Consider the following 984395-nt stretch of genomic DNA (forward strand, 5'->3'; position numbering starts at 1 on the left):
GAATAGAAACAGACACAGGAATTTCATAATTTGAGATTCCATGTAATGTAACCACAAAGCACCAAAGTATCATGATGGGAAGCAGATCAGTGGTTATTTGTGGCTCACAATAAGGGGGCAATTGACTGAAAAGGTAAATAAAAATAATTTATTGGAATAATGAACATTTTTATCTTGATTTGTACTGGTGATTATAAAGGTTTATGCCTTTATATAGAAAAAAGACATCAACATGTAAATTTCATATGGATGTTTTCATATGTATATAAGTTACCTCTCAAAAAGGTTTTTCTAAAACAAAACAGACATATGTATAAAGACCTCAACTAGAACATTGAAGACATACAATTAGAGTATGATTTTCTGCTTTGCCATTAAGTTTTGGTAAGTTAATTATTCTCTGACCTTCAGTTTCTTCATATGCAAGGCAGAGAATATGATGGGCCCTGACTCTTAGAATTAATGGGAGGTATAAATGAAACTGCATGTAAAATGCATAGCACAATGACTGATATTCAATATATAATAGCTTATACTTTGGAAGGAGTGAGACTTATCCCTAAGCTAACTTCCAACAAATTTATAGTAAGTTTAACATATCAAATTCATGGTTGGATAAAATTTGACTGTACTCTAGAGTTTTATTTGTGTGCATTTTGAGACATTTAATATTATTCAAGGGAAGTATCTGAGACATTTTAGTGAGACCCTCTCAGCAGATCCATAGAACTGCAAATTACTTTTGTGCACAAATAGGAACATGGCTGTGATGAGATGGGAAAAGTTTTCCCAATCGTAGTGAGGTAAGCCACAGAGGTTAATAACTTTGTCTGCTAGGAAGCTATAGTTCTAGGATAGAGGAAACCTCTAGTAAGTGTAATGAAAGAGATTGCCCAGAAAAATTAAGGCACTGATATAAATGGATGGGCTGTTGTGAATTCAAAATCCAGAAATAAGCTAATACATTCTTACTGACTCTGATAGAATAAACAAATGACACAACCTCTAATATGCGTAATATGCACACAGAGAAACTTGTGGAAAAAAAGTGTAGTGAATATTATCCATTTTGCTGCTTTTCTGAATGTTGAATTTTGTTTTCACATATTTTAAAACATTTCTATTAACTATGCAAAAGAATGAACTAACTGATTGTGGAATGACACTCAGAGTTCACGTTTAAGTTGGAATGGTCTCTTATTTACATACATTTGTCATTTGTTTCAAATATTCCCTGGAATTTGTGATTAAGAAGCAATCAGTCTTCTCCATACTTTAATGCCACTTCGGGTTATTAATTATTTAATCTACTTTTGTTTTTATTTAAAGTAAAAATCATATAAAAATATATTTCTGAATAAAAATAGTAAAATTTGATTCAATTTTGACATGCAAAAATTTGGTAGCCACTTAAGTTTTCAAAGAAAAACCAGAAGGAGGTCTTTTCCTCTGATGTAAGGGCAATAGTATAATTTGGAGACATTTTTACTTTTTACATTGTCAATCACATTGTAAATGTTGGGACAGATAATTCTGGCGCTACCTTATGTGGAATGGTTGAATTCTATCTATTCAATGATTAAAAGATTTGGGATTCTCCATGTTTCAGCTAATGGGCATACTAACATTTCCTTAAATTATAGGCTTCTAGAGAGATGAGAATGTATTGTGAGACTGATTATTTTTTAAACTCGATACAACATGATAGTTTAATCAATAAAAATCTGTTGCTGGTATAAAATCAGTATTGCAGTTATGTCTTACTCTAATGAAAGGTACACAGGGAAAAAACTTTCTAAGTAATTCATCCATTTGCTTGCTTTGAAACAACTTTTATGTGTATTATTTGTTTCCTGATAAAATATTATTTTAAATTATAGTAATATAATTGTACCTAAATGTAAAATGAAAATAAAACATTTTTGTTTTCTAATTCTAAAACAATAGTAATTAATAATAGAATACTAATTACAAAAATAGAATATGCCTTTTAATGTCAGAGTTATGTGCATGAAAATATATTAGTGAGATGTAAAAAGTAGTTAGAAAATAAAAGGAAAACTGCTTTAAGAAAAATGAGTGTCATTGATCAAGGAAATTGGGAAAAGTAAAGACATGCTGAAATGAATCTGTCTGATACCCAAGAATAATTAGGCTCTAGTTTATGACTTTCATTAGATTTAACATAGGATGTTTGGTTCATTTTTTTCTGTTTCTTGGGACTCTGACATCACTTATATAATTCATTATCCAATTCATTTGTCTGATTCTTTCTGCAAACTATAAAGACCGATGTCTCTTGCATTAAATGCACAATTTAGTGCCCCGCCTCACCCAAAAAATTATCCTGTAGTTTTTTAAAATTATTTTAGAATTTCTATGATGTTGTTTTTCCTTAGGTTTAAATAAAATATTGGAAGTATATGAGTATTCCTTTATATGAACCTGAACCTTTAAGAAATTTACATTTAAAAAAATTTTAAGAATACTGAGATATTGCTTAGTTTCAAGATAGTAGTCACTTATTCACTCATCAAATAGCCATAAATGTGTAATAGGTACTGTGCTAGGTACCAAGAATACTATTTTGAGAGCCAAAGACTCAATTATGTGGCAGATCTTATTAGGAGTGGCTTTCAGAAAAAAAATAAATAAATAAGTGTGTTAAAGGAAACCAACGTAAGATTTTTATCTCTGAAAAATTTCTATATCATTACTACGAATAATAATTTTATAGAGCTTTGATTTGATTTGGATCAAATAGTTTATAGAAATGCTAAAATACTATGATTATGAATAAAATAATTCACAAAAAATCTAAATAACATTATACTAATTTCACAATAAGTGATACTAAAATTGTATAAATATTTGCAGTTATAAACGATGTACACAAACATTTGTTTTTATTCCACAATAGCTGCAATTATTATAGCTTCCTTTCTAATTCCTAATAATTAGAAAAATATCATTACAACTGAAAATACATGAGACATTGGGTTTTAGACTCTTTTAAGAAGGTGATGCTTCTTATAGATGACTATATTGTTTTCCTCCTTCTTACATTGATTCTTTTTTTTCTGAGAAATCTTGGATGCTTTCATCACAGCTCTTAGTCTTGCAAGCCTTTTCAGACATATAAAATAAGAGAACACACTTGGGGAAAAAAGGAATTCCTCAAAACTCCCTAATGTTTCACATATTGGGTTACAGTGTATGTATATGTGCTCTTTAACTTCCTTTTCTGGAAAACAAGGTATGAAGTGAGCAGGATGATTTTACTCTAAATTTATGTTACAAGAATCTAATCATCATGGTAAATTCTTAATGACTAATAGCTCTCTAACCTGTCTTATGTCAATATAGCCACCGGATCAGGTTAAGTTCATTGAAAATTTCATGGTTTTAGCATTTAATATTAAAGTTGGCAGTGAATTATGAATATTTCTAATGCCATTTTTTGACTGAAGAAAACACACATCATAAGAAGTCTCCTTTCTTATATTGCGAATTCATTCCACATCACCAGAACATACTCATTTTTAATGTTTCTCAAAGTTTTTCTATTGAGAGAAGAAATATTGAGGTTTAAAATTAATGTAAATATCTTTTCTAGTGAACCAGTGTGCTCAAAGGAAATCATGAGAGATTAGCTAGATGATTTTGACTCATGACAAAGGGTGATCTTGACAGGAATATGATGATCTACTCTCCCATAACTTCTTTAATAAGAAAAATGTGTGCTTGATCTCTAGGGAGAAAATGGAGCGTTGGAACAGGAGATATAAATTCAAGCAACTCTGCTAACTCTTTTCCTCCTTGGGACCAACTAAGACATCTTAACCACCATAATTTTTGAAGCACCCTAGCATCAGATACACATATATTGAAACTGGCAAAAACTCTAAATATAAAATTGCATTCTATAGTGATTCTAACAATATATTTTATTGTAAATTTTTGTTCCTTGATCTCTGTAGAATTCATCTGCTTGCATTTTTGTTTGTTATTCAAACTTAGAGGGTCTGATTTATGCAGATAAAGGATTTTAGGGGACGGAATATCTGTTGAGGGAGAGCAGCATCACTCAATAAGCTAAGAATCAGAAGTAGTGACTACCAATCCCATGGTAATTTGATTTATACTAAAGTCCAGTGCAGGAAAGAGCATATACATTTCTTATTAATGTTTAGAAAACATGTTAGCTTATTATAGAGTTTTCCACAAAGCTGATTGATTGTTCCATAAAACGTAAAATTCCCTATCATTTTATAATTTTTATTATGCTAGAAATTTTCAATAACGATTTGACCATTCAATTAATGAAAAGTTTTATATCTTTACAAGTCCACATTTCCTTTCTGTTTAAAAAATTCCTAAAGACATGTCATTTGTATATTATATCTTTTGTAATTAACAACGTGGCTGTTTCTTTAAATGTCATTGTTCAGATAGATTCCTTTGCTAGTCTTCTATTTTTGTTTGAATACTGAATCACATTACAGCATATCTGTATAAATAAATAGTAGTGCAGTAGGTTGAATGTAATTCAGTTTGTAGATTGACTACAAAGATGCTGTTGCCTTAAATCAGAAGAATTTTAAAAGCGGCAATTATTTTCGGACTTCTTTTTGATTCATTAAAGCTTTTGTGAATCCAATCAAATGTTTCTTACCCAAAAGGACAATCAGTACTTAACATAAGATAACAGAAGGTGACTGGGTGAAGTAATTGCTTTGGGAAAACTCTGAAGTAGTTTTGCATCCTTTCAGTTGGGTCCAGTCAAGCTATAACCCACTTTTTCCTAACAATCAATACCCATTGTTCAAAATAATCAAATTCACATTTTTTATACAGGAGTCAGATGATTGTATACTATTTATTTTTCTTCAAAATATTTGTTAGATTACAACTTTGAAAAAAATAGTTATGGTTACTATTCATTAAAATAAAGTATAAATTTGGTTATCTACTTGTTTATCAAATCAGTGCATAAAGAATTTCTTAAAATAATCAAAATTACTTAAGAAAAAAATTGCTAGCAATTATTATAGAAAGAACACTGCATTCTTGTTTTCTCATTAGACTTTTGGAAAATTTATTATAAATCTCAAGAGACTACATGTAATAAATGCAGTAATTATTCTAATTACTGTTTGTCTCTACCAGAGCAATAAAACAGCAGTCAGAAGTAAAATAATTGGGATTGTTAATTATGGAACTAGTCTCACAAGTAAAATTTCATAGTATACAAAATATATAATATTAAGTGATTAAAAGACAGAAAGTCTTAAAGGACTTCATTAGTATTGTATACCAAACATCCATAAGCAACTCCCTCCCCAGAAGATACATATATAACATATATATTGTATATAACTATGTATGTCTGTATATGCATATGTAACCCTCTATGTAATGTACTGGCCAATCAGTAGTATAGAAAGCTTAGTTTGAGAAAAAATACATTTATCTTAGTCTATAAAATTAAAAATATCGAAAGAATAATGTTCATTACTATTTTCATGTAACATTGATGCTGTTGTCTCTTGATAACGAGGACATATTCTGAACTTGTTTTTTAATACAAGTGATGAATCCCTTCGCAAAAGAAACATATTTTCTGGCTGGAGTAGGGCATCATTGGACAAGAAATAGCTAACATGTTTTCAACAACTGAATTTACTAAATAACAGAAACAATACATGTACTAGATTTTTTACTTAAAAGTTAAAGCTATGCTAGCACTGATGAATGGAGAGGGGGGACTACTTATTGCAATTAAGATTTACATTTAGGTGTCTTAGCCAACAATAATTTTATTAGTCCCTAGTGTTGAGAGTTCCTGCCTTTTTCTGTACCAAGCTGTGATGTTTCCAGTAATGCCAGTTGTTATTAAATTTTCAAAACCAAAAATATTTAACTATGAGAATGTAAACTTTCATATATCTCTGTGAGAATTAGGTAGAGAAATTAAGAATAAAACAATCAAATACGTGACAACAAGTAGTCATAGTAGAAAATCACTTATCTACAAGATATATACCATAGTATCAGTTATAGTCTCACCACCCAAGACATTAAAATCTATTTGGGGAAGAAAGCGAAACACACATAAAAACACAAGAAAAATATGTTAGAACTCTAGAGATGTTACAAGTAAAAATGGAAAGGAACTAACAAATTAAAGAAATATTTTTAAATAAGCTACTCATTTAGTCATTTCTTCATCCATCACTGGCTCTAACAATTCATCATTAATCCATTCATTATTTCATTAAATATTTACTGAGTTCTGGATTTGTGCCAGGAAAGTGTGGATATCTAGGATACCTAGGTTGACAAAACACAATCCCTTACCACGAGAAGTACACAGTCAAAAAAGCGAGATAGACAAGTAAACTCATAAAGTTACAGTGGAGAGTGAACAATACAACTATAGAAGCATATACAAAGTAGATACACAGTGTAGAAAAAGGAGATATTCAATCTACTGGATGAGTCAGGAAAGGGTTTGTATGGTTATATATTGGCAGAACAAATATGTACATGACGGAAGTTGTAGGTTGAATATCAATAATTTACTAGGACTCATTGATATTAGAAAGAATTCTTAAAATTAAATCTATCTAAACTCAAAGAGAATTTTCATAGTGAAAGAAATTTTTTTTCGTTTTAAAAATATGTATAAATATTAATGAAAGTGACTGTGGTAAGTCAAAAAAAAAAGGGTGGTAGATGAAGTACCTTGATCATTTGTGTATTAGTTATCTGTAACTTTGTGGCACACTATCCCAATCTATAGTGACTTAAAAGAATAATAAATATATTATTCCTCATAATTCTGTGGATTGGTTGTTCAGGGATTTCTTCTGCTTATGTCATCTAGGATTGCTCATGGAGCTGCAGTTATCTGAAGGCTTGACTGGGTTGGAGGCTCTAACATGGCCTCACATGTTAGCAGTTGGTGTTGGCTGTGAGCTGAGTTATCCTAGGTCGCACCCACATGACCCCTTATCCTCCAGTCTGTATTTTTTCACAGTGTTCCAAAGGAACAAGAGTGGAATCTGTAACACCTCTTAAGTCTTAGCATCTGAAATTTGAAAATGTTAATTCTGTCATATTCTATGTGACAAATCACAAAGACAGCTTCAATTCAGGGGAAGGGGGGCGCAGATAAGCCATGTGATTTCACAAGGTTGCTGGCCTACATCATATAGAGACATTCGCCAATAACTCAGAATTTAAAAGTTAAGAAGGAAGACTCAGTAGGTCTAGTAGAATTAAGGACAGATTTAGAGATGCTAACACTAGCAGACAAAGGAACCAAAATATACCCAGAAGGTGGTTGCCAGAATGAATGAAATGAAAGACGACAAAAAAAGTCAAAGATGTAGTTTGATCAAAGATGAGGATTAACATACACGAAAGAGTTGAAGAGAGTTCAGAAGCAAGGGGCTGGGGCTTGAAACTGAGTTACATGAAATGGGAAATCCCTATTCTTTGTCTCACCAGCTCTCTGATGGCAGTAGTTTTGGACTAATAATGAGCGTGCTGTGAAATTCTCCAGAGGTATTTAAACTGGTGTTGGAAGTTTGTTTCCCCTTGTTGTCACCATACTGCATTATAATTAAAAGCATAAGGTAATCTCTTCTTTATCAGCAAATAGTTCAAGTAGCATATCTAGTCTACAATTTATGTTAGAAACATACGGACATTCAAAGAAAAACATTTGAGTAATCTTTTCAGAAGCTATTTAGGACAACAAAAAATTAGTAAACCAAGTCCACAACATGTAAAAATTTATATACTATGACTTCATGGGACGTATCCTAAGAATATAAAGTGCTTTAACACACACACACACACACACACACACACACACACACACACACACACGTATGTGTATATATGTAGATGTTTTGTGTGTATATATATGGATGTTTATATCAAAATAATCATCTCAATATGTAGAAAAAGAATTGATGAAAACCAACACCCATGTATAATAAAAACTCTCAGTATATTTAACCTAGTAAAGGCCACATAATAAACACCCTATAGCTAACATTATAATTAGTAATAAAATTAAGCTTTCCTTCTAAGATCTGAACAGTTTCAAGGATGTCTACTGTCATCACATCATTTAACATTGTTCCAGATATTCTGGGGAATAAAACCAAATAAGAAATAAAAGGTATCTAGACTAGAAAAAAATAAGTAAAACTGTCTTTACGAATCATGATATGATCCTGTATACAAAAAGAAAATCCCTAAGGAATCATCTTCAAATGTATTAGAAAAAATAAACAACTTAAGCAAGATTATGTGATACAAGATTGATATATCTAAAATGAATTGCATTTTAATATATAAGCAATGAACAACCCAAAAATAAAATCAAGAAGAAAATTTTATTCACATTGTTATGAAAAAGAATGAAATACTTAGGCTTGGTACTGTGCCTCAGACTTATAGCCCCAGAGGTTTGGGAGGCCGAGGTGGAAGGATGACTTGAGGCCAGGAGTTCAAAACCAGCCTGAGCAACATAGAAAGATCCCATCGCCACAAAAAGAGTAAAAAACAAAAAAAAAAAAAAAAAAAGAGAGGAAGAGGAAGAAGAAGAAAGAGGAGGAGGAGAAGGAAAAGGAGAAGGAGAAGAAGAAAAGAAAAACAATGAAAAATTTAAAAAATTGATAAAAAATAGCTGGGTGTGGTGGCATGTCCCTGTATTCTTAGCTACTCAGGAGGTTGTGAGGTTGTGGTGGGAAGATTGTTTGGGCCCAGAACTTCAAGGTTATAGTGATATATGATTGCTCCACTGCACTCCAGCCTGGGCAACACAGTGAGACTCTGTCTCTAAAGAAAATATAAATAAAATAAAATAAAATAAAATATCATATTCAGAAATAAATTTAACAAAAGAAGTCCGAGAATAGTACACTGAAATTTATAAAACGTTGTTGAAAGACATTAAAAGTGAGCCAAATAAGTGGAAATATATTCTCTGTTCATGAATTGGAAAACTTAATATTGCTAAGATGATAATTCTCCCCAGAGTAATTAATAGATTTGATATAAATCTTAACAAATTTCCAGCAGTTTTTTTTTTTTTGGCAGAAACTGATGTTGATTCTAAATTGTAGAAAATCTAAAAGACCTAAAATCGCCAAAACAAGTTTGAAAAAGAACAAAGTCAAAGGACTTTCATTTTCCAATTTCAAAACTTATTAAAAGTTATATTTATCAGATCTGTGTGGTATTGGCATAAGAATAAACAGGTAGATTAATAGACTAAAACTAAGAGTTCAGAAATAAATTCTAACATTTATGGTCAATTGTTTTTCAAAAAAGGTACCAAAGCAATTCACAAAAAAGATTAACTTAGACCCTTGCCTCATACCACACACAAAAAGTAGACTGTAAATATTTCATAAAGCTATATCTAAGAATGAAAAAGATAAACTTTTTTAGATGACAACAGGAAAAAATCTTGGAGACTTTGAATTAGGCAAATATTTGAATAGGCAGCTCACCAAAGAGAATACACACAAACTGATACACACACACACACATACATATATTTAATGCACGTGTGTATACGTATATGTACATATGTGTAGGTATATTTATGTGTAAGAATGTAAGATGTTCAACATCCTTAGTCATTAGGGAAGTGCAGATTAAAATCACAGTAAGAAAACACTTACATCCACTATTTTAGCTATAATAAAAACAGATAATAGCAAATGTTGAGGATCAGAGAAACAGGAAACCTCCTATAATGCTGATAGGCAAGTAAAATTGTACAGCCACTTTGCAAAGCTGTTGGCAGTTTCTTAAAAGTTAAATGTAAATATACTATAAACCCTATTATATTCTGTTATTATGTATCTAAAACGTATTTTTAGTGGAATCTAGAAGAACAGGTAAAATTAAAATATGTGAAAAATGTGAGGAAAGTATATCCAGTGGGGAGAAGTATGTGAAAAGATATATAAATTTAGAGGAAACATTATTATGGCTATACCCTATGAATGAAAAACTGAAGGAAAGAGACATAAAGGTGGATGGTAAGGTGGATGTCCACACAAAAGATCTGTGCATAAATTATTCATGGAAGTATTATTCAAATAGCCAAAATTAGAAACAAACTAAATGCTTATCAACTGATGAAGAAATAGACAAAGTGTTATATATCCATACAACAGAATACTAGTCAGCATTAAAAATGAACAAGCTACTGATAAATGTTACAATATCAATGAAACTCAAAAATATTATGGTAAGTAAAATAAGTCTGTCACAAGAGACCACATAATGTATAATTTCATTCATTATTCAATAAATTTACTGAAAATTTATTGAGTTGTATAAATTATAATATGTAAAATATATCTCAAAGTTGAAAAGAAATCAACAGAAGTCATTTCATTAAACACCCAACTCTAGGTTGGACCACACAGCAAATTAAGGCTGACAAATAGTGGAAAGTTTACTAGACTGCCTGTCACAAAGTAAGATTCCAGGTTCTAGCTTCTTCTTGCCAATAAAAATGTTGTTTGCAAGTTCCTTAACATTTCTAAACCTCAGAAGCTTCATCAGTTACAAGAGGAAGTTGGAATACGTGATTCCTAAAATCTCTAATTAGCCGTAAAATTCCATCAGTCTACTCATTTCTTAAAAATTATAGGAGACATTCATAAAATCATAGAATGGAGTGTTAGAATCTGAAGTAATATTACCACACCTTTGCCAATTTTATCAGTCTTGTAATTTTAGAAATACTTAAAAGAGTAATTTTTACTTAATTGGGCCAATTACATTTCATCGAGTATCCCCTCTATATAAACTCGGATGCTATGGAGACAGGAAAAAATGCATAATTCCACTTCAAAAAATCTTAAATTCTTAAAATATGTAGAAGTCATAAATGGATTCTATAACTTGCAGATAAATGTAAAAAGCACTGACTCATAAGAGATGCAAATAAAACTCTAGAGGATTTCAACGTCAGGAGAGATTGCTTATGACAGGAAGACAATAAAAGCCTACATTTTATGGAAAAATATATTTTTAGTGGAATCTAGAAGAACAGGTGAGATTAAAATATGTGAAAATGTAAGGAAAGTATATCCAGTGGGGAAAGATAGGAAGGTTTAGAGAAAATATTATTATGGCTGTACCCTATGAATGAAAAAGTGAAGTAAAGAGACAAAAAGGTGGATAGTGAGTTTGAGCCAGATTGTGGAGGATGTTGAATGTCAGGCAGCCTCTCACTGATTGTTGATGAGGAATTGCCACCAACTTTTGAGCAGCAGCACAAGTGTATCAGAGGTTTGCTTTAAGAAAATTAATCTGGCCAGCCGGGTGGCTCACACCTGTAATCCCAGCTCTTTGGGAGGTTGAGGAGGTGGATCACCTGAGGTCAGGGGTTCGAGACCAGCCTGGCCAACATGGTGAATCCCCGTCTCTACTAAAGTTAGCTGGGCGTGGTGGCAGGTGCCTATAATCCCAGGTACTCAGGAGGCTGAGGGAGAAGAATTGCTTGAACCCGGGAGGTGGAGGTTGCAGTGAGCTGAAATCATGCCATTACACTCCAGCCTGGGCAAAAGAGCGACAGAGAGAGAGACTCTGTCTCAAAAAAAAAAAAAAAAAAAAATTAAATTAAATTTAAAAAGGGGAAATTGGAAGTTGTGAGACTGGTTGGAATGCAAGATAATAAAGAAGTGATTATGATTAATTATAGTGAGAACAAAGAGTTTGAAATGCATGTAATTAATACAGAGGTAGAAATAATAGGCCAATATATGACCAAAATAGAATGGGTAATAATGGACAATGTTTTAAATTCTTAACATTGCCGTCTCATTAAATTCTCCAAATCGTCCAATTAGACAAAAAATTATTGCCCCCATTTTATGGATTAGAAAACAGCACAAAAGATAATCCAAGTTTCTAAATATCCGTGGATGAGTTGGATTCAACTCTAGCAGGTGCAACACATTCCATTTGGATACAGTCCTCTTCACAGGTTCTGACTTAAGTCGTGGTAGCTGAAAATATTGTGGTTTCAATGGGTACACATTATGAGAGAAGATAATTTGGGAAGCAATAAAAACTTCGGTTATGATAACGTGTTTTGTTTTCCTTTACTATGTGTATGTATATGTCTCTGTGTGTGTGTGTGTGTGTGTGTGTGTGTGTGTCTGTTTTGAAAGTCTATAGTTCATAAATAATATTGGAAAAACCAAAACAATAGAGAATCTATGAATTTTTAAATGAAAATCCCTATGAAATTCTTGCATTATAATCTCACTAAGTCACTTAGTTCATGATTATGATCTTCTTTACAACAGAACTTTATAATAAGCAATTATATCCTCCTATAAAGGAGCAATATATCTTGTTACTTTCAGATTGCCTATACTGTTAACATTAAAATAATACAAAATAATAATGTAGAAGGTTTTTAAATTTATTTTTTAATGAAGGTAAAATAGGTAAAGAATTATATTTATAAACTGTGTATACTTGTAAATATAATACATAACTAAAAAATGTACATATTAGTAAAAATCTTAACGTTGGTCCTTGCATTGATGTTATGATTATATTAAATATTTTTCCTTTCTGTTTGGAGCTTTCTTGGATTTTCTGAGGGTTTGACATGCATTACATCAGTCATTTTTTTTTTTTTGGTAAACAGAATTAAAATAAGAACTTTAATTATTATATCAAGTTCAGGTTCTGATTAAGTTCTGAACTGCTTCCTGAGTTACTTTTTTTTTCAACGAGCATTGAAACTTGTGATCTCCAAGAGTTATGCCTCTTTCCTTCTTTCCTTCTTGTGATTTCCCATGTTATAGAACTGATGTTTGCCTTAATCACATTTTGTTAACTATTGTGTACTCTACTGTGACAAGGAGTGATTGTTATCTATCTAATATTTAGTTTATCCTTCTTCCTTGAAAACAGGACTTCAGTTTCATTGGGAGTGGCACACCACCCAGTGAAAAATAAACAAAACAATAACAACAACAATAACAACAAAAACTGCATCTTGGTCTTCCTTAAAGATTAAGTGCATGTGTGACACAGTTCAGTTGTCATGTGCACAAAGATTACGCAGTGTCATGTGCACATACCATTTGCTATGTGGGAGTAGGTGGTAGAAACTTACCAAGTAAGAGTCTTAAAGATGCCCTGAAGTATGCCTTTGTATTTCCTCCTTATTTCTACATGAAACAGACATGTTGACTGAAGATGCAGTATACATCTTAAAAATTAGTATTAGAAATGAATGCCTCTACTTTTATTATGCATTCTGATTAATTTAATATTACCTATAGAGGTCTTATTTCTATTAGGCCATAATAATCTGCCTCCTGTTGATACATCAGAATAAATTAAGCACAAAATATGCCCCCATGTGGCAGAATGGATTGAACACTTAGATGAAGTTCCCATTCTTTCCATTAAACAGTTACAGAGTGACAACAAATATTTCTTTTGGCCATAATTGATAATTGATGTTGAGTGAGAATTTATTTTCAATGAGAATTAAGCATCTGTTTTGTTCGTTTACAGGACATTTTTTCTCAGAATGATAACTCCACGTAATTATCAGAGAGAATAAAAATAATAGTGTAATAATAATAGACAATATAATAATAATTAAGACTTATTGAACTTGGTATGCATGAACTTTATACAGGAACATGAAGTACATGATATTTAATTCTCACAATTATTACCAAGTAGTCATCTCTATTTCCACATTTCATGAAGAAACAGAGACAAAAATAGGCTATTTAACTTGCTGAAGATCACATAGCTAGGTAATGGCAAAGTCATAACTTAAGCATTCTTCTATTTGACTTCAAAGATTCATGAAAGCAACAAATCCCTACACTGTTTTTGTTTTACCATGTTTTTATTTCCTTTGGCCAGGAGATATCTCCTACTTTATCTAAAGTGATGCCTACTTATGTGCATATAATGTACAAAGAGTTTAGCAACAAAATTCTGACTTTGACTTATTCCCATGACAGTTTGAAGGGATCAGTCATTACTGCTTTAGGTCTAGCTGAGCATTAGTACAGAGAGAATACGTTTTTGTCTTCCTTTCAATAAGATTTGCACAACGATAGTATTTATGACCTAAATAAGCACAGAATTCTATTTATCATTAGAATTGTACATATGTAAAATAAAATCGCCAGCAATATATCACTGAAACTATTTTTGAACTGCGATCTTTTATTGATTTCTGAAATTTACCGGTAGCTAATTGTTCATTCTGTCATTATCTTTTCGTAGCCTTTCTTATCAATAGTTAAAGAAAATGAAGGCTGGATTAGCAATAAACACTGTAAATCCTCTCAGCAGACATACATTCCATAAAAATTAGATAATAAAGCAGGAATAAAGAAGAGTATATACAGTTTATTTGGGGATAAGTATATGATTATCTTTCTAATCAGTGTTTGATTTGCATTAGTTCCACCTTGATTGGTTATTAGACACTAGGCGTACTATGACTTACTTGCCTGAACTTCAGAGAAAACAGAAAATTCTGATGTAATCAATAATAATGAAATTAAGTTTCTTAAACATACAATGCAACTACAGAAAACATATGCCATTACAGCTGCAACAATAAAAAATCAAATAAAATTATGAAACTTGCTGAATTATATTCGTACAGTTTTAGCACTTTTTTGCTACCTAAATTTAATACTAAAAAGTTGCTTTTCATAAGTGCTGTTTTGGAAGAATTTCATGGTCAGCAGTCTAGTGTTCCACATCTGTTAGAAAAGCCTACCCAGGGAGTTGCTTTAGCACTAGACACATGATTAGGCACTGATAGATGCATGGCATTTAGTAATACCATTAAAATATTCTACACTGTACAATGGCAACAGATGTCTTACGTTCTAACAACTAATCAAAAAGTAAATCAACCAACATAAAAAACACATCTGGAATCCTAGAGATGGAAGAATTTAGTCATATATCATTTCGTGTTATATCAAATTTGTGTTAATTTGTAAAATGCTGTGCTGGATGTTTTTATGTAAATGAAGTCAAATACACATTTTACTCTTTGATCTCCAAAGTCATTTACTACAGAAACTCCTTTGTCAGGTTCTGAAGTGCTTCTTCCAGGGCCTGAGATAACTCAAGCTTTCTGAAATAATTCTCCTTATTAAAGCAATATGTTCAAAGTGAGCAATGCAAGTCCGCAGGGAACACTGCTGAGCAAGTAATGGTCTGATGGTGAGTTGATGGACTGTAATAATGGTCCCAGCCAATCCGGAAGGAGAACTGACAGCAGTTCAATTTGTAATGTATTTCATATGTAGAACGTATTCAGAAAAGAGTCCTAAATATTATTATTTTACATCAGTCAATTAAACTATGCAAATCATGGTATTACAGCTTTGAATTAAACTTCAGCCATCAGCCTCTAATCATTGGGAATGTTCCTATCTACATATGAATTATAATCATAAGGAAAGATAGATTTACATAGAATACATTTTCAGTTTGTCTTTACTTAACAATATTAATTTAATTTGACTTTCCAGAAATGTATTTCTTGGGAAGAGGGAGTCTTTAGTATATTTTTAAATACTAAAAAAGTGTTAAGTATTTATAAGTATTTAAAGTCTTTCCAAATGTCCTGCAATTTCTTTATAACACCATCGGGAATGAATAAAATACTATATTTTAATAAAATCATAACTAAATTATTCTAAGTGTATGATTATAATAACACAATACAGATTTAGAAAAGCTTGCAGTCCTAATGAACTCTAGTATTTAAACTGACTTATTTTTTCATCTACTTGTCAATTCTACCTGAAAATATTGTTCAGGCATATTTGTTTATCCATTGTGAATAAAAGAGTAAATAAAGATGAGTGTTATTGCTCTATGTAATTTTCTTTTGTAAATACAATGAATATTTATTCAAGCATCTTAAATTGCTTATCTGGTGATATAATTCACTAACAGAACAAAAATGAGGAGAAAATTATAGTTATTATCAAACAATTTGCAAGTTATTTTTAATCCTGGGTATTCTTAACGTGCACTTTAAACTTTGAACTCAAATTTAACCCTGAATTGTTGCTGTGATTTTTATCTTGTGAATTTAAATGCAGCATAAAAGAACTTTCAGGATATCCCTAACAAAACATACCAGAAAGCTCTTATGTTCTTTGTGATGTTCAGAATTTCTCTTCATAGTGTTATTTAACTTTACTTAGACAGGAAAGGTAGATAATTAGCCCTTCCCCATTAGCATGCCATTTTCATTTTTTCTATTTTATTCCACTTCTCTCCTCTGGAACATCTAGCCATAAGAGTACTAGAAGTACCACAAAATGCTCTGTAGCATCAAGTTTTAAATGTGCTGAAACATAAGTATTAACAAACTGACATTGTTTGAAACACAAAAATTAACTTATAAAGTCAATTTCCATGAAATTCTTAAATTGAATAAAAGCTTTACTTTTTCCTAAATAATAAACAATTAAATTTTGTCTAAATACAGTTTACATAAGAGAAAGAAATAATGCATTTTCAGTGGATATATATACAACTAGTATTCTAAATGGTCATCTTTTGGGGAGCACATTTTTAGAAGAAAAAAAAGAAAGCAAGAAACTGAGATAATCTCTATTAGGCACGGGAACTTTATAGTCTTTGTACAATCATAGAGACCTTAATGATCCCTTGATACTATTAATCCCTCATAATTTTCATAAGCTTGTCAAGTCCTGCACTTTGCCTCTTTTACAGAAGTGACCTTGAACCTGAATGATGCCCAGATTTTTATTTCACAGCAGTAATAAAAAGCAATGTCACAAAGGTACTTAATAAAAATGAATGTGAGATTTTACTAGAGATAGGGGACCTGCCAGATCAAAGCGTAGCCATTTATGAATGTTATAAACTCTTGACAAAATGAGTTGTCATGTGATGGCATGTTTATTTCAGGAGTAGGGATGAAAAGATAATTTTTTAATTAAAAATAATAAAAACTTTCTGCCAGCAGGTGGGTAATAGTGGTGGGGGAATCTGGCTACCAGCTGGACATTATTAAATATGTATTAACTTGAGCACCTCATTGGTGATTCTTTAATAAAGTTATCTGGGTTTTTTCCCCTTTTATTGCTAGTCTGGAAGGATCATACATTTACACTCACATGGACAATAAAGATGTACAGTTTAAAAACTGTATTTTTTATAATTGTTCTAATTTTTCTCATAAACCTCCCACATTTTATTAGAAATCCATAAACTTACCAATAGGAATAACTTAGTCCATCTCGGTTAAGCTTTCAGTCAATGTAAAGTTCCAGTCCGTAAGCGACTGTTTTCCCCTCCTCTCCTTCTGAAATGCATGTTTGTGAGGGGAAGAGTTCTAGTTCTAATGGCCCTGGGGAAGGTAAGGCTTGTCCATGGCTGATTCTCTGCTCATCTCTGCTGTTTGTTCTCACTCTGAATGTCAAAGCTGACTGTAGACTCTTATTTTCTTTCTATTCCTGCTATAATAACAGCAATGTTCTACAAAGCAAATTATGCAACTGAAACAGTATTATTATCCCCATCATATTTGATTATTCTGAGCTTTATGTGATTGTTCCCAAGTAACTTTTTCCCTTTTTTCAAACCATGCTAGATAAATGGCATGATTTTTTGGTCATGATTTTCCTGACATGATTTTTCTTCCTGGTTAGCTCCTTCTTACCTTTCATTTCTAAACTAAAATACCATCTTAGATAAGCTCAATATCGATTTGAAAGAGACCACTTCCAGCCAATTTAATTATCATATGAGTCAGCACAATATTGTTTCAAAAGGGTGAAACTAAAAATGGTTTAAACAAACAAAAAGATGAAAAGATGAAGTTGCTAGCTCACATGGGTAAACTTCGAGAAGGCCAGAGGTCTAATTGATGACTGTCCGCAAAGACTTGAAAATCCTAACAACTCTCTTCATCTCCTGTCTGTCTGTGCTGCTCTCAGTGTTAATTTCATTCCTCTGAAAAGCTTCTCCATGAGGCAGGCAATTATTCCCTTGGTTATCCCCGAAGATGTGGTATACTTAATGAAAAATAGCAGGGAAGCACTTCAATGTGTTCACTTTGGGCCAGTCACCCGCCTTCTGGCAGGTAGGCAGTTTCCAGTGTAGGTCATACCAGATTCATATACTTTGAAAAACTTTTTCACAGAGAAGAACTAGGGGAAGGTGTTGAAATACACATCAGAAAAATTCATATTCCAAAGTAATAGTAATTGTTACATTGTCAATTCTTTTAATAGAACATATGCATTTTTCCTAGTTTATTACAAAATCTTTGAGTCTTAACGGATTTCTACCTCAGCATAAGTACTCTTCTTAATTTTTTTAGGAAAATGTCCCAAGTTGATGTGTCTCCAAGCTTCAAACAAACATGACTTGGATGTGCTTACTCCTCCCACCTCATCACTTCAACTGTGTGGGTTCTATGCATGTTTCTGAAAACACGCCATCCTCTTTCCTGTCTGAAACCTTTTAACCACACTTTTTCCTCCTCCTGGCATGATTTTTCTTCCTGGTTAGCTCCTTCTTATCCTAGCTCATCATTTCTAAGCTAAAATACTAATTCAAATAAACTCAATATCAACTCGAAAGAGACCATCTCTTGCCACTTAAATCATAATCTTTGTCTGTTGATTTTTTCATTATTTGTCTATGTCATTGGACAGTAACACCCACAAATATAAGGACTTGGCCTCTGAGCTACCATTCTGTCTGCAGAGGTTTGCATCAATCGAGTCAGCCAGTAGGAAGCTCTAAAAAGCCATTTGTCAATGTATTTAATTAATTATTAAATCTGTTTGACACTTTTATATCTTTAATCAGTTGCAGGCCTTCCTCTTCTTTAGCCCTCAACTTCTTTGACCATCGTGTCAATAATCTTCGGCTTTCTATTGTTAGGCTGGTTCTAACTCCTTTTGTTTTCTTCCCCCTTGGAAAATACTAGTTTTCTGGCAATCCTTATTTTCATCTCAAACTATGTGCTCTGATAAAATTTTATTCTTGTTTATGGTTTTGACTATTGCTTGTATGCTTTTGATTCACAAATGTCTTTGGCTCTCTTGATCTTCAGAATTATTCTTTTATATATGTATTATACCTCTTGAATATTCATAGAAGGAATATAGCATAAACTGACCCTAGTTTCTATCTCATTGAAAGCAATGTCATGAGGCCAGTCACCCAAGACAGAAGCCTTGGAGTTTCATCCAGCAGTCTTACCCCATCCATCATTTGCTAATTATGTTTATACTCACAAATTTAGTCACCAATACTAAGTTGTATTAATTTTGCCTTCTATATGACCCTAAAACTTATCCTTTCTTTTATAAACAGTTCCCAACTTGTCTCCTTACCCCATAGTATCTATTGTCCAGATGATAAATACTGCATACTCCCACCAAAGTGGATTTTCTCATCATAAACTTGCCTTTGACAGGATTTAAATATATCCATTTAATTTTTTTTCCATTTGCCTTCAGAATCTTCCTTATTTAAGCTACATAAAATCAATTAGAAACAAACACAGTTGGTGTTCAATCGAAACCAAATCATTTAATATCTTATATTAAGTTATTATGTAATACATAAAAATACTTATATCTTAAATATTTTAAGTTCTTTTATATCTCTGTGCCATTTACTCATTTTTCACAGTCAGTTGTCTAATCTTAAAATTACCAATCCAGATTTAATTATGGATTCCCTTTCCTGTAACATTTCTGAACTACTGCATCTCATAAATACTTGATTGTGTCTTCTCTTTACTGTTGTAATGTTGCATGCTTCTACTATTATGGCATTTATCACACTGTGTCATAATTATTAATCTGAATTCCTCATGTATCCTTTGCACTTGAGATCATCTGGTTAAAATCAGAGCTAACACTTGTTACAATTCCAGGTGACTACTCAAGTTCTTCAATGAAGTGGACTTGTCTGGTTTAAAAGAACAGAGCTCAGTCAAAAAACATTTCAGTTAAAAGGAGGCTTAATATTAATGCAACCCAGATATAAACTCAAAAACTCTACTTTTTCAAATTCAGGAAAAGTTACATCAAACTCCTCACTTGTAGGATCTGAAGATGTCTAAACTGTTCCTTCCCCCAAAGTTTCCAAGAATTTCTTGGATGGAGAGGTGGGGGAAGGAAACAATAACACTCTCAGGGCTCCAACTGACTCTGATTCCTTTAAGGAAGTTACCATATTAATATGAACCTGAAATCTCACCTCTTTTTCATTGCCTTCCCTCAGACACACACACAAACAAATACATAATCTCTCTCTCACACACACAAAAGATAATTAGCTTAATAGATAGTGATGAAGTACTAGGGGAGAGAGGGGATATTATATTGCACTACAAAACAAATTTACAATTTCTTTTTGAAATTTCTTTGATTGAAAATTTCTTTAAACTGCACCTCCATCGACAATATCTTTCTTGGCTCTTTTAATTTTTCTGCAGTCTTTAACCTTTACCTATTTGTTCCTCTTTGACAACCCTTTTTCATTGGATTTTTCCCTGGAGCTCCAAATTCCTCTTTTTCTATTAACAAGAATTGTGAGTTCAATACAGCCTATGTTTTTAAACTTTTACCTCCCAAGCCCAGTTTATGGCACTTTGGTATAGCAGCCCAAATGGACTACGACAAACAGAATGCAGAAACCAAAGCATTTTTTTTTCTTTCTAGTTTTTCAATGGCTTTCATCTCTGCTTCTCTTTTAAATATGTTTTATTAATCATTTTACACATGATAAATGACACACACATAATGATCACCCGCAAATGGTGATCTAGAGTCCCAAATACACGGGTTGCGCCCATTCATTTTAAATTTCTAGGAGAGAAAATGAAGTTAACCCATCTTGGTCAAGGGTCCACCCAAAGGGCAATAACCTATATTTGAGATGAATAGGTTCTCTAAACAAAAAGAAAATTACTGACCTCTTTAAAAACTGTCCTTTTTATTCTCGTGCACTTGGCCTCTGACAAATGCTACTTGTTTATCTTTTGTCTAACATTCAGCACAGTCTTGTAGTATTCTAGGGTTTATGTTACTTATTTACTGCACTATTCTTGCACATTTAAATGGTTTTATGATGATTTAATAAAAAATATTTCTTGAGGAAAATACTGAAAAAGCAATCAAAGATGAAACTGTTAGTTAAACAGGACTAGAGAATGAGAGTACAATAAGGGGAAAGATAGAATATGCCAATAGAAATATACAGAAAATGAGTAACATTCCCATTAGTCCTTCTTTATCTGAAGGATAATGAGAATGAGCATTACGAACATTTCTTTCTATATGTACAACTTAGTCTTGGAAGTAGTATTTAGATACTTCTCCAAAAGTCCTCAAAACATGTCTGTCTCCTAACCTATGTCAAACTTTTAAGAGAATGTTTCATTTATTAATTTTTCTAAAGCTTTTTAGTAATTTTAGTTTTGATTTAATTTTGAAGCAATCTATTCAATGCAATCAGTATAAATTTGGGAAAATCTGTTTGTAAAGATGGCACACTGAAACACATTTTGTTGCGACTCAAGATATTTAATTTTACAATTTCCTGAAGAACAGTGAATAGAAGAATAACCAGAAGAAACAGTAAGAAGAAATTATTTAAGTATAGATATACATAATTTTTTAATCTTGATTCTCAGTCATTCTTGTTGCCAACCAAAAGTCTAGCCAGATCTTAATAATTTGAATGCATTGGTAAAGAAAAAATTAGACCAACCACACTTGAATGTGAGAAAAGTGATTGGCAGATTTTAGGAGAACTAAACCTTCACTACAGGAAATGAATGTCATTCCATTTTGATTTTACAAACAAATAGCTTAATTGAAAAGATTCTTAGTGTGTTGAAGAAACTAAGCTCCATTATATATTTCTTATTCCATAGACAATTCCTAAACGAAGACTTGATCATGAAAACTCTAGCTAATAATCCTGAAATTAATCTGCATTCAAAATGTTTACAGGTTTTCAGAAATTGGTTAGAATGTTAATTTTTAAGTGCATGAATATGTGTGTGTGCACACATTTGTTATACATATGACATCATTTTTCTTCAACTAAAAGTAATTTGTATTCTTTACTTATTTTATATATATTATAAATATATTAACATATTACTGATATAAGATATATGTAGGAATGGGTATGTGTTCATAAATATTTGTCTATTCATATATTTTATTTATTTTTCATATATTTATTTTTATTTTACGTTTTATAAATATAAGGTCTTGCTATGTTGGCCAGGCTGATCTTGAACTCCTGGCCTCATGCAATTCTCCTGCCACATCCTCCCAAAGTACTGGCATTACAGGTGTGAGCCACTGCACCTGGCTATTCATGTATTTTACATAACTGTTTTTCTAAATATTTCTAGGTTTTTGGAAACCCTACTCTATTGTTTCTCACAATCTACTCTCAGAAACCTACTCTTAAGTGATGAATATTAAAATGAACAAATATTCTTCCACAGTTTTCTTTTCCAAAACGACTCCCAGAAATTTCCTAAGGAAATTATTATGCTTTCCATTTAAAACAGTGTGAAAACCAAAGAACCAGTTAATATTTGTTTAATAAACTTTAGTTAAAATTTAAATTTTAAACACATTATTTGACATGACACTAAAACTGTTTATAGATAAGCATTGTTATAGGTAAGTTTGCCAAATGAGTTGCATTTGACTTGTATCAGTTGTAACACTGGCTGTTTGTTCTTCTGTCTCTGTGTGACAATTCCAAATTTCCTACAGACCACATGGAGGACTTTCTGGAATTGCCCTGTACTTGACATCTTATCCCTAACACATCTCCTCATCAAAATGTATCTTACCAATGCTTCCCAGTTTATTGATGCCAAGCTCTTTGCACTCCAAGTTTATTTTCTTATTAAACATTTTGGTTTCACATGTCTAGACAAACAGATTAAAATGACTTACCATAGAGTGGTATACATTCTAGAATCACTGTTTGGTCAAAAAGAAATACAAAGCATTTCCATTCTTTGTTTAGGGTATTTGAAAGACATGTCAAATACAACATAATTTACAGTCCCCTACTATTATTATATTTTTTTCCTACTCTGTGGGTTGTCTGTTTATTGATTATTTCTTTTGCTGTGCAGTAGCTTTTTAGTTTAATTAGGTCCCATTTATTATTTTTGTTTTTGTTGCATTTGCTTTGGGGGTCTTAGTCATGAATTACTTACCTAAGCCAATATCTAGAAGAGTTTTTCTGATATTATTGTCTAGACATTTTATGATTTCAGGTCTTAGATTTAAGTCTTTGATCTATCTTGCATTGATTTTTGTATAAGGTGAGAGATGAGCATCCAGTTTCATTCTTCTACACGCGGTTTGTCAGTTTTGCCAGCACAATTTATTGAATAGGGTATCCTTTTCCCAATTTATGTTTTTGTATGTTTTGTTGAAGATCAGTTGGCTTATGTACTGTTTTATCTGGTATTAAAAAAAGTCTATATGTGTCTTCATGGGTAAGGTGAGTTTCTTGTAGGCAGCGGATAGTTTGATCATGGCTGTATCCATTCTACCCATCTGTATCTTTTAAGTAGAACATTTAATCTGTTTATATTTAAAGTTAATATTGATATGTAAGGTTTTGTTCCTGTCATATTGTTGTTTTCAAGTTTTTAAAATAAATTCATTGTTTTATTCTTTTTGTCTGTCTTTTTGTCTTTGTGATTTCATGAGATTCTGTTGTGTTGTCAATTTGATTCCTTTCTCTTTTGCCTTTGTGTAATTGGTTTAATAAGAGCTGTGAGTTTTATATTACCATGTGTTTTTACGATGGTGAATGTCTACCTTTAATTTCCATGTTTAAGATCCTTTCCAGAACTTCCTGTAGGACTGCACTTGTGGTGATAGATTCCCTTATTATTAGCTTCTTTAGGAAAAAACTTTTTTTCTCCTTCATTTATTAAGCTTCTTTGGCCGGATATAAAACTTCTGGCTGACAGGTTTTTTGTTTGTTTGCTTGCTTGCTTGCTTGCTTTCAGCACTTTAAAAATGTCTCTTCTAACCTGTAATGTTTCTGCTGAAAAATCTGTTAGCCTGATGGTGTTTCCTTTATAGGTATTTAGATGCTTTTCTCTTGCTAATTTTAAAATTATTTCTTTCACTTTGACTTTAGGCATTCTGAACATAATATGCCTTAGTGAAGTTCTTTTTGCAACGTCTTTTCCCAGGGATTTCCGGGCCTCCTGTGTCTGAATGTCTGACTCTTTTGCTAGATGTAGGAAGTTTTCATTGATTATTCCCTTTAACATGTTTTCTAAACCTCTCAATCTCTCTTCCTCCTTGGGAATACCAATAATCTTAAGGTCAGTTGCTTTATGTAGTCCGAGACATCTTGAAGGCCTTGTTTATTCTTTTACATTCTTTTTTTTCTTCTTATTTTTGTCTGACTGTATTATTTCAAAATACCTGGTCAAGTTTTACATTTTTTTCTCTTTTTTTTTTTTTTTTGCGGGGGTAGGGGGAGGGTGTGTGTGTGTGTGTGTATGTGTTTGGTATAGTCAATTATTGAAGCATTTGAATGTGCCTTGTATTTCCTTCAGTGAATTTTTTAGCTCCAGAATTTCTGCTTGGTTATGATAGCCTGGTTCCCTGCCACTCCTTGTCCAGGTGGCAGCTACAGCTACATCAGCGTTAACTTGGCCAGGAGGCTGTGGAGTGCAATGCCGCTTTAAACTCTCAAAATGGCCTCAAACCAGAGAGGACAGGGTCACTTCAAGGCAAGTAGCATAGGCAAGAAACTCTGGGGAGTGCACTTCACTCACATCTCAATCTTAATATCAGTCCACAGTAGGGTGGTAGGGACCTTCCTGCAGTGCATGGGAGCACCTGGTTTCCGCCTCTCCCTCCGCAGTACAGTGGCAGCGGCCAATGTTTGTAGATCCCCTGTATCTATACTCTCAAAATGGCAGCCAGCTGAGGCTAAACTAGGCTCAGATGCCTGTAAGATTCTACTTTGGGTACCTCTTCTGGAGTAAAGTCTCTCTGCAATCTTTAGGCAGCTCTGTATGTCAGGCTGAAGTCCTCAGTGGATCAAAATTTTCTCTCATAGCCGTGATTATAAAATCTGAGCCTAGAGGGTTTCTCTCTTACTGTTTTCCCATGTGCAGGAGCCTCTCATGGCAGCCAGGCAACCTGCCTTGGATCCTCTACTTACTCCCTGGTGCTTCCTGTTTCTTCTCTAGTGAATCCAGGCATTTTCTCCTAAACTATCTGAAATGTGAATATATACTTACCATTCTGGTTCCTCTCTGTGGAAGAGGCACATACTAACTGCATCTAGTCAAGCATCTTTCATATTTTCAAGTTTATATTATTAAACACAATACTAGCCCACTCTAAGCAGATTTCTAAAAATAGAAGAAGGATGTATTTGTACACAATAATCCAATAAATTTGAATAATACCAGATTCTCTTCAGAATGTCATTCACTATTCCAATGCCAATAACCTCTGTTCTGTCAAACTGGCGTACTTATTATGCCAGGACATGCTCACACTCTGAATTTGGCTTTCTTTATAATATTGACATCATCTAGAATACTCTCTCCATCTTTGTCTTCTAAAATCCTATTCATTCGTATAAAACTGTCAGAAATAGAACTTACATTATAGAGCTTTTTTTGAACTTTAACCATACAGACATAAGCTTGTTCTTTCTCTTCCTAAATTTCAAAAGCACATTTCCCAAAATCATATTCACGATTTTATTTTTACTTTGTGTAGTGCTTGTTGAACTTTATTTCAGAATTACATGTATACAATCTTGAAAAGAAATAATTCCATTAACAATGTATGTCTCATTTGGCTTACTATTTTTCCCTTTATTCTCTCTAAACAGATGAATGAAAGAAAGGATGTTTAGAATTAAACTGATGAGAGATAATCAAATAGTAGTTTCTACACCTTTAAAATTCTGTTGTACACAATGTTAACATACTTTAAATAAAAATAATGCCTAAAAACCCTTATTTATTCATTTTCTTATTGTAAAACTAAGTAGTTTCATAACTTTGGACATATTTCCACAGTTCTTATATTGCACATCATATATCTGGTAATATAATAATAAAAGCAATAATAGAATCTAGAAAATATTTTTCCAAGGTTGTATTTTAGCTGAAAACATCATTTCTCAGTATTGTGTCTGCAATCTCTAAGAAGCCATAGCTTGTAAAATGAGGAAGAAACAATATTTATTATATTACTTGGTAGGATCAAAGTATTATACTTTGCATTTACAGAGGTTATTTCATTAATTTTGCACAACTTTGGAATGTAGATATCTTCATTTTTGTACTATCTGTGAAAAATAATGAATAACTTATTCAACATAACACAGCTTCTAAGAGCTCTATATGAAATTTGGATACAACTCTGTGATTTTTACTATATATTTGTCTTATCTAGAGGAACATCCTATTCATTTTGAAGATGAACACCTAAAAATAATGATGGATTTGGGTAGCAAAAATATCAGAAAATATTTCCATTTATTTACATGGTTGTTAGCTACTTTGTGAATATTTTCATATCAATGAAATAAATTGTTATTCCTTTCTTGTTTGATTCTATTGTGGTCAGAAAAGAAACTTTGTATGATTTTCGTTCTTTAAATTGTTGAGATTTGTCTTATGTCCCAGGCTATGGTCTATATCGTTATATATTCTGTGGATGCATGAAAAGAATGGGTATTCTGATGTTGACAGGTGAATTTCCCATTAAGGTCTATTTGATACTGTCGGATAATGACATTATTGTTGAATTCTTCTGTATCGTTGTTGATCTTCTTTTTTGTTGTTCTGTCAATTGTTGAGAGGAGGGTATTGACTTCTCCAACTATCTTTGTGGATTTGTCTGTTTCTCCTCTCATTTCTATCAGTTTTTGCTTCACATAATTTTCAGCTTTGTTATATGTTATGTACACACAGGATTACTATGATTTCTTTATGGGTTGTCACTTTTATAATTATGTAATATCTCTCTTAGTCTCTGGTAGAGTTCCTTATCCTTAAATTTATTTCATTTGGTATTAATATAGCCACTTTGCTTTTTAAAAATTGTACTATATAATGGTGTTTAATATAGTTACAGGGATGCATAATCATAACTGTAATCATAATTAGTTATCAATAAAATATTACAATAGTATATTATAATATAGTGCTACTAATAATTGTTACATTATGTTTTACTATTATACATAGTGTATGTTATAATATATTAGAATAATCATAATAATACAATTAATAATTTAAATGGCATAATGATCTTGAGGTCAGTGTTGCTCAAGTGGGGGTAGCTGACTTGCTGGCCTTCTTTGTTGCTTCATACGCTGCTGCTGACACCAGAAAACTTCACATTTCCCAAACCCCCAGGGATATTGTAGATTCAACCATGGAGGCTAGTGTTTAATTCAAAGGTGTAAGGGAATACATACTTTATTCCCGGGGCCTGCAAAACACCAGCCAAAGTGACTCAATTACTAAGTGTCAAACACTCAGCTAGTGTACTTGGGTCTTATTAAATTCTGCTTCATATCAACATGAGAAGGGACTAAATTTGGACCAGGGAGTTACCTGTCCCAACGATAGGCTGCTAGAGCTCTCTGAAATACAAACCCAGATGGCCCAAGAGGGACTTACTGAGAAATTTTGAAAAAAGAGATGACCACTGTATTAAGCCATTCTTGCATTGCTATAAAGAAATATCCAACGCTGGATAATTTATTAAGAAAATAGGTTAAATTGGCTAACAGTTCTGCAGGCTGCACGGGAAGCATGGCATCAGTATCTGCTCAGCTACTGCTGAGGCTTCAGGGAGCTTTCACTCATGGTGGAAGGCAAAGCAGGACCAGGAATGTCACATGGTGAGAGCAGGAGCAAGAGAGAGAGTGGGAGGTCCCACACACTTTTAAACAAGTAGATTTCACATGATCTCACTGAGTGAGAACTAACTTGTCACCAAGAGGATGGTGTTAAACCATTCATGAGGGATGAACCCATGATCGATTCACCTCCCACCAGGTCCTACCTCCAACGCTGGGAATTACATTTCAACATGAGATTTGAAGGGGACAAGTATCCAGGCCATATCAGCCCCCAAAAGGCAAGTCACCAAGACTCCTGTCCTCTTCTGTAAACACCCAAAGGCCCACATTATAAATCACCGAAAGATGACAAAAACAGAATGATAGCTTCACACAGGTAGAAACCCAAAAGAAGGGAAATAAGTGGGGAAGGGATTAGGAATAGAGTGGACAGTGTGAAAAGAAAAGCAGAGCCATATGTGATGGTTAATACTGAGCCTCAACTTGATTGAATTGAAGGATGAAAAGTATGGATCCAGGGTGTGTCTGTGAGGGTGTTGCCAAAGGAGATTAACATTTGAGTCAGTGGGCTGGGGAAGGCAGACCCACCCTTAATCTGGTGTGCACAATCTAATCAGCTGGCAGCAAATATAAACAGGCAGAAAAAAGTGAAAGGTAAGGCTGGTCTAGCCTACCAGCCTACGTCTTTCTCCTGTGCTAGATGCTTCCTGCCCTCAAACATTAGACTCCAAGTTCTTCACTTTTGAGACTCAGAATGGCTCTCCGTGCTCCTCAAGCTTGAAGACAGCCTATTGTGTGACCTTGTGATCATGTAAGCTAATACTTAATAAACTCCCCTTTGTGTATATGTATCTATCCTTTTAGTTCAGTCCCTCTAGGGAACCCTGACTAATATACCATATCAAAGAGAAAATTCAGAGTACATTACAGGGTGGTTTCAATCCAACCGTCTCTGGGCTCTGAGACCTAGTGCTTTTCTGTTATACAACTATCCTACTTATGGCTGTGTTGAAATTGTAGCCTAATTATCAGGGTTGCAAGGGAAAACACTCCTGTACCTTTTGCCACAACAAAAGGATTAGTTCAATCAAAACGTAAGCCAGGCCCAGGGTCTTTAAAACATACAACCCTTACTGTGGAGGAGATTCCTAACCCTGACAATACTAAGTGGAAATTCTCTAGAGAAAAAAAATTATATATATATAATATATACACATATTTTATATATAAATTATATATTATATATTTTATATATTTTATATTTATTATATATAAATATATGATAGTATATAATTTTATATAATATTTTATATTTATATATAATAGTATATAATATATGTAATATATAAATTATATATAATTTATATACATAAAATATAATTTATATTATGTATAATATATTTGTTATGACTACTGCAAAGAGATGACATCAAAGTATATCCAGTTCAACAAATCAACAACAATAACACCAAAGAAAGAAGGAAACCTAAATACAAGGAGGAAAGGGATATGTGATGTGTGTGTTTATGTGTGTGTGTATGTGTGTGTTAGAGAGACAGAGCGATTTATTATCAAAGTGAAACAATGTTCTACAATTTGGCCCATTTGGAAATACAAAGTTTAGAAAAAATAATTTATATAAGAAACATATTTAAAAGGGTGCTGATTGGCTTTTATTTTTCTGTAACATCAGTTCTTAATTAACTTAACTTTTACTGTAATACACCAATTGGCAAAGATTTGTGGACTTAATTCTGGAGCTCAAATTACAGTTATATCTGGGGTCCCACTGAATATAAACATGTTAACTTCTAAAATCTTAGGAAAATAACTAAATATATAATGGAGGAAATGTAGGTATACCTCACTTTAATTGTAGCCGTGCCTAAATTTCCCAAGATGATAGTACCCAATGTCCTAAAATATCTCACAGTGGGCATAGAATCACTGATACAATGACTAATAAATTAAAATTGAATTAAATCTTTGGAATTTTTACAAATTGGCATGACAAAATATTACTTACGGATTCCAGTTAAAATAGTTAATATGACCTAATGTAAGTAAAATAGGAATTTAAAGAATCAGAACTTACTATATAAGTCTTAATTAGCTTTTCCATTTGACAGTTTTGCCTGTTGTTTATTCTTTATTCATTTATTTATTTATCAACTTTTATTTTAGATTCACAGGGTACACATGCAGGTTACTTAAATGGGTATATTGTCTGATGCTGAGGTTTGGGGTAGAAAGTATCCTGTCACCCAGATACTAAGCATAGTACCCAAACGTTTTTCAAGACTTACCTCCCTCCCTCCCTACCTCAACTCTTTAATAGTCCCTAGTTTCTATTGTTGTTGTCTTTATATCCCTGAGTACCCAGTGTTTACCCCCCGCTTTTAAGAGATAACATGCAGTATTTGGTTTTCTATTCCTGCATTAATTCACTTTGGACAATGGCCTCCAGCTGCATCCACATTGCTGCAAAGGACATAATTTCATTCTTTATGGCTATATAACACCCCATGGTGTACATGTACCATATTTTCTTTACCCAGTCCACTGGCGATGGGCATCTAGGTTGATTCCATGCTTTTGCTATTGTGAATAGTGCTACAGTGAATATGTGAATGCATATGTCTTTTGGTAGAATGATTTGTTTTCTTTGGGATATAAATCCAATAATGGGATTGCTGGGTAGAATGGTGGTTCTTTTTTAAGTTCTTTGAGAAATCATCAACTGCTTTTCACAATAGCCAAATTAATTTCTATTCCTACCGTGTGGGAATAAAATGTTCCCTTTCACCTGTAGCCTCACCAATGTTTGTGTTTTTTGATGCTTTAATAATATCCATTCTGACTGAGTGAGATGATATTTCATTGTGAATTTGATTTTCATTTCTCTGATGAATAGTGATGTTGAGCATTTTTTCATGTCTGTTAGTTGCTTATATGTCTTCAGACATATGTCCGTTCATGTCTTTTGCCAACTTTTAAATGTTATTTGATTTTTCCTTATTCAGTTGCTTAAGTTCTTTATAGAGTCTGAATATTAGACCTTTGTCAGATATGTAGTTTGTGAATATTTTCTCCCTATTTGTAGGTTATATGTTTACTCTGTTGATCGTTTCTTTCACCATGCAGAAGCTCTTTAGTTTAATTAGTTTCTACTTGTCACTTTTTCTTTTCATTGCAATTGCTTTTAAAGACTTAATCATAAATTCTTTCTTAGGGCTGATGTCCAGAATGGTGTTTCCTGGGTTTTTGTCTAGGATTCTTATAGTTTGAAATTTTACATTTAACTCTTTAATCCGTCTTGAGTTAATTTTGTATATAATGGAAAGTTCGGGTCCAGTTTCATTTTTTTAAAATATGGTTAGCCAGCTTTCTCAGTACCATTTATTGAATAGGGAGTTCTTTCTGCATTGCTTATTTTTGTCAAATTTATCGAAGGTCAGATGGCTTTGGGAATAATGTCTTGTTTTTGGATTCTCTATTCGGTTCCATTGGTCTGTGTGTCTGTTTTTGTACCAGTACCATTCTGTTTTGATTGCTGTAGCCTTGTAGTACACTTTGAAGTTAGATAACATGATGCCTCCAGCTTTATTCTTTTTGCTTAGAATTGTTTTGGATATTTAGGCTATGTTTACATTCCATAAAATTTTAGAATAGTTTTTTTTTCTATTTCTGTAAAAATTGACATTTGTAGTTTGCCAGGAATAGCATTGAGTCTGTAGATGCCTCTGGACAATATGGCCATTTTAATGATATTGATTTTTCCAATCCATGAGCATGGAAAGTTTCTTCCATTTATTTGTGTCCTCTATGATATCTTTCAGTAGTGTTTTATAGTTTTCCTTATAAAGATCATTTGCCACCTTGGTTAGATGTATTCTTAGGTATTTACTTTTTTTTGTGTCTGTTGTAAATGGGATAGCATTCTTGATGTGAGTCTTAGCTTGAACATTATTGGCATATAGAAATGCCACTGATATTTGTACATTGATTTTGTACCCTGAAACTTTCCCAAAGTGCTTTATCTGTTCCAAGGGCCTTGAGGCAGTCTCTTTAGGGATTTTTAGTTATTGAATTATATCATCAGTGAAGAGAAATAATTTGACTTATTCTTTTTCTATTTGGGTGCCTTTTACTTTTTTCTCTTGCCTTACTTCTCTTGTTAAAACTTTCACTACTATGTTGAACTTTTTCCAGTTCTCAAGGGGAAGGCTTGAGATTTTGCCTATTCAGTGTGATGTTAGCTTTGGGATTGTCATAAATAGCTCTTACTATTTTGAGGTGTGTTCCTTTGATGTCTAATTTGTTGAGGGTTTTTATTGTCAAGGTGCATTAGTCTGTTCTCACATAGCTATGAAGAAATATCTGAGACTGAATAATTTATGAAGAAGACAAGTTTAATTGGTTCATGGTTTTGCAGGCTGTGCAGGAAGCATGGCAGCATCTATTTGGCTTCAATCATGGCAGAAGGTGAAGGGGAAGCTGCCACTTCACGTGGCCAAAGCAGGAGGAAGAGAGATAGAGCTGGGAGGTGCCACACACTTTTAAACAGCCAGATCTCATGAGAACTGTATCACAAGACTGCACTAGGGGGATGGTGCTAAACCATTAGAAACCACCCCCACGATCCAATCACCTCTCACCAGACCCCATTTCCAACAATGAAGAATACAATTTGACGTGAGCTTTGGGCAGGGACACAAATCCAAACCATATGAAAAGGATGTTGGATTTTACTGAAAGCTTTTTTTGCATCTATTAAGATGATAATATGGCTTTTGTTTTAATTGTTTGTATGGTCAATCACATTTATTGATTTGCATATGTTGAAACAACCTTGCATCCCAGGAATGAAGTGTGTTTGATCATGATGATTGAAATTTTTGTTGTACTGTTAGATTCTGCTCGCTAGAACTTTGTGGAGGATTTTTGCATTTATGTCCATCAGGGTTATTGGCCTATAGTTTTCTTTCTTCGTTGTGTCTTTGCCAGGTTTTAGTATCAGGATGATGTTGACTTCACAGAATGAATTAGGAAGGAGTCCCTCCTCCTTGATTTTTTGGAATAGTTTCTGTAGAATTAGTACCATGTCTTCTTTGTATGTCTGGCAGAATTCAGCTGTGAATCCATCTGGCCGAGAACTTTTTTTTAGTTGGTAGGGTGTTTATACTTATTCAATTTTAGAAAGTGAAATTGGTTTGTTCAGGGTTTCTATTTTTCCCTGATTTAACCTTGGGAAATTCTATTTCCAGGAATTTATCCATTTTCTCTATATTTTCTAGTTTGTATGGGCAAAGGTGTTCGTAACAGACTTAGAGGACCTTTTGTTTTTTTGTGTGGTCAGTGGTAATGTGCTCTTTGTCATTTCTGATTGTGCTTATTTCAATCTTTTCTCTTTTTCTGTTTGTAAATGAATATAGCAGTGTATATCCTTTTAGAGGATATACACTGATATACAAGATAAAATATATAAAAGATAAAATATCTTGATATACAAGATAAAAATCTTGTTTATCCTTTCAAAGTACCAACTTTTGGTTTTGTCGATTCTTGTATGGATTTTTGGGTCTGATTTCATTCAGTTCTGTGTTAATTTCAGTTATTCCTTTTTTTTCTGGTAGCTTTTTTTTTTCTTTTCCTCTTTCTTGTTTTTCTAGTTCCTCTGGGAGTGGTGTTAGATTGTTAATCAGAGGTCTTCCTAACTTTTTGGGTAGATATAAAATGCTATGAACTTTTCTCTCAACATTGCTTTTGCTGCAACCCAGATATTTTAGTATCTTGTGTCTCCATTTTCATTTATTTCAAATAACTTTTTGATTTCTGCCTTATTATTCTTGTTTACTCAAAAGTCATTCAAAGGCGAGTTGATCAATGCCATGTAATTCTGTGATTTGGGGAGATCTTCTGGCTATTTCTATATTTGTTCCTCTGTGGCCCAAGGGTGTGGTTGGCATAATTTTATTTTTTTGAATGTATTGAGACTTGTTTTATAGTCAAGGATATGGTTGAATCAATCATGGAGCATGTTCCATTTTCAGAGAAGAAAAATACCTATTATGCCATTGGTCATTGCAGTTTTTGATAGATATCTATTAGGTCTAATTGGTCAAGTGTCGAGTTTAAGTCCAGAATTGCTTTTTCAGTTTTCTGCCTAGATTATCAGTCTAAGGCTGACATTGGAGTTTCAAAGTTCCTCACTATTATTGTTTGTCTGTCAAAGTATTTTCATAGATCTAGCAGTACTTGTTTTCTTTTTTTTAATAGTTCTTTTTTTTATTATTATACTTTAAGTTCTGGGATACATGTGCAGAACCTGCAGGTTTGTTACATACATATACACGTGCCATGGTGGTTTGGTGTACCCATCAACCCGTCATCTACATTAGGTTTTTCTCCTAATGCTATCCTTCCCCTAGCCCCCCCCCACCAATACGCCCCAGTGTGTGATGTTCCTCTCCCTGTGTCCATGTGTTCTCCTTGTTCAACTCCCACTTATGAGTGAGAACATGTGGTAATTGATTTTCTGTTCCTGTGTTAGTTTCCTGAGAATGATAGTTTCCACCTTCACCCATGTTCCTGCAAAGGACATGAACTAATTCTTTATTATGGCTGCATGGTATTCCGTGGTGTATATGTGCCATATTTTCCTTATCCAGTCTATCATTGATGGGCATTTGGGTTGGTTCCAAGTCTTTGCTATTGTGAATAGTGCTGCAATAAACATACGTGTGCATGTGTTTTTATCATAGAATGATTTATAATCCTTTGGGTATATACCCAGTAATGGGATTGCTGGGTCAAATGGTATTTCTGATTCTAGATCCTTGAGGAATCACCACACTGTCTTCCATAATGGTTGAATTAATTTACACTCCCACCAACAGTGTAAAAGCATTCTTATTTCTCCACATCCTCTCCAGCATCTGTTGTTTCCTGACTTTTTTTAATAATAGCTATTCTAACTGGAGTGAGATGGTATCTCATTGTGGTTGTAATATGCATTTATTTTAATGACCAGTGATGATGAGCTTTTTTTTCATATGTTTACTGGCCACATAAATGTCTTCTTTTGAAAAGTGTCTGTTCATATCTTTGCCCACTTTTTGATGGAGTTGTTTGTTTTTCTTTTGTAAATTTGTTTAAGTTTCTTGTAGATTTTGGATATTAGCCCTTTTTTGATGGATAGATTGCAAAAATTGTCTCTCATTTTGTAGGTTGCCTGTTCACTCTGATGATAGTTTCTTTTGCTGTGCAGAAACACTTTAGTTTAATTAGATCTATTTTTTAATTTTGGCTCTGCCCCAAATCAACAGGATGTACATTCTTCTCAGCACCCCATAGCCACTTATTCTAAACTTGACCACATAATTGGAAGTAAAACACTCCTTAGCAAATGTAAAAGAATGGAAATCATAACAAACAGTCTCTCAGACCACAGTGCAATCAAATTAGAACTCAGGGTTAAGAAACTCACTGAAAACCATACAATTACATGGAAACTGAACAGCCTGCTCCTGAATGACTACTGGGTAAATAATGAAATTCAGGCAGAAATAAATAAGTTCTTTGAAACCAATGAAAACAAAGACACAATGTACCAGAATCACTGGAACACAGCTAAAGCACTGTTTAGAGGGAAATTTATAGCACTAAATGCCCACGGGAGAAAGCGGGAAAGATCTAAAATCGACACCCTAACATCTCAATTAAAAGAACTAGAGAAGCAAGAGCAAACACACCCAAAAGCTATCACAAGACAAGAAATAACTAAAATCAGAGCAGAACTAAAGGAGATAGAGAAATGAGAAGCCCTTCAAAAAAATCAATGAACCCAGGAACTGGTTTTTCGAAAAGATTAACAAAATAGATAGTACTTTTTAAAAGAATCTGGGTGCTCCAATTTTGGATGCATATATATTTACTTGAATTTAACACTTTATCATTTTTTAATGCTATTCTTTGTTCTTTTTTACTTTTGATTTAAAGTTTTCTTTTATCTAAGTATAGTCACCCCTACTTTTTGTTTATTTGTTTGTTTCCCATTTTCGTGGTAAAACTTTCTTCAATCCTTTACTTAGTGCCTATGAGTTTCATTATGTGTGAGATGGGTCTCTTGAAGACAGCAGATTGATGGGTCTTTTTAAAATTTTTTTTAATTTAACTTGCCACTCTATGCCCTTTAAGTGGGGCATTTAGACCACTTTTATTCAAAGTTAATATTGTTATGAGAGGATTTGATTCTATCATGTAGTTGTTAGCTGTTCACTTTATAATTTCCATTGTGTGGTTGCTTTACAGGGTCTGTGGGCTATGTGCTTAAGTTTGTTTTTGTTGTAGTGGGTATCATTATTTCATTTGCATGTTTAAAACTTCCTTAAGGATCTTGCATAAGGCTGATCCATTGGTAATACATTATCTTAGTAATTTGGAATTTATTTCTCCTTTGCTTACGAATCTCATTTTTGTTATATGAAATTACAGGTTGCAATTTCTTTGCTTCAAGGATGCTGAAAATAGGCCCATGATCTCTCCTGGCTTGTAATGTTTCTTGTGAGAAATCTGCTGTTAGCCTGACAGGATTCCCTTTGTATATGATCCTAACTTTTTATCTAGCTGCCTTTAAGATTTTTTCTTTATTGTTGACCTTGGACAGTCTGGTGACTATATGCCTTTGTGATGTTAGTTTGTATAGTATCTTGCAGGTATTCTCTGGATTTCTAGTCTCTGGATTTATAGTATCTGGATGTTTACCACCCTAACAAGATTAGAGAAATTTTATTAAATTATTTCCTCAAATTTTTTTTAATTTTCTTTTTCTTCCTCTCTCTCAAGAATGTCAATAATTTGTAGGTTTGATTGCTCTACATAATCTCATATTTGTTGAAGACTTTGTTCACTTTTTAAAATTATTTGTACTTTATTTTTATATGACTGAGTTAGTTCAAAAATCAGTCTTCAAGGTCTCAAATTATTTATTCTGCATGGTCCAGTCTATTAACAAAGCTTTCAATTGTATTTTGAAGTTCCTTAAGTAAGCTTGCAATTTTAGAAGTTCTGAATAATTTCTTTTTAAGATGTTTATCTGTTCCTTCATTTAATGGATTGCTTTAGAAGTTTCTTTGTGTTGACCATGAAAAAATGCTTATCATCACTGGCCATCAGAGAAATGCAAATCAAAACCACAATGAGATACCATCTCACACCAGTTAGAATGGCGAGCATTAAAACGTCAGGAAACAACAGGTGCTGGAGAGGATGTGGAGAAATAGGAACACTTTTACACTGTTGGTGGGACTGTAAACGAGTTCAACCATTGTGGAAGACAGTGTGGTGATTCCTCAGGGATCTAGAGCTAGAAATACCATTTGACTCAGCCATCCCATTACTGGCTATATACCCAAAGGATTATAAATCATGCTGCTATAAAGACACATGCACACATATGTTTATTGTGGCACTATTCACAATAGCAAAGACTCGGAACCAACCCAAATGTCCATCAATGATAGACTGGATTAAGAAAATGTGGCACATATGCACCGTGGAATACTATGCAGACATAAAAAAGGATGAGTTCATGTCCTTTGTAGGGACATGGATGAAGCTGGAAACCATCATTCTCAGCAAACTACTGCAAGGCCAAAAAACCAAACACTGCATGTTCTCACTCATAGGTGGGAACTGAACAATGAGAACACATGGACACAGGAAGGGGAACATCACACACCGGGGCCTGTCGTGGGGTAGGGGAAGGGGGAGGGACAGCATTAGGAGATATACCTAATGTAAGTGACGAGTTAATGGGTGCAGCACATAACATGACACATGTATACGTATGTAACAAACCTGCACATTGTGCACATGTACCCTAGAACTTAAAGTATAATAACAATAAAAAAAGAAGTTTCTCTGTGGTGACTTTCAACTTTGTTTTGTATCTCCTTGAACTTCCTTGCAAATCATGCTTTGAATTATTTCTCTGTCATTTCTGAATTTCTGTTTTGCTTAGGAACCATTGCTGGAGAGCTACTATGACCCTTTTGTGGTATCACACCATTCAGATTTTTCATGGTGCCAGAAGTTTTGCACTAGTTCCTTGTCAGCTGGAAATGCTGACACACTTCTAATTTATTAAATTGCTTTTTGTGCAGGTAGATTTTTTTTTCCTTTTTCTCCCTTTTCCTGTAATATTTTTTTTCTTTCCCACTCCCTAGAGGGTGCAACTCTAGAGAATGCTAAGTAGGGTCTTTTGGTTTTGCTTCTATAGCACTATGCAATTCTTTTAGCAGATATTATATTGGGCTGGGAAGTTCAATGCATGAGCCAATAAAAAGCATGTACAGAAAATAGCTGGCTGCAGCTTATATGGTTGAGTGTACACTTGATCCCTGCTTACTGGAATAAGCTCTCTGTTGTCTCAGAGAATGGGCTTATTCATATAATGCACAGTGGTCTGAGCCGTCTGCTCAGCTCTGAGGGTGTGGGGGCCATGATGGGTAGAGCCAGATCTGGCAGGTCCTCCTAAAGGTCTCCCATGGCAGGCACAAATACCTGTACAGAAGGAAAAGCCAGTGGATGGCCACCAAGCACCCAGAAGTATGTCTATGCATGGAGCTGGGAAACCTCCTTGGGCTCAAGTTCTCTGCAAGAGGATGAGGATATATTAAATTTCTAATCCTGGAGAGTGGGCATTCCAGATGCCTGGAGATCTCCCTGGGCATGGAGCATAGAGGGACCTACTGCACCAAGATGTCTACACAGGACTGGTGGGGCAACTCAGGCTGTTGAACCAGGCCAGGAGGTTTTCTGAATGCCTGGAGATCTGCCTGGGTGTGGAGCAGATAGGACCTTGCCGTACCACAATCAATGTTCAGGAGGAGTGGAGTGGCTTAGACTGCTGAACCAGATGAGTGGGTGCTCTGAATGTCTGGAGATCTGCCGGGGTATTAAGCAGAGAATGCCTTTCTGCATCAGGATTTCTGCATGAGAAAGTTGGGACAGGTCAGCTTGCTGAACCAGGTGAGTGGGTGCTCTAAATGCTTGAAGACCTGCCTGGGTGTGGAGTGAAGAGGGTTCCCCTGCAGCAAGATCTCTGCACAGGAGTGGAGGTGACTTAGGTTGGTGAACCAGGCAGACAGGTGTTCTGAATGCATGGAGATCTGCCTGGGCATGTAGCAGAGAGCCCGCTCCCCCACCATGCCACACCACGCCCTGCACCAGCATCTCTTCACAGGAACGGTAGGACAGCTTAGGCTGCTGATCCAGGTGAGCTTATGCTCTGAATACCTGGAGATCTGCCTGGGTGTGGAGTGTAGAGGGTCTCACTGCCTCACGATTTATGTCCAGGAAGTGTGGGGTTCAGTTTTGCCTCTTCTTAAACCTAGAAAAAATGAATAGTACATTGCAATGTCTTACTGCAATCTTAATGCTCAGGTCCCATCCATTAAGGCCCCCCTAGCCAAAATTCAGTATTACTGAAATTAATAACTTTGTCAAATTAGCAGCTGGTAAATATTTTTCTATTTTACATTTGATGAATATGTTCTGTTTGGTCCTTATTTCAACAGTCTCTCAGCTGTAGTCTGCCTTCACCTTTGAAGGTATTACAATATCCCCTAGCCTATGCATGGGGTATCTCAACAGATTTGTCTTTGCATGCCATCTTTGCAAGTAAGATCTTAGTTGCATCCAACTTTCTCCAGGAACACAGGTATGACACTTTCTCTTGAGTAGATTTGTTTGACACACATTTATTGGAAATATGAGTACATCTTTTTGTCTAAATTAAAATCAACAGACATTCCTGTTAGTATCCTCAAAGGCTTCCTCACTGTGGAAGCTTTAATAGTGTTCTCTCATGCCTCATGGTGTCTCTGAACCAGCTATGATGGACATAAATTGCCCATGGGCTTCCAATGTAAGAAACTTTTCTTCTCAGACATCCACCATTAGAATGGCAATTTCTGGCCACATACTGGAATCTGTTGGAAATTGAAGCTCTTGAAGGCCCTAAGCCTGTAGCCCTGCATACCATCCTGCCCATTATGACCTAGATCATGGAAGTAACATCCTACGAGTTCAGCATGGCTAGTGAGTAGTCCTTGGTACAGGATGTATCTGAACCTGAGCCCTCTAGCATATTCCTCTTACAGGAGAGAATGGCCTTGTCTGTCTTCAGTTCCTTGCCAGATGTCATGTTGGTGGATGCCTAGCTCCTTGGCTACCTATAAATTAAGTGAGATTAACTGAGTGAATAGCTGTGGGATTGCATAGACTGAACATATGGCATTACAACCATTGTAAGTGGTGAAGCTCAGTAGAATGTTGCTGCTTTCCATAGTTAACCAAGAATTCCTTAATAATGGGCAGGACAATTGGCCAAACTTTAGAAAGTCATTTTAGCACTGAATGCCCTAGCCAACAAATGACCGCATCTGCACATTTTTACAAATTCTTGGGCTGTTTCCTGAGCTGTTCTCTTCAGGATAAAGAGTTCTGAGATATTTCGCCTCACAGAAATCCAAACTACAAATGAAGTCCTCGTGTATCTTCACATATACTAAGACAACAACATAAAGCCTCACCAGGACGTTTTTTATTCCCTTCAAAGTTCCAGACATTACTAATGCATACATCTCACATCTCAGAATACCCAATAATGGCTCTTAGAAAAGGCATTCAATGGAACTTTCATCTTCACTATAGGCCTCAGATCGAGGGTTTAATTGAGAGGCCTAATGGGCTCCTCAGAGAACTTATATTTAAGTTGTGAAATGACAAATAGACTTATAAATGGGTCCATGTCATGCCCCAGGCTTTCATCTATCTTAATTGAAGGCCCATTGGCCTACTTTACACCTTATACAACTTTTAAAATCCTACCTTTTGCCCATTCCTATATATAATGAGTGATATGTTTCACCTCCGTATATATGAAGACTCTTTATTTATGAGTTCCCTCAATAATGTCTGCTCTTTCGTTTATAAATTTTCAGTTGTAACTCTGGCTCATAAGGCCTGGAAGCCATATGGACAACACATACTCTCCTGAGACCCATTAGCTATAGATTGTCTCACAGACCAGACACCTGCCTATGTAGTATAGGACCCAATTAAACTTGAATTGCCACCACACTAAATACTTTCCTAAATATTTGGATTATAAGGGGTGGATAATTAATCTGGGTTCTCTTTCTCATCCCTCCATAAAATTAAAATTAGTGCTCCAGGGCCAATCCTACAGACAGTGTAGACTACACAGAAGGAAAACAAAAAACTCAACTTAGTAAATTAAAATTATCTTCAGAGATAATAATGGAATTAACACCATATTTCATAATGATAAAACCAGACCAACCCTCCTCGCTAATAACATACGACAGAGGAAAAGCGACATCAAGCAGCAAAACTCTGTCAAATCTAACTGCACATCATTCCGTAGGCTATTAGTCTGGTCACTCTCAGTTTGGGTACTTTCATTGACTTGTGATACACAGACTTAAACTTTCCAGGTCATTGTTTTAACCAAATATGGCAAATATTGAATTTGGCTAATGAAGCCCAAAGGCCTCACCAGCTTGTCCTTCACCAAACAAACCAACAACTGATGCAGAAGGAAGAAAAAGTGATTAAAAAAAAAAAACTAACAAGAAAAAAGCATAAACATTTATTTAATATGCTTTATGTTACATGAAAGTGTTCAGAAAATAAAGGCTAAGAAAAATGAGGTAAACTCTGTACATATTATGATAAGTCTGAAGAAGAAGTAGATAGTTGTGGATGAAGTAGATAATTGGATGAAAAGGGGTATGAAGTAATGGTAATAAATTTGGGAGGAAATTCATCAAGGCCTGGTGTTCAGATTCTTCTCTGTGTCTTTGTGTCTTCAGGGTTAAGGACGTTTTTCCCCTCTCCGGGTAGAAGGAAGACCCCTCTGGAATGAGAGTATTATAATCTATTTTAAGGGAAAGACAAGCTGGGTTTTATGGCCTGCTTCAGGATAGCTAGGGGGATTCTTTCTAGTTTCTAGGGCCTGCTTCTGCTCTTTTGTCAAATGCCAAGGTGCCATATTTTACAATAGCATTTTCCAAACCCTGTCTGATGCAAAGGATCCATAGTAATTGGTGAAATTGGAGGGCCTGCCTACAGGCTAATGTTGCAGCTCTACTCATAGCCACAGGTATTTTAATTGGCAAGCAACTTCACACCATATTAACCACATGAACCAAAATCAGGCCATATGATTTAAAACATATTTGTATCAAAACCCTCTCCTCATCTATCTGGGAAAAACATGGAGCATTAGGGGCCTTTAGATTCAGTCACCAATAATTGGCACTTTAATAATGCCAGACATTTGGCACTGTGCTCCAATTACTACCGTATCTGAGATGCTGGCATCATCTGTACCCAAAGGCTCCTTGACTTAAAAGATATTTTCAAGTCAAACTCCCAGGTCAAAAATTTCCTTCAAGTTTCGTAGGTAGTTCATACTCGTTATACTATAGAACCACAAAATGTGATCCACAAGGCCTGAATGGTTATCAGTTTGAGAAAGATACCCCAGTTCCACAGCCTAGATAACATCTTCTCGGCCCAGGAGCTTGCTGCCGGAGGAGACTGCATCCTGTACACTGAGAACACTGCCTCAGCAATTCCCATGGACTGCCCCTCCTAAGATGCAGACAAATTAGAGACGGGGCATTTATTGCTTTTCTTCCTCTGCTATTTCAGATTCTATTGTATTCTCTGAGCTCACTGTTTCCTTAGCCCTTAATCCCTGCACTCTGCCAAAATATGCATTCCTACACTCTCAAGCCTAAAGGGAAATCTTGTAGCGATTACTACTATCTGTGCCATTCTAAAAGTTGATCAAGATTACTACTTTCTCCAGGAACTAACTGCCTCATATCAGTCCACTCCTCGGCCCCGTGAAGAGAGAATTTCCCACTCCACAGCTCCTTCTCTTAACCACACTCCAGCTTTCCACCATAACCTCCCATAGTACTTCTCAGACCATGAGCACCACAACTGTCCCTTTCACCTTGATTACTCCTAACTTTGCAGGTACCTTACTGAATATTAGTCCATGCCCTTTACACCATAACTACTGGACTTGTCGCCGTGACTCAGGAATACACCAAGATATTATTGGCATACAAATTAATTCATACTTTTAACATACTTTATAACACCACAAAGATACTCTTAGACACCCCAGATATTTCAGGTTTGTTTTCCTAGGTAATACTATATACATGAGAAACTTCCTTCAAGGGAAACCTATAAAGATTCCTTGTACTTCTATTTGTTTTCTTCCTTTTTACTGTCATAATAAAATATTTTCTACACAGAGTTTGGAGAAATGTATGGAGTACCTACTGGGAGATTCTACTATTTAGACCATTCAGATAGCCCAAATAATTTATGTCAAAACTGATGTCAAGACACAAAGAGGTCAACTGTAACATAGCCTGGTTTTTGTTTTAAATGCTGTCTTTACCCAGTTTTGAGGCCTTAAGTAGAGGCTGACAGTTTCTTTTCTTGAGCAGCTAAGTCCACACCTCCAACACTTCTTTTTTAAGAATTCTCAGACTCCATGACCATATACACCTACCTTAATTTCCTAAGGCACAGGCACCAGCTAGCTGGGACAGCACCTGTGCTCAGAGGCCATGAAGTTAGTCAAATTAATCAGTCCACAGAGAGATCCTGACATCTAGCTAGTGTCACCCCACTTGCCCCACATAAATTACCCTCTAAACTTCAGCTTGCTGTCACGCTGGCCCTAGGTACAACTCGTTGTCTGGCCTTGAGTGTCAGCCTTCTCTTGTTTGGAGCTATAAATAACAAAGAACTCTGCCTTTAATCTACCTGAATGCGATTGTGTTCTGTTCTGCCATCAAAAGAATCAAATCTTATAAAACAACTGTATACACCTCAAGTCTCCTAATATCTTAATACTATGCTATCCCATTAGCATAGTAAATGAATTCAAGAGTGAAAATGAATTAATAAATGCTGAATTGGAAACACTGAAAAATTAATGCCTTTGTTTCTCACACAGTTATTATTCTTGTCACAAAAATTATGCTTTCAGATTGCTTTGGTAAGAGCAGTTTACATATTTTTGCATGCTTACTGCAAAGATTATCAATGGTATCTTGATTTTCATAAGAATTAGGATGTGGTAGCTGAAAAAAGAAAATTATATTTCAGAAATCTTTCTCTAATAACCATTTATAGATTATACATTTTTCTATACTCTTTCTACTCTATCCACTATAGATTTAGCCTAGAAAAAAATTATTTAAGTGAAATTACCACCCAATTAACAATATAACAAATTACAAAAGATTATAGGAGTCCATATATCAGAATTTAACTTACAGACATTAGTAAAGTACATAAAAATTTGTATTGATTTTATTTCTAATTATTTGTTTGAAAATTACACAGAATAATGAACAAAATTACTATATCTCTATATGTAGTATATATGTATGTGAAATAGAATGAAATAGAATAAGCAAGAGAGAAAATATATAAGATGAAAAATACAAAGCTACAGAATTATGTCATCATTCATTTCGAATCTTAAACATTCTGGTAAATTAAACTTTTAAAAATGTTAAATTCAGCACTTAAAATGGGGTTTGCATCTATTTTTTGAGAGATGAGATAAAACAGTTCAAACTCAGGAAAAAAAAATCTGAGTTTGTAGAGATACATCATTAAAACACTGCGAAGCCCTGAAAATTTTAGAGCTTCGGAGGGGCTCAGTGTTCCGTGTAGTGGAGTTTTAATAGATACCCGTGAGGCATTCTGGCAGAATGACAATTCCATTGGAGTAGTGGGTAAATAGCTCTCCACTTGCAGTAACGTTAGTATTTGTAAACTCCTGTCTTTAAGAGTTAGACAGATGACTCTTTGTTTAAATTTGACAATAATAAACCAAAATTGAAATACAAAGATGTGGATTTTAACATGTACTCTGTTACTTACTGGAAACTTTAAAAAAAATGTATTTGACCAATACAGAATGTGTTTAAAAGCAACATTGGAGAGTTTAGAGGGAAAGTTTAGTAGAAGAAAACAGAAAGAAAGCATCAACTATTGTGTTTATATCTTATCTTAAGGTTACATACAAAAACGATTTTTCTTATGTCAATACAATTTATCTTATTATGTCAGTATTTTATTAATCTTTTTCTTGGAAAATCTCTTCTACTTCATTAGTGGCATATGCCAGATATTTACTAATAATACATAACTTTGAGTAAATGGATTTTATTTATATAGAAGTGATCCAATCCAGGAGTAAGCAAACTACGGCCAGGTACCGTATCTGGCTTGCGCTTTGTTCTTGTAAATAAAGTTTTATTGAAGCACAGTCACAGCTATTCATTTACAAATTATCTATGGCTGCCTTCACACTACAACAACAGAGCTGAATACTTGAGTACTTGATGCAGAGATCATTTGATCTGTAAATCCTAAAATGTTTGCTCCCCAGTCCTTCTTCTTCAAGGTAAGTTGGTCATAAAGAGGGTAGTTCTTTGTAAATGATCAAATTAGTCTAAAAGTTATCTGTGCCATTGATGCATATTAACTTGCCTGAAAGATACTATTAAATAAGATTATAGTGGCTGAATGCTTTCAATTGATATTTTATATATATATATATTTGTTTTTTTTATATATATACTTTAAGTGCTAGGGTACATGTGCACAACATGCAGGCTTGTTACATATGTATACATGTGCCTTGTTGGAGTGCTGCACCCATTAACTTGTCATTTACATTAGGTCTATCTCCTAATGCTATCCCTCTCCCCTCTCCCCATCCCATGGCAGGCCCCAGTGTGTGATGTTCCCCTTCCTGTGTCTAAGTGTTCTCAATGTTCAATTCCCACCTATGAGGGAGAACATGTGGTGTTTGGTTTTTTGTCCTTGAGATAGTTTGCTGAGAATGATGGTTTCCAGCTTCATCCATGTCCCTACAAAGGACATGAACTCATCCTTTTTATGGCTGCATAGTATTCCATGGTGTATATGTGCCATATTTTCTTAATCCAGTCTATCATTGATGGACATTTGGGTTGGTTCCAAGTCTTTGCTATTGTGAATAGTGCCGCAGTAAACATACGTGTGCATGTGTCTTTACAGCAGCATGATTTATAGTCCTTTGGATATATACCCAGTAATGGGATGGCTGGGTCAAATGGTATTTCTAGTTCTAGAACCTTGAGGAATCGGCACACTGTCTTCCACAATGGTTGAACTCGTTTACAGTCCCACTAACAGTGTAAAAGTGTTCCTATTTCTCCACATCCTTTCCAGCACCTGTTGTTTCCTGACTTTTTAATGATCGCCATTCTAACTGGTGTGAGATGGTATCTCATTGTGGTTTTGATTTGCATTTCTCTGATGGCCAGTGATGATGAGCATTTTTTCATGTGTCTGTTGGCTGCATAAATATCTTCTTTTGAGAAGTGTCTGTTCATATCTTTTGCCCACTTTTTGATGGGGTTGTTTGTTTTTTCTTGTAAATTTGTTTGAGTTCATTGTAGATTCTGGATATTAGCCCTTTGTCAGATGAGTAGGTTGCAAAAATTTTCTCCCATTCTGTAGGTTGTCTGTTCACTCTGATGGTAGTTTCTTTTGCTGTGCAGAAGCTGTTTAGTTTAATTAGATCCCATTTGTCATTCACTTGACATTTTTATCCCCCAAATTATCATTCCAACAAGCATTGAAAAATAAATTTATATATTTCTAGTTCACTTGAATTGCTTAAACTAAATAATCTGGAGATGAGTGTTTGAAGCACTCTGTATTAATAGCTTAATAATAAAATTGATGCCAAATATGGAATAGTCAGAACAGAGTTTCCATTTCAGGAATTTCTTTAAGATTATATCTGAGACTAGGAATTCAAATCACTCCTGGAAACTGAAGAAAGATACTAATATTCAGCTGGATCCAATCCTTTCTTGTTAATACAATGCAAAATAATCCCTTCTATAAATAACAACACCTTGAATACTTTCTCCATATAGATATGTATTAGGAAATAATGAAGACTAAAACCTTAACCAATTCTACTTTAAAAATTACTCCCAGGAAATAAAATAACAGGAAATAACTAAATTTAAGAGCACATACTTGGAAAAACTACTATGTGATATACTATTATTTATATCTCTCTGAAACTTAAAGTTGCTTTAGAAAATATATTCCATCTTATTCCAGAGATTTTATATTGAAGTACCTCTCACAATTGCAAGAACTGTACAACAACTTGTATTTGCAAGAAACATGTTCAATAGTATTTCAAACCTCTTTGATTCAATGGCTGAACGCTGTTAAGTATATTACTAGATCCTTGTACTTATAATGGTTATTTTTAACATGACCGAATTTTCCTAAATCAAGACTTCTTTTTAAATGAATATTAATTATGATAGACAATATTTTACTAAGTTTATGAGCCTATATATAAAATGGTCTCGTGAGCCAAGTCCAATTAGGTGCTCCCTGGTAAAATGCTTCTGTAAGATTCTGTATCATCCTTTAAGGAATCTGCAATTGCACAAGCATCTTCAAGGCTCAGGTAAATTTAGCCTCCTCATGTCCACCCTTTTTAAAAATGTTCAGCTAATTGCCCCTGGAAACTTTAGATCATTCTGGTCTCGCAGCATAACCTTGTAGATACAAATAAATTTCAGCTATATTGCTGAAATGATTATTGCTATTGAAATGATGAAAGCTGTAGTAATTGTAACTGCTTATGATTGCTAGATTTCCGTATTGAATTTTCTTCATTTCTTTTTCTGAAGACTACTGTACAGTTTTCCTTTTTCTCAAGTCTCCAAATTTCTCCTTTCCTCCATCGTATTTAAGCTTCTAATCTCGTCTTTCAATTCATTAAGACAACAAAAGGATGGAAATATCATTATCTTCCCACCAACAATTCTATAAGCCAACTTTCTCCAGCACTGAAATATTTATCTTCCCTCTTGTTTCACTTTATATTGTTCCATACAGCTCATTCATTCATTTTTATTTCTCCAGAACACTCTAACTTATAACAATAACACAATGTACTGTCCCATTTTCCTACCAATATACATTTATTTTTATTGTAATCAGCTGTGTATGTTAATGAAGCTGACAAGAGTCTCTCTAAGATATATTCCCACATAAATTTGGGCACCTTCAACTTTACTTGATATTGACAAAGTGATCTGAAAGTGATTGGGTATAACTATGTTTCTACCAGCAGGGAATGTAATCCTTGTGAGACTTTATATTATGGTATTTTAATTTTTAGCAAACTTCAAAATATAAAATGGTATTTTATGATTTTTGTAATTTGCATTTCCTTATTTACCAGTGGAGATTAAATGGTTTTATATCTATTTGTCTATAGCTCTTTTTTTTCAGCATATTACAAATTGCAAAACTTTCTACCAACAAACTCCTATCAAGTCAAAAACATATTCCCTAACCTACGACGTAGACTATGCCCTGCAGCCGACGTAGACTATGCCCTGCAGCCCAGTATCAGTTGTTTACTTGATAGGATCAGGATCATGCCCTGTGGTTGCTGTCTAAACCTATCATGTACCATCACACTGATTCTCCCAGCACGTTCTCTGATAGTGTAACCCTTCATGGGCTCCAGCATTGCTCTTCCAGTCTCCTGGACTACTTTGCACCTTTTCCTCTCTCTTCATATTGTCAACAACTTTCTCCAACCCTGGGTCTCACTAATGCTCTTGCTTATTGTATCCCTGATGGGAAGGAAGAAAATCTACAAAACCACTTGTGTCTGTATTTGTACATAAGATCTTCCTTCCTGAACTTATGGATGAAATGTCACTTCTTGTATTGAAGACTAATTCCTCCACAGCTTTGCTAGATACAATTCATTAAACTTCTCAAGGCTTTGTTCCCTAAAATATCCATCTTATTTCCCTATATAATCAGTTTTTCACTCTCTGCTGTATAATTCCCATCATAATACGATCCATATTTTAAAAGCTTTGTCTCATTCTCTAGTTGCCACCCTATTATTCTGCTTCTCTTTATAGCAACAGTCTTTGAAGCAATTATTACTTCTCCCTTTATATATTTCCTCAACTTAATTTTTTCTGTATTTCAACAACCGCATTGAAACTTGTCCTATTGAAGTTACTAATAATCACCATCTTGCCAAGTTCTCAGTCCTCACCTTTTTGACTTCTTAGCAACTGTTAACTCAATTGCGTCTATCTTGAAATCCTTTCTTTATTTGGCCCTGTATTCCTACATCACTTTCTTTATCTTTGTAGCTGACTCCTGCATTTTTCCACAGCTCTAAATTATCAAGCACCTCAAGGATATCATTGGCCCTTTCTTCTCTAATTTTTTCTCTCCCTACAGAATCTCATTTTGTCTGATGGCCTTGGTTAACATCTCTCTATTTTTTACTTCCAAATGTTTGTCTCCAGGCCGAACTTCTTTCTCGAACAGAAACCTCTGTATCCAATTGTCTAATTCATGCTTTCATTTGGCGCTATAATAGGCATGTTAAACTATGTCCAAAACATAACTGCCCTCCCCCCACATATCATCCCAATCTGCTTTTCCTCCCCATCTCACTGAATAGAATCACTATTCACACAACGTGTTAGGGCCAAAGGCCTGGAAGTCATTCTCAATTTTTTTTCTCCTTATATCTTATACCCAAATCATAATTGTTTAAACTCTTAATTTTGCAAAGTCTAAAGGTAGGTACTTTTCTCTATCTTCAAAATTGAGAACAGTGATTGGCATGCCACAGGTGCTATCAAATAGCTGTTGAATGATTAATGAATGCAGCAGCAAAATTTATTTTTGTGTAAAATACGTAAATCTTTTCTTAAACCATAGATGAGAAGCTTTCAGAAAAAAATGCAATTTAGCATTGCTTTCATATGCGTATGTAAAAATGCTTTAGAAATAGTCAATCAAGATTATAATTATTTATGTTTTAAATTGATATTCCATTGGCATAATTGTTATACTCTTTACTTTTTCAGGTGTGTTATTTTTGGCTTTCCTTCCTGGGTGGATTTCCTGATATTTTATGCTATTTCCACATCTTTCAATCTAAATGTATAATTTTTTAAAATTAATCATTCATGGAGAAAAGATAGTCTCTAGTGACATTTAAGGGTATCAAGCAAAAGAAAAAGACACATACAATTATCTAAGATAGATTTATAGTGCTTCTGACAGCACAAGTTAAACAAATAGTTAACAAATCCAAAACAGAGCAATTCAAATCCTTCATTAGAAGTATTCATTTCTATGTATGTCTGCTGAAGAAACATTATAATAATAGTTAATTATTTTGATTTGGACTATGAACTATTCTCAGTCATAGTAAGGAGTGAAAGAACACTATGTTTCCTTATATGGAAAAAAATACATACTTTGATAGATCACAATATCTTTCAAATACTGACTCTTGATCCTTTTACCTATAACATGCCTAGGTAGTGCAGTTGATATTTGTTGTTTTTATCTTCCTGGCATCCTTTTCTTTGCATCTTTTTCCTTAAGGAGGACAGCTCTTTCTTTCACTTGGTAGAGTCTATATCACCTGGCTTCACTTCCTGAATTTTATGGTGCATATGAAAGAAAAAGCTTCAGTGACTTTATCTTCCGAAGAGTGATATAAATCTTGGGAAGGGGATGCTATGCACTTTTCTCTGGCATTGCTAGTTGTTAAGCACAATCCAAACTATATCTGATGATGGCCAGGAGACAAACTTCTTGAGTGTGAAACCATTAGAAAGTAAAATTGAGCAGAGACAGAGCATAAAAAGAGACAGGTTATCTGATATTTGATTATTTTATTGAGTTCCTGGATCCAGCTACACCTAAATGACCCTGAATTTTTATGTTTCTGAGCCAACATATTCTACTATTTATTGAGTTTTTGTGACTTGTAACCAAAAGGTGTTCTTGTAAATACAACCAATGATAGAGCTTTTAAGTAAATATTTACATAATTGTTTTTACTAATTTATAATTAAAATGTGTCAATATGCTTTTCAGAGTACTCAAGTACTACTATAAGGAAAATATTAGCAGTTAGAGCATTTGAATTTTACTTGGAATGACCAAATAACAATTTGTGTCAAAGCATTAACTAAAAGTGCCTGACTTAAATAGAATCTGACATTGTTGATTTATTGTCTAGGAACTGCAGGATTATATAATTGATTGAATTATTGAATACATGTGATTTGCCTTATCCTTCTATTTTATTTGTGAGTCCCTTTCTCCAAGTTAAATTTCTCTTTTGCTCTTTATATTCTCTCTCTTATTTCATCTACTTTTATGATTTCACCCCAACTCGTATGCTGATGATTTCCAAAGTTTACCTTGATTTTCAGATTTCTGTATTCAGCTGCCACTGGATATCTTTTATTAGAATAAAAGCATAATATTATCCCATTATTTCTTAGTCTCATGTGAAATCATAATTATCATCATTGAGTAAATACCAAGAGAGAGGAAATACAAGGAAGTAACAGCTTCAAAACCTATTAGTATATAAAATGATGTACACTAGGGGTTAGGAACCCCTACTATGTGTTTTTCTAATAACCTAAATAGCTACTCAGAGGAGATGGGGCATATAAATTAACTCTTCTCCCCTTGGTCCCTTATTGATCTAGTTATGCCAGGTAATTAAGTTCAGCATTAATAGAATAGGCCTTGGGTGGTATGCTTAACTGATTTCCCATCTCCTCCTCTCTATGTTGTCCTAGTCTTGTAGGGCCCATCTAAATTAGTAGCTCTACATTCAAATTTTGGGAGTCATGATTGATTTGTCCATTTCCTTAAGTCTTGCTAGCTAATCAAAAAATTTCCCACCTGGATATTTCTCCAGTCGTTTCTTTTGTTCATTCCTAATTCTGTTGTGCTACTTATATTTTGCCTGAAAACTGCAGCAACACACCATTGATCAAATAACACTTAATCACTGATGGCTTCACTGAACGTTCTCTGGGGTGAATTAGAAACCCCTGTTCTGTGGTTTTCTAGTAACATGTAATGATTGGTATCATTGCATCAAGTACATATTAATGTCATTTTATTTTAGTTGTATGTCTATTTTTCTAGGACAGGAGCAATTTGGTTTATTATTATTTTTCAACATGGAAGAGGTTGAGGGATATTGAGTCCCTTCAAAATATGACAAAGAACATTAATCCTGTTTCATTTCTTTTTTTTTATTTAAATGTACCATTGCTAATTACCTAAAAAAGGAAAATCTAGGAAACTAAGTTATCAGTTGATTTTTTGTGCATTTCAGCATTGTTTCTAGGGTTAATAATTTGCTTCACAATCTTCAGCCTTTTATAAATGATAGCAACATCATATTATTCCTCTCATTCTGTGCCTTTGTAACATGTTCAAAGTAATGTTTATTCCTGGATGATGAGATCTGTAATAAACCTAAGCGCAATTCTTTTAGAGCCTTATCTGTCTTCAAATTTCAGAACCTGGGTGCAAGTTGAGACATTTCCTTTGGAACATTTTTCTCCAAGAATCTTGTTGTCACAATTTTGCTCTGGTCCAATATAACATCTTCAGAAAGGCATTCTCAGACTGTAACTGCAAAACAGTTGCCACTTTCTGTAAACCACTCTGTGCCCTGCCCTTCCACCTTCTGTAATTGCCTGCCATTTTACCTTCTGTAAATCATTCTGTGTCTCCTTATGCTATTTTATTTTCCTCACCATACTAATAATTAACGGACAGCACTTAATTTTATATTTGTTTATTTTTTATTGCTTGTATCACTCCTAAAATATAAACTCTTGAAGTCACAGACTTTATCTTATACACTCCTTTATTTCCAGAGTCTAGAATACAACTTGGAATATAGTAGGCCTACCATATCTATTTTTAAAATAAAGAACTGGTGCATAACATTACATTACTTTCCTGTCCCCTTCTATGTTGTTCATGAATATGTATTGTTTAGCCATTAAAGTTATTCACCTCCTCCCCCTTTTTAACTATATTATTGGCTTCATTCTTTTCCCACCTAGTAAAAATATAATATGAATATAATCATTTCGCCTTTTCCCCTTCCATTTTGCTTTCCTTGCTATTATCTGAAACTTCAAGCACCTTTGGTGGTTTACTTCTTCCCTAGTTCATTAACTAAGTATTCTTCCTTTACTTACTTATCTTATTTTTGATATATCTAATTTTCAGATGTTCTATTACATTATTTATTTTCTTATTTTATTTCTTAGGATTTCAGATGATGTGAAATAATATTTCTTTTTATTTATAAGAATATTATGATACATAATATTCCAATACAATATTACATTTGCATTAAGAGAGCTGTGCACTCTTAGGCTCATCTCCTAAGATTAGCCTTAAGGGAAAAAAGTTAAAAAGAACTACAAACTTCCTATCTTAAGTTATACTCTCTAAGAATGACAACTAAAAATAGTGGCTGTGAATGACACCAATAATTTATTCATTTCTATACAAATGGAAACTGTGCAGTAACAAGAATTGAGCATGGTACTTTCAAATTATTAGGTAGCCACAATAAAGATAATGAACTGGAAAATGGTAGTTACAAACATAACGTAGTTTATACGGCATGGACATCTTATATAACCGCTGGAGGTTAGCTATGCCCTGGGACACTCAGGATAAATAATTCATTTTCCATGTAACACGATTCTGACCAATGACCTATAAGTAGAAGTGCCTTGTGGAATATCCGGGAAGTGTCTTAAAGGAGGAATCTGTTACTACCATGTTTTTTCTTACTTCAGGCATTTACTTGAGGAGCTGCCTTAGAAAATGATGTAGAAACTGTATATTGTGATCAACAGATCATAAAAGGAGAAAGAGCTGGCATTCTTGATAATGTGGGGCTTCAGACCAGTGTTAGACTGCTTACAATTAATTCAGAATGTTATAAACTTTTCTATTGCTTAAGCCACACTTATTTTGGATTTTCTGTTAATTACAGATTAATTTATCTTCCAAAGCAAAAGTCAGTTGGCAGAGTTGAAATTGTGTTTCAAGTTAGTTATATTGATAAACAATGTGCCATTGAAGGAATAAAATAAATAGGAAATAATGACTATCATAAGAATCTCTTGTCTCAAAAATTCGGCTGAGACATTTTGTTGGTATTTATGAACTTTCTCATTCCACATATGCAAACCTTTTTCTGATTGCACGGTTAGAGAAGGCTTTGCATTAGACAGCTTAGCACTGTGCAGAGATGAAAATGGAAGGGGAGGAAGAATGTAAAACAAAGCCAAAGTGATTGTAATTCCTTCTTGTTTAGAAATTTCAACCATTCGTCATCTGAGTGAATTTTAAATATTTCTTAACCAGTATTACTTTGAACAAAGGAGATGATCTAAGTTTTGTGGAGCCTGAAGCTTAAAAAATGTTTTTATCCTCTTTAAGATAAAACGAGGATAAAATTATAAATACAACTTTGGGTGTTAAAGGATTTTTTGAAGAGAAAAAAATGCCAAACATACAAATATTTAACAGCTGCAAAACCTATAAAGGTCACCTTTATCATCTTAGTAGAAGAGAATGATCACAATTGATCATAGTTGATTATAAGTTGTTTTTAATTTTAAAATTTAAGTATTTCAACTTATATTTTTATTAAATCATGAAATACTTATGGTTGTCCTTCTTTTGAGGTGTATTCTGATTTGTATAGTCTCTTTACCAATGCATTTTTTATCAAATTGCCATTTAAATTTTTTTAAAAATGTGTTCATATTTCATTACTGTTATTAAATAGATTGTCAAAAATCCAAGAGCCTATTTAATATTTTTTTGAAATTTATATCCCTGTAATTAATTACTTCATTTAGTATCATCTGAAAAAGAAACAAATGTTACAAATACTGTTATCTTTCATCTTTATCACTTTTATGTCACATTCCATTAATATTTATCTAAACTTTTCTGTTATTTAATAAATAAATTTTAAAATCACAAGAGAAAGCAACATACAATAATAAAAATGTGACTAAAAATTAAAAAAAATTTTTTTTTTAAAGTGACTAAGTTCATAAAGTTAAGCTGGAGCCATTAAGCCCATCACAGAATCATCTATTTTGGTAAGATAATCTAAAAACACTAATAATATGTGAAGTATGAAACCTGTAATATAGTTATAAATTTATCCTCACTTTTTGGAATCGAAGTTCAAAAGGTTATCCATATATGAAAGTTTAGAAGACATATTTATCTTATATTTATATTGGTTAAAAGAAATAGTCATTTTATTAAACTACTTAATACTAAATATTTTCTTAATTTTACAAATAAGCATGATAAAAATATAATAACACTCAGGTCAAAAATTAACACTGCAGCATTGAGATGAATATTTAACCAGTGAGTAAATTTTAAATGCAAATTCCAAAAGAACATAACAAAAATATTGTTCATTTACCATTAAAAAAAAATTTCCCTCACCAAATCTTAAATTATGGTCTCACTTCAAAATCTAATAATGAAGTGCATTAAAAAAGCACTAGGTCCTCTGTAGTTCTCTTTATCAACACCTAGATAAACATTAAAAGATTGATTCTAATCTGAAAAGGGAAGTGTTACTGTGAAATGAAGGTGAACATGTTGATAATTTCATTAAATTCTAATGATATAATTAACTTAAATTCAGAAAATTCAAAAGGCTGGTTAGCCCAGGAGAATTTCTTCTTTTTTTTTTAAATCCAACCTTTCACCTCTGTTTTACCATTTTGAATCCAAACCAGATTAAAAGCGACCGAAAATTGTTAACACATGATGTTGCTTGATGGTTTATAGGAAATTGGTTGGTGGTCTCAATCACGCAGACAGGTATTCACATAATAAAAAAGACCATTAGCGTTTGTAGCAATTTATCTCCTTACATTTAGGCCTAAATGAAACCAAAACATTATTTCAAAACAACAACAACAAATTTTTTCAAGGACAAAAATTGTTTAGATTCTGAAAAAAATATATTTCAAAAGAAAACTCTCTTGAAGTATATGTAAATATAAATGTAAATAAATATAAATGAAATAAATGTAAATGATGTTTGAATCACTATAGAAACTCTAAGATTAATAGTGTAATTTCTTTGATAAATAATCTATTCATTTCAAAGAAAATATAATGTTCTGAATTTTTCAGTATTTGGGAACAATGAGAAAAGTAGAGCAATAGATAGTTGTACAGAATTATCACAAACTCTGTTGTGTATGTACATGCGTATAGATTCCCCAGGAAATGTATTAAAATTTTCTCAACCACTAAAGAATTAAACATAATATTGGCTCATACATCCCTAAATCCAAGTACAAATTCTACACAAATTAAGTTTGAAAGTTATTTTATAGTATATATCCATTTGATAAAGAAGTTTTACATTTAGTACACTTTGTTTCTATAAACGAATATAGTCCTGAAATTCAAGTATAAAATATACTTGAATGAGAATTTAATTTAAGCCAATTCAATTAAACTAAAACTAGAGAATTTGAAAGTCTCAGATTGGAAACATCTTTTGCTGCTTCCTTATGCAACCTCCCTTCTTTCTCATCTGATACATGCATTTCTTTCTTTAACTCGTAGTCACATTTTCTCTACTAAAATACATTTAAGGATGAAGAAATTGTGTTTCATAAAACATTAAATTTCATTTTGAAGTTGCCTCAATGAAGATTCTTCAGTGTATTACATTGAAAATATATACTCCTATCATATCTATCAAGAAGTCCTAGTTTTGCCTTCTGTGGTGACACGTAAAACCTATATACCTCTTTCCCCTAAAGTAATGTTTTTAATACCTGCCTTTCAAACATAGTCAGCTACTTTCTGTGACCATGTAGCTAACAATGGAGAGCATCAGTATAAACCCTGGCTTGTCACCTTCCCCAAGTCTTGTGTTCTTATGACCATCACATGCTGACTTCACAATGCTGTGAAAAAGAAGACAGTGGTTTTATGAAAAAGAAAGAAATAGTTAAGCACATGTTGCAGAAGTACCAGTTTGAAAATACTGTCACAGATTTCTAAGGGGATAGGCCTTGGGCAAAGAGTTTGTTACAAAACCTCAACAGGTTGGCTAGGGGATGGATATAAATAATGCACAAATTACATGACTAGTTGGGTGTTGCAGGATCAGGGAGGGATAGGAAGTTAAACTCACTCAAAGATTTCTGGTTTATCATGTTGGGATGATGTAGCACAATCAGCCACAGGAGGGAGGGCATTTGGCCCATCTTCATGGAGACAGCTCTTCTTTTCACACTTCTAATACTCAGGGGAGAGGTAGAGCCTATTTTCAAGATGAAACAGAAAGTGGGGAGGTGTCAGAGAGTTGAACTGCAATTTAATACATTCAAAACCTTTGGCAGTTAGAATAGATTCGAGGGTGAAATTCCATCTGAAATTTAACATACTGTGATGAAAATATGAAGTTTTTTTAAAAAAAAAACACTCAATATACTACCCATAGACCAACGAGTTCAGCAACTTTAGGTTAATTTGCAAAATGGTTTTACTGTGAAACGTTTGAGTTGTGGCCATGAATTTCTAATGTGCTAATTAGAATGATAACTTTCAAAATGCAGTGGAGTCTTATTGAAGTTTTCTAAGGAATTCAGTGGGTTTTTAGAGATCATATTTGGAATCTTAGAAATAATGATAAGAACTTGAGAACACAAATAAGGGAACAACAGACACTGGGATCTACTTGAGGTGGGAGGATGGGAGGAGGGAGAGGAGCAGAAAAGATAACTATTGGGTACTGAGCTTAATACCTGGGTGATGTAATAATATGTACAACAACCCCCAAGACATGTGTTTATGTATGTAACAAGCCTTCACATGTACCCCCAAACCTAAAATAAAATTTTTTAAAAGTACATGAAAAAAGAAATAATGTGACAAATTTAAAAATTCAGGCTCAGGAAGATTGGCATTTTTCCACAAATACATACCTAGTGAGTAGAAAAGCTAGAAATCAAATCCAGAAAGGTGAGGTGGATCAGATCTGAAGCATTTTATACCCATGGTTTTATGCCAGTCAGTCACAGATGCTTGAGGTTTTCATATAAAGCCTCATGGCCTCATGTGTGTCAGAGGGTTCTCACCCTGTTTTCCTTTGTAATAAATACCCTTAAAAAAGATCAAAGCATTTTTGGTACCAAACAACATAACGTAATTGATGGTTTTCCTTATTGAACAAAAAGCTTATATACACAAGGTCAAAGTTCTGCTAAGAAAGGCTAACACTTGGGACATATGTATCTGTACTGAGTGGGTCAGTTTATGGGCAAGTTACACCCAACAAAAAACACAATTCTATTGAAAAACATTTTTTTCAGTAAGATGTAGAATTCATCCTACTGAAATCATCTGCATAAAACATCAACATCTTGGGCAATTTACAGGTTATTTAAATTAATACAGGAGCCAGCAGCTATCTCTCATGAATGAAGTAAGTTTGGTAGGGATAAGAGGGAGAGGTGGGGATTCTGGCAAACTAAACATACCATATTATAGTCAATTTCAGTCATGTGGAAATGTAAGTATTATGTTGCCAGATCTTTCATTTTTTTTTCAACATCAGTTGGAGATTCAGAATTTAGTTTTGTTTTTGTTTTACATGAAGGGAAGTGGGTGGAAATATACTGCCTTTAAATCTTGTTGACAAATAAACCTTAAAAACATTTTATCAGCCCAACAGACAACTTTAAGCTTCATTGAATCTGGGGTCTTTCAACTTTCAATTTCCATTGTAGTAGTATCAAATATTTTTAAATCTCCAATGTATTTATATCAAATGTTTTTGAGATGGAATATAATGACAGTGAGAGAAAACTTACAACTTTTTCTCAGTAACTTAAATCTCATGGAAGATTGTTGAAAATCAATGAGAATCTACAATAAATAGTTTCAGTACAAAGCAAACTTAATCAGCAATACTGTATAAATATACCCAATATGTTTTGAACTAATGAGATTCAGAAATAGTGTTTGTAAATGCTTTATTTCTTCCCCTTTCATTAAAATACAGGAGCCCACCAATAGTAGCTCTTGTTCATAGCAGTTACCTGGGGAACACATCTTTCAAGATCAAATGCAGGACCACTTCACATACATCTGGGGACAGAGATCAGAAATCTATGCTTCCACACTTGTGATTAACTGCTATGTCTTGGATATTTCTTAATGGGTTAAGACACGGAGTCAGAAAAAATAAAACTGAATTATCTATCAGGAACAGAAATCAGATTTCCAGGCTATGCTTGGAAACACAATTATCTGGGTTATGCAGTGAAACAGATGCAGCAAAATGAAAGTGAGACAAAACCATGGTAGCTTGTGTCAGACTGTACAATGCAGATGAGACACAGCGGAGGTCAGAGGGAGGAGGAGGAGAAGAAATATTGGGCTCAGTCTCCGAGACCGAAAGAATTTATAGGCAGATCATCAAAAGATGCAGAATATCTGGAAGGCTTGAATACCTGGCAAGATACAGTGGTGAATCCCCCACCAAGTCTGGTTCACATTAAGATGTGTGTTTCAGCTCGCATACTTCCATCCCTGGCCTAACAGGACAAGCTGGGTCTATAATAGAGGTTAGCACATGGCAATATTTTTATGCCTTCTCTTAATGCTAAGTTCTGAGAAACAGACAACAACTACGAATCTACAAATAGAAATCTAGTTCAGAGGCCAGGGACTGCTTTCTGTCTCTTCACTCTTACTTTTCAGTCCACTGTATCATCAGTAAATTTGGTCTTCTAAAACCCTTTTAAAAAACAATATATCTCATTTGTAGTAATCATGTTGAAAAAAGATATGGTGAGAGTCCAGTCTGGAACTGTTTTGTATGTCTCGTTTATTACTATTTTGAGTAAAAATCTTACTTAAATAACAATCTAGCTAAAATTCTAAATATGATGGCAAAGAGAGTCTCATCGTTTTTTAAAGACATTTAATGAACATGTACTATGTGTCATGTACCATTATAGGATTCTGAGGTGAAGAAGCTACAGGTGGTCCCAGGCTTCTTTGATTTCGAGATAATGACAGAGACAGACCTGAAGATAAATGATCATAACTGTGTGAAAAGCACTGTTAGCATACATATGAAACAAGTGCTATGCGGGTTCTGAAGAGCAAGCTGATAATTAAACAGCAATTATAGAAAAAATTTACACTTCAAGATTATATAAAATAACAATCCTTCAAAACTGTATTAATTTCCCTTTTCTCTGCCCATCATTCATTATTTGCCTGATTCATTATTTGATATTGATTAACGATACTGAATTTTGTTGCATTATTTTGCTAAAAAGTCCATAACAAAATATCACAAACTGGGTGGCTTAAACAAATGAAATGGAATTGTTTCACAGTTCTGGAGGCCAAAAGTCTGAGATCAAGTTTTTGACAGGGCTGTATTCCCTGTAAGGATATGGGAAGATCAGTTCCAATGCTTTTTCCTAGCTTCTGGTTGTTCATTGGCTTGTAGCATTTTAACACCAATATTCACATAGAATTCTCCGTGTGTGTGTGTTTCTCTGTCCAAATATTTCCTTTTTATAAGGATACCTGTCATATGGTTTTGGGGCCTACCCTACTGTAGTATAACCTCAATTTAACTAGTTACATCTGTAATGACCCTATTTCCAAATAAGACCACATTTCAAGGTACTTTTGGGGTTAGGACTTCAATATGTGAATCTGGGAGATATACAATCCATCCATAACATTTGTCTGAAGCCTGTTTATCTTGTGAAAGGCCTGAGTTCCTTCCAAGGATAGGATACTCTGAATCTGAATTTAACTGCAAATATTACCAGTTGGATACAGAGCCAGGTGTGTTTTCTGTAAACTGTGGGCACTTGGGAAATATTGACAATGAGGTCTGTAAGTGATCTGGTAATCTGAATAATCCATATAAGAGAAATAGATGATCATAAAATAGTCTAAGATTTAAGTTCAGAACAAATGTCCCTAGTAACAGCAAAGTATATACTGGGTTTATGATTTTTTACAAAGTCACTTTAAGATTTTGCTGAAATATTTGTATGTTTTTCAGTTAATCCAGGAATTTGGCAGTTCTTTCATCGTTTCTTCCAAAAGAGAATCTGTGGTGATACAAAACTATTTGATTAGATTTATTCAATCTGGAAGAAGTAAGAATAGGTTCACCACTGCTTAGTTTGGTTTCTCTGACACTAGGCATTACATTGAAATGGTTAGAAAAGTGAGAGAGACACATTGTTTTATTTATACAAAGAAAGATAAACTATGGTTACTATACATAGTGCTGGTGGAGTACCAAAGAGTGATTGACATGTGTTAATAAGAAACCTATGTTTCATTGTGATTGATTTATCATATTAAAATACAAGACATAAACTTTGCATTACAACAAAGGCATGTTATATAGAGCATGGGACAGCAGTGGCAAGTCTTGGGACAGGGTTGGTAGATGGGGAAACTTGTTCTGGCTGTTTTGAGATGACTGGCACATTTTAAAAGGTGGCATAAAAATAACAAGATTTGTACATTGTACTTAAGTCATGAAACTTGTATCACTGTGGGATAAATACTTTTTTTACAAGCACATCATTTAGGAAATTAGAGTGTTGGTATAGCTTCTGTGACTTTTGACTCATTGGTCTAAGGTAAAAGATGATAAATTTAAAAATTAGCAGTAGTGATGACATAATCACATTTGACATTTTCATAGAAAACTTTACATCAAAGGGACACATATAGATACTCAAATTTTGATAAGTTTAAGAAAAACAACAACAAGGAGATTAGTTAGAAAGGTCCAAAAGGAAAAAGGTAGGAAACTTAAATACATAGAAATACCATATACCCTGTCTAAGGATACATTATCAGAGATTTGTGAACACCGACAAAAGTAAATATGAAGGTTGAATGTTTGAGTTTGGAAAAGATGGAGGAGAAGTGATCAGAGACCACAATACTGATCTTTAGGGATAATGTCAAAAAAAATCAAAAGTCACTCCCAAGTGCATAATAAAAGAATTCCCTTCAGACAAGTGACAATTATATCAGACATGCAAAATCCACTGAAGATTATATTGACCTATTAGACGATGTTGGGAATGAAACATTCCAAAGAGATAGCAAAAAATACAAAGAGACTGAATGGATGCTTTGTGCTTGGCTTGCTTTCCAGGATGATGAAGAAGTATCTACTCTGGAATTACTTCGTACAAAGAAAGAAGGTGGAGAACTGTCAGAGAAATCAAAACAAAGACCTGATTGAAAAAATATGAGAAATTAAGTGGCCATAAATCACTATGTTCAAATGGTCTTCATCTAAAACTTCTGAAAGAGTTAAAGAAGGATGTAGCTAAGCTACCACCAAAAATGTGTCAACACCTTCCATCAAAGAGGAGGGTGATGAATGCCCATCAATCTTTAAGAACAGTTCAGTGTTACTTGTAAGGTTAGGTTTTAATAAAAAACATGGTGTTGTCTAGAATTATTCAAGTCTTTAAAAAGGAGTGTATTTGTCCCCTTGTGGAAACTGTGTACTTTTATAATTAGTTGTTTCTGGAAAAGTTTCTCCACACATAGCCTTTCTTTCTTGTTTTGTTTGTTTTGTTGTTGTTTTTATTGTAATTTCTAAGTGTTTCTACGTGAGTTTACTACCCTGAGCATTATTGAACACTGCTTATTAGACACACACTGATGGGTTACCAAGGAGAGGATTGTAATCCAGCCTACAACAACTCATAGCAGCATTTGTTGGTTGTCATCTTGGTCTGATTGATAAGCAATAGCTTTATTGTTACAGCATGTGGTGGCACTTTAGATACTAAGAACCATGCTGAGAAGAGCACAACAAAACCTGCCTGGTAAACTTGATTTTCCAAAGCAATGCATGGAACTATTTTGCCTGAGAATTTTTGCATATCTTGGGAGGGTGGTTGTTTTCAAGTTAGGGCAATTCTATGCTGCCCAAACTAACACAAATTAATAAATGGCTTATTAGCTTGTTAGAGTTTCAGGTGATAAATTCAGCACTGCCCATTAAACACCAGGCATTGACTGTGCAAGCTCTCTGTTGAACTCTTAGCAGGTGAGCACAAGCCAGGCTTTCCCATCTTGCATTGCTGGTGAACCTCAAACGTGACCTCTCCAAAGGAAGGAGGAGAAATCATTTGCCATGTTTACTTTATATTGAAACTCTTTTTAGATGGAGACTCCTAACTGAGCCGAATGTTCTTAGTTAAGAGTGTGAGATGTGCTGCATGATTGATGTTTTTGACAGTCTCATGAACAATTATTTCATTTGTATCTTTCAGCCATCACCATACCTAAAGAATAAGTTAATGTGAAATACCTGTGAAGTCAAATGTGTTTCATGATCCATTTTCCTAAACGGTGTGATATTTAAAAACCAGTTCACTTTTTTTTTTTTTTTTGCTAAAAGCTAAGAAGGGAGCTTATTCAAGGAACATTTCTCTTATGCCTCTTTCTCAGGATTACACGTATGTTCTATGACGGCAATGAATACTCACACTGCTGCCTTCTCATTGCAACTATTTCATCCAAGCCATTCACATTTTGTGTTTTTTTTTATTTGTTTTACTGTTTTACTTAATGGGGCAATTGTCCCAGAGCAATTATGGACATCCTTTTTTCCTTTTATCTGGATTATGTCTCAGTTTCCAAATTATGGCAGAAAAAAAAAATAAGAGCAAATAATTGTGAATGAAGTGGTGAGGAAAAAATGTTTCAGCAGATAATCAGGACATTTGAAGTGGGCACTTCTCTCAATGTTTTTCAATTATTCAATACTTTGAATATCTAAAAAAACTATGTACTCATTCCTCAGAAGAATGTACGATTACATGTAAATATTTTGCTATGCAATTTCAGTGGTTTATAAACCTACAAATAACCATCTCCAGACTAGAAACTTTTGCCTGGCTGATACATTGAGTACAATAAACTACTATTATTTTCAAATAATATTATATTTACTATCAAATAATAGACACCTTGGCCGAGCATGATGGCTCATGTCTATAATCTAAGTGTTTTGGGAAACTGTGGAAAGAGGATCACTGAGGCCAGGAGTTTGAGCCCAGCCTAGGTAACATAGCAAGATCCCATCTCTATAAATAAAAATAAATAAATAATTAATTAATTAAAGCGAATAATAGACACCATGAAACCCTCAACCTGTACAGGGATATTTAGCCTGTAAATATCTTAAGCAGATTGCCTACTTTTCCATCAAATGTAGGCAGAAGATTCTTTTCATACATGAGACGTAGTGAAACTGTTACTAGATTTACAATTAGAACTAGATCTAAATACAATTCGAACTGTAATTAAGTTGCTACAACATGTAGTTCTTCTAATTCTCTAATAGTTTTTTTATTGATAAATTAAACAGATTGAATTAGGTTTTCTCTAAGTCCAGTCCAGACTGGAAATTATATGACCATCTATATTTTACAGGAAAAAGTTCCTGCTGTCATTGACTGCTGACTTAATAATAGGAGAAGTAATACATCAGTTGAAAACATACATGAATGGTAGAGTTATATGAATTGGATGTCTGTCTATTTAAAAGTAATTTAAAAAGTTGTTATTTAATTTATATTTTCAGAAGTTTATGTTTTTATATGCTGTTGAGATTTCAGCTTTTTCTAACTTAAATTCATGAACATGATTCCTAGAACATGTATATCTAAAATGTATTATTTTCAGATAGCTTTGTTTTTTGAAACATATTGCAGTTTGCATGCCTGGTGAAAAGGACAGAAAAATATATTTTGAAAACTCAATGAATTTATTAATTTTGTCTTCATGATTTCAGAAAAAAAAAATCAATTGTTTTGTTTTTCTTAGTTTGTATCTAGTTAGGGAAGGCAGAATATGCAAGACAGGAAGAGCCAGACACTCGATTTCAACTGCCTGGTTCAAATCCTGATTGGTGTCTTCACTACCTCTTTGACCTTGAGCCTTCACTGCTGTAAATTGGAGCAGCTAATAATAAGGCCTACCTCAAGGGATGCTGAGAGACTTAGATGAGATACATATACCTAGGTAAAGTGTTAGGCCACCAGAGGTGATCTAGAAATGTTAACTGTTATTCTACTTAACTTTGTCATTCATTTACAAAATATTTTTAAATGAGGGTTGTAAGAATAAAACTGTATTCATTATGATCATTTGGCCCTGAGTAATAGAAAACTCTGATATGCATATTTGTTTCTCTCTCCAATTAAAAAAAAAAAGAGCCCAGGATAGCTAATCCATGGGTGGGAGTGGGATGCTGGTCCATGGGGCCAGCAGGGACTTGGGCTCCTGTGTGTTTTTCTCTGCCATCTTCAACTTGCAATTATTACAGCATTGTCCAAAAAGATTGTTCACCTTCAGCCAACATGTCTGTATTCTCACCACCTGTAAGGAGGAAGGGATAGAGAAGGATATGTTACTGTTTTTTAAGGACATTGCTCCTGTTTATATCCTATGGACCAGAATTTAATCATTAATTATAGACCAATCTTAGCTGCAAGCTTTATACTAGGCCTAGCTCCCTTACTGATAAAAAAGATAATGTATATTGGGGGACAATGAGCAGCTTTGCCACAAAAATTAAATAGATCACTTTTTAATGATCAAAATTTATAAAATTCTTTTAAAATATAATTACTTTATGACTTAGACTTAGTGATATATTAAAGCACAGTTTTTTTCTCCCTCAATGGTTATTAATCCCCCTACTTAATAGCTTTATGAACTTTTATATTATATCTTTCTCATTATTCTCTTCATTTTTTATGTATAACTGAAATAGTTCATCTCTTCAAAATTTTTTTTAATCCCTCACCTTATTTAGATACCCCTTCTATGTAATTCCATACCACCCATTCCATACTCTAATCATAGGCACTTATAACACTATAATTATGAATTACATGCCTATATCCCTTATTCAAATATTCCTTGTGGGCAAGCACTACATCTAACATGTTTTTGTAACCTCAGACTATTTCTGAGGTTTTGTAACCTCAGCGTATTTCTGGAACATAGTACATTCAATCATTACTCGTCGAAAAAAAAATAAATCAATGGACTGTGTGAGGAAATTTATGTGCAGTGGAATGTAGAACACTTTGACAATTATTTGATGCATGTAAAAACTAGAAATCAACTATCATGCATACAACACATACTTGTCTAAGCTCTCTAGTTATATAACAGGTCTTTGAATTATTGCTCTACTCTAATATACCCAAAGGAATACTACTCCCGATTTCCCACATATTGAGGAAGGTGAGAGCTTTGAGCCATGATTACAATTTAACCTGTATTAATAGTAATCTCAAAATTCTGCGACTCTGTTCTTTTCATAGAGAGTGGACAACGAATCTCTACATTTTCAGCTACTTTCATATTCCAGACAGGCTGAAAGTATTTACTCTGAACTCATTGATAAAGGAATGGAACTGACACTCTCTGACCTGACTGACAAAATGAAGTATTGTCCCAGAGAGAGGATCCTTGCACATTGTAAGACAGTTAGAAAATAGTTCTCCTACTCTTATTTATTTATTTATTTATTTATAGTTTTTTATAGTTGTGAGAACACTTAACATGAAATCTACCCTCATAAAAAATGTTTAAGTGTCCAATAACAGTATTGTTAACTACAGGCACAGTATATTGCAATAGATCTCTAAAACTGACATATTTGCATTCCTGAAACTTCATGCCAATGGGTTAGCAACTTCCCATGTCACTCTATCTCCCCAGACACTGGCAACAATTATGCTATTTTCTGTTTCTAATAATTTGGCTATTTCAGATACTGCATATTAGTGGAATGTGCCTCTCTGTGTCTGGCTTATTTTACTTAGCATAAGGTACTCAAGGTTCATCCGCATTGTCACATATGGCAAAAATTCTTTCTTAAGGCTGAAAATATTCCACTGTATTTATATATCACATTTTCTTCATCCACCCATCCTGCTGATAGACATTAAAGTTGTTTCCACACCGTGACTATTGTGAATAATGGTGCAATGAACATGAGAATGCATTATTTTGTTGAGATCCTAACTTAAGTTCTTTTGGATAAATACCTAGAAGTAGAATTTGTAGATCATATTTTAGTTCTTTTTTAAAATTTTTTGAAAAAAATCCAATGTTGTTTTCCATAAGAGCTGCACCATTTTACATGTTACCAACAGTTCACAGGAGTTCAATTTCTTAACTGCCAAGATTTGTTACTATTATTATTATTATTTAATATTAACCATATCAACATGTGTGGAGTGATAACTTGTATTGTGGTTTTTATTTGCATTTCCCTGATGATTAGTGATGTTAAGCATCTTTTCATAGGCCTGCTGGCCATTCGTATGACTACTTTGGAGAAATGTCTATTCAAATCCTTAGCCAGTTTTTAAAATAGGATTAGTAGGTTTGTTTTTGTTGATATGATTTTACTTTGAGTTGCAGAAATCCCTTTTTTATTTTGTTAATTAATCTCATTGGATATCTGGTTTGCAAATATTTTCTCCCATTTGATAGGTTGCCTTTTCATTTTGTTGCTTATTATCTTTGCTGCACACAAGCTTTTAGTTAGATGTAATCCCACTTGTTCACTTTTGTTTTTGCTGTCTGTGCCTTTGGTATCATATTTATGAAATCATTGCCAAGCCCAATGTCATGAAGCTTATTCTCCATGTTTTCTTCTGTTACCATTACAGTTTCAGGTCTTAAATTTAAGGCCTTAATTTATTTTGAGTTTGTGTTTTTGCGTATGATGTAAGATAAGGGTTCAAATTAATTGTTTTTACATTTGGATGTTGTTTTCCCAATACTATTTTTTAAAGAAATTATCATTTCCCATTTCATATTTTTGTCACCCTTGTCAAAGATCTGTTGACCATAAGTGTATGGATATATTTCTGGGCTCTGTATTCTGCTCTGTTGATCTATATATGTCTATCTTTATGCTAGTACCATACTGTTTCAATTAGTGTAGACTTGTGCTATACTTTGGAATCAACAAGTGTGATGCCTCTAGCTTTATTCTTTCTCAAAATTGTTTTGGCTATTTGGGGTCTTTGGGGCTTCCATATAAACTTTAAGCTATTTTTCTACTTCTGTGAAGACAACAATTGCAATTTGTATGGGGATTGCATTGAATCTGTAGATTATTTTGGTTATGGATATTTTTAAAACATTATGCTTGACAATTGATAAGTGCAGGATGTATTTCAACTTCTGTCTTCTTTGTTTCATTGATGTTTTGTACTTTTCATTACACAGGATTGTTCACCTCCTTAGTTAAGGTTATTCCTAAGTATTTTTAAATGCTTTTTTAGGTGGGATTGTTTTGGTAATCTCCTTTTCAGATATTTCATTGCTAATGCATAGAAACACAAAAACTTACTCTAAAAAACTTATTTTTGTAACTTGATTTTGTATCCTTCAATTTTATTGTTTTATTTGTTCATTCTAAAAGATTTTTTTCATTTTTGGTTTTTGGTGGAGTCTTTGGGATTTTCAATATGTGAGATCAGGTCATCCACAAACAGGGACAATTTTACTTCTTTTTTCTCTTTCTAAGGACTTTTATTTCCTTCTCTTGTCTAATTGCTCTTGCTAGGACATTTATTATTATAGTAGAAGTGACAAGAATAGGCATATTTGCCTCATTCTTGAATTTAGAGGGAAGGTTTTCAGTTTTTCACCATAGAATGTGATGTTAGCCATGGACTTTTCATGTATGTTCTTTATTATGTTAAAGTAATTTCTTTGTATACCTAATTTGCTGAGATTTTATCGTGAAAGTGTGTTGAATTTTTCAAATGCTTTCTGTGCATCTATTAAGACGATCATGTAATGTATATTCTTCATTCTTTTAATGTGATATATTGTATTGATATTTATATGTTGAGTCATCTTTGCATCCTAGAAATAACACCTACATTGTCGTGGTGTATGAACATTTTAGTGTGCTGTTGGATGCAGTTCGCTAGTATTTTGTTATGGATTTTAAATTCTATATCCATCAGAGATATTGACCTGCAGTTTTCTTTTCTTGTTGTGTCATTGTCTTGCTGTGTTATCAGGGTAATACTGGCCTCATAAAATGAGTTTGGGAGTGTTCCCTCTTCTTCAATATTTTGGAAGAGTTTGGGAAGACCCAGCATTAATTTTTCTTTAAATCTAGTTGTATTTCATCAGTGAAGTTATCTATTTCTTCTTGACTTAATCTTGGTAAGCTATATCTTTCTAGGGTTTGATTCATTTTTTTCTAGGTTATTCAGAAAGCATACAATGGTAATATTCTCTCATTATCCTTTTTATTCTCATGGCATCAGTTTCAATGTCTCCTTTTTTATTTCTGATTATTTATTTATATCTTCTCTTTTTTTCTTAGTCTAGCTACAGGTTTTGTTTAGCTTTGAAAAGATAACTACTTCATTTAAAAAAATCTCAGTTTTGTTTATTGTTTCCTATCGTTTTTCTATTCTTTATATATTTTGCACTAATCTTTATTATTTCCTTTTTATGCTAAATTTGGGCTTCGGCTGTTTTTTTCCAGTTCCTTGAGATTTAAAGTTAATTTGTTCACTTGTGTTCTTCTTTTTTAATGTTAATGTTTTATCACTGTAAACTTTCCTTAGTACACACAGCCTTTGCTGCATCCCATAAGTTTTCTATGTTGTGTTTTTATTTTCATTTGTCTCAAGATATTTTCTATTTTCCGTTTTGATTACTTCTTTGACTCATTGGTTGTTTAAATTGTGTTATTTAATTTCCACGTTTGTGTATTTTCCATTTGTCCTACTGCTGTAGATTTCTAGTTTTCTTCCATTCTGACTGGAAAACATAACTGGTAGGATTTCAATCTTCTTCTGTTTGTTAAGATTCTTTTGTGATGTAAAATGTGATCTGCCCTGAGAAATGTTTTATGTACACTTGAGAAGAATGTATACTCTACTCAATATATATGCTACTGTTGGGTGGAGTGCTCTCTACGTGTTTGGTAGATCTATCGATTGATACTTTTGTTCATGTTTGCTGTTTCTGGTCTCCTATTATTATATTGCAGTCAATTTCTTCCTTCATGTCTGTCAATGATTGCTTTATATATTTATATGTTCTGATGTTGAATACACACACACACATACATATGCAACATTGTAATTATATATATATATATATATATAATGTCTTTCAGACAATTTTACTCTTGTATCCTTATATAATGTGCTTCTTTATCTCTTGTGAAGGTCTTCTACTTAAAGTGTATTTTGCCTGATCTAAGTCTAGCCACTTCTGCTATCTTTTGGCAACCATTTGCATGGAGTATCTTCCATTTCTTCACTTCAGGATCATTAAACATAAAGTGAATTTCTTGTAGATAGTATATGGATTGATCATATTTATTTCTGATTAATTCAACCCCTCAATGCTTCTTGCTTGAGTACTTTAATCCATTTACATTTAAAGTAATTATTTATTAGAAAATAATTTGCTCTGGCCATCTTGTTAATTTCTTTCTATGAGGTTTTGTTTTTTGTTCTGTCACTCTTCCACTTATGTGGTGTTCCTTTGTCTTTAGTAGATTTTTTTTATTGATATGCTTTGTTTACTTTCTCTTTTGTGTTGTGTAATTTATATATATATATTTTTCTTTGTGGTTACAATGAGATTTAAATAAAATTTCTTATAGTTATATGAGTCATTTTAAGCTGATAACAGCTTAACTTCAATTGCATACAAAAACTCTACATATTTATTTCTCCCTTTCCCACACTTTATGTTATTTTTGTCACAATTTCAAGCTATTTATATTGTGTATCTATTAACATATTTTTACTTACAGTCATTTTTAACACTTTTTGCTTTTAGATTTTATACTAGAATAAAAAGTTATTTATCCACTGCTATTACAGCATTTTATATATGTCTATATATTTACCTTTACCGATTAGTTTTATACTTTCATATACTGTTATGTTATGGTTTAGCATCCTTTCATTTCAACTTGAAAAAAAATCCCTTTAGTACTTCTTCTAAGGCAGATATAGTGGTAATAAAATTATTCAGATTTTGTTTGCCTGGGAAAATCTTTGTTTCTTTCAATTTTGAAAGATAGTTTTAATGAGTATAATATTCTTGGTTGTCAGTTTTTTCGTTTCTTTCAGCACTTTGAATATATCATCCTTCTAACTACTGGCCTGAAAGGTAAAAATCTGCTGTTAGTCTTACAGAGATTCTTTGTATGTGAAAGTTTCCTTTCTCTTTCTGATTTTGGAATTTTCTTTGAATTTGACAATTTGATTTTAATGTGTCTTGGCGTGTTTTTCTTTCTTTTTCTTTTTTGGTGCATCTTATTTAGAATACTTTGAGCTTTCTGCATTTGGATTTCCAGTTTCTTCCCCAGATTTTGGAAGTTTTCAACCATTATTTCTTTGAGTAAACTTTATGGTTCTTTCTCTCTCTCTCTTGTCTTTTGAAATTTCCATAATGCATATATTGATCTGCTTAGTGTTTTCCCATAAGCCCCTTAAGCTTTTTTTCACTATTTTTCATTTCTTTTTCTTTTTGCAACTCTCTCTATAATTTCAAATGACCTGCATTTGAGTTTGTTGATTATTTCTTCTGATTGCTCTAGTCTGCTGCTGAAACTTTTCTATTACATTTTTATTTCAGTTATTATATTCTTCAGCTTCAAGGTTTCAGTTTTGTTCTTCTAAAAATTTTCTATCTGCTTGTTTAACTTCTTCTATTGTTCTTGTATTGTTTACCTGAACTCATTAAACATTTTATAATGGTGATTGCATGTTTTCTGTCAGTTAATTTATATTTATCTGTTTTATTAGGTTTGGTTTCTGGAGTTTCATCTTGTTGCTTTATTGGATTGTGTTTTCTTGTTTCTTCATTTCCTTTACTTTGTACATTGGTATGATCTACACATTGGGGAAAAAAAACACTTCACTCAGTCTTCACATATTTGCTTTGTGCAGAAAAAGACCTTCTTTAATCAGTTTGGCCAGATTATCTGTTGATCTCCCAAACCTTTGTGGTAGTCCATACTGCTATTGTAGTTCCCAGCCACCCTCAGGTGTCTAGAGTACAACAGATCCTGCCATTGCTCCAAGATAGCAGAGATAGAAGCCATTTCTCATATAGAACCCAGAGAGTTAGATCATTGGGTTCATGGTCCAACTCTTTACCTCCCCAGGGAGAAGATAGAATATAAAGTTTTTTCACTCATTCACTCTTCCCTAGGCAGGGGAGGGAGTTGATGGAGGTTGCTTTTGTGCTTGTTTAAACTCCATAAATAGGTACAATTATGTGTCAATTAAAAAGTAAACATAATCTATAAAAAGGTAAAAATAAAAATATTTCCAACAATGAAGAGAGGTTTCAGAGGTGACATCATGTTAAAAGTAAAATAATTTTTAATTTTTTAATAAAAACGCATAGACATTATTTAGCATAGATTATTCAAAAATACAGGGATGAACATATAATTTAAATTCATGAAAGAAACAGTCAGAAGAACTAAAAACAAAACAGTAAAAAGTAGTTGCTATTAAGAAATAGAACCCACGAGTAAGAGGCTGGAGATGGTTGGAAGGGAAATTTTCTGTCTGTATTTTGTAATTTTATACATTGATTTTTATCTCTATTTCAATATAAATGGAATTTTTAACAATAAAATATTCAAATGAAAGAAAAATGAAATTTTAAAAAATAATATTTATTTTCAGTGACCATCAGGCTTCTAGACTGTGATCAGTTCTGTCAGCAGTCCGAGAAAAGCACCAGCATGGCACATGTATACATATGTAACTAACCTGCACATTGTGCACATGTACCCTAAAACTTAAAGTATAATAATAATAAAAAAGAAAAAAAAGAAAAGAAAAGAAAAGCAAGACAGAAGCCAGACTCTTGAGCAGCTCCTGAAAAATTTGGAACCTTGGATTTGTGGTTCAACTATTTTCTTTCCAGTGAAAAGCTATGAGCTGAGGCTCTTCTTTAACCACTTACTATATGCAGAGTTAGTGAAATGATTTGTGGTGAATGTCCACATACTAGGTCAAACCACTGCCTTTGTTCACAGTAGCCCATAGATGTTTGGTGTATGCTGGGTTCTGTCAGTGCTCCTAGACAGGTGATACAAAAAAGCCAGTTCCTCAACAAATAGCTGAAAAAGGTGGAATGTTTAATTCACAGTCCAGCTTCCTCCCTAGGGAGAAGCTGGGAACTGAGGGGTTTTCTCACAATTGAGTGGAACTGTGCCATGAGTGGGGAATTATAGCGAAAGCATGTATGATCTATGGTGTGCAAAATAACTGAGGCATGACAGGGACTTCATTCATATCTAGGTCATACTCACCAGACATTGACTGGATGCACGACATTGATCATCCAGTCTTGAGAAAACAGCAAGCACAGAATGATCTATTGGGATTCATATTGCATACACACTTTTCTCTGCCCATTTTCCTTTTTCTCTTCACTCATTTGGGGGCCTTGAGCTCATATTAAAAACATTTTTCTCAAACCTGTCTCCAGTTCTTAGCTTTGGGTTAGCCCTGAAAAATCATCACTTAATCCTTCTAGCACTATCTCTTAGATCTCAATACCCACCCTATACTCTTTTCATACTCCTTCCCTAAACTACTGCAATGCTAATAAAGTTGCAGCCTTAGAACTCCACAGGTTGCTACATTCTCTCAGGTTGTGCCTCTTTTCTTCCTCTTTGAGCTTCTCCTTCCTCTCAGTCCCATGGGTCCTTCCTGTGTTGCAGCCTCACGTTCCCCACAGTGCCGCATCTTCATATTTGAATTTCAGATTTAGAAGTCCTAAGGGCAATTTTTCATTCCTTTCTACCCCTAAGTGTGACCCAATCCTTCTTTGTAATGTTTAAATTCCATAATTAAAAAATGATAATTTTATTACACTACAATGAACTGTCCCTGTGTAACTAAAGACGCTGTAAAACAAAAAAGTAAATCGAATTAAATACACATACACTAGGAGCAAATATTTGCAACATATATTATAAACAAATGATAAGATGCTGAACATATAAAAATCTCCCAGAACCTGATAATGGTGGTGTGAGAGGGTGGTACAACTCAAGAAGAAAATAGACAAATATTATGAAGGCAAGTCACAAAAGAAGAGTAAGGATATTAAAGCAGTAAACAGGGGGAAAGTTCCCTAAGAAAATAGCAATCAGTAAACAATTTAAAACGAGGAGACTTCATTTACTTCTCATGAAAGTTGCTAGTGTTAACAAGGATTAGGACAATATAACAGCTCCATACATTGCCAGAAAGGGTGAAAACAAACATGCCCTCTAGAAATGCTGATGTTGGTAACTTTTTATTGCAATGTATTTAAGAAAATTGGGCAGTGTATATATAAGATTAAATCTCAGTGGCAGGAACACTATTGTGTATTCTTAATGGCCTGTACTTTTCTGTTTGATCAATTTCATAGGAAAACAAATAGAAAAAATAGTAAATAGGTCCTAAGAAAAAATAAATACATTGCATCTACCAGGCAAAATAACAGTGAGTCTGTAAAGCAGAGTAACAGAAATAATATAACTTACATTGTCCGATTAGGACAGTTCTCTCAAACACTTTAACTTTTAAAACTCGGACTTTTTATTTAGACAGATATTTCCTGAGGCACAGTTGGGAAAATAGCATTTGAGGCAAAGAAAGGGCAGATATTAAAGCTCTGATAACAAAAAGAGTTTGGATATTTCTAGAAATAGGAAGAAAGCCACTTTGGCTTGAGTACAGTGAAAGATGATATGGGCCTGAGAGAAGGTCACCATAGCAAGGAATATTCAATTTATTCACACACAATAAGAAACCAATCAAATGATTTTAAGAAGGGAAATGCAGAAAACAAGTTTATATTTTAAGATTGCATTAGATTATGGGAGGACTAGATTAAAGGAAGTAAAAAGAGTCTAGGAGACACTAAGTTGAAGGTGGTTGTTGTTCTTCAGGAAAGAAACGATGGTAGTGTAGGCAGAAGAATGTGGACCAATCTAAGATATAGTTTGAAATGGAATCATTGAAATGGGAAAGGTTCCCTTATCCCCCTCGCAGGGCATGTGATGGGGATGTGTGGCTTGCTTCTTCAGTGCCCTGCTGCTGAAACCTTTAGGGGAGCATACAGACGGCAAACTGTGGGGATCGGAAGTCACAGCAGTGTCTAGAGGTGAATGTTTACATCTCCTGAAGCCCCAGTGGGTGTGTGTAACAGGGTGCTCTCTTAGTTGCCATCTATAGGCAGCTTGTGTTAACCAGCTCAATTAGACTCCCTTCCTTATCACAAGGACAGAGGGATTCCTGTATACAGGGGTTTCTTGCCTTAGTGTACTGGCAGAATCGGATCACATGTTGGCTTAGAGAATGAATGCAACGTTTTATTGAGTAGAAGTAGCTCTCAGCAGATCCAGGAGCCAGAAGGGGGATGGTTTTCCCCTGAAGTCAAACCTGACTCTTCTCCAACCACTCTAGCCGAACTCTGTGTCGTTCCACTGGTGAATGGCCTGCCTGAGTTCTGGCATCTATTGGTGTGCTCCTCCCTTGGCATGCTCCTCCCCTGGTGTGCTCCTCTCCACAACCAGCCGCTTGCGTCTTCTTCAGCTGATGTGCTTCTCTCGACATCTTGCCACCTCTGTGCATGCTAGGGTCTCGGGTTTTTATAGGCCCAGGATGGGGGCATGGCAGGGTCTTGGGAAATGCAACATTTGAGCAGGAAATACCTGTCCTCACCCAAGCCCGTGGGGGTGGAACCCTAGCCAAGAACCCGCCTTTCTCTATCCAGCACTTCTCTTCCCACCTTCCGTATCATTTAAAGGAACTATGCTCTTTCCTTCCCAGCACTCCCATATCTTTGTGACAGACTGCATACGGAAAGTGAAGAGGAGGCTTTTGAAGGGTGACACTAAGCCTCCTCACTTAGGCAAATGTAGAGAGACAAAGAAAACTGAAAAGGAAAAGGTTCAAGTAAGGGGTAGAAGAATGAAGAAAGTCAAGTCACCTACATAGAGAGAGATATGTGTAAACACCAGAAACAGATACAAAAACCAAGAAATGATCAAAATATATGTAGCAGTACAATGTAATGTATAGCTTACTTCCTCTTTCAGTATTCTTTAACATAAAAATGTTTACTTGTTCATTCATTTATAAAATTTGAGTGCTTTCTTTGTGTTGTTTCAATTAATTTTGATTCTTTCAAATATCTATTAATTCATTTATCAGAATTTTTAAAATGTGCATATTATAGTAGAGATTGGATAGGCTGTTAGCTACTGTAAGCATTTATTGATTCTTTTGAAGAATATTAATGATATTTTACTTGTAATATCTACATCTACATGGTAGAGATTTGAATTTTTTTTTTTTTTTGAGACAGAGTCTTGCTCTGTTGCCCAGGCTGCAGTATGCAGGGGCTTGATCTCAGCTCACTGCAACCTCTGCCTCCTGGAGTTAAGCAATTCTCCTGCCTCAGCCTCCTGAGTAGCTGAGACTACAGGCACACACCACCACACCTGGCTAATTTTTGTGTTTTTAGTAGAGATGGGGTTTCACCATGTTGGCAAAGATGGTCTCGAACTCCTGACCTCAGGTGATCCACCCACCTCGGCCTCCCAAAGTGCTGGGATTACAGGAGTGAGCCACCGTGCCTGGCTGAGATTTGAAATTTTTATGTTATTTTTTTTTTAATTGAGAAAAGAGAAAGACTTGCAATTAGGTGATATCCAAGAAGATAAATATCATTCAAGACTTTTTTAATCAACATATTTTTCATAACCTGTCCACAGAAGATTCATTGATTTTTAAATCAATCATTTGCTCTTTTAATGATGTGACAAAGACTCTGTGCTCTGAAAGTAGGTAAAAACAATTACGATTATAAAATTAGCTAAGTTTTTGAGCACTTACCATATGTCAGACAGTGCGCAAAGCAATTTAGGAGCCTCATAACAACTCATGTGCTAAGTATTGTTATCCTCCATTAACAGATATAGAAATACAAGCAAAGTGGAAAAAAATGGCGTACTTTGGAAAATAAGCCAAATGAGAATGCAATTGTCTACTTGTAGTTCTACATGCCAGACAGCCAGACCTTTCATAAACCCAAAATTTGGAGGAAGACTGTCCACTAAGGCAATCTTTCAGACATGGAGTAGGAAGTGATTCTTATTTGGCTCCATATTATTGTAAAGAAAGTCATCTCTCTCACCTACGCAGGTTATTTAATAGTAATTTTGGATCCAGGGAATCGAACAGAGACTATATTTTTTTGGTGTCATCATGGCAATTGTATGATAATCATATTTTCATTTCCAAAAGCCAGATTATTGATCTTAACTGAAGAGGGTAGCAAACACGTTAAAACAGACTAAAGTTGTTTCAGAAATCTTATAAGAGGCAATGCGAGGGAAAATACTTAGTATATGGATTTGTTCAAAAGTAAGGCAGGTTTGTATTTACACAAGATGCCTATATTTGAAAAACAACATAAAATGATAAAACTATGCATTTTTAACTATTGTGCTAATATGTTTTGCATTGTTATAATGAATACCTGAGCCTGGGTAATTTATAAATGTAAGAGATATGGCTCATGATTCTACAGTCTGTACTAACATGACACCAGCATTTGCTCAGCTTCTGGTGAGCCCTCAGGAAACTTTTCCTCATGGTAGAAGGTGAAGGGGGAGCAGACCTGCCACATGGTGAGAGATAGAGCAAGAGAACAGGGAAAGAGGTGCCAGACTCTTTTAAACAACTAGCTCTTGCATGAACTAATAGAGTGAGAACTCACTTGTTACCACAAGTATGGCACCAAGTCATTTATGAGAAATCCACTTTCATGATCCAAACACATCCTACCAGGTCTACCTCCAACATTGGAGGTCACATTTCAACATGAGATTTTGAGGGTACAAACATCCAAACCATATCAGTTTTCATACTTTAGTCAACCTAAATATGTTATGTTTAATACATCAGTTTCTACTTTATACTTATAGATAATCATGAAAATAACCAGAGGAAAAATGATTCTAATATTCATGCAGTTAAAAACAAAACAAAAATTAAATGATATATTAGTACTTTGACAAATTATCAAATCTATAGACTTTTTATAAGGAGTAATGTATCTCACTTTACCACAGTAAAAGATTGTAAGTTTGCATTTGTCTTAGGACATCAAAAGCTTTTACTTTTTTAAAATTGAACTCATAGGTTACTATTTACTTCCAATTTTTGAAAATCTCAGAGCACAGAACACTCCACACACACAAAAAAGTTAGTATTTTTATCTTTTCTCTGTAAGATCCTCTTCAGAATCTAAGTAAGGTTCTTTTCTGCCAAAGGAAGATAGGCTTTACCTATAAAAATGTTTAAGTTGATTTTTCTTATAATATCAGGATCTATGAGATACTAAATTTGCCATAGTTCCTGTCCCTTTTGCTATTCCAAGCAGTGTTTTCAAACTAACAAACTATGGATTTAGCTTATGCTCAGCAATGTCCAAATAGTATGAACAATCTTTTTATCTTATTGTTTGACAGCATTCATTGACCCATATGCCTAGTCAGTTTAAATGCACTATTGCATCATAATATGTAAGATATAACTGTTCCCCTAAGACTACACTGCTAGAAATAAAAGCAGCACATTTCCAAATACAAAAATTATTTTTAAACCTACCTTATTAATAGCATCATTTGAAAGGTATTTGTTATCTTTAAATGAAACTTTTGAATTCTTTATAATGGTATGAAGTCTCTACTATTCTTAAAGGGATCTTTCAGCATTCAGATGACCTTTGTTCAAATCCTAAAAAGTTTGGCTTTTTTTGGTTTTGTCTTTTGTTAGTTTGTACATCTAAACAATTTTTCATTTGCACAAGAAGGGACTAGAGACCACACAGGCCTAGCATATTTTTAGACATTGGTATTCCTTTTAATCTTTACCTTGTAGCTCATATCAAAGCTGTAATTGTTTGCTAGCCAGCAAAATCTAATGGCTCCCTCTGGTCAAAAGCTGTCAACAGCAATCTATCCAGCAGTGGGGGCATTGCCTGAAACAGAAAAAGCATCACATATGGTCGTATTCCTTGGTGAACTACAAACAAGGTAAGGCTTAACATTTTCAAACACAAAACCATTACTAACTCCACATAATAAGACTGGGGCACTAACATATCATTGCTAGAGAATTTTGCTTTTTGGTTCATTACTGTCCTATATGTCAAAGAACATAACAAGATAGTTCAAGTATTTACACTGTTTTTTTTTTCTTCCCTTGATTTCACAATATAGCAATAAGTCTCTCTTAGATGTTAGATCATGATTTATTAGGTGTCCAAAAGCAAACCCGTACTCCAAAATGTATAAAGAAAACAGGCCTCAAATGATCAGTCCAGATTTCCTGCTAAGTGTAAAGACTGCTAAATTCATTAGGGAATCTAACAAAGAAAAATACTAAGATTTTTTTTATTTGCTCCAAAAACTGTAAAGTTCTGTTTAGAAATTTCTGAGGTAGGTGGTTTATTTAACATTTGTATTATCACAATAGTATTGTATAATCCTACCAACACAGTTCAGTGTAATGACTCTAAACATCAAACCAGCTATCGAACGTCATGCTGAGTTTCCCATCCAGACTAATTAGAATTCTTGTCTTCTTAAAACATTTGCACTCTTGGCATTCCAGTGGTTTTTCCACTTGTGGCTGAGCCTTTTGGATATTTCTAAATGAGAATGAGCTGCATGCTGCTAGCTTTACATGCCTCTTGGTTCCTTCTGCCCTCTCACCTGAATGTCAGAAATCTTTTAGTAAATCTTCATAATGAAATCAAAGAAAGTTCCTCTTAGCTCAGTTTAGAGGAATCCAAATGGAAGCAGCAAACTAAAAATAGAATATTCACCCAGTAGTTTTCATATATTCTAGAATCCCCTCTTTGTTAACCCACTTCATATAATGTATAATGTAGGATGGATTGTGGATTGTTCTCTTATTAGAAGCAAAATAATTCACATATAAATAAGCTATGCTGGACTTGATGTACTGCATAAATATGTGTTCAATTTCAATTCATATAAAAGAATGATAACATAGAAGTAGACTTCAGGTAATAAAAGGAAGAAGAAAATAGTCTTGGATCAGTAGAAGAGGAACTCATTTTGTACACATTTGACATGAAGAATAGACAGCGTACAAGGTAAAAATAAGAATTTGTACTGCTCTGTGTCTATTATGAGACATAATAAGGCTCTCAAAGTTCCTGCAACAGGAGCATATGGTGTGTGTTTTTGCTAACATTTTTCTAATGCAAAAACTTCCATGTACCACTGGTAGGAAATTCATTCCCCAATATAAAGTTTAGACAACTCATTAAATGCTCTTGTGTCCTTTTGTGAAAGTCTTCAAAGCATATATGCCCAATTCCATTTCAGAGATTATTATAAGCCATTGATGAAAAGTTTTATTGGAATCTGCCATGGGTTTAATTAACACACTAATTCACGTCAGAGCTGAACTAAAAATTGGATAAGTCTTTAGTAAAATTCAAATGCAAAAGGATGGCTTTGGTTAAGTGAAAGCATGATAACATATTTGGTATTTTGTCTGCTTTCCTGACACATATCGCCAAGGTTCAGTGGACTGGTAGTATGTTTTGTTCATTATAACATCTTCAAGCATTTCTAAGATGTCTGGGGTTTGGCAAGTTCCAAAGATACCTTGCCAAGCGCATTTTCCACTATTATTTACACCTGTATATATTTTCAAGGAAACAGTTTGAGTGTTTCTGATTAAATAGAGCTATTGAATGTACAAATGGCCCCATTTAATACACTATAAGTAACTTAATTCAGTTTTTTGGGGAAAACTAAAAAATAATTTACATTTGCTAATCTAAAATTTCAGAGATTTGGATTGTATCTAACCTTAAATCAAAATATCATTAAATCATAGAATTGAATAAGACACATTATTATCATGCTTAGCCTCCATGCCATTTTCCATTCATTTTGTCATCTCTGTCCAATTTACCATATCTCATCCTATACAAGATTTTAAGTACTTGAACATGTGTATGTCATTTTACTACCAATGCTTTCCTGATTACCTTTTAAGTAATCTAAGTTGGTAATAATAGTAATTGTTCACAGAGAAGGCTACAATTCCTCTTGCCAAAAACCATACCAAATATTAGGTGGAATTTTTTATGTACTTTCCTTAGGCACTAATGTATAAAATGTTAAATAGTATATTAAATATAATGTGTAACTGTGTGTAAGTATACATCACATGATACTGCAGGTGGGCAGGGAAGTGCTGGGTAGAGAAGGGTGGGTGCCTGGCTAGAGCTCCACCCTCGAGTCTGTGCCCATGGACCTAGGTGAGGACAGGCACTCCTATTTTCATGCCCAAATGTTGGATTTTCCAAGACCACCCTGGCCCGCCACTTCCCCATCCTGTGCCTATAAAAACCCCAGGATCCTAGTGGGCACAGACACAAGCAGCTACATGTCGAGAGGAACACACTGGCAGAACACATCGTCAGATCCTGGAAGGCCATCCATAGCAGAACGATGCGGACGCCGAGGGGAATCTGCAAAAGGACAGTCTGGCCGCTGGGAGGTTCAATTCCAACTTCCCACTCCATCCCCTGCTGTCCTCCCCATTCAACTCAATGAGAGCTGCTGAGAGCAACTTCCAGTCAACAGAACTTTGCCCTCATTCTCCAAGCTCCTGTGTGATCCGATTTTTCCAGTACACTAAGGCAAGAACCCAGGATACAGAAAGCCCTCTGTCTTTGCGAATAGGCAGAGGTTCTAACTGAGCTGATTAACACAAGCTGATTAATGCAAAGGAGAAACAGATTCCAGTTGACCATTTTTAGAGTCTTCTAAGGAAAGAGACAACACAGGCTTCCAGAATATATATATATATATTTAAACCCACGATGATCTAAACAAATTTGAAGTGCTGGCTCCTGAATTAGTTTATTGAAACTTATCAGCATCTCCTCTATCAACATTTCTTTTCTTTTGAAAGGCACCGCACGTTACTTTGTGGGAACCTATGGACAGTGTTCTTCAAACTGAGAGACATGTGTACCCTGGAATACATACTTACCAAGGGTGGAGCTGATATGGACAATTTTTAGGCAGTCACTTTCCAGATCATATTCTCACTTTCATAGATACTATTTGCAAAATCTGTTTGCCTGAGAAGACACTTGCTGTAAAGATGTTCTGTCAGTTCCCACACTTTCTGACCAACTCCCAGCCATCATTCATTCTCACTTACTTTGTACTACTAAACAAAAAAACAATGAAATTCACTGTTGCCTAAGAAGCATCCTTTAACTTCTAACACGTGTATGAAAACTAAGACATTGGACAGATCTTGGTCATGTCAATTTTTAGACTTCCCCAAAATTGAGGATGTGCGTGACTTTGCTGATTGGGCAACAAATGCTTTTACAATTCAAGTGCTTTCCAATATTTGCTTTCAACTAAATTGAAAGATGGTCAGATAAGGTTGTCAGTTAATCATTAAAAGCAATGTTTGGTAAATGATCACAATACAGTTTTTGCATACAATACAGAAGGGATTTAGATAATTAAGTGATACATCTATGGTAGAACTCCTTGAATTCCCATCTATTTATTTATTTGAAATATGAAAAATGTTAGTAACTGCTGACATTTCTGAAAATAAAAAAGGGAAAACAATTAAGGCTGCATCTTCCATGATTTTAGAAACAAGTCATATTAACCCATGCATGCATAAAATAATTAGAGGGGAAATATCCATGCTCTCATTAAAAGGTGAAAAAAATTGTTAAAAATTATTTATAAAAATATGTACAATATATACTCAATTATTCTAGTAAAATTGAATACAAAAATATTTTTGAAACTCATAGTTTACAATTATCAATTTAAAAAATTGTTCACATATTTTTGTTGAATGTGATCTTTTTTTTTTGCAATTTGCTTTGTCTGCCTAGAATAAGGGAACAAGTAAAAAGAAAAATTATTTAAATCATTCATTTGTCATTAAAATGTCTACTGATTATATGATGATTTGATATGATTTGATATAAGTATTAATACTTGTATCATTATTAAGGCAAGTTTAGACCCTTACCTTAATAACAATATAAGTATTAACACAGTTTTAAAAATAAAAGTAGATGAAAACAGAAAGCTACAGATAATTTTTTTAAATTAGGCAACTATAATTCTAGTTGCCGTAACATATTTTCAATTTTTTATCTTATACTTTGAGTATTATTTTTATAAAATATGTCAATCTATATTAAATAATTCATTGATAAATTTTATTTTTTAATTATAAATAAAGTTTAATTAATTAAAATTAACTAATTAAATTTGGATGTATTATAAATTTTATTTCTACAAATTTCAAGGAAAAATGTATGACAGAGAGATGATCTGTGTTAACTTGTTTAGTGACAAATTATAGTACCATTAATGGTGGGTCAAACCGATATTACATAAATTCTGCTATGATGTACTGTGATGGATATAATTTTATCAGTTTTTATTCTAGTCAAAAATGCTTCATTTGATTTTATAAAGCTTTTTGTATTTAACTTCTAGCAAAATGAGAAATAAAGTAAAATATCTCAAAAGGAAGCAAGCAGACAAACCCAAGAGGCAGGACATTCTTCTGGACAGCTGCTTCATTAACTTCAGCAAGTTCATATGATTAAAACTGGTACCCTATAATAGATATTCCAGAAATAGCCCAAATTGTGAATATAAATTTGGTATAAGACAAAGACGAGACTTCAAGTCAGTGAGTAAAGTATACTAGTTTTTGATAATTAAGATCTTGTGATGAAATAGCCATGTAAGAAAAATAAATAAATTTTGTTCCAGTTCTTACCTATTATGCCAGAATAAATTTTAAATGGATTAAAATCTAAAATTAAAAAACTATATACCAGTGCTAGGTAAAAACATAGGTTAATTTCACTGTACATCTAGAGTGGAGAAAATTGTTCAAACTATGACAATTTATAGACAAAACAGTAGACAATATTGATAAATTTGTTCATATAAAATTTGTAAATGCAAAAAAAACAAAGTGTAAAAGGCAAATGAGAAATTGGAAATATGTAATGCACACAACAAAAAAGGTAGTATATGAAACATATTAATATCTTCTAAAAATAAAAAAAGCCTTAACACTATAGAAAATAGGCAAAATATACAGATAGGTCAAAAAGAATGAAAATATAAATGCCTTTAAAGATATGAAAAAATGTTCTGCTTTGTTCATAATAAGAAAATTGCAAATTAAAATACTCTGTGATCCAATTTCTTACATATTGAATTGGCTATAATCCAGAAGTTTGACAGCGTCCTCTGTGGGTAAGGATGAATAAAACAGTCTCATACATTGATGATGAAAATGCAAAATGTTCAAAACCACTTTGAAGGGAAATTTAATAAAGTCTAGCAACATTTATGGCTTTGTCTTGTGACCCAGCAATCCCACTTTGAAGAACATGTCCCAAAGGTATACTGACAAAAATATGAAAAAGAGAGCAATATGTACAATGCCACTTATGCTACAATATCTGAATTGTAAAAACTGGGAAAAAACAAATGCACATTACTATGATACGGGAGTTGCTTGAATAAACACAGTATAGTAACACAATAGAAATCTAGATAATACTAAAATGACAAAAGGAATACCTCAATAAACTACTAAGAAGTTTTCTCCAATATATATTGTTAGATATAGAAAGCAAGTTCAAGAAAAATGGGTATAATATGTGATTGTTTAAGAAAGAGACAACATATGCAGGATATTATATGTAAATAGCAAAATGTTAGGATATAGGCAACATGTATTGACTACGTTAATATATGCGTATGTATATAGGTATGTTAAAAGCTGGAAAATAATTTTTAATTTAGAAAATATACAGATAACGACCGGGCATGGTGGCTCACACCTGTAATCCCAGCGCTTTGGGAGGCTGAGACAGGTGGATCACCTGAGGTCAGGAGTTCGAAACAAGCCTGCCCAATATGGTGAAACCCCGTCTCTATTAAAAATGCAAAAATTAGCTGGGTGTGTTGGCGTGTGCCTATAATCCCAGCTACTCGGGAGGCTGAGGCAGGAGAATCGCTTGAGCCCGGGAGGCAGAGGTTGCAGTGAGGCCAGATCGCGCTGCTGCATACCAGCCTGGGTGACAGAGCGAGACTCCATTAAAAAAAAAAAAATATATATATATATATATATATATACACACACACACGTATATAAATATATATATATACACACGCATATATATATACAAATATATATATATAGATACACACACACACACACACACAGATACCTATGGCACAAGGAGAGACAAAGATTAGAGGGAAAGAAATAAGAGTTGGACTTCTCCGACTATACTTTGTTTTGTAGATTTTTATTCTATATCCATGTAAATGTTTTGCATAATTCTAAAAAATATTTTAAGTGGGGAAAAAATAGCAATTCTTAAAACCTGAAACAAAGTGAAGCAAATTAAACTATGTATTGAATTGATGATAAAACCACACATAGTGAAATTATTCCAAATGCCTTTAAAACATGATAATTTGACTGTACACCCCTATACATACAGCACAAGTACAAAAACAATTTTAAAAATATTGATATACTGTATTCAATAGATATTTTTAGTCTACTATATGTTATTCATTATATTAATACTTTTATTCTGACACATGTAATTACACATACAAACACATGTACAGGAAATGTGTGTGTACATGTACATGTCTTTTTAGATACTTAAAAAACCCATATCCACATGTTTACATATACATAGTATGTATATTGATGTTATTATGTTATATTTTTAAAAGAGCACCTTTTTGCTTTATTGTTGTTTATAAATTTTTTAATTTTCATTTTCATGAATAAATAATTGTACATATTTATGGCATACATGTGATAATTTGATATTAGGATACAAGGTGTAGATCAAATCAAGGTAACTGGAGTATTGATCTCCTCAAGCATTTGCCGTTTCTTTGTGTTAGGAACATTTTAATTCCACTGTTTTAGTTATTTTGAAATATACATACATTATTTCTAACTATAGTCATCCTACTGTGATACCAAACACTATTTCTTATTCCTTCTATCTAAGTACATTTTGTTTCCACTAACCATATGCCTTCATCCCTCAACCCCCTGCAGTACCTGTCCCAGCCTCTAGTGACCATCATTCTATTCCCTAAAAGAGCACCTGTCTTACAGAGATATAACTGGAGTTTTACAGATAAAGTGATAGGAGGCCAGGTGCGGAGGCTCACGCCTGTAATCCCTGAACTTTGGGAGGCCAAGGCAGGCGGATCACCTGAGGTCAGGAGTTTGAGACCACCCTGACCTACATGGAGAAATCTTGTCTCTATTAAAAATACAAAATTAGCTGGGCGTGGCAGCACATGCCTGTAATCCACCTACTCAGGAGGCTGAGGCAGGAGAATTGCTTGAACCCGGGAGGTGGAGGTTGTGGTGAGCCAAGATTGCGCCATTGCACTCCAGCCTGGGCAACGAGCAAAACTCCATCTCAAAAAAAAAAAAAAAAAAAAAAAAGAAAATGATATGATGATATTAAGACTAGGATTTACTGCAAATAATTTAGTTTTGTTTTATTCAGGGACAGGAAGTATGTCTTTGGGTTAACATGTTGAAATTAGTTGATGAGTGCACAGGGAGTCATCCTATTCTATTTTATAAATGTTAGAAATTCTCAGTGATAAAACATTTCTAAGAAGAGACAGTAGAAAAACATCCTAAATTAAGAGGTTTAAGAAATGTCTAATAAAGAGGAAAGAAGATTAAGAAACATTGAAAGCAGAAACAATATTTTGTCTGGAACTAGCCACTGATTTGAACATTTTGGAGTCCATTAAGATAATTTAAATGTAAATTATGTATTAAAAAGTTATAATTTTACAGAAATAGAGAAATGAAAATAGATGCTGGTGAAAAAAAAACAGGTCACAAGAGAATGTAAGATAAGATCAGAAAAAGAATAAAATATAAATATATATAAAAATATCTGAAATTCAATATACTAGTTATGCTTTTGATTGGAAAAATATTAATTTTGTTGCTGAATTTATTTTCTACAATGTATATTTATTATATCAATAATAGTAGAAATTTATTTTATTTAAAAAAACATAAATTCAGTTTTTCTCAATTTTTTCTATACTAGAGTCAGTGACATTTCTCTTTTACATAAATGTAAAACATTATTATAATCATAAAATTATACCCATTTTATTTCATTATATTTGAGAATATAAATTCTTTGTATTAAACAAAAAGAACATTTAAGGGAAATAGTATCAATCAAATTGAGTCAAAACTGAAGTCTTAGTTATTATTTTATAATTCTAAATATGTAAAATTTCTCAAACTACTCTTTGTTGAAAGGCTGTGATTTTCTTGAAGTTAGTTTATCTTCTACCAAATGCCACTTAATTCTATACTTATTTTTAGTCATGCAAATAATATTTTCTATGAGGCATAACTGGTGATGCACATGGAATTTTATATCTGCTTGTACTTTTCTGTGTAAAGTAGAAAATACATTTTGCATTTTTATGTAAATGGTGAAAAGAACTTCATCATTGCTAAGTGATTTTTAAAAGTACTTTTTATATACTTGTTACTATAAAGACATACTCAGCGATCCAGCTCACACATTACCTTATTAGACCAACACAATTTATTACCATAGTATATCCTGTATATTTTAAGCTAAATTGCAAAGTATGAGGATAGTTGACAGGAATTTTACACGGTCTAGTGACATACATGCTAAGAAAAAAATGACATATTCTGGAAGATGGAGATGTGCTTCCCTATCTAACAATTTCCTTCTTTCAATACATTTTTCTTTATTAAAATTACTCATTAATTTGTGTTATGCCTATCATGTCTTGCCCTTCAGTTTCATGGCCTGCTTCTTGCATATCACTTTCAAATTAAAATTGGAATTAGAAATGTAGAAAGGGTGTGTGTGTGTGTGTGTGTGTGTGTGTGTGTTATCTGTAATAGTTACTAATATCACCATAGTTGTAAGTCTAAAATGAATTTTAAGTACCAGTCCTTTGGCAGACTGACTGACAATGTCTTTTCAGTCAAAAAGAGTAGTAAGGTCTTTTTCATCTTGTTTTTCACCCTGGTAAACAATATCTCTTGGTTCTTTTAGGATTGGCTGCATTCTTTGTCATCAGTTGTAGCATATGTTATTGGAATTTCATTCTGCTTAAGGCTTCTGCATGTTTGAAAAATTATTAGGTTTCTGTATTGTGATTTAGATGAAGGTCATTTTGGCCATAAGTTTTTTATACAGACTTTGAGGCCCCAGGTTTACTACTTATTAAACAGTTCTAAATAAAGTATCGTTTATACAAATTACATCTTAGAGAAAAGTGTGAACCTTATAAAAATGCTGCAAGTGATTTTAATAAAGGGGGCTACAAAAAAGGGAAGCTATAACCTGCCCCTCTTTTCACTCTGACCCCATCTGTTGTAAATGAATAAAAGCACAAATTGGGTTTTATGCTGAACACTTTAAAGTCAGTAGTGGTTTAAAGTTATAAACAAATGAAAACCAGAAGAAGACTTAGAAGTTATGTGAACCTGTGCGCTTGAAGATGCAAGTTTCTACCAGGTAATTATAGTGAGAAAAGTGGTGACAAAAAAATAAAATAAAATAAAATAAAATAAAAGAACTATTCCAGTATTCCCAATCACTTGCTTGCACTTTGGAGTCAGTCTGTGAATAATTCATCTTGGGTCTGGGCCAAATGAAAGCTAGAACATAATATTTAAAAGTTTTTACAAAGCTACACTTATTTTATTTAAGGACTTTTTAATTATTTGTCTAAGAAGCTTTTCTACCCTTTCTGGTGTTAAAATACCCTTTCTTTTGCTTTTGTGAAATGATTATATGTAGAGGTCCTTTTGTTGTTATTTTTTAACCTTTCACTTATCCAAGTTACAAAACTTAGTAACTATAATGAATTAATATTTATTTTTGAAATGTACTAAGTGAAATTTAAAAGTCAGAGAACCACAGAATTGGTCTTTTTACTGATATATAAGTCTTGTACCCAATGTTAAACTTGTGTCTAACCTCTCTAACGTTCCCAGTTGAGGTTATTAGACTAACATGTGAAATATAAGGCATGGAGGATTGAGTAGCTCTACCACTGAGAAACTCAAGAACAGAAAAGGAAATGCATTTAAGGGTATGGTTTCCTTCACTTGGAAAACCACCCTATAAATTCCCATATTTTTAAAAGGCCCTACTTATTTGATATTTGTATTGTTAACTCTTCCAGGCCAACCCTCTTTAAGCTAAGATTCACCTCTCTGTACCACCCAGATATATATATATCCTTTTTTTTTTTTTTCTGAGACAGAGCTTGGCTCTGTCGCCCAGGCTGGAGTGCAGTGGCAAGATCTCAGCTCACTGCAAACTTTGCCTCCCGCCCGCCAGATATTTTCATAAGGAATATATGCTCTTTAAAAACAGCTTGGCTTGAAGTGGACATTTATCAATTCAACTGTTGCTGAGCCAAAGTGTGTTTATCTTACTCACTGCCCAATTTGGTTCTTGATTCCAGTTACTATAGAGTTTTCCTATGTCTCAGCTCAATGGGAAAGAAGAAACTATTCCAGAGCGGTCACACCGGGCTCTGTTTGTTGGCCTTGTTTTCTGCCAAAGTGTATAAACAGGGCCTCTAGATTTTAAATGTTAACTACGATCTGGTTACTAAATTCAGACCTAATCCTTTTTCCTACTAATTTAGGATAATGGAAAAAAACACCTTGGTTTATATTATGAAGACTCATGTAGCATTACAGCTCTTACAAGATCTACTATCAAATATATTAAATAATTACGAATCTTAGAGACAGGGCAGGAAAAGTTTAATTTTTAAGAACTGATTGGAGGATTACCTTGATGGGTCTTCAATTTGTGAAAAAGCAGTTTTATGTAAGTGCCTAGACTAGAGAAGCTGGCTGAAAATGAAAATGTAAAGAGGAGGCCTGGCATGGTGGCTCACGCCTGTAATCCCAGCATTTTGGGAGGCCGAGGCAGGCGGATCACCTGAGGTCAGGAGTTCGAGACCAGTCTGACCAACATGGAGAAGCCCCATCTCTACTAAAAATACAAAATTAGCTGGGCATGATGGTGCATGCCTGTAATCCCAGCTACTCAAGAGGCTAAGGCAGGAGAATCGCTTGAACCCAGGAGGCAGAGGTTGCGGTGAGCCCAGATCGTGCCATCGCATTCCAGCCTGGGCAACAAGAACAAATAATAATAATAATAATAATAAAGAAATGTAAAGAAATGTGTAATTTGTAATTTTCTATGAAGAAATATACAGGTGCCTGGGATATTGTGAATTCAGAGATGGCCCCAGAAGTGAAAAGAATATTTTTTCAGTTGTGGAACTGACCTCACATTTTTAAGGGTAAAGAAGGCTGTATAATGTACCAATTTAAATTACGTGCTGCTCATTGATGCAGCACTATTTCTTGTACACCCACTGTGTTTCTGTTACTCCTCAATCTTTAGTAGAAGTCTCCTACTCAACAGCTGGGTGGAAGAGGGACTGATTTGGGTGACATGAGAGGAAAGACAGAAACAGCCATATGTAGAAAGACTTGAGGGAGATGAAGAGTTTGCTGTGAAGCAATAAATAGGGACCACATATGATCAGGCACAAAAGTTCAAGCCTCTTACTAGACCCAAGGCATGTTGACGGGAGCTGGGATGTGAAATGGTGTTTCAACCTAATTGATACTTAGAACAAAAAGGACAAGGTAACTTTAACATCCTGGGCAACCTAAAAGAATCTCTGGCACTAATATATATGTTTCTGGCATTACATACAGAAAAAATAAATGCCACTTATAACTTGTTTTAAACTGTGTTTTGTTTTTGTTTTTGTTTTTGCTTATATTTTTGTTTTGCTTGTTTTAAAATTTCCTGTATGTTTTCCTTTATCAAATGGGGTTTACTGACTCTTCTGTTTGGTTTCATCAACCTCAAACCAATAAAATTATTTATTTTTATTTATAAAAATTCACTGTTAATGCCAACAACAATATTCAAAGACTATATAAATTGTAGCAGGCACTGTACCATTATTGCAATTTTTGTTAAATATGATGATAACTTCCAGCTGGTTTACCAAAAGTCCAGGAATTTGTGGAGTGCTGTGATCTGAAAGTGTGTATCGCCACCAAATTGATACATTAAAATCCTATCCACTAAGGAGATGATATCGGTAGGTGGGGCCTTTGGGAGGTATTTGGGTCATGAAGACAGAGCCCTCATAAATGTGGCAAGATCCCTCAGCTTGTTTGCAAGCTGAATTTATGTGAGGACTAAGTAAGAAGGCACCATCAATGAACCAGTAAACAAACCCTCACCAGACACCAGACCTGCTGGCTCTTTGATCTTAGATTTAGAAAAGTGAGAAATCTATTTCTGTTGTTTATAAGCTATCTGGTCCATGATATTCTGTTTCAGCAACACGAATGGACCGAGACAAGGGTCAGGAGAGCACTGGAGCATGTCTTCTGTACCAGGAAAGGCATAGGTATTTATGAAGGGCACAGCAAGGATTTAGTCGTGTCTGTGCAGTACTTCTCAACATTCCTTAAATGTCATGGCAACTCAGAAAATGATTCATTTGTTGTTTACCTTGCATACTTGGGTAAACACAAGAGGATTGTCATGACACCCTCCTGAGACATCCTAGATCTCAAACAACAGACTCCAAAACTAAAAGATAAATATTTGGGCATCCTAAAACCCATTTTTGATGTACCAGTTAAATCCTTTGAACAATTTCAGCAGACTCTCAATATTGACACACCTTAGGATTTGATATTCTAAAGAAACCACATATATACTTGCAGTGTGGCCTTGTGCCTAAGTTTGTCCTTAAGAAATGCCTTAGCCCAGCAGTATAGACAGACTAATGAGTTAGTGTTTAAAACCAAGACAGAAAGAATTCTCTTCTTAAAAGCAAATTTGCAAGTGAAACTATTCTCATCCCTATAAACAGAGCAGTAACTGTTTTGTGGTGCTTACTAACTATAAGCAAGTGAATAAATAAGATCAATTCTTAGGATGATGATTCCCTGGAAAAAAATAAAGCAGAGCAAGGCATTCACAAGTGACTGGGGTTCAGAGCCTGCTTTAGATTGGACTGACATGGCAGGGCTGTCTCAAGATCAGCTGAGACTTGCATGATTCCAAACAGTGGTGTATTTTATGGGGGAATTAATTACCTTCCAGCCCAGGACACAGCAAGCTCTGGAAGTGGAGATAAGCTCAGCACAGTTAATGATGAACAGAAGGAAGGCTAATGTGGCTAGTGAGAGGGGGAAGGAGTGGTAGGAGATGAGGCGAGCTGGGGGCACATCATCCAGCATCACAGTACAACTTTGGATTAAATCCCAAAATTAGAGGGCTTGCAATTGGTAAACTGAAATAATCTGATTTACATGTTTAAATGATCACTGTGTGGGAAATGAATTGCAGAGAAGCAAGAGTAGAATAAAGGAGACAGGTTAAAAGACTATTAGAGCAATTGAGGCAAAAGGCGATAGCTTAGACCAGAGTGGTAGTAGCAGAAATGAAGTAAATTGAATAAATTTTAGATGTATTTTGAATAATGTATCTTCCAGAATCAGAAAGTCAAAATTGTTAGAGTCCTAGAGTAAAAAACAAACTGAATCAAAGCACAGCGCAACACACACACACACACACACACACATACACACACACACAATTGAGAAGTGTTATTTGGGTTGAGTGAAAGGCAGATCAGTTTTAGGATTGACTCTCCCACCATCGGACTTTAATTTTTTTTTTTTTTTTCTTAATGGTTTAAAGACTCCCAAATACATCTTGGTGGATGTAAAACCTACAATCTTGTCACATTGGTCATCTGTTCATTCTTTCTCTCTAAGGAACAACTGTTTCTCTCCCATTTATCATGTTTGTCATTATGACACATCTATAGGCAATTCTCAGAAAACAACATTCTCATTACAGGCGTGCCCCACAGAATATATTCCTGGTTTATACTCTCCTAGTAGAGTATAAACACACACACACAAACAATAAAACTCCATTTTAATAACTATATTCGTAAGATAATGGTCAGGAAGTAGCATTTTAAGTACATATTTTATATATTTACATGGTAGTATATTTCTTACACGAAAGTGTTTCACTATGTTTTAGTCATATGGTATCGCCTGAGAATCTTGGTTTAACATGTAGCCTATTATCATTTTTCCAACTTAACAGAAAATACATCCTGTATTAGGCTGAATAATATTCTCTAGATACTATAATAAATCCTAATTTCTGTAACTTTTAAATGTTTCGCTATTTGGAAAAAAGGTCTCTGTAGATATGATTAAGTTAATGGTCTGGAGATGAGGAGGTTATTCTGAATTATCTGAGTGGACCCTAAAGGCAATTACATGTATCTTTATAAAAGTGAGGCAGAGGTAAATTAGATGTGCACAGAGAGGAGAAGGCTGCGTACAGGGAGACAGAGGTTGGATTATATGGTCACAAGCCAAGGAATGCTGATAGCAACCAGAAACTGGAAAAGACAATAAATGGATTATCCTGTAGAGACTCTGGAGAGTGCAACGATGCTAACACCTTGTTTTAGGTCCAGCGATACCGATTTCAGATTTCTGGCCTGCAGAACTGTGGGAGAATAAATTTCTGTTTTAAGCCACCCAGTTTGTGGTAATTTGTTACAGCAGCCACATGAAACTAATATAGGCCCCCAGTTAGTATTTTCATGCAGAACCTCTGAATTTTCAAAAATGGATTCCTAATGTTCAGGAAATGGTGTGATGTATATATTTCTGTTTCTTGGATGAAAGTCTACTTTTATAATGTATATGTTTTTATGGACCCTCTAGTTGATAAACTTCAACCACAACTTCTTACTCTGCATTCAAAAATGAACCCGTATTACTAGGTTCTGTTGTGAACATAAATCTTTGATCCAGAATTTTTTGAGACTTTGCTTCTGTCTATCCCATTATCATCTATTACCTGAAACTACCTGGCTGAAGGTGGAGAGTGTTTTATATTGAAGGTGAGAGTTTTGGGCTATTTTTCAATAGAAAACCAAACTCTAATTGAATCAGATAACCCGTAGAGGGTCAATTAAGCGTCACACCACACTTCATGGAAAGAACACCCAGTAATCTCTTTGGAGAATAGTCTTAAGCAGAATTGATTTATTGTATTGCCTCCTCTCATTAAATATTGAATCTTGGTATTACTGCTCACTCCTCTTGCCCACTCCTGGTCTATTTGTTTCTCGCTAGTTATGCTGGCTCACTCCATTATCGGCAGAGATCCAGAACTCTACATACCTCAGAGTGTAGGCTCAGCCTCCCATTGCATTTAGAGTATATTCCTCCTCACCTCAAGTCAGATACTTACAGTACTCCTGGCTGTAATTTATGACTTCCCAGGGAAAATCTCACTCCCATGCATGATGGTATGGTCTTTCTCCGTGAACCTGACAAAGTAGTCAACAACAGCACAGTATTCTGAAGTAGAAGCAGCAGTAGTAGCACTATGTAAAGGCAGTACACTCTGGGGACAGGCAGCATGTGATGCATTCATTGTAGAATGCTCCATTATCAAGCAAGCCCTGCTGAGTTCCAGCTCCATTAGCAAGTGGCAAAAGAAGTAGAAGTTGATATTCTGGATGACAGGAAAGCAGCGTTAAACTCCCCTCTTGTGTAGTACTATAAAATTGTCATAGGCAAAAAAAAAAAAAAAAAAAGATGATTTTGTGTCATAGTCATGATCTAATGAAGGCCAGGGCCTATGAATAACAACTAAATATAAAATATTCAAAAACAGTTTTCAAGACACTGTTTTTTTTTTCAATAGAGGAAATAATTATCTTAACTAAATTATAAGCTTAATAAGAGAAAAAATAGTTTATATATCTTAACAGGTAAAAGTATTAATATCCAATCTGACTTTGCCACTTACTTGCTAGCTGACATTGGGCAAATTACATAAGGTTTTAAAACATCTGTTATTTCATCTTTAAAATGGTCATTTACTCAGGATTAGATGATACATATGGAGTACATAGAACAAAATCTGGAATTTGAAAACAAATAATGTTAGTCACTGACGCTATTACTCCTCCTGCTCCCACTCCTACTACTGTAACAAATATTATTTGATATTCTCATGGTGTTTAGTATTAATCATGCATATTTAAGTCATGGAATTATTTGCAAACTAAACCAAATTAAGACAAGCCAAGAAATTAAAGCATATTTGTTTTATCAGAAATAAGGTGTCAGAGCTGTTAAAAAGTACCAAGACTTTGTTTTACCATAAACAAGTAATGAAATAACAAAATTCTTACCAGGAAATTTAGATTACAATATTGGAGCTATCAAATCCATGCTTTGGAGGCACAGGCACAACCAGTAATATTAAGAAGTGTGTTGACAACTATACTTGATGTTCTTCTACTATAAACATTTAAAAAGAAAGTACTCCTCTTGCTTGAGGCACTGTAAATAAGAGATAGCTGTTAATGAGTTATCTGAATTCCTAGAATACCACAGAAGGAGGGATTACTAAATAACAAGACGGTTATTTTGTTTGGTGTTAATTTCCATCCCCCACCCCCACCATGCCTTCAATCTGTGTCCGGGGACTATCACGCAGGGCAGGAAAAATGTAGCAAGAGAAAAAAAATACATATAAACATACTAAAGGAATTAAACCTTTTCATAGTTTAAATGCACAATTATGTTGCATTTGGACTCTTCATCGTCTGGTTCCCAACCCAATAGTAATGACCTAGCTTTGTTATTCTCCCTTGTTCTTCTGTTTTATTCATTTTTTTCACACATGGGCTTACGCTTATAACACTGGCAAATTACCTTCTTCTCCTGTGTTTCATGCCACCCATGTGGAAAATTTTCCTGAATTTGAAAACTGGTATTTGCCATGTCTTGACAGTAAGTACAATGTCTTACCATTTAACTTTTTTAAGATTTCCTTTTTTTGTTAGTCTTATTTAACTTTTTTGACTCCCTCAACTGCCTCTGATTTGCACGTTTAAATTTGTCATTGATGCTGTTATACTAGATTCAGAATTTTAACTTTAATCTAATGCATTGGAAGAGGAAAAAACGAATGAAAACGCAAATATGATGTTTTTATATTGATTTATCCTTTTCGCATTTACTTTTTATTGAATTTCAGTTTTAGTAACTATTTTGCTATTTAAAATTATTTGGACTCACTTTTTTTTTAACCAGTTACCAGGGATAAGTAATATTGTGTGCACCATGACAAAATTATACCCATTCAGAGCCCAAAGACGATTGGCGATGATTGTTTTCTAGGAGATATTTTACTGGTAGCTTACCTAATGAGGGAGTCTAATTTATAATATTCATATTGGTAGCTCCTTTATATTCATTATTTCTGTATTTTTCAAAGTAATTACCCAAGTAATACAATTATTCTTATTTTAGAAATGAGGCAACTTATTGCTGTTGCTAAATCTGACTTCAGAGCTTGTTTTCCGTCTCCCAAGATACTCTCTGTCATGGAGTCTGTCATGGAGTAATAAGGAACTGCAAATGGAACAAATAGATCATGTATCTGAAGCCACAAAAAAGATAAGAAATATGTGGGCGCAGCACATGCCTAAAAAATAATGACCAGCATTACCTATCGGGTAGTAATGATCCAGAAGCTTCAATAAAGTATAAACTTAAATGGAATTATAAATTCCAAATCCCAACAATGATTCCTCCCAAGCCAATAGGCCAACAGAACAATTCAAGAACAAAAACCTTACTTAAATCAGAACTACATAGTAATGGTTCAGTATAGCTAATTAACAAATGCATTACCTCCTATGGATTTATACATGTGAAAACATCATGTTGTATATGGTAAATGCATGACATTGTATCTGTCCATTTAAAAAATAAAAATAAAAGAAATACTTTATGGTAGAAAACGACTACTTAGGAAATAGTTGTATGTTTATTGTTTTTTCTTTTGTTTGGAGGCTTTCATAAGCTCATTCATCAGTCATTCAATTGATATATATTTTTTGTGTCCTTACTATGTGTAAGTTATTGATTATTCTAGGTGCTAGGCAAAGTGTTAGTTTACATATAAAATGTATTTATCTTATTCAAAATAGGAATGGGTTTCTTTAAAAGATGTTATACTCTAAATGTAAAATCACCTTTATCAAAAACAGTAGAAGAGGACCAGAGCCCATATCTTAACTGCAGTCATATAAAAAGAAAGCTGCCAGACAAAAAAACTTTGGATTGCATCATTAGATAATGTCTGAGTGTGCAGGGGCAAATATAAAATAAACAGTAGTAATCACATATTCAAGCAAGCATCATTGAAAGGTAGAAATGACAGACCTGGAAAAGTGCATAAGGGTAAGATCAATATAGTAGTATATATTAGTTTACATCAAGGGGTGGAAATGTTTATACACAGTTGTGTGTGTGTGTGTGTGTGTTAATTTGTGTAGCGTCCTTAGAAAAGTCTGTCAACAGATTCCATGGGTGAAGTTTCCTTAATGATGTTCAGGAGGGTATTTTCTGAATTTTCAAAGAATATGATTTAAATAATTTGGCCAAATAGCAAGAAAGTTACAGCATCTGGTTTAAACTCATCTATCACGCACAGTAACATGAATAAATGGAGACATTCAGCACTATACACACAACAGAAATTGTGTTCTCCTATTGATATAATTAAATACTCATAGAAGCCTAAATGCATAATAGCTTCCAGACCCTTTGCTTAATGCCAAAAAGCAATGGCTCCACTTCCAATGAACTTGATAGTCATATGTTCCTAGTCAGGACCATTGTGAGCCCTCTCCAGTTTCTAAACATTTATTGCTGGTACTGTAATAATAAACATCTTGCATTTATAAGATGTAATGTTGCCTAGAATTTTTCATTTTTCAAGAATGCAGAGCACACGCTCTAATGGCTCTCATATGTCCAGTGTGCCCACAAACAATTTGTCTTCTGAGTGGAGTGTTAATCTGACACCTCAAGGACAGACCTGTTTTCAGAAGGACTTAAAGAAAAGCTACACACATTCATAGGCCTCAATAACTACTGAAAATCCTAGTAAACTGTGGCTGGGATTACTCAGAGTTCTGGATCACATCACTTCATGCCACATTTTGCTTACATAAGAGTTATTAAAGATGATAGTAGAATATTTTTCGACTCATTGTCAAATATGTACATACCAAACACACATTTAATATATGTACATATATATGAAATCAAGCTAATGATGACATTTATGGTCCTGTTCTTTTGTTTTATCTGGACTCAGAGGTGGGTGTGTGATAGGAATGTATTTTTCATTTGTTTAACCCAGTTGCACATGATAACCTCACAGCAGTGACGAAGGAAGCAAATATGTGCTTTGGTCATAAACACCCTGGGGCATAGCAAAATCCCTCCTCTAAAGACAAATCCAAGATTTTCTTCTCAGGTCAAGGGCAGCACATTAAACCTGTGGCTTAAAAAAAATCTATATCTCAAAAAAAGAAAAGAAAGTTAAGTTTCCTTAATGGTGCTATTCTGCATGGAGTGAAAGATTAGAAACACATCTCACCAATGGAATAAAAGATTACTTCCTGTAAAAAAAAAAAAATTAATTGGCAGAGAGAGAAAAAAATACTCAGGAAGGCTAGAAACAAGACAAATAACATTTACACCTGGATCCGTAATGTTTGCTGTTCTTATTTGACATGCATTATTAATCTTAACATTCTGGGGTGGCTTGATTGGGACTTGAATATTCACACCAATACCTTGAACTAGAACAATATTTTATACAGGTGTGAGAAAAACATAAAATGAAAGTTGTATCCATCTGGCTCACCTACATCTTTTGCTCATTTCTTTAACTCACACTTTATATTTAAGAAAAAGATGCTTGCCCACAAACAATTGTCAACTTTTTGCCTTGTCAGTGAATTTTCAGGCCCTCTCTGTATTTCTTACCACCATGGAAATACTTAATTCAATGCTTTGAAAAAATGACAACTTCTTAAAGGGAAAAAGCAACCACTCTTTTCTGGCTGGAATCAAGAAGGATATCAAAGGGAAAAGAAGGTTCCTGCTGTGCCAGAAACCCTTAAGAAAAAGTGAAGGAATTTTGCAGACCTGAAGATCAAATGCCTGAGAAAGAAGTTTAACCCAAAAGATGCTTCTGAAGGCAAGGAGGAAACTTATCTATGAAAAAGTGAAGCATTGTTCCAAAGAATATAGGCAAATGTATAGAACTGATATTTGATTGGATAGGATGGCAAGAAAAACTGACAACTTCTAGGTACCTGCTGAACCCAAATTGACATTTGTCATCAGGATCAGAAGTATTAACGGTATGAGTCCAAAGGTCCAAAAGGTATTCCAGCTTCTTTGCCTTCATAAGGTCTTGAAAGGAAATTTTTAACCTCAACGAGGCTTCAATTAACATGCTGAGAATTGTAGAACCCTATTTTGCATGGGAGTACCCGAACCTGAAGTCAGTAAATGAACTAATCTATAAGCATGATTATGGCAAAATCGGTAAGAAGTGAATTGCCTTGACAGTTAACACTTTGGTTGATCTCTTGGTAAATATGACATCATCAGCATGTAGTACCTCATTCATGAGATCTGTACTGTTAGAAAATGCTTCAAAGAAACAGATAACTCCCTGTGGCCCTTCAAATCATCCTCTCCAGGATGTTCAATAAAGAAAAAGACCACTCATTTTGTAGAAGGCGGAGATGCTGACAACAGGGAAGACCAGATCAAAAGCCTTAGAAGGGTGAACTAAGGTGTTTGCTGTGATTATTTTTGTAACCTGGAATAAACAGTGTCTGCTTTCAAAAAGAAAAAGCAACTATACCCATCATAAATGTTGATCACAATTATAGTTTGCAGTGCTGACATCGTTGGTTATTTTTTTTAATCTACAAGTATATAGGCAACAGATATGACCTGTATTCGATGTACAAAAAGCCAAAAAATATGTTTAAAATGAAAACAAATTTTCATGTGAGTTTAGTATTTCAGACAACTTATTATTTTTACTAAGATTTCAGCTACTGACATTTCCACGTTGGCTGAAATGATTCACTGAACTTCCAAAGTTTATCTGTTCAAACTCTAAGAGTTCCCAAACTTCACTGCTCACACACTGTGGGCTAGACGTACCTCTGGAGCAGGTCTGCAGAGTTTGGCATAAGCTGTGTGGTATTATCAGGAGGATAACACGCAGTGCATGAAGAGGAGACTCTTTAAGGTTTTATTTCCATTTATTTTAGTATTTCAAAACATTTTCCTCCTAAACTCAATTTGATTGACATGACACAATTTAAGGCAACTCCAAGCACAACTTCCTATGCTTAATAAGGAAATTATGATCAATGGAGCAAAACCAAGAAAGAGGTATTCTTTGAGCTACATTTAGTTTCAAAATTCTTTTCATTGTGGTGTACAAAGTTGATTTTAAAAAGTAATGATCAGACATCTAATACTAGAAATAACTCTCTGTTATAAAACTTAGTTGTAACATATTGCACATTTACTTCACTCTTTTTCTAAATTATTATTATTATTATTATTATTATTAGCTGGGAAAGAGAAATGCTTGATAATTAAATGCAAAATACTTTAACATCTACTGAGTGTTAAGGTAGAATTAACAAAACATTTATATGGGTTCATGAGCTACAGCCTTTATCACATCACTGATATTTTTTATCTTTTTGATTGCCTGATGCCAGTAGAAAGACTGCAAATAAATTTGGCTTTACGTAAGCAGTAAATGTTTTGTTAATTCTACCTTAACACTCAGTAGATGTTAAAGCATTTTGCATTTAATTATCAAGCATTTTTCGCTCCCAGCAAAAAATAATAATAATAATTCAGAAAAGGAGTGAAGTAAATGTGCAATATGTTACAACTAAGTTTTATAACAGAGAGTTATTTCTAGCATTAGGTGTCTGATCATTACTTGTTAAAATCAACAGATTGTATATCTTCCCAGAAATTTTTATATCCATGTTTATTTTATAAAATGTAAGCTGATATTCCACACATTATTTTTAAGCTTAAATTTGCCTGATACTATGTGACTATCTTTCCACATACATAATGAAATATGTACAATATCATTTTAGTGACCAAATAATACTCTACTCATTATTTAACTTATTTACTTTTAGGCTATTATCAACCTTTTCATATCATAAATAATACTGTGATGAAATCCTTATTGCTAATTCCTTAAATCCCGATCACTTACTTCATTCACTAAGTTCCTTTATATTCATTCTTAGGTATAAAAATTGGGGGCCAACCAAAAATACATATTTTGCCAATGTTGGAAACCACTGTTCTTTGTAAACAGCCTACCAAGTAACATGCATACAAGCAGTGTGACTCATTTTTGGGGTGTTCGTAGTGTTATAAAAAAGGAAGAAGAGTATGTAAAAATCTATAAGTTAAATAATCATATTAATAACTGCTAGCTGTGTATTGAATTGTGTATGATTACTTTTTATAATAAATGTTTAAATATTACTCTCTGTTTAGATTTTCTTAACCATGCTTATAATTAGTTTATAGACTTTTATACTTAGAAAAGGATGGAATAACTTACAGGATTTGAAACACATTAAACATGGTGGAGATGCAGTCGTTTGAGGAGAGGTTGTCTGCCCTATTTTCAGCCTTCCTTATGAAAGTGACAAGTCAGTGACTCTAACAACTTAGACTTAATTTCCAGAAAGACTGTAAAGTCTACCCTAATTTTGTATTGTTTGAGAAATTATGATGCTTGTTTCCCAGACTTAATATATAACTTACACCATTAACTACAGGGATTTTAATAATTCTAATATAAGGCAATACCTCAAATATAATGGGAAAAAATCCCAATCTGTTTTTATAGCAGACTACATTGTCGATAAAAAAATAAAAAAAAAATTGTCACATCAATCAATGTTTTTTTCTTGGCCCTCATTGTGTGTATTTTTTTTTTTAACCTGAGCAAATTTAAGGTGAAAACTTGTTATCTTTCTCCCTACCCGAATCATACTTGCAAATTGTGTTAGGGTAAACCTGAGGGCAATGTAAATTTCTTTATGGATAAGAAAGAATCTGTAAGATGAAAGCTCTAAATATAAGGTCCTAGAATATTTTCATATATTGTAGAAACTGGAAAGTAAAAGGCATAAAAGTAGTAAAGTAATATGCATAGCAAATTAAAGTATACATTATTATTCATGACTTTTGGGAAGAAATAGGAAAAAAAAGAATAAATGACAAATTTTCATATTTACTAGTTCTCTGGTAACATAGGCTTTGCTTGCATTACCTACACGAAGAATTACCATCTCAAATTCCACAAAACTTCTCCAAAGAGCGTGCCAGCCAGTACGGCAGCCCTATTGGCCTGAGAGTGGGATCCAAGAACAGCATATCTGTGATAGTGCCTAGGGTCTGTAACAGATTTTTCATTAACTTTAACAAAAATGGCTAGCATAACTACATGTGGTGAAAAGTATTTCAAAAGACTAATGTCCCTACTCCTGCATATTTTATTCTAGTAAAAGAGCTGGATTGCTGTACAGAATTCTTGGCATCTGAATGTTTGGCAAACTGTCTAGCTGTTTCTGGTCTTTTCTTTGTAAGTTTTGTTGATTTGTTTTTAAGACATCACTGTGCATGTTCTTCCATTTGACTCAACAGGATGCCAGCACTGACGTTGAAAATGACACAGCAAAAGAGCAAGTTTGTATAAACGATGATGCTAAGTTATTAATATTATTAATAATCAAATGCAGTGTGTGATGACATAAGGAAAGAACTAAGAATTGTTTATTTATAGTTACACAATACACTAGGCAGTGTTTGATTATATAAGCATGTTTCTAATTGTAGCCTTAAAACAAGTAAAAAAAAATTAAAAAAAGATGATGTTAACCACGAATGAAATAAGAACTCTGAGGAAAAAGGCACATGATTCAGTTTGTATTTCACAATGTGTTGATTCAATTGGTTATTTAACCACATAAAAAGTAATAAACAATATGGATCCTGTTTTGTCCAGGTAGTAATTATTATTAACACTGGTAAAGTAGTTTATGAAAAATAAAATAAATTCAGAATATTAAAATGTTTTACTGCAGTTTCAGTTCTTGATGATAGATCACTATTTTCAATATTGTGATTAGGCTGGGTTATTTAAAAGTAAGTATTTCATTTTCATCTATATTCATTCAAAGCCTGTGCTTGCATGTTTATACTATTTATGGTTAGAATGAAAAGTTGCCTAAATGGAAATTATTTGAAACCTATTCAATTTATTTGTATCTGCTTTATTCTCAAAGTAGTTTATTTTTGAAATATTGTGCTGAAAAAATTAGAATTTAATGTTATTATACTAATATAATGTTGTTCACATTCATTTTGTTTTAATTCTATAGTGATGACCTGTTATAAAGTAATTTATAATAACACAATGTGTGAGATCACTGAGATTCACACTTGTTTCTTTTGTAAGTTTTGTGTTAACTATCAGAGGGGAAAAATATTAAATATCTCAAAGCAACTACCAAGATAAACTAGTGTTGTAACTAATTTTAAAATATATATTAGTATCTTCATTTACAATGTAAAGAATATATGAAAATTGTGAATTTTTGCTTTAATGCCTGAGATAAATATCATTATCCTTTTTCATAGAATTACCTTATGGGCAAAGACTGGTATATATGAGAGGAAATAATGATAAAAAACACCAAAGTTCTCAATTTTATTTATCGCATCTGCTGTGAAACTACCATGTAACTAGTATATACTAGGTGGGATGGACCATCTATAAAACATACATGATATGACCCTGAAGAGTTTTATACTTTCTGTGAGGGAAACTATAAACACAAAAAAAGTATAAAATAAAATTTAAAGTGATAGAAAATGTAATCACCATACCACATAGCTAATATTCCTAGCCAAGTAGCCAAAATAAGAATATAAAGAGTTAGCATATTTAGAGGTTATAACAAACTTAGAACTCTACGTGCTTAATGTTTTTAATGACTGAATTTTTAAATTCTTACTTTCTTAATGAAAAAGCAAAATATTTACAAATTGTTGATGTTTTTGCACAAAAATTTCAATGTGTTAAATTACTTCTGTATTAGTAACGGTAAGCTAAACTGCAGTAACAACCAGAACCCAAAATGCTTAATGACATAAACACAGCAGGAATTTATTTATTGTTCAGTAATGACACAAAATAGACATTCCTGGTTGGTAGGCAGCTGTCTTTCATATGGTAATACAAGGAATTTTGGGCTTCACCCTTTTCTGTGACATTGTCAGCTGTCACTTCCAGAGAGATAAAGAGGAAAGTCAGAGTGGAATGGGCACATATGCCCTTATCAGAAGCCTCAACTTTCGTAACTTTGGAGAAACTTAGTAGTGTGGCCATATTCACCTTCAGGGAGGATGGGGAATGGAGTCCAGTCATGTGCTTGGCTCTAATTCTATTCCACAGAAAGAAAAAAAAAGGGAATTTGGTGGACAGGTAGTGGTATTTACCACAGTTTCTGTTAAAGTACTTGATTGACAAAAAGAAGAAACGTACTCTGATTTTTTTGACTTTCAGTCTCTGATATTACTGGCACAATTAGGTGCATTTATACATATGTTTTCCTTCTATGTATAATAAAGGATGTGTCTTTTCAATAATTTATATATATATATTTTTATTATACTTTAAGTTCTAGGGTACATGTGCACAACGTTCAGGTTTGTTACATAAGTATACATGTGCCATGTTAGTATTTTTTGTGTCCTTACTATGTGTAAGTTATTATTCTAGGTGCTAGGCAAAGTGTTGGTTTACATATAAAATGTATTTATCTTATTCAAAATAGGAATGGGTTTCTTTAAAAGATGTTATACTCTAAATGTAAAATCACCTTTATCAAAAACAGTAGAAGAGGACCAGAGCCCATACCTTAACTGCAGTCATATAAAAAGAAAGCTGCCAGACAAAAAACTTTGGATTGCATCATTAGATAATGTCTGAGTGTGCAGTGGCAAATATAAAATAAACAGTAGTAATCACATATTCAAGCAAGCATCATTGAAAGGTAGAAAAGACAGACCTGGAAAAGTGCACAAGGATAAGATCAATATAGAAGTATATATTAGTTTACATCAAGGGGTGGAAATGTTTACACACAGTTGTGTGTGTGTGTGTGTGCATGTGTGTTAATTTGTATAGCGTCCTTAGAAAAGTCTGTCAACAGATTCCATGGCTGAAGTTTCCTTAATGATGTTCAGGAAGGTATTTTCTGAATTTTCAAAGAATATGATTTAAATAATTTGGCCAAATAGCAAGAAAGTTACAGCATCTGGTTTAAACTCATATATCACGCACAGTAACATGAATAAATGAGACCTTCAGCACTATACACACAACAGAAATTCTGTTCTCCTATTGATATAATTAAATACTCATAGTATTAACTCGTCATTTATGTTAAGTATATCCCCTAATGCTATCCCTCCCCGCTACCCCCACCCCACAACAGGCCCCAGTGGGTGATGTTCCCCTTCCTGTGTCCAAGTGTTGTCATTGTTCAATTCCCACCTATGAGTGAGAACATGCAGTGTTTGGTTTTTTGTCCTTGCGATAGTTTGCTGAGAATGATGGTTTCCAGCTTCATCCAGGTCCCTACAAAGGACATGAACTCATCCCTTTTTATGGCTGCATAGTATTCCATGGTGTATATGTGCCACATTTTCTTAATCCAGTCTATCATTGATGGACATTTGGGTTGGTTAAGAGTCTTTGCTATTGTGAGTAGTGCCGCAATAACCATATGTGTGCATGTGTCTTTATGGCAGCATGATTTATACTCCTTTGGATATATGCCCAGTAATGGGATGGCTGGGTCAAATGGTATTTCTAGCTCTAGATCCCTGAGGAATCACCACACTGTGTTCCACAATGGTTGAACTCGTTTACAGTCCCACCAACAGTGTAAAAGTGTTCCTATTTCTCCACATCCTCTCCAGCACCTGTTGTTTCCTGACTTTTTAATGCTCGCCATTCTAACTGGTGTGAGATGGTATCTCATTGTGGTTTTGATTTGCATTTCTCTGATGGCCAGTGATGATGAGCATTTTTTCATGTGTCTTTTGGCTGCATAAATGTCTTCTTTTGAGAAGTGTCTGTTCATATCCTTCTCCCACTTTTTGATGGGGTTGTTTTTTATTGTAAATTTGTTGGAGTTCTTTGTAGATTCTGGATATTAGCCCTTTGTCAGATGGGTAGATGGCAAAAATTTTCTCCCATTCTGTGTGTTGCCTGTTCACTCTGATGGTAGTTTCTTTTGCTGTGCAGAAGCTCTTTAGTTTAATTAGATCCCATTTGTCAATTTTGGCTTTTGTTGCCATTGCTTTTGGTGTTTTAGACGTGAAGTCCTTGCCCGTGCCTATGTCCTGAATGGTATTGCCTAGGTTTTCTTCTAGGGTTTTTATGGTTTTAGGTCTAGCATTTAAGTCTAATCCATCTTGAATTAATTTTTGTATAAGGTGTAAGGAAGGGATCCAATTTCAGCTTTCTACATATGGCTAGCCAGTTTACCCAGCACCATTTGTTAAATAGGGAATCCTTTCCCCATTTCTTGTTTTTGTCAGGTTTGTCAAAGATCAAGTAGTTGTAGATGTGTGGTGCTGTTTCTGAGGGCTCTGTTCTGTTCCATTGGTCTATATCTCTGTTTTGGTACGAGTACCATGCTGTTTTGGTTACTGTAGCCTTGTAGTATAGTTTGAAGTCAGGTAGTGTGATGCCTCCAACTTTGTTCTTTTGGCTAAGGATTGACTTGGGAATGCAGGCTCTTTTTTGGTTCCATATGAACTTTAAAGTAGTTTTTTCTAATTCTGTGAAGAAAGTCATTGGTAGCTTGATGGGGATGGCATTGAATCTATAAATTACCTTGGGCAGTATGGCCATTTTCACAATATTGATTCTTCCTACCCATGAGCCTGGAATGTTCTTCGATTTGTTTGTATCCTCTTTTATTTCCTTGAGCAGCGGTTTGTAGTTCTTGAAGAGGTCCTTCACATCCCTTGTAAATTGGATTCCTAGGTATTTTACTCTCTTTGAAGCAATTGTGAATGGGAGTTCACTCATAATTTGGCTCTCTATTTGTCTGTTATTGGTGTATAAGAATGCTTTTGATTTTTGCGCATTGATTTTGTATCCTGAGACTTTGCTGAAGTTGCTTATCAGCTTAAGGAGATTTGGGGCTGAGACGATGGGGTTTTCTAGATATACAATCATGTCATCTGCAAGTAGGGACAATTTGACTTCCTCTTTTCCTAATTGAATACCCTTTATTTCTTTCTCCTGCCTGATTGCCCTGACCAGAACTTCCAACACTATGTTGAATAGGAGTGGTGAGAGAGGGCATCCCTGTCTTGTGCCAGTTTTCAAAGGGAATGCTTCTAGTTTTTGCCCATTCAGGATGATATTGGCTGTGGGTTTGTCACAAATAGCTCTTATTATTTTGAGATACATCCCATCAATACCTAATTAATTGACAGTTTTTAGCATGAAGGGCTGTTGAATTTTGTTGAAGGCCTTTTCTGCATCTATTGAGATAATCATGTGTTTTTTGTCTTTGGTTCTGTTTATATGCTGGATTATGTTTATTGATTTGCATATATTGAACCAGCCTTGCATCCCAGGGGTGAAGCCCACTTGATCATGGTGGATAAGCTATTTGATGTGCTGCTGGATTCGGTTTGCCAGTATTTTATTGAGGATTTTTGCATCAATGTTCATCAGGGATATTGGTCTACAGTTCTGTTTTTTTGTTGTGTCTCTCAGACTTTGGTATCAGGATGACGCTGGCCTCTTAAAATGAGTTAGGGAGGATTCCCTCTTTTTCTATTGATTGGAATAGTTTCAGAAGGAATGGTACCAGCTCCTCTTTGTACCTCTGGCAGAATTAGGCTGTGAATCCATCTGGTCCTGGACTTTTTTTGGTTGGTAAGCTATTAATTATTGCCTCAATTTCAGAGCCTGTTACTGGTCTATTAAAAGATTCAACTTCTTCCTGTTTTAGTCTTGGGAATTTTAGTGTCGAGGAATTTATCCGTTTCTTCTAGATTTTCTAGTTTATATGCGTAGAGGTGTTTATAGTATTCTCTGATGGTAGTTTGTATTTCTGTGGGATTGGTGGTGATAATCCCCTTTATCATTTTTTATTGCATCTATTTGATTCTTCTGTCTTTTCTTTTTTATTAGTCTTGCTAGTGGTCTATCAATCTTGTCGATCTTTTCAAAAAACCAGCTCCTGGATTCACTGATTTTTTGAAGGGTTTTTTGTGTCTCTATTTCCTTCAGTTCTGCTCTGATCTTAGTTATTTCTTGCCTTCTGCTAGCTTTTGAATGTGTTTGCTCTTGCTTCTCTAATTCTTTTAATTGTGTTGTTAGGATGTCAGTTTTAGATCTTTCCTGCTTTCTCTTGTGGGCATTTAGTGCTATAAATTTCCCTCTACACACTGCTTTAAATGTGTCCCAGAGATTCTGGTATGTTGTGTCTTTGTTCTCGTTGGTTTCAAAGAACATCTTTATTTCTGCCTTCATTTCGTTCTTTACCCAGTAGTCATTCAGGAGCAGGTTGTTCAGTTTCCATGTAGTTGAGCGGTTTTGGGTGAGTTTCTTAATCCTGAGTTCTACTTTGATTGCACTGTGGTCTGAGAGACAGTTTGTTATAATTTCTGTTCTTTTATATTTGCTGAGGAGTGCTTTACTTCCAACTATGTGGTCAATTCTGGAATAGGTGCAGTGTGTTGCTGAGAAGAATGTATATTCTGTTGATTTGGGGTGGAGAATTCTGTAGATGTCTATTAGGTCCGCTTGGTGCAGAGCTGAATTCAATTCCTGGATATCCTTGTTAATTTTCTGTCTCATTGATCTGTCTAATGTTGACAGTGGGTGTTAAAGTCTCCCATTATTACTGTGTGGGAGTCTAAGTCCCTTTGTAGGTCTCTAAGGACTTGCTTTATGAATCTGGGTGCTCCTGTATTGGGTGCATATATATTTAGGATAGTTAGCTCTTCTTGTTGAGTTGATCCCTTTACCGTTATGTAATGGCCTTCTTTGTCTCTTTTGATCTTTGTTGGTTTAAAGTCTGTTTTATCAGAGACTAGGATTGCAACCCCTGCCTTTTTTTGTTTTCCATTTGCTTGGTAGATCTTCCTCCATCCCTTTATTTTGAGCCTATGTGTGTCTCTGCACGTGAGATGGTTTTCCTGAATACAGCACACTGATGGGTCTTGACTCTTTATCCAATTTGCCGGACTGTGTCTTTTAATTGGAGCATTTAACCCATTTACATTTAAAGTTAATACTGTTATGTGTGAATTTGATCCTGTCATTATGATGTTAGCTGGTTATTTTGCTCGTTAGTTGATGCAGTTTCTTCCTAGCCTTGATGGTCTTTACAATTTGGCATGTTTTTGCAGTGGCTGGTACCGGTTGTTCCTTTCCATGCTTAGTGCTTCCTTCAGGAGCTCTTTTAGGGCAGGCCTGGTGGTGACAAAATCTCTCAGCATTTGCTTGTCTGTAAAGGATTTTATTTCTCCTTCACTTATGAAGCTTAGTTTGGCTGGATATGAAATTCTGGGTTGAAAATTCTTTTCTTTAAGAATGTTGAATATTGGCCCCCACTCTCTTCTGGCTTGTAGGGTTTCTGCCGAGAGATCAGCTGTTAGTCTGATGGGCTTCCCTTTGAGGGTAACCCGACCTTTCTCTCTGGCTGCCCTTAACATTTTTTCCTTCATTTCAACTTTGGTGAATCTGACAATTATGTGTCTTGGAGTTGCTCTTCTCGAGGAGTATCTTTGTGGCATTCTCTGTATTTCCTGAATTTGAATGTTGGCCTGCCTTGCTAGGTTGAGGAAGTTCTCCTGGATAATATCCTGCAGAGTGTTTTCCAACTTGGTTCCATTCTCTCCGTCACTTTGAGGTACACCAATCAGATGTTGATTTGGTCTTTTCACATAATCCCATATTTCTTGGAGGTTTTGTTTGTTTCTTTTTATTCTTTTTTCTCTAAACTTCTCTTCGCACTTCATTTCATTCATTTCATCTTCAATCACTGGTACCCTTTCTTCCAGTTGATCAAATATAAATTTCCAAACTGAAATATTTTTACAAAATTATGTGGAAGTAATGTCTCATGTTACATTTGAAATCTAACAGTAAAATAGCAAAATCACTTGATATTTTAAAAGGTATTTTGAGTGCTAATAAAAGGGACGTGAATATCAAATATTTCTAGCACCAAGAGGGTCATCACAGGATCACACTTAGTGTAACTATTTTTCCTCAGCTATACGATGTCCTAAACTTATTTTTACAATGTATACTTATATGTAGGCTTTATTTTTGTCTCATGTTATAAAATATCTTCATAAATTTGAAAAAGTTTAAAAAAAACATGAAAAAGTTAGAAAAGAGTATGAAGAGTATGAGGGATGATTACAATAGAAGAGAAAATGAAGTTAATAGTGTTTTGACAACGGACAGCCAGCCCACCAAAGACATCATGTGCATCTGCACTATTTAATCATCACCTTGTGTGCTATCATAATAAGCAGTGAAAAAAAAAAATGAAAGCCATAAAGCACTTTGGTAGCAACACGTGCAGTGGAGGAAATAATACACTGTTCTATGTTAGGAAAGCTTAGAATAAACCTGGAAAAGTAGATGTTAAACCAAAGTGATTAAGACACTTTTTTCTGTACTGTGTTGATCTGGGAGACTGCGAACATGTTTGAGAAGCTTAAGGGGAAGAATGTCATAGAGAAGGATAATTAATAAAGCAGGAAGCCCTGAGTTTTGCTGTATATTTAAGCCATATTCCATAACATCAAGACAACAGGGGAGGCAGCTATAGCTGACAGTGAGGTGAACATCACCTTACCATCTAATTTTTAAAAAGTATTGATGAAATAGTCTATACAAGTGAGCAATCATTCAATGTAAAAAAATTATAGGCAAAACAAATTTGAGTTTTGAAAGTATATGTCTTTCTCACCATTTATGTTACTATAGGAGAAGAAAGCATTGGATCACAAAGTATCCAGAAGAGATCACCTTCATTGCTGGGAGTTAAGTTTCAACCTTTTCTAATGATCATTTTGTAAATCTCCATGCCCTCAAAAAATGTTCAAAAAAATTATCATTTGTCTGGAGTTTCAATATCAACTCTAGTTAATGAGAAGGTTTTTGTAAATTACATACGATGCTAATAACTCTGCTTCCTGAAGGAGAAACAGCCAAATAAAACCTCACAAAGGCTTTACACATTATTGACAATATTCCTAGACAACCACACAGTGTGGTAATATGTAGTGACAACATTCATGTGGCTTTCCTTCTCTCAAACAGGACCTCTCTAATGCATCCTGTGAACTAGTACGGTATTGCCTCCTTTGTAGCTTCTTGTGCTTATTTCCCTATGCAAACAATATGTGGTCTACAGTGTGACTGCCAATCAAGAAGATTCACTGAAAGGCCTTTGGAAATGCTTTTACATAAAAAGGTTTTAGAAATCATTGATAAGGCATGGCAAAGAGTTTCTCCACAAATGATGAACAGTATATCGAAGAAACAGATCCTGCAATTGTGGTTAATTTCAAAAGCTTTGAAAAGATAGTCAATGCCAAAACGAAAAGTTTTGCTCTTGCAATAGTAACTAGCTTAGAAGAGATCAAAGAAATAACTAAAAGGCTTCTAGGTTTCACCTAGTCTGAAGAAGACCATGGTGTAAAAAACCTAAAAGAGTAGTCAATCAAAATGCAAGACACCATTAGCTTGAAGAAATGTGGATTATGCAACAATAAGCATTGTCTTTGAATGTATCATGAGTGTCCTTTCTTTTTTTTTTTATTATACTTTAAGTTTTAGGGTACATGTGCACATTGTGCAGGTTAGTTACATATGTATACATGAGCCATGCTGGTGCGCTGCACCCACTAACTCGTCATCTAGCATTAGGTATATCTCCCGATGCTATCCCTCCCCCCTCCCCCCACCCCACAACAGTCCCCAGAGTGTGATATTCCCCTTCCTGTGTCCATGTGATCTCATTGTTCAATTCCCACCTATGAGTGAGAATATGTGGTGTTTGGTTTTTTGTTCTTGCGATAGTTTACTGAGAATGATGATTTCCAATTTCATCCATGTCCCTAGAAAGGACATGAACTCATCATTTTTTATGGCTGCATAGTATTCCATGGTGTATATGTGCCACATTTTCTTAATCCAGTCTATCATTGTTGGACATTTGGGTTGGTTCCAAGTCTTTGCTATTGTGAATAATGCCGCAATAAACATATGTGTGCATGTGTCTTTATAGCAGCATGATTCATAGTCCTTTGGGTATATACCCAGTAATGGGATGGCTGGGTCAAATGGTATTTCCAGTTCTAGATCCCTGAGGAATCGCCACACTGACTTCCACAATGGTTGAACTAGTTTACAGTCCCACCAACAGTGTAAAAGTGTTCCTATTTCTCCACATCCTCTCCAGCACCTGTTGTTTCCTGACTTTTTAATGATTGCCATTCTAACTGGTGTGAGATGGTATCTCATTGTGGTTTTGATTTGCATTTCTCTGATGGCCAGTGATGACGAGCATTTTTTTCATGTGTTTTTTGGCTGCATAAATGTCTTCTTCTGAGAAGTGTCTGTTCATGTCCTTCGCCCACTTTTTGATGTGGTTGTTTGTTTTTTTCTTGTAAATTTGTTGGAGTTCTTTGTAGATTCTGGATATTAGCCCTTTGTCAGATGAGTAGGGTTCGAAAATTTTCTCCCATTTTGTAGGTTGCCTGTTCACTCTGATGGTAGTTTCTTTTGCTGTGCAGAAGCTCTTTAGTTTAATTAGATCCCATTTGTCAATTTTGTCTTTTGTTGCCATTGCTTTTGGTGTTTTAGACATGAAGTCCTTGCCCGTGCCTATGTCCTGAATGGTAATGCCTAGGTTTTCTTCTAGGGTTTTTATGGTTTTAGGTCTAACGTTTAAGTCTTTAATCCATCTTGAATTGATTTTTGTATAAGGTGTAAGGAAGGGATCCAGTTTCAGCTTTCTACATATGGCTAGCCAGTTTTCCCAGCACCATTTATTAAATAGGGAATCCTTTCCCCATTGCTTGTTTTTCTCAGGTTTGTCAAAGATCAGATAGTTGTAGATATGTGGCATTATTTCTGAGGGCTCTGTTCTGTTCCATTGATCTCTATCTCTGTTTTGGTACCAGTACCATGTTGTTTTGGTTACTGTAGCCTTGTAGTATAGTTTGAAGTCAGGTAGCGTGATGCCTCCAGCTTTGTTATTTTGGCTTAGGATTGACTTGGCGATGCGGGCTCTTTTTTGGTTCCATATGAACTTTAAAGTAGTTTTTTCCAATTCTGTGAAGAAAGTGATTGGTAGCTTGATGGGGATGGCTTTGAATCTGTAAATTACCTTGGGCAGTATGGCCATTTTCACGATATTGATTCTTCCTACCCATGAGCATGGAATGTTCTTCCATTTGTTTCTATCCTCTTTTATTTCCTTGAGCAGTGGTTTGTAGTTCTCCTTGAAGAGGTCCTTCACATCCCTTGTAAGTTGGATTCCTAGGTATTTTATTCTCTTTGAAGCAATTGTGAATGGGAGTTCACTCATGATTTGGCTCTTTGTTTGTCTGTTGTTGAAGTATAAGAATGCTTGTGATTTTTGTACATTGATTTCATATCCTGAGACTTTGCTGAAGTTGCTTATCAGCTTAAGGAGATTTTGGGCTGAGACAATGGGGTTTTCTAGATATACAATCATGTCGTCTGCAAACAGGGACAATTTAACTTCCTCTTTTCCTAATTGAATACCCTTTATTTCCTTCTCCTGCCTAATTGCCCGGGCCAGAACTTCCAACACTATGTTGAATAGGAGTGGTGAGAGAGGGCATCCCTGTGTTGTGCCAGTTTTCAAAGGGAATGCTTCCAGTTTTTGCCCATTCAGTATGATATTGGCTGCAAGGCTGGTTCAATATACGCAAATCAATAAATGTAATCCAGCATATAAACAGAGCCAAAGACAAAAACCACATGATTATCTCAATAGATGCAGAAAAAGCCTTTGACAAAATTCAACAACCCTTCATGCTAAAAACTCTCAGTAAATTAGGTATTGATGGGACGTATTTCAAAATAATAAGAGCTATCTATGACAAACACACAGCCAATATCATACTGAGTGTCCTTTCTTTTAAAATGGTCTGATGTCCTTTATAACACCATTCACATAATTCCAAACACACACACATGCACACACAAATAAGAACATAGGTAAAGCTGCATTTTGTATTGGTTTTAAAATTCAAAAGACTTTGCTAAATCCACTAAAAGTATTTCAAGATCTTTTTGCTTTGGAATGTGAATAGGAACACCAAAATAATGAAAAATCTAAGGTAGAGCCTCTGAGTCTTAATAGTTTACCTAAAATTCTCCCCTTTTCACCTGGCTCATCCACACCATCATCTTTCACACCCAGTGACACTGATCTACTTCTCTTTCCCACCTTATTTCTGAACTTTTCTTAAAGCTTCAAGTCTCTACCTCAGCTAATAACCGTTTGTTCCAGAAAATTGTTGTTAAAGAAGGGTTCAGCAACCTTTGTCTAATAGTACCTTAGACTTTGTGGGACATATGTTTTCTGTCACAATTACTCAACTCTGCCCTTATATAGTGAACACAGACATAGACAATATGTAAACTAATGAGTGTGGCACTGTTACGATAAAGCTGTATTTAAAAACCCAGGTGGTAAGACAGATTTTGCCTGCAAGTTGTTGTTTGCTAATTTCTGTGGTGGACAATCTTCAAATATGCTCACTATAAATTATTTTCCTTCCTTATATGCACGTGCTTATGCTGCATCTGACACCAAGAGGTAGAATCTAAATCTCCTTCTCTTTAAATCTGAGCTGATCTTAAAATAAACTTGTCACTAAGAGAATGCAACAGAAATAATGTTCTGGGACTTCTGAAGCTAAATAAGAAGACTTGCAGATTCTGCTTGGACGTCTTGAAATGCTTGCTCTTGATATGTTTCCTATATGAAGTTAGTCACCATACCATGAGAAGATCAGGTATAGGTGCTCTGCTAGATGGCTCCAGGTCCTGGGCAACAGCTAGTATCAACTGCCAGCTGTGTACATGAACAATCTTGGACATCCAATCCAGCTGCACCTTTAGATAAGTACAATGCCAGCTTCCATCTGACTGTCACCACGTGAAAAACCCTAAGCTAGAAGGATACTGCAGAGTCCAGTCAACCCACAGAACTGTAAGTGTTGATAATCTTAGTCATTAAGAGATAACCAGAACAATCCCCTAGTTTTCATTTGTCATTCTATATTTTTAGATAATTTCATTATATTTTGTATAACTGCGTCTTTTTCTAAATACGTTTATTATATTGCATTTGACATGCCTTTTCAAAAATAAATGCTTATGGTAAGGAGTGCAAACCACACGGTGTACTGCACTTACTGCTTCTTTTAAATGGCACATATTATTCTTTTGGTCATCAGGAACTCATGTTTTAAAACGTTTAACATTCTAACGTGGTAGTTTGTTACTTCTACATAGTCATATTAAATAATTGGTTGAAGATTGGAGATTGACATGCAATGCATTATAATTTCTCCCATTGATACAATATGAAATGGACTTCCAGTAGTTATTCTCACACAGAACTTCTGATTTTCAGAAATGAATTACTGATATTAATGGGGAGTGCCTAGATAACCTGTTTTAGTCTGTAACTATAAAGCAAAGAATATTGAATTTGCCGTTACTCAGTCTACAGATGTGACTTTGTTTAAATACTGTCTTATTTGATCTATATGAATAGTTTAGTTTGCAATAAAATTACATCCAATATATTTGAATTAAAATGTTTCAATACTATTAGATTTAGACTGAGAAGCTAAATGTTTTGTAAGTAAAAACAATCTTTATTTCATCTGGCTTATTTAGGCTTTTAATAAGAAGTGACAAGTTTGGGGAATATGATTTTAAGTGATGGTTTACCTAGTTTAAGCCCAGAAATAAACTAAAGGCATTACGGGAAAAAATACTGCAAAGCCATTTATAGTGGTTTTGCTGTCCTTCCTTTTGATTACATGGCAGTGAGAAGAAAAAAAAACAAACCCTGTACATAGTTTGCATTTTAATGGGAGCTATGTTAACCTAGGCTGCTTCTCTGTTCACAATCATTCAAGGTTTAAAGACAAATATGTGATATACTTGTAGTGATAATTAACATTCTAATCTAGAAAACAACACAGAATAAAGCCTTGACACAGAGGCCAGAGCATTAAGTGTAATACAGACTTAGTGAGCACACTTGTTCTTCCCCAAGGCACTGTTGTGACCTAAATATGAGCAATTTTCTTTACTCCATTCTAGAGTTCTGTAAAAAACATATGTCAGGCTTGGCTTGTAAAATCAGTGGACACCTTTCTATGCTTGGACCAAAAACCCTGAAACAGATCCAGAAAAAGCAACAGTTCTGATGGGACATTACAATGTGTTTGGATATTCCATATTTCACTTTGTAAAATAAGCATTTGAGTTACAAAAAAAAAAATTGTGTACCTGTGTCTGAAAAAGTTCAAACACCTAACAGATGTCACATGTATTTGGTTGCACTGTAAACAAAAGAAAAATACACCAAAATAGTAAAGACATAATTCTATTAATAAAAGTAAACAGACATTGACTTACCACAACAGAGTTCAGGCTTAAGCATAAAATAAAGTCACAAATACTATTTACGTATGTTTTACTATGCATATGTATAAAATGTGTAGAAAAATTAAGCCATCTATAAGCTGGAAAGCTTGGAAGTGTGCTGTCCTCAGACTCTATTATCACTGAACTTAGAAGAGTATATTTTGGCAGCATTATTGGATTGAAGTCCCAAGGGCCGAATTAAAATAAGACTTGCACCATATGTAGACATACAAAATGTTGCTTGTTGGATACTGCCATAAACAATATGTTACAGGCCATCCCAACCTTGTGCTTCTTTCTCTGGGGCTCCCAAGGGTAGAAGAAAAGTATTTTTCATAAAATATGTTTTCTTCCTAAGTGGCAAGGCATACAGAAGAAATAAATAGAACTATGACAGAAGCAGATACCAGATCCCGGATATCAGAAGCTATAAAAATACTGGTATGCCCACAGCACTGATAGAATATTTAATTGGGGGAAACTTTGTAGGCAACAAAGAAAGGCTCTGCAGGGCTACAACGACGTCTCCAGAAATTTCTTTGAACTATATGTTTCCAGGAGAATTCCTACTGTAGTATGCTTCATTTATTCTGACTAATTTTTAAACAGGAAAAATAAACTCCAAAAGTCTGAAATGGCCACTTTATAAACTTTAAAATAAACCTAAAAGTGTGTTCAGAGAAAATATACATTTAATTTGAAATACACAATTAACTATCTGAATGTTTGCCATAAAATGATAAATATCTAGATTAGTTTAATTATTAGTTCAATTTATAGTTAGTTGAATTACCAAAATTGACTAGCTGGTATATTACAGAGCTTCAGTGTGTTACGGGGGAAAATAAGGTTTGCTAAAATGAAATTTGCATTATCAGGGTCTTATTTACAGCTTCTAATATGTTCTTGAGCAGAAGATAAAGAAGAGAAATTATAAACAATTCTTACTGCATATTATTCCCCTGAAGCTTGTATCTGACTGGTAACCAATGTTCTAAATTAAAGAAACATCATAATAAAATCTTGTGTGCCTTGCTCACAAGGCAGACTGTATCATATAGGTTAATTTCTTAGTTTGAGGTTAGCTTGTATTTGTGGTAGTTTCAAGACTCTGAAGAAGAAATCTTTGATGTTAGTAGAAAGCATTTCTTTCCACCATTCCTACTATTTTCCTCCTTCAAAGCACATGTTTGAAACATAGGAACGCATGAATATTCTGGATAAGACTGTATCATTTTTATGAGGTTCAAGATTCAAAGAGTAAATTTCCTGGAATTCATGTTATCACATCTTCCCATTTTTCCATTTAAAAGACTGCTCAATTGATGTTTTGCTTTAGACAGATAAATGTATTATTGAAAGATTTTGTGTTTAAAAATTACTTTTAAAAAACAGATTAATTTAGCCTAGTTTGGAATGACATTTTTTTAAGATAGAAAAAAAAATCTCAGAATTTTGAGCATCATTGGTGAAATACATTCACCATTTTTTTTCTTTTAATGGGAAAGATATACTAATGATGGATTGTCCATCGAGGTTCACTTTTGAAGACTCTCAGACAGCTTATATATACTTACATGTGGAAAGCTATAGCAACGGAGCAGTAAAATGTTACTGCAGATCACTTGAGATTTAGCAAAAGCCTTTTATGATATTAGGTAACCTCCTGGAAATGTGATTCTATTCTACCTTCGCTGAGTCCAAGATATACTGTAAAGATTCAAATCCCTAGAGATCTTCATGCTGCCATAAACAAAAACCACAGTTGTTTTTGAAATGTATTCCATCATTGTGGAAGGAAGAGGGAAGATTGCTTTTTTTTTCCCTTGTCTTCCTTATATATGTAGTTCATATAATGGACTAACACTCCATGAATAATATTGGGAAATGCAATGTTAAATTATAATAAGAAGTGTGAATCTTTCTAGTTGAAATGTGGCAATCAAAAAGTTACTTGAATTTTAATGTGTTCCATTAATTTATAACTCAAGTATTGATTACAATATTTATAGAAAAATATATAAAATATTAACAGAGTATTGCATTTATTTAAAACATTTGACTTTGGAATTGAAAAAAAAAATTCGATTCCCATTATCCCACTTTCCTGGGCAATCTAACTTCCCAGAAACGCCGTTTCCCCATTTCTAAGGTGGAAATCATGCATCATAGGATTGTTTAATGTTTTCAACAGCAATTATTTATTCAGTACCTACTATGTGTCCAAAAACTCAGGCTCATCACCTGTTGGGAAAAGAGATATTGTCAACAAAACTTTGTTCTGGTCCTCATGGTGCGTATATTTCAATGGATGAGAGACATGATGCTAAATAAATGAATATAAAATTGAATACATAATAATGCACTTTATGGGGGGTGAAAAGTGCTCCTTTAGACTACTTTTACTCTGCCTCAATAGAGTCTCAACCCAGCTGCCAGAGTAATGTGGTTCAAATGTAATACAGAACATGTCACTCTGCTTAATCTGTCCATGGCTTCTCATCTCAATCAGTGTTAGAGCCTAAGGTCATCCCAGCCTGGTACCCAGTTGCCTGCCTGGCCTCATCTTCTGCTGCACATGCCCTTGCTCAGCAGGCTCCAGCTATTTGCATTTCCTAGCTTTTTCCTCCTCAGTCCCTTTGGACTTCACATTTCTTCAGCCTGCCATACTCTTATGCATATTTCCATGTGGTACAAGCCTTCACATTCTTGAGTGTTTAGTAAAGAACTAATTTTTCACAGAGGCCTTCCCTGAAGAACATTTTGAAACGTACAACCCCCAAACACACCGGTCTTTCTCATTCCCTTTCCTTCTTCATTTTTCCTGTGACTCAGACCATCTGTCATAACAGGATTTTACTTCTTGCTTTCTTGTCTGTCTTCCCACTACCTTTTAAACTCCATGAGGGCAGAGGTTTTTGTCTGTTTTACTCACTGCTGTATTCCCATTGTCTAGGACAAATTCTGCTGTGTAGTTCGTAATTGTATTAGCCAGGGTTCTCTAGAGGGACATAACTAATAGTATAGGTGTATATATAAAGGGGAGTTTAGTAAAGAGTATTGACTCACACAATCACAAGGTGAAATCTCACAGTAGGCTGTCTGCAAGCTGAAAAACAAGGAAGCCAGTCCGAGTCCCAAAATCTCAAAAGCAGGGAAGCCGACAGTCCAGCCTTCAGTATGTGGTTGAAGGTCTGAGGGCCCCTGGCAAACCAATGGTATAAGTCCAAGAGTCCAAAATCTGAAAAACTTGGAGTTTGATGTCCAAAGGCAGGAAGCATCCACCAGCATGGGAGAAAGATGAATGCAGAAGACTCAGGCCAGTCTAGCCCATCCACTTTCCTCTGCCTGATTTTATCCTAGCTGTGCTGGCAACTGGTGCCCACCCAGATTGAGAGTGGGTCTGCCTCTCCCAGTCCACTGATTCAAGTGTTAATCTTCTTTGGCAACACCCTCACAGACACACACAAGAACAATATTTTGTATCCAATCAGGTTGACACTCAATATTAATGATCACAGTAATCAGTGAATATCTATTGATTGGTCTGGTCAGGGCAGACCTATTTGAGGAAGTGACATTTAAACTAAGAAACTGCTAGGAGTAGTGAAGACTAGGAAAAGCTATCCAAAGAGGAGGAAATTGTGAATTGACAACCCTTGAAATTAGCAAGAGCTTGCTCTAGGGAGAAACTGAAACAAGGCTCTGGATTGGGTACAGGTTAGTAAATAGTAGCTTTAGATGCAGCAGGAGAGTTGGACAGTAGTCAGAACACACACACAGCAAGACTTCTTAGTAAAGAATAATATTGTAGTAAACTTTATTTTTTAAAGAAAATAAACAATTCACTTAAAATTTGGAACATAAGAAAAAAGAAGAAACATTAAAATTATACTTTATTTGACCAATTGAAACAAAGAAAAAGGAAAGAAAAAAACAGGGAAAGAAAAAGAAAACTAACATAGATGAGAACAGAGAATAAGAGTTGACTGAGAGTGAAAACAGGATTACAGAATGAAAAAGAGATTAGCACAATATTCAACAGATAGATATAAAGATGAAAGAGAAAACTAAAACAAATTTTTAGAAAATCTTTAATTTACTTTTTAAAAAATGTCTATAAGTCATGACTTTAGAGGTATCAGCGATGAGGCAAATAATTGAGGGTGGCTGACATAGTTCAGGCAAGAGTGTGAGCAGGAGGGATTGAGGAAAAATAAGACATTGAGGAGGAAGAACTTAGGTGAGCAAAGGGACTAGATGTGTGATGCAAGGAGAATGGAAGAGATCACTGTGAACTTAGGTATTAAACAATGGGTTTCTGAAATAAAATTTAGGTCATGAGGGAAAACTAGAGAATGGCAGGAAAAAAAAGAGAATTGAAGAAATAAAGTCAAGAATAAAATCAACATTTTATGTTTACATTTATGTAATCCTTTCTGTTTAAGTTATATGACTGTTTTTTCACATTTTTAAAAATTTGCTTTTTACATTTTGTGATTTGATAACTCTCTCCAAATTCAACTTTCTACAGCATTCCTGTTACTTCCTTTTCCCCATGGTGCTGCTGTAAACATATTTTCTGCTCTATCGCTGCCAAAATCCTTCTCTGAAAACTTCCTGCTCTTGTGGCTTTTAGCTCCAACATCTCTCTTTGACCCTAAGACAGCCACCTCCTATTCTGTTCCTGATTAGAACACACTGGCCTAGAACACTCCCCAGTCCCTAGCCCCTTGACTAACTGATTCTGAGGCTAAATGGCAGCTGCTCCACCACTAAATCCATATTTCATATTTTTATATTTGAAACATCTCTGCATAGCATGAGCAAATAATTTTTTTGTACTAAAAAAGGGACCACCAACAGAATGGGATACTGGCTGAAACAACAGGCATGAGCAGAGACTGTCGTGGTCATAACTACCTTTAGGGAACATATCTTGGTTAATCTGCTGGGGTTGCCACTTTGTCCCTCAGGAATGCTATCTCAGGGTAGAAATAGGGCATCCCTGTATAGGGCATTGGAAACAGCAGCAGCAGCAGCAGCTAACACAGGAGGAAAGAGTATTCATCATTCACTGTGCTAAGCCCTTGGCTTTAGTTTCACACATTTATATAATTGTATTTGTTGATTTCAAGGCCAGGGCAGGAAAAGCCAAGTAAAACTGCACTTTACATTTTACTTAATGACAGATAAAATAACCCATGTAATTCAGTGTAGTCTTTTTGAGATATTCAGTCAATCCTCTTTATTAAAGGTAGTTATGTTTTAGGAAGTTGCTGCAAACATTACTGCAAACACTGAATTAGTGAATATGGAATCATTGCTTCTTGGGGAAACACAAGGTTAGGTTCCTGCAAATTTTCTGGCTGCAAAATTTTTATCAACCAGTTAATACATAATCTTGTTTTAAGTGTGTTTCTGTTAAAGACTCTTTATTTAATATATAGCATTGATTCATTAACTTTGAACCTCAGGACCAACAGCACCATAATTCATGGTTGTATAAAGCTTATCTAACACAGGTATCTGTCCCTTAAGGCACATCACAGACATCTTGCACTTAGGAACACTAGACAGCATGTCAGCGCTATGGCTGGAGACCATTTTAAATCACAAAATCAGCAACAAAAAGCATAAGCATGAGGGAAATGTGGCGCTAAATAGACCACAAAAAGAAAACTTACATAGTATGAGAACTGAAACAAGAAAGCAGAACATCACCTTGTTCAGCCTCAGCTGGGCACATGGGCATCTGGAGACTCAAATTTTTGCTACCTGTGTATGTTGGCGAGTGACCATACAAATGCTGTGAGTATAGATTTTTCTGGGTATGGGTTGACAAATTCACAAATAAGGAATCCACAATAACGACAGCCTCTTTTAAACTGAATCACGTCACTCCCCTGTTTAAAAGTCATGCAATTTCTTCTCAGTACTTTTGGAGGAAAATATAACCTGGTTAACATATGGCATGCAAGGCCCTACATGATATGACTCTGCTTACCTGTCTAATTTCTTATGCCAGAGTCTTCATAACTCACTACACCCAAAGACATTGACATCTTCCCAAATTTATACTTCCAGCCCTAGCTGTTTTCTTGCTCTGGGCCCTGGGCTCATGTATCCAACTGCATATTGAAGATCTTGGTTTAGATGGTTATGAAGCCATGAAAACTTGACAAAACCCAAACAGAATTTATGATATTTCTTTCTAGTTCTGCTCCTCCCTCAATCTTATACATCACAGTAAATGTTACCACTTCCAAAAGATGTTGTGTCCACCTCAGCCTTTTTTCTGACCCTATATCATACTAAGCTTACTTTCATCTTTGAGCCTTGTCATTTACTGTCTCCTCAGGCTGGAACTCCCTCCATTCAGGTGTTTTCAAAGCTGTATTCTTCTTTATTTTCAGGTCAAATGTGTCATGCTCATATATCCCTTGCTACCAAATCATACTATCATATGAACTTGTTTCATCTTCTCTGCAGCACTTTTCATGATCTGAAATTCTCTGCCTCATTTATGTGTGTACAGTTATTTTTTAAACTGCCTCATTCCATTGGAACATAATATTCTGTCTGGATGGTAGCTACCTTTTCTTTTTTACCATCTCCTTCCCCTTACTTAGAACAGGCCCTGTATCTGTTGCTGTCTGGCGTTTTTTAGGGTATCACCTGCACAAATGTCATTCTGCTCCAGAGCCTTTGTCGCAGTGTGGATTGACAAACCATGAACATTCTTCATGTCTCATCTGAAATGTCACTTCCTCAGTAAAACCTTTCCAAACCACACACTCTAAAATAGTCTTCTTGACCATCTCTCAGTATTTTATCACATGACACTCTATTTGTGTTTATATCAAGTTTTTACTTGTTTAATGCGTATCTTATCCCCTGGAACAGGGGTTGGCAAACTAAGACCCATGGGCCAAATTTGCCCTACTGCCTATTTTTTATAAAGAAATGTCTATGGGAACACAGCCATACCTCTTTATTTGTGTATTGTATGTGGCTGGTTTTGTGCTACAACAGCAGAGTTGACTCGTTGCAACAGATACCATATGGCCAACAAAAGTCTAAGGTATTTACTATCTGGCCTTTTACAGTTTGCTGACTCCTGCCCTAGATATGGGCTCAGTGAGGTCAGAGATTCTATTGCTTATTCCACAGCAGCATACCAGTACTTAACTGAGTACCACACATGGTTATTACTTAACTATTATTTCTTGACTGGTTGTTGAATGACTTAATATTGTAAACAATGTGATTAAGAAAAATATTCAAAATACACAAAATATTTTTTTACGAGCATAAGTTATTCTTTAACTACTTGATCCTAATTTTTTGAACTATACTTATTTATACTTATTAGCTACATTAAATATAGTTTTAATGCTACATAACAAATGTATGTAGCAAATGTTTGTGATGTAACATTAAAACAACAAAAACAACACAGATAAATCCATCTAGTAAATATCTATTGCTGAACTGTTACATAGAAAATCTTTGTGAGGATTTGAGCCCCTAGGTAATTTCCAAAGAAAGTTTTAGAATGTGGTGAGTTTGTTTTTTCTGTGCCAGGCTGCCATTACATGTACAATTCCCCACTCTTTTTTTGGCATGGCATCACTAAAGAGAATATTTCAAACACTATTCTAAATCACCTTTCCCCCATTAGAACAAATATATTGTTGTGTATCTTTTGACATTGGATCTTTGTCTGTGTTGCACTAACTTGAATCTGACCTCTTTGAACTTCGTTCAGTTCATCTCTCACTGCCTTTCCAATTTGCCAAGTTCATTTTGAATACTGAATCCATCTTCCATGAGTCGTTCTGTCCTTATTCTCTTCAGGAGATTGAACTCATCTACAAATTTGATGAGCCTATTCTCTATTTCATTTTCCAGGTCATTGAAGAAACACTTAAGCAGCCCTCAATGTAAAGGTGACCCCTTCAAAACATCACTTGTTATCTCTCCCCGGGCTGACACTAATTCATCAGTAACATTTCTCTGGGTATGGATGGCCATTCAATCTACTGACTATTGTTGGCATAAAATAACAGAGCAGAAAAAAAAAAAGAGTTTACTTAAAATTTTCAGGAAAAGCACTTTGTCTTCTGCCAAAAATATGCAGAACAGTGGATCATGCTGTTTAGAAATTAAATATCTTTTGTATATGGAGAATTATATTCTTGGTTTGTGTAGTCAACTTTGCAATGTGGCCTTTCGTAAACATTGTGATTAGAAAGATAGTTGATCACTCTTGTTTTGTCACAGAATACTCTGTATTTGTTTTCAAGTCTCATTTGTATCTGTTATTCTCTTTCCCCTGTGTTTGAGTAATTACCAAATGCAGCTCATCATGCTGTTTTCTGGAATTATTCTTTGCTCTGTTATTACAGTTAGAGCCTCAGTTTAAGTCATCACTACCTGTAGCCAAACTACTGAAAAAGAATTTTTGTTTCAAATGATGGCATTCTTGTCTCCAAACTCTTGTGAAGCTCTCAGAGGGAAATATTTTGTCAAATATAATGTTTCATGATTCCCAATCTGAGGATCCACAAGTGCCTTTCAGTTGACACTCAAAATAAAATAAAATGCTCAATGTGGTATTCAGGGCCTTCTCCTTGTTAACATTTTATCTCCAGTGCTTAAAGCTCAGTTCACACATGTATTCTGATGAGCAAGCACGGTTACCAACACAGTGTCTCCATAATCACTAACATAATTTAAAACAACATTTGCTGGCAACTTAGATATGCTTTTATTAGCAGGATTATTATCATTATTATTTTATCAATTTGCTTATCTTTACCAATCCACAAGTCACTAGTAGTTTGAAGCATTCCCATGTAGAGTAGTTCTGACCACAATTTATATTTGTAGATGGGCTTTACTGACTGAAAAAAGAAATTAAAAAAGGAGATTGCTCTTGGCATCATTGATAATCAACGCCACTATAGGAGAATACAAAAGAGCCTTTAAAAACATTACCTAACATGTTTTTGTAATTTCAAAAAGCCAAAGGGCAATATTTTAAAACTTTTACTAATAATTTAACTGCAGTTTGTCTAATCTAAACAATATTAATAATGTAATATTTACCCACTGCATCTAGTATAATACCTTGTATATAGTAGATTCTCAATGAAAAACTGTTGAAGAATTATTTGTTTGTCAGCATAGGCACATAGATATATACATTTCTAACTTCATTTTCCTGTATTACAAATGTGTACAGGGAAATGAAAAATGAGAGAGAATAAGAAAAACTTACAGAAATGCTAGGTTTACATAGCGCCTGTTAAGCACTGTGCTTTCGGGGCATAATAGGCAATTTTTGATAGTGATTAAAGATTAATTAATGAGGGGAAGTAGAAAGATATATAAAATTACATGAGGCTATTTCTAAATTTAAAGAATTCCTTTTTGGATGAAATTACTTTCCTTCATTAAGCAACGACAAGGTACAAAATAAATTTTACAATTCCATAAACCCTAATTATATTTAACACATATTAAATAGTCAATGTTTAAAAGTCTAAAAGATTGTAAAAACTCTAATTATCAAGAAAGAACTTATGCAATCGAAAATTTAAAAGAAAAATATAATTAAAAAAGAGAAAATTTAAAAGATGAAAAATAAAAAGAGGCTGGGCACGGTGGCTCGTGCCTATAATTTTAGCACTGTGGGAGGCTGAAGAGGGCGGATCATGAGGTCAGGAGTTCGAGACCAGCCTGACCAACATGGTGAAACCCCATCTCTACTAAAAATACAAAAATTAGCCAGGAGTGGTGGTGCACACCTATAATCCCAGCTACTGGGGAGGCTGAGGCAGGAGAATTGCTTGAACCTGGGAGGCAGAGGTTGCAGTGAGCCAAGATCATGCCACTGCATTCCAGCATAGGCGACAAAGCGAGATTTCATGAAAAAAAAAAAAAACCCAGATAGAAAAAAAACTCATACATATATGGCTAAAGTATCGACATGTGATTCTTTTTTTAAAATATAAACATAGTATTGCTAAAATAAAGATTTGAGAAAACTTAGATGAGTTTAGATTGGTTAGAAAGATAAGAAGAGTTAGTTGTGTTTAAATGAGTTAGAAAAATTTCCTAATTTATGATTGGACATACTATAATAAGATTTTATTCTTGATTATTGCTCTACCAAAATCTGGATTTACTAAATAAGTTGTACTTCCTTGTACTTTCCCATCACATAAATAAAATGACACATGTAACATGCCACTGTGAAATGCTGAAGTATTGTAGAATGATTATTTGAACAATGAAAACCAGCTTTCACTCCTCTGATACTTCCTGCCTAAAGGATTTTTAACATTTGCTTTAGTTTTTCAGATTCCTTTAGTGCTCTTTAAAAAGCAATGTCCAAATAAGTATAATCAAAATGTGCTATGGTAAACTTCTACTAAATCATGGTGACAAGTTTTAAATCTTGGTGGTAGAAAATGTTTTTATATAGAAACTTATAGAAATATTCTTGATATATGGAAATACAGTTAACCATCCTTTTCTAACACATACAAGGTAGAAAGTAAAGATTTAGTAATCATTCTGATGGTCAGTGCTAGCAAGTCAAGCTAGCTATATGCATTTGAATGCTCATAATTACTAAATTAGCCCACATTAAGAGGTAATGTGGCATGTTTCTAGTAATTTGTATCTTACCATCTGTCTCCACCACTTCCCAGCTGTGTAACTTTTGGTAAATTATTTAGTATATTGTAGCTTTATTTCCTCATCTATAAAATTGGATAAGAGTAGGAAATAATTCATACAGCTATTATGAGAGATAAATGAATTAACACTTGTAAAGTAATGCATTAGTTTCCTAGGGCTGGTATAACAAATTACAGCAAACTTCATCACTAAAAGCAACAAAAATTTATTCTCTCACATTCTGGAGACCAGAAGTCCAAAATTAAGGAGTTGGCAGAGTTGGTTACTTCTGGAGGCTCTGAGCGAGAATCTGTTCCATAATTCTTCATTTCTGGTTGTTGCCAGGAATACTGCCTGTTCCTTGGCATAGAGCAATCTTTGCCTTCATCATCACATGGCACATTCCTCTGTGTGTCTCTGCAGCTTTTTCTCCTGTAAGAATACCAGTCATTAAATCTAGAGGAAATCCTAAATAGAGAATAATCTCTTTTCACAGTCCTTAACTAAATTGTATCTGCAAAAACCCTATTTCCAAATAAATTTACATTCTGAGTTCTGAGATTTTATCAAACTGAAATGCTTCTGCTAAGTAAACAATTAACTAAGTAAAGAGACAACCCATAGAATGAAAGAAAATGTTTGCATTTTCTTAACATATCTGTTAAGGTGTTAATATCCAAAACATATAAGAAACTCAAACAACTCAATAGTTTATAGTTTGAAAGGAGACAACCCATTTAAAAGAATGGGCAAAGGACCCAAATGTCTTTATTTCTCAAAAGAAGACATAAAAATGGTCAACAGGTATATGAAAAAATGTTCAAAATCACTAATCATCAGAGAAATGCAAATTAAAACCACAATGAGATATTACTTCACATCTGCTACAATGACTGTTATTAACAAGGTGAAAGATAAGTAATGCTGGTGAGGATGTGGAGAAAAGAAAATCATTGCACACTATAGGGGGAGTATAAATTAGCATAATTATTAGGTAAACAGTGTGAAAGTTTCTTTAAAAAACAAAAATAGAACTACCATATTCCAGTAATCCCACCACTAGATATATATTTAAAGGAAATAAAATCAGTGTGTTGAAGAGATATCTACACTCCCAGGTTTATTACAATATTACTAAAAATAGCTAAGATATAAAATAAATCTATGTGTTCATTAATGAATGAACAAAAAAACATGGTATGTATACATAATGGAATACTATTTGGCTTCAAAAAAGAAGGAAATGCTGTCATTTTACAAAAATATGGATAATCCTGGAGGACATTATGCTAAATGTAAGAAGCCAGGCACAGAAACACAAATATACCATGATCTCACTTATATGTAAAATCTAAAGAGTTGACCTTATAAAAGTACAGAATAAAATGATGGTTAACAAGTGCTAGGGGTGGGGTGGAGTGAGGTTGAAGAGATGTTGAGCAAAGGATACAAATTTAAGTTAGGAGGAATAAGTTCAAGAGATCTGTTTTACAACATGGTGACTATAGTTAATAACAATGTATTGTCTTTAAAATTGATAACAGAGATTTTAAGTGTTCTCATTACAAAAAAAGATAAGTGTATGAAATAATGCATGTGTTAATTAGCTTAATTTAGCCATTTTATGATGTGTACATATTTCAAAACATCATGTTGTATATAATAAATATATATAATTTGTGTTGATTTGAAAAAGTAAATAAATAGTGTTTAGAAAATTTATCAAGAAAGAAATATTATACAAAAAACAGCCATGTAACAAACCTGTGCATGTAATCCCTGAATCTAGAAAAAAAAAATGTAAATAAATAAATAAAGCAAAAACAACCAAAAGAAGATAGATTATAACTCTTTACTGACTAAAAATATTGTATGAGTCACATGATAAACTTTGTTACCATTGTTAAAATAATTAACTCTATTTATATTAACATGAATAAATCTGTCTGTAATGTTGGGTTTTAAAAACTAAACTTTAAAACCCAGGAAATACTGTTAATGCAAATTAATACTATTACCTTTTAAAATTATAAAAACCAAATTTATGGAGAGATAGAAGGGGTATCAAGCTTGGGAGAACAGAGAATATCAGATACCTCAAACCTTCTGTAATAATTACTCTTAGAAATACTAAACAGTTTTTCAATTTAATTTACAACAGTGATATGGTTCAGCTTTGTATCCACCCAAATCTCATCTTGAATTTTAGCTCTTATAATTCCCATGTGTTTTGGGAGGGACCCAGTGGGAAATAATTGAATGATGGGGGCGGTTTCCTCCCTACCATTCTCATGGTAGTGAATATGTCTCGTGAGATCAGAAGGTTTTATAAGGGGAAACCCCCTTCTCTTGGTTCTCATTCTCTCTTGCCTGCTGCCATGTAAGATGTCCCTTTCACGTTTCATCATGATTGTGAGGCCTCTCCAGCCACGTGGAACTGTGAATCCATTAAACCTCATTTTCTTGATAAATTACCCAGTCTCAGGTATGTCTTTATCAGCAATGTGAAAGCATAATATTACAAACAGTATCAAAAAGAGTAAAATACTTAGGAATAAATCTAACCCAGGAGGCAAAATGTGTGTACACTGCAAACTTTAAAAAGTTGCTGAAAGATACTAAAGACACATAAAAAATAAAAAGATATCCCATGTTTATGGGCTGGAAGACTTCATATTGTTGAGTTCAATATTACCCAATGTGATCTATAGATTCAGTGTAATCTCTGTCAAAATTTCAATTATGATTTTGCAAAGATAGAAAAATCTTTCCAAAAATTTATATGCAGTCTCAAAAAACCACAAATTAGCAAAACAATCTTGAAAAAAAAATCACAAAACACAAAGTTAAAAGTCTCACACTTTCTGATTTTAAAACTTACTGCAACGCTACTGTAATCAGAAGACTGTATGGTGGCTTAAAAATGGACGTACACACCAATGGAGCAGAATACAGAGCCCAAAAATAAACCCTCACATATGTGGTGAAGTGATTTTTAACAAGGTTGACAAGACCATTCAATGAGGAAAAGGCTGTTTTTTCCACAAATGGTGTTGGTAAAACTGTATATCCACATTCAAAAGAATGATTTGAACTATTACCTTATGCCATATACCAAAATTAATAAAAAAGGGATTAAAACACAAATGTAAGAGCTACAATAAAACTCTTGGAAGAAAACAGAGGAAAATCCTCATATTATTGGATCTGGCAATGATTTTTTGGCTATGACACCCAAAGCATAGGCAACAAAAGAAAAAAAGAGGTAAACTGGACTACATCAAAATTTAAAACATTTGTGCATCAAAAGACACAATCAGTAGTCATCTCAGCTCACTGCAACCTCTGCCTCTGGGACTCAAGTGATCCTCCTGCCTCAACTCCCTGGAGTAGTTGGGGCTATAGCCACATGCCACCATGTCCAACCAATTTTTGTATTTTTTTTGGAGAAATGGGGTTTCACCATGTTGCCCAGGCTGATCTTGAACTCCTGGGCTCAAATGATCTGCCCTCCTTGGCCTCCCAAAATGCTAGGATTACAGGATCCACTCATATTTAAAGTCAATAAATTCCAACTTAAAATAGTTCCTCCTCCAAATATTTCTACTTCCCCCAAATACTGATCTTCATTTTAATTGGTAAAGGAGAGACTTTTAGTTTCTCTCTAAAGTATTTAGCTGTACTTCTCAGTAATATATTTCTGATTTATATTTCAGGCAGTTAACACAACTACATTATCAACCTTCCTTACCGCTAGTGAAGCCAACATTATATAAACAAAAGTTTACATGTGGAGCATTTTGGATTGGCCCTTTAACACCTGGTATGGGCTTGTTTTTATCCTCTCTACCAAACTTTTGTTCACCACAAAAGCAATGACCAGAATTCCAGCAGCTATTTTTTTTTCTTACCTTGAAAATTACATCCATTAGATGGAAATGCCAGGGCAGAAACAAAGGAGATGGTGGATCTCTTATGTTTTGAGAAATGATGCCCTACAAGACTTGGAATGCTACTGGTGGACTTCTCTTACTTGAACAAGAAAGAAACATTGAATAAACAGTGGTCTTGTTTAATCCACTGTAATTTTCTGTTATTTGTGAAATCAATTTTGACTCAGCCTCCTTCATCTCTAACTCGTTATCAAGTATTGTTGCTTTTAGCTTTGAAATTTCTCTTGAATATAAGACTTTTTTTGTTTGTTTCTAATATCATTATCATTAACCAAGTCCATTTGGTAATTCTACGACATTAAACTTGGTAAGTTTTTTTTTTTTGCATTTTTGAGAAATACTATGAAAAATATTATGATACACAAACATTTGAAAAAATATTTTGGACATCTATACTAGAATCTAGTCATCATATTAGAAATTGGAGATATAAAAACATTAATTAACTACCTCAAGTTTCTATTTAATTCATTTTATAAAGTTCCAGTTTAGAGAACTCATCACAGCTCAACTTCAAAAGTAGGTGTTGCAATTCCATTTATTGAATAGGATTAGGGAAGTTAAATTACTATTAAGTGGTGGAATCAGGATTTGGGTCAAAGACTGTTTTTAAATCCTATCCTTTCCAGTGAACTACAAGCATGTGGCATAAACATGGGAGTAGAAATGAGAATGGAATGCTACAAGGACTAGAGTGTATCAGTCTGCAGGGATACTTTTATGCTGAGGGAAAAGTGACGATCAAATCAGGAAAGTAGGTCAGTGCCTGAGTTATTGCAGCAGCCTCAAAAGCAGTCTTGCATTTTGCTAATCCCTTCCAATTAATCTTTCCCAAACATGATATTTATCATGCCAGACACTTACCAGAAAACTTCTAACAGTGTTTCTTTGTTCTACACAATCTTGCCCTTCCCACATTTATTCATGATTCCCCAAATTAAACCTTCTATATGACAGAGACAACTTTTGTCATCATTTCTGAACCAAAGTCCTTGAGTACTTATGAATTCATGCAATCCATATTGAACTCACATTTTCTGACTTTTTATTAAATATGCTGTATATATCATTCTTGAAATGAAATATTATTTAATTTGTTTTATGTGTATATTTTCATCCCCAATAGTTTGTAAAATGTTGAGGTCAGACATTAGGCCTTGTTATGTATCAGTGATAGCTCAATTAAAAATTGTCTGGCAAATCTTGAAAACATGGTAAAATAATTTTTATGCAAGAGTTTTAGTGTTTTGATTAACTGGCTCACAAATAGTCTCCAGTTATTTTACATATTATCTTACATATTTCCCAGTGTTGGCCAAGGCAAAATTGTAAAGTTGGCAGAACTTTTTTGAGACCTCTTTCCTTTAAATTTTCCTCTATCCCTCTGTCCCCCACCCCCAAAAGTTGCCTAATTTTGAACTCACCCAAATGTATCTTTTTTTAAATAATAACTTTCCTTGGCTTGGTCACCTCATGGGGATTTATGGTTTTAAGGACTTCAACCTGGAGCCTTTTTGATCACACCACCTGTACCACTTTTGACAACCCATACTATTCATATTCCCCAAAGAAATTATTCCCTGATGCAGCTTGTCCTTTGAAAAGTATACTACACCAGACTACCATTAGCTAATGTCCTAAACTAATACAGAGAATAAATAATAAGTTTTAAAATTATTTAATTTGGTGCATTTTATCCTCCTCCTAGATCACTAGCATTTTTATTGTAATAAAATTTTTGGAGAGAATGTTCTTACCTTGGCCGGATTATTTTTTAGGATGATATTTAAGATCTAATATTAGATTGTAAAAAACTTCTTACTTTTTAATAACAAAAACCGTGATTACTCTTGCACCAACCTAATAGGAGAAGAGAACCAATATTGGAAATATTTTCATATCATAAAATTATATAAATCATGCCTAGTCTCATAAAAGTAGTTACTTTTATCAGAATATTTGTTGAATTCTTGATTATTCATACCCAACTGGCAAATCTCTGTACAGTTTTATCAGATCTGCTCATAGAAATATGTATTTTTCTACAATCCTATCCAATCTTTTTCTATTGATAGCTTATCCTATTAATGTAATATAATATTAATATAATATTAATGGTCTGGTACCTAAATTTTTACTTTCTCTGCCCATTGCATGATATATTTTAGAGTTGGTGAATCAACAACAACATAAAGTAACATTTCAGTCCCATTTTCTAAAGCTGGTGAATCAGCAAAAACACAAAACTCTGTTTTATCTTCACCTTACATACAATCTCACTCCAATAAACCACACTGGGAAGAAGATATATCTGTAAAAGAGACAGTGAACCCTGTGCTTTAAGGAACTCCATATGTTTTATATCCTTGGATTAATGAGGCAGAAAATTGAAACTGTGGAGTGAAAAAGTATAAAAATATGGAAATATATATATATATTTTTTGAGACGGAGTTTCTCTCTTGTTGCCCAGGCTAGAGTGCAATGGCGTGATCTCGGCTCACCATAACCTCTGCCTCCTGGGTTCAAGTGATTCTCCTGCCTCAGCCTCTCGAGTAGCTGGGATTACAGGCATGCACCCCCATGCCCGGCTAATTTTGTATCTTTAGTAGAGATGGGGTTTCTCCATGTTGGTCAGTCTGGTCTCGAACTCCTGACCTAAGGTGATCCACCTGCCTTGCCCTCCCAAAGTGTTGGGATTACAGGTGTGAGCCACCACGCCCAGCAGAAACTTTTTTTTAAAGGAATTTATATCAAGTGTGTTTACATTTAGGAGCTGAAGCATTGTTTTCAGAAATGCCAGTTTGATACTAGGGATCATCATGCTGTTTTTCCATTACCTTAAATTCAGAAATAAGTGACTTGGAACTAAAATTATTTACCATTTGGACTTCAAAAGCTTGATCAAAGCAAGACACATGTTTAAAAGAGAATCAAGTCTTAAACCAGATTATTAAAAGAGCCCTAAATTTTTGTTTCAATGACACATCATAAATAGTTGAACATATTTATTAAGGAGAAATATTTGTACATCATTTCAGCAGACTACTTTGATATTTAATTGGAAATGACAGACCATATTGAAGTTTGTTAAAATAATCTTATTAATAACAACTTCACAAACACCACAACCACTGCCATACTCTCCATTAGTAAAACTAAAGGGGAATTTGTGAGTTAATAGAATGGGAATAAACATATGCAATTGAAGGCAGGTCCAAATCAGGAATGATGTGGCCAGCTAGGCGTGTGTTGGGGAAATTTTGATTTTTGCCTTCCTACAGGTAAAAGAAAAACTAGCAAGCATTGAATCATTAGTTCATAAGAATTGAATCATTAGTTCATAAATTAGACAGCATTTGTTAAAGAGGACCCCCTTGTGAATAGGCTTGTATGATGGGTTGGGAAAAAAACCTAGATATAAATCAAAACAAAGAAACTGTATGCTTCTCTAAATCTTATCCAAACTTTGGTATAAAAGTTAGACTGGAAACTCCCCAGGATATTTTTTTCTTGTGATGTTTCCAATATGTTTCATTTTCAACTAAGACAGAAAAGAAATCTCACAATGAAAGTCTTCATAGCAAATTATGTGAAACCATGAAAATGAAGAAGTTTTGTTTGTTTTTCCAATGAAAATTTTTGAAATCTGAAAATGCTAAATTTCCTAACAGAGAGTTCAGATAGCCAGAAACTTCAACCTAATTTACTTAAATCCAATTAAAGAAAGTTATGATAAATTGCTCTCCTATATAATATTTCTACAGGTAATTTTGTGCTCATCCAGTGGTATGATTTCTGAAACTTGAATATCAACACATGATTGTAATGTCTTTAGGATATGAAATTACATGCACTTATACACAAACACTCTCTAAAATAACCAGACATTGTTAAAGAGACCCTCTTCTCATACCATAGCTATATACGAATGATATTTATGAACCATTTAGATCTCTTCAAATTGCATTGGCCCCTTGGGGTACACTGAAATCACAATCTGTTTATTTATTTTTTTCTTGGGTTCTGTTATCTCTGTTCTTTGCTTCCATCTGTCTTTTCTTTCATATCTTATCCCCATTTTTCCCACACATTAATATTCTCCTTTATAACCTTTTAATATTTCCCTTAAAAATGATTTTGCATTCTGAAGCTTGTTTGTTCTTATTCCTTTTTTTAGATGGAATGACCAGAGAGAACACTTCTCTAATTGTTTAGTGTGATTATTATAAATATCCAAAATCAGAGGGCAAAAGATATGTATGCTAGTGTGATCTGCCATACATAATAAGACAATGCAATTATTTAAAAATCAGACTTTTATATTGTTGTTTAACTTTTATAATTTTCAATAAATGTTAGTCTCATAATTTAAATACAGTTTTTATTGAAGTTTAACATAGTTTTTAAAATAATTATTTTCTTGTCTTTTTTGTTTCCAGGAGTGAAATGGGGTTTTTTCTTTTTAGTCTGCTGGATTATATTATTTTACTGATGAGTAAAATAAGCTTCTGTTAGAATAAAGTAATTATTTACAGAGAAATGGTAAAATCTGAAAAGGATAATACAAATTTTTAATCAAACAATGAATTAATTTTGGACAACTTATGGAAACATGGAAAATTGATTGATAATTTTTAATGTTTAATCCTGTACTTATTTCTTCAAGTTTGCTACAAAGGAATTAGGGATATTAAAGAAACATTTGCTCAAGAGATTTTCATTATAAAAAAGTTCTAATAAACTATTTTAAAAATATAAGTGCTTAGGTACTTCTTAACTTGATGGGTCCCTCTATCATGGGTCTACACTTTTATCAGTAGACTAGACTATATTTCTACTACCAGTTTGGGCACATGAAGTTAGAGTATCTACTTCTAAATTATAATTATCCATATAAATAGGAGTTTATTTTTTATTTTCTTATAAAATAAATCAATGATAATCATTTGATTCTGTGCTGGATAAAAATTATTCTTCATGGAGACTGTCTGACATGGGGAAGGGTGAGAATTCTAGAGGCAAATCAAATTGAATCCTGCTTCCAACCATAACAAAACCATAACCTTGGGTACAGTAACCTCTCAGAGACTCCCTCATTTGTTAAAAAGAAAAAAAAGTGATGATAATAATAGTAGTATTGACCTTACAGTGTCCTTGTAGGACTCAAAAGAGATGATGTGTGTAACGCTCATTACATAGTTTGTCATGTAGCAACTGTTCAATTACCATCATCATCATGATTAACAATAGTAGTGGCACACTGTTTAACACAGGAAAATAGCTCTCAGCAACAAAGGAAAATAGATCCAATGGCCTGATTTTTGGAAGTTAATTATACTCATTCTGATTACTTATGCATTTGTTTTCTTGTGAAAAAGAGTGGTGACACAGAAAACCCTGAAGTTTTCTCGGGTTAAGGTGCCTGAGATAATAAGTAATATACAGAAATACCTAGATGATGACATTTTCCATAAAAATTGGCTTCAAGAACATTAAAATAAATGTCCAATTGCAGAATGTCAATCTGCCTGACAGTGTAAATCTCCTTAAAGCAATTTAATTCAGATTAAAAAGATAACTTGGCTTATGCAGCAGAATGAAGGATCTGTTTCAAATCCATCACGTTAACACTATCAATAACCCACTATGACCCATGATTGAGTAGTTTTAATTAAGTTCAGTTAGGGTATTGGGGGAAGGGTGCATTATTTAGCCCCTCATTAATAGTTAAAGTGATTATTAGAAATATCTCTATAACTATTGTAGTTTGAGAATCTTTCTTTTTTATTGAATTTATTGTTTTCTTTGCTACAGAGCAATGCCATTCGGGAAACTCTGTCTCCTAGGAGTTTTAATGCTACCCCACTTCCAGCACTATAAAACAGAGGCCTGCTGTTTTAATCACGCCTCTCTCTCTCTCAATGTTGTTTGCGCCCTGGTACAACCCATCTGCCTTGAATCTAGTGCTCCACTGGGGCTGCACACATCTGCCAGCCAGACTACCTTCGTACACAATTACTCAATCCACCGTAAGGCTCTTTAATAGGAAACAAGTGTGACAACGGCAAGCCTCCTTTTTTTTTTTTTCCTCCTCCCTTTTAAACCACAGAGTCAAATAGCTCTAATAGAGATGAAGCCTGATAGATCTGCCCAGGTGTAGGTGAAATGGTAGAGCCTCAGGGGTAATAGATTCTGTGCTCTCATGCTGAAGTTTAGTGCTGTGTCTTGACTGGCTCTCTAGCATCAGTGTGATGGGCTGCTCCTGGTACAGTTACAAAGTGAACGTGCTTCTTGCCGCTCACATTTATCCCTAATCTGGAGGGCAACCTGGAGCTAGGTAAGAACAGAACAGCCCTTTGACTTCAACGCATGGACAAAGGACAACAAAGGCAGTAAGTGGAAAAAATTTTGTTTCTTTCTTTTACTTGGGAATTAATTACGGGTGTTTACTCCCAGGGAATCCTCTAAAGACTGTGCAAAAGTGAACTAGGACAAAGCTTATGTTCATAACCCCATTAATTTCTCCAGTTTCATTTTGCACAATGCCCTGGCACTGTCATTAATACTTAAATGCTCCTGAAGTGACTCCTCATTCAGAAGGTCTCGGAACTGAAATGTGGTGCTAATAATACTGTTAATTCAATCCTGTATTTTGGCGTATTAACTGCTACTTCTGGGTGAAATGTCCTTTATTACTGTCAAAAATGATGGTTGCAAGTATTTTGTCAGTTTCGAGAACACACACAAAAAAATCTTTAAAGCACATGCCCTTCTTGAAAATGGATTTCAGTTTTATGCATAACTATACTGCTACGTTACTCTTCATACATTAATGTGAGGAATTTGCTTATAATTTTTGCCTAACAAATCTGTTCTATAGCTTGATCTCTTACTAGAGAAGTGACACTAAAAACTCTAAAAGAGTATTAGGTTGTAGCAGCAATGACAATGATAGTGAGTATTTAAAACAAACAAAACAAAACAAAAGGTCATTTGTCTAATAACATAAGAAGATATATTAAAACCAGATGTACAAAATCTCAACTTTGACTTTTTAGTCTTTCATGCTTGGTTTAAAGCAGTCTTCACATTGCGTTTATTTTGCATTTACAACTTTGGATTCACCATTAAACTATGTTTGAACTTGAAGTTCAGATTTGATCTAAGTACAACCTTGTTCCTTGAGCCCCCTACTCTGATTTTTACTTGGCTATGGGGAATCTTTTTACTACTCTACCATATATTCTGAATTGTGTTAACAGGCTAACTGTGGTGGACTTTCAGGTGGAATGTCAGCCAATGTAAAAGGATGTGTTTGCTGCTCAAATGTATGATGCTTCATGTAAGAAATAAACACATAGAACATATGCCCTACCAAAGATTCCAGTTATTAATGATTTCTGAATTAATCCATCAAACACTGCACAAAGCTGATCAGATTAAAGAGAATGCAAGAAAACCTTTCTGCATTTCTTATCTATTAATAGTCATTTGAGTTGATCATTTTAAATTTAACCATTATTAATTTGAAAAATTAGTCTGGAAGACATTGTCATCTCAAAAGGCAATGCACATATGTAGAGTAGTTAGGCAAAATTAGACAAAACAGTATTGCACTGTTTAAATAATTCTCCATTGGCCAATGTTTTGTTTTTATTTTCTAACTATTATAGATGGACATCATTGAAAATGATGATTTAAAAGCCATGACGGTAGAATCCTGATGACTCCTTTGTGTATATTCAGAAATGATTTAGCTTGGATAGAGTTGCTGCTATGAGAGGTTTAATTAATTACTTCTAGTTAAATATATTTCTTTAAGAATTGCATTTGACATTACTGATGGTGGAATAAACGGAGTTTCACAGTCATTCTTCATGAAATACTTTAACCGACAATCGTTGGCATTGAATAGCGGTCAATGTCTACCCCCTACAGGGAGAGATTCTAATTTCACTATGCCTTCCCCAGCACATGAATGCCATAGAGTACAGTTCACACATATGAATGCCGTAACCGTGTCAATGACTTCAACAAGTGCCCCTTAATGAAAAGGTCAGCACTGTGATTAATAGGAAGCTGATTTCAAAGGCTGGACCTCACTTCAGCATGGCATTTAGATTTGTTTCTTCTTGATTTACTCCATTTGCTTTTCAAAGTGTAATAAAAATCAAGTAGTATTATATTGCACATTTTTAATGCATTGTGGTTGCTTTTATATGATAGCAACACAACAGTATATTTGGTTTAGTAAAGAAAAAATAACAACTAAGTGAAAAAATCAATCAAGCTAATAATTGGTGAATGAAAATTTTACTCTTTATCCAAATGGAATATATAGCCTTTGCCTAAGTTTCATTTAATTTAATGAACTTTTAAAAGGCACTGTATGGATAAAGGTAGACTGGAAAAAAGGTCTGATTTTTTAACCTAGGCTTATTATGCTTAAATGCTAGCTATGTGCTAGCAAGTGAATATACACACGTAACTCATAAAGATAATGATTTTTCACTAATGGCGAAAAATCATTGAAGAATATAGCTGAGTGAGGATGAATACAGTAATTTTAATCCTAGTGACAACCTCAAAGAAGATTTGTAATGGTGGTGGTGTTATAGTCTTTCCAGTTAATTTTTTTTTTTTTGCTGGAAAAGCGTTGTGGTTATATCCAACTTACATTTTTTAAATGGTTCTTTTTACTGGAATTATTATTTGTTAATAAATATCCTATAAAATTAAGGTAATGAATAAATTATGTGGTCTTAAATATGTTTACAATTTTTTCATGTATTATGCATTTTGTGTCCCTGTGGCTTTATCTATACATGTTTTCAAATAAGATTGCAATATAAGTAATTAAAGAATACAAACAATATAAGTATATATACTGTATTTATTACATATGAAAATTGCTATATGCTTAGAGGAAAATTTTTAGAAGACCCAGGATATATCAACTTATTCTAAGGGATATTCTCTTTCTAATAAATTTTCTTTTTTAACCACATATCAACACTTACATAACTTAATAACTTCATGTTCACTTATAGTGAAGGAATTATATTAGACATCAAGATAGAAAGTGTAGAAAAAAGTAGTTCAATTTTGAACGCCAACATCGTACAAGAGGAGCTTTCAACAGCCACTCAAGGAAGAGAAAAATCTAGTAACTCTGTAAAATGGGCACAGTGCTTCCTAGATGTGTCACATTTTGTCAATGGCCACAGCTACGTCTTCCCGTTATTCCATTATTCAAGATTCCATTTTTTTGCTCTGAGTTGGAAGCCAACTACTTCCAGAGTTCTAATGAATAACATTAGTGGGCTCTCACAAAATAAATTCCTGGAAACTGCTCTAAACATGCCATGATTTATTTAATCCTTACAGTCCAATGAAGTAGATAGTGTTCCTATTCCCATTTACGAATGTGAAAACGGAGTGGTTAAGGGACTTGCTTAGTGACATGCAGATAGTGATATGGTTTGGCTCTCCATGAATTGTAATAAGCCCCCGGTGTCAAGGGCGGTACCAGGTGGAGATAATTGAATCATGGGGGCGGTTTCCCCCGTGCTGCTCTCCTGATAGTGAATGAGTTCTCACGAGATCTGATGGTTTGACGAGAGGCTTCCTTCTTTGCTCAGCACTCATTCTGTCTCCTGCTACCCTGTGAAAAGGTGCCTTCTGCCATTATTGTAAGCTTCCTGAGGCCTCCTCAGCCATGTGGAACTGTGAGTCAATTAAACCTCTTTTCTTTTAAAATTATCCTGTCTCCAGTATCTCTTCATAGCAGTGTGAGAACAAACTCATACAGGTAGTAAATAGTGTAACTTGGGTTCAAATTAACTTTGCTTGAGGGAAGGTGCTACCCCAACCACCGGACTGTACTACCTCTCTAATAGGTGACTTCGTTATTAGTGGAAAGTTAGCTTTATCTCTGACCATCTTATCGGGACTGCTTGAATTTAGACAGAAATTCCAAAATGAATTTGATGGAATGCCCAATCAAATAAAGCATAAATAGTTGGTTGTCAATCAAGGAATATGATCTCACTTCAGGTTACATCACTCAATACTTTACCCCAGTATTTTCAGAGGTTTGACTATAGGTAAAGAAGGAGTTGCAGTTATATTTCTGACATGTGAGGAAGAGCTGACCCTTCAACTCTCACTCATTTCACATGTCCACACCTGTTAATAGTGGGCCTCTGGAAAGTTTGTCTCCTCAGGGTATTTCCAACCCAGCGATGTCTGGCTGACTGACAAACAGAGATCACTCTAATCACAATAGTCTTTCAATGAGAATCACCTAAACACATTCCCGCCTGCAAAGCAGTGAAAAAAAAAATGAGCTGTCAACCACTTTCAAAGACTTTTAGGCCTCAGTTATTCAATAGGACTATCTGGGTATTTGTTTTTTGAAAGATAGAATGGCAATTGAATTTTCTCCTTATCTGTGGGGAGTACATATATATGTATGTATGTGTGTGTGTGTGTGTGTGTGTGTATGTATATATATATGTGTGTGTGTGTGTGTATATATATATATATATATATATATGAAGAAACATAGCCTGGAAAACACCTCTTTGTAATATTTCATTTAAAATATAATTTCCTAGAACCTACATATGTGGTATGTCTCTCTAGTGAAAAACATTCTTCTCAAGACAGACATCACTATGATGGAGATTCTTTGTGAAGAAAATAAAAACAAAATATTTATGACAAAAAAACTTATATCTTATATTTTTAATATTATAGGTTTATCCTTTCCCATATAAACACAGGATATTCATTTTAAAGAGAGATTTCATTTTATTTTTAACAGTCCATATTATTATAATTATTAAACCAACACATAGTTTACTTTTACAAACACAAGCAGACTTATGCAAGACAAATTGAATGAACATGAGGAAATTCCTTCAAACCTGAGCAACCCCAACTCATTTTCTACAAAAGAGTAGGTAGAAATGTTCCTTTAAATCTCATTTTTCCTTTGGTTTGTATAAAAGATATTTAAATATGATCAGCATTTATAAAGTCATAGACTATTCTTGTTTTTTTTAAAGAGAAAAAAACGATTTTTAAAAAGTAATCTCAAGATCCTGGAAAAATTAATCTGTGGTGACAGGATCTGAAAGCTCTAAATACCTTGAGGATTGATGATTACTTAAAAACAGTGGACTTCCTCTATCACTATCATTAGTCAAAGAGATCCACAGGTTAACTTCTTGAAGTTAATCTTATCCTCATAAATCCTTTTTGAATTATCTAGTAACTACTTTATTTTTATTTGTAAGTTCATCTTAAGTGGAAAAATGTTTCTCTCCCTCTCTCTGTTCTTACTTGACATTACAAGTCTTTCACGAGGGAACCAGTCTAGAATTAATTCTTATGCTAATTGCTTCTGGCTCATGTTCCAGGGAAATATTGGGAACACTGCAGACCTAGACATTGCTGGTGGACACTTCTACCCAGATCTGGGTAGTCTGGGTAGAAGTCTCTGCTTACTTCCACGGTTTCAAACAACCTGAAGTCCCAGCCAGCAGTCACAACAATCAACCGAACTCACAGTCTTCCCTTTGCATGGGGGGCTCTTGGTCCCAGTTTCCCTACATGAGTTAGACTCCTGGCCACCTGGGTCTGGATTTGCAGGCAGCCAAAATCTAATATTTTTTCATTTCTAGCCCTGCTTAATATTAAATATTTCTTTTCATTTGAGGCCCATTAAAATACCCATTTTTTTAAGCATGGGTATAAATTCTTAATATTATCATTGCTATATGTTCACAGTAGAAGTTGGCTGCAGGTATGTCTAAAGCAAGAAATCAAAGAGGCATCTAATTAGTAGTAACTTCACTTTTTTATTACTTAATACTGTGCATTTCAAATTTGTATGAGAGAGACAGAGAGGAATCGTTAGTATTCTATCTGTACTTCTATTAAAAGCTTGAGGATTTAATCTTTTTTTTCTGGTGAGATGCACTAATATGCTTGAATTTTACATGCTAAATAATCATGTCTTTCTGACGAATAATATTTTTGGTCACTCTCAAACTTATTTTCCTGAAATAAATGTTATTAACTATGCGATGCATTTCTGTGTTTATATTTGGCTAACTCACAAATCCAAAATTCTCTATAAAGAGAAGAGTGAGCATTAAGTAAAAACACTGGGGCTCAGGTCCTCTTTGTGACAATCACTGCCTTGTTTTCAAAATGTACAGAGTATCCATCATGCAACATTTGTGTGAATACTTGTGAATAAACTTTGCAAAACTATTTGTAAAGTACTATAAGGAATTCTGAGAAGTTACTATAAGATAGAAAAGAATATAGGAGCATGCACAAGCCATATATATGATGTTTCACGTAATATGCTTGGTAGACTTGTAAAATATTTTAGATGTGGTGTAGGAATAAATCTTTGATGTAATTTGTTTTTTTGTATTTGTTTTTGTTTTTGTATTTTGAGACAGAATCTCGCCCTGTCGCCAGGCTGGAATGCAATGGCACGATCTTGGCTCACTGCAACCTGCAACTCCCTGGTTCAAGTGATTCTCCTTCCTCGGCCTCCGAAGTAGCTGAGATTACAGGCACGTGCCATCATGCCCAGCTCATTTTTGTATTTTTAATAGAGACAGGGTTTCACCATGTTGGCCAGGATGGTCTTGATCTTCTGACCTCATGATCTTCCTGCCTCAGCCTCCCAAAGTGCTGGGATTACAGGCGTGAGCCACCGCGCCTGGCCTGTAATTTGTTTTATATCACGTAAACCATAATGCCTATTTTCCCCTTTAGATTAAAATATGTTTAATGATATTTAATCATTAAACATTTTTCTGAGTCTAATTTCCATTTCACCAAAAAATCAAAATTTCTTTCTCTGGCCAAGAAAACACTTATCAAAAATTTTCCCAATTTGTAAACTTGATGAAGGACTCATATTTGATTAATACTATTTCTAAATGAGACTTTTCTGTACCTCAGTTTTCAACAATTTCAGAAATGAAACAAAGTTAACAATCGGAGCCCCAAATCTTTATTACTTGAAAGTAAGCCCTACAATACTAAACCTTTGAATTAAGTTTGGTTTACCCATTCAATCACAGCTAATATTGGTTTGAAGCATGGTAAAGTAGAGAAAATTGTTAGTACTGGTAAGGATGTCTGAAATTCACATAAAGCGGGAGCAGTAAATCACAATTGCAGTCACAGCACATTTGGAGGCCTAGATAGGAGGATTGCTAGAGCCCAGGTGTTCATGACTAGCCTGGGCAACATGGTGAAACCCCACCTCTACAAAAAGCAGATATAAATATTAGGAGTGGTGTGTGGGCCTGTAGTCCCAGCTACTCAGGAGGCTGAGGCAGGAGAATTGCTTGACCCCAGGAGGTTGAGGCTGTGATCAACTATGATCGCCCCACTGCACTCCAGCCTGGGTGACAGAGTAAGACCCTTTTCTTCAAAAAGAAAAAAAAAAGTACATAAAATATTAACATGTATTTTCATGTGTGCTCTCAGCTACCCCATGAAATAGTACCAAAAAACTTTGATTTTTTTTACTTCTTAAATAATGGTGGAAGTATATTTTATCACATCCAATACTGTGGCCAAATATCTACTTTATACATGAAAATTTGAGTACTGTTAGTTTATGTGCAAACATTTACATTTTATTTAAAATATTAAAAATATATGTTAATATGGAAAAGGAACATTACTGCAGTAACTACTATGGTCATGTGGCTTACATTATCTTATGTAACCTCTATATTAACAAATAAAGGTAGATTTGTCATTTCCATTTTACAAATGAGCAATGTGTTCTATTTTCTTGACTTTCTAAAGAAGATTAAGCATACAGAAATCTATTCAGATGACTAATCCAATTATAAAAGCAGTAAATGTGTACAAACATGCCAAGATGCCCACATGCAGTGCAGGTTGCAATAAAAACTGTTTGTATTATAGTTCCATTCCTTTGGACTGGAATTTAGAGATTGTACTACTTCAATATATTATGATCCTTAAGGATGAGCATTCATACTTTATTTATATGAGTCATAAGTGTCTTAAGAGCATCAGTATTGCCATCATATTTTGATTCAAGAAACAAGTAATGCCGTTCTTTGGAATATATTCTACTTTGGCACTTTTATGAGGATATAATGCTAAAGATGATGTCACCAGTCGGAAATGCTATATTTTTATATAAAATCTTTACATCCTATGTTAAGGTACATTTATTAATTTCAGTGTTACAATGTGATAAAAACTTGCTCTGTGTGTGTGTGTGTGTGTGTGTGTGAAAGTGAACAAGTGAATGTGTGCATGCGTAAGTAAAACCCTCTACTTGACAGGATTCCTATTAGATATTCCACAGTGATAGGTTTGTTAAATTAAAAAGAAGAATTTTTATTTTGTTTAAATAACTATACTCTATAATTTAAAAAAAAGCTCTTATCACAAATTTTTATATGCACTAACAAGAAAAATGTATGCATTTAAAATATTTGTTTTCTGTTTTATTCAGTCTTTTAATGTTTTGAACATTTAGGTTAACCACTTGCTATTCTCTGCTACTATAAGAACACTACATTTTAAAAATTATTTAATGTGTAACTTTAAACTGTGTTAAAGCTACCCACAGCCTTACACAGTGATCTTCTAGGTAGATTATAATATTTTTAGCACTATATTATTATCAACACTTTTTTTTAACTAGTCCATTTTGGAAATTATGAACTTTCCTTTTTGACTGTGACAAAACCCAGATTTTTTCTTTTTTCTATTTTTTTTTTTTTTTTGAGACAGAATTTCACTCTTGTTGCCCAAGCTGGAGTGCAGTGGCACAATCTCAGCTCACTGCAACCTCCGCCTCCTGGGTTTAAGTGGTTCTCCTGCCTCAGCCTCCCGAGTAGTTGGGATTACAGGCGTGCACCACCACACCTGGCTGATTTTTTGTATTTTTAGTAGAAACGAGGTTTCACCATGTTATCCAGGTGGTCTCGAACTCGTGACCTCAGGTGATCTGCCCACCTCAGCCTCCCAAAGTGCTGGGATTACAGGTGTGAGCCATTGTGCCTGACCCAGATTTTTTTTTAATTAGTATGATATGGGTTGTCTATTCCCCACTCAAAGTCTTTGAAAACTTCCCTTAACAACTAGACTCAAAATACTACCATTGGCTGCATCTGACACTACCCTACTCAGAAGCTAGAACAAGAAAGAACATGGACCACTAGCAAAGCACTGTTGGGGCACCAATTCAGGCAGTCCTTAAGTAGTCCAACAACTCAGGTGCTAGCAGGCAAGGTCAAAATGTGGCAAGTGAGGGAAATTCCTGGCTTGAAAGCCTCCTTCTCTATAAAAAATGATATCTTTTATAACAAGAGAGACACAGCTTCTAGGATTCTTGCAAGGGGCCTGCCCAGTGAAAATCATCACCATATTCAGGGATACCCAACATTAGGGTTACTATCAGGTATTTACAATTGTCTTAGTCCTGATTCATTGTAGCAGTTAAGGGTCATTTTTCCTATAGGTAAATTTTCCCAGTAATGTGGTTGACATTCTAATTTTTATAATTTTCGAGGGGAATGGAACTAGATAGTTAACAAAAGGTCAAATTACCATGAAGTGAAAATGTTGTTAGCTTTTTATCCACGGGTAGTTAACATGGAGTTTGAGAAAATTAATTTTAAGGACTAGCATGGCCTATTCCCATTATGTCTACAAATGCAATCCTGTGCTTTAGTTTATGGTTATAGTTATTGCACATAGAGCTCTCATTATTTATAGTTTTGATTTGCTTCCAAAACATTTTATGTATTTCTGCCCTTTCTGCAAACTTTAAAAACTACACCTACAAGTAAACATTTCAAAGGGCTGAAAGAGATTAGATTTGTTAATTAAACATTCCAAGGGTACTTTCAGATGAGACTAGACTAAGAAAGTTTGAGACTACACTCCAAAAAAAAAAAAACTAGAATTTTGAGTCTATCATGTAACTTTTTGAAATAAATAAGGTTTCACATAAGAAAAGCAGGGATTTTCTACCAAAACTCAGGATACTAGTTATGCAGCACCATCTTTAACAGTGGGAAGAGGCTATAAGAGGATGCAGGCATCTAACCGCAGTTGTGACCACAACAATAATGCCATATATAGGCCACACAGGAGGTTAGCATGCCTTAAGGGAAAAATGTCAATGTGGTGGGTACTTGGGCTGTTCTATAGGGAGGCAGTGTAATGGACAAATAACACCTTGTAAATTCCTACAACTATGATCATCAGTGTTTAAAGACTGACTCCAACTGTTTTTTTAGGAAGGGCCCTGGGTTGAACAGTCTCAGAATATTTTAGCTGCATTTACTATGTTATTGTCAGTGCTATTGATTAGAATTTAAAAGCACCACTAAAAATTCAAAAGAATAATATTTCATTAATGAACACTAAATATATGTTGAATGAAATTGAGTCTACTAATTTACCGTTTAGGAATAGATATTTGGTATACAATAATTATAAAATACATACGCATTTATATGTGCATTGTTTTATGATAAATAGAGAATTATCCAAAAGTTCAGAGATTCTACTGTAGTAAAGTCAAAATAAACATGAGCTTGGACAAGTAACATTAATAGCACTTACACACTTCTTACATTAATAACATTAATAACACTATACCTCAATATTTTAACTTATAAAATGAGAAGTTTGAAATAGATGAATTTGATTTTATGCCTAATTTTTCAAATGCCTATATATATAATTTCATTTATGATAAGTTAACATCAATCAACATTAAGACATAAAACAAGCTTTTAAAAATAAACTTTAGGTAGAAGCTATATTACTCTTAAAAAGATATGTACTAATTTAAACAAGTCTTACGATGCTTTTTAATGACTTACAGTCAATCATGACTAAATTGATAAACTACTCTTGAGTAATTAAATATCCTCATTACTTGAATATTGAAAAATGAGGGCATTGATTATTTTAGTTAACTTTGCTGTCTTCTTTTGAGTGCTTATCACAAATTAAATAATTAAAATTCATTTCTTCCACTTTAAATAGATAATAATTTGCGTTTTCTATTAAAGGTAACATTTTATTCTGTCAAGTTATAGACACTGTAATAAAATGAAGATGGTGCAATATAATTAGCTGAAAAGAGTGAACTTAATTTATCTTGAATTATGTGTAATAAGAAAAAACATAAGAAACCATATTTAGCATTACTTAATTTAAAAAGTATTGCAATTATTTCATATTCCTTTTGAAATCAAAGATATAAATTTTGGGGAAATATCAGAGATATATAAAGTTTATGCTAGATCTTTTTTCTATTAAACACTGCATTTCTTATTTAACAGATAGTGGATTTCAACATCAGTTGTAGCTGGTTCTTTCAATTTGGATGAATAATATACTTAAAGCATTTTTGGGTTTATTTCCTTTAGGAAAACATCTCAGAGTTACTCTAAAAGAGCTTTGAAATAACGTTCATTTTTAATTAGGTTTAGTCCCACCCTTTGCAGCAGAAGCCATTAATAATGAGACACATGCAAAAGGTGAGGGTAGTAAATATTTAAAAGACCAGTGGATCCCTGAAGATTTAGATTTGCCCTCATATCTTTTCATTGGTCAGCCCCACCATTAGGTTGTATCTTTCTTTACTTAGAAGGCTTTGGAGCTAGAAAATACAAAGAACAGGATTGCTCCTTAGCAAATTTCAAGTGTCATGAGCTTTATCTTTGACACTCTCTCCTCACACTTTTCCAAAATCAGGGTAACTTCTCTACCCTTCTTTCAAAAACAGTCACCCTCATGCCATAGGCTTCTTACTAACTTTAGATTTTTCCCAATACTGAACTTCTGCCAATATCAGTGTTTCCAATTCATAAAGCTCCATGCTATTAAAGTCTTTATTTATTTAATTTTATTTTATTTTTGGTATGCTACCCTCTTTCCCACTAATTCCTAAGTCAAAACACTCATCCTATTTAATACTCACTGCTACATTATGGGAGCAAAGATGATTAAACATAGACACAGTATGTTGAAAATACAGTTTGATAGGACATCCTTAAATTGATAAAGTTCTAACACTTCGGGGGTAGTTACGTTTTAAAAAGAGGACACTTCCAATTCAAAAACAGATAATTATTCAGTTTCAGAAAAATTCAAAAAGAGATGAATTTCAGGTCAAGGAGCTAAGGGGCCCTTCAATCTTGCCTTAGAGCTGTAATCTTCTGCTTAGGCCAACCCTGACCCTGGGCACTGCTACCTGGACAGCATTCTGGCTGTCAGAAGATCAGGATGTATTAAAATTCACTATGAATTTCCGGTACTCATTTATCTTTGTCTGTTTTATGCTCATGCTCTAAACATTTTGAAATTAGCTAATGGAAGAAAATTACTGAATGGAAAGATTCCCTACGAGCAGTTTTAAAATTTACTTTTAATGTTTTTGTGTTACTATTTTTCACTTCTGCTCCATTCCAGGTGTTTCTCTTCAGTCCCTTACCTTCCATTCTCCATTCCTAGTATACCTTCCTTCTGCAATCAAAATCCCATCTTGCAGTTGGAAATTCAGGGAGAGTGAAAAAAGTTAAAACAAAAAAACAAACAAGCAAACAAAAAACCCCAGAGCCCTGCCTGAATGTTGCTAATTGAGCGAAAGTGAGGCCATTCCATCTATGAAGCACTGTTCTCAGTGTTTTTTTTTTGTAGAGATGAACATTAATCTTGTTTTAGTAAACTTCTTTATCTAATTAATCATGTTGTCATTTAAGGGTTAGTGATGCAGTATGCCTTAAATAACTGCTGGATACTTTAGACCCTTATATTAACTTAAACTTTTCTGGTTTGCCTTGCTTAAGAAAGTTTGCATTGGATTCAGAGTTAATGCACTAACCTAGCTTTGCTTTGGCTGTGTTGTTGTTGTCGCTGCTGCTTTAAATTGATCTTGAGATTTTGTGTGTAAAAAAGAGGAACATATGCATATTCCTAACTATTGAGCTTCTTATTTATTAGTATTGTTGTTAAATTGTTGAAGTCATCTTAATGCAGAGCAGTATGTATGGTACATCGTGTCATTGACGTATATTCACGGTATTTGGGATTGTATTTTTTAAGAATAAAATATAGCTCTTTGACAAATATTAATTTTAAGGTTTATTTTAAATATCCTTCCCGATTTTCTGAAATATTGAGCTACATAGTATCTTTACCTCCTCTGAATTCTATAGCATGTCTCATCTGTGTCATTTATTTGATAGCTGCCCATACTGACGTATTTCCATATCTAGTTCTATTCTCTGCTAGATACTAAGCATTTTTAACACAGGGGCCATGATGTCTACATTTTTGTGTGCAACACAGCCGTGACAAAATAGGTGTTCAATAAGTACTTCTTGATTGAAAGTTGACCATTCCACCCTATAAATGCAGATTAAAGGGTCTTTACCTATGTCTATATCCCCCATTTGCTGTTTAATTGGCTATTAGCTAGAACTGATTGATAGACATAAAGACTTTTTTTAAGGAATTGACAGCTATGTAAATAGAGCACTTAACCTTAAGCACTTAGCCATTAACCTTAATCACTGTCCATTAACCTTAAGGCACCCCAGGTTTCTCCCCTTACAATCCCCCAAAGCAGACCCTACTCGATGCATTTTTTACCATGAAAAATAATCTTAGTAGAATGTCTTTATTGTTCTGTGGATAGCTGTAAAAATTATATTTTGAAAAAGAACACTTGACCTAATTGTTTTATAGTTACTAATGTATTTTCCAGATGTCCAAAGAAAGATAAGAAATTGGGAAATTGTTTTGAGGAGCACATTAGTATATATTTGACAAGAGAAGGACTAGAGGATGCTTTTATAACTATGATTTTGTATAAGGTTGATAATCACAAGCATGTCATATCACCTTCTATTTAACTTAGAAAATTTATAAAAAATAAATAATATTTTCTATAGCTATTGCTAAAAAGATTTAATTATTGTTAATTCCAGACATGTGGAAGTAACTAATAATTTTAAGAATAGAGACTGCTTGATATTTTCTAACTAATGTCAAATTATAACAGAGAAAAAGAATAAATGAAATTCCTTCCTTTAAACATAACACTTTAGATTTGTTTTTTTTAATATTCTTGTCCCATAAATCTAACTAATTATATTGAAATATTACCTTTTAAAATAATCCTTTGTAGTCTATAAAATCTATATTTTCTCTTTTGGGTGTTTCACAAAGACCATATAAAATAATAATTATACATTATTGGAAAGAAACAAAATTTCATGTTAATATATTCCATTTCATTGTATTTTTTATATCATGGTTTTATTTTCACCAAGATCTATATTTACTAAGTATGAATTGAGTAAAATAACATTACAAAGTTGCAAAAAGTTTTGTGTGTAATTTTATATGCAATTATGTTTTATGACTAATCCTTGGGGTGAAAACAGTAAGTCAGGGAAGTTCCCATTGTATTCTGAACATAATACATCTTAGGGTGAGGTCAGGTAGAGTGTGGGAGGATGGCTGGGGATGGGGAGGTAGAAAGAACACCTTGCTATATTCAGGAAAGCAACTTGATACTAATGGACTGATTATTTTTAGCTTTGCCAGAGTCTCAGTTTTGCTCCATGTCCCGCAGGGAACTGACACTAGAAGGTGTGAGCAACTGAGGGCAGGAGAGGGTCTCTCTTACCACTAAATTTCAAAGTATATTTTAACGAATGTGAAATCTCACTGGAATAACAAACCAGTGTAACATGATGACTTCAACTCTAAAAAGATGTTACCTCAACACCAGGCTGCTTAGCTGTTCATTTGGAATTTTACAGTTACCTAACATAGGAGGAAGGTGATAATGAGGGTGACTTGGCAAAAGAAAGTCCAGGCAGAATGAGCTCCACAAAGGCAAATCAAATGCCAACATTGACCATGTGTTTTGAAAATCAACAAATCAATAACTTTCACGGAAATTGCATGCAGGTCGTATGTTTATTTCACTCACTGAACATTTTTACCATGCAGTCATTCATGACCAAGAGGATGCTCTCAGAGATAGACATATGCTAAGAGGATATTAATTTACTGTTTCATTCTTTATTTTGTAGATCTCACACCCCAACACCTCTATAGATATGGAAATATATCTTAGTTATATCACTATACATAGGCCTTCTTTTCACACAAGATGATGAAAAAACAAGCAAATTTAGCTGAGAATCTGAGCAAATAAGTGGGAGTAAATTTCTATCTTTTCAGAATGTCTTCTCCAATATACACATTTTATTTATTTAAACAACATTGCTTGAGGAACCGTTTTATGCAAAGAATATTTTAAGTCTTTTTTTTTTTTTTTTGAGACAGAGTCTCGCTCTGTAGCCGAGGCTGGAGTGCAGCGTTGTGATCTCGGCTCACTGCAACTTCTGCCTCCCAGGTTCAGGTGATTCTCCTGCCTCAGCCTCCCGAGTAGCTGGGAGTACAGGTGCCCTCCACCATGCCTGGCTAATTTTTTTGTATTTTTAGTAGAGACGGAGTTTCACCATATTGGACAGGCAGGTCTTGAACTCCTGACCTTGTGATCCGCCCACCTCGGCCCCCCAAAGTGCTGGGATTACAGGTGTGAGCCACAGCACCCTGCCTATTTTAAGTCATTTTAATTGTTGAAATAGTGATGTAAACATATAAAGGATGTGTTTTTGAAATATATATATATATTTTTTTAACAAACACATGGCATATGCTCTACCATACTGCTTTTTACTTTACAGAGGAACAACTAGAAGTAAGATAAGTCTCTTTCCTTTAGCACAAGTGTTAAGTGTTATAAAAGAGGTTAATTAAATACTGGAAAACTGATCAAAATGTTATTATTTTTTTCTTCAGAACATGGCTAAGAATTATTAATAATCGTAGTTATGTCTCTAAGTTACAAGAAATAGTCAACTTAATGTCAGCACAGTGAAGAGCAAAGTATTGATATTGTGCAAGTTTGTTTCTTGCGTTAGATTTTCAGCTACAATGTAAGAATCTGGAATCAATAATTTGTGCGTTGTTTTCTAACTCTATTTTTTTCTACTTTATCACTTTTTGGTTAATTTATCCGTTTTAATTATTACATCTAAGGAATACAAGATTTTAATATCTTATTTTTCTAGTTAATAGCAACACAATACATTCAGTATTTATAAATGATAGAATTTTACATATTTTTAGGCACTTGAATGCCTACAATGTTGTAGGCATTCATGCTATTTGTTGGATGTTGTTTCAATTAAGCACTGTCAGTCTAATTTAATGAAACTAACTTCAAGTGTTACTACTCTACTGTATTATTTTGCAGACTCTACATGGGTGTTTGGCTCTACATTTAGACGACAACTAAGACACATTGAAAAACATATTTTTTCTTTTCTTTTTTTTTTTGAGATGGAGTCTTGCTCTGTCACCTGGGCTGGAGTGCAGTGGTGCGATCTCGGCTCACTGCAACCTCCGCCTCCCGGGTTGAAGCGATTCTCCTGCCTCAGCCCTCCTGAGTAGCTGGGATGACAGGTGCACGCCACCACGCCTGACTAATTTTGTTTGTATTTTTAGTAGAGACGGGGTTTCACCACATTGGTCAGGCTGGTCTCAAACTCCTGACCTCATGATCCACCCGCCTTGGCCTCCCAAAGTGCTGGGACTACAGGCATGAGCCACTGCGCCTGGCCAAAAAAAATTTTTAAACAACTTTCTTTACCTTATCTCTAAGTTCTAAGGAAATATAAAACTTTTATGGAAACTGAAAACTATCATCATGCATATTGTATCTTTTCTGCAAAACTGGCTTTATTTGTATGTTTTACTAAGATGTATCTTAATCTAGATTCATGTGAAAACTAAAGATTAAGTCTACCATGACAACAAAACCAGTCCAAAAAATAATGCTGAAACATTTTAGGGAGAACTTTAAAGGTTGAGACTATTCTATAGGGAATAATTTGCTTTGATCCAAGTGTCTAGGGATGAAAGCAGAAACAAGTGCCACAGGTAGTCTGGAGTTCTGTAAGTAAACCCATATTTCTGTACTCATCATCTGTAAGTTAACAAATTATTTGCTTAGCACTAGTTACTAATGCTATACTGGAAAAAAAAAAGTGAAGCAAATAGGGGCACCTCCGACTTTCCAACTAAACCACCAGGTTGCATGTTATGTGAATTTTCTTTTTAAAAGTCTGCCCTTGAAATTCATTTTGTGATCATATTTTTATATAATAGATTTAGGTGAGCGTGTAAAACCTACCCCAATAAAGCCTGCTCTAACATCTGTATGGCTGCTTTTCTCACTTGAGATTTTCTCAAATGCTAAAAATTTAAGGAAATTCCTATGAATTTTTTAACCTTAAAACAGCAACCAAACAAACCACCACCACACCAAAAGCAATGACAAGGAACAGCACAAGCACTCATCCCATTCACAGACACCCTGACACAGAATGAACAAACAAACATATAAGCAGACAGAAAAAACAAACCAACTACAAAAACAGACTCTCTCTCTGTAACAATCCATTATTGCTAGGAAATTTCAGGTTGAATATGTATAGTTAAAAAAAAAACAAAACACACATTCACCAGGGAGTATGAGATGGGCTGTACCACTCCCCTCTTTCCCAGCCCCTGCACTCCTGGGACCCGGCACTCTTGGGGGTCGGGGGAGAAGGGGGAGCAAGAACTCTGGCACCTCCAGCCCATCTGAGGCCTTAGGTAAGAAGAATGATGTCACAGATGTTTCACTGTTTTTTCTTCATCCTATTTCCTTCTCTTTTCTTAGGCCTTTAAATAGTTTTCTCTCTTTATAGTTTCTCTTCACTTTTTTTTTAAACCTCTAACATTTCTCCAAAGCGCTCTGATCCCCTAAAATAGAGAGACAATTCTTCTGACTAAATATAAACATTTATTCCTTCTGGTCCTTTGTATCTTCTCTCCATTTTTACTGTGGATGGGGCTTATTTTTTCTCAGGGTAGAAGCAAGGGTGTTAGGATCATCATCAGCAGTTCTGATCTCTAGGGATGTATTGAAGAATACCGGCTATTAATTAACAGCTTATGATGTGCCTCACACTCTGCAGAGGAAGCACTGTATATAACTGTCAAGTAATAATAACTCAGCTCCCTTCTTTGGGCTCTGGACCCATCAGCTCTTACACTCCTGATGGGGAAAAAGAGTCATCTTCCTCATTACACCTACCTAGATGATACAGTGTCAAGTGTAAAAGCTGCTACAAAGAGGAGTAGTCATAAGTATTTCAAAATGATTTCAAATGTTACTCTGGGAGAGAGAGAGAAAAAAAAGGAGCAGTCCTCAACATACTGTCAAAGGAGGGAACTACACAATCTGTGTAGGGGAACAGAATTTCTCTTACAGTCATTTTCCTATCTGGGAAACAACCTGTCTTAGGAACAAGCCTCAGATTCACTTTTTTCAAAGTCTGTCTTCACTATACAAGAAGGCTTGTCCTAGGTGAAGTTTCTATGTAATGCTGTTTTTGAAATACAATTTGCATCTTTTTATTCGTTTTCTCATTTCAAATAATAGACTGTTTTCTCTAGCAAAGTTCAGGTTTAGCTCTTTTCTTTTCTCTAATCATATAATTTTGTAATATTATGTTATAGTCAGATAAAACAGAAAGAAACTTATTTCCAAGGCTGAGAGATAAGAACATTGAAAGAGTTAGGATTCTCCCACTTCTTAGTAGATGAGACCGAAAGCCATTGTTGCAGTGATGGAAAACACACAGCCATGGAGGGTTTGGAACTGATTCAGATCTTCAACAAGATCCTGACTTATGTGCGGCTCAGGGATCTGGTCTTTTGCTCAATAAAGATATGGAAAATAGAACTATAACTCATTCCTGACTCAGCACAGTGTTGTTAATATTTGTCTTTTTAATGTTCTTAATTTAAAATTTTACTCTTAGAACCAATGTTTAGTATTATTTCTATAATTTTGAGGCTCCTAGTCATTATTTAACATGTTTTTGTTAGTTTCTGTGCAGTCTGATTAATCAGATATTTATATTTAACTATTCCATAGAAATTAAAATATTTAGGCCAGGAGCAGTGGCTCATGCCTGTAAACCCAGCACTTTGGGAGGCCGAGGAGGGTGGCTAACTAGAGGTCAGGAGTTGGAGTCCAGCCTGGCTAGTATGTTGAAACCCTGTCTCTACTAAAAATACAAAAATTAGCCAGGTGTGGTGGTGCACACCTGTAATCCTAGCTACTCAGGAGGCAAGAGAATCTCTTAAACCAGGGAGGCAGAGGTTGCAATGAGCCGAGAATGTGCCACTGCACTCCAGCCTGGGCAACAGAGTGAGATTCAATCGCAAATAATAATAATAATAATAATAATAATAATAATACAAAAATATAAAGTATATAAGATTTATCTATAGATGACATTTTAATATTTCCCAATTCTTTGTTCCTGTGAATAATTTTAAAGTTATAGAGAATAAAAAAGTGACCAAACACAAAAATTTGTAATAAAACCTTCAGAGGAAATAACAAAGAAGGAAACTAATACTTAAGAAGTATGTAGGTTTCACACACGCACACACACACACCATTTCTTTTTTTCCCATTAAGCCCAAACAATACTTCTCTGAAGCAATTTTATATATGGTATCCCAAATGGATTAAGTAAATTATAGAGTTTCTTATCTAGATTTAGTGGCAGAGCTGTAATTTAGACCTAGACCTAATTCCAAAATCGAGTTTTGGAACACCGAATATACAGTACCGTTTTTACTGCCACTAATGCTGTCACATGACGATCTTTCTAAACTAATAGCAGTATTAAAAGCTGTTGTTAATTATATCATCTGCCACTTTGGGAGGTAATACTACTTCTTAAATGTCAATGTTTCCTTTTGTTTGAATTTTATTTTTCCTTAACATAAGCTATTGATATGATTATATGGATCGATTTGGTTTAGTGGGATTATGTTCTTCTGAAATAATATGGTTAATTATGTAATGCTAACAGTTTAAGAGCAGGATATTATTTTCTGATTGAGTTCCTCTAATATGATCCTGTGCGACATAATAAGTTTACTTTTAACAGAAGATTTTATTTAGCTCTAAAATATTTAAAAGTGTTTTGAAATTTGACAAACATTGAACATTGTATCTGATAGAAATGTGGTGACATGTTTTAGCTGAAAAACAGAAAACAAGACACAGAAAATACAGATTGAAAAATGGAACAAACATTGGGAGCTTCACGATACAAATACAATACACATAATACAATACGAAGCACGAAGCACTAATGTGTTTTAGCCTATTTGTCTAATAATGAAGATGTTAGTTAAGCTCTCCTTGCAATTTAAGATCTACATCTTTACCTCAGCTCCTCCTTGTCCCAACCCACATCCCATGAAAGACGAAAGTCTTCCTCAAAATTTCTGCATATTTCTGAAGCATGTGTTCGAGTGGGGAAGTGGGAAAATATAACTCATGTTTGTCATTGTATCTCTTGACTCTAACCTAACTTTTCCTCAGTTCATGAACAATATTATCATTTTTCTCTTTTACTTATATGGACATGTAATCACATACACTCACACATGCCTTCTTTTTCTATTATAGCCATATATATTAATATTTTATTATAGACTGGACACTCATTTTAGGTTAAGTAATCCTCAGAGATATGTACTATTTATTCATTGAGTTAGTCTCTTAAAACTGTATTAAATTTGGTTAGCGATCAGTGTCAGGTCAATGCAATTAATAATAATCATGGGCATTAACCTAAGATACCAAAAGAAAAAAAAAACCTGAAAGTCAGATGATTTGAAGATCCACTAATCCTAATGTGCTTTTTACAATTAGAAGCAGCAAATTTGTATTGGAATAAGGGATCTAAAAAAAGATTTCCCCAGCCAGCCTTATGTATAAAAGTATGTTTCCCTAGAAACCAAGAAAAATATGCATAGAAATATGGATGGTTTAGACTGTTTCTTTTTGGTTGGGGGAATTGGGGATTTTGTTGCACTCTAGCAATTCCAGGTCTAGATTTCATAAAGCTTTCATTCTCTCTTTCTCTCATGAGGATATAAAGCCATTGGGATAGGTTGCTAACACAATTTCTATTTTTATCCCTCAAAAACCTGGTATTATTGTCTCACAAATCTAAGGTTTGCTTTTTTAACATCACTGTAAATTTCAAGGTCTTTTGATTCTTCCCGCATAGACATGTTTATTTATGCCATAGAAAGACAAGATGTATTACATTAAACAACATTTCCAACATTTCATTAAAAATCTTGCACTGAAAAAAGATACTTAAATATCTCCTTTAGGGATGTCCTTACGTCCTTTTAAAGCTTTAAGTGTCTGTTTAATAAGTGAAATATAAATATGATGAATCAGAAAAATTGTCAGCCTTTTAAGATGATATTGAGTTAAGCAGTCACTCTGATTGCTAACAAGAAAAACTGTTGGGGGTGTGGGAACCAACAACATAGTTTATATCAGTTTACCTGCAAGGCCACTCATAAGCATTAATGCTTATGATCAAGGACAGAAAAGAAACATTACAGAAGTTGGGGGGAAATGACTTAGTCTGTGTTTAATAGGCTTCAAAAAGCAGTCTATTTGTGTATTGCTGGTTATGAACCTCAAAGTTTTTGCTGAAATACGTAATTAAAATATCCTAATTCCCCATTTCAGTGTATTTGCTTTTTGGAAAGCCTGTTAAGATAGGCCCATCTCTCTTTTATTCCTGTCTACTCTCAGTGTTCCCATCTTTACTGGTTGCAAGCCAGTAGAGAATCATAATCTATTTTTCCCTCTGACCCAAATAACTTTACATGTGAAATCCAATTATTTAAAAAAAGATGTCAAGTACAGTCTATAAGGAGAAAGAATCAAAATCTTAGGCAGCCTAATGGGTGAATGGGGACGAGGTTGAGCTGGGCCAGCTTTTATTCTTTTAGAGTATTCTTCTAGAGCTAATGCTAAGGACTATTGCTAAAAGAGAAGTGTTAAAAAAAAAAAAGATAATTGGAGAAGAGTTCTGGGATTTGTGTGTATAAACCTTGCTATATACCGTAAGTAAGTAAGTATTAGCCATGATCTGTATATGAGCCTTACTTTTTTAGCATCAACTGACAGTCACAGTCTTACATTCATTACGCTTTAAGTTAAACCACTAGGGCACGGCAAAGGTAAGACCCATGCACAAAGGCACAGTCTGTATTCTCCCATCTTCTCCCTTTCCAGAATTTGTTTTATCAATTTGTTTGTTTTAGCAATGCTTTACAACTGTTACTGTCTTCTTCTGTTCACAGAATCATTTATGTCTCCAGAAATGCTTCATCATATAGCTTAGTTCAAATCTAGAATAAAATATATTTTTGATTAGGAAGATAAATTTGGCCAAATTAATAGAAAATAAAAATGAGGTTTGTTAAGAATATTGTTTTGAAGGAAAACACTTCTCCTTATTTAATTCTGACCTTGAAACTTCTGATAATGGAAACAAAAGAGGGTTTACAAATTCTTTAAAATTATAAGTATAGTAGAATCCCAAGCACTTAAGAAATCTCCTAACAAGTTTTCTCTCCTTTTCATTCTTTGTTAGATTATCTACCAATAAATTTAGTAATTGGTGAATACATATTCCCTGTACTAATGATAGAACTGATAAAAGCATTTCCAAATTAATTTTATTTAGAATATTTAATGATTTTGTTTCATTTTATCCTTTTTATTTCATTAACAATTAAAAAATCTAATAACACATAACCATCATTTCATATTTTATTAAATGTTTACACTTTTCTAACATTTATATTCTTCATGAATAGAACAAACTATCAACATGATTTGGAACTAAAGTTCATTACTCTTATTATATGTAAGAACTCCTTACCTCTTGGAAATTACAATAGATTTATCACGAAGACATCTCATTTTACATTAGTAATTAAACCATTTTGTAAACTAAAGTAAATTGTATGTGAGAAATAATAGAAATTGATCCATGTCACTCTTAATATTCATTAGAAGAATGATTTTACCTTCTTCAAAAGCGTTTTTTACATATACTTCATTAAGCACATGTGGACAATGATTTAGATTAACAAAAAAAATCTTAATGATCTTAAGTCACCATGGAAAAAGCACAGAAATATTCCTTATGTTTTGGAACACAAAAGAAGGAAGTAACTCAACCTGCACTTTATTATTTTGTATCAGATGCAAAGCTTTCTCTAAACTTTAAATCCAAGTGAAAGCAGCTGCTGAAGAAATATCATTACACTATACCTTAAGCTACAAAAACCAATTTAATGGTGACATTTTATTTTGTTCAGATGGTCTACTCTTTTCTTCTGTTTAAACCAGTAAAACTTATGGAAACTATATCTGGATGAAATCACTGGAAGGTGAAGGTCCATGACTAAAAACATTCTTTAAAGCTTATACAGGGTTACAGTTGAATGAGATAGCAGTACTAACAAGAGCGAAGGTCTCCCAAAGACAGGAAGTAATATTACATCATTTAGCTATTCATATGCATAAGCACACATTCTCTTTCCTAGAAAGGAATAGACAGTTTATTATTCAAAAATATCAAAACATAAAACATGGACAGTACTTTTAAAACACGTGGCATGCTTTTCAGTTCAGCCTATTCTTATTTTATAAATGAAATCAATTTTCTATCCTCAGCAGATCAAAAATTTTCTTTACATTTTCACCATTTTATTTGCTTTTCCTGAAATAAAATAAAAAAAGAGAAAATCACCTATGCTTTTACTATATATAGTTAACTATATAACCACAAGCAATACTTGAAAACTAAAATTTAACACTAAGATTGACCTAGCTGTTATGAAATAAGAGTATTTTACTAAAGATAATCATTTTTCTAAAAAAAAAAGAAAATAAAAACTATTCTTGATATAAATCTAATACTTATAAATCTTTATTAGAAAAACCTGGAAATCAGATCTTTAGCACCAATTTATACTGAACATGAAGGTAAGAAATCTCTTTGTCTCACACCTATTTTTAATTCATTCTTCTTGACTGATATTAACATGAGTTCCTTAGTTTACTCATTCAGAATTTATACATTAGCTCTAAAGAGGACTCGTGGTAAAAGTTACAGATATCAAAAACCATTGACTTTAATAGTTGATAACAACAAGGAGAAGGAGCATTCCAAGTTAACGTTGTTGGTGTGACTAGTATGACAGAAATATTTTAAAAAAAGATCAAAACTTTATGGCATCTAAAAACCTCACAAAGTGGTTTTGTAATGACCTTAAATGCAGTAAACTAGGCACCTGCTATGGATTGTAGTTATAACCATTACATAAATAAGACCGTCTTACCACTTAGGAATGAGTCCCAGGTGGTCCTGGCACAGCCTGGTCACATCTGCTAGGTCTTAGGAAGATGGGGAAAAGGGCTCTGCATACTGGCATTGTGCCACATGATTTTGCACAATGAAAACTGCACAAATAAGAAATTCAAAATATCCCAAAGTGTGGGGGGAAGAGAGTGTTCCAACTTAAAAATACAGTATTGGATGCTACCAACAAGTAACTTTTCCTCCCTGGTTTTAAATTTTCCAGACTCTTCAATGAGTTCGTTGGACTAGATTATTTCCAAGGATTTACTCTCTAGAATTTTTAGCAGCATTTAATCTCATTAGTGGGAGCCTACATACAGTCTATCACTTATTCATTCAACAAACATTTTGCTTGGTAGGGCTTGATAAATAAAAACAGTCTCTGCCTTGGGCCCAGAGTTAAAGCAGGCAAGACAGAAATGTAAACAGAATATTAGAAAATATAAAAATACTATAATAATGTTATACACAGGCATGTTGAAGGAAATGCTTTAAGTCTTTTGGTGAGGTTAAGAAACTTGTCTTGAACAAGAATTCATTAGGTACTTTCTATCAAAGGAAAAAAAAAGGAAGGCTGTTTCTGGTAAAGAAAATGCTCTGTGTGAAGGCAGGAGGTGAGGAAAGGTTGGTAAATGAAGAGTTCTCAGAAAGTTAATGATGTTGGGATGCATTGAAAACGGGAAAATAGCTTTAAAAGTAGACAGGCAAGATCATAAAGAAATTGGATAGGAAGTCGTAGTTCAGTGTTTAGGGTCGTGGACTCAGAGTCCAGTGCTTGGAATTGAATTTTTTTTTTTTTTTTAAGACGGAGTCTCGCTCTGTCGCCCAGGCTGGAATGCAGTGCAGTGGCGCATCCTCAGCTGTCTGCAATCTCCATCTCCCAGGTTCAAGCAATTCTCCTGCCTCAGCCTCCAATGTAGCTGAGACTACAGGTGTGCACCAACATACTCAGCTAATTTTTTTGTATTTTTAGTAGAGATGGGGTTTTACTGTGTTAGCCAGGATGGTCTCGATCTCCTGACCTCGTGATCCACTCGCCTCAGCCTTCCAAAGTGCTGGGATTACGGGCATGAGGCACTGCTCTCGGCCCTGGAATTGATTTCTACTTTAATCATTTATGAAGTCTACAACTTAGGAAAATATATTTAATTCATCTTAACCTCAGTTTCCACAAGTGCATAAAGATGATTAGGTTTTTTTTCTCTTATGGGGTTGTGCTAAAGAGTAAATCAGATCATGCATACTGATATTGAAACTTCAACTAAATACCAAAATCCCCAAAAAGTTAAATTTAAAACTGACATACTGAATCATCACATGCAGATGTATGAGGGAAATTTCTGAACACTAATAATCCAGTTTGAAACTATTTATGGGCTGAGAGAGAAGACTGAGGAGGAAAGTTTATGAAGAACTTTCTTTGAAAAGAGTAGTTGCCAACCTGTAGGCATCTATTCCTATTAAAGTGAGGGATAAAGTGGTGCTACCTCTATCACCTCAAGCTCACAAAGGGGAACTACAGGTAGGAGAGGATCCCAGCTAGGGACTCACTCACAAAGTCACCCCAGTAGAAACAATCGACTTCTAGCTTCTTCCAAGTCCAGGGTACCATCTAATCTTCCAGCCTGAGGTTGGCCTGTGCAGGCATATGGGAGAAGATCTGATGGTAAGTCAGGTTCATCTTGGATGGAGATTTATATGCTAATACAAAATTGAGGCTGTGTTTTTGGCTTTTAGTGATCATAGAACTATCTCTTACTTAAGAAAGAGCAGAGAATTCATAGGCCTGCTAGAATTTGCTTCCATGGATAAGGAAATATAATCTTCATTTAAAAACATTTTTCAAAATTAGTTGGAGGCTGGGTGCGGCGGCTCACACCTGTAATCCCAGCACTTTGTGAGGCTGAGGCGGGTGGATCACCTGAGGTCAGGAGTTCGAGACCAGCCTGGCCAACGTAGTGAAACCCTGTCTCTACTAAAAATACAAAAATTAGCCGGGTGTGGTGGCGGGCGCCTGTAATCCCAGCTACTCAGGAGGCTAAGGCAGGAGAATCGCTTGAACCAGGGAGGCGGAGGTTGCAGTGAGCTGAGATCCGCCGCTGCACTCCAGCCTGGGCGACAAGAGCAAAACTCCGTCTCAAAAGCAAACAAACAAACAAAAAACCCAACAACAACAAAAAAGAAAAGTAGTTGGAGACAAAAACTAAGTTGCATTTTGATTATGTCACAGACTAACTTGTTGCAAATACTAGATTTGCATTAAAACAATCACATTAAAAAATGTGATTGGCATGGAGTGAGTGATGAATACCTGAGGTGTCAGCTATGTCAAGGTATGAAGTGTGTCCTGGATAAACTGTGAAGCCATTATAAGGAAATAAAAATGAGCAGCTTCATACAGAAGATAGTTTTGGGATAAAGTTGGGATAAACGTATTGGGGAAGAGGAGGAAATTAGAGGCAAGAAGTTCTTCAGGAAGCTATTTAATACCCTCCAAAGAAATGTTGATGCTTGTAATGAAGGCAATAACTAGTCAAAATGAGTAGAGTAGATTTGGTAGATATTTAGGAGGTAGAATATAGGGCCCAAGGATGTATACTGAAATGAGGCAAATGAAAAATATATAATTACTTTTCTGGATCTCCGGCTTATGTAATAAAAATTAAATAAAGAGAAATCAAGTATTTTATTTGTTGTATGTTTGAGTTTGGGATATTTTTGAAAGTTTCAGATAAACATTTGCAGTTAGAAATAATCATCCACATTTAGAAAGCAAGACTATATTAGAAATACAAAATGGAAATTTTCTTTATGTATGTGGTAATAGCATACAGAAGAACACATATGGATAAATATAAAAAATCAGAAAAGAAAGTCAATAATAGATCTACATAACATTTTATCTAAAAGTAACCTCAGAGATAATTTAGCAGTTGGTTTTCAATGTTCTTTAGCCTCATTCAAATGAGGTATTATATGTCTAACATACACAAGAGAAAAAAATGAGTTATTTGTTTGGGGTATGGATGAGGATCTTTGCCAATATAGTCAATCCTTATCCAGTTTGAAGATCCTGCTATTCCCACAGAATATTTAGGACTCCCAGAATCAATTAGAAAACACTGGTTGTATATAATCTTCCTAATTAATATACATGAAACTGATACTAGAAAAATTTAGGTTATTTGCTTAATGTTGCATGAAATCCAGACACATTTATATATAATTATAGAATTCAATAATGGTAGAGTAAAATCTTCAGGACTTTTTATCCTTAACTCTTTTTATCTTTTGGGGCCATACAGAAGATGGCTTTTTTGTGACACTCTCTGGGTCTTTATGTTTACTCCTCACATAGGTCCCTGTTTCCAGAGAAAACTTCTGTATAGTCACGTGGCCTTGAAACAATTCTTCCTACTTTAAACATATCTTTCTTTATTACACTGATAGGAATACATGCTCCTGATTCAGAAAATTAAAAAGATACCGACTATATTATGAAAAGTTTATTTTCTCATACCTCTGTCTTCCAAAACCAACTAAATATGACTTTCATATATTTCTTAGTTATTCCTAACTTTCCCTGTCTTTGATATCTGTTCTCTCTAAGCTAATTTCTATGCATCAATTACAATGATCTTTTGAAAACAAAATACAGATCATATTACTATTTAGCTTAAAACGTTTTTATGGATTTCTATGGCAATTGGAGGAAAACGTAAATTTGTACCATGAAATTTGAAGTTCCAAGTGATGTATTTCTTGCCTACCTCTGTCATTATTTCACTCAAGGAGTTCTTTCATTCTTTCATTTACTTCTTCATTCTTAAACCTATTAAACATGCTATTTTAATTTAGGTCGTTGTATTGGTTCTGTTTTCTGCCTAGAACGTTCTTTCTCCATATCTTCCCAGGCATGCTCTTCATTCTTCAGAGCTCAGCTTAAATGTCAGCTCCTCAAAGCAACCTTCTCTTACATCTTCACTTCATTATAACTTAATGCACAATTTTGGGATGAAATATTTGAGTTCCACTTTGTGTTCTGCAAGTCGCTTGTGATGCAAACTCAGGCATATGACATTTTTAACATTGCTTAGGCTGAAAAAATATGGCTAGCATTACTTTATTGTCAGGATTGTTGTAAAATTAAGAGTTCAATAAAGGAAAACTGTTATTTGTGTTAATTTCTGTTTTCTGTCTCTCCTGAGCTTAAAAGGAATTCTAGTTACATTTTTTTGAGTTTAAAGATGAGGAAAACTAGGAATATGAGTATTTGAATTGAAAATTATGTCAAAGTATGAGTAACATTTTTAGATCATCAGCCATGCCCAGGACCTACCATTAATTAATTAATCCATTCATTCTTTATTCATTAATGCTGAGTGTTCACTGTATATCAGGTACTGACCTTGTCCCTGGAAGAATAACAGTGGCATACAAAATATATAGAGGAAAAAGTATATAATTGTATTGTAATATATGTTAGGAATAAAGTTATATGTTTTATGCGAAAAGGAAGGAAGGGAAAGAGGGAGGAAAAGTGGGAGGGATGGAGGGAGGAACGGCAGGATAGTTTTATATAGGTTCAATTTTAGTTGATTCTCAGAAGTTGAACAGGTGTTTAACAGGGAGAAGAAAAGTCATTCCAAACAGAAATCCAAGGATGAAACCTCAGCAAATTCTAACACTGACAAGAATGCAATAAGAAGCTTCAGAAGCGAGTTTTAAGGAATAAGGGTCAATGGAGCCTAAGCTTTCAAAGCTAAATAGTTACAAAAAAACGCCAGGCGCGGTGGCTCACGCCTGTAATCCCAGCACTTTGGGAGGCCAAGGCGGGCGGATCACGAGGTTAGGAGATCGGGACTATCCTGGCTAACACGGTGAAACCCCGTCTCTACTAAAAATACAAAAAATTAGCCGGGCGTGGTGGCAGGTGCCTGTAGTTCCAGCTACTCGGGAGGCTGAGGCAGGAGAATGGCCTGAACCCGGGAGGCGGAGGTTGCAGTGAGCCGAGATCACTGCACTCCAGCCTGGGTGACAGAGCAAGACTCCCTCCTAAAAAAAAAAAAAAGAATAGTTACAAAATACTAAAGTAATTATAAGCAGGTGTCTGGTAAATCTTTGAACAATTACTGCCTTGGAATAATGCACGCAGAATGTAGATTCTGAGTGCTGAGGAAAGAGAGATATTAAAAAATGAAAAAGTTGAACTGCTGATTCAGTACTTTGGTGGTTATTCAAAAGAAGTAAAACATTAAGTGAAAATGTGTAGAGACTACGGTAATGAGAAGAAATTTATTAAGATGGAAGAAATTTCTAACTATAAGAGGAAGGGCTAGTAAACAGAGGACATTTGAAAATATAAGTAATCAAGGCCTTGGCGGAAGGACTCAGACATGTTTCTCCCTGGAAAGAGATGAGGATTTCCATCATAGATATTTTGAGACCTTGTGAGATGAACAACTGCTATCTATCTATCTATCTGTCTGTCTGTCTGTCTGTCTGTCTGTCTGTCTGTCTGTCTATCTATCTATAGCTATAGCTATGTATATATTCTTTCTCGACAATTGTTCACTAAACCCCTCTTATCTCCTTTACTGTGGGTCCAGTTTGGTTACATGCTAAAAAGGTGAACTTTTCTACTAGAGTAGGCATTCACACATGATGCCTACTTTCTTCTTTAGAACAGGCCTTTATTATTACAGATCCACTCAAAATAAAGCTCTAAGGAACATGACTAATTAAGAGTGCCAGACTGTGAGGAAGAATAAATGTGATTTAAGGGAAACCAGCCAGACCAAAGCACAGACCATAGCTATTCTAATTTCAAAAATAAGAGTCTGTAATGATCCTGTGGAGCTAGTGTCAGTATCAGTGATCATGGAAAATTAGTTCCTCACATTCTTAGAGGAACATGTTGGCTTCTTTACATAAAATTCCTTGGGAAGACTCCAGAAGTCACAGTTGTTATATGTAAAATTTTGTCATTTCTTGTTACTTGATTAATTTCAGCCCCCTAGATTATATGCTATACTATAAAATATTGCAGTAATGGTATCCTGAAAATGTAATATTTGCTGAGAATCAGGCCATATATCTTTTTTTAATTCCTCAGAATGCTTCACTAATAAGGTGTATTTTTATGAGAAAAAAATCATCCAATAAATAACATGTCAATGCTTAATGCTGTATGGGAAAATGCTTTATAAATGTTAAGGTGGTAGTCTTGTATGAGACATTATATATTCACGAAGAGAGAGAAATTATTAATATATATTGGCTATCACCAATGTTTAAAAATATCAAAAAGAGACTTTGAGATAGTTCAATATCAAAAGAGATGTTCAAAAGACTGAATATCACATCATTTTAACAATATGGCTAGGCAGTAGAATCTTCCTAAAACCTCCAAATCCTACTACTGAAACACTAGTCTTTATGCCCATGATGGTTAACATAAATTGTAAAAGAACTGAGCAATGTAGAATTAAATGAGAAATAAGATTCAGAGAAGAATAGAATAAATCTTAAATTTGTTGTACATAAGCATGAAACAAATCCACTTTCTCAATGTCCTTTAGTTTTTTTCTGTATGAATCAAATATATGCTAATAGTATATGAATTAGCTGAACAGTAATAGATTATGTATTCTAAAGTAGATTTAACCCTTGTCTGAATGTCATTGTTTAGGTCCCAAAAGGTTTGTACATAATTTAAAGGAAGGTGGGAATGGCAGACATCTCCATTGTTTGTTCATGGCCTTTGCTTGATTATAATGCACAAAATATTATCTCTTCATGCATAAGTCTCCTAAATTATGCATTGAAGTTTGTCTTACTTAAAAAAGGGGAAGACAGCTGTAAAAAAAAAAAAAAAAGCTTTCCAAGTATTTATGCATCAAAAATACATATTCATGATGGAAAATTACCCACCAAAAGTGTGTTCTTTTCAAGGGGCAACATTATAATTTTGAAAAAGTTACAACCTGTCTTTATACTGTGGTATTGTGTCCTTCCTGGAGGGACACAGCAGGACGTTCATTGGATATCACTGAATTTTCACTCTGTTTGAATTAAGGATGTAAATGACTGAAACATAAGGCAGCTGCAGACTGCTTACTAAGAACATTTATCAACATATTTAATCGACAATTCATTTTACATCCCATGTATAGAGGATCCTGTCTATTACATGACATTTAGGATGAAGTTTATTTGAAGCACATCACCCTTTTTTTCATAAGTAACATTCCTTATACCCTATGAATTTTAAGCTTCTCTTTGGACTGATAAATAATTTTAAAGAAAGGAAAGTATTTTAAAAGTATTGGAATAAATAACCCTGCTGTTCAACTGCATGTTTTGGGAATTATCTTGGTTTAAAATGTAAGGCAATCTCTGTGTATGAGTATAGGCATTTTAGTGAAGCTATGTGACTCAATTTTGCACTTTGGAGTATTTAGGTGCCAGTTGCAGGTAGTCACAAAATAACACCTGAACCCAGGAAGCTGAAGCCCTGGCTCCTTTGACTTGCTTTTTGAGCCTCAGCTTCCTTGTTTTTGAATAGGGACAAATCTCTGTCTATCCATAAAGCTTTGTGTATCTTAAACTGCAAAGCATATAATAAAGTTTTGGTTAAAATGTAAAACACTGATCAAATAGGAAAGTACATTATAATTCAAATTGCTGGTTTCCAGGTTATGGACAATCAGTGGACTGGGAACTGTGCAAAGGCTATTATACCTTTAAATTGTGAATAATCATTTAACTTGATTTTATCAAGTGGTAAGATTTAAGGAGTAAACAAGTTTATATTATTTTCTTCATGACTAAATGGTAGAAAAATAGATACATAATAACCTTTAAGTTGCATGAAAATCATCTAAAATGATTATTAATATTATTCTTCCTTCTCACTGTTTTTTTCTGAGAATTGATTTGCAAATTATAGCTCCACATGATTCATTATATTTTTGGAAAAATGCCCAAAAACATAAGTCCTGACACAAAGATGGGCACTATATGACTAGTTCCTGAATATGTTAGGAAAACAGAGTCAAACTTTTATCCCATTGATTTATTTGCCTTTCTATTTGCAGGATTAGACAATCTATCAGAAAGATGCATCCAGGATTATAATAATTTCTTTACATTGGTTTAAAACATTATACACGAAGAATTCTTAACATTTTGAAAAGTAGAAATAATAACATTATTGACTGAGTTGATGAAATCCTGCCTAATGTCTCTGAAAAGTTATATGTAATAAGAATTAGGTTTTTTTGTTTGTTTGTTTGCTTGTTTTGAGACAACATCTCACTGTATCTCCTGGGCTGCAGTGCAGTGATGCTATCTCAGCTAACTGCAGCCTTGACCTCCCAGACTCAAGCGATCTTCCCATCTCAGATTTCTGAGTAGCTAGAGCTACAGGCATGGGCCACCATGTCTGGCTAATTATTGTATTTTTGTATTGACAGGGTTTTGCCATGTTGCCCAGGCTCTTCTCAAACTCCTGAACTCAAGTCACCCACCCGCTTTGGCCTCCCAGAGTTCTGGGATTACAGGTGTGAGCCATCAAGCTCTGCCAAGATTAAATATTTTATTAATTAAATCAAAATTAATCTGGAGAAAAATTTATTCCTTAAGATTATTAAAGTTATCTGAGGAAATCATAAAACCTTTATTGAATGCAAAAATCGCTTTTTAGGCAGTCAAGGAAATCTTTAGGAAATTTGTGATTTAGATCCTGTATTTCTTTCAATTCCTCTGTTATTGATTTTCTTCACACTATTGATTTGAATATCTAGTTTATTTCATCTCTACTAACATTAATAGCATTTACTGTTTACCTGCTACAAAGATTACAAGTTATTGTTTGGAAAATATCATAAGTTTTTTAGAGGGAATTGTAAAGAGGTGCAACTCATCGTTACTACTTTTGGTGTATTATAGGAAATCAAACACAAAGTGTAATAATCAGCATTCTGTGGAGAATTTATTTTGTATCAAAAGATCTAGTGTGAATCCTTCTTACTTTTAATATTTCAGTAGCTACATTCCATCCTTTTCAAACTTTGAGAAAGTGTTTAGAAATATGAGTATGTGTTTTTAACTGCAACTCATTTATCATCTTACATGGGCTTTTTTTCCTAATACCACATGGGCTCTCTGCAACATGACAGTAAGTCACATGTTGGAAAAGTAATGGGTCCTTAGGGGATATTTATAGAGTAAGAACAAAATTATACATATATAAAATTTAAAAGCAGGTGCTGGGAGGGTGATGATATTAGTGCCACAGACACAAATGAATTTTATTAAGATCTGGGAGATAGTGAGTCAAAAAATAATTTTCAGAGGCTGAGACGGGTAGCAGGAGAGGAGAATGAAGAGGAGTTGGCTAATGAGTACAAAAATATGGTTAAATAAAAGGAATAAGTTCTAGTATTCAATAGTAAAGTAGGAAAGCTATAGTTAACAATAACTCATTATATATTTGAAAGTACTGGAAGAATCAGAATGTTCTCAAAACAAAGAAAAAATAAATATTTGAAGTGATGGATATCCCATTACCCTGATTTAATCCTTAAACATTGTATATATGTATCAAAATATCACATATACCACCGAAATATGATCAACTATGATATATCAATAAGCAATAATGATTTCTGGTGATGACGAGGCAGAGAGGTGGGAGGATTCTAGTAACAAACCTGACAGCCTAGAGGATCTTTCTTCAAAGAAAGGGAAGGCAAAAAGTCAGAAATCTAACTTTCAGGTGCACAAAGTATGCAAGGTGAAAAATAAATAATTCCACTGGAGTACATTAGAAAATGAAATCAAAATTCAAAAATAAAATATAACTCCTCTATCAAATTGTTTTTTTATGATTTAAATAGCCACAATAGTTAAAATTGACATAATTTTTTTCTCTGAATTAATATGGCAATAATATGTTGAAAAATACTGAAGTTAAATGAAGATGTTTTTGAACATGAATTTCCTTTGTTTAAAGAGAGATACAAATAAAAGCTGGTGTACATGTTAAATTAACAGATAAGATGTATTCTTTTTACAAAAAAACTACAGAAGGAAACTCACTCCCTTGATATGAACGTGAAGCATTGCCTGTAAACATGAGGCATGCCATATCACAAACTCAGAATCTTCTTGTGCATATAATGCTTCTGTGATTACAGTAACTATTCATAAAATTTGAATTATGTCATCCTCAAACAGAGCTTAATGTAACATCAACACAATTGAAGAAACAGGTTGTAAACATAAAGTCTTACCTAAGACTGCATAATGGGTCAGTGGAAGTACTAAGACTAAAAGTCAGGTATACTTAGACCCTGGTCACTTACCAAGGTGGCTTTCTTCATTTCATTTACATCAGTTAATACATTTATTTGTTTATCTGTTTGTTAATTTCCCATACATCAGTTAACGTATGATGTATATACTTGTTTCCATAGCTACATAACAAAAGTGAATTGTTTTGTCTAATAATTATCTATCTCTAAAGATTGGTTGACCAATATATTTGAGAAGAAATTAAGAATAGTTAGAAATGTATTTTCCCTTATTTATAACTAGGTATATTTGTATTTTCAAGTCAGAACACTTCAAATGGATAATCAGAGGTTAATTACATCATGTTACATTCAGTAAATGTAACAGTTGATTAAACAGCAACATTTGATATTATGTTTTTTAATCTGGCAGAAATGCCACATCTAAACAAAATATTTTCTAGTTCCATTTTCAAAGGATTCATTGGGCCAAAACATCAATTCAATTAAAAGTTATTTAAAATTAAATTACTTTAATTTTATAACATAAGCACTGTTTTTGAATTTTCACAGTTGCTAAAAAAAATGTAAAAGGCAAATCATCCTCTTCTAAATATCAAATCTTTCACCATTGACTGCAGCCCCTTACCTAATATTAACAACTTCCAAGGAGTTTGCTCTGCATGTAGATTTTGATTACTCATGAGAGAGCACAGGAGCTCCAAAACTGAAATTTGTAAAATTGACTTGGATAGTGATGAAATATAGAATGTATTGGTATATATGAATAAGAGTATATTTGTGCTTGTGGAATAACTGACTCAGGAAAGCTAGAAAATTGCCATTTTTCCTATTCATCCACTCATCCTAACACTTCATTCCACACTAGCAGCAATCTTACCAGATTTTTTTTTAATGGTACCAGTTATGTCATTGGGAAATTTGAGACTGGGGTCTACTTATTTTTGATACCAAAATGCAAGTATATTTATATAAGCAGTATATTTACTGCTTATATAAATATACTGCTTTGCTTACCCAAAGCAGTATGCTTGCTATCTGAAAACCTGAATTGGAGTATCCTGGCTTTATCGCTTATTAGCTGACATTAGCAAGTAACTTAGGGTCCATTAGTCTCAGTTATTTTATTTATCATCATAGTGGATATAAGAAAATTTAACTAACAAAATTGCTCAAAGGTTAAAAGGGTCTTTTTAACATATTCTACAAATGGATATATATTTGCTTTGTGTTTATGTACCCCTACAAAGCACTGAAGTAGCATTTTAGATATTAAATGTAAATAAAGCCAAATATAACATGGTTCTTTGTTTTATTTTTAAAAATGACAACTTTGTTTTTCAATTGAACAATTTACCAATGAAATTATTTTCTAAAGACTTTACTGTATGTTATAGTTACCTAAATCCAGGTATGCAGTTACCTAAATCAATATATTAATGATTATTAAACAATAAATATTTACAAAATGTAAATCTTTCTATTTGATTAATGTCAGACATCTAGTTTTACATGGTGCAATGATTACTATTTGATATCTGGCCCATTCAAAGTTAAATGGTTAAAAGATGGTGCTTTTAAAATCTCTTACTTAATCAGGGTGTCTGATATATAAATGCTAAAAAATTGATGAATGACTCCTTTATTGATTTAGAATTCCAAGAGTACTATGAATTAGATTACTCTTTGGGCTTTCAACACAAAATAACAGATTTTACCATATTAGGACTTTATCCACCACCTACTCCCCAAATCGACTTGATTTGAAGCATCCTATATGTTGGAATATCTAATTTATTTTTATAAGCATACCTTTATAAGCACAGAGGATTTAAAAAAGGAGGATATTTTCTTTTTTTAATTTTTTTTCTCATAGGAGATCTTAAGTTGTGAAGTGCATGAAATAATTTAGAATATCATCTCAGACATCCTTACTTTTAGTCATCTCATTTGCAAGTGTTAAATCTACTTTAAGGCCTGAATTGCCAAGGATCACATAAATTGGGTAGCTGCCAAATTTCCATTTCAGTTTATGCTGTGTAGACAGAATATGTATCCATATGACCTTCATGAATCAGCTATTCAGCTGTCTCACAAGCTATTTCAGCTATTGCCTATTGCCAACTAGATACGAAGAGATATTCATTAGCATGAAATTTAGAGTATTTTTTGGTTACTACACTGGTTAAATCTTTTTCTAATTTTTTCCCTCTCCCATATATAAAATGAAACAGATGTTTACTTCCTGAAATTTGGAAACATTTGTAACTTTTAAAGTGGTTTACAGTTATGAATTTAAGAAAATTCTTATCACTTGGTTCTAAACTTAAGAATACTCTTAATTATATTCTTAAGTTTAGAACTAAGTGATAAGAATTTTCTTAAATTCATAACTGTAAACCACTTTAAAAGTTACAAATTCATAGGTGGGAATTGAACAATGAGATCACATGGACACAGGAAGGGGAATATCACACTCTGGGAACTGTTGTGGGGTGGGGGGAGGGGGGAGGGATAGCATTGGGAGATATACCTAATGCTAGATGACGAGTTAGTGGGTACAGCGCACCAGAATGGCACATGTATACATATGTAACTAACCTGCACAATGTGCACATGTACCCTAAAACTTAAAGTATAATAATAAAAAAAGAATACTCTTAATTGTACGCAACTGTATTTCTAATAAGCTTCAGACCAAACTATAAGAATTATTCACATTGAAATTATAGAAATTGTCACTCTGAAAAACAGTCTTCAAATGAAGAAGTGAGTTTGCCAACTGTTGATATCACTAACTCAGCTTGCCTTTCTGAAATTAACATGTAATATATGTTACTATCGCATACCTTCTAAGCTATTGTAAAGAGGTTATAAAATATTTTTATTAAACATATATTGAACATTTAGAAATATTAGTTTAACATACAGCCTTTTAAATATTATTGTTCAATGGGATGGAAAATATTAAACAAAGTAGTTTTTAAATGCACTTTGTAAAATAAACATTGAAGTCATATTTGAGAAGAATGCATTGAAAGTATTTAACTTATACAATGTTTATGTGAAACTATATGTATTTTAATCTTAAACTACCTGTTTTATTTTTAACCTTTTTTAGACAGAGCTATTCCTCCCCATCCCTCAACTTCATAAAAAATTAAAAATAAGAGTATTCATATTTCTGTCATATTCTTGTTGAAAAACTATCTTTCAGATTTTAACCAGATTTCACTTTCTGATAGAAAGAATTAATATATTACAATACTATCTACTTAATTTGTAATAATTATTCAGTGTCATAAAATGAGAACTATTGACCTACCAATGTGACCTAGCTACACATTCAGGTTCATTTGAGAGAGTTTCATTTTTATTGTATTTATCATATAGTTTTAAAGGTTACATTAAACCTTGAAGTGCTACTTGTTAATATAATTAAAATAACTATTATATTTAGATTGTACATGAAATTACTAGGCTTATTCAGTCTCTTACTGAGTTCATATAAAATTAATTTTAATGTACTTTGACAGTTGTAAAAAGATTTAATATGATTAAATATATATTGTCTAAGTTTTGATCTTGCCACCAGATGGCAGGAAAAATCAGAGTCAAATAGTTTTTGTTGAACAATATGAATGAGGGTTTTTGTTTTTGTTTTCATTTTGGGTGTTTTTCTATCAATATTTTGTACATAGCCCAAGACATCATTTGTGTTACATGAATATACAATATCTCACTGAAAATGTTTTGTATTTTTCACTGTAATTGTACTATACCATTTACCACATTCATGCTATTGTTGTCATGAATTTTAAAATGATATTTAAAGTTACTGTTTTAGTAACATTCAAATTACTATAATAATTGGTACTGTGAATGCTCAGACTTGCCAGTGTCAAATAACTGGTACTCAGCTCTTCTATACACAGGTGGAAAGAAAGTGCATGGAAAAAGTAACTAAGCTGTTACCTTAATGTTAGTAACTCTTTGGACAAGGCCAAGAAATGACTTATCTGTGTCTGATGTATGTCTTACTGTTTCACAGAATAAACACATTAAAGTCTTAGTATTACACAGCTTGACATCTTCCGTAGGTAATTTTAAAAAAGCCATTACAAAATAAGAATAAAAAATGGCAAAAGAGAGAAAATATTCCCCAAATTGCAGCAAGACTCCACAGTTCTTTTACATTTTTACATTTTAAAGAAAAGAGTTCAGATGCCTTAACACTTTGAATATATGCAAGCTAGAGAATTGAGGCAAATATTTTAACAAATTACATCTCCATGTACTGTAAATAATTGTAGCACAGCAGCACATGTATTGTGGATACATTTTTATTGCTCTGTTAAGAATAATTTATAAGTCCACCTACTTCATTTTTTGATGCAGTAGTTTTCTTTATCTTGCAATAATATATCACTGTATTATCAATAAGTTTAGGTATTACTTTCTTTTCTAGAAAAAAAGTGTAACTAGAATTAAATCATCTAATCAAGTCAATTTTTATTTATTGAAGTGAAATTTGAACAACAGCTGTCCTCTGCAAATTAGCAAACAATTTTACACAAGTTTTTTTTGCAAAGAAAGGCGGACAGCTATTCTTAATAAGTTACAGAGTACTTATTACTGAGATAATGTACACGATAGAATATTTAATACAGACAATGTAGACTTCAAGTAGAGACAGGGAATTTGTCTCTCTGGTGACTCCATTATATACCATTTCTTGACTTTACTCAGAAGAAAGTAGCATTTCACTGTGTGAATCAGGATGCATTCTCACTATCACTCAATAGAAACAAAGTCTCATGAACCATAATACTCCCTGAAATTAGATTCATCTCTCTTTCCACGTTTGTCACTGTTGAATTTGCTTAGCAGTAGGTATTCAATATGTATAAGGATACGACTATTTTTTTTCCTCCAGATTCCTTTGTGTTTGATAAAGTTGAGACAAAACACTGGAAGGTTTTGGATTAGGTTAACCTAGAAAATTTTAAAGCTATTACTAGTAAAAATGACCTGCTACAAATCTGTAGGATGTTACCATGCAAACTTCCAATGTTAAAAAGAAGGGGAAAGACTCTGACAGTGTATAAAGATTTACTTCCCCCCAAAAAAGACCCTTGTTTGCTTGCACAAATGGTCACACAGAGTAACAAGTGACCCAGTGCATCAAGTTCAGACAAGTTGCAAAACAAAAAGAAAAATGACACCTCTGGTCAATGACAGATGAACTTTGCATCCATCATAGGCTTGCTAGAAGGAAAACAGCTAGGTGAATTGTTGTTGCCATGTGCAGTCTTTCATCAGCAACACCCTATGGAGGTGTGCCTGTGGCAAAATACATAGTTGTCCTGTGAGTGTCTAACTACATATTCTGGCTTTTAAACTCTTTTAAAACTATTTTTTATACATAGTAACATAACAGTATTAAAATTTCATGCTGAGAGCCAATTAAAAAGGAACATGTAGGTTTGGAAAAGAAGCATACCATATTTGTATTATCAATCATGCCACCATATATTATCTTGGTGAATGTTTCTGGGAATAACAAAATTCTCTCAAATGGCCATATCATACTCACAAAGTGTATGATACCTATCTGTTTTGCTGGCCATGTCAACTCTCAAACAATAGGATTCATTCTCCACTAAGGTGCCCATGGCCTTGCTGTTGTTCATAAAGGAAGCCTTATGGCATGTCACTCATCCAAAATAACATCTAAGTAGGTTCATATTTAAATTCAATTACTTTAGTACTGGCTATTTTTAAAAAATATATTGCCTTAGAATAATAACTTTTGAGTATATTTATTAAGTGATAATTCTGTTTTGCCAAACACTGAACTTTGAAGCCTTAAAAAGTAATAGGACAAATGTGTAATCCTTCTTTGAATGTTCTTATTCGGGCTGTTGTCAGGTGTGTAAAAAAATGGAGGTTAAAGCTATATTTAAATAAGTAACAAGTAAAGAGAGAAATATAATTTTAAAAATATATTTGAAAAACAACCAATTAAATATTTGCTACTAAATTCACTTATAGATTAAGAGTAGGAGAAGAAAGATTGCAAATTTAACCCATGTAATTGTTCCTTTATTTGTGGAAAGTATAATGATACTAAAAAAGGTTATGTAGACTACAGAGTTAAAAACAAAAATACTGGATTCCAACTTCATCAAACTAACTTAGAAGAGGGGAATTTAGAGGGATAACATACCTTTAAAAATGGGAACTATGTTCCTATTTGCAATGAAGTGTCCAATGAAACACGAACTCAACATAAAACTGAGTCATTGATGATTTTCCAACAGAAGTTTTGTCAAGGCGTATTTTCTGTGATAAATTTGCTGTAACTTTTCAAACCGTGTCAATTTGTAAAGTAGTTCTGGATTTCAAAGTTTGTAGAGGCTTTATAAACAAGAGAGCTTAGTTCCTTCTCCACTGAATATTCATGCATCTATGAGGCAAATTTCTATCTATTGTCATACTCTATAAAAGTCATCACTATCATAGGTAAGAGTAATCAAAATCTCAGGTTAACCATTTAGTTTTGCTTTTCAACAATATTTTAGGGCTATAAACATCTTTAATCAATTTAGGAGTTATTTGTGATAGCTGGGCAAAATTTGTTCCAGAATGATTCAAAACTGACAACAGAGACTTTTCCCTATGACCTTGAATACTGGTGGAAATGACTTTAAATATGACCCAAGGGGGAAGGAAAAAAGTATGTATATAGGGTTAGAAGAAATTTTATGTGTACACATTTTTTTTCTTAAGAGTTGGTGCTGAGAAAACTGGATATCCACGTGAAAAATAATGAAATAGAACCTATCTTATATCACACACAAAACTCAACTCAGAATGGACTAAAAACTTAAATCTAATAAATGAAATTTTAAAACTCCTGGAGGAAAACATAAGGGAAAGTTTTATGACATGGGTATGGGCAGTGATTTCTTGGCTATGATACTGAAAGCACAAGCAACAAAAGCAAACACAGACTTGGAATTACATCAAATTAAAAAGCTTCTACAAAGCAAAGCAAACAATTAACAGAGTGAAAAGGCAACCTAAAGAAAAGGAGAAAATACTTGGCAGACTATATATTTGCTAAGGGGTTAATATGAAAACATAGAAGGAACTCTAACAACTCAGTAGCAGTAAACAAATAATCTAATTTAAGAAACTGACAGAGGAATTCAATAGATATTCCTACAAAGAGGACAAATAAATAGTCCAGTTTATGAAAAGATGTTCAACATCACGAATTAGGGAAATGCAAATCAAAAGCACAATGAGATATTTTACACCTGTTAGGATGTTGTAAATTTTTTAGGTCTAGTACAATGAGACAGAACCCTCCCACAATTCAGACAAAGTAAATTTACTACTTACAAATAGGCAGCAAGAATAAATGAATTCTATAATCAATGGCAAGCTAGTACTCCACAGTTTAGGAAAGCTTTCCAGAATGGATGGAGTCTTGTCTACATGTGCCATACATTGCATCACAGATGAGTGTTCCTCAGAGCACTAAGCTCTGGATTTTATAGCCTGAACACATTCATGTCACTGAGGTCAAGAGTTGCAGAATGTCCTCTTCTGGGAGGAATAAGGACACAGCCCAGGTTTTTCCAGAAAGTTCCTCTTCATCTCAGAATGTGGCATTCTTGGTATATTCTGCCCAAGAATTGCATGCAGGAGTGGAAGAGCTTGGTCATCCAAGACCATCTGGGGCCCTATACTCCTGCAGATGTCTGTTATCAAAAGAGAGAGAGAGAAAGAGAGAAGTGTTGGAGAGAATGTAGAGAAATTGGACCCTTGCACTCTGTTAGTGGGAATATGAAAGGTGCTGCTATGGAATTATGGAGGTTTCTCAAAAAAATTAAATATAAAACTACCTTATGACCCTGCAATCCAACTTTTGGATATTTATCCAAAAGAATTGAAGTCAGAATCTGGAAGAGATATTTGCACTTCCATGTTCATTGCAACATTATTCACAATAGACAAGATGTGGAAACAACCCAAATGTATGTGGATGGATGAATGGATAAAGGAAATGTTGTAATAGATGCAATGAAATATTAATTAGCTTTTAAAAACAAGGAAATCCTGCCATTTCAACAACGTGGATGGACTTTGAGGATATTATGCTAAGTGAAATAATTCAGCCACAAAATGACAAATATTGCATGGTTCCACTTAACATGAGATGTCTAAAATAGTCAAACTCACAGAAGCAGACAGTGGAATGATGATTGCCAGAGGACGTGGGGAGGGGGAAATGGGGAGTTGCTATTTAATGAAAAAGTTTCTATAAGGTATATTTGAGTATATTTATTAATATACTCAACGTATATTTGAGTATATTATTTTCTCCCTCATTGTGTGAGACAATTTACTGGTATAGCCATCTAGGCTGGGAGTTTTCTGTGTGGGAAAGATTTTATAATAAATTCAATTACTTTAATTGAATAACAGTGTTCACTATATCCTCTTATTAATCTTTTTATATGTGTATGATCTGTAGTGGTGTCTCTTTCAGTCCTGTTGTTTGCAATTTGTGTTTTCTCTTTGTTTTTTTCTTCTTGGTTAAATTAGAGGTTTAACAATTTGTTGATTGTTCTCTATGTTTGTCAGTTTTCATTTTATTGATTTGTACTTAGTTTGTGGGTAATTTTCTCTTCTTTTTTATAGCTTCCTAAAGATGGCTGCTTGGATAAGTGATTTCATACTTTTTCTTTACATCTATACATTTCATTCAAAGTCCTGCTTTAGCTATAATTCACAAATAAATGTTGTGACACTTTTGCCCTATGTTTTCTCCAAGTATTTTATAGTTTTAGGTCTTACCTTTAGACCATGAATCCATTTTAAAGTAATTTTGGTATATGGTGTTAGGTAAAGGTCCAAGTTTATTCTTTTGCATATGCAGTTTTCCTGGCACCATTTGTTGAAAATACTGTCTTTTCTCCCTTGAATGGTCTTGGCAATTTTGTTGAAATACTTTTGGCCATATATGTGAGAGTATATTTCATGAGTATTTATTTTATTCTATTTGTTTATATATATTTACACTAGAACCGGATTGTTGTGGTTATTGTAGTTTTGTACTACATTTTGTAATCAGGAAGTGTGATGCCCCCAGATTTGCCATTCTTCTTCAAGATTGTTTTGGGTATTGGAGCTTTTTTGTGCTTTCATGCACATGTTAGATTTTTTTTTCTTTTCTATAGAAATGGAATTTTCAAACAAATTGCACAGAATTTGTAAATCACTTAGTGTAGTACTGACATATTAACATTATTAAGTCTTCCAAACATGAAAATTAAATTTTTCCATTTCTTTACTTTTTTTAATGTTCATTGTAGAAATGTTTTGTAGTTTTTCTTGTATAATTCTTTGACTTTCTTGTTAAATTAATTCCTAAGATTTTAATTTTGTTTTTGTTTTTGATGCTATTGCACATGAAATTGCTTTCTTCATCTCCTTTTCAGATTAGTCACTGTTAGTGTATAGAAATACAAGTAATTTTTAAAGTGTTGTCTTTGTATCCTGCTACTTTAATGAATTCATTTATTAGTTCTAATAATTTTTTGTGAAATTTTTAGCATTTTCTATATATATAAGCTGCAAACAGAGATGATTTTAACAACTTCTTTTTCAACTTGGATTTTATTTCTTTCTTTTTGCCCAATTGCTCTTACTACACTTTCTAATACTGTGTGAAACAGAAGTAGTTTCACGGGATAATTGGGGTGTCACTTCGCCAGCCAGAAACCTCTGTGGCTGGTGGCGTCTTTGCCTGAGTTTTGCTCATGCCTGCTGGGCTCCTTCCTCCAACTCGACGTGGCAGGCTGTGCACGGCTCACAGTACTGGCCCAGAACCCACACCTGCCAAGGGCGAGCCAGGCAGGGAGCGACAAAGGGTGTATGGCCAAGTGAATGCGGGGTCTGGCACACCACAGCCAGGCACACTGGGCACACCAGCTGCTGCAGCAGGGTGGGCAAATCCAGGTGCCAGCTTTGTGTGAGGCTGTGTAGCTGGACCAGATGCACCACATGCAGATTCTGCTGTGGGCAACTGTGTCTGAGCTAGGGGAATGCGGTGGCACCTGGAAACTTGGAGATGGCGGGAACTGCAGAGCCCCAAAAAGGGTAACCCTAGGTCTGGGCTCCCTGAAGGCCTGCAGCACTTCTATTCTCATAGCCCGCAACGTGGCAAGCAGGCGTTGGGGGAGACGTTTCAAACCTGTTTGTGTTATAGCTCTTTCAATCCCATGTCCAGGAAGAATGAGGTATGCGGACAGCTGGAGGGTGAGCAAGGTGGAGAGAAGCTTTATTGAGCGACAGAACAGCTCTTAGGAGACCCGAAGTGGGTAGCTCCTTTCCACAGGCAGGTCATTCCAATGAGTCCAGGAAACCCAAAGTGGGTATCTCCTAACTGAAGCTGGTAGTTCTGACGTCTGTTTGAGTCTAGCTGAGTTCGGGGAGTTTTATGGGCCCAGAAGGGAGGAGGTGTGTGTTGATTGGTCCATGGGCAAGGCCAGGAAAAAGCACAAGTTCTCACTCTGTGTGGGGGAATCCACCAGGAACTGACAGCCTGGCCCCAAGACTTCAGGCCAACCCTGGCTTGAAGGTGGGGCTTCACCAGGACCATCTCTCCACCCAGGAGCCTATCTGCCTCCTGTTACCAATCAATCATGTTGTCCACAGTGCCTGGGCTATTTGTCCCAAAGGGTGCCTGCAGGCCCATGCCAAGCTGCCCTCAGCCTCCCGTTGGTCCCCCCTCCCATACTCGTCAGCACTCAAAGACCAGAGGGCATCGAAGCGCCAGGGGGCTGGCATGTCAGCACCACCCCACATGTGTGCACACCTGGCCAGGTCGTGATGGCACCCGGGCTCGCTTCAACTTTGCTTTGAAATCAGAGCAGGCACCGGGAGCCGAGCGAGGCCATGTAGTGGGAGCAAGCACTTCCAAGCCTGCAGGAGCAGGGGTTTTCCCAGGCCTTGAGAGTGCGGGGATGCCTGGGTCTCCAGCTGTGGCTGGGCAGCTGCAGCTGCAGCCAAGAGTGCGGGGCTCCTGCCCCACCCACTTGGAAGCAGGTGGGGCTCCCACCTGTTCCTGACCTCCACCAGCTCCACGGAGCACATAAGCCTGGCTGTGCCTCCCCCACTGCAACTGGCATCCTTGCAGCAGCTGCTCCAAATGGGCCACCACTACCATCAGTGGTGCAAGCAGATATCTTAGCCTTATTCTGATATTAGGAGAAAAGCTTTCAGTCTTTCACCAACTATGATATTCCTTGAGTGCTTTCATATATGGCCTCTATATTGAGGTAATTTCCTCATATTCTTAGTTTGCTGAGTGTTTTTATCATGAAGTAATGTTAAATTTTGTCAAATGCTTTTTGTACATCTTAAGATGACTTTTTATTCCTTTACTCTGTCTACGTGTATTACAAGATTATTTTTTCTTATGTTGAACCATTTTCTTATTCCAAGAATAAATTCCTCTTAGTTGTGGTGTATAAACCTTTTAATATATTGCTGAATTCAGTTTGCTAGTATTTTGTTGAGAATGTTTGCATCAGTATTCATCAGGGAGATTAGTTTTTAGTTTTCTTGTAGTGTCTTTGGCTGGCTTTGGTATCAAGATAACACTGGCCTCATAGAATGCTATTTAATTTTTTGGAAAATTTGAGAAAGATTTGTGTTCTTTAAATATTTGGTAGAATTCATTGCTGAAGATATCAGAGCTGATGCTTTTCTTTATCAAGAGATGTTTGAATACTGATTTAATCTCCATATTATTGTTGTATTCAAATTTCTGTTTCTTCAAGATTTAGTCTTGTTAGATATTTGTTTCTAGGAGTATGTCCAATTCATCTAAGTTACTCAATTTATCAGCATGCAGTTGCTTATAGTGACCTCTTCTCATCAATTTTGTTTCTATAGAATTAGTAATAATATTCCCACACTCCTTTCTGATTTTAGTAATTTGAGTCTTCTCTCATTTTTTCCTAGTACATATAGTTAAAGGTGTGTCCATTTTGTTGATATTTTAAAAGGATAAACTTTTGGTTTTATTGCTTTTCTTCATTTTTTTTATCTTTTCTATTTTGTTTTCCTCTTCTCTAATCTTTATTATTTTCTTCCTTTTGCTATATTTTTTCCTAGATCTACAAGTTGTGAATTTAGGTGTTGCTTTGAGATCTTTCTTGATTTTTATGGTAAGCATTTATAACTATAAATTTCCTCTTTAGCACTGTTATCACTATGCACCATGAGTTTCAGCTTATAGTATTTTTGGTTTAATCTCTAAGTATTTTCCAGTTTCCTTTGTGATTTCTTCTTTGATCCATTGGTTGTTTAAGAGTGTATTATTTAATTTCCATAAGTTTGTGAATTTTCCAGTTTTCCTTTCATTATTGATTTCTTTCTTTTTTTTTTTTTTTTTTTTTTTTTTTTTTGAGATGGAGTCTTGCTCTGTCGCCCGGGCTGGAGTACAGTGGCGTGCTCTCGGTTCACTAGAAGCTCTACCTCCTGGGTTCATGCCATTCTTCTGCCTCAACCTCCCCAATAGCTGGGACTACAGGTGCACACCACCACGCCCAGCTAATTTTTGTTGTATTTTTTAGTAGAGACAGGGTTTCACCATGTTAGCCAGGATGGTCTTGATCTCCTGAACTCGTGATCCGCCCACCTCAGCCTCCCAAAATGCTGGTATTACAGGAGTGAGCCACCACACCCGGCCTCATTATTGATTTCTAATACCATCCCAGTGTGGTCAGAGAAGATATATGCGACTTCAGAATGTTCATGGAAAATGCATATTATTTAGAAACTAAATGTGGATTTCAAAATTTATTTGCATCAGAAGAAAATTATATTAATTTGTTATGTCAAAACGGGATCTAGTTTGAGGCACTCAGAAGAAGATATCAGTTTTAAAAGAGCCTCTATCAGAGCAACATGAATCCTCCTAAAATTGAAGCAAGAGCAAACATCTAATTTATGGAGAAGCTTGGGTGAAGAAAGATGAAATCACTGATGTTTTATGAAAAGTTTATGAACAATGCCCCAGGAAATGAGCAGTTTACAAATAAGAAAATCACTGTACTCACACCTGTAATCCCAGCACTTTGGGAGGCTGAGGCAGGCGGATCACGAGGTCAGGAGATCAAGACCATCCTGGCTAACACGGTGAACCCCGTCTCTACTAAAAATACAAAAAATTAGCCAGGTGTGGTAGCAGGCACCTGTAGTCCCAGCTACTCGGGAAGCTGAGGCAGGAGAATGGCGTGAAGCCGGGACGGGGAGCTTGCAGTGAGCCGAGATCGCGTCACTGTACTCCAGCCTGGGAGACAGAGCCAGACTCCGTCTCAAAAAAAAAAAAAAAAGAAAAGAAAAGAAAAGAAAATCACTGTAAGCATGTACAAGACTATGTTGAAGATGAAGCCCACAGCAATGGCTCATCTAATTTAATTTGTAAAGAAAAAAATTAATTCGTTTGTGCTCTAATTGAAGAAAATGATTAACAGTAGAAATATGACCAATACCAACGACTTCTCACTTGTTTTTGACTGAAAAATTAAATTTGAGCACTTTTCACTCAATGGGTGACACATTTTTTTGCACCTAGATAAACTGCAGAGACAAGAAGAGCTTTTAATAAAAAATTTGAACAAGTGGGATTAAGATCCTGTATGATTTATTCAAAGAATTTTAACAGAAAATAAAACATATCTTTACTAGTATGATTCTGAAGAAAAGCACAATCAGGCCGGGTGTGGTGGCTCACACCTGTAATTCTAGCAATTTTGGAGGCCAAGCTGGGCAGATCACTTAAGGTCAGGAGTTTGAGCCCAGCCTGGCCAACATGGTGAAACCCCATTTCTACTAAAATACAAAAATTAGCTAGGTATGGTGGCAGGTGCCTGTAATTCCATCTACTCAGGAGTCTGAGGCAGGAGAATCGTTTGAACCCAGGAGGTGGAGGTTGAAGGGAGCCAAGATCACACCACTGCATTCCAGCTTGGGCAACAGAGTGAGACTCTGTCTCAAAAAAAAAAAAAAAAAAAAAAAAAAAAAGGACAAAGCACAATGAAAATGACTACCAAGAGGTGGGTCCAGTCAAAGCAAAAGTAGACTGGTCTAGAGCAAAGATCATGGTAAGAATTTTTTGGAATGCTCAAGGAATTTTGCTTGTTGACTTTCTGGAAGGCCAGAGAACATCTGTAACACCTGCTGATTATGAGAGTGTTTTGAGAAAGTTAGCCAAAGTTTTTAGCAGGAAAACAACCATGAAAGCTTCACCTGAGAGTCTTTCTTCACTATGACAATGTTCCTGCTTATTCCTCTTAACAAAGAAGAGCAATTTCATGAGAGTTTCAAGGGGAAATCATGAGTCATTCACCTTACAGTCTTGATTTGCTCCTTCTGACACTTTTTGTTTCCTACTCTCAAAAACTCTGTAAAGGGCATTGATCTTTTTTCCATTAATAACGTAAAAAAAATGTCAATTTAACCATTGACATGGTTAGATTCACAGGACCTTCAGTTCTTTAGGAATGGACAAAATGGCTAATATTTACATTAAAAAGTGTCTTGACCTTGATGGAATTTATTTGAGAAATAAAGTGTATATTTTTAATTCTTATCTTTTAATTCCATGTTATGAAATTTTTGAAGTTCCCTTGTACTTTGTGTGGTCTATCTTTTAAAATATTCTGAGGTGTAATTTGTTGCCTAATGTATGATATATCCTGGAATTATTCCATGTGCACTTAAGAAGAATGTATATGCTGCTATTGTTGGATAGTGTTGAATAGCGTGTTCTACATAAGTCTGTTAGATCTAATTCATTTGTTGTGTTGTTTAAATCCTCTATTTGCATACTTCTGTCTGATTGCTCTATTCATTATTGGTAGCGGTGTACTGAAGTCTTCAACAATTATCATATAATTGTCTATTTTTCCCTTCAATTTTTTCAATTTTTGCTTCATATATTTTGATGGCCTCCTATTGGTTGTATACATGTTTATAATTGTTATAGCTTTATGTTTTATTGAAACTTTCATCAACATAATATTCTTCATTATGTCTTGTGAGCTTTTTGTCTTAGTTCATTTTGTCTGATATTATTAAATCCAACTACTGCTGACTTTTTATTAGTATTTTCAAGGAATATCCTTTTATAATCTTTCTCTTTGACCCATTTTCATCTTTGGATCCAAAATGATTCTCTTATAGACAATATATAGTTGGCTCATGTTCATTTGCTTGTTTAATCCATTCTGCTATCTTTTAATTTTGACTGGAGTGTTTAGTCCACTTAAATTTAAGGTAATTACCGGTAAGGAAAGATTTCTGCTATTTTACTATTTGTTTTTTATATGACATACCTTTCTTTGTTCTCACTTCCTACATTTTCTTTGGTGTTTAGTTGATTTTTTTTGTAGTAGAAGTTTCAGATTTTTTTCCTCATTGCTTATTGTGTTTATTCTTTAGCTAACTTCTGTATTGTTATAATGGGAATCATCTTTAATCTTATAAAGTTATAGCACTTCAATTTGAATTTACACCAGCATAACTTCAATAAAATACAAACTCTCTGCTTATTTAAGAGGCTTGTCCCCATCCCATTTAGTTTTGGATGTTAAAAATTAACATCTTTATACATTGTGTGTTCAAAACTGAAACTAATAATTTTATAATATACTAGTCTCTTCGGTAGAAAACAAAATTTGGATTTACAAACCAAAGTTACAATGACATTAGTTTTAGGCAAATACACAATGTTGTAATTTATTACTCTTCTACAACTTGTCGAAAACTAAAAGTGGAGTTACACACCATCACTACAATACTATATTTTATAATTCCCCATGTGTTTATCTTTACTGAGATCTCTCTTTCTTCATATGTCTTTGAGTTACTATCGAGTGTTCTTTCATTTCAACCTGTAAGTCTCTTCAGCATTTCTTGCAGAGCACGTCTGTTGGTAGCAAACTCCATCAACTTTTGTTTATCTGGGAATGTTTTAATTTCTCCCTGAGATTTGTTTTGTTTTGTTTTGTTTTGTTTGTTTTTTGCATTTTGAATTTAGCCCATTGCCTCTGGTGTCCAAAGCTTTTAAAAAGAAATTTGCTGATGATCTAACTGAGGATGTCTTGTGTAGGACCAGTCACATCTATTTTACTTATTTTAAAATTCTCTCTTTTATTTGGTTTTCAACAGTTTAACTATAATATATCTCCATGTGTGTCTCTTTAAATTCATCACATTTGAAGTTCATTGACGTTTCTTTAATGTGTATATTTTTCTTTCACTAAATTTGGGAAGTTTTTGCCATCTTTTCTTGAAACATTTTCTATGATGCTTTCTTTCTCTTTTCTTTTCTGTATGTTGGTCTGCCTGATGGTGTTCTATAGGTCTCTAAGGCATTGTTCAGTTTTTAATTTTTTTTTCTGTCAGCACCTTATACCAAAAAATTTCTGATGTCTTATTCTCAAGTTCACTAATTCTTTATTTTGCCTGCTAAAATCACACTTTTAATCTCTCTAGTTTTTTTTTCATTTCTGTTATTATATTTTGAAACTCCAGAATTTCTTTTTGGTTTTGTTTTACAGTTTCTATCTCTTTATTGATGTTTCCATTTTGCTCATACATCATTTCTTGACTTTCCTATTATCTTCTTTTAGTTTTTTGAGCATACTTAAGATAGATCTGTTGTAAAGTGTCTAGTAGGTCTGTTGTAAGATATTTTCAGGGTCAGTTTCTGTTTATTTTTTTATTTTTATTTTTATTATTTTTTTTTTTGAGATGGAGTTTTCCTCTTGTTGCTCAGGCTGGAGTGCAATAGAGCAATCTCGGCTCACCACAACCTCCACCTCCCGGGTTCAAGTGATTCTCCTGCCTCAGCCTCTCCAGTAGCTGGGATTACAGGCATGCACCCCGACGCCCAGATCATTTTGTATTTTTAGTAGAGATGGGGTTTCTCCATGTTGGTCAGGCTGGTCTCGAACTGCCGACCTCAGGTGATCTGCCCACCTCGGCCTCCCAAAGTGCTGAGATTACAGGCGTGAGCCACCACACCTGGCCTATTTATTTTTAAGTCGGCCATACTTTCCTGTTTCTTTGTGTAGGTTGTGAATTTTTGTTGAAAACTGGACATTTGAATCTAACAACATAACTAGAAAAGAGATTCCCTGCCTTTCCAGGATTTGCTGCCCTTTTTTGTTGTTTGTTTCTTTCTTTGATTGTTGTAAGCTGTCTCTGTGCTGAGGACCAAACTGAGGTATAAACTTATGGTCTTCTCAAGACTTCTCTGCTGGTGCCTTCCCATGGGCATGCATGGTGGCATTCCATTATCCCATGAATATGCGGTTGCTTTTTGATGTTCTAGTCTTCAATGTCTGGTGTTCAAAACAAAAAGAAAAAAAGAAAGGTGGAGGATTCATTGGCCCTTTAAGTCCCCTAAAAGTCACTTCAGCCAGAGCTCACAACAATGTCTGTACCTCTATAATCAGAAGAAACAATCAGAGATCAGAGCACAAATTATGACATTTGGAAAGCAAGACCCATTTTACCTACCCTGGCTTCCACAAGCTGTGTTCAAGCTGCACCAGGAACATATGGACAGCTGCTTGATATGGTGCTGAGGGGTGGAAGATTGGTAGCTACTTTTGTGCTAAAAGCTGAAAATAATCAAAATTAATCACAGTTTCCCATCCAAGTCTTCCCCTGAAAGATGTAAGCCATCAACGGACTCCAGATTTCCAAAAATAGTTACATTAGACAGATTGTGCCATTGTAATTGTTGTCTAGGTAAGGAGACAGATTCCTAGTGCTTTACATGCTGCCATTTTTCTAGAATCTTCTGTTGATGTATTGCTTTTTAACAAAGTACCTTCTCACTTACTTGTTTCTTTCCTCTGTTCCAAATGTAATTGTCATGCATATTTGTTTACTTCTATATCACCTTATCAAGTATAGTGCCTAATACATGGTAGGTACTCATAAATATTTGAATATATGAATTAAATCCATCTTGCATATCCTGGGTTTATTAATTAAATTTTTAACCTGATTTTATTCATCTTTAAATTTTCATCATTTAAAAATACATATATTCTTGGTTTAATAATTCATTATGTATTCCATTTGCCTTGTTTCTATTTTATTATTCTTAGAACATTGATAACATTGTCATAAATTCTCACATGTACTATACATGTACTATCATTTCACCCATTTCTTTTGTGTTTACAGATTTAATTTCTTTTCCACTTTCTAACAGTGAATAATTCCTTAAGCAAGCTTTTTATAGCCTTAATCTAAATCTTCTTAGTGGGTGGCTAACCTTTGACAGTCACTGTTTGAAAAGTCTCATCAGAAATATCTATTTATATGGCTTTGTTTTAATATCAGACATAATCCAGAAATTTACATAGCACACATATTTGTTCTGTCAAAATAAAATAATCAGAACTGCTGCCTTGCTTATGCTTAATGGAAACACTGTAAATAAAACTAGCATTGCAGTCAGTAATCTAAAATAACACAGTAGTTTTACTTTTTGAAATACAACCAAGATTTAAGGCAGGCAGGAAAGTAAAATTTATCCATGTCGACACATGAAATTTCACTTGTCCTAACCCTTTCATGCTTCCTTGTACATTCTACATCCTGTCATAGAAAATTCTTCCTGGGCTTAAAGTGGGAGGCTATGTGCATATTCTCCCTCTCTAAATTCTTACCTATGTTCTAATAGATACAAATCAGAAAGAAGAAAAGCTATTTGCCGGTGTCTTATTTGTAAGTCCTTAAATCACAACACCCCAAGAAGTACAGGTAGTTAATGTGTATTATTCTAATTCCATACTAGATTTAGCAGAGTAGTCAATGTATGTAGAAGTTGATACTCTTTTAATTTTGCTACTGCTGTATCAACCTGCCCAGGCCCCTCTGACACAACAGTCCATGAAGTAAATGCCCTTTCCTTTAGTTTCTTTTGCACAGTTGAGACACACTGATACTTACAGGTTGTTGCCTTATTACATGTTTAAAAGTAATTAACTGAAATAAAGAAGTAACATTAATTAAATCTGTTATAAGCTGAAATAAGAAAATTAAAATATATATTTTTTATTATAATATATAGACTATGGGCTTCCAAGGACTGTGAAACCTCAAAATTCAAGTCATTTCCCTGATGATATTATTTGATCTCTCAAACTCTTGGTTGTTTCTATGTGGTGGGTACCATCTTATTACTTACCAGACAGAAGTCTTTAACATATCAAGTCCTTGTCCTTACTCAGATCATGGGGAAAATGTTCTTGCTTTTCAAGTTTTATTGTGAAAGGCATGACTTCCCGATGGTTTTCTGGCAATCTTTGATAATTCACATAATGAAGTAGCTCATGCTTCATGTTAACCCCAACATCCTGCCTAGAGAAATGTTATCTAGCTCATTACGGTTCACAGATGAGTGAAATTTAGCTATGTAACTACCATACTTACTGTAGCACACATACTATAATTATTGTATTGGTCTTCTATGAATTCCATTGTAACACATTAGTCTGGTTCCTTGAAGTGGTAGGAAAAGTTAACTGAATTGATGGAGGCTAATACAAAATGTCATAGGGCCATCTTCCTCTGGCTATTTTTATTTTATAATTTATGCCTGCACACATACATAAATACATATAAAATCATTTTTAAAGCACTGTAAACTTCTTGAGTATGGTATTTGTATCCAAGTCATTCTGGTCTTTCTATTTTGTGCCAATAGTAGACAGACAGCAAATACATCATTGTTGACTGCTGAGAGAATAGTATTTAACCTCCTTGTAATTAATAAAGCATACCCCCTAGTCTAAAGTCTTAGGAAATTTTTGAAAATATATATTTCTTACAAATTTTTCTCTAGCTCTTTTCTGGATAGATTGCTTGGTTCACAAAGACTTTCTTTCATTCTTTATCTTTTTAGCCAGCAACTTTCATGTTCTGTAAAAATAAAACTTGTTTTAGGTTTTTTAAAAAATCAGCTGAGGCTTGTAGGGGAGTAATTAGTGCCATATTGGCCTGAGGAAACAATAAAACTGACTGCATTATAGTTTATATGAATGGTTTCTGAAAAACAGCATCTATATACTACTGATTATGGCAAATATTTTGAAAGATTTACATATTACAGTTTTCTGATGTTCTATTAAATATTTGCATTCATTCTGTCAATCTGATTACTGCACCTTTCAAGATAATTTCTTATTGGCCTTCCCAGCTTGAAATTTTCTCCGGAATACTCTGTTCTCATGTATCAGGATGGATATCCAGATTTTCAAAATCTTTCCTTAAATGTTTTTCTTTAAAGCAGCTTTTTCCTCTTTTACTTAAAAAAAAAAAAAGCCAGCATTAGAAAGTCAATGTTATGAAGGCATGAGATTATGTTTTAAATTAAATTTATAATGTTTTTAAATAAAATATGCTCTAATAAGACAAAAAAGGGGAAATGTATTCAATCTTATGAGCTATTAAGACTATCTTAATAACAATATCAGTTTAAGTAATTGATGTTCATGTCGGACTATTAACTGGAAATAAACATTCAAGGGAGAGTGGCCAAAGCAGGGAGTGACTTTAAATACTAGCAATAAAACTAATTACTAGCTCACATGACACCAAATTCCACCTTCCATTTCTGTCTACTTCAGTTCATCCCATTATTCCTTTTTTTATTGTAACTGATCTCTAGGAACCTTTAGCCATTAAAATATACTTTCCTTTGAATTACCATAGATCATTCATTGTTTAACCCTTTAAGAATCACCTCAACAATCCAGAGCACTTATTATAAAAATGCTTGTGATCTTTTATTCAGAAGGATGATACATCAAAAATACATACAGTTGAGAAGCTGTTTTAGGTGGCAGTCCCTGCAGTTCTGTTTTGTCTGTGTTCCTGTCATGGAATTGAATTATTGGTATTTAACATAAATGGCAGTTTAAGACTGTTTGAGGAAGGTGAATGAAAACACTTTTCACGAAAAAAGTAATTTTTCATTGTTTTCACATGCACTTAAAATTTAATGTTTACACCTTCAAGAAACATAGGATAAGTAATTTATGAAGGAAACTGTGGCTTAAATCTAGTCTCTATAAATTGTAAATGTATTTACTTTTTGTACATTTGCATAAGAGAAGCATTCTACAAGAAATCTATGTTCAGACTTACCACCAAAACATGATCTTATAGATTGTTTTATGAGAAAATAACACAAACACAAATTTACTGTCAGTATCAAAGCAAACATAAATATAATTTTAAAAATCATATTATAACACAAAGAAATCCAAACTTATATCTGAGAAGCCCAAAATAAGTTTAAACATCAATCTTGTAAAGTTTCAGTGTTTTACAAAGAATAAAAGAAAGACTTTGGCCCAGTAAAATGTTATGCATATTGCATTAGCTTAGAAAATACTTTTCCTTATTGAATTGCTTAAGTTCCTTATAGATTGTGGATATTAGATCTTTGTTGGATGAATAGTTTGAAAATATTTTCTTCCATTGTGTAGGTTGTCTGTTTGCACTGTTGACAGTTTATTCTGCTGTGCAGAATCTCTTTAGTTTAATTAGGTACCACTCATCAATTTTTGTTTTGGTTAGAATTACTTTTGAGGACTTAGTCATAAATTCTTTACCAAGGGCAAAGTTCAGAATGGTGTTTCCTAGGTTTTCTTCTAGGATGCTTATAGTTTAATGTCTTACATTTAAATTTTTAATCCAGGTTGAGTTAATATTTGTATATGGTAAAAAGTAGGGGTCCAGTTTCAATATTCTGCATATAGCTAGCCAGTTATCCCAACACCATTTATTGAATAGGAAGTTCTTTCCCTATTGCTTATTTTTGTTGACTTTTTTGAACATCAGATAGTTTTAGGTGTGCAGTTCTGTTTCTGAGTTCCCTATTCGGTTCCATTAATCTATGTGTCTGTTTTTATACCAGTACCATGCTGTTTTGGGTACTGTAGCCTTACAGCACAGTTTAAAGTAGGGTAATGTGATGCCTCCAGCTTTGTTTTGTTTTGTTTTGCTTAGGATTGCTTTGGCTATTCTGGCTCTTTTTTGATTCCATGTGAATTTTACAATAGTGCTTTCTAATTCTGTGAAAAAAATGACATTGGTAGTTTGATAGATATAGTGTTGCATCTGTAGATTGCTTTGGGTGGTATGGACATTTCAATGGTATTAATTCTTCCAGTCTGTGAGCATGGAATGTTTTCGCATTTGTTTGTGTCATCTATTGTTTCTTTCATCAGTATTTTGTAGTTCTCCTTGTAGAGGTTTGTTTGTTTGTTTGTTTGTTTGTTTTGACAGAATTTCTCTCTGTCGCCAGGCTGGAGGGCATTGGCCCGATCTTGGCTCACTGCAACTTCCACCTCCCAGGTTCAAGCGAATCTCCTGCCTCAACCACCTGAGTAGCTGGGACTATAGGCACGCACCATTACGCCCAGCTAATTTTTGTATTTTTAGTAGAGACGGGGTTTCACCATGTTGGCCAGGATTGTCTTGATCTCCTGACCTTGTGATCCGCACACCTCGGCCTCCCAAAGTGCTGGGATTACAGGCATGAGCCATTGCACCCGGCCTCCTCGTAGAGATCTTTCACCTCTTTGGACAGATGTGTTCCCAGGTAGTGTGTGTGTGTGTGTGTGTAGCTGTTGTACATGGGATCACACTCTTTAGCTGTCAGCTTGAATATTATTGGTGTATAAAAATGCTACTGATTTTTGTACGTTAATTTTGTATCCTGAAACTTTACTGAAGTTGTTTATTAGTCACCAGCCTTTTGGCAGAGTGTTTAGGGATTTCTAGGTATACAATGATGTAGTCAGCAAGGAGATATAGTTTGACTACTTGTTTTATTTGGATGCCTTTTATTTATTTGTCTTGCCTGATTGCTCTAGCTAGAACTTTCAGTACTATGTTAAATAGCAGTGGTGGGAGTGAGCATCCTTGTCTTGTTCTACTTCTCAAGGGGAATGTTTCCAGTTTTTGCCTGTTCATGATGTTGGCTATGCATTAATCATAAATGGCTCTTAATATTTTGACATATATTCCTTCAATTCTTAGCTTGTTGAGGACTTTTATCATGTTGGGATGTTGGATTTTATTGAAGGCTTTTCTGCATTTATTGAGATGATCATATAGCATTTTATCATTAATTACGTTTATGTGATGAATTGCATTCATTTATTTGAGTAATTTGAATCAACCTTACATCCCAGGAATGAAACCTACTTGATCATGGTAAAATAACTCTTTGACATGCTGCTGGATTTGATTTGCTACTATTTTGTTTAGGATTTTTATGTCTGTCCTCATTAGGGATATTGGCCTGTAGTTTTCTTTTTGTTGTGTCTTTGCCAGGTTTTGGTATCAGGGTGGTTCTGGCTTACTAGAATGAGTTAGGGAGGAGTCCCTCCTTCTCAATTTTTAGGAATCATTTCAGTAGAATTGGTGCCAGCTCTTTTTATATGTCTAGTAGAATTTTGCTGTGAATCCATTTTGTCCAGGGCTTTTTCTGGTTGGTAGATTTTTTTACTACTGATTCAATTTTGGAACTCAATATTGGTCTATTTAGGGTTTCAGTTTCTTCCTGATTTACTCTTAGGAGTTCGTGTGTTTCCAGGAAGTTAGCCATTTCCTCTATATTTTCTAGTTTGTGTGCATAGATGAACAGACACTTCTCAAAAGAAGACAAACAGCCAATAAACAAGAAAAAAATGATCCACATCACTAATTATCTGAGAAATGTAAATCAAATCCACAAGATACCACCTTACAGGAGTCAGAATGACTACTATTGAAAAGTCAAGACAAATGGCATCTGATTAAACTAAAGATCTTCTGCACAGCAAAAGAAACTATCATCATAGTGAACAGGCAACCTACAGAAAGGGAGAAAGTTTTTACAATCTGTCTATCCAACAAAGGGCTAATATCCAGAATCTACAAAGAACTTAAACAAATTTACAAAAAAAACACAAACCCATCAAAAAGTGTGTGAAGAATATGAACAGACACTTCTCAAAAGAAGACATTTATGCAGCCAACAAACGTGAAAGAAAGCTGATAATCACTGCTCATTAGAGAAATGCAAATCAAACTCACAGTGAGATACCATCTCATGCCAGTTAGAATGGTGATCATTAAAAAGTCAGAAAACAACAGATGCTGGAGAGGATGTGGAGAAATATGAACACTTTTACACTGTTGATGGGAGTGTAAATTAGTTCAACCATTGTGGAAGACAGTATGGCAATTCTTCAAGGATCTAGAACTAGAAATACCATTTGACCCAGCAATACCATTACTGGGTATATACCCAAAAGCATTATAAATCATTCTACTATAAAGACATAGGCACACATATGTTTATTCCAGCACTGTTCACAATAGCAAAGACTTGGAACCAACCCAAATGCCCATCAATAATAAACTGGATTAAGAAAATATGGCACATATACACCATGGAATACTAAGCAGCCAGAAAAAAAGGATGAGTTCCTGTCTTTTGCAGGGACATGGATGATGCTGGAAACCATCATTCTCAGCAAACTAACACAAGAACAGAAAACCAAACACTGCATGTTCTCACTCATAAGTGAGAGTTGATCAGTGAGAACACATGGACACAGGGAGGGGAACATCACACACTGGGGCCTGTCGGGGGGTGGGAGGCTAGGGGAGGGATAGCATTAGGTGGAATACCTAATGTAAATGATGGGTTGATGGGTGCAACAAACCACCATGGCACATGTATACCTATGTAACAAACCTGCACATTCTGCACATTTACCCCAGAACTTAAAGTATAATAATAATAATAATAAAGTCAAATAACAGGTGATAAAGAGGCTATGGAGAGGAAGGAAACCATTATACACTGTGGTAGGAAATGTAAATTAGTTCAGCCATTGTGGAAAACAGTTTGATAATTTTTCAAATAACTTAAAGCAGAACTACCATTCAACCCAGCAATCCTGTTACTAGGTATATGCCCTAAAGAAAATAAATTGTTCTACAAAAAAAAAAAAAAAGAATTCACATTTGTATGTTCATTGCAGCATTATCCATAATAGCAAAGATATGGAATAAACCTAGATGTCTATCAATGGTGGATTGGATAAAGTAAATATGGCACATATGCACCATGAAATACTATGCAGCCACAAAAAAATGAAATTATGTCTTTTTGCAGCAACATGGATGAAGCTGGAGACAATTATCCTAAGTGAATTAATGCAGGAACAGAAAACAAAATACTGTATGTTCTAGCTTATAAGTGGGTGCTAAATACTGGCTACTCATGGAAATAAAGATGGCAATGATAGCCACTGGAGACTGCCAGAAAGAGGAGGGAGGGAGATGTCAAGGGTTGAAAAACTATTGAGTATTACACTCACTACTTGGGTGATGGGATCATTCCTATTTCAAACCTCAGCATCTTGGAATATACCAATGTACCAAACATGCACATGTACCCTCTGATTCTAAAATAAATGTTGAAATAATAAAAATAATTGTAGTACTAAAGAGAAACAGGAGAATAAAGAGAAAAATAGATTAGTGAAGCAGAAAAAAAACTAAATGATTTATAGCACATTGGTGGCACTACTGGAAATGGAATATTTATCTACATATGTTGATTCTGTTTTTCTCTCTGCAACACATATCTTGTCCTGTCACTTCTACATTAAAACACTCAATGGCTTTTGTAATTTTTAGGCTTTGTACAAGGTTTTATAAATGACAGATTGGGTGGATTTTTCTTATCTATTATTATTAGAGTGAAGAGAAATCACTCTGCCTCACTTACCATTGGAAAAAATATACTTCTGATGGTATTTTGGGGGTCAATAATCCACAGTCTCCCTTCTTTGCCTATGTGTAAACTTCCATTATCATTAGTAGTCAACTACAAATATATTTCATTTTATATAACCTGCCCTGAACTCACCAGAGGGAGAAAGTCGTTTTTGCTTCTGTGTTCAGTGTGGGTAGTTCTGTTAATTCACTTATTATAATGTATAGTAATTATTTCTTTACATATAGTCCTTTACTACTCAACTGTAAACTCTTTGAAGGCAGGGTACCCTTAAGTCTTTGAATCTTTGTAATGTAAATGTTGATATATGCTTGTTAAATTAATTGAATCTCACAACTCACCTTTTTGTTACTAATTATTGAAGCTGGCTTTATCTATTATTCAATAATTCTTAGATCAAATTTTTTTTTAAATATTATCAATTCTAGGTAGCCTTGTTAAAAAAAACTCTGATTTTTAATTTTCTGTAACTTCTTTAGAACATACTCTATTTTCTTCTCATATTATCCTGAGGAGATGACAAAAAATGTTTTAGTCATTGAGTGCAATTCAAATCTAGTAATATCTGACTCTTAAGAGTGAGCATATGCTTTTTGGAAAACTAGTTATATTCTAAGCTTGGCAAAGCATAGCTTCCTGGTTCAAAGAAGAAGAGCTTTAAAAGGGTAATAGACTCATGAGATCCCTTAAACATTAAATAGCACTCATAAAGCCTTATTTGATGAATTAGATATCAATGAATCACAGTCATGGAAACGAAATTGTCCTTTCAATATTCATGGGCAGAAAAGGCAAGTTTAAATGCACTTAGCTTTTCTCAGACTTGAAATATAATTGTTTGAAAATCCTAAAATGTTTTCATTAGGGCTGCCCTTTGTGTAAAATATTTACAGCAGCCAGATTATTAGGAGAAATCAATTCTCTAAATAGCTGCGCATAGTAGCAATCAATGTTAAATTTCATTATATCAAGTGACTCTTGGGAAAACAATATTGCAGGACTATATTTGAATATCTAATGCTTTTAGAGCTTTACGCTTCATAAACTTCTAGAAAATGTTATACAGCTTCTATTATATCTGAGTGTACATGGAAAATCTGTGTACCTTCCTCTCAATTTTGCTATCAACCTGAAAGTGCTCTAAAAAATAAAATATGTGCTACTGTTACACAGTTTAGTTGTTTATTTCTTTGCCAAAACTAAATGCTGGTCTAAATACAGTAAAAATACACAATATAATCTAAATACACACACACACACACACACAAATTTTATGTTGTGTAGGTATAGAAGAAAGATGGAAGGCCTTGAGACAAATCGTCTTCACCTTGAACTTATATTATATGCCTGGCACTCTCAGCCAACCTGTTTCCCAAATATTCATCCCACGAACCCTACTTTTTTGCTAAATTATCAAACATGGAGTCAGATTACTATGTTACATACAAAGAGTTACAATTTTTACCTATTTTTTCACACTGATGTGATTGAATAATCTAATTTGAAAAGTACATGTCTAAACTGACCATGTTAGATCCTTATGAGTTTGCAATAATTTTTATTTTTGCCCATTCTACATGAAATTTTACCTATCTTTATTCTTTAACAACCATGTTTGTCAACAAAGGTTTACTATTGGTTTTTTAAGTGTTATGAGAATTTAATAGTTCTTATGCATAATGTCTCCCTGCTTAGAAAGTGTGTTATTTAGTTAAATATATTTGGTTAATAAGTATGTCTCAATTTTTAAAACTTACTTTTGCTTGCCGTAAATTATGTACATTTCATTTTAATTATTCTCTCAATAACTAAAGGCTGTTGAAATATGTATGTTTTATTCTGAACATGTGTCATAATTAGTACACTGAGAGAATATTATTATTAAAAAATGGAAGACAAATGAAAGAAAATTGTACTATATTTTAATGAAATATAAAGATTGTCAAAGACATAGCTTCCCCGATTGGGTTTACATTTCATTTAGATTGACAAAGAAACAAACCCACTCTACTCAACATTTTGAGTGAGATATTTACTTAGTTTGAAGATAAATGTGTATTTTCTCTTTCTGTTTCTCCAACTTGAAAGTCACTTTTGCAACAGCGTAAAGCTCCTAGGTAGCATATTATAGTGCCTGTGGAATTTTTATGATGATTAACATGTTGGTATTCTTGTTAAAGATGCCATCAGAAGGAAAGGCTTCATGTCCATTTTCCTGCCTCATTTTCTTCCTCCCAACATTTTTCCTTACAGTAAATAAAACTAAGATTATGTAAGTATTTACACTGTGTGCTCTTTCTTTACCATGTCTTTCTTTTGTGCGTCTTACCTGACAGAACACCCTTGGATAAGAAATCTGCCCTCTATCCTCTCCTACCCCCACCTAAAATGCTGAGATTCTATCTTTCTATTTTTAGGAGAAGGGTGTAGGATGACCAGGGCAGGAAAAAGTCGAATGATAACATGTAATCAGATACACTAGATACGATTTTAACCTCTGTCTCTCTCTCTCTCTCTATATATATATATAACAAACTCTATATTTTACTAATGCAAAAGTCAATATTTAACCATGTTACATAATATATTGCACAGTTTTTTTGTGTTAATTTGATATATTTACCTTCAACTTTTATATCTAAAATAGTTGAAACTATCAAACAACTTAGTGATCCCTTGTTCACACTATGGTTACAAACGAACAAAACTGTTGTTAGGAAAATTGGAGATGTCATACTAGTTCAATTTTGAAGTATCTGTATAGGTAAGAAAGTTGGTGGAAAAGTACAGAAATGTTTTGTAGTATCAAGCAGATATATTAGTAGGTAAAATGTAAATTAATGTGACGTTATTTGATGTAGGCATAAATAGAGATTCTCAACTAGTAACTAAATTATGCTAATTGATCTCAGCCTGAATTATCTTCAAATTGGTTTAAACCACTGTCTCCCTCCTCTTGGATTCCTCATGACTTCCTTTTGTGTTGGAACATGAACCTCCCAATAAACAGCTCTGGTTTTCCACTTCACCCTTGAACTTCATCATAGGTCCCTTCTTGCTTTGAGCCTCCTAAAATTTGGTGAAAATGAAAAGTAGCTTCTTATAGAGATTTTTGATTCCCATGGAATAAAGATGAGAACACTTATTCTGCTCCTTTCTCCCTCTCATTAAATAACTTACATTCTATTAGTCAAAGAATTTAATCCCAGATAAGTTACTTACATTTGATAGTCATTGTTTTGCATTTATTAAATTGTTTATAGGGACAGTATCTGACTTGATCAAGTTTTATTATGTTTTTCTTTTTACTGATAAATTATACAGTTTTGGTGGAAAGTACTTAAAGAAAATTGCATTGTCAAACTCAAAAATATGAATGCAAATTTTTATACTAATGGAATTCACAGATAATTCTAAATTATAAAGTGCTTGAGATATAAGCAATAATAGAGAAGAAATATTTTCAAAATTCTCAAATAGGGCAATATTCAAAGGAATTTTTAAAATATACAAAAAAAAGCTTGTTTATGAACAACTAGAGTAGAAAGAATGTAGTACCAATATTTTTTAAGAGGTAAACTATATGTGATGGATAGCTGTTATGTTTGAAATCATGTACAAATATGAAATTTGATGTGATTATGAAATATTACTTTATTAGCAATATAAAATATACTTGTTTTTTTACTATCTTTAAGGAGAAAAAATTATATTTATGTCATACTTTTATTTTACATTTATAATAATTGCTAAAGAGATATTCCCAAAGCTTCCACACAAATAAGACAAGCATATCAAATTCACTTCAAAGCAGGAACTTGACTTCCATGCAAAATAAGTTGCTTTATTATCTATGAGCATACAGATTTCTATAGGAAAGCGTTATTGAATCTGATATTGTAATGAAAGTTCTCTAATTTGCATTGGTAGCATATGCTCTGGAGACTAAAATATTCTCATTATTGAGTTTTTAAAGTAATAGAAATTAACTATTTGTTGAACATTTTTCATATCAGGATTTTTAAAGAAGACATTAAAGAAGCTAAATACAATATTCATTACTTTAAAATTTATAAATTCTGAATCACTCTACATTGATTCTTGGATATAGACCTACTATATCAATGCTATATAGACTTATTATACAATGGGAAGTAGTAATATACTGCAATTATCACCTATATATTTTTCTCATAATTTTTTATGTACTTGCTATCAAAGATAGTTTATCTGTGGTTTATCAGCACAAATGACCAGGTTTATTTGTATTTATTATTCCCCATTCAGTATGAATGGACCATGTAGCTCTTATTCACAGCATCTAAAAAGGTAATACATAAAAAACTATTAATTGTTACATATGAGTGAATACTTTTTTTTTTTTTTTTTTTTGAGACAGAATCTCACTCTGTCTCCCAGGCTGGAGTGCAGTGGCGCTGGGGCCATCTTGGCTCACTGCAACCTCCGCCTCCCTGGTTCAAGCAGTTCTGCCTCAGCCTCCCGAGTAGCTGAGACTACAGGCTCCTGCCACCATGCCCAGCTAATTTTTGTATTTTTAGTAGAAACAGGGTTTCACCATATTGGCCAGGCTGGTCTCAAACTCCTGACATTGTGATCTACCCGCCTCAGCCTCCCAAAGTGCTGGGATTACATCAAAATGTTTTTCATGTCGAATCTTCACTACAATTATATAAAGTTTTAACAACCAAGCATTTGTTTCAAGCCTTTGTAATTCCTAGTCATGGTCATTTTTTAAATTTTTTATTTTGAAGTGATGGTATAGGCAAAAAATAATTCATAGATATCTCTCTTCATTGTGGGGGATGGTTAGAGGGTTCAGTCAGGTGAGCATAGTGAATCTCAGAGAATTTCTCCAGGTTCTGTTTAACTGCCTCTAGGAAATATAGAGAAAAGGGATGGTATTTATTATAATAGTTGAATAACTTAACATCCCAGAATTGCGCTAACATTATTTTCTTCTTTACTCAATAATTATAATCCTCACTGTGGAATCTCTGTGCGTTCATTATGCATGTCCCAACATCAAGGGTCAGTCTTCTGGCTCTTGATTAGAGAGAATGTACATAAATACTGTAATACGTTAATTTGCTAACATTTTACTTTACTGTGTTACAAAATATTTTGAAATGGAGAATAGCATATGTACCAACACTGAAGTTATCACCTTCCAAAGGAGATTAAGAAAAAATTTATAAGTCTGATTATGAAACATAGAAATAAAGCTAAAACATTTATTCTGAAAAGGTAAAGATTAGTGGTAGAAGTTATAACGTTCTTATGTCTCAAAAGCTATTACAATGGATATACTTACAAGATTTTCTCAGCTAATAGTGAAAAAGGAAAAAAGATTAAACCTCATTAAGAGATATTTAAGATAAATTTGTAAGAATCCTATGATTTCATGAATTAATGATAGGAGTAGAGAAATGTGATGCTAGAACATTTTCTTCTTAAAAGTTATAAAACAAACTACTTTACCTTAAGGCAGAAGAACAGATTCAGGGAATATTGAAATCTCTCTTAATCTTATCACTACATAATTTGTGCAGTGTTAGTTTCATTCTGTTACATTCTCTGTGAAATATAAATTATATAATATTGATTGTGGTTCATCGACCATATCAATCAACAAATACTTAGAACCTGACATTTTTCTAGGAATTACAGATATATTTTTATTTCTTTCAAGGCATTTGCTTTATCTATCTATCTATCTATCTATCTATCTATCTATCTATCTATATCTATCTATCTATCATCTATCTATGTATCTATACTTCAACAGCTTTTTAGGGTACAAGTGTTTCTTGATTACATGGATGAATTGTATAGTGATGAAGTCTGGAATTTTAGTGCTCCCATCACATGAGCAGTGTGCATTTTACCCAATTGTAGTTTTTTATTCCTCACGCCCCTCCGACCCTTCCCTTCCTGAGTCTAAGTGTGTTATACCACTCTGTATGCCTTTGTATACCCGTAGCTTAGCTGCCACATATAAGTGAGAATTTACAGTATTTAGTTTTCCATTCCTGAGTTACTTCACTTAGAATACTGGTCTCTCACTCCATCCAAGTTGCTGCAAAAGACATTATTCTGTCGTTTTTAAGACTGAGTAGTGTGTGTGTGTGTGTGTGTGTGTGTGTGTGTGTGTGTGTGTGTTATATAAACATTATATATTATATATACATGATATATTGTATTTTTAGCAGAGACGGGGTTTCACCATATTGGCCAGGCTTGTCTCAAACTCCTGACCTTGTGATCTGCGAACCTCAGCCTCCCAAAGTGCTGGGATTACATCAAAATGTTTTTTCATATCGAATCTTCATTACAATTGTATGAAGTTTTAACAACCAGGCATATATATATTTATACGTTTATGTTTACTTAAATATATGCTAATATTTATATCAATATGTTTACATTTATATCAATGTTTATACTCATATAAATATGTTTATATTCATATAAATATACGTTTATGTTTATATATGTTATATTCATATAAATATATTATATTCATATAATTATATTTTTATATAAATATGTCTATATTTATATTCATATAAATGTATGCATATATTTATGTGAATATATTATATGCATATATTTATATATTAAATATAGTATATGTATATATTTATATCAATATATTATATATTTATATTTATATCATTATATTATATATTGATATAAATATAAATATATAAATACATATTTAAAATTATATTTATATATTTATATTTATATCAATATATATTCATATGTATATATAAATACGTAAATATATTTATATGTAAATATATGCGTATAATATATTTCATATAATAAATATATATTTATATTTTAAATATAAATATATATTTATTATATGAAATATATTATACGCATATATTTACATATAAATATATATATACACATATATAAATATATATATAAATATAAATATGTATTTATATTTATATAAATATAAATATGTATTTATATTTATATAAATATAAATATGTATTTATATTTTTATAAATATGTAAATATGTATTTATATTTTTATAAATATGTAAATATGTATTTATATTTTTATAAATATGTAAATATGTATTTATATTTATATATTTATATTTATATATTTATATTTATATAATTATAAATATATTATATATTTATATTTATATAATTATAAATATATAATATATTTATAATTATATAATTATAAATATATAATATATTTATATTTATATAAATTATTTATATATAGATATTATATACTTATATTTATAACTCAATATATGATATATTTATATTTATATAAATTATTTATATACAAATATATATTTAGATATCATTATATTATATATGTGTATTTGTATAAATTATTTATATATAAATATCTATTTATATCGAAATATATAATATATTGATATCTAAATATATAATATATATAAATAATTTATATATATTATATATTGATATCATTATATTATATATTTAGATATAATATACTATATATTATATATAATATATTTATATATTTATATATATTTTATATATTATATATATTATATATTATATATATCAATATATTATATATTATATATTTATATTTATATCTATATATAGTATATTAAATTGTATTATTATATTATGTATTATGTATCTATATTTATATCAATATATTATATTTTATATTGTAATATTATATTATATATTATATTATTATTATTTTATATATTATATATAATATTTATTGTATATTATATTATATATAATAAATTTATATCAATATATTATACATTTATATATATTTAACATTTTCTTTATCCAGTCATTGGTCAGTGGGTCTATAGGGTCGTCCTGTGTCTTTGCAATTGTGAATTGTGCTGCAATAAATATACGTGTGCAGGTGTCTTTTTGATATACTGACATCTTTTCCTTTTTGTACATACCCAGTAGTGGGATTGCTGGATGGAATGGTAGGTCTACTTTTAGTTCTTTAAGAAACTTTCATACTGTTTTCCATAGGGGTTTTACTAATTTACATTCCCACCTGCGGTGTATAAGCTTTCCCTTTCACCACATTCATGCCAACATCTATTGTTTCTGATTTTTTAATAATGGCCATTCTTGCTGGGGTAAGTTGTTATCTCATTGTGGTTTTAGTTTGCATTCCCCTGATAATTAGTGATGTTGAATATTTTTAAAATATATTTGTATATCTTCATTTGAGAAATGTCTATGTCATTTGCCCACTTTTTGTTGAAATTATTATTTTTTTCTTGCTGATTTGTTTGAGTTTCTTGTAGATTCTGGATGTTATTCCTTCGTTGGATGTATAGTTGGCAAATATTTTTAGAAATACATTTTCTGCTAACTAGGGAACAAAACAGGTAAAATGTTTTCTCTCCTAAAGCTTATATTCATTTGGGGAAACAAAGAAAATGAACAAATGAACATATAGATAGATATAGGTTTAAATATAGATATAGATGATATAACTATCTATTTCGACAAAAAAATAATTACAGAGATAGGAAATAAATTACAATAGGAAGTGTCTGGGAAGGAATGCAATTCATTTGTTCAGGATGGCCACAGAAGACCTCTTTGGTTAAGTGAAATACGTGAGGGAGGAGCCTCCAGGTTATGTGCAGTGACTGAGTTTTTGCTGAAAGAATAGCAAATCAAAGGTCTCAAGGCAGAAATATGCCCAGTATTTTTAAGAAATGGCAAGGATATCAGTGGGACTGCAGTGGAAGAAGGACAGGAATTGAAGTAAAAGAGGTGGAGAGACCACTTGAAACTTACAAACATTAACCTAGTAACAAATTCATATTAGAGTCTAATACTTGCAAATCTTTTCATAGTATTCTAATGGTACGAGAACTACAAACATGTCTTCTTTTACATTGTACTTATTTGATAGAAAATGTTTTGATTTGTGTACATTTTTCTATTGTTACAATAAATATTATACAATGGTAAAACTATTATCTATTGGAAGCTATGTTTAATATTTTATTCAGCATTATAATGCCAGAACCTATTACAGTATTAATCACTGGATGGTCAAAATACATATTTGCTCAATGAATGTGTGGATGATTCAAATCTCCTTTTACAGTAAGAAGGAGCATAACATGGTTAAAAGGATAGACTGAGGAATTAAACTGAGTTTGCATGCTGGTACTTTAGAGATACATTTCTTTGGTCCCTATAGGGATTACAATTGACATTCTAAATTTGTAACTTTCTACTTTTTACTGATACCAATTCATGGAAACTGAACAACCTGCTCCTGAGTGACTACTGGGTACATAACAAAATGAAGGCAGAAATAAATAAGTTCTTTGAAACCAATGAGAACAAAGACATAATATACCAGAATCTCTGGGACACAGCTAAAGCAGTGTGTAGAAGGTAATTTATAGCACTAAATACCCACAGGAGAAAGCGGGAAAGATCTAAAACCGAAACCCTAACATCACAATTAAAAGAACTGGAGAAGCAAGAGCAAACAAATTCAAAATCTAGCAGAGAAGAAATAACTAAGATCAGAGCAGAACTGAAGGAGATAGAGACACGAAAAATCCTTTAAAAAATCAATGAATCTAGGAGCTGGTTTTTTGAAAAGATTAACAAAATAGATAGATGGATAGCCAGACCAATAAAGAATAAAAGAGAGAAGAATCAAATAGGCACAATAAAAAATGATAAAAGGAATATCACCACTGATCCCACAGAAATACAAACTACCATCCAAGAATACTATAAACACCTCTAGGCAAATAAAAAGAAGAAATGGATAAATTCCTGGACACATACACCCTTCCAAGACTAAACCAGGAAGAAGTCTAATCCCTGAATAGACCAGCAACAAGTTCTGAAATTGAGGCAGTAATTAATAGCCTACCAACCAAAAAAAAGCCCAGGACTAGACGGATTCACAGCCGAATTCTACCAGAGGTACGAAGAGGAGCTGGTACCATTCATTGTGAAAGTATCACAATCAATAAAAAAGAAAGATTCTTCTCTAACTCATTTTATGAGGCCAGCATCATCCTGATGCCAAAACCTGGCAGAGACACAACAAAAAAAGAAAATGTCAGGCCAATATCCCTGAAGAACATTGATGCAAAAATCCTCAATAAAATACTGGCAAACTGAATCCAGCAGCACATCAAAAAGCTTATCCACCACAATCAAGTTGGCTTCATCCCTGGGATGCAAGTTTGGTTCAACATATGCAAATCAGTAAATGTAATCCATCACATAAACAGAACCAACAAAAAAAACCACATGATTATCTGAATAGATGCAGAAAAGGCCTTCGATAAAATTCAACATCCCTTCATGCTAAAAACTCTCTATAAACTAGGTATTGATGGAACGTATCTCAAAATAATAAGAGCTATTTATGACAAACCAGCAGCCAATATCATACTGAATGAGCAAATGCTGGAAGCGTTCCCTTTGAAAACCAGCACAAGACAACGATGCCCTCTCTCACCACTCCTGTTCAACATAGTGTTGGAAGTTCTGGCCAGGGCAATCAAGCAAGAGAAACAAATAAAGAGTATTCAAATAGGAAGAGATGAAGTCAAATTATATTTACTTCTACAGTTACCATTACTGGAGGTCTATTTTCTTGTATCTCTTCAAGTTATTGTCTAGTGTCCCTTTGCTTAAACTTGAAGAACTCCCATTAGCATTTCTTCTGAACACATCTAGTGACGGCAAACTCTCACAACTTTTATGTGGAAATGTCTTAATTTCTCCTTGATTTTTTGAAGGATACTTTTGCTGGATATAAAATTTTTGTTTGACTTTCTTCTTTCAGCACTATAAAATATGTCACCCCACTAAATATGGCCTCCAGGGTTTTATATAAAAAATCAGGTTAATGATTTTTTTGTAAATGATGAGTTTCTTTCTCTTGCTGCTTTCAAAATTCTCATCTTCTCATAGACTTTAAATGATATGCTTGTAATGTTTCTCAGAATGGATCTTTTTGAGGTTATGCTAGTTAGAATTTGTTGAACCTCTTGAATCAGGAGATTTACGTTTTTTATCAAATAAGAAAAGTTTTTGCCATTATTCTTCATATATTTTTTCATCCCACAGGTCACTTGGTTCACTTTATTATTCTTTCTGTTTTTCAGACTGGATAATTTTAATTGACCTATCTTCAAGTCTGCTGTTATTTTCTTCTGACTTTTCAAATCTCCTATTGAGCACTGTAGTGAATTTTTTATTTCAGTTATTGTAATTTTAAGTTCCATAATGTCTAATTGTTTCTTTTTAAAATATTTTTTGTGTCTACTTGTACATCCATCATTTTCCTGGTTTCCCTCAGTTCTTGGTGTGTAGTTTTTAATAGTTCTTTGAGAATATTTAAGACTGTTTATTTAAACTATTTATATTATAAACACAATGTCAGGGATTCCTCAGGGATGGTATCTGTCACTTTTTTTTTTTCCTATGAATGAGACATAGTTTCCTGTTTCTTTGTATGTCATGTGACTATTTTATCCAAATCTGAATATTTGAATCCTATGAAAATTCTGGGAATAAGATTCTCCTTCTTCCCCAGAACTCACTATCTTTGACTGTAAAAATATATTTAGTAACTTTTCTTGTTTTTGCAAAGATTGTATTCAGTGTCACGTATGGTCATTTAACTGTCAGTTCCTTTAGCGTGTGTTCAGCTAGTATCTTGGCAGAAATTTCCTTGAATGCTGGAGGCAACACATCAATAAACAAACAAAAAAGCAGTTTTTGTAGATTGTGTCTATTCTGGAGCATTCCTTCAATACTTAATCAGGCTGTTAACAATGCTGCCTTAGCCTTTATTTCCTGATTAGACTGCCCAAATCTGCTGTTGAATACCCTAGCAAAATTTTCAATTTAGTTATTGCACTTCTCAGATAGAGATCACCCAGATGTGAAAGCTTATGATCTTCTCAAGCTTTTGCTGAGCATACATTCCACTCTGAACCTGTATGTGGCTTTCTAAATCCTCCAGTGTACATTGGCACTTTTGAATGTCAAACCTTCCCAAGGAAACTGTCCCCCAAGCTTTTCCTCCTAGGCTTTAGGCAGTCTATTTTAGGTCTCAACTATTTTTTTTTTTTGATCTCATGCAGCTGTGAGATTATGTTTGCCTTACAATGTTTTGAAGTATACCCATTGCTTTTCCACCCTGAAAGAGTTCTAATTTTGCTGAAAGCTCTGCTTTTTTGGGCAAGCCAGTTAGCCTTCCTGTCCCTTATGTATACAATGGAGATAATAACAATACATAGCTGTATCATTTAAGATATACTACATTGTGCTTCTATAACAAAAACTTCCCAAATCTCAGTAGCCTAAAACAAATTTGCTTCTTTCATGTTCTTGACATATTTGTATTGATTGTCACAAAGGGGCCCTACTTAGTCACTTAGGGATAGAGACTACATCTAAATAATTTCATCTTCAAATAGTCGAGAGAAAATTTCACACTGGTTATTTAGAATTGAGGGTGACACACATCATTTCCACCTTAACTGACCAACTAATCTCATATAGCCATACATAAATTCAGTTCATGGAGAAGTTGAATCCTACTATAGAACATGAAAGAGAAACCAATTGTATTAGTCAGTGTTCTCCAGAAGGAAAGAATCAATAAGATATGTATGTATGTATATATATGTATGTGTGTGTGTGTATATATATATGTGTAGATATATGTATATATATGTGTATATATGTGTGTATATATATATGAGATTTTATTAGAGAGAATTGACTCACAGTTACAAGGCTATGTCCCAGGATAGTCCATCTTCAAATTGGGAAAGAGAGAAACCAGCAGCATGGCTCAGTCCAAGTCCCAAAGCCTGAAAACCAGGGAAGTTGACAGTGCAGCCCTCAGTCTGAGGCTAGAGGCTCAAGAGCCCCCCGGAGGCTACTGGTACAAGTGCCAGAGTACTAAAGCTTAAGAACCCAGAGTATGATGTCCAAGGGCAGGAGGAGAGGAAGCCATGGGAAGACAGAAAAATAGAGGACTCAGCAACCTGCTTATCCCTCTTCTTCAGCCTCCTTTGTTTTAGTCAAACTGGCAGCAAATTGGAGGATGCCCACCCACATTGAGGGTGGGTGATATGGTTAGGAAGTGTCCCCACTCAAATCTCATCTTGAATTGTAGCTCCCATAATTCCCACATGTTGTGGGTGGGACCTGGTGGGAGGTAATGGAATCATGGGAGTGGGTCTTTCCCTTTCTGTTCTCATAGTAGTGAATAAGTCTCATGAGATCTGTGGTTTTATAAAGTGGAGTTCCCCTGCACATGCTCTCTTTTTGTCTGCCAGCATGTCAGATGTGACTTTGCTCCTCATTCATCTGTCATCATTGTGAAGCCTTCCAGTCAGGTGGAACTATGAGTCAATTAAACCTCTTTCCTTTATAAATTGCCCAGTCTTGGGTATGTCTTTATTACCAGCATGAAAACAGTTTAGAACAGTGGGTCTTCCTCTCCCAGTCCACTGACTCAAATGTCATTCTTCTCTGGCAACACCCTCACAGACACACTCAGAAACAAAACTTTACCAGCCACCTAGGCATCCCTCAATCCAGTCAAGTCGACGCCTAATATTAACAATCACATCAATTATATGTGAAAATCCCTAAACACTGTCATTCTTCCTCGAAGGGTTGGTATGAGAAATAAGTATTTAATATTAGCTTAATAATTAGACTAGCGTTTGGTACTTAGTAATTGCTATCTATATAATGTTAAATACATACATTCAGCATTCAGTCATAATTCTGAACCATTACACCTGCAATTTAAATTTATGAAGAGTCCTCTATCCACTCATCCAACCCCCATGAAAAAAATAACTACTTCAGCATTTTGTTTATGAACTAATTTGGATTAGGTTACTATATCCTTCATGTCTAAGGTGATGTTAAGGAATAACTGAGTATTAACAGCAATATATAATAAAATAAATAAGAAAAAGTCATTTCTAAAATTAGTAATTTGTTATAATTTGCATAATTCAAGCAATAAATATGTTTTCCATAGTATTAGGTAAAGTCACTAAAAAATTTAAAACTTTAAACAGAAATTTTTTGTGAGAATAAGTTTGTCATTGATGTTATATGGAAACAAACGCGTCATAAATTTTTGGTGAAGAAATATATTTACATTTATACATGTTTATCAGTTTATTTTTTCAGAACCTTTAAAGTGAATGTCTCTGCCTTCTATCATGTAAATACACATTTTACACTATACTATTCATCAATCAAATTAATTTAATAGTATACATTGATTTAAATGCTAAAGGAAGGTTTTCATCAAGTTAACAGTTCTGGACCAAACAACACTGTAGCTCTCTATATTTACTTTACATTTACATTTTGTAGTGAGTCTTGTAATATGCACAGAATATCTGAAATAATTTTGTACTATTGTAATTAAGTATTAAATCACAATATAGTAATGTACCCTTTGTTCATGGTTGGAGCAAGATTGCTCTGAACTGGAATTAAGTATTTATTGTAAATGCAGCCAAATCAAACTGTTTAGTACAGAACCTAAATTTAAAAAACACTATGGTCAGTTACACTAATCAAATAAATTAAAGTTTAAAAAAAGTTTTTAAAATTTCAAGTACCATGGGATTCTTAATGAACAAGCAAAGAATTGAGTTTTTAATTCTCTCTGGAAGTCTGCTATATTATAGCTGCAACTCCATCTGGATTAAAAAATAGTGTCTGGATCATTTTATTCTTCTGAAAGTTTGTCTTTTGCTCCAAGTTTTTCTCCAAATACTGTAAATCATATCTGTCCAATTTCAAAGAAAAGTGAGAACACTTGAGAACAACAATTTTTTGAAATCTGAAGTTTCTGTAACTTTAACTTTTCCAATCTGGTTTCCAACTAAAAATTAAGATAGCTCCTACCTTTATTCACTTAAGTCAATATGAAACCCAAGACTCATGTTTGAAAGAGTTTTTTCAACTTCAAACCTTTGCGTTTTTAAGCTAAATGTTTGTGAATACAACTGCATTTTATGGATGCTGATCAGCAAGGGATAATCAGCAGCAATAAAATGAGCTCGTAAATGCCCAGCCAATACCAAAAGATATTGTATGTTTTGGTAAGTGAGTGCAGTACAAGCAAGTCGACATTACATGTATATACTTGTATTAGTCCATTTTCACACTGCTCATAAACACATACCTGAGACTAGGAAGAAAAAGAGGTTCAATTGGACTTACAGTTCCACATGGCTGGGGAGGCCTCAGAATCATGGTGGGAGGTGAAAGGCACTTCTTACATGGTGGTGGCAAGAGAAAATGAGGAAGAAGCAAAAGTGGAAATCCTTGATACACCCATCAGATCTCATGAGACTTATTCATTATCACGAGAATAGCACTGGAAAGACTGGCTCCCATGATTCAATTACCTCCCCCTGTGTTCCTCTGACAACACATGGGGATTCTGGGAGATACAATTCAAGTTGAGATTTGGGTGGGGACATAGCCAAACCATATCAATACTTTTAGAGGCTTTTAAAATTAGTCCCACATTATACTTTATAAGAATCTTTGGAGTCTATTTAACTAAATGGAGATTACTGGTCTACTTACTAAGGAAATAAAATGTAATACTATTAACATAATTTATTGAGTATTAAATATATGATTGATAATTTTGGTGCCGTCTCCCTAATATAACACAGAGTGTAATTAAGTTTCCCAATGATACACAGCTTGCAAGTAGCAATTATGATATTTGAAAATTGCTATAAAAAAATACAAAAACCCTGTCACTGCAAAGCTATGTCCTAAGGGCTATGGTTTTTCTATGACTGGAGAATCAAGACACATATAGAAGCAAATTGATATCACCTTAAAATATATATAAGAAAAAATGCCAAAACATGCTACATATTTCATTATTGATGTCCTCAAATGATTAATTTAAAAAATTCCAAACCTGAAGAGGAGTTGGAAGATTAGCAAATTAACACCTCCATACCCATTATCTAGATTCATCAGGTATAAATAGTTTTGCCAAATTTACTTTCTGCCTTCCCCAAGTGGTATCGTTATCAGATCCATTTGAAAGCAATATGAAAATAATTGTGAAATACAATCTCACAATTTTTCTGCATATAATTTTTAAAAGCTAGGACAGTGTTCTACAAAAGTGGAAGTTCTGTTACTTCACACAAGAACTTTAACTTTGATATATTAATATTAAGCAAAAAACAAATTCTGATACTTGTTAATAAGTGAAAGAGATTACTAGACATCCTTTGGTATACCCATTAGTTCTAGGCTTACAATTTTGGTAAATTTTCTATTGACTGATGTATTTTATAACAGATTTATGAAATTTATGAAACAGATTTTTTAACACAGATTTATGAAATAACAGAGGTCACCTGGTAGATTTCTGTTTATACAGATGTGAATGATTTCTATCTGTTTGAAACAACAACTCTACAGCTACAGTTTATTGCTCTAGTTTTATATCTAATCCAGCAATACTATCTTAATATCCCTTTATTAATTTGCCTTATAGAAACCTAACTCTTCATATAATCTTTGGATTGGTTAATATCTTACTGGTTCCCTTATTAAGTGATGTGAGCTAGATAAATATTTTAGATGTATTTATTTTTTATTTGTTCCTTATGGTTTTTAAGTTTCTGTAAATCAAACTTTAACAATAATGTTATCTAACATATAGTGTTTATTTGAATTTCCCCATTGTCTCAATAGTTCTTTGCTGATTCGTTTATTTATTTGATTATTTTGATCCAGGATTCAAACAATGATTCTGCATTTTAATTGGTTACCTGCCTTTTTAGTTTAATGTGAAATTACACTTTGTTCATTTCGCCTTTTTTTTGTTTTTCATGATATTGACATTTTTTCTTTTAATAATAGAGCCAAATTTTCTGATAGAATGTCCCACCATCTGAGTGTTTTTGAACGTTTATTCATGATTACACTAAGGTTAAACAACTTTGACAAGAATACTACACGTGATGTTGTGTACTTCCTATTATACTAGAATCACATAATGACCATTTGTGTCTTTTTAGAAGATGCCAAATTCAGCCTGTTGGTGAAGGTGATTTCTGTGGGAATTTCCATTGTAAAGTTTCATTTCATTGCACGTATTTATCAAGCCATCTGTGGGGTGTTGCTTTGAGGCTACATAACGATACTGTTTTTTTTTTTTTTTTTTACTTTTAGCCAATTATTTATCATGTGCTGATTACTTTTGTTGAGTTAATTATTACATTAATGTTTACACAACCAAATTTTTCACTCTAAAATGTTAATGTTTATGGGCAATGGAAATGGTTAGGGGAGTTTAAGAGTGGGATCAAAAGATATATGCATAGATGTTCATACACAGGTGCATAGCTTCCAGATTTCAAACAAAAATGGTGAACATTAATTAGAAAACTATTTTTAATATAAAACAAGAAAACAAATATATAATTTACTTTTTTTATTGTTTATTTTTTTAATTTTTTTATTGATCATTCTTGGGTGTTTCTTGCAGAGGGGGATTTGGCAGGGTCACAGGACAATAGTGGAGGGAAGGTCAGCAGATAAACAAGTGAACAAAGTTCTCTGGTTTTCCTAGGCAGAGGACCCTGCGGCCTTCCGCAGTGTTTGTGTCCCTGGGTACTTGAGATTAGGGAGTGGTGATGACTCTTAACGAGCATGCTGCCTTCAAGCATCTGTTTAACAAAGCACATCTTGCACTGCCCTTAATCCATTCAACCCTGAGTGGATACAGCACATGTTTCAGAGAGCACAGGGTTGGGGGTAAGGTCACAGATCATCAGGATCCCAAGGCAGAAGAACCTCTCTTAGTACAGAACAAAATGAAAAGTCTCCCATGTCCACCTCCCTCCACACAGACACGGCAACCATCCGATCTCTCAATCTTTTCCCCACCCTTCCCCCCACTCTACTCCACAAAACCGCCACTGTCTTCATGGCCTGTTCTCAATGAGCTGTTGGGTACACCTCCCAGATGGGGTGGTGGCGGGGCAGAGGGGCTCCTCACTTCCCAGTAGGGGCGGCCGGGCAGAGGCGCCCCTCACCTCCCGGACGGCGCGGCTGGCCGGGCGGGGGGCTGACCCCCCCACCTCCCTCCCTGACGGGGCGGCTGGCCGGGTGGGGGGCTGACCCCCCCACCTCCCTTCCTGACGGGGCGGCTGGCCGGGCAGAGGGGCTCCTCACTTCCCAGTAGGGGCAGCTGGGCAGAGGCGCCCCTCACCCCCCGGACAGGGCGGCTGGTCGGGCGGGGGGCTGATCCTCCCACCTCCCTCCTGGACGGGGCGGCTGGCCGGGCGGGGGGCTGACCCCCCCCACCTCTCTCCCGGACAAGGTGGCTGCCGGGTGGAGACGCTCCTCACTTCCCAGACGGGGTGGCTGCTGGGCAGAGGGGCTCCTCACTTCTCAGACGGGGCGGTTGCCAGGCAGAGGGTCTCCTCACTTCTCAGACGGGGCGGCCGGGCAGAGACGCTCCTCACTTCCCAGATGTGATGGCGGCCGGGAAGAGGCGCTCCTCACTTCCTAGATGGGATGGCGGCCGGGCAGAGACGCTCCTCACTTTCCAGACTGGGCAGCCAGGCAGAGGGGCTCCTCACATCCCAGACGATGGGCGGCCAGGCGGAGACGCTCCTCACTTCCCAGACGGGGTGGCGGCAGGGCGGAGGCTGCAATCTCGGCACTTTGGGAGGCCAAGGCAGGCAGCTGGGAGGTGGTTGTAGCCAGCCGAGGTCACGCCACTGCACTCCAGCCTGGGCGCCATTGAGCACTGAGTTAACGAGACTCCGTCTGCAATCCCGGCACCTCGGGAGGCCGAGGCTGGCAGATCACTCGCGGTTAGGAGCTGGAGACCAGCCCGGCTGACACCGCGAAACCCCGTCTCCACCAAAAAAATACGAAAACCAGTCAGGCGTGGTGGCGCGCGCCTGCAATCGCAGGCACTCCGCAGGCTGAGGCAGGAGAATCAGGCAGGGAGGTTGCAGTGAACCGAGATGGCAGCAGTACAGTCCAGCTTCGGCTCGGCATCAGAGGGAGACCGTGGAAAGAGAGGGAGAGGGAGAGGGAGAGGGAGAGTATATAATTTACTTTTTAAACTGGAATCAAATTGCTCAAGTTGGTGCAGGGGTTAAGCCACAAATATTATTATAAGATTAATAAAGTATCAGTTGATAGAATAATCAGAAATTTACGGTGAAGCAGTATATGTGACCTTGGACCTAACTTTTCTGTCTTCTAAATTTGGAATAATAATACATACTTCATAAGGCTTTAGAGAGGCAAATGATGCATAGGACTGTTTTGAGGATTAAATGAGATACTACATCTAAATTGCAGATTATATGTCCTGGCATGTAAAAATGATTTGTAAATCTTAGTTATTTTCACTACGTTATATTTTTCCTACACATCCCATTATTTATTGTTTCTTTTTAAAAAATGACTAGTATAAAACAAAGAAATAGAATAAAGTCTAGACTGCTTTCAAGTTTTTTCTCTCTACATATGCAATTTCAATTGATTGATTTTTACTTTTACTACTACTACTAAGTTTTGTGTTTTTTTGTTTGTTTGTTTGTTTGTTTTGGACACAGGGTCTCACTCTGACACCCTGTCACCCAGGCTAGCGTGCAATGGCATGATCACAGCTCACCACAGCCTCGATTTCCCAGAATCAGGTGGTCTTCCCACCTCAGCCCCCTGAGTAGCTGGGACTACAGGCACATGCCATCACACCTAGCTAACTTTTGTGTTTTTTGTAGAGACAGGGTTTTGCCATGTTTCCTTGGCTGGTCTCAAACTTCTGGGCTCAAGCAATCCTCCTGACTCAGCCTCCTAAAGTGCTGAGATTACAGGTATGAGGCACCACACTCGGCCTGCTTTCTACAGTATGTTCTACTTCTTATTTTAAATCTTTGTTTATTGATTTAAAATGGACCCTATAAAATCTTTAAGAATGTGACTTTCATTGTTAAAAAACCTTCACTTTGAGAGGCTATGGCAATAGAACCATTATTCTACACATATAATACATCCTGTGATGTCATAACTGCATCAGTTATGAAGGGTAAGTTCCTACATAGAAGTCAGTAGATGAAGAAAGAAATGTATAATAGTAATCATTCCAGAAGCATGTATAGAAAAATTAAAACTACTAAAATGTTGCATTTGTTGATGAAAGGTGGTAGTTCCTTCCAAAAATAAAAAAGTAATTTTTGTTGAATTCCTTAAATTTGTCTTGAAAAAGAAATTTGTGTATGAATGTGTGTGTGTGAGAGTGTGTGTGTGTGTGTGTGTATGTTTTGGAAGGAAGTTGTGAAACATCTTTATGCAGGACTCTTTTCAAATTTATACCAGCTTTGTAAACTTGAGTCATTCCTATCTAAAAAACTATAGCTGGGAGAAGTGTCGTTGCAGTGACTCAACCATAGTGTTTGCTTCTGTTTATATTTTCAGTTAAAATGGAAGAAATCATGGAAATAGTTTAGAAGCTTTAACAATCCCTCATTGACAAATAAAAAGGCTTGCTTTCAAAATAACCCATCCAGTATAATCTTTATACCACTTAGAGCTCAACTACAAAGATTGCTCATCAGGAAGGGATAAAGGGAATGTGGTGATCCTTCTTTGTAAATGATCTAGCTCTTGTTTTATTTGCCTATTACTTTGAACCATTTCTGTATCAAAGTCATGGCTAGTAATGAAAGAGCTTTAGGGGGATTTTTGACTGACATGTACCATTACTAATAAATTGCCTCAGAATGTAAAAATGTGACCCCTCAGGTGGTTCAACCACATTGTTTGCAAACTGTGACTAAGTATCAAATTCCAGCTTTTTTGCTAAGCACTCACCATGGAACAATACAGTTCCACTTTTTAATGCTTCATCGCTGATTGTGTAGGTCATAATTAGAGATGCAGCTGGGGATGAATGGAGAAGAATGTGCTGTGCAATTGGCTGTAACCAATCTGACCCTGCTTGATCCATGCTCCTTAAAAACCTGTGACCTCCTGTAGCCTCATGCATGATCCTTGTATGTGGTTAGCACAGCCTCCCTGCCAGCCTTTCATCAATAGGCTTTTCAAACCACCACTTTGCTTTGTAGCCTTATCAAGGCATTCGTTTTGAGCTGTCATAAATGTCATCTAGGAGTTCGAAGTTTTCCCAGCACAATAAGAAGAGTCACTATAGGTGTCTTAGGAAAGAAAGCAAGAAGTGTTGTAGAATTTGTAGAAGTTACATATGTTAAAATAAGTGCACATTTGAATCAAGGAAGAACCACAAAAGAATGGAATAATGGAGAGAGATACAAGGTGTCTATTTTATAGAATCTACTTTATTACCAGGATTCAATTTTACAAGTTTTATTTAATCCATCAAGATACAGTTTACAGGTGGTCCATGACCTCTACTTGAAAGAAAAAGAAAGAAAACAAACCTGAATCTAAACTGTTGTTTTAACCCAGCTGTTTCATGTTGCCAGGAGAAAATAAAAAATGCCAAAAAATTTCTCAACATACGTAAGGAAAAGCCTAAAAATTTTTAACTAAAATGTTTACACAGATTTTGAAATGTAGATAGTTAATATATTTGAGGCCACTGCATTTTTTTCAGTTATTTTTCTATAATACTAGAATATGAAAATATATATATATAATTATACCCAAATGTCAATATTTTAAGAAACTGATGCAATTATATTAGTAGTCTATTATTTTTGAAATAGGTTTAATACAAAAGACTGGTTAGGCTGATATTTTGGAAACACCATAATGGAAGCAACAGGACATAGAATCAATAATTCATGGTAAGCAAAGGAAACCCAGCATTCTAGCATCCCTGAGAGAGAAATCCCTGCTGACAATAAAATGTCTTATTATTCCTGTTCAAGTTTATGCTCCAATGACTGTGCTTTCTACTTTATCCCTTAATGTGGTTATTTGTTAAAACATAAATTAATAATCATAGCCATTTTGCAATATTATAAAAAAATCCCAAGTGGACCGCTACCAATTTTTTTCCTAGTCCAGAAATCAAGTATTACAGGGTGGGAGAAGAATGCTATGTCTCTACCTCTCCATTGATGTTTCTAAGATACAATTAGCTGGATTTTCTCTCCCTCTGTCTCATAAACATATACCCACACTTAGATACACAAACACACAGACAATATAAACATCTGCTAATACACTGACCTACTGAAAGTTTATATTCCTCTATCTTAAACCTTCAGATTTGGAGTGGAATAAAAAGTTACAATCCCCCGACAACGACAACAAGAAAAACCTGAAGTTCTATCTAATAGTTGTCACTGTGTCAGTATAAAGCTAGTTAGTCTCTTAGGTGCAGATACCCTGGGAAAATAGTCAAATAGCTTTTAAGATTCTAAGTGTACAGAAACACAAATACTTTGGAATGCTCTAGAGGTACAGGGTTAAATGCTCCCCCAAGCAATTTGACATTTCCGTGTTAATTCAGCTTGTAGAAACATATAATTAGAATCTCTAATACCTGCATTTTTCTTTTCTTTATGCGAAAAACATGTGGTGGTGCACGCAGCAATAAATACACTGGGAAAGGAACTCTTTGTGGGGTGGCTTGACATATTCTGCTGAAAGGCCACAACTACTACACTTCCAACAGAAAACAAAGAAAAATACACTCTATTCCTTTATTGGAAACTAGCAGCTCTCCTTAAAACTAAAATAGGTGCTTTCATGTAATATAAGTAATTTTCTTCTTTACAGGTGTTGAACCAAGTAGTCTGGGGAGTGTGCAATCTGGGTTGGGAATTAAATCCAGGTTGCTTGCTTAATAGTATAAAACATAGCCATGTAGGCATGAGGCTGACATTAAAAGAATGTCTTTTATCTTGAAAATTATAGAAGAAAATGACCCCCTGATGAAAAACTGCAGTCAATTCTTAACAAATGAAAAATATATTGTGTATGTTTATAAATATAAAGGTAAATATATAAAATACATGTATATTATTCTATAGAAAGTATAAAGGATTGTGTGAATTTGTGTTTTTCTTTAAGAGCAGACAGTTACATAACATAAGATGAAACAATTACTTTACTTTTGTTGATTCTTATACAGGAACAAAACAATTAACAGTCTTGTATTTTCAACTCAATTTTGTCTTTCTCCATGGAAAAATTTTCTTTAAAATCAGTTATAGTATAACCAATGCTACTCCCTACGTGATCCTTATGAATCATTTTTCCAAATAACAAAAATGAAAGCTATTAAGAAAAGATTAAGTAAAATTTACATTTATTTCAGTAAAATTCATATTTCTGTACTTTATACCTCACAATAGGAGAAACGTGGAAATCAATGCATAATTATCTAATAAATAAAATTTGTACATACGTTTTATAACTTCTTTCTCAATTAATTTGTTTCAACAATAACTGTTTCCAGAAATCATATGCCGTAGCTTCGTTTTTCTTATCTAACTTATTTGGTCCAAGAAAGTCAGTGACTGAGAAAACACATTTGCTTGATTATTCTCATTTGGGAACTACTAAATCAAACACAAATTAGTTTTTTTCTTTTAATACAAGAAGAATTTACACAATAGCTATTTTGTATCTATGGATGGTTAAATATGTTTCAGAGAAGTAAGTATACTTCAGCTATGAATCACAAGTAAATACTAAGTTAAATGTAATAATGTAAAAGTTTCTTTCCCCCTTATGTCTTGATCTAAAAACATTAGGGCAGTTGTAAAATGCCAAGGAAGTAACACAAAAAGGGCTAATGTGAAAGATGCAATTGGGATTTGTATGTATAATGTGGCAGTATGACAGATTTTAGAGGAATACAGAAGCAAAATAGAACACTAGATAATTATATAACTATAATTTTTTTATTTTAAAAAATTGATTCATAATAGTTGTATATATTTATGGGATACATGTGGTATTTTGATACAAGCATCCAAGGTATAATAATCAAATTAAGGTAATTAAAATATCCATCACCTCAAAGATGTATCATTTGTTTTTGTTGGGAACATTCCAATTCTTCTAGATATTTTGAAATGTACAGTAAATTATTTTTAATGATAGTGTCGTATTGTGCTGTCAAACAATAGAACCTATCCTTCTAACTGTATTTTTTTACATTTGAATATATATATATATATATACACATATATATATTTTTATTATTATTATACTTTAAGTTTTAGGGTACATGTGCACAAGGTGCAGGTTTGTTACATATGTATACATGTGTCATGTTGGTGTGCTGCACCCATTAACTCGTCATTTAGCATTAGGGATATCTCCTAATGCTATCCCTCCCCTCTCCCCCCACCCCACAACAGTCCCCTGTGTGTGATGTTCCCCTTCCTCTGTCCATGTGTTCTCATTGTTCAATTCCGACCTATGAGTGAGAACATGCGGTGTTTGGTTTTTTGTCCTTGCGATAGTTTGCTGAGAATGATGGTTTCCAGCTTCATCCATGTCCCTACAAAGGACATGAACTCATCATTTTTTATGGCTGCATAGTATTCCATGGTGTATATGTGCCACATTTTCTTAATCCAGTCTATCATTGTTGGACATTTGGGTTGGTTCCAAGTCTTTGCTGTTGTGAATAGTGCCACAATAAACATATGTGTGCATGTGTCTTTATAGCAGCATGATTTATAATCCTTTGGGTATATAGCCAGTAATGAGATGGCTGGGTCAAATGGTATTTCTAGTTCTAGATCCCTGAGGAATTGCCACACCGACTTCCACAATGGTTGAACTAGTTTACAGTCCTACCAACAGTGTAAAAGTGTTCCTATTTCTCCACATCCTCTCCAGCACCTGTTGTTTCCTGACTTTTTAATGATCGCCATTCTAACTGGTGTGAGATGGCATCTCATTGTGGTTTTGATTTGCATTTCTCTGATGGCCAGTGATGGCGAGCATTTTTTCATGTGGTTTTTGGCTGCATAAATGTCTTCTTTTGAGAAGCGTCTGTTCATATCCTTCACCCACTTTTTGATGGGGTTGTTTGTTTTTTTCTTGTAAATTTGTTTGAGTTCATTGTAGATTCTGGATATTAGCCCTTTGTCAGATGACTAGGTTGCAAAACTTTTCTCCCATTCTGTAGGTTGCCTATTCACTCTGATGGTGGTTTTCTTTGCTGTGCAGAAGCTCTTTAGTTTAATTAGATCCCATTTGTCAATTTTGGCTTTTGTTGCCATTGCTTTTGGTGCTTTAGACATGAAGTCCTTGCCCATGCCTATGTCCTGAATGGTAATGCCTAGGTTTTCTTCTAGGGTTTTTACGGTTTTAGGTCTAACATGTAAGTCTTTAATCCATCTTGAATTAATTTTTGTATAAGGTGTAAGGAAAGGATCCAGTTTCAGCTTTCTACATATGACTAGCCAGTTTTCCTAGCACCATTTATTAAATAGGGAATCCCTTCCCCATTGCTCGTTTTTGTCAGGTTTGTCAAAGATCAGATAGTTGTAGATATGTGGCATTATTTCTGAGGGCTCTGTTCTGTTCCATTGGTCTATATCTCTGTTTTGGTACCAGTACCATGCTGTTTTGGTTACTTTAGCCTTGTAGTATAGTTTGAAGTCAGGTAGGGTGATGCCTCCAGCTTTGTTCTTTTGGCTTAGGATTGACTTGGCAATGTGGGCTCTTTTTTGGTTCCATATGAACTTTAAAGTAGTTTTTTCCAATTCTGTGAAGAAAGTCATTGGTAGCTTGATGGGGATGGCATTGAATCTATAAATTACCTTGGGCAGTATGGCCATTTTCATGATATTGATTCTTCCTATCCATGAGCATGGAATGTTCTTCCATTTGTTTGTATCCTCTTTTATTTCCTTGAGCAGTGGTTTGTAGTTCTCCTTGAAGAGGTCCTTCATATCCCTTGTAAGTTGGATTCCTAGGTATTTTATTCTCTTTGAAGCAATTGTGAATGGGAGTTCACTCATGATTTGGCTCTCTGTTATTGGTGTATAAGAATGCTTGTGATTTTTGTACATTGATTTTGTATCCTGAGACTTTGCTGAAGTTGCTTATCAGCTTAAGGAGATTTGGGGCTGAGACGATGGGGTTTTCTAGATATACAATCATGTCATCTGCAAACAGGGACAATTTGAATTCCTCTTTTCCTAATTGAATGCCCTTTATTTCCTTCTCCTGCCTGATTGCCCTGGCCAGAACTTCCAACACTATGTTGAATGGGAGTGGTGAGAGAGGGCATCCCTGTCTTGTGCCAGTTTTCCAAGGGAATGCTTCCAGTTTTTGTCCATTCAGTATGATATTGGCGTGGTATTGTCATAGATAGCTCTTATTATTTTGAGATACGTCCCATCAATACCTATTTATTGAGAGTTTTTATCATGAAGCATTGTTGAATTTTTTCAAAGGCCTTTTCTGCATCTATTGAGATAATCATGTGGTTTTTGTCTTTGGTTCTGTTTATATGCTGGATTATGTTTATTGATTTGCATATGTTGAACCAGCCTTGCATCCCAGGGATGAAGCCCACTTGATCATGATGGATAAGCTTTTTGATGTGCTGCTGGATTCAGTTTGCCAGTATTTTATTGAGGATTTTTGCATCAATGTTCATGAAGGATATTGGTCTAAAATTCTCTTTTTTTTTTTGTTGTGTCTCTGCCAGGCTTTGGTATCAGGATGATGCTGTCCTCATAAAATGAGTTAGGGAGGATTCCCTCTTTTCCTATTGATTGGAATAGTTTCAGAAGGAATGCTACCAGCTCCTCTTTGTACCTCTGGTAGAATTCAGCTGTGAATCCATCTGGTCCTGGACTTTTTTTGGTTGGTAAGCTATTAATTATTGCCTCAATTTCAGCTCCTGTTATTGGTCTATTCAGAGATTCAGCTTCTTCCTGGTTTAGTCTTGGGAGGGTGTATGTGTCAAGGAATTTATCCATTTCTTCTAGATTTTCTAGTTTATTTGCCTAGAGGTGTTTATAGTATTCTCTGATGGTAGTTTGTATTTCTGTGGGATTGGTGGTGATATCCCCTTTGTCATTTTTTATTGTGTCTATTTGATACTTCTCTCTATTCTTCTTTATTAGTGTTGCTAGTGGTCTATCAATTTTGTTGATCTTTTCAAAAAACCAGCTCCTGGCTTCATTGATTTTTTGAAGGGTTTTTTGGGTCTCTATTTCCTTCAGTTCTGCTCTGATCTTAGTTATTTCTTGCCTTCTGCTAGCTTTTGAATGTGTTTGCTTTTGCTTCTCTAGTTCTTTTAATTGGGATGTTAGGGTGTCAATTTTAGATCTTTCCTGCTTTCTCTTGTGGGCATTTAGTGCTATAAATTTCCCTCTACACACTGCTTTGAATGTGTCCCAGAGATTCTGGTATGTTGTGTCTTTGTTCTCGTTGGTTTCAAAGAACATCTTTAATCCTGCCTTTATTTTGTTATGTACCCAGTAGTCATTCACGAGCAGGTTGTTGTTCAGTTTCCATGTAGTTGAGCAGTTTTGAGTGAGTTTCTTAATCCTGAGTTCTAGTTTGATTGCACTGTGGTCTGAGAGACAGTTTGTTATAATTTCTGTTCTTTTACATTTGCTGAGGAGTGCTTTACTTCCAACTATGTGGTCATTTTTGGAATAGGTGTGGTGTGGTGCTGCAAAGAATGCATATTCTGTTGATTTGGGGTGGAGAGTTCTGTAGATGTCTATTACGTCTACTTGGTGCGGAGCTGAGTTCAATTCCTGGATATCCTTGTTGACTTTCTGTCTCGTTGATCTGTCTAATGTTGACAGTGGGGTGTTAAAGTCTCCCATTATTGTTGTGTGGGAGTCTAAGTCTCTTTGTAGGTCACTAAGGACTTGCTTTATGAATCTAGGTGTTAATGTATTGGGTGCATATATATTTAGGATAGTTAGTTCTTCTTGTTGAATTGATCCCTTGACCATTATGTAATGGCCTTCTTTGTCTCTTTTGATCTTTGTTGGTTTAAAGTCTGTTTTATCTGAGACTAGGATTGTAAACCCTGCCTTTTTTTGTTTTCCATTTGCTTGGTAGATCTTCCTCCATCCCTTTATTTTGAGCCTATGTGTGTCTCTGCACCTGAGATGGGTTTCCAGAATACAGCACACTGATGGGTCTTGACCCTTTATCCAATTTGCCAGTCTGTGCCTTTTAATTGGAGCATTTAGCCCATTTACATTTAAGGTTAGTATTGTTATGTGTGAATTTGATCCTGTCATTATGATGTTAGCTGGTTATTTTGCTCGTTAGTTGATGCAGTTTCTTCCTAGCCTGGATGGTCTTTACAATTTGGCATGTTTTTGCAGTGGCTGGTACCGGTTGTTCCTTTCCATGTTTAGTGCTTCCTTCAGGAGCTCTTGTAGGGCAGGCCTGGTGGTGACAAAATCTCTCATCATTTGCTTGTCTGTAAAGTATTTTATTACTCCTTCACTTATGAAGCTTAGTTTGGCTGGATATGAAATTCTGGGTTGAAAATTCTTCTCTTTAAGGATGTTGAATACTGGCCCCCACTCTCTTCTGGCTTGTAGAGTTTCTGCCAAGAGATCAGCTGTTAGTCTGATGGGCTTCCCTTTGTGGGTAACCCGACCTTTCTCACTGGCTGCCCTTAACATTTTTTCCTTCATTTCAACTTTGGTGAATCTGACAATTATGTGTCTTGGAGTTGCTCTTCTCGAGGAGTATCTCTGTGGCATTCTCTGTATTTCCTGAATTTGAATGTTGGCCTGCCTTGCTAGGTTGAGGAAGTTCTCCTGGATAATATCCTGCAGAGTGTTTTCCAACTGGGTTCCATTCTCCCCGTCACTTTCAGGTACACCAGTTAGACGTATATTTGGTCTTTTCACATAGTCCCATATTTCTTGGAGGCTTTGTTCGTTTCTTTTTATTCTTTTTTCTCTAAACTTCTCTTCATGCTTCATTTCATTCATTTTGTCTTCCATCGCTGATACCCTTTCTTCCAGTTGATTGCATTGGTTACTGAGGCTTGTGCATTCGTCACGTAGTTCTCGTGCTGTGGTTTTCAGCTCCATCGGGTCCTTGAAGGACTTCTCTGCATTGTTTATTCCAGTTATCCATTCGTCCAATTTTTTTTCAAAGTTTTTAACTTCTTTGCCATTGTTTCGAACTTCCTCCTTTAGCTTGGAGTAGTTTGATCTTCTGAAGCCTTCTTCTCTCAACTCTTCAAAGTCATTCTCCGTCCAGCTTTGTTCCCTTGCTGGTGAGGAGCTGTGTTCTGTTGGAGGAGGAGAGGCGCTCTGATTTTTAGAGTTTCCGGTTTTTCTGCTTTGTTTTTTCCCCATCTTTGTGGTTTTATCTACCTTTGGTCTTTGATGATGGTGACCTACAGATGGGTTTTTGGTGTGGATGTCCTTTCTGTTTGTTAGTTTTCCTTCTAACAGTCAGGACCCTCAGCTGCAGGTCTATTGCAGTTTACTGGAGGTCCACTCCAGTCCCTGTTTGCCTGGGTATCAGCAGCGGTGGCTGCACAACAGCAGATATTGGTGAACCACAAATGTTGCTGCCTGATCTTTCCTCTGGAAGTTTTGTCTCAGAGGAGTACCCGGCTGTGTGAGGTATCAGTCTGCCCCTACTGGGGCTGCCTCCCCGTTAGGCTGCTCGGGGGTCAGGGAACCACTTCACGAGGTAGTCTGCCCGTTCTCAGATCTCTAGCTGCGTGCTGGGAGAACCACTACTCTCTTCAAAGCTGTCAGACAGGGACATTTAAGTCTGCAGAGGTTATTGCTGTCTTTTGTTCGTCCGTGCCCTGCCCCCAGAGGTGGAGCCTACAGAGGCAGCAGGCCTCCTTGAGCTGTGGTGGGCTCCACCCAGTTCGAGCTTCCCAGCCGCTTTGTTTACCTACTCAAGCCTGGGCAATGGTGGGCGCCCCTCCCCCAGCCTCGCTGCCACCTTGCAGTTTGATCTCAGACTGCTGTGCTAGCAATGAGCGAGGCTCTGAGGGTGTAGGACCCTCTCAGCCATGTGCGGGATATAATCTCCTGGTGTGCCGTTTGTTAAGCCTGTTGGAAAAGCACAGTATTAGGGTGGGAGTGACCTGATTTTCCAGGTGCCGTCTGTCACTCCTTTCTTTGATTAGGAAAGGGAATTCCCTGACCCCTTGCGCTTCCCAGGTGAGGCGATGCGTCGCCCTGCTTCGGCTCACGCACCGCGCACTGCACCCACTGTCCTGCACCCACTCTCTGGTACTCCCCAGTGAGATGAACCCGTTACCTCAGTTGGAAATGCAGAAATCATCTGTCTTCTGTGTCGCTCACACTCCTAACTGTATTTTTGTAAACCAATCTGTCTTCAACTCTCTACCCCACTACCCTTCCTGGCCTCACCAACATTCTAGTCACTATCTCCATAAAGTCAATTGTTTCAGCCCCCAAACATGAATGAGAACGTGTGATATTTGTCTTTCTATACCTTGTCTATTTCACTTAACATAATGCCCTCTACTTCGATCTATGTTACTGGAAGTAATAGAATATTATTCTTTTTGTGGCTGGATAATATTCCATCATGTATATACACCACTTTATCTTTATTTATTCATCCATTAATAATAATATTCTTTTTATGGCTGAAAATATTCCATCATGTACATACACCACATTATCTTCATACATCCATTGATGGACACTTAGGTTGATTCGTTATCTTGGTTATAAATAGTGCTCCAATAAACATGAGAGTGAAGATATCTCTTTGATATACTGATTTCCTTTCTTTGGGGTACATACCCAGCTGGGGGATTCATGAATTATATGGTAGTTCTAATTATAGTTTTTTGAGGAATGTCCATATTATTTTCCATAATGGCTGTACTAATTTATATTCTCACCAACAGTGTACAAGTGTTCCCCACTTTCTCCACACTGTTGCCAACAGTTGTTATGTTTTGTATTTTTGTTAATAGCATTCTAACTAGGATGAGATGATATTTGATTTGCATTTTCCTGATAATTAGGTATGAATGATGTTGAGCTTTTTTCCATATACCCAGCCATGGTGTCGATTTTAAGAAATGTCTATCCAGGCCTTTTTTATTTTTAAATTAGATTTTGTTTTGTTTTGTTTTGTTTGTTTGCTATGCAATGGTTTGACTTCCTTATATATTCTGGCAATTATCTCTTTGTCGGGTGGATAGTTTACAAATATTTTCTCCCAAGAGGTTGTCTTTTCACTTTCTTCATTGTTTCCTTTGCTGTGCAGAAGCTTTTAGTTCGATGTAATCCCATTTGCCAATTTTTGCTTTGATTGTATGTGATTGTGAGGTGCTCAAACAATCTTTGCCCAGAACAGCATCCTGAAGCATTTCCCTGTTTTCTTCTAATAGTTTCATAGTTTCAGGTCTTTGGTTTGTCTTTAACCCAGAGTTGATTTTTTATATGATGACAGATAAAGGGGTCTAGTTTCATTTGTCTGCATATGGATATCCAGTTTTATTAGCACCATTTATTACAGACACTCTCCATTATCCAACATATGTTCTTGGTGCATTTCTGAAAAATCATTTGGCTTTAAGTGTGTGTATTTATTTCTTGGTCCCCTATTCTGTTCCATTGGTCTATGTGTCTGCTTTTATGCTGGTATCATGCTGTTTTTATTACTATAGCTTTGCAGTATATTCTGAAGTCAGGTGAAGTGATGGCCCCAGCTTTATTCTCTTTGACAAGAATTGCTGTGGCTATGTCAGGATCTTCTGTAGTTCCATGCGAATTTTAGTGTTTTTTTTTTTCTATTTCTGTGAACAAGATCATTGGTATTTTGGTAGAGATTTCATTGAATCTATAGACTGCATTCGGTATCATCAACATTTTAACACAATTCTTTCAATCCATGAAAATGGAATATTTTTCCATTGTTTGTGTCATCTTCAATTTCTTTCTTTAGCATTTTATAATTTTCACTGTAGAGATCTCTCACTTTTCGGTTAAATTTATTCCTAGGTATTTTTTGTAGCTATTTTAAATGGAATTGTTTTCTTGATTTCTTTTTCAAATTGTTCACTAGCGGCATATAGAAATGCTGCTGGTTTTTGTATTTTGATTTTGTAACCCGCAATCTTACTGAATTTGTCAGCTGTAACAGTCTTTTTGCAGAATTCTTAGGTTTCTATAAGTATAAGGTAATGTCATCTGCAAGGACAATTTGACTTCTTCCTTCCTAATTTCTAATGCCCTTTATTTCTTTCTCTTGTCCAATTGCTCTTGCTAGGACTTCTAGTACTATATTTATTAAAAGTGGTGAAAATAGGAAACCTTTTCTTGTTCCAGTTCTTACAGGAAAAGCTTTCAGTTTTTCCCAATTCAGTGTGATGCTAACCATGGGTTTTTCACATATGAACTATATTGATTTGAGGTATTTCTTCTAAACCCAGTTTGTTGAGAGCTTTGGTCATGAAAGGATGTTGAATGTTATTGAATGCTTTTGTGGCATTTATTAAAATGATCACATGACTTCAAAGAATATGTCTTCATCTAGGTTTGGAAAGATCTCAGTTGTCATTTCTTTGAATAAACTTTCTACCCCTATTTCTACCTTTACTTCTTCTTTAAGGCCGATAAATCTTAGATTTGCCCCTTTGAGGCTCTTTTCTAGATCTTGGAAACGTTCTTCACTCTTTCATCTTTTTTCTCCTCTATGTAACTTTCAAGTATCCTGACTTTGAGCTCACTAATTCTTTCCTCCGTTTGATCAGTTCTGCTGTTGAGACAGTCTAATGCATTTTTCAGTTTTGTTCATTATTTTGTGGCTCCAAAATTTGTTTGATTTTTAAAATTATTTTAATTTCTTTGTTAAATTTATCTGATAAATTTATGGATTCTTTCCATCTGTTTTCTTGAAATTCATTGAGCTTCCTCAAAACAGCTATTTTATATTCTCTGGGTAAGGGATCACATGTCTCTGTCCTTCAGGGTTAGTCACTGGTGCCTTATTTATTCCATTTGGTATGATCGTATCTTCCTGGACGTCCTTGATGCTTGTGGACATCCATTGATGTCTGGGCATTGAAGACTATTTATTCTAGTCTTCACAGTCTGGTCTTGTTTGTAACTGTCCCTCTTCAGAGGCCTTCCAAGAATTCAGAGGGGACTGAGTTTTGAGTTCCGTTAGCCTGTGGTCACTGCAGCCATTTTCACACTACGTGGCACACTAAGCTCAATATGCTGCAACTCTTGCAGACTCCTAAATACCCAGCCCTGATGGGCATAAGGAAGATGAGGGAGATTTCCCTAGGTTCCCAGGGAAAGTCCCTTGCTCTCTTCCTTCTCTTTATTCTAGTAGAAAGAGCCTCTCTCTATGCTAAGATGCCTGGAGTTGGGGGAGGGGTGATGTTAGCAATTCCATGGCTGTCATTACACCAGCTTGTAGGTGAAGCCCAGAGTCTCCCAGACCAGCACATTACTGTAGCTTGCCAAAGGCCCATGGCTGCTATTGTGTGACTGCCACCAATGTTTATTCAAGGCTAGAGGCCATTTTAACCAGCACCTACTGGTGAGTCCTGCTAGACTTGGTCCATCCTACCAGGGAAGTATATTTCTTTCTGGCTCACAATGGGTCTAGAAACAATGACCTAGTAATAATGACCTGGAACTGGGGGCTTTGGGATTCTCCCTGGTGCTTTATTTTAACGTGGTTGGGCTGATATTCAGTTGGAAGACAAAGTCCTCTGTATTCTTCACTCTTTCATCTAAATTGAAGGAGTCTCTGTCTACAGTGCACTGTCTGGCATTGGGGGAGGGGTGGCATAGGCTCTCCCATGGCCACTGCAGCTAGTGTCATGCTGGGTTGTACCCTGAGCCCACAGTCTCTGAGAGCAGTGTGGCACCAGGGCTCATTCAAGGACTGCAGTCAGGATGGTCTGGTTGTCACTGAAATTTATTCAAGGCTCAAGGTGACTTTAGTCAGCCAGTGGTAAAGAAGGTTGGGACTCACATTCCTTCTGCCAGGACAATGGATTCCCCTCAGGTCCAGGGCTATTCTAAATGCTCCCTCTGTGGGCACTGGCAGAATTTTTTCCTGTGTTGTGTTGCATAGTGACAGGGTGGCACTGAGTTCCAATGCATAATCCCACACTCACCGTGCTTTTCCTCCCCAAGCACACAGATTCTCTTTTCAGACTGTGCTCCCTGGGGTTGGAGGAGGTGTGGTATAGGCTGTTCAAGACTGTTCTTCCAATCCTATTCAATGCATGTTTTCTTGTCATTATGCTAAGACCAGGTACTGTGTTCTCTCAAATGATGTTTTATTTCTTACAAAGGTGCTTTCTTTTTGCATGCATTGTTGTTCAAGTTGATGTTTCTGCAAGGGGGGTACAATTGCTGGAGGGTTCTACTAGGCCGTCTTGTTCCGTAGCCTCAATATAACTGTGATTTTAATTTTAATTTAGTTATTTTATTTTATTTTTTTTAAGAAACAGTCTCACTCTGTTGCCCAGGCTGGAGTTCAGTGGCATAATCATACATCTTTGCAGCCTTAAACTCCTGGGCTCTAGTGATCCTCCTTCCTCAGCCTCCTGAGTAGCTAGGACTACAGGCACATGCAACCAGGTTTGGCTAATTAAAACAAAAAAAATTCTATAGAGACAGAGTTTTGCTATGTTGCAAAAAAAAAAGAAAAAAAATTGTAGAGACGGAGTCTTGCTATACTGCCCAGACTAGTGTCAAATTCCTGGCCTCAAGCAGTCCTTCTGCCTCAGCTTCCCAAGTACTAGGATTACTAGACCTTAAGTTTGATTTTTAACGGCTTCAATCAGGAACTGAGAAAGGAGGGTGATGTGTTTGAAGTGTGCAATACCTCTGAATCAGGAAAAACACTATTCTAAGACACAAATTGTCATGAATGTCACATGCTACAATAATATTAATCAGGACAAAAACTAAGAAAAAGGCACCAGACATTTATGTTAAATTAAATGGTATAAAGCTCCTCATATAGGTTCTGAGAAATTGCATACACACAATAAATGGTAGCTACTGTTAGTTTCAATAATGAGAGGTGGAATGAAAATTAGTTCTGGTGTCTTAAAAGACCTGTTGGATAGGAGAATGAGGAAGCAGTTAGAAGATTTATATTTGAAAGTTGAGGAAATTGCATTGAAAAAGGCATGTCAATCAAAATGTGTTTTGGTTGTTTGGTTAGTTTGCTTATCTTGACTCTTTAAAATCAGACTTCTCTGGTCATTAGAAAAAGCGAATCAAATAAGAAATAAATCATCTAGCACAATGCATGGCATACAGGTGCAAAGAGGAAGTCATATTTTGGTTTACTATGTGTCATGCCCATTTTTACACACTTTGCATGATTTATCTTATTTAATTATCATAAAAACCCATGGCCTATTTGTCACTCTCCCAGAAATGGCATATCATTCTATTATGTCAAAACATATAAGGAAACTAAAGTCCATATAGGTAGACTAAACTTTTCAAAACTACTTACCTAGAAGGTTTTGTCTGACTCCTCTTCATGGTGCCACATTAAGTGTTCAAAGTTACCTGTCCCTATGTATCTGTAAAAAGGGAAGAAACTCGTGGAGATTACGTTGGCAAAGTTCACAACGTATTTTCACAGAAATGCTAGGAATTGTAAAAACTCCCACGATACAAGTTTACCGATGTTAACAAACCTGCACTTGTACTTCTGAGCTTAAAATAAAAGTTAAAAAAAATATACTATGCACACTATGTGTATATACGTTATATGTAATATATGTAATATATATAACATGTATTGTATACATGCTTATTACATATATATTTTGGTTTTTGTTTTGCTTTGTTTTGGCAATGCATAGATTTGAGAAACATTAAATGTTCACAATTATCCACCAAAAGATAATTTTAAGTAAAATAAATTTTTAGTAAGTGTTTATTGAGCAGTTGACAGCTACTTTTCACATACTTTTCTCTAGAGATCACAATTTTAATCAAAACCAGACAATTAAAGTCATAGACATGATAAAGTAGATTATTATTTGATATCATAAGCATACACAATAGCCTTAGGTTTTTGAAATTCCGAATTTTCAACATTGTGATTTTGTATGCCTTTCACAACTTTCATTATAAACATGGAAATGTAAATCAAGATTTTATTTTTGTACTTTCTTTGCCATAAATTGTCATGTTGCCATTTATGTTCTGATTGGTACAGAACAAAAATAAACACATACCTTTGTTAGCTTACATTGGATATTGATACAAAGACATCATCAGAATTATGTGTAACATATGCCAATTGTTTATTATCTACTATTTTTCTTGCTAAGAATTTATCCATATTATAAACCTAATGAAGTAAATACTGCCTTGATAAGGAAACTGAGGATGAGAGTATGGGTCCTAGGTGATTTTTTTGAGATAAGAAAGTAAAATAAATATTATACAGTTAGAAAAAAACATTATTTTTCTTATCTACTTATATGTTAAAGCTTCAAGCAGAAATCGTTTTCCAACTACAGCTATTACTATCTTTGGAGGTTTGTTCAATGGGTCAGTTGGAAGTCAGTTTCTTTATGTTTTTGTTCTTTTGCCTGAAAACAAATATTTTCTTTCAACTTGGTTATTGAAAGATAGCAGTTCTTACATGAAATTATAAATTTATAAGGTATTTTCTTTCAATATATTGAACTTATTGTTACAGTGCCTTCTATCTTCCGTTGTTGCTGCTGAGATACCAGCCTATTGTCATTTCATTACAAAAGATCTATCTTTTCTTGCCACTTCTAAAACATTCTCTTTGTCACTGAGGCTTTATTACCTTTTTATATTACTATACAACTATAGTTACTATTATAGTACTATTATTATATTGCATATTATAATATTATAATATATTTTGTTCAGAATTTATTTGTATTGACCCTGTTGCTGATTTCTTGATCTTTTTCCAGGATAAAATGTTGACTATTTTACGTTTATTCTGTATATTATATTCACAGTTTCATAATTCATAATTATATCTCAAAATTCATAAGTATATTTAGTTTTCAATTATTGCCTTTTACCTATTCCTGCTAGTCTTTCTTTTTAAAATTTTAATTACACTTAATTCAGCCTTCCTTAATTCACTTTCTATGTCTTATAACCAGTATTTGATATTTTTAACTATTTGTGAATTATCTCATGAATATTTTCTTTAGTGTGTCTTCCAGTTCTTGATTCAGCTTTAATGCAATGAATTGTTTCCTTCAGGTACTAATTCCATTCCTAAAACTTCCACTAGATTTCTTTCTAAATCTGTACATACATTTTTTACCTTTCTTGGTCCTTGTATTAGTCTGTTCTCATGCTGCTATGAAGAAATATCAAGACTGAGTAACATATAAAGAAAAGAGGTTTAATTGACTCACAGTACTGCATGGCTGGGAAGGCCTCAGGAAACTTACAATCATGACAGAAGGTGAAAGGGAAGAAAGGCACCTTCTTCAAAGGGCAACAGGAAGAAGTGCCGAGCAAACAGGGAAAAAGGCCCTCTATAAAACCATCAGAACTCATTAGAACTCACACACTATCTTGAGAAGAGCATGGGGGAAACCACCCCCATGATTCAGTTATCTCCACCTGGTCCTGCCCTTGACATGTGGGGATTATTTCAATTCAAGGTGAGATTTGGTTGGGGACACAGAACCAAACCATATCAATCCTCATTCAGATGTTTAAACTAAACTTTCCTGAAATATATACAACATGTTTATTTAAATTATTTTCTAAGATAGTTAATATATGATGTCTCTGAAAGTATACTTCTGCTAATTTTCACTCATGGTACTTTTTTTTTTTCCTATGGGTTTCTTGATTTGTATCTATGCATAAGAATTCTGAATTGCAGTTAACATTTTTTAATGTAGATTTTGCATTTAGTTATTTGGTTAGTTTAGTTAGTTGCCTGGGGGCTCCCACCAAATGAGTTCTATAAAGCTGAGGATCAAGTCTACGTGAAAACTATGTAATAAATTCTCAAAGGATAATTTTTTCCTCCTCATACAATACTAGGGACATAAGAAATTTTATTTACCATTCCTTCTGCTGTGGGTTTATTTTAGGTGTAATCTTTTGGAAACTCAGCTTTATAGACCAATCTCCTATCTTATCCCTTACTTTAAGCATGCCCAAGGCTTTATCTTATGTCTTCTATACTCCGAATAGCCAGCACAATGGAAACTTAAGATCCCATGGGCTTGGTGCCTTAACAAAGGGTAAAAGTTAACTTTTGAGTACACCTCATTCCTAGATTGCACTTTCACTGTTTCTAACCTTTGTGAATGCTTTAATTTATTTCCACTTCAGAAAGGCATTTAAAAATACATTTGTTGCATTTTATGTAGCTCTTTTATTAGTATTTCATCAGAAGATCCATTGCAGTTTTTTCTACTAATTGCTGGCAATGAAAATTCTATTCGTATCATTTTCAAAACTTCAATAACATATGCTTTCTTATGTTCTTGTATATGAATATTGCTTTTCATCTATTAAATCTGTAGGTTTTAGTTTTAAAACATTTATTTGTTGTTCCAATCAGCCATCAACTATGACTCTCATACTGATACTGGGCCCTTTGCTAGAACTGATGCAGAAGGCAACTTAATGTTTAGATATATGAAATGAGCCTCCATCTTCTATAGACAGCTGGGATTCTAGAAATTGTACTTTACAAATCACATCCCAGTTTTACCTGAGCTATTCTTTAAAGACTAGCAAACAATGCACAGAATGCTATGACTCATTGATTCTACATAAAAATCTCTCCCAACATGACAGTCAGCAAGTTCTTAGTTTCTAAATCATATGGTGTGCACTGAGGTAAAGTTTATTAATTAATGGTCAATCAACACATAGAAGTTAAAATACTTTAAACTGCAAGTAACAAATTTTCACTATAATGTTGTTTATTGTTTATCTTAAAAGGCAGCAAAAGGATGATTGTTTTATGGATAATCCAGCAATTAAAACTACAAGCATACCTATTTTATTTCTAATTCTTTATCTGCTAATTTTCCTAATCCTTCTTGCATATTGTGATAGTTTCCATAGCTGTAGAAATCACATTTTTAAGACAGAAACCCAAGAGAAAAAGTGACACCAGCCAGCTCTTTTCTTGTGCTTATTTCTTCTCAGCAAATTATATTTGAACAAGTCCTCAGCAAAATTCTTCTTTGATTACTTTGGCCAGAATTGGGCAACATGACAATTTCTAGCTTCAAGAGAGACTACAAAATGAGCTGTTCTGTAAATTGTCTTGGGGCAAGAAAGTTAGGAATGAATTGTGGAAAACTAACTAATGGTACCTACAGTAGTTCCACCATTGGTTCTTCAAAAACCTTACTCATTTTTCATGGAAGATACACACCTCTTTACCAAGGGGGACCACCCCAAGGGCTCATCTGTTTATCAAATATGGCACCCTTTCTAAGATTATCTAAATAGCATGTATTACTCTCTGATAAAACAGGCATGACAACTCATGTTTTAGAGATTTATGGTTAAAACAGAAGACATTTGCCTTGAACAGCACAACTAATACAATCATGGAGAAGAAACACCATAACTTAATTTGTAATTTTAAAAGTGAATGATTGATCATAGATGCATGGGTTCATTTCTGTGCTCTCTATTCTGTTCCATTACCCAATGTGTCTACTTTTATGCTAGTACCATGCTATTGTAATTACTATTGCTTTGCACTATAGTTTGAAATCAGGTAGTGTGATGCCTCCGGCTTTGTTCTTTTTGCTCATGATTGCTTTGGCTATTACAGATTTTTGGGATTCCACACATTTATAGTCAATTGATTTTCAACAAAGTTCCCAAGAATAAACAATGGAAAAAAGACTCTTCAATAAATGGTATTGGGCAAACTGGATATCCTTATGCAAAGGAATGAAATTGGACCCTTATCTCACACCATATACAGAAATCCACTCAAAATTGATTAAATACTTAAACATAAAACATGAAACTTAAAAATGTCTAGAAGAAAACATAGGGGCAAAAACTATACAATAATGCTCTGAGCAATGAGTTTTTAGATTTGACCCCCACAGCATAGGCAACAAAAGCAAAAATAGACAAATGGGATTATATCCAAATAAAATGATTCTGCATAGCAAAGGAAACAACTAACAATGTTGAAGAGACAACCTAAGGATTGGTAGAAAATATTGGCAAGTCATACATCTGATAAGGAATAAGTATCCAAAATATATAAGGAGCTCAAACAACTCTAAGGACTGAAAACGAATAACCTGATTAAGAAATGAATAAAGGACCTACATAGACATTTCTCAAAAGAAGACATGCAAATGGCTAACAGATTCAAGAAAAGATGTTTGACATACCTAATCATTAAGAAGATGCAAATTGAAACCACAAAGATTTAACACCTCACATCTGTGAAAATGGTTATTATTAAAAAGATGAATGTTAATAAGTGTCAGCAGGATGTGGATGCTGTTGATGAGAAAGTAAATTAGGAAAAGCATTATGGAAAATTGTATGAAGGTTGCCAAAAAGCACTAAAAATTCAATTACCGGCAATGCCACTTCTGCGTTTTCACCCAAAAGATGTAAAATCAGTATGTCTAATAGATGTTTGCACATCCATGTTTATTGCAGCACTATTCACAATGGCCAAGGTATGGAATCAATCTAGATGACCATCACTAGGTGAAGAGATAAAGAAAATGTGGTATATATCCCCAATGGAATACTGTTCAGCCTAAAACAAGGAAGATACCTTATCATTTGCAACAACATGAATAGAATTGCAGAACATTATACTAAGTGAAGTAAGCCAAACAAGAAGACAAATATCACAAGTTTCTCACTTATATGTGGAATCCAAATAATTAAATTCATGAAAGGAGAGATTGGTGGGGTGGAAATAATAGGGAGATGATAATCAAAGGTGTAAAACATCAATTAGAATAAATTTGTTTGTTTTAGGTCTATTACACAGCATGACGAATACCTCTAATAATTTAATATTGTACATTTCAATATCACTAAAAGAGTAAGTTTCAAATGTTCTCATCACAAAAACATCAAATATTTGGGGTGATGGAAAGGTTAGCTTGATTTAATAATGCCACATTGTATTCAAAAATTATAAGATTACTTTATACTCGATAAATATATAAAACTAAAATTTTTCAGTAGATTTTTTTTTTTTTGAGACAGGGTCTCACTCTGTTTCTCAGGCTGGAGTATATTGGCACTATCATGGCTACCTCCCAGGCTCAGGTGATCCTCCCACCTCAGCCTCCCAAGTAGCTGGGACTACAGGCATACACCATCACACCCAGCTAATGTTTGTATTTTTTTGTAGAGAAGGCAGTTTTGCCATGTTGCTCAAGCTGGTCTTGAACTCCTGGACTCAGCAATCTTCCCACCTTGACCTCCCAAAGTGCTAAGATCGCAGGTGTGAGCCACCATGCCTGGCCTGTCAACGGATAATTTTTTAAAACGTTTTTCAAGTGAATCATTGCAAACACACAATAAATGCTATTAAGAGCACATATCTTACCCTGCTAGATAATAACAGCAGAAAATCCTGTCCTGGAAGTGAAGTACATTTCCAGAGTAGGCAGTCTGTCTGTTCCTGCTGTTCCAAAATATTTACTTCTATCACTGAGGGAGGTATTTTTCTATCTGTTTTCCTTCCCATCCACATCTAAACTGGTTGCTGGGGAAGAGACTTCTTCCATAGGATCCACCGTGTTAGCATCCCTCTTCACACTGATGCAAGCATGGAGGCTCAGGGATTTCCACATATGTTTCCTAGCCAGATTTAGCATTTTGTTGCTAGTGTATTTCCCTCAGATTTTACTAGATTCTTGTCTATTTGCCTTTAATCAATTTTGTACTCTTGTATCTATAGCCAACATCAATTGCTGACACATATTTAAGCTAGGATATGTAGGCATGGCTTATAATTGAGTCTTTGCTAGAAGGTTTGTCCTATGAAAGGTGCTGAGGAGTTCACGTCACTTGAATCCTCCTAATAAGACTGATGTTTCCATGCCAGCATTTATACAAGCTTCAACTTCACAAACAAACAGTTGACTTTTCTAACCCTGCCAAGCTCTAAGTTTTGAAGGTGGACCCTTAGTAACCCTGCATTGCAAACTACAGGTAGAGAGGGCCTGTGTTAACAAAACCATATGTACTTTTCTCTTTGTTTTCAAACTGACCATTTCGGGTCTAACTTTATGATTCTCTTTTAACTATTGCCCCTGAAAGCCTCAAAAAGTAACCAAACACAGGCCACCATTCTGATTTTTAACTCCTCATTCACCGGCAGTTCAGCCTCTATTTTTAGCACATTATCTATATCCCAAAATGATTCAGTTAACAGTTCGAGAAAATATTTTACTAAATCTTAATAAGAGTCTCTGGAAGGCAAGAATAGTTGGTTTCTTGCCTCTTTTTATCCTGTTATCAGCACTACTACATTTAGAGGTACGTGTATCAATCCAATTCAGTTGTTCAGTTCACAGTACTTATTGTCACTTATTGAGGGCTTGAGAATCTTACGCATGATTTTATGACTGTATTAGACTGACAAGTGTGACATTAAAATTACCATATACACTGAATCAAGTAGCACAGTAGCACTTCAGGGAAAAAACAGAAAACAAAAAAAAAATCTAGATAATGTTCTCACAAATTATATTTATGACCAGAAATGATATTTTTTATTTATCATAGTAAAGGGGTTAATATTCTAAAAGACATTGAAATTGACCCAGCAATGGTTCCCAGCTGCTATAATAATAATAATAATAATAATAATAATAATAATAATTCTTGAATATCACAAGCTTTTTCAATAAAAAAAAAATGTTGCACTGCCAGATGTGCAGGAGGGTTCCTACCATAACAGCATTGGGATTGGAAAGAAATTTTACAAGTCTCAATGGAACATTCAAGGCAACCAGTGGTTGCACTTGGTTTATGAATATGAAGTATCCCAAAACACAATCATGTATTTATTGTATATTTATTTAGTTTTTACTTTACGCAGAGCATACTTGTGGCTGTTATTTTGGTAAAAAATAATCATAACAAACTGAGTTTAATATGTCACCATGTGGAAACAAGACTGTCAAAAGTGTTAAGAAATTAGATAGCTTTCTTTTCAACTCAGCTTGCATAGGCAATGTCCAAATATATAAAGTTTTGAGTGTCCTTGAATATATTTTAAATATTTTGCAGGCTATCACTTATCTGTCTCTTTCTCTCTAATTTTGGTTTAAAAAAAGTTTTAGATGATTACAATTTTATCTGTTCAGTTTAAAACGTAAACACTCCTTCATTCTAGTCCTGTAAAATTTTATAAACTTTTTAAAGAAAATTGTTGTTGGTGTATGGCAGCTGGAATATAAGTGAAATACATTTTCATTCAAGTACATAATTAATGTCTTTCCCTACAACAATGGCTACTTTAAAGCTTCTAACTATAATTACTTAATTAAAACAATGAATCCTATATTGTATATAGGAAGGATATCTCCAATCTGTATTTAGCAGGTATGTTTAGGATCTCTGTACAGGTTTTTTAAATTTGACATATTAATGTTACCAAGACTTTAGAAATTTGTGAATTGTTTCCCTACCAGCGTGGACTACACTACTCAGAAACCAGGTGTATACTGTTGAGTTACACAATTACATACTTGAAAATCAAAAAGGGGAAATGAAACCATAAAAGCCGTATAGATAGGAAAGCCAAATGCACTCTCAGGGTGCATCATTACATACTTCAGACTCACAAAATAATCTTCCTTCCTGTAAATAGTTGATAGAGAAATCAGAGATCACATCACGTTGACATGGGGAGAAGCATAGAAAGAGTAGGTTCACTTTAGCAATTTTTCATGAGTGGGATGACTCCAATATATCTAGAAGGTCAAAGCTTAAATAAACTTTGACTCCATTTTTATCTAATCCAGAAAATTCCCACCATGCTTTTCTTCATTTGATTTTGTGTCTGACAGAAAAAGCTTTCCTTGCAAAGAACTCTCCTACAAGCATTTCAAATTTTTACAACCTGAGGCATAGAAATAAGGCCCTTTTACTTATTTTCCCCCCTCATAAGGTCTCCTTTTTGTAATTTGCTTATTGTAATTTGTTCCTTTATAATAATCAAGGACAGCTTTTGATTTCGATACTCTAGATTGCTACATGTAATCATTACAGTAAGCCAGTATTCCAATTAAATGTCACACTTTTGTTTATAATCACTTAGAATCATACTAACGAAGCTTTGTTTCTACACAGCTCTTGAGAACAGCTAAGGAAATCAGGAATTTTTCCTAGAATCATACAACATTTCAGGAGAAATGCTGCTGGGCTTGTTTTAAGAAACTGAAGGTCCCTTAAATACCATATCTCCTCTAATAATCTACAAACTACTAAAAACATATTTGTGCTTCTATTATTTATAATTCTGTTCCTAGGGCTAAGTATAATTTCCGGCACATAGAAAACATGTAAAAAAGTATAATCAGTTTTCCTTTGTATTCCACATTCATATATAATTGAATAAAATATCACTACAAATTCTGGTAGTAGCAGCCTTGTTGTCTGGAAATATAGAAAGTATATGCAAGTCAATAGAGTGAAAATTGAAAATTTTTTTTAAGAATTTATTCAATAATGGTATTAAGTATAATGAACAGAATACTCATATAATCCCTAGGCTAAAAAATGACAGAACATGTGCTTTAAAACGGTATGCATTCAGGAGGAATTAACCTATAATTCTTTGAGTCTTCAAAAAGCATACAGCGATTTCCACCCCTCTTTAAAGAGAAGTATAAAAGGTTATGGTTATGGTTAGTTAGCTACCAACTTCCCTGAGAATATCAGAATCCAAAACGGCTTAAGAACCAGGTAAATGTCTTGCAAAAGCTTAAGCTCATGTTTCTTATATGAGCTAAGTACTCACCTGTCAACTAAGAAACTTTTCCAGAGGCATTGAAGTTCAAATGTTTTGTGATTAGGAAAAGTCTGTTTATTGTGTGTGTGTATTTATATAGGTTTAGAGGACAGGTATTTCTCTGCCTTAGGCATCTTTTTTAAAGGCAATATTTTAACATAGGAAATGAGTTGACTTCTATCCTATATCTGTGTTTAGAATGGTTCATCTGAATAGGTCATTTCCATTGTGCACAGGTGGTAAACTTATCTCACATGGTTTTTATATAACAGCCTGGACTAGCAAGCCCCGAAGAGCAACATCTAATGGTATCATTAAAATGATTGTAAACATGCGTGTTGTGGCAGCTGTGAGCTTTCTTTCTGTTGATATAAACTCAAATTGTTTAGTAAGATCAAACAAATGTAGAGTTTTAATATGTCAACCATGTCTACATTCTAACAGTTTCTGTTTTTAAAGAGATCTGTTTCTTTAGAAGTCAGGATGGCTATAAAAGAGCCAGACTACGGATCAGATTCAAAGTCAAAACCCATTTTCTGATTAGAGCAGAATTATCTGTGTCTGTATTATTTAACCAGTTTCCAATGAAAAGAAATCAAGCAGGAAACCTTATTGCCAAGTATTAAAATAAGATGTTGAAGACATCTGTGTCTATTAATTAACCATAATTACCGTTAGGTTTTTGTCCAAAACAAAATTAAATATTGTGAGCCATTAAATTTAATCTGTGCTTCTTCTAACCTTTTCACCTCTCCTTCACCATCCCTTTTCCGCTAATTTAATAGTTTTCTTAGAATGGTGTCACACCATGTGTTTCAATTTTCAGAGCATTTAAAATAATTCTAGGAAACCCAATTACATTTGAAGTTTTCAAACAAGTGTGGCTTTATTATTTATTTATTTATTTATTGCAGTGGTAAAAGAAGTAGATTTCTCTGGCAAGGTTCTACTAAAATGTATTCTTAATACAGCAGAAAACTGTGGATTAAATATCAATAATATTTATGTAAAAGAAGAGAAAATGCAAATAGTGTGCATTTCCGAATTAAAGCTAATATCCACCAAATGCAGAATAGATGTCTGGTAGTTTATACAAATTATCTCGTTTAACCTCTCTGGGCCCCAAATCACACAGCTAATAAGCTATAATTGACTGTATTATTATTATTATTTTCTTTTTTTGAGACGGAGCATTGCTCTGTCCCCCAGGCTGGAGTGCAGTGGTGCGATCTCAGCTCACTGCAACCTCTGCCTCCTGGGTTCAAGTGTTTCTCCTGTCTCAGCCTCCCTAATAGCTGGGATTACAGGCAAATGCCGCTGTGCCTGGCTAATTTTTATATTTTTAGTAGAGACAGGGTTTCGCCATGTTGGCCAGGCTGATGTAGAACTCCTGACCTCAAGTGATCCACTCACCTCAGCCTCCCAAAGTGCTGGGATTAGAGGCCCATAATTGACTTTATAAAAGAACCTGCACTCTTAAGTATTGGAATATACTGCCTGTTTTTTATTTGATAGTGTTATTTACTATCTTAAAATAGGTAAATACATTACAGGACTACTCTTACAAAGATTTAGGCAAAATTATATATGGGAGGGTGTTCTCTCTTGTGGCACAGAATAAAACTGAATATTCCATTTTTCTCCCCTACATTCTTAGATACCCTTACAATTATTTTAAACCATATGACTATTTTGGAGAATAAAGTGTGGGAGGAAGCATCATGTGTCTCTTTGCAGGCCTAAAATAGTGAAATCTCAGGCACCATTTTTCAGTCTGTCTCCCTCCCTGCTGTGGTTACTAGGAGGCCTTGTGTTGTGGATCCAAAACATCGAAACAGCATGGATTATGGATTACAGAGTTGCTGCAAGAACAGTGCCCAAAGAGGTGCCCAAATATGTAGCAGATTTGGAATGAATCAGAAATAAGCCTTTGTTGCATTGAGCACTGAGATATGGGCATTTTTTATTTCTAACTAACCCAGCTTACCTTGGTTTTTGTAGAAATTAGTACCAGAAGTGAGATGTTATTTTAATAAACACAATATATTTGGTATCAGTTGAGTGATCCCACAGTGAGCAAACAGAGAGAGAACTGATACTAGTGACTTTGGAAAAATGGAGACACATTTCATACAATAAAAAATCTTAGAATAATGTGAGCAGCAGATCATGTACTTGACAAATATGTGACTTTGGTTTAAAAGCAGAATGTTCATGTTTGTGAGCTGCTATTAACTGTATTTGGCAATATATAATAAGAAAGAAATGGGCTCAGAATAGATTTGGCTAGTTTGCAAGTAGAATTGTAAAAGGTGAGAAGAGTCCAATGCAGAGCTTTTCAGTGTTGGAAAAATAATTGTTTTATAGTCCTAAAAAATGGTAAGAGTGAAAAGGTCTTTACAGATAAGTGTCTGGTAATGTATTTCCAATTGATTAAACCGCATCAAAGCAAAAAATAGGTTACGGACATGGTACTCAATAATTTGGTATAACAACTCAGAGCAAAGATCAGATTAAGAGTGTGGCTCTTCTGGGAAATTCAAACAACTTTCTAGTAACCCTGTTATATTGAGAGAATGAATAATGGAATAAAAGAATAGAGATGGAGAAGATACAGCTGGGTATGTTCCAGGTTCATAATGAAGATTTAAATTAAAGCTTACTGAGGTTTGAAAGTTGTACTAGCAATGAAACGATGAGTTTGGATCACACATTAACACAAGATTGTTACAGATTTAAAAGTTTCCATGAGCAGGAAGTTAACTGGGAAAACTCCTTGGACTCCAAGTAGAGGACATTCCCCAAAACCCAGTTCTGATGGGTACAACAAGTATAATGGGCAAGGAAATGCATCCTTAAAGTTGGAGCTAGGAGACACAGACAACCATGGACTCAAGGCTTCCCAAAAGACAAATCTAGGCTCAGTGGAGGAGCACTCCTCATCAGCTGAGCACCCCTCACAATGCCTCCTTGCTAGAACCAAAACGTCTATGGACTAGTGACTTCTACATGCCTCTCACTCTTCCCCTTTTCTAATGGTATCTGTTCTGTGTCTGTTCCCCCATTTTAATTGAGTGTGTGTGTGTGTGTGTGTATGTGTGTTTTGTGGATGTTCCCTTCACTTGACTTTTTAGTTTATATGTCTTAATCAAAAGTAGTGACATCTGAACCTGATATAGAAGCTCTCACATCTCAGCCAATGTTCTGGGTGATCTTGGAGATGGGACTGGATTAATGCTTTGAATTGTCTCATGTAAATAGTAGTTAAGAGTGTTTCTTTGTAGATGAATTGCAGACTGTTTCATCTGCAATTTTCAACTGCAAATAATGCTCTCTAAATATTACATTATTCCTCTACATTTCCTTGCTCCAGAGGTTAGGAAGGGCAAAGAACTAGTCGTACTCAAGAATGGTGAACATGAGTGTAAATTTCAAGGGAGGAAAGTTGGGCCCATTTTTGTTTCTTCAATATCTCTCTTGTTCTAAGTTGTTGCCAAGTTAGGACAAGAGATGACACAGTCACATGATTGAAGCTGCCTGGATCACTGTGTACTGCACACAGGATACTGGCCTGGGGATGTCATGGGAATCCACAGTGTACAGTGCACTTGTAGGAATGAGAAATAAACCTTTGTTGTATTCAGTCTCTGACATTTTTTAGATTACTGTATAAAAAAACCTTTCCTGACTAACATACTCTGTTACCATATTTAATGGAATTATGGTTCGACAATTCTGCTTTCTGTCAGAATGAAAAATTTGTTTGACTAATATTTTTAACAGATTTATATGTTTATTTCTGTTCTTACATATGATAATATTTAGAAATCTGACTCTTTCCTACTCTTCAGAAGCCACAATAGTAGAATTAGTTTCTATGTTTATGACGCTGTAATACACAGACCTAAAATAAAATGTAACACATTTAACAAAATCAAAATAATATGACAACTACAGATGATTATTATTTTTAATTTCCCAATGTCATAAAAAAGTGATCCCTGCTCTAATATCTTCGCAAAAATAAATGGAACAAGGAACCAATGAGTTATTTAAAGGACTCATTAACTTTCATGTGTCCCTCTTTGTAATTGAGACAGTCGTGTCCTAGAAGTACCATCCAACAAATGATTAATGAGGTTTCCAAATATTCTAAATTGACTGACATGGAAGGCAGTGAACTTGTGTTTAGCCAAATCTCTGTGAGGCTCAGGAAAAAGGAGATACCTGTCTCTTAAATAATTCATGATCGTGTCTAATAGTAAATGCTTACAAATGTATTTTTTAAGTGTAAAGAGCTTAATACTTAAGGTAAGTAAGGAGGTAATTTCTGAAAATTTTCTCTCCAAATTTCTCATTATGACTGGTTTAGATATAGAGATCTTTTAATCTTGTTCATGGTAGCAACAAACTTCTACAAACGCATTGAATAATACAGAAGAAATAACTTATTGGATATTTTTCCACCTTCTTGTTCTATGAACTGTTAAAATACCTTTTACACCATAGAAATTTGGATGGCAATCTGTTCTATTTGATCACAGTAATAGCTCCTTTGAATAAATTATAATTAGATGCCTTCTTAGGTTAGTGAAGGGCTGGAATTATCTGCATCAGTGATTAAATTCTTACTTTCACTTGTGTAAATTTGCTATAGCTGTAATTTTGAAGTAAAATGTTGAAAGTGAATTTAAGAAAAAGTTAATATTGCAGTATCCTGTTGCAAGTAAACTAGAATTTTTTTTCAAATTTACTGTACTTTGGAAGTTCCTTTGTATTTAAAGATAACAGTTTTTATACTTTGTTTTCATAATCAATACCTCCATTTTTTAATATTCTATCTGATAAAGTTAGTTATTAGTTAGAATATTCCATTATACTTATCCAAATTATGTAATATTCTTTAGTACAGAAGTTCATTGGCTTAGTACACTCTATCATTCATTATTTTTCAATTTCTTAAATATATATTACAAAGTAACTTGGTTTTCTCCAGCTCATTATTAAAATTAATAGCTTGCAATGTAGAAGAAGGTTTCTTTGTTGTTTCTTTTTTATTCATATCTTCTTAGGCTAAAACTTTAGATAGAATTTTTTAAAAATGAATAATGACATAAATGTTTGAGAGTTATTCCAGTAAGTGATTCCAGTTACCTTTACACGTACCTATTATAAGGAAAAGAATCCAGTATTATGTTTATTGTAATCTAGAATCCATTTTCTAAACACAAGTTAGCTTTTATGATATGGGAAATCCATACACAAGTTTTGTTTTGTTTTGTTTTGATTTGGAGACGGAGTCTCGCTCTGTCACCCAGGCTGGAGTGCAGTGGCATGATCTCGGCTCACTACAAGCTCAGCCACCCGGGTTCAAGCAATTCTCCTGCCTCAGCCTCCCGAGTAGCTGGAACTACAGGCACCCACCACCATGCCTGGCTAATTTTTTTTTTTTTTTTGGATTTTTAGTAGAGACAGGGTTTCACAGTGTTAGCAAGGAGGGTCTCGATCTCCTGACCTCATGATCCGCCCACCTTGGCCTCCCAAAGCACTGGGATTACAGGCGTGAGCCACTGTGCCAGGCCAATTCATACACAACTTTAAAAACTGATTGTGATTTGAATTTCAAACAGGATCTAAAATGGTAAAATTATCACTCATTCAATCTCTGATTTTTTTTCATGTAGGCACCCACAGAGACATACATAAAAAACTAGTATCTAAAATATGTCGTTTACATAAAAATAGCGTATGAGGCCTGGCACAGTGGCTCACGCCTGTAACCCCAGTAGTTTGGGAGGCCGAGGTAGGTGGATTGCTTGAGAGCAGGAGTTTCAGACCATCTTGGCCAACATGGTGAAACCCCATCTCTACTAAAATACAAAAATTAGCTGGCGGTGGCGGCAGGCACCTGTAATCCCAGCTACTAGGGAGGCTGAGGCAGGAGAATTGTTTGAACCCAGGAGGCAGAGTTTGCAATGAACCGAGGTCATGCCACTGCACTCTAGTCTGGGCGACAGAGCGAGACTCCATCTCAAAAAGAAAAGAAAAAATGGCATATGTATTTTGAAAGGAGAAGTGCCACTTGAAAAATTTTTACAACTTTCTGAATGAAGCCAGTCCTTCTTGAAATTGTCATAATCTTGATTGCCTCAACTACTACACAAACCTCACACCTGGGCTCTTACCCTCAACTACCCAATTCTTGTTCTTTTACATGCATACTTAAGTAAATGTTTAAAAATATCAAGTAAGTCCTCAAACTTTCTTATTCTTGATGAATTACTTCATCAAGGCAAAATTCTCTGCCCCAAATTTAAGACTCTTCATAGAATGGCCTCAAAATATCCAATCAACTATATTTGCTACTGAGGTTCAAGACAAAACTATTGCGTGTTAGGAATGTGTTCTTAGTCTCTTCTATCAAGATTTGGGCTTGGACAAAAAAGACTAGGCCATATTGGACAGGACTGGCTTTACATACCGTAGCATATAGAAGGATGAGCCCTAATGTAGCCCAAATAGAAGATCAAATAGTGGAATTCTGTGTGGAGGTGTGACCAAAGGGATAGGAGAGAGGGTGATGGGCGGAAATCGAGTACTTTAGTAATTTGTTAAACATTTAGGTTTCTGTATGTTTTGATGTATGAAGGCCAGAGATTTTGAGTTAGACTGCTTTGCAGAAGACATTAGTCCTCATTGTTGAAGTAATTTGGATGACTGGGGACAAAACAAGAGCAGTCCACCTGTTTTCCCATCTGTAAACCATGACCAACAAGGTCAATGTGTATTATTATATGGATGAGGTTGGAATTTCAAGTTAGAATACTTTTATGAAAATGGGCTTAAATTTTTTAGGCTAACACCATGACTGACCTGCTACAAATCAGAAAACAATTAAAAGCAAGGTCTTTATTTTTCTCCCCACCATGACCATTCCTCCAATCTCCACACCCAAATTAGAATCACCCTCTCTTTATTGAGTAGAGTTTAGCTTAATATAAAGTGTAAAGGGCAATATTTTAAAATATGGAAAACTCCAAGAACGAAAGAAAGGAAAATTATTCCATCCTATATGTAGGATCTGGTAGGCAATAACGATGGTTCCCAGAGATGTCCATGTTCTAATTTCAGAAGCTGTAAATATGTTGCCTTACATGGCAAAAGGAGTTTTGCTGGTTTGATTAAGGTAAAGTCCTTTGAGATGGAGAGATTATGCTGCATTATCCAGGTAAAGCCTGTCTAATCGCATGAGTTCCTTAAGCAGAGAACCTTTCCCAGCAGTGGTCAAAGGGAGATGACTGCATGAGAAACATTCAACTCCCTGTTGCTGACTCTGAAAGTTAAGGGTTTTTGTGCATGGACCAGAGAGAGGCCTTTGGAAACTGGAAATAGAAGTGAAACGGATTCTCCACTAGGGTTTCCAGTGAGGAACTCAGCCCTGCTGACTCCTTGATTTTAGTTAAAGTTGCAGACTTCTGACCTATAGAACTGTAATATAATAAATTTATGTTGCTTTCAGCCACTAACTTTTTAACTTTCTGTTAATTTTTCATCACATCAATAGAAACCTAATACCTATGCTAACTCCATTCACTTTTCTTGAATTTATTCATAATCTCCATCAGTGTCCTCACCCTTCCACTGCCTACCCAAGATGTGCTCATAAATTCCATTTCAGAAAACCATCACCTCCTCTGAATAGTACTCAGAGTTTTCCTGTAACCCATATCACACAAAAGAACTTCTGTGATAGTTCTACTGAATTGCTGTGCATGAAGATTTTGTTCATTTTAATTATGCTATCAAACTAGATTGTGAACATATCATAGGAATTATTCATGTTTATCCTTCTTTTGAGTTTTCCAGTACACCTGGGACAATGTACATTTTTATTGATCTAAAAGCATTTAAAGCAACAGCATTAATCATTCAAATCTCTTTTCTTGAATCCAGGAAAATAGCTCTTTATTTTCATTTACTGGGCCATCTTTATGATACTTTGTTATGATGTAAATAATTAAAATATATTGCAGAAAATAAGTCTCATTTATTTGGGAACATATGCTGAACTCTTTTTGAATGCACACAAAACCTGCCACGGAATTTCTCATATTGCCATGTAGTTCATAGAAATAAGATTTCCAAAGTCCAATATGCTAAACTCAATCTCACTCCAAAACATAACTTTCATTTACGTTTTTAATATTTGAATTAAAATAGCCCCAAATTAGATGCCAAACAAATCTAATTATATTTTTAGCCATTGTATATGAGTCATACTGCCAGTGTTTTTGCCTTGCTTGTAACAAATTGTCCCTAATTGAAAAATACTGTAAGCAGTAACATATGAAGGAAAAAGCCACCAATACTTTGAAGTTTATTGGTTACAAAAATGACATGGGTTTACCATATTAATTTCGATGAACATAGAGCTTTAGTTTTGTTGTTTTTCTTTTTTTTTCCCCAGCTTCCGTCTTGTCATTTCATTCTAGTTATGCAATAAGGGGGTGATTTAGGGGATATTTTTCAAAACCTGATCACTTCCTCAAATTGAAGCTTTGTTCTTATAAATAGATACAATTATGTTCATATGTTTTATAGATGAATTCAGTAATGTGCCTGTTAAACAGAGTCTCTCATGGGTAGTTTCCTCAATTCTTTGGAATTTTACTCTTGAATTTGGTCAATGGGGACAATTCAGTCTGAGGAACGTTTATCCTTGATGTCAATACTTTTTCCTTATAAACATATACTTCACCTTGTATATATGTGCTCACTTGTGTTAGATAAGCTTTGGAGATATTAACCATAGAGCTATAAATTAACTCCATGAATTACAAACTAACTTATAAAGTTGTGAAAAAACTTAAGGCTTCCTCTGTTTCATTAAAACTTAGAATAAATAATTAAAAATATTGTCATGGCTGGGCGCGGTGGCTCACACCTGTAATCCCAGCACTTTGGGAGGCCAAGGCAGGCGGATCATGAGGTCAGGAGATCGAGACTATCCTGGCTAACACGGTGAAACCCTGTCTCTACTAAAAATACAAAAAATTAGCCAGGTGTGGTGGCGGGCGCCTGTAGTCCCAGCTACTCAGGAGGCTGAGGCAGGAGAACGGCATGAATCTGGGAGGCGGAGCTTGCAAGTGAGCCGAGATTGTGCCACTGCACTCCAGCCTGGGCGACAGAGCAAGATTCCATCTCAAAAAAAAAACAAAACAAAACAACAACAACAACAACAACAAATATATATATATATAGAGAGAGAGAGAGTCATGGATCTTAATTTTCCTATTGATCAGAAAAAAACAAATAATAAATGTAGATCCACATAAAATCTTCCAATTTACATTTTGAGTTTTTAAATGAGTATAGTCTAAGTTATATAAAAAGTATTCTCATGTCTAAATTCACTGTATATATATATATTCATTTTTTAACATTATACTTTAAGTTCTGGGATACATGTGCAGAATGTGCAGGTTTGTTACATGGGTATACATGTGCCATGGTGGTTTGCTGCACCCATCAGCCCATCATCTACATTAGGTATTTATCCTAATGCTATCCGTCCCCTTGCCCCCAACACCCCGAAAGGCCCCAGTGTGTGATGTTCCCTCCCTGTGTCCATGTGTTCTCCTTGTTCAGCTCCCACTTATGAGTGAGAACATGCGGTGTTTGGTTTTCTGTTCCTGTGTTAGTTTGCAGAAAATGATGGTTTCCAGCTTCGCCCATGTCCCTGCAAAGGACATTAACTCATTCTTTTTTATGACTGCATAGTATTCCATGGTGTATATGTGCCACATTTTCTTTATCCAGTCTATCATTGATGGGCATTTGGGTTGGTTCCAAGTCTTTGCTATTGTAAATAGTGCCACTGTATATATAGTCTTTATTTATAAACTGAAGAAATTTTAGATTTCTTTTGAATATTAATATAATTATATTGATCATAGAATGACATTATGGATAACTTCATTTACCCAGAAATATTGGAAAATTAGATTTTATCTATTATTGCCTAAGATAATCTGTTCTCACCACTGTGTGAGATTGAAATGACCATTACTGGAAAGTTTTTAAAGAGAGGAACCCTCTTCTGGCCAAGGTGAAAGGCTTTGAGATAGGTGATCAGATGAACCCGAGGGGACAAGTATAAATTGTATCCCTTAAGATAGCACCACACGTTACTGGAGACATGGCTATATTCAGGTAAATAGATTTTGATCAGCAGTAACTGAATGATTCACCATCAATAACATGGAGGTCCTCCAGAATAAATTAGACCATCTGTTGAGTCACAGCTGAAGTTCAATTGGTTTTCCACTTTGAACCAATGATGGACACCTCTCCCTGGGGCACCTCCATATAAAAAATTATTTCTCTGATGATGAGTAGCAGAGATCAGTGAATAAAAATCTAAGCTTATTATCTATCAAACTGTAAAGATTCAAATTCCAGCAATGCCACTTAATATTGTACAACCTCAGGCAAGTTACTTAGCTTCAAACAGGGTCCCTTATTCCTTATTTACAAAATAAGAATATCACAAAAGACATTGACATAACCAAAGCAATTCTGAGCAAAAAGAACAAAGCTGGAGGCACCACACTACCTGACTTCAAAATTTACTACAAAGCTACAGTAACCCAAACAGCATAGTGCTGGCATAAAAACAGACACATAGACCAATGGAACAGAATAGAGAACCCAGAAATAAAACCATATATTTACAGCCAACTGATTATCAACATTAGCAAGCTTGTAAGTAATTGATTTCTGTGCTTATTTGAGAAATTATTCTATCCAATGTGTGTTGAAGAGCTATTATTAACAAAGACACTAAGAGCATTAATTGAGGAAAGGACAGTGTCCTTAATAAGTCGCACTAGGAAAAATAGATATCCACAAGCAGAAAGATGAAACTAGACCCCTATCTCTGACCTTTTGCCAAGATCAGCTTTAAATGAATTAAAGACTTAAATATAAGATCTGAAACTACGAAACTATTAGAAGAAAACATAGGGGAAACGCTTCAGATTATTGATCTGCACAGAGATTTTATGGAGAAAATCTCAAAAATACAAGCAACCAAAGCAGAAATACTCATGTAAGATGATATCAAACTGAAAAGCTTCTGCACATCAAAGGAAACAATAAAGTTAAGCAACAGCCTAAAGAATAAATGAAAGTATTTCCAAGCTATTCATCTGATAAGGGATTATCACCCATAATATACAAAAATCTCAAACAACTCAAGAGCAACATACATACATACATACATACATACATAAAAATAAATCTGATTAAAATATGCAAATAATCTGAATTGACATTTCTCAAAAGAAGACACACAAACATCATAAAAATATATGAACAAATGCTTAACATTGCTAATCATCAGGGAAATGCAAATCAAAACCAGAATGAGAAGTCATCTTAAACCTGTTAAAATGTATATTATTAAAAAGAGAAAGAGTAACAAATACTGGTGAAGATGTGAACACTTCTTATACACTGTTGATAGAATGTAAATTAGCACAACCATAAAAAACAGTGTGAAAGTTCCTCAACAAAACCAAAATAGAATTACCTTATGATCCAGCAATCCCACTGCTGGGTATATATCCAAAGGAAATCAGTATGTCAAAAAGATGTCTGCATCCCTATTTATTACCGCACTATTCACAATAGCCTAGATATGGAATTAGCCCAAGTGTTCATCAGTGGATGAATGAATAAAAAACTGGTCTATTAATATATATCCAGTGGAATATTATTCAGCCATAAAAAGAATGAAATACTATCATTCATGTAAGGACATGGATGGAACTGGAGGTCATTATGTTCAGTGAAATAAGTCAGGCACAGAAAGGTAAATACTACATGTTTTATCTCACCTATGGGAGCTAAAAAGTTGATCTCATAAAAGAAGAGGGTAGAATAGTGGTTCCTAGAGGCTGGGAAGTGTAGAGCAGATTAAGGATAGGAAGAGACAGGTTAGCAGGTACGAAACTGGAACTAAATATGAGAAATAATTTCTAGTGTTCAGTAGTTAACAACACTACAGTGACTACAGTTAACTTTTTTTGGTATATTTTCAAATAGCTAGAAGATAGAATTTTGAATATTCCCAACACTAAGATGATAAATGTTTGAGGTGATGAATATGCTAATTAACCTGATTTGATTATTACACATGGTATCTTTGCATTAAAATATCATACAGTACCCCAAAAATAAGTACAATTATAATGTGTCAAATAAAAATAAGAATAAATTTTAATAAAAGAAAGAATACCTACCACATTGGATTGGCGTATAGAACAAATGAAATAATTCCCCAAAGCACTCTGTTCAACCCTGATACTGAAGAAGATTTTAGTGAATGGCAGCAGTCATCACATAGGGTTATTAGAAAGACAAATAAGGTGGCATACATGAACAATGAATGGAGCTTGGTACTTTGCACACTCAATGCCCTCAATAATATTACTTTTTCTGGCCAGGCGCAGTGGCTCATGCCTGTAATCCCAGCACTTTTGGAGGCCAAGGTGGGTGGATCACATGAGGTCAGGAGTTCGAGATCAGCCTAGCCAACATGGTGAAACCTCATCTCTACTAAAAATGCAAAAATCAGCTGGGTGTGTTGGCAGGTGCCTGTAATCCCAGCTACTCAGGAGGCTGAGGCAGGAGAATAGCTTGAACCAAGGAGGCAGAGGTTGCAGTGAGCTGAGATGGCACCACTATACTCTAGCCTGGGTGACAGAGTGAGACTCGGTCTCAAAAAAATAAAAAATAAAATAAAATATTATTCCCTGAAACAGTCTCTTTGAAGTACCAATTTATGCTTCAAACATACAGGTCTCCTCCCTAGGACTGCAGATAACGAGTCATAGTGCACAGGGTTCTGTCACATGCAGAGGCTATGGCAGAGTGGCTGATCCAGTTACATACATCTCACAAGCACAGTTAAGCCTCTGATTCCCTATATACTGTCAATCATATACTTTAAAAACAATTACTTCCACCAAATATACCTATCATCAACCTTACAAAGTTACCAATCCACTAGGCCAATTATATTATTAGAAGCTTGCTTTTCCATTTTTACATCTAAGTCTAACTCTTCTCTCTTAAAAGAATACTTTTAGAAATACCTTAAATGGTTTACTGTTATATTTTTGTGATCAGAACAATTTTAGGTTATTATTTTAGCTTAACTATAGATGCAGATCACTATAAAGATGATAATATAAGCACAACACCTATAAACCAGAAACAGTTTTAAACTAAGTGGTCATTGTCCTTTTAAACATTTCATTGTACTTGCGTATGCACATACACACACACATCAATTCATAAAATGTAAGTGTATGAAATATACGTGTTTAATATATATATCTTAATGGGTACAGTGTTCATATTCAATAATTGACTTAAATATATTTTTCGATGGACATACAAGTTTTCTACTTCCACTATTATCAGCAGTGCATCAGTGAACATCTTTGGGTATAAATATCTTTGCACACATATTTATTGCTGTTATTTTAAAGAATTCTTTGAATGGAATTGTTGGGTAAAGGATACACACATTCACATTTTTGATACATACTGTCTTTCACAAATCAATTACCAATTTTTGTTCTCACTGACATGCAGTGTCTTAAAGTTTGCATGAGTTTCATTCTCTATTTACATTGTTTTCTCCTCTGGGCTTCTGCCCATGAGATGCTGCCTGAAATCCATTCCTCTCCCGTGATCTCATGACCAGGCCTTGTTGACCATGCTTTTTCAATGACTCTTTTAGCTTGGCCCTTTCTTCAAACTTGAGGACTTCCTTGCTAATCTTCTTGTCACCTAAAGCCAAACTCATCTCATGCCATATTTTCAACAACTACTTGTTAAAAAATATAATACAAAATAGTAAATACTAATGTTAATGAATGTAACTTAAACTTTCTTGGAAAATGTTAGTACTCACTTTTATTTTCCAGACACTAGACAAAGTACTATGTATGCATTATATGAAAATTGAATGTTATTATTATTAACTTCCTCTGCAATAAAAATCTGAAGCTCAGAAAATCTTAGTTATTTTCCAAGGACAAATATATGTAGCACATTTGGGCTTATATCCTTGATTGTATTATTGCAATTCTGTTCTTAACCACCATGATGTACTGTCTGCATTTGGAAATTCAGGAACAAATTTAGAGCTTTGCCAACGTTTCAAAGGCATGATTTTATAAATTACTTTTATTCATAAATTACTGTGTGATCAAAAATATAAATTTACTTTGGGGTAAGTCAGGCTGATCTCATATTATTTCAGAAAATATCTGTTATTTTAGTCCATAATAAAAAGTTACTGACCCTATTTGCTTTTTGTTAATAACGATTGCGGACATTTCCTAAGAGATGCCTAGTTGAAAATATGTCCATGTAACGCTGATGAAGTAGGAATTTGGGCAAGCTTGTAGGTAACTGATTTCTGTGCTTATTTCAAAAATGATTCTATTCAACATGTATTGAAGAGCTATTATGGAATACCAAACTACAGGAAAGTTGGTGGCCTTAAAGAAACCATCAGCTTGGTCCACTGGAGTTATCCGATGTGTGAGCTCACTCTAGTTTCTACAGGTTGACTGGGGACACTTATTTAGTCTGGGCTTGGCTGGGGCAACTTAGCAAGGGCTTCTCCATTCCATATATTTTTCATCATTCTTTTGAAACCAGTGGGTTAGCCCAGGTATGTACATTTTATGGTGACGGCAAAAGGACAAGAGAGCGAATGGAAACATACAACATATCTTGAGGACTCAGCTTTTGGAGCTGGCACGTTGTCACTTTTACATCATCCTATTTGCAAAAGCAAGTCTCATGATGAAACTCATAGCCAGAGTGGGGAAATATGCTGTTCCCCTTTGAGGGAAGAATGGCAAACTCATATGGCAAAAAGCATGGAGATAAGACGGAAGTGAGAAGTAGTGCCAGTAATACAAGCTAGCACCAAAGCAACTGAGTTTTTACTTGAAAAGATATTCTGGTTCTAAACTTAAAAACTAACCTATATTTTTAATTATTTGGTCACGGGGCACTCTGAAGTTTTTCGATTTCCTGAGACAGAGAGGGCATGCTGCAGATGTTTTAATTTCAGGTCAGGTGATTTCTACCTATGAAATGATTTTGCCTATGTCCTTTAAGAACCACTTGTGTGTTTCTCTGAATGCAGTTTTCAGCACTAAAACTCTCAATGAGTGACTCATTAAACTAGTCACCATTGTATCCACCCACTCAACCTCTTGCCATGGCCTCCAAATCTGAGGCTGCTGTGTCACATAAGCATGATAACTGTAGAATCCAGAATTCCTATTCAACTTGTGCCAAAACACTAAGCCTTTAAGTTTAAGAGCATTTGAGGATAATTGTAAGAAAAATAGCTTGGTTGCTCTGTAACCAGATGCTAAGCTGACTAATACTCACTCACAGTGAGTTAACCGGAAATTAAAGGAGGGAGTCACAGCCCCAGAGTGTGAAAGAAGATAGCCGGAAATGTCCAAAGCAGTTAAGAGGGCGAACAGATTTTGTCTAAAAAGATAAGGCAGCTAAACAGAGGGTGAGAAGACATGAGCCAAATTTACACCCACAAATAGTGGAAATAATCTCTGAGAATCCAATTTGGGAAGAAGTGAGGGAGATAATAGTGCTCTGAGTGCCTGGTGATGAGAGAACAAAGAGGTTAACGATGCCTGAGAGACGGGATCAGTAATGTTTCCAAGGTGTCATGGAAGAGTCTGCTGGCAATAGGACAGAAGTGTGCTTTTTTTGTTTATTAAACCAGTTTACTAAGAAGGTTCAAGTTTGCGTCAAAGTTCAAACTTTATAAATTATTTGTTTGCTTTGCTTTCCAGAATATTTTAAAAAAACCATCCATGGGACAGTCTAACATAACAGAGGGAATTATTCGTCAAGAAGAGGCCCTTTAGCAGGTAAGTGTGAGGAAACCCTTCATCTTTAAAAGGCATATGACTCTTTGCTTGGTGTTTGACTTTAAGTGGAACCGAAAAAGTTTTAAGGAGATTAACATCTTTATATTCTTAAAGCCAACGTCTTCAAAATAACAACCTAAAAGCAAAGTGAAAAATCCAATCAGGTGTTTATTGATTTTTTCAAATTCAAATATATATTACAATATTGTTTCTCAACTTCTATGAGATATAGGGCTTGTCTTGATATAAGTAATGAGATGGATATAATTATGTTCCATGATTTAATAGTTTATTTTCTTATATCTTAATTATGAGTTGATGCTATAGTCTGAACAATTAAGACCTAAATGCTTTTCCAAATTTATATAAAAATTCAAAATTTTGTGTTAGAAAATTACTTTTTAAAAAACTCAAGTATTCTGCATCTGGGTGGAAACTAAAGATAGTTGCCAATTCTAGATGTTATTATGATTACTGTTCCAATTTTATTGTCTTAAATTCCTCAACTGTCTACTTCCCCCATACTATATGACATAAATTAAAGTCTCTGAGCCATGTTATATGTTGTTCACTAGTAAACATCAACGTGCTGGTACAGAAAGGCATATCTGATTCTGTAAAAAGTTTCTGAAGGAACAAGATAATAAAAAAACAATGTAAATCTATTTGCACAAACCTAATATTACTGGAAGGAGTTTCTGTCAATAAGTACTGATGTGACCTAGTGCTTCTAACCTATATGTATGTACATCCATGTATATATGTTAGATAGGGTAGATATACATATTACCTATCTATATACCTACCTATTTACCTCCTTCCTCTCCCTCCATCATCCATTCTCATGTTCTGTATGGTTATATGTTCTATATGGTATACTAGATACTCAACTAATCTATTTCAAATAAACGAATTAGTAGTTTCATCCATAGCTGTTGTTAGCATGGAAAAACTTAGGGGAACTGAGAATCTTTTTTTCTGCCTTAGAACATGCTATATTAACTTGTGGTTTATGTAATTACCATTGTATGTCTCCTTATTTTTGTCCCTAAAGAAACTTTACATCTTACAACTTCATCCCTATGAATTTTATTTCCTTCCCTATAAAATGAGAATAAAAATATACATTATAAAGGTATATTTGAGTTCTAAAGAAAATAATGTGTGTTAAATGTAATGCCTTGAAAAGGTAAATATTTATAAATTGGCATGGCTTTGAGACAATAAGAAAAACTAGAATTGGCACGTGGTTAAAGTGGGAATTCAACAGAGCAACCAAGATGTTTCTAACCTTTTATTTTTAATTGTATTTGAGGCCTATCAAATCTAACTTTTTACACAAAATTATAAATTATTCATGATTTCCATAGATATTTTATATTTTATCTTAAGAGGTGTCTGCTAAACTATATAAATCTGGAAGGAAACTTATGCTAAAATATAAGGTATTGGCCTATGTGTACACACATTGCTCATTCTCTAATGAGGCTCTGGAGCTATGAAACATGCGTGGTGCAGTGTGGAAACAAAGTTTATGGATTGTGACTCACATATATTATCACATTAAATCCCTATAAATTATTAAACACAACTTTTATCAGTTTATGCCTATACTCAAAACCAGCAATTACTTCCTTTGCCTGCAGAATAAGTTACTAGTTCCTAAGATTGCTATTCCAAGTTCTCAAGAATCTGGTCCCATTCTACCTCTTTAAGGTTTTTTTCTACTTATGCCGATTAAAATTTTGCGCTTCAATCAGATTAACCTATTCATTCAATCCACAATTCCAAAAGCAGTCTACATCCTTACCTTTGTTTTTGCAGCTTCCTTTCCTATTTGGTATGACTTTCCATCTTGACAAAAGCTTATATGTCCTTTAAATAACAGGTCCAGCCTCTACCTAGCTGCATCTCTGAATCATCTCAGTTGATAATTATCTCACTATTATCTGAAAAAAATTAGTAATATTTATATTACTAATTTTCATTCATATAAAAGTATTAATTTACTAATTACTAATACAATTTGATGTTATCTTATTATATATATAAAATATATATATTTAATACCTGTCACCTCTTTCTAAAATGGCATACCTGTGAGTCTTTGTTTTGTTCACCATTTTATAAACAGTACCTAGATTTTCACCTGAAATATACTAGATGCTCAACTAATCTATTTCGAATTAATGAATTAACATTTACAAACAACTAGATTAGGAATATGTTGTCTTTTCTGGTCTGCAGAATTTGGGGGTTGAATATATTTCTTAAAAAGACTGTTCAATATAATCATCTGAAGACTAGATTCTTCTTTTGTACCAAGTCTGTCACTTCATGGCAACTCTCTTAAACAAGCTACATTTCAGTTTCTATTTATGAAATAGTGATAAACATTATCGCCTTTGTTCTTGTCACTTGAAGTTACAAAACTGATGGAAAAAAAAGTACGTTGAATTCCAAGTCACTTTCAACAGCTCATTATTAACTTTGGAATGACTAAAAATGATTCTTCTGCTTGGTTCCAAAGAAAGATAATAATGCACTTTGGTGTATTAGGGATAAGTCCATACAGAACACAGGATATTAAAATACATATTTATAAGAAAGATTCCAGACATCCCAAATTCATAAAATGTCTGGCTCTAAGTTGGTTTGAAGTTTTGCCTGGACTCCAGATATAGATTTGTGTATTTTATCTGTCCATCTCTATATTTTTGATTCCCACTGGGATTCAGTTTTGGCAACATGAGTTTATTGTTTCCAGTGAAAACATCAATATACTAATTCCCAATGAGATGAATTAACATTGTGCTCTAGTGATATCTGCAGTTTTTGGGCTGGATGTATATTTGATGGAAAATCTATACTGAAGATTCATGATTGATATAAAATCCAGTGACTTGTGCATACACAAATGTATACAAGTTATATATAACTTTATCTTACACTTGTTATTATATAGCCTATATATGTGTTTTTGCATATATATTTATGCTAGATATATATAGTGAATATGTATGTCTGTATATTGTATATGTGTTTGTATGTGTATCTGTATACATACACACTTGCTATATAATAATCAAGGTGAGATAAATTGTATATATTACTTATATAGAATTAACATGCATTTTATATGTTAATTATAATAATAATTGTTAGAAACTATTAGTCATTTAGGTAAGATGCTTATTTTTGTTCCTCTTTTGCTTTAAATTTATCTTACTTTGGTCATTATATGGCCAGTATGTTTATATGTATATACTATATTTTTACTGTATAAATACATTATACAGTACATTAAAACAATAACATAAAACTATAAAGCCAAACCAAAATTCTGACCTACTGATATAATTTTTAAGTGATGCATAAAATAACTACCTTGCTTTTAAAATTATCTTTATCCTTGTAAACCTCATTACAAAGATAAATAACATGTTTTAATTGCAACTCATCAAAGATGACAATGATTTATATCCATAAGTGGTTGTGACATGCGGGTCACTTTCTATTGGATTGCATACAAAATAAAGGATTAAATTTCATTAAAAAAACTGAGTTCTTTTCAGAAGCTCACTGTTTTGTTAAGCAAGATTTACTAACATTATGGTGAATGAATCTGCAGACCATTTTTAAAGTTGTAAAGAAAAATAGAATTTTTGAAGCTTATAACCTATTTTTAGAAATACCATGGGTTATCTATAAGTGAGCTTAAATATTTTATGTTATAAATTTAATTTCTATAGCACCTATAACATTACATTGTGCTCACTTATGTACTCAAGTTACAACGTCCTTGAAAGCATTACTTCTACTTTTGTGATGTTTCTATATTTAGTAATTAGCATAGAATATTTATAAAATTATTATGTATTTACTGAATGTGTCCATCAGAAGGTCCAATATTTTATGAAGCTAAGATTTCTTCAAGATTCTTTTAAATAAACAGAGTTGTAGATTTGACTAAGGGAAATTTTTTGACACTCCAAAGAATTCAATGCAGTTTCTTTGGCTTACTTTTTGAGATTTTTTTTCATAGTTTCATTTCCATCTTTATTTTCAACCGGATCTGCCTCTACCTATGTATATAGGTCTACTCATTATTCCAAATGCAAGTCTTGCTTTCTCACCTATCTGCCTTTTTCATTCCATTATTCCTGTCTGAAATGTTTTCTCTCTGCAAGTCCTATCAAAATCTTAGGCTCTTGTTAAGCCTCAACTCACATCCAGTCTTCTTTCTCTGAAGTAACTGGAAGAGCTGTGTGGAGCTATACTAGATCACCATCTTTTCTGATCATCTGTGGCAAATCTGTCCTTTGAATATCAAGATAAATATTTGGCAAAACTATTGTTTGGCGATTTTTTTCTTAAGAAGGGGTATTTTAATTATGCACATACATTAGCTCTTTAAGTATATTTAGGATTCTTAAAGACATAAAAAATTTATGTAGATTATTTTTGAGGATCCACTGGCCTACTTTAATAATACTTCCTTTTAAGGCAATGGGATATAACCTGAATTAAATCAAGTAGCATTTGTTTGCCTCTTTCTTTAAGATGAAAAATTAAGAAATTAAACTACATTGTGGACATATATTCATAATTGGTAATTCCACCTATACGTTTATTTTTTATTAGAAAATGTCTTTCTTACTTCTACTCTAGCCCCAATTCCTAGAGGGGCCTTCCTGACCCTTACTTGAGGACATTAATTGAACTGTCTGTGAATCAGATTCATAGACATATGTCATATATAAATGGTCAAGCCCCTGAACATGTTGCTTAAATTCTCTGCACCTCAATTTATTCAAAAATTAAGTTTTTTTTTAAGATTAAAGGCATTTTAGTGTATGCAGATTCTTTAGAACATTGAATTGCTGGAAGAAACTCTCAGATATCTGCCTATAGAATCAAGTGAGAGCACAAGAAAAAAAATCCTGCATAACCAAGTAGCTAGATTTGAATATCTTTTTTATATGGTTAGTGTTGGAATAGCAATTTACCGCTAGTATGCCTATCACTTTAAAACACCTCAGAAAATGACATGTGGATTTTTATTGCACAGAAAGGCCTTTTCTCAGTTGTTGTTTATGGATGAACCAAGTGAATCTCTTGGGGAGACTTAAGTAATTCTCCCTTGGAGGGCTCACCTATTAAGGCAGAAAGAGTATGTGTTCCATGTTCTTCCTTGATTGAGTGTAAAGTATGGTTGTAGTATGCTTGAGTGTAGCACGGAATCACAGAGGATGAAGTGAGAATTAGTTAGCAAGAATCCATTTTCCACTACAGTGGTTTGCTTAGAAATTTGATTATAGCAGATTGATAAAAAGGAGTAATTTACTGTTTTAGTAAATGAATACTGATCATGTCATCATCATTTACAATTTTAATATTATATTACTGTACCACTTATTACAATTGTAATTATTTGTTTAATGCTTAAGTTTCTCCATTATGCTGTCACCTTTATAATGGGATGATATATTTCTGCTTTAGTTGAAAATGTATTTCGTGGGCCTGCTTCAGGTCTGTGGAACCTACTACTAGGTTCACAGTAAATATATGATGTTGTAAGTTTTCATTTCTGAAGCAAGTGTACTATGTTGGCTAACATAAAATTAAATCAGAGGGGGTAAAGTGAAGTAAAAAAATTAATAGAGAAGGAGGTCTTTGACATATAGACAGGTCAAGAGTCTTTTATAAAAATAGTAATGTGTCTGTCTCTGACAGGTTCAATGAAAGCTTTTCAGAGATGGTACAAACGCCTTTGTTTTTCCTTATTGACAAATGTGATATTTAAATCATTTAGTTAAAGAGTAGTGTCTCCACTTTTTTAGTTTATGTTTTCATAACCATGTTATAATTACTCAAATGTAAATTATGATATAATTTAAATGTTATAGTTTAACTTACTCAAGATAACATATTTAAATATTAGTTAAACTCATGTTATTTATTGTAGATGAGTTATCTATTCACAATCTCTTAGAATAATTATCTTGTGATATTCATGCAGTTCTCAATATCAGATTGTGTCTAGATTTGCTTGTAAATAGAAATATGTTAAACGTAAAAATTCACTTAAGACTAACATCAGAGTGATTTTGAAGTTGTTGCAGCAAAAAAAAGTAAGAATACAAAAGTGTTAATATGATGAATAATAAATAACTAGAAGTCAGCATATTAAAAATGTGGTTACCAGTTTAAACAAGCAGATCAGTGGAAAAAATAATAATACAGTATGAGATACAGTCATATTTACTTTGAGAAAGAAGTCTTCGCAAAAGTGAAGAACTCATTTAGGGAGTTAATTTTGGAGACAGAGAGATGAGGGTTTGAATCCTGCATTCAATACCTATGAGCTCTCTGACACTGAACAAGTAATACACTTTCAGCCTCTATTTCAAGTATAGAGTGGGCATTATAAAATAAATGCAGAGAAAGAGCTCAAACAAAGCACTTATACCTAGACTATTCTGAACCATAAAGGCACCAAAAGAACATCTTTTATTGGTTCCAAACTTTTAATATATATGATAGTTCTTTCCAAACATGAGTACTTGAGTAAACTGGGTAAGATAATGTTCTCTCTGGCACGTAGGCTTTTGTACCTATTTCCCCTTGTCACAACATCATTTATTTTCCTGTGGCATAAACCCCACCCAAACACCCCTCAATTCTCCCTACAGGATTGAATTGACTCTATCTCCTATATTACTATTCCTAATGATTATTATTTCATTGTCATATTTTTTTTTATTCCCTTTGTAGTGCCATAACCACAAGGTAATGGTAAGGCAGGGTCCTATTGCTGGGCAGCTGGGAATAGAGTTAATGCACCATGCAGCTTTGATCAAGAATTGTAGCTTTATTTGGTCAGATGCATTCTGTGTTTTTAACTGCTCTCATTCTTGTGGTTACAAGAATGCAAACAATTCTACAGTTCCACCTCTTTTTTTTTTTTTCTCTTGTTCTTTTTTCTCTCACTTCTCAGTCTCTCTACAGCCTCAGGGCCTGCCTGACCTGCACAGTTTATTCTGAATTTACTAACTTCTTTTAGTTCCAAATGTTACTTTTGGTTACTTTTCCCCTTTTCTTATAAAATAAATTTTGCCTCTAATCTATAATTAATTGAAATAAAGTGACAGCATGGTAATGCAAGTAGAAAATTGTTTTTTGCTATTTGGAAGTACAATAAATGCTTAGGTTCCCACGTCACATAACAAAATACATTCTGGGTAATAAATATTTAGTTTATTGTGCAATATAACAATATACTTTTTGTGGCTGAAATAATTAAATGTAAAAATTCAAATGATTTTTTAAATTCTAAAAAAATAAATAAATACAGCTGTAATCCAAAAGGGTGGTGGATTTCTAAGCTTGAATGATGAAATGGAATTAAGAAGTAAATACTTAATAACACAGAATTAAAAGTTTTATTTGAAAAAATCGTTTTATATATTTGTGTCTCTGTATTTTGTTTCTTTAAGGCCAATGTACAAGGTGTTTTCAGGGAATGTTTTAAGGGAATATGACTAAGGATTATGTCAGTATATGAAACTTATTGGTTTCAGAATCTAGTTACATTCTTAAAAAATCACTGAGGATCCTAAAAGGTTTTGTTTATGTTTATCAGTATTTACTGTACTGGAAATTAAAACAGATATTTTATAATATATATTTATTATGTCATTTAACAACTATAATAAATAAATCATATGTTAACCAATACATATTTTAATGAAGATATATTTTCAAAACAAAATGAATTAGTGAGCAAGTACCATTGTTTCATTATTTTTGAACATCTCCGTAACATCTGGCTAAATAGATGGGTTCTCATACCTGCATCTGCTTTCAATCTGTGGTGATGGCACTCATCTGCAGCCTCTGGAAAACTGCACAGTACACTCACCAGAGAATGAAAGGGGAAGAAACAGCTTATGTCCTAATATTATTTTAAAAGTAATGTTGACCTTGCAGAGCCCCTGAAAAGTTCTTAAGGAAGCTTAGAGTTCCCTAGATCACACTATGAGAAAGATTGGCCTAGACCAATCAGGACTATACAGGGAGCTGGAATTAATAACAATATCACAAAAACAGCACTATAGAAGAGGAGCTGCTATAGAAGAGGAGCAGAATAGTTGTGAAAGTTGCAATCACAATTTGTCTAAACCATAAAGTTTATTGTACTGAAGCCATTCACAGTAGGCCAATTCCACATAATTAAGTGGAAACATGTTTGTGTTATAAAATTGAAGGCAAAAAATACAAAATTAAAAATCTTAGGTCAATTAAATCTGTATAGATATTTTATAGATAGATATAGATCTAAAGAAAGCTGTTAAAACTTTTGTTTTTAAAGAACTGGGGTGAAAAATTGAAAGAACATGCACCAAAAATAATCAGCACTTGCCTTTAAGGCAGGGGCACCTGGGTATATATTTTCGAATGTCCGAGAGTGAAAAAGCAGTGACAATCTAGTCTCTATCTCCTGAACTGTCATGAAACTTTAGATCACTGAACTGTTTTCTCTCAGGATTTCTATTTCTCTCACTTAATGAATCAGTTCTTTGTTGGTTTGGAATTAGGTCCAGAATAGCTGTTCTCCAAATAATTCATTTCCTTTATCTTTGATGGATGGAATTTTCAATAAGGTGTGTCAGGAATTTGTCAGATGATGTGATTTTGCTGAAAGAGAATTTCAGCAGATGTCCGTAGACTAACTCTTCCCTTGCTACTTTAGCTTCTGAGGCAGGATGGTGATCTGGATCAGGGCATATCATCTATTTCCTGCTCTAGCTAGTTGTACAGTAATATACTCCCATACCGCTGTTTACTTTCTAACTTCCCCATTTTTTCTTCATCCATTAGATCTGTAGCATATTTCCAAACTTGGATCAATGAATGAGCACTGCTTTTTGCAGACATAGAGCAGGGCTCTAGATAGAGTCTACTCAGTCCTACTCTGGAGTAGCCCATAGTCCTATATATTATGACAATTACTTTGTGTTTATTATTTGAATTACATTTTTATCTTTATTCTGCCTTCCCATACTCTTACATACATCCTTAACAGTAGAAAATGGATGTTACCATAAAATTATCAGTAAAAATGCTGGAGTTCCATGTAATTATGTAAACACAAAGAGTTAACAATAGTTATTCTACTATAAATATAGAAAGGGATTTCATATGTTCTGAACCATATCAAACTTAAAGTTGTAAAGTTTTACAAGAAGCCATAATTGAAGGATAAGATTACAAAGTACAATAATGATTTTACAGTGACATATTTGCCTTTGCTCACCGTCATTCATTGTTATTCAACTTTAGCAAAAAGTGTGCTGAATCTCTCTGATGTTTTTAGAACAAGTTTCCAAAAATGTCTTCCAATATTGACGATGAAACTATAAAAACCCTGAATAATGATAATAAAATTAACAATCGTTGAACATTTATTGTATGGTTGAAATTGAGAATTATTACCTTTAGTTATCTCAACACCACTGTGATGTTGTTACTGTTATTTTTGCTACTTTATAAATATGGTAACTGAATCTGGGAGAAATTAAGAATTTATTCAAGGTTATTTATTTGTTTATTTATTTAGCATGGGGGTCTCAGTACATTGCCCGGGTTGGTCTCAAACTCCTGTTCTCAAGTTTACAACGGTTCTGAGCCACCACGACTGGCCAAGGTCAGCCAATTATTTAGTCATGAAGGAAGACTGCTTATCTTAGAGAGATTGTCTTCAGACCTTTCTTTCTTAACCACTAAATATACCATACAAAACTATATGAGCAACATTAATATCTATACTTAGAGTAATTTTAAAAACCAAAGAAAAACAACTGAAAGATATGATCTGTTTTCAAGAATTCATAAAACTATCATAGAAATAGAATAAGAGAGAGCCTAGAGCCGAGTTCACCCTGCAGTTCTCTCTTCTAGGATCCTTTACACAGGAAGTAATGAAAATGAAGGACACCGTCTCCTCTGCAGAGTCCTTCAGTTAACTTCCCTGGACTACCCATAAAGATGCTTCTCTGACCCTTTTGATTATGTCATTAGTATTTATATAAATTAGCAATAGACTTTTTAAAATTCCCCTAGTTCAATGTACTTTTCCAGAAGGCTTAAGTTGCTTGTCTATGTCATAAGATTCATTGTAATTAGGGTATCATTAGTAATTAAGAGTCTTCCCTTGACTCTTATTTTATATTACTCGTTCTCCCTAATGGTGTCCATCTATCCATTTTCTTTCAATAGAATATTGCTTCATATTTAGAAAATCTAACTCCCATGCTCGATAAGGATAGATATATTTATTTGCATTATAAACATTGCTCCATAACTGAGTAGTAGAATTTCCTCTACCTTGCAATAGCTTTCCGTTTTCCATTTTTATTTCAGTTTTCTTATTTTTCCTTTATTTATTTCTTTCCCTTGTTCAGGAATATTATAATAACTGGTTTCTGTTTTGCATCATTTCTTCCATTCAATAAAAGTCTTACAAATCTTAAAATTTATTGAAGTTTATTAGCTGTACTTCTTAGAAACATTCTCAGCACTTCATGAGAACATGTTCCTGGTTTGTCTCTCTCGTCTTTGGATCAGAATCTCCAGTGAAACTCAGCCATTGTTCCCTTCTGGAAGTTGTGAAAACTAGCTTATTTTTCCCAAAGTCAGTGAAGTCTGTTAAAATCTTATCTCTCACAATAAAATTTATAGTAAGCATTTGAAGTTGTAAAACATTTTCAAGTATTCAACAGAAAAAAATGGAAAATCAAATATTAAACTAATTTTGAATTCTTGATAACATAGTTTTTAAAATAACATTTTTAGCTGTATATTTTAAATTTTAAGTTAAATTTTAATTCCTGAAAGTAGATTTGTAGAGTGTTGTTTAAATTTGTAGACTTTGCACTTGAACCCGGCATGGCAGAGGTTGCAGTGAGCCAAGATCATGCCATTGCACTCCAGCCTGGGTGACACAGCAAGACACTCTCAAAAAAAAAAATAAATAAATAAAAAATGTAGGTTTTAAAAAATTGCTGTTAGTAGGGATAGCTGGCCAAAATGTATGGTTTACTCTATTCCCTTTTGACACTGAGCTAATTTAAGAATACTCTGCACATCAGCAGCATCTTGTATAATAGATTGTATTCTACACTCATCTTGACATGCTGCAAGGCTTTGGGTAAGTAAAAAATGTGCTAATAGTTTTAAAACTATAATCTGCTTAAATGTAACACCTTCCAGATCTAGCAAAGCAAGGATTTTGTTTGTCTGTTTAGAAATTAGTTAACAAACTGTCTCTCAGACCACATTGCAATCAAACTAGAACTCAGGATTAAGAAACTCACTCAAAACTGCTCAACTACAGGGAAACTAAACACCTGCTGCTGAATGACTACTGGGTACATAACGAAATGAAGGCCGAAATAAAGATGTTCATTGAAACCAAGGAGAACAAAGACACAACATACCAGAATCTCTGGGACACATTTGAAGCAGTGTGTATGTAGAGGGAAATTTATAGCACTAAATGTCCACAAGAGAAAGCAGGAATGATCTAAAATTGACACCCTAACATCACAATTAAAAGAACTAGAGAAGCAAGAGCAAATACATTCAAAAGCTAGCAGAAGGCAGAAAATAACTAAGATCAGAGCAGAGCTGAAGGAGATAGAGACACAAAAAACCCTTCAAAAAATCAATGAAGCCAGGAGCTGGTTTTTTGAAAAGATCAACAAAATTGATAGACCACTAGCAAGACTAATAAAGAAGAAAAGAGAGAAGAATCAAATAGACGCAATAAAAAATGATAAAGGGGATATCACCACTGATCCCACAGAAATACGAACTACCATCAGAGAATACTATAAACACCTCTAGGCAAATAAACTAGAAAATCTAGAAGAAATGGATAAATTCCTCGACACATACACCCTCCCAAGACTAAACCAGAAAGAAGTTGAATCTCTGAATAGACCAATAACAGGCTCTGAAATTGAGGCAATAATTAATAGCTTACCAACCAAAAAATGTCCAGGACCAGATGGATTCACAGCCGAATTCTACCAGTGGTACAAGGAGGAGCTCCTCCCATTCCTTCTGAAACTATTCCAATCAATAGAAAAAGAGGGAATCCTCCCTAACTCATTTTATGAGGCCAGCATCATCCTAATACCAAAGCCTGGCAGAGACACCACAAAAAAGAGAATTGTAGACCAATATCCCTGATAACATTGATGCAAAAATCCTCAATAAAATACTGGCAAACCGAATCCAGCAGCACATCAAAAAGCTTATCCACCATGATCAAGTGGGCTTCATCCCTGGGATGCAAGGCTGGTTCAACATATGCAAATCAATAAACATAATCCAGCATATAAACAGAACCAAGGACAAAAACCACATGATTATCTCAATAGATGCAGAAAAGGCCTTTGACAAAATTCAACAACCTTCATGCTAAAAACTCTCAATAAATTAGGTATTGATGGGACGTATCTCAAAATAATAAGAGCTATTTATGACAAACTCACAGCAAATATCATACTGAATGGGCAAAAACTGGAAGCATTCCCTTTGAAAACTGGCACAAGACAGGGATGCCCTCTCTCACCACTCCTATTCATCATAGTGTTGGAAGTTCTGGCCAGGGCAATCAGGCAGGAGAAAGAAATAAAGGGTATTCAATTAGGAAAAGAGGAATTCAAATTGTCCCTGTTTGCAGATGACATGGTTGTATATCTAGAAAACCCCATTGTCTCAGCCCAAAATCTCCTTAAGCTGCTTTCAGCAGCTTAAGCAAACTTCAGCAGTCTCAGGATCAATGTGCAAAAATCACAAGCATTCTTATACACCAATAACAGACAAACAGCCAAATCATGAGTGAACTCCCATTCACAATTGCTTCAAAGAGAATACAGTACCTAGGAATACAACTTACAAGGGATATGAAGGACCTCTTCAAAGAGAACTACAAACCACTGCTCAACGAAATAAAAGAGGACACAAACAAATGGAAGAACATTCCATGCTCATGGATAGGAAGAATCAATATCGTGAAAATGGTCATACTGCCCAAGGTAATTTATAGATTCAATGCCATCCCCATCAAGCTACCAATGACTTTCTTCACAGAATTGGAAAAAACTACTTTAAAGTTCATATGGAACCAAAAAAGAGCCCACATTGCCAAGTCAATCCTAAGCCAAAAGAACAAAGCTGGAGGCGTCATGCTACCTGACTTCAAACTATACTGCAAGGCTACAGTAACCAAAACAGCATGGTACTGGTACCAAAACAGAGACAGAGACCAATGGAACAGAATGGAGCCCTCAGAAATAATACCACACGTTGACAACTATCTGATCTTTGACAAACCTGACAAAAACAAGCAATGGGGAAAGGATTCCCTATTTAACAAATGGTGCTGGGAAAACTGGCTAGCCATATGTAGAAAGCTGACACTGGATCCCTTCCTTACACCTTATACAAAAATTAATTCAAGATGGATTAAAGACTTAAATGTTAGACCTAAAACCATAAAAACCCTAGAAGAAAACCTAGGCAATACCGTTCAGGACATAGGCATGGGCAAGGACTTCATGTATAAAGCACCAAAAGCAATGGCAACAAAAGCCAAAATTGACAAATGGGATCAAATTAAACTAAAGAGCTTCTGCATAGCAAAATAAACTACCGTCAGTGTGAACAGGCAACCTACAGAATGGGAGAAAAGTTTTGCAATCTACTAATCTGACAAAGGGCTAATATCCAGTATCTACAAAGAACTCAAACAAATTTACAAGAAAAAAACAAACAACCCCATCAAAAAGTGGGTGAAGGATATGAACAGACACTTCTCAAAAGAAGACATTTATGCAGCCAACAGACACATGAAAAAATGCTCATCATCCCTGGCCATCAGATAAATGCAAATCAAAACCACAATGAGATACCATCTCATACCAGTTAGAATGGTGATCATTAAAAAGTCAGGAAACAACAGGTGCTGGAGAGGATGTGGGGAAATAGGATCACTTTTACACTGTTGGTGGGACTGTAAACTAGTTCAACCATTGTGGAAGACAGTGTGGCGATTCCTCAGGGATCTAGAACTAGAAATACCATCTGACCCAGCCATCCCATTACTGGCTATATACCCAAAGGATTATAAATCATGCTGCTATAAAGACACATGCACACATATGTTTATTGCGGCACTATTCACAATAGCAAACACTTGGGACCAATCCAAATGTCCAACAATGATAGACTGGATTAAGAAAATGTGGCACATATACACAATGGAATACTATGCAGCCATGAAAAATGATGAGTTCATGTCCTTTGTAGGGACATGGATGAAGCTGGAAACCATCATTCTCAGCAAACTATCGCAAGGACAGAAAACCAAACACCGCATGTTCTCACTCGTAAGTGGGAACTGAACAATGAAAACACTTGGAAACAGGAAAGGGAACATCACATGCCAGGGCCTGTTGTGGGTGGGGGGTGGGGGGGGCGCCCCCCCTAAGGCATAGCATATCTCCTAAGGCATAGCATTAGGAGATATACCTAATGTAAATGACAAGTTAATGGGTGCATCACACCAACATGGCACATGTATACATATGTAACAAGCCTGAATGTTGTGCACATGTACCCTAGAACTTAAATTATAATAAAAAATATATGTAAAAAAAGAAAAAATAGAAAAAAAGAAATTAGTTTATCACCATAAATTAGAGAAAAAGGTGCCAAATTATTTAGTGTGTGTGGTGCTCAGATGGACTTAATCAATATTGATACTATAGCTGCTTTGTGTGGTCATTAAAGGTTGCCTAGCAACTTTTTTTAAACTTGCAGCACATCACGTATAAGTGGAATTTTAGAACCTAGCATATTTTCAAAATAGTAAAAACTTAAATATCATTGTACAGGCTTATCAAAACTAAATTATTTTATCATTTTTAAACCACGATTCATAATGTTGTAATTTTTTTCTGTATTTATAGTCATATTTACTTAAATGGAGGTATATTTATATTTACTTAAATGGAGAACAATTCAAAATTAATTGTCAAAACTTAATGACCTAATTGAAATCCTTTTATAGACTTCCTAGTATGCACCAAGTTTACTTTATATCAAAAAAACAAAAATATCACAGGCTTTTCAAACTGCATATTTTCTTACTAAAATGCATATTGTAAAGCTTTGGATTTCATAATGATTTGGTTTTACTTTATGGAATTCAATTTCTATTTATTTGATAGGCTGCTACTAAATCACTGCTTATAATTAGAGAACAAATTTCAGAATCTTTTATACTTAAATGTGTAGGTAAATTTCACTTGTAAGGTCCACACCATTTTCTTATAATATACAAAATGTTAAAAAATAGAGTGCTATTTATACTCTTGAAATTAGAATGAGTTAATGAAGTGTAATTTTGGATTTCATTATTGGATATACTTTTAAAAAAGTAAAATTAATTTGCATTTAGTTATAATAAATAATTAGCTGTCATAACCGCTAAATTACCTTTTAATAAGGGAAAATTAAAATCAGTGTGTTGCATATACTATAATATTAATATAATCCAAATCCCTACCCATTAAAGTAATTTTCCAAAAAATTTCAAAATAATTTTCAAAATAAAACACTAAAATAATTTTCAGAAGGAAAACAATACTTTTAATATTCAAATATCTGTACTATTTATTGTGCACGATGGATAAATGAAGTCTGTAAAATACAATTCATGAGTTAGACATGTAGCAAAGATTAGTATAATGTTTCTATTTCTTGTTAAAGCAGTTTCTGGAGAATTTTTCCAAGATATTTCCTTTCAGTATATGATATTTCCATTTATTTCCAAAAATAGCATTATGAAGGCCACGGGCTCATCAGATCAACATGTTCTTCACATTTTATTGGCCAAGGAATATGTGTTAAGAAATTACATTCTCAAGCACTTACAAATAGATCTTTTCTTCTCTGTCTTTTATTACAACATTAACTCAGGCTTATATATTTTTTAATTTCCTTCAGTTTTCTCCTTAGGTTTGATTGTCTGAATTGAGCAAACATAATTTTTTCCAAGTGGGAACAATATGATGTGGGCCCTTGATCAGATTATAAAAATAGATTAGACTGAGAAATTACTGATGAGAGTAATATAGAAGTTAGTTGTTGAGTTGATAAATTAGGGGATTTTTGTGAAAGAGTTATGTAGGTTCTGATTATCCCATTATTACAGTATCAACCTCTTCTCACTCTAGTGAATGTTAGTTACGTAAATTTAGACCTTAAGAAATGCACTCTTCTTTCTCTGTGCAGTTGATGTTTTACTAAAGGATACAATTATGTGTTTGTGTATTTCCTGTGTTGATGATGAATTTTTCCTACATAACTGAAGACTCAGTGGGTCTATAATATGTTATAGATGTATTATTGTAAGCAATACAAAATCACAGTGATAGTCCAAGGCTTAGAGGAGGAACATGTATTTTGGTCAGAGAAAAGTTATATCTGTACTTTAATATGGCCTTCATCTCTAGTTTATTGAATGAATGAAATCATAGTATGCTACAAAACAGCTGAGAAATTGAGCAGAGCTCAGGATTTCAAAAGCAGCTTTGTTTTTGTTAAACTAAACTTGTGAAACACAAGAGACTTGGTTTCTGGTCAAAGCAGTTTTTACTCTCATGTTATGAACATTCTGATTTAGAGAATTCCATTCTGTATACTTAATTTCCCAGAGAATCCTAACTGGAAATAATCTGTGTTCTCATCTAGTCATGAAGGTCTGGTATGCAGATGCTGTATTCCATTCTGAAGAAGTTGAAATAGGAGAAAAACTGATTTTATGACTTAGTTGGGTGAATAAAATCTATTATAATATGAAGAATGATACCATATTTTCATATCATTTTTGTAGAAATGACCCGAATTTAGTGACTTAAGTATACTTATCTCTTCCATGTTCTTAAAAACACCAATTATACAACTATTTGTTCTGCGTGTGGGGCATACATAACACATGGACTCAGAAAATATGACATTTGTAATTCACATCTAAAAAAGCATTAAATTCTTCTTTCTTGGACCATAATGAAAAAAAATGAAATAATTGACAGAATAGGTACTTTCCTCCACCCCAAAGGCAGAAAAATTTCTGCAGTGCTATTTTTTTCTCTATCCGTGTTTGGCAGAATAAAACCCATTGTGCATATGACTTAACATAAAGTAGAGCACTTATTTACTGCTATTTAATGACATATTTTTTTCTTTTGAAAATTCTCCTAAAATAAGCTATTCAAAATGCTTGCAACTTAAGGGAATGGGGGTATAGGAAAAGAAATGGAAGGGGAAGTAAAAATTGAATGGGTAAAAATAATACAGATTCATACCATCTTACAATTACTAGTAAAATTTATTTGAAAACACCATATCTGTTGTATAAAAAAGAAAATAAGACTTTTTTTGTTAAGAGTAAATGCAGAGCCATTTTACCACTTTAAACACTAACATCACTTGAGTTGAACAGAAATTTGGTCTGACTTGTCTTAACTGTGTAGATCAAGCAGATAATAAGCAGAGATTTCATACTGAGGGAAATACATTGTCAATTCTTTTTAGTATATCTCTTAATGTCCAAGAAATCTGTAGATGTGTTATTAGGTCATTATATTTTTTGCTTTAATTTTAAATGTTTATAATATCATTTTGATGAAACTTTACTTTCAGCTAAAATATGATGACATTTTTATTTCTTTCTTTTTTCAGTACATTAAGCTTACAGTATATGACTTCAGAGTAAGCATTAATGTGTAGAGATAACATCTGTTCTCAATAGGTAACTGACATATAAAAGAAGAAAAAATGTGATTTAATGATGCAATTTCAGTATTTGTAATGTAACATACAGTTTAAAAAGAAGATAAAATTGACAAAAAATGTAAACCTAAAAGCTCATGGACAAAATTACTTTTTATGTTAGATTCCATGTTTTACCATATTTTAACATTGTGATTATCCAATGCTTCCTTATCCTCCCCCCAAAATATGCTATGGAATAAAAGGAAAATTTGAGAATTTGATTTCAGATTCTGTAAATAGCATGGCATGTCTGTGCCTATTTTAATATGACAAAGAAAATGAAACACTTTTTCTTCATATTTTGTATTAATTTACTCATAGACATTGAACTATGCTTTACCCATCTGAACCTTTATATCTGCTATATAAAATATGGTATTTATGATCACAAAAATAGATTATGCATCTGGAAAGTATACCCCAAAATACTTTATTTCATAGAGCAGAGTCCCTTATGTTAAAATTTGTTATTTCTGGGTCACATTCTTTTTTTATTTCAGGATATTCTGAGAAACATTAAAATTAATAACCCAATTTCAAAAACACCCCTATTATAATAAAAGAGAAAGGAAGATGTGTGTGTATGGGTATACATATTTATGTATGTATGAATATATAAAATATATAAAGAGAGTACAGTAGCCCTCCATATCCATGGGTTCTGCATCCACGGATTCAACCAATCCTGAATCAAAAATACTTCGGGACCAAAAAATTGGATGGTTGTGTCTGCACTGAACTTGCACAGACATTTTTCTTGTCATTATTTTCTAAACAATATGATATAAAAACTATTTACGTAACATTTGCATTATATTGGGTATTATAAGTAGTGATTATTTAAAATATATGGGAGAATGTGCGTAAGTTGTATGCAAATGTTATGCCATTTTATATCTGTGACTTGAGCTTCTGTGGACTTTGTTATCCTTGGAAGTCCTGAACCAATCCCTCATGGATACTAAGGGATGACTGTAAATAGTTAGTATAGATTAATTTGATACTTATCTTTACCAATCCAAAGATTCTTATTCATACCTTTTCGTACATGACAGATCAGTTTCTTTATTTGATCTCAATAAATAGTTGTCAATGTAATGAATGATTAATAACTGATGTGGCCATCTAACTCCAATCTACTTACTTTCTGATAGTCTTGGGATTTTTTAGAATACAACAGTATATTGTTAAGAAACTGTATCTTTCTTTTCCCCTACACTATATCCATGTTACATAATCAAGTACCTGAGACATTCTACGGCCCTTAAGATGCCTCACAGCTCATGTTCAGTCTTGGCCCTCACTATACTGACTATATGGGCAAATAGTTTATTGCTTCGTTTTAGAAATAGTTCTACTTTAAAAATTTGGCCAAATTTTCATTTTTATTTTTTTTTTTTATTTTTATGGGTACATAGTAGGTGCATATATTTATGGGGTACATGAGATATTTTGATACCAACATACAATGTTTAATAGTCACATCAAGGTAAATGGGGTATCTATGACCTCAAGCATTTATCCTTTCTTTGTGATATGAACATTCCAATTATACTTCATGTTATTTTTAAAAGTATCATAAACTATATTTGACCATAATCACCCTGTTGTGCTATTAAATACAAGATCTTATTCATTTCATCTAACTATATTTGTGTACCAATTAACCATCCCCACTTCTCCCACTTTCCACTAACCTTTCCAGCCTCTGGTAACTGTCATTCAGCTCTTTAACTCTTTATCTCAGTTGTTTTAATTTTTAGCTCCTACAAGTGAGTAAAAACATGCAAAGTTTGTCTTTCTGTGCCTGGCTTATTTCACTTAACAAAAGGTCCTCCAGTTCCATCCATGTTGTTGCAAATGACAGGATCTCACCTTTTTTTTTTTTTTCTTATGGCTGCATAATACATTGTGTATCTATACTACATTTTCTTTATCCATTCATCTGCTGATGAGCAATTAGGTTGATTCCAAACCTCAGCTATTATGAGGTGCTGCAATAAACATGGGAATGCAGATATCCCTTTGATATACTGATTTCCTTTCTTTCAGGTATATACCTCGCAGTGGGATTGTTGGATCATACAGTAGTTCTATTTTCAGCTTTTTGAGGAACCTCCATAATGTTGTACTCCGTAGTGGCTGTACTAATTTACATTCCCACCAACAGTGTACAAGGGTTCCCTTTACTCCACATCCTTGCTGACATTTTTTATTATCTGCTTTTTAGATAGCCATTTTAACTAGAGTGAGATGATATCCTATTTTAGTTTTGATTTTCATTTCTCTGATGATCAGTAATGTTGAGTACTTTTTCATATACACGTTTACCATTTTTATATCTTCTTTTGAAAAATATCTATTCAGATATTTATCCATTTTTGAATTTGATTATTTGATTTTTTTTCCTATTGAATGCTTTAAGCTCCTTATATATTCTGGTTATGAATCCTTTGCCATATGGATGGTCAAATTTTCAAAATACTGTTTACATTTTCTGGAATATGGAGGTAAAAGTTATCATGATGAGTTAAAGATCAAAAAGCCCTCAAATTCTAATGTAATATTTGGTAAAGACAAATTGTTGTCAATGTTTCTCAAAGGCTTACGTAAGGTGTGACATCTTTGGAGGAAACCAAGCAAACCATCAAGTCCACCTGTAAATGAGGAAAAGGGTGTTATGATGGGAAAGACGGGAAGGAGTACTGAGAGCCACCTGAATCATTAGAAATGTTGGCATTGACTTTATATAAGCACGATGAATGAATTTTTGCCCTCTACAAGCTTCCGATGCGTATCTCAAAAATATGTTCTAGTGTGTTATTTTAGGGAGCGTGTGTGTGTGTGTATGCATGTATACATCTGCATGCATGTGTGTTTCCCTAAGTTTATATAACTTTGTATTTATACTATTAATAGTCTGTCTTGAAAATAATCTAATCTTCAAGGAGAATCACAAAATATACACAACTCACCTTACTTTTACACTTCGCAATCACAAGCAACTCTTCAAGGACACCAAGTGTCAGGACCAATCATGTTAACTATGTTTCAAAGGTTACATGAAGAACCTTTGGAAATAATAAATGAGAGATAAAGACAATTGAGAAATACAAGTTATGAAAATAAAATAGCAACCATATAGTATTTAAGGATTTAGATGTTTGTTGAGACAGTTGTGCTCTGATCATTCTTTGGTTTAAGCAGCATTAATGATGCTTGCTAAGAATTATAAATTTAGAAGTTAATGTGGTATATAGCAGACATTATATTTTTAAACAAGGTAAATGAGAAACAAAGATGAATATATCCATTTTTACTAGTAAACACATCTTCACATACAAGAAAATATGGAATGCAATTACCCCAGTAACAATATCTGTGCAGATGTAATTTGGGTCATTGGCCTATCATTTCCACAGAATGCATGTCAAATTGTATAAATAAATCAGTTTTAATAAAAATGAACTTACTAAACATATAAAACTTTTATCCAATTAGAAATATTATAAATGTACTATGTTTTCAGTGAAAATTTTCTGCTTTATATATGATTAAAAGGAAACGACTATCCCATTCCCTAGCCCCTGCAAAGTACCTAGCCAGGCCCTATCATGTATCAGGCACCACGAGAAGTTATTGGGAAGTGTGTTGGGGCACAGTAAAGGAAGAGATGTAGAATGAACAAAGATAATGAAAATTAAAATAAGAAATATGAATTGGTATGAGAAACATTTAATCAATCTAAACAATAGAGGTTATCTGAAAGGTCATGGAAATATATTGATGTGGAACATAAAGAATAAAGAGATGTCCAGGTTAAATTTTAGTTTTCTGGCTTTGTGTCAGAACAGATGTGATACCAAAATAGGGAACACTAGTAATTAGGTCAATTTGGGGGGATTTGGGGCAGAGAGGATGTTTTTTTCCAATTTGGATATATTTATATACCCTGGAGACATCAAGAAGGCAGATAGATTTATAAATCTGGAGCTCAAAGGGAAAATCTGGGCTGGGGTTAGAATTAGGACAAATCTTTGAAGACTTATTCATTGAAGTCATAGATATATATGAGAAAGTCTAGAGATTATACTGAAAAAGTGGAAAAAAAAGACCTATAACTTATTCTAAGACAAGCTAACAATAAGGTTTAACACTCTTATCAATTAAGATCAGGTTTGAAAAATATACCGGTGGAATAATTTATATGGAGGCCATAGATAAACAGAGAGCATACTGTTTTGGTGAAGCCAGTTGCAGTAGGGGGAACATTATTCTTTTATATTGATGTTTTCCTCTGGTCACAGTGTCTGTCCACATATATGCTATGCAGCCAGTGTCTTCCTCCCCTCTTCATTCACCTATGCTCACTTATTCAGGAAAACCATCTGTGAACTCACTGCCTTGCTCACAACCCCACATTACCTTTAGCACAATTTATCATTTCTCAATTTATTTGAGTTTTCTGAAAACTATTAAGTCTCTTTTCCTAGAATTTAATCTCCATGAGAGCAGGACAATACCCATTTCAGCAATTCATTTGAATCCCTAGTACCTACCATATTTGAGGATATTGCAGGTTTTCCAAAATATTTGTTAAGGACAAAATAGGAGAGAGGAAAGAAAGATGAAAGGAGTGGAGGGAGGAAAAAAGATGGCAGAGTTGAACCCATAACGTACATGGAAGTGTGTTACCAAGGGACGAAATGAAGAACAAGAAGCCAGGGGCAATTAATAGATTTTCAGACAAAAAATGAGTAGATCATGTAACTCCCATACAGAAAAAAGTGCTTCAAAAATTAAGTACAAAATACATGGACTAAGTGAACAATTCTTATACAACTTGATGAATTACACAACTTGAAACTCACACATGTACACACACACATATCCAAGTAACCACTACTGAAATAAAAATATAGAACTTTTTTTTTTGAGATGGAGTCTCACTCCCTTGCCCGGGCTGGAGTGCAGTGAGGCAGTGTTGGCTTACTTCAACCTCCGCCGCCCGGGTTCAAGCGATTCTCCTGCCTCAGTCTCCTGAGTAGCTGGGATCACAGGCATCTGCCACCATGCTCAGCTAATTTGTTGTATTTTTAGTAGAGACGGGGTTTCACCATGTTGGCCAGGCTGGTCTCAAACTCCTGACCTCATGATCAGCCTGCCTTGGCCTCCCAAAGTGCTGGGATTACAGGCATGAGCCACTGCACCTGGCCAAAATACAGAACATTTATGGAAACTCCAGCGATTCTTTCATGCCAGTCTCCAGACACTAGCCCCACAAATAGAACCGAGATTCTGACTTTTATCACTATATTTAGTCCTTTTCTTGAAATTCATGTAACTGGAAACATGCAGTATGTACTTTAGGGGTCTGGCTTTTACCCAACACTGTAACTACTATATTCCTTCTTATGTTTTAATGATTGTTTCTCTTCTGAAAAAAATAATTATAAATTTTAGAACATACCTTCAGAAATACTAAATAATTTTTACAAAAATAATTTCTTAAACCAAAAAGGTAAACAGAAATGTTAGCTAATGCTAAGAGAGTTTACATTTTGTAATCTACTGAGGGAAAACTAATCTTAACTTTGGCTACATATTAACAAATATTTAGTATTTTCTCATATATATTATTTCTACTTAATGCTTAATTAATTAGAAATCCTATAAGTGTTATTTATTTCCTTTGTAATATTAAGGTATTAAGAGTCTAGCAAAGCCACATTAATTTTTTTGATAAGTGAAATTTAATATTCAGCAGCATTTTTTATTGACTTTTTAAAAAGAGACATTTTTTGGAGTAGTTTTAAGTTCACAGTGAAATTGAGCAGAAAATGCAGAGTCCCCATACATTCCCTGGCCCCCCACACACCCACCTCTACTAATCAACACTCTCAGTGTTTTAAACATACAATAAAATTTACCAATTTCAAATGTACGATTTAGTGAGTTTTGATGGGTTTAGATGATCATCTATGCGCCAATACAATCATGTCCTGAAACATGTCCATCACTCTGAAAGTTGCCTTATACCTTTTGCAGTCGCTTTCCTCATCTCATCTCTGGCTACTGCTCGCCACTCATCTGCTGTATGAATCTCAAACTTTGCATTTTCAAGAACGTCATAAGAAAGGGATCATAGAGAATATATTCTGTTGTGGCTGTCTTCTTTTACTAAAAAGAAGCTTTGAAGAGCTGGGCACGGTGGCTCATGCCTGTAATTCCAGCACTTTGGGAGGCTGAGGTGGGCGGATCACGAGGTCAAGAGATCGAGACCATCCAGGCCAACGTGGTGAAATCCCATCTCTACTAAAAATACAAAAATTAGCCGGGCGTGGTGGCACACGCCTGTAGTTCCAGCTGCTCAAGAGGCTGAGGCAGGAGAATTACTTGAACCCGGGAGGCAGAGGTTGCAATGAGCTGAGATCGCGCCATTGCGCTCCAGCCCGGCAACAGACCAGACTCTGTCTCGTCACAAAAAAAAAAAAAAAAGGTTTGAAGAATCATTCTTGTTGCATGTAAGCTGTTTTTATTATTGCTAAGTAGTGCCTCATTTTATGAATATATCACAATTTATTTATTCATCAGTTGATGGAAATTTGTTTTGTTTTTTAGTTATTCCCTACTAAGAATAAAGCTGCCTTTTTTGTTTATTAAGAATAAAGTTGAATACAAGTCTTTATGGAAATGCATGTTTTCATTTCTTTTGGATAAATATCTAGCACTGAGATCCCCTGGGTATGAGGCAATCTGTGTTTACCTTCATGGGAAACTGCTGACTTGTTTTCCAAAGCAGTTATACAATTTTGTATTTTCACAAATAATACAGGTAAATTTCACATCTTTATAAACACTTGGTGTTATTAGCATTTTAGTGTTATCCGTAGTGTATTAGTAGCTCATTTTGTTTTCATTTTTATTTCTCTCATGAGTAATGATGGTGACCGTCTTTTCATATGCTCATTTGCCATTGCTATATGGGAATTATTCCTTTTATTGTTCTTTATGCAAGTGGCAGATAATTGCCTTTTCTACAAACCAGCGGTTTCTGGCAACCCTGCGTTAAGCAATGTTTGGCACCATTTTCCCAACACCATGTTCTCACTTCGTGTCTCTGTGTCACACTTTGGTAATTCTTGAATTATTTTAAAGTTTTTCCCTATTATTATAGTTGTTATGTTGATCTGTGATCAGTAATCTTTGATGTTACTATTGTAGTTGTTTTGGGACATCACAAACTATGCCCATATAAGACAGCAAAGTTAATAGATAAATGTTGGTGTGTTCTGACTGCTCCACCGACCAGCCATTTATCGATGTCTGTCCCTTTCCTCAGACCTCCTTATTCCCTGAGACACAACAGTATTGATATTAGGCCAATTATAATAGCCTGACGATGGCCTCTAAGTGTTCAAGTGGAAGAAGAGTCACACATCTTTCACTTTAAATAAAAAACTATAAATAATTTAAAAAGCCAAGGTAGGCCAAAAGCAAGGCCTCTTGCACCAAGCAGTTAACCAAGTTGTGAATGCAAATTAAAAGTTCTGGAAGGAAATTAAAAGTGCTACTCTAGAGAATACACAAATGATAAGAAAGCAAAACAGACTAATTGCTAATAAAGAGACATTTTTAGTGGTCTGGATAGAAGATCAAACCAGCCACAACATTCCTTAAACCAAATCCTAATCCAGAGCAAGGCCCTAACTCTCTTCAATTCTATAAAGGCTGAGAGAGATGAGGAGGCTGAAGAAGAAATGTTTAAAGCTAGTAGAGGTTGGTTTACAAGGTTTCAGAAAAGATGCCATCTCCATAACTTACAAGTGTAAGGTGAAGCAGCAAGTGCTGATGTAAAAGCTGCAGTAAGTTATCCATGTCTAGCTAAGATCACTGACAAAGGTAACTAGACTAAACAACAGATTTTCAATGCACATGAAAAAACTGTCTAGTGGAAGAAGATGCCTAGGACTTTAATAGCTGGAGAAATGTCGATGCCTGGCGTAGAAAGGATTCACCATTTTACCTGTCATTAAGAACATTTGTAGTTCATGGGAGGAGGTTAAAATATCATTAGCTGGAGTTTGGAAGAAATTGATGCCAACCCTCATGGATCACTTTGAAGTGTTGAAGACTTCCGTGGAGCAAGTCATGGCATATGTGGTACAAATAACAAGAGAAGTAGAATTAGAAGTAGAGCCTGAAGTTGTGTCTAAATTATTGCAATCTCATGTTAAAACTCCAATGGATAAGGAGTTGCTTCTTATGGGTGTATAAGAAAGTGGTTTCTTGAGTATAAATCTACTCCTGGTGACAATGCTGTGATCATTGTAAAAATGACAAAGGATTTAGAATATTACATATACTTAGTTGTAAATCAGTGGCAGGATTTGAAAGGATTGACTCCAATTTTGAAAGAAGTTCTACTGTGTGTAAAGTGCTATCAAACAGCTTTGCATGGTACAGAGAAATTTTTTGTGAATGAAAGAGCCAATCAATGTGGCAAATTTTATTGTTTTCTTATTTTCAGTAACTTCTCCAGCCATCTCAACCTTTAGCAACCACCACCTTAATGAGTCAGCAGCTATCAACATGGAGGCAAGACCTCCTACCAACAGAAAGATTATGACTCACTTAAGGCTCAAATGATTGCTAGCATTTTTAAATAATACAATATTTTTAAATTAAAGTATGTTCATTTTTTTGGACATAATGCTGTGGCACACTTAATAGACTACAGTATAGTGTAAACATAACTTTTATATGCACTGGGAAAACAAAAAGCTCCTGTGACTTGCTCTATTGAGATATTTGCTCTATTGCAGTGGTTTGGAACTGAACTCTCAATATTTCTGAGGTATACCTGTATATTCTTTGGTATAGTGTCTATTTAAATATTTTAGACACTGTTTAAATAGTATTATTATTAATGTGTTGTAGATGTTCTTTACGTATTCTGGATAAAGTGTTTTTCCAGAATGTGTTTTCAAAATATTTTATTTCAGTGTAGCCTTGCCTTATTGTTTCCCTAACACTGTTTCTCAAAGTGATGTTTTGAATTTTGAGTAAATCTAAGGATTCTACTTAATGCTGCGTGTGCTAAGAAGGCTTCCCACTCTAGATAATGGAAACATGAGCTGTAATCCTTGAGCTCCAGATATTTTTCTGCCTATTCTTTTTTAAAATAGTTCTTTCTCCTTCGTTTTGTAGTCTACTCTCAACGCCTGAGTAGATCAGTGGTCAGCCAAAGACTTGAGGACAGAGCACACTGCAAACAGACAGAGGCCCCTCTCTTGCCCTGTGCATCTCTCTCTTTTCCGTGACTCTAACCAGCAAAAGTGCATCTCTGTCTTTTTCGTGACTCTAACCAGCAAAGTCTAGCTGCATTGGCCTTTTGGAACTTAGTCCTATATCCTCAACTCAGTAAAAATTTTGTTCAATTTTTGGGTCTTCTCCCCTTCTCTGCACTGCACTCTGGATACCGCTCCCAAGCAACACCTTGGTGCACTTGTAGGGCTCACCTTATTAATTGCTCTTCTCTGAGAGATCACAGTTCTGCTCTACCTTTTGTTTAATGCCTGTCAACCATTTTGTGTGTGTGTATTTTGTGTTTGTTTTTCTGTTTGTTTAAGTGGAAGGGTAAATCTGGCCCTTACTTGTTATGCAACATTAGCTGGAAACACTAATGTTTATCTTCATAATATTGAAAGTATTGTCAAAAATCCATACTGAGTATACGGACAAACATTTCTATTTGAACAAATTGCAGTGCCAGGAATAACCATATTCTGATATAATAAATATTTTGCATAAGTATTAATATATTTTTTGTAAAGTCAGATTACTTCTTTCTTTAAATAATGTGTATATGAATATTACAAATTTTCTTTTTTTTTTTTTTTCCCTGAGACAAGGTGTCACTCAATTGCCCAGACTGGAGTGCAGTGGTGTGATAATAGCTCACTGCAAAGCCTCAGTCTCCTGGGATCAGGTGATCCTCCCATCTCAGCCTCCTAAGTAGCTAGGAATACAGGTGCATGCCACCACACGTGACTGTTTTGTCTGTTTGTTTTGTTTTGTTTTTCGTAGAAATGAAGTCTTATTATGTTCCTCAGGCTTGTTTTACACTCCTGAGCTCGAGTGATCCTCTCCTCTCCCCTCGGCCTTCCAAGGTGCTGAGATTACAGGAGTAAGCCCCTGTGCCCAGTCACAATTTTTCTATTTGTATCATGAGTTAGCCCTCCTCTCCCCATCCATACTGCTAATTTTATATTGACATCTCCACTTGGCTGTCTCATAGCACCTCAGCTATTTCTCAAAGCCAGTTTATCCTCACCAGACACATTTCCGTTAGAGAGTCAGCATTTGGCAGAATTTGAAGTAGGATTCCATAATCACTCAGTATTTAGTTTTAGAAAGTGGCTGAATTAAATTACCTTTAAGTTTTCTAGCTGCCTAGCTCAGTTATATGCAATTTAATGCAGTCATAGGCAATTTAATCAATTTGCATTCATTAATTTTCCATATGGTCCACCCTACAAATCTTTCTAAAAATTATATTGGATTATAATCATCCTATGAGTAGACCTTCCAGTGTTTTCAGTTGCCAACAGGACAAAGTTTAAACTCCTATACATGGAATCCAATACACTCACAATTCAACTACCATTTATAATTCCATTTTCACCACTTTCTGCCTCTATTCCTCAAGAGTAATTATAATCTGATGGTCAAGTTTGTGGGCGTCTGAGTTCAGATATATGTATTCCTTTGCTATTCGTTCATGCAAAATTTACTAAAATGCTCTAATTCTTAGTTTGAGCATTTGGAACACTCTGGTCTATGAATGTTAGTGGTAACAGTAGTGCCTACATGGTATGCTTGTGAGAATTAAATGAAAGTGTACATTTCAAAGCATACTTGGTAAATGCTCATTAAATACTCATTATTTGTATTATTCACTCATAACTAGCTCTTAAAATTTCAAAAATACACTAAGCACAATCAGGAGGCCATAATTTTGCTCACATAGTTTGCACAGCCTATAGTGTTCTTTGCCATTCATGTGCTTGCTGAAACTTTTGTCACCATTCAAGGCCTGGCACAAAATCCCTCATCCCTATAATTCCTTACCCACTGTCTACAGGTAGAATTATTATTTTCTTCCTTTGCATTCTCATAACTCAATGTGTATTCCTCAATTTTAAGAATACTATTAGCAACTAATCGTTTATACACGTAATTGCCAACCATAGCAAATAGTGTGTTTGTTCAAGAGATGTGGAAAATTTACAACTGAAGCAAGTCTATTGAAAAATTTGTACACACAAACACGCATGCGCACACGAGTATAAGGTTCTCTTTATTCCTGCATTTGTAGATCTCTTATTTTCCCTGAAATGTTCATTTACTTGAAAAATATAATTAGAAGGCGTATATTCCTTCTGAATTATTTTTAATTTCTTCAATTTTCATTTCATTTGAACATAGAGTTTCTTGTGTTCATGGCCTTCATCGTGTAGATGTTAAATAAACAATCACAAAAATATGATTGTAACCTTTAATAGTAAAGTAAAAAAATTCTATAGTGGCAAGTGTGGTGGCTCACACCTGTAAACCCAGCACTTTGGGAGCCCAAGGCAGCCAGATCACCTGAGGTCAGGAGTTCGAGACCAACCTGACCAACATGGAGAAACCCCATCTCTACTAAAAATACCAAATTAGCCAGGCATGGTGCTGCATGACTGTAATCCCAGTTACTCGGGAGGCTGAGGCAGGAGAATCACTTGAATCCAGGAGGCGAAGGTTGCGGTGAGCCAAGATCGTGCCATTGCACTCCAGCCTGGGCAACAAGGGCAAAACTCCGTCAAAAAAGAAAAAAATTAGTGACAAGGAACAAATGAATCTGACTTGATAATTTAGGAAAGGCTTCACTGAGTTGAGATGACATGTGAAGAATGAGTAGAAAGTAATTGGTTTGGAGGTGAGAAGGCAGGGTGGGTAAAGATTCTAAAGCGTGAGGGGCATAAACTCCTAAAAGCAGCACCAGAAGATTTTAGTTAAAAAAAGGTGGTCAGCAGTCATAGTGCTGATTTCAAAGTCTGAAAGGTGGAACATCCTGGGGTATGTAGCTAACACGACTGGATTTGTAGCTTTAAAAATCACTTTAACAGAAAGCAGTGTGGAGACTACACTAAAGGACAACTACAGTGAATGTGACAATAAAGAGGCTATTTCAGTCATCCAGGTTTGAGATGACGAAGGCTGAAGGCTTAGATAGATACTGTTCGGGCAGAAATAGAGACAAAGAGGGAATCAAGAACTATTGAGAAAGTATTATCCACAGGACCTGCTGATGGAATGAATGTGGGATGGAAAAGAATAAAGGGGAAATAACGCCTCCTAGGTTTCAGGCAATTAGATTTATGAACTAGTGTAAGAATCAGAATGTTGACAACTTGCTTGTGATTTATTTTTTAATTTAGAAAAAAATTATCTTAATGACTTGGAGTTTAATGGTATTTTCTAAAAGGTGGAAAACCTAATCTTACTCTGAAATATTCTTTGAAGGTTGATAAAACAAACATACAGAGAACAACATGGAAACAATATTTAAATCTCCAATATTTCACACATAAGAAATGCTTAATAAGTGGTACTAGGTGAATTTCTTAGTTGGATACACTCTCATGCTAACAGCCAGAACAAGGGAGAGTACAGAGTATGTGCATACCATATGGTTGATGTTGTGGCAAATCATGTCTACATGAAGTGTAGCAGAAACTTTACTTGTTAAATTATTCCACTGATATGCTTGAAAAGCTAATTTTGAGGAATCCATTTATCTGTTTTTCTTTGTTTTGCTTTGTACATGGAAATATAACCATCACCAAGATTAAGCCTATCAGAAGAATTGTAATTTCCCTTTCACATACCAAATATTTTTATGGAGGATTATTTCTAATTACTATTTTGTTTTTTTTTTTTTTGAGACGGAGTCTCGCTCAGTCGCCCAGGCTGGAGTGCAGTGGCGCGATCTCGGCTCACTGCAAGCTCCGCCTCCCGGGTTCACGCCATTCTCCTGCCTCAGCCTCCCGCGTAGCTGGGACTACAGGCGCCCGCCACCACGCCCGGCTAATTTTTTGTATTTTTTAGCAGAGACGGGGTTTCACTGTGTTAGCCAGGATGGTCTCGATCTCCTGACCTCGTGATCCGCCCGCCTCGGCCTCCCAAAGTGCTGGGATTACAGGCGTGAGCCACCGCGCCCGGCCTACTATTTTGTTTTTATGCATCATTATATTTTCAGTGAGAAATGTAAATATTTTCTCCAAAAATATAAATCTATCAAATATGTAAATAAATGCCTCAGAGTATATATATTAAAAGGTTTATATGTGTACTTTGATGTATTTGATGTACATATAGTTATTTTGATTTTTTTTTTTTTTTCTGAGATGGAGTTTCGCTCTTATTGCCCAGGCTGGAGTGCAATGGTGCGATCTCGGCTCACTCCCGCCTCCGCCTCCTGGGTTCAAGCCATTCTCCTGCCCCAGCCTCCTGAGTAGCTGGGATTACAGGCGTATACCACCACCCCCAGCTAATTTTTTGTATTTTTGGTAGAGATGGGGTTTCATGATGTTGGCCAGGCTGGTCTCAAACTCCTGACCTCAGGTGATCCACCTGCCTCGACCTCCCAAAGTGCTGGGATTACAGGCGTGAGCCACCGTGCCAAGGCTTTTGATGCATTTTCATCAGAAATGTTGAAACAATTACAAATTTATTAATAGCATAGTTAACCTGACACAAATATTTCCAAAGTATTTATATCTATATCCATCTAGATAAATTTATTCTGAATTTAGTATGATTCTATGGCTAAACTAAATTCAAAATTACTAGAGTTGAAAAATATCTTTTAATTACGTGCTATAATCAATCAAGAAATAGAGATATCTTTGAATTATTAATCTATTCTAACATATTATTTTAAAATCTACCCAGGAAAATGTCACCTTCTCAAATTTCCTCTTAAGAGCATTGAGATTCATAGTTTATAATAATCTCATGTTCAGAAATTGTAAAAGTATATTAACTATTTCTTTTTCTTTATAGGAGTTAAATAATCTCATCATAAATGTCACTATATCACAGTATGGTAATTTTACAAAATATCCTTTTGGGGCAAAGCTAAAATTCATTAAATTTTCTTTCTAAAGTGATGTTTTTTAATCCTCCCTGACTGTTTTTTTTCTAAAGTGACTTCAAATCTTCTATGTGATGATTTGAGGATTATAATTTTTCCCCAAATTAATGTTTTGAATAAAATGGTTTTATGAGCTTGAAATTTTTTTTAGGATTACTCATCATTAATATGTTCCTTAAAGATGCTATATGTATGAATGATCATGTTAAAGCTTTGAAAACTGTTTTTGGAATTGAGAAAATGAAACACCGTTTAGCTCTACTTCACAGAATTCTTCTTACTGTACTTATCAAGGAAAAAACGAAATTTAAGCAGAATCTCAGAATGTTTTACCCTTATAGTTAATTGTATAAATGGAACCCAAATGCCCCAATCAAAATAACCACCCTTATATTCTTCAACTCCATACTTCATGTGCTCAGAACCACAATGATGGGGGAAAGTTTTGCAAACATTCTTTAAGTCACCATACCCTTTCCACAGTTCTTGCCAAACTTCTACACAGTAGGAACTATGAAAATGAGTGCCAAACCCTCACGTTCCTGATATAGCTTCCAACAGCTGCAAACCCTTAAGCTTCAAGTGCAGCTGCCTTGAACAGAAATATTGAAAGGACCCACAAAGGCAGATACACAGATTACATATGTTCAATAACTTTCTAGCAATAATAAGAATATGTGGTCATATTAAGGCCATTAGACAGGAGGGAAATTGCACAAGCAGTCTCTAATTGACCCTGCAAAGAGAGTCTGATCTCCCTTATTGTGCCTCTATTAGTCCCCAATTCATCTACTTTTGTTAGGATTATACATCTTTTCAACACACAAACCCACACCAAATAGAGGACAATTACATTGATTCAGTTAGGGCCCATGCTCTGATTTGTAATTTTCCAAGGGCACACCATTTGAACAGTTAATTCCTGAAAAGCCTAAAGCAATTCCTGGCACTAAATTATTACTACAGATGCAATATATGGGATATATATACCAAATTGGAGAATGGAACCTACCACAGACATCTGAGCTATAACATATAAAAACAAAGAGCAAATTCAAGTAAAACCTCACATCTGATGAAAATAACCTAAAACATGTTTTTGTTCCAATTTTTCAAAACTAGATTTGGCCATGCAGTTCTCTTGTTCCCATCGGTGATTAAAACAAGTTCACTTAATACTTAAAACTTTGTCCCTCTTCTTTTAAGGAGTGTTAGAAAACTACATTGGCAAATTGGTCTTTTATTCTTCAAGCTTCTAAATTTTTTCAGTTGAATGAACAATGTTAAGAAGGTCCATGTGAAGATAGAACTGGAATTTAAAGATTTGTGTTCTTGTATGGTTGCAGCTTTTCTAAATCCACATCTCTGTCATTTTAGTACCATTATATTCATTTATGCCTAATCTCTGTGCCAAACTTCCTATTTCTTCAAATATTTATTCTTAGCTGCAAAGGAATAATCCTGGAGTATTCTAAGTAAAGTCTTAGGGTAACTTTAACATTTCTTTAAGCTCTTGGGCATCATAAATTTCAATCTATAAAACATTAAGAGTATTACCATTTTAATAAGCAACTCTTATTGTCTATCCTAATGCAAGAGTGGGGTGATGCAAAAATTTGGGAGGAATGTAATTCTAAACAATTAATTAATTTATGGTTTAACTTCCTCCTCAACCTACACTTTGGTTATAGTTAAAATGATATGGAAGCACACAGATTTGCATTACTCTAGTTATCTTAATGGGTTTCTTTTTCTCTTCTGTATTACATAAGAACATAATTTGTATTCATTTCATGTGTACTGACCCATTATTGGGATATATGGAACATTTTCCACTATTTTATTTATATATATATGCATATATATACACATATTTTATTATATATATACATATACTCAGTATATGCACATACTTATACAGGTATATGTGTATAGAGATATGTGTGTATATATATGTATAAGTGTGTATAACATTATGATAAAAATATTTATGTGTAGGCTTTTGTTAAACTGTGGATAACATAAAGCTTTTGTCAAACCTTTGATAAGACTTTCTGTCCCTGACCAGTGGGGTTTATCATTCAACTTGTATTTGAAATGTTCTCCTCCTAGATATAGCACTGCTCTCTGAAATTTATTGTTGAGAAACATTTCTTGCAAGGCAATTATGTATGCTTTTGTTCTTTCTTTGAGAATGCTTTGGGGCTACATGTAGATCAAGACGAACATGTGCCAACTCTCTTTCCCACACCAAGTGGAGTGAAAAGTATGACCTCAAACCCCAGCTGCACAAAGCATTTAAGGATCTAGGGAGATTCTTTATCAAGGAGTTTCCAATAATCAAGAATGCAAGCTTGCTTCATTGAGATCTCAACACAATGATCCCTCCCTCCAAAGCCTTTTTATGTTAAATTGAATTTGAATCCATTCCTTGGTGAACTTTAATCTTGAGCTAATTATGACTCAATGCTCCTCTGGCTCAGTAGTCTTCTGCGGCTTGGGATATGTTTTGAAACACTGCCAGATGAATGCAATGATGGATTGTTAGCCAAATAGCACACTGGAAGATGAGAACTACCTGTCTTCTTTGAGTATGACTTTATTTTCTCATAAGATGCCTGCTTTAAGGGATGGAAAATATAGAAGTATATGTGGACATGGATCTCTGTGCATTTTTTGTGCATTTATGTATATATTACACATGCATCAACAAAAATGTGCTAGGCACAGTAAAACATAGTTTCAACATTTTTCTTGCCAGGTCTTTGGGAATTTATTGGCATATGGCATAAAAATAACAATGAATTATTGTTAAAAATAAATAAAATTTATTAATGCTGTGTGCCAGACGCTCCTAATTTCTTCATGTTAATCCTCATATCAATGCTATGAATTGACACTATTTAATTCTGTTTTGCAGGTGAGTTAACTGAGTCTTAAGGAGTTTAAGTTACTTGTCCAAAGTCATCTGGTAAGCTAGGATTCAAACCCAGGCAATCTGCATAATATTCCTTCCTAACCACAACACTGATCTAGTTCTGCAGCAAAAATAGCTTCAAGTCTAGGGAAGGTGTTGGCATGATATAGATAACCATGTTATTCTTAGAAAAATTATATTTAAGTTAGACTTCCTGAAGGAAATTGAGAAATAGTACATAATTTTTTCATACTTCAACCTAGACAGACTATTTTACAAGATTACAAGACATGCTACTTTACTTAGTAAAGTGTACGTGTATGCATGAAGATATATATGTAATTGGAATATGTATCAATCTCTCATAGCCCTACTTGAGGATGTTTCTTTCTGATGAATTCTTCTGTTGGAACCTAGGTTTGTGTGCCTGTACTGATAACAAGGCATTCCTGGCATTCTGGTTCCTCCTCCTTCAGCACATTTCTCCCACAGGCTCATAGAACACTGTCCTACTGTATGTAGATAAAATGGAGGTTGTGAAATGCAGTTCATGTTTTCATTCTTGCTTTGACTGAACATCTGCTCACCCAAGACCAGCTTTTTTTAGTTCCATCTACTCATTACTATGGTTACCATAGTATATACTCTATTTTAGGCCTGTATCTATTGGCGTGTGGCCATTCTCTCTGGGGGGAAAAAAGAAGAAGTTTTCCAGAGCCAAACTGGCCTTCTATTCAGTAAATATGGTAATTTTTGCCTATGCTAAGTTTCCGCCCCTCCCCTCTCCTTTTATGTTTGGTGTTCTTCTGTTTAGAAAAGGATCTTTCCGTCCAACATTTTTTGTGTGGATTTAACCACACATTTTCTACTTAATTACCTCCTCTGTTTTGAAAAGTTTCCTCTTAATTGCACTCATAGAAGGTTTGTTTCTATAGTCATTGTAATATTTAAATGTGACAGTTGCCTGCTTATATTCTTCTAAATATGGTGTCTAGGAAGAAGGTGCTCTGATATTTTTTAAAGAAGATCATGCTGTTACTGGATTTTAGCTACACTCTAGACCTGTGTTATCCAATATTATAAATACCAAGTAGCCACATGTGGCATCTGAATTCTTAAACTGGGCTAATCTGAGTTGAAATGGATAGATTTTGAAGACACAATAAGAAAAAAACACGTAAAATAGCTCAATAAATTTTAAATTATTACACACTGAAATAATACTTTAATATATTAAGTAAAACAAAACCTACTATTAAAGTTCCTTTCACCTTTTAATTTATTTATTTTAATGTGACTGCTAGGAAATTTAAAATTAAATATGTAGCCCACATTATATTTCAAATAGGCAGGGATTCCTTAGACCACTTCTGAAATTTGAGATAATGTCAGTAAACAAAATTAGTTAGTATATTCACTCTCTAAGGTCATACGTTCATTCTTATTATTAATTATAATTTATTTGCTTAGATGCCTGTTCCATAATTCATAAATGTCTGTCATTTAAAAATAACATGATCAAATTCCCAAAGAAAATGTGAATTGCATAATCTTCACTTTTCAGCGAAAACTAAACGTATTGTGTGTGTATGTAATAGATATTAAGATAGATCTCTCTCTTGCTCCCACTTTCTCACACACCCATCACAATTTCTTAGTTGGACTAATAAATTATTATCTTCCACAACTATAACCTATATTTGCTAATGTAAAAATATATTTTTTATCAGGGAATAACCCTTCATACTCAAAATATAAATACAAAATATCTGAAGAATAAAGGTGCAAAATTTGTAAAACTCATGTTTTTTGTTATAAAAGTAGTGTAGTCCATTATTATACCAAGACCAATTGAAATTATGTACAATTATATCTAATTTATAAGCCTATTTGCAACCAACATTCATAATAAATTAATAGTAGAGAAAAATACAAAAATCAATAGGAAATTCTAGTAATTTAGAGAATTTATCCTCCCTATCTTACAGAATAGATTCAAAGTATTTCAAAAAATTGAAAATTTTAAGGTTGAATTTTTATCAGTAAGGAAATATTAAAGCATTTATAGTAGAAAATATATACAGCATGTTAGAAATTGTACCACATTTTAGAAAGATTTTCACAAAAAATGTCAAGATAAAATCATTATTGTTTTTTTGAGGGCATGAGTCTAAGTAGAAAATGAGGGGGCAGTCTAAGTAGACAATGAGGCGTGGGACTTAGGGGGAAATTGAGGAGGCAGGGCCAGGGGAAGAGCCAGGGAGAGGACCAGGAGGGGAGGGTGGGAGTGGTGGGAGGGCAGGGGTTGTGAGTGAGAGGAAAACAAGAGAGAAGATGGAGGGATGAAAAGTGGATCAAGACAGGAGGGAAGAAGCAGGGGGGCAAGTGGAAGGGGAGGTAGTAAAAGGGAGGATTGAGGTTGGGGAAAAGAAGATGGGGGTGACCAGGAGGCAGCAGGTTGGGGGAGAAATAGGGAAGTAAGACAGAGGTGGTGAGAAGCGAGGGCCAGGACCAAGGAAGAGCAAAACAGGAAGCAAGGAGGAAAAGTGAGGGAACAGGTGGAGGAAGAGTGCAGGAAATAAGGGGAAGGATGGAGGGCTTAAATTATTTTATTACAAGCCATTAGTTTAATAAAATATTTTTCTTATTTATGTAATTATACATTGTAAGTAGCCTAGTTTTCTGGAAACTTTTCTAATCCATAAAATCTCATCTCAGGTTACATGAAATTAGATTGAAATTCATGAGGTAAATTATAGATTATGAACATAGAGATTAACTTTAGAAGTTAATTATAAAAATATTTTCATTACTCTGAAATCTTCATTACATAAAATTTATCAATATATTTATGAAAACAAAATTTGTAGAATAGCAAATATATAAATGGAAAATAAACTTTTAATCCAAAATATTTACTCTTAAAAAGATCAATTCGGAGATTTGGAATTATGTAGACAGAACTTAAACTAGCAGTGATCAAAGTTTAGTTTGTGATGACTTATTGCATTTTAGATGATTAACTTTTAAGAAAAAAACTATTGTTTTTAGTATTTAGTCAATTGTAAGAAAATGAAACATGGATATATACTATTACTTTTCAGTACATTTGGTGGACGTTAAGTATATGACAAAATCTGTTAAATATAGGATATAGCACAATCCAGAGAGTGAAAACTACATCTCTTCTTTTCATTGCATTCAGATTAAATTTCTGGCAATGGAACACAACATACTATGGCAAATTCAAAAGTAATTTCCCTTTAAAATTTAAAAATAACTTCCCTGATGCCCCAAGGCTTAGAATCCATTTAAATTATAACAGATACTTAGTCACTTTGTATGTATAGCATATGTCTTGGATAAAAGTCACAAGCTGAAAACAAAAGAGAAATGTGTCAGTGCTCATAGGCATTACACCTTTGAAAATGTCCTTCCTTAAAATATTTCAAAATTAGCACATTTACCAGATTATGTTCTTACTTTCTTGTCTTAGAACTGTATTTTTCTGCATTTCAATTTTTCTTTGGAAAGTAGAGTATATCCTGGCAAGCTAGAACAGTTTGAAATTTTGAAATAATAATTAAGTATTCCTTCGTATCATTCTATTAACTAAAGTCACTCTCCTCACCTCATCGTGTTGTTTCTTTGCTTGTTTTAGTTACTTCTATGTGTGCTAAGCATTATGGTAAAGAAGTAAATGATGAGGCTAAAGACTCTAGAGTCATGTTGTAGAAAATCTTTGATATCATCATGGTCAAGTTAGAGTGTTACTGAGTTGGAATACTAGCCAATGGAGGATACTTTCTTCCTTGTGTTGCATTTTGTAAAATCTAGCAGAGGTGAAAACACCAACTTAGGGAGCATCAAGGGAGATCTCAAAGTTTTTTGTGATGAAAATCTTGATAGGTGCTTCAGCTGAGGATTTTGGAAGACAGCAAGTTTTAAAAGCTATTTCTAATTTGACACAAAAAGTACAAAGTTACAATTGTCATTTTTCACATCTTATGTAAGACATGCTCCATCATGACCAGCAATTACACAAAAATAGTATCAATGGAGGTAACTAAAGAACTAATGAATTGACTCCCTAAATCAAGTCCTGATATATTATTAAAGATACCAGTCTTAGCTGGAATCATGACTTTTTATAGAATGAGATTGCGTTATTTCTCTTTCTTATCCTAAATGATAAAATGATTCATAACTCTGAAATGTTAAGTCATTACCTTGATAATATGTATGTAGGGAGTCTAGACATGTAAATAATAACATATTTCAGTATAGTAAACTTAATAAAGGTATTCAATGTTTTAATATAGTCAAGAACTGTAAATATTTACTCTGGGGTAAGAACTAAAAAATAAATTATTTTTTCTCCTATGCTTTTTAAATAAAGCACAGATTTATACATACGTGTGTGTGTGTATGTGTGTGTGTGTGTATACACACACATATATTTCAATTCATCAGTGCCTCGGATTGATGTCACAGCCACATGTTAAAGCTATGTTCTTTTAACTACCACACTAAATTGCCACTGAAAGAAAACAAGGATTAGTTTCTTCAGATTAGGATGATTTTAAATTGTCTTTTCTCAATTTTATCCTGTAAGTGTAGACTTATAGTAAAGAATTAACAGATGTTAACTTGTCTTGCCATTTAGATTTCTGCAGACTACTGTCCAAGACTTGGTAGAATTAAGAACATCTCTTTTCATTGGTGGTGTATCCAGTGATGGGCACTGTGAAAAATAAAAAGAGGTAGATTACATATACATGAAAAATAATTCATAATAATTTACAATCACATTAATAACATTTTAATATTAAGCAAATATAATGTTATTTTTTTCTGGAAATGAGTCATTGGGACTTAGAATTTTGGGTTTATTTGTAATATTCTGATAGGAACATCTGCTATGAGCCACTTGATATTAACATATCACATGATTCAGTGACCTATGTAGTCTCCAGATCCTTTGTTGGAACTCTCTCTGAAGGGTATATATGGCTGAATAATGGTAAAAAATAAGTAACTTAACTAAAGAGGAAGACAACTGAATCCTGCTTATGAGAATTTTGTGAATAAGCTGAAAGAAATGACCAGGAGTCAGGACTTTTACTTTTTTAGATTGATGTGCTCATTCATGCAAATTATATTTTTCCACTGTGCCAGAACATTTCATTAATAAAAGGGAAATACCTCATTGCCAGTGGGGTTGAACAGGCTCTCATCCACATTTCTATTTTACTCCAGCAGATTGGACTTTCCTGCCTTCCATTTCCCCCTTTTCTGCCACAAAAGGAGCATGCACGCACGCATGCACGCACACAGACTTCATTCTCTCTCTCTTATTACTTGCCAGCTGTAATGCTGAAATGCCAAGGTCTAAAATGTGTTATTTTTTTTTTTCCCAAACAGCAGCAGCAGCCACATCTGGATCTGTGAAACTTTAGTCTTGGCTGGTTTCCTTCTTTTTCTTTATGGCTTTCCAGGCACCTGTGGACATCCTGTATATACACAATGACATCAAACCATAGTTGGAAATCTGATTCTCTTGGTATAATGAACAATGATTAGTTAGAAGCATATAAAACCACAAACTGCTAGTAATAAAGAACAATTTCAATGCATTGTAGATAAAGGGCAATGAAAACTTAACTTAAAAATTAAGTGAATTTGAAACAGTTAAAGTAACTAGAATCACCTGAATCTTTCATTTTGAAACTTTATTATAAAATTATGGGTTGGGATTAAAAGCAGAAACTCAACAGACTTTGTTTAAGGTAGAAGGCTCTTGTCATAAAATATTAAGCCTTGATTTCAAGCTAAAAAATCTTTGGAAGAAAGCCAAAAATTCTTCCAAATACCTCTGGCAAATTCCTTAGTCATCTTAGATACTTCTGTTTTTTTGATACCCTAAAGTTCTTGACGTATTTTTGTGATCCAGATTGGATGGCTTCAAAGTAGGATTTGGAGATTACTCAGAAAAGCAATCAATAGTTCAAAAAAGAAAACCGTATCTGTCACAGGTATTGACTATTTGAAACTTCATTCAGTACATTTCTACATAGGTCATGACATTCAAATATAAAACCTAGGATACTGACTTTGATCTATAAAACCTAACAGTGTATGATTCTTTTCTTTCTTTCCATGGCATGGAATCGTTGGTTTATGTCTTGAATGCCTTGGCTAGCCACCCTCAGATATGCTTATCAAACAGATAGATAAAGAACATAATCCATTTCTATACTTTTCATCCTCTTTGATTGAATAAAATCCAAACCATTCTTATCTCAGAATATGAGGGAAGGACCATTGCAGTCATTAGCATATGCTTCATGGAGGAGTTGAATTATTTTTTTAAAAAAGTGCTTGTAGTATTCTAAAATACCTAGTCATTTAAGCATGCAAAAAAATAAATAAAAAACAACTACCATATCCCATGTACCACAGGGGGAAAAAAAGTGATAGAAAGTCAATTGTAGATGACTATTTTGGGTGGTAAAGGAAAAATAAACTAGGTAATACCCTTCCAGTGATAAGAGATGAAAATGTACATGTGCCTTCCTACTTTATGTCCTCACCATCTCTGCCACTGATATCTTCCAGATGTTTACTATGATATTCATCTAAACACATGAACTTCATTGGAAACATTTAAGTCAGTAGATCTTATTAATTAAATGCATATGATAATTTGTTACTTTTTAAAATTGTTTCAAAGTTTGATATTAGAATTCCTAATTGTTCAGGAGGTACATTTAAAAAGTCATTTTTCTCACCCATACTTTATTTTTGAGATAATTATCAACTTCACTTTTGAAATGTACTATGAAAACACTTAATAATGAGATCTATTTTTTAAAGTTAACTTTTAAGTTCAGGAGTACATGTGCAGGTTTGTTATATAGGTTAAAATGAGCAACGAGACATATATCCAGGATATAATATATTTATTTCTGCTAAGTATAAGCCAGTGATGCCTTAAAATAAATTGCACATAACTGGCCTTGCTTTTATTTTACTTATGTTATTGGTTATGAGAATCTGTGTTTTCTAGATTATGCTTCATTTTTGCTTATTAGGTAAAAGTGTGGGGAATCTGATATGGATTATTATGATTGGCCCAAAATCACTATTATTGAATTAATCAAATAGTGAAACACATCAATTAAACCAGCAGTTACAAGCCCTAAGTTGGCCAGAAAAATAATACCATAAAATTTTGCAGTGTGGGACTGTAATTTATTTCAAGGCCAGAGAGACCCCATGTGAAAGCACAAAGAGAAGTGCAAGTATGTGATATAAAATAACACAGCTTTTGAAATTATACACTGTGTTCCCTCTTATTTTGCACTAAGTGTTTATTTTAATTTTCAATTAGAAAATATAATGTAGCACTGTATTTTATAAGGGTATGGTAAACAAAACTACGGCCTCCATCTTATTTTAGAATCTCATTGTTGTTCACTTGCATATTGTAATAGTCACATGATCTAATTGTTCAGTCTTTCTTCTAGGTCTCTGGGAGAGTGTCCTTCCTAAAATTTTGATATGTGCATGTTTCTTCTTTGATTACAATCTTCCTCAAATCTTTTGCCATGACCACACATGTCCAGCCTTTTGGCTTCCGTGGGCCACATTGGGAGAAGTATTGTCTTGGATCACATATAAAATATATTAACACTAACGATAGCTGATGAGCTGAAAAACATAAAATAAAATAAATAAACCGGCATAATGTGGTGATATTCACCACCACATTTAAGCAAAAAGGTTCTCACATTCAAAGGGTTGGACATGGCTGCATGACATCTCAAAACTCATCTTTTACCTGCTTGTTTCATTATAATGTCTGGTTTGAAACAGAAAATTACGTGTAATGTCTTGAACACTCAATGTTTTACTGCCTTCATGCCTTTATACATAATGTTACCTCTGCCAAAATGTCATTGATTTCTCTTATCCCCTTCACAACATCCCCATTTGCTTGATGCAATGGGGTTTTTTTTTCTTAAAAGTTCCAGGTTTTAATGTAGATGATGGGTTGATGGGTGCAGCAAACCACCACGGCACATGTATACCTATGTTTAACAAACCTGCACATTCTGCACATGTCTCCCAGAACTTAAAGTATAACAATAATAAATGAATAAAAAGTTCCAGGTTGAAAATGACCTCCGTTAGGAAATTATATGTGAGAGGAAGTTGAAATTATTTCCCAGAGACTTTGTATAACTCTGTGTGTGATTCATTTAAATTTTTGCATTTCTTTCCATCATGTATTTGTATGCCTTTCCCTTCTATGGGAATTTGAACTCCTTTTCTGCTGAGACTGCATTTCATTCACAACTGTGTTTCTGGTAGTATCTTGTAGAGGCCCCAAATCCTTAGAAAATATTTGTTGAATGAACAAAGGAAGGAAATCAGTCAAAATGAATAAAAGTCAATACAATAAAAGACATTTTCATTCTGTATAAATTTACCATAGGTTGTTGAAATAGATCAGTTATAATCAACTGATTCAATGTACATAAGAGTCTATCTCATCAAAAGAGAAACTTTCAAATATTTTATGCATTACAAGCAACATTGCGTTTTTCAAAGATATTTTTCTCATATAAGAAGCTTCTTATTCTAAAAGTTACTGTCTATTTTGTCTCTCTTCCCCTCTATCTCCTGCTCTTTCATTTTCTTTCTCTTTGACTGTTTCTTTCTTTCAAGAACTGAACATTTATGTTATGTCAGAACTTTCTCTAGGACATGGTGTTAAAGAGGTCATTCATGTTTACGTATGTTTATCAAATGGTATTGTGGAAATGCAAATGAGTATTATGAAATGTAAAGATGAGAACACTAAAAGGGTTTTTCCCAAATAGGTCTGCCATAAATAATTACTGACTTCTCCAATTTCCAGTCCTCATTCATTTTGGGTTTTCTGAGTAATATTCCTAAAGATTACACTGGCTTTTAAAAAATAATTTACAAACAAACTTATTTGTACAAAAGAAATTATATGCAATCCAACAAAATTGATTATTGAAAGGTAAATGGAAGCACTTATAAAGATTTAATTCATAAACTCAAAATCGTAATCTAACCATTATCCGAATAAGTTAGAACTACTATAAATTATCTTTCTGTTTGATTAATTGTGTGGAGAATATATGCAAATATTACATTATATTGTTGCCATTAATCATAGTTTACATTTTAACTCTGGCTAAAAAATCTAGCAAAAAGGAAAACAGCCTTATGATTATCCATTTATCAAAGAGACCATGTTCCATAGCTGCTTTTCTACAATGATGCTTGCATCATTTGCATGCTTTTATGCTTGAAATCTCTGATGAAATGCCACATTACTTGCATTAGCTAGCAGTGGTGAAAGTTATAAAATTGGAGCTAGTTTAAAATAATGCTACTTTGAAAAATTAAACATTCTGTAAAAAAAAGATGGTTAAAATATACAATTCATAATTTTATAGATTTTTTTAAAGATCTCATATACAATACCCTGAGAGATCTTATAAAAATCAAGAATAATTTTTCATGCTCTCATGCATTCTCTGTTAGAAATTACACATGCTCTTTGATAGTACCTTGCTATATGTGAAAAAAATCCTAGTATAATTCTTGGCGTGTATCAATGGTTCATTATTTCCCACTACCTTTGCCTACCTGCTTTTCTTTCTCCCACTACCTCCCTTTCTCTCTTTCTCCTTTCCTTCCTAGCATTTTTTTCACCCTTTCCCCCATCATGACTACTTTATTTTACATGAAGTGCCCCCTGATTATTCCAATGAAAACTGACTACCTGCTTTCTGACTGTCATTGAACATACCTAATGGCCTAGAATTAAGTTATTTTCTGTAAATTATTTCGAAAGATCTTTTGGAATTCTCTCATAGGCAAATGTTCACCTCTCTGAAAATATTGTCAATCTATTAAGAGTAGCAATAAACTCTTCAACAGATTTTGCATATTTCAGATAACCTATTATTTTCTTCTATAAATTTAAGTTCCTTATAGATGCTGGATATTAGACTTTTGTTAAGTGCATAGTTTGCAAGTATTTTGTAGGTTGTCTGTTTATTCTGTTAGTTTCTTTTGCTATGCAGAAGCTCTTAAGTTTAATTAGATCCCATTTTCAATTCTTGCTTTTGTTGTGATTGCTTTTGGTTTCTTTGCCATGAAATCTTTGCTCATGCCTATGTTCATGATGATATTGCTTAGGTTGTCTTCCAGGATTTTTATAGTCTTGCATTTTACATTTAAGTCTTTAATCCATCTCGAGTTAATTTTTGTATAAGATGTAAGGAAGAGGTCCAGCTTCAGTCTACTGCATATGGCTAGTCAGCTATCCCAGCACCATTATTGAATAGGGAGTCTTTTCCCTATTGTTTGTTTTTGTCAGACAAGCTATCATTTTAAAAACAGGTCTATGATATTGTGCCTGTAACAGCCTTCTAGACTATTTTCAACACAAGGATAAATTTTTATGCCACATAAATTTTCACAAAACTGAATAAAAATAATCATCAAATGAATATACATAAAATATTTATTAAATACATATCACTTATAAATTCAATTTTTTACAAGGAAATTTTCCAAAATAAAGTTAATCATTCTGTATCTTTTCTGTAACTCCACAGTGAAACTCTGATTTACCCATAGGTTTTAGTTATATGTCCAAAAACCCAAATCAGTCAAAAGCAAATAATTCAAGAAAATATTTATTGTTTATGCTTCATAGAACACTTAACTTTGGTTTATATTTGTCTCTTTATACTATAGAATTAATCAATTTAGAATTTGATCAGAAATACTTATTTAATGATTATCACTATGAATGCCCTTGCATAAGCAACCAACATGCGTCTTTCCTCTAAACTATTGTAAAAGCTCTCTAAATTGTCTCCATGCTTGCACAGGCAGCTCTATAGTCCATACTCCACCATGTTGCCACAGTGGTTCTTTTGAAGTACGCCAGATCACAGAGGGATATTATTTAGCCAGAAAAAAGAAGAGCATCTTGCCAATTTTTATAACATGGATGAACCTGAAAGACATTATGATAAGTGAAATAAGCCTGACAGAGAAAGACAAATACTGTATGATCTCAGTTACATGTGGAATCTGAAAAGGTAAACTTACAGAAGCTGAGAGCAGAACAGTGAATACTAGTGTTGGGGGTGGGGAAATGGGGAGATGTTAGCCAGAGGATACAAATGTTCTCTTACAAGATGAACAAGTTCTGGTGATTTAAATTACAGCACGAGTGGTGATGGATGTGTTAATTTGTGATAATCATTAAACAATGTATATGTATATTGAATAACATCATTGTATTCCTTGAATATATTCAACCTTTACTGGCTAATTAAATATTTTATTATCTAAAATAAAATAAAATGGGGCAAATCATATCACTCCTCTGCTCAAAACCTTGCAAATACAAGGTTCCTCCTGGCCTGCCTATTCCTTGATGGTCTACAAGACTCTTGGTGGTTATACTCCCTCATATATCGCTGATCTCCTTTGCCACCTGTCCCCTAGCTTGGACCACTGCAGCCACATGGCCTTCCTTGCTACTCCTAGAAGAATACTTCCCCCTGTATACTTTGAGTCTCTTCTGTCTCACATTCAGATATCCTGTGGCAAATCTTCTGTCTTTATTCAGATCTTTGTGCAAATGTGACCTTTCCAGAGAAGTTCTCCCTGACCTTCTGATCTAAAACAGCACCACTCATCACTCTCTTTTTTGCCTCACTTCGGTAGTATTTTTTAAAATCATAATTTGATTGTTTGATTAGTTGATTGTCTATTTCTTCTCACTTGAATGTTAGTTTTATAGGAGCAGGAACTTCATGTATCCATTGCCTTAACTTCAGAGTTCAGAACTCTGCTCCATACTTCACCCAACTAAATAATTGTTTAAAAATAGATAAATAGATAGATAGATAGATAGATAGATAGATAGATAGATAGATAGAGATATATACATTCTCCATTGTGACAGGTCTGTAGGTCTATTATTTAAAAAGACAAACATAAGTTATGGTATATATAGCATTTATTCTGTTAGGTATACCACTTGTTTTCATGCTTCATATTTTATAAAGTATCTTTTTGTCTTTCCTTTTGAATGTAAGGTCTTTGATGGATGGAGTGGATTGCATCTACCGAATTATAGTGTTTTCTACAATGTCACACATGCCTTATACATTTTATCAATCAATAAGTATTTGTTGAATATTGAAAGAATGAAGTTATTTTTATGATTAATGATTATACTGTAGTCTGGTCTTTTTTTTCCATTTTCACCTATATATTATAGTCTATTCAGCTAAGCATATTTTGGTATGTATTTTTCACAAGAATAGAAAATGATTTTTAAGACCATGTGCTTCATAATACATTGAAGTCTCTTTGAAAAATAAATTCAGAAATTATTTTGAATTTTCTTGTTAAAGTTAAAAAAATTACATATTTTGTTATCTAGAGTTCTAGTTTAATAAAATATGATTGCCAATGTATATATAATTACCATTTTGCTATCTATGAGCCAAAACAGCATTTGTTTTGTTTCAGCCATATGTTCTTTTCTTTTTGCTTTATGACAATCTTGTTTTTGTTCATTCATTGGAGCTGGCAGATAACTATGAGATGGAATTCTGAAGCCAATTCAGCATTAACTTTATATCCATGACCAATGTCAAATCTGGACTCTATCTAATAGAAATGTTGAGTAATCTCATGTTAATCTTCTCTGTATAACAGTTCTGACTTGCACTAGTGAACAAGATTTGAATGGAAGCTCCAATAGGTTACTCTGGTCCTATAGAGTTTGCTTTTGAAGGAAACCATCCTATGGATTTATCCCACCCACCTAAGTCAGGCTGCTGTAGCTCAACAATATTTGAAAGGTCTTCACACACACTGTAATTTTTTAAAATCCTTGACTTTGTGCCAAAAATTTAAATTGGCTCTGCCATCACGCTGATAAACACTAGTTCTTCAGATAATTTTATTTATTTACACGTTTTGACATGGTGTTGATTTACCATTTATTTTAACAGCTAGGAAAGGTAATACATAATTACAAACTTTCAAACACTTTATTGTAAACCACATTTAAAAACTAAAATATGCTACTCTCTAGAAGAGAATAAACAGATTTATATATGATTTTAAAGTCACAAAGAAAGATGTTTGATGTAAATATTTCTATTGTGCAGATGTACTACAGCAAAGAAAATTCATGGGATATTACTGTCTGTTATAATATCAGAAAATTAAATTCTAAATTAAAAAATAAAATTCTTAGCCTGTGTTGCATAAACCTTGAATGATGGTAATCAACCATGATGCATGACTAAGGCGCACATCTGTCCATATGATTTATGACAGAATATAATCAGAGAATAAGCTTTCCATTTTTAAAGAACTATAGTTCATTGTAAGAAGGGGTCATATTTAGCATGGAAGCATTTTTTTTTAATTTTATACTATTTCTTCAGGGTTTTCCCTATGTTTCCACTCAAAATTTACTCGTTTTCACTCTTTGTACATTGCAAGTACCCCCTTGTGGACTTCACTCAGGAAATGACATGATTTCTCTTCATCAGAGAAGTGTTTTATTTATAAGAAAGGAATTGTACTTACGTTCCGCTTTAGCTGAAGGTGGTCTGTCTATCATATGTGGCACACTTGATTTTGTAGTGATTAGTGACAAAAAACATGTAGATTAAGAGCTTTGCTAACATGAATATTAGCAAACTTTAGCAACCCTACCACAGTGAATTGCATCTTTTGAAGAGGAAATCAAGTACTCTTGAGTATTGATACTTTTGATTGACGTAAATATTACACTATAGAACAAAATGCACAATTAGTTTAATTAAAGTCAATCTATTGGTAGCTAATCTTCAGAGAACGTTAAAGAAAACATTGTCATTAATACTTATAGAGCATTTATTATGCTTTTAATCATAGTATTTGATCATGTTCATTTAAATAGCGATTTAATCTTCATTATCAACTGACAAGGGGTATACTATAACTTTCCTCACTTTACAGGTTAAAAAATGAAGGCCACAGTTGTGGTTGTTTGCCAAATTTTGTCCAGTGAATGCAGTGGTAGAATCAAGTTTCCAATCTTGGCAGTGTGGCTCTACTGAATACACACATACCTGCCATGCTATTCTCCCTCAGTATTAGAAATGGAAGCCCCTCTTCTCAAATGCAAAGTCCTTCAGGAAGCCTGTATGGACTTTAAACATGACTGATATGATTTCACATTTTTAAAATCCTCAAATAATATTTTTGTATCTTTCTAAAAAGTTATGTTTTCTTTAAAATAATTGTATTAGTCTGTTCTCATGCTGCTAATGAAGACACACCTGAGACTTATAATTTATAAAGGAAGGAAGTTTAGATGCCTTGCAGTTCCACATGGCCAGGGAGGCCTCACAATCATGGCAGAAGATGAAGGAGGAGCAAAGGGACATCTTACATGGCAGCAAGCAAGAGAGAGAGCTTGTGCAGGGAACTCCCATTTATAAAGCCATCAGATCTTGTGAAACTTATTCATTACTACCAGAGAACAGCATAGGGGAAACTGCCCCCATGATTCAATTATCTCCACCTGGCCCTGCCCTTGACACATGGGGATTATTACAATTCAAGGTGAGATTTGGCTGGGGACATAGCCAAGCCATATCCATAATTAAAATATGAATGATGATAACAGTGAGAAAATAAGTGTATTTTATTGTGAGATGCTTGTGACAGACATTTGTTCTACAAATATTAATTCATTTAATTCTCACAACACTATGGAGTAAGTAGTATGATATGGTTTGGCTCTGTGTCCCCACCCAAATCTCACTTTGAATTGTAACTCTCATAATCTCCATGTGTCAAGGGCAGAACCTGGTGGGAGGTAATGGAATCATGGGGGGAGTTTCCCCCATGCTGTTCTCATGCTGGTGAGTGAGTTCTCATGAGATCTGATGGTTTTATAAGTGTTTGACATTTCCCGTACTTGCATTCATTCTCCATCCTGCCACCCTGTGATGAGGTGATTTCCACCATGATAAGTTTTCCGAGTCCTCCCCAGCCATGCGGAACTGTGAGTCTGTGAGTCAATTAAACCTCTTTTCTTTATAAATTATGCAGTCTCAGGTATTTCCTTCTTCTTCTTCTTTTTTTTTTTTTTTTTTTTTTTCCGTAGTCTCGCTCTGTCGGCCAGGCTGGAGTGCAGTGGCACTATCTTGGCTCACTGCAACCCCCACCTCCCGGGTTCACACGATTCACCTGCCTCAGCCTATCAAGTAGCTGAGACTAGAGGCGTGCGCCACCACACCCGGCTAATTTTTTGTATTTTTAGTAGAGACGGGATTTCACTGTGTTAGCCAGGATGGTTTCGATCTCCTGACCCCATGATCTGCCTGCTTTGGCCTCCCAAAGTGCTGTGATGACAGGCGTGAGCCACTGGTATTTCTTCATAGCAATATGAGAATGGACTAGTACATAGTATTGCTATGTATTAGTATCATTTTACATACAATTAAACTAAGGTCACATAACTGGTTAGTTGCAGAGCAATTATATCTACCCAGGCAGTCTGGTCTTAGATCATGTGTATTTTACTTTCTTATTCTTATTGCTGATTTTACTGTGCAGAGAGATTGTGTTATATTGAGTCTCTGTTGCACTTGCATAAACTAGTATCCTAACATTTTAATTTTAGTGATAATTATAATTCATTTTGTTTCACAAATCATGTAAATGTAACTGGGAAAAACATACAATAAAGAGCAATTTTCATGAATAAATATTTGTTGAGTTAAATCTGTAATGATACAGTTAGAGTTAACCAAAAGAGAACTAATGATTATGACATGGGATTAGAATTATCAACTGGATTTAGGTTTACAAACTATGTGTTCTCCTCCATACATTGTGTCCAAATCACTTGATTTTTTCAAGGTAAACTAAAATTTCAAAAACTGTGATTGTAATCAAACTTGTTATTATCAAATAAGAACTCTTTCCTAAAGTCAACAAGGAAGAATGAAATTCAGCTAAATACATATTGGACTAATATGAGGTAATTCACCAATATTGATGGCCAGTATATGTTTAACACACCAGTGAGTCAAACATTTCTATATACCTCATCATTTCATCTTAACAATAATTCTACATGAAAATCACAACGATACTCATTTTACTAAAGAAAGAAGGAAGGCACAGAGAGATTAGACAACCTGCACTAGTGTAACACAGCAAGTAATTTGGAGAAATTTCATGTGATTTCAAATCTCATGCTCTCTCACTACATCATGACACTCCACATTGTATAATAAGTGCAATTCAACAATTGTACATAGTTTATATTTTTACTGTGAAATAAACCCATGTGCAGAAAAAAAAATACTTAATTTATTTCTCAAGTACACTAAAACTTCCCTTCTGTGAACAAAATGACCTAACAAAGATACCTTGAACTGTTTGTTTATTTTTGCAAATGAAATTGTATTTCACTTTTCCTTTTTATAAATAATTTTACATTTCCAACTACATGCATTCAATAATATTATTAGTTGATGCTAGCAATATAAAATATATGATTAGCCTAGCATAGGAAACAACTACTTAGATTTTTTTAATAAACTTTTAGAAATTCTTTGGAGGAATTCCTGCTGAAACTTAACTTTTTCATTGTACTGGAAGAAACATATTATTTTAACTATATCCTAACAGAGTAAGCAAAAAGCCTATACATAGATTATTAATTTAAGATGGACAAAAATAATAAATTATAATACCCAGAGACAAAAAATTATTTTCTTATGGAAGGAAGGAGATTATAATATATATATACCCTGTAAGGTATTATTAAGACTAACCATATTAAATTTATTACCAAATTATCTTGATGTGTGGTCAAGGGAATCAGTGCTTCCATTATCATAATCATAGTGTGGGCCCAGAAAATAAGAAACAGAAGTGTGACGGTGTCAGATATGGTAACAGAGAAGTGATTCAACTGAAGTCCTTGCTATCAGTTGGGCTCCTACTTTGGGTTATCAAAAAGAAATCATTTATTTTCTTGTCTTTGGCAGTGTAGTGAATTCTCTGAACCACTTCTTAGAATGGTGATTTTTAAATGCATAATATAAAACATATAGTGTTAACAAGGAAAATCCATTATATTGTGAAAATTATAAAAATATTGAAAAATACAAATTTGTGATTTAGCAATACATGTGCTTTTCATTTAAATCGTTAAATAAGAGGATCTAGTGAAAGACCTGTTAATAACACAACTTTTAAAAAGTTATGAGTATAAATGAGATTTTAAGATTTACAAAAGAAGTATATTGTGATATGAAAATATCTACAATATATTTTGGTGATAATGTCACAGATATTGCTAATACCACTGTGGTTTGTTATCTATTTTTATAAATGAAGGAAATGCCAATCTTTAGTTAAATGTTATTTAAGAAAATTTCCAATGCAAGTTCATCTAGCAGGTGAATTTTACATGGAATTCTTGGTGGTCTGTGAATCTCCTGGCTAATAAACCTTGGGATTCTTAGTAACTTTTACTGATGAAGTTAAGGAAATTATTATGCCACTGAAGTAAATCCTGGATATAATCTACCTCTTTACCCCCTTCCCCCTTCCTGTTTGGTGCACCAGACTTACTCAACAAAAATGCATTTGCATTTTTTACAAAAATTGCGCTTTCTTAGAGCCTAGCACCAATGAGCTGAGCACTCTGGTCTATTGACTCTTCCAGCTTTCCTTTTCCCTCTAAATATTCCTGATCACATTGATGCAAAGGCCGCAGAACCTCCTAATTAAGATCTGAATCTTTTCAATCAGGTCGAATAATTTTCTAATATTGTCACTGGTTATCCAAATTCATTGAGCTTTCTCTCCCTCCATTTTCTTACCTGTACAGTGAATTTAAAATAACAAACTCACTGAAATGTTCTAAGTATTAAAATAACCAATAGGTATTAGGTGTTTTGAACAGTCCTTGAATTATAATAAATGTCCAGTAATAGTAGCTGCTGTTATTCTTACCTCTGCGCCTTGGTGATTGATACATGACAAATGGCTAAACTAATCAACATCTATGTAGTATATTAGGAGACAATAAGTCCCTTGAAATTAAGGTTACTGTTTCATTAGCCTTGTTTATTTGCATTATCTGGTGACTTTATATCATTTGTGATAGCCATTTACATAAATACATTGAGCAATGCATTCCCAAGATGATACCTAAATGTATAATGTGTGTATGATGGGATTGCATATTATCACCCAAGTCACAAGATAAGAGGGGCTGTTGAAAAATATTATTGAGCAATATAAGTGTACAGGAAAGGCTTTTTATGCCTACTGATCCATCAGCTCTGTTCTATCAATCTCATTGAGTATAAAACCAAGAAATCATTTATTCACACAAGTTGCAAATACAGAACGTTTAATGGTTTCCTTATTTAAACTGTGTTTCAAAATTGTCATCACAAATCATCACTATTAACAGTTAGTTGGTGATTATCAATTTGGTATTAACATGTAATAGCTAAAGCAATCATGGTACTAAATATAAAAATGTATATTTTTATTTTTAAATGCATGTTTTTCTTTTATTTTAAATGTTAAAAAAGAACAATATTGTACTAGCTGCCTAAGAATTTGTTATTGTTTATTCATTTTAATGGATAAAAAATGGAGGCCTAGATATGACCTAAAAACATTTTATGGACAACTCTCTTTTTTGGTTTGTTTCTTTTGCTTATTTTATTATTCATGCTATTTTTGTGGCATAACAATACACCAGTTGTCTCTAGATAAACTGAATTTTAAGAAACAAATATACCTTAAATCATATTTTTTTCAAAGCTTACTCAGAAATCAGATATTTTTAATACTGTTTTGCATTTTCAAGACTTCCTAAAGTAGTTTCATTTTCATGGAGTTTTTCCTAAGAAATGCTGTCCACCAGAGAACAGTTATTTCAGTTAAATAATTTATTGGCAACTCAACAACCACAATAGCTGATGAAATATGTTGAGACAAGGAATAGTCAAGTATGGTGAATGTGAAATAAACCACAAATTTTAGAATAGGAAAAGCAGATGCCTGGAAAAATGAAGAATAATATCAACAAAATCATGTTATATTTGTTTTTAATATTTTAAGCTGAGAAATAGTGATATTTAGGTAAGAAAAGATTTTGTAAAAATATAAGTTAAAATATAAAAAGAAGGGAGCTATCTTATGATAAAGCTCTATTCCACACACATATAAAAAGCCTTAGACTTACTTCAACACCTAGATAGGGTGACGGACAGAAATAAATGAATTTTTATAGAGTATGCTGTCACTGATACATAGCATCAAGTGTGACTATCATATAGTCCATATTTTATTCTCTACACACAGTACTTCTATCTCTAGAAAATCAGAGAGTGAAACAGAAAATAAAATGTAGGAGAAAAAGTAAAGGAGTGTTCTCAGTTTTACTGTACTAACAATCACCATTAGTGACCCAGTTTTGTTTTATATTTTTTCCCTTCGAAGGAAAGAATCTGTATACTCCCATAAGTTTTGTATAAAAGTCCCTCAAGGCTACATTGTGACTATGCTTCTTTGGGACAAATTTAGCCTGAGGGATAGAAAGAATTTTTAGGGTCCATAAGCCAAATCTCACATTAATATGGAGAAGTGCCCTATTATGATGATGGGTACCAGCTAATAGTAGAATTTCCTAATGTGCGAAAAAAAAATGTTTTTGCTGTTATCACAAGCTTTGTGCTGGGCGTACTGGTTTATTTGGAGCCTGCTACTTGTGAAAGCTTCACCTTTTCCATTTTTAGAAAATGTGAAGCAGCAAAAAGGTTTTTGACAAACCGCAGATCCTGCAGTTTAATCGGGTTGATTGTGGGCGCCCCGCAACCTCTCCTTGTCCTTTATTTTCTATGACCACTAACAGTTTTGGAAAAAAAAAATCTGCTTCTGGATTATAGCTTTAAAATAAAGTAATAGAATGTGATTATGGAAGATAAAAAAATCCACTTTATAAAAATATCATCAAGTAACAGGAGAGAAGATTCACAGGAGCTCTTAAACGGTAAATCTCTCTTTCTCTTTCTATCTCTATCTACTCTCTTAATGCTTCCAAACATAATTTTAATATATAGACTTATAGCACCTCTTTTATCTTGTTAATGGTGGACTTCATAGGGTGGTAATATACTATGTATGATCCAAAAACTAAGGAGTTTTTTTTTATGTTTGTAAGTGAATTTTTACTTTGTGTACATTTGTTCTGTACATTGTGAAATAACTCTTTTTTTTTCATTTTAAGGATTTTAAAGTATCGTTACTTGAAAATATTAACTAATTTATTTCCAAGTAACTCTTTATATTGGTGCTTACTTTGGACTTAATTTGGTTACAATAATTATACTGCAACTTAAAAATTATACATAATAAATTAACCAGTGGTCTTTCTAATTTGAGAAATTTTATCACAGTTAACTTCTCTCAAATTAAAAAGAAAAAAGACGATAAATGAAGTTTAGTTTGAAAACAGGGAGCACTTTTTTTTTTTTTTTTTTTTTTTTTTTGAGATAGAGTCTTCCTATATCGTGCAGGCAGGCCTTCAAGTGAACTTCTGGGCACCAGAAATCCTCCTGCCTCAACTTCATGAGTAGCTGGGACTACAGATGTGCACCACTGCTCCCATTCTTTTTCTAAATAACAAAAGAGAAAAGAAAATAAAATTAGAGGAAGAAAGACAGAATTTTAAAAGAAAAATATATATTAGTAATACAAAAAATACCTAAAATCGTAAAATGTGAAAAAGAGTAATCCCTACAATTGTATCCAATGCATATATTTAGATTAATAATCAGATTATTGAGTGAATTTGTAGTTAAAATTAAATAGCATCAAAACATCTTAATATAAAACCTAGTTATCACAGTAATCTATTTGAATGTAATTGAAATAAGTTTTTACATAAAATTTTATGAAGAATTTATTGCTGCCCCTCCTCATAAATTCTTAACCATATGTCTACTGAAACATTTGCTAGATTTAGTTATTTAGAACAAGAATATGTAGTTTATTGCATTTATCAGTTTCATCTTTTTTTTTAAGAGAGGATGAAATCTGAGAAAGATTTAAGTCACCAAAGATTTCTTACATAATTAGTTTAGAAAGAGATAAACTATTTGAAGTCTGTTTTTAACCAGAGACCATCTAGATGATTTTTTTATTTGTTTCTATACAATGATTATATGACTTAATAATCATACCTGCTATTTTAAAAATAGAGGTCAAAATCCTGCGTATTGTTATTGTGTCGATCATCCAAGAAGAAATACAAAATGTGTAGACTCTTATATATTGTGGTCTTTCCTTCATGGGGTTTGTGCCTGCAGTTGTAGTGTCATTAATGAAACTAAGATTTTCAAAAGTTAAAAAAATCTGCAGGAGAGTATTTCATGTCCTCTCCAGCCTAATCGTCTGCTATTTCATATCATACCTGTTCAGTGATCTGACAAATTTGCTGATTACATTTATAATCTTTAAATTTCTACTTGATACAATGTTTAATCTTTTGGAGTTTGATATTGGTAAGGTTAATTACCCTTCTGAAAATGATTGACTTGTTGATCTCATTCCACCAGCTAGAACAGTGAGTAGAAAATTATTCGTAGCAAACCAAAAGCTTCTCCAGATAATATTTTCAGTTAATGTGTTATTTATTCTTCATGATTTTATAGTACTATGTTGGATTTATTATGAGATTAAAACAAATCAAATTACTTTCCTCATTAGTTTTTCATTGTTTTCCTCCCATTTATATTTAAAGAAAACCAGCTTTTACTTGAAAAAATGACTTTCTAATCAAGTCTCAGCTGGCAATTTCCTCAAATTCTTGCTGTATTAAGGCAGACACAGTATAAAATCAATCTTGTCTAAAACAAGCATTGCTTGATTGAGCAAAAGTGACTATTGTCTCTGATATGCTATCTTCTATACGCCTTTTGCATCTGTGCACTTTCTATTGCATAGTTCAGTGAGTCTAGAATAAGTCGTACTATGGTAACAAATGATCTCAACATCTATCTATATAGCTTATTACAACAAAGTTTATATATTGCACACATTATATGTCTATCATGGACAGCTTTGGCTCTGCACCATCATTCTAAAATGAAGAACCAACCCCAGTCTGAGACATACTAGTCTTATGGCAGAAAGAAAAGAGCAAGAGCAGAACAATGAGCTGGATCTTAAAGCTTCTGCTCAGATGTGGCACAGGTTACTTGCAGTCATGTCCCATTACACTACATGTCGTATGACTAAGTATAAAATCATTGGTGTGGCAAGTGTAATCCTATTGCACGGATGTCTGTTTGTAATGTTTATGTCTCTGATATTACCAAAGAACTAAATCATTGATTATGACAATCTCTGCCTTAATTAAAATGTTATGTCTTTATCTAATTGCAAAACTAGATAGACTCACTGACTGAATTCTGAGAGGATTTTATAGACATCAGACTATTAAAGTGTCTAGGATATAGACCAATTTTAGAATGAATTTGAGAAGCTATCATACACACATAGAAAGGGTAAAAATGTTGAGTATTATATTTGTAAAATGATAATCCATTTTCACTCACCATAAGTCACATTTGGGCATACACTTCAAGACCTTGCTATCATAAACTCATTCAACGAGCACAGTTTTATCTATTACTTTAAGTGTAAAACTGTATATGGTGCCATCCAACTGAAGAAGAAAAAAAAACCAGTTTCTTATCAGATAATGTAAAGAATGAAAGCCTATTGTTAAAATGATTAAGACCACAGAGGAGGAAACTAAGTAATTAACTTGATTTATTCCCAAAGAACTATGAGTCAATATTTTTGTTTTCACAGAATTACAAAACAAATAGCTTACGTGAGAGGGCTTATAGAAGTACAATTTTACTCTTCCTATGATTTTAGCTGTTTTACTTTCAAAATTGGATTCTGTGGCTTAGGATGACAACAGAACTTCAGAAAAAAATAAGTATTTAAAATCATCAAGCTGATATTCTCAAAAAGTAATGACAAATACCAATGCATGATGTAATTAGAGTCAAGTGTATAGTGTGATTAAAGAGAAATATTTTATACATAATATTTCAAAGAGAAGAATAATAAAACTATAATGCAAATAATTTTAGAATAGGAGACAGCGCAAACATTAGGAAGGTTCCAAAATAGTGATTGTACCAAGGTTCATAACTGTAGCCAAGAAAGACTCTCTTATCAGGAGTCACGTATAGTTTTATATATATATATATACGTATATATGCACACATATATATACATATATATATATATACATCAAATATGTATATACATATACATCTTCCCAGCCTCTCATGAGAGAAAAATGGAAGGCGAGATGGATGGAGAGAAGAGAAAGAGAGGGAAATATTTTAAATTTGGAACTTTTCTAGCAATATCAATGACAGCTTTATGTCTTTCCAATAATTTCACTATGTTATTTTAAAAGAAAATGACCAGTGTAAGTTGCAGTTCTAACTGCTAGTAAATCATGGCTTAATGAAAACATTTATATTATATAGAATATATATTATACATATATACACTTATATATGTGTATATATACCTACATATATAATATACATACACATCTATATACACATGTATAATGTATATTATATACAATATGTAACATATATGTGTGTACGTGTGTGTGTGTGTGTGTGTATATATATATATATATATATATATATATATATATAACAACATCAAAATATCTTCTGAAAGAAATAGGGACTCCAGAAACGTTGGTCGTACTGAACACTTGGGCACTTGGGTGATTTAGATTCAAAGATTGCCTAATTAAAATGATAGCAAAGCATATACAAATCAACTAATAAGGATTCTCCAAAGAGTGTTTGTGTACATGCGTGTGTGTACAAGCACACAAATGTGTACATATGCATATATGTTGTGAATATGTATTTTGTATTTAATACTGTATGTTTCATAAGGTATATATACATGTAAATAATGTGTATATATTATAAAATACATGTATATGAAAGTTTACAAGATCTTAATATATGAATAAACTCAAACATTTAAGCTCCAGGTTATTTTAGTTGTATGATAGTTTATAGAATTTCTGTTTATTTTCTAAGGGAAATGTTGTTTCAGTGTAATTTTTTTAAAAGCCTTCAGGGATGATCTTTTACCACTGGGCCTTTCTTCATGACCTTTTCATGAACCAAAACTGTCCCAAGAAATTTGTCCAGGCTGATGTAAAGTCTGCTGAAAAAGGCACTAAGAACTTTATTTAAGGCAGCAATTTTCCTAAAGAATCTTAAATGAAGGACACATATGTTAATTTTCTATTTGTATATTCTTTATGATCTCACTGAAAAATAAAAATGATAAAATTTTGAGTTTCAGGTTTCTACTCTAGTGACCATCAACAAAAAATTAGTTTTAGAAGTTGCTTACTTAAAAGATAGATGCCATACACATTCATGACCAATTACGTTTATTTTCAGCCTGTGTTAGAGGCAGTATAAGACGAGATGATACAGAGGTATTGTAGGTCCTCTGATGTCCTAGGTGTCATTTCTTTGTTTTGGTGGCGTCACCCCATAATATTTTAAATACATGAAAATTTACCTTTGCCCAATATTAAGCATTATGGGTTTTCATATTTGCAAAATTGGAAAGCACTTTATAAACGTGTGTTTTCACTTCATTACAATTGTCTGTAATCTTAAAAAATAATTATTATGCATATTGGGAGATACTTGCAAAGGGAGAAAATCTTAACTATGAAAAGGTTTCAATTGAACAACTGATAAGTTTGAGAGGTAAATTAATAGACATTTAGTTAAAATTTCTTAGGTTTTAATTTGCGTATCTTTTTTCATAGAAACTAAAACATTTTTTTCACAATTTAAATATTTTTCTGGTTGCTGGAAAAGTGTACTTGCCTTCCTTGAGCAATGTTCTATGGTGCCTAATGTATATATCAACCCCTGAAGGGTGTACTATAAATCTTTACCATTCATCTTTAGTCTTCTCTTCATAGACTTGGGAGCACAAAAAACCCTGTAATCTGGTTTAGATTATTACTTCTACATTTGCTAAGCATTCAGTATATATGGCCATCATTATACTCATCACATACTACAGTGTACTAACTTATTTGTGTGACTCCCTCTGTAAAACAGAGGAAAGGAGATGGGAACACATTCCTTCATTTACTCAAATACATACATTTATTCTAATAGAGACATTCACATAAAGTGTATATTTGTTAGATATTTTTGAATGTAAGTCCCTGAAGGGCACTGTTCTATTCACTGAGGATATGGAAGCAACTTAAAAACAAGTCCCAGCTGGCCAGAAGGTTACATTTTGGTTGTATGTCTAATTTAATTTTGCACCTAAAATCTTGCCTGATGTAGTATGTTTAACAAGTATTTTCAGATTATTAATAAAATATTGAAATCGCATGTTTAAAGATAAGATTGTTTGAAATTACTTAAATTTGCATAATTTTAGTGTACATTCAATATTCAGTGTAACAACTTCAAGCCATTGGAAATATATATATATATATATATATCATTTACTAATTCTAATAAAAATCACTTGGAAATCTGCATGTAAATGAAATTAAACCTTAATTTATTTGTTTTTAATTTATTTATATCTATTGCCCAAATTACCTCATCTTCCCACCCTCTCATGAGAGACAAATGGAAGGCGAGATGGATGGAGAGAAGAGAAAGTGAGGGAAATATTTTAAATTTGAAATGAAATTTTCTAGCAATATTAATGACAGCTTTAAATCTTTCCAATAATTTCACTATGTTATTTTAAAAGAAAATGACCAGTGTAAGTTGCAGTTCTAACTGCTAGTAAATCATGGCTTAATGAAAACAATTACAGCAGAAAGTATAATGTTTTATTTGTTCTTAGTACAGCCCCGTAAGAACTAGCAGACATCAGATTTGTCAAAGTCACAACTCCTTTAGAATTTCCAGGAGAACACCAGGATCAAAGAAAAGAAATAGATAAGATAAAGAATTATCATCTATTTGTAATAGGAGTTTCCCATTTAAGTTTTACTTGTTACTATCATTTTAGAACAAGTGAAAAGTGTGCTTGTTAGGAATCTTTACCTGACACTAATGGAACCTCTTTTGACAGATTTTTTTAAACAAAAATTATATGGTGTGAATAAAAAAAAAAAAAAACTGTCAGGTTGGATCAGTTATTTTGTATCTGCCGGTACCTGCTTGGCTCACCTAATTTCCCCAAAGATAGGTGAAAAACTCATTTGTGCAAGCAGATTCTCTACATTATTAGAGAAGATGTATATTTTTTCTTGTCAGACATGTATATTCTAATTATCATTATACTACTGAATTCAACAATATTCTGTGTGTTAGAGTGATATTTTCAACCAGCATGATGACTGCATTGAGTCAATGTGGAATAGAGATACCTGAAATAGTTAAAACCTCCATTGTGTAATTAGGCTATTTTAGTTATACTTAACATAGCTTATGTATGTTTTCTACAATATTTTGATTTGATCAATGCACTTTTCAAAAATAGGAATTGTATTTTATAGATCTTGCCAATGTTTGTAGTTTATTGTCTTATCATTTAAATTTGGTTTATAGTTATAAGCATATTTTATTTTACATCTTCATATTTCTCTCATCACCTTCTCTCACTCATTGCTTGCTGACTTTATTGCTGTTTCTGGGATAGTCAATGCATGATCTTGCCTCAGGGTCTTTGTATTTATTGCTCCGTCGATTTAGAAAACACTTTATCAAAATATTAGCATAGTCTTCCTTCAGGTCTCAGATAAAATATTACCAATACAGAATACTGCCTTGACCATCCCAAGCAAATGAATACTAGGATTCCTTCTATCCTATTATTTCATAACACTGTGTATGTCAGAAAGAAGCCCACACGTGGTATATGTTCTACAGACCACTGCTGGTTAGGGTCAAGGGAGAAAGGCTGACCCATTGCTAGCCTAGAAGGGTCCATCAGTAGAAGTCAAGAGGAATTTACACACCCTTTGCTGGGTCAGAGAGGTCCATCATCAAGAGTTAAGTGGACACCTGAATCTGAACACTCCTGACATGACTTTACAACCATCTCTCTGCTCCCACTGACCTTCATAGCCTCATCACTATTGTCTGCTTAGGAAAAATTAGGACTTAACTCATCATGTTCATTTTCTCATTTTATGTCAGTCACCAGAAGGAACTCAGAACTTCCAAGTCCTTCCTGATCCCTAAGACTCTAATCCTCATCCTTTAATTTTCTCTGTCTCTGGTTACTCTTTCACTATCCTCTCCGGAACTCAACAACAAAGCCCTTTTATCTTTCACTTTTGTATATTTCCCCCTTATCATCACCCCAAATGAAGCCTGATGACTCTGCATCACACACCGGCTTTTAAAAGGTGGATATTTTGGCCGGGCGTGGTAGCTCATGCCTGTAATCCCAGCACTTTTGAAAGCCGAGGCAGGCGGATCACCTGAGGTTAGGAGTTCAAGACCAGCATGGCCAACATGGTGAAACCCCGTCTATACTAAAAATACAAAAGTTAGCTGGGTGTGGTGGCAGGCACCTATAATCCCAGCTACTTGGGAGACTGAGGCAGGAGAATTGCTTGAACCCGGGAGGCGGAGGTTGCAGTGAGCTGAGATGGCGCCATTGCACTCCAGCCTGGGTGACAAGGGCGAAACTCCATCTCAAAAAAAAAAAAAAAGAAAAAAAAGTGATATTTCTCTCATACTCCACTTAAGTCACTGAGATTGGGATTGGGATAATGTTCTTTGCTCCTCAATGCCGCTTCCTGATCAGTACCATTTCTCCTCCCTAAAATCTCCTAGCTATGTTCTCCAGACATCAGTACATATTCTCTGCTACTCTGCTACTACCCCTTAGAGAAGTCTTCCACCAACCTCTGGCCCTTTCCCGACTTCTGTTAAGATTTTAGCTGTAGCTCACTGTCACTCTCTTCAACTCCATTCTTGTCATATATTATGGCAATTCCAATATCCACCCAGATGAGCCTTCAAAAATTCTAGTTTCTCAATTGATTGACTCCTCTCCCACAAAGAACTTGTTTTCCATCTAATCACTAACTTCAGATAATTTCACCATCTCATGATGCATGTATCCAAGGGATGTTTGGTATGGTATTGACATTTGAGTTTTAAATGCTTGTATATACATTTGGGGTACCATTTTCTGATAACTTACCTATATACCTAGCATAAATTCTTTGCTTAAAATAATTCACTAAATTTTATCTAATCCTATCACACAGTAAGGGATCTAATAAATGTCTGCCAAAAAATGCATATAGGATAATATATTCTATTTTTTAAATATATGGTAATATAGAAATATTCTATAGTTCCCAAAATAGTACAGTAAGAAAAAACAAAGATTGGAAAGAAATACTACTTTAGAACCTGTATCTTTTTTTCTTTACTTTAATAAGATTAAAATGTTTAATAAGGTTAATAACTTAGCTAATGAATCTCCATTGCATACTTTTTTTGTTTTCACCAAATTTTACTTTTCTTTCAAATATATTAAATCCTCGGCCCAGCTTTGAATTGTCTTTATTTTCTTTTCTAAGTTATTTACATTATTTATTCAACTATGAAATGTGTACAATTAGTGTTACAAAGCGTCTATTTTAGTATAATGAAATTTTCCAAAGCACATTTTAAATTTCATGTTTGAAAAATTCTGTTGTTTAAAATTTCTATTTACTTTAAATATTTGATATATTTCCTTCATCCAGAAAAAAAGGAAAAGCTTTTGTTAAAGTGAAATCCGGTTACTTACTAACAGTGTCATGAAATTACTGCTTAGCTGGGTTGTCAGTGTGAGCCTTTCATCACCAGTGGTGAAAAATGTTAATGACATCATAGTATTATGGGCAAATCAATAGAGCATGTTAGTGTTTTACCTAATTCTCAAATAAATCAGTTATTCTTTAGTAGAGCCAGAGCCTAAATACTGAATTTTTTCAAACTACATCAAATCCGATTCGTGATTACAAATTGTCATTTTTTTGGATAAGCCAGAGTAAAATGTTTGCCAAATTCAGTACCTGCCTTCCATAATTCCTTTACCTTCATACATTACATTATCCCACACAAGATAGAGGGGTTGTTTGAAGAAATTTAAACTGACTTTTAATTAAGTGGAGCATATATTAATTGATTGGTAATTGTTTGATTTATATTAAATTTTAAGAATAAACGTGTTTATTTTTATAGGGTATTTAAAGTGCCCAGGTACTTACAATAACAAGTTGGACTGAATACATTGTATCTCAGGAATTAAGAATTTTTCGTAAAAGAAGGTAAGATAATTAAACTTATACACATTGGCATGTTAATAAGTTTAGTGAAAATTTAGAGATACTACTGCACTTCTGTGGCATATAATTTATAAGATAATTTTTAAAAATTAAGAGCATTTTCTTTTTTTGTTTATATAGTCTTCTGTAGAATTATTTGGGTAGTTGAGAGGGCTCCAACATTTCAAATAAAAATCAGTTTGTAGGAATTGCCATTTGAAATGTCAAGAGGTGGATTGCTACCATTTTGGTTTAAAAAAAAAAAAAAAATGTCCAGACTTGGGAATTTCACTGGGTTTGTGATGTTCCCTAGGAGCCACAGAGCAGAGATAGCTGGAATGTGAGCATATTGCTATCCACAAAAATCTTTTGGCTAACCTGCTCCTTCTACATTTATTGGCCCACATATGGTTACTATCATCCAGAATCCACTCAAAGGCTGAGTGCCACACTCAGGGTGAAGTCAGTTTATAATGTGTTACACCATCTTAATTTTGACCTCACATGTGAGATTGAAATATCACCTGTAAAGTAAAATACAGTCAGGAAATCTGAATGTATACATACTGTATTACTTATTTTAATGCTTTTCAACCATAAAGGTTTCTCAGGATTCATTTCATTGTATAAAGTAGGAAGAAAATTTGGCAACATTAAGGTTACCATTCCATCCGGTTACATATGTTGCTATTAAAAGGAATGGCTACAATGAACAAAGAAATGAAAACATATTCTTGAAGATCTATATTGTATGGGACTGTTAAGAGAAAATAACACTGAATTTAAATATGCTTCTTTTTTTCTTACGGACCTTTGAGTAGAATAAAATTTATTTGTCAATTTTGTTTTGATTTTTATTTTAGTAAATCTGAAGAATTCACAATTTGATTGGGTTCGTTTTGATTTAACTGGATGATTATCCCCATTTAATGTGAACTGATACATTTTTCCTAGGTTATTCATATTAGTACCAATAAAAGTAAAAAATTTATGAAAAAATATATAATACTACATGGAAATATCATTTACATACACAAAAACATTTATCACATCACATAAGGCAAAAATTTACTGACTTAAGAAGTATGTTGAAATTGTTAGAGTTCATATCAAATTGGTATGGATATTTGATTCTTTTATGGGAAATATACCTCATATCATTAGAATTGGTAGAGCACTAAAAACTTCAAAAATGACTTGTAGTGACACTTCTCTAATACATACATGTACATTTATACATACATATATACACACATGTATATATAAATTAATATGTGTATATATACATATATGAATTAATATATATGTGTATATATTCATTATTTGGCTAGAATAATTTTCAGACTTCCACAATACTAATTTCCTGGATGTTATTTTTCATGAGTGCATCATACACACAAAGACTAAACACTTGCTTCCTTTTTCAGTAAATAATAAACCTCTCCTCCTTCAGTTACAATTGCTTCCCAGTTCACCAGTAAAGGAGGCAAGATTCATGAGACAAATTTCCTGGGTACTAATTAAAATCTGTTTCAAATGTATAAAGGCCAAAGTGATACATAGAGCTGGTGTCGCTGTCATTGCCACCATTGTCTTTTAATGTTTATTTGGGATCTAGCCAGTTCTTAAAAATTCATTTATAAAAACATCAAGAGCTCATATGGATGAGTCTTAAATCACTGAATGCAATTGACAATATACACAATGAATTGAAACAGGATAGTGGATAGAAGTCAACCAATGAATATTCATACGATATTTAGCAAATGTGACTAAAATCTGATGAAATTTTACTTCCAGATATTGCATCTAATTGAACTATTTGTGGAACTTAATTTATGATTCTAAGTTTTGGGTAACACACATATAAGCTAGGATACATAAATATCAATTGGTTGGAAAATATCTGGTCATCTCAAATTGGGGGCTATCAGACCTTCATTTTATCTATTATTTTTGCTTTTTTTTTTTTTTTTTTTTTTTTTTACTGGAAGTAACCTGAAAAAGAATTGTTAACATATCAAATGAGTTTTGAAATAGCTTATATAAATAATTATTTAAAAGCGTAGACAATATATTTTTCTTGTCTAATTCTGTCAGTAAATAACTTATTTGCTTAAGCAATGCCTACATAGCAGGATCCATGATACATTTATTTCCTCTCCCGAATCTGAGAATAGTTCTGCCATTGTTGACTATTCCCTCAACATGGCTCCATATATGTTTGATTCTAAACAAGTTTTAGATTAAATATATACAAATGCCTTACTAGCAATCTCATAATAAAGATTTCAATCATTTATTTAAAAAGTGGAAAGTAAATAAAATTCCACATTAGCTAAAAGTGAAATTGAAAATATGTGGATAACAAGGAAATAGATAAAAACCAGAATGCTAAGATCAACAGTAGTATATAATTTGCTATTTTAAGTTTAAATGCATTTATTTTTATATGATCATTTAACAAGTTTGATCTGGTTTGTAGGGATATGATCGCTTGTGAAATTGCACTATAGACTCAGATAGCACTGGAATTCCAAGCTGTATCACTATTTGACTTTGAGAAAATTATTCTACCTAATGTCATTTTCTCATTTATACATTAGTGCCAGCAGTACTTAATTTTATTTGCTTAACTTATCTAAATATTTTGAAATATTTTATAAATTGAATTTTGAAATAGTTTTTCTTTTCTGTGATTAGTTTTGAAAGTATATTCATCTTATTTGTAAAACCATTCTACTTTTTTAATGATTGAGTATAAGTCTTATTTTTCTTTTCAAGATTGTAAGCTTTTTGAAGTGAAAAATATTTTTCTTCTTTTTTTGAAAAGCATTCTTTATTTGGCAAGTAATTATTTATTATAACACTTCTCAAAAATTGTATTATTGATTGATCCTCATAATCTGGTGAAGTACTTGGAGCAGATAGAAAATTACCCATGTATTTTGGATGAGGAAACAGGTTCAGAGGGAGTAAGTGACTTGGATGAGGCTAATGAAGCAGAGCCAGGATTAGAAACTAGAACATAACTTCTGATTCTGTGCCTTCTCCCACTATACTTCAGAGCTTTCTGCTTCAATGTATTATATGATTGAATATTTACTTCACACATTTTTCAGAAATACATCTATTTTGTAAATTAAAGCATTTCTGCCCATGTTTCTGGTTTTTAAACACCTTCATCCATGAGAAGCTTCTTTTGAATGCTTTATGAACCCCTATTTTTTTCTTCCTTATGCCTGCCTCCACACACCAGTTTAAAGGGACAGGCAATATTACTTCAGTGAGTGAGTGAAAGAAAGAATAAGAACCTTTGGTATAGAAATATGTCCAGTGAATTGAGTTAAAACAAAGCCATTAAGAGCATTTAAAATTCTCTAGAAAATTTTAGGATGGATACTCCCAAACTTACAATGGGGTTACATTCTGATAAACCCACACATAATTGAAAATATAGTAAGTTGAAAACGCATTTAATACAACTAACCTACCAAACATGGCAGCACAGCCTAAACTACATTAAGTATGCTCAGACACTTATATTAGCCTAAAGTCAGACAAAATTATCTAACACAAAGCTATTTTATAATACAATGTTGAATATCTCATGTAATTTATTGAATATTTTACTGAAAGTGACAAACAGAATGGTTGTATGGGTATTCCAAGTACAGTTTCTATTGAATGTCTATCACTTTTGCATCATTGTGAAGTTGAAAAATTTCTAAATTGAACCAGTGCCAGGTCGGGGACTATCTGTATTTAACAAACTAATACCTTTTTTTTTTTCAAATGAATAATAGTCAATGTGTTCGCCTATTATTTTAGCTGTTACTAATTGTTACTTAATTTTGATTTTCAGATAAGTTGTCTTAGCTTATACCATATTTATATCTCAGTCTGTTTTCTAACCACTTACAAGATGTTTGAAGGAACTAGAACATGTTTTCCCTATTTAAAAATTCCTAGACAGTTTTTTTTTAAAAAGAGACGGCTTGGGCATACTAAGAAAATTATGCTGCAATTGAGTTCACATTCAGTTTTAGTAACAAGCAACCTTAGTGACCCGGTCAAGTAGCAAGCTCTTACCTCACCGCCTTGACTCAAATGTTAGTGCCCACAGGGTCAGAAAGAGTGCTTAGAGGCTTGGTTTTGCCCCGAGAGAATCTAGCATACATGCCTAACCTCCTCTGCACCCAGTGAGGGTGGGGATTGGAATGGCTTTGAGTAGGTGTGGAATGTCACCTACCTCTTTGAAAAAATTCATTGCATGTTTGCACAAGTCCAACTTCAAATTCAGATGGAGTAGTTATTTATTTATTTATTTTGCTGGCTAATTAGTTCTTCTTTCCTCAAACTGTTCTTTTCTTTTTCTTTTTCTTTGCTAATCTGTACTAAATGTTTTTAGGTCTACAGAATTTCTGAGCCAGAAGGAACTTAGAAAAATCATCTCAGTGTTTACATTAAGAAATTGGGGCAAAGATGCATACAAATTACAGAAACCAAGATCCCCAAACACCAACTCTAATTCTACATTTGTTTCCCTTATGTAGTAAGATCTGGCTCCCAAGATATCCCTTTTACTAAACTTTCTTTTTCATTTATTTTGGGACTCTTTTGATAGTTTCCATTATTTCCATTATTCATTATCATTGTCATAAGCAGCAATTTTTGTTTTTGTGAACAAAACAAATGTGTGACCCCCGTTCTACCAATAAAAGTCTGTCAATGAGTAAAATTAAAGGAGCAAGAAAGATTGAGTAATTTTTAAAATACACATCTAATATAGGACTTCAGAGAACCACTCTGTTTGGGGAAGGGGATTTTATGGCTGGCTAAATATTTGTTGATACATGTATGAAAGGCAAAATACTCTGCATAAAAAGTCCTTGAGGTATGTAAAAACGTTTTGGCGGAGTCCTCTCTACACATTTATTTTTCTTCATTAACTTTACTGAGGAATAATTTAGATGAAACAAACATCATCTATTTTAATGGGCTCAGGTTTCTTGAGTTTTAATGAAGTGTATATCCTTTAAACCACTATCACAAGCAAAATCTAGAATATTTTTATCACACAGGAAAAATTATTCCTAACTCTTTCCTTTTTTGATACTATGCATTAATTTGTATTTCATATAAATAAGTATATAAATGTAAGTGTATACTTTTTCACTTAGCAAATAATTTATACATTTATCTATGACTTATGTGTATTAGTAGTTGATTTTTTTATTACTGAATGGTAGTCCATTGAATGGATATTGTATATGGGTATACTACATTTGGTTATTCATTCACTTGATGGATATATAGTTGTTTCCATCTTTTGTCCTTTGTGAATTGCTTTCCTATGAGTATTTGTATACAAGTCTTTGTATGAATATGTGTTTTCATTTAGTTTGAAAAAGACATGGATTGGAAAATCAGGGACATTTGGTAGGTGTATGTTTAACTTTGAAGAAATGACAGTTTTCCAAAACGGTTGTACCATTTGACATTCCCCTGAGCAGTGTGTGAGAGTTCCTGTCATTCCGCATCAGGGCTCTGCAAACTATAGTACTTAAGCCAAATTCGGGTTTATTTGTGAATAGAAGTATATGGGAACATAGGCACATTCGTTTATGAACAAGCTGCTTTCATATTACAAAGGCAGAATTGAGTAATTGTGAAAGAGACCTTATGGCCTTCAAAGCATCAGATATTTACTATTCAGCCCTTAAAACAAAAAAATTGCTGACCCCTGCTCTATATCCTAGCAAAACTTCATGTTATGAATCTTTAATGTGTATGTGGTGGTATCCAAATAGGTCTTTAATTTGCATATGTCTGATAACTGATGATATTGAGCATATTTTTATTTGTGTATTTACCATCTACATGTCTTCTTTCCTTAAGTACCTATTCAAAACTTTTACTTATCTTTTTCATTGGCTTTCTGGCCTTATTATTATTGAATTATAGGAGCACTTTATGCATTCTGAAGACAAATTCTTTGATATATGCATGTGTGTGTGTGTTTTGTGAATATTTTCTACCATTCTGTGATTTTCTTTTTCAGCTTCTTTTGAAAAGCAAAAATTTTATTATTGATGAGGTACAATATGTTTTTCTTCTTATTTTTTCACTTGTGCTATTGAGTACTATCTAGGAAGCCTTTGCTTACCCCAAGGTTAAAAAGTTTTCTCTGATGTTTTCTTCTAAGAGTTTTATTCTTGTAGTTTTCAAAGTTTATAATCTGTTTTTGATCCATTTAACTCCCTTCCCCTGCAGGAAAAACATCTCCTGAAATTTTTATTGAATTTTTTTAATCCATAAAATAATTAATGTTTCTCTGGATATCTTTTTACTATTAATTTCTAAATCTATGGTCAGAGAACATACTCTGATAGAAATAATTTAAATCTATTCAGAGTTGTTTTAAGGCCCAGAATGTGTCGAACTAAGTGACTGGTCCACTCACATTGTGTACTTTTCAGTTAATGACTATATCCTCTAAAAATATCAATTAGGTCAAGATGCTTCAAGGCATTATCTAGATGCACCAAGATTTCATTAATATTTTTGGTTCTTTTTTTTAAATAAAATCTCTTTTAATAACTATGCAATGTTCTTTCTCTTCCTTCAATTCAGTCAAGTATCTTTGTACTTTGTAATTATTTTTTAGACTTATAAATTGACTATTTTGTTATCTGCTTTTTACTTTTATATTTGATAATGTTTTTGCTTTTATGTCTATTTTAGCTGGCATTCATATAGTCATTCCAGCATTCTCATGCTTATTATTTGTGTCTTCATTTTAAGCCATATGTGTAGTACTGCTGTTGAACATTTAATATATTCTGATTTCTGTTTCTGTGTAACATGTAGTCCCTACCAAAATAAAAAGCTTTTAGAATTTTATTTTTATCACTGATATTTTCAAGTGTAATTATGTTATGCCTTTTGGGATTTGCTTTATTTTGTTTTCATTATACTACAGATTAAGTACATGCTTTCCACCTGAAAACTCATTCCCTTCAGTTATGGGAAATTTTCTGTGTATTTATATCAAGATGTGTATATGTATATGAAATGTATATATATGAAATATATGCATATATATTCTTCCCTCTAGTCTGTTAGTCCTAAAAATATGATATTTGACTTCTTTAATTGATCCACTAATTTTGTTTTATTTTTTTTCTATTTTATTTTCTCCTTTATGAAAAATTTTCTTGACTTTATCTTCCAACACTTCTACTAAAGCTCTTATTTCAGTTATCATAGTTTTAATTCCTAAGTTTCTTTTTCTTTCTTTTTTTTTTTTTTTTTTTTTGTGACTGAGTCTCGCTCTTGTCACCCAGGCTGGAGTGCAATGTCATGATCTCGGCTCACCACAACCTCCGCCTCGCCTCCCTGGTTCAAGCAATTCTCCTGCCTCAGCCTGCCAAGCAGCTGGGATTACAGGCATCTGCCACCATGCCTGGTTAATTTTTTTGTATTTTTAGTAGAGACGAGGTTTCACCACGTTGGCCAGGCTGGTCTCAAACTCCTGACCTCAGGTGATCCACCCCCCTCAGCCTCCCAAAGTGCTGGGATTACAGTTGTGAGCCACTGCTCCCAGCTGTAAGTTTTTTATAGTCTTATTCATTTGTTTACTTGTTTGTTTTTAATAGATTAAATGTATTTTCTTACTGCTAGAGAATGTCATTTATAGTTTGGATTTGACATGGTCTTCACGTTCCTCATTATTTCCTCCAAGTTCTCTTTATATTAGAGATTTTGGAGGGTTTTGTTCATTATTTACATTATCAGCTTTCCTCATGGTCAAGTAATTCTAAGCTGTCCATTGGTATTTATAAGTGAGAACTCAAGCCATTTTTGAAAGTACTCTGTTGGGTGGGAGTTAGACTGGGTATGGAAGAGGTTAGAGGGTGTTTTGTGGATTATTAGACTGCTGTTTATATTGACCAATAAGTGCATCCGTCTTTTTACTCTGGACTACCAAATGATTAGTCGGGGCTCTCTAGAGGGACAGAACTAGTAGGAGATGTATATACATATATATATATATATATATATATATATATATATACCCACTGTTTTGTATCTTTATGAAAGGGAGTTTATTAAAAAGAATTGACTCACAGGATCACAAGGTAAAGCCCCACAATAGGCTGTCTGCAAGTTCTGCAAGTTAAGAAGCAAGGAAGCCAGTGGTGGATCAGTTTGAGTTCCAAAACCTCAAAAGTAGGGAAGCCGACAGTGCAGCCTCCAGTCTGTAGCTGAAGGCCCAAGAGCCCCTGGCAAACCACCGAGTAAGTCCAAGAGTCCAAAAGCTGAAGAACTTGGAGTCTGATGTTCAAGGGCAGGAAGCATCTAGCCCATTAGAAAGATCAAGGCCGGAAGACTCACCAAGTCTCCTCTTCCATCGTCTCCTGCCTGCTTTATTCTAGTTTTGCTGGCAGCTTATTGGATGGTGCCCACCCAGGTTGAGGATGAGTCTGCTTTTCCCAGTCCACTGACTCAAATGTTAATCTCCTTTGGCAACACCCTCACAGAAACACCCAGGAACAATACTTTGCATTCTTTAAGCCAATCAAGTTAACCCTCAATATTAACCATCACAGATAATATGTAGAAAGTTCTTCAGTGCTTTTTAGTTTCTTCAATAGTTGGCAAAGGAGAAATATCTGCTGATTACTGATATTTTTGGAACAAGGTGTAGGGAACTGTTGCCTCCTCATCTCTTCTTCTGGTAGAGTATGCCGTTAGTGCTGATTATCTCCCAGTTTCCTTAGAGTGAATGGGCTTGCTTATCCTGAGAGGTCTCTAACTCCCATTTGCTAAATTAATAAATTTTATGTGAATCCATTATTCCCCCAGTTCCTTGAAATCTTATGTTGAGGTGGTCACTTTTATCTTTCCTCCTTGTCTTAATGGGTGAATATATTTGTTTGTTTATTTGTTTTAATTCTCTGCTATGCCTTTCCTGGGGTTAAGAATGGGAGAGGAGATTGACTTTTGTGCTTAATCTGTCTGGTTTCATTAGAATTCATATTATGTTCTTAATAAATAATTACATAATTTTCATAGGTTTATTTAACTCATATGTTATTATGAATGATGGCAATATGTTTCTGTAGGTTTGATAGGCAGAAGAAATAATTTCCTGAGTTTCTCAAAAATAAATATCTACAGTACCAGTGATGAATCAGTTCTCCCTCCTTTATGGCCATATTTCTAGGATCATTTTATAACTTATTGACATCTTTACCACAGGAAGAGACAAAGATTCACATCTGTCCATTTTAATACATGCTAAGAAGTTTTAGTAAGAGGTTTAATACAGGAGAGATTGGGAATTATTGGCTAAAATGATGCCTTGGGATTATCTGCAAATTTCATTACTCATGTTATTTCTGTCCTCCTATTACCATAGGTAATTGACTAGAGCTGAAGTGGGAGTATAGACTGAAATACAGTTGCAGCTCATCTGGGTTTCATTAAAACTATATCCCTGTTGAGCTACAACTGGACTTTGCAACAATTTATGTCTAGGAGTGCTACCCACAGTCACTGGGAATTTGCCTGAGGTCTGAGACAGTTGCTATGAAAACTGTCCTACTCCCTCTTTCTTAGTGGAAATGTAACCAACAGTTAGCCAGAACTTATAATAACAAAGGTAAAGAAATAATTATAGAGCAGCAGGGTATTTACAAAATTGAGACTTGTAGATCATTGCACAAAGACCTATGTAGATTAGTTATTTTGATTGGTATTCTGGAACAATTTATTTTCATCTATACTATGAAAGTTGAAAAGTAGACCCTCAAAGTTTTAGGGAATTTTATCTCATTTTATTCTAAATATGTGTTTGCAAGTGCCCTTGAGCTTTCTTTGTTAAGGACAATTCTGTTTGGTTTCTAAAATTGTGAAGTCAAAAAAATTAAGATCAAATTATGGAATTATTTTTCAATCAGAAGGGCAGAGAAGTTCAGATAAAATTCTGAACTGTCTGTATTTTAAGTACTGCTTTACCAAGTGTGATTAAAAACTCGGCTGGGCACGGTGGCTCACACCTGTAATCCCAGAACTTTGGGAGGCCGAGGCCGGCAGATCACCTGAGGTCAGAAGTTCGAGACCAGCCTGACCAACATAGTGAAACTCCGTCTCTACTAAAAATACAAAGTTAGCCGGGCATGGTGGCGCATGCCTGTAATCCCAGCTACTCAGCAGGCTGAGGCAGGAGAATCACTTGAACCTGGGAGGCGGATGTTGCAGTGAGCTGAGATTGTGCCATTATACTCCAGCCTGGGCAACAAGATCGAAACTCCATCCCAAAAATAAAAATAAAAATAAATCTCAGAAAAGAATATCAAACTGTTTTTAGAAAGCCATCTTACTGAATACTATGACAAAATTGACATAATTTGAAGTGGTTTTCAACCTTTAAATATCATTTCATCAATGTGTGACATTTTGATTGGAATTTTGCCATAAAAACATTTTTTTATAAAATAATAATGACATTTAAAAAGATTGTTCCCTTAACATCTTGTAGAATTTGCTACTCACAATATGAAATTTCCCTTGGATATTGATTTAAAAGCTATCACAAAGAGTATGGAGGTACAAAGATGAGTAAAATAAAAGCATATGCAATCGTAAAAATGCTTCAGGACATCTAGATTCTAGTTGTTTATACCATTGAAAAAATTCAATTGCAGTTTTATAATAAATTTAAATAACATCCCATATTTCTTTTTTAAGTGGTAAAGAAGCCCCTCTAAAGCAACACTACTCTGACTTGCTACATAGGCTCGCCACTCTGCTATAGATTCATTCAAGAAAGCAATGAGACCTGATGGAATGAGGAATTTAAATTTTTATTACTGGATAATATGTAAAACAAATATCCTTCCACCTCTAACCATGAATCTCATGTAATTTCTAAACTAGTAGATAAGCGTGTTGCTCAAATTTATGATTACAAAGAGGGTACACATGTGAAGCGGCCATTTTGATATAATTACATCATATGATTGGTTTGTCAAAATGCCTAATTTTAATCTCATCCTCTAATCTAGCTAATGCTATACAAACCTTCATATCTTAGCTAAATAGCACCACCACAAAAAAACATACTTTCATATTTTACACTAATCCCAGCTACTCGGGTAACTGAAGTGGGAATATACTTGTTTCTTAAGACAGGTCTTCTATATATTACATTTTTCTCTTAAGTCAGGAATTTTAATTCTCTATGTACTGTTTTATCTCTTGTAGTTGCTCAATTAGTAACTTGATTGTGTGATTAAATAAGCTTACATCTAAATATGATGTATTTTGCTGAATCATTTTCACGATTTCTTGCTGCTTCTAACACAATATGAGTAGTGTATTGTAAAAGTGGCTTTGAATTGTGGATGTATAGATATAACTTGAGTTACCAAATCCAGACATGGTAATATGTTATCAAAAGCTTTTACAATCATTACCCTCAATATATTGGTTTATTTATTTTCTGAATCATAATGAAAGTATTTTATTATAACTGAGAGTAAAATGCCACCAAGAAGAGGTACAAAATGTAGTTGAAAAACAATCATTTTTTAAACTTTGGCTTGAATATTAGAGGGCATAGTTACAAATTTGTTAACTTATTAGTTGCTTCTTTTTTAAACCAAAGACAACAAAATTAGACTTGGAATAGATTTTATAGGTTGTTCTGCATAATTTATTTAAGTATAAGGACGAAAGAATTGAGAAAAGAAAGGCAGGCTGATTTGTCCCAAATCACACAGTCGATAGAAAGCCTAGTTATGGAAACCTAATTTTGAGACCTGCGAAGACAGTTTTCCAACTGCAAACATGTGGATTTCATTTCAGATATTTTCCAGACTTAAAAATGTATTCTTTTGAAAAATTTTGCCCCAAGCAAAAGATAAATTGCAACATTCACATTTTGTGAATGACGGAAATCTTTACCTCTACAGCCTGGTTGGCTTAATGCAAGGATATAAAAAAAAATAATGAATCTAATGTCACTCATTTAACAACAAAATGATACTGTCAGCATTTTGATTAATGTCTATTTTGAACCAAGAGACCATTGTCTTATAGAAATATTCTAGACCAATTGCTAGTCTAGACTACAAAGTTGGACAGAGGTACCTTCTAAATCAAATCCTTTCATATCCCACAGGCTGAGATCATGCACATCTGAGATGTGTTAGTTGAAATTCCACACAGTCTTCAATTGCCAAGTTTGGATGGAATGAACATAATACTAAAAGTAAGGAAACTAACAAAAATTAACATTAAAAACTTTTTGCTATATAAGGGTTCTACAGAGAGCAGCAGGAAAGAAGGGCCCCCAGCATTCTCCACTCACAGATTTAAACTTGAAGCTGACCTATTGTTACCTCCAGGGAGGAATTGGGAAGGTTAGGAAAAAGATTTCAAGATTGAGCAACCAATTACAATTAACTCAGAAGTATTTTCTGAACAACTTTCTGTGGGGGGGCACGTATATATGAGATGTGATTCCTTTACTCACAGCTTGATCAAAGTATCTGACAGTTTGATTGAAGATGTATTCTCACCATTTTACCAGTTCAACCTTTATTTTCTGAATATTTAGAGGATTACAAGTATTATTATAAATTATTGGAGTAAAAGAGGAGTAAAAATAAATGTCCTACAATCAAAATATGCCATCATGAGAGCAATATTATAAAATTTTCAATGAAATATGTTAAGTGCTAAAATGGCAGAGCGCCCACTTCTCAGTCTTCATTTAGCCTTCATGTAACTCCCATGAGAAGAATATAGGAATTTAATTTATTTTATTATGGTGATAAATATGGACAAATAACCTAATATAAAACTGGGCAAATCATATAAATAAGGGATTATTGCAAACCAGGCTAAAATATGCAGCAAACATATGAAAGGTTCTAAAGCTTACTAGTAGGAAACTGCCAACTACCGAGATACAGTTTTCCTTCCTTCAGGTCAGTGAAAATTAAAAGTGGGGAAGCCAATCAGTGTTTCCTATGGTGCCAGGAAGTAGGCACGCTCATGGCTTGTAAAAATCCAAAATTGCTATTAATTCATGAAAAGGAATATCTACTAAAATAAACATGTATAATCTTAATAAAATAATAACCAACTAGCAAGACAAATAGACAAGGAGAGGAGTAAAAAACCCTCCAAAAATATCCAAAATGTTCATCACTGGGGAAAAGTTCAGTATTGTGGTTTTGATCCATATTATTGAATATTTTACCTTGATTGAAAGTGTTTGTCAGATCCATACATTTGACTGGAGGCTTTCTTTTGACATGTTTTGTGAAAAAGCCATTTTTGCTAAACAGTGTTTTTATTGTGACACTGAAATACTGTTTTTTAAACAAATAAAAAATTCATTGTGTATGATATATAAGTATACATCTTTTCATCTGTGTGAAGAAGGATATGGAAAAGGCTGTTGTTAACCTTGGAAACCTGTAGCATAAGAAATGAAGTTCATATATGGATTGTTTTTAATTTTTCCCCTTACACAGATTCTTATATTTTGACTAATTTAGGTAAACCTATTAAGATTTTGCTTGAAAATATTAATTGTAACAAAAACATAAAGAAATGCTGTAAAATAATGAGAGAAATGAACTTGAAATATTTTTGTATTACTAGTATTTATAATTTATGGAACTGTGACTTCTCCCCATCCACTTGTATAGATAGTTAAGAATTTAATGTTGTTTTTAAAATTAAGATTTTTAACAAAATATATAATTGTTATATTTTTTGCTTCTGAAAATTAATTTGATACTTTTCTCATGTCTATTAGTAGGTAGGTTGGAGTAGATAATATTGTCTTGCTTTACAAATGGCTTGCCCTAGTCTACATGCCAAATACAAAAAAAAAATTACTGATTCATGTTCAGAAAGAAACTCTGACATAGTTATATCAATCAAAAGGCAAATATGAGAAAGCAATTCCAACTCCATTGAGAAGCTATTCTTTCAACAAAACAAAGTGTTCCTAACTGGCTCTGAATAGGTAATTATGTCAGTCCATGGCATAGGGTACGGATAAAACAACTAGGCTGATGCGTCACAGCAATGGTTGGTACAGATCTTTGAATTTTAATTATGTTCAAGTTAGAAACATTTTTTAAAATGTGCTTTAGGTATAGACATAGAAATAATTATTTTTCTTCCTTATCCATCACCCTGCAAAAACTGAGTTTTTATAACTAGTGCTTTGTCCAATGAATCTGTAAACAGAAATTCTACAATTTTGCTAGAACTGTTTTTAAATTTCTACTTCTATATAATGTAATGCAACAAACATGTAAATTAATTTCTTATACATACATTAATATATTTACCATTTAGGCCTCATCTACATGGTCAACATGAAAAACTTTCAGAGAATAGGGCAATATGTTTTTCACAACATAAATAACCTATAAAATATATGTTAAAATATTGATTTAAAATATGTCCTAAGGCCTTTGAAATGTAAAATAAAATATAATTTCTAATAGAAATACAAGTCAGCGTCACTTTACTACATTCTTTCTTTACACATTCTTGAAGCTATCAAGTTTTGTGGACCATAACGTCACTAATGTTATCCTCTGTGGTAAAGTTTGTTGGGGAGAGTTTAGGAATAGATTTTGCCCAACCCCAATTTGTGCATTTTCTACCTCCTACAGATTTTTACATAGTATTGGCTTCAATTAACTAAAGTATTGAGGATTGCTTCTATTTTCAGAATAAAGGCTCTTCTCTTACATGTTTTGAGTTTTATCTACTCAGGTGATTAAACTAGACCCAGAGTTTACACCAAGAAATGGTTGCATAATGTGGTAATCGTTTTTTTTTTTTAGTCAAGTATTCAATATCACTCAATTCTGAATAAATTATTTTTAATAAATACATGAAATTAATAATAATGCTTAGCAGAAATTTTTCAACTTAATCTTAATAAAACCATGTACCATAGTAAGTAGATATTCTACCTTCTCATTTTCCTTACAAATAAGCACTGACAATTAGGCAGCATTTAACATTTAACATGCTTATCTTCACAGCTGCAGTGGCATTGAAGGTGATTAAGAATGGCAAGAGGAGTTTTCTTTTGTAAAGATTTGAAAATAGAGGGAAATAATGATTTATTCTCCCTTGCTTGTTGAGTGGTTAGAGGTAGATAAGCAGATTTGTAGTGAGGTCATCAGTCACAATTGGTTGGTAATTTGAAAATGGATTAGCTTAGAAGTAGCAATTTCTGCTCCATGGGTTTCAGTGAAAAAGTCTGCCTAATTCGGTAAGAGACCTCATAAACTGGCAGAGATCAATGCCTACCTAATGTGCCATTATGCACTGGGCACACTTCAATGATTACAGCACAGCTGTGGCTGGGTTTTGCTTGATATTTCTTTAGCACTTGCACCACAGGTGCTCCACATGACTATTTTGCCCAAAGGAATAAACTCTTTAGGGAATTAAAATGGAGGAGCGGTTTTGCTTTCTAAGAAGCTTTTCACTTTTGAACTGAGGAATGGCCAGTGTCAGATGTCAGTAATGTTAGCCTAGTAATAAATAAAGACTAAACAACTTATGGGGATAAAATCATCTTCTATTATATTTCTGGATGGCCCTTTCTTATTTTAAAAATTTTATGGGGTAATACTACCTGCCTTTGCAACTTGAAAGAACATGGTAACACAAATTTCCAAATGGAAATGTTCAATGTTTTATGAAATAAATTATTTTTTAATGGAAGAGAGAGCATTACGTAATTTTTTACATTTTTCTGATAGGTCATGAAAATTAGTTGGCGATGCAGAAGGAAAAGGAATTCAGTAAAATAAATTTAAAATAAAAATTGAATGTAAGATACACCACTGATAATCCTTAGTCTTATGATCCCAAGATTTCTGTACTGGCTACGTGCAAATATTATATGTTGGAATAATGGGTAAAATATATTAAGAACAGATAAATAATTTGAAATGCAAATCTATATCATGCAAATAATAAATTCTGTTTTATGCTTTACACAAAGAAATACTAAGTAATATTACCTAAAAAATTATTTATGTATCTAAAAATTTATTATCTAAAATTTTTATCTTATAGCTCATTGAATATAATACGATAAATAATGAGATGCTACAAAAATCATTCCAAGGTAATATAACACACAGAAAGGAGTTTATTGAGAATAATTTATGATTGATTCCTTGGTACCAGCAGGAACAATATGTGGTATACAATCTAACTCTTACAGTCCAGTTTTTAATGGAACATCAACATAGGTTTATAGTTAATCAGCAATCTTATCAGAAATGTTAGCTCTCATTTAGGTACCTGACCTTTTCAAAGTAAAAGAAATACAATACAATGATTAGACAAATAATGCTTTAAGATTTTAGTGGCAAAGAAAAGGGTTTTCTGTTCCAAATTATTTCTCAATCTGCTCATGTAAAATCTTTTCAAGAGGGTACAGTCATCTAATCCACAGTTAAATGTTCATCTCTGAATGAAGTGGTCCAGTAGAGGTAACATATTTACTTGAAGTTTAGTACATGAAACAACAGTAGCAATAGACCCATTTAATACTTCCATAAAAGTATGTTCAGATTTCAAATGAATAGTTAATTTTTAAAAGGGCTTACTTCAGAAGAGAACTGCTATTCTGGTGAGAGGACTTACCATGCCATGGGAGTTGTGGGGGTTGCTGTAGAAATTTGGGAAAGGAGACAATTTGAAGGCTGTCACGTGAAAGGAAGGTGAAGCTTCAGCTGTGTGAATCCCCTGGCTAGTACTCAGAATATTATGGCTCCTTAGACACAGTTAAGATAAATAGGAAAAAAAACAACTTTTAAATGTGTAAAATCTAAAAATGGAAAGAGTATAACATGGAAAGCAATATAAAAGATAACCCTTTTCAAGGGTATTTAAGATCAAAGAAGAGGTCCTCAGATTCTAGATGAGCCAAGGACACAGACAGTTTTTTTGTTTGGTTGGTTTGGTTTGGTTTTTGGTTGTAAAAACAGCTTTATTGATGTATAATTTACATACCATAAAATTCACCAATTTTAAGTATACAATGCCATGTACATTTACAAGGTGGTATAATTATCATCACAATCTAATAATGGAATTTTTTCATCTTCCCTAAAAAGAAACCACTAGCTGTTACACCCCATTCTCTCCCACTTCTCACCCTAAGCAAGCACTAATCAAATTCTTGCCTGTATCGATTTGCCTATCGACATATCAATGAAATTATATAATTTCTGTTCTTCTGTGACTTTTCACTTAGCAAGTTTTCAAAGTTCATTCAATTTTAGCATGTATCATTACTTCACTCCTCTTTATTGCCAAATAATATCCCATTGAATGGATATGCCACAATTTATACACCATTTATCAATCAATGGCCATTTAGATTTTTTCTACTTTTTGGTTATTGTGAGTAGTACTATGAATATTCATGTATAAGTTTTTACATGGGCATGTTTTCATTTGTCGTTGGTACATATCTACAAGTGGAATTGCTAGATCACATGGTAACACTATGTATAACTTTTTGAGGAATAGCCTCACTGTTTTCCACAGCAGCTAAAATCATTTTACATTCTCACCAGCAACATGCGTGGGTTCCAAGTTCTCAATATCCTTACTAACATTTGTCATTATATATTTTTTATCATTGCCATCCTAGTTTTTGTGAAGTAGTTTCTCATTGTGGTTTTCATTGCATTTATTTTGTGTTTGTGCATCTATCTTTATTATTTTTAATTTTTTATTGATAATAATTGTACATATTTATGGGGTATAGTATGGTATTTTTATACTTGTATATAGTGTGCAGTGATCAAATGAAGATAATTGGCATATTCTTCACCTCAAACAGTTATCATTTCTTTATGTTGGGAACAGTCAAAATCCTCTTTCCTAGCTATTTTGAAATATACAGTAAATTATTGTTAACTGTGGTCACCGTGCTGTGCTATAGAACACAAGAACCTGTTGCTCCTATCTAACTGTAGTTTTGTACCCATTAATGAACCACTCCCTATCCTGTCCTCCCGCCTACCCTTTCCAGTTTGGCAATTACTATTCTACTCTGTAATTCCATGAGATCACCTCTTTAAGCTCCCACATACGAGTGAAAATGTAGTGTTTGTCATTCTGTGCCTGGCTTACTTCATTTAACATAATGTCCTCCAGGCTCATCCAAGTTGCTGCAAATGAGAAGATTACATTTTGTTTTAACAGCTGAATAGTACTTCACTGGATGTATATATACCACATTTTCTTTATCCATTCATTTATGGAAGGACACATAGGTTTTTCCATTTCTTGGCTATTGCAAATAGTGCTCCAATAAACATGGGAGGAGTGTGTAAGCTCTTTAGCTTACTGATTTCCTTTCTTTTGGATATATACCCAGTAGTGGGATTGCTGGATTATACAGTTTTTTTGTGGAACCTCATACTCTTTTCTAAAATGGCTGTAATAATTCACATTCCCACCAAACAATATATAAGCCAAGTTCAGAGAACACACAGGCATGGTTTTTCTTGTTTTTGTTTTGTTTTGTTTTGTTTTGTTTTTTTGATGGAGTCTTGCTCTGTTGCCCAGGCTAGAGTGCAGTGGTGCAATCTCGGCTCACTGCAAACTCCACCTCCCGGGTTCAAGCTGTTCTCCTTCCTCAGCCTCCCAAGTAGCTGGGACTACAGGCATGCACCTCCAGGTCTGGCTAATTTCTGTGTTTTTAGTAGAGACGGGATTTCGCCATGTTGGCCAGGCTGGTCTTGAACTCCTGACCTCAAGTGATCCATCCGCCTTGGCCCCCCAAATGGTCTTTGAACTTCTGTGACCTCATTGTGTTCATTTATAAAATGCATTGATTAGATTAAATATCTTATGTCCTGACTATTTTAAAATGATGTAAATTACTTTATGGGTGTCACTTATTTGTGTAATTGGGTAGCATAAATTTAATTCATTTAAAAATTCAATATTTTTTAGAAAAACTTACTTAAAATTTGTTTAAAGATTAGCTGGGCATGGTGGGCCACACCTGTAGCCCCAGCTACTAGGGAAGCTGAGATAGAAAGATCTTCTGAGCCCAGGAGTTCAAATCCAGCCTTGGCAATATAATGAGACACTGCCTTAAAAAAAAAATATATATATATATATAAAAGATTAAGTATATAACCATTTTAAGATTCATTAAATTTTTAAGCAATAAAGATGGAAGTATCTATTTCCTGAAGCATGGGAAAATTGGACTACACATTGCATCTGCATGTGGTGCAGTGATGATTCTCAGAGAGATACTGGAATACAAAAGTAAAATTTCTCTTTTGTTACCATTTTTCTAAACCCAGCATTGAAACCTGTTATTATTATTTTTGTATATTTTTATGAGTTTAAAAATTAACTAGTCAAATTAAATAGTCCTTCTCATTGTCTTATAGGAACTTTCTAATGCAAACCACAAAAGTACATGCTGAGTTTTCAGATACTATGGTAAATCAGTTGTAAACGAACAACATTTGAGTGCTTGGCGTGGCTGGTCTACACAATGGTACACTGAACAGAATACTGGTGGTGCTAATTTCACTTCATATACATTTTCCTCCAAGTAATACACATAATCATAAATCTGAAAATGTAGTTTGACCACTTTTCAAGGTAAACGAATATATAGATAGGGAAAAAAATTAAACAAATTGAATGAAGTGATATGGAAATTTAGTAAAGTGAAAATTTGTATTATTTGAGAAGTAAGATCATCTGTTAGACTGGTGACTGAGGTATACAGTTTATCACAATCCATTCTTCCAATTAGAGAGACTTCTGAAATACATGCTCTTTTGGAATTACTGAAAAACAGAAATACTTTACATTCAAAGCAAATGGAATATACTAAAAATTTTTTTAATTGCCTTAAGAGTAAGGAAAAATTAACAAAAAAAATGGGAGTGATGTTTTTTGGTGAGTTGAAGAATGTGTTAATTACCTTGATTGAGGTAATTATTTCATAATTACATTGTACATCTTCAATATATACATCTTTTGTTTGTCAGTTATACCTCAATAAAGCTTGAAAAATTCATATTGAAACAACCAAAATGCTATGATTCTAGGCTTTGGATGATTTGGAATGAAAAATTAAGAGAACGTGACAAGTTTAGTTAATGATAAACTAAGGTAATGCAAACTTTATTTTTTACTTTCATCAAGAGATAAAAATAGCCTGACTATGATATGAAGCAGAACCTAGTATGGTCCTTGGTATGTAGCTGGAGTTAGTCATTCTTAAAAATGGAATTATTTAATTAATGTGAGTATGTAGTGAGTCAAACACATAAAGTAATTCCTTGTTCTGTGTGCATGTTATAAAAAATAAATATAGTTTTTAAACATTACATATTATTCTATGCAGCACAAATTATTTATTTTAAATATTAAATGTAGATTGATGGTGATATAAATCACATCAAATATTTAGATCCTTGGAAATACATGATTATGGCATTTTTAAATGATGCAAATATAGTTCCTTGCAATTAAAAAGTTGAAACATCAAAACCTCGCTAAGGTCCTAAAACAGTACAACATATTCTTGAAGAATAAGAGCTCTGAGTTAGGGTGTGGATGGAAAGGGGTTTTTTTTGGTGGGGAAAGTGGACTACCTTTGAATTCTAGCTGCCTTGTCTTCTATTTCTCTGAACTTTTACTCATATTCTGAGCCCTGTATCTTTAAAGAGCCATTCTGAGGATGAATCAGATAAAGTATTAACATAATTTTTGTCAAAAAATAATTAGCTATCATTATCTAATAAAATATGAATCCATCAAACTATAGGTAATAAATCAGAGAGCTTTAAATACTGTTTTCTTTCCTAGAGACTCATATTTATATTTGTTGTTTATCAAAGTCTACTATTTTAGATACAACATTGTCAGCAATTCTTGAAATAATTTTTAAAGGATGGCATCATATTTCACAATGAAATTCTATGCCCACTCCTTCCTTTATCGACATTACTCTTGATCTGTTCTACATTCCTTCACTGTCTGCCACTGAATTCAGTGTGAACTCAATATGTGAATGAAAGAATTTAGTTTGGATGAATATCAAATCAAAGTCATTACAGCTACATTGAGGTGCCTCATATCTATTTAATTTTTCTTCCTTTAGATTAAAAAGTCCACTAATATGTATTTTTTAAAGTTGAGATAGAAAGAGAAGGTGAATTTTAAAATTTTTTAACAAAATTGAACCTGTCAAGACTTCAGTGGAATTTTAATCCTTACAGTTTATACATTGAATTTGAGGGCTATGCTTTTGTTACCAAAGGAAAGGAAATATCTCTTATTTCTTTCTTCTTTTTTTTTTTTTTTTTTTTGAGATGGAGTCTGATTCTGTTATGCAGGCTCTACAGTGCAGTTGATCATGTCTCACTCACAGTCAATCATGTCTCACAATCATGTCTCACTGCAGCCTGGACATCCCCAACTCAGGTGATCTTCCTGCCTCAGCCTCCCCAGTAGCTGGGTTACAGGTCCACACCACCATGCCCACTAATGTTTGTGTTTTTTCTAGAGACTAGGTTTCACTATGTTGCCCAGGCTGGTCTCCTGAGCTCAACTGATCCACCCACTTAGGTCTTCCAAAGTGCTGGGAATAGAGGCATGAGCCACCATGCCTTGCCAACTATTTCTTTATATTCAGCTTCCCTTATGAGAACCAAAGGTAAAACAAACAAAACATTAAATGAAACTCTGAGAAAATTTAAAAGTAATAAAGATTTATTATGCTTGAATTTATATTAGTCACTTACAATTGTTGGCATCACCAGCCTTTACATTGTAATATTTAGTTGAAAAAGAAATATAATAAGTTTTCTATTAAATAAATAGAGATTTATTAATTCCTACTGCCATAACTGCATGTTTTAAAAATTAAATTTCACATGGATGCTTGCATGTATATGTGCACATATTTTTTTCTTATATACTTTTGTTATGCCTGTGTTGCTTTCATTTCCTGGAAAAACCTTTGGTGGAGCATAAAGTCAAAAATTCTTTATATTTGCCTTTTGTTTAATGTCTTCCCACAGGTTTTCAGGCACCTGCTATATTGTCTTCTGTATTTAAACAGTAAGGGAAGTAGACTTATTACAGAGAGAAGTTTGATTTTCTTTTCTGAAGCCACCTGGGAATTGTAGATAAACAATATAGGTAAAATGGGAGAAAAATGTTTAAGACCACCACCACCACCACCACAACACAAATAATAAAATAAAATAAAGCTTTGGTTACATTGTCGAAAAAAATAAAAGAGTACAAGAGAAGTGGAGAATGTGCACTGCCAAACACACATTGAGACCTGCTGTTTTCCCTGTTGGTGTCCACATGGCTTTGATTTTCATCTAATTGCAAGAAAACACAAACATTGGCAAAGGCCTTACTAGATGTTTGGTGACCCCACTGTGTTAAACAGAACTTGAATTTGTGTGCCTAAAGCAAACCTCTGTATGATGTGTGTGTTTGGCTTTTATTCCCAGAAATATAATAGGTCCATCAATCAAAAAAAGGAACATAATCTAGAAAATGGGGAAGAGATTTGACAGTGAGTTGAAAAAATAAGCACATTCTCCTCCTTCATGACCCTTGTTATCAATACCTTTGAAAAGAAAAATCATTCAGTTCATAAGACACAATTCCTAACTGGAATTCAGTATGCTATTTAAAATGCTAATACTCTTTACAGAAAGGGACACTGAAACTGAAGGTCAAGTTTTCTTTTCATTTTGATGAGTTCTAGGAGACAAAGCATTTTACCATTCTACATTTGGCCATCTCCCTAGCCTTGTCTGATCTCACCCCAAAATTCGGGGAGGAGATTCTGATGATGGTAATACTGTTAACTAGGACAGATTTAGGGCTGTGTTTCCTATTTTGTCTTTGTTTCAGTATTTCAAAGTCAACTTTGAAGATTGTTCCTGAATCATAGTGATTGAACAAAAAGAATATGATACTTAGAAAATGATAATCAAATCCTTTGACTGTCAGGAGAACTAGATTGAACATTCCTTTAGTAGGTAGTCCCTTTACTGTTTTTACCAACTAGTGTCAGCCGAAAGTTTGAAGCAAAGACCTGCTCAGAGACAGATACACATAGCATTTACTTTAAAAGAGAATGTAAATGCTCAAATTTCCTTTAAATATAAAATTAAATATAAATTAGTCATCTCATTTCCTTGTATCATACAACTATCTAAATTTAAAAACAAATCAAAAAGGTCATTTTCAGACATGATGTTGATAACCATAACAGCTTCATTCAAATCTTTTGTATGCGACTTAGCATTTATTGCCTCCCCAATCTAGCATTGTCAGCAATTCTGGAACCAACACATCCAAAGCACGTAAATCTTAAATAATTGATTATCCAGTATCCAGGAAAAAAATTTAAGGAATAAATTTAATTTATTTTATTCTTAAAAAATGCAAGGTATGTTTACACAATGAAAGAAAGTGGCATTTTTAAAATTCTGACAATCTTCGTAACTGGAATTTAAGAAGTTGTGTTTCCATATGCAAAATTAAACTAAGATCAATGAATCAGTGGCATATATAGCATTTACTTTTAAACTAGTCAATTCCAAGTCTCTTATTATTTTATTTATTATTATGTTTAACAACACTTTTACTATGTGAATTATGTGGAAAAACCCCTACATATATATCTAATAAGCAGCTAGTTTGATACTTTGTTTCTATTATGCCATTTTTGTTAATATCCTCTTTTTTTTTTTTGCCACATGCAATCAGTTGCCAACTTCTATACATTCTTCTGTAAAATATATCTACTTTTTGGTCCTCTTTATGTTTCACTTAGTAAATGAGAGCACTGGAAAAGAATCAAATATTATTTTGAGTGTTTTTCTTGGATTTTAAGCCTAATGATGTGTAACATTAACAGTAATAGTTGAACAGAAATATTGAGGAGAAAAATGAATGTAGGTTTGATGAGATTTGACTTGATACGTTACTTTAGAAGTTCCAACCCGTAGTTTTACACATGCGTGTATTGATGTATCTGCTTTCCATGCATTCTAGAAATGGTTAGTATGTGTTCATTGGTATACTGCTTCTAGAATGGTATGATGTTGGGTGTGCTGAGAAGATTTAAGTGTTCCAGTAAGTTTGGAAGCCAAGCTTCCTCTTACTGTTCGTAACCTTTAAACTCCAAAAACACACACACACAATTCTTAAAGATTAACAACTTATATTAACCTGTTAAAATGCTTATTTTTCTGTAAATAAAATTTACATAATTTTATTCATTACTTAAAAAAAAAAATGCTTTTTTTTTAGATGGAGTCTCACTCTATTGCCCAGGCTAGAGTGCAGTGGTGTGATCTCTGTTCACTGCAACCTCCACCTTCCAGGTTCAAGCGATTCTCCTGCCTCAGCCTCCCAAGTAGCTGGGATTACAGGTGCCCGCCAACACACCTGGCTAATTTTTTTATTTTTAGTAGAGACTGGATTTCACCATGTTGGCCACGCTGGTTTCAAACTCCTGACCTCAAGTCATCCGCCTGCCTTGGCCTCCCAAAGTGCTGGGATTACAGGCATGAGCCACTGCACCTGGCCCCAAAATTTATTTTATCATGGAAGTTTTTGTTTAGTTTTGGTGGGGTTTTCTTGGAGAAAGTGTGAGAGAGAGCACAGCTGTTAATAGATACTATACAGAAATGAAAATATATTTTCTTTAGAAATCACTGGCTTAACGTTATCTACTGACTTAGAGAAGGTTGTTAGAATGAGAGAAGCTTACAAACTTCACAAATAGAAGATGTTTTAGGATAGGAAAGACAATTATGTTTGTTAATAAATGGGGGAAACAGTAAAGATAATAACATTTTAATAAATTATGATGTTGCTAAAAAATATGAGGATGTTTAGAATACATATTAATTTAATTGCTAACATAAAAAATGGATTTATTTACAAAGCTTTTGGAGGTTAGCTGTTCTGGAAGTTGAATAAATAATTGGCAAGGTCAAGGAGAATGAAATTATTTTATAGCAGCCACAAAAGGAAATGCAAAAAGGAGTCAACTAAGAAGCTAGGAATAATGTTTTTTTTAACTGTAAACCAGCTTTGAGGATCCAGCAGTGACTAAAAATCATGAATTTACTGTGGAGCTAATTAATAGTGGCGGATTTATTCCAAAAAGGATGATGTTGTGACATATGCACAGATGGTGGAATTTCTATATACATCATCTTTGTCAGTGCAAGGTTGGTGCAGTTAAGGGCTCAGGTGATTCTGAATATTATAGAAAATATCATTTAAAATGGACAATCAAGAAATTCCATTTCAGTGTGGCTTCTGGGTAGCAGATAAATGGCAATTTCTGTGTTCTTTTAGATATCCATGAAGATACAGAAGAAAAAGAAAACATCTCAGCGCTATCAAAACGCACTTTAATAATGATGAACATTTGTTGAATTCTAGCTATGCCAACCAAGTATTGCCATAATATTGACTCAGTTTCTCTTTTAAAATATTTTATGCCTATCCACATTTTCCCCCATTTTATAGCTGTAGACATCGAGATAAGAAAGCTAAGTAAAACACTCAAGATTGCACAGCTAATGAGCAACAGAGATGGAATTTGAACCTACTGAATGTAGCTACAGAGTCTGTTCTTTCGAACACCACACTATACTATCTAATATCAAAATCTGTAAGAAATTGATAATGATTTCAAATTGGAATAAACTGAGAAAAATACAGTTTTAATAAAAGAAACCCAGGCTATCATTAACTAAACTGCTTATCCCTTTTTTTGTGGAAAGTAGTCTGGGTCATCCCTATCTAATCCTATCCAAGTATAATCCCTGAGTGATGCTCACATGATTGTCAACACACTAACTCCACATGTTGATTAACTTCCACCCAGTTTCCATGTAAGTCCTTGAATCTACCATGGCTCATGTGGGCAGTATCCCCAGGCTGCTGTTTCTTGTCTTCAAGTGGTTATCATAAGGCTGGCCTTTCGTTTCAGCACCGCAGACCTCCTCTATGGATAATCTCTATTCTGCTCCCAGCCTCCTCAATCCAACCCTCATTATGATAGTAACTGAGGAGTAAGGAGGCCGAATCTTCTGTCAGAAATGGGTTATCCTAGAGATCAACCTTCACTCACAACTAGAAAAAAATACTAATGGCTTTAAAACTGCTTTTCAAAATTCAGGAGCAATGGCTGGCAGATCTAATTGTGGCATCCAGTTTCTAACATACCAGTGAATTCAAAATGAAATTATACATAATCCATATAACAAAAGTAAAGGAGGTGGCAAGGAGCCATGGCATTAAAGAAAAGGACAAAGCAGTATATCGTTTATAACAGTAAGTGGGAACATTCCATATTAAAAGATTCATTCTGTCATTTAGGGCAAAAATAAATAAATACAACTAAATTCAATGATATACTATGTGAAAGATCAAATGCTTAAAATTTGCTATTGTGAAAAATGCCAATGCAATTTTTATATTATTATTTCTATACAGCCTATTTATTTATTATTTATTTATTTTTTTTTTGACACCGAGTCTCACTTTGTCACCCAGGCTGGAGTGCAGTGGCAATCTCAGCTCACTGCAACCTCCGCCTCCCAGGTTCAAGGAATTCTGCCTCAGCCTCCCCTGTACCTGGGATTACAGGCATGCACCACTATGCCCAGCTAATTTTTGTATTTTTAGTAGAGGTGTGGTTTCACCATGTTGGCCAGGCTGGTCTCGAACTCCTGAACTTAGGTGACATGCCCACCTCTACCTCCGAAAGTGCTGGGATTTCAGGCATGAGCCACCATGCCCGGCCACTATACAGACATTTTAAAGAATAAAGAGATGTAATGGAACAAAGGATTTCTTACATATTGATAAGTGATACATAATTCACAATATGAGCATGGTGTAACTTTAATTCTGAAATAAATTGCCGTGGTACAGTGGTCTTTTACAACAAGCTTCCTGCCATCACAGATCTTATAGTTTAGCTTAGGAGACACTGTGATTTGTGCTAATAAAGGTATATAAAGCATGCTGTGGACATATAGAAAGAGTAACATCTAAATTGACCGGGAGGCCGAACTATGACTGAAATAACTTTTATTCAAAATAAGAGGCTTGGTGCGGTGTCTCACATCTGTAATCCCAGGACTTTGGAAGGCCAGTGTGGAGGATCGCTTGAGCCCAGGAGTTTGAGACAAGCCAAGGCAACATATGAAACCTCCTCTCTCCAAAAAAATACAAAAATCAGCCAGACATGGTGGCATGTGCCTTTGGTCCTAGATACTCAGGAAGCTGAGGTGGGTGGATCACATAAGCCCTGGAGTTCGAAGCTGCAGTGAGATGTGGTCACACCACTGCACTCTAGCTTGAGCAACAGAGTGAGACCTTAGGTCAAAAATAAATAAATAAGTAAAAATAAAAATATATGAATATGTCATTACTGGTCAAGAGACAAAAAAAAAAAATGTAACAATGGAGACCATGGATCCAGCCAATATCACACATTCCTAGTGAGTACACTGGCTTCCAACTATTAGGTATTTGACTAACTTCAAGAAGTTTTCACATATAGTCTACTATTTCATATTAGAAAACCTTTTGTTGGCTTTATTTATGTCTTCTTATGAAAACTAATTTTATGTGGAAAGCATTCAAACTTATTGAAAAATTGCAGTAGTAAAACAAACTCCCACATAACCTTTGCCCCAAATTCAATTTTGCCCATTGTCCCAGGCAATTACTCCAACTGAATCCAATCCAGGATGGTCACTTGAAATCAGTAGCCATGTCTCTCTCATGTCCTTCAATAAGAGCATTTCCTTAGTCTTTCCTTAACTTCTACAATCTTGACATTTTTTTTTTAAGATTATAGGATATTGATTTTGTAGAATGTTCCTCAATGTGGAATTTTCCAGTATTTCTCCAAGGTTGTATCTACTTTACACATTTTGGGTAGGAAAGTACAAGAGTGATGCTGTGTCCTTCTTATTACATCCTATTAGTTAGTATATAATATTGATGTGTTCCATTTTTGGTGATATTAGGTTATCTTAATCAAGTTATCTTAAGTGACCAAGTAACCTGGTCACTGCCAGGTTTCTCCACTAGAAAGTTACATTTCTTTTTTCCTTTGCAATCAGTAAGTACTTTGAAGAGAGATACTTTGAAACTAAATACATATCCCATTCTTAATCACATTGTATCCATTTATTTTATAAACAGTTGATAATTTTGCCTAACTGTGACTATGATGACTGTCAAATTGTTATTTTCACATTTATTTTAATGCATTTATTAGTTGGCATTCTATGTAAAAGATTCACCTTCTCATTCATTTATTCATTTGTTGATGTCAGTGTGAACTAATGAACACCTATTTTATTTAGAGTATTATAATAATTACTATTATCATCTCAGATTTGATCAGTGGAAGTCCCTTATGCTAGATCCTTAGTCATTTTGACATGTGATATGGTTTGGATATGTGTCCCACCCAAATCTCATGTTGAAATGTAATCCCCAATGATGATGGTGAAGTTTGCTGTGAGGTGATTGCATACTGGGGATGGATTTCTCATGAATGGTTTGGCACCATCCCTTTGTTGTTGTGCTCATGATAGCAAGTAAGTTTTCATAAGATCTGATTGTTTAAAAGTGAGGCACCTCCTCAACATTCTCATTTTATCCTGTTTTCACCATGTGCTCTGCCTGCCCTTCCTTTGCTCTCCACCATCATTGTAAGTTTCCTGAGACCTCCCCAGAAGCTGAGCAGATATTTTTATGCTTCTTGTACAGCCTGCAGAACCATGAGCCAATTAAACATCTTTTCTTTATAAATTACCCACATCAGATATTTCTTTATAGCAATAAGAAAGGTCTAATACAGAAAATTGGTACCAAGGAATGGAGTGTTGCTTTAAAGATACCTGAAAATGTGAAAGCAGCTTTGGAATTGGATAACAGGCAGAGGTTGAAAGAGGGTAGAGGGCTCAGAAGAAGACAGGGAAGAGAAGGGAAAGTTTGGAACTTCTAAGAGACTCATTAAATTGTTGTAACCCAGATGCTGATAGTGATATGAAGAGTGAAGTCTAGGCTGAGGAGGTCTCAGACAGAAATGAGAAACTTATTGAGAGCTGGAGCAAAGGTCACTTTTGTTATGCTTCAGCAAAAAACTTGGCTGTATTGTACCCCTGCCCTAGGGATCTGTGGAACTTTGAACTTGAGACTGATTATTTAGGATATCTGTTGGAAGAAATTTCTAAGCCACAAAGCACTTAGGATGTCACTTGGCTGCTCCTAACAACCAATACTCATATGCAGGAGGAAATAAATGACTTTAAGTTGAAACTTACATTTATAAAAGAAGCAGAGTATAAAAATTTGAAGAATTTGCAGCCTAACCATTTGGCAGAGAAAGAAAAAGCTTTTAGGGGAGAGGAATTCATGCAGGCTGTGTAGCTACCACTTGCTAGAGCAATTTGCATAACAAAAAGGAAGTCAAGTACTAACATCCAAGACAATGGGAAAAAGGCCTCCAAGGCATTTCAGAGACCTGTGCAGCAGCCAGTCTCATCAGAGGTCTTGAAGCCTAGAAGGAAAGAATGCTTTTGTGAGCCAGGCCTAGGACCCCATTGCCCTGCTTACATAATTGTAAGTTTCCTGAGGCCTCCCCTGAAGCAGATGTCTGCGTTCTGCTTCCTGGACAGCCTGTAGAACCATGAGCCAATTAAACCTCTTTTCTTTATAAATTGCCCTGTCTCAGGTATTTCTTTATAGCAATGCAAGAATGGACTAACACAACATCATTCTTTGAGTATTTCATTACTATCTGGCACAACACAATATTTCAGGTTCTTCTCAGTCACACCCCATTTTTTAAGAAGCGCTGATTTCTTTCAGTCGAAAGTATGTAGCAACCAAAAGTTCAGTAGTGGATGTGCTCACTATTTTGTGGATTTTACTATTCACGGGCCCTTTAGGTGGACAGAACTGGAAGTATATGTATTCACACACACACCCACACAACTTTACGTCTCTATCTATATCTATCATTACATCTATATCTATATATTAAACCATGATTTCATACCAATACTCCCAATTTTAACCTGCTATCACTCATGCATGCCTAATAATGTTTGCAACTGGAGAGAAAAAGAAAGGAGGGAAGGAAAAGATTAAAAGGCCTTTGTTATTGCTGATTTTCAAAAAAGACTTCATCATCAACTTCAAAGACTCATACAGCTGTAGACATGAGAGGGATGCCATTTTGTCCAATCTTATCTTACATGTAAAATAATTGATATAGAGGGAAATGAAACTACTTGGCAAAGCAGCACATTTAGGTACATGTAAAGGCATAAATTTGACTTGGAACTCGTAAGTGGCCTAATGCTTTACCCACAAAACATTATTTTACATTTAGTTAATAAAAACGAAATAAAATGACTAAGTCTGAACTATTTAAGTTTTGTATTTATTGAGGGACTGCCATGATCTAGGAACAATTTCATAAATTGAATCTTTCAATCTTTTCAACAAAACATGTAGCAGGAATTAAAAATCCATTTTGTTAATGAGATCAGTATTCAGAAAGACTAAATGAAATGCTTAAAGTATAATAAGAGCACTAGGCAGGCATAGATCAAATTGTGTTAAATTGATTTTAAACCAGCTGAGCTTGATAGTATATTACTATATAAAATATTCGTAATAACAAAAGAAGGGCTGGAATGAACCATGTCAAATGGAAATCAAATTAAAATAATCAGTGCTTTTTGAAATTAAATTGTTTTAAAATTGTACCATCTTATTTGTGAAATAATCCATTCAAAAATTGGTTTATTAAGTACCTACTATGTGCTGGAAATTGTACTAGAATGAAAGATATAATTAAATAATGCCATCAAAGACTTAATTAACAACCTATTTGAAGAAAAACATATGCTATATATATCAATTATAAGGCAATGTTTTTTGTGAAACAGACAAAACACTATAGAAGTACAGATTAAGGAGCCAGTGAGTGACTTCAAGAAAAAGAGACATAAGGGTTAAAAGGAATTTTTCCTTTTATGAAATGAGAAGAATTAGAGCTCGTATGTTCAATGAGACTTTGTTCATGTTCATCTTTTTTTCAGTGTTATACCCCAGTGCATACAGTGCCTACTAGTTTTGCCTGGTTCAGTATAGGCACTCAATAAATATTTATTGAATAAACAAAAGAATTAAAGAATAGATGTTGGGTGAATATCAAGTAACATATAGCTGGAACTTAGGGCATGGGACAGATAGTGGAAAAAGGCAAGTCTGAGAAGATCAATTGAGGCACATAGTGAGTTATTTCACTACCACTTTACATGACCAGGACAATATTTTGTAGTTTTAAGCAGCAACGTCCGATAAAAATGTAATATGAGCCATGTAAATAATTTTAAATTTCTAGGAGTCATATTTAAATTAATGTATCTATATGCTACACTAAACATTTGTATGTCATAAAAATAAAATTATTTCAACATGTAATCAAAAATTACAATTATTAATGAAATATTTTACATTCCTTTTTTGCCCTAAGTCTTTGAAATTTGGTATGCATTTTACATTTACAGTAATTCTCAACTTAGACTAGCAACATTTCAAATGTTCAGCAGGCACATGTGGCTAATGGTTATTATATTAAAGAGCACAGGGCTAGGATTCTTGGTACTCAAAATGTGATCCCTAGACCAGCAACCCCTGAGAACTTTCTAGGAATGCAGAATCCTGGCTGCACCCTAGATCAACAAAATTAGATCTGTATTTTTTCAAGTTCTCCAGGTGACTATGTGTACATATCAGAGAAGCACAGGTCCAGGTGACTCAGCTGTAATGTCAGGTGTGTGCATCCCAGGTGGTACACAATATAAATGCTATTCATCTTCAAGAAGATTGGATTAGAACAATAAAGTATATTAATTTTGTCTTAAAAGCACAAAGTGAATTAGAGTTTACAAATATTTGATATTGTATTGACATTGATGCTTTTATTTGGTCCAAGTATCAGATTGTCTCATGTCATTAATATCTAGTAGCCCAAGGTAAGACTTAAAGTTCCACAAAAGTGAGAGAGTATATATCATCTCTTATCTATGTCTGGTAAGTGGATGTATGGATGTCATTATTATATTTCCTAGCATTGATTAAACTAATTCTCACAAAATGGAGACTATAAAATATTTTTGCAAATATGTAAGAAAACAAATGCAGAGCTAATGCTTTCAATCCTTACAGAAAGTCATTCTCAGTCTGAATTATATGTAAAAAATAATAATAGTATGATCAGACTTATTAAGTGGCAGAGGGAAACTTGTAGTAAAATTATCAAAATATCTACTGGAAATGTGGATTAACACCCCTATAGTTCATGGTGGATTTGGCTCCAAGTAAGAATCATACCTACAGATATAATCTAATGATAATATAAAGCCATTATAATTAGTAAAATATTTTTAATATTTTAAATTTAATCTGTGCTAGGCACTTTTATGTCCAGGTTTGCCTAGGGAGTTCCAATTGCTTTCAGTTGTCACAACATAAGTATTAAAACACCTCCTTTTGCTTTCAAAAGAAGGCCAGCCCTGTTTGGAAAATAAATCTTTTGATCACCCTGCTTATCACATGCACAAAAAATGTATCTTTTGGGTATTTTATAATACATATAATTTATAAGTACAGTAGAGTACATTTACATAATTTTAGAATGAATGAACATGCATTCTAGTAGAGATCTATTTATTTATTTTCTGTTATTTTGAAGATCACACAATGAAGACTTGACTTCTGAGAAGCTGGAATGTTTCCCAGTTTCACTCTTAGCCCATGCTTAATTGTTCCGGGCAACCTCTTTCAGCCTGGGAATGTGTTCCCTCTCAGACTGATGCAAAGTGACAGTCTAAGCAGGGCTGTGTACTTTTCTCTACTCTCTTTCTTCTCTCTACTCCCTTAATTGTGGGAAGAGGGAGAAATAATTGTTAGGAATTTCAGGGGCCTTTCCTGCACGGTGGATTGTTTACTGACCAAAGGAAAGACAGAAGAACAGGAAGCAGCAACTTCACCAAGTCAAGTTAGAGTGGCCTGTGAGACCTTAGAGGCCCCTTTGCAAACCACAAAGTGGATCATGCACTTTCGGTTCACCTGGGACAAGTTACATGTATGCTGGAAATAGAAATTTTATGTTTAAGGAGAAACAGCAAAAGATAAATTTTAAATGGTTAAAAATGGGCCAAACTCTAAATAAATGGATTCTTATGTAATTTCTGAAAATATTTTGAAACTCCAAAATTCTATGTCAAGAAAATAAAGCTTATATAGATGTACTTTTCCATTCCATGTAAATATAATTTTATTTTTTATTTAAACTGAAAAGAATAAGATTAACAAATTTTGGAGAATGCACTATGAAATTTGAATGACCCATAATGAGACAGACAAATCATTTGAAGAGGGATATACTGAATCAGCAATTAAATAACCCTGTAATATGGAAATAAAAGAAACGTAGGATTGTTTGTTATACGTGACTCTAATAGTAAAGAAAAAAATAGAGCAGGACAAAGAGCCTACAAAAATATAACAAGCATTTGACAAGGAATGTCAAAAGTTTACATTGCATGTATATATATTAAACTACAGAATGTCTAATCACCATGCAATTGCTCCCTCAGCACCCTCCACGCTGCCTACAACAGATGTTAGTATTTTTCACATAACGATGGTTTGGGTGGGACATTTCTCAAAGTTTGTTCCTTGGAACACTAGCTTTTCTAATATGCTTTGGGGAAAATGTGCCACATTCAAGTAAACGTAGGAAAACGTGTGTGCTCTATTACTGTCCTAAGTAAAATTCACTTTATGCATTCATGCGCTAAAATGTCTTAGATTTCCTGGCAGTAGCTAGTCTAGTTGTTTACCTTTGTTTATTCCATCATTAATTATGGTTCTTAAACTAAAGAACTTTTAGTTTGAATACAATCTATTAATATTCTAGGAGACTAGTGTCCCACAGAAAACATTATGGAAATTCGGGGCTAGAGGAATGTTGCTGATATATTTCTATTCCTAGCATGTGGTTGGCCTTGACGTGAATACCTAACTTTAAAGAATATCAAAGATAGTATAGTACAATTTTTTCAAAATATTTTAGATAAATTTGTATTTTCATTGCTTAGTTATTTGGGCACTCCTCTACATCTGAAAGAGCAGTGTTATTTTCATGCTTACGTTAATGTATCAGCAAAAGACCTGCTTTAGTAGGAACCTGACAAATAATATTGAAACATTCCTGAGTATTAAACCTCTGATTTGATAAAGGTTAGTATGCACAAATCTATATTTATTTTAAGCAAGATGCACATTTTTAAAAGAAGATAGATATATTCTCAAAAGTATAATGTAGGAAATCATCATTGTTGCTATTAGGATGATAAAATATACCACTGTAAATAATTGCGTTTACATTTCAAGTCATGATTATTATTTATTTCTTAAGGTGGAAAAAAGCTGAGCTGGAAAAATAGAAAAGTCCCTAAAGATTTGCTTGGCGATGCCTAGGGACCAAATAGTACAGTTTTCCAGATGCTCAGAGATAATGACGTAACCTGACCTGCCTATACTAAGGTTGACTTGGTGGAAGTGTGGGAAAATCTCTTTTTGCACTGGACTTTGTAATCTAGTCTCATTTACAATCAATAAAAGCTTGAAGAATAAAATAGAGCCAATAGAATTTGTGGAATAAAATAGTATTTAAGAAGGTCCTAGATGCTATTACCAATATAATCTTATTTTGTTGCCTAGTTCCTCAGAACTAGGTTCCTTTGGCCATAATCATTTAATATATTTGAATAGAAAAACAAATTTTTTTCTATTACTTCATTGCTGTTAATACTCAGTTAAATCTGGTATTAATTATTGATCAGAATGGATATGAATAGTCCATTATGTAACAATAAATAAATAATTATTGGGTTAATAACCTATTAGAGAGGCAAGCATCTGAAGGTTTTATGTCCTTGTTGTCACTGAAACAGATTCCAAAGTCTACAAAATCAGCAGCAGGTGCACATGAAATTACCCCAGTTCCCAATATATCTTGCTCTTTTTTCATAGATTCTAAATTTTATTTGTTTTTCAATCTTTTCCTGCAATTAATTATAATGACCCTATTGATATAATCTATGATATTACTTTTATAAAGCTCATATTTCATTTTAGTTATTTTTTCCATTGATTACATCAAGTATGCAAGCTGTGCCAGGCAAGGCGCTAGACACTCTGAGTATATCTATCAGCAGGACACACATAGTATCTGCTATAAGGAGCTTATAGCATGGTGAGAAAAACAGACGGTGGCAAGTAAACAGACTCAGTGCTTGCATTTAGTAATTGAGAGAAATCCTATGAAGTATAAAGTATTATTTTATATCAAAGACAAAGATTGAACTAGGAGAAGCTTTTTATTACAATTGTTATATTTACATGGTTGATACTGTGCTTTCTGGAATTTCCGAGGATGACTTTTCTGACTAGATTTCAGTGGAGCATGACCTTTGAAAAGTGCTGACAGATCTGTGCCCACTCCATTGCCTCATCTTGCATCTTTGGTTGCTAAGGTTAAAAAGGGAGTCATGGTTGCAACATAAAAGGGAGTTGGTGGTTTACGTAAGATTGCTTAGGATTGTCTTGTTAGTATTCTCCTCAAGTGTCAGAATTACATAGACACTCGATACAACGGGTTTATAACAGTTGTCAGAAACCAGATAACATGGCTCTATAAGGCTGATAATTTCATTTTCTCTTTATTTACATTTGTGTTTCTATTAAAGATTTAGTGAATGTGGTTGTCCAGATAATGTAATAGTAACCTGAGGGAGGCTATTCTGAAGTTGAAAACTACAGAGCCACTTTCATTTTGTTGGTCCATTATCTTAGTCTTTTTAAATGTGTGTACTTGTGCCTTTAAAATTAGCACACTTCAAGTTGGATGTAGTGGAATACACCTGTAGTCCCAGCTACATGGAAAGCTGAGGTGGAAGGATTGCGTGAGCCCAGGAGTTTGAACCTGCAGTGAGCTATGATTGTGCATCTTCACTCTGGCCTGGGTGACAGAGTGAGACTTTGTCTCAAAAAATATGAACATTAAAATGAGTACACATCAGAGGAGGTAGCTAAAAATAAATAGAAAAAAGAGAGAGGAAAGAAGAAAACAGATGGTGATTAGAAAGATGATATTGTCCACAATATATAGTCCTTATATATTTCTTACAAAATTTAATTATTCTTAAATTTGTCCCATAATAGCAAATTGATTCCGGATATAAATCAATAATAGAAACAGTAAAACTGAGTACTACTAATCTGAAAAAATGTCAACCTATTCAATAGGTGAACCAGGTAGAATCACAGGATTGAAAGAAGTAATCTACCTGAAAGTTCCATTTTATAGAAATTGCCCTACTGTTAGAACTTGAGAAGCACAATTGCTGCCTATAAATTGTGCTTCTATTTTTAGAAATGTTGTTAAATTGTTTTAAAATCTAATACTTGCAAGTGCTTTTATTCTTAAAACCAATAACACTTATTCCTAATGTATTCCTGAGATTTACTAAACAAGAAAGCTAAGCAAATAATAAAAGATGCATATATATGTATATATATTCATATATACATGAATAGAATATAGATGCATATATATGAATAGAATATATATATGCATATATATGAATAATATATATATGCATATATATGAATAATATATATGCATATATATATATAGAAAGAAAAAGATATTATTGCCAAAGGCTGATAAGCAACAGAACTAACAGTCAGAGGTACTTGCTGAGAGTAACTAAGGAGATGGATTTATTTATTCATCTTGTCATTTTCAACTTCATTCACTCCCTTCACTTGTATTCTCTTGCACAGTAGGTAAATAAAGGTCTGAGATGTAGTGTTTCACAGATATTCGGCAAACTATACAGATGTGTGTACTTGACACACAGATGTTTCAGTTTTTATTTTCCATTATTCCAAGCACAAATTTCTCTACCTTATTCCCAAAATTAAGCCCACCCAGGCTGAGAAATAAAGCAAAACGTAGTGCCACTCCGGCTCTCATGGCCTACCAGATTAGCAGGTAAATCATTTGAGAAAATTCCCAAGCTTAATCCTTTGAAAACTGATCTTACCTCAGGGGATACCAAATCATATTCTCCATTTAAATATTCCTGCTTTAAACCACACTTGCTCAACAAGTTTTGTAGAGGAGAAAAGCATTTTTTGTTTTGAGAAAATGTGACTTCATTATAAAGAAATTGCTTTCTTTATTTTCATCTTCAGAAGTTAAATTAAGCTTCTTTTAAATAATTACTTTTTGTTCTAAAATGATTACTTAATGTGTTTATATATTTTATGCAAGTTGGTTAAAAAAAATACATATGCCAAAAACACTAAATTAAATATTTTACCTAAAAGTAATCTATGTCGCAGAGGTAAATGTTAATGGAATATGAAACAACCAACATTATTTAGAAAATGAAGCTCTAAGTGGAGAGTTGCTTTTGCAAACCTAAATAATAACAATACAGTATAATAATACAGTAATGTTTATTTCCTTAACATTAGACTAACATAGATCATGTTGCAGAAGCAAGATGTTTGACTTGTGAGATAGGTGACCCCAATTTTCATCTGTGCTCTGCCATCAATTAGCTGTTTTATCTTATACAATTCCCCTACCCTTTCGTGATTTAAATTTAATTATCCTTAAAATTGGAGAGTTTGACTGCATTATCTCCTAGGTCCCTATAAGCTCTAAAATTTCTGTGATGCTAGAAGGCTAACCTCACGTAATTCCCATCTCCATCAGTTCACATGGCCCAGTTTTTGTCAGGGTTCATAAAGATTACTGACATGGGTAGTGTGTCCAAGAATAAGCTACTTCAAAGCCATGTTTCACATTTTTATAGGTTTTGTTAAAATATATTTAAATTTCATTTATCAAATAATTAGCACTTTAACTCCGATAAGTTAAACCAAATCAGATAAACTATGGAAGGAACAGAGTGCTCCAGTTGTATAGGATGATGAAAATTACTAAACAATACAGTATACATATGAGATATAAACAGAACAAAAATTCTACTCATAACAAATTCAGGCTATTTATTGATCCACAGTGATGGGAGAAAGGAGAAATAATTTCTGAGAGAGAAAGAATGATTAAAAAGAAGAAAGAATGAAGAAAGGAAAGAAGCAAGGAGTAGTAAGAGTAATGAAAGCCTTCTTCTAGTTGTACAGTAAAGTCCATTTTGCTAGCAGGAGGAGGAGTCACTGTGAAATTGCTCATTGATCAGGCTCATGTATGAGAAGCAAATTAAAACCATTCATTTTCCTTGAGCTGGAGTTGCAATTCTCAAGAGAGGCGTGGAGACACTGATGGGTCATGATTAGTTGGGAGGTGAATTTCAAGTAATTTGATATTTGTTAAAGGAGCAAAGTTTGCAAATGATTTTCTTTAAAGTAAATCAGAACACATTTAGGTTAAGCCTGTAATAATAACCTCCTTGCTTCCATTCTGACATTCTATCTAGAGAGGAAAGGAAGGGTGGTGTAACAGAGGACTGTAAATTGTTCATAACCCTGAGGGTGGGTCCCTCTCTTGCTAGGAACATCAAGGAAATACTGTGGATTGAAGTTACACCCAATTTATCCTAAAGAAAAAGGGAAAATACTAGGAAGGACAGGAACAGGGTTTGCTTCAGGCTCTACTGAAGTAGGCACTCAGATATTTCACAGAGCCTTCCCCTCTCATTTTCACCTGGGCCCAAGTGAACTTTACTCTTCTCTACTGCAGACCATGTGTTTTACCAAGCTGGAGGTGAGAAGGAAAGTGTCACAACTAGCCTCATCCTACCTTGGGACTCCAAAGGAAAAAGCAGGAAAGTCAGAGTTCTCTCTCTCAGAGCACCTGCACACACACACACACACACACACACACACACACACACACACACACGCTTATGTCTCTCAGGAAAAATCTTTCTTTGCTCAGTTTGGTGCCCCTTCCGTCTTACAGGAAAATCACTATGGCCGTAAGGAAAAGGTACCATATCCATTGTTTAATGACATGCAGCCCCCACCAGAAGCAAATTGGGTGCTATGTCTACTTGATCCAATTAGTCCCTTCAATATATATAGATAATAGGAATAAAGTAATGTAGTTATACAGCTATGAGTTCCATTTTCATAGCTACCCTAATGTAATTCAGATAAACTTTGCATATTTATTTCTATAAGAAAATCAGACAGGTTACAAACAAAAGTAGAAATTAACACACCAAGCTGGGTGTTAATCATAAGAAATACAAGCAAGCATTTATAAATATTTAGAAAAGAATAAAGTTTTGCTGCCTTAAAATTACAACTTGAACTTTATAGCTATATGTAAAATATAATGTTGATTTAATTTGGTTAAGTAGTCTATGTGTATGTGTTTGCATATGTGTGTGTTAAAGAATGGTTGGTGATTTTATTAAATATTTTAGACATGTAAATGACCATGAAATCACTTTTATTTTAGCTATCTTTCAGTCTACTTTTTGCAGACACAGCCACAAAATCATCTTGTTAATTGTGACACACGTCTTCATTTTTATCAAAACTTGCAAATAAAACTGTATATATTTTCAAGTATAGGCCTACATGTGCACAGATATTTATAGAAAAAAATTACATTTTTAAAGACCCATGAAATATTGTTTACAAATCATATTTATACTTTGCTGGTATGGTAAGGGACATAGTTTAATACTATTTACTAACAAATTTACTTATTGTCAGGCAAAACTAATACGTTCTGGGAATTTTTAACATGTTTTAACAGTTCCTCCATTGAGAAGTTGTTAATTGTGCTCGTGTGTACATGCATGTGTAAGAAAGATGGATAAGGGTAAGAGAGTCATGAAAACATATTATTTTGGTAATTCAGGTTGAGTATTCCTTATCTGAAATACTTGGGACCAGAAGTGTTTTGGATTTTAGACTTTTTAAAATTTTGAAATATTTGTATTATACTGGTTTAGCATCTCAAATCAAAAAATATGAAATGCTCCAATAAACATTTCCTTTGAGATCATTTTGTCACTTAAGTTTTGAATTTTAGAGAATTTTGGATTTGGGATTTTTAGATTTGGGATGTTCAACCTGTGTACTTAGTAATGTGCACGTATTTCAAAGGATGGCAACATATTATTTTGGTAATTCAGGTTGAGTATTCCTTCTCTGAAATGCTTGGGACTAGAAGTGTTTTGGATTTTAGACTTTTTTAAATTTTGGAATATTTGTATTATACTGGTTTAGCATCTCAAATCAAAAAATGTGAAATGCTCCAATAAACATTTCCTTTGAGTTCATTTTGTCACTTAAGTTTTGAATTTTGGAGAATTTTGGATTTGGGATTTTTGGATTTGAGATGTTCAACCTGTGTACTTAGTAACGTGTATGTTTTTCAAAGGATGGTATCATATATGTACCCTTGCTAAAATAAGTGAAATTGATTTTATACATTTTAATGCAAAGTATTAAAAAATAAAGCTAGAGAATATAAAACGATTTCCATAAATTTGACTATTATTTCACTTATAATCTCTATTGTGTCTATAATAATGATAAATAATCTGTGACACCAATGATTAGGTAATGCTTATATTATACTTAAGGTTGTAAATATTCTCAATAAGCTCTTGTGCATAATATTCATAACATTCTTGAAACATACTAGCAAGTCCTGTGGTGTCCAAACCTCAGCTAATTCATCATTTCTATTTTCTCACTCACCAGCTAAAGCAATTTCCTTCCATTTATGTGCCAGTTGGCACCTTACGTTTCTTTTCAATTATGTTTTTAATTTTTTTGAGTTATATTTGGCCTTCCATTTCATTGCAGTTTTAAGTAGTACACCTTTCTCTCTGGATGACTCATGAGTCTTTTATTTATACTTTTGTTAACTCAAAATCTGGCTTCTCCAAATTTGCCCAAGAATAATGATTTTGTATTGGATAGTTAGAGACCCACAAAAAAGCCTCTCAATTTGCAGTCACTCTCTTACAGCCATTCTCACCTATACTCTGTATTGCTAAAATGGCCTCTTGTTTATTCTGCTACTGTGATACAATTAGAAACATTTTTCTTTTTCTTTTTCTTTTTCTTTTTTTTTTTTTTTTTTGAGACCGAATCTCACTCCAGGCTAGAGTGCAGTGGCATGATCTTGACTCACTGCAACCTCCACCTCCTGAGTTCCAGCAATTCTCCTGCCTCAGCCTCCTGAGTAGCTGGGATTACAGGAGTGCAACACTATGCCTGGCTAATTTTTTTGTATTTTTAGTAGAGACAGGGTTTTGCCATGTGGGCCAGGCTGGTCTCGAACTCCTGACCTCAGGTAATCCACTCACCTTGGCCTCCCAAAGTGTTGGGATTACAGATGTGAGCTACCATGCCCAGCTAGAAAAATTGTTTGAAAATGTTACTCTGACCTATCCAAATAGTCCGTGGAATCTTATTTATTACTAAATTATATTCAAATTCTTTAGGATTTAAGAAGTCATTCATGCCATAATCCTAAAAATTTTCTAGCATTGTTTCTCAGTAATTATAACAAGTAGCCAATATATCAGTTACATTTTCTGTGCTTTCACCCATAGTTTGGCTTCATCTAAGAAAAACTGATTGCTCACAGAAGGCAAAGTGTTCAGAATTGTGGGGGACAGTGGGAGAGGTGGCAGGGATGAAACCTGTTACTAGATTAGTCTACTAGGCTGGGCCTAGGAGTGTAGACAGAACTACTGTGAAAGGAGATTTTCAAATTTTCAGGCAGGCGTGGTAGACAAATAGGAATGAAATACTTAGTTCCAGTTCATTCAAAATATTGGTTAATGGGGTATTATAGCTCTCAAATATATATATGTCTTAAATAGATATATAATACATATAAAACATATAAAAATATATAAAATATATTATATGATATATATGATATATAATATATTTTATATATAAGATATATTCATCTTGTATAATATATTTAAAATATATAATATATATCTCATACATATTATATTTACAGAAAGAAGAACGCAGTTACAGTGGATTCAGGTTAAATACTACTTCAAGATCAGGCATCCAACAGCATTTAAGGAGCAGTTCCAGGGGTTGCTGTGCTCCATTCTGGAATTGGGTGCAGAGATCATGCCACTGCACTCTTTATATTCATGGGGATAAAAAGACAAAAGCTAAATCAAAAGTAATAGCTTAGAAGTTCACAGGCTTTGGAATGAAATGAATATGATTACGTGTAATAGTATACTCAGCTTTGCCATTTATTAGTCCTCATTCCTGGGGAGTTCCTTAACTTTCTAAGTTCCACATAACATTTTGAAAATTCTAAACAAAACTCAAGTGAAGCCTTCATCTTCGAAGTGGGGTACTCTGGTTTGGGAAGTGGGTGCTATTGGTAGTGCTATTGGTAGAGCCTTAGTGTACTAGGGAAATGGATAAGCAGACTGATGACTGGGAGAGAAATTCAAAGTGGAGACCACACAAGAAACCTGGTTCAGAAAATAGGGACACAAGTTTAGACAACTTCAAATCTTATTAGAATCTGGAAACAAACTAGTCAACATTGAGATGCTATGACCCAGGATTACTTACAGGAGACAGTGTCTTGGTACCTAAAGTTTCACTGCAGAACACAGAAAAGATAGAAGACTGAGTCTGCCCTGGCTCAAGTCAGCTCTAAGCAGTCTAATTAAAGACCTTCCAAACCCTCACCCTACTCACCCAAATTACAAACTGGATTTTGTTTTTCTAGGCATGAATGTGGCTCATTCTCATGATAATAATGCTCCAGGGCATTGATTTCAGTTTGGTTATGATGAGCATTTCAGATCTGCATACATGAATGCATTTCATCTGAACCACATGGATCCACAATTGGGTTAGAAAGCTAATGAAAATATGTTATCTTAATATATCTGGTATCCCTGAATTTATTGCTGTTACAGCAGCCAGAAAAAAACCGCAGAAGTAGTTTTTGTTATAGACTCTTGGCTATTCTGCTGCCATCCTTAGCCAGAAGCCCAATGCATAAATATTTAGGAAAATTAAAAAGAACAAGGAAAAGAATTATCCACATTGTTGTTATAGGCCCCCCAAGTAGTTTGTTTTAGGTTACTATTTATTTTTGTCAAATATTTACATTCTTTCCTAACACATTCTGGAATCATCGGGTTAAATTTTCTAAAGTATTCCATCTATGCAAATAGCTGAGAAAGATTTCTAAACTTGTATTAGAAGGAAGGCAGACTTATAAGCATTTAAAATATTCATTATTTGATTAAAATAAAAAAGACTGGATTCAAAAAAATAAAAATATATATACTATCATAAACAGTAGTGGAGGGTCAATTATTAATGTCTGTTTGTGGTTGCAGTAGTGATAATGCTGACTGTTTCATAATTTATTTACAACTTACATTTAAAAATAAGTTAGTATATGTTATATTTTACATATAACAGTTTGAAATATGCCAGAATACATTGTGTTGCCGCTATTCAAATCTCAGTTGTAACTCTATAAAGAAAAGTTTTACTAGCAGTTATTATAATTTAGGTTGGAATGCATTATTTCCTTTTAAGACCAAGAGTCACAGCTATGATTATATGATTATCATGTATACCTAACATGTACTCCATCTTTACTAAGCACTGCAACGATATAGAACAGATCTCCATTCAAATACTCCAAAAACTGATACAGGAAGTAACGAGCATGGAACATCATTTTCAGAGATAACTATTAAATGTAATAGGCAGAGGTGTCAGTGAGAAGAAAGAGAGAGGGAATAATAATAGCAAATGCTTATATGGCATTGACTATGTGCCAGACATGTTGCTAATGATTTATGTATATAAACTGAGTTAATCTTTACAACAACACTGTGCATTAGGTACTTTTATTAAACCCATTTCTTAGACACAGAGTTATATACAGTGTAAAATATCTCAATGGGGAAACTAAAAGTAATGCAAAGACAAGCTAAGAAAAAATACCATAGCTCTTGTTGCCAATATTAAAGTTACACACTTTAAAGACAGATTTTTTTGCTCTGAGGCAATGATGTCTGACCTTGTGTTCTGCACTACCTACACAATTTTCCAAGTGGGAGTTACTGGGACTTCCAGACCTCAAGTATTCCCACCTACACATGCCGGCTCTTTGTCCGCAAGACTGAATAAGAGCACAAATTCCATCACATATCCATATGATGCAATGTATTTTAGAATTTTGGGATACATTTAAAAAATTAAGGAAGTGGGAAAATATTTTGCCCAAAAAATAGTATAGAGGGAAGATCCTATAAGTAAATGAAAAAGTCCCATTTGGGAAAATATATAAATGTCATAATTTATTTTTAAAATTATGTCACATTTAAGAAGACTTACAAATTTATATGTTATACCCAACATTACAGCTTCTTAAAGCCAAACCTTTCACTTCTTCCAAAAACAAACCACATGTTTTCCTCTTCCATGGGTCATCCATGAAATATCTGTTCTTTTGCTGAGCTTGATCCTGATACTCTGAATAAAGCCAGGCAGAGGCTATACAAGTTCTTAGTCTACTCTTCCTGAAATATTCATCTGACATGTAAGACTGATAGACTATGAACAGGAAAATGTTTTTAGGTATTTGCCAAACATTAGACTAGTCTACCCAGAATTGGTTAATAAAAACTAGTTTAAGTTTAAGTGCTTCTACTGATTATATTTCTAAGAAAGCTTTTTTGTCACTCATATCTATAAGTTTACAGATATAGAAGTAGATATGAATATGGATATAGATTTCCTTAGCTCTTCTTCTCATAGAAAGTAATTTAAGGCAAAAAGAGTTTCCATCTTTTTTAAATGTTGAATAAGCTTCATTGAATAAATATATTAGTATGATTGAAAATACATTGGCCAGGCATGGTGGCTTACACCTGTAATCCCAGCCTTTGGGAGGCCAAGACGGTTAGATCACCTGAGGTCAGGAGTTCAAGACCAGCCTGACCAATATTACAAAACCCTGTCTCTAGTAAAAGTACAAAAATCAGCTGGGCATGGTGGCAGGCACCTGTAATCCCAGCTACTTGGGAGGCTGATGCAGGAGAATCGCTTGAACCTGGGAGGTGGAGGTTACAATGAGCCGGGCTCGTACCATTGCACTCCATCCTGGGCAAAAAGAGCAAAACTCTATCTCAAAAAAAAAATAAAAAATAAAAAAAAACCTTGAAAATAGAGGCAAGTCTAAAAAGTATGCTGGCCTCCAGTTAAAAGTATACCTGCTATGGTTTCTCCATTGATATAAAGCAGTAATATGATAAAAAAAAAAAGTGTCATTAAACTTAGGGATAATCTTCAATGTAAGCATACAAAGTCTTCACAAAGTCACAATATATAATCTTGCTTTTGCACATGCTTTTGATTCAAAAGGGTCCTGCAGATCTGCTAAAAGAGGATTTCCTCTCTAAGAAAAAAGATAACAATATTCACTTTAAAGAATGACTGTAAGTGTTATAAATATTAGTAGTGTCACAAGATCCTTATGGTGTCACTTTTCCAGCTGAAACCTCTGTGACTGGTGGCACCTTTGCCTGGGTTTTGCTCGGGCCCACTGGGCTTGTTCCACCCACTTGGCATTGCAGGCTGTGCTCAGCTTGCACAGCCAGCCTGGATGCCGTGCCTGCCAAGGGCGAGCCAGGCGGAGAGCAGCAAGGTGTGCATGAGTGAGTGAGCATTGGATCTGGTCTCTGTGCACAGTCAAGCATGCCAGCTGGTGTGGTAAGGTGGGCAGCTCCAGGCACTGGCACAGGTGCTGGCTCTGTGCAAGCCTGCAGCTGGATCAGATGCACCTCAAATGGCTTCTGCTGTGGGCACCCATGTCTGGATGAGGGGAATGTGGTGGCTCCTGGAAGCACGGAGATGCCAAAAATCACAGAGCCGCAAATAACATATTACAGCCCTGGCTCAGGGAGCCCCTAGATCTGGGATCCTTAAAGGGCCACAGCTTTTTTTTCCTTCTCATCACCCACAATGTGGTCAGCAAGGGGGTTTTTCAGCCTATTTGTATTATAGCTCTTTCAGTCCTGCCATTCAGTGAGTCCTGAGTTCTCGTTCAGTGTCCAGGAAGAATGAGGTATGCAGACAGCTGGAGGGTGAGCCAGGTAGAGAGGAGTGTTATTGAGTGACAGGACAGGTCTCCACAGACTCAAAGTGGGTAGCTCCTATCCACAGACAGGTAGTCCTGATGGGTCTCCAGCTCTCATCAGAAAGAATACCCTGAGTGGGGAGCTCCTTTCCACAGCCAGGTCATCCCAATGAGTTGAAGAGACCCAGATTGGGTATCTCCTTCTCACAGTTGGTAATCCTGATGTCTGTGTGAGTTGGGCTGAATCTGGGGGGTTTATGGGCTTCATAAGGGAGGAAATGCATGTTGATTAGTCCATGGACAGCCATGGGGGGCCCAGACAAAGCACCATAAGTTCTCATTCCTGGCCACAGACTCCACCTGGAATGGACAGTCTGGGCCTCAGGCTTCAGGAATTCCCTGGCTTGAAGGTGGGATATCACCAAGGATACGCCCCTTTCTTCCCCTAAGCCTGTCTGCCTTCTGCTGCCATCAACATATCATCCATGACACACAGGCTGTTCATGCCGAGGGTTGCCTGAAGGCCTATGCCAAGCCTCCCTCAGTCCCCCGCTTGGCCTCCTTCCCATGCTCATTTGTGCCCAAAGTCCAGAGGGAGCCAAGGCAGCAGGGGCTAGCATGTCAGAGCCACCCCTGAGAGCACTTACATCCAACTGGGTTGCAACAGCACCTGGGGTTGGCTACAACTCTGGTCCAAAATTGGAGTAGGTGCCGGGAGTGGGGAGATGCCAGACAGTGGGAACAGGCACTTTCGAGCCTTCAGGGGTGAAAGGCTTTCTGGTCCCTGGAGAGTGCAGGGATACTGGGGTCTGGAGCTGTGGCTGGGCATCTGTGACTGAGCTTGGGAGTGTGGGCTCCTGCCCCACCAACTTGGTGGCGGGTGGGGCTCTCGCCTGTTCCTGGCTCCCACTGGACCTATGTAGTAAATAGCTGCACCTCTCCTCCTGCAGCTGGCATCCTTGCAATGGCAGCTCCAGATGGGTTGTCACTGCCATCAGTAGTATACCTATTATGGTGCCTAGTACACATTATTTATTTGACATAAAGTGACCTAGTATTATGGAGAGAGTAATGTTTTACTTATTTTGTTCTATGAAGCTCTTAAAGATATACCATGCTTAAATGATTCAGTTATTCTCATATTTTATTAATTCCCTCATTTATTCATTTACTTGTTCACTCAACAAGTATTTATTTACTACCAACTAAATGCTAAGCATCGTTCTGTTTGTTGTAGATGCAACAAAGTATATGAGAAAATGTCTTTGAAAACAACTGTAGGCAGTAGGCACCTGACACGAAGCATCAAAAGTTTTGCTGTGTATTGGCGTCTACAATGAGCTGTGCTCTAGACCACTCCCTTTCTCCAGAGAACAGCCAGGGGCTTGCCTTCATTTTATGCCATTTTATGCCAAGTACTCTACTTGCTTGCTCTTTTTTTTTTCTTTCTTTTCTTTTTTTTTTTTTTTTTGTGCGTCTTTGTTGTTTTTTGTTTTGTTTGTTTGGTTTTTTAACTGCACTAATCACTTAGATCTTCACTTGCAGCTTGCTTTAATTTTTCTCCTACCCAAGGTTTTCATTAATGACATCTATATCTCCTCCTGGGCAACGTTTAATCTTAGCAAGGGAAGATTCCCATTTTTTTCCCAGTACCATAAATATTCCTTTATTTTCTTCTAAAATAAGTACCTAGGATTTATTGCAGGAAAATTACATAATAATTATTTATTTTCATGTTTTCCTTTTTTTCTCAGTTGTATATTCAAGTAACCCTTTCTCCAAACCCCTCCTTCATTTCACCCCCAATTCCCCACACCTCATGGACAAATATATGTATCTTACATAACTTCCACCTGAGAAGTTAATCTTGCATAGCTTTAGGGAACCAATTTCTGTTCTCAGAATGAAGTGGGTGGAGATATGAAAGAGGGAAAAAACATACTCGTCTCTTTGGTCATACTTTATCCTGGAGGTGGCATACTATTCAGAACAAGTATAGAAGAAACAAAACTCTCTTCATAAATTGTGTGTTGCATAGAATTAATTGAAAAATAGTATCCCATAAAACCTATCATCTATAGTGTAAACTAAGTGAAAAGTTGCTGGAAATTATTATTGATTAGTTTAAAATACATGTGGATTTTTTAATGCTCAAATGCTTTATTTTATTCTTTGAAAAACTAAATAATATGAAAATATGTAAAATACAGGTATCTCAACATTGAGGTTGTTGAAACATACTGTTCTCTAAACTTAAAAGACCAGCATAAGATATCCTATTTCTTTGCTGGAACTTAAGTTTCTTGGTCACAGAAACCAGTTTTGTGAAACAAGGGAAATATAGCAGATGGCAAGGCCACAGCTCAGAAAAGGAAAAAAAAAAAAATCATCCCTTCTGGTTTAGATAATCCCTAGAGTGTTGGCTTTGGAATAAGACAAGTTTCCTACAGCAGTACCTTAAAAAGAAGAATGAGGTTTTGTGGTTGGAATTTATGACTAGAAGTGAGGAATCTTGGGCTATAATTTTGATTGCACCATTTTCTCATTGTCTCGTGGAGCAGTAAAGCAGCACTGATTAATAAATAAAAATTGACCAGCTGTTTCTAGGATTCTGTGAAAAGCACACTACGCAAATATGCATTGTGACCTGAAGCATTTAAAATATTATTCAATTCTCAGATATCAAAAAATGAAACATAGGGGATATTTTTGCTAGTCTGAAAATGTGTAAAATCCTGCAAAAACCAAAGTGACTGTCCCCATTTTTTTCCCACAAGGATGAGAGCATAATATTGAATTGGGTAGAATTATCTTCTCAAAATACAGCATATAAATCTTTCTTTGGATTACTATGTCACATTTTCTCTTTCCCTTGAACTTTTATATGGTGGGAAAGAATTCCCCAAGAGTTCAGTAGAAACATTACAATATTAAACATCCATCCATGAATACCTATTATACATAGGAAGTGAGGTCAAGGTAATAACAGTTACAAACTAAGCAATAGCAGCATCTGACCTTTGGAAATATGAGCTTATATCAGAAGGATTGCTTGAAAGCCACATATCTCCTCTACCTGTTGACCCCCAAAAAGAAACACCCTAAGTCAATGAAATGCTGGATGTGAATCCATATGATGAAGAAAGGGTAACCAGTAATGTGCTGACCCTGTGTGAGGCAGTGTTGCTAGAAGAAAGGGGAGAACGAGTCTTTGAACACGAAGACAATGACCTGAATCTCAGAGCTTTAAATGAGACATTGTTCTGTCTTGTCTTAGATATGTCACATGAGTATTTGCAATAACATTTGACTTGTCACAGAAAAAGAAACACAAGAAATGAAATACCATTCTGTTTATATGTCTAATATAGAAATAAAATGTTAATCATATTATATGATTTTGGTCCACATGTTTTGTCTCACTAGTTTAAGTTGTTTGTGTCATGATATTCATTCCATCTAAACCATTTTCTTTACATTTTATGAATAAAAACACATATACTTTTTGCCACAATTAAGCACTAGGAAAAAAGTAGTGTCTTTATGAAATTTCATTCTGGGTCTTTATTGCTTTTCAGTTTCATTTAAAGAGAGCCAATACACACATAGTTGATGAATCAGATGAGAGAAAATCACAGCAGGCACTGTTTAATTTCTACTGGGAGGCCCTGGCCATCCTCTGTGGGGATTAATGTTTCAGAGCAGGTACACATTCTTGTCCTAAAACAAATGACTTCAGTGTTATAGCTAGTACCCACATGTTTATGCATCTTAATACTTTAAATGTTACCTGATTACAGTGTATGGGATTCTAAATATATACCAAAGAAAATTAAAGGGAATAGATGCGTATATTTAATAATGTATTATGGTCCCGGTTTCCTAATCTCCTGGGGAAAAAAACGTAAGTTTTAAAACAGGTAGCATGGTAAACCAGCTTTACAGTAGATCTGAACTGCAGATGGGTTACTTTTTACAAGTTCAAAGAACTCCAGTGAAGACTAAAATAAAAAAAAAATTAAAGTGCCCAGCCTGTTTTTGATGAGAGTTTGACATTTATTACTTCCTTTGGCTTTTCTTTTCTTTAAAAAAAATCTTGTGTGATTTAGGAGGACCAAACCTTTAGCTGCTATAGAGTCAGAAATTAAGTTAGTCAGAAAATAATATTCCCTTGTTACCATTTGATTCATGGAACATTGTGGAGACACTCTCTTTCTCCAAATGATTTTTGGCAGTTCTCTAAATCCCCTTTTCAACCATCGAAGCTGTCTATGTCTGGAATACCTATGCCGTGAGAAAACTCAAAAGAGAAAAAAAAAGAAGAGCAACAATATAATATATTAGCCTTTTAGATTCTGGTTTCTCCAGCATCCATTATTGCTTCACCAGTGAAGAGAAAATTCATCAGATAGTCAAACTGCAAGAAGTAATGCTTGGCGATCACAATCAAGTTTCCACTCAGAGAGAAAAGTCATTATAGGGTTTAGAATACTTTGTATTTATGTCTCATAAACAAGTTTAAAAATAACACCAAAAAAGGATGTTAACCATATGTCGTCTCACAGTTTGTGACTAAAGGGGATAAAGTTACCAAAGTTTCTTCAAGCCCTTTGAACTTGAAAGCCAGTATGCATTTTCCATCCCGTTGTACATTATGATAAACAGTAACCCCTTCATTGCTACCCTGGAGTGTGTTGTAAGCTCCCTTTGTTCAGCAAACTCAGTATATCACATCATTTTTATTATAGTGGTTTACTAGACTACTTTCAGACAGATGCTAAAATTCACTAGGCTTTTGTTTTCCTTATTTGCCTTTTTTTAAAACAATATTTTTAGATAAAATAATGATTGAAATAATGGCTTTAAAAATGTCCAAAGGATCTCTAAGTCTCAGAGCAGTTGTAATGCACTTCAATAGAGCTTTAAGAATATATTTCCCTTGTTCAAAGATAAATGAGTTAGAGACAAATCATTACTTTTAAATAATGATGTAACTTTAAGTATCATAGGATATATATACATCTATAGGTACTACATTCACTTCACAAATTCACATGCCACTTATTGACTACTAAGTATGTTAAAGCACCACTTTTCCACCTACTGTAACATGTCATTTCTTGTGGAAGATAGTAATGTTCGTATTCTTCTCTGCATTATGTATGTATTTAAGCAGGTATGGGACTGTAAATGCACACAATCAAACATACAGAGACTTAAGTGCTATTGACACCTTTACATCATCTCTGTCACCTCCGTCAATCACATCGTCTTCAAAAAACTCCAGATGCTAATTATATATTATATTTTATTCTTGTGCTTGGGGAAAGGATTATAAATCTCTAGATATTCAATAAATCTGAATTAAAAAGTGACAGACGCAGGATTGTTTTATCTGCCATCATGATAAAGAGGACATTAACATTTTAAAAGTCTTGCCTATTTTTTCAGTTGGCAATTGTTTAAAGGATCAGAAAAAAAAATCAGTGCTGAGTGTTTCTGTTTTTATTTTTGGAAATGATTTTGGTATGCCTACTAATCTATATGCCATTTTTCTCTTTACCAATCAGCTCTCATAATGAGGCTGATAATGAATGTGACCTTAGCATAAAACCATAAGACTTTTGCAATCAACAGAAATATGACAAGAACACAGAGAGATCCGCCCCTGAAGTTTTCTAGGTTAGACCAAAGAAAAGGGAGAATGTAGACTCCAGAAATACTCACCAAAGACTATCCATTTGAGTAATTCTTCAGGTTTCAGATTTCAACAGAGTTGCTGTGGGGTAACAGATGTGTTCCTGTCCATTTCCAGTTGGAATTCTACAATCTTTGTGAAGGGGTCAAGGTTTGGTTTGAAAGGAGTCTGGCTATGAAAGAGTGTTGCCTTTGGGGGAGATAGTCTGGATGGAAATCCTGGATGAAAACAATCTCAATTATTTATGTTTCAGTTTAGAGAGATATAAAATGGAAGTAGGAGAACAGCAAATTTACAGAATAGCTGTGAAGATAACAGAAATAATATATACGCAGCTATCAAAAGAATGCCTGTATTGTGATCAGTGCTCAATAAAAAATTAACTGATATTTCTGTTTGCTATGGTGTTTTTGACAAATTCACCTTTGAACCAAGGCCTGCCCATGGACAAGGACTCATACATATAGCCAGGTATGTAATGTCCCCAAGTGCTTCACTCCATGACGACAATCTACTTTCTACTTCCAAAGCTTTGGAGCCTCATCTTACTTCTGTCTGCTTTTCACTTGAACCTTTTCCCCAGCAGTCAAAAACTAGAACTTGAAAAGACTCACATTCTTCTTAAATGAAGTACATGCCAAATTTTATTTCATTAAAATTTGAGGAAGTCAATTGCAAATAATACTTCATTAACTTCATATAAATGTCTTTTGGTTCATATGTGTAGGCCATCAAATAGGTCAAGCAGTTTATAAAAGCAGACAAAAATAGACAAAACCAATCCATGATTATAAAAGTCAGAGTATGGATAATGATTAGGTGTACAAAGCAAGGGTTATAGGTAATTCCATATCTTGACTGGGTGGTGATTACATAGAAAGTCCATTTTGTAAATATGTGCCAATTAGCAGTTAAAATATGTGTACTTTATAATCATTATACTATAGTAAAACTGCTTAAATTTTTAAAGAAGAGGTGTCAGGAACTAAGGATTTTCATGAAATGTACAATATTTAGAATTCCCATTGGAATATTATGCGTCATTGTCCTCTGATTTTAATTCTCAGGGAATTTGCTAAGCCACCGCAGATCAACTCGGGTACAAACACATATACTTTTAGATCATAGCACTCAGCACTATCTCTTCATTCTGCTTCCTAGTGAGTTTCACTCACATTCAAATCATTTCCTGTAATTTGCTGAAAACTTTAGCAACCCAACTCAAGTTTTTGTTTTGTTTTGTTTTCCCCATGCAAAACCTAACAGCTATCTTAAGGAAATGCAATGTCTTTATTTTTGCTCAGATGACAACCTGCCCTTTCAGTTCCTTGACCTCATCTCCACTTGATTCAACCTCAGTAACCAAATCCCAATAGTCACATCTGGCCCTTGTTGTCATCATGAGAAGTTTAGAATAAAAGACTGAGATGATTAAATCTCTCACAGCCTCCTTCTTTCCAGTTCTCTCTTTCAGATGTTTGAGGAGAGCAGTTCAAGATTTTGTCTCATTCACACATTTGATAGCTTGATCTCTCTGTTTTCTCAATTGTTATCATTTTTGTCATTTCCTTTCTATCCTCCTTGTAATTCACTATCATGTTAATATTTTATTTATCTAAGTTAATCAAGCTCTTGCATCTTTCTGCCAAACCCCAATTTGGGATCATTTGTACTAGTCTAGCATCTCCGTGCTTCCACCAGAACTACTGGAGAAAATCACAGAACAATGAAAGTTGGTAATGGTACACATTCATGATGACCAGCAGCAACCAGGTCCTAATGCTGCCCAGAGATTCTTAGTTGTGTCAACTTCCTCTCTGCAATTCTCCACAGAAGTCATTTCCAGGTATCTTTATCTTTCTCTCTTACAGCATTTGCCCTCCTCTATCCCTCCTTCCAAGATATAATTTAACTTCTTACTGAAATGGAGAAAGTATTAACCATCAGATGAGAAGAACCATCCCAACTTTGCACCCCCTGTATTAAATATAAAGCACGTATATTATATGCATATATATGGAATACATACATTATGCATCCTTATCTAACATAATGGATACTATATATACATAAATATATAACATAAAATATATATCCATATCTTGTACACATTTTATCTCTACAAAACTGACCTCATTAAAGTTGCAAATAGCAAGTAACTGGGCCACTTAATCTAATAGACACATTGTGACCCTTAGCACAATTTTTTTTTTTTTGGACTCTCCATCAGGCTAGAGAATCCATATAAGCTGAGGCTAGATCTGTCTTGCTACTCATATATTTCCAAACCCTTCAAGGTAGATGCCCAGGAAATGCTTACTGTGTGATTTAATTAATGTTATAAAAAAGTTACATAGCTCTTAACCAGGCCTTTGTAGAAAGCATGATTCTAAGTAACTTCAGGACTGGGCTCCTTGGCTCATGCCTGTAATCTCTGCGCTTTGGGAGGCTGAGGCAGGTGGATCACTTGAGATCAGGAGTTTGAGACCAGCCTAGCCAACATGGTGAAACCCTGTCTCTACTAAAAATACAAAAATTGGCCAATGTGGTGGCACACGCCTGTAGTCCCAGCTACTCGGCAGGCTGAGGCAGGAGAATCGCTTGAACCCAGGAGGTGGTAGTTGCAGTGAGCTGATATCTTGCCACTGCACTCCAGCCTGGGCAACAGAGTGAGACTCTGTCTCAAAAAAAAATAAAATAAAATAAAAATAAAGATAAGTAACTTCAGCACAAAAGTATACATCCACAAAGCCTTTAGATCCAAGTTCTTAGAAACTTTATTAAAATTTACACTTCGCATTTTAAAATAAATTGATAATTTTATATATACAATTTCTGTAAATAGAGAGTGAAATAACATGTTTTATATCATCCATATATTTTTATTCTTCACTATATAGCAGAAGCTCTTAATATTCATGTCATCCTGAATGACTGTATAGGTAATAATTTGTTTTCCTGATTTATATATGGGGAAATTTGGTTTTCAATAAATGATAAATGTCTTTCAAGCATTGGGAAAATATCTTAGGTAAGCAGTAATTTTTATGACAGGTTCATAACTGATGAAGGAGACTTCACTTTCAACAATGGCTCTGTTACATATAGCCCATTTTGCTGTGTGTGCTGTAGCAGACTCAATACCACATCTGGAAAAATTCTTTCTTTCTGTGTTATTGCATGGTTTGCCTTTATATGGAGGTCAGTACCCTTCTATTTGACTATGAATTGTTTTCTCATCTTTCTTCTTTCAGAAGTGACTGTCAATTCTATTTCCCCATGACTGACTATTAAATTATGTGATGCTACACTTCAGCAATACCATAGAATGATGCCCACCAGGTAACAATTAAGTGGTCTGACACTGATCTTACTCCTCCTGAACGCTTACCAAAGTCTCTGCAGGGACCAAAGTATCTGCAGGGAACAATGACATTCAGGGAAGAGGATTGCTGGGAGGATGTACTTTCTATCCACTCTAGCAGTTACTCAGAAGAGTCCATTGCTGGATTCGGATGAGTATTCAAATTTACATCATTTTGACCTCAGGTAGAATTACTTTTTTGGAATTACAGGACATTTTAAAAGCCATATTATTCTTGTGGTTTTATTTATTATAAGAATAATTCCCCCTCCAAATTCTCTAGTCTCAATAAGTGTATATTCTCCACAATTGTTTTCTTTTTATTTTGTGAACGCTGAATCACATTAGTGATTATATTAATCCTCATTCTTTAATCAGTAGCTCACATGAGTAGGAAAAGAAGGTCTAGGTTCTCTTGTTCTTGGTTAATCAGAAAAGAGCTTCTAAATTTTGTAAGAATTCTACAGATTCAGTGACCCAGGAAATCCTACCAGTCACTCTCAGGATAAAACAAACTGCTTTTGCTGCTTAGGAGAAGCTCAGTATGTGGTGAGGCTGGATGAGTCACATAATAATAAGTTTTATGTAAAGAGTGCTAGGGCGGTCACTAACTGTGTAGCTTGGTTTCTGTGGGACACCCACTCCATGAATAGCCTTTCAAGATATAAAGGAATATAGTTTTCTTGAGTCAGCCTTCTGGCTCAAAGACAATCTCTCTGTCTTCACTTTAGCATAGATGTCCTCACTTAAGAATAAATGAGAACCTGCTGCTTATGCTGGAGTTAGTTCTTCTGACCATGTGTACTGGCTTCAAGTCCTCCTGTCCACTTGGAAGCACACTCTTGGCTAACAATCATGTAAATCAGCTCTCCTGGCTCCTAACCTCCTGGAATTCCTCAATCGGAAATTCCAGCCCAGCTGCTCTCTTGATCACTTCCAAAACATAGTACCTTGGATCAACAAATGACATTTTTCATTTTAACCAATGCTTCTGAAAACACGATATTGAACCAGAATGTTGATATCATTAAAGTTAGTCAGTCGCATAGAACAAAGAAATTAATGGTGTCATTAAACCATAGATATGTTGAAATTTGACATACCTTTCTTTTGTTACATAAATGGCAAAAATGCAATGGTTATATTTGAACCTATTTATACTTTGAAATTTTAAAGATAAGAGAAACCCTTAGTAAGAGTAAGCTCTATGAATTTCATCGCTACTGTCTCATCTCCATTTAATAAGAAAAAATTGACTCGAGGAGATTATCTGCGTGCTGGACATATGCATACTTTGTCAAATTGAATAGAAAACAAAAGCAAGAAACTGGTATTTAATAATTGACAAGTAAGAGTTGAGGCCTAATAGATTTTTTTAAGGAAATGATGAAATCAGAATAAAATTCCATAACTGTATTTTAAAAATAACCTACTGATAGAGGTAACCTCTTGAAGAAACTTTCCATTACATAGAAATAGTGATGTGTCAATTTATATTGAATTACGAAAACAGATTAAAGTTAAAATGTAAAGTGCCAAGCTTGTCTTAGCATTAAAAAAAATTACATTGGCTTGTGGCCAAAATATTTGCCTCCCAAATGTCATCCTTAGAACAATTTTTTAAACACACTGTGATTGCCTCTCCCTCCTCTCAACTCCCAGCAGGCTAAAGCAGACCTCACATGGTCCCACACAGATGTAGACAGAGAAACTGCTCATTATCAATCAATGAACACAAACAAGTTGAAGACTGCTCAGCTCCCCCTGCTAAAGGTAAAGAGGTTTAAAGCCCCCAGTGAGTTTATTATTCTGGGACTGAGATCGTCAAAGTCATTTGATTTTGACTTGCACGGTAGCCAAAAAGGTTAAATTGAGGTTAAGTTTCCCAAACAAAATGGAAGCAATTAAAGAGTTAAATGTTACTTTTTTTTTTCTTTTTTTGGTTTGGTTTTAAACCACAGATGAAAAAAAAAATTATTAATGTAACCAAAATGTAAATTTTTATATATCTCTAAGTAATAAAGTGATACATAAGAAATTGTGTTTTATGCCTAATTATATGTTTCTATACATTAATTTTTCAAAAGAAATCACACACCAGTATAGTTTATATATCCCCAGCAAGTAACTGATTATAAGATTTTCTCTTTGCAATATGATGTCTGAAGACTTCGGAAGTCTATAATTTTGGATTAGAGAGGAAAGAAATCAGGCTTGTTGAAATGTGGTAATAATATTTCATACGTTTGAGCATAGTCAATTAGAAAGAATACCAGTCTCGGAGTAAAAAAAAAAAAAACAGGATGCAACTGCTTCCCCTTCCTTAGAGCATTATGCAAGCACAGCCTATTTTATTTTATGTAAATAATTTTCATATTTTTTACCTCACTTGACTTCTGAAATAATTGTATAAGACAGAGAGGTACTTGACAATTTTTTTTTTTTTTAGAAAGGAATCTCAGGAAGATGATGTAACTTGCCCAAGATGACATATTTACTGTTTTAAGAGTTGGAACCAGACTCAAATGCACTGCTAATTCCACATATTACATGACATAAGACCTGGAATCATGGTTCTTTTCAGTATCATATAGTATTTGGTTTTATCTCTTTAAAAACAGGTGGCATTCCTAATGAATACATTTTTAGCACTATAAACAATAGTTGACATACTATTTACTGAAACATGTGTATATGAAAAATATATCTTAACCCATCATCATGGGGAACAGGAAAGCCAGATGTGTTTATTTTACCTGCAAGTATTGGCAAAAAGAAGTTAAATATGTATATATCTATATATATGTAGATGATAGATAGATAGATAGATAGATAGATAGATAGATAGATAGATAGATAGATGATAGACAGAGAGAGAGAGAGAGAGAGAGACTGTGACCAGCACGAATCTCCTCCTTACTAATTTCCTTTCCATCTTGGTCTTAATTGCTATTCTCAGAACAAATTCTATCTACTGGAAGTTAATCTAAAAGTGTTTCAGTGTGGGTAAATACAAGTAGAGGGGCGGGTTTGAAAAATGACCCTTTAGAGATACTTTAGATTCTGGGCAATCTCCAGATACAGTAGCTAAGGCAGGAACATGGCTCACTTGAGGAGCCAGAGGACTGGCAATCCAGCAGAGTTCAGAGAAGCACTTTATTCTTCTGAAACAGGGAAGCGAAAAGTTGAACTGCATGAAATATTGCATATGATTTGCCAAGCCTAGATACACCCATGACTCTCATTCCTCATGAGGTTAGAACTTGTTCATAGACATCTAGTCAAATGTAGCCTTCCATTGACCCAGATCATGCCATGAGGGAAGATGCAGTCTCTGAGGAGCAGTAAGTTTCCTGTTCCTTGAAGCCTCACACTCCCTCATAGTGGGAACGCTGGGCTATTATGTCTTAAGGAACGTTTTTGTAGTCTCTCCTAGGTACAGACCCTCCTAAAACTTACTGCGTAATTTTAAAAAGAGAGAGAGGGAGGGAGGGAGGGAGGATCAGAGAGAGAGAGATCAAAGAGTGGAGTTGTTTTAGGTGATATGCTTAGAGAAAACCTTTTAACACTATAGACAATCACTGACGTGCTGTTTATTGAAACGTGTCTGAAAAAAATATTTTAACTCATAGATAATAGAGCTAAAAAAAAAAAGCAGTGTTTATCACTAGGCAGAATAGAGACGTATTGTAGAGGAACATAAATGTGTATCTGCTGACTCTCACAAAAAGACATGTGAATGCTCAGTTTATGATGAAATTATTTGCTTGACCACATGCCACAGTCTCCAAGCAAAAGGTTTTTTCCCAGTTCCCTTTTGCTGTGAAGTATTTGCATGCCGGGCATACAGCACATGCACAGGAGGGCTGCAGAAAGTACTTGTGCTTAATTTGTCAGAGTGGCATGGTCAAGAATTTGAAGTACCTTAAAAAAATCCATTTTAATAATTTTCCCTCAAATAAATTATTAACAGCCACTTTAAAGGACAAGCTAAAAGTTATTTGAAGAGAAAGCAGAGAATTGAGGGAGAATATCAACATGGGAAAACTATCTTTAAATATATATTTTAAGCATTCATTATGTTTGTCATTTACTGGAAAGGAGACCACATATGCTGGTTTTTATATTGAAGCAATAAAGGTAGATAGTATGAATGATTATTTGTTTATGTATGCATTTATTTATCGGATGGTGACAAGGGAATGACTTCTTTATACTGCCCAACACAAAGCAGAATTATTCATGTTGAAAATATAAACATAAAATATAAACTATAAAAGAGCCTAGGTAGTCAATTCATGCAGATGTAATCCAGAAGGTAAATCATGCTTAAAGGACCTTGAAGAAATAATTTAAACTTATCACATATTTTACCTTCTAAACACTGAGTCATCGCTGTCTGTAGTTTTTTAAGTTCTTCTAAGACTCATACTTTCAGGGCAGTAGTGCTCTCGCACTCCCTTCTGGACAACTACCAACAGTTACCAGGCGGTGAGTGTTCACTGGGGTAAGGGGAGTTACTATGGTTTACGCACTCTCCAGTGGATCACTGAGTTTATTAAATGAATTTTAGAAGCAAAAACAGCTATTTATTCTACATCTTGCAGATAATTTCCTTTTCTTCTTGTTCCTTTGTCTGCCTGGCCAGTCAAAATGTTTTGCTGTAAATATTGGGAAGTTGTGTTACTCTTTATTGGCTTAACCCTTCTTAACCAAAGGTTTTATTTTCTTTAAAATTTTAATATCATTTTTCCCAATTACATATGTTATCCATACCAACTTTATGATAACTGTTAACTAGAAACAGACAGAGGGAGCCTACTTTTTATATTGTCATTTTTTCAATTTTTCTAAAAACTAGAAAATATGATAGACTAGAACCAAATATGACAATATGTTAATCTTGATGTTGAATACATGGATGTGTGCTATACATATTCTGTGAAGTGGAAGTAGTTATGTTTTAAAAATTTGTAAAGCTAATAAAACTTCATTATAAAACCACTGGAGATTAAAAATAAGAAAACTAATTCACCTACATAACTGCCATGCAGAATTAGCTATTACAAAAATTGGATAAGTCTTTCTGTGCTTGCTTTTTAAATGTACCTTCTCATAATTCTTCTTGGTTTGTTTTACTGCCACAAATTTTTATATACTGATATCAAATATCAATCTGATATTTTACTTTTTTCTTAGGCTTTTAGATTTCACAACTAAAAACATTTTTGATGGCATTAATGACACTTAAAAACCATGATTTATAATCATGTCATCCCTTTGTATTACATTATATCATTTTGTAATAATTATAAATATATTCTCATATTGTTAAGCTGTTGCTTTTATTTCAATCATTTTCTACTATAAATAGCTTTGTGAAAAATAACCTTGCATAAATCATTCTGATGACTCCCTTAAGACTAATTTTTAAAAGTTAAATTACAGAGCCAAAAACACACACTTATAGTTCCTTGTACATGTATACATATCAAGCTATTTTCTAGGATGATATAGTTTGTCCTCCCATGAGAAGAGGATGCTAGTATTCAAATTTTATACCCCCATCTATGCTGAAAAAAAAAGAGAGTTTGAGAATTTTGACAAGTTAGTAGCAATTATTAGTTCATTTGCATTTATATGATTGCTTTTCATTTTGGATATATAATATACATGTATATTTTATCTGTTGAATTTCTTATTTCAGAGATTGTGTCACTATATATAACCTCTGTCTTATTTTAATTTGGGGGTGTTAGTCATTTTTTGTATATTGAAATTATTAATCCTTTTTAATGTTTTTAGCAAAACCATATGAACAGTTTGTATTTCATTTTATTTTTGACATACGTAAGTTTAAGATTTTATGTTGTCAAGTGCATTTTTAAACCACTTTTCCATTGGTTTTATGCTTGGAAAGTCCTTGTTTTAATTTTTTGGCGCAGCTGTAACAAATTACTACAAACTTAATGACTTAAAACAACGAAATTGTATTCCTGGGCAGGATGGCCTAATAGGAACAGCTCCCATCAGCAGCTCCCAGCAAGACCAACACAGAAGGCGGGTGATTTCTGCATTTCCAACTTAGTGTAAACAAAGCCACCAGGAAGTTCAGACTGGGCGGAGCCCACTGCAATGCTGCAAATCCCAGCTGTAGCCAGACTGCCTCTCTGGATTCCTCCTCCCCGGGCAGGGCATTTCTGAAAGAAAGGCAGCAGCCCCAGTCAGGGGTTTACAGATAAAACTCCCATCTCCCTGGGACAGAGCACCTGGGGAAAGGGGCGGCTATGGGCACAGGTGTAGCTGACTTAAACATTCCTGCCTGCCGGCTCTGAAGAAAGCAGCGGATCTCCCAGCACAGTGCTTGAGATCTGCTAAGGGACGGACTGACTCCTCAAGTCAGTCCCTGACCCCCATGCCTCCTGACTGAGAGATACCTCCCAGCAGGGGTCAACAGACACCTCATGTGGTAGAACTCCAGCTGGCATCTTGTGGGTGTCCCTCTGGGACAAAGCTTCCAGAGGAAGGAACAAGCAGCAATCTTTGCTGTTCTGCAGCCTGCACTGGTGCTACCCAGGCAAACAGGGTCTGGAGTGGACCTCCAGCAAATTCTAGCAGACCTGCAGCAGAGGGGCCTGACTATTAGAAGAAAAACTAACAAGCAGAAGGTGGGTAATAACGAACTCCTCCGAGCTAAAGAAGCATGTTCTAACCCAATGCAAGGAAGCTAAGAAACTTGAAAAAAGGTTAGAGGAATTGCTAACTAGAATAACCAGTTTAGAGAAGAACATAAATGACCTGATGGAGCCGAAAAACACAGCACGAGAACTTCATGAAGCATACACAAGTATCAATAGCCAAATTGATCAAGTAGAAGAAAGGATATCAGAGACTGAAGATCAACTTAATGAAATAAAGTGTGAAGACAAGATTAGAGAAAAAAGAATGAAAAGGAACGAACAAAGCCTCCAAGAAATATGGGATTATGTGAAAAGATCAAAGCTATATTTGATTGGTGTACCTGAAACTGATGGGGAGAATGGAACCAAGTTGGAAAACACTCTTCAGGATATTATCCAGGAGAACTTCCCCATCCTAGCAATACAGGCCAACATTCAAATTCAAGAAATACAGCGAGCACCACAAAGATATTCCTCGAGAAGAGCAACCTCAAGACAAATAATCGTCAGATTCACCAAGGATGAAATGAAGGAAAAAAATGGTAAGGGCAGCCAGAGAGAAAGGTTGGGTTACCTACAAAGGGAAGCCCATCAGACTAACAGTGGATTTCTCTGCAGAAACCCTAGGATCCAGAAGAAAGTGAGGGCCAATATTCAACATTCTTAAAGCAAAGAATTTTCAACCCAGAATTTCATATCCAACCAAACTAAGCTTCATAAACAAAGGAGAAATACAATCCTTTACAGACTAGCAAATGCTGAAAGAAGAAAACCACCATCAGGCCTGTCTTACAAGAGCTCCTAAAGGAAGCACTAAATATGGAAAGGAAAAACTGGTAACAGCCACTAAAAAAACACAAAATTGTAAAGACTATCAAGGCTATGAAGGAACTGCATCAACTAATGGGCAAAATAACCACTTAGCATAATGATGACAGGATTAAATTCACACGTAACAATATTAACTTTAAATGTAAACGTGCTAAATGCCCCAATTAAAAGACACAGACTGGAAATTGGATAAGGAGTTAAGTCCCATCCGTGTGCTGTATTTAAGAGACCCATCTTATGTGCACAGACACACATAGACTCAAAATAAAGGGATGGAGGAATATTTACCAAGCAAATGGAAAGCAAAAACAGCAGGGGTTGCAATCTTAGTCTCTGATAAAACAGACTTTAAACCAACAAAGAACAAAAAAGACAAAGATGGGCATTATATAGTGGTAAAGGGATCATGCAACAAGAAGAGCTAACTATCCTAAATATATATGCACCCAATACAGGAGCACCCAGACTCATAAAGCAAGTTCTTAGAGACCTACAAAGAGACTTAGACTCCTACACAATAATAGTGGGAGACTTTAACACCCTACTGTCAATATTAGATCAATGAGACAGAAAATTAACAAGGATATTCAGGACTTGAACTCAGCTCTGGACCAAGGGGACCTATAGACAGCTACAGAACTCTCCACCCCAAATCAACAGAATATACATTCTTCTCAGCACCACATCACATTTATTCTAAAATTGACTACATTATTGGAAGTAAAACACTCCTCAGCAAACGCAAAAGAATGGAAATCATAACAGTCTCTGAGACCGCAGTGTCAACAAATTAGAACTCAGGATTAAGAAACTCACTCAGAACCACACAACTACATGGAAACTGAACAACCTGCTCCTGAATGGCTACTGGGTAAATAAAGAAATTAAGGCAGAAATAAATAAGTTCTTTGAAACCAATGACAACAAAGACACAAGGTGCCAGAATCTCTGGGACACAGCTAAAGCAGTGTTTAGAGGGAAATTTATAGCACTAAATGCCCACAGGAGAATGGAGGAAAGATCTAAAACCAAAACCCTAACATCACAATTAAAAGAACTAGAGAAGCAAGAACAAAAATTCAAAAGCTAGCAGAAGACAAGAAATAACTACAATCAGAGCAGAACTGAAGGAGATAGAGACACGAAAACCCCTTCACAAAAAAATCAATGAATCCAGGAGCTGGTTTTTTGCAAAGATTAACAAAATAGACAGACCACTAGGCAGACTAATAAAGAAGAAGAGAGAGAAGAATCAAATAGACACAATAAAAAATGATAAAGGGGAGATCACCACTGATCCCACAGAAATACAAACTATCATCAGAGAATACTGTAAACACCTCTACGCAAATAAACTAGAAAGTCTAGAAGAAATGGATAAATTCCTGGGCAAATACACCCACCCAAGACTAAACCAGGAAGAAGTCGAATCCCTGAATGGACCAATAACAAGTTCTGAAACTCAGGCAGTAATTAATAGCCTACCAACAAAAATTCCCGGGACCAGACAGATTCACAGCCGAATTCTACCAGAGTTACAAAGAGCAGCTGGTACCATTCATTGTGAAACTACTCCAAACAATAGAAAAAGAGGAACTCCTCCTTAACTCATTTTATGAGGCCAGCATCATCCTGATACCAAAACCTGGCAGAGACACAACAAAAAAAGAAAATTTCAGGCCAATATCCCTGATGAACATCGATATGAAAATCTTCAATAAAATACTAACCGAATCCAGTAGCACATCAAAAAGCTTATTCACCACGATCAAGTTGGCTTCATCCCTGGGATGCAAGCCTGGTTCAACATACACAAATCAATAAACATAATCCAATCAATAAACATAATCCATCACATAAACAGAACCAATGACAAAAACCACACAATTATCTCAATAGATGCAGAAAAGGCCTTGAATAAAATTCAACACCCCTTCAGGCTAAAAACTCTCAATAAACTAGGTATTGATAGAACATATCTCAAAATAATGAGAGCTATTTATGACAAACCCACAGCCCATATCATTCTGAATGGGCAAAAGCTAGAAGCATTCCCTTTGAATATTGGCTCAAGACAAGGATGCCCTCTCTTACCACTCCTATTCAACATAGTATTGGAAGTTCTGGCCAGGGCAATCAGGCAAGTGAAGGAAACATAGGGTATTCAAGGGGTATTCAAGTAGGAAGAGAGGAAGTCAAATTGTCTGTGTTTGCAGATGACATAATTGTATATTTAGAAAACCCCATTGTCTCAGTCCAAAATCACCTTAAGCAGGTAAGCAACTTCAGCAAAGTCTCAGGATACAAAATCAGTGTGCAAAAATCACAAGCATTCCTATACCAATAATAGATGAAGAGCCAAATCATGAGTGAACTCCCATTCACAATTGCTACAAAGATAATTAAATACCTAGGAATATAAGTCACAAGGGATGTGAAGGACCTTTTCAAGGAGAATTACAAACCTCTGCTCAAGGAAATAAGAGAGGACACAAACAAATGGAAAAACATTCCATGCTCAGAGACAGAAAGAATCAGTATCGTGAAAATGGCCATACTGCCCAAACGAATTTATAGATTCAATACTATCCCCATCAAACTACCATTGACTTTCTTAACAGAATTAGAAAAAAAACTACTTTAAGTTTCATCTGAAACCAAAAAAGAGCCCGTATAGCCAAGACAATCCTAAGCAAAAAGAACAAAGCTGGAGGCATCATGCTACCTGACTTGAAACTATACTACAAGGCCACAGTGACCAAAACAGCATGGTGTTGGTACCAAAACAGATATATAGACCAATGGAACAGGACAGAGGCCTCAGAAATAATGCCACAGATCTACAACTGTCTGATCTTTGACAAACCTGACAAAAACAAGTAATGGAGAAAAGACTCTCTATTTAATAAATGCTTTTGGGAAAACTGGCTAGCCACATGCAGAAAACTGAAAATGAACCCCTACCTTACACCTTATACAAAAATTAACTCAAGATGGATTAAAGACTAAAACGTAAGACCTGAAACCATAAAAACCCTAGAAGAAAACCTAGGCAATACCATTCAGGGCATTGGCATGGGCAAAGACTTCATGACTAAAATACTAAAAGCAATGGCAACAATAGCCCAAATGGACAAATGGGATCTAATTAAACTAAAGAGCTTCTGCACAGCAAACAAACAAACAAAACACAAACAAAAAACTATCATCAGAGTGAGCAGGCAACCTACAGAATGGGAGAAAATTTTTGCGATCTATCCATCTGACAAAGCCTTAATATCCAGAATCTACAAGGAACTTAAACAAATTTACAAGAAACAAATAAACAACTCCATCAAAAAGTGAGCCAAGGATATGAGCAGACACTTCTCAAAAGAAGACATTTATGCGGTCAATAAACATATGAAAAAAAGCTCATCATCACTGGTCATTAGAGAAATGCAAATCAAAACCGTAATGAGATACTATCTCATGCCGTTAGAATGGTGATTATTAAAAAGTCAGGAAACAACAGATGCTGGAGAAGATGTAGAGAAATAGGAATGCTTTTAAACTGTTGGTGGGAGTGTAAATTAGTTCAACCATTTTGGAAGACAGTATGGTGATTCCTCAAGGATGTAGAACCAGAAATACCATTTGACCCAGCAACCCCATTACTGGGTATATACCCAAAAGATTATAAATCATTCTACTATAAAGGCACAAGCACATGTATGTTTATTGCAGCACTGTTCACAATAGCAAAGACTTGGAACCAACCCAAACACCCTTCAACGATATATTGGATAAAGAAAATGTGGCACACATACACCATGGAATATTATGCAGCCATAAAAAAGGATGAATTCATGTTCTTTGAAGGGACGTGGATGAAGCTGGAAACCATCATTCTCAGCAAACTAACACAGGAACAGAAAACCAAACACAGCATGTTCTCACTCTTAAGTGGGAGTTGAACAATGAGAACACATGGACCCAGGGAGGGGGACATCACACACAGGGGCCTGTCAGGCGGTGGTGGGCTAGAGGGGGCTAGCATTAGGAGAAACACCTAATGTAGATGATGGGTTGATGAGTGCAGCAAACCACCATGGCACGTGTATACCTATGTAACAAACCTGCCCACTCTGCACATGTTCAGCATTAGTACCACTGGATCCAATCAATGTGTTAGCCGTCCCATGCTTCTTTGCGAGGCTCTAAGGGATAATCTCTTCCTTGCCTCTTCCAATTTCTGAATTTATCCTCCCTCTCTCGTGGCCCTTTCCTCAAGTCAGCAATGTAACATCTTCAAATCTTTCTTTCTACTTCCATCTTCCATGGCCTTGGCCTTCTGGGTATATGCCCAATCCCCCTGCCCTCTCTCTTATAAGGACATTCGTGATGACATTTAGGGACCAAACAGGGATAACAAGAAATTTCTTTATCTCAAGATCCTTAACTTAATCATATCTGCAAAACTTCGCCACTCAAAGTAACATTCACAGTTTCCAGGCATTAAAGATCTTTGAGTGGCCATTATTCAACCTACTAAAATCTTTTTTTAAAAATTATGCATAACAAGTTAAATATTTGCTTATGTATTTTTAAGACTTCTTATAAATCTCTCTCCCATCTTTACTCTCCATTTGAATATACTATAGACTAGTTTTGGTGTTAGTTTTAAAATATTTACAAGCAGTATTGTTTCTTTTGGGATCCTACAGACCAACCTACCACTTGGGTATAAATTGGTAATTTGAAACACTTAAAAATTTATAGGATACTGTGGCATTATAGTTATATATATTGCTTTTAATTAAAACATTCTTCTAACATTAGTCTGACCAATGAAATAATAGAAAATATTAATCTACCATACTGCATCACACCTTAATATTTATTTGGGACAGGTAAATTTTTTATGACCTCTTTATTTCAAATTAGAATATTCTTTGACTAGACTCACAGTGACAGTAATAAATGTGTATGCATCTATAACATTCACAAAATCAGTTTCATTAAGATGGCCTCCAAAGATGGTAAAAATTAGTATGTGGTTTATCTTTAAGTCCTAAGTCCTCTAATTTAGTGTATCAGATCATTTTATTCTTAAAAATATGTTAGAAAAATTACAGTTGTTTTTTTACGATCCAATTTCTAAACTATAAAAAGAAATTGCTACCTATAAAATATAATTGGCACTGCATTTTTAGTCAGAAAGATAACCAGATGCTTTAAAAATGAATTCATTATACAAGACTCTCAAAAATTGTTCTGTAATTATTCCCTCAAGTAACAGTTCCAGTATTTCTAAAATATTATTTATTACCCATGTCTTCCATTTCTCTTTCATATTTGGGTGTAAAATGAGTATGCCACTTGGCCACAAAAAGTGGATTACTTACAGAGTATTTAGTGAGTACAATTGCCCATGGGCAAAATATTAAATTTATTTTCAACAAAAGCCTTTGCTTGATTGTTTTAGATAAAACACCTAATGTTTTACAAATCAAAAAATAATTTCCTTATGAGAATTAAACTTTTGAATAAGTAGATAATTAAAAAACTATTAATTTTTTAAATGCTTGGTTTTACCTAAAGCAAATATTCACAGTTGCACAATCATGAAATCTTGCAGACTATTCTGAAATATGTTAATGTATTATTTTTATTTTTAAAAACTTATTTTAATATTAGCATTATGATATAATTATTTTTGGTCTACATTCTTTAAGTTTTTAGGTTTGCTACATGGCTTTAAATCATTGTAGTTTTTGGCCAGGCATGGTGGCTCACGCCTGTCATCCCAGTACTTTGAAAGGCCGAGGCGGGAGGATTGCCTGAGGTCAGGAGTTCGAGACCAGTCTGGCTAACATGGTAAAACCCTGCCTCTACTAAAACTGCAAAAAAATTAGCCAGGTGTGATGGCGTGCTCCTGTAGTCCCAGCTACTCGGGAGGCTGAGTCAGGGGAATTGCTTGAACCAGGGAAGTGGAGGTTGTGGTGAGCTGAGATCATGCCACCGTACTCCAGCCTGAGCAACAGAGCATGACTCCATCTCAAAAAAAAAAAAAAATTATTGTAGTTTTCATGATACAGTTAAAAGAGAGAGATGCCTACATGTGCACTTTTGCAAACAGTTTTGTATATGGAATGAATTATTTAAAATTGTTTTAGAAAACAGAACTATTGCAGAAAGGTTTTCCATCTCTATATTTACTTGTAAAAATTAAGTTAATATTATGTATTAGTGATTATCAGTAATTTATTCATAAGATATTATTTCTCCTCACTCCATTCTTTAAACCACAAGTTTGGAGGAAGCCGATTTAAATACATGAATAAAAATTAAGTGGTGTAGACTTCCACTGTGCCTACTATAGATTATTCACTGTCCTGTACTCAAGTTCAGTTGAAAATTGGTTATTCCACCAGGCACGGTGGCTCACACCTGTAATCCCAGCACTTTGGGAGACTGAGGCAGGCGGATCACCTGAGGTCAGGAGTTCAAGGCCAGCCTGGCCAACTTGGTGAAATCTTGTCTCTACTAAAAATACAAAAATTAGCCGGGTGTGGTGGTGGGCATCTGTAATCCCAGATACTTGGGAGGCTCAGGCAGGAGGATCCCTTGAACCTGGGAGGCAGAGGTTGCTGTGAGCTAAGATCACACTGCACTCCAGTCTGGGTGACAGAGTGAGACTCCATTTAAAGAAAAAAAAAAAATTGAATATCCTCTGGGGCACTCTCATCTACTGTTCCCCAAAACACCCATACTCCACCAAATCTGGCTTCCTTAGTACTTCCAATACAGCCTTGCTATTACTCCATAGAGATGGTGGCTTATGATAGTGCTGTCTTCTTTTTATGGTTAAGTTTTCTGTTAGGACTTCAGTCAACAGGAATTCCCACACTAATCTGCATTCTCACAGAATTTTTTAAAGGCATTCCTGAAGTATGTCTCTATTAATTGGTTGCATCTGGGTCTCAGTACAGTATGTTAACTATAGTAAACCATAGTGACTAAAGGCATAAACTACAGAGCAGGATGTATGTTCTGTGATTGAAACTCAGCTCAGATTTCATGAATCACTCATGAAACTCAGTGATTTCATGAATCACCCTTTGCTGGGTGATTCATGTTAAGAAGTTATTTGGTCACATCATGCGTCAGTTCCCTTATCTATATAATAAAGACAATAATAGTATCTATCTTGTCACAGTATAAGAGATGATAATGTAAACCACTTAGAAAAATGGGTGGTATGTTGTAAGCATTTAATATTACTTTTGTCTGTCCCTCCCATACCTCTCATCTCCTTCCTCTTCCCCCTTCTTCTCTTCGTTCTTCTTCTCTTTTCTTGAATATGAACTTCTTAAAGACATTTTCCCTAATACTGTGTCTTGTATGTTGTATTAACTCAATGAGTAGTAAGTTTGAGTAAGATAATGAGTGGCTAGTTGCTTAATAATGAAATTTACCTGTTGATATAAACTATCTCAAATCTTAATCTTAAATTTGGTAAGTTAGACTGTGGTTGCTAAGAAATTGGTGCTCAGAAATTCACTTACCTACATATGTTTGTCTTTTCCTTAACTCTGGGATAAATTAAACACATTTTGTTTTCAGCATCATCAGTCTCTTCCTACACTTAGTTGCTAATTATGATTCAGGTGTTAATTATTTTAAAAATATGTTTTCACTATTAATGTTGGGCATTGCTTTTCCCGATTTATTTATTTGGTCGTTTTAAATTTTAGAATGTAAGTTTAACTTCCTTCCCTTCCTTTCCAACACAGTTAAATTTATTTTAAATAGAATATATATGATATTGCTTTAAGTATATCAGTTACTGCCATTTTTTTTCCAGGTAATTAACACAGTCTATCCTTTTTAAGACCTCTGCTTTGAGGGTATTCACAATCATGAAGGTGACTCACATATAGAATTAACTGAAATATTTTCTACCTCAGATGTACACTCCATAAACGACAGGGGAAGAGAGATTTGTTCAAGGTATTGGAAGATAACACACTTGAATTGGTTTTGATAGACTGAGGCAAAACGATCAAGAGGGTAGGGCAAAATCAATAATTACCTGTATTCCAAGTGAATTTCAAACTCTTTTTCTATATCAAATTAATATCATAGATGGAAAAGTCTTGCTCTTAGGAGAATGGGATTAGTCATTAGTGACTAATAGAGTATTTGCGAGATAAAGATAAACTATGCATGGAAAAGGAAGTTAAACAGGAAGATTGCAATAACATCTTGGAGGAAGGGCCTGAAATGCCAAACTAATGTTTTAGTAATGTTCATTTTCTCTTGCAAAGAGAGGCAATCATATTCAGAATTTTAGCGAATTAATACTGATGACTGTGTAACTGAAGGGAGAGTTAGAAACTTCTGTTAGGAGGTTATATTGGATATCTAGGATAGAAGTGATTAATGTCCAAATTAGTCTAGTATAACTGGGAGCATAAAGGAAATAACACCTCATCTGAAACTTTACTTCATTCGCCCACTGACAAATGTGTGATAGGCACATAATCAATACAGATGTGGTGACTAGCTAAAAGACAGGAGGAAGAGGAAGTTCAAGAAAACTGAAATTTTTAACCCAAGCAAAGGAGAGTGGCCAGTGGTGCACTTATAATTGAAGGCATAGGGGAAAGTTTGGAAGAGAAACAAATGAATTCTAATTTGCACCTGTGCAATTTGAGGTGACATCAGGCTTGTTTTGTGCAGTAAACAGTAGCCAATTAGGCATGTGCCTTTGATGTTTTGATAATGATTTGAGAATCATCCAGTGAGGTTGATACTTGAAGTTGTGGGAGGAAAATAGATGAGTTGAAAGTGTGTAGGGTGAAAATGAATGCACCCTAAACATGGGGCCTTAGGAAACATCTGTTCTTAGGGGCCAAGTGAAGGAAAATAAACTGGTGAAAGAGCTTGAGATGCAATGGCATAAAGTATGGTCTAAAGTAGCTGTGTTTTCATGAAGACAGTATACTCGACCATGTTAGAGTTCTCTTTGTTGCCCAAGAGTAGAGGGTACTTGGGTTGGATAATAAGCTCATTGATAATTGGTCTTTATGAGAACCACTTTAGTAGAATAGTTGGAGTGAGGAAAGTAGATTCTAGTTTGTTGGGACACAAAATGGAGAAGAGGAATTAAGAATTAAAACAATTATACCCAAACTACTTTTTAAAAAAATTAATAGCGTTTACTGTATCATTTTTCTTATTCCAATAATATTTATTCATGCAGATATTTCAAGTAATATTGAAAATATGGAGAAGAAAATAAAGAAATAAAGAAGAAACAATAATATCAAAAGTAATCAAAATTTCAGTACCAGAAATCAATAATTATTGATAATCCAGCTAACATTTTTCCAAACTACAAAATACATACAATTATTCACATACAAGACACTTATAAATGATTGCATATATTAAATATAAAGTCGTGTATATAATCATATGCGTCACACCAGTTTATCTTTCATTTCACTCAGTAATACAGAAAAATATCTTGTCATTATTAATATAATATGCAATTAATGAATGCATACTAGTCTACTATACTTACATAGTTTATTTAACAAGTCCATTATGAACAATTGAAAAAATACATATTTGTACACATATCTGATATTTGTCTTTGGATAATTTGCTAATAATGGCCTTCCTGTTTTAAAGAATTTATTTTTAAATCATTTTTCTATATATTACCAAATGCCCCTTCAGAATGTTTCCATGAAGTTGCGGTCTAGACAAGTTGATGTAAAAGTTTCCCCTTATGCCACATGCAGAGTAAAAACGCAGGAAAACAGCATTGGGATATTAACTGATATTAGTTGAATTCATCTGTAATAGAATTACCTTTGTAATTTGACCTTCTCCAACGATGCTCAGTACTCAGTAATGAAACTGCAAAAGATTACCCTAGATTTGAAAATTGAAATGGCACACACACGGCAGGCAGAAGGTCAGAATGAGTAATTAGTAAATCTACAGATATATAAAATAAATAATGAAACTGCCTGCTATTAAATGTAAAAGGAATAAGCCTACAGTGAGTGTTGGGGCTGGAATGGAGGGGATAAAACTTATAAGAATAGAAAAAGTCAAGAGAAACATATGGGTAAAATAAAAATCGAGGTCTTTGGAGTTGAAGACACCGAAGCGCAACAAGGGTATGGTTCAAAGACTCCTCAATTTGAATGTTAAGAACCAGAGCAGGAAGGGTAATCAAAGAATATTGTGATCACAGCAGATTTAGATCAATGAGCAAAAGAGAAGAACCCCATGTAGTAGAGAGATAAAGACAAATCAATGTAAAGAAGGCAGCATAACTGAATAGCATGTGGGTCAAAAGTAGAAAAGTTACTGATAAATGATACCAGGGCAATGGTCTCAATGTGGCAGCGAGGATTAAGAGAACACTAGCCTCTTCATGAGCATGAGTGTGGAAGGGTTTTAGGGTAAATAGCACCACCAGAGTAAGGTCAGGTTTTGGTTCAGGTGAGAAAGTGGGGACTTTATTTTAGGAAAAGATTAGGTTGTAGGATTTTTAAAGTCTTTAAAAGATCCAGAATTTAGCTAGAAGCAATTCCAGTTTAGAAGTAGAGAATGAGAACAAATGATATAATGGCCATCACTAACACCCCCCATCCCCCGTAAAACAATGTATTTACTTTTTATGCAGGTTCCTATTGACGTCTTTTATTGTATTATGGTTTTGAGGTTATCATTATAATAAACAAATGAACAAATAGGACTAATTGTGGTTCTAAAATACTTTATTAAAATGAGGCTTTTTTTTTTTAGTATAGAGCATCGGTTAGATTCACATGGTAGTCAAAATATTGTACATTTATTATTAATTCCATTTATCTCAGGCATTTGAAGAGCCAGTTAATGTTGCATTTCTACCAGGGCTCTACGCTTCACCAAAAGCATTGCTACGTCTTTGCATGGCAAAATTTGCCAGACATAGTTTGGCCTCTCAGTAAATACAGTAAAGGTGTTGCTTTCAAAGTATTTTTTCTTTTGATTTAGTCAAACTGAATTGAAAACAGTAGGAAGAATCTACTCAGTTAACAAAAAGTGTTCAGGGAATGGGACGGCACTATGGTATTATCGAATATATCATTACATGGTTGAAATCTTTCTCAAGGCTTTTTAAAAATGTTGACTCACTTTTCTATTATCTTTAAATTAAAATTCCTTTATTAATGTAAATTATATTCATTGACAATAAACAATTTTCATTTCTCATTATGTGTAAAAATTGCATAGTTGTGAATTTTCCCGTGAAATTTTATTATATGACACAGAATATCCTGTAGCAGATAGTCTACATTCATTTAATCCTCACAACAACTTTATTAAGTAAATGCTATTTACCTTGCTTCTTTTTAAGGGGAGTATAAAAGAAAACAAAGAACAGTGAGGTTATATAAGTAGCCAAATCATGCAACTATTATAAAGGGGAATTGGGGGTTTAAAATGTTTATCAGTTTCTGCTCTGCTAGAGCATTCAACAGAACATAAATTTTACCCAAGACAATACATATATGCAAGAAAAGGTTTGGTCTTAACCAAAGAATGTATTAACTACATAAAAGGGGCAAAAATAAATTAAAATGAAGAAAATATTGCATGATTGAGAAGTTACAAGTTAATTCATTAAGTCAGGCAATGGGTAATGGAAAGTCTACGAATAGTTGAAATACCTCAAAAAGTAGAATAACTCCAAAGACCAATTCCACCTTAAAGACTTGTCATTCTCCCAGGGGTAAAGCAATGTTCTTTATTAAATTAATCCTTCACTGCTTAATGCATCCTAAGAAGGGACTTGTTGACATCAAACACTATGTAAGCTATCCACTAGGGGATGAGCTGACACTTGGCTCAGACTCATGGGAAGAATCTTTGAGGTGATGCTGAGAAGGGAAAGCACCTAGAAGAGCAAAGATGACAAAATGTTTGTGAAATAGCAGTCTGTGTTTGTGTAAAGCATTCTTTTGGATTTGAAGAGAACTTGGAGGCATTTCAAGAAAATGAATGAAAATAGAAACACCAAGTTAGTTTTGTAAGAAAATTAGAAGGAAAACGTCTTAAACTTGTCTCAGACAAGTTATGTGATATTGAATACAGTGTTTTCTTATATGCTGTGGTTAAAATGAAGAAAAGAATATGTGAAAAGAAATATAATTAAAACCAAAAGGATAATATGGCTCTTATTTACAAAGGGATAGTTATATTCTTCAGTTGTTGGGTACAAGCTTGTTAGTTTTGTTGTTTAAATCTTTTGTATCTTTGCTGATGTGTGTGTGTGTGTGACAGAGAGGGAGGGAGAGAGAGAGAGAGAGAGAGATATTAAACAATCTATCACAGACATATATTAAAATCTGTTATTCTAGTCATGAGCCTGTCAATTTCTGTTTGGAAAACTGGACATTTTTCCTTATATATTTTCAAAATATGACCTTAGTTGCAAGAAAATTAAATATATATATTTATATAATAAAATATAATATAATAAATATACATATAAATATATATATAATTTGTGGAATTAAATGCTTTGTCATATTTAGTGAACCTCTTTCTCATAAGTGATACCTTATAACTTAAAGAGAATTTTGACAGATATTAATAAGGCTGTACTGGCTTTCTTTGAATTATTATTTAAACATTGATACATCTTGGGTGTGTGTATGTATGTGTGTGTATGTATATATGAACACACACACATGCATACATATACAAACATATATTTACATATATACACACACACACATACACATACCTTTGTTTTTATTTACTCTATCTGTCTCTCCTTCTACTCTAAGAACCAAGTTTAAGAACCAAGGCTAAGCATTCCATGTATCCTCTCTGGGGAAGTTATTTTTCTGTTTCCCAAAGTGGAAGAGCTATTTTTCTGGCTTCGAAGTGGCTTCCTACCCAACCTGACATTGGCCTTGGCTTTGTCTGCTGTCTTTTCACACTCAGCTTACTAAAACACACTCTTGCTTAGTAAAGATCAGCCAAAGGATGTCCTCAGGGTGCTAATTTATTTTACAGGATTAGTTTTTCCGTTCCCTTCTGGCCTCAAAAGTTTTCTCAAACTTCCCAAGACTCTTTCTGTCACTGTACCACATCAGCAGCTTTCCCATGGTTATCTGGTGCTCTATGTTAACTGGCTTTTAAGTAGTGTAATAGGTCTCTCCTTAAAAATTAAATGAGGAACATACAGTCTCATTTTATTTTAGTTGTAGAATGCTGTTACCACCTTGTTTATACTTTCCACTCCCAGAAAAATTATGTTCAAAGAACTTCTTTTCCTTCTGATCTTCCACTGGATGGTGACTCACAGTCTCTCTCCATCTAACCTCATGGATTCTTATTCCTGGCCTACGTGATAGACAACTATGAGACTGTCATGTACTCCTTCTCCCTCCTACACTTATTCCCTGTGGGCAGACACATATTTATTGACTGCTTACTATGATCCAGTCACTGTGCTAGGAACTGAGGAATTAAAGTAACAGGCACACACTCTACAGTCAGAAGGCCACAGGATAACTTTAAACCCATGTGTAAATGAAACATTTCAGTATAGTGAGATATGTGCAGACAAATATATGTAGATACTCCAAAGTTGGTGTGATTAATTCTGTTTATGAGATTCAGGAATCACCCCAGGGAAGAAGCATCAGATGAGGAAATTTTTTGAAGTATAACAAGGATATTCCAATCAGAAACATAGTAGTATAGCGTTATAGCCCAAATGATTGTGCATACAGACCTTACTGTGATACTCTTAAGATTGGGGGTAAACTATAAATGCTGTTGGAATAACTGGGACAGACTGCTAACAGGGAAGTGCTAGAAGATAAAGTTAGAAATAACAACAGGAGCTTCATTATGAAAATATAAAAAACATTTTTTAAAATAATGACAAAGAAAGAGAAGGCATTAAAAACATTGTGTAATAGAGTAATATAAACAATTTTCATTTAAATTAAATAACTGTGTAATCAAGATTACAAGCTTGAGGACATTATTGCAAAACTGTAATCAAGAGAAGTTGAGACATCAGACCAAGCTGATGGCAACAAACATAAGAGCCGAACCAGACAAGACATGGTTAGACAGTAGAATCAAAAGAGATATGGTGATTAGGTTAACAGCAAAATAAAACCTAGGAGACGCATGAGCTAAGATAACTGAAAGGACATTACTGACTTGGGATTTCAAAGTTATGTACATAGGAGAAAGTACCAATAAAAGAGGAGTGCTTTCTTTAGCATAATATTAAATTGAACTTGTCCCTGTTAAAGTTGAGTTCAACTGAGGCTGTTTATGTGGACCTCACTCCAAAGTAGTTAGAAATATCAGTTTTGAAGTCTGAAAGAGAGTTATAGGCAACAGACATTGATTTAAAAAATATCAGAATATACCCCATAGTTGAAGTCATGATAATGAGGTAAAATATAATTTTTAAAAGTTGTTAGACTGAAAAGAAAAAAGAGCAGGGATAAAACCTCGATAAAAAGTGAGTATAGGAAGAGAGAGAGTGACTCAATTAACAAAGCTCATGATGGGGGTTATAGATCTGTGAAGTAAGAGTTGAGTGAAGGCCATATCATAAAAAAGGAAGGAGGTGGCATTTTAGGAATTTCAATTGGTTAAGAATGTCAAATGCCAGAGATTTAAAATAAGATGAAAACTAGATAATTAGAAGATCATTAATGACTTACTTAGGGCATTCTGTTGACTGAAGAGAACTGAGTAGAGTAAAGGGGGGTAAGATCAGAGCCAGTCCCAGTTAATTTGTCGTCTGAGAAGGTTGGCGGTAAAGGGAAGTAGAGACTGATACAAAGCAAAAGGGGGACATATGAGGACAAAGAAGTTGTTCTTTACTACAGTTGTTTTTATTTTTCTTTCCATAAGGTCAGGAAATTGGGCACGCTTGTTGACTGGAAAGAAAAGAACCAAGGAAAGATGAAAGTGGGGAGGTATACCAGAGATAATAGAGAAAGGGATTAATATAACTGTTCTCTGGATAGAGAGTCCAGAAATTAATAGTGTTCCCTTATAAAAATCAAAATTAAATTTTATTATTTTGTTTCTACTCTACAGAAAACCTTTCATTATGAACTAACATTGATATAGAAATATAAGACTTGAAGACACTGAAAAACTATAGAGGCCATAAGATTTCATTATGGTAGTCCCCAGAAACTAAGAAATATTTTTAAAAGAATTTGTCTGGAAAAGCAAATTCTGCCAGATGGCATGTTGTGCTTAATCAGCGATCCAAGGTTAAATAATAATCCAAGGTTAAATAGATTGATAATGAAACTCAAAGGAAAAAGTGTATGTTTATCTATGAGATTCTAGTAAATGCTGTGTCACTCACTCTATGTATGAAATAAAATTTACTACTAAGAGGGCCTAATGAATTTAATTTGCAATTTTGAGTTATACTAAACTTTTAAAAATGCTTTTTAATTGTTCGTGGTGAATGAATGTCTGAATTATTTGGTTTTATTATCGAGGGAAAATATTACTGCTCAAAAAGAGACTTGAGAAAAACATAACAAAAAAAACTTTTTATTTTGCCAAATTTAGTCCACAATTTTAAAGCAACCTTGTAAAACTATATCCATGTTTAATCAGCCACTTTTAGTGTGAGTGCCTCTGCTGGTAGTTACAAGTGACAAAAAACCAAAAAGGAGATATGAAAGACAATCTCAAATTAGTATAAAAGTAAGAAAAATAAGTCAGATTTCTGGAAGAAAACAGCTGGCACACTAAAAATGGTGAATTTGAGGAAAGTTTAATAAAGGGACAATTTAGAAAGATATTGGTGGGGTTTAGGGAAATTTCAAGGGATAATGAGGTATTACAGGTCTTCAGTAGAAGGCACCATGATCAACCATAGGACTTAAAGGAGTGGAAGGGAAGAAGTGTTTACAGGATTTGGAAAAACAGACAGGAAGGTTGCAGTCAGCCCATGAAATCCTGCAGGGAGGAATCCCGGCAAATGAACATGGTACTTAACTTGCTTTCATTCCCTTTCTCATTCACTCTGATCTCCTGCTGTTAATCCCCATTGGCAAACCCCAAATAGAACCCAGAAAACATCAGACTCAATTGATGTTTTTTTCTTTTCTAAATGTATTCGTTTAAATTGACAGATAAATGTTTATGTATTTACCATATATAACATGATAGTTTGAAGTATATATACATGAATTTTTACCTTTGCTGTTAATCATTTTGTGGACACAGAAGATAAACAAGATAGAGAGAGGTTTTGGATGGGCAAGTAGAAAATACTCAGCATATATATAGTCTATTTTTAATGTTTATAATGAGGTAACATTTCATTAAAAGAAAATCAGTTTCTTAGTAGCCCCAATCAATGAATGCTAAATAAGTACAGAATATTTGTGTGATGGGGTACGGTATTTGTAGCCTCCTTAAGGTCCCACTAATTTTGATTCAATCTTGGTTAAGATTATTTCTATTTTCTCATTAGTGAAATGTTTCCTTTACTTCATAGTTCCCAATTTGCCCATTGCTTAATCCTCCATTTATTCCAGGCCCAACCATCTCATCCTAGCTCATTGTACTCTGGCTTCATCACCCATTTTTAGAGTACGTCTATGTTGCCACATCTCTGCACCCAGCCAACCCAACCCATATCTTGCCCTCCATATTAATAGAACAGAAGAATTTATCAAAGTATTAAAGGCACATTTCATGTTTTAATCATTTTTTAAATCTCATTATCTGTTTCCTTTTCTTACCATTCCCATGCAACTACTACCTGCCCCCGCCCCCCACTCCTTGACACACACACGCACGCACACACAGACACACACAGACTTACATCATTTACATCATCTACCAGCTTTCAGTAGCTAGGGAAAGAGGAGAAAATTACTTGGCAATGAGAATTTCAAACTGGCAAAGAAGGGTTAGTTTCTGTGATAGTCTGGTGGGGGAGTTATTTTGCATAAGCCGGGTATTTCAGTTCCATTCAAATCACATCACATAGGTGGTCCTACATAGTAAAGAAATAATACACCTCCAATCTCACCACACCCCAGGCATCAGGACTAATACCTTGAAGTAGAATGCCTGTAAGGATGCCTACTCAGAATTATTGGGAAAACACTCATGGCTGTAGAACTCCTATTTTAAAGAGAAATAATATAATAAGAAAGTGGCTTTGATTTACCAGAGTTCAATTGAATAAATTGAGAAGATGGATAGAATGACTTTTCCAGGCAGCTATTTCATTGAAATGCATTTTGTTTTTTCAACTGTCACATGAGTCACACTTATTTAAAGCAAAAAAAAAAATGTATTTTTAGTTTTGCTGTTGTTTCAAGAAATGACGTAGCGAATGAATGCTTGCTGGTTTGAAGTTAGGATCACAAATCTTGGCTGCTTTGAGATTGAAAAATATCTTGATAAACTCTTTAATCTGTCTCAAGAAAGACTTCCTACATTAGTCAGTTACATTTCTCCTGTGCTGTTGGCTGTTGAATCTTCTTCATATCTATCTATCTATCTATAGATATCTATATAGATATAGATATATAGATATCTATATAGATATCTATATAGATATAAATAGATAGATATCGCCACTAGAGAAAACTGGTTTTCTGCCAAAACCTGTTTAAACTGTAACCTATGCAGTTCATTTTAAACCACTCATTTATCATTCACAAATTAACCTTGTACAGCATAGCTGCTCTCGTTTCTATTGTCTCTCTATCCTACAAAGAAAAATCCTCAAGCATTAAATAATGAGGGTTGAATCAGTGAGGCATATTTAATGCACAGAGGGTTTTTAATGGCATCTCTATAATTATAGGCAATGATAACTGACTATAAATCTTCATTTCCAAAATGCCACAGCCATTAGGAATAGAATAATATGTCATTTCTACTAGATGTTTTTGAAAACTGTATACCAAAATTATCTTGCTTTTTGAACTTCAGATATTGGTTACTGTGGAGTGAGTATTGGATATTTATTATAGAACATAGCTATGTGAATAGAAAATACAGAAAGATTGTAAATATTTGGCTCTTTGGCTTTTAATTGGAATATGATATTTTGACTACAATATTGGCTATACATTTTTGCCCAACTACAATGTGGCACTTTAAAAATCACACTTATTTTAAAGAGTGATAATATATTTTAACCTCTTGGTTACTCTCGTGGGTAACAAACTACATTGAAAAAGTTATAGATATGATTTTTACTTCATGAACACTTATTCTTGTTTGCTATGCCTTATAATTTTATTGTAGAAAAATTTTCAAAGTGCTTCAGAATTTCTCCATAACACTTGAAAGTCTGGGTTCTCTAAGCCTCTGTTTTTTTAGTTTTTGTAAAGCTTTATGGGTTCTACTTGTACATTTCAAGACATTTTATTTTAAGACTTTCTTATAGGGGAGTCCATGGCAAAATGTGTGATTTCTGACACCTTTTCTGTTCCCAACAACACCATTCTGAATTTATGTTCCCTGTCCCGAATCTTGTTCTCTAGGCACAGAATGTCTTGTTTAATGGTTAATTTCTGATTCCTCACCCCTGGAATACTGATCATGCTTACATATTTGGAAAAATATAATTTTTCTCTTAGACTTACTTCAAGATGATATACTATCTTTCCAAACGCTCTTACACAATTAAAATCTACCATATATGCAATATGCATATTGAAATTGAATAAGAAGATACATTTTTATATGGCTTTCACTTGTGGTCTCAGGGGAAATTTACCACATAGCCAACTAATAAATAATAATGTTTAAACTTGGCATCCACAACTGTTTAAGTGCTTCTCTGAAATTAGCCCATTAATCTTCGTGCAACTGCTTGTAAAGTAGACAGCACGTTATCTTATTCTTTTCACTTTCTTTCCACTTCCTACTATCCCACTCTAGCTGCCTAGAATTCTTTTATACCATTATGTCCACATCCTACACGCAGCTTTCTTGCATGCTTCTCCACAAGGTAGAGCACATACTGTGTGAGTGTCTTTGTGTTGCCTCCATGAGATGACCTAGGAATTTACATTTGGCCCTCGGGGTGATTGATGCAGACAAACACATTGAATATGTTGCACAAGATTTAAGATATTAAAAACAACTTCTTTAGTTTATAAACAGAGCCTCCTCACTTTTCAAAGAGGGCCAGACACCTCTTCTGCATTCATTCTTTGTTGCTTGTGAAAGAGATATTCCACTAAAGGCAGATCAACAAACCTCCAAGACCTACTTCGTTACTTTCGTATGGGTCACGCAAAAGCAATAATCTTGCTTTCTCTAAATAGATAAACTGGTTTGGGGATTTTTAATTTCTTACCACAACTTTGGATGTGTCATCTTTTCCCCATAAGAAACAATTTCTGGCACATCAAGGTCAAGCACAATGTGTGCAATATGATAAAATGTTTAATTATTGAATTACATTCTGTTCATGTTCTACAGAGCAGTGACCACAAACTTAGATCTCTTTATCATGGTTTATCTCTCTTTACACTATGTGCAATACTTTTCTAAAATTGTATTAAATCTGAGAATCATGAGACATAGAATTAGAAGTCACTGATGTGTAACCAATTAGAAAAATAAATTTAACTTTTCTGTGAAGCACAAAAATACTATTTTAAAGTATTTCCTATTAGGCCTACAAGAAACTTATTCTCATTCTATACTTTGTAATTCATTTCTTCCTCAACTTTGCTCCTTCTAATGACATAGAGTTCCATTACATATACTAGAGGGGGCTATAAAGCAGGATCATCTTATTTTCATAGCAGGGGTTGGACCTAATAATATGCAGTGTTGATGGCTTGCTATCCCAAGGATCCACAGATTCTAGGGAAAAACCAATGAATCAATTAACTTCTATGTAGAGTTACCAGCTATGGGAAAAAGGTCTGTCTATGAAAGAACCGTTATTCAACTGGAGAGTGACAAATGAAAAAGCATGAAGTCACACCTACTTCCCAGTGGGTGATGTGACAACAAATACTATTTATTTCATTAGTGGCACTCAAAAGGGTGCTCAAGGTTCTTAAATCTCTCTCTTTCCTCACACTGCCTAGAAAGAAACTAAAATGGAATGGACTTTGTCTTGTTTAATGGATTGTGTATAGTTTATAATGTATATTTTCCTGGGAATGTTTTAGCTCTGGGTCAATACTCATTCATCATGATGTTGTCTGTTTTTTTTAAAACATAAATAGAGCAAAAAATTAAGTGACCTCTTACCCTTTGGTGTGTTTACCAGACAATTTCTTATAAATAATTAAATCCAGAAAATTTGAGTTGTGAAGATCATCTCTAAAATTCGTTTCTGTCACACAGAGAACACAATTAACACTGTATTATTTGAATTTTTCTGTAATTTACAAAGTAAAAAACTTTAATTTTATGCAAAGCCAATATCTTTTGAGTTAGACCTTCAGATAAAAAATGAAACACCACTAATTGATTTATGAGTGTCATCTCTTACATAGGTCACTTTAATGCTCTCCTCTATCCTTTGGTATAAATTAGTCGCCTTTAAATTAGTATGAAATAGGACATGTAGAATACAGGGCAAATGAATGATTAAATTAAAGATAGGGGAAATGTGTGAGAAAATTATAATTCATTTTGTTTATTCTTAACATCTAGTAATGTACAATTTCAATAAATTATCCTATTAACCCCTTTTTAAATATACATTTCTATAGAAGCTTTTTAAAGAAATTCCTTGGCCATGCACTTTTATTTCCATATTGGTCCTTGCTTTTGGCAAGATTTTATTCTTGTAATTATCCTTATGTATGCCTGGACATTTATTTCAATAGAAGTATGTAATATAAGCCGTAAGGTTTTCTCCTGGTGAACTCTGCAACTGGGTTCAGTTAAGATTTCCATTTTATTTCTAAACTATGATATCATCTTATCTTTCCTAAAGTTCATGATATCTGGAATTCTCTACATGTCATGTTAATTTTATTATCTTTATTCCCTATATTGGTTTCATATGTTAAAGCCTTAGTTTTTCAAATACATATAAAGTATTCCTCCTCAGAGCCTGTTTTCTATGGTTTTTAGAATCCCCATTTTAACTGGTTAACTCTTACATACAGAAGCACACTGTATATTGAGTTGAATTTTGAAACATAAGTAGCTTAAATTTTTGCTTTTTGTGTATGTAATTATATGCAATCTCATCAAGTAAGTTTGTTATTTTCTAAAACATTAAAGAATCATGATATTAAAAAGAGATTCTATCAGTAAGATTTGAACTTTGTCAGTGGCTTAACCTCTCCCTTGATCACAAAGACAATATTACAGATAATGTAACGTGTTGGGCAAATATGTGTGTATATATATGTATATACATGCACACACACACATTTACATGCATACACACATGCAAACATACATACACACCTCTATATGGAGAGAGGTAACAAAGCAGCTTTACTTACTACTCTGATGGTTTTTCTTCCTACCCTATTTCGTCTTCGTGAAACATTAACTAAAGTTCGGTGAGACTCTGGCACTTTTCTTATTGTTAGCATTATTTTTATCAAAGATCTTCCCTTGCCTGTCTTTAGTCCTCAAAGTTTTAATGAAGGTGCAAATATTTTCTTAGTCCACATCTGTTTTGTAAGTTGCCATGCCAAAGGAACCTGCTATACAATGTTTGTTGTACCTATATAATGTGTCCAGAAATAATTCTAAGATTTTATATTGAGAAGCATTTTAATTTGTTTAATCTGTTTCTGGTGTAGAAATCATCTGAAGAACTTATTAAGAACAGATGATTATGTTCTACATCTTTGGATCCTGAATGAGCAAGTTTCTATGTATTTGTATTTTGCAAAAGCTTCCCTAGTGATACCAACATAGCAAAATTTGAGAACCGTTGCCCTTGAACAGCTTGGCAACATTATTGGCATTATGTGCTTGAATAATGATTTAATGGGTAAATGAATAAGGCTGACAATATTTACTTAGGATCAATAAACATTTCTATATTAAAACCAAGTTTATTGCCATTAAAAAATAATTGTTGTTTATGTAAAATATATGCATTTTTCTTAGGGAAAATCTACCATATGTTTACAATTAATATTAAGCTTTAGAACAAAAGTAAAACTAATTCTTCATAGGCTGCTTTGTTAGGAAGTGTCATTTCCAAGCAAACAGTTATGCCAATTGCTAAGGAAATATGAAATTTTAAATGTTGTAATTGTTTTTTATCTTATCTGCTTACAATATTACAAATGATGGATTAGCCTGCTTATAGTTATTCCTGCTTGTCCTATACTCCTTATTATTATTTTAATGTGTTTGAGAAAAGTCATGGTAACCTGTCTTGCATCTAGGTATTTATCATTGGTGACTATGCACTTCTGCTTTATTTATAAGTGTAAGAATACTTGAAGATAGGACATGATATTTATAATTTAGAGGTTATATTCAGTGTCACAGATATAAAACTTGAAATTTAATTCCCTTTATATTTTAATTCAAATATTGTTAGATCATTTTTTCATTTAATAGCATAGGGTGCAAGATGATAATCAATGAAAAAGTTTTTTTCCCTTGGCATATATCTTGCTATCTTGAGAAGTCTCTCAGAGGTATAAAAATGAATCTCGGAAGCAATGACTAGATTATATTCGTAATACTGTAGAGAATCATATGACAGAGCATTAGGTATTGATATACGGGCGTATCTTGTTTTATTATGCTTCACTTAACTGCACTTCCCAGATATTGTGTTTTTTTTTTACAAATTGAAGGTTTTGGCAAACCTGCATAGAGAAAGTCTATTGATGCCGCTTTTTCAACAGCATGTGCTCTCTTCATGTCTGTATCACATTTTGGTAATTCTTGCAATATTTCAAACTTTTAGATTATTATATTTGTTATGGTGATCTGTGATTACTGACCCTTGATGTTACTATTATAATTGTTTTGGGATGCCATAAACTATGCCTATGTAAGACAGAAAACTTAATCAATAAATGCTATGTGTGTTCTCATGGCTCTACTCACTGGCCATTTCCTCATCTCTCACCCTCTCCTAGGGTCTTCCTAATACTTTGTTTTAGAACAATAATTTCAGTATTTAAATTAGGCCAATTGATAATTCTACATTGGCCTCTAAGAGTTCAAATGAAGGGAATAGTTGCACTTCTTTCACTTTATATCAAAAGGTAGAAAATGATTTTGCTTAGTGACAAAGGCAGGTTGAAAGCTGAGATAGGCCCAAAGCTAGGCCTTTTGTACCAAAAAGCTAGCCAAGTTATGAATGCAAAGAAGTTCTTGAAGCAAATTCAAAAGTGCTACTCCTGTGAACACACAAATGATAAGAAGGTAAAACAGCTTTATTGCTGATATGGAGCAAATGTTAGTGGTCTGGATGGAAGATCAAATCAGATACATTTTCTTAAGCCAAAGTCTAATCCAAAGCAAGGTCCTAACTCTCCAATTCTATGAAGGCTGAGAGAGGTGCAGAAGCTACAGAAGAAAAGTTTGAAGCCAGCAGAGTTTGGTTCATGAGGTCTTGAAAAGAAGCCATCTCCATAAAATAAAAGTGCAAGGTGAAGCAGGAAGTGCTGATGCAGAAGTTGCAACAAGTTATTCAGAAGATGTAGCTAAGTAATTGATGAAGGTGACTACACTAAACAGATTTTCATAGTAGGTGAAACAGCTTTCTGTTGGAAGAAGATGCCATCCAAGATTTTGATAGCTAGGGAGAAGTCAATACCTGGTTTCAACATTTGAAAGCACAGACCAACTCTCTTGTTAGAAGCTAATATAGCTGGTGATTTCAGCTTGAGGGTAATGTTCACTTACCATTCTGAAGATCCTAGGACCCTTAAGAATCATGCTCAATCTACTCTGCCTGTGCGCTGCATATGGGACAATGAAGTCTGTGTGACAGCACATCTGATTAGAGCATGGGTTACCGAATATTTTAAGCTCTTTGTTGAGACCTACTGCTCAGGAAAACAAGATTCCTTTCAGTGTATTATTGCTCACTGACAATGCACTTCATTACCCAACAGCTTTGATGGAGATGTGCAAGGAGATTAATGTTGTTTTCATGCCTCATAATATGACATTTATTCTGTAGCTCAGGGATCAAGGAGTAATTTTGAATTTCAAGTCTTATTAGTTAAGAAATACATTTCATAAGGCTATAACTCCCATTGATAGTGACTCCTCTGATGGATCTGGTCAAAGTAAATCCAAAACCTGGAAATGATTCATTCTAGTTGCCATGAAGAACATTCACAATTCATGGGGTGAGGTCAAAATATCCACATTAACACAAGTTTGGAAGAAGTTGATTCCAATCCTCATGGATAACTTTGAGGATTTTAAGACTTCAGTGGAGGAAATAATTGCAGGGGTGGTGAAATTATCAAGAGAACTGGAATTAAAAATGGAGCCTAAAGATGTAACTGAATTACTGCAATCTCATAATGAAACTTTTATGGATGAGGATTTCCTTCCTATGAAGAAAGAAAGTGGTTTCTTAAAATAGATTCTACTCCTGCTGAAGATGCTGTGAACATTATTGAAATAACAAAATATTTAGAATATTACACAAACTTAGTTGATAATGCAGGGGCAGGGTTTGAGACATTTTGAAAGAAATTCCACTGGGCTAAAATGCTCTCAAGCAGCATCACATACTATTGAGAAATTATTCATGAAAGGGAGAGACAATGGATGTGGTGAACTTCATTGTTGTCTTAGTTTAAGAAATTGCTACAGCCACCCCAAAATTCAGCAACTGCCACCCTGATCAGTCAGCAGCCATCAACATTAAGTCAAGACCCTTCACCAGAAAAAAGCTAGCAGGGGTTGGTTCATGCGGTTTAGAAAAGAAGCCATTTTCATAACATAAAAGTGCAAGTTGAAGCAGCAAGTGCTGATGGAGAAGCTGCAACAAGTCATCGAGAAGATACAGCTAAGATAATTAGTGAAGGTAACTACACTAAACAACAGATTTTAGTTGCTGAAGGCTGAGATGATTCTTAGCAATTTTTAGCAATAAAGTATTTTAAAATTAAGGTGTGGACATTTTTTGTTTAGACATAATGCTTTCAAACTTAATAGACCGCAGTATAGTTGACACATCACTTTTATATATGCTGGGAAACAAACAAAAATTGTATGACTCACTTTATTGTGATATTCACTTTATTGGGGTGGTCTGGAATCTAACCTGCAATATCTCTGAGTTATGACTATATACGATGAGGCCAGACTTCCTCAGAAAGTTCTATAGCTAGTTCTTTAACTATTTTTGTGTGTACTTAGTTATACTTAAAGCCTTAATAAGATCTCTGTAGATCTACATCCACTTAGATATGTTCTCCCACCTTATATCATACTAAGGAGTAGTTCTGAAGATCTTCTGTCAGACATCTGAAAAGACTTCCAGTCCTTTGACAGGCTGCACATATTCATTTTATTTGCAAGTGAGGTGAGAATATAAAATTATTAGATATAAGAATAAATAATTAAGTATCTTTTGTAAAGGTCCTTTTAATTTTTATTGAAGATGATTTTTTTGTCACTGGTTAATTTTATTTTCACTGGTTTATCAGTCTTTTGTTGGTGATGTGGAGCTGTTACTAGAAGTCAGAGGGAAAGGATTATGTAGAGTCAGTCTCCTTGAGAGGAGTAGTGAGTGCTTTGTAGATCCTCCATACCAATATTTTTTGAAATATTTCCTTTGTAAATAAATAAACCTTATTCAAAGTTTCCTATTTTGAGTAAGATTGAGTCGTCAATTTCCTGTTGGGATCCTGCCAAAGACAGGTAGGCATGATTTCAACATAACTGAAGATAGGAAGGCATAGAGTAATATGATGGGGAGGTTAAATATAGAATATTGTATGTCTTCACCACCGAGAGTAGAGTCGTCTCCTCTAAGTTAGGAAAAATTAAAGGGACAAGCTATAGGAAGATAAGGTCATGCTAAATGTGTCATTTATATTACCATACACAGTTGAAATCCCTACCTATCACCAATGCATTATTTATTTTTAAGAAAAAATGTCATTCATCTCCATTATTTAATGAAGGCCAACTGAATAGCAAAAATTCAAATTGAATATCAAATTGAATTGAGGCCAAAAAATAATGAGCAGATTTGGGGTTTTTGATATTCAGTTTGATGTTTCTAAGCAATTTTGCCTAAATTGTTTTTATGTCTTTTATACATAATTTTCTATTAGGAAGCAAGAAAACTAGGGATTATGAAACAATAATCCTTAATCTATCCGAATGCAGAAGATAAGATCATGTAATTCATGGGAAGTCTAAGAATTCTAATTTTCTTTATTTAGCTTTCCAGATTGAAGTACTATATGCACCTTAGTTGTTGGGGCGAAACTCTTTTTATATAATAAAACATCTTAAATTTTTAAATCATTATTAGTATTAAAAAATCCCATCAACAAGGACCAAAGATCTGCAATATGCAGATCAAGGAATCATACCAAAAATATTTCAAATTTTAGGATTTTGAATATAAACAATTTAGAAACAAAATATACCGTTTATCTGAAATTCTACTATACAAATGTAACATTTAAGATTTTTTCTCAAGTAAGAATTATATTAAATTATACAAAAAATATCACCAAGACATTTTGAAATAAAGATAAAAGTCAATTAACCTTGTATGAGAGAATTTTTTTTTTTCCTAACCTGAGGCCTTAGCTTCCCAAGTAGCTGGGACTACAGGTGCATACCAACACACTAGCTAATATGTTTTTTAAATTTTTTGTAGAGATGGTGTCTTACTTTGTTACCCACCCAAGCTGATTTTAAACTGCTGGCCTCAAGTGATTTTCCTGCCTCTGCCTCCCAAAGTGCTGGGTTACAGGTATAAGCGATGGTACCCAGCCTGAGCAGTCTGAGGATATTTTTTTTTTTTTTTTTTAAGAGACAGAGTCTCACTCTGCCACTCAGGCTAGCGTGCCCTGGCAGGATCATAGCTCAATGAAGTCTTGAACTATTGAACTCTTGCCTCAAGAGATCTGAGAAAGATACTTTAAAGTTTTTAAACCTTGAGTTGTTTTACTTCTTTCTTATTTCTGCCCTCCTATTCTTCTGTGCTTCCCTCCTCATACCCCATCTTTTCCCTTCATCTTTTCAAAATGTAGCACATTTAAACACCACAGCACATGGTAGATTTAGTAAGCCATATTATAACGTAATGTTTAGAATGGAAACAGATTTTTTATATAGGGTCAAGTGTGTTTATTAGCATAAAAATAGACAGGGCTGCAATTTAGAAATAATGACTTTGTTTCCTTTGAACCATAGGAGACAAAGCACCTGTCAATGCATCATCAACATATCTTTGAGGGTTCACTTTTTATTGCTGATTTCTTCTATCCTGGAAATATTTTGATATTTTTACTTTTTTAGAGAGGAGGAAATTATAGTACAGATGAATTAATTAATTTTTGCTTGAAACACTTATGAATGAAATTTAAATTCCCATCTAAGTCTATCAAAGAGAGGCATTCCTTTCTGCATTAACCATTGGTTTCAGGAGGATATAAAATACACACTGAAAACACATTACAGCTGTGCCAATCTTTTTGCAATTATTTTGAATAGTTGGCTATTTGCTCCATGTGACAGTTTGTGAACATGGTGAATAATTTAACGTTCATGCTGCTGCTGTTTTGGCACAATTAACATGAATCGCATATCTGCTGCTATTCAAATTGATTGCAATATGGGGGGAAAGTGAATCAATGTCTTAATATTCAGCTCTTTTGACTCAATTTTTCCAAAATGGCTTGCAAGGCGCAATGCTAAGTAAAGCATAATGAAGACCCCTTTGTGTGATGACCTAAAAGCCTCTGAGGACATTCCTTTTTATTAAATTCTTGAGACCAATTTAGATCTAGTATCTAATTTTAGAATTTTCTTGGAGAGTCTGTCAACTGGACGTCCATGTATTCCAAGCATGTGCAAAATATTTATGGACCTCTGTACAAAGCCAGAGACTCCTATGTCATTATGTGTATCATTGTCCATTTGTCATTCTGCCTAACATGACTCAGAGGCATGACTGTTACACAGTTTCTTTCTTATTTTCAGTGGCATAACTTGAGGTTACTCTTCTGTTGTGCTGTTTTAATCTATCTAAAAAATATCAGTAAAATTCAAGCTGGAGAAAGGATCAGGTTTGAAAAAATGCTTTAAAAAATATTCACCATAGATTCTTAATATCCTAATGCAATGAGCTACTCTTCCAACTGCTCTTATCTATAAGAAAATCTGAGGCCAGGTGAGATACCTCACGCCTGTAATCCCAGCACTTTGGGAGGCCAAGGCAGGCGGGTCATGAGGTCAGGAGATCGAGACCATCCTGGCCAACATGGTAAAACCCCGTCTCTACTAAAAATACAAAAATTAGCCGGGTGTGGTGGCGAGCGCCTATAGTCCCAGCTACTTGGGAGGCTGAGGCAGGAGAATCGCTTGAACCCAGGAAGTAGAGGTGGCAGTGAGCTGAGATCGTGCCACTGCACTCCAACCTGGCTACAGAGCGAGGCTCCGTCAATAAAAAAATTCTGAAGGATAGATTATTTTTTACTACCAGAGGAATCACTTTTCAATAAAAGACAAAAAGATCATCCTTAATAGCTATTTGTTCAATAAATGAATATTAATGTTTAACAGTTCATTTCTCATTTTGAGGTAATTATGTGTGTGTGTGTGTGTGTATATGTACACATATACATTTTTAACTGACACTACAATCTTGTCTTTGCCCTTTTATAAAAGACTACATATTTTCCACATGACCTAGAAAAATAATATTTGTTTCAGAGTGAATGAAAAATGAGTTCATTAATTTTCCCCAGTTATACTAGGTATGCTATGAATTTATTCATCCAATAACTATTTAGTGATACCTACTATTTCCCAGGCACAATTCCAAATGCTAGGAATATGGAATAAAACAGATGTGGCATAGAGAGTTATTTCTAATAGAGGAGGTTAATAGAATCCACATAAACAAGTAAGGCATATAATATGGCAGATGGCAATAAGGGCTGTGGGTTAAAATAGAGCTAGGGGACAGGAAAAGAGTTACTGGTTTAAACTGAGTTGTCAGGGAGAGCACAATCTTATTCAAAATGAGTAAGATTTGGGTTGGGTGCAGAGGCTCACGCCTATAATCGCAGCACTTTGGGAGGCCAAGGGGGGGGCGGATCATCTAAGGTCAGGAGTTCAAGACCAGCCTGGCCAACATGGTGAAACCCCATCTCTATGAAAAATACAAAAAAATTAGCTGGGTATGGTAGCAGGTGCCTATAATTCCAGCTAATCAGGAGGCTGAGGCAGGAGAATTGCTTGAACCCAGGAGGGGGAGGTTGCAGTGAGCTAAGATCACGCCATTGCACTCCAGCCTGGGCAACAAGAGTAAAACTCCCCGTCCAAAAAATAAATAAATTAATTAAATAAATAAGGGCCAGGCGCGGTGGCTCACACCTGTAATCTCAACACTTTCGGAGTCCGAGGCAGACAAATCACGAGGTCAGGAGTTCAAAACTAGCCTGGCCAACATGGTGAAACCCTGTCTCTACTAAAAATACAAAAAATTAGCCTGGTGTGGTGGCATGTGCCTGGAATCCCAGCTACTCAGGAGGCTGGGGCAGGAGAATTGCTTGAACCCGGGTGGCAGAGGTTGCAGTGAGCCCAAATCACATCACTGCACTCCAGCCTGGGCAACAGTGCAAGACTCTGTCTCAAAAAAAAAAAAAAAAAAAATTGTAAGCTCTAAGTAGATACAGGAAAGAGCTGTAGCAATTAGAGAGTATGTCAGGGGGAACAGCAGCTTTTGGCCTTTGATTACTTATGTGTAAGAATGCAGAGCTTAGGGCTTCTATCCTAGGAACTCTTCTGAGGTGAGAAGATAGACACTGTATATAATTCAACTGTTCCCTGTGTACAGGAAGTTGGAATAATATGTTTCCTCATCATGTTTTGTGAGTATAAGAATCTATATCATTCTAATAAATGTAATTTAAAGAATAACAGTGCTGGTAGAATATTTGTCCCAATTTCACAGGGCAGATGAATGTGAAAAAATATAATCCTTTATATAGATAATGTTGGTATTATATTATCTAATGAGACATACAATGTAAGTCCAACTGAGTTGCAACTGTATAGAGGAAATGTTAACAAAAAATGCAATAGGAGCTTTACTGTCAGACATAAAATTACTTAATTTGCCCAGGCTTAGTTTGGTCATTGGTAATATGGGGATAATTTTTTTTAATATATTGCAGCATACTGTTGTGAGATTAAACTTATTGTACAAAAAAGTATCTATTCATAGTCCAATGTCTGGCTTATTGTGGGCATTGAAAACTGATGCATGTTATTATCATGAAATCAATTGCAATGTTTATTCTTAAGGTACAATAAGAAACATAAATGTCACAAAACCACAATGTTCATATTTTCATAACTATCATATTCTCTTCTTATAAGCAGACTACTTGGAGCAAATAAAAGGTAAGTTAGTAACACACTTGGATGTCGTGTTGAGGGCCATAGCCCAATGCCTCTATTTCCATGATAGTGCTGGGACAACCTCCCTTTTTAGAAATGAAAGTACTGTTTGGTACTAGGCTCAAAATTATGTAATTAAAAATTAAGACAAGCATAATAAATTAATAAATAATGCTTTTTAAGCCAGTATTAAATTCTTTTGCATCTATTTTCTTGTAATTAAATATATGAAAAAGGAAGAAAATAACTGATAAGAAAACTCAAATAGAGAAAGATTTATCTTTAATTAAAGTGGTACTACACAAATTATTATTATGCCAGTGTTTGCATGGGAGGGAAATAGGAGCTTCAAAAATAAAGAGAAGGTCAGGTACAGTGGCTTATGCCTATAATCCCAGCACTTTAAGAAACCAAGGATGGAGGATCACTTGGGAGCCAGGAGTTCAAGACCAATCTGGGCAGCAAAGTGAGATCTCATCTACACAAAACATTTAAAAATAAAAATTAGCTGAGTGTGGTTGTACATGCCTGTAGTCCAAGATACTTAGGAAGCTGAGGCAGGAGGATCCATTGAGCCCAGGAGTCTGAGGCTGCAGTGAGCTATTATTGCACTCCACTACATTCCATCCTGGATGACAGAGCAAGACTTGTCTTTAAAAAAAATTAAGAAACAGGCTGGGCACCATGGCTCACGCCTGTAATCCCAGCACTTTGGGAGGCTGAGGTGGGTGGATCACCTGAGGTCAGGAGTTCAAGACCAGCCTGACCAACATGGAGAAACACCGTCTCTACTAAAAATACAATATTAGCCAGGCATGGTGGCACATGCCTGTAATCCCAGCTACTAGGGAGGCTGAGGCAGGAGAATCGCTTGAACCCTGAACCCTAAATCCTGTAGGCGGAGGTTGCGATGAGCCAAGATAGAGCCATTGCACTCCAGCCTGGGCAACAAGAGTGAAACTCCGTCTCAAAAAAAAAAAAAATTAAGAAATAAGGAAGAGGGACTGAAATAAAATGTGAACCAAATAATATATTACTAATATTTTTATTGCTGTTATGTACTACTTATTTTTAATAAAACTTGATGATGACTTTGATAAACACACATATGCAGATATGTATAAACAATTAAACTATTACAGAACAAGAAAAGTCATAAAAGAAAGGAAAATATATACTCCAGCTACCAACTAGGAAATGTGAAAAAGCTGGTTTCCACACCACATTGTTTCATTTTAAACTTCCTATCCACCAAGGTTAAAAAGGAAATACATTTTAATTTACTGATAAAAATAAGTATATCAGTTCTCCAACAGAGGAAACACTTTCTAGCACTAAATTCTGGGAGAAATTTATCATGTGTGTCATTATTTGAGATGTTGACTAGTATAATGAATAGTGGTTTTGCAGATATCGTAAGAGTATTCTTCATAAGATCATTTGTTATAGCAACCTAAAACAAAGCTAAGGGCATAATATTACATTGTGATCAGTGAATCAATTTCTATTAGAGGACTGTGAAAACACTTGTTGGGGAAATGGAGAAGTAGATGAAATTGAATCATTTAAAAGAAAAGAGAATTAATTTTCCCAATATGGTGATGATAAATGAAAAACTGTGTGTTCTAAATAGTTTTTGTTTTTAGAGTAAATATTTTCACTTTCATTGTGAATTCAAACTTCTAGGACAGAAAATAATTCTTAAATCTTTTTACATTTGAGAAGGAGAGAGCACTGATTAGTCAAAATCAGAGAATTATTAGTTAATTATTTCTCTTGTAGTTTGGTCTCCCAAACCAACTGCAATGTGGTTTCTTTTTCCACTACCACCTCTGTTCTTCATGAGGTACCTATGTTTTCCACCTAACTCCTTCAAATAGTACATGCAATGCTCAGCTCCCGAATATTCGTCTTCCATATTTGGCTGACTGTTGCAACAGTTTCTACGTGGATGTGCATGACATTACTTTCCCCAGTTCTTCCCAGGTTGGTTGTTTCATTATTCTAGCTAAAGTTATGCTCTTTTACCTGTTCCTCACCACAATGCAGAGTTCCGTCCTCAGCCTACTTTTTATCTTTACATTGATCTTGAATCCCACATATAGACCAATTTTTGTTTCTGGCATGTGAGCTTCAAATGAATTCCCAAATGCTTATGGGTACCTAAAATACAAACTTGTTACTCTTCTCAAAATCAGCAAGTTCAAAATTCAACTGCTTTCTGTCTCCTCAGGCATATTCACACCTTTTCTTTTCTTGCTGGTCTCAGTTAATGTCTCCATTTATCTGTGCCAAATAACAGGAATTATGATAATTTTTTTTTTTTTTTAGATGGAGTTTCATTCTTGTTGCCCAGGTTGCAGTGCAATGGTGCAGTCCCAGCTCAATGCAACCTCCACCTTCTGGGTTCCAAGCAGTTCCCCTGCCTGAGCCTCCTGAGTAGCTGGGATTACAGGCATGCACCAGCATGCCCGACTAATTTTTTTTTTTTTTTTTTGTATTTTTAGTAGAGACGGGGTTTCACCATGTTGGCCAGGCTGGTCTCGAACTCCTGACCTCAGATGATCCACCCGCCTTGGCTTCCCAAAGTGCTGGGATTGCAGGTGTAAGTCACCACACCCGGCCGAGAAATGTTTTAAAATCCCACTTCTTTATCCTCCTCTTTACGCAACCTTTCACCAAGCCTAGCATATTTGCCTCCTTTATACAAACCTAATGTGCCTTCTCTCTTCATATTCAGTTGCTATGATTTGGGGTTTAGTCATCTCTGGTATAGACCATTCCATTAAAAACCTACACAGACTGAAGAATAAAAACTAAAGAACGAGAATGAGTCTCTTTTTGGTGGCTAAGTAGAATCTGCCTAAAACCATTGTCATAAAAGCAATTAAAGGCAACAAATTTTTAAAAGGGACATATCACTGATTCATTCATAAAAAACATGAACAAAAAGTTTTTGTTCTGTTCCAGATATATCTTGTCTAAGTGCTAACACTGTTTCAGTAAAAATATCTAGCCATAACATTAAAAAATATATATTATTTGCAATGCTTAAGCCTGCAGATATGTAATGTTACCACTGTTTTGTGTTGACAATATTCCTTTATGAAGTTCTTGTATTTGAAAGGAATTAATCATTTTAAAGAAACATGGTGTATATTGTTCTTACAGGACTAGTTTCAGTGGTGTAGATAATAAATACCTTTTCTAAAAAAAGAAAAAAGAAAAAACCTGCATAGCCTTCCTAGTTCCATGTTTGTTCCTAGTAAATACATTACTCCACACTGCAACCATATTCCGTTTTCTAAAAAGAAAATCTGCCCATGGCATTATCTTCCTTAAAATCCTTTCATGGCTTTCATCACCTACATCACAGTTACAAGCATGACTATAGCAATGCTTTTTGATTAGGCCCCTGCTGATTTCTCTTTTCTCTCCTATTTATTTGCAATTTATACCCTGTTAATGACAAAATTGTTCCCATTTCCTGCACTCACACACGCTCTCCTATTTTATGGCTTTTTTTACTTTGGCTGAGCCTTGAAATGACCTCTTCCATTTTTCTTCACCTGCTCTTACTCATCATTTAAGACCCAAGTCAGACACCCTCTCCCACAGGAAGCCTCCTGTAAAACCAGTTGGGCTCAGCGCCTATCATCTGTGTTATCTGAGCAATTACCATGCTGTATTTGTTTTTTATTTTTATGTAACTCTTTCCCTCATTAGATTGGGACCTCCTCAAGGGCAGGAATCACATCTTATTCATTTTCTTCTTCCCCACAAAAAAAAAACTTTAGTGTATGGAAATGATTCCAGGGCTGAAAATGATAACTATTCATTGAAATAAGTTGGATAAAATTATTATCAATAATATTGGTTTTCTTTCACTATGTGAATATCTCGATGTAATTGAGTAAAAGAATGTAAATCGAACATGTACATTATTGTCTCTAATGATCCCCTTAGGAAAAAAAAGTAAACTTTCTTCCCAAAATAATAAGAATGGTAGACACCCTCCAGAAACTTTAACTTCAGCCAAATTCTTCTGCAGCATACCAATTATTTTTAATGTCAGAAGCATGTAAATGACTTTATCCCAGGTTCTTACTTCAGAGTCTAGTGTGGGAAGTATATTACAAATATTTTTATTTAATAAATTTATATGTTGTTATTGGGGCTATCATAGTTATTATTGAATAGTTTGAATGGCAGAGTATTATATAACAGCCATTACATTTTATTCTCCAACTAAAATTACAGTTTTACATGGAGAAATATGAACCATTAAATTCTTACTCCTAACCCAAATAATTAAATATTGCCAGTAATTTAAGTGATACATTTTATACTATGGTTTTGAAATACACTTTTGGATATACTGTTTTCAGCACAAGAAGGAACAGAAGGTGGAATTTATCTAATCCATCTCATTCATGTATAGAAAAGGACACTGAGCCCCCAAGAAATTCATTAACTCAACACATAATTGGTTAGTGCCCAAACTGGAAACAGGACTCAGGTTGGGTTTCCCTCATCATACTGTACTGCCTCTTTATTTGTTATTTAATAATATAATCTATGCATTTGGCCTAAACCTGAGCCTGCACTCACACAAATACATGCACAAACATACACACATACACAGCCTACTACATGGAGTGATTAAATAATAGAATCGTTTTGTTGTCATTCCTACTTGGATCACTGAGTAATATAAAAGGCTAAACTCTAAAATTAACTGAATCACTAAGAAATGGTTACACAATGTTCTTCTCTACTTTGTAGTTTCATTCCAGATTCTATGCAGGTATATGTAACAAAATGAAAGTATGAAAAGTGATGTTTCTTCCATAGCATACATGAAATAAAACTCTTGGAGGAACAATAAGATTCTAAAATGCAAGTATTAGTCACAAATATTTAAAATTGAATTAAGGTGTAAATAGGCCACTAGTCCATTTGTTATAAAATAACATTCTATTTAGATGTTGAATGTAATTTCTAGAGCATTACATATACACAGTATCCAATGCTGGTAATGAGACTCAGGTGATAGTGTTTACCTTTAGATCCATGTATAATGCAGTAATAAGAAACCTGTAGTTTTATGTATTCTGAATCTGATTTCTGAAACTAGTCTTTATCACTTTTTGCAAGACTGAAATCTGAGAGTAATTCTTTGGAATAAGGAAATGGGTCAAAGCCAACTGTTCCACTTATACTTAAGATGCCAGAAATCGCTCATGAGTTTGTATCATTCAGTAGAGAAGAGAATTACTTTATGACACATTATTGGAAACTACCTCAGCTTAACTAAATACTTTTTAAAAGATAAGAGTAATTATCTTTTATCCATGTTTTAAAGTTTATAGTTGAATGACATGTAGATGGTTGCTGTATATTTCTAAAAGGCTAGTCTTACATTGCCTCCCTCATTTAATTGCAAATTTTTGATGGCAGAGAATGTATTCATTTGTCTTTCCGTTCTTTTTTTTTTTTTTTTTGAGATGGAGTCTCTGTCACCCAGGCTGGAGTGCAGTGGCAGGGTCTCGGCTCACTGCAAGCTCCGCCTCCCGGGTTCATGCCATTCTCCTGCCTCAGCCTCCCCAGTAGCTGGGATTACAGGCGCCCCCCACCACACCCAGCTAATTTTTTGTATTTTTAGTAGAGGCGGGGTTTCACCATGTTAGCCAGGATGGTCTCGATCTCCTGACCTCACGATCTGCACCCCTCAGCCTCCCAAAGTGCTGAGATTACAGGCATGAGCCACAGTGCCAGGCTTGTCTTTCCATTCTTAACATTTTAGTATATAACCTGGTACAAAAGTTTAATAACTACTTTGAATTATATTAAATATGGATGTGTGTGTATATAATGTAGGCATGCATGTATATATAAGTGTATACACATATACATTTATACATAAATATGCATACATATGTGTGTAGGTATGTATACATGTGCATGTGTGCATATACACATATATAAAATACACAAGACTAAAATGCCTTATAATCTTAGGAAGAAAAACATCCACATAACTGCAGTCTCCTCACTGTCTCACTGTTTTAGGGTCTTCATTCCACACACAGCCTTATTCTCTCACAGCAGTCTTTCTTTATTGCAGCGCGATTGCAGGGAAACCCGCCTCCCATAGCAACAGCCCCCCCAACCTACTAGGAAAAGGAAGACACATTTTTCCTACACCTATGTCCACAGGAAGATGACTTGACCTCTTAAATTTTATCATGCCTGAGTTTTAGCTTATAGGTCAGAGAACTTGGCAAAATGAAAGCCATTTTTGTCAAACCTATACGTAATGAAATTCTATTATTTAAGCATATTTCATTACCCTAAAACAAACTACTCTTCCACACATCCCAAAAGGGAACACAGTAATTTCTTCGGTTAAACAGAGTTTCTTAACATAGCCCTTTTAAGCAATTATATTTTAAGTAAGAAAATGGTCTTTAACCAGTTTTCTGATTCTGGTTTGTTTTTCAAATTGATCTTAGTGGGTTATGGAATACATAGAATCATTTGAATCAGGATTTGATAGAATGGGCAGAGTTCTGAAAACCTTCAGAATTTGTTTTAAATCCTACTTTGACTGTTCATCTAAATAACAGTTTTGACAGCCAGCTTTGTCTCTTGCTGTCAGCCCCACCCTGCATCTCCCAGGAACCATGACAATAGTCAGGAAGTAATTCACTTACATTTATTGAGGACCCATTGTGTGAAAGGAATGTTACTAGGAACCTCACAGGAAATAGGCCATAAGAGCCTCACCACTGAAGAGGTCTCTCGATTAAAGCAGTGCTACAAGACGAATATATTCATGAAATATGCACTTTACTGACAGGATGAATATGTGTAAACATGCCCAAACACCTGTATGTATAGAGATTTAACTAATAGTGATAATCATTGTTTGGGTGCCTATAATTAGGATAAATAATTTTGGAAGACTTTGTAAATAATTGAATATTTAAAGGTGGGTAATCAAAGTAGAGATAGAATGAGTTACAGAAAGGGATATTTACTATAATATGTAATTGCTATGATACAAAACATAGAAAAATATCTTACTCATTTTTTTTTTACCATATCCTGTCACTTATTTATGCAGTTGAACGAGAAAGAACTATAGAAAATACCCATTTAATAGAAAGTACCCATTTAATAGTATCCACTTTGGGAGGCTTGGCTGGTTGGATCACCTGAGGTCAGGAGTTCGAGACTATTTAATAGATAAGTAACAGCAATCAGAGCAATCAATAAATCTAAATTTTACTTAGACTAAAATGCCATCTTGGAAGGCCAGACGCGGTGGCTCACGCCTGTAATCCCAGCACTTTGGGAGGCCGAGGTGGGCGGATCACGAGGTCAGGAGATCGCGACCATCCTGGCTAACATGTTGAAACCCTGTCTCTACTAAAAAAATAGAAAAAATTAGCCAGGCGTGGTGGCAGCGCCTGTAGTCCCAGCTACTCGGGAGGCTGAGGCAGGAGAATGCCATGAACCCTAGAGGCGGAGCTTGCAGTGAGCCAAGATCATGCCACTGCACTCCAGCCTGGGCGACAGAGCCAGATTCTGTCTCAAAAAAAAAAAAAAAAAATGCCATCTTGGTTTCTACAATAAACTAAGATTTTAAAAATTCACCGAGTAAAATTGGCTTATTTTACTTTCTTTCTTAATGCTTTTAAAGTATATATTTATTATGGAGGTATTAACATTTAAATAAATCAGAATGGGAAGAATGCCATAGTGTCAATCATGTAATTTTTATGAAATTATTCTGAAATTGTATGAGGGAAAGGAAATATGATCTAGCTGCTGGGGTTGCAAACAGCCCGTCACTGTTAGATAGCTGAAGTGCCACATCCTGCATCTTGTTAAATGTAACTCAATCATCTCTATTTCTAAAAGAAGGGTCTTTATTTTCATCCTGGCACTCTAGTTTTAAAGTAGACTGAAGCCTAAGTTTGTTTAAAGCTACAACATGCTTATTCCTATAAAATAATTAGTGACATTCGAACCACTTTCTGATAGACTCAGTTTAGTAAGAGACTAAATGGCTTTCCACAGTTATTGAATTCACATTTGAAAGTACTGTTGAATACATTTGAAACAGTATTTTTGAGGGACTACAATAGGAATGAACTTTCAAAATTCTGGATAGTGTTATAAAACATGATTCTTTAAAGTCTACTGAATGTATCACACTACTTATAGCTAATAAATCTAGGAATTTTGCCATGGATTGACACTTATGCATAGGAATTGTAATTCTATTCAGATTGTGGCAATTATATTTTCATGCTTAACTTTATACTGTTTCTAGACTTCTGGAAATTATTATGAAAAAATAAATATGGACATGAATTGTTTTATAAATTTAGATATCTGTAAGAATTCATCTTATGAATTTAAATGATATTTTTGTGGGTGTCTATTTGCAGATCTGAGAAACTGTTAAAAGATAGTTGCATAACTGTAATCATTGTCATGTTTTGCCAAGGTATTTTAACAATGATACCAAAAGTAAAGAGAGAATGTTCCTGTTGAAACTATTATAGTAAAAATTCCACCAGAATGGAAAATTAACTTATTTACCAGCCAATCAGGATTCCCTAGTGTTCTGAAAACAGCATGAAACAAAACTTGTTGAGTAGTTAAAATAGTAAAGAGTGCTATTGACCTATGAGATGTAATGACTTGAAATATAAATAGTAGCAGGAGATATTCCCATAATAATTGTACAGGTGTTTCACCTGTTGACCTTAACTTCTCTGCTTCCTAAAGTTAACTATGACACTTATCTGGGAAAATAATTTGCTCTGAAATGTAAATACTCACTAACTCATGCAGTTTGTAACTTAGGTTATTAAAACTGACTCACATGTTGAGGATTTAGTACTAGTAATGGGTCTTCTAATAATTTAAGGCTTGATTTACCATAAAAGATACGATTCTTTCTGTGCAAGCCACAAAAGATGGAGGATCTCAAATGCACATCTGGCCAAGTGAGTCACCAGCAATTTGTGAAGTGGTGAAACGTTGCTCTCTTTCAATTTGCAGCTGCCTACAGTTGCAGGGCTGATTAGCAAAGGCAACCTCATACTTGTTAGTCTAAGTCATGGTTTCTCTGCTTACTACTGCCCTCTCCAATCTTCACATTTTAATACACATGATCTGATTCTTCATGGTTAAACCTACTGCATTTGATATATAAATTTAGCACATTTAAAATGTATCATGTAATACTTAAAGGGCAACTTTTCAAACCATAAAATTAATAAGAGCCTAGATCCTCCTCTCTTTCATTTAGCCTTTGTGGTACCTATGGCAAGTGATTCTCAAGAAGTTGCCTCCTGTTTCTCCTAAAGGGCATTTCGGAGTCACTAATTTTTCTCCCCAGTATCTACATGATATTCTCATGCCCCATGTTCAATTCTGATGCCCAGAAGCTTACCCAAACTCTGTGACTGCAAAATCCGACTCCACAGTGTCAGGGAATGTGGGATCCTCGATGTCCTTGTATTTGGCAATAAAAAATATATCCCATTTGACAGCCATGATGGGAAAAGGGGGTGATCAACTGCTTTCTAGACAAAGAAACTGACATTTATATTATATTGCTACAAATTATGATCTTATGACTTAATTCCAGATGTTCTGTCTTATATAATACATGAATTTTCACAATTGTGGTGCTTTATTTCTTGAAAGTTTCACAGCCATCGTTCTTAATTTTTAAATTAAAAAAATAGAATATTACCATTGGGAGACACTACACATTTAGAAACACTGTAGAATACTCATTTTGATTATTATCTATATGAGTAACATACTGTGATAGTCCGCCAGCTATAGTAAATCTGAAGAGGAGTCTTTAATCTCAAAAGAGATATATAATTGTATAAAAGTTAATAACAATGAAATTTGCTATGTTTTGAAGGAGAAACTAAACATATTTTGTTTTGTGAACTATAATGTAGTTATTTTAGCAGCATTTTAGAATTCTCTCTAATGCCATGGCCTACACTCCAATACATGCTTAACATAAAAGCATGAACAACTAGTGCAATTATATCTACAAAGAGGCCAGGTGTTGTAGCTCACTCCTGTAATCCCAGCACTTTGGGAGGCTGGGGCGGTTGGATCACCTGCAGTCAGGAGTTCGAGACCAGACTGACTAACATAGTGAAACCCCTCCCAACTAAAATTAAAAAAATTAGTTAAGTGTGGTGGCACACACCTGTAATCCCTGCTACTTGGGAGGCTGAGGCAGGAGAATTGCCTAAACCTGGGAGACAGAGGTTGCAGTGAGCCGAGATTGTGCCATTGCACTCCAGCCTGGGCAACAAGAGTGAAACTCTGTCTCAGGAAAAAAAAAAAAAAATGTATATATATATATATATATATATATATATATATATATATGTATACACACAAAGAAATACTTTCTACAAAACTGTTAAAACTAGGAGATTTCTGAACATAATATTTTAATTAGCATACATTTCCCTTGACTATTTAATTAATTAATCCATTAATTAATAGGATAGGCTTTATTCTGTGCCAAATTCTATGCTAAGCATTAAAAATAAAATAAGAAAAAAAAAGGCTTCTCTTCCCTTTGAATTTGGAGTCCACTGAGGAAATGTGATACAAAGCAATAGGAACTATAATAGATAAATGCACTCAACACCGTAGAAACATAGGAAGAAGGAGCTCCTAGAATACTTGCAAAATATTGTGATGTATTATGCAAGGCTTTTTCAAAAATATATAAAGTAATCCTATATACTGAGTCCCTAATGCAAAATCTTATGTCCTGAGTCCCTAATGCAAACTGTAGGCAGATTAGCTTTAGGGGAATACAATAGCCCTTAATCATGAGTAATCCAACAAAATATGTAGACAATCTATCATCAGCTAGAGTCTTCTAGAAGAATAGAGAAGATATTACTAGAAGGGATGAAAAACAACACAGGAATTAATGAAATGAGTACAACAGTATAGATATATTAAAAAATTAAGCACATTATGCCAAAATAGATACAGAAAGATTTATAGATGGTTTATATAACTTGGGGCAGGGAAAAAAGAGATAAATTGGCATTAGGACATTCATGACTAGGAATATACATCTGTATCCTAAAAAAATAACCTGTGATTAGTTTTGTAAGGCCCAAAGACTGGCACCTAAACATATCTCAAAATTTTGTTGAATGAATGGATAAATAGAAAGGAAACAATGCAAGATATGTGATAAGTAAAATGTTTTCAATGGTTACCAGTTTTGAGAGTAGAGAAAGAGTATATTTGAAATTATTTCTCTGGAAACAAATTAAGTGCGCTGGATTGCACACTGTGGCAAGCACCTACCAAGTCATGTCAACAGCCCAAGAAAAAGACTACCACATTAACTCGGTTTGTTCAATTTCAGTTTTCCTATTTCCATAAGTGATTGCAATTTTGATTTAACAGAATAGAAAGAGCCTTCACAGCATCAATAAATGTGCAGTGAATATTTAATAGATGAAATTAGACCACTAAAATATCAGATTATTATTTATTATTTTTAAAATTGACAATAAAATTGGATGTATTAACTGTGTAGGACATATTGTTTTAAAGCATGTATGCAATGTGGAATGACTTAATATAGCTAATTAGCATATGCATTTCCTCCCATAGTTGTCACTTTTGTGGTGAGAACACTTTACATTCACTCTCTTAGCATTTTTCTAGAATGCAATATATTGCAAACTATAGTTGCCATGTTGTACGATTCTATCAAAAATATCAAATATCATTTCAACAAAGTTACACAATGAGAACTACACTCATTGTTTTAAATCATAGGTTAAAAAAATAAATTTGTTTTCCTCATGTATAATCAGCACATTGTGACAGTTCACTGATAAAGCTTTAGTTGAGATGGCAAAGTGTATGTGAGAACACAATTGCGTTGGGCGAACATCGTTTTTGTCTCAAAAAGAAGATTATAAAGTTTAATTAGATGTTTGGAGATCTTTAAAGTGCTTTAAGTCACCAAAGTTATGTATCAACTTTAAAAAATCAACCAAGGGAATACTCACATTGTCACTTAAGTCCTCAAGTCAAACTTTTTCAACTTGAATCTGTAATTTAAGAAGATTCAAAGTTAAACATATTGGATGTTATTTCTGTTCTCTTTGACACAACAGGAAAAGGAAAATGAATTTATGTTGATTGATTTTCAAAGAGATTAGTTCTATGGATATGCTCTAAGAAAAAAATGGGATTTTTAAAAACACATTATTGTCAATAATAAAAACATTGTTAACTAATAAACAAGGCATTTTCTAATCTCCTCCATAAGGTGACAGCTGCTTTTGTAGCCAAGGCAGTGAAATTAAACCTGGAATATAATGCTACTCTACACATTGGGGGGTGGGGAAAGAAGCATAAACTGGATCAAATGATGTTTTACACTTGAGACAATATGGAATAAAAATAATTGAAGTCATTTTTTTCTAACTATTGCAACTTACAGAAATCTGTGCCCTTAAAAAGCAGAATGCACTGTAGATTTTGAATCACCATTTACCAAACAGTTGATTTTGCCATTATAATAAACCCTTTTAAGGAGCTTTAATTCTAGGTTTCAGCATTCCTGTTCTTTATTCTTACCAGCTTCAAGCTCATTAAAAACATTTAAGACAAAGAAAAAAGTCCTCTTCCTAGGCCATAGAGATTGTAATAAACTTACATCTGAGGTGCAACATTCTTTTTCAGTGGATAACAAAGGGGAACTCTATGCATCTGCTTTGCGTGAGTCAGATGTAAAGTAATCCTTTAAACCATATTGCTTAGTCTCTTCACTTTGTTTATTTAGTGTAGACCTACTTATTTATTTATTCAGTGAAAATGTGTGTGATATGCCTTTACTGAAAGCAAATAGCTAATAACTTAATATCCTGAAACACCCGATAGCCAACCTGCTCATTTCATTTGTATTCCACAGATGCCTCATTTTTTCCTCCTCACTGCCTAGCCTGTACTGATCAGTATTAACAATGGGATTTTTGTCTCACTTGAAAACTTTCTTGTTCCATTTGAGTTGAGGTGGAGACTCTCACTTAAAAAAAAAAAAAAAAGGAAAAAAAACAGGTATTTTCAGTGTTTCACTGCTTTTAATATATTAATATTCAGGAACACTGCATTCATTCTTCAGATAATCTCACAAAGTAGCTGTAGTGATGACAAGACCCTTAAGCAGATAGAAATGGCAAAGAGAAAATGCCACTTTGAAACATTCTGAAATGTTAAAAATGTGTTGAATTTAGGAAGACAAAAGAAAAGAGAGACCATAGAAATGATAAATCATTTCTATAACCGGATTTTAGCTACATTTGGCAAGTGGGATACTAACCATAACTTATGAAATTTTATGCATCCCTTCTCTTGTCACTCTCTTTCATCCCCCACTCAAACTTACCAACCTAATAAAATTCACCTACTGGCTCCATTACTCAAACTCTCAGGGAAAAGACAGTTTACCACTAGAAGACTTTCCCTGTAATTTCTGATAACCTAAATTGTCTAGGATTTTCTTCAGCTCTACCGCCATCATTGATGACTATTTGAACAGTTTCTGGTCTCCTTCTGTATTGTTTTAATATTAAGACTTATCACATCAATTCATTTGAAAAACAAGGAATATTTTTATGTTCTGAGTCCCTATTTACCTTAAAGTATCATAAACATTAATATTGCAAAAGAAAACAGGAAAACACAAAACTTTTTTTTTTCCCCAAACTGTTACAAATTCAGTCCAGGGGAAGGAAGAGCCTCTTTTACTGAAATCACTATTCATGATGAGGGTGGGTCAGGGCATGGCGGGGTGGGAGAGTCAAAAGGAGAGGGAAGAGTTAATGCTTCCCTACAGATTGAATTCTCTTTGCATTTTATCAATTCCTTCTCTCAGCTCATGCTTTCACATGTTGCTTATACTGAAAGCATTCATAAGGGTCAGATTCTAAAAAGTTTAACTTAATTTCTTAATCATTGCTTTTAACCTGCCACCCCCAGTTTCCAGCAACAACTACAGTAGTTCCTAAATCACTATCATTTTTGGCTAGAATGAATAATACATCAACTATTTAGTTTCTCCAATTAATAGAGTGTCTTCTGATCGTCTAAAGAATTTTTTCACCCACAGAATTCTTTTTTAGAAAAAAGAAAGGTTCAAATTTCTTGTATAGAAAAACCTTCAATAAAAATGAATTTCCAACATCAGAAGTCAGAGCAAGGCAAATGTTTGAGTATGACATTTGCTGAAATTCTGTTGATTGTAAGCCTTTCTCAAATACTAATGAAGCATTCCTTGAAGAAAAAAAAAAACAAATAACAGATGTTGATTGAAAAACAATATGTTTTTTACATGTCTCAATTGAAAAACACCTTGCCAAGAATACTAAAATTTGTGTTTTTAGTACTGGTTTCCTCTTTGGTGTTGTTTCTTAGAAGAACAGATTAACTAACTCATTTAAAAATTCCTAACTTAGTAATTTCCTTTAAAGAGGTCATCTGCTTCTGACGGTGGCACACTTTTGGGGATTTCCTGTATCTGATCACAATAAAATGGGTATGGAAGGTGAATTGCAGAAAGAGGTGAGATTATTTAATCAAGTGCATCCTAACTTCAGGTAAATTTTGTCCACTAAATCTTTGAAATACATCTAAAACACAATTTCCCCTTATATTCTTTTCTGGACAAATACAGCTAGTATTTCTACCTAACCATTCACAGAGAGATTCAGGGTATGTATAACCAATGAAAGTACTTAGACGGCTATCTCACAAATTAGGAAACAGTGCTGCTCTTAAATTACAGTGTTTATTATTATCCAAATTTGTTTCAATAATAGCAAAATATAGAGAGTGAACATTTTAAAATTAGACACATTGGTTTCATCCAATACATGAAAATATAAAAAATACATAACCAATGTGTAAATACTTTAATATGTATCTTCTATGACTACAGAGGTCTTTACTGAAAAACAAGTTAACTGACCTGTTGTGAAATGGGAAGTGTTGATCCTCTAGAAAATCAAGCACACCATCCAGAAAGTTGCCACTGTCAAAAATTTTAGCACTCTTTCCCAGTACAGAGGGAGGTGAGGTTAAAAACTACTGATTTATTTGACAGAAAAGTATACAACAGCATGATCATCCTATTAAGCACCTGCTGAAATTTAACTCCACGGCAGGAGTTAATCATATTTGAAAGTTCTAATTGTTAGAACATATTAGACACTCAGTTAGAAATACAGTTACATATAGTACACGATGTAAATTGTGGGTTAGAAAATAATTGAAAATAGGCTACTTAGGGGAAGAAATAAATAAGAATATTTCACTTATACCTTAAATAAAATTCAATGTTAAAAGGCCAATATAAGGCCGGGCACAGTGGCTCATGTCTGTAATCCCAGCACTTTGGGAGGCTGAGGTGGGTGGATCATTTGAGTTCAGGAGTTTGAGACCAACCTGGCCAGCCTGACCAACATGGTGAAACCCTGTCTCTACTAAAAAATACAATTAGCGGGCTGTGGTGGCAGGTGCCTGTAATCCCAGCTACTCGGGAGGCTGAGGCAGGAGAATCACTTGAAACCGGGAGGTGGAGGTTGCGGTGAGTCGAGATCGTGCCACTGCACTCCAGCCTGGGCAACAAGAGCAAAACTCCGTCTCCAAAAAAAATAAAATAAAAAAAATTAAAAAAGGCCAATATAATATTTGTGACTTTTAAAAAGTAATAAGTGATACAGTAAAATAAAATCAATGGTTATGGTGTATGGTGTCAAATACAGCAAGTTTTCTAATTTCAGAATTTAGGCCACAGATTCTCAGAGTAAGGAGTGATCTGGCCAGGCTCAGGGGCTCACGCCTGTAATCCTACCACTATGGGAGGCCGAGGCCGGCGGATTGCCTGAGTTCAGGAGTTTGAGAACAGCCTGGGCAACACGGTGAAACTCCATCTCTACTAAAATACAAAAAATTAGCTGGGCGTGGCGGCGTGTGCCTGTAGTCCCAGCTACTCGGGAGGCTGAGACGGGAGAATTACTTGAACCCGGGAGGCGGAGGTTGCAGTAAGCCGAGATCGCGCCACTGCACTCCAGCCTGGGGGACGGAGCGAGACTCCGCCTCAAAAAAAAAAAAAAAAAAAAAAAAAAAAAAAGAGTGATCTTTGGAGGAGTGGATTAAAATCTGCATTGTACACATGCAGCCAGATTCCGATAGATTCTGACACCGCCCATCCAGGTCCACCCATACCTTGCTTCTACTTTAGTTGAGAAATAAGTTGAAGTTTGATTATCCTCAGGTATTTGGGGATATTAAAAAAAAAAGTTAAACACAATTTTATTCAACTCTGAGCAAAGTCGAATGAGAAGGCAGTAGAAATATAATATTCCAAATGTTTTTGTGAGTATTTTTCAGGCATTTACTTTCTTCTTTCATTTTTTATTTAACATTTGAATTATCTGTGTGTGGCCGGACATTTCTAGTATTTTATAATTTAATCAGTCTAGGACAGTTAGTTTGCCTGAAGAATATACTATTTTTACATTTCTTAAATAAAAAATCTGCAGAAAAGCAAATATAAATGCAAACCTATGAAACTTTTAAACATCTGGAAAAACAGGAAGATCATAAATAATTTGGAGGATAAGAAAAATATCAAATATAAATAATCATATCATAGTTTATAAAAAAAAGTGTGTATGTGGAGGTGTCTGTGCTACCAACTTCCATGTGTCAACATTAATTTAAATTATTAATTTTATGAAATGAAATAACTTTGTCCTGGTTTTGTGGTTCAAAATCCAGATTTTATGTTTTTCTTCCCCCATGGAGCCATTGTTGACCCTCTTTTATCTAAATTTACTTACAGCCTTTTGTTTTATCTGGAGCATATACAAATGTTTTAGGATTAGACATTACACAGGTGAAATGGATACACTTATAAATTTTATTATCCTGTTTAGTGTTGACAAAAACTTGCTCTTCTATTCTAGGAAACAAGAGTAAAAATATAAATATATTTTAAGACATATAAAATATATACTAATGAAAATGGTAAAACTACTTAAAGCATTTAAACTAATTATATGTGAGATTTCAATAGGATAATTCATTAGTCCAATCCTTGAAATAATCCCAAAGCGACATGAATTCCTCTGCAGAATGAATGTCTATAGAGAGTAATCCATGGAAGACAGACAAGCCTCTTGTCATTTGTAGCCTTAATCCATTGCCTAGAGCGTGAAAAGTGCCTAGGATAACAAGTGTGGGAATCAGTAAAATCAACATTATTTTTGGATTTTATTTTCTTAACAATAATGGCTGATCAATAGGCTTGCGGAAACTGACAAATACAATAAGATCTGTTTGATGAGTCAATCTAGTGAAGTAGAGAGAGAATTCCTCCTCCCTTTTCCCCATTCTCCCCCTCTTTAAATCCTCCTCTTCCTCCTTCTCCACCTACATTCACACAAGCCACACATCCAAAGGCAGAGAGGGAGAGACAGAGAGAGACAGAGAGAGAGAGAGAGAGAGAGAGAGAGAGAGAGCGAGCGCTGTGCTTTCTCTATTGGTCTGCGGACATTAAGTAATGAAAGCTGTAGTGACAATGCTTAGATCATTTTCTTAAGAATACTAAGCCACTTTCAGTAGGTGTTTATGTTTTTAATTGTGAGACTCACTCTCTCCCTTCAGCCAAGAAGTTTCCATACTATTGAAGTTCAGTCTCTGGATTCCAAGTGCTGTTCTGGAGGTGGGGGGTGGGGAGTGGTGGTAGGAGGGGGTAGGGCAGAATAATTTGGGGAATAAAGGAGAGAAAGTTCTGTCCTGTTAACTTTTTTATACATCCCCTAAAGATTCTTGTAAAAATATCAGCTTTGAGGAAAACTGAATGAAAAATAAGAGAGAAAATTGAGAGGCCACAGCCAACTACTTGTTTCAGAAGGAACTAATGGTGTTCATATGACTGCCTGAATACATGCCTATACGTCCCACAGAAAATTTAGTAACCCTTCAGCAGGTCATGAAGACACAGAGATATTCTTTTCATGTTACTCCTTGACACTCAGCAGGGACTTTTGTGAACTTTGTCATCTTCCGCTGCCCTTTAAACCAAAACTAGGGAAGTGTCTTTAATTAATGAGATGTGATGCATTGAAAATGTTAGCCAGAGCATTCCAGAAGCTGGAAAACCATAGACGTTTTTAAATTCTGAGTATCCTTTTGAGAATCCCCCGTTGTAATTTATAATTCTCAAAGGACCTATATTTGTCTTGAACTGACTGTTGGAATGGGCTTTAGTAGGAATTTCTTCCCTGAAATTGCAGTGGGACAGAGGAAGGGGGTGGTTGAGCCCAGGGGGTTTGTTGGGAGGAGGGAATGATCTCTAACAAGGCTTTAAAACCTTCAGTGGTTAAAGTTGTATTGATGAGGATATATAGACACACACACACACACACATACAGTGCACAAGTTCAGCAGGATTGTATAATGAGCATGAATTGTAAATTTTGTAGGTAGCAGAATTCAGATTTTTAAAATCAAAATTGCACCCAAAAATGGCTATAAAACAACGCTTGCCTTGGGAAGTAAATTTATAGCTACATGCCTTTCACAGGCACGCCGGAGGGTTCTGCTCCCGGCTCTAATCTCTACGAGATGTTTTTTGCATGTGTTGTGTGACAGGAGGGAAGGGGAGTGGGTTGAGCTCGCCTGTTCTCCCATTGTCAGCCAGTCTAGTGAGTGTTGGGGAAACCTGTCTGTGGGATCTTGTGTCATCTCCCCCTACATGCGTACAGGAAAAGTCCGCGCTGCTCACGGTTTCTCTCTCTCTCTCTCTCTCTCTCTCTCTCTCTCTCTCTCTCTCTCTCTCTCTCTCTGTTTCCCTTTCATTCTGCTTCCCCGGAGCCGAATGAAGCAGGGAGCAGGATTAGAGACTGCCACCGGCTATCAGAGGAGCTTAGATAAAAGGAACTGCTTCTTAAGCACCACTGCAGCAGACCTTGTTAATTTTTTTTTTTTTCTTTCCACACAACAGTTGTGCCTCATTATCCGGTGCCTGGCTCGGAATTTTTTTTTTTTTTTTTTTTTTCTTTTTGGAGGGTTTGAAGTTTCTGTGCTTCAGTGACTGTTACAGAAGAAGAGGTGTTAGTGTTGCCATGAGGTCTTGATTGTCTGCATTTATGAATGAAACTGACCTAAATCACCTGTTACCTCCAGTTTCCAGATTGTTTGAACTTCTCTGGCCGCACAATACAGGAAGGAAGACTAAAGCAGCAAAGGGACCTACAGCGTCTGCAGCATGGGCTGGTTAACTAGGATTGTCTGTCTTTTCTGGGGAGTATTACTTACAGCAAGAGCAAACTATCAGAATGGGAAGAACAATGTGCCAAGGCTGAAATTATCCTACAAAGGTAAATCTTATTTTTCTTTTATTTGGTTAGCTTTGTAATAACCGCCCCCCCCTTAATTCCTTGAACTCCCTCCCAACCCCAAATAATCAAACCTTTAGTTTAACCTGGTAAACCGACGTGATTATGTGTATCTTTCTGAGATGCTTTAAACGCTTTTTGTAAAAAGCATGTCTTCTGTTTGATATATGACAATTTAAATGCAAACAAAGAACATTTAATCACATTTGCTGAAAAGAGCTGTATGCCTGGTACACGCTGATCTGTATATCTTATTATCCGATCTTATGCGTGTTAATTTTTCCGACTTTAATTCTATTAAAATATTTTCTTAAAAATAGAAATGCAAAAATGGTCTCTTTGTAGATGTGCATGCCTTACCTATAATTACTATGATGAATTGCATTTTCTTAGTTTTAGACATGAAATGGTTAATCGTCATCATGAATATTCAGTTTGTTCAAATCTGACAATCAGATGCTTAACATAAGCAGTAGATCATGGTTTGCCAAGAGAACATAAACTGGATGGAGCAGACTAGTTTTTCCACAGTGCCTTATGATTGTACAAAAGACTGTATTTGGCTAATTGTGTAAAGCTAAAGTCTTTGAAATATTATGTTATTTAATTCTATATGTACTTCAGTGAGAACTGCAGACAAATTACTGTCTACTTGCATAGGTAGTTGTGTAAACTTCTCTTTTGAAAAGTATACATTTAAGAGACAAAAAAGAGCTTTATCACCAGTGCTTTATTTGGTTACAATTTAATGTATGTGCTTATTTTTATTGAGGATTTTTTATGTTTGTTCTACATTTGCTTAGATAGGTCTTATAGATAGATGATGTGTAAAGTAATGCTGAAGTAGATCCCAAAATGATATACATACATTTAGTGGCAGTAAATCTTTCTATACCTCAGGTATTATTAAAATGGAGTTGAAGATTAAACTGCTTTAACTCAAGTAGTTTTACTCCCTAGGTGTTGATTTCTTATGATTCTCGGATTTCTAAAATTGGGGGTGGAGCAGTGAGAAGCTCTAATTAAGCTTATTTTTTAGCCTATAAGTTAAAATAAAAATTATTGAATGTATTTGTAGAGATGTCTGTCTACTGTACCTTGCTCTTATGCCACAAAACATATTCTTTAATTCTCATATGATGGGGAACATCTTTTTCTGAATGCCCTAGTGTGAATGAGGATCTCAAATCAGAAGAGAGATGTAATTTTCACACTTTGAATTAGAAAATTAAACACCTAGTAATGTGTTTCTTTGGACTTACTGCTCGTTAAATAAAATGCATTGAATTAGAATATCTATTTACTTTTTGGTGTAATGTTTTCCTGAGTATCAAGTTGGGAATAGAGACTTAAACATCAACAAACAGAAGTGCAATTGTACTTATGTAAGTTTTTAAAAATCATATAGCATTATTTAATTAATTTAGTAACTGTCTTTAAATTATTTCCATAGTATATGATATTATGGTGTCTGTGTTTTTATCAGTTTTGCTTTCTGTTTTCACTCCTTGACAAGGTGACATCAAATAAGTCTAAGTTGATGGTCCACTTTGTCCAAGTTTATGTTCCCTATTCCCTATAAGTTTTACATGCAACTTTAGTTCTCAAAGATGTGACTGGCTATTTGTAATACTTTTAGTTTAACAAGTTTAAAATCATGAAATATATTTTAAAAATCTGCTAGGTTTGAATATATCTAAGTGCGAAATTCATTTTAAAATAAAATAAAAATAGGGAATTAAACTTTTTTATTTTGCAATAATTTTATTTCCATGATAATAGGTTACTCTCCATGATAGAGGAGGCACTTGTTCTTTCAGTACATTAAAAAGATCACATTTAATTTGAATATCCTTTGTTGTACAGATATGCCTTAAACCTATCTGATGAAGCAAGCAGTATATATTAGCAAGGTGTATATATTTGATATTGTCTTTATAAGCCTTGTTTTAGTGGTGGCATCCATTAGAATTATTCTGCTTTCCTTTAAGTAAAAAACTGCTTTACAGCTACATAACAATTCCATTGATACACCTAGAGCTTAATAATTTGGTAAAATAAACTGTGAAATTAACAACAGGAAGAAGAATAAAAGGAATGGCCTGAGGAAATTTTTTTCTGTTATTTTATTAATCTGTCATTACCTTTTTGTCTCTACATGTACGTTTGTTTGGCCAAAGCAAGTATGTGGTAGCCAATTGCCAGTACTTTGTTTCTAAAGTACAATAGAGATTTTTTTAAAGCTACTTCTTGTTTCTCCTTAATTAGATGTCAAACACAGTTAAAACATCCACTGCATTGCCCTTAAAAATATTCCAGCATGATTCATGAAGAGTTAAATCCCTGCCAACCTTAATTTCCCATGGTCACTTGTTTTCAAAGATCCACCATTAAGTCTCTCATTGCTCAGGTTGCCAAGATGAAGTTTCAGGCAATCACTGTGCTTACTTTCTACTTATCATTTTTGCCTGGTAGGAGATGAAAGAGACTTGATATGTTAAAAAGAAGTAAAAACAGGAAAGTGGCCTTTGTAGCGGGTGTACATATCTAATAAGATACCTCTTTACTTTCTAGGAAAAAGGAATTGAATAGATGTGTTCACGACCATCTGGAGAAGTGATAATATTAGAAAAATGGGGTATGCTGGCTTTTCCTCTGAACCAATTTGATTTAGAATCCTTATGGGGGAAGAAAATGTGAGAACTCTGTAAATCTCAGCAGTTACATAGAAATTATCCTTAAGAAACATTTACTCAGAAATACTTTTGTCTTCTTTAAATATATGTAATATAGCTAAATGGTAAAATCCTTCTTTTAAAAAGTGGTCTATGCATAAATGTTTATTTCTTCTACAAAACTAGTCAAATTTCACTTTTCTCATGAAATACAGGAAAATCATATAATCTTCCATTTGGGATATGTGATACAATGAAGTCTTCAGAAAAACCTGCATGAATCACAAGAAAATAATTAGGGTTTGGGTTTTAAACAAATGACAAATGTTCCATCATCCAATGTAAGGGGCTATTCCAGGACACTATGTGCTTCAGTTTTGGTAGAAATCAAAGACACATGCAAGTCTCAATGTGATGGTGATCCTGTGAATCCAAAGGTTAAATCAATGATTTTAACCTTAACTTCATAGGAAGGACTTAGTAAATAGCACTTTAAAAAGTGGTAGGCATTCTGAAAGCTTTCTTTTTTCTATTTTCCAAAGTTGTTTTTTTTTTTCAGAGTCAAGGTGTTATTATAAGAATGAGGTTATCAATTAAATAAAAATTCTCATATGTATATGTGTGACAAGAGAAGATCATTTTAATTAGTTAAAATTTCTGAGGTAAAATTTGCAAAAGTTCTTTACCTTTTGTTCAATAAATTACAATTAGTTCAAAAATTAATTAATATGAATGATTTTCTAATTAAACTTTTTGTCTTTCCTTTAAGATTTTCTTTACTTTCACCAGAGCAGTATTTGTGTGTGTGTGTGTGTGTGTGTGTGTGTGTGTCTATATATACCAATACATTTATGTGTACACATAGGTATACATATACATATATTTCAATACATAGGAAATATAACTTCATTTTATAATTTTATAATTCAGAAAATAACTTCATTTTATAATTGTGAAAATAACCTCAGCAATCTACAAGTTCTGAATCAGAATACAATTCTTCATAAATTGTTGGTTTAAAATGACATTGATATTTTAAATTATATATATATGTGTGTGTATATATATACATATATATATATATAAATAATAGAGTGGGTGTTGTCTTTTGTGTCCCATGAAAAGTTTTCGTGGATGTCTTGAACATTCACATAATAGTATAAGATAGGGCTAGTCTTACCCTAAAAATCTGCTCACAGCTAAAATGGAATGTTTTTAGGAAACATATGTGGGAGTTGTGGGGGGAAGACACACCCACACACTCACACACATACATACACACATGCATAGAGCAAAGAAGTTATCAATTATTTGCAATGACTTTTCTCAAATACTCACTGTATATTTGTCACCAGGACTTTGGATGACCTTTCCTTCTCAAATTCTATTAACCTTATAAATCATGTTTTGATGCTGAAATCTTGAATTTAAACACACTGAAAACTAGAACTTTTTATTCATCTATTCAACAAGTATACCTTGGCAAAATAATGTAAAATGAACATAAAATAAAACACTCAGTCACACATCTTGTGATTCAATGCTGGTCAGATCAGATGAGGGCTTGAAAAAATCTCCAATTTGTGGATTCTCTGCTTAAAGCTGCCAACCAGATGGACCTTTGAAAGAATTTATACAGTGTAGACTTTAGCAATCAAGAAAATAACTGAGACTGCAAAACAAATTCATGTAAGCCTCTAACTCACCAGCTTTAATAATGATATTCAGTCACTAACAAATAAATATGAATACTGAATAGATAATTTTCCCAATTCTAACTTTTTAGGGTTTTTTTCTCCTCATGTGAATGATTTCTAGAGTTCTACTATTGTCAGTGACATGAAATACATAGTTTACTAAAATATTAGCAAACTAAACAGATATATTGATCTGTGATATCTAATTTTCCTTTATTTTCTGATTTTAATTATTATATAAATCATATATTATAATTTGGGGTCAATTATACTTAAATTCTATAGTAAAGATTTAATGTATTTCATGGATCTTTCAGGAATATGTTTAATTAGAGTTAATTAATATGATTGCATATGTTCCTAGTAATAAAAATTAATGTTAAATTGTTGTTATGGAGGCTATTATGCTTAATGTGAATACATAATTGTATAGGGCATTAAATTTTCTATCGTGTTTTCAGGTTTGCATTTTAAGAAACTTGCATTTTAAAGTTATCATGAATTTTAAGTTGCCTGTAAGAAGTTGTGTATTTTAAATTATCCCAATTTTTCTCATTTTAACTCCAGTGACACACCTTTGTATCATAGCTCCAAAAGTCAAAATACCACACCTTCACAACTTTTGAAGAATTTCAAAATCTAAAGTCAGGATTATTTTGAATAATGTTTAATCTGATTTTTACAAAATCTTCCAAAATGACTAATAGTGATATAAATTTTGAATTGATCATTATCCAACAACTTCTATTTACAAAGTCATGATATTACAGAGTTACATATTAATCAACTAAGACGTTGCTCTTGTCAAACCTTTATGAAAAAGTAATATGTGATAAATAATTCATTACTACAAAGTTATAGAGGTAAAATCTCCAAAACTCATGACAGTATTGAAATAAGTTTTGCACATGTAGTGAAGGTTTATTTTAAAAAGACCAACAGTTGTAAACATACATTAGAACAAGTGTTTCTCATAGATAGCTCTTATTATTTTGAAATACGTCCCATCAATACCTAATTTATTGAGAGTTTTTAGCATGAAGGGTTGTTGAATTTTGTCAAAGGCTTTTTCTGCATCTATTGAGATAATCATGTGGTTTTTGTCTTTGGCTCTGTTTATATGCTGGATTACATTTATTGATTTGCGTATATTGAACCAGCCTTGCATCCCAGGGATGAAGCCCACTTGATCATGGTGGATAAGCTTTTTGATGTGCTGCTGGATTCGGTTTGCCAGTATTTTATTGAGGATTTTTGCATCAATGTTCATCAAGGATATTGGTCTAAAATTCTCTTTTTTGGTTGTGTCTCTGCCCGGCTTTGGTATCAGAATGATGCTGGCCTCATAAAATGAGTTAGGGAGGATTCCCTCTTTTTCTATTGATTGGAATAGTTTCAGAAGCAATGGGACCAGTTCCTCCTTGAACCTCTGGTAGAATTCGGCTGTGAATCCATCTGGTCCTGGACTCTTTTTGGTTGGTAAACTATTGATTATTGCCACAATTTCAGCTCCTGTTATTGGTCTATTCAGAGATTCAACTTCTTCCTGGTTTAGTCTTGGGAGAGTGTATGTGTCGAGGAATGTATCCATTTCTTCTAGATTTTCTAGTTTATTTGCGTAGAGGTGTTTGTAGTATTCTCTGATGGTAGTTTGTATTTCTGTGGGATCGGTGGTGATATCCCCTTTATCATTTTTTATTGTGTCTATTTGATTCTTCTCTCTTTTTTTCTTTATTAGTCTTGCTAGCGGTCTATCAATTTTGTTGATCCTTTCAAAAAACCAGCTTCTGGATTCATTGATTTTTTGAAGGGTTTTTTGTGTCTCTATTTCCTTCAGTTCTGCTCTGATTTTAGTTATTTCTTGCCTTCTGCTAGCTTTTGAGTGTGTTTGCTCTTGCTTTTCTAGTTCTTTTAATTGTGATGTTAGGGTGTCAATTTTGGATCTTTCCTGCTTTCTCTTGTGGGCATTTAGTGCTATAAATTTCCCTCTACACACTGCTTTGAATGCATCCCAGAGATTCTGGTATGTTGTGTCTGTGTTCTCGTTGGTTTCAAAGAACATCTTTATTTCTGCCTTCATTTCGTTATGTACCCAGTAGTCATTCAGGAGCAGGTTGTTCAGTTTCCATGTAGTTGAGCGGCTTTGAGTGAGATTTTTAATCCTGAGTTCTAGATTGATTGCACTGTGGTCTGAGAGATAGTTTGTTATAATTTCTGTTCTTTTACATTTGCTGAGGAGAGCTTTATTTCCAACTATGTGGTCAATTTTGGAATAGGTGTGGTGTGGTGCTGAAAAAAATGTATATTCTGTTGATTTGGGGTGGAGAGTTCTGTAGATGTCTATTAGGTCCGCTTGGTGCAGAGCTGAGTTCAATTCCTGGGTATCCTTGTTGACTTTCTGTCTCGTTGATCTGTCTAATGTTGACAGTGGGGTGTTAAAGTCTCCCATTATTAATGTGTGGGAGTCTAAGTCTCTTTGTAGGTCACTCAGGACTTGCTTTATGAATCTGGGTGCTCCTGTATTGGGTGCATATATATTTAGGATAGTTAGCTCCTCTTGTTGAATTGATCCCTTTACCATTATGTAATGGCCTTCTTTGTCTCTTTTGATCTTTGTTGGTTTAAAGTCTGTTTTATCAGAGACTAGGATTGCAACCCCTGCCTTTTTTTGTTTTCCATTTGCTTGGTAGATCTTCCTCCATCCTTTTATTTTGAGCCTATGTGTGTCTCTGCACGTGAGATGGGTTTCCTGAATACAGCACACTGATGGGTCTTGACTCTTTATCCAACTTGCCAGTCTGTGTCTTTTAATTGGAGAATTTAGTCCATTTACATTTAAAGTCAATATTGTTATGTGTGAATTTGATCCTGTCATTATGATGTTAGCTGGTGATTTTGCTCATTAGTTGATGCAGTTTCTTCCTAGTCTCGATGGTCTTTAGATTTTGGCATGATTTTGCAGCGGCTGGTACCGGTTGTTCCTTTCCATGTTTAGCACTTCCTTCAGGAGCTCTTTTAGGGCAGGCCTGGTGGTGACAAAATCTCTCAGCATTTGCTTGTCTGTAAAGTATTTTATTCCTCCTTCACTTATGAAGCTTAGTTTGGCTGGATATGAAATTCTGGGTTGAAAATTCTTTTCTTTAAGAATGTTGAATATTGGCCCCCACTCTCTTCTGGCTTGTAGAGTTTCTGCCGAGAAATCCGCTGTTAGTCTGATGAGCTTCCCTTTGAGGGTAACCTGACCTTTCTCTCTGGCTGCCCTTAACATTTTTTCCTTCATTTCAACTTTGGTGAATCTGACAATTATGTGTCTTGGAGTTGCTCTTCTCGAGGAGTATCTTTGTGGCGTTCTCTGTATTTCCTGAATCTGAATGTTGGCCAGCCTTGCTAGATTGGGGAAGTTCTCCTGGATAATATCCTGCAGAGTGTTTTCCAACTTGGTTCCATTCTCCGCATCACTTTCAGGTACACCAATCAGACGTAGATTTGGTCTTTTCACATAGTCCCATATTTCTTGGAGGCTTTGCTCATTTGTTTTTATTCTTTTTTCTCTAGACTTCCCTTCTCGCTTCATTTCATTCATTTCATCTTCCATTGCTGATACCCTTTCTTCCAGTTGATCGCATCGGCTCCTGAGGCTTCTGCATTCTTCACGTAGTTCTCGAGCCTTGGTTTTCAGCTCCATCAGCTCCTTTAAGCACTTCTCTGTATTGGTTATTCTAGTTATACATTCGTCTAAACTTTTTTCAAAGTTTTCAACTTCTTTGCCTTTGGTTTGAATGTCCTCCCGTAGCTCGGAGTAATTTGATCGTCTGAAGCCTTCTTCTCTCAGCTCGTCACAATCATTCTCCATCCAGCTTTGTTCCGTTGCTGGTGAGGAACTGCGTTCCTTTGGAGGAGGAGAGGTGCTCTGCGTTTTAGAGTTTCCAGTTTTTCTGTTCTGTTTTTTCCCCATCTTTGTGGTTTTATCTACTTTTGGTCTTTGATGATGGTGATGTACAGATGGGTTTTCGGTGTGGATGTCCTTTCTGTTTGTTAGTTTTCCTTCTAACAGACAGGACCCTCAGCTGCAGGTCTGTTGGAATACCCTGCCGTGGGAGGTGTCAGTGTGCCCCTGCTGGGGGGTGCCCCCCAGTTAGGCTGCTCAGGGGTCAGGGGTCAGGGACCCACTTGAGGAGGCAGTCTGCCCGTTCTCAGATCTCCAGCTGCGTGCTGGGAGAACCACTGCTCTCTTCAAAGCTGTCAGACAGGGACATTTAAGTCTGCAGAGGTTACTGCTGTCTTTTTGTTTGTCTGTGCCCTGCCCCCAGAGGTGGAGCCTACAGAGGCCGGCAAGCCTCCTTGCGCTGTGGTGGGCTCCACCCAGTTCGAGCTTCCCGGCTGCTTTGTTTACCTAATCAAGCCTGGGCAATGGCGGGCGCCCCTCCCCCAGCCTCGCTGCCGCCTTGCAGTTTGATCTCAGACTGCTGCGCTAGCAATCAGCGAGATTCCGTGGGCGTAGGACCCTCCAAGTCAGGTGTGGGATATAGTCTCGTGGTGCACCGTTTTTTAAGCCGGTCTGAAAAGCGCAATATTCGGGTGGGAGTGACCCGATTTTCCAGGTGCGTCCGTCACCCCTTTCTTTGACTCGGAAAGGGAACTCCCTGACCCCTTGCGCTTCCCAGGTGAGGCAATGCCTCGCCCTGCTTCGGCTCGCGCACGGTGCGCGCACCCACTGGCCTGCGCCCACTGTCTGGCACTCCCTAGTGAGATGAACCCGGTACCTCAGATGGAAATGCAGAGATCACCCGTCTTCTGCGTCGCTCACGCTGGGAGCTGTAGACCGGAGCTGTTCCTATTCGGCCATCTTGGCTCCTGCCCTATTCGGCCATCTTGGCTCCTGCTATCTATGAGAAACCCACAGCCAATATCATACTGAATGGGCAAAAACTGGAAGCATTCCCTTTGAAAACGGGCACAAGACAGGGATGCCCTCTCTCACCGCTCCTATTCGACATAGTGTTGGAAGTTCTGGCCAGGGCAATCAGGCAGGAGAAGGAAATAAAGGGTATTCAATTAGGAAAAGAGGAAGTCAAATTGTCCCTGTTTGCAGACGACATGATTGTTTATCTAGAAAACCCCATTGTCTCAGCCCAAAATCTCCTTAAGCTGATAAGCAACTTCAGCAAAGTCTCAGGATACAAAATCAATGTACAAAAATCACAAGCATTCTTATACACCAACAACAGACAAACAGAGAGCCAAATCATGAGTGAACTCCCATTCACAATTGCTTCAAAGAGAATAAAATACCTAGGAATCCAACTTACAAGGGATGTGAAGGACCTCTTCAAGGAGAACTACAAACCACTGCTCAAGGAAATAAAAGAGGACACAAACAAATGGAAGAACATTCCATGCTCATGGGTAGGAAGAATCAATATCGTGAAAATGGCCATACTGCCCAAGGTCATTTACAGATTCAATGCCATCCCCATCAAGCTACCAATGACTTTCTTCACAGAATTGGAAAAAACTACTTTAAAGTTCATATGGAACCAAAAAAGAGCCCGCATTGCCAAGTCAATCCTAAGCCAAAAGAACAAAGCTGGAGGCATCACACTACCTGACTTCAAACTATACTACAAGGCTACAGTAACCAAAACAGCATGGTACTGGTACCAAAACAGAGATATAGATCAATGGAACAGAACAGAGCCCTCAGAAATAACGCCGCATACCTACAACTATCTGATCTTTGACAAACCTGAGAAAAACAAGCAATGGGGAAAGGATTCCCTATTTAATAAATGGTGCTGGGAAAACTGGCTAGCCATATGTAGAAAGCTGAAACTGGATCCCTTCCTTACACCTTATACAAAAATCAATTCAAGATGGATTAAAGATTTAAACGTTAGACCTAAAACCATAAAAACCCTAGAAGAAAACCTAGGCATTACCATTCAGGACATAGGCGTGGGCAAGGACTTCATGTCCAAAACACCAAAAGCAATGGCAACAAAAGACAAAATTGACAAATGGGATCTAATTAAACTAAAGAGCTTCTGCACAGCAAAAGAAACTACCATCAGAGTGAACAGGCAACCTACAACATGGGAGAAAATTTTCGCAACCTACTCATCTGACAAAGGTCTAATATCCAGAATCTACAATGAACTCAAACAAATTTACAAGAAAAAAACAAACAACCCCATCAAAAAGTGGGCGAAGGATATGAACAGACACTTCTCAAAAGAAGACATTTATGCAGCCAAAAAACACATGAAAAAATGCTCATCATCACTGGCCATCAGAGAAATGCAAATCAAAACCACTATGAGATATCATCTCACACCAGTTAGAATGGCAATCATTAAAAAGTCAGGAAACAACAGGTGCTGGAGAGGATGTGGAGAAATAGGAACACTTTTACACTGTTGGTGGGACTGTAAACTAGTTCAACCATTGTGGAAGTCAGTGTGGCGATTCCTCAGGGATCTAGAACTAGAAATACCATTTGACCCAGCCATCCCATTACTGGGTATATACCCAAAGGACTATAAATCATGCTGCTATAAAGACACATGCACACGTATGTTTATTGCGGCATTATTCACAATAGCAAAGACTTGGAACCAACCCAAATGTCCAACAGTGATAGACTGGATTAAGAAAATGTGGCACATATACACCATGGAATACTATGCAGCCATAAAAAATGATGAGTTCATGTCCTTTGTAGGGACATGGATGAAATTGGAAACCATCATTCTCAGTAAACTATCGCAAGAACAAAAAACCAAACACCGCATATTCTCACTCATAGGTGGGAATTGAACAATGAGAACACATGGACACAGGAAGGGGAATATCACACTCTGGGGACTGTTGTGGGGTGGGGGGAGGGGGGAGGGATAGCATTGGGAGATATACCTAATGCTAGATGACGAGTTAGTGGGTGCAGCGCAACAGCATGGCACATGTATACATATGTAACTAACCTGCACAATGAGCACATGTACCCTAAAACTTAAAGTATAATAAAAAAATAAATAAATAAATAAATAAAAAAAAAATAAAAAAAAAAATAAAAGGTGATCCTGATGTGCAATAAAGTAAGAACTACTGGACTGGAAAAAAAAAAAAAAAAAAAAAAAAAAAAAAAAAAAAAAAAAAAAAAAAAAAAAAAAAAAGAACAAGTGTGATTCTTGGGATGACTTTTACCCCTCATGATTTCTGATGCACTATATAAAGGAATTATCATGATTTGCAGTTCTATGCTTCCACTAATAGGTGGCACTAGCAATTTGTGACAGCTCTTCCATTAATTTGGAAATGGGCAGGCTACTAGGGTAAATATGCACAGAATAAGGTGTGCAGACCAAGTTTGGAAAAATTGGCATAATAGTCATGAAATTTAACATTCACAAAACAGAAGAATTACTTAAAATGAAATTTGCTAAAGATATTGATGTGCTCTTTGCATGCATTTATTGGTACATTTTGATCCTGAAAAACTAAATATTTCTAAGTAAAAAGCAAATACATACATTTCAACTTAAATAAGGATTGATATGTGAAATTAATCTGTAAAATGTAAAACAAAATAGTGAATGAAACAATGGTACTAAACAATTAGAATGATGGAAGCAGACATTCATGTGCCTGTATATATTAAATATCACATATTATATGATGTGTGCTTACCAAGAATGAAGTAGCCTGCCTGTGGCACATTATTACAACCATTTATAGTTGGAGAGTAGGTAGTTGAAAAGGTAAAATAATGTTAAGAAAATGGCATTTGGTATATTTTTAAAAGACTGACTCCTTTTAATCTGTAGGTTCTTTAACATTGTTACCTTAATTAAACATATAGAAGAATCAATAAATTCTATCTGACACAAATAAGTATGAATGTCCCCAGCTACTATCTCCCACTACTGCCAAGACATAAACATCAGTATAAATAGGCAATCCACACACTATTTCCAAACAGTAACAAAGCTGGAGTCTGTCAAACCCAGGATAAGAAAATATACAATTTATACTTGAATTGGAGAATGAAGATAAGCAAAAATAAAATTCTGTTGATAAATATGAAGAATAGTTTGGTCTTGGTAGTTTTTACAAGCTTAGGGTAAAATTTAAAGGAACCACACATTTTAAGGAATCTTGTCATCTCCTGAATGAGTCATTAAACCTGCATTTCTAGGTTTCCCTTGCTTGGAGAAATGTGGCGTGGGAAACTGTGTTGACCAAAACTTAGAGTAACTTAAAGCGTTGCAGCAATCATAAACATGTCTTTAGATAAAATATAACATGACCCACTGGAGTCTTCATCAGCAAGCCAAATGAAGTTTCATTCTATTGAATATGTCAGTTGACTCATTTAGTCTGTGAAACTGCTTATGTGAATCATCTTGTGCCAGATTCTGAGTTTCTTAAGGCTGGGTATGTAGTATTTTTCATCTTTATATTCTCAATGGCTAGCACAGAATTATTCATTGTTGAATGATTTTGTGCTTTATTTGGCACACCTTTTAAAAATTAACAAATAATATGCCTGTTAATAAAACAAAATTATTTTTGGAAATAATAAGAATGAAAATTTACAATAAATCAATTCATTATAAATGAATTGTGCATTATAATATATAGTAGAGAAAGTGAGTTTAGTGTTAGGTGCTAGGGCAGGAAGATATCAGTCAAGGCATTTAAGAGTGCACAAAGGATTGTGAGAGTAATACTATCTCCATAAACAGTATCTCCTTCTGAACCACGCCTATTCCAGAACTGAATCAGAAAATATCCAGGTCATATTTGTTAGTCTGCAGCTAAGAGATAGGAAACATACAATAAATATGTTGGAAGGCTCTAGGAATCAGGAACCAGGCTGAGGAATTATTGCATTCCTTTGGACAAAAACCCAGATTTTCCTTGTCCTCTTATCAGGTCACAGTATATACAGCCAGAAAAGTGAGGTTTCTACTCTAAAACCAAGTAGTAGCTAAAGATAAGTGAAAGTATCCCATTATCAGTCTTATTGTATCTGAATGTTTGTGAAGATCAAATCAGTTCAGATCAAATGAAGTTGTAAGTGTAATCCTTGAGTAATTTCAATTGGTTCTTTTTCATTGTCCATACTTTTAGGAGAATCCAGACTTGGCTCTCTGACAGCTTGCTGAGATTTAGCAGTTCAGAGCCTTGCTTGCTTCCCCTCCTACACTTGTCAAGAGCAACACTTGCTCATTGCTCCCTAAGCTACATCTCCAAGTCATCCTTTTTCTTCCCTTGCCCTTGAGTTCCACAGCCTCAGAGTATGATCCACTTCCATCCTCAGACTTACTCAAGAGAGTAGATGTGATAGGAAATACCATGGGAATTTTTGCTAAAGTGTGAACATGAAAAATATATGTTGAATTCTTTGTTTAAGATACTGATTGAGAGGGTGGGAGAGGATAGTAGGCTAATTTCCTTAGGCCACTTATATATAGATCTATAGACTGGTATTTAGAATAAAATGAACTTACAATGTTCGTTGGAAAATTCTTTTTTTTTTAAATATGTAGTTATTGTGACATGGTAGAAATATTGCCAGGAAAGGACAATGGGACAACTACTAGCAGCACTGTTATTATGTACAAATCATAGTTATTAAGTGGTATTGAAAAATGATTGTGTAATCCAAACTCTTAGAAATGTATTTGGGCATAGCTAAAACAAAGTTGTTTACACCTGAGGTCAAATCAAGCTGTCAAAGTGCTTATGAATCTTCATAATATGGGTCAGAAATTTTGTTTTGTTTTAACCTTCAAATTTGAATTTCAAGAGAATAAATGCTGTTCTGCTGTTATTATCCCTTAAGAACTAGCTTAAATGAAAGTACATTTTCATAAGTTCTGCAAACTTTATTTACAAAAGCACCATTATTAACTATTTCTTACTTGCGTTCTATGTATAAAATAGACACATAAAGCCACATAACTCATCTGTCAGATTTCTTTATGAATAGATTCTTGGATAAATAAAGTGAATATTGTAGAATTTTTGAGAAAGGTGATATCACATCTACCTAAAGATTTTAGGGTGGCTTTTAAAAATAGGACACAAAGAAGGTGGGCCTTGAATGATAGGACAAATATGAGAAGGTAAAAGTAGAGAAGAGTGGTAACTACTGTATCAGAAACTATTTCTTTGGATTTGATTTTCTTTTTAGGAAAACAGCAATATATTTAGAATAATTTATATGACTTAGAGCTGCAGCATAGCAGGCTAGGAACTTCATAGAGTAGAGTTGATACGTGGTTGTCTATATTTGACTGACAGTGAGATCAGGAGGGACAAGTGACACATACTTGTGAGGACCTTCTAGAGTGGTCAGTCAGTTGGGCTTCTCTATTTCTTTTTTGGAATTTATCTACAAAATACAGAAGCAGGGTTTTTTCTTACCAAAGGAAAAAAGAAAAGAACGTTGATTTTGGTTATCTGATGTAGAAAACACTTTTATTATCAGTTTTTAAAACTATAACATAAAATGATTTATAATGATGGTTTCTTCATGTTTTTCAAATTAACTCATTATTTCTTTCCTTTTTTTTTTTTTTTTTCCTGCCAGGGTTTCTCTCTTTTCACCCAGGCTGGAGTGCAATGGCGTGATCTCTGCTCACTGTAACCTCCACCTCCCAGGTTTAAGTGATTCTCTTGCCTCAGACTCCTGAGTAGCTGGGATTATGGGCATGTATCACCATGCCTGGCTAATTTTTTATTTTTTTTATTTTTTTAGTAGAGACAGTGTTTCACCATGCCGTCCAGGCTGGTCTCGAACTCCTGACCTCAGATGATCTGCCCACCTTGGCCTCCCAAAGTGCTGGGATTACACGCATGAGTCACCACACCCAGCCCCTTATTATTTCTTTAATTCAACAGCAAGTTGTGAATAAAGTCTTCACAACAAGTCTGGGAATATTTGATAATATATATTAGACAACGTTGTAGGTTCATGGTACCCGGCAACACAGAAAAAAGTCACTTCTGGAATTTTGTTCAAAATGGTATAATTCCTTGTACTTTGAAGAATTGTATATAGATAAAGAAATACATAAATTCATGGGTTTATATTTAGTATGTGTGTGTTGTGTATATCCACAATACTCAAGTACAAGAAAAGTCATATACCGTTATTTTTCTAATTTTTTTACATTTAATTGGGAATTACTGAAATTAAAACACCAGTTATTAGAGCACAAGAATAAAGGATTTGGACACAGGTCTTGAGAGACAGTCTCTCCCTTTGCTTTGTGTCAGGTCTTAAGCAGTTCATGATTGGCTGTGATCTGTCATTTGTGGTTGACCTTCCCAGGGCACGTTCCATTGTTCAATGTTGCTGTCTAACCAAGTTCTCTGCTCTCTTCTGGGCACTGGTACTTTAAAAAGTTACCAAGAGTCTCCTTTCTGCCACCCTTCCACTAAGCCTCCTCATTATATTGGCTCTGGACCTTAGTACTTGTCTTGCCTCTAAAGGCATGCACGTAATGTTTCTATGCTGTTTCTTCAAGCTCCAGAGTGAAAGTTATGCTGGGTGCAGGGTCTGATCAGCACACAGATTCCCCCAATATAATTGCCTTCTATCTTTCCAGGTTTGAAATATATTGCAAAAAAAAAAAAAAGGGTTTCTCCCCCTACCCACACCCCCACCTTTTTACCTGGTAGTACTTCAGTCTATATCTTTTGACTTCTCCAAATAAATCTCAAATAAGGCTATCCTTTCAAAAACAAAATCCTGTTAATTCTCGTTTTGGGATATGGGAAAACTTTCCAACCCTCAAAAATGAAACCTTTTGTTTTTAGCAGATCAATCTCAAGCTAGGCTCTCCCGCACTGGCCCAGAGCTACAGAGTTTCTTACTTTCACCACATGATCCCCGTGTTCAATAGAGTCTCAGACTTCTTTTACTTCCCAAGGTGCCTAGTCAGTACAGGATTACGGTTTCCTTTGCACATTCTAATATACAGACATCTTTTCTGTCATTTAAGCCCTTCTTCCAGACAACTATTTAAGATCTAACATAACAAAATGAGACTAAATGATTTTTTTAAAAAAACGTTCTGACGCCTGTGAAATTACTTAGCAAGGCAGATCAATGTCTGCTTTGCCCATTTGTGGTTCATCAGACCTAAATTAATACTTATCTGATTGGCCTTTCTCTTTAGCTGTCAAGTAGGGAAAAACTATCTCCTCTGTGACAATACTTCTGTTCACAACTATATAAACATCAGCACATTGATACTGAGAGTATCTGTTTAGTCTATTTTAAGCAGATTCCATGTAAGGAAGTGAAATTAGTAATGGTATAGTAACTTATTTCTTTCATACAAATCTCAGTCTATAATACTGAGCTGTATCACACATAACACACACTATGGACACTTTCACAGAAATGAATGCTCTTTTGTTCATATCATACCATATATTTTATACCATTTAGTGTTCTTTATAGAAGGAGATCATGGCTGAATGTCTCTATTGTGCCAGAGTTATTGCGTTTTTATATTTCCAAAAAGGTAAAATTTTACCTTCTTGGAATGTGCAAAATGATAGCATGTATTAAATTTAAAAATATATTTGATAATATGCATTATTATTACTTATTATTGAATGATAGGTCATACTCTGCTCACAGTATCCAAGTACCTACTTGTTGGCCTATTGAAAATTCATTTAGGTCTGATGAAGCACGAGTGGGCAAAGCAGACACTGATCTGCCTTGCTAAGTAATTTCAGAGGCGTCAGAAAGTATTTTTTCATATATTCAATTTAAAATTTCATATATTCAAATTAAAAATATATTTGATAATATACATTGTTATTACTTATTATTGAATGATAGGTCGTACTCTGCTTATAGTATCCAAGTACCTACTTGTTGGCCTGTTGAAAATTAATGGAGTTTTCATACATATCTACTCATAGCTACTGAAAAAAAAATTTCACAAGGACAAGAGGAACATTCTAGTGACAAAAACACTGAATAGGCTCTGACGCTTTCTAGGTGTGAGGACTGCAGCATGGTATTTTATTTTTCAGCTTCAGTTTCCTCTTCCTTAATATGGGTAGAATAGCTACCACTCAGAAGCTGTTATAGAGACAATGTAAATACAGGTGTAAAGTGCCCAACCAGTTCTTGATACATAGAAGATATTCAATAACTATTAATTCCTTGAGGCAGATTAGTAATGCCTAGGTTTTGGATTACAGTGCTTTGCTCCCTCGTAGTGGTTTACTTGTGTGTATTCTCTAGCTGTTACTTGCTTTGGAGATTATATTAAAAGTAATAATGAAAACTAAATGACAACTATTTTATGTGTAGTGTGTGTCTTTCAAAGAAATGTATTGTAATAGCATGAATGTCTTAAAACATGAAATTTGTCAATATCTGCTAGTCAATGAAGATATGAGGAGGCTTTGTAAAACGGTAATGTTTCAAGTAAACAACTGATGAAAAAAATGAATCTAACTTTAGGTTTTTCAGTCTTTCACCTACATTTAGGTGAAGCTAAATGTCTTAACTGTAGACCTGTTGCTTAACACAGTTTTAAGTGTGTTAAGCATAAATTCAAGGTAATTTGTGTAATTGTTTTAAGTGTAATTTCATTGGAATCACATGAGTGTGTACATGAAGTTAATGATAAGGATGAAAGGAGACCTGATTATTAGTTCTTCTGGATCTGAATACTTACCGAGACAGGCTGAGCAAGGAAGCACCTGTTTCTTCAGGAAAGGATTGGCTGCATCTCAGACTGTAAGTTCCAATTTATGTTCTCAACATGAACTAAAGTCAGTCATTTAATATTCAGTAAAAATAACCAGGAAATGACTAGTTTTATTTGCTTCTGTACTTACAACATATCCTCTAAAATGGCGTAATGGTTGCCTTGAATATTATTTTGTTATGACTTGGTCCATGAAGACACAACATCCTTCATGACAACTTAAGGAGTATTGAATCCACATAGGGATTAACACAATATTTCTATTTAATATGTCTCTGAGTCTGAATGAAACCTCGTAGATATAAAGTCTGAGTCTAGCTGACTAATTCCGTGAACCACCTGTGATCGCAAATAACCCATTTGCAGGAAAGAGGATATTCAGTCACTCAAGAAAATAAACCTGCAGTCTGAATCTAGTAAATAGAATGAAGAACATGTTGAGAGCAACTTAAAGGGGCTTTTGTCTAACAGAAGACACTTGGAAGCCAGACTGAGAAATCTAGACGTCATTAGAAAAGGAGGTGACACTAACCACAGTCAGATTTTATAGAGTTTTTCTGGAAGACAGAATTCTTTTGGAAACACTTATGCACCAACCTGACTAAGTTTCTGAGGTACTCTAGACCAAGAAGAATTTTATTTCATTGTGGCTTTAGCTGTACTACAATGCTCATAAACTATTTTACCTTATGCCAGACATGTGGAAGCAATCAGTATATGTAAATGATATGTGAAGGAGAGGTATAGTTTTAGCTTAAAAACTGAGACTGTCTGTGATTATAAATTATAACCACATCACAAAGAACAACTTTTTAAAAATAGCAACTTAAATGTAAAAATAATCAGTGATGAATTTGTAAAACTACTAGTGTTTTCTTAGTAAAGTCCAATAAATGTAAATTACAGTTCTACAACGTCAGCCTTTGTGCTGTTACATTATTTTTAGGATACAATATTCAAAGGCAAATTTTTTTCCTTAAGTAATTGTTAAAATGTAAGTAGCTGTAGTTAGACATAATTACGTCAGTCTGTCTCTGAAAAACTACTTTTGCCAAGAGTAGCATTTTAGACTTACTACAGTTAACTTTTATTTTTTAAAAAAATCCCCTTCTTTGTCTTTTAGCATGATATCAATTTTTTCCTGTTATATAGTCTTTCTACTCATGTATATGTGTGTTATATATATATATATATATATTTGTAACATTATATAAATTTTGACCATGTAAACCTGAATCAAATCTCCTTGAAAAGGAAATAGATATAATAAAAATAAATGATAAAATATTTTTATCATATGCTATATGTAAACCCAGATATTAAAACAACGCAAATTCAAAGTACTGTTACTAGACAACATACACACATATACAAAATTTGAGGAGGGAAAGAAAAGGGGGCAAAAGAAAGAAATCACAGGCAGATATGTAACCATAACCTTACCAACTTTTCAATGGAAGAAAAAGCATAAGTTCATATTTTGTTAGACTGAAATCAAGTGTATTGTACTCCCAATTTTTTTATAAAAACTAGAAATAAAATTTTGCTTATTTTAATGTATTTACTTAAGGGAACCAATAAGTGAATCATTATAATGAATATCTAAATAAAACTGACAATATTTCAAAAAAGGAAATAGCCTCCACATCTTGAATCAACATGCATCCTTCATTTAGTAAGCCAGGACCTGTAAGAAACTGGGACAAAAATAAAAGACAGTCTTTGTGCAGACAGACCTTCAATCTTCAATATAGCTTGGATTACTTAGGATTTAGTGTATCATCAGGTTAATTTATTTTTCTTTATTTTTATTTTTATTTTTTATTTTTTGAGATGACGTCTCGCTCTGTTGCCCAGGCTGGAGTGCAGTGGCACAATCTCGGCTCACTGCAACTTCAGCCTCCCGGGTTCAAGTGATTCTCCTGCCTCAGCCTCCCAAGTAGCTGGGATTATTGGCATGTGCCACCGCACCCAGCTAATTTTTGTATTTTTAGTAGAGATGGAGTTTCACCATGTTGGCCAGGTTGGTCTCAAACTTCTGACCTCAGTTGATCCACCTGCCTCGGCCTCCCAAAGTGCTGGGATTACTGGCATGAGCCTCCACACCCAGCCTCGTCAGGTTAATTTTTTAAAAAATACAAAATTTTCAAAAATAGAATTAATTCTATGGTCTACTAGATAAATGCCAATTGCCATTTGGAGTTCATTTCATGCAGCAATGGTAGAGGGAAGGAAGGTGAAAGAGAATGACCAGGAATAGAACAGCTAAGCAGGCCGGGCACGGTGGCTCATGCCTGTAATCCCAGGACTTTGGGAGGCCGAGGTGGGCGGATCACCTGAGGTCGGGAGTTAGAGACCAGCCTGACCAATATGGAGAAACCCCGTCTCTACTAAAAATACAAAATCAGCCGGGCATGGTGGCACATGCCTGTAATCCCAGCTACTAGGGAGGCTGAGGCAGGAGTATCGCTTGAACCCGGGAGGTGGAGGTTGTGGTAAGCCGAGATTGCGCCACAACAAGAGCGAAATTCAGTCTCAAAAAAAAAAAAAAAAAAAAAAAGAACAGTTAAGCAGAGATGCATTGACTAAACATACTAGATATGAACGTTGCCAGAAGAGAGAAAACTCAAATATGTGAGTGTTTGTATGTTGTTGTTGTTACAATTTGGTATAGGGGTCCGGGGTAACTCTGATTACTCTTGATGTTTGTCTTCATAATATTACACTCTTGCTTCTATACTTATTGTTATCTTTCTCATCTAGAAAATGTTCTTTTAAAACTTTTAAATCAATTTCAAATGAACAGAGATGTTTTAAGTATGATTGTGCAGCAATCATTGTAATAATTACTAGGAGTAGAAAGACACATAGGATTAGCCTCTGTTCTCAAGACCTCACAACATAGTGCTGGAGAAAATACACCACACAATGACAAAGCAAATTGGTCTATCATTCAGATGTAAAACAAATGCTGTAAAGTTCAGAGGTGACAATGACTTGTTAATTATTCTATGATATGCTATTGAGTATGAGGAAAATATGTTTTACAGGTAGAGAACATTAAACTGAACCTATATAGATGAGAAAAGTTTTGCAAGAAAAAAATGGAGAATGGCTTTCTAGTAGAAGCACACTGTTTGGAGACTTGAGGCATTAATGTATGCTGTGTATCTGAGAAACAACAAATTAATTTAACCTCATACGGAATGGAGTGGCAGATAATAAGACAATGGAAGCCAATTTTGAAAATCCAAGTATGTCAGTGATCAGAGACTCTGTATAATCTTTGATCGTTCTTCTAATAAGTACTAATAGTCAAGGTAGTGCAATATTAATTATGGGATATGTATAGGTAAGTATGATATGCTCTGCACCAAAGAGCTTATGTTCAATGGGAAAGGTAGGCAAGTATGTCAAAACACACTTTATGGGGAAAATGTGTGATATATACCAATAAAGAACTGTGAGTGTTGAGAAAATTTTATATCACAGTGGGTCAAGAAGTCAGGAAAGTCTTTATGTGAAAAGAAATATTTGAAGTAGGAATCAAAGAACCGTTTGGCAGGCATGGAGGAGTGGGAAAGAATGGAGAACATTCTAGCTGAAGGAAGTAGAATGAATGAAAAGCAAGAGAGAAAGTGTCACCAGCATCTGATTAAATGTTCAGTATTTTAGTTTGCCAAGACATTTGTAAGAAAATTGTATCAGATAAGTTCAGGGACTAATTGAATAACCATGGGCAAGTAACTTCCATGAGCAAACAAAGGACGTCACAAAAGAGGTAGTCAGTAATTGTCTGTTCCCTCTGTCACTTAGTTTCCAATGGACATAATTAAATAATTTATAAAATTGCAATAATTATTATATTTAATTTATATATTTGGGTACATTAGCAAGGCACTAAGAACTACAGTTTAGTTGTAATCAGTATAGTAATTAACGGCTTGGTTTTAGGAATCAGAGAGATTTGAGCTCAAGTCTGACACTAATTTTCTGTGTGACCTTGGACAATATAACCCACTAAAACTTAATATTTATTTGTAAGATAGGGATAATAATAAAAGACCTACCTCTTTTGGATTGTTGTGTAGATTACATGAGACTTGGACAGTGCCTGTTAAAAATGTGTATGGATGAGACACAGGGAGCACTCAGCAAAGGGCTTGGCATGGTAAAGGCTCAGTGAATATTATACATTGATAGAAAATGTAAGAATGACTCACAATATGAAGTATCAGGTCAAGTGATCAAAGTGCTGAATAGACAATAAGTGTTATAAAAAAGCAAAAGAGGCCTTATTTACAAAGGAATTAGATAAGAGCTGTGGATCGAAGGAACAAGATAAGTAAGATAACTCAACAGTTGAGATAATGGTGTGGGCAATTAGGTAAATACACAAGCTATGTTTGGAGAGGAAAAGATAATTTGTTTGCTTTTTCCCTGCATTGTATTAACCATTCAGTTGAATAAATAATTTCATTCAGTGTGGCTACATTTGATGAATTACATAGTAATTGTTGTGTGTGACTTTCTATTATTCTCTTTGTCTTCTGAAAGGATTGATGAAGAGTGACTAAGCCAAGATGTATACATTAGGAGAGAGTTGAAAGAGCAAGATGACAAGATATTCCGGTAGTTGCAGTTAACAATTGTTTAATACAATGTTATATCCAGAAGTTTATCATGACATTTAAAGGGGTGGAAGTAAATCAAATCAGAAGAGTGGAATCCAGAGAAAACAAAAGATGTTGTGAGGTGGAATTCAGGAAGAGAAACTTTCCTTAAAATTAAATCAGTTAATACTTCTGTTTCTTCTTACATCTCTCATTCATTTTAGAGAGGAAACAACTCCAACTTACAAAATTATTTATACTTTTGTAGAGGATATTTAATTGTTGGATAAAAATTACTAGGGTTTTTTTCTCAATATACTTTATAAAAAGTGAGCATAATACATACGCATGGAACAAAACCTATAAAAAATAATTTATCATTATTACTGAATAACATGTTCCCATAATTTCATTAAGTTTCATTTATTATTGAAGTTGTGCTCAAGCATATGTAGTCTCTTTTAGCCCAGGAAAACAGAGTGTTTTACCTTGTTTAACAATAATGGACAGAGGCTGTAGGTAAAGAACAGAGGTGATAACTTTATTTTATAAACACATAGGAGAATGAATGCATGGCCTACTGAGGTAAACCAAATACAAGTAACCTATGTTTATGTTGGTTTATTATAATGTGCCTTCTGATATTTGATAAATCAAAATAAACTTCATGAGCCATACCAGCTACATACAGTAAATGCTGTATCTTTTTCTCATTCTGTCTTCTGATGTAACAGTTCTAAAGGCATTCCACTGGATTATGGGTTTATTCTTTCAACTATTTTTACTTAAGTGATTCATGTAGATGCATGAGCTTTATTTGAATGAACATGCTTCATCATGTCCTTTTTGAAGGCATTTTCTCAACATTTTCCCTAGGTGTTACTAATAATAGAACACTATTCCAAAAATACTGCCAAGCAACTTGACAGCACCACTAAAGTAGTCTAATTTTATGGCTCGGGGCTAGACATTGTTATGCAACAGTGGAAGAAGGCTTAGATGGTGACATTCTTCCAGTTTCCATAGTCAGTTATCTTCACTACTGAAATTGCATGTTGCACACCCTAAACTTTCGCGCATTCTATTAGGAAAGATGACTAGACTGAATTGTTGGAAGTATTTACTTTTGTCAAAGTCATTGCTTCCACTTCACAAACTAACATTGTCAGAGTGGCTTGGAAATGTGATTGAATAGGGAATGTCAGGAATTGCTCCCTGTCGGGTCCAAAAGTTGGATTAAATGCTTAAAAAATGTGTTTACATTCTTAAACACCACTCTTAAGTTTTAGATGTTAAACTATTCACTTGGTTTACAAATACTGATCCTTTAAACTATTATCCTTGGGATTTTTAAGCCACTGTTACAGACTCATAGGCATTAATCTGGCACCCTATTGATGTTCCATACCATCTTTCATAAATAAATATGCTCATACATCTTAGAAGATAATGAATAATTTCTGATAGGTTTTACATCCAACTCGTGGTATGTTTTCCATTAAATACAAGGAAAATGAACCATTTGTGGGAGAAATCCCAATAGTAAACATATTTACACCCCTCTGATCTTCATTCCAGTCTGGATACTATTTTTTTTGACTTGCTGGTCCTTTTCTTCAAAGTTCTTACTATTTATACTAATTGGGACCTTCACTTAAATTGCTTTGGCAATTTACAACATACCACCGAATAGCCTCGTAATGTATATTTTGTACCATGATTTCTGTCAACTGAAATGGGAGAACTGCATCCTAAACAATTTATAAACCCCAGGAAACAAGATTATTATATTATTAAAAAGGGAAACCACTAAATAGACATAATTGTTCTTAAGGAAGATAAGCATTGAACATTTTAATTCAGAATTTGCATATTTAGGCCATAGTATACTAATAATTTCCCATGCCAAATAAAGTGATAGGAGTGCTGAGAAAATTTAATGCTTGTTAGTGTTGGTGGATCACTGTGATCATAAATAAAAAGTGCTATAAAACTTCAGAGCATTCTTTTGTGGGGCAAGGAAGGTTCACAGAGAGTCTGCTCCTGTACCTACTTCTAGACATTTAGGATTCACGTACCCAGCTTTTAATAGTACATATCTACAACTGATGTACTATTTATCAGTTTGTTTTATTCAAAATAATGGATGTGATAACAGACAGAGAAAAAAAAAGGTTGCTGTAGGTTTCCAACCATAACATTCATCATTTGTCATTTAGATAACAAAAACCATTTGTCTGTTTCATACTCTACCTTCCAGACATCCAGATGACTCTGAAAGAAGGAAATGGAACTTGTTTACAAGAAAATTCCCCTTTCCAACCCTAGAACCAGTGTCTTAAATGATACAGACTACTGATTACTACTTGCTGTATACCTCCTGGTGGTGAACCCTACAAGGGAAGCTGACACTCAGGATGCCCCATGGGACTACGTAACACAGTCAGGTGCCAGCTTGAGATCAGTCTTTCCTAATGTTCATGCATACTGCATTTTGAAATAAGGTTAGCTTTAAAACAATTGTTTTTAATGTTAATTAAAAATATAATTCGTATGTTTGTGTTACAGTAAATAATGGTGATGTTAAAATAATATTAATAATTCCCATTTAATGAATATTCATTATTGGCCAGAAATGATTCTATGGATTTATGTAAACTATCCCATGTAATCATCATGGCAAACCCAGACAGTAGGCATTTTCTATCATTTTACAGATAAGGAAACCAAGGCTCAAAGTAGAACAAGCAGTAGGAAAAAAGCTAGAATCTCCATGTCTGTTGGACACCAAACCCCTTACTTACTTTTAATCACTGGTCTGGCTGAAGATATATGATTCCAGACAGGTGGAAGAGGCTCTCATTCAAAGGCTGCAAGAGTTCAATTACGCATACTCATTACAGTAAAAAAGAAAAAACGATTAAAAAATTAACAGTCAAATCACGGAGTCCTAAAAATTCTTGCTATAAATGACTGCTATTAGATTTGAGATGCTAAACATTTTAGAGAATATTATGTTTCCAAGAATTTAACAAGAATTTTTTTTCTTTTCCTCACTTAAAACACAGAACAACATCTAAAATCTTCAGAAAAAGTGAAAGCTTTCTTCTAAGCGTATTGACTACATATAAAGATGAACAATTAGAACTACAAGAATACTAATTATAATTTATATCTTCATTTATTCTATCTCTTTATTTAATACATGATTTGGATAAAAACTTTCATTGTTTTTGAGGTGAATGATAATGTATAGCTCTCCAGTAGTACATAATCATATACCATTACATAATTAAGTTTACTGAAATAGCAAACATAGTAAATAGTAACTGTTGCAAAAGTAAATAGTTCTAGCTTCTGATTTTTGTGGATGTGTAAGTTGTTTCAGTATATAAACCATTATATTATAGACTTAATGAAAATTTTATGCAAAGCTCCAGCGAAACTTCTAAATGATTGCTGGTTGAGACTGAAATAAGGAAAAACGTCTACGCTTCACACATTTCACTATTTAAACCCTAAGTTCCTTCCTTAAATCCAAATATTACTCCAGCATTGCTGGCAACTTGGACCTGGTTCATGTAAAATTTCCAAAGTTTTTTCTTGTCCTGTACCACAGTGGTCCCCAACCTTTTTGGCACCAGGGACCCATTTCATGGAAGATAATTTGTCCACAGACTGGGATTGGCTGGTGGAGGGGAACGGTTTTGGGATGATTCAAATACATTACATTTAATGTGCACCTTTTTTTTTTTCAACTCACTTGCCACTATAAAGCCTGCCACCAGATGCAGCTTATTTGTCACTTGCTACTGACTGATAGGGTTTCCATATGAGCCTGCAAGCAATTGATTTATTATGGTCTCTGTGCAGTCACACCTCAGTGCTAATGTTAATCTTTATTAGCAACTGCTCTCCAGCGCTAGCATCACCGGCTCAGCTCCACCTCAGATCATCATGCATTAGATTCTGGTAAGGAGCATGCAACCTAGGTCCCTCACATGTGCAGTTCACAATAGGGTTCTCGCTCCTGTGAGAATCTAATGCCCCCGTTGATCTGACAGGAGGCAGAGCTCAGGCAGTAATACTTGCTCTCCAGCTGCTCACTTCCTGCCGTGCGGCCCAATTCCCAATCGGCCATGGGCTGGTACCCATCTGTGGCAGGGGGATTGGGAAGCCCTTGCTCTACCACTTGGTGTATGGCACTATGGGGTAGCTGAGTAGAAAGCTTGAGTCATGCTGGGTTTCTCCATTATGTAGAAACGTATTCGGTTTCTAATCAAATACATCTTTCTAAAAAGTAAAACAACAATTTTTGTAAATTTTTTTTTTTTTTTTTTTTTTTTTTTTTTGAGACAGAGTTTGACTCTTATTGCCCAGGCTGGAGTGCAACGGCGCGATCTCGGCTCACCGCAACCTCCGCCTCCCGGGTTCAACCGATTCTCCTGTCTCAGCTTCCTGAGTAGCTGAGATTAAAGGCATGCGCTACCACGCCTGGCTAATTTTTTGTATCTTTTTAGTAGAGATGGGATTTCACCATGTGGGCCGGGCTGGTCTTGAAATCCTGACCTCAGGTGATTCACCCGCCTCGGCCTCCCAAAGTGCTGGGATTACAGACGTGAGCCACCGCGCCTGGCCAAAACTTTTAAAGATAATTCAGAGGGTTCAATAGAAGATTCTCACTATTTTTAATGATTAGGAAGGATACTTTAAAAATAATATGACAAAAGACAGGCCCACAAGAGAGAAACTTGGAGCATACATAATAAGTAAAATATTAAATAATAACTATGCTTTTGCTTCAAAAAGTTATCGCTTCCTACTGTACTTTTCCTCTGAAAATATGGTCATAAAGTGTTGGCAGAAACAAAAACTTACCCTTTACCTTGTGGACAGGAACACAAGATAATGTAGAATTCTGTCATTGAATGGATTAATATTTTCCCAAAACTTTCCCAGGTACATATCTCAGAAACAAAAATCTAAGGTTAAGTTACCTGTAATAAGTCAGGAAAAGAAATTTATGTTTTTTCTAGAACTTCAATATTTTCCAAAACAAAAATAAAACAATAGATTCACTGAGAGGTTGGTAAATCATAGTCTGTGGGCTAAATCCAGCCTGCTGCCTGTTTTCAGACAGCATGCAAGCTAAGAAGAGTTTTTACACTTTTAAGTGGCTGAAAGCAGGCTGGGTGCGGTGGCCCACGCCTGTAATCCCAGCACTTTGGGAGGCCAAGGCAGGCAGATCACTAGGTCAGGAGATCGAGACCATCCTGGCTAACAGAGTGAAACCCCGTCTCTACTAAAAAAAAATACAAAAAATGAGCCGGACATGGTGGCGGATGCCTGTAGTCCCAGCTACTGGGGAGGCTGAGGCAGGAGAATGGCGTGAACCCAGGAGGCGGAGCTTGAAGTGAACCTAGATAGCCCACTGCACTCCAGCCTGGGTGACAGAGCGAGACTCTGTCTCAAAAAAAGAAAAAAAGAAAAGAAAAAGTGGCTGAAAGCAAAATCAAAAGAAGAATAATTTGTGACATGAAAATTATATGAAATTCAAACTTCAGTTCCATAAATAAAGCTTCAAATTTTGTCAATAAAAGATGTAGGGCAATGTGTTCCCTCTTGTTATATATATGTACACAATATTTTCAATGTTGCCTCTTGACCTAGAGTGTCAAAAATATTTATTATATATATGTGGCACATAGAGTGTGCATATGGCTAACTAAATGACACTTGAAAATGACTGAGCTTTTCATTTTGCTCTTTTAGAGAGCAAAGGTCTATTTAATACTAATGACTAAAAACAGATGTGTAAAATGAATATATCAGTTAACTCACAAATTATAGACAAATTCTGATACAAAACTTAAAAAGAATGTGGGATTTGCAAAAAGTAGAGTGAATTCTTACTTTTGATTTTGAGGAAGCTTTCTTCTGCTACCACTTGAACATATAAGTTAATGGTTGTCTCCTTTTTTGACCCTTGTTTGAAGCAGCCTGATATGGTTTGAATTGTTATTCTCATGACATAGCAAATGCAAAAGATGTAAAATAATTATGTTTCAATTTAAGCAGAATAAAATATAATTTTTAGTAAAAAAAGTTTAAAATATTTAGCATTAAAATAATTTGGTCCTCCCTTAATATTTTTTTAATCAAAGCAGTTCAAGTATGAGAATTGTAATTTCTTGATTAATATTTTTACATTTGCATCATCTTAGGTTTTACAAATCTTACATGAAACTACAGCTAAGCTGTTTAAGATATTATTTGTTGAAACTTATATGAAAAAACATTTGAATTCATACCAATGTCTATAGAAACTTAATTTGCATATTATTCTAAATAGAGACCTTTATGTTATTATTTTGAAATTAAATTTTTAGTGATTTTTGTTTATTTGAAGGTAGAACACTCTCCAATCTTTGTCAGGGCAAAGTGTTAATCCACATATTTACAGGTAATTAACATATATACAGAAGCTTCACCTATTTCTAAGTGTTGTAAGTCCCTCAGTTTGAACAATGAAATTGCCAGTGAAGAAGTGCAAATCTTTCTCCACTCTCCAACCGAAAGAGGGAAATACAATTTATTGTTTTCATTAATCTAAGTGCACAAAGCCACCTTCCTACTTTGTATGATGTCATATTTTAACACTGGTTCATCACAACATGAAACTTAAATGTATGTTCATTTTGTTTAAAATATTATGTTGCTTCAGAAATAAGCAGTATGTGTTAATTTTGTACTCTAATTGAAATAACTATTCAGGGGATTAGAGCACCATTCTTTATAATTCAGTGTGATAGTGTATTCCATCACCGGCAGCTCAATTTCTTTCTTTCACCATCTGTTCTTTCCTTCTTTTCTCTCTGCCAAAAATCGATAGAACTCAATGAGCAAAATTGAGCTGTTCCATAACCCAACCATATTGGGATTATTTTGTTCATAATACATTGACCTAGTTCTTACACGGTCCAGTTTAATTAGGTAAGCCCTCTGTTTATAAAAATGCACATTTACTAAACTGTAAACATTAAATGAGTGTTATAAAAGCAGCCAAAATGTTATTGTTTCAACAGTCAAGATTTTAAGATGGCAACACTTGGCAAACATAAAGCCACACACTATTTCCAACTTGGAAATCCCTTTATGCAGCAAGAGCTTTTCATGAGGATCAATTGTACACATCCAATAATTAAAATTTTAAATGCAAGAAAAATCTGAAAACATTCTCAGAGATTTTAATATATAATTATCTATATAAAACAAGTTAACTACTTTATTCAAAATACCCTAAAATAATTTTCAGTTGTTTTATTCCATTTGAAAACTCTCTCCATATGAAGTTTTATGCACACATATAAACTTTATCTCATATGATTGTTACAAATGTAAATATAGTAAATAACAGATAAAATTTGCAATAGCATTTTCTAAATAAACCAAATAAAGTATTTGCTAAAGTGTAGAGTTATTAGCATAAAAAGCACCACTGAAAAAGCCTCAAATCTCATTTACGAAGTCACTGCCATGTGGAATCAAGCACCTTGAGAAATTGCAGTAGTTGCACATCACATACATTTTAATTTTGTGTATTACAAAAGTAACTTTTACTTTCTAAATGAAATGTTAAGGCTTTTATAAATAAAAAGATGGGAAAATATAAAGCAATGCATGTTTAAAATTTTTTGTCGTTACAAGATAATGAGTCATTGTAACTGAGAGCGCCAGGCTGTGTTCATCTTCCATAACTTACATCAGGACTGTACTAACAAAGCTATTTTCACCTGAAGTATCATTCATCTTTGCAAACTGAAAACTGACATTGCAGTGTGCTTGGTGACACTTAATATTTGTCATTTCCTTTCTTTTCATTTTTCTTATTAAAATTTTTACTTTTCTTGCTAGAATTCTCAGTTAATGAGGGCATGTTATTTTTAAATAAATATAGACTAGAGGAGGAGCTTTGGGTTTTAATATTTGTTAAGTATGAAGCTATTTAATGAGGAGAGTAATATCCTTTCTGCTAAACAACCTTGAAGATTAATGCAAAGGAATTGTTACCAGTTATGGTCATTTGTAACAAATAGTGTCTTATTTTTTAAATTGACTTTATCATGTGCCTTAATAAGTTAATCTCATTGCAATTTGTAATTGCATTACTTAATCTTACTTCCAAACAAGGCATCATTCTTTTTGAGATTGATTAATTGTAGACTATCTATGGTGATCTAACAACAAAGAAATGGTATTTGGTTTTTTAAACCCAAGAAGAAACTTCTGGAAAAATTATTCCATCTAATATTATGAATCTAAGTTTCAATATCTGAACAATAGAAATGATATAATTATTATTATATATAGTATTATATAATAATGTATATGGAAATACAGTGAACTTATTGTAAATAATTAAAAAATCCTTCACTACTACTTATATATTGCTTCAGTAAACAAAACTTATAGTGAAGAGCATTTATTTAATACATAAATGATTATCTACAATATTCAAATTTTACAATAGTATGTCATATTACATTAGACATCCTATAAGTGAATATATTAATTTTATTAATTATGAAATTTTAACTTAGGCTTTCAGTCTTGAATACTTGTGGGAGAGATAGGTTTATGGCCCATTCATTTTAGGTTTTTAAAACATTTGATCATATTTCATTATTTTCATAAATAATAAAGAAGCTCTTTTTTGGGAAATGTTTTTATTAAATAGAAATAGAAATATTTATAATTTACAATAGACATGTTATTTTCATCACAGTGATTGATATATTTGGGGACAATATAGAATTTGAAACACTTGGTATGCATTAAAATCACCTGGTGAGATTGTTAAAAAATAAAATACTGGCTCCTGACCTCAACTCAGCATCAATTATATTAGCCTCAACATTTTTTAAGCATGTCAGGTGACATTAATGTATGTTCACTGTTCTAGTATTATATAATTCAATACAAATTTGAACCCTCAAGAACATAAAGTTATATGAGAGACAAGTAGAAAAGAAATTTAAACTATTATCTGATAAATTTAGATAATGAAGATAATTGTAAAAGTTTACATTAAAATATTAATGCAAATGAAAAAACCTCATATGTTCTGAACTGGTAGGTATTATGTGAGATGTCAGTTAGTTCTCATCAGATTCTGAAATAATATGCCTTTCTAGTAATCATCTAATTTGCTTATAAAATGGCATAAACTGATTAAAATAAAGTATAATTTTCATAACTAGATAGGCATCATTTATTTCTCTCTAGGTTGAATAAAATATGCTATTTTAATTTGGAAAATACATCGGTTTCTGCTGCCAGTTATATTTGTAGAAGTTATCTTCCTTTTAGTAATTCTGTGTGTATTTGTAATATTACTGCTATTTTTATTTAATGAAACAACCAACATTACAGAAACCTAGCTGTTTTTCATGTAAAGAGACCTATATACATTTATCTTTTGGCAAATCCAAATATTAAAGTGTTAGAAGTTAAAACAATAGAAAGTAAATTGTTATCTCAGCATGTGGGCTGCAAACAGAACAAAAGAGTTTATAAACGCATCATAAATTTAAAAAGTTTAAAGAGGGAGACTATACCCATTAATTTAGTTTGATTTTTGCAGAAATCATGAGAATATAGGAAATAACAACCCAAGAGGAACATTATTTTGTCTTGCTACCTCTTCGTTTATTTTTCATTGTCCTTTTTCAGAAGCAGTGTTTTGTAATTGAGTATCAGCCTGAAACGTGGAATTCCAGAATATTATTGCACTTGCATATAAATTATCTTTGACCTTAAAATATGGTGCCTTATTTCTTCATAGGTAATACCTCACTTACTGAGTGAGATATGGTTTTATAATCTACAGGAATGAAAATAGTAAATATGATTAAACAAAACAGAGGAACTCTAAACACTAATTTCTTCTAATAACTTAATTGTTGGTTTTATCTATGATCCACTTCGATACTGCCATTCATTTTTAGCTTCAAAAGATGGACATGATCATGAATCCTTTATAAAATTAAGCTATTACATCAAATTAGTCTCAATATTATGGCTCTTGTTTCTTACATTTGTATTTTAGAAGAAATATTATGCTAACTTTTATCCTATTCTCTTGGAGTGACATTAAGCTGAACTAGAAAAATGAAGAAATTGGGAATTCTCAAACTGTGTATCTGTCTAACATAGAAAAGCCTGTATCAGATAATTATCATTTCCCTCTGTCTTATTCTATTAACACCACTTACCAATTCTTCTGCACTCTACCCCACCTCATAGTTTCTGCTTTTTGTGACGTTTATTGTCATGAGTTCTTACAATCATCTCTCTATGTGTCTGGATGTTTGCCATACTCAACTCTCTGTGTCTCTAGTATTCAAACTCCCTAAGAGATTCAATTTAATCGTTTCAGATAGGATTCAATAACAAAATGTTTCTACTACTGAAAAGAGTTATGATACCAGGCCATGTCAGAGGTATATAGAATAGAGACTGTGGCTTAGCCAGAGATAGCTAATCCATTAAATTGTGGTTGCATGATATAAAACATGGCCAGGAACTACTGTTTCCATTATTCAGAGGATGGCTGTGGCTGTGATATATCGTAAGAATTTGTATGACTTCAAGCTTTATTCAACTGCCACCTAGACATATCAACCACATGCCCCAAAGGCAGCTTGAGAACCACATGTGACCTTTCTAGGGTTCAATCCTGAAATCCTGATTCGGTCCCTTCTATTTATTTTTTCCTCTGCAATGATTCCTCTTCATCTTCTGGAAAAATGTATATTTTTGCCATGTCCTACAAGATGCACTATACTTTGGGGATATGCCTGTGTTTTTATTATTACATAATTCTGGTCTGTCATTTGCATGTGTGATCAAGCAAATCTGAACTGTTTTTGCAGTATTTGTTCATTCATTCAGCAAGTATTCAACACTCACTATATGATAGACACTCTTCTAGCAAAATAGGCACAAATTTATATAGAATACATTATTAATTCAACATTGCTGCTACCCACCTCATCTTCTTTTTTTTTTTTTTTTTTTTGAGACAGAGGACAGAGTCTCACTCTGTTGCCCAGGCAGGAGTGCAGTTGTGCAATCTCGGCTCACTGCAGCCTCTGCCCTCCGAGTTCAAGCGATTCTCCTGCCTCAGCCTCCCAAGTAGCTGGGATTACAGGTGCCTGCCACCGCGCCCAGCTAATTTTTTTTTTGTATTTTTAGTAGAGACGGGGTTTCACCATCTTGGCCAGGCTGATCTTGAACTCCTGACCTCGTGATCCACCCACCTTGGCCTCCCAAAGGGCTGGGATTACAGGCGTGAGCCACCGCGCCACCCGGCAATTTTTTTTTTTTTTTTTTTTTGACGGAGTTTTGCTCTTGTTGCCCAGGCTGGAGTGAGATGGCACAATCTCGGCTCACTGCAACCTCCGCCTCCTGGGTTGAAGCAATTCTCCTGCCTTAGGCTCCCGAGTAGCTGGGATTAGAGGCATGCACCACCACGCCTGGCTAAGTTTGTATTTTTAGTAGAGACGGGGTTTCACCATGTTGGCCAGGATGGTCTCGATCTCTTGACCTCCTGATCTGCCTGCCTCAGCCTCCCAAAGTGCTGGGATTACAGGTGTGAGCCACTGCGCCCGGCCTCTTTTTTTTTTTTTTTTTTTTTTTTTTAAACAGGGTCCCACTCTGTCACCTAGGCTGGAGTGCAGCAGTGCAATCACTGCTAACATTATACCCTGGACTTCCTGGGCCCAAGTGATCCTCCCACCTCAGCCTCCCCAGAAGCTGAGACTACAGGAGTTCGCCACCATACCCAGCTAATATTTATTTTACTTTTTCAAGAGAGAGTGTCTCCGTATGTTGTCCAATCTGGTTTCAAACTCCTGTGCTCAAGTGATACTCCTGCCTTGACCTCCCAAAGTGCTGGGATTATAGGCATGAACCACCTCACCTGGCTCTATCTCATCTTTCTTATCTTACCACTTCACACCCTCCACATTTTATATTTTCACATATTAGATGTACATACTCATGTTTAGTGTAAATACAAGCTGAATTGTAAGTTGACAAGGATCTTATTAAGAAGGTATTTGTAGGCCAGGAGCGGTGGGTTACTCCTGTAATTCCAGCACTTTGGGAGCCAGAGGTGGGCAGATCACTTGAGGTCAGGAGTTCCAGACCAGGTCCATCAGCATGGTGAAACCCTGTCTCTACTAAAAATACAAAAATTAGCCGGGTATGGTGGCCCACACCTGTAATCTCAGCTACTCGGGAGGCTGAGTCAGGAGACTCACTTGTACCTAGGAGGCAGAGGTTGCAGTGAGCTGAGATCGTGACACTGCACTGCAGCCTGGGTGACAGAGTAAGACTCCGTCTCAAAAAAAGAAGGTACTGGTATATATAACCAGCTATGCTACAAGTGAACTCATGTGCCCACCATATGTAATATTTTTTTTCACTAGAACAGAAAAAGATTTTCTCTTCCAACATATTAAGTACTCAATAAATCTTTGCTTTTTAACTCATTGGCGTCAGGTGTTACCTAAATGCCCCATATAATTACATAATTATAATGATTTTTAATTTAGCTATTTCTAAAAATATATATTGTTGCCCAAATTTCTTTCAAAATATTAGTCTACTTTTAAGAGAGGATGAGAGAAGAGCAGCATTTCTTGATGAGATCTTGATGAGTTCTTGTCACAGCAGAGATATTTTATTTATTAATTAATTTATTTATTTATTTTGAGACGAGGACTCACTCTGACACCCAGGCCAGAGTGCAATGGTGCAATCACGGCTCACTCAACCTCCAACTCCCAGGCTCAAGCTGTTCTGCCACTTCAGCCTCCCAAGTAGCTGAGACTACAGGCACATGCCACTATGCCTGGCTAATTTTTGTATTTTTTGTAGTGACGGGGTTTCGCCATGTTGCTCAGGATTGTCTTGAACGCCTGAGCTCAAGGGATCCACCCACTTCGACCTCCCAAAGTGCTGGGTTTACAGTACTTTGAGATTTTTCTGAGGTAGCGCTAGAGCATATTCTAAAATACACATGTTAATAATTTTCCTTGGTGAGCTTTATATGATTATATTAAAATGCAGATTCTTTGTCACCTGGGACTAATACATTGGTAATAAGGAATGTGTTAAGAGTTAAGAACTATTTTCTGATTCATTGTTTCAGGGCATATAGACAGTGTGGTACCACAGACAAGAGTATTCTTAAGCCAAGCTGTCCATGTTCTGTTCTCAAGTGATTTACTACATGCAAATTATACATAACATACATTTTCTCACTGTAAACTGGAAATAATAACAATATCTACCTCATAGGGTATTGCAAGGACTAAATGTGTTTCTATGGGTCTGCGTGGCCTGTATAAACATTCCATAAGTCAAAGCAGTTTTTGCTGTTATCAGAGTATTGTCATCACAAATATACAAGATTATCCAAATATACAATCTTATCCAATGGGATAAGATAATCCCATTATCATCCAGGGAATGATAAAGAAACATGATAAAGAAATGTTTACTCAGCCACTGAGTAGTATTTAACTACAAATCTAATTTTTCATAATTATATAAAAAAGTTTGGAGACTAAAAATATTAAATTTATTCCAAAATTTGTATTGGAAACATCTTTCTATTTTAGTAACAATTTAGGATAAGTCATGGCAATGCATTTAGTGATAAATTAGTAGAGTTACAGAAAATGGTTCCCAAGATTTATTCAAGTAATTTAAAAATAATTATTTACCTTTGGTTTTATGATGAAACATATCTGGTAAAAATAGTATTGTGTTGCTGGGTGCGGTGGCCCATGTCTGTAATCCCAGAACTTTCAGAGGCCGAGGTGGGCAGATCACCTGAGGTCGGGAGTTCCAGACCAGCCTGATCAACATGGAGAAACCCTGTCTCTACTAAAAATACAAAATTAGCTGGGCGTGGTGGCACATGCCTGTAATCCCAGCTACTCGGGAGGCTTAGGCAGGAGAATCACTTGAACCCAGGAGGCGGAGGTTGCAGTGAGCCGAGATTGATCCATTGCACTCCAGCCTGGGCAGCAAGAGCAAAACTCCATCTTAAAAAAAAAAAAATAGTACTGTGTGAAATCAATTGCCATTTTCTCATGTGAATATGATTTATCTGAAAAGCCTAAATATTGGCCAATGGAAAAAAAATGATTTAATTCGAAGGGGATTGCGAATTTACATATAAGATTTCTCCCAAATATTGGTCAACCTGAATTCATAAAATGTAGGGATATAGAAAAAATATTTATTTATACCATTTATTTTATTGTTTAACATGTAAAAATACATATAAAACAATATGTTGAGGGATACTGCTTTCTTCCAATCTCATATTTTATTGTATCATTTTGTTCAAGGTATTTCTATGCATCGTTGATATCAGAATGTGCACATTATTTAAGCTGAATTTTGAGTCATCAGAGTTTATCATTTTGACTTTGCCCTTTTTGAAAATTATAGGCAGATCTACAAATATTCATATAACATAAGGACAGTTGATTTCTTTTTTTTGGCCTCTTACTATATATTTGCTGTTACCATCTACCTTCGCTCACTATGCTGCTTTTTAAAAGTGTGTTTTAAAAAGTACACATACCTGTGTACACCCATTCACACACACATATATATCGCTTAAAATGATACATTTATACCTTTAAGTATAATTTATTGGAACTATAATATTATACAAAACATATGAATACTGGAAAGAGCTTGGATTTTAGAATCAACAATTTTAAATCAAATTTTAGCTCTAGCAATTTATTATGTGGATTTTGACAAATTATTTTACCACTAATAGCCTACTTTTGGTTACCTATAAAATAAAAGTTAGTGGTATTTATCTTGCAGAGTACCCAGAATTTGAGTTTCTTGACTTACCAGCAATTACACTGATTAATCACTTGTGTTTTCTTGACTTTGGTATACAATTCCTAATGCAAGATCCTAACCTCCATGTAGTAGCTCTCTCCCTAGGTACTTATCGAAGTTTCTAGAGTCTATTTCATGAAACAAATCTAATGCAGCTAGCATGAACTATTGCACAGATAATACTGTTGCTTAATTGTGCCTCTCTACTCTCCTTGGGCCTAGTAGTACTGGGTGGACATAGCTACAGCTTTGCTAAGTTTTACAGAGCTTCTCAGCAAGGTATTGCTTCTAAGAACCTGAGGTGCCCAAGCTCTCTGGTTGTTTATGGGTAAGTTAACAGTAATGACTCCTTCCCAGCCTGTTCAACATTCTACAATAAAGGGAGTTGAGCTGCTACTTGTGTTTTGAAAAGTGTTTTAAGCAAATCATATCTATTTTTTTCTAAAAAAAAAAATTGAGGATATGAGCCAAAAGAAAAATTAATACCATTTCTATACTTAGAGTCATCCTTCAGTTTTTATTCCTGAGAGTTGTTATGAAGTTTCTCTCTCTTGTCTCTCCCTTCCCAGGCCCTAAAGCAAATGAGGGGTCCCCAGGTCCAATTCCTGAAATTTAGCCAAGCCTGGATCCCAGGTTTGACTCTAGCTGGTCATGCTGCTTTTCTCTTCTCTCCCCACCCTTCCTCACCCTTTGCACATTTACATTTGTAAAATCCTACTGTTGTGTACACACAGGATCAACTCTGCTAGCCACTCACAGAGCATAATAACATCCAATTGTTTCTGTAGTGACTCTTTTTTTATTAGAGAAAAAATAGGCCTAATAAATGGCATTTTGGAACAAATTCCAAACATACAAGAGCTTCTTCTGCACACTGATATAAAAATAAATTATCAAAACATATGCTTATCCTATTCAGGCACTATATGAAGCTAAATATTGTCCAGTAACATTAAACTCAAAATATAAACATTTTATTTTTAGTAAATCCAATAAGACCATATGTTAAATATTGTACACTTAAGCAGGATTGGGAATTAGGGTCAGGATTAAAATTATTGCAGAGCCAAGCAGTTTTCTGATATATTGTCAGTATTGTTTTTAATAATAACCTCATATCAAGGTGCTAGAAAAATGAATCATTAATAGTATTAAATGAACTTAAATATTAGTTTTTCTAGAATATTTTAAAAATAGAATATACTCATATCATCTCTTCTTACAGTCAGCCTCTCACATTTTAAACATATATTTGCTTTTGTTCTTTAGTAAATACTACATGCAAATATTTTTATATATGAATGAACCCCTCCTGTGTCTGCTCTGTACCAGTTCCAAAATTAGACCATAAAGATCTAGCAGTTCTCTCCATAAATCAAGACATTCCTACAATGTCCAAAAGCAGGGAAAGACACACTGTACAATGAAATCATTTCACACATCACTTCTAGCCACCTATTTCATGAGCTTGCCAACTACTTTTATAGTTTGGTAGTGTGAAACCCTTCTAACACCAATTTTTCTAATGTAGAAGAGCCAGGACTCCTGATGTCCCATGAGGGTGTCAGGGATGATTTGTGCTGTAGACAGTGCTTTGTAGTCTAAGGATTGTGTTTTTACATGTTAATTTCTAGATTAAATTTTAAAATTCTTTTTTTTTTGAGACGGAGTTTTGCTCTTGTTGCCCAAGCTGGAGTGCAATGGCGTGATCCTGGCTAACTGCAACCTCCACCTCCCGGGTTCAAGTGATTCTCCTGCCTCAGCCTCCTGAGTAGCTGGGATTACAGGAGCCCGCCACAACGCCTGGCTAATTTTTGCATTATTAGTAGAGACAGGGTTTCACCGTGTTAGCCAGCATGGTCTCCATCTCCTGACCTCGTGATCCGCCCACCTCGGCCTCCCAAAGCGCTGGGATTACAGGCATGAGACACTACGCCCAGCCTAAATTTTAAAATTCTTAAATAAAAAGTATTATCCTCTTCTACCCATGCAACAACAACCTTTCATCCTAATTCTGGTGACCGTGTCTGTTGAGGCTCACAGAAAGTGCAGTTGTGATAAGGGTCCTGTCTTCCTATCAATAAAGTAGAAATAATACTACCTACCCTATGGAATTATTTTATTTTATTTATTTATTTATTTTTTGAGATGGAGTTTCACTCTTGTTGCCCAGGCTGGAGTGCAATGGCGGGATCTCGGCTCACTGCAACCTCCTCCTCCCGGGTTCAGGCCATTCTCCTGCCTCAGCCTCCCAAGTAGCTGGGATTACAGGCACATGCCACCACCCCCAAGTAATTTTTTTGTATTATTAGTAGAGACAGGGTTTCACCATGTTGGCCAGGCTGATCTCAAACTCCTACCTCAAGTGATCCACCTGCTTCGGCCTCCCAAAGTGCTGGGATTACAGGCATGAGCCACCGCACCTGACCCCCTATGGAATTTTGTTTGTTTGTTTGTTTTTATTTATTTATTTATCTTGAGATAGAGTCTCACTCTGTCACCCAGGCTGGAGTGCAGTGGTGCGATCTCGGCTCACTGCAACTTCCGCTTCTTGGGTTCAAGTGGTTCTCCTGCCCCAGCCTCCTGAGTAGCCGGGACTACAGGCATGTGCCACTGCATCCAGCTAATTTTTGTATTTTTTTTAGAGACGGGGTTTCACCATGTTGGTCAGGCTGACTATGGAGTTATTTTAAGGTTAATATATATAAAGGGTATAATAGAACACTTGGCATAGTTTAGAACGAACTAACAGATAGATAGATAGATAGATAGATAGATAGATAGATAGATAGATAGATAGATGGATAGATAGTTTTTTTTTGATCTCACTAAATAGTCTATAGTAAACATTTAATTACCAATATTTGGTGCAATTCTGTCAATGAGGATAAATGTGGAATCATTATAATTCTTAAGAATATATATTCACTCTGAGTTTTTGATACCTCAGATTTTAAGACCTCACAATTATCTCATAAGGCTTAAAATCAATCATATTTTGAGGATCAACTTATGGTCTTTTTGCCTGTTTTTATTCCTTCTGGTGTGAAAACTGATGCCTTCCATTGTGTAACTCTTGTTCACACTGGTTTCAGTATTTTGTTTTGTTTTGTTTTCTGGCTTTTTAACAGCAAAATGCACAAATTATGAAACTCATATTAAGCTCATTAGAACACAATTGTTCACATCCAGTTAGCATATAAGTCATTTTCTAAAACTAATGGCAAAATTGGATCTTTCCAGTCCTCAAATTGTAAGAAGCATTAATCCTGAGACTGCATCAAGAGCTAAGGGTCTAACTATTTTTTTTATGGTTTATTCTGTGATTGAATTATAGTATCATTAAGTAGCATGCTTCACCAACTGCAAATTGCCTTAATGTTGGAAAGCTTTTCTCTACTGGTATGAAGAGGTGGTGTTCTAATTTTATTTCCCCCACAATTACTATGTTAGCTCTCTTGGAAGTAAGGCAAGGGTAGAATGACAGAGCTTTATGTAGGAGTTTTGCATCTAACTTGTTTAGCTATTTGACAGGATTTATCTGTAATATTTCCTGGAGAGAAATACATTTGTAAAGATCAGTGCTTCCAAAAACATCACTCTACTTCTTTTAAATTACTTAAAAATAAAAAGGTACGGAAAAAGATTTTTTTTTAAATTGCTGTTCTTGCAAGATGTAACAGTTAGAATGAAATGCCTCTGTAGATGTAGAAACAATCTTTTAGTATCACCGTAATTGTATTAAGCACTAAAATGTTAATTATAATTTTATGAATATTTTACCTTTAAGACCTTGGTAAACAATTTAAAGTGGCTGTTCACTATGTACTATGTACAGTGGCAGATAGTTCTGAGTTTCTACAAAGAGGGGAAGGTGGACAGAATATGCAGTCCCTTTCTTTAAAAAAAAATGAAAAACGTTAAACCTTCTGAGTTAATGATAATGTGAAGTCATGAATTTATCAGGTCCAGCAAGTAACATGAAGGTCTTTTTTTATTATTATTAATTGCCTACTTTCATAGATGCCAGCTTTAAAACATGGTCTGTAAAATTTAATTTAGGGCTGAGCTGTGACCTATTATATAAATTCAGGAAATGCTTGTCATCTACAGAAACTAATATGCATTATTTTTTAAAGAAAATCTACAAATTTTCTTTGCTATTATCTTTGGATATTTTAATGATAAAAATTCTAGAAAGAAATTAAAATTCAAGGCATCACAACAATTTGCAAGTGTCAATGTAAGAATTATTAGCAATAAAAATTTTCTCAATAATTTTTAATCCAAATTTCATTTAATTAATTTCTTCTGAGCACTGACAGTATGCTAGGCACTGTGTTAGGTACAGGCTCTGCAAGGAAGCACAAACATACATGGCACTACCCAAATGACACTTATCATCTAGGTGGGAAGAGGGGCAGTGCACAAAATAATGGGAAAAGTACGTATATAGAGTTTCATCCTATGATAAATGCTCTGAAGCAAATAAGCCCTCATAAGAAAATCTAACAGGGAGGTTTATTTTTTGTTGTCACATCAAGTAAGGCATCAATAAAGAAGTAACTGTTGGCCAGGTGCGCTGGCTCACGCCTATAATCCCAGCACTTTGGGAGGCCGAGGCAGGTGGATCACGAGGTCAGGAGTTCAAGACCAGCCTGACCAATATGGTGAAACCCATCTCTATTAACAGTACAAAAACTAGCCAGGTTGGTGGTGTGCGCCTGTAGTCACAGATACTCAGGAGGCTGAGGTGGGAGAATCACTTGAACCTGGGAGGCGGAGGTTGCAGTGAGCCGAGATCACGCCACTGCACTCCAGCCTGGGCAACAGAGTGAGACTCCATCTCAAAAAAAAAAAAAAAAAAAAAAGAATTAGCTGTTAAATTAAGCATAAGGTTCAATGCAGTAAAGGGAAGAAAAGGTACAGAGGATTGGAAGATTCCAGACCCAAGTTACAGCATCAGCTAAAGACCTACGACAGAAAAGAACCTTATCTCTAAGTGTAAGGAAAGATGGAGGAATTAATTAGATACTGGCTCTATTATCGCAGGGACTTGAGGAACATTTAAATGTTGTGATTTCTATCCCACATGTAAAGGGAAACATGGTAGGAAGTTTGCGCAAGTGAATTGTATGATATGACCTATGTATACGCCTGATAGTTCTGAGTGGAATACATTGAGTGCTGTAGTCAAATCACGAAGCCCATTTAGAATTCTGTTGCATGAGTCCAAGGAGAAGAGTGTCTTCAACTAGGGCAGTAGTGGTGGCAAGTGAAAGATGTTGTAAGATTGAGATGTATTCTAAGGATGGCGTTAACAATGACTTTCCAAATTTGGATAATTACAACGACTGGTTTTCTATCAATTCCCTCATAGTTAAAATGTTGAAGATACCTTAGTCAGAATATTAAAATCGCTTGAACTAGCCGTATGCTCCAGCACTATTCTCATATACACACAAAGTAGATAAGAACACAACACCCACCTTTTAATGTTTTCCCAGCAGATCTGCTCTCCAGCGTCCCCTTAACATTAATAGATTTTAAACAGTGTTGTGGTCATCAACGATAACAACAAAACCGTGCGTGTGAATTCTCAAATTAGTACTCAAAAGACTGTGAACTCAAGGCTTTTGAGATGCCTACAGATGTTATTCATCTCTCAACAATGAAGTACGGTATTTCAAAGGATGTAGTCATTTTACAGCATGGAAAAATGGTTTAAAGCTAGTAGTTATACCTGCATTGTTGCATGTAAACACACACATTGTATTGTTATGAGAAGTTTGGAAAAGCAGAAGTACCAGTGTGAAGGAAAATTAGCAGACTTTAATACTCAAAGGCATGTTAATAATCAGCATTTCATCTACTGCCATTTAAAAGAGTGCATTTTTACTCGTGCATATATTCCAGATAATGTGAAAATTGCATAGAGCATTTAATCACTTGATCAAAATGTACCAAGGTTGAAAATTACATTGCTGATTGCCAATTTTTCAGGAATTTAAAGACAAAACAAATTCTATACATGTATTTTAAATCAGTGCTGGCATGAATAATAGACATTTCAAGCATGGCCATGATATTGCAGGTGAAACAGTTAGTCACAAGTAAGAATTTGATAATAATACATTGTAAAACCAGCTCTGGGATTGATAATGTTATACAGAGTTCCTTTAACAAAAGAAATTGAAATGTTCTTGAAAGGATTAACATTTTATGGGTCAGGCTAGAGGACTTTGACTTTCGTTCAAATAAATATATAGAGAAAAAAATCGTATGGCTAAAACACACAGCTGGTAAAAAAACATAGTCTTCCCACATACATTTCATGTCTTTTTGACATGTGTATCTTCACTGTATACAGACTCGCATGCATACAAACTTTCCCACAGAAACATGCCACATACGTAGAATCAGAATGTATATTTTACAAATAATTTCTTCATACAGAATCCAGTCAGTGAATATTAAAGGAAGTGATAAAACAATCATTTCTGGGGCCTACTCAATTATGAAACAATAATCTAAATCATTTTTTCTAATAGATTATATTGGAAATGCTAGCAAGTTGAGAATGCTATCATAGCTCTAACAATAACATTTACAAAATGTCACACTTTCAGAGGTTCATGATTAACTGTCATGGATAATATTTGAAAGATTACTTTTGTCATATAAGGTACACCAGTGGAGACTTCAAATTTGACTGAGTCTAAATAACCAAGTTGTTGTCATAGCCATAAGCAAAAAATGCTATACTTTAGTCAGATACACACCCTAAGAAGTAAGAAAGTATAAACACCATAATTTCTTTCTTTTTTTCTGATGTGTCACGTAAACACCAGTAACCTTTGATTTTAAAGGATGATATGAAAAAGGCAAAAACAAAATATGACTTGTTATAATTTACAAAATCCTAATTATAAAAAGCTGTATAGAAACTTTAAAAAATTGGAATCATTTTAACTCAGAAAAAGGGCTTTAAAGATATTCAGACATTACATCATACTTTATAAAGTTTGCTTGAAAAATATTTAGAGACAGGTATTTTATATGGGGTCAAACAGAGTCAGAGAAAGACACAGTATCTTGCCATTAGTTCTGTCATAGATCTATCATAGGGTTAAATAAAATATTCTGAGCAAAAACTGAGCTTTCTGAATCTTCTTTTACCCTACAGTTAAACTAAATATGTTTGAATCTGAAAATTATATTACTTTGATATAAATACAAGGAAAAAATTATTAACATAACTTTAAAAAAAATCTCAGCAGCTCTTACCAGCAAATGGAATACATACTTTAAATTCTGTTTTACTGGAAAAGTTAGAGTAAGAAAACATTTTGACTTTAATCTTCCTTATCCTCTCCTACATGATTAGATTAAGATAATGAGTGTAAAGCAGAAACAAGTAATGCAAGCCAAGAACACTGCATTTGGTAACCACTTAAGGCAATGTTTGGCAAAAGTTGACACAATTTATAATCCAACGAAGAGAAATTCCTAAAGTGGAAAAGATGGCCTATCTGAGGTCAAATGATTTTGCCAAGTTGTTTGGGAAGAAGGAAGCATACCTGCCCAAAGCACACTGACATCTCAAAATGTGGAAGCGGTGGACTAGTAAAGTATAAAGTTTGATGAAAGCTAAAATAGACCACAACTCTCCCAGAGAGTTGGAGTAAATTTTAAAAATATGAAAATTCAATGTGAGGTGTGCACATTTGAGCCTAATTAAAAGAGACACTATTTTATGTGGTCCTGGATATGCTGATTCAATCATAGGCAGAATCCTGCGTCATGAAAATCTTCACGGGAAAGAGTGCTGATAGATAGGTCTTGAGTTGGAAGTATAAGGTCACTGGTTCATATCCTGAGGAGAAAACCTCGACTTAGTCCATGAAAAACAGCTGCTTTTGTAAAATGCAATATCTTGCACACAAATGGAATTAAATTAGCTACTGTCATTTTAAGGATTCCACAGCTGTCAAAGAGAGGTGGACATTTGGACCCAAGCACTTTAGACATGCCGCTTCAGCATGAAAATATAATTGGCCTCGAAATAAACCAATAACAGAAAGGCTTGACCAAAAATATATTGATATAAATATATTTTCTAAAAATATTGTCTCTTAAAACTTATAGCAAATATAAAGTGACATGTTCTATTTTTTTTTCAATTCTAGGCATATGACTGAAATTCTAGGAAACCATCCAGATTTCTTATTTAGACAATATGAATTAATAAATTCATCTGAAATAGATCTAAATATTTGTTGCACTAATGTCATCATCTGTCTTTTTTGTTTGTTTGTTTTGTTTTTTCCCTGAGACTAAGTCTTGCTCTGTTGCCCAGGCTGGAGTGCAGTGGCACGATCTTGGCTCACTGCAACCTCCACCTCCCAGGTTCAAGCGATTCTTCTGCCTCACCCTTCTGAGTAGCTGGGATTACAGGCGCCCACGACCATGCCCGGCTAATTTTTGTATTTTTAGTAGAGACGGGGTTTCAACATGTTAGTTAGGCTGCTCTCGAACTCCTGACCTTGTGATCCACCTGCCTGGGCCTTCCAAATTGCTGGGATTACAGGCGTGAGCCATCGTGCCCGGCGTCATCACCTGTCTTTATGTTCTATTTACCTTAAAGAAAGAAACTTATCTGCATTGACTTTTCAAAATAATTAGCCTAAGAAATGTCTATTATTTTTAACGAATTTCCACCAAACTATTTTCCCCCAAATATTTTGGCATCCCAGCTTTACTCATAAGTTGTATTGTATTTTTAATAATCAAGGTTTATTATTAATATTACAGTATCTTTCTAAATATTCCTTGAAAATTAAGTTGCACTATATATAAAAAATGGTTCTATCTCGTACAAAGTTGAGAGACATTTGGTTTAATAAGATTTCCATAAGAAAATGTCTTGACAGCTAGACCTTCCAAAATATTTAATATATTTATTTGAAATTAATATAACAAAATATGTAGTGTTCTCCTGAATTCATTTTCTCATGGAACCCTTTATTCCATTGAATATCAAAAGGAACTAGTGTTTTATGCAATGTCTCCATAAAGGATTCATTCATTAATATGTAAGTTTGCTTTCTTCAAGCAAAGAAACGGGTGAATTGTTTTTAATATGTAAATAGTGTTATGTAAATAGGAAATATTTTTAACTTTTATTTGAACTATTCAAGATTTTATATCAACATGCTTTTCTTGTTTAATATTATGCTTAACTGTAGAGAAGTGTAATAGAAGCAAGAGTGGTAATAAAAGTCTTTGTAATTAAAAGTAAATTTTATTAAAGTAACATTTTTGACCTCAAATGGTATATCTATATTAAAGGGGAAATTCACGGCAGAGTTGTTTAAATAACAAAAATACATTTAAGGAAAGAGTCACCATAAAATAGTGTAAGGCTAAATTTAAGAAACTACTTAAACATAGAGATTAAAACATGCATCTTTTCATATTTTATGCTGTTTCCTTTGGGGGAAAAAAATTCACCTTTTATTCTCATTTACTTGCCATCACATGATCATAAGGTAAGATTTCTAAGGTCAGTAATAACTCTGCTGCAGTGTATATTAAATCAGTGTGCGTCCTTTCCTCTGAATGTTATAAGTGAACTACTGATAGTTCAAATGCTCCCTCTTTCTTTGATGTCTACAAAGATGATAACCAACTGTATGTATGTGGATGACAGGCCTCTCCTGATAGACCCTCTTTTAACTTCAAGTCTGTTGATAATTGGTACTTTTGCAACAAGAGCATTTTCAACTACCTGAATCAAGACTTTCATAGCAATATCACTTACTGGTTCTTGACAGCTAATGAAGTGGCAAAGCAGGGCTGATAAACTCCAGAGCTTATCAAAAGGAGGGCGTAGCATTTTTTAGATTCTGATTTACTAAATGAGGTGAAAGTCATTAAGATCATCAAACAAATTCAGCTATGAACTTTTAAACTAATTTCTTGATTTTTTAGGTAGAAGTATTTTTAAGTGGGAGTCATTTTTCCACCTTGAGTACTTAGAAATGATAAAATAACAGTTATAATTGGGAAAAGCTAGAATTTTTTCTCAATTTTATAATTCTGCTAGTTTTTACAACTTTTTTACATTTAAATGCAATAGCATTTAAGCTAATAAAAACAAATGCCTGCTTTACATAATTCTCTTATAGGAAATATAAAAATAAAATACATTTTTAAAATCTTGGAAATTTTATGAAAATATATTGCCACTTAGAGACACAGCCAAGTACATAATCTCAGCTTCTTTTTATTTATTTATTTATTTATTATTATACTTTAAGTTTTAGGGTACATGTGCACATTGTGCAGGTTAGTTACATACATATACATGTGCCATGCTGGTGTGCTGCACCCACTACCTCGTCATTTAGCATTAGGTATATCTCCCAATGCTATCCCTCCCCCCTCCCCCCACCCCACAGTAGTCCCCAGAGTGTGATGTTCCCTTTCCTGTGTCCATGTGATCTCATTGTTCAATTCCCACCTATGAGTGAGAATATGCGGTGTTTGGTTTTTTGTTCTTGCGATAGTTTACTGAGAATGATGATTTCCAATTTCATCCACGTCCCTACAAAGGACATGAACTCATCATTTTTTATGGCTGCATAGTGTTCCATGGTGTATATGTGCCACATTTTCTTAATCCAGTCTATCATTGTTGGACATTTGGGTTGGTTCCAAGTCTTTGCTATTGTGAATAATGCCGCAATAAACATACGTGTGCATGTGTCTTTATAGCAGCATGATTTATAGTCCTTTGGGTATATACCCAGTAATGGGATGCCTGTGTCAAATGGTATTTCTAGTTCTAGATCCCTGAGGAATCGCCACACTGACTTCCACAATGGTTGAACTAGTTTACAGTCCCACCAACAGTGTAAAAGTGTTCCTATTTCTCCACATCCTCTCCAGCACCTGTTGTTTCCTGACTTTTTAATGACTGCCATTCTAACTGGTGTGAGATGGTATCTCATTGTGGTTTTGATTTGCATTTCTCTGATGGCCAGTGATGATGAGCATTTTTTCATGTGTTTTTTGGCTGCATAAATGTCTTCTTTTGAGAAGTGTCAGTTCATGTCCTTTGCCCACTTTTTGATGGGGTTGTTTGTTTTCTTCTTGTAAATTTGTTTGAGTTCATTCTAGATTCTGGATATTAGCCCTTCGTCAGATGAGTAGGTTGCGAAAATTTTCTCCCATTTTGTAGGTTGCCTGTTCACTCTGATGGTAGTTTCTTTTGCTGTGCAGAAGCTCTTTAGTTTAATTAGATCCCATTTGTCAATTTTGGCTTTTGTTGCCATTGCTTTTGGTGTTTTAGACATGAAGTCCTTGCCAATGCCTATGTCCTGAATGGTAATGCCTAGGTTTTCTTCTAGGGTTTTTATGGTTTTAGGTCTAACGTTTAAGTCTTTAATCCATCTTGAATTGATTTTTGTATAAGGTGTAAGGAAGGGATCCAGTTTCAGCTTTCTACATATGGCTAGCCAGTTTTCCCAGCACCATTTATTAAATAGGGAATCCTTTCCCCATTGCTTGTTTTTCTCAGGTTTGTCAAAGATCAGATAGCTGTAGATATGCGGTGTTATTTCTGAGGGCTCTGTTCTGTTCCATTGGTCTATATCTCTGTTTTGGTACCAGTACCATGCTGTTTTGGTTACTGTAGCCTTGTAGTATAGTTTGAAGTCAGGTAGTGTGATGCCTCCAGCTTTGTTCTTTTGGCTTAGGATTGACTTGGTGATGCGGGCTCTTTTTTGGTTGCATATGAACTTTAAAGTAGTTTTTTCCAATTCTGTGAAGAAAGTCATTGGTAGCTTGATGGGGATGGCATTGAATCTGTAAATTACCTTGGGCAGTATGGCCATTTTCACGATATTGATTCTTCCTACCCATGAGCATGGAATGTTCTTCCATTTGTTTGTATCCTCTTTTATTTCCTTGAGCAGTGGTTTGTAGTTCTCCTTGAAGAGGTCCTTCACATCTCTTGTAAGTTGAATTCCTAGGTATTTTATTCTCTTTGAAGCAATTGTGAATGGGAGTTCACTCATGATTTGGCTCTCCGTTTGTCTGTTGTTGGTGTATAGGAATGCTTGTGATTTTTGCACATTGATTTTGTATCCTGAGACTTTGCTGAAGTTGCTTATCAGCTTAAGGAGATTTTGGGTTGAGACAATGAGGTTGTCTAGATATACAATCGTGTCATCTGCAAACAGGGACAATTTGACTTCCTCTTTTCCTAATTGAATACCCTTTATTTCCTTCTCCTGCCTAATTGCCCTGGCCAGAACTTCCAACACTATGTTGAATAGGAGTGGTGAGAGAGGGCATCCCTGTCTTGTGCCAGTTTTCAAAGGGAATGCTTCCAGTTTTTGCCCATTCAGTATGATATTGACTGTGGGTTTGTCATAGATAGCTCTTATTATTTTGAAATATGTCCCATCAATACCTAATTTATTGATTTTTTTTAGCATGAAGGGTTGTTGAATTTTGTCACAGGCCTTTTCTGCATCTATTGAGATAATCATGTGGTTTTTGTCTTTGGCTCTGTTTATATGCTGGATTACATTTATTGATTTGCGTATATTGAACCAGCCTTGCATCCCAGGGATGAAGCCCACTTTATCATGGTGGATAAACTTTTTGATGTGCTGCTGGATTCGGTTTGCCAGTATTTTATTGAGGATTTTTGCATCAATGTTCATCAAGGATATTGGTCTAAAATTCTCGTTTTTTGTTGTGTCTCTGCCCGGCTTTGGTATCAGAATGATGCTGGCCTCATAAAATGAGTTAGGGAGGATTCCCTCTTTTTCTATTGATTGGAATAGTTTCAGAAGGAATGCTACCAGTTCCTCCTTGTACCTCTGGTAGAATTCGGCTGTGAATCCATCTGGTCCTGGACTCTTTTTGGTTGGTAAGCTATTGATTATTGCCACAATTTCAGATCCTGTTATTGGTCTATTCAGAGATTCAACTTCTTCCTGGTTTAGTCTTGGGAGAGTGTATGTGTCAAGGAATTTATCCATTTCTTCTAGATTTTCTAGTTTATTTGCGTAGAGGTGTTTGTAGTATTCTCTGATGGTAGTTTGTATTTCTGTGGGATCGGTGGTGATATCCCCTTTGTCATTTTTTATTGCGTCTATTTGATTCTTCTCTCTTTTTTTCTTTATTAGTCTTGCTAGCGGTCTATCAATTTTGTTGATCCTTTCAAAAAACCAGCTCCTGGATTCATTAATTTTTTGAAGGGTTTTTTGTGTCTCTATTTCCTTCAGTTCTGCTCTGATTTTAGTTATTTCTTGCCTTCTGCTAGCTTTTGAATGTGTTTGCTCTTGCTTTTCTAGTTCTTTTAGTTGTGATGTTAGGGTGTCAATTTTGGATCTTTCCTGCTTTCTCTTGTGGGCATTTAGTGCTATAAATTTCCCTCTACACACTGCTTTGAATGCGTCCCAGAGATTCTGGTATGTTGTGTCTTTGTTCTTGTTGGTTTCAAAGAACATCTTTATTTCTGCCTTCATTTTGTTATGTACCCAGTAGTCATTCAGGAGCAGGTTGTTCAGTTTCCATGTAGTTAAGCGGTTTTGAGTGAGAATCTTAATCCTGAGTTCTAGTTTGATTGCACTGTGGTCTGAGAGATAGTTTGTTATAATTTCTGTTCTTTTACATTTGCTGAGGAGAGCTTTACTTCCAAGTATGTGGTCAATTTTGGAATAGGTGTGGTGTGGTGCTGAAAAGAATGTATATTCTGTTGATTTGGGGTGGAGAGTTCTGTAGATGTCTATTAGGTCTGCTTGGTGCAGAGCTGAGTTCAATTCCTGGGTATCCTTGTTGACTTTCTGTCTCGTTGATCTGTCTAATGTTGACAGTGGGGTGTTAAAGTCTCCCATTATTAATGTGTGGGAGTCTAAGTCTCTTTGTAGGTCACTCAGGACTTGGTTTATGAATCTTGGTGCTCCTGTATTGGGTGCATATATATTTAGGATAGTTAGCACTTCTTGTTGAATTGATCCCTTTACCATTATGTAATGGCCTTCTTTGTCTCTTTTGATCTTTGTTGGTTTAAAGTCTGTTTTATCAGAGACTAGGATTGCAACCCCTGCCTTTTTTTGTTTTCCATTTGCTTGGTAGATCTTCCTCCATCCTTTTATTTTGAGCCTATGTGTGTCTCTGCATGTGAGATGGGTTTCCTGAATACAGGACACTGATGGGTCTTGACTCTTTATCCAATTTGCCAGTCTGTGTCTGTTAATTGGAGCATTTAGTCCATATACATTTAAAGCTAATACTGTTATGTGTGAATTTGATCCTGTCATTATGATGTTAGCTGGTTATTTTGCTCGTTAGTTGATGCAGTTTCTTCCTAGTCTCGATGGTCGTCACATTTTGGCATGATTTTGCAGTGGCTGGTACCGGTTGTTCCTTTCCATGTTTAGCGCTTCCTTCAGGAGCTCTTTTAGGGCAGGCCTGGTGGTGACAAAATCTCTCAGCATTTGCTTGTCTGTGAAATATTTTATTTCTCCTTCACTTATGAAGCTTAGTTTGGCTGGATATGAAATTCTGGGTTGAAAATTCTTTTCTTTAAGAATGTTGAATATTGGCCCCCACTCTCTTCTGGCTTGTAGGGTTTATGCCGAGAGATCCGCTGTTAGTCTGATGGGCTTCCCTTTGAGGGTAACCCGACCTTTCTCTCTGGCTGCCCTTAACATTTTTTCCTTCATTTCAACTTTGGTGAATCTGACAATTATGTGTCTTGGAGTTGCTCTTCTCGAGGAGTATCTTTGTGGCGTTCTCTGTATTTCCTGAATCTGAACGTTGGCCTGCCTTGCTAGATTGGGGAAATTCTCCTGGAGAATATCCTGCAGAGTGTTTTCCAACTTGGTTCCATTCTCCCCATCACTTTCAGGTACACCAATCAGATGTAGATTTGGTCTTTTCACATAGTCCCATATTTCTTGGAGGCTTTGCTCGTTTCTTTTTATTCTTTTTTCTCTAAACTTTCCTTCTTGCTTCATTTCATTCATTTCATCTTCCATCGCTGATACCCTTTCTTCCAGTTGATCGCATCGGCTCCTGAGGCTTCTGCATTCTTCACGTAGTTCTCGAGCCTTGGTTTTCAGCTCCATCAGCTCCTTTAAGCACTTCTGTGTATTGGTTATTCTAGTTATACATTCTTCTAAATTTTTTTCCAAGTTTTCAACTTCTTTGCCTTTGGTTTGAATGTCCTCCCGTAGCTCAGAGGAATTTGATCGTCTGAAGCCTTCTTCTCTCAGCTCGCCAAAGTCATTCTCCATCCAGCTTTGTTCCGTTGCTGGTGAGGAGCTGCGTTCCTTTGGAGGAGGAGAGGCACTCAGATTTTTAGAGTTTCCAGTTTTTCTGTTCTGTTTTTTCCCCATCTTTGTGGTTTTATCTAGTTTTGGTCTTTGATGATGGTGATGTACAGATAGATTTTTGGTGTGGATGTCCTTTCTGTTTGTTAGTTTTCCTTCTAACAGAAAGGACCCTCAGCTGCAGGTCTGTTGGAGTACCCTGCAGTGTGAGGTGTCAGTGTGCCCCTGCTGGAGGGTGCCTCCCAGTTAGGCTGCTCGGGGGTCAGGGGTCAGGGACCCACTTGAGGAGGCAGTCTGCCCGTTCTCAGATCTCCAGCTGCGTGCTGGGAGAACCACTGCTCTCTTCAAAGCTGTCAGACAGGGACATTTAAGTCTGCAGAGGTTACTGCTGTCTTTTTGTTTGTCTGTGCCCTGCCCTCAGAGGTGGAGCCTACAGAGGCAGGCAGGCCTCCTTGAGCTGTGGTGGGCTCCACCCAGTTCGAGCTTCCCAGCTGTTTTGTTTACCTAATCAAGCCTGGGCAATGGCGGGCGCCCCTCCCCCAGCCTCGCTGCTGCCTTGCAGTTTGATCTGAGACTGCTGTGCTAGCAATCAGCGAGATTCCGTGGGGTAGGACCCTCTGAGCCAGGTGCGGGATATAATCTCGTAGTGCGCCGTTTTTTAAGCCCGCCAGAAAAGCGCAGTATTCGGGTGGGAGTGACCTGATTTTCCAGGTGCCGTCCATCACCCCTTTCTTTGATTAGGAAAGGGAACTCCCTGACCCCTTGCGCTTCCCGAGTGGGGCAATGCCTCGCCCTGCTTCGGCTCAGGCACGGTGCGCTCACCCACTGACCTGCGCCCACTGTCTGGCACTCCCTAGTGAGATGAACCCGGTACCTCAGATGGAAATGCAGAAATCACCCGTCTCCTGCATCGCTCAGGCTGGGAGCTGTAGACCGGAGCTGTTCCTGTTCGCCATAATCTCAGCTTCTAAAGCAATTTCATGAGGCAGATGTACATAGGTAATTATTTTCATAACAATTTATTAATTTGAGGGTAAAGTTAAAAAATAATTCCTACCAGTTATCCTCAAATAATGTTTCAATTTTAAATACATAACACTACTTTCAACTATTCAGTCCAAAACTGATTAATGACAATATTGTTATAAAGATGTGATTGACAAAGATACTCATTTTTAAACTCTTTACATGCGAAATAAATATCAGGAAAATGAAAGAATTAAGAAATCAGCAAGCTTAGTAATGTTACATGACTCTTCTGGTTGCTCACATTGAACTGCCATGAAGGTTTATTAAAATTTAATAGCAATAACACTTCCCTTTCTTTCATGTGGAAAGGCAAATTTTACCCTTGTTATTCTCTGCCTTCAAACTGATGCTAGTGTCTCATTTTCAATGAATGTTGTGGCCAGCAGGGATTAAATAGGGATCATATTTAACTCTAAACAATGTTTATGACTTGTAATTTTAACATTGTTAGTAGTGTTTTGTTTTTGTTTTCCCTTTGTCAGTGGTACACAATCACGTTTTGTGATGAAGTAGAGAAGTAAGTTTAATGAGAAATTAGCTTATGCTATATTTTTGCCCAGTCTTTAAGAGGTAAATCTTGTTCTGAATTTGACGTTTGACATTGTGAGGATTAATGTTGTGTGTCCTGCATTGGTCTGGAAAATCTTTAGTCTATTGTCCTTTCCAACCCAGAGGTGTGCTTGATTTAATGGGTCCTGGGAGAGCAGGGATTTTCAACAAACAAGCTGGAATTTTAGCTTCATTCAAGGGAATCATGAGTTGTCCTTAAGGGTCTTAAACCAAACCTGGCTCACATAATATTTAACTTCAATCTTAGAACATTTCTAAATATGACCCAATTGTAGACAATTACATTAATAGCAAGAAAGTATTTGGAAACAAAATGGAAGAATTTAATCTTTTCTCATTTGCCAATTAAGATAAAATCCTTAAGTTGCTATTTATTTTTTCTGTGCCATCAAAATAAATTCTAGAATTAATACTTTCAGATAGTTTTTGCTAAATAATTACTTGGCAAGAGCTGGATATAGGAGAACTTAATCTTGTCCAACTTATCTACATGATAATCCAATTTTTCCTTGTTTTTATTTGTATATACAGTTAACTCTTGAACAAGGTGGGGGTTAGAAGAATCAACCCTTTGTGTAGTCAAAAATCCACATATAACTTTTGACTATCCAAAAACTTAACTACTAACAGCCTTCTGTTGACCAGAAACCTTACCATAACACAGTCAATTAACACATATTTTGTATGTTCTATGTACTGTATACACTATATTCTTCTAATGAAGTAAGCTAGAGAAAGGAAAACTTAATAACTATTAAGAAAGTTATTAGGAAGGAAAAATATTTACTCTTCAAGTGGAAGTGGATCATCACAAAGATCTTTCATCCTTAGCAGCTTCTTGTCGAGTAGCTGGAGGAGGATCAGGAAGAGGAGGGATTCATCTTGCTGTGTTAGGGGTGGCAGAGGTAGAAGAAAATACAAATATAAGTGGAGGCACACAGTTTAAACCCATGTTGTTCAAGGATCAACTTAGAAAAGTTATATCAATGAATTGTTATGTACAAATGTCATTAGGGTATCTGACTTCATAAACTCCAAAATGTGTCCACTCCAAAATTAAAGCACACTATTGGGGAAGACAGATTTATAGTGTGCTACCATAAATAGGACATTATCGTGACTAAGATTACAATGTACCCGGGCTACGTTGTATGCTGTTCATTAGAAATTCTTTGAATTCGTTGGTTTTCAACATATTGCTCTCCCATCTCCTTCCATCCTTCTGCACGGAGCTCTGATTCAAACAAAATCCTTTTATGGGGAAGCCTTTATAATCAAAATGTATTTATTCTAGATAAAGGTGCAGGACATAGCTAGGAATGCCATATCAATGTTCTCTACAAGCCTCTTTAAAAAAAAAAAAGAAAAAGAAAAGAAAAGAAAAAAGGAGCCAGGGCATGGTGGCTCATGCCTGTAATCCCAGCACTTTGGGAGGCCAAGGTGAGTGGATAACCTGAGGTCAGGGGTTCGGGACTAGCCTGGCCAACATGGCAAAACCCCGTCACTACTAAAAAAAATACAAAAATTAACCAGGCATGGTGGCTCATGCCTGTAATACCAGCTACTCAGGAGGCCGAGGCATGAGAATCCCTTGAACCCAGGAGGCGGAGGTTGCAGTGAGCCAAGATCATGCTACTGCACTCCGGCTTGGGTGACAGAGTGAGACACTGTCTCAAAAACAAAAAGGAAGGAAGGAAAAAAGAGAGAGAGTGAGAGTAAGAAAAAGAGAGAGAAAAAATAACCTCTGAGGTAAACAACTATTTTTTAAAATGACAAATTTAAATTGCATTTGCTTATAGCACCAGGCATGTTGTAAAGAATGAAGAGAGTAAAGCTAGTAAGAGTAGCATGATAAATTATGAGCTATCTAACCCATATGCAGTATTGTACATTCATAAACATATCTACTTTATCCAACTATTCAGTAATCCATTTACTCATTCATTCAATAAGTATTTACTGAGCACCGTTGTCAGACAAATCTAGGGTTTAGGTAATTCCTACCACCAGCCACACAAGCCTGTCTCTCTGATCTGCTTACTTGATTGATCCTTGAGTATGTCTAAGTGATCTCCTGAGCTCTCTTTCTTCTCACTCTGGGAATGAAATATATGCTTGCCTCACATATAAAAGGGACACCCATGAACATTGATAGGAATATGTTCTCTAGTATGTTTGCACTCATACAGATCAGTTTTTGTCAATGAATAAGGAAGACTTTTTTCCTCCCCAAAATGTATCTTGGGATGGAAGTGATAGAAATATCCTGGATAAAATACTACTTTTCTTTCTCCAAAAGCACTCATTTTGCTCAGCATTAGAACAATTTAAATAAATCATTCTTAAGTAGTTTTAAAAATGCCTTATAGTAGACATATGCAACAGGTAATGGGTGACAAAGTGGTTTATCACTATTTATTTCTCCATATGTGAATATTTTCCACTGTTTTGTTACTGGAAAATGTAGTATATATAATTTGTAAATGTCAGAAAACATGTGCTTTCTTTTCTTAAAAAACACGTGCTTTCTTGTAGCCATGTGAAATATGGTTATTTGAAGAACACTCTGAAACATGTGCTGTGTTACAGTAAATAATTGAGCAAGACTGCCTGAAAGATTAGTATTTCAACTGTATGAAACAGAGAAGCCTCCTCTTTTTCACTTTGCTAATGATAATACAATGCTTACCACTCATAGGTATTAATGAGCACTTATCAGTGGACTGACTGATAACAGAGACCTACCTATAGAGGAGTCTCATAAATAATTAAAACATAAGGCAGAATCGAAAACAAAGTTTTAATTTCTAGATTACTAGCACATCACTCAAAGCATTAAATAAAACCAATGGGAATTTTAAAAGAAGAATTTACACTTTAATTCTAAATTTTTACTGACTAATCATCTCACACAAAAACGAGTGACCGATAGTGATGCACGTTTGAATTATCCATTTTTGTCCACATTATGACATTTACTTGTTTTATGCAGTCATTACATTTAAACTCTAGTTATTCCCTCAAGAAGTAAAAATTAATATTGCTCATTAGTTATTTTGTAAATTGTTTGCAACTTTTATTTTTTGCCTATATTCTTGTGCAAAAGGCTACTATCAATATCAGGGACCAGAGAGCAAAAAAATGTGGAGAAATATTAAAGTCACAATTTTTCCAGAAAGTTATTTAGAAAGAGCATCGAATGTGGAGCCAGGAGACCTATATTTAAATCTGACCTCTGCAACTGTTAATGGCGAAGTCATGTATGCTCTTTTCTAAATGCAAGTAGTCAGACTTCAGACAGTCTAAAGATCCCTCTAGATCTTTAATTTAATGATTGATTATCTAGTTAACCATTTCCTCCACGTATAATTTGACCCATATGGCATTGTGCTAACCTTTACATCTAAGAGAACTAATGTGTGTACTCTAATACTCATGCAGAAAAGTGGCATGCAATTAATTTATGACTGTGTGTTATAATGAAAGCACAGTGAGGCATCCATCGAAGGATAGATGTCTGCTAATTCTCAAGTCTTTGATGGGAGAGATAGCTTCTAACTGTAGCTTGAAGCACAAGAAAAGGGAAAATCAACTAGAAGCAGGAGGCAGCAAGCCAGGTTTAGAAAAGAGTAAATTGTGGAAACTTACAGAAACAGGCATAAAATGAGATAGCAAAACAAGATTAGGGACTGCAAACTGCTGTTAGTGAGACAGTACTAAGGTAAAGGTGGTGGGTGTAGGTCTGTGCTTTGTTTTAATAAAAGCATTACATTTTTGAAAGGTCTTCTCATTAATTTATATGTCAGTGACTTGAAGGGTATACCAAAATTGAGAGAAATTAAATATAAAGAACAAGTTACTTCGCTGTTTCAGTAGATTTTGTGTTTAATGCTGCTGGCAAAACAGAACTCTCAAGAAATTTATTCATGTGATTATTGTATGTAAAACAACCATAACAGTGCCGAGCACATAGAATGAAAAAATATTAGCCATTTAATTGTTATTTGATAGCCAGTTTATAAATAATTTAAGGTTTAAATGGTATAATTTTAATAGTCATTTGAACATAATTTATAACTTAATTAGCAAAGCTAATGTATATCCTGACATAAAATTTATATTGCTACATTTGCTTTTTCTTAGATATTTTTATATTTACTTTTTCTAAATTTTTGTTGCATTAAAAAAATAATGTGGTTCAAATTACATTTGAGTCACTTGCTTCTGTGTGTCAGTACTAGGTATACACCAGGAGTAGGTTCTAGGGCTAGACATACAAAAATAAGTAAAGGCAGCACATTTTAACTCTAGAAGTGGAGCTAAGGAGATAAAGCAGTGATTAATCTATGTATGTACAGGGCACTATGCTTCATAAAAGAAAGCATGATGCATTGTCCCTTAGAAGGTCAAGAATTCACAAGAGAAGGCTGACTTGGGTCTTGAAAGGTGAATAAATTTACCTAAGCAGGTGAGGGTGGAAGATGGAAAGCATTGGGGAGATAAAGAGCATTCTAATCTGTGAGACTATAGATGGCATGTCATCGAGCTAATTGGAAATATTCTTGTGTGTGTATGTAAATAAAATACATGTTTATATATTGCTATATTTAGGGGTAAACACACATGCGTATACACTTATGCACACTCTATTGGTGAAGGAGAAAACAAATGAGTGTGTAAAATATAAAGAGCCCAAATCTCATAGATAATGAAAATCTCTAGCCAGGTTTTAAGGAGGCAAGTGATGTAATATCTGTTCTCTTTTGATTTTGATTCACGCCTTGTTTGAATGAATTTCATTATTAAGAAGTTGTTGTTGTTATAGTTTCTTGAATGTCTGCTCTATTTCCTTAAAATTCACTTGTTTGGGAATGACTGGAGATGCCTCTCTCATTTGAAAAACAAATTGCTGAGTCACAGATGTTTTCACTTGGTTATTTGTGCAAATTGCTTCTCTGTTTGGGGGCAAATAATGCTGTTTTGAACAAGTATGAGGCCCACGTCATATCTTCCCTTATACGTGACTCAATTTTCCACATAAATTCCAAATGTATTCTTTATTTAATAAGTTCTATTAATTATTACTTCTGTAAGAGACTTTTCGATCTGTAGATTCAATCTATTTTTATGTTTTATTTCCTTATCTTTCATTTCTATTATCATATTAATGAATTCATCTCTTTCAAAAACTTAGATTTTATTATTACTTAGTTTGTAACTTTTGCAACCAGAATTAAGCCTCTATTTCTTGTGCCAACTCCTCTTCTTTCCTATGCTCTTCATTTACATTTTAGTGAACTTATTTCCTCCTTCTGACAATGAGGAAATGAGCTGGAGGGATTTGCAGCCTATGATTTTTGTTGTTTTGACTTTAAGCACACTCTGTGATCTTTAATATATTTTCTTCTGTGAACACACCTCACTTTATTTATTGTTATTATTATTTTTTTTCATATCTTGACTGGTGTGATTGGTGTGTTTCTCATGAAGCCCCATCAGAAACACCCTATGGGATAGTCTGGTATTCATACCTTTCACTTCTGCCCTCATACTAATTTACCTACAGTGATATCCTTTAGAAGAAGGATAATGCATACACAATAAATTGTGTGTGTGTGTGTGTGTGTGTGTGTTAGAGAGAGAGAGAGATTAGGACAGTACCTAGCTTGGCTTGCCCATGTTAGTTGAAATGATGATAATAATGATGATGACCATGGCTTTATGCTTTACCTATACCTCTACTTTTTCTTTTTCTTTTCTTTTTTTTTAGACAGGGTCTCACACTGTAATCATAGCTCACAGCAAACTTGAATTCCTGAGCTCAAACCATCCTCCCTGCTCAGCCTGAAGCATGCACAGCAACTTTTTTTTAAGTAGAGATGGGATCTTGCTATGTTGCAGAGGCTGGTCTGGAACTCCTGGTCTCAAGCGATCCTCCTACCTTGGCCTCCAAAAGTGCTGGGATTACAGGCTTGAGCCACTGTGTTCAGTCTGCACCTCCACTCTTTATGGACATGTTCCAATAATCTTATAGTCGTGTAGACTCCTAGAGCTTGTTTCTGTAATAAAAGCATCTATGGATGCAATCTCTATGATTTGTTAACCCTTTGCTTATTAATTCTATCCTACTTGAAATATATGGAGAGACATGCCAGATCTCAGCATTTTATATCAAAATGTTTCAAGTTTCACTATAATTGAAATATTTCCTTAATAATTTGATATCACTTTGGTGTTATTTCTTCATTTAATATGTATATTTTCCTCTTATACTTTTCATCTTTTTTTCTTTCCATGAAAATCAAAGGAAGGGGATAGAGTACACATGGTTTTACTCTGTCATCTTTCACCAGTAGAAAGTGCATGTGTTTTGTAGAAAGTTTACTCTGGGGGCAGTATATAACATGGTTTGTTGGTGTAAACCTGGAAAGGAAGTTCTGTAAGAAGATGCTTACTGTAATCCAGGGAAGACATTATGGGGAGGGAAGACATTATGGGGAGTTAAATTAGGACAGTGGCAGTGAGTATGTAAGCAAAAGAAAATACAGGGCAAGTTATTGTGTTAAGCAAAACTGTAGCGATGGATCAGATTAGTGAATGATGAAGAAGGGTCTGGCTTGCATGGGTCTGTAATGATTGATACTTACAACAAACTTAAAACACACAGAAAGGTGATGACGTCAGTAATGGAAAGAAGAAAAAGGAGTGAATTCTGTTTAAGTCATGCAGACTCTGAGATGTTTGTACAATATGTAAATAGAGGTTTCTAGTAAGTCTTTGTTTGGACTTTGGAGGGAAATATCTCTTGGAAGATATATATTTGAGACATGTCAAAATACTGCTAGTGGTGAAAGCCATAGTTGTAGATAAGATTAGCCACCAAGTTATTACTGTGTAAAAAGACCAAGTACAGAGCAAATAAAATAATATAAATATGCAAGAGCTGTTAGCTAAAGCAAATTATATGAGAGTGAGAGGTAACAAACTTTTCCAAAATCAGTTCTTAGTATTTTCCAAAATATACCCTCCTTAGAATGGTTTACGGAGAAAAGCAGAAAGACCCAGACCTTTGTTGTCAGATGGAAATAGTTATCTTAACTCTACATCATACTAGCTCTGTGACCTAGGATATTCCTGATAGCCTATCTGAGTCAATTTCCTCATGAGAAAAAAATGGGAATGAACTCCTATTAACTTCCTTAACTATAGTTAGCCTTTTTTTGTTGTTGCTGTTACAGATTTAGGTTTTGCTTCTCTAAAGGTATTTGTCTACTTTTCCATGAAGGTTTTTATTATTCTTAATACTCCACATAGTTTTTAGCCAAGGTCTACGTGTTATACATAATATGGACTAAATGTGTTTTTGTTGACTTAGTAGGTGAATGACCGTTAAGCGATAACAATCTGAATCATAAAATTAGATTATGAACAACTTACTTTACATAAATACTTTTCACATTGCACAAGATGAAAAATAAATTCATATAACAGATAGTTCTGCCTTTGGAGCTTTATAAGCATATTTGAGGAAAAATATAGTGTCTCTCCCTGATAACATGGCCTAGGACACTTGTGTCTTGTGTGGGGTCTAGAAGTATGGGAGCTGGGCTTGGGCTGAGAATGAACCTTTACGAGTTGTCCAAAGCTCAAGTACATGCATCTTGTTCTTTGATTCAGTACATATACATCATGGAATACTATGCAGCCATAAAAATTGAGACCATGTCCTTTGCAGGGACATGGATGGAGTTGGAGGGCATTATCCTCAGCAAACTAATGCAGGAACAGAAAACCAAATACTGCATGTTCTCAGTTATAAGTGCGAGCTAAATGATGAGAACACATGGACACATAGAGGGGAACAATACATAGAGGGGAACAACAACCACACACGGAGAGGCTTATTGGAGGGTGGAGGGTGGGAGGAAGGGGAGAAGCAAGATATGTAACTAATAGGTACTAGGTTTAATACCTGGGTGATGAAATAATCTGTACAACCAACCCCCATGACATACGTTTACCTATGTAACAAACCTGCACACGCTACACATGTAGCCTGAACTTAAAATACAAGTTAAAAAAAAGAAAGTCTATACAAGTAAAAACAATTATTCATATTAACTAAAAATAAGCATCTGGTAGGGGAGAATCCTGGCATAAATTCATGGATAGAGACATTAGAGTACAGAACATCAACAAATACAAAGGGACAAGTTGGAAGAAGAGCTTGGAAACATGTCCTAGGAAAAGGTGGTAGAGCTGTGTTTCATCGACTGCTGTGGCCTCTGGCACAGGCTGGAGAGACTAGTCAAGGTAAAAGTTAGTAACAGATCAGGATGTGTAAGCTTGATGCATATTTTAAGCAAACATTGTAGAATAAGAGAATATACTCAGCATCACCAAATAAATAAAAGCATATAGATGCCCATTGGTATTGGCCCCATCTACGCAATGACAAGATGCACTGACCAGAAATAGTAGGAGTAGAATTCATCCCCCACACAGTTACCTTAGAGCAGTACTTGCCAAACATCAGTCTGTGGAAAGGTCCTAATCTTGCGTGTAATAAAGTGTTAAAAACTAGTCCTTGGTGAAATAAAGAAAATAAATTGAATTTTTCCATTATGCAAATTTATTTATTTCTGAAGATTATTCGTTGTTCATGTTTTTGCTCATTTTGATCATTTTGTTCATAAAATAAAATGGCTCCCACCCCCTTTTTTGTAATGAAATGACAATGATAGCAAATAGTCCTTGCTTTTGTTTTTTTGTTCTTATAATGCAAGAAAAAGTTGTGAACTTTCATTTCAGCCTCTATTCTGGAACTTTTGTGGTTCATGAAATTGAAAATAAAATCCAGGAAGTACTAAAATATAGGATCTAAAACTGTTGGACCTTACTGAACTTTCCAATATTTACAAATATCTAGATGTGGTCATCATTTAGCCAAAATGTTTTGGCATCATATAGACCCAGCCTTTGACTACTTCAATGGGTTCTTTGACTGTTCTATGAAAAGGACAAAGTTCAAGTCATGGAAAAAGGACATAAGCCTAAAGCCATCAATGAATACAGGCAATTCATTTGAGTCCAGCAACTGGTGGGGTCCTATTACCTTTCATGTTACAAAACTTAGAAGGGAAAAAGAGAGACAGAGAAATATAACAGAAGTCAGAAATATAAAGAACAGGGTGGATATTGTCTGGATTTGAAGGTCAAATATACAGGAGTTCTTCCTCCCACTATAAAAAGTCTAGTTCTGGGCACTCTTGCAAACCAGAAATCTGTATTAATTTCATTGCCTTTTTGAGAATCTGACCCAGTCATTATAATGTAACCATCTTTGTAAATCTGGGTTCATCCTAAAGAAAATCAGAACACAACAGGAAACATACAGTCTTGGTATGTAGGGGTGAATCATCATTTATTATTTTTGTGTAAGTGTTCCCAATCATCATGCATGATTTTGGTGTAAGTGTCTTTTTTCTTTCCATTTAACAAAACACATGCATAAGAAGAACACTAGTTTATAAAATAACCATTAATATCTCAAATATGGGACTGATAGTGATTGCTATCAATTTCTCCCTTCAAATGCTTCTTTTTAAAAGTAAATATACATTAGAGATTTTGATTACTCTTGGGGGAAAAGTAAATATGAACATTTATAGATAAATAAATAGAATAAAAATTAAAATTGACTCATTATAAAATATGGTTTTTCTCCCACGATTAACTGGTAGCATATTATAGATCAATTGTAATTTATAATTTATTCTGTTGTAACATACTCTTAAATAGAAATCTATCAAATGGACTTTACATATGAGAGTCTTGAATTTCATGAGACTCCTCTACTTTGTGAAACTACATCACAAGAGAGTACAATTTATTTATAATTGACAACACTGCTACTTGAAATTATTTAAGTTGATTTTTTCTGCCTCGCAAGCTATGCACTAAAGCTTGTCGTCTTCATTGTCTTATATAATAGTAAGAATGGTGACGATAATTAGCACTTATTGAGCACAAACTGTATGTCTCTGTCTGGTTTTACAGTCAGTATGTTTTCCATTTTGTCATTAAGCAACTCATAAACACACTAAATCCTTTGGTGAATCTGGAGTGAACAGAATGCTTCTTTAGTCACCTTCCAAATTTAAGAATACATACTTTATTAAAGAGTGTTCTGAAATGGCATCTTTAATTACAATCCTACATTTACTTCTCTTATAGCTCGACACAGCATGTAGAAGTTGAAGTAATCTCTCAACCAGAGAAAAACAATTACACTCAAAGAGAATTAATGCCTTTAAAAGCTTTGGCCTATTCAGATTCACCATAGTCAAATTAATTTTATAGAAACTTAGCTTGTTTTTTAAAAACAACAATTGCTGTTTAACTGAATATGAGCATAGGCAAGATGTAAGAAGGTGGAAGAATAACACACATTTCACATTACTGAATTTTACTATAGTTCCCATAGCAGTTTATGTCATTGTAAGATACATAACTGAAACGAAAGAAAGCCTTAAAATTCTGAAGGAGTACATTCAAAGTTATTTAATATCAGAGGCAGCTAATTGTCTCTACATCTAGGAAAATCAAAGTCATGCATTTAACTAAGGAAAACAGAATACTGAAGAATCTGAGAACTAGATTTGGAAAAAAAATGTGTCTGATTTTAACCCACGTTTCTATTTAATCTATTGAATAAAATTTCACCCAATTTCTATTTAATCTCACACTGGAAAGTGGTGATATAACCTAAGCAATCCAGAATTTGTATTGTTCACTGACATTAGTTTTTAAGACTCTTCTCTAAGTTATAAAGCAATATAAAAAGCTCGTGTTGGAGAAGAACATCTAAAGGATTTGGAGTGAAAGGAATAATGAGACAAAATTAAGCACATTTGAAAGCAGTGGAAGACAGCTGCTAACACATATGCCAGGAAAGTATTGTCTTTTTAAAAAAATCAAACTGTTGAGAAGTAACAGTTTAAAACTGTGGTTTGTTTTCATGATGATTTCATACATAAGCCACCAAAAACTTCCATAAGTTGTCTGTATGTAGGAAACAGTAATTCTGTCCAAACTAATTTACAGAATTCACCCTGGAACATATTTTTCAATTGGGAAAATAGTTTCATTGTTTGGAACTGTGATATAGAAAGTCATTCCTCTTATTATTTAGAATTGAGAATACATAAACTGGAAAACAAGAAGGAATACTTCATTGTTCTTAAAATGCCATTACATTTAATATTAGTGTAAATCAAAGAACATATTGCTATTCTTATTTTCCCTCCACCATACAAAATTACTGATGTTTACAAGTTAGGGCACTTAGTAAGATAGGTTAAAAAAAAAAAGAAAATATATATATATAGTTTTCAGTCTACTCCATCTGGACTGTAATTTGCCACATCTGGTCAAGAAGATCAACCTACAAATATTTAACCTCTACTTATACAAACAGGAAATATTTAATTGAGTGCTTACTAGGAAATGCTTGTTCTAGTCTTTTTACAGGCATTACCTAATTTCACCTCAGTAACTCTTAAAAGATACATTAACTCTTAAAAGATACATTATTCATCCCATCTTCTATAAAACTTGGGGCCAGGGAGTTTAAGGAACTTGTCCTAATTTGCACATCTGAAAAATAAGTACTGTGGTGATGGCTTGTGTTCTTACTTATAACTGTATAACTCCAAAATCTATAGCTATAGTATTTATTTTCCTACAACTTCTTCCAATTGATGCTTAGAGATCCCTTATGCAGTTTCTATGCATTTGCAATTAAAATCCATTCTTGTATCTCTTACATGGCCCTTTCATTGCTTAATATCTCTATGTAATTTTTTTGGTTTAGGCTGAGGTGGCTTTTTTTTTTTTTTTTTTTTTTTTTTTAAGTTTGGCCTCTCTGAAACTAAGGTAGAATTACAGATCTTAGAATTGGAAGTAAGGATGAAGGGCATCCATTTGATAAACAGATCTCTTTGAATGACCATTCAATCAGGGCCTGAACATATCCAGTGACACAGCCCGTGCCTCTGGCAGCAGCCCGTTTCCATCCTCACACAACTCAGAGTGCCTGAAATTTCAGACTTTTATTGACTCTGGGTAGCATAGCATTGATCATTTGTAATCTTTTGGATGCCAATGAAATGAATGCCATTCTTTTTTTTTTTTTTTTTTTTTTTTTGAGACTGATTGTTGCTCTGTCACCCAGGCTGGAGTGCAGTGGTGCAATCTCGGCTCACTGCAACCTCTACCTCCCGGGTTCAAGTAATTCTCCTGCCTCAGTCTCCTGAGTAGCTGGGATTACAGGCACCCGCCATCAAGCCCGGCTTATTTTTTTTTGTATTTTTAGTAGAGACAGGGTTTCACCATGTTGGCCAGGTTGGTCTTGAACTCCTGACCTCGTGATCCGCCCGCCTTGGACTACCAAAGTGCTGAGATTACAGGCGTGAGCCACCGTGTCCAGCCAATAAATGCCATTTCAATTTAGATATTGTGTAGTGGATTTTCTGTCCCTCCTCTCTGGAGACTAACAGCTCTCATTTATTTCAGCTGTGATTCACATGAATAAAAACTCTTTTCCTTCCTTCCTTCCTTCCTTCCTTCCTTCCTTCCTTCCTTCCTTCTTCCCTTCCTCCTTCCCTCCCTCCCTTCCTTCCTCCCCTTCTTTTTTTTTGTGTGTGTGGAGAGTGGGGTGGGGTAGGGAATAAGGCCAGCCTAGTATTATACTATTTCTCATGAAGAAATGAGAAAAATATCTTTTAACAATTTGTTAACAATTTTTGTCTATAGGATAGGTAAATATATAAAAAGATAGATATTCCATTTTACATTGTTGACCAGGTAATATGAAAAAAAATGTGAGTTAGGCATGATGAGCTATTAATTATATATTTCCTGAGGGAATGTTCATTCTGGTAGATAAGATTGCAATAATTGACAGTGGGATGCAGGTTATAAGAGTAATTCAAGCAAAATGTAACAGGAAGCTCTCTCAGAATTTCTTGGCAGTTGCATCTGAACTAGCTTTAAGCGTGGCTCTATTCTGTAGCTGTTGGAGTCAGGAAAAATAGCAACAAAGGCCAAGGAGTGAATGAGCACAGTGCATGGTTTCCCGCATGATAGAGGACATGAGAAGTACTGGGATAGGGTCTAGACTTAAATGATAGTGACCTGACCTTTAGTGCTAAGTTAAAGAGTATGAATTTTATCCTCTGTTGAAATCATATTTTTGATGATAAAATGATGAAATGAAGAGGTCAGTAGGACAAATAGATAAAGCAAGGCAATCGATCACATGGCTAATATATGTTTCCTGATGTTAACAGCTGGAACAGAGGACAGGTCTACATTGCAGCTTTCTCTCTTCGGAAGGCACATCGCATTCGACATTTTTTTGGATGCTGATGAAAATTTCCTGCTAAGTGTGCACCCGAAAAATCTAAAGCACTGATTCAGGACATACAGTTTTGGAGAATCCTCAAAAATTCTATCCCATGGGGGTGGGGTGTGTGTGTGTACATGTGTGTGTGCATTGAGCAAAACATATTTTTAAGAAGCCAATAATTAATTAGCTTCCAAACACAAAAATTGACTTATATTTAATGTTATTTTTAATCTGAAAGTGTTCCTGTCACTAAAGTATAGGTATATTGTTTAGTATTTACCTATTCACAGCAGAAGCAAATTGGAGAGCAAAAACAAATGAAAAATTGAAGTCAGATGGTAAAATTAATTTAATTCATGTTTTCATGAAAGCCTCATCTCAGTTTCTCTCTATATATCAGCTCCAAAATGCTTGAAAGAATTTAGGCAGTACAGTGAATGATTTAATGATCAAAAAGACATATTAAAATATTTCAAATAAAAGAGGTCTCAAGGAACCTAAGAGGTTAAACCGGATGTTTCCCCCACCCACATTCCTATTCTGTTAGCTTCTGTGCTTATCCTTCTATCTAATGGCTTGGAACAAATGAAACCACTTTTAAAAAGTTTTTGTAAAATTAAATACATTTATACACAATATTGATCATTCTAATCCATTACTACATGCAAGTAAATTCTGCCAGATCAGTTTGTATAGACAAGTTATTTCACTTCCTCTCTTCTTTAGGACTGCACCATATTAAGTATGAAACCAGCAAATAGGAATATAACTCCCATTTTAATAAAATGCAGGCCGGGCACACTGGCTCACGCCTGTAATCCCAGCACCTTGGGAGGCCGAGGCGGGAGGATCACTTGAGGTCAGGAGTTCGAAGCCAGCCTGACCAACATGGAGAAACCCCATCTCTACTAAAAACACAAAAATTAGCCGGGCATGGTGGTGCATGTCTGTAATCCCAGCTACTCGGGAGGCTGAGGTGGGAGAATCGCTTGAACTCGGGAGGTGGAGGTTGTGGTGAACCGAGATCCCGCCATTGTACTCCAACCTGGGCAACAAGAGCAAAACTCCATCTCAAAAAAAAAAAAAAAAAAAAGTAAAATGCACACGTTTTGGTTCCAATATATTTCTTAGTACCCTGAAGAATAAGCACTGATTGATAACTACAGCAGTCAATATAGTCAGGTTACCATGTACCAACAGTCTATGCTTATATAGTGCTTCACATTAATACCCAATGTTTTGCTTTGTTACCTTGCAGAAATGTTGGAATCCAACAATGTGATCACTTTCAATGGCTTGGCCAACAGCTCCAGTTATCATACCTTCCTTTTGGATGAGGAACGGAGTAGGCTGTATGTTGGAGCAAAGGATCACATATTTTCATTCGACCTGGTTAATATCAAGGATTTTCAAAAGGTATCAGTATTCTAATATATGCACTATAGTTATTTTGAAGCATCTCAAGTTATAGATAATTCTCTAGCTATTTAAAAGCACTATTACTGACAGAAAATTGTTTTGAATTAATATTTTGTCTTTTCTGATGCAAATAAAAACGACAATAATGAATCAATGGATGCAATAAATCAAAAAATATCAAGAATGAAACCACAGTATTTGCAGTAATCATTATAAGAAATATGAACTTCAGCTTATCCTTTCATATCTATTTTTCCTACGTAAAAGTAAATACTTGAACCATCGTAGCAATACATCATAATTGACTTCATGAACTATTTATATGTGTGTAGGTATAAATTTATATTTCTCTGTATTTCCAGAAAATGAAGAGTTCATCTATCCATTACCCACATGCCTAATTTGGCATGCTATCAGTGTTTGTAAATAAAGTTTTATTGAAACACAAGCACTCCTATTCATTTACATATTGCCTATGTCTGTTTTTGTGCTACAACAGCAGAATTCAATAGTTACAAAGAGTATCAACTGGTCTACAAAAATGATTTACTATCTGGCCTTTTAAACAAAAAGTTTGCCAAACCCTGATCTAGGAGATCAAAGTATCAGATTTTTAAAAATGTGGTCATGCAGACATCAGCAGGATATAAGTTCTATCTTTATTCTTCATAGTATTTCTGGCTCATTTCATTAATAAGCTATATTTTTGTTGTTGTTGTTGTTGTTGTTGTTTGAGATGGAGTCTCTCTCTGTCGCCCAGGCTGGAGTGCAGTGGTGCGATCTTGGCTCACTGCAAGCTCTGCCTCCCGGGTTCACGTCATTCTCCTGTCTCAGCCTCCCGAGTAGCTGGGACTACAGGTGCCTGCCACCACGCCCGGCTAATTTTTTCTATTTTTTTTTTTTTTTTTTTTTTTAGTAGAGACGAGGTTTTACCGTGTTAGCCAGGATGGTCTCAATCTCCTGATCTAGTGATCCGCCCTCATTGGCCTCCGATTACAGGTGTGAGCCACCGCACCCGGCCTTTTATAAGCTATACAGTTTAACAGATATAAACATAGATTGACAAATTAGTGAAAATTGTGCTACTAAGTATATATGTGTTGTGTCTAAGTGAACCATTTTATCACAGTCAATATTTCTGATAATAATTATCTGAAGAATAAAGGTCTTTGTGCAGTAGCCTTCATAAAGGTAATAGTAGAATTTCATTTTGGAATACATCCCTGTCTGTTTCTATTTGTATTAGTTTTACTTCTTAACATTGAGGGCTTTGAACTGGTGTGCCCCAACTACTCACAACCAATAACAGATTTGATGATAATTTTTAAGAAGTGGCAGAATTTTTAAAAGCTTTTATTCTGGTTGGAGAGGGTTGCTTTTGGGATAAAATGCAGTTTTAAATTCAAAGCTGATTTACATTTTTAATAGAGTATAGCATAAACCTAAGACATTTTCTTTTCTTCCATTACCTGAACACTAAAAATCTGACCACAGCATAAAGAAATTTGATTCATTATATATAGAGTCATATAAAATGGTAATACACTTATAATGTATTTTAGAATTGTGATATGCCAACTTTAAAAATCACTTCGGGTATTTCTATTTTGATTTTTCAATTCGATTGATTTCAAAGCCCCCTCAGATGATAGGAATAAATGCCTGTTATCTATTATCTAAAAATACTGATTATTCATTTGTTTTTCTGAAATGATAAGTATTTATCTTAGTCTTTTGAAAATATCATAAAATTAGCATATTTTTGTTTTTGTTTTACCAAAAGAAAACCATTCTTTTAAAATGAGCACAAAATAGGTCTGGTGCGGTGGCTCATGTCTGTAATCCCAGCATTTCAGGAGGCCAAGGCGGGTGGATCACCTGAGGTCAGGAGTTCAAGACCAGCCTGGCCAAAATGGTGAAACCTGTCTCTACTAAAAATACAAAAATTAGCTGGGTGTGGTAATGGGTGCTTGTAATCCCAGCTACTTGGGAGGCTGAGGCAAGAGACTGGCTTGAACCTCGGAGGCAGAGGTTGCAGTGAGCTGAGATCATGCCATTGCACTCCAGTGTGGGTGATAAGAGCAAAACTCAGTCTCAAAAAAAAAAAAAAAAAAAAAAACTAAGTAGACGAAGAAAAATTAGATATATTGATTTTAGGAAATTTTATCAGTTAAAATTGTAGGTATTTATAATAATTTATCATTTTGTGATATTCATATATGTATATATCTACAGATAGATAGCTTTATGAGCATAGAATACCTAAGATTATATATTTAACTTATTTAATATTTTTCTGTGACTATATATTCTGAATGTGGTTAAACTATTCAATTATTTCTAAAACTGAAAATAATCAAATTATAAAATAAAAATCTTACAGCTAAGAAAAATTCTACAGCCATTTGTACACTCAGAATATATCACAGTATCTTTTACCAAATATACTTAAAATGAACTATTTTAAAGTAATGAATTACAAGGTAAATGATTTGTCCAAAATCGTGATCTTCTTGTTATAGCACTTGCCTTTGAGTTTAAAATCATTCTACTAATAATAAAGGGTATATTTCTAATTTTAAAAACATCCTATTACAAACAGATTATTTATTTTAATTATATCACATTGTTTATACAAATGAACCCAATTTACTTAAGAATTTATATCAGCTGGGTATGGTGGCTCACACCTGTAATCCCAGCAGGTTGGGAGGCCAAGGCCTGCAGATTGCTGGAGTCTAGGAGTTTGAGACCAGCCTGTGCAACACAGTGAAACCCTATCGCTACAAAATAAATACATAAATAAATAAATAAAATACACAAATAAGCTGGGCATGGTGGCACATGCCTGTAGTCACAGCTAGCCTAAAGGCTGAGGCAGGACAATCATTGCCCTGGAGGTCAAGGCTGCAATGAGCCGTGATCATACCACTGCATTCCAGCCTGGGCAATAGAGTGAGACCCTGTCGCAAAATAAATAAATAAATAAATGAATAAATAATCTGTTTATACATATATTTGGGGTGTTTTAATATTCCTTTTAACCTATGTATATGTAATGTTCAAATAGCTTTCTTCTAAGCACCTATTGTGATGAACACTACGGGAGATTTATGGTTTGTTATTAATAATTCTTGATGACCTTACAAGGTTAACAGTAAAGATAAAATAGTAATCTTATGGGCAAATACTAGGCAAATCCCTCTTAGAGGCAAAAACACATGTTCAGGTTTGGAAGAACTGTGGAAAGATTCTTGGCTTTGATAAAAGGGTACAATCTCTTTAAAGTAAATGCTTATTACATAACATGTGTAAGTGGGCCTGCCGTGAGTGGAAGTGTAGAGGCATAAGGATGAAAAAGTACAAAATAGATTATGAAGCACTTTGAAAATGAGAATAAGAAATTTAGATAGTTAACTGAGAAATTTGTGAGCAAAGAATAAAAAGAGAATTCCAACCACCAACAGTTAAACAAATCCATCCAAAACATTAGTAATTACTCTTTATGGAAATGAATACTTAAAAGACTATTAAACATACATTTACTTTTGTTCCACTTTCTTATACGTATCCTCATTAAATTGCTCTCCAAAAGAACATTTCTACATCAAAATTTATTTTACTCATGTCAGATTTCTAAACTTTTATTTGCTATTATTATTATTATTAATATTATTAACCCTGGAACTCTGGAAACTTAAAAGTCCCTTTTAAGTCTAAGAATGTTTAGCATGAATATTATACAAATTATTGTTTATAAATATTTTACTTAGATAAAAGAATCACAGAGAATCATAAAATGAGGTCTATACTGTCTCAACAATTAAGCAACAAGAGCTAGAAAACTATGAGAAAACAACTTGTCTTTTTAAGTATATGTATTTTTATATTGTAACTTTTGTTTTTAAACATATATATGTTTTAACAATCAGTGATTTCAGCACAATTTAGCTGGAAAGCTGAATATGAAAGTCAGTAAATCTTAAGTTATATATTATTATTGTTATGCCCTAGAGAAAAGTTATGTTTTACCCTCTTACATTATAAACTTTAAATAAAAATAGATCCCCTTGCCTTTCCATCTCCAATGTGAAGACTCAACTGCTGGGATTGCCCAGCAATCATTCTAGAAATTCAGTAGTCAGAGTAATGTTAATTATCAGAATGATACATTTACTGATCTTGAATTCTTGAATGTTTTTATGTGACTACTTTGTAAAAGCCTGTGGAACAACTCAACTATAATTTTAATTTACATATGCAGGCAAATGTGAAAAGGAAAGCACATAATATATAAAGAATACTCAAATTTAGAACTTAATGTTAAAAATGAATGCCTATCCAATAATTTTTAGGGCATATTGTTTTGACATGGACCTGAAATGCATTTATCAAGTCATCGTACACTACTTCAATATGTGCCAAATCCTTGTTTGTAAATGTGTTTTGTTTTGCTTTGTAATTCTCCAGATTGAATATCATAGCCTTTGTCCAAGTTGATGATCATTTATATTGAATTATCTAGAGGTTCCCAAATGAATGACAGTCATTTTAGACTAAAAGCTTTCCAGCAGACATGAATGATTAAGTGCCATCATTTCTGTTTTTTTATGTATGACTTTTTTCCCACTGAAATTAACTATTCATAATATTACTAGAAAGGAAAAATGAATTAAAAAACCCAAACTGTTCTGCCCCTATACAGATAGGAGTCATTGGAATTGCTCAGGGGATTTTATATTAAAATCAAGTGAGAGTATTTGGATTAATATTGTTGGGGGGATGAATCCACTGTCCTCCAAGCCACCATTAACATCATAGTTCATCTACTACTGTCACTGTATTCACACAATATGGGACGTTTTGGAAGGATGAAGACTAAATATGAGGGATAAAAACACAAATAATTGTTTCTCAACTAGTCTTTTAGCCCACATTAGAGAGGGTGATTGTCTTTTAGAGCTATTTGTTTGTTTCTTCAATCTACCTTTATTTCTCTAACATATACCATGCTACTTTTAAATATTTTCCCTTTCCAAAAAAAAAAAAAAAGTAAAGAGGAGAAAAAAGAGAAGTTTCCATTCTAAGTATTTTTTTAATCCTTTCAGTTACTTATTCTAAAATGTCATGCTGAGATTTGTTTCAGGGAAATGTATCCAAAGCACCCAAATGTTAAAACTGCAAAATCACTATTTCATGATAAAGACTAATTTAGAAGAATCTGAGCCATATTCTATGCCAGTTTCTACTTCTCTTCACTAAATTCTCACGTCCTCTCAAGATCTCCCTCTCCCAATCTGTGTGCTAGTTCTTGCCATACTACACTGCTTAGATCTATTGTCTACACCAGTTTCTTTCTTGCTCAACTTTGATATATAGCAAAGGCTATTGGGTAGATGGAGAATCAATGACTTATGTTCACACCAATTAACTGGTGCCACTGGAAGGTCTAAAGTGAAAGTTTCCTGAAACAGTCTTTATTGGAACTTTCTTTACTTCAGTTGCCCCAATGTCATCTAAAAGACTATATGGTGTTGGATCTCTTAGACAACTTAGTTGACATAAAACAATGTTTATTCTCTGTCCTTAGATTGTGTGGCCAGTATCTTACACCAGAAGAGATGAATGCAAGTGGGCTGGAAAAGACATCCTGGTAAGCATTAACCTACTAAATTATTGTACAGGTTGAGTATCCTTCATTCAAAATGCTTGGGACAAAAGTGTTTCAAATTTCTGATTTTTTTGTGTGTGTGTGGAAGGGGTTAGAATCTTTTCATATATATAATAAGATATCTTTAGGATAGAACCCAAGACTAAAAGCAAAATTTATTTATGTTTCATATACATAGTATAACCATAGCCTAAAGGTAATTTTGTTTTTCCCTCGGGGATGCTGAAAAAAACTGTGCTGTGTGTCTGCATTTTGAATGTGACTAATCACATGAGGTCAGGTGCGGAATTTTCCACTTGTGGGTCATGTGGGTGCTCAAAAAATTTCAGATTTTGGAGGATTGCAGATTTCAGGATTTTGAATTAGGGATGCTCGACCTGCAGTAATTACATAAGTAATTTATTACTCTATCATCTATTTTTGTTTAGTGTTCTGTGAAGCACCACATTTTACTTTTAAACTTAATCACCCTTGAGAAATAAAATGATAGTATTCAATTTTGGAACACTGACAGATTTATGTATAGAATGTATGTAAAAATAAGAATATTCCTTAAAGCAAAAATATGGTCTCTTTGGTTATTTATATATGGAAAAACTAATTAACAAAATGTGACTTTGTAGCATACATACTTATATTCAATAAGTCAACTTCTTTCCACAGGTTGATTTTCATGTTAATTCCCCTGGAATTCTTCTTGAAATGATATGAAATGTTTCCATTTCTGAGTCATAATTAAATTACGTATCTTTTCTTCTTCCCATTTTTTTCCTTTCATCTCCTCTTTCCTTTTCTTTTTCCTTCTCCATCTTTTTTCTTTCCTTTCATCCTTTCTTTCTTCCTCTCTCCTTTCCTTCCATGTACTCATCCTTTAAATAAATATGGGTTGAAAAAGGACCATGCAATAGGAATTGTCCTAGGCACTCTGGAGTGAAAGATGAATAGTAAGCAATCCCTACAATGGTTTTAGCATTGTAAAAAGATAGAGGCCATTTTTTGTAAAGTAAACTGTCAAGAAAATTAAGTGGGTGACTGGTTTGAGGAATAGCCCAGTATTTGCACAGACCATGAAAAGTAGTTTTATAATCATTTAAATAAATTAATTCAAATGAATTACAGAATTTTAAAAATATATAATTTTATATAATTTTATGTTTAACTGATATTTGGGGATGTTTAAAATACAAAGCAATATGTTTAAAAGTTTTATCTGTATTTAAAAGTCTTAGGATTTAGAGTAAATGTATTCTGTGTGTTGCCTAAAGGCATAAATCAAACTGTACATGTGTATATAGATACATAGATATTTTCAAGGGACAACTTGATTGATTTGTTACAGCTGCCTACAATGATGTATATGTTTAGAAGGATTTAGAGTTGGAATCTGAGTTCCTGGGAAAAGACTGACTCAATCTAGCAGCAATGTTGCCTATAGGTGAAGGAAGTTAGATAAAGGATCACAAAGCACAGGTATCCCCCATCCTTAATACCTGTACATTAGCAAACATGGGAAATTCATCCTTGAAAATTATATATTAAATATATAGTTATTATGTTAAAATATTCATGACACATATCAAAGACGGTAAGGCAGACTTTATTCAGGGGTACTGCTACAATGAAGTTTTGTAATGGGGGTAAGAGATTGAGCTTAATACAGGGTATGCTGAATACAAGGATAAGTGGAAATTTATAGCTAAGAAGCAAAGTGGGAGTCAGTGGGTGGAAAATTGCCCAGAGGAAACATCGGAGTAATGGGAATTGTGGATAAATTGATTAGGCAGGATTATTACTGAAGGCAGGCCAGGGTGATAAGATATTGACAGTGAGGCAGGGCAGTGGGGCAGGAATTTGATCACACATATCAATGGTGGGAGAATTTCTGTAAACTGACTCAACAGGATTCTTGTGAAAACTGGACCAAGCAGAGATGAACATGGAAATCGGAAAGTCAGGGCCTTCTTGTGAAGAGAGTTCAGGAGAGTCTGACTAGAGTTAGGTAAGGAGAGACTCTGTCAACTGAAAGTCCCTTTACACCTTCGTAGTAGAGCAAATGTTTTTCTGGTTATGTAACAGTGGATCAAAAAAAAAAAAGTGTGTTCTTCTATCAAATTTTATACAATCCCTAAATGATGCATAATTTGAAACTTCTGGAAAGGAGTAAATAGAAAGCACAATGAAGTAAGAACCCAGAGAGGTTGAGAATTTTGTGCTGATACCCCTACTGACTCATGAATATACTGAGCAAGAATGCTAACTTTCTTTGGGCTTTAGCTTCTCATCTATTAAGTGAGACAACACATATATATCACTGTGAGAAACAACTCTAATAGTTTTTGTGAAAATTATTTGAAAAGTAGAAAAAACTTCAATAATACAAGGCTAAAAGTATAATTGAACAAACAAAAATCTATTAACGTCAAAAAGCTACATTTTATCATTAACAAATTACATTAAAATATTCAGTGAGATAATACCTGAGGATGAATAGAAATGGCTAATTTACCTATTTATAGCTTTTAACACACAGATGATAAGTAATAGATTTGAACAAATATATTACCTTTTCTGGCTCATCAACAGTGTAAGTAAGATGATAATCAACTCATCCGGGCACGGTAGCCCATGCCTGTAATCCCAACACTTTGGGAGGCTGAAGAGGATGGATCACTTGAGGTCATAAGTTCGAGGCCAGCCTGGCCAACATGGTGAAGCCCCATCTTTACTAAAAATACAAAAATTAGTCAGGCGTGTTGGCACATGCCCGTGATCTCAGTTACTGGGGAGGTTGAGGCAGGAGAATCGCTTGAACCCGGGAGGTGCAGGTTTCAGTGAGCCATGATCATGCCACTGAACTCCAGCCTGGGCGACAGAGTGAGACTCTGTTTAAAAAAAAAGTAAACTAAAATAAATAACTCACACAATTCCTGTAAGGCTCAAAGGAACCCATGCAAAATATTACGTAACTGAGATATTATTAACTAACAATATAAATATAATGTTAGTCATTGTTGCTATTATTAGTATATGTAATAGAGTAGTATGGACAATTTCTAAGTGAAAACATTGTTAATGAAATTAATTCAACACTCCTTAATGGTTATGACCACTGCAGTGTTTCATTGTTCTGAATTTGATTTTGTGTGAAAATTGAAGGTAATAACCATGCTTATCTAGTTATCTTACAAATTATCTGCATATTCTAATACAAACTGAAGCTTTATTTGATTTCACGACTGAATCAACCCAGTCAAGCATATTTGATTTCATAATTGGATCAATTCATTCAATGGCTGAGATAGCAGATTTAATTTGTGTTTGTGATTTCTAAAATTATTCACCTCAAGGCATTTCCCACATCTTTTATGGAACTTTCTCCTCTCTCTCCCTCTCTATCTTTGCCTCTCTCTCCCTGTTATTAATACAAAAAACTAAGGGATTCTTGCGGTTAGCCCAGATGTAGTTAGTTCAGCAGCCTCAATAAACTAATGATCCACAAGGCCCTGTGGAGGATAATTTAATCACTTAATCATGACTTTAGAGATTCACCTGCATCATCCACCTTAGTAGCTGGGATTACAGGTGCCCACCATCACACCCAGCTAATTTGTGTATTTTTAGTAGAGACAGGGTTTCGCCATGTTGGCCAGGCTGGTCAAGAATACTTTCAAAGAAGAAAGGCAACTTCATTGCATTTTCCACACTTACTAAAAATATTTATGAATTTTATGGAACTTAATTAAAAGGATCTAAGACATGGAGTTTGCTGAATCTGATAGAGTGACACCAGATCATTTCACAGCACCTTGTAATAAAGAGTCTGAAAAAATATAAATCATTATGATAGAAGTGCATAGAGAGACACACATTTTTAAAAGTGCAATGGTGTGATAACATTGCCTTAATAATGTTTTCAAAAATCAGTTAATTAATTGTAACATTATAAAATATTTGTGCTTTGGTATTTCTTCATATTCTGCATTAAATCAATTCAAGATTTTGAATTTTCTCCATTAAGATTTATATAGTGAAAGGAAAACAGAAGTTTTTATATATTTTATTTCAAGGAAAAATATATTTTTCTTCCAGCTCTACTCAACGTTAAAATGTATTTCATACTATTTTGCTGATAACCCTTATAGATACTTTAATATTGCTTTTCATACATTTTTTATGCAAGATATATTTTATTCATTTATAATTTTATTAAAATTTATTTTAATTTTCAGTTAACCTCATTTAAGTAATGCCTCAGTTTACATATTTTGTGCACTTCAAGGTGATTCATGGCATTCATTTGTTATTTTTGGATTTTAATTTACTGATGCAATTTTTGCATTTCTTTCTTAATATATGATTTTAGAAATAGCTATTGGATGGATCCCTGGGATTTGTAACATCCCTTCCTTAATAAACATAACAAAATAAATAGCATTATTATTTTTAACAATGATTTAAATAAGCAATAAGAAATAAATATTAAGAAGAAAGAGGCTTTTTCTTTCATTTGACACCTGATTTGCAAAGTGACACAAAGGACAGTTTGATGGAAATTCTGCACTGTATCTTGGGTAAATAATAGTCAGCTGTGACTTACGGACAATAATTCTTTTCAAAGGGCTCGTGTAATACTGAAAACCACAAGAATGGATGTGAGTGGCTGTGGCAGCCATCAGGGCTCCAAGACAGAATTGTAACCAAAATAGGAACTGACCTGAACATTTATAGTAAAGTAAACAAACAACCTCCTTATTTGTTATCCCTGATTTCCGGAGCCTGCACTTACCATTTCCTACTGATTTCCTCGAAAAGTCCACTGGAAATGAAGTGCCTTTAAACAAGTCACACTGGGTAAAATGCTATCTCTGCAGCATCAGATTCAGATAGAAGGCTACAATAGGAAAAGAGGGGTCAAGACACTGGCTAATCTTACGCACTTTTAGAGTGGGCCATTCTTATGCCTAGTTAAGGAAAAGCTCATTCCTATGGCTATGACAACACAGTAAACCAGAAACCAGGACATGCCACTGGATTGAACCTACATAGTTTCTGTGTCACTGAGTATGGTATCATACAGAAAAGTGAAACCTCTCCGCATTCTCTCATGCAGCTGGGATAATATAACTCATCATTACTCTCTGCCCAGTTTTGCACCAAACACATATATTAAATCAGCAGCTGTAATTCAAGCAACTATTCCACAAAGAATAGACTTTGTTGTTAAAGAGGAAACCTGTAGCCTCAGGCACATAATTATACTCTCTTGCTCTCTCTCTCTGTCATATATATATATCAGGTTATCAGATAAATATATATATATAAGGTTATCAGATAATATATATTAAACAATAAGAAATAAATTGTGTATTTTAAATATATATATTTTATCCGATATATATAAAATATATGTTTATCTGATAACACTTATTGTTCTTTTAATATTGCTTTTCTATATATTTATATATTTTTTCTATATAGAGTGAGTGTGTGTGCCTGTGCATGCATGTACATGCATGTGCTGGTGATGACATTTCTGATATTCATCTACATTTAATTTTGTCTTGTAGAACTGAATGTACAGGATATAAAACAAATCATCATATTAATATGTCTTTTTTGGTATTGTAGATTCTAAACCTTCAAATTGCTATGGCATTTTTAGCATTAGAGTAGTGAAATGCTCATGAATTTTTCCATTGCTGTTACTTGAGAGCTGTTATTTGAAAAATATATATATAATGCAGTATATAATACTATTGGACAGAGACCCTGGATAGGGAAATAAATACAGTCGAGATACCTGTATTCTGGCTGCTGTTATTCACCTTTACTCCCATTTTCGGTATTTTTCTAGTGCTTAAAATTCAGTTTGTTATACACAGTAACATTTCTATTGATGGATTAACTTCACTGACCCTGTTTTGCAAATGAAAGCTGAATGCATTCTAAGCTGGTAAAAGAATCTGTTTTGAATCAATAGCTCTCTGAATCTTCTTTGTTTATCCTACTAAACCATCTCTCTTTGCACTAAATTTCAGTAAAACCAAATGGCAACCGTATGACTGTTAGAAATATTTTGAACATCATTGGAAATCAAAATTTCAACCATCTGAGAGGAACAAAAAAGCAGACTCTCATAACATTCTGATTCTTGGATACATTTCAAAGTGTTGTATCATGCACCTGAACTTTGAGACTTTTTAAAATTCTTGAGGGATTTATTTTTATATATTTGTCCTTAGTTGTTACTCCTCTTAATGATATGATATATTATAATGTCTATCATGTTTACTGTGGCTCAAATTGCAGGACCTCAATAGCACTAATTTTTGCCAAGTGAATGCAATTGAGGATTTAAAGCTGCACATGCATCTAAAGTTACAGTGCATTCCAAAATGCCTATGTCAACCCTTAAATTTCATTACTTTTTCAAAGGTCAAATTTGACATGAACTTTCAATTTTTTAAATTTTATTTTAGGCATATCGAGACATAATAAAACTGTATTAAGTGGATAATTAGAATTACCTTCTAATTTGGGAGTCTATCAAATAATAAAATTACATTACATTTCAAAATCCTCATGTATAATTGTTGGAATATAGTTTTTCATGGGTCTTCACATTTCTCACATCTTATGAGCAGAGGCCCTGACTAGCTTTTTGCACGCTTTTCTAAAAAAGATCTCTATGACTTTTTAATGATTGCCATTCTAACTGGTGTGAGATGGCATCTCATGGTGGTTTTGATTTGCAATTCTCTAATGGCCAGTGATGATGAGCGTTTTTTCATGTGTCTGTTGGCTACATAAACGTCTTCTTTTGAGAAGTGTCTGTTCATATCCTTCACCCACTTTTTGATAGGGTTGTTTGACTTTTTTCTTGTAAATTTGTTTTAGTTCTTTGTAGATTCTGGATATTAGCCCTTCGTCAGATGGGTAGGTGTGGAGAAATAGGAACAGTTTTACACTGTTGGTGGGACTGTAAACTAGTTCAACCATTGTGGAAGTCAGTGTGGCGATTCTTCAAGGATCTAGAACTAGAAATACCATTTGACCCAGCCATCTCATTACTGGGTATATACCCAAAGGATTATAAATCATGCTGCTATAAAGACACATGCAATTGTATGTTTATTGAGGCACTATTCACAATATCAAAGACTTGGAACCAACCCAAATATCCATCAATGATAGACTGGATTAAGAAAATGTGGCACATATACACCATGGAATACTATGCAGCCATAAAAAAGGATGAGTTCATGTCCTTTGTAGGGACATGGATGAAGCTGGAAACCATCATTCTGAGCAAACTATCGCAAGGACAGAAAACCAAACACTGCATGTTCTCACTCATAGGTGGGAATTGAACAATGAGAACACTTGGACACAGGGTGGGGAAACATCACACACTGGGGCCTGTCGTGGGGTGGAGGGAGGGGGGAGGGATACCATTAGGAGATATACCTAATTGTAAATGACCAGTTAATGGTGCAGCACAACAACATGGCACATGTATACATATGTAACAAACCTGCACGTTGTGCACATATACCCTAGAACTTAAAGTATCATAAAAAATTGTTTTATTAAGTTTAAAGTAAGAAAAAGCTGTTTATACAGTTACGATAGTGTTTTCCTCTGAAGTAAAAGGCTGGTTTGCAAATGGTCTTGGGAAACAGAGAGTGTCTCCCTCTGGAGCAAAGGGCAGATATGCGCACTGTCCGGTGCAATAAACATAACATCTCCATCAATATCTAAAGGTCAGAATGCTATACCTATTATAAAATATTTAGGTTTTTTCATCCAGAGTTCCTCTCCTATAATGCAACTCACCACGTGTATAGGTATTACCTGACCCTCTTCCCAATGCCCAGTGGAAATAGCACAAGAAATTCTAATACTCTGGCTAGCACTATTTTTCTGAGTAATAAAGTCCTTTACCTCTGAACCCTGAGTCACAATCTTTTGTTAGTATTCATGAAAGCCTGGTAGGCTAACTTGCTATCTTACAAATAGGGTAAAACCCCAGACTCTTTATAATTTTTGAAAATATCGATTACAATTTTATGTGGACACTCTGCATAATCTTACAAATGAAAGAATATGGTCAGTTTATCCATTTTAAATATGACTTTCATCAAGAGTTTTGATGGCACTTCAGTTGTACAGATAACTGATTTTTGATGAATGACAGTAAATGCCTTATCTTATGAGCATAGATTTTCATATGTATGTACCTGTGTATGTCTGTATCTGTTTGTGGGTAAATATCTGGTACGCTGAACTGAATAATTACAGTTTAACTGTAGCCTTCAGAAGCAGTATAATAATATCCAACACTTATGGAGAGCTTGCTTTATACCTGGTATTGATCTAAATGCATTTTGTATATTAACTCGTTTAAGTGACTCATATTTGGTTTTAAGTCCATATTTCTTTTCAGGTAATTAAACAAGCAAATTTTGCATATAAGGTAAAAGATACATGGCAAATAAAACTTTGTCATTAAGTTTATTTCAGAAATTAGGTAGTATTCATATTTTGAATTAATACATTTTACTAATACAGCCAAATAGGTTGCTATTAATTATGTTTGAATTGCCATGAACCAAGTCTCATACAGATAAACTTACATTTTTGGAAATCTTTTAGGGTCAGGATTAAAATTTAAATGCATTTTAATTTTTTTTTTTTTTTGGTAAAGTAAGGCTAGCATTTGAAATACAGACATTTTATAAACATCTTTCAGAAGATTTGGAGATTTTGATTTGTGTTCCTTTTTTGCTGGAAATTTCAATTGCATCCTTAAGTGGCTGAAATGAAGATAAAATATTTGGCATTGGTTAACAAATTATTATTTAGATTTGACTGGACACCATAATTCATCCATGCATCAGTGTACATACTTTTAGAGTACAGTAAGTATTTTATACTCTGGAAGGTTTATTATCATGATTTGACCAGTTCCTTCAGGAAAAAAGATTTTGGCCAATATCTTCTTACCTCATATTTAGCAAGTTGGTCCAAGTCCCACTGACACATAGTTTCTAATACTTGTGTTTAGTATTCTTCTATATGTGTCTGATAATCTTCATAAGTGGATTTCTACTCATTTCTGAGAGTACACTGTCCATCATATCTTGTATTTAACATGGACTCTGATAATATTTTACTTAGACGTGTTATGTCTCAAGACAAATATGCCATCACCAACTTTTGACTATTTTCCTTTTACTTGACTTAGAAACATAAAAATCATTTGTGCAATAACAATAAAAATCATCAGCTTCTTATGTCCACAGGACATCATGAAACTTTCCCAAAATTCTGCCATTTAATTTTAATATACGTCTACTTACTTTTAGACTTTTTAGTTGGTAGCATGGAAAACAGACTGCAAAATTATGGTAGCTCTGAAAACTTGACACTATTTCTAGAGGTGCAGAATCTTGACTTTTGGCTTTAAGAGCAGAAAATTCCTGAAGCTTCTCACTATTCCATTCAAATTAGGTGCAAAATATACTGTACTACCCATGCTATACATGGTGTTAAATGTAACTATTATGTATGCCTACATGTGTGCATGTGTTTATTCCCTATGTATTCAATGCTAAAAGATAGGTTTTTTAGTATTGTGCTTGAAATGATACCAAAATTAATATAACTTATTGATTATAGAATTTAATATGCACTTAAAAAGCAGAAATCATTCATATTTAGAAGTAAATAAAATTATTAACTAATGACCTTTAGTCATTAGTTCTTACAACAAGCATGTGTGTATTTTTAAATAGGCCAAATTTATGTTCCCTTTATATTACATATCACAATGAGCTAGTCTATGGCTGTAAGATATATCTTTTCATCATGGTTTTACCAGAGACCAACTGTGTGATTGATATGGAAAAAGTTTTATTATGGGAATTAGACCTTATACAATCATGAGAGCTGGTGAAGAACTCTATGGAAGGCTACTGCCTGAGACAGGTAGTGGGCGTGAAGTTGTTGTAGGTAACTACAGTTGTTCATGTTTATAGAAGAAAAGCCGAACATGAAGTAGGAAGAGCAAGGACAACTGAGACCCACAATCACAAACTAGGACCATAGTGTCTTTTACTACCTCTAACTTTCTTTGGGTCGATTTGGGTGACTTAAAGAAGAAACTGATGTCTTTTGTCATGGAGCTATACAAGTATCAGGACTCAGTCTTGTAGAAACTAACAAATGAGATTTGGTGGAAGCCAGAGGACCTGGAGGCCCAGGTACTGCCCCACGCTAACAACGTGGCCAGCAGATCAGAACAACCTGGGGAGTGTAATGGTTGCAGCTTAATTTATACCTCCCAAATCTCATGCAGATTTTGTTGATAGCCAGCCTAAACCAACCTATAGAAAAGGGAATTTGAGGAAATATTTTTCCAGCTTATTTCATTTGGCACAGTACAATTCTGCCACAGCTATTGACTAACGCACGCTGTATTTGCTGTTGTATTGAGAAAATGAATTCTGGCATTTTTACTGCTTTGATAACAAGAGTGATTATAATTTATAAGTCTTCACTGCCAGAGGACTAGGATTTCATAGAAATTCTATTAAACAAAATGCAATTGCCCTTGGTAGCAGAAATGGGCACAGAGTAATACTCAAAACCAATTTTGTTAAATCTATCTCTGTTTAGCACCAAGTATAGGCTTAAACTCTATTAACTACATCCTTATAAAGAATGAACTATTCATAATGGAGCTCTTGTCGTAATTAGTGAAATGGCATAATATGTAGAAGAGTGTGAGAGTTAAGCAGTCATAGAAATATCCAAACAATAGTGAAGTTTAATTATTTTAAGAATTGGATAACCAGTTACCTATCAATTAATAAGTGCTAGTCATCATGTTAAGTAATTTACATGAATATATCATTAATCTCATTTTTACTTGAGGAGACTCAGGCTCAGAGATTCTAAGTAACTTTGTTATAGTCACACAGCAAATGGAAAATGCCTGAATAATTTTAACCCATGTCTAACTGACTTTAAAGCAGTGGTTCCCCAATCTTTTTGGCACCGGGGACTGGTTTCATGGAAGACAATTTTTTCACAGGCCAAAAAGGGGATGGTTTTGGGGTGAAACTGTTCCACCAAAGATCATCATATATTAATTAGATTCTCACAAGGAGACCTCAACCTAGATCCCTTGTATGCGCAGTTCATAAAGTGTTCACGCTCCTACGAGAATCTAATGCGGCAGCTGATCAGACAGAAGGCGGAGCTCAGGCAGTAGTGCTGGCCGGCCTGCTGCTCACCTCCTGCTGTGCAGCCTGTTCTTAACAGGCCGCTGACTGGTACCAGTCTGCCTGGGGGTTGGGGACCCCTGCTCTAAATTGTAAGACTGAGATACAAGTAACTACCCTAATTTCTGTTTTACCATTATGAAATTGTTCGTTTTGTCCTACATGTTTTTTCTTAAAGTTTTTGAGAATGCCTTTTCAAATGCAAATATCCTTCAATAAGTAACATCTTTACTACATATCACTAAACATAAATAAATTTAAAAATTCCAAATTTCTGAAATTTAAATGTGTGCATAAGTTATTTCTACAAGTTGATATATACATACGGTTTGCATACAAATATCCACATATATGTGCATATTTGGGAAGATTATGATGTATGGACGATATTTGAAGAAATAGTAAAATTGTGCCAGAAAAAAATGAAATTTGTAAAATTTCCTTTTTAATATCTAATTCTGTACAAAGCAGAAGATCCAAAGTTGGCTGACAGGTGACAAAATTCTGTTACCATATATGTTCTGATGGTGAAAATATTTTAAGCAACGGTAAATTTAAGTATCTTGTAACCAAGCATCAGGTTGCCTCCAATTACCCACTTTCTTTTTAATGTTTGTATTACTCCATTAGGGCTACCACAATAAAGTGGCACAGACTGGGTTGCCAAAACAGCAGAAATTTATGTTCTAGTTCTGGAGGCTAGAAGTCCAAGTTCAAGGTGTAAGCAGGGTTGAGTTCCTCTGAGCCTCCTCTCTTTGGCTTGCAGATGACTGTCCTCTTGCTGCCTCTTCACATGGTCCTTCCTCTGTGCACTCATGCCCCTGATGTCTCCTTATGTATCCAAGTTTCTTCTTCTTATAAAGACACCAGCCAGTTTGGATTAGGGTCTAGACTAAGGGCCTCATTTTAACTTAGTCACCTCCTTAAAGACCCTAATCCCCAAATAGAGTCATATTCCCAGATGGTAGAGATTAGAGCTTCAAGATATAAATTTTGAGAAAATGGAGTTCAGCTTATAACAGAGTCTCACAACTCTGGTTTGATAATTCATTTACCCTATGGGCATTTGACTTCTTTTCAAACCTTTTTATATTGTAAAAGTTCTTTCTTTCCGAATGTTCTACTTTTTAATCTCCTTTTAAAGCAACTAAACTTGGTCATGAAAAAAAGAAAGAAAATGAAAAGAGTGTACATGTGAAATATGCCACAGGCACTTGGATTTGAATAAGTGATACATCAGTGTCTATGTCACAAACACTAAACTTGATTAGGGTCTTCAATTATTATAAGATGTATTAAGATAATATTTTATATAATAACTATAAAACAGACTTCAGTACTTTGGACATTAAAGACTCCAACAAAAATTAATTTTTGATATTAGGCAAGACGGGGTAGAAAGGAGGTAGATGTGAATGAAATCAAGCATTCCTCTAAAATATGGGCTCAGTTTTTCTGTGTTTCCCTAAGGCTACATCTCACGTGCAATTAAAGATGCAGTTCATCTCTCTTTTATGTGTAATGATTTCTGTTATGGTAAAGGCATGTATGTTAGAATTAAATATGCCAAATAATTTTGTCCACAATAAATTCCTTTACATTGGTTACATGTAAACCAATGACTTAGTTGCATTAAGGCATGAACACTAAATATTCAGCACCTTGCATAAAATTGGAAACCACAGAATATCATTTTTGAAATCAGGGTGAGGATTGTGAGTACTTCATAATTTTCCTGGTTCAGTAGGAAACATATTTATGTAGATTTCCCAGAATATTTTTAATTGTCTGCATTTATTGCAATATGAGGTGAAGAAAGGTTATGCTAGGTACATATAATGGACCACAATCAAATCATGCAAATGAATGGCACACATCCTGATGAATCAGAGTGATAGTATAATATAAAAGAAAACATAAGCCTAAAAATAGATATCATAAGCTTCTATGGTCCACACAGAATTTCAAAGTGAATTTTTTGAACTCCTTTAAATAAAAGAAAATCACAGCGGTCAGCTTTTGCTAATAGCATGGTCTATAGTGCCTATGTGTATAATCATTTTGAACATGTTTGAAGGTTTCAAGTAATTTGAAAGAAAAATGTTTATAGAATCTTGAACAATATTTCTAGGACTTCAAAACAAATAGTCAATCTGGAGGGGAAAGAGCAGTCAAATTGGGCACTTAACTGAAATGAGCATTTAAGTAAAATAATTTGGGAGCCTTGTACAGAGAGTCTTCATTTAGTTTAATCATATAATTCAAGCCACTTTAAAAGTTGTTTTTCAGTTATCATAGGTTTAATGGGGATATAGTTCAATTATTATGAATATGCCTACATACCAAAATAACTGGCTATATATAATGGTAACTTTGTTGTGTTAGTTGAGTCAGTATTATTTCAAATCTCTAAAAATTATAAAAGCATTGATGTGGAAAGTTCAGTTCATTTTATTATGGCATATTCTAAATACTGAAGGTAAAAATGCCTCCCAAAATGGACAGAACTGCCTATTCATCACTTAAAAAGATGAATGTTAAAAAATTCCAAGCCACAAATTCAACATTAGAAGGCGAATATTATAATTATAACATGGTTTATATTTTAGTTTTATTAGATAAGCCTCTTTGGAGAAGAGATTTCTAACCTTTAGTGAATAGTGAAGTATTAAACACAATTATGGATGATCGGATTACAGCTGTAATAGCACAATGTTAAAAGAAAAAAAAAAAGACTAAACATTATTGCCAGATAAGTGTGGAAAAGCTTAAATAGAGGAAGGGATAAAGTGAGTGACAGGAACAATCTCACGGATTACTGCTTTGGCACGAAGATTCCGGTATTCAGCTAGCTTGCCAAATAAATTGACCAGAGAAAAAGAAAGTCAACAGATTAACTTCAGGAATTAAGCTTATTAATGGGTTTTCAGGCAGAAATGTATCCACCCATCGTGATAGGAAAAGGTTTCCTTTGCTTTCCCAGCTGCTAGATTATGCACCAAAATATTTCTACATAAACTATCGATGGGATAGAAGCATTTTTTTCTTCTTTTTGCATGAATTCTCACTGACCTGAGTCAATGTTATATGCTACCCATTCATTTTGGACTGATTTATAGTTGAGCCAGAACAAGTTGTTTGATTTAATCATGAACTGAATATATTTGAATAGAGATTGTTCACGTTCACAAGTCTTCTCTCCTTTTCTCTTCGCTTACTTAGAGTAAAATTTAACTGCTCCATCCAGAATTTAAGAACATGCAAGGAGGTAATTGGAATTGGAGGTAAATCATATTCTTTTGTAGAAAGTATAATTATCGGAAGTTAGTTAAAAACACCTCAATTCTGTTTAATTTTCATGCATGGAGCAGTTGTTTTGACAGATGGATGGACTTTATTTTTGTAACCGTCCAGGAAAAGTCTGCGTAACACAGTCTAATCAGTGCTTCATATCTGCAATGTTTGTTTTTGAATCACTGTGCTTTTGGCTCCTGTATCTTTTTCTAGGGGTAGACATTTTCTTCTAAATTTATTTCTCCAGGTAATATCTTTATACATAATTCCTCTATCCATTTGATCTGAAAAGACAAGAGGCCCTTAAAAAAATAAGGGTAAGTGGTTTGTCACTAAGGGTGATGAATCATTACTCCTCAGGTGTGGCCTTGGATTTTACTGGTTTATAACTGCCCTTACTTTTATTTCTAGCTAACAATCTATAACACTGTGGCTCTGGGGAACATTTCAGTAAAATAAGAGGTCAATATGGTTGCCTGACTCTTGGGAAGCCAACTGCCAACTTGTTGCTAAACTTGTCTGTGTTCATCAACTTAAATTCCAAAAAGGATCAAGGTTTGAAAAATGAATTCATTTTGAACTGATTCCACTCTCTTTATTACATTGTAAATCCTCCAGTGCTGAGCAAAGCAGTGCAGTAGTTTAAGGCCAAAAAGTACATTACATTCTGAGTTTTAAGAATCGTCATGGTTCAAGAAAAGGTCAGAAACACTCTTCTTCTGTCTCCCTAGAGCAGAAATGTGTGAAGTGTGTTTCCTTTTTCTGCCACGCTTCCTTCTTTTTTAGAGGAATGTCCAAGCTGCTTCCAAATAAAATGAATATCCTGTTTTGGAACACTCGAAAACCTTGGCAGCAACAAGATAGAGAATGAAGGCAAATGAATGACAGGATTGATACTCTTTTATGTAGGTTTTCTGTTAAGAACAAATCCTTACTAACAATGTCTCTGTCAAGTTTTTGCTTCTTCTCTGTCCAGTTCTTTTAATGCACTTTCCTCCTCCATTGTTTTCGATGAGTCTCCTCTCAATTATTTTTAACCAAATTTGAAAGTATTTCCTTCCATTCCTTTGTTTCATTTCAAGCATCTTTATATCCTCTAAGCCCAAGAAATTTCTCTCCCTTCTATTTGCATCAACCTTCACTTCCAAAATAATATTGAGCTTGCCCCCAGGGCATGGTAACGGTACAACCTGCTGCCAACTGGGAGAGTTCAGTGGGGAAATGAAGGGAATCATTCCAGGCCTTAGGCCAATAGGGTGGGTCTAGTTGCTTTGTAACACAGACAGATTCCCGTTATCAGCACTCTAGGTAGAATCCTTTGCCAGGTTTCACAGCTTTGGTCCTGTGATTGATTTTGTTCCAACAGCTCTGTAGGGGAATTATTGTCATATTATAGTGGTTCCTCTTTAGTAGTTAATAGAGAACAAATTAAAATTATGATATTCAGTGGAGCCCAATTTCATAGTTAGCAAGAACCTTGAGAGTTTTTCAGTCATTAATTACAATCTGCTAGTTTCCTTGGAAGGACAGATGTAGTCACTATAAATTGCTAGTCAGTTATTCAATCTATAAGAGATAAAGAGCCCACAAATTATGGGACATTATGATTCATAACAGTTGCAGAGGTGACATGAACCTTTGTTTTGTTCACAAGTCTTCTTACTGGTAAAATATGTTTTTCCTTTTTTATTATGGAGAAGTAAGTTCACTGTCATATTTCTAAGGAGGCACTTAGGTGATACTGATAGGACTGAAAAATTGGGGTTTGTGGAAAAGATTGCATGCATGTCTTTAAAGGCATGGCATGCAAACTGAAATCTTGTTCTTTTCTAGAATGAAAAAGACATCCATCTGGGTCTGCCACTATTATTTATTAGAATATCTGTTTGCTTACCAATATGTACACAGCCAATTTCTTGGTTTCAGCATATGGTGCTGGAACTGGTTATTTCTAATCTTGAATACTATAATATTGAGCCCACAATCAGAGATGATAATCTTTATATAAAAGTAGAGTATGTGGCCACCTACGTGTTTCAAAGTAAACATTTTCCTGAAAATGGCTTCTTTGCAAATGACTGAATTTTTTTTAAGAATACAGATAAATCCTTTGGGAAAGGCCCATGAATGCCTGGTTTGTAAATGAGTTTATCAGATGTTTCCCTTTCTACAGCCTCTTTCCTCTGCCCAAGCCTTCATGCCCTATTCTCTTGGGGAAGGAGGAGAGACTCTTACAGAATGGAGAGCTTGTTGCTAAGAGTAGTGGAAGTTAAGTTATATCTGTTTCATAGTTTTACCCCTAAGAGGTACCCTATTTAAGTGAAACATGGATGAGATCTACATACCTTTTAAGCTAGGAAATTTTTCCTCATAACAACTTGCAAGATCAATTTATTTCAGAGAGTAATTTTATACATTGTAATGCCTTACCAGACAAAAGAAAGACTTAGGATCTGTGTAGCAAAACAGTGGAAGAAATTATGTTTATTTTAGTTACCCCCAAAGTACTCAGCATATGTTAGGAAAGCATGAGAGAGGAGTCATAACTAGAAACTTTCGCATTTTACTTTAAATAGGCCACATTCATTTTTAGGGCAATGTATTTTAGGGTCATCATCAGGTTTCATCCTAGAAAAATAAGTGATAATAGACAGCAATTATTTGAATTTAAATATCAATTAATCTGCTTAAATTTGGTTGCCTGATCCTTCTTTTCTGGGGGCAATGGAATTAAGATAAAAATAATCAGCTGCAAATATAGAATACAGATGTCATTTGGAAATGTACTCAAATAATTTTACCACCTCAGTTGTAAGCTCCAACTGACTACATAAAGCACTCTGAACTTTCACTTGAAAAGTGGCAAGTCATAGAGAATGACTTTGGGAGTGTGGAAACACACTTAGAAGTGCCAGTAACAACCCAGTCCTGTCATGTGTGCCCACCTTGCTTGTACTGTTGTCCACGCTTGATCCTTAACTGCATTTATAGTTACATATTTGGTTCTTAATTCCAAATGTTTATAGAAAAAAGAAAGTAGATAAGAAAGTCTATAGCCTTTAACAAAATCATTTGAATGCAGTTTTTATTATTTACCATGTGAATACTCATTTGGATATTTCCAAAATGGGTTACTAATGATGTTTAAACTTTATGTTTATTAGAGGGTCATATTATATTATATTTTTGTTTTCTTTTCCTAAAATGGAACTGAAAACTGATTTTTGCAAGTAAATTTTCCCCATCATTTTGTTTGATTAATTCATTAGTTAATCAAGTAATTTGGTGCTCTCCTCATTTCTGGAAAAATCACCTGTGATTATTGATTGTCTAAATTTCTTTTCCACTTTTGTATAAATAAATTAAAAATAGTTTTAATGGAAGACTGATGGAAGGGCATAAAATAATTGTTCTCACCAGAGTAAGAAACTCTATATTTTAATGCATATTATAATATAAGCAAAACAATAGAATAATAAATAAGTCCTTAAAATGTTGTGAAAGGGATGCCAAAAAAAATAAGAAAGAAAACAAAAGACAAATCTGTTCCAGCATGCCTAGCACCCTAGAGGATACCTCAGTCATGCTGATTGCTGAAACTCTTTGGTTTTCCTTTTGTCTTACAGAAAGAATGTGCTAATTTCATCAAGGTACTTAAGACATATAATCAGACTCACTTGTACGCCTGTGGAACGGGGGCTTTTCATCCAATTTGCACCTACATTGAAATTGGACATCATCCTGAGGTAACGCTGGCTTTTAAAAAATTGTATTTGTCCATGACCCCTTTCTATTCAAAATGCTTCATTACTAATTTCTTCAGTTCATTTTGCTTGTGGTTCACTATTCAGTGGGACCTACTTCAAACTCAGATGCTGTTATTAATTTTAATCTGTGAATGCAAAAAGAATGAGAACATTACTCAACAAAAACTAGGGAGCAGGAGGAAGGAAGGAAGAAAGCATTTGTTTTCACCCTGGATTACAGAGTCCAATCCATTTTGCATGTGCAGCAGATGTCAGCAGGCTGAATGTGTGGTGTTTTGTCCTTCATTTGTATGTTGCCAGCCTTCTCCTCCTTTTCCATCCTCAGCCAGAAGTGTCTGCCACCCAGTTGTTTTCTTCTGCCTAGGGATTAAGATAGGATGCCATATATTTGCACAATGATCTGATCTCAAGTTTGACTCACATTATTCACATTTGTATTCTTGCTTGGCTAAGCTTTGATTGTATATTTTTGGTTATTAATTTGGTGGTATGGAAAAGAAAAAAATATGTTTTTTTAAAAAATCTGTCTATTCCTTGTAAAGATGTTTTAGTGAGGAAATTATGTACATTTAAGCAAAAATCAAGATAAAGAAAAAGTTGCTAATGTTGAAAGCAGTTTGGTGAATTTGGCTTATCAATAGCCTTCAATTATAAACCCTCTTGTAATTTTTGGCACAAAATCCTAAGAGGAACAAAAGTGTTCACGTGGTGAGAAAATCATTGGTGACAGAATTTTCTTCAAAACTGGAATTCAAAAATACTCAACAAATAAAGGACTTGTTCTGGAAATATTTCTGATATCCTAAAGATAAGATAAAATTGACCTGGTAGTTACTTCTTTATAACTTAAACTTTAGACTCTCTCCCTAAATTTCATGAAGTGTCCCAAAGTGATACAAATATGTCTTTTGACCCAAATGAATTAGAAATCAAAACAGTTTGTGTTATATCTTCTTTGTGTAAGAAAGCACCTTAGAGATTATATGGTTTCTAGACTAAACACACTTGTTTTTTCTTCTTGATGAACCAGGGAAGACACATTCCCAAGATCTCACCAGTTGCCAGTGGCTCCTCATCATCCTATTTCCCCAACCACATTCTTCCTTCTTCTCTTTTTTATAAGTCCATATGTATAGTATTTATGCTGACAGACTGAAGAATTTTAAGTAAAAAGTAACTTTAGGACAGGCAATTCTAGTGAAGTTGCTTGTTTTACATTGATTAAATTAGGGATAAATTTATGCACATTGTCCTGGAGACCTTGTACACATAATTTGTTTTAGCACCTGATTTAGTCACTCTCTCTTTGCTGTCTTCTCAACCAATTCCTATTGTAATACATCAGTTGTCCTAAAACTTGGGCCCAAGGTGATTGTCTCACTTTTCTATATTCTGAAGATAGCTCTAGAGAACTCCCTCCGCATGATATTGCACTTTTTATATGAGTCATGATATTGCACTTTTTACATGCGTCAGGAATTATGCTCTACATGATTAGCAGTGGAATCAGAAATGCTGACCTTTTTTTTTTTTTTTTTTTTTTTTGTGAGTATGGAGTCTCGCCCTGTTGCCCAGGCTGGAGTGCAGTGGCACAATCTCGGCTCACTGCAACCTCTGCCTCCCAGGTACAAGCAGTTCTCCTGTCTCAGCCTCCCAAGTAGCTGGGATTACAGGTGCAAGCCGACATGCCCGGCTAATTTTTTGTATTTTAGTAGAGACAGGGTTTCACCATGTCGGTCAGGCTGGTCTCGAACTCCTAGCTCAGGCAATCCACCCACCTCAGCCTCCCAAAGTGCTCGGATTACAGGCGTGAGCCACTGCTCCCAGCAGGAATGCTGAACCTTTAGCACAAATTAGCAGAAAGAACCTGGACTTTGGTGTCACATCTAGCTTCAGATCTTGCCCTACAACTTACTAGCTGTGGAGCACTGGAAATATTATTTAACTTCTCTGAGACTCTGTCTCATAACATGCAAGACAAACTAAAAACAATCTTTTGATTCTCAGTGTCTGTATATTTTAAATGCAAGGTTGACTTATTACCTCTAACTGCCTTCCACTGCTCCTAGCACAGTATGACCCATTGCCTTTTTTCTTTTTTTTTTTTTCCTGTAGAAACTCAAGGAGTTTTAATCCCATCATTGTTGAAAGCATATCCTCTAGCCTCAGACTGCAGGACTTGCATTCAACCTCAGCTTGGTACTAGCTGCTTAATCTGGTGCAAATTATTTACCTCCTCTGTATCTAAGTTTCTAAGCTAGAAATTTGTAAGGAAAATGGTCTGTACCTCATACAGTTGTGAAAGTTAAACATTGTCTAATGGATAATGGTGGCTGAAAAAAGTCAATTAATATTAGAAACTATAAATATTTTAAAATGCAAGTCTATACCTTGCATTTTGTATTTTTACATTTTGTATTTAATACAAAATATAAATCTGCATCACAGCCTAAAAGCTGTGTTGCTGTTTTGCTTGCTAGCAATTGTCACTTTGCCCTCTTAAATGTTTCTCACTTCATCAGAGATTGTAAATTATGGCACTGGGTTCTCATGGCTGCCGGGTGATTCTGCACCTCTCCTAACTTCCCCTTTTTAAATGTGAGGCTTACATGATGTTGATGGCCATTTAAATTAAAATGCCGTATGCTATTCTTGCATTTTTATCATTTTCCTGAAATGTTGATTTTTGAAGTTGAGATTTTAATAGAGTTAACAGTCTAGTTCCTCTTCCACTCATCAACTACTCATTGCTGCTGTATGGGTGGGCAGCTGGGGAAATGAAGAGGTACAGGTTCTGGAGCCAGGCCATTTACCAGGATTTCCTCTACCCAAATAGCCAATATACAAAGCTTCCCGTCCGAGCATTCTGAGGTGGGAGATTGAAATGCAAGTATTTTCCTGAGACTCTGAAACTCACAGCCTTTGAGAGAGGTCCTCCTTCAGAAGCTCAGTGATTTTGATTTGCATGATAACTATAGATTGTGAAATACTGTTCCAGACTATTTAGGGGATCAGAAGTAAGATGATTATGCAATTACCTGGGGAATTTGAAGCAGTCTAGACAGTCAATCTATGAAATTCTGGAAAAGATATTATCAATACAGGTTGTCTAGACTACATCAAATTTAATTTTCAATGCTTAAGCTGCCTTAAGAGAGAATCTGCTTTAAATTCATCTTTATTATACTTAAAACACTACCCTTGGATTTAAACTGTTATGCTGTTGGTGAAGTTGAAAAAAAGAGACAGTGTATACTTCTACTATTGGGAGAAGACAGTAATAGAAAGATCGGGAGAGTGAGAAATAAAATAGCAATCGAAACAGAGGCCAGGATTATTGGCTTAGAGTTCATAAACTGTCATAGAGTTTGAATATATCAACTTTTGTTCTCAAGGACAACTTTTCAGATAAAGGACTTATTTTTCTCCTAAATTCTAGTTTAGACATTGTGTGTGTACTTTGCTGTATTACCTGCCCCATGCAATGTGAAATAATGAAAGACGAATCTCCTTTTAAAATTTTGTCTAGACATATTACAAATAATTTTATCATAGAAAAAAAGACATCATTTGTTGTTTTTATTAAGACTTTCATGGACATTTAAACATGCAGTTTTTTCTTTGCAGTGTTCTTCCTTTAAAACAACTTATCATCTTACATTCTGTTTTCAAGAATGTTGAAACTCCATTGTCAGAAAATGACATTATAGACTTATCATCATATATGGCAGAATGTCCCAGAAGTAAAACCCATCACTTTGAAGGAAATCAGGGCTTACTTTCTTATTTAATAGGTTTGGATCTTATAGGAAGAAATTAATGGTTCCTTTAAAGTTATAATACAACCGTTTGCAAAATAACCTTCAGTTTCGTCTTCTAGTTACGAAAACAGACGTCTTTTACTCTTCAGGCATTTTAATAGCAATACAGTCATGCATCGTTTAACAACAGAGATAGAATCTGAGAAATATGTCCTTAGGCTATTTTACTGTTGTGCAAAAATCATAGAGTGTACTTACACCAATCTAGATGGGATAGCCTACTATATACCTAGGCTATATGGTGGAGCCTATTGCTCCTAAGGCTATAAACCTGTACAGCATGTTACTGTACTGAATATTGTAGGCAATGTGTAGCATAATAATAAGTATTTGTTCATCTAAACATATGTAAAGAGAGACAAGGCTTTCCAATGGTATGAGGTCACTATGCAATAAGAATTTTTTAGATCCATTATAATCCTAGGGGCCTACCATCCTACATGCCGTTCATCATTAACCAAAATGTTATGTGTCACCTGACTGTATTTACACTCCTGAATAGCGTATTCCAAAATCTACTTTAGCTGTATCATGAATGCCTCCTGACCACACACAGTATGTCATTGATTGCTGTCTTAAACAGATTTTCTCTTTCCTGTGGTACATTTGGGAATTGGTAGACCTATTAATTAACTCCAGTTCTGTAAGATATGTGTCAATCAATTCTTGGGTATCTTCCAATAACACTTGACACTGCAGAAAACTGCCAGTGAGGTCACATACGTCATACACATGTGTGTGTTTATCATAAAATGCTTGCAGAGTTCATGGAAAAATTGATTTAGAGTTAGAGTACACATGAGTTTGGAGTTTAAGCTCTCAGCATCCATGCCATTGAAATGAAAAGTGTGAGTCATCCTTGAGAGGCAAAATATTCCCAAATGGCTTACAGGATATGGTATTTCCCCTTCAAATTTACATCTGTTAATAAAACAAAGTATGAATTTAGGAGAAGTACAGATTTTCGAAGATGTCTCAGGATGTTTTCTCAAATTCCAAATGGGTCTTTTCTACTTACTGGCAGGAAATCTAAAATAAAAAAAAATAATAAAAAAAAAAGGCAGGCCCAGATGAGAACTGAATTGTATTAACTCTATAAATACTCTCATAATATCATGATTGAGATTTATGATAGAACCAAAGGGACATTAAGAAATGCAATGAGGCTTAATGGCTATCTCTAAGGTCATTTCCACAATGACAACCAATATATCTATATATGAAATAAAATGTTTTGTCTGGTTCTTCCCTTCCACTAGAAATAGGAGTGTGCTCTGATGCAAAACTTTGAATCAATCCTCTTAGTAACAGTGCCCCAGGCCAAAATGTTATTTAAGTACTAGGTAATGCTCTGTCGACTAATTTATACTTCTAATCTAACCCATTCTAGTTGAGTTACTTCTTTCAATTTATTATACTATTTAGTCCAATGAAGAGCAAGTTTATTTCTACGAATTGGTACTGGAACTGAGAAATTCAGATATCTTGGGAAAACAATAAGGAGTTGCTTTTGGGTAGGTGGATTGTCTTTCTGAGATCTTACATTGGAGTCTGTATTTATTTTGTAGCATGCTAGCCTCAGTGAGAAAAGTCGAGATTCATTGGCAACTCAACTGTTCATTGTCTCCGTCAGATGCAGCGTATCCCTCATTTGCACTATGGACCTGAGCCAAATGTGATTAAAGTCCATATATGGTTTCTAGGTTTTTCTATCTTAATCTTTCAATACTTGAATCATGTTGGAAGATAGACTTGTACAAGTTACTATGCTTAATAAAGTACCATCATTTATATTCAAAATTAAATTTTAAAATGATCTGCTGTTTGTACTTGAGGAGAAGCTTTGCAGTTAATAAATTCTGAGATAACAACTCACTAGTGTACTTTTGCTTGGACTGTTAAAGTTCTAAATTCTAAATATTATCAGTAAGACTATTTCTCAAAATTAATAGAACTAGTGCTTAAGTGAGGGAGTAAAGTGACCTAAGTCATACTTTGAAACAATAAAAAAATTTCAAAATGCTAAAAAAAAGATACCAAAATCCAAATGAACATCCTTCACACCCTTAATTAAAACATTTCAATTGAGCGTTTTATATTTTGACTTGATTTCCCTGAATATTTGATATATAAGCACAATAGTTATGAGATTAACATTCATTTATCCTGTACCTCTTGTATGTTCAATTGTAAAGTTTTCTACTGATAATACTTGACAGCTTTTTTTCCCCTAAAAACAGTGACAGATAGAAATAGAAATGTTAGCATTAAATTCTTACCTTGAAGGATATTTAGTTTTGTGTTTTAGCACATATAGCATACCTATTGCCAGGTAAAGTATTTGGACAAATTTAAACAGTTTTTATAAGGCCATATTGGTACAATAATGCCATTCCCAATCACCTATTAAAATAATATATTATCTATAGTACTTTGTTTTTTAGTGTATGTGCTGCCAAAGTGAGCACTATAGTATCTGATTTTTGAATGACTTCTTTATTCACCAGAAATCAATGCAGGTAAGGACTACATCGTATACAGTTAATATTAACCATAAACATGTTTTCCTATTCCTTGTAGACTAATACCTAGTTTGGATCAAAGCTCTTACATTTACTGGGGTGAGACAGTCACTGGAGTTATTTATCTCCTACTTACTCTTTCTCATATATGGGTCCTCTTTTGATTGATTCCCTTACACATATTTCCCATATAATCTACTTTAAGAGGAAATTTCTAGTCATAAAAGCTTCCATTAATTTGTTATAAATATTAAATTTACAAAAACATGAAAAATAACACTAAATCCCATTGCCTGTTCACCTGTTTGGTACTTTTTCATCTTCCCTTTCATTCTCCAGCCTTCATAATCCTTCTTTTACCTCTCGACTCTAGTTCTATGTTTTATTTTTATTTTCATTTTTTACCTCTTTGTCTCCTTGTGTAAATAACTTCATTTTAAAACCAAAGTTTAAGAGTGGAAACACAACTTGAATCTGCAGATGAGAAAGAAGGAGTAAGTTTGTTATTTTTTTAAAGTATAAGAAAAGTAGCATAACAAACTTAGACTGAATTTCCTGAAATCAGAATACCTTCATCTCCTCCTGCAATGTGTTTCTAATAAATGGACATCGGTAAGTTATCTCTCAGTCTTGTTTTTAACTGTGATGATTTATTCTGATATTAATGTGAAGAAATGAAATAAGCACATTCTAATTATTTGGATGGCTATCCCACAGTCATAATTTATTTTTTTAATTTAAAATTTTAGTGCCCTCATTTGCTTGAAGCTTATGATTATTTAAATGCCAAAAATGCTCTTTTAATTGTATTGGGCTAATGAGAAAGAAACAAAGCCTGACTCGATATGCAAATGCTATATTCTGCCAACTAAGGGCCAAAGTAAGGCCAGAGTACATGGTATGAAGGAAGATTTTGCTGTGGTTGAGATAGAGAAAAATGGTGAGAGAATTAAATCATCCCAGAGCGCATGAAAGTGTATTTGCCCACCGCAATGACTGTAGCTTCTGGGTACTAGGACTATGTTCACACTGCAAAATTGTATTTACTTTTCAGTATACATAGCAATGTCATTGTCGTGTTTCATTGCTATAACTAATTTTAATTGGATTTCTTTTCCAATTTTGCTGGTACTTAATTTTAAATATAAAGAGCATATACTTAGTTACTGTCAAAAAAAAAAAAAACCCATAAAATATGTGGTAACTCTGACAGCATGCTAGAAGACACCTTACAAGTGTTTTTAAAAAGATAGTGTAAAAGGCCGGGCACAGTGACTCACCCCTGTAATCCCAGCACTTTGGGAGGCTGAGGTGGGCGGATCATTTGAGGTCAGGAGTTCGAGACTAGCCTGGCCAACATGGTGAAATCCCATCTCTACTAAAAATACAAAAAATAGCCAGATGTGGTGGCGGGCATCTGTAATCCCAGCTACTCTGGTGGCTGAGGCAGGAGAATTGCTTGAACCCGGGAGGCAGAGGTTGCAGTGAGCCAAGATCACACCACTGGGCAACAAGAGTGAGACTCTGTTAAAAAAAAAAAAAAAAAGAAAGAAAGAAAAAGCGATAATGCAATCTCCTTCTCTGTGTTCACACCAGAGGATACTCTCCTTGCCCTAATTTTATAGCCCTGGTCTATGGGTCCCAATGGCTCTCTGCTGCTCCAGACTTAGCACATTTTTTCTGCATAGCTTTAATACTGCTCTTTTCCTTACTGGATTAATGTCTCATCCAGTTCGTACTTGTAGATCATTGTCTTCCACAGCCAAAGCCAGATAGCTTGTGGTTTAAAAAATGACTAAAACTCATATTTCATAATAGAAACATTACCATGATTTGTAAAAAATAAGTCAAGAAACTCTCTTAAGGCAGATAAGTAGAAAAGCACACTTTAATAGTCACACTTTTATCCTAAATTAGCATCTTGAAATAAGTCATATGAGTTGATATCACTAACACAAATTCACACAGTTTATTGGTGATAGGACTTAGACTAGCACCCTTGTTTAAAACTTCATTTTTGTAATTTCCATTAGAGTCTATCAAAGTTAGGGTTTTCTAGAACACCTCTGTTCAAAGGCAGTATAATGCTAGCTGCATATGTAATTTAGTTTTTCTAGTAGCTATATTAAAAGGAATAAAAATAACCACAGGTGAAATAATTTTTAATATATTTATTTTAACTAAATATATCCAAAATATTATTTAAATATGTAATCAATATAAAATTATTAATAACATTGACATTATTTTTTGTACTGCCTTTGAAATTTAGAGTTTTTGTGAGACTTAGAACTCAACTAAATTTAGACTAGTCTCATTTCACATGTTCAATAGTTTCATTTGACTAGTAGCTCCCGTATAGGACAGCTCAGTCCTACAAAGTAAAGCAAAGATAGAATGCAGAATGACAGGTGATCATCATACCTACATGAGCATTTGTGTAAAAATTAATATCTGATAGTTGAAATGCAGTATTGTTGCTTATGATAATATTATTTAAACTGTTTTACATTTACCCCCTTAAAAACATCATTGTCACCAAAACTGAATGATCTAGCGGTTAGAACTAACTGGAGTATAACCCAGCAAACCTGACATGTTGCACAATTGAACTTCAAGAGAGTGGGGGGAGAAAACCATTGTGTTATAGTTGCACAGTGGTTTTAACATAACGGTAAATTTTCAGATCATTTTATGGTGAAAGCTTCAAATTTTGCATAATGTCAGTTGACATTCACCAAATATGTAGAAACAGTCCTTATTTCCAAGAGAAGATAAAATAAATAACTATTACTCTGGAATAGTGAAAAGGAGGATAATGATGTCATAGCTTTGTTTGCATCCAAAGTTATGGAACCCCTCTTGTTATCCATGACATTTCATGAAAGCTTTTTATATGGAAAGGACCTAACCTTATGGATCTAACAGTCTTGCTGTAAAAGCATACACATGCAATTATAACAAGCCAGAAGATATATCATAATCTAAATTGCTAAGATGTGTTTGTACTGATACAAATGCAATTGCAGTGTAAAGAAAAAAAATGACATCATAGGGTTCCATGGGGAAGCAGTCTGATTAGTCAGCTGTATTCTTGTGTTCAGTCTCAGCATTGCACCATGATTCTCCTACAGGATGAGAGATGGGGAAGTAGAAATAGCAGGGACATGGATGAGAATCAGCATGAGGTAATGAGAACAGCACTGAGGTGAAAAAGAAAAGGGTCATGAGCAAACCTTCTGCAATAAAGGTTTTATTAGATATATCTGAGAGAGTACTAGAGAATAATGGAGGCTTAACATTCATATCTATGTTTCTTCAGATTTGAGGCTACAATACTGCTCAACTGCAATGAACAATGCCCAGATGACCTTGGAAGCAATTTGTATTCATATGAATGATTCAGTAGTGATAAGAATGGCTTTAATAAAAACCTAGGAATAATTTTTCTTAATTTTCTAATATTAATTGTAAGGAATACGAACACAAATATCATCCCTCAAAGGGCTCACATAGAAACAAAAATCTAACTTCGGTGTTGGTAAAGACATCTGCAATAATACAAATCATACTCCCAATAACTAATATTGATTGAACGGTGAATATATATCCTGTACTTTAAAAGTATTACTTTACTTACTTATCACAAAATCTGATGAGGTAGCTACTCTCAGTATCTTCATTTTACTAATGAGAAAAGTAAGGTTTTTCGTAATTGTTTTGTAATAGACCTGAGGCAAACATGCTATTCAGTAGTTCATGTCTGAATCCAGAACCTGCACCTTTAAAAGGACATTCCAGCACCTTACAATAGGAGAAGAAAAGTAAAATGATTAGTTCTGGTTTAGAGGACTATGTCGGAGTGATTTTTTTCTCCTGGATTTACACTTCAGAAATACTTAGTGCACGCCTCGTTTGTACAAAGTGATGAGTGTAAATAAGGGAACACTCAATGAGGTAAACAAAGGCCATCTTATTCGAACTGGAATTTGGAAATGGATGAGATATTGATAGATTTAGAAGATAGACAGGCTATGGAAACAGTGAATGGAAGGAGAAGAACATAAATGATTATAGTCCAGCAGGGAAATGGCAAATAGCCCAGTGTGCATAGAGTTTACTGCTTTTCAAAAAAAGGAGACGAGAAAGTTAAGATCAAATTTAGTTTAGGCAAGCTAGTTAAGAACCATGCAAGTTTTCAGCCAAACAAAACCACTATTGCCATGATTCACTTTGAAACATATTTCTGGCATAAATATGGGAGAAAAATTAATAGACATATACATAACATCCTCTTTTGAGGCTATAGCAAAAGTTCAGTAATGACATGATAAGACCCTATTCTGATATTGAGTGAAAGATGCTGCGTAAAATTACAGTTCTCAAATGAAAACATCAAGATATCTAAATAATAGCCAGATCTCATAAGCCATTAGATGAAATATAACTGAGGTGATGACACTGTTTAAACTCCTCATTAAAAAAAGGGTTTATGATTCTTTTGTGAATTAGTCAAACTTGTTTTATAGCATATTGTGGTTCATGCACATTTAATTTTAACTCCTGAGCTTACAAATCAGCTGCGTTAAGCTGCATTTATGTTGTGCATAAAACATTAAGCTACTATAGGCAAAGTTATGTGAATTTTGCATTGATAGCATATCACAAAGGAGAGTTTCTCCATTACTCGTAAATAAAGAAAATGCTATTTTGGGGAATGTATATGTGAAAGTAATTCAAATGCACTTTTCTTTTAAAAATAATTCAAAAAACAAAAAGCAACTGAACAGAAAGAAACAAGATTTAATATATAACACTTAGAAACAGTAAATTTTAACATCAAGAATCACTAAGCCATGCTTTATTTATACTTCTTTACTACATTATAGCTTATAATAATTATGCAAATTTTTAATGAAAATGCAATTCTAATTAATCTCTGGTTATTCTATCCAATTTATCTTCTGCTATAACTATTGTCCACGATTGTTGTTATTACTTTATTACTATTAGAGGCTATTATTGTTGGCATGGTTGATAGCTTTATCAAAATTATATAATTTGATTTTAATAATTCTGTGAAAGAAGCATTATCTCTGTTTCTCAGTTGAGGAAACTAAGGCTCAGGGAAGTTCAACGTGTTACATAACATCACACAGCCAGTATATCATCTGTCCTCATGCCCATCATAACAAATGGCCTTTCTAATGGCATCAATATTATACCCCATTGAGATTATGCTATATGATGTGCTTATTAATACTTAGTTCTAAACACTCAAAACTTTGAATTTCAAGTTAAATCCATTACAACTTGCATTATCAAGAACCTTCTTGAAAGTAACATTAGATTCTTCATGCTGAAATAGTGTATGTCACCTTGGTAAAATTCCTTGGCAGTGGCAAACTCACAGAGTCCTTTAAAAGATTATAGTAATAACATAAACTGGGAGTTGTGTTTTAATAAAACTAGTGCTAGAATACCCCACAAAACAGTTATTCTGTTACTACTAATTCTCTCTGTAGAAATTCTAGGGATTGAGCAAAGATAAATAAAACCCACCTACCTTACTTCTACCTGGACAAGAAGAAGAGCAGTAACATGTTTTACAATCAACGAAAAATATAACTATATTTTTTACCAAAAGGAAAAAGTTAGGATTTGTAGCATTAATACAAATATTTTGAAATAGATTACTTAAAATAAAAATAAAATGTTTTCTAACTCTCATTCAAAGTAAGTTTAGCAATGAAGCATGTCTTTTTACTTTTTCCTAATATTTTGATCATGTAATATTTTAAATACACAGAAAAGTATGAATACCAGTATATTATCAACCAATTATACTCTAAGAATCAGCAAATACTTAATTTTATATAGCATAAATTATTATTAAATATCAGAAGATGGTCATACTCTTTATTCTATTATTTCTAATGTAAATGGGCCTTTTCAAGCTATCCCTAGCTGTAAGAATATTTAAATATTACATTTTTTTCCAAAGGCTACGTTTTACTCTAATTTTGTACTTATGAATCTTTGGAAATTCCAGCAGGAACAAATGTATTTGGAGAAATATATCTTTATGTGAAGGGTCGTCCTTTAATCATTGCTTTAAAAAATCGAATGCCATAGTTATTCAACTTTCATTGAATGCAATTATTTTTATCCTTGCATATTTTGCTATTATTCTTTAGTAATTTAAAATCTACTTCTGTAAAAATGATAGAATATTTGGTAATACTACCCAAATACAGCTTTAAGATTTATACATTTATAGGTGAAAAAGAGTATTATTTCAAATTATCAGAAATCAAACCACATCCATTGACTACTTTCTATTTTTATTTTATCTTTATTTTCCAGTCTGCCATTTTATCCATTGTGTATCTTTGGTCCCTGAAAGCAATCCCAGGAACTGCTGAGCAGTTAAAAAGCGAGTCTAATGGGATCTAAAATCAATTCGAAAGTCTGCCACTGATTCATTGTATGCCTTTTGCTGCCACTGAAATGACATTAAACCAGTCTCTTAAACCAGCATTTTTATACCCCTGTATTTTTGTTGTGATTAAAAAATACTTATCTATTCACTATGCATGTACACTAAAGAACATAGATTACTGATTAATAAATATTAGACTACTTTCTGTTTCAATCAGTTACCTCACTTGAGATTAGCACAAAGCTTTATACAGAGGCTTAAAAGTCTGTATTTTTCTTGTGTTGCAAATGCGGTTTTGTATACGTGCCAGGGTTCAAGATCCTTTTAAGTGCTTTTCTCCTGGCAAATGTGGCTTCTTCTGATTTATCTTTTGTTGGCATTTAATAACTGTCTTACCTCATATTTAAATTGCTTCACCTGGAACAGATGGATGCTTGGCGTCCCACATTTACTTGCCCTTTGCTGGCCTCAATCTTGGGGACAATTGTAACCTTTGCCCTTAAGAATCCTTATTCTTGTCATGCTAGATAGCATTTCTAGGTACTACCTTGACACCAGATCATAACTTTTCTAACTGCAATATGGAAACATTTTAAAATTCATGTTAAAATTGCACAGTATCTTAGACATATGTAAACATTTTATTTTCTAGAAATGTATAATTATCTAACAGAATGGGAAAAACGTATGTGACTGGTAAGCAAAATATCTCAATATTTATCATATGAAAATCCAGAAAAATAGAAGTGACTTGTGTACCTGCTTTATAAGGTGCATCAGAGGCAATCAGCAATTTCCTGTCTGTGAATTAAAATCAACTTGAGGTGAAATGAAAAGACAAAATGAAATGATGTGTTTGACACATAAATGACAAAAAATTTCATCCTATTCACTTTTCTACCTTGTATTTAGAGAAGTCTAAAAAATTTGATAATATCCTAAGACAAAAATGAAGTTATTTTCAACTAATGCTTCCAAGAAAATAATTTTCATCTGGAATATTTTAGTGCAAAAAAATTCATTTGGAAATGTTTGTATACTCATAACTACTTATGCTTAATGCTATACTGAACACAAAGCTCAACAATATATGGTATTTTACTTTGAGAAAAACACATGTCCAAAGAAAAGCTGTGGCCAAAATTTCCATAAAATTCTTGCTAAAAAATAAGTTTATAAAATACTATAGCTTTCAGTTACTGTACAGCTTCTCTAGTTCCTATCCTTCACTTTATAATGTAGAAAATTTAAACTCGAATTAGTTAAAAAGTATCTTTAAATCTCTTGGCTACTTAGTGGTAAGAGCTGAAGTTAAGCTCAATTCTCTTGACAGCTAATTCAGAGTCTTTTCCATTATGTTACATTGCCTTCACTCTCACTGCCAAATGTTTAAAAGGGAATGAAAGCCACAATTTTCCATGTACCTCAAGATGTTTATAACATTTTGTATTCAAAAATTAAAATAAATTGAATGCTTATTAGTAACATTCAATAATTATTGTTAAAATATAGTTGTCTTTGACCTCTTCGTGCATAAATTGTCTGATTATAAACTATATTATGTAATTTCAGGGGAAATGTTTATGATATCTTTTATAAAAATAGTATTACTTATTGAAAATGAATCAACTGCCTCATCAAAGTAGACAAAATTTGAATATTGTTTCAATACTTTAGGAACTTTTATTCTCATAAAAGTAGTTGGATTTAAGATGATTTCTATCAGTTGAAGCAGTCAACACATATCAAATATTATCAAATAAAGTAATTGGAAACATTAGAGAAGCAACCTGAACACAGGAATCATGCAAAATTTCACACTCACACCTCTGCATTCAGTGGACCAGAATGACTAAATGCTTTGATCTCCCCTGGATAACATGAAAGAGGAAAAGAAAAAAAAAAGCAACATCTGTTAGAATAAAGGTTTAGTGAACAGAATGGAGACTAGTTGACATAAGACATAGGGCATGAAAAAAAAAAGATAAAATGCATAAGCCAAGTTATTTATAGCCTCAGACCTTACTAGTCCAAAGAGATAAAGTCTGACATAGAGAAAAATATTGAAATAAATTCAGTTATATTTATGTTTAAAGTAGGTAAAAATCCGGAAGGGAGTTTCCTACAAATGTTTTCAATGGGAATATATATATATATATATATATTATATATATATATATATATAAAATATATATAAAAATATATATAGAATATATATATTATATATAATATATATATAATATATATAACATATAATGCAATATATAAATGCATTATATACATCTAATGCCATGTATATGCTATACAATAATGGTATATAATAATATATATAAACATATTTATATATAATGTAATATATAAATGCATTTTATACATATAATGCTATATATAGCAATATATAGATATATGCAATATATATACAATATATATAATACGCAATATATGTAATGCAATATATAGAGAGATCCACAGTATATTTATTTATATAAATTATAAATAAATTACCTATATACAGTATATATTTTGTGTGTGTGTGTGTGTGTGTATGTTTACTCATGGTGGGTGACAATATCTTAGACAAAACTATGAAGGTGTTATATAAACAATATAATTAATGTTAGACTGCTTGGATATATATCTGTAAATGTAGGCTTATATCAGTTTTCCACTTAAGGAAACAAATGTCTGCTGTGGGAAAGGTGATTCCTTTGAAGTGGATCAGTTCTATATACAGATGTATTTACCTGGGCATTGTCCATCTCTCAACTACAGCAAATACTCAAAGCAAAAATATTTCATTGGGCAATTAATAAATTTGATGTACTTTCAGGTTTGTGAGTTTTTGTTTTGCAAAGTGTGTTTTAGTTGTTAGCGGTGGTGGGTTTTTTTTATTTTAGAATCGGTGTCATACTATGATGTTAGAAACATAGATTCCACTATCACGTAACATAGTATTTTCTAAGATTTTGAATGCCATAGCTGCAGTTCCCAATCTTATATCTAGCAGATGACATGCACATATGTGACATTCTTTCATAAGAACACCCATCGTTATATGCATATGAATGCTCTAGAATACAACTAGATATAATAATGCCAGCGGAGCCTTAACCTTGAATTGGCCTTAATTTCTTTAAAATAATAACGTAAAAAGAACGCTATTGAAAATATATGTACTTTAAGTTCAGGAAAACAGAGCCTGTTTAAGATCAGTGAAAGTATAACATGGAAAAAAAAAAAGGCAAAAACTTAAGATTTTAGACGTAGGGAGAAAGTAATTTAAAAATATGGAAAGAAGGACATTTGCCTCAAAGATGGTGCCTGTATGTAATGAACTAAGTGGACTTTTCTCCTGGGCAGCAGACCAGAAGTGTAAACGTCACCAAGGCATATGGTTCCTTTTCGTGAAATAACAATCTTAATTGACATCCCACTCTCTCCACCTCTCCCCTCTCTGGCCTGACTTACCCTATCCAGTCAGACTTCCACATCAAAGCCAGAACAAACTTCAAAAAAGGCAAATGGTAGCCTGGTAGCCTCTGTGTACAGACATTCCTTTGCCTACCTTTTTTACTAGCAATTGTAGAAATTGGCCTTTGGTTCCTGGTGCCTCCCACCTCGGCATCCTTTCTTTTCTTTTTTTTTTTAAGTTCTAGGATGCATGTGCAGGTTTGTTACATGGTAAACATGTGCCATGGTGGTTTGCTGCACCTATCACCTAAGTATTAAGCCCAGCATGCCTTCGCTATTTTTCCTGATGCTCTCCTTCCAACTCCCCAAAGGCACCAATGAGTGTTGTTCCCCTCCCTGTGTCCATGTATTCTCATTGTTCAACTCCCACTTATAAATGAGAACATGCAGTGTCTGGTTTTCTGTTCCTGTGTTAGTTTGCTGAGGATTATGGCTTCCAGCTCCAGTCATGTCCCTGCAAAGAACATGATCTCATTCCTTTTTATGGCTGCATAGTATTTTATAATGTATATATATACTACATTGTATGTCTTGTTCTTTCGGTTCCTTTTCATTCCTCATCTCTCTTCTCCTAGGACATTGCATTTATTGTTTTTGTTGCGTGGATAGATCTTCTCTTGGATATTTGCTTTAATAAATCCATCTCATCCTTCTGATCTCAATTCATGCATTACTTCTTCAGAACAAGTTCCACTGACTTGTATTGTAGTCTACCATTATATATGCTCTCATGGCAACACAGCAAAAAGTCAGATGAGTAAATAAATACACATATTGTGGTAAGTGCTGTAATGGTACTTAGAGACTTTGTCTGAAGTAGGATATATATCTGCATGTAGGAGTCACATCACATAAACACTCTGAACTGTTGAAGACCATTTGTTCATCTCTCAAATGTTCGTTATTTTTGTGTTTATCTTGTGCAAAAAGTTACATGGTGCAAATTAGAATTAGAACATGAAATAAATGTCCCCAGCCAGTTTGAATTCTTAAATAACACCAAAGGAGTCTCTCAAAAATAAAACGTAGTATCTCCATATTTCAATATGAGTCATTTTCTATATTTGACATATATCAAATATATGTCAGGAATAATCTATATTGATTAACAAATATTATCCTGTAATTTTAACACATTTGATTTTTTTTTTGGTTGGTATTACACAATTGTCTTATCCCTTGTATACATATGACCTAACAGAAAATAAATTTAAATGAATTCTTCATAATAACATTTACACAGAAGTGCAAGTAAAAGTTATTTTCTGTTACAGTCCTTATGTAGTAAGTTAGCAAAGAAATAGTTGGAGGTTATGCACATCCACAATTAAAGGAGGGAAGAAGGAGGCATGGAGGGAAGGAGGAAATAAGAAATATACCTCAAGATCTATTTGGGTAAAACCAATCTGGCTAATACTGGAATTTGCTAGATAATAATATCTGTTAACTTTTATTTCATGCCCTTTGCTTAAAATAGAATAGAAATTCTTTGTCTGCAAACTTCGATATTCTGAATTAGGTATGACACAAAAATTTTGTGGAGATCTTTTCACTCATTTATCACATTGAAAAAAGTAGCATGTTTATGTTAAAGTTTATATTTTATTCCTGGAAACTGACACACAGGAAGCAATAAATATGAAAAGTGTTGTGATGTTCAGCGGCAGTTTTCTTCCCCACACTGGAAGGAAGTGGGAGTTTTAAAGTGAGAGTGCAAAGGAGACAAGTAGAAACAAAGGCATTCGTATGTACACGCGGACATGCAAAAGATAATCACTGAAAGTGGCACTACAAGAAAACTATGCTCCACCGTTTGAGTTTCAAATTAAAGCTCTCTGAGGATAATGGTAAATTTTATTTGGGTAAAAAAATTGCTTTTTATCTTCCTCCATCAAGATTTCAATTGGCAGGAGATGACACAACCTGCTTAACAATCAGGTATTTCAAAGGTTGAGAAGGTTTAGAGGGAGCATTTAAAAAAATGCCTTTTAAAAAATCTATGTGAACAGCACGTATTCATTTGGCACATGTATAACATTAATTCATTAATACTCAAGAGTATTCTGATACTCTGATACTGATAGAGTATTCTTAGGGTACTCTGCCTAGAATTCAGAATTTAGTGTAGTGTGTAGACTTATATAAAAATGCAACCTGCATATCTGTCAGGAAAAAATATAACATTTTAATATTATGGAATTTCATTTGTTCATAACTTACTGATGTAGATTCTAAATAAAGCATCTCAGAATTCTGTGCTTTGCAGGTTAGAAAAAGAACATTATCATCAAACTGGCTCTATTTAAACTCTTCACTCACGGTTATTAATACATCATTAAGTTTCTGGATATTCATCTTGAGAAAAGTATGAAGATATTCCCTAAAAATTGGAGCCAAATTAAAGCAGTTTTCTCTAACCCTGACTGAATTTTTAGAAACCACTTTGGATTATCCACAGTGTTAGACTGAAGTTTAATTATATTGTTTTACCTCAAAGGAATACTGTGATCAAATGTAGATAACCTAGTAAAGCACTCGGCTGAATAGCTTCTGATTGTGACAGTAAATATTTATCATTCTAAATCTCCACCCACATTCTTAACCCTGCATGCCCTGATAAGGTGTGTGCTATTTTAGTTTGGCGTTTACTCTTTATGTTAGATGTGAAATATAAAATATTTTGTGTAAAAGAATATTATTTATATTAACCTACACAATTTCCTTCCTTCCTTCCTTCCTTCCTTCCTTCATTCCCTCCTCTCTTTCTCTCTCTCTCTCTCTTCCTTCCTTCCTTTCTTTCTTTTTCTTTCTTTTTCTTTCTTTCTTTTCTTTCTTTCTTTCTTTTTCTTTCTTTCTTTCTTTCTCTTTCCTTCTTTCCTTCCTTCCTTCCTTCCTTCTTTTCTTTCTTTCTTTCTTTCTTTTCTTTCTTTCTTTCTCTTTCTTTCATTTTGAGTTGGAGTCTCACTCTGTTCCCCAGGCTACAGTGCAATGGCATGATCTCGTGATCTCAGCTCACTGCAAACTCTGCCTCCTGGGTTCAAGTGATTCTCTGGCCTCAGCCTCCTGAGTAGTTGGGATTATAAGCATGAGCCACCACGCCCAGCTAATTTTTGTATTTTTAGCAGAGATGGAATTTCACCATGTTGGCTAGGCTGGTCTTGAACCCCTGGCCTCAAGAGATCCACCTGCCTCGGTCTCTCAAAGTGCTAGGATTACAGGCGTGAGCCACCACGCCCGGCTAACCTACACAATTTTCTACAGTGTAGTATCTGGAATATTTTACATACTTGATAATATTTATTAATTTCAATAAATAAATATAGATACCATTGTCGACATCATTATGACTTTAAAATTATCAATATTAAATAATATTCTTGTTTTTTAAAGAAAGAAAATTGCTTAGTTAAAAGCATACATTTGGTTCCCCTTTTATTTATTTTCATTTCTTCCACACATAAGCTTTAATGCTTGTTTGCATTAGTTGTTCAACGTGGGTCTTGTGTTTCATTTTTTTTGCATTTAGGTTGACTCTTTCCTCCTTGCAGAGAGAACATGCTATTCCCGTGTAGTAGGCTATTCTTGCACAGTTTTAGACAAATCGTCTGCAAACATTGTATTGCCTGTCCATTATTTTAGGATCAATACATAAAGAAGTTTCAGAAATAGAAAGGAGGGAGTGTATCTAGCAGTCATTAGTTCTCTGATTGAAAATTTCTCATCTTTTTATTAAATACACATGCTGATTTTTCCTATGTAATATTAAAACTCACTTACCTAGTACCTAAACCCACATAGTTTTACTTAAAAGTTCTTACCAACTTCTTTCCAAATCAAACTTTAAATCTGGGGACTGCATAAAATTACTCCTCCACTGCAACATAAAAAATGAAAACTATCTTGTATAATATTTTGTCTTATTTTATTACTCAGAGAATATATGGGATTAAACTTCAAAATCTTTAAAATTTTCATGAGCATAATTTTTCAAATTTATTTTCTATAACAAAATAGATCTAACTTCAAATCATCCATCATATAATAATAGTATTTTAAAATATATTTTTCTAAGAATGAATTTTATAAATGTCCTACTTTAGTCTCTATATAGTTATTAAATGTATCAAGTTTACAAATCAATATTGCATCTTCAGCACAGTTCATAACCTTTAAAATTTAGTCTGATAGCACAAAAGGCTTCCTTTTCAGTTAATAATAAATCTAGGTATATAAAGTGATACACAGTACATGTCTATAAGTTGTTTATCTGTATACATATATTTACCAAATGTGTATATAGATAAAAATCCTTTAGAATTATATAATTATAAAAAGCAATCAATTTATAAAAGAAGCCCTATAATGATTTACTATCCAAATACTAATAATTGCTTTGAAGGAATGACTATATTTTTTATTAGATGTTTAGACAATTTGCAATTATAGCATAAGTTTATGTAATTTAGATGTGTATGATTTCAGTCAAATAACTGAAGGTTACAGACTGTTATATGGTTGACTCCAAACCCATAATTACATTAAAATCAATAATTTTAACACTCCTTGTTTTTTATCTATGAAATAACATTTACCATACGGTATTTATTCATATGGTAATAATTGACAAATTTTGTAGATTGTTACCTATGTAGTTGAAAATTCTTACTCTTGTTGACGTATTTGCATTTGCATAGGACTTCATTCATTTTGAAAATGGCAAAATTAGTACCAGTTATACTAGTTGCATTATATGTGCGTATACAACAGCATATATTCTCCTGCAAACAGACTACTAAACAGAACGGTTATGACTAAACTAAGTGAGATTTTGAGATTTCTATTCTTCTTTAAAGGGAAGTATTTTGCACTGCTCCTCTGACAATATGCTGCAAAGTGGTGCTCAAGATGAGTGTTTACATATACGTTTTCACCAAATGGCATTCTTCTTCCTAACAGCTCTAAATTGACTCATTATTGTGTCTTAGGAGAATTATTACTTCAATGCCTTTTTTTTTTACTCTTACTGTAAGCTCTGAAAAGTTAAGAAAATAACTTTGCTTTTTTGAACAAATAAAACCCCCTCCCTCACTGTTTAAAATCCTGAAAAAAAAAAACATTAACATGAAAGAACATTCTGAGCAACAAGGGAGGCTTCTCACTCACAAAGGAATACTTTCCTGTATTAATCATTGCTGCAAGTAACTTAAACATCAACTAGATCAAATTGCACCCTATGCATTTTTAAATTCTCCAACTACTATTTCATATTCTTGTAGTTTTAATGTTAGGCAGAAAGGTGGAAAAATAAATAGAATCATGCATTTCATATTGTTTTCTGAATATGTCAAATTTTATTGTCAAATGTTAATTAATGATTCTATCATATTTAAATAGATGTCAAAAATGTATTCCCAATCAACCAGCATATAGACACACACATACCATTTTTACAATGTTATGATAATGATAAATAAAATTGAATTAAGACAGGAATCTTCCCCTTAAGTAACTTTTAGAATTTACTTAGAGACATAAAACTAGCATAGTTGTCAAGCATACTTTCTTTTTTTTTTTTTGGAAACGGAATCTCCCTGTGTAGCCCAGGCTGGAGTGCAATGGTGCGATCTTGGCTCACTGCAACCTCTGCCTCTCGGGTTCAAGCGATTCTCCTGCCTCAGCTTCCCGAGTAGTTGGGACTACAGGCACCCGCCACCATGCCCAGCTAATTTTTGTATTTTTAGTAGAGACGGGGTTTCACCATGTTAGCCAGGATGGTCTCGATCTCCCGACCTTGTGATCCACCCGCCTCGGCCTCCCAAAGTGCTGGGATTACAGGCATGAGCCACTGCGCCCGGCAAGCATACTTTTAATAAACACTTTTTTGTTCTCATTTTGTGATGACAACATGTGGATTTATAATGAAAAGATAAATTTAACATGTTTCCCGCCCTCAGAACTACATATATGGGGGAAAAATAAATGTAACATAGAGCAATGACTGGTATAATACAGTTACTTACAAAGTGCTACAAGATCCCTAAAACAGGGATATTTAATTATGCCTAAGAGTATTTGAGCTAGTTCCAAAAAGAGTCAAAACAAGAATAGGATCATTTCAGCAAATGAGAAGAACACTGCAAGGCAAAGTGGAATAAGAGTAAAACAAAATGCAAAAACATAGAGGAAGGCCAACAATAGTAAAAGAATAAAATGCTGTGCAATAGGTTTTCAGAGAACAGAAGTTCATGGGAATGAAGTGTTCAGAAAAGGATTCAAGAAGGTAGTAGTAACAACAATGCCAATATAACGATAATCAACTACTGCACATTGAGTTACACCAAAACACATTCTGGCGTAACCTATTTACTCCCCCACATCTCTACTTAGATGTCCTCTAGGGAAGCCATCTCTATTTCATTTCCAGTCCCCAAGTTCAATCAGCATCATATATTTTCATATGATAGTATCCTTGTAGGAATATTCATTAAAATTACATGAATATTGTGAAAGTTTATGTTGAATGCCGATCTTCCCTACAATACTGTAAGCACCAGAGGACTAATGCTGGATCTGTCTTATCCAGCTGTAGAACACTAGCCCCTGGCATGAAGTAGGATCACAAAAAATACTGTAGAAATGAATGACTCCATGTCTACACACTATGCCAATTAAGTTATTTTGTGTAATTCCTGTAACATTCTAAACAGGCAGATGGGACTTTTTGCATTTTATAGATGAGAAAAATGAGAATTAAAATGTTAAATAACACAAAATCACACTTCTAATGAATCACAGAGCCATGATTTGAACTCAGATCCTTATGAGTACTAACCTCTTACTACAGTAACTATGATAAGCTACTGATAATGGCCTGGAATTTGTATAAATGGATGCAACAATGTAAATATTTTCATTAAGAATAATACAACAAAAAAGACATAAAATTAATAGCAAATGTACCATCTTTGTTGCATAATAAAGAGAATGTTCTTTACAAATGATTTCAAATATTACAAAATAGTAGAAAGACAAATTTGATGACTGGGATTAAGCCAAATTATGAAGACTCTTGAAAGAAAATCATGTATATGAAAAGAGAGAGCTGCTGAGAATTACTGAGTAGCTACTTAACATGATGAAAGCATGCATTATAAAGTTTAGTGGAGTATGTGATGAAGTAATTGGGTAAAGAAGGATAGAGCACCAAAGAAGTCTATCAGAAAGCTGGGCAAAAACCTAGCTGATGTAATCACAGCCAATACTTGAAAGGTGAGTGTGGAAAAAAAAATATATATATACACACATATATATGTATACATATATATGTTCCATATATATACATATATATGAGTTGTGCCCTCTGGAGCACAAGTTATTTTCTTTATTTTTGTGAGAATTGTGAGGATTATAAATATAATGTATTATTATATTATATGTAAATATAATATAATAATATATATTATATATAAATATAATAATATATATTATATATAAATATAATATAATATGAAATATTAAAAATAATAATAGCAAAGAGTGTATATGTTATCATTGCATAGGAACAAACAGCCTTAAGGAGATTAAGGTCATGATTACACAACTACAGAGCAGCAGATTCTGGACTCAAAGCCAGGTATGCTAATTCTAGAGACCATTGTAGGAACGAGCACAGGACTCAGCATCCTCCTGTGTTCTCAATTTGTGCTGCTGTAGTTTAATGCATGTACCAGGGAGAGTGCTGGCAAAGGTTGACATCAGTAGTAGTGATTGTAGTAGCCACATCAGCAGCAGGCTTTGACATATATGCTCTGGCTCTGTGACTTTATCACACAGAGCACTCGTAGAGAAGTTATAATAGCAACAGGGGTAGAAGAGCAGGAAAAATACCATTATTCTGGCCCTTTCCCTGATTCTGTGTGGCTACGTATCTTTGGAAGCTGAAACTCTTACAATGTGTCCAACAATGGCAAAAAGAAAATTGTGGGAGCCAAACAGTCTGGGTTGACAATATATTTAAGGTTCAGTTGTACATCCCTCTTCCAAAAAAGAGGGTATGTCAGAGCTTCTGACTAACAACAAGACTTTTCTTTCTGACAACCCATGCATATGCATCTTTTCCATTTTGCTTCATTTATTTTTAAAAGGAAAAGGAAGATAGAAAAGTTTAGAGGAGAATGCTGGCTTCATTTACTTTAAAAGGTTAAGAAAGATATCAAAAAATTAGGATAAAATAAAGGGTGTTTTAGAGGAAATTAACTTTATGATATAAATAGTTCAACAAATTAATTCCATGTTTCTAATCATTTTTCCCTGTTAAATGTTAATAGACATTTTTATTTGCAAAAAAATAAACATTTTAAAATTTACAGTTGTGCTACAGTTTATAGCTTTAGTGTATGATTCAGGATATTCCTCAGTTCAGTTCCTATCATTATTTCTCTTCTCCTGGTCTTACTACAGTTTTTCACTTCCATATGTGTTCACTCATTGCCCTCATCCAGCCCACTAGTTTACTTTTTTTTTTCTCCCAGAATAGTGTCTACGATTTTATGGTCAGTTTCAAATCCCTGTGTAATATGATATCCTCCTACATCTATGTTCTCGTTTCCTATGACACCCCCACTCATCCTCCCTTTGCTCCTCCTAAACTTCAATGCAGTCCATTGATGCAGTTAGAAAAAAAAAAATCTCATTCCAAATGAAGCATCCACCCTCACTAATATTGACACATGTTCATGTTTGACCCTTATTCTTAACATTCCTTGAGAAATCCACTTTGGTAGGTATTACTTTACATAGATATCCTCTTTATTTGAAAGAGATCCCTTTCTAAATGTATGTATAAAGAAAAAAAATAATTCTCTTACCATTGTGATTAGATCCCTACCTTATTTTGTTCAAGGTCAGAGATTTTGACTTAAGCAACAGGATATTTTAGGCAAACAGGTATTGTGGCTCTTTAGTAATCAACTGTAAAGCTAAGTTTTCCATTTTTCCCTACACATACTATCTTGGAATCAGCAATATTTCAGTGTCTTCAAATAAACAAGAGCTAGCTTTCCAATACATATCATATCAGGGAACATACATTTAAATGATGGGAAATTAAGGTCAAATTCCAGGAATGCTGATTTTTTAAAACCACAAAATAAGAAGCTCTATAAAAAAGTGCTCTGCTTTTTTAAAAAGAACTTTTTATGTCACATAGAACAACCACATTTATTTTGCTAACCATTTAATATACTATATTCATTTTCCCCCCAAATACTTGCAAGTTCAAATTAGCCATTAGGCATTCTAAACAAAATAGAATAGGAATTATTTTATGGTTTATGTTATGGAACATTGGAGTGACCAGATTACATTGTAAATGATTTTACCTATTTTTTTTTCATTTATTCTCAATTTACAGTCTCTGTCGAACAAACTGACAGGTCTCCTTTATATTTTCAGATGTTTCTGAATGTAAATTTGTAATACTCCTTGAATAGAATTACAATTCACTAGTTAGACATATTTTTCCTACTGTGTAATTTTTATCACCCGTGCTATATTTCGTAATTATTTTCAAACAAAATATAAATATGATTTTTTGTTATAACTATTTGACCATTCAAAATAATTTCAAAGACTAAGTAAAAACAATAGCCAGGTAGTCATTGGCCTTTATAATCAGTTTTTTGAAAGCATTATTAGGAAAATAAGTAAATAAATAATTCTTAGCAACTTGAATAGAGAACTGAAGAAAAATTATAAATGGTTCTTCCATATTAAACTCAAAAATCAAAAGGCATTAAACACATATGGCCAGCTGAAATTGCATTGAAATGATTAGTGCTTTTAGACCTGCTTTTGGCCACTGCTTGTATGATCGGTGATGCCCAGCCAAGAAGAAATTTGGACTTGAAACAGGTCAGCAAAAAGAAACATAATATAATTAGTAGTGACACTTGAGATTTAGCTGTTATTGTGAATGGAATCATGCTTTTTGTATCGTTAACTATGAGCTTGTAATAAATGTAACAGTAACCCACAGAGGTTATCACGGAAAGAGCCAAATTATTTAATGGGAAAGATTTGAAAACTTTGAATCTTGATATTGAATAGTCAATTTCTCTGAACTTTAGTGTTTTTATATATTTGGATGGATTATATAAAATGTTAAGATAAAAAGTCTTTATTACTTAAAAGTCATGGTTATTACTTATCTGAGTCAGTCATTATTTTGGTATTATTTGAATTGATATACAATTATATAGCAAATTTTAAAAGAAATCTGGTGATGGTTACCAGAGGCTAGGAAGAATAGTCGGGAGGTAGATATGAAGAGGGAATGGTTAATGGGAACAAAAATACAATTAAATAAAAGGAAGAAGATTTAGTGATTGATAGAGCAATAGGAGGACTTTAGTTAACAGTAATTTATTGTGTATTTCAAAACAACTGATAGGGTAGAATTGGAGTGTTCCTAACACACACACACGAAAAATGATGAATGCCTAAGGTTGACAGATATCCCAATTACCCTGATTTATCATTACACATTGTGTACTTGCATCAAAACATCACATTTACTCCACAATGTGTACAACTATTATGTATCCATAATAATTAAAAATAAAAAATAAAAAAATATGGTTTCAAATTAGTATTCGATATAATAATAGTATATAGTAAAGTACAAATATGTGTGTGTGTGTATATATATGTACAAATAAACCATCTCATAACAGATGCCCATCATTTAATGCCCTTTAATATAAATTTAAAGATAGGAAATCTTATCATACATTGGTTTATTTACCAAAAAATTTTAATTAATTTGGTTTTCAATCAAATTTGGGCCTGGTTTACATTTTGACAATCTAAGTTTTTAAAATGTTGTTATATATTACTGTGAAGACAAATGTCCAATGACTCAAATTCTGACATAAAATTTAAAGAATGAAACTTCTATTTTTATTATAATTATTATAATACAGGTAAGAATATCACTATCAATTGTCATCATACATTATTTAAGTGACCCTGTAAAAAGGAGACAAGATTTGAATATGTGCATTTTTAGGTGTATATGATGGCTCTGAGATGATGACATCTGCAATATTTTAATTTTGCCAAAGCCAAAATGTAGTTTTTCTACTTTTTTTGAGTTTGAATAATAGCAGTAATTTATAGAAATTATTTGAACTCAAAAGCTAATAGCATCTTTGACTTTGCTTGTAGATATTCCATATTCCACATGCTCCTAAGTTTTTCTTAATCAACCCTTTAAAAGGACCTTGGGACTAAATTATTTCAAGTTTAACAAAATATAACCTTTTCTTTTTAAAGTAAGGAATAGTGTCTTTATACATGATCATAAATAAAGATGACTTAAAATATATTTCTTTACCAAGTAGCTTTTGTTTTATTTATCAATAAAGAATTTCTGGAGTTATGATTATAATATTAGAAGTTACCTTAACTTCTCAGGAGTGACGACTTCACAATGTATCAAATGCCTTTTTTATTTTCTTTTGTACTCCTTTCTTATGGCCTGTTAATAGCAAATTAAGTTCTTTCGACTTTCCACTTCCCACTTCCTGCTGCTCATTCTTGCCGTGTAGCTCTGTAGCTAGAACATAGCTCAGATAAATAGCTTACAATTGGAAATGAATGAAACACGTATAATATGGTCTCTTTCAAAATCATATACCTCTTGCTTCTGTGTACTCAAGGACATGTCAATATCACTAGGATGATACAACTTAGAAGAGAATGACATTAAAGCAAAACCATGAGTCAGACAGAGAAGGTACTCAAAGGTAAAATTCATTTTTAAGTCCTTTTCTTCTACCACTTTGGGGCAAACCACCCTTAACCTTGTTCCCTGTAGTGTTATAAAAAATAAAAATAAAAGTAAGGAGGAGAGCAGAAATTAAAATTAAAACAGGGAAACTTTTAGTTAATCTGATAATTAAATGTTTCTTTATTCTTCAAAAATATACATTGTAGTTTTGTGTGTATCTAGATGTTTAAATATTTGTAAACAAAAGAGCATAGGTAAGAGATTATAAATATCACATGTAACATTAAGTCATATGCATATTTATGTTACTTAAAATATATGAGATAAAATATATATAGAATTTATTTATACATTTGTATGTACATATGCATATATGGATATAATAAGTAGTCCAAAGTAATGTTTTAATGTCTGCATATTTCCATTCAGTTTATTTATTTGCTTGCATAGTTTTTAGAGGCTGACTATGATTGTTTGTATTACTCATCGACATTGATAACACATAAGCTTGGGAAATCTTTTTTTTTCTTTTTTTAAGAGACGGAGTCTCGCTCTGTCGCCCAGGCTACAGTGCAGTGGTGTGATCTTGGCTCACTGCAAGCTCCGCCTCCCGGGTTCACGCCATTCTCCTGCCTCAGTCTCCCAGGTAGCTGGGACTATAAGCACCCACCAACACGCCCAGATAATTTTTTTGTATTTTTAGTAGAGACGGGGTTTCACCGTGTTAGCCAGGGTGGTCTTGATCTCCTGACCTCGTGATCCGCCCTCCTTGGCCTCCCAAAGTGCTGGGATTACAGGCATGAGCCACTGCGCCCGGCCCTACAAGCTTGGGAAATTTTTACCAGTTTTTTAAATTCAATAGTGCCTAGACAGCTAGAAAAAATAAATTTGCCCAATTTTTCTTGCCTATCATGCCCCCATCAGTCCATTCTTCAGGTTGGGTCATTCTTCTAAATATGGATCTATATCTAGATCTAGCTACATAGATAATAAACATATATTACATATATATGCAATGATCTCATATATAGATATGAATCATGTGCATTCTTTCTTCAACTTATTTAAACCTCTTGCATTGTTTTAATTTGAACAAATGTAACACAAATTATGTTGGAATCTATGTCATAGCTTATAGTAATTAATTATTTTTACTATTTTCATATTTTTGTATGTGTTAATATTGTCCCCACATGTAAACTTTAAAAGTTCTTAATCACAGAGATTAAAGTATATTTTTTAAAGAATTATAAGCTGCAAATTATAAACTGAGTAAGATATTAATCAAAATTTCAACTACTCAAAATAATTTATAATAAAGATTTAATATGTTTTCTCCAAATGAAAATATAATTTGGAATGATAAATGTCCAATAAATATGAATGGTAATTTTAAGCCTACAGTATAATTTTTTTTTTAGGTAGTCTCTTTTTTTTTGTTATTATTATACTTTAAGTTTTAGGGTACATGTGCACAATGTGCAGGTTTGTTACATATGTATACATGTGCCATGTTGGTGTGCTGCACCCATTAACTCGTCATTCAGCATTAGGGATATCTCCTAATGCTATCCCTCCCGCCTCCCCCCACCCCACAACAGTCCCCAGAGTGTGATGTTCCCCTTCCTGTGTCCATGTGTTCTCATTGTTCAATTCCCATCTATGAGTGAGAACATGCAGTGTTTGGTTTTTTGTCCTTGTGATAGTTTACTGAGAATGATGATTTCCAATTTCATCCATGTCCCTACAAAGGACATGAACTCATCATTTTTTATGGCTGCATAGTATTCCATGGTGTATATGTGCCACATTTTCTTAATCCAGTCTGTCATTGTTGGACAATTGGGTTGGATCCAAGTCTTTGCTATTGTGAATAGTGCCCCAATAAACATACGTGCGCAAGTGTCTTTATAGCAGCATGATTTATAGTCCTTTGGGTATATACCCAGTAATGGGATGACTGGGTCAAATGGTATTTCTAGTTCTAGATCCCTGAGGAATCGCCACACTGACTTCCACAATGGTTGAACTAGTTTACAGTCCCACCAACAGTGTAAAAGTGTTCCTATTTCTCCACATCCTCTCCAGCACCTGTTGTTTCCTGACTTTTTAATGGTTGCCATTCTAACTGGTGTGAGATGGTATCTCATTGTGGTTTTGATTTGCATTTCTCTGATGGCCAGTGATGATGAGCATTTTTTCATGTGTCTGTTGGCTGCCTAAATGTCTTCTTTTGAGAAGTGTCTGCTCATATCCTTGGCCCACTTTTTGATGGGGTTGTTTGTTTTTTTCTTGTAAATTCGTTTGAGTTCATTGTAGATTCTGGATATTAGCCCTTTGTCAGATGAGTAGGTTGCGAAAATTTTCTCCCATTTTGTAGGTTTCCTGTTCACTCTGATGATAGTTTCTTTTGCTGTGCAGAAGCTCTTTAGTTTAATTAGATCCCATTTGTCAATTTTGGCTTTTGTTGCCGTTGCTTTTGGTGTTTTAGACATGAAGTCCTTGCCCATGCCTATGTCCTGAATGGTAATGCCTAGGTTTTCTTCTAGAGTTTTTATGGTTTTAGGTCGAACGTTTAAGTCTTTAATCCATCTTGAATTAATTTTGCCTACAGTATAATTTTTAACATCCAACATTGTAGTTAAAAAAACAAATTAAATGCCTGATTCATTCTAGATAATGTAATTATAATTGTTTATTTGATGCAAAGATGTCTTGATCTCTAGACAAAAATTTTTACCAGTGAGAGAAATTATTTATAAATAATTCAAGTATTAATTATAGTGGATTATAAATAATGACCTAAAAGTCAATTCAACTGGTAATACAGAGTACCTCTATGGTGATTAAGCTGATAGCAAAAGAAGTCACTTAATATCTACGTAACTAAGAATCGCCCTGCCTGTATTTTGCAATCATTAAATATATATCCCTACAGTTCAACACTTAATTTAGACATAAATATTTGAAACAGTCAGGGTTTTCTTTTTCTAAATAAAACAGAGACATACTGTTAAATAGCAGTATGTGTGTATATATATGTATATATATAACATACATATTACATAATTACATGTATAATAATAAAGCAATGAGTGAAAAGCTGTGGAGATTTATGATACTGTGACAATTAAACTAGCGTTTCAAATCACTTTGAAGTTTCCATTAACTTCCTTGTCCAACCATGATTAATTGCTAAACTATATAGTACCTCCACCATGAGATAGGAGAGCAAGACCACAACCCTCTGAAAACTTTGCTATTTGAAGTAAAGCTAAAGAATGGCAAGTATTTAGAAGATAAATGCAGGATAGTTTTGGAGATCAAATGAGTTACAATAGTTTAGAGGGGTTGCAAACTCAAATGTCTACAGTGCTCATGCAGGTGATATAAAAATATAGAAACATAGTAATAGATTTTTTAAAAATGCAAAATAATAGGGAGTAATTGAAACATTAAATTCTCCCTTGAAAACCCCTTAGGTTTCATGAAAAGGCCTTCAAATTCAAGATTTCACAACTCTGTGTCAAGTAAATAAAGCATGTCTCTGGGCTCGATTCACTCCATGCACTGTCAGTTTAAGGACTTTCATAATGGGATACAGGGACCCTGCTTATTGTAATACATATCTTGTATGGTCATTGTAAAAAGTATTTAAAATAGAGAAAAACATTTATAAAATAGAATAAATTCCCAAATTCCATATGTTAAAGACCTAATATTTTAATGCATTTTCTTCAAAGTGTTTCTCCACACATCTTAAATAGTTGTCACAATATTTCATGTTGCTTCCACAATGAAATAGTAGAGTTATTAAACATCTATTTTTAACACCTATCTCATAATCAATTGCATAGTTAGGCAATACTTTGCCATTCCCCCCAACTGGCATTAAAATTTTTCAGTATTTTAAATACTGAGTTCACCATGATGAACTTCTTGCTTTGATTTTTTTTCTTTTCTTTTCGTAAAGATATATTCACAGTAAAATAATCAAGTTAAATTTTATGGACATTTTTAAGGATCCTCCAAATTCCCAAATTATTCTCTAAAATGTGCATTATCGCTAAGAATTGACAGAATTGTCTCTTTCCCAGAATAACTTTGTCAAAATAACAATTATTTTTGAAGTCTTCACTAATTTGCTAAAAGAAAATCATATAGTTACATCATACCATTATGACAGCGCTTGAATGACAAGGCTTTGCTGAAACAAAGTTTGGTATAAATAAAATGTTAATCCTTTTGGCCTCGTCACTTCCCAGATGGCGTCTCTGAAAAAAATCTTGAAATGTAAAGAAACCATATGACTAGATTCCAATTCTTTTTACAGGACATATGCTCCTTTCTGTTGACATATTTACATTTAGGTTGATAAAATTTCCCAGTGATGTCTAATCATGGATTTGACAAACACGTTTATAAAAAGAAGTGGTAAAAAAATAATAGCTTTTCTTTCACAATTTGGAACTAAAAACATTGATGCTTTAAGAAATTATAAGATCACAAATAAAAATAATGGTGTTTTGAATATAGAAGACTTAAAATGCACATATGGAGAGATCAAGTCAATTGTTCTATTACTTTACTTTTTGGAGACCATTGATTTGCTTTCTGACTCAGCTTACTTTACCAGGTCTCACTGGGGCAAAATGTTGTAGAGTAAATTGTTCATGTTCTGGACTTTCTCATTCTAGCCAAGATAGAATTCTCCCTTTCATTGTTATATATCTTGGGAGTTAACAGGCATTCATAGCTGAATAATTATACCATGGCAGGCATATGATATCTGCATAAACTCAAATTAAGCTCCTATTAAAAAGATAATCTACATGAAGTTTGAACACACATGCTTTCTGTTTTCCTTGGTTTCTATCATTAATTTTAATGATGACAAAAAGCAGATGAATTATGGCCCCAATGTTTTTTGGGGGAACCCAGGCAAATTCAGGTCCCTTAAATTTAAGAGGGCAAATCCTATTTAATCCAACTCTAAGGGCTCTGTGCATGTACATATTGTTATTAGAATGGGAATGGGTAACATGATACTAACTTTTCACAAACTTAGAAACAAAGTGACTTTATATATTTTTGCAAATGAAGTAGAAAATACGTTAATTCATTCTATTTACCTTTACTATGTTAATAGTGTAACATGAAGACCATGTTAAATACACCATTATCTGTCATGGTAAACTCAGTTCAGGTGAATTTGGGATCTAATATATGCTTGAACTACAGGAACTGCAAAGGCATATTAAGAGACAGTATATATGGTATAACAGCTCTTTATGTCTGAAGTGTATCAATAAAGTAGCATAGCTGAGTAAATCAAGTACAAAAAAAATCAGGTTTTTATGATCTCTCCACTAACTACTGTTTCTGGAAATAGGTTATGTGGTTTTTCTACAAACCAGCTGTGTGAAATTAATCATTACTTTACTTGGTTTCTGTCTCTTTGCTACTTTATCTACAAAAGTGGAACAATCACACCATGTATTTCAAGGAGCATTATGAGCATAAAAAAGTAAATACCTACAAAGCACTTGAAAGATTGTTCTTGGCTAATAGCTGCTTAACAGTTATTAGCAATAATTATCCTAGAAAATGAATTATTCATATGCTATCTATCATAACAAAGATATACCATAAGTGTACCATAAGTGTATCTGTGGTAACAAATTATAATTAACTAAATTTCTATAGGTTTTACATATGCTTCCTTATGTTAATACACATTTTTATTTCATTTAATCCTGGAATCGGTAGAGGATTTCCATTACATAGATAAGAATATTGACACTTCAAAGATATTTTTAAAACTTGTTTTAGAATATGCAATCAATAATTTTACAATGAGGCACAGAATCTGGATTTCATAATCGATAAACCATAATATTTTTACTACATGCACCTTAAAGGTTAAGTAATGGGGAAATTCTTAGTCACAGAAAAGCCATATAATGCCTGGAGACCAATATCAAAGGTAAGATTTCTGCTACAATAGAGAAGTGCTTGAATGGATACTATAGAAGTCAAAGTCAATGGCCAGGCACAGTGGCTCCTTCCTGTAATCCCAGCACTTTGAGAGACTGAGGTGGGCAGATCACTTGAGGCCAGGAGTTCGAGACCAGCCTGGCCAATATGGTAAAACACCTTCTCTACTGAAACTACAAAAATTAGTGGGGCAGTGGCACATGCCTGTAATCCCAGCTACTTGGGAGGCTGAGGTAGCAGAATCACTTGAATCTAGGAGGCAAAGTTTGCAGTGAGCCAAGACTGCACCATTGCACTCCAGTCTTGGTGACAGAGCTGGACTCTGTCTCAAAAAAAAAAAAAAAAAAAGACCAGGCGCAGTGGCTCATGCCTGTAATCCCAGCACTTTGGGATGCCGAGGCGGGTGGATCACCTGAGGTCAGGAGTTCAAGACCAGCCTGGCCATCTCTACTAAAAACACAAAAAATTAGCCTGGCATGGTGGCAGGTGCCTGTAATCCCAGCTACTCGGGAGGCTGAGGCAGGAGAATCACTTGAACCCGGGAGGTGGAGGTTACAGTGAGCCGAGATCACACCATTGCACTCCAGCCTGGGCAACAGCAAAACTCTGTCTCAAAAAAAAAAAAAAAAGTTGAAGTCAATGAGGGCAGAGGCAAAGCATTCCTACTTAGATTCAGTCTGTAGATAAACTTTCTGGGAATGTTGTCTAGCTCAATAATAAATATTATCTTTCCTTCTATTTTAGATTCTAGTAGAGATTCTCTAGAAACAGAGGTTTTAATCAGTAAAAAAAATTCTAGCCTAGATATAACTAAAGATCAATCATACAGATTATACATGAATATTAAACTGGATTATATTTATATAACTGGAATAATTTTACCATTAAATAGGTAGAATGCATTTTTATCAAAACAATTATTAAACAATTATAGTTGCTTTGTAGTTGTAGTTGCTGAGATTTTTTTCCTAAAGTGTAGAGTTTTTGAAAAAATAGTGGTTGTTATTTGAGTAAGCATAATAACAATAATTAGTGATTCAAAATATTTTAGTTAACAACTACATTTTAGATTTAAAACTAAATATTATAATTATTATACATCTAACACTACTCAAAACTATTAATTAATATAAAGAAGTTAATATACTCAGACCTAAATTTCCTTATAGGTACACATCTTCCTTAAACTTTTATCTTTCACTGAGGTTCTTCTTTCAATTAATAGTAGTACCTTATTTGCAGGAATTTATTGTTTGCTTTGTTGAAGGGAAAGGTGAAATTCTAATGGAATATGGCTGTAAATCATAGTTAAATCTAAGGTAGGGTTAATACATTATAAACAAGGCAGAAAATTATACTTTCTTTATTCATGTGAGTTTATATTTTAAATTCCTCAGCACTTAGTGACAGAGATCAGGGTTACATTTCTTTGCATCTTCCCACAATGTATATTGTTAAATAACTACTTCTGACAGGCTAATTTTATGAAGCTTATAATTAGTAATTGCTTTCATATTCTTTTGAAGATCCAAGGACTCTTAATAGCTTGCAATTTTGAAATAACTGTGGAAAGTAAGGAAATTTCATACAGGCCAGGAAACCAAGTTTAAGTAGTTTGATTAGCAGAAGAATGAGGGCTGAGGTTCAATAATTTAATTTATAAAAATAATTGAATTCCATATAATAGTATGTAGACAGTGCAAAGGAAAAGAGATTTTAAAAATCAGGATAATCTCTGTATTTATTTAGAATGATGGAGACAAAGAATAAAAGCAGATGTAAATGTAGATGTTCAGAGTGATACGACCTTAAAATTACACCGTGTTAGAAATGGAAAGACCTTTGCCTTACCATGACTACATAAAGTCTATAAATTTTTAAGATTGCTGATAAAACATATGTATGATTTGCTTCATTTTTTTAGCTTTTTTTTCTTTTAGCTTTTTTTAAGCCATAGCTTTGTTGGAACATCAAAGAGGATTCTGATGCAACAGATGTTGAGAAACATGAGTTAAAGAAGCTAAGTGACTTGACCAAGTTGCAGCATACAACACTTAAAATTCCTGTAAACGGCCATAATGCATGAAAAGACCTAATTCTTCCCTTCCCAAGCTACGGCAAATCGTTCTTTGCCTGCTGCCAGGCTTGTGTGTCTCTAAATCATCCCTGTCAGATTCATCATCATATTGCACCTCTTTGATGCTATTGTTCTGCAACTAAAATTATCACTGTGTCACTGGCACCTTCTGAATACAGACTAAATTGCTTATTTTGGCATAGAAAACTCTCCACGGTTTGGCCCCCACATTTATTTTCCAGCTTCATCTGTTAATATATGTATATATTCCTCATTGTCCAAACTCAACTTTATGTTATTCTTCAAGTATGAATCATATTTATTTTCTTTGGAAATTTTGCTGGTGCTATTTTCTCTAGATAGAATAATCTGTCTCCCTGCTTTCCTCTGCCCTCTCTCTGTGGATTCTACTGGCCTCCTACACTCACATCCAGTCCACACAGACACACACACCCCCACACCCATACACACACGTCTTTCTACAAAATATATTTTGAAGGACTCAATCAAATAAAGCTATTATTTATATACTAAAACAGAACATTCACTGTACTCACATTGAACTCCGATGGTTTCCAGTTTCTAGTATTTTAGTGTGTTATGAATACTCTAAAATAAAATAGTTTTAGTGTATTATAAATACACTAAAATAAAATTGTTTCTACTACTTTAGTGTGTTATTTAGTGTAAATAATATTATGTTTGTGAATCTTGCATTTTTATATAGTGGTTAAAACCATGTTTTTGGAAAAAGATGTTATCGAATTCTTATTCCCTCCATTATTAGCTTTGTGATTTGATGTTATAGGCAAAATGTCTCAATTTTCTCATCTGCAAAGCAGGTATTGTAATAATACTAGGGTTGTCATGAAGATTAAGTGAAATAATATATACATGAAGTTTTAAGGCAATGTTAACACTTAAATGTTAAATGAAAATAGCTAACAAATAATTGATAAACTCTGTAATAGTGTCTGTAATGTATTATTGTTATATAATTTTTGTTGTATTTTGTGGTATACTCCTTGAGAGTCACAACTAGATCTTTCACCTCCATATTCCAAATACCTATATAAACCTTACATAGTAACAGCTTAATATGTATCTACTGAATCATTAACATTTATATTAGTGCTTCAAAGACTTACATAAATTAGTAAAGTCTCAAAAATAAATACAAGGTGAACATATCAAAAATAAATTATATATTTCTGTAAACAGAAAATTATATTTCACAAACCCAAGCAGCTTCTCCAGTTTCCTCCTCTGCTTGCCTACATCCCAGAGCTGCCTGCAGTAATTCCTATTGAGCAAAAACAGTCAGGAAAAAAACTACTGGAATGATGGGATACACAGGAGAGACATTACATTAATCAGAAATAAGTTTATGTTCCACAAAGAAATAAGTTGATAATTTTGCCTATCAGTGAGGCTGACCCTTTTCAGAGGGGTAATATTTATTGATAAGCTTAACATAAAAATCAGGTGAAGAATTACAAGGCCCAGTGAAAATTAAGGAGGAATAAGATTATGAAGATAAAGGGACTTTGAACTATAGGTTTTATTTTTTAATCTTTTATAACAAGAGTAGACTAATATTTGAAGTCTGTAAGCATCAATAATATATTAATAATAACACACATACCACCAAGACGTTAAAGAGTATCATGTTTCCCAAAACTCACTTTAAAACTTGGTAATATTTGAATTTTGTAGGCTAACATCTCCTACACAATTGTGTTCACATCTGTGTCAGATCCTTAACTTATTAGCTCCTGAAGGCGAAATTATTAGTTCCTGGGATGTGTCTTTGCTACTCCCTGTATGTAGTTTTTCCACAGTCTCCTCCAACCAGTTACTAATTTTTTCACTCATTCATTGATTCTTTTATGAGCTTTAACTCAGTGCAAAGCTCTATATTTATATTTGAAAGAAATGTAGTTAGATTTGTCCCTCACCTTTAAAAAAATCTAATAAAAAAAAGGAATACATGCATCACCGAATATCAAGTTTGAAGTTTAAAGAAAACAACAGAAGAAAGGTATGGATAGATTGCTATGCAAGTTCCAGAGAGAAAACATTTTTCTCTGCTGGGGAAAATAAATGGACATTTAATGTACTGTGCATCATGGCCTAATCTTTACATAATAGGTAAAATTTGTACCTGCTTAGATTAGGGAAAAGTGACTCCGAGTACATGAAGAATGACATACAGGAAAAATAGAGTATTTTTTCATCTGTCCTGCCATTAAATACCACTTCGCATAACTCCTGGCCTAAAAAAGAATTAACCCAAAAACTAAACTAATGTTTTCAGTGTGATCCCTCCTTCTAGATCTCATGGACTTTTTCTAGTACGATTGTGATCTGATGTCAAAATTTCTCTTCCTGGAGGTCCTCTGACTGCTGACTCTATATTGTGTGCTGTTAAGGGCATAGGATTCAGAATTTGGACACGTGTTGTTCAATGGAAATATTCTATATTTGCCTTTATCCATTATGGAAGCCACTAGCCATATGTGACTATTGACATCTTGAAATGTGACTCATGAAGCTGACGAATGGAATTTTTCCTTTTGATTAGTTTAAATTAAATAACCACATGCAACGTGTGACTGTAGTATTGCACAGTGTATATCTAAAGTTGCCTTTTAAGGAAAAGTAAATTATGGATAAATTTGATCCGCAGAAGGATCTCTTTTGGTCAAAGTGCAATATGTCACAATATTTCCTTTGAGATCTTATTACACTCTTTATTTGCTGAAGCCAGTAGTTTCACTACTATACAGTAGTTATTGCCTGTATACTATTGTTAATTCAAGTATGTGCAAAGGAAGACTAACTAATTATATCAGCAGGAATCTCTGAAGACTTCCAGGAAGTGACTTTTGAATTTAATCTCAAAGGAAAAGAAGGTCACCCTCAGGCTGGGGGCTGAGGATGAGTGAGGGCAGAAGGAAGGGGTCTCAGGCAGAGATGAGAAAAGGATGGCATGACCAGGGGAATATTCAATAATTTAGTATAACTGGCATACAAAGTGTCTTTTGTGAGAAACAGAAAGGCAGAAAATGCCATTTGAAAAAAATATATGATAACATACATTCTTTCGATACCGTCCAACTATTAGTTTTCACATAATTTTATGCAATTTCCCACCTAAAATATTCATCCTATCACATATATAAAGGTTTCCTTTCTTTTCTTTTTCTTTTACAAACATCATTTACGTTTTAATCATTAAACACAACAACTAAAATTACAACTTTGTTACCTAAATTTATGACTTGGACAAGATTGAGATTTAGGAAATTTATTGCCATGAAGTCACCAATGGTTTATAATTTATAAGACTTTGGATTAGACATTAGCACAGTTATTATTTCCTCTAATGCCTTACCTCACCACAGTCTAATAACATTCAGGAAATCCAAAAGACAAAGGGGAGAGAGTGGTCTTGAAAGCTAAAAACAGTCGTTGAAAACTGATGCAATCATGTAATAAAATATAGCACAATAACTTATATGATATGCTCATAGCATCTGCTAAAGCAATTAGAATCCGTGTAGCTAAAGTTTTATTCATGTATTTCTACAGTGAAAACTCTTTCAGCCCATGTAAGACATTTAAGTTATGCAGTTTAATTGTGTACATTGGTCTTAGGATTTTCAGTCTTATTACTTGCATATGCAATCTATTTCACACTCTTCCAAAACAGAAATCCACTGGGTAGCAATCAGATTTTGAAAGTCCTTCCAAGTAAAGCCAGATAGTGGTCTATGTGATATTTTTCATATGATAACATAGGGTGTTAATGCGCAATTGTATTAACACTGTTCGTTCATGATAATTCAGTACCTTCACACATCTAAATTAAGGTCTTGCTCATTAGATAACAGAAACAGCAATATTAGTGTCTCTTCATATCAATGACTTTAAATTTATCAGATATATTAAAGAGGATGCTGTTTTATTTGATGATTTTCACACGCATTCTATGTAATAATGTAACTTTTAGAGATTCTCAACAAAATATTTTAATGAATTGGCAGTTATATTCCTTGTGAAAGAATGTCTCATATTAGAAAAATAATGTACTTTTTCTAATTTAAATTATTTTTTCATGAAACCTTTTCAATTATCTTCTCATCTACCTATAAGAAAGAATTTTCAATGCATTGTGAAAGGTCAAAATATTTACGGATATTTCAAACATGCCTTATAATTTTGCCTGATAAAAATATAGGCTGGCATTTCTACTGTGACGTAAGATATTTTGATCATAGTAGAACAGAATAAGTTTACTGTGACAACTATAAACAATGGTTAAGGGAAATTAATAAATCTCTTTCAAGGGCATACTAAGTATTTTGTAGACATTATAACAAGAATTCTTCACTTCAACTATGAGATTTTCTTATCTGCTTATTACAGGAGTCTGAATTTCAGAAGGGTGTAGGAACTTGCCTGAGGCACAGAGCCAATAAAAGGCACAGCCAGAGTAACACCCAGTTCTGCCCGATTTCAACATCCTTAAAGCCCATTATTACATGTAATGGGCATGAATTTTACACTACAAACATGTGTAAGAAATGTCATTTTATCTCTCTATCCAAAAATCAAATTATATTTATTTCAGATCCTCATCTCACTAGACTGGAAAGGAAATTCAATTTCCTATGGAATTGTGTAAGAATATAGAAGATTTACATGGTAGATTCCCAGAAATTTTGGTAGGAATTACATTAAAAGGAAACATATTATGTATCAGTAAAAGAGGTGACTAACTTAGTATTTATTTACGGGGTTGAACAAAAAGGAGGAAAGGAAAGGGATGCCAGCTTTGAACACATTACCTGACACCATGACGAAGGATAGTTTTTCATCTTCTCTTGAACCATAACTGATATGCTTAACCTCTCTTCCTATGAGTTCTAATCCTTTACCTTGTAAATCAAATACTGCATGAAATTGGAAGCACTTCTCATCTACCTTGGCACTGTCTGATTAACTCGGACATATGATCCCAGACATAAAGTATCTTATGCTTTGAGGAGATAGCGCATCTGTCTGTGTCAGTAGTGTAAAATGTCTTATTGAGTACAGGAAAATATAACAATATTCATAACAATAATTTCTACCACACTACCACTTCGTTCTGCTGCTTTTTTTAGTCTGTGATATATAGTCACATATACAAATTTTAATATTTTGTATGAATTGTGACAATAGAGTATAGGTCTTTTATTATGTTTCCTTTTTACTATTTCCTAATTTTTCTTTTTTTTTCCAGTTTTTTTTTATTATACTTTAAGTTTTAGGGTACATGTGCACATTGTGCAGGTTAGTTACATATGTATACGTGTGCCATGCTGGTGCATTGCACCCACTAACTCGTCATCTAGCATTAGGTATATCTCCCAATGCTATCCCTCCCCCCTCCCCCCACCCCACAACAGTCCCGAGAGTGTGATATTCCCCTTCCTGTGTCCATGTGATCTCATTGTTCAATTCCCACCTATGAGTGAGAATATGCGGTGTTTGGTTTTTTGTTCTTGCGATAGTTTACTGAGAATGATGTTTTCCAATTTCATCCATGTCCCTACAAAGGACGTGAACTCATCATTTTTTATGGCTGCATAGTATTCCATGGTGTATATGTGCCACACTTTCTTAATCCAGTCTGTCATTGTTGGACAATTGGGTTGGTTCCAAGTCTTTGCTATTGTGAATAATGCCGCAATAAACATACGCGTGCATGTGTCTTTATAGCAGCATGATTTATAGTCCTTTGGGTATATACCCAGTAATGGGATGGCTGGGTGAAATGGTATTTCCAGTTCTAGATCCCTGAGGAATAGCCACACTGACTTCCACAATGGTTGAACTAGTTTACAGTCCCACCAACAGTGTAAAAGTGTTCCTATTTCTCCACATCCTCTCCAGCACCTGTTGTTTCCTGACTTTTGAATGATTGCCATTCTAACTGGTGTGAGATGGTATCTTATTGTGGTTTTGATTTGCATTTCTCTGATGACCAGTGATGATGAGCATTTTTTCATCTGTCTGTTGGCTGCATAAATGTCTTCTTTTGAGAAGTGTCTGTTCATGTCCTTTGCCCACCTTTTGATGGGGTTGTTTGCTTTTTTCTTGTAAATTTGTTTTAGTTCATTGTAGATTCTGGATATTAGCCCTTTGTCAGATGAGTAGGTTGCGAAAATTTTCTCCCGTTTTGTAGGTTGCCTGTTCACTCTGATGGTAGTTTCTTTTGCTGTGCAGAAGCTCTTTAGTTTAATTAGATCCCATTTGTCAATTTTGGCTTTTGTTGCCATGGCTTTTGGTGTTTTAGACATGAAGTCCTTGCCTGTGCCTATGTCCTGAATGATAATGCCTAGGTTTTCTTCTAGGGTTTTTATGGTTTTAGGTCTAACGTTTAAGTCTTTAATCCATCTTGAATTGATTTTTGTATAAGGTGTAAGGAAGGGATCCAGTTTCAGCTTTCTACATATGGCTAGCCAGTTTTCCCAGCACCATTTATTAAATAGGGAATCCTTTTCCCATTGCTTGTTTTTCTCAGGTTTGTCAAAGATCAGATAGTTGTAGATATGTGGCATTATTTCTGAGGGCTCTGTTCTGTTCCATTGATCTATATCTCTGTTTTGGTACCAGTACCATGCGGTTTTGGTTACTGTAGCCTTGTAGTATAGTTTGAAGTCAGGTAGTGTGATGCCTCCAGCTTTGTTCTTTTGGCTTAGGATTCACTTGGTGATGCGGGCTCTTTTTTGGTTCCATATGAACTTTAAAGTAGTTTTTTCCAATTCTGTGAAGAAAGTGATTGGTACCTTGACGGGGATGGCACTGAATCTGTAAATTACCTTGGGCAGTATGGCCATTTTCATGATATTGATTCTTCCTACCCATGAGCATGGAATGTTCTTCCATCTGTTTGTATCCTCTTTTATTTCCTTGAGCAGTGGTTTGTAGTTCTCCTTGAAGAGGTCCTTCACATCCCTTTTAGTTGGATTCCCAGGTATTTTATTCTCTTTGAAGCAATTGTGAATGGGAGTTCCCTCATGATTTGGCTCTCTGTTTGTCTGTTGCTGGTGTATAAGAATGCTTGTGATTTTTGTACATTGATTTTGTATCCTGAGACTTTGCTGAAGTTGCTTATCAGCTTAAGGAGATTTTGGGCTGAGACAATGGGGTTTTCTAGATATAAGATCATATTGTCTGCAAACAGGGACAATTTGACTTCCTCTTTTCCTAATTGAATACCCTTTATTTCTTTCTCCTGCCTAATTGCCCTGGCCAGAACTTCCAACACTATGTTGAATAGGAGTGGTGAGAGAGGGCATCCCTGTCTTGTGCCAGTTTTCAAAGGGAATGCTTCCAGCTTTTGCCCATTCAGTATGATATTGGCTGTGGGTTTGTCATGGATAGCTCTTATTATTTTGAAATACGTCCCATCAATACCTAATTTATTGAGAGTTTTTAGCATGAAGTGTTGTTGAATTTTGTCAAAGGCTTTTTCTGTATCTATTGCGATAATCATGTGGTTTTTTTCTTTGGCTCTGTTTATATGCTGGATTACATTTATTGATTTGCATATATTGAACCAGCCTTGCATCCCAGGGATGAAGCCCACTTGATCATGGTGGATAAGCTTTTTGATGTGCTGCTGGATTCGGTTTGCCAGTATTTTATTGAGGATTTTTGCATCAATGTTCATCAAGGATATTGGTGTAAAATTCTCTTTTTTGGTTGTGTCTCTGCCTGGCTTTGGTATCAGAATGATGCTGGCCTCATAAAATGAGTTAGGGAAGATTCCCTCTTTTTCTATTGATCGGAATAGTTTCAGAAGGAATGCTACCAGTTCCTCCTTGTACCTCTGGTAGAATTCAGCTGTGAATCCATCTGGTCCTGGACTCTTTTTGGTTGGTAAGCTATTGATTATTGCCACAATTACAGATCCTGTTATTGGTCTATTCAGAGATTCATCTTCTTCCTGGTTTAGTCTTGGGAGAGTGTATGTGTCGAGGAATTTATCCATTTCTTCTAGATTTTCTAGTTAATTTGTGTAGAGGTGTTTGTAGTATTCTCTGATGGTAGTTTGTATTTCTGTGGGATCGGTGGTGATATCCCCTTTATCATTTTTTATTGCGTCTATTAGATTCTTCTTTTTTTCTTTATTAGTGTTGTTAGAGGTCTATCAATTTTGTTGATCCTTTCAAAAAACCAGCTCCTGGATTCATTAATTTTTTGAAGGGTTTTTTGTGTCTCTATTTCCTTCAGTTCTGCTCTGATTTTAGTTATTTCTTGCCTTCTGCTAGCTTTTGAATGTGTTTGCTCTTGCTTTTCTAGTTCTTTTAGTTGTGATGTTAGGGTGTCAATTTTGGATCTTTCCTGCTTTCTCTTGTGGGCATTTAGTGCTATAAATTTCCCTCTACACACTGCTTTGAATGCGTCCCAGAGATTCTGGTATGTTGTGTCTTTGTTCTCGTTGGTTTCAAAGAACATCTTTATTTCTGCCTTCATTTCATTATGTACCCAGTAGTCATTCAGGAGCAAGTTGTTCAGTTTCCATGTAGTTGAGCGGTTTTGAGTGAGATTCTTAATCCTGAGTTCTAGTTTGATTACAGTGTGGTCTGAGAGATAGTTTGTTATAATTTCTGTTCTTTTACATTTGCTGAGGAGAGCTTTACTTCCCAGTATGTGGTCAATTTTGGAATAGGTGTGGTGTGGTGCCGAAAAAAATGTATATTCTGTTGATTTGGGGTGGAGAGTTCTGTAGATGTCTATTAGGTCTGCTTGGTGCAGAGCTGAGTTCAATTCCTGGGTATCCTTGTTGACTTTCTGTCTCGTTGATCTGTCTAATGTTGACAGTGGGGTGTTAAAGTCTCCCATTATTAATGTGTGGAGTCTAAGTCTCTTTGTAGGTCACTGAGGACTTGCGTTACGAATCTGGGTGCTCCTGTATTGGGTGCATATATATTTAGGATAGTTAGCTCTTCTTGTTGAATTGATCCCTTTACCATTATGTAATGGCCTTCTTTGTCTCTTTTGATCTTTGTTGGTTTAAAGTCTGTTTTATCAGAGACTAGGACGGCAACCCCTGCCTTTTTTTGTTTTCCATTTGCTTGGTAGATCTTTCTCCATCCTTTTATTTTGAGCCTATGTGTGTCTCTGCATGTGAGATGGGTTTCCTTAATACAGCACACTGATGGGTCTTGACTCTTTATCCAATTTGCCAGTCTGTGTCTTTTAATTGGAGCATTTAGTCCATTTACCTTTAAAGTTAATATTGTTATGTGTGAATTTGATCCTGTCATTATGATGTTAGCTGGTTATTTTGCTCGTTAGTTGAGGCAGTTTCTTTCTAGTCTTGATGGTCTTTACAATTTGGCATGATTTTGCAGTGGCTGGTACCGGTTTTTCCTTTCCTTGTTTAGCGCTTCCTTCAGGAGCTCTTTTAGGGCAGGCCTGGTGGTGACAAAATCTCTCAGCATTTGCTTGTCTGTAAAGTATTTTATTTCTCCTTCGCTTATGAAACTTAGTTTGGCTGGATATGAAATTCTGGGTTGAAAATTCTTTTCTTTAAGAATGTTGAATATTGGCCCTCACTCTCTTCTGGCTTGTAGGGTTTCTGCCGAGAGATCGGCTGTTAGTCTGATGGGCTTCCCTTTGAGGGTAACCCGACCTTTCTCTCTGGCTGCCCTTAACATTTTTTCCTTCATTTCAACTTTGGTGAATCTGACAATTATGTGTCTTGGAGTTGCTCTTCTCGAGGAGTTTCTTTGTGGCATTCTCTGTATTTCCTGAATCTGAACGTTGGCCTGCCTTGCTAGATTGGGGAAGTTCTCCTGGAGAATATCCCGCAGAGTGTTTTCCAACTTGGTTCCATTCTCCCCATCACTTTCAGGTACACCAATCAGATGTAGATTTGGTCTTTTCACATAGTCCCATATTTCTTGGAGGCTTTGCTCATTTCTTTTTATTCTTTTTTCTCTAAACTTCCCTTCTCGCTTCATTTCATTCATTTCATCTTCCATTGCTGATACCCTTTCTTCCAGTTGATTGCATCGGCCCCTGAGGCTTCTGCATTCTTCACGTAGTTCTCAAGCCTTGGTTTTCAGCTCCATCAGCTCCTTTAAGCACTTCTCTGTATTGGTTATTCTAGTTATACATTCTTCTAAATTTTTTTCAAAGTTTTCAACTTCTTTGCCTTTGGTTTGAATGTCCTCCCTTAGCTCAGAGTATTTTGATCGTCTGAAGCCTTCTTCCCTCAGCTCGTCAAAGTCGTTCTCCATCCAGCTTTGTTCCGTTGCTGGTGAGGAACTGCGTTCCTTTGGAGGAGGAGAGGCGCCCTGCTTTTTAGAGTTTCCAGTTTTTCTTTTCTGTTTTTTCCTCATGTTTGTGGTTTTATCTACTTTTGGTCTTTGATGATGGTGATGTACAGATGGGTTTTTGGTGTGGATGTCCTTTCTGTTTGTTAGTTTTCCTTCTAACAGACAGGACCCTCAGCTGCAGGTCTGTTGGAATACCCTGCTGTGTGAGGTGTCAGTGTGCCCCTGCTGGGGGGTGCCTCCCAGTTAGGTTGCTTAGGGGTCAGGGGTCAGGGACCCACTTGAGGAGGCAGTCTGCCCATTCTCAGATCTCCAGCTGCGTGCTGGGAGAACCACTGCCCTCTTCAAAGCTGTCAGACAGGGACATTTAAGTCTGCAGAGGTTACTGCTGTCTTTTTGTTTGTCTGTGCCCTGCCCCCAGAGGTGGAGCCTACAGAGGCAGGCAGGCCTCCTTGAGCTGTGGTGGGCTCCACCCAGTTCGAGCTTCCCAGCTGCTTTGTTTACCTAATCAAGCCTGGGCAATGGCGGGCGCCCCTCCCCCAGCCTCGCTGCCGCCTTGCAGTTTGATCTCAGACTGCTGTGCTAGCAGTCAGAGAGACTCCGTGGGCGCACGACCCTGCAAGCCAGGTGCGGGATATAATCTCGTGATGCACCGTTTTTTAAGCCCGCCAGAAAAGCGCAGTATTCGGGTGGGAGTGACCGGATTTTCCAGGTGCCGTCTGTCACCCCTTTCTTTGACTAGGAAAGGGAACTGCCTGACCCCTTGCGCTTCCCAAGTGAGACAATGCCTCGTCCTGCTTCGGCTCGCGCACGGTGCGCGCACCCACTGACCTGTGCCCACTGTCTCGCACTCCGTACTGAGGTGAACCCGGTACCTGAGATGGAAATGCAGAAATCACCATCTTCTGCGTCGCTCACGCTGGGAGCTGTAGACTAGAGCTGTTCCTATTCGGCCATCGTGGCTCCTCCTATTTCCTAATTTTTCATCAAAATACACATATATCTGGGTATTTCTTTAATGATTCTTCTAAGTTTTTGAATAGAATATGTCATTTCATATAATTTTAATAGTTAAATGCCTATGATAAATTCGTATTTGTGAAAAAGTTTGTAATTTAGTGATTTATATAAACGTCTCAATGTAATATTTCTTTGACACTATGTTAGGAAAGTTAAAAATAATGGCAACAACCTGTGTTAATTTCCATATTATTTTGCTATACTGGTAATACTAACGTAATTAATAGAATATAAATAAATAGCATTTTTAAAATTTTGCTGCTTTTAAAATGTTTTAAATAAATTATTTAACCCTCCAAATTAACTTGTGAGGTTAAATATCCTTACATGTGCTGACATTTTAGGACCAGAGGCTCAGAGATATGAAACAGTGACCAGAAAACCAGAGCTAAGCCTGGTGCCTGGCTCATTGCGTTTTCCACTATAACTTAGTACAATTCTGTGAAAGCCCATAAATTATTTTACAGTATAGATTTTAGAACTAACCTAAAGAAATATCATTGGTACAGGACAGCTAATTGCCAAATACAGAATAAATGCAAAGAAAGAAGAATAGAATTGGTAATTCTCATTCACAGTAATAAAAACAGAACACTTGGAATTTCTTCCTTTTTTTTAACTTTCGTCCCTAATTCAAATGAGTTTTAAGAGTAATAATTTGAAACCCTGCCATTAGTTCCATCAGAAATATTAAATGTTAAACAAAATGATCCTTACTGATCATAAAATGGACACCATTTACTATACCAAGATGGTAGAAAATACTTTTATGTGAATAGTAGAGAAATTGCCAAAAAATAAAAAGCTATTTTATTTCAGTCTGTGGACAACTTAATGTACTACTGGAAAAAGCATACATATTCTTATCTAATTAATTCCCAGGGCACTTGGTTCTTAAAAGAATGCTCAGAAATGTCCCCAGATTTACTCCACTGTCACATATAGAGTGCAGTAGGTAGACATATTCTGACAACAGGGTCTCAAGCGTGAATTAGTTATCTCCTTATCAAGATTTTTGATGTCATGCTTTCCTGCACATATTCTACCTTTAGAGATGTGTATATTTTTTTATAGGTAGTCAAAAGTTCATTCCTGTTTCTGAGTACTTAGGGACCCAACAGAGCAGGCTTTCCCGTGGTAATAATGTGCTTGTTATTCCAGTGACACCACCTCCAGGCACACTGCTCTCCTAACCTGGGATATTTCCCTCTTAGAGAAGTGAATGAGGCATTTCAGGCACTTCACCTGCTGCTGTAACTTAAAAATACACAAGAAGCACGTAGCCACCAAAGATGTGCAAAGGACATAGTGGGGAAAATAAATTTGATGGCTATTTAACATGTCTTCTGGAAAGTACATACTGACAAGATTGTGTAATTTATTCTAGACAACTAACGTAGTGAATTGCTATTTTTCTTTTCTACAAAGGAAGGAAATGAGTCATTTTATTTAAGTTTAACATTCTTTCCTCAAAAGCCATTATGATAGATTTTAACATACCTGTGTGATAAAATAATCACTCTCTTCTTACCATGACACATCCTGTTCTTTATAGTTCATTTACACATTATTGTTTGCAACGTGCTAACTGCTACTAAATATCATTAAGCTAAGTAGATATTTGGCTAGTATTACCTATTTTCAATACACTTGATTTATTTTGCCATCTCAAAAATTTGAACAAATAAAAATAACTCTTGTGTTGGACATGAATACTTGACATCTCTCTGATTAACTGATGTGTTGAAAACACTCATTTTTATATATAAAGGAAACCCTTTTCTCTTTCTTTTTTAAATCCACAGGACAATATTTTTAAGCTGGAGAACTCACATTTTGAAAATGGCCGTGGGAAGAGTCCATATGACCCTAAGCTGCTGACAGCATCCCTTTTAATAGGTGCGTAGTCAACAATCAAATAGTGAGTTTTCTATAGATAACAAACAAGTTGCATGTTCCTTTTTATCTATCAAGATTTTCCATTATGAAATAATAATTGTTTTAGAAGGACATTAGTTGTGATATATTCAAATGCTTGAAAATGAAGAAGAAACACTAAATGCTATTTTGCTTATTGCACCAACTAGTCTGATTCTTTTTAATGGAAATGGAATAGGATCTTAAAATAGCCTCTCAATTACTATGCAGCCCCACTTGGTACAGTTGGCAGAGACCCATTGTGTTACCTTGTGCTGGCTCATCCTAATATCATATTACATATACAGGCTAAGGGAAGTTACATTCTGTATTCACCTTTTATGAAATTAGCTCTTCTTTTTTGGAAAATCTAACAAAATATTTGATGTGACGTCCTCTACCTTTTTCTGTAACCATCGGCTTTTCTAGCTTTCTCCTCTTTTCATTTAGCATTGCTGATAAGTGGGGAATGCTTATAGTTCAAAATAATAGAAGTAGATACAAATAAGATAAAACTTTAGTCTGTATTGAAAAATAAAGATTTTTTTCCAGACTCTTAACTACCTCTGGACTGGAGTTAACTAAATACACAAACAAAAAGTGGCAAATCATGAAGCAATTTTTAAATTTTTTATTTTCTCTTTCTTTTATCATTTTTTCCTTTCTTTTTTATTTTTTAAATTTTGAGCATACCAACAACCTAAAACATAAAAAAATTCTGGGTCATGATTCTGTTCTTGAACATATTTTTCTACATAATTGTGTAGAAATTATGTACCTTTTTGTTTTCCTTTTCTATACAATATGCAAAAGAATTATTTAGTAGCACAACAAAATGAAACTTTTCAAATCTAAAATTTCTAATTAAATTTTAAATAATACATCTTGATTAAAAAATTAAATTTAGGTTATCTGATGTGTCATAAGTTTATAAAGTTTTCCATGTTTCTCTTCTTATAATTTTTTCCTACTCAGAAAAATAAACTCTAGTCATATTGACTGCCATATTAACCATGAAGATATATATTTTTTCTGTATTTTCTAGTGTTTTCTTTTATCACCATGTTTCACTGATCCTTATTCTATTAAGAAGAAATCCATTGTGGCATGAATTATCTCCTCTGTTGCTTTTCAAATGTGGACACTTTTAGTCCATTTCATGCATTTATGCAGCATTTTAACAAAAGTTTAAGTCCTGAAGGAAGGCAGCATACATGGCACACTTACAATTTTCCTATTTACGGTTGGTCTAGTGATTATTTGTGGATGGCTTCCTCAAAAATACATGCTGAAATTTGAACGTTGTTTTAAACAAAGGGTAGGAGTCATATTTTGTATGAACTTACAGCTTATAGTTATTTAAATTGCACACTGAAAAAAGGATAGGTATTCCTTAAAAAGCAGTATGCTAAAGTGTGCCCAAAGCAGCTTTACTTCATGGTATGTTTCTCAGTAGGGACTTGCTTGATTATTTATTTTAATATTCCGCTGAGAAAGAATGATGACAAGTAGGTATTACCTAGTTCATATGGTATGCAACCACCCAAAGTCCACAAAGAAAACAAAACTCCACAGTTTTAGTTTTATATTTGAATATCTTTGAAAAAGCTATATAGGTTTATGAAAAGGCAGAGAGAATGAGCAAAGTTCAGTGAGTCAGGAAGAGGACGTGGCTAGAAAGAACAATAGGTGTTTCAGAAAAAGAACTTTCAGATGGAAGTGCAGACCTAACCTATCCAATATGGTAAAATAATTTAGTGATTTTCAGAGGTATGTAGCGCTTATTGACAAGACCAAATAAATTAACTTCTGAATTCATTGAATAGCAAGATACAGAAAAAGAAACAGGCCATATTATACCTGGCAAAATCCTTCAAAATACCTGAAACGCCATTTTAATTCAAGAGCTGAAGCTCTGTGTGTTGAAGTTATTTGCTTTCTTTATAACTGTGCTATAAATTCTTCCTCTTATGGTACATTTAGTTCCCCTTGTTGGGTTTTCGTTGGCATTTTCTCTCATACTGCTCTAAAAAGAATGTTCACTAGTTTAATGGAGCTTTTTAACATAAATATTTTCTGCAGCACTTCCCAAACTCTTTTACATACAAGGGTAACAGCTGTCTCAGAAATATACAGGTTGTACTTTGTATATCAGAAAATGGCCATTGGGAAAACCTATGTTCCCAAAAGCTTTTGGATACACCTTCCTCATTGGTACAAATAAGATAGAAATTTTAAGGTGGTTCTAGGCTTCTTCCTTCCCCAATACTGGGAAATAAAATTTCAGGTTGGGCTCAAACCATCTGTAAACTGGCTAGATGGATCTTGGCAGCAAATATTTTTTATACCACCAATCCCAGTAGGAAAGAAGTAGTTCCAAACAGTAGTAAACTTTAAAACCAGATGACAGCTTAAAATTTTTAGTTTACAAAAACTAGCAAGGTTTAATATGACTTCTTCCCAAAATGCCATGGGTTTTTAAGCTGAGGACTTGAGAATATGGATTCTCTCTTGAGCAATGCAAAGCTACTGAATGAAGTCCCCAAATCCAAGAACATGTCCTAAGTTTTTCAAACCAAAATAGTAAAGTTAATTTTGCAATCTCCTTTAAAAGTGATCATTTTGTCAAGATGAATTTGCTCTAGTCTTATTTATTTATTTATTTATTTATTTATTTATTTTTCTTGCTCTGTTGCCCAGGCTGGAGTGCAGTGGCATCTCAGCTAACTGCAACCTCTGTCTCCCGGGTTCAAGCAATTCTCCTGCCTCAGCCTCCTGAGTAGCTTAGACTACAGGCATGTGCCACCAGGCCCGGCTAAGTTTTGTATTTTTAGGAGAGAGAAGGTTTCACCATGTTGGTCAGGCTGGTCTCGAACGCCTGACCTCGTGATCCACCCACCTCAGCCTCCCAAAGTGCTGGGATTACAGGTGTGAGCCACAGCGCCTGGCCTTATTTTTTTTACTCTTTCTTATTTCATCCACCTGCAAATTTTTTTATGAATTTGTTTTAAAAAATCTTTTATTAAAGATAGCAATTACTCACCTGCTAATAATAAATGCCAGGTGTGAACATAGCACAAGGATAAGCCTCAGTATTTTCCAACACTAATTAAGTACTATCTCACATTTTCATGATGTGAAAGAACAGTCAACTTGAGAGCAATTTTATTTTTTCATTGAAATCTTTTCCAGGCAATGCAGCACTAATAATTTAGAAATATTCCATCCCTAAGAGGTATTATTGAGACCTATTTCAAAGGTCTGAGACTTTTAGCTAAGGTTATATCCTCAAGTCAAAATGCTGTCTTGTCTCAGGAAAGAGCATAATTTGACGTTACAAAATGCTCTCACTCGATACTAGAGCAAATAAGGAACTCTCTAAGTTAATTAGATACAATTGAAAAAATTATTTGAAGCTCTCTGAGCCTCAGTTTCCTTGTACCTGAAATGGTATGGCAGTATTACTTTCACTAGTGTGTTGTGAGAAATAAGACAATGTAATAGCATACTATTATTTTCGGTGCTTGTGTAATTCTGGAATATATGCAAAGATAAAATAAGCAAACTTGCAGCAGTAGTTGCCTGTAGAAAGGCTGGGAGGGAGATTTGGTACCTTATAAATTTTACATTTTCAATTTTATACCATGTAGACATATAAACTGTTGAAAAATTTTAATTTTAAAAGAACAACATAAGTAACGAAGCCAAAATATTTATTGATATAGAGAAGGTGCTCAATAAATATAATAGTGTAAAATTTTTCTTACATCCATGGATTTCATCCGTGCTCTGTGTGTGTGTATGTGTGTGTGTGTGTTTCTGTGTGTGTGATAGAGGGGGTATTTTCTTTTTTTTTCCCCCCTTCTGTTTCTAATTTCTTTGGTACTCTGTGAGTGGAATTTACTTAAGGTGTTAACAACATAATGGCTTGGTGTTTAAGTTTGTTTGATATTTTGCTCACATCCATGTCACACTTTTCACCTGTGTTAGTAATGCTGCAATTTCATCAGGAAATGTGGTTTTGTTTCCACCTTCTGTTTCTCCTCACCACACCCTTCTTAGGAATTGTAATCCAATACATTCACTGATCTAAGCCACATTTTTACTTCATTTTGAGTTTTGAGCAGAAAGTCTAGAGTATATATGAACTTTTGTTTTTAACACATACTTCTCAGGCAACTAAGCCATAATAGAAATGCAGTTCACAAAACTGTTTTTGTTCATCTCAGTAAAGTATGCTCTCCTGTGAGAGAGTTAAGAAAGCTTCCAGTTAAGAAAGAATGGTCGTATCCTCAAATAGTAACTTTTGTATTTGACAGTTTCTGGATGATAGTTTACATTTGTCAGCACAAATTTGTCTTAGTTCAATATATTATTTTTGAAACGTTAAACTGCCCATGTGGTATTTTTTTAGAGAGGCTTAAAGATCTTGTAGGGTATAGTATTCAAAACCACCTTTTAATGTAGACAATAATTTCTAGATATATGATTCTACCATCAATTTAATAAAATTGGACAAATGTTTATTTCTTTCACAATTGGCTTAGTATATGTGAACAGCTCTAAAGTATGTATCTCAATTATAATGTCATTTGAATAATTGCAGAATAACATTTAACTAATATACTACTTCAGATTTTCAAAAAGACTTATATTAGGATCAGAAAATTGTCAAATTAACACTATGCTTAAGAATCAACATATAATTTGGAGAGGAGCCAAGATGGGCGAATAGGAACAGCTCTGATCTACAGCCCCGAGCGTGAGCGACGCAGAAGACGGATGATTTCTGCATTTCCATCTGAGGTACCGGGTTCATCTCACTAGGGAGTGCCAGACAGTGGGCGCAGGCCAGTGGGTGCGCGCACCGTGCGCGAGCCGAAGCAGGGCGAGGCATTGCCTCACTCGGGAAGCGCAAGGGGTCAGGGAGTTTCCTTTCCTAGTCAAAGAAAGGGGTGACAGACGGCACCTGGAAAATCCAGTCACTCCCACCCGAATAGTGCGCTTTTCTGACGGGCTTAAAAAACGGCGCACCAGGAGACTATATCCCACACCTGGCTTGGAGGGTCCTACGCCCACGGAGTCTCTCTGATTGCTAGCACAGCAGTCTGAGATCAAACTGCAAGGCGGCAGCCAGGCTGGGGGAGGGGCGCCCGCCATTGCCCAGGCTTGATTAGGTAAACAAAGCAGCCAGGAAGCTCGAACTGGGTGGAGCCCACCACAGCTCAAGGAGGCTTGCCTGCCTCTGTAGGCTCCACCTCTGGGGGCAGGGCACAGACAAACAAAAAGCAGTAACCTCTGCAGACTTAAATATCCCTGTCTGACAGCTTTGAAGAGGGCAGTGGTTCTCCCAGCACGCAGCTGGAGATCTGAGAATGGGCAGACTGCCTCCTCAAGTGGGTCCCTGACCCCTGACCCCCGAGCAGCCTAACTGGGAGGCACCCCCCAGCAGGGGCACACTGACACCTCACACGGCAGGGTATTCCAACAGACCTGCAGCTGAGGGTCCTGTCTGTTAGAAGGAAAACTAACAAAAAGAAAGGGCATCCACACCAAAAACCCATCTGTACATCACCATCATCAAAGACCAAAAGTAGATAAAACCACAAAGATGAGGAAAAAACAGAACAGAAAAACTGGAAACTCTAAAAAGCAGAGTGCCTCTCCTCCTCCAAAGGAACGCAGTTCCTCACCAGCAACGGAACAAAGCTGGGTGGAGAATGACTTCGACGAGCTGAGAGAAGAAGGCTTCAGACGATCAAATTACTCTGAGCTACGGGAGGACATTCAAACCAAAGGCAAAGAAGTTGAAAACTTTGAAAAAAATTTAGAAGAATGTATAACTAGAATAACCAATACAGAGAAGTGCTTAAAGGGGCTGATGGAGCTGAAAACCAAGGCTTGAGAACTACGTGAAGAATGGAGAAGCCTCAGGAGCCGATGCAATCAACTGGAAGAAAGGGTATCAGTGATGGAAGATGAAATGAAGCGAGAAGGGAAGTTTAGAGAAAAAAGAATAAAAAGAAATGAGCAAAGCCTCCAAGAAATATGGGACTATGTGAAAAGACCAAATCTACGTCTGATTGGTGTACCTGAAAGTGATGGGGAGAATGGAACCAAGTTGGAAAACACTCTGCAGGATATTCTCCGGGAGAACTTCCCCAATCTACCAAGGCAGGCCAACATTCAGATTCAGGAAATACAGAGAACGCCACAAAGATACTCCTCGAGAAGAGCAACTCCAAGACACATAATTGTCAGATTCACCAAAGTTGAAATGAAGGAAAAAATGTTAAGGGCAGCCAGAGAGAAAGGTCGGGTTACTCTCAAAGGTAAGCCCATCAGACTAACAGCTGATCTCTTGGCAGAAACTACAAGCCAGAAGAGAGTGGGGGCCAATATTCAACATTCTTAAAGACAAGAATTTTCAACCCAGAATTTCATATCCAGCCAAACTAAGCTTCATAAGCAAAGGAGAAATAAAATACTTTACAGACAAGCAAATGCTGAGAGATTTTGTCACCACCAGGCCTGCCCTAAAAGAGCTCCTGAAGGAAGTGCTAAACATGGAAAGGAACAACCGGTACCAGCCGCTGCAAAATCATGCCAAAATGTAAAGACCATCGAGACTAGGAAGAAACTGCATCAATTAACGAGCAAAATAACCAGCTAACATCATAATGACAGGATCAAATTCACACATAACAATATTAACTTTAAAGGTAAATGGACTAAATGCTCCAATTAAAAGACACAGACTGGCAAATTGGATAAAGAGTCAAGACCCATCAGTGTGCTGTATTCAGGAAACCCATCTCACATGCAGAGACACACATAGGCTCAAAATAAAAGGATGGAGGAAGATCTACCAAGCAAATGGAAAACAAAAAAAGGCAGGGGTTGCCGTCCTAGTCTCTGATAAAACAGACTTTAAACCAACAAAGATCAAAAGAGACAAAGAAGGCCATTACATAATGGTAAAGGGATCAATTCAACAAGAAGAGCTAACTATCCTAAATATATATGCATCCAATACAGGAGCACCCAGATTCATAAAGCAAGTCCTCAGTGACCTACAAAGAGACTTAGACTCCACACATTAATAATGGGAGACTTTAACACCCCACTGTCAACATTAGACAGATCAACGAGACAGAAAGTCAACAAGGATACCCAGGAATTGAACTCAGCTCTGCACCAAGCAGACCTAATAGACATCTACAGAACTCTCCACCCCAAATCAACAGAATATACATTTTTTTCGGCACCACACCACACCTATTCCAAAATTGACCACATACTGGGAAGTAAAGCTCTCCTCAGCAAATGTAAAAGAACAGAAATTATAACAAACTATCTCTCAGACCACACTGTAATCAAACTAGAACTCAGGATTAAGAATCTCACTCAAAACCGCTCAACTACATGGAAACTGAACAACCTGCTCCTGAATGACTACTGGGTACATAACGAAATGAAGGCAGAAATAAAGATGTTCTTTGAAACCAGTGAGAACAAAGACACAACATACCAGAATCTCTGGGACACATTCAAAGCAGTGTGTAGAGGGAAATTTATAGCACTAAATGCCCACAAGAGAAAGCAGGAAAGATCCAAAATTGACACACTAACATCACAACTAAAAGAACTAGAAAAGCAAGAGCAAACACATTCAAAAGCTAGCAGAAGGCAAGAAATAACTAAAATCAGAGCAGAACTGAAGGAAATAGAGACACAAAAAACCCTTCAAAAAATTAATGAATCCAGGAGCTGGTTTTTTGAAAGGATCAACAAAATTGATAGACCACTAGCAAGACTAATAAAGAAAAAAAGAGAGAAGAATCAAATAGACGCAATAAAAAATGACAAAGGGGATATCACCACCGATCCCACAAAAATACAAACTACCATCAGAGAATACTACAAACACCTCTACACAAATAAACTAGAAAATCCAGAAGAAATGGATAAATTCCTCGACACATACACTCTCCCAAGACTAAACTGGGAAGAAGCTGAATCTCTGAATAGACCAATAACAGGAGCTGAAATTGTGGCAATAATCAATAGCTTACCAACCAAAAAGAGTCCAGGACCAGATGGATTCACAGCCGAATTCTACCAGAGCTACAAGGAGGAACTGGTAGCATTCCTTCTGAAACTATTCCGATCAATAGAAAAAGAGGGAATCCTCCCTAACTCATTTTATGAGGCCAGCATCATTCTGATAGAAAGCCAGGCAGAGACACAACCAAAAAAGAGAACTTTACACCAATATCCTTGATGAACATTGATGCAAAAATCCTCAATAAAATACTGGCAAACCAAATCCAGCAGCACATCAAAAAGCTTATCCACCATGATCAAGTGGGCTTCATCCCTGGGATGCAAGGCTGGTTCAATATACGCAAATCAATAAATGTAATCTAGCATATAAACAGAGCCAAAGACAAAAACCACATGATTATCTCAATAGATGCAGAAGAGGCCTCGGACAAAATTCAACAACCCTTCATGCTAAAAACTCTCAATAAATTAGGTATTGATGGGACGTATTTCAAAATAATAAGAGCTATCCATGACAAACCCACAGCCAATATCATACTGAATGGGCAAAAACTGGAAGCATTCCCTTTGAAGACTGGCACAAGACAGGGATGCCCTCTCTCACCACTCCTATTCAACATAGTGTTGGAAGTTCTGGCCAGGGCAATTAGGCAGGAGAAAGAAATAAAGGATATTCAGTTAGGAAAAGAGGAAGTCAAATTGTCCCTGTTTGCAGAAGACATGATTGTATATCTAGAAAACCCCATTGTCTCAACCCAAAATCTCCTTAAGCTGGTAAGCAACTTCAGCAAAGTCTCAGGATACAAAATCAATGTACAAAAATCACAAGCATTCTTATACACCAGCAACAGACAAACAGAGAGCCAAATCATGAGGGAACTCCCATTCACAATTGCTTCAAAGAGAATAAAATACCTGGGAATCCAACTTACAAGGGATGTGAAGGACGTCTTCAAGGAGAACTACAAACCACTGCTCAAGGAAATAAAAGAGGATACAAACAGATGGAAGAACATTCCATGCTCATGGGTAGGAAGAATCAATATCGTGAAAATGGCCATACTGCCCAAGGTAATTTACAGATTCAGTGCCATCCCCGTCAAGGTACCAATCACTTTCTTCACAGAATTGGAAAAAACTACTTTAAAGTTCATATGGAACCAAAAAAGAGCCCGCATCGCCAAGTCAATCCTAAGCCAAAAGAACAAAGCTGGAGGCATCACACTACCTGACTTCAAACTATACTACAAGGCTACAGTAACCAAAACCGCATGGTACTGGTACCAAAACAGAGATATAGATCAATGGAACAGAACAGAACCCTCAGAAATAACGCCGCATATCTACAACTATCTGATCTTTGACAAACCTGAGAAAAACAAGCAATGGGGAAAGGATTCCCTATTTAATAAATGGTGCTGGGAAAACTGGCTAGCCATATGTAGAAAGCTGAAACTGGATCCCTTCCTTATACCCTATACAAAAATCAATTCAAGATGGATTAAAGACTTAAACTTTCGACCTAAAACCATAAAAACCCTAGAAGAAAACCTAGGCATTACCATTCAGGACATAAGCATGGGCAAGGACTTCATGTCTAAAACACCAAAAGCAATGGCAACAAAAGCCAAAATTGACAAATGGGATCTAATTAAACTAAAGAGCTTCTGCACAGCAAAAGAAACTACCATCAGAGTGAACAGGCAACCTACAAAACGGGAGAAAATTTTCGCAACCTACTCATCTGACAAAGGGCTAATATCCAGAATCTACAATGAACCCAAACAAATTTACAAGAAAAAAAACAAACAACCCCATCAAAAAGTGGGCAAAGGACATGAACAGACACTTCTCAAAAGAAGACATTTATGCAGCCAAAAAACACATGTAAAAATGCTCACCATCACTGGTCATCAGAGAAATGCAAATCAAAACCACAATGAGATACCATCTCACACCACTTAGAATGGCAATCATTAAAAAGTCAGGAAACAACAGGTGCTGGAGAGGATGTGGAGAAATAGGAACACTTTTACACTGTTGGTGGGACTGTAAAGTAGTTCAACCATTGTGGAAGTCAGTGTGGCAATTCCTCAGGGATCTAGAACTGGAAATACAATTTGACCCAGCCATCCCATTACTGGGTATATACCCAAAGGACTATAAATCATGCTGCTATAAAGACACATGCACACGTATGTTTATTGCGGCATTATTCACTATAGCAAAGACTTGGAACCAACCCAAATGTCCAACAATGATAGACTGGATTAAGAAAATGTGGCACATATACACCATGGAATACTATGCAGCCATAAAAAATGATGAATTCACGTCCTTTGTAGGGACATGGATGAAATTGGAAAACATCATTCTCAGTAAACTATCACAAGAACAAAACACCAAATACCGCATATTCTCACTCATAGATGGGAATTGAACAATGAGATCACATGGACACAGGAAGGGGAACATCACACTCTGGGGACTGTTGTGGGGTGGGGGAAGGGGGGAGGGATAGCATTGGGAGATATACCTAATGCTAGATGACGAGTTAGTGGGTGCAGTGCACCAGCATGTCACATGTATACATATGTAACCTGCACATTGTGCACATGTACCCTAAAACTTAAGGTATAATAATAATAAAAAAATGAAAAAAAAAGAATCAACATATAATTTGATAACTTCATAAGTGGCCTAGAAACCACAAAAGAAGTTTGCTGAATAGGCATTTTTAAAAAATATATCCATTCTCCAAATAAGCCAACTGAGGTACTGTAAATTTCTTATAGTCAGATATCTTTAGTTTATTTCACAAAGCCACAGAATGTAAATGTTTAAGTTTATTAAATGGCATATACTCTGGGTTGAGATTACATTTCTACTTAATGAGAAATAAGAGAAGGTAGAATATACTACTGCCTGTGTTTTTGGGCAAAACAACAAAAATGTCATACCTTATCTAGAGCAATCATCATTGATAAGACTCCCCATAGAACTCTCACCAGGAAATCTGATCTAAGGCCCAGTGCTACTAAATAGTTACTGACATTGAGCATGGACAAGGTGGGAATGTGCCCTTCATGGCCACTTAATCATCTGGTACCCTCCAGTTCAATAAAATCATCTAGCTCTTGCCAAAAATAATATTCATGTGGGAGGTAATTTCCTATAGCTGGAGGCAACTGGTGCCTAAACTGCATACTTATTTTGGTTTATAAGTCACATGTTTAATTCTCCTTTAGTCATAAATGGAGTAGCTCTTTTACTGAATACCTCTTCTACTTTCTCTGAAGGACCTTCTTACCTTTTGTGAAAAGAGAAATAAAATATTATTTCTGCCTTTACATTAATTTGCATTGATTTTTGTCTTTCTAATATGTGGTTGGATAAAAAATGTTATAAAACAACCAAATGCAAGAGAGAGACAAACACCTTTTCTATCCAAGTAATAGTTTTTAGTTGTTGATTTTACTATTTCAACTGCCTCTTGAATAGACTTTAAATATAATAAACATCATAATTATGGATTTTCTTACCCTAAAGAAAGCTAAATGACAACAATGATTGATTAATTACATTATTTACTCTAATATTTCATATTAAACCTCCTGTTGACATGGTCTGACTAAATCCTGATATTAAATTTTTCAGTTTTCATTTTTTAAATTATTCTATTTTTAGTTTTTAACTGTGGTTTAGAGGCAAAGAGGTTCAACCAGTAATTTAATTTTTTCGATTTTTTTAAGGAAAGAAGACACAAGGTATCTTCTCACAGGTGTTCCATCATGAAAATGTTTGAAATTTGCATGATGTTTTGACAATACACTTTTAACTGAGACCCTCTTATTCACTCAGACCAGTAACAAACTCTTCACCTGATGTTTAAAAATACATCATCTATTTGATAATATTTTGGGAAAAAATTAGATATTACCCTTAATAAAAATGTCATGCTGCTTGAATATTGGTTAATATTAAGGAGACAATAGGCATTTATGTATTTCAAAGTGGCTTTGAAATTTATACATAGATTATCATAACATTTTTGCATTTTCAGAAAAGGGCTATTTCTAAAAATAAAGGCATATTTTAGTGAGAGCAAGTCAGATTTACACTTGATATTTAAGTAAGTGAAGAAAGTATAAAGTGCTTTTGAATCCCAAAGACACCATGCTGTGACAATTTAGGATGACATACGAGAACAATTCACTTACTAATAATTTATACTCAATATATTATCTAAGCATCTTTTTTATTTATCTTGAATCACAACAATCCAAAATGAAAGATCAAATTTTTAAACTCAGTTTTCAAGATAAGATTCATATCTATGGATGTTTAGAGTAATAACATGTTTATGTTGCTCAGTGATTTTCTCTGTGTCGCTATTCTCCACTGTTGCGGAGGGTCTCCAAAGTCAAGTCTATTCAGACATATAAGCGAGACAAAGGTTCTACCAAAGGAATTGCTTTGGTGTGGGCCACTATGAATATAAATTTTACATTGCAAAGCCCTTATTTGCAAGTAAGAATTAGGTACGTGAACATATGGTAATGTTACACAAATGCTTGTTATAATTTATGTTTGCCCTCTTTATTATCTGCATATTTTCCAAATCAACAAATAAACATTAACCTATTCGATCAACAAGATAATATTAAGATATACTGTAGTTGTCATGGATTATTTGAAGGAAAATGTATAACCTTTGTTGTTTTGTTTTCAAATAATTCACTGTATGTAGAAAGGCAATTACATGTTTTCTGGAAGAGATAATACAAGGTCCTTTCTGTTTCCAAGAAAGAAAGAGTAATTTTTACAAACTTTAGTTTGTTGAAAGGTGGTATGGTTTAGTGTAAAAGGCTTGGGATTAAACAGACCTGAGTTTGAACCTTCACCTTGACTTGCCATTAGCTGAGCAACCTTGGATTTCTTGAACTGTAAAATAAGGATAACATTATTTACATTATGAGATTGTTAATAGAACTAAATGAGATAACTTGAAAGTGTCAAGCCAGTGCCGACTGCCTAACAAACACAGAGTGAAATTCAGTAAATATTAACTTCTCTTTTACCCCCTTCTTGTCTTTTCCCTTCTATTCTTTACCGTCTGGATATGATTCCTCCATTATTAAACTCTGACCTAGAGTTAATTCAATTTAAGTAGCAATGAGTCAAAAAGTGATGGAATCTTGCATTGGAGTGATTATGATCTGGGTTTGTCAAAATTCCTTCCTCTTAAAACACATTTCTGCTATATATGAGGCCATGTGGTTGACTTATTTTTGGACTGGTTGATAGTTTATAACAAATAAAAACACTTCTCCCACTAGATATATTAAAAAATAAAAAGCAAGAAAAAAATTCTGGCAAGAAAAATATTAGTTATTTCTAAATCATAGCAAAATCTCATTAATTCAGATCCTACTGAGAAAGAAGTGTATAAAAGATTTAATTGCCATTAGAATAAAAGCTATGAATAAGATTTTATAATGATACCTTACCCTATGTTATAAGGATATTAGAACCATAGTAACTTTACACATATGAAAGCAAGTGATATGATAAATGTAGTTTCCATTTTGTGAGTTTGTCAGTGGTCATAGTAGAAAATAATAAAATGTTATGTTTTAGCAAGATTCACTGAATCAGACTTTATTCAGATTTTCTAAGTTAGTACTAGATAAGTAGTCATACAGTAAATCAGTGAATAAGTATTTGATAAAATACTTCCTTCAATAAGGACATACCCTTCAATAAGGATAAAAAATAAGTAACTGCATAATGATGCAGAGAGCATTTCAGTTTTCCTCTTAGCATGGTCATAACATGAAACTTGCATTTTGTTTGTTTTGTCTTGTTTTGTTTTTGCCTTAATTAAAGAATGTGTATGTGGTTTTGTCACAACACAGATGGAGAATTATACTCTGGAACTGCAGCTGATTTTATGGGGCGAGACTTTGCTATCTTCCGAACTCTTGGGCACCACCACCCAATCAGGACAGAGCAGCATGATTCCAGGTGGCTCAATGGTAGGTGGTTTATGACAGAACATAGACATGTAACATGTGTAACTGTATTAAGTTACTAGAGAACTCTTTTACAGTACATGCAATATGACTTGAAATTTATTGTGCAGTTAAGCTAATGGTGGTGACTTCATGATGGTGGGTGTGAGAAAGTTCGGCAAAGAAAGAAAAGAGAGATTAAATATTCAGGAAAGATTCATTTAGTGCCAAAGTTGAAGTTTCTCAGTAGTTAGCTATGGAAAGAAAGATCTGGACCGGAGCTATGGAAGGGAGGAAATGGAAAAAGATAAGATGACTTACCAATTCTGTCTTATGGGGACACCACAACAAATCTTACAGTGTAGTTTTTTTTTTTTCCTTTACATCTCTTATTGTTTCCTTGAAAACATCATCTTATATACTAGTGAATGTCAAAAATTGAATGTTATTGCAGTGTGAATAACATATTAATAGTCTTTTCACAATTTCAAATGTCTTTTAAATCATGATTTCATTTGATTCATATTTAATCTTAATCATCCTAAAACCCCTCTCCCAATTTATAGGTTAGGATTATTATCTAATCTAGTAGAAGATTGTTTAGAACAGAAACCCAGTTTTCTGAACTTCAGGCACTGGCTTAACTACTTGATCAAGTAGATGCTTATTATTATTTATTACTATTACTCTCTTTTTAGTATAGAAAATAATTTTGGCATAGCAGAAAATGTACAAAATGTAATATCTAAAATAAATACTACTCTTATTCAAAATTTTAACTAAGCAATCCTTTTATATCCTTCTACCTAGAGTTCTTTTTTTTTTTTTAGTCATTTACACATTTACCAAAAATTTTTATAAAGGTCCCTACTATATTAATCATGGTTGTTTTTATCGTTACTTAATTATCTATATTTATACCTACCTTCAATCTTAAAAAATAAAGCCACCCAATCTCCAATTATCCCTCCATGAATTTTTTCCTGCTTGTATATAACTCATTCCTAAGAATGAAGCATGAAATTTTTCCTGGTTTTACATAATTCATTAATAAGAAAGAGGCTTATGGTTTATAGTCATGTTCTCAGTAAGATGCCTGAATATCTCATTCTATGAACTTCTGCCACACTTGGTTTTCCTGCCTTATTCCAGGAACCCCAAAATTTAGTTCATCCCTTCTGTCTTCCATTAGTTATTAGAGAAAAATCACAGGTCTACCTCTAGACCTCATTGAAATTCCAGGAGACCATGAGTTGTGTGACAACCTTTGTTCTGATCGATCCTGTACTTCAAAGTGACTACTCAAAACATAAAACATACCTCAAATTACCTCAATCAGCATCTCTTCCCTCCTATGACAGCATTTCTGAATGTTCTATAATTTTCCATGTAGTAGTGACAAAGGCATGCTCCCTGCCTCCACATTTGACCCTTCAGCCTTGGCTTTTAATGGCATTGATGTTCTTTGGTTAATTTAGCCAATTTACATTTCCTTTGCTATCTTTATCTCTTTTTCAGCACTAATTTCTTCCCCCAAGCTGAAATCTTACTTATCCCGTGCAAAACTGTTCTCTCATGGTATGCCACAAAGTCCCAATATATCTGAGTTCATAGCCTGGTTAGGACTTGTTTCCTCAATGTTTCACTACCTTTACTTTAAACCTGGCATTCATCCAATAATTACTTCCATGAAATTATTCCTCCAAAGGACACTAATGATTTTCTATTACTTTTTATTAATCTCTACTTTGACAATGTCTCTTGCAGTATTTATCATTAACTAGCCCATTCTTTTTAAATCTCTTCTCTTAGCTTCCCTTATTTCTTGCTCTCCCAAGTTTTCTCTAAATTTGGCATCACTTCTTTATTGTTTAAAATGCTAATGATGCCTAACATAATTGATGATTGCATACAAACACTGTGGTAATCAAAGGGGATTAGACGTGTAGTCAAATGTTCCTCTGCCACCAGGGATAGACGGGGTCTCATGGTACCTGGGTGACCATGTGAGAAATGTGATGCCTCACCAGGGAAATGAAAAGGTGCTGAGATGAAGAGAAGAGCATGTGCAGAACTCCAAAAACCCAGGGGAATATTCTAGAATATCCAATATAAATTATTAGACCTAGGATGTGCGCAGAGGCAAAATTAGTAGGAAAAAAAAAAACTCTCTTAACATTTCTATCTGGTTTGTTCTCAAACTGAAATATTTGTGTGGGAGGGAAAATGTTTGTTTTTCTATTTAGAAAGAAGACTTTGATCTACTAAGTACCCTAAAGGGCATAAAGGCTTTCTCTGTCCATGAGAAACAAAATCTCATTAGAAGATGGAATAACATAAAGGAGAGTATAGTATCCATTTCATTTTTATGGTCTTGGAGAAAAAAACCCATCAAGTTAAAGCTGCTTTTATGCTGCACACTCACATGTTGACAGCTGAGTCTGAAGAATTTACACTGTGGGAAAACACAGGCATTGTCCACAGCTCTGTACTTCATCTCTGAAAATGTGTAGTTCATTTGAGAATTCAGTTATCAGTCTCTCAGCACTAAACGTGAGAACTGATTTTTCCAAATTAGCACAAAGGTTACATCTGACAGGGTGCAAAAAACAGAACTGCTGCAAGATGGAAGATACAGATATGTTTGGGATAGAACCAAGGGACTCTGAATCACAAGCCTTGCGAAATTAAATACCATTACAGAATAAAATTGAAAACAATGTTTACACATTCATGCATAAAATAAATGAGTTTTGAGGCATCAGCATAGACTACACAATCATACGTGTTCCAGAATTAATACATTGCTTTGCAAAGTATTTTTTAAAGGTCTTCAGGAATATTAAAATTAATTTCAGCATAGGACTTTATTTTTCTCAAATCAGTTCAACTCTTTTGGAAGAATCAGTTCACCTATTTTAGATGACTTTTAATTTTTGTTCCTGGTAAGGAAAAGCAAACAACAAAACAGTTCTCTAAAATTGGAACTTGAAATATCTTGATTTTTTAAAATGGAGCTTCACCACTTTCATAATTAGAAAATTTATATAATGCCAATAAATGTTTAAATTCAGTTTTAGCAGGAAAATTTAGGAATGAATAACACTTTCAGATTAAGAAACTTCAGACAATGGAGTCTGTTGTGTATTTTACATTTTAACATGTAATAACGTTCTTAAAACATCTTCATTAGTTACGATAAACCCTAATTTAGGGTTTCTAAATGTTATAACAATGTTTTATTTCAGAAAATATACTGCTAGGAGTTTGGCATGATGTACCAAAATCCAGTATTTTTTTCTTGTACTACATAAATTCTCTCAGTATTATATGATTTCAAATTTCAATTCCAATTTCAGCTTAATGTGGAAATACAGTAAAATTGTTCTGTGTATATTTATAGTAAGGAAACAAATAAGTTTATGCTGCTGTTATCATAATGATATCTTAACATTTAGTATGAAAATACTACTACCTAGTTATTGTCCATAATAACCATTCATTAGAGCAGTTTATTTTTCTAACCCACATTTATTTTTCTTATTTGATGGAGACTGTTTTCCAATATTGTTTATGTCTTGGAGTAATAGTGGGATGATACATGATTTGGAAGAAAGACTATCTTTAGAATGAGGCAGGGTTTCACTTTACTTTGGCCCTTACATTAATAAAATGAACAGAGGTACTACCTATCTCCTATAGTTGTTGTGGAAAAATGACCACATATTAATGTATAAAAAACGCTGAGCAAGTTCTTGGTATGTAGTAAGCACTTAATAAATGCTAATTATCTGGGTATCCTTTATCCCACTTCTGTTGGGTGGAGCACGCTTAGGAAGCTTGGCCTGACTCACTCTGTGAGTGATTATATTTGAGTCAGGGTGAAAGGGCAGCCAGAGTCGGGTTTAATATATGAAACCACATGGATCCCAAGGCCTGGGGAGCACAAACAGACCTAATTACAATGCCTGGAGTGTGACGCCTTCCCACTCATTTCAGGAAGACCTGTTTTCTTTTAGTGGAATTTCCTAAAAGGATCGTGCCTGTAGATAGACTAACTCACTTGCTCTTTTTCTGTAATTGAAATGGTATGCAAGTCATCACTTCACTTCCTCTCACTTGTAATATTCATACCCTGATGGCCTGCCCTTATTGGAATCAGCATAGCTTCCTCTGTGGTTATGTACTAGGATATTTCGTACTCTCTTAAGATTCACATTTCTCCACAACATGCGCTTTTAGAAAACTAGACCCAGTGACGAAACATATGACTGCAAATAAACTATGAATACGCAAGTTAACATTACACGTTACCAGATACCCAATCTCAAATCACTTGTACAGCTCTTTTAATACACTATTTCGATCTTACTATCTTTGGAGACATAAAAAACGTCAGAGTATCCAATTGCATTTTCTTTAATGACTAAAACAGATCATCTAGTTTTGCATAATGTCAGACTTACGATGATGTCATTTTTGATTATTTCTTTGGCTTAAGCAAGTTAGTAGTATTTTGCTGACCTTTGGGGAAAAAGCCCTGTATAAGCCTGTTTTATGGTTATTTGAGCAGATGAGTGTTAGAGAAGCTGAGTGATCATTCAGTTAAAACAACAGCAACAACAAAGGTCCTCTTAGTTTTTATAGTCAATGAAAGAAGAAAACAAGAATGCAGTATTTTAAAACGTTTGAATTATGTATTCTTTGAGTAAGTAGTGTATGCATTAGCTAGCAATTCTGGAGTATCAATGTATAAAGTCACAGAAATAAAATGAGAATACTTAAGGTTATTTTCTTGAAATTATGCTGAAAATTCAAATATGCAAACTTTAGAATAATAGTTATGTCTATACCTAAATACAACTTAGGAGTTTTGTTTTCTCAAGAATCTATTACTCAGAAACATTTTCATCCTAACAAATAATGCACAGCCATTATAAATGTATCTTTTTAAACAATAAATATACACCATGAAATTATTCTACTCTCTAAATAATAATACATTTAATCAAATCACTAAATACATCTTTTTTTCATAAAGAGCTAAAAGTTACCAAAATATACCATCACTTGATATCCTTTATCAAGGACATACTTTCTCTGTCACTTTTTGTCTAAGGAACATAATGACTTTTAGCGAGTTTTTTGAAATTACTAATAAGGAAATATGAATAAAGCTTTGGAATAAAAATTAACTCATTAATGGCAATATATTTGAAAACTGGTTTTATTTTTTCCAGGCTTCTAAGAAAAGTGACCTGAATAAAATGGTTCAAATTTGCCATTTGAATTTTTTTAATGTTGGGCTAAAACATACAACTCTCAGATGTGGCATATAGGCAGAAAATTTTGAATTTCTTACTTTGAAATTAGCAGTTGATGAGAGTAGAAATCTAAGATTTAGAAGTATTATTATATTTTCTCAAGGTAGTCCTGCTTTTTAAATGAAAGTTGATCAAAACATGAGACAATATATTGGACAATTCTTTATATCAAAGGCAGCTTCCTTTTTCCTCTTGTTTTTTACATTTTTTTCTCTCTTGTCTCACCATCAGTTTAATGAATACACAGCCTGTCTATACCAATTTCCTCTTCTAGAGTCACTACATTCAAAGCTTGGTGGGTCTCAATAGGGATTTACTGCTGACTGGGTAATCTGGGTTCCTGTGTGCAGTGACATCAAGCAAGAGATTTACCAAGAGAAGTGGATGCCATGACAATGCATGTAACCATGGTGTGACCGGCCTCCCTGACATGGCTCTCAAAAGCTTTCCCTCTGTGAAAACAGAAGCCTGTTTGCAAATTAATTAGTTTCTGGCGGCAGCTTGATTGTTGACCCAGAGTTTGTAGAGTGGAAAAACAATCAGATTAGTGTGCTCAGGGTAAAAGACCAGTGTGCACTTGCGTGTGGCTTGCTCAACTATTGAAGCTATGAATGGGGTGAAACAAATTCTATTCTGAGAAGCCCAGGCAGAGGTTAAGTGTGATGAGCCTAGAGCTCCCCAACAGCAGGGGCTGGGGAATTAAAGGATTTTACCCAGATCAAGCTGAATGACGGGAAGCAATGCCATTGAATTTTAATGGAATGGAGAGTTTTGACCAGGAAAAAAAAAAAAAAAAAAAAAAGCCACTTGTTATACCCTAATCACTCTGAGTGAAAGGAATGGGTTTACAATATTATGAAATATTCAATGCAGGTTTGATGGAAATACTTTCAGAATAGAAGACTTCAGGAACTTTCACGGTGGAAGATATTAATGACAATATCTCAAAAGGTCATATAATATTTAAATTTTTTAAAGTTCCAAAATAACCTGCCTTTCCATGTTGATAAAATATGTGTTCATATATCTACTCTACTATTATATAAGATATAATTCTCAGATGCCCTATAAAATGAATACTGAGACAGAGGGAAATGTTGACTTATGAGAATATATTTTCCCATATTTATTTTTACAAATATCAATTTAGATAATTATACCTAGAAATTGTGTCTGCAGGCTTAGCACAAATTCTGGATGCAATTTTTTTATTAATTAAAATTTATTTTAATAAAGTTATTGATTATGCTTAATTTTATAAGTTGCATAACACTTTAAGCCATATGTACATTTATTTTTAGATATAACTGATAGATTTCTCCCTAAATACAGCACTGATTACTATCACAATACTCTCCCGTTCAAAAATCATTTATGTCTCTCAATTTACAAGCAAATTGAATCCAGATTCTGCTGCCTGTCAAGTCCTTTATCATCTAATCCTAAGTGACCTCTCCAATATTAAACTCTACCATACTCAAATCAAATAGAGCTGGTGGCCCTCAAATTTGCTGTCTTTTTCATATAGCCTTACCATTTGTCCATGGGATTTTAAGTGTTTCCACCTTTGAACCCCAAGACCAGATAGATGTATGTTTGTAGTTATCACAGGGCCTAACATCCAGCCTCTTACCCTACGATATATGAAATAAGAAACTAATGAATCTCTTCATGGGCCCTAAAGTTAATCTGCCTCAGTTTATATCCCAGGTCCTCCATTTATTACTTATGTGACTTTGGGAGTCATTTAAGTTATTTATATTTGCCACACATTTATGGTTTGTAAGAAAGGGTTAATAGTAATATCTCATACTGTTTTTCTGAGAATGCATGAGACAGTGTATATAGGGTAATTAGAACAGTATCTGATAATATAGTAAATGCTCATGTTAACTGTGATTGCTGCTGCTGTTACCTATATACACCTCTATGCAAAGTAGACAATACATATTTAGTAAATTGATACAACAAACAACTCTGGAATTTATGCTTGTCTTCCTTAAAATGTTGTCAAGCTATTTGGTTATGTTTTAATTGATAGCTACTATCATTATGTGGGGAAATTAGTACATCAGGAATATGTAATATGTTTCTAGTAGTAGTTTTAGCTTTAGTATTAAAATCATAAAACACATTGTGTTTTACAAAATTAGAAGATGAAACAATGAAATTATAAACAATAGCCAAGGCTAAATTGTAATGAAATGTGTTTCTGTACGTGTTAATTTATCTCTAGTAAGTACAATACTTATAACTTAATAAACTTAAATAAATAAACAATTAGGTTAATTCTCCACTAAATTTTTTTCAATAAATTGGTTAAGAAGACATTAACTGCATTTATGACTCTCCTGCTACATCACAGTTTAACATTTAAATTTTTCATGAGGGGTCATCAACTATAATCTTTGGGATGATTGTTAACAGCATGGAGACCTACTGTCTGACTTCGGCAACTGTAAAGAGATCTCTTTGTGTTCTAGTGTAAGCTCTCTGTGATCAGTTTCTCCTTTTCAAATGAGAATAACTGCAGTTTCTCTCTCATTTGGTTGTTACGAGAATCACATATGAATTAATTTATGTAATGCATTTGGAAAAATAACTACTACAAAAATCAAAAAATTCAGTTGATGTTGTCTTAATATTGTGTAAGAATTTTAATGAATGGAACAATTAAAATACATAAATATACCGAGTTGCTAAAAATGTAGTAAAATGCACAGTCTCATTAAACTGTGCAGTCACATATTTCTAGGAAAGCAATCAATGTGGCGTAGGGAAAACAAGACCAGATGAAGTGATAGTGATCTATGTCCTTTCCTTAGACTGAATCTATACATACAGGAATTCTTGCTTAATGGTGTCTGCTCATTTTGATGAAAGTAAATCGACTCTGCTTCCATAAAAAGAAAAAGCATTTTTCTAAGCTTAGTGACATACCTATTGCTAAGTTACTTACACATGACAAAAAAAGTATTAAAAATGTTCTAAGCTTCATATATCAACTAAAAATGTTATTCAGGTAAAGGGTCTTTAAAAATGTTTCCCCAATAATACTGGTAAAGAAGATGTGTATCTAGATGCCCTTAAAATAAACATTTTCAAGGTAGAAATATATGGGTTACTACATGACTAAAGAAATTAGACAAGAGAATATCAAAGTCCTTGTTCTCAGCCATATATCAGTTTCCTATGGTATTTTCTTATTATCACATACATTTTGCATTTTAAATTGTATACCATTATATATTTGTTATTATTATTACTTTAAAAATCTATTCAAAAATAGTTATACTTTTTAAATAAATCATAATTTGTTTCTAGTAGTAATTTTATAAATTAATATGGGTTCAGTTTTGTCATTAGAAGTGTGGTTTTTATTACTTTACTTGAAGATTTGCTAAATTTTAATTATTGTTAGATTTAACATAGGCTAATAGCATAAGACACTCATCAAAAATGTAACTTTTCAACGTGTTTACAGATTTCTCTGAATTATTTTAAATCCAAATAATAATCTCTACAAATAATTTAAAAATTAGGCAGGTATGGTGGCATGCCCCTGTAGTCCCAGTTACTTGGGAGACTGAGATGGGAGGATCACCTGAGCCTGGGAGGTCAAGGCTGCAGTGAGCCATGATCATGCCACTGCACTCCAGCCTAGGTGACAGAGCCAGACCGTGTCTCAAACAACAACAACAACAACAAATAAACAAAAGATGCCAGGGCTTTGATATCACAGAGAGCTTTCCCATACATTTATAAGGGTATTTATGGAAAACTGGTGTTGCTATTCTCATTGATTAATTGGAATTATTACATATTCTGTAGGGTAGGAAAACAGGTAATCCTTAAGAGAAAACAAAATTGAAAAAAAGAAAAAAATCTTGCTGTTTGGAAGGAATCTGCAAAGAATGTTGAAGGAGAGGAAGGAAGAAAGGGAAAAAAGAAAATAATTCCTAATGGTTAATAATAATTTCCTGATGAGATTTTTGTCATTACTTGATTATATTAAACATGTATCATCTTAATAAAATCAATGACATCAACAAACTGAAATAAATATCCCCAAACTATACCATATAGTCTCCTATCCAAAGGTTTAACTCTCAATTTTATAATGCAAGTTACAGGTGATACATACTTAAGGACTTTTTTATAAGCTCAAAACATTAAAAAAATGTTACTGGAGCATATATTAATTCCTAAGAATACTCAAATTACCATTTTATATCTGACCATATGGTTGTCTGTAAAAACAATTAAGATACTATGTAATATAATATGATAGAGGTAAAATAGCTACATTATTAATGAGAAGTTAAGACTAGGTATTTTTCTACAGAGATTAAACTATTCATTTCAGTTACTGTTTATCAATTTGTTTCTTTTTAAATTTTTGATTTTCAGTAAGTATTTTTATATTCTCAAGTCTAGTCTCTTCTCCTCTCATTCAACAATGTTTCTATTTACCTGTAGAAAATTTAGGTTTCTAAATCACCCCAGTTACACAGAATGTTATTTTCTTCTCATTTCCCTACTGCTGATATAAGTCCTCCCAGAATCACTGATAATAGCACAGTGTATGAACTACATTTGGTAGCTACCAATATATACTCTGGCAACTTCCATTTTTTTAAATGCAAATAGCATCCACTAGGTTCAAGGAACTGTTATAAGAAACAAAATTAAGTGAAAACCCTGCCTTCCAGGATAAAACCATAGTACTTTTTATCTAATGAAGAACCCTAGAAGTCTTAATACATCTATAGGATCATATTCATATATTTCCAAAATGTCTTTATATCTCAAAACCATTGTTTAACTCATAGAGTAAGGGAGGAGTTACTATCCATCTCCCTTTAGATTAAACAAATTTTTGGATCCCATTGATTTTCAGGCTCTCAATCTAGTATCACAACTACAGAGTGGGGATTTCACTATAAAATGAAAGCAGGACATGACAACTTATGAGGCAGCTTTCCTTTGTCTAAATACACCCAGTCTTCTCTTAGAAAGTGTGTGTACAAGAGAGTTCAAAACAAGAAATTGGAAATTATTGTTTTAAGTTTTGAAGAAAAGGATGGGAATCAGTTGGAACCAGAAAAACTGTATATTATTTCTAGATTATATGATTGTAGATTTTTAAATTGTGTTATCTCAGTGACAAATGTCCCTAACTATAAGTAAATTGTAAACAGGAATCATAGAAAAAATAATGAGATGAAAAGTAGATTGGTGTTTAGAAAGAAGTAATCAGAGAGTGGGGAGAAACCAGAAACAGTATTCTTTTCTATTCAGTAGAAGCTTGATAACTGACACCCTGGACTATCATCACAGTAAAATAAGGTCTCTTCAGCTGGTCTCTGCACTTTAAAAGCCACATAAAAAATGATAATAAATTAAATAATAGGAATAATCATGGTTCTTGATCCAGACATTTTTCTCAGAGTTAAGGGGTTTTATTTTGCTTTAAGATTTTAATTTTTTCTTTGATTATTTAAAGGAATGAATAAATAAGAACTTAAAAAATACATGTTCTAAAAAATTTTCTTAAGTAATTTTTTTCATCTTAATGAATGATAAACACGATAATACTCTTACAATATGGACAATAAATATTTAACATGTTATTTGCTAGAGAATTTTTACATGCCAGTAATTTTACTGCCTTCCTATTTTATGATTAAAGAAATAAAACGCATAGTCATTTCCCAATTTCTTTGGTTTTTACTATGTAAATGTGTAAATTGTGTTTGTTGGCATATTTTTTAAATTGCCTTTCTATTTACATAAAATCTATAAGCATTTACATTGGTCTCAGTAAGATCTGGAGGCATATTATTTCAAAAGATAGGGAAATATATTTTCTTTGTTGTTTTTAACTAATAAATATATGTATAACATGTCTTATAGATGGTCTAATAATTTTATTCTAATTAATATCTAATTATAGAAAACTCAGCATTGTCCAGGAATAATGATTCTAGGTATTTTCTGATAGTTATTTTACGGGAAAAGGTAGAAAATGGTAGTTCCACTAGAAAGTAAACCTAACTTAAATTTAATTTATAAAGATAGTGGAAACCGTTTCTTTGTGCTAATAAAATAAAATGAGAGGAAACGTGCTTATTCAAAAGAAAGTTGGAAGTATCAGATTAGTTTAGAAAAACCTTTATTAGTCTTGATGAGGTACCTACGCAAACAACTCCATATGAGCAGTCAAATAAGGGAAAAAAAAAAGACAAAAAACCAGGAAATAGGATTAATGGACTGCCTGCACTGAACAAAGACCAATAATACTTCATTATAGTCATAAGCAGCAATTTAGAAATGTACCCACCAAATTGCCTAGGTGTCGTGACATTGGTGTTATTACACTGAGTATTTGAAAGTTTATCATTAAAAGCAATATTTGAAAAATTGGCAGTCTTACAGAAGTAAATATTTGAAATAATCATGAACAACAGAGAGCACGTATTTGTATTGTATTTTATTATCTTCAAAGTGCTATCTACAAGATCACTTCCAAACTGTAGATAATCAAATTAAGTAATCTGCAAAAAGTTAGTTGTAAACTGATATTTAGTGATAACTGAGATTAAATTAATTTTACCATTAATTTTATGAAATTAATTTTATCATGTTAAAAATTTGCATATTTCTGCAATTTGCAAAATATTTACATGTAAGGAATGTTTGTCGAGTCAGATATATACTGTTCCAAGATAAGATAAAAGAGCATACCAGGCCAGGCGCAGTGGCTCATGCCTGTAATCTCAGTAATTTGGGAGGCCGAGGCAGGCGGATCCCTTGAGATCAGTAGTTCGAGACCAGCCTAGCCAACATGATGAGACCCTGTCTCTATTAAAAATATGAAAATCAGCCAGGTGTGGTGGTATGTGCCTATGGTCCCAGCTACTTGGGAGGCTGAGGCAGGAGAATCAGTTGAACCTGGGAAGCGAAAGTGACAGTGAGCTGAGATCACGCCAGGGAACTCCAGCCTGGATGACAGAGTAAAACTCTGCCTAGGAAAAAAAAAAAAAAAATTAAAAACAAAAAATTGCCAAAGTTGAAGGATTCTATCATGCCATAGTTCACAAACCAAAGATCTGTGTTATTTATATATAGTAAAATCGCTGAAATCTTAGCTTGTATAGACCCCTGCTACTACGTGTGTGGCCCTTGAACTAAAAGGATGTGCATCCATGGGATCTTGTTCAAAATGTGGACTCTCAGGGCCCACCCAGTTCTATTGAATGAGAATCTGTACCTATCAAGAGCCCACATTAAAATCTGAGAAGGACTCAGCTAAACTACCAAAGTATATTATACTTTTGATTATTAAAAGCGACATAAAAGTGGTTTTTGTTCCCTTCTACCTGAATAGATTATTTTATATCCCTATTTTTAGCACAAAATAATGTGTATGACAGGGCAGATGTGTTATTATTTAGATTCAATTTACTGCTCATTTGTGATCTAATTCAAATTTTGCAATTTAAGAGGGCTAAACTCTTTGTCCATCTCAAGTTAGTGGCTTATTCCATTTAAGCTGGGAAGATAAAAACATAGGCTAAGTGTGTTCTTTGAACAGCTAAGTTGGATTTTCAAGCAACAATCAATGAAAGCCCATCTAACACTGCTCGAACCATTTCACTGAGACAGTGTCAGATTAATACAGCTGCTAGCACTGTTAGAAATTTTTGCTTTTAAATTTTTCTTTTTAGAAAAAAATGCTCTTTATGACAGCCTAAAAATTTTCCCTAACTACATATTAAGAATTTTAAAAATATGTAGTAGAGGTTGTGACTTTTGGGTTTCAAGAAAAGTCTCAAAGTACAGTGGTTTAAAACAGTTGTTTTCAGAAGAGGTTATTATGAATTAACTGTCTTTAACTGGAACCACACAAAGACTAATGGTGTATTTTAAATAATAAATAGTTATAAAACAGCCAATAGTATTTACAATATGTAGTAATTTGCAATTTTTTTCCCTGTAAACATCTTTTTTTTCAGAAGCTCTCAGTAAAGAAAAACAAGGAAGATTTTTAGTGCAAAACAACAACTTAAAGCTCAAATATGAAACCACAAATTATACATCTTATGTTACAACTTTAAATTTTGTCATAACCTTAAACTTTATAGCTATGTAATATGATTTATATAAATAAAATATCACTTCCCCAATATAAAAAGAACTCTTCAAATTCATGTAAATATAGCAACTTTTGTACTATTTAGTTCAGCAAGATAGGATACTAAATAAATAAATAAATATTTATTTTCAATATATTACAATTAGAAAAGTTCAAAAAACATGGTAGTTAATGTTAAATTTGAATTCTTATTTCTTAAAGGATAATAAGATCTTTCAGATTAAACAGAATGTGTGATAAGAATTGTTTTGCACGAATTCTAATTACTTAGAAAATTATGCTATAAATTATCTGCTTTTCTGCCTTGAATTTCCTTCTTCATATAATTAGGCATTTTCAAGAATCAAAACTATTATTGTCTCTTATGAACAAAAGCCATAGAAACTGCTAATTATATTGCAGTTAAACATGTTATTCTTCTTTGTAAAGATCCTGAATTTCTGGTGTTTTTGAGAACATTTTTTGACCATCGAATAATAGAAGTGCTGAAGCTCCTCTTGTGTAGCAATCAGTATAATTAGGTTCTATCTATAATCGCATTCATGTTATTAAAAAGTTGCCATGGTCTGTGTCAAATAAAAATTGACCTAAATCTTTCCTGGTCCCTAACTCATTATTTTATTTTAAGAATCAGGCCACATTCTTATAGATATCTCCCTTTCACTAGACCCCTAGGGACTAATCAGGGGCAACTCGGAGGACAAGCCGCACTGCCAGTGCATCCTCTAATGAGCACTTGAACTCCTAGCATGCCCTAGGAAACAGGTGGCCATCAAAACAAACCTCCACTTTGCATAAAATTAACTTTTTATTTCACTGTGTAAATGTTTTGTGAGACTATGTATTCAACAATTTTTGACAAAGTAAGTTTTATGATTATTTGACAATTTTTTTTATTTTGAATAAAACAGTTACTGGAATTCACAAATACCAATGTTTTTATCTGTAGATTCTGACCTATTTTTCAGAGGAAAGAAAGTAAGCATAAATTTAATATCTGCTTATATTTTAGGACACTTTATTTTTTATTTTTTATTTTTTGAGATGGAGTTTCACTCTTGTTGCCCAGGCTGGAGTGCAATGGCGCAATCTCGGCTCACCACAACCTCCGCCTCCTAGGTTCAAGCAATTCTCCTGCCTCAGCCTCCCGAGTAGCTGAGATTACAGGCATGCACCACCACACCCAGCTGATTTTTTTGTATTTTTAGTAGAGACGGGGTTTCTCCATGTTGGTCAGGCTAGTCTCGAACTCCCAACCTCAGGTGATCCACCCACCTCAGCCTCCCAAAGTGCTGGGATTACAGGCGTGAGCCACCACACCCAGCCAGGACACTTTAATACAAAAAACAATAAGTTATTATTACGTATTTGCTTTTGTTTTTCCATTGCTTAGTGGTTTTGTTTGTTTGGTTTTTGACCATGTTTATTGTCAATCAGTTTATCTTTGACTCATGTATGGAATATGTGGGCAAGAAAATTATATGAAACCTTTAAGAAGCGTTTTAGAGCATAGACAAAGATGAAAAAGATTTTCAAGTCATCCAACTTACATGAGGTTGTAATATCACCAATAAAAATACTGGACAGGGACAGGTACGGTGGCTCACACCTGTAATCCCAGCAATTTGGGAGGCCGAGGCAGGTGGATCACAAGGTCAGGAGGTCGAGACTATCCTGGCCAATATGGTGAAACCCTGTCTCTACTAGAATACAAAAAACTAGCGAGGCGTGGTGGCACACACCTGTAGTCCCAGCTACTCAGGAGGCTCAGGCATGGGAATCGCTTGCATCCGTGAGGTGGAGGTTGTAGTGAGCTGAGATGGCACCACTGCACTCCAGCCTGGCGACAGAGCAAGACTCTGTCTCAAAAAAAAAAAAAAAAGAAAACTTGACAAAAAGTAACACTAGAAGCAAATATATTTATGAATATCCAAATATTCCAAATAAAATTATACAATCCTATTAAAGAATTTTCTTAGCTCGGTTCATTAACTTAATATTTAAAATGAAATATGTGCTTTTCCCAGTACAGTGTTAAAAATTAGATAAAATCATTGTTTTTCTGATCAATTTAAATATGTTAGCTAGGAGAAGAAGAAAATGTTCTTAACATAGTGAAGAAAGGGTTGAATCCCAATTAAAGTTCTTAATTGATAAAAATACGTTATTAATTCAAGGAATCTGTTATTATAATTGTTCTTTGAAAAACATATATGTGTATATGAGATGCATCTTAAACTTATCTAGACTCCTTATTTTAAACATAACCAATGAGTGAGATATGACTGTGGATTGCAGAAAGAGTTGAAAGGAAGAATTGGTATATTTTCTTTCTTCTCAGAGAGATTTAAATCATGCCTGTACTATATCTTTTTGGTGTGTTCAATTTTTTTTTAGCTCCTGCTGAAGCACTGAAACTTTTAAAAAAATAAATCACACACACTTAAATGTACTTATTTCATCTCATTTCATAAAGCAGAGTAAGCATACTGTCTAAAAATTTGATGAACTTCCTGGCAAAGGGAAGAAAAACGTGCTCTAATTTAAAAATGAGGTAGGTTAGGAAATACCATGTTTCTTGAATCACTACCAATTTTCCCTTTAAAGAGAAGGTTTTAGTGTGAAGTCATTGATTAAGTAAAATCATATAAATTACTTGCTATCACAGAGCAAAGGCTTTCTAAATAGAAAGTTCTATATTATTTAGCTGTAGGATATGAAGGTTTTCTGCCTTGGTTTACTTCATCCAAGTTCAAAAGTTATTTTTAATTGCATTGTAGGAAAATGTTTTAATTACTTCTTGAACATGAGCCACACTGAGAGGATAATTTTGTTTTTAAAGAGAAGTGTGTTTTTATTTATATTCCACTTAATTTTCTTTTATATTGACATGTCTTGCGTTGACAATGTAAAAAGACGGTCATCTTTTCCTTCAAATCTTTTCAATTTTATAGAAACTCATTAAAAACATCTGTTTTGTCTTCGTGTCTTTAAATGTAATCAAGGTCAATATCCAAATTACTACTTTCTAAAATATGTGTGTGTGTGTGCGTGTGTGTATGTGGAAGGGATGTGTGTGCAAATGTGTAACCTTATGAGATAATAAAAAAATTGTTCCTAGAGATTCTTTTCTGAATGAAATTATATCAGATATTCTCAAATGACAAGAGCATATAATCTAATCACACACTAGGTTTATAGCTAATGTAATTCAAAAGCATAATAATGTAAATTATGAAAGAACAGTTGATGATGATGGATGAATACATTTACAATATGAATTTATTTATTGAAGGCCTAATGCAAAGAAGCATCTGTAAATATGGCAGCTTCCTGCAGTTAAGAAGGAATAAATAACCAAATATTATAGAAATGCCTATAAACATTATAGTTAAAGTAGCTAGATTAATCAAAACACATTGAAATCCTTCGAATCCATATTTAACATTATAAAATACAAATCTCTAAATCATTATTTGTAGTGAACTTGTAAATAACAAGATATTATATGCAACTTTCGCAATCTGCAATGGACAAAAATCACTGTAAAAATCCTTTTTTAAAGGCACATAATTATGTCATTCCACGTTGAAATATTGAAGAATTGTCTCTTAAACAGTCATTAGAAAACACCACATACTTACAAGATAAAAGAGTTTAAGCATAGGTCACGATTTAGTAGATAATAATTATCAAATCATGATGTAAAATAACAAAAAAAGTTATATAAATTTTGATATATCCATTTAGTCTAAATTAGGTTAATATGCCCAGCACTTTCCTTGAAACATGTTTTGTGCTCAGCACTATATTCCTGCAATTCAGTTTGAGGCATTCATTCACCATGGTAGAAAAGTTATTCTGAGATATCAGGATGGGAATCAATCAATCAATAATATAGAAATACAAAGTTGAAATGTGACAGAATTAATTGTCTTAAAAAATAAACCTTATGGTCAGGCATGGTGGCTCACGCCTGTAATCCCAGCACTTTGGGAGGCCGAGGCGGGCAGATCGTGAGGTCAGGAGATTGAGACCATCCTGGCTGACATGGTGAAACCCCGTCTCTACTAAAAATACAAAAAAAAAATAAAAATAAAAATTAGCAGGGGGTGGTGGCACACGCCTGTAGTCCCAGCTACTCGGGAGGCTGAGGCAGGAGAATCACGTGAACCCAGGTGGCAGAGGTTTCAGTCAGCCGAGATCGTGCCACTGCACTCCAGCCTGGTCAACAGAGTGAGACTCCATCTCAAAATAAATAAATAAATTAAACAAACAAACAAACTTTATTTATTATACATTTAATTTTCAAAAGTAATTCTATAGCATATAGCCAGTTACATTATAAAAAGTTTTCTATTGAATTATAAAATGTTAAAGACCATAATATTTAAGTAAAAAGAACATACTTTGTTGATTTTGTTCCAGTTTATGGATAAGTGTGAACCATTAGGATAATGACAGTACTAGTAAAAGAAACTAAATGATATCATTTATCACCCATTATAATTATTATATTTACATATTGTAATTTCTTAGTTTTGCCTTAGTCCTCATATTCACCTAAGTTCACCTTTCCTGAATGTTAAAAACAAATGCTACTTTTTTATTTTTGGGAAGCATAAAAGTATTTTTCTAATATTTTGATATGAAAAATTTCAAATACAGGAAAGTTAAAATAATTTTACAGCTATAAACCTTTGTCTTCCACCTAGATTCTATAAATTTACAATTTACTACAATGTATCGTGTGTCTCTCCAATCCTCTCTCCATTCATCAATCATCTTTCTTTTTATTAAGGCAAAGTAGCTTCGGACATTGGTACACCCTTCTTAAACGTGATTAATAATGATATGTCTTCCACTTCAATTTTCAGAAAGAATACTTGTATTTTGATGACGTCAATAACACACTTTTAGAAAAAGATTTTTGGTGGTAAACACATTTCTTAATAATGAAGCAGAAGTAATCAATCATGGGATAACAATAAAGATAGATATTTCACAAGAGTATGTTGTTCTAAGTCCAGGTGTATCAGCTCTATTATCTTTATAATGTCTCCAAATTCTCACTTTATGAGTGACAACTCAAGACAGAGATGTTAACTTGCTCATGGTCACACAGTAACTAAATGGTGGAGCTAAACTGGATACTGTGACAGCTTCTTAACACTGCCATCATCTCCATGAAGGCAGTTTATAAACCATAAGCCAATTATGTAAGTATATACAATAGCGTCTGTTTGAGTTCAAGTAACCAAGTATCCTACAGGGTAATATATTGTTAGGAACTAGAGAGGATTCAAAGATGAATGGCAAACTCTAACTAAAAACAAACAAACAAACAAAAAACTTAGTGTAATAGAAATAGAAACCCAGATTTGTATTGCTCTAAAGAATAAACTAGTGCTGGTTGGCTGGTAACTCATTGAAAATGCAACAAAATACTGTATTCTAAAAATGCAGAAGATAAATTTCTACCTGACAAATTTAGAGAAAGGACTCGTGAAATATATTTGAAAATGGTCTTGAAAAATTGTCATGATTCTTGGTAAAGGAATTTTCATAAATAAAGTAATTTAAGAATAAAAGTTGTGGGAATCCCAAGTGGTAAGATAGGAGGATACAAGGAAATTCGACTGGGAACAAGCCTAGAATTAGGTATATCCAGGGACTAGGTAGCAGAGACATTGCATGTCTTTTAAAGGCATCTGAATTTGCTTAGTCAATGAAAAACCATTAAAAAATTGTGTATATTTAGAGATATACCTTGTAAATATTGTAAAATATTGATTTGGAAGAAAATCATTTAAAGCAGTGGTCCTTTTTTTATAGGTACACACACACATAATTTTGCTTGCAGTTTTTTTTTTTTTTAACTTTTAGGTTTGGGGGTACACGTGAAGGTTTGCTTTATAGGTAAACTCGTGTCACAGGGGTTTGTTGTACAGGTTATTTCATCACTCAGGTATTGAGCCTAGTACCCAATAGTTATTTTTTTCTGCTTCTCTCCCTTTTCCCACCCTCCACCCTCAAGTAGAGTCCAGTGTCTGTTCCCTTCTTTGTGTTCATAAGTGGTTATCATTTAGCTGCCTCTTATAAGCGAGAACATGCAGTATTTGGTTTTCTGTTCCTGTGTTAGTTTGCTAAGGATAAGAGCCTCCGGCCCCATCCATGTTCCTACAGGACATGATCTCATTCCTTTTTATGGCTGCATAGTGTTCCATGGTGTACATGTACTAATTACATTTTTAAATTCAGTCTGTCATTGATGGGCATTTAGGTTGATTCCATGTCTTTGCTATTGTGAACAGTGCTACAAAAAACATTCATGTGCATGTGTCTTTATGGTACAATGATTTATATTCTTCTTGGTATATACCTAGTAATGGGTTCACTGGGTTGCATGGTAGTTCAAAGCAGGGGACTCGTTCTAGAGGTCACATCAATACTTTAGGAGAGAGATGAGAAGACTTTTAATAGAAAACAAATAAATAAGTGAAAAATATTCTAAAAATTATTAGTAGAGAATTGGTAGTAATTGCCAGTTAAATAGATATGGGAGATGAAACTGAAAAGATGAGAGTGGAAAAACATTTTCTCCTCAAAGTCAGGGTTGAATAAGAGATACGAGGTACTTAATTTGATTTAAGGTACAGAGTTGAGGGCACTCCACACCACAGTGATGTTCGTGATGACTTTATGTATTTATGCTTGTAAGTCCAATATCCCAAAGCCTTTCACTTGTTCTTCCGTCATTTGCCTTTTTGAGGAAAACTACGAACCGTTGCTTTTGGTGATGACCATTTAGTTCAAATAGACTTTTTTTGTAGTGCTAGAAGGTAGCAATCTTTCCCACTATTCTCTTGATTAATGATTAAAAAGTATATTAAAATAGTAAATCAAATAACCAAATAGTGTAGAAGTACATGCAACTTAGAGACATATTGCAAATTACATAGGTGCAAACACTCCATGTAGCTTGAGGCAGTAGAAGGAACTCGGCTCTTGTTATGCCCTGGCTCTGCCAGTTACTAGTTTGTACCTTGAACATTCGCTGGGTCTTAATCCCAGGATTTCTTTCTGGGGTATGTGTGGATTAGATAATGCAGATAGTACAGAAGGAAAGGGTGCAATAAACAGTATCTATTATTTTCACTTGCCTTCTGTGTTTATCTTTCATTCTAATCAGCCCTTCTCTCTCTCCTGATGTGACTCATCTTGAACTTTCCTTGGGGTTAAACTATCCCAAAGGCTATTCACAGTTTCCCAGACAGCTAGCATCAGAAGTTTTTCCAGGCCCGTTCCTTGGCAGCCAGAGGTTATTCTATTCCACAGCCAAAAATGATATATCTCCTCTGCTTAGGCTGTTAGCTAAGAATGTGAGATGACCTTATGTTGCATTCCCTGCATTCTTAATGTGCTGAAAGTTCCCATTCATGGTCTATTGATTCTTTGGGGCTTTTGTTTTCTGTATGTTGTGGCATAGCTGAAAAGGGAAGAAACCAGTCACTGTGGCTGCCATCCTGGTGTGCTGGCAGTCATCTAGTGATAATTATTCCCCATTACCAATTTCCCAGCTAGTTTCTTTGTAAATATTTTGAAGCCTGAGGCTGTGATATTGGAAATATTAATATAGTTTTATAATTTACATAATTTATAATTAGTCTTTGTTCATCTTAGTTGTCTTTAGCAGGTATTTAGAATCCTTATCAGCTACCAACTTGCTTCCACTGGTAATCTAAGTTTATATTACCATTACTTATTTTTATTTATTTATTTATTCATTTAAAGACAGGGTCTCGCTTTGTCACCCAGGCTGGAGTGCAGTGGCACCATCTCGGCTCACTGCAACCTCCACCTCCTGAGTTCAAGAGATTCTCCTGCCTCAGCCTCCCAAGTAACTGGGTCCACAGGCGCCCACCACCAGGCCCGGCTACTTTTTGTGTTTTGGTAGAGATGGGGTTTCACCATATTGGCCAGGCTGGTCTCGAACTCCTCACCTCAAGTGATTCACCTGCCTCAGCCTCCCAAAGTTCTGGGATTACAGGCATGAGCCACCGCACCTGATCTTATGTTACCATTAACTTTAAAACATATATTTGTATACAATATTTCACAAAGTTTTAAAAACAATGTTATAAAATAATAACAGCTAGCAATTTTGAAGACCAATAATATGCTTGGCATTGGCAGACAGATAGATGTATGTGTATTCCCTAATTAATTCTCCCAACACTCCTCAAAGATATGTATTTCTGATAGTCAAGTAACTGAGGCTAGTTGATTTTTTTTCTTTTTTCTTTTTTCTTTTATTGTGGGGGGGCGTTGGGTGTGCAGGGACAGAGTCTCCTCTCTTGCCCAGGCTGGAGTGCAGTGGTGAGGTCTCAGCACACTGCAACCTCCGCCTCCTGGGTTCAAGCAATTCTCGTGTCTCAGCCTCCCGAGTAGCTGGGATTATAGGTGTGTGCCACCATACCCGTCTAATTTTTTTTTGTATTTTTAGTAGAGATGAGGTTTCATCATGTTGGCCAGGCTGGTCTCAACCTCCTGGCCTCAAGTGATTCACCCGCTTCGGCCTCCCCATGGTGCTGGGATTACAGGCGTGAGCCACCGTGCCCAGCCAAGTTGATATTTTTGAGGTAACAAATCTAGTGACTGGGAGAAGCCTAATTTCTACCCATTTTCTCTGAATCCTATCACAGAACAGTTTTTATATAAGTACAGTGAAGGAAAAACTTGCTTCTTTTTCTGTTGCTTTCTGAAAGAGTTTTCCTTCATAGTTATAATGTCAGTGGGACCTCCTTTAAAGTGTGAAGAAAAGAATGTGTATGTATATTTCTGTGAACTAATTTTTTTTTTTTTTTTTTTTTGAGACGGAGTCTCGCTCTGTTGCCCAGGCTGGAGTGCAGTGGCGCGATCTCGGCTCACTGCAAGCTCCGCCTCCCGGGTTCACGCCGTTCTCCTGCCTCAGCCTCCCCAGTAGCTGGGACTACCGGCGCCTGCCACCACGCCCGGCTAACTTTTTTGTATTTTTTAGTAGAGACGGGGTTTCACCGTGTTAGCCAGGATGGTCTCGATCTCCTGACCTCGTGATCCACCCGCCTCGGCCTCCCAAAGTGCTGGGATTACAGGCGTGAGCCACAGCGCCCGGCACTATCTACATTTTAAAGCCTTGTTTTTTCATTTCATAGGTGGTGTTCCTATTGATTCAGAGAGAGAGGGGATTTCTGCCATTTTTCTGCAGTGGGGTTATATGTTCCTCCTTCCCTGCTCTGCAACCTCTGACATGTTTTACAAGAGGATTGGCTGAGTGGTTCATGTTGTGAAATTAACTAGGCCTCGCAGCACTTGTGCAAGAGAGTTTATAATTATTAATTCCACCCTTTTTACAAATGAAATTTATGTAATTTGTGTCCTAGAAAACCAATATGTATCCCAACTTTTAAATTTACAGATACCCCAAATGCCTTAATTAATCATTCTGTACGTTTGATTCATTCTCAGAAAAAATATTTTTGTTCTTGTCCTTTGGGGGGCTTGTTGGTGGAAGGGATAGGTCCAGCCAAATGCTGGTCAAAATGTTGCTGTACTAGACATTCAGTCTGATTCTAATGCTGAGAGCAGCAAAATGCATTCATTATTTAAATAAGCTCAAGCTGCCAAATGAATCATAAGTGCAGCCGCGTGTCCTGTGCCAAGGTGTCATTTTCATTAAGTGTAAGATTGCACCTGAAGGACAGTTTAATTTGCAGCTGCTAAAAATATTTCAACAGAGTGGTACTGTTACAAGTGGCAGGTGGTGCCCAAACGTGAATTTTGCAAGAAATGCCATCTGTGGGATGAGGTATGGAAGAATGTCAAGGGGGTGGTAAAGGCATAAAGGGGAAAGAGAGAAGAGTGGTGTATTTACTCAGCGTTTATTGCTGTTATCATGACTAAAGATTCCATGCTTCACATGATAGCATTGGCCCAAGATTAGTAAATGTGATTGTTTGTTCAGCTTCCACTATGTGCTGAGGACATTGCAAAATTGCCGTGGTATCTGTAAATACAAAGTTTCTTCCCCAAAGGCATACCACTTAAGCTATGCAGATGCAAGAATCCTTCTCAATTCTATTTACCTTTCATAGTGTTTACATTGCAGTTTTATGGCAGTGAGATTAGTGCACTTTGATCTTGCTAAAATGGATATTGCCACTTCCTTTTGATGTTCAGCTTTTAATATACATTCACAATGACTTTCTGCTTCACAAAGCAAGAAATCTTTTCAAATTAATTTCAAAAATATTTTCTTACACTATTGTTAGATGGCATTTTGTGAACAGAGAAGATAACATTTTCATGTGGAAAGATATCCAGGGTCGCTGTATACATTATTAAAGATCTGTATTTGTGTCAATTAGTTTCAGTGGCCACAATGAAATCAATAATTTCTATCTGCAGGCTGAAAATAGGTATTCTCTACTTTAATGGGCCACAGGACACAGGTTTAAAAAGAAAACCTAATTATTAGATTTGAGTTTTTCATTTCTGCTTGCCATTTAATGGGAGTGACTGGACATAGAATAGCTTCCTTTGTGAATATCATGAACTTTCTTAGGTTACCAAGGGGAATTAATAAAGTAGGTCAATCTGAATAGATATTGGTAAACCTTTTCCGTAGGGAGTTTTTGATGACAAGGCAAGTTATTGAATTTCTTGTAGTTTCACAGGACAATGGGAATGTCTGATCTCCAACATATGCATTGTTCTTAGCTACATAAAATTGAGAGACATGTTTTCTATTATTTTAATCCTATTGACAAAATCTAATTCTGAAGAATTGCAAATAGATAATTTTAATGCATTAATTATCTAATGCAAAGAAAAGAACAGCTTCTTCTACATGAAAAGAACATTCATAAAATTTCAAAAAAGCATTTTGAAAACCTGCCATTGTATAATATCTTGCAGAAATAGTAGCAAATTTAAAGAAGCATGCATAAGCATTTCTTTAACTGACAACCTAAACATTTTCAAGTCTATGATAAGCTCGACTCATCCAAAAAACTTGTAAACCATGCCAAAAAACAAGAAAATGTCATTCCTTCTTTCAAAAGAACCTACCAATTTTTAGTTCAGGAGATTCATTTATGTATTCATTCATTCATTGAGTCATTTGGGAACTATGCACTGTTTCAGGATTTATGCTTAGCAAGAAAAAAAAAGAAAAAAATAGGGATATTAGTTTACAAGATGATGGAGGGAAACAAGTGATTAAGATAGAGTTTTATAGATTCTAATTGTGGAATATGCACCAGATGCCAGGGAAAGGTTTGTGTGTTAAAAGGCAATAGACCATACAACATGGTTTGGAGATGGTAAGGCCGGAGGCAGGGAAAAAACAGAGTGAATGTGACTGCCAGGAGAGAAAAGATAAGGGCCTACATGCGGATAGTTGCAGTGGGAAAGATTAAAAATAAGCTTACTGGAAAACATTGTTATATATAGAAGCTGAAGGCGAGAGAGGGAGAAATATAGGGCAAATGCCTGTCATAAGACAAATATGAAAATGCAGATATTTTAAAAAGAATTAAATGTTATAAAATAAGTAGAAGCAAATATTCTTTCTATGTCACATGAACAACAAGCTTATAAAGACAGTAGATAAGGTGTTGTAGAATGATAAACAGTTTAATTAAAGGATTCCTAATGAGAGTCTGTGGTCAGTTCTGGTGGAAAGATATATCAAGGTTAGTTAATGCATATTAGGAACACTGTGAATAATGTAACTGACAAGGTTTCCCATTTCCCTATCGTGCTAAAAAACTTGGGAGCCAAAATCCTGACCCACCTCAAGTATATATATTGATCCATGTGGTAGATACTTTTAGCCTTTGTCCTGACAGAGTAATGTCAGTATATCAGTTTTGTCTTTTTGGTTTGTATGTCTTAAATTGCGTTAATTTCTCAAATCTATGAAACCTGAAATCTGTTCTGGAAAATGTATTGTATAAATGCATTCATAATTATTTTTGTACACTGTATGGGGGGCTTAGAGGAAATAGATAATGCAGGGGGAAGACCAGTTATATTATTCCAAAATATTACTGCAAAATAATAAGGACACAAATTATACTGGCAACATTAAGATTATAAAACAAGAAAACAAAATGAAAACCATATAAATACTTTTGGTATTAAATTTAGAGCAGTGAAAAGGAAGTCCTGCAAGAGATGGAAAGTTTTAAGGTAAAATAACATTTTATTTTGATGAGATTTACCAAAATGAAAAAGGTAGGAGCAGAAGCAGTTTCAAGAGGAAAGTTTATAAGTGAGAAACTTATAAACTTAAGAAATTACTTAAGATATTTCTTATAAAATTAAGAAACAGATATGATAAATTAAAGTTGTAGTGAGTTATCTAGATAGAAATTTTTATCCAGAATTTTGAAATGCAGCATTGGGTCTAAAAAAAAAAAATAGGAAAGTTGACATAGCTTGAAGAAATTGAAGCTATAGAAATATATGTTCTCAAAGAGAAATAAGTAAATATAAGATCATTAACAGCTGGGCACAGTGGCTCACACCTGTAATCCAGCACTTTGGGAAGCCAAGGTAGGTGGATCACCTGAGGTCAGGAGTTCAAGACCAGCCTTGTCAATATGGTGAAACCCTATCTCTACTAAAAATACAACAGTCAGCTAGGTGTGATGGCATCGCCTGTAATCCCAACTACTTGGGAGGCTGAGGCAGGAAAATCACTTGAACCCGGGTGGTGGAGGTTGCAGTGGGCCGAGATCATGCCAGTGCACTCCAGCCTGGGCAACAGAGTGAGACTCCATCTCAAAAAAAAAAAAAAAAAGAAAGAAAGAAAAAAATCATTAACAATATTGAAATAGTGAAAGAAACACTAGGTGATTACTTCATTTATAGAAGTAAAAGAAAATAAAGGACACCTAAAGAAAAATTTAAGAATATATACAGAAGTTTAGAAAAAGGGAAAGAGAAGTCATGAATGAAATAGTGAAGTTTAGATAGCTTACAATTCAGGTTCAGAGTCAGAAAAGCCACAAGAAGCCAGAAAAAGCAATGGAAATATTAAAAATGTGAAATTGTATTGTGCCAACATCTGAAGACAACGCAGGATAAGTATACAAATCTATTTTTTTATTTGATAGTTCTGGTTGATTATCAATACAATAGTAGTGAAGGATGCAAAACCGCAGGATATATACATGTACCCATTGAAAAAGTCCTCTGGTTTAAAGAATGAATGCAAGGAATCATGAGACTCTAGAGCATACAGTGTCTGTGGAAGTTTATTTTCAGGACAAAGAAATTTTAAAGTACATATTTGTATTTAAAGACAGTCATTAAAAAGGGAAAGAATAAAAATCTAAGGAAGAACTAGATCTCCTTCCTTCCTTTCTGCTACTCCCCACTTGTGAGAATCCTTTCTACTTTTCCTCACCTTTCTCCAGGTCTCAGTTTCTCTTCTCTTTTTTTTTTTTTTCTTTTTACTCTGTACACTCCTAATCACTCCACTGGCTCAGTTTCAAATAACTTCAACTCTAGTTCACATTTCCTTCCTAAGCTTTTTTATTCATGTCCTTTGGGTCTTCACAAGGCTCTCACTCTAAAGACGCACTAAACAGAGCTTGTCTTCCTTCCATCTCTCAAATCTTCCCTTGCTCACATGCTCTCTTAGTAACTCCTCTACAAGCAATTATTCAAATCAGAAGTTTCTTTTTTATGATTTTTCTCGCTATTTCTTACATTCGACATATTATCAATGAGCATAATTCATCAATTCTGTTTTCAATTGATCTCTGCATGTCTCCTTTCTCTATCTTCACTACCCCATCCATATCCAGGTCACTGTCCTTTCTCATTTGAGTTTCTATGACAGCCACCAAACTGATCTTCCTGCCTTCATTTTGGCCTCACTGCAATTGTTTTTTATTGTTGTTTTTGTTTTGTTTTTGTTTGCTTTGTTTTTCTCTGCAGCAGCCAGAGTGATCTTCTGAAAATATACTCCTGACAATGTCATTACTAGGTCTAGAACGCTTCAGTGGCTTTGTCCAGAGCCAGTAGGCCAGATATATTTCTGAACATGACTTCCTGCATATTCCGGTCTCTGCTTAACTTACTGTCGTCATTCCTGACCACCTCCCTTTTTCTTGACTACTCTCTGTGTGTACAACTTTCTCCATTGTTTCTGTGATTTTGCAAATGCATTCCTTCACCTGAGATGTTTCTGGTTATTCTTCAGATCTTGAAGTATATGTCATATCTTCTGACTAAGACTTATGCAAATTCTTTCTGGTGTAGTCCTTCAATGCCCTATCTCCCATGGCATTTTTTTCTAAGCTCTTATTTTTGTTCTTTCTGTGAAGTTTAACAGTTTTTCAGTTTAATTATCAGAATTCCCTTGAAGATAATAACTACAATGTAGACAAAAAAATTTTACCTTAATATGCCCTAATCGTCCACAATCCAGAGTATACAGTAGGTGCTTAACACTTATTTTATAAATGAAAATATAAATGGTAAGTGATTACACAAAGAATAAATTTATTTGAGCACTAGTTTGTAGAATATTGGATTGAGACCACATAGTGAGAGACCTTAGACTTAAAAATGAGAAAAGATCATTCTTCCCTGAAAGGAAGAGAAATTCGGAGGTGAAGGAAGGAAAAGGAGGGAGTTATTGCTAAATGGCTTTGGTCCTATCAGTACAGCAGGTAACAACACCATCTTTACAGAATACATTAAAGATGTATATTTGTTGATTTGAGGAAGAGCAGGGTGCTTTAAAACAGTTGTTGATAATAAATCTATAGTGATCTTATAAGAAAATAAAACAATTTCTTAGCAACACTAGGGTTCTTGTTTAGGAAAAATAGCTTCAATTTATAGCAGATATATTTACTATGAGTACATGGGGTTTTAAACCCTTGCTTAAGTGTAAGGACAAAGGGAAAAAAATCTGGGGATTTATAAAGCTGGTACAGTGGAGATTCCAGCAGCCAAGAAATCCTAGATAATAGGGAAGACAGTTGGAATGACTGATTTGAAGGTTCGGATTGAATAAAGAGGTGATTCATCAGTGAGGGGATGAATACACTTAGAGAATAAGAAAGAGGGCTAAGAGGACAAAACATAACAAGGAAGGGGAAGGCAACGTTTGTGGGACTGAAGAAGTAGAAAATGTGTGGTGAGCAGAGGTTTTGACCAAAAAGCAGATTTTCTAAATGTGAAAAATCAGAAGAATGGCTCCTTTTAAATTGTTGGAAGAGATCAGCTAAAATCAAGGCCTGTTTTATTTGGAAATGGGAATGATTGTTTTTCAAGTCTGAGATATAACCTAAATTTCTTGAACACAAGTTGTGTTAAATTGATAGTGTTTTTCTTGGATATTCTCATTTTCTGTGTTAATGAATTTGGTTTTCATTTTCTGTGCATACTTCTATTTTTTGGCTGTACCTGAAACTAGATGAGATTGTTAATTCACATGCAAAAATCCCCACATCTGTAGTTATCATATATTGAAGAAGACACTAAGATTGAAGGTCCTTTCAGCAATGAATATACTTGATAATTTGATTGAGTTATTTCCCACTAGAGTCCACATTTGTAAGATAATAATTATCCTCACATATTTTAGAGAGGTCAGTGCAGTGCTCAATGACACCTTCACTCATGCCCAAACACCAAGAGAACATAAGAATCTATACATGTAAAATATTGTTTTCTTTGTTGTCATTTTCATGCTTTTAACATTGCTTTTGTTAGACAGTGGCTTTCTGAGAACAAGGATTATATATTATGGATACTCTTTTCTACATGGCGTCTTGCACATATTTGTGATCTAATAACAGGCAACTGAATTTAATTGCTTAGAGTTCTTTAAGTTATTCAAGTGTTTGTATGAACAACTACACTAATTTGGGAGGTAATAGTAGACCAACTTCTCCCTCCATTGTTCCAGTATTAAAGCAGAAGAATGTATGATTGTTTTCATTTTTATTCTGCAGTTGGATTATAATATCCTCAAACTTACCATGTGATGGAGGCTTCCTTTTAGTATCATCATAACGATGTTAATATAGTATATTTGTTAACATTTTACAAATTTGTTTCACATGTCTTAGGCTTAAAATATTTGTTTTTATATGGACTATTTATGACAGACAAGGTGAATAGATCTCAGTTTGAAGTAACTCGATTTGAAATAAACATAATTTGAAAAGTATGCATCTGAGCTCAGAGAGGGAAGAGTCTTGTTAAAGGACACAGAAGCTACAAGTGACTAAATTAAATCACTGCACACACAGGTTTCTTTTTTTTTCTTTTTTGAGACAGAGTCTCGCTCTGTCGCCCAGGCTGGAGTGCAGTGGCGCGATCTCGGCTCACTGCAAGCTCCGCCTCCCGGGTTAATGCCATTCTCCTGCCTCAGCCTCCCATGTAGCTGGGACTACAAGAGCCCGCTACCACGCTCGGCTAATTTTTTGTATTTTTAGTAGAGACAGGCTTTCACCGTGTTAGCCAGGATGGTCTCGATCTCCTGACCTTGTGATCCACCCGCCTCAGCCTCCCAAAGTGCAGGGATTACAGGCGTGAGCCACCGTGCCCGGCCAGGTTTCTGTTACATATGTGCTCACACACAAACATACACACACATTTCTGGAGCCTAACTTTACCAATGTGATAGTAATTCTTTAGTTTGTGACGGTAATTCCTAACATGTCACATTAATTATTCTGCTCACCACCCATCATAAGAATACATACTCCTCATTATATATGCATATTTACATATGTAATATATATGTATAAATATGAACAAGTAGAAATTTTTGAACAAAAGAAAGCTTTGCAACAGTTATCCAGGTTAGAGTATTGTATTATTGTATGGATCTTTTTAAAAAGCTGGTGCTAAGCAATTCTACTTTAAAACTATTATTCTCCTACTCTTGTTCACTGGCACACTGAGCTTTAAATATGAACAGGTAATATTTCATATGTTTCATGTTATTTCCAGAATCTGTACAATTTCCCTGAAAAGGATAGTAAAGTGTGGCCTTGTGAAATATACTTGAATGCATGGTCCCAGAGCAAATATTAAAAGGTTACACGCATAGGACAAACGATAATGATGATTATTCACAGGTGTAAAGATCAGGACTAAATAACTTGGATTATATGTGGATAAAGCTAGTTTCAAGTTCTGATCTCTTCCTGGTCTCTTAAGAATGGTGCTGACCTGTACGTGTATATTTCATTGTTACCTGGATAAAATAATACACTAAGGGATAAAGGTAGATTATTGTTAAGAATATAAATGTCTGCAGTATCCTAAGTGCCTTCAGTGAGGTACACTTAGCTTCGTTGCACATAGCATCTTAAAGCTATGAAGCTATTACATATTTTATGTAGTTTATGAGGCACAGGCATATCAACCCAGGAACATTCAAAAGTACTTTTTGAAGTGGAGCTCTAAATATTGCTGGTATACATTCTGTGTAACCTAGACAGTCCCCTCCCCTCACCATTTTTCTTTTCTTTTCTCATTGCACAGATATTCATGACTGCCTATCATGTTTTAAGCTCTAGGTTCACCGCATCAAAAAAAAAAATACAACAAATCCTTATTCTCATGGAACGTATATTTCATTGGGGTGGCAGGGGAGACAGACAATAAGCAAAGGAAGATTAGATAGATAAATGGAGAGATTAATCAATAAATAGTGTAGGATATGTATCATACCAGACAATAAATCCAATTAAGATATTGGAGAGTTTGGAGAAGGAGTGAGAGAGCAGAGGTTCATTCTGGCTGTCGTGTGGAGACAAGGGTTGGTAAGGTAGAAACTAAGAAACTAGTTATGAATCTATTTTAATAATTCAAATTGGCAATAGTTTCCTGAAGGAAGGTGGTATTGAAGAATGTGGTAAGAAATGGTGATAAATAAGGATATGCTGATAGATAGAATGTTGGGTATGAGAGAAAGGGAGAATTCAAGGGTGGCCAGGGTTTTTTCCTGTGTATCTAGTGGAATGACACTGCCATTTACAGGAAAGGGGAATGACAGGAGAGGATTTATTTTGTTTTATACGGACTTCACTTTTCCCTGCCCACCTAGTCTTTGCTGAAAACTGAAATAGACCAATTAATATTTTGATTTAAATTCTTATGCTTAAAAGAAAGAATAACAATGGTGACAGCAATAAGTAATATTTGATAGTACTTATAGTTTGCAAAATATTTTAATATCCAGTAACGCATCTGCAATGTATGATCACCCTGAAGATTTCTTTCTGCACCTACTCCTAACCTTCAGAACAAAATGAATACATTTTTCTAAAGATATAAGGTATTTTGTAAGATACTTTATAATGCATAAAGAACAATTAATATGTACCTACAAAATGAACAAACGAAAGATACGTTTCTTGAAATATATCAATTAAGAGTTAAGAAAAAGTAAAAATGGACTGTTCAGAATGGTATTATTTAAGCTGTGAATTAATATATATGCTATAATTTGTCTCTCAGATCCAAAGTTCATTAGTGCCCACCTCATCTCAGAGAGTGACAATCCTGAAGATGACAAAGTATACTTTTTCTTCCGTGAAAATGCAATAGATGGAGAACACTCTGGAAAAGCTACTCACGCTAGAATAGGTCAGATATGCAAGGTGAGGTAAAGAAAAAAAAACTGAGAAGGATGTCATTTTCCCATAACAGCTTTGCTTTTTAAAATTTTCTACCTGTGTGCATATACAACAAAAATTATGGCTAAAGCTTGACTGACATAACAAATAAATGGTAAATAATGATTGAATATTATAGTTGGTTATGAGTAACTCTTTGCAGTCAAATATGCAGGTACAGGTTGTGAGGTAACTGGCATTATTTCGCAATTACATTACATAATATTTGTTTGAAATTCTACAGTAACAAAATGGTTTTATTTTACCTGGGAGAAGGTAATTTATGTTTTTTCAGTCCTAGCACAGTTTTCTATACCTTGTAAGTTTTTAAGTTTTGGTTTTGTTTTGAGACAGAGTCTTGCTCTGTCCCCTAGGCTGGAGTGTAGTGATGCAATCTCAGCTCACTGCAAACTCCGCCTCCCTGGTTCAAGTGATTCTCCCGCTTCAGCCTCCCAAGTAGCTGGGATTACAGGCACCTGCCATCACGCCTAGCTAAGTTTTGTATTTTTAGTAGAGACGGGGTTTCATCATGTTGGCCAGGCTGGTCTTGAACTCCTGATCTCTGGTGATCCGCCCCCCTCGGCCCCCCAAAGGGCTGGGATTACAGGCGTGAACCACTGCACCCGGCCTCCCTTGCAAGTTTTGAATAAATATTTGTTGTTGGAAGATGTGAAGTATTCATTTAAGAGAGAAAAACATGAAAGCTCGTTTTTACAAACTGATTGTAGCATCCTATGCACACATATACACACACACACAAACACCCACACAAAAACAATTTTGAAGCTGTGAGCTTTAACTATCTGAGGTATTTCACTTACTGTGTGGCATAATGTCACATGTAATAATGTATTATACTGTTAGATACATAGAATAAAAATTGCTCAATAAACACTTATAGATTATTAATTAGTATCATCAGTGTGAAAATATAATAGTTCCATTTGTTTCCCTCTACAGTGCATAGTGCAGTATTCCTGCAATATGAAAAAGTTAACTCTTAGTATATATTAAAGCACCCTTCAAATAAAGAAAATCATAAGGCCACATTCAATGATTGTCTTAAAATTGAATTCTATCTTTTGAAGAAAGCATCCTGAAATTTAAAAAATCTGTTTCTTTCTATGTGTGACCTGTTACCCCAATATGATCTAATTATTACCTCTACTATATTCAATTACTGAAAAATTAAAAGTTTTCAATACTTGAAAACATATAAATAACATGTGAAGTAGATGAGACTTTTTTCTCCACAAAATACATGTCATATTTAAAAGCACTACTTTCAAGACTTAAAAAAAATCTCTAAGGTGTTTAAAAGTATATAAATAAATATAAATCAGTTTTACTTTAAAGGAACATGTTCTCTTAATATATGTACATAAATATCATTTTTGAAAACTATAGTTTCTAGTAAACACATACCTCAATAATAGAATTTATTACTTTGCTTAGGTTAAATCAGTTTTCTTCAAGGTGAGATTTTCAAAATGTGTTCTCTGGAATGAGTTTCCTTTATTAACGGTTATTCAAATATTTTCTCAACGTGTTGTTTGTAAAATATAAATTGCTTCAGCTCCTTCAGCTTATAAAATATTTGATGCTAGCGTGCTTTTGTTTGAGATCTATTTTTTGTATGTGTATTTAAGGCATATATTTATCATCCATTCCTTAAATACTCACTGAATGCCTACTGTGTACAAGCACTGGCTGTGAACCAGCCTATGTAGGTTAGATCTCTATGCATAGTAGGTAGGAGAGAGAGCATTATACTAAAACAAAACGAATCCATTCATTGCAGAGTAGAAAGGAAGGTTAAGAAGGTTAAGTGATTTTTAAAGATTCTATCATTTATTTTAATAGACAGTAAACATTGTATATATTTACTGTGTGAAACATGATGTTTTAAAATGTGTATGCATTGTGAAATGGCTAGATCATGCTAATTAATATGCATTATCTCACATACTTATAATTCTTCGTGGTGAGAAGACTTAAAATCTACTCTTTTCACAATTTTCAATAATATAATTCATTTTTATTAATTAAAGTCATGGTGTTGTACAATAGATCTCTTAAACTCATTTCTCCTAAGTGAAATTTTATATCTTGGACCAAATCTCTTCATCCCTCCCCCAAAGGCCCTGGTAACCACCATTCTACTCTCTGCATCTGTGAGTTCAGCTTCTTATATTCCACATATAAGTGAGGTCACGTGGTATTTGTCTTTCCGTGCTTGTCTTATTTCTGTTAACATAATGTCCCCCGGTTTATTCATGTTGTCTCAAATGACAAGATTTCCTTCTTCTTGATTTTTGCTTTTAAACTGTAAATTGACAACTATGATTATATAAATTTATGAGTACAAAGCAATGTTATGATTTATGAATATAATGTGGAATAATTAAATCAACTAACACACCCATCACTTCAAATACTTATTTTTTGTGGTGACAGCATTTGAAATTTACTTACTATGATTTTGAAATGTATAATACATTATTATTTATGATACCACATTGTGCAACATATCTTAAAGAAAAAACTGTTTTTTCCTCTTATCTAATTGATTTCCTTTTTTCTTAAGGCTGAATTGTAGACCATTGTGTAAATGGACCACAATTTCTTTATCCATTGATCTGTAGATGAACATGAATTGACTTTATAAGTAATCCCTTGAATAAATAAAGGGACTACTCACAATAAATATCCCTTAAAAAGTCAAAAAAGCTTGAGGGAACGATTCGACCACAAATGTAACAATAAGTGATAGTTACCTATATCTGGTCATTTAAAATGATTAGGAACTTTTAAAACATGAGAAACTATTTTATGTTTGTCTGAAGATATGAAGAAAACAGAAATGTTTCAAATTATCATTTTCATTAACAGTGCCTAACACTGGTGTTCCCTTCTTTCAGAATGACTTTGGAGGGCACAGAAGTCTGGTGAATAAATGGACAACATTCCTCAAAGCTCGTCTGATTTGCTCAGTGCCAGGTCCAAATGGCATTGACACTCATTTTGATGAACTGCGTAAGAAGCTAGTTTTTATGTATAGAGAATATTTGTTCAGACTTTGCCATTGCATAAAAAAGCAACTTTCTCCAATTTTGTTTTTAAACAGAGGATGTATTCCTAATGAACTTTAAAGATCCTAAAAATCCAATTGTATATGGAGTGTTTACGACTTCCAGGTAAATGACTTTTTAACTACCTTATAGAAACTTAATGTTATTTAGGTGCTATCCAAGTACTCATAATTTGCAAAAGTATATTTTTGAAAGGCAAGTGTTGCTTTAACCTTTGAGCTGTTGTGTACTCTTGGGTGACTGAAAGAAGTTATGATCTACCTAGATGTTTCTTTTCTAAATCAATTTTAGAAAAAATCATCATTGTAATGATGTGAATATGTAATAGTGAAACAGTTTGAAATGTTCATGTCATCTTATGCATATCTTTGACTTTAAACCTTTGAATATAATGTAAAATATTATACAGATGGAAGTCTGAGTTTTGGGAAGAGTTTGTAGGGATATAAATTAAGGATGGAAAAATTAATTTAAAATTTGTTGAAAATATAATGGAAAAAGTTCTCTGTCTCTTGATCTCTCTGTCACTTTAGTCAATTGCTAATGAATGAGATCAGAGAAAAGCCCATCAGCAATTCCACTGAAAGTCCTATCTTTGACCAGATGATTAGCATGGGAATCTGGGGACAAAATACATCTGGAAATGTCAAAACAGTCCATGGTTCTTCCCAGTATCTCTATTCCACAGATGGGATATTTGCTACACTTTTCTGCATTCTTTAAACCTTTAAACCTAGAACTAAACTAGAAATGTGTGTTTGGAGAAAGTTGATTGTTTACAAAAGAAATGTTTTAATTGCTTTTACGTAATTTAAAAAATTATTAATACAATCATCACTTCTCAACCTTTTAGCTAAGATTGTGTGAAAAGTTATTAATATAACAATTGAAGACACTTTACGTAGTGTAAATAGTTTTAAAGCTTTTTATGTCAGTAAATAGATTCTCTTTGTAAAAAAAATCTACTTTTTTTTCCTGAGGCTCCATTTAGTTTTTTATTATCTACCTTGTAACCCAGATTTTAAAATAATCATGTAAAAAGACATAAACAAACAAAAACCTTCAGCATTACAGCACTAGGGTTACGTTATAATCACATAAAAAGACATAATAAAAACAAACAAAAATCTTCACCATTATAGCACATAATAAAAACAAACAAAAACTTTCAGCATTACAACATTATGACTGGGTTTTTTTTTTTTTTTTTTTTGTAACCAGTGTCAAACTCAAACTTAATTTCCTTGTCCTTTTATCCCTGCCCTGCTTTTCCTGCTCTTTCTCCACTGGCTCCTTCCCTTCTTCCTTCCCCTTCTACTTCCTCTCTTTCTCTCTCTTCCTCTTGCCTCCTTCCCTCTTTCCTCATCCTTCTCCTTTTCCTATTTCTCATCCTCCCTAAGTCTCTCACTGTCAATTAAGCAGAGATTATTTCCCTCTAGACTATTACATTCAGTATAAAGTTCACATTACCTGGGGTTGTGGAAAGAAACACATGTACATTTACATGCATATAAAGAAGGATATGCATTGGGATACGGATGAAATGTTAAAAGAAAAATAATTAAAAATCGAAAGTCAGGAAAAGTACTGCAAGTAACTTTGATAGCAAAGAAAATGATTAACTGCAATGTCCAACACTGTTTTATTCTGCAACTATTAAAGCCATTACAAATTGCTTGGATGTTTTTACTCAATAATTTTTTAAAATCACATAAAAACTAAGAAATCATATTCCTAAAACTATTTGCAGTTCTGCATACCTAAATAATATTTCTTCCCTTTGGAAAAAAAAGAAAACCAGAATGACTAAGCTATAGAACTTGAGAGACTCAAACAAATATGAATCCATTTCTTCTGTTTCCTCATTGCTTAGTGCAGTGGCTCAAATTTGAGTGTGCATCAGAATCTCCTAGACAGCATGATAAAATTCAGATTCCTAGGCCTTGCCTCCAGAGTTTCTGGCTCAATAGAAATTAAATGGGACCTAAGAATATGGAGTTCAAACAAGTACCCAGGAGATGCCCATGTTGTTTGTCTAGGGACCACCTTTTGAGAGCTAGAGATAAAATAATTTCACCTCTTTATGTCAATAGAATGGATATTTGTATGTAAGTCCTAATAGCTACCTATCATACTCCTTAAGTATTTCGATGATAGCTGACTTAATCAGATAAGCAAAGTAAAGAACAATGGAAAGGGGATAGATAACCCAAACATTACAAAGTGTGTTATGTATCAAGTATGCACTAATTTGCTATTTGTTCTGCTATGAAAATGTTATTAAATTCTGTAAGTATTTATTAAGGTTTACTCTCTGAAATGCCATGTGATATATGTAATTGATGTAGCCGAAAAGAAGCCAGGCATGGTCTCTTCCCTCATGAAACTTGCAGTCTATGAATCGCTGTCTATATGCAGTAGTTTCTAATAACAAACTATTACAAGCACATGTTGTTCATTTGGTCTGATTTATATGTAATTTTCAAGGGGGAAAGTTTGGTTAAAAGATAAGCATTCCATATTTTAAATGTGCAGAACTGTTTAATATCTTTGTATAAATACATTACTCAAGCCACATTTCTATAAGCCTAATAAAATGGAATTTTTTTTTCTTTTTTTTTTTTTTTTTTTTTTTGAGACGGAGTCTTGTTCTGTAGCCCAGGCTGGAGTGCAGTGGCACGATCTAGGCTCACTGCAAGCTCTACCTCGCCGGCTCACGCCATTCTCCTTCCTCAGCCTCCAGAGTAGCTGGGACTACAGCCACCCGCCACCACACCTGACTAATTTTTTGTAGTTTTAGTAGAGACGGGGTTTCACCGTGTTAGCCAGGATGGTCTCGATCTCCTGACCTTGTGATCCGCCCGCCTTGGCCTCCCAAAGTGCCGGTATTACAGGCTTGAGCGTAATTACAGGTATTACGCGCCCTGCCATAAAATGGAAAATTGTGGCAATTCAGTGACTTACTTCCAGTCTATCTGATTTTTTGTTTAGTGAATAAAATTTTTGTTTAGTGAAATGATGAGTATAATTGCTGTAATTCTCCACTTTAACTGAGTGAAATAGCTACTAACGTAATTATTTTCTGTGTTAGAAAGAGCTGATTTTAAGTGTCTTCACAAGAATCAACTTCTACTTAATCTAATACTTTTGGGAATTTAAAAATAATATAATGTGGCACATCATTTGACACTATCTTTTGTACTAGTTTCAGCCTACAAAGTGAGTTCTTAAACATTCTTGCTAATTTAAAAGTTTCCTGGTTTCAGTAATAATGCTTGAGACTTAACCAACATTTTAAAAAATTTCCCCATGATATTAAAATTACATATTCATTTATAGTTTATATGTATTTGTTTTTCCTATCAAAACTTAGTACTCTATGTTTCATATGAAGGCGTATATTCCATGAGTACTGAAGCCATTTTCACCTATGCCTTCCATTTTTAAGAAATCACAATTTTTTGTTCTTTTGTGTATTGTTAAATGCATACATGTGACTAGAAAAATCCCAAACATTATTGCTAAGAATTTATATTCATATTTTAATAAATCATATCTAAAATGTAAGAACTCAGTATCAATATTTCTCTTACCATGGTATAAAGATGAACTTCTGTTTTTATTCTTTCTGTCTTGTTCAGTAACATTTTCAAGGGATCAGCCGTGTGTATGTATAGCATGAGTGATGTGAGAAGGGTGTTCCTTGGTCCATATGCCCACAGGGATGGACCCAACTATCAATGGGTGCCTTATCAAGGAAGAGTCCCCTATCCACGGCCGGGAACTGTAAGTAGCTTAGGTGTTTAAAATATGAAATGAATATATTTCTGCCAAAGGTCAAAAAACAATGCAGCTACAGACAGATATTAAATGTATCCTGTAATGTAGAAAAAAGATTTCAAGATTATAAATTAAAGCAAGACAAAGATTTTCCATGATTGAATGAAATTTCACATTTAAAAACATGTTCTTTACAGATGTCAGTTCTTAAATTCAGTATAAGATATAAATCTAAAATTATTAAATCTTATTTTAATTTTTGACCACACATTTCTAAATTTTTGCAAACTATTTTTACATGGTAGTAGAGAAGTGCAGAAATAATTTTCAATCTCATGAAAATACATTTTATTGTGTCTTCCAGGTTTTTACATAAATATTTGATATTTCTATAACGTTAATTTTATAATTTACATACAAAACAGGAAATACAACCTTACATTCCTTAACTGTTATATTGTTGTATTATTGTGTATGTATATACACATACATAGACATATATATGTGTGTATTTATACATACTCATCCCATTTCAAAACACATTCATTTTATTTCTCATGAATTATTAATATTTTTCAAGCTAGTGGCAAAGAAAATTGATTTCTCATTCTAAGCCTCTTGTAAGATCAAGAATCTCTCATAATTACATTTTAGCTCCCAAGCTTTTACATTAAATGGTAGAAATTATTTAAGTGTAAGACTAAAAGCAAGAGATTGGAGATATTGTACTCTATAAATGCTTGCACTGCATCAATAAATATAGTGAAAGGAGACGGTGAAATCTTAATTTGTCATTTTTGTTGTATTGTCTTACATGGAGTGTTTACATCCAGAGGTGAGGTTATGCCAGTGCAAAACCATGCATCTTTCTGGCTGCTGGGGCCATTATCTCTTCTGCTTGGTCATGATGGGCATTCTGATTGGTCACTTTTTGTGCAGTGCAGGTTGCTAAACACTTTGAATAACACTTTTCCTTAACTCTGGGATTATTTTATTTATTACATATCTCAATGGTACTTTTTTAGCATTATGTTAGAAACAAAACAATAAAGAATAGTTTATATTGTTTTTCAGTTTGAAAAGAGAATTTGTATTTTAGCATGATGCCATAGTAAAAAATTAAATGTATTCAATAAAATTATTCTGAGCATCTCTAATCCAAAGATTAATTGCATTTAGTTGTAGTATATTCCATTCATTATGTCAAATACTTCACTTATTTTACTAATAACAAACACTCATGCTTGTGGCACTAACAGAGGCACCAAACTTCTCCAGTACACTGAATTCATTACATGCATTTGTAATTTTGCCTAAGAATTAGTGACATAACTAAATCTCACTGAGAATTAAGATATATTTGGGACATATATACTGTATATTGCACTACTTTTTTTCTTTATTTTATTTTTGAGACAGATTCTTGTTCTATTGCTTAGGCTACAGTGCAGTGGCATGATCTCAGTTCACTGCAACCTCCACCTCCCAGGTTCAAGCAATTCTCCTACCTCAGCCTCCCAAGTAGCTGGGACTACAGGCATGCACCATCACACCCAGCTAATTTTTGTATTTTTAGTAGAGATGGGGTTTCACCATGTTGGGCCAGGCTGGTCTGCAACTCCTGGCCTCAAGTGATCCACCCGCATCGGCCTCTCAAAGTGCTAGGATTAGAGGTGTGAGCTACCATACCTGGCCTGCACTACTATTTTAAGTAGAACCATTGAGGCCATGTGTTATTATATAATTTATAATTATGTTTATTAGATTTTAATCAAAAGATAATCTTCTCTTTATCTTAATAGTGTCCCAGCAAAACATTTGGTGGTTTTGACTCTACAAAGGACCTTCCCGATGATGTTATAACCTTTGCAAGAAGTCATCCAGCCATGTACAATCCAGTGTTTCCTATGAACAATCGCCCAATAGTGATCAAAACGGATGTAAATTATCAATTTACACAAATTGTCGTAGACCGAGTGGATGCAGAAGATGGACAGTATGATGTTATGTTTATAGGAACAGGTAAATTTTTAAATTTCAGCTGTAAAAACTTTTTTCTGAACACTATGTTTAACTGATTAAGTAAAGTTGATCTTTGAACATCTCAGGGGTTGTGATGCCAACCCTCTGTGCAGTTGAAAATCCACATATAACTTTTGATTTCCCCAAAACTTAACTACTAATAGCCTACTGTTGACTGGAAGCCTTACCTATAAGATAAACAGTTGATTAGCTTCATATGTTGGATGCCATATGTATTAGATATTGTATTCCTACAATAAAACAAGCTAGAGAAAAGGAAGTGTTCTGAAAATTATAGGGAAGAGAAAATATATTTAATGTTCATTAAGTGGAACTGGATCACCCTTGTCTTCCTGTTGAGTAGGCTACAGAGAAGGAAGAGTAAGAGTTGACATTGCTCTCCCAAGGGTGGTAGGAGCAGATGAAAATTTGTATATAAGTGTACCCACACAGTTCAAACCCATGTTGTTCAAGGGTCAAATGTATACTAAGAACTGAGGCCAGTTTCTATAGTTACTTTCAAGGTATAATTCACCTTTAATAAATGACTAAATAACATGAATATTCTTCCATTACAAATTTATTATCTTTTCTGACAAGTTGAGACATACTAATTTAAAATAAATTCCCTTTTCTGTGACAAGTAGATAAGTTTAATCAGGTAAAGCTAATGATTAGGTAAGCAATCAGTGTTTATAATTGCATCATAACTTTTCTGGCCAGTGGCTTTTTAGAACAAAGATATATTACTCAAATCCTGCCTTAAATTCCCAAGAAATTCAATAATAGTTCCAGAATATTAGTGCAAAATTATCTGAACTTTAAAATTATTAAAATAAGGTGAACATCATCTAGTAAATAAATGTTAGCAATAAAATTTTTTCAGTGTTTCTGTCAAACAATGAAAAGAAAAAAAATTCATTAGAAAAACAACATAATTGATTCAAGTAATTCTTAGATACATTTCTATGGACATTTAACAATTTACTTTTACTAATTCCATAATTAGAAACAGACTTTTTCAGGTATATTTTCAGAATGAATTCCATTGTTATTATTATATATTATTTTATTTTTTCCCAGCTCTTTTTAATAGTAATATTATTTTTGAAAGTCCCGGTTACAAATCTGATACTTGCTACTTAGGGTCAGATTCCAAGGTAATAAATTTCTAGTCTCCATTAACGCTGTTAACTGACATAAATCAATGGGAAACAGAGTGAGTGCTCCACTGAAACCTTGTATAATAACATTTATTTTCCCTTAGTGAGAAACAGAAAAAAAAAATTGCATTAACTACAGGAGAATGGCAACCATATAGTAACTGCTTTAAAGACTTAAAGTTTTATAACAAAATTGTGAAATACTTATGTTATCAGGTGTAACAGTGTCAGGTTCTGAGTAATATATTAAAGTCTACTTTTATGAGTGAGAAAGTTTCTCTACCAAATAAAAGAATCCCAAGCAGACCCAGGGTTTCATAAAAGTCAATGAATTGCAAGTATCAATTTCTGGTTATAAATATCCTTAGAACATATAAGAAATAGTATTTCTCTTGGGTAAATATTAGTTTATCATTTAACATCAAATTATAATTGAATTTCTTTGCAGAGGAATTAAGTTTGTTCAGTCATGTCACACTTGCCTTTTTCTTCACCTCTGGCTTAAATGTATTGAGAAGTCTCTCACTCACTGTCAAAGCAACAAAGCTTGCTTCTGGGTATTTGACCAAATAAACTTAATCACGAGCTTTTAATTCCTCTGGGACACAATCTGTGTTTAAAGGCACCAATTTCATGAGTGTGTTGAATGTCTGATGATGTGGATGGCTATTGGTCAGTACAGACAAGGGTCATCTGTCAGCAAAGTAAACTGATTACAGTAATTTTATCTTTTAACTAAGTTGCACATCATAGTATATTGATCCTAGTTGAGTAATCTGATTCAATTTGTGTGAAATTGTTTGAAATACTACTCAGTAAAACTTGATCTGGAAAAGAGATAAAGTTGTGTTTGGGTACCGGAGACATGATCAGAAGCACTGAGTAGATTAACCTAATTTACCTTTAATCTTTAGTGTTATGAGTAGTCTAAGGTCCTGTAAATACAGAAGGATCTTCTTAAAAGTGTACTTTTTTTGGTTTAACTTTACAAGGGATAAATTAGCAACCTTTCTTGATCTCATATAACATATCATGTTGGTTCTCCAAAAACAGGTATCGATGAATTATTTTTCTCATACAATTTATTCTTTGTTGACAAGATTTTCTTCACAATAACTTTGTTGAACTTGATTAAAAGGAACCAATTGAGGCTAACTAGATTTTATCAAGTTTAGTTAGAACTAGAAGGTTGAAGAGTAAAAGTTTTGAATTTAATAAGCCCCTGTTCCTCATTCCATCAAGGAATAGGAACATATCTGTAATACTGGAAAATTAATAACTTTTAAGCCCAACTTAGAGTAAGAGTGACAACTCTTGTCATTAAAACAAGTTGTCTCTTTTAACAATGCAAATTAGAAAAACAAATAAGGTTTGAAATCTCTATAAAATGCATTCAATATTTTTATGCTTTTGGCTTCTGAATGTTAAATTTCCTTAATGCTCTAAAATGGATTAATCAAAGTGTACATTTTTGAAAATCCACAGTAATAAGCAATTGTAGGTGTTTACTTTGAGAAATCGGGTTATTGTCATTCATCACATAATGGCCATTGAGCCATCATTAGGAACTTCTAAGTACTAAAGACTTTTAGATGACAAGAAGAGCAGCCAGGACTCTGAAGCTCTGACTACTTCCCTTGCTTGACAACATTCCTTGCATTTTTCATTTATATTTAGTCTTCATAGTAGTACCCTGATTTTGTAATAAAAGTGGAAGAACCTGTCATGACAAACTGACATTATTTTTAGGTTTTGTTTCTGAGATACCAGGCAATTAAGGAGATATTTTTAGAAATAATGAAAAGAATTGATCCAACCCAGGCAATCTCTGTAATAATTATTATATTTTTAAAAATGTATGCAGTCTCATGATAAAACCTTCTTCAAGGCTAAATATATTTCTAAAAATTCAATCTTTTATTATTCCAAGGTTGTGTTTATAGTTTACCTTTATACTTTGTCTAATTGCCTGAAATGCATTTGAATATATATTTTACTCATGTCTTGACCAAAAAATGAATTAAAAGGAAGACCCATATCAAAGGTTCTTTGTCTGACAAATACATATTTCATTCATTAACAAACACTAAACTCTGTTCAGATCTACTTAACTTGTGGTCTTCTCCCCACTTTCTTTCAAAGATGTTGGGACCGTTCTTAAAGTAGTTTCAATTCCTAAGGAGACTTGGTATGATTTAGAAGAGGTTCTGCTGGAAGAAATGACAGTTTTTCAGGTGAGTGCTGCTTAATTTCAAGTGTCAACAAGTTCAGTTGTACGTCTTTCCCCCAGGACAGCTGCACACTGAACTTGGTATGGACAAGTAGTCTAGCATACATACCCTTCTAATTAGCTTGTCAATTAGAAAGCCAGACACTAGTCAAAATAAACCTTGAAACTTTCAATGCTAGTTAAATCTAAAGATGTAAAGAAATGTATTTTTGGCTCATATTTTGTTTTCTCAATGATAAAATATATTATTTACATTTTATATTATTTATGTAAGTTACACCTCAATGAACAAACTCTTCCCCACTCCTAAAATCTATTTTACACATGATAGTATAACTGAAATGATATGTAACTTCCATGAATGTACTAAAGGAAATATATTCAGAATGACAGAATACTGAAGACATTTCAGTCAATTTTTAGCTTATGTATGAATTATTTTATATTTTCTTAAAGAAATCATTTGTTAGCAAAAAAAAATTTGAGAGGTTTGTATCACTGACAGTAAATTTGTTACAGATTCCTAGTCTACATGCTTAAGAAATGTACATATATTTGTCCCTTTATCCTGAATCACAGATGGCCCAGGGGGATTTGTATAGGGTTGGTGGAATGGGGGTATGGGTGAGAGGGGGGTTGGGTGGAAGCAGCAGGACATGGGGTGAAGGGAAAGAGGAGAACTAAAGTAGTCTAACGTATACCATGTGTCTGTTGTTCCTTTTGGGAAGTCAGCTAATAGAAATAGTTTAAATTGAAGCACACCTTGAAATGATTAATGACATATGACAGAAAAATACATGCCTGTAAATGTGTTATTTGAATTTTTTGATAAAAGAATAGAGCAAACATCTATTGAGACATTTATAACTGCAAAAAAAAAAACCATGTATTAGAAGAAGTTGGTAGACAGAAAAATGAGAAAATATTGCATCTAGTCTGACAACTTCAAGTGATCTCATTTAGTCTTCAGGTGTCTGTGGTAGTTTACCTATAAAACGAATGGGCTGGATTCAAATTTTCAGTTGATTCAATATTTTAATGGTAAGCAGTTTTCCCAAGATGTCTTACCCCAACAATTTCATACCTATATACAATGTTATTCCTCACTCTTCAGTAGTATTTTAAAGAAAAAATGAGGTATAATATGGAAAGCTCCTAATATATATTCATTCAATTGGCATTATAATTAACATTGAAACATACAACTGGTGAATTGTAGCATAGATGTTTTGTAATAACAAACTACACAGTGTTCTACTGGAAAGGGTTTAGACTCTACAGTCACATCTACATGACAAATCCATTTGGAACACTTAAACCATCCCTCTGAGCTCCACCATCAGTAAAACAATGAGCATAATACCTATTTCACCAGGACACTGGAAGAATTAGAAACACATCAGTAATGCATCAAAGACAGTAAGTAATGCATCAAAGACAGTAACAAGTACTTAGCTCAAAATGTCATTGTTAATATAATTTTATTATTTTAGTTTAGCTAAACTGAAAATGAGCTACATTCCCAGTAGCCTTTCCTATTAATCCTTGGTTTAAGTCTTCAAGATAATAAAATAATCATAATTCTATTATGATTTTTAAAATCTTCTATTATGATTTTTAAAATCAGGCACATTAGCCTTATTTGTTTATAATAATTTGTATGCTAAAGTATCAATGTGATCTAATTTATCAGTCTGGTATAGAGTGATGACTGACTAATCCTTATCAATCACCATGTCCCATAGATTACCCCAATGAACAAACACATTGGTACTTTATCTTAGAAGTTGAAAACAACAACAGCTAACAACTATCCAAATGGACTCTGTTGGCCACTATAGAGTATGTTTAGATTTAGAAAACTATACGAGCACTCAGGGGTGGATAAATTGCTGTATTGTCTTTATTGTTATATCGCCAAAACCTAAAATGTCTTTTAAACCAACATGTATTAAATGAGTGAATGAATTAGTATTGATGAAAAAATGAAATAAATACAAGAAATTAAAGAATTTAAGGCCTTCCTCAAGGAGACCATGCATAAAGTGAGGTGCCCAAGTATGAGAAAGATAAACTAGGAACAGTCACAAGTTATCATCCTGATTCTGCACCATATTATTCTCCAGTAGAAAACCTTTACCAACGTATATTTGGAGACGACTAATTTTGCCACTACTGTTGCAAATGAAGTTACAGGAGACACTAAAATATTGTTATCTTAAGAATTTCTAATTTCCAGAGTCTCTTACTTCTGTATTTGTCATGGTTCCTTTGCATATTTCCTTTCAGTTATAATACATTTTTAAAACAGGGTTCATTAACTAATTTCCACTGTAAATAAATGTATATTAGTAGATATGATAGTCCTGGCACAATGCTAAATTCTGGTGATACAGAGATGAACACTATAAAAATGGTCTGTGACTTCATGCAGCTCAAAGACTCTGATGTGTTATCCATCTCAGTTTCTAGGACTTAATTTTCTACCTATTAATACAATAACATTTTATTTTGTAGAATTGTATCATATCACGACATTGTAAAAATAAGGTTCTTTTTTATTATTTAATTATTTTCTGATATTATGAATTAGAATGTGCATAATTTTGCATTTATATTGTGTTTTCATGAATTTTTATTATTTATATCTCCAGGGATTTTAAGTTTATATTTCGGATTTTAAGTTTATATTTCACATCTTAGCTATGTTGTTTAGTACATTAATAAGAATTTTAACTTAAAAAGATGTCAATTTAAACTGACCTCCTAAATGACTTTTAACAAAATTATGAGACTTTGGAAACCAACAATCTTGTGAGTATAGTCATGCGCTGCATAACAACATTATGGACAAGAATAAATCCCACATATGACAGTGGTCCCATAAGATTATAATGGGCCTAAAATTTCCTATTGCCTAACATTTTCAGTACTTCACTTTCTGTTGTTATTTTACATTGTACTCCTTCTACTTATAAAAAATTACTTATAAAACATCCTCTGGCAGATCCTTCAGGAGGTATTCCAGAAGGTAGCGTTGTTATCATAGGAGATAATGTGTTATCTCCTATAATATAGAGATATCAAATATATGTGCTGTTGACCCTGAAGTCCTTCCAGTAGGACAAGATGTGGAGGTGAAAGACACAGATATTGATGATCCTTACCCTGTGTAGGCCTAGGCTAGTGTATGTTTTTGTGTCTTCATTTTTAACAAAAGGAGTTTAAAAAGTAAAATAATAATAACAAATTTTAAAAATAATAATTTATCAAACAAGAATGTAAGGAAAGAAAACATGTTGGGACAGGTGTACAATATGTGTTTTAAGGTAAGTGTTTTTACAAAAGCATCAAAAAGTTTTAAAAATTCAATAGTTTATATTGTAAAGTACTTGCAGAAAGCTAACATTAATGTATTACTGAAGAAAGAAAAATACTTTAAAAAAATTTAGTGTAGCCTAAGTGTATGGCGACTTTAAAGTCTGCAATAGTGTATAGCAATGTCCTAGGCCTTCACATTCACTCACCACTCACTGACTGACTTGACCAAAGCAACTGCCAGTCCTGCAAGCTCCATTCATGATAAATGCCCTACACAGGTGTACCATTTAAAAATCTTTTCTACCATACTTTTATTGTACCTCTTCTATGTTTAGATACGTTTAGATACACAAATACTTACTATTGTGTTATGATTGATTGCCTAAAATATTCAGTACAGTAGCATGCTATACAGGTTCGTATCCTAGGAGCAACAGACTGTATCATCTAGCCTAGGTAGTAGGTAAGTGTACTTTATGATTTTTCGCACAATGACAAAATCACGTAATGATGCATTTCTCAGAATGTATCTCTGTCATCAACCCACACCTGACAGTACGAGTACTTAATATCTATTAGATTATTTTTTTTAGCATTTTGCAGTTTCCAGAGAAATACATAACCGACTTATACCTGTGATAGCTATTAGATGACATTTGTGTAGCATTTAAGATATTGTTCAGTGGCTCACACCTGTAATTCCAGCACTTTGGGAGGCCGAGGCGTGCGAATCACGAGGTCAAGAGTTCGAGACCAGCCTGGCCAAGATGGTGAAACCCTGTCTCTACTAAAAATGCAAAAAATTACCTGGGTGTAGTGGCAGGTGCCTGTAATCCCAGCTCCTCAGGAAACTAAGGCACAATAATCGCTTGAACCCAGGAGATAGAGGTTGCAGTGAGCCAAGATGGCGCCACTGCACTCCAGCCCTGGTGATGGAGACTCCCTCTCAAAAAAAAAAAAAAAAAAGAAAAAGTTTCATTATCAATCTGTAACAATTAAATATAAATAAATAATACTGTGCTGGCATGGAAATGCTTGTTTAGGACTTTACAATTTTGGAAAAAGATTGTTTGTGAGTGAACAATATTCCTTTGATAGAAAACTATTTCAGTTCTCTTCCATATTCTCTGCTATGCATTGTCATTATTATTTCTTTGGCATTCAAGTAGACAAAACATATTTGGGCAGAGTTTAGAGAAATATTTACTTTCAACATTCTATTCTATCAGGCAAAGTTCATACATATATTGTGGTCTAGCAATTGGAATATTTCACTGTCAAACTTTGTTTAGTTTTACAGTGGGAAGGAAAAAAAACCCACAACACATTAAAGCCATAGCTATATACAGTGAAATAAGCAGAGAAATTTTACAGTTTCTTTGTTTCTATTCGAGCCCTGTAAGTCAATCCATTTAAAATAAAATACTATAAAAAAGGTCATGGATAGTTTGACAAGGTAAATAGAAAAGGTAAAGATTTAGGGTCATGATAGTATCTGATATTCTTGGATTTTATTAAAGACATTTAATGTTACCCAACCAGTTAGTTTTAACATATTATCATCTTCATGAGGCCATGTTCATTATGTGTCCTTGACAGAATGAATAACCAAACCTCATATAAATACATGAATTAAAACCAGTGCTACACCCATTTCTATCTTGAGGTTGGTTTCAGGAGAACACCCTGACTAATCATACACATTCCAGTGGTTTCAGTTACATCCAATATACTTTTATTTGGGATGAAATCAAATCTCGATCAGAGTATAGAAAGAAAAATATTCCTTAGTAATAAAAATTTTCATTTTAGAGTAAAATTTTTAATAGGTAATAAGAGGTGAAATAAAACTGGCATTGGTACAGGACTCTAGAAATGACTTTGATTTGCTATAAAATACCCCAAATTTGACATTAAAGTACTAAGAAACAAGCCTAATTCCAAAAATGATTTGCAATCATAAACCTGAACTTCAATTGTATTTATTATGTGATTCTGAACACATTAGTTAAAGTCAATTGAGCCTCAATTTCTTCTTCTCACAGTAAAGACTGTGATTATAAATACTTTTAAAAAGTGTTTTGTTTTAAAATTAAGATTACTAGTAAAGGCTGGGCGTGGTGGCTCACACCTCTAACTAATCCCAGCACTTTGGGAGGCCCAGGTAGGTGGATCACGAAGTCAGGAGTTTGAGACCAGCCTGACCAACATGATGAAACCCCGTCTCTACTAAAAATACAAAAATTAGCCTGGCGTGGTGGCACATGCCTGTAATCCCAGCTACTCAGGAGGCTGAGGCAGGAGAATCGCTTGAACCTGGGAGGTGGAGGTTTCAGTGGGCTGAGATCACACCACTGCACTCCAGCCTGAGCGACAGAGGGAGACTACATCTCAAAAAAAAAAAAAAAAAAAAAAAAGATTACTAGTAAATGGTAGCTGTTGTTAACTAGTTATACAAATGAAAATCTCTTTTAAAAATGCTTGAAAATTCCATACATATACTTTGTTTTATAAAAATACTCAGAAGATATAAAAGCCTAACTTGTGCTGATTTTTATTTTAACTAGTCAGTTTGGAATTTTCTTTCCAGTACAATCAAAGAGGGTTTAGTTTTGGGACTGAAATGCTACAACAAGTTGCAGTGCTCTTAGGACAGTGGGCTTTATTTATAGTTCTATTGAATGTAAGGAATTGCAAGGCAGTTACGTTGATAACACATGCATTTTTAAACCCAATTTATGCAATATTCCATGAACAGCTGAGCAGACAAATGAAGGAGTTTAATTTTTGTTCAAATGAAAACATAATTGATACTTTCCTAACCTAGTCTATAAATTCATTCTAAAAAAGTGTCCTTGTGTTTAGCATCCAATAGGCTATGTCAGAATCTCGTGAGATCAGCAGGTTGAAAAGCTTTGCAAGTGAGAAAGTTTAATAAGGACTAGTTTAAAGTATCTGAAAAAAATTGTAAATTGGAACATAGAAAGCCTTGAAAAGATGCTAAGTTTTAATTTTATTTTTACTCGAACACCAATTAAATGCAACTGAAACCAGTTTCATGAAAACATGCTTATGAAGCTATATCTGCTGTTTTAAATGGAAGTCATATTCACTACCTGCTATTTCTCAGAAAAAATCCCCATAGCTTATTTAAATGAATGTCATCTTAATATATTGTCTATTAATATTCAACCACAGGCAGCATATAGTGCATCTTATTCCAAACTGTTATTAATTTCCTGGTCTAAAAAATAAATAAGTTTCCTTTAATTAATGGATTCTAGGATCTTAAGAATGTTAAAATCTTAATATGACACAGTGGAGCCTGTTATGTACTAGGGTTTCTTTTATGTTTCACCATTCATATATGAAATAATTTTTATCTACCTTATATATTTTTTTGTATTAAGGAACATGAAATGTATAAATATTAATCAGCTTCATTTTTGAAAGTATTTAGAGCTAGCTAATTTCACTTCAATTACATTAGCTGTTAATCTTTCTCTGCCTAAGAACCACTTTCTTTGAATTTTGATTGTAAACTTTATGTCATGAAAACCTTCATGAAATAAGCTCCTTAATAACCACATAACTATTTTTCATGTGAAATTGTTGGAATGAAAGAAGTATCTGTGGAAAATTTTCCTTACTCTTCTAAAATTTCTGTTTTGGTTATTGATTCCAATATTGTACAAACCTAAATACAGTCTTCAACTTTTTTTTAAAAAGCTGAATATCCGGGGGGCAGATCCTGCAGTGAGCCGAGATCGCGCCACTGCACTCCAGCCTGGGCGACAGCGAGACTCTGTCACACAAAAAAAAAAAAAAAAAAAAAAAGCTGAATATCCATGATGTGTTGTGCCCTTAGTTTTTGAGATTTGCGGCCACTAAATTTAAAGATTATATCTCTGCATAGAAAAATTGATAGACATTCCTTTCATAATTGTCTTTATGATAATTTTTGTGTAAAATTATTATATTTAATATAATTCATTTAAGCTATAAAAATTGGAAACTATGGAAAATCTCTAAATTATACCATTACATTAATGTACCTCCTAAATCATTTGTTTCATCTGTGTCTCAGACAGATTGTCTTAAATTTGTTAAGAAAATCCTGTTCTCAGCTCAGCCATCAGGGTTTGAAGTAGAGATCTGCAGTTCTATAGCACATAGTAATTAAAACCACAAAAGTTGGGAGGCTGAGGTGGGCGGATCACGAGGTCGGGAGATCGAGACCATCCTGGCTAACACACGGTGAAACCCCATCTCTACTAAAAATACAAAAAGATTAGCCAGGCGTGTTGGTGGGCGCCTGTAGTCCCAGCTACTCGGGAGGCTGAGGCAGGAGAATGGCGTGAACCCGGGGGGGGGCGGAGCTAGCAGTGAGCCGAGATCACGCCACTGCACTCCAGCCTGGGCGACAGAGCGAGACTCCCTCTCAAAAAACAAATAAACAAACAACAACAACAACAACAAAAACACAAGAGCTTACTAGGGAAGAAAAATAGCATCCAAAGGAGAGTAGAAAGGAGTGGGCAAGGAACAGTAAATATGTTAGGAGTGGCTGGAGGATGAGAAGACTGTGATAAACGTCATTAAGGAATAATTAATAAAGAATTCCAAGGCATAATGGGATTTATTAGAGGAAGCAGCCAAAAAAAAATATAAAACAAAGTCTAATAATAGTTTTGGATACAGAAAAGTGTCCTATCAGCAATACACAGTTCACTGGTGATTTCTGCTTCTGAAAATAGTAGGCCACCTCTCTAGAATAAAAGCTAGACTCAGTGGATTGAGCAGGGAAGGCATTGGATGAGAGATGAGCAAGCAAAAGCAGTGAGTGTAGACTATTCTAAATTATTTTTGAAGAAATGCCAGCTAAGCTATAAGAAACAAAGAAAGACTTAATAAGAGGGCTATCTTTATCTTAAATATAAATTAAATGGAAGAAAGACAGTATAGTGGGGTAAGTTGAAGAGAGGAAAGAGGAACATTGGTAAAGAATTCGTTCATTTATTCATTCATGCAAGTATGTATTAAGAACTTGTAAATACCAGGCGTAATTCCAGGTGCTAGGGATATGGCTGTGAAATAAACAGCCAAAATCTCTGTCCCAAATTGAGGGGGAGAGGCAATTGGAAAGACACGTGAGATGCCTCAGCTGCCTCCTCACATCCTTTCACCTCACTTCTGATTCCTGTGAGGAATCTTTTTCTTTATGCCCCAGCAGGCCAAAAGACAACCAAGAGTCACAGCTGGGGCTGTGGGAGATTGAACCCCCTGAGAGCATCCAATGAGGAATGGAATGAATAAGTACTTTTCTTGGTACAAACCTCAGTGGACAATTTGGAGAGTCATTGTCAACTATCCTCAGATTTTTTTCTCAGTATTGACTTCCATAATACACTTTTTAATTGATTTTTTTCCACCTTCTTCTCAATCCTCAATTTTTTACTCTTGCCCCAAACCTGCAAACAAGATTTTATCTCAGATTCTGCTTTAGGATGTGTGAAGAAACTCACAGGACAAAAAATTAATTATATGTATCTATATAAAATTTATTGATTATTAAGATATATTATTAATAATATATTTATTAGATAAGATGTGTATAAATATACAGGTATATAACCAGTAATAAGCACTAAAGAGAAAAATTAAAGCAAGGAAATGAGATGGAAATGTATGTGTGTGTGCGTGTGGGTGTGTGTGTGTGTGAAAGAGATAAGAAGAGAGATTTGAATAAACACTATATACCAAGCACATTTGTAATGTGTTTTACATGTATTAATTCATTCAGTCTTCCCACCACCCCTATAAGAGGTACCATCTAACTTTCAAATGAGAAAACTGAATTACAAAAATTTACACACTTTGCCTAGTACTGCATTTCTGGCCAGATTTGAATCACAATGTGAATCCAGGCACTTTGGCTCCGGAGTCCAACTCTTCACACTTAATTTAGTAGCTTCGGTCACCTACACAGTGAGGTCTTTTAAGATCCTTCGTTCCACCTAAGCCTCTTTCTTATCAGACCCCTCAGAAACCCACAAGCAGTCTCTGTCTTCTCGTAATGTTTGTCTTGAATGAAAGATACATAATGTTTGTCTTGAATGAACTGCAGCACAGTTCATTGACCATGAACCTAAAGGATGTAAACTCACGTGTTCAGTTATATAGGCTTTTGGTAGTCTGTCTACATCAAAGAACACAATTTATTTATGCAAGCCTATATGCATTCATGATAAGCTCCAGAAAGAACACTTAATGAAGTGCATTGGTGAGTGTTACTTCCCTAGTTATTACTCCTCTATGTTAACCTGTTAATAGACATTAAAGAGATTATATTCTCTGGCAAAGACCTGAGTGTAGGTCCTCGCACATGAAACCATGTTTTTCATAATAATGAAGTAATCTCATCCCACCTGAGCTCTTGTAGTTCTTGTCAGCTGGAAAGTGGCCTACTCTCATCAGCTGCCACTGGTGGTGTTAGGAATGAGGCTGGCACTCTCAGCTAAGGCAGCGTTCTCCAGTTGAACAGAACAATTTTCACAGAATACCAACATCAGAAAGGACCACTCTGAGACCATGCTGAATCAAGATAAAAGCAAAACCATTTTGTAATCATGTCCAAACACAGACAAAAACATGAACATTGTCCAAACCACAAAAATGACCATATATCCCCATCCTGCTTATCACGAGTTATTGCTACTTCTTCGCCAGTCATAGCTTTAGCCTTACTTTGTTCTTCCCTCCCAAATGATTTACGAAGATACTTAAGCATAGAATTACCCCTGCTTTTTGACCACATCCAATGTAGAACAAAGCTCTACTTCTTTGAACCCTCCCCAAATCACCTAACACAAGTCCAAAACATGTTTTTTCCAACACCCTCTCACTGTGCTCACTGTGCAGGCTCATGTTTTCCCTTACATTGTAGTAAGCAATAACCCCAACTTGGTCAACTACAGGTATGTAGACTGTATGACATTGACACAATCTTATTGCCTGCTCCACATATTTGACCCTTATCTATGCAGTTTCTTTATGTGTCTTATTTTCCAGTCACATTGCTTCTTGTGGACACTGAAGTTTCTCTCTGAAAACTAATGGCAGTGCCTTGAGTTAATTAACTAATAGCTGGCTGTTGTAATTGACCAAACACCTCACATATTTCTTTTTCTCCTTTAGGAACCGACTGCTATTTCAGCAATGGAGCTTTCCACTAAGCAGGTACTATCATTATGTATTACCATTGAATATCCAATATTTTGTTAATTCTGGTGTTTCAATAGATATATCTATTTATCAAATTTCACAGATTTGTTAACAATTATACAAAAATACAGGAGAAAACAAATATCATTCTTACAATAAGCTAGTAGATTAGAAACTGAAGATAGTTTTCATTGCCCTCATGTTTTTGATCAATCTCATCTGTGTTCTATAAACATTATTTTATGGATCATTATTTGTTATAAATTTTTACATACAGTGTATTTTGGTCATTTTAATATAATTTACTCAATACTCAATAATAATTTTCATCTTTTCTGATTATGTATATATGTGTATACCCTGAAATAGCATTGTGATATTTCAGGATATAAAAAAAATTTATAATTTATTCTTACTTTGCAAATATAAACAAAAATGCATTTTTAGAGGCTAGTAAAATTATTCACTGGCGATATGTGTTTGGAGGACCTTGACTTAAAAGTTAATTTTACTTTTCCAGTAGTATTGTATGCTAGAGAAAACAAAATGTGTATTTAACTTTGGCTAAATATCAAATGAAAGCAAAAAAATGATCACTGCCAAATAAGTACTAAAACTTCATGAATTCAAAGGTTAAGGGCAGCATGTTAATAGTCTTTCCATTCATATCAAATGGATGCTTTGGCAAGACACTTCAGAAGTCAGTTGCTTCTAAATACTGTGTAATATGTAAATAAATATAGTTTTAATGTCTAATATTTTCTCCATAAATGTTACCTAGACTTTCTTCTGTCCAGTATATCAATGGTAACTTCAAAAAAAAAAAAAAAAAAAAGCAGAAAAATCCAGAATGAAGTAGGGTATGCCTCACTTACTGGAGTAAAAACTTATATACAAAATTGTAAAATGAGAATCATTTGGCAAATCTTATTTCTGAACTGTTTACATGTTTTATCTCTGACCATGCTTTATCCCTTGAACAAGACACTAAATTACTCTGCCAGTAAAATTCAGTGTATATCCTTTTCCTACACAGACATATCAAAATAGATTGATAATCTCCAAGATATTTAGAGCAACCCAGAGTGCAGATACGATTGACCTGATACTGTTATCTTACACTGCATAAGTATGTGTTCACCTGTTCTCGTAATCTAAAAATTGTTAGAGGTTGGCAAAGAAATCTGGGGATTTCCAGGATGGAAGCTAGACTGGGATATTCTTTCCTGTAATGATTTTTAAAATTATTTATTTATTCTCTGCTAGGCCTCATTGCCAGTCTTAATTGCACTAACTCCACGTCTATTTTTGTAAACCATTTCTTTCTGTTTTACATTTTTAAATCTGTTTTAAAAAGTATATATTAAGCCAACATTTTACTGACAAAGAAAAACAATCTATCAATTTAAAATACCATGAGAGAAGAAAGTGTCTTTTTCCTTTATTTTCCATTACTGGAAGAAATGATTTGATTTCGTTCAGATATGACTCAATTTCATTCATGCTTATGGGCATTTTTAAAGTGAGATAGTAGTTTCAAGAGGGACAAGTAGTGTTGCAAGTAATTTTCTGGATAAATGAACCCATCTCCTGCTATACCCCACACTTTGTTAAGGAGGATAGTGAGAAAGCCTGTGGTGATGTTAAATTGGGCAGAAAAAGCACATCAGGTTACTTACTAGGGACTGGATTCTGCTCAATGGTGCCTAAAGGCTTACCCTATATTTCATTTGGATAGCATAATTATTTTTGCACTTCATTAATAATACTGCAAAATTATGGTAAAATGAACATGACTGATTTATAGTTACTTTTGGCATTTTATCACAGTTCAGGTTTTCATCATAATAATTTCAGCTGCTATATTTTGGTTTGCTATTCTTTCCACATACTATTTCTCTGTTTCTCCCCTAAAGGAATATGACATAATTAGATACTGTTATTTAGGTAATAACACTTTTCCTACTTAAATGTCATATTCTTAAAAAATCTATAAATATACATTTTGCTCATGCTTCTTAGAAGTTATTGGCAAAACATAGAGATCTTGATTGTAGGACTAACTTGATGAGTAGCTTTTCAAAATAGTTGCAAACACAATGTATGGATTGACACATCCATATATTGAAATTGCTTACATTCAATAGTGTCTAAGTTCATTTTAAAAAAGGAGTCTGTGAAAGAAAAAGAAAGAAAGAAGAGAAAGGAAAGAAAGAAAGAAAGGAAAAGAAAAGAAAGAGAAAGAAAGAGAAAGAAAGAAAGAGAGAGAAAGGGGGAAGGAAAGCTTAACAATACTTAATCTATTTTTCCCAAAGAATTTAACCATCATTTCTTAATTTGTCCTGGTTTATAGCAAAATTCAATACTATAATAAAAGTTGAATATAGCAAAAAATTGAGCACTTAGTAATATATGCTATAATTTCATTTTTTCCATTTAGTGAAATGGAATAATATTAATGAAGATAAATGTTTCCACAATGGTTTAGATTTTATTATATTACATTTCCCCTTATTTACTTTGCTTGTAATAAGGTATAAGTTAGTTGGTGAGATTTAAGCAGAGAACTATTTTCTATGTAAACACTCCTTATAACCTTAATATTTTCTTAGATTCTCATAGGTACTTCAGTCTGCATTCAATTTATCTGGTTATTTATACATGCAGTTTATACATGAAAGCCTTTGGGAATGCAATTTCATTTATATTCATTGTTAACTATTAGAAAATGTGTAGTATTAAAAAAGCATATTGTTCAGAGACTGACTTTTCTAAAACTCATTTTTTATTTATATACTAGAGAAACTAAAATACACTTTTGATGTCTTTTCAATGTATGAAAACATTATATGTTTCAGTATTTATGTAAGTTTTACTTAAGGCTTACTATAATTATTGAATCCTCTAGTGCAAGAAAAGAGAGCTATGGTGCCAATAACAGTAAATGTGGAGAAATTGCAAAATAATTTTATTTCATTTTGTGTTTAAATAAATTTGCAGCTAATATGCTACATTGGCTCAACTTTGTTAAAGGCATTTTAAAAGTTGTACTGAAATCCTGAATTATTAGAAAAACAATTTTTTTAATCTTCCATATTCTGGGTCTTTCAATAACACCAATTTCATTGAGAATAAATGCATTGTAGAATGTTTATCTGAATGCATACTTTAAAGACCTGTTAAACATGCTCATTTTAATAAGGAAGTTAATTCTTAGAAAAATTATATGAATAGCTCAAGATCACACAGGGTGTTAATGGGCAGCGAGACCTAGAATCCAGGTATCTTCATGCTCAACCCTATGCTTTTTCCACAACACTTCAGCTTTTGGTTTGGCAGACTGCACCAGAGTGTACTTAGTGCCTCTTTTCAAAGATGTTTTGAAGGGTAGTAATTTAGTAGTCTTTTTAAAAGTAATCTTCCTGGAGGCAGTGCAAGGGTAAGACAGTTCTTGGTGTTGAGCCCAAAGTTTTTTCAAATGTAAGCACCAAAATTTTGCCCCTTCCTGTATCATAGGAAAGGGCGCACTCCATCACAGGCAATACAATAGGGTACTGAGAAGTCAGAAGCAATGGTTCCTGCCTCTGGCCAATCTGGAACACGTGGTAATAAAGACATTTTGGTATATGAGTATTATAAACAGTAAAGGTAAAAAAGCAAACTTGCAAAGAACAAAACTTGTAGCTTTGAACATTACATTGGTTGGTGTATTACTGTCTTCATCTTACCTTTGTTTTACACTTAATAAAAGACACTTGTTTCAGTCAAATATTTAGAACTTGCTGTAGCTCCATTTTAAACTGCCATCTTGTCTAGAAGGCCTTTAAAGAAATTATCAATAAAGGGATGATTTTTTTAAACCCTTAATTTATCTCTGAGAAGTTATATATAAATAAACTCTTTTTTAAGAGAAAAAGAGATTTAAAAGACAAGATAGTTTTTGTCACAGCAGTAAACTCTTTCCACAGCAACAACTATATATTGGTTCAACGGCTGGGGTTGCCCAGCTCCCTTTACACCGGTGTGATATTTACGGGAAAGCGTGTGCTGAGTGTTGCCTCGCCCGAGACCCTTACTGTGCTTGGGATGGTTCCGCATGTTCTCGCTATTTTCCCACTGCAAAGAGGTAGGAAAAATATTCAAAATAAATGAAATGTTTGCTAGTTATCCTATCTGATTCCAAGTTTGAAATAGCTTTCTTCAAATAAGTGCATCAACTTTTTCTAATGAATAAAAAGATTTGGGAGCAGATGGAGGGGATTGTTTTGTTTTTTCTCTTCTCTTCAAATAGTTAAAACAATCAGAAAAAAAGTCACAGAGAAAGTCATAAACAGAATCTAGACTGAGTCTTGTCCCTTTAGACCAAAATACTCTGTTTTCCAAACATGTTCTTCTATTTCTATCCAGCAACATTCTGTCTCATTTTTAAACTTTAATAAGGCAATTTATGTCTCTGGATGAACAGAAAATGATCAGAGAAAGGAATTTATTTTCCTTTAGAGTCTTAGGTAGTACACAGGGGCCTAATTATAAAAAGTCCAGAAGAATTTATTTCTAGTTTTGAAAATATTACATTTTAATATGTGATATATGTAATTTTGATTAACATCACAAAATATGTCTATGTGTTTCAAGAAAATTTAAGTGTTATTATTATAGCATCACCTTGCATTTGCAGTGTTTGAACTTGAAACATAAAACCATGTAGTAAAATATCTATCTGTGCATATGCAATATATATGTATATGTGTATATCTATATGTATATGTGTATATATGTGTGTGTGTATATATATATATATATATATATATATATATATTTTTTTTTTTTTTTTTTTTTGAGATGGAGTCTCACTCTGTCACCAGGCTGGAGTGCAGTGGCACAATCTCAGCTCACTGCAACCTCTGCCTCCCAGGTTCAAGAGATTCTCCTGTCTCACCCTCCCGAGTAGCTGGGACTACAGGCGTGCACCACCATGCCCAGCTAATTTTTGTATTTTTAGTAGACACAGGGTTTCACCATGTTGGCCAGGATGGTCTCGATCTCCTAACCTCGTGATCCTCATGCCTTGGCCTTTGAGAGGGATTACAGGGATTACTGTCGTGTGCCACTGCGCCCAGCATATATATACATATATATCTCTTAAACATACTCTTGATAATACTTAAAAGTATTTTTTTGGACATGCTTGAATAAAAGTTGCTAAGATAACTCCTTTCTTCATTTGACAAAATAGCCCTTTCAAAAACATATCCTTTACTACTCACTGAAGGACGTCTTTCTCTTTCAATATTTAGCAGGGTTTAGGAAATGAGAATGGTGGATGAAATTAACATACAGTATCTCGTTAATATGAGCCCAAAGATTAACAGCATGTATATCAACCTATTGAAATATAAAATGGAACCAGCTTTATGAAACCTCTGCATTTTAGAAGCAATATAATTTGATTTCTTTATTGTTTATTATAGCTATTTTTTTCAAAGAAGCTATGAATGTAGATTTTCATAGCTAATGAAGTATGTCCTACAACATTTGTATCAGTTTGAATATTTGGTAAAATATTTGAGCAAAGAAATGGCCCTAATGCCTACTTAAATCTCTTGATTACACACTTTAGATAACATTGACTGAGTGTAAAATCATCTACAATTTAGTCTGTTATATAAGTAGTCCAAAGGATTAAAACACAGTATCCTGTTAATAATATTAAATGTATATGCAGTATTATATCATATAAGAAATACAATTATTAAACCTTTAACATTCAGAATTGAGGTAACATGTTCGTATTACTTTTATATAACCATTCATTTTGTTGAAATTTCAAATTTAAAATAAAATTTATTGTGGAGATAATGTCTGTTCATTAAAGAAACCGTAGGTAATTTAAGGAATAGCAATATGCAGTCTTTACAGCAGTAACATTAAATTTTTTAAGATTAAAAGTTAATGCTTCTCAAAAACATTTAACTCTAGGTGGCTATTATCTTACTTTAAAATGTGGAATTCAGCCCGACGCCATGGCTCACACCTGTAATCCCAGCACTTTGGGAGGCCAAGGCAGGCGGCTCACGATGTCAAGAGTTTGAGACCAGCCTGGCCAGCATGGTGAAACCCCATCTCTACTAAAAATACAACAATTAGCCATGTGTGGTGGCGGACGCCTGTAATCCCAGCTATTTGGGAGGCTGAGGCAGAAGAATTGCTTGAACCCAGGAGGCAGAGGTTGCATTGAGCTGAAATTGCATCACTGCACTCCAGCCTGGGTGACAAAGCAAGACTCTATCTCGAAAAAAAAAAAAAAAAGTGGAATTCGTGTTTGAACTAAAATGAGTATTATTTCTTCTTCATGTGAAAGTTTATAATATTACCTAATTTAGTAATAATCTATTTGAATTTTAAGCTCTTCTTAATAAGGAAAGAGATAAAAAGAAAATCATCAACACATCTATAATAAGTTAAAACCTATATGTTATTAAATATTTGAAAAGTATTTATTGTATACCTACAATTCAAGATTGAAGGAATTTTCATTAGCACATTTTTGTTATGCGTTACAGATTTTACTTAATCCAATTTCATGAGTGACACGCTGTCTTTAAAAAGGATGTTTAGAAGCCTCATGATTTATATATTCTTTGTGATAGCATTTTTCAAAAGCTTAAATGGCAGTGAAAAATGCCTTCCCAAATGCTTTGTAGTTCGTGTTTCACAAGTTCTCTTGTTGGCTCAATTTTGAAATGTGCAACATCTGTTTGATAGTTTCACTAATTCTACAAATAGAAATCTATAAATACTTTAGACTTCTAAATTTATGAATACAGTAACAAATTCCATATTTGCAATTCTCAACGGCCTTTGTGAGAGTTCTTTTTAGGGATGGTAACTAATTTTGCAGCAAGACAATACCCATTAAAATAGCAGCAGCAAACAGTTGGGCAAGTGTCCCCCAATCTTTTCCAGTGTGTTACACATAGCCAGTCTCCATTTTTAGCCTCTTCCTGGAACTTCACATCTTTGTTGCACCACAGTGACTACAGCCTACCTCCTCCTTCCCAGGCAACCATTAGCAAAATGTAGAAAAAGGATACCCACAACGTGCTACAGCTCACATGTGATCTGGGGGTAGAATGTAGAAGAAATTTTTTGATTTTTATAAGCAAACTTTGCTTTTCTCTTAAATGTAAGTTCATTTATTCTCTCTCTCATTCCTCTGGCAAGAGGAGGCCTTGCCCTTAAGTTCAACATTTATTGTTGCTTTTATTCACTTCACAGGTAAATTGGTTTGCAATCATAGCCGTATGATCATAAAATAAACTGTTTTAAAAAAGAACAGGTTGATATGGCCAGGCACAGTGGCTCACGCTGTAATCCCAGCATTTTGGGAGGCCCAGGAGAGCGGATCACAAGGTCAGGAGATCGAGACCATCCTGGCTAACACGGTGAAATCCCGTCTCTATTAAAAATACAAAAAATTAGCTGGGCATGGTGGCAGTTGCCTGTAGTCCCAGCTACTCAGGAGGCTGAGGCAGGAGAATGGCATGAACCCGGGAGGCGGAGCTTGCAGTGAGCCGAGATCGCGCCACTGCACTTCAGCCTGGGCGACAGAGCGAGATTCTGTCTCAAAAAAAAGAAAAAAGAAAAAAAAAAGGATAGGTTGATATAATAACCAAGAAAAGAAATTTTAAAACTAGCTTAAAAATAGAATTTCCAGTCTTAATATTATAAAATTTAGCAAAAGTCTATTTAAAGAATTATGTATAAGCATTTAGAGAAAGAGAACATTCATGTGAATTATAATTTTCAAGCTTATTCCTTCATTAATAATCAGAAAAAAGTTTAATACCCTTTATTGAAAAAAATGGATTATTATTTTAAATTTTGTGCTTTTTCCACAGAAGTTAGGCCTTGAGTTTCTAGACATTAGATTGTTACTGACTGACATCTGGTAGTGAAAAAGCCATGAATTCTCTGTTATCACTATTTTAAAGACTTTTAACATGTTGTTAGTACATTTGGATCTTGCTTCCCATTTTGATCATCTTGAAGACTGCTCTTACAGGTATAATGAACTGTTTTTTAAAAAAATCTTTTAGTTGGATGTAGATTCATCTGTTCCTGTAAGTTACTAGAGTCTATGATATATATATATATATTTTATTTCTCTTCATTCTTATGACAAATTCCTAGAAGGGAAAAATAAGGATACAATAACACCTTTTGAATGTAATTGTTTCAGACGCACAAGACGACAAGATATAAGAAATGGAGACCCACTGACTCACTGTTCAGACTTACACCATGGTAAGTCACATTTTTCATCTTTCAACCTGCTAAGGCCAGGCTAAAATCATAATAATGCATATTCATGCATATGCATGCAATGTATGCATCTCTCTCAGAATACTTAAAGAAATGCAGCCGAAGACAAATAAAATCTTACAGAAAGAAAATCCTAAAGAACACAAGGCACTGAATTATGTTTTATTATCATAAATTATGTTTTATTATGATGATAAATGCAAAATTTTAGATGCTTACAAGGCTTAAAGCTCAACTTTCTTATATTAACAAAAAGAAGCCAAGTTTAAGTACTTAATTTTGTATATACTAGCAACCTGAGATGAGTAGGGAATGGAAATGTACATTAAAATATACCAAAGTAAAAACTACAGTCTTAAAATATGCCTTAAAATGATTCATTTATATGCTCATGATATAAACCTAATATATCATTATTGGGTATCCTAGTCAAGCAGAAGATAATGTGAATATCTTTACACTGAATTACTAGTAGGGTATTCCCTTACACTGGGCATTTTGTACCAAATTCATTTTTTGCTTCCTAAAAGATGTCAAAGCCTATTTAATGTCAAAGTTGCTTAGTAAATGCAGAAACATCAACCAACCTTCACTTAAAATGGAGTAAAATTGTAGTGATGCCCCACTTTCCATAATTGAAACATTATGCCATTATTACTATGGAAATAATAATGAGGTTATGCTTCCCTCTGCTGGGGGAACTTATCAATGACAATACTGCTAATGAACATAGTTAAAAATGGCTGAAATGTACAATGTAAACATTGTCACTTAACATAATTATTCTATTAATTTTTTTGAGGCCATTTATTCTAAAAGTAGTTAATATTTATCAGTTGACTTTTCTTTGATTTACTAATTTTATGTGTGGAATATTCATGTTTATGGATTTTAATAAAACATTACCACACATAGAACCCCAGCATACATTCCAAAACTTACTTTCTAAAATTCAGATCCCCCTTCGCCATAAGCTGGATGGGCTGGTATTTGATTTACAAATGCTCACGGGATTGTTTGGGGAATCCTACTACCAGGAGACGGGTAACCATGAATAAAGCCAGTGTTTCGGAACCACTTTGATTGCAAATTTTCTCACCAGGGACTTTCCTATCTGTGATTATCTTTACTATAAATAAGAAAGAGACCACAAAACTGGAGTAAATGTTATGACTGTCCCTGCATTAGTATGGTGCATTTATTGAACACTCCCCTTAAATTTTTTCAAATAGCATATTTCAATCAAATCCTAAAATATTTGCTAATCTTTCATTAATCTGTTTCATGGAAAAATATTGAATTATGATCAGCACCATTCCAGCAATGTAGTATTTTGAAATATTAATTCATTACACTAAATAATCTGTTTGCCTATATGTGCAGAGTTAATGATAATTACTGGAAGTAAAAGAATCAGGAGAATGTAACTGAACCAATCAGACTTTAATCTCCATATCAAAATGAAACATTATTTTACTCATTGTATATTTCTAGGTTTATATCAAATACAACATTATGAGTATTGTAGATAACAAATATTTGTTGAATGACTGAATGATCTAAAAATTTCAAGTTATAATCTAGATACGTGTCTTATTACTTTTGTTTTTCTGTAGAGATTTGAACTAATAGCACTTATTGATTTTTGTAAAAAATACCTTATGTCATACATTGTTATTATCAACACCATTATATTCAAAAATAAGATCTCTCTTAGGAAACATCATTATGAATTAATCAATTGACTAATATATATTGATTATATGCCATCATGTGTAGGACACTATGCTGTGTTTTGAAAATTTTTAGAGATTATATGCATATATAATCTTAATGGCATATTCATTTGTTTAGTGATCCCTTTATAGATTCAGTTAGAATTTCAAAATTATATTCATGCTAGAGTTATGAGTGTAAATATATATGGGGAAAAACTGACCAAAGGAATTTTTATGAAAAGTAAGACTGTGGATACATAAATATTGTTAACCATTAAATGACTGGGGTTTGGAGAGTGTTTCAGATATTAAAGATGTGTTTTGATAAAATTAGAGTGGTTAAAGACTATTAAAATTTGGCATATAGAAGAATGGCTTAGCCATAAGAAGTAAGAAATAAAGTGAGTGTAAATAAATTTATCTCCTGATTCTTATGTCAGATGCACACTGGAGAGAGAAGAGAAAGTGCTACTGTTCAGTGTTACAGGGTCTTTTGGGGGAGGGTTGTGGTAAACAACTCTAGATGTTTGTGATATCTGAGAGGAAAGGGTAAACTAGCCCAGCAAGCCCTGCAGCAATAAAATATTCCTTTTTGAATGCCTCTTTTCCCCTTGTCTGCTTGTTTTGATAATGACCACACATAAACCATATACACCATAGATTTCACTAAATTTCAAATATTTGGAAACTAAGGTAGGCATTCCCATTTGGCCATGCTGAGTCTTACCATTAGGAATCAGTGATTATTTTGGAATAGTTGACGTCAGTATTTGAAAGTAAAATGGGCAAAAATCCGGAGCCCAGCCTTACTAAATCATGTATGTTGTCTTGCTAATATTAATTCTCACATTGAATAAAATATATGTGCTCATGTGGAAGCATAAAAATATGAGATGTTTTCACAGAAAGCTGATAAGCAACATGAAGCCAAATTATACACTTCAGGATGATCAGTTCCAGCTGTAATGGTAAACACTCACTCTATAGTTCTGTAACACTCTATAGTTTACACATCCAGAGGTTTTAATAGAGAGACTATATACAGAATAACTCAGAATTAAGGTGGAAGAAATTTCACTTTAGATGAAACATTTAACACTCACTTGGCACTCTGCTCCCTTATATGTAAAGTGGCTCGAGTGGTGAACTAGGCCAGGTGAAACAGAAAAATCCAGCTACACCTCCTCTTGATCCCAGGATACTCTCCTCTGTCGCCGGTGGCTGGTCACCTAGGGGAGATTTTAGTATCAAATCTTAATATATGTGTGCTGGCAACTCTTGTCTTCCCACTCACACCTCATACAGGAAGCTAAAGAGGAAGCTCAGGTTGTTTCCAATCTGTTCCCTTCCGTAAAATAATTGCTGTGTACAAAATTGGAGCTCATCTGACTTTGTACTCAAGAAAATGACTGACGAAGGCAATTTACCTATAAACCACTTCCCATTTTCTTTCTCACTAAGAATGGGCCATATTATGATTTACATGTCTAGAAAGGAAAAAAAAAAACTACACCATCAGTACTAATTTTTTTTAACTGTACCATCATGTTAGGTTTCTGAATCTTTTAAATATTTTATATCCTATCTTCTAGTTGAATGCCATCATTGAATTTCACTTTCTAATAGTTTTGCATGCATGCATTACCTTCCTGGCACCTCACAGTAATATGTCCACAGAATCCAATCTTCTTAATTATCTCCACAACTGTCCATCTCAATTCATATCTTGGTTGGCATCAGAATCATTCCAAAATTTTATAAAATGTCTTTGGCAATGCCATCTTTATGATCTGTAGAACTGTAAATTTAGTATTTTGTAGCAGTGCTATTATAGTCTGTGCCTTAGCCTCTTCCAGTGGTGAATCTGAGCATTTAGCCCCAAGAGGAGTCTCAATATTTGATAGATGAGCATGATGTCAGCCCTAAAAATAATCCCTACCTTTAATAAATTATCAAATTTCATCAAGTCTCAGATGACATAATATAAAATACACCTTTTATGTACTTTTAAGAAAAAAAAAAACTGCTGAAGATGGTCAGTCTACTAGATGATCCCAGCATCAAACTGGGACACCAAATGACTCAGGACTAGACTAAAGGAGAAATAAACTCTTATTCAGATGATAATAGCAAGGAAAATTGTCTGTTTCAATCATAATCATGTCTGGTTAGAAAGAGATTAAAAAATACTCCTTGAACTACAAGGTGGTATTTATGAAGATTTACTTTCTGAATTCACATGAACAGAATGGACCCAAATTTCAGACAGAGACTTTAATTTAAAGAGGTATCATATCAGTAGGATCCCACATATCTGGCAGAAGTAAGAAAGAATTTCTCCTAGAAAAAAGCAACTTCAACTCAGATCAAGAACAATTGTAAGACACATTCTGATATCAGAGATATGAAAGTATAAAGAAGTGTGCGTCTTAGAATCAAATACTTGCAGTATTAACTTCTATGATTTTTATAAACCCTTTTTGAATATTTTCACTGGAGATAATCAGTCATCATGACACTTGTCTTCTGCTTAGGAAAAAAGTCTAATTATTCATATTATATGTGTGCAAGGCAAATGCACAGATAACATGAATAAGAAGAGGTTTGAAATAGCTTGCGTATCATTATTCTCCATTGAAGTCTTTAAGTATGTCATCAGAGATCACCTGTTCATACACCTACAATTTAACTGTTACAAACTAAGATTTTTTAAAAGCTTGCTGCATTTTTTATTCCAAAAGTTATAAGGATCCCATACCATTAAAATACAGGATGGTATTTTCATTATTGTTTATGGAAGGTTTCTGCTTCAGCAAATAGGTGTTTTCCATCTCCCATCATATCTCTTGGGGATAAGTAAATGAAACATTAAAGTCCATGTTTCCTGATTTTTTAAAGTAAACATTCCTATGGTAATTTTGCTCTGGCATAGAGATTATTTGTGCTTTCTTTTGTAATGCATTTGCTATAAAATCATGAAAATAAAACATACCAGATGTTCAATATAAACTAAATAAATATTACAGTAGATATCTTCATATTGGTATTGCTTTTTAAGTAAATGAGTTTCAGCCTGCCCTATATGAAGCATATTACCCATGACATCACAAGACATCAAGTACAGTGTTCAATGTAACTATTCAAGTGGCTTCTTGAAGCCACACAGCAAATTTTATTATCATATTTCAAATTAATCATCTCTGAAAGTAAGATACTGGTGACTCTACTCCAAAAAATACTTATGAATAATAAAATTAAAATATATTGGCCCTATGACTGTTTAACCATTTGTATATATATTCATACCTGTATCTATATGTGTATATATATGTATGTGTGTGTATATATATACATCCATACACATATATACACATATATAGACACACACGTATATATGTACACACACACACACACACACACAAGCCAATTTTAAATTCAAATCTTCAGGAATTTATGGATTCAGGAAAGATTAGAAACTACTTAAACTGTAAAATTCTAAATGCTATATCCTGGTTAATAATTACTTCCCAGCACCAAAGACATCTTAATTTAGGGCATAAAACAAAGTAGTTTAAAATTAAAATTTTAGCCAGGTGAAAAATTACAAGTTTAAATTTTCTTTAAGGTTTCATTGTATTTTTGTACTTGGCAAGCTACATCCACTAACTTCATATTTATTGGTCCTATTTCTAGTAAATGGGTTAAGCACACATGCATGTTCTTAACTACACATTCATGCATTCATTTGTTGGTACATGCACACATACATGCCTGCAAACACACATTGAATATTTACATAGAATCTAATTGGTGAAAATGTCATACTAGACATTGGAAAGACATTGTACTAGGCATTACCTCAAAAAGTAAACAAAATCACTGTTATATACTTCAGTATATACTGTAGACTTTTATTTGCACTACAATATATGATATTATTAAATAGTTTGTTAGGTTTTTTTTTTTTTTTTGATGGTGTTTCGCTCTTATTGCCCAAGCTGGAGTGTAATAGCACAATCTCTGCAAAATGCAACCTCTGCCTCCCAGGTTCAGGCAATTCTTTTGCCTCAGCCTCCCAAGTAGCTGGAATTACAGGCATGCACTACCATGCCCAGCTAATTTTGTATTTTTCTTTTTTTAGTAGAGATAGAGTTTCATCACGTTGGTCAGGCTGGTCTTGAACTCCTGACCTCAGGTGATCCACCCTCCTCAGCCTCCCAAAGTGCTGGGGTTACAGGCGTGAAACACCACGCCTGCCTGTTAGCCATCTTAATGCTCAGGTTCAAAATATACATGAATGTTAAGAATGAATGAATTTTTTTGTTTTCATTTTACAAGTTTTTAAATAGTTTATGTATTTTCAAGAGATATTGACTCGTCTTTGAAATGTTTTCCAGCCACTGGAAGTTAAATTAGTCTTTTCTACTGATAGAGCATCTATTGTATTTCTGCAGAAAATCATGTACAGTCCAATGAGAAAAATCTAAGTAATGCTGTTTATACTTTAAGTTAGGCATTGCTACAGTATTCTGTGTTACCAAGAGTTTATGGGCAACACTTCCTTTCCTCCTATTCTTGACCTTTGACACTGAGTATTATTGAGAGAAATACTAAAATTATAATGAAAACCACTGGAATTTTATTTCTCTTTATGTGGTACAGCAACTAACTGTATTTGCTAAATAACCTAAATAAATATGTAAAATAATTGGCATTCATTTACCCATCTCCTAAATTATGTTTTAGTTTTACATTTATTATTTACAAATTAAACTTACAATAAAGTAGAACATCAAAATTGATAACAAATCAAAATTGAATGAATATGGTTCACAACCTCATCCATCTCTGTCTTCTCTACATAACATCAAATTTCCTAAGATGGTTGCATTATTAACATTTCAATCTTGTGAGACATTTATGGGGTTAAAATGGAGAGTGAATAAATAGAAAGCTGAAATGTGATGCCTTCTGTTTCTGCTATATTGGAAGAGAATCAAATGCTAAATAAGGCCTTTAGCAACATGATATTTCTGGTCAAATGATGGATATCATGACTTTTTTGTTGTTACAAAAGGAAGCAATTTATTTAACTATTTTCTTTCCTCCCATTCTTTCTGGTTTATTAGCTTCATTTCATTTCCATAAATTATCCCACTAAAAGAGGAAATGATTAATTGAAGATTGCTTCCTTAAAAACATTATTTCTTGTCATTAACAGCTGCAACGTATTGAAACATTGTGTTATCCAAACACACTGTGGTGCTTTTAAAATAATTTTAATGTTTTGTTGCTCTCAATTATTTTGTTCTAACCATTCAGATGGTTGAACCCATGGGGAATCATTATGCCAATTTAACAAGGATACCCTTCTTTTCTACTCGCAATTTTCATGACAAAAGTTTGTATGCAAAACAGTTGCTTTCTAAGTGTGAAATTTATTTAGAAATGATTTAAAATGAGATTGCTTTCTTTCTGGAAGCCCACAAAATTATCTATTACATGACATCCTTTAGTGATATAGGTATCCTTGGAGATGTGAGAAGATACTCATATGACTTCTCAGTTCTCTTTCTCTTCTTATTATTCCCTATTTGGAATTTTTGATTTTGGAGTAGACATGATTAGTCATCATTATCTCCCACCCTCTCTCAAGGCAATTTTTAAAACATTATTAAACTTAACAAATTTAGAATATTTGAAATGCTTACATCCTCCAGCAGTTCAATAAAGTATTCCATCATAATCAGGGTTATAAACTCTATTTCCTTTTTGATTGATTAAACTTTTATTCATTTCTTTTATATAATTATGATAACTCTATGTCTTGAGGATGTCAAAGTTACATGAGATTTCAGGTTTTAAATTCAATGTGTTACCTGGATTTGCCATTTAGCAAACATCAGCTAAGCGTTTACGATTACCATTCTGCCAGGATTATGAATACACAGTGTGGTGGGCCAGGGGAATAAACCAGATTAAAAATAATTGTAACAAATATAACTACACATACTTTAAGAAGATAACTAAAAAGAGATTTTTTTTGGCAATATAGAAGAGGAAATATTTCTTTGATGGTTGTAGGGGAGTAGGATTCACATTGAGGAGTATAATTTGTCTTCATTTGGATTCTCAATAAAGGATTTTAAGATTTAATTAGCAGTTGAATCTATCATAATAGCAATAATAATGATGTCACCTGACATGTTTATGACTATTGCTGTGCCCAGATATTGTGCTAAGATTTTTGTACAAGTATATTTTAAGAACAACAATAGAAAGGGTTATAAAAGACTGGTGCAGTGGCTCATGCCTGTAATCCCAGCACCTTGGGAGGCTGAGGCAGGCGGATCACCTGAGATCAGGAGTTTGAGACCAGCCTGGCCAACATGGTAAAACCCTATCTCTACTAAAAATATAAAAATTAGCCAGCTGTGGTGGCAGGCACCTGTAATCCCAGCTACTCTGGAGGCTGAGGCAGGAGAATTGTTTGAACCTGGGAGGCGGAGGTTGCAGTGAGCCGAGATCGTGCCACTGCACTCCAGCCTGGGTGAGAGAGTGAGACTCTTTCTCCAAAAAAAAAAAAAAAAAAAAAAAAGGAAAGAAAAGAAAAGAAACAAAGAAAAAAAGGGTTATAAAAATATTTCACTGTCTAAAATTGCTAAATGACCTATCTAATATATAAAAGATGAGTTGAAATTGTTTGGTAAAAATAAAGATAAGATAAAAATAACAACAATGTCACACACATAGAGCAAGAAGACTGAGAGAGAACAAAGACAGACATGTGGCAAGAATATTTACCAAGAAGTTATAAGCGTAAGACATACGTTTGTCTAACTGCTTTTTTTCAGTCAATGTAGATGGAAGTATGATCACAAAGTCCATTTCAAAATAAAAGAATCTGTTGTTCACGAGAATCTCAATAATTTCTAGAAAGTAAAACCAGAAAGAAAAATTTCCCAGAAGTAAACATAGAGTAAACACTGCAATGCAATCAATATCATATTAAAAATATTGTGACATCAATACAGTGAATAAGGGAGAATTGACAAAGGTCTCACTCAGCATAGGGTGGGAACACCCTGCCAAAACCAATTTAATAAAATCAATTGTCCGATGTGATTAACATGGTGTGTTCCTTGTAAACTGCTCTCAGATCAACTGGTTTAATCCAGAAAAAGATTTTATATCACTCTTATCCTCAATATATAAGATTTCATATCTTTCAGAAAATATGTCCTCACCAATATTTCCTTAGTTGAGTTTTTGTTTATATTGGGTAACCATGAATTAAATATACTCTCTGAAAAGTACCTAGAGTAGAGCTATACTGTGCTGCCATTTATATGTATGGCTGTTTGCTTTAATAAGGAATCAAATTGATAGCATGCAGTAGGGGGACTATAGCAAATAATAAAGTAGTATATATTTCAAAATAGCTAGAGGATTTTACATGTCACCACAAAGAAATGATAAATGTTTAAAGTGATGGATAAGGTAATTACCCTGATTTGATCATTATACAATGTATACATGTATTGAAATATCACACTGTACCCTATAAATATGTACATATATTATGTGCCAATTATAAACAAAACAAAATTTTTAAAATTGATAGTTTTTTGTTTGTTTGTTTGTTTGTCTGTTTTGAGACTGAGTCTTGCTCTGTCACCCAGGCTAGAGTAAAATGGGTTGATCTTGGCTCACTGCAACCTCCGCTTCCCGGGTTCAAGCACTTCTCCTGCATCAGCCTCCAGAGTAGCTGGGATTGTAGGTACCCGCCATTATGCCCCGCTAATTTTTTGTATTTTTGTAGAAATGGGGTTTCACCATGCTGGCCAGGGTGGTCTTGAACCCTAGACCTCAAGTGATCCGTCCACCTCGGCCTTCCAAAGTGCTGGGATTACAGGCGTGAGCCACCATGCCCGGCAAAATTGACAGTATGTTTGACATCCCAAGAAAAAGTGAAGAACTTAATAAGGTTATAAGATAGGAACCGAAATATTATTTCTGTTCGTACTTTTTTCTGGAGCTGGAGAGAGAAGGGGGCTGGAGGGAGACAGAACACATTGTTAATGGATTTCTAATGTTTCCTATATTGTACAAAATTTATGCAAGTGGTTGCGGTAGAGCACTCAGGAAATGGAAAGGATATTCATTGAATGCCTTCTAATTATTATTTTAAAATATTGATTAGGTATCTCTTTATAAGATGTCAGGTTAGGGGAAATTAACAGAAAATTTTTTACTTCTGAACACCCAAATAGATGGGTGCTTGGCTGAGGCCATTTTAAATAAAAGTTCTGTTCCTAAGTCAGAAGCTGCTGATGGTAGAAACATCCTGTGGCAGAAGACTTAATAGAAATAACTGTATCCAATAAAAATTTACTTTTGGCCGGGCACGGTGGCTCATGCCTGTAATCCCAGCACTTTGGGAGGCCGAGGCGGGCGAATCACCTGAGGTCGGGAGTTCAAGACCAGCCTGACCAACATGGAGAAACCCCGTCTCTACTAAAAATACAAAATTAGCTGGGTGTGGTGGCGCATGCCTGTAATCCCAGCTACTAGGGAGTCTGAGGCAGGAGAATCGCTTGAACCCGGCAGGCGAGGTTGCCGTGAGCCGAGATCACGCCACTGCACTCCAGCCTGGGCAACAATAGGGAAACTCCGTCTCAAAAAAAAAAGAAAAAAAATTACTTTTAATAATTATTGCTGATCGCAACAGAACCTAACAAACAAAATATAAAATAGGAGAATCTTAAACCAAAGAAATACAATAGTATCGCTGTATCTTGATCGTGATTGATAGTTAACATGACAGGGCTTTTAGCCTCACTGGTCACTAGCTGGATGATTCTGTTTCTTTTTGTTGGACAAAAAGGGGAAAGAAAGGGTAAACTTGGGAAATAATGAGACTGTGAGGTACTGGCAAGAGTAGTTATCAAAGCAAACTTACTAAGGGCACCAAGCTCATAAACCAAATTAACCTATTTTTGTTCTTGCCTTATTTAGGTGAGAAAGTACCTGAATATCAGAATGTTTCTTGAAGAGAGTGAAATATTAGTATATTAAACTAAAAACAATTTGTTATCATAATTGCTAAATCAAACACCATCTTATAGTCTATAAGTCTATAAGACTATAGTCTATAGTCTAGATTCCACTATGAAGAAGTAGCAGATCAAATGAAATAATTTTTAAATATAAGAATATTTTCTATTGAAACAACTATTTTTACATGTTTTCTGGTACATTGGAAAAAGCTTGCCACCACCAGAGGATGTCTTGAAGAGGAAATGAAAACTGAGCAGTTACCTAGAACTACAAGAAAGATTACCAGAAAATTATCTCTGTGGACTAACTAGAATGATTAAATTAGTTAGAAAGAAGACAACTAAGTGATTTTTTTTTAATGTACCCATTGGTGGCCGGGCGCGGTGGCTCACACCTGTAATCCCAGCACTTTGGGAGGCTGAGGTGGGCGGATCACAAGGTCAGGAGATCGAGACCATCCTGGTTAACACGTTGAAACCCTGCCTCTATTAAAAATACAAAAAACTAGCTGGGCGTGGTGGCAGGCACCTGTAGTCCCAGCTACTCGGGAGGCTGAGGCAGGAGAATGGCATGAACCCGGGAGGCAGAGCTTGCAGTGAGCCGAGATCGCACCACTGAACTCCAGCCTGGGAGACAGAGTAAGACTCCGTCTCAAAAAAAAAAAAAAAATATATATATATATATATATATATATACACACACACACACACATATATATATACACACACATATATATATATACACACACACACATATATATATATATACACACACACACATATATATATATGCACCCATTGGTGTTACATTGGTATTGAAACACTTTTATTTTCTATTATACTACTTACGTGGCTCCTCTTATCTGAGTCAATTAATGTATTGAAGGATTTATATGAAGTTCTATCTTTGAGAGTAGTAATTTATACCATAGTTTTCTTTAGTAGCTTTAGCAGATTATGCAAGAGACAAGTCAGTTGCAATTATAAATTTCTACCTGGGAAAATAGACCTAGGAGACATGGCTGTTGAGAAAGGAGATGCTGGCAGATCACTGGGTTGTTTGTTTCTAAATCCAGTGGATTTTTCTATATTTTGATGTCATATATATTATAATTCATTCATATATAGAGATTGAATGAAAGGTCTTCTCCTAAAAGTATTTCTTAATAAAAAAAGTTTAAACGGGCCTGACGCAGTGGCTCATGCCTGTAATCCCAGCACTTTGGGAGGCCGAGGCGGGCAGATCACGAGATCAGGAGATCGAGACCATCCTGGCTAAAATGGTGAAACCCCGTCTCTACTAAAAATACAAAAAAAAAAAAAAATACAAAAAAACTTAAACCACAGAACAGTTAGAAAAAAAAGTATTCAATGTAAATAGCATTAACTTCTGTGACAATGCGTTCTAATTATTCAGGTAGCTCCTGAATTACAGATTTTCCAGCCCCTGTTGGCCATAGCAATTAAATTCACCTGTATCCCAGGAAGCAGCTATCTTACAAACGAGTATAGCAACATGTTCCATATGCATTCAATTCAAGACGCACTAATAATCTCAGAGGGGAAAAAAAAAACAGCCTATACAATATAGATATTGGCACATGAAGATATGCATGTCCAATTTTTTTTTTAAAATGTGACTTGGAATCAGTTAAATATTATTTCTTTACATTGCAATCATTTCTGATTTATTTTCCTATTTCCAGGGCATTGATCTTTTCAATAAGAGACAGATAATTCCCAATATTGGAAGAGTTTTGTTTCACACCTAGGGCATTTGAGAAACAGGCACTGAGGTTGACACCTCTGTAGACAGCAATTGAAGGTAGAAGGTGGAATGAAGTAGGTAGGGTATGATGAGAGTAGGAGATGATAGACACAGGCCTTGTACAGGGATTGTATGGGAGTAGCATTTTTGAAGGCTTTAAACCTAGTGAGAGCAAATCATCAGCTATGACAGTCAAAGGTATTCAGTTGATTATGACAAGAGTAAAACTGTCAAAGTGATGACAAAAAAGGGGGAAACATTTTTTAAATTAAAAATCTAGCTGAGTTTGAAGTAGAGAGCAAAAATTTTTCATCTGTCTACACTGTCAGCTTTCTGTGCATGTAAAACATATTTATTATTTTCTAAATTAATTTAATGAGTTTCAGATTGTACAGGATGTCATAATGGAAACAGGATTATGCAAGATAAGAAGGAGTTTTGTTCTCTAAATGAGTTTTACCTAGACTCCCTGTGTTGTACTTTTGATCTGAGCTGTGTTTCATTTACCACATTGGAGGAGGTTACATAAAGGGTAAAATAATAGAAACTTAATCAGGAAACAGGTTTTCTTTTTGCTGCATTTTATTATGTACTTTTGCCTTATTCCATAGCCTAATTCCTGAAAATAATAAAAGATGTGTCATTTTAAAATAAGAACAATTGAAACCACATTGCATTATAACTATGCATCTGTTTTTCAAAGCTATCCCTAACTTTTCACACCAATTGATCTTCAGAACAAACTTGTAGATTATTTAGGAATTATTGGTGGATAATATAAACTTCCTGCACTCCACCTTCTGTAAAATGCTAGATAAATATTAGTTGGCAAATTTAATTTTACAGATAAAAAATAAACACACAGGCAAAATAATTTCTCTGAAATACATCATTGTTTCCAAACACTTATTCCAATAACTTTTTGTGTTACAGAATAATATAATACAAACTGGCCCTATCAGTCCAAGCACGGAGTTTTGCAGTGAAAATAATTTCCTGTAGAGTATTTATCATGACATATAAAGACGTATAGTTATGCTACACACATGACTGATTTTGTAAATGTAATGCCATTTTCTGGTAGACAAATCTCCGTCTATGTTTTATATAACCCACACCAAAATGATTAGTTGATTTAGGTAGGCATTTGGGCTCTGAAGCCTTACATCATTGACATTTCTGTCATCCGCAATCAATGTGAAACAACTTCCAACTTGGCAATAACTTGTCTCCTGAATTTCCAAATAAAAACTTTGGAAAGTTGAAATTACTTCTCTAATATTTTCTCATTTCATTTTCTCATCACTGGCCAGATAATCACCATGGCCACAGCCCTGAAGAGAGAATCATCTATGGTGTAGAGAATAGTAGCACATTTTTGGAATGCAGTCCGAAGTCGCAGAGAGCGCTTGTCTATTGGCAATTCCAGAGGCGAAATGAAGAGCGAAAAGAAGAGGTACAGGAATGAAACTGACTGGATCATTTATATCTAAGATATACTGTTAAGTAATCCTTGTATTTTTCACTTGAGGAAAGAAAAAGCACTGAGAATGCTTATCCTCTTCTGAACCAATCAATTGCTCACTCATTAAACAAGTGTTTAGTGCAGAATGATGACGTGACAGACTTTGTACTATGAATTAGAGAAACAAAGGTAACCTGGTAAGAGTTTCTGCCCCAGAAGCAGTTTGGGGATACATATTAGACTCCCCTTATTTCTTACTGTGTTTATCTACAAAGAAATTGTGTTATTTATAGTTGTGCACAAATAAAAAAAAAACTCCTACTAATTTTAAATTTTGTTCAATTAATTATATTATCAAAATCTGTTTTTCTTTATCCATTACCTTCCTCCTTAAATGGGGAAGGGAGGTTGGGAAAAGATAGTAGTAGATGTAGGGTGATGGATTTAAGGCTGCACTATAAGCTCTGATATCAACTATTGATGCAGGATGATGAGGCAGATCTCCCTGCTCATTTGATCCATTTATAACTCCATAAGAGTAAAGAATTGTATACAGAAAATCTTAGTGAGCACTACAAGCCTTTAAAACTTTTTAACAGCCTTAAATAAGCATAAACAGATTATTAAGTTGATTAATAAAATGTATTATATGCAGACGATTTTACAAACATAATATGATGTTAAAGGTAAAAACTCTTCCATTATCTCTTGACATTTTAATCAGTCTTAAAATTATATAATCCCATCATAAAATGCAAGATTGATTTCATGCATTACCAGGTGAGGTTTTTGAGACCTCTATTGTAAACTGTATTCAAATTAAAAGTGAGGTTACAAATATTCAAAAATACGGTCTCATATATATTCCCATTCAAGACCAACTGAATGAAATAAATAATTAGTAAGCATGAAATTTTCTGCTTGTTCAACTTCTATTTTTTTTAAATTTCATTTTTGGAAATCTTATTATAAATTCATTCTAATGCCCCATATCTTTCTAGTATCATGGTTCTGTAGTTCTAATTTCAATATTTAATGTTAACTTTATCCTATATTTATATACCTACTTTCAAATGTATAAAGTATCTTTGCTCTTTCCTCCAGTTACCGTGAATATTTTAAATTATTATAAGAAATTCTATTAAAACAGTAATATAACCAATACTTTCCAATACATCTTAAAAACAATTGACAGATATTATAATTCTCCTAATGGGAAAATGCTATCACTTCTCTTAAATTAAAATTTTTATTAACTGTTAAAATGTGCCTCAACACATAATCTAAAGTTTTACAGACACGGAGTTTCAGAGCTTCTATTTCTTTTAAATATGTATATTTTACACTGCCTTTTTTTTAACCTGCTAGATCAGAGTGGATGATCATATCATCAGGACAGATCAAGGCCTTCTGCTGCGTAGTCTACAACAGAAGGATTCAGGCAATTACCTCTGCCATGCAGTGGAACATGGGTTCATACAAACTCTTCTTAAGGTAACCCTGGAAGTCATTGACACAGAGCATTTGGAAGAACTTCTTCATAAAGATGATGATGGAGATGGCTCTAAGACCAAAGAAATGTCCAATAGCATGACACCTAGCCAGAAGGTCTGGTACAGAGACTTCATGCAGCTCATCAACCACCCCAATCTCAACACGATGGATGAGTTCTGTGAACAAGTTTGGAAAAGGGACCGAAAACAACGTCGGCAAAGGCCAGGACATACCCCAGGGAATAGTAACAAATGGAAGCACTTACAAGAAAATAAGAAAGGTAGAAACAGGAGGACCCACGAATTTGAGAGGGCACCCAGGAGTGTCTGAGCTGCATTACCTCTAGAAACCTCAAACAAGTAGAAACTTGCCTAGACAATAACTGGAAAAAAAATGCAATATACATGAACTTTTTTCATGGCATTATGTGGATGTTTACAATGGTGGGAAATTCAGCTGAGTTCCACCAATTATAAATTAAATCCATGAGTAACTTTCCTAATAGGCTTTTTTTCCTAATACCACCACCTAACAGAGAACACAGGTGAATGCAGATGTTCACTTTAGCAGACTTAATGTTTCCTATGAGATTTCACTGTACAGGTTTGTCTTTCTTCTTTGCCTGAGAAATAAAAATGTCATTTGCCATATTGCCATCTAAAGGAGAAAAACTGCATCAGCAAAGCCATTGTTTTGAACTAAAAGTTTAAAATGAACTGCATGGATTTACTAAGCTGATGAATATTCCAAAACGTGGTTGGATTCAAGGATATATTTTGTCTACCGGCCCTCATGTTTGTATGTACTTGAGGAGTAAAATTAGTAAAATGATACTGAATGAAATGTTCTGTGGAAATATTAAAAAAAAAAAAGAAAACATAAGCCATCCATCATCCAGAAGAAAAATGGAATACACTGATCTACTACTGATGTCTTCTTTCAGCTTTGATCTAAAGATGTATTTTATTAAAACTATAATTTAAATGTACCATGAAAAATATGCAGTAAAAATTAGTTGTTTTCTAAGCTAGAGTAGGATTTGTCTTACAATTATTGTGCTATGTAGTTTTTGTTTTAAAAATTCCAATGGTGTGCTGCTTTCTTTGGACATTTTATTTTCAATTCTATAAGAGGGATAGATGACATTGTTCTAGAAACACATATACATCATTAAGAGTGAATCTCTAAAACCAGGATATAAATTATGCTTTATTTCTCTGAGAAAATCAAACAAATGGAAGCTGTTCATACCTCCCCTTCTTTAAGCATTATCTAAATTAATTTTTACTTGCATAATGTTCTTAGCAGAAAGAAACAGAACATTTAAGCAGGAAAAATGGAAGAAACAAATTGATTTTTAAGTGCATTTTACTATAATGAATCAATGAAGGGAAAAGGAACTGCATATTTCATGAAAATAATAAGCATTGTCTTAATATTCTGTTAATAGAAAATGTGTCTTAATTCTGTGCTTGAATCCCTGCATGATATTTGAGACTAAGATCTCTCTTATGATTCTACTAAGAATTATATCTGTGTCACTTAATTTTTTTAAAAGAGAGAGATCAATAAGAGCAACATGTTAAAGGCAAAGTTTCCAATTATTTACATCTGTATCAGGTGCCTCTTACCTTTCCTTATTTAAGACAATTATTTGTAAAAGAAACACATGACTTTTCATGTCAATGGGAGGGACTTTTCTACAAAATATTTTCCAGGATGCAACCCACATTTAAACAATGTAAAACTCTTTGTTTCCTGCAACAACTTACAAAATAAGGTAAAAGACTAAAATTCAAGATTTGCTTCCTTCATTGTCCTAAGACGATTCGTTGAGAATCACTGACTTTGAGATATTTAAAACTTTCAGCATTATACTGTGGTTTCTTTTGCACTGCACTCACCTATTCAGGACTCCTCCCCCAGGTTCCTCATCATGCACAAAAATGCAAAGAAAACATCTTATTAGTAATTAATGAAGCGACATTGAAATTCTAACTCTAGCTGTCTTTGGATTCTAATTAACTCAGCATCAATTTCTCACCTCAGACTACAGTGAATTTTTATTTCCTATCAGCTGAAATATTTCACAGATGGAAGCTCATGTTTCAGTTTTAATGATTGCCTTGAATAAACAAGTTGTTGCCACTTGTTTCAAACAAAAGCCTAAAAATAATCTACATTCAATTTTAGGCTCCATTGACTAATATGGTGTTGCTTTTGGAAGTACTGTATATCCTCAAATGGAAGCCGAATTGTTAAATTATTTGAAGGACACACCACTGTACAGAAAGTAGTGTTTCAAATATAAATTGAAGAACAAAGAGTGCTCCAAAAAATAGGTCATTCTTTTATTTTCATAAAGTATCTAAACTGTACTAACATTCAGTGTTGTGTTTCATTCTAAATTTGCAGCTGAAATAAATTTATTTGCAATAGCAGAAATATCTTATTATTCATCCTCAGAAATAAAGGATTTTAAGGGATAGAGATTATATGATAAATTTATAGAAGACTTTCAGAATTTGAATGCATTTTGTTTAGTGTTATGAAATGACAATAGAAAAAAGTCTCGACTTCAATTAAAAGTTACACAAACAAATCTACAGGCATGTCTTTATATACCATCAGGTCTAAGTTTTCAAAGAAAATTGTAGATATAACTTGCAGATAACTCATTACAGTCATAATTTCTGCCCATGTGTATTGAGAGGGGGCAGTTTGCACGAAAAAGAATTATTGGCCCATTTAATAATTCAGCTTTAAATAGACTTTGTCATATGCATGAATCATCAGAGATGAAACTGTTTGAGAGACTCATGTGACCTTACGAAAATTACAACAGCAGTCTTAAAGTATGAAAAAGATGCATCACAGCAGAGACATTATGGCCCAGTTGATATCAAATGTAAAATGTAAATGCATGTAAATGCACACTTCATTTTATGTATTATTTAGTAATTTGCAATGGTATGTGTTTAATATTTTTGCTACCTACACATTAGGCAAAAAAAAGATGTAAATAATTTGGGAGAAAAAGAGGAAGAACAGTGTAAAATAAAACTTTCTATAAGTACTCCATTTCAATGTATTCAACATCATCCTAAAAGGCAAGATTTTCCCACGCAGGTGACAAGGTGGTTTATGTACTATTTAAGGGCGCAAGGTGCGTGCCCGTTTAATAAGCATGTTTTTTGCCAGGTAGGAAATATGTTCCATATCTGTACTTATCATTGCATTTCAGATGGGAACTAGAAAAACTGGAGAGAAAAATGTAATGAAACTGCTGCTGTAAATTATTCCTTTTAGCATGTATTCACTTGCTAAATACACATTTCTTCAAAATATTTGAATTCAGATGTCTTTACTGTTCCCTATAACATATGGTGTTAAGGAACATAAGCTCATAAAATGTTGAGAACCAGAGTCAGGTTGCTACATAATTAGCTAACAGATTTCTTCATTGTAGTTATCTGTAAACTGGATTCTATATTTATGGTGATGATGTGAATTTTTATGCCCTTTAAATTAAATATTGTTCTTTTTAATGTCATACCTAAAAAGGAAATGTAGGGATAAATTTTTATAATGTGTCATTTTCATAATCAGTTTGGTTTTATTCAGGATCCACAAAGATGTCAGATGACTGTTATTGAAATTGCTTATCTTAAAGGTCACAGACAAGCATTTTATTAATATGGAGCCATTAGTATAATATGTTAAAATCTTTGTTTTATTAGCTCATTTTAAAACACAATTTCCATTCAATTTAATGAAACTGTATCAGGTTTCATGGTTTCAAAGACAGACTTAAATAGGATTCAACACCCCCGTATCGTGTAATAACATGTTAAACTGGTCTAACACCAAAGACATCTATACTTTTAACTTGATTTGTAATAATTATTTGAAGTCAATGTTAATGTTTGCAAATACATGTTTCCATAAAGAAGAAAACATTATTTTTCAAAAATCTGTAAAATCTCATTAGTTTGTTTGATCTCTAAAAATTTTCTTAAACTAGTTAACTAAATGAACATAATTTTTCAAGTTAATAAATTAAGAAAATATCTAAATGAAAGAGAGAATAAAATCAGCATATGTGACAGCCCATATAGTAAGGACAGTTTCGCAATCAACGTAACCAAGGAAAACAGCTTTGTTATCATTTCAAACATGCAGGCACACACAGGCAGAGGCAAAGCTGGAACCAAACCAAACAAAAAGAAGATTTTGAATATTAAAAAACTGGGCCTCTAGACACTTTGCCTTTTAGAACCAGCTTCCTACATGTTCAAGTAAATTCCACTGATAGATCTTGACTATCTACAATGTGCTAGGTATTATGTTAGGTGATGAGGACACTAAAGTGAATAAGACATAACCCTTGTTCTCAAAGAGCTCACAATGAAATTAAGGAAACAGAACGAGATGACTTATCATCATCTAATCCAGCAAGTCTTTCCTAATCCTCCCATCCCTAGTTCAAGCTAGGGACCTTCTCTATGCGAAACCTGTGCCTTGTATATACCTTTCATTGTCACACTACCCCAGTGTGTGATTTATTTGTTTATGTTTCCATCTCCATTTCTAGACTGTGAGCTCCTTGAGGGCAGGATTTGTATCTAATTGATCTCTGTCCCCAGTGTCTAGCATGATGCCTGGCACAAAGAGGGAGCCCAATAAATTACTGTTGAAAAGAACCAAGTTACGATATGACAATTGCCAAATACAAGCTCACAATAAGAGCGGTATGGATCAAAGTTAAAAAAAAAGGAATTAACTTGTGGAGAGAGATCATGGGGTGCTTCAGAGTAAGTGACTTTCCAGCTGTGAATCAGTCAGATATGCCTAGATGAAGAAACAAAATGGCAATCTGAGTAGAAGAAATAAGGAGAAAGGAGGAGAGGTGTGAAAAAAAGTCCTTTTTCTGAGAACAAGTGTTCAAACAGATAAAACACAGGTTTCATAAAGAAAAGTTAAATGTCCCACTACTATGAGTCAAAATGGTGCATTTGCTTTTTCCTGGGTTTTGATTTATTGCCCTCTGTTTGTACCCCACATTCGCATCCTTGGCACAGACTGTCATATGTCATGCATTCAGCCTCCTACACTTCCACCCCACAATCTCTTTACCTTCCTTCTTAATGTTCACCTCATTTATCTTTACTCAGCTAAAGTCATAGCACTAAGCAGTGTTCCCACAACCGTCTTCAAACTCATCTGTATTTCATAATCTCTTTTCTAGTTCAAACCACCACAGGTCAGCTGAAACTCTGAATTCTACAAATAAATATTTAGAGGAAGCTAACTTCATCAGACACTCCCCTATGCTCTCAGTTCAAACGAAAGTTTCTGTTATATTTCACCTACCTACAGCCTTACCTCACTCAGCTAGCATTAGACTACTCAGCAATGACTTCCAACATTGCCTTGCTAAAAAGCAAGGTGGCTCACAAACAAGACTTCAGCAAAGATAGCATTAAAATGTGAAGTCTGCATTTGTTCAAGGCATACCTTAGATGGAGTAATTCATGGCCAAGCAATGCTGCAGGTGTGGTCAGCTCATGTAGTTGATAGGCAGACTCCTATTATTTTAAACAAACAAACCAAAAAAGTTTTTTAAAAAATGAGGCCCACCTTCATCTTGAATATGTCAACCCCGCACCACCGTTGTATTAATCTGTCATGTTTTTCTCATATAACAAATTGTATATACAATGTTTATTTATATAGGACCTAAGCAAAAGTTTTTATAGATGTGTTCATGTCATCACAATTCAGGTAATGTGAAGGCTCAACTTCCATCTTCTCTCTTTGTAAATCTCACTGAAGCATTAGATCTCAAGTAAATACATTTGTAAAAAACCATGTCATTTGTGTAGCTCAGTTCTTAATGTTTTGTTTCTTTTGTTGATAACTAATTCCAGAGAAGCTTAAACATTTTTAGACAAAGTTTTCATCTAAAATCAAACAGCCACGTCAGGAATTTTTTAAATACACCACAATTTTTAGGGATTTTCATCCTTCAAAAAAGATTGACAGTTTTATTAGCCCTCAAATATTTGTATTTTACTCATGCAGTATTTTAAATTGCTGATAAATGTGAAAAACTCAGTTTAAGTCTGGGTCTGTGTATGCCATTCAATATATTCCATTTAAATTTAGATACTGATGAATAATGGTCTAGCTAAGTATCCAATTTGCATTGTTGCCATCTACCAATTTCAGAATCATTGCTCATTTTCTTCCTTGCAGAACTTTTGACCCTAATAGCATGCCTGTTGAAATTATTTTTATTGTATTTGCCTTCAGAAGTGGTTTGAATTATTACCCAATGAATATTAGACAGCATCACAAAAATAATCTGTTATCCATATGGAAAAGAATACTGTCAATGAGTTTATTGAATTCTTTAAATATTTACTCAAAACATAAGAGAATACTTATCCCAGGATTATTCTATTTTGATCAAAACAATTATGTAGTCATTAGTCATTAACTTTAGAAACATTACATTGTTTAGGTTTCTTCTTTAACTTCCTGACCCCTCTAGAATCCAAAACAAAAACAAACAAACAAAAAATCAACAAGTACTCTAGATGGCAAAATCACTTATTCAAAAGGTAGCATGTCCTCTTCCCCTCAGTGAAGATTGGAATGTAATTTGCAACTGTGACCATACTGGTCTTCTTCTTCTAATCTCCTCTTGGTCCTGAGACAATGTTTCTAAAAATTATGTCATATCAGGAAGCTCTATATTCATTATTGAGAAGTAATATTCTTGAACTTCTAGAAGGAAATATTTATATAATTTATAAAATGTATATCAATAAGCCCAAAGCAGAAACTCTTTGTAATACACTGTACTGTATTAATTTTAATTCAATAATATAATATCAAATAAAAACATAAGCAGATGTATGGAAGCATTAATACATCCTAAAGTGCTAAAGTTACTGCCTGGTGCTAGTAACGTTACATTTTTTATATTCATTGTGTTTTTAGATATTATATTCACTACGTATTTTTATATTGTGTTTTTAGATATTATAGTCTAAATATTTTTATGATATCACGTGGGCCTTTTCATATGAAGTAGGACACACAGCCTGAGGATCTGGCACAATATACTGTACTTGAGTTTTCTATGGTGAGTGAGAATTAGCCTTTGACTTTGAGAAACTCACAATCTATTGAAGAGCAGGAAACACAACATTTAACATGATGTGTCATACAAGGGATATAGTAATAGTCATAGTAGTCATATTAGTAATGATAGCAGTAATATCAAGTGTTTACAACATACTGTTTTATCAAGTGCTTTATTTGTATTACTTTAATTATTATAACAACTCAAAAAATCCTATTTTATCCTTATTATATCAATAAAGAAACTGAAGTACAGAGTGGTTGAATAACTAACTGCTCAATTCACATGATCAAAAGCGATAGACATAAAGTTCTAATTCAAGTATGATTTACAATTACCTGTGTTTCCAGAAAGATAACTAGTTATTGTAAATATAATTTAAGATGCCATGCTGTATGGAAATAGAGAAAAAGGATGTCAAAGACTCTTAGAAGATGAAGAAGAGAATGGTGAATGAGTTGACCTAGAAATAAGGGAACATCTCTTTCACTAAGAGAGGAGAGACAATCAAATAGGAAATCAGCAGCACAGTTAAAAACAGGTTTTGGAGACCTGCAAACCTGGGTTGAATACCTGCTATACCCATGTACTTAGTGGTGTCTTTGAGTATTGATTTATTTCTACTTCTCTGGGCCTCAGTTCTCCACTGTATAAGATTTTAATATATCAGTTCTTCCATCTACATGAGATAAATGATAGAAAACGTATTCACAGAATTGGGGTAATAGTTAACATTGACATATAATGTTTACTGCTAACACTAATTATTTACTCACTTTTCTTGATTTCCATCCTGATAATGATGAGAACATGATGTTCTTTCTCATTTCCAAATAAAATGTTTTTGATTATATCTATTACCACCTTCTGTAGATCTTTAGCCCTCTACTTTCTGTCATTAATTTCTCTTGCTTCCCATTTTAAAGTAGTAGTTGTAAAAAATAGCAATAATCTCCCTTGGCCATGTCTTTCATGTGAGCACTTTTCTACATCTTACCTTTGCCCATAAAAATTTGCAAAAGAAATTCTAAATGACTCCTAATCAAAGATAACAGATGTTTGACTTTTTATTCTCTAAAAAAACACTACATTAAGATATCAGCACTTTTATCTTAATTTCCAACCATGTTAACTTTTAATTGCAAATTTTGGGGCTACTGTCTGCCATCATGATCTCTAAGAATGCATTTTAGAGTAAATTAGTCAATTTTTTTTTTTTTGAGATGGAGTCTCGCTCTGTCGCCCAGGCTAGAGTGCAGTGGCAAGATCTTGGCTCACTGTAAGCTCCGCCTCCCGGGTTCGCGCCATTCTCCTGCCTCAGACTCCCGAGTAGCTGGGACTACAGGTGCCCGCCACCACACCGGGCTAATTTTTTGTATTTTTAGTAGAGACGGGGGTTCACCGTGTTAGCCATGATGGTCTCGATCTCCTGACCTCGTGATCCGCCCGCCTCGGCCTCCCAAAGTGCTGGGATTACAGGCGTGAGCCACCACGCCCGGCCAATTATTTTTTTTACTAAGTAATCACCTGTTTAATTCTTTTAATATACAGTTTTCAAAGTTAGCATTTTCCAGCTCGAAAAGGAGACAGTTTTAAAATGTCTTCCAGAAGACAAAATGATTATTTTTATATAGACTCAATGAAATAAACTATATGATACTAAGTGTGTTTTCATATATGAAAAGGTTTGAGACACAGTCTAAGCAATTGCAAGTGCTGATGAACTTTCAAAAATAAAATCAAACTTAAAAAATATATATTGTTGAAAAAATTCTATGTATTATAATAATATATAATTCACAGGAAGACAATGTAAGCAGAGGCATTTATTCACGGTCTCTAAAGAACACATGAAAAGACCACTACCATAATTCACACCTAAAATGATGATAATTTATGCAAAATCATTCCCTTTAAAAAGTAGAGATGAAAAGAGACGTGACACCTCAAAACCCTGCCAAGCTAGGGATAAACATAAGAAATAAACCATATGTGTTGTGGGAGGCAAATCCACAAAGAAACTGTTAGGCAAAAATAAAACCAAACTATGACATGATCCAGATGTTCACTAATATAAAGGCCTCAGCAAAATCCGATGGACTTCAAGGTCTGGTAGGAAAGGATAAAAGTTCCAAAAGTTCCAAATGTGTGAACACTGATTGGCTTCAATTATTTGGTAATCTTTTTTAAATAATTGCTTTTGTTTGAAGTATTGTCGTCTTTAAGCTTTGACTATTTTGGAAATTGATAAAAAGCAGCACAAAAAGATGAAACAAAAGTGCAGGCTTTGAAGTACAATCATTTTGTTCATAGTAACTTTAAGAGACCATTTGGGCTGGCCCCCAGAAAAGACAATTGTATACATTAGAGTTTAGACAATCTGGAAGGGAGAAAAAGGGTAAGGCCTGTACACAAATATTTTATACTGTCCATAACTTGAAAGAGAATTAATTAAAAAACCCAATAGGCTATACTAAGTGTGTATAAATATAGTCATGGTAGATAGCACTGAGGATAATTTTCAGATAAAATTTGAACTAAGATTTCTTTTATGCATAGAGTACAGATGCACCATTTATACATATCTAGTTCTAGGCATATCTAAGTTTCTGAGTGCTTCTTAGCAGTCGTCCTATGTTTAAATGTCTTTCATTGAATACAACACAGTTCAGTTTATATACTCAACTTTCATTTATTAGTCACAGGATGCTAAAATATTTAACACAATATTAGGAGATTGAATTGGAAAGTGCTCAAAAACTTTAGAAAATGAAGACATAATGAGCCAGAAAAATCTCGATGCTGGGAGGGTTGAAAGAGAGAATAGGGGCTCAAAAAAGCAAGGAAAGAAAATGCATTGATTTTAAAAGGAAGTAACAGCATAAAAAGAACAAAGATATCATCTCTTTTATTAACAGTGCAAATGCTGTCTTGTTCCTTTTTTATCCTTATGCAGATCCTAATCTTATGTGCTATTGATCTCTCTTTAGATTGTCTAACATGGGTAACCATCCACTAAGTCCAGCATACTCAAAACATGTAACCAAAGTGTGGAATATGGACATTTCTATCACCTGGGAGTTCATGAGATATACGGATACATAAGACCCACACGAGACCTACAGAATCAAAATCAACATTTTAGTCAATTCGCAGGTGATTTGTGTGCACAATAATGCTTGAGCCCAGTGCTTTTAACTCCCAGGCCACAGTGTGGTACCAGTCCATGGCCTGTTAGGAATGGGCCACACAGTAGGAGGTGAGTGATGGAGGAGCCAGCATTACCACCTGAGCCCCATCTCCTGTCAGATTAGCAGTGGCACTGGATTCTCATAGGAGCACGGACTCTACTGAGAACTGTGGATGCCAGGGATCCAGGTTGGGTGCTCGTTATTGGAACCTAACTAATGCCTGATGATCTGAGGTGGAAGAGTTTCATCCCGAAATCATTCCCAACACCCCCATCTGTGGAAAAATTGTCTTCCACAAAACCAGTCCCTGATGCCAAAAGGTTGGAAACCACTGCTTAATTGAGTGATTCATACAAATTTGTATCTCACTCTTTCAGGGGCACAAATTTGGAGTGTTCTTACCCAATGATTTGTCAAGATTTCACTGGCCCAGTGGCTCCACTCAGGCTTTCTCCTGTCTGAGTTCTAAGAAGGCTTACCTGCTTCCAAGGTTTGCTGGCCTCAGGGGTGAGGATCAGATACTAAGATGTAAGGGCCCTAAAACATCAGGTTAAAATTACTTAGTGTGCTGATGAAAATATTAAATATTTCAGAGTTGCTGTGATGAAAGTCATTAGAAAGTATTTGTGTTCTAAGTAATATTTACTCAGCAATGATATAGGGTAAATTGGAGGTAGGAGAATTTCTACTCCTACTATTTCTACTATTCTGCTTTTCTTCTTCTTCTCCTTGTTCTTCTTCTTATTGTTATTACTATTATTATTATTATTATTATTGAGACAGGGTCTGTCGCCCAGGCTGGAGTGCAGTGGCGCCATCATGGCTGACTGCAGCCTCAACCTCCCCGGGCTCTGGTGATCCTCCCATCTCAGCCTCACGAGTAGCTGGAACTACAGACAATGCCACCACATGCCCAGCTCATTTTTGTAGTTTTTGTAGAGATCGGGTTTCACCATGTTGGCCAGGCTGGTCTCTAACTCCTTCACTCAAGTGATCCGCCGGTCTCGGCCTCCCAAAGTGTTGGGATTATAGGCATGAGCCACTGCACCTGGCCCCTATTTAGCTTTTCAAAAGTAATGCATCCCTTATAAAAAAAATTGGTAAGAAAAGAATATGCAACACCTCAACTACAGAAATATTTTTATCCAGCTGACAACATCCTTCAGAGAGTCAGTGCATTGCAATGTAACGGTATTACTTTATAGATAATGTTATCTTCTCATTTCTTTTAGGCTTTCAGTGTAATGAAAGTACACATTTTTCTGAATTATTACAGTATTGGGCTTCATGAAGTTTGGCGGCAGTGAGAGTTGTTTGATTTCTCAAAAATTTTTTCCAGTAATTTTCATAGTATTTGTATTCTATGAAGGAAATATAGTAACTTAAATACTTCCTATAAATAGAAATACTCAAGTTACCCACTGAAAGACCTTTTAAACTAAAATATGCAACTTTGGCAAAAACAGTAATCAGAGGCTATTTCCTTAGAAAATTTTGGTGCCACTGAAACCCAATAATATATAGAGCCAATATTTAAAAATACAACCAACGTTAACAATGTATTCATGCATCCATGCCATATATTTTTAAGATTTATTTTTCAATTCATACTGGGTGGTCTACTACTGCTTTTTACACTACAACCAACTGATCCCAAGTTCAGGGTTATTGAAAATCATCATAAATAAAATCCATGTGTGCATTGTTTAAGTACCAGCGGATATTTACAAAGGTTTCAGCAAGTTTACCCGTTCACCGCCCTTATCAATGTCTACCATTAATTCTACAATTAAAATTTGGCAATAATGTTAAAATCACCCAATAATCTGTCCTGAAAAATTCAAGTAGGGTCATGAAGAAGTGAAATAATTTTTTTATGTTGTACTCACTGTTGCACGTCAAAGCAGCAGACACTATGTGTTTAAGAAGGCTGTGAACTTCTTGGACTGTCAGTTGTCACAGATCCATACATTCTGTCAAATAGAATGTCTGTCCTTAAGAAAAGTTAAAAAAAAGTACCTATACTATTATTTGTATGAAAATAGTTTATTAAATAACAGCAGTATTATATGCCTATTAAAAATCACTTCCACAAAATCATTTAGAACTGAAGTCCTGAATGTTTTATGTCAATGAGATTTCAGGAAGCAGGGACTTTAAATTAAAGCTCAAGGGAGTTTCCAGCTATGGAGTTTGAAAAGTACAGTTTTATCTTAAGCTCTCTGTAAATCATCTTAAAATACTGCTGATTTGCTAATGTGTAACATAAGCTCCTAAATTTTTGTTGGAGAGAAGGGATAAATTGGGAGCAATGGGAATGGGAATCAGGGGGCAAAGTGAGGTGTGGGAAAGTTTCTAAAGAAGATACGGTGCACTAACTGAACTAACTGAGCAGTTGTTACAGGACAAAATTAACTCACTAACAAAGAAGTGCTAGTTTAGTATCTCTCTCATCAAACATAACCATTTCATCTGTATCATTATGTGTTAGGCTTCTTAATGTGATGGTAAAAGTCATACTTTTATATTTTTATCCTAAAGAGGTAGCCCTTTAATAAAAATTTCATGTAGCATTAACAGCCGTATCATTAGACACAAAGCCCAGTGCCAAAGAATCGTACAATCCAAATCTCCATTGATAGCAAACAGTCCACTCTTAGGTATGCATTGATAAATGTGTTGTCCTGACACATATTTATGGGAAGTTACTTAGAACCAAGATCCTTTAGGAACTGTTTTCTTGGCCAGATGCTGTAGAGAATCCATATGCCTTCCACTCAAATCCTGTGCTGACCACCATAGAGTAGGGGCCAGTAGCTCATGACATAAATGTTATGTAAAATGGGCAAGGTTTTAATTAGTTAATGAGAAATGGTGGAAAATTGTTCAGCATGGAAGAAGAACTACGCTTTCCAGGAGACTCTGCATCCTTTTCTCTTTGGGGTTGAAGAGAGAACCACAAAGTACATAGCCAGGTGAGAGGGTGGGAACAGGAGCACTCTGACCACTTCCAGAGAGGAGGAATGTCTCTCCAGGTCAAAGCAAAAGAGCTACATATGACTGAGGGTTCAGAGTAATTACGCAAAAGTGGAAGTAAGAAGATCAGTGGGAGAAAAGATGGAAGGATAACTAACTTTACCTTTCTTCCTTTTAGAAATCTGAATTTTCAAGACAACAGTTACAGTGAAGCTACAGAAAAGATAATTTTGGGGTTTGGGTTAATCTGAAAAAAGGCATGACTTAATGGTTGGTTCAGGGAGTAGCTAATTTAGCTGGAACACAGATTCTCAAATCTTGGGTTGTTTTACCTATGTACTCTGTGTGTGTGTGTGTGTGTGTGTGTGTGTGTGTGTGTGTGTGTTTGAACTAATTTAAACAAGACCACATTTTAGCCCTATCTATGTATTCATATTTAAAAACAAGTCACTTGTAGGATTCTTATATTCAAAGCTAAAATTGCTGTTGGAAAGCAACACTTCTTATGATGCAAGCAGCCATTCACCTTGCTCATCTTTGCATTTTATACACCTTTGGCTTATAAAATGGATTGTAACTTCTCCTTCTCTAGGAAAGTACATTTCAGTGGTAAGAAACTCAAAAGTTCCATCTTTCCCACAAAACTCAAGGAGAACTTGGAGAAATAAAATGTCATATACATCTCATAGTTGTACGTTCCTCCTACAATTCTTGACTTTCAAGTTCTGTCTTGGACCCTGCCACTACCCACCTTCAGTTCCTGCTGCTCTTTTAGATCCAGCTAAGAGCCTGTCTTAGCTGATACTCACATACCCAGCATCAGACCCCTGTGCTCGGAAGCCACAGCAGTTCCTTGTGCCACTAGATGGTGCCATTCCAGTTCCTCTACTGCCCTGGCCTTCCTACGTCTTACATATTCTGGTTCCTGGTTTGATCCACACAATTGAACAATAGTAGTAATAAGTCTACACACATTTTTAAATGTCCTTAATCATTTCTTTTAAGAATTTTCAATTTGAACTCAACCAGAAGAGACTTCAGGAAAGATGAAGATTTTTGCATCAGACTTTTTTTTTTATCTCAGGTGAGAGTGCCCAAATGCAATTGTTCTCATTCTCTTCCTAGAGTGATTTTTTTTTTTTTAAGGAGAAGCTTTTTTTTCAAGTTCTTCCTCAAAATTTTCCACAGGTTACAGAGGAAAGAAGGTGAACCAAGGAAATCCCTTGGGATATGCAACAAGTATCACAGGATTGTTCCAAACAGATTTCAAATGTGATTCTCACAATTTTTCAGGTTGTGCATCATAACATACATAAAATAATTGCTGTAAACGATGGAATGTTAAACGGCCTGAATTACAACATAATACACTAACAGGGAAGTACTTCCGGAATAGGAAGGATCTTCCCCAAATCTCATTAACCACATTGCTGCCTCTTCTGCTTTCCTGCTTACTTTACTTCAGTCTCTCCTTCCACGAGAGACCTGTACATCACTGCTCATAATTGTGGATACCCAGGCACTTGTACTATTGTTAGAATCTGAGTTCACTGGTTTGTTTGTTTGTTTTGAGACGGAGTCTTGCTCTGTCTCCCAGACTGGAGTGCAGTGGCGCAATCTCGGCTCACTGCAACCTCCGCCTCCTGGGCTTACCCCATTCTCCTGTCTCAGCCTCCCGAGTAGCTGGGACTACAGGCGCCCGCCACCACACCCGGTTCATTTTTTGTATTTTTAGTAGAGACGGGGTTTCACCGTGTTAGCCAGGATAGTCTCCATCTCCTGACCTCGTGATCCACCCGCCTCAGCCTCCCAAAGTGCTGGAGTTCACTTTTTAAAAATGTCATGCTGTCTCCTATAATACATCCATACTATCATCATAATCTGATGATTTATTTAGAGATTAATCAGAAACAGGTGTGTATGATAGGCAATCATCTGTCACGTGCTTAGAATATGTAAAAATTAATCAAACATGCATGATGAATGGATTGACGATGGGCTCAGGAAGACCAAATTATATTGATATATCTCATTTACTTGCTGGACAAAAATTATTTATCAAATCCTTACTGTGTGTTCAGCATAGGAAATATAAACCTGACTTCTAGGGGGTTACAACCTGTCAGTTGAGATAAGATAGTTGATGCTGAAATATGTAATAGAAAGTGATGAGCATCTTTAAAAAAGAGGTTTACATGCTACAACAATTCACAAGACATACAGTTAAATTAAAAAGCCTCAGAAGTAATTCAAGAGCTGCTATCTTCTGTCAGGTATGTCCAGCCTTCTTAGCCCTATTACACAGAGAAATGGGCATGTAGTCGAAGGCTTTGACGCTAGGATTAATGTCCCTCTGTTTTTTTGTTTGTTTTTTTTTTTTTTTTTGAGACCGAGTCTTGCTCTGTCGCCGAGGCTGGAGTGCAATGGCATGATCTTGGCTCACTGCAACCTCTGCCTCCTGGGTTCAAGTGATTCTCCTGCCTCAGACTCCTGAATAGCTGGGATTACAGGTGCATGCCACCATGCCCAGCTAATTTTTGTATTTTTAGTAGAGACAGGGTTTCACCATGTTGACCAGGCTTGTCTCAAACTCCTGATCTCAGGCGATCCACCCACTTGGGCCTCCCAAAGTGCTGGGATTACAGGTGTGAGCCACCATGCCCAGCTGGATTAATGTCTCTTACAGTGCTGATCATACTAAATAGCACTGTCTCTATGATGTATGAAGTTAACATAAATATTTCTCTATGATAACTGAAATATTTATACAAATGTACTTTTTATATAAATTTGTTTATGTGTAAATATTTTTGATATTTCCAGAACAAATGTTTTATACTGGTAACTCTCTGCTTTTCAATTTGCTACTAGTAGCTTCTATGACTTGGTTCCTATTAACCCCTTCTTAAGTATTATTTTGCTTTTATGTAGAAAGATCCTAGGAGTTTAGATTACTCATTTCTTTCACATTGTGCTGATATAATGCATAACTTTTAATTGTGTGTTCACTTTTAAAAATATACTTCAGGAAGAGTTCAGTCTTGAGAATGGGTTTGCGTTAGGGGAAAATATCAACAGTCTGTCAACTTTTCAAGTAAAGACCTCTCAGGATATGAGCATCTAGGGGTTTTGCAAGGGCTATTTTCACATCATAAAATGCCTGTTTGAATTTCGTGGCAACTTTTGTTTTTGACATTTTATTTATGAATTGAAAGGCATCTCCATGCATCATTATCTTGAAGAATGTAACATTACAGGATTCCAAATGAGTATAGAAACTTAAAAGCTCCATTATTTTAGGCCACCTGCACCTGACATTTTCCCTGGGGACCTATTCCTGTGTGATTTCCTTGCATGAAGTAAAAGCTTTTTTATAAATCGCATTGAAGTTATTTCCAACTGTTAAAAGTCCTACTTTCAGTGGTGAAATCGCCTTTCCTTATTTGATTTTTGCCTTCTTCCTTTTGCATTTTGGAAAAATTTGACAGAATCTTAAATCTATCTAATCTTTGACAAAACTCAATTGATGAGGTTAGATAATGAGCATAGAAAATAGATTATAATTATCGCCTCTCGTTTTTAAGTTGGATTTGGAATCCTGCGCAAGCAATTGCTTCTGCAGGTGATATCCCGTCCAGACCTCTGACCCATATGTCAGCACTCCAAGAGGACATATTTTGGTCATTCATTCATTCATTCATTCACTAAATGTTTTATGAGGGCTACTACTCTATGTTAAAAATGTTTCTAAATGCTGAGGATTTAGTAGTGAAAGAGAAAAAGACAAAATTCCTACACTAAAGGCTTTTACAGTTCAATGTGTGAAACCCACAATAAAACATTAAACAAGTATATATCTAGCATATCTGTTTTTCCCACAGTTTTCTTTAGCATTAAGCAAAGTGCTTTATACATAGTAAGTGCTTAACAACTATTTGTTGAATGAAAGATATAGCCTGTCATTGCTACTTACTAACAAGCTACTTATCATCTTTGCTAAATGGGAATAAAAAGAGTTATCTACAGTGTTTCTGTAAAGATTTTAAAAACACAATGTACTAAATGTGTAAATTACACTTCCTACCACATAGTAAATCATGGAAAGCATCACTTCACTTCAACACAAAGTCATGCACAACACATTGTAAGTGTTAGAAAAATTAAAGACATGGAGTTAGTGATGTTCTGGTAGGTGGTTAGATACAGCTAAGTGGGGATGGCTGCACCTGAATCAATCAGGAAGGATGGAATAAAGACATCTTATTCCTTCTTCACTTTCAATGGTGGTGAAATTCACAATCAACAATTCACAATCAATCAGAATCAAAAGACATAAAGGAGTAAGCTATTTCAGCTAATGATTTGAATCAGTCTGACAAGTGATGGTGATAGCTCTATAAAATGAGTAATAGGTCAGTATTAGTGTGCAGGCTAAAATAGTCAAGTCGTTCTGCAGCTGTGGCTGAAAATTAGTCTTTTCAAAGTGGCTTCAATATACAAACTGAAGTGGTGAAAGTACCCAGAATGGCAGATATACCAAGTAGGAGGATAAAATGTGTTATAAGTACTAAAACTGATTATTATATAATTTGATATTTCCACTATTTGTGCTATAATCATTTCCTTTTATCATTGTTAATAATTAAATTTTGATAATACACACCTTACTTTATTCATTCAACAAATATTGAGAACCTCTAATGTTCCAGAACATGTGCATATACTCTAAACTGTCATAACACACAGAAATCTTTTAATATGAGACAAACTCCTCTGTATCTTATCATAACATAAAATTTAGCTAACTAACCCAACCATGTAAGAACTTGCACTTGCAAATATTATGCCATGAACATATAATCAAGTGGAAACTACTTAATTGAGAACTGGCCCCACTCAGTTTGAATCTCAACATCTGTCCTTCTTCAAATGAAAAACATTCAGGAAAAGAAAAAAATGACACATTGTAAATCTATGATAGTTTCCATCAGTGTCAGTTGGTAAAACTTAACTAATGCTATTTGAGGTCATAATTACATGAATAGAGTCAAAGTGTTTGACATATGTAGATTCCATACATGAGTTTAGTTCATTTGCTTAAATTCACCTATTTTTATTAAAAGGTAAGTAGGTACCATAAATCACAAAATTATAATATATTTCACTGATGGAGAACCAAAATTAACAAGTGAATGAGTACATCTGCAAATGTTGAATAAATAAACCTTCACCTAAAAAATATTTCTTTAGCCTCCAAGGCCTTCCTTGTTAGAAACAATATCATGAGAAAATGCTTTTCTTTCTTAGCTTTCTCATAGGCAATTGAGGGGAAATCTAGTTAATAGGGGAAAGGAAGTAATATAAAACTAAATGAGTAAGTGGGACAGAGTAACGTGGAAAAACGTAGACAATCTACTTATTCAGGAACATTCTCTTAACAGCACCTCTTTTCTGCCACTATCTCTTAACTCTGAAATCCCAGTGGAGTTGAATATTATATTTTCTTACTTGGATTGATTCTCCCAAATTCTTTGTTAACTGAGAAAACTGATATTGTATGAATTCTCCAAATGACTGTGGTTTCAAATGAGAGGTACATTTATAAAAACTTTAATTCCTCTACTTTTAAAATGAGAGACTATTAATCTTAATTACGTATTATTATAGCACCTAATATTTTGAAAATAAGGAATAACTTTAAAAAGAGTCAAATCAAAATTGAGGAAAAGACTTTCCCATTAGGATATAACAAAATTATGTTTTAAAAATGGTGAATTATTTCCCAAAGTATTTAAAACATATTACATTTAAAATAGAATGGGCTTCTATTGGGCATGAATGTCTGTAGTCCCAGCTACTCGGGAGTCTGGGGCTGGAGGTTTTCTAGAGTCCAGGAGTTCGAGTCCAGCATGGGCAACATAGTGAGACTCACATCTCTAAAAAGAAAAATATAAAATAGACTGGGCTTCTTACTTACTGCCAACCAACTCAACTCTGAATGTTAGCTAGTTATGTATCTGCAATTAGCTACATAATAAAGATATCCACTACCAAAATACTTGGGCAAAAGCTGACCCTGCAGTTAAACTAGCAATGTAAATATTTTAATTCACAACTTCTCAATAGTTCCTCAAATTTGTCAGTACTTTCTAATTAATACAATATTTTTATTGCCTTGATCAAGTTTATAGAATATTAAATGCAAAAATGAAATAGGAAAACAAAGGAATATTGAAACATTTGTGCAAAATCGCAGAAAATAATATCAGGATTGATTGTTGTTTATCAACTACAATTTTTAGAAAGATATATGAAATGTCATAAAACACGTCGGTCTGCAATGATGTTATGTAGAGTAATTTCTCTATTTTTCACAATCACCAGCTAATGCAATATATCAAAATAACTGATATTAAAAAGGAAACCACCACTTAACACTTTCATACAATTAAGTTGTAATAATTTTTGAAAATGTATTTTTCTCACAAGAGTTTAGTCATGAAACAACACAAGATTCTCCAATAAGATCTGGATAAAGAAAAGCCACTTTTAATGCCAATAAATTGACATAGTTTACTCAAACTATTATGGGGTAAGTATGTATGAAAAACAGCAATAAAATGATATTTTCTAAAATCAAATATAGTGACCCCAGGCAAAAAGAACACAATAACACCATTGACGAAATGCACTTGCCACGTAGATTAGTCACCAATGAAACAATGGTAGCAGGCAGGTCAGTCTGACACTGAGCTAAGATAGAGTGACACATTTTCAGCAAAAATTTAACACAGTTCACAAGACAAATAGGCAATGTCAAAGTGTATAAAGAATGGAAAACTAACAGAGGCTTCTAGTGCTCAGATAACCATGACCATAGGAAGTCAGATGACTCCAATTATGAGGCCTTAACAAAAGCACCACTATCCTCCCAGTAAAATTCCCTGAACTCAGATGAAGAACGCAGAGGACACCGACAATTCACACAAACCAGAAAAGTAATGACAGATACCGAATTTTGATCCTTCAAGGGCATAGGACATTTTACTTATTTTATGTTTTGTTATCTTCAGAAAAGCTTCCCATATGTCTCTGTTCCAGCACTTTCTATTTTATATGCCCATACAGCATATACTTTACATTTTAATTTGATTGGCATCTTAACTCAGATGGTGAGCTTTTTGGGAAAAAAATGACATATCTGATTTGTCTCTATGTCTGTTGCTGCAAGCATAGTTCAAGACACATAGTAGTAGGTACTCAATCAGTGTTTAATTGGTTGATTTGTAATTACATTACTATTAGAAACATGTCAGACTTTAACACATATTTTAAAATGAGAGTGCTGTATTTGAGTATGAACGACAAACGGGCGTGAGCGTATACATATACGTAGTATAGTATCAAGTGTAGAAAACTTGATATTGCACCATAGCATTGAACAAAAAGGCACACTGAGGACATGCCACAGTCCCCTTCACTCATATTAAACCCTAGAACTAAATATTTTTTTAAGAATTATGTTTTTAAACGTTGCATAGATGTAGGGTAATGCTCAGAAGTGGTAAGTAAAGTTTCTGAAGATCAAAACAGAGTTATTCCCAAGAGACTGAAAATGGACAAACTTTGATCATGCAGAAGAAAGTCAGCTCATCAGACTTTTGGAAGAGTGTGATTTTTAAAACTTGATAGGAGCAAAGCCACAGAAATTCCATGGTAGGGCCTGCAGTGAGAGGAGGCAGGAGCACGCACATTAGAATTAACTGGGGTATCACAAAAGGAATAGTCTGTCAGCCCAAGCCCATTTCCTATTCCTCTGCCATCTCACACCACACACACTTCTCCACCAGTACAATCTATAGCATTCGTGTTTGTCTCCAGCTAGAACTCCATGGACGGAGACAGAAGACGAGGCCATAGGCAGCTGGGAATGCTTGAGAAAAAATGAAAGAAAGAAGAGCAGGTTAGCCTCTATCTAAGGCTAATCTTGCCCCTCTGCTAGAATCACTGAAAACTGTGGGTAGTAAAAGGGCCAGCCATGGTTTGAGTGTTCCACCCCAGACAGACTTACTGAGCTAAAATAACCAAATGCCTGAAAGAGAAGCTGAACTACCAATAAGAACACTTCAACAGAATCACAAGACACCCTAAAAGTATCTGCCCCACGAAATATTAAAAATAAAACAGGAGAACCTGAACTCAAGAAAACAGATTAGATGAACAGTGATTATCAACAGATAGTTTTTGCATGGGAATCTGTTTAAAAACGAAACTATCTGTGGTGATGGATGTGTTAATCAATTTGACTGTGGAGATCGGTAGACAATGTATATGTAGGTTTACATTGGCTTTGAATATATTCAATTTTTTATTTGCCAAATATTTTTAAAGAATAAAAGTGTTGAGAACTCAACTTTAGTGCTGAAAAAAGTGCTGAGTCTCACCCTTAGGTGTTATAAGATTGGTTCAGGGTGCTGCCGGAGGCTCAGGATTTCTAAAAGCTTCTCCTCAAGTGACATTTATATCCAGCCAAGGATGCAACCTTCTGTGATAGGATATCAATAACAAGAATTTAAAACACACACACACCCTCATAGAAAGAGGAAGAGCTTGAATCTATGATGCCTATTATAAAATTGAAAGAGCATTCTAGGATTTATGGTATTATCTTTATCCTCTGCTGGTTTTCCTCTGTTGCCATTGCCTATTGCCTATTACTTGAATAAAGAGCAGCTTCAGTAAGTTTAGGGTATCTCCAGGAAATATTCTAAAAATTAATGTTTAAAAAGCCACACAAAGTAGAATAATCTTGTATTCAACAAGGCCCATTATCTAGTCCTCACATGCTCAGAAATCTGATCTGCCAGATTTCCAGAGCTTATGTACTCAGAGATGCTGAATCTAGGGTACAAAATTCAATGTGGAAAGCAGAATGATAATTTACTAATTTGCAATGATAAATATAACTGTGAATGAGATAGAAAAGCATACAATGGGAGGTTTCTATTTACCATGAAATCAGGACAAAAGGAATTAGTTATATGATTCAAATGTTTGAGAGCTTCAGGCTATGAGTATTGGAACCATCGCTTCTTCATTAAAAAGAAAAAGGATTTGTTAAATTTCTCTTATATATCAGTATAGCACATAAGCATGTAGATAATGTTTCTTGTCTCAGGGTGGTTGTCATGGATTAAGCAAGGATAACAATTAAGTATACAATACATAAATCAAGAAAAATATCAAATAGTGACTACAGTGGGTTGAATAGTGTCCCTCCATAATCCATGTCTACCCAAACCTCAGAATGTGACCTTATTTGGAAGCAGGGTTTTTGCGGAGGTCACACTGGATTGGGGTAGGCCCTAAATTGAATGACTGGTGTCCTTATCAGAAAAGGAGAGGATGCAGAGAGGCACACATAAAGAAGAGGCCATGTGAGCTTGGAGGGAGGCAGAATTACTTATGCTTCCAAAAGGTGAAAAATGCCAGGAGCCACCAGAAACCAGAAGAATCAAGGAAGAATTCACTTCTAGATCCTTTGTACAGAGCATGGCCCTTTCAGCACCTGGCTTTCAGACTTTTGGTCTCTAAAATTGTGAGGGAATAAATTTCTGTTGTTGTAAACCATCTAGTTTGTGGTAATTTCTTATGGCAGCACTAATACAGCAGTGATCCATTGGAGGTAAAGAATTAGGAAGATAATTATATCATAGAAAATCAATGAATGAGGTTGATTCTGGGGTTCACATGGAAATAAAGAGCTAGCCACAAAAAAGAAAAACAGGAAGAATGCTCAAAATAGAAGAAATGGCAACAAAACTCCTAAGTGTGGCAAATTTAAGGAACCCAAAATGAGGCTAAAGCTCAATGGACTAAGGATAGAAGGCTAGGAGACAGGTGAGAAAGGAATTCAAGATTCATGTAACATAGGAATTTATACAGATTTTAATTCTAAATCCAATTTGAAAATGTGTGAAAATTTGAAAATAAGCAAGAAGTGGACTCAGTATTTAACATTTAAAAAATTCTCTCTGATTTCTACCTGGAAAATGTATTTTGTGTTGTTGGCTTTTCAGTTTACTAGTGAGTTGGGAGAGTTCCTTGACCACCCTCACAGGACTTGCCACACGGGTGTGGCTCTCTGTTTGAACAAGCTCTCAAACTCTCTCCTTTGAACAAGCTCAAACCCTTTATGGGAGGGCGAGCACGCAGACGGGCAGGTGCAGGAACCAAGGGGAGCGCTTTTGGGCTCCAGCCCCATGGCAGCATCTAGGAGTGGATGTCTGACACTCCTGAAGCCCAAGTGGGCGTGAGTTACAGTGCGCTCTTTTAGTCTTGCCATCCACGGATGGCTTAAGTGTTAGACAGCTCAGTGAACCCTCTTGGCACCCAGGTCCAATCCAGCATCCAGGAAGAATCAGGTCGCACACAGACTAGAAGGGTGAAAGTTGGGGTTTTAGTAAGTGGTGGAGGTGGCTCTCCACAGAATGGATGGGGAGTTGGGAGGGGAATGGAGTGGGGAGATGATCTTCCCCTGGAGTTTGGCTGTCCAGTGGCCAACCTCCTTTCCAATAGTCCCCAGACGAACTCCTCTCGGCATTCAGACACTCCTTCTCTTCTCTCCTTCGAAATGCCCTGCATTTCTGCTTTTCATCTGTTCGGCCACTTCTGGAGCCTGGGATGTGGAGTTTATATGGGCACAGGATAGGGGGCATAGCAGGCCAAAAGGCAACTTTTTGGGCGTGAAAACAGGAATACCTGTTCTCATTTAGGGCCACGGGTTTCCAGGCTTGAGGGTGGGGCCTATGCTGGGAAACTGCCCTCTTCTACCCAGTATTTCTGTCTCCTGTCTTTATCACTAGCATACAGTCATAAAGAGGAATGGCTTGGAATAAGCTCAACATGCTATTTCCAGACCTCTTAATCCTGTCTTTGGCAGCATGTTTTAGTATCAATACAATGACAGTAGAAAAATGGAAGAATATTAAGGGAGGACGACGCCAACACCAAATACAAATAATTGTCATATGAGTAATTGCAGCCTTCCTCTCATTTTGTTTTTCATCCACTCTCAGAAGCAACTGCTGGTTTTCCAAACAGAGTGTGATGAAGGGCTAAGACTCATAGCTTATCAATTGATATTACTGATATTGTAATTTTCTTGAACTAAAAGTAAAGTCCTATTTCATTATCATTTATATTATTTCTTATAGACATAGCCAGTTAGCAATAATATTCTTAGCTAACTACATCTGAGAATTTGAGATTTCCTAAAAAATGGCAAAAAAAAATGCTAACATGAAATGATTGGTACTGAATATGCTGTCCAAAAGGTTTGTTATCTTTTGTGATATAACTAAACAAACAATAATTTACCTGTACAAAAAAAAAAAAAAAAACACCAAACTTGCATGCTATCAATCCCTGTGTTAATAAGAGTTCTGAATATTTCCAATGGGTAGTTTCAGAATTTATGAAATGGCTAAAAGGAAAACGAATAACAGGTAAGTACTTTGTTTTATTAATAAGAAGCAGTGATGTAGATATGAAAAATAACTTCTTGTGCTCAAGTGAATTTCCCAGCACATAAAATGGAGAATAACAGCTAGTGAAGGCGTAGTTCTTTGGTCACCCTACTTCAGGAAAGAAAGAAAAAAATATATATGGGGAACTTATGCTCACCTAGGGAACTTGCTCTCATCAGCTAATTTTGAGAACAGGAAAAAGGAAATTGCGTCCCAGGCAGCTTGACATGAGACAATGGGTCAGTCTCCTTATTGCTTAAACATATAGCATTGTGCTGAGCTGTTCTGCACTTTTCTTCTCACAAAAAGCAGAATCAGCCTGAAAGACCAGTGAAGATATTGCAAAAGGAGGATTTATTGAGCTTCATTACATCTTGAAAGGATTAGTTGCACCTGCACATAAAGAATCTCTATTGGTTCAGATATACAGGCTGAAGGCGCCTTCTTTATTATACTTCTTTCAAAGGAAGATATTTGACCCACACTCCTGACAAGTTTCAAAGCCTCCAGGTTCACTGCCGAGGAGCAAGAGTGCCATCTGCTGGTTAACAACATTGAGCACATACAGAAGGCTTTGAATCTCTTCGGAAAGAAAATTATTGTTCAAAGAATTTTCATTTCTTTGAAGCTGAATTACAGAATAGCTAAAAATATCATTTCCTCATGAAGATATTACTCCACTTCCAGTTGCATAAAATGAAGTAAAAACGCACTCTTAAAAGTAAAGTGGGATGAAAGGGGAAGGAGGAGGACAAAGGGATGTATTTTGACAGAGAACATTAACAGCAAAGTTAATTTTACCGTGAAGAGAGGGTCTTTTTGTTTCATTTCCTAACTAGTTATTTATATTTTATTGTAAATTCCTTTAGGTAAATTAGCTATTAAGTAGTGTGGAAATTCTTGATGGTTAAAACATGTTCTTGGCCGGGCGCGGTGGCTCACACCTGTAATCCCAGCACTTTGGGAGGCCGAGGCGGGCAGATCACGAGGTCAGGAGATCGAGACCATCCTGGCTAACACGGTGAAACCCTGTCTCTACTAAAAATAATTTTAAAAAATTATCCGGGCGTGGTGGCAGGCGCCTGTAGTCCCAGCTACTCGGGAGGCGGAGGCAGGAGAATGGCGTACCCGGGAGGCGGAGACTGCAGTGAGCCGAAATCGCGCCACTGCACCCAGCCTGGGCGACAGAGCGCGACTCCGTCTAAAAAAAAAAACCATGTTCTTTACTCAAGGACATTAATATTAACATTTAAATTAGAGCAAGCATATATCAAAAATATAACAAAATTATAAAATTGTTCTATTAATGTTAAATTATCTTCATAACGTCTTCTACTTAAAACCTAATTTATGCATGGACACTTTACACTTTTTTCTCAATTTCTGACCTTTAGTTTTTAATAATGTCATTTAAACACCCATGCAGTAAAAAATTATTACATTGAAACAATTCTATTCCATCTACAATATGTACTGTGTTTCTAAATATACTTGCCAGTTCCACAGCCCCCACCTAACCCTCGTTTCCCATAAATTTTTCACAAAACTAAGTTGTGATAGTTGTAGCCAGGCCCTTCCCAGAGCTCCTTTCCAAGGACTCTTCCAAGTGTTCCAAGGACACTTCAGTTGCAGGCTTCTTCAGAGATTCCTCAGCTGCAGCAAGCTGACTGCTCCAGTTCCCCTGTCCACCCACATCTGATGACTGCTGGGGTCAGGAATATAAAAGCCAGCCAGTTTGACTTAATTTGGCACTCCTCTGATGTGCCATTGTAGCTCCAGAACTTCTTGGAGGGTTGATTCCTGTCAACTTCAACTTCTTACCTTGAGTTTGGACTTTGTCTTGGCCCAGTCCTACTTTCTTACCCTCCTGTCCACATGGGATGACCCCAATAGTATTCCCTGGTGAACACTTTGCAGGAACTCCATCTCCTGCTTCCAGAGAAACCCAAACAGCAATTCAAGCTGAAAGACAGCCGTGTTGTGACCATGTGATTTTGTTTTGTCCTCTTCTATAGAAAAAGGCTTTATTCTTTAACTTAATCAAAATATCCTTCTCTCTTATCAAATCTTATCAAATCCATATTATACTTTTAGATAACTAAAATGCTACAAAATATATAGTGTTTGGTCATCATGTCTATTTTACATCATTGAAATATTTTACATAATCCTATATGTGTGTATGTCTATGTGTTAAAATACTGATATATTAATCTAAATTTTAAAACCTGAATATTTTATTAGAGCAATGTTCTAAATTTGAGCTGATGTTACTATAGAATATGAATGTTTATGTATTTTAAGCTAATATGTGCCATAAAGAATATATGCTTTTCATAACTTGAGATGGTTGAAATATTTTATCTTTACAAGTTAATAAAGTGGTACTCAGTACCTTCAGCTTTAAAAAAAAGGCTTTTTCTTTCAAGAACTAGAATTTTAAGACAGAAGAAAAATGCCCTCTAGTGGTAAATATTAAGAAAATACTTTTTAGTGTATTAAATTAATATGTTTAACAAATATTTATTAATTTTCTACTATGCTTTGGTTGCTCTGGTTAAGTCCCAGGACACAGCTGTGAATAAAATAAAAAAGGGTACAAGACCTCTTCTGATGTGCATTATGGTGAGAATAAGACAAACTTTAAAAAGAAAACAATTAAAGTAAGTCCATATTTAGTGTATAAAATGAAGGGAACAAACAAGAATCTGAGATAGAGAACATTGAGAGGAAACTTGCTTTAATTATTAAATGCCATTTATGCTGGTATTTCTAGGAAGCGTCAATCTTTTAATTTATATTTTGTGAACTAAAGGTGGTTGTCTTTGTTGCTGTTCCTTTTTTAAAACATTCAAGACACATGACTGTGTAAAACTAGAATCTCAAATCAAAAAAAGAACCTGGAGCTAAATCAATTGTCCAGGGACATTTTGGAATACTAATTCATATACACAACACACCTAAAATTTTGCAGAGTAATTTTTCAGGTTTTGCAAAACAACAAAGAAAAGGAAACCCACCGTATTACCAGTAGGAGGGATTCACAAATGCATAATAATTCAGAGCCCTCCTCTCCCCTACAAGAAAATAAATAAAACTCATGTGAATTCCCTAATCCTATCAATTAGATGAGCAATGGGGAAAAGAAAAAGTTTTTCCAGATCCTACAAGATCCCACTGCCTCCATCATCGATATTCCCTGAACTTGTCAAAGTTAGTCCCAAAGTTAAACCTAACATGCCGCTTACAAATTGTCCCTGGGCAACTTCAATCTCCTAAACACATCCACAATTCTAGCGTTTTTTACAAGTAGTTCAAGGCAGGGTAAGGATAGTTGCTAGAAGAGGTAACACCTGAAATCTCAGTAGCATATTATAATAAAAATGTGTTTGTTTGCTTGTTTGTTTACTTTAGTCCATGTAAAGTTCAATGAAGTGTTGCTGATGAGGAGTGGGGAGGAGTAGAGAAGGGACGTATTTTCCTGGAAGCCCTAAAGGGTCTCAGGTTATGGAAGCTGTAATACTTTCAACTCATGCTCTCTCAGGTGAACTTGGGCATCAAAATCCAGCTTGTAGATGGAAATGTAATCACACAGATAGTCTGAGTTGCATGTATCATTTCACTGCCATTCTGTGGCCAGTAGTTATTTACAGGCAACATCTTACTGCAAGAGAGTCTAAAAACAGGTCATTCATATTCCCAGGTAGGAGAAGAAAACAGAATGACAAACAGCTACACATCATTTTATAACATTTCAGAAATATATCCACCCATTAGTTTGATTATCAAACAGCAACAAACTTGGAGTATCATTTTGTTGATAGCTAAAAATTGATTTAAAGAAAGCTTCTTTATAACAAATTTTTATGGTTAATAAAAACCAATTTATGTGAAAATGAATAACAGTGTTAGTTTGAATTTTTAATAATGTATATGCATTTTGAATTTTAAATTTTTAATGTGTATCTATCCCTAAAGAATGCCACAAACTCTCAAAGCCTTTCTAAATAACTACTTAAATAATTTTATGGCTGGGCACTGTGGCTCATGCCTGTAATCCCAGCACTTTCAGAGGTCAAGGTGGGTGGATCACTTGAGGTCAGGAGTTGGAGACCAGCTTGGCCAACATGGTGAAACCCTGTCTCTACTAAAAATACAAAAACAATTAGCCAAGCGTGGTGGCAAGCGCCTGTAATCCCAGCTACTTAGGAGGCTGAAGCAGGTGAATCGCTTGAACCCAGGAGGCAGGGGTTGCCACGAGCTGAGATCGTGCCACTGCACTCCAGCCTGGCAATAGAGTGAGACTTTGTCTCAATAATAATAATAATAATAATAATAATGTTATAAAATATTCTACATCCTGGAATTATCTAATAAGATCACTATGTTATCTCTATGTTGTGCCATATATATGCTTTTAGTAGGAGACTACATACATAGCTTAATGCAAAGTATTTGTATTAAGGGAATTCGGAGATTCTACATACAGGGTCAGGCCTAATGGTGATAATATTTTAAAGTATACTGAATCTAAATAGCTGAGTTTCCTGCTCAAGCAAAAGCTATGTAGACAAATGAGCAGTTAGGTTGTAATATTGAAACTGAACATAGATAATTCTGAGTCCTTCTTCATGCTTAAGGATTGACAATGGGCATATTGTATTGGGTAGTTAATGCTGTGGACTAATACACTTTATAACCAAATCAAGCTCTATATTTTGTTTATGTGTCTCTCCTCTAAGTAGAAGAGTTTTCAATGTTATTGGAATATTCAGGATGTTGATTTCTACATTGCATAATATTAATCACCCATGGATTTGACTTGAAGCTCAAATCTGAAACCACTCCTCGTTTACATTTTTTCTTAGCATCTTTTTCATAGCCTTGCATACACTGACATTATTCCAAGCTATAGTCCCCTCACTTTTATATCTGGCCACTTCCCACTATTCAGCCTCCTGTGCAGGCTAAAATCCACTTTTATTATAATAATTGGTGCTCTCCCAAATATACCATGATCTGCAGTGTTTCTCAGCCCTTGCATGGAAGATGCTTTTGTGCCTTTTAAAAATGCTACAATTCTAGCTCAAATGGTACCTCTATAAAATCTTCTCCAACTCTTTCTCCCACCAAAGAATTAGCATCTCCCTTGACAATGATCTCACAAAATTACAGTGCCTTTCCCAACGAATTTTGTGTTTGCCTACCTCCCCCAGTACAATGAAAGCATCTCAAGGAAACTACCTTTTCTGTGGGGTGCTTGCTTTGCTAACTAGAGTATGGCTTAGAAGCCAGTTACCTGTGGCTTATGGGCAGTGATAAAACTTTGTAAGTGATAAGACAATCAAAAACAAAAAGAAAGCACACTGTTTTGGATGTCTCTGGGCTGGATTTAGGCTGCATGCTACCAGCTTGAAATGCCCTTGATTAAGGTGAACTTACCAAGGCCTGACTGTATGTGTTTTGACAAATGTATTCTCAGTGCCCAGCCCAGTGCCTGACCCAGGATCCAAGATCAAGAGCTGTTAATAAATAATCAAATAACTGATGAATCAATGAAAATAAGTGGGGAAAGAGCTTATTATTACACCAAAAGCATAACTGATTTTATTTTTGAAACATATTTTGCCCATCACATGCTGTATCTCTGTGCACATTTCCTAATATGTTGCTCTTTTCCCATCTGCTCTAAAAGCATCAACTTTTTAAAATGATTCACAAAGGATGATAGACAACTCTTAATTTTCTGGTTTATAAACCAGCTAATAAAGTAGAGAAATCTGGTATTACATCGGGTAAACAAATAATTCACAGGGCCATTTGTTATAGGTGAAGATAAAAGAAATTGTGAATTATAGGGCCTAACAACTAGTAATGTGAATGAAAAAATGTCATTCCAATGAATGAAATGTATATGAACGTTACATTCATTTATTCATTTTTCCCCTCAGGATTAAGGTAATCATATTCAGGAACTAAATACTCTAACAGGACTCTGAATAAAAGAGTTGAGGCCAGAGAGCAGTTTGTCAGCAATCATGGAGAAAATTATTTTAAGTACACACCCACTAAAAGATTATGTTCAGCTGCTGACATGGTTTGGCTGTGTCCCCATCCAAATCTCATCTTTAATTGTAATCCCTGTAATCCCCATATGTCAAGGGAGGGACATGGTGGAGGGGATTGGATTATGGGGGCAGTTTTCCCCATGCTATTCTCATGATAGTGAGTGAGTTCTCACAAGATCTGATGGTTTTATAAGTATTTGTCAGTTCCTCCTTTACACACTCAGACTTTCTCCTGCCACATTGTGTAGAAGATGCCTGCTTCCCCTTTTGCCATGATTGTAAGTTTCCTGAGGCCTCCCCAGCCTTGCAGAACTGTCAGTCAATTAAAATTCCTTTGCATAAAGGCTACCCAGTCTCAGGTAGGATCTTTACAGCGACATAAGTACAGACTAATACAGCTGCCCAGTATTTCCTTTGTTTTTGTTGAGAAAAAGAGAAATGGCTTTAAGCTTTTTAAAATAAATTACTCATGTGGCCAAGAAGCATATGAATAAAAGCTCAATATCGCTGATTGTTAGAAAAATGCAAATCAAAACTACAATGAGACACCATCTCATACCAGTCACATTGGCTATTACTAAAATGTCAAAAAATAAGAGACCCTGGCCAGGTTGCAGAGAAAAGGGAACACTTATACACTGTTATTGGGAGTATAAATTAGTTCAATCATTGTGAAAAGCAGTGTGGCAATTCCTCAAAGACCTAAAAACAGAACTACCATTCAATCCAGCAATCCCACTACTGGGTATATATCAGAGGAATAGAAATCATTCTACTATAGTGACACATGTGCACGTGTCCATTGCAGCACTATTCACAGTAGCAAAGACATGGAATCCACCTAAATGCCCAACAGTGATGGATTGTATAAAGAAAATGTAGTGCATATACACCATGGAATACTATGCAGCCATAAAAATCATGAGATTATGTCTTTTGTGGGAACATGGATGGAACTGGAGGCCATTATCCTTAGCAAACTAACACAGGAACAGAAAACAAATTACTGCACGTCATCGCTTATAAGTGGGAGCTAAATGATGAGAACACATGGAAACAGACACTGGCACTTACTTGAGGGTGGAGGGTGGGAGGAAAAGGTGGAGCAAAAAACAACAATACTGTTGAGCACTAGACTTAGTACCCGGGTGATGAAATAATCTGTACAACAAACCCCCTTGACATGAGTTTACCTATTAGGTTGGTCCAAAAGTAATTGTCATTTTCCCATTATTTTTAATGGCAAAGACTGCAATTATTTTTGGACCAACCTAATATATAACAAACTTGCATATGTACTCCTGAAATAAAAATAAAAGTTGAAAAACAAATAAATAAACAAAATTATTGACAATTTATTATAAGTAGAAGGTAGGTGGCAACTTGAACCAGCTGCTAGTAGAAAACCTAACTCCTGCTATGATGAGTTTTAGTGAGGAGCAGTTGGTTCTAAATGATAGTTTGAAAACCTAAGAGCATCGGCCTCTCCAACTACAGGTCAAAAAAATACAAGAATAATTTGTTAAAGATCAAGGAAATAGAAAATCTTGATACATTTTCTCACACAACTACTTATCCTTAAATTCATTCTAAAGTAAATTAAAATACATGTTGGAATTTATTATTGTCCTTTCCTCTTATGCTCTGGCTTGGGAAGGACAACTTAACGTTGAGAATGATGCCCTCTATAGCATCATAAGCTAGAGACTTAGTTACAAGTGAACACTTTGTGTGATCCTTTTCCTCACTTGTCACTCCACTAAATAATCTTTTTATCTGTTTTTCCACTAGAAAAGTGGGTCTCAATGTGTTTTCTGTGGACCCCTTGGGAACCCCAAGTCCATTCAGTGGATTCATAAGGTCAAAAATATATTAATAATACTAATGCATCGTTTGCCTTTTCACCTTCATTCATACATAGGTGTACAGTGGAGTTTTTCAGAGGCACCCTTCTCTGTGCAATGTGACAGAAGATGACAGGAGAATCTTGCTCTTTTTTACTGCCAGATATTATAGAAAGTTGCTAAAATGTAAAATAATGCCACTCAAACTGAATTCTGACAACAACCTGAATTAGTTTGGGAATGGATTTGTCACTAGATCCTCCATGAAAGAATAGTCTTGCCCACAACTTGATGTGTTCCTTTTGCAATGCAGAGCAGAGAAGCAGCCAAGCTGCATGGTGCCTAGACTTCTGGCCCAGTGAAATTGAGAGATAATAAATGGATATTGCTTGATATGAACAACAAATTTACAAATGTTTGGTATTTTACTCTGGTGACAATAAGAAATTAATATAGGAGATAACTAATCCCATGTTTTTGATTTTTAAAGGAATGTGCATTCAACAAATATTTGCAAAAGAATAGTAGTGAGACATGTGGAAGTTAAGCATTTTCCAGTACTCTAGGTGTATAAGATAACATATTTTTTCATATATAATGTGTAATTATACAGATTAGTATTTTGTAACTACATGTTATGACATTGGAAATGGAAAGATGACACTCCTTTCCTTTGAAACAATAAAATAGGTTTTAATATTACTTATATTAAAAGCACTGTGAATAATGTTTCTATTGACTTAATAAATAGTCTTATCAGTGACAGGGCTGGACAGATTATTTAAACCTGACAAGTGTCTGATAATGGCACTCATCTCTGTAATTTCTCCAGGAATACAGTATCATTTTTGGTTTACTATTTTCCTAGGTACAGCAATTTTAGTGGCTTCCACTTGGAGTTTCTCACCTTAATAGCCCATACTTTGCAGGTCAGCAAACAAATACGGTGATTCTTCCAGGTACTGAGTATGTATATTCCTATTATCCATTTCAGAACTGAAAAATTACCAGAGGATGTATCTACAGACTCACTGGACCCACTGTAAGACAGACCTATGCTAAAACTCCTTTGATCACTGGTCCTCCACAAGCCCCTAGTAAGACTGGTGAGTGGACCATAGTAATGTTTTGGGTCTTCTAAAATTAGTGTTAATTTGAGCCAGTGTCCAATAATACACCAAAAGTCTGATTATTTTCTTTTCCCAATGCAGAATCATCCTAGTAAAAGTCTACAGGTTCCTTGGCAGAAAACTGATGAAAGAGTAACAGTATGGATTTTTGGCAGTGTATCCAGGTTTTTCTTCAAGGTGACCTGACTGCCCCTTCATTCAAAGAGTTTCAGGTCTGTAAACTGACTCAAGTCTGGGAATTGATCAAGAAGCTGTAACTGTGTTCTCATAAGTGAAATTAGACTTCTATTTACTTGACCTAGGACTATTTTATCTATAAAGATCGAGTGAGAATTTAACAGAACGCTCATCTATTTCACTTACAGGGACAGGCTATTCTGATCTGCTTTGACTCTGCTGTTCTTTACAGTAAGCACAATCACTTCCTTTTGCAATTAAGTGACACCACTTGGACTCTGCCACCATGGGATCTGATTATCCCCATTGCATTTAATACTTCCAGTTCAGGGCAGCAGATTCCAGTACAATTTCTGACCTACAGAGAAGAATGACCACAGAGTTCTCCATGGATACCGGGGCTGCCCTTACAAATCTGTTCCTCAAAGTTTTAGTGAAAGTTGTGCCCTCTTGACACTCCCAGGGTGAGTGAGCTACTCATATCAGAATCCCGGCTGCCTTTTTAGAAATTGGCAGGTTGATCCTAAAATTCACATGGAATTGCAAGGGACCCAGAAGAGCCAAATAATTATGAAAAAGAGATGTGAAGTTGTTAAGATTCACACTTCCTAATTTCAAAGCTTACTACAAAGCTACAGGAATCAGTGTGATACTGGCATAAGACTAGACATATAGAACAATGAAATCTGTTTTAGAGTCTAGAAATAAACAACTACACTAACGGTCAATTGATTTTCAACAACAGTGCCAAGAAAATTCAATGGGGAAAAATCGTCTTTTCAAAATATGGCATTGGGACATTGGACATCAACATGTAAAACAATTGGTTGAATGCCTTCATCATACCATACACAAAACTATCTCAACATGAATCATAGACTGAAATGTAAGCATTAAACTGTAAAACTCTTAAATAAAAATGTAGGAATAAATTTTTGAGACTTTGGATTAGGCAAAGCCTGCTTACATAAGACATTAAAAGAACAAGGGATAAGAAATAATAGAAGGTATTTTCTCAAAATTTTAAAAAATTGTACTTCAAGTGATCTTACCAAGAAAGTGGAAAGAAAACCAGAGAATGGTAGAAAATACTCACAAATTATATATCTGATATGGGACTTGTATTCAAAATTTTAAAAAAGCCCTCACATAGCACAATAACCAAAAGACAAAAACCAAATGTAAAAATGAAGAAACGATACATTTAGACATTTCTCCAAAGAAGATAAATAAATGGCCATTAAGCACATGAAAATATGCTCGACACGATTGGCCTTCAGTTATCAGGAAAACACACACACAGAAAAAAAGATGAGATATCATTTAAAACCCACCATGATGGCTATAAGCAAAAAGACATATGATAGCAAGTCTTGAGGGTATGGAGAAATGGGAACACTTGTACATTGCCGCTGAGAATGTAAAAGGGTACAGCTGCTGTGAATAACAATCTGGCAGTTATTCAAAATGTTATACATAGAGTTTCCCTATGACTCACCAATTCCCTTTCTAGGTATATACCTAAGAGAAATAAAACAGGTGTCCACACAAAAACTTTGACATGAATATTTATATTAATAGTAGCATTACTCATAATAGCCAAAAAGTGAAAACAATGCAAGTGTCCACCAACTGATGACTGAATAAATAACATGCAATATTCCATACAATGGAATATTATTCAGCAAGATAAAAGAGTAAAGCACTAAAGCATGTTATAATATAGAAGAGCCCTGAAAGCATTATGCTTAGTGAAATAAATCACTCACAAAATACCATATATTGTATGACCGCATTTATATAAAATGTCTAGAATAGGCAAATCTATAGAAACAGAAAATACAGCAGCCTAGGGCTGAGATGGTTGAGAGGAAATGGAGACTCTGTTAATGCATGTCAAGTTTCTTTTAGGAGTAATGAATTGTTCTAAAATTGATTGTGGTGATGATTGCACAACTCTGTGAATATACTAAAATCTGAGGAATTTTACAATTTAAATGAGTGAATTGTATTGTTTAAATGACTAAATTATATTTTAATTAAAAAGCGAAGATGAAATATACCCACACACACACCCAGGAAGGGACACTATTTCATTAAAAAAAAAAATTGTACATCAAAGGATGTACAAGTGCCTGGTAGAGACTGACATATAGCCCCTGAATGATTCATTAAATGTGGCTAGAATTTGAGAATACCTTATTTCAAGGTTTTTTTTCTGAACATACACATATATGAGCATACTTTATAGCTGAACATGCGAAATGCTACAATAATGCATCATGATTGTGAAAGACATTACCATATGCATAAATAAAATTATATGTTTCAAAGAGATAAGAAACCATAAAAATTTAAAAGACAAAATATATTAGCTTGGCCACAGAAATTTTAAGAAAAGTATATCCTTTTAATAATATAAACATATAATTTATATAATATATAAATTATAAATTATAATAATATATAAATATACAATTATATATTAAATTATATCATTTATTTATTACCATTAAAAAGGATTTTATATATATATAGAGGGAGAGAGAGTGGGAGAGAGAGAGAGAGAGAGAAAGAGAGAGAGACTCCCTTAGGGACCCGCCCTGCCACCCAGCCTGGATTGCCACAATAGTGCAATCATAGCTACTGCTGCCTTGAATTCCTGGCCTCAAGCAATCCTCCTAACTTAGGATCCTGAATAGTTAGGATTACAGACATATACCGACATACGCCACGGCACCTGGGTAGATTTTTCTTTTTCTTTTTATTTTATTTATTTATTTATTTATTTTTTTGAGACGGAGTCTCACTCTGTCGCCCAGGCTGGAGTGCAGTGGCGCCATCTCGGCTCACTGCAAGCTCCGCCTCCTGGGTTCATGCCATTCTCCTGCCTCAGCCTCCCGAGTAGCTGGGGCTACAGGCGCCTGCCACCACACCCGGCTAATTTTTTGTACTTTTTTTTTTTTTTTTTTAGTAGAGACAGGGTTTCACCATGTTAGCCAGGATGGTCTTGATCTCCTGACCTCGTGATCCACCCACCTTTGCCTCCCAAAGTGCTGGGATTACAGGCGTGAGCCATCGCGCCTGGCCTGGGGGGAGATTTTTTAATAATAACATAAATAATATTAAAACAAAACTGTAAAAATGAACTATCTAGTACTTTTAATCTTTGTAGAATTGTTTTGAATTCTAAAATTTATAACATTATACAGTATTTAATTTTCAGTAAGTCTTAATATTTTGTTATTTCACTTCATTTAGGCCATGATCACTGCAAGGAAAAAAAAACACCTTTAAAACTATCTGGTAATTATATCCCTAATGATAAATTAAAAGAAAAATATCAATATAAACATAAAAATCCAGTAGGAGGAAAAATTCTAAAGTGATATACATAAAATTGTTGACAAGTCAACTTGGTTTGCAACAGGATTAATAATACAATGTTTAAAGGAATGAAAAAAATGCAAGAACAAAGTACGTACCCACAACATTTTTGTTCTTTCTTATCGAAGTTCAGAATCGTGTACTTGCAAGAATAATTCAAGTGGAAAATTTCTCATAATTTTCTGTCTATGGAGGCTAACATTTTTCTCAACTTTTATTTTAGGTTCAAGGGGTACATGTGCAGGTTTGTTACAAGGGTAAATTGTGTGTCACAGAGGTCTGGGGTACAAATGACCCATCACTTAGGTAGTGAGCATAGTACCCAGTGGGTGATCCCTTCCCATCTTCCCCCATCTAGTAGCCCACAGTGCCTATTGTTTCCATCTTTATGTCCATGTGTACTCATTGTTTAGCTCCCCCTTATAAGTTAGAACATGCATTATTTGGTTTTCTGCTCCTGCATTAATTCGCTTAGGAGAGGCTAACATTTTCTATAAATAAAAAACTGTTCAAAATGAATGCTATACTTTGCCAATCATTTTCAAACTTCATAATGTATTCTTGAGATTTTTCTCAAGCTTGAGTCTTTGGTTTAAAAATTCCTTCTGGAAGACATGTTACTGAAAAACATGTCCCTGTATTATATTCCACAGAGCACAAAAAAATCATCTGTTCTATTAAATGTGCTGTTGGAAAGTGATGTATTTTGTATTTTTAGTATTATTATATAACTAAGGGACATTACAGCAGTTAACATTTTTGAAAAGTTTTTGCTCCTGCAATAAAGTGTAAAACTTTAAATATACATGTAATTCTATATATTTCAAAATAAAATTGAATAATAATTTTGTTTCGTTTTATATAAAATCAGCATTTTTTTCTTATATACCAGAAACTTATTCTATATATTGATATTTTTAATTCTCACTTTCATCCAAATTTGATTTTAAGTAATTTAACCATTTAGCATTGGGCAAACTGTGTATTTAGTGTCCCTCGTAGTATCTTTCAATTAACAAAGTATCAGATAACCACAAACATGCTATTTTTAATAGAAATCCAAGACTTTAATAGAAAATCCAAGAACCAGAGTGTAACATTTTCCATGTTAATCAGAATTGGATCAATTTTTCTTAATGGAATTATCATCAGTTTTAAACCACTGAAAAATTAACAGTTTCACAGTGTGGAACGTGACTAATAAAAAAGTACAGATATTGGAACAGTTAATATGAAGGAATCACATATGCGTATGTAAAAAGATATGAGAAAAAAGTGTACTGAGACTTAACTACAACAAAGAGAGTTTGAAAAGTCATATGGAAGAAGTTTTTGATATATTATACCTTAAAACCTTTACCAAAGAAGATGGTGGAGTCTCCTTTTGGAGACATAAATGAAGCGTGGATCAAATTTTATCTTTCAAACTTAAAACGCATGTAATGTCAGGAACCCGAACAGATGACCTTTCTGTTCTGTGATTCCATTATTTAAAAGGTTGTGGAATTTCAGCTTTTCAATTGCTTTCTGGTGCTTGTCTCTTGCTAAGTCCCATAGGTATAGTTTCCTTCCACGCACCAGCTCACTTAAAGCAAGGCAGTCATTACAGTTGCCAACTCATCAAAAGCAAGTCTAGTCCAGCATTAACCTAATTATATGCGCAACCACTTTCTTATACATTGGGGGTAACTCTTTGGCTTCCAGCCAGCATCTCTGGGATTTGATTTTCGAGTGATGTTACCAGTTACTTTAAAATGTTTACCTCCTAAATGCTGGAGATGGAATCTCATCATCACAAAGGAGAAAATTTACAATTGGATCAAAAGCCTCTGCTCATGCTAACCAGCATGGCTCTGCCAGTAGCCAGAGCCCTGATCTCTGCTTTCTCTGGACTCATATTTTCTGACTAATGATGCAGTATCTGGTCCATCATGATTCATTCTGAGATGATGAAGTCATTACGTGCCTTGCTTTTTCTTTCACAGAACATTGGTAAGCATATTTTTAAGGAAAATTTTATACACATCTTTGAAATTTCTGGCAAGGAAATTAGGCAGACATCTGGAAAAGAAGCAATGTTGCTTATCCCCATCCAAAATGTATTTTTACTTCATGTCTGTATTTTTTTTCAAAGACAATATACAAGTTCCTCTTAGCCATGAGCCTCTCCTGAGCAAAAGTATCTGTGTATTCTGTGGGTTACCTTCTGTATCTTAGAAAAAGAAGTCTATGTTTCTATTCCATCCCAGCATTCATGGGGCTACAATGTGGTGTAGAGCTGTCACATGTATTAAATCAACAGCATTTACTGTTGGCAGGAAAATATAATCTGCACCCAATAAGTAGAAACACAAATATAGCCTCACAAGGAAGTTAGTCAATAAGTGCATTTATTCTACATCTGTTGCTGCTGAATTTGGCTACAGTTTTTCCTTATAGTGGTTTGTATGCTGTGTCTTCTGATACATTCTGTTTGGTAGAGGCTTTAATGGGGTGGATTTCCTGAGCTGATATAAGACTCTTTTCCACACTCACTGAGTGGCTGCATTGATTGATCTTAACAGCACCTTCGAAAATGCTGGTGGAAACTTTTCTTAGTTGAGGTTTTTTAGATATTGGCTATATAACTAAATAAGAAGTTCCATATTTCAAAGTAGTGTGTTTGGAAAGGTGCCCAGAGTAAAGAAAACATTAATAGGCACAAAAAGCTAGCATATGGATGCTATAAGAAGTATAATGGAAAATGTCCAAATAAAGTAGTGGAACCTTCCAGTCAAAGGGTGTGAGGGGCAGTAAGGAAAATATGTTCCCTCTTATGTTTCTGCCAAAATGTAAGGACAATACAACCTACAGAGTAAGTTCAGCAGATGCTGGAGACTGTGGAAGAAGAACATTAGTTGTAGCCAGCTTAGTTTAAAATGACAAAATACTATTTATATCTGAACTCAACGTAATTATCGTCTATGTTATTTGACCTCAGGGTCTATTAAGCCTACCTTAAATTAATATAATTAGATAGGACTAAATCATTCACACAAAAATAATGAAACACTAAAAGGTATCTCCCATAATGTCCAATCTAAAAAACAAAGATCTATAATATTTTCTGAACTCAACGGATTGGTATTTGTTTTTAAGTTCATATTATGCTAGGCATATACATGAGGAATAAGGTATAATTGCTTCTTTTAAGAAGTTAAAAAGCTAGTTACAAATAGTAGCTGGCTACATTTTCTTTGTTTGCTCCAGAGCAATCATGTTAAGGCTTTTTCATTATGAAGGTCTTTTGTTCCCAAATTCTACAAAACACCTCCTACTTGGAGTCCTGAATATGCATGTTGAATTAATTACTTTATGTGGATGCCCATAGCTTTAAGGTTAGGGTTGTAGATATGCTTTAAATATGACCCCTCAAGTTCATGTGTTGGAAACTTAACTCTTGATGCAACAGTGTTGGGAGGTGGCACCTTTAAGAGGTGTGAGGTTATGAGAGTAGAGCCCTCATGAATGGATTAATGTCATTATCAGAGGAGTAGGTTAGTTATTGTGTGAGTAGGTTTGTTGTAAAAGCAAATTCAGCCCCCTCTTGCTCACTTGTGCATTTTCTCACCACGTGATGCCTTTTGCCATGTTATGGCACAGCAAGAAGGCCTTCAGCAAATGTGATCCCCTTGTTCTTGGACTTTACAGCCTCCAGAGTTTCTATTGTTTATAAATTACCCAGTCTGTGGTGTTCTGTTATGACAACACAAAACACACTTAAACAGTTGTTATGTGTTTTATAAGATTTAAAGACCTTTTTGATGGAAAGCCATAACACGGTAATACTTGAATAGATGAAAGGCAAAATTTTCTGTTACTTACAGCTCCAAATGAGAGAAGGCTGCCAGGCAGACCCACTTTGGGAGTTGCACTTTGGATAGAGTAACAGTAAACTAAAACTATAAAAGGCAGTTTACGTATGGCAAGCAGAGTTAGCTAGGTTTCTCTGTTCCCTGTGGATTGACTAAGTTGAATAATTTTGTGAGATCTGGGGCATAGGGGCTGTCTCTCATTGTCTGGTATCTGACTAAAGTGTGTGAACCTGGTAAGGAAAATGGATAGGAGTAAGGACTTATTCAGCTGCTCAAGAAGGGAACTGGCTGACTTCTAGTTGGGATCTCCAAACTAGGTCACGATAGTGTAATTTTTTAAAAAAACTTATATAATGTAATACAGATACAAATGGCAAAAAGGCATACATTTTACTCTTGAACTGATCTCTCTCCTTCACTTCCAGCACCATTTTCATACCATAGACTTGTGAATAGTTGTTCTTAGAGTGTCTTATACTCTGGAGTTGGATAATTACTACATAATTTTATCATTATCTTTCTGCATCTTTATATTATCTATATACAGGTCATATACACAGAGCAGGATTTTACATCATTATCCCACCTGATGACCTCTGTTTCCTACCTGTCAAATTTGGCCTATTTATTAGGTTGGTGCAAAAGTAATTGCGCATTTTGCCATAAAAGTATGGCAAACATTGCAATTACTTTTGCACCAAACCAATATTAGGGATAATAGGATAATGATGTAAAATCCTGTTCTATGCATACTACATCACAATTACTTTTTCACCAACCTAATACATTGATTATAACAACTGACACAAAGGATTCATTTCTACCATTTTTATTTTGCATTTTGAATGTGTCTTTTCTTAAGTTTCAAATTTTTTATATTTTACTTTTTTGGCATGACTGCCTTTTTTCTTTTTCATCTTTTCCCTTTGAACAAAAATATTTGGAAATTGTATCACTTATGTATATATTTAATTTTTTTCTAAAGTTATTCAGTATCTTCATCCCCTACCAAACAATACAAGGTCCTTAGATTTTTTCACTTTTGATTTCTCCTACTATTTATCTGTTTTTTCTTATCTCTACAAATTAGACTACACTATTATTTTATATAGACAATACACATTTTAATTTACTTGTTTCTTAGTTCGTTATTCTTTCTTGTAACTGTTCTCCTTCTCTGGTCATTTCCCATTTTTAAAAAACATACCTTACAGAAATTTCTTATTGCAGATATATTGATGTAAACATTCATTCAAAAACGTCTTTACTCATCTTAGTTTCAGTTCACTCTTTTTTTGTTTGTTTTTGAGGTGGAGTCTTGCTGTGTTGCCCAGGCTAGAGTGCAGTGGCACTATCTTGGCTTACAGCAACCTCTGCCTCCTGAGTTCAAGTGATTCTCCTGCCTCAGCCTCCTGAGTAGCTGGGGTTACAGGCACGCACCACCATGCCTGGCTAATTTTTGTATTTTTAGTAGAGACAGGGTTTCACTATATTGGTCAGGTTGGTCTTGAACTCCTGACCTCATGATCTGCCTGCTTGGTCTCCCAAAGTGCTGGGATTTCAGGCATGAGTCAGCACACCCAGCCTTCAGCTCACTTTTTTTTATTGTTGCTTTTGTTGATCGTTTTGTTTTGTTTGCCCCTGAAGATTTCCTTAACTTTCTTATACCCCGTTAATGAATTCAAAGTATGTGAATTGTCATTGATTTAAGATCTCATTGTTTTATTTCCAGAGGGCTCTTCAAATATCCTGACCACGTGTTGCAGAGGAATGGATACTGCAGAGGGTTTTGACTTGAATGCCTGGTACAGGAAGTGGGAAATAAAGATATATAGACCTAAGAAAAGCATGTTTACACAAGAGACCGAGAGCAAATCAAGGACTAACTTGCCTTATAAGAGATGAAATGAGATGGGAATTAGGAGGAAAACTGTTCTGAAAATTGTTGTAGTATAATAAGATGTTTGATTCATGGTCATAGATACCAACACATCAAGACTTACTGTCAGTATCACTTGGCTGAATATCAAGTTAGTATATTACAACATTTTCAACACAAATCAAATTATATAATTTCTTTCAATGTAAGTCTACAACTAGTTGCTTTCTTAATATTAATATCTTTAACTTTTAAAAATTGTACTTAGAAAATACACATATGATTATGACTTACTAAAGAAATACCAGACTTCTAGTCCTTTAAAAATACAGAGCATGTATGTTTGTGTGTATGTTTAAACTGCCCTTTCCATCTGGCTTAGACTCTTTTCTCCAGATCTGTTACATCTGGCCATCAACTTTGACCCTGAGATGGGATCTAAAAATCACCCCGCCATCTGGCATTCTTTCTAGTTGTGTGCCTAAAATGAGATTTTATAGAGACTCATACTGTAAAAGCAAGGTGGAACAGGGGATACTACTTTTTGGTTCAGTTCATTACTAAAAATGTTTATGCCACCCCATCTTTACACATCCTTTTTTGCATTAATTTTATATTAATAAAGTTATATTAATCATGTAAATAATTATTCCTTCATCTATAATTCAAATAGCTTAGAGAAAGTTGTATTGTTTTGTCTTTTTCTCAACCCCAATACCCAAAAAAACTTAGCATAGTGTTTTCTCAAGACACATTGAATAAATGAATCAATGAATTAGTAACTTGATTTCTCTTTTTTGAAAATATCTCTTCTTTTTAGCTATATGTTTCTTGTCCAATGAGTCCCAAGTTTAATGTTAGCTCTTATTCGATAACAATCTGAAAAATTAAAGTCTGAAATATGCTATCAGGAACAGCAGTGTAAATGGTAATATGATGTCCTTTTCTTTTTAAGTTGAGGACCAAATGAATTTAGTTGAATTACATGCTATTTAATTCTCTTTTTACAGATTATAGTAAGTTTATGTAGCTATCATTTCTCTTTAAATCATTGTATAGAGAGCCCAGTCCTGCCAGAAGTATGTAATTTATAATAAACCAATGACATCAAGACAACTAATTAATTAGTTTTTAAATCACTCAATTCCAACAGAAAACTTGATTTCTACTTCAAAACTAGAAACAACAAAAATATAGATAGATTTGGGTTTTCATTTTTATTTTTGGGCAAAACACTTAATTCAGTAACTTCAACAATATATTCCATAATCTTGCTATTTGTCGGAATACAAGTCTTATTGGTGAAAGAAGCAAAAAGAAAAAGAAAAAGAGAGAGAGAGAGATCAAACAAACAAACCGAGAACATACAAGATTATTTAGTTAGGATTTTAAAAAGCCTCTATTTGGTTTCAAATGTTTATAACTGATGTAATTTTATTTTACCTATTTGTAGCAACACAGAGTTGTTTCAGTTAAATAACATTAGGCTTTTAAAAACGAGAAAGAAAAATCTAATCTCTACCATGTCCACATGAATTACAATTGTTACATGTAAATGTAAGGTTTCCCATACGTTAGTTTCATAATCCTCCTCCCGAGGATGACCAGCGAAAGAATTTAAATGTCTTGATGTCTGCAAACCAGCTGCCATGCTCAAGAAGTCTTTCCTGGAAAGGCTTCAGTGAGTGGGTATTAAGATTGCCATTCTCGGAAATAAAATTGAAGGCACCAGAGAATGTTCTTTTCCAGCAATTGAGCTGCCACGTGTTCTCAAATTTACCGCTAATCTAAAAAAGACCTTCCTCTTGATTTGTACTTATGATAGAAATATTTACATAGCGCCAAGATGTGTGGCAAATCAAGGGTTGCCACAATGTGAATCTCAATGAAAAGGTTGTTCTGCCTTTATAATTTATGTGCATGTTTGAGTTATATTTTACTCATGATCACTTCTCTTATGAAATAGGCAACTATTTTTGTAAGGTTTTGTAAAGAAATTGATGTGTGCTTTCTTTCTCAACATAGTCCTATATCCTCCCTTTCTACTTTTTTTCCTCTAATAATATGGTAGGTACATTAAGATGTAGAAACTAGGATGCACATTGACCTATAATAGCAAAATTTGTATCAGAAGGCTGCCCATTAAGAAGCTTCATTTCTTTGACTACAGTAAAACATTCATCAGTAAAAGCATAGAATTTTCATTGAAATGAAATGTTAAATAGTCTATTGGTTTTTATTCTTCTTATATAAGATCATTGAAAACAAGAAAATTTAAATAAAAGTAAAAGCTATAAAAAGTAAAACCTAGAAAATAAAATTCCCTGCCTTTACAATATCTAGTAGTACTCTAAATTGTCAATCAAAGTTAGAGTGGAGCATGAGAAGAGAAGATTTTAAAGGGCAATTATGCAGCCCTGAAAAATGACAACTTTCATATGATAAAGAAATAAGTGTTTCTGTCTGGATCTCACTTCAAAGATAGAATTTCCCCAATGAACAAATATTCAGTAAGTTAAAGTTGACAGAAGGTTATCGATGAAGCTCAGATTAAAATAGTAAATCTTCTTCTTGTTGAAAAAGCCACAACAGTACAATTAAATATGTTTCATTAATGTGCAAACTCTAAGGAACTAACAAGCTTTAAAGACAATTGACTAGTAGTAACAGTACTAGTTATAGAAGTAATGAGAGTAGTAATAATACTACTAGTAGTACTAACAGTGATAGTTCATGACTAGTATATATAATAAATTAAATGCATTCAGCATATTGTACAAGATCATAAAAGTTATATAAGAAACCAAGTGTTCTAACTCCAAAGTCTGAACTGTTGGTCACTATGCTATACTGCCTTCATTTGTAAGATCATTGTCAACATTTTGGTGATAAAAGTATAAATATTAACTAAGTTCTTAGAAATATTACATCTTAAAATGTTTTTAAAATTATTTCTTAATTATTTTATGTCATTCACAGCTCATTCACAGCCTCATTCACAGCTCATTCCACAGCATCTACCACATCTAGAGCTTCTGGGTTTAAAGTGTCTTTTCTAGATGAGAGTGTAATTATTTATATCTGTTATCACATTAATCCACAGCCCTGAACATGACTGGTTACATTAGGATACACATACAACCCTCAGGTGGAGGGAGGGATGCATGGGCTAAACTGGGCCAATAAGCTTATTTCTCTTAAGAATTTCAAGCACAATAGTCACACAAAAATTAAAATACTTAGGTATATATTTAACCAAGGAGATGAAAGATCTCTATAGGAGAACTATAAAACACTGCTGAAAGAAATCACAGATGACACAAACACATGGAAAACCATTCCATACTCATGGATTGTAAGAAAAGGTATTGTTAAAATGACCACACTGCCCAAAGAAGTTTACAAATTCAACACAATCCCTATCAAATTACCAACATAATTTTTTACAGTTAGGAAAAAAAAAAAGCCTAAAGTTCATAAGGAAGCAAAAAGACCTTGAGTAGCCAAAGCAATCCTAAGCGAAAAGAACAATTCTGGAGGCATCACTCTGTTCAAATCCAAATTATACTACAAGGCTAAACTAATTAAAACAGGATGGTACTGGTACAAAAATAGACATATAGATCAGTGGAACAGTATATAGAACACAGATATAAATCCACATATCTACAACCAAGTGATCTTCAACAAAGACTACAAAAATAAGCAATGGGAAAGGATACCCTATTCAATAAATGGTGATGAGAAAATTGCCTTCTATGCCAATGTGCAGAAGAATGAAGCTGGTTCCCTATCTCTTACCATACTCTAAATTAACACGGATAAGAGACTTAAACATAAGACCTGAAACTACAAAAATCCTAGATGAAAACCTAGGGAAAACTCTTCTGGACATTGTCTTAGGCAAAGAATTTATGAAAAAAAACCCCAAAGCAAATGCAACAAAACCGAAAATAAAAAAACAGGACTTAATTAAACTGAAAAGTTTCTGCACACCAAAAGAAATAAGCAACATAGTGAATAGATAACCTACAATCTAGAAGACTATATTTGCAAATTATGCATCTGAAAAAGAACCAATATCCAGAATCTACAAGGAACTAACCAGCATGGCACACGTATACATATGTAACTAACCTGCACATTGTGCACATGTACTCTAAAACTTAAAGTATAATAATAATAAAATAAAATAAAATAAAACTCAACAAGGAAAAAAAAATAACCCCACTAAAAACTGGGCAAAGGACATGAACAGACATTTCTCAAGAAATACAAGTGGGCAACAAACACCTGAAAAAATGCTCAGCATCACTAATCATCAGAGAAATGCAAATCAAAAGCACAGTAAGATGTCATTTTACACCAGTCAGAATGGCTATTACTAGAAAGCAAGTGGCAGATGTTGGCATGGATGTGGAGAAAAGGGAATGTTTCTACATCTTTGGTGGGAATATAAATTAGTTCAACCTCTATGGAAAACAATACAGAGATTTCTCAAAGAACTAAAAATTTGACCCAGCAATCCCACTATTGGGTATATATACAAAGGAAAAGAAATCATTATATTAAAAAGATAGTCACAATAACGAAGTCATGAAACCAACCTAAGTGTCCATAAACGGTTCACTGGATAAAGCAAATGTGGTATACATATATACTACATATACAAATACATATAGATCGATACACATACATACAGATAGTTAGATGATAGATAGATAGATGATAGATAGATAAACACCATCGAATACTATGCAGCCATGAAAAAGAATAAAATTATGTCTTTGCAACAACATGGATGGAACTGAAGGTCATTAATCTAAGTGAACTAATTCAGAAACAAAAACCCAAATACCGTATGTTCTCACTTATAAGTGGGAGTTAAACAATGGGTACATATGCACATACAGATGGAAAGAATAGAAAATGGGGATTTCAAAAGAGGAAAAACTGGGAGGGGAGCAAGTGTTAAAAAATCACCTATTGGATACAGTGTACACTATTGGGTAATGGGTACACTACAAGTCCAACCTCACCAGTATGCAATATATCTGTGTAACAAACAAGCATTTGTACCCTTCTTACTCTAAAATAAAAATAAAATTAAAATTAAAATTAAAAAAAATCAAGAACACAGAATATGGTCAACCAGTAATGGATGTCAAGCAATGATATACTTTGGGATTATAGCTCTTAGCTTTGAGTTATGTAATGGCAATAAGGAAACAGAAAAGGCCATTCTGCTTACAGAAATAGGAAAGTATAGCACAAAAGCAAAGACAAGTGGGAGACGTGTCATCTCTGAAAGACATAGATTAAGTTCAATTCCTGACAGCTTTCCAGTCTGTGAGACCAGTTTCTACTTATTTCCATTCCTCAAATTCAGTGTAGGGTTTTCTACACTGAAAGTCCCTACCTGGTCTTTGCTTAAATGAGTCGTGAATCCTTGAAATTTAAATTGCCTTGAGTAGAAAAAAATAAGAGTAGTGTGGCAATCTCCATTTTCTAGATAGAAGATCGTTTGACTTTACATTTAACTAAGGAAGAGTGAGAAATGAAAATGTCTTGCTCCATGTAAGACTGTTTTACTACAAATAGGCAAACTTAGAATTGGCTTCCTTTGGTGTTAACTCTGCTGAGATGTTTTCTAAACCAGGTCTCCTTGTTCAGTAGCTCAAACCTGGAAGGGGTCACAGCATGACCTTGGGCTTCTGATCAGAAGAATAACTAGAAAGTAAAAGATGAGATAACTGGGGGATTTTCAGTGTTCCCAATAGAGAAAGCTCACCCTGTAATTAAATACAAATGTATCCAAGTTATTTTATTAAAATATGTCCCATTATGTTTTTTCAAAGTTGAATATGTTTTTAGATTGGTGACTTTAGCCCATTTCAGTCTACACTACAAAATAATGATAATTTGTCTTTTATTTCCATAAAAGATATTATATTATAAAACTTTAAAACTCATTCAATTAACATTTATTGAATGCCTAACCTCAGCTTGATATCAGGAATTCAATGGAAAATAAAATACATTTCCAGTATAAAAGTAGCTTATAATTTAGTGGAGTGAAATTTTGAAGTATAGAAAAAATATTAAACATTTAAATACGTTTTAAAACTTGATAATAACTTGTTAACATTTGCTAAGGGTTATGCTATACTCAGGTTAAGAGTTTTAAGCAAAATGTAAAATGTTAACTACTAAGTTGAGATGATGAATCTTTTATTAAAACTATTTTTGTAAAATATTCTACTTAATGAACACTAAATACAAAACAAATTAGTCTCATAATTTGATGATGTACGTAATGAAGTATTTATATTAAATTGTAATAAAAATCCTAGTGTCACACAAAAAATATTTAAAACATTATTCTCCTTATTAAGAGAATTCTTTGTTCTCCTAATAGGTTAAATAGTGAAATACATAATTTAGGATTCTGTACTCAATCACAAATAACACTCTGTGAAGATAAGCATCTAACGTTACTTTGGCATAAAGAATAATTAATTAGCCATTTACTCATCCTCAGTTCATCAACACTTAATGCAGTACCTACTATAGTAGATGCTTAATAAAAAATTGTTCAATAAATGAATAACTCAAGAGTAAGCATCGTAAACCTGTTTTCCATATTATGCAATACAAAAAGTAGAAAAAAATAGCTTGATTTTGAAGTTTATAATTGTGATCATTTTTTATCAAGTCCTATTAATAATGTTTTTATATTCTTAAGGGTTAATCATATTTTGGGGAAAGTGAAACCAATATAATTAATTACTCTATTTTTTGTCCTTTACTTTCTTACTTTGCTTTAGGAAAGTGATGGTTAATATGATATCACCATATACAGGGAAGGTACATAATTTAAAATAAACATTTTGTGTAGTGGCATATGGAAAGATTTCATCAATGACCCTGGTAAAAATTCAGAACTCAATAAATAAAGAATAACTATGCTTTTCTCTCTGTCTCTCTCTCTCATGCCATCTTAAATTAGAAGGGCATGAATTCTTACAAAGAAAAATCAAGGAAATTTATGTTAGACGTCTTTGATATTAAACAAATTGTTACAATTATTTCAAAAGAGAAATCCTTAATTTTCAGACATACTTGAGCCAATCAGGGGACATAATTAAAACCAAATGCAAAGCAATTCATTCTGCTTTCTGAAATATGTAGGTTGTTGAGGTGCATCAGCAGAAGTGAGAGAGGAAAACATATAGACAACTATGGTTTTTGGCACAGGTGAATTTAGAGAATTACATTTAGATATAAAAATAATCTCACAAAATAAACCAAGAACTTCCTCATACTTCTAAAATCTGTTAACATTTTGTAACATTTTCTGTTTCTCAATAAAAGTGTACCGTTTTAAAATTATAATTCATGCTCATTTTAAATGGAACTTGTAAGTAACCCACAGCACCCTTCCATTTCTTCTAACATTAGTGAATTGAATTTCTGTATGAAGTGATACCCTTCCCACACTACCTGAGGAGTTCTTACATTTGCCTGAGTTTCACATATCAACACTTATTCCATATTATTGCTCCAAACCTTACTTATGCTTGAAGATAAAATATAAAAATTATAATCTAGGAAATAACTTTGTAAATATTAAAACCATAATTTAAAATCTTCCCATAAAGAAAAGTCTAGGCCCAGATGTCTTCAATGGTAAATTTCTCTAAATATTAAAGGAATATATAAGTTTTATAAAACTACTTTAGAGAATAGAAAGGAAGAAATAATTCCCAGTTCATTCTTGCATCTAGCATAGTCACCATACCAATGTGAGGTATGAACTTTACAAGAATGGGAATTTGTAACGTTTCTCATGTACACAGATACAACAATCTAAAATAAAATATTCACATTATATATCTCACCATGTCCCAGAGGGAGTTGTTTTATAAATTTGAAATTAATTATAATTACAAAGACAATCAATATGAATTACCACATTAACAATAGGGGTTAAAAATATGTGACCATCTCCAGAAGCAGAAGAGGTATTTGATGAAATTTAACAAATATTTATAATAAATATTCTCAAACAACTAGACATTTAAAAAACTTATTTGATTTAATCATAAAGGGCCATCTACCAGAATATCTATAGCTAGTATAATTCTAAAAGGTGAAATATGTAAGACTTTCTTTTTAAAGTTGAAAAAAGGACAATTATATCTACTCTCATCACTTCTTTTCAGTTTTTCCCAAAGGGCCTATCCAATGCCATAAAAAGAAAATAAGTAAACCTATAAAGACTGAAAGGAAGGAACATTATTTTCATTGTATGTCTACAACATTCGAAAGACTCTATAAAAATACTAGTATTGGCCAGGCGCCGTGGCTCATGCCTGTAATCCCAGCACTTTGGGAGGCCAAGGCAGGTGCATCATCTGAGGCCAGGAGTTCGAGACCAACCTGGCCAACATGGCGAAACCTTGTCTCTACTAAAAATACAAAAAATTAGTCAGGCGTAGTGGCAGGCGAGCTACTCAGGAGGCTGAGGCAAGAGAATCGCTTGAACCTGGGAGGCGGAGGCTACAGTAAGCCAAGATTGCGGCACTGCCCTCCAGCCTGGGCAACAAGAGTGAAACTCTGTCTCAATAAATAAATAAATACATACATAAATAAAAATACTACTATTAAAAAGTGAATTTACTCAGCAACTTGGATGGAATTGGAGACTATTATTCTAAGTGAAGTAACTCAGGAACGGAAAACCAAACATCATATGTTCTCACTCATAAGTGGAAGCTAAGCTATGAGTATGAAAAGGCATAAGAGTGATACAATGGACTTCAGGGACTCTGGGGAAAGTTTGGGAAGGGGTTGAGGGATAAAATAATACACATTGGATACAGTGTACTCTGCTCAGACAATGGGTGCACCAAAATCTCAGAAATTGCCACTAAAAAACTTAGTCATGTAACCAACACCAACTGTTCCCCGAAACCCTATTGAAATAACAATAAAAAGAACCAAAGAAATAAAGTATGCATTGTTGAGTTTGTCAAAATAATAAAAATACAAATAATAAAAAGTGAGTTTAGATAGGTTGCTGAATGCCTGGTCAACAGCCAACTAGAATTTTTTAAAAAATTATAACATCATCAAAAAGCCAAATGTCTTAGATCTTTTTGAGAGGAATGTGATAGACCATTGCAGAGATAATTTTAAAAAAACATAAGTAAATAAAGGTATTTTCCTGCTTATGGATTGGAAAACTCAATCTTGTGCTTCCAAATTGATCTACAGCTTCAATGAAAAAACAATACAAATCTCAGTATGCTTTCTTCTTGTGGAAATGGAAAAACTCTCTAAAACCATGTAGAAATACAAAGGACCTAGATTAGGCAATACGGACTTCAAAATGAAAACTAAAAAAGCAGAACTTAGCCATATTTCAACACATACACTAAAGCAACAATTAAAGACAGCTGGGTGGATATTTGTGCAAGGATGGGTGCTTGATTTACGACAAAGGCACTACTGCAATTAGAAAAGAAATGATGGTCTTTTCAATAAGTGATGCTAGAACAATTGGTTATCCATTAAAAAAAGATTTCTACCTCATACCATAACTAAAATGTGAAAGTTAAAAAATATATATTATTTAAGAAAACATAGGGAGAATATCTTCAGGGCTTTGTGTTAGACAATTTATTTTCTTTTTCTTTTCTTTTTTATTTATTTACTTTTTTTTTTTTTTTTTGAGACGGAGTCTCGCTGTCACCCAGGCTGGAGTGCAGTGGCTCGATCTTGGCTCACTGCAACCTCCACCTCCGGGGTTCATGCCATTCTCCTGCCTCAGCCTCCCAAGTAGCTGGGACTACAGGCGTCCGCCACCATACCTGGCTAATTTTTTTTGTATTTTTAGTAGAGACAAGGTCTCACCATATTAGCCAGGATGGTCTCGATCTCCTGACCTCATGATCCGCCCGTCTCGGCCTCCCAAAGTGCTGGGATTACAGGCGTGAGCCACTGCGCCCAGCTGACAATTAATTTCTTGTATAAGATACTAAAAACATGGACTTTGGAAAACCACTAGTACATGTACCATGTACCAATACGACATGTAAAATGAACGAACAACAAAAAAACTCAATTGTTCTTAATTGAGGGCAATCCAGGCTCAATCTAACCATAAGCATCTATATTTGGATTTTTATTCAGAAATAATCGGTATTTTTCTGAAATTTGGATGGTTTACAACAACCTTCAAGGTTCATAAGAACAAATTTGAGCTTTCATTGTGGACTGTAGAACCCACAATTTTTCAAAATGACCTTTACTAATACAGTATGAAAACATGGAAATTTAAAGTGTATAAAGTGAAATACCCTGATATTTAATATACATTAAATGAAATGTGTAAAGTTAAATGTACTTAAATAGCCTAATAGCCTATGACCAATTCTGCATATATATATATATATATATACATACATACATATCCTTCATTCACACAATATACACACATCCTCTACTTCTATATAAAAATAAAATTTAAATCACGATGAATATATAATTTACAGAGGAGTGAATTAGAAATTGAATCAAAAAGTAAAATTTTCAACCAGAATTTACACATTTCACCCTAAATCTCAGATGATTTGATCCCCAGTGTTATGCTACTAGAAAAAAAGATTTAAATATTATTTTGATAAGGTAATAATTCAGACATTTTATATATTTTCCTATTATTCACTCCATCTCAGAATACTACTGTGTTCACATTTCTTTTCAATAAAAAACGATGCTTGGATTGACTCAGCAGCAACTTCAAGCCTTATCACTTGGATCATTAGTTATGTGCCAATGGTTATTAGAAATTTTGAGTGTGTTTCTGCACCTGCATACCTGTTTCTTACAAGCTAAAAGGGAGAAAAGCAGAGAATAATGGCTCATTAAGAGAATTCATTGATGTTATCATGCTCGGCAGAAGATCTGACATCTGTGATGAAAGACTAAGCATTTTCAAATTGCGAGGCCTTGTTGGGGGAATGCTAGATATCAGGACAAAGTTTACACACACACACAACAAATTATCATCTACATAATGCGTATAATCTATCAGTTACATTATAATGATGAACTCTATAAATTACTGAGCTTGACAAACTTATTTTTGAGAATTACTTTTATATTTATTATAATGAGTTATGTGAAATCAAAGTTCAAAAGTGACTTTACCTTTTTGATATATGAATTAAGTTTATTTACAAATGTTATTTTCTACTTTTAGAAGTATATTTTTGAAATAGGTAACATATTCCCTACATCATTTTTTCAAGGGCCACAAAAATTGATGTGTGATTATAAGACATAATATAAACTACAAATTCTAACATTTTGAGACATTTTAATTTTCAGTAAATTTCATACTTTAAAATAGCAAATAACATTAAATCATAAGTAGGTGAAAGGAGAAAGTATTGTTATTTTTATTGAGTAAATTTGGGAAATTTCTTATTAATGATTATTAAATTTAAAGGAATTTTCAACAGTTACTGGACTTATTCTTTTGATTGTGGGCTCAATACAGAGGATATTTTATTTTCAGTGTAAGCAGATGACTTCTCCAGCATGCTCCACCTCTGCGTGTGAACATGTGTCAAACACGGAGAATAAGGGCTTGGATCGGAATCCCAAAGAGAAAAAAACTCCAATGCAGGACAAAACATACACTCACACACATCCTGCATGGGTACATAACATTAGAGAATGCTATTCCTGCTTAAAATGTAACATTAGTTGTTGCAATTTCCCCAGAATACAAAATTGGTTCCACTTATATGTAAAGCCCATATGCATCATCTATATTGAACACACTTTAGAATTTCACAAGTTATTTTTCAAGATAATTTAAATCAAATCACAGTACTATTATGATATTGAGTTTAAAAATTTAAATGTTAGTTGACCTTTCAAAATCTACATTTAATTCTATGTTTAAGTGGTAGCGATTTATAATAAAAATGAGCAGAATGAAAAATTGACTATTGTTTTCATATCAAATTTATATTTTGATATGTGATTTAGGCCATCATATATACATATATGCATATACGCACATACATACACATACACTTCTTAAAATAGCCAATTATAGAATGTAAAGTAACTGTTGATTTTATGAGACAGCCTACCTCTTACCTGGTAATACTCAACCTTTTAAAAGTACACCTGAAAACGTATGATTTCCTGCTTCTGCATCTTGGCTTATTTTGAATATATGAAAAACTTTTATTTAATCAGGGTTTTTTGTTTCCATTATCTTAATTGAAACTTTTGGTTATAATAAATTCTCAGAGAAATTAATCTTTCTAAATTTACCTTTCTAAAATTTACCTTTCTAAATAAATAATTTACCTTTCTAAAATTATAAATAGCAAAAAGGCATATTAGATACTAATAATTATATTTTCTGTTTTGGGGATTTGTATTGTTACTCAGGTAACTCTAACTTTCAATATGATAATAACCCTAAAAATCATTAGCAGCAGGGATTACTCACCAAAATTAAATATTCCATCTAAAAATTTATAAGTAATATGATATTTTTAAATATCTACAAGAAAATTTCCCTTTGGAAAATGTCCACAGGATGTGAAAGTATTTTTTTGGAAATGGAATTGTCATATACAGTTCAAAACCATAAGGGTCATGATTCATACATGTATCTTAATTACCCCTGTTTGCTGATTTTCGTAACCACTAATTTGAAATTTTCCTCCAGCCTGACATTAAAACCTTATACATTTTTTTCTGTAAAATAAAAGTAACTTTTTTTTACAAGACGAAGCAACTAATATCTGCTTGGAGCACTGAATTATCTTTCTGAAGTTTGGATTCATATTTGTAAGAGGACAATCAGGCCTTTATAGGTCATAAATATAATGCTGTCCTCTACTTCATCCAGCCTCCACTCCTGTCCAAGGTCTATCTTTGCCTAGTTAACATAGAGTGAGAAAGAGGAGCTTTTACTCATAACCCCTTTGAGAAGCCACTTTAACATCAATTCTTCAAGCCATAGGCCTTTTTATTTACTGCCACTCCACAGTGATCCCAGACCTTGAAACTCCTAGAGGCAACCAATTTAATGAGATGTTGGCTACTCAGCAGATAGTGCAAAACCAGTTGATAGAGAATTATCTATATTTCCCCTGTACTGTTGTTTCAATCCTTGCTTTGCTTTTCAAAGAGAATTACCAAAAAGAGGAGAAAGCTTAAAGTTGACATCTAATGAAAGAAGACATTTTGCATTTTATAACCTCCAAAAAGGAGGTTACAAACCAGCCATTATGAGATACAGCTGATCTGAAAAATGTGCTGTTACTTTGATATAATTTACAGGAAAAACCAGATTTCCACTATTTTTGTAAAATAATTATCAGAGAGCACTCGGCTGGTAGATGTGTGTGGGTGGCAACATTAGGCTGAAGCTGAATGATGGATTCCTCCTGTTATGGACTGAATGCTTAATGTTCTCCCTGAAATTCATACTTTGAAGCCCTAACTCCCATTGAAATGGTATTTGGATGTGAAGCCTTTGGGAGATAATTAGGTTAAGATGAGGTCATGAGTGTAGACCACTCAGGATGGAATAATGCACTTTTAAGAACAGAATAACAGAAAGATCTGTCTCTCTTCCTCTCTCTTCATTTGGTTTCCCTGAGAAAAGGCCACGTGAGGACACAGCAAGAAGGTTGCTGCCTACAAGCCAGGAAATGGGCCCTCACCAGGAAATGAATCTTCCACCAGCTTGGACCTTAATCTTGGACTTCCTAGTCTCCAGAACTGTGAGAAATCTATTTCTATTGTTTCAGCCTCCCTGTCTATGGCATTCATTGTAGCAGCCGAGCAAACTAAGCCACCCACTTAAAACAAAAATGTGCTTTCTCATTTTTCTACCACTCACACTGAATATGCAGACACCCTTCCACCTGGCAGCTAGATTCATTTCTGTTGCCTGGCTCACGTGGGAGGCACCTGGGTTGGCAGTGCCCGGATTAAGGGGAAGTTAAACTCTCTCAATGGGCATTCTCACTGCTGACTCCCTGCTGCATGCCTCATACTCTTCAGCTCTAGCATTTTGCTTTTCACTCAGCAATTAGAAGTCTCCTTCCAAGAGGAACTGGTCTTACCCCATGCCCATCAATCAGTCCATTATTTCATGGGTAGTGCATTTCCCTAATTCTGAGATATTCCTTTAAAACTAACACCAGAGCTGGAGTTCCATAAAACATGCGTAATAATGTTTGAAAAACAGAATGTCAAAGTCTAGGGTATCTGGCTGCTCTTAGTCACCCCATAAAGTACAGCAAGGGCTTGAGCCCTTCAAAACAGTTTTATTTAAAGATCTCCCTCCCAATGGGAGATGCAGACATACCCATTTATTATTACAGGCATCCACAGTGTAGTTGTTCAACCAAACACACACACACACACACACACACACACGCACACATAGATTTACATACACCCTTTCCAAGAGAAAAAAATACTAATTTTTAAAGACAATGTAATTTTAATACAAAATGAAAAAGAAGCAAATAGATTTCTTATAACTTACAAGCTGCCTCTTTTCCCAAAAAGTTATTAATTCATTTTTTAGAGTTATGTTTAGTGTCCTTTTTCAGGCCTAAAAGAACAAGATAGTAGATAAATTTCTGAAGTATGATACTCTTAATGATGTCTTTCTGCATATACAAAGGAAGCCTTTGAAATAAACATCTTAATTATGACTCAATTGTTCTTTTAGCAAAGAGTTTTCCTTTTCTCAAGTTCTGTCCTGGAGAAGTAAAAAAATATCATTTTCCAAGTTACATAAATATATTAAGATGAATAAAATATTTTTTGTTTTTAAAATTGACAAATGATAATTGTGAATATCGGGGTATAATGTGGCATTTTGTTCTGTTCACCAGCAATGTAAGAAAAATGATATTACTACTAGTTGCTTTGAAAATTTTAAGTAATAAAATATAATCATAAGGTATCTATTTTTAGTATATTTTTAATTTTTAAAATTATATATGGACAAATTATCATTATATATGTTTATGGGGTAAAAAGTGATATTATGATATTTGAATACAATGTGTAATGTAGTATTAAATCAAGCTAAGCAACTTAACTATCACCCGAAATATTTGACATTTTTTTGTGATGAGACCATTTGAGATATACTCTCTTAGCAATATTGAAATGTACAGTTAAAGAATCAACCTAAGTTTTATCCATCAATGAAATAATGGATAAAGAAAATGTGGTATGTATCCACAGTAGAATACTACTCGTACTGAAAAGAAGAAGAAATTCTGTTATTTACGACAACATAGATGGAATTGGAGACATTATGCTAAGTGAAATGAGCCAAACTCAGAAAGACAAATGTTCTCACTTATATGTGGAATATAAAAAATTGAACTCATAGAAGCAGAGAGCAGAATGGTGAATATAGTTAATAACAGTATTTGTAATAATTATTGATCAACATTTGAAATTTACATTTCTTGACTAATTTTTTTTCACTACAGGTACTTTTCAAATTATTTTCACTTACTTATAGTATACTTACTGAACAAACACCATGTTAAAAGCTGTTGATTCAAATATAAATAAATTATAATATTTTACCTATAGTTGCTCACGATAAAATTACAGATATTCTATGTACATAAATTTTTAAAATACAAAATGATTAAAATGATTGGCAATGGGAACTAATACTTCTTAAACTCTAACGTACATGCAAATCATCTGAAGATTTTGTCACATGTGATGCTGATTAATATATCTGAACATCTGCATTTCTAATAGGCTCCTAGCTGATGAGTAGCAAGGATATATGCTTGTGCTTTAGGACAGATAAATGGCAGCGGAATAACTACCAAAATCGAACTGTATTTCAGAGGTTTAGTAAGATTTTGCCACATAGAGAACATGGAGAAAGGTATTTCTTTCTTTCTTTCTTTTTTTTTTTTTTTTTTTTTTGAGTTGGAGTCTCGCTCTGTCGCCCAGGCTGGAGTGCACTGGCGCGACCTTGGCTCACTGCAAGCTCCGCCTCCCGGGTTCACGCCATTCCACCACATCCGGCTAATTTTTTTTTTTTTTTTTTGTATTTTTGGTAGAGACGGGGTTTCACTGTGTTAGCCAGGATGGTCTCGATTTCCTGACCTCGTGATCCACCTGCCACGGCCTCCCAAAGTGCTGGGATTACAGGCGTGAGCCACCTCCCCCAGCCGAGAAAGGTATTTCTTCAGGAAAAACAACAAACACAGACCTAGATAGAAGCTCAAAAAGCAAAGGAGCTCCTAAGAGCAAGTATTCCAAGTGCAACTCTACCTTATCACATAGGGCACAGCAAGTGGCGGCTTCCTTAAAAGAGGGTATCACAGGGTCTGCTACCCCTAGGTGGACTTGAGAAGTGGGGGAATGTGTTCCTTCATCTTCACATTCATTTCTTCCTTCTCTACATTCTCTCCTGTCCATCAACTCAACTCTTATTTTGTGTCTCCTTTTTTAAAAACAAACAAATGAAAACAAAAACAAACAACAACAAAAAACAAATTAAAAAAAAAACCCTTTTTTAAAAAACTTTTCCTAACCAGAAGCATATATGACAGAGATTTGGAGACTGGCATGCTTCCTGCAATGAAAGGAAAAAGGCTATTCTTATAGAAAAATGTATAATAAGTTTATAGAGTGCTGAAAGAAATTTAGAGATTCTCCGTACTTCAGAAGTGAACTTCTCAACTCTCTCTACCAAGTCTTGCTTTATTTCCCTTCAGATTATAAGGCCAATTGTATATTTGTTTTGTGATGGAAATTGAGGGATATCCTGAGACTTTGCTGAAGTTACATATCAGCTTCAGAAGTTTTTGGGCTGAGATGACGGGGTTTTCTAGATATGGGATCATGTCATCTGCAAGCAATGACAATTTGACTTGTTCTTTTCCTATTTGAATACCCTTTATTTCTTTATCTTGCCTGATTTCCCTGGCCAGAACTTCCAATACTATTTTGAATAGGAGTAGTGAAATGTAATGGTTAATTGAGTGTCAACTTGATTGGATTGAAGTATGCAAGATATTGCCCCTGGGTGTGTCTGTGAGGGTGTTGCCAAAGGAGATTAACATTTGAGTCAGTGAACTGGGAAAGGCAGACCCACCCTTAATCTGGGTGGGCACCATCTAATCAGCTGCCAGCGTGGCCAGAATAAAATTAGGCAGAAGAAACTGAAAAGACTAGACTGGCTTAGTCTGCAGCTTACATCTTTCTCCTATGCTGGATGCTTTCTGTGCTCGAACATCAGACTCCAAGTTCTTCAGCTTTGGGACTCGGACTGGCTTCCTTGCTCCTCAGCTTGCAGACAGCCTACTATTGGACCGTACCTTGTGATTCCGCGAGTCAACACTCCTTAATAAACTCCTCTTTATATATGCGTCTATCCTATTATTTCTGTCCCTCTACAGAACCCTGACTAATATAGAGGACATCCTTGTCTTGTGCTGGTTTTCAAGGAGAATGCTTCCAGCTTTTGCCCATTCAGGTTGATATTTGCTCTGGGTTTGTCATAAATGGCTCTTATTATTTTGAGGTATGTTTCTTCAGTACCTAGTTTATTGAGTGTTTTTAACATGAAGGGAGGTTGAATTTTATCAAACGCCTTTTCTGCATTTATTGAGATAATCATGTGGTTTTCATCTTTAGATCTATTTATGTGATGAATTGCATTTACTGACTTGTGTGTGTTAAACCAGCCTTGCATCCCATGGATGAAGCCAACTTGATTGTGGGACAAGCTTTTTGACATACTGCTGTGTTCAGTTTGCCAGTATTTTATTGAGAATTTTTGCATTGATTTTCATCAGGAATATTGGTCTGAAGTTTTCTTTTTTTGTTGTAGCTCTGTTAGGTTTTGGCATCAGGATGACGCTAGCTTCATAGAATGAGATAGGGAGGAGTCCCTCCTTTTCCACCATTTGGAATGGTTTCAGAAGAAACAGTATTAGCTCCTCTTTGTATTTCTGGTAGAATTCAACTGTAAATCCATCTGGTCCTGGGCTGTTTTTTATTGGTAGGTTATTTATTACTGCCTCAATTTCAGAACTTGTTATTCATCTATTCAGGGATTCAACTTCTTCCTGTTTCAGTCTAAAAATGCTTGAAGAAAATCTAGGCAATCATTCAAGACATAGGCACAGGCAAAGATTTCATGACTAAATCACCAAAAGCAACTGCAACACAAGCAAAAGTTGATAAATGGAATCCAATTAAACTAAAGAGCTTCTACACAGCAAAAGAAACTATCATCAGGGCAAACAGGCAACCTACAGAATGTGAGGAAATTTTTGCAATCTATCCATCTGACAAAGATCTAATATCCAAAATCTACGAAGAACTAAAACAAATTTACAAGAAAAAACAAATGACTCCATTAAAAAGTAGGCAAAGAACATGAACATACACTTCTCAAAAGAAAACATTCATGTGGCCAACAAACATATGAAAAAAAGTTCAACATCACTGTATTAGTCTGTTTTCATGTTGCTGATAAAGACATACCCAAGCCTGGGCAATTTACAAAAGGAAGAGGTTTATTACTCTTTCTTATTATTACAGTTCCACATGGGTGGGGAGGGCCTCGCAATCATGGCAGAAAGCTAGGAGGAGCAAATCACATCTTACATGCAAGGCAGCAGGCAAAAAAAGAGTTTGTGCAGAGCAACTCCTGTTTTTAAACCATTAGATCTCATGAGACCCATTCACTATCACAACAGCACAGGTAAGACTTGCCCCATTAATTCAGTCATCTCCCACTGGGTCCCTCCCACAACACATGGGAATTATGGGAGCTACACGATGAGATTTGGGTGGGAACACAAAGCCAAATTATATCAATCACTGATCATTAGAGAAATGCAAATCAAAACTACAATGAGATACTATCTCACACTAGTCAGAATGCCAATTATTAAAAAGTCAAGAAACAATAGATGTGGAGAAATAGGAATACTTTTACAGTGTTGGTGGGAATGTAAATTAGTTTAACCATTGTGAAAATGGTGTGGCAATTCCCCAAAGGTCATTAATATATCTCATTAATGGATATATACCCAAAGGAATATAAATCATTCTATTACAAAGATGCATGCATGCGTATGTTCATTGCAGTACTATTCACGATAGCAAAGACATGGAATCAACCCAAATGCCCATCAATGATAGACTGGATTTAAAAAATGTGGTACATATATACTATGGAATACTGTGCAGCCATGAAAAGGAACAAGATTATGTTCTTTGCAGGGACATGAATGGAGCTGGAAGCCACTATCCTCAGCAAATTAACAAAGAAACAGAAAACCAAACACCACAGGTTCTCACTTATAAGTGGGAGCTGAACAATGACACATGGACATAGGGAGACGAACAATATACCCTGAGGCCTGTTGGGGGGTAGGGTGGGGGGAGGGCGAGTATCAGGAAAAATAGCTGATGCATGCTGGGCTTAATACCTAGGTGATGGGTTGATAGGTACAGCAAATCACCAGGGCTTTTGTTTACCTATGTAACAAACCTGCACATTCTGCACATGTACCCCAGAACTTAAAATAAAAATAAAAATTTTCAAAAATTAAAAAAAAAGAAAATTGGGGATAGTGAAACAGACAGGTGTCAGCCTTATTTCAGCCTTATTTAAGTTATGATCAAGAGTGCAAAGTGAAAACTTTAGGGGAATATGTCATGATGCTACAGTTAGTCATCAGCTATCAAGATTCCAGAAGTAGCTGAATATTTAGTATATAATTATTAATGAGCAATGGGTTCAGTTCAAATTTATACTTAAATGGCAACACGTTTGTGTCAGAGAGTGACAGTTGCATATTCCAACATACATTCTTCTCCTCCTTTTTGTAACTAAACCTTGATTACATTTCACAGTCTCCCTGAAATTTGGTGTGACTATGGGACTAGGGTCTAGGCAATGAATTAGACTATACAGATGGTGGAAGATTGAATCAGAGTGAACTTAATAGTGCTGTCATTCCAGCTCAATGTAGCACTTTCTTGTAGTTATCTTTTTCAGTATTAAACATTCTCCAATGTTAATGTTCTATGTGATAGGAACTATCCTTTTTGTTTTATTTATATTGTTTAACGTAATATTCACAATAATCCTTTGAGATGCATACTCAAATTACCTCTGTTTTCACAATGAAGTGAAACTGGGTTTTGAAGAGGATAAAAATGAAGCATAGATTTGAATTTAGGCTGTGACTGTTAATGTGATTCTGTTATTAAGCTTTTATTCTCCCTTAGCCTTTTGTTACACATATTAATCACATTGACACCAAGCACTTATATCTGGGCTTTTTCCACACACTTATAAGATGTTCTCAGTGATGTCTGCTTTCTTTGGTCTTTAGCTGCTATGATGATTTTCTCCTTAAAAAGATCGAGTGCTATTTTTGTTCAATTTATTTCTACTGTTTCTAGCATTTTATTTGATGATATGTTTCTGGATGATCACTTGAACTGAGATACTTTATTAGTGCACAAGGTTTTGAAATATAAATTTCCATGTGTGGGGTGAGATGGAGTAGCAAGAAGAAGGAAAAGGATTAGTAACTAATAGCACTATGCCTTTGTTATCACAGAGAGATATAACCTTCCATTCCTTATCTAAAAAAAAAAAAAAGTATTCTTTTGTAACTTTCAATGTCTTCGAATAAATCTCAGTGAAATCTATTGAATTCTGAAATCATGAGTTTCTGGGATTATGAGTTTGTTGTCCCACTGTTCGTGATAGCATTCACTTTGTATACCAGATGGCATGGTCTGCTCTAGCTACAGAAGTATGAATCACCAGGAATACATTCTATGAGGAGGAAATTTCACTTTCTTGCCTTATCACATTTGAATCACATTATTTAGATGGGAAATGGGTGCATATTTGAACATTTATTTTGCCCTACACCCATATTTAATATATTATATATGTATATGTGTACGCCAATTTGAAATTTATATTCATGAATATATCTTGGTTTTATAAACACCATAAAACATTGAGCACTGAAATTACTTCATTAAATATTTTTATGCACATAAAAGTTAACATTTTTGATAAGTGACAGTGAAGATGCTATAGACATTTTACCAGAGGAATAGCTATCTGATGCACGCACACTGTACAAGGTGAGAAATGGTCTCTCATTAATAATAAATATCGTAGGGGAGGAGCCAAGATGGCCGAATAGGAACAGCTCCGGTCTACAGCTCCCAGCATGAGCAACGCAGAAGACGGGTGATTTCTGCATTTCCATCTGAAGTACCAGGTTCATCTCACTAGGGAGTGCCAGACAGTCGGTGCAGGTCAGTGGTGCGCGAGCCGAAGCAGGGCGAGGCATTGCCTTGCTTGGGAAGCGCAAGGGGTCAGGGAGTTCCCTTTCTGAGTCAAAGAAAGGGGTGACAGGCAGCACCTGGAGAATCGGGTCACTCCCACCCGAATACTGCTCTTTTCCGACGGGCTTAAAAAACGGCGCACCACGAGATTATATCCCTCACCTGGCTCGGAGGCTCCTACGCCCACGGAGTCTCGCTGATTGCTAGCACAGCAGTCTGAGATCAAACTGCAAGGCGGCAGCCAGGCTGGGGGAGGGGCGCCCGCCATTGCCCAGGCTTGCTTAGGTAAACAAAGCAGCCTGGAAGCTCCAACTGGGTGGAGCCCACCACAGCTCAAGGAGGCCTGCCTGCCTCTGCAGGCTCCACCTCTGGGGGCAGGGCACAGACAAACAAAAAGACAGCAGTAACCTCTGCAGACTTAAATGTCCCTGTCTGACAGCTTTGAAGAGAGCAGTGGTTCTCCCAGCACGCAGCTGGAGATCTGAGAACGGGCAGACTGCCTCCTCAAGTGGGTCCCTGACCCCTGACCCCCGAGCAGCCTAACTGGGAGGCACCCCCCAGCAGGGGCACACTGACAACTCACACGGCAGGGTATTCCAACAGACCTGCAGCTGAGGGTCCTGTCTGTTAGAAGGAAAACTAACAACAGAAAGGACATCCACACCAAAAACCCATCTGTACATCACCATCATCAAAGACCAAAAGTAGATAAAATCACAAAGATGGGGAAAAAACAGAACAGAAAAACTGGAAACTCTAAAATGCAGAGCGCCTCTCCTCCTCCAAAGGATCACAGTTCCTCACCAGCAATGGAACAAAGCTGGATGGAGAATGACTTTGACGAGTTGAGAGAAGAAGGCTTCAGATGATCAAATTACTCTGAGCTATAGGAGGACATTCAAACCAAAGGCAAAGAAGTTGAAAACTTTGAAAAAAATTTAGAAGAATGTATAACTAGAATAACCAATACAGAGAAGTGCTTAAAGGAGCTGATGGAGCTGAAAACCAAGGCTCGAGAACTACATGAAGAATGCAGAAGCCTCAGGAGCCAATGCGATCAACTGGAAGAAAGGGTATCAGCGATGGAAGATGAAATGAATGAAATGAAGTGAGAAGGGAAGTTTAGAGAAAAAAGAATAAAAAGAAATGAGCAAAGCCTCCAAGAAATATGGGACTATGTGAAAAGACCAAATCTATGTCTGATTGGTGTACCTGAAAGTGATGGGGAGAATGGAACCAAGTTGGAAAACACTCTGCAGGATATTATCCAGGAGAACTTCCCCAATCTAGCAAGGCAGGCCAACGTTCAGATTCAGGAAATACAGAGAACGCCACAAAGATACTCCTCGAGAAGAGCAACTCCAAGACACATAATTGTCAGATTCACCAAAGTTGAAATGAAGGAAAAAATGTTAAGGGCAGCCAGAGAGAAAGGTCGGGTTACCCTCAAAGGGAAGCCCATCAAACTAATAGTGGATCTCTCAGCAGAAACCCTACAAGCCAGAAGAGAGTGGGGGCCAATATTCAACATTCTTAAAGAAAAGAATTTTCAACTCAGAATTTCATGTCCAGCCAAACTAAGCTTCATAAGTGAAAGAGAAATAAAATCCTTTACAGACAAGCAAATGCTGAGAGATTTTGTCAGCACCAGGCCGGCCTCACAAGAGCTCCTGAAGGAAGCGCTAAACATGGAAAGGAACAACCAGCACCAGCCGCTGCAAAATCATGCCAAAATGTAAAGACCATAGACACTAGGAAGAAACTGCATCAACTAATGAGGAAAATAACCAGCTAACATCACAATGACAGGATCAAATTCACACATAACAATACTAACTTTAAATGTAAATGGACTAAATGCTCCAATTAAAAGACACAGACTGGCAAATTGGATAAAGAGTCAAGACCCATCAGTGTGCTGTATTCAGGAAACCCATCTCATGTGCAGAGACACATATAGGCTCAAAATAAAAGGATGGAGGAAGATCTACCAAGCCAATGGAAAACAAAAAAAGGCAGGGGTTGCAATCCTAGTCTCTGATAAAACAGACTTTAAACCAACAAAGAGCAAAAGAGACAAAGAAGGCCATTACATAATGGTAAAGGGATCCATTCAACAAGAAGAGCTAACTATCCTAAATATATATGCACCCAATATAGGAGCACCCAGATTCATAAAGCAAGTCCTGAGTGACCTACAAAGAGACTTAGACTCCCACACATTAATAATGGGAGACTTTAACACCCCACTGTCAATATTAGACAGATCAACGAGACAGAAAGTCAACAAGGATACCCAGGAATTGAACTCAGCTCTGCACCAAGCAGACCTAATAGACATCTACAGAACTCTCCACCCCAAATCAACAGAATATACATTTTTTTCAGGACCACACCACACCTATTCCAAAAGTGACCACACACTGGGAAGTAAAGCTCTCCTCAGCAAAAGTAAAAGAACAGAAATTATAACAAACTATCTCTCAGACCACAGTGCAATCAAACTAGAACTCAGGATTAAGAATCTCACTCAAAATCGCTCAACTACATGGAAACTGAACAACCTGCTCCTGAATGACTACTGGGTACATAACGAAATGAAGGCAGAAATAAAGATGTTCTTTGAAACCAACGAGAACAAAGACACAACATACCAGAATCTCTGGGACGCATTCAAAGCAGTGTGTAGAGGGAAATTTATAGCACTAAATGCCCACAAGAGAAAGCAGGAAAGATCCAAAATTGACACCCTAACATCACAATTAAAAGAACTAGAAAAGCAAGAGCAAACACATTCAAAAGCTAGCAGAAGGCAAGAAATAACTAAAATCAAAGCAGAACTGAAGGAAATAGAGACACAAAAAACCCTTCAAAAAATTAATGAATCCAGGAGCTGGTTTTTTGAAAGGATCAACAAAATTGATAGACCCCTAGCAAGACTAATAAAGAAAAAAAGAGAGAAGAATCAAATAGACGCAATAAAAAATGATAAATCCACCACCAATCCCACAGAAATACAAACTACCATCAGAGAATACTACAAACACCGCTATGCAAATAAAATAGAAAATCTAGAAGAAATGGATAAATTCCTGGACACATACACTCTCCCAAGACTAAACCGGGAAGAAGTTGAATCTCTGAATAGACCAATAACAGGAGCTGAAATTGTGGCAATAATCAATAGCTTACCAACCAAAAAGAGTCCAGGACCAGATGGAATCACAGCCGAATTCTACCAGAGGTACAAGGAGGAACTGGTACCATTCCTTCTGAAACTATTCCAATCAATAGAAAAAGAGGGAATCCTCCCTAACTCATTTTATGAGGCCAGCATCATCCTAATACCAAAGCCTGGCAGAGACACAACCAAAAAAGAGAATTTTAGATCAATATCCTTGATGAACATTGATGCGAACATCCTCAATAAAATACTGGCAAACCGAATCCAGCAGCACATCAAAAAGCTTATCCACCATGATCAAGTGGGCTTCATCCCTGGGATGCAAGGCTGGTTCAATATACGCAAATCAATAAATGTAATCCAGCATATAAACAGAACCAAAGACAAAAACCACATGATTATCTCAATAGATGCAGAAAAGGCCTTTGACAAAATTCAACAACCCTTCATGCTAAAAACTCTCAAGAAATTAGGTATTGATGGGATGTATCTCAAAATAATAAGAGCTATCTATGACAAACCCACAGCCAATATCATACTGAACGAGCAAAAACTGGAAGCATTCCCTTTGAAAACTGGCACAAGACAGGGATGCCCTCTCTCACCACTCCTATTCAACATAGTGTTGGAAGTTCTGGCCAGGGCAATTAGGCAGGAGAAGGAAATAAAGGGTATTTAATTAGGAAAAGAGGAAGTCAAATTGTCCCTGTTTGCAGATGACATGATTGTATATCTAGAAAACCCCATTGTCTCAGCCCAAAATCTCCTTAAGCTGATAAGCAACTTCAGCAAAGTCTCAGGATACAAAATCAATGTACAAAAATCACAAGCATTCTTATACACCAACAACAGACAAACAGAGAGCCAAATCATGAGTGAACTCCCATTCACAATTGCTTCAAAGAAAATAAAATACCTAGGAATCCAACTTACAAGGGACGTGAAGGACCTCTTCAAGGAGAACTACAAACCACTGCTCAAGGAAATAAAAGAGGATACAAACAAATGGAAGAACATTCCATGCTCATGGGTAGGAAGAATCAATATCGTGAAAATGGCCATACTGCGCAAGGTAATTTATAGATTCAATGCCATCCCCATCAAACTACCAATGACTTTCTTCACAGAATTGGAAAAAACTACTTTAAAGTTCATATGGAACCAAAAAAGAGCCCGCATCGCCAAGTCAATCCTAAGCCAAAAGAACAAAGCCAGAGGCATCAGGCTACCTGACTTCAAACTATACTACAAGGCTACAGTAACCAAAACAGCATGGTACTGGTACCAAAATAGAGATATAGATCAATGGAGCAGAACAGAGCCCTCAGAAATAATGCTGCATATCTACAACTATCTGATCTTTGACAAACCTGAGAAAAACAAGCAATGGGGAAAGGATTCCCTATTTAATAAATGGTGCTGGGAAAACTGGCTAGCCATATGTAGAAAGCTGAAACTGGATCCCTTCCTTACACCTTATACAAAAATCAATTCAAGATGGATTAAAGACGTACATGTTAGACCTAAAACCATAAAAACCCTAGAAGAAAACCTAGGCATTACCATTCAGGACATAGGCATGGGCAAGGACTTCATGTCTAAAACACCAAAAGCAATGGCAACAAAGGCCAAAATTGACAAATGGGATCTAATTAAACTAAAGAGCTTCTGCACAGCAAACGAAACTACCACCAGAGTGAACAGGCAACCTACAAAATGGGAGAAAATGTTCGCAACCTACTCATCTGACAAAGGGCTAATATCCAGAATCTACAATGAACTCAAACAAATTTACAAGAAAAAAACAAACAACCCCATCAAAAAGTGGGAAAAGGATATGAACAGACACTTCTCAAAAGACGACATTTATGCATCCAAAAAACACATGAAAAAATGCTCATCATCACTGGCCATCAGAGAAATGCAAATCAAAACCACAATGAGATATCATCTCACACCACTTAGAATGGTGATCATTAAAAAGTCAGGAAACAACAGGTGCTGGAGAGGATGTGGAGAAATAGGAACACTTTTACACTGTTGGTGGGACTGTAAACTAGTTCAACCATTGTGGAAGTCAGTGTGGCGATTCCTCAGGGATCTAGAACTAGAAATACCATTTGATCCAGCCATCCCATTACTGGGTATATACCCAAAGGACTATAAATCATGCTTCTATAAAGACACATGCACATGTATGTTTATTGCGGCACTATTCACAATAGCAAAGACTTGGAACCAACCCAAATGTCCAACAACAATAGACTGCATTAAGAAAATGTGGCACATATACACCATGGAATACTATGCAGCCATAAAAAATGATGAGTTCATGTCCTTTGTAGGGACATGGATGAAATTGGAAATCATCATTCTCAGTAAACTATCGCAAGAACAAAAAACCAAACACCGCATGTTCTCACTCATTGGTGGGAATTGAACAATGAGAACACATAGACACAGGAAGGGGAACATCACACTCCGGTGACTGTTGTGGGGTAGGGGTAGGGGGGAGGGATAGTATTAGGAGATATACCTAATGCTAAATGATGAGTTAATGGGTGCAGTACACCAACATGGCACATGTATACGTATGTAACAAACCTGCACATTGTGCACATGTACCCTAAAACTTAAAGTATAATAATAATAAAATAAAATAAAAAAAAAGAAATAGAGAAATTAAGTCAGCCTCGGTTAAGCAATAAAAGGGGAATTACTGGTGTTTTTAGTTGGGAATCCCAAGCTTAAATCATGTCTTTAGGTTCTCAGTCATCTGTCTCTCTCCTAAACCTCACCCGATAAGTTGGACTCATTCCCCTTGTGACTTACTTCATACCATGGAAGCCTATGACCTCTGACAGATCCAGGCTTACATCAGCACAGGTAGTCAAGATGTTTTCTCTTTCTCAATGTTTTTATATAAAAGTTCAAGGTTTTATCAGATTCCTGTGTCAATCATCGTGGTCCGAAGGATAAGAAACTTTTTTATTGGCCAAACTTTAGTTAAAATTGGGGATACTTCTAAAATTGGGGATAGTTTATTGATTGGGGCCTCACTAGAGTACTATTTTCAGAAAAAAAATTCAGAAGGAATCTAGCAAAACAAAAACAATAGACAGCGTGGTTCAGCTATAGAAGTAAATGCATTATATACATTTTTAATCTTCAGTATTTTACCTTTTTTTTTTTTTTTTTTTTTTTACAGAGTCTCACTCTGTTGCTTAGACTGGAATACAGTGGCATGATCTCGACTCACTGCAACCTCTGTCTCCCAGGCTCAAGCGATTCTTGTTCCTCAGCCTCCAGAGTAGCTGGGATTACACGTGTGCACCATCACACCAGGCTAAATGTTATATTTCTAGTAGAGAGAGGGTTTCACGATGTTGGCCAGGCTGTTCTTGAACTCCTGGCCTCAACTGATCTGCCTGCCTCGGCCTCCCAATGTGGTGGGATTACAGGCATGAGCCATGATGCTTGGCCAGTACTTTACTTTATTTGGCACAAAGTTGTTATTTTGAATGAAGTGATTTTGCATACAAAAGTAGAAAGCTAGAATACAGAAAATAATTTTGCTTCATATTGAGCATTTCTTTCTTTCTTGCTGTTCCAGTGAGATTTGTAAAATATGTATAAATCATAATGGCTCTAGAATAATGTAGCAAATATTTCACTTTTGTGAAATAAAATATATAAATTAATGTTAACAGTTAACTAGAATGAAGTGCCAAATAACAGTATCATCACATGAACTGATTTAAAATAATACCACCAAGAGAAGACACACGCATACAGAAAACAAAATTTAGAGCAGTATGTACAATATACACTTTGGTAAAATACCATATTGTGCCTTTGTGCATGGAGATGTTTGCAAATGATGTGTGTAACTTCACCATAAGTTTCTGTGCAATTGAAACCAAATGCATTTGCTTCCTAGAAGATAACTTTAAAAAGTCATCTTGTAAAGGGATGTTATGAGAACATGATTGAAAGTAAATCTTGGGTTTTAGAAGATTTCATATTTGCTAGTTTAAATTTAATTTCTGTAGTACTTAGACATGTCTCATCATATTATTTAAAATAAGTAAAACATTTACATTAAAAAGAAAAAACTCTAGTTTTAGTTTTACCTTTCATTTAGAATTGTAAAATCCCATTCACTATTATATAAGTTTTACATAATGCATTCTAAATTTACGTAATGGAAACTAGGATGTATACATGCACAAATATTAACTAATTTTTAAAATAGCTACAAATTAATGACTTTTTGTTTTTTTTAAATTTCTCACTTTTTAACAGACTTTCAGTCTGTTCACTACAAAAGTGTTCTCATTATTTCACCTGATGTGTAATAACACTAAATGAGAAAGTAGATTATGATGATAGTAAGGAGATGACCCAAATAAATCTAATTATCAGATTCTGTTACTTTTAAAGCTTATCTTTCTATGCCTTCTCTACTGCAATTTCTCCAGAGATTTCTCTCTGGATTCTAAAGGATTTGAAGAAGCTAAATTCCCACCCCCTCCTCACCCCCACAATCTCTTTTGACTCTCATCAAGATTCTCGGTTTGTAAAGAAGTCAAGGAAATAAAAACTCCTACCACTTCTTACAAATGTGCTTTATTTCGGCTCTTAATGAAATTCAGGATGAATTTAAGGCCACAGAAGCAAGATATTTAATTTAAAAGAAAAGGTATATTAGCATACATTTAGACAAAAGTGTAGAGAAATGGGAATTCTCTTCAATATTCAAGTTCTACGATGTGGAAAAAGGGATGAAAAAATTTTGAATTGCTTCACAAAGAATAAATAAAACCAATAGATCAGATAGGCGTAGCCAACATAATGAAGGTGTTCTTTAACAATAAGAGTTGTTTCTGACCCAAGTGGTTGCTAATTTGTTGGATATTTTCTAAAGGAATGCACAGGGAATAAACTGTGTTGAATGATATCTAAATTCACATTAGATCTGAGATCATGGTGACTAAACCTTTAGTGCACCAAAAGAGAGTCTTAAATTCTTTCGTAAAGCTATAATGTGTAACACAGCTCACAGTATTTTATTAAAAGTTACTATTTGATGATTTGGAATGTAAAGCCAAAACTCTCACAGAAGAAAAAACATTATACATAATCTCTTATAAAATTTTTTTTTTACCATTATGGAAAACAGCATGGAGTTTCCTCAAAAAAATTAAAAATAGAACTACCATATGATCCAGCAATTCCACTACAAGGTATTTACTTAAAGGAAATGAAATCAGCATGTCAAGCGGTATCGACACTTTCGTGTTCATTGCAGCATAGCCAAGAAGTGAAATCTACCTAAATGCCTATCAACAGATGAATGAACAAAGAAAACGTGGTATATATACACAATGGAATGATATATATGCCATTGTGGTATATATACCACATTTTATTGCTATTCAGCAATAAAAAATGAAATCCCATCACTTGGGACAACGTGGATGAACCTGGAGAACATTATGTGAAGTGAAATAAGCCAGACACAGAAAGACAAATACTGCATGATCACACACATATTTGCAATCTAGAAAAGTTGATCTCATAGAAGTAAAGAATAGAAAAGCCCTTACCAGAATCTGGGGTGGATGGGTGGCAGTGGATAAGAAGAGGTTGGTCAATGGGTACAATGTTACAATTGATACAGTATACATTCTGGTGTTCTATTATACAGCAGGGTGAATATAGTTAACAATATTTATTATATAATTTGAAATAGCTAGAAGAGAGAATTCTGAATGTTCTTATCACAAAGAAATGATAAATATTTGAGGTGACCAATTTGTTAAATGTCCTGATTTGGTCGTTATACAATGTATCACATTGTACCCCATACAATTATTACGTGCCAATTAAAAATAAAATAAATACAAAATACCACAAATTTCACAGCTGTGTATCAAATATAATTTAAAATATAAAATATAATTGTGATTTAAAAAATCAGTTCTGATACAGTTAATGTCAGTGTCATTTTATGTTGTTGTCTGTTTTCATTCTATTTTCTTCTGAAACAATCAGGAAAAAGACATTACTGAACATGCAGTCAGAAGCCCTCATAGAACCCTCGTATAATTTCTATATTGGCAATAAATTATAAACATTATTCTAGAATACACATAAAAGTTAAGAAACGAATAACACGTATACTATTCAACAATTCAAAAAGTTAGAACAGGTGAAAATATGAAAAACTTTAATCTATAACTTCTTAGAGAGACCCAATATCACAGAAATAACAGCACTAAAATCTACCTTTTTCATTTAACTTTATTTATTAAATTTGTTTTGTGAAACGTTTAACATTCATCGTGTTTGTCTTGAGTGTCAAAAAAAGTACCATAAAGTATTTCTATAAAGTCATAATTTAAAAATTACAGAAGCAGGGTTTTAAGAGCACGTACTATTTAATGAATGACAAATGAGTTATTATTACTTTTTTAAATAGACAGGTCTCACTATGTCATTCAGTCTAGAGTGCAGTGGAAAGATCACAGCTCACTGCAACTTCGACATCCTCCTACCTCAGCCTCCCCAGTAGCTAGGACTACAGGCACATACCAGCACTTCTGGCTAATTATTTGTATATTTTGTAGTGAATGGGTCTCTAACTCCTGGGCTCAAGCAATCCTCCATCTTTGGCCTCCCAAATTGGTAATTATAGGCATGAGCCACTGCACACAGCAGTTTGATTTTTATGACTTCCTTGTTGTTAACAAAAAGCAAGAAATCTTGTCAACAGAACCATCTTTAAATGCATGAAAATAACCACATGCAAAGAAATCATGTTTATTTTATTTTGATGCTCTCTTGGTTAGATGAGTTACACTATCCTGAATAGTCTCTCGCTGTTCAGTCAGGCAAGGCAATTTACATCTGACCATGGCTTTATTTCTTCATTTGCAAATCAATGGCAGTTGATTTTTAAAAATTAATTGAAAAATGTTATCCTCAACACTTGACTATAAGGTAAACTCTGATTGAGAGTTTCATGAACAATTTCAACATGTGTAAAGAAGGGAAATAAAAATTTAATTAGAATGCAAGTCCAAATTGTGATATCTCTTCATCCTGTAATTATTTAAAGTCTTTGATGGTGAGAATAACAAAGATCCATAGAATTGGTTTTATTGCATAAGTAAATATTGGAAAAGCCCGGAAGTACGGTAGAAATAATTCTGAGTAGAGGATAAAGATATTTGGGTTTCAGTCTTGTCTGTATAACAAGTAACTGTGATTTTGGAAAGTCATTTCATTTAGTTGTTAAATTTTATAAGCTGTAAAATGAGAGATTTACTAGATAAGTCATTTTCAAACTTGTTTTTTCTATGAAATCCTATGGCAGCCATGAAGGTGTACCACCCAGGTCTTTCTTCAAGGAAGATCTTTCTTTTTTTTTTTTTTGAGCTTTTATTTTAGGTTTAGAGGTACATGTGCAGGTTTGTTATACAGGTAAATTCGTGTTACAGGGTTTTTTTATACAGATTATTTCCTCACCCAGATACTAATCTTAGTACTTAATAGTAATTTTTTCTGATCCTCTCCCTCCACCCACCCTCCATTCTCAAGTAGGCCCCAGCGTCTGTTATTCCCCTTTATGTCCATGAGTTATCATCATTTAGCTCTCATCAATTGCCAAGTTTGTAATGAGACATCCATTGCCCAAGTTTGTAATTAGACTTCACTATCCATGTGATGCTCCCTGCAAAGGACTGAGTGTTTGCTAAGTGGATGCTAAGTGGATGCTAAGGCAGCCCTTTTCCTGGTAGACATGGGTATCTTTGGAAGGCCAACCTTAACTTGAGAATTCTTTGAAAGGTCTTGCTGATCCTCTATAAGATTAGACAGCTGTCTGAGAGACTCCCATCCATCCCTCCTTTCCTTTTCTTTAGAATCAGATGGTGCCATGGTTTTATAGCCAAACGAGCCTTCTCTGGCCTCCTATTTCCTTTCATACAAGTTTCTTACATGAAATCTGGATATTTTTAATCCCACTTTGGCATCTACTTCTCTAAGGACTAAGATTATTCTATTCCATGTATGCTTGCTCATTCTCACCTCTGTCCTTCACAGATATTTCCCACAACCAATATCTTACACTCCAAATTCCATATCGGCATCTGCTTTCTAGAGGTCCAAAATGGACACATATTTTTCTTTGAGTGAAACTCAACAGGAAAGCTCAAAATTGGAAGTTCACAAAATGGATCTCTTCTCATTGAAGCAAGATTCATAGTCCAAGGGTTCCTTTCTCACTTCCACTCCCATCCCACTGCTACCTCCAGTGGCAACATCTTTGAGAAATGTTTCTGGATGTGGGGAACACAGTTAGAATAATACCAGAAGATATTCCTAACACATTAAATGCTATAATTTTATAGCATCTAAATGTATCCAGTGAAGTCCATATAAGGTCTTTGTAGTATCCCCTCCGCTGGCAATCAGAAATTTTCCCTGGAATTATCCTGCTCCTTGCACACATACACACAAAAAAATCCCTTCAGAGTCATCAAAAGTTATTTCTATTTGATGGAAATTGATTTTGCTTCTTTAAAGCTTCAAATTTCAACCGAGTTTATAGAAATAGACTCCCTTCTTCCTATGCCTCTCAACAAAGTCTTTTAAAAAAAGTCAGAAAAAGAGTAATATTAGTTCTGGGATGGTCTAAGACTCACTGAAATAATTTCATAGTTTTGGAAAATGGACATCTAACTGCCTGTGTACATACAGGAAAGGACCCAACATATGAAATCCATTAATGTTAAGGTCTTTCTTTGAGAAAGCAGGAAACTGCTGTCTCAAGGATACAGGCAATAGATTTTCCGTGGGTATAAATCCTGAAATAAATTTTTATCATAAAGTATCAATTTTTAATTTAAATTAAATTAAGTATGGTAATCACCTAGACTTTTTATTTTAGAACATGAAATTTAATTGTAATAAGATAATTAGAATATAATTTTTAAATATTAATTTAATGGCACAAGCTCTTTATTTTTTATATTATCTTTCAAGGAAATACTTTGTATCTTTCCTTAAGTTTTTATTGTAAAATTTGTTATAAAACTTCCAACCATGTCATAAGGTTATAACTGAGAAGTAAACAAAGGATAAGTTTCAGAAAGAGTTGGACATTTTATCAGTGGAATAAAAAGATATATGCAATAATGACTTACTTCTTTCACATAGGCGAGGGAATCAGATATTCAGTTACATCAAATTTTTCATATCACTGATATTTACTATTTCAAGTGGCAAAAGTCTACTATACATTTCCCTTTTTATTTAAGTTTATTTCATCTCTCATTTCTTTGTTAGAGATTTACTCTTTCACGGCCCTACTTGTTTATTTTCTTGAACTGTCTGTTCTTTGGGATATTAGGCAGATTTTTTAAGGATTATATTAGGGACAGTAAAAGAAGGACAAGAAAAAAATTCCTTTCATGTAAAAATTACTCATTTTGAGTCCCTTTTTGTAACCTGAAGGGAAGTGTGCAGAGACCACTTCACTTGATGATTTCATTTTTAACTCTTCATATTTCAATGAAAAGCTTTATGTTCGGTATCTATAGAGACTCTCACTGGTTAGCCTGAGCCTTACCTTAGGCTAATTTCAATTATAAGGATAATGAAGTAATTGTCATTTGTGCATCTATTGCTGTGCTGTGTCCGTGTGTGCTTGTGTTCCAATGTGCGTATGGTTACAGCAAAGGAAAGTCCGGAGCAGACAGGAGGAAAGAGAGACAAAAGAAATACAGCATTTCTAAATGATGACAACAAAAATGTGTATAGAAATGATACAGCAAATAGATTCAGGTAGATATATAATAAAGCAGGTCCCTCAAACAACTGCCCTATTCATATGATCATTAAGGATTTTAATAAAATAGATAATCGGCTTGACACAAACAGACTTTCAGATTTTTTGAATAACAAGGATCAAATTTGAAATCATATTGTGTCACTGATCCATGGAGCTTTTGATTAGTTTCCTTTTCAGTTTGATCTGGAATGCAAATTGCTCAGACCCATTCACTATTGTAAGCATTAAAAAGGGCTGTTTGTTCACTTTATTTTGATATGTCATCACTTTTCTGGGTTCATTAGGAAGATAAACATTATCTATACTTGTGAGCTATAGTCAGCTCAGCAGGCATTTAAAACATTAAAGGTATGTGTTCCTTTTCAAAGGAAAAGAAGCTATGCCAGCAGTAACTCTTTATGTCTGGAGTAAATAGGAATTATAACGTCTTTTGTGGTAGTCAATTGGTCACCTAGAGTTTTACATATGACCCTGGTTGGGTTACAAAGCTTTAATCATATTATGTATTCTGTTTTTATATTTCAGGTTTAAATAATTAATATGCTATTAATTTATTAAATTGTTTTTCATTTGGGTAATCTAGGACAATGTTTATATTTTATCACCAATATAGGTGCTATTGTCCCTCCTCTATAAAGACTTTCCTGACTCTAAGCTGTCTTCTTAGATCAAAGTTTAACTTGCTTCTTCTACCATTAGTTTGTCTCATTTTTACCTTGCACTGTAATTCCTTTGCCTATACATATATTATATCCACAAATAGATTTTAAGGTATCTGAAAGTCATCTATCCAAAATCTCCTTATATTCCTCAATTTTTCAAGTCTTTCATTCATTGGCAATTGATAAAATTTTGCAACACAAATTTTCTCAACATACAACAAGATTTTTTTCTATGTAACTATCTTGCTCTGTATTTTTACTGGGACTATATTCTGATAATACAAAGATACTAAATACAATAAAAAATTATCTTCATCTTTAATGACCCTACACCCTAATTTACAAGTCAAATACCACAAGGCCTAGAGATGAGGGCCAATTACTTATATATTTATAAGTAGTTTTTCTAAATATATGTATTATATGTGGATTAAAAACGATTTATCATCGAAAAGAAAACCCACCTGAAAACATAAAATAGAATCAAGGCATTCAGTCTCCCAGCTGCACAGTATTCATTATTCTTACCATTAGGTTCTTCAACTATAAAATTAAGGATTTGGAATGTCAAGAAACATGGATGCTGAAAGTTCCTGAGTATTACCTCCTGAAAAAAAATCATCTGTAGTAATCTATTGCCATATTGCTAGTTCATTCAACCCATATTTATTGAGTGCATACCATAATTTAATCATCCTTAAAAGTGTGTGGAATATTACAATGAAAAAAGAATCCTTAAATTGGAGTTTACATTACTGACATGGTTTGACTGTGTCCCCACCCAAATCTCAACCTGAATTGTAGTTCCCATAATCCCCACGTGTCGTGGGAGGGATCTGGTGGGAGGTAATTGAATCATGGAGGCAGTTATTCTCATGCTGTTGTGATAGTGAGTGAGTTCTCATGAGATTTGATGGTGTTACAAACATCTGCCATTTCCCCTGCTTGCACTCACCCCATCCTGCCGCCCTGTGAAGAAGCTGCCTGCTTCTCCTTTCCCTTCTGCCATGATTGTAAGTTTCCTGAGGCCTCCCCAGACCCGCAGATTTGTGAGTCAATTAAACCTGTTTCCTTTATAAATTACCCAGTCTTGGGCAGTTTTTTATAGCAGCGTGAGAACGGACTAATGCAATTACATTCGTGTCAGTGTGGAGTATGTGTGTGTGCGTGTGTGCATGCGTGTGTGTGTGTGTGTGTGGTGCTGGGGCAAGAATCAGAAACTGAATATGTAAGATGTCAAGTTGCAAGAAGTCAAAGAAAAAATTAATTAAGGTAAGTAAAGAATGATGGAGAGATGGTAGAGAATGATGGAGATGGGATGCTAATATAAACAGAATTGTTAGGAAAGGATCTAACGATGAAATTTCATTTAAGGAGAAACTTGAATGAGAGCATTTGACTATTCAAGGGACCAAAGTCCCAGGAACAGTCAATAGCAAGGACCCAAGTATAGACCCTGCTTAATAAGATTAAAAAATAGCAGGTGACTTGGTATTGCCGACGCATCTGAGCAAGGGGAAATACGTCAGAAAATACCATTGGAAAGACATCCAGGTGTCTGATCATAGGACCTTGCAGAACGCATAAAGAATTTTAGATTATATTCTGAGTATGATCAGTCTTTGAAAAGTTGGAACAGTTGAGTTTAAATAACTGCTGGGTTGACTCTCACAGTCTAAATCATGTTTTATCACTGAAGTATTTAAGACAGTTTATTTTAACCATTACGCTTATTGCATAAGTTAGATATTTGTGAAGATAATATGCTAGATTATGAAATAAAAAATTCTGCAATAAATGTAATGATTAAAATAGACTGTCATAAATACTGCAATGATAAAATATGGTTTAGACTGCGAGCAACTCAGCAGTTATTTAAAACATTAAATATATGTGCTCCTTTTCAAAACATGATATATGTAATTAAATCATAAAAGGGACTTTGAATCTTAGGCACTAATCCGACAATACAAAGATAGTTTGTTAGTTTTGTTGTTGTTACCTTCTTTTAAATGATGGAATTGAGTACTGCGGAACCTCAAAAGGGTTTATGACCCTGCGGCCAAGGCTGTGGCACTAGCAGTGACCTTAAGGGAGAGTGTTCCTCAACCAGGAATTTGGGAGCTCTAATTGAACCACGTGTATGGCATATTCCAGCTATATTTTCACTGGAAATCTTCTTTGGTCTCTTTTTTGCAACCAAAGTACTCCAAAAACCAGGTACTCTCCACATTTAAGAGCCATTACAGCCAGATGCAACTTCTAATACCAAATAAATGTAAACTAGAAACTAGAGGAATTTAATTGGCTCTGATTGGACCAGATGTCTAATCCTCAAGCAATAAGCCATGAAATGGAGACCAAATTCTCTGAATTCAGAGCTTTACTCAGTGGTTTTTGGAAAAAAAATTAGCAAAGCAGGCACCCCAAAAATCTCTGGTAGAGTTATAATTTGAAAGCATCTCAGATTATGCAAATATTTTTAGGGGGTATTTTATTTTAGTATGTATATCCAAGCTCCTCTGTAGGCTGTGGTAGTTGGTATAACTAATAAAATATATTTGATGTTACTGCAGAGGGGAATCCACCTAAAGCTATATAAACCCTACAGAAATTTAGAACAAAAAAAATTCCACAGTAGTTTCTGACCATAAATTATTATGCTGAATTAAATCCACAATTTTCTGTGCTGCCATAACTTTCCTCTAACAATGGCATAACCTCTCAAAAGTTCGGCTTTAAGTAACATGAAATTATTGTTACTGTAATTGTGTATTTCTCATTTATCTGTTTGACATTAATGCCACTATTTCGTATCTAACATCTTTGCTCTACTGTTTATGTTTTGGAAGTTTCTTTCTTGCTCGTGATTAATAAATGTATAAAAATAGATGATGTACACAGTGGTACTACACCATCCCTTAATCGGCCATGCTATGTCTCTATTTGTCTCTTCTTCTAGGGTGAAGTAATTTCTTGAAAAATATTTTCCATGTTTCTCTGTTCCTCATCTTCTGCCAATGTGCTGGCAACATGATTCCTTAAGTCTCTCACAACACTTGCAATGATGGCTACGAACCCAGCCAAGCAGAGGAAGGCAGCTTCTTCAGAAGCTTAAAATAAATTTGGTCTCATAAAATAATAAAGGAATGGGACACGCAATTCACTTATAGCCTTTGCCTTTAGAGAAAGGCATATTCTTTGGTGTGAGGTAAAGAATCAAATCAACATTATATTATCTCTGTGTAAATCAATCATATGACAGCAGTGATTAAGAAACTTGAATATAAAACACTTTATATAAATAAAATAAAGAATTATTGACTCCAAATTCAGCTGAGCTGCATTTCTAAACCCTTTCATGGTGCAAACAAAATCTTTAAGCATTTGATTCTTAGCCTCTCTCCTCATTCTTCTAGGAGGATTCCAGCTGAGATTTGTCAGATTTTATGACATTAATATCAGATCTGGACTGACTGTACTAATTATTCTCCTGAAAGATGCCAAGCTTTGATCATGCAATAACAATATTTTGTTCCCATTGAAATGATTTTAAAAACTGATTCCATCATACTGTTTCTTTTGCTTATTGTTTGTTTGTAGTAGAAAATGGGGTTTGTTTTGGTACAATTTTGGGATGCATGACAAATGCTCCTTTGAACAGTGTATAAACATGCATAGACCATAGAGGGATTAATTGTTGAAGACTCAAAGTCTGTTACTCTTGGCTTCTTGGTCTTTTCAAATTTGTGTGGTACAAGGAGCCTCCAGCTACCTTTATTTTGTTGCTACTACTACTGCCAAATACAGCAAAACTAAGACACATTGCTTTGAGTTATGTCCTAGTAGTTTGTGTTAGTGTTGTAACTTAGTTTCTCTATTCAGTTCATTCTCATAGCTCTATGGATATCTTGATGTTTTCCATATTAATCATGGTCATAAATATCCTATAGAAAATAATTATGTACAGTAGTTATTGCTCTGTTATTATGAAACAGTTTCATTCCATGGCTAAGTTTTTTTTTTTGTAAACAGTCCTTGAAATTAAATTATATGTTAATCACTCTGATAAAACAGTTAACAGACCAAATACTTTTGAGGTAAGTGCAACCAACTCATATTAAACAGTGATGTCTTACTCTCATGCTTTCCCTGAACTTCCACATCAGTTAACAAACCTGGTTGTTTATCAAACTTAATGCAATCGTGCTTCTCAATTTTAATGTTTGTACAAAATACTTGGGGATCTTACTAAAATGCAAATTCTGTTTTAGAAGGGCTAGGGTGTGACCTGAAATTCTAATTTTCAAACAGTGATACTCATGCTGCCTTTTCAAGGTCTAGATTCTATGCTTATTAAACTGAGACCAGCAAAACAAAACAAACGAACAAAAAACCAGTATCTGTAATACGGTAATTTGTTTCTGACACTTTTCAAATATCCTACAATACTGTAATAAATACCTTTACGCATCAATCTTTGTCTAATTTTTTAATTCTTTAAAATATATTCTAATAGATGAAATACTTGATCAAATTATTTTACAGCTATTATTATACAGTCAAACAGAATTGTAAAGAGGTTGCACCAATTTATAATTCTAGCAGGACCATATAGAAATGTCTCTTTTACTTCATCCTTGCTAACAGTGAGGCAGCAATTTAAATTGTGCCATCAGTTTTTGAACTTTACTAACTTGCTAGGAAAAATTAGGAGTATTAAACTGCATATCTTTTACTACGGATATTCAACATTTTAATACATATTAACCATGAGAATTTCTATGTTTAAAATTATTTTTCATACCCTAATGTGTGTATATATATAAATATATATATATATATCTCTTTATTTGTGTTTATCTGCATTCATTTATTTTAATAATAGTAATAATAGTACATATGGGCCAGGAATTGTGCCAAGACCTTTACAGTTTTCATTATATTTAATTCTCACAATAAGACCATGATATCGACACCATTATTATCTCTATTCTACAGACAAGGGCACAGAGACGTGGAGAAGCTGATATACCTGCCCAAAGCCACACTCTTAGTTTAAACTAAAATGAGAGTTTAATACGGGATTGACTGACCCAGAGCAGACCCTCAAACCATGCTCTGTGAACTTTAATGCAAACAGTGTTCCTAGTTTATTGTTTCCTTTTCATTTTATTCGTTGGACCAATATTACTTTTCTATTTGCATGTAGAAAATGCTTTGTGACTTCCTCTTTTGTTTTTAATTGTTGTTTTTAATTGTTGTTTTGTTTGCTTTTTTGGTTTTAATTGTTGTTTTGTTTGCTTATTTTGTTGTCAGTTTAAAATAACAGTTCATATAAATCCATCTTTCTCTTCCTTCTCCCTAAGGACTGTGACTGCTTAGCATGATAGCCAAGGCAAAGGCAAGTCTAAACTTATTAAGCCTGCCCTGATGGTTCATAGCCCAAGATAACTCACACCCTATCCATAGATTTTTCTCTGTTCCCCTGGGGGAATTTGTTCCCTGGGTGAGCAAACCCACAGTGTTGACGCCTCATGTGCCCATATTAGGAGAGCGTACTCATCCACTGAATCACTGATCACTGCATATGATGCAATGGCTTTGTTGTGTTCTGGGCTCCCTGTTTAGCCCCGCACGGAAAACTGCTACTCACTGATTTTCTTCCAATATTTGCCAACATAGAGTACCAGTGGTGTCAAAATTACACTACAAACCAGCCAGTTCCTTTTTATTATATCTTAACACTAGGCAGTGTTAATTAGACCTTCCTCTTTTTCCTTTGTACTTGCAGTTTTGCTTATTTTAAAATATATATGGTGCAAGACTGTTATTCCTCATGCTATTAATATATATACAAGTACTGTCTGAATACAAATAGTATTATTGTATACTATTATATTAGTGTAATCATTTATACACAAAGTACTATTTGAATTTGAAAAATAAACTAATATTTTCATTTCACTATTACTCCATATCATTTTATTAAGCGACAGTATGAAAAAACAAAAGGTATAATCCTATCATCTCATCAATAATTTGTAGCCATAATCTTCTAGTAATTTTTTGTACAAATTTTAACAGTAAAATTATGATCATCTTCTTGTGATTACTCAGAATTTGTGGTTTGGTGTCCACATTCTGTCCAAGTATCTTTAATCTTCTCTCACAAAACTTATCTCTTCCTCTTTTACCTTTATTTTCTTTCAAATCTTCTGACATTAGTTACTGGTATCAACAATTAAGTGTAGAGCAGTTGAATTTTGCTTTCAGTATTATTAATATTACTGACTTTGCTATCGCTTTTTTAGTTGATTTCCATTCTGTTATTATTTCATTTATTCTCTGTCCAGCTTACCAAAATTTTTAAAGAAAATTCATTGTTAATAAAAAGGGTTTCAAAATGTTTCTATTTCATCTAGCAAATAATTTTTAGATATACCTCTTATATGTGGATTTTCAGGACAATGCTTTCATCATCTCACCTTGTTAGAATTGTTTCATTGATTCTGATTAAGTTTGGGGTCCTGCAAGCAGACTCTGTGATGAAAATTTTTATGCAGACATATAGTAAAGTGTGCACTTGGGAACAACACTTCTAAGGACAGGAGGAAAGCAGGATTGGGTACTAGAGACCAAACGCAATTGTAATGCAATTGCAAAAGAGAGGTCACCTGCCCCATGGTTTGCTTTGAGAGTAATCTGACATAGAGGCAACTCTCACTCCTGTATTAATGAGTGAGGGGGATTCCTGGGAGGGGATAAAGCTCTGAGATCTCAGCAGCCAAAGGTCTCTCTGCTGGGAGAATAAGTACTTTGGTCCTGAATGAACAGTGCACCAAAAGATCTATTACCACCCACTCAGATCCATTTGCTTCTTACTGTAAGTTCACCCCATCTGGGAACTACTTTTGCAAAATTCTGCTTTGTCTCATTTCCTCAGGAAACTTAAAAGTTGAAGGTGAGTGGAACAGATCATAATCTCTGTTGATGCAGCTTATCTAAAAACTCATCATATCCTTCCTTTTATTTCTTCATGCCCATGGACAGAACCTCTGTTTCTCTATGTGGCATACCTGGTGAGATGCCCCTGAGCTCCCAGTCACTATGCCCTCATCAAGCCATGGCTACTGCACTTTTTCACTTATTACCAAAATTGGTCAAGAGAGTACAAAAAAATAATGGTGCACTGTGTCACCTGAGTATTAGGGGTGAGCCTCCCTGTCCTGTGATATGATAGCTTCCCTACTCCCTCCTAATGATGAGGACCAATTACACCATCTGGGATGTTGATTATTTCACTTATATGCATTACTTTGGGCTCAGGATTCTGAAGTCATTGGATGGCAGCTATAGCTTAAAGTTCAATTAAACTCTTACTCTGCCCGCTGGTGAGAGCATATTCCCCTCTGGAAAGCATGTTCTCCAGATCAGGTTTTCTCAACTTTGGCACTACTGGCATTTTAATCCAGATAATTCTTTGCTGTGGGCCCTCTAGTACATCACAGGACATTTAGCAGCCTCCCTGGCCTCTAGCCACTAGTTTCCAGTATCACTCTTGAGTAGTGACAACCAAAAATGTCTACAGACATTGCCAAATATACCTTGAGGGAAGGGGGTTGGGGGATGCAAAATAATCTCCAGTTGCTCTAAGCCCACAGAACCTAAAGTTGAGGGAGTGGGGAATACAGATTCCCAGCTGGGTCACTGGGAGTGATGCTACTTCTGTCCTTTGGTTCCAGGGCCCATACATTTTACTATTTGAATAAATAGTATACAAAAATGTTCATTAATATAGAATATATACCATGTTCTCATGGAGAATGGTGCCCCATCTTTGCAGGGTATCTTCTCTAAGCTGGTCTTACATCTCTACCTTCAAAAGATTACCCTTCACTCTATTTTTCCAGAACATCTGGGAAATTCAGGAATCAGAAAGAAAAAAAAATACACGTGGTGGATCTGTGGACCTAGCGAAAACACTGTAAGCCAGACCTTGGTCAGGATTTAGTTTATTACTAAGTTCTTATACATGTCTACCTTAATAGTGGCACCATGATAACATTGAGGCCTGGGTTATCTGTATACTCTCAGACCTTGGGTCCTACATCCAAAGTTTTTATTTCCCTCTTCTCTGTACATAGTTTCCAAGTAAATAGTCATAAGCTTATTTAGAAAACCACTGGGGCTATCATTGCTGTTTACACTTGCACTGTTGTTGCAGGATCCTATGGGGACTTGTGAATTCCAGTTTTAGAGCTGGCTCAAGTCTCAGAATGAGGCATAAGAATGTGACACTTTATTGGAAAGACTGCCTTCAGCCTCCTCATCTTCCATCTTTGATATATTCTGACTGTATAGTTTACACAGTATTCAAGTTTGCTTTCCCACTATCTTGTGCCTGGGAACACTGTTCTCTTTTTTCAATAGTTCTCCACAGGGCGGAATCATGGACTGCCATTCAGACCTTTCAACCTATTATGGTAATTGCTCCCACCTGAATTCTGATGGTTAAATGTTGCCAGCTGGCCTCTATTATATCAGGGTCATTATTACTTTCAGGGAGCCCTGTTCCTAATCAGCATTTTCTATTTTGAACCTGGCCTACAGAGAGCAACCACCGCTGAGCTTCTCAGTGATACTGATTTCCTCTCGCTAACATATTTCTTTGAAAAATGGAGTGTCCTTTTGGCCCTCCCGTGGAACATAGACTGGTAGATTTTTTTAAACCTTACTTAATATAGCCATTCCAGCATGCACACCTCCTTGAGCTTTTTGAACCCTTCTTCTATATTTAGCTTAGCCCATCACTTTTTCTATACTTCCAAATGCGATCATAGTAGCATGTGAGCATTGTCTCATGGGGTCCCTGCGAGGCTATTAAATCTCATATTATGGAAGAACCCTTTGTTAGCCAAAATATAAGTCTCTTTACAGAGATCCACAGAAACATTGACTTTCACATTTCACCTTAAATTGGCAATCACTGACATTCAGCCTTTCGTTTGTTTCTCTAACGGATCCATAGCTTCCAACAACCATTTAATTTTGTAGTACTTAGTACTTTCCCCATATCTCTCAAAGGCTTGAGAAATTTCATTAGCCGATACATTGCTTCCACAGGTGTCCCATCCCACTTAACACAGGTGAGAGTTTTCATAATTGCATCACTACAGAATATCAAGAGCTACTGATACACTACTGATAATCAGAGATAGGGTCTTTGTTATCATCTGGCTGGTAGGTGATTCAATCCCCAATTGGCATTTTAAAGTTTGTTTCCTAGAGCCACACATGGCACCAGCTCTTTTAGGTCAGATTTTCTGGAAATAAAATTTGAGATGGGTATTTGTGTATGGGGTATTTATTAGGGAGCACACTCTGTTCAACACCTATAAGGCTCTGAAGAAAGCAGGACTGGGCAAGGAAAAAAGTTTAATTACAATGCAGTTACAGTGCTTCAGCTGAGCCCATGGGGAACTCTGGAGCTAGCATGGTTCTTCAGTGCCATCCCCATTTCAGGCAAAGAAGTATCATTAACCTTTTCTCTCCCTACATGTATTATCTCATGACTCATATCATTGATTATGGGTTGTCCCAGAAAAAAGTATGTAGGTTTAGGTGAGGCAGCTGCACCTGACCACAGATAATTTCCACGTAGGAGTGCAATGCCAACAGTCCTGGCAGCTGGGGAAATGATAGCTTTGGTCCGGAAGGAAAAACCCTGCGGTAAACACAGCATCCACCATAGGTTTTCTTGTTTTCTTTGGCGTTTGATGAAAACCTATTCACATCACACATGATTAACAATATCACAAAAAGCTACTCCCAGTTAAAGAACTACAGAAAACTGTTGCTTATACTCCATTTAAAATTGCACAGATCTTAGTTTCTTGTCAAACCAACAAAAAAATGCAAAGAAAATGCACAGAATTATAGATGAAAGTAAATTCATTAGGCTTCTTACTACCATTATTACTTAAACATTTCAGCTGCTAAGTTTAAACATTAGGAAACAATAAAAAGAAGAGAAATCTAGAACACAATGCAAACCAAAGTAAGGAAACAATAAATGCAAATGTAAAAATCAATGATGTAGAAGAAAGGAAAACATAGAGAAGATGTCAGTAGTTAAAAGACAGAGAAACCCTGTGCTAAGGTTATGTACTATATGCCCCATTTACATGAAATTCTCAAAAAGGCAAATTATAGTGACAAAGGGAATCAGCGGTGACCTCGGGCCATGGTTAGGGAAGGGTATGGGGTGGAAAGGGGCAGGAGAAAACTTTTTAGAGTGAAGTACTCTTTCACTTGTGGTGATGGTTGCACAATTATATAACAACTACATTCACCAAACTGCGCACTTAAAATAAATAAATAGTATTGTTTTAAATAATACCTTAGTAAGCAAATGAGAGAAAAAATCTACTCCTATAACTGGTAAGTAAAGACTTTAACATTAAGAGGGAATAAAGATTTTTTCTGAAGATTTCATAAAACAGAGGAGAAAGAACACAAATAAAACAAAACTTCTTTAAAATCCTTTTAAACCGTCAGTTTTGCCTAACATTTCACCCCTCAAAGCAGTTGCTACATCTCTTAAATACCTTTATTCTGCCTGTAGACTTGAACCTCCTTGGAGTTTCTCCAACACCATCTTGGGCTGAGTCCTCCTGAGTTATGTTCTCTCTTACATAATTTTGCTCGCTCTCAGCTTTTGTTGTTTGCAGCCTCATCCACCAAGCGCTTTTTTTTCTTAACCCGGGGACTACTTTGATATTCATCCACCTTAGAACGGTAAAGACTGGGCCAGGTGCGGTGGATCACGCCTGTAATCCCAGCACTTTGGGAGGCCGAGGCGGGCGGATCAGGAGGTGAGAAGATCCAGATCATCTTGGCTAACATGGTGGAACCCCGTCTCTACGAAAAATTCAAAAAATTAGCCTGGCGTGGTGGTGCGTTCGTGTAGTCCCAGCTACTCAAGAGGTGGAGGCAGGAGAATCGCTTGAACCCGGAAGGCAGAGATTGCAGTGAGCCGAGATCGTGCCATTCCACTCCAGCCTGGGCGACAGAGTGACTCCGTCTGAAAAAAAATAAATAAAATAAATAAAATAAAAAATAAAAAGCTATCTCTCAGATGTTGCTTTTCTTACAACTGAATGTTTAAAAAAAGTCTATCAAAAAATAATATTTTAAAAAGATAACATTTATGGAAAAATAATTGACTTCATTCACTATAAATAATATGGTTTAATTAAATGGTAGACAAGGTGACAATTCACACTAAGATTTAGTTGTAAAGGGTGATTGCAAATCAGAATAATACTTTATTTTTTGGATATTTTAAAACTATTATCCTATCTCTGCCTAATATATGATCTTGTTTGCTAAATAAAAGGCATAGGGAATTTTTATTAACCTATATGTATGTTCAAATATAATGCTTTTATCCTTGAAGAGGAAATTTGGAATTGCTAAGCATAAGCAGCTTATGTTAGATGGAGTCATGACCCAGAAACTCATGTGAGAAAAAAAGCCAGGTATATAAGCAGTTTTCTCTAGCATGAAAGGAAGCTGCTTGTCAAATATCCCCAGAGGATTTTTAAACGCCCTTTCCCTCATCCTTTCAGGGCTATTATAAGCTGCTTTAGCACTTCACTGGATTCACACAAGGTTTTCTTTTCTGATTTATTTACCAATCCAAAGCCTGCTCTATTTTGGAAGGTAAATGCATTGGGGAGAATATAATATCTATAATATTGAAGACAATTGCAAATAAGTGAAAATAAACATGCAAGCTCTGCCCTAGTAAATTTCACCACATTCTACACAGAATAAGGATTATTTCATACTTGTTCCACTGCATTGGTACTAGTTTTTGCAATAGACTCTAAAAATATATGTTTTGCTCAAATATAATGCAAGCATTTACCATGAAATATGCTTATTTTGATATTAGTTATTAAGATCTTAGACATTATGATGCTGATTTCATTGAATCAAAGTCATAAGGGAAAATCTCTGGAACAAAAATTCCACTTAAAACCTATCAGGCTATTTCATACACATAGGTATTTCTCCAAACATGCTGAAATAAGGAAAAACTCAGGAATTTTATAAAATAAAAATTAATAAATTTTCCACTTCTCACAAAACCTTCTAGTACTCTAGGCAGTCACATTTAAGTAAGAAAAAAAAGAAAAAGAGACACACTTACATATGTATAATAAAATCTCAACATCCAATCCAGTAAAAATTTAGCTCGTTTTATGAAAGATAGTTGCAGAAAATCACCAGATGCCTGCTACTGTGCTAGAAAATAAGCCACTGCTGTAGAATAGTTACTTCCATCAAACCTCTTAGACAGGCAGGAAGTTCAGTCACCAGTTCTCCCAGGTAGAGGAAAAGTCCATTCAGAACCAAACAAGCAGCAAAACTACCCTTGTTGGATGACCCACTTATTTTCTTAGATGTAGATATACTTCCCCTCAGGTCATAAATTAGTGGAGCCTGTACATAAATACAGACTTTTTATTCTTTTGCTCTAAATTAAGATTTTTAGCTAATAGAATTCAAGTTGCTATAATTAAGATTTAAGTTGACATTTTATTTTCACTGTATTTAACAATTACATAGTGTTAATTTGGGTACACTCAGGACATTGTTCTAAGTACTTTACCAATACTCGATATCACCAATAATGCATACAAGAAATAGGAAAAGAAGTGTTAATTAACTTCCTGAAGGTCACACAGCAACTGGCAAAGCCGGAACTCAATCCAGGAATTCTCTCTTTGGAGTTCATGTTCTTTACTAACACACGGTGCTGGATATTGTTATCTAATTTTATTTTTCAAAGTCATAACAAAAGTAAAAATCACTTTAAAAGAACTCAGTACCTGATTCATAATTTCTCTTTCCACTCCTTCTCCTGCCGTTATCTCATATGATTCTGTGATGTCTGCTGTTAACCCATAAAGAACAATAGCCTTATGCCCAGTATGTTGACTCTTTATCTGCAGTAACACATAGAGTTAAAGGAAAGGGCCCTGGAGCTATGCACCTTGAGTCTGTATCCTAGTTCTGCCACTTACAAACCATGTAACTTTATGTAAGTTATTCTCTCTGGGACTCCATTCGGGTTGTTGAGAGGATTCAGTGAGTTAAAATTCATGAAGAGCACTTAGAAATAAGCACATAAATATTGCTATTATTATTACTTGCTCTTCTCAGTACAAATGCCCACTTCATAAAAGTGTTGAAAGTTTTAGCTCAGACTTTCTATGAAGCATTCAGCTCATTGCCAGGCACCCAGTAGGAGTTTGATAAATGGATGGGAGTTTCTTTTCTCCAAAATTCAGGCCCTCTTTCTCTCTTGCTGTCTAACTGGGCTCCTTCTTTCCCAAATTTTGAAGCAACTATGCAAATTAGTTATATTTCAAAAGTTAGGTCTGAATTACACTATATCACATACAGAATAAAATTTTAAGTATTAGAAACCATTCAACGTCCTGTGAAATTTGGCTCTAACTTCCTTTTCTTGCTTTATGTCCTTACTCTTCTTCATCCGGATACACAGTGTTCCTGTCACACCAGAGAAGTCACTTATCCAAACACACTTGATACCTCTGTGCTGGTAATCATACCTTCATTTCTACTTGAATATGTTGTTGAGTTACTACTTTTAGCATTGGCCCCAATCCAAAGTTTTCTATAAGTTCTCTTCAGTTCTCTCAAGACAGTTTATTACGTCTTCATTTGTACCCTAAAAGCACACCACTTAAAATCTTCCAGTAGTTCCAATCACCTCCTATTATATTTTGTAATTAGTTGTATACCAATTTGAGTCAGGAGTAAATGCCATGTATACTCTGTCCACTAAGAACAATGCCTATAATGTAATAAATTCTCAATAAATATTTGTCATATACACAAAATATAGATTGAACACTTAATGATTCCTCAAGGACAATTTGAAAAAGGTAGCTATGTCAGAAATACAGAATGAAAACAAAAACATTTACATTGGAAAATTGGTTGGCATTCAACTGCTCAAAACAAATTTGGAAAAAAATAATATAAAGCAGATACTCAGTTGATGGGAGCAAGCTGGAAAATGCTATCGCCAAACCATATTTGAGAGTAATCAACTTCTCTAAACTGGCCATAAGTCTGAAGCATGATCAGGCTAACAAAAAAGAAAAGACCAGTGTTATTTTTACTGAATTGAAAACAGAGTGTGGGGGAAATTTGTATTTTTTTCTGCAGAGAACAGCGTGACTTTATTCCCTCCATTAAAGTCAATTTCATGCTGAATCCTTAGCTGATACTTTAGATATTTACTGATCCCTTCAATTACCATGGAGCTTATACAGCCCATGTTTCATCCCCACCTTGCTCTGCTTTCTACTAAGTGATTTCTTACTCACCTGAATTGTAGTGTCAATGGACATCAGTGTAATAGTTTCCTCTATACTAAATTCATATTTCACAGAGCTATAGGGATTTAAAGACTTAAAAAAACTAAAGATAGAATTTCATTTCATTAGGCAGTGTGGTCAGTCAATCTGTAAAATTTGTAAGAATCTATCATATGTCAACTGTTATAGGATACAGAAATGTCATAAGGGAAAACAATCTCTATCTGCATGGAGCTCACAATGCAGAAAGAAGAGCAAATAAGTGTCGGTGAGATGAACATCATAGGCTAACACAGGATGCTGTTTATGTGCATAACTAAAGCTCACAGCCTACTTTAGGGATCAGAAAAGTATCACTCAGAAAATAATATTTAAGTCTAGTCTTAAAACCCAAGTTGCCATTAACTGAACAAACAGAGAGGGTAGAAAAGAGGTAGATTTGGATGAGAAACTGGTCCAGGTAATGGGAATAATGTATGTGTAGACTTTGAGTTGGAAGAACAAAGAGGGACTATAGAAAGAACCAAGAGAAGGCCACCATTTTTTGCAGAGGAGACTGTGAAAGAAAGAATAGGACACATAAGGCTGAAGATAATGGCAAGATAATTCGAAGACTTCTAGTTGATCAGGATTTTGGACTTGATCCTAGGAGCTCAAACTTCCCTGCTCCTTTAAGGAATGCAATTTCCTTCTGTCATGAATGGCTATTCCCTCTACCTTTGCACTGTATCTCATCTCCTCTAGCATACCAGACTTTGTTTCTGTAATCACACACTCTATCTTACCTAAATCATTATTTTTCCTACTGGCTCATTTTCATAAAAATATACATACACTGTAAGAGATTACATTGTAAAAAAGAAAAAATAATTCCCCACAGGATCATTTTCTCTGCCCATTTCCCTGTAGCCTTTATAGAAAATCTTATCCCAACATGTATCTATACTCACCTACACTTTCTCAACAATCCATCTCACTTCAACATAATTTTATCAGGATTTTGTCCCTATGCTTGGCTGAAACTACCATGGCAAAGTAATCAGTGACCTCCATACAGCATCCTCCAGCTGATTCAACAGCATGCAATGAGCCTGCGTCTCATTCTTTCAATCTTGAGATGGATTACATCATTCCATTTATATCAGACAATCAGCCTACTCTGGGACTGTCAGTTCAAAATGCCATATGAACTATCTTCTGCAGTCATTAAACTGCTAGGTGGTTAGTAGTTGAGAAAGTTCCAATATGTACTAGTGTTCACAGCAGAGTCATTTTTTTCTTTGCTTAATAGAAGAGTTTCACAGAGAGTGCAACATGTTTGCCCTACCCCACACCTCTTTGCCCAAGTACACTAGAAATATACAGATAAGAAAATTCAGGAAAAAAAAACCCTGCTAATGCAAGTGGAGAACTATTTTCATCATATGGTCAAACCCATACTAGATGGAACTTCCTAACTATGTACAAAATGCTTTCTGTAGGGTAGCCAGGCCCTGCTATGTTACCTTGGAAAAAAGACACCCCGCAAAATAAATTATGAAAGGCTAAAAATATTAGAGAGGAAACAGAAAACAAAATTGTAAATAAAAATAAAGATGCTATATTTTACGCTCAGGAAGGGAGGAAAGGTGGATCAGCTCAAAGACATTCAATCGTGTTTTACTTAATAGCAAAACTCAATATATATTATAGTATAATTTACCATTTCTCTGATAATACATATAGGATTATATAATACGACATATATTTTATATGTGAAAGAATAATTACATTTCAGAAAATTAGCCTTATTTTCAAAACATACCATTTTTGTCATCCTTATAAAGGAAAATAATTAGAAAAGCTGCCATTATTAGTACCACTTCCTAATTACAATTTTGCATAGCTTATAAAATGGACTATCTCAAAATCATTAAAGAAAAATGTAGATGATAAAATGCTACATAAGAGGTCTGCCACATTCACTTACTAAATTTTCCACCAATATTCATAGGTAAGCATTGCCAAATTTTATTATAAGCCTTCGGTATATAGTATCAATAAGAATAAAGATTTCTTGCTAAAAATTTGTAGATAGGATAGACGGTTTATGACTGATGTTCTCCATCTATTACATAATTCTGTGGCTATAATGTAATGTTGCAAACCTATTATTACCTAAAAATAATAGATTTTTCTATTCACATTTTCTTCCAATTTTTTGTCAGATGTACTCACATTGAGCATATTTTATGCATATTTGCTTGTCATGACCATGGATAACAACTTGAACATATTTTATTTCTATACTATCCTCTTCTATACTATCTTCATAATTGAACAGTTGAAATGGTTATCATAACATTGACATTTCAACATGCTGAGGGCATAACATCTAACTATCAATACATCTAGCCATATAGTGTATTTCTCCTAAGGAAAAACCACACCCATGCAAGCTCTGGTGCTAACATTGCCCTTTTAGGACTAATTTAGTGGAAAATAATGAATATCTTCATGAGGTATAGGAATGACAGTATGGGTAATAGATTAAGCAACGGAAAATGAAATATGAATATATATGTTGTATCTTATCAAACATATTGATGACGTATTGGCAATTAATTTTTCAAATATCTATCATTTTTAAAGGTGTCATGCTTTGTTACAAAAGGTTCTTCAACTCTATTAGATCTTTAACATTTTCTATTTATTTACTGTCCTTTCTACTGGAGTGGATTTTTCTCTCTTTGGAGTTTAGTATTATGGAAATTAAATTTAAAATATTTATAGCATAAAAATTATAGTTTTGAACAGGCATCATTAGCTGTATATTAAAATAAGCAAAAAAGTCATATTCTCCTCAGTTAAGTCAGTATACAAAATAAAATGTTGGACTGTTTACTAGTCATTGATTATAATGTCCCTGATACAAAATAGTGTTGATAAATAGGCAAATCACGTATTTGATAACTCAAAGTCAATGAATAGAGTCAAGAAAAGGGGACACTTACCATATTCCAACTGTTCATTAACAGTTGGTGCTAGGGAAAGGAGGCTTTATTTTGAATTTTTAAGTTTAGAACACATGGAGGATAATACGATACTTTGGAATTTCTAGCTGAACCATAACCTTGAGGTGTTTGTCTTTGTTTATTCTTGGCAAAATGCAATCCTAGTTTTAAGATAAAAAGGCTGTAATGGGCTATTAAAAATATACTTGAACTTCAAAGAGTTCTTTGAATGAACATTTTCACAATCAAAATAGAAATGAATGAAACCATGTGGGTTTGGTAATATTTCCTTTAAGTTACACATACATTTAAAAATTAAGGAAAATGTACATGGGAAATATTTAAGTTTTTTATACAACTCCATATTAGTGGTCAATAATACCATAACGTGTCTATACTTAGCTTAAAATTTGAATATATCATAAGCAAAAACCACTTAACAGGCAGTAGATCAGAAAAGAAAACTAACTTCACAATAATGTTAATCTTCAAAGTCACATAACATTATTCATTGATTTTCTGACTGTATATGACAATAAAGTATAAAATTCTACTGTTACACCAAGTCTGCTTTCTGAGGGCTTATAATTTTCAGACATTGTTAGATGACTTTATTACCCTAAAAAATAAAATTAATAGATAATAAAATGTTTCGGAGATGCACAGTTCACCACAGAATCATTATGCATTTCAAGAGTATGTACATGGCTGAAGGAAAACCACCTCAAAATCTCTGATGAGAGGGTGGGACATGGTTGAGGAAATTGAGAGCTCTTTTATATCACATCTGGAAGTGAAATCAAAACTCATGTGAGACAATGTTCAAATGATGAGAAGATAGTGGCTTGGCAAGCTAAAGTTTGGCAAGACATTCTAAAAACCTGGTAATGCTAATCAGATCAACTCAGGGCACACTTATTGAGTCTCAGCTATTGCACTGCACAACTAGCAAATATTCCCTATAATGGTAAACACTGAGAGTTCCATTTTCAAGAGGCTTCTTGTGAAGCATTAAACCTTGGAGAGGAACCAAAAATTAATGTATCTTTTTTACTTAAATTATTCTAGGTTCTCTGAATTGAGATGAAATACATAAAATATCAAGGAGAAGAATAAAAAATGTCAAAAACATGTTTTTTTCTAAATTGTGATGCCAGAATGAATTTCATGCTTCCATGACTTCGGTATGTATCAACTAAAATTCAGCATTTTTTTTCCTTTTTAAAAGTAAAAAAATGGTTATATAAAGTAAAAACCTCCTATAAACTATAACATGTGGTAAGTGTCTTAGTCATCTCAGACTGCTACTTAAAAGCCATAGAATGGGTGGCTTCATCAACAGACAATTATTTCTCACACTTTTGGAAGTTGGGAAATCCAAGATCAAGGTTCCAGCTTATTTGATTCCTAGTGAGGGTCCTCTTCCTGGTTTGCAGAAGGCCTCCTTCTTGCTGTCTCCTCACTAAGACTAAGAGAGATATCATTTTTCATAAGGACACTAATCCCATTTGTGCAAGCTTTACCTTCATGTCCTAATTACCTCTCCAAGGTTCCACTTCTAAATACTATCACACTGGGAATTAGGTTCAACATATGAGTTTTAAGAAGACATAAACATTCAGTACATATCATAAGAAAAGAAGAAGAAACTATTATAGAGAAATCCACTGATTTTTAAGAAAATATTTAATGATTCATTTTAATACATATATATAATATTCATATCACCTTATTTAATGACCTAAATTTCACGTTAGAAAAATAACATAGTAGGGGATGGGGAGGAGTGTGAGCTGAAAAAGAAGGACAAAAAGGTTACACTAATTTAGCAGATATAAAAATATATTAGAATGCCTAAATAATCAAAACCATGCCAACAGACATGTGAATAAATAGAGCAATGTAAGACACTGGAAACTCCAGAAATAGACTAAGGTGATTATAGTTACAATTGAATCTTGAATAACTGATATTGGGAAACCACGCAGCCAACTGTAAAGAGAACAAACTTAGATCCAAAATGTTCTTCATGATACATATATACATATACATATATATTTATACATCTGTGTATATACATGTAAAATTATATATATATATTGCACAAATAAAGCTGTTTTAAATGATTCCTGATTTTTTTGATACTCTCTTTCCCATACTTTCATGGGTCATGAGACATTGTTCTGTTGTTGCTTGTCTATCATTACCCATAACGGTTTTTTAAGGGCCTTTTTCTACCTTGAGGAAATGGAAATGACTTGGCAGGGAATGCTCCATGACTACTAATGAGTTCTTTCCTCCTTAGCACTAAAAGAAAGTTATTTGGGAAAGGAAGCTGACTTACTCTAAGCAATTTTGCCAGAAAATGATACTCATTTGAGCAGCTTTCCATACTAAGATGCATGTACCATTCAAGTGCATTAGTGCTAATGATTAGAAAGAGCTAAATATTGTTATACTCATTAGCAATATTACCAGTCCTTATGATATAAATACCGTAATTACGCACGTCTCTGCACAAATTTACTTACAAATTATTTGTCAGGTAAATAAAAGAGGTTTCTTTATGGTTATTCTACGAACTACTGGAACCATAAAGACTTACTTGTAGAGAAGTTTAGAGTCCGAAAGTAGTATATATCATATTTTCCTAATGTTTCTAATTGGAGCAGATGAGTGATTAAAAAAAAAAAAGAAGAAGCAAAACACCTGTTGGCATTGAGGAAGCCTATTGTTCTTGTTGGTTAAATGAAACAAAGCTTTATTCTATTAAGGTGCCCTGCTAGTCCTGAACACAATACCGCTTTGTATAAGGAGGTGAAAAAAAGAACCTAGGAACACACATTCCTTGAAGATAACCTGAAGAGAGTCAGTGTTTCAGAATGAGTTAAAAGATTTGGTTAAATGCTTGTGAATACCAGTAGTGGTTTAAAATTAGATGTAAAAATGTCTGTGATATTTATCTTTTAAAATGTAGGCAAACTTGAAATAAAAGACAATAAATCACATTACAATAATACACTGAAATGCAGCTAGTAGTTACATCTTAGTCTGTCTCTTAAAATGACAGAGAGGGTTTGGGATAAAATCAAATAGAACACAGAAAATGAACATTGATGACCTTTAGATAAAAGAGAAATAATTGAAATAGGATGTATTATTCCTTATTATTGCTAAGAATAGGACAAAAGGGAATGTTTTTATGTTTAAACAAAGAGGAACATAAGTAAAAATAAATGTGATTAACTGTAGTCACTATGTTGTACAATAGATCACTTGAACTTACTCCTGTCACCTAATTAAAATTTTGTATCCTTTGACCAGTATCTCCCCAAGACACCCTGCACCTGGGCTTCAGTAACCACCATTCTACTCTCTGTTTCTATGAGTTCCACTTTTCAATATTCCACTTATAAGTGAGATCATGTGATATTTGTCTATCTGTGCCTGGCTTCTTTCCTTTAACGTGATGTCCTCTGGGTTCATCCATAATGTCACAACTGACAGGATCTCCTTCCACCACAAAATAAATATATGAGTTAATGAATGTGTTAATTAACTAGATCTAGTCATTCCACAAGTATACACATGCTTCAACCCATCATGTTTTACATGGTAAATACATAAAATTTTTATGTAAACATTGTGAAATTTGAAAAAAGAATGGAAAGAGTTTTGGAAAACCAACTTCAACTTTTTCCTCCATTGGGATTTTAAAGCCAGCATATGTTTACACGGGTGGAAAGTTTATCTGGGCAGGCATGCAGCCACACAGAAAGGACATGGCACTAGGGTCATCATGAATATGGACAGGGCTTAGCAAAATGAGAGTAGCTGGGAATGAGGCAAGGAGCTTATTTGAAGGGTATTCAAACAAATCGTTTCTGGAATTCTGTACCTTTGCATTCAACTCTTTTTGGAGGCTTATCTAAGTGAGCCGTAATAAGGTCCAAGAGGAAGAAACAAGTTGAAACTCACAGAAGGCAAAAGAATATGGTGAGTGGGAAGGTTATGGTCAAGTGGAATATCAGCAAAATTACTTTAATATCTCATCAAAACATCCCTGAGAGGAAAGCAGCCTCAAACAGAGAAACATGTAATCTGTGCTTGCGCATGAGCATCAACGGATAAAATGATAGTTCACTCAGAAATTTAATGGGGAAATTATATATATATATATGTGTGTATGTGTGTGTGTGTGTGTGTTTGTGTATGTACATGTATGTATTTATGTGTGTATGTGTAGGTACCTGTGAATTACCCTTGTCAAATCAGTGTTAGGTACATAGTAGGCATGCAATATAGATTAGACATGTATAAGACATATATCTTACATGTCTTATAATTCAGACATATATAAGACACATATAGCAGGAAGCATTGAGATTTTCCCCTATCCCCCAAGAAGTGTACACACTCTTCCAAGAGCCACGTTAGAAGAAATGCATTGTCTAAATTGGACTCATGGCTGAGCCATTTTTTCCTTCCCAGGATAGAAAAGCAAAAATAAGGAGAGGATGAGAGGGGAAAGAAAGGGATGTTCAGTAGACGAAGACTGAAGAAAAATCCTTGGGGACAGGAATAGAATGAGAACAAGATGAATGTCACCTGCTTTAGAAAATAAAAGCTGTAATGAGTAAGACATGTTCAAGAGTTTTTTCAGGAAGTTTTGCTTTGTGACATGTGATGAAATATGGGGGCCACCACCCCCAGTATTACCAAGAATTATTCAAAGGAGTCTACATTATTCTTCTATGTTATTTTTCCCCCTCAGATATGACCATGCATTGCTCAGGTAATCTCAGCTCTGTCTTCCTGTGCCCTAGTTGTTTTCTTCTTCCTTTCATAACATGTCTGTCTTCCTCAGATGACTCCTGGAAACAACGTGTAATTTCAGTTTCCTTAAGTCATAGAAAATCAACCAAGCTTGCTATACATATTTATTCCTGTTCCAGCTGAAGATGCAATATACATCTCACACTAGTTAAAATACTTAAGAAAAGGAGGTAAATCATTATAAACAATAGAGTAAAACATTTTGAATAGCTACCTTAGAATTTAATGTTTAACAAAGTGTTTATTAGTCACTAAATTCTATATTACATAATCATGCAGTTCTGCAAAATAAAATCCTAAATACTTTGGAGGATTTGTTATTATTATTATCATTGGTGTTTTGTTTTGTTTTGTTTTGAGATGGAGTCTCATTCTGTTGCCCAGCCTGGAGTGCAGTGGCACCATCTCAGCTCTCTGCAACCTCTGCCTCCCAAGTTCAAGTGACTCTCCTGCCTCAGCTTCCCGAGTAGCTGGGATTACAGGCACCCGCCACCACGCCAGGCTAATTTTAGTATTTTTTGTAGAGATGGGGTTTCACCATGTTGGTCAGGCTGGTCTCGATCTCCTGACATCAGGCATCCACCCACCTCAGCCTCCCAAAGTGCAGGGATTACAGGTGACAGCCAGAGGATTTATAACTGCCTGGATTTATATTCGCGCCTGGCAGAGGATTTATAACTTCTTAGATGCCATTTCTGTTGCAAGTAGAATAGTTGCAATTTCATCTAGATTTTATAAGGTTTGGGAGAAATTTATAACAACACAGTAAGTACAAAAATAAATTTACATAAGAAAAATGATATGTACATAGATGTACTAGCAAAATAATGAAATCAGTAAGGCTTTAGATCTCCTAAATTTAAAATTTTGTAGTGTTTATTGGATATTGGTTTAGGTATAACTTCTCAATTTCAGTAGCATCTGAATGTTTTCATTGAAAATGAGAATAAACATACACTTCTGTATATAAGCAAAAAATTAGAGTTATTTGTAGTCTAGTAAGTTAATAATCTCAATCAGCTCTTTGATTTGAATTGATTCTGTCATTGTTACTAGAAATCTTTACCTATATTTATCTTTGTAAATTCTATTAATGTATTTGTTATGTACAAATTCCTTAGCAATCCACCACTTGTTCATATGACTTCATTTGGAGAAAAAATACTCTGGTATTACCTTAAAGTATAGACTTGAAAACCTAAAAACAAATTGTGTTTGCTAGGTAGTAGTAATAAGGGAGTAATAATTTTGTAGGAGTTTCATAGACGGATTCAATTTTCATAAGCCAATAGCTGATCACTGAATAGCTTAGGAGATACCAGTAGTATGATTCTATTCTGAGTGATCATGAGTTTTAAGAGTCCAAATCCCAAAGAGGTGCTGACATCTGAAAGAAATAAAATCAACAAAGATATAAAAGAGACTCACCTCAATATCATCATTGTTCATTGAGAAGTGATTTTCTTGAATTCTGCATTCTTTCAGTAAACTATATCAACATTTGTTATGCCCACAAATTTCATGTGATTAAATATTAAAACCATATGTACATAAACCACACATAAGTAAGGAATATCATTGCTAAAGCTAGGCAAAACACATCTATAGAAAATAGAGATGTTTACTCCCTGCAATATTTCTCTATCCTTATATTTCTCTATATTTCTACTATTAACCTGTGAAAAAGTTATAATTACTTGAAGTTTCTCCATTTCTTACATTTGATTTACTTTCTGATAAATTTATGTAGCAGTTAGAATGCTTACAGCTGCGAATAACAGACTAGACAGCTAAAAGTGGCTGAAAGTTACAGACATACCATTTCATGTAACACAAAATCAAAATGCAAGGCATTTTCAACTTGTCCCAGTATGGTCCAGTATGGTTGCTACAGTCCTACCATCAAAAGCATCCTATGGAGTGAGAAATATTCTTCGTCTGTGTGTTCCTTTCTATTAGAAAAAAAAAAAAACATAAAAGGGAGTCTCAGCTAACCTGTTAGTTTCTATTTGTACCAGTCTCCATGCTCATATGTTTGCTGCAGTGTTTTCTGGGAAAGAAAGTAGCTGATATTTTCATCTATTACAGTGTGAGATGGTCTCTCATAGAAAAAAATAAAATTGGTAGGAATAAAGCTGCAGAGTTGGCAGACCAGCTATGTACAAGAGTGTCCATTTCCTCACAGCCTCACCAGCATTGTGGGTTGTCAAATTTTGAATTTTTCCATTTCTGATAGATGAAAAATGGTGCCACAATATGATTTTAATTTGCAGGAATTTTTTTTTGTAATGAAGAGGTTGAACAAACCTATTATTTCACTGATCTTCAAATAAGAGAATACTTCTCTAATTAATTTTCATTGGTTTTATATGAGAGCTATTACATAATAACCTCTAATTTTTAAAAATGTGATTGAATAGGTGATACATCTACATGTTCGAATATGTAAAATGTAAAGGTAGGTATGTAGTAAAATTTTCACGAGAAACTTTTCCATATTAGTACCTAAAACATGTATTCAGACTTTTTACATAGCTTCATACTGTTACATTTTATTGATATGCCATATTCTACTTCATTGGTCCTTCATTAACGGATATGGAATTGCTCCCTGTGATATGCTGTTATAAGCAATGCTGCATTATAAAGCAGTAAACATATTCATTTCACACACATGCAAATAAATTTCTAGAATGAAATTCTAGGTCAAATTATTATACATTTGTAATTTTAATTGTCCAACGTGTTTGTAAAGTCCTGTTACACTTCCCACCAGAAATATCTGAGAACACCTATCTCCCTACAGATTCATTAACAAAATGTGTTGCTAAATATTGGCATTAGAATTTAATTTATATAATAAGGCTGGGTGAATTTTCATAAGTTCTTTTCCATGATTAGTCTCTGCCTATATTTTGAGAAGTGGGGGTTGAATGTCTTTATTCTTATTGATTTTCAAGAGCTTTCATGCTAATTCTTATTGATTTTGAGGAGCTCCTGAAATACATTAAGGAGATCGGTCCTTTCCTGTTCTGCACATTGCAAATGCTTTTTCTCAGTGTTTTGTATCTTTGTATCAAATATAGTAGTATATTTGTAACAATTATAATTTTTATATAGTAAAATTAAATAATCTATTTTTGCATTCTGGCCTTCTTTATGGTGCTTTTTGCTATTCATGTTGCTTCTTATGTAAAAAAAAAATTAAAATCTGGATTTAATTTACTGTTGATTCCCCATTCTATCTGAGAGCAAAAAATCCCTTTAGCCTAATTTAGTTAAATTGGATATCTTGATCAATTGAGGCATTTTCTTCCTCAAATTTCTAGCTTTAAGTCTAACTTCTAGGAGGCTAACACACTGCCCATCTTTGTGGGCATATCTTCAAATGGCATCTAGTAGAAAGCGCACAGAGGCAGTGACTCACTCCTGTGATCCCAACACTTTCGGAGGCCAAAGCAAGAGGATTGGTTGAGGCCAAGAAGTCAAACCAGCTTGAGAAACATATTAAGGCCCCATCTCTCCAAAATAAATAAATAATTAGCCAAGTGTAGTGGTACATGCCTGTAATCTCAGCTACTCGGGAGGCTGATGTGGGAGGATCACTTGCACCCAGGCGTTAGAGGGTGCAGTGAGCTATGACTGTGCCACTGCACTCCAGCTTGAGTGGCAGAACAAGACTTTGTCTCAAAAAAAAAAAAAAAAAAAAAAAAGCACAATTTTCCACCTGGTCTTTGCTACCTCTCTACATTTAGATATGCTGAATCATCCAAATTTCTCTGGTCTCCGGTCACTGGGCCATGCAGTTCTCTTGGGTCTTCTTTAGATCTACTAGTTTACGTTTAGCTGTTCTTCTTGTTGATGGTTTAGGTTTATATGCAATTATATTTGATTAATATTTTCTATTGTGGTAATTGGATTTTGGTTCATAAACAAGCCTTTCCATTTTAATGATTATATATTTTTTCATCTCATCTTCTAGCCTTACGACGATTTCAATTTTTAAGCATAGTTAATTTTGAATTTATATCATGAGACTTTGGAAATTCCTCCAGGTGGCCTTAAACAAATCCAGTTCTCCCTCTTCTCTCCTGTTCTCAAGAAAAATTGTACAATGTTCTGGAAATACAACATACTAAGATAGAACCTCAATGGAATACCTCACGCTCTGTTCCAGCCTCCCTCTAGAAAAGGATTTATTACAAGGTTTTCCCCCGTGGTTCATGTGACCCCAGTGCATAAAGCTCAGGATCGGCTGCCTTCTGGGGTCTCTCAGCTGCAGTTCGTGTGGGGACCATGAAGGTAAGATTCCATCCCCCTTGGGCAGCTTCTCTGGGTCCTGGGGGAATTCAGTTGGCAATGAATCTTAAGCTTCTGTTGTCCCTTCCTGACTATCTGTAAGCAATGAATCTGCTCATGTAATTTGTTGTGTATGTAGGTATTCTATCTCACTAAACTCAGACAAATTGGTAACTAGTGCACAGTGAACCTGCTTTAAATGAAGTATGAAGAGTCATTCACACTTACATTGCCTCATTATATATATGTATATTTCACTGGTGTTTAGATTTCCCTGACCCTGCTACATGCTTCCTCATTATTCTATAGATTATTCCAGCTGGGGATTGAAAATAATTGTTGTCATGTTATCCTTCCATCTATTCATCCACAAAAAGCATTCCATCCTGAAAATTTTTTAAATTATAACATTTTTAATTTATTAATTATAATTACTTTTATTAATATTATTTTTTATTAATTATAATTATTACTTTTTAAATTATAACATTCACAGCCACAGAGTTATATTTTCTATCCTCTTTGAAGCCACGTAAAAAACTTTGTTGAATAATATTGTGACATCGGACTTAGAAAATGTAAGTCTCTTATTACCTGCCTTCCTTCCTGCCTGCCTCTTTCTCCTTCTTCTTCTACATCTCTTTCTTTCCTTTTGCCTTCCTTTCTTTTTTCTTCCCTCCCATAAAATATCTATTGACCAATAACACATGTTTCTCATTTGGTTATATGAGAGCATGAAACTCATTGGCATGCTATACTATAACTAAATTAAATAAATATTTAATTAAATAAACATTTATTGAGCACCTATAATGTGCAAGGCATTTAGCATTTTTAAGCTACACTTGGCACACTCTTGTGTAAGACAAAAGTCTTGAAACTTTGAAATCCAGAGATAGAAACACCTGCAATCAAGAATGAAAGGCAGCCAAAGCACACTATCTATCTGTCAGCAAAAAACCATTTGATTGTACAGACTTTCAGCTTTCCGTGGCTTCCACTTGGTTCAATATCCCGGATCCTTACTTTGAATACCTGTGTGCCTGTAGTTATGTAATAATATCTGACTCATTTTGATTATTTGACTTCCATCATTGACCCATATATATGATATGGCACTTGTCCCTTCCAGCCCCTCCTGATTTTGCTACTTGGTATTAGCCACCAGATTCACCTTACACCTGTGTTCGTTTGCTCTTAAGATTCTATTTCTACCCCATGACATTCTCTCTGCCCTTACAGCTCTTCACCCAGCCACTAGTTAAGAATTAAGAGCTAATTTGATACTTCCCACTCCACATTTTCAGAACAGTCTTGGTAAATGGTTTCCTATTGTTTCCAGTGCTGAAACTATGGATGATTATCTAGTATTGGGTTGATTTTGAAGATGTGGGATCTCTACATTTTAAAACTAAGCTCACAGAGTTCAAAATGTTCTATCTTAGTATTAATAGAAACAATAAAACTTTTTAAAAATCTAAAAAGAATGAAAAAGTTGATGCTTTACCTCAATTTCACCTCCTGGCAATTCAACCTACTCTTGCAAACACAGTGTTATAATTACCATCACATTCTTCTTGTTTACAGCAAGAGTTAATTTTTTAAATCTATCTTAGCTTAGGAACTGAAGTGTCTTTGTTTGAATACTTTAACACGGGTCATAATGTTATCCTTCTTGCTGATCTATTCTTAAGCTGTTATCTTCTTTCCTTTACCAATCCAATCACCTCCCTATGGAAACTCCCTATTTTCCAAAACTGAAGATACCCATATTTGTTCCAGAAACACATTGTTATCATTGTTTCTATTCAAGACAGATAGTTTTGCCCAGCAACTAGTTACATGTGAAATCTTAAGTCCATGGGCATAATAAAAACCATAGTCACATCCTAACATACTAAATTTTCAAGATATCAGAGTACTAAAGTCTATTTAACAAACAATTCATAACATAAAATGATTCAAAGCAGATTTTATAATTCAATATAACGCAATATGTTTAAAAATAAAGCAGAATTATCAATAGAAAAACAATAGGTTAGACTGGGACCATGAAATGATGAATGACTACGGTTTCTGGACAGCTAAATAAAAAAAAGGCAAAAAATTCTTCCACTATATATTTTTCTGCCAAAAGAAAGCCTATACATATTTGTTGAATATTACATTTTTTTCTCCAACTGGTTTTGGGTATTTTTATATCTTATTATATAAAGATATTTTAAGAACACAGTAAAATAATATTTGAATCCTATAGTTTCTACTTTGAAATATATTCACTCCTCCGTATGCTCTTACCAACCTGATTTAAGCTCCCATCATTTCTCTCCTGGATAATACAATAGCCTCCTTCCTGATTGCCGACTTACCTCTATTTGTACCTCTATTACAACAGAGCAACCAGTATGACCCTTTTAAATCTCATGTAAGACCATGTCGTCTTTATCCAAAACTGCCAAAGTCTCCCCCATTTCACTCAGTATGAAAACAAACACTTTGAAATAACCTATAACATCTCATATGATCTTTAGAAAAAAATATATTAAAGGAAAAATGAAGATTTGAGATGCTAGAATGGAAAGCAAGGAAGTTGAAAATTATGCACTTAAATAAATGAAACATCTGTATATAAAGTGTCTAATATGTAGATTTGAAAATAAGGACAGAAATAAAATCGTGGCAACATTATAGCATATATGTAAGAAAGAGATGATCAGAATTAAAGTTATTAAAGCCCTACTATTTTGAGTGGGAGAATTTAATATATTGATTAAACTTGGACTATACGTCACTATAGAAAAAGGCTTCTATTAGAGCCTTATATTATTGTACAAAAAATTCATTTTAGGTGAATTAAAGTGTTATATGTGAAAGGAAAAACTAGAAAAACTTTTGTAAGAATGTGTAAGAAGATATCCTCATGGCCTTTTGTGTGGAATATACTTTTACAAATAAAACACAAAAATGTGAGCCATAAAAGAAAGGATTGATAAGCTACACACCTGAATTAGGAAATGTTAATTGTTATGGTTTTCAAAAAACACCATAAAACAGTGAAAAGACAAGCCAGAAACTAGAAAACAGATGACTGTTCAGAAAAAAAAATCATGCCAATCACTAGAGAACAGTACAAAACTGATGAACAGCCAGAATGTTGATAGTTGGGAGGTTGTGCATGTGTGTAGGAACTGGGAAATCTCTTACCTTGTGCTCAATTTTACTATGAAACTATAAATGCTCTGAAAAATAAAGCTCACATTTAAACAAGTCATGAATAAGCATTTCAATGAGGAAGAAACAATAAAACTCTTAAACATAGGAAAATTACTTACTCATGATAACGATCAGACATGTATAAATTGAGACTGCAATGAGTCACTAGTTCCTTTTATTCCCAGGAAATTGTCAAACATTAACATACCTGATGTTCCCAGCTGCCGGTGTTCATGAAGATGAATGGAACTGCTTTACACAACTTGTAGGAATGTTTTCATACAGCCATCTTGAAGGATAATTTGTCATTGCCTTATAGAAATGAGCATGTGCAATCTTCACAACCAAGTGATTCTACTCTTGAATAGATGTACCAAGATACAGGTACTTAGGTGTTGTAATAGCTAAAGCAGGAAACAACTCACATGTCCTCCAAGAAGACAATACATAAACAAATTCTGGGATAGAAATGATGGAATATTATACAGCCATTATTGAAATTACTGAGTGGAATTAAATAAACTATAGCTATTTGTAACAACACAGCATAATATTAGAAATATGTTTGTGGAAAGATATGAATTATAAGCAATAAGATAACATTTTTATTGAACTCAAAACTAAACAAAATCTAACTCTTTCTCTCTCTCCACACACACACACACATACACATACACACACACTCATATATATACTCTATCCCACAATTTGTTTATGTATTGTCTTCTTGGAGAACATGTGAGTTGTTTCCTGCCTTAGCTATTACAACACCTAAATGCCTGTATCTTGGCACATCTATTCAAGAGTAGAATCACTTGGTTGTGAAGAATGCACATGCTCATTTCTATAACGTAATGGCAAATACATGGTGTGTATACATAAATAAAGCAATAGAATCATTTAATAAAAATTTAAAAAGGAAGAAAGAAAATGATCAGTGGTTAGAAAATGGCATGGAAGAGGGAAGTTAACACAGACAGTTTTAAAAGGTTAGCAATATTCTAGGTCTGAAGTTCAGTGGTGACAATAAAATGTGCACATTTTATTATTCTGCTTCCTAACTCCAATGAATATTACATTTGTATTAAATGATTCTTACATTTGTATTAAAAAGTAACTAGACTTGATTCAAAGTTGAGATGAATTAGTTTCCACCAAAGTACATGCTTTTTTTTTTTTTTAACAAAGCCAGCAGAGAAAAAAAAATCAATTTTGAGAAATAGCTGTAAACAATGAGTCCACATTTCCTTGGAACTCTAGCAAATGTACTTCTTACACAGAGGGAAAAGGTGCCTCTCCTACCCTGGACCCTCAATTACTCTTTGTTAACATTCCATTTCATGGCAAGCCACTGCAGGCCAGTCTGGGAAAACAATTTTGCAACCACATAGGAATTGTGAGTTATAAAAAATGCAACAGTGATTTCTCCATAAGCCACCTCACCAGAGGTGTAGAGAAAGTAAGTACAACAGGCTGAGCAAAACTCCTCCTCATCTGTGGGCATGCATTGTTTAGGCTGAGAATAGATATTAGGAATATATAACCAGATGCAGAGCTACAATATTTATATAATTTGGTAATTCTTTCTTCTCAACGGAACCAGTGCTGGGTATAAAGTGTTTTACAGCAAGCTCGATAAACTTAGTTTGACTTTATGACTATGCCAAATATAACAGGTTTGCTTAAACAAAATAGAAACTCATTGATGAAGACCTTGTTACAGTAGAAGTTTGTCATATTGTAGATACTATATGTAAAATTAGGTAAATTCAACTTGCCATGACAGATATAAATACACATACTTGAGAAGTCAGATAAGCATGAAAACAATAACAACAGCTAGCAATAGTTCTGGCCAAACTTTAAAAATAAATAAAAACCAAGCATTAATCTTAAATATTGTATAATTCCCCATTATTTTTACTCTGAAGAAATGACACTCATTTTCTATAATTGTCTTAATTTTTTTTACAGCTATTAGATTCATGCCTTGAACATGAATCTTGCTTGCTTCCTCTTTACAGAATCAGGCATAAATGGTCATTCATTGTATGTTTCTACATCACAACTACAGACACACTAATTCTTGAAGCAGCTCAGCCTCCTGACTCTGATCACCTCACTTTCATTCTTTTTGCCTTCCTCCCAGTGCTCTTTTTTCCAAAGACACATCACAGCCTTCTTGCACTTAAGGACACTACCCAGCACTTCCAGACTACTCTCAGGGGCCATTTTAAACAGTAAAACCACCAAGAAAAAGCACAAAAGTGTGGAAAGTGTCACAGTAACTGGAATATGAGAAGGACTCTGTTGTGTGAGAGCTGAAACAAGAAGGCAGAGCATCGCTTTGTTACTCTCAGCTGAGAACTGGGCGACTCTTACAGGGCAATTCAAATCTCCTGCTCTGCACATGTCCACAAATGACCACAAAAGCTCCTTGACTATTGATTTTGAGGTTATAAATAAATTTTAACGAATAGGGGAAGTCAAAATACCAAGTCCGTGAATGAGGAACGACTGAATTTATCCTATTTCCACTGCTTAGAGTGGAACAAATCAATCCTTATCCTCATTTGTGTGCTATACTAACCCCTTTCAATTTAAAGATAAAAGTAATAGATAATGCTTATTGTACAACTGATATGTGCCAGACCCCTTTTCCTGGGATTTGACTTGTATTTATTCATTCAGTCCTTACAACAGTTATATGAAATAGAAATATGGTCATCATCTCTGTTTTACAAAGAAGCAAACAAGCACAGAGGGGTTCCATTACTCACTGAAGTTGCATAGACAGTTGAAATCCTGGGCACCTCCCACAAACTTGTTCAGTAAAAGCACTGTGCTGGAAAGCTCACGCCATTACCTCCACTACCTCCACCGCCAAAGTTTCCTCAACATCCCTGGTGACTTGGTCTCAAGTCTACCATGCTTTGATAGTTAGGTTTTATCTCAATTAAGTTAAAAGTGCAGAAAATACTGCATTTATATAATATGGTTTTAGCTCCTTGGAGGACTTCTTTACACAGAGTATTTTGTCCCAAGCTTATTCTGTGAGACACCATACTCAACATATGGAACTTCTTATTTTATTTATCAGAGGATGTTATTGAGGACGCTGTTTCTACATTACTAAGTGTTCCCAATATAAAGAGCCATGTGAATAATTGCTTTCAGGCCTAGGGCCAGAACACAGAGCCTCAGTAATTTGCGTGCATTTCATTTTATTTTCAGGACAACATGAGTCAGGTTCATAATCATGTTTTCTAAGTGGATGCCAGGAAACTCTAGAATACAACCATGTATCCACAACACTGTATGGAGTTGTTAAAACTTACATTACTACATAAGCATTGCACATTTTTGTTTTTCTCTTGCTCTTGATTTTTCATTCTATCTGAATTTCTACCTCTTACATGTATCTGTATAAGCTACCTCAAAATAATTTTAGGACAAAACAGAAGAAAGGTGTATAAATAATACATAAATTGATTTCACTTGGAGTCATTTCGTTTTCCCTGTCACTGTTTTCTAATTAATTCTAATTTGTACACAGAACTTTAGAAGTGACATCTAAAGCTGAATGTGAAATTGCAGATGTGCTTTAACCAATGCACCTTGACTATTCTCATTTGCTTTGGTCAATGTTGGTTACAATATGAAATTTTAGTCTAAGTTTACTTAATTTACTATGTTGTAGGAGCCTAATATTTCATAAAATTTATACTGATATTTTGGGTAAATTCCTATTGAGGCTTATAAGTATATGTGATTCAGTGAAACCTTATTTTAGCATCACATTCATTTGTTTCTATAAAGAACAAAGTTATATTCGAGCTCTAAAATTTATTTTTGAAGCATATGCATATAAATCTAAACAAGGCCAAAATGACACATTTCTTAAGAGTGAGTAGATGAACACGTGTGGATGGGAGTGGAGTTACACCTGCCTGGATTAGGCTCCAATATAAGCAAGGACTCTACTTTATAATTGTTAGGTCAGCCTGGCAACACCATCACATCAACAAATTCCAGAAATTCCTACTGTTCATGATTGAAGAAGCTGTTATTTTTATTCCTATTTTCTTCTAGAAATGGAATGAAATTAATTACAGTAGATTATGGCTAAGCATCAAGAATTTTTAAAAATTAAACAGGAATTGAATGTCATAAGGTTGAAAAGGTGAAATTCTCTATGAACTTGTACATATTAGAATTTTAAAAATAATCCTTAGAAATGTCATAAAGGAACAAGAGGTGAGAATAGACTGCTATTTGTCTCATGTGAGGAATAAGTTAAGCAAGTTGTTAAGTAAAACATGATTCAGTTTCAACAGACATTGACTTTATTTTCTTAGGATAATTTACAGCTCAGACGATCTGATCCACATTGAGACTTATAAGGAGCTTTACATTTATTTAAGTCAAGAAAAATGGTTTCTATTTTTCTATTCTCCAGTGAGGAATATTCTACATTTTGTTTCACACAATTGTGAATCTGATGTTGAATATAATAAAAAAGTAGGTCATGGATTGAATTTTTAACTTTACAAAGTAGATTTTGCAGGAGAGTTAGAAAAAGAGAGATAAATAGAGAGATATGTGTAATATACACAAACACACACACACTGGCATTTTGTAATTGAGACTAATAAATTATTAATATAACAAGAAGAATTCTCATTTTTCCAGATGCCCAATAGAGTAGGCCTTACAAAAGATTTAAAAATATATAAAATATCTCTACTGTATTTTTTCCCAGAATTTGCTGGGAAAATATGCTGAATTTTAACATACTAATTTTAAATGTTTTCCCAACGGAATACTGGATTTTAAGCATTCAATTTTAGTGAGAAATTATAAGGGAAATCTAAACTTGATTTAAAGTCACAATAAAAATACATTTTAATAAATCATATATATATTACTGTATGTACTCTGTACAATGAATCTTTATAAACTGTTATTAAGGATTTTTTTATTTTGGTAAAAGATACACATTGTGCCATTCAATAGTTCTGACATTTGTAAATGTGCCCATTTAAATAAGTTCTTAATGCTAGCACACAAGGAAGAAAAGCATTTCCATGAGTTAATTATGTTAATGAATGAAATGACAGAATCTTCCTTAGGTTATTGCCATTTTTTTCTTTTAGGTGGTCAACAGACTTTAAGTTTTGAAAGCAATAAAGGTATTTTTTGACATATGACAATGATCTTGGTATGAATCCCTTAAAATAAAATTTATCATGCTCAAGCCATGAAAAATCAGGAAACAACTTCTTCTAAGTAATAGTAATAAGTTTATTAGCAAAATAATGAAAAACATAAATTTCACTAACGATATTTTTGTTGGAGAAAATATGTTTATCTATAATCTATCCAGAGTCTAGAGTCATCCAAATAAAGAAACTTAGACTCTGTGCAACTATTGAGAGGACATTATCTGTCTCATTGAATGTATCTACCATTCCAAAAGTCAGCAGTAAAGCACTTTTACATGTAGGTGACATTTTAATATAGTGCAAAGAACTGTATGTTAGGAAGACACTTACCATGGGGCTTTAAGCCATCAAAAACTTACATTTTTATAATCGTTGTGTAAAGATGATGGTATTTTTTTAAGTTGTGACATAAAATATTGATTTTAGGGATTAAATATTAAGCATAAAACAGAATTCACAGAAAAACATACAAAATCTTTATCTTTGGTTTAATAACAGGAGGCTTAAAAACCTAATAGTAATATCTATTCAATACCTACTGAACGCTTACAATGGGCCAGGCACTACTTTAGACAAAAATAATGTACCAGTAAATGTAGAATGCAAGAATCTTCTTTGCTTTCTCTTCACCCTGACTGGTCTATATTATTTCTTCTTTCTATCCTACTTTCTGTTGGATGTACTGAAAACTATTATCAATTATTTTTTTCCTAATACTGATTTAATCTTTATTATTTTAGTGGTCAGTCTAGGCATGTGCTACCCAATGTTTAACCACCAGCTATAGGTGAATATTAAATTTAAATTAATTAAAATGAAATAGAATTTAAAATTCAGTTCCTCAGTCTCACTAGCCACATTTTAGTAGAGTCATCAGGATTTTATAATAGACTGGGCGAGGGATAAAAAGAAAGGGTACTATTAATTCTAAAGCCTATGGTCTGAGCATTGTCAAGAGTGGATTTGCTATCAACTGAGATGGGAAAGTCTGTGAATGGAGATCAGTAATTCATTTGGAACACATTAAAGATACCGATTTGACAACTAAGTGAAACTGTCAAGGGGGCATTTGGCTATACAATCTGGTGTTCAGGGGAAAGTTTTGGATTGAGGATTCTAATTTAGAAGTTAGCAGTATAGAGGTGATATTAAAACCTGGATGAGGTCAACAAAACAACAAGTATACATAGAGAAGAGAAAGGGACTTTAGGTATGCCAAAACTAAGAAGGATGGCAAAAGCTGAGGAAAGCATATAGGAGAGTTATGTCCTGGAAGCCTAGAGATATGATTTGGCTGTGTCCCCGCCCAAATCTCATCTTGAATTGTGGGTCACGTAATTCCCATGTGTTGTGGGAGGGACTTGGTGGGAGATAACTGAATCATGGGAGTGGTTTCCCCTAATATGTTCTCGTGATAGTTAATAAGTCCCATGAGATCTGATGGTTCTATAAGGGGTTTTCCCTTTCACTTGGCTCTCATTTTCTCTTGCTTGCCACCATGTAAGACATGCCTTTTGCCTTCCACCATGGTTGTGAGGCCTCCCCAGCCACACGGAACTGTGAGTTTATGAAATCTCTTTTTCTTTATAAATCACCCAATCTTGGGTATGTCTTTATCAGCAGTGTGAATACGGACTAATACACCCAGTAACAGGTGTGTATCAAAGGAGGAAATGTGATCAACCATATTAAATACTTTGATAAGAAAATTAAGGTGAGAACCAGAAATAAATAATTAGATTTTATCAACCTGGGGGTGAAATTGACAGAAGCAGATTCTGAGGAAGGCAGGGATGAAAGCTTGATCAGAATGTGTTTAAGAATGAATTGGAGAGGGGTATTTGAAATAGGGCTTCCAAATGACTTTTGTAATTCCAAGTGACTTTTGGAATATTTTTTGTTATAAATGGGATGGTAGCTCCTACAAGTTGGGTCAAAAGAAGATATGTTTTTAAATTGGGAAACAATAGTTTGTTTATATGATAATGGGAATGATCTGATAAAAAGAAAACATTGGTAGTGTAAAGAGGAAAGAAAATAAATCGTAGAGAGAGGTTCTTGCTTAGATGAAGAAAGAAAGGATCTATGCTCCCATGAATTGATGGATTAGTCAGGCCTGCGGAGTGTTCTTTCACAGTAATGGATAGAATCAGAGATCATGCACCAACAAATAGGTGTTGGAAGCATTTATAGAAGATGGAAAGAGTCTGTGGAAGTTCTCTCCTAAATGCTTGCTTTTCTCAGTGAGATCGGTCATTGAGAGTGACCATAGGGAAGAGATATAGGCGGTTAGGAGCAAAAGATGAAAGTGAGGGATAGACAGCCTGTGATGCATAGCATCACTGCCTCACAATACTGAGAGGACATCAAGTGAGATAAGACCACATTCTTGTGTGATCTTTTTCCTGCTTTCATCTGCACAGATGCAGCTGTGGAATAGTAGCATTTAACCATGGTTGTGACTTTCTCAAGCTGGCATGCCAAAGAATTATATGTAAGGAAATTAATTTTATGTACAAGAAAGTATTTAAGCTGGGTAGAAAGTGGACAGACAATCTGAGGGAGTGAAGGACACTGAAAGAGAGTCAGATCTAGAACAGTAGTCCTCAATGTTTCGTCATGAGGTTCTCAAAGATCCTTTCAGGAGATCCAGAAGATCAAAGTTTTCATAACACTACTAAGATATTATTTGCCTTTGTCACTCTTATTGCTGATGACTTTGCAGTGGAGTTTTACAGCTCATAGGGGGTGATATCACAATAGATTTAATGCAAAAGAAAATATGAGAATCCAGCTGCCATCTTTTAAACCAGACATTAAAGAGATTTGCAAAATGTAAAACAATGCTAATACTGTTTTCTCTAAATTTGCTTTTGCTTTGGAAAATATAACAATCTCCCAAATGTTAAATTTTATGTTAAAATGGGTTGTTCCTGTAACATATAACTAATTTATTTTTGCTATTTTAATTAACATATAAATTATTTTTAATTTTTCACTTTAAATTTATAATACAACAAATAACCAAGATGTTACTCACATAAATAAAAGCTTTTAGGCATCCTCAGTAATTTTAGGAGTGTAGAGTTTATGAGACTAAAAAGTTTGAGAACTGATGAATTAGAGGAAATGATAAAGTCAAAACTTAGTTAAAGTCATTGTAAAAGAAAGTGAGCTTAAAGATAGGAAGTGATGATAAGAGTATAATGCATAGAACTGAGATAGGAAAGCAGTTAACATTATTGAATGCAAGGTCTACAGCAGTGCTATTCTATAAAATTTTCTGTTATAATAGAAATGCTCTGTATCTGTGCTGTCCAATATAATAGTTACTAGTCACAACTGGCTAATGAGCATTTGAAATGTGGCTAGTGCAACTGAGGAACAAAATTCTAATTTTATTTAATTTTGTGCATTTACATTAAGAATAAATAGTCACATGTGTTTACCATATTAAACACTTCAGTACCGCTATAAGTGTGTCTGAAAGAGGTTTGAGGACGAGATTACCAGAGAAGAAGTATTCAGCAAACTGAGAGGCCAGATTATTGAAAGCATCTATGAATATATTTTTGTACACTGGAATCATCAATAATTATTACATTAATCATCAGAACAAGTTAATATTTATTGAGCACTGTATTAATCCATTTTCACACTGTTATAAATACCCAAGTATGAGTAATTTATAAAGAAAAGAAGTTTAATTGACTCACCGTTCTGCATGGCTGGGGAGGCCTCAGGAAACTTACAATCATGGCAGAAGAGGAAGCAGGCACCTCTTACATGACTGCAAGCAAGAGAAGTGAAGTGAGAGTACAGAAAATACTGCCACTTTTAAAACCATCGGGTTGGACGCGGTGGCTCATGACTGTAATCCCAGAACTTTGGGGGGCCTAGACAGGCAGATCACCTGAGGTCAGGAGTTGGAGACCAGCCTGGTCAAAATGGTGAAACCCCGTCTCTACTAAAAATACAAAAATTAGCCGGGCGTGGTGGCAGGTGCCTGTAATCCCAGCTACTTGGAAGGCTGAGGCAGGAGAATCGCTGGAACACTGGAGGTGTGGGTTGCAGTGAGCTGAGATTGTGCTGTTGCACTCTAGCCTGGGCGACAGAGCGAGACTCCGTCTGAAAAAAAAAAAAAATCATCAGATCTTGTGAGACTCACTCACTATCATGAGAACAGCATCAGGGAAACCACCCCCATAAACCAGTCACCTCCCATCAGCTTCCTCCCTTGACACGTGGGGACTACAATTCAAGATGAGATTTTGGTAGCGACACAGAGCCAAACCATATCAAGCACCTAATATGTACCAGGCTAACACTTTCACTTGTATTTACTCTCCAGAATGACTCAAATACTATTATTGGCTCCATTTTACAGATAAGAAAACAGAGGCAAATGGCCATTAGGTAATACACTATGCAAGGTAACACATGGTCGAGGCAGATTTAAGCCCAAGTATTCCGATTTCAGAATCCACTCTTTCAGACAGTACATTATACTGCCTTTCTTATTTGAGGGTGCTAATCTTTTAAAGTTATTCTTTAAATATTGCAGGTAGCTGAAATAACACAAGGTGCACACTATGCTAATTGATGCTACAGGGATCCTATCAAAAGGGATTGTCATGCAAGTCAAGCAAAACTCCACCGATGGAAAATATATCATACAACTAACTTAGAGGTGTGCCCTGGAAAATGTTCAATGCATTTTTGTACCTTATCCCTAAAGGAAGTTTATTGATGACAAAAATTCAGTTTCTAAAACGGGTGTCAAGCTTACCGAATTTACATTTTCCAAACTGAGCTAATTAGTCCCCAGCTATTTCAGTGGTGTTGATAACTATAAACACTGAACAAATTATTTGTGATAACATGGAAACACTGAGTAGACTTTCTTTCCAGGGTACATTTATGTATTTTCATGGCAGAGGTGAGATCGCTTTCTGAGGACATAAGACAATGCCACATCAGCTTTACAAAATTCTTATCCCTACTGATTATGGCAGATTTAGAAAAATGTTTTGCTTATAAGCACATTTGAGTTAATAATAAAATACAATCTTTAAACACCTCTGGTAACACAATAAGAACGGTATCACATTTAAAAGAAGACTTCAACTGCTTTTTATTAAAGATTTTGTTACCCTAAGAGAAAAGTAGACATATGAATTACTTTGAAGTTAATATTTATTTACTTAACTTCTATTCCTATTTTGTATTAAGCACTTAACATCTAAAACTAGTTGCTGAATCAGAGAAGCAGCTTTGGAAGAAGAGTACCAGCAAAAACATGGACAATCCTTATGGAATTAGGCTCTACCAATTTTAAAAATCATGTAGATAGAAATCATTACTGAAAATGATAGTACTAATATTTAAAAAGTCTTCTTGAAAGTTAGAGTCAGGGAACTGAAGGTAATGTATATGAAGTCTATGAATATATGTTGAGTTTTGTAGTGTCCTAGGCACCATCCTAGTTAATGGAGATCCGGAGGTGATCAACATAAGCATCGTCCATGCTTTCCAGTCGCAAGGAATAGTGTTAGAAAATTAAAGGTTAGAAAACTAAAGCTGAAATATTCAAGCTCCCATAAAAGCTGAAATATAATAGTGAGGGGTACTCATCAAAGTCAATAAAAATTCACAAATCTCATCATATAACTTTTAAAAATAATTAGATTAGTTTTTAGGAGACATTTGTCAAGGGTAATGTGAGTTTGCTTATATGGTAAACAGTATTTAAAGGCCTAATGTTATTCTCTGTATTTTCAGTGCCTCTATGGTGACATCAGGAGTTATTGTACCTCTTTTGTACCTTTTATTTTTCTATCTGTCAAATTATCATAGTGACTCATATCAGTTAAAAATTCTTGGGGGTGTAATTAGCCATGCTTACTCTTCAAAGAGCCTTGAAAAAAAATTATTGTCATCATGAATTGATGCTTGTAAAGGTTTGGCAAACTTTGTTGATATTTATTATAATGTATTTAATATAAATACTAACATATAGAATGGGCATTATAATCTATTATTAAAATACATATTTTCAGCTATATTTGTTTAGAAATAAACGTTCTCACCTGTTGCTATGTAAACATCTGTAGTTACCTAAGTTGTCTGATTAGTTTATACGAAACTCCCCTGGTTACTAAAATAAATTATGCAAACTTTTTCTTCTTTATCAGGGAAACGTATTTGTTTAATTTCTTCTATAAGATATAGCTTAATAAGCCATATTATGGCTATTGTATTCAATGGACATATATTTGGTACTGGCATGTATAGCTAGAATTAAACTGATGTGTGAAATACAAAGGAATATACTAGTGTTTCCTGTGATCCAGCAGCTAAAAATTTAATTAAAGAAGGAAAAAATGAAATAAAAAGAAGATTGTAATATAATCATATTGTATAGTGTGGTAAATATAATGCAATAAAATTAGTGAATATCACAATGTACAAAAATAAAGTGTATTTCATTATTACCACAAGCAGAGAACTGTCTGGTTTCTTTACTGTAATTTTTAGATCTCTGAATTATGGTTTTTTTCTTTGCATTTTGTTGTGGCCCTTTTCTGAAATATAAGTACTTAGTTAATTGTTGTTTTAGAGTTTCTTTATGAAAAAAGATATTGTATTGCTCTAAAACTAGAATGGTTTCTTGGGATCATCCAAGTTTTGCCTTTATATTTGAAAGTTTCCTAATTTTGTGTGTGTGTTCATGTGTGCTTGTGCCTTTATTGATTGTATCAGGTATTGGAGTTCATGGTAATCAAACCCTAAAGAGGCGATTTTATTATTTTTTGTTTTAAAATTCACTTTGACAATCAGCCTAAAAACTTCATGTTGTATGATTAGTGGCAGCTGACCTACTAGTAGAAAAGCTCACGTGTGACAGTAAGATATGAAGATTACCCCTGTGATAGTTGGTTAAATAAAAGGGCCTTAGACTCAATGCTTTCCAGTTCTGCTGCTATTCTTCCTTCTCCATTTAAGGATACATCTTCTAACTCCTTAGAATATTTGTGTTAGCAAATCCCAGAACCTCATCACAATACAAAAAAAAGGTCTTGACCGACACTTCCCGATGATGTAGATCCATATAGATCTTCATCTTTTTGTATTTTAATGAACATGTTACAATTTTCAAAATTGCAACATATTATAACTTAGTTTTATTTTATGACAATTGCTTCCTATTATTAAAACGGAGTCACCAACTAGTAATCCATTTAAAATTACAGGTGGAGTCAGTTATTTCCAGGAAGAGAAAACAATAGAAAAATCTACTCTTTTGTGCATCAGCCTTCTCATATCTTTTTTGTTTTAGTGTTTATTTAGCTCTTTATTTCCTAATAGTAAAAGAAAAAAGTTATTTCTATATTAAAATATTTTTCTGTAATAGTAACTCCAGTAACTGTGATGGTTAATTTTATGTGTCAACTTGACTGTAAAGAGATGCCCAGATGGCTGGTAAAACACTATTTTTTGTTCGTGTTTGTGAGGGTGTTTCCAGAAGAGATAAGCATGTGAATCAATAGACTGAGTAGAGAAGATCCACCTTTAACAATATGGGTAGGCATCATCCAATCTTTTAAGGGCCCTGATAGTAGAAAAAGGGCAGAGAAAGGCAAATTCTCTTTCTCTTCTTGAGCTCCTGGTTCTCAGGCCTTCAAACTAGGACTGAATTAAGCAACCGCTTTCCTGAGTTTCTACCTTGCATAAAATGTACTGTGGGACTTCTCCACCTCCATAATAATGTGAGAGCCAATTCCTACAATATATCTCCTTTTATATATCTATTTATATCCTATTGATCTGTTTCTCTGGAAAACCCCAAAAGTAAGATGGCTTATGTTTTTATATATATTTAGGAATTTCCCAACTGGAATACACATTGATTCTCTAAATTTTTACACAGCTTGTAAGGTTTTAACTTACTTACTTGATATAGTTTTTTTTGTCATTTTATGTATCATTATTTATATGATATATATATAGCTTATGTTTTTAATACTTCACAAACACTCAAAACATACATACCTCTTAAGAGATATTTAACTTTTTAGTGACCTTAACCTTATACTGATAATTCATATTAATGATGCTACATTTGTGTTCTGATGCTATTACTTTGAAGAGTGTTGTTCCTTAATGAGCAACATGTTAGAGACGTTTGAAAATGGAGAGAGACTGGAACTGCTACAAGATAGATTCTACAGGATATAAATGTTAAAAACAATACTTTAGAAAAATATTTTTCTTATTGAATGACAAACATCATAGACTGTTTAGCATAATCTTTGGCATATACATTGCTTGGTATTACTGTCATTTGATTTTTGTTGAAAATATAAGGTTTCTTTCTGTACTTTGCTGATTGTTTATACTGATTATCTTTCCTTTGGCAGAGAATGATAGATCCATTACCGTGGACACAGCACAGGCCAAAATGCTAAAGACTACTCCCAGATCAGAGCTTTGTAACTATGTGGAAATTTCTCCCATTGCTGACACTCTCCTTATACAGACATTCTTAATATTCAGCGATTTCTTAATATTCTTCCCTGAATATAATTTTATCTTTTTAAACCTTAATTCATGCAGTGATCTCATCTAATCACATGGTTTCAACTACCTATTTTCACTTTTCTGACTAAATCTAAATTTGGGGGGTACTTGTAACTGTCAAGAATGTGATAGTGTCATGGGAGTAGCCTTTTAATATTTTCTTATTTTCCTGAAGGTAAGAAGCTGCATTTTACAATAAACTATGTCATAGAGACTGAGCAGCCATGTTAAAGAGTTGCCAACTAGATCATAGACCATAATATCAGATACCTATTTGATCACTATTTTATTTTTTAAGAAATTAGTTTTTGAGAAGCTATTTTTAGACTAGAAATGAAAAGGAAATTGAATATTTTACTTAAAAATTCTGAATAAAGCATTCTATTTTCTTCTATTTCTAATATAACTTTTTCCAATAAAGATCAGATGATCATGTCAAAAGCTAAGATTTGTGATAGTGTCCCCCAAGAAATACAACAAACCAGTAGAACAATGCCAACTCATGTCAACACGATCTTATTTTGTTAATGGTCAATGCTTCACATTTCAGCTCTACTTAATATTGGAATATTTAGTACCTGACTTAAAGATTTGTTTTTGAGTTTAGAGAAAAGTTTTAAAAAAAATGAAATCAGTATTAGAAACTAGTTTGGTACCCAACTTAAAGTTTTGTTTTTGAGGTTAGAGAAAAGAAAAAAAAAAAAGACGAAAAGATGAAATCAGTATTAGAAACTCGTTTAAGGACAAGGCTGAAATAAATTGAGAGAATAACATTGAAAAGGGAAATTCCTGACTTCACAGAATAGAAATCACCTTAAAGAACATCTGTTCTTACAGTAACTGCACTTTCTTGCCCCAATTCTGAGATGTTAAGTTCACAATTACTGTTAGCACTCTCAGAACAAACTGTCACTCTACATCGAGTCTAGGTTTGCGGAGGACATTGTAGACTGGAGGCCATTTGGGACTTATGTGGAGGACATTTGGGACTTATGTGAATTTCAGCTTAAAGGAAAAATGTTCCAAAACATACTTTATTTTGTTCCTCTGTATTTTGAATAGCCTATTTCTTATGTAGGTGCCCAAGAGTTAAAGATAAATAGTTCAATTTAATTTTACTCACAGAATGAATGTGGTATTTAGTATATAACAAGCTTAAAATATATAATTTATTGAAAAAACTAATCAGATAAATTATATTACTTCCCAGCTTTTCCTCATTTATTTATTCTCACTAATAACAATTAAGTATATATTATTGTATTTTAATGACTCAACTTTAATATATAAAATATACTGTATATGATTTTATATTGTATTACTACTATGGTATATTAATAGTATATTACATTGTACTATAAAGTATACATTGTAATTATATTTTAAATGCATGCAATCATGACATATTTTATTATAATATATATTTAATATTACATAGTATATTACTTTGTTATGTAATTGTATAATTATAATCATGAATGCATAATTTGTTTACACCACATTTAATATCATCACATTATTGCATTAAAAACCCTTATTGAGGCCGGACGCGGTGGCTCACGCCTGTAATACTAGCACTTTGGGAGGCCAAGGCAGGCGGCTCACAAGATCAGGAGTTTGAGACCAGCCTGGCCAACATGGTGAAACCTCGTCTCTACTAAAAACACCAATATTAGCCAGGCATGGTGGTGGGTGCCTGTAATCCCAGCTACTCAGGAGGCTGAGGCAGGAGAATCACTTGAACCCAGGAGGCGGAGGTTGCAGTGACCTGAGACCACACCATTGTACTCCAGCCTGAGCAACAGAGACTCTGTCTCAAAACAAAACAAAACAAAACAAAAAAACCTTATTGAGTACTTACTATGTGTTAGCCACTGAAGTAAGTGCTATATAGCAACTAATGCAGTCCTCAAAACCAACCTCTAACATTTTGTTCCCATTTTAAAGACAAGGAAATTGAAACAGATTAATTTGTTTGCCTGGTAAGTGAAAGAAATGGAATTCAAACTAAGGTATGTCTAAATCTAAAATTGTTTCAGTGGACACATCTCTATGCTACCTACTCCTACCTTACATTTTTTAAAGAAATACCAAATATTGTACAAGTATGCATTTTAAGGGACTGTCTTTAGATTCCTAAATAAAAACAGTATGTCATCTAACAAAAGTTTCTATTTCAAGGCATCAGCAAAATAATCATAATTACATTAAATTACACATACACAGTTTCCATGCATTTTAAGTTATGTTATATTTATAATAATAAAATTGCTATCAACAACTGAATTCATCAAGGAGAAAAACAGACGGATACTAACAGGGTTTGGTGCCATCTCTTTTCCTAAATTCCAAATTACAGTTAATATTAGAGTAGGAATAACAAGCTAATTAAAGTCAATAATCAGTTGATTTTTTTTTAATGCCCAGATGACAGCACTGACGGTCTGTCACCAAATGTCATTCTAACACTTAGAATTTCTGAAACTATTATGAAACGAGAGAGGATGTGAGAAATGTTTAACAGGTGCTGCCAACTCTAGTCAATCTCAATGCTCAGCTTTGCACTCAGGTGTTTGAACATTGAGTAATGAAAAGATACAGCAGCCTGGATCTATCCTTCTGCTGAAAATGGAGCCCATGGCTAAAGCCTGAAGGTGGTTTAATTAGCTCAGCACAGCATTGAACACCTTGTAAATGTGCCTTCTGCCAATCAGTATGTCACCAGTAATTTCAACTGGCTATAATTAGTGAGTAAATTATGTCTCAAATTGTGGCAATTTTTTTCAAGTGGATAGAAATTTTATTTCTCTTCTGTCACAACATTCTGAATTTATTGCAAATTTTTCTCTTCTATATTCTTTTCTGCTCCTGTAATTAGATAAAGAGCCTCACGTTTTGACAGAAGCAGGGGAAACCATCCAAGAGGATTACTTTCTACATTTTAATTCATTTTTTCTAGATAGGGTTATGATGTCCTAAATCCTATTGTTCATCTGCAAAAGTAAGGGTTTGCCATGCACTTCCCTATCTGAATGGAGGCATTATATTTTAAAATTATTTCCCACGTATTTTTTTCTAAAACCTCAAAATACTTCTAGCCAAATATTTGATTGAATGCCAAGAAACCATGAACACAAATATCTAATTCATGTAATTAACTCACAGGCAGTATTCTTTCAAGAAATAACATGCAAGTTCTGTGTAAAAAGGATTAAGTAATTTAAACACAAAATCCCTAATAGAAGTAGTTAAGGTTTTCCAACTTTTAAATGTGTTAGGTACTTAAAACAAATTTAAACTGAGATATAAAGATTAACATTCCCATTATGTAATTTAAAAAAGAAACAATAGGGATCATATCCACCAGGATGTTAAAGAAAGACCTTTTATTTTACTCATGAAAGGCACCTGTTCATTTCACTTTAACAAAGAAACTTCTGTTTTTCAACTAGTATCGATAATCTAGTAACATCTCAGAAAATAGCAAAAAGGAAAACAACATTATCAAGATACAAGACATATTGTCTTTCCATTCTGGAAAGACAAAGAACATCTTTCTATACTAGGCTGTTACCCCAAGAAAATGAATCTATTACAACTCAAAATTTTGAAGAAGTAAACAAATCCTACACATTGATTAATGCACATTTAGAAAATGTATAAGAATGTAACACTTTTTACTCACCTGAAAACATTAACTTGCTGTAACAAATGTTGAGTTCTGTTGCCTTACTTAATAAAACTATAATTCTGAGGCAGAGTCCAAAATCAGTGGGAGAAGGTAATAAAATATAAAATTAGCAATGAAATAGAGAGTCCCCCCATACATAGCAATTGGTAGAACAAAATAGAAAATGTTTTAGTGTTTTGTTTTTTTTCCCCAGAATCCAAATTTTTACAATCGAAACTAGTTTGTGTTCCCTTGTTAAGATGTAGAAGCGCAGAGATGTGGTTCAAATAGAGCTGATCACACCCAATGCTACCCAAAAAGAATATGACCCAGAGCCCTCCTCAATGGATTGAGAAGATTGTTTGCAACACCCTGACTGGACATGTAAATAGTCCTTAGGAATTTGCAAAAATAATGGCTGAAAATAAACAAAAACTTAGAAATAAACACCTCTTCAGCTATAGTTTATAAAGCTAATTAGAAATGATAAAACAATAATTTTTGTTAGATTGACTTTCAGTAGTAAATATAAAGATTTTGCCACGATATTTTTCTACCTTATTTAAATATAAAGATACATTAATTTCATCAATAAATGAGATTATATCATCTCAACACACGTGGCATAGTGTTAATACAGCATTTTCATAGACTTTAATACAGCTACTCAGCAATTGTAAAGAATGGCAAACTTTGAAGGAAATTAAATAAATCACATGGTATCTCTAGCTCCTTCCATCTCTATGTAAAGAAGCCTACCAAGTTATAAAAAACACACATACATACTCGCACAAAATCTGGCAAATCACAAAATAAGTAATAAAAAAGTTTACACAGGCCTTAAGTAGGCAAGGCTAATAATAACTCAACAATAGAGTAAGCGTTCCAAAATGGAAAATAATCCAAACACTCTTTATATTTGATATTTTCATTTATCTTTCACTGTTTGATGTTATAAAATATGTGAAATTGCATAGTACATAGTGTCAGGCCTCTGAGCCCAAGCTAAGCCATCATATCCCCTGTGATCTGCACGTACACATCCAGATCACCGGTTCCTGCCTTAACTGATGACATTCCACCACAAAAGAAGTGAAAATGGCCTGTTCCTGCCTTAACTGATGACATTGTCTTGTGAAATTCCTTCTCCTGGCTCATCCTGGCTCAAAAGCTCCCCCACTGAGTACCTCATGACCCCCCCACTCCTGCCTGCCCTGCCTGCCAGAGAACACCCCCACTTTTTCCTTTACCTACCCAAATCCTATAAAACGGCCCCACCCCTATCTCCTTTCGCTGACTCTCTTTTCGGACTCAGCCCGCCTGCACCTGGGTGAAATAAACAGCCATGTTGTTCACACAAAGCCTGTTTGGTGGTCTCTTCACATGGACGTGCATGAAACATAGGATACTCTATAAAATGAGAAGTGATTTCTTATATGAAGAAGTCTGATGATTGGAGACCACATAAACTCCAAATGATAACTACATTTTACATTCCTCTTATACTGAAACAACAAAGGCCTTAGGCTCTTGGATTCTATAGCAATCCTGTGGCAAGAAAGGCTAGTCTTCTAACAAACAAAAGGACAATACTTTTGTGTACCACTGGCATAGATGTCCATAAGGAGTGAAAATAAATTAAAATGACAAGTGCTTCAAACTTTGCTTATGTCAATTGAAAGTGAGGAGTGGACTAGGCAGAGTTCATAAAAAACTGAAAGCAAGATTTGGTAAATAAAACTTGACTTCAAAATTTATCAAAATGATTGTGTTTAAGAACTAAGAACACACTATATAATTTAAACAATACATATTCCATAGTAGTAATTAAGATAACATAGTGATTTCTACTTTTGTTGTTAATTTTATTTCAAAGCCACTAGATGGCTAACAAGCATAGATATACAGATTCGCATGTGTGTGTTCATGTTTTCTTACATACCACACATATTCTTATAATGTATTTTTCAAAATTTCTGCTTGAGCAAATTCATATGAACAAATGGCAAATATAAAGGTTATATGCAAAAATTGCTCACAAAATTTTAGTTTGTTTTAATCTGAAAAAGTATGTTTAGAAACACAGGCTGCTATTTTTTTTTTATTGCTAATAAGATTGTTTTGCAAAACTGATCATTTCCAAAAGTACTTGAGCTGAAATTAAAAGATGCCTAATCAGAGAGCTAAACACAAAGAAAGTAAATTAAAGATTTCAAATCTCAACTGTGATCTTAATTTTTAACTTAATTTTACATAAATTACATGTCTTTCATAATTCAGTTTCTTCAGCTTTCAAAAGGTCATATTAATTTTACCGATTGCCACTTGTGAAGATAACTTTGTTACTTCAAGTCAAAGTGTTTCGATATAAATCTTGAGCGTTCACTGTAAAACTTAATGAATACTATCACTGAGTATAAAAGTTCTTATTTTACATAGAAGTTTTAGTCCATATTTTAATTAATAATATTAATAATAAAAATAATATGTCCATATACTTTTCCCAAAACTTTTAGGCCAAATTTCTTTGGGAATTAAGGATTTTTAATATTTGAAACAGTTAAATGGTGCATATGCCGTATCTCATGCCATATTTCCTCTGGACTCTGGGACTACAATTCATGATGAAACTCATCAAAATGCCCACAGAGAAAAATATATTATTTACCCCATATCACTCACACCTATTATTTTCAAAGTACTTGGATTTCAGAATTGTGAACCCATAATATTTACTATTTTACACACTACTATTTGTTTAATGCCCATTTAATCTACAAAATGATCTTGAATGCTGGCATTACTAGCTCCTCTTTGTAAATGAGGAAATTGAGTTTCAGACAGAATAACCAACTTGTTGATTCAAAGCCACATTTGACTGACTCCAACCACGTGATCCTTCTACAAAGACCTGCTGCTGTGAAAAATGAACGTTAAGGGATAATGTAGATGTGAGAGACATTAATGTGCCTTTTCACACTGAAAGAAGAAAATCCCTAAACCTCTCTCCACATTTATATATTATTAGGAAAAAAGTCGCCACGTTTGTAGAAAATATTCTAACTGTGATAAAAGTACAAGATGTTTAGACCTTAGTCAACTTTGGATTTAGTCACTAAGAAATTTGGCTGACATTTTCTTTTTCTTTCTTTCTTTCTTCTTCTTTTTTTTTTTTTTTTTTTCAGTGAGGCATCCACTCTCCTCTTTCTGGAGTATGCGTTCTATTCTTGGAAAATGCAAAATTTGATTCAAAATCCCAATTTTCTTAATAAAACACTTGAAATCTCAGTAAGAAAATGCATAACAAGGAAAGTTGTATGTTATAACAGAAATTTGGAGCTAGACTCAGGTGAGTTTAATCTCAACCTACTAGCCACATATTGATAAATAATCACTAAACCTCAGTTTCTTTACATAAAAAATGGGGATAATAAGATCCAAAAAGGCTCTTGTGAAGATAAGATAGGTGCTTAGGAAATAGTCAGTATTCAGTAAAGAATAATCATGATAAGTCCCATCTTATAAAAGAGGAAGAAGCAACATTAAATTAGGTGACTTTTCCAAATTAAGTAGATCCCAAATCATCTGACATCCAATACAACTGAGCAAAAAAAAAAAAGGACATATAGAGCAAGAAATAAAAGTATTAATACTTCCTTAAAGTTATTAATATATATTTTCACCTTATTTTTCTTAAAAAAAAAAAAAGAAAAGTCAGCAATTATGTTAAGAAAGACTTCAGGGTCTCTCATGAGGTTGCAATCCAGCTGCCTGTCTTCTTGAGCTGCAGTTATCTCAAGGCTTACCTGGGGCTAAAGGATCAGCTTCCAAGCCCATTCTTGTGGTTGTTGGCAGGCCTCAGTTTCTTACCATCTGTTGAACTAAGAGGCTCAGTTCCTCTCAGACTGTTGGCTAAAGGCCTTCCTCAGTTTCTGGCCACATGGACATTTCCATAAGGGCAACTCACAACATAGAAACTGGCTTCCTCCCATGTAAGTGATCTGAGAAAGAACAAGAAATAGGAGAGAGAGAGTGCTCAGGCTGGGAGTGTGGTGGTGCTACCATGGCTCACTGTAGCCTGGAACTCCTGGGCTCAAGTAATCCTCCTGCCTCAGCCTCCCTAGCAGCTGGGACTACAAGCATGTGCCACCATGCCTGGCTACCACAATCTTTTATAACCTGAACATGAAAATGACATACCGTCATTTCCACAATGAGCTGCTGGTTACCTGACCAACTCTGGTACAAGTGAAATGGGACTACAAAAGGACATGAATTCCAGCAGGCAGGAATTTCTGGGTTTATCTTGAAAGGTGGATACCTCACAAAAATGTTGAGAGTGCTCAACTAAAAAAGATTCTTTTTATATTTGGGGATCAAATGTGTATGCTGAGATAGTGTATAAAATGCTTACAAAAGTAACATTTATTCATTTATTGGTATTTGATAAATAATTCACAATAATAATTTTTGAGTGACATCATATTAAGAAATTCAGCTATTAAAAATTTTCCTAGTTTGCTCACTATTTTGCTATTATTAAATGAAAATAATGATAAAAATTGAATTATGGAGTTATTTCCATAATAGTTTTTACACAAGCCAAAATTAGAAATAATTTTATTCTTTTATCTTTTAACATTTTCAACCTATAGTTTTCAACCTACAGTTAACTAAGAGATTGGTATGAAGCCATTTCCATCTTGTGAGAGTATTTTCCATAATGTTACATATCAGATTGACACCCATTTACCTGTACACACAAAAGCTATAATCCATTGCAGAGCTTTCCTCTCACATAACTTGCAAGGCAAGTGATCAAGTAAATGAAGGACTAAGCGAGAGCACCAATATTAATTCATGTGCTGTATGGATTGTTAAAGCTTCATTTTTTTTCTACTTTTTTACCAAAACAGTCACATAGAATTTCAAATATTTTTTGATATGCTAGCAGACCATCTTGCACACTTCCCTCCACATTACTTTGGTGACTGCTAATGTAATGAACCCAAAATTTATCTCTATATGTCCTTGACTTGTCAATTGGTAGAATTTTTTTTTTTTTTCATTTCTGGCTCAAGAGCAGCAGTAAAATGTCAGTCACAACTTCTTTGAAATAATTCAATTCTTTCTGCCATTTATCTAACCTTTCAAAAACAAATGAATCTACCAATAACAAACAAAAATAACAGCAAAAACAACACAAACCTCAGAATTCTATTGTCACTCCTCAAATAAACTCAGCTACAAAGACAATCAGGATCTCCAAGAAAGGCAGAAGAATATGTAGGTAGAAGAGGAAAAGATGTAGCTAAGGGATAGTGAAATAACCTCGGTTAAGGCAGGCATCAGGGGAGGCCTGGAGTTAGCACTCTAAATACGTGGTTCTCAGTCTTGACTGCCCATGAGAATCACCTGCTGAGCTTTTAAAAATTCCACTGAGCAGGAGTTGAACAAGGAGAACCCATGGACACAGGGAGGGGAACATCACACACCCTGGCCTTGCCGGGGATGGGGGGCTAGGGGAAGGATAGCATTAGGAGAAATACCTAATGTAGGTGATGGGTTGATGGGTGCAGCAAACCACCATGGCACGTGTATACTTATGTAACAAACCTGCACGTTCTGCACATGTACCCTAGAACTTCAAGTATAATAAAAAAAATTCCACTGTGCATGCTATAATGCATATCAAATTAATGAGAATGTCTGAGTCTGAGACCAGATATCAAGAGTTTATAAACCTTCCTGGGTGATTCCGATGTACAGCCAAATTCAAGAACCAGTGCTCTAAGTCATAGAGAAACAGACTTGACCCTGATAAATGATTTCTCTGTTGGATATAGTTCAGTGGCTGGCATTTCTAAGTAGCAAGATGCTCAGATGGAGGATAATAGTACAGCAAATAGTCTATTTTCGAAAGGAACACCGGCCAGCGGTAGAAGTAAAATGATGAGGGAAATCCAACTTTGGGGATTAGGACTTTGTATGATTTTAGGCCATGCTTACAGTGCTATAAATATCTGAGACTGAGAAACTAATAAAGAGAAGAGGTTTAACTGGCTCACAGTTCTGCAGGCTGTACAAGTATGGCACCAACATCTGCTCGGCTTCTGATGAGGGTCTCAGGAAGCTTACAATCATGGTGGAAGACGAAGGAGGAGCAGGCATGTCACATGACAAAAGCAGGAGCAAGAGAGTGGATGAGGGAAGTGCCACACACTTTTAAACGACCAGATCTCAAAAGAACTCACTATCCTGAAGACAGCACCAGGCCACAACTGATCCACCCCCATCGCCCAAACACTTCTCACCAGGCCCCATCTCCAGCATTGCTGATTACAATTCAACATGAAATTTGGATAGAAACAAACATCCAAGCTATATCAGATTTTAGGTGAACTCGGTAGGTTTTCAAGAGTCTGAACACACTAGAAATGGCCTGGACCTCAGTCTCAGAGAAGAAACCAAAATGCAAACCAAGACAGCAAGACAGAAAGTTCATTCATATTGCCTAGGCAGACATAATGCTTGCTGACATAATGGGAAAGCTTCAGTTCATTCAGCAAATGGTAACCTGGGACCACTACGGCAGCCACATACTGTTAGTTGTTTAGAGCACCTGGACTGGTTTGAGACCCTACTCACTGCAGAGGTGGGAGTCCTCATTGCCTACTGTTTTGTGAGCATTAATATTGTTTGCAGTTTAACTTCAAGATGGAGTAGAGAGCCTGCAGTTGGATTTTGACGAAGGCATCTCTTAGCTTAAAAACGCATTGTTAAAACTTTTCAACAGTACAAAAATCAGAACAGTGTAGACAAATGTATTTTGTATATAATAAAAACCCAATACTTAATACCTCCAAAACACCAAGGATATAAATGCTAATTGATAATAATAGAACTGAGCTCTCCTTCCACATTTTACATGATAAATGTTATAGAAATTGCACAGAAAAGATCAACCAATATAATTCATGCCTGAATAAGAATACCACATACAGGTTTTGGGGATGTGTGGTTTCTAGAAAGGGAAAACTGTAGAAACAAACTACATAATGAGATATGCCAGCCATACCCTGGAAGTCTCAGCCTGGATGCAAAATGATTAGCTTAAGAACTTATTTTAATTGTTTGTGAACAAGTGAATTGTTCAAAGTGAATTGAATTTGCTTGTTCCAGGAAGAGAACACCATTAAAATTTGGTTGTATAGGAAATAAAGTTTCCATTTTGAGTATTACTGAGTATAAAATAATCCAAAATTGCTTATACTCAGTGATTTATCTTCCTGTTGCTTTTTAAATTTTTATGTTTTGCTTTTTCTTTTTAGTCAAATAATAGGGAGAAGAAACTCATGTTTACTGAGTGATTACTCTCTTGGACACTTAACACGATACCTTAGTTAACTGAGAACGCCTCATGAAGAGGTTTTCTACTCCTACATTACAAATGAGGAAAATTAGGCTCTGGAATATTAAGAGACTTGCCAGAGGTCACACAATAACTGAAGAAAGCCAGTTAGTCTGACTCTAAACCCCATGTTTTTATTTCTTAAATTTCAACTTTTATTTTAGATACAGGGTGTACATGGGCAGAGTTGGTACATGGGAACATTGAGTAATACTGATAAACTCCATGATTTTAATCCATTTAGGCTTCTACCTTCCTGGTTATTTGAAGAGTTGTTGGTGATTGTCAGAATGTATTTTGTATGAAGCAAACTCAGTGATTACTTAGCATTAAAAAAAAATTTAAAACCTATCATTTTTAATATATTCCTTTAAATGTTGCAACAGAATTAGATTTCTTAAAAATAACAATAATTGTGCCAGATGCAGTGGCTCATGCCAGAAATCCTAGCACTTTGGGAGGCCAAAGCAGGCGGGTCACTTGAGGTCAGGAGTTCAAGACCAGCCTGGCCAACATGGCCAAAACCCCATTTCTTCTAAAAAAAAAAAAACACACACAAAATACAAAAATTAGCCAGGCATGGTGGTGCATGCCTTTAGTCCCAGCTACTTGGGAAGCTGAGGTGGGAGGATATCTTGAACCTGGGAGGCGGAGGTTGCAGTGAGCCAAGATTCCAGGACTGCACTTCAGCCTGGATGACAGAGCGAAACTCTGTCTCAATAAAAAATAAATAAATAAATAACAGTAGTTACTTATCATAATTTTATCCCCGTATTAAAATATAGAATGTAACTTACTGATGTTTTCCACTGCTTAGAAATTCTTAACTTATAAGTTTGGTGATTTTTCACACTAAAAATATTAAAAAATAAGTAAATAAAATATTGAAAGTAATGGCAAAAACCACAATTACTTTTGCACCAACCTACTATTTATGAAAAGGTGCACTACTCTCATTTTTCAAGGGAATAAAAAATAACCCACAAATGATCTTTCTTCTAGTAAAATGTCTGGTATCATATAAATATAATAAACATTTTAAGTAGATTGGCTGCTGTGATCTTTGATAAATCACTCTGAGATACAAAGAGACAAGTATGAAATGTAACAAAAATTCCTCTCACCACATGATTCTGAATTAACTTAATGTACATAAAGCTTATGGATATTGTTCTCAAGTGAAAGATAATTCTCCATCAAATTGTGGATAATCTACTTTCTTATGATGTATATAATTAACATGAAATTTAGGTACTATGTAGAACACAGAACCATCACTTATGAAAGACCTTAAGGACAGCAAGTAATAGAATAAAGTGGCCAATAACTTTATAGCTGGAAAGCTTTTACAAGGTCAGAATTGCTAACTAGATGAAATAATCTGAGATGTCAGAGATAAGATTTAAATTAACATTTATTAACAACTCTTAGTGTACTCTTATTTATAACTATACTATCAACATACTTTAAAATGTATTTTCATTTACTATAAATAATTGAATATTGAGATGAAGTGTGTTCATGAATAAACTTGGATTATTTTAATAATACCGAGCAATTAAAAAACTATAACACATTAGTGACTTACTGCTATTAGCACACTTTAGAAAACTAAGTGTAATTTTCTTAAAATATGAATCTATAACAAACCAATATTTAATTATAGAATACTGGATTCAGTTGACTTTCTGTATCCCTGGTTTCCACATCCATGTATTCAACCAATGGCAGATCAAAAATATGTGGGAAAAAAAAAAAAAAGGATGGTTGCATCTGTACTGGACATGCACAGACTTTTTTTTTTCTTGTCATTATTCCCTAAACAATACAGCATAACAACTATTTACACAACATTTACATTTTATTAGGTATCATAAATAATCTAAGGATGATTTAAAGTATATGGGAGGATATGCATAGGTTTTATGAAAATACTGCACCATTTTATGTAAGGAATTTGACCATCTATGGATTTTGGTATCTAGGCTGAGTTACGGAACTGATACCTCATGAATACAGAGGGACAACTGTATTTTACTTTTTGGAATCACCTAGTTTTTCATAGCATTGTCAAATTAAAAGAATTTTTGACATCAAGTAACAAAATTCTAAATGTAAATGCATTTTCTGTTACATAAAAGTGTTCCAGACTTAATTTCATAAATTTTATCCCTATTTTTGAACATTATTCTTAACTAACATTAATACCCAATGTTATTTAATTCTGATGTTTCTAAATGAATAAAATTCAGGAACAGAAGGGAGGGAATATTGCCATGATTTTTTTTCAAAATAGTTGTTTAGATCATTTTTATAACCATATAACTATATGCATATTGTGTACCTAAATGAACTTTACATGAAAAGGACCAAAATCACCTTTTATAAATGCAAATACTGTCCTCAAACAACTACTTAAAAGTCCATGCTCAATAAATATAATGATAACCAGAAGTCAAAGACATATTTTCTGATTATTAAGTCATCACAATAAATAAAATTACCTAGTGTTTTGTTGTATGACTCAACCAGAAGTAAGTATAATTATTCACTACACATTTTCACCTTTTAAAGTCTATTGTTACTAGTAAGAATATTAGAAGTGAGTTACAAGTCATTTGAAAATCAGTTTATAGGGAAAACATTTCAGATATTTGTTCATCTAAAGATGTTACAAAGAAAGGTAAATGTCCATACTTACGGAAGTTGCTTCTTATAAAAGCACACATTTAAATTGGTCAAAGTTGAAATACTCTATAATGTTAAACCCTTTTCTGTATTTCCAATTAAATAATACATTTAACTTAATCACTGCTGGCCTTTCTTGAACGCTTACTTGTTTCAAGAACTATAGGAAACAAGCACCTTATATTCACTATCTCACTACCTAATGTAGATCTCTCAACAGCATGAGGTAAAGAGACTTTTGTTATCTGTATTTTAGAGATGAGAAAATTGAAACAGAGAAATTATGAATCCTACCCAGTTAATTTAGATGAGGTAAAAAAGTGAAAGCCAGCATTGAAATTCTTTCCTTATTCCAAAGCCCACATCCTTTAATTCTATGCTAGCCTGCCACTTAGAACACAAATTGGTAAAATTATCTTCTAGTTCAGTTGAAAATTACATACTAAAGATTTCTACTTCATAGGATACAGAAATAGAATACTGCTGATAAGTAGTAAAAGAAAAGTGACTAAGGTCTGAGTAATAAGAGAAACAACATTGCTCGGTGAGGATAAACTTAAGCCTAGAATAAAGGCAGAGGAAGAATGACTACTACAATAACCTAGGTGAAAGCTGATGGACGTCAAAAGCAGAGTTGTGATAATAGAAAAAGGGATGAGAGAAAAAGACACATGCACACGTATATTTATTGCAGCACTATTTACAATAGGAAAGAATCAACCCAAATGTCCATTAGTGATAGACTGGATAAACAAATTGCGGTACATATACATCATGGAATACTACTATGCAGCCATAAAAAGGAATGAGATCATGTCCTTTGCAGGGACATGGATGAAGCTGGAAGCCATCATCCTCAGCAAACTAACATAGGAACAGAAAACCAAATACCACATGTTCTCACTCATAAATGGGAGTTGAATATTGAGAAAACATGGACGCAGAGAGGGGAACAACACACACCAGGGCCTGTTGGAGGAGTAGGGGGTGAAGGGAGGGAACTTAGAGAACAGGTCAACAGGTATAAGAAACCACCATGGCACACGCATACCTACGGAACAAACCTGCACATTCTGCACGTGTAACCTGTTTTTTTGTTTTTGTTTTTATTTTTTACAAAAAATAAAAAAAAATTTAAAAATTCCAACCAATTTTGCAAGTCCAACATTGCAACAGGAGTTTATGTTGCAGTCCTGAAAACAAAGACAGTCTAGAGGCAGAATTCCTTCCTCCTAGTGGCCTCAGTCTTTTCTCTTAAAGCCTTCAACTGATTGGATGAGGCCCACAGACATTATGGAGTATAATCTGCTTTACTCAGAAAGTCTACTGACTTAAATGTTAATCACGTCTTAAAAAATACTTTCATAACAACATCTAGACTGATATTGGACCGGACAACTGGACACCATAGCCTAACCAAGTTGACACATAAAATTGACCATCTCATCATCCTAGGCCCACTCATTAGTTTACTGATGTTCATGTTGCTTCTGCTCTAAAGGAAAATGATTAGTTAATTATAAGCCCATTTATGCTTCCCTTGGCTTTTTAACAAGCTAGCAAAAAGCAATAACTTAATAGAGTGCATTTTTTTTTTTGAGATGGAGTCTCGCTCTGTTGCCCAGGCTGGAGTGCAGTGGCACGATCTTGGCTCACTGCAAGCTCCGCTTCCTGGGTTCACGCCATTCTCCTGCCTCAGCCTCCCGAGTAGCTGGGACTACAGGTGCCCGCCACCACGCCCGGCTAATTTTTTGTATTTTTAGTAGAGACGGGATTTCACCGTGTTAGCCAGGACGGTCTCGATCTCCTGACCTCATGATCCGCCCGCCTCAGCCTCCCAGAGTGTTGGGATTACAGGCGTGAGCCACCGCGCCCAGCTGAGTGCATTCTTTTTGACTCGGCATGCATTCTTTTTGACAAGGTCGCATGCCTTGCGGCCAAGGCATCAAGTCAGACCTGTCAGAACAAATTCGTATTTAGTGTTTTCTATTTACATAATTGGTATGCAAATATTTACCTGAGATTCAATAGAATTCTACTTGTAAGCCCGCTACTTACATGAAAATCATGGATTCTATAAAATACTTTGTTCAATATACCAAATTTTAGGAATGTATATGTTAACAGTGGTATTCTGGCATAAAGAAGCCACAAATACAACTTTTTTAGAAATACAATTATTTTTTCTCTGTAGCAATTTATTGCCCCCCGCCAAAAAATTTGTCTTTTATGTTAGTCAAGATCCCAAATCAATTTGCTTAACAAATTGAGATTAAAGAAGCTCAATATAAAATATAACTAAACTGAAATTATATAATCAGATTCTACTCTTGTATAGAATTTTCTACAATCTTTAATAATATGATTTTGCAAATATTTAAAATAAGGAAAGCATAATTTCACTAAAAAATCTTTGAGAAAACAATTTGAAATATTAATATCCACACTTTCTCAGGAATATTTTTCTTTTTCATTATAAAAATTTACAAACATTTAAATCAGTTTAAAAAAGGTTACAGTAAACACCTGCATTAGTCAAGATTCTCCAGAGGGACTGAAAAAATGGGATTCAGAAAGAGAGAGAGAGAGGGAATTTATAAGAAGAATTAGCTCATGTGATTATGGAGGCTGAGAAGTTCCCACTCTAGACCATCTGCAAGCTGGAGACCCAGATGCCAGTTGTGGCTCAGTTCAAATCACAAGCCTCAGAACCTGGAAAGCCAATGGTATAACTCTCAGTCTGAGGTTAAAGACATGAGAGCACAGGGGGCCACTGGTCCAAGTCCCGGAGCCCAAAGGCCAGAGAGGCTGGAGTTCTGATGTCCATGGACAAAAGAAATATGTCTAGCTCCAGAAGAGACAGACAAGAATTTTTGCCTTTTCTTTGCCTTCTTGATCTGTCCAGGCCCCCAGCTGAATGAATGGCCACATTGAGAGCAATCTTCCCCACCCATGACTAACATGCTAATCTCCTCTGGAAACACCCTCACAGACACACCCAAAAATACTGCTTTATCAGCTCTCTATGTATTACTTAATCCAGTCAAGTTGACACATAAAATGAACTATCACGACAGCATAAACAGTTTAGCATGCATATTGTTAACTAAAATTTTCAATGTTTGTTTATAGTTCTTTTTTAGGTAAAATTTATATACAATTAAACACACAAATGTTAATTATATCCTTCTACAAGTTTTGACAAATGCATACAACTATGTAATATAAATAGCTTTTAAACATAGCCATTCACTGGATAAGTTCCCTCATGCCCCTTCCCACTCCATCTTTGCCTGCACTTCGTAGTACACAAACACTATTCTGATTTTCCACCACCATAGATTAATTTTGCCTGTTATAAAACTACCTCTAATTAGAATCATTCAGTTTGTGCTCTTTTGTACAAGGCTTCCATCACTCATGTTGTCCAAAAGACCACCAGGATGGCTAAATGGTAGAAAGGAGAGCTTTGTTGGTGATAATAGTTTGCAATCTGGGAAAAGAAAGTCTCCACCATGGGCTGAAGGTGTTTCCTCTTTGAAGAGGGAAAGGGCAGATTGGGTTTTATGCCTCACAGGGCCTGTATCAGACAATAAAGTCATACATATTCAGCATGCTTGGGGGAAAGCTATACATATTTATGACGGGGTCCTGCAAATGTGCAAACATATATGTAACATAAACATCCCTCGTTCACCTAGGGGTGGGGTTTTAGCATTACAGTGGGGTGGAATTTGGCTCTTTACATCGAAAGGTGAACTACAGGACACAAAGACAGTTTGTGCACAGTCTCTATAAGCTGACTAAATAGGCTTAAGGTCTGCAGTTGCTTATCAGAAAAGAGCACAAAGCAGATCCTCTGTCCAATCAGAGTTTTAGTAGTCTGGGTTCTAAGTCAGAGTTGGGGGTATCTGATAGCTTCTGTTGTTAGGGAGTTTAGCAAGAAAGCTTTTTTTTCTTGTAGTTATAGGAATTTAGGAAGTTATCATGCCAGCCGAGACCTGAACCCTCGACCTATAGGTAACTTGAGTTTTCTTAACCATAAGACCTGTCTTAGTTGGTAACGGGGCATCTATTTTGGTCTTTCATATCATATTCAGCATATCTTGGGGAAATTTGGACTGTACATCTATTTATGTGTGCAGTGTTTTCTGTTAGGTTTTCAGCATTATGTCAAATATTTTTTAATGGTTTACCACATATGAATTATAAAACACTATGACTCACATAATAATTTTGAGCACCTGCAGTAGATGAATCAATGTATTTACTCTTTAAGTGTATTCAATGACTATATATTTGAGTGTTTATAGTTTAGTTAGAGGAACATCAGAAAGCCAGCTATATCAATTCCATTTGAAAAAGTTAGCATGGATTAGTATCAGAGGAAAAATATACACAATTCACCTAATTTAAGGGGTCAGAGTTACCTACTTGTCTGTTCTGAAATAAAAATAATTGTTTTATTTCTTAATATATGTACCTGAAATAACCAATGACAACATCATAAGAAAAAATAGACACATTATTTATTCATTATTTTAACAACTATTCAGGAGTCTTCTAAAATCATACTACACCAAAAAATAAATTTTATGAATTCTATTTATTTTAAATAAGAAGAAAGTGGATTACCAGAAAGCAATTGTGAAATCCTCTTTATTGTTTGTTCTCACATTGCTAGAAAGAACTACCTGAGCCTGGGTGATTCAAGAAGAAAAGAGGTTTAACTGACTCACAGTACCACATGGCTGAGGAGACCTCAGAAAATGTACAGTCATGGCAGAAGATACAGTTGGGAAGCAAGGCACGTCTTCATAAGGCAGCAGGAGAAAGAGAGAAAAGGACGAAGTGTCACACACTTAACCAGATCTCATGAGAACTCTATCACAAGAACAGCAAGGGGGCAGTCTGCCCTGTGACTCAATCACCTCCCACCAGGCCCCTCCCCTGACACATGGGGATTACAATTCAACATGGGATTTGAGTGGGGACACAGAGCCAAACCAAATCATCCTCCTTACTTGCCCCGTTTATAAATTATCTGTAAATGTCCCTTTTTAAATTAGTTTTCTTTTCACACAATAAATATCTGACTGAAGTACATTTTAATCAGATCCAAGAAAAGATTACATTTTAAATGATGACTAAGAAATTATCTAGTTTATACCCAAGATTACCCACGATTTTCAGAAAATATTACATTTAAAATCATGACTAAGAAATTACCCAATTTATATGATAGCCAATCTGTTATAAAGTGATAACAGTTGCTGGGATAAGAGCATATTACAGATTCACCAGGCTGGAAGAGATCAGTACAATATTTATTCACACCCACATCAAAATAAGACCTAGGGTTTTGTTTCAAAGATATAGCAGTTTTACATTTTTAAAAATGATTTACATTTAAGACAATTGTTTTTAAGTTTTTTATGAAAGAGTAAAGACAAAAATGGTCGAATGTATCATTTAAAGAAATCAAAATGTGTACAGGACTGCAAATCTCAGAGCTGACAAAACTGTCAAGCTGGAAGCATAATGTAACAGATTGCATATTATCTCTTACTTCTCTCTACGCATTAATAATAATTTCAGGCATAGAGAATAAGATCATAAAAAACCATAAAATAGCTATCTGAAAGAAAATACAAATGTTGCTTCATATGTACATAACATTTACACATATCAAAACATTACATGAGAAAAACATACTAACAATGTTGGCTCAAAAATTAAAGAATCCTATAATAATTGCATGACTCTCTTCGTTGCTATACTTTAGAGTTGATCCATGCAATTCCTATCGCCATATACAAAATTTATAAAATATGCTCATTCATGTATTCATTTATGTATAAATAAATTTAGCATCAGCTCTATGTGGGGCACCACATTAGGCACTTGAAATGTACTGGGGAAAAATTCAGAACATACATTTATTAATAATAACTGATAAAATAAAACAAAACCAATAAATAAATTATGTAGCATGTTGTAGGTCCATTGTTTTCAACTGAGTTCCTGCTCTAGGACTCATCAGAACAGATGAAACCAAAATGGTGTCATTCTTACTAAATGCCACATGATCAAACCTTAAGGAAGCAGATAGATCCTAAAACAGACCAGTTTTTCCTAAAAACAGGACTCCAGCCTACCTGAATTAGTGTAATAAGGAAGACCCCTCTACTTTCACCTTTTAAAAAAATTAACTTGAATGCACCTGATGTTAACTGATCACTCTTTTTTATTCGTTTTTCTTGTTTCCACCCTACAAAACTGACTGTTCTGCCTCGCCCTTTGGTTGATCTTATTCAATTTTGTAGAATAGAGGCTGCTCCCATTTGTGATTCATCAATAAAAACACATTAAATCTATCACTAAACTTGTTGTAATTTTGTCTTTTGATAATGCTACAAGGTGATCAGGAATGTCAGGTGGGGTGCTGGCAGACTAATGCAATTTTAAAAGCATGCTCAGGATAGCCCTCATTGAGATGACACTGAAGCAACAAAAAGAATTTGAGAGAGCAAGTCTAGATAATAACTAGAAGATAGTTTAGGCAAAAGGAACAGCCACTGCAAAGGCCGTAAGGCAAAGAGGCCAGTATAGCTAGAACAGCCTGAGTGAGGGGAAGAAAAGTTAGAAATATAGAAGAGATGTGAGGGAGCCAGCACATGAATTGTATTGTAGCTTGTATTAAGACATTGGCTCTGAGTGTGAGTAAAATTGCGAGACAGGCTTTTGCACAAAAGCGTGACTATAATAGTTGGGGAAGGATTAAGTGGTGTTTGTAAGAGAAAGAAAAAGTCAGAAGTGACTCCAAGTTGTTTGTTTTTTATCTGAACATTGAACCATGGATTTCCAGGTTAACCCTACATCCCAGTTTCCTCCATCCCAATTTGTGCCTGTAATCTAATATAGTATGCCTTTTACTTTGAAAGCAACTAGTTTAAATGACAAATTATATGGTTTTCCTATGGTCACTGAAATGAGGGATACTGGTAGGAAACAGAATTTTGAGGGAAGATTTGCAGTTAAGTTTGAGAAATAATTAGCTTGATTTGTCTACAGGAAATGCTAATGGAAGGTTGACTAGGCAGTTAGATATGAGAGTCTTAATATCTCATATCTCATACCATCTCATTTGGTACTCATTAGCACATGGATGACATTAAAAACTGTGAAACTACATCAGATCATCAAAAAATTGGAAGACAGATAGAAAGAAAAGAGGGTCAAAGACTGAGTCTAGTGATATGAGCATTAAAGAGTGAGTGAATCAGCAAAGAAATGACCATCAAAGAAACAAAAATTAAGTTGCAATGAGGTGGGAAGAAAACCAAGAAAATGTCACTGTCCAGGAAACAATGTGAAAAAGTTAGAATAAGAAGGAGGCTGTGTGTTCTAGGTACAGATTGGTGTGACTAAAACCACCTTGAAACTTAGCTAGTTAAGACAACAATTATTTTATTAATATGTCATTATTTTATGAGTCAGAAATTCAGGTAGGAAGCACCAAGAGGATGTTTTTTTGCTCCTCATTACATTGACTGGGGTCCTTAGTGGTATTCAGCTAGTGGGTGGCTAATTTGGAGGGTCCAGTGCAGTTTCCTTCACATTTCTGGTTTCTAGCAGGGATGTCTAGAAGGCTGAGCTCAATTAGGACTGTCTACCAAAGCACCTATAAATGACATCTCCAAAGGGACAGTCAGCATAATCAGTCTTATTACATACTGGTTTAGGGCTTTGACAATGAATGTGTACTTTAAGACAGGACATAAACACTGCCTGTGCCTTAAGATCTGGGTCCAGAAACTGGTAGTGTGTCCTCTACCATACAGGAGAGGGTCTGTAGACCTTGACTCTCACTGAAAGGAGTGTAAAAGAATTTATGATTATTTTTAATCTATTGTAGAGTGAGTAAATGTGAGTTGGGGCTGATAGCCAAATAATATGAGGATTGAGAATTGACAGTTGGATTTCATAACATGAAGATCATTGGTTTCTTTGTAAAAGAAGTTTCAATGGCATAATGATGACAAACCTTGATTGGAATGGATTTAAAATAGAATACGAAAGCAAAACACAATAGATGGGTTCTCTCTTCACCCGATGATAAGACTGAGCACATCTGAAAATATTACTGCAACTTAAATCATTGGGAATACATTTCTAATGCCAAAAAGTAAGCCTTTTAGAGTAATCAACATTTATCTTAAAACCCAAATAAAGCCTCTTTAAGTATTTATCGTCTTTAATTCCCTTTTAGCTACATCATTGATTTAGTAATATTGGAACTGTCTTGTAATAATGGAATATCAACTTTTTTCATAAGTTAAGCAAATAATTTGTTTTTATATTTGTTCACATTCTTAGTAGATTCTAGCTAAAACCAGACATTAGAAAGTAAAAATGCAAAAGCACGAACCATCCTTTTCCTAGTCCAACTAAAACATTTTATGTTTTGTCTTAATTTGTACTAATTTTGCAATTTTAATTTTAGTTTTAATTTTAATTTTTGTAATTTTAAAATGTAGCTATTGCTATTGAATTTACAGTTTTTAAATAAGTTTTTTTTTTCATATAGGAATAGTTAGAAAATATCAGTAATGACTAGGCCATTTAGGGGCAAAAATGCATGACTTCAAAACACTGATGTTATGACACTTAGATTTTGAGTATTTTAACTTGTTTAAACATCACAGTTTGATCAAATGCTTTAATTAAAAAATTGTATCACACCGTTTAAATAATATTGTTGCAAATTGTGTACCATAAATGTTTAATACTAAGTATGAATATTTAATTAAATTCCCAATGACAATATTTCAAAGCTAATAGATTTGAATTGAAAAAAACAATATTTTCATTGCCTGGGTTATTTATTATAAATATTAAAATCTATGAAAGAAATTTGGGTATAATATATAGCCCAAAGAACACATGCTAACTAAAAAAGGTGTTTCTCAAAGCCAAAGAAATATATCCCATACATTTCAGGTGATGTAATTAATTTAGATGATGGAGAATGGAGAGCTCACCTTTAATTGCAGGCACTCATTTTCCCTAATTAGAATTTTCTCTAGCTCTTTGCTTTTGTTACTTTCACTTAAATAATTTAAGTCTTAAAATTGTCACAACATGTATTGGTTAAATTATGTTATCAACTTGGTCTTAAATAAAGTTGGGCAATTCATTTATTGCTAAGTAAGTGGTGAAATATCACAGGGGAGTTTATAGAAAGTCATATAAAAGATTGGAAAGAATCTTATAAATATTTATTTCAAATTGAAAGATTTTCAGGGAAGAAAGTGTATCTAAAAAAGCACTTCTGAGAGCTGTATACATTTGATAAACAAGCACTAATAATTTCCAATAATTGCCATTTTCACTCACCTATACAAGAGAATTAAAGACTACAACACATAATATACATTTTTGAAAGATGTATGAATTAATATTAATATTTATTTACAGTACTTATGTTGGCAAAAATTTTGAAACAAACCAAGTTATTCATGTTTTCTTTAATTGTTCATCTTATCATCTTCACTGACAACTCATGAACTCTTTTCCTACTCCTATCATTACCCCAAAGCACCTCTGGCTTCTGTTCTCCTTTCAGCTCATCTGCTCTGAATATTCATCTGGATCTGTTGTACCTCTTTCTATGTAAAATGTCCTATAGTTTTAATTTTTTTTTCTTTTTTTTTGAGTCAGAGTCTCGCTCTGTTGCCCAGGCCAGAGTGCTGTAGTGCGATCTTGGCTCATTGCAACCTCCACCTCCCGGGTTCACGTGATTCTCAAGTCTCAGCCTCCTGAATAGCAGGGATTACAAGCTTGAGCTGTCACACCCGGCTAATTTTTGTATTTTTCAGTAAAGACAGGGTTTTGCGATATTGGCCAGGCTGGTGTCGAACTCCTGGACTCAAGTGATCCACCTGCCTAGGCCTCTCAAGCCTGTTCAGTTTTTAACATGTCTTTGCTCATAGCCGATCAGACTGAAAAAGGATTGGTAATTTTATTTACATCAAAGTGTTAGCAATTTGGCAATTATTTATTGCTTAACAGCTAATATCAGTGTTAACCACCATAAGTTCTAACACTGAGATGACCATGCTATACAGCATGAGAAGCAGATATTTATTTCTTTGGTTGTTTGTATACAAAGTGTTAGTGTCCAAGGAACAGAGAGATGTTCACGAAAGAGGAATTGTTTTCAGGGAAAGGAATCTCTTTATAAAACTAAGCTTTCATATGTTTCTAAAGTTATCATCATTTGCAAATCACCTTAATGAATTTTGCCATATCAGCAAACTGCATGTACTATTATTTAGTTTGTAAATTTTAAGCCAACTTACTGTTTAACTATAAACCATATAGAAAATAAAATGTATATCATAGTTGTATATATAAACCAGAGTCATTTGCAATAAGTAATAGATAAAAATTAGTATCCATTAATACTATGCAGCCATAAAAAATGATGAGCTCATGTCCTTTGTAGGGACATGGATGAAACTGGAAATCATCATTGTCAGCAAACTATCACAAGGACAAAAAACCAAACACCGCATGTTCTCACTCATAGGTGGGAATTGAACAATGAGAACACATGGACACAGGAAGGGGAACATCACACACCGGGGACTGTTGTGCGTGGGGGGGAGGGGGGAGGGATAGCATTAGGAGATATACCTAATGCTAAATGACGAGTTAATGGGTGCAGCACACCAACATGGCACATGTATACATATGTAACAAACCTGCACGTTGTGCACATGTACCCTAAAACTTAAAGTATAATAATAATAAAATTTAAAAAAAATTAGTATCCATTAAAATAAGGTCATAAATATTAAAATTAAAATATTTATCCATGCTCTATCTAAAACATCACAAACACTGAAAAAAAAGAACAATTTACATTCTATTATATAAATATAAACAATCTTATAGCAGTCCAAAATAGCAAATAAAAAGATCCATCGACATAAATGCTAAAATTTTTTAATCTCTTTCTGTGAATGTAAAGAAAATTATAGAAAATTAAAAATTGAAAAGAAAAAAGAGAATGGAAAAGAAGATAATGACAGATACCAAAAAAAGGAATTAGAAGCTATGTAATCCCAGCAATTTGGGAGGCTAAGGCGGGTGGATCCCTTGAGCACAGAAGTTTATGACCAGTCCGGAAAACATGGTAAAACCCTGTCTCTACAAAAAATGCAAAAATTAGCTGAGTGTGGTGGCACACACCTGATTTAAAAATATTGGTAAAAACACATGTGGATAAACTTGAGGAAAATTCCCAGAAATTAAAACAAAAGGACTGGGTAAAAATAGAAAAAAAAGCTAAGGCAAATAAAAACAATTAGAGGATTATTCCAGTAGGGTCCATATCCAAATTATATGAGTTATAACAAGAGAAATTAGGGTATATAGAAAGTGAAAATTGTCAAGGAAATAATTCAAGAAAATACCCTGAGAACATGAGATATTAGATTTTAATGTCCATAGTGCTCTCAAAAAATATAGCAATATAAAAACACACAAAAGCATATCAACACACTTCAGAACATAGGGATTCTATAAATTTCAAGAAAGAAGAGATTAGGGTGCTTTACACTTCTAAAAAGAATTCTAAAAATAAAATACACTTCTAAAAATAAGATAATGAACAAGTGGTTTCAAAATTCGGAGGACATCAAAAGCAATTGCAACAAAAAATTGACAAATGGTATCTAATTAAACTAAAGAGCTTCTGCAAAGCAAAAGAAACTATCACCAGAGTGAACAGTCAACCTACAAAATGGGAGAAAATTTTTGCAATCTCTCTATTTGACAAATGTTGAATATCCAGAATCTACAAAGAACTTAAACAAATTTACAAGAAAAAAACCAAGCAACCTCAGTAAAAAGTGGGCAAAGGACATGAACAGGTAATTCTCAAAAGAATACATTCTACAACCATTGTAGAAGACAGTGTGGTGATTTCTCAAAGGTCTAGAACCAGAAATGCCATTTAACCCAGCAATCCCATTATTGGGTACATACCCAAAGGAATATAAATCCTTCAATTATAATGATACATGCCTGTGTATGTTCATTGCAGCACTATTTACAATAGCAAAGACATGGAATCAGCCCCAAATGCCCATCGATGCTAGACTGGACAAAGAAAATGTGGTATATATACACCATGGAATACTAAGCAGCCATAAAAAAGAACAAGTTCATGTCTTTTTCAGGGACATGGATGAAGCTGGAAACCATTATCCTCAGCAAGCTAATGCAGGAACAGAAAGCCAAACACCGCATGTTCTCACTCATAAATGGGAGCTGAGCAATGAGAACACACGGACACAGGGAAGGAATGACACACACTGGGACCTGTCAGGGAGTGGGGTTGAGAGGAGTGAGAGCATCAGGATAAATAGCTAATGCAAGCTGGGCTTAATACTAAGGTGATGGGTTAATAAGTGCAGCAAATCACCATGGCACATGTTTACCTATGTAATAAACAAGCACATCCTGCACATGTATCCCAGAACTTAAAATAAAATAAAATTTCTGAGGAAAAAATATTTCCAACCTAGAATTCTGTACCCACTTAAAATGTCAATCGAATATGAGGTTAGAATAACACAAGTCTCCGTGAATACTCTCTCAGGAAGCTTCTGGAGGTTGAATTTTAGCAAGACAAAATAATTAACCTATGAAAAAGAAGGTATGGAATATAGGAAACCGGAGATTCCACACAAGAAGGAAGTGAAGTGAAAATGAAAGAAAATCGTATATGACAGCTATGCCCCCAGATTTCAACAGCAATGAACATAAAGCAGAACCACATAACTTAAGAAAAAGGTGCAGTATGGTGGTTATCAGCAACTTACCTGCTCCCATTGAACTGATTTTTTGCCTGAGGACAGAATTTATGGATAAGCATAGCCTAGGTTTTTATCTATCCTTGGTCTGTCTTATGTGATAAAGTTATTGCTGTACCATGCATGTCTGCTGTCTGGATCAGCTGGGTCATTCATTTCACTGCAAATGTGTTTTAATTTGACATATTCCTGCAATGTAGAGAAGGGCCATAATAAGAATACTCATAATGACAGAATAACTAGAGCCACCCACTCTTTCTTTCTGTAGTTCTGTTGGACGTATTCCACTGGGTCCATACCACGGTGCTGCCCCATGTGTACCCCAGGCCTCACTCATGACCTTGTCCATTGACTTCCCTGAGGGGCTCTTAGATGATCTCAGGAAAACTGAAGCCAGTCTGTTACACAGATAGTCCATTAGCTTATCTTTTCCTGAGAACTTCATCTAATATTTATTAGAAAATAGTAACATTTCATTATATAGATTTGTGTTTACAACTTTATTTTTCAGCCTTTACAGACACACACACACACACACACACACACATCCACATATCTGTGTGATGTATTTCATAATAATAATAAAAAGTATCTAACATTTATTCAGCTTAAACATTATTAGCTTTATATATTTCTAAGTAAGTTCATAGAAAAAGAAATCTACATTATTGGTAAGCACTATTATTTAAAAGTGTTTATCTTGACCACCTAAAGATTCAATCAGATCAATTAATGCCAATTTGAATATTTAAATGTCAAATGTCATACATGACTAAAATATATTTCATATTTTAGTCACGTATTCACTTTGAATTTAACTTTCTTCAAATTAATAACTAATTCATTCAACATTTATTAAGTATCTGTTATGTGCAAAGAGGTAGATGCTATGAATACAAAAGGGAATAGAACAAAATCCTATAACTTCCTGCCTTTCAGGAAATTATAATTTAGGAGGAAAGAGAAGTATTTAAATAAATGTGGCAAATTCTAAAAAATGACATTTGAAGAAAGTGAAAAACACGAGTAGAAGCTTTAAGTGGATAAGGAAAGAAAAAGTTGTATATGCTGAACCAAAAGAATAGGCAAAGAACAAGAAATTGGGCAATATAAATATTTTGTATATATGTTTACATTAAATTACATATACAATAATATTTTTACATGTACATACATAAAATAGAAGTTTATTTTCTGTACTTATAAGGACACACAGAGAACATATAATAGGCACAACAACATTTAAAAGGAAAAACCAAGTTGAAAAACAGTACCAAAAAGACACATGCACTCATACGTCCATCACAGCACTATTCACAATACCAAAAACATGGAATCATCCTAGGTGCCCATCAGTGGTGGACTGGATTTAAAAAATGGTACATATGCACCATGGAATACTACACACCCACAGAAGAGAATGAATTGATGTCCTTTGTAGCAACATGGATGCAACTGGAGGCCATTAATGAATTAAGGCAGGAATAGAAAAAGCAAATACAACATGTCCTCACTTATAAGTGGGAGCTAAACATTGGGTACTCAAGCACATACAGATAGCAAAAATACACTGGGGATCGCTAGAGGGAGGAGGCAAAGAAGGGGGCAAGGATTGAAAAACTAACTATTGGGTACTATGCTCAGTACCTGGGTGATGAGATCATTTGTACCTCAAACTTCACCATCACGCAATATTGCCAGGTTAAAAAAAAAAAAAAACCTATACATGTACCCCCTGAATCTAAAATTAAAGTTGAAAAAAAGAAGATTTAGGTTGTCTGTCACAATACTTCAGATGACTACAATTATAAAGTTGGTTGCACACAGTTACCAACCATAGTGATATGTGTTTATACATTTTGCTTTTGGATCTTTTTATGAGTACTGTTCATCTGCTCATAAATGTTATACTCACATGTCTGTCATTATTAGAGTGTATGTTTATGCTTACAAAATAAGTATGTTATTATTGCCTATTTTATTGTGAAAAGTGACCTGTGAAGTGTTCTGTCATGTTTTTCTATGTTGCTCAAATAAATCTTCTAAAAATGTAAATAAAAGTCTTTTAGATTGAAATTTGACTGTATTAAATAAATGAAAGGATTCAAACATGAACAAACATGTGCGTCACTAACTGAGAGTACAAGCATAATTCAGAGAAAAAGAAAAACCAAGTGTACAGAGTCAGTTGGAGACATCTTCATATAAAATAATAATCCCTTGTTTTGGTATAGGGCTTGACACATACACAGAAACACCATATGCATTATTTTAAGAGTTCATCATAGCAACCTCATCCACTAAGTTAGGGAAGGGTTACCCCTGTTTTATAGAAAGAAAATATATTCCTTGAAATCAACAAACTTCTCACAAATTCTGCATTACTTTTTCGGACAACAGTTCAAATAGAATAGTAATTTTAAAAATTCCATAAAATCAAAAAGAAAAGCACAGCAGACTATTCATTCCACCCAATATTTCTCTCCAAAAAAGCTAAGAATTATTTTATTTGCTCCAAATCACACAAAAATAGAGCTTTGACTTCAATTCACATGAATGATTTTATTTGACTTTCTTTCGTGAAGTCTTAAGAGTTTCAAGGTAAACATAATGTGGTATATTTTAATTTAGGTAAAATGCTACTTCAATATTTTTTGCTGTTTTTGCATACTTTCGTCCTTCGTTTTTATAAAACTGAAAATATATTTATAAATAATATAGTAATGTTCAATAAGACATGCTTTTCTGAGTGAAAGTATGTGTCTTGTATAATACTATATCTTGCTATATATCTAAGAAACTTGAGTAGCAAAAAGAGATGCTTAACATTTCAGTGTATAAGCTGGTCTGTGGGAGACTTTTGTAAGCATTGCATGACATATAGAGGGAGGTCCTATCTTTTGGGCATTATTAATGAAGTAATGATGTAATCTAAATAAACTGTTTAGTTGTATTAACTTTTAGCTCTCCAGGTTTTTTCTTTCTCCCCAACTCTGGGAAAATTGAAGCAACTGTTTAAACCTATACCTTGATATCTGAACACAGCTAGCTAAATCCATTAAAAATTTCAAATATTAGCTTTATTTAAAAATGCTTTGGGGATCCTTTGGGGATATAATTTTTAAATTTTATTCCTTTCTCAAGAGGTCTCAATCAAATTTTAGTTATTTTTCAAAAGATCTTAAGTTCCTTCCTCCCTTCCTTTCTTCCTTCTTTCCTTCCAACAGAAAAATTAGCAAGGTGAAAGAACTCTATTCATAACACTAATTATTTGTGAGGCTAAAGTCTTAGGCTGAAATAATAAATCAATATGCAATATCCAACATATTCAATACAGCTAATTTTAGCAGAATTTATTGTTACCAGTAAATAAATAAACAGAGTAGCTGAAGATAGGTAGACAGATTATGGATGAACTGAAGAGCTATACATTATACTAGCAGAGTAAGAAATGGTACCTTTCCATTTGTAGAATCAACGCAATTTTAATTACTGGCCCAGGAACAAAGGTATTGTGATCATAACATTGCTCCTTATTTAGTACATGTAGTTGGTTAATTTTCTGTTTTTGTAAATATATTGGTAAATTTTCACTTGAATTTTCAGTTTTACTAATCTTTGCCCCTCATGCTGGCACTATGACTCATGCTTTCTCTGTTCTATGTTTATTGTTGATTTGTCATTATTTATTTCCATTCTATTGGTTTTAATTTCATCACAAAAAATTAGAAGGATTAATGGATGTTTATTATATTAGTTTGTTAGATCTGCTATTACGAAGTATTGCAAACTGAGCTGCTTAAACACCAGAAATGTGTTGTCTTGCAGTTCTGATGGCTGGAAGTCCGAGATCAAGGTGTCACCCTTGTTTCTTTTTTAATAGAGCTGTGAGGAAGAACAAATACCATACCTCTCCCCCAGTTTCTGGGGGCTTGCTAGCAATTTTTGGTGTTCCTTGGTTTGTAGAAACATCACCCCAATCTCTGCCTTCATCTTTACACAGAATTCTCCCTGTGTATGTCTTTCTCCTCACATGGCATTCTTTTATCAGGACACCAGTCATACTGAATTAGAGGCCCACTCTACTCTAGTGTGACCTCATCTTAACTTAATTACATCTGCAATGACCTCTTTTCCAAATAAGGTCACATTCTATTAATACTTGTGGTTTGCACTTCACCATATGAATTTTTGCAGACACAATTCAACCCATAACACTTATTATCTTTGAAAACAAGAATAGAGAAATTAAATGAATGCACAAATTTAACTAAAACAAATTGCCATGCGCTTGTCTAACACCTTCACTGTAAATCTTGTAAATGAGATAAATGTCTATATTACTAGGACACAATAATTAAAACCAAAACTACATCGTGGCTGGTAGACTATTACTTGGCTAAAAAAAAAAAAGTTTTATTTTTTCATCTAATTTTCTCATTCACAGAAATGACAATGTCTCTCTTTTCATTTGTACTTCATTTAGAATAGTTAATTTAGAATCATATTCAACAGCTATAAATTTGAACAGAAATATTCTATCCATCAATACCTTCAAATTCCACATTCTTAATGTGAATTATCTATTTTTTCCTAGTCTGGACTCTAGTTCTATATAGATTTACATAAATAATTAAGTTATAAAGTTAATTTTTAAAGTATATCTATTCTGTAAAATGCTCTTTTTCCTGTACAGCAATGTTTATATAAGACAGACATTATTGTATTTAAAGCACAGACTATTTTAGTGGTTATTTTGTGTTTCTTTTAACCACCTTGAGATTTTCTACATGTCTTCTTCTATATCTCATCTTGCTTTCTATACAGGTATCTGCTTACCCCCTCTTCTAGTTGTATCTGAAGCTCTGCTTATAAGAGCTTCCTTTTGTCAGTTACTCAATTTGGAAAGTGGGTTTTAACCTTATTATTACAGTATCCCAAATTAAGTTCATATGAAAATATACCTTCTATATGGATTTTAAAAGCAAATGGGAAATGATGAGAAATAATATAGGAACAACAATCATACCAAAGAATCTAATTTGCACTCTTTGGGAGATCAATTATATTTTTTTCCAAAATTACGTAAACATAAATCACATCACAAATTTATTAGTTTTAAATGTTTCCTTTTAGTATTAAGAAAATTACAGCTGACAAAATAGAGTCCTAAAGAACACTGATTTGCATCTGTTACCCCCTCCAGAGATCAGTTCTTGCCATTATAAGTCAATCAAAAATCAAGTTAAGCCTCTTGACATAATTGGAAGTTTCAAAGTGATCTGAAGAGCACAATTTTCTTTTACATATGTCAAAGCTAGATGAGAAAAATACCATGGGAACAGAAAGGTCAAGGGCTAATCCACTCCAAAGTCATTAAAGATCATATTTAAATTGCTCTGGAAACTTCAAGGTTCTTAAAGCCATCATCAAATTCCCCAACAGAACGAGATGCCTGTAACATGACAGCTGCTTTCTATAGGAAAGGAAGAATGTTTCTTTTTCTGTTAGGCTGAAATGGAGCTTTGATTTTCAAAGTTTATTTTGCCATACACATATTTGTTTTAAACAAATGTATTTAAATTTTTAAGCAGAAATGTATTATGTCATAATTGAAAGATGTTTTAGCTTAAATGAACCTATTTTGTATTGCATTTTATAACACTGTATTTGTAAAATTAAGTGCAGCAGTTTTCACAATACCACCATATTAAATACTGAAGGAAAGGAGTTTCCCATTTATCCTGAGCATACCACCCTCATTGAAGACCTTGAGCATCAAAGTAAGTACCTAAGGAATTAAGGCTATAATATGACCATACTTTTAATAAATCTTCCAGATGAGATAATTACTTTTTTCTTACATTTTGGCAGTGGAAACGTATTTTATTATAGGGTACTAAATCATAAGCATTAAATTATGCTATCGGGTTACTATGATCAAAAGAATTGGACAGACACATGTACATACATATCCACAACACCACAAATGAATTTGTGGGACAGAATAGAGCGTATAAACAATTCCAAATATGCATATATGTATGCATTTACTGTGTAATAAAAGCTGCATTTAAATTTAGTGGGATAATAGGTTTCATAATAAACAGGTTGAGCAGAAAAATAAAAATGAATAATAAATCTATGAAATAATATCCAATCCAGGGAAATAAAAATGCCAACATGACCTGATACCACTTTTTATTAATTAGATGGACAAATTTAAAACAATTGATGATAGCAAGTGTTTATTAGGTGTAAGAAACTGATAATCTTAAAAATATGCTGAGATAAGTGTATGTATATAAAGTTTGTGGAAAGATTTTTCTAAAAATATTTGGCAGTTTCAATAAACTGTCAAGTACACATACGCTTTGAAAAAGCAGTCCTACTTCTAAGACTCTGACCTTCAGAAATAAACATTACAGTAAATTAGACTATATTATAATAGTACTTATTGCAGCATTATTTGGAGTGACAAAAACTGGAAACAGTAATGATCACTATTAGGGAAATTGAATAAATTACACAATATCCATGTTATGTAGCTATTACATTTATAAAACTAGTTAGATCTATAAAAAATTTACCTGAAAAGCAAATGGTTACAATATGTTGTTTATAGGGGAAAACAGGCAAATTGCCCTTTAATGTCTTGTAATGTGATGCCATTTTATAAAAACAAAATTGGGGGACAATATATAATGGTATGTATAACTATGGTTTAAGGCCAAATTTATGCTACTGAAGTTTTAGTTCAAGTCAAATCCAATATAAAGAGATCTAAACATCTGGATTGGCTTAACACTTTATATTGCTGTCATGCAGATATTTTCTTTAAGTATTTAATGTTTTAGACAGGAGAAAGGGTAGATTATTTACTTTGGATATACTGATTTTTAAAAAGAAAAATAAATTCAAGTGCTAAAATAGTTATAGTGCTTCCTAAACTTCAATTGTCCTGCTCATATCAAGAAAAATGTATAGTTGTCATCAATATTCATTAGTCAGAAGCTAAGCAATAGATTAAAGAAGAAGGTGCATAGCTGGTCTATTCTCACCCTCCTCTTTTGTTCCTAAGACCTATGCCTACGTCAGGAAAAAACTATCCCTGGCCTTAGAGATCACTAGTCTTGGAAATAATTATAATAATTACATGACGACTACTAAGTACATATCACCGCATCATCTTTCTAATGGCTCTAGTAATATAAGTCATACTATAAATTAGATGCACATTCCAGATACAAACTGATATCATGGTTCCTGTGTATGAAGTTACTGTATTGCCATTTTTAGGGTCACTGTATTGGATACATCTGTAACCAAACTCACAGTAACTAAAAGTGCTATTGTCTTAAACAAACAATTAACAAATAAATAAATAAATGTTATGGACTGCATTGTGCCCTCCCAACATTGATATGCTAAACCACTAAGCCCCAGTGTGACTGTGTTTCGAGAAAGCCTCTAAGAGGGAAACTAAGGTTAAATGAGGTTATTAGTGTGGGTCCCTATTCCAATATGACTGGTGTCCTTGCAAAAAGAGACAGAGACACCAGGGATGCACACATGCAGAGAAAAGACCACATGATTACATCGTGAGAAGGCGCCTCTCCGAGTCAAGGAGACAGGCCTCCAGAGACACCAAACCTGGCAACACCTTAATCTCAGACTTCCAGTCTTCAAAACTGTGAGAAAATAAATTGCTGTTGTTTAAGCCACTTAGTGTGTGCTATTTGGTTATGGCAGCCCTAGCTGACTAAGCCAACTAATACATTATAGATAGGTAGACAGATGATAGATAGATAGATAGGCAGACACACATGTATAAACATTTTAAACATTTATGTATTTAATGGACATTCTAGCTCCAAATGTGTATTTGTAGCTGTAATGTATACATATATACATATATATACACATATATATACACACATATATATACATATATATATACTCAACATATTTGTATCTGTTATGCAAACACACACTGAGAAATGTGTAAGGTTATATAACACAATATCACTGTACTTGGTAAAATAAAAGGTAAGCTATGACATTCAGATAGAAATTTCTACCTTAACTCATGACACCAAGGGGGGATGGTAAGATACATTGAACATGGAATTTGGAAATCCAAGTTGTACAAAAGACCAAAAATACACAATTATTTTATTTACCTTTACTTTCTTCATCCCCATCCTATTCCTCCACCCACATCTGGTGTGAGTGGAGAGAATGTTTGCTACAAATGATTGTAGATTTATGGTTCTAAAAAAATTGAAATGTGTACCAGGAGGCCAAGTCATTTAAGCAGCTGTTCTGGGATCATGTTTTATTACTAAGGATTAGTCCATGATGATACAAAACCATTTAACATGTGCCCGGACCCCCAAGGAAAGTGGAAACCTGCTTAAGTGTTCATGAATCAGCCACACTAATAAGGAATTAAATTGCTTGGAAAAATCTACTGGGAAATCCTTACTGGACATAGGTATGAAGAAAAAAAAATGACATTGTAGCACAGGATTTGAGAAAGGTGACAGATCATTTTTCCCAAAAGAAATATTTCTAGAAAGCAGTAAGTTTACCTTGAGCAAGGTAATACAATTATAGTAAAAAGAACACCAGACTGAAAAATTCAGCATATAGATATTTATATCTCTATATTCTACTGCTCATTGGAACCAATATCACCTTCAAAGGGGTAAAATTGGTTCTTGGGTAGAGTGAAAAATCTTAGATCCTACAATGGTCTGCGGCCTTCCAAAAGATCCCAGTACACAAACAGTTGTACCTTATATCAGTGGTGTTACAATTTCCTGGAGTGGGGGTAATTAGGAAAAAATTGTGCACAAAGGTTTCACAGGGAGTCAATGTTTTTTAGAAAGCTGAAAAACACTGCTGTAGGTAAATTATAACATGGATACCGCATACACAGATATAGAGCAAAGATATGTGGGCATATCTGCTCCTAGCTTCCTAATACAGTAAAAGAAACTTGACTAAAACTCTCGTCTTACAGCCCACCAAATTTGCAACCTAGGGATCTCCAAAGCACTCCCCAAACTTTATCTGAATTTATAGGAGGTTTACATTCTCCTGGCCTCCTCTGCCTCTTTTTTCCATCTTATTATTTATTTACTTATTTTTTCCAAGACAGAGTCTTGCTCTGTCACCCAGGCTGGAGTGCAGTGGTGCGATCTCGGCTCACTTCAAACTCCGCCTCTTGAGTTAAAGCAATTCTCCTGCCTCAGCCTCCTGAGTAGCTGGGACAACAGGCACCCGCCACCACACCCGGCTAATTTTTTTATTTTTTAATAGAGATGGGGTTTCACCATGTTGGCCAGACTAGTCTCGAACTCCTGACCTTGTGAGCCATCCACCTTGGCATTCCAAAGTGCTGGGATTACAGGTGTGAGCCACTTCGCCTGGCCGCTTCCATCTTTCTGTTAGTCTCTACTCACTCCTCTGATGATAAAAACGTGGAAGAGAGTAATTTCATAAAATTCCACAAAATAAAATTAACATTTTAAAAATATATGCACAAAACATTTATGAGTCTGGTTGACATTACTCCAAAGGTGAGCATAAGAGACAGGGTCACAGAATTCAGTGGATAGCAAGCCACAGGCAAATCATACACTTATGTTCTTCGAAACCCTTGTTGGCCAACCCACAGGTGGGGGTGTTCTCTCTGCCCTTCCATCACACAGCACTTGACCTGTATCCTCTTTCCTTTTCTCTCCTCTTGTCTCTCACAATTGTTGAACCCTACCCCCAACCCTGTCCCCAGACACACACAAAATTTATCTTTTCACACAAAAACACTCAACCCTCTTTTCTGGGACCTTAGAATCTACCGACTTCTTGGATACCATAACTCATTACTTGAAGATTTTTACTCCTGGCTTACCATCAGTCAGGCCAAAATGACTCCTGTTAACATTTCCGGATGATTTTAATACCTAGGCAGGTTAAGCTTTTAGTTCTTTGGCTTTGGAGTTCCTTCAACTCTTCTCCTCCAATGACCTCTTCCTCCATTCTACCTTAGTCACTTATTTCCATGGTAGTGACTTAGGCCTTTTATTGCCAGTAGATGTACACTTTCATAGTTTTAATAATAAACATTCCCCAGCGCTGGTCACTACCTCTTTCCAGTTCTCTTCTGATTTCCTGACTGCAAAAGTACTGATGTCTTCAACTCATTGATACTACTACTATTTTAATTTTCCTCAGCCCCCTTCATGGCTTCTCTGGCCGTTTAATCCAATTTGAATCCTGTGGCAATCACTGTAATCCTTTCCTTGTGAAAATCTGTAACTCTCTCACTTCTTATATTCTACCATCCTTGTTTGGAAAAAGTCGCATGCCTGGTTAAATATAACCCTTTTCTTTCTCCATGGCTACTCCTGCACAGCTGAGCATGGCTTTAGAAAAACACACAATCGGCCGGACTTGGTGGCTCACACCTGTAATCCCAGCACTTTGGAATGCCAAGATGGATGGATCACGAGGTCAGGAGATCGAGACCATCCTGGCTAACAGGGTGAAACCCCGTCTCTACTAAAAAATACAAAAAAATAGCCGGGCGTGGTGGCGGTCGCCTGTAGTCCCAGCTACTTGGGAGACTGAGGCAGGAAAATGGCGTGACTTCGGGAGGCGGAGCTTGCAGTGAGCCGAGATCGTGCCACTGCACTCCAGCCTGGGCGACAGAGAGAGACTCCGTCTCAAAAAGAAAAACACACAATCAAGAATCAAGAATTATAGTAAATAAATTTACACAATGTTGAATTATCTCACTTTAAATTTGTGACTACCAACTTAGAGAGGGCCCTTTTCCTGCCTGGTAATTCTACTACATTTTTTTAGTTCATTAAATCATCCACTTATGTTACAAATTCTTGTGCCACCTCCCCATTCCCATTCTTGGATGAAGATCTTGCTTCCCTCACTGAGAAAGTTGAACCAGAGGAAGGGAAGGTCTACAGGCTCTCAATCCCTAACCCACCCCTTTTCTGTTGGCATCCGTCTAACTCTGTCTTTCTACCATCTCCATAGACCAACCATCTGTATCTCTATCTAAGCACAAATCCCATTTATGTCTAGGATGGAACTTTTGCTTTTCCATCTTCAGGGACACGGGTCTAGAATTCTTTTCTCTACTGCCTATGTTTTCTGTATCTCCCTTTCTACTGGATCTACTAGGTCATCATTATAAAATCTTCAGTATACAAATATGCTATTATTTCTCCCATCTTTAAAAACAATCAAAACTTTCTAACTCCATTTTCCCTGCCAGCTAGACTTTTATATCCCCCTTTTATAACAAATTCTTCTATTAATACATTTACTCTTTCTAATACCAGTTATTAGATTCTCTCTAACCCAGGTCCATTAGTCTATAAACCCCACAACCTCACCAAAAGTGCGTCTGTCAAAGTCAGTTATGATTCTACATTACTAAATGCAATGGTCCATCTCAGTCTTCAACTTACTTCACCTGTCAGAAACATTTGTCACAGTTGATTACTCCTCTTGTTTCAACAATTTCCTCAGTTCCCTGGTGGATTTCACTTTTTTGGTTTCTATTGGCCAGTCTTTACCTTTGCTGGTTCCTGATCCTCTTTAAAGCTGGAATGTCCTAGACCTCACTCCCGGGATCTTCAATTTTTTACATGTATTAATTCCCTTAATTATCTCAGTAAGTCTCATGGTTTCAAAATTACATCTATATATTTATTACTCCCAAATTTTATCTTCAGCTCAGATCTTTCCATTGATTTCTAAACTCTTACTTCTGACTGTTCCATTTTCCATTTGAATGTCTAATTGGCATGTTAAACTTGTCCAGAAATGAATTCCTGGTATTTTTCTCCACAATCTATTTTTCCTACAGTCTTCCTCATTTTGTAAGTAGGCTTCTATATTACTAATTTTTCAGGACAGTTGGAAATCATGTTCGATTCTTTTCTTTTAGTCACATTCCCCACTTAATCCAGTACAGATAATTTGGAATACACCCAAAAACATAAACCATTTCTCACGACCTCCACCACTGCCTGTCTGGTCTGAGCTAAAATCATCTGCACCTTGGATTATCACAACAGCCTCCAAACTGACCCTTCTTTCTTCCATATTCCTCCTGCCTCCCCTCCACCCAAAACTATTCTCAACACAGCAGCCAAATTGGCATGTTAAAATGTAAGTCAGACCATGCTACCCCCCTCAAAACCCTGCAAAGACATCCCAGGTTACTCAAAGTACAAAATGATAAACAATGAGAGAGAAAGAAAAGAACAAAGGATATACAGAAGAACCAGAAAAGCCTAATCGTTACTAACCATCCATCTTCTGCCTGTGCCCTGCCTTGCCTCTCTGATTTCATATATTGCTGTTCTGCCTTTTGCTCACTCTGTTCCAGCCCTCAACCTTTTCCATTGTAATTCTCTGTGCCTAGAACACATCTCCTCCACCTACAGATACACATAAGGCTTCCTTCCTCTTTCCCTGCAAAGTTTGCCGTCTCATAGAGGCTTCCGCTAACTACTTTATGTAAAGTCACAACCCTCTACCGCTTTCTCCTCTCATTGCAATCCTCATTTCTCTTTCTTGTTTTACTTTTCTCCTTAGGACTTTTATCCATCTGACAGATCGCATATTACTTGTTTGTTTTCTACTCACTGTTTCTAGTACAGGGCACCATGTATGAGAACAGATAGTTTTGCCTGTTTTGTTCTCTGTTAATATCCCAAGTGCTGAGAGCCATGCCATGATGTGTGTGTGTGTTTATGTATTTATTATATATACATATATATCTCTGTGTATGTGTATGTATGTTTGTATATTGAATGAATTAATGAATGTTGATTGAATAAATGAATGAATAGAAAACTATTAATATTAGCCTCCTTCCCTTCCTTGGATCTCAAGAAATATTGCAATAGTGATTAACTAATAACTATTTGGAATTGCTATACAACCTGTTTTCTGTGTAAGTAAAGTATTTAATCTATATAATTTTTTTTTTATTTAAGATGTCTGGGTAGCATCTCCTTATGGCCAACTTGTGGTACCAGTTACTATGACTAGGTAACAAATTACTCCAAAACTTAGAGCTGTAAGACAATCATTTATTACATCTATGGGTGCTATGGGTCAGGAATTCAGAGCAAGCACAGCACAGTTGGCTTTGTTGTACTCTGAAATGTCTGAAACCGCAAACGAAAGTGCTGTGAGCAAAAATCACTTGCAAGGTTGATGCTGGCTGTTGACAGGGAAACTCAGTTCCTCTATGTGTGGGTTTCTCCATGTGGTTTTTCCACATGGGCTGGTTTGAGCTTCCTCAAGCTCCATATCGTTTCTGGCTTCACCAGAGTAAGAATATCCAAATGAGCAAGCTTAGTAGAAGCTGTATCCTTTTTATAACCTAGCCTCAGAAGTCACAACATCACTTCCACTGACACTATTGCTTAGAGCAGTCACAAAGCCCCTGGCAAGTATAAGAGGAGAAAACAGAGACTCACCTCTTCACGGAATGAGTGTCAAAGTTACATTGTAAGAAGAGCAGGTGCAATGAGAAATGTTGCAGTCATTTAGGAAAATACCATCATTCACATTTTTTGGTTTCTATTGGCTAGTCTACCTTTGCTGGTTCCTGATCCTCTTTAAAGCTGGAATGTCTTAGGCCTCACTTCCTGTATCTTCAATTTTTTACATGTATTAATTCCCTTAATTATCTCAGTAAGTCTCATGGTTTAAAATTACATTTATATATTGATTACTCCAAAATTTTGTCTTCAGCTCAGTTCTTCACATGTGCCTGTGTAGAATTCTCAAGAATTTTCTTGTTTTCTATCTCTCCATTGATGAATCCAACTAGACATTCTTATTCTTTGTAATTCAAAATGAGAACCAATCACATTTGTATTGTTAGAGCTGTTCTAATGACAACATATGCATGTGTGTGTGTGTGTGTGTGTGTGTGTGTGCAGATGTGACATAATAAGAAATATACATTTTGTTTATGTGTCAGGTTCCTGAGATAGTGCTCCTAAGTCCTGTGGAATTTCCTGGGTGATAGAAGAGTATTTTGTTCTAATGAACCAACACTTGTCAAATCCCTCAATAACTTCAGCATGGCCTAACCCTATAGAAGTTGAACCCATATTTGACCCATAACTGATCACAGTGGTTCAGATAATGAACCATTGACCGAAGCCTGCCATGTGATAGAGCCACCAGTAAATGGGTTGGATGGTCACTAGAAAGACTGAACCTCTGTTAGAGACTTGGAACTTTCAGCCCCATTCCCTGCAACCTCCAAGGAGGAAAGAGGGGCTGGCAATTGACTTAACAGTCAATCATGCCTACATGATGAAACTTCTATAAAAACTCCTAAACAGTGGGGCTTGGAGAGCTTCTGGATTGATGAACACAAGGTACTGGGAGGTAGTGTGCCCAAAGAAGACATGGAAGCTTCACACATCTCCTGGCATGTTTTGCCCTATGGACCTCTTTTATTTGGTTACTCTTGAGTTGTATCCTTTACAATAAATCAGTAATAGTAAAGTGCCTTCCTAAGTTCTGTGAGCTATTCTAACAAATTGTTGAACCTGAGAATGGGATCATGGGAATCCCTGGTTTATAAGCAGCTGGTCAAAAGTACGGGAGACTGTGACTTGCCTTTGTCATCTGAAGTGGGAGTAGTCTTGTGGGACTGAGTCCTTAACCTGTGAAGTTTATGCTAGTTCTGGATAGTTAGTGTCAGAATTGAATTGAATTGCTGGACATCCAGTTAGTGTATGAAGAGTTGGAAGATTGCTGCAGTTGGAAAAAAAATGCAGAGTAAATTATATGTGTGTATATGTATAATCATAGAAAATCATGTTGGAAAGGCATTTTTGCATTCATTTTTCTGACATTGTCTTTCTGCAATATCCACAATACACATACACCACATCAAGTCCCACTCTTGTAGCTCTATTTTGGAAATCCCTAATTAGTATAAAGGTCTTTCTCAGAATGAATACATATTGACCAGAGATAGCACTTGCTCTTTAAGCAATTTTTTAAACAAGATAAGCATTTTCAGTTCTCTGATCTATGGGTCCTCTATGATAGTAACCCTTCTGCACTATCATCTGTGACCTTATATCAGCTGAAACCTTTTTGGCCCATAACTGATCACGACGGTTCAGACAATGAACCATTGACCAAAGCCTGCCATGTGAAAAAGCCACCAGTAAATGGGTTGAATGAATATTATCAGATTTAATCCTTATAGCAACTTTTTAAGGTACATGTTACTACATACATTTCATAAATGAGAAAGAGGGCATATTTAAACTTGCTATGCTTTATTTAGTAAGTGGAAGCCAAATTAATGTCCAGAACCTTCTTAGCTTTCTACTACGTCAAGATCCTTCTTTCTGGAGCTAATTCTACTCCTGTTTGCTTTCTCATAACTGAGGAGTCCCCATTCCTCATCTTTTGTGAGGCATCAGGAGTCTGCTTTTCCATTAAACCTGCATTATTTTCCTTACTTTGTCCAATGACACATAGGCACGGTTATTACAAAACTGTTGGGAAGCACATTAGAACAACCTTTTAGAATAGGCTGTTTTACAAAATACTAGGCTTGAAATTAGGTAATCATTTTGCAAAAGGGAAAATAAAGAAAGAAAAGAAAAAATTATCTAGTTAGAACAACAAAAAGAATGAATACCTAAAAACTGAAATTCTCAAAATTACACTCAGCCACCAAAGCAAGAGTCAAACGAAAGTCACAAACATTTAATTCATGCTCTGGGATGAGTACACAAAAAGTTAGAGAGAAGAGTGAGAGACATTGTTTTCTCTCTATGATCTTAACACTTAATAATTCAGTAACATAAGTAAAAATGTAACTATAATGCAAGACAAGGTAAGAGAAATGCTGTAAGAAATGTATAAGTGAAGTGCTTCAGGGAGTTGAAAGGAAGGTCTGTGCCAGGGCAAATAACAGTGCAGAAACTAGAACTACAAAATAACACAGAAAGAATGTTCTTAACCAAAGAGTAGACATTTCTTCCTGGCTCGGGGGTATTGCTCATTGGTAGGGCAGCCTTCAAGAGTAGCATAACACTAAACAGAGGCAAGGCCAATATTAAGCAAATTTGATGGCTGAAACAGTTTTCTGCTCCTGGGCCTATAATTTAATGTCATTATTGGGCCTTTGAGGCTAATCCCACTAGAACAAGTCTAGGGGCTAACAGCAGAGGACAAGGAGAGTGGTGCTGAAGGAGCAGCAGCAACCTCTGCTAAACAAATTCTGAAACTTAGTATTTAGATAATCTCTTGGGAACCAAATTCCAACCATCAGAGGCATTTTATGACTGTAATATATTAAACTTATATGAGTAGCAGCACAGGTGTGTCTTGAGCTATAAAAACTGAAAACAAACTCCTAATAGTCATAAGAAGGTGGAAGAATGTCATTTCTTTCTGTTGTATAATGGAAATACACCTAAGGCCTGGAGTGTTTTCTGTTGTATAATGGAAATACACCTAAAGCCCTTAGAGTGTTGAGTAAGTAAAAACATCAACAAAATGGACTGTGTCATTTTAATTTACAAACAGAGCTTGTATTTTACACTTTATTTTTTATAAGCAGAGCTTAAATTTTGCAGATATATATTGCTTTCTTACACAACACATGCATTTAGTTTGAGCAACTAATCTGACTTTTTAAGAAATAATTCATTTTATAGATCTTTGTTATTTAACTGTTATTTTGAACAAAGAGACTGACAGCTAACAAATTTTTATGGGATATAGGATATTTTCATTACAAAGTTCGATATAGATAAACTCCATTTATTTTTCAAGTCAAAAAATAAAGCAGTCCCTTTAAACTGCTAATCATATTATGATTGATCTTTATTTTGTTTATCTAAGAAAAGATGAAAGCCTGGTCACTCCAGGCATGTGACATTGTCGACAGACTTTTCAGCACTCCATTAATTTATGGCTATTCGGTGGCAACTGAAAAATACTCAGGTGGCTGATGGTAGACATCCCAATGATTTACTTACAACATCTGCCATCCGATTACATAGGCTCCATTCAGCAGTCAGCTTCTTGTAAAATGGTGTTCCCAGTGAGTTCCTTCCCCTGTGCTAGTCAGTATTGAGTGACACTGAACTTCAGTTTGGTATTGAAAGAGTTTGTCTCCTAGGAGAATAAATTAACTTTTCCAAATCATATCATATTTAGCCAGGGAGTTAAAAGAAAAGAAGACGAAGAAAGAATGATAAAATAAAAGGAAAAATAACAAAAATAATTGCAGGAATCTTAGCCCCTAGAACCTGTCAAATCCTATAATATACTTTTATTTTTTTAAGAGAGCAATTTTTCAGAATAAGTATCTGTGGGCATAGCCTCGACGTTCTGATATTTATTTGTGAAATAAATGATTGTAGGTAATTGACTATAATTTGTTTTTATTACCTCCAGGGAAAGCAAGAAATATAGGTAAGCACATGTTTGTGGACTAAACTTGGCTAATTATGGTTTAATATTAAATAAAATAAAAAATAATCTCAGATTTCTATCATAAGGATCAAACTTAATAAAGCAATGGATTATAAATAAATATTGTAGCAATTAATTGATACTAAAACCAATTAGTTTCCAATATATTTATGACCCACTATAAGCTTATTTAATAATAAAAAGGAACACAACAGGAAGAATCAGATCTTAATTCTACATTGAAGTTGACTCTCTCTAAAAGTGGTGTCTGCTCAGATCTGTGCATGTTTAAGAGACACTATGAGTTTTTCAAGACATAGCATAATAAAACCAAAAGCAAGTTTAGAGTTGATTTAGAAAAAACAATGCTTTTTTTTTTTTAGGTTACAGCAAGCCATTTGGCATAGAATTAAACTTCTTAAATAAGTATAACCCAAACTCATCTATGAATCTTTTTTTTGTATTATTATGTACTTGACACCAAGATATGGTCGGGGTGAGAAAACAGCCTCTATTTCCATCATGTGCCAGCACTGTATCAGGACATCACAGTTTTCTTCTTTTCCCAAAAGCAAACCCAAAATAGCATCAAGGTCAGCCCTGCCAGTTCTAGAACTCAAGTTGGACTCCTGCCTCTTCAATTTATTTGCTGAGTGACCTTGGCCTCATCCTCCTCAGTTTTCTCATCCATAAAATGGAAATAATTTACCTATCTCATAGGTTTATTGTGACTGATAAGTACTGACTAAAATGACTAAATATATGTGAAATCTTTGGATAGGGCCTGGCATACAATAAGTGCTATATAAGCACTAATTATAAAATGGGTATTTAACACAACACATGGACATCATTTTACCTCCCCCAAACGTCTCCTTTTACCTCTCTTTCTGGGATCCTCTGTTGCAGCCTTTGTCTGAGCACCCCACCACCCTTTTTTCCTCTGTCCACACCAGAGTCACTGACTCTAGTCTTCTCTGTCCAGTAACCATCTTACACCAATCATCTCTATACATTGCTCCATTTCTTACACACAACAACTCAGCTTTGTCTCAGCTTCTCCAAACTTGGATCCTCTCACCTTCACTTAGTGTTGTCTTCACATACATGAGTGTATACTATAGTAAATACTGCATTTATTTCCTTTCAGTAGACAAAAGATCTTCTATAACCAGTATTCAGTATTCTAAGAAAGTGAGTAGGTAATTATAAACAAATTTTTGTAAGAAATTATAAATTACATTTTTAGTAACATAAACAATATTTAATACCATTAATGTGATAAATTATTTGTAATCATAAATATCCATCACCCCCAGTAACTTGACAACATTGAAAAAAATATTGAACATATGAATTCATTAACAAGTGTTAGTTTACTATAGCAATTTAGCATGGGGCACTAGAAATAAACTTCTTAACTTGTTTAGGCTATTTAGTGCATAAAAGTGTATGATTATAATTTTTAGTTAAGTTCTATGTCCAGGTACCTACAGGTAAGAAAAGGTATTCTTTAATCAGGACTTTATAAACACTAAAAGAAGACTGTATATACATCTATTTGTATAAATCATTTTAGACAATAGTGTTTGGTAGTTTTTTCAGGCACATAGATAATATGAACTAGAAAAAATACAGTCTATTTCACATACATTTTCAATGCTTCCCAATTCAGAAAATAGTGTCAACTTGAAATAATTAAATGACTGTAAAAAAATTTATCTTCATGAAAGACAGTATAGATGATCTTTTCTCATTGTTCCCTGTATGCTACACACTATGAATATTTTTGTATTAATCTTCATTAGAACATAAAACTGACTGTAGAAAATGGTCACTCTTCATCCCACTTCCATCTTAACCCATGATTTTTCTCATTTCAGATGTTAAAGTTGTGAGTTTCCATCACTTAGATTTCTACTGGTCCAGTAATGTTTGCATATTCTTGCACAGATCTGAGGTTTTCTGCTTCTAAAACAATAAGAATGCCTGTGCTAGTTACCACTTTCTAGGATTAGTAGATCTCTGTGTGGAGCTGTATGGCACTGTCTTGTACTCCTTGTGTATTTGCTGAAGTGTTATGAGCAAGAGAAAGGAAAAGAATATCTTGATTTGAGAGAGCAGTAGGCAAATTGAGTCAAAATCAAGAAAGACTCTCATTAAATTTATGATAATTTACATCATTTTCTTTCTTTTTTTTTTTTTTTTGAGACAGAGTCTGGCTCTGTCGCCCAGGCTGGAGTGCAGTGGCGCAATCTCAGCTCACTGCAAGCTCCGCCTCCCAGGTTCACGCCATTCTCCTGCCTCAGCCTCCCGAGTAGCTGGGACTACAGGCGCCCGCCACCACGCCCGGCTAATTTTTTGTATTTTTAGTAGAGACGGGGTTTCACCATGTTAGCCAGGATGGTCTCGATCTCCTGACCTCGTGATCCGCCCCCCTCGGCCTCCCAAAGTGCTGGGATTACAGGCGTGAGCCACCGCGCCCGGCCTACATCATTTTCATATACTCTATTCTACTAGCTGCAGAAGTTAAACAATTTTACTTATAGCAGCTGTACCAACTTGGCAGACAAAATTGACCATCACAGGAGTCAGACACCGCAGCACCTGCAAAAGGATGATCATGGAGTCCACCAGGATTCAGTTTGCAAGAAGAAATGTTGGACTTCCTATGAACATCTACCTATCCTACAGGAAGGAAGACTACCCCCAACAAAAAGCAATGGACATGGGCTAGCGTGAGTGGAAGAATTTTATCTGCTGCTCAGAATTTCCTCTTGTCCAGTCTTCATGGCATGTTCTTGATTGGTGGCTAAGCATAGATGAAGTCAAAGAAAAAATAAAAACATCTCAAAAAGTTCCTTTCACTTAACTTGCTGGGTGAAACTCACGGCACAAGGTGGTAGTATAACTCTCTGGTATTTTCAGGAGTGATGGAATATGGCATCAGCACTTCTGAGACGATGTCTCTACAGTCTAAGCACAGTTCATGGGAGCAACTATAGCGTTGGAGGCTGATATCACCACAGCTAGGAAGGCAGGTGGAGTGGAAATTGGCATATGCTACACTGCTTTTGAGCATGAAAGAAAAAAGAGGGGAAGAAGAAGAAAAAAAAAACACTCCTCACAGAACCAACAGAAAAGCTATGAGAAAAATCAAACAATACTGTAAGTTTTAAAAAATAGTGAGAGAGGTTCTATTACCTTTTAAAGGATTTTAGTAGTAATTTCCTATTGCTACTTTCCCATTTTTGTAGGATTTTACTATAATAGTTAACATCTGAAGGTCACCAAATAAGGAAAAAGAATGTAAATAATAAAATTTTTGATGGGGATTCAAGGTATTTCAATCCAAGTGCCTTTTTTTCCTTCTTAAATTAGCTTGTTCTCTTAAACTCACTCACTATTTTACAGCTACTTCTTAAAAAGGGAAAAAAAGGCAATTAAATAGACAAGAATATACAGTCTTAGTTTTTCTTTACTTTTGCTCCTTGCAGAAGTGAATTACTATTTTCAGAAACATTTTCTTATGGGAGTCATTAGCCATTCTGGCCTGCACTGCGGGGAGGCCCTAGTGACATTCTTTATGCCTACCAATGATATTATAAACAGTTGTTGTCACAAATAAATGTGCAATTAATTTAGTATTCTAAAGGTTTTCAGTTTCTTCCATCCATACTTTGAGGCACCTCTTCACCTGATTTGTATATAATTTAAATATATTGTATTTAGTAAAATCAGAATTTAAAAAAGGAGTAGCAAGAATAATTATATTTTTAAAATATGCACTAGATATAAAAAACAAAAATATTGATTTAGTCTAAATGATAACCATGTGCACATCAAGATTTAAAAAATCAATTTTTTATGGCACATATTAAAAAATTTATAAAACGGTTAAAATATTCATAAAATTCATAAGTAAAGCACTTAGCAATTAATTAAAACTTGAAATATGAAAATGTAGTCTTTACTAGACTCCATTTTTTCTACAAATATCAAAATAAACTATATAATCTTTGAAAGTCTGATGAGTCTGTCAATATAATGTACAAAACGACCGTTTATATTTTAATATTAATCACATAAAAACGACAGTGATGTGAATTAAGATATATTATCTAAAAGCGAGTAGCCTTCTCTATATGTATCCTCCTATTAAACACAAGATAAAAACCCCCAAAAATATTTGGTTCCATTTTTAAGCTAACCAGTCTGTCCAGCAGGTGTTACCCCTTAGCAACAAGAGGTGATTAGTCCCTTGATTATTGTGATAAATGTGAGAGTCTCATTCTATTTCTCCCACAATATGAGAAACAGACAACTGGAAATACCATAACTTCAAACTTGCAGTGTCGATAAACCAAATTCAATACAAACAAATATATATTGAGAAGCTACTGTGTGTCAAGAAGAGTATTACACAGCACAGGAAAATAAATATGAATACAAACCCAGGCTTGCAAATAAAAAATTCCCTGCTTGCAAAGAATTAGACAGGTACTAAAATAACTATTATAAGCCAGGCATGGTGGCTCACACCTGTAATCCAACAGTTTGGAAAGCCGAGGTGGGAGGATCACTTAAGCCCAGGACCCTGAGACCAGCCTGGGCAACATGGTGAAACCCCATCTCTACTAAAAAATACAAAAATTAGCCAGATGTTGTGGCATACACCTGTAGTCCCAGCTACTCAGGAATCTGAGGTGGGAGGATCGATTGTGCGGGAGATCACAGCTGCAGTGAGCTGTGATTGTGTCACTGCACTCCAGCCTGGGTGATAGAGAGAGACCCTGTCTCAAAAATTTAAAAAAAAAAAAAAGAAAGAAAATAACTATTATATTTTTAAAAAATCAGACAAGGGCAGGGCCATATGAGAATTGCCAAGGTCAGCTTCTACTTGAAAATGGCTCCACATATAATAATTTCAAAAGTTGACATTTTTAAGAAAAGTACTCAACTGTTTTAAAAATTACATACTGTACTAACAGTGATTGTTTAACATGAAGCGTAGTTAGATACTCCATGGATTTTTTTTTTTTTAAATTTCGTTTCCTTTCAGAACACACTGATGTACATATGACGTGGTTTGTAGAAACTTAGGGATCTCAAAGGATAACACTATATGTACAAAAGCAGTCTCGTGTGGTTATGGTAGGATCTGTAACCATTTGTTTTCAGTTTATTCAAAGAAAAAAGCTAATTTTGACAGTTTTTGATGCGAAAACAAATGATATTCATTGAATTTATTTCATAATATATGTAGAAATATAATTATTGCCCCAAATTTCCATCAAACACTAAATTCTTTAATAAGATGTGGATAAATAATGCTGACTTTGATTTAAAAATTTGGTAAATGATAGAGAATTAAATATCTACTTTGTAAGCAGGAGTGTGTGCATTTGTGTATGTGTGAGTTTGTGTCGTGCTTGAAGGATTTTTTTCTCTATACCTAAGTTAAGAAATGTAGGGGCCGGGCGCAGTGGCTCATGCCCGTAATCCCAGCACTTTGCGGGGCCGAGGCGGGCAGATCGCTTGAGGTCAGAAGTTTGAGACCAGCCTGGCCAAAATGGTGAATCCCGGTCTCTACCAAAAATACAGAAAAAAAAAAAAAAAAAAAAAATTACCTGGGTGTGGTGGCGGGTGCCTATAATCCCAGCTACTTGGGAGGCTGAGGCAGGAGAATCGTTTCAACCCTGGCTGCCGAGGTTGCAGTGAGCTGAGATCATGCCACTGCATGATCACTTCAGCCTGGGCAACAATAGCAAAACACTGCCTCAAAAAAAAAAAAAACAAAATGTAGGCATTCCTTTTACTTCCGTGGATAGTCTAGGAAATTATATAGCCTAGATTATAAAAATATTAAAATAGTTATGAAGTTCTTGTCAATTTGACCCCACCCAATTTTTATAAAGATTTAACTTTTTTCACTTTTAAGTTCAGGGGTACATGTACAGGTTTGTTACATAAGTAAACTCAGGTCACGAGGGTTTGTTGCACAGATTATTTTGCCGCCCAGGTATTAATCCTTGTACCCATTAGTTATTTCTCCTGATCTTATCCTTCCTCCAACATCTAATATTTAAATTCATATGAAAATAACTATACACTTACCATGCTCAAAATTCTGATGAATAAAATTTAAAGCTATATTTATTATTAAATTTTGTTATATAGTAATACTTCTCTAGAATTGATAGTACATTAAAAAGTTAGCAAAGCCAGCCAGGCCTGGTGGCACAAACCTGCAGGCCCAGTTACTCAGGAGGCTGAGTCGAGGAGATTCTTTGAGCTCAGCAGTTCAAGGCCAGCCAGGACAACATAGTGAGACCCTGTCTCAAAAAAAAAAAAAAAAAAAAAAAAGAATTAGCAAAGCTGGAACTGGCTTTTAAAAAAGTGTTATCTAATTATATTTAAAGTGGATAGTGAAAAATAACTTACACATAATAATATACAATTAACACTCCCCACCCCCACCAAAAAAGTTTCCAACAAATGCCATCAGGTAAAATGAGGATAAAGACCAATCCAGCTAACTGGCTTTCCATTGGCTGTTGGTAAAGAGATGAGGAGAGGGGAAAGGAAAGACCTTAAAGGTAAAGAAAATCAGAGAGACAATTTCAAGGAAGTATTTTGCCTCCATTCCTCTCACAAAGTTTTTTATGTTCCCAATGATAATATCAGAAAGAGAAAAGAATTTTAGATTGAAGAAAAAGAAGGAAGTAACCATATTGTGATTTACTGAAAAGGGTAGAGAAGTGCATTCCAATGTGGTTTTGCCTGTGAATCCCGCCAACACCAACCTCCATGTGATTCTTTGATTTTGTCGTTAGCTGTTCCATTATGGTCTTTTCTCCTAATTCAACTCCTAAATCTGCAACATTGGTCATTTCCTTTCCTTTCTATTTACAGCATGTCATACAGTATTTCAATTATTAAATCAATAAGTACTAAATATTAAAACTGTACTATGGGCAAGGCATTGGGTAGCAGAGGAACTTTCGTTTCCTTGCATGTCACCTAGGGATTCTGTGTTTTACCACGCTTTACCACCAACTTCACTCTAATATGCTTTGTTTCTCCTTGGTGCAGGGATGTCTTTCCAAAGCTCTAAATAAAAACAGGCAGGACTCTGTATTCTTGTGGAATTCCCAGACATATATACCACTGTATCTTTTTTTTTTTTTTGAGATGGAGTCTTGCTCCGTCACCCAGGCTGGAGTGCAGTGGTCCAATCTTGGCACACTGCAACCTCTGCCTCCCGAGTTCAACCAATTCTCCTGCCTCAGCCTCCCGAGCAGCTGGGACTACAGGTGCGCACCACCACGCCCAGCTAATTTTTGTATTTTTAGAAGAAACAGGGTTTCACCGTATTGGCCAGGCTGGTCTCGAATTCCTGACCTGGTGATCCACCAGGCGTGAGCCACCCTGCCCAGCCACCACCATCCTCTTCATCCTTTTGGTACAGGAGAGATCCTCCTAAGATTATGGGAATGGCTGAATACATAATATCCAAAACTGACTAGGTGAGATTGACAGCAGGTTATTAGTTCCATAGATTCATAGCCTGGTGGAAAAGGATCCTACATACCACACAGGGCCACTGAGGGTGTTGTGAGAGGTCATGGGAGGCAGGTTTTATAATGTCAAGAGGGTGAGGTGCCACCAGACTCCAGTGGGAGAGCATGATTGCTTTATTTGAATAATTTGGTGATCTGGCAGGAAGACTGAAGCCAGATACTCAGAAATAAGCAGGAGCTATGCCTGGTCCTTGTGATAAGGAGGGTTGTTTGGCTACAGGACCTTATCCACAGGAGCAGAGTGGGAAGGGCAACTTGACGTTAGGTCATTCAAGTCCCTCTCAGTTTTTCCCAAATGTTAAGCACACATAATACTGGCTCTTAATCTTAGACCTTATGCTATACTCCCATAAACACCCAGAGAACAAACTTTGGCTGCATGCAGGTGAATACTAAATATTCCTCTTCATCTCTGTCTCACTCCTATTTTCTGCACCAATCTCTGTGATCAGAATGGGCTTCTTCAAGCACTTTATAACCACCTGCCAATAAAAAACAGAAAGCCTTAAACTCAATTGTATATTTTCCATACTAAGGGAGAAAGTTTTGAGTTGAACCCTCCAGGCTTGATTCTTCACATGCTGAAAGAAAAGAGAAAGGCTTTAGAAAATCCTATCTGAAGATAGAAGCCTGGCTTAAAGTCTTGTCTCGCCAAGGAGGTCAACTGCCCGTCAGCCCTTGCTTTGGAGAGGCAAACACTGGAATTTATATTAGGGTGAGAACTTTCAAGAACAGGTTTTTGGCAGGGATTAAAGTGCATTAGTTTAATATTTGTCAACAGATTGTCTCATATATCTTAGAATCTCTGCACTGTCCATAAATTTTGAACACCTTTTATATAAATACAATATATCTTTATCACACACCAAAACAATCACTTTTTAAAAATTCTACAGTCTTGAACTTTTTTCTTCATTAATTTATTTTTTGTACTTAAGTGACTGTATACATGGCTCTGCTACCCTCAGAGTTAAGTAGTATAAAAGATGCCGAAAGCTGAATGCTGAACAAGTGGCGGGGTGTTTAATGAGATGAAGACATGAAGACAAGGAATTCAGTTTTAGGCATATTCATTTTGAAGTACTGTGAGACACCAATAAAAAGGCATAGTCTGGAGTTCAGAGAGAGGGAAAGGTTGCAACCCATGAGTTTATATGTAGTAATAAGAATCACATGAGTAAATGAGATTTCTTATGAAAACACATATGAGAAGAGAGCCCAAAGCCCTGGAAACGTGACAGTTAGGTTCCCTGAGCCAGTAGTACTGAGAGAGAATACACTGATAGTAACTTTCCAGATTTTCCAGAGTAATCCTGAGCAAAAGCCCCCATCTCGGGAGTCAAATTATAGATATTTACCTGTGCTTGCTATTAGGTTGTTGCAAAAGTAAATGTGGTTTTTGCCATTACTTTTCATTACTTTTTAATTAAAAGTAATGTCAAAAAAAGTAATTAATTTTGCACCAAGCTAATATTATGTTTTATCTCTGTCACCATATGTCTGGAGTTTACCAAAGCAAACTTTTTATTTTATTTTTTGTACCTCTGAACAAGTGTCAGAATACATTCACAGCCTCCCTATGGGGTTCTTCCACTCTAGCTATGTGAGCCAAAACTCTTCAGCTTCACCCAACTTGTACCTTTACTTTGATATTGGATCCTCAGTGGCAGGGAGGATATATTTCCAGAATATTCATTAAAAGAAATATGCACTCTGTACTGATACCTGAAGTCTGCAGAATGTGTCTCTCTGTCAGATAGGAAAGAAGAGTATCTGTGATGGTTTTGTTTCCAAACGGAGTATTTTATGCTTTCTTGGCCTAATGGGGAAGCACAGCTTTCCACTATACATTCAAAATCATGGAGGAAACATGCTCTTTCTCAGAGTATTTAAAAATTGCTCTGCCTATTGAAATATTAGAATAATATTTTAAAATGTTTTCTCTGCTTCACGTTTGTGATATTTGCACAGAACTTCAAACATAATGCATTTATAAGATCCAGTTTATAATAGCTCTGTTGGAATTCATTCATAGTCCCATGAGTCTCATAAGAAAAAGGAAACAAGAAATAGTGTCACTATGTGCTTTGTTTTGAACATATTAACTAAACATTACAAGAGCAGATTAGAAAAGCAATCACTTTATTTAGTTGAGTAATTACCAACTTGAATCCCTAAAGATCAGTTATTGTAACATGTTCTATAAGATTGCCATTAGGAGTCTTAAATGAGTCAATAAAAGGTCATGGTTATATACATTAAAAACACTTGAAAGAATAATATTAACATAGACTCTTATGCCATGCCCACACTTTCCCAGTAAAAGGTATTTCTCTAGGAAATATGTTGCTTTTGACATCAGTATTCTTAAAAATGTGCAACAGATATAAATGTCGAAAATCGCTTTCATTTTGTTTTGATTTACTAGCATTAAAGAGAAGCCAATGTTAAGTTCATTGGTGCGGAAGGAAGTCTTATTTAATGGCATACTATTGATATTGACTATTCCATTCATAGATGCAGAAAGCCATCACAGTCCATAAGTACGGTGATACTCCAGCACAATTTTTTTTTAAATCTGGCAAGGTAGACAGATAGTTTACCCTCCATATCTGTGGGTTTCATGTTCATGCATTCAACCCAACTGCAGATAGAAAATACTAAAAAAAAAAATTATACTAAGTTCCAGAAAACAATACTTTAATTTGCTGTCACCGAGTACTTCACTGAATCCATTTGAATGATGTGATGTGTTGGCATTTTATTAGGTATTATTATTATTAATTATTATTATTATTTGAAACAGAGTCTCACTCTGTCACCCAGGCTGGAGTGCAGTGGTGCGATTTCAGCTCACTGCAAACTCTGCCTCCCGGGTTCAACCGATTCTCCTGCCTCAGCCTCCTGAGTAGCTGGGATTACAGGCGCACGCCACCACGCCTGGCTGATTTTTGTATTTTTAGTAGAGATGGGGCTTCACCATGTTGATCAGGCTGGTCTCGAACTCCTGACCTCATGATCTGCCCACCTCTGCCTCCCAAAGTGCTGGGATTACAGGTGTGAGCCACCGCACCCGGCCTGTATTAGATATTATAAGTAATCTAGAGATGACTAAAAGTACACAGAAGAAGTGCATAGGTTATATGCAAATACTAAGCCTTTTTCCATAAGGGACTTGAGTATCTGCAAATTTGGTATCCACAAGGGTACTGGACTTAATCCCCCACAGCGGCTAAGGGACTGCTATATTAACAAGATAGGGAATTCTTAGAAGATAAATTGATGCATATAATTGAATTTGCAAAAATTCTATGCATTTTACAAACATAAAAGTATATGGAGTTTTATTTTTGTGAAACATTCTAGATCACTAAGTATATTATGATCTCTAGTAAAGCTAGGTTTAAAAGCTTTCATAGTCTCAGAATACAAGTCTCATATACCTGCACTGTAAAATGATGTATTAAAGTATGTAACATGAGTTAAAAGTTAAAAAGCCAGAAGTGAAAATAGTAAAAATGATGATAATATTAAAACCTTCCACTTAAAAATAAAAAAAATTAAAACCCTATCATTTCTCATTTTTGATAAGCATCTAATCATGCATCGGAAAACTTAACATATCTGCAATTGTTCTCTTAGGCCCAGCCCAGATTGGTATGGCCGTTCCCTTTATTATTTTTTAAAAGAAATGTCAGTAAAATTTATACTTTTTGGTAATTATTTATTTTTTGGAGTTTTTTTAATCATATTGAGAAAAACACAGAACTCTTTGGTTTACAATTACTACAGTTTGGGAGTAATCTTCTGGAATTTAGGGCCTAAGATTAAGTAATCATTTGAGACCAAACCCGAGTGTACCCTTTTACTATGATTTTCAATCTGTTGAAAAAATGGTGTACACACACACATGCACATACATACGCACATACATATATATACACACCAACACATTTATGTATTTACACCAGTCTCAGGAGTAAGCAATGAAATAAGAGTCCTTTGGAAAGAGAAGAGTTCAGTGCAACCAAGATTAGGGTATATCTGCCCTGTGCCACCAAGAGAGTCCTGATTCCCTAGGTGTCTACCTGGGATCTTGCAAGTAAGCAGACCTACTTACTTTGGGATTGCTGGTATTCAGTAATTGCTACCAGAAAACTGAGAAATTCTTGGGAATTCCATTCCACAAGCCAAAATACAGAAGTTTGAATTATAATTAGAATACGCAACAGAAACCAGAAAGTTTGAACAGATTTAGAACCAGACTGATGCTCCCATTTCCGTCAATATCTCTAAGGCCCTACACTAAAAGTAATTTACAGACTTGCAGTTACGAGGATTCACACTCTGCGGGTGACCTTTACTGTCTTATGGGAGTAACAAAGATTCAGATCTCAAAATTATAATGATGACTGATTGGTGACTCAATCCCTGGCATTTCCCAGACCTCAGACTCTAGTGGGAGTAAGATAAACTAAATCTAGCAATCATTTCCAAAGGATACTGCCATATTACTCAAAACCTTGGGGACTGAATGCTGTCCAGCACTTGCTTTGGTCATGGCAAATTAAAACAGTTGATGATTACTGTTACTATAAAATTATTTATTCCCTGTAATGAAGAAAAAGGAGCAAGGGGTTAAGGAATCTATCCTTAAACAGGCATGCATTTTTCCTAGGAATTTCCCACTTGCAAACTCTGAAGTTTTACAGAAGAAAGTAAGGTGAAATCTTTCCCCAAATGCAAGAGAATTTGTTAAGCAATAAGGCCAAGTAAGTGTTCACAATGATATGCTGAAAGAGAGCAGTACACAAAATGAAAATTGATGTCACTAGGAATAATGGAAAAGTTGTTTTATTTTTAGGAAATTGGAAGAGTGATATTATTTCAAAGACGGTTTGTGAGAGGTGAAGATGGATGGTCTCTTTAATCAATTAGATAATCTTTAATAAGCATTTGTCACACTATATATTGAGATCCTTTTCATATTTTTGAAAAAAAAATAACAGCAGGAGATAATATTCCACATACTGCCTAGATGTTCATCAAATTCTCCTTTTGGGAAATACAGAATGATTCCAAATTCTTGCAGCTGGATTGAGTACATTTCTTGCTTCTGATCAGTGGAAGTGGATGACAATAATGTATATACTTTCTGGTCTGTCTCCAGGGTCCCTTTTTGATCCTTTTTAGGAGCCATGAGTTTAAATTACCAGGATTGTAACCTGAAAAGAGACTGAATTTCTGAGTACTTGCTTGAAGGTAAACTGCTGTCAGTTTAGGCTACTCTAACAAAATATCACACACTGAGTTACTTATAATCAACAAAAATTAATTTTTCATAGTTCTGGATGCTGGAAATCAGAGATCATGGTGCCAACATCATTGGATTATAAAAAGGACCTGCCTCCAGGTTGTAAACTACCAACATCTCATTGTATCCTCACATGGTAGAAAAGGAATGAGCTAGCTTTCTGGCCTCTTTTTATAAAGACACGAATCCCATTCATGAGGGCTCCTTTCTCATGACGCAATCACTTCCCGAAGTCCTTGCCATCACATTGGAGGTTAGGATTTCAACGTTTGGGTTTGGCAAGGAGGCACAAACATGCAGTCCATGACAATTGCCAAAGACTGTCAATTCCAATACACACTAGACCAATACAATCTTGACAAGAGCAAGAAATATTGTTGTTACTAAGCCACCAGGATTTCATGCTTTATTTTTAACCATCGCATAACTTATCCTAATTCATAAATCAATATTATATGAGAGCTATAGCTGTAACAAAGACCTAAAACATATATTATATGTTTAGTGAACAGGAAAAGGACAGTTTGAAACCTTACATTGAAATTTAGAAAGATAATGAACCGTATTTTGCAAAAGCAAACATTTGATAAAACTTTTGCATATAGTAACTTGAAAGCAGACAATTCTAATTCCTATTTCCTATTCATCTGGAAACTTTAGGGGATATAGTTGGAAAAATATAGTAGTATAATTAGTATATTAGTATATTTATACTGAATTAAGATATTTTGAACATTATGGACTACTTTAACAAAATATTACCATCAAAAGGAGGAGGTCAATTTAAGAACAAATTGGCCATTTTGCAAGCTGAAATAAAAGGGAAGAGAGTTCTGAAATTCTGTGCCTTCCAGAGTTAGGAAAGCTAGCTGCTTATAGACTCCTAGCAGTTGGCGATAGAATTTTAAAAGGATTGAACAAGATCCAGTGAAATGTCTCAAATAAATGTAATAAATCAAATCTGAAACTAATAAGCTTAGGCATAGTTTCCCATTCATTTTCCTAAATAGGTGTTTACCATTAAAGTAAACCATTAAAGGTAAGCAAGTTGGTGAAAAGCAATGAAATAGAGAAATTTGAGAACGACATCTGGAAAAGAACTTTGAGTATGTGATTACTGGTACACGTAAAATTAGAATAAAACAAATCAGCAGCTCTTCTGTCTGATTTGAGAAAATTTTATTGTCAAAAAGTCAGAAATTTGACTGCTTCAGAATTAAAACAAATAAGTAAATAGTAACAACCTTGAGAATCCAATTTTCCACCAGCATGAAGCACAGCCTGAATATTCCACAGCTCAGAGGAAGGTATTCTGTCTAATACTTATTTAAGATGTGGCCAAAGAGAAAAAAGGACTAGAATGAGTTTACAAATGGGTGGTGGATCGAGGAGCCATGAAGAAAAATGGATGAAATAATTCCTTCTAGGGAAATGAATTAGAGCTTAATACAGGAAAATGAATTAGGGCTTAATACAGGAAATGAAACAGAGCTTAAGACAGTTTAATACACATCCATCCCATGCTCAAGGTTGGAGACCTTGACAATGTCTTGCCAGTCAGATTTCAAAATTGCAATGAGCAGAGATCTACTGTGTGTCTTCCATTCTCCCCCTTTATGAATAGGAATTTTTAGGCATTGTGTGTGTGTGTGTGTGTGTGTACATGTGTGTGTATGTGAAAAAGAAAAAAAGCAGTTATATCATGTTTCTCTCCCAGGCACAATTAGAATACTTTAAATGAAGACTAATGATTAGCAGAGAACTAAATTTGTAGTCTAGATTGTATTCAAAGTCAAATCACATCATTAGTTATATAAAAGACATTGGGCTTGGAATTTTGAATCCATGTCTCTTTCTGTCTTATTCTTCATAAAAATTGAAAATTGACTTCTGATGAGCTTTTTAAATGTTTTGAAGTAAACTGTAAAAATTATCTTCTACCTCCTTCTAATTAATGTAATGAGATGAGATCAAACCATTTATGAACTCTTGCTTTACCAGTAAGTGGTGTCTCTTAGACTAAATGAAGAAAGAAATTTAAAACAAGTTAACTTTTAACTTAGAACTTGATTTTAAAATTAGGTGTCATTCTTCAGAAACCAGGAATTATTTTATGCTAACACTGTATTTATTTCCTTGGCAATGTCAAAGAGACTTTCTTTGAACATTTTATAATATGACTCAGTATTTATAGTAGTGACAGTTAAAGTCAAAGTTTTCCTTCACATTTTCCTTAATATTAAGTTCCAAGATATTTTGCCACCAAACACATTTAAAGGTTTCCTATGACGAGTCAACAAATACAAACTGAGAATCCCACAATATAAGGCAGTATGAAAAAGGCTCATAGGAAACAAAGAGGTATAATTCAGCATAATTCACAAATTAACTATCATTCTGAAATCTTTTCAGTTTAATTGGAGATAAGGTAGCAAAAGAAATACATGGATTATAATTGTCAATTAAGTGATAATAACAAAAATCTATGTGTAATTCTTCAAAGTATCTTTGCTTTCATATATATTGTATCAATGGTTCTTCATTAAAAGTATACAGAGTTATTATCCTCTCCTTTTTTTAAAAAAATAGATTCATTCCTATTTGAATTCAATAGAGGAGTGCTTCTCCACTGTCTTGGCTCAGAGACAAATACTCAAACTGATTTTATTTAATAATACTTGGGTGGGATGTTGAAGACAGGCTTTCCTTTTCATACATTTGGGGGGTCCAGGATTCATCTTCTGATTTTTTTGGGGATTGTGACTGTCTTGAAACAATATAAGGATTGGCTACATGAGGGTAACTCTAGTGAGGATGAAGCAAAGTCTTGGAAAATGTACTTCCGCTCAAGAGGGTTCACTTACGCTGAAGAGTCAGCAAGCAACGTGCTAACTGCAGGTGATGGGAGGTGCGCTCTCAACACCAGTGGGAAGAGCAATAGTATGGGCCTCAGCACAACGGAGGCACAGTGCTCACTAGTTGGCTACCACACTCCCACAAGATTCCCTGGAGCTGTCCATGGGTACATCCCTTTAAGAGGACCCTGGATGCTTACCCTGTTCCTATACATCTCACCCTTTATGTCGTTCAATAACCTACCAACCTCTCTTCCTATGACCCATCATATGTCCATGTACCTCTTACTCACTTTTGCATCACATATTTACAATCCCATTCCTAATGGTAGATTCACTATCTGAAGTCTGTGCTACTGTATTAATCTTCCACTAATTGGTTTATCTGCTCTACATCTCTCTCACTTCACAAACTCCACACTGCCACACTTCCTAAAACAAATCTGATGCTATTTCCTCAAATACCAGGTTTCTCAGAACTCTACCTATCTGACAGTCCTCATCTCTCACCATGCCATAATCCCACACATGGTCTGAATATATAAGATAATTTCAGGCATTCTCTCCATCCAAAATCCTACTTCAAACTATTATGTCTTTGTTCATGTTACCACTGTTTGGAAAGACCTCTTCCTTGTATTCTGCATAAAAATATTCAAATATCCTCACATTAAAAAAAAAAACAAAACCCAATACATTGCTCTATCAAGAAAAGTGAATGCCTCTTACCTTGGTAATCATGTTTGTATTTTAGGCACACTTATTCTAGACTTATTAAACTGCATTGCAATTTTTATTTGTGAATATGTCATCCTCCCACACCCTATGTGAAGTGCTAAAGTTCATAAAGACAGAGCAAGCAAAAATCAATAACCATGACGACCCACTACAAACAAAATTTATTTTTCTACCTTCAGTGGCTATTATGCTTCATCAATCACACCTGCATCTTTCCTCATGGCATAACTTTATCTTGAAATACCATGGCTTTTTTTTCCATATGTTAAATTTCTAAGTATCCTAAGATTCTGTTCAAATCCCATTGCTGTTAGGAAACAATTGATGCATGGTGAATGACACAATAAGATTATTTTCCTTTTTAAATATATAATTTATTCTGCACTGTTTTAGAAAAAAATGGTTCCCTGTTCTATTCTTCCATAGAACTGTATGCATCAACAAGAACACAGAATATTGTTACTGTCAAAGAGAAGAAATATAGTGGATAAGAGCAGTGACTCTGGAGACAGACAGTTGTGAGCATGAATTATGACACAACCAGGCACTAATTTTCAACATGGGTGAATTAATTTTGCTAAGACTGACTTTCCTAGAAAAATTGATTTCATATTAGTGCTCACATTAAGAGATTGTTTTGTGCATTGTATTTATGAAAAGACACAATGTTTATGTAAAGTGCTTAACAAAGTGCCAGGGAATAAGGAGTATTTCATAAATATCACCATTATTAGATGACCAGATACGCCCTACTCCAGTTTCCTAGTAATCCTGGCATTTCCAAGATGCCCTTCCCTACAGGACATGGAAACATCAAGAAGGAGGAGTATCTGTTATACTTAGAAAGAGCATAGAAGCAATAATAGTGGTTAAAAATCACTGTTCTATGTGGGAGGCTTCTCGGTCAAGGACTTCACTGTAACTACTTTGTATAATAGCTTTAAAAATGAGGATAATTTTTTAAGTAGGTGTCTCACATGGACCTGAATTAGAAATTGGAACTTAGACATTATTTCAGTTTTTCATTCAAAACTGGATTACATGCTAATTCCAATGGCTTCAAAAAAAATTTTTAAAGAAACAATTTGGCCCATAATGAAAGGACTTCAACTGACCCTCTGAAATAAGACATAACTATGTGAGAGAATAATGAACAATGAATGAAATGTAGGCTTTTGATCCAAGAGAGCAATAGGTGGGGAAGCATGTTTGCTCGGCATGGGCAGTGGTATTGGGAAACACTTTATGTTAATGCCGGGGTCATTAACCAGGTGAAGCAGACTAATGCTTAGAAGCAGCATCTAGAAAAATAACCCAGCCCAACAATTTCCTCCTGACTGTTCAGGGAATAACAGCATATCCTACAATCATAACTAAATCTGAAGATCAAAATTTCAGTAACTGTGCAGTGAGGAAAATTCCCAAAACTTCATTTATCCCAGGTTAATGATAATCTGGTCTCCAAAACCTGGACTGGAAAAAAAATGATTATTTCTTAAGTAATTTAGACTAAAATTGATATGAAGATGCCCTAGCCTTCTAGAAACAAAAGGCATTTTTTTTTTCTTTTTAGGTTTCAGGAAAATAAAAAAAAAAATGTAATGTAGATACATAAGATTCTAAGCCTCACTCTGTTTTGGAAAAAATAATGGGAAAACTTCACTTGATAGAAACCAATATAGAGTTTACTTTAATTTTAAAGAAAATGTTTATCTCAAATTTACAACTTTTTAGTTTTAAATATCTGCTAAAAGAATATTTTTTGTGCATCTGTTAATTTTTTGGTTTCTGATTTGTCTCAGTTCATTGATTATCCTGAAGTTAAGCTGTCATCTGCATTTAGTTGTCAAAATTTTTATGCAAAATAAACCGTTAGCATAGTGTTTATGTAATGCTTTGGGTTTGTGAGTTAGTATTTCCATAATAGCTATTAATGTAATTTACATTTGCCTATTTCAATATGGGGGAAAAAAGCAGTGATATGAGGCTTACTATGTGGGTACCAAATAATATACATGGACTGTATTACATAATACATGTGTTTCATTAAAATCTATGTGATTTTAGTATTTTAGGGTTCAGAACATGAATTATATTTCCAATATCACCTCATAAATTTATAAACGAGGCCATGTTATATTACCCAGATGCTCTTTTTTTCAAAATGTGAAGTCTACTAACAATACACTCCTTTTAGTGTACATCTTTAAAATTTTCACAATGTAGCCCTTCTCAAAGTATGTTGAGGGTAATTGACTAATGACATATGCATTTTATGAGTAAAAAAAAATCCAATCCCTTTTAGAAAATATTTTTGGAAAAGTCCAAGTAAAATTAGAGGTAAGCACTCTTTCTCCTAAATGACCTCTAAATATCTACAATCAAAATTTGCAATGCTCAGATTCAAACCTAAGAAAATAGTAGCATTTCTGTCATGGAAATGTAACGTAGACTCACCAAATGTTACATGTATGTATATATGCATGTGTGTATATATATATATATATATATAAACATTTTTAATTTTTCCCATCAATTAATAATTACTGAAACATTTTACATTTAAAACATTTACACATTTATATACATACATTTCTATAAATATACATTTTCCAAGAGTAAACAGTAATATTTTAGTGAAATAAATATTAATATTTTGAGGAAAAACTACTTTTAAAACTTTGATAAATTCATGGCTAATTGCCTTGTAGAAATATCACCAGTTTAAAATATCTTGAACAGTACATGGGAGATTATTTCTTTATACTCTCACCCAATTAGAACAGAACAAATTTTAAAACCATTGCAACCTGATAAGTGAAAAATACTTCAGCATTTCATTAATTCACAATTATTTTATTACTGTTTCATGTGACCATCTTTCATCTATTTATAGTTTTTTTCTTCATTACTTCTCTCTCTTGCTATACATTAAATAACATGCATTTAATGCCCAGCTCCAGTCCATCTTTAGAATAGTCTAGGGACACAATAAGAAATAGAACACAGAGTATGCAATTGTAAGGCAGCAAGAATTCCCTTATACACTAGCAGTTAGAATCCAGATGTTCATGTGTTTCCTTCACCAGGCTAATAGCATACATTTGGCAATGGACCTGAAATTCACTCCTTCTGACTGGCAGATCGCCACACATGAAGCATTATACAAACAGTCGCTGACTTACAATGGTACTACTTAATGATTTTCAAACTACCATGATGTGAAGGCAATAGCTATCAGCAGAAAGCAGTAGGATGCTTTCTGGTGATGCTGGGCCAGTCAGCCAAGTGATTTAGAGAGTACACTGTATACTCTGGAGAGTATACTGTGTTGCCAGATGATTTTACCCAACTGTAGCATAGTATGAGTGTTTAAGGTAGGTTAGGCTAGCTATGATGTTCAGTAGATAGGTGTACTACATGTGTTTTTTACTTACTGTATCTTTCAGTTAGTGTGGGTTTGTTGTGACACAATCTCATCATAAGCCTAGGAGCATCTGTATACAAAACTTCAAGTATGCTTCAGCAAGGAACTACAGGGGCATTAAAGAGCTTCTTTCATTATTTTTAATACAGATTTTTAATCGAGTTTTTTTCTATTTCTACTATAGATCAAAATGAAAAAAAATTCAACTAAATTGTCATGCTTGTCCATTTTCATACTTGGACTCGTTCTTTGTCATCTGGCCTAGCCTTCACTTTTCTGGCAACAGAACTTGTATTTTCTTTGGAGAAATAATTGTTTTATTCAATATTTTAAGGTTCTGCAGAGTGAAGGATACTTAAGCTATATTGTTGCAGACAGCAAAGCTTTGACAAGAGAGAAAACATTAATAGAAAATAAATTAACTAAAAATAATGAAGAACTCTCTAATAATTAGAAAGAGGCACTGTAGATAGATGCACTGAATTAGAAATATTCCATTGTTCTCCATTGGTTAGGAGAATGAACTAGATAACATTTTTTTAATACTATAAGTTCTAGGGTACATTTGCAAAATGTGCACAACGTGCAGGTTTGTTACGTAAGTACGCATGAGCCATGATGGTTTGCTGCACCCATCAACTCGTCATTTACATTAGATATTTCTCCTAATGCTATCCTTTCCCCAGCCCCCCACCCCCCAACAGGCCCCGGTGTGATGTTCCCCGCCCTGTGTCCAAGTATTCTCATTGTTCAATTCTCACTTATGAGTGAGAACATGCGGTATTTGGTTTTCTGTCCTTGTGATAGTTTGCTTAGAATGATGGTTTCCAGCTTCATCCATGTCCCTGCAAAGGACATGAACTCATCCTTTTTTATGGCTATATAGTATTCCATGGTGTATATGTGCCACATTTTCTTAATCGGGTCTATCATTGACGAACATTTGGGTTGGTTCCATGTCTTTGCTATTGTGAATAGTGCGGCAATAAACATACATGTGCATATGTCTTTATAGTAAGCATGATTTACAATCCTTTGGGTATTTTCTTTGATAAGTCAGACTTCCTGGCTCATTCAGGCCACTTGGCTTAGGTGAACTGATGCCATATACAAGGATTCATGTTACCAATGCTTGAAGAATCAGAGAACTCATTTTTTTTTAAGTTCCAGAATACATGTGCAGAATGTGCAGGTTTGTTACATAGGTATACATGTGCCATGGTGGTTTGCTGTACCTATCAACCTGCCATCTAGTTTTTAAGCCCCTCATGCATTAGTATTTGTCTTAATGTTCTCCCTTCCCTTGCCCCCTGTCACCCAACAGGCCCCGGTGTGTGTTGCTCCCCTCCCTGTGTCCAGAGAACTTATTTTCTACTTCTGTAATTAGTCCACAATTGGTACATGGCCCAATCAGAGCAAATTACAGCTTATTTTATATTTTGCTGATGGAAAGCCCTTTTACTTTTGGAATAGCTTTAAAAAAGGTGGGGGGATGTACCCCTGATACTGCCAGAAGTCTCTTTGCCACCATGGCGAATGACCTTGTCTGAAGATGAAGCCAACATATAGGAAAACAGAACTAAGCGATGGAGAAAAAGTTCAGATATCATAGCTTAAACAGTTGAATCCAGCTATACATAGGTTTTCCAGTTAAATGAACAAATATGCCCCCTTTCTATTCAAGCTAATTTGTATTGGGTTTTTTGATGTCAATGCAGAAAGATTCTTGACTACTGCAATTATTCATGTTGTCTCTTTTTCTTTTGGAGTGTGCATTTTAAAATAGATTTATAAGAACTTTCTTTACTTTGAAAATATGAACACTTTTTATGTAAACATTTTTTTCAGATTACTATTTTTCTTTTAATTGTGTTTATGACGTTTTTGTCATAGAATTTTGATAATTTTATATTTTTCTTACTTTATTTCAGTCTAACCTTTATGGTTTCTTCCTCAGGTAACTACAGATTTATAAAATCATACTACACTTACTAATTTCACCCATTTTCTAAAAATTCCCATCTGCAACACATACTAAATTCTGTCACTTTCAGGAGTTTCCCTTTTTTGTTTCACTGCTTTCTCTGTCTTTTAATATATTACCACACTTATTTTGATTATTTTAACTTTTTGATATATTATAATGGCATTGTTTTTTATTTCTCCATAATTTTCCTGGCTGTTACTGCCTTTTTATTGTCTCAGTAGTATGCCAGCAGAATTTTAGAATAATTTTATCATATTTTCTAAAATAATATTTGAATTTAGGTTAAAGTTGTACTAAATATGTAAACTAGTTGATAAGAATGTCTTTTAATTTTTATTCAAGGAACTCCATAATATTTTCTCTTGTAAATTTATTTTTTATTATATTGTCTTACTACTTATGTGAATAGATTGGAAAACTATGGGTTTTGGTATATTTCTTTCTATAAGACATTAGTTATCTCATACCAGTTTTAATAGTTATATAACTAAATCTTTTGGAACTTATTTGCAGACAGTTGCATTCCTGTAAACCTTAATAATTTTGACTCAAAATCCTTTTATTTCTTTTGTGACTTGGCTAATATTTCCAATAAAATGTTAAATAGTAATGGTAATAGACATGATTTTTTTTATTTCTAATGTTAATAGAAATTTTCTAGTTTCAAGTAATATTGTGATGACTGCAAGTGTATGTGTATGTGTGTGTCTGTATGCACACATACAGATTAAATTCACATTTATATAGAATAGTTCAATTGACAAGGGAAGTCTTAGGTCAGAGCTGCAAATACGCTTTTCTATAGGTTACAGATATGTAGCTAAAAGCTATGTGGGCACCGTGGCAAACTGGAGAATACACTGCTTACTTGAAGAAGTAACCACTATCCAATAGTGAAATAATCAGATATTCTAATTAGACCAGAAGCTATAGTTCTCATGTTTTAAATGTTGGCAAATCTATATGAATAGATGAGATAATGCTGTAGTAACAAACAATTTGAAAATTGTAATGGCTTACAGCAACAAAATGTATTTCTTGTCCATCCTACATGGCCATGACAGGTTACCTGCAGCTCTGCTGCTTGTGTGCTCCATGTCATAATCACTCCAGGCTGATTGAGTCGCATCAGAGAAAAGAGAATGTGGCAAAGAATCCAGTGGTTGTTAAAACCAAAATATGTCAATAACACTTCACATGACAAAACAGTCATATGGCCAATATTAATGTCTTGGTTGGGAAAATATAATTCTTCCCCAGAGTGGAGAAGAGAAGAGCAACTAATTCAACTTAATAGCAAGTAATTTATAACGTATGTGAATACAAGTGGGAAAAACAAAACTTGTCAGCAGAGAGCTTTTGCTTGTGGACCACCATTTTGCAAACTTCATTTCAGGTTCTTTAATTCTCAATTCTGGTTCTAAAATCATATGATTAATGGGTCTCAAATTCACTGAACCAAAAAAAAGATACAGTTTATTGTAGCTATAAGCCTTCCAATATCCTTTGGAAAATAGCAGAAACAGAACTCCAAAATAGCCTTTGGCGGCCTTGTGGAAGAATTGTTGAACTATAAATCTTGAGTGGCCATTTAACAAAAACTAGAATTAAAATTCATTCCTTGAAGTCAAGACAAACACTCATTCTCATTTTTTATTGTACAAATTTCTTAAATTCGTTTAAAAATCCAAATCACTAGGCTTCCATGGTGTATTTATTTCTAGCCATAATGTAGAACACAGTCATTCATTTTAAGATCTGCATCCCAAATCAAATTATGACCTCAAAAATAACAAGCCTATTTCCATAAAATAAAATCCATTAACTTTTCTGTCAATAATTTCTTCTTAAATGTTCGATTGATCTTGCCAAGGTATTTCTCATTGTCTGAAAGTGTTTCTTGAACCAATATAATGTTTTTTAAAGATTACATAAGTTACACCAATAGACAAAGAGAAGCTTTGCTTATATCTCTTTTCAAAGAGGGACCTGTCAGAGATGCAGAGTGCTGTCAGGGGACTGAGTGCAGCTGCCAGGTCCTTCAGCATTGCCTTAGCGGCAGCAGACCACCTCACCCAAGGTTATGTTCCTTCCACAGCTGCCTATATCCAATGACTGATTGATATGCGGTATATCAATCATCCCATACATGGGCGTAGAAAAAAACTCACAAACTTAGCCCAACTTGGAACAACTCTGATGGGCTTTGTTAGCTCCGGAGCTCCTTCATAAAAATTCCAATCAAATTTTTAAACTCTAACATGATTAATTTTTTTTTAGGAAAGTGAGAAACTGTTTTTATTAGGAACTTTACATAGTATCTTTGATACTATGGTAAGAGTTATTTAAAATGTTTAACTTCACCTATTGATTTTATTATCTTATATTTTGGTTTTATTTCACTACAAATATTATATATTGTTATATATTGACTATATTTTGTGATTCGGTTTGTATTCATGAGAGATTCCTGCATTGTTTTGTGGACAAATATTTCACTGTTGTATTGGCCAAATTTTTCAAATATGTGCCATAGATCACAAAGATCACAATGGTGATCTGAATGGTGAGAGGAATGAGGTAGGTGAGTTGGAAAGAGGGCAGAAAAGAACTAGTTTTATTCTGGTTGTTATCATAAATTTTTTAACACTATTGGCTTTTTAAAATAATTTTCTTGGAATTCTTGGATAAATATAGAAACAACATAATTTAAAAGGGAAAGAAAAATAGGCAATAAAATGTAGGAGAAAATGCTGCTTACTAAACACTTTTTAATGTTCTAGGCATTGAGCTGAATATTTACCTTACCTACTCTTCCCAGAAACCAAGATCTATCTCATTTGCTTAAGGTAACTTAGCAAAATAAGACTCAGCTTTTGTTCCAAGCAATTTGTCTCCAGGGAGCCGATAGTAGGCATCACTGCAAGTCCCTCTCTTGAACCAAAAGATTGGTACAGGAAATGATTGCTATGGAAATGCAGGCATGAGATGAATTGCGATAGATGCTAAGATGGATTAAAACTTAGAGTTGCCTCTTTAAGTTTTGATGTGAATTTTTAATAAGGAAGGATGTCAGGGGGAGTATTCAGTACACTTCACACGGTTGTGTAATAGTGTATGAATTGTACGTCTGCAGTCAGTAGGCCCAGAGTGAGCAAGATTGTGGAGATAAAAATAATGCAAGGCAAATATTCTACCCTAAATTATTGATTTATTTTAACATGCACATTTTTTAAAAGGCAGTAGTCTTGATCTATGATGCACACACTCATTCGACCCTCAAAGAAAAAAAAAAGTCATTCCCACAGCCTATGTGTAACGTACTAAGTCAAATGCCAAAGGATTTTCTTTGGCATATCTATGAATTATTTATTTAGCTCTTCTTGTTTATGCTATCCTTGGGCAACAAAAATGTTTGAATACTACTCCCACGTGTTTTCAACCTTGCGTGACCATATGCCTGCTGTCAGGCAGGAACTGTGCCTTTTTTCCACTAAACAATGAGCCTCCATTGCCTGGCAAAAACCTGTCACAAGTAGGTGTAAATATTCTGAAGTAATTAATAAATGATTATTTGATGTGACACTGAGAAAAATTTTCCATGTAGATTTCCCATTACATATTTGTCGCTAGTTCCTACTGAAGAGTGTTAACGTTCTCCCTCGGAAATGGTAAATCACAGTTTAAATTACCTGAGACGAAGAAGAATTGTAATTGTATCAGGGTCTTTTCAGTGAATAAATTATGATGTATATAGAAATTTCTCCTAAAGCCTTTCAGCGGTTCTAATATTGCCATAAATGACTACAATAGTGTGTGTACCTTTAGCAATTCATTTGAATCCTAAATTGAATAAATGACAAAGTGTATTTTTTGTTCAAGAGAATATGACACAAACTTGCACTATTTTACAAATGTCCAAACTAGAGACTATAAATATACCATTCTACTTTGCTTTCTTGCAACTTCAATAAAATTGTTATTTTTATTTATTTCATTTTATAGTGATTGGCATGAGTCTTTAAAAGTTTTCCAGCCAAAATTAATGGCTATTTCTTCAAATTAATTACACCACTTCTATTAATATATCATTCTCTACAAAGTATATAAAAAGTCTTTTAATGCCAAGAATGCAAACATAGCATAATATGCTATGTGTTAATGATACCAGTTATATATAAAATACATGGTAAGAAAAAAACTTGTCAGACTAATTTTAAAAATAGAGCTTTTTTCTTATAAATTATGAGGTACACAAGATTACAAGAAAAATATTGCTGAATATTTTTTATTTGTCAGTGTTCTCTGATGAAATCTCATTATAAAAAGTCAGATTTTTCACCTTCCAGAACTTCCATGTGGTTTCTAAAATAGTCAATCTGGAAATATCTGCGAGCACTTATTTCCAATTTTAAGTTCATGGGAATGAGACTAGAAATTGGCCCAAATGTATGTTCATTTTTACACTGCTGCAAAATTAAATCATTACTTTTAAATCTTATAATTGAAGCATGCATATCTTCTTGCCTTAGAAATATGTTAAATACTTGAAAGCTACAGTAACATAATAATCCAATTTGAAACATATTTATTTTTTCCAAATCCATTTAATTCTATTAATTTTATATTTTTCTACGATCTTTAAAAATATTATTTCTCACTTATGAGTAGTGGTATTACATTATAATATTTTCTGTAAGATATTTAATGACCAGATACATTTTTAAAAATGTTTAAATCATTTATAAATTTGAAGGGAAATAACGTTTATACTTTTAATAATTCCACAGCAAATCACCATTGAGAATTGGGAAATTAATTGATCTAGAAATATACATATAAATTCTGAGAAGGTTGTTAAAACCCATCATTCCTGGAACAAGGAAAATAACATATGATGAATCAGAGTGAGCTTTGAAAGCAGCCACAACAGGACTTGGATGTTACCAGCTATGGAACCTTGAGAAAATTCCTATTCCTTAACCGTCATTTTTTAATTCAGGAAAATAAGAAATACTGATAAGACCTACTAAAGTGATCTATCATTAAAGTTAGATTACCTAACACATGCACCTAGGCATATTAGTCCTTCAAACCGTTGGTTTGTTTGCTTTTCCTTTCTTCCCCGTCCTGTTTCCTTATTGGGAATATGACAGTGGTTAAGAGCATGAGCTCTGTGTTAGAATATTTGGATTTAAATGTAGCTCAGCCATTTAACAGCTATAATAACTGTCAAAACATTTTCAACCCTTCTGTGCTTCAGTTTTTCCATCTGTAAATTGGAGATGGCAACAGACAGTACTTAATTCATGGAGTTTTCTGAGTATCAAATGAGTTAATACATTAATGGGTAATGCTTGATCCATAGTAAAAGTTAAAGTTTTAGATATTCTTGACACCTAGAAATAGAGGGTCTTATTTCCCAATAGTGTTTACCAAGGACAACGTATTTTTCCATACCTATAGCGGGAATGAATAGTGTCCCTCCCATAAATGTATGGGACCTCTGAATGTGATCTTATTTGAAAATAGGATTTTTGCTGATATAATTAAGGTAAGGATGGAAATGAGAGCATACTAGATTGAGATACACCCTAACTCCAATGAGAGTGTCTTTGCAAGAGACAAAAAGGGGCACACAAGAACACAGAGAAGAATGTGATGTGAATATTGAGACAGAGATGAGTCCACAAGCCAAGCTACGCTAAGCGCTGATGACCACCAGAAGCTAAGAGAGTGGCACCGCACAGTTTCTCCCTTGGAGTCTCCAGAAAGAATCAGCCTTGCTGACATCTTAATTTGGGGCTTCTGGCCTCCTGAACTTTGAGGGAATACATTTCAGTTGTTCTAAACCACACAGTTTATAAAAATTTGTTATGCTAGCACTAGAAAATGAATATAATTTCCTATGTCTTTTACCATATAGAAAAAATATGTAAGATGAGTGTTATTACTAGGGATTTCATATTAATTTGGTGATGATGGAGTTTGATGTAGGCAAGCATAAGAGGATCAAGGATTTGGCAGCTCTACCTTTTTATACCAAGGCCTGTATAAGTTAGAGAGCAATGCTAAAAAAGAATCAGCTTCGCCGGGTGCAATGGCTCACTCCTGTAATCCCAGCAATTTGGGAGGCCGAGGCAGGTGGATCACTTGAGGCCAGGAGTTCGAGACCAGCCTGCCCAACATGATGAAACCCCATCTCTACTAAAAATACAAAAATTAGCCGGGCATGGTGGCAGGTGCCTGTAATCCCAGCTACTCAGGAGGCTGAGGCAGGAGAATGGATTGAACCTGGGAGGTGGAGGTTGCAGTGAGCCAAGATCACGCCATTGCACTCCAGCCTGGGTGACAAGAGCGAAACTCTGTCTCCAAAAAAAAATAAAAAAAAAAAATCAGCTTCATGGCAGTGATCATCTCCCTTGGAATAGTCAGATTCTCATTTCTGAGGCATTGTAAACACTGCTGCTCAATGCATTGGGTAAGATTCCATTTAGGAGCATCACTCTCTGAAATCCAAGAATATTCCCATTTAGAAGGGTTTGAATGAATCTAATCTAAAGCCCACCAATTTTTTTACACTATAGTAAATAAGTGTAAAACATTTTCAACAACATACTTTCTCAAAGCACATGTAATAAGCCCCAAATAAGAAATGAATCAACACAATTATTATGTACAATACTATTCTGTGTTTGAGATCAAAACATCAAAGGTAATTTTATATGTTCTTTAGAGACTAGAAAGATCTCCACTTCAATCAATGCCAGGAACAGTCTGAGTTTCCCATTTTCCCCAATAAAGATTTACAAATTAAACTACAAAATTCTGGATCACAAATTAATAAAGTCAAAGCTGAATAGGCAACCTACTATTTGTTTCAATATTTTGCGTCTTTTCACAAATTTAAAGATGGAGGAATTTAAAGATATTTTAACATTTTAACACCATAGTATTCAAAGTACTACATAAGACTTTTTAAGGAAAAAAAAACCTGAAACTTTGTTCCAAAGTGGATGGAATTAATTAGTTAGATTTCTGAGTGATTATTGCATTTAATGGGAAATTTGTATTTTAGAATTGGAACATGTTAAAATTATGTCAGTTTTCATCTCAATTACAGCATTCTAGGAAAGGGAATTCAAAAATCATTAGGACAGCTGTATCTTAATAGAAGGGATTTGGATTTATTTTAGAGATCATTTGATGTCTTTGCATATGTTACATCTGCTCAAGATTACATTTAGGTGCTTATTTGACAAATAATCAACAATTTGCCTGCATGACTGCAATATTTTTAAATGACAATATAAATAAAATACATTAAATCATAGCACTAATAACTAGCATCAGTAACTGGCATGAGACTCTTAATCATAATTGCTCTGTTTCAGAAAATTAGTTTCCATACAAATCAATCCTAAATATAGGTGATTAAAAGTGAAGTGAACTATGTGTGAAATAGTCTTCTGCTAATTGAATAAAATAAAATGTGCCATAAACAAACCTTAATATATAAAATATAAAGTAAACAGATAAACTAGAATTCGTGTGTTTTACCAAGGAGCACAACCCAACAACAGGTCCTATTGCATATGTAAGAGAATAAGGTTAAAGTTTTCTTGAGTGATTCTGGTGGCACACACAGAAAAATAGACTATGTGAAAGAAGTGCAAACTTTATGAAAGACCTATTATACAGGTATTCTTTCTGCAAGAGTGAAAAATGATAACTTTAAAACAGTAATCTGAATGATATCATAACACTAAAAAATTGTGAAACTAGAGTAATGAATTCTGCAAGTGCTGGAGCTTATGCCTGATCTGTTTGGCATTAATTTTTTTATCATAAACCCCTTTATGTAAGAACATTCTTTAAGTTATGAGTCCATATGTTGAACTTAACTACAGTAGCTATTGAAGTGGAAGTGGAAGTCAACCTGTGACAGCTGCAAATGATTAACTTATCCACAGTTCAAGATTGATAAATTTTGAAAGATTAAATGTCTATATTAATACCTATTTCTGAGACTATTGTATTGAATTACTTTATTTAAACATGTGCATGAATTTTCTCCAATGCAGTATTTAACATATGTAAGTACAATATAGCAAGAAAAATAAACTATGCATATAGATAAGAGATACATTCCTTTGTATTTCACGTAACAACCTAATAGTTCATATTTCCCCAATAAAATAGTTGCTTAATCATTTTAAACTTTGGCATATTTCAACCTATTGCTCCAAAAAAGTAGAGAAAATCCCCAAAACAACATGATATTGATGTGACCCTTTCAATCTATATATTATATAAGCATGGAAACTAATGGTATTTAATGGTTGATATGGTTTGGCTGTGTCCCCATCCAAATCTCATCTTGAACTGTAGCTCCCATAATTTCCACATGTCATGGAAGGGACCCAGTGGCAGGTAACTGAATCATATGGCCAGGTTTCTCCCATGCTGTTCTCATGATAGTGAGTAAGTCTCGTAAGATCTGATGGTTTTATAAAGGGGAGTTCCCCTACACAAGCTCTCTTGCCTGCCACCATGTAAGATGTGTCTTTGCTTCTCTTTTGCCTTCTGCCATGATTTTGAAGGCTCCCCAGCTAGATGGAACTGTGAGTCCATTAAACCTCTTTCCTTTATAAATTACCCAGTCTCAGGTATGTCTTTATTAGCAAGTGAGAAGAGACTAATACAATGGTTTTTTAGAGATTTAATATCTTAGAAGATTTCAGGTAGGTGATCTAATGTGATTACAGGGTAGCATGTGACGTTTCAGAGTTAAGACAGAACGTTGAACCTTCTGGGCACCAGCAGGCAGGAAGATAGCAGGTAGGCCATATTTCTACTCAAATGATAGAGCACCTGGTTTACAGATTTGTCTGCAGACCTAGGGACAATCATCTGATCTAGCACAGTTCCTGGGCCCTAGCCCTCTGCCACACCTATGGGACCACTTTCAGAAAAGAGGCCCAGTAGTCCTTCATATTCCCTATATCCAGTGCTCTTTCTCCTTTTTCTTTCCCAAGCCCACTATCTCTTTATTTGTGTTCTTTCTATCTCCTTGTTAGGCTGTAAAGACCTACCTAAAACTTCATTCTGGTGCTATACTAGAATGGTGGGATTTTATGATCCATTGGAAAAGCCATATTGAACCCTATTCTTAGCAACAACAACAAAATGGGTTGCTACTCCTTGAAGATCAAAAATACCAGTCAGTAGTAAGAAGACTCTTTTTCCTCAAAGGAATATAATAGAGACTCCTATTTCTTCCTAGTGACTTATTTGCTAAGTCACCTTTGCTGACTATGCAGTCCCGCACCATCACAAATATAAGCAAAAAGATTTCTTATTCTAGCAGAAAAAAACCTCACAGATGTGCATACATGCCTATATCATATTTTAATTTTTCAGGGGACTTCTCCATTATCTAAGAATTCTCTGCCTCCCTACAAAAAAACTACTTAATTTCTATAAAACCGAATTGAAAAACTCATTCAATCTCTTGCCAATGATGGCCTCTTTATTCTTTCCCCTCATCCACCTGGGAAAACTCCAATTAATGATGTCCAGTTGTATGCTTTTTGAGATACTCACCATTTTGGAAAGATTTCATGTGTCAAAAGATTTTGCTAGATGCCCATGGACTTCAAGCCAAGCTTCCCCCTCAACCCTGTACAGAAATGCATGTGGGGGTTCCTAGTCACCTCCTTCTTCATTGTCTACAATAACTATTTCAAACCTTCAAAGTTTTCCTAAAAACATGCATTCTCAGCTGGGCACAGTGGCTCACACCTGTAATCCCAGCACTTTGGGAGGCCGAGGTGGGAGGATCACCTATGGTCAGGAGTTCGAGACCAGCCTGGCCAACATGGCGAAACCCCGTCCCTACTAAAAAATAAAAATAAAAATAAAAATAAATAATAATAAAAAAAGTATATACAAAAATTAGCCAGGCGTGGTGGTGGGCACCTGTAGTCCCAGCTACTTGGGAGGCTGAGGCAGGAGAATCGTTTGAACCTGGGAGGCAGAGGTTGCAATGAGCTGAGATCACACCACTGCACTCCAGCCTGGGTGACAGAGCAAGACTCCATCAAAAAAAAAAAACAAACAAACAAAAAAAAACACCATGCAATCTCAGTACTTCACTTACTTCCTCTTGTCAGGTGATTTCAACTACCATGTCACAGAATAGAAACGGAACTCTCCCTATTCCTCACTCTATTCATGCCCCCACGGGTCTCCTTTCTATTCCACCCCTTGAAGTTCAGTCTGCTCAGATATTATTTTCTTGATAAGGCTAAACTTTGTCTATTCCTTTTAAAATTGAAAGCTTTGTCTTTTTTTTTTTTTTTTTTTTGATGGAGTCTTGTTTTGTCACCCAGTCTGGAGTGCTGGTCTCAAACTCCTGACCTCAGGTGATTCTCCCACCTCAGCCTCCCAAGGTGCTGGGATTACAGGTGTGAGCCACTGCACCTGGCCTTATCCTCAATTGATAATCACCCTTTCTCAGCTCTGTATTTCTCTGTAGCACTCATCACCATATAACATACTATATAACTTAATAATGATATTTATTATTTTCTGTCTTCCTCATTTGAATATAGGTATTATGAAATTGGTATTTATTAGCTTGCTTTGTGCACCAAGTCCCCCAATTCTAGACATACTAAACACTCAATAAATACTTGTAAAATTAAATTTTAATATAGTTTTTAAGTTATAAAATAATTAAAGTACTACTATATGTTTTTAGTTAAAAAGGAAACTACAGGAAAGAAAATTATAATACTCAAAATACTTATTTAAAAATGGCCAAGTGGCCTGCTCTGGTGGCTCATGCCTGAAATCCCACCACCTTGGGAGGCTGAGGTTGGTGGATCATTTGAGGTCAAGAGTTGGAAACCAGCCTGGCCAAGATGGTGAAACCCCGTCTCTACTAAAAACACAAAAATTATTTGGGTGTGGCGGCGGGCACCTATAATCCCAGCTACTCCAGAAGCTGAGGCAGGAGAATCACGGAACCCGGGAGGTGGAGGTTGCAGTGAGCCTAGGCAACAGAGCAAGAATCCATCAAAAAAAAAAAAAAAAAAGGTCAAGAAAAAACTATATCTCGAGAGTGTAGAACATAACTAAATGAATATGAATACTCAGAATGAAATTTATAATCATAAAAGTTAAAAAAGATCAAAACGATGTCCTGTGCAGTAACATGTACAGTGCTGGAGCTGGAGGCCATTATCTTAAGAGAATTTATGCAGGAATAGAAAACCAAATACTGCATCACTTAAAAGCAGGAGCTAAACATTGAGTACACATGAACACAAAGAAAGGAGCATTAGACACCAAGGCCTACTTGAGGGTGGAGGGTGAGAGGAGGGTAAGGATCAAAAAACTACCCATTAGGTACTATGCTATTACCTCGGTGAAGAAACAATCTGTAAACCATACCCCTAAGACACACAATTTAGCCCTGTAACAAACCTGCACACGTTACCCCCTGAACCTAAAATTAAAAAAAATAAAAATGAAAGTTTATGTCAGGAAACAGAAAACTCAAAACAAACAATACCTCTTGGGCATTCAAATTAAGAAGTTATGAAGGAAAGTAATAAAAATAGAGTCATAGAAACAATGTAAAAGGAAATGGCTAAAAAAAGGAGCACAGAAAAGGAGCACAACACACAGAGATGACAAAAGTCTTTGAAAAACTAGATAAAACATACAATATACAGCAATAATGATCAAAATGAAAAGGCAGATGATCAAAAGATACAAGCTACATTACAAAAGGGAGACTATCTCTAGATAATAAAAATTAAAATGCTCAAAGACATAAAAGTGATTACAAACATTCATAGGTATCCATGGAGTATTGGTTCCAGGACCCACACAGATGCCAAAATCCACACATACTCAAGCCCCACAGTCTGCTCTGCAGGACACTAGGACAGGAAAAATTGTCCCTTCACATAGGTGGGTTTAGCTTTCTGTGATTACTGTTGATCTGCATTTGGTTGCAAACTGGGAATGCACCAATACAAAGAGCCAACCGCATTTATTGAGAAAACTCACATATAAGTGGACCTGCACTGCTCAAACCTGTGTTGTTCAAAGGCCAACTGCTTCTGCCAATAAATTCCATAATCTAGATAATGTAGATAAGGTCCTAGAAAACATAAGTTCAGTATTGGCACAAAAAGAAATAAGAAACTTGAGTAGATCAGTGTCTTAAAAAACATGGGAAGAGAAATCAACATCTACCTATAAAAAGCTTTCCAAAGCCCCAGTTTTCCAGTGACATTTATCAAACATTTAATGAATAAATGATTTTCAATATATTCATGATAATATGAAAAACAGAAAGGATAAAGAAGTTATTCAACATAGTCTTTTGGTCTAATTTAATTCTTGCTCCCTCACCCAGGCTGGGGTGCAATAGCCTGATCTCAGCTCACTGCAGCCTCCACCTCCCGGGCTCAAGCAATTCTCTGGCCTCAGCCCTGCAAATGGCTGGGATTACAGGCCTGCACCACTACACCCAGCTCATTTTTGTATTTTTAGTAGAGACGTGGTTTCACCATGTTGGTCAAGCTGGTCTTGAACTCCTGACTTCAGGTGATCCTCAGGCGTCCCAAAGTGCTGGGATTACAGGCATGAGCCACTGCACCCAGCCCAATTTAATTCTGATTCCACAACTATTTAAAAACATAAGAAAGTGGTCGGTAGATTTCATTCGTAAACACAATACAGAAATCCTTAATAAAATACTAGCTAAGTAAAACAGTATATTAAAAAAATGCATTATCTTCAAGTAGGGCTTATCCCATAAATAAAAATATTTTTAAAACATTCAATATAATCGAGTACATTAAAAGGTTAAATGGCAGGGGGAAGCAGTTGATAAACTTCCACACCTGTTTATGGTTAAAAAATATACTAGGAATGGCCGGGCGTGGTGGCTCACTCCTGTAATCCCACCACTTTGGGAGGCTGAGGCAGGTGGATCACCTGAGGTCAGGAGTTCTAGACCAGCCTGGCCAACATGGTGAAACTTTGTCTCTACTTAAAATACAAAAATTAGCCAGGCGTGGTGGCAGGCGCCTGTAATTCCAGCTACTTGGGGGGCTGAGGCAGGAAAATTGCTTGAACCTGGGAGGCAGAGGTTGCAGTGAGCTGAGATCACGCCATCACACTCCAGCCTGGGGGACAAGAGTGAGACTTCGTCTCAAAAAAAAAGAAAAAAAAAATTTACATATAAAATATGGAATATAGACATACAAGGCAACTACCTTAAATAATAGCAACTATTACTTTAATTTAAAAAATCGGGAGTCATTAAATTCAGGATCTGAGTAACTATGCTATTTGTTTAGCATGGTATTAGAGTTTCTCATTAATATTGCAAGACAAGAAAATGGCAGGTTTATACATTGGAAGGGAGATATAATACTGTCATTGTTGCATGGTCACCTACACAGAAACAACCCCCCCCACAAATAATTAGTAAGAATGTCCAGAAATATTCACCAATACCAGACCAACTTATGAAAACTAATAACTCACCTCTACACTAGCAATAGCAAATGTGAGATTATAATAAAAGCAAAGATACATTCACAAACTACCTAATAGAAAATACAGAAAATGTTGGCCCCTTACATATTAAAGAATGACAAATTTTAGAGAGATGATAATAGCAAGTGTTATCAAGAATTCAGAGTACTCTTAGAAGTACTTAGCAAAATTATATGCAGAGGCCTAAAGACCCAGTGATCCCACTCTTTAAGTATCCATATCCTATGAGTTACAAGCAGGGTTATGCTCTGGTAACAAATATTTTCAAAATCTCAGTGACTTAAACCAACACAGATTTATTGTTATACTACAAGCCCATGATGGGTCTTGTGGAGGGCTTTCTGGGTATGGTCCTCATATCTGCACATAGACTGACAGAGAACTACATCTGTGATATTGCTGGTTATTGTGACAGACAAAAAGAGCATTATGGAGGATCTCACGCTAACAATTCTATAGTTGAGACAGAATTGATGGATATCCCCTCTGTCACATGATACCACACTATCATTTGACCAAAAGGCAGAGACTCAGAGACATTTCATGAGCAGAATTAATGGTAACCACAGTTTGCTCTTCTGGTCATTTGGCTCACTCTCCCTCCTTCAGCCAAACTACATTCAGTCCCAAAGTCTCATCTGGTCAGAGCATCAAGCTAGAAGCGTAGTAACTCTGGACAATGTGTGATAGTCTCTATACCAAGTCCAGATGCATCTCCTCTCCATCCAGAGAAATACAAACTACAAGCCATCTGCCTCCCATGCTGCCAGTATACCCCAGTGGAGCAAGGTCAGCAGAGTCACAATAATTGCTCCTCTTCACAAAAATGGGAGAAAGAGAAATACATAGCAGTCATTGTTCTGTTGCAATTCTGAACCATATATGATGAACACATTAAGAGCTAGCAAAATGATAGCAAAATTCTCATATGATTTCACATGGGGACTGTACAATACGTTTTTCAAGGCAATGTTCATTGTTGTGGGAGTTGGAAGCACCTACAGGAATTCACTGGGAAAATGAAAAAGTAAAACATAGTTAGTTGCTCACTAGGAAAACAATGCTGTATAAGGAACTAAATACATGACAGAAACATAAATATACCTCAAAAACAGTGTTCAATGAATAAAGCAGTAAAATAAATATGAAAATTGTAAAGGGACAGGCCAGGTAAAAATGGCTAATGCTTGTAATCCCAGCACTTTCAGAGGCTGAAGTCGGAGTATTTCTTGAGACTAGGAGTTCAAGACCAGCCTGGGAAACATAACAAGACCACATCTCTAAAAAAATAAAAGGAGAGAGAGAGAGAGAGAGAGAAATTACTGCATACTTTCCAATAATAAATGTTTAAGGACATAGAGCAAACATATAAAAGAAAATGCCTATGTAGGAAGTGGAATAAGAGAGAGATCATTGAGATAAATGATCTCTGTCTTATGAATGAGATCTCTCTCTCTTATGAATGAAATGATCTCTCTTATGAATGAAATGAAGTAGGTAAAGTGAACCAAGGGCAGTCTTGCACTAATTGATAATGACAATGACTGGTGAGCTGAAATGCTGGTTTGCCTCAACTTTTAGCAACCAAAGGTGGTAATGAATACAAATTCATAAAGAATACATGAGCAACATAGTGGTATATAATAGGAGGCAAAATTAACTCACAGCAAAGAGTAAAACATTTTAAATAGATGTAGTGAATTGCATATACCAGCTAGTCACACAACACACTGAGATGAAACGTGACGTATGAAATTTTGTTTACATCTTTGTGAAAACTTGATGCAAGCATACAGACATTTCATCAAATGGTCTTCAGTGCATTTTTATATTTATTATTGGATGATGCTGTTCAGGATTTCCTCCCTTGAAAATGAGTTCTGTAATTCAGCACACTCATCATTCTAGGAAAACAGCCTATATTGAGTTGTTCTTATTTGTCAGGTTTTTGGTTTTGCTTTATTTCGTTGTCCTCAAAAAAGCAACAAGGCCTACATGGCTTGGCCAGACTTCCGAGTCATTTTAGAAAATAGACTTGCCTCTGAAATGAAAGCCTAACATCATTGACCAGGTCAGGTCCCACAACATAAGAGGCATTTAAAATAGATAGAACTTAATTATACACATGAGAATTTGGTTTTAGTGCTCTGATTAGAACTGTCTGCTGGAAAATCTGAGACTGCAATATAAGAGAAAAGAAGCATACTAAGGTTGAGAAACTGTGCACTTGAATTATTTATATTTACGATTTCTCTGTCTCTCTACCTCCCTCCCTCCTTTGCCTTCCTTTTTCATTTGCATTTAAGTGACAATAGCCTGTAGAAGTCCCTGTTTAAATACAGTATCACAGCCTGGCGTGGTGGCTCACACTTGTAATCCCAGCATTTTGGGAAGCCAAGGCAGAAGGATGCTTGAGGCCAGGGAGTTCAAGACTAGCCTGGGCAGCATAGTGAGACCTCCTTTCTACATAAAAAGTAAAGTTAGCTGGACATGGTGGCACATGCTTGTAGTTTCAGCTACTCAGGAGGCTGAGGTGAGAAGGTCGCTTCAGCCCAGGAGTTTGAGATTGCAGTGAGCTATGATCACGCCACTGCACTCCAGCCTGGGGGAGAGAGTGAGACTCTGTCTCTAAAAAAAAAAATAACAATTATAAAATAAATAAATAAACAGATAAGACTGAACTTCTTAACAGGGAGGGTAACATCACACATCGGGTCCTGTTGGGGGAGCGGGGCAAGAGGAAGGAGAGCATTAGGACAAATACCTAATGCCAGCAGGGCTTAAAACCAAGATGATGGGCTGATAGGCACAGCAAACCACCATGGCACATGTATACCTATGTAACAAACCTGCACGTTCGGCACATGTATACCTATGTAACAAACCTGCACGTTCTGCACATGTATCCCAGAACTTAAAGTAAAATTTTAAAACAAAAATTAAAAATCAATGTTGATTAACAAATTATAAAATGAGATTTTGTGGTCAAGATAAGCTATATAGAAATTTAAGCACAGGTTAATAATAGCATGAAATTTTTCTAGACACAAAGGGATGACAATAGTCTTATCTTAATGAAATTATCTCCACAGTGCACACTATTTTCCTAAGAATATAAGCTAAGTATGTATAAAATTTGTGCATGGTATATACACTAGAATAATACACCAACTATTCTAATAAACATAAAAACCATGCCCTTTTGTAGTTGGAAAGCCATATGAGCTGAGTAAATTTTTTTTGAGACGGAGTCTCACTCTGTAACCCAGGCTGGAGTGCATTGACGTGATCTCGGCTTACTGCAACCTCCGCCTCCCAGGTTCAAGTGATTCTCCTGCCTCAGCCTCCCGAGTTGCTGGGATTATAGGCACCCACCACTATGCCTGGCTAATTTTTGTATTTTTAGTAGAGATGGGGTTTCACCGTGTTGGCCAGGCTGGTCTCAAACTCCCAACTTCAGGTGATCCACCCGCCTCAGCCTCCCAAAGTGCTAAGATTAGAGGTGTGAGCCACTGCACCTGGCCATAAATTTTTTTTAAAAGGAAAAATTTGGCCCAAAATTACCATTTACTTTGCAAAGTAAATACTTCATTCAACAAATCACTTTCTTACCTGTATTAGACTTTACAGGAAAACAAAACAAAATATATATATGTATATTTTCCTGCTCAGCTAGTTGAATGTTAAACGTTGAACCTGACATTCAACGTTGCTGAGTCAGACAAAATTCTCTCAGCTTATGTGTCCTAACTGATTCTTATGAAGAATATTTACTTCGCATATGAGATTTTAAAATTCAGACCCAGAAACTAAGCTTGATTATATTCCTTGGATATGAAAAATAAGAATTCTCAGAATCCCTTACAGTTTAAGGATTTGTGAAGTAAAACCTGATTTTTCTTCAGATCTCTGAACCACATGACATCCAAATTATAGCTTTATATTTAAAGTCCTCTACATTGTAGGAGGGCATCAATGTCAACACACATTAAGTTGGAAAACAACTAAACTCTAAAATGCCCAAATCATCAACCTTCTTTTACACCCAGAGTACAGAAAAAGACAGCTATTTTCCAGCTCTCCCAACATGTTTGTTTTTCAAATTATCTACTTTAATTTCTAGTATATAATTTTGATAAGTAAATCTCTATAGCAAACTTTTATCCAAATTTACAAAATAAAATTTGAGGTTTACCATTGTTAGACTCAGTGATTTTAGTAACTTTAGTAATTAAGTGACTTATTATCCACTCTTTTTAGAGATGGCATCTCATTCTGTCACCCAGGCTGGAATGCAGTGGCAAGAACATGGCTCACTGCAGCCTCCAACTCCTGGGCTCAAGCCATCCTCCTGTCTCATCCTCCCGGGTAACTGGAACCACAGGTGAGCACCACCACACCTGGCTAATTTTAAAAAATATTTTGTAGAAATTGGGTCTCACTATGTTGCCCATGCTGGTTTTGAACTCCTGGGCTCATGTGATCCTCCTGCCTTGTCATCCCAAAGTACTGGGATTATAGACATGAGTCACTATGCATGGCTTCTTCTCCTTTTTTTTTTTTTTAAGATATTTACTGAATTTATTAAAATGAAAGAAAAATGGCTTAGGAAAGTATTAATAATTGGAAAAAGATGATATTCACATAAAAATTCTTGTGGCCAGAGATGTAAAAATGGAGCTACTATGGCAGGTGTATAGAAGGTTAGAAGCCATTATTTCCTCCTCCCCTTCCATGAATGCAAATAGGATACTGATATGGTTTAGCTGTGTCTCCACTGAAATCTCATCTTGAATTGTAACTCCCACAATTCCCATGTGTCATGGGAGGGACCCAGTGGGAGTTAATTGAATCATGGGAGTGGGTCTTTCTCATGCCGTTCTCATGATAGTGAATAAGTCTCACGAGATCTGGTGGTTTTATAAAGAGGAGTTCCCTTGCACAAGCTCTCTCTCTTTGCCTGTTGCCATCCATGTAAGATGTGACTTGCTCCACCTTGCCTTCCACCATGATTGTGAGGCCTCCCCAGCCATGTGGAACTGTAAGTTCATTAGACTTCTTTCTTTTGTAAATTGCCCGGTCTCAGGTATGCCTTTATTAGCAGTGTGAAAACAGACTAACACAGATATCGCTTAAAAATATTACATATATATAAAATTTAATGAAAGATAGAATATTCTCATATCTGTTCTAAAACCCATCTTGTAAACACTTAGGAATATGTGCTGTAGTCATTTCCTCTACAAATTAACATTATTTGTCAAATGCTAATATTCACAATATTAAATGAGAAAATACACTGTACTAAAATCAAAAGCATCTTGCTGCAAATATATTATTCATATTTATGCAACTTATTGGTAAAGTATGTTATTTTAAACAGGGTAAGAATAGCTCCCCAAGAAAAAATCCTGACACTATATAAAGCTGTATAGATTGCTTATTAAGTCACCTATTATTTTGCTTACAATAAATGAGAGAAAATAGAAAAAAAAATAATTTCGATAAGTTTTATTTTGCCTCTGGCCATGACTCTAGAATTGATTTTTTTAAATGTATTGAGATGAAATTTATAAAACATAAAGTTAAACATTTCAGGAAGGACAATTTGGTGGTATTTAGGACATTTACAATGTTGTACAACCACCACATCTATCTAGATTTAAATTATTTTCGTCACTTCAAAATAAAACGCTGTATCCATTAAGCAGTTTCTCCCTCTTGTCCCCTCCCCTTAGCCTCTGACAATCACCAATCTGTATTCTGTCTCTGAATTTACCTTATCCAGACATGTCATATAAATGGAATCATAATGTGACCTTTTTTTGTGTGACTTCTTTCATTTATCTTAATGTTTGTGAAGTTCTTCTACTGTTGTATCTGCATAAACACTTCATTTCTTTTTATGGCTGAATAATATTTTATTGTATGTATGTACGATAATTTGTTTAAGTATTTATCCATTGATGAATATTTGGGCTTTTCCCACCTTTTGGCTATTGTTCACAGAGCTGCTATGAACATGAGTGTACAAGTTTGTTTTTTTTTTTGAGAATCTGTTTTCAAATATTTTAAGTATATACCTATGATTGAAACTGCTGGGTCTCATGCTAAGTCTATTTTTAACATTTTTAGTAAGTCCTTTTCCCTTTTGAAGCTAAAGATTTTTTAGCAGTCTTTCCTCATGACCATCAAAATTAAACATATATATTTAACAAAAGATAACATCTCTTAGAGTGAATACTTCATTTAGAGTAAAAATCATTTAGAGTAAATAATTTTCCTCTATAATTTAAAATTTGGTATATTACAATAAAAATGTTATTTTTGATCCTAATTGTCTTCATTTAACTTGGCCTTTCAAATGGCTTATCTCTTCCAATTTGAAAAGTTTCTAGTCCATATTTGAAAAGGTCTAGTCCATATTTAGTTTCATTCAATATCCTGAAATTTTTGTGCTGCTATAACAGAATACCAAAGACTGAGTAACTTATAAGGAAAATAAATTTATTTCTCACAGTTCTAGAGAGTGTGAAGTCCAAGGTCAAGGCACCAGAAGGTTCGATCTCTTGCTCCAAGATGGTGCCTTGTTACTACATCCACCAGAGAAGAGGAATGGCTGTATCCTTACTTAGCCAAAAAGCAGAAGAGAGGGAATCCACTCCTGCCAGCCCTTTTTATGGTTGTATTAATCTATTCTTGAGGTTGAAGCCTCCATGACCTAAACACCTCCCATCAGGCCCTACCTTGCCACACTGTTGCACTGGGGATTAAGCTTCCAACACATCAATTAGGGGGAACATATTTAGACTTTAGTAACCCCCCATTTTAGTTTTAGTTGTTCAGAGATTCCCACTCTGTGTGATGTACCTGTACAGACCCTTCTCATTATCTTACTTTATATGAAATAATTTCCTTAAAATAATAGAGAATGTTACCTGTTTTTTTAATTAGACTTATCATGCAATTAAAATAACTCTTGAAATATAAATTTATTATTGGTTAGGGAGAATTAATATTGATGTTAAATTTTATGATAAAACTATAGATCAGTGAAAATCTACTGTTATATTACATTTTTTTAATTTCAAGGATAATACATAATTTTATTACCCTGGGGCTTATGATTTAAGTACTATATCTATATATGCCTCAGAGGTTATTCTAACTTCACTCCTCTCCAGTAAAAGTGTCTTTTTATTAAGTTCCATGAAGAGACCGATGCTGAAAGACCTCCATGATATATTATAAAGGGGTAAAAATGAGTATTCAAAACATGCATGTTACATTTTATGTAAAAAAGTGAGTATTAAAAATACATACTTATGTTCATTTGTGTATGCTTAAAGAAAGGAAGGACAAAAACAAGAATTATGTATAAGAATTAATGATAGAAGTTACGGGTAGGAGTGAGGTGTATAACGTATAGACAGAAAACAGACGAATTGGAGAATTTTCAATGTACAGCTCATTAACAGTTTACTATTTTTGAACTCTGTAAATATATTACCTATTAAATATTGTTCTTCATTTTTTGTATGCTGTTATACAAAAATTTCACTTTTCAAAGGCAAACTGTTTACCAGATAATGAAATTATAAAAAGATCATCCTTAAAGAAAATATGCAGTTATGTAGGGAAAATTTGTCTATTAAACCTTATATTTTGATATATTTTTGTCCTCCAAAATTTGCTACTAAGAAATTCATTTTATTCACTTCACAATTAATGAACATCATGTAACTATATTATAAACTGGATTTTTCATGTCATATTAACTTGTAAACTTTTAGATTGTACAGAAGAAACAAAACACAGATCTAACTTACAAACTGCAGTTGTCTGCTAAGCAGTAAAGAGAAGGCCCACTATGTTCTAAAAACAGAAAGGCAGAGTTTTTTATAAATAAAATGACTCACTGTTCACTGTTGTTTTTGTCCTTCTGAGTAATTTGGATGACCCACAAAATGAGATCAAAGTTGGATTTTGGAAACTTGCCACACAGTATTGTCAATGTATTATAGTAAAACTATGGAATGCAAAACGTAAGTGGAGAAACTCCCTCCCTCCATCCCCTTACCTCCCACACACATACATGCCCTAAGCAATGACACTTGTTTATATACACTTACCTTAAATTGAAAGAGAAAATAATGTACTAGTATTCCTGGGACCAAATAAAATATACGCAATTAATGCTAAAATGGAGTGCGAATATCTACATCAAGCTACTTTAATATGGAGATCCCACTAAAATAAATTTAGGTTACCTACTTGTGATTACATCAGATTGTAATTTAAAATCAAGCAAAAATTAAATAAAACAAAGAAAAATAAAAATGGAATTTAGACACATCTAGATGGTCAATCATAAAATGGAAAATCCAATCGATGTTTGTTTATGTTGTTGTTTTTTTATTTTTTGAGATGAAGTTTTGCTGTTGTTGCCCAGGCTGCAGTGCAATGGCCTGATCTAGGCTCACTGCAAACTCCACCTCCCAGGTTCAAGCGATTCCTCCCCTGCCTCAGCCTCCAGAGTAGCTGGAGTTATAGGCACGTGCCACCATGCCTGGCTAATTTTTGTATTCTTAGTAGAGACAGGGTTTCACCATGTTGGCCAGGCTGGTCTGGAACTCCTGATTTCAGGTGATCCACCCGCCTTGGCCTCTCAAAGTACTGGGATTACAGGCGTGAGCCACCATGCACGGCCTCAAAAGTTAGTATCTAAATTTAGATAACTCTAGATAGGATTATAAGCATGTTGAAAGTTTGAAGATTGGCTTGATTACATATACCAGTTATAAAATTTAAAACGTTATGTAACTTAAACAGTTCCTCAAATATTGAAGATTTATATATGTATTTCAAGTCTGAAAAACAGAGATCTCATCATTGTTTAGATATGAAACCTAACCCTAATTCTTCAAAGTTAAAAAGCATTCTACTGTAAAATCAGTATTTTATTTCTCGGACATCTACTAGTGACACCTTTTACATAATCTGAACATAAAATTAATTGCAAAGGTGAAAATAAATAGGAACTCCTCTACTCATTAACACTGATGTTGTGTTAACAGTTTATTTGTTCTAAGAGACATCAGCAGGAAGGAGAAATTATGAATGCTACGAAAACTAACATTTATTTCCCCAAATCACACATTTGTGTAAAACGTTACACTAATTTGTCTAAAGAATATTCCGGCAGGGCACAGTGGCTCACGCCTGTAATCCCAGCACTTTGGGAGGCCGAGGCGGGCGGATCACGAGGTCAGGAGATGGAGACCAACCTGGCTAACACGGTGAAACCCTGTCTCTACTAAAAATACAAAAAAATTAGCCGGCCGTTGTGGCCGGCGCCTGTAGTCCCAGCTATTCGGGAGGCTGAGGCAGGAGAATGGTGTGAACCCAGGAGGTGGAGCTTGCAGTGAGCCGAGAGGGCACCACTGCACTGTAGCCTGGGTGACAGAGCAAGACTCCATCTCCAAAAAAAAAAAAAAAAAAAAAGAATATTCCATTTTTGCCTATGAGCAAGCATAGTTCAATCTTTGCCTTTATAATTAAAGAGTAAAAGTCTTGCAGCCCCAGCCCGCCACGTCCCGGAGCTCAGCCTCAGCTCCAGAGGCGAGCGCTGCGCTTCAGGCTCCGCAATCTCGAGGACACGGCCTCACGGACACCTTACGCCCCAGGGAATCGGCAGCATAGGCAGCGCAAACAGCTGCCGCCGCATCAGCTTCTCTCTCGAGTCCTTCCGGTCACCTCGCTGAGAGCCAGCCCTGGTTGCGGGGACATCTCTCGTCCTTCCTCCGAGGCTCGTGGGACCAACGGACAGACGCAGCCAGCAAGGGCTGGACTGCAGGACGTGGCCAGCACATCGTGAGTAGTGCTCTTGAGTCCCTTCAAGTGATTACTACTTAGATCTTTCCCTGGGACACCTTCTCAAAAGGACCACCGTGCATCCACTTTGCTTAGATATAATCCCAGATTAGTGGAGGTGTTGCAAAGCAGACTTCACTTGTCTCACTAACACTGGAAATTCTAAAAGCATCCTGAATAGCTGCCAGCCAAGATGGCCAAATAGGAACAGCTCCGGTCTACAGCTCCCAGCGTGAGTGACGCAGAAGACGGGTGATTTCTCCATTTCCATCTGAGCTTTGAAAAGAGCAGTGGTTCTCCCAGCACGCAGCTGGAGATCTGAGAATGGGCAGACTGCCTCCTCAAGAGGGTCCCTGACCCCTGACCCCCGAGCAGCCTAACTGGGAGACACACCCCAGTAGGGGCAGATTGACACCTCACACGGCCGGGTACTCCTCTGAGACAAAAATTCCAGAGGAACGATCAGACAGCAGCATTTGCGGTTCACGAAATTCCGCTGTTCTGCAGCCACCACTGCTGATAACCAGGCAAACAGGGTCTGGAGTGGACCTCTAGAAAACTCCAACAGACCTGCAGCTGAGGGTCCTGTCTGTTAGAAGGAAAACTAACAAACAGAAACGACATCCACACCAAAAACCCATCTGTACATCACCATCATCAAAGACCAAGAGTAGATAAAACCACAAAGATGGGGAAAAAACAGAACAGAAAAACTGGAAACTCTAAAAAGCAGAGCACCTCTCCTCCTCCAAAGGAACGCAGTTCCTCACCAGCAACGGAACAAAGCTGGACAGAGAATGACTTTGACGAGTTGAGAGAAGAAGGCTTCAGTCGATCAAACTACTCTGAGCTACAGGAGGAAATTCAAACCAAAGGCAAAGAAGTTAAAAACTTTGAAAAAAATTTAGACGAATGGATAAATAGAATAACCAATACAGAGAAGTGCTTAAAGGAGGTGATGGAGCTGAAAGCCAAGGCTCGAGAACTACATGAAGAATGCAGAAGCCTCAGGAGCCAATGCGATCAACTGGAAGAAAGGGTATCAGTGATGGAAGATGAAATGAAATGAAGTGAGAAGGGAAGTTTAGAGAAAAAAGAATAAAAAGAAACGAACAAAGCCTCCAAGAAATATGGGATTATGTGAAAAGACCAAATCTACGTCTGATTGGTGTACCTGAAAGTGACGGGGAGAATGGAACCAAGTTGGAAAACACTCTGCAGGATATTATCCAGGAGAACTTCCTCAGTCTAGCACGACAGGTCAACATTCAGATTCAGGAAATACAGAGAATGCAACAAAGAAACTCCTCGAGAAGAGCAACTCCAAGACACATAATTGTCAGATTCACCAAAGTTGAAATGAAGGAAAAAATGTTAAGCACAGCCAGAGAGAAAGGTCGGGTTACCCACAAAGTGAAGCCCATCAGACTAACAGTGCATCTCTCGGCAGAAACTCTACAAGCCAGAAGACAGTGGGGGTCAATATTCAACATTCTTAAAGAAAAGAATTTTCAACTCAGAATTTCATATCCAGCCAAACTAAGCTTCATAAGTGAAGGAGAAATAAGACACTTTACAGACAAGCAAATGCTGAGAGATTTTGTCAACACCAGGCCTGCCCTAAAAGAGCTCCTGAAGGAAGCACTAAACATGGAAAGGAACAACCAGTACCAGACACTGCATAATCATGCCAAATTGTAAAGACCATCAAGGCGAGGAAGAAACTCCATCAACTAACGAGCAAAATAACCAGCTAACATCATAATGACAGGATCAAATTCACACATAACAATATTAACTTTAAATGTAAATGGACTAAATGCTCCAATTAAAAGACACAGACTGGCAAATTGGATAAAGAGTCAAGACCCATCAGTGTGCTGTATTCAGGAAACCCATCTCACGTGCAGAGACACACATAGGCTCAAAATAAAAGGATGGAGGAAGATCTACCAAGCAAATGGAAAACAAAAAAAGGCAGGGGTTGCGATCCTAGTCTCTGACAAAACAGACTTTAAACCAACAAAGATCAAAAGAGACAAAGAAGGCCATTACATAATGGTAAAGGGATCAATTCAACAAGAAGAGCGAACTATCCTAAATATATATCCACCCAATACCGGAGCACCCAGATTCATAAAGCAAGTCCTGAGTGACCTAAAAAGAGACTTAGACTCCCACACAATAATAATGGGAGACCTTAATACCCCACTGTCAACACTAGACCGATCAACGAGACAGAAAGTTAACAAGGATATCAAGGAATTGAACTCAGCTCTGCACCAAGCGGACCTAATAGACATCTACAGAACTCTCCACCCCAAATCAACAGAATATACATTTTTTTCAGCACCACACCACACCTATTCCAAAATTGACCACATAGTTGGAAGTAAAGCACTCCTCAGCAAAAGTAAAAGAACAGAAATTATAACAAACTGTCTCTCAGACCACAGTGCAATCAAACTAGAACTCAGGATTAAGAAACTCACTCAAAACCACTCAACTACATGGAAACTGAACAACCTGCTCCTGAATGACTACTGGGTACATAACGAAATGAAGGCAGAAATAAAGACATTCTTTGAAACCAACGAGAACAAAGACACAACATAGCAGAATCTCTGGGACACATTCAAAGCAGTGTGTAGAGGGAAATTTATAGCACTAAATGCCCACAAGAGAAAGCAGGAAAGATCCAAAATTGACACCCTAACATCACAATTAAAAGAACTAGAAAAGCAAGGGCAAACACATTCAAAAGCTAGCAGAAGGCAAGAAATAACAAAACCAGAGCAGAACTGAAGGAAATAGAGACACAAAAAACCCTTCAAAAAATTAATGAATCCAGGAGCTGATTTTTTGAAAAGATCAACAAAATTGATAGACCCCTAGCAAGACTAATAAAGAAGAAAAGAGAGAAGAATCAAATAGATGCAATAAAAAATCATAAAGGGGATATCACCACCAATCCCAAAGAAATACAAACTACCATCAGAGAATACTACAAACACCTCTATGCAAATAAAATAGAAAATCTAGAAGAAATGGATAAATTCCTCGACACATACACCCTCCCAAGTCTAAACCAGGAAGAAGTTGAATCTCTGAATAGACCAATAACAGGCTCTGAAATTGTGGTGATAATCAATAGCTTACCAACCAAAAAGAGTCCAGGACCAGATGGATTCACAGCCGAATTCTACCAGAGGTACAAGGAAGAGCTGGTACCATTCCTTCTGAAACTATTCCAATCAATAGAAAAAGAGGGATTCCTCCCTAACTCATTTTATGAGGCCAGCATCATCCTGATACCAAAGCCAGGCAGAGACACAACCAAAAAAGAGAATTTTAGACCAATATCCCTGATGAACATTGATGCAAAAAATCCTCAATAAAATACTGGCAAACCGAATCCAGCAGCACATCAAAAAGCTTATCCACCATGATCAAGTGGGCTTCATCCCTGGGATGCAAGTCTGGTTCAATACACGCAAATCAATAAATGTAATCCAGCATATAAACAGAACCAAAGACAAAAACCACATGATTATCTCAATAGATGCAGAAAAGGCCTTTGACAAAATTCAACAACCCTTCATGCTAAAAACTCTCAATAAATTAGGTATTGATGGGACGTATCTCAAAATAATACGAGCTATCTATGACAAACCCACAGCCAATATCATACTGAATGGGCAAAAACTGGAAGCATTCCCTTTGAAAACTGGCACAAGATACGGATGCCCTCTCTCACCACCCCTATTCAACATAGTGTTGGAAGTTCTGGCCAGGGCACTTAGGCAGGAGAAGGAAATAAAGGGTATTCAATTAGGAAAAGAGGAAGTCAAATTGTCCCTGTTTGCAGAAGACATGATTGTAATATCTAGAAAACCCCATTGTCTCAGCCCAAAATCTCCTTAAGCTGATAAGCAACTTCAGCAAAGTCTCAGGATACAAAATCAACATACAAAAATCACAAGCATTCTTATACACCAATAACAGACAAACAGAAAGCCAAATCATGAGTGAACTCCCATTCACAAGTGCTTCAGAGAATAAAATACCTTGGAATCTAACTTACAAGGGACGTGAAGGACCTCTTCAAGGAGAACTACAAACCACTGCTCAAGGAAATAAAAGAGGATACAAAGAAATGCAAGAACATTCCATGCTCATGGGTAGGAAGAATCAATATCATGAAAATGGCCATACTGCCCAAGGTAATTTATAGATTCAATGCCATCCCCATCAAGCTACCAATGACTTTCTTCACAGAATTGGAAAAAACTACTTTAAAGTTCATATGGAACCAAAAAAAAGCCTGCATTGCCAAGTCAATCCTAAGCCAAAAGAACAAAGCTGGAGGCATCATGCTACCTGACTTCAAACTATACTACAAGGCTACAGTAACCAAAACAGCATGGTACTGGTACCAAAACAGAGATATAGACCAATGGAACAGAATAGAGCCCTCAGAAATAACGCCGCATATCTACAACTATGTGATCTTTGACAAACCTGACAAAAACAAGAAATGGGGAAAGGATTCCCTATTTAATACATGGTGCTGGGGAAACTGGCTAGCCATATGTAGAAAGCTGAAACTGGATTCCTTCCTTACACCTTATACAAAAATTAATTCAAGATGGATTAAAGACTTAAATGTTAGACCTAAAACCATAAAAACCCTAGAAGAAAACCTAGGCATTACCATTCAGGACATAGGCATGGGCAAGGACTTCATGTCTAAAACACCAAAAGCAATGGCAACATAAGCCAAAATTGAAAAATGGGATCTAACTAAACTAAAGAGCTTCTGCACAGCAAAAGAAACTACCATCAGAGTGAACAGGCAACCTACAAAATCGGAGAAAATTTTTGCAACCTACTCATCTGACAAAGGGCTAATATCCAGAATCTACAATGAACTCAAACAAATTTACAAGAAAAAAACAAACAACCCCATCAAAAAGTGGGCGAAGGACATGAACAGACACTTCTCAAAAGAAGATATTTATGCAGCCAAAAAACACATGAAAAAATGCTCATCATCACTGGCCATCAGAGAAATGCAAATCAAAACCACAATGAGATACCATCTCACACCAGTTAGAATGGCAATCATTAAAAAGTCAGGAAACAACAGGTGCTGGAGAGGATGTGGAGAAATAGGAACACTTTTACACTGTTGGTGGGACTGTAAACTAGTTCAACCATTATGGAAGTCAGTGTGGCGATTCCTCAGGCATCTAGAACTAGAAATACCATTTGACCCAGCCATCCCATTACTGGGTATATACCCAAAGGACTATAAATCATGCTGCTATAAAGACACATGCACACATATGTTTATTGCGGCACTATTCACAATAGCAAAGACTTGGAACCAACCCAAATGTCCAACAATGATAGACTGGATTAAGAAAATGTGGCACATATACACCATGGAATACTATGCAGCCATAAAAAATGATGAGTTCATGTCCTTTGTAGGGACATGGATGAAATTGGAAATCATCATTCTCAGTAAACTATCGCAAGGACTAAAAACCAAACACCGCATGTTCTCACTCATAGGTGGGAACTGAACAGTGAGAACACATGGACACAGGAAGGGGAACATTACACTCTGGGGACTGTTGTGGGGTGGGGGGAAGGGGAAGGGATACCATTAGGAGATATACCTAATGCTAAATGACGAGTTAATGGGTGCAGCACACCAGCATGGCACATGTATACATATGAAACTAACCTGCACATTGTGCACATGTACCCTAAAACTTAAAGTATAATAATAATAAAATAAAAATAATACTAATTAAAGAGTAAAGTTTTAGAAAATATCTTTCCTGGTTTATTGTTTATAAGTAAATTGGGTATTTTAGCTTACAAAATAAACTTTACTTCTTTTGTTAATTTATGATGTATAGATATATGTCACACAGACTTATTTTTATTACAAACCTATGTTCTATTATTCGGAAGTAATGTTTTAAACTGAAATTCATTGATTTCTGAAATTGTCTACAGTTGTTTCAGTGCAGGCTAGAAAATAAATAGGAACTCCTCTACTCATTAACATTGACATTGTATTAACAGTTTATTTTAAGAGACATCAGTAGGAAGGAGAATTTATGAATTCTACCAGAACTAACATTTATTTCACCCCAAATCACACAGAACTGAATTTTCAAACTCTTTTGTGTGTGGAATATGAAGCATTTGATAGTCTACCCTTACTTGGAAAAAACCATATTTCCTTTTTTTTTAGAAAAAAAAACACGAAAAGTAAAAAGTTACTTCCAATAAAATAATTTAATAGTGTCTGATAATAATAATACGTAAACTTTCTTTGCTAGCTCCTGCCATTCCCCATTCCTTTTCTCTCATCCACGCTCAAACTATTGTACTTTAAAATTAAATAACTGACAAGACTGTCTTACTGCTTTTGCCACAATGTAACAGAAACCCAGTCTTATTTGTAGCAGAAGTGAGCACGGCTAAAAATGATAGATTCCAGGCCAGGTGCTGTGGCTCACGCCTGTAATCCCAGCACTTTGGGAGGCCGAGGTGGGTGGATCACCTGAGGTCAGGACTTTGAGACAAGCCTGGCCAACCTGGTGAAACCCTGTTTCTACTAAAAATACAAAAATTAGCTGGGCATGATGGTGCATGCCTGAAGTCCCAGCTACTCAGGAGGCTGAGGTGGGAAAATCACTTGAACCCGGGAGGAGGTTGCAGTGAGCCAAGATCACACCATTGCACTCCAGCCTGGGTGACACAGCAAGACTCCATCTGAAAAAAAAAAAAAAAAAAAGATAGATTCCCCTAAATCTCTTTTCCCTTTTTTTCTTTTTCTTTTTCTTTTTTTTTGGCCTATAACCTCTGATGCTGGATAGCTATCTTGGACCAGAAGGAGGAAAAATCACCTGCAAAGGATGGTGGAGAAGGACATGATGACTTCCAAGAGCAGCAATACCAGTACTGGAAGTTCTACCCTTGTTACTCTTCTCACATGAAAAAAACAAATCTCTATTTCATTAATCCAACCAGGTATCTGTAACTTTCAAGTGAATGCAATCTCAACTGATAGCACGATAAAAAGTGTGAGAAAAAATATACCTGAAATACTTTTTCTGTTATAAGCCTTTTATCTCACAAATTTACCCTCTTCTTTGAGAAGAATGTGGGAGCATGATAGGAGAAATTTCTCAATACTCTTCCCCAAATGACAAGTTTATCTGTATTTAATCCAATGGTTTTTCTCTTTCTTCTTATTAAACTAGAAAAGATATCCCTTTTTCTCACTAAGAAGCAGACTTCTACCTTTACTTTGGATTTTATCTCCTCTCACTTCTCTAGAAATGTTGCTTTGTTTACTATTCTTCTCCTGTAACTTCAATCTCTCTTTTTCTAGTAGTTCTTCCAAATCCGTCTCTCAACTCCATGCCTCTGGCATTGTCATTATACATTATGTTTCTGCTTTTCTTTTCACAACACTTTTTGAAAGACCTGTCTCCACACTCCCCACACTTCCATACCCATTACCATTGTAGTCAGAATTCCACCACAACGCTCTACGAGAACTACACTTGCCAAATCACCAAAAGTTGCTTGGTGAAGTCGATAGTTTGAATTTTGTATCTTATTTCCACAGCATAGCAGTAAAAGCAATGAACCAACTTGGTTCTTAAAACGCTAATTTTCTTCTTGTTTCTGTCATATTTCAGTCTGCTAGTTTTCTTTGTAAACTCAAGGTAATTCTTATTTATTACCATTTTAGACATCTTTTTTATTGGTTGTTTCTCAGGATTCTGTTCTAGTCTCCATTCAGTTTCTACTTTGCACACACTATCATCTACTCCAAGGTATCAACTAGCACCTACATGTGATAAGAGACAAACTACAATCCCAACACAAATACTTATCCTGGGCCCCAGATGCACACATACAATAGTCTCCCAGAGATACTCACTTGGCTATCTAGCAGGTGTCTAAAATTTAGTAGGTCTAAAATGAAGTGAATTTTCCCTACAAATCTGTTTATATTCTTTCAGGGAGTTATTCTACTATGCACCTAGTTATCTAACACAGAAACTAGGGTGTGACCTTTCAATCCTCTCTCCTTTTTTCCATTATATCTAATCATTCATTCTGACATACTAAATCAATTGTCTAAATATCTTGGCTCCACTCACATCAATCTAGCTCCATTACCCCTATTCTCTTAGAAGACAAATCTCATTTGAATTATTGCAAAAGTCTAATACATGTTGCTCTGAGTCCAGTCTTAAACTCCTTTCAATTCATTTTCTATAAAGCTGCTGAAATTATCTCTAAATCATAAACAGATCACAGCACACACTTGGCTAAAACCTTTAATGAATACCCAAAGCCATTAAAAAAAAAGTTCTAAAACCCTTGATATAATTTACAAAGCCATCTGTAATCCAAACTCTATTTATCTCTCACCTTTTTTCATCTTATTTTCTTACAACTAGATTTAATTACTATTTCAAAAGAGGGTATCAGGTCCTAGCTAAATACTTCCTGGAACACATTTTTTCACCCGTTTCTCATCTTCATTTTAGATAATATTTTCAGCCTACACATGCAGCAGCCTAATAGGCATTTTCTCTCATTCCCACAATTGGTTCAGTGCTTAATTTTAAAGTAAAGACTAAGATTGCCTCTTATTATGTATTTTGTCCTGATTCTTAAGAACTAATCCTAATGTTTAGATGCCTAGCTCAAAGAGTACATTTTTCAGCCTGTCTTGTCGCTGATACAATCATGGACTTACTGTGCAATTATTCCGCAAAAATCTCTTTATTAAAAGGGTCATATGTTGCTTCTCTTCATACATCCTCTTGCCTAGAACTTAAATAAGATAGAGTCCAACCGCCCTTTTATATAATATCGTTTTGTTTTCTGTCAAAAGTGGATGAATCTGATACTGTGTTCCAGTGTTCTTCCACAATGCCTGAACCTCTATCACTGCTTATTTTTCAGTATTATAATTGTCTTTTCACACTAGACCAGATTTAAAAATTTCATGGATTCAGTATTTTTTCTTTAATAAGTAAGGGTAATTTTTTTTTAAATCCTAATATCAGATTTACTCTTAACATCATTTCATAAATGAAATGAATGATATTTTAATTCTTAAAAGGTAAGAATGACATATTTTTTAAAAGACAAAAATTTAGTTTTATGAAACACATTATCTTTCCAGGCTTTTAAAATGTTTTCACAAGTAAGCATGCACCTATCCATGTATCATTATTTGGGAGTCATTGCACTAAGCTACATGTTTCTTAGGGCAGATTCACTATATTGTTCTCCTTAGCCCAGTATATGACACTGTGATCAAGCTATTTCCTAAATGATTAAATAATCCAAACAAATTTTCATACCCATGGAGAAATGTGAACTTTAATGTGACCATGTAAAAATATTTAAAATGTTCTTTGCTGATTCGTGGAAAAATTAAGGTGGTAACTTGTTCCTTGGATTGTTTGTAACATCTTGTCACTCTCAAAAGGAAAACTCATCATCTCTCAGTAATCCATCCACAGATCAAACTACCTTCTCTGACAGGAGACAGAGACTTTAAGCAAAGTCCATCTACAGATTCTAGTTCCAACATCTACAATGTAACCTTACACACTGACCCTCCCTCTGTGGGTTTCAGTTTTCTCCTCTCTGAAAAGAGAAGGGTTTACACTAGATGATTTTATAGACTTTTTCTCTTCTGATCTGCTATGATTATATATCCAACATAATCCTCTTAGGCTGTGGTTTAAGGCTTCTCTTTCCTTTTCTAACCTCAGGGGAGATAGAGATCACAGTCTCTGTGTGCTTGAAAATCATTTCCAAATTTACCCTTAGATGTTCTCAGGCAACCTGAATAACCTCATTTCCTCTATTTTATCTCACACTCCCTTAACTGTAGAGGCTACGATGAATAGAATAGAGTGATTTAAGAAGTTATAATACAAAGTGGACAGTCAAGGGTGGTAAATCTTGTTTCTTTTTTTTTTCTTTTTTTTGAGACGGAGTCTTGCTCTGTCGCCCAGGCTGGAGTGCAGTGGCGCGATCTCGGCTCACTGCAAGCTCCGCCTCCCAGGTTCACGCCATTCTCCTGCCTCAGCCTCCCGAATAGCTGGGACTACAGTCGCCCGCCACCACGCCCGGGTAATATTTTCTGTTTTTTGTTTTGTTTTGTTTTGTTTTAGTAGAGACGGGGTTTCACCGTATTAGCTAGGATGGTCTCGATTTCCTGACCTCTTGATCCGCCCGCCTCGGCCTCCCAAAGTGCTGGGATTACCGGCGTGAGCCACCGCGCCTGGCCAATCTTGTTTCTTATATGTTCTAATGCTCTGCTAGTTGGGGATATGGATACTAGAGAGAATTAGTAATCACCATGAAAGCTGGTCTTACACATAGAAAACAAATCTCAAAATATGGCTATTAAAAGGAATTTTACCTAATAATCTTTATGCTCTTTACTAAACTCTAAAATACTGCAATAAAGTACAGGCATTATTTATTTTGAAAAGAGAGTGAAAATGCCACATGAGGATGACTGCAATGTTGGTTCTCAAATTTTGCTTTAGAAAAATAATTTATTCCAAAATAGGAAATAATATTCATGGAAGTTTTGATTAACTTAAAAAGAGGGGGTGGGGTAGAGAGGGAGAGCATTCAGGAATAAAGTTTACTTTACTATTCCCTCAGGATATTTCTTCAATTCTAGTGCAGTAATTGGAGACACATTATTTATTTACGTTTAAGCTTTTGAACAAAAGCCCTCAGAACTGAACAATAAGGTCTCAATGTATGAAGATAATTAATCCAACAAAAACTCTTTTAGAAATGTCAGCTGCTTCAGAGAACAATAGCAACCTAATCGGGGTGAGGAGATGCCCTCCAGTTAGTTGAATGCTCTGGGCTTTGTCATATCACAAACCTGTGGAGGCAGCACAAACATACAAATGTTCATGTTAATAAATTTAGAAGAGATAAAATATTCCTCAGGTTACATGTTTATCTGGGGCTGTTTTCCTTGATTGATGGTGTGTTTTTCTCCTGTGTGTTTACACAAACACAGCCAGTGAAGGTGCTGAATTCCTCCCTGGTGTTTTTTTTTTTTTTCCCCCAGGCTCCCTAGCTAGATCAAAGGACAATGCCATGGTTAAAAAGGAAACCACATTATTTCCAAGGCAGAGAAAAGGGCAGTGCTGGCATACATCTGTAAAATTTTTGCTTAATAGTACAAGTCATTCTTCTTCTGATAGATTAAGCTTTCTCTCAACAAATATCCTAACTTTGTATGCCTAGCTCATTGCTCAGGGCCAATATGGTTCTAGTACCCTTTGCATTGTAATTTCCAGCATTTATATAGACCACATATATAAATAAATAATCGGAGCAGGTCAGAAGCGGAATGGATTCTAATACCATTAATATAAACTTCCCTCTCTATGTTTATAAAATAGGAACAATATTAATCTACATCTTAGGTAATTGCTGAGAGAAATAACTGAACTCACATAAAGCAGCATAGTACCTGCCTCATTGGACTGTTTTGAAGGTTTAGGTGAGATTCCATTTATAAAGTGCCCACAATATGTGCTATATAATTGTTTGCTAAATAAAATATTAGCAAGCATTCAATAAATATTATATAATAATCTTATGATGAATCTGCCTTTGGTCTTTCTAATGTTGACGATATCCTGTAATTTTAAGGAGTCTTTGACTAGCACAGAATACAAACACATACCTAGATTATTTTAAAACAATGATACAATAAGAAGAATTGTGATGTGCATAGAGTGAAAGTCCCACACAGGTGCACTCATACTTTTGGCTTACTCCAGGCTTATGTTTAAAATAAGAAGTCAGTGAAAATTCCATTTTGGAACCATGTAATCATTTTCTTCTTGCATCCTTTTGTCCTGAAAAGCACAAACTGGTAAAGCTGGTAGAGTTTACAAGGAGAGCCGAATATCAGCCGTGTCCTAACTAAAACTGAAGGAGCATAGTAGTGAAACTGTCAAGAGATTAGAAGCATGAGAGATACAACACTTTGGTAACAAAAGTTCATGCAGGTGTATTGCCTTAGGCAAAGGAAGAAGGCGTATTTAACTCTTTTCTCAAAGAAAGATACAGCTGGAACATACAGGCAAAACTATTTTTCATGAGGGCAGGTGTTGTCATGCTTGATGTTAAATATTTTCAAGTCACACTTACTTCTCAGGTATTTTTCTTTTTCCACGGCCGGAAAGATGTTAGGTTCCAGAATCAGCAAAAGTGAGTATTTCTCGTGACCTCAGCAATTAGAAAAAAATAGAAAAATAGTGTGAGCCCTTGGTGTAGGTTAGGGACTCCTTGAAACATCTGCCATTTTCCCTAAGGTGCCTTGGTGCCCTGAGCTTCCGCTGTAGGCAGATCATGGGAGTGAAAATCACACTTCTGGATCCTTCCCAACATACAGTGAATTATAACTGATAAGAAAAAGAGATATGACCTAAAAATCTGTATTTTTAACAAGTTCTCCAAGATAATTTTGACACTTTGCCAATTATAGCTATGGCACCAGATTCATGCTGTGTAGTTACTGCCTCTTTGATAATGTAAGAAGACTTAACATGTGAAGGATAAAGAGAAGTAACCGTAACTTCTTAGCCTAAATTTTTAAGAGATAAAAAACGTTCATTAACAAAAAGTCACTGTAAAGAATTACCTTGTAATTCCAATTAAAAAAGAATCAACAGGTATATAGCTTCTATTTAATTTTATTATGACAGATTTTAAGCATGAGAATAATATTAAAAAGAGATAGATTCACATATGTGACTTCTATATAATGAATTAATCCTTAGTTGTAGAGTATCCATTTAATACTGTGAGCACATTAAGCAATGTCAGATGTAAGAGAATCTCTCTGGGCTATATTTCCCTTAATGGATTTTGATGGAAATCCATGAGCAATTCTAATTCATGTTTAATCCCCAAAGGATACAGATAATACAGAGAGTTATTTAGCTAAATGCAAGTAAGTCTTAAATTCTTTTAGCATTTAAAACCAATATGATATTGAAATTTGAGTCTCAGTTTAAAAGACTGTTTAAATTGCTTATCAAATATCAATTTAGTATTAGTTTCCAAAATAGCAAATACCAGTTTAATTTTGAAAACCAATATAAATTTCTAAATATATGCATATATACATTTATGCATATATATGTATATACACACATATATACGCTATGCTGTATTTCAAAATACATTTTGGACAAATTATGATCCAATAAAATTCATCCAATTCAGTTTGGTAATATTTCATATCAAACATTAAGCAATTGGGATAATTTCTAAGTATCTGTACTTTTTAATATCTTAAGTGAATTCTGATTCTAACATTCCAAATATATTCTATTTAAGGAAGTGAGCACATGGTTTTCTATCTTCATTACCTTCTACCTTCATTACATTATTTTTTGATAGTTTTACCATAAAAATGTGTTCATTATTACCCATATATTTTCTCTTCAACTAACTCTTCTGAAAAGGCTCTAATCAATGTTCACCTGTAACCTATACCCGTAGTTCTCTTAGTGTGGTTCACAGATCAGCAGCAATATCATCGAGGACCTTGTTCAACTGCACATTCTAGAGCTCTTTTTAGGCTTATTTAATAAAAATTCCAGGTCCCAGCAATCTGTGTTCTAGCATGTCCTACAGGTGTTTTTGATGGACACTAAAGTTTGAAAATCAAGCTCTTGTCCAAAGCTACTGGTCAATGTCACATCTTCATCTTGCTTGGCCTTCCGTAAAAAACATTATAATTGAGCACTTCCAACTTTATACATTTGTAATTTGATTATGAAATACTCCAAAGTAAAAAAGTACAAAGAACAATATGAAATACCCATGTCCTCACCCCTCCAATGTAACACATGCTAAGTATTGCCATGTTTGATTCAAATATTTGTTCAATAACAAATGGTTTACACTCAGTTGAAGCCTTCTTCTCACTCAAGTCTTTCCTTCCTTTTTAAAAGAGAAATCACTGTCTTAAATGTATCTTTATCTTTCTATTATGTTTATATAGTCTATGCAAATATATATTTTCATAAATATATATTATATTGTATTTTACACTTTGTAGAAATTTTACAATTTGCTTTTTCACTCAAAATTATTTTTGAGATCTCCCTATGGATATATGCTGAGATTCTTCTGTTCATTCTTTTTCATTGTTATATACTAGCTCACATTGTGAACAAGTATTAGTCAATTTTTTTATCAGTTCTCTAATGATATACATTAAATTTTTCTAATAAAATGCTCTATTAGCTTTTTTGAAATTTGTGCTCATGTGATTTTCTTAAATGATTATATAGAGTATAACTGTGATATCTTTTGATTTGAGGTATATACGCAGGACTGCCACAAACACAACTCCAGGGTGCACAACTTACATTTTAATCTATGTGAACACTGCCCCGACAGCTGGATCTCACACCTATGCAGCTGTAGCGACTTCACTCTACATTGTTAAATGTTCACAACAATGGTTGTTGACTAGAAATAGCAGTTTTCTGTCTATTTTTCCTTATGCTCACTAACAATTGGTGGTAAACAATTGTAATTTTTACCCAAATGTTTTAAATGTGAAGTGAAACTGCTTTATATTTTGTATTATCCTAGTTGTTACTGAAAATAAATATCATTTTATAGGCTTATTGGCCATTCAATAATTTCCAGGAGCAACTTTTATATACATTTTTTATTTTTTGCAGTTCTTTGATGTCATTTTGAAGCTTTTATTAATTGAATATGTCGAATATAGCTTCTTGAGGAATGTGACTTTGCTTTGAATTTTTTAATTAATTTTTTTGTCAACAAGGATTTTTAAATGTAACTTTCAACTAAAGTATATATTTTAAAAATGAACAAATCTTAAGTGCAAATAAATTATATCAAGGTGAACGTACCCATGTAATGACCATCAGTTCAAGAAGTTAAAAATTAGGTTTACTAGTAGAACAGAAGGGTCTTTTTTAAATATATTTTTTAATGTCTTGTGTTTTGGAATGTTAAGAAATTCTTCCCTATATTGAGAGCATTAGGAAAAATACTTAATGCAAGCGGGGGGCTTACAACCTAGATGACGGGTTGATAGGTGCAGCAAACCACCATGGCACATGTATACCTATGTATCAAACCCTCACATTCTGCACATGTATTCCAGAACTTAAAGTAAAATTTAAAAATGTAAAATTAAATAAATAAAATAATAATTTTTTAAAAAAGAAATTCTTCCCTATCTTACAGTAAAAATGTTTCTATACTTTTTCTGGAAGTTCTAAAGTTTTGCTTTTAATATATAATTTTACCTTTCACATTTTTCAATCTATCTGAAATGTATGTATGTGATAATTATCTAATTTTTTCCATGTGAATAGCCAATTGTTTTAACACCAATCTATGCTTTTCTTCTAATTTGGAATGCCACCTTTGCCATATTCAATTTCCTCATGTTCATGTTTGTATTTCTGAGTTCTGCATTGTCTTTTATTTATCTGTAGTGTTTTAATTATTATAACACTATATTAAACCTTGTTATCTGGAATGGTATTCTCCCACCATTGTTCCTTTTGCTAATGCATTAGCTAATTTTGGATTTTTAATACTGCATATGGACTTAAGAACGACTTGTCAATTTCTGCGACAAATACCATTAGGGTTTTGATTAGAATTCCATCACATATTTATAGATCAGTATGGGGAGAATGAATATTAACTACACTAATTATCCCTTCAAGAGTATGGCCTATGTTTCTTCATATAGTTGGGTTTTTGTTAGTGCTTTGCCTTTCTTTTTTTCTTTTCGTCTCTCTCTCTCTCTCTCTTTCTCTCTCTCTCTCTCCTCTCTCTCTCTCTCTTCATGCACCAAAAGGCCCAGCTAATTTTTTTTATATTTTTTAAAAACAGGGATCTTGCTATGTTGCCCAGACTGGTCTCAAACTCCTAGCATCAAGCAATCCTTCCTCCTCAACCTCCCAAACTGCTAGGATTACAGGTGTGAGTCACCACATGCAGCTTGTTAGTGCTTTTCCTTAAAGGTCCCCACCTCTTGTCTTTGCCCGCCTGCATTTTATTAATTGAATGTTGTAGTCCTTTTACCTTTTTTGATACTGGATCTCTTTGTCATGAGCAGGAATATTATAAAGAAATTTTATCAGGCCATATCTGTGCATGAATAAACATTCTTTGCTTCACCCATTTCTATTAAAAACATTATCTTTTTGCTTTACCAACAAGGATGACTTTCTCCAGAATTTCCTCTTGTTTAAAAAAAGAAAAAAAAAAAAGCTGACTAACCTGGATGGAGTTTGGAGGAAGGTTAGGTAAGGGGTAGTACTGGCATGTAGATTACTACTTTGCATTACCCGTAGAGTAAGAAATACTGAATTTAGCTCAAAACTGAAAGAAGTAATATACTGCAAACCTACCTCCTTCTGCAGATTATGAGCAAGATAAAGAAACAAATGAAACTTTCTTGACACCTAGCCATATATGCTATTTACAAGAATCAGGGTGTAACAAAAGGGAAGCCCTCTGCAAAGACACAGTAAGGGCAAGATATTGCTGGACACAGAATGGTTGAGTTTTAGTTTTCTATTTCTACCAGCAGCGCCTGGCAAGGAGGCTGGAGCAGTAATATTCTCTTGGGAGGTTCAAGGCAGAGTAAACACAAGTTATGAGAGCAGACTCTTTGTAGGGCTTCACTTGCAAGTATGGCCTAATCGCTTCTCTTGGCTTCTTCAGAAAAGGTAGAGCTGAGAGAAACAAACAGGCCCTCTGGCTGCTGCCAGCTGCTGTTTGCACACAGAGTTTTGAGCCCTAGGCTGCCAAAACCACACAAATACCACAAAACAGTGGTTACTCAAACAGTAGGAAGATCAGTTCTCTGCAGGGTTCAGGAATAAAGGAAGCCCTAACAATGCTGCAAAGGCAAGAGGTCTTCCCCTAGCCTGAGGACGCTGACGTCCAGCCACATCTTGCAGAGGCTGATGGCAGAAAACGGTTGGCTGAAACCACGCTCAGAGAAACCTGGCTTGGGAACTTCCAGATATGAGGGAGGCAGTTGAAGGGCTCATAGGTCAGGTCTAGGGTCTCTGGTTCGATGAGATATCCAGATGAGCAATAGAAAGGAACACTTTTCAGCAGGATGGTTCTGAGATCCAGCAGCTCCAGAGAATGTGCAGGAATCTAATGGAGTCCTGAGGACTTTTCTACCAGAAAAAAAATAACCCTAGGGTATAAGTGTCCAGGGGTTCAGGGGCAAGTTAGGAAAATTGATTTAATTAGGGTTGAATATATCACTGGGAGAAAATGAAACTCTTACCCCTGAGAAGAGCACCCCTGGTTGATGCAGGAAGGATGGCGGCAGACTCTATTCCCAGAGATCAGTTCATCTCCTTCAACTTCTTTTCTTTTTTTCTTTTCTTTTTTTTTTTTTTGAGACGGAGTCTCGCTCTGTCGCCCAGGCTGGAGTGCAGTGGCGCAATCTCGGCTCACTGCAAGCTCTGCCTCCTGGGTTCACGCCATTCTCCTGCCTCAGCCTCCTGAGTAGCTGGGACTACAGGCGCCCGCCACCACGGCCGGCTATTTTTTTTGTATTTTTAGTAGAGACAGGGTTTCACCGTGTTAGCCAGGATGGTCTCGATCTCCTGACCTCATGATCCGCCCACCTCAGCCTCCCAAATTGCTGGGATTACAGGCGTGAGCCACTGCACCCGGCCCCAACTTCTTTTCTTTAACCATGAGCAGAGATCCTGTGGGGTAGGGACTTAAAGCAGGGAAATACTTCTTAGGCCTAGAATAGCTCATCCAGTGTGAAGAGATTGCTCTTTGCAGGTGACCAGGACAGACTTAATATTCCTCTCCCCTTAACTAACTTTTAGGCAGGATTCTTTGTGGCACTAGGCCCCAACCTCCTTTTTTTAGAGCCTTTACTTTAGAAAACCTGTCATTGTAAATGCTTTCCCTTTCACTTTGACATGTAAATCTTTTTAAAGCCTCTTCCCAGTTTTACAACACACGATAGTCTTTCTCAAGGAGCTATAAGCCATGTCTTTGAAATGTAGTCTTAGGAAGAGAGGGCCCCTATCTCCCAGTCTGTATGGGAAGGTGGCAGCCTAACAGATGCCTTGCTCCAAGTTGCAAAACTACCTCCAGTTATGAAGATAAAAAAAGCATTTTTGGACTGGGAGAGGAAGAGGAAAAGAGAGGACTTGCTTAGTCTCCCCTCTCCCTCTCTCCTTCCCTCCCTTTCTCCCTTTCTTATCTCCCTTTCTTTCTTCCTTCTTTCCTTCCTCCCTTTTCTTCTTTTCTCCCTCTTTCCCTTTTACTTATGCGATTTTTGCATTCTACTAATGATATAACCGTGTTTATTTACGGCATCATGAAGACACTCCCTGCCTTTGCTCTAAGGTTAAGACTGTCTGAGAAATGGCCATCCTTTAATTCAAACAATATTTATTGACTTACTACTGCATTCTAGACACAGTGCTAGGAAATAAGCTTATGGAAAATAAGCAAAACAAACTTTTTTTTTTCACTCCTGAAGTTTATAATCTTACATTAATCAACCAATCACACAAACGAACAAGTACAAAATATGATAAGTGCCAGGTGGGAAATATAGGCTGCTACTTGTGGGACTGACCTGTCTTAGGATTCAGAGGCATGTTCCAGACAGATCTAGAACACAGCGTGAAGGTTCTAATGCAGAAAAAAGAAGAAAGCGTTGGTGAGTGAATATAGGCCTAGACTGAGGGAGCCTAACTACCTAAGGCTGAGATCAGTGTATGAGAGTCCCTGCTTCCCTCATGTGTGGTGCTACACATATATCAGACGTTTGGTTAAGGATTTAGAAAATCAAAACTCTCTTTTTGTTTTTGTTCACAAAACAATATTGGCTTCTATCTACTATTTATATCTATCCATCCATCTATTCCTAAGAGCCCTAAAATACTTCATTTATACGAAGTTATTTTCCCAGCTAAATTATTTAGATTTGCAGTGTTTTTTCTTCTCATTAAACATTTATTACTCACATATTGATAATTAACTACTTATATAGTTATAGGCTGGATGGGGAAAGTGTAAAATTTCCCCCACTCCTTTCTCTTTTTTTCCCGCTGCCTCTAGCTATTTAATACAAAGGCAGTTCTTGTATTAAGGAAGGCTGGGAGAATTATTTTTTGTCAGTTAACTAAAAACAGTGCTGACTTTATAAAAAATTTGCTTAGAGTTTTCAAAATTTTGATTTTGTTAACAACTACATGAGTGCAACAAAACAGATGAAAAATTCATTATTTCTCCAAAATAGTCTCCTAGAGTCTGACCCAAATATAAGCTTACAATGAAATTGAAAGGAACTTCATATTCAGATAAACTTTTATTCTATTTATCAATTCATTATTAGTTGAATCACAAATTGTTTATTTAATTTTATGTAAAGCAAGAAAAACCATTAAAAGATGTTAGAAATGCAATACATCAAAGCAATACTTCAAAAAACCTTTGAAATCACTGATCTAATTAATCATTATAATCATTTACCTAAGGAAGTGGCTGCATTTTCATTTTCACACGACAAGGTTTTTATTCACTTTATTCAACATAAAGGTAAAAATTTTGCTCTGTGAATGAAACATATTATATCCCTATAGAGATATAGGAAAATAATAGGACAGAGTATGTTAATTTTTCTCTCACCTCTTTTAGTCCTTACCTCATTTATAAGGGAGAATAACCCAATTTAATATTTTTCAAAGTACTCTTCCTCAGATTTCACATAACATCTGGAAAGTAAAACATAAATTAATTTCATAAATTTTACTGAAAAGTTAGACATGCATAAGCAAAAAGAAATTCTATGAAGATATGCTAATTCTTTTAAACAGTCCCAGAAGAAAAATATGAAAATATATTGTCCACAATGAAAGCAGTAAGTTTAAATGAACCCATTGGCCCTTGATCTGTAAAGATAGGTGGACTGTTCCTAGAATATGTCTGTGATGTGTTCACTGGAGCTAGGTGTAGGCCAAAAGAAAAGGTATGTAAATACAATACATAAACACAAATATATATATGTGTGTGTGTGTATACATATTACTATATATGTGTATATATATCACTACATATATGTATATATATCTCACTATATATACATGTATGGTATAGTATAACACACATATATATGCCACTATATATACATATACCACTGTATTTTATATATATATATAGAATACCACTATATGTACATACAGTATATATATGTATATATAGTGGTATTAAAACATGTCCTCAAATTCTTTGATAGCTGTCCCATCAAGAAGTGGAGCTTATGTTTCTTCCCATTGAAACTGCATGGGGCTTTGTAGTTGCCTTGACAAGCAGAATGCAACATAAGTCACATGGTGATGATAGGCTAGAAAAGGTCACGTAATCTCTGCTGCCTCTTTTGGGACACTTGCTTTGGGAGTCTTAAGCAGCTGTGTAGAGATACCATGCAGACAAAATCAAAGCAGAGAGAGATATGCCCACAGAGCTCCAGCTCTTTCAGTCTTCCCAGCTCAGGCACCAGATATTGAATGAAGAATCACAATGGAATAATATTCAGCCATAAACAAGAATACGATCTTGCCATTTGTGACAACATGGATGGACCTGGAGGACATCATGGTAAGTGAAACAAGCCAGACTTAGAAAGACAAATACCTTGTAATCTTACTCATATGTGAAGTTTAAAAGAGACAGAGAGAGAGAGACATGATATCACAGAAGCAGAAAAGAGAGCACTGGATACCAGAGACTGGGGAGAAAAGAAGGGAGGAGAGGATGTTCTGGTATGTTATTGCACAGTTACAGTGATGATAGTTAAGGGTAAGTTCTTGTATATTACTAAGTAGCTAGAAGGGAGGCTTTTGAATGTTCTCACCACAAAGAAGTGATAAATGCATGAGGTGATGCATAAGCTAAATACACTGATTTGATCATTATATGACATATATATGCATCAAAACATTGACTTACACACAATAAATATGAACAATTACAATGTATCCATAAAAATAACTTTGGAGATGACCCCAGCCACTGTTTGACTGCAATGTAATGAGAGATGCTGAACAAGAATTGCCTACTTGAGTCCAGCCAAAACGCAAATTTACAAGCAAAATAAATGGTTATTTTTTAAGCCAGTGTTCGAGGTAGTGTGTTACACAGCAATAGAAAGAATAGTATATAACAAAATTAGCTTGCACATTGCAAATGAACATAAAATAATAAGACTGGTTTTTTTTGGATCTCTTAGTAGAATTGACATATAACCTCATATAAATTAGATGCCACCCTAATCATAAAACTATATTGGAGGTAGATGTTGACATAACTTATTTTCTAACAATGTAAAAGTTACTATTTGTTTTCCTAATTTTATGACCATCAGTCATTGCTATGGTTTAAGGGTTACTATATCTCTATTTTTTGTGACATGTTATTAGAATAACAATACTACTTAAGATCAGAAAGCAAGAATATGGTTTAACTTTTTCTTTCTAAAACAAGTTATTCATTAATCTGTCAAAATTTTTCCCTGAGAAAATTGTGTCTGTGCCCTCATTATAATTTCCATTAACTTACTCTGCAATGTTATTTCTCCATTAGATTATTGCTTTAAGATGTTTCAATCTTCCTAAAATGACCTCTGTTTTTTTTTTGTTTGTTTGTTTGTTTTAATTCAGAGTTCTGTTTTCCTACATTAGGTGCAATGTAAAAAGAAGACTTTGTTGTATTTCTATACAGCTTTACTGTCAACTTTCTTTAGTTTCATACATAGTAAATCTATTTCTAACTCCAGTAAAATGCAGACTAAAAATCCAGTTGCTGTGTCACACATTTTTTTGTTCTAATACTTTTCCTCGCATTTTCTTGTTATTTATACAACTTAGGATATTGTAAGGATTTTACTTGCTTCATTGACCCACTATCATGTTCATTTTACTTTCAGGGTCTGAAATCAACCAGGTTAGTTTAAGTCTTGTAACAGTTAGCTTTTACTGTGTAACAAATGCCACAAATTAGTGACTTCACCATTTATTTGGATCATGATTGTGCAACTTGGCAATTTGTATTGTCTGAGCTAGACAGCTTTTTTGGTTTGGCCTTGTTTCTCAGACATGTATGCCAGTAGAATTGCATGTTTTATATAAAACCTGTATTTTACCAAATACCTAATTCCTAGTTTGACAGCTTTTAATTTCAACTTACTTGCAAGGAGAAGGCAAGGAAGTCCTGACAGTTAATATGAGTTGATGACTTGAGACAATTTTCTGGAGAAACAGAATAATTCATTCAAAGACACCATGGTTGCAAATGAAGGAGAAATACTCATTGAAGAATCATCCCTAGGTTGAAAGCCCTCTTTTTGCTGCCAGTAAAAAGCAATATAATACAAAAGCAAGAAAAATACATTATTTTCTCAAGAATCATTAAATTAATAAATTTTGAAGAGTGTGTTGCTTTTCTTCAATGCTTTCCACCGTCCTCTAAAAGTTTTCCACTAAATGCCTTGTGCTGTCAGACTTACTGCTATATTGTGTTTTACGGAGATTCTACTGTGGTTTGGCTATGAAGAGAGAGTTCCTCACTAGTCCGGATTTATTCTGCACTAAAGCATTTGCTTTCATTCCATGTCCTGAGTTTCTGAGGCAAGAAAACTCATTGGAAAGGGATCTGTGTACAAAGTTCAATAAACCTAAAACAATATACTTCTTTAGAAAATTAACATTCTTCTACTCCAATCTTTCACTGCTTTGAAGTGAAAGATAACATGCAAACATAGTCATTTCTCTCTCACAAGTGGACTACAATTAGAAGCAAAGACCCATTATGCCAAATTTCTCTTATTCATGTCATCATACATGAGAATCAACTGCACTAATTTATTAAAATTAAATCTAACTTTAATATTGTTCTAAATGATAATATTTATTAAATCATAAATAGAATGTGCTGTTGCTTTCTAATATACATGACCACTAAAACATAATTATTAACAGAAAATAGTTATTCTATATATCATCTAAAATCACATTTTATAACGCCATTGGTAGGCATATTGCATCTTGGAAAACACAAATTGAAATATTCACAACTGTTTCAGAATTAAGAGTAAAAGAAGATGTTTTTATTTTCCAGTGATACATTCAGTAAAAAAAGTTGCGGCGATGTTGGTGAATATGAATGACAATTCATAATAAAGGAGGTGATGTGAAGTAATTTATTTAGTTGTGGGCATCATAATTTGAAAGCATCACGTATAAACTAGAGCATGTTTCTACTCAAATAAGAACATTACACCAGATCAAGAATCACCACTTTCCCATAACTAAAGGTACTCAGGCAGAGGTGGAATGAATAATTGTCAAAGAGGTGTGAATGGAATTCAAGTATCAATACATAAGTTCTAGGATTCTTTGTAAGATTCAAATTCTAATATTTTCCATTGCTTTGGGCCACTGTAAACCATCTGAAATTTTAATAGAAGGGTTATTTAAATAAATTGCTTGATATATTTCATAGGAAATAAAATTTCAGAAATTTATTGTAGCTCTTTTAAAATTTTAGTGATAATAATACTAATAATGATACATTTCTAAATTGTAGTTTCACGATTACACAAAGATTTTTCTTTCATATTTCTAATACGTAAATTTTTAGTAAACTGCACACATATTTGATTTGTACTATACATGTTTTTAAGTTAATATGTTCTCCTGACAAGTCAGCTGATAGACAACAGAAGGCTTAAAAAACTCTAGTTTTGACAGTCCAGTAGTAGGCATTTCATAAATCATTAGATGAATCACTTGATATTAATACAAAAGATACAGCTATATTTTAATTTTCTTATTTAACAAAATTTTATTTGTGATGTGTGATACATCATTATATGAGAATGATATACTAAAAGACAATTCAAATCTCAAAAATGTATATTTAAATTCACATTTTTTAGAAGTATATCAATGTGCCTATTTTAACTGAAACACAGTTCAGTTTCTGTCTTCCTCCAAACTTGTATCCTGCACTTTACCCGTCAATGTGTTGGGCTTGACGTAATTTAAATGTATTTTCCAAATTCGTATTGGTCTGTAGAAGTAAAGCCTGTCTACAGACGGCTTATGTCACTTATCTTTTACATAAGACCAAGCGGGTACTGGTGAGCTAAAATAAATTAATTGAAGTGTGTATGTGTGCACATGTGTGTGTTACATGAGCTTCAAATCAGTGAAATTTAAAGTTACAGTTATTTAAGAAACATGTAAACATCTAAATTAAACCAGAATATCCTACAAAAGAAAATTCTAAATGAATATGTTGTGATAAAATATTCTAATTAATCAATAAACAACTCTTGATCATTAATATGTGCTCTTAATTTTGAAGTGAATTTGATATAATTTTGCATATTCCATAGTAAATCATTCATCTCTTCTAAAAATAAATACACAAAATGTAGGCCTATAAAAATACATTTTTAATTTTTCTTATTACCTCATTTTATTCCAATTTTATCAGGTGTGACCTTGAATGTTACTAATACTGGAAAAACTTATTTATTTTACGTCAACCTATCTAGCCAGCATTAGTTCAGAAGAGTAAATTTCAAGTTACGTGTCATTTGTAATTGTGAAATATGCCAAGTAATTCATAATAGTGCTTTAAGAAGGTTAATACCACGTATGATTCAAATATTTCTTCTAAACTGACAATTAAAATATTAAGTATTTATAATATGTGTTGGAATGTCTATTAAAAATATATCTCATGATGTTCTAAAATTATATTAAAGTGATGTTTGTACAGCTCTGCATATTTGCTAAAAAACATTAAACCATTGAATTGTATATTTTAAATGAATGAATTATACGGTATGTAAATTACATCCCAATAAAGTGGTTTAACATTTTTCTTATATCTGATATATGATACCAAACTGCTTTTAGTCACCTTGCTGTTTATCATGTCTTGACTTGTACTTATTTTCTCCCACTTAGATACCTCTACTTTTTGCACATTTTTATTATAAATGACCATGCAGGCTTTTTGTGATTATCTTTTTAATATCTGTCATTTCTAATGAAGTATCTTATGGTTTATTTTTATGTTCTTAGTGCTTAGCATGGTGACTGGTACATAATAATACATTTTTTTGAACAAATTAATTGACTCATATGTTAGAAAGATGAAACCAGAAAATATCCATTTTTCTATGATAGTTCTGAAAATGGAAATACAAATATATTATACATATCACCAAAAAAAAGAAGCCAAATATTAAATACATGGATAGGCTTCAATTTGTATGGATATGCTCATACCCATTCCACACTTCAGTGTGAAAAAGTTTCAACATATACTTCTTGCCCTAAGCTAATCCCCAAATATGACAGATCAATTTTTTATATAATGTCTGCTGTTGCTGCAATGACAATCTGAAAACAAGCAAACAAACAAAAGAAAAAAACTGAAATTACATTTGGAACCCTACCAACTTACTTTTAGTTTCTTTTATGAGAAGCCCTCTTTGGTTATATTAATAATTCTATATTATCACTAAAACTTTTAGAAGACAGACAGTAATATATACCTGACAGTCCAAATCAGAGAAAAATAATTAATGAAGCTATAAAATAAAGCAAATGGGCTAATATTCTGTTGATAGAGTAACCATTGAATAAAAGTTTCTTTTTTTATAATGTGAGATTAAATATTTAATACATGGACTATGCAATACTTGACATGTTGTTGAGAAGTTACGTTTATCATAGTATGTTTCACTGAAACATACCAGTATAATTGGCAAACTTTTGTTCTTTTGAAATAATATGCATTTAATTTCAAAATAATTTCTATATTTTAAGTTATTACTTTGGGGCCTGGCACAGTGGTGCATGCCTGTAATCCCAGTACTTTGGGAGGCCGAAGTGGGTGGACCTCCTGAGGTCAGGAGTTTGAGACCAGCCTGACTAACATGGTGAAACCCCGTCTCTACTAAATACAAAAAAATTAGCCAGACTTGGTAGTACATGCCTGTAATCCCAGCTACTTGGGAGGCTGAGGCAAGAGAATCGCTTGAACCTCAAAGGGGAGGTTGCAGTGAGCCGAGATCACGCCATTGCACTTCAGCCTGGGCAACAACTGTGAGGCCCTGTCAAAAAAAAAAAAAAAAAAAAAAAAAAGTATTACTTTGGACTAATACAATTTCAAAAAATTTTGAAAATTGTCGCTGCCATTGGTTAGATTTGTATATCTCATTTTTGAAAGAAAGAGTCACCTAGATGCCAGACTTTCTGTTGAAGTTCAACCATATCTTAAATAAGAAATGGAAATTGAGGCCAGGCACAGTAGCTTATGCCTGTAATCACAGCATTTTGGGAGGCCGAGACGGGAAGATCACTTGTGCCCAGGAGTTCGAGATCAACCTAGGCAACATAGCCAGACCTCGTCTCTGTTAAAAAAAAAATGAAATGAAAATTGAAACTCAATGCAAGGTGTCTGTAAAACAGTGGAACCCAGTTATATAACTCACTAATAAACATTAAATTATACCACATTTTAAAATAGTATATAAAATGTGGTTATAAACATTAAAACCTGCTTTTACATCACTATGATTTATGATTCATTATTATAAAACATTAATACTTGCTACTATAGACATATACATACTGCCTACTATGTTACGGTCATGATGAAGAACTCAGGACCCACAGAGAAGCCTCAACCTAAATGAAACAAAATTATGTTGTCAGAGACCAATTATAAAATTTTAAAAAGACCCAGGTAAAAGAGAATCCACATTACAAACTTTCATTGGAATACCAATCGCTTTACTTTCATACGGAAATTAGGTACACTTTAACATGCTTATGTGACATTTGTAATGATATCAGCATAGAAAATCTATTCCTAATAACTTTTGTTCTAAAAAAAAAAAAAAAAAGACATGCCCCTAATATGTCTACTAACCTTTTAGTGTAGCAGTATTTTTTGAAGTTAATTAAAAAATGATAAAAACATATTTTTAACCTAATATTTATTCTATATTATGTTATTACTTAAAATGCCACATTGGATCATTTTCAATAAAAACACAATACAAAACTTATATAACTTTTTCCATTTTATCAGCAGGAAAGAAATTATCAGCCATTACTTTGCTTGGCAGGGGTCTTCTAACTCTGAATCAGTGGCAAGTGCTAACTGGCAAAAGAGAACACAATTTGCAGTAAACACCTTTCTCCATATAGAAAGTGTTGGGTTGCAAAAATAAAATTCTTTGAACTTTATTGGCTGTTCAACAAATAGGCTTTTCATGGTAACAAATGCTTAGCTTTATATAAGCACTAAATAATATTATTTGGAACACTGAGTATGTGGTTTCACTGGCTTAGTTTCATGATTAGTTTTATTACACGGACAAAAAATAATTTAAACAGTTCAGTATTTTAAGCAGTTAAAGTTTTTGTTCAATTACTACTCCCAGTGAACTGCAATAGGACCCAAGGTACAGGTACAATTTTATATTTATTATGCAGTGAAAAAGTGCACCCTGTGTAGAATTACAAGGCTCTAATTTCATTGAAAGTTTCTGTAAGGTCATAAACCAAGAGGCTGAAAAATAGAATGTTTAAAACCCTGATATGAAAAGTTAAAGACTAGTATTAACTCAATATACTGGGTAATCTAATCTGTATATTATTTCTTTCTTAAATACCCATTTCCCACTTCCACATCAAAATTTGTAAGTTATAAGATATTTAGCAAAAGTTTAGTATTTCATTTAACAATCAGTAATTACCAATTTTAAAACTTATTCCAGTAGGAAATTAACTATTTTCTTGCCCTAGAAATAAGATGAATTTAATTAAAATTAATGATAGTGAAAACATTTATTAAAATGCACATATAATTTAGAACAATTTAATCAAGATCTACCTTTTGCAAAATGTCAGGCAATCATTACTGCAATAAATTTCAAAGTTACTCCAAGGTAATAAGAACGTCTCTATCCAGAGCTATAAACTCTCCTGTGTGGCTTGGGATATTTCACAAGCAATGGGATCTAATAAGGAAATCTTGTTCTCATTTCCTATTAGCTGGGTCTCAGCTTGAGCCTACCTATGCAAGCTGACCCAATTCATTAATTTTTTTTTTTTTTTTTACCAAAGACAGAGAACTTTGGTGTTGGGAAACCTTCATTTGTGAAAAATAATATCCCAGGAAACATTGAACATTCAGAATATGGCATATTAAAAAATCTTTTTAAAAAAATTTTTTTTTAGGATGGAGTTTCTCTCTTGTTGCCTTGGCTGGAGTGCAATGCTGCGATCTCGGCTCACTGCAACCTCCGCCTCCCGGGCTCAAGAGATTCTCCTGCCTCAGCCTCACGAGTAGATGGGATTATAGGCACTCGCCACTATGCTAGGCTACTTTTTGTATTTTTAGTAGAGATGGGGTTTCACCATGTTGGCCAGGTTGGTCCCGAACTCCTGGCCTCAGGTGATCCGACCACCTCGGCCCCCCAAAGTGCTGGTATTACAGGCGTGAGCTGCCGCGCCCGACCTGCCACAGTAAAATTCACACTAGGTTTGTATCCTAGTCCAAGCTTCCCATAGATTTGCATAGGTGTTGTAAGGATACGGAAGCTATAAATAAAAGGTTCAAGAACTGTTTTCAAACAAAAATTAGTGTGAGAGACTGAGAATCTTAAGACAACTGCAGTAGGAGTTGTAGCTTCCTGAATGATGAATAATGCAGTGTGGCTTTGACATCAGGATCTCACAGCACAGCATTAGGGCACACACTACAGCTTATTTCCTGAGCCTGTGGTGGGTAGCCTTGGTTTCTTCATTAGCATCCACTCTGAAGCAGTAGCAAACGTTGGCACTTAGGGCAACTGCATAGAAAGCAATGGGAGGCTGGCTCTACAGTGAGAACAGCAAGCAAAAGCATTAGCCCCTCATCCAGAGTGAGTGGACAGCAGTGGCACAGCTGATGAAAGCCAACTTTAAATGTGTAATTTGAAATGCCCCAGGGGGACACTTAAAAAAAAAAGTGAAAGAAATCTTAAGGGATCAAAGGTTCTTTAGAAGCAGAGAGGGGCAAATATTGGGGAAAATTTATCTATTACTTATGATATACCACACCATTTTAATTGAAAGCTTATACAGTCTTGGAAAACAGACCACAGTTATTAATACTATCATGTGAGCAGGTGAGGAGGCTCATTCCTGTAATCCTAACCCACTTTAGGAGTTCCAGGTTTGGGGAGGACCATTTGAGTCCAGGAGTTTGACACCAGCCTGCAATAGAGTGAGGCCCCGTTTCTACAAAAAATAAAAAACAAAAATTAGCCAGGCGTGATATCTCACACCTGTAGTCCCAGCTACTTGGGAGACTGATGTGGGAGAACATCTTGAGCCCAGGAGACAGAGGCTGCAGTGAGCTATGATTACACCACTGCCTTTTCACCCGGATGACAGATCAAGACCCTGTCTCTAAAAATAAAAAAAAAAAATAAAACTGCCATGGCTAAATAAAAATACAGGATATCTTTACTGTTATTTCCACTACGTTTGTCAAACAAACTGCTGACTCTTAAGTTTCTGTAACTGCTAAGACTACATGCTTACTCTATATCAGACACTCTTCTAAGCACTGTACATATTTTAATTATTTGAATCTCACAATGATCTCCTGAAGCAGGAAATATAATAATCCTATTATATTGGCTAGGAAACTGAGCAACAGCAAAGGTAAGTAACTTACCTAAGGCCATGTGATGAGTAAGTAGCAGAGAGTAGATTCAAATTCAGGTATCCTGGCTCCAGAACCCATGTTCTAACTTCCTTTTTCTTTAGAAGAAATTATTCTAAAATAAAATCCTTAATGTACAAACCGCAAAATTTATACCTGATTTTTCCAAGTACTTCAGAAAATACATACTCTCTTGTACATGGCTTAATAGTTCATCAATTGTGAAAGAAAAATAAGCATAAAAGTAAATTAAATGATGTGGTAAGTTTACTGTTGAAAGTCAGTTTGCAGTCTTTGAAATACTGTGACAAAATTTGAATTAAAAGAAAGAGTGATGTATGTTTCACTATATTATTTTACTGTGTTAACTTTCCTTGTGTAGCTAGATCAACAGGATAGATCTTTATCAGATCATGGCAAAAAGATCTGTGCATGTGACTAATGGAGACAATCTAAAAGATGATAATATATTCATTCCAATACATTTGATGCTTTTGGTGTTAGTCAACAGTCCAAATGCACTCCAATTCTACAACAATTTGGAATGGAGAAAGGCCTGCCTTTGTGCTTTTAGGATTTAGGAAGAAAAAGGGAAAGAAAAGCAACCATCTATATACCACATGACTGAAATAGTTATTTTTAGTAATGGTTCAGGGAAGAGTACTTATGGCAAATGGATGAAAAAGAACACAGGGAGTCTTCTCACTTCATGACAAAAATATTAAAATAATAGCTATAATTTTTTTCATCAAACAATCACAGATGCAGTAAGAGAAATAGAGATGAATAGAAGACTATCTGCCACGTAGACATAAGATGGAAACGCACATCTCTGAGCCCAGCAGATGCTGGTATTCACTAAAGTATGAATATCAGGAGTAGCAGCAGAGCCTGGGGTCCCAAATCCTATCCAAAAGACACTGAAACCTGACAGATCATCAGGATCCAGAATCAGGCCCTGCACAGGAAGCAAGAGAATCAGCTGTGCTCCTTGATTATGTAAAAGCTCGCCCTGCTTGTTCATGGTTGTATCTAGATGGTTATTTACAGTTGTATGTTCTCCTTGCTCGTGGTGAAATTAGGAGGAAGAAAGCAAACGAATACCTGCCTGCTGCATTTTGTTGGAAGACAGGAGCTACAATTTTCTCTTGAATCATAATTCTCCACCTTATAAAATAAGAACTGGGATGGAGGTATGCATTTCCTTGATTTTTGAACCCATGCAATGCACAAGGAAGGGTCAAGCAAAAGAAAAGGACTACTCTCAAATAAGACTAGCTAAGGAAAAAGAAATCCAAAGCAAAAGAGGAAATATAAATCCATTAAACACAGTTAAAAGCCTCCCAAGTAGATCATTTAAAAAATGACTTCAAAATAAATGAGGTTAAAATCCTTAAAGCAAAAAAGGAGGGGGAACAGTTATAAAACATGATCAGCTGATTTATGTGTCCTCTGTTTATCAATTGTTTTCAATGTATATTTATTTATATAGATGATAGAGATAGCTAGGTAAATTTGATAAAGAATAATTAGAAATCATAGAAACATGAAAAATTCAGTGATTGTAATAAAAATAACCTTAGTAGAGGAAAAACTTCAACAGAAAATTAAGAAATTAGATGATAGAAGGGATGAAATTACTAAGGAAACAACAGCTAGAGAAGGAAAATGTGAAAGATAAATAAAAATGCAAGAAAATGAATTGAGAAGTACCAATATCCATTTTTCAGGGATGCTGGATTGATAAGGAAGATGAGTAAGAGACAATATTTAAAGAGATAAATTCTGCAAATTTTAAAAGTTGAGATAAGCCATAAATCTTCAAGTTTAAAAAGCACATAGATACATTATGGTGAGAAAGCTTTGCATTTCAAATGCAAGGAATATTTCAAAATCTACTAGAGGTAATATATTAACACTGCAATTCTCATGAGCAATAATAGGTTACAAATAATAGTGGGTAAAATATTCAAAGTACTATAGTTTGAAAAGGTAACTTAATCCCAGAATTGCATGAAACATGAATGTATCAGTGCCAAGAAGATGGCTGAATAGGAACAGCTCCAGTCTATGGCTCCCAGCATGAGTGACGCAGAAGACAGGTGATTTCTGCATTTCCAAGTGAGGTACCAGGTTCATCTCACTGGGGCTTGTCAGATAGTGGTTGCAGGACAGTGGGTACAGCCCACCGAGTGTGAGCCGAAGCAGGGCAAGGCATCACCTCACCCAGGAAGCGCAAGGAGTCAGGGAATTCCCTTACCTAGCCAAGGGAAGCTGTGAACAGATGGCACCTGGAAAATCAGGTGACTCCCACCCTAATACTGTGCTTTTCCAATGGTCTTAGCAAAGGGCACACCAGGAGATTATATCCTGTGCCTGTTTCAGAGGGTTCCACACCCATGGAGCCTTGCTCATTGCTAGCACAGCAGTCTGAGGACAAACTGCAAGGCGGCAGCGAGGCTGGGGAAGGGGTGCCCGCCATTGCTGAGGCTTGAGTAGGTAAACAAAGCGGCTGCGAAACTGGAACTGTGTGGAGCCCACTGCAGCTCAAGGAGGCCTCCCTGCCTCTGTACACTCCACCTCTAGGGGCAGGGCATAGCTGAAAAAAAGGCAGCAGAAAATTCTACAGACTTAAATGTCCCTGTCTGACAGCTTTGAAGAGAGTAGTGGTTCTCCCAGCATGCAGCTGGAGATCTGAGAATGGACAGACTGCCTCCTCAAATGGGTCCCTGACCCCCGAGTAGCCTAACTGGGAGGCACCTCCCAGTAGGGGCCGACTGACACCTCACACAGCCATGTGCCCCTCTGAGACGAAGCTTCCAGAGGAACGAACAGGCAGCAACATTTGCTGTTCTGCAGCCCCTGCTGGTGATACCCAGGCAAACAGGGTCTGGAGTGGACCTCCAGCAAACTCCAACAGACCTGCAGCTGAGGGTCCTGTTTGTCAGAAGGAAAACTAACAAACAGAAAGGACATCCACACCAAAACCCCATCTGTATGTCACAATCATCAAAGACCAAAGGTAGATAAAACCACAAAGATAGTGAGAAACCAGAGCAGAAAAGCTGAAAATTTTAAAAATCGAGCCCCTCTTCTCCTCCAAAGGAACACAGCTCCTCGCCAGCAGCAGAATAAAGCTGGATGGAGAATGACTTTGACGAGTTGAGAGAAGAAGGCTTCAGATGATCAAACTTCTCTGAGCTAAAGGAGGATGTTCGAACCCATTGCAAAGAAGATAAAAACGTTGAAAAAAGATTACATGAATGGCTAAGTAGAATAACCAGTGTAGAAAAGATCTTAAATGACCTGATGGAGCTGAAAACCATGGCTTGAAAACTACGTGACGCACGTACAAGCTTCAGTAGCCGATTCCATCAACTGGAAGAAAGGGTATCAGTGATTGAAGATAAAATGAATGAAATGAAGTGAGAAGAGAAGTTTAGAGAAAAAAGAGTAAAAAGAAACAAACAAAGCCTCCAAGAAATATGGGACTATGGGAAAAGACCAACTCAATGTCTGATTGGTTTACCTGAAAGTGACGGGGAGAATGGAACCAAGTTGGAAAACACTCTGTGGGATATTATCTGGGAGAACTTCCCCAACATAGCAAGGCAGGCCAGCATTCAAATTCAGGAAATACAGAGAATGCCACAAAGATACTCCTCGAGAAGAGCAACTCCAAGACACATAATTGTCAGATTCACCAAAGTTGAAATGAAGGAAAAAATGTTAAGGGCAGCCAGAGAGAAAGGTTGGGTAACCCAGAAAGGGAAGCCCATCAGACTAACAGCGGATCTCTCGGCAGAACCTCTACAAGCCAGAAGAGAGTGGGGGCCAATATTCAACATTCTTAAAGAAAAGAATTTTCAACCCAGAATTTCATATTCAGCCAAACTAAGCTTCATAAATGAAGGAGAAATAAAATACTTTACAGACAAGCAAATGCTGAGAGATTTTGTCAACACCAGGCCTGCCTTACAAGAGCTCCTGAAGGAAGCACTAAACATGGAAAGGAACAACCAGTACCAGCCACTTCAAAAACATGAAAAATTGTAAAGACCATTGATGCTAGGAAGAAACTGCATCAACTAACGAGCAAAATAACCAGCTAACATCATAATGACAGGATCAAACTCAAACATAACAATATTAACCTTAAATGTAAATGGGCTAAATGCTCCAATTCAAAGACACAGAGTGGCAAATTGGATAAAGAGTCAAGACCCATCAGTGTGCTGTATTCAGGAGATGCATCTCACATGCAGAGACACACATAGGCTCAAAATAAAAGGATGGAGGAAGATCCACCAAGCAAATGGAAAACAAAAAAAAGCAGAGGTTGCAATCCTAGTCTCTGATAAAACAGATGCTAAACCAACAAATATCAAAAGAGACAAAGAAGGCCATTACATAATGATAAAGGGATCAATTCAACAAGAAGAGCGAACTATCCTAAATATATATGCACCCAATACAGGAGCACCCAGATTCATAAAGCAAGTCCTTAGAGACCTACAAAGAGACTTAGAAACAAAAATAATGGGAGACTTTAACACCCCACTGTCAACATTAGACAGATCAACCAGACAGAAAGTTAACAAGGATATCCAGGAATTGAACTCAGCTCTGCACCAAGCGGACCTAACAGACATACAGAACTCTCTACCCCAAATCAACAGAATATACATTCTTCTCATCACCACATCACACTAATTCCAAAATTGACCACATAGTTGGAAGGAAACCAGTCCTCAGCAAATGTAAAAGAACAGAAATTATAACAAACTGTCTCTCAGACCACAGTGCAATCAAACTAGAACTCGGGATTAAGAAACCCACTCAAAACCGCTCAACTACATGGAAACTGAACAACCTGCTCCTGAATGACTACTGGGTACATAACGAAATGAAGGCAGAAATAAAGATGTTCTTTGAAACCAATGAGAACAAAGACACAACATAGCAGAATCTCTGGGACACATTTAAAGCAGTGTGTAGAGGGAAATTTATATCACTAAATGCCCACAAGAGAAAGCAGGAAAGATCTAAAATTGACACCCTAACATCACAATTAAAAGAACTAGAGAAGCAAGAGCAAACACATTCAAAAGCTAGCAGAAGGCAAGAAATAACAAAGATCAGAGCAGAACTGAAGGAGATAGAGACACAAAAAACCCTTCAAAAAATCAATGAATCCAGGAGCTGGTTTTTTGAAAAGATCAACAAAATTGATAGACCACTAGCAAGACTAATAAAGAAGAAAAGAGAGAAGAATCAAATAGACACAATAAAAAATGATAAAGGGGATATCACCACCGATCCCACAGATACAAACTACCATCAGAGAATGCTCTAAACACCTCTACGCAAATAAACTAGAAAATCTAGAAGAAATGGATAAATTCCTGGACACATACACCCTCTCATGACTAAACCAGGAAGAAGTTGAATCCCTGAATAGACCAATAACAGGCTCTGAAATTGAGGCAATAATTAAGATCCTACCAACCAAAAAAATTCCAGGACCAGACAGATTCACAGCTGAATTCTACCAGAGGTACAAGGAGAAGCTGGTACCATTCCTTCTGAAACTATTCCAATCAATAGAAAAAGAGGGAATCCTCCCTAACTCATTTTATGAGGCCAGCATCATCCTGATACCAAAGCCTGGCAGAGACACAACAAAAAAAGAGAATTTTAGACCAATATCCCTGATGAACACTGATGCAAAAATCCACAAAAAAAATACTGGTAAACAGAATCCAGCAGCATATCCAAAAGCTTATCCACCATGATCAAGTGGGCTGGTTCAACAGCCCACCAAGGCTGGTTCAACATATGCAAATCAATAAACGTAATCCATCATATAAACAGAACCAAAGACAAAAACCATATGATTATCTCGATGCAGAAAAGGCCTTCGATAAAATTCAACAGCCCTTCATGCTAAAAACTCTCAATAAATTAGGTATTGATGGGACGTATCTCAAAATAATAAGAGCTATCTATGACAAACCCACAGCCAATATCATACTGAATGGGCAAAAACTGGAAGCATTCCCTTTGAAAACTGGCACAAGACAGGGATGCCCTCTCTCACCACTCCTGTTCAACATAGTGTTGGAAGTTCTGGCCAGGGCAATCAGGCAGGAGAAAGAAATAAACGGTATTCAATTAGGAAAAGAGGAAGTCAAATTGTCCCTGTTTGCAGATGACATGATTGTATATTTAGAAAACCCCATCGTCTCAGTTCAAAATCTCCTAAGCTGATAAGCAACTTCAGCAAAGTCTCAGGATATAAAACCAATGTGCAAAAATCACAAGCATTCCTATACACCAATAACAGACAAACAGAGAGCCAAATCATGAGTGAACTCCCATTCACAATTGCTTCAAAGAGAATAAAATACCTAGGAATCCAACTTACAAGGGATGTGAAGGACCTCTTCAAGAAGAACTACAAACCACTGCTCAATGAAATAAAAGAGGACACAAACAAATGAAAGAACATTCTATGCTCATGGATAGGAAGAATCAATATTGTGAAAATGGCCATAGTGCCCAAGGTAATTTACAGATTCAATGCCATTCCCATCAAGCTACCAATTACTTTCTTCACAGAATTGGAAAAAACTGCTTTAAAGTTCATATGGAACGAAAAAAGAGCCCATATAGCCAAGATAATCCTAAGCCAAAAGAACAAAGCTGGCGGCATCATGCTACCTGACTTCAAACTATACTACAAGGCTACAGTAACCAAAACAGCATGGTACCAGTACCAAAACAAAGATATAGATCAATGGAACAGAACAGAGCCCTCAGAAATAATACCACACATCTACAACCATCTGATCTTTGACAAACCTGACAAAAACAAGAAATGGGCAAAGGATTCCCTATTTAATACATGGTGCTGGGAAAACTGGCTGGCCATATGTAGAAAGCTGAAACTGGATCCCTTCCTTACACCTTATACAAAAATTAATTCAAGATAGATTAAAGACTTACACGTTAGACCTAAAACTATAAAAACCCTAGAAGAGAACCTAGACGATACCATTCAGGACATAGGCATGGGCAAGGACTTCACGTCTAAAACAGCAAAACCAATGGCAACAAAATCCAAAATTGACAAATGGGATCTAATTAAGCTAAAGAGCTTCTGCACAGCAAAAAGAAACTACCATCAGGGTGAACAGGCAACGTACAGAATGGGAGAAAATTTTTGCAATCTACACATCTGACAAAGGGCTAATATCCAGAATCTACAAAGAACTCAAATAAATTTACCAAAAAAAATCAAACAACCCCTTCAAAAAGTGGGCAAAGGATATGAACAGACACTTCTCAAAAGAAGACATTTATGCAGTTCATCATCACTGGCCATCAGAGAAAATGCAAATCAAAACCACAATGAGATACCATCTCACACCAGTTAGAATGGCGATCATTAAAAAGTCAGGAAACAACAGGTGCTGGAGAGGATGCAGAGAAATAGGAACACTTTTACACTGTTGGTGGGACTGTAAACTAGTTCAACCATTGTGGAAGACAGTGTGGCGATTCCTCAAGGATCTAGAATTAGAAATACCATTTGACCCAGCAATCCCATTACTGGGTATATACCCAAAGGATTATAAGTCATGCTGCTATAAAGACACATGCACACGTATATTTATTGTGGCACTATTCACAATAGCAAAGACTTGGAACCAACCCAAATGACCGTCAGTGATAGACTGGATTAAGAAAATGTGGCACATATACACCACGGAATGCTATGCAGCCATAAAAAAGGAGGAGTTCATGTCCTTCGTAGAGACATGGATGAAGCTGGAAACCATCATTCTGAGCAAACTATCTCAAGAATAGAAAACCAAACACTGCATGTTCTCACTCATAGGAGGGAATTGAACAATGAGAACAGTGGGACACAGGAAGGGGAACCTCACACACCGGGGCCTGTCATGGGGTAGGGGGAAGGGGGAGGGATAGCATTAGGAGATGTACCTAATGTAAATGAGGAGTTAATGGGTGCAGCACACCATCATGGCACATGTATACATATGTAACAAACCTAGACGTTGTGCATATGTACCATAGAACTTAAAGTATAATAATAAAATAATGGAAAAAAATGAATGTATCTTTTGAGAGAGAGGCAGACACATTTATTTTCAGCCACATAAAGACAAAAATAATTTACTATTTGTAAATCATTTCTCAAAGAACTGCTAAACACTAATATTTTGTGTTTAATAATGAGATGAAAATTTTTGGAAAAATGTTATGGTTGATAGTTTTGGTTAGTTGTTATTTTTCTATGTTCATAGACATGTATTATTTTTAATAGTAGAAGATGTGAAAAATATTGGTCATATCCTGAAACAATTTAAAAATGTTAGAATAATATTATACAGGAGGTTCTGCTTTTCAATTGCACATGTAAGCAGCATAGAAGTCACCAGTCTGTTCTAGTGACAAGAAAAAGCTGAACAAACAGAAAAATCAGCAACTCCTCCTGAATCAGTAAGGGAAATGAGGTCACAGGGCAAACTGCTGCCTTCAAAACTGGAGAGACAAAAACAAGCAGATACGGAGGCAGTTAAAACTGCCTTAGCAAAAGTGTGACAGTAAGAGCCATTATGACATAACTGACTCCGTCTTGCTTCTAACCTTATAGGCTGGCTATCTTTGCTCATTCCTGGGCATGGGCCAAGCTAACGTTGGGAGGAATTTAGTTTATAATTTAAATGATAATAGCTCTTCTCAAAGACTAAATTGTTCTTGTAAAACTAATGAAAGGCCACCAATTAAGAGAATGAGAGGGGCTCGAATTCTAAATAATTACTAGCATTTATTCTGGATGTCATAAGATTTGAAACTTTCCAAATTACTCTTTAAGAACTTAAGATTGGCCTTTTGGGTGTCTTTTCAGAACTCAACTAGTCCTATGGCCCCCACCTAGAAGCTAACTCAGCACATGAGGACAATTTTCCACACCCCTTTGATTGCATCCCCAACCAATCAGCATGCCCCCTTCCCTAGCCCCTGCTCACAAAACTATCTTTGAAAAACCCCTAACCTCCAAGCCTTCAGAGAGATTGATTTGAGTAATAACTCTGTCTCCCATGTGGCCTAGCTGGCCTTGCATCAGTTAAACTGTCTTTACTGCAATGCTCTGGTCTCTGTGAGTTGATTTTGTGCAGCAGACAGGAAGAATTTGTAGGGTGGTTACACAGTTTAGCCTACCAGAGCAGAAACCTATGTGGGAACCAGTGCCTGGGTAGAAAACCTGAACTGTAATGGAGTAATTGTTGGAGGCTAAGTGTAGAGGAGTCAGAGACTTAATAACTTCAGTTATCAGGAGTCCCCACACTTTTGTGAGTTTTACTTCTAGGAATATGACCAAATTCTCACAATAAATATTTAGGAAAAATTATTTCCTGTTTCTGGTAGCAGAGGGAGGAAGAAACCATTTTGAAATACACTCACTTAATATCATAGATAGGTCCTTGGGAACTGCAGCTTTAATGAAATAACTGAAGAGCAGGTCCTAGAATAATGTCAGTTTGTTGAAAGTCTTTTCATTATAAGGTTGATGATGAGAAAACAAACAAAAAAAAAATTGGTTTCCTTATATGTTGTCTCATTTAAAGTTACTGTTTCCAAGAACCTTTTGACAAAGTTAAGTGAACACTTACTATACACTAAAACATTCTGTTCTCCTTAAGAAGATCTGCCCTCAGGTAAAACTACTTAACCAGAGCCTAACCTGCTGGGGTTTTATCAGAGCCTAATTGATTTGGAAAAAGAGAAATACCCAATTCCAGCCAGGGATTGGGTCATCCTGTCACACCAAAAGGTGGTGTAGGAGTGAAGAAATCTTCCCCCTTCACTGCACCTTTCAGCAAAGGAATAGAAGACAATTGTGTTTCTCTTTGGAGATCTTTTGAGGATCTAGGTAAATGAAGAAACTTCAGAGAACAGGCTCCTCCTGTGCTTTGGGAGAGAGAGAGAATTGAAAGACAGAGATTGTGGGGAAAGTCACAGAGAAAACTTGGTTGTATGGCTTATTTCTAAGGACTTTCAATTTTTGAAGCAGTTAGCACTCCAAGTGTTACAGTCTCACCAGTGCACCACCATGTAACAGTCTCTACTTGTAACGTATCACCTGGAGTTTTTGTCTCATGACCAAGAGAATTAAGGAGCATGGACAAAAAGGGTGAGGTTGGAAGGTGAAAGGGTGAAAGTTTAATAAGCAAAAGAAGAAAGCTCTCTGCTGTGGAGAGTGGGCCTAGAAGAAGGTTGCTGTTTTTACAGTTGAATGCAAAGGCTTTTATAATAAACCAATGAGGACTGGGCAGCTCATTTGCATAAGGTGCTAATTTCTGGCAGCTCTGCCCTGTCCTCCTAGTGCGCATGCAGGCCCTTAGCTTGAGTTACTCCATATTGCTTTGTTCCACTTACTGCACATGTGTTAGGGGACAAAATTTTCCATTAGGGGCATGTTTGAACAAGTCACCTGTGTAGCCTTTCTTATCTATGAGACTGTGGGCATGTCTTGGGCAAGCCCCCCCATATGGAAGTTCCCTTATCTGTACCTGAAGCTTGAGTTTTCAGGCTGTTCTTTTGTTTGAAATAATTCGACCGAGGACCCACCCTAACTGCCTGCATGACCCATTTCTTCCTTCCTCCTCTCTCACAAGGCCCCATATCCTGAGATATTGTTTTCTGAGTACCAATAGTGGGGATGCAGATACTAAAAAAAATGTGTAAAATTCACAGTCTAGAGGAACAGAGACTCACTAAATGACTAAGACCTAATCATAGGACTATAGAACTCTTCCCTTCACCACACATTTTATCTCTACATTACTATAGGCCTATGTATAGCAGTTTCTTTCACCTAGTACAACGTATTTGGCTATCAAGGAAAAATTGCAAGGCATACTGAAAGGCAAATAACACAGTCTGAAGAGGAACAAGCATCAGAATTGAACATGGCAGGGATATTGGAATTATCAGACAGAAAATTTAAAAAACTATGATAATATGCTAAGGTCTCTAATGGATAAAGTAGATAGCATATAAGAACAAATGGGCAATGTAAATAGAAAGATGGAAACCCTAAGATGCTAGAGATCAAAAACACTGTAACAGAAACAAAAATGCCTTTGATGGGCTTATTAGTAGACTGAATAGAGCTGAGGAAAGAATCTCTGAGTTTTAATATACATCTCAATGGAAACCTCCAAAACTGAAAAGCAAAGAGAACAACAACAACAACAAAAAACAGAGCAGAATATTCAAGAACTATGGAACAACTACAAAATAATAATATTACATTACATGAAAAAATTACCACAATATGTTCAGTGGAAAATTTTAGGATCTCCAAAAATAACAAAATCAAACAACCAATAATAAAAAACACATACACGAAACACAAAAACTCAAAAAACAGATGCTTGGGAAATATATCTAACCCTGAAGACCCACAATTAATGCTAATTTTTATTGTCTGTAGTCCTTTAACTGCATAATTATTGTGCTTAGAATAAAAGTTAAGCAGTTCTAATTTGATACTTGTATACTTAATTCTTACCTATAAATTTCATATCCCAGGATTCTGTATAACACTAATATGGGTAAGTAGCATAAAGTTAAAATAAAATCACACCAACTTTCACTTGCAGAAGCATAGAATCTTTACATGCTTTTTAAAAGTACATTGATATTGATATTATTTGGAAAAACCATTGATGAAAAGAAAATATGAATATACTTTTAACCATGAAATTAATTACTCTCATCTTTCTTAAATATTTAAGAGGCAACACCTGCTGTTTGTCCTTTAACGTGATCTTGCAGTTTATTTAATAAAAAAAGTAGATTAAACTTGTTCCGGTTCCTTATTTAATAGCACTAACAGACAGAACTAATCACCACAGATGTAACAATAAGTAGCAGGACTGCATGAACCTTGGAAAACTTTTATACATTGTATTATGAGCAATAAGTCACTCCCAGTTGCAGTCATAAGAGTATATTTACTATAACTGTTCTCAGAATCAGATGTGTTAAAGTATATACAAGTCTTCTCCTGAATAATGTAAAATTTTAGGTTGATATAGAACTTTTTCTAATGTACTAATACAGATATACATATACATGTAATATAATCTTACATAAATGAATTATAAGATTACTCTCTTTTTTGGTAGTCTTTTAATTTTTTATTTTGCTTGAATCTATCCTTTCCCTTCTGCATCCCTCTCAAACAAACTCCCTCCCATGACCTATCGTAACACCCCACATGAACATCTTGTTCCTATATTTTTTAATGTCATTGCTGTTATTTATATGGAGTAGCTATCTAAAAGTAAAACAATGCCTAGGATTTCTGGGTTAAAAGTTTAATTAAATAGATGATAGGTTATTGATAAGCAGATAGATAATTGATAGATTACATTTTTAATATACTATTTTTAAAAAGATTATTTTTTAAAAAATATTATAATTTATGCAGCTTTTTCCCTACATCTTCATTTGTGACCAGCATCCTAATTCATTTAAATATTTGCCAATCTGATAGGTATAAAGATATGTCTCATTACTTAAATTTGCATTTTCCTTGTTAACAATGAGGGTTTTTTCATGTTTATTAGCCTTCTGTATTTCCACTGGCTTTTCTTTTTATTTCCTATTCACATCCTTTGCTCATTCTTTTATTATTTGAGTTGTCTGAGACTTAGTATTATACAGATGATATGCATGTGGAATTGCAGGAGTATCCATAATACATGGTTAATTAAAATTAATCAGGTACAGGATAAAATGTATAGTATGATGTATTAATTTTAAAAATCAGATAAACATAAATGTCTTTCTTAATGTGCATTGATGCTTGTATACATTGAGTGAGGAAACAGGGCTGAAGACCATCACAACAGGCTTTTCACATTGGTTACATGTGGGTGTGAAAGTGGAAGAGGATATGGGAGATATACTCATTCTGCGTACATACATTTTTATATGGTGTCACTTCAGTTATATCACAAAATGCATTACTATGTAATTTAAACTATTATAAAATTTAAAAAATAAAGGTAATAAAAGAACTGTGTTTAGGTAATAAATATTATTGCCCAGAAGATAAATAATGTGCACTCCATTCCTCTCATACAAATAATCACTGTAATCATTCTAAACACAAATTTAAAAATAGAGAGAGAAAATAGCCTTCATCAGTTCTCTTAGAGATTTATGTTAGCTCCTTTATAACATTCTAAATTGTATATTTTTAATGTCAAAACAATTGTTGATGTATTTGTACTTTGACTAATGGATTTTAACAGCTGTGGTATTAAGGTGAAAAAGTCAATCAAATCAAATTTGGCAAAAACTCAAAACAAAACTGCTCAAAACAGCCTAATTTGTAGACTGCCTACAATAGCAGCCTGGAAAGTAGCTTTTTTTTGAGACGGAATCTCACTCTGTTGCCAGCCTGGAGTGCAGTGGCCCGACCTCGGCTCACTGCAACCTCTGCCTCCCGGGTTCAAGCAATTCTCCTGCCTCAGCCTCCCGAGTAGCTGAGATTACAGGTGCGTGCCACCATGTCCAGCTAATTTTTGTATTTTTAGTAGAGACAGGGTTTCACCATGTTGGCCAGGATGGTCTGGATCTCCTGATCTTGTGATCGGCCTGCCTTGGCCTCCTGAAGTGCTGGGATGATAGGTGTGAGCCACTGCTCCCAACAGAAAAGTAGCTTTAAAGATAGATAGAAAAATATTTTTATTAATTCATGAGAAGGTTTGACTATTGCCTATTAAATGAATATATTCTATGGGATTCAAAGTTTATTTGTATGCTACTTATTTGGGATTAAGGCTGTTTTAGAGTAAATACAATTTTAAAGAAGAAACCTTTTAAAAGAAAAATATATATAAAGTGATAACATACACCAGAAATTTAAAGAAATATTAGAGAATCTAGAAAGCCGGTTAGGTTAAGAAAAGACTGAAGAACTGCCTGCTGGGCATGAAGAACTATGCTTGATAATCTTATCTTAATGATGAAACATTTTTCAAAGTTTCTTAAACTATAAAATTAATCCAGCAAAGCAGTTAGATAGAAATAATTTCATATTGTTAGATATTACAGTGTATCTCAGGTAGACATAGTCTCACATGGTTGTATTAAGTAATGAAAAAATAATATAAGTTTCTAGGCAGCATTTTCTCAGCTGAAGAATGCAGTAATTCTTCTGCCCAAAATATAATTAGCTTTCTAATTACAATTTAAATAGCCTTCTTATTTGCTTGAGTTCCTATATAAAAAGGAGATTTTCAACTATGAATCACTGAACATAAGAAAATCAGGCTTCAAATTATAAACTCAATTGTAACAACTTCTTGGTATTATTAATAGGGAACTTGATTCAACATAAATTTATTAAAAAACGTCTTCAGTGGGCAAAGAACTAGAGAGAGTGTATGAAATTTAAACAGAGTATGGTGATATAACTTCCTACTTTATGGTCTAATTTAAGAGAAGTCAGGATATGTCTTCTGCCAAGGCACTCTGCTTGGGGCCTGATTTTTGACATCTTTGAAGCCCTGCAGTTGTTATAATAAAAGTATTATCTGGCATATCCTTAACCTAGCAGTTCAAATTTCTGGAAAACATTAATTATCCAACCACCCAGCAGTAAACTGGAGGTAATGAAACTCAAGATGGGTTGATTTTACAATATGAGGAACCACAAAGAATGTGGAGAGACATGTTGACCTGAAGGATTAGCCATGTGTGAGGCAATGCGGCATGCATTCCAGGTGAAAAGGCAATGATTTCCAGTGACCTGACGATTGACCAGGGTGGTATTGCTTAAAATTCTCCTCCCTGGGTTTGGAGAAAAGTCAGGCTTCAAATTGTAAAATCGGACTAGGCTACTAACTCTTTTAATCCTCTCCTCATAAGCACAATCATTCAATGTCTGTGTTCCTTAGGATTTTACCCACCATCTTCTTCTGTTGCTTCTCTCAAGTAATTTTTGGGCAATGTCTATAGTGTTTTGTCCTGATAGATGACCAAAAGCACCTGTGTGTCGATTTTTAAAAAGGATATTAAAAACATGCAAAATGTAAGTAGATATACCTTAACTTTTTAAAAGTCCAAGTCTTCAAACCATGCATGTAAACATATTTTAAGAATAGTTCATACATTATATGCATATAATTTTAAAATGTATGTTATAATCTTATAATTTATATTTTATAATTTATGTAGTCATATACAATTACATTTTATATATAATTTTATAATAAGCATACAATTTATACATGAATCTTTATAAATAAATATATATGTTATTGCCTATATTTTCAAGAAAACAACTTTTTTCTTTCTTCCAGTATTGTAAGGGATATGTCATTCTGTTCTCATTGAGCCAAAAGCAGAAAATTAGATTATAAGTACTTTATAAAAGAAAGATGGAAGATAAAAATGCAAAGGGAATCAATGTCAATACATATAAATGGAAGATGAATATATAAAAACCACTTTTAAGTATGAGTCATTAGATGGTACTGAAATTCCAGTGATCTTCTGGTACACACATTAAAGAGAATATCAGATAGCCATTACAAAGAATGACGTAGAAATGATAAAGAATAATTCTCAAGATAAGTTGTTAATATAAAAATAAAAACATTTGCCACAAATATTTTGTTGATTTTTTTAAAATTTGGCACCATCTCCTTAAAAATGTAACCAAATTGCTATCTTATTTGCAATATATTTTTAAAATTTCTAACTATGGCAAGTTTTATATCTTTGTACTTAAAAATAAATATATGTGTGTTTGTGCAAAAATAAAAAAGCATGGTTCAGTATAGTCTGCTATGCTAGTATGCTAGCACTGATGACAACTTTTAAAAGACTGTCAACATATACTGAGAACCTTATGCAATGAAATGTTTTCAGAAAGCAAGAAATTGGCACAGAATTTTTCTAGGGAGGAGGATTGAGGGGCTAGTGGTCAGGAATGGAAGGAGATTTATTTGATTACTAAACTGATATTAGTATTTTTCTTTCTTTTTTTTTAAAGAAAAACACATACCAAAATTATTTCTTCAAAAACAATTTCAGAAAAATTTAAATGATACTATTATGTTTATATTTGTTCATTTATCTATATTTACAAGTTTTTAAAAGATAATGTCAAAAGTTAAAAAGTCATGTTACAATAATATTTAAATAATACCATGGCTATTATAGCACTGGAGCACTTGTCAGTTCATAAATATTCTCATTGGGCAGTCACTCTGTGAGAGTGAGAGTTTGTAAAATAAAGAGAAGATTCTAATTTTTCCACATCTTTACCAATCATTATTATTATCTGTGTTTTTAGTTACAGCCTTTCTCATGGATGTAAAATGCATCTCATAGTGGTTTTTATATGCATTTCCCTAATGAATATTGATGTGGAGCATTTTTCATGTGCTTATTGGCAATTTATACATCTTTGGACAAATATTTATTCACATCCTTTCAAAAAATGGTGCAGCCTTTTAGAAAACAATCTGGCATTTCTTCAAAAAGTTAAACAATGAGTTGCCTTATGATCTAGCATTTCCACTCCTAGGCTTCCAGATATGAAAAAATGTTCATTGTAGCATTATTCCTAATAGCCTAAAAGCAGAAGCAACCCAAATGTCCATCAACTGATGAATGGATAAATAAAATATGATATAGCCATGCAACTGAAAGTATTTGGCTATAAAAAGGAATGAATTACTGATACATGCAATTGATGTGGATGAACCCCGGAAACATGCCACATGAAAGAAGCCAGTCACAAAAACCTATGCATTGTAGGATTCCACTTATATGAAAGGTTCAGAGTACACAAATCCATAGAGACTGAAAGTGATAGTCTAGGACTGGTAGACTGGAGGGAAATGGGGAGTGACTCCTGAAGGGTACAAGGTCTCTTTTAGGGGTGATGAAATTGTTCTAAAACTAGGATGATGGTTGGGCAACTCTGAATATACTAAATGTCATTGAATTGTACACTGTAAGTGGATGGATGGTATGTGAATTATATTTCAATAAAGCTGTTGTTTAAAAAAGAGAAGATAGAGTTAATTGTCTTTAAAAATTACAGACACTATATATTTCAAAAGCATTTATGTTTCTTTTGTTATGAAAGACTGCCATAGATACTTGGCAAACAAGCAAAGAACCAGGGTCAGGTATGAATCTTAATGTTCCTTCATACATTGATTGATCTTTTTATCCTACAAACATTTCTTAGGTCCTTACCATAGAACAATGATACAAAGCAAAACTAGACACACAAAGCTGGAAGATGAAGTTCCTGTACAGTGAGAGAGAAAGAGAGAGAAACAGAAGATGAGTGCTTAGTTAGTGGCACTAAATTCTATAAATTTATCTCCAGATGTGGATAGTGGTGGGGGTAGAAGGATTAAACCAGAAAAGATGACACCCAAATTAGCCCTTGATGGTTTTATAGGAAGCTAGCCAAGTAGAAGGTTACAGCATACTTTTGAGAATTGCCTTTCCTTCCCCACACCCTTCTCCAGGGACTTATCCTTGACAAGCATATTGTTATTATTAGATTCCCTCTGCTGGCCACAATTGACTAGACTATAAATAAAACCCTGACCCAAACTACTCCAGATGTTCTCTTCTAGGAGTTAGAAATTTGGACTTAATCTGGGTGGGTGTAACTTGAACTAGGGGATGTAAATTCAAGAATTATGGGTCTGCCATCATTTGCAGAGACCTGAAAAGCCAGGCTTGGAAAGAACGGTGAAAGAAACTGGTACCCAGAGAGATGAAGAGGCAAGAAATGAAAAGCAAGTACTTAATACTGGGTCACTTATGGCTTTCTCATTTTGGCTTCTAGGTCTAGTGGCTCCTAAATTTTGTAAGATATTCCAGTATCCTTCTAATAAAATTATTCTTTTGCTTAAGTGGAAAAAGCATAACATAAAAAGAAGGGATAGAAAGGGTGAAAGGGAGGCAGGAATATAGTCCAGTCAGAGGAGTTGGGGCATGGAAAAGAGCACAGAAGTGTGAGACTTGGTCACTGCTCTATTTATTTGAATACAATGTTGTGCTTTTTGATATTATATTAATTTGCTACAGTATTGAAGTCCTACATGTAATCATTCATTATCAAACAATATAATTTTGTTAGAGAAAATCTGATAAAATCCCTTGTTTCCTAATAAATTATTTACCATACTGCAAACTTCCAAACATCAATGAGTGTAAGAAATCAATGGGCACTTAGTCGCACTGGTAATTCTTTTTTTTTTTCTTTTCAAGATGGAGTCTTGCTCTGTCTCCCAGGCTGGATTGCAGTGGCACAATCTTGGCTCACTGCAACCTCTGCCTCCTGGGTTCAAGCAATTCTCCTCCCTCAGACTCCTGAGTAGCTGGGATTACAGGCATGTGCACCCACTCCAAGCTAATTTTTGTATTTTTAGTAGAGACAAGGGTTTCACCAAGTTGGCCAGGCTGGTCTCGAACTCCTGACCTCATGATCCACCTGCCTTGGCTTCCCAAAGTGCTGGGATTACAGGCCTGAGGCATCGCACCTGGCCAGTAATTCTTAATTCTAACTCTTCTCTGAAAGTCCAAGTTGTTTTATGGAATAATAGTGGATACCGTCCAGTTTTTTCTGGAATATTTATAGCACAGTCTATATACTTGTAATTAGAAAGAAGATAATCAATAGAATAATTTAATCCTCTGGGTTAAAAATGTAAGTGAAAAACTTTAAAGTTTTTATTTTTTTAGGGATAGGGCCTCAGCCTATCACCCAGGCTGGAGTGCAGTGGAGCCATCATAATTCACTGTAACCTTGAACTCCTGAGCTCAAGTGATCCTCCTGCCTCAGCCTCCCAGGTAGCTAGGACTACAGGTGTGTGCCAACACACCTGGCTATTTATTTTCTTTTTTTGTAGACATGAGGTCTTGGTATGTTGCCTAGGCTGGTCTCTAACTCTTGGCCCCAAGTGATCCTCCTGCCTTGGTCTCCCAAATTGCTGGGATTACAGCATGAGCCTTTGCACCTAGCCTAAAAAACATTTAAATTTGAGATTTGGGATTTTTTTTTCCCAATGTCTAGAGCAAAAAGTAAAATTACTTCATATTCAACTCATATATATGTAAGAAATGTAAAAGGATGCACAAGTGAGAACTGATAAACAGTCTGATTAAAATACTGAATAGAACAAATATATTTTTTTTACATGGGAATATAGAGAGGTCATATTTTCAGACCCTCAATTAGGTAATTTGAATGACAAAAATATAAATATCACTAATAACTTTCTTACAATTTGTTTGTTATTTTCTGAAGACTTTTAGCCAAGAATGAAAATCTTCCAGTTTGTTTTGTTCATCTGACACTTTGTCTAACACCTCTTTGCCTGGATTCATCCGTATGTATTTCATTATCCAACAAACTGTTCCTATTACTGTTTAAAATTTAGTAAAAGACATGATTGTTTCTGTATTACAGTGGGATGTAGATCCTCAAAACCTTTGCTATAAAGTAGCCTTAAGTCAGCATATACTATGTCATAGCTAGTGTCATTTCCACAGCTAGCAAACTGCAGCAAAAAAAGAAGAAGATGGCATTTAAATTCTTAAGCCAAGTCATCTATGCTTTACATATGTAATTCACACATGATTTTGAGTAACGTGTTAGAAGAGGGATTCAATGTGTCAACCAAGTTATGTTTCCAAATAGGAACACTTCATACATTTGAGCTAGGCTGGTGGATTCTGATAGTTTGTTCTTAATTTTCTCGCTTCAAATAGCTGATTTTTTGTTATCATTATAGCTCTAATTTATAAAAATGCTAATGTCAGTTTATTCTTCTATAAGTAACAGTATTTAAAAATTACTTATTCAGTATATCAGTTTGATTCTTTGTATCTGACATGTATAAATGTTCTTGGGAGGATGGTCATGGAACTCTTTACATAAAAATATATCAAGCTCAATGTCATTTACATAAACATTGTAAATTTTAAGTATCAATGGAAAACATAATAAAAAGTAAAGTCACATGCCACATAAACCAATTTCCTTTAATTCTTTCCCTACTATATACCCTGTATCTTCTCTTTCCTCACATACTCTGTCTCTTTAGCTGGGTTCTATGTCTTCTTCATCATTTGGTCTCTAGAATTTGGCACAGTGCCTAGATAGGCACTCAGAGTGTTTATTCACTTCATTCCATTAACAACAACTTATTAAGTCCCATCTATTGTCAGATCCTGCTTAAGGTAATGGATTATAGCAGTGTACCAAAAAAATCACAGACTCCTACCTCCATGAGGCTTACATTCTAGAATGGTGAAAACTATAACAGAAAATTAAAAATAGATGATATAGTACTCTAGATGTTAGTAAATGCTGTGGAGAAAATATAGATCTCTGAAAGAGAATAGTAAATGATAGAGTAGAGAGAGTTACAAATTTTAAAAGGGGTAGTTATGTTAGTTCTCCCTGAGATTATATTGGGTAAAGACCTGAAGAAGAGAGATGGCCAGCCATGTGGATATATGGGGGACAAGCACTCCAGGCAGAGGGCATAAGCAAAGACCCTGAAGCAGAAGGTTGCCTAATGTTCAACAAAAGCAAGGACACCAGCGTGGTTGCAATGCAGTGAGCAAAGTGGGAAACAATAGGCAATGAAGTTAGGAAGTTAACAGGGAGCCAGATCCTGTGTGTAACATCTAGGCCATTCTAAGCTTTTAAAATAACTAACTTGAGGAAACATTGAAGGATTAAAGAAAAGGCATGATATAATCTGATTTGTGTATTTTACACGATCACTCTGGTTTCTGCATTGAGACTCAAAGGAAAAAGCACTGAAGGAGAGAGACCGGGGCTATATAAAGGGAACAGAGACACCTGCACCACAAGAAACCAAAGAAACAAATATAAAATAGATTTGAGGGATAGAGGAGAGCTGCCTGCAAAAACCTGGCAGAGCGCAAACCATCTACTGAGCTCTCAGTATATCAGAGAGGAAGGGGTCACACAGAGCAGTGCTTGTTTGGCCTCCCACAAATATGTGGTTGTTAAAGGGAGTAATCACTTTCTTAGATAATAGTGGATAGTCTTCTTTGTCACTCCTGTAGTATAGCCTTTTAAAGGCTAGTTGCAATGAAAAATCTGAGGTCACATCAATAAACATTTTGTATTCTGTTACACTGAAGTCTGTTGGTCTATCTTGTTCATTCATTGGATTTTTTACTCATGAGTGACTTTATAACATCATGTTTCAGTCATTTGGAAAATATTTGCTCACTGAGTTCTGCAAATATACAATATTTTTTAAAAATCACTTTCATTTATATCACCCTTAATTTCTTCAGGGAAAAAAAAAGTCTTTAACTATTAGGGAACCCTCTGTGGCAGACAAAAGTTGTCCACAATTCTGATTTTCATTTGAAAGCAAGACATTTATCACTGGCAATAAATCATGTCAGTTGCTTTTCTTGAAATGAAAGACTCGCTTTCTTCATTTGTGAGAAAATATCTGCCAAATACCCAGTTACGAATAACAATAATTTGTCAGTTGTTCTTTCAAATAAAAATAGTGTTCCATAAAATGGCACACGCGCTTTTTCTAGAGACAATTCTTGAATTTTAGTATGCAGCAGAAATACTTTGTGTCTCAAAGAATATTAAAAAGACATATACCCAAGGGTTGAGATTTAATATTAATAGTTTTACTGCTTCTAATAGGACTTTCTTAAGTGAAACTGGCTTATAAAATTTAAGTGAATGTGCTTTTTGGAGATTTCAACTACAGTTTGGTCCCAGTGCCTTAACTGTGTTAAGACACAAACAATTTTACCCTCTAGTGCTTTTATGCCTTTGAAGCTAATGTCAACATAGTAAAGCAAGCAAACAACATGTAAATATTGGCATGAAAATAGTTGTGATCTCAAGATCCCCTGCAAAGGTCATGCGAACTCTCAAGGCACTGTGGATTCAATTTTGAGAATCACAGGTCCAGGAGACTGGGAGAGGTAATGGACAGAGAAAATATGACATGATCATTCAGGTCCTTGATCATGAACATAAAATGAAAACTGACAGGATGGTTGTGTGTTTTTCTCTAGATTTGTTCAACCATATGGATATTGTCTAGGATTAGACAAAGGATTGAACTAAACCAATTAAACGATGATTATATTTGATTCAGCAAATCTACAGAAAAGAGAAGGTCAAGATAGTTGAGTGTACATGCCAAAGAGTGGTAAGGATTGACTCTAAAATTTAAGCTGGATAAGGAGGAAGTAAAGACTTGATGGAGTAAGAGACAATAAAAGGATGGTAGAATTAATGAACTGTATGTCAAAGGATTGCTTTATTTGGTTCCATCTAATTCAGAGCTAGAAAATTGGGAGGAAAGAGTTGGCAAATTAAATATTTGAAAATGAGATTAAAGAGGTTTGCAATCACAGAGAAGATCTAAGTTATAATCAAAGGAATGAGCAGCTTTGGTAGGGTCAAGAGTACAGTTGTTGGAGGACAGGAGATCAGGAACTGAAACACCATCTACCCACCAATATTTCAGAGCAAATAAGAGCATGGACTTTGGAGCCTTAATGCCTTGACTCACATCCAGTAGTCTTCTTAGCTCAATGACTGTGGACAATTTATTTAATTGTTCTGTGCCTCAATTCTCCATCTACAAAATGGGAATTATAGTATCAAATGATGATTATAATATCTAATTAATGGGCTTGTTATGGGAGTTAAATGAGTTAATATATATAGGGTACTTAAAACAGTGCCTGGCAGAAATTGATACACATTGTACCAGTGGTAATTGTCACTAAAGCTATTGAAATCACACAGAATTTGGGTAGGAGTAATAATGTTGGGGAGAGCTTCAATAAAGCATGAGCTAAAATCTTCATAAATGAGGGGCCTATTACGTAGGTGCTGCAAAAAGGAGGGGAAATAGATCCTTCAAAGTGATGACATGAGATTCAAAGCTGGGCATGGTAGGAAGAAGGTAGGTAACTTGGTCTGGAAGTGACGATGAAGACCAGTATGAATCAGTAAGAGCTCAGCAACATGAGAAGTACTTGTGAGCACTAAGCACTTACGTATCAGTGACTAACAATCAAAAAGTGCCATTGGTACGTTGAGGAAGATTTGTTAAGCCTGGTCCTCTTGTCCTCAAGGGACACCATCAAGGGAGGGCCAGGTTTAATCCTCCAAATCTCCCTCACTGTACTAATAGCACTTTTTAATTGTTAGTCACTGATACATAAAACTTTAAAGCCAAACTTGACTCCTTCCTCTGTTTTCCACCAGATGTATGCATGCCACCATGTTCTCTTGAGTTTATCTTTGCACAATCTTTCATTTCTTTAAACTCTCTCCCATTGTTTTAATTCTCACTGCCACCAGCCAGGCTTGAGTCTTCACTACTCCATACCTGGCTGTGTGTTATCATCACAGCTGTTGGCTTTAACTCCAGTCATGTCTACCCTATGCATTTTGTCCTAATGCATGTCTCTATCTGATTCACTTTTTTCTCATACTTGAAAGGATAATAAAAATTAATGCCTTGTTATCATTTGCAGAAGAAAGCTAACTTATTTGGCCGGGTATTCAAATTCTTTCTTCTAGCATTTAGCCTTAATACCCTCCAAGCTTTTATTCCCATTCTACATTATAGAGCATTCTCAGTTCTAAACATCTCTTTCCTCACCTTCCCACTTAAAAAAAAGTGTGATCTTTGTTCTCTCCCTTTTCACCCTCCCATTGCCTTCTGAGGGTTTTATCTTTGCCAGCTGTGTTTTTAATCTTTTGGGATTCAAATTTTGAATAATTAGAAAAGAAGTGGGGGATCTTAACAGGGGTGAGCCAGGGGTTTGCTTTTGTAGGGTGAGCAAGTTTTTGTAAGAAAGCATTCAAAGACTCAGCATGAGAGAAAATCCACCGCTTTGAATCCAGCAGGACACTCCTTTCTTTGGAGGATTGTTTCTCTGCCTTACTAAAGCCATATGACAATTGCTTAGGAAAGAAATTAATATGTTTAGGTGATAATCATGTAATTAACATCTCTACAGTAAGACTGAAAGGAGTAGTAAAGCAGTATTCCCCACCCCCTAGCCCACACCCCCATACCCTGCCATGGAGGGAGAGCTGCATGGCTTGGTTAATAAGAATAGGTGAATCAGATTTACTCGTGAGTGACTTTGTGTCAGCCTTGGTCCTCCATAAAACTCCCGTAAACTTTCTGAACTGTTGAAGCTAAAAAGGGTTAAGGAAGAGAGAATGACTATCATGATGCTGCTCCATAATCAAGTGCTGAATGCTGGAGCTAAGGCCTGCCAGGCTGGTAGTTTTGGTAGCTGAAGGTAATAACATATGCTTATCCTTTTCAATTATAGTCCAGCCATCAAGGTGCTGGTGGCTGGAATTACATTTTTCCATTAGTGGTCAGGGGACTCTTGCTGCCTCCCACTACCACCACATCAAACAAGGTCAGAGCTTAGTAGGAGGCTGTGCCCATTCATCAGGTTCCAGTGTGGCAGACAGGTCAGCAAGTGGGCACCTCTTAGGAATTATGCAGTCACCTGATGGCATTTTAGAAACAATAGTTAGTGTGGGCCAAACCCAACATTTATTGCTAGACAGCTGAAAGATTTGAGTGAGATTAGCATTTCTTTATTTGTGACATTGGGGAATATCTAATGGCAGTCTGCCTTCACGAGAGGAAGAACTCAGATTATACACTATATTTCTCATCCTGCTAGGGACACAGACATTGAAGAAAAACTCTAACATTGATGCATTTATCCCACAGAAAGCCCCACATTCCTTTGCTCTTAGATTTCTAAGAAGAAAACTTTGAAGACCAAATAAATACCTTCAAAGGCATACCAGTAAATATGGAAGAAAGGGATGAGATAGACCAAATTAGAGTCACTAGATGGCACAATTAAAGATTGAGCCCTTTCATGATGGTTCACGAATGGGGGAATATGTGACTGGCACAATATTTATTTGTGTGTACATAGTCTCCATGTTCTACATACTTCTGCACAAATAAGATTGTAATATTTGTTTATGATGATTCTACTATGCCTTCTCTCTCTCCTCTAAAGCTTTGCAAACCATTTCCAGGATGTTTTGCAATTCAGAAATTGAAGAGTAGTAGGGATAGACCAAAGGTCAGAGCAAATGGGAAAGAATTTAGCATAAAATTGAGGGGAAAAATGGTGAAGAAGCCTTGCTGTATGTATAAAGTGGATCTTTCCCTTAATCTTTCTCAAGAAGATTGAATTTGATATTTGAATTTTTTTTTATTCTCTCCAATTTCTGTGTATTTTGAGGCAGAGTCTCACTCTCTTGCCCAGGCTGGAGTGCAATGGCGTGATCTCAGCTCACTGAAGCCTCCACCCCACTGGGTTCAAGTGATTCTCCCACCTCAGCCTCCCAAGTAGCTGGGATTACAGGCACCCATCATCATACTCAGCTAATTTTTGTATTTTTATAGAGACGGGGTTTCACCATGTTGGCAAGGCTGGTCTTGAACTCCTGACCTCAGGTGATCCTCCTGCCTCCGCCTCCCAAAGTGCAGGGATTACAGGTGTGAGCCACCACACTCAGCCTCTGGATTCTTTTTACATGCTAGTTCACAGATAGACTAGATTGTGTAAGCCCTTCTTTTATTGGGGCTTTTCATTTACAGTCTTACATGTGGCTCATGCTGTAAACAAAACATAACAAAAACTCCTTTGCCATAATCTGAATGCATTATAACCAAACACACTACAACTATGCTTCCCAAACTGTGAACTGTAAACCAAAAATTAAATTCTATGCTCCCCAACCCCCCGACCAACTGAAGGAAACTTTTCTCTCAGCCAAGGGCATTTCAAAGTTGACCTGAAACATAAGTTCAGACCATGATGGGAATGCATGGTTGGACATATCCCATTATACCCTCCTTCCTTTGGAATTCAGGCAAAATTGACCAGCATTAACATTAAAATGGAGACCTTAAAATAATCTATTCTCTCCCACTACCTGGAGGTTTCATCTGCATAATAGAAGTCTTGGTCTCCACAACCCCTTATCTTAACCCAGACACTCCCTTCTATTGATTCCAGGTCTTTAGATAAACTCTTTCAACCAATTGCAACCAGAAAATCTTTGAATCCGCCTATAACCTAGAAGCCCCCCGTTTGAGCTGTCCCACCTTTCTGGACCAAACCAACGTTGTCTAACATGTATTGATTGATGTCTTATGTCTCCCTAAAAAGTATAAAACCAAGCTGTAGCATGACCACCTTGAGCACATGTTTTTAGGGCTTCCTGAGGATGTGTCATGGGGATGTCCTTAACCTTTGCAAAATAAACTTCTAAATTAATTGAGTCCTGTCTTAGATACTTTTTGGTTTACAGAAGCAAGGTGCCGTGGGGCACTTGAGTAAACTCTTAGTGGCACTACAGGATCTTTAAATATTCCAAGAAAGTATGCTGATATTTGTTGCATACCATGTGAACTATAATTTGTTTGGACTTAAAACTACCTAATAAATTAATCTGTCAAGTATTTCCTTTGGCCTAAGACTGATGTAAGTAGTTACTGACACACCCATTGGGTCATGAACCAGAAAGTTCTAGAAACACTATAGCTTTCCAAATTCCATACCTTCTCTCCTTGCTTTCATTTCACCTACAATAATTTATTCCACCATCTTTATTTGAAAAATTATATTCTACTAATTTCCCTATTCAATTTCATCTGCTACCTTCTCCAAGAGGGTTTCCGATTAACCAGAGGAAATTTCTGCCACCTGAACATTTTTTATTACAACACTTGTAACATTCTACACTATCGTCTTCTCTCCTAATACACTATGAAGCCCCTAAGAGCAGAAACTGTGTCTCAATTATAGATTGAGATTCTTTCTCACAAATGAGGACAGTGAAACAGAGAAAAATAGTTGATTAATTAGAAGGCAGCACAATAACTTAGTAACAGAATTGAAACCAAATCTTATATCTCCTGACTCTTGGTAGCATATATTTCTGCAGAGAATTTAAAATAATAGATGCCTAAAAATATTTGATGAATATATTATCAAACAAATAATAGAATTAAACTGATTTTTAAATAATAAAGATAATATAAATTTTCAAGATATAATCTAAGAAAAAATTAGATCTAATGTACCATTTATATTACTTTGAGATTAACATTAAGATAATTAAATAATTTTTATTCACATTTATTGCTGAGTGAAAAATCTGGGTTTTAAGAATTTCCCATACATTTCTAACTTAATAGGGTCAGATGCGCAACTATAAATATTCAGTTTATTATATTCATTTGAAAAATGTATATTTATGGAACATGTAATGGTGTAAAGTTTTACAGCCACATGTAAATCAGTAATTTTACACTGTAGTTATATGTTAATGCCAGCTATGTGATTTTTTTTTCATATGTAACTTTAGCTTATAGTAAACAAGTGTGGAAATTTTTGTAAAATAATAAAGCTATTTCTTTATATTATCTACTATTAATTTTTCATAATAATCACATTTGTCTTTGCTTCCCTTGGAAAATAATATTTTGAATGTTGTTTGGTAAATCATAATTTAAAACAAAATCATTTTTATTAGACTTGTATAAAGTTTAACACTAATTTTCAACACAACATGTTATGATTCAAATGACATATTTAGTATTTTTTTATTTCAATACTATATCTACCCTATACACTGTGGACAATTTTTTTAAGCAACTCATTTTTTTCTTTTTTTAGATTAAAATGGGCCCTAAAGTTACCATACCCCATCATCAGCTCTGAAAGTCTTTATATATAAACTGAATGTACATCTGAATTCTCTCTATCACACATACATGCAATGTAGAAAATTCCTAGAATTTCATGTTGCCTCCACATCCATTTTGAATATAAGTTTAACTTTCTCATACCAGAAGCCTGGCTTGACAGTTTCCAGTTCTACACCTCTTCCCAATTCCTCAATGTAGTGAGCCAGATATCTGCCTTATACAACTGTCTCCTAGTAATCACCTCCCTACGGAGCTAGATACAACCTACTTGACTTGCCCAACCAACCCCCATGCCCTGCATGGAGTTTGCAGATGTGCTGCGGTGACCCCCTCTCAGTCACAGCGTGACACTGTGGAATTCATGCCTGCTTGCTCCAAACCCAAGGGAAACCTGCTTGGGTAATATCCTGGGCCCCAACAAAGACTTCAGCCCATTATCCCTCTTTTTCTCTCTTTCTCTCTACCCTGCTGGTTGAGTGTGCTGTCTCCGACAGCTTCCCTCTTCCCCTTGGTCCTGTGATGCTGCTCTCTTCATTCTGAGATCTGTAAATAATCAATTGATTCAGTTATTTTAAGTGTTTTGTTGTGTTGCCTCCTCTGTGCCTCACCTGACCAACACACTTGAACCTAACATCTTTCCCAGTCATGGTTCTCCAAGACAGTGGCAATCTTAGTAGGAATAAATGAGACACAGGTAAGACAACAGCCATAAGAGCAAGTGCCACTATAAAGAAGTTTCCTGTGAACAGGACACCTGGTTACAAGTTGGACATTTAGCCATCAGGCTGTCCACCAGGATGAAGAAGTATCCCATGAAAGACATACTGTAAACATCCATGACCAAATTCCCTGGAGCCCCATCTGGGCAGGGCTAGATTTTATAGCCACTTTCCTAAGAGAGACCTCAAAGCCAACTTAGAAAAACCAGAACAAAATATACATACATATTATAGTATATGCAGATATCTCTAGTCATGGAGCTATAAGTTTTATCAAACCATTTTTTAACACTTTTAATAAGTTATTTCTTATGTTTCCACAATTCTGTAGTGAACACTGCTCATTCCACAGCTGTGTTCACTATAAAAAACTGTTCACTCAAAAAAGTTTGAGTTTTCAAACAGATTGCTTCAAAATGATCTAGTGCCTATTTAAAATTATTGTATCAACTGTTCATAGTAAAATATAATATAGATCCTTTTAAAACACTATTTAGATTTGCTTTGTTATTGATTTCATATGTGTTAATGTTATTGCATGTTTCTGTTTTTTTCTTTTTTTCCCCCTACCCAATGACTTTTCAGATATTAAGGAGTCACATTAAAGGACCACATTTTTATAGAAGAGCCAATTACATGTGTTAGGTATTCAAAGTAAGATTGGTTTCTCTCCTACACCAAATAAATGTCATAAAACTTTCCAGTAAGAATTTGTTAATATTATATCAAATTGTAAATAGATCAGCTTATGACCTGATTTTATTTTAAGCTTTGCATTTCATTGCATTTCACAATTTACCTGCTGGTTAACACTAGCACAGAAAGGTGTAGGAATTCAAATAACAAATGCCACACATATCTCAGCCTTTTGATTTCTGTTTGGATGGCCCAGGTATTTTAGACTTTCAGGCAACCAAATTATTTGCTCTAATGAAGAGAGATTGAAACTATTTTTGCAATGTAGCAAAGATTTCACCCTTTGAGCCACAGTTGTGCTTAACACAAAACACACTAGTCATCATCTCTCTTACTCCTAAATGGTTCTTCAAAATGTTTATTTTAGGTAGAGAAATCTTCTTAAATATTTCTGAAACGAACCATTTAAACAAAGAGTATAAACAATATAGCTTGGAATGAATATTACAGACACACAATTGTCATTACATCAGGCAAACAAGCACAAAGTAAAGGCAGACCAAAAATTTTTTTTAACCCAACACCAAAGCTGAGAAGCAAACTATCAGGAGATAAAAAGCAATTAAGATAAAAAGATCAAAATGGCTTATTCGAGTAGATTTCTAAAAGCCTTTCTCTATTATACTTGCTTCATAACCTTGAGCAGGACTAAACAGATTTAATCCCTTGTGTGAATCTTATTTATCTGAGAATGCTTTATGATTGAAAAACTCAGTATCTTTTAAGATCAGCTACATACTTTTAGAATATTTGCCTTTGATAAAAGTAAAACAACCTCTTTGATTGTCTAGCTTTCATTAAGTAGTTCTAGTCTACTCTAGTGATTATTTTAAAGCTTTTACAGCTTTATTTTTAAAAAGCACTCTCTTAGTTTTAGCTGATTTGAACTAAACTCTGCAATTCTGCAGCCGATTTGCTAAATAACCTTGGGGAAGTCACGTAACACTTCTGTGATTCCATTTCTTTTAGCTATTTAAAGAGGGAGAAATAACCCATACAACTTGGAGAGGATACACAGGCTCTATAAAATATTAAGATTTACATGATGGAAGATATTTAATACATATGCACCTTTTATAAAACAAAGGTATAATCTTATTTAGTATCTCCTCAAATCCCTCACCAATTTAAGAAAAAAAATCTCTCACTGATCAGTATGCTTAACAAGAGCTAGCTTTCGACTCATTGTGCAAAGGGCTCATCTGCTAAATAGTGACAAAAAAAAAAAGACTCCAAATAAATGAATAAATAAGATTGGGATAAGTATTACACTAGCAGAGAAACCATAGAACTCGGTTGGGGAAAAATTAGCAAGTTACAGCAATTCACCCATTCCAGAAAAAAGAATAAGAAACAGAATTCATCCCACACCTAATGTTTTTAGGATAGAAATGTACAAGACTAAACAAACATTACCAGACATAAGAAGTACAAGATTATAACTATTTTCACTCAAATAGTATAAGTGGTGAGTTTCAGGTGATCCTTGTATTGAGATGAATTTGTAATGTTCTGTAAACATATTGTAAATAAAACATGATGAGTTAAGACAAATAATGAGATTATGGACGAAGAGCATAATCAAATCTGATTTCAATCATCCACTTACTAGCTTTTTAATCTTGGGCAGGCTTTTAAATAATTCTATGCATCAATTTTTACATTTCTAAAAAATCTTATGGTGGTGAGAATAATGAACATGAAATCCACCATCTTAACAATTTTTTATTTTTATTTTTATTTTTATTTTTTTTGAGATGGAGTCTTACTCCGTCACCCAGGATGGAGTGCAGTGGTGCGATCTCAGCTCATTGCAACCTTCGCCTCCCCAGTTTAAGCCGTTCTCCTGCCTCAGACTCCCAAGTAGCTGGGATTACAGGCACCTGCCGTCATGCCTGGCTAAATTTTGTATTTTTGTAGAGACGAGATTTCACCATGTTGGCCAGGCTAGTCTTAAACTCCTGACCTTAAGTGATCCGCCTGCCTGAGCCTCCCAAAGTGCTGGGATTACAGGCATGAGCCACTGCACCTGGCTTCATCTTAACAAATTTTTAAGTGTAATATTGAGGGTCAGAATATGATACCCTAAAGTATGGTGCCTTGGTGTGTTGAGTACTTTGAACTGAAGGACACTGGAAGGCCTCAGAAGCAATCTATTTCTCATTTTCTCCTGCCATCCTGTCTCCCACTCCTTCTTTCAGGAGCAAATCTTGGAAATCAGAATATAACTTCCCCAAAGCAGGTCTTAGAAATGAGAACTCTCTTTTTCAAAGCAAGCCATAAAACCTAGAAAGGTCACTGTCCCCCTTCTTGCTTCTCCCTTGAAGATGCTCATTCCAGACGGGTCCTGCCCCCTACCCGGAAGAAGAAATGCTACATACACAGAGAGGCCAAGAAGAATCTGAACAGACAGTCCTTGTTAGGTTTTCCTCCTCAGTCTATCACCTTTAGATCATGCCATTTTGTCCAATCACATTTCCTCATAACTCTCCATTCTTCATCAAATCTAAGTATAAAATGGACAATTTTTTTCTGGGTCTTTGGGTCTTCATTTTTAAAGGTTCCTGTGTCATGTTAAACTTTGATTAAGTAAATTTGTTTCTTGTTAACCCATCTTTGCTATAGGAGTGCGGCCATGACCCTTATGATGAGTGAAGAAAGGTATCACAACTTTCCACCCTTAGAATACAATACACATTATTGTTGACTATAGGTAAAACATTGTACTGCATTTCCCTAGAGCTTATTCATCTTGCTTGACTAAAATGTTATGCCTGTTTACTAGTATTTCCCTATTTTCCTTTCCTCCCAGCTCCTGGTAGACACCATTCCGTTGTTTGATTATAAGAATTTGTCTGTTTCAGATACCTCATGTAATTGGAATCATGCATCTTTCTGTTACTGGATTATTTCACTTAGTACAATGTCCTCAACAATACCTCTTCTTTTCACAGGCACAGCAGAACCTAAAGTGCAGAACTCCTGTTTTCTTGTGTCTTCCTTCCTTATTTTTCTTCTTGCAAATTTAACAAACAATGCATTTAAGGCATAAAGCATGGTCCCTGATAAAAGGGTGTTTTTACATGGTAGTTTTTACTAATTTGCAGCCAAATAGTTATTTCTGAGTTGGTATCAATCCAGATTTTAGAAAATAATTACATCGATTCTATGGCCTTAGACTTAAATTCTCTGGGATCACTCACCCACAGTATGTGAAAAAGAAGGAGAAAAAAATTCATGTGGGCCAAGAGGGACAGCAGCCCAAGGCTCTTTACTTCTACCCCAGCCAGGTCCCAGAGTAACAGACCTGCTTGGTGTATGTCTCTGCTAATCACTGTATGAGAAATTTGGGGCCTGATTTTAGCACTTATTCCTTTCTCTCTTGCCCCAATGTGAGTGACAAATACACCATTACTTTCAAAATATATTCTTGCAAATGCATTTAATCTCAACAATATTAAAAGATATATTTACAGAAAAATCACTTAATGGAAGTTCAACCAAGTATTACACTAAAATTATGACTGAACATGATTTTTGTGTATTTTATAAAATTTGTATATGTTATTTAATTTAAAAACAGCTGTCACACACACTCACAATTCTGATTTCACAATTCTACTTCTTCTTGGAATTTATCTTATGGAAATACTCAGAGAAATTCATAACCATGGGTATGTAAGTGTACTTACTGAAGCATAAATAATAGCAGAAATAAGCAACTTAAATGTTCATTAATAATATTATTGAACATAATCTATTGATATTTATTGATAGTCTTCAGTATTACTATGCTTTTTTAAATAAAAGATGGCTTATACACAAAATATACATGCAGAAAAACATGCAACCTTTATTAGCAAAATAAATATAATCATAGAAAATACATGTGATACTTTTTTTTTTTTTGAGACAGAGTCTCACCCTGTCGCCCAGGCTGGAGTTCAATGGCGCAATCTTGGCTCACTGCAATCTCTGCCTCCTGGGTTCAAATGATTCTCCTGCCCCAGCCTCCCGAGTAGCTGGGATTACAGGCGCCCACCATCATGCCCAGCTAATTTTGTGTGTGTGTGTGTGTGTGTGTGTGTGTGTGTCTGTGTGTGTGTGTTTAGTAGAGACGGGGTTTCACCATACTGGCCAGGCTGGTCTCAGACTCCTGACCTCATGATCCGCCCACCTCCGCCTCCCAATGTGCTGGGATTACAGGCATGAGCTACCACGCCCTGCCAATACATTTTAAGACAAAAAGTGAATAATAAAATAGCACGAATAGTATAATCCCAATTTAGTAAAATGTGTATGTATTACAAGAAGTTTATACTTACAGACACAAAAATGTTCACTTTAGATTTGTTAGGATATTGGGTTTACAGGTTTTCTTAATATTTTTTAAAAAATCTCTGATTCTTTTTTGTACCAAGCGTGAATGATTTTATACTTAGAAAAATAAAAAACTAAAATAATACAAAAACAATTAGTGAATCATATACTGCTTATAACTTTAAAATAGACCAATAGTTATAATTTAAAACTTCAGGACTTGAGATAATAGGATTTTGAACACGTAGTCCAACTTCTTTATTTTTCAGAGAGCCCAGAGAGGTAAAATTATCTCCTGAGGTTATGCAACTTATTATTATTATGTATCCAATACATACCAACCTTCTGATTCTAAAATGCTTGAAGTCAGCTTTCTTCAATCCACATAATTAGGTAGACGTTACACATGATTACGTTATTTATAGCCATAAAGATTACACTACAATTTTGTGCAACACCATTTTCTGAGTACAAGATCTGGACCATGCTGAATCTATAAATAGACTTTTAAGATAATGTACTTGTTTACCTCCACTCTTATTCTTCAATTTGTTGTTTGGTTTTAATTTTTAAATATATGTTGAAATAAAACCAAGATAATTGTGGTAAGTTCTAATTGTGCAGCGTCCCTCACTTTGACCTACGGGGAAACCCTGGGCCCTCTACCTATGAGTCTTAAATACCTTCAGCTTGCTAAGGCCTTAGAGATGGTAAAGAGCTCCCCGCTGTTTCAAAGCCCTAGGTAAAGTGGAGAATCCACATTCCATCCATTCCTCCCTGGGAGGAAGGGAGTTCATCAGGCATTCAGTACAGATCACAGCTGCTGAAACCACCAAGGTGATTCCCACAGCCCTAGACATTAGATTCCCACAGCCTTAGACCTTTATGAGTTCTGAAGCTCTGCCCGAGGGTTCCTCCACAGGAGCACACCTCAGGCACCTGCTCCCTTCATCTTCTGGGAAACAGACGGAAGCCCAGGGCACTTTGTTAGATTTCTCACAGTTGCCTACACTGACAAGTTTGCCCCACCCCATTTCTTATTATTTCAGTTGTGTCAAAAATTCAGAAATTTGAAATTGAGGAAATAGCCATGGAATTAGAATCGTAGCAAAAAGTATGATTTCCTGTAACTCTTCAAGAAGTCCTTGGGATTTTATAAAGATAACCACTAACTTACACAATGGTGGCAACCAGAGAGAATTTTAAATAACTTGGCAGCTAATATCAATTTGTTTCTTAAGAAAACATACAATCAGGTAATTATTTCCACCAAATTTATTTAAAATTCACAGATGAGCACATTATAACTTTCTAATGGCTATGACAAAAATATAAAACTTTTTGACAAAATATGATTCTTAAGTTCAATGACTCATATTATTGCAGTATTAAACAATTTATATGAACAGAATAGGGTTTGGTAACATAAATATGTGTGGTGATAGTAGATAACTAACTGTCCTCAATGATGACCCCAAAGTGTTTGTAAAAGCATAAAGCAGTGAGATAATTATCTAGTCTTTAAATCTCCAGAAATTTTCACCAAATATAAAAAAAAAAATCAGAAAATCAGGCCAACCACCTTGTTTTATATGTTTCTTCTTTTTCTTTAAAAGTGTATATGTTTGCATTGTGTTTGTTAATGAAAATGATGAAGAAGAGCTGCATGTACTTGAGGGCCATTTTTTAAAGAGGGAATTAATGTCATATAATGTAGAGTTCTTGCTAAGTAACAAGTCTAAATGCTTAAATACCTTTTGGATCTCTCTCAGTCTCCACTGCCAGTTTAAGGATACCAGAAGGCTGAATTTTGAGCTGCAAGTTGTCCCCATCAGGGCCATAAAAACAAATAAGCTTTGAAAATTTTTGATTTCTAGGTTTTAGATGTTCATAATGCTTGTTAGTGTGTGCAAATAATCACATCCTCAGATTATAAAATAAAATTTTTAATTATTGAGTGACATAGTGATAATTGCACAGATTTGGCTATTTCTAAGACAATAAAAATTATAGAACCTACCACAATCACTACCTTTAAATAATTATAAGGAGAAAAAAAACCCAAGATGTACAAATACAAATAAATAGTAGAAATAATTCTGAAATATCTTTATATATTGTACATTAGCTAACAATCATATATATATATATAATCATTGGATTGTTAGCTAATGTGTATATATATATATATATGCCAACATTCTTCTCTCCCGGTGATGCGAATTACAGATCATGTTTCTCCATATAATTTCAAATGGAAATTATTTCTGAGAATATCACAGGTTAGTACCAACTGATAAAAATTTGTCACATAGATTTACAACATAAAATAATTTTGCCTCTTAAATTTTAAAGCTTTGGTTGTAAAACTACTGAGAATGGTGATAGAAATTATGAACTCCCCTCCCAACACAGAGATCAAAGACAGCCACCTACAGAACACGTTCAAGGCGACGGTCATTTGGAAAAATAAGGAATTCATGAAATCCTAAGCCTTTTACTCCCTCTTCAACAACTATAATCTGGCTTCTATGTCTACTGAGAGTGACTGCATCATTAAGCAAACCAACAACTCCCAAGCCCCACTGCCATACCCAAAGGTTCTTGTGTTATTAGAGTTTATATTTAAAGTTAGTTTCTATTTCCTTTTTGAGATTCTCTCTCTACTCCTTTGGATCTTTTATGCCCTATCATTGGTTAATAGTTTATTCCTCCTGGGCTCTTCTGTCTGAAACTTAAATGTTACTGTTCTCCTGAGAACATGTTGGAGCTGGTTACTGCCCATAAACTCCTTTCAGTCTGTATCTTCCTAAAGTATTATACATTCTATTTTTTACCTTACGTCTCCACTATATGTCTTCCTGGAGCCTTGTTTAGAATTTAGTGCATCATCCTGCACTTGCAGTTGTGTTTTCTCTTAATTTTGATAACAACAAGAACTCTGCCATCCAAGCAAACCAGGAGATGAGGCCTCCTTTTTGCTCACTACTTACCACTAAATAGACTAACACTTGCTGATTTTACCTCTTCCATGTTTATACATACGTTCTCTTCTCCCAGACACTGTAGCCACTCCTCCTAAAATCATGAATTTTTTTCTTGGATCTCTGTAGCAACCTTTTATTACCAAATTTTCTCTTTTCAAACATAGCCTCCTCAAATCTGCCAAAGTGATTTATGTTAAACATAAGCTCAAACATTTGAAGTCTGTGCTTCAAATCATCAAAAGATGTCTCATTACATAAGGGATAAAGTTAATGCTTTTGGCAGATCATCCAAGGCCTCCGTAATCTTACCCTTTCCTAGATCTCTAGCTTCATCTTTGCTCTCTTCCTCTTCCACTCTAAACTCCTCCCTGCCTTCTTTCCTCATCCCATTCTCTCAGTCCGGATCCTTTGCCCTTTCCTCCAGCCTTTCATCTTTTGGAAATTTTCTATTTGTCTTTCATGTTCGATACAGCTCTTATTTCTTCTTGTAAGCCTTTTCTGACCCACTTCCCACCTACAAACCCCAACATACATACACTTCCTTTCCCAGCAGGAACTGATAACCTTGACAATTAATAAAATCTAATACTACCTGTCATTTTATATAAATTTAATGTCTTCACTTCGAGACTTTGAATTCATGTCTTAACCCACTAAAACCTGATACTCACTATCCCACTCCATTGAAGTTAGTAGAAACAGAACAGTCTTTAGTCTTTTTACAGATAGACAATCTGAGTCATTTGACCATATTGGCTTCTTCACAGTATACTTGTATCACATGTAAACACCAGCTTAGCCTTTGGTTCATTATACAGTCTTCAGCGAGTTATTTGACATATCTGTCTTGGATTCCTCATCTATAAAATGGGTTAAGAATATAATCTACATAAAATTTGTATAATGTGTTAATACATAGAAACTGTTTAGAGCAGTTCTTGCCCCATCATAATTATTATTATTAAGAGTTGATACAAGTAGTAGATATGAGTGTAGAAATGTTGATGGCTATTATGAAACCTTGGTTGTTGGTCTTAGTTTAAAATAATTTAAACAAGAGACATAGCAAAGAAGATGCAGCATACAGCAATTTATTGCAAAGGAAAATAATATTTTGAAAGTTAGGTGCAGAATATACAGTACACACTGAGAGAGAGTATTCAGGGTAGGCTGCTCATAAGGATGAGACAGGAGAGACTGGCACGAGGGAGACTCCCTTTATGTGAGTTTTACGTAATTATTCATAAGGAGGTGGAAACAGGTGTTACTAGTAAGCATGGTCTAGGTAGTCCACATGTGCAGTTGCTGTACATGCTTATTCATACATCACATGTCTCATTAGCACTTTAAATCTCCATCCAGGGTGTGTTTTTTACTGTTATAATGAGCATAGTTCAGTCGGAGGACAGGTAAAATCAAAATGCACATGCTCTCTATAGGGGAAATTCCCTACTGGAGTTAGCTTTGCTTGAATGAGCTGGACTACAGTGCAAACGCTGGAGCCTACTGTGTTGACTGTATGGTCACCACAGTGGCCACATCTTGAGAATATGGTTATTTCCTTGACTACCCGTTCGACCTCATAAGTATACAAGATTATTCAAAAGGAATAAAATAAGTCTTATCCTGAAGAACTGACCTTAGCAGGGATCTAACAGGTCTGTTCCAAAACTACTTATAAAACTTTTCTTTAAATCAGGATGTAAATGAATGACAATATAATAATAATTTTCAAATTAATAAAATAATACAGATAAACAGTATTGAATGTTTTTAGTATCCAACTTAGGCATAAGAAAATTCTCTCATTTAAAATATGTCCTTCCTTGCCCACCTTAATTAAATCCATTTTGGTTTGTAGATAATAATAATGTTGAAATAACATTTTTATACATAATAATAAGTTTTCTTGGCCTTTACTCCACCTTCATTATTCATAAAATTAAACATGTATGTTCCTTTCCCCTCCAAAAATATATTCTTTCCATTACAAAAATAATCACTTACATTGTTACAGAAATACATATGGCTGAAACTCTCTTTATACCTTTATCATTAAAGGTATTATGTAATTTGTTTGCTTTTCTAAAAAAAATTTTTTAAACCAAGATCATAATCATTTAATAAAAAATATATCTGCTGTATTTTAATCAAAAGAATTGCTACTAGTGTTGATGAGGTTAACTGTTAAAGTAGAAACAATGACTGGCTCGGTGGCTCATGCCTGTAATCCCAGCACTTTAAGATGGTGAGGCAGGAGGATTGCTTGAGCCCAGGCGTTCAAGACCAGCTTGGGCAAAATAGTGAGACCTCTGTCTCCACAAAAAGTGAAACAGCCAAGCATGGTGGCATGTGTCTGTAGTCCCAGCTACTCAAGAGGCTGAGGTGGGAGGATTGCTTGAGCCCGGGAGGTTGAGCTATAATCATGCCACCACACTCCAGCCTTCCAGCCTGTGCAACAGAGTGAGATCCTTGTCTCAAAAAGGAAAAAAAAAAAAAAGGTAGAAATATTGTCTTTCTTTTCTTCTTCCAAATGAGTATCTCAACTCATTGACACCACATTGTCCTTGTATTATCTCACTTGGGAACTGCCTCCCTTAGGTCATTCCTTTTTTTTTTTTTTTTTTTTTGAGACAGGGTCCCAGGCTGGAGTGCAATGGCACAGGCTTGGCTCACTGTAACCTCTGCCTCTCAAGCTCAAGTCATCGTCACACCTCAGCCTCCCAAATAGCTGAGACTACAGGTGTGCACCACTACACCTGGCTCATTTTTGTGTTTTTTATAGAGATGGGGTTTTGCCCCATTGCCTAGGCTGGTCTTCAACTCTTGGGCTCAAGCAATCCAGCAATCCACCTGCCTCAGCCTCCCAAAGTGCTAGGATTACAAACATGAGCCACTGCACCCAGCCCATTTCTTTTTCTTGAGATCTTTTTCTTCCCATATGCTCCAACAAAGCTTACTTGATCAATGCTTAATTTCTCCATGACTTTTCTGCTTTATTAATAGATAATGACAATAGAAAATAAATTGGGGGTATCTTAAATCTCAAAAGTAATGTGTAGGTTTTGAACTAGGGATCTTTGGACACACAACAGAAATGGATTTAGTCGTTTATATTTCAGTGCTCGGGGAGGTCATATTTTGGAAAGGTGAGCTATCTGGTATCTCAAATTAAACATATGGAGATAAGAATCCAACCCCCTTGCTATGAGATTGGTTATATATATACAGTATTTGTATGGTCTGAATTATACATATAAAGTACTTGTATGGTCTGAATATGAACTATTCACATTTGTTTATTTTAAAAATATACTTTAGGAAAATATAATTTTATCATAATCTACTTTGTAAGAATTAAGTGATGTTGGTAAAATGATTTCATAAAAGATTGCCAATCAGTAGATTAATATGAAAATTTTAAATTCTGAATGTGTGTTCCATTTTTAAAAATAACACAAATTAATAATTAACCTTTAATTTCTATATTAATACATTTTATTTCATTTTGAAATCTTTTTATAATACAGTAACTCATGGCCCAAAGATGTGCTTTGACTGCTAACATGGGACAATCTATTTTATTCTAGGAATTCTCAAATATATCCCAAATAGGCAAATCCTATCTTCTAAAGTATTCAAATATTAAGTGGTGAAGACTTTAATTTTTAGATAATTAGAAAATCATTCAGCCCTTAAATTAATAATTTTTTTAAAAAAGTTATCTAAAGCTAATATTGAAATAGACTATAGGAGAGTCCCAGAAGCTAGCCTCTCTTAAGAGCTCTGTTAGGACATGTTCTAATAAGTTTTCTGACTTCAGGAATCTAGAGTTGGTGTTGATTAAATTCCTCACCCCTCCAGTACTGAATCCAGCAACCCTGCAGCCTCACACAGACCTACAGTCCTTGATCCTACCACCTCTACACTCCCCTCCCAGTCCACCTTGATCATTCTTCTGCAGCCCAGTGACAGTCTGTGGTCAATCTTTATGATCATTTTTCTGGATACTCTCTCTACTCTCTTGTCTCTCTTTCTTCACTATATATGCTTAGCAAAATACCTAAACCTACTACACCTACTGCTTTCTGCATCTCAGCTAATAAATCTCCATTCTTCCAAATGTTCAGGCCTGACCCAGCTATTTACTTTACATACAATTGATTAGCAAATTCTGTCAGTTCCACCTATAAAATACGTACATCAATCATTTTCCATCAGTTTCAATACTCTCTTTGGTCCAAACAAACATTATTTTTTTTCTGAATTGTAACAGTTTCCTAACAGGTATACCAGATTGATCGTTCTTCTCTCCTTATGTTCCCAGTCTGTTTTCAATACAAAAGCCAGAGTATCCCTTTAAAAACATAAATCAGATTATGTCTGAACTCTATTTGAAAGACAATTGCTTTTATTCTCGTCTGACAACAAGCCTCCACTTCTTTGCCTTATTCTCTCTCAGGTCTCATCTTTTCCTAGCCTCTCCTACTTGTCAATTCACTACAACCCATCTGTCTTCTTGCTCTTCTTGGGTCATTCTAGCAATGCTCCCAGGTGCTTCACAGCCTTTAAACTTGTCCCTTTGGCCTGGAATGCTATTTTCCCTGGAGGCTAGGTTGGTTGAGGATGGAGAAGGGCTTGTTTCTTCACCTCCTACAGTTCTTGGTTTAATTATCACCTTCTCGCAAAGATCATTACTAATCATAGGATTTAAATGTTATCATCTCAATGACCCCACTTGCTTTTCTTGAGTTCTTTCTTTATCACATTTACACAATACAATTTATTCTACTCATTTGTATTATTTACTTTCCTCATGAGATGTAAGTCCATTATGTCATTTGTCAGTTTTATTTATTGTTGAATTCTCTGTAACTAGCACAATGCTTGAACACAGTTTTTGCTCAACACAAGTTTGTTGAATATATTCAGGAAAAAACATACAACTGGTTTTTAGTCATCATAAATGGTAAGAACTTGGGCTTTGGAGTCAAAGATCTTGTGTTCATTTTTTGGCTCCACCAATTATGATCTGCGTGAGCATGGAGATAATAACCATGTCCATCTCACAGAGCAGTTGTGATATATTAATGAAGAACAAGCCCAAAGGGTATGTTTTGGAGTTCCTGGCCAGAGTAAACACTGGTCACTGTTTTTATGAAAGTATTTTTGAGTGGGCGGGGAAATGTGCTGTGTATCCTGTATGCTGTATCTCATTAAGTCTGCTTGCCTATAAGTTAAACATGAAGCGCTGTTGCCTCTGGGGACTCCAAGAACATCCGGACTCCTCCAGACTTTTAGACTAAATGAAGATATGGGGTAGGTTGATGTTTTCTTTAGGGTTGTGTCATGTCAAGTGTCCACTGGACATATCTTAATTTATTCTGCAATTACTCATACTCACCAGTACTTATTGGAAATGTAAATAAAGGATACTATAAATTATGATGAAAAGGATGGAGAACCATAGGATAAATAAAGAGGAGCTAAAAATAATCACTGAAACCTGAGCCAGTCCAGAGACTGTGGTAGGTCCCAGAGGGGATTCCTGGCTCTAGGGATCCCCTAAGGCCTTCAGGGTTTACACTTTCCATTTGGGTGTGGGCCTGTGACTCAGGCTGAATCATCCCCACTGAACTAGTCCAGCTGTTTCCATTTCCAGAGCTACGAGAACTTCCTTAGTCTGCAGGTTGTTTAAAGTAGTCATTAAAAGCACTTTAAAAATTGTCGAAGTGACTTCTGCCTTAGAAAAGCAAAAAATAAATTCTGCTGTTTTTAGAGGTATGAATCAACCTGGGAGCCCAATCCTAAATTACAAAAAGTGGAAAAAACTTACCCTAACTCTCCATTTAGAAACCACCTTTGCACCTGGACGCTTGATTTAACAGCACATTCTAACGCGGAAGAAAAAGAAGAGGAAAAAAAATTAAACTCATTAAGAATGGTAACTTTGCAAAAAAAAAAAAAAAAAAAAGCCTTTGGTCACAATTTAGGAGTTGAAAAAAAAAGAAATTAAAACTCTTCTCACTCTAACTTAGAGTTCTACAGGATTGTTAGGATCTGCAAATATATTTGAATGGAAATCAAATTATTTAGGAAGAATATATTTTATTACTGTTTGTGGAAGATTTTGCAAGGCAATATGTGGTAGAATATTCAAAGTACTAGAGATGAGTTAGATCAGACTCTGGCTCATTTCCCAGGAAATATAATATTGTATAAAGAAAAGCAGTATAATCAGTTTCTTATGCTACCCATTCAGGTGTCTCACATTTACCGGAAATTTAAAACAGATCTTCAAAGAGAAATCTACTTAACATGTAAAAGAATAAGACCAGATACCCATAGAAGCTAAATGGTGTTCTTGTGTATAAAAATTTTGAATGCATAAAATTTATAATTTTATAGAATTAGTAAAAATAAATAGAAAGGAATGTTGATAGACATAGAGTTAGAATATGTTCATTAAGTAAAAAAAAAACAAAAAGCCCAATTTTACTTCCATATCGAATATAATCAAATAATCCTGTTGCAATTGAAAGGCTAAAGCAGATTAAGAAATGCTAACACTGTGTTAGGTACGGAGATGTCCTCTGTAGATGATGAACCAGTAAGTAGAAGAAAATTTAGCTGTAAACCAAGCTCAGAATTAAGTGGGCAAAGAAGAATGAGAAGCTAACAAAAATGCCTGAAATTAATGAATAGGTAGGATGGCCCATATTAATACTCAAATATTCAACTTGAACTTACAGTGATTTTTTTTTCTTGTGCTTTTGAAGTTATTTTTCAAAGATACATAATTTTTAAGTCACAGAGATAATTGTTGCCAGAAAGGTTCAGGTAACAGATCATGAAAACGTAAGCATTATTATGATTATTACTAATTCTGATATTTTGCTTTATAGCACAAATTCTTAATAGGTTTTGTATCACCAGCTCTTGCTGTTTGTAAGGCATTTTTGGTTTCACAATGACTGGGGACACTGTCAGTGGTTATGGTTGATAGCCAGGGGTGCTAGCTGTCCTGCAATTCAAATCAATTAAGGCTTAAGGAAAGCATAAGGCATAAGGAAACCTTTTTTTTTTTTTTGAGACAGAGTCTCACTCTGTCGCCCAGGCTGGAGCAGTGGTGTGATCTCAGCTCACTGCAAGCTCTGGCTCACTGCAAGCTCCACCCCCCCGGGTTCACGCCATTCTCCTGCCTCAGCCTCCTGAGTAGCTGGGACTATACAGCGCCTGCCACTGCACTTGGCTAATTTTTTGTATTTGTAGCAGAGACGAGGTTTCACCATATTAGCCAGGATGGTCTCGATCTCCTGACCTCGTGATCCGCCCGCCTGGGCCTCCCAAAGTGCTGGGATTACAGGCATGAGCCACTGTGCCCAGCCTAGGAAGACTTTCTTACATAGTTTTGAAATATTTCGCTTTGAGAGGCAGGGCTAGCTGGATTTCGTAGCCTAGCTAGGAAGGTGACCACATCCACCTTTAAACCCCAGGCTCGCAACTTAGCTCTCACCTGACCAATCAGGTAGTAAAGAGAGGTCACTAAAATGCTATTTAGGCAAAAACAGGAGGTAAAGAAATAGTCAATCATCTATTGCCTGAGAGTACAGCAGGAGGGACAATGATCAGGATATAAACCCAGGCATTTGAGCTGGCAACGGCTACCCTCTTTGGGTCGCCTCCCTTTGTATGGGAGTTCTGTTTTCACTCTATTAAATCTTGCAACTGCACTCTCTTCTGGTCCATGTTTGTTACGGCTAGAGCTGAGCTTTCGCTCGCTGTCCACCACTGCTGTTTGCGGCTGTTGCAGATCCCCCGCTGACTTCCATACCTCCGGATCCGGCAGGGTGTCTGCTGTGCTCCTGATCCAGCAAGGCGCCCATTGCTGCTCCGGATTGGGCTAAAGGCTTGCCATTGTTCCTGCAGGGCTAAGTGCCCGGGTTCATCCTAATCAAGCTGAACACTAGTCACTGGGTTCCAGGTTCTCTTCCGTGACCCACGGCTTCTAATAGAGCTACAACACTCACCCCATGGCCCAAGATACCATTCCTTGGAATCCGTGAGGCCAAGAACCCCACACAAGGGTTGTCACCATCTTGGAAGGGGCCCTCTGCCATCTTGGAAGCGGCCGGCCACCATCTTGGAAGCTCTGGGAGCTAGTGTGTCCGGAAGTGGTGGGTTCTTGGTCTCACTGACTTCAAGAATGAAGCCGTGGACCCTCGCGGTGAGTGTTACAGCTCTTAAGGTGGCGTGTCTGGAGTTTGTTCCTTCTGATGTTTGGATGTGTTCGGAGTTTTTTCCTTCTGGTGGGTTCGTGGTCTCGCTGGCTCAGGAGTGAAGCTGCAGACCTTCTCAGTGAGTGTTAACAGCTCTTAAGGCGGCGCGTCTGGAGTTGTTCGTTCCTCCCGATGGGCTCGTGGTCTCGCTGGCTTCAGGAGTGAAACTGCAGACTTTGGCGGTGAGTGTTACAGCTCATAAAAGCAGTGTGGACCCAAAGAGTGAGCAGCAGCAAGATTTATTGCAAAGAGAGAAAGAAAAAAGCTACCTTCCACAGTGTGGAAGGCGACCAGAGCAGCTTGCCACTGCTGGCTCAGACAGCCTTCTTTTATTCTCTTATCTGGCCCCACCCACGTCCTGCTGATTGGTAGAGCCAAGTGGTCTGTATTGACAGGGCGCTGATTGGTCCGTTTACAATCCCTGAGCTAGACACAAAGGTTCTCCACATCCCCATCAGATTAGTTAGATATAGAGTATGGACACAAAGGTTCTCCAAGGCCCCACCAGAGCAGCTAGATACAGAGTGTGGATTGGTGCACTCACAAACCTTGAGCTAAACACAGGGTTGGTGTTTTTACAAACCTTGACTGGTGTGTTTACAAACCTTGAGCTAGATACAGAGTGCAGATTGGTGTATTTACAATCCCTGAGCTAGACATAAAGGTTCTCCAAGGCCCCACCAGAGCAGCTAGATACAGTGTCGATTGGTGCACTCACAAACCCTGAGGTAGACACAGGGTGCTGACTGATGTGTTTACAAAACTTGAGCTAGATACAGAGTGCCGATTGGTGTATTTACAATCCCTGAGCTAGACATAAAGATTCTCCACGTCCACACCAGACTCAGGAGCCCAGCTGGCTTCACCCAGTGGATCCCGCACTGGGGCTGCAGGTGGAGCTGCCTGCCAGTCCCGCACCATGCGCTGGCACTCCTCAGCCCTTGGGTGGTCGATGGGACTGGGCGCCGTGGAGCAGGGGGCGGTGCTCGTCGGGGAGGCTCGGGCTGCACAGGAACCCACGGAGGTGGGGGAAGGCTCAGGCATGGCGGGCTGCAGTCCCCAGACCTGCCCCGAGTGAAGGCAGCTAAGGCCCGGCGAGAAATCTAGTGCAGCGCCGGTTGGCTGGCACTGCTGGGGGACCCAGTACACCCTCCGCAGCCGCTGGCCCGGGTGCTAAGTCCCTCATTGCCCGGGGCCGGCAGGGCCGGCCGGCCACTCCCAGTGCAGGGCCCGCCAAGCCCACGCCCACCTGGAACTCCAGCTGGCCCGCAAGCGCCGCACACAGCCCTGTTTCCCGCTCGCGCCTCTCCCTCCACACCTCCCTGCAAGCTGAGGGAGTGGGCTCCGGCCTTGGCCAGCCCAGAAAGGGGCTCCCACAGCGCAGCGGTGGACTGAAGGGCTCCTCAAGTGCCGCCAAAGTGGGAGCCAACGCAGAGGAGGCGCCGAGAGCGAGCGAGGGCTGTGAGGACTGCCAGCACGCTGTCACCTCTCACTAGGACACCCCTTAACAGCTTGACATTCATATAGTTAAAACGATTGCCGGGTGTGGTGGCTCACGCCTGGTAATCTCAGCACTTTGGGAGGCTGAGGCGGACGGATCACCAGGTCAGGAGATCGAGACCATCCTGGCTAACACGGTGAAACCCCGCCTCTACTAAAAACACAAAAAATTAGCCAGGCGCGGTGGCGGGCGCCTGTAGTCCCAGATACTCAGGAGGCTGAGGCAGGAGAATCGCGTGAACCCAGGAGGCCACTGCACTCCAGCCTGGGTGACAGAGCAAGACTCTGTCTCAGAAAAACAAACAAACAAACAAAAACAAAAAAAACCACTCATGATTATTTGAACCTAGAATTTCATTCTATTTTACATATAAACCAAAAATTACTTTTGTATGTTTTTCAAATTTACCAGATTTTTCAGGAATGCTCTCTAATGTAAACGTAAATGTACATTTATTTATGTTGATTTGTTTTTATGATCTCCAAATACTATAGGAATTCTACTGGCTCTCTAGCTTAAGGTCTAAACTGAGATTAGCTTACTGGTCTTTTTCCTAATCTTGTTCCTTGGTGCAACCTTCTGTGACTAGAGACAAAGAATCCTGACCCAAGTAAAATAATAGTTCTCCTAAGGCCTAGAGAAGAGCTACTATAAGCTAACCACTACAGATCTCCTTTCCCTGGTTTCCCTGAATCTTACAGGGACAAAGGGACCTCCCATGGAGAAGTAATCACAAACTCATTTTTACCTTACCAGCCTTAGGAAAAAGGAAGCAATTTAGAAAGGGAGAAGAATCCAAACAGAGTTCCTCCCTGGAAAAGCTCTTCTAACACAATAGCCTACTTTGTCCCTCTGTTAATGGTGAGAAAGAGTGGCCTAGAGCTATTGCTACAGCGTATAGCCAACACTTAAAATAAATTACCAGAGCTACTCGTTTTCAGGTGGTAGTTGGTTTGTTTTTGTAAACTAGCTTGAGATAATTTTCTCAAAAAAGGAAAAGAACTAAATAATTATAACCTAATAATTTTTACAGATTTTATATGCACATTTATTATTAGTATGTAAGGAATGAACATTTAAATATCTTTGTAGGCACATAATTTTTTTTATTATTATTACATAAAAAAGGAGAACTTACACTCCAGCCTGGTGACAGAGTGAAACCCTGCCTCTAGAAAAAAAGAAAAGAAAAAAGAAAAAAAATTCAGTCTCAGTATCCTGGCACATGTCATTATGTTGAATATTTTATATATTCTATGACATTTATAAATTTTCCAGTAGACATTTACTGGAGATCAATGCTCTGTAACCATTTCTTTTATCATATATTTTTCCTATCTTTACTTAAACCACTTACCCAGATCCATTATTACTGATTTTCAGTAAAAGAGGGATGTGAAGTCACACATACATGTGCACACACACACGTGCACACACACGTACACACACGCACTAGAAAACATCCTGGGAATGACGGTTTCAAATAACTCTTACATTTTGCATATTACATCAAAATGGCTATCCAGCGCTTTACTACCTGGAGTGTGGTTCGTGGAAGAGCAATAATTGACATTACCTGGAGCTTGTGTGAAATGCAGAGTTACAGGCCACAGAATCAGTATCTGCATTTTTATGAATTTCCTCTTATGATTTGTATACGTACACAGTTTAAGGAACAACGATCATGAAAAGGGTCAGCAAACTTTCTGAAAATGACCCAATAGTAAATATATGAAGCTTTATAAGCCATTCACTTTATAAGCCATTAACTACTTAACCCTGAAGGGGTAGTGCAAAAGCAGTTGGAGATAATATGAAAACAACTCTATGGTTGTGTTTCAATAATACTTTACTTATGAACACTGAAATTTAATTTTCACATGTCACCAAAAAGTATTCAAACTATTTTTCCTTGAATACTTTTTCATTACTTAAAATGTAAGAATTCTCCTAGGTCACTGTGGGCTACCAGATTTAGCTTGTTTGCTGCAGTTTAATGGCCTCTGATCCAAAGCAGTTTAACCTTCCATAAGGTGATATTCTATGCAGAGTTAATAAAATATCTGAGAAGCCAAAAGTAGAATTGCAAATAAAAGGAATCTAGTTTCAAACTCCTGGAAACCATGTTAAAGACAAAATGACAACAAAATAAGACAATCATGAAAAGAAAATAAATTCTCATTATAATCTATGCATATGTAACATATATATGTAATATATGTGGGTATGTATATAAAATATATATGTATATATTTATATATATAAATATAGGTATGTAATATGTGCTTATTATAGAATATATTAAAAAATGAAAATATTTAAGCTATGTAAATTATTTCCTCCTGAGACACACTGTTAAACTCTCAGTCTATTTCTTATATTTTTGTAAGTATACACAACCATTACTGTATATGTAATTTTATATTATAATTTTCCCAGGTAATTCTATTTCATAAACTTCTTATATATCTATAAATGGGCTTCCAAAATACATAATTTTAAAGGACAGCCTAATATCCTAATATAAGGATCTGTTGCAATTCCTTAGGCTTTGGTATTTTAAAAGACCTGTAGAAAACACAGTGAAGATGACTGAAAGTTAGGAGAATGTATAATGATTACTCAGTATAACAAACTAAACCTTAAAAAAGGAGTGGTTGCAGACATGCCCAATTATAGAGTACAGAAGGACCTCATTTGATGCTACTCAATTGAAGAGCATTAATTGAAGAATCACCTCCAGGAAGGGTGGATACTTATATACACAAAGGAGAGATAACTAGGTACATTTTTCATGTAAAGTTAATGCATATTTTAAAAAGCTTTTTTTAAAAGTAAGTATAAGGTATTTGAAAAATCCTAATTCTTCTGGTATGTTCCTGTAATGCAAAATAGAAGGAAAGTGATTTCAAACCTAGTGTAATCATAATAATTTAAGACAATAAAAAGTTATTGAGATCATACAGAATAGCTACTAGGATGTTCATTGTATATTACCTGCATGAAGAAAAACAGAAACAAATTGTGAAAACAGTGTGGTCCCTCCTGTTTGAAAATATTAAAAAATCTCTGTAGAGGTGTGATGACAAAGATAATACATTTGACCCTTGAGCAACACGAGTTTGAACTGTGCAGATCCATGTATAGGTGGATTTATTCAGCAAATATATTTTAACTATTTCTTGAGATTATGACAATTTGAAAAAGACAAAACACGTGGCCTACAAATATGAAAAATTAAGAATAATCTAAGTATGTCATGAATGCATAAAATATATGTAGACAGTCTTTTTATCATTTAGTACCATAACATAAACATAAATTTATAAAAAGATAAAATTCATCAAAACTTAGGCACACATGACCTTACATGGCAACACTTGCAATAGAGAGAAATGTAAATAAATGTAAAGCGGCAGTATTAAGTCATAACTGCATAAAATTAACTGTAGTGCATACTATACTACTGCAATGATTTCCCAGCCACCTCCTGTTGCTATTGCAGTGAGCTCAACTGTTGGGGGTATCTGCTCAAATGCCAGATGACACCAGTCATCTCCATGTGAGCAGTTCATTGCTCTACTAAATTGTGTGTAGCAGTAAAAAGTGCTCTTCCATAGTTCTGCATTTTTCATTGTGCTTAATGCAGTACCTTAAACCTGGAATAACACCATGGGACCCATACAAAGTGTCACTAGTGATGCTGGAAGTGCTCCCAGGAAGCAGAGAAGTCATGACATTATAAGAAAAAGCTGAATTGCTTGACGTGTAGCACAGATCGAGGCCTGCAACTGGGGTTGCCCCCCCCATTTCAGACAGATGATTCACCTAGGAAATAGACAACGTAAACTTATTGTATGGACAAAGACAGTAAAGTATTGCAAATGTATTTTCTTTTCCTTGTGATTTCTCAATAACATTTTCTTTTCCCTAGCTTATTATAAGAATATGGTGTATAATACATGTAACATAGAAAATATGTGTTGACTGTTTATGTATATGCAAATTTTTGACAATTTGGGGGATGGCACCCCTAACTCCCATGTTGTTCAAGGCTCAATTCTACATTAAGTATTAAAACACTGAAATAAATTTTGTAATTGTATTGGCTTTTTACCAAAAGTGTATGATTTGCAATTCTGACTTTCCTTCACTTACTGTTATGAGTAAAAATGATGACGCCAATATATTTCTTTTCATTAGAAAAATAGTTCATTGTCTTCCAGGTTAGGAAGGGAAAGAACCAAAGAGTGGAATTTCAGTTAAATTTTAATTCATTTTTAAATTGTCTAAATTCCAAAAATCTAATACTTTATATAATTAAACTTAATTTTAATCTAAGTTATAAGCATTTCTTCAAAGCTTTCTTCAAATTCTCCAAATTTGTTCACAGGCAGTGTGTGCTTGCATGCAGCATATGTATGTATTATTTGTTCCTTAATATAAAGCTATTCTTAGGATTTATGCTGTGAGGATTGCCTTATAGATGACATATAATTGATCCTTCAATGACTGGATAATCTAACATCCTTCTTGTGTCCAACATACAATTATGCATAGTTTTATGAAAGAGTGACTTTTTATTGAAGACAACAGCAAATTATTAAGTTAGATGTAATTTTAGTTACAACTTGGCTAAAATCTACCTATAAACAATGTTAAAAACTGTCAGAATAAAAATAGTCACTTGTGTTAAAAAAAAAAAAGAAAAAAAGAAAAAACCCTGAAAAATGGAGCAGAAAAAGGACATGAAGGAATGGTTTTCATGAACAATTGTCTGATTAAAAAAAAAATCTATCACAAAAGACTCTGCAAAAAACTATAGCCTTGCACGAAAGCCACCACAACCTTATGCAAATAACTAACTAGCTAACTAACTAAATAACTACCTAAACAAATAAATCAAAAAACTTCTGCCAGAACACCTGCCCAGTAATTGCCTATCCAATTTTGCACTAACTCCACCCTTGTTATTAATCTTTGCAACTAAGGATAATTATCTCACAACAATTACGTAATCCTCTTCATTTTTTTCTTTAAAAACATTTGTTTTCTTTTACATCTCTGAATATGCACAGAGAGGACTATGACACACATATACCCACTGCAGTTCCTATTCTGAACTAAACGTCATTTCTTTTAGCATATCCCCGTCCATTTGTTATTTAGGTTGATAAAAACAACAGCAAACTGCATAGTCTACAAGCCTGGTTTTCCTAATTTCCCTGTAAAAATAATTTACCATCCTTCAAGTTGCCAAATTTTCTGCATCTCTCCCCTTTTCTTATGAAGAAGTGTATATATGCCTGCACCTGCACCTAACTGGGTTATTGGATAATCATTTCCCTGTGACTCCCCCATGCTATGTACATTAAATAAATTGGCAGTAATTAAAAGAGAGACAATTGAAACACAGTTATAAAGATAACTGAAGTGAATATGGTCCATCTATTTTTTAGCTCACATAGATCCTAAATTGCCTTTTTATTATATTGTTTTTTTTCCCCAAAAGATTAGTAACAACTGATTGGAATCCCTTTAAAATAGCAAATGCTTCTCAAGGAATATATGACTTCAAAACCATTATTTAAAGAATAGGGTGAATGGCAAATAAAATGCTACACATATGTCATGACATAAACATTTAAAATTTTTATTTAGGTAAAATGTGTCTCACTAGACTTTTGTGTCTCACTAGGGTACATTTTCATCTTACAGGTGAGATAATTATTGCCTACAAAAGTACACTTATGGCTGGGCATGGTGACTCCCACCTGTAATCCCAGCACTTTGGGAGGCCGAGACAGGCAGATCAGTAAGTCAGGAGTTCAAGACCAGCCTTGCCAACGTGGTGAAACCCTGTCTCTACTAGAAATACAAAAATTAGCTGGGCATGGTGGTGGGCATCTGTAATCCCAGCTACTCAGGAGGCTGAGGCAGGAGAATCACTTGAACTGGGAGGCAGAGGTTGCAGTGAGCCAAGATCTCACCATTGCATTCCAGCCTAGGCAACACAGTAAGACTCTGCCTCAAAAAAAAAAAAAAAAAAAAAAAAAGGACACTTATTTTCAAGAGTGGATCTTTGAAATCTACTAGTAGAGGCAAAGAAGGAAAGTTTCCCCTTCATTTCCTGAAGGTTTGTTAAAAATGAACTGACAAAAGGAAGATTAATAGGAGAGAAAGGCATACAAATTTATTTAATGTGCATAGCATGGGGAAGTCACAGGGAAATGATCACCCAATAACCCAATTAGGTACAGATGCATGTATATATACACTCCTTCACAGGAGAAGCAGAGAGATGGGGAAAATTTGGCAACTTGAGGGATAGTAAATTATGTTTAGGAGGAAAGTAGGCCTAATGCTCAAACAATAGTTGCTAAATAATTTTCTTTGGAAATTGAATGGGATGTAGAGCAGACAATAGTTGGGATGAAGTTTATCTGGGCTTTAAGTGTGGTGTTTAATTTTCAGTTTCTTTCTCTGCGATACAAGTTTTAATCTTCTCTGGTTAATGAAATTTCAGGAAAGGCAATTGTGTTCTTTGCAGATCTGGTTTCTAGCTAGATAAGGGAACTTCAGAGAATAGCTTCACTCAGTGCTTTGGGAGAGACAGAGGATTGAAAGACAGGGGGTGGGTGTCACAGGGGTGTCGGGAGAATCAGAGAAATCTTGAGGCTGCTTCATGTCAATGCACCATATTCCAGGGTTACATTTTCTGAGCCCCAACACACTCAAGTTTTCAACCAATTCTAGGGTTTTCTGATTGAGGGTGCAAACACACTGATGTTAAAGATGAACATCTGAAATGTACCAGAGTCTGTTGCTGATATTTTGTTGCTTTGCCTTTTGTTCTTCTAAAAGGAAAAAAACAGTAAGTCTGGAAATAACAAGTTTTGCTGTGGTGGACAGATACTTTTTTTTTGCTATAAAATATTTTTCCTTTAATATGCCAAGAGATATCTTGATTATATATTTTCAAAAGTATTTTTCTAGACATATCTCTTCGTCCTTTCAAAAGATTTTATCAGTCTTTCCAGGGATGCTGGATCACAGTTTTGTCCCCCTTCTGTTTTTGAAAGCAATACAACACTAATTATTTCAGTGGCAATACATTCTTAACTAATAAAGAAAATCATTTACAAATATCAGAAATCTAGTTTTGAAATGTTTGCATTAATTTTGATCCGAATCAGAATTTTGTGAGTTTTTTTTTTTTTAAAGGCAGTAGTTTGACCCACAACTTGCTGATAAACACATTTCTGCTGAAGAAAGGGAAAGAGGAAGAGAGAATACTGCATTTCTTCATTGGACCTAAAAGTGCTAATTTCACTAAGGGATACATCAAAAGCAAATAAGCAACAATTGTTTTAAAACTTTTACTGCAATACATCAATGAAGTAAACAGTAATCAGAAACATACCAATTTTTCCCCCAAACAAACAAAAAATGTAAACAGGAAAATAACTTTGTCTATACTCGTACAGCTTCTCAGATCATGTTAGAAGGGCACATCTGGCCGGGCATGGTACTTCACACCTGTAATCCCAGCACTTTGGGAGGCCAAGACAGGAGGATTGCTTGAGCCCCGGCATTTGAGACCAGCCTAGGCAACATAGTAAGACCCTGTCTTTACAAAAAATTAAAAATTAGCCAGGCATGGTGGTGTGTGTCTGTAAGTCCCAGCTACTTTGGAGCCTGAGGCAGGAGAATCACTTGAGCCCAGGAGTTCGAGGCTACAGTAAGCCATGATCAGGCCACTGCACTCCAGCCTGTGTGAAAGAGCAAGACTGCTTCAAAAAAAAAAAAAATTTTTAAAAGGCCTGTAATTAAGTTATCAAGAAATTTTAAAATAGTTAAAGTAGTTATTTTCATTGTAAGAAAAGCTTCCCTTTCTCCCCTACCCCACCCGATGTATTTAACAGGAAAGAATGGGCTTTCTTATACATTAATTTTAAACTTCTGTAAAGCAGCAACAATTAACCATCAATAATTTGGCATTTCTCTTTACAGTTGCCATAGAGTTTCCTTTTAATTCCACAAAGCCCTTATCCAGAGTTTTCATGAAACAGACCGAAAATTCTACATACCAATGATTCTTTCTGAAACCAATGTTAAGTCAAAGAAATATAAAGCAGGGCATTACACTAAATTTCTGAATCTAGTACACTAAAAAGAGTGAAACCTAGGGAAAGTCACCTACTTTGTAGAAGAAATAAAGACCTGCAAAAGCAGGCTGTGTAATCATACCGTTTGGATGTGCAGCACCTGCTAATTGAAGCGTACATGCACTGTATTCATCCCTGCCCTATATCCTAGATCTCACCCTCCCCACCCCTAAAAATCTGTCATATACAAAGTATTGTGGGTAGGATCCCAAGTCTTTCCAGACAACCCACTGGATATAGTTAGTGTAATGCACTGGTGTGAGGTGTAAGATACAAAAAAGTCCCTTTCAATCTTCATTCAAGTTCTGCTATAGAAGAAAATTGGCAGCCAAACTGATTCTTCTCACAAACAAAATATGCTCATTTAATAAGTCTTTCAGGAAATCTTAATGCCTTTAACCTTTCTATAGCTTCTTTATCCTAACGTTACTAGAATATAGTTTATATGACCACTTCCAACTTTGCAGTTCCTCTCCTGCCACTTCCACCTCTTCCTCCATGTTCACCAGCTTCTTGAACTAGTTCATTTACCATCTGAATAAAATGCTCCTGGTGTTGGCTAATTTGCTGCAGCAATTAAGGATTCTCTTGACCTATCTGTTATAGCAATGCTGGAAAAACAAGGAAGGATTCTATTGGAGTCATTTGTCTCATCTGTCAAAACTGAGACTGATTCTGTGAAATTTCTTGGGGATGTTCCCCAGAACTTGTAGTTGTTGCTGTCATAGTTGCAGCAGCTGAAGACACTGCTGAAGACTGAGGAGTCCTAGTAGTACCTGATTGGGTGGGGAGGAGCGGGGTGCTCAACCACAGCCTGACTTTTTCTCCCTCCAGGGATTCCTATTAAAAGATACTGCACTGCTCTGTCAGGATTGCTGAAAATGGCTCTCGGGGCCACAATTGCTTGCTCTTGTGTATAGCCCATTGACATGACCTCAGTTACCATATTCTCATAGGCCTGACCTTTTACAAGTGTACTTGCAACTTCAAAAAGGTTTGGCAGAGAAGAATCCCCTGCTCTACTCTCAGTTGATGTTGAGCTAGTAGCCACTGGTGTTTCTGCTGACTTTTCTGCAGGTTTATCTTGTTTCATTGTACTAGAAGGTACATGTTCAGGACATGCTGTTGTTGGTGCTGGGGTGATAGATATATAGGTGTAGATGTGGGAGCAAAGGCAGAGATGAGGGTTGCAGCCTTAGCCACAGCAGCTGCTGCGGAGGAACTCACTTCATAGCAGTGGCAGGATTTGATTGCTGCATTGTAGCTGGAGCTGGTATTGTCACTGCTTTGGGTTTTGTCACCATAAACTCAACAAGTTTATATTTTTTGAGAGCAGTATCATCATTGAGGATTTTGCCTGCATAAAATGATTTTTGGACCTGCTACCAGAAAGTCATCTTTCCTCTTTTCAGGTTCAATCTTCTTTTTCAGTACTTTCACTGTCTCTTCACAGTCGATGTTGATCCTGAAGGTTGGCTGCCTAAGTTTTAGGGTGACCTGTATGGTGCACCTCACAGCTCCACTGCAGGGCCATCGCTGGTGCCAGCCAGGCTGAGTCTGTGGCCCAGCCAGGACTTGAGGTCACCTGCACCCCTTGCGCTCTGGGAAGGAAGGTGGTGGGGGCTGGGGGCTTGTCATATTCACACAGCTGGGTGGTCTCACCAAGAGCCCAGACCTAAGGTCATGCGGATGCCTCCTCAACTATGGCTTTCCTTGTGAACAAGTGCACTGAGTCTGCAGGAGGCACGAGGAACTCTGTGACATGAGAGAATTCACTAGCCCACCACAGGATGGTGGTCGTCATCATCATGACCCTGCCCCTCAGTGTTAGACAAATTCTTAAGGTGACCCCAGTGATCTCCACCTCCTAGTGTTCATGCCCTTGTGTGATCCTCTTCCTTGAGTGTGGGTGAGACACATGACTTCCTTCTAGCCAACAGATAATGGCAAAGGTGATGGGATGTATATATTTATGTCTGTGTGATTACATGATTACATGATATTAGACTGTAGTGCTCATCTTGTTGGACTGTCTCCCTTGTTCGCTTTGAGGAAACTAGAGGCTATGTTTGGGAACCCCACATAACAAGAATATCTGGGAGACCTGTAGGACTGAGGGCAGCCTTTGGAGTGACAGGCTATAAGAAACTGAATCCCTCAGTCCTACAGTTACAAGAAGCTGAATTTAACCAGCGACTTGAGTAAGCTTGGAAGCAGATCCTTCCCTTGCAGAGCCTACAATGAGACTTCAGCTTTAGCGGACACTGATTGCAGCCTTGCTAGACCCTGAGCAGAGGACCTAGCTAAGCTGTGCCAGCCTTCTTCCCCAGAAACTATGAGATAATTAGTGTGCTGTTTTATGTCACTGAGTTTGTGGTAATGTTGTTCCTCAGTGACAGATAACTAACATATCTAGAAAACCATAGTTCATAGGTTCAGTATCTGTAAGCTTGGTGTAAGAATATTGATAATAATTTTTTTAAATGCATGTTTATGAGGCAGGGCAACATAGTGAGACCTCATCTCTAAAAAAAAAAAAAATTAAAAATAAAATTAGCCAGGCACATGCTTGTAGTCCCAGTTACTCAGCAGGCTGAGGTGGGAGGGTTGCTTGAGCCCAGGAGGTCAAGGCTGCAGTGAGCTGTGATTACACTACTGCACTCCAGCCTAGGTGACAGAGTGAGACCCTGACTCAAAAAAAAATTTTTTTTTCAAAGTAAACTATTTAGAAATAAACGTTTGTAAAGTTGGTAATTAAGGAGAGTAGGTCTTGGACAGAGGGAAATTATTATAGACCGTGGAAAATCTTGACATGGAAGTTATAGGCCATTGGTTTCTTAGTTTTTCTTTTTTATTTGCATATTTTTTATGAAAGCTGAATAATGAGCAGTGATTTGTGACATGAAAGCATCACTCACCTATTTAGTGATGTGATGGTATCAGCGGCCTGACAATAACAATTTGAAAAGAAAGATGAAGCATAGAAAAAAGAGAGTAAAGGGGACGTTAAAGAATGCTTTGCTGTAACAGGGAAGAGGCTGTCGAGGAGATAGATAGTATAGAGAAAAGGAGTTTGAAGGAAGATTGCTGTTTTTCTTTTTCTTTTTAATATGAAGACTAGAGCACATTTATACATCTACTTTAAAAAGAGCAATTGAAAGAGAAAGGGGACAAGCAATTTATAATGTACAGTTCCTAAGAAGGGGGAAGAAATAGAGTTCAGCCTATAGCTAGAAATATCAATGGCAGATGAAGGAGGGATACCACATCCCTCCTTAATCAACAATTAATCAACAGAAATGTGTGCAGGAAACAAAAGCATATATGCGGTTACGTTTTTAGCTTTTTCTATGAAATAGACGTCTAGGTTATATGCTATAAATGAGGAAAGATTTTGGGGAAGGGTAGCTTACACACTTGAGAAGGAATGTTTTGGGAAAAAGTACCAAGAAGAGTGAGACTATGAGTTTAATAGCTAAAGATCCTAAATTTGCTAGACAGCGAAGAGAGCCCAAGTGAGTTACTGTTTATACCTTCAGTGTAATATCCATCCTCCTTGTCATGACTTTTTGAGACAAGGCCTAGCTACTTTTTGTCTAGACATAGAGAAAGCAGGTGTATTAGTCCGTTCTCACACTGCTATGAAGAAATACCCAAGACTAGGTAATCTATAAAGAGGTTTAATTGACTCACAGTTCTGCATGGCTGGGGAGACCACAGGAAACTTACAAGCAGGATGGAAGGCACTTCTTCACAAGGTGGCAGGAGAGAAAAGGAGTGCCAGATGCTTATAAAACCATCATATCTTGTGAGAACTCACTCACTATCATGAGAACAGTATGGGGGAATCACCTCCATGATTCAGTGACCTCCCACAGGGTCCTTCTCATTACCTGTGGGGATGTGCCTTCCATCCTGATTGTAAGTTTCCTGTGGTCTCCCCAGCCATGCAGAACTGTGAGTCAATTAAACCTCTTTTCTTTATAGATTACCTAGTCTTGGGTATTAATTATGGGATTAAAATTTAAGATGAGAATTGGGTGGGGACACAAAGCTAAACCATGTCATTAGATAATCATGTTAATCCAGAGCTTGTGTTTTGCCTGATGGTTGAAGAATAAGAGAGAGGGACTAAGTAGTTCAGGTTATTGGCAATAGCGTTATTGAAATAGGGAAATGTTAGACTCTAAGCAGGATAAGGAGAAAGTAAAGATAAGAGAGGCTGATGGATTGAAAGTCAAAAGGTAAGTAATCTAAAGGTTCTGATGAGATATTAACTTTCTTTTATTCTGGAAGAGTATACTGTCTTTCTGCAGAGGTCGTTCATTTCATTAATGAGAATAAAGAGGTATTAGGTTGCTACTCACATCTCTTCAACAGTACACAGGAGACATTCTGTATTTACAGCAATGCTTTTGAAAATATGAAACATTAGGAATAATACAAGAGCTAAGCTATTTCAATCCTGAAAAATCAAGTATGCTTTTTATGTTATTGTCATAAGTACCTATAGGAGGCAGGTTTTTTTTTTTTTTTTTTTTTTTTTTGGAGTCTCGCTCTGTTGCCAGGCTGGAGTGCAGTGGCACGATCTCCATTCACTGCAACCTCCACCTCTCAGGTTCAAGTGATTCTCCTACCTCAGCCTCCTGAGTAGCTGAGACTACAGGAGCACGCCACCATGCCCAGCTAATTTTTGTATTTTTAGTAGAGACGGGGTTTCACCATGTTGGCCAGGATGATCTCGATCTGTTGACCTTGTGATCTGCCCACCTCAGCCTCCCAAAGTCCTGGGACTACAGGCATGAGCCACTGTGCCCAGCCAGGAAGTAGTTTTTAAGGAAAAAAAAAATAACCCACTGTTCAAATGGTACAAATAAAATAACTAACATATTTATAAACTTTCATGCAGACCTTTTCATAACCCAAAAATTGAAACAGGAAAACTTATTTAAATATTTGAATATGCTAATATTAACATGAAGAACATATAAAAATATAGATATATTTGTATATAAAAAGCTTGAGTATAATCATATGGGTTTCAAAATATGTATTCTACTTAAGTTAGTATTACTACATCTATGATACAGGTGATAGAAAATAATGCTCAGAAAAAGTTAAATATTTTGATCATGGGCATCACTGAGCCACATAGTATTAAACCAGCATTCAACATATGCTCTTTTACTCTAAATATTGGTTTAAAAAATTCTTTCCAGCTAAAATCATTATTACAGATACTTGTAGATAGTTGAAATTAGAGTTTAGCATTATACATTACAATTAATTATATTCAGTATTTATTTTCTTAGTAATTGTACTTTCTTAACTTTTTGACTTCCAATAAAAATTTAGAGTTACTATGAGTAAAACATGTATTTCTGACGGATGAGCTTTCTAGCCAGAGAAAACAGCATGCACAAAGGCCCTGAAGTGGGAGAACACTTACCTAGGTTGAGAATTATCAAGGGACTCAATGTGTCTTGAATGGGGTGAGGGAGAAAGAAAATGATAGATAAGGTCAAAGATATAGTAGGAGTCCGCATCAAGAAAGACCTCCTAGACAACTATAAGGATTTTATTTTTATCCTAATTGACATGGAGCAGAAGAGCATTTGTGGGAAGGGACCTAGATGTGTTCATTTATTTAGAGGGAGGAAGTAGGTTTATAGATGGAGGGAATAAAGGGCAGGTTAGAAACCAGAACATATTAAGGTACAGATGCTTATTAAACATGCAAGTGGAGATATCTGGAAGGCAAGTGGATATAAAATCTGTAATTTAGTGGAAAGGGTTGAATGGTTGAGTTTATTTGTATAAATTTGGGATCCTCAGCACTTTGATGTTATAAAAAACCATGGTCTTGGATAAGATTTCTAGAGGGTGTACTAGTCAGGGTTCAATAGAAGAAGCAGTTTCCCTAGAAGATAAATATGGATTTGTCATTAAGGATTTCAAATTATACATTTTTGGAAGCTGATTAATAAGTCATTATAAGGTAGTTATGTTCCTGCCTAACAATACAGCTTGTTGTACAGAGGGTGGGTAGTCAGAAAAAAAGCTTACAAAACGAAAGAGAGAAAGAACAAGCTAAAACCTCCATGCATGAACAATGAATAAGAACCCAATGAAGACAGACGAAAACCAGTATCAGGTCTTGTCACCTCTGATTTTGGTGATGTGGGTGTCCTGCAGAAGCTGGAGCCCTTAGTCATGGAGTTAAAGACACACGCCTGGTCCGGGAGACAGAGATGCTGAAGGAGGTTCCTTGGAAGGTGTAGCAGTGGCAGGCCTGAAAGCTGCCACTGAAACCAACATGTAAGCAACCAGTGTGTTTTACAAAAATGACTGTTGTTTCTTTTCCACCCTTCAATTCTCCCAAGAATCTCCTTTTTGACTCAGCCAAATTGGAAATAAACACAAAAAGGGAACTCTAGGAAAGGTGGTTCAGTTTAGCCAAGTTGACACATTGCAAATTTGCTATATTGGGTGAGTATGGATGGAGAACAGATGAAGTCATAGGTCTAAATCCTGTGGCACTCAAAAATTTAGAGGTCAGGAACACGGGGGCTTCTATGAAGTGTCTTTAAAAGCAGAAGGCACAACTCTCTTAGTCTTTTTTTTTGCTGCTATAATAGCAAACCACAGACTGGTTAATTAATTAATAATAGCTTATTTGGCTCATGGTTCTGGAGGCAGGAAAGTTGAGTTTGAGAGGCCACATCTGGTGAGGGTTTTTTCGCTGCCTCATAACATGGGGGGAGGCATCCATGGTGAGGAGGTGCACATGTTTGACAGCAAGACAGAGAAGAAAGCTGGCTGACCTCATCCTTTCATCAAGAGCCCACTCTCAAGACAATAGCATTAATCCATCATAAGGGCAGAGCCTTCAGGACCTAGTAGTAACCTCTTAAAGGTCCCACCTTTTAATACGGTCATAATGGCAATTAAATTTCAACATGAGTATAGCAGGGGACATTCAAGCCATAGTTATACCCTTCTTTATTAATTCTTAATTATTGTTGCCCACAAAAAGGATGTGATGGCTAGAGTTTGGACTATGCGATGGAGACTACCTTTGAACATGGATAAACAACTGCAAGATAGAAAGTGTTCATGTCGGTAATGATCCTTACTCTGGCACGCCAGCCTTGGACTTACCCCAGGACTGTGTTTACAAGAAGGAGAAGTCAAATTTGTCATATTTAAATCACTGTTGTTTGGGTTTTCTACCACCTGCAACCAAACAAAATTCTAACTGATAGAGTAGATTCAGGAGAAAATGAGAGGTGAACAAATGAAGACAGAGTATAGACAGTATTTTGAAGAAATTAACTATAAGTTGGAACCAGAAATGAATCTTTCACTGGAGGATAAGTGAGATTAGGGGGAGATTTATTTTTATGATGGGAAACTACATTTTTTCTATGCTGTTTGGGAATTATTCAATATAGAGGAATCATTTGATTATGTGGGAAAGATATGAAGAAATTGTATACTGAATAATGGAAAAAAATGAAAAATTCTAGAAGGAATATTTAACTAACTTGATTGCTTATTCAGAATGGGGAAATTTATACTTGAATGATTTTTATCAAATGTCAATGTTAATATCGTTATAGTTGAAAAACTGTAGGAAATAGCGCATTCTGGGAATTTAAATGAATTTCCATAAATTTTTATCCTGTCATCGGAAATAAATAATATGTCATGATTTTAATACTGTAAAGCTTATTTCATTGAAAATAACTGGCAAGGTAGACTCTTATTTAAAACTTGTACCACTCAGGAAATCTTTAACTTGATTTTCACCCTTATTTGTAAAACATATTATTGTTTCTTGCATTTTAGCCCTGCATAACTCTTATCAATGTTATTGTACAAACATGATATACTAGTTTGCTTTTCTTACTTAGTTATTAAAATTTCTTACAGTAGAGTTTTAATTGAAATTCCATTTTTATAACTTTTCTCAACAATGATTAGTGATCTACCTTGAGATCATTAAACAATGCATTAAAATCCTCCTGGAATTAATTTTAGGCATAGCTCTACACACATACACTAATTTCTCTTTGGAAACATGATAATTTCTTAGTCCTGTATAATACAAAGTGAAATTCTAGGTTGAAAATATTTTTTCTATTTAGATCTCAAGGGAAAGATGTTGTTTTATTTTGTTTTTAGTTTTTGGCAATCAAGAGGAATGAGGTTAGAGGTTACAGCAGTTTATATTTTTTGTTCATATTTTTGCATTATTTATTGCTTACTATAAACATGTGATTATACAAAGAGGACCTGCAGGAATTATATCATTGTCTCACCGTAACAGTAACAGTAAAGATGCTTTAAGTATGAGACATGATAGTTAAAAATCAGGACTGATTTAATTTAGAGTTTTCTAAATTATAAAATTTAACTGAGTTTGCTACATTTTAATCAACACATTTTCACAAAACATATTTGTCTATCACCTTTGTTTCTGGTATATTTATGGTCATCTTTTAAACATTCTGAGCCATTTATTAAGCAGTATTTCCTGAACAGAATTCTTACTGTTAACACTTAAAAACTTTCCCTCTTAACTAGCAAGACCCATTGTTGAAAACTAGCTATTTTCAGAACATAAAGTGTCACATTATCACTTAATAAAGCAAATTCTTAATTTTGTTTTAAGAAACAAATTGTGAGCACAGATAGGTTTGTAACTATATTCCCTTGACAACTGAAAACATGTAGTACCAGTCCTGGCCTCCACATGGTGCTAGTGTTATGCACTGGAACATGAAAAGCCAGAACTACCTAGTAATGCAAAATAACCACTTATACCACCCATCGAAAATAAACCCAATAATAAAACAACAGATTCAAATAAAAAGGCACTGCACCTGAAATCCTTCCTTATGTAAAATCTGGCTCATATACAATAATCATCTGGTTCGTGTACAAAATGATTTGCCAAATCATTTGTATAAATTATAGTAAAGCTGAATAAAAGGTGGCAAAAATGATAATTTTAGATTTCTTATTCCATCTTTGGGATCTCACCAACAACACATTCTTTTTTCCATGTATTGTCTCTTCCATGGATGGCTATTTGGAATGATGTTAAGAAGAGGCAGCACTTATGGGGTGGTGGAGGGTGGGGAGAAGAGGCTTCAAAGGCCTTCTGCCAGGTTTTCTCCATGGTCATTGTGATTCCTTTGAACTATAAAATTCACTTTCAAAGCCAAAATATAATTTATTTTGAATATTCCTATTTTCAGTCATATTCTTTACAACTTTAAAGTTAATGTATGTTTCTCTTTATTTTAATGTAAAACAGGTATATTCATTGAGTTTATGTCAGTTTTATGTGATGTGTAAAATTTTACATCTCTCTGCCAATTGTCTGACAGTTGAAAATACTATAAAATATTACACAATATTAGGCCATTTTGCTCAGTTTCTTGACAACTGACTAATGGATAATTGCATTGGTTTTATCTAAATCCTTCCTCTTCTTTTGTGATGGAATATAATTGTTTTCTTCACTTTATGCTAACAATTGAACCTTCATCCTCTATCAAGGGAATCTGAACAACTAAAGAAGTGCTCCAAATAATTAACAAGAAGAAACTGTTTGGTATCCAAGTTATCTTAAGCCCTTGTAGATTGCCTTGCAAATAATACAAAATAAATATTTATTGAATAAATCACACAATACCAACTGGTTTGGTTATGGCATTAACAGGGGCAGTTGAAAAATAATGGAGATTATAGAGCATGTGAAAGAGGACTCAAGACTTGGAAAGAAAAGAGGAAAATTAAAAATGTATTACCCTGAATTATGATTTACATTCCTCCCTCCCTTTCTTCTTTCTCCTCTTTTTTTCTGCCTCCCTCCATCCCTTATTTTTTTTTTCAAGTATACAACTCAGAAACTGCTTGTCAAACAATTAGATCACTTATTGCCAGAAAGAAAAAAAAATATGGGCAGTATTAAAGTCTAGAATAAGATTAAAGAAATCAGTGGATAACTTCTTTACTGAAGTTTATGGCATTTATTATTGGTTTCATAATGAGTCAATTTCTTAAGTGGACAGAGTATAAAATGTTATCTTTAGTTTAGGTACATTAGTGGTAACATTGTTTGAAAAGTTGGAATCTTTTGGACAAAATAATCTAAACATCAGTAACTATGTGTAAATGATTTATTACCCTTAAACCCTTTCTTGGAAACTTCTTTCTTCTTTTGTGACCATAACCAGAAATATGTGTCTTTCTCTCTGTGCATTTCTTTACATATTTATCTATGTATATATATTTCCAGAAATAAGAATGACCATTATTAGCTGACTATTTTTCTTAAAACATTTCTTAGTTCCCTTAGGAACTTGTTCTTCAATAATTTTGCCTACGTTATTTAGCCATCCTGTTATTCATGTTTGCCAAGCCTAAAAGACTAGCCAAAACCCAACAGCCTACAAGGGTCGGTATTCAATTAACTAACCAAATCACTAATATGTGTGCAGCTGGAAATCACAGAGAGTATGTTCTGCCATCTGACACAACCTGGAATACAGGACTTTATTTGCTGAGTTCAATCACAGACACTGATTTTTGAAGCACCAACTGCTTTGAAAGGTTTTTATTTTAAAACTATATGTAGTTCATTATTAACATTTATTAAAGATAGGTTCCTGCTAGTATAGTATTTGGATAACTATTATGAAGTCTTTCCTAAATCATATCCTTTTAAAAAAATTGGAATGTTTGGAACATGGACCCTGGTGTCTGGGTTTAAAATGGCAATTTTGCTGCTTACTGGTGTTTCTCTTCAGGCAAGTTACTAACTAAGCAGTTAACCAACTAACTAAGTTACTGACATCTGTGTCCTACATTCTGTTTTGTGTAAGTGACAATAAAAATGGTACCTATTGCATCGAGTGATTTTCTAGGTTTAATTGGATTTTATATGAATATGCCTTGCATGCTGCCTAGCATATAGAAAACAAAAAGTTAACAGTAATCATTATTTTTATTCATTTTAAAGTGGAATCCGTTTGGAGTATAGTGCTAGATGTTGAGATTAATAGTAACATATTATAACCAATTCACCACTGATGCCACCAGTAACTCACAAATATGTATAACAAAAGACATAGAAACCCATCAATTATAACATATTATAGAAGTTTTTTTTAGAATGTTAGATTTTTTTTTTTAATAGAATGTTAGATTTTTTAAAGCAACTGATTGGAGTTCTGTCTCTTTAAGGAATTCTCTATAACCTATAAGGAAGAGTATAGGAAAACCTCCCAGGGCCTGTATATTATAGAATTTTCAGAATTAATCATTTTCATTTTGCCATGAAAAGGCATGCAAATCATGACTGCTCTTTGATTAAAGTTCATTAAAGCTTATATTGGCTCCAAATGCTTATTCTGCTTTTCTTTATTATTACAGACCTAAAAGAAAATGAGAATAAACCTAGTATAAGTTGGAAACAAAGAATTTTAAAATTTTATGAGAGCAATTTCATTAAAATTTTATGAGTCTTTTTTGCTTTTTAGAATAGCTGGTCAAAAATGGAAAAATACTAGGCCAGCTTATTGGATTGTCAGCCATCCAAATGATAACATCAGAATAACATTAGCCAAACCTCTTTCAGGTGGGTGAATGATTGGATCATATATGGTACTAATTGATGGAAAGCCATTCTCCAGGACTACCCTTAGCAGCATACAAATCAGGAGTAATGTAGTTATCTGTCCTTATCTGCCTGAATCACTGAATGTGGGAAACAGTCAATCCAGACTCTAGATCCTTTACAAATTCTGTGACATAAGGCATCTGAATAGAATGACCAATAAAAGCATTAGCAGTCCTGACCTGTAAAACCCAGAAGCAGCAATGGTGGCAGCAGCAGCAACAGCAGGTCTTATTGGTGGGACATTTGAGGTGCCCCAGACTGAAGGTCATTGGGATAGCAGGGCTAGCAGGAATAGAAGAGAGATTAGTGAAGCTGAAATACCATAACTACCACAGAGAAGTTATGTTATCTAAGTATTTTAAGCCCTTATAGATTTATAAAATTTATGTATTTCTGTGTTTAGTTATAAAAAGGATAATTATCATTGCTATTTTGATACTTTGGTTTTTTTTAATGCTTTTAATCATAATGTTCTTCAGATGTAGTACTATGTAATGTTGTCCACCTATAAATAATGTATATGTCATCATTTTTGTGTAAATGTTCAACTGGAAAAGCTAAAGGCATATTCCACCCCATTCTACAAGTGGCACAGGGAATTACTTTACCTCTTACTTGGCCCTCAAGTATCCACATCTCTGCCTGTCTGTATGAATAACTTCTGCTGAAGTAAGTTTTAGTGGCACATAGAATGGAATACACCGTAATACCCCATCAGCAACTTGTTAATGCTCTAAGTTTGTCCAAAAGCCTGTTCCCTGAAGCACAGTAGGTACAGTGTGTGCATTTAGTCAGGAGAGGCTACGCTCTGCTGTGGTAACAAATAAACTAAGTAGCTTAACATAACATGTTTCCTCCCATTCATACAAAGTCTCTTGTGAGTCTGAGTAACTTTCTAGGGTAGCTGCCTCCAGTGGTGATTCAGTAATGTAAGATGATTCAATTTCATCATGCCACCATTTCAAGGTAAGTTCTCCTCTTTTGCCACAGAAAGGGCTTCAGAAAGACCAAATGATTTCTTAGGAATATTTCACTGCCTCAGCCCAGATGTGATACATATCACTTCTGCTCATATTTCCTTGGCTAGAATTAGTCAAGTGAATTCACATGACTGCCAAGGAGCTGGAAAGTATAGTCTCCCATATACCCAGGAATGAATATTGATGATATGATATTGAAGGAATATTGATAGGTACTGTCTCCCACAGTATGCAAGATAATTTTAAGTCATGTAGAAACAAACTTTTATGACTGTTTGGTTTTTGCATGTATTTGAAAAATACAAGTAGGACATGAAGCCTATGAGGTAATGGTTTCATTTTATATTAATTTAATTGCAGATAGTATGTGTTATATTAAAAATGGTGAATGTGGTAAACAGATGCCTAATGTTTTGGTAACACTGCCCTAAAGGAACATCTGTCAAACACAAATCTTAGAATGTAAAATTTCAGGCAAACTGGGAACATGAGGTGGGGCATAGCAAGCTGTTCTTCAACAAGTACCTGAGGTTGATTCAGCAGCAGATAGTATGGGATTGCCTCCTGGGAGGGCTTGTTGTAGAAGCTAGTTGATTTTCTGCTGTTGAAATTGGAGAACCAGTGATGGAACCCTTCATGGGGGAGACTGCAGCTCCTGATGAGTACCCAATTTTCTTTTTTTTATTTTTCTTCTTTTTCTACCAGACTGAGATTGCTCTTCATACAATGATGTAAGACTAGCAAGAATGAGAGATTTTGGAATAAAACCCTTGACCTGGCAATCAATTCCTTTCTAATTGGCATTTATCTTCTCGCCTGGTTTTCCTTGTTGTCTGATACTGTTCAAACTGCTAGCCTGGATCCTCTCAAATGAAATACAGTAACATCACCCGATATTGTTGGTAACTCCAAAGTTTTTCAGTCCACTAAAGCTCTTCCCTTACTGTTAGTGGTGAGTCACTTGTTGTTATTGTTTTTGATTTTCTATTTCCATGTTTCCCAAGAGTATCTAGAAATGGCTCCCAAGGATTCAGATTTTGATGTTGTGATTTGTCTATAGTATTATTGATTTGTGTGTAATTATGAATAGAAGCCTCTTTTATTCTCAAAAAAGTCTTGTTTAGATGATGAGCTATTTGATGACTCTACTTCTGAGGATTCTTCTTGTTTTATTTTATGATGTAAGTGAATAATTTGGTCCCAAAGACTCTTTATTCCATTGCTAATGCCACATGGGGGAAACTGAGACTATAGATAGTTTTCTTAATAGTCATTTTTTGGCATAATCTATATATTTTCTATAGGATAAAGATAAAGGTAAAAGGACATAAAGAGGAGTTAAAAGAAATAAGTAAGGACATTGACAACTGGCAGATAAGCCAAAGCACATTTTGAGGAATCTAAACAACCCGTTATTCTGGCATTTACTTCTAAATTGCTCCAACTTAATCTGAAGGATGAGATGTAAAACCAAAGACAGATCTTGGCATTCATAACATATATTCTCTTGTCAACACTTTAGAGGTGCATATTTTGTGTACTAATGAAATGATTGTAATGTCTCACATTGTCTCAGTTCTATAGTAGAGTTAGGACAGGCACTATGCAATCTTAAGTAGAATTTCAGTTATGTGAGAGTAGCCATGAATTTGCAATAAAATGTATAGGCACCACATTTACTTTTCCTATAATCCTACTATTAGATAACACATATAAGAGCTGCTATTTATTTTGTCATTTGTTTCCATCCTAGAAGAAAGCAAAAGAGAATTTTGAAGGTACAATGTATCACATTTAGAGCAACCTTTAGGTCTGTAGCTCATCAGACTGGCTTTTAAAATATGCAAGCATTCCGGTTAAAAGTCTCTAAATACTTCATGTCGTTTTACTGTTAAATAATGTTTAGAGTTTGCTATCTTTTGTAGACCTTGGAAATCTAATTATTTATAATATCCAGTGACATTTACGTTTTGCTAAATATACTCTGCTTGTACAAGAACATCTCATGATTAGAAAAATGGGTAGAGAATGCCTGGCTGTACATATGTTTCTATATAATGCAAAAATATCAGGGTGACTTATGTTATCTTTTTGTTATAGTTTTGTGATTTTAAAACATAATTCTCAAAAAGTTTTTAACTATTAGCATTTAAAATACAGAATAAGAAAAAGTTATCATAGTTGAGATCAGTGTTTACCATTTAACTCTCCACTATCAAATCCAATATCTATTCAAGTTTATTGGTATCTTAACATAATACCATTCATTTCCATGCCAACAGCTCCTGAGTGTTTGGCTTAGTTTTTGAGATTGATTGAAGGTAGATTGTAAAGTTGACCTATTGTGTTAAGCTTATTTACACAAACACAGTGTCTTGGAAAATCAACTCTGGAAGTGCATAGCAGTTGAATCCTAAGGTATTTCACATCCTAAGTTTTCTAATAACCTGCTTTACAGAAATCCCTTGGGTGGTGAATCTCAACTTTGCCAGTTACCTTACCTGGGGGAAATTACTTCAACATTCTTAAATTTGAAGTAAAATTTAGGAATTGCTTTAGGACAAAGGATTTGCCTTTAATTTCATTTGACCAATTTGCTTAAGTAAATAATTTATCATTTCTATCAAATTTATGAGACAATCAAAGATGAACTTTTTTTTTTCAGGCTCTTGAAACACACTTTTCTTTAAAGAGTTTAAAAATAACTTCCCTAAGATAT

General features: G+C 34.8%; 1 protein-coding gene, 1 long non-coding RNA gene and 1 pseudogene across 19 annotated transcripts; 1 reads left to right on the forward strand and 2 right to left on the reverse strand.

The window, feature by feature from the left end:
- Positions 1-44021: 44021 nt before the first annotated feature.
- LOC101133064 (uncharacterized) lies at positions 44022-95830 on the reverse strand. Its single transcript, XR_175131.4, has 4 exons — positions 95699-95830; positions 79127-79233; positions 57248-57376; positions 44022-44189 (listed from the first exon to the last, which is right to left on the reverse strand). It is a non-coding gene; the product is annotated as an uncharacterized lncRNA (long non-coding RNA).
- A 41988-nt stretch (positions 95831-137818) lies between these two features.
- SEMA3A (semaphorin 3A) lies at positions 137819-678945 on the forward strand. Of its 18 annotated transcripts, XM_063708669.1 has the most exons (22): positions 137889-138263; positions 141513-141599; positions 259526-259603; positions 324081-324166; positions 336357-336446; positions 437056-437249; positions 506571-506728; positions 512322-512384; positions 530611-530730; positions 580038-580131; positions 594135-594254; positions 626256-626398; positions 629335-629449; positions 629541-629610; positions 633147-633291; positions 635088-635307; positions 638613-638704; positions 649219-649260; positions 653214-653371; positions 657488-657552; positions 671429-671571; positions 672949-678945. In XM_063708669.1, the coding sequence occupies exons 6-22, from the start codon at positions 437138-437140 to the stop codon at positions 673402-673404; spliced, it is 2316 nt and encodes a 771-aa protein (XP_063564739.1). In that variant the 5' UTR covers positions 137889-138263; positions 141513-141599; positions 259526-259603; positions 324081-324166; positions 336357-336446; positions 437056-437137; the 3' UTR covers positions 673405-678945. The 18 variants fall into 18 exon arrangements, with proteins under 18 accessions (XP_063564734.1, XP_055248150.1, XP_063564737.1 ...); XM_063708667.1 differs by lacking the exon at positions 141513-141599 and having other exon boundaries at positions 137823-138263; XM_063708665.1 differs by lacking the exon at positions 336357-336446 and having other exon boundaries at positions 137893-138263.
- A 290343-nt stretch (positions 678946-969288) lies between these two features.
- LOC101131249 (UV excision repair protein RAD23 homolog B-like) lies at positions 969289-969947 on the reverse strand (annotated as a pseudogene).
- Positions 969948-984395: the final 14448 nt, after the last annotated feature.

Source organism: Gorilla gorilla, chromosome 6 (genome assembly GCF_029281585.2).
Source record: "Gorilla gorilla gorilla isolate KB3781 chromosome 6, NHGRI_mGorGor1-v2.1_pri, whole genome shotgun sequence".
In the NCBI taxonomy this organism is placed as follows: Eukaryota; Metazoa; Chordata; class Mammalia; order Primates; family Hominidae; genus Gorilla; species Gorilla gorilla.

What these genes read in the sequence shown, in the direction of transcription:
- SEMA3A (XM_063708664.1), top strand. Translation starts at nt 437,138, where the DNA reads ATGGGCTGGTTAACTAGGATTGTCTGTCTTTTCTGGGGAGTATTACTT. An exon ending in GGGCTGGAAAAGACATCCTG is followed by an intron (nt 512,385 to 530,610) that starts GTAAGCATTAAC and finishes TTTGTCTTACAG; the next exon opens with AAAGAATGTGCTAATTTCAT. An exon ending in GGAGTGTTTACGACTTCCAG is followed by an intron (nt 629,611 to 633,146) that starts GTAAATGACTTT and finishes TGTCTTGTTCAG; the next exon opens with TAACATTTTCAAGGGATCAG.